The sequence below is a fragment of the Prionailurus viverrinus genome, chromosome C1 (assembly GCF_022837055.1).
Source record: "Prionailurus viverrinus isolate Anna chromosome C1, UM_Priviv_1.0, whole genome shotgun sequence".
Lineage (NCBI taxonomy): Eukaryota > Metazoa > Chordata > Mammalia > Carnivora > Felidae > Prionailurus > Prionailurus viverrinus.
In genome coordinates, this window is record NC_062568.1 from 188371142 (window position 1) to 189524574 (window position 1153433).

At 47.5% G+C, this 1153433-nt stretch overlaps 11 protein-coding genes, 3 long non-coding RNA genes and 2 pseudogenes across 38 annotated transcripts; 6 read left to right on the forward strand and 10 right to left on the reverse strand.

Moving 5' to 3' along the window:
- Positions 1-35348: 35348 nt before the first annotated feature.
- On the reverse strand, positions 35349-72840 carry CC1H1orf94 (chromosome C1 C1orf94 homolog). The gene is made up of 7 exons (XM_047873826.1): positions 71941-72840; positions 52600-53288; positions 49527-49787; positions 48293-48468; positions 43980-44057; positions 39703-39899; positions 35349-35794 (listed from the first exon to the last, which is right to left on the reverse strand). Exons 1-7 carry the CDS (start codon positions 72267-72269, stop codon positions 35719-35721), a joined length of 1806 nt encoding a protein of 601 aa, XP_047729782.1. The 5' UTR covers positions 72270-72840; the 3' UTR covers positions 35349-35718.
- Positions 72841-73044: 204 nt separating this feature from the next.
- On the forward strand, positions 73045-77124 carry LOC125174062 (uncharacterized). 2 transcript variants are annotated; one of them, XR_007155239.1, is made up of 4 exons: positions 73045-73109; positions 73736-73908; positions 76234-76368; positions 76606-77124. It is a non-coding gene; the product is annotated as an uncharacterized LOC125174062 (long non-coding RNA). The 2 variants fall into 2 exon arrangements; XR_007155238.1 differs by lacking the exon at positions 73045-73109 and adding an exon at positions 73240-73446.
- An 8578-nt stretch (positions 77125-85702) lies between these two features.
- CSMD2 (CUB and Sushi multiple domains 2) lies at positions 85703-686514 on the forward strand. The gene is made up of 71 exons (XM_047870009.1): positions 85703-85898; positions 145782-145998; positions 191087-191199; positions 284617-284811; positions 297721-297928; positions 366914-367026; positions 380776-380853; positions 385896-385983; positions 386685-386809; positions 396111-396232; positions 413402-413505; positions 416631-416743; positions 433786-433968; positions 458429-458755; positions 462866-463060; positions 472875-473013; positions 474026-474213; positions 474989-475177; positions 475385-475501; positions 481970-482185; positions 483604-483792; positions 488567-488736; positions 498922-499078; positions 500850-501041; positions 505947-506073; positions 529112-529314; positions 534576-534767; positions 540160-540298; positions 544250-544437; positions 555120-555314; positions 556214-556330; positions 559039-559152; positions 566138-566233; positions 567403-567606; positions 567955-568079; positions 569032-569128; positions 570337-570441; positions 575004-575122; positions 575641-575710; positions 577709-577825; positions 580674-580883; positions 586176-586364; positions 588607-588784; positions 590170-590315; positions 598687-598767; positions 599256-599369; positions 609209-609397; positions 612543-612689; positions 615236-615424; positions 621102-621287; positions 622383-622577; positions 624253-624426; positions 625488-625661; positions 631208-631381; positions 634326-634514; positions 648677-648850; positions 653310-653492; positions 657992-658168; positions 659389-659568; positions 660003-660176; positions 664732-664905; positions 665243-665316; positions 668881-668992; positions 669563-669742; positions 677948-678010; positions 678705-678866; positions 680355-680467; positions 681853-681940; positions 683311-683449; positions 683652-683867; positions 686388-686514. Exons 1-70 carry the CDS (start codon positions 85703-85705, stop codon positions 683809-683811), a joined length of 10830 nt encoding a protein of 3609 aa, XP_047725965.1. The 3' UTR covers positions 683812-683867; positions 686388-686514.
- Positions 348101-348842, reverse strand: HMGB4 (high mobility group box 4). Its single transcript, XM_047870019.1, has one exon. It carries the CDS (start codon positions 348703-348705, stop codon positions 348124-348126), a length of 582 nt encoding a protein of 193 aa, XP_047725975.1. The 5' UTR covers positions 348706-348842; the 3' UTR covers positions 348101-348123.
- Positions 620866-626071, reverse strand: LOC125172257 (uncharacterized). The gene is made up of 3 exons (XR_007154669.1): positions 625571-626071; positions 624999-625163; positions 620866-621015 (listed from the first exon to the last, which is right to left on the reverse strand). It is a non-coding gene; the product is annotated as an uncharacterized LOC125172257 (long non-coding RNA).
- On the reverse strand, positions 676793-677179 carry LOC125172256 (interferon-induced transmembrane protein 3-like). The gene has a single exon (XM_047870020.1). It carries the CDS (start codon positions 677177-677179, stop codon positions 676793-676795), a length of 387 nt encoding a protein of 128 aa, XP_047725976.1.
- A 16622-nt stretch (positions 686515-703136) lies between the features above and the next one.
- Positions 703137-730357, reverse strand: ZSCAN20 (zinc finger and SCAN domain containing 20). 9 transcript variants are annotated; one of them, XM_047870012.1, is made up of 8 exons: positions 730272-730357; positions 721525-722039; positions 716418-716604; positions 715890-715966; positions 715525-715609; positions 711247-711933; positions 708914-709342; positions 703137-708116 (listed from the first exon to the last, which is right to left on the reverse strand). In XM_047870012.1, exons 2-8 carry the CDS (start codon positions 721927-721929, stop codon positions 706861-706863), a joined length of 3126 nt encoding a protein of 1041 aa, XP_047725968.1. In that variant the 5' UTR covers positions 721930-722039; positions 730272-730357; the 3' UTR covers positions 703137-706860. The 9 variants fall into 9 exon arrangements, with proteins under 9 accessions (XP_047725968.1, XP_047725967.1, XP_047725970.1 ...); XM_047870011.1 differs by having other exon boundaries at positions 730268-730315; XM_047870014.1 differs by having other exon boundaries at positions 730284-730301.
- Positions 730358-760434: 30077 nt separating this feature from the next.
- On the forward strand, positions 760435-876768 carry PHC2 (polyhomeotic homolog 2). Of its 6 annotated transcripts, none has more exons than XM_047871894.1 (15): positions 760435-760520; positions 823435-823647; positions 826278-826436; positions 827466-827543; positions 827982-828146; positions 830092-830178; positions 831306-831618; positions 845419-845819; positions 846072-846237; positions 863825-864027; positions 865756-865885; positions 866683-866797; positions 870735-870876; positions 872013-872289; positions 875360-876768. In XM_047871894.1, exons 2-15 carry the CDS (start codon positions 823489-823491, stop codon positions 875512-875514), a joined length of 2550 nt encoding a protein of 849 aa, XP_047727850.1. In that variant the 5' UTR covers positions 760435-760520; positions 823435-823488; the 3' UTR covers positions 875515-876768. The 6 variants fall into 6 exon arrangements, with proteins under 6 accessions (XP_047727850.1, XP_047727848.1, XP_047727849.1 ...); XM_047871892.1 differs by lacking the exon at positions 760435-760520 and adding an exon at positions 820160-820385; XM_047871893.1 differs by lacking the exons at positions 760435-760520; positions 830092-830178 and adding an exon at positions 820168-820385.
- Positions 771289-776360, reverse strand: LOC125171772 (26S proteasome regulatory subunit 4-like; annotated as a pseudogene).
- Positions 831641-836105, reverse strand: LOC125173087 (uncharacterized). The gene is made up of 4 exons (XR_007154919.1): positions 835581-836105; positions 833283-833438; positions 832990-833181; positions 831641-832290 (listed from the first exon to the last, which is right to left on the reverse strand). It is a non-coding gene; the product is annotated as an uncharacterized LOC125173087 (long non-coding RNA).
- Positions 876769-879649: 2881 nt separating the features above from the next.
- A3GALT2 (alpha 1,3-galactosyltransferase 2) lies at positions 879650-898475 on the forward strand. The gene is made up of 5 exons (XM_047868893.1): positions 879650-879672; positions 895664-895747; positions 895927-896016; positions 896298-896435; positions 897243-898475. The coding sequence occupies exons 1-5, from the start codon at positions 879650-879652 to the stop codon at positions 897928-897930; spliced, it is 1023 nt and encodes a 340-aa protein (XP_047724849.1). The 3' UTR covers positions 897931-898475.
- A 3423-nt stretch (positions 898476-901898) lies between these two features.
- ZNF362 (zinc finger protein 362) lies at positions 901899-942155 on the reverse strand. 3 transcript variants are annotated; one of them, XM_047871898.1, is made up of 9 exons: positions 941924-942155; positions 927918-928043; positions 922509-922572; positions 922074-922320; positions 917592-917913; positions 916601-916825; positions 907620-907698; positions 907350-907508; positions 901899-903709 (listed from the first exon to the last, which is right to left on the reverse strand). In XM_047871898.1, the coding sequence occupies exons 2-9, from the start codon at positions 927953-927955 to the stop codon at positions 903593-903595; spliced, it is 1251 nt and encodes a 416-aa protein (XP_047727854.1). In that variant the 5' UTR covers positions 927956-928043; positions 941924-942155; the 3' UTR covers positions 901899-903592. The 3 variants fall into 3 exon arrangements, with proteins under 3 accessions (XP_047727854.1, XP_047727856.1, XP_047727855.1); XM_047871900.1 differs by lacking the exon at positions 941924-942155 and adding an exon at positions 926998-927070 and having other exon boundaries at positions 927918-927964; XM_047871899.1 differs by lacking the exon at positions 927918-928043 and having other exon boundaries at positions 941924-942153.
- Positions 908302-908448, reverse strand: LOC125174098 (uncharacterized; annotated as a pseudogene).
- A 64584-nt stretch (positions 942156-1006739) lies between the features above and the next one.
- Positions 1006740-1040145, forward strand: TRIM62 (tripartite motif containing 62). Of its 3 annotated transcripts, none has more exons than XM_047872379.1 (6): positions 1006740-1006812; positions 1007342-1007775; positions 1019530-1019625; positions 1024493-1024749; positions 1025575-1025690; positions 1035482-1040145. In XM_047872379.1, the coding sequence occupies exons 2-6, from the start codon at positions 1007368-1007370 to the stop codon at positions 1036030-1036032; spliced, it is 1428 nt and encodes a 475-aa protein (XP_047728335.1). In that variant the 5' UTR covers positions 1006740-1006812; positions 1007342-1007367; the 3' UTR covers positions 1036033-1040145. The 3 variants fall into 3 exon arrangements, with proteins under 3 accessions (XP_047728335.1, XP_047728334.1, XP_047728336.1); XM_047872378.1 differs by having other exon boundaries at positions 1006769-1006812; positions 1007326-1007775; XM_047872380.1 differs by having other exon boundaries at positions 1006771-1006812; positions 1007364-1007775.
- Positions 1040146-1055937: 15792 nt separating this feature from the next.
- AZIN2 (antizyme inhibitor 2) lies at positions 1055938-1088126 on the reverse strand. Of its 4 annotated transcripts, XM_047872172.1 has the most exons (11): positions 1088000-1088120; positions 1087533-1087574; positions 1087165-1087337; positions 1085487-1085660; positions 1077816-1077988; positions 1076680-1076808; positions 1075696-1075861; positions 1073986-1074148; positions 1072671-1072783; positions 1058929-1059143; positions 1055938-1056298 (listed from the first exon to the last, which is right to left on the reverse strand). In XM_047872172.1, the coding sequence occupies exons 3-11, from the start codon at positions 1087267-1087269 to the stop codon at positions 1056160-1056162; spliced, it is 1377 nt and encodes a 458-aa protein (XP_047728128.1). In that variant the 5' UTR covers positions 1087270-1087337; positions 1087533-1087574; positions 1088000-1088120; the 3' UTR covers positions 1055938-1056159. The 4 variants fall into 4 exon arrangements, with proteins under 4 accessions (XP_047728128.1, XP_047728127.1, XP_047728129.1 ...); XM_047872171.1 differs by lacking the exon at positions 1087533-1087574 and having other exon boundaries at positions 1088000-1088126; XM_047872173.1 differs by lacking the exons at positions 1087533-1087574; positions 1088000-1088120 and adding an exon at positions 1087406-1087502.
- A 31548-nt stretch (positions 1088127-1119674) lies between these two features.
- AK2 (adenylate kinase 2) lies at positions 1119675-1140312 on the forward strand. Of its 4 annotated transcripts, none has more exons than XM_047872163.1 (7): positions 1119677-1119843; positions 1128165-1128290; positions 1130502-1130612; positions 1130743-1130837; positions 1135959-1136031; positions 1137191-1137386; positions 1138139-1139398. In XM_047872163.1, the coding sequence occupies exons 1-7, from the start codon at positions 1119745-1119747 to the stop codon at positions 1138207-1138209; spliced, it is 771 nt and encodes a 256-aa protein (XP_047728119.1). In that variant the 5' UTR covers positions 1119677-1119744; the 3' UTR covers positions 1138210-1139398. The 4 variants fall into 4 exon arrangements, with proteins under 4 accessions (XP_047728118.1, XP_047728119.1, XP_047728116.1 ...); XM_047872161.1 differs by lacking the exon at positions 1138139-1139398 and adding an exon at positions 1139408-1140312 and having other exon boundaries at positions 1119680-1119843; XM_047872160.1 differs by lacking the exon at positions 1138139-1139398 and having other exon boundaries at positions 1119678-1119843; positions 1137191-1137563.
- Positions 1140313-1153433: the final 13121 nt, after the last annotated feature.

A 1153433-nucleotide genomic window follows, 5' to 3' on the forward strand; every position in this document is an offset into this window, starting at 1 on the left:
TGTATCAATACGTGTAAGAATAGTTTTTATTCAACCACATCAACCTCCCTCCCATAACCCAACAACATAAAGGAGCACCAAGAGATATCTATCCCTTGTCTCAAATTATTCCACAGGGGAAAAAGAAAGTGAGCCTGCCTGTGGATTCTGGCACAGTTCTGTCCACCTGTGGACCTCAACACCAGGTCTGCACTCCCTCCACCACCATGGGTTCTGCCACCTGGCCTACAGAGTCTCTGGCTAGGCTAACTGGTGAAGCCCTCCCTGCTGAAGCCATTCTGTAGAAACTGGAAAAGGCAACTACTTCTTCAAATGCTCAGACACCAACAGAACACTATAAGAATCATAAAGATTAGAGAAACATAACACCACCAAAGGGTCAAAATAAAGCCTCAATAACTTACCCTAAAGAAATGGTGATCTAGTAACTAACTAACAAGGAATTCAAAATATTTATGAACTACAAGAGAACGCAGACAACTAAATGAAACCAGGAAAACAATACATGAGCAAAATGAGAAGTTCAATAAATATATAGAAAACATTAAAAAGAGTCAAAAGAAACTTTGGAGTGGCAGAATACTGTGACTGAACTTTTAAAAATTTAATAGACAGCTTCAACAACAGACTCATCAAGCCAAAAAAAGAATCAGAAAATTCAAAGACAAATGATTTGAAACCATCCAGTCAAAGGAACAAAAAGAAAAAATAACAAAAAAGAGTGAAGAAAGCCTATGGGACTTATAGTACACCATCAAAAAAAATACAAAAACAAAAACCCCAATATGTGCATTATGGGAGTCCCAGAAGGAGAAGAGAAAGAGAAAGAAGCAGAAAGCTTATTTAAAGAAATAATGGCTGAAAACTTCCCAAATCTGGGGATGGACATAGATATCAGGCTCATGAAGCCCAAAAGACTCTAAATAGATGGAACATAAAGAAATCTACACCAAGGTACACTATAATTGAATTGTCAATAAAGATAGAATTTTGAATGCAGCAAGACAAAAGCAACTTATCACATACAAAGAATCCTTAAAAGACAATTAGAATATTTCTTAGCAGAAACCTTGAAGCAAGCAAAGAAGTGGAATAATATATTCAAAGTGCTAAAAGAAAAAACTGCAAACCAAAAATCTTACACCCAGCAAAACTATCCTTCAAAAATGTAGGAAAGACAAAGACTTTCCAAACAAACAAAAACTGAGGGAATCTGTCACCAGTACCCCTGTCTTACAAGTGCTAAAGGGAATTTTTCAAGTTGAAATGAAATAAAGCTAAACAAAACACAAAAGTATAAATCCCACTAGTAAAGGTAAATGTAAAGACAATATAGAATAATATAATACTATGATGTTCGTGTATATATCACTTTAGACACAGGTACAAAAGTTAAAAGACAAAAGTGTAAGAATAACTATAGCCACAAAAATTTGTTAATGGATACACAATGTGAAAATAATATAGAGTTTTTGTGTGTGATTGTTACCAGCTTAAAATAGGTTGTTATAACTATAATAAGTTTTATGCAAGCCCCATGGTAATCACAAAGAGAAAACCTATATTAAATTAATAGGTGCAAAAAAAAAAGACAAAGAACCCAAGTATATCACTACAAAAAAAATCAAATCACAAAGAAGACAACAAAAGAGAAACAAAGGAACTACAAAACAGAAAGCAATGAACAAAATGGCAATGGTAAGTCCTTATCTATCGATAATGAACTTAAATGTAAATGAATTAAGTTCACAAATCAAGAGATATAAAGTGACTGAATGGATAAGAAAGTCCACTTATATGCTGTCTGTAAGAGACTCATTTTAGATTTAAAGACACATATAACTGAAAGTGAAGGAATGAAAAGATATTATATACAAAAGAAAGCAGGGGTGGCTATACTTATATCAGATAAAATAGCATACAATATGGTATACTTATATACTTAGACAAAATAGGCTTTATGTCAAAAACTGTCACAAAAGACAAAGAAGGTCAACTGAATAAAAGACTCAATTGAACAGGAAAATAAAATGATTACAAATATTTATGCATCCCACAGCAGAGGGTCTAAATATATAAAGTAAACATTGACAGATCTGAAGGGAGAAATAGACAGAAATACAACAGTAGTAGGAGACTTTGATACCCCACTTTCAATAAAGGATAGATCACCCAAACAGAAAATCAATAAGAGCAGATATGAACAACACTATAGACCAAATGGACCTAACAGACATAAACAGAACATTCAACCCAACAGCAGTAGAATAAACATTTTTCTCAAGTGCTCACAAAAAATTCTCCAGGATAGATCACATGCTAAGTCAAAAAAAAAAATGTCTTGACAAATTTATGAAGATTGAAAGCAATTTCAAGTATCTTTCCCAATCACTATGGAATAACAAAAGGAAAATGGGAAAACTCATAAATGCATGGAAATTAAACAACACATAATAACAGAGTTTCAAAATACATGAAACAAAAATGACAGAACAGAAAGGAGAAATGGACAAATCCACATAGTTGGATATTTCAACAGTTTTGTTTCAGTAATGGGTAAAACAAAGGGACAGAATAGCAAGTATAGAATACTTGAATAATGCTATCAAAAAACTGAAAATAAGTGGTATTTATAGAACAATCTTTGCAATACCTCAGACCACACATTCTTTTTTTACATTCAATATTCACCAAGATAAACCATAAATAACAAATTTAAAACAAATTTAATAACAAATTTAAGAGTATTGAAATCATATAGAGTATATTCTCTGAATAGAAGGAAGTTAAATGAGAAACTACTAACAAATATATGTAGAAAATCCATGGACATTGGGGGGGAGGGGAGGAGCCAAGATGGCAGAACAGAATGGAAGGTTTTTTTTGGTGTCTCATATCTCTGAAATACAGCCAGATCAACACTAAACCATCCTGCACACCTAGAAAACTGATTTGATGATTGACACAACAATCTGCATAACCTGAACCACAGAACTCAGTAGGTATGTGGCACAGAGAGGTGAATATGGGGAGAGAGAAGCCATGGAGGGCAAGGAGCTGTTTCTGCATGCAGAGAGAGGACTGAGACAGGGAAGAATACAGGCAAAGCACCCCTCCCTCCAAAAGCAGCTGGAGAGAAAGTGGAAAAGTTGAAACAGCGCAGGGACTGAACTAAAAAGGGATAAAGGAGAAAGGAGAGGATTTAAATTCCATTAAGACTATAAACAGAGGGAGTCCAGAGTCTGAAACTCTGCAGCTCCATACCTGGCAGTTCTCTGGTGAGAAGGGCAAATTCCCAGGAGCAGAGTGGGGTCCGGGAGTCTTCGGGCCACACAGAGAGTGGCGATTCCCCTGCTGGGACGACATCTGGTAGAGGTGGTGTTGACCCCCTAACAGGCAAAAGGCCCCAGTGGACCCAGGAGAACAACCACATTCGTGGGTGCTGGAACAAGGTCGCTGGGGTGAAGCCTGGTGCCAGCTGTGTGTTGTGATTTGCCATAATCCCTGAGACGCTGCTGCTACAAAATCGGGTGAACTTTCTCTGGGGCAGGCTGGCCCCCAGCCGCAGTCTCTGGGCACCAGCAGCACCACGTCCCGTGAACGTTCCTGGGTGTGGTGGGCACCTAGGCAGTGCTCGGTGAGACCATCTACAGAGGGGTGGAGCGGGTCAAAGCCACAGTCCCTCGGATGTAAGGGGCCCGGAAACACAGCCGCAACTAAGATAAAAACTCAAGAGGGAGGTCCTGCCTGGGGCTTGGTCACGGACAGTGTAAAAGTAGGGAGCATACAGAAGCCGAAGACAAAGGGCAGGTGTGCCATTGCTGATCCTGGAGAACAGAGTTCTGATCCTAGAGACTGGGTACCTGGGTGACGCCCTTTTCACCGCTCCCGCGCATGCGCATGCGCACCTACAAGCGCCACAGCAATCCACCCCAGTAAGCTCAGCAGTGCCATCTAGTGGAGAACGGAGCCATTACACTAAGCCCCGCCCAACTGGGCCAACCTCACTCTTCAGGAACACAAATCTCTCCGCCTGCTTAGTTTACAGACTATAAAGTGCTTCATAGTTTGACTTATAGGGGAAAATGAAGTCATTTCAATCGTATTTCAGTGTGTTTGCTGGTCCATCCATTCAATTTCCTTTCTTTTTTTTTCTCTTTCTCTTTTCTTTTTCTTGAATACATAAAGAGAAAAAATTTATTTTTATTTTCAATTTTTATTAAAAATATTTTTCTTTAATTTTTTTCTACTATATTTTTTATTTTTGTGTAATTTTTTTCAAATTCTATTTTACTTCCATTATTTTATTTTATTCTATTAAATTGTATTTGTTTTTTCAAATTGTCAAACAATTTTTCCTTTTTTTTCTTTCCCCTTTTTTCTTTAATATATCAACACCCGGACCAAAACACACCTATGACCTACCATCATTCATTTGATTGTGTGTGTGTGTGTTGTTTTTAATTTTTTAATTTTAATTTTTAGAAAAAATTTTTACTGCATTAATTCCTTTTTTACCTTCAAAATGATGAAAGGAAGGAATTCTCTCCAAAACAAAGAGCAGGAAGAGATGATAGCCAGGGACTTAGCCAACACAGATACAAGCAAGATGTCTGAACCAGAATTTAGAATAATGATAATAAGAATACTAGCTGGAGTTGAAAACAAACTAGAATCCCTTTCTGAAGAGATAAAAGAAGTAAAATGATGAAATAAATGATGAAATAAAAAATGTTGCAACTGAGCTGTAGTGTCAAATAGATGCCATGGTGGCAAGGATGAATGAGGCAGAACAGAGAATCAGTAATATAGAGGACAAACTTATGGAGAAAAATGAAGCAGAAAAAAAAGAGGGAGACTAAGACAAAAGAGCAAAATTTAAGAATTAGAGAAATCAGTGACTCATTAAAAAGGAGCAACATCAGAATCATAGGGGTCCCACAGATGAAGAGAGAGAAAAAGGGGGAGAGGGTTATATGAGCAAATCATAGCTGAAAACTTTCCTAACCTGGGGAAAGACACAGACATCAAAATTCAGGAAGCATAGAGGACTCCCATTAGATTCAACAAAACCAACCATCAACAAGGCATATCATAGTCAAATTCACAAAATACTCAGGCAAGGAAAGAATCATGAAAGCCGCAAGGAGAAAAAAGTCCTTAACCTACAAAGGAAGACAGATCAGGTTTGCAGCAGACGTATCCACAGAAACTTGGCAGGCCAGAAAAGAGTGGCAGGATATATTCAATGTGCTGAATCAGAAAAATTTGCAGCCAAGAAATCTTTATCCAGCAAGTCTGTCATTCAAAATAGAGGGAGAGATTAAAACTTTCCCAAACAAAACTTAAAGGAGCTCATGACAACTAAACCAGTCCTGCAAGAAATTTTAAGGGGGACTCTCTGAGGGGAGAAAAGACTAAATAAATAAATAAATAAATAAATAAATAAATATCAAAAGCAACAAAGACTAGAAAGGACCAGAGAACACCACCAGAAACTTCAACTCTACAAGCAACACAATGGCAATAAATTCATATCTTTCAGTACTCACTCTAAATGTCAATGGACTAAACACTCCAATCAAAAGGCATAGAGTGACAGAATGGATAAGAAAACAAGATCCATCAATATGGTATTTACAAGAAACCCACTTTAGACCTAAAGACACTTTCAGATGGATGAACCATCTTTCAGATTCTTCCCTTCAGATGAACTCCACTTTCAGATGGAGAACCATCTATCATGCTAATGGTCACCAAAATAAAGTTGGAGTAGCCATATTATATCACACAATCTAGACTTTAAAATAAAGACTGTAACAAGAGATGAAGAAGGGCGTTGTATCATAATTAAGGGGTCTATCCACTAAGAAGATCTAACGATTGTAAACATTTATGCTCCAATGTGAGAGCACCCAAATATATACATCAATTAATCACAAACATAAAGAAACTCATTGATAATAATACCAAAATAGTAGGGGTCTTCAACATCCCACTTAAAGCAATGAACAGATCATCTAATCAGAAAATCAACAAGGAAACAATGGCTTTGAATGACACACTGGACCATATGGACTTAATAGATATGTTCAGAACATTTCATCCTAAAGCAACAGAATATACATTCTTCTCCAGTGTACATGCAATGTTTTCCAGAATAGACCACATACTGGGACACAAATTAGCCCTCAACAAGTACAAAAAGATTGAGACCATACGGTGCATATTTTCAGACCACAATGCTATGAAATTCAAAATCAACCACAAGAAAAAATTCGGAAAGGTAACAAATACTTGGAGACTGAAGAACATCCTACTAAAGAATGAATGGGCTAAGCAGAAGTTAAAGAGGAAATTAAAAAGTACATGGAAGCCAATGAAAATGATAACACCACAGCCCAAAACCTCTGGGATGCAGCAAAGGCAGTCATAAGAGGAAAGTACATAGCAATCCAAGCCTTCCTAAAGAAGGAAGAAAGGTCTCAGATACACAACCTAACCTTATAACTTAAAGAGCTGGAAAAAGAACAGCAAATAAAACCCAAAACTAGCAGAAGAAATGAAATAATAAAGATTAGAGCAGAAATTAATGCTATCAAAACAAAACAAAACAAAACAAAAAACCAGTAGAAAGGATCAATGAAACCAGAAATTGGTTCTTTGAAAGAATTAACAAAATTGATAAACCACAAGCCAGTTTGAAAAAAAGAAAAACGAAAGGACCCAAATAAAACCAAGAATGAAAGAGGAGAGATCACAACCAACACAGCAGAAATAAAAACAATAATAAGAAAATATTATGAGCAATTATATGCAAAAAAATGGGCAATCTGGAAGAAATGGACAAATTCCTAGAAACATATACACTACCAAAACTGAAACAGGAAGAAAGAGAAAATTTGAACAGACTCATAACCAGTAAAGAAATCAAATGTAATCAAAAATCCCCAACAAACAAAAGTCCAGGCCTAGATGGCTTTCCAGGAGAATTTTACCAAACATTTAAGGAAGAGTTAACACCTATTCTCTTGAAGCTGTTCCAAAAAATAGAAACGGAAGGAAAACTTCCAAACTCTTTCTATGAAGCCAGCATTACCTTGATTCCAAAACCAGACAAAGACCCCCACTAAAAAGGAGAACTATAGACCAATTTCCCTGATGAACATGGATGCAAAAATCCTCAACAAGATATTAACCAACTGGATCCAACAATACATTAAAAAAATTATTCACCACACCCAAGCGGGATTTATACCTGGGATGAAGGACTGGTTCAATATCTGCAAAACAATTAACATGATTCATCACATCAGTAAAAGAAAGGACAAGAACCATATGATCCTCTCAATAGATGCAGAGAAAACATTTGACAAAATATAGCATCCTTTCTTGATAAAAACCCCCAAGAAAGTAGGGATAGAAGGAGCATACCTCAAGATCATAAAAGCCATATATAAAAGACCCAATGCTAATATTATCCTTAATGGGGAGAAACTGAGAGCTTTCCCCCTAAGGTCAGGAACAAGACAGGGATGTCCATTCTCACCACTGTATAGCATTGGAAGTCTTAGCCTCAGCAATCAGACAACACAAAGAAATAAAAGGCATCCAGATTGGCCAGGAGGAGGTCAAACTTTCACTCTTCGCAGATGACATGATACTCTATATGGAAAACCCAAAAGATTCCACCAAAAAACTACTAGAATAGATTCATGAATTTAGCAAAGTTGCAGAATATAAAATCAATGCACAGAAATCGGTTGTGTTCCTATACACCAACAATGAAGCAACAGAAAGAGAAATCAAGGAATCAATCCCATTTACAGTTGCACCAAAACCCATAAAATACCTAGGAATAAATCTAAACGAAGAGGTGCAAATCTATACACTGAAAACTATAGAAAGCTTGTGAAAGAAATTGAAGAAGACACAAAAAATGGAAAAAAGATTCCATGCTCCTGGATAGGAAGAACAAATATTGTTAAAATGTCAATACTACCCAAGACAATCTACATATTTAATGCAATCCCTATGAAAATAACACCAGCATTCTTCACAGAGCTAGAGGAAACAATCCTAAAATTTGTGGAACCAGAAAAGACCCCGAATAGCCAAAGCAATCTTGAAGAAAAAAACCAAAACAGGAGGCATCACAATCCCTGACTTCAAGCTGTATTACAGAGCTGTAATCATCAAGACAGTATGGTACTGGCACAAAAACAGACACTCAGATCAAAGGAACAGAATACAGAACCCAGAAATGGACCCACAAACTTATGGCCAACTAATCTTTGACAAAGCAGGAAAGAATATCCAATGGAATAAAGACAGTCTCTTCAGCAAGTGGTGCTGGGAAAACTGGATAGCGACATGCAGAAAAATGAACCTGGACCACTTTCTTACATCATACACAAAAATAAACTCAAAATGGATGAAAGCCCTAAATGTAAGACAGGAAGCCATCAAAATCCTTGAGGAGAAAGCACAAATCTCTTTGATCTTGGCCACAGCAACTTCTTATGCAACACGTCTCCAGAGGCAAGGGAAACAAGAGCAAAAATGAACTATTGGGACCTCATCAAAATAAAAAGCTTCCAGGGGCGCCTGGGTGGCGCAGTCGGTTAAGCGTCCGACTTCAGCCAGGTCACGATCTCACGGTCCGTGAGTTCGAGCCCCGCGTCGGGCTCTGGGCTGATGGCTCAGAGCCTGGAGTCTGTTTCCGATTCTGTGTCTCCCTCTCTCTCTGCCCCTCCCCCGTTCATGCTCTGTCTCTCTCTGTCCCAAAAATAAATAAACGTTGAAAAAAAAAATTTTAAAAAAAAAAAATAAAAAAAAATAAAAAGCTTCTGCACAGCAAAAGAAACAATCACCAAAACTAAAAGGCAACCAACAGAATGGGAGAAGATATTTGCAAACAGCATATCAGATAAAGGGTTGGTATCCAAAATCTATAAGGAACTCATCAAACTCAACACCCAAAAAACAAATAATCCAGTGAAGAAATGGGCAAAAGACATGAATAGACACTTCTCCAAAGAAGACATCCAGATGGCCAACCGACACATGAAAAAATGCTCAACATCACTCATCATCAGGGAAATACAAATCAAAACCACAATGAGATACCACCTCACACCTGTAAGAATAGCTAACATTAGGAACTCAGGCAACAACAGATGTTGGCAAGGATGCAGAGAAAGAGGATCTCTTTTGCACTCCTGGTGGGAATGCAAACTGGTGCAGGCACTCTGGAAAACAGTATGGAGGTTCCTCAAAAAATTAAAAATAGAACTACCCTACAACCCAGCAATTGCACTACTAGGTATTTATCCAAGAGGTACAGGTATGCTGTTTTGAAGGGGTACATGCAACCCAATGTTTATAGCAGCACTATTGACAATAGCTAAAGTATGGAAAGAGCCCAAATGTCCATCAATGGATGAATGGATAAAGAAGATGTGGTATACACACACACATACACACACACACACAATGGAGTATTACTCAGCAATCAAAAAGAATTAAACTTCCATTTGCAACCACATGGAACTAGAGGGTATTATGCTAAGCGAAATTGGTCTGTCAGAGAAAGACAAATATCATATGACTTCACTCATATGAGGACTTTAAGACACAAAACAGATGAACACAATGGAAGGGAAGCAAAAATAATATAAAAATGGAAGAGGACAAAACATAAGAGACTCTTAAATATGGAGAACAAACAGAGGGTTACTAGAGGGGTTGTGGGGGGGATGGGCTAAATGGGTAAGGGGCATTAAGGAATCTACTCTTGAAATCGCTGTTGCACTATATACTAACTTGGATGTAAAATAAATAAATAAATACATAAATTTAAAAATTTTTAAAAAGAAAATCCATGGATATTTGGAAATTGAAGCAAACTTTCTAAATAATCCATATCAAAGAGGAAAATCGCAAGATAAATTGGAGAATATTTTGAATGGAATAAAAACCAAAACAAAACATATCAAAATTTGTGAGATGCAGCCAAAAGAGCACTTCAAGAAAAATATATAGCTTATATGCTTGTATTAGAAAAAAGAAAGGTCTAAAATCAGTTTCCTAAGCCTCCATTAAAGAAAATATAAAAGGAAGAACATATTAAGACCAAAGTAAGTAAAAGGAAAGAAATAATAAAGAGCAGAAATTAATGAAATAGCCCAAATGTCCATCAACTTATAAATGGATAAAGAAGATGTGGTATATATATATATATATATATATACACACAATATAATACAAATATATATTGCAATGATGTGGATGAAGCTAGAATGTACTATGTTAAGCAAAATAAGTCAATCAGAGAACGACAAATACCATATTATTTCATTTATATGTGGCATTTAAGAAACAAAACAGATGAACACAGGGGAAGAGAAGAGAAGGAAACAAACCACAAGAGACTCTTAATGATAAAGAACAAACTGAAGGTTGATGGGGGGAAATGGGTGGGGAATGGGCTAAATGGGTGATGGGTATTAAGGAGGACCCTTGTTATGATGAGCACTGGGTATTGTATGTAAGTGATCAACCACTGAATTCTACTCCTGAAGCCAATATTGCACTGTATGTTAGCTAACTAAAATTTAAATTAAAAAAAGAAATTAGTGAAGTAGAAAATAGTCTAAAATTTGAAAAAATGAATAGAATCAAAATATGGTTTTTGAAGAAAATTAATACAGTTGTTGATAAAACTATAGTGAGCTTGGTTGATAAAGAGAGAAGACATAAATTACCACTATCAGGAATAAAGAGGGACTCCCTACGTATCCTGTAGGAAATACTATTAACTTTATGCTAACAAAGTCAACACTTGAGATGAAACAGGCAAATTCCTTGAAAGACAAAATATATTAAACTCACTTAAAAAGAAGCAAGAATCTGAATAGTCTTACATCTATTAGTGAAATTGATTTCTTAACTTAAAGCCTTCCTACAAAGAAAACATACGGTTCAGATGGTTTTGCTGGTGAATTCTATAAAATATTTAAGGGGAAAAATAATACTAGCTTTATACAAGATCTTTCAGAAAATGAAATAAGAAGAAACACTTCCCAAATAATTTATGAGTCCAGAATTACCATGAACCAAACTAGACAAAGATATTACAAGAAAAACAAACTATAGGCTAATCTCATTTGTGGGCATAGACACAAAATCCTTTACAAAATACTAGCAAATTCAATTCAGCAATATACAATAAGATAATACATCTTGACTAATTTGGATTTATTCCAAAAGGCAATATTGGTTAGCATTAAAAAATCAATGTAATTCAGCATATTAGCAAAATAAAAGAGAAAAACCCTATTATCACCTCAACAGATAGAGAAAAATACATTTGAAAACTTCAAGACCTAATCATGACACAATCTCTCAGCAAACAAGGAATAAAAAGGAACTTTCTCAACCTGATAAACGATATCTACAAAAAACTCTCCAGCTAGCATCATACCAAGTAGCAAAAGACTAAATGCATTACCTCCTAAACTGGGAACAAGGCAAAGATGTCTTCTCTCCCTACTTCTATCCAATTTTGTACTGTTGGTCCTAAGCAGTATAAAACATCTGAAAAAGGATAATAAAAGTTCTAAGTAGAAAATCCTCAGCAATGCATAAAAATAATCCAACCAATACTAATAAGTGAGTCTAGCAAGATCAAGATACAAAATAGACTGTACTTATATAAACTGCCAATATTCAATTGAAAATTGGAATAGAAAAACAATGCCATTTATAGTAACATCACAAAACATGAAATTCTGAAGTATAAATGTAATGAAATATGTTCAGACCTATACACTAAAAAGTACAAAATAAAAACAGAAAGTGAAGAAGACTAAATAATGGAGAGATATATCGTATTGATGGATCAGGAGTCAATATTGTTAGGATGTTTGTCGATTTTCCCCAAACTGATCTATAGATTCAATGCAATCCCAATAAAAATCCTAGGAGGATTTTATACAAACTTTGAAAAGATGATCTTAAAATTTATATGGACTTGGAAACAACTAGAATAACAAAGACTATTTTTTAAAAGAAGAACAATAGAGGATTAATATTATCTATTTTTAAGGTTTACTATAAAGCTAAATATAAAGATATAGTAAGCAAGGAAATATGGCATTGCGTAAGGGGATAAGGGTAGACATATAGATCAATAGAACAGTATGGAAATAGATCCACACATATATGATCAATTAATGGTGTCATATTAGTTTTCCATTGAAGTTATAACAAATTACCACCAATTTTGTGGCTTAAAACAACACAAATTTATTTTATAGATCTGTGAATTAGAAATCCAACACAGAGCTCATAGAGTTGAAGTCAAGATGTCAGCAGGGCTATGAGGTTCTAGGAAAGAATCTGTTTCCTTGCCTTGAGGATGCCCTCAATCCTTGGCTTATGGCCCCTTCTCCCACCTTCAAATTCAGCAATGCTGGGTTAAATACTTTTCACATTACATCGCTCTAACTTCTATTCTGTTTCTTTTTTTTCCATTGTTAAGGATCTTTCTGATTACATTGAAAAACCCAGACAATCAGGAAGAGTCTTCTCCCTATTTTAAGGTCACTCTATTAGCAAAATTAATTCCACCTATAATCTTAATTACCCTTTGTCATGTTACCTAATAATTACATGTTGGGTTAGAACATGGATATCTTTGGGGGGGGCATTATTCTGCCTACCACATACAGATGCCAAGGTAATTCTATGGGGAGAGAGTAACTTTTTCAACATCTGTCATTGGTACAACCAGATATTGATGTGGAAAAAAATGAATCTGATCATTACCTTACCCCACCCACAAAATTACCTTGAAAAAGATCATACAGCTAACATCAAAATGAAAACTATAAAGCTTCCATAAGAAAATCTTTATGAGCTAAAGGAGGGCAAAGATTTCTTAGGACACAAAGGACACAAGCTAAAGAAAATCAGCCAATTATTTTTGCATCAATGTTAAAAATTTTTTATCTTTAAAAGATGATATTAAAAAGTCAAAAGAAGCCTCAGAGTAGGAGAAAATATTCACGTGTGTATCTGACAAAGAATTTGTATAAGGAGTATATAAAGAATTCTTACAACTCAACAGAAAGACAAAAAAAATACAATTTAAAACACGGACAAAGGTTGGAACAGACATGTCTCCAAAGATATATAATAGAAAATAAGTACATGAGAAGACGATGGACATCATTAACATCCAGGAAAATTAAAATGAAATCACAGTGAGATGGATGCTTCTAGACATCCATTAGAAAAGCTAAAACTAGTAAGAGTGATAATGCTAAGTGTTGACAAGAATATGGTGTAATCGGAATCCTCAGATTCCAAGGTGGAGGTTTCTTATGTTAAATGTACACTTAACATACAATGCAGCAATTCCACTTCTAGATATTTATCTAAGAGACATGAATACATATGTCCATACAAAGATTTGTACTTCAATGTTCATAGCTTTATTTAAAACATCCATTAATTAGAAACAATCCAAAGATCCATCTTCAGGAAAATTATAGTGTATTCATACAATGGGATATAATACAGCAGTGAAAATGAGTTGATAACTATTAAACACAATGCTGATTGAAAAAAAGACCAGGGGTTCCTGGGTGGGTCAGTCAGTTAAGCATCCAACTTTGGCTCAGGTCATGATCTCATGGTTCATGAGTTCAAGCCCCGCATTGGGCTCTGTGCTGACAGCTCAGAGCCTGGAGCCTGCTTCGGATTCTGTGTCTCCCTCTCTCTCTCTGCCCCTCCCCTTATCACGCTTTGTCTCTGTCTCAAAAATAAATAAACGTTAAAAAAAAATTTTTTAGGGGCGCCTGGGTGGCGCAGTCGGTTAAGCGTCCGACTTCAGCCAGGTCACGATCTCGCGGTCCGTGAGTTCGAGCCCCGCGTCAGGCTCTGGGCTGATGGCTCAGAGACTGGAGCCTGTTTCCGATTCTGTATCTCCCTCTCTCTCTGCCCCTCCCCCGTTCATGCTCTGTCTCTCTCTGTCCCAAAAATAAATAAACGTTGAAAAAAAAAATTAAAAAAAAAAAATTTTTTAAGAAAAAAGACCAAGTCACAGAAGGATATATACAGAATGGTGTCCATATATAAGATGCATAAACATATAAATCATTTCTTTTAGAAGAATTATTCTAAAATCCAGGGAAAAATAAACATAAAATGCAACATGGTGTTTACCCCTGGAAGGATTAGGAAGGAGTATGGGTTTGCAGTGAAGCATGAAGAAAAAGTCAAAAGTCTTGGCAGTGTTCTATCTCTTATGCTGAATGATAGTAATACAGATTTTTATTCTTCCTTATAAGCATACATTATAATTATTCTTTTTGTATAAATATAACACTTATGTTTAAATTTTTAAGGGGCACCTGGATGGCTCAGTTGGTTTAGCATCCAACTTTGGCTCAGGTCATGATCCTGTGGTTCATGAGTTCAAGCCCCGCATTGGGGTCTCTGCTGTCAGCACAGAGCCCACTTTGGATCCTCTGACCAGCCCCTCTCTACCCCTCCTCCACTTGCTCTCTCTCTCTCTCTCTCTCTCAAAAATAAATTAAAAAAAAGAAAAATTTAAAATCACACCACATTTCATTTTTATTATTATTTAAATTCAAGTTAACATACAGTGTAGCTTTGGTTTCAGGAGTAGAACCCAGTGATTCATCTCTTACATATGACACCCAGTGCTTATCCCAAAAAGTGCTCTCCTTAATGTCCATCAACTATTTAACGCATCTCCCAATCCACCTCCCTCCAGCAACCCTCGGTTTGTTCTCTGTATTTAAGAGTCTCTTATGGTATGCCTCCCTGTGTTTTTATCCTATTTTTCACACAGCGTTTCAATGACAGAACTGGGACTTCACTGCAAGCCTCTTGACCCCCAATATCACGGAGTCTATGGGCCCTGGGCAAGTGGGAGAGAAGCAGATCTTGTCTTTCTGCTTCTAGGTTGAATTTGCATTTTGGGGGGAGGTAGGTAGTAAAGCAACTGGCTGGGAAGACAGCTTTTGCCCTGCTCTCTCCATCACCTGTGGATATGATTGACATCATCTGCCTCTTCTCTCCATCAGGTATCTCCTCTAGGTACTAAGACATTGGACAGCAAATTAGATTCTACACAGGTTAGATCCCCACCACAAAGGAGATGTTCTCCTTCCTACTGAAAAGTGATAGACAATGAAGGTGCTGGCTACCAGCAAATGTTTATTGTATCCTGAGTCAGTTGGGATCTCGGGACCAAGCTCTCCATGAGATGAACAGTCCACTGGGCTACCTTCCCTGACCACAGGCAGAAAGAAAACCACCTCTGATATGAAGGAAGGGCTCATGAGGCTCTCTGGAAAAGATTGTATCCATGTGCCCCCCACCCTCCTGGTTTGCATGAGGGGCCATTCATTTGTTGCTCCCCTAGGACTATATTAAAATGCACATTCTTTACCTAGGGCAACCTGTTGGCCCTCTCCCATTAGCACATCTACACTGAGGGGATCAAATCTCTTTAGAGGCTGCTCCTTCATCCATTCATTAGTCTAACATTTTTTAAGCTCCTACCAATTGCAAGAGCTGCCTTAGTGGATGGGGCACAAAGATGATAAAGCAGACAAGGTATCTTTGCATAAGGAGCTTATAAAAGGAGAGAAAATGTATCAACCTATAATTACGATGCATTAAATTTGGTGCTAATTGAGTTTTTACAGAAGAAAGAGTAAGAAACTACTGGCCTTGTCAGAGGAGGTGACATTTGATACAGGGTTTGAAAAAGGAGTAAGAATTCACCAGAGGAAGGGGGAGGTGCAGAGACCCTCTGAGAAGGTATGAGAGGTTCTGGCATGCTCTGGAGGAACAAGAGATCCTCATGGCTGGAGCTTGGCTGTATGTAGGAAGATAATGTGCACTTTAGGAGAGCTATAGATAGGAAAGGAAGAGCTATAGGTGGGAGAGGGAGATGATGTGCCCTTTAAGAGACCTGTAGGAAAGAAGAAGTTTGGAATTTAAGTTCTAGGCCAATCATCTTCAACCTTGAAGGGCTCATCTGAGACTTTAGGGGGGTCATGAAGTTATGTGGAAGAAATCTTCAAATTCTTACATGCACTGACTTTTGACTGTTCAATGAATAAATACTGTCAATACATATGCTACTATTTTAAAATAGAAATAAATTTTACAATGATTTTAAAAATTCAGATACATTTGCAAGTCTCGGTATTTTGTGGCATTGTGCATTTTTCAAATGACAATTATGGCAAGTTCAACCGTTGTAATGGGCTGAGGTGCAAGGAGGTGTCTAGGAACAGTTCTAATGTGAAAGGTGGGGAGTGATGATCCTCCTAACTGAAGTCCAGGCATTCTCTGAGGCAATGAGGAGAAATAAGACAGTTTTAAATAGTGGAAGGACTTACCATATTTCTGTTTTGGAAAGATTGTATAGGCTCCCCCAGGGTGCAGGCTGCATTACAGAAGGTAAGCCTCCCTGGAGACAGAGCCACCAGTTTAGAGATTCTTATAGTGATGAAATGAGAGGTACAGGTGACCTGAGCCAGACAGACAGTGGTGAAGGCAGAAGACAGAGGCATTTCAAGAGGCATTAAAGAGTCAGAATTGTAGGGGAGGGATGAGTAGGCAAAGCATAGAGGATTTTTAGGACAGTGAAAATACTCTGTATGATATTATAATGATGGATGGATGTCATTATTCATTGATCCAAACCCATAGAATGTACAACACCAAAAGTGAGCCCTAATGTAAGCCATAGACTTTGGATAATTACTATGTGTCATTGCAGGTTCATCAATTAAAACAAATGTACCACTCAGGGAGAGGGGCTGTTGATAATGGGGAGGCTCCCTCTCCCTCTTGCTCGCCCTCTCGCTATACATGTTGAGAGCAGAGGGGAAATGGCAAACCTTTGTACCTTTCACTCAGTTGTGCTGTGAACCTAAAATTGCTTTTAAGAAATTAAATCTTGGGGCGCCTGGGTGGCTCAGTCAGTTGAGCGTCCAACTTTGGCTCAGGTCGTGATCTCATGGTTCGTGAGTTCGAGCCCAGTGTTGGGCTCTGTGATGACAGCTTGGAGCCTGGAGCCTGCTTTGGATTCTGTGTCTCCTTGTCTCTCTGTTCCTTTCCTGATCACGCTCTGTCTCTCTCTCTCTCTCTCTCAAGAGTAAATAAAGATTAAAAGAAAGAAATGAAATCTTTAAAAAATAATTAGAAAAAAATCAGAATTGGTGGAATATAGTGGCCAACTGGATATCGAAAGTGAAGGGGATGAAGGAGTCCAGGGTGTCTCCAGGTTTCCAGCTCCAGTAGTAACTGAGGCCATTCATCAAGGCTATCTGCACTATCTCCTGTAATCCTATGATTAATCCCATTCCTGAGATGTCCTGGGCTTTGTATTTGGAAATCACTAAACTCTGAATTAAAAAAAAAAAAAGCATGAAACCTTGACCAAGTGTTTCAGATGTAAAGAAGCAAAAGAAGCAAAGTGAGAAGATGTAGCTACTGATGGGTCCTTATAGGGGAGAAGAGAATAAATGACACAATTCACTAAATGCAGGTGAGTGGTCATTGTCTGGGTCATGGCCAAACAAACAGGAAACATTCTGAGCCTGGATGTGACCAGTCCTGTCTATTAACTGCTCCTGTTGCTCCTGGGAACGAATGCACTGTTTCAGGATGATAAGGAGGGTAGTGCTGAAGCTGGGCTGGGTCTGTGTGGGCCTCTGGATCAAGAGGACCAGCTGCGGCAGGACCGATGGCCGCAGCCTGCTCTGGACAATGGCAAGTGAAGGATTGAGAGGTTGCTTATTTCCATCCAAGCTGGAGCAAAGGTGTGGTTGGGGGGAAGGGTCAGGAGACTGACAGTGCAGAAGTATGTTGAGACTCTATGAGGACACTTCACAAGAATCAGGTTTTCTGGGTCTCATGAAATTGATTTTATTTCTATGTCTTAAGTTTATGCCAGGATATAATTTCTCAGTTGAATTCATTCAACCACTTCTATCTCCAAATTATACTCTCATCCTACTCCTGTAGCCATGCATTCATTCCCACGTGCAAACAGGGACTGCAAGCAAACAACCTTGTTTCCTGGAGGCTAATCATGTTGTCAGCCTGTTGGCCTTGACCAAGAAAAGGAGCACTTTCCTGAGTCTCATAACCTGTGTGAAGTTAGACCTTCTCCCTTAACCATCAGTCACTGGTTTTGTTTTTTTCTTTCTTTTTCAAAATTTCTATTTGCCACATCCCACTTTTTTTTTAAAACTGTAGAAATTCAGTGACTATCCAAGTTTAAAAAGTACCAGGAACACTAACCTTTACTTCCTGCCTTTGGCCTCAACTCACAGGCTCCATCCAAACTTCAGTGCCCTTGGGCAAGGCTACATCCTACTTAAGACTCTACTTGCCCTGGAGCTCTATCTGATAGAAGCAGCCTCAGGAACAAGCATAGGGGAAGGGGAGTAAGGATACATATTTACTGAACCCCAATACTGTACCCAGCAAACACTCTCTAGTTGAGTACTCACATTTACAAGACTCCATGCTAAGTACTTTACAAAAACCACAGTGGTCTTTTTTTTTTTTAATATAATTTATTGTCAAATTGGCTAACTTATAGTGTGCAAAGTACACTCTTGGTTTTTGGGGTAGATTCCTGTGGTTCATCGCTTACATACAACACCCAGTGCTCAGCCCAACGAGTGCCCTCCTCAATGCCCATTACCCATTTTCCCCTCTCCCCCATCCCCTCACCCGCCCTCAGTTTGTTCTCTGTATTTGAGTCTCTTATGGTTTGCCTCCCTCCCTCTCTGTTTGTAACTATTTTTTTCCCTCTTCTCTTCCCCCGTGATCTTCTGTTAAGTTTCTCAAGATCACAGTGGTCTTTTTAAATACAAATCTAAGCCTACCACCTTCCTTCTAAAAACCATTCAAGGATTTCCCACTGCTCTTAAGATGAAGTTCAAAGTGGAGTTCTTACCATGGTCTACAAAGGCTCTCTGTGGTCTAGTCCCTGACTATATCTGTAGCCTCACTGCATCACCCCTTCCTCCTTCAACAACTATCTAAACTCTGCTACTTAATCTTTGGATCTCAGCTCAGAAGCCATAGTATATGGAAGGAAGGGGGGTCCAGTGGTTTCAGGCATGGCCCTTGTAGCCAAATTATCCGGGTTCAAATCCCAGCTCTGGGCCTGGCTGGCCTGGTTGGATCAAGTGTTCATCAATAAGCCAAGCACTGGCCAAGGTGATGGAATACCCAGGGATACCTCTGGGGTCCAAGAGTGAAATCAATTTTGCTGTGAAGATGTGGTTTAAAATCGGGGAGAGTGATTCACCAAGGCAAATCAGGAAATATTGCCCCAATAAGAGAAAACAGATGTAGGAATAACAAATGTCCACTTTGCTGTTTTACAGACTGTGACCACTGTGCTCTCTCTGTGATTCTTGCTTTATTCGTGTATCACACACACTATTATTTAATTTTCTGCCACTCCCTTTTTGTACTTAGAGCCTTATTTTAAAATAAATGTATTTATATCAGTGCTGTACATGAAAAACAAATATTACTTGCCATAAATAGGAGATAATCTTACGTATTTTTTACAGTGAAAACAAAACAATGTTATTAAATTCTAGCTAGAGATGGTGGCCTGCTAAAAATGCTCTGGGATTGTGGCCTTGTTCTCTCTTTGTTAAAAAGAGAGATTATCAGGTGTTAGAGAGGCGTAAAGACATACTAACACCAAACTGAGCCTTTCTCCCTGATGTAATCAGAAAGCCTAAGAAAGAATTGAAAAGGAAATTACTTTCTCACTATGTGATTCAATGTGATGTGATGCCATATCCATACAGCATTGAAAAGTCATTTTCCATGCCACTTGCAATCATCTGGTATACCACCAGTGCTACCTGCTCGACACTTTAGGGAACACTGTCTTAGAGTGTTTGAACTTGGTCAAAACTGTTGAATGAATGGCCAAAAACAGTGAGCCCAGGACTAGTTGGCTATCAGAGAGGGTGGGGAAGCAAAACAGCCAGCACATTTTGACAATAGGAAATTAGTCTTTGTCTAATTGGATCTTTTTGATAAGATAGGAAAGAAATTAGTTTAAGTCCTCTTGTTTCTCTCCCTGCTTCCCACCAGCTTCCCCTCCTATAGTCACACACAGTCATTCCAAACTGGTGGCTGCATACTCGTCCTGATGAATGACCCTTCCTTCTGTCCAGCCAGAAAACTGACCTCCATTCTTGACACCCCCTATCCCTTCATCCCCCCTCACCATGACAATTTCCCCCAGCATTTTCAACCATTTCCACTGTCTATTTTCTAAAATCTGTCCACTTCTGTTCCTCTCCACTGCAACCACTGTATTCACACCACCTCTGGACTACTACCAGTGCTCCCTAAGTATCATGCTGCCTCCTCTTTGCCCCCATTCCCCAATCCACTTTCCACCTATCATCCAGAATGATCTTTTAAGAAAGTGGCTTGGAGTACTCATTGCCTTTTATTAGGAATTGAATGGTTTATTGAGGTTAGAATAAAAGCAATAGTTAAGTCTACTTGACTGTGTCCTCTGGACCTGCCTCAGTCTCACACCTCACTTCATCCCACCCACAAAGTCCATCCCTACACTGGAGCCTCGTCATTCTTCTTCCCAGGACCCTGGGTCAGGTGGCTCCCAGTCCTTGGAGCCCACACTCTGCCCTGGCTCTTCCTCTGCCTCATTCCTTCTCATCCTTCAGTAATACCTTCCCTTGCCCCCAATACAAAGTATATATGCTTATCATAGGACCCCATTCTTTACCTTTATAGCATTTTTCACTTGTTTAACCATATGTGTGTGTGTGTGTGTGTGTGTGTGTGTGTGTTTACCCAATGTCATTCTCCTCCATCTTACTAAAAGCTCCATAAGAAGAGGGAAGAAATCTGTCTTTCTTATTCATTTTTACATCCCCAACCATTGGCCCAGAACTGGCACTCATCTATGTTTGTGGAAAAGCATAAATAAATACTGCCCATAGAGTAAATAATGTCCTTACTGTCTAAAATTGGCTAAGAGGGAAATGCATTGCATCAGAAAAGGAGAACTTATAAGTTAAGCATTAAGTATATTGAATGTATTTGGTAAGAAATTTGGTAGTTGATAAGGTACAATTATGTGGCTAAATATGTTTAGAGATTATTTGTATTTTATGTTTAGCTGGTGGAAAATTTTTTAAACCTGTTAAGTTGGGGAATTCAAGAAAATATTAAGAGTTCATTAAAACATTGGACAAAATGGGCAAGACAACTCAGAGGATGCTACATGTTTACCTCCTTGAGATCACAGGCATGAAGTGAGCCATGGACATGACTGCATTCCAAATAAGTAGAAAAAAGGACCTCACAAAGACTAAACCAGTTGATTTTCCCTGTACCTTCTGCTAATCACACCAGAAATGGAAAATCCCCCTACAAATGGAGGGGTACAACATGGGGTCATGCTAGCTCCATCTCAGAGAGGAATTGGGTAGAAATAGAAAAGATTTGGGGAGACTGTGACATCATATGGGGATGACACTGAGGGGTAATTAATAAATATATATATATGTATACACACACACACACACACACACACATATATATATATAGAGAGAGAGAGAGACAGAGAGACAGAGACAGAGACAGAGACAGAGAGACTTTGTACTTGGGAACATCTTGAGAAAGTTACCTTCCTGCATGTTTCTCCTGCAAGCATGTGACAGCCAGTGTTAATAAATTAAGGATTTGTGAAGCCACATTTCCCCCCACTGTTCTCACCACTACTGCTCCTTGGGAGGGAACCCCATGGGGAGCAGAGCAAGGAAAAGTCAATAGTCTCCACCAGCTTTTAAAAGTCAAGTATCTTCCTCCCATTGTGCTGATAAGGCCAATAGTTCCAGCAGACATGAAATATAGACAGGATGGGTTCTGATGTGATCAGTACATTCACAGTTGTGTGTGTAGTCGGTGTATAATCCCCAGGACTTAGAAGTAAGATCACTCTTTGTGAGTGGATCTGTTGAAAGTGTCAATGAGAATGAGTTTAACCATTAACACAGGGCCCTAACTATGAGGCCCAAACTAGAGGTCTGTTGGAGGCAACTCTCAAACTTCAATTGTTAAATTTTCTGAAATTTTGTGAACTGGTTGTTAAACACAGACATTATTAAAAATTAAATTCTCTTAACCTACAATTAAATAAATTTTATTGTACAAAAGATAACAATTCAGAACTCATACTTCCTAATTATTTTACATTTTACTACTATCTATGCTCTTGGGGTTATTTACTTCTATTATATCTGTATAGTGGAAACACTACATAACAGTATACTTACGTTATCTTCCCCACTCAGGATTTGGTGACATCATGTTGGTGGCTTGAAATTGGCCAAAGTGGGAGTATTTTTACCATGGAAACCAGAAAATGTTAAAAATCACAACTTGATTTATTGTTTGGTTGATTGTCTAGACTTAATATGGTGATGGAGGAAATATTAATAATGCAGATTAAAACTTGAAAGCCCATTGTGTCTGCAAATGTCACATTGGGAATGGCGCAAAACTTGAGGATATATTCTTTCAGTATTTAGAAACCATTACCTGGTTCAGCAAAGCAGTCACTTACATCACTGGCAAACAAATGGAGTCCCAGCATGCTTTTCTTGTTTCACTTTCATCTTGCTTGTTAACATAAAAGAAAATATCAGCCAACATCCATGTCACCATTCACCAGTTCCTTCCTTAGGTTGGCTGTGGGTACAAGCATTCAGCAAAAATCAATGAAAGCATTCTATGAGAATCAATGGACTATATGGAATTTACAAGAAATAGTGTTACAATTACATTATTTGCAAATTGCATGCTACACATCCTTTAGGTCAGTAGAATTTTAACAAATTTATGTATATAGGTCACCATGTACATATCTTTTTGAGAGCTGGTTATTGAACACTGACCAGCACATCACTTGGTACATCCCAAACCAAAGCAGAGGAATGAGCATAAGAGGTCACTGGGTTCTAATCAATGACATTGATAGTATTGCAGAAAGAAATGCAAGTGGAAGGAAGCTGAACTTCACAAACCCCAAGAGGATCCACAAAGGGGAATTTCACTCTTTACCCACTCATGTCCAAGTGAGAGGATGTGCGGAGACTGGGAGCAATAAGCTTTAGAGAAATCTTTTCTGCTGGGAAAGCAAAGGCTTCCTCAGATTTCACCATTGTCTACACTATGCTTTCTCAAACTTGGTGCCATTTTGGACCAGCTAATTCTTAGTTGTGAAAGGCTGTTGCATGCATTGCAAGATATTTAGCAGTCTCCTCCAACTGTACCTGCTAGATGCCAGTAGCACCTCCCCAGTTGTGACAACCAAAAATGTCTGCAGACCTTGGCCCCGGTGGTAAAATTGCCCGTGGTTGAAGATCACTGTCTTTGATGAAATATACTTTAATTCCATTCAACTCAACAGTTTTTTATCACCTGCTATGTGTGACGCACTGTTCTGGGCAATTGGGATACATAAATGAACAAAACCAACAAAGGGGCATGCTCTTATAGACCTGCCAGTCTACAAGCCTTTAATGACCCACTGAGTTGATTTTCTCCATCATGCAGTGAGCTCCTTGAGAGCAGAAATTGTGTCTCCAGATCTCAGCCTGTTTCAGCACAAAACCTGGCACCCAGGTTGTTGAATTGGAATGACCCCAATACCTCGGGTGGGTGAACACACTGCCTACCTCTGCAACCCACACCTTGGTCCACCACTGAGCTCCAGCTGCTCTGAACTGCTGCAGCTTCCCAGTGTCCTCATGCCCTCTTTCTCTTAAAGATCTTTCTTAATGTGACCCCCTGGCTGTGTTAGTTTTCTGTTGGTGTGTAAAAACTTACTACAAACATAGCAACTTAAAACAACACCCACTTATTATCCCACGATTTCCGCAGGTCAGAAATCTAGGCACACCACACCTAGGTTCTCTGCTCAGATTCTCATGAATCTAAAATCAAGATGTCAGCTGACTGCATTCTCATCGGGGCCTTGGGGCTCTTCTTCCAAACTTATTCAGGATGTTAGCAGAATTCAGTCCCTTGCTGACTAACTGGGAGGATGGGGGTGTGTGCTCAGTGCCAAGAGGTCACTCTCCTGTCCTTGTCACATGGGCCACTCCATCTTCAAAGCCAGCAGTGGAGAACTTGTCACATGTCAGATCCCCCTCATGCTTCGAATCTCTCTGACTTTGATCTCTTTCTCCAGGAAGGACCTTATCCCCTAAGGGCTCCTGTGAGTAGGTCAGGCTCACTGAGGATAGTCTCCCTTCCTTTGTCATGTGTGTCTACAACATAGCCTAATTATGGGAGCAATGTCCCATGATATTCACAGGTAGAGATAGAGGGGGTTACACAGCATGGGGTCATTGGGGATTGTCTTAGACTTCTGCCTGCCACACATGGGCTCCCCTACTCTCCTCAACCCCTCTTCAACTTCGTTACTCCAGCCCTCTTGACTTTTAGGTCTCAGCTTAGGTGTCACTATTTGATGGCAATAGTTTCCTTTTAACGAGTTATTTCTAAAATCTGTGTGCCATACTTTACATACAGTATTGTATTTGCTTTTCACAATAGCCATATGAGATAGGTATTATTTTTATTCTTGGCACTTAGAATAATAATCTAATAATCTTCCAGGTAATCTTTATGTTTATTCCTTCACTCCCTTCTGGTCTCCATTCAAATATCACCTCCTCAGAGAAGCCTTCCCTGATGACCCTATCTAAAAACAGTTCATAGTAGAATACCAATTAATGAATGCGGAAGGGATGGTGGGATGAGTAAATCACCACTTGGCAGCCATCATATTAGTAATTGATACAGGCAGGAATCATCAGTGGATGCTAAAACTAGTGAGAGCTTGATGAGGAGCAGGATAATTACACAGGCTCAAAATACTTATTAATTAGAAAGGAAAAGATAGTGACTTTATGATGGAGAAAGTTGGCAAACCCTACCTTGACTAAAGGATTAGAGTTAATATCACCAGTAATGGCACAAAGTTACCTTGTATGGCTCCTAATATGATGCACTGAGGAGGACACATTACTTCTGTGGTTTTCCTATTTTACCAGATCTGTCCAAATTGAGGAATCACACTGCAAAAATAACTAGGCTTTATTCTTCAAACATGTCAAGACAAAGAAAGCCGAGCAACTATCCCTGATTAAAGAAGATTAAAGAAACATGACAAGTAAGTGGGAGACATGTGATGCTGGATTGGATCCTGGACCAGAAAAGATAAGTGTTGTTGTTTTGTTTTGTTTTGTTTTGTTTTGTTTTGTATAGGGTACATTACTGGTACAAATGTTAAAACTTTAATAAGGTCTACAGAATAGATAACCATGTTAAGTTAATTTCCTGATTTTGATAATTGTCCTGTGGCTGTGTAAAAAAAAAAATGTCCTTGCTTTTAGAAACTATACATTAAAGTATTTAGGGGGAAAAGAGCATCATATATGCAACCTACTGTTCTGAATCGTTCTGAAAATAAATTACAAAATAATGATGAAGCAAATGTTAGTAAAATGTTAACTACTAGGGGACCTGAGTGAAAGGTATATTGGTTCTCCCTATACTCTTCTTGTAACTTTTCTGTATATTTGAAATCGTTTCTAAATAAAATTTATGAAGAGAAAAGAAAATATAGTAAGAATAGCTTACTGCCCATTCTTCATACCTTACTCTGCTTTACTTTTCTGCATGGCCATTATTACCCCTGGTTAGAGCATGTACTATATATCTAACTTTGACAACATCATATGAAGTAGGCACGTTATTATTCTTTGCCTTTATAACCTCCTCTGCCTGGAATGCCCTCTTCCCCAGGTCTCTGCAGGTCACTCCCTCACCTCTTTCTGGCCTCCATTTAGATGTCACTGGTGACAGCAACGATGTTAATTTCTTCCTTCACTAGAGTACAAACCCCATGAGAGCAGGAGCTTTGTTTTGTGGTTGACCCTCATCTCCTTCCATATAGTAGTTATTCAATAAATATGTGTTCAATGGAGCACTCCATTTTAAAATAGTTTTTAATGTTTGTTTCTTTTTGAGAGAGAGAAAGAGAGAGAGAGTGCGCGTGGGAGGGGCAGAGAGTCTGAAGCAGGCTCTGTGCTGACAGCAGTGAGCCCGATGTGAGGTTAGAATCCACCATGATCTGAGCTGAAGTCAGACGCTCAACTGACTGAGCCACCCAGGTGCCCCAGAACATGTCCATTTTAAAGAAAATGAGGAAAGATTTAAGTGTTGTATCCAGGCTTTGAATTAAGACAAAATGGTTCTAGAGTTACTATTAACCACTCTGTTTTACTGTCTCCATTGTTCCAGGAAACACCTTAGCTTCTATGTACTTCTCTACTCTTGAATGTGGGCTGGACCTTGTAACTCACTTCTAATGGATAAAATATGGCTAAAGTGATGGTATAACACTTCCATGACTAGGTCCATTGCAAAAAGTCTGTGACTTCCATCTTGCTAGTACTTTTTCTTGCTTTCTTGCTTATTTGCTGCCATGTTGTCAGATGATCTATAGAAAGCCCCATGTGGCTAAGAACCAAAGAAAGGCCTCTAACCAGTAGCCAATCTTGCCAACAAATGCATAAATATTCACTTTGGAAGTGGATACTCCCCCACTTGGGCCTTCTGATGCAGCAGTAGCCCCAGCAGATGTTTGAACTGCAGCCTGTGAGAGACCCTGAAGCAGAGGACCAGCTGAGCCACACCCAAGTTCCTGACTGACAGAAGCTGTGAGCCATTAAATATTGTTTTAAGTCACTACGTTTTGTAGTAATCTGCTACACAGCAATAGAAAACTACTACTACAGCCCTCTGTATCTCCACAGCTATGTTCTACGATTGCAGAAACATTTTAAGTGATACTTATCTATATTTTCCACCCTCCCATCACCCATCCTATAAGCTCTTTGTGTGCATGGAATGGGCCTAGTTTATCATTTTATTTGTGCTTCATAGAACGTTGACTGTTTCATACTTGGAGCTCAATAAATGATTGTCATCAATTATTGACAAGTCCCTCATTAGAAATAAATTGGAGTTGGGTTTATACATCAACCTATGAGTTGGTCAGATCTAAGGACCCACATAATGCTCTTGAATTTTCAAAGCTCAGAAGCACAGCCTAAACTGTGGGCATTCACCAGTCTCCCCTTCCCCCACAAGAGGCCCCACCTATGTGGCCAGCTGGCCCCCTAGATGGTGTCTCTCTCAACTTCTTTAGCATCATAATTCTCAAAGCTGATGTTTGGAACACTAAACCACATGAGAGGACAAAGTGACCTGCCCATCCACCTATTCTGATTAATACACTTTTAAACCTCCGAAGAAAAACCATTTCTCCTCCTTCCTTTACACCAAACAAAGATTTAGCCATAAAATTCCGGCTTAGAGTAATCACATCCTGAATCAATGGCTTCTGTTCTGGGTTTAAAAAAATAAAAGAGAGAGAGCCCTCTAACATGTTCATTTTAATTTTAAAAATGCTATTTTAAATGGTAGGGAGCCTTTTAATTCTCCACTCTGGGTTATAAAAAAATAATAGATAGGCAGAAATGTGTTATTAAAGCTATTTTTCTTGGCGTTCTGGTAATTTAATAAACTGCTGAAGCTAAGCCTTGAGACTTTATGATGCAGCAAGAAGACGACTTGTCTGTTGATTAATAGTTTCTGATCATCCCCCACCCAACCCCCCTGCCTCCTGGGGTGATTCCTGAAGGACAACGGGTGATTTCTGAGGAGTGGAGATTTGGAGAAATGTTGTGCAAAAATGTCTTGTTCAAGAAAGTTAAATCTCCAGGAACATCCATACACCATTCTTTAGAACTTGGGGTGCTAGGGAGCTGGTTGAGGTAGGTCCCAGAAGGTAATGTTTAGGGTAGTTATTTCCATATATGACAACTTCGGAGCATTTCACTCATGTCAAGATCACTGGGGAATGTCTGAGTGTACTTGGGTGCCCATGACAAAATACCATAGACTGGGTGGCTTAAAGACAGATAATTATGTCTCAGTTCTGGAAGCTGGGAAGCCTAAGGTCAAGGTGCCAGCAAGGTGGGTTTCATTCTGAGGCCTCTTCTTTTGGGAGGTAGGAAGCTGCCATCTTGCTATGGGCTCACATGACCTCTTTGTGTACATGTGGAGAAAGATAGCAAGCTCTCTGGTGCCACCTCTAATATGGGCACTATTCCCATCATGAGGGCCTCACCCACATGACCTCATCTAACCCTAACTGCCTCCCAAAGGCTTCATTTCCAAATAGCATCACATTGGGATCATATGTTGAATATGAACTTGTGATGGGCACAACCATTCAGTCCATAAAAAGACTATTATTAGGTTATTATTACTAATAATTATTAATATTAATATTAACTATGTTATTAATAATAGTTATTAAATATTGTTATTAAGTCTTCATTACTTGGCTTCAAATGAACTCCCAATGATCCCAAACCTCTGCAGACCACTTTTCTGTTTTGTCTACTGTCTTTCTGTTAGGCTCTGTTGAGAAGGGATACTAAAGGGAGCCCCAAAGCTGGAGGAGATAGAAGGGGCTTGTTCGTTCTTGTTTGGCTCCTATTCTGGTCAGCATCACCTTAGCAACTTTCCAATAGCAACAGTTGTACCCAGGTTGCCATTTTCTCAGCACTTGTCCAATCAGCCTCACTGTGCCTTCTTAGAACACCAACATCAGTAGGCTGATACCTCCTCCTAAGAGGTCTTTATTCCTACCCCAAGGGCCCCTTCCTCTGAATCCAGACTCCAACACCAAACAGTCCCTGGTTCCCAGGCCCATATATCTGAGTTTCAAATCCTCAGTGCTCTTCCTCTGGGCTTCTAAGTTTTGGGGTTTTTTTGTTTTTTTAATTTGTTAAAACATTTATTCATTTTTGAGAGGCAGAGAGAGACGGAGCATGAGTGGGGGAGGAGCAGAGAAAGAGCAAGACACAAAATCTGAAGCAGGCTCCAGGCTCTGAGCTGTCAGCACAGAGCCCGACACGGGACTTGAACTCACTGACTGTGATCATGACCTGAGCTGAAGTCAGACGCTTAACCTACTGAGCCACCCAGGCAACCTTGGGCTTCTAAGTTTTAATAAATCCATCCTCTTCTCTTTGGATGGTATCTGCTCTCTGCAGTTGTTACTTCTGTGTTACCCTTGAATTCTTTTTCTTTTTTTTCTTTTTTTACTTTTTTAGTTTTCCAATTCCTTTATTATTTATTTATTTATTTGCATGTAATCCTTTAAAATGTAGATAGACTAGCATTTTCTAGGCCTGCTTCTCTCCTTGTAAAGGGAAGCAACTGGTAAATACATTTCATGTATGAGACTGACCTCACTAAGTCAAGTTTCTCCTCCTTTTGGGAACTGCTTGGTTGTATGATTGTGACGTGGAAACCTTCCTTGTTGGAAAGTTTTCTTTCTTTAGAGTCAGCTAACTCTGTGATGGCCGAGAATAGGATTGTCCAACTGTGTAACTCAGCACCTAGCCCAATGCCCAATGTACAAGGCAAGTAGTCAATAAACTCCTACTATGTGATGAATGAATAATTGGATGGATGGATGAATGGATGGAAGGATGTCTGTATATATGTACATATGAATAGATGAGTGGGCGGATGGATGGATGGATGAAAAGATGACAGTCTGATCTCAAAAACATTTAGTAGTGGGGTGAAATAATCCTTTTTGAAGAAATGGTGTTACTTCCTTTTTGAGTATGTGAATTAGGATCAAGTTTGGCTATGTGGGAAAGAAACCTATATAACCATGGCTTTTAAAAAGAGTTCACTGTCCTCTCACAGAAGCAAAGTTTGGAGATAGACACTCCAGGGCTGGCCCAGGACCTCCACTATTATTACAGACTCTCTTCTTCCATCTTCTTGCTCTACCTACCAACTTTATACTGTAGCTTTGACCTCTAGAAATCACACAAAACACTTTGCCTACATCTCATTTGGCTAGAACTAAGTCACATGTTCTGGATGGCCATGTGCCAATCTGAAAAATGAAGTTCTATTACTAAGGAAGAAGGGTGAGATGCATGGTAACTGGAAATCTTGTCGTACAGAGGAACAAATAACACAAAACTGAGGATGCCTCCCCAAAGGAGAAAGGCTTGGAGAACCTGAAGTCCTGGAGGATGAGTTTCAAGGCTGAGAGTTGATCTCCTTGCTTCAGAGAATCCCTCCCTTCTGGGGCTGCTTCTCTCCCAAGTCTGCAGTTCACACCTCCCACTTCTTATGACAATGGCTTCACACTGGAAAATGACTTAGTTGTCTGAAAACTTAATAGTCATTAACCGTATGATATAAGATCCAACAAAGGTCATTCACTCTGGGCTGTCTTAATATAAAAAGGGAAGGGAGAAGAAAGTAGGTAAGAACATTGAGTCACTTACTATGTGACCTTAAATAAGATACTTAATCACTCTGAACCTTAGTTTCTGCATATGTAAGACACATACTACAGTTATTATGAACATTACATCAGATAATAAAGGTGATGTATACAACAATGTGCCTGCTCCATTGTAAGTGCTCCATGATTAATAGCTGTTATTATTTTATTAAGTACTTCTGAAGCCCACAAAAACATGCTACTCCTCAACTTTGTTGCTTAAACCCCACACGGACTATCATTAGTTTTGAGATTTGCAAATAAATGTTCTGAGATAGGGGATTGGGGATTAGAACTTGAGAACATATCAGATGAGAATCAGATGCACGAACCAGAAATACTAAAAGAGTGATCACTAACAGAGTGATCTAACACTCTGAACTAGGGTGGGCATCCTGCTATGTGCTCTCATATATCCCCATAATAACTTCATTACTTTTTGCAGTAACTGTGATTTAATGTCTAAGCTTATAACACAGGGGGGCAGGCACTGTGTCTGTCCGGCTCACCGCACATCCCTAAGAGTCTCAGTGAGTATGTGCTAGATGAATGGGATGGAGAGCTGGTTGGAAGGGACACAGAGAAGAGCTGGGAGTTTTCAACCCTCTTCAGACCTCACTGTCCAAATCAGGGCAAGCACTCAGTCTCCCTTTCCCCCATTCCCAACCATTTCTAGAATTCCCTGAGAGGTGAGCAGAGTCAGGGAGTGCAACGCACTGGAAAGGCATTGGGCATTGGCTGCAGCCCTCCCTTAACTGTCTCCTCCTGATAAATTTCTTAGGGAAAAAATATTCCTGGGGACTTCTGGAAATCCGACTCTCAGACATCCTGGAATGAAGGCTTGGACAGCGGGTCTGTGTCAGAATGCAGCTCAATACAATTCAACAAGCATTTTTGACACCCAGCATGTGCCAGGCACTCTGTTAAATGGTGTTCTATATACAGTTTCTCTTCTTAATAAATGCTTACTTTTATGCACATAGTGTAAAAGCTAACTGGTGCTAAAAAGTCATGAACGAGGCAAGGACTCCTGTACCTCCATCCCTCCCAAACCCATTCTACTTCTCATAGGTGACTCCTTCAACTCTTTTGGCTCTTTATTTTGAGATTTACCTCCACATTTCTTGATAATTATGTGTATTCTACTCTCTGGAATCATCGATTTTAGACATTACCTACTGACTTCCTCTTATGGTAAGTGAGGATTTTCGCTTTATTCATACCTCTCTTCTCACCTCCACCCTTTCACTACAGTTATAAACAATTTTTGATGCAGTCTATATTGGAGCTTTTTATTATTATGACCACGTAAATATTGTCCACTGCCAAGTTAACAATTGTTTCATTTTCCACTTGAATTTACAGCTATGTCTTCCCACCCCCACCAACCGCTATAAAACAACTCTCAGCACAATTTTCTACACGGTCAACTCTGTCAGGATAATCTGGCATTTTCTTTTTCTCCAGCCCCTAGGGCCCACTGTAGACATACCTCCTTAGGTCTCCAGCTTCCTGCTGGACGGGTGGTAGTGGCTTCCCAGGCTCTGCCACATGGTTTTGAGCTGAGACCTTCCTCTTTTATCACCACAGATGCCTCCTTAGCCTCCCTCCTGCTCACGTTCCATTGGATACTTGCTTCCCACATTCTGTGCCTTTTTCGGCTTATCTACTTGTCTTAGTGGAGAACATCCTCCCTTAATTTATTGACAAAGGGGCAAAGAGGTAACATTTTTGAGATTTGCATGTCTGAAAACACCTCCATTCTACCTTTACAGATAAAAATTGAGTTTTAAAAATTCTAGGTCAAAGATCATTTCTGATCTAAGTAATGGCAGCTTTGTCCTGGGATCTTCTAAGTTCACCATATTACTGTTGAGAAATCTGATCCCGTTCTGATTCTTGCACATTTGTATGTGAGCGGGCTTTTCTGAAATGAGACTCCTACCTTTATCCCTGATATTCTAAAATTTTACAGTGATATGCCTGGGGGGGAGGTTAGATCTTTTTAATTCATTTTGCTGAACATTGGTTTGGGCCATTATATCCGGGAAATTTTCTTGTGCTTTTCTGCTAATACTACCTTCCCCTTTATCTTCACTATTCTGCCTAGAACTCTTGTTAGCCAGATATCTGGTGTCCTGGATTGATCCTCTCATTTTCTCATGTTTTATCTCCTATAATCCATCCCTGTGCCTTTTTTTAGTTCTCTTTTCCATGAGATCTCTCTGATGTTAGCTTCCAACTTTCTTTGCTAAAAAATATCAACTATCACTGCTTTAATTTCAAAAGCACTTTCTTGTTCTGATTTTTAAAAATAAGTATACAGCATATTGTCTTATTTTCTAAATGTACTATCTTATCTCCCCAAGAATATTATGGTCTGTCTCTTTTTTGGTTCCTTTTTACCTTTGTTTTGATCCATTTCTTTCTTATTGGGGATTGCCTATTCCTATTAAGACTCAGGTCTTTTGGAAGCCTGGGTGGCTCAGTCGGTTAAGCGTCTGACTCCTGATTTTGGCTCAGGTCATGATCTCACAGTCATGAGATCAAGCCCTGCGTCAGGCTCTGTGATGGGCACAGAGCCTGCTTAAGATTCTCTCTCTCCCCCTCTCTCTCTGTCCCTCCCCCACTTGTGCATGCTCTCTCATTAATTAAACACTCAGGTCGTTAAAAGTTGATTTGGAGCTTTTGTGATGGACATAATCATAGGATAATTTTTATTGGTGCCTTCAAGTGTTTTGGGGTCAGTTCAGCTTCTCCAGAGGATCTCCCAAACCCCTGCCTCCTGGTTAAAATCTAGGTTCTGGCATTAGGTGGGTATGTGTATTTTGGTTAAACCCCATTTTAAATCTGGACTCTCAATTCCACAATCCTTATGCATGGCGTCCAAGTTTCCCCAGAGAAAATGCCTCCTGTCTGCTATACATGCTATCCATGGCCCCTCGCTTTGTGTGGTCAGGATAGAACCTACCTTCTGCATCACATCCTGACTTTCAACCCTCTCCAGCCCACCTTTCACGGTGTCCAGTACCGGACTCCTACTGAGACCTTCAGGGCTCTGCAGAAGAAAATCGTTTGCTTCTTGTTGATCAGTGTCCTTCAGTGGGCATCTCAAGATGATCTTCCCCTGTTCCACTGAGGTATTTACTATTCCTCTATCCCATTTCTGCTTCTGTATATAGTGGATGGGATTGCTGGCTTCTCCTAGTTTTACTGAGAATGGAGTTCATATGGGTTTTCTTGTTCTTGCTATTTAGGGGGCGATTTCAAGAGAAGAGGGACAGAAACATCTTCACTCCACCATTGTAAAATCTCATGTCTGCATTAAGTAGACATAAATCTATATTAAGTCTACATTCTCTTTTAATCCCCACAACTATTCACATAGCCATTCATAGAGCTGAGGTTTAGAGAAGGTCAATGTCGGAAAGTGGCTTAGAACCCAGGTCTCGCCAAAGGCAAATCGATGCTTTTTCTCTTACTCTCTTCTATCTCCAAACACCCTGAGATCAAGAGATCAAGAGAGATCAAATGGTCCAACTTGTGGTTAATACCTGGAGATACAATGCCAAGAAGCCCTTCAGAAAAGGGGTCCTGAGTTTGTCCGAACTCCTTGGCAACTAGTGTCTTTCAGAGTCCATGGCAAATCTAGACTGTTAGCCAAAGGAAAATATATATATACTAAAAATAGTGTCCAGCCTTGGGGAAAGGGGCTAATGAACTCAGAAGGAATCCAAGACTCAGGCCACAGAAAAGGGAAAGGGCCTAAGTCCTAAGAGAACTTAGAAGATAAATTGATTTCCAGGTTCCCAACAGGAAAGGCCAGTGAGGCTAATGGTGTCACCCTGTAAGGTCAAGAGTCATGCTCTTGTAAGCACGGGGCCAAGGCTGCCCCAAGACATCGGTGACTTCCAGACCCTGACCTGTCATCGCTGTCAGGATTGGGCTCAGCCAGGGTGGGGTTGAGCTTTCAGGTAACTAATAAGATTGGTAATAGAGTAACTTATAACTGATACTGTTGGCCTGTCTCATACGTGCATAGCTCATTTTTTTTTTGACCCAAGAGTAGGTCCCTAAATTAACTCTCTTTAATGTCATCTTGTTAGAGTTTTCTAAAGGATGATCCAGGGGTTCCATTTCACAGACCATCCCTGATCAGGGATGGCCCCCTGAACCACCATGGGGAAAATGATGGTGTGGCTTTTGTCAGGTCGAGGGGAACCGCTGCTTAGCGATGCCACCTGCCATGGGTGTGGGGGAGTTTAGTATGTGTGCTATTGCCAGATGAGACCATCATCTCTTCCCAGAACTGTGTCCTCCACATGTGTGGTCAGGATGCTCTCAACACCCTTATTCAAGTCACTGATAAAAGCTGATCGAGACAGATCAAAGGGCAGTGCCATCAGGTTCAGTTTTGTCATTGGCCTGGGGCTTAGCATTGATAGACAATCTCTGGATATAGTCCGTCACATTTAGGATTATTTTTGGAATTGATTTCCAGATCAAATTTCCCCATCTTGTGTCCAAGAGAGACTTTTTCTGTAAAACAGCCACCTGAGCAGGGTGTCCTTCTTTTATGTCCACTCCTGAGATACATCAGTTGGGATGTTGAGAAGTGAGTGGGTCACCGAAGAGAAGAGTAAGCCCTTCAGTTTATGGTCCCTGGGATCCTGTATTTAGACAGCAGCACTTTGAGGACTCCGGCCTGTGGTTTCTTGTCATGTTCTGGGTAAACGCCGTGTCTCGTGCGTGGGAGAAATGAGCAGCGGAGAGAACACAGAACATCACAAAAATAAATAGGCACACTCCATTTCAAGCAGCTCTCACTTTTATCATAAAATACAAACGTTCTAAAATTAAGTGTCTTATTTCTATTTTACCAACAACAACAAAAACAAAAAATCACTCATGTCAGCTAAATACAGGTGCATAGATGGCTGAGCAGGTGAGTGTGAATATGAGGGAGGTGCATGTGTGGCGGGTGGTGTGTGTGAGGGGGGCTATGTGTGTGAGAGAGCTGGTCAACAGATGAGTCTGGTCTTGCTGTTTTCTGTCTATGACCTGGTCGGAGCCTTGGCTTCTCCAACTTCATGCCACGCTGCTATTACAGAATCCAGAATTCCAGAGCCCTTAGCCCTGATCCAAGGGCTAAGGTAGGAGGGGGGAGAAGAGAAGACCATCTAAAAATTTATGCCATTCCCACTGGAGGAAAAATAGGGGCTATTCATCAAGGGCCCACCAGCCGTCGAGCCAAACCTGGAAGAGAGAGAATACAGTGTCATGATGAAACTCCTGATGTTAGCAGAGATATTAGAAAAAGTAATACATTAATTTTGTGGCTGTCAAGGACTGGGTAGATCATGACAGGCTTGAAGGCTAAACGCGTTAGCATAAAAAAAAAAAAAGCTTTGGCTCTGGGAAAATAAAATATTAAAATGATCCAATTGGAGGGCAATAAAGAGCTTCTTCTGCCACTTCCTTAAGGCAAGGAGCCCCTGGCAGCCTGTAAGGGACTGCCTCTCTGGGGCCAGTGCTCCCCCAATCTCCAGGACCACACAGCAGGGAGCCTCTCCAGATCTGAGCACCCTACCTGTGGGCCTAAAGCCATTCTACCTGCCTTAGAGGACCCAGGTGTGTCCTTCAGGAATGCCACCACACCACGGAACTCAGGGCCATGTCCCAGTGGGAGACCCCGGAGTCTAGACCATCCCAGGGCTCCCTGACCCCTTATCAACACCAAACAAAATCAGGCTTTCCGTTTCAACACCAGTGCGAGGAATAAGCACTGAGACGTCACTGAGTGCCTGGGACTTCGCTTAGACCAGCAGGGAAGGAAAAGCCGAGAGTATTTGAGCCTCACCTTCCAAGCGCAGACCACTTTTTCTCCCCGGCACCACACTCCCGTTCATACTTCAAAAGAGAGTTCAGAAGCCATCTCCTCCGTGACCCCTTCCCTGACCTCTCCAGATGGAATCATTTACTCACACTTCTGGGATCCTACAGCAATTTTTTCACCCATCTGCTAGGATACTTGGAATGAATGGGAACGGAGATCAGTACAAATCGCAGTGGAACAAATGGCTAGATTTAGTCTAATCCAGGGATTCTCGGTCCCTTTTCAGCTGGGCAGATGCATATTACAGAAGACGTTCACGTTCACCACACCCTCCCATGAATTAATGAAAGGAGAAGAGGGAGGGGGTGGGGGAGGGAAGAAGGAATGGGAACAAGCCACCGCATTAATTTGTAATGCCTCAGCTGGTATCCAGATCTCTCGCTCACAGTGTCATGGGCAAGCAAGGCTTTGGGTTAGTTAGATTCCCCTTTCATTAAATAAATTCCAGGAGAGCAGGGACCTTATCTGGACTATTTGCCACTTTATGCCCAGGGCCCAGCCCACGACCTGGCACAAGGGAGATGCCTCATAAACAATTATGCTGGCTCTAACCCCCCCTAACCCCACCCTTTTTTCTCTCTTCCAAAAATCACATTGGAAAAGAAATGATGGAAAGTGATATTATAGGGATACACTGGATTCCACTCTGATTTACAAAAAAGACCATACATAGCCCGTACTTCAGCATTTCATAATTACTGGTAACAAATTACTCAGGACACACCTCATATCGGATTGCCATGCCCCATGAATCTAGGCCATCCAGGTTGGGAACTTTCGATGGGTTCAACTGTCAAGGGCATGGTTTGGACAGGACGTTCATTAGAGAGCCAGGAGGAGAGGTAATCCCCATGGACTAGAGTGATCCAGGAGTGACTCCTGGAGGAAGAGGAGGAGCTTGAACTGCCTTGCACATGGCCAATTGTCCTGGTTTGCCTGCAACAGTCTCTACACTGGCATTTCCAGTGTGATTATTCTTTGTGCTCCTTTTAACTCTCAAACTTATTGTTGTTTGGAAGATAAACCGTGTGGTTATCCTACCCCGATGAATGCATGCAAACTGATATGGCAAAGGGAGGGGACCGCTCGGCTCCTCCTTCCCTGACAGCCACCTGCTCCTTCCTCTCCCTCTCCATATGGTTTAGTCTCTTGGTTCGCTTCTTTGCTCCTGACCCTACTTGTCTCCCGGACTACCCGGACTACACTCTCCCCCAGGGCCCCTGCATGCTTCCTGCCCAGCGCCGCCTCTCCTAGACCTGTTCCGCCCAGATGACTGGGAACCCCAGACACCACGGCCCTGCCTGGCACCCCCTGCATCCTAGCCCACGTGCTCACATTGCTCTGTGATCCCTCCCTCTCCCCTCCAGGAAACACCTCCTCCCTGGCCTCCTATACTCCACCCTCACCTATTCCTTCACCCACCTCACTAACGCTCCCTCTTAGAGCCTCTGCTGTGTCCTCCACAACTCCCTAACCTCCCTACCTGTAGGAGGCCCAGGGCTCAGTCCTTGGGCCTCATCTCCTCTCGATGCACACATACTCCCTGGGCGATCTCATCCCACCCTGTGCCTTTAAATATCATCTATATGCTAATGACTCCCGAATTTATATTGCCAACCCCAGCCTCTCCCTTGAGCCCCAGACTCACACATCTACCTGCCTGTCAACAGCCCCACTCATATGTGTAACGGGCCTCTCAAATTTTGCATATCCCAAACCAAACTGCATCGACAGACCCATCTTTAAGAGTCATTTTGACCTTAGTATTTTGGCATTTCCACTTGTTCAAATCAAAAACTGAAGAATCATGCTTGGCTTCTCTCTTTCCCTCCTTCCACATCCTGCATCATCAAGTCCTGTCAATTCAACCAAGAAAATAAATACTCCAGATCTTTTCACTTATCTCCTTCCCACGGTCTCTGCCCTAGTCCACACCGCCAGCACCTCTTACTCCGACAGCTGTCAGGGCTCCTATCCTGCTCCCCTGCACCAGCTCTTGGCCCGTGGTCCAGGCTTCATACATTGGCCAACGTCCTCTTCTTTAGACGGAGAATTAGAATACGTCCTCCAAAGGTTAAAAGCGTTAATGGCTTCCCACTGCTCTTAAAACTCCTCACCATGCCCACCAGGCCCTATCTAGTTTGGCCCTGCATCCTCTCTGATTCCAATCCCACCCACTCCCTCTCCTAGGCGCTATGCTCCAGGAACACTTCCTACCTCAGGGCCACTGCGCTTTGTATTTCTGCCCAGAGAGCTCATCACCTATATATAATCCCTCATTTCATTTAGATCTCTGCTCAGGAGACATCCCTTCATTCTCTCTCTCCTAACCTCTGGCCCCTGACACATGAGCTGCTTGTTTATTTTGGAATTGTCTACTTCTTCTACTGGAATGAGAGAAGGAAAACCTTTGCCTTGTTCCCTCCAGGAACCACTGCCTAGGACAGTGCCAGGCACACACGAGGTCCTCAATAAACACCTTTTGAATGACCAAATCGCCCCTCTGGGGAGACCGGGGCCTGCCCCCACCTTGCCTCACTTGTCCCATCTCCCTTTCCTGAGCATGAATGTTAGTTGAAGATTTGGTGGGTGGGAAGGAGCAGCCGCGTGCTGTCCTCTTAAAACAACAAACATAACTTTATGGCTGACCAGCAGGTAAAATGTGTGTGGAATTTTCGGCTAAAATGTTGAGTTTGTGTTGGCTGCTTGCGGTTAAATCCTTCTCATCTGCCGTTTGGGGCACTTCGGAGGAGAAGCGTGAGGAGCCCTGATAAGCAATGGGAGCCCCTTCAGCGGGCCTGTTACAAAGTCAACAGGATGGTGGAGAGATTAGCCTGGGAAGGAGCTCAGGGTGCAGGAAGTGGGGGTGGGGGGAGAAAGCTGTAAGAAGATCGCCTGGCCGTGTCCTGTTGTAAACCAAGCAAACAGGTAAAGGCGGGTGTGTTATGCTCCACTACCTGCCACCTGCTATAGACAGTGCGTCGTCATTCACTACAGCTCTGCAGCTACGTTTCTGCAGCCAGACTGTGGGGCCCAGCCCCCCCGATGGGCCTACAGAAGGGGGCCGGCAGGCCCCAGACCGGCCTCACCTCCACACCGGACCGGTCCTCGACCCACACAGCCTCCTGACAGGCACAGGGCCCCTCCCTCCCCTCAACCATGGAACGAACGTACCAAGAACACACCAGCGAGGCCCAGAGCACTCACCTCCCCTCCCCGGCAGCTTTCTGGGTACCAGGTGGACTCCCAGTGCGAGTTGAGGACTCACCCGTACGCCTGGGGGACGAGGTACTGCGGCCCATCTCCTGCCATGGGGGAAGGGTCTCGGGGATTGGCGGAGAGCTTTGGAGGTGTCCTCTGAGGGTACGGATAGCTGGGCTGCACAAAGGGGATGTAGCCCAGCAGGGGGGTGTAGGAAGAGCGGAAAATCTGCTGTCCCATCTGCTGTGGATTGTACGGTGTCACCTGCAGGTCAGAGATGAGAGAGGGGCTGGGTCCCGCAGAGCCCACTGCTTCCAAACCTCACGGTTCCCAGCTCTAACCCCAGCCCTAATCCCAGGCGCCTCCCCCCAGCCCCTTGCCCCTCACTCATTGGGGGTATACAGAAGGCAATGTGTTGAAACGGCAAAAGCACAGGGCTCAGCTGCTGTGTCTAACTGGCAAGGTACTTAATTTATCTGAGCCTCAGTTTCCTCATCTGTAGAATGGGCAAACACTCCTCTCCCCCAACGGACTCCCCTGAGTCCGCTGATATAAGTGAAGAGACTGGCACGTAATAAATAGTACATAAATTTTATTCCCATTCTCTGCCCCACCTCCCTACCTGTTCCTCTGTCAATAACCATCCCCAAAGCCCTTGTCTCTTACTTTTACTGTTAAAAAAAAGCTGTTGAGATTTATATGTCCCTGGCCTCTACCTCAGGATCTCAACAGATTCCCAATGCAAGACAGCCCTGCCCCGTGGAAATGCCCGTGACAGGTGATGGAGATGTCCTGTGTCTGCACTGCCCAGTATGGTAGCCGCCGGCCCCATGTGGCTATTGACTGACTACTTGAAATGTGACTGCTGTGAATGAGGAACTGAATTTTAAACTTTACTTAATTTTAATTGGCTTAAGTTTAAATAGCCACATGTGGCTAGCAGTTACAGTATTGCACAGTGTGAGTCTGGGAGAAAGGGCACAAAAAGGCAGTGGGATTCAGCTCACACTCTGGAGAAAATTAGGAACTCAGTGGGGTTTCAGACACTACCTGGCTCCAACTCCCACCAACGGACACGCCAGGGACCCTATCTGTCTTATCTACTGATTTGTTCTCAGCCTTAAGACAATGCCTGGCACACAGAAACTGCTCAATAAACATATAGTAAATGAATGAGTGCAAGAGAGAAAGAGAGAGGAAGAGGAGGGAGGAAAAAAGAGGCCACTAAGTGTCTGCTTGAATACCTAAAGTGATGGGGATCTCATTACATGTTAAGCACTATGTTCTACTACTGACAGCTCCAAACGTCAGAAAACTCTCTTGGACAGCCATCCTCCTGTGTGCCGAAGGGAAAATTGGGGAAACTTCTGGGCTTCCTCTTTGAAAGCAAGAGTCTGGGGTCCAAGCTGCTCAGGGATTCAGCACACAGACAACCCTCTCTCCAACACTGCACATCCTTATCTCATTAAAAAAAACAAAAAACAAAAAAAACTCACAAAGGCTAGGGTTTATTGAGTGCTTAGGGCATGCCCAGTCCTTCATACAGATTCTCTCACTCAAACTCCAAACAGCCCTGGGAGGCAGGACCATTACTATTCCCACTGTAGGAATGAAGAAATGGGGTTCAGAGAAGTTAAGACCTTGCGTAGTAAAGTGCTTCAAGGTGTCAGAGTTGTAGTGGGAAGCCCCAAGGCACACCGCTGTACCGCACCTCCACGCATGCTCCCTCTGGAGGCTGGAGGTATGCTCCTCCATCCTGGCCCTCCCCATGTCTCCCCCAGAGGATACATAGGACTGGGTGATGCTGGACATGGGCACCAAAACCCCAAGATGACAAGCTGAAAGTCAGAAAGGGCCAAGGGCTCAAAGAGAGAACCCAGGAAGACACCTCCCAGGACAGACACCTGCAAGAAAATGGCAGAAAATCCCCCTGGTTTTCTTGGGGGTGGGGGTGGTGGGTGGAGTCCCGGACCTGGGAGGGAACTGACGTGAGAGAGGAGACGGGGGTCCTACAGCTGATACAAACTTTCTTTAGAAAGGTACCCTAACTACATGTAACAGCTAAACACCATACAACGGCCACGTATGCTGTTCTGGAACCATCTCCAGGATACTCTCTGCTGACGAAACTAATGTTAGAACAGTGTGCCCAGAAAGCGGCATTTGTACAAAATGTTTGTATAAATAGATACCACTGGAAAGATGCTTGAGGAACCAGCAACAGTGACTCTGACATTTTTAAAAATTTTGTACCATGTTCTTATATTACTTTTTCAGATGCACACATGCCCAGAAGGTCGCCTCAGTGCGAACTCTTTGGAGCTAGGTGGGGGCTAGGTGGTTGGTATCACTGTTTGTGGGGTGGGGGTGACTGACTGAGATTCTGTGAGCCGGACTGTCTCCTCTCTGTTCTTCTTCAGGATGCAGATTCCCTACTGCTAGAGAAACAGTTCTGGCCCAGCTAATAAAGTAGGCTCTACCTATGGGCCCTTCTCTACCCTCTGGAACATTCCAACATACTTCAGGTCAGGGGGGCAGTTTGCAGAGAAAGGGTGGGGTTCCCTGGGGGGAGAAAGGAGAGCCAAGGAGTGTAAGTCTGAGTGTGTGTGTGTCGGGGGGTGGGGGGTCTGTCCACCTGTGTGTGAGGGGCCGAGACCAGCTTGGGGATGAAGAGCAGTATTAGCTTCTCTCCTCACACCCCCGTTGCTGCCCCAAGACTCTCAGTCTCTCTGAACACACTTGTGTGTGCAGCCTGGGGGCGTGCATATGACTATATCTTCATGTGTGTCTCTGTGTGTTTGCATTTCTCTCTGCTGCTTTATTTTGATACTGTGTTTTTGTGTATCTGTGTCCAAGAGGCAGTAAACCATGGTCATTGGCAGCATGGACTCTGAAGCTGAGCTGCCCAAGGTCAAACTCCCAATTTTGCCGTCGTGTGATTTTTAAGCACATATCCGCTACCCACGGAAGCAGGGGTGCCAGATTTAGCAAACAAACAAAAAAAAAGATATCCAGTTAAATCTGAATTGCAGATGAACAGCAAATAATTTTTTAAAATCGGTGTGGCCCATGCAATATTTGGCGCTAACTTCTACTAAAAGTCTACCCACCGTCTATCTGAAATTTAAGTTTAACTGGGTGTCTCGTATTTTAACTGACAAACTGACATGGAAGGGTGTGAGTCCCCAGCCCCACTGATGCCGGGCAAACCCATGTGATTTTCCTTGGCCAGTGGAAAGCGGGTAGGCGCACATCCCACACGCTGGCTCTACGCGAGGCGCTCGGAAGCATCACGTGTTTCCGCTCACCCCTCTGGCACTCTGGTCATCCACCGTGGCAGGAGTCAAAGCTACCGTGTCTTTTTTTTTTTTTTTAATTTTTTTTTTCAACGTTTATTTATTTTTGGGACAGAGAGAGACAGAGCATGAACGGGGGAGGGGCAGAGAGAGAGGGAGACACAGAATCGGAAACAGGCTCCAGGCTCTGAGCCATCAGCCCAGAGCCTGACGCGGGGCTCGAACTCACGGACCGTGAGATCGTGACCTGGCTGAAGTCGGACGCTTAACCGACTGTGCCACCCAGGCGCCCCAACCGTGTCTTGATCCCAAAAGGAGGTCACATGAAACAGGCTTGAACCCAACCCCAGCCCAGCTCAACCAACTCAGAGGCCTATGAGTGAAAAATAAAGTATTTATTGTTGAAAGCCTCTGAGGTATTGAGGCCATCTGTTGCCACAGGAAAAGCTAACTAGTATGTTAACTTTGTGACCTTGTGCAAGTTATTTAATCTCTCTGTGCCTCAGTGTCCTCATCTTTAATCTATTTCATAGGGCGGTTGTGAAGTTCATGCAGGTAAAGCCCTTATCTTTTTCTCTCTCTCTCTTTTAAAGTTTATTTATTTTTGAGAGAGAGCTAGCATACTTGCGTGAGCCGCTGGGGGTGGGGGTAGAGAGAGAAGGGCACAGGGGATCCAAAGCGGGCTCCGTGCTGACAGTAGAGCCCAATGTGGGGCTAGAACTCATGAATTGTGAGATCATGACCTGAGCCGCAGTCGGATGCCCAACCGACTGAACCACCCAAGCGCCCTGCCCTTAGTTTATGCAGGTTAAGCCTGTAGAGAACGGCTGGCATATAGTGAGGGCTCTGCAGGTGCCAGCTCTTATCACCAAGGGACACTGGTTTGTCTCCACATGCACACTGGCCTCTGTGCCTGTACTCTGGGGCTAAGGGCGGGCCAGGAAATATATGGCCAGTGCCCAGCTGGATAAAGACGAGGCAGCAGATGTCCATCTGACTTGAAGGCCTTTGTGGAGCTGGGACAGAGGTGGGCAGGTTGTCTACTCACCTGTCGGGAATAACAGCCCAGCTGGGGGTGCAGGGCCTGCTGATAGGGCATCCTGGCTGCACGCTGTGGATACAGGCCCTGCAGAGAGAAGGGGGAGGCTCAGCAGTGTGGAGAAAAGGGCTCCCAGCCAGCCAGAGAGTGGTAGCCGCTCAGCCCAAAGACCAGCTCACGTGCCTGGATCGACAGCCTGCTCGAGTCCGTCCCACCACACTGCCGGCCAGACCCACCCGCCAGTTAGTCCTGTCCAGCCATCAGGCCAAACAAGCACAACTCACCCCACACAGGAAGCCCCTTCTTGGGCAGGATTCATAGCCCTTGGGGTGAATATTTAAGGTAAGACCTTGAGGAACCTGATTGCCTCTTGAATCCCAGATCTGCCCCTTGGTGGCTGTGTGACTTTGGAAAAATCACTTCACTTCTCTGAGCCTCTTTTCCCTTGTCTACAAAATTGTATGTGTTTGGACCTGGAAAGCCTGTGAAAGTAGCTACATTATTTTTTTTGCTATTTCACCCTTTGTCCTTTCCCCAAACCCCATTCCTGCCCCAAGACAGGAGGTATCGATGTACATCTGTGTGTATGTGTGTGTCAGTTTGCATTTGTGTTTATTTAAACACATCAACACGTGTGCTTCCCTTTGTGTCTGCAGCTGCGTGTTTCGGGTGCATTAGTTTGGGTCCCTGCTGCTGTATGTCTATGTGCCACATGTACACCTGAGTCTGTACCTTATGATGAGGATTGGCCCGAAGATCAATGAGCTAGTGCATCTAAAGGGCTTAGAACAGTGCCCAGCACATAGTGAGGATTCTGCAAATGTTAGGGATTTTTAGAATTTCTCACTGCTCCCCACCCCTTGGAGAAGCTGTCTGGCAGTTCAGCCTGATGGAAAGTGGAATCTTTATTCCGAACTCTGTCTGGGGTGGCCTCAGGCATCCATGTATATACACACACACACACACACACACACACACACAGAATGTGCTTCTGTGGGTGGTGTCAGATCATGGCCCCTCTAATCTCAGACTGCCTCTACCTGCCAATTCAGAGTCATCTCCTCAGATGCTGCTCAAAGCACCCCTCAGGCCAGTATGTCTTTCCCAAAGATTCCAAACCCTGAGATGTTGCCTTCATTCTGGGCTCAGCTTGTGGCAACTATCAAAGTGTTGGTGGCTGACACTGTACCCTTGATGACTTCCTCAGAGCCCATGAGCTCCTCATCAAAGGCTCCAGAATTCCTGACATGGGGCCTTATCTTCCAGGTCCCCAAGTTTACACATCCTCTAAGAACCTCTCCTTGGTCTCTGCTCCCAACCAATTGACACAGACCGTGGTCAGGCCCCTCCTGCCTCCACCAGCCCCTTCACCTGCATCCCAGACCCTGCGGCCAGGGCAACCCCTTCACCACCATGACCACAGCCTAGTCTCTGTGACCCCGGCCGTGGCCTGACCCTGGACAGAGAAGTCGGACAGACGGGGCTGTTCCAGCCATCAGCCAGCTCCGAGGCCATGTTCTGTGTGTCCGTCTCCCTCCCCATCAGCCTCGGCTCTGTTATACACAGCAGAATCCCCCAGGCCACCATCCCCTCCACATCGGCCTGGGCCGGGCTACCCCTCGGGCCTGTGCAAGACAAACAGCCACCTTCCTGCTCCATCCTGGATGGATTTTCAAGAGGCTGGGCCACATGCATCAGCATGAGCAACACACTATCTGACTTTAAGGATGTTGCTAGTTGTTCAACTTGCAATTCTGGAAAATCGAAAGCAAGGTAAATAAACACTCATTCTTCTTTCCTTGAGGTCATGGACTCTTTCCACTCTCCCTCCTTAACTGGGAGCAGCATTCCTTTATGCCAAGCAGCCCAGGGCACTCTGGAGTTCCTTGGTGCTGTGGACTTAGTCTTTCATGGCTCTGCATCACTCCGCATCGCTCCACAGTAGGGTTCTGAGCAAATTGGCTTTGGGACCTCATCTTTATTCCTAACGCCAAGCAGGAAAAGAGACTAGGATAGACCATTCCCTGTGTCTCCTCCAGGTCTTTGGAGTTCCCTGACCCTGTTTCCTAGGAAGACCAGGGCTGAATAATAATAAAAACCAACATCTGTATCACACTTTAGATTTTTCAAAGCTCTTTCTCACCCATGAACTCAATTAACCTTACAAGCGAGTCAAGCGTATGCTGCTGCTGTGGCTGCTGCTTATTATTATGAGCCCATTTCACAAGTGAGGAAACCAGGGCTCAGAGCGTTTAGCTAACTTTAACTTGCCCAAGGCCACACAGCTCGAAGGCAGTAGATTCCTTTAAACCCGAGTCTGCCGATTCCAAAACCTGCCTTCTTTTTATTAAATCAGGCCCCTTGACAAGCTGTCTTGAAGCTGGATGGCATTATGAAATCACGAGGAGCTGGAAGAAGGTAAACTGCACTGTTCCCCATCACTACCTGGGAGGGTGAGCGTCTCCAGCCGAGGCCAGGAAGCCGTGGAAGCAGCCCTGCCCTGCAAACACTGGCATCTCTGAAAACAAAGGGTCTCTGCTCAGGTACGTTCGAATCTCACTCCCTCCAAAAAGTCAGGTCAGAAGCAGGTGTCATAGCAAGGAGCTGCTATCTCCTCTTTATAAAGCAAGCCATCATGAATCAGCTTTATATGCCGAGCCATGAGTGCACTTAGAGTGGATTGGTTTACACTGCATAAAAGTATGCAACTGCTTCTTTCAGAGGTGGGGTGTGCACACAGGGCTGTTCTTTGATTTGTTCCTGACGTGTGCTGGACTGTGAGCTTGTCTGTCATCTTCGAATGCCCTCGCCTGGCCAATGCTTGGCCTCTAGTCAGTGTCGAGCAAAGGTTTTTGAATTACTTAAATGAATGAGTAAACACATAAATAAAAATGAACACATCGGTGAGTCGGTGAATAAATGCCTGAAGAGTAAACAAGCAAACACAAACGTGAAGGGTGAAGAGTACTGGAGAAGGGGTCGGTGAGTGGAGGAGGGCATGCGGGCACTTCTCTCAAGACTGATGTAAGGAGGATCCAGATATGGGACCCGAGTGTGAGGCTTTCTGTCCTGCAGGAGGAGAGGGCGGGCCCTTGTCCTCTTTAGCAAACAGACAAACAAAAAAGGCTTGAAAGCAAAACATCAAAGGGAAAGAAAGCTTAGCTTCTGTTTAAGATTCTGGGGCTAAGGCTGGTGCACCGGCCCAGAGAGGCTTTATATGGGGCAGAGAAGATCTGCCTTCTGCTCAGGGGACATCTAAGCCATAAGGCTTGCTGCTCTGCTATAAAAGAGGGAATGACACAGGGAGCCAAGGAGAAGTGGAAGAGGAAGGGACACAGAGAGAGGACAAGATGACTTTCAGGTGTCTTGTCTTCTCTATTTGCTCTCTCCATGCTTTGCTGGGCCAGGCTGGGGCAGCAGGTTCCCAAGGACCTGACTGTTACAAGTTGGCATGTTCCTCCAGTACACCCACGTGCCGCTCTGGAGAGGTGCTGGGGCGGGGGCCAGAAGACTAAGTAATCCTAGACACTGAGCGCCTTTCCTGGAGAAGCTGAGCACTACCTAAAGGGACTATTTAAGCTACTGAATTGAACTCAAGTTTAAACCAGAGTGGACATTGATTTGATTTTTTTCTTCCTTCTGCCCAGTGGGCAGCAACTCTTAAGGGAAATTGACTTAAATAGACAAACTAAAGAAACTACATTTTCCTGCATAAGTAAGTTCTGTGAGTAAAATTTCCAATCCTGCTACATGTGTTTCTGGTCACTAATTCCCTTTAGGCTATTAGGCTATGAACCCAAGACTGAAAATGTGTATGCCAGGCCACCTTCACTGGTACAAGCTAAGACCACTCAGATGTCGTTGAAATAAGGTGGCCATACAGTTTGGCGTCCACACCAGGGCACTTGAGAGTGAAAGGACGTGCTTTTAATAATTATGCCGGGACAAAAGTCCTAAACCCGGACTGTCCTGAGTACTCTATAGGACACATACCATCCAGGTAACAAGGAAGCACTAGCAGGTGGGTGGGAAGCTGGGACCACACCATCATCCTATGCTGGGAGTCTAAGCACTTAAACGGCCAAAACTAGCAAAGCAGATCTGGAATACACAGCATAGAGTGAACTGGAATTCAGACAATGGAAAATTTAGAAGTGTGTGTGTGTGTGTGTGTGTGTGTGTGTGTGTGTACACCACACAGTTGGTCTGATGTGGCTGCAATGAAGAGAATAACAAGTCTAAAGCCTCTTTGTGAATCAGGCTCCCCATAAGCCACAGCTTCTCCGTGGCTGGAAGCTGGACAGCCAGACCCACTCACTCACCTGATACTGTGGGAAGGTGGAGTGATTTGTCAACACGGGCGGAGGTGGATAGTTGAGGTTGAGCCACAGTGGCTGGTTCAAAGTTGCTGAGGTCCAGGCTGTGGCAAAGCGTGGGGTGAATACATTCCCTGTGTACTTGAGGTTGTTCTTGTCGGCCACCGTCACAGGTGGGTTAACTGCAAGTCACAGGAGAGGTAGAGTATTTCAGGGATTGGAGAAGAAAGAGGCCAGGACACCCTCAGCACTGTGACTACCCCAGGATTAACGCTCTCAGATGTCAGGTCTTTTAAGCTCCAAGACTCGGGTTCTTCAAAGTTTGGGTGACTTTCCAACTACAGAAAAACATCGTTAGCACACACCTGGCCAATTTGGAAGAAGTGAGAATCCCAGCATGGTCTGGCTTAGAGCTCTTTCTCCATCATTCACTAGTAAAGGAGATGGTTTAGCAAGAAAAAACAATAACCCAGGTTGCTATGGCTATATTTCACCTAGGTACAAAACCAAATTCTTTCAAGTGCTTTACAAAAATCCAGTTTTATACCAACAATTGCTATGTCGTTGGAATTCATTCTTACCAAGTTATTAAAGCAGTCCCCTGGGACATGTACTTGGCAACACCGAGAACCTTATATAGGTTATTGTACCTATATTGGAAATTTTTAAAAATTGTACCTATATTGGAGATTTTTAAAAATCTCAAACATTATTTAACTAATATGGTACAACCCCAAGTTAGTCTGAATGAATGAGATTTGGTTGAGTCGTTCTGGGATATGAATCCTAGGTTCTCTCCCTCTATAATACGTCCTGTGAGCTTATCACAGAGTCAGAGCTGGGACCTCAGTTTCCCCTTATGGGCATCTTTTTTTGGGAAAGGAGTTCTGACTGAAACAGTTGTAAGGAGAGAAAGCAGGGACACAAATAATCTCAATGTAGAAATAATAGGAAGCATGGATTTTTCTTGGGCTTGAGCAACTTGAGGGGATATGAGGCACCCTGGCTCCGAGTTGTATTCAAATTGACCACTAATGATGCCCATGGGACCCTGAAAGCCACCTGTATTTCCCTAGTAGTTGTATTCCTGATAAGGGACATAGGAGAAAGTCATTTCCCCATTTTATGAGTTTAGAAACTGACACCCAGAGAAAGACAGTGACTCAAAGGCAGCCATTTGGCGGCAGAATTTCTGGATTCCCTTCCTCTACAGATGCTCCCCTGGGCACGCTCAACTCACGTTTCAGCTCCAGCCCGTCCACCTCCATTTTGCTGCGAAGCTTCAGCTGCCCGCTGGAGTTTTTGGTGGCCCCAAGAAACTCATAGAGCAGGTTCTTCTCGGCTGGCCATACAGACTTCGTGGATGGCAGGGCCATGGACATGGAGCCCATTGGGTCACTGCAACTCTCCTCACCACCGGTGTCCTTCCGGCTCTGGGGCCACTGACTGAGAAAGAGGCTCTCTCGACCCTTGGTTGGATCCTTGGTGCTAGGGTTCCATTCTACAGCAGGAGAGAAACTGGGTCAATGGCTCTGGAAGGCCAAGTGCTGGATGCTGGGAGAACCCTCTTGTGGACAAAGTGACAGGTCCTCCCTAGCACACACCTGGGACTCAAAGCACTCTGGGGCCTCTCTGCCAGCCCAACCCAGTCCTACTCTTCTCCCTGGAGCCTTTGTGGACCATTGCCCATTCCAATCTTCCCCTCTCATGCATGCATACATGGATCCATCCACCCTCCATTTGTACCTTCCTCCCTTCCATCCATCCATTCTCCCTTTCTTCCATCCAAACTTCCTTCTTCCCAATTACCTTTCTTTTCTTCTCTTCTTTTATTTTCCTCCTTCCCCTTCCTTCCTTTTTCCCTCCTTTCATTCCTATCTTTTTTCTTTCCTCACTCCCTCTTTTTTTCCCTCTCTTCTCTCTATTCATCCACAGTGCCGACCCTGGATACAAAGCTGCCTTCAGGGGGCCCCTGGCTTAGTGAGGGAGACACACATTCCTGCAGAGCACATGGTCTGCACCGAGGTCCAGCCCCTCACCATGGACTGTGCTCCTGCTGTGCCACTCGCTCATGGGCAATGCAGCCCGCCCATCAGTGCCGGGCCCTGACCTGAGTCCTGAGGACACTGTGATGAGTCAGAGCTAGACTCAGCCCTGCAGGAGCTCACAACAAGGAGGGAGAGAGAGACAGACCCAGAAATAGCTCCAGGACAAGACAGATGGGGACCGTGAGGTGACAGAGGGACACAGTGGGAGAAGAGGGTGGCTGAGACGGCTTCTATCTGAGACGGTCAGAGGGTTTCCGGAAGGAAGCGGGCCTTCAGTGAGGCCTTGCATGCAGGAGTCTGGAAAGGTGGCACTGCGGGAGAGAGTGTCAGGGAGACACGATGAGTCCCTGCATGGGGATGGGGCCAGGCTCAGGTCTCCTGCCAAATAGACTGAGTAGACTGCCAGCATGAGGATGCTGCCTGGACCATTGTGGAACCCTCCACACCCGTATTTCCTTTTGAGCAAAAGGAACTCATTCTTCAAACAAAATTAACTATGGTTGAAATTATATACATGGGGGTTTGTTTGTTTTTAAGGCATTGTCTGGTTGGAGTAGTGCTCCCCACTCCTACCCCAACCTGGAGGTTTTGCAGGTCTCCCTGGAGCTTGGCTGGGAAACGGCCCTGGACAAACAGCAGGTGCCCTCAGATCGTTCCCATAGTGGCTGGATCAGAGGACCTGAGCCCCGTGTCACCTGTTGAGAGTGGATCTGATCCTACCAGCTCTTGCCCCCCCCACAGTCCAGTGGCCTGTGGCTGAGTGTGGACAGAACTGGGCCTGCCCTCCTAGTGCCATCCCAGCCAAGGAAAGAGTGCTATAGTCTGAGCCAATTTAGGAGAAAATGACATTTTTAGCAAAACATGTCCCTAGAGTCTCTTCCAAGAGTTTCTCTGGTTGCCAAGTTTAGCCCCCAGCCAGTGTGCTGAAATAACGGTACCCACTAATAATAGCCCTTTCCCCAGAGACCCACACACCTGCAGTCTCTCACCCACCTCCCATTGCCTTGAACACACTTGCTACTCACTCAGCTCCAAAGCTCCCTCTTCTAACATCTGTGTACACAGACAGACACACATACACACACACTCCTGCCTGTCATTCCTCCGCCTCACTCACCCGTACACAACTAAGCACACAAGACACACACATTCAGATGCACTCACACCCGCATTGTTTCTAGCAAGCATACGCACATCTGTAAAGTTCCCTTTGGCACACCTGTGCCCACACATCTATACACACAGACACACACAGGTAGTGGGCACGGTGGGTGGGAAAGGAATACCTCCAACCCAGCGGCCCCATCTGTCAGGGAGCTATCCATACATCCTTTCTGGAGAAGGAGATGGCAGGAAAGTCCCACCCTCCGGGTAGGGTTCCACCCTCACACGCACAGCCCATGGCTCCAAAGAGGCCACTGGCTCCCAGAGACTCTTCCTAGGACCCAGAGTCCAGCTTGCTGTCCCCAGCTCTGATTTCTCAGCCTTCCGATAATGCTCCAGAACACAGAACACGCACCTATTTTCTTAAGGAGAGGGAACTGAGCCTTCCCAACACAGGGATCTCAGCTATCCATCCACGCTCACAGCCCGGGGGTAATTTTTCTTTTGGTTGACAGGGGTATGGTCAACTCTCCTAGTAACTGCTGGCTGTGGGCAGATGCCACTGCCATCAGTCTGCCTTGGAACCGTCCAGTCTGAGTGGCTGGATCAGAAGGGGCACAAGATGCAGAACCTGGGAGTGGGATGGGGGGGGAACAGTCCCAGGGAACAAGTCCAGAGCCAAGAGTCTGAACTAAACGTGGAAGGTTTGCACATTCACTCCCAGGGCCCAGAGCGAGAACCAGTCCTCCTGGTCAGAACAGGTGCCTTTATCGGAAGCCAGATGACACTGTCTGCTAATCAAATTTCCCTCCTATCTGGCTTAAGGTCCCCATGCTGCAGTTACAGCTGGGGTAAACACTTCCCTCAATGTACTTTGAGTACCTGGATTCAAAAAATGAGCCCGTTACCAAATGTGCCTCTATCTCCCCTCAAAGTGCGCTGGGATCAAGGTCACCACGTTTGCTTAGACAAGCTGTGCCCCAGCAGAGGGGCCTGTGGGTGGAAAAAGCAGGCTGCACTTGGGGCCCGCACCCACCAGAGAGACCACTGCTCCCCACTCTGCACAGAGATGCCATCTGCACCTGCTGCAACCCTGATTGGCTTGCTGGTAAGTCCCTCCCTGCAGGCTCATCTACTGGCCCTGCTCCCAGGCCCACTCACCCATCAAGAGGTGCCCCTCCATAGCAGAGTCAGCCTTGGGCTTGGAGCAGATCTTCGCAAACACTGGGAGCTGCCTCTTCTGAGGAGGGAGCTCAGGGAGCTTCTCAGGGGGTGCAGACAGAGGCGGAGGCGGTAGCAGTAGGAATGGCCCCAGCCCCATGGGCTCCCTGGATCCTGGGCCACCGAACATGCTGTTCTGCAAGAAGTCCTTGATGACCCTTGTCTCCTCCAACACCATCTTGTTGTCAGGAGCCTTGGACGTTTCTGTGGACTTGAATGGGAACTGAGCCAGGAGCTTGCCGATCTCTGAGTTAGAGGCACCCAGGCTGTGGCCCCCATCTTCTGTCCCCTTGACACTCTTGACCTTAGCAGCACGCAGAATTCCCGTGACAGTAGACATGACAGAATCACAGTCCGGCCGGCTGCTGATGACAGACATGGCCACCTTCGGCTCAAGAAGCGTATCACCAGCAATGATGGAGGTCCCCGGGTACTCACTGCTGTCCGCCACCGGAGGAGGTATGAGAAGGCAGGGAGCCAGCTGTCTGGGTCCCTCAGGAGAGGTGCCAGGGGCCTCCAGCTCCTCCGAGCTCTCTGTGACCAAAATGAGGTGCTCTTTGGTCAGGCTTAAGAACTCCTGCTCCACCAACAGGGAGATCTCATCTTTACCACGGCTGAGCTCCAGAGCTCTGCAAACAGGTCAGAAAGACAGGCAGCTTTAGTGCCAGCTCACTAGGGGTGGCTCCGTGGCAGGGCCCAGGCCCCAGGGAAAGGGGAGGAAGAAAACACGTCTCCAGGCCAAAGAAACCTACTGCTTTCTCAAGACAGAAAATGGACAAACAGTGGGTTCCCAAGAGGTTTCTACACATGCCAGCACCGAGAGCACAGTTCTGGGAATCGGGACACCTCGGTCCTCTCCAGACACTATGTCTTGCTGAGTGAGCTGAGCCTTAATTTCAATCCAGCCCTTCCTGTTCGGTTGTGCCCAGGACCTGAAACAAGGAAAGACCAGCTGCACAGGGGTCAGGAGTGAGCCGACAGCTCTGAGCGTAGAGGCCAGAGTGCTGGGGCTGAGCGCCAGGAAGCCCAAGACTCACTGCCCCGTGGCAGGGGGAGGGAAGGGACTGTGGAGTGGACAGCTGGACTCACGCCCTGCCTCCCTCACTTCCCTGCTGGGACCTTGGGTAGGTTGCTTAGCATCTTGACACCCTGTCTCCTCATCTGGTTAACAGGAATATCATAGATGTACAAAGCACCGTGGACAGCGTCTGGGACAGAGTAAGGGTGACACAAGGGTGTCTACACCTGTGTCAGCTTGGTTGGGCTCTGGATCCTGGAGTCCATACCGCTTCCCCGCGGCTACCCATGTCCGGTTGGCATGGCCCTCCAATCAGACCACAGTCTCTGGGCTGAGCCCAACTTCCCGTGGGCAGCTGCAGTTGCTTGGTCCATGCACTGATTCACATGCGTCTCCCTGTACCTACACACTGGCCCCTAGCTGCACCTCACACAACAGGATGGCAATCCTGTTGGCCTGGCTTGTGGCCCAGCCTGCCGCACTAGCATCTTTGGCAAGGGGGCCTTGCCAGGGGCCAGGGTCCTCCCTGGCACTCCCAGAAGGACCATGACTACCTAGCTTAAAACCATCTGCTATCCATATTTGGTGGGCTCCCGTAAGAAGTCGATGAGGTGCTCTAGAAAGAGCATTCTGAAAACTTCTCAGTGCTCCCTCCTGGGAGAGGGCGGTGAAGACAATGAAGGGGCAATGGGGGGGTGGGAATGTAAATGCCTCATGAATGGAGCTCTGCCAATGGGGACATCTGGAGCACACCCTTACTCTCACAGTTCATCCCGAGGGCTCAGTGAGTCCCACAAACAGGGACTATGAATGTTCCCAGCAGGGATGTGGCTTCCTGGTAATGCTCTTTGTATGCGAGCACATGCACGCTCACCTGTGTGCAAGAGCAAATGCACGCACGTGTGGGTGTATTTGACGCATACACACGTGCAGGCACAAAATGTCTCGCATGTTACCACACACAGAACCAGGGGGAAAGTCACTGCATTTGACAGCCAATCAGAATGGACATAGGCTACAGTCCCAGAGGCTTCCTCTGTGCCAGGTATTACCCCCTTCGTTGCCAGGTCTTGATGAGGCCCAGGGGGGTGTAGCAAAGTCGCTGGGTGGCCAGGGTAAATGGGAAACATTGGGAAGAGCCGAAGATATGGGAGTGCCTCACTATTCTAACAACCGAGACAGCCATGCCCCCTGGTCACCAGCTGCGCACGCGGCCTCAGCAGACTTAGAAGCAGAGAGAGGTGCCAGGAAAAAGCAGACTCTGGCCAAACGGGTCTAGGTCTCAATAGGGTGCTAGTGCCTATTTCATGCCAGAGCCCAGAACCTCCAGGCCTCCCCTGTAGCACGGGCGTGACACCTGTACTGGCAGTAATGGCATAGGTCTGAGAACGTGGTGAGGTGCCCGGTGCTGGCTGCAGTGGGAGGGTCCTGGGAGCTCAGGAAGGTGGTGTGGCTGCAGGGAGGCTGGGCCATCTTCCATTCAGGTTTTCTTGATCCTTCCATGCTCTCTCCCCCCCTCCTCTCTGCCCTCTCCCATTCTCTTCCTTTCCTCCGTCCCATGTCTAGACTTTGTCTATAAATAGGCCCCACTCTCACTGCTGTGTCCCTGGGAACAATCAGAATAAAAGAGCCTACCAATCTGGGTTTTAGACCCCCTTCTTCTTCTTCATCATCATCCTCAAAGGGAACAGGTGAGTCCCGAGTCACAGACACCAGACATTTAAAGGACCACTTTTTGACTCTCCCCTCTACAAAGCAAGCTATATACCAATAGATTTTCTAGAAAGACCTACTACAATGATATCAATTTTAAAACATTGTGATAATGGTATTGTGGTTTATGCTTAAAAAAAAAAAACTGAGTCCTTATCTCTTAGAGATACATACAAAGAGTTTACAGATAAAATTATGTTTAAGATTCGCTTTAAACTTAATCCAGCAGGGTTGGAGGGGAAGATGGCAGGGTCATAGATGAAACAAGATGGCCACACATTGGCCATCACTAAAACTGCGTGACTGATAGGTACATGGGTTCATCACGTGCTATTTGCTCTACTTTTGGCTGTTTTTTTTTTTTTTTAATACAAGTGTTAGACATAGATACACATAGAAAAAAGTCTCACCACTTACTTAAGGCCAACTCTAAGGAGAAGTCGAGGCAGATTCTAAAAAACCCTCAGGACCTTGGGGTCCCTGAATCAAAACCCAGCCACAGATGGTCCTTTCTCAGCACCTGATAAGACACTCCTACCTCTCCCCAACTCAGAATACAGGCAGAAACTGAGTATGAACCCCTATCCTTACTCTGGATACATCATAGCGGTCACGGGCCTCTTAGGAAGCTGGCATCCCCAGAAGGGACGGCACAGTGCCAAGAATGGAGGACCCACTCTGCTGTGGGCCGTCCATGTACCCCTGAAAGGCTCCACTCTGGCTGTGGGCCTTCCACATACCCCTGAAAGGCTGCCCCCGGGCACCGAGGCTTCCCATGGGCCTCCACAAACCCCTATTCCCCTTGTGTCTGTCATAAATCCACTACAGAACAGACAGGAAGCCAGGCATCCACATACATGCTTGAATTTAATCCTCTCCACATTCCTGGGCAATAAACAGCATCATCCCCACTTTATGAAGGGGAAAAATTAAGCCTGAAAGAGGCCAAGGACCTTGTCAACTAGAAAGGGTGGGGATGCCAGTGGGTCTGGCTGCCTTTGCTGCCTCCTCCTACCACATCCGGCTTCCTTTCCAGGGTCAGTTATCCAGCAAGGACTCCTACTCCATGGCTGGGCTTAGTTCCCCAATCTGAGTGTGATCAGGGCCATTGCTGGTTTCATTCCATCACTCCAGCCTGTGGAGGATCATCGCGGTGAATCCTGGGTCTGTCATCCATGGCATTAGCTGTCCCTGACAGCTCCATTTCAGCTGCATGTCTGATGAGCACGTCTTTTGGGTCTTCCGCCAATTTATGGATAGAAATGTTGAAGGGAACAAGCCCAGGGCCAAGCCTTGGAGACACTGCCGGATACCCTCCCCGCAGCCTGACAGTAATCCTGGCTCAACACTTTGGGGGAATAAATCAATCCAGTCACTATCGGCCCATCTCGACTTCTCCAAGACAGCCTTTATCAAGCACCTCGCCGCAATCAAGATTCATCGCACAGTTACAAGCCCCTGATCAAGGGTCTTCCTACCTGCCCCACCCACTACCAAGAAAACAAGATTCATTTGCTCTTGTTTGTTCTAGAAAACTGCATGCCTGCAGAGTTAGGACATTCTCAGAACTCAGATCAATCCATTTCTCTGTTTATTAACCTCATGTTTAAGCCTTAATTTCAATCCATCCCTTCCTGTTCAGTTGTGCCCACTTAAGTGTTTATTTTCTTCATGGTATTAACCACTACCACACAGCATCTTTTTTTACATCTTTACTTCCCACAACAACATAACTTCCCTGAGGGCAGGAACTGTATCTTGCTCAGCACAGAGCCTCAAGGTCTAGAGCAGTGCCTGGCATACGACTCCAGTTCATCAAGAATTTGTTGAATCAATGGGTGGACTAGCTCATGAACTTATCTTGACATCTCTTGGAGCTCTTGACATCAAGAGCTCTATTGCCAAAGACTTCCCAGTTCCTTCCACTGGTTGCAAACTATCTTGCCTTGGTTCCATTTTCTAGCCGCCACGACTAGCCTGGCACCCCTCTAAGCTGGTCAGATGATACTAACCACATGCTCAGCCCCACCCTAAGAACTCCCCATCTCTGCACAGTGGTCCCACAGCAGACCCCACACAGAGCCCGCCTGATCTTCACAACCACCATGGGCTCCCAGAAAGATTTTTCATTCTCCCCACGACTTTGCTGGGTTCACTGTCAAGTCTGTTCCCCTGCATTTCCTGGAATCTATCTTTTCTTCTCTCTTCCTAAGAAGTTTTGCCGATCCTGGCACCTCTCCCATGCTATTTGCTTTCTCCTTTGAGTTGGTTAAAACCATAAAATCTGCCACAGACTGTATCACAGTGAATCACTCAGGGAGGCTAACTCAGCTCCCGGGCACTGACAAAGAAAGAAGACAGGACTGGTGCCATGGCCCCAGGGGCCACCGCCACCTTTGTGTTCCCTACCTCCAGAAGTGACAGGTGCCTGAGTTAGTGCATCACGTCTGCATTCGCAGGGTACAGAGTCATATAAAAATAAAGGCTATTGACTGGTTGGCACCCCTTCCCAGAATAATGACTAAGCAAGCACACTGTTAGCTCCCAACAGCGGTTCTGTGTACATGATAACACAGAGCAAAGATGAAAACTGCTATTCAGCTGAGCCAGACAACAGAAAAATGCAAGCGGAAAATTGTTAGTGCTACAAGAGGACACCAAAACAAATATTTTCTTCCCACCGTGGCATTTCAGAACGACGACAAACACAGTACCCAAGCCCAGCGCCCAGGCAACATGGCTGACTGTGACTGAAGCAAGTGAAGGGCTCCAGGTCTGCCACAGACCTGAGCCTGAGTGACGGTCCCTCTGCAGACCGACCTCATTGACTGTGGATGAGGTTCTGACTTCCATACCTGTCTGCATGGCTGGAGCAGCAGAGCCTAGTGGCCAAGAGCTCAGTCCCTGGAAAGAGTCAGAAATGGGACTCAAACCCTCACTGGTTAATGGGGGCCATACCTTAAGCAAGCTGGCTGACACATCTAAGCCTCAGGTTCCAGGCTCAACGAAATACTAAGAAGGCTTAGCACTTAATGGAGAACTCGCAAACCAGCCAGGCACTGTGCTAGGCATTTTCCATGCAAAAGCCTCATTTTAATCCCCAAAACAGCCCCGGTGGGGTAGGGTGGTAGACTGATTACAGTGATACCCCCATTTTATCATGCCTTCCTGTATCCAGGCCCTTTGGTAAACCCCACCCATCTGGATTCAGTAATAAGCAGAAATACCTAGGAATAAATTTCACCAAGAAGGTGAAAGACCTGTACTCTGAAAACCATAAGACACTGATGAAAGAAATAGCAGATGACACAAATAAATGGAGAGGTACACTATGCTCAGGGATTAGAAGACTTAATGTTGATAAAATGTCCATACTACCCAAAGCAATCTACAGGTTCAGTGCAATTCCTATCAAAATGCTATCACATAACTAGAACAAATAATCCTAAAATTCATATGAAGTCACAAAAGAACCCGAATGGCCAGAGCAATCTCGATAAAAAAGAACAAAGCTGGAGGTATCACGCTCCCAGATTTCAGACTATACTACAAAGCTATAGTAATCAAAAGCGTATGGTACTGGCACAAAAATAGACACAGAGAGCAGTGGAACAGAACAGACAGCCCAGAAATAAATACACGCATATATGGTCAACTAATCTATAGAAAAGAGGCAAGAGTGTACAGTGGAGAAAAGACAGTCTCTTCGATAAACGGTGCTGGGAAAGCTGGACAGCTACACTCAAGAGTGAAACCAGACCACATTGTTATACTACCTACAAAAATAAACTCAAGATGAATCAAAAACTGACATGTAAGACCTGAAACTGTAAAACTCCTAAAAGAAAACCAGCAGTAAACTCTTGGATAACAGTCTTAGCAATATTTTCTTCATTGTCTCCTCAGGCAAGAGCAACAAAAGCAAAAATAAACAATTGGGATTACATCAACCTAAAAAGCTTTTGTACAGTGAAGGAAACTAACAAAATGAAAAGGCAACCTACTGAATGGGAGAAGATATTTGCAAGTGATATACCTGATAAGGGGCTATTATCCAAAATGTACTGAAAATTCATATAGTTCAACACCCAAAAAAAAAAAAAAACACCAAATAATCTGAGTAAAAATGGGCAGAGAATGTAAATAGACATTTTTCCAAAGAAGAATACAGATGACCAACAGACACATGAAAAGATATTCAATATCACTCATCATCAGGCAAATGCAAAGCAAAACCACAATGAGAAATCACCTCACAGTTGTCAGAATGGTTAGTATAGAACAGACAAAAAATACCAAGTATTGGCGAGGATGTGGGGGAAAGGGGACCCTCATGCACTGTTGCTGGGAATGCAAATTGGTGCAGCCACTATGGACAACTATGGTTCCTCAAGAAATAAAAATAAAAATACCATCCAGTCCAGCAATTCTACTTCTGGGTACTTACCCGAAGAAAATGAAGACACTAATTTGGAATGATATATGCCCCTCTATGTTCACTGCAGCATTGTTTACAATAGCCAGATTACAGAAGCACTTTAAGTGTCCACTAACAGATAAATAAGGAAGATGTGGTATACACACACACAACGCATACACACACGAAGATTACTCAGCCATAAAAAAGAATGAAATCTTGCCATTTGTGACAGCATGGATGGACCTAAGGGTATTATGCTAAGTAAAATAAGGCAGACAGAGAACAGCAAATACCGTAGGATTTCACTTACATGTGAAATCTGAAAAACAACACAAATGAACAAACAAAACAAAATGGAAACAGACTCATAAGTAGAGAACAAACTGGTGGTTTTCAGAGGGGCTGGGGGAGGAAGGAATGGGTGAAATTTGTGAAGGGAATTGAATTAAGAGGTACAAACTTTCAGTTATAAAATACCCCCCGCAGTACAGCTTAGGGACTGGAGTCAATAATACTGTACTGTAATAATTTTGCATGGTGACAAGATTTATGGTAATCATTCCATAATGGATACAAATGTTGGATCACTATGCTATACACCTGAAACTAATATAATATCGTATGTCAACTCTAGCTCAATAGAAATAGAATAAAAATTAAAAACAAATTATATTTTATACAGAAAAGGAAAAGGAATAAGCAGAGAGTGCTTGGACATTAGGGCTTAACCTCTTGTTTGTCTCGGGACTTAGCAACTTCCATGTGAACGAGTGCAGGAGAGCCTGCTGGACAATGACACAGCCCACAGAGGGAAACCCCAAGGTCCTCCAGTCAGCCATGCCCACCTGACTGCAGATGCAGGTGAACACGAGCCACGTGCAGTCAGGCCCAGCCCCTTGCAGAAGAACCATGCGGCTGAACCCAGGCCACATTGCTGAGCCACAGAAAAGGGAGCTAAGTACAGAGTTGTGGGGTGGAGCCACTGAGCTCTGGGGTGGTTTGTTATATGTCAAAGGCTAACTGACACAGGGAGATACAATTTTCCCAGATTTTAAAATGAAGAAGCAAAGAGACAGAGAAGTTAGGTAATTTTCCCAAGGTCACAGAATTAAGAAGTAACACAGTGGATGCACTGAGGCCATCTTGCTCAGATGGCCACTCTTGTCACCACCAGGTCATACGGCTCTGAAAACCAAGAGGGGGATGCTGCGAGCGGGAATTCTAGGGGCACGTACCCAGGTTAGGGGAGTGGAAAGGGCCTTGTTGAGGAAGTGTCATTTAAGCTGGGGGAGAAAAGACACAAGTGTGTATTCAGGTAAATGACGCAAGGAAGAGCTTTCCAGATGCGGGGAACTGCACGTGCGAAGACCACGAGGTGGGAAAGGGCTTGGTGCATTGGGCAGGACTGATGCTCAAGTGCCTGAGGCTCATTAAGGGCAGGGTCCCATCAGGCAGGGTTAGAGATAAAGGCAGGAGGGGGCACCTTCCAGCCTTGGAGTGATACTAGGGGACTTGATTCTAAAGGCAAGGGAAGCCACTGGGGAGATTTCAGCAGGCAGGTGCCAGGCTGTCGTTTCCCCAGACCAGATGTATTTCTCCCAAGGATCAGCCCAGAGGAGTGACAGGAGGGGACAAGGGCCCGAGCCAGGATCTATGCTGTGTCTTCTAGGTGCCAGGTGTTATACTTGGCACTTGTCCCCACAACAGTTACAAAGGATAGCTGGCATCTTCATTCCCAATTTAGAAAGAGGAAACTGAGGCTCAGGAATCTAAAACGTAAATTCAAGTTCACCCAAGAGCATAAGTGTTGGAACAGGATGGGATCCCAAGTCCACGTGGCTCCAAGCCTCTACCCACAGTCACCACTCCACATTGCCCAGAACAGTATAAGTGGGACACAGAACAGGGGCTTTGAGTTCAAACCCCAGCTCTGTCCTTTCAGCAATTCACTTCCCTTCTCTGCAGGAGGCTAGAGGCCAGGGAGCCAGCCAGGAACTAGGAGGTGGCAGAAGGCAGAACTTGGTGGGCAGGTGAGAGGTTGCAAGTGGGGGTGGGGAGGAGACACCAAAGGTCCCCAGCAAAGAGAGGCCTTCATCGTGGAGGCAGGGGCTCCGGCATACAGCCTGGTCCCATCCCTAGTGGGCACCACCCTTGCTTGACCGAGGGTGGTAGACGTTTCTGGGTCTTCCTGTCTGCATGAGGAGCAGAGACTCATTTTCTGTTGCCTTGGCATATTCATCACAGCACCCAGGATGCCCCACCCCACATGGAGGGAAGGGACACGGCCATCTCGGTCAAAGCTGCCTGTGTCTTCATCTGTCTTCCCTCTCCAGGTGTAAGATTCACTGAACCGCCCTGGGGCTCCCTCCTCATGCACACGCCACAGCCATGCACACACATACCAATCCATGTGTACACACAGACATAGTAGTCATGTACACAAACACACTATAGCCATGTATACATACCCAGGTGCACACACCCACGCACGTACCCATGCAACGACCATACATACAAGGCATGTGCACACACACAACAACCCCACACACACATGCAAACACATGTACCACATCCATGCACATTTGTGCAAATACACCTCACCCATGTGCACTTTCCACACCCACCACAGCCATACACATATACACCCAACACACACATACACGCACACACACGCACACACACACACACACACACACACACACACACAAACACTGCCACAGCCTTGGGGAAAACTGGCAGGAAGGAAAGGCTTGAAAAGGAGGGTGGATTCCACCCATCACAACCCAGGGTCCCAGGCTCTAAAGGGTCTCAGTTTGGGGCAGAGGGTCACTTGACGGAGGCTGCAAATCTGCCATCCCAGCTCCTGTGCAGCTGGGTCCCAAAGGTCCCTGGAAAGCTGCTGAGCTCTGTCTGTCTGGGGAGCGCAGGGGGCCAGGGTGAGGACCTTCGGAAAGCTGGCCTCCACCCGCCCTTCGCTCTCGGGCTGTGGGAGGATTAAGTGAGAAGGTGAATGCGAAGCACTTGGTAAACTGTAACCAGCGCTATGCAAATGTTAGCAGCTCAGACCGACGGAGAGAGAGAGCCGGTGGTGTGGGAGAGCCAGCCAGCGGGCTACGGGCGGGAGCCCTGCTGACCCCGCGCTGCCCAGGGCCCGGGCTGGTGGGGCTGGAGAGTGGCGGAAGTCGCTGAAACCTTGTCATCGGCACCGTGCGGATGGCGATACCACCCGGCGTTAGAGGAGGCAACCCTGTGAAATCCCTCAGCTGCCCTGATGCCAAGCCTGGACTTCACGTCCCTCTCATTTCTTTGCAAGGCCTTCACGTAGACTAGAGCCCATTTTTTATGACGTCCTTGGCACACGCTTACAGCTCACTCAATAAAGCTCAGTCTCCTTCCTTCACGTGCTTCTTTGGAACACCTCCTTCTCAAAGCTATGTCCCTTTTAAATCTGAGGAGCTGTCATCTTTGACCCCCAAAGTACCTGAGAACTTTCATACATATGCACAGGAGTCTGGAAGGAAACTGTTCCAAATGCAGATCCCTGGGCACTCGTGGGGGGATGGCAGTTCAGTTGGTCCAGAGGAAGGTCTAGGCATCTGCGTTCTGAGCAGGTATCCTTCGGCTACCTTCTGTCTCCGCCCCTCTTGGTTTTGATGCAAATGAGGTGGGAATTTCCTTCAGATACCTTCCAGCTCCTCCCTGCTTGTCCCTTAGGGCAGGTGGGACAGAAAGCCAAGAAGGCAGAGCGAGACACCTCCCCCCCACTCCTCCCCACTGCCCCTGGAGGGGACAGGAGGGGACAGGAGAAGCTCAGAACCACTGGGAAGCAGGCAAGGGCGGGGGCTGGCCTGGGACTGGAAGGGTTTGGGGTGGGGGCACTCAGTGGGCTGGAGATTAAGACAGGAGATGCTGGGGAGTGACTACAGCAGTAAAGGAGCTTCGGCTACGGCTGCAGAGCTACAGAGTGATTCGTATTGTTCAAATTATCTTTAAAACTTTTCATTTGAATCTGTTTAATAAGAGAAGGCTTACCCTAAGGAAGAGGTATTTTTTTAATGTGACTTGGGAGCTGAATTGGAAAGAACGTTGCAACAAAGATATTAAAAAGGGGATTAAAACAAACCACCGGTGGCCCATCTCTACAGGCTCCCACAACCTGCGACACAGCTCCTGAAACCATAAAATTAAATTAAAAAGGGGGACACAGGACATGGGACGTTAATCGTGATTCATCTTCCCTCTGCTGCTCATGGCTCCTGGTGCTAAGCAGACACGGAAGAGCTATCCCGATGGGATCCCGGTGTCCAGGAAGGAGCTCAGGTCTCGAAGCCTCAGGGGGTTTCTAGCTCTGCTTCGCCCACTCCTAGCATAGCAGGAGGACTCTGGGCAAGTTGCCTGGACTCTGAGCCTCAGCTTCTTCATCTGTAAAATGGGAGTAATATTGACCATCTACTGGGAAGGGCTGCTAAGACAACGAGATACACAGAAAATTAAAATATAGAGCCTGGCATATATCAGATGTTCAAGAAAACATTAGTTCCTCTCTCTGCAGCTTAAGACAGAGGAGGGAAAAACCCTGCAATGTCTTGCCTTATTGGTATTCTGTCCTTGGGTCACTCAATGCTTCCTCTGATGACTGTGACCCATTGCTTGGATCCTGGCCACCTCTGGGCTTCACGCTCTCCTTGCAGTGGCATTTTTATGGTTCATCCATCATTCACTTCCTCATTCATTCATACACACCGCATAGCAGCTACCAAGTGCCAGGAACTCAGCTGGGCACTGGGAAGACAAAGATGAGTAAGACACAGTCCTTGCCCTTAAGAAGCCATGGTCAAGTGGAGGTGGAGGGCTTGTTGCCCCAAGGCAGTGTGCAATATGTGCCTGATGATCAGAAACCTCACGCCAGAACCTCACTGACAGATCCCATTGGGATGCTGTGGTATCCTCCCGTTCGGCCGATGGTCAACACAAGAGCTGAGCCCGAACCAACTTTTCCATTCCATCACCCTCATGTAAAAGCCATATGGTCCTTAGAGCTAGGGAAGCACTGGTCGTTCCTGATGGTCTCTCCTGCTTTCTCTTATTAGATGATACAAGTTATAGAAACCAACTGCTGTGTTTCCACTATTTGTTCTGGCTGCCAAGAATCCCAAAGCAAAATGCTAGCCTCAGCGAAATAATTTCCATTAGCTGAGGTTTTCTGGTCTAAGTCTCCTCTCGCCATACCATTCTTGATTACTTAACGCCTGTTATTTTATCTTTGATCAGAACAATAATGGTGATGATGATGATGGAAAATAACTTGGGAGCCCTTATCTTATGCCAGGTGCTGCGTGAGTTTTGCATGCACTCTTTCATTAACCTCCAAAAGAATCCTTTAAGGTGGTTCATCACTAAGACATTTTCCATGTTTCAGAATGAAGAAAACGGGGCACAGAAAGTGTTAGCAAGTTGGTTACAGCTAAGAAGTAGGCAGGGATTCTAATCCCGCTGTTGCCTTATTTTGTTTTCTGAGCCACCTTTAAACTCAGGAAAATGAGAAGGCATACACTTTATTTGAATTAAAAGGAAGAACATGGAAGAGGGAGGAAGAAAACAAAATGTTGAATGGGTGAGCGGTGAAAAATTCAGAAGATGACATACTTATTCTAGGTTTTTAAGGATGGGTAGGATTTCAACAGACAGAGATATGGAAGAAAGACATTCCTGGTAGTGGACTGGTCTGAGCAAGAGCAAGGAGATGTGTGGCTCATCTTGGTTTACAAAGAGTTTGGAGAACAGCAGGACATGCATCTAGACATGAAGGGAGGGCCAACACAAAGATCCTTGAGGACCAGGTCAAGGGGTTCAGAAGACCATGAGGGGAGCCATGGAAGATTCCTGAGCAACACTGTTGACATGCTTCAGGAATACGAAGCAGATGAAGGGTGAAGGACATCCAGGAAGGAAAGAAACCAGACACAGCAAGATAAGATGTTCTGTAAACGGCAGAAGAGAGACCAGCAGAGAGGCAAGGAGTCAGACACCATCATGAAGACGACTGGAAGAGGGAAGGGGTGGGGGGCCTTGAACCTCTGGTCTGCCATTTCGTGCACTAATTCACTTGACAACCAAGATGGGGGGGTTGTCCACGTGACTGGGGTCATAGCAGTGGCTGAGACCCAGCCCCAGGAATCTTAAGGGAGGGAGATTCTTAAGTGTCCAGGAGAAAAGGATTCTAACGTGGGGCCCAGGGCATCTTTGACATTTGCAAAGTATGAAAGGATATAAGGATATATTCTTTTAACATTTTTAATGTTTATTTATTTTTGAAAGAGAGAGACAGTGTGTGATCGGGAGAGGGGCAGAGAGAGAGGGAGACACAGAATCCGAAGCAGGCTCCAGGCTCTGAGCTGTCAGCACAGAGCCTGACACGCGGCTCAGACTCACAAACCACGAGATCTTGACCTGAGCCGAAGTTGGACACCTAACCAACTGAGCCACCCAGGCACCACCCCCTTTTATAAAAAATTTGTTTAGGGGCACCTGGGTGGCTCAGTCAGTTAAGCGGCCGACTTCGGCTCAGGTCATGATTTCGCGGTCCGTGAGCTCGAGCCCCGCGTCAGGCTCTGTGCTGATAGCTCAGAGCCTGGAGCCTGTTTCAGATTCTGTGTCTCCCTCTCTCTGACCCTCCCCTGTCATGCTCTGTCTCTCTCTGTCTCAAAAATAAACGTTAAAAAAAATTTTTTTTTAATTTGTTTAATGTTTATTTATGTTTGAGAGAGAGAAAGAGACAGAATATGGGGGGGGGGTGCGGAGAGAGAGAGGAAGGAGTATTCTTTTTAAATATTTAAATGGATTTCCTTTCCTTTATTAGACTTTTCTTCCTTCTTGGGTCTGGTTCAGAGTGACACCCACCAAAGCCTGACTCTACAGACCAAGTTCTGTCTGACTTGGGGACATGGAAAGTTTCCAGAGTGCTGCCTGAGGGCCTGGAAGCAGCCAGAAAAGTGAACCACATCCAGCAAGCTCTTGGCCACCTTTCTGCTCTCCTCCAACCCCACACAGGATATGCCCTCAGCAGGGAGCTTCCTATCCTTCCCAGCACCTGCAGAATGCTTTCTGTAGGCTACTCCCTCTTTCTTCTCAAGACCCAGCTCAGGAGACACCACCATGGAGATCCTTGCAGTGACAATCCTGCCATCCTCTGCCCCCAAGGGGCCGTCTCTCCATCCTTCATCACACTCACAGTGCAGGGGTCTTGACTTTCCTTCCAGCTCTCCTCCCGCAGCCTCCTCCAGGAAGTTTTCCCCCAGCCATGTGCTCCCACAGCACTGGGACTTCACCAGCACATTAACCGTAATACGTTGTGATCTGCCTTCCTCAAGACACCAAAGGTCCCTGAAATTCAGTCCCCATCTTTCCCACCATTGTATTTGTTTCCACACTTTATCAGCATGCAGTAAGTGCACAATAAACACTATTGAATGTCCTTGTTGTCAGATGTATCTGGGTCCCTCCCAGCCACCGGAGTGGGAGCTGTTTGAGAGCAGGGCTCCTGTCCTACACATCTCTGTACCCATGGGACCCAGCACCGGGCCTGGCACTGAGAAGGCGGCGGTGAGTGTTTGCTGAATGAGCCTGTAAACGAAGGAATGAACAAATGCTCCTTCTGAGTCAGGGCAATGGACTCAACAGCAAATCCAAAACTCCACTCCGAGGCTGTGAAGTTTCAGTAACGAGGGGAACGAGTGAGAAAGTAATCCTAGAATATGGGTCAGTAGTTGTTTGCCACGATTCTCTGAGCCCAAGTTTAAGTCTAATTAAAAGGTAACTGAGTAAGATTCTGCACTTTAATGAACACTAGACAGAGTTATTGATTTCTGCCCCAAAGCCCATTTCTCCTGTTTCTTCCCCACCTCAGTAAATGGCACACTGTCCAAGCAGTGGCTCAGGCCCGAGAACCTCAGGTTAGCCTGGTCATCTCCGTTTGAGTGTCCCCAAACCACCAGCAGGTCTGGTGGCTCTTCAGAACACACATTGACTCGCCTGCTTTTTCCATCTCCACTGCACTCACTCTGATCCAGCCACCACCGCCGTGGCACCTCACCTGGACTACTGTGGCATCTTTCCAAGGTCTTCCCACGTCCTCTCTCAGGCCCGCACACCCTCTCCACACAGCAGCTGGAGAGGTCTTTAAAAACAAGTGAATCTGCTCATGCTACACCCCCTTCTAAAAATCCTCCAAGTGTGCCCCATCACATGGAGAATCAAGTCCGAACTCATTACAGTGATGCCCCAAGCCGCCTACACCTTGCCAGCCTGCCTTGTCCCATGTCCCATCAAACACCTGCCCCTGTCCCTCTCCATGTTCACCCCCACATCGGGTTCTTCTTTGTAGCTGCTCTCCCATCTGCCTGGAGGCCCTTGCCTGGATTTCACCTGACTGGCTCCTTCTCTGGATCTAGGTTTTACATCCCATGACCATCTCTCCTCAGAGAACCCTTCCCCCACCGCAATCTATCCAAGGGTGTTTCCCCTTGACTTGGTTTTATTTCCATCAGAGCGCTCTTCGCTATCTGAAATTATTTTATGTGTTCATTTTTATGTGTTTGGTTTCCTCCCACTAGAACACCAGTCCTTTTCACATACTGAAACTATCATGCTCTTTTATTTACTTGTTTTGTTTCTGTCCCCTTCTTGAATGTAAGCTCCAAGGAGAGCCTTATCCAGTTCCCGACTCTATCCTGCCAGCACAGTGCCAGGCACATAGTTGATGCTTATTAAATATTTGTTGAATGAGTAATAGAATGAAGGAGTGAATGAACTTTAAATGTGTCCACACAATGAAGCTGGCTCTTAGAGAAAAGTAAATGTGGCATCAATCACCATTACCATGAATACAGAATAGAAACAGGGAAGATCCAATCCGCACTAACTGGATCATACCTGGATTACTGTACTTGATTCTGGTCACTGCACTACCATGAGGACCAGCAGTGCGGGCAGGAAACTGACCAAGTTGGCATGCGAGGGGAAACTTAGAAGACCAGAGATAATCAGTTGTAGAAATAAGAAATCCTAGGAGGAATAGTGTTGCCATCTTTCAATATCTAAAGAGCTATTGAGAGAAAGAGGGGATTGATTTAGTTTACAGCCCTAAAGGCAGAATCCAGATCTATGGGTATTAGTTTGATAGAGATAGATTCGGCATAAGAAGAAAACGGTCTTTCGACAGCCAGCATTCATAGTAAGGGAAGGGACTACCTCACGAAATGGTGAGCTTTCCATCTAAGAAAGTGTACAAGTGGATAACCAGTTGGCAAGAACCTTCAGGAAGAGATTCAAACAGCAGAAGATGGCCTCCAATATCCCTTTCAACCTTGAGTTGTCTGGAGTTTTATGATATGTAGGGATTGAGTCAAGAAAAAAGATTCTGGCTAACAAGAGTTCTAGAACTTACTTCTCTAGTCACCCTGATGGCAAAAAATATCACCAAAACCAGGTCTACAAATTAAGCTGTGGGAACACTAGCTGAGAGGTATCTCGTGGGCTTGCAGCCATCCCAGAAACATACCGTACAGCTCACTGAATTTGAAATCTGTTGTCTATGTGTGACCATTCAGAACACCTGGCTGCCAAATATTGTAATGATCCAAAAAGATGCTTCCATTTCCAGGGGAACATAGACCACACTATCTATTGCACAGTAGCTAAGAATGAACCTGGGTTTGCTTTCTGAAACTCCATCACTTCCTAACTGTAGGGCCTTGGGCAGAGAAACGAACCCCTCCAACGCGTGACCTCATCTGCAAAAAGGATTTCATTTAAAAAGCGGGGAGGGAGGAATCCAAACAAGAATGGCGCAAATGTGGTAATTAATGGGGCTCTGTGACAGACACACAGACATTCACCACACTATTCTATTTTATGCATGGGAAGCTGCATAATAAAAAGTAAAAAGAGGGGGAGTCTGAAATAGTACCAACCTCATGTAGTAATTGCAGGGCTTAAAGAAATCATCATCATCATTATTATTACAAGGAATTTTTACAAATCCTAGTTATTACCGTTATTACCGGGAATGTTTAAATATCCCATTTAATCATCCCAACAGCCCTCTGAAATGGCGGTAATCATCTCCATTTGGCAGATGAGGAAACTGAAGCTCACATAAGTTAAACAAATCCCGCAGCTGGCACAGGGCTGCAACGCGATCTGAAACCCAGTAAGTGACTCCACCATCACAGCTGCCTTGATGTCAAGAATAGCTCCTCGTGTTCTACTTGGTAGAGATCTACGCGGTTATGACATCGCTTATGCATCTAAGGCAGTGGTTTCCCAGCTCGGTTCTCAGTAGCAGAACCTTTTTTTTTTTCCTCCCCAAACGCAGCTTTTACTCAAGACTCCAGGAAGCAAAACCCCAAAAAGCCAAACAGCCCTGTCTGAAGTGGGGATGGGGGCCCAGCAACCAGGCCCCTTGATTCGAGGGTGGCCCCTGAAGCACTCTGGGGTCTGTGAGCATAGTGCGAAAAGCCCATATTTTGAAGCCAGCAACAGCAACAAAACCCCTGAACTCTGAGAATTACATTTAAGGACAGCCTTCTTTGCATAATGCAGCTTTCGGTTTCCTGTCTCTATCACGTGTGATCCTCATTATCGACTCCGTGGTGGACAAGGCAGGGCACATCACCCTTAATTTGCAGATGAAAAAATCAAGGCCAAATGGAGTTAAGCAACTGGCCAAAGGTGCACCAGTTCACTTTTTGGCCAAGAGCAGACTGGAAGTAGAGTCTGTCTCCATTAACTCAGTGTGACCTGGCACAGAGGGTGCCATCTACTGGAAATTGCCACTGACCCTTGGTCCACAAAGTGGACAATCAGCTTCTTGGCCACTGAGAGCTAAGCACAGCCCCAAGGGCCCCCTGCCAAGGCCCTGTCCCAGAGCAGATGGCCATAGGCAGGGGAGAGGGGCTCAGTGCCACTGGAGGGCTGGACAGCAGGACTTTGGCTATAGACAGGCCATTCCCATCCCAGCCATGTCGTGCTGAGCACAGGGCAGGATACTCAATAATAGCTAAAGAGCATTCCACCTTCACCTGCAGCCTGAAAGGGGACAGCAGGTAGGGCGCACCTGGGTAATGGTTATACTTCACCTTTCTTCCTAGCTCTTTCATAGAAATCCCTGAAACCAGACACATTTGATAATTGCCTAAATTATCCCCCACTCTAGGATCTCTGAGCTGAAGAGGAACATGTGTTGGAACAGGCGACACTTAATTATCACTTAGTCTTTAATTAGCACTTAATTATTAACACTTAATCCATCTGTAAAATGGGGACACTAATACCTGCCTCACAGGGACTCTGGGAGGATTAATTAATGTTTGCAGCCCACTTGGAAGATGCCAAACATTGAACAAGGGCTCAGCACTGGCATTAATGACCATGGTGGTTTACTTGCTTTTCCAATGAGCTCTCTCATCTTCCTCTCCTTGCGGATATCTGTCCCCAACAATATCTGCCCGCCTTTGCCCTGGTGGAGAAACATTTAGCTCTGTGTTTCCCAGACACAGGATTTCCCATCCAGGAAAAGGGCTATTTACAGCCATCTTCCCGCACTTTAATTTTCTATTATGTCCTCTGAATATGTCAATGCCTTCCCAGTAAATATTTTGATGTGTGCTCTTGCAGCGGCTTCTGTGGAGGCTGAATGGGACAGCTGCTCCCTGTATTAGGGAATTCCAGATGTGGTTTTAAACCACCAGACTCATCCGTGCCAATGCGTAGCCTTTGGGGGTTGAGAAAGGGAAGTATCACCCAGTTGCTTCCAGGCAAAGCCACGGGCATCTAACCTTCAGCCCTGGCCAGTGTGGGTTTCCGCCTGTGCAAAATGAAAAATGTCCCCGTAGTGGACTGATAAAGGGGCAACAGAAATCCAGCCCTGGTCTGGCCCTGCACCCAGTAAGTCCAGGACCCAGTCACCTCCCTTATAAAGACGGGACGAAGGACCACAACAGATGGAGGGAAAGTATACAGCCTTTACGGTTTAACCAGACTGAACAATGGGCCAGAACATTCCCCCAGAAGGTCCCACTTCTGCTCTTCCCTCCTCCCCTGGTGCCAGCTACATAGGGGGGACACTCACTCTTCTTGGAAGCCGAGCCCGTTGTCTCTTGGAGTCCCAGTCATGGGGGCAGACAGCTGTTCCTTTGAGGTCCTGGGCTGCAAGGCCTCGGGCAGGCCTTGAACTCTCTTCCAGATTTCGTGGCAAGTCTTGTCTAGGCTGTCTTGGGGTGTGTCCTGGTGGATCCAGATGTATCTGGGAAATGGGCCCAGGGCGGAGGGGCGCTTGGCCACCAGGGCCGAGGATGAAGGGAGCCCATTCCCACTGGCCATCCTCCTCCTCTCTTTCCGGAAGCTCCTTTGTCCACCCAGGGCTCCAAGACAGGGGGACCATCCACCACGGCCCCTCATTCACCGGAAGGGGAGAGGAGGAGGGGCAGAAGCAGGTCAGTTCTGTCTGGCTGTTCCTCCAGCAAGGCGACTATGTTCAGAGGCCTTCGATGTGTGTGTGAGTGGTGGCTGGAGGGCAAGTTTCTTCTGGGGAGGGGGAGCTTAGTTTGATTTCTTTTTATTTGCTCTCTCCTGACTTTTGCCCCCCTCCCCCTCTCCCTTAGAAGAAAATATTTGAAAGTCAACAAAAACCAGTAGCTTAGTAACCGTGGAATCCCCCTGAGCTCAGGAACCAGGCGCCTGAGCGGGCAGAATGACATCTGGGAACAGCTGGAGGGGGAGGGCGGGCTCTCCCCACAGTCCCTGGCACACCCCCGTCGTGAGGCGCCCCTGACACCTTGCGGAGCCTGTGGCTCAGCCCACTGTCGCCCGCTAAGCCGCGCGGATGGATGGGCGAGAGCCCGGCACTGGGCACCTTGCTAGGCGCCGTGGGGGCGGGGACCCGCCATCAGCTCCTCAGTGGGGCCTTCCCAGGGAACCCTGCGCACCGCCCGGGGCCAACGGCCCGCCGGCCCCACCTAGCTCGCCCCTCTGCCCGCCCGCGTCCCAGTCGCCTGCGCCGCTCCGCCGCCGCCTCGGGCAGGAAGGCCCCCGGGAGTGAGGCCGCCCGCAGCCCGCCCCGGCGCCCCCAGCAGACACCTGCCGCGCCCCCCGCGCTGGGCTGAGCTCAGCCTCGACCGGCCAGGGGCCCCGCGCCTCAACAGGGCGCTGTCTCGGCGGGCCGCGCCGGACGTGGCAGCTTGGGCCTATTTGCGTGTCGGTGGCTCCCACACCCTCCCAGTCCAGCGCCAGAATTCCTCTGTGGGTTTCAAACGCAACGGCTCCGTGCGCGGGCCGCCTCGGGTTCGGTGCCCAAGGCCCCACGGCGGGGTGGGGGTGGGGGCCCGGAGGACCCTTGCTGCTGTTGGAAGTCGAGGGCGCCGCGCCCCCGCCTGGCCCCGCCGCTCCGTATGAAACCTCCGCGCCTGCCTGGGCCCTTGGCCCTGGGTCGCCTCATTTTACCCCAAACGGCCACTATGTTGGGAGCTTACCGTGTGCCTAGCGCTGGGCTTTCTGTGTCATATGCAACCTAACAAGCTTGTGAAGTTAGCACCACTGTGCCGCGGGGCCGGAAACCCAGTCTCCGAGTCAGAAAGGGGTGTGTCCAAGGCCCTCTTTCTAGTGGATTCAAACCCAGCGCGACCCCCACCCGCCCCAGGCCTGATGCTGAGCGCTCAGCCTTTGAGATCCACCAGTCCCTCCTACGCTGGGGGTGGAGGGTGGGCAGGTAGGAGTGGGGTCAGGGGCTCAGGTGCGGGAAGAAGGGCTAAGTTAACAGTTTGCCCCCCAGTGGGCTCCCCCCCCTCACTGGATGGGCTCCGCAGAACTCGGAGCTGACACAGCACCTTCCCCAGGCTCTCTGACCCCACGAATCATTGTTCCTCCAGGGTTTCGCCCAGTAAAGGGAGAACCAGATGACTGGAAAGAAGAACGGATGGGAACAGACCAGAGCTGGGTTGAACCCGGACCCTGCCACCACCTAGCTGTGTCACGCCAGCCAATTTTTTGACGTCTCCCATGCTCCCTCCTTCATTTCCCAGTAGTGACTGAGCACCTCCTGGTGAGCGTCGGGGCAGGTGAACAAAGCATCCTGGGGTCCCTGCTCTTATGGAGCCTATATTCCAGAGCAGGGAGACAGGTCACAAACTAGCATAGCAAGTAAATAAGCACCAATTGCAGATGAAATAAGGGCCCTGATGGAAACTAACCAACAAAGGGAGGCAAGGGAGGGGGGAATGTGGCAGAATTAGATGGATATCCAGGTAGGCCTCTTCGGGAGCTAAGGTAACATTGGAGATGAGACGGAAGGAAGAGAAGGAACCGTCTTCTGTAAAATGGTGTTGATAAATTATTATGAAAACCACATTTCTGGCACATAGTAGGCACTCAATAAATATGTGCCGGATGAATTAATGGTATGCCATACGTAAAGCACCTGGTGGTACAGTAGGTGCCCAACACACATCCTTGCTGTTTGGAGAAGGCCCGAGTTCCTGGAGATGTTGACTCTCAATTTTGAAATCCGAGCTTCGTTCCCCTTTGATTTTCATTATAAAATTGAAGATGTTCTCCTTTGGGGAAAATTCTGAGGATCTAGACTGAATAAAATTATAGTTAAGAATGTAGAAAACCTTTTAAGATAGTGTATTTAAAGGAAAAGTGATCATTTCTGATGAAATATTAATAGTTCTGAAAATGTCACTCAGTGTTTGTGCTGCTTGGCATTTGGTTGGCTAACACCTATGCTTAAAGCAGTACACCAACAGCCCAGCACTGCCCAGGCCACAGGATTCTGGAAAGTTAGCCAGCTCACTCGCTCCTGCTCTTTCTCCCCTTCAGCAGGAGACTAGGCAACAGGGGCTAAATTGGAAAGGATTGCAAAAATAATAACAATAATAAAATGTAGCAGGGACAGGGAATAAAGATAGGGGCATGTTTCTTGGAGCACACAGCTAAGGTTTCTAGAAGATTCCGCAAGGGAACGCCTGGGTGGCTCCCTCAGTTAAGCATCCAACTTTGGCTCGGCATGATCTCACGGTTCATGAGTTCGAGCCCCACATCAGGCTCTGTGCTGACAGCTTAGAGCCTGGAGCCTGCTTCGGATTCTGTGTCTTCCTCTCTCCCTCTGCCCCTCCCCAGCTTGTGCTCGCTCTTTCTGTCTCTCTCAGAAATAATAAATGAATAAACCTAATAAAAAATAGAAGATTCTACAAAAAAACATAAGTGAAGTAATTAGAAATCGCATAAAACTATGTCCAATATGGTAGCCACTTGCCACATGTGGCTATTTTAATTCTATTTTAATGTAAATAAAGTTAAAAATGGTAGCTCCTTAGTTCCATCAGCCACATTTCAATATGAGTCTGGTGGCTACCATTTTGGACAGCACAGAGAACATTTTCATTGTCCTAAAACACATAGACTCTAGAACCAGACTACCTGGATTCAAATTCCGAGTTCATGTGTTCTGGCGATGTAGATTTAGGCAGGCTACTCTGTGCCTTGGTGTATTAGTTTTCTAGGGCTGCCAGAACAAAGTACCACAAAATGGGCGGCTGAAACAATAGAAATTTATCTCTTCACAGTTCTAGAGGCTAGAAGTTCAAGATCAAGGTGTCGGGAAGGTTCCTGGTGAGGCCTCTCTCATGGGCTCACAGATGGCTGTCTTCTCCCTGTGTCTTCGAATGGTCTTCCCTCTGTGCGTGTCTGTGTCGTCCCCTTATAAGGACACCAGTCATATTGGAGTAGGACCCACACTAACGATCTCATTTTACCTTTACCACTCTTTGCAGGTTCTATCTCCACTTCTAAGGTATGTGAGGTACTGAGGGTTAGGACTTGCACATATGAATTTGGAGGGACAGCACGTAGCTCACAACACTGGTCTCATCTGTAAAATGGGATGATAAGGAACACCTGCTTGGTAGAACTGTAGATATACTATTACTAATGACTATTTAACACATGGAAAGTCCCTAGAATGCCTGGCACCTAAGAGGCACATAAAAGTGCTGTATATTAGTTCCTTTACATTGATTACACTGATTCCTTTACAGTTGATTACATTAAAATGTGTGCTACTGGAGTTTCTAAATAACAGCTTTTGTGCTATGTGTAGGGAGGGAGGACTTTAGCTGTACTGGGGAAATTGCTCTGTGATGGAGGGACAGACTCCAATCATCAACTAAGCCTTTCTAGGCTTGGTTCATTTTTGAGCATCTGCCACAGACCAATAATATTGTGCGAGGCGCAGGGCTAGGAGGTAAATAAGACCTCTCTCTAGCTTAGAGACTGTTACAGGCAAGTGAAGGGAGCAAAGCATTCCATAGGTGCTTGGTACACAGCAGATTGTGGAGGAAACTGAACTTATTCCATTCTTGTTCAGTATAGGTGGCTGTGTTCCTCCAGCACGTATAGATCTGTGTGCCCAGCACACGAAATGGCATCTATCACCACTGAGCACTTCACTTCAAGCTCTGGAAAAGGGCAGGGACCAGGCCTGTCTTCAGCACCTTGAGCGGTAGGTTCAATTTGTTTGGACAAATTCTTCAATTACCTGTCACTGCCCTTATTACCCTGGGCAGGTTGTTTAACCTCTGCATACCTCAGTTTGCTCATCTGGGAAACAGGGATAATAAACCTCATAGAGTTGTTTTGTGACTGCTGAGATAATGCAGGTGCACAGCTTAGAACAGGTACCCAGTGGATATTAAGCTATCGTTATTTAGGATTCAGGGATTCTTGCTCTTCTATTTAGAAGCAGGGAATCCTCAGGAAGAAGCAAATCTCCCTCCCTAGTCTCCAGCCCAAACCTCCACTTACCCGGCTTCCATCACTGACACTAACATGGACAGGATGGAGAGCTCATCCAGGTTGGGCGTGGCCTGCACTCTGTGAAGACCTTCATAGGCGCGAAACCGGCTTCCTCCTGTAGGCCCTATCCCTCATCTAACATTTTAAACACACCCACCTCTCACCACAAATATAACTTTTTGGCTGTAAAACAATTTGAAAGGCTTTTTGCCATTTTGCTTTTGAAAATTTTTGGCCATGAGTAATTTATTTCTTTTATGGTTGGCTATGATTTCTTACCCATCTTGGTGCCTACCTGGGAAATCTTGCACAGTGAGAGAAGTCCAACCTGCAAACTGTTATCAAATGAGATGAAATTTTTATGACTACTAAATTCAACAGTTAATGAAGTTGACATAATGTTACATTTTGCATTTAATTGAATATTTACTGATTTTAATGTTGTAGTTTTCTACTTGGTATTGTGGAGCTAATAAAAACATTCTTAGGCTTCAAATTTTCTTGTAGGCTCTTTTAAAAAACCACAGAGAAACCCCTTTTCTTACCAGGCCAATGATGCCTGAATGGGTCAAGCTGCCCAGAGGGGGGCCCATGCATAGGGAGCAACCAGGTAAATTTCTTGAGCCATGTATCACAGGGACAAGCCTCCCCTGGATATTGTCCCAGCAACTGAACCTGGCCACAGAGTAGCCAGCCATTTCTAGGACTTTGAAAAGGACACCAGAATGCTCTAGAAGCAATGCTATGATGCTGTGACTTCTCTCTCCCAGCAACATCATCAGCAATCCTCACCATCGCCCAGGGAATATCAGCCCTTATTCTTGCCTCCATTCCTTGCCCACATGTGAGGAGATTGTTGAGAGCTTAGGCTGTGGTAGCCAACATACTTGAATTTGAATTCCTGCTCTGCTTCTTACTGTGGAGTGGCTTTACACATGCTTAACTTCTCTGGCATTTTATCTTTCATCTGCAAAGTGGTTAAAACAATAGACAGGTTGGGAGGGGGCGAGGTTCAAATAGGAAAACACAAAGTCTCTCAGCACAGTGCCAGGCTTATTGTGTGCCCACAGTAAAAGATACCGATTATTATTATTATTATCAGCTATTATAGTGAAAATGGTAGCTTATGGGATCTCCATTTAAAGCTAGGAACAAGGAAGGAATGGAGGAAATGGAGGAAAAGAATACGACTTGGTAGTGGTGGGAAAGTAAGGTAGCAAAAAAGTCAGAATGCATTTGGCCTTTTGCTTCCTGCTCTGGCTTTCCTGACAGACTCATCATGACAGGTACCCCAAGAATTTCTGGGGAGGCTTTATGTGAGATCCTTCTCAGCTACAAGCTTGGTGTTCTGCCCTCCCTTTCATAACTTCCGGGCCAGGATGTTGGTCACCAATATGCATTCGTTTAAGATTTGGACTAGCTGAGTGCTGAGATGATTTGAGGCAGCTTTCAGACTAAAAAGTAAAAATTACAACATTGAAGAATAAAGCAAGAACTGACTCCATCTAAAGAAACCAGAAAGAGTTGCTACTCTCAGGCACCTGAATTGGTCAGAACCACGGAGGTAATAAGGTAATAAAACTGAGTTTCCTTATTTGTCAGCTAAAGCAAAAATGGAAACACGTCGGAAGGCAGAGTTTTTATTTTCTGACAGCAGAAAATACACATCTTCATCTGTGGAGACAAAATGTTTCCTGGAAATAACCCCAAGCATGAATTTATCATGAGTCCTTGTGTAAAGGACACTGAGTGACATAGTGGGCAATATATTCAATTCTGTTTTCATAAAGACAGAAATGCCATTAAGTTGGTCAGTTTCTCACATCAGGGTTCTCTGAAGCCATAGAGCATAACATTAAATCATAACTCAGAGAAGGCATTTCTTTAAGGAACTCCAATAATGAAGACTAGGGGAGACACCTTTGGGTCCATTCCACAAACATTACTGAGCACCTAGTCAAGCATCCATCCATCCTTCCGGCCAGCCAGCCAGCCAGCAAAGCTCTACTGAATGCCCACCATGTACCAGGCACTCTAAGTGGCACTGGTGAAGATTGCTTGCAAGAGCTGACACCTGGACCGAGTTCTGAAGGACAAACAGGAGGACGCCAGCCACAGCAGGAGGAGGACAGCATTCCAGGCAGAGGGAGCAGCATGCACAAAGGTCCAAGGCGATGGGGAGAGAGAAAGCACGCTCATCTCAGGAGCACAGAGCCTCCAAATGGCTAGAGCATGAGCGGGTGGGTTGGGGGAGCAGGGAGACAGGGGCTAGAAGAGCAGGCAGTGGCAGGTAATGGAAGCCCCTATTCAGAGAATCTAGCAGAGAGCTTGGCCTTCACTCTGGAGGTCATGGGGAACCGTCTTGGGAAGGTGTGGGAGCTGTAAAATCAGGGTAGTGCTTTTGAAATCACTGGTGGCAAAGAGGAAGCTATGTTGGATGGGGTGAGAGCAGAGCTGGGGCACTTGTGATGTGGCTGTTGTAAGAAACTGGAAAGACCGGGAGGGCCCTCACTGGGACCTGGGAGATATTAAGGAGGCAGAATTTAGATGATCTGGGGGCTGCCTGGAGTAGGGACTGAGGGGGTCTGGGATGAGGCCCCAGGTTTCCAGTTCAGGAGCCTGTGGACATGGAGGCACTGAGCACAGAGGCGGGGTGTGGTGACAGGTTAGAGGCAGGGGGAGTCAAGGTGTGAGCAGGCTGGGGCACAGTGTCCTGAGGGACATCCAAGAGGAGAGGATGACAGACACTCTGCAGGTACTAGGGACTCAGACCTTCAGGAGGAGGTTTCTGCCAGAGGCAACTCCCAGTCCACCAGGGTACAGGCGGGACAGTGAGAAATCTTACAATTACAGAGCCCAGAGAGTGCAGAAGGGAGGTTCTCCGCCCTCTCCCCCCCAGCCTCCCCCCCGCCCTTCTGCCAGCATCCTGGGCCTCAGGAGTGCTGCAGAAGCCTCACTCTGTCTCCTGGACAGGGCCACCTCTCACCTGCCTTTCTCCCTAAACTAGGTCTGGAGCCCTCCTCCTTTCCATCCCATGCTATATCTCTCCCAGAGTAACTAGTCATGCTTTGTTGTTGAACTCCTTCCTCAATAAACTATCAACACCATGAGGGCAGGGCCTACTGGCCAGGCCTTATTCTTCTTCGTATTTGTTACCTCAGCACCCAGCATGGAACCTGGCATGCAGATTAATGTTTCAGACATGAACAAATGAATGAGTGAGTGAGGAGTAAGCCAATGACTACAGAAAAAAACACGAAGGGATGTGTGAGGGTACTGCTAGCTGCTGTGACATGCTCCCAATATTTCAGTGGCTTAATGCTGTTAGAGATCATTTCTCAGGGGCACCGGGGTGGCTCGATGGGTTGAGCACCCAACTTCAGCTCAGGTCATGATCTTATGGTTTGTGAGTTCAAGCCCCATGTTGGGCTCTGTGCTGATGGCTCAGAGCCTGGAGCCTGCTTCCGATTCTGTGTCTCCCTCTCTCCCTGCCCCTCCCCCACTCACACTCTGTGTCTCTCAAAAATAAAATAAACATTAAAAAATTTTTTAAAAAGATCCTTTCTCAGATAAGGGTGTGTTTCCGGTGTCCCTATTGGGTGGTAATTTTCCTCCACACGGTGATTTGGGATCCAAGATTCTTCCAGCTTGTGGCTCTGCCATCCCCAAGGGACCCACATGCTCAGCCAGCAGATGGAGGAGGAAGGATGAGAGGGTTTTATGGGGTTAGCCTTGCAGTGGCTCACACCACTTCTGCTTACATTCTTTTGGCTGGCACCTTGTTTCATGACTTCACCCAACTACAAAGGGGACTGGAAAATGTAGCCACTTCTAAGTGACACTTCAGCACTATTGACATTTTGGGCTGATTAATTTCGGGGGGTGGGGGAGATCTTCCCTGGGCATTGTAGGATGTTTTGCAGCATCCCTGACTTCTACCCCCTAGATGCCAGTAGCACTCTCCAGCTGTGACAGCCAAAGAAGGTTGCAGACATTGTCAAGTGTCCCCCCGGTGGGGGGGGGGCAATATTGCCCCTGATTGAGAACAGTGCTGTGTGCCATGGAAGGTGAAGCATGCGTTTTTGAGATCCAGCTAGCTGGCCATGCTGCAAGGGGCATCCAGCAGGGGGAGTGGGGCGCAGTTAGGAAAGGCTACCTGGGAGAGGCGACACTTGAGCTGAGTGATGGCTAGGACCATTTACTCCACACAGTGAGAAAAGAATGGTAGTGCAGTCAGAAGAAACAGCATGAGTAAAGGCACGGAGGCGTGATAGCAGAGCTGAGTAGAGCTTCAAGTAGAGACGACAGCCTAGAATAGCCCTTGTCCTGTGCATTATGGCCTCTGACAAGCTGAGAATTCTGCCCTCTTTTGCCACTGATGTGAGCGCTGTCCCTTACCTTCTATCACAAACACATTTTTCTATAAGAAATGTTAAAATTTGGCGGCCCCAGCATTTGGTGGCCCTGGAGGAAGGGCTGACCATGGGCCCTTCTCACTTTCCCCTCCTGGATTCTGTGGTCCATAGCCTCATCACGCTTTGTTCTGGGCTTTTCCTTTCTCAACCCTTGCTGTCACCTTTCCCTGGGAAGCAGATCACTGTCATCTCCACAGTGACAGCCTTGCTCTTGGGAAATACTAGCTTCTGTCTGATCATGTTCATGATTTCAAATCCCCACCCTCCACTCAGACCCCAGGCTTTTCCTTTGAGCCCCTGCCTTTGTAGCCCTTCTCTGCAGTCCTGCTCACCCCTCAACATCCATTTCTGCCCTCACTATTTACAGCATTGTATTTGCCCACCTCCCACCCCTGGGCTTCAGAAAGCTCCTTCATTTTCTTCTTGGGTCAGAATGAAAATTTCAGGGCATCAAGTCTACAGCCCCTGTTTGAATCAGGCTGAATTCTCCAGCGCATCAGGTCTTGTTTTCTTTCTAAAATGAACTCTGATCTTATCTAGATATTAAGCTTATCTTGGCGAGTCACTATACTGCATTGGGCTTTTTTTGCAACATGATATCGTGGAGACATCTTGACCCGTGGCTGCCTATTGCTCTGGGGAGAACGGAAGGGGCATGTAGGAAGCCAGCCCCCAGGAACTGGGCTGAGAGCCACACTCCCCTAGGCTACAGGGCGGAGGGTTGTTATCACCTCTTGGACTCCTGCCTCTCCCTTGTCCTGCAAATGTTCCTGAGGCTCCCATCTCTGCCTGTGCCCACATCACTTCCAGCAAAGACTACTGCGGTAACCTCCCCAATGCACTCCACTTTTCTGCCCTGTCCTTCCCAACTCTTCCCTACAGAGAAGTCAGGGCACATGCCAGGCTGTGCCCCTTGGCTTCTACTTCCTAGAAAAAGAAGTCCACCTCTCCAGTATTCAGAGCTGTCTACCTTTCCAGGGTATCTCTTGCTAAAGCAGTCATGCTACACACAGCCTTAACAAATCTCTCTTTAAATATATATTCTGACCATCATGCATTTGCTTTCTCTCCTCCCTCCACCTGAAAAGTCCTCTCCTCCTGTTATGGGCTGAATTGTGTCTCCTCCCCTAAATTCATATGTTGAAGTCCTAACCCCCAGGACCTCAGAATGAGGCTATATTTGGAGACAGGGTTTTAAAGAGGTAATCAAGTTAAAATGAGACTAGAGTGGGCCCTAAACCAATGACTGGTGTCCTTTTAAGAAGAGGCAATCTGGACACAGACACATATAGAGGGGAGACAATGTGAAGACATAGGGAGAAGGCCATCTACAAGTCAAAGAGGGAGGATTCAGAAGGAGACAACCCTGTGGACACCTTGAACTCAGACTTCTAGCCTCCAGAATTGTGAGAAAATAAATTTCTGTGATTTAAGCCACACACTGTGTGGTACTTTGTTATGGCAACCCTAGCAAACTAACAAACCTCTTATTTCTCACTGCCTAAGACTAAAATCCAAATTTCTCACCATCCCCTGTGATTCTGCATGATCTGGATCCTGTGCTCTCACCTCCTCCCTCACCTCCTGGGTGTCCCCTCTTCCTCACCTTGATGCAGGCCCACACCCCATCTCCTGTGTCCCTATCCCTTTTGGGGGGCCTTGCCCATGACCCCTGTACCAAAAATCCCTTTCCCACCTCTTGGCATGACTGTGTTGCTTAATTTAGATCCCACTTTCAAGGTCACCGCCTCGGAGAAGTCTTCCCAGACCCCCTATTTAAGTTATGTTCCCTCATAGTCTTTCTCATGGCATCATGAACTTTTCCTTCATTGCATCCTTAATTTGTGATGTTATATGTATTTATTTATCACCTATCTTCATCAAGCCAGGGACTGTTCACTTGGGTGTCTGTTCATTATCTAGTGTCCAGTGTCCATCATGTAATCATGCTCAATAAATATTTGTTGAGTAAATCTTCACCTTGCCAAAGTCTCTACCCAGGCCTCAGGGTCCAGCCAAAATCCTACTTCCCTCCTCGCATGAGCCTTTCGATTCTCCAAGTCCCAAGACAAACTTAGTCTTGATACGTCTCTGGAACATGTCCCTTGCGTCATGGTGATCACCACTGCCATGTGTGTGGGGTTCCCACCTGTGCCCCACATCCTCCCCAGCTGGACTACACACTGTCCACATCTGCATTGCCCACAGCATAGGCTGGCACAGGGCCCAGAGCCCAGGAGGCCTCAGTAAAAATGTACATGGACCCAAATAGATCAGAGAGGGACGAATAGTGGATGAAGTAACTGGGCCATTTACAGGAATGAAAAGTGCGCCCCTGCCCTCCACAGCCCCCAAAGAGAAGGATGATAAATACACCTTTTGCTAAGGAAGGTTTGGGGGCAAACCTCAGTTGTGGGCTGCAGCCAGAGAGCAAAGTTCTGGGGCCGAGAAGGCTGTAGGGAGAGTCCACTGGGCTGGAGCCCTAGAAGTATAGAGCGGCCCAGACTCTTCTGCCCAGCTGTGGGCTGCTGGGGAGGGCTGGGTATCTGCCAGCTCTTCGAACCTCGCTGGCAGAAGAGGGGGAAGGCCCCAGCTTTCGAGCCAGGAGCCCACCCCAGGGAAGGCCCCAGCCAATAGCCCCCCAAGGCCGCCACCCACTCACCGCAGAGCCAGTCCCTCTCTCCTCCCCAGGACTGGAGGGAAAGCCGAGGCCAGTCGTGGCTGGCTGAGCCCTCTCTTTCAGGGGCTGGGCTTGGACAATGGGAAGCGAAAAGCCCCCTCCCCGCCGCCCCGTGGACATAAAGCAGGCCTTTCACTGTGGAGTTCTGGCTGCTTCAGTTGGTTCTTGGCACCCAGCGAGGCAGCTTCTGGAGGGGCGAGAAAGCAAGTGTGTTGGGGGTGGGGATGGGCCGGCGATTCGGAGGAAGCTCGCCGGCCCTGGGCCACCGGGCAGGCTCCCCAGCTGTGGGATGAGCTCATGCAGGGAAACCGGAACAACTTGGGGTGGGGGAGGAGGGACATCAAGGAGGCTGGGAGATCGTGGCTTTGGGGAGCAAGTTTTTCGTGGGGAGCAAGGACAAGCATCCACTCCTCCGACCCTGCCCAGCCCATCACCCTCCCCATCTGAGATCGACAACCTGAAAGCCCTTTCCAGGCTCTTTCCCAAAAATTCCCAGGCCCTACGGACCGCAGGGCACTGCCCCCTGGGCTCGCAGACACCCGAGCTCCGGCTTGGCCAAACCCCCTAAGCCCGGAGCGCAGCCTCTCCCGGTGCCTTAGGCAAAGGGGGTGGGGTGCTCACCGACTGTAGTGCCTTTCCGCTGGGCGCGCCAGCGGGGGCTTTCCCCACCCCCAGCTTTGCCCCTCCCGGTCCCCTCCGGCCTCTCCCCCCCCCCCCGTCCCCCCCGCAGCATCTCTTCCTCCTCGCCCAGAGTTTGGCGTAGACAGCGAAGGAGCCATCGTGACTGACGGAGGAGCCTAGGGAAGGCGAGACAGAAAGGGCGACCGAGTGGGGGTGGGGGATGGGGTGGGGACCGACGCTGAGCCCTAGGGGGCAGGCGGCAGCGGCGACAGGGGAGAGGTGGGGGAGCAGCTCACGCCACTGAGAGAAACTCGCCGGGTTTGGGGCCGTGGCTGGAAGGGGTGGGGGAGAAGAAGCAGGGTCCGGCTATTTAATTTTGAGGATAAATTGTACAAGTAACTCTCGCACCGTCCTTCCACCAACCTCACCTGCCCCAGGCACCCCCCTCCACTCCCTCCCCCACCTCAGCGCACACATGCACTCTTCCCTCCATCCCGATTTTGTCTTAGGGCAGGGGTAGGACCGCACCGAGCCAAAGGGACGGGTCGCCACCTCCCTCCCCTCCAATTCTTAACCCTGGATGTGCGCACGCACACCCTGCTCCTGGGATGGGGTAGGAGGCTATTGCGAATGGGGCTCCTAAACATAGTCCTCGGCCCCAGATTGTAAGTTCAAAGCCACCACCCATGATCAGCTCGTAGGAGCCGTGACTTGGGAAACCGCATCCTTCTTTGGTTACCTTTTCCCAGACAGTATTCCAATTTCCAAACGTGGAAGAGGCTGGTGTGTGTGTGTGTGTGTATCACTGTGTGTATGTGCGCGCGCGTGTGTATGGGGGGGGGTGGTGTATTAATGGGTAATCTTATAAATGGCAACGAGAGGACTGAACTTAAAAGAAACTGGTCAATTGTAAAACAAACAGGAATAAACAACCCTTTAGATGTAATTTGTGGTTTATCTGGAGGTGGAGGTGGCGCTGAAGAGGAACCCCCACCCTCCAATATTTTTTTCCTTTGCTGCGCCTCCACCCCCAGCATTTGGAGCGGCGGAGAAGCGGCTCCGGAGTGATTAATCCGGGGATAATTCACCCCCCCCCCCCGCCCCCCGGCGCGAACCCCGCGAAGCGGGATTGGAGCGAGTCATTTCCGAGAGCGCAGCGCGCCTCTCCCCGGCCGGGCGGACACTTGGTTCATTCCAGCCGCAGAAGCTCAGGGCTCCCGCGTACCGGGATTTTTTTCCGAGCAGAAAAAAGCTCCAGAGCTCTCCTGACCTCCTTTCTCCTCGGCGGCGAGCGGAGCCTCTCCCTCGGCGCTGCCGGCCGCGCCATGCCGCGCTCGCTGGGACGGGAGCAGGGGCGCTGCGGCCGCCCCGCGGGGAGGGCTCGCGGCGGAGCCGGGATTTCGGCGCTCGTGCCGGGCGCGGGGAGCCGCTGGGGCCGCCCGCCGCCGCCGCCAACGCCGCCGCCGCCGCTGCTGCTGCTGCTGCTGGGCTGGGGGCTGCTCGGCGCCTCGGCCGCCGCGGGTAAGTCCGGCCGCGCCGGGGAGACGCGGCGGCCGCGCGCCCCACCCGAGCCCCGTGCCCACCCCTCCCCGACACGGTCCCTGTCCCTTCCCCCGCTCTCCCCCTTAACCTTCCCCACTCCCAGTCGCCCACCCTCCTGCTCAGCCTCGCTTCAGTCGGCCCCCCATCCTCCCCCCCCCCGCCTCCCCCCCCCCCCCCCCTTCAGCGGCGTCCTCACCTCCACCGTCACCCTCACTGCTACCCCCAGCCCCAGCCGCAACTTGGCCGGATCCGGCCGGCGCGGGGGCCTGGAAGACCGACATCCCCGCCAGGGGTTGAGGGGCACCCGGACCGTGGCTTCAGTTGCTCCAACCTCCCAGCCCCCCAAGGTGCCAGGCTTTTCCCCGATAAACTTTCCTGGAGCCCTCCCCCCACCGCCGCCTCCCGATTCCGGTTGGCACACTGGTCCTGGGGGCTGGAGACGAATGGCGTGCCCCCTCCGCGTTTCCGCGTTTGAGGGGTCTGCCCTTCCTGCCCCCGCCCATTTTCTGGTGAATGAAGCCCGCGCCCCAGCCGGAGCCGCCTCGAGACTGCGGCCGCCACCTCCTCCCCAAGTGTCCCCCTCCCCCGGCTCTCGGGGCTAGAAGGGGGGAATCAGGTGGGCGCGCGCCCAGGGCCGGGGTCCCGCGCACGCCTTGCGGGAGGGCTCAGGTTGGGGGCTGGAGGGTGCTGAGCCACGGGGAGGCGGGGGCGGCGGTTGTGCCCGGGGGCGGGGGAGGGAGTGTCGCCGTCAGGTTCCGCGCCGCCACATTCCCCTCGGTTCCCACTCCGCGCCAAAGTGCCCTTTCCCGCGCCCTGCTGCAGCCGAGCGCTGGGGCTGCGGCTGCGGCGGCGCGGGCGGCGGGACCTGCTCCCTGCGACCGAGTCAGGGAGGGGGGCAGACCCCGCGGGTGCGGCGAGTCCCGGAACTTCGCGGGTGTTTGGCTGCAGCTGGCGTATTGGGGAAGGCACGCGGACCTTCGGGAGAACCCAGTCTCCAGTGGGGATCACTGGCCCCGACTGGTGACCGTCCACTTTATCTCCTGCACCCCTCTGACGCTCAGCTCTAGCCACAGCCTAGAAAGTTCCGCGTGCCCGGGTGGGGACGGGTCCAACGGGCGATGCCTGGGGCCGCATTTTCATTTAGTCCAGAGGCTGACACTCACTGGGGGAGAAAACCGGTAACACCTGCTGCCTAGGCCTGGACTAGGAACACCTCCGGCCTGGATCCGTGCTGTTTTTGTTTTTGTTTGTTTTGTTTTTTGGTGTTTTTTTTTCTTTTTTCTTTTAAACCACCGATTGAACCTCTGAAGGCTTGGCCTCCGCCACTCCAGCATCCCAAGTGCTCCCTTCTTAGAAAGTGCGCCCCTTCACGAGAGAGCTTTCCGCCCCGCTCTGGGCTCCAATATCCAGTGAACACGTACCTGCAGACGGTCACCACCTCCTTAGCCGGGAATGTTCCGGTTGCTGGTCTGGGAAGGCGCCCCAAGCTAGCCTCAGCTTTCCCATCCCGACTTGACAGGACTTTCTGGGTTCTCCTAAGAGTCATAGCTGCCGACACCCAGAGAGGGGCGCCCGCGGTGCGCTCGCCTAGGAGCTCAGGCCTCGCGCACACCCACACCCACTGGGTGGCTGCGATGTTCACCGCGACACTGCTGGTCACCCAGACTTGCCACATGGGCGGTGGGGGAACCGCTGCTATGGACTGCCAGGCCTCTCCGACGTTTGTCCAGGTGGGGCCCTTGCTCTGGTTCAGCAGACTTAGACTGCTCCTGATGTGATGGAACTGTTTTTCTAGCTAGATTTGTCCCTGCCCCTTGGGCATGTCATGTCCCTGGGGAAAGAAAAGGGCCGACTCACAGGAGCTTGCACACTGCTGGGGGATGCTGCAATCTTACCTTGTAGAGATCCATTGGATTCCAGCTCTGTGGTCAGTAGATCAATGGTGGTGGTGGTGGTGAATTGCTGGGGGGAGGGGGCATTCATTCTCTGGCGGGCGCTCTGACTTACGGTGCTTCCAGTGCATTTTTTTTTTAAAACCTTTCCCGCATTTTGATGTGCTTTTTGGCCTTGCAAGCAGCAGAGATTTGGAAATGGACTTGGTGACAGATGATCGCAGAGTTTGGCACTTTAGAGAGGGAAGCACATTCATTTTGTGTTCTCTTCACTCTGTTGACTTTAAAAGATGCTCAGGACTGAGCTGTCTCCCTTCCTTGGACCAGGGAGGACTGAATAAAATGAATATAAGGATTTGAAAAGGGGGAACCTCCTCACCCACCTTTCTTTAGACCTCAACCCCTTCCATGTGGGCCCTGCCTCACACTGCGCACCGCCCCCCCCCCCCCGCCCCCACTGCAGCCTCCATAGAAACCTCTCATCAACCTCTCTTAACTGTGGGTCAGTCTGTCTACCTTCTTCTGTTTCCCCTTGAACAGCTTAATCTTTAATAGAAAACAAGCTAACCAGATTTCTCAGCCTTAGTGACCTTCTGTCTACCATCCCATCTCTTTGCCTTTATGAGTGTCTTCAAAGGGGTCTTCAACTCACTTTCTTTGCTACCTCTCACTCACTGCAGGCTGCCTTTTGTCCCTAGGATAGGAACTCTCTAGGAAAGATCACCGATGCCCATCCTAATTATCAAACCCATCCTGCTTACTCTGTGTTTATTTTCCTTTACCTCTCTGTGACTTTGAACACTTTGGGTTACTCCTTTCAAAATTTCTCTTCCTTGGGTTTCTGGGCTACGGTGCTTTGCTGATTTCTCTCCTACCTCTTGGTTGTTCCTTCCCAGTCTCTGGTGGTAGCACTTCTTCCCCTCCTGTAAGTGTTTCCTGCAGCGTTCCGTTCCTTGTGTCTTTCTTCATTTCCTTTTACCACTTTGTGGGTGAGCTCACCAGGGCCCATCCCTTCCACTACCACAGTGAAGCTTCCAGACATGTCTCCTGCCAAGACACCTCTGATATATCTATTGGCTTCCTAGTCCATCGAAACTCTGGGTCTAGACAGCCCATATATCCGACTGACTCTTGGATAACTTCACCTAGATGTTCCCCTTCCAAAGCAAGCTCATTACTTCCTTTCCTGAGCCTCCAGTATTCCACGTGTAGGCTGGTAGCACCTGCAGCCTTCCACTTACCCAGCCCAGAAACCTTAGAGTCATTTTCAATGCCTCCCCTACCAGGTGGCCATCTAGTGCCGACCCTCAATTGCTCTTAACCTAGCTACTTTTCTCTGGATTCAGAGGCTCTGAGCATTGACAAGGCTGTCGTGCCTCCCATATGCTTACTAAGTAACTCAAAATAAAAGCCATATTGAACTGGAAGTATAAGGAATTCCTACGAACTTCTGATTTTTCCCATGCTGACCTCTTCATTGCTTAAAAAAAAAAAATCAAATAACAAATTATTAAAAAAAAAATTCTCCCTGCTTTGCTTGTTCCCTAAGTGCTTGTTTCCAGAGGTTTCTTGCATACTGGGACATTGATCATACCCAGTGTTTGATTATAGTACGAATTGAATTGTATTCAAAGTATTTATTTGTTTGTCTCCTGTATTAAACTATGAGCTTCCTGAAGGCAGGAACAGTACTTTATTTCTCTTGATATCACCAGCACTCAGCTCAGGACCTAGCATAGAATTGGAGCCTGATAGATGGTTGTTAAATCAGTGGATGGTTTTTAAATATATTTTTTTTCTTGGACAGTTTTTTAAGGACTGATAAGGCTAAATCAAGAGTTTTAGAGGGCAAGACAGCCAGAGGTGACGAAGATGCCCTGGTCCCCCATTGCTCTCCCTCTAGAACAAAATATCACAGATTGGTAGATCATTCCTTAGATTTCAGAATCGATGCAACAAGCCTTTAGATATAACTGTCCCCACACCCCCAAGGAAAGGTCTTGAACCACTCAGTCACCAGAGTATGGATTTGAATTTCCATTTGCAATTGAGCAGCAAGTTTATGGTTTTGAAAAAAGAAGCTGAGCATAGCAGATGATGTTGACCGTATCTCCAGCTGGCGAGAACATGGCTTTGTTGAAGGTGAGCCTGGAATCATGTGCAAGGGGACTAGAGAACCAGATTTTCAGGCTCTTAGATTGCAGGGTTTGGGTTTGTCCAGAAGAGTCCAGCAGGTGGCTTCGGCAGCATCACCTTGACCTGCCTCTGCTTCATCATCATTTTCAGGCCAGCAGGTAATCTGATTGCCCAGCAGAGCCAGATGTTCCTTGTGGGAGAACTGGTTGATCTTCAGACCTCTCCAAGCTCACGTTCTCCACTTGGAAAAGGGGCAAGTGATTCCTGCATTGTGGAAAGGACTAGAAATCCGAAATGCACCAGATGCAGTGCATAACCTAGCTCGTCCCTCACTGTGGCCTGCACCTCCCCCCACCGCAGCTACCCCCTAGGTATCCAAGGGAGTAACACTAATAGCTGGTGGTCACTGAGTCTTCATCATGTGCTGGTACCATCTCAAGCACTTGCTTGTATTAACTCAACCATCACAGCAATGTGGTCAGGCTGGCAATATTATTATCCCCATTTTGTAGGTGGAGAAATAGGTTTAGAGAGGATATGTAACTTAACCACATAACAAGTCAATGGCCAAGCCAGGGCTTAAAGCCAGTTTGTCCAACTCTGAATATCTTACTCACAACCCCACTGTTGTTCAACTTCTAAGGGGGCCCAGCTGGCGCTATGCCCCCGGGGATCCTTCGGCCCAGGCTGCGTGCCTCTGCCCTGCTCTTCCCCCTGGGCTGCCCCCACCCCGAGTTATGCTGTGCTGCTGTTGGCACTCAAGGCCTGGACCCCAGACTTCCAGCCCCTCACCTCATGCGGCCCTGGTCCATGCATCTTCACCATAGCTCCTGTGACTGCAAAGATGTCACCTTGGTCTGCTAGTCCCAAACACCCATCTTGATTGAATTCTGCCATGAACTCTCACAATCCCCAAGCTCCCCTGTTGTAAAACTCATCAAAACATATTGGAATGTCTTGTTTAGCGAGGTGATACCTGTATGTATCCCCTGAAGGTCTGTGAACTCGGATACTCAATAAGCACCTGTTGAGAAGATCAGAGGCAGGTTCCCTGGAACCCAAGGCTTCCTGACCCTCAGACTGCCTTCTTGGACATTCCCAAGGCAAAGGATTTATGGGAGTGGGAAGGGGTGAAGACACATCCCCTAGGTGGGAGGCAGCCCCAGCCCTTCTGTGTCTTACTGATAGCAGCTGCACTTCAGTGAGTCCGGCTAATGCGTCTTAGACATTACTATTCAATTCGCATAACAATCCAGGCACTTTATCAGATTTGAAGAGACAAAGGCTCACAAATTAAGCAGTTTGGCTAAGATTCTAGAGCAGATAGGTAAAGGAGGCAGGATCAACCCTCAGGGCTACCTGACTCCAGGGGCCATTCTCCTAATTCCTGGAAAGCATTGTCACAGTGCGGGACTTGGTTAGTATTCAGTATGTGTTACTGATGCTGCCGCCACCGCCCACGGCCACGGCCACCACCACCACCACTGGGGCTGCTGCTACTACTTTGTACACCGGCCTCTTAGAATCGTGAGGGGAAGGGTTCTAACACAGCGCCCCTCTGAGGTACTGCTCTATGCATCTGCAAGAGTCTTCCCTCCCCGTTCCTCCTGCTGAAAGTACACCCGGCACTTTCAGTGGGGTGGCCCACTCACCCAACCATCACTCCTCTTCCTGGAGGGGTAACAGGGAGGATCCCGTATCTCCCCCTAGAGGTTGGTTGATGTCACTGATACTGTCCTGGGGCCTTGCTCCTTGAGACCAGTATGGCCTCCAAACCCCTACTCTCTGTCCGCGGCACGATTTTCCACAACAGGGGACCATCTGGATGAACCTGAAAATGGAGGATTATTTCAGGGTCCTCTGCCTCACAGAGACACTGTCTTAGGATTCACTGGCTTTGAACACAACTTGACTCTCCCTTGGACCCACAGAAAGAAAACAAAGGGTGACCTATGCAATGTGGGGTTTTCTCAACCTGAAAATGATGGTGTGGTTCTTAGAACTTTTTCCTGGCTCTTGTAAGGTAAGAGAGACAAGGGAGACTCATATTTATTTTCTTTCTGGACTCTTTTTTTTTTTAAGTTTATTTATTTATTTTGAGAGAGAGAGTGTGTGTGCTTGTGTGTTCATGCCTATGGGGGAGGGGGAGAGAGAGAGAGAGAGAGAGAGAGAGAGAGAGAGAGAGAATCCCAGGCAGTCTCTGCACCCAGTGTGGGGCTGGAATTCATGAACCATGAGATCATGACCTGAGCTGAAGTCAGATGCTTAACCACCTGAGCCACCCAGGTGCCCTATTTTCTTTCTGGACTCTTGAGAGTTCAGTTCCCTGGACTATCTTTCCATACCTTTCCTTTAAAGATGAGATTCTGTATCTTTTTTTCTCCTCTCCCACTCGGATACACACTCAACTGTTAGATGTTTGGGGGAGGGTGAGACCCTTTGGCTTTCTCACGTAGCTTCATGTAACACAAAGAATGGTCATGCCTCTGTATACAATCACAAACAAGAGCCTTGGCAAAGCAGTGTATGGGAGGGGAGGGAATGTAATGGAATACCACGCTTTGGGATTGGAGGAATAAAATAATTTGAGATAGACTGAGATCATATAGGAAGGAAGGAGTTGGGGTAGGATCAAGAATGCTGGGGAGGTTTTGGGAATGGGATGGGTAGGATGTATTGGGGTGGATTGGGATGGATGGTGGAATGGAAGGGAATAGGGTTGAGTGAAATACAATGGTTTGAGGTGGGTTTGAGAGGGTTAGATAGAGAGTGTTCAGGGGATTGACTGGTAGGATGGGGTGGGTGGGGTAGGAATGGGTTAGAATGAATTGGGGTGGAATGGGATAGGATGGGAGGGGTGGTATTGGGTGTGGTGGAATGGGACAATTGGGATATGGTAGAGTGGAGGTGAATGTGTCCTGGTGGGATGGGGTGGGACGGGGGTGCGTCAGGATGTATTGGGACAGCTTGAGTTAGGTGAATGGGATGGGCTACTGGGACATGTGGGGTGGGCACTATAAGGAAACGGAAATGAGCGAGGGCACCAAAAACTACCTGCTTCACATTATTGTAACATCTCCTTCTTCCTCCCCAGAGCTCCTCAGGTTTTTATTTACCTGAATTGTGAAATCCCAGCAGATAGAAAATCCCCATCAGCCCTTGCATCCAGTCTTGCATGGATTCTAAAATGCTGGAGGCGCCGATCTCCTGCTATCAGAGGTCACTCTTCGGGGAGAAATTGGGAGTCCTCTGTGGCCATCACCACGAACCCTATCAGAGAAATATGCCAGGCACATGCCAGGAGCCCCCGTGCAGCCTAGCACCAAAGAAGGCACTGTGTCCTCCCTAAAGCTAGGGAGTGGGGTGACTCTTCCCACAAAAAGCAATTTCCTCTGTGGTATAGGGGTTCACCTCAGTAGCACTCCTTTTTTGGAGCGTCTCCCCATTGGAAACTGCCTTTTACTTTCTACCTATTTGTTTCTGTACAATGTCGGAACATTTTAAATGGAATTGGTTTCTCCGAGGATGTCCATCTTATCCTTGAAAATCATCATCATAAGGAACTTTTATGATGCTAGAAATAATGTATATATGGTTACATTACTGATAGCACCAAGACGACTCTTAGAAACTTATTTGAAAATCTCCCATGTGGTCTAGAGCAGAAAACAAGGGCTCCTGTTGCGGCATAAATAGCCTTCCTCTCTGCCAATGTCCAATTTATACTCAATTAAGTGCAATTATCATCCAGAAACCTCAAAAAAAAAAAGTGATGTGGCCATCTTCTGGGTTTTCAAATCAGAGGTAGACTAAGTTCCATTATTAAGTAGTTACATCTGTGTATTGAATGGCAGTGAGCAAGTGTGATGGTGTTAAGCTTGAAGGGAGAAAGCAGAGTTTGAAATGTAGATCATTTGAGATACAAGTCTGTGTTAGAGAATGCACGGGTGGTTTGTGTGGCTTCTTCTAGGATGAGCAGGCGTGGTCGGGTTGACTCAGCCCTGGGAGGTTTGCCTGCTCGTTGCCTGACTGTCCACTCTCTGCCTGGGTCTCGCCTACCACTTACTGACCCTCACTGCTTCCTCCCTCACTGTTTCCTGAATGGGGGCTGAGTATGGAGAGAGGCGGAGAGATTGAGTGAGACTTGGTGAGGGTGTGTGGGCTTCTGGCACGTTCCTTGGCAATAAGAGGAGGTGAGAGTGTAATGATTCATTTTCAATCCACGTTAAAAAGTTCCTAGCATGAAAACAGCCACCTCCGGGATGGCATCCTCTCCTCCGAGGGACCTGTGTGGCCCTGCCCTTCTGCCCCTCTGTCCCTGGTAGGCCTGGAAGGGCTGACCCACAGCAGATCCACCGCTGGGAGGAAGATAGTCTCATGTGCTTGATATATGTCTAGAAATTTGGCTTGAGGGTCAGGAAACTAGTATTCCAGTCTCGGTCGTGCCTCTCTAACTTAATGCAACAATGATTTCATCTTTGTGGGTCTCTATTTCCTTGCCTATAAAATGGGGATAATATTACTCACTGTGTCTCTGTAATGCTAGACTTGGAAGCTCTTTAATGAACAAAACAAATAGGACCCGGAGATACTAGAATGGGCCATGAGTCTAAGCCCCATCCAGTGGGAGGTCCTGCCCAGTGGCCAGGCTGGCTTGGCTTCCCAGGGATGCAGACCTTCCGGGTACAGGGGTAGTGAGTGAGGAAGGGTGGGCTTGCTGAGCTTCCTGGCCCTGGTCCATTCTTACCCTCCGATGGACTGTGTGGCTGCTCAGGAAAACTTGGAAGGGAGGGGATAAGCAGTTACCACCCCCATCCCATCAGACATATGGTGCAGCCTTCTCTCTACCCACCCGCCAGCCCTGGGGCAGCATCGCCGTGCGTTCAGTCTGGGAGAGGTTGATAGCCCAGGCTTCTTCTTCACTAACACATCCATCCAGAGGACGTGCTCTTCATTGAGGCCTTTTAACTGTAGCAAGATGAAAGTTCCAAGATCTTATATTCCAAGACCACTGGGACTCACATCTCCTTTGACAGTTTGCTCCCAGAAACATGGAAAGAGGAAAATGTTACAGAGGTAGTTTTCCTGAGTCACATGGAAGACACAGGTGCTTTTTGTTTTGTGCCTGTTTGTTTGTTTGTTTGTTTGTTTGTTTTGAGCTCAGGTACCTGACATTGAATTAATCCCACCTTCAGACCATGACACTTTATGATCACCTGTCTATGCAAGGCTCCTCTCTTGTTTTATTTAAAATTTTTCCTTTCTTTATCCTCGATCCCAAGGCATTGCTGCCTTCTTTTATCTGTACCCACCCTGACATATTTGACAGATATCTTGAAATATGCATAGATCCTTATAATGTATGTAAGGTTGTTTAGTGTGTTATAGGTATTTTTAATTTACATAGGTGATCTTGAACTATACATTTCTTGCAGTTTCTTACTTTACTCAGCACTGTATTTTAAAGATCTAGCCCTGGGGCACCTGACTGGCTCAGTCAGTTGTGTCTGACTCTTGATATTGGTTCAGATCATGATTCCAGGGTTGTGGGATCAAGCCCCACATCGGGTTCTGCACTAAGCATGAAGCCTGATTAAGATTTTTTTTCTCTCTCCCTCTACCCCTCCCCGATTCACACACGCACTCTCTCTCAAATAAATGAATAAATAAAAGATCTAGCCCTGCTCCTGTGTTTGTCTGGTTTGTGGTTTCTAACTGCTGTGTTGCATTATGAGCTGTGTTTCCATCACATTCTGTATATCCATCCCCCCGGGAGAGACCCTGGCTTGGCTGTAACTCCTGGCCACACATGAAACTCTGAAGAACATCCTCATTCATGCTCTCTTGGGACCCTGTGTGAGACTAAGTCTGGGCTATATAAATGGACAATTGGGATCCTTAAGTTAATATGTTTATTTTCTATGCTGTGCCATAATGTTTTCCAGAAAGGCTGAGCCAGGACCCATTTTGACCCAGAGCGGACAACAGTTTCTGTCCCCCCATGTCATCACCAATACCTGCTCTTGTCCACCTTTCTAATGTGTGCCATCCTGATGAGTTTAAAATGCCATCTCATCGTTTTAATTTGCATTTCTCTCATTGCTAGTAAGTGTGAGTATCTCTTATATGCTTAGTGGTTTGAGTTTCTTTTTGCAAATTGTCTATTCATCGTCTTTACCTGTGTTTAAATTGGACTTCCTGTCTTAATTTAGAAAAATTTTTGGTTGATTTGTAGAAGTTCTTTCTATATTCCAGATATTATCCTTGGTTAGTTTCAGAGGTTACAAATCATTTCTCCCAATCTTTCATCTGTCTGTTTGGTTTAGCGTTTTTCTTTGGACAGGGATGCTTCATGTTGATGTGGCCAGACCTATCAGTGTTTTGTAAAGGGCAGAAGTTGAGACATGTGAGGACATCTGGGTCTACCCTCTTGTAGGACTGGCTCTCTGTTCAGAGGGTTTTGAGGATTTCCAGAACCTTCCTATCCATACTGGGCTCACAATTCCTGTGAAAGGTCTCTCTTCTGGCTCAAGGCCCTGTGTTTTCTGAAGATGCCAGCTAAAGGAGAAATTAGTTACCTAATGGGTGCCCCGCTTAGGGAATGGGAGGGATTACTTAGTCTTTCAGCAAGGCATTTACTGTGGGTCTGTGCTGTGCCCGACTCTCAGATGCCCTGGGGACGTAGACAAGTTTCCTAGCTGCTTTAGTCACAATTGCCCAAAGGTGGAAGCCACCCAAGTGTCCATCAGCGGATGAATGGATAAGCCAAGTGTGGTGTATACACGGGCACAGGGGAATATTACATAACCTTAAAAAGGGAGGAAATTCTGACGCATGTTACAGCATGGATGGCCCTTGAAGACATTATGCTAAGTGAAATAAGCCAGTCACAAAAGGACCAATAGCATATGATTCCACTTAGTTGAGCTATCTGGAGTAGTCAAATCCATAGAGACAGAAAAGTAGAATGGGGGTTGCTGGCTCAGGGGAGAGGGGAGGGGAGAGTTAGTGTTTAGTGGGTACAGAGTTTTAGTTTTGCAAGATGAGAAGAGTTCTGGAGTGGTGATGGTTGCACGACAGTGTGAATGTAGTTAACCAGCTGAACTGTATTCCTAAATGTGGTTGATGTGATAACTTTTACATTACATATATTTTGCTACAATTAGAAAAAAGGAGGGGTAACTGACTTTCCAGACTTTAGGGGACGAGGAAGGCTCCTAGAGCAAGCAGCGTTCTAGCAGTGGGGAGTCTGGAGGGTTCGAGCCGGGGTGTGACCCGTTTGGTTGGCTGGGTGGGCGGGCACAGGCCTCTGAAGGAAGGAGGAGTTGGGGAGAGAAGGCAGGGAGGGGGTAAAGGAATCCTCTTTTTTCTGCGTCCCCCCCCCCCCACCCCATTGCCTGCCTTCCCAGAGGGAGTAAACATGTGACAGCACTGTCAGGAGTCCAGGAACCCGGCTCCATAAATCATGGACCGTAAATCGCGGGGCTGTTAATCCTGCCACCATGAGAACATCACCAAACTTTCCGCCAGAAGGAATAAAAACAGGAAATCTCCTTACTTGGGTCTGACTCAGCAGACCGTCTGGCGGGGAGACCCTCAGAGCCCCTCCATATCCAGTCACGCGTGCCCCTCCCCACTTCCATCATTCCACCTGCTTGCCGCTCTCTTCCTCCTCGGCCCGTCTCCGTCCCCTTTCCTTTTCCCTCCCTCCTTTTCCTCAGTCCTGTGACCTCCCTGGCACTGTTGTCATCTTCTTCTCACCCCTGTCTTCACCTCCAGTTGGGCCCTCTTCCTGACCTTTGACCTTGTTGTCTCCACCTGACCCCCACCCCCACCTGACCTGGGACCCTCCCTGTCCATGGCCTTTCCTTTAGCCAGGCTCTGGCCCAGCAGCTCTGTCAACAAGGAGGATTTTTAAGGCCCTTGGCCACTGCCATCTGCTTAGGGACAGTGGGCTGCTTGCTGTGGCCCTGGGCTGGGGGTCATGCCTACAAATACCATTTCAAAGCCAGTACCTTCCTCTAAGGACAGTTATAAGCTCCCAGAGGCTCAGGGAGGTCTAAGAGAACAGAGGGGAGGAGGTGGCAGGCCGGGCCTCCCCCAGAGAGCAAGCAGACTCCCCAGGGGCGAGCTTTGGTCCCTTGGATGCTGAGGATGTGGGGTAGGAGGTGCTGGACAGGGAGTGGCTTGGACAAAGGCTGCAAACTGCAGGCAGCTTCTGGGGCGCGTGGTTTGCCTTCCCCTCCAGCCGCACCGCTGCCTCTGTCCTGGAAGCTGGAAGCTGTCCGTTAGGGAACACTCAGGCCCCTGGCTGCGAGCTGCACTTTCCTCTTCTTAAACCCAGTGCTCCCAAGAAGTCAGTCATTTTGCGGATGAGGAAATGGGAATCGAAGGAGATGAAGTTACTAGCCCCAGACCACACTGCGGGGCAGGGGAGAGGCCAGATTTAAAGCCGGTCTGATTCAGGCCCCTCAGGCACAACCATCACTGTAGCCCAGTTTCCAGTGACAAATGTAGAGTCCCAGGCCCTCCCCCTGGTCTTCTGAATCAGAGTATCTAGGAGCGGGATGTGCAGTCTGTATCCCTAACGAGTTCCTCCTACTATTACTATTATGCATCCGGGGTCTGTCTGGGAGCCTCTCAGGCAAACAGCTCCCCAGGTCCAAAGGTGGAGCTCAAAGGACACAGGCCTTCAACCACCCACTCCGGCTCACCTAGCTATGACCCTGGTCTTGACCCCAGGATCCCGCAGTGGAAGCGAGCCCCGCTCCCCTCCCCCCGGCCTCGCCCTGGCCGAGGCAGGACCTGTGTCCAGATGCTGCAGACCCCAGAGCTGACCAGATTTGCGCTGTCAGATTAGGTGGCTTCCTGAGGAGAAACCCCCAAGCTCTGCGGGCAGGCATTTACATTCCCAAACTGCTTGACCCACCCAACAAAGAGCCTGTTGGTGAGGGCTGGCCCGCCAGCTTGGAGCTCCTGAGTCCCAGAGCTCTTCCGCCAGGCCCTGATTTGCTAGGTGAGAAATCAGGGCACTCAGGGGAGTCTTATCCTCTACTTCCTCAGTGTACTAATTCCCATTATTCTAGAGTTAATACTCGTTGAAGAGCAGACACAAAGCACCGAAATGCCATTTTTCCTCGGGCCTTGTGGTGAGAGGCAGCTGGCATTTTAAGACAGAGGCGTTGCAGGCAGGCTAAGGCAGGGTCAGTCAGGCGGGGTCAGGGCGGGGTGAGGCTGGGGTCAGGGTGGGGTGAGGCTGGGGTCAGGGCTTGGTCAAGGCAGGCTTCTGGAGGAAGCTCCCAGAGTGAGGCCAAGGAATTCAGGTTCCAGCCCTCTTACCTTCCTGGCTGGAGCAGGACCGGCCCCCGGGGGAGGGGCCCTGACCTAGCAGAGAGTCTGTCTTCCCTGTGCGGAGCCAGGGACTCCACAGGGAAATCGAGGCAAAGGGCCAGTAGCGCAAATAAGGATGCTAAGGCAGGAAGTATAAAGACCCTGGGAGGCCCAGAGATGGCATTCATTTGTGGGGTTGGGGCTATTAAATGAGTGCCCTGGGAGAAAAATATTCATGTTCAGATGAGTTTGGGAAACAGTAGGCCCTTGGTGTCCAAGGTGTGGCCCAAAGCCTTGCCAGGAAACTTCTTAGAAATTCACCACCCACCTGCTGAATCAGAATCGCACTTTTACAAGACCCCAGATGATTCCTGTGCCAGAGAGTCTAAGAAGCACTAGGGGACCCACTTTCTCAGCACAAACTTTGGAGTTAAGTCCAACACAACACAGATCCTGGCCCTAGTTCATTCTGGGCCTCAGTTGTTTCAGTAGCAGGATGAGGCAAACAGCCTGACCTTGCAATTTCGCCTATACAGGTCTGTGTTTGTGAGGGGCCTGGCTCTGAGCACACAGCTCTCCTGCCCCCTTGTCCATGTAAGTCCATGCCCCACTGACGGGTTTGGGTTCTTTTGTTCACGCCAACAGTGTCCCTGGCACCTGAGACGGTGCCTGGAGCATGGTAGATGGTCAGTCTGTGTTTGTTGAGTGAATGAAAGCATATTGAATGGTCGTCAGGGAAAGCTCAACACCTGGAAGAGACACAGTGAAGTTTTCCCTTCTGTTTCCTGTTGCTGCTCCAGATTATGGTAGATTCCCCAAGGTTGCTGAGAGGCTGGGGCAAGGGGGTGGTGGAAATTTTTGATATGGAGTAATGAGATAGCTGGTGTGTGTCAGCCTGTGTTGCAGGAAGATTCTGTTGTCCGTTGTTAGAACTAAATTATTTTGAGGAGTGTTAGCCATTAACACTTTGGTAAAAAATGAGTTGATCAGTCTGGAGAGGTTAGGGTCAGGTAGGGTGGTAAAGGACCCACTGTGTATCTGACACCACTCAGCATCCTCAGGCCTCAGACAGTGAACCTAGAAGTTAGTCTGGCCTAACCTTACTCTTCTTCTTCCTCTTGATCCAACCCTTGTTGGCCTCTTCCACTCAGTGCAGTCCCTGGGGTAATCTGCCCCTGGCCTTTGTGCTCCTCTGAACCACAGGCTCTGTCTGGAGACCATTTTCATTGCTGGGGCAGTCTTGCCCCTTGGCTATCCTGAACAACCTTGTTTCTTCCATCACACAAAAATGGAAACTGCGTGAACCTCGCCGCTGAATTGGGGCTGGGAAGTGCTACCCAGGAATATGGCACAGGTGTAATTGGCATCCCTCCTCCCCACGAGCCCATAAACACACTTTGTTTTCTTCTTAAAAGCACACTGAACAATGCCCCTTCCTTGACTCTGCACCCCTTTCGGCTGTCACCCCCTCTCCCTCTGTTCCTAACCAGGCTTCCCAGGAGGGTGCCCGTCATTTCTCAGTGCCCGTCATCTGCCTTCCACCCTCCCCACTCCAGGGGGAAGTGCTGCAACCCAGGGCACCACGTGACTTCCTACTTCCCAAATCTAAGTGTCTTTCATGGCCTCTAGACCTTTCTCCATTCTGGCACAGCCTGCTCTTGACTTTCTGTCTGTCCCTTCCCCTTACCATGATCTGACACTGATCATCACTCCCTCCCCACCTAAAGTTGCGTTCATATCAGTGTCTCTAGGTTTTTGCCCTTAGCCCTCTTCTCTGTTGATTCTACATTTCCTTCCTTCCTGGGACTTAACGCGGCTGTCCAAATACTGATGATCCCTGCATCCTATGTTTAGGTCTCCAGAACTCCAGATCCAACACCACGCACATGGGCCCAGCCCACCCCCCCTCCCCCCCAGCATGCCACAAACCAAATTCACCCTTTCTTTTGTCACCCATGTGATCCCACCCCAAGCCATCTCACCATCCCGTGCTCTTTTATGTCCCGACTCCTGGAATTGCCACACTAGCCTTGAATCTTTGTAAACTGGAAATCTGGGAATCATTCTTGTGGATTCTGCCTCCCCAATAGCTCCTGAGCCTTCCCACATCTTCTCTAGTGACCTGTGTGACTGTCACAGGTCACAGTGTCATCTTCTGTGACCCGGGCCTCACCCTTTGCTCCCGGACACTTGGGACCCAGCACTCTGGCAATGGCGGTGGCAACGGTGTGGTCTACCCCATCCTTTCTCGCCTTCCTCCAATTGGTGATGTGCATTTTGGTCAGAGAGCAGCAGGGGAGGATTTACCCTCTGGGATAGAGGGGAGGGCACGGCAGAGATCAGTGGGGAGTGGCAGACACCGAAGCTGTTGGGATAAGCTCGAGCCTTGGAAGGAGTTCAGGCTGATATGTCAGTAACACCTGTCCCTAACACCCCCTCCCTTCTGGGGTTCAGATTGATGGGGTATAAGGACAGAGAATGCTAGTTGGATGGAAGGGAAAGGACTGATTCATTTATTAATAGCTGGGCAGGTGCCTGATACCTGTCAAAGCACAAGCTTTTGGGTACATCATGTTGAAGAATATGGCTCAGGGCCTGAGCCCAAGGGGTGCTTTCCACCTCCCACTCTGAGTGGAGTGTGAATCTTGGCAACCAAGCAAGCGCTCAGGAGCTTGTGCAGAGTTAGGGCTGGGACAGGGTCTAAGGACACGCTCAGCATCCCCTTTCTTAAGCATGAGAATAATGGGCTTGGTCTCCCCACTGCTTTTATGTAGGACAGAGGGCATCTGGTGAAAACACTTTGCCTTTTAGTTCAATGGTTCTGCCCATTGGTAAAACATGGCCCAGCAAGGGGTGAGGAAGGAACGGACAAGCAGCAAAACTGCCTTCGGAACCTTCCCTAGCATGGGGTAAAGGAGGCCTCCCGCTTCTGTGTGCTGAGGCTGCCACGGGGTGTGGGGGTGGGGCATGGGGGTGAAGCAAGGCTGCCAAATCTCTCTCCTTTCCTCAACACATCCCAACTTTGTTATGACTGGGGATGCTGACTTCCTCCCAAGAAACTGGGGTTTCAAGGCACTGTTTCCACCAGACAAGCATTTATTACGAGGGGATGGATTCTTTCCCCACTTTTATTCTTAAAAGACATACGTAACTGCCAGTTATTTTCTGATCTGTTGGCACTGATCAGCTCTTTCCCAAATCCCCCCACCATGTCCAAGAGCTTACAGGGAGACTCTGCTAGGGGGCTGGAAAGCTCGCCCAAGTCCCCAGCTTCCTTCAGGTCTGCCCTCAGACTGAGGAGGGCAAAGCCACATCCACGCTGGAAGCAGACATGAACCCCTTTCGACCTTCTAGCTCTCCTGTTCCAGAGCACGCCCCTCCTCCCATATGTTGTTGAGGCCATGAGGCGTTCATTTTTCTAATGGGTGGTGCTGATTTTGGCTCTGCGAAAAGGTGTCTTCTGGGAACTCCTTCTCATTCCTTCTATCTGAGGTTGAGCTTCCCCCCAATTCATCCCCCCAAAGTCACTTCATTACAGTCTCCCCTTTTGATGCAGCAGACAACCCTGCCCAGTGGCTACAGTTTCTCATGCAGTAAGCAGAGGGCCTGGGGAAGCCGACATCCCTTCATTCTCAAGCCTGTGGGGCCCTGGGAGGGCCACACCTCCGTGCCACCAATCAGAATGGACAAAGTGAGTGTGACCTCACTGGCTGGGCATAGTTCCAGCCCGAGGCAGACACTCGGCATTTATTTGGCCTGTGCGTTTTGATCGTGGACAAATGCAGTTTCTGTGAGGCTCTGTGAAATATTGAAAATAGCTCACAAACTCTCATTACTGCCTTTGAAGGCCCACAGGGATCCGGGAACCCCAGGCAGGGGCACCGGTCTTGTCCAGTTCCTGCTCTGTGCCCTCCCCACCACGCCTTTCTTCCTTCTCGAGTTTGGGGCAATCAGAGTGAAAGACGAGAGGAGTCAAATGGAGAGATCAAAATGTCAGCTTCGTTACGATGAAGCTGATTGGACAATGTGGCTTTGGCTATGGGGCCAGATTGGCTTGTTGATACATCACCCCTGAGTGGGAGAGATCTACCAAACCTTTCGCAGGCACTAGGGGACAAGCCTGCTGGGCAAGTTTAGGGAGGTGCCAGGCAGGTGGGGCTGAGCTGAGTGGGCCAGGTTCTCCCCCCCTCCCCCCCAGACTCATTATTTAGACAAGTTGCTCCCTGGAAAAATCCGTGTGCCCGCAGTACTTTGCCCTCTGGGGCACGGAGTGGGAACTCTCTCCCTTGCACAGACGGACCTGGAGTGAGCGTGTGCTGTCCTGCACGGATCCTGCTGCAGCGGACCTGAGCCCGGGCATGTCGGCATCGCCTGCGGCTGAGGGTGGCGGGGCAGGCAGGACCTGTCCCACACGCCTTGAGCGCAGCTGGAGATGCTAGCCAGCCTTGGAACTCTCTCAAAGTCCCTATCCAGACGGAGAGATGTTACTAAGACGTGGATCATCTGGGCTGCTTATCTCTGTGACATACTTAAATAAGAAAATAAATTGTTCATTTTTCTTTTCCCTTCATTGTGTCCTAGAAGAGTAAATGGAGAATGAGCTTCATGCAGGTGAATTGTTAGGCAATGGGGCTGCTGTTTAAAATGCATCCACTCCAGAGTCAGACCTGATTCTCCTTGGTTAACTCCTTGATAGAAACTGATGTCAGATTAGGGCCGGGCACCATACATTTGCTTTGCAGATGAAGGTTCAGAATTGAGTGGAGCAGGTGGGGGATGTTAGGGGAAAGCAGTAGCAGGTGCCAAGACTTTTTCCTTCTTTCCTCTGCCTCCTTCCTTCGCCCCCTTCTTTTCTTCCTTCTAGGCATTCAACCATCCATGCACCCATTCAACCAGTTGTACCGAGTTCCCACTTTGTGCTGGGCACTGTGTGCGCTTCTGAAATGTAGAGCTGATGACGTGCGTGGTATCTGTCTCCACACTTACACCCCCCAAACTTCTATTCTTTCTAATTTATCACTTAAATGCAGTGTGGGGAGTATCACCATAGAGTTTGGCCCAGAGCTGGGATGGAGGTTATGGGCACAGAGAAGAAGGGCAGGAACCAGCCGGGGAGTATCAGGGAGGACTTCTGGATATACTCTGAAGGTAGAGCCCGCAGGTCCAGTGGGAGTCAGTCTGACACAGAGAAGAACAATCCACAGCTTTGTTACCTGGTAGCTATTTATTGTTGGTAATGGCCTGGGAGGCTTTTTCCCTGGGGTGAATGTGTTACCTGGGTGGGGTGCCCGTCCTATTCTGCTTCTGACTTTGTGGAGCTGTAGCCAAGCACCGTGCCACAAGACCCCACGGAGATAAGTTGTATAGTTGCTCCCATTTTATAGAAATGGAAACTGAGGTTTGACGGAATGAAATGACTTGCCCAGGGTTCACACAGCAAGTAATAGAGCTAGGACATCGCCCGTGTGGAGTTTCTACAGCTGTTTCCACCACAGTGCACAAACAGGATCCCTAGATGAACCCAGCACTAACCCTGATCACAAGCCATTCCATTAGAATAACAATAATACCATTATCTTCATGTATGGAGTGGTGAGCCACTGTGCCAAGCATTCTATAGGTACCATCTAATCTAAGTCTTACAATAGGTTTGTAAGATACATGGCACTTTTTAAAAAAAATATCTGTTTATTTTGAGTGAGAGAGTGAGTAGGGGAGGGGCAGAAAGAGAGAGGGAGAGAGAATCCCAAGCAGGTTCTGTGCTGTGAGCACAGAGCCCGATGCAGGGCCTAATCCCATGACCATGAGATCATGACGTGAGCCAAAATCAAGAGTCAGATGCTTCACCAACTGAGCCACCCAGGCGTCCCAGATAGATGGTATTCTTATCCCCACTTTGCAGATGGGCAAACTGAGCCTCAGTGATGTTAATTAATGGCTCAAGGTCACACACAGTTGATAAATGTGAGAGCTAAATTAGAACTCACGGCTGCATGACCCCAGAGCTCATGCCGGTGCGGTGAGCGGAATGTTACTTGCTTCCTCCTCTGTAACTTCACAAGAAAACCTAGAGAAGGGGCCCTTCTCACTTTGCGTCACTCTCCGCACGTGTTCCTGTCACTTTCTGGGCCTCAGTTTTCCTTGTCTGTATAGAGGGGACAGTCGTTCCTGCCTGTCTTGACCAGGTGTGAGACGGGGACAGACTCACCAGGGCTTGAAGGGCCCGTTTCATTGGGTTTCAAAGGCAGTGGCTGCTGAGCATCAGGGCTCTTGTCTCCCGAGGGCCGGGTGTTGTTCGAAAAGGCAGAGAGGAGCCACTGTGGGGCTCGGTGCCAGGGACCGGTTGTCTGATCTGGTCGTTCAGGTCCATTGTCTCTTGGCTGTGCACCATCGGATGTGAAAAGGTAAGAGCCTCTTTGGAGGCTGAGGGGGCGGCTGGGGCGGGACAGCCCCCGCCTCTCCCCCAAAGGCCACACAGCAAAGCAAGAGGAAGGCACAGAGCGGCAGCTCAGGGACACACTGTGACTCACGCACTCAGCGAGCATTAATGGACCTGGCTCCGTGCAGCGTTGCTGAGGGGAAGAGCTCACCTTCCGGTGGGGGCGGCACACAGGGACGCACACACGGTGCCCATGGTGCCCAGGAACCTGGCCGTCCTCCTCAGCACCTCCCTTTCTCCTCTCCTCACCAGCTGTGTCAAGCCATGAGCAAACCCTGTTGCCTCCACCTTCAAAATATACCCAGGATCTGCCCCCTCCTACCACCCTCATCACGGCCCTGGAGTCGGAGCCAGCGTCTCCTTGGCCTCGACTCCTGTGGATGTTCCCCCCGCGGTTTCCTGCCTTTCAGTCTTGCCTCTTGCCTGCCCAGCAGCTGGAGAGCTGTGAACAGTGTTGGTCAGATCATTCATTCCCCTCCCTGCCCAGAATCCTCCAGCGGCACCCACTGCATTCAGAAATAAGTCAAGGGGCACCTCGGTGGCTCAGTCGGTTGAGCCTCCGACTTCGGCTCAGGTCACGATCTCACGGTCCGTGAGTTTGAGCCCCGCGTCGGGCTCTGTGCTGACAGCTCAGAGCCTGGAGCCTGTTTCAGATTCTGTGTCTCCCTCTGTCTCTGCCCCTCCCCTGTTCATGCTCTGTCTCTCTCTGTCTCAAAAATAAATAAACATTAAAAAAAAATTGAAAAAAAAAAAAAGAAAGAAGTCAAGACCTCTCCACGTCTTTGCCCCTGGTTTCCTCCTTCAAGGGGTTTCGTCTTCCCCAGACTCGCCAGCAACTGTGCTCTCAGCTAGTCTTGGACACCACGCCCCTGGGTATCCACAGGGCGCAGTCCGTTGCTTTCATCAACTAGCTCGGATGTCACCTCAGAGAGGGCCCCTGACTCCCTATCCACAGTCATACCCACCTTCACTCGCTCTGCCTTAGGTTTCTTCATAGTCCTTTTAGCTGCCTGACATATTACATATGCATTTCTTCCCCGCTTCCTGGCTATCTCCCTAAGGAAGTTCCCTGAGGTCCAGGGGAGGGGCTTGTCTGTTTTGTCCTCTGCGGTCTGTCCAACTCCAGGATGGCATCTCAGACGTCGTAGGGGCTCCGGGGCTACGTGTTGCATGTTGGATGAATGGAGATGTGGAACGCAGGGAAGCCCAGAAGATGTGGAACACACAGACAACTCCAGTGTGGGTGTGGGTGGGTGGGGTCACTGTCAGATCAGGTGGCATGGAGTGTGGGATGGAGTAGAGGGAGCAGTTTTTGGGGGAAGGCAAGAAGCGGGGCGAGCCCTGGCAGAGCCCCCAGATCCCAGAGGGCCTGCGTTGCCAGGAGCAGAGGAGAAGTTCTGCCCAGTAGGGTGTGTCTTGTGTTGTGGCCGGGGTCCCTGAAATGAGCTGGGGCACAAGGGCTGGTGCGGCCACTCCCCGAGACATGATTGTGAACTAGACTCTGGGGCCAGCAGATCCTGCCCTGCAGGGACAACCCGTAAGCCACTATCTGATGTGGCTATTTTATCATCCTTCGGATGTCAGAGAACAGTGTTGGGCATTCTCAGAAGCATGAGGCTTTAGAGAGACATAGGCTTAAATCCTGGCCCTGCTGGGTGCTAGCCTCTGCTCAAGAGACTGAATAATCTCTTTTGGTCTTCATTCCCATCTCTACAACAAGAACAAAAATCTCTAATTCACAAAATCTTTGTAATGATGTGGTTAGATGATGTGCATGAAACACTTACCTAGGCCTGGCCTGGTCCTCTGTCATGGTTGCCAAGGCAACAAGGCCAGCTGAATCCTGTGGGATCAGGGACATTGAGAGAAACTTGGTTTTTAAGCTCTTGGTGGGGCCACAGGCATTCTCCAGACATTTACTGGGCACCCACCTATGAGGGGCCACGTCTTTGCTCAGAGACTCTGCCGTCCAGCCTGCTCCTTCCTTTGGGTCCTTAGAGCGCCATGCTCCCCCCCTGCCTCTGGGCCTTTGCATGTGCTGATTCATCTGTCTGGAGTGTTCCTGCCCCCTTTCACTTCATTAACCAAGACTCATCTCTCACATCTTGGTTCAAGGTTCATGTCTTCCTCCTGGACCCCTGGTCCAGATCATTCTCATAGAATTGTGTTCCTTGTTCTTGGATAGCTTATCTCAGGTGGTAATTATCCATAGATCAGAGTCATTAATTTGTTATTATTGCTCTCCCTCATAGACGGTGAACCTCAGGAGGGCTGGGGCTGTGTGTGTCTTTGCCTGTCCTCTCTTTGGACATGGACAGTTTCTGGCAGATAGTAGGTGCTCAGTCAATATGAAGAATGACTCGGGACAGATGGAAGTTACATGCACAGCCAGAGTGACCTTGCCTTCCCCCGTTCCCTTCGCAAGTGAGGCTGGTAAGATTGAGGGAGGCCCTTCCCCGTGAACCTCACAACATTAGGAGGGATGCCAGTTCTTTTTAAATTTACAACATCAACAAAAACAATAATAAATAACACATACTCAGAGCTGCAGTTGCTCTGCTAAGTACTCTGTAGACATTACTTCATTTAATTGAAACGTCATTATTATTGAGTGAGAAAAGCAAGATGCTGAGAAGTGTGTATAATATGATCCAATTTAAAAAAGATAAACAATGTCAAGCCCCTACTATATATGTAAATGCGTATTTGGGAGTATGTAGGTTTATGTTTGTATATGGTTTTACGAGCAAGAATAAAAATATGGAAAGATGCAAATGAGATTGTTGATGTGGGTTACGTAGCGGTGTGTGTTGGCTAGTGGGTGGTGTGGGTAGGTGAGGGTGGGGAATGAGGGAGAGAAAGCCAAGTGAGAAAAGGAAAAGTAACAAGCAAAATATGCATAATAAGATCATACTTATGTATTCATGCAAGACTATATATGAATTTGTATGTGAAAAGAAATACAAACATTGTTCCATCGAAAAAGTATGTGTGCAGGCAAGGGTGCGCCATGATGAGCACTTTCACAAACTGCCTGTAGGGGTGTAAATTGTTACAAACTTACTGGAAAGCAACGTGGCAATACTTTCTCAACAGCCTTGAGAATATTCATGTATTTGGCCTCAGTATTCCACTTTGGAGAACTTACCCTGAGGAAATAACCACAGTGGCAGTAAACCATTTGTGTGCAAGACGCATAGCATTATTTATAACAGAGGGAAAATGGAAATAAATTAGCCAACAACCAGAGGTGAAACAAACTGTTACATCAAAAATAAGTTGTAGTAGTTATAGTCTTATGACAGTCCTGTAGACAGGGGCACCCTTATGGTCTCCATTTTACAGATGGAGGAGAGCAGAGGCTCAAGGAGGTGAAGCAGGTTGGCCGTAGTCACCTGGAAAGTGAGTGGTGAGTGGGATTTGAACCCCCATGGATTTGCAAAGACAGAAGAATCCCTACCTCATGGATAGGCTTGTGAACAGGGTGAACATCAGTGGCTCAGGTTGTTCTCCTGGAGGAAATGGTACAGCTCATCCTACCAACCCTTGAAGCCTTGATGCAGGGCCTGCACAATCATAGGGTGTGGAAAAGACCCTCAGAAAACTCATCAAAGTGACTTCACTTTCTTTTCTATGAAATAATATATAGGAAGCCTTTCTCCAGTCCCTGACAGAGTTGGTGCTCCCTGTGTCCTATACCTTATACTTCACATGATCATTTTCTATTAGTTACAGAAACAGGAAAATGGGTCTTTTTTGTTTTTGTTTTGCTCATCATTCTGATTTCTTCTCTCTGGGTTAGCTTGGAAATTGCTCTCTTGGTGGCAGCTCATGGGAATGAAAAGGGCCAAATCTTGGGAGTCTGATCTGGGTTTGAATTCTGATACTGCCTCTGAGCAGCTGTGTGACTTCAGACAAATTACTTTGCTTCACTGAGCCTCAGACTCTCCTCCTCCAGAGACTGCCTAACTCAGAGAATTACAGTGTAAATGAAATTAGATGTCAAATAGAAAGTGCCTAACATAGTTCCTGCCTTGTAGTTGGTGTTTATTAAATGTTCCCAATTAGAAGACACATTCTTCAGCTGAAGCCTTGCTGACTGGCACTGGATTATGAGTGGTTTTAGGCCAGGGTGGACCAGGCCAGACCAGGATGTAAACTGGGGCCAGGGGCATAAGCATCATGGCTGGGGCTTTATCCTGGGCTAGGTTCAATGTGGTAGGTGGAGTAGGAAGGAGAGGAACATGTGGTTACCTGGACCCATGATGGTGCTAGAAGTTACAGGCAAGTTTTAAGCTCTTGTTGGTACTTAGAAGCCACAGCTGATGAGAGACCAATGGGGGAGCCTGGGCATAAAAGAAAGAGGAGGGATGCAAAATTTAGATAAAGACTCATTGTTGAGAGAGCCCAGATATGTCTTGAGTGAAAAGAGCTTAGTAGGCCTTGGGAAAGTAGCAGGGTTTTTCAATCACTGTTTGTTTTTCTTGTGAAGTCATTTGATGTTGGCTACCATAGTGTCTTCACCTCCAGAGGATGACCAGGTCCAGGCTATGGGGTGAGATGAAGAGACACAGTTGATGAATGGATGTGTGGATGGTTGAATGAATGGATGAATAGGGTGGGATACATAGTAGATGATGGATGAGTGGATGAGTGGATGAGATAGTTAGACAGCCTTGTGGGATGGATGAAGAGATGGTTATGGGGGTGTGGATGAATGCATGAATGGCTAGGATGAAGGATGGGATTGATGGATAGGCTGGTAAAACAGAAGGATAGACGGGATAGATAGGATGGATGAATGGAATGGATGCATAAATGGACAGATGAATGGAGGGATGAATGGATAGATGGAAGTACTGACTTGGTAGAAGAAATGGGATGGCTGAATGAAAGGATTGAGGGAATGGATAATGAGTAGATTCATTAAGTGGGTAGATTTAAGAGTGTTTAGATAGACAAATGGATAAAAGCAAGGATCCAAGGATGCATAGGTGGAAGGATAATTGGATAATGGATGGATCAGGGTTTTCATAATTTATTGTTCAAACAAACCTATTTGGGGGCTGGCTGCTCAAAAGTGGGGATAAAAGCTGAATAGGAGAATAAAATATATCGGCTTCTTAGAGGGACTTCCTGGGGATAGGAAGCTGAACTCCTCTTCATCATTCTCTTATCAATTCCCATGATGTAAGCACCAACATAGACCATGCACATACCTCTGTGAAAATGAGCTGTGTCTTTTCTAATGCACAAACATAGTCTTCATTGACTCTGACATGCAAATATGAGATATGTCCCACACTGGCATTTACACTCATATTTAATTTTTAATGGAGACCGCCTGTTTGTACTCTCCTGGAAACCAAATGACATTCAGTGGCCAGCAGACCACACACCCCCAACTAGGTGGGATGGGCCAGCAGGAAGGAAAGTCACACACACCTCCAGTGGCTCAGGAGCCCTTGCCTTCTTTAATGGGTATGGGGTTTTATTTTTTGTTAAATGAGTATTTATTTCGAAAGCCCCCAGTTCACTGAAACTAGTTACTTGTTCATCAAAGCAACCCGAAGCTAGGGCGCAGAAAAGGCCTTCAAGGTTCTCAGTTGGGCATGAATAGTCTCCAAGATGCAGTTGCCCAGATGCTCGAAGTTCCCTCTTCCCCCAGCTGTACTTCTCTCTCTTGTTTACTCTATTTTTCTTTTAAGTTAATTGGTTATGACTACTTTTCAATTACTATAATAGTAATATATACTTAGTGCAAGAATTCAAACAATGTAGAAGGGCATATGGTGAAAATAAAACCTTCTGCCTACTGCAGATCCCCAGTCCCACTTACTAATAACTTCTTCTGAATTACTTTGGAAATCTTCAAAACACACGGACAGAAGTATGACACAAGTTCTTTATATCTCACACAAATGGGATCCTTGTAGATACAGCAAATATACTAGTCTGTAACATGATTTTTTTTTGGCATTGTCTCTTTTTTGTTTAAGAGGGAGAAGAGGGGGAGAGTGTGAGTGGGGGAGAAGGAGAGGGAGAGAGAGAGAATACCAAGCAGCCTCCGAACTGAGTGTGGGCTAGATCCCGCGACCCTGGGATCATGACCTGAGCCTAAATCAAGAGTAGGACGCTCCACCCACTGAGTGATCCAGGCGCCCAATATCTTATATGTCTTTCTGGGTGGGCACACACTAGTCCTCCTCTACCCATGGTTCTGTTTTCCAGGGTTTCAGTTACCTGCTATCAGCTGGGGTCTAGAAGCAGATTATTCGCCTTCTGACAGATGGTCAGGAGGTCAACAGTGGCCTAAAGCTACGTGAAAAATACTTCACTACCCTCCTCACTTGATCTCATCACATAGGCATTTATATCACCTCCCATCATCACAAAAAGAAGGATGAATGTGTTCAATAGGATATTTTGAGAGAGACAGTGACCACCTTCACATAACTTTTACTTTAGCATATTGTTATGATCTATTTTATTATTAGTCATTGTTCATCTCTTACTGTGTCTAATTTATAAATTAAACTTTATCATAGGTATGTATGTATAGGAGAAACCATAGTATATATGCAGGGTTTGGTATTATGTGTGGTTTCAGACATCCACTGGGGGTCTTGAAATATATCCCCTGCAGATACATAGGTGGATTACTGTACATTGTTTCACCTTATCTTATTAATGATTTCATAGTATTTCATAAGTTACCACAAATGACTCAATCAGTCCTTTATAATTTAGGGTTTTTTTTCTAGTTCCTGGCTGCCCCAGATAATACTACAGTAAAATAATTGGATGTGTGTGAGTGATCGCAACCTGAATGGACTAGTCTATAGAATGGATTTATTGCCTCAACAGGTATATGCATGTATGCTGAAGAAGGTGCCAAATGACATTAATTTAAATATTACCAATAGTATTTGAGGATTCTTGGTTTCTCTACATCTTAGGGCACATCCACATCAACCCAGATGGTTTGTCAAAGTACAGATTTCTGGGTCCAGGAAATTCTGATTCAATAGATCTGGGGTGGAATAGGTCTTGTGTAGGATTGAGAATTTGCATTTCCACCAAGTTCCTGGGTGATGCTGATGTGCTTGTACAGGAACCACTGCTCTGCACCTTTCCAACAGCTTTTTAGAAACTTGCCAATCTGATGTTTCCAGCATCTCATTATTGCATTTCTTTAATTATAAGTTCAGTTGAACATCTTTTCATATTTCCTAGTCATCTTTATCTCTTTTCTTGCAAACTGTTCATGTAAATTACTAATTTTCTATGGCATTGTTCATATTTTCTCTTATTGATTTGTGAGAACTTTCTGCATATGAGAGACGTTGGCTCTTTATCTGTGGCAGTGTGGCAAATCTTTTTCCCAGCTTGGAGCTTGTCTTTAGATTCTACGGTTCCTTCCTTCCTTCCTTGCTTGCTTCTTCCCTCCTTCCCTTCCTTCATTCCTTCCTTCCTTCTTACATATAGAGGTTCTTCATTTTTATGCAGTCAAATTTGTCAGTGTTTTGGCTTTCCTGTTTGTTTTATACTTAGAGAAAGGTCTTTCTCACTCTAAGATTGTGTAAAAGTTGACAACAAACGTGTATTAATGCTTGTTTTTTGACTTCTAATCTAAACTTAATGGAGCACCTGGGTGGCTCAATCAGTTAAGTGTTTAACTTTAGCTCAGGTCATGATCTCGTGGCTCATGGGTTTGAGCCTGTGTTGGGCTCTGTGCTGACAGCTCAGAGTCTGGACCCTGCTTCAGATTCTGTGTCTCCCTCTCTGCTCCTCCCCTGCTCACACTCTGTCTCTGTCTCTGTCTCTCTCTCAAAAATAAATAAACATTAAAAAAAATAAACTTAATGACAAAATAAAATAAAACGGGGCAGCAAATGTTACTATGGCAGTGCCATAATTACTTAATTGAAAATGAAAATGTGAAGTCTTTATATTTCTGAATTAACCTGAAGGGATCTTTTCAGCCTCTTCACCCCTTAGGCCTATAAGAGAGAAAAGAAGCGCCCCTTGATGATTTCACCCTCTTCAGGCTATTGCTGTAATGAGTTGAGACTAAAAGAAGAAAACAAAAAGGAGTTTGAAGTTTGAGGGCAAAGTGTGAAGGCTGTTTTCAGGCAAACAGATATTTCTAAAGTGAAGGAGGCCTAGAAAGAACCACGGAGGCTGCAAACATGAGGCACCACAGCAAACAAAGCTCCCCCCACTCCCCCTTCTGCCAGTCTGGCTGCCTAAGCTGCCCAGACTTTGATTTACACGTTCTCAGTCCCTGGGCACATGCTGCCTTCCACTGAGCTGCAATGCTCCAGTGCAGGGCACTGGAGAAGAAATGGCCAGGAATGGACAATCGTGAAACGTGCCCTTTTGCACTACCCAGAACAATGTATGCATCGATAAGCATGGGCTAACTGGTTAAATGGAACCCTCATGATTTTGAAAGGCATGTTTTTTCTATTACTCACACAACTTCCTGTTCAGGGTCCTGGGACAAGGTTCTAGATGCCGGGACAACATCCTTAACAAGCCACTGCACTGGCTTTGGAGGAACTAGCAGTCTAGTGGACAATTAGATAATGGTAACAGTGATGTTTTTAAAAAGAGAGAGAAAGGCAAATAGAAGGTGCTAGACTGTACCAGGGCAGGGATCATGTCTTACCCGTCATTCTGTCCTAGGACCTAGCACAGAACCTGACACTTAGGGTCTCAGCCAGTGTTTGGTGATTGAATGAATGGCTTTGGGGGCAGAAGGGAGGGAGTAAGGAGGGCTGCCTGGGGAGGTAACAGAGGAAGGCATTTATGAGTCTTAATAGGAAGAAGGGTGACAGAGAGAAGTGGGTCATAAGCAAGATGAGTGTCTGTGGGAGCCACCTGTTGCTCACCAGGGCTCAGGATGAATTCTATAGTGTCCTGTGGCAAGGGTGAAGGCGTAGGTTTTATTAGGGGAATAGAGTGTTGACAAAGTCATGGTCAGCAAGACACACAGCATGGGTTTGCCACTCTCCATTTTCTCTGTGGAAGGGCGTGCTGGGTTGACCATGGTACCATGCCTGATGTTCAGCTTGGGTCTGTGTTTCAGAGGGGGGTCACCTCATCTATGGCTCTTCCTCCTTACAGGTCAAGCATGCAAACTCTTTGAAAATCAAAAGGACATTTTATGCCTAGAATGGAATGAGCAGCTTGGTGAATAGACCCAGAGTGCCCACCTCTCCCAGCCCACAGAGAAGCTTGGGCCTGGCAGCTCTGGATGGGGGTCAGCATGAGTCTGTGTCTGCAGCCTGCACCCCACCCCCCTTTCCATGATTCCGGGCAGTGGGCAAGCCCCTCTCAAGCTGGGTGCTGGGGGTGGAGCTGAGGGACGAAGTACAGGATGCTGAGGCCAACTCTAGTCTACTCACATGCCTACAAGAGTGTCGGGTGCAGAAATCCCTGGACTGGGCCAGTCTGCATAAATAGCTTATATGAAATAGTCACCTGTTTGTTTAAAAAAATCAAGGCCATGAGCCTCCACTGCTCCACCCCCTGACTCCATTGAAGCAGGCCAGAAAACTTGGACTCTAGGTCAGATATAACTTGGTCCTCATTGGGTACTGCTACTCCTAGCTATCTGTGCCACCTGGGGGCAAGTTATTTAATCTTTCTGCACCTCAGTTTCCTCGTCTGTAACGTGGGATTATAATAGCCCCTGTCTCACAGGGTGGTTGGGAGAGAACACGTACTTGAAAACACTGAGCACACTGCAGGTGCTTGATAGTGTTTGTTAACAAAGACCAAACATCAGTTGGTGAGGTAAGAGGTGGGGGAAATTGGGGGAGGGGTGCCAAACCCTGGCCAGGAAAACACAGGTGCCATATTACAGATATACATTTATTAAGCACCTACTATGTGCTATATCTGGTGGGTAGATACATAAAGGAGAATGAGATGCCATGTCTATCCTTATGTCATAGATAAGATAGCATTGGTTTGTCCTTTAAACCAAGAGCCAAGTGCTGTGGATGTATAGAGGTGGGGGCCAGGGAGGGTCTTCTGGGGAGGTTGCCTTTGAAAAACGGGCTCAGAAGGAGTTGGGGAGTGGCCTGTATAGCCTGGAGTCATCAGAGAGGGCATCCTGGGTGAGGAGTCCAAGGATGGGTAGGAGGGTGGGAGATGGTGGGGAGGCAGGGACAGGGTTGGGGGTCATAATGATGAAGGGTGAGTCCTTAAAACCCTCTGGGTCTCTCCCCAGGGACAGTAGCTCCCTGGCTGATCTGCCTGGCTTCCCATTGTTGTCACCTCCATTCATTCTTCACACAGCAATGAGAGAGATCCTAACACACAGGGATCAGAATAGGTCACCTCTCCCCACCACATGCATACAGGTAACACCATCCAGATTGGTCGTGGCCTTGACTCCCTCCTGCCCCCCATCTGCTGTGTCTCACCATCCACCACTCCTGCTGCATGGTCTACATCCCAGGGGTGCTGGCTTTCTTGCTATTACTTTGAAACCAAGCTTGTTCATTTACACCTGCCCTTTTCTCTGCCTGGAATGTTCTCCCCCCAGATCTTCCATGGCTCACTCTTACTTCCCCTCAGATCTCTGCTCCAGAGTCACACCCTCAGCGGTGGACGACTGCAGATGAGTTCTACCACATCCCTCTGTCTGTAGCTCTGATCGTGCTTATTATATTGTCTGCCCATTGTTTACTTGCTTACCTCCGCCTCCCCCAGTAGAAAACGAGCTATGTGAAGATGAGCATAGGGCATTTGCAGTGCCTACAGCAGGCTTCACCCATAGTTAGCACTCAATAAAAACTTATCCATTGCGTGAATGAGAAACACAAGGGGGGGTGGAAGGGAGGGAATGGGTGGTGATTAATGTTTATTGAGTTTCCTGTGCCTGGCATTTCACATCCATAATCTCATTTAATCTTCCCAGTGTGCCTGTGAGGGAGCTATTACCCTTCTCTTATGCCTAAGGGAGCTGAGGCTCAGAGAGGGTAAGCAGGATGCCCAAGGTCACACAGCCAGCAAGTGGTGGAGCGGGCAGTGAATTCAGTTCTGTCTGACTCCATAGGCTGAGCTTGGTCCTCACTGCTGTGCTGTGGGGCGCTTGCTGCACGTGTACTGGGAACAGCGAGCGGGCCAGAATGGCTGATGTCCTGGCGTGTGTGTGTCTGCAGGAATGGGGTCAGTGCAGATTCAATTGTAGCTATGTATTCCAATGTTGTGTGTACACACACGTACAGGCACAGGCTTCTACTCACGTATGGGCAATTTCCCCAGGTGCGTGCACTGCCCTACCACTCACAGACACAGCACCAGGTGAAGAGACGCTCAGAGCTTTGCCCAGATCCTTCCAGAAGGCAACTGGGGTCCTAGTGGAGGGCAGGGAGCAAGCAGCAGGAGGGCCCATCAAGCCCTCCATCCGGGCTGGTGGAGCGACGGCACGGGAGAGCAGCCTGTGCACCCATGTACTGAAGAGCTGTGTGCATGTGGCACAACTGTGTGTGAGGCACATTTGTGTGGGTGTATGCATGCACATAATGAACTTGGGTGTTTGTGTCTGGAGATGCCGATGTGCATGTGCCTCTGAATTCTGTGTGCCAGGAGTTCGGTGGCCTGAGGATCTTGCTTAGCCTGGAGCCCAGCTCCCAGGCTGCAGCTCCAGGGGGTGGGGGTCAGACCTTGACCTTCAAATCCCCCTTCCCCAGTTGCTGACCTTCTGGGCTGGCAGAGTTTACCGGCCAGGCCCCTCCCAGACCACACTTGAGGGCTGGTTTTTCTCTTCTCCAGGCAGCTTTCCGATGACCCAGGATGTGAGCCTGTGCTTGGCAACCATGCCTGGCAACAGCCAGGGCCCAGTGAGGCCAGCAGCTGCACAGAACCGCGGGCTGGGTGGGTCTTTTGGGAGGCGCCGGCCTGGCACTCTGAGCTCAGCAGGATGGGGTTTATGCCTCCGCCTGACCTTCAGGCCTCCTTGAGCACCCAAGACTTCTCTTTTAGGGGAGCCTCTGCCTCTTTGAGAACCTGCTTTCTTGGAGCCAGCGCGGTCTGTGACTTCCAGTTGGAGGAGGAAGGGAGGAAACACACCCTCAGACCCAAGCAGAGCAGCCCTGCCCGTGGGCACAGTCTTCGGAGGAAATGTGATTCTTCAAAGCTTCTTTGAGCCCGAAAGGTTTTCTTGCCTCTGTCTCTTTATACTCAGTCTTTCGAGTGCTCTGAGGAGGAGCCTCAGAAGCTTCTAGAGCATCTAGGGTGGGTGAGTCAGGCTGAGGTCCGCTGCCTGGGCTTTGTTTACTGCCTCTGAGCAACTGACACTGAGTCTAGAGAAGCCCTCAAACCAGTCTAGACCAAGCTCAGAGTCCAAAGAAAATGTGAGAGAGAGGATGTGCGTGGCCCTGGGGTGGGGCAGAAGTGGGACCAAAGCGGGACCAGGCAGTGGAGGCCGACAGCTGAGGAGGAGGCTGATGCTGCTTCCCCAGATGGATGAACTGAGGATTACAGCCAAGGGCCCATTGAGGTCATGGCTGGCCACGACCCGCACAGGAGAGCCCAGGAGCCAGAAGTCACAAGAGGTGGGGAGGGTGATGGCGACACTCGGCGTGCAAGGCCTCTTTAAAAGCTGGAGGCCTTTAGCAGGCCTGAGCAGCTCTCCTCAGCCCCTGTCCTTTAGAACCAACCCTTGAACAACTGTCCCATGGGGACCTTCCACCTCTACTCCTCTGCTCCCCCTGCTGTACACACAGCAACTCTCTGCCTGCCCCTTGGGCTGTGAATCCTGCTGCCAGTGCGTTCTGAACCCAGTACAGCTTAGCTCGCTCTCCCCCACTGCCTCTCTCTCGATTACCAGGTTAGCTTCCTGCCTTAATCCTGAGAATGGCCATTCCAAGATGCAAATTCCTGGTCCATCTTAAGGTGACCTGGCCAGTACCCCACCGAGAACAAACAGACCATCAAGAGTGGACTTCTCCCATATTCTGTCCCTTTCTTACGTGCGCCTGTGGTTGCTCCCCCTCCCCCAACTCCCAGCAAGGTGGGGTCCCTGCTGCCCATCCCAGTTCCCAGACCTCTGGATCCCATCTCTTGTCTCTGGGGTTTGGCTCTTTTCTCCCTTTCACCTCTCCCATTTGATTTTTCTCCTCCACTAGTTTTGCTCTTTAAATTTAAAATATATTCATAGTAAAAAGGGGGCTGTCTTTGGGCCCTGAACTCCTCCGGCCATTGCCCTGTTCTTCTGCTGAAAGGTAAGCGGCTCCTGGTAGCCTGTGCTCAGTCTCCCTTTCTTCTCCATAGCCCCGTGTGGGGGCCTGTGTGTTAGGCGCCACCAACGGCCTTTGTCGGGGAGCTGCGGGGAGCTGGTGTTTCCTCCTGTTTCTCACACTCCCTCCATCTCTCTTGTTAGTGTTGTCTGTGTCTGCCCCGGATTTGGTCTTTTCCTTTTCTCTCTCGCCATGTCTGCCTTTGTGTCTCTTTTCTGTCTGCCTCCCGTCTGCCTGCGTTTTTCTGAGCCCTGGTTTCTTCTGTCCTGGTCTTTCTAGCTTTCTACCTTCCACTGGGGTGTCCAGCCATGGGTGGCGTGATGAAGGGGGTCCTGGTGGGTCCTGGAGATGCCCCCTCCAGAGCCTCTCCTGAGGCCTGGACCAAAGCGGCATGGATCTGGCTGTTGTGGGGCCTGATGCAGCCCCCCATGTAAGGAAATGCCCTCCAGGCAGCAGTGGGGCTGAGAGCCCATCTCTATGTGGATCCGTGGAGGTGTGCAAACGGCAGGGGCCTGGAGTGCCTCCAGTTAGTGTAATTACATTCTTCCTGCTGACAATTCCCACCATGGTCTCAATTGGATGTGACATTCTTATTAAATAACTTCACCAGTAACTAGTAATAATAACACCGTCCTTACTTCGTGACCTAAATTGCTCGATGCTATTTTGGTGAGCGGCCCCGGTGCTGCAGGGCTTCTGCAGAACGGCCTGCCGGATTGCTGCCAGCACACACACACACACACACACACACACGCACACACGCACACACACACGCGTGCACACACACACGGACACGTGTGTGTGCATGACCGGAGCTGACGGAGTGTGCCTGTGCTGTTCGTGCACAGCCTACGGGCATGTTCCCTACGAGCACATTCCAGGGCAGTACCCACTCTCCAAACTGGGATAGCCCAGAATCCCAGCCTGACTGTCACCTAGAATGGAGACTTGACTCCCAAAGGATCCCTTGACCCTGTGTCTCTTTCTTGACCCTGCCTCAGCCTCTGTGCACTTATATCTGCCTTCCCTGGAGTTTATGCCTGTTTCGGGAGTTTCTGTCCCTTTTTTCTCTACCAGGCCAAATTTTATTCATCCTTCAAGGCCCAGTGCAGATGTTGCCTCTTCCAAGAAGCCATCTCTGATTCTGCCATGGTGGAATTAGTCATGCCCTGAGTTGTTCTGCTTTATTTTGTCTGGTCTGGCACTAGGTTCTAATTTTGTTAGCTGGGTATAGGATTGTCATTTGGCTAATAGACCATAATTTCTTTAAGATCAAAGACAGGATCATAACCACTTATAATGGTGCACCCACCTAGTGCCGTTGGAAGACCCACTGTTTACTGGATGGAAGTGGATCTAGGTTTATGACGGGGGGCGGGCATTGCTAGAAGCTGAGACTGGTAGTGGTGGTTGGGGGGGGGTGTCTCTCCACAAAGATGGAGTGCTTGCAAGGCCCCTGGTCTGTCTTTGTTTTTATTTTCCTTCTTGACAAAAAATGTGAGATGTTCACTCTCGCAGAACAAATAGAACTGTGACTTCGGTTTCACAATTTATGTGGCTGATTTGGTCTGCTTTTGACAGTTCTGTCGTGTTCCTGACAGTTACAATTTGGTTTCTCTCTGGGACCTCAGGATGATAAGTTGGGATGCCAACTTTGCATTGATCCGCTGGGGGGAGCACAGAGCCCCTTTCACTTTCTTCCTGTTCTGTGCTCGTGAATCTGGGGTCTGTACAAGCCAGGGGAGGGACAGATGAGGAGATAATAAGGCCGTGAATATGTGCAGGTGCACATGTGCTGGGGGTGGGACATCATCCGCATCACCTGACCCCACTGACCACCTGAGGGCATGAACAGTACCCACGTGGAGTTCCCCAGGCCTGTTACCCACAGCTGCTTAGTCTCCCAGGGGCAAGTCTAAACTGACTCCCTGCCCTCCTGTGCCCTTTCCTTCCTCCCCAACCCACCCACCAGCCTGCAGCGTGTCTCCAAAAGCTGACATGAGCTCTTTAAGCAGAGGGGTCACAGCTGATTTCTCTCTGGATCCTTAATGCACAACACACAACCTCAGGAAGCATCAACACATGTGCACTGAGTGGATGATGAATGAACGAATGGATGAATAGATGAAGGAATTGAATGAGTCGTTCTCTATAGCCTGTAGTTTCCCTCCTTGACCTAAGCATAGAATTGAGTCTGTCTTAGATTTCATTCCTAGGTCCCCTGCTCACTAGCTGAGTAATTTTGCAAGGTTATTTTGCCTTTGAGAAGCTGATTTTCATCTATAATATCCAGAACAGAATCCAAGCCTACCTGGGTTGTTGTTGAAGTGAAAGGCATGAGGGACCATAGAGGGTGTAGTGGTTAAACCCATGGGCTCTGGACTCAAACTGCCTGGGTTCATATCCTCACTCATCTGCTTCCTAGCTGTGTGACCTTGGGAAGCCTACTTAGTCTCTGTGCCTTAGTGTACTACTCATCTGTACATGGGGATAATAGTGGTACCTATCTCCTAGGGCTTTGAGGAGGATTTCATGAGGCAAAGCATTTAAAGTAGGGCCTGGCAGATGGGAGCTACACTTGTAGTGAAAATAGCATAACCTATAAACTTGTCGAATTACTGTGTTGTATACCTGAAACTAATATTTCTGTGTCAACTATACTTCAATTCAAAGAATAAAAATTAAAAACAAGGCAGAACCCGGCATATAGCAAGTGCCCAGAACCTGGGCACTTGGATGGGCAACTTGGTGGAGTCCCAGCTAAGATTCAGACATGAAGACTCAGGAGTCAGGCTATGTCCTCTCTAGGGAGCCCTTCTGTTTCCTGGTCAGATGTCTTCTTACCTCTCATGGAAGTTTTAGGTGATTGGCCACACCCATGGAGTTTAGGAGTTTCATGAGGAAGAACTTGAATTTTGAACACAGAGGAGGTTTAGATATATGTAGACCCATGTAATGGGGGGGGGGCTCCATTAAAATTAAACTGTAGGGGCACCAGAGAGAAAATTCACCATGAATCAGTCAGTGATCAGGGTTCTGCGGCTTGAGGATCAAGAGAAGACAGGGGTTCTGGATCAAAGACAATCAAATATATCTCTAGATGTTGCCAAATGTTCCCCGTAGAGGAGAAAATCACCCCTGGTAGAGAACCGTTGTTCTGCTAGCTTGAAGGACACAACTCCCTACCCTCCAGAGAGAGAAGTCAGTGGGTGGGAAAACCAGGACAGTTCCTTCCTGCTGCCTAAGAGTGTTAACGCTCCCACACATCCCAGATCAAGGTGGCAGGTCAACACAGGGCTCTTGGCAGTAGTGGAGTTTCAGTGGCCCTGAGACTATTGAGGAAGGGCACAGTGGCTGAATGGGATGGACTGCAGGGTCCAAAATGGTGGCTCGGCCTTCATGTGAGTTAGCAGCCTTGTTCTGGAACCCCACTCTCAGATGTTCTAATATAATCAGTCTGGGGTGAGGGGCCTGGGCATGGGGCATTTACAAAGCCATCCATGTGCCACAAAGTTGGGAACCTGCCAATGTAAGCAACAACCCTTACATTCTAGAAATAAATCCCATTTGGTCATGGTGTATGATCCTTTTAATGTTCATTGAATTCAATTGGTTGGTATTTTACTGAGAATTTTTTGCATCAATATTCAGCAGCGTCCATAGTTTTCCTGCAGTATCTTTGTCTGATTTTGGCATCAGATCAAAATCATACCACTGGCCTCATAAAATGAGTTTGGAAAGGGTTCCTTTTCTTCAGTTTTTTGGAAGAGTTTGAGAAGGATTGGTGTTTTTCTTATTTAAATGTTTGGTAGAATTCTCCAGGGAAGCCACTGGATCCTTTTCTTTTTTTGGGAGGTTTTTGATTACTGATTCAATCTCCTTTTGAGTTACAGATCTGTTTAGATTTTTTATTTCTTCATGATTCAGGGTTGGTAGTTGTATGGCTCTAGAAATTTGTTAATTTCTTCTAGGTTATCCAATTTTCTTGCATATAATTGTTAATAGTAGTCTCTTAAGGATCCTTTTTATTTTTGTGGCATCAGCTGAAATGTCTCCTCATTACTTTCTGATTTTTGTTTCTTTAAGTCTGCATGCTGTTTTCCTAGCTAAGGGTTTGTCACTTTCATTGACCTTTAAAAAAAATAACCCACAACTCTTAGTTTTGTGGACTTTTTGGTATTATTTTTCTATATTCTGTTTTATGTCTGTTCTAGTCTGTATTATTTCTTTCCTTCTGCTAATTTTGGGTTGAAGGCTTTGTTTTTTTTTTGTTTTGTTTTGTTTTTTTTTCTATTTTCCTGGGATATAAAGTCAGGCTGTTGATTTGATATCTTCTTTCTTAGTGTAGGCATTTGTTGCTATAAACTTTCCTCTTGGTACTGATTTTGCTGCATCCCATAGTTTTACTATGTTGTTTTTCCTTTTCATTTGTTTCAAGATGTTTTCTAACTTCCCTTGTGATTTCTTCTTTGACCCAGTGGTGGATCAGTGGTATTTGGTTTAATTTCCACATATCTGTGAATTTCACATGTTTTCTTTCGTTATTGATTTCTGGTTTCATTCCATTGTGGCCAGAAAAGATACGTGGTATGATTTCAGTTTTCTTAAGTTTGTTAAGACTTGTTTTGTGACCTAACGTGTGATCTGTCCTGAAGAATGTTCTCTTTGTGTTTGAGAAGAATGTGCTTTTATTCTCTTGTATATGGCTTAGGTCCAGTTCATCTATAGTGATGTTCAAGTCCTTTGTGTCCTTGTTGAATGTCTGTCTGGTCTATCTATCCATTTCTCAAAGTGAAGTATTGAAACCTCCTACTATTACTGTATAATTGTCTATTTCCCATCAATTCTGTCAGTTTTTGCTTGATATATTTGTGTGCTCTGCTCTTAGGTGCATATATATTTATAATTGTTATATCTTCCTGGTGAATCAATCCTTTTATCAATATTATAATGTCCTTTTTTGTGACAATTAAAAAAAATTTTTAAGTGTTTATTTTTAAGAAAGAGACAGAGACAGAGTGTGAGCAGGGGAGGGGCAGAGAGAGAGGGGGACACAGAACTCGAAGCAGGCCCCAGGCTCCATGCTGTTAGCATAGAGCTGGACACACTGCTCAAATTCACGAACTGTGAGATCATGACCTAAGCTGAAGTTGGATGCTTAACCAACTGAACCACCCAGGTGTCCCTTTTTGTGGAGTTTATTTTGTCTGATATAAGTACAGTCACCCCTGCTTTCTTTTGATTACCATTTGCCTGGAATATCTTTTTCTGTAATTTCACCTTTAGGGTATATATGTCCTTATAGCTGAAGTGAATCTCCTCAACAGCATGCATTTGGATCCTATTGTTTTTTTCTGTTCACCCACTCCATATCTTTTGACTGGGGCATTTAATCCATTTACATTTAAAGTAGTTGCTGATAGAGAAGGACTTAACTATTACCATTTTGTTAACTGTTTTCTGTATGTCTTGTAGTTATTTTGTCCCTCTTTTCTTCTCTCATTGCCTTCCTTTATATTTCCTCCCTTGCTCTGCTTCCTTTCTCATTTCCTTTTGTAAGTTTTCTATAGATACTTACCATTGGGATTACATAAAATATCTTATAGTTAATAAGTCTATTTTAAACTGATAATGTCAACCACACACAAAAACTCAACTTCTTTACATCTCTCCACCTAACTTTGTTATCAGTGTCATGAATGACATCTATTTATGTTTTGAATCAGTAGCACAGAGTTATAGCAATTTTTGTGCATTTGTCTTTTAAATTCCATACCAGAATTAAAAGCAATTTTATACAATGACAGTATTACAAGAGTCTTTATTTTCTCTATATTTACCTTTACCAGAGAGCTTTATGTTTTCCTATGCTTCTGTGTTGCTGTGTAGTGTCCCTTCATTTCAGCCTGAAGGACTCCCTTTAACAATTCTTGTGAGGCAGGTCTAGTGGTGATGAACTCCTTCAGCATTTGTTGATCTGGGAAAGTCCTTAGTTCTCTATCCTTTCTGAAGGACAGTTCTGCTGGGTATAGTATACTTGGTTGGCAGTGTTTTCCTTTTAGCACTTTTAAATGTATCTTCCTACTTCCTTCTGGCCTTCAAGGTTTCTGCTGAGAAATCACCTGATAATCTTATGAGAGCTTCATCATATGTGGCAAGTTGCTTTTTTTCTTGTTGCTTTTAAGATTGTCTGTCTTGACTTTTGACAGTTTGATTATAATGTGTCCCAGTTTGGGCCTTTTGGGGTTCATCCTAGTTGTAGTCTCTTGAGCTTTTTGAATTTGGAGTCCATTTCCTTCCTAAGATTTGAGAAGTTTTTGGCCATTATTTCTTCAGATCAGCTCTCTACCCTCATCTCCCTTCTCTTTCTTGGACTGCTATGATGTGTATTATTGGTCCATTTGTTGATGTCCCCTAAGTCCCTTGAGCTTTCTTCACTTCCTTTATTCTTTGCTCCTTTTTTGCTCCTCTGATTCAGTGATTTCAAATGACCTATCTCTGAGTTTACTGATTCATTCTTTTGCTTGAACAAGTCCTCTATCATCGTGAATTTTTCAATTCAGTTGTTGTATTCTTTAACTACAAAATTTTTGGGTCTTTTTTTAATAATTTCTCTTTTTGCTGAAATTTTAATTTTATTCATGCATTGTTTTTCTGACTTCATTTAGTTGTCTGTGTTCTTTTGTAGTGCATTGAGCTTCTTTAAGATGATTATTTTGATTTTTTGTGAGTAATTCATGGATCTCTATTTCTTTAATTTTGGTTTCTGGAGATTTATTTTGTTCCTTTGATTGGGCTATGGTTCCCTGTTTCTTCATGTGCCTGGTTATTTTTTTGCTCTGACTTATGCATTTGGGAAAGCAACCACCTCTCTCTATTTTATGTATTGGCTGCATACACTGGAAGAACTTCCCTAGTTAGCCTGGCTATAGCTTTTAGAGGTCACTCAAAACTTTTTCCAGGGATGTGTCTTCTCTGGGCTTATGCATATAGTTTCCCAATTAGAGAGGTTTGCCATTTTCTTTCTTAGGAGTTTGCAATTTCTTGCTCCCTCTTGTGTCTGTCTGTGTCACTGCAGGTTCTCTGGTGCTACAGCAAGTGCTGGGCTGGCTCCCTTTTGTTCCCTTTGGCTCCCAGGCATCCAAAGGATGCTGGTTCCTTGTTTGCACTCCAAGTCAGATGAGTTAGAAGCTGGTCCCTTTGGCAGTTCCCTGAAAAGCGTTGGACTTATGTTCTACCCTTCTCTTTCTTTCCCAAAGGAGAAACTGCTGGTTGGGTTAGTCTTCTTAATCATGCTGAGCTGTGCTGGCTTGGAGGCTATCGTGGTTGCTGTGGAATGGCTTTTCTCACCTGTTTTACTAAGACTCTTCTTGATTTTGAGCTTGCCTGGGGTACTGTGACTTTGTAACTGGTTTCTGGAGTTCTCATAAAGACTCTTTGGATCATACATTGTTAAGTTGGTGATTTTGTGGGGGAACAAAATCTAGGGCTTCTTATTTTGCCATCTTGCTGATGTCACTCCTCAAGCCCCTTTTTAATAGCACTTCATCCAGGCACTGTCCTCTCTGTCAGCAGAGACCACTGGACTATAAGGGTTGTGAGGGTTGCCTGGGCCCTATACCTGTAAAGGCTTTGCTGGATCCTGCCCGGCAGGATGTGTGAGAGTTGAATGTAAGGTCATTATGCTTTGTCTGACAAGTGCAGCCAGCATGGTCTCCATGCTTCAGGTGAACATGTGCTCTTACCTATTTCAGGGACAGGTGTGTGTGTGTGTGTGTGTGTGTGTGTGTGTGTGTGTGTGTTTTAAGTTTATTTATTTATTTTTGAGCAAGAGAGAGAGTGTGTGTGCATGGGAGTGTGGGAGGGGCAGAGAGAGGGAGAGAGAGAATCCCGACTTGGGACTTAGACTCATGAATCGTGAGATCATGATCTGAGCCAACATAAAGAGTCAGATGCTTACCCAACTGAGTGGTCCAGATGCCCTGGGACAAATGTGTTTTGAGAGGACGTTGCACCCATGGAGTTGCCAAGAGTCAGTGGTCCTGGGTACCAGCTTCACAACCCTGGTAGATGTGACATCTCTGGTTTCTCTTTTGTCATGTATGATCAGACCCACACTTCCCTCTTGGGAGGCACAAGGAGATGGGTACCTCTAGATCCTAAGAATCCACATGGGAGTGTCACCAGGAGGGGCACCTGGGGGGGGGGGCAGGTTCCCCAGCTTATGCTAAGAGATCTGAGCTAAAAGGTGGCCCAGCCAAGGGACAGCTTAGCTGTAAGCAATGAGGATGAAACTGGTCCCCACCTCTTCCTTGATGTCCCTCTTTCTCTCCTTTCTATAAATTCCGTGCCCTTTCCTGTTATACACCTGCTTGCCAGCTGCCATTCAACTAAGAGCATTGTTGGGGAAGCTCTGAATGTCTTGTAGAAGGCCCTAGTGAATACCCATTGAATTGGCTTGAATTCTATCCTTTCTATAGCCCTGTGCTACTCCTCAAGCAAGTGTGTTTCCTGCCAGAAATCTTCAGCAACTAGATTCTAGAGCCTCTTGTTAGACTTTGCCTCTTTACAGATTATCCCATTAGAAGGCCCAGTCAGTCCTTTGTTCAGCATTTGCTTTTGATTTTTCTTTTTTTTTTTTTTAACATATTTTATTTTTTGAGAAACAGAGCATGAGTGGTGGAGGGGCAGAGAGAGGGAGACACAGAATATGAGGCAGGATCCAGGCTCTGAGCTGTCAGCACACAGCCTGATGTGGGGCTTGAACTCACAAATATGAGATCATGACCTGAGCCGAAGTCGGACACTCAACCGACTGAGCCATGCAGGCACCCCAACTTTTGATATGTCTTAAAGCCACCCAACAGATGACCCTGGGAATTCCTGCCCCAGTCTCTGGCATGATGACATCATGTTGGTGTGGCCACAAGAGAAAGAAGCTAGAATTGCAGGATTTCTGGAGGCCTTAAAGGGTCTCTGGGACTCTCATCCACAGAACTCTGCAGAGCAGCCCTCTGGTAAGCACTTGGAGTGCCTAAGTGCCTCTGGATAGGACTCTCAGCTGGAATGAGGAGGCTACTGAGACAGCAGGTGGGTGATTAGGCAGAGGCTGTAGCTGACCAGATTGGAGGATACCTAGGGTGAGTAAAGGCTACTAAGGCCTGCACTGGGCATCTGGGGAAATGGCCATGGAGATGTCTTCTAAGCAGAAGTATGAGGTCACTGGGGCAGGTTCTGAATTAGATGTTTTCACATGCCCAGCCTCATCATGTTGTTGGCTTGCATGTGTACAGGGGAGGGGCAAGAAAAGATCTGTGATGATTTCCTTTTATAGAGATTCTAAGAGGAAGTACATTTCTCCATTACTTCCTGGCACAATTTTTAGATTATCTATCCACCTACTCAGATACATTTTTCTCACAGTTCATTCAAGTTGAGAGAGAGAGAGAGAGAGAGAGAGAGAGAGAGACGGAGGGAGGAAGGGGAAAGGAATAGAGAGGAAGGTTTTCAAAGAATTAATTAAAATAAAGTCTCTTCTAGGACAAGGTGTGCCATCTTTGTGCTTCCTTTGGGGTGGGGGAGGTGGGGGAGGGGACAGAGCTATAATGGAGTCCTGTCCAGCCAAGAGAAAAAGCTTCTTAGCTCTGGTCAGCAATTTTACACATCCATGCTACATCTGGCATGTGGCCCACCCACTATCTTTCCTTCTTCTTCCCTCCCTTCCTTCCTGCCTCTATCCCTCCCTCCCTCCCTCCCTTCCTCTGTCCCTCCCTCTCTCTGTGTCTCTCTTCCTCCCTCCCTTTCATCCCAGTGCATATAGAAGTATATAGAAAATATATAGAAGTATATAGAACATATACTTTCAGGTCTTAGTCTCAGGAGTCAGACAAACCTGTGTTGAACCTCAGCTTTGCTGTCTATTATTATATGTGTGAACTTGGGCAAGTTATTTAGCCTAAAGCTTTGTTTAACAGGGTAAACAATAATGCCGACCTCTTTGGGATGTTTTGAGGTTTGAAAGAAATAATGTGAGGAGGATGCTTAGTGCTGTGTGGGGCACAAAGTCAGTGCTGGGTAAATGATGGCTGGAATTCCTTTATCCTTGTGCTTACTGACATTTGATTCCTTTGATAGCCCTGTTCTGGGCCCTTAAGGATGTGTTGGTGAAAAAGGCAGACAATGTCCTTGGCCCTAAGGAGCCCAGTCTGGTAGGGAGATGGCCATGGAAGAAGCATTCAGGACCCCCCTCCCTGGTTCTAATTCTATTGTGAGCTGAGTCTGTGGGCCCTCCCATCCCAAACTGTTTTCAGACAGAGCCACATGAACTAGGTTGGCCTTCTGGGCCTTTAGGGAATTGGGTCCCCCTGAGCTGTGTATTTGTGAATGCACTGAATTATAGTTTATTCATTCATTGAACAAATATTTACTGAGTGCCTACCATGCACCAGGTACTCTTCTAGGCACTTAAGATGGAACAATGAATAAAACAGAGACTTTGCTTTTGTGAAATGAGTGGTCTAGCAGGAGGAAACAGACAATAAACAATAAACACACACAAGTAGACTACATAGGGTGCTATAGAGTGATACATGTTATGGGAGAAAGGAAACTGAATAAGTAAGGGAGATTGGAGGTGTTGGGGATGGAGGTGGGGAGTAGTGATTTTATTAAAGGCTGTCAGGGTAGACCTCATTGAGAAGAGGACTACCTTCTGAGCAAAGACTTAAAGGAAGAGAAGGAGTTTGCCGTGTTTTGGGAGAAAGGACTTTGTGAGAAGAGGGAAAAGCAAGTGCAAAGGCCCTGAGGTGAGGGCATGGCCCCTTGTGGGAGGAATAAGCAGGAGGCAGGAATGGCTGGGAAGGGCTGAGCTCTGTGAGAGCAGAGATTATGTCTGTCTGGTGCCTGGCAGGTGGTGGAAGTACAATGAGTATTGGTTGAATGAATGGATCCTTGCTGGCATCTACGTCTGACCTGAGCTGGGCCAGGCCAGGACTGACCTCATTGCTAATTTGCTTGAACAGAGAAGGCTGATTTAAGCTTTCCTTTTTGATGGAAACAATTTTCAAATCACCAACAGAGCTCATATAAAATTCAAATGTGCAATTGGGGGCATCAAAACACAAAGCTCTTCCCTTAGCATGTAAAAAGAGCAGCAGCACATCTGCTGAAGAGTGGGAAAAACAAAATGAAATTGCAGATGACCTTTGAATGCCTAATTTAAAGAAAAGTCTGTATTGAGCCTTCCCTGCAGCTTCTGTGAATCACTGAGTGAGCCATTTGTATTTCCAGCAGATGTCCAGTCTGAAGGTGCTGGAACAATGAGGAGTCAGGCCCTCTATGGAGGAAGAAGAGGCTGCACCCAACTGCTGGTTACCATATGTCTTGTCATCCTTTTGGCCCTCAGGATGTCTGATTTTGTGTCTTACTCAGTATCTCAGGTCTCCCCACCCCTCATCTCTAGAGAGCTAGTCTCCTACCTGTCCTGTTGAGGACTCTTTGGCTGTTGAGTACTGAGTGCCAGGATCATCTCAGGGACTCACTCCTAAGGAAACACCCCCCATCCCTCACCCCAGGCCTCCTGAGGCAAACCATCTCAGTGTGGTCTCTGGTTCTGTCTGGTGTAGGGCTGGAAGACACTGTCTCAGGCACTCAAGACTCTGGAACTCCAATGCACTCTACCCTCACCTCTGCCTCATTAACCACCCCCCCCCCCCCGCCCCTTGTTCTCTTTCTCTTTTTCTCTCTCTTTCTCTTCCCCTGCTTCTTAATCTCACTAACTCCTTATTTCCTTCTCATCTGGTGCAGAAATCCTGGGAGAAATTGGACCTGTATCTCCAGTAGCCTAGGGTCAGGAGAAACAACCACCCCCAAGGACATTGGTAGTTCAGGACCATGGATAGGGCTCTGTGGCTCCAGCAGCACCAACCACCTATTTATTCACTTGGGTCAGCCTACTCTGGCATTTCTGTGAAAGTGGCCTTGAGAGGCCCATTTTAAGGTTTAGGGGCAGGGGCCTATGTGACTAAGAGACTTAACCTTGCTAGTAAGTGGCAAAACAGAGTCAAGAGCCTAGGCTCTGAATCTTTCCACTGCATCATGTTTCCCGCCCCCCCCCCATTTTTTAAAATTAATTTTCAAATATGAGTCACACAAGGGCAAAGGGCTTGAAGTTGTTTCCCTTAGGGATGAGGCCAGTTCCTCTGTGGATGTGTGTGTTATATAAATATATAAAACAGCAACCATGCGCTTTTAATGAATAGAGAAACAAATGAAAAGCAAAAATTAAAAAAAAAAAAGGCACCGATGACAACTGGATACATTAATCTACTTACTCAATAAATATTAGCTGAATGTTTATGAAATGACAAACCCCATGTTGGGTATTTAATAGTGAATCAGATGTGGTCCTTGCCACCGTGAGGTGATTAGGCATGTGGGAGAGACAAAGGCATAAACTTGGCTTCACATATTTTTGATAATTTACTGTTTCCCAGGTTACATTTTTTCTTCTTTTGGGAAGTACAGCGTGTACAGAATTCCTCATGTAGACTCCCTTCTGATGCTTCACTGTAGTAGGATCAGCCTTAAAAAGACAGGCAATGGGGCAGAAACCCAGGAGTTCCAGCTGAGGTGATGGACACTTGAGTAAAGGCCTTCCCAAGGCAATGTTCTTTGCCTTAAGCATGCTGTAGAAAGAGATGCATCTTATCACATTGGCCAAAATAAGCATCTAGCCATGCCTCTCACCCCCCAATCCATCCATCCATCCACCCATCCATCCATGGAGAAGTGGTTAAGATGGCAGAATTTGGTACCAGAATGCCTGGGGTTGAATCCTGCGTCTACCATTTATCAGCTGTCTGACTTTGGTCAGGTTACTTAACCTTCCTGGGCCTCAGTTTTATTACCTGTAAAATGGGAATCATAATAGTACCTATCCAATACAGTTGCAAGGATGGAAAGAGCTTGTTAGCTGTAAAGTGCATGAGAAAGCTCTTCATACAGGAGAAATGTTTAATAATCTGTTATTATTAGACTAAACTCCATGAGGCCAGGGATAGTGCTGGAACACAGTGGGTGCTCAATACTATTTTTTTAAATGAGTCACTGAGTGAATTGAGCATTTTCTAAGACCTGAATTTTTATGTGTCAGCCCCTGTGCTCAATCCCCTGGGTCAAAATCACAGCTCAGATGTCTTCTCAGCTGAGGAGAACTCAATGCTAGCTCCCTGTGTTTTCTATAAAGACCGGGCCAGGGGCAGGTCCAACCTGGCAGAAGGCATCTGACTCCAGATATAGCTGGTCCCTCATCTCCGTGCTGATCCAGGGATATGGTGCAACCTGATGAATGAGAAGCTCTGCCATCAGCAATGCAGAGATCCTTTTGCTGGTCCAGGATTCCCTGTCAACATAATAAACAACCCCTGGCTGGTGTTGGCTCAAAATGATGACAAATGAGCTGCCTGTGTATCGCCAGGCAGGGAAAATCATATTTGGAACACAGTGGTGGCTTCTGTGTTAAGCATGTCCAGGAGAATCAGAGAACCCGGAGGTAGAATTAAGAAGCTGAGCGGCATGGGATTACTTCCCCAGAGCAATTGGATGTGGTACAGGGACAAGCCTGCTGCCTCACCCCATCTGCTGTGCATTGTTTCATACCTTTTCTGGATGCATCCCCAGCTTGAGAGGAGGGAGACCCTGTTTTGTTTTTATGTCCCTGAGGCACAGCAACTGCACTAAGCTCTTTTCAATAAATCCTAGGCTCTGCCCCAGTGCTGGGTGCAGTGTGGAAACAGGACTATAGCTTTGGAAGTGTGTCCCCAGATGGTGTGCAGAGTCCTCGCAGCCTGGCAGAGAGAGGCACTTGAGCTTTGCTTTCGCACAGACCTGGGTTTGAATCCCAGCTCTTCCACTTCTACCTGTTTGACCTTGAGTGTGTTTAAACCTTGAGGAGCTTCAGTTTCTTCATGTGTAGAGTGGTGGGGTGGGACGTAATAGTCATTTCAAAGGGTCATTGCAAATGTTGGGGAGATAATGTTGGTGAGGCATGTGAATGAACATTGGTTTCCTTCTCAGACCTGCACAAAAGCACTAGTCTCTCTGGGTTCGTTTGTATGTGTTCTCCACTCTTCCCCTGGGATCCCATAATGAGGTGTCCCTGAACCACCTGTTCAGTGGAGAGTTAGGAAGATGGGCCAAGTGTGTCTGTCTCTGTATCCCACTGTGAACTCCTTGAGGGCATGGAGCACTTTATACAAAATCCATCCTTCCCATCCCCTCACCCCCATACACAGGTGGTCTGCAACTAAGTAACCCTCCCCAGATTTGCTGAATGAAAGATTGAATTTGCTTGGATCTCTGGGGTTCTTGATAGAATCTAGGGGCTTCCTAACTGGGATGATGAAAATTGCATCTTTATTTTCACTAATTTCCTGTTGAGCCTTGGCATTTCTACCAATGATGAATATAAGCAACAGAGCAGAGCAGTGTTAGCAGTATTTATGAATTTGTCACTGATGAAATCACAGGTATTTTCATTACCTGAAAATACAGTTGTTGCAACCATCCAGAAATAGCGTTTATGGTTTGAACTGCAGTATTTATCAGGCCCACTGCTAGATCTTATTAATATTGCATTAATAGGGGAGTACCTATATGACCAGATGACAAATTTTCAAAATAATTTGAAAACTGCATTTCAATATAATCGGTTTCCTTTGCAATTCTATATATTTTGGTTTATTTTAAACATCTATTTCATTAAAAACATTTATTTTATTTAAAAACATAATTTGTGGGGTGTCTGGGTGGCTCAGTAGGTTAAGCGTCCGACTTCAACTCAGGTCATGACCTCGAGGTTTGTGAGTTCGAGCCCCATGTCGGGCTCTGTGCTGACAGCTTGGAGTCTGGAGCCTGCTTCGGATTCTGTGTCTCCCTCTCTCTCTCTGCCCCTGCCCTGCTCATGCTCTGTCTCTCTCTTTCAAGAATAAATAAACATTAAAAAAGTTAAAAAAAAATGAAAACATCATTTGTGAAGACTTCATCAAGCTGCCAAAGAGGGTCATGCCACAACAAAGGTGAAGAGCCTCTGGTGTAGGTCTGTGAATCCTTTGAAGTGAATGAAAAAGATGGAGGGTTAGCCTTCTTTGTATATTATTCTAGAGAGTATTTCTAGCTTTCATTAGGAACTCCAAAATGGCAAAGAATGCAATCAGTGGCTCTCTACTAGGGGAGATTTTTCCCACCTATGGGACATTTGGCAATGTCTGGAGATATTTAGGGTTGTTACAACTGGGAGGTACTACTTGGCAAGGCCAAGTGGGTAAGGCCAAGGATCCTGCTAAAAATGCTAGATGCAGAGGACAGCCTCCACAACAAAGAATTATTCTGCCCCAAATGCCAGCAATGCCGGGGCTGAGAAACCCGGGACTAGACTATCACACATATCGCAGAGAAATGGACATTTCTCTGATTAAGATCTCTAGGAAGAAAAAAAAAATCAATGCACAACTTCATCAGAAACACCTGTGATAATTCCCTCGTCCAACCCTAATGCACATGTGCAATGTCTACCAGGTGTTGGTGCAATGTCTACCAGGATTACAGAGAGAGGCAGGGCCCTGGGGGGGCTCTGGGTCTGCACTTCAGTAGGATGTGTGACCTGTTAGGCTCGTGTGCAAGGTCTAGCCATTATGAACATCTCTACTGGGCACTTGGTGTCCAGGCAATGTGCTGGGTTCTGAGGATCAGTTTTAATGTGGCAGAACATGGTCTCTACCCCATGGAACCCACACTTGTCAGGGAAGACACATATGCCACGTGTGATGGTGGAGATGCAGGGTACTGTGAGGACACATGGCAGGGTGTGTGTTTGGATGTGTGTTGGAGTGCAGACAACTCACCTTAATGTAGTGGTGCATGAAGGTCTCTCGTGTAGGGTGGTAAATTTTGACCTGTGACCTAAAAGATCAATAGGAGTTGGCCAGACCAGAAGATGGGGAAAAGATGCTTTAAGGGAATGGCACGTTTGAAGACTCAAGAGTGAGCAAAGGAGCACGGAGCATTAAAGGAACAAAATGGAGGCTGGCTTAGCCTGGAGTGCTATTTAAGGGAAAGAGTTGCAAAAAGTGAAGTGTGGGAGAGGGGCGGGGTCTGGCTCATGCAGGGGAGGGGTGTCTTGTGCACCTTATGTAAGGTTAAGGGCTTTATCCAGAGGAGCCATTGAAGGAGTTTAAGCGAGAGCAGCAGACCATTTTTGTTTTGTTGAAAGACACAAACTGGGAGAGAGGAGAGAAGAGACCTGGAATTTGGCCAATGGCTGTTGCGGGGAGGGAGGGAGAGTGAGAGGGAGGCAGAGAGGGTTGGAGGGAGGGAAAAAGGGAAAGAGAAAGGAAGAGGGGAAAAGACTGATGGAAGGAGGGAGAGAGGGAGGGAGAAACCTCCCAGGAAACTAGGAAAGGCTCCTCAGAGGAGGTAGTATGTGAACTGAATTTGGAACAGTGAGTAAGTTTTGCTAGGTGTACAAGGAAGGGGAAGGGCATTCCAGGCCAAGCAACGTGAAGGCCTCAAAGGGCCTGGGGTGTTCGCAGATGATGAACTGTTTGGTGTGACCAAAGCTTGTGTGTAGAGGAGAGGGGCTAAGATGAGGCTCAATGCCAGCATCTCCACAACCATTGTCTCTACCCTGCTCCTGTAGGGTGATTGCAGAGGGCCAAAGATACTGTTTGACCCCTGCTCCTGCCATCTGTTCAGACAAGGTGCCCCTGCCAGAGGGCACATAGACAACTGGGCCAGAGTCCAACTGGAGACTTGAGGAGCACAGTTGGCTCTCTGTGTGGCAGGCGAGACAACTTCAGTGGACATAATGATTTGCCCCACATCTGCAGCTCTCCTCTGAGTTTCCTCTTAGGGCGGTTTCATTAATTACATGGCTTCGACAAATCCATATCTCAGCCCAGTGTGCACTCCCAAATTCTAGTCTACAGCCCTAATTGCCTTCTGGCCATCTCCGACTGGATGTCCCACTGGCTTCTCCAACTAAATTTGTCCAAAATTGACCTTATCAGTCAATAAATATTTGCAGAATTGAATTGAATTTTCCTGCCAAACTTCTCAAAAGAGTTATCTCCTAAAAATTATCATTATTTGTGGACAACATGATTGTGTACCTAAAACACCCAAGGGACCCAACTGGGAAATCTTTAGAATTAATAAGAGTTCAGAAACCCAGTTGGATGCAAGATGAATATATAAAAATCAATAGGTTTTCTGTATATCAGTAATAACCAGCTAGAAAAATAAAATAATGGGAAAAGATGTTATTCACTAGAGCAACAAAAAGTGCATAAAATGTCTGGGAACAACCTTAACAAGATGTGACTGGGACCTATATAAAGAAAAGTACAAATCTTTACTGAAAGATTAGCTGGTTTTTACTGATCACTTATAGTGTGTTGGGTACCGTCTGAGCATTTAGCAATTTAGCAGGTATTATCACATTAATCTATAAAACCATCCTGGAAGTGAGTGTTAATTTTAAAGATATCAAAACTAAAGCTTAAAGCGTTTACATAAAGTGTCCATCGAGTATTATGTGGCAAAAACTGAAATTTGCACCCAAGGTTTTTGCATCCAAACCCACACTTTTGACCTTTTCCTAAGCCATCTCCCCAATAAGCCATAAATAAATACACAGACAAATGAAGTTGGAAGGTGTTGTCTGCGTATTTCACAAAGATTAATTCATTTCACTCCTCCATTCATTCCCACAGTATGTACTGAGTGTCTACAATGGGCAAGTACTGAACTAAGTGGTAGACACAAAAATATGAATGAACTCTCAAGGAATCTACTGATGGCGAAGCCACATAATTACATGTCATTATGTCACCATTGGTGAAGGCAAGGATATTCATAATGAGTGACTAGCAAGTAGAGGAAAAATACATGCCATTGTCTTGCGGGTTCCAAGATGGCTTTTTGGAGGAGGGAAGGAGTCTTAGAGAACCTGTAGTCAGCTAGGTGAAGGAACTGGAGAGACAGCATCCCAAGCACAGAGAGTTGGGTGGGCAATTAATATTTATGAATTCATTCATTCAACCAACAACACTTCTATAAGCATCTGCTATGTGCCAGGTATAGGTCTGGGAGCTGGAGATAGAGCGGAGAACAAAATAGCACCTCTGCTCTCATGGAGATGGCATTCTAATGGGAAAGGGTAGGAAATAAACAGGAAACTATATGGCAGTGGGTGCTAAATGCTATGGAGAAAAACAAAGCAGGAACCTAGAGCATCTGTTTTGAAAGTAGGGAAGCCTGGATTATATGTTGGGTGGTCTCTGAGGAGGTGATATTGGACTCCAGAGCTGAAGGAAGCCAGGGAGTGGGTCACCTGGCTACTGGAGGAAGACATTTCTGGACTCAAGGGTTCCAAGGTGGGTGTGTGATGGGCTTAAGGAAAGGATAGCCTGGAGGCTGCATGGCTGATTATGGGAATGAGGCAGTGGGATGTCCATTCGGGTAGGGCTTTGAATGGCAAGGGCTATAGCTTTTATGTTGAAGGAAATGAGAAGCCAACCAGTCTTCCTAGAGAGGTCTTCCTGAGAAACATTAACAAGAAAAAGACAGGTAAATGTTGCTGCTTGCAAACTTAACATTTTAATCTACATGAAAAATCTAAACAAAACCCAAAGCACACAGCCAGGTAGAAAACAATATTTGCAACAAATAGAACAAAAGAGTAAAATCTGGATCCTCTAAAGAGTTAGTACAAATTGATAAGAAAATAGTAAGTACTTACAGAAGATCTAAGTACATAAAATTTAGAAAGCTCTGTAGGTCAAACATCCTCAAATTAAAAGGCCAAAACGGCCACAAATGTATATGTAGTATGTGTGATGTGTAGAAGATACAAATATGTAAATCAGTAAGAAAAAATAAACACCACAGTGGAAGATGAGCCAACGATTTCTCCAGATAGTTCCCAAATGGAGGATTTAGAATTATTAGGGAAAGTTGAAAAAAATGTTGAATCTGAGTTATAAAGAGATGCTAAATAAAGCAACATAGTTGTTTTCTTGGGTGTTTTTTTTTTTTTTTGCACTATCAAGTAGGGAAAAACTTTTCAATAAGATGATACATAGTGTGAGTGAAGATGGCTTGAAGTAGGCATTCGTAGGCATGGCAGTTGAGGACAGAAGTGGAATATGTTTTCTAAAAAGTACTTGGGCGATCCAGAGCCAGAGCATCACAAATGGTCATACCCTTTGACCCAGTAACCTGCACTCGTGGAAGTATGTCACAGGGAAATCATCCAAAAACAAATGCATGAAGAACAACCCAAAGTGTTTAATTCTCAGGATTTCCTTGGGGCCTGAAATGGGTCTCAGCTGTGTCTGGAAGCCACATTGACTGGAGAGAGACATGGGTGAACGAAGGCAACCCATCCTGGGTACAGAGAAAAAGATGCAAAGGGCCCTCAGGTTACAATCCGTAGCAGCATTCTCTTCTGGTCACTAGAAGTGAAGAAGAAAGAATATAAAAACACTCATTTGAAAAGATACGAGTACCCCTATGTTCATTGCAGCATTATTTATAACAACCGAGCTATGGAAGCAATCCAAGTGTCCATGGATAGGTGAATGGATAAAGAAGATGTGGTACATATAGACATGGAATATTACCCAGCCACGAGAAAGAATGGCATCTTGACATTTGCAACACATGGGTGGAGCTAGAAGTTATAATGCTAAGTGGAATAAGTCAGTCAGAGAAAGACAAATATCATATGATCTCACACATATGTGGAATTTAAGAAACAAACAAAAAAAGAGACAAAAAGTACAGATTCTTTTTTTTTTAATGTTTATTTATTTTTGAGACGGTGCGAGAGACAGAGTGCAAGAGGCGGAGGGGCAGACAGAGGGAGACACAGAATCCAAAGCAGGCTCCGGGCTCTGAGCTGTGAGCGCAGAGCCTGACGTGGGGCTCAAACTCATGACCTGTGAGATCATGACCTGAGGTGAAGTCAGACGCTTAACTGACTGAGCCACCCAGGCGCCCCAAAAAGAACAGATTCTTAAATGCAGAGAACAAACTTGACTGTTAGCAGAGGGGAGGTGGGGGATGGGTGAAATAGGTGATGGGAATCAAGGAGGGCACTTATCATGATGAGTTCTGAGTAATGTATAGAATTGTCGAATCACTATATTGTATGCCTGAATAGAACACTGTATGTTTACTATACCGGAATTAAAATAGTAATTTGTTTTTGGTGGGGGAGAGGGGAAAGTGGGTGATGGGCATTGAACAGAGCACCTGTTGGGATGAGCACTGGGTGTTGTATGGAAACCAGTTTGACAAGAAATTACATATAAAAATAAAAAATAAAAAAATAAAAATAATTCTTTTAAAAAAGGTAAAGAACAGGTAGCCCTTTTCTTGGTAAAAATTCAGCATTTTATTTTTTTTAATTTTTTAAAAATGTTTTTATTTTATTTTTGAGAGAGAGAGAGAGAGAGAGAGAGAGAGACAGAGCATGAGTGAGGGAGGGGCAGAGAGAGAGGGAGATACAGAATCCAAAGCAGGTTCCACGCTCTGAGCTGCCAGCACAGAGCCCAACGCAGGGCTCGAACCCACGAACCGTGAGATCATGACCTGAGCTGAAGTTGGACGCCCAAACAACTGAGCCACACAGGTGCCCCAGAAATTCAGCATTTTGTAGGCTTGAAAGGATGTTGGACCCTTTTGGCATGGACTCCCCACTCTATCAGCATTTCAATCCGGAGTGGCTGCTCTCTGGGTTATAGCTTTCTCAATTCACTAATGAACATCTGATTTCAGGGAGACTTCCTAATGAGTCAGGCTTCTAGCACTATCTGTCTCCGACAGTGCCTGCCACAGAGGTCAGCCAGCCTAATGTGGACAATACCACCACCCCCAACCTCAAAACCAAAGCTGGATGCGGTGACTGCATAAGTGAACATTTGTTCTGGGACTCTGGCCATGGAAAGGCATTTTCCACTGCACTGACCAGCATTCATTCTGTCATCAGACCTTACTAAGTGTCCAGGTCTTATTTATAACAGAAAAAAAAAAATCCAGAAACAATTTAAATGTCTGACACAGGGAGAATGGTTGAGTAAATTCTAGTTTAACCATAGACCGGAATGTTGTGCGTCCATTTAAAATGCTGTTTATGAACAGATTGAATATCTTGGGGGAAAAGCTCATGTTATAATGTTTACTGAATTGTTGCACAAGAAAACCAAGAAATGACCTGAATGGCCATCAAGAGGGGAGTGGTTGAATAAATTGAGGTACATCCATGCTGTGGAATATTACACCTTTATATAAAAAATAAGTTAGATATGTATCTACTGGCCTGGAAGATGTCCCTGACGTATTGTTAAGTGAGAAAGCACGTTGCAGAGAAATGAGCTAAACCAGAATCTCTTTTTAAACAAAATAATAAAAATTCTCCCGGAATGTATCCATTTGTTTGCACAAGAGTGGAGAAGGTTGGAGAGGGACATATACCTGCCTGGTCACTTTGGATTGGGTGGAAGGGAGAGAGATAGGAGATCAATTTTTCTTTATATGTCTTTGTGCTGCATATATGGGTATCTGTGTATATTACAAATGCACCTTGCCTTTTGTAATTTGAGACAAGAATAATTTACTGAAAAAAGAGCATACAAAATTATATACACAGTATTAGCTCCACAATGTGAAATATGTATGGAAAAATCTAGAAAAAAAATGAAAATATTCAACAGCGGTTGCCTCTGGGAGGAAAGTGAGGTTATAATGCTTTTCCTTTTTTATCCTTGCCTATATTTCCCAAATTTTCTTCAATGAGCAAAATGTATAAATTATTGTTTAAAATATAATGGCTTCCACCTTCTCACTAGTCCATCTTGCCTTTACTTGCTACACTCTGGCCTCGGTCCACCTTGACTCCTGCCTCCTGCCTTTGCTGAAATTTATGTATCTATTCAGCACATCCTTACTGAATTCTAGGCAGTGGGGATACGGCAGGAACTAGGACAAAGCTCCCACTCTCTGCAATCTACTTCCGGAGGGACCATTCAGATATCAAACTGAGTGACCTTGCCCAAGACCGTCATCTGAGCCTGGTCTGTGGTGCTCAACACACTGAGTTACCTTATCCTGTGTGGAACTGCCCTCTGGTTCTCTTCCTGCCATTCTTCCTGCCCCCTACTGTATCACCTTTCTTGGCCCTGTGTGTGGAAAGGGGCTCTGTTCCGAGCCCCTTCACTTCTTTTTCCATAGCAGGAATACTGTTTATACCTGGATCCTGAATCAGAAATGGTAGATCTGTGCAGGTCTGAGCCCAGGCAGCAGCCCAGGATGCTGGGGATGGTGGTAAATGTTGGTATCAGTGGTTGTCCAGGACATGGATGAGAGTGGCCTTTGAGGTGTGGTATCTGTAGGGTCTATACTCCAGATGTTCTCTGTGCAGCCCCCATGTGGGTGTATTTGCTTATGTCTGGTCTAGGATCTGGGCCCCATGGTCCATCACAGGGTCTAATCTAGAGGAACTAACAAACGAATGAATGAATGAGTGAATGACATAATGCAATGACATCACCAGGTTTTAGACACATGAGTAGATCTGGTGCCTGTACCAGTGAGGGGGAGTTCAGGGGAGTGGATTAGGGGCTCCTTTGAAGCTTTATTTCATTATTATTGTGGCTGAATATTTTTCTGGTTTCTGGGCCACTTATGTCTTATTTTGTAACCTAATTTGTTCAAGACTTGTCCAATTTTTCAATTATAATGCTTGTTGTTTTCCTATTGATTTGCAATAGTTCTTTGTATATTAAGGCTATTACTTTTGTGCCGAACATTTTTGTATTCCTTTCTCTTTTGTTTCTATTTTTTTTTTAACGTTTATTTTTGAGACAGAGAGAGACAGAGCATGAACGGGGGAGGGTCAGAGAGAGGGAGACACAGAATCTGAAACAGGCTCCAGGCTCTGAGCTGTCAGCACAGAGCCCGACGCGGGGCTCGAACTCACGGACCGCGAGATCGTGACCTGAGCCGAAGTCCGCCGCCTAACCGACTGAGCCACCCAAGCGCCCCTTTTGTTTCTATTTTTGACATATATATACGTTTTGCATAAAACTATCAAGCTGGTAGTATTTTCCACAGCTTTTCTGTTCGGAAAATCAGTGAGATAGTTATTTGCCTATGTTTTTTTTTTTTCTCTAATTATTTTTTGGCTTGATTTTGTTTTAGCTTCTCTTTTCTCCATCTGAAATTTGTTGTAGTAGATGGTGTGAGTTGAGGAGGTAGCAGTTCTTTTCCCAGTTAAGTCGGTGACCATGCAAAATGTTTTTCTTTTCTCAATGATGTTTTAATGTTGTCCTACAGGTATTTCAGTTTTTATGTATATTTCTGCTGTTTCTGCAATACTATTTCCTGTTCTGCCTCTCCCCTCTTAGACCACTGCCCCACTATTTTCAGAAGCATCATCTGGTAATTCTGGTTAGTATCTTGCCAAAGAAAACAGTGCATTCACTGCCTTTTCAAAAAATATGCACTGTCTGTGGCCATCTCTTTTTCTAGCTAAATTTAGCTATCATTTTACCAAATTTAAAACAGGTCATTGGGCTTTTGGTCAGACTTGCATTAAACTTGTAAATTAACTTTTCAATAACTTTTCAAAAGGTTAATATTCTAAATTAACCTTTCAATAGTTAGTCTTTCCGCTCAAGATGACGTTATGTCTCTTCAATTATTCAATTTTTTAAATCCCTTTCTAAAAGTTATTTTCAGACAGTGCCTGCACATTTCTTACCAAGTTTATTTCTATGTAGTATATGCATTTTGTAGTTATCATAAAGAAGAACTTTTTTCTTTATATTTTTATCTGCCACTGGCATATGGAAATGGTATTGATTTTGTAAACTTACTTTGCATTTGACTTCTTTGCTGAGTTTTTTTTATTAGTTCTAAAAGCTTTATAATTGATTTTTTTGTTTTCGAGTATACTAAAATATCATTTGCAAACCATGTTTTTTTCTTGCTCCTTGCTGTGTGTGTGTGTGTGTGTGTGTGTGTGTGTGTGTCACATGAGTTAGCTCTTTTCCAATAAGCCATGAAACCTCACAGGTGAGAGTAGCATTTCTGTCTCATTCCTGATCTTAATCAGGTGTTTCACCATAAGTTTGAATGTAGGTTACTGTTCTAAAATGGATGCTTTATCATGATAAGGAAATCTTTTTTTTCCTAGTTCCAAGTGCTTATTTTAATCAGGGTTACATGTCTGATTTTATTAAATGCCCATTTAGCATTTATTCAGAAGACTTTAGCTTTTTTTTTTCTCTCTTTTTTAATGGGATACTTTGTGTTAAGAGATTTCTCTCAATATTAAAGTCATTTCAGAGATTAACTGTCCTTTGTCAGTTAATCCCTAAAGTGGGCTTTAAAAAAATTAGCGTTGAGTCCATTTATCAGCATCACAGTTAAGGAGGTGGGTCTCAAGTGGCTGCTCCTGTGTGAATCCCATCTGTGAGTAATCATGTGGTTCGGGCTCCATTCCTTAGTATGTCTTTGCCTTAGTTTCTCATTTGTTCCCTGGAGGTAATATTAATAGTATTCACCTTATAGGGCTGTTGTGAAGCTTAAACAACTCAATATATGTAAAGTTCTTAGAAGAGTGCCTAACCAAACATTCACTAAATAGAAGCCATATATTAAATTATTGGGAATTTACCATGTGTGTGGTACTGAGCTTGGGGTATGGATTCAGAGACAGGAAAACTCACATATGGTCTGTCTTCTCATTGAGCTTACAGCCTGGCAAGAAGACAGATACTTATGAAATAATCACATGGAAGCATGGAAATTTGCTTCTATGATAAGTGCTATCAAGGAAAGGTTATGGCATCATGAGAACATGTAATAAGGGGATTGAGCTAGTCAAGGAGAGACACTGGACTGAAATTTGAAAGACAAATATGCACAGAAGGTAGGGAAGAGTATTCTAGGAAGAGAGAAGAGCATATACAAAGGTCCTGTGGCTGTGCAGGAAGATAGTATGGCTGGTACAAAGGACTGAGAGAGTGGGGTTTGACTGGACAGCTAGTGGACACTGGGTCTAAGAGGTCACTAAGAGCCAGACCATGCAGTGACCCTCCCAGGTCTACAAGTGATTTTTCCTTATTGAACAGCAACGAGGAGCCACGGAAGGTTTGGTGTAGGTCAGGGGGAAGGGGAAGTAACCAGATCAGATGTCTGTTTTGAGTAAGACGCCCCTGGCTGCGGTGTTGGCAAGGACCAGAGTAAACATGGTTGGCCAGTTAGGAGGTTATCATGCAGTCCGAGGGAGAGACTGGTATGATTTGGCAGGAGTGAAGGGGACAGGGTGGTAGATGCCTGTGGGGCTGTGATGGAGAGGAAGGGGCCAGAGGAGAGGGAGGGAGGGGGACATCACTAGTCTGAGCATCCCAAAGGAGATGCCGGGGCCGGAGCTCAGAGGGAAGTCTGGCCTGCACTGTGATGTTGTAGGTTGTTAGCAGGCAAATGGGGAGGTCCTCTAGACTAGACACAGAGGAGAGGTCCCAACACGGAGCCTGGAAAGGAGCCAGAGAAAGAGCAGGGGAAGGAAAGGAGGAGTGGGTGGTGGCATGGGAGGAAGCCTGGGACCACGCTGCTCCAAGTGTGGTCCCCAACCATCAGCGTCATTGTATCACTGGGGGTCCAGTGAGAGGAACAGCCTCTGGCCCCACCAGGATGCTGTCCATTGGAAGGGTCAGAATTCACATTTTAGCCAGGCTCCCAGGCAGTGTGCATGCACGGTGAAGTCTGAGATGCTCTGGCCCAGCAGGAGTGTTTCCAGAAGGAGGGTGTGCATGACCAACAGCCTTAGAGGCAGCAGAGAGAGAGGTCTGTTAAAGTGAAGACTGGAAAATATCCGCTGGACCCATCAGTGACCTTCGCACACCTGTTTGGGTGGATCAATAGGACCTGAAGGCAGAAGTGACAGAGATGGAGAGTGAGTGGGAAGTAAGAAAATGGAGACAGAAAGTATGGACATATTGTGTTTTCTAGAAATCTGTCAGGGAAGGGGAAGAGAGAGACAGGGCTGGAGGGTGTGTGGTGAGAATTGTTTTCTTAGTGATGGAGTCCTGCACACTTAGGATGGGAAGGCTTCATCAGAGAGGAAATGATGGAGCCTGTGTAGCATATGTAAGAGAGGAACACGAATCAGGTTCTGGAGGGTAAAATGGGGACGGGATCTGAAGGGCACAGGGGATGATCATGTTTAGATTGGAGCAGGGGTGGCTCCTCCACTGTGAGAAGGAGGACGGCGTGGGGCAGGTTGGATGGGTTTGGAATCAGGGGGACCAAGGGATTCCCCCTTGTGGCTTTGTGTTCTGTGCAGAGTGGGAGGAGAGACAGCAGCTCAGAGGAGGGGCTGGGAGAATTGGGAGTGGAAAATGGAGAAGGTTGCGAATTATCGTTCTGGCATTTGATGTTCCAGAGGAGAAGCCTGCCTTCTGCCCGGTCTGGTTGCTTTTAGTTTCAACTCTCTGAGCCTCAGTTCCTCGCCTCACAGTCATTCTGATGCTGAAGTACAATGATGTACATTTTATCACCTGCACAGTGCATGACATGTGCAAGCTCATGCTCCATCTGTCATCCATCTTCCCTCCCTCTGCGCCACGCCTGGGGTGGCCTGGGAAGCACTTGGAAAAGCGGGTTAATATTCCTCCCGTTTCTCTGGAAGCTTCTAAGAGTTCTGGCCGTACTGATCTGTGCTCTTTCTCCTTCCCAGGCCAAAACTGCACATTCCAACTGCAGGGTCCCAATGGGACAGTTGAGAGCCCAGGGTTCCCATATGGCTACCCCAATTATGCCAACTGCACGTGGACCATCACGGCGGAGGACCAGCACAGGATCCAGCTCGTGTTCCAGTCCTTCGCCCTGGAGGAGGACTTTGACGTCCTGTCGGTGTTTGATGGCCCGCCCCAGCCAGAGAACCTGCGAACCAGGTACCCCCTGAGCTCATTACCGCAGTCACCAGCTGGGCCCTGAGAGCCAAGCTCGCTTGCCAACAAAGACCTCTGTTCTTATGGGGTCTGCCCTCAACTCCTTAGGCTTTCTTTATATTTCCAAATTCCTTTCTCCAGATTGGAAGTACCCAGTAGGCAGGACTGATGGTAGTGTACTTGGGAAGATAAGACAGAAGACACAAGGATTACAGAGAAATTTGAGTCTTTCTATTGAGACTGATTTTGCATGGATTGATGTGTATGTGTGTATATCTATTGGTGTATATTCTTTGCACACATGGAAATCTATTCTCTCCCCTTGGCCCAGCAGATATGTGCTATAGGCTAATAGTGAGTATGTCTCTTACATCCTGTACTTGAAAACCATCAAGATGGATTGTTGGAATTTGCCTTATGTTTACGTGGGGCAAAGTTCCCACTCTCTCAAACCCCATCCTGGTTATTGGAAGAGAAAACTACGGAGAGTGCTTTCCTGCACCCCATCCCCCAAGCTGTCTCCCAAGGGGGAGAGTTCACATCGAGGAGGGAGACGGGAAGGGAGGCTACTGCTTGTCCAGACTTGTCTGGGATGAAGGTCAAGGCCCGAGAGTCCTAGCACTCCAGGTTTTGCTGGCCTGGTGGCCTGCCGTGCTCTGTGGCAAGCCTTGTCTGGGTTCTGCCAGTCAGGCTCTGGGCTCCTCAGGGAGCCAAAGGGTTAGTGGTTTACCAGCCAAGCCCTGGGGAGCTCAGGGTGCTAATGAATGGAACAGTAATGATTAGTTTCCTGGCAAGTGCTTTAACTCTCAAGGTTTTGTTTAAAGATGCTTCTGTGCCCTCAGCTTGCGAGCTCCCAGAGCAGGGTCACAAACAACATTTATAGGGAAGCACCAGCCCTCTTCTCTCCCACCCCCTGCACTCTTAGGGCAGCATGGAGGTGAGGCTTCCCAGCCTGCAGCAGGAGTGGGGGCAGCTGGGACCCCTCTGATTAGTAGTTCCTCCTGAACAAACCTGGGCTTATCCATCTTACCTTGACATTCAGCAGCTTCCGCACACAGTAGGTCTTCAGTGAAAATTTGGGGAAGAGACTGGAGTCCTCTTCACTTATTCATTACACAAATATTTCAAGAGCACCTCTTATGTTCCAGACACTGGCCTGGGTGCAGGGGATGTAGCAGCGAGCAAATCAAAGCCGCTGTCTTCACTGAGGCTACATGCTAATGTGGGAGACAGGTGTGGATGTGAATATGTGAGTTTAGAGTTCAAGGACTTTGGGGCTAGAGATAAAAAATTGGGAGACTTGGGGTATAACACCATGAGACTGGATGAGGTTGCAAGGGAGAGAGTCCTCACCATCAGATGCTGAGCTCAGGTGACACCATCTGGGGGCACCTGTGTCTACATTTGATGAATGTTGAATGACGTTGAAAGATAGGAAGGCTAATGGGGTACTTGGTTGGGATGTGGACAGGGGAAGGCAGCCTCCACTTCTGTTCCAGCTTTCCTTACGCTTATATCCACATGGATGTGGTCAAACCTCTGTTTTCCGATGTTGGGTTTGCTCACTCTGAGAGTGAAGTACAGAAGACCCACCCACTGGAGGTGGGGGGATTGCTCTGGCCCAGAAGGGTGGCGGGGAGTGATGTTGGTAGGGGAGGCCCTGGATGTGTTTCCGGCCCCCACACAGCCCACTCTGGCCAACAAGCCGTGTTTGAGGACGAGGCTCCCAGGGTTTGCACCCTCACTACGTTTGTACCCTCACTACCCACTACCTGCTTGGGTTCTCCCTTCCGGTCACCTTCCCGATCTGCTCATTTTAGTTCATTTCCGTAGCCAGGGGCATGCAGGCTTGGCAGAGGGGAAGGGCTGTAAAGAGTGCTGTGCCTCTTGGGGCCCCCACAGCCAGAGGAGCTCACCCCTTGGAGGACACTAAGAGGGGATGTGATCCCAGAGGGCAGTCCTAATAGCAGGAAAGAGTGGAATATGCAACTCCTGGAAAGTTTTGGAATGGATCTCCTTTAAGGGTGGGGGACGGGGACAGCAAGTGTGTGTTCGCTGGGGTCCTTGTGCAATGTTTTCATGATTTTGCATGGTTATTGGGTTTTCTTCTTATTCAGGAATCAGTTTCTATCTGTATGTTTGTCCAAGAAATCATCCATTTATGGAGATTGTCAAGGGTCTCAGCTTAGAATCAACATATGGTTTCCCTTCTCGACGGGTCTGAGAACACACCTTCTTTCTTGCATCTGCTCCTGTGTGTTTGTGTTTTCTTTCTTTTTACTCAATTAGTATTGTCAGAAGTTTGCCTATTTTATTGGTCTTTTAAACATCCCACCTGTAGGGCTATCAATTTTATTCTTTCTCTGTTCTCTGATTCATTTCTGCTTTCATCTTTATTCATTCATTTTCTTCTTCTTACTTTAGGCTAATGTTGCTGTTTTGCTGATTTCATGAATTGAATTAGTTTCATTATTTCCTGTTTGATAATAAAAACATTAAGAGACATTTTCCCCTAAGTATAACTTTAACCATATCCCATAAATTTTGATGGATAGTCGTTAATTTAGGAAGAGTCTCTAATTGTGGTTTTGTGCCTTCCTTGACTCTGGGATTTTTTTTCCCTCAGATTTCCCTCAGATTTTTTATACTTAAAATGTTATTATCTAGTTGTATTGCATTATGATCAGATGATGATTTCTACTTTGGAGAATTTGTTGGCTTTTTTCCCCACAGCACAAGATCATTTTTCTGAGTGTTCTATGAGTATTTGAAAGAACATATGTGAAAAATTTGTGTTATCAACATTATGCAGTTTTTCTAATTTCTTATTTTCTGAATGATGTTTGTCAAGGATAAGCAATACATTTTTTCCCACATTTTTGTCATTGTTCTTATCAATTTCCCCTTTTATTACTAAGTTTTTACTTTATATATTTTGGTGCTATACTCTTCAGCATGTATGTTTAAAATTAGATCTGAAGAGTAAACTTGATTTTTTTTTCAGTATAAAAGTTATCTTTATTCCCCCAACTTTTTTGTTTTAAATTCTACTTTGATGCTAATACAGTCGCCTTCATTGTTTTTTTAGGTTTGCATTTATTGGGTCCCCCTCTTTCCCAATTCCTCTGTTTTGAATATTTCTATCATTATTTTAGGTGTATTTCTTAGTACAAAATATCATTGGATTCTTATTCCAAAACCTTTACTGAGAGTCTTTATTCTTTAACAGGAAAGCTTAACCTACTCACATTTTTTTTGGTGATAACCTATATGTCTGCTCTAGTCTAATATTTCATGCTTTCTGTTTTAAAGTTTTCTTACTATTATTTCCTCTCCTCTACTTTCTTTTTTAAAACATTTTTTTAAGTTTATTTATTTATTTTGAGAGAGAGCAAGAGTACTCGAGGAAGCGGGAAAGGGGCAGAGAGAGAGGGAGAAAGAGAATCCTAAGCAGGCCCTGCACTGTCAGCACGGAGCCAGACCTGGGGCTCAATCCCATGAACCATGAAATCATAACCTGAGCTGAAACCGTGTCTGACATGTAACTGACTGAGCCACCCAGGTGCACCATCCTTTTCTCTAGTTTCAAGTGCACGTTTTCTTTGCCTTTGCCTTTTCTGTGATTTTGATTCAGCTAGTGGCTAAATTACTTCTTCAGATCACATTTTAAAGTGTATTTCTCTGTCAACATCTTGTCTGGCTAGGCTTTTTTTAAAATCAGGTCTTACTGGCACGGCAACCTGTAGAAATTCCTTAGTGTTTGTAGCATGTAGATACCTGCCTCTTTTTCATACTTTCCAGAATGGACATTTATATTGGCTCTTTTTAATATACCTTTGATTATTTCCATAAGAACTTAGGGGATCAGATTAAAGGAGAGTTTAACACATTGGCTTGGCTTGAACTGGAAATTTCCCTCTTGAACTGGAAATTTCTTTTTAGATTTGTATTCATTTGGATGCTATTGTTTTTTTAAAAGATATTTTTTAATGTTTATTTATTTTTGAGAGAGAGAGAGACCAAGTGTGAGCAGGGGAGGGGCAGAGAGAGAGAGAGAGATAGAATCCGAAGCAGGCTTCAGGCTCTGAGCTGTCAGCATATAACCCGGCACGGGGCTTGAACCCACAAACTGTAAGATCATGACCTGAGCTGAGGTCAGACGCTTAACCAACTGAGCTACCCAGGTACCCCAAATTATTTTCTATTTTATTTCCGTTTTGGATTACTCACTGCTAATATATAGAAATACAACTGGTTTTCTTATTATTGGTCTTATGTCCTGTGACCTTGCTGAACTTATTAATAGTTCTGATGCTTTTTTACATCTGTGAATAAATATTTTTGTTTTTCTTTTGCAATGTAGATGTCTTTTATTTATTTATTTTTTGCTTAATTGCACTAGATAGGATCTTACAGTATGATCATGACTAGAAGTGGTAAGACTGGACATCTTTGCCTTGCTTTTGACCTTGAAACACTCAGTATTTCACTGTTAAGTATGATGTTAGCTATAGGTGTGTGCTAGATGCCCTTCAAGGAAGGTGTTTTTGTAAAGTTTATTTGTTTATTTTGGGAGAGAGAGAGAGAGGTAGTATGCTCGAGTGGGGGGGCGCGGCAGAAGGAGGGAGAGAGAGAATCTCAAGCAGGGTCTGCGCTGTTAACACAGAGCCCAGTATGGGGCTTGGTCCCATGAACCATGAGATCATGACCTGAGCCGAAATCAAGAGTCAGACGCTTAACCGACCGAACCACCCAGGTGCTCCCAAATGAAGGTTTTAGGTGGAGGATTTTGGTACAGTCTGGCTGCAGTGGGGAAAATACACTGGATTGGGGGCCAGGCTGGTGACTGCCAGGCCAGGCAGGAGACAGCCGTAGCCTGAGCTAGATCAATGAAGAGAGAAGATGGGTGTGGCTTTGTGTGATGTTAATGAAAAGGCATTGTCCTTGTCCCCGAAGCTAAGGGCAGATTTCTAAGGACTTGTGGAGTGGAAATAAGAAGAAAGAGGTGGAGGATGACTCTGCAGTGTCTGGCTTGGAAGCAGAAAACAAGAGAGATCAGTATGCAGTGAATTCCAGTCTCCAGTAAAATGTGTTCTCACGGCATAGCCGGGTCTTTTCTGTACTGACGTTTTAATTTATTCGTCTTGTGGAACAGGAGGGCCACCTCCTCGCATGTTGTTTTTCTGTGGCAGGCCTCGATTTATACGCAGGTAGGTTCTACATTTATTAACGCTGTGATCTGTGCAAGGTTTGGCGGCTCTGAGCCTCATCTATAAAGTGGAAGTCACACAGCCCATCTTACAGCGTGGTTATAGGTCAGCCACCCTCTGCAGATCCCTTAGTGCTCCATCAGTGTTAGGAGCATCCTTCCCTGCCTGGGTCCTAGGAAGTTGGACTGCTCTAGAGGGCTTTGGTGACTGTCCATCTGTGGCCCACTTACTAACTGGACTTTTTAGATCACAGGACTGCAGGTGTGGAGCACAGACACTGAAAAAGGAGTTGGGCTCAGGGCAGTCACTCACTGTGGGTGGTATCACTGAGCGTGTGGTAGCCCAGCAGTGGGACAGGACCACCAAGAAGCCTCTAGCAGGTTTCTCTCTGCCTGCATAGTTCATGGTTTTCTGCGTTCATTGTCTAAAACTTGATGGGCTTAAGTTTTGCAGTCCTGTTGTCTATGCATCTTTGAACGCATCTCTCTTTTCTTCTCTTACTCTAACAGCGATCTTTTTTCACCCTATGCATGCATTCCAGCAAAAGGCTGAAGAGTCACCTCCCCACCCCAATCCCCAACCCCCTTTAACCTCACCTTTTCTCCAGCTGCTTGCTCATGGGTCGTGTTATGAGCAACAAGCTTCCTTCCTGGTTAGATTCTAAGCAACTTGAGGCTGGAAGTCAGGGCTTCCATCATGCTTTGCTGTGGCAGAACCATGCAGTGAAGTGCACCTCTTGCTGGTGGAGGACATGAGCTTGAGTTGTAGCTGTTCCTTAGCCGCTGGGCATCTGCCACTCACTTTGACTCTTAGCCTCAGCATCCCCATCTAGAAATGGGTGTATCAATATCTGCTTCGTAGGTTGGTTGGTGAGGATTAAAATAGATAATGTGTGTAAACCACTTTGAATTTTGATAAGAGATAAACAAAAGGAATACTTGTATATTTATAGCAGAAAATCAGGAAACATCATTAAGCAAAAAGACTCACAAAGCTCCACCCCCCCCCCCCGCCCCCCGCCCAAGTAAATGTATAAGTCATTTGGTAGAGCAGTGGTTCTCAACCCCCAGGGGACATCTGGCAATGTCTGGAGACATTTTTGGGTGTCACAACTGGACAAGGGGCTATGGCATCTGGTGGGTCAAGGCCAGGGATGCTGCTAAATATCCTGCCATGCCAGGACAAAGGCCAGGAGCGCTGAGGTTGAGAAATCCTGATGTAGGCGATGGAGGAGTTAAGGCCTTTGGCCTCAGACATACTTAGGTTCTAATCCTGTTTCAATGTCAGGGACCTTGGACAAGTGAAACAACCCATCCGAGTCGGAGCCTCAGTTTCCTCTACTGCAAAACGGGCGGCTCTCAGTGGTGCTCTGTGCCGACAGCAGCACCTGGCATCGTTAATGAAGAGGTGCCAGTAGACACACTGCGCATGGCTCGTTCTATATGCAGATGCCATTCATCTCCCAGCGACTCCCTTTCTCCACCAGGAGTTCAGAGCCATCTTCTTGAAAGCATCTCACATTTCATCTAGAGCTATTCACAAGCAGCCACATCCCAGGGTGCCAGAAGGCAGCGTCTGGCTGCTTGAAATTAAATTTACAATAGAAGCTGATCAGATTCTTCTCATAATGGATCAGGGTGGGAAGCGAGAGTAGAAGCTGGTCTTGAGAGCCAGGGAGCCTGTAGGAGTTTGGAAATGAGCAAGAAAAGAACAAAGAGCCTTCCAGATAATGCAGTGTCAGCCCTGCCTGGATGAATTATTGCAACAATCCCCACATCTCTGCTTTGGCACAATTAGATGGCCTTTCCATGCTGGCAGACATCCTTTTGCGTTGCAGTTTTAATGCGGGATGAAGTTTTCTAATGAAACGCAGGCAGACGTAATCTACGGAGACGCTGCTAATAAACAGCATCACCGTGTATTGGAGGGTTTATAGAGCGCTGGTGATGACTGCACCAGTTAAGCACAGCTAAGCATCCCTTAATTTAGACATTTGGGCTCAAGTTATGGGAAACACTACAACTCGTTCCCTCAATTACTGGCAATACGCATTCTGTCATCTGCCTAAGGTGGAAATGCAATTTAAGTCATTCGGGGCTGGTTGCAGATTTCACTCAACTGGCGTTAGACACCTGTTTGGAAGTTGTAAAAAATCCACAAATTTGCCAGATTTACTGTCTTCTTATAAATATGTATCGCAGCAGAGGCCCCTGAAGGACCTGTCTTGTTTGGATTCCTTAAAAAGTGTTCCTTGCACATCAGTAGGGGCTGTCCTTGGAGAATCTTCTCCCCGGAGTGCCTTGAGAATGTGCTCTTGTGTGTGGGAGGCGGCTGGAACGGCCCATGGGGAGGAGGGAGCATTCTTTCTGTACACGACTGAAACAGGGAGAGGATGCTGGAAAGGGGAAAGAAGAGATGGTGACGCTGAACACCTCTCATGGGCCAGCCGCCATGCAAGACACTCATTCGTTCCGTTTATTCAACCTTTATGGGATGCCTACCAGCAACACCAAGTGTTGGGGATGCAGCGGTTCGCAACACAGCTTCTGCTTCCAAGGAGCCTACAGTCTCTTTAGGGAGACACATAAATACAGAGGCAATGCTAGTTCACGATGCTACATGCTATGACCGGGGAGCTCTCTGTAGATGCTGATCTATCGGCCTGGAATGCCCTCCCTCCATCTGCCCCTTTGCTTAGTTATTGGTTACGCATTCTTCGAACCTCAACTCACTTGTCAATTCCTCACTCAGGGACTCCTCGGAGATACTCCTACTTCTCAACCTGGTCAGATCCTCCTATGATTACCCTCCTCAGATTACCATGTATCCCTCCTTCATGGTTTTACATGTGCATATGTGTGATTATTTGATTTATGCCCATACTCCTTGACTGCAGACACTGTTTCTATTTTGCTCTCCATTGTACCTCCAGGGCCTGGCTTTTAGTAGGTGCTCAACAAATATTCAAGGAATGAATGAATGAATGCTCTCTAGAGGAAGGGCATGGAGGGTGGGATGGGGACAGTGTTTTGAACCAAGAGAATAGCGTGTGTAGAGGTACAGGTAAAATCAAGAGAAGGCGAGGTGCAGGCTGAAAGCGGGTTCATCCTGGGGGAGATTGTAGTGGAGAACTACAGGTGTGGCCGGGCCAGATCATCAGGGGCTCTATGTGCTGTGCCAGGGAACTTGTCATGTATTCTAAGGGAAGTGGGGACACCCCAGAGGGTTTAAGCAGGGATTTCATGCGTTATCTAATCATTCAACAGCACCCCCATGAAATGAGCAGTGTTAATTTTCACTGCAAGAGTTAGATAAGCATCTGAGGTCTCTAAGCTACCAGGGGGTTAAAGGAGGAGTGGACCGTGGGTCTCCTAGAGCCAGAAAGAAACGAGGCATGTTTTCCCCCACACCAAAATGCTTCCTCACTACATTGGATTCGTTTCATTTCCTTTTTAAAAATTCATTCCATTTTCCTTTTAAAGCAGTTTCTTTAAAATAGTGAAAGTAATAAGCGCTCACTACTTTAGAAAAGTCGAGCATTCCGCGGTGCATAGAGTAAAACAAGGTAAGTTCCTCCCTCCCCAGGCCCCTGTCCCAGCCCTACTCCCAGGAGGTAACTGCTGTTAACAGTTTGGTGTGTGTCCAATTTCTTTTTAAATAAAGATTCATTAAACTGCCCGTGAGGCTTATTGGGACATCCATCAGCCCTTTAAAAATTGTTCTGATGAATTAAGTGTAAACTAATTAGAAACATGGATTCAATTACCCTCGAAACACACAAGGGCTTAATAATTAATAGGAAGAGGGCTTGAGGCCAAAGGCATTATGGATTTTATCAAACCCCTAACATCTGAAAAGTAAATATGTTTGATTCACCCTAAATGCTGGCAGATTTGCCATCCGGAGGCAAACCTGTTGGTAGAATCTTTGTATTTAACCAAGAAAGTTATCTGTGATTTGTAAGGAATCAGCTGAAGTGTGTGGAGGCCAAGGGCAGCTGCATATTGCTGGGGAAGGCTGCCTGGGACAGGGCAGTCTCTTTCTGGGTTATGGGAGTCAGCTTTGTTCATGATCTTTTACCAGGCAAGTTTGGGGGTCCACTGAGGTGCCTGATGACTTCGCCGACCATTTCTATGGGTCCAGGGTACCTGAGGAGCAGTACTAGGCCAAGAAACACTGCAGAAGTCATTGGGGAAGCGGGGAGGGGACATTCCATTTATCCCCTTGGGACTATGTGATGCATTAGATGGAATTGGAGGAGAGCGGCGTTGGGGGGGGGGGTCCAAGCACCTGTTGGGCCGGGTGGTTGATTTGCCCTATCTCACTTAATCTGCAACTTCCCCAGAGAGAGGAATTATTACCTCCATTTTTATTGCTAAGGAAACTGAGTCTCAAAAAGGCTACATGCCTTGGGGCGGCTGTGTTCAAACTCCTAGATCTGCTTGACAGCCGGCTTCACATAGGTCCACACAACTACACCAGGGTTGAAAGGGGTGGTGGAAGTGGAGGAAGCAGGGTCCGCCTGGCTTGAGGCTCAGGAAGCCAACTGCAGTGACCCACGGGGCAGCCATGTGCTCCATCACCTAATGCCAAAGGGTGGGTTTGGGCAGACGTGGTGGGGGGAGCGGTTGGCAGCAGTTGATATAGAAAGCCAGGTGGGCAGCAGTGTCGGGGTCCTGAGCAATCCTTCCATTCACAGTAGGACCCTGTGGTTCAAGGTCAAAGTCAGTTTTTGTGGCAAAGCTTCACCTAGGTTGTTCGCCAAGTCTGCTATTTAATAGCAGCCAAAATTTAAGGCCCCGTGGAGCACGAGTCTCATGCCAAAAGGCTACACAACTTCACCGCTCCTCAAGATTGGTTCTGCCCCCAGCGTTACCAGGTGTTGGTCAAAGATGCGACATTGCCCCAGAATGGAGTGGGCCACCCCTTGACCCTCATCTGCCCCTTTCTTGCTGGTGGTGGCTGTCAGGGGGTTGCTGAGTTAGGAAATTGCCCCCTGGCTTATCCTCAGCTCTTATTCCCTGAACATTTAGGGCGATAGAAATCACTGTGCAAGGACCCTTGTAACCCAGGATACTGTCCTCAGGGTAGAGGCAAGTTTGGACATGTAATTCTAGTCTTTACTCTGTTCATCAGTAGAAATGGTACCCTAACAAGCCACCTCCCAAGTACTGTGTTCCTTGATCCTTTGGAATTAAAATAAATATAAAAGAAAACAAATTGTCAGCTTTTAAGTGAACCAAGAGCCAAGATATTACTTCCTGGTGTGGGTCTGAGCTGCCGCAGGATGTGGTGTCCAGAGCCAGTTGTGGGACAAGGAGACCCGGGTTCCATCCAGCATGGTTCCTGGCTTGCTTGTGATCTTCACCAAGTCTGTCCCTTCTCAGCAGCATCTTCCTGACTTATCAGTTGAGGGTGTAAGTCCCTAAAAACTACAAAGCTTCTTCCTGCTCTGAAATTGTGTGATTGAGTGATGCTAGAAACGTCTGGAGAAGGATTATAAAATACTCCTGATCTTTTTGGATTATGTCTGCCCTACTCAGGTACTGCTCTGGGATCTCTCAGCACTTCCACCATTAGTCTTTGGCCTCAGGGTTTATTTTCCAACAGCTTGTTAAGCATACGGCAGAGAAGGCTTATTGTCCACCATCTCTCTTGTTCTCTTTCCACGGTACAGAGTTGTCTGTGGGAAGCAGCTGCCTAGCCAGGGACACTGTTTCTCAGCTTCTTCTGCATCCAGGTGCACCTGTGTGGCTTAGTGGTCAACAGGAAGTGGATAGAAGTAACATATATCGCTCCCACGCTTGGCCCAGGAAAGCTCCCCTGCGATCTTGTGTTCCCTCTTCTTTTCAGGAGACAGGAGATGCCCGGATGACTATATGAAGTGGGACCCACCACCAGCTACCGATTGAGAAATAAACTCGTATGCACGCTTAGATCTCTGAGATTCCAAGCTTTATTGTCACTGTAGCCAGTGTGTTCTTAGCCATTGTAAGCTCTGAGTCTAGCCATTAAGGAATTTACTTTAGAACCTAGAGGTAGGTGAGGATTCTGATAGCAGAATCTGCATGCCTTCCAGAATTGACATTCGGTCTTATTTACTTTTGGGGAGATGAAGCTCCTGGGACAATCTGGCCTTTGTGCCTAAAAATTAGGCCGTGGATGCATAGTTGAGATATTTTTTAAAGCCATTTTTTGTGCTCCTGACTTTTGCTGGATTCCTCTTGGCACTACGTAGCTCTGGTTATAGTCCTCATCCCTGTCCCATCTCCTGGGACCCCCATGTCCTTGCTCTGTCTCTTACAAGCTGTGTGACTTTGAGGAAGTCACTCCTCTCTGAGTCTCAGGGTCTCTGCCCACAAAGTTGGGATTCTAGCAGCACCTACTTTGTAGGGAAGCTGTGAATATTCAACTACCGTACAAGGTATAAAGTACGTAGAAGATGCTGGACACATGGTGAGCTCTCAGTAGATGCTGGTTGTTGTCATTATTGTCCTTTCCAAAGCTCACGTCTCCCAGCTACTTCCAGTGCCACCACCCTTGTCCACCCCCACCCCCATTACCTCTTGCCTTGGTTATCACAGCAGCCTCCTGCCAGCTCTCCTTGCTAATGCCTTTGGTGTCTTCAGTCTATCCTTAATACCAGAGCTAGAGGGATCTTTTTATTTTATTTTATTTTATTTTATTTTATTTTATTTTATTATTTTATTACTATTATTTATTTATTTTTATTTTTAAGGAATAATCTTTCAACAAAAATATATAGAAAGGAATAGTTTTAGATTTACAGAATAGTTGTGAAGATTGTACGGAATTCCTATATACGGCTCACCCAGATTCCCTTTCTTTAACATCTCTCATTTGTGTGGTACATTTGTCACAATGAATGAACCGAAACTGATTTGTTATTATTAACCTAAGCCCATATTTTATTCAGGTCTCCTTAGTTTTTACCTAATGCCCTTTTTCTGTTCCAGGATCTCACCTAAGGCACTTTAGGTCCTTAGGTCTCCTTAGGGTCCTTTGGGTTGTGACAGTTTTTCCGACTCTCCTTGTTTTTGATGATGGACAGTTTTGGGGAGTACTGGTCAGGTCTTGTGTAGAATGTCCTTCATCTGGGATTTGTCTGATACTTTTCTCATGATTAGACTGGGGTCATGTGTCTTTGAAAGGAAGACAATGTTTTCATCACATCACATCAGGGGTATACCTACAGTCAACATGACTTGCCCCTGTTCATGTTGACCTTGATCACCTGGCTGAGGTCCTGTATGGTAACTTCTCCACTCCAAAGTTACTACCTTGGGGTGCCTGGGTGGCTCAGTCAGTTGGGCGTCCGACTCTTGATTTCAGCTCAGGTCATGATCTCACAGTTGTGAGTTGGAGTGCAGAGCCTGCTTGGGATTCTCTCTCATCCTCTCTCTCTGCCCCTCCCCCCCTCTCAAAATAAATAAGTAAACTTCAAAACAAAACACAGTTACTCCCCTCTCCATACTGTTCTCTTGGAACTCACTGTGTGCATTTCACACTTGAGGAGTAGAGGGTTGTACTTCATCTTGAGGGCAGATTGTCTCCATAAACTGTTTGAAATTCTTCGGCACGAAAGATCTGTCTGTTCTCTTCCATTTACTAATGTATTTATATCCGTATGGATCCATAGATAGTGACTTTATACTTTGGATTATAATCCAATGTTGGCTTATTTTGTTGCTCACATTGTTTTAGCCTTGGCCATTGGGAGCTCCCCTAGTTTAAAGGCTCCTCCTGTCTCCTTTGACATTTCCCATCATTGTCAGTTTTTGTTACTGATATTGGTGGTGATGCTGTTTCATCAACACTCTCCAGAGAAATGTGCTCATGTCCCTTTGATTGGAAAATGGTATTAGAACCCAAGATCTGGCTCTGCGTGTGTTCGTTCATTGCTCTTGGGGCATCACTGCTTCCAGACCCTCTTCGCCTACAGAGCGAGGAACTCTCTGTGTATACACGAACCCACGTATATACACCTATCTATAAATATTTTTATGTGTATCCGTCTGTGTCTCTGTTAAGCTGAACATGAGTTCATGCTGATATCTCCAACTCTAATCCAGTACCACCTGGATCATTCTGGACACCTTTCCTTGCTTATCTGGAACCTCCTACTCCAACAGTGAGACACCTGGCTGCCACCACCTGACATGCATTTATTGAAGTGTTCAATTGTGGGATGCATGGATAGCGGTACCAGAACTAGTAACCTGTACCCCGGTGGGAAATGACTTTTTCAAACTGGAGCACAGTGATTACACTCAGTTCCTTTTTGCCTTCAGGTTCACAGATTTCACTTGTCTCAAAAGTTACTTAGGTGAGCACCATGAGGAAAATACACATCAGGGAGCACCTGGATGGCTCGGTTGGTTAATCATCAGACTCTTGATCTTGGCTCAGGTCATGATCTTGCGGTTCGTGGGTTCAGGCCCTGCTTCGGGCTCTGTGCTGACATTGCGGAGCCTGCTTGGGATTCTCTCTCTCTTTCTCTCTGTCCTTCCCCTGCTTGTTTTCTCTCTCGCTCTCAAAATAAATAAATAAATAAAGATTTAAAAAATTTTAAAGAAAATACACATCAGGGCAATAGTGTGAAGGGTAAGGGGTGAGATTTTAATAGAGTGGCCAAGGAACCCGTGTCACCAAGAAGGTGACTTGTGTAGAAACCTGGAGCAAAGTGAGTTTGGTGTCTCTGCCAATATTCAGATGGCTCTGGGCCACCTGTTTCATTGGGTTGTGTGTCTTCCGTGTGCCTCTTCCTCAGGGCCCAGCAGGTTTTTTTTTTAATTGTTTTTTTTTTTTAACGTTTTTATTTATTTTTGAGACAGAGACAGAGCATGAACGGGGGAGGGTCAGAGAGAGAGGGAGACACAGAATCGGAAGCAGGCTCCAGGCTCTGAGCCATCAGCCTAGAGCCTGACTCGGGGCTCAAACTCATGGACCGTGAGATCGTGACCTGAGCCGAAGTCGGACGCTTAACCGACTGAGCCACCCAGGCGCCCCGCCCAGCAGGTTTTATTAAGGAAATTCAAAGGAGAGGAAGCATGTTTATCAGTAACTTCAGGTGATGTGAAAGACACTCAGGCACACGGATGGCACCTGTCCTTCAAAACCTGCCGCTGACCAGGGTCTCCAGGGCACAGTGAGAAAAGCATTGAAGGCAGTCAAAAGTGGTCTGGCTGGTGAAGTCAGAGAAGTGGTTTCTGACCTCATGATGCCCCTGAGTGTCGTGGAGGCTGGCAGTGTGTGTCTCCCAACCCAGCCAAAGGAGAAAGTGTCTCCACAAGGTTTCTATCGGCGAGCTCCTCTGCACCCGGCAAGGTCTTTATCTGTACCTTCCAGGTTCCATCCTTCCCCCTCCCCTTTGCCCCTTTCAATAAGCACTGGAAGTCTCATTAGGAAGGAGGTCTACACATTTGGCTCCAGCTTCCAACTAGTGGCTTTTTGATGGCCTGGCCAATCAGGAGAGGCACATCCAACTTCTGTCTTCTCCAGCATCCTACAGCCACCTGTCCCAGACAGGGTGGGTCTTAGACATCTATACACCCTACAAAGCAAAGGAAAAAGGTGACACCTTCCAGCTGTCCTAGTCCAGCTGTGTTTCAGTCACAGCAGGAATTCATCGCTGTCCCTGGATGAACTCAGAAAGCTAGAAAGTCAGGGTCCTTGGTAAGTGGGGGAGTTGAAGACAAGAAGAGTGTCTGCACTCTTCAACGCTGGAGAGCGTTTGGTCTGCAGACCAAAGCATGTGTGGAAATATCCACCAGCTGCAAGGCCCCACCCTCTGAGCCCTCAGTGATGCTCCTCCCCTCTCTGTGAGATCACTTAAGCTCCTCAGACACATTGTGTTATTTGCTTTCCCGAGTAATCCAGTACTGGCCTCCTCTTTGGTCCTGGTTCACCGAGGAGAAAGCTGAAGTTCCAAATGTTGAATCAATGGTGAATGATAATAAGAGGTGGCCAAGTTCTCAGTGTTTTCTACCTGCTCTGACTGCCTTCCAGCCATGTAGACAGAGGGGTCCGATGAGGGACAGGAGAGGGGCAACCTGGACACAGAGCCATCAATCCTAAAGGACATGGGGGGATGAAAGGAAACCTTCCAGAGATAGGATTCCTCTTCCACAGTCGACCTCTTCCTCTGTATTGGAATTTGCCTCGACTTGGGCCAAAAGGAGAGGAGAATGGAGTAATCGCCTTCCCTCTGCTGTGCTCTTCCTTCAGCGTTGAACTAGGTGAAGACCTCGACATGGCAAAGGCTTTGTAGAACCCCAAAGGAGTGGGTTCCTTCTATTTTGGAGTACGTAGAAGAGTAAAGATTTTCTTTAATTAGATAGTGCCGGATAGATTTAATTAAAGCTTCAAACCTGCAATTTTCTTTGTTTGATTGATCAGTTGGTGCTGATTGCCTGGAGTAATTACGAAGCGGGGGGGAGGTGGCGTTTTCAAAGTCTGGTGGCGATAAAGAAGCAGACTGAGTCAGCTCCTGGGTGCCTGGCTGTCGGGGTGGATTCTGAAAAGGTTTAAATTGCACGAATGTTTGTTAGTTGTGGCCAAATAAAAAATAAGGTGTCTAAATTACACTTTTGTCTAAATCGTGCTCCTGGCTGATGTGCTTCTGTAGAAAAGTTCCCTTTTACCTCCTTTCTCCAAATGTAATCACGCCCCCGAGACCAGGCGGTATTCTGTTATTTTTGTCTTTCTTTTGTGGAATAATTGAAACACATTGTGGGGAGTGTCTCATAGATGCCTCTTTTAAATTGCTAGAGTCCATGGAGGGTCAGGCGAGAAAGACAGCCTCCCAAAAGCTCTGCATTTAGGGAGCTCAAGGAGTTTTGAAGTCAGGTAGCCCTGGGTTTGAATCCTAGCTCTGTGACCTTGAACAGGTACCTTCTCTTTTCTCCCTGCTGCAGAGAAGAGAGTTGTGGAAAGGATCCAATGAGTCCGTGTTTGTATGTCTAGTGTCTGGCCTACCATGGGCTCTCCCTGGATGTCTGTCTCTTCCCCTTCCTGCCTCACTGAGGTCCCCACCATGACAAAAGCTTGGTGAGCTCCTGAAACCAGAGCCATCTTGCTCACCATTACAAAATCACTCCTGGTGTGACAGCCACAGCTTGGTACATGGCAGTTCTCAACAACTACTTGTCCAGTGGTGAGTAAATGAATGAGTACCCTGTGCATTAAGTGCCCCTAAAAGTAGGTGGCACCAGTATAGGGTGGAAGAGGTGGCTCCATTCATGAAAGCCTGAGGGGTCTTGGACCCCACTGGACACAGCATCAACAGCATGGCAGGATCTGCCATTTGAAAGCCTTGGCGGGAGAAACTGTTCTGTTTTCTTCTGAACTAGTCAGACAATCCCAGGAGACTGAGGCTACTTCTCAGTCGTGCACTGGAGGGGGGTGTAAGGGTGACAGTCAAGACTGTGGCAGCACAGAAAAATGTTTGAGTTAAAAAAAAATACAAAGCAGGATGGGGCACCTGGGTGGCTGGGTCGGTGAAGCGTCTGACTCTTGGTTTTGGCTCAGGTCATGATCTCATGGTTTGTGAGTTCGAGCCCCATGTTGGACTCTGTGCTGACAGCATGGAGCCTGCTTGGGATTCTCTCTCTTCCTCTCTCTCTGTCCCTCCCCTGCTCTCTCTAAAAATAAATAAATAAACTTTAAAAAGCAGAATAACAACAAAAAAAGCAGGCTGTGGAATTGCCGGTGCATTCTGTATATCACTAGGTAAGAACGTATACTCTGGCAGGAAACACTGGAAGAAAATGCAGCAGCATTAAATCCTTAATACAGGTATTAAGATGGCTGGATTTTGAGTGATTTTTTAAATCCTTATTTAAAAATGTTTCTGTCACATAGTTGTGTTATTTTTACAATAAGAATGCATTTTCGGGGCACCTGGGTGGCTCAGTCAATTAAGCGTCTGACTCTTGATTTTGGCTCAGGTCATGATCTCATGTGGTGAGGTCACAGTGGTAAGCCCATGTTGGGTTCTGCACTGAGGACGGAGCCTCTTGGGATTCTCTCTCTCCTTCTCTCTGCCCCTTCCCCTCTCTTTCTCTCTCTCTCTCAAAAAAACAAAAGCATTTTCAATAAACACAAAGTTAGATGTAAAAGAAAAGCAAAAAGCTTCATTCAGTATGTTGTTCCTCACCCATATCCAGAGAAGAGACAGACAGTTCTTCCAAAGGAGAACGACCAGGATGAAGGGAGATTTAGTTTATGTTGCAAGATGGAAATTGAAGGACTTTGAGGTGTTTACTTGGAGGACAGAGACTCTTAGGAGAGATGATGGCTGTTGTCAAAGGCCCTGGGAAAGGACTCAAGAGCTGACATCAGATGGCCGTACTCAGGCCATGAAATGAAGTGTCGGGACAGCAAACTTCAAGCCATTTCCAACACTTGTATCTATCTAGAACTGGGGCTCCCTGCTTCCTGCTTCTGGAAGAATCAGTGCAAAAGTTGGGCCTTCTAGGGCTGCCCCATTCTGGGCCACAGATGCCCCACTTGAACAGTGGAGTCTGGGATTCTTAAGATCAGTGATTCTCTACCTGGGGACTTGCCTTACCCTCAACCCTGACCCCTGGAGTTGGGACATTGGCCTCACATTAAATATTCTAGACAGGAGCCAGAGGGAAGGTATATATGCAGTTGAAAAGCATCTTCAGAATAACCAATGCTTTGATTTGTTTCTGTTCAATTTATTTTAAAATTCTAAACATTAAAGAAGAAAGTGATCCTCTCGTGTGGATCACAAGGGGCCCCAGGGTTTTAAAAGATTGACAAGCAGTGGTCTTGATAGGCACTTTGCAGACTTTAACGTGCAGGCAACCAACCTGGGGTTTTTGTCGAAGTGTCGACTCAGATTCCCAAGGTCTGGGGTGGAGCCCAAGATCCTACAGTTCCCAGTGAGCTTCTAGGTGATGCCAATGCTGGCTTATGGCCTACTCAGCATGATCTCTGAAGGCCTTCCTGGCAGTTCCTGGGGTCCAGGCTCCCTGGAATGGTAGCATATCAGTTGCTTATGTATCAACGCTTGGCCGTCTTTTATAGAGTCTGTTAAACGAAGAGGAACCAAGTAAGAATGAAGACCTAGGTGTGAATGAATCCAGGCAGGACTTGAGAACTGTGTTTTAGTAGCAATAGAACTAGGCATTCATTGCTCAGATTTACATCTGCACATGTTCATATGTTCACATGCTCATGACCGTTGATCATTTGCAAATAATGCTCTGTTGTCTTAATCCTACTTTTATGGCTAATGATGTGTGTTTCATTCCGATCAAGCGGAGATTTTGAGTAAACATACACTTCTCAATATATTTCCCTCTGATCACGACCCAGGACTACGAATCATTGAAAGAAATCATGTGTGAGGGAGCAGGATGGTGTCTGGAACCCATCCCCTAACGGCTGCCTTCTCTGGCTGCTGGCTAAGGGCCTGGCAGGGGTGAGCTTGCTCATCCTTGGATGTGCCTTTCGCTGCTGGTTGAGGGAGACCGTGAGACTTTCTGCATGAATCTCCATGGGCTTGAGGGAGCTGCCAACATCACTGATCACTGGCCCCTGCAGAGCAGTCTCTCATTTCCAGGAATTTATGATGTTTCCAGTTTGATTATTCAGTATCGCTCTCCACTGTCCCCATTCCTGCTCAGCTGCAGACAGCATTGCTCCCCAGATCCCAAGGCCATCCTGCTCCAGCCTGACAGTGGAGAGGCTTCATCCTTACCAGAGGGTGGCTCAGGGCTTAGCATCCTGGGCCCGAGGATCTGAGCACCCTGGACACTCAGGTACCTGCTGTCCTGCAGCGTGCTGTCCCCCTGGCTGGTCCCTCCCCTGGGCCCCAGCTCTCTAGGCCAGGGTTTGGACTCTATTTGACTGTCTTTAGCCCACTTCTCCCAGCAGCCGGACTCTGTTCCTGACTCCTGACTACAAGTCAGACACGGTCCCCAGGGACCTGCCATTCTCCAGGCCATGAGCCTCCTGCTTCCCTGTGCGCCCTAATCCACCAGGCAGGCTGGTTGCTGAACCCCAAACTTCGATTCTTCCCCCTCCCTTCCATCCTTTGCCCCTTCCCCCTGCCAGAGCGCAGAGGGTGTTTCATGAAGCGAGCCAGCAGGGAATGCTGAGGGAGAGGCAATTCCAAGGCAGAGAGTGGGAAGCGGGAAGGAGCAAGGAGGAGGAGGGTGGGACCAATCAAAAGCTGGCTTTGGGACAGTAGTTCCTGACGATAAAAATGAACACATGCAAATATTTATATATATATATATATATATATATATATATATATATACACACACACACACATATATATATAGTTATATATGTAATTATTTCATGTCTTATTTACATACATGTGTGATTTTGTACAAAACACACACACACACACACACACACACACACACACCACACTTATCATGCACGTGTGCCTGGCATTCTTCTAAGTTTGATACGCACACGTGCCATTGCATGCTGTCAACAACCCCGTGAGGTGGGTATTATTATTATCTCCATATTATGGGTGGAAACTGAAGCGGGTAGTGAAGGGACTGGCCGAGAGCACTTGGCTAGGAAGTGGCAGAGCCTGCATTTGGACCTAGGCTGGAAGACTTCAGAGATCCAGCCCATAGTCTTAATCCCTATGTCATATTGTCCCGAGTTCCCCACTTGGGCAGAGTGGGGGTTATGGACCCCTGAACATCTGATCATAGCCATGGACTCTCCCCCGCCCCCTAAATACACACACAATCATCTAACAATGTGTGTTTAACTCTGACCGGTGGATGCATAAACCCATGAGACCTATCTTTGAGCCCTAGAGCTTTGGAGGCTGTGTGGTGGACGGCAGTAATAATAACAACAGAAATGTATACTTCGTTGAGTATTTACTGTGTTCTGGGCACAGTGCTAAAGGCTTTCTGTGCATTGCCTTGTCACTCCTCACCTCAGTCTCAGGAGGAATTCTCACCCTCATTATGCAGATAAGAAAGCTGAGGTTTAGAGAGGTCGAGTCACTGTCCAGAGCTCAAGCATCTCCCCAGCCCCACCGATGGACTTAAGCCTAGGTCTGCTGGCTCCAGAGCTGGAGCCCTGTGTGCTCTGTAGCTGCCCTGCTGAAGGCTGGGTGGTGCTCTTGTATGCGCAGGGGAGAAACGGAGATTTGGGGGGATGGTTTCTAATGGGCGCCTCTTGGAGATTTTGACCCGAACGCAGGCCTGGTGGAGTCTGCTTTGCCATAGCGGCTTCCGGGCACAGACAGAGGAGTTGCCCCATCTTTGGGAGCAGGAAGACAGCGTGAGGAAGAAAAGGAAGGGTTGGGGACACTCGGGGCAGAGCTGGGCATGGGAGAAGGAGGAAGGTTTGTTCCAGGAAATCTAGAATACGCTCCCAGAGGAAAGCACATTGTGAGGAGAGGAGGACAGAGGGAGGCTGTGGGAAAGGGGAGGGTTTCAGGGAGCATCCTCTTGCAGAATCGGGTCTGGGCATTGGTTTCTGCAGCCTGTTTAGTTGCTCTGCTTCTACAGAGACTGTCGGTTGTGCCGTCAGAGAACAGGGTCTTAAAGACTGGGCAGAAGCAAGGGTGGGGCTGGGGACCATCAAGCAGGATGGGCTACAGTGGAGCTGGGTCCAGTTGCAGAGATTAGAGGCTGCCCTTGGCTGCCCTGGCCTCTGGGATGGGCCCTCATTCTCTGTCCTCGTGCTCATGGCCCTTCCCTGCCCACCCTCCCTATCTTCTGTGTCCTTGTCTTCAGCACAGCCAGCTCAAACGTATGTCCTGAAACGTGGCCCCAGTAGGACTTCCTGGCTTGGTCATTTTGAAGCATCCACATTAAAGTGACAGTGTCAGAATATACAGGCCACTCTCTTGTTACCAGGTGTGTGTGCCATGGACACCCTTGATCGATGATGCCACTGACACATGCCACTTGGTAATAAAAATAGCTGAAGGCTTAAGGGTTTATTTTTAGGTGGTGTCCAAAAATGTTGCTGCCTCAAAATGCCATGGCAGAGTCTCAGAGGGACTGGGTGCTTGCTGGGACTTGTCCCCAGCTCCTGGGTCCCAGTGAGGTCCAAGGCCATGGTAGAAGGTGCTCTGGATTCGCCAGGGTCAGGAGCTGAGGGTGCCAAGAGCCACAGCTGTCTCACTGAAGGGGAGGCCAGTGAATTCTCCACAGTAGGGTCTTGTCTCGTCCTGGAGCCCCACTGGGAGGATCCCATACCCAGATTCCATACCAGAGTTGGAGAGGCTTAAAGCAAGTCGCCTACCCCAGCTGAGCCAACCATCCCCTCACTGGGACCACGGGGATGTTACTTTTGACTTCTTGGACTGTATGCATGAATGGCAATAATAGTGACAGCTTGTAAGGACTCAGAGAGGACTGTGGGAGCCAGAACCAGAGTGTGAGTGTCTGGTGGTGGGGATGGGTGGCTGTTATGGTGAGTTATGGTGCCCATTGATCTGTTCCACTCACCTGGGTAATATTAATGTCTGCTATGTACTGAGCGCTTACTACGTGCCAGGCACTGCCTTAAGTACTAAGCGTGTCTTAACTCTTTTCAATAGTGCTGTAAAGTAGGTGTTCCCATTTTGCAGATGAGAAAGCGGAGGCACGGGGAGATTAAGTGAGGCGTACCTGTGGTGTTGGGATTTGAATTCAGGCAGTCGGGTCTCTGAGCCCCACTCTTGATAATCAGATGTGCAGAAACATAAGTGGTAGCCTTTGGTGCCCAGGAGAAGCCATGGCTTTGTCCTCTGCTGGAAGAGAGCCTTGATGAGTGTCTGGGTCACCCGAGGACAGACAGGTCAGAGTCAGAGGCCGCCTTGCTGTCGGGTGAGAGGATGGATGCCTGTGAAGGGCCCAGCACAGAGCCTGGCACACTGCCAGGGGCTTTCTCTCCTATGGCACTGCTTTCTTCGGCCCTGGGGTTTCCTCCATATTGTAAGAGAGTTAGCAGCATCTCTGGTCTGCCAGCAGCATCCCTTTGCAGAATCAAAAAAATGCCTCAGACATTGCCAAATGTCCCTGGAAGGGCCACAGTTGCCCCTGCTGAGAACCATTGCTGTAGGGGGTAAGGAGATTCGAGCTTACATCTGCCCCCAGGTCTCCCCCCAACCTACAGGTTACCACCTCTTCTGTGATTAGCTGCCTCTAATTGCTGCAAAAAGCTGGCTTTCCTGGCCCCTAGGGAGGCAGGTGGGTGGGGCCTTTGTGCCTCTGAGCTTCATGGCAGAAATAGGGGTGGGGGCGAGGTGGGGCACGAAGGTGACGCCTGGCTGCAGTGGGGACCCGACAGCGACCAGCTTCCAAGCCTTCACGGCCTTTTTATCCTGCCCCATTAGCAAGATGCATGGCATTTCTGTTACAACGCTTCCACAAAGAATCAATTGAAAAGATAAAAAATATGGCATCTGGAGAGCTTAAAATTAAATTCTTACAAAATACAAAGTGGAAAAGAAAAGAAAAAAATAGAAACAGGGAGCCCCATGACTTGCACAAATCCTACATTTGTTGCCTGGAAGCTGAGCAGCCTGGCTTCAGATGAGAAGGAATCCCAGGCTGCCCAGGGGCACGGTCCACTGGGGAGCTGGGGAGAGGGGCCACCCTTCAGAACTCACTCCAGGCCGGCTGCCCGCCTCTCCTCCCTGACGGCCTCCCCATCCTCTGTCTCCTGGTCCTTCTTCCCTTCCTCTCCATACAGACACTTGCTTTCATTATATAAACAGATTCCTATTATAGAAAACTTGGAAAATTCAGATTATCATAAAGGAGAATTTTCAAAAATCAGCTGTATTGTTGCCACTGCAAAGAACCACTGATACACCCTGCCCCACGCACTTACACAGTAAGTTGATCAAAACCGCCAATACTGTATATCCTGTTTTTTTGTTTTTTTTTAAATTTTTTTTAATGTTTATTTATTTTTGAGACAGAGAGAGACAGAGCATGAATGGGGGAGGGGCAGAGAGAGAGGGAGACACAGAATCGGAAGCAGGCTCCAGGCTCTGAGCCATCAGCCCAGAGCCTGACTCGGGGCTCGAACTCACAAACCGTGAGATCGTGACCTGAGCTGAAGTCGGACGCTCAACCGACTGAGCCACCCAGGCGCCCCTATCCTGTTTTGTAAGTACTTTATTTTTTCCCACTTAATTTGTTCCAGACCAATGGGAGGAATCTGGCTTTTCTGTGGTCTCCCTGTCCCTCATTCTGTCAGCCGTTAGACACCTGCATGAGCCTCCAGTATTGCAGGGGCAGAGAAGGACAGGAATGCCCCAACTCCCCTTGCATGCTCACAGGCTGGAAAGGGGCACAGGACCATTGATGGCCCGAGGCTTGTCACAGGGTAGCGTCTTTATCGGTAAAGACTTCCTGGAAGGACCCAAGCTGGGCTTTTGGAAGAATCAATCAGACTATCTAGAAGGAGGGACAAGGGATGCTGTTCCTGGGAGGGGGTACAGTGGCAGCAGTGGCTGGGGGGAGGGACTGTTCCAGGCACATTTTGGGGGGATCTTGGAAGGGAGGCTCAGGACTTACATGAAACAAGCACTCAGTCCTGCTGACCACATTGAGGATGAACAGGTGGTTGGAAAGGTGGGTGTGAGGCTGCTTACAGAGGAATTGGATTTTCCTGGAGGCATCGATCTGGGCAATGAGGGTGGGCTGATCTGGGCTGGTGAGGGTGGGCTGGAGGGGAAAGGGCTTGATGCAGTTCCTGGAGAACGCCCATCTTCTGCCTCCAAGGTCCTTGGGGCTGCAGCTGTGAGTTGGGCAGCTCCGTTTCGGGGTCTCGCACTGGCCACCTTGGTCACCCCTGTGGTCTAGACCACTCTGGTTTCCTCTTTCCTGCAGCCAGGATCATGCCTTCATTGGCCTGTCCAAACCTCCTCTGGCCTCCTGACATCATCCACCCTTCGCTTCTCTGCACAGTCAGGCCCAACTTCATGAGCGGGTGAGCTGTGTGCAGTCACCCAGGGTCCTATGCTTGGAAAGGGCCCGTGTTGGTTTAATGCTCTGCTGTCATTGTCTTGAAATTCCTAATCACTTTTGAATGTGGGGCATGCATCTTCATTTCGCATGGGGCCCCACATATTATGTGACCGGCCCTACGCGAAGGGCCCTCTCATTTTAGCAAGGGCTTCTTAGAGGCCCTCCTGCCGCACAGAACTGCCAGGTTTCCGTCTGTCCCTCTTTCCCCCAGGCCACCTTCTCCCTGGCTCTCAGGTGCATTCCCACTTGGACTGTTCCCCACAGATCGTCCTCCTCTGCACCTCGCATTCAGCTTCTTTCTGCTCCTTCGCGTCAGCCTACATTGGCTGGGTTATTACCTTTCTTCGAAAGTAAAAAAAATCACTATCTTGCACCTCTACTTGCCCATCCTTCCCAATGGCCCCACCCTCTCCTCCTTCATTTCCTAATGGCTCCCTGAGAAATCTCTGCTTCTTTGTCGGTGTCTGCATCATCGCTGGGGGGTCTTGCTTCTGACCCCCCTCTTCTATCTGCAGATCCCCCAGGAGGACCCAGGGGCCTTTTCTTAGCTCACCCTCCTTGCCCTCCAAGCCATCACCTCTCTGGGGCCTTCTTGTACTGGTTCTGTACTGGTCCTCACCAGTACAGGAATGGAATGGATCCATTCCACCTATGCCCGTGGCTTCTAGAAGCCCAGATAGAAGTGGCCCTGTGGCGATGACCTGATGGTTCAGCATGGCAGGGGGAGGGAGGGTTGGGGAGATGTACGCTGGGACTAACACAGATGAGATGGGAGACCAACCAAGTGACAGTCCAAAGGGTGGTGGCTGATGGGGACTCAGACCACAAGGATCTGGGACAGGAGGATGAGGAAAGTGAGAGACCTCCCAGGACCTGGGTGTGCTTCGGTAATCACAACAGCGGCTTCTACTGCCTGCATTCATTCATTCATTCATTCATTCTCTCTCCAGTCACTGAGCACCCGTCAGAGCCAGGCACTGAGGGTGACCGTGTATAATGTGTTAATTATACCCAGCCATGAAGTCACCCTGCAGGGGTCAGCAAGGCATTGGGAAAGCAGTGGGGGGACAAAGACACCAATTCCAATTGTTCCCAGATTTAACCTCTAGTAGGAGAAATTAGTAAGTAAACAAAGAAAGTGGTTACAGCTTTTGATAAGCTTTCTGATGGAAATAAATAGGGTGCAAGAAGAGAGACTGGGAGTCTGGTGTGAGTCTTCACAGAAGGGCCCCCAGGATCTGAAGGGTAAGGTGGGTGCACTGGACAGGGGGGCTGCCAGGCAGAGACACACTTGGCAAAAGGCCCTGAGCCAGGCACTGAAGGAAGTCTCCACTTGCCCGTGCCAGTGGTCTGGGCATAGCCTTTATTGGCGGCCAGAAACACCTTGACTCCTGGTGATATTGATGTGTAGTAAAATATCATGAGCCTTCATGACTCAAGCAGTGCCCAGCCAGACACATTACTGTGGTCATTGCTCATTTTTTCTTGTCCCGCGTGACCCTCCATGCTTCTGTCCCATGCAAGAACCTCAAATATGGGGTGGGGTCGGAAGCAGGGGAGGACTGGGCTGGGTTTCGTTGCCTGGGACAGTCACTGACAAGTGCCCAAGAGGCAGAGGGTCCTAAAAGCTGGTTCAGGCTGGGGTTCCCCCAAGGTGGAAAGCAAATTGAGATCTGAGAAGAGTATAGAATCCAGCTTCCAGGCTGCAAAACCATGCAATTCGGGGCTGAAGTGTGGGGAGCAGGGTGCTGTCTTCTGGGGAAGGGGGCTGGCCAGAGCATAGTAAGGCAGAGTGAGCAGGGCTGAAGGCCAGGTATGTGTATTGGGAACCAGGGCAGGGCACCCTGCAGGCATGTGTGGACCTTCAGGGCTGACCCCCACCCTGACACCCACCAACAGGAAGACAGCAGCACCAGCGGCAGTTCTGGCTCCAGACGGGGCCTCGGCAGGTATAAGCGTCCCTCTGCTGCCGTGGGTCCTTCTCATATTTCCATTCGGATCCCACAGCCTAGCAGACTGTGGCCTGACAGCAAATTCCTTCTTTTTCTTTATAGGTCTTCTTTTTCTTCATGAATTTTGTTTGATAGCTGTAGGAATGTAGAGAATTTGTTTTTATATCATCATCATTGTCGTCGTCGTCGTCGTTGTCATCATCATATCAACCCTTTATACCAGCATCAAGAAGAAATGAGGATCAGAGAGGGGAAGGGTGCCTATGGTCACACAGGGAGTAAATGGCAGAGCGGGGGGAGGGGGCGTCCTGAGTGGGATCAGCTCCTGTGTGACACGGGACCAGTGTGGGGGCTTCCTGCTCTCCCAGCACAAAGGCAATCCTTGGTGAAGGGACAGCACCCCCTGGTACACCTGGGTCCCCTCTGCCCCTGGCAGGTGGCTGTGCTCCTCCCTGTCCACCCGCCCCCACACTGGTTCCCTCTCTGCCTTCAGGTCCCCGAAGCCAAGCCTGGCAGCCTTTCTTGAGTTAAAGGAGCGGGTAGGAAGCTGCTAAGGCCAGTGTCACCGCCAGCCTAGCTCACAGCTCACCTCCCCGCCCCAGCCGCCCCACCCCCCGCTTGCCTGCCAGCGCTCAGATGTGTGGTGCTATAAAAAGCCGAATAGTAATATGCAAATCTCCCTGATTATTTATGGCCAAGTTAGTAAATAAGCCAAAGAGACAAGGTGGGTTGTTGTTTTTACGATCTCTGCAGTCCTCGCAGGAACATCTACGGTAAGCAGAGTTCGGGTGAGCAGAGTCAGAGCCCAAGGTTTAATAAACACAGCCTAATTACCAGGCACCAGGGACAAACAAGCGAGGGGATTGTTCGAGGCAGGGCTTAGCAACGCAGCCAGAGGAGTGGGTGAGGGGTGGAGGGGCGGCCGGAGGGCAGGGGTGGGCGGCTGGGTCCTCCCTCCGCCCACTTCTCTCTGGCCCCGCCTCCAGGCGCCTTTTGGGAGGGGCCGAGCTGGCCGCAGTCCCTGAACCTGTCTCTGCGTGCTGCCCTGGGTCCTGCCAGGAGACTTCAGGCTACCCGGGCGGCAGAAGGGGTGTCAGGACGGAACTGGCTAGGGAGTCTCCGGGAGAGGGAGAAGGGGAGCTTTCTGCCAGCTATCAGCCTGGTGCTGAGGGTGGTGTGCCCCTGGCTGGTTTCCCCAATCGCTGCCGTGGTGGCCCCTGGGAAGCTAGGATCAGGATGGAGTCAGGAAGAGAGATGGGCCAGGCAGGGGTGTGGGCAGGGGCACTCCGGGGACTTGAGAGCAGAAGCCAGGCTGCCAGGGGCAGTCAGAAGTCCTGCTGGGCATCTGTCCCCCACTCCCTCCCCCAGATCGTGTGAGTATCAAATGGGAGTGGAGGAGACACTCAGTAGACCAAGTAGATGCCCTAACCGTGGGGCACTGGGTGGGGCTAGTGGCCCCAGGAGCACCACAGCCAACAATGGAAGGTGGTTTGGTGGATAAACACCCCAGCCTCCTGTCCCTTCAGTAGGACGACTGAGTTGCAATGTCCTACACCCATTCCCAGCATCCCCTGTGAGATTCAGCATCATCCTCTCCTATGGGCACCGCATGTGACTAGGACCCCTTTGTGGATTGGCTTCCCTTTCCTGTCTCACTCTGCTTCTCCCTCACCATGCTTCCAGGGGTCAGTTCACAAACCCATCCGTACCCAAATCCTTCACACAGGTCCTACTTTTGTGGAAATTGGACCCAAATGACTATAGCTACCAGGTGCTAAACACTTTGATAGAATTAATTATATTAATAGTTGAGCGCTCACCATGTGCCAAGCACCGTTCTAAACATTTTACTTAAAATAACTCATTGAATCATCCCAATGTTTTATGAGATGAATCCTCCATCTGACAGAGCAGGCACAGAGATAATAAGGAAACTGACCAAGGTCACAAGCTAGGAACTAGCAGAGCCAGGATCCAAACTCAGGCACTACTAGCTTTAGAGATTTTTTAAAAAATTTTTAAATCATCACACTAAACTTCAGGCCTTTCAAATATTCTCCCAGTACCTCTTCATTCCAGGCCTTATGCTTGGACCTTGGGATCTAGAGATGAACCAGATATGGGTCCTGACTGTGGACAGCTTTGAGGAGATGGGCAGAAATATAAAGGAAATAGACAAGGCAGTGTGGTTTGGAGAGATGTGCTCAGAGCAAGGAGAGTTTAGAGGCAGAGCACCTGGAAGAATCAGGGAAGGCACTACTGAGGAGGTGTCACTTGAACAAAGTCTTAAAGAAGGAATGAACTGGAAGATGACAGGATGGATGGGGTAGGAAGAGTCTGGGCAGAGGAACAGTGGGTGTGAAGGGGTGGAGTGTGTGCACCGTGGTGATGTTCTGGGAAGTGCCTGACATTCCGTGGCTAGAGAGTTGGGGTGAGTGGACTTTTTGCCTGTATGTTTATTGTTATTGTTGTTTGGGGTGGGGTGTGGGCTGGTGACTGATGGGCTGAGAGGCAGAGGCCAGATTGTGAAGGGTCTTGTCACCATGCCAAGGGAAGGGAGAGCTCCCTAGGGGACCTGACCATGTTTGCAATGCTTCATTTCCTTGCTGGTGTTGAATACACAGGTGTTCATTATATTTCTCTCCAGGTCTTCTTGTGTTTCTGAAAGATTCTTTGTTTTAAAAACAATTTAGGAAAATAGAAGCAGTTAGGGGTAACCGAATCCACACGGATAGACCAAAATCATCATCTCCTCCCTGTGGACACTAGTCCTGGGAAGACACCCCAAGGTCTCGTAAGCTTTCTTGGGACCAAGTTGCACAATCAGAGTCAGCCTCAAGCTCTAGGAGTGTTTGGCAACTACTTGTACAGTTTGGTTCTAGGACTCAAGGACACAACTTACTCTTCACTGCTGGTCCTCTGGATTAAGTCTGAGGGGACCTTTTGGATTTAGGTCTCGGTCACACCAGCCACAAGTTGACCATTGTGCCATCTCTGTTCCCATACAAGACATTAAAAATTATGGCGCTAAATGCAATGTGGTGTCCTGGATTGGGTCTTGGAACTGAAAAAGGACATTTGTGGGAAAACTAGTGAAATCAAAATAAAGGCTGTAGTTTAGTTAATAGTAAAATGCCAATGTTCATGTCTTTATTTTGACCAACTACCATGGTTGTGGAAGATCAGGAGAAATTGGGTGGAAGGTGTACGGTAATTCTCTGTACTATCTTTGTACCTTTTTACAAATCACAGATTATTCCAAAATAAGGAATTTATTTAAAAATTATGGTGGACAGAGGAGGACTGAGAATTGGCCTCTGTCGCAAAGCCCTGTTCCCAGGTGACATCTGCTCATGGTTGTTGAGAAAGAATCTATGATTGTGATTATGTACAGCCCACCTTTCCTCTTCTTGTGCACTTCTAAATGCCTTGTTGAAACCCAAATATTCCATACATGTCACAGTTTTCTGATTTTCCCACTTGGTAACTCCTTTCAAAAGGGAGTAAAGGTGATGGTAATACACTTTGCAAAGAGCATTTCACTTGATCAAGAGACTCATCAGAGGTTGCCTTGAAATGGCATGCTTTCTTCCTACCTTTTAAGAAGTTCATCTACTAAGGTTGTACTTTCACTTGCCTCTTTGGAAGTTTCTAGAGTAGTACAGACCTGTTTTCCCTAAGGAAGAGAGACCCGAAGAAGGCTTCAAGGGTGACAGAACCCAGCAATGACCCATATTGGACTCCCTATGTGTGCTATTAAATTTAACCTTCTTTGGAGATTTCTTGTCCCCACTTTGCTTGGAGAGACCAAGAATGGACTAATGAGGAGTCAGTCACCCATGGAAGTCACCATAGGAACACCTAGAGATAGTGAGAACCTTTCAGTCTTTCTTAGACAGTGACATGGCAAATTGTGCTCGTTCTAATTGTCCCTGCTGATAAATGAGGTCACTTATGGTATCAATTATTATCCTGCCAAGAGAATGCATATCAGACTGAAACAAATGCCCATGAACTTGCTTATTCTATTAAAAAATAAAGTAATGAGAGATGATTAACGGTATGTGCTCTGAGAGAAGCCACCGGAAGACACGGGCAGGAAAGAAAGGTAGAAATGAGCCTTTTTGACTAGGGGTCAAAAAAGGCTTTTGTTTAAAAGTAGCTTTCTATTGACCCTTTTCCTTTCAATGTCACTTCTTGGGGGAGCCGTCCAGACTCAGTCTCTACATCCTTCCTTCCTGTGAATAGCTTAACCCACTGTAACCCAGTTTCAGCCTTACCACTCCACATAGACTGCTCTGGAAAATCCCCACTATTCTACCTGCCACATCCATTGGGTCTCTGGTCCTCCCTTACTAGTCCCCTGGAAAGCGTTTGCTACCATTGACCTCATCCTTCTTGAAACCCTCTTTTTTCCCCTAACTCCTCTGACACCGCCAACTCCTCATTCATTCATTCACTCAATTTCCCACTGATTTATTGAGCACCTACCGTATGCTAGACGTTGAACATGTAAAGGTAACCAAGATGACAAAGTCCTTGTACTAAGTGGAGCTTATGTTCAAGCAGAGGAGGGTAGACAGTGACCAAATAAGTACATATAAATAAGACATTTGGTGTTAGGAGTAGGAGGAACATAAAACTGAGCAACCAATGAATGTGAAGACCCAACAGCATCAGGGGGAGTGGTCGGTGGGACTGCTCTGTGAATGTGATGCTCCATCCTTTCACATGACAGTTCCTCAAATTTTGCCGCTGTCTCCAGGCTTCTGTGTCTTTCTTTGTGTCATTTCACCCCCCTGTAGACGTGGGCTGGACCTTGGGAATCACGGGATTGTCCTGGGTCAGTCCCTGCTTTGCACCAGGGACGACTGAAGATGTCATTCGGAGGGTAAAACTCAGTTCCAAATTCAAGATGACAGTTGTCTAATTCTGAGGTTCAGGGCAAAGAGATGAAGTCCGGGGATAAGGCAACAGTCCTGAACCCAGGGTCATCAACTGTGATATGAATCACATTCCTCAGAGTTGTGCAATATGGCGGCCCTGAAAAATCCCGGAAGCCAGACTGGAGTTAGAGTTTCAGGCAGACATGGGGGAAAAGAGCCTGAGAGATTGCCTGACCCCCTGCAAGAAGTCCCAGGTGACCAGGCTGTCTCATGGCCTCTGTGGTTCTGTCCTGTCAGGTCTCCAGCTGAGGGATCTTTACTATTAACTACATCTATGTCTTGTTTGGATATGATAATTTGGGTGGACCCTCCTCTGTTTGCAACCACCTTCACTGGTGACCTGTGACTGGCCTTCACGACATGCTTCATGCTGCATAGCTGTGGCCCAGCTTGCCCTGTTTCCACAGCCTAGCCTGGCCCTGGAAGCAGAGCCCCTGGACTCTTCCTGCTCAGAAGGGAATCTCTACAGTGCCCCCGCCCCAAAGGCCCTGGTTCTGAAGGCTCCTGTTCATCTTGGTTCCCAGAGTATGGGAAAACAGTGGACATGATTCCCTGTTGTCCTGGGTCTGGCCCTGCCCTCCAACTGTGTCCAAGAGGCATTTCTGGCCAGTTATAAGGATAGAGCCCGAGCTCCTCCACTTCATGTCCAGCACCTGCCAGAAGTGGGGGTGCAGGAGTTGATAGTGATGATGGTCATCATTCGCCTGGGCACAGTGTCACACTGGTAAAGTGTTGTCTCTAATATGGAGACCCAGATGCTTCAGACCAGGCTCAGAAGAGGCCCTGATGGCCAACAGGAAGGGCATCATGGTGCAGGAGCAGGTAGGCGTGAGCCCCTCCATCCTCTCAGTACAACCCCCCCACCCTCTTGCAGATATTTTTAGCATCTTGAGCCTTCCAGAGCTCTCAGAGGCTCCACATGCTCCTTTCCCAGGTGGCCTCAGCAGCTGTCGGAGGCTAGGTGGCCACAAGTCCTCCAGGGGATGACACACTGGCTACTCACTGATATTTGGACAACTGTTGTTGTTTGTGTCTCCCTGGTGCCTGAGAAACAGAAAACGCAAAGCTCTCCCAGGCAGTGCCAATCCTAGTATGGTGCCATCTGTGGGCCTACAGAGGCCCCAGCTGCCATGGAGCCCCTTGGGATGGTTCAGACATTAGGGCCAACCTTGATGGAGTGGGAGAAATTCTCATTCTCTCATAGAGAGATGTCACTGGCTTGATTTTCAGGAGGTTGACACAGAGGTGGCAGTCTCCTGGAACACCATGGCCCCTCTTCCTCAAAGCCCCCTTCCCCATCTTCAGCCCACATCCCATCTCTCCGTGCTGGAGAGTTCTCCCTCTGTCATGGAAGGCCAAGCTTGGTCAAGGTTTTCCAGGATCCCCGTGAAAGCAGATAAAGTCTGCATCTGCTAGAAGGCTGAGCAGCCTCCAGAAAAATCCCCTCTCTTGGGGAGACTAGTAATTAAGCAGTCATGGCAAACACATGGAGGATGAACAGCTGGTTGTATCCATTTGTTCTCCTGTCATTGGTTGGAGAACAATTTCATAAATTACATGTGGAGTTGGATTTTGTCTTTCCTCTGCTCATGCCTTTCCCTTTGCTTGAAATGACCTCCCTGTTCTCCTGCTACCCTCCATGACTTTTAGATGATTGTCTAACAATTTATCCTTTTGGATCAGCTCTGGCTGATGATGTCGAATTCCCTGGGCACATCCCTGTTGCTGAACTTCCTGGCCTCAGGTGTGTTTGGCTATTTTTCTTGCTGCAGGACTTCTCAGAGCATTTAATACATTCATGCAGATTCCCAGCATTTCATAGTTCGAAGTGCCATGAAGTCCTCCAGTTATTTGTCCATGGGTAAAAGAAATACCTATCAGCTCTACTTAGTAAGTAGTTAGGTACAAATGGCTAAATAAGTACATCCTAACAATTTTATAGCTGTTTGAAAAAAAATAAATATAAATTGAAACAAAAAATCATATTTTTATTTCATCCTTAAATAACCACAATTACTTGCTAATGGAATGTGTGTACTTGTTGGGCTATATAGAGCTTCTCAAACCTTGGAATCGAATTAGACATCATCACCCTTATAGCCTGTTCCATACTGATTTTCACACAGTGCCTGCTTTGTATCACACAGCGCCTGCTTCATATCACACCAGCCACCAAACACCCAGCTTTGCAAAGATACAATGTCACCTCATGGAATGTAGCTTCATGTTGAAGCTGTGAACTGCTTCGAGCTAATACTTTGTGTGTCCAACAGATATTGAGTGTCACAGATTCCTTTGAAAACTTAAAATAGGAGTATCTGGGTGGTGTAGTCGGTTAAGGGTCCGACTCTTGATCTAGGCTCACGTCATGATCTCACAGCTTGTGAGTTCAAGCCCCACTTTGGGCTTTGCACTGATGGTGCAGAGCCTGCTTGGGATTCTGTCTCTCCTTCTCTCTGCCCCTCCCCCCGCTGGTGCTCCCCACCCCCTCTGCTCTCTCTCACAAAATAAATGAATAAACTTAAAAAATTTTTAAAATATTCCACATTACTCTTATAAATTCCCTGCAGCCTCCTAGGGTACCGTGACACACGGTTTGAGAACCATGGTGCTTCTTTGTAGGCAGCATTTCCCAAAATTATTGTTTTCTCAGGCAAATTTACTAACATAACACTGGGTAGTATTCTGTGGAACGTGTTTTGGGAACTGTTGGGATACAGCATGAAGAGAAAATATCCAAGACTCCTTCCTGCAGAATCAGAAGCTGCAGTTCTATGGGAAATACTTCTGGGTGTTGACAGAGTTGAGTGTGCTTAGCATTTGCATTCTGAGCATACAGTGCTGCTTCCTTATTTTTAGCTGTCAGCAGGTGGGCCTGCTATGACTCCAGACTTTGCTTCTAAAACCAGCATGCATCCTAGACAGTGTATATGGAGATTTGGACACCTAGCATTGCTCCCACCCAGCCATACTTCGGACAGGTTTACTGGTCTCCCCAAAATGTATGTACATGTGCAGCTGAAGGCAGTGCTTTGCAAAGCCAGTGGATGTTTTCTGATAGACTGAAACATTTTAGAGAAATCTTTTGGACTTAAGCTGGGGTTTTTCAGCAGATATCTGGCTAATGCCAGGTCATCCTAGTAATGGGGGTTTATGACAAGGACTCCCAGATCTTGGGACAGCACAAGAACCATCTCTACAGATTTTTGGCTACTGTGGGTTTTAGGGTTTCTGAGACCAGGAGTGTGAGTGGTTTCATGACCAATGTGGCAATAGCATGAGCTCTGTGACCTGCCTTCTTCTGGGCATTTCATTTCCCAGAGAGTGTTCCACAGCACCCCAGGCCATTGGTTGCTCCAAGGAAAAGAAGGATTTATGACATAGACACTCAAAAGCATGGAAAACATATTTTTTTGCAAGTTTTCCAGTTTTAGAAGCTCTTGATGCAATGCAAATGGGACTTACCAAAGAGAACATGTGTCTGTAGGGGTGTATGTGTGTGTCTGTGTATTGTGTGTGATTATGACTAATGTCCATCAATTACCTGCAAATTACTAGACAGTGCCTGTAATGATAGTTCTGTTTTTAGCTTAATGGTTTATGTATCTAACTAGTGGCTGCTGTCTGGAGTAGGGCTGCTGGCAAATCAAAACACTATTTGCCAAGCCTGTCAGTGTGACAAATGTTGCTTGCATTTACTCTTTTATTCCCAAGGTCAATTGACATGTCTTTTTTTTTTTTTATCACTGCTTGATGTGCTAAGAGCCTTAAATGAGAGCCATCCAATAAAGGCCCAATTTGCTATATTACTGCTTATTCCTGGGTAATTCTCTATTAGTTGGGCTCTTTAAGATTTCAGGGAAGAGACACGCATGGATCACCCTCAGAAATAGGGGTTTATTGCAAGGATCCCCAGATCTTGGGACGGCACAGGGCCATCACTTCAGCCTTTTTGGTCACCCTGGGTTTTAGGGCTTCTGAGACAAGGAACACCAGCAGCCTGCTGGCCATTGTAGCAACAGCATGAACTTTATGACCTGCCTTCTCTGGACATATAATTTCCCAGAGGGTGTCCCACAGAACCCCAGCCCATGTTCTGCTCTGAGAATGAAAAGGTCTCTCATCAAATGGGTTGGGAACTGTTGGCATCATCTATTCCTGCCTTGGAAGTTTGCTGTTCACTTATTCAGTTCTCCGAAGAGCACTTTATTTTTGTTTATTTTCTGAAAACTCCTCGCTTAACTCTGTTTACCCAGCATGTCCAATTCTGCTTCACTGACAAACACCCTAGAATATCCTCTGAAGAATAATCTTGTATTCGTGCTTTCCAGAAGAATCTGGTTGTGTCCATTTGTCGTCCTCTGTGCTGGGGGTCCCTGCGACCACCCTCAGCTTCCACGATTTGCTGGGAGGACTCACGGGATTCAGCCTATAGCTGCATTCATGGCTTTGATCTGGCACAGTGAAGGACACAGAGCAGAATGGCCACGGAAAACCGTGCACGGGATGAAGTCTGGGGGAAACCAGGCACAGGCTTCCAGGAGCCCTTTCCCAGTGGAGTCGCACAGAACATGCGTAATCACCCCAACAAGGGACTGTGACAACATGTGTGAAATGCTGCCACCGGGGAAGCTTAGTGGAGACTGAGTGCCCGGACTTTTTATTGGGCGCAGCTAACATGGGCATTGTCCGCCTGGCGTGAGCCAAAGTTCCACACTCTCAGGTGTTTAGTGTGAACCAGAATGTGCATACAAAAAACAGTTTAGGCCACTCTTACCAGTTCTGGGAATGGTGGGGGCCCTCCTGAAATCCACATTGAATGCCAGTCAAGGGCCAGCCTTGTAAGCTGGCCTTCAAATGACGATAGTCAGGCCTTTTCTGTCCACTCTCTGATGGCTGAATATTCATTCATTCTATATTTGCCTTCATCAGCTTGGCTGCTATAAAAAATGTTCCATAGACTGGGTGTCTTGTAAACAACAGAGATTTAATTCTCATCGTTCTGGAGACTAACAGTGCAAGATGAGGGTGCCAGCCTGGTGAGGATGTGGTCAGAGCATGCCCACAGTCCAGGCCGCAGACTTCTAACTCTCCCAGTATCCCATGCGAGAGGGCTCCACTGTCACAACCTCATTTAGTCCTAATTGCCTCCCAAAGGCCCCACCTCCTAATTATCACATACGGGGGGTGTTGAATTTCAGCATATGAATTTGGGGTGGGAGACACATTCAGTTTGCAACACTAATGCATCTAGTATGTGCTGTGTACTAGTTAGTGATACAGAGAAAAAGGTAAACCTCGTCCTTGACTTCAACAGACCTCTCATTCAGAAGGAAAGACAGATACATCCCAAGTAATTCAATAAGAAAATCAAATCATTACATATGGAGTGAATATTGTAAAGGAAAAAGTAATATGCCCTCTGAGAACATTTATCAGGGATCCCTGAGGAAGTAACCTGGGAAGCTAGTGGGAGATGGGTAGTGAGATGGTGGCAACCTGGGTGGCTAAGGGGTGGGGAGCAGTGTGTGCAGCCCTAGGGGCAGCAGATGCAAAGGCCCTGGGGTAGAAAGAAACATGGTACATTCAAGAAAAGCGTGTAGGCCAGCGTGGTTGGAGGGGAGAGAGACGTAAGCTGAGGCAGAGAGAAAAGCGGGCCAAATAATACAAGGACACAAAGCCTTGAGCCGCATCACCCAAGGGGTCAACCTGTCTGTCTCATCCCCAATTTATGCCCTGGGAGCCCACAGATCTCTGCTTTCACTTGAGGCCTGGAGCACCAGTCACAGCAGTGTTTATTCAGGGTTCTGCCCCTATCCCCAGAAGGCCGCCTGTGCCCCCCCCTTTCTCTGGGGAACCCAGAGTAAACCAACTATCTTGTCATTCGCAATTGTCTCCTGATCTTCTGGCCTCACCACATCTAAATTATAGTAAAATCTACATTTTAAAACACTGTGGCAATGAACAACCCTCAAATCTCAATGGTTTATCTCACCAAAGTTTATTTCTTGCTCATACTACATATTCACAAACAGCTTGCAGGGGCTTTCTCCTGGGTGGCATCACCCAGAGACCCTGGCCGGCAGGGACTCAGGATCCCCACAGCTGGTGGGGCAGGGGGATTGGGCAAGAGGTGCACAGGCTCCTCAGAGCTCCCTCCTGGAAAGAGCACACTTGGCTGCTACCCACATATCCTGGGCAAAGCCAGTGCCCAGCCAGGCCTGCCCTCAGCAGCAACGGGGAGATGCCATTCCACTGTGTGTCTGGGAAGACACCACACCAGGGATATGGTGACTTCCACAGGGACCCAGGAGAATGCAAATAGATTGACTGGTCTGGAGGTCAAGGACACGTCTCTCAGAAACACTTAAATGTTGAGACACATGTGCCGGAATTTGAACAAGGAGACATTTTAGATGAGTAGGTGGAAGAGATGTCAGAAAGTGCTTTAAAAAGGAAATGGCATGTGCAAAGGCCCTGAGGAGGGGTGTGTTGCTCATCGGAGGACCTGAAGCCAGGAAGAGCATCCGGGAGAAAGGCAGGGAAGAACATTTCATCACTGCCAGTGTTTGGAGTGTGGACTCATGGGGATAATGTGTCAAGTCCGTTTTATTATCAGCTTCAGATTCTCCAGGGGAACTGCATCCCTTATTGCCTGCACTCTGGGCTGACCACCGGCCCCGCCCTTGACCAAAGAAGACTGGAGGGGCGGAGCCAAGTGGGATATAGGGCAGAGCATCTGGACAGGCTTTGTGGAAGTCCTAGTCCTAATCTTAAGAACCGTGGGAAGCCATTGGTGCATTCTGCACTGGGAGAGTGAAAGATGAAAACTGTGGGGTCTTGGACATCAGTTTCTAAGACCTTGGGTCATTCTGGGCATGGAGGCAGAAGCAAAGAGAAGGCTCTTGAGGAAGTGAGGAAGACAGGGTTGACAAAGTGGAAGGTGAGCGTTAGCTTACATGGGTGGCCACACCACCTATTTGCAAAAGCTGTTCTCTGCACACTTGAGAGTCAGGGGGAGAGAGCCCAAAGCAGCAGGGGCACTTGCAATTTTTGCCTTCATTTTTTTTACCCCATTTCTCTGATAAGTCTATATTCCACTCTTTTTTTTTTAAGTTTATTTATTTTAAGAGAGAGAGAGAGAGAGAATGAGAGTAGGGAAAGGGCAGAGAGGAGAGAGACCATCCCTAGCAGGTTCCACACCATCAGCACAGAGCCTGATGCGGGGCTCAAACTCACAGACCGTGAGATCATGACCTGAGCCACAATCAAGAGTCAGACACTTCACCAACGGAGCCACCCAGGCGCGCCTGGGTTCCACTCTTGAAGGATGCCTCACGCCTTTCATTATGGTCTCTACACTCATCAGATAAAAGATGGGAATGTTTGAAGTCTTTATGTGCTTATTCCAGCATACGGCATACAGCGTGGTAACTCTCTGTGACTGTGAGGTCATCAGTTTGTCTCAAATTTATTCAACGATAAAGAGTGGATGAGGGAAGAACGGGCAGTGGGGGAAGGGAGCGATGATTCAACTATCCAGAAGGGAGATTCAGGCTTTTTCACACCCCCTCCCGCATTAGCACTTTTGAGGAATCCTTCATGTTAGAATTTATCTACCAAGGCTGGGAAAGAAATAGCAGAATGGTAAATATCTGATTAGAGAAAATGCCTTGTAAGCCGCAATTCCATATATTGCAAGCAATAAAAGTGTAATTGTTTGTTGACAGTGTATATTAGCTATGCACAGCTTGTGTCAATATAGTACCAAGACACTAGGGTCTAGGAATCTTAACTGGCAGCTCAGAAATATCATGGAATGAACTAGGGGAATAAAATCAACAAGGTCCACCCGGTGGGGTGAATGCCATTCCCAGAGATCACTTCACGGGAGAGGCCTTGGAGAGGTGTGAGAGTCCTACATGCAGCTGTCTGTTGTTGAAGGAGGAGTGTCCCTAGACTGTCTGGGAAGGGCACCCAAGGGCATAATTGTGCAGGACATGGGTGAGAGGCAGCTGCTGTGAATTGGGCCCATTTGGAGGTGGAGACACCCAGGGCTGGTTGGGATGGGGCTTGGAGATCAGACCCAGATAGAGGTCTGGCCTCACTGGGGGACAGTTTGGGATTTTAATGCCAGGGTCCACTGAAGGCAGCAATCTGTCATCAACAGACATGAATATCTGGGTGTGGGGGAAGGGTATCTGCCACGTGGGCATGTTGGAAGGAAGCCAGGAGAGGTGAATGATGGCTTTGGGGCTGTAGTATGGTTCTGGTGGTCAGTCCTTTTCCAGCAATGACCCAGCCAGTGCTGAGTGTGTGTGTGTGTAGTGGGGGAAGGGTAGGGTACAATGTAGGAGAAAGAATACACAGGAGGCAGTGGAAGAGAGGGGGTCTGGCAAAGACCAAGCAGGGGCTCAAGGCTCAGTCTAGGGGGACTGAGTTTAGGTCAGAACTCATGGAGGTCTCAGTGCTGTCCGGTAGAAATGGAGTGTGAGCCATAAATATAATTTTTAAAAGCTTTAAATTTTGAATTCATTATAGATTGACAGGAAGTTGAAAGGATAGTACAGGGGTTCCGTGTACCCTTCCCAGTTTCCCCCAATGGGCACATCTAACGTAACTACGGTAAAATATCAAAGCCCAGGAGGCTGATGTTACAGTGTCATTTTAGCACCTGTATGCATTCGTGTCACCAGCTCTGCAATCAGGGTGTAGACCTGTTCCATCGCTGCAAAGATCTCCCTCGTGCTGCTCCTTTATAGTCACCCCACCTCTCTTCCTCTCCCCATCCCTTACCCTTGGCAGCCACAAATCTGTTTGCCATCTCCTTAATGTCATTCCAAGAACCTGATGCAAATGAAATCATCTGGTATGTCATCTTCTGAGATGCACTCCTTTTTTTTTTCCACTTCTCGTGATGCCCTTGAGATCCATCCAAGTTGTTGCATGTATCAACAGTCCATTCCTTTTTCTTGCTGAGTAGTATTCCGTGGTGTGGAGGTCCTGCAGTAAAGGGACTGGTGTTGGTCATTCACCTACTGAGGGACATTTTGGTCGTTTCCAGTTTTTGATTATTACAAAAAAAGAAATGCTATGAACAAGTGTGGACAGCTTTTGGTGAGGACACCTGTTTTCACTTCTCTGGGATAAATGCCCAGGCATGTGATTGCTAAATTGTATGATTAGGGTATGTGTAGACTTTTTTTTTTTTTTTTTTAAGAAATGGCTTGTTTCCAGAGTGTCTGCCATTTTACATCCTACCAGTAAAGTCTGAGAGGTCTAGTTTCTCTGCATCATTGTCAGCATTTGGTGTTGTCGCGGTGTTTATTTTATCTGTGCTAATGGTATGTGGTTGCATTTCACCATGGTCTCACTTTGCAGTTCCCGAATGGCCAGCGATGTCAAACATTTCTCATATGCTTGTTTGCCATTATTTTTAAAATGTTTGTTTGTTTGTTCATTTATTTATTTATATGAGAGAGAGAGAACGTGAACGAGGGAAGGGCAGAGATAGAGAGGGAGACAGAGAATCCCAAGCAGGCTCTGCACTGTCAGTGCAGAGCCCCAAGCAAGGCTTGAGCATGAGCCTTGGATCGAACATGGATCGATCCTTCGAACAAGGATCGAACGTGATCACAAGATCATGACCTGAACCAAAATTAAGAGTGGGACACTTACCTGACTGAGACACCTACATGCCCCTTGCTTGTCATTCTTATATCTGCTTTAGTAAGCTGTCTCTTTGTGTCTTTTGCTGCTTTTTCAACTGGCTTGTTAGATCTTTGACTCACTGTCAGTCCTCGGGGAAAAGCATTCAGTCTTTGGCCATTAGGTGTGAGATTAGCTGTAGGATTTTTGTAGATGTTCTTTATCAAGTTCAGGAAATTTCCCTCTATCCTTAGTTTTCTGAAAGTTTGTGTTTTCCATCAGGAATGAGTGTTGAATTTTGTCAAGTGGTTTTTCTACATCAGCTTATATGGTCATGTGATTTTTTCGATTTTTGGCCTGTTAACATGGTGAATTACAATGATTGATTTTCAAATATATTTTAAATTTTTTTTAACATTTATTTGTCTTTGAGAGACAGAGGGAAACAGAGCATGAGTGGGGGAGGGCCAGAGAGAAGTGGGGCACAGAATCTGAAGCAGGCTCCAGGCTCTGAGCTGTCAGTACAGAACCCGATGCCGGGCTCAAACTCATGGACCACAAGATCATGACCTGAGCCAAAGTCAGACACCCAACTAACTGAGCCATCCAGGCACCCACAAATATATTTTTAAATGTTTATTTATTTATTTTGAGAGAGGGAGAGAGAGAAAGAGAGAAAGAGCAGGGGAAGGGCAGAGAGAGAGAGAGAGAGAGAGAGAGAGAGAGAGAGAGAGAGAAAGAATCCCAAGCAGTTTTCTTTCTGTCCGTGCACAGCCCTACACGGGGCTCGATCTCATGACCCTGGGATCATGACCTGAGCTGAAATCAAGGTTGGATGCTTAACCTACTAAGGCAGCCAGGTGGCCCTGAATTTCAAATATTAAACTAGCCTTGCATCCTTGGAATAAACTCCACTTGGTTATGGTATATAATTATTTTTATATATTGCTGAATTCTGTTTGCTAATAATTTTTAAGGATTTTTGTGATTATATTCATGTGGGATATTGGTCTTTAGTTTCTTGATTTGTACTCTCTTGGTTTTGGTATCAGGGTGATACTGATCTTATAAAATGAGTTTGGAAGTGTTCCTTCTTTTCTCTATTTTTTGGAAGAGATTGTGTAGAATTGGTGTTAATTCTTCTTTATATGCTTGGTAGAATTCTCTAGTGAAACCATCTGGGCTGGTGTGTATCTTTTTTTGGGATTTTTTAAATTACTAGTTCAATTTCCTTAATAGTGATAAGGCTTTTCAAATGATCTATTTCATACTGGGAAACTTACAGTCGTTGGTGCTTTTCAAGGAACTGGTCCATTTCATCGAATTTGTCAAATGTGTGTGTATGATTTGCAGTATTTCCTTATCATCCTTTTGATAGCCACAAGATCTGTTTTCTGTAACCTTTGCCAGTTCTGGATATTCATCAATCTGAAAGGTGAAAAATGAGTCTTGTGGATTTAGTTTCCATATTGTTTTTCATTTGTTTTGTGTGTGTGTGTGTGTGTGTGTGTGTGTGTGTGTGTGAGAGAGAGAGAGAGAGAGAGACTGAGTGGGGGAGGGGCTGAGGGAGAGGGAGAGAGAGAATTTTAAGCAGTCTCCATGCCCAGCACAGAGCCCTATGAGGGGTTCAATCTCAAAATGGTGAGATCATGACCTGAGCTGAAATCAAGAGTCGGAGGTCCAACCAACTGAGCCACCCAGGTGCCCCTGGTTTCCATATTTTTAGTATTAAGTATGTGGATCATTTTTCTGTTTTTGTTTATTTAATCCTTTGTCATTTTCCTTTATACTTGTTCATCTTTTTCAGGTTGATTTGTAAGTGTTATTTATAGATTATGAATTCTTTCCAGTTTGTATTTTTCTCTTTATTTTTTATTTTATTTTATTTATTTAGTTTATTTTGCTTTGCTACATGTTTTTAATTTTCACATAATTAAATCAACCGATATTTTTCCTTAATGCTTCTGGGGCTTCATGCTGTGTCCGTCAGCAATAGATTGCAAGAGGTAGAACCCAAATCAAACTAGCTTGAGAACAACAAAAAAAAAGGAAGGATGGATGGATGGATAGAAGGAAGGAAGCGAGCAAATAGAGGATGAATGTTGGCTCGTGTAACCAGGTACTGCAGAGGTAGATGTCTCTGCATGGCGAGATCAGGGATCTCAACAATGTACCATCAGGGTTCTGTCTCTCTTCTTTTACTTTCAGCTTTGTCTGTATCTGTGTGGGATATCATTTCGGAAAGCAGCTAGGCTCTGGGTAATGTTAAAAAGATGGCTGACAGTCCCAAGCTTGCATTCTAATGGTTTACAATCGAAAACTAAAAGACTCGGAATCTGTATATCCTACCCTACGGAAGGACTCAGAATGACCCTGCTTGGGTTTTGTTTCCTCCTTCTTCTCCATGCCTTGAACCAGTCCGTGAAGATGAGGGCTATGCCATGATTGGTCATTTGCCCGGTTCTGTGGCTAGTGAGTGCATAGGGTACCCCACGTAGTGACAGCTCCCTAGAAGAATGATGGTAGAAGGTAGGACCCAAATGAATCCTCTAAACATGTCACTCTTAGAAAGACCTTCCCCAGCATAAGATGATAAAAAAAAAATAGGTTGTTTTTTTCTAATATGTATGGTTTCACTATTTTACATATAAATTTCTTTTTTTAATGTTTATTATTCTGAAAGAGAGAGAGGGAGACAGAGAGTGAGTGGGGGAGGGGCAGGGAGAGAGAGGCAGATACAGAATTCGAAGCAGGTTCCAGGCTCCGAACTGTCAGCACAGAGCCCAATGCAGGGCTTGAACTCATGGACCACAAGATCATGACCTTAGCTAAAGTTGGATGCTGGACCGACCTGGACACCTAGGTGCCCCTACATATAAATTTCTGACCCATGTTGGAAAGTCAGGGAAATGGAGACTGAAAGTCAGGGACAGGGAGAGGAGAGAATATGGGGTAATGTAGGCATCTTTTGCTGGGAGCTCTTATACTGGAAGAGAACATGATCTTGAAACTGATTTGGTCATCATAGCTCGATCACTTTCCTTCTCTGTTCCTTGAGTTTATTTTGAATTAATAGGAATCCTTTAAGATTAGGATGGTGGGAAGGGCAAGGGCTTCATCTAGCAAAAGGCTTTTCATGGGGGGCATTAACATATACCTGATTCAACTTGTCTGAACCCAGTGCTTATGATTCTAAGGGACATGTTGGCATCCAGATATTATATGACAATGGGAGGTATAGAGTGGGATCCAGGAGCACCACAGGTATCCCAAACTATTTGAAAATCAAGGTAAAGGTAAACCTTGGATTCCTTCCCAGAGCCCTGTCAGGGGTGCAGGAAGGAAGGGTGAGCCTCAGATAGGAGATAAAGGACAGAGGCAGACAGGGGACTGGCCATCTCACTACATCCTGTGTGTGTACTCAGGTCACCTGTGGGTTCCCAGCCGTGGACACCTTCTCTCCTAAAATATGTTCCCAAGCGTTCACTGAAGGCTTCATTATTTTACTTTTTTTTTTTAACATTAGAAGAATCTTTTACAAATTATTCTTTAGTGCTGAAAACATATTATCTCAGGTTCAACAATTCCTTCCATTTCACCTCTGTTTCTTTTTCTTCACTGAACTCATGGAAAAAAAAATTTTTTTTAAGCATTTTAATTTTAAAAGCATGTATAGTACGGTCCCATTTGTATGAAATTATTTCATTGATGATGGTCCCAACTATTGATCCCTCCATCTATTTGTACATCAACTGTCAAGAATGGTTATTTCTAGATTGCATTGGGTTTTTTACTTTTTGCTTTCATCCTTTAAAAATAATAAGCACTTATTTCTATAAAAGCGGTAGACTTATTCCTTTTAAAGAATAAAGTCTGTGATGAGAAGCATCCACCTTCTGCTAATTATAGTTGAGTATATTTTCCTCAGTATGCAATAAATGTTGTCTGTTGACAATTACTAGTTGTAACTTTGTGGTGAAGTCTACCCAGAGCCAGAAAGGGAAGGGACAGGAGAAGACACCCAAAGAGAAGAAAGGAGTAAGAGACCTACCTGAGACAGGTCCTCCAGGTTGCAGGATGGCCCATGGCTTCCGGAAAGTGGCCTCCCACGTGTCTGTGTCAGGAGACTGCTGGTTGCCGTCACCTCTGCTCCATCACCTCTTTGTCTTTGGACTCCTCGCTTATGCCCAATGTTAGGCTTCTTTCATATCCCTCCCTGTGCCTAAATCAGCATTGTGCATCCAGCAAGCACTCAATAAATGCATAACGGACGCTCACTTCCCAAGGGGGTCATTCTCCCTAAATCGCGCCTCTTTGTCTTCCAGGCTCACAGGCTTTCAGCTGCCAGCCACCATCGTCAGTGTGGCCACCACCCTCTCTCTGCGCCTCATCAGTGACTACGCGGTCAGCGCTCAGGGCTTCCATGCCAGCTACGAAGGTAGGTGCCTCATGGCCCCCACCATGGGGATCTGATGCGTCAGGTCGGAATAGCCGTAGGCGGGGCCAGGCTGCTCTCAGCTGTGGGCAAGGGATGCTTCAGATTCAGAGCTCCCGCCTTCCACAAGGCTGCCTACTATCCAGTAACTCAGTTACCTAAATTGTCTGTGCCATGTTCCCAGGAAACTGAAAATTGAAATCAGAGCTCAGGTGTGGTAATTCATCTTGAGGGCCTGGTAGCATCTATTTCTCTGTCCCCTAAATGCATTTTGTTGTGTTTTTCTTTTTTTAATTCTGTTTTCTATTGGACTTAATTGTCCAAGTTGCCTCTGCTTGGTTTTAGAAGTAAGAGAGAGAGAAAACCTAAGGAAAAGAAATTAAAAAAATAAGTAGCAGGAAAAAAATTCTGCTCCATATAGGGACTGCAAAGAGTCAGTTTTATATCATTCAGAAAAGAACAATCAATTTTTCCTTAATAGCACAGATTAGGGTTTCTTGGTTTGAGTTATGCAAATAATTTCCACTTCTCTCGGCTTGTTTAAATATGGTGTTGGCATTCAAATTAACACTAATATCTTCAGATTATACACTATTATTGTTATTAACTTTATTATATTAGTTCAGAAGGTGGAACTTCTAGATCTCTGTCATTTCCCTAGGAAATTTACATCTCATTAATAGGTAATTATGCTGCTCTTGGCTAAGACCACACTGCTATTTTGTGTTGAGATCATTAATAGGCATATTTTAAGACTGCTAATGATAATTAATAGCAGTAATGACATAACACCCTAGTAAAGCATGCCAGTTATTCAAAAACTTTCTTTCCCTTACCTCCAAGAACTTAAAGAATAGGTGATGCTTTCTTGAATGAAGCTATAGCAATATGGAAATAGATATCACCTTTGTCCTGGCTAGAAATACACCATGGAAAAAGGACAAGTCCTACCTCCTTGGCAAAGCCCACCCCTGGTAGTAGGGGTGTGAGGGACAGAGTCTGATGCTTCAACCTCAGCATTTGAGGACTCCTGAGAAAGGTCTCAATTAGTCTTAACCAAAGGTTCCTGAGAGGCTCTGTAGAAAGTTCTGCATGCCTTTAACTGAGGGCTTCTGACATAATCCCAGATCACTTTAACTGAGGGCTCCTGACACAACCACAGTCTCCTTTAGCTGAGGGCTCCTGACAAAGACTTAAGTATCTCTAAAGGACTCTTGAGATAATCCAGTTTCTTTGGAAAAACAAAACAAAAACAAAAGCAAAAACAAAAAACAACGATCAGTTTCTCCCAATATCAAGCCTGTAATCTTGGTCATTCTAGCTACATCTTCACCCTGAATCTTTGTCCCTGAACCCAAAGGAATTCTCTCAAAGTCTGAGTTACAGTCTCTTCAGAAGAGGCCTCTTCAGAAACTCCTTACAGTATCTCTGGTCATGAGTTCCTTCTATGACATACTAGGCTTGGGGAGACTGGCTGTGTTTGGGGACGGTGGTGGAATGAGTCAATGACACCAGAGTTGATGCCTGCAGAAATGCTGGGAAGGACTGACCCAGGGGGACCTGGCTGGGCCCTCACGATGTCCTCACTCAGCAGTCATTGTAGATATTTAGCTGAGGCCTGGATTTTTGTAAGGCTTTAGGGAAAAAGCGTCCTATTGATTCCTAACCACATTGTCCCCTCTGCAGAACAATGCCAAGCACTTTTCCACCACATAGAGCAGAGCTGAGGTTATATTTGCTGAGGCCTTTTAAATCAGAAGTTGTATGTAGCCTGGACATGAAGGGTCTACCCTTGAAATTAGGGCCAAAATTCTGAATGTAATGGATATGTGTATTTTTTTAAGAAAAGGTCTAGGACAGAGATCAACAAACTATGGTCCCCTGGCTAAATCCAGCCCCGGCTTGTTTTCGTAAATAAAGTTTTACTGGAATGCAGCTAAGCCCATTTGTTGATGTACTACATATGACTCCTGGCAGGTACTACAACTTAAGAGTCAAGCTACTGGTGCAGAGATCATGTGGCCTACAAAATCTAAAATATTTAGTCCCTGGCCCTTTACAGAAAATGTTTGTTGACCCTCGGTCTGGGGCTGCGCTATCCAGCGTAGTAGCCATTTGCCACAGGGGAATATTTACATTTAAACTAGTCAAACTTAAATAAACTTTACAGTTCATTTTCTCACTCACACTAGCTTCATATCAAGTGTTCAATAGCCACATGGTGGCCACCACAGTGGACAACACAGGTAGAGAACACTTCTGTCATTGCCGGAAATTCTACCGGAAGGAGCTGAACTAAAGCTTCCATCACATTCACCAAGAGTCTGTGATTCAAAAGAGGCCATACAATAGTGAAAAAGAGTAGAGGCTGGTGGGTCCCTCCTTCTACCTGCCTGGCACAGAGGAGGCAGTGCAGACATGAGAATGCTGCAGGACCAGTGGGCCAGAGGAAGGGCCTGCCCTAGCTCAGCCACATAACAGTGACATTGGTGGTAAGAAGACAAAACCTTGCAGGCGAGGCCCAGGCAAACCCTGAACCAGTGCAAACAGGTGGCTGTGGCTGAGTGAGCCCCCATGCGGTCACCCATGCAGGGTTTCTGCTGACTCCAGTCTGTGTGGCTGCTGTCTTTGTGCTGCCTGGCAGAGTGGCTCATAGATGCGTGTGCTAACAAGGGAGCCACCCACAGAGAGGCCAAGGCTGGGGCTCTCACCAAACCTCACTGATCTGGCCTAGGGACTGGACCACGGGGGTGCATTTGGAAGAGTGTGAACTGCACCGACTTGTGGAACACCTAAAGTTGGGGTGGGGGGGGGCAAAAAGTGGAGAGGGTGGGAGGAGCCAGTAGGGGCAGCCTCTGCTGGGAATAAACCACGTGCTGCATGCATTCACCACGGTGGCCTGGGCCTGTCTGTCACCGGGCTTATCAACAAGATACCAGATAATCCCACATTTGGGGGTTGACTGATAAACACTAGCTTCTTAGGTCTATAACTGACTCACTGACCTTGGGCAGAATTTTTGGAACTACCCGGGCCTCACTAGAGGGGGCTCAGGAGATCCAGTAGTCAGAAAGACTGTGAAGATTTGGCTCTCTGGGAGAGACATCAGCCCCTCCCTCCATCACGGAGTCTGCCTCAGTCATTTGTGCCGGACAGTGGTAGACAGACAGGCTCCAGCAGAGGAGGCCCCCCTACCAGCCCGGACTGCCCCCAGCCAGGACGGCCCCCTTACATTCTCTAGTCAGGACAGTGCTGCATCCGTTTAAAAGAAAACATCAAACATCGGGGCCCTGCTCTCGGCAGCTCCCTTTGGCTGATGTCCCCGAAAGTCTGCTATCAAAGCGAGTTTGCCTCCTCCACCGCATCGGGAGAGTGAAACATACAGATAAGGAATCGAACCGCTGTGGGGGTCTTTGGAGAAAGGTGAAGTCAGGTGAAGAGTGTCAGCCCACAGCAGCTGCCGCTTCAAGGGAAAGATCAAAAAGGCCAATCGTCTAACCCCTGGGATGACAGGAGATGCTTGATTTGTAATCCCCGGGGACGAGAGTGTGGGCTGTGGCCACGGACCAGAGGGAAGGGGATCAACTTGTATTGAGTGCTGAGTGTATGCCAGGCACTTTACATACATTATCTCACTTAATCCTCACGGTGGCCCTGCGGACCGACATCGCTATCTCTATCTTACAGATGTATGAGCCGCGCGCGACTTGAGAGTTTTGTGTTCAGCTTAAGGCTACCTGATGGCCAGAAGTTTTTACGTGGCTTCTCTGGCACTAAAGACTATACCCTTCTGTGCCGCACTCCCTGCCAAACTCCTGGAGTAGGGCAGAGATTGGTGACTCCATTTCATGGGCAGGTAAACTGGAGCTAAGTCAGAGGCAGGGAAGGACACGGGAAGCCTGCCTCAGCTCCAGTGCGCCTCCAGGCTGGTGTCAGGGTCTTCCCCGGGGGAGGCCACAAGAGATATGTCCAGAGCCTCTAAGCTAGGGCTGCCAGATAAACTACAGGATGCCCAGTTAATTTGAATTTTAAATTATTCAGATTTAAAAACTTGAATATTTTAAAGTGTAAGTATATCCCAAATATTCCACGGGATATACTTATACTAAAAACTTACCCATTGTTCATCTGAAAGGCACATTTAACAGAGTGTCCTGTATATTCATTTGCTGGCTCTAGTAACCCTTTCTCGGCACAGAGTCCCCAGGAGTCCTCACCCCATTCACTTCCCCCTCCTCCTGCCCTCCAGATCTACCCCCACCCCATCCTGCTCTGCCCATCCGCTGCAGAGGGTCCAGCCTCACCTCTGCCATTCCAGTGAGTGTACATTTAAACAGCTCTCTGCACATGCACATGGGCACCTGCACATAAATGCAGATCCATACATATCAGGAATTATGCTATGTGCTCAGTTCTGTAATCTGGTTAACGAGGACAGAGTTTTTCTATGTTAATAAAAGTAGCCCTGCTTTGTTTGTCCTTCTTAATGAGTATCAGCGAGGGAGCCATTGTGGTTTGCATGTATCACAATTATTTAACCAGTAGCCTTCTGTGGACACTTAGGTGAAGAACATTCTTGTACATACAACTTAAACCCTCATCTAATTATATTCTTAGAATAAATTCTTGGAAGTGCAATTGCTGGGTCAAAGAGTGGGTAGATTTTACATTTTAATACATAATTTCAGTGTTCTTAGAGAGGTTATACTGATATACACCTCCACCAACAGCACACGTGGGTCTATCCCTCTGCCCCCTACGTTGCACATTGGTGAGTTTTAAGTCAGTTTCATTGGTTAAGATGGGTGAAAAATGAAATCTCATTTGTTGTTATAATTTGCATCTCTTTGATGATAGGGAAGGTTGAGCCCCTGTCATCACTTACTGGCCTTTTGTAGAGCATTTTGTAAATTGCCTGTCCCGCCTCTGCCCATTTTTCTGTTGAGGCGCTAGTATTTTTTCTTATCTTTTTTGTAAGTGGTTTTTGCATATTAAAGATATTAAAGTTATGCGTTTCCTTTTGATGTGCAGGAGCTTTAGTTTTTATGCCACCAGTTTTAAATTAAAAATTTTTTACTTTTATGATCTACCTTTGGTGTCATGCTTAGAAAGGCCTCTTCTCTGCCACAATCAGATAAATATTCATACAAATGTTCATCTTATTCTTTTAGAGTTTTATTTTTACATTGCACTCTCAAATCCCGCTGGAATTCAGTTGTGTTTGTCTTAGTTTCTGCGACGGTTTCCGTCCCTGCCCCACCGGTGCTCTGCCTGTCTGTCCTTCATTCTCCCTCTTCGAGTATGTGGAAGCCGTCACTTCTCAGTTTGCCCCCGGTGATTCTCTCCCTGATATTTCGGCCTTGTCTTCAGGTATTATTTCTCCCAGCCTAGCTGCCAGACTTCTCGCCTTCTCCACACACAACTCTCAAAGACTGTGTGGAGATGTTTCTGTCTATTCCAGACTCCTCAGCAGGTAAACAGGAGTTATTATAAGCCGATCAGAAATGTCAATTAGATGAGTCTCTGCAGGTTTTAAATGCCTGATCTTGGTTGCACCTTTGCGTTTTAGGACCATTAATCTCGAGCAGTCCGTCTGACACTTTGGTGAAGGAAAGCCCATCCCTGAGTGCTAAGTCTTAGTCGATCAGATCTATTTAATCATTGAGATCTGAAAACTGGTATTTATTTCTGCTTAGCTAAATCTGTCATCGTGGGATTTCACTATCAAAACATAGGAGGCTTCCTTAAAAATCAGGCCTCTCCACAGATTCTAGAAGGATGAAGTACCCTTATTTTTGCAAATTCCCATTAAGGGGTAACCATTAAGGGGAAAGGTGGCATAGTACAATGATTGAGACCTCAGATTCTGGATTCACCCATATCTGGAATCAAATCCCATCTCTGCCATTCACTTGCTATGAGACCTTGGCCAAGTAATTTCATTTCTCTGAGCTCTGACCTCCACATCTGTAAAATCAGGATAAGAATATGCTTCACAGAGCTGTGAAGACTAAGGAAGAGAATGCACAAGTCCCACGATGTGTTCAGGATAGGGCCTGGCAAATTATCCCTGCTTGATAAATATCAGTGGATTAACGAAGTCGCCCTCATGCTAACCTCACTTGCCTGGGACTATTTCAGGAGATGAAAGAAAAGATAATGTCATCACCAGAGGTCACAGCCCCAGCTCTGCCTCAGTCCCCTGGCTCCTGAGTTTGCCTAAAACCCTCATGCTGTGTCTAGTCTACAAACAGACCGTGGCCTCTCTGGGAAAGGGGCGGAGTTGTCCATCACCATGAGCACCAGGACTGCCTGTGAGGGCACCCACTGGACAGGGATGAGGCCTCAGGTCCTGCCACCAGGTGGACCAGAACTGTCCGAGTCAAGGCCAGGAGCTTAGCCTTTTCATGACCTCTGCTCTTTCCATCAGAGAGGGTTGGCTCTAGAACTAAATATGCTCATAACACATCCAGCAGGCTCTATACATTGGGGATTGAGGTCATGAACTTGAAAGCTGTGACTGTCTTTGCAGACACACGTGCACACACACATATACACATGCATGCTCACACATGCACATGTGTGCACACACACATGCGCACATATACACACACACACCACTTCCCTGTATTTCCTTTCATCTAATTCACATGCTCTGAAGCCCACCCACGAACCACTAGTCCACCTGAAAGAATGATCCCAGAGGGGCTGACATCACCCATAAAGTTGATGGTAGAGATTCTTTCATTCACTGAGCTAATATTTACTGAGTGCCTACTGTGTGCAGTTGCTGATTTTTCAACCGAGCCTCACCTTCACAACCACAGTTTCCCCCCTCTGCCCCCATCCACCTGTACTCCCAAAGGGCACCAGAACAGGGGAGGAGGAGGACGCACTCAATGCAGTGTCACTTCTGAAAGAACACCTTCGTGTGCTTTTGCTGCCAGTGGAAGGTCAGCAGTGTCACCCCTGGGGGTCAGATAGACACGTCTGTAGGGGACAGAAGAACAAAGATGGAGCTCCCTTGGATGCTAGACGAGGAGAGGCAGGTTTGCAGCAAACTTCGGGCCAGGGCGTGCTTTCGTGGCTTTTGGAGGTGGAGCAGGGTTGAAGGTGAACATGACACTGTGCACACAGGGAAACTGGGGTCCAGAAATGGGCCCTCCTGATTTTATTTCTTCCTATAATTAGGCCTGCTGATTCCCCATCTCCCAGTCTCTACCTCTTGGACAATTTCCTCATTCTGAAAGGGTTTCCCAATTCTGGGACATTATGCAGACATTTCAAAATTGGGCTAATGGAAGCTATTCAACTCTCTCTGTGTGTGTGTGTGTGTGTGTGTGTGTGTGTGTGTGTGTGTATATATTATATATATATATATATATATATATATATATATATATATATATGCAATTTGCACCATTCAGCCTGCTCTGGGCCAGAACAGCAGGCCTGGTGAGGCCTCCTCTAGGGTGGGAGGCAATGAATGTCCATTTCCTCTGCCCAGGAGGGATGGTGCTTCCTGAGTGAACCTGCTCCATTTCTGATGGCTCTGCCTTGGGAGTTGGAGAACATTCCTTTTAATCAGTACTGTGGAGTAGCAAATTAATACATAGAGATGTGACATTTGAGACAAATTGGGCAGCACGTCTCAATAAGTGGGGAATCAGGATGAATTTCATATCACGTCCTCAATAATTCCACAAACAGTTCATCATGCACAGTGATATTTCCCCCCTTTGGGGAAGAGCATTAACATAATTTGACGATGATATCATACCAAACTCCAGTGCCCTGACCCTCCTCACGTCAGTGTGTTAGAAGACACGGTGATGAAGGGGAAGGAGCCTTTTCAGGTGGCCAGACTACCTGCAGGTAAGGCGGACATCCACTTTAGTTCTCTGCCTTCATTCATTCATTCATTCATTCATCATGCATTCAACAAATATTTGCCACAGATGCTCTATGCCAGGTCTCAAGGTAGGCTTCGAGGAATATGCGTGCATAAGGAGCCCCCAGCTTTAAAGAGCTCTGGGACCTAAGACTCTTGGAAGGGGGAAGGGCAAAGGAACAGGGGTCAGAAAGTGGTGGGTTCAAATGCTGGTTACCTATGAGAACTTAGGCAAGTCTCCCAACCTCCCTGAGCTGATTTTTTGCCAAAGAGAATCTGTAATGCCCCCCTCAAGGGATTGTAATGAGGACTAAAAGAGTTAATGTATATAAAATGCCTGGCACAGAGTCTCTATTCAATAAATACCAACTCCTCTACTGCATGGAGAAAATTGCTCTCCTGCCTGGTAGGGTCTCTGGAGATCATTGCCTTGTCCCCACTGTGTGACTTCGGGCAAGGCACCGAACCTCTCAGCTCCCTCCTATGGAAAATGGGATAACCCACTCTTCCTTTCAAGAGGAGCGTGAGCATTAGTGAAAAGGTCTGGAAAGCACCTAGCATAACATTTGGCACACAGTTGGCACTCAGTGAAAGGAAGCTCTTATAATAGGGCCTGGTGTGTTTTGTGGGCGTGAAAAAATTATTTCCCAACAAAGCCTTTGGTCAAGCCTTGTGGGTCTTCAAGAGCAAGGAAGGCCGCCTATTTTTTGTTTCTTCTGTCACCATGATACCTGAGTCCCAGGCGTGGCACGCAACAGGGACATTGCCCTGGTAGCTAATGCTTGTCTCTGCTAATCTGGATCCCTGCTAGTCCATATAGGGCTTCTGTGCAAATTAGCACAAGTGTCCACCCTGAGGGCACACTGCCCTGTGAGCATATGGCTTAGTGGATAGAGGAGAGGCTGGATTTTGGTTCTCATCACCCCTCTGTCTGGGCACCCTTTTGCGCTGTTTTTTTTTTTTTTAAAGAGGAGAGAGAGAGAGATAGAGAGAGAGAAAGCACAAGAGGGGGAGGGGGCATAGAGAGAGAGGGAGACACAGAATCTGAATAAGTCTCCAGGCTCTGAGCTGTCAGCGCAAAACCTGACACGGGTCCTGAACCCATGAACTGTGAGATCATGACCTGAGCCGAAGTCGGACGCTTAACTGACTGAGCCACCCAAGAACCCCTGCACTCACTTTTTGTACTCAGCCTGAACGACTGCACAAGGGGGCCTTGCCCCAGAGCCTTCCTCTTAAGAGTCTGTAGTCACTCTTGGTCCAACAAAAGATTCAGAAAATCGTTAGATGCTGGGGTGCAAGGATCTCAGGGGAGCTCTCACTTAAACCTTCCGATTGCTTCCAGGATGGAGAGCAAACCCCCTCCAGTCATGAAAGCCCTGGACATCAAACTTACCTCCATCCCCTTCCTCCTCTGACCCCACTGGACTCTCTCCAGTCTCTGTCTCCCCTACATTCCTCAGACTCCTCCACCCACTTCCCCCCTGCACCACCACTTCGTTCCTTTTTTTGTTCTCCTCCCAGTCTCTGCTTAACCCAAACCCACAGGCTGCCGGTGGTGCAGACATGGCCTCTCAGCCCTGGGCCCATCTCCCCCCATCCCACGCATTGCTTGTACCTTTCCTGTTCCTCCTTCACCTTCTCCATGCCCATGCGTGCTTCCGGATGGCTGGGACACGCAGGGGAGTGATGGGGAGCACTGAGGCTGCAGGCTCAGGTCTGGGAGGGAGAATCGGCTCCTAGCCCAGCCGGCTAGTAACCTTTGTGGGGGGGGGGGGGGTGACCGCCCCTGTCATAGGAAGACACTGATAATCCCTCCTCCATGCGATTCTCACCGGGCACAAACAACGCCTGTTGGGCATTCCTAATGCACTCAGAAAGCAGACATGGGGACTGTTGTGATCACCGTTGACAGCTGTGTCTAGCCCAGGGTCCGACATGTGGTGGATGCTCAATAAACAATGATTAAATAAGATGGAGTTGACAACAGGTGCTCATCTCGCCCATGTAAAAGACCCCAACAAGGAAAGAGATTCGCTCAAGGTATCTGGGACCGTATTCCGCTGAATCTGAGATACCCTCTGTTAGAAGATATAGCTCGATTTGATGTACCACAGAGAAAGAAAAACATGTTGCCAATTGAAGTATGACATGCTATTGATTACAAAACACATCTCAATTTCAAAGATACTAAAAAATGGAAAAATGCGTGCCCTAGAACTGATGAAATATGGTAATTCCTTAATTGCTTTTGACCACGCCTCAGCCTCCTGTGCAGTGGCTCGTCCTTTTGACCTCTTCCCCGACCCAGGGCTCTCTGATGGTCCAAGCTCTTCCTTCTCAACATTCAGGTGGTGGCTCCCTCAGCCATGTGATCACCTCTTAATTTATTCTCTTGGCTCCGAGTCTCATTACTTCTCAATTTTCTGCATTGAACTCTATTTAACACCTATTAACACAGGTCTTCAGTTGATAAACGCCCTTTTCGCGGGAGGCTGCAGGATGCCCCAGCCTTGACCCTTCCTGCCATATCTGTGCCCAAGGCGGGCGAGCCCATTAAACCCAAACATGGCTCACCAGGGGCCATTGCCAGCCCGCTGCCAGCCCCTCCCATAATGGCCCCTGAGGCACTGGTGGGGACGGGAATGTGGTTTCCTCGGTTTGGATGGGAGGTGGGAGGGCCCGCCTTTAACCACTGTTCTAGCAGAGACTGTAGCTGGATGTTCACATCTGCCTCCCTCCCATGGGTCTAGGTCAGGTGAGCCCATCAGAACTTCTTCCACTGGCCCCTGCCCTGGCGTTTGAGAGGACACATGCCTTCCTACTTCCTCTTCCTTGGGGGGACCATCCCCCCCCCAGCCTCGAGGATAACACCTCCACACAGAAGTATCAGATTGAATATTCCAATCTCCTCTCTTCCCATTGTTTGATAATTTGGAGGTGAGAAGCTACTGTTCTGGATTATTCTTTCCAGCTCCTCCCTTTAATAGTGTGGATAATTGAGGGTTTGCACCCATTGATATTACATTTTAACAGCAGGAGGGAAAACACCTAGCAGGTTAGGTGGGGGAGGCTGATTTGGCCGTTTGGGGGTGGACAGATTGCATCCCTGTCCTTCCGGTCCCATTGCATGAAAGCTGTTTCACAGTCCTCTATCCTCACACGAGCCACAGGATCCGCGCACACCCAGGGCCTTTGAGATGAAGAAAACAAAGGAACCAGCATGTGTTGAGCACCTGTGACAGGCCCAGCAATGCAATGGGAGCTTTGCAGACCCCGGACATCACCACCTCAAGAGCAAGGCCTTGCTAAGATCCCCATTTCACGGATAAGGAAGTTCAGGCCCAGAGAGGTTAGTTACCTCGCCTGAGTTTATACAGCACCTAAGGGGCATGCACACCTCTCCGCTCTGTGCTGCCTCCCAAAATAACTCCCAGTTGGTCCTCCAAACCCACACATAGGAGGCGCTGTGGAGTCAGGGTGCTGGGGTGTTTCCAAGCCTGCAGTTCCTAGTCTTGACCTTGATGAGGACACTTGCTGCCAGCGACCCTGTCTCATAGGTGATGGCTTTGCTTCCCTACTTTTCAACCTGCCCTTTCCAGTTCTTCATTTCCTGCTCTTTCCTTAAGACCTTTATCCAGCTATATTTTAGGAATAATGCAGATTGGGTTTGGTAATGAATTCCATTACCGGGAGTGGTTTTGTGGAGTGGAAGAGGGCAGAGAAATGGGCAAGCCAAGCATTTCAGCCTCAGGGCCTCCATACACTCTGTTCCCTTTGTCGCTGTGCCCTGGAGGCCCCGTAGCTTTCTGCCTTGTCTTTGCTTCAGGCCTCTGCTCAGATGTCCCCTCATCAGAGAGGCCTTTTCTGACCATACTATGTAACACAGCACCCCCACCACCCCTACTCCCTGTCACCCCTTGACATATGATAACGATTATTTGTTTGCTTATTGTCTATCTCCCCTATTAGATTACGAGTTTGGGGAGGGGGCAGGGTCTTCCTCTTTGTTTTGCGTGGTTATTATTCTCTGCAGAGTCCTCAGCTCCCAGAACAGGTCCTGAGGTGTTAGGCACTCAATAAATATTTGGTGAATGAATGAATGAATGAATGAAATCAAAGGTCAGAAGAAAGAAAGTGTAGTGAGCACCTGTAAGAAATCTTGCCTGGCAGAAGTGTAGAATATGAGAAGCTGGAGTAGCAGGAACTGAGCTGGACGAGGGTTGGAGGCCAGCTCCAGCAGGGCCTGGGAGGCCACAAGAAGGAGTTTGGGCTTTATTTGCAGAGAGAGGCCATCACCAAGGGGTGCTAGGCAGGGGAGTGACCCTGTGAGATTTGTACTTCAGGGATGGTGAGAAGGACAGGGGACAGATTAGAGCCAAGGGAGCCATGGCAGATGGGGACCATTGCCCAGCACAGAATGTGCCTGGACCTTCTTTAGCACTGTAGAGGGTGCCAGGACAAGGGGACACCTAGCCCAGGGCTCATGCCACACTGCCCACGTTCCTTATGGATGGGTATCTGAGCTGCTGAAATAGAAGAAATGCCCTACACGTGGAACACCTTGTTTTTGCCAATGGCTTAAACAAAATATGTATGGTATTCCTGTCTGTAGACATTCATGATGTGATTGTAACTGATTGAAAAAGCTCACCTCAAGAGTCCTGATGAACACATGATCCAGGGACTGGGATCTCCAGTGTTAAGTGATGGAGATGAAGCCTTAGGGATGACAGCCGGAAATTTTGCAGAGGATTCTGAGCAGGGAGGAAGAGCAAATACATTGGACACTGATGATTGTAACGATGAATAACATTGCTTCATCTCCTGCCAGGTGCTAGGGACTCTTCCAAGTGGCTTACGCGTCAACATTTAAGCCTCACAGCAATCCTATGAAGTAAGTGCAACCATTATCCCCATTTTACTGAGGAAGCACAGAGAAGTTAAGTAACTTGCTTGAGGCCACACAGCTAGTAAGAGGTAGAATGTGGGTTTGAGCCCAGGCAGTTTGACGTCAGCTGGCAAAAAAGAATAAAATACTTTCATGCAGCCAGGATTGTTGGATCAAAATAAATATTTCACTATAATGGAGCACAGTGCCAAGCTTTGTACTTTAAGGATCTAGCAAAAGGAAACAATGTGCTGATCTGGCTATATTCAAATGTGAAAGTTCTACATAACAAAACCCACCTACAATGGAGAGTGTTGAATAATACTATGCCAGATAGGGTAGGAAAGGTTGATTCTTTATATTATATAACGAGCCCAGCCAGGGTGGTAAGAAAGATATCGGGAGTTCACACCAGAGGAAATAGAGTCAGCAAGTAAATAGTCAGGAGAGCTGTTCAGTCTTGCTGGTAATCAACGGAGTGTCAATTAAAACAATAAAATGACACTTTATCCCTAGTCAATTAGCTTGAAGACCCTTAGGCGGAAAGATAGTGCTGGAGCAGATACAGAGAAAAGGCACACTCACAGTTGCTGGTGGTGATGTAAATGAGTCCTTTGGGAATCCAATTTGACAACATGTATCAAGAGTCATAAAATGCTCATGTCGTTTGACCCAGTAACTCCTCTCCTGGGAATATATCCTACGGAAGTAATTCAACAGAAGAAGAAAGTTCTATGTGTGAAAGTGTTGATTTCAGCGTTATTTATAATGATGAAAAATTGGAAACTGTAAAAATGTCCAACAATGGGGGATGCCTATGAAAATTATGGTCCATCTACCTAATGGATTTATGCAGCCATTTAAAATTATAATAGCATTATTTAGTAATATAGAAAGATGTTTACGATATTATTTTCAGTGGAAAAGCAGAACGCAAAATTGTTTCCCCATATTTATTGCAACTGTGTAAAGTAGGTCTTATACGGACAGGGACTGGATGAAAATAAAAAAGGGAAGCACTTGCTGTGGGAGGGCAGTGAGATTGTGGGTGTTTTTGACCTTCCTCTTAATGGCTGCTCTAGTGTTGATTGTGTGATAAAGGGTAAATAGGAGAAAATCCAAAATCCAAAGAGTAAACTAAAATCAACAGCAATGACGTCTGGCTTATGTGAAAACTACACAAAGCTTTCATTTGTCTGTGAATAGAACATGTGCCAAACATCACATGGCTGTATTGACAGAAGTATAGACACCGATCTTAGGAGGTGGACACATTCAGAGGAAGGAAACTCACACAATAAAGCGATGATCAGTAACAAGGTGTTTTTGAGGGTCAGACTGTATCTCCAGTGTTAAGACCCAGCACAGTGTAGGTGTTTGGGAAACATGAATGAGAGAAGTAATGATCTCTAAAGAATAGTTAAAGAGAGGACTTGGAGGTGACTTGAGGATGGGTTACATGCAAAACAAATAAATGTTTATTCTGAATTGTTCCAGAGAGCAGGACAATGTCCATTGCATAGATGTTTGAGAGGTGAATTCCAGCCAAGCCACAAGAAGAAATTCTGCATAGTTTTAATTATTGAGGTAATGAGCTCCCCATCTCTGGAGGTGCTCAAGCAAGGGTTTGACCAATCAAGTTCTACCAGAGATGCCATTAGAATACTTCTCAAATTGGTATGTGTACTGGATTGCATCAATTTAACATTCCATCAATTGTAAGATGCGCCATTATTTTATGCACCACTAAGAAAGAAAGAACACTACCAATTAAACTATGACACACTCTTGATTGTAAAACTCCTTTCAATTCCTGAGCTGTTTAAATGTTAAATGTGGGGAAAAAAATCAGTGAAATACTGTATAGTCCCAGGGGGCATAAGTGGTGTATTTTGAGTGCCCAAATCTACAGGCTCAACATGCCATATCTTCCAGTTTTATCAGGGGTAGCAGTATTAAAGCTTGTACCTTATATTACTATTTATATCTCTGTATCTCTACATACACACATACATGAAAGAGAGAGAGAGGGAGAGACAGGCAGGTCCAATACAAGTAGGCATTTTTTAAAAGACAAAGCAGGACACTTCACAGACACGCCCTGCTGGTGGCCAGCCACACTAGCTTGTTCCCTAGACCCTAGGTGCAGCATTCTTTTCCTACTGAGGATTTCTTTGGTGTCAGAAGATGGGCTGAACTGGATAGGGACTTTCCCTAGATGCCTTCTATAATGAATGGAAGATCTACGAGTTGCTAATTCAATGACTCTGTGATTCTGGAACTCACTACTTTAATCAGTGATCCCCATCCATTAATTCGATTGACTTTGATCCAAAGCAATTTCTAATCCCTAGTACCGGCCCGGGCCCTGCCAATCAAGCCCCATTAACATTGAGACTGCAGGGATACAGGCACGCAGCCGGCCATCCCCATAAAAACCCTCTACCCGACCCATGTTCCAGCAGCCCCTGGAGCCGCTGCAGCCCTTTGTGACTCAGTAAGCTGTGGAAGGCCAGAGAAGGCATGTCACCTGGGACATTATCCTTCCTCAGGCACAGTACACCTAGAGCCAGTGCCCACATTGCCCCCTCATGCCTGCCACCTAGCTCGTCTTCCACCCCCTTCTAGAGGTCAGGGTAAAGCAGGAAACAGCCAGGACAGTAGAATGAGCTTGCACTTTGGAACCAAATTGTTCTTGGGTTTATCTGTCATTCACTGCATGTTATCTGGAGAACAGGCCGTGATATCTCCGAGCCTCAATTTTGTCAGCTGTAAAATGGAGTCGATGCCTGAGCTCACTGGAATAAGACCAGGCTCATCTGTAGCCATGCCCAGTGGGATTGGGTTTGCCTCCTCCTATAGATCGTTCCTTGCTCTGGGACCGTGTGAGAGTCTTGTAAAGCTTCCATGTCCATCTTGAATGGATGCTGAGGTGTGGGAAGATTCCTTCCTTTCCTGGGAAATAATGTCTGGAAGGCTGAACTTTTGGCAGCCCCACCATTCCCAAGGCAGGGAGAATGTTCTCTCGCCCGTGCCGCACCCTCAGCTGTGTTGGAGAACAGCATGGGTCCCGCTTAGAGGCAGCACATGGGCTGGCTGGCTGCTGGTGAGGCTTCTGAGGACACAGACAGAGTAGATTCCTTGGTTTCTTGCTGTTCAGTCAAGCACAAAGAGGAGAAAATGTACCAAACAGTGTAAAGGTTATGAAAACCTAGCTTTTTTGTTCATCCATCCGTCAATCCATCTATCTATCCATCCATAAACATGGCTTGAAAACATACTCTGAACAGGGCCTGGGAAAACACAGATGGGTAAGATCCAGTCCTTGATCTTGGACAACCATGAGCTAGTTGGGAGATGGATAAGAAACCCAATAGCTCTGATGCAAACTGCTTGAGAGATGAGGGTGTGGGCATGGCGGCTGCTTACTCAGGCCCAAGGAGGAGGGCTCCCTGGATGGACATCGGGGTTCCAGACCACCACGTCCTGGAGAATCCTCAGGCTCTGAGTCAGCAACATCCAGGAGCCCCTGAGGCAAGAGTTTGCCTTGTACATTTGAAGAACAGAGATGAGCCCGTGCGATCAGAGGAGACTGAGCTGGGGTAGAGAGTGGTAAGAGGTGATAAAGTCAGAGAGGGAAGAGGGGACCAGATCAGCACAGTCTTATGTTATGGGAAGGACTTGGCTTTTACTCTGAGTGCGAAGGGACCTGCCAGCAGGTCAGAGGAGGGCCTGACCCAACCTACCTTTTAGCAGCTGCTGTGTGTGTGCATATATTTGAGGAGGGCAAGGGTGGGAGCCAGGAGCCTGGGTGCAAGACCAGGGGGCTGTGACAAGGGCAGCAGCAGTGGAGGGGACGAGAAGCAGGCCTGTTCTTGATGGATTTTTCTGGTGGAGCCAACAGAAGCAGCTGACAGATTGGATGGGGTGGTTAGAGAAAAGTCACGGATGACTGCAAGGGTTTGACTGGAGCAACTATAGCACAGAGCTGCCTCTAACCTGTGGGGAGCAGGCTCGGGGGTGCGAAGACTAGAGCTGAGTTGGGTCTGTTGGCCATCGGGAGGGCCCGATGGGGAGGCAGCTGGGTGCAGATGGTCTGTCTGCAGATACATTGGAGCCTTCTCTCTCAGAATGTAGACAGTATTTGAAGCCGTGGGGTCAGATGAGATGACTTTGAGAGGGAGCAGACTTTGAAAAGAGGGCTTCTCTTTACCCCCAAAGCTGTATTTGCCTGGGGTATCGAGAGAGGGCCCGTCACCCCTTTCTGCCAGTTCTGTCTGTTTCCTGGTTCTTACAGCGGCTGTAGCATCGATTGCTTCCAGAGGTCTGGCCTGCAAGGGCAGTACTGGCCCTGGCGAAGCAGAGCCTCTCCCCGCCCCGGGGCTTCCGGCCCCCTTCCTGTCTTCTGGGAGCAGGTGCCCAGCATCCGTGGAACTCGCAAAGTGCTGCTTGAGTGGAGGGTGTCGGGAGAGTGGCAGAGCCCGTGTGTCCCGCCCTGAGGTCCAGAGAGAAACAAGAGAGGCCCCCGTTGCCAAGAAGTCAATGCTCGGAGCAGCGAGGCAGGTCGTGCGTGCGTGTGGGTGCTGGGGGCCTGAGCCCTGGTGGAGAATCGCCTGAAGCGTGGGGAGTGGAAGCTTGGCTCTGCCTGGCGGGCACCTACTGCCTGGGGAGCTATGGATTGAAAAATCCATAATGGGCATGACAGTGAGTGATAATACTTGAAAGGAAATCCGCAACGTCTGCCTTCAAAGCAGTGCTTTCTGGAATGCAGGCCCCAGCGCTGTGCTGTTCCGTAGCTGTCCTTTGGAGATGTTCCTTGGAACACTTAGCCAGCTTGCTGCTTTTAGCACCCGGAGAGCAATTAGCAAGATTGTGGCTTAGGCTTGGTGTTGGGCTCCTTTCTAAAGGCTAATCGCTGGTTCACAAAAGTGAGGTCTTGGGTGGGGCCCCGGTTCCACCAGGTGGCTGACCCTGGTTCCAGTGATGACGAGGACGACATGCAGACAAACTCAGGGAGAGGCAGGGCTATCACCTGTGTCCCCAAGCCCTGACAGCTATAAGGGAAGAGCTGTTTGGGGTTTGGCAGTAATTTCACGGCTCCGTTCATGGGACTGTGTGCTTTTGACGGAGAATCATTCATTCATTCAACGAATGTTATTGAGCACCAGGCACAAGCTGACATTCTGGACTCGCAGCAGTGAACAAAGCAAACGCCCTCACGGAGTTTGCATTCCAGTATATAGAACAGATAGTAGACAAAATAAATGAGTAAAATATACAGTATATAGATGTTGATGAGTGCAAAGCAAACTGATAAGCAGAGAAGCGGGAGAGGACAGGTCTAGGGTGGGGAGGTTACAATTCTAGATTGGGTGGTCAGGGAGGCTCCTTGAGGAGGTGCTATTTGTGTGAAGACTTAAAAGAGGTGAAGGGGTGAGCCAGGAGTATGTATGGGGGAAGAGTGCTCCAGACAACAGGGATAGCAAGTGCAAAGGCCCTGAGGTGGGCCTGACATGTTCAGGGAGCAACAAGGAGTTGGGTGGCTGGAGGGGTGCCTGGAGGTGGGATGAATAGGAGGCAGAATCAGAGGCCACGGCGCCAGGTGACCTACGTTCTGACAGAGTGTTTCCCACATAGAAGAAAACTCTGAGCCATTCTGCCTATGTTGCCAATTCATCAGATGAGGAAACTGACCCAGTCAGGCAGTGATTTGTCCATAGTCTTTCTGTCAGTAGCTGACCTTGTTCTAACACTCACGTCCCCTGACATCCAGATCATTTCTTTTCGTTCAACTTACTTAGTCATTCAGAAAATGTTTATAGACATTTCACTCACTATTGGAAATGAAAAGTAAACAAAACTGATGGAGAGGCCCAGAGAACCAGAGTGGAGAACGGATGGGCTCTCGTGAGAAGATGCTCACAGACTCTCTGTTTTGACTTTCCATCTGGAAAGGAGCATTTGAAAATACCACCCCCGGGGCCCCTTGTTGGCTGAGTCGGTTAAGCGTCCGACTCTTGATCTTAGCTCAGGTCTTCATCTCACAGTTGTGAGTTCAAGCCCCACACTGGGCTCCACACTGGGTGTGAGGCCTATTTAAAAAAAAAAAAAAAGGAAAAAGAAAGAAAAGAAAAAAAAAAGAAAGAAAACATCACCCCAGAGCCAGTGGAAGTTGGGATTTCTCTTGCCCAGTTTAACAGGCAGATTTCTGAGCTTTTGACCGTTTTGCCCTCAGTCCACCTCTAGCTACCTTTCCATCTAGAAGTTATTAGAGTTATTAGACCAGGGCTTGGCCTCCAGTGGAAAAAGAAGTGAAGCATGTAGTAATTTGAGCAGGAATTACTGGCACAGTGTAAGGCAGTGAGGCCCCACTGGTGATCTAGAAGCCTTTGCCCAGCCCTTCATGGAGCTCCGAGCCCAGCTGGGGGCCAGGCCTGCAGTCCGGCACCATGGCTTTGATGGGGTCGATGGGGCTGCGGGTGGGTAGGTGGACGGGTTAGACGAGTTCTCCTAGAGGAAGCAGAGAGGTGAAGGGTGAGAAGAGGATAGCAGGCCTTTCTGAGGCGGAGGGAGATCATAAGCAAATCATGGAGAGAGTTGGTGTGACCTTGGGGAAGTCCCTGAACCTCTCTGTCTCACTTTCCTCACGTACACATGTGAAAACGGTGGAAACTACCTTGCAGAGTTATACTGAGGATGAAAACGGAGAATGCAGGAACACCACCCAGCCCATTCTGCATACTTGCTCGATGGTCTATATCATCATGGCCGTCCAGTACGTAGAGTATAAGGGACCATAACCTCCTGTCTGGGCTCTGCTTCCTGGAGGTGGTGCCACTATGGCTGAACCTTAAGTGGTCCAGTGAGCCAAGGGAGTGAAGAAGTGGAGAGGAAGGCATTCCAGGCAGGAGGGGTGGCCTGAACCAAGACTTGGAGGCCAAGGCCAGCATGGCAAGTATGAAGAGCTCCGTGTGGGTCAGTATTCAAATTAATGAATAACAATTAGAAGGTAATGAAGGTGGTAAGGTGACACTGTAAAAACACGCGGGGTCAAGAGCCAGAGGCCTGTATGCATGTCAAGGATGTGAGTGTTGTCTGTGGTCGGCAGAAACCTGTGGAAGGGCTCTCAGAAGCAAGGCAGTGGCATCACCAGACGTTTCGAAAGGTCACTGTGGCTGCTGAGGAAAGGGTCCAAACCAGAGGGTGGGGGCCCTCCTAGGAAAACGGGTGCCAGGTGTGAGGCCTGAAGCCGAGATAATGGCAGCAGGGTTGGGGATGGAGAGGGGAGGCTGGGGTCGGATCGCACAGGGGCGAAATCAGCAGGCCTTGATATTTGATTAAATTTGGGGGATGGGGGAGGCAATGAAAGAAAAGGAATATTCAGAGTGTCTCAGGAGGTCAAGCAGTTTTAGGAAAAGACACTCCCAATGGATTTACGAGTTTATAGTGTGTGTGTGTGTGTGTGTGTGTGTGTGTGTGTGTGTGTAAAGTGGGGAATTGGCTCACGGGATTATGGAGGCCAGGGAGCCCTACGATCTGCCATCTGCAGGCTGGAGGCCCAGGAGAGCCAACGGTGTGATTCAGTGTGAGTCTGAAGGCCTGAGAACCAGAGGACCTGATGGTACACATCCCAGTCCAAGGGCAGGAGAGGACGAGAGGAGATGGCCCAGCTCAAGCAGCGAGGCCAGAAAAAAAGGTGCAGTTCCTCCATCCTCTGTCTTTTTATTCTATCAGGCCCTCAACAGCTTGGATGGTGTCCACCTGCAGTGGGAAAGGCACTCCACTTACTGAGTCCACCGATTCAAATGCTGCACCCTTCCAGAAACACCCACACAGACACACCCAGGAACAGTGTTTAGTCCGGGTGCCCTGTGGCCTGTCAGTCTGACACACGACATCAAGCATCACAGCATAGCAGTCAGCACCATGCGAGAGCAGGAGTCACCCGGGGAGAGGCCATCACCGGGATGGGTGCGGGAGGTGGGGGTCAGAGCCAAAACCCTGGGGGACACCCGGGGCAGGCAGAGGAAGTGGCTTACACAGAGGGGCCCTTGCTGGGGCTTTGGGAAGACTGGCAGTAAAGTGCACAGATGCCAAGGGGTCAGGGCCCCCACAAGAAGGGGCAACGGCAGTGGTAAATGGGGCCGAGCCTCTAGGAAGAACAAGCCTGTGCACCTGTCTACTGGGTTCTGCCCCAGGGGTGAGTGCAGTTAGCCATGGAGGTCTCCCTCACCCCCATGCAGGGGGCTGAGGCATGAATGGGAGGCAAGGAAGGAGAGCTGAGCATCCAGACACCTCTTTAGAGATGTTTGAATGATAAGGGGGGATGTGGGGCCAAGTGAGCTTCTGGGTTTCTTTGGCTCTGTTTTTACTATAAGAGAAACCAGGGTGGGTTTAAAAGCTGAGAAGGAGCTTGGGATGACAGAGTCCTGCGTGGTTGAGAAGGATTTCCAGAACCCAAACCTGGTGTTCCGCATAGTTCTCCCTGTCGGACAGGACAATGATAGAGCCCTGTGGCAGACCACTAGAGACTGCCTTCAGATGGACAGAAGCCCGCCGACTCTTTTGCCTTGTGCCCAGGCCTAGCACTGCTCCACCTTGACTCCCAGGAACTTCAGCCCATCCACATAGTGTTCCAGGGGACAAGCAGCAGCTGAAACACCATGGTAGATGGAGTCAGAAACCTGGATTAAAGTCTCAGCCTGGCTCCTCACTAGAGCGACAGGTTTGAGTGGGACCTTGAACCTTTCAGGACCTGCCCTTGCCCCCTTATCAAAATGGGGCCAGTGCTGATACCCGCCATGATTTCTTCATGCGGTACTTGGGAAGGTTGGACCGGGGGACGTGGGGGGAGGAAGATGGGTGGTCAAATGGAAAGCCTGAGCACAGCTGTGGTTTTTATTTCTCACCTGTGCCCACTTGGAGTCAGAGCCGCTGACTGATGAGTGTGGGGAACTGGCAGCACATTTCAGAATCCTGATTTGGCTGTGCGTGCTTTATAAAGCATAATCATTTGTTGGTTTAAGTGAGATCTCTAGGCTTTTTCAAAGAGTCAAACAATTTATACTCAAACTGCAGCTTGACAGCCAGATTTGGAGATGCACGTCTTTTTTTTTTTTTCTTAAGACCACATGTCTTGCTTTTATAGATTTTAAGAGTATTCCATGTTCATGGGAGAAAATGGGGGAGGTGCACAAAAGCACAAAGAAGAAAATTACAGTGAACTGTGATACGACCTTCTAGATATCACCACAGTTAATAGGTTGGTGTTTATCCCTCTGGGTATATGTTTGTAAATGTGTGCATTAAATTGAAATTTTATATATTTATATTGCTATAATTATTTAACTAAACTCCTGTGTTTAAAATTTGAATTGTTTCCACTTTTCCCCTATGATAATGTTGCAATGAAAAATCCCTATACATAAATCATTGGGTGCATCTGATTATTTCCTTAGAATAAATCCATAAGGGCATGGCCTATTTCAAAGACTTTTGGTAGGTGGTTTCAAATTGCTTTCCATAAAGATTTATCTTCTTGCCAGCAATGTACACACATTTGCTCACACCCTCTGCATCACTGAATATTAATACTTTTAAACAATGGTTCGCCAATTTGACAGGTTAAAAGAGGGGGCAGGGTGCGGTCAGAGGAGGCCAGTCCTGAGGGGCTGCCTGTATCCCAGCAGCTATAGGAATTACGGCAGAACCCGTGTTTCTCAGGAGTTTGTTGTTCTGTGGCCACTGCCCTGGCTTGCCCCTCACTTACTGAGGACCCAGTGAATGCCTCTGTGTGTTTGCCCCAGAGTGGGGCACTTCCAGGAGACTGAGGTCAGACAAAATGGGATAATGATGCTCAGGGGCATCTGAGTCCTGAAAAGAGAGGGAGGGAGGGAGGGAGGGAGAGAGAGAGAGAGAGAGAAAGAGAGAGAGAGAGAAAGGGCATTTCAGGTGGAAGCAGGCCAGTCCCCTGCATATCATCTTGTAATCCGGGCTCAGATTCTAGAGGCTTCTTTTGGGCATCGTCCACACTCTGGAATGCTCTGTTGTCCACGGGACCTGCCTCTTTCTGGACTAGATGGAGACCTTCTGGGGGCAATGAATTAGCAGAGTTTTCAGAGTGTCCATGCTTAAGGCCACTGCCCAGCTGGCTCTCTAGAGGATGCTTCCCCTCCCCACCCTCCTCTGTTCTTTCTTGCTATCTCTTGGGGGCCTCTACTCTCCCAGAGTGGGAGAGTAGGGCAGAAGGGAAGTGCCCTGCTCCACCTAGGAATGGTCATGCCTCCACCCTGGATAAGCTGGAGGCCCGTGGGAGAAGAAGAGGCAGAGAGCAGAAACTTCCTGTGTCAGTACTCAAGAACAAACTGTGCGGCACATTCATTTATTCATCCCATCTTGCATCGTGCTGATATTAGGACAAAAATGAAGATGAACAGGACCAGGTCCTTTGATGCTTTCTAGGAGCTCACAGCCAAGTAAGACAGACAAGCTCATAAACCAGCAATCACAAACACAGGGGTGAGGGATAAGCCTCAGAACAGTTTCTTCCAGACAGTCTGGAAGCCCAGGCTGCTTACTTGTCTTCATCTGTTATTTGCACTTTGGAAAAAAAACAAAAAACAAAAAACTACTCCAGAAGCAGTGTGGGATGGTGAACTGGAGTCAGGGAATGAGAACATTCCCTGGGGTATGAGCAGTTGACCGGGTATAATAAGAGCAGAGGTGAGCAGGGTCTAGAGTCCACAGAATTTTCCAGGTGCAATATGCAGGGTCCTCCCCCCCCTCCCCCGCCCCAGGAGGCAAGATACTAGCCTCTGAGTTAGGGGCCACAGGAATCAAGGGAAGCCTGGGAGGACTGCCCCAAAGGTGCCTGCTTTGGCTGGGAATCAGGATGGGCTTCGTGATGAACCAAGATAGATTAGAGCCTTAAGGACAGGGAGCCATGTGTGGACCAATAGGAGAATCTGGCAGACAGACCAAATGGCTCTCACCTTGAATGCTGGCATCAGTGAGTTGGTTGTGGCTGCCAAGGACCATGTGTTGAAGCCACAGCTAGAATCACTGAGAAGAGTGCATAGATCAGCTAGTGATATCTGTATGGGGGTAGATTAGAGAAATGTTGGCACGTATGCTATTTTTGTTGTCCATGATCCCCAGGAATCAGGGATGACAGAAAGATCTTGATGGACGATATTGCTGAATGCCAGAGAGGTCAGGGTCGTGATCATGTGCATGATTTATGCTTGTCTCTGGGAAGCGTGGGTCCCACTGGAATACAGATCTGTGGTTTCAGAGGAGCGGGAGCCATCTGTGGAAGAAAAATTGAACTCAGCGGAGCGTCAGTGTCCCAGCCTTGGTGACTGGATTCAGCCAAGGCTCCAGTCTTAGGGGAGCTGTAGCATCAGGAAGGGAAGCGAGGCAGGAACCCAGGTAATATACACCCAGCCAACCTGGCCGGTGCAAGGGAGACTCCACTTGGTGGGCTCCCCTTGGCTCATGATGTTGAGCCTGGGGCCACAGAGCTAATTTGGACGCTACCTTCCAATGGCCTCCCTGCCCTATTTAGGACCAAAGCAGGACCTGGGCAACATCATATATACAGGGACTGGATGGGTTATACCTAATCATAAACATGTCATGGATTTCCACCCTCAAAGGTGGCCCCATTAAATGCCCAAGCCAAAAATGAACCCACAACCCATCACTGTCTGAGAAGTAGGTCTCTCCCTCTCCCTCTGCCTCTTTGCCAAGGCGAAGAGAGCATCCATAGCTGAAAGTGCTTCTGTCTGGACTCATTGTCTTTCTCTGGGAAGATTTCTCCATCTCCGATCTGATTAACTTCCCATTGAGAGGTCATTTTCCCAAAACGGGGACTCAGCTCATGAGTTGTCCATGTCAGTAGGAGAGCCATTGAGGGTAAGTGGTGGGAGATTGGGCCCCTGCTGTAACCTTTGCATGTGCACTGTCTTCAGTGGTAATTGGCGAATGACCACTAACAGCAGGACCTGGGCCCAGCCCAGCAGGGATTGGGCAGAAGTATTTGCTGGTGAAGAGGGAGGGAGAAAGGAACAAGAGCCAGAGGGGAAGTCCAGAGCCAGACAGGGAACCCTCTCTCAGAACGACGTCAAGCTCCCAGGTGCAGAAGAGAGTTGGAAATAATAGAATGGAATGGAATTAAGAAGAATTTCCCCAGGCCACAGGAATATGACCCTACCTCAGACCATCCCTTCTTGAAAGGCCCTGTAGGAAGCTCCATATCTCCTTGATTCTATGATGTACACCCTGCCCTCCTATACTCTACCTTGTAGTTCAGCCCCTCTGAAATCAAGACTAATCTCAAAACAGTCAACAAATATGGATCATGCTGTATTTTTCTTTCTTCTTTTTAAAAAAAAAAAAAATCTCATATTGATGGTGCTTGTCATTACTGATGGCATGCTTCGATCAAGGAAATATGGTATATATACAAAGAATGAAGCTGGCAAATGACCCTTGATTACTAGATAAAATGGTGGCCCCAAATGCTCTTGGGAGCAATCTGGATTCCATCGAAAATGTGTTTAGCTTACTTCCATGATCCTTTTAGCAGTTCACAAGAAAAAGCCAACCTAAGGAAACTTGAACACCAAAGGAAATTTATTGGCTTGGTTTCCAGGGAAGTCCAAAGGGTGGATGGCTTCAGGAACGGCTGGTCCAGTCTTGCCAGTACTCTCTTCATCTTTCATCTCTGCTTCATCCCTTTTAGGTGGCAACAAAATGGCTTCTGGGAGCTTTGGGCTTCCATGATCCTGGGGACAGTGATCTTATTTCTTCCAACATCCATATGGAAGAACTGTTATTGACCAGGCTTGCATCATGTACCACCCCCAAGAGAAATCATATTGGGCTGCGGATGAGGTGTCATATTGATGAGCTAGAGGGTAGGCAGGGCATTGTGGTTTGATGGACAGTCGGTACAGGGCCACATGGGACATAGGCAGGGCACTTCTCTAATGGGAAGAAAGAAATGCTGGGTACATAAAAGCTACAGCTCTCCACTCTTTGATCAGGCAGAAGGGCCTAGAACCAGAATTCTTCCTCCCAGAGTTTAATCTCTGACCACTCTGACTCTGACCTCTTCTGTTCAAGGAAAGGCTAGTCTAGAATAGCCCACTGGACTGACAGAGGACAAGGAGAGGCAGGGACAGAATATGGCAGTGCTCCAGTGCCTGGCCAGTGCAGCACGTCCCTCCCAGGCGGGGGCTGCCTCTGGGCTCATTCCCCACAGAGGGGACCTGAGTGTCTACAGAGAAGGAGCAAAATGTCTAGAGAGGCTTAAGGCAGCCTAAGCTGTGCCGACAAGGAAAGAAGAAGCAGAGGAGAGACTGCATCCTCTGTGAAGATAATGCATGGGGATGCTTAGCCCAGTGCCTGGCACCCGGTGCCCAATCAATAAATGGTAGCTATTATTATTACCCATTAGGGATCATCCCTCAGCGCCTGCAGTCTGGACATGATGGATGCAGGCTGTGTTTGTGTAATGGGGATTATTTATTAGTCACCTTGTAAAAAAGCAATGACAGAAAGGCACAAAACTGTGTTACCACAGAGGGATCTTATCTCACGGAAATCAAAAGCTTCTGTTTTTCCACTAGGAAACAAGAGCTCTTGTTCTCAGAGATTAAATCCAATTCCTCTGTTAAGACCTAAAGGGGAAGGAGGAGATGTAATTCTCACCGATCTCAGCAAAGCTTTTAGGATAATTGTCCTCCAGTCCCTAAGTACCTGGGACAGGGGTATGCACATGTTGGTGTGGTGGGGGGGTGCGGGGGGCGGGGTTGGAGGGAATGGGAGCTGGTGAAAGTGGGGTGATTGGTCCCCCTGGAGCTCACTTAGGACTTGGCCCCAACTTCCCTACCCTTCCCTGGTTCAGGGCAGAGACGCAGAGGTGATGTTTATGCAAATCCCTTTCTACTGGTTGGGGGAGGCTGGACCACTCTGACCACTCTTCCTCCCCAGCCACTCCTGCCTTCAGCTGCCTCTCCTCCCTCAGTGCTGACTCAAGAACCATTTTATGAAACTGTGACCATCTAGCGGCATATACTATTTTAGAACTAATTTAAAAAAATGTTGTTTGGGGCGCCTGGGTGGCCCAGTCAGTTAAACGTCCAACTGCGGTTCAGTTTATGATCTCATGGTTCATGGGTTCAAGCCCCGCATGGGACTCTGTGCTGACAGCTCAGAGCCTGGAGCCTGCTTTGGATTCTGTGTCTCCCTCTCTCTCTCTGCCTCTCCCCTGCTCACACTCAGTCCCTCTCTTTAAAAAATAAATACAAAACATTAAAAATGTTTTGAAATAAAAAAGTGTTGTTTAATTTTATATTTTCAGTTAACAGAGGTAGCAAGAACATATTTATGGGGCAGTGCTCATGTAACAATTCTGAGCAGCTGCAAAGTCCCCAAGCATGAGATTAGGTCTTCTGCCAATTATTTGTTTAATGACGGGTATGCCTAACAACAGTTGAAGACTAAAGACAGCAATCAGCCATGTTTCGTTAAAGAACAGGGGGACATTTTAGATTTATGCAGAGAGTAGAAGGAAGTATACAGATCACTTCTTATTAGCATGCAATGAGACTTAGTGGCCACTCTGAATCTAACATTTATTAAGCACCTTATCTTAATTTAAACTCCTTCAAACTATTCTCTGACAGAAGTGCTGTCACCCCCATTTTACAGGTGAGGAAACTGAGGCACTGAGAGATTCAATAGACTGGGGAGTGTTGAACCCAGATGGTCTGACTTCAGAGCTGGTGCCTGGGTTGGTGCCACCTCATCAGGATGTAAAAAGGGATTATGGTTTTATTCTCCTTAAATGATTCACGTTCATCATAAGTTTTAAAGAGATACAGTAAAATTATAAATACAAAGTGTTTTGTAATTGCGCAGAATTCCACCAATACAAACGTCAACCGTTGGTAGCATTATGAGACCATCATTCTAGACATCTGGCTACCTAAGGAGATAGCAAGCTAATGAGGCTGCCGGACAGAACGAATTTGAGACAAAAATGGGGCTGCAGCATGCTCTCCATTTTATTTTTACTTTTTGAAAATTGTACATGAATTTAACAGATGGAAAAAAAATTAAAGAGAAATGGAAGGAATTGTGAAGCTTGAGATAAATAGACATCAGTTCCTAAAACATCTCTCGAAAGCTAAGGACAAAGATTACAGAACACATTGAGAACTTGCAGTCAAGTTTCTGCTCCTGCTTCTGCTTCTCCTCCTTCTCCTCCTATTCCTTCTCCTCCTTCCTCTCCTCCTCCTCCCTCTCCTCCTTCTCGTCCTCCTCCTCTCTCTCCTCCTCCTCCTCCTCCTCCCTATCCTCCTCCCTTTCCTACTCCTCCCTCTCCTCTTCCTTCTCCTCCTCCCTCTCCTCCTCTTCCCTCTCCTCCTCCTCCCTCTCTTCCTCCTCCTCCTCCTCCCTCTCCTCCTCCTTCTCCTCCTCCCTCTCCTCCTCCTTCTTCTCCCTCTCCTCCTCCTCCCTCTCCTCCTCCCTCTCCTCCTCCCTCTCCTCCTCCTCCCTCTCCTCCTTCTCGTCCTCCTCCTCTCTCTCCTCATCCTCCTCCTCCTCCCTATCCTCCTCCCTTTCCTACTCCTCCCTCTCCTCCTCCTCCTCCTCCCTCTCCTCCTCCCTCTCCTCCTCCTTCTCCTCCTCCCTCTCCTCCTCCTTCTCCCTCTTCTCCTCCTCCCTCTCCTCCTCTTCCCTCTCCTCCTCCTCTCTCCTCCTCCCTCTCCTCCTCCTCCCTTTTCTCTTCCTTCTCCTACTCTCTCCTCCTCCCCCTCTCCTCCTCCTCCCTCTCTTCCTCCTCCCCCTCCTCCTCCTTTCTCCTCCCCCCACTCCTCTTTCTTCTCTTTCTCCTCCTCCTCCTCCTTCTTCTTCTTTTCTTCTTCTTATTTTTGCAGTATTTATTAACCTCCCTCTTCAAAACATGGAAAAATCAGTGCATTTATATTTATTTTAATTTCTTCAGCCTCTTTTTTCTTGGTTAAAACAATTTTTCATCTTTTTGTCCGGCAAGGTCTATAACATTTATATTCTTTTTGTGCTGTCATTTTCACAACTGTGTTATCTTGGCCACATATTTATAAAAGGATTTAACACTCACCACCAATCTTTTTACCACATGTTTTATATTCCAGAGTTATGTATTTTGATTGATCACTTGGTTTGCTAAAGTTCAATCTCAAATACTTTTTGTAAGAATGGTTCATGGATGTCGTGTTCTCTGAATTCCTATGTTCTCAAGAGTATCTGCCTGTTGTCTAAATAGTTAAATGACAGCTTCACTGGCTATATAAATCTTAAGCTGTAATTCTCATCAGAGCTGGATCGGATTGATCTAAGGCTGTATAGACTTATTTTTCTGTTGTTTAGCTTGTTTTTTTTGCTTGGATGCCCATATGAATTCATCCTTTTTGCTTGAAATTTATTGAGTTTGCCAGCATGTCCTGGAGGTGATTACTGTCCGTAAAAGTTTTGGAGACATCGTGTGCCTTTTGATCTTCAGATTCAGCTTTGTTGATTTCAGGATGTTTTCATTGATTATATCTTTGCATATTTTTCTCTATGGATATATTGGATCTTTTCTGTCAATATTCCATATCTATGATCCTCTCCATAATCATGTTTCTATATTTGATCTTTTCCGTTTGTTTGTTTAATTTTCACAGTTGTGTCCACCACATTACTGATTTGGATTTTCAGACATGCCTAACTCACCCCTCCCCCACCCTCTTCTTCAGTTGCTTTAATGTGATCTTTCTGCCTTTTTCTTTCCCCTGTTCTGCCGGCCTGCCTTTCCTGTTTATCTTATAATTTCCCTTGTTTATCTTATAATTTCCCATTTAAATCCTTGAAACTCTTCTTTCAATTTCCTTCTTTCTTTTTTTAATCTGGAATTTCTTTGACACTAGAGAACTATGTTTTTCTGAACTTCTGTTGTTTCCTTTGATAGTTCTTTCTGAGATACTTGTTTTCCATAGCCTTTTACATTATTAATTTCTTCTTTTCTTCTTTTGTTTATTTTTCAAATTCAACTTGTACCTCTGGCTAGTTCCCTACTCACTATCTATTATTTTGAATTGGACCAAATATTTGCTGCAGAATAGTGTGCAGAACTCTGGGGCTTGGGAAATGAGGGATTATGAACTGAGCAATCCTGCATTGCAGGTCAGGCTTTGTAGCTCAGGTAGCCTCCCAGTAAAGCCAGTATTTCTGTTTACCCGGGGTCAAAGCTTCTCTGATGGGTGGTTTGGGAATGGATGACTCACTTGTCGGCTGCCTTACTCTGCAACCTCCTAGGACAGAGGTGGGGCCATAGCTCATTCAAGTGAACGGCAGCCTGGCCCATCCTTCAGCCCCCTCACCTCCTTTCCTGCTTCTCATGCTGATGGGGCATCTGGATTTCTCCCAGTTCTCCCATGGCTGGCCCGTATTCTGACACCTTGTCAGTTTCATCAGAGATTCATGGAAGCCTTTCGGGTGCTGAGATACTTTATTTTAGGAAGACCTGTGCTTTGCTGAGGGTCTTAGGATGACCTCAACATCCCCTCTTGTCTAGGTCCAAATTCTGCAGTATTTGGTGAATATGCTTAGTGGCTTTTGGTTGGGAGCATTTCCTATTTCACCAAGAACGCAGCTTTTACTTGTTCTTTTTGTTGCCGTCTGTGGATTTTAAGAGAAATAATAGTGTAAATTCCCTTGCTTGATATTTTTATTTAATTAAAAAAATTTTTTTGACATTTTACCAAAGAAGTCTTTTGTGGCATCATGGTTGTGTAGAACTCCACGGTACCAATTAGCAACATTTCATTTACTAAAATTCTCTGTTAAGGACATTTCTGTTTCCTTTTCTTCTTTTTGAATATAAACAATGCAGTGGTGAATATCCTTGGATATCTGTCCAGTTGCCCTCACCCACATTTTAAAGAGCTGGGGAAAGGCTCAGAGAGGGTAAGAGACTTGTCCAAGGTCAAGAATCTAGTTACTAGTAGGTGTGGGATGGGGCGGTGTTCCAAAGCTGTGTAGTCTGTTCCACAGGCCTCTGTCTCTGTTCATTCTAGCAAAGACCCTTCCCACTACCCATCCTCTCAAATTTTACTGCCTCCTCCGGCTCTACATTCTTGTAGACTTAGCCCCTGTTCTCAGAGGGATTAACTGTAGGAGGATTTCTGTGCAGCTTTTCTCCTGGATTCGCACAAAAGGACTTAGATAAGTCTTGGCTTATGGGGCCTTAATGGGCCATTAGGGGGAACTGGAGCATCTGGGGCCAGCTCCAACCAGAGGAAGGCATCCAGGAGGCTAGGACATGCCTGGGGAGGGCCTTTCAAAACCTATTCTTCAATGCCCTCTTGAACAGCACACTCTGGAAGTCTGGGCTGCTTATGTGACCCAGATATTTAGGATTTCTAAAATTGAGGATTTACCCTTTGGGGGCAGCCACATGCAAATGAAAAATGATTGAGTATCTAACATATACTCAGGGCTGGCTTCAGAGACATTGCACAGGGTGCTGTACTTGGACGGGCCCAAGCTTGGCTTCGTGCCGTGCTGTGGCCCTCCTGAAATTCTTCATTACATTTGAACCAGGGGCCCTGCATTTAAATTTTGCACTGGATGCTGATTATGTCGCTCATCCTTTGTGTGCCAGAGGTAGTACCGAACTCTTTTACCTAGGCTATCTGTGGCTGTCTTAGGGAGAAGCACAGAAGAGGGTCTGAGAGGCCCCCAGGCTGAGGGCTTTCAAATCCTGTAGGCTGCAGTCCAGGCAGCCTGGTGTGAGACCAGCAGCCGGGCAGACAGGAGTACACCTGGACAAGGTGACTGCCCTCGGAGCCCACAGCTGGTCACTCTGCAGAGGCCAGCCATGGGGTTGGGGGGGAGCGGGGGGCGGGTCTCAGGGCTGTACCTGAGATGCCCATCTTGCCTTCCTGGACTGCGGTCCGCTGATGGGGGCTTCTAGAAAAGGCTTTCACTTCCTTTCTGTCCCGTCACCAGCACCATCAGCAAAGAGAAGGAGCCCAGTTTCAAGAATTGTGCAGACAGATCTCAGCGCTCCTACTTAGCTGTGGCTGTAAGACAGCTTCCCTCTCCCTGTCCAAGTCTCTCTCTGTCTCTTTTCTGTCTTCTGTTTTATTAGCTGCACAAGAAAAGATTTTTATTACTCAAATGAGCTCTCAGCACGTCTGCTAATACACTCCTAATGGGTTTTAAGACTTAAAAGCAACAGCACGGATCACCATTTGCTTGCTCAGCAAGAATTTGCCTGGTGGGAGGGCAGGATGAGGGAAGGGAGGGAGGCAGGGAACAGGAGATACCTCTGTTGGCCAGACCCACCATGCAAATAAGCTGGGATGCGGTCCCAACGTATTAAATGGATCAGAGGAGCTTCTCGTTCACATGGGCAAATTAGATTAATCAGACCAGACGCAGAAAGAGAAGAATAATAATGCCGTTACTAAGGACACATAGGCACCCGTAGGGACACGCAGGAACTGGACTTGGACTGGAAATCATCTTTGGGCTATGGGTCATGACCTGGCTTCTCTCACCCAGCCATCTAGCCGGGTCCAAATCCATCAGATGATCCCTGTCTTGCCAGCCATCCAGGTCCTGCCTGTTGGGCCTGGCAGCTTCCAAAGGCACCGACGAGGAGGAAATCTGAATTTCTCGGGTCTCAAAGAGACGCAATATGGTCTGAGGGTTCAGAGCACTGATGACACTGACCCACTGCATGACCTTGGGAAAGTTCACACCTCGATCACTCTGAACTTCTGTCTCTGTAGGGTCGATAACTCCCGCCAGAGCTTGTTCAGTGGATTAAATGAGGTAATATTCTCACAGGAATGCCAGACGCAATAAATGTTAGCTGTGATTTCCTTCCCTCCTTTTTTCTTCTCTGATTCACAGAATCAGTTCCTGTTTTCTTGGAGTAGATTCATAAAATCCATTCCGTGATCTCTCTAATTTGATTTTCCAGGAGAGTTCAAACCCATACAAACCCATCCCACCCAGAGGGGGCGCCCTTTGAAAATTCCAGCTGTCCGCCTGGAGTAGCCCTGTGGGCAGGTGCCCCGAAACTTCCGTCCTCTCCTGTTCCTCCATCTCCCTTCTTGAGGGCCTTGGTTCAGCCCTCTTGTCTGCACAGGTCTCAGGAGCCCCAGGACAATTAGGACCACTGCCAAGACATTCTGTTTGCTCCCCGCATGCTGAGCTCTGACAGCCGATACGCACAGAACTCACACACCTGTCGCGATCTGTGGGCAAAGAGAGTTTTGTGGCAAAGTCACGAGCTAGGAGAGAGGAACTTAAAGCTCAATAGGGCATGGCTTCTCATCATCCTTGGATGCTCTCACATTCCTCTGTGCTGAGTTTTATTTCAGCAGGTGGTGAATGCCCTGTGTAGGGGCTGGAGGGAAGGGTGGCTGGCGATATAGCCAGGGAGTGTGGGCATTGCGTATTGATCTGCTTATCAGTGAGCTTGAACATCTTTCCGTGTCTATTAGCTATTTGTATTTCCTGTGTATTTTCTGGTCATATCCTTTGCCTGTTTCCTGGGGTCCTTTGAATTTCTTTTCCTTTTTCAGTAATTTGCAGGAGCTGTCAATAATATCTGGGCATTTATTCTTTGTTATGCATTTTGGGCATATTTTCTTCCAGTTGTCTGCTCACCCTTACTTTGTTGATTGCGTTTTTCACCTTGTGCATCACCCCGGCTGACCTCAGTGAGGCCTGCACCAGCGCCAGGATGGGCACCGTTACAGATGGCTAGGGCCAGTCACACCTGGGAATAAGAACTGTCGAGTGTGCATCAACATAAAAATCTCGATGGACCGCTGCTCCAGGTTACTGAATATTAGCACAACTGGACTTGGGGAGTTTTGAAGCATTGCGTTTCCTATTTGCAGTAGGTCAGTTTCTTGCAAAGAAATTGCAGTTGCTTGTGAAGAGAGAGCAGAGGCATGACGAGCTCTCATAGTCCTGCTGGAGCCGGGAACTGAGTATGAATGAAATTGGGGGAGAATACTCCAGGAGCAGGGGCTAGTGAAACAGCTGCTGTGTTTTTCTATTTCCTGAGAACTAAGGTTGACCTAAGGCTCTGGGGGATGTGAAGGATCTGCATAGGCCCAAAGTCTTGATCAGGAGGCCAAGTATTGGCGCAAAATCCCTCCACAGGAGGCCGAGCCGTGGCTTTTGGTCCTAGATTACCAGGCTGGTGAGAAGTGGTGTTCAAAGGCACTGGGGCTGATGTCAGAGCCCCACCTGAGGCAGCCACCTGGCAGCTTCTGATGGTGACCGCATCACAGTCCACCAGTTCAAATGGATGATTCCAACGTTGGCAAGGCCAAAGACCCCTCCCCCCCCCAACGTGAATGCCAGTTGGGGGCGGTCGTTCTGTGAGAAGCCAAGACAAAACAGGTAGTCCAGGTAGGACCTCGTGGGGAGTCTCCCTGGATCCGTGGTGAGAACTCACAGTCTTCGGCTGCATTTCTTCCCTTTCTCTTCCTCACCGAGAAACACATTTACCACGCGCCTCGTGTGTTTGGGACTGATGGGAGTTCATGGAAGTATTCCTCCGTTGCATAAACCAGCTGGCTTGAGGTGAAGTGAGGTGAGGTGTGTGAGAAATGGAAGTGGCTTTGGGGAAGCAGTCCCAGGGGAAAGGAAGTTTTAGCTAACAACTGGCTCTTTTTTTATGAATATTTATGTAATATCTACCATGTGTGGTGTACGGGTTGGGCTCTGGAGAACCAACGGGAAAGAAGAACAGGTGCATTCCTTCCCTTCGTGGATCTGAGGGAAGACGTTAATCCAGGAACGCAGAAACACACGGAAAGGACAACTGTGGGAAGGACCACTAACGCACAGCCCACGGTGCTGTGAGCAGGAGAGGGGGACAACTGGGCCAAGCAGGAGGCGGAGATCCCTGAGCCTGGAGCTGGAGGGAGAGGGATTCACTAGGGAGCACGGCGGGCTTTCCCAGCTCGGTAAACTGCACCCCGCCATCACCCATCCCCTCTCCTGCTCACCTCCCCCGCACCCTTAACCCAAAACACACCCTCTGTATCCAGTTGGTGACACACCCTATTTATTCGGCCTTCTAGAAATCCTGGGATTCTAACCCCAACCCCCCACTTTTTCATGGGCCCCCACCGCATCTGCCTCTCTTTTCCTCTCTCTGCCAGATTCCTCTAAGGATGCCTTCACTGGTCCCAGCAGTTCCCTCCACTAAGTCACACATCCTGGCATCAGGGGTTGCCTCCATACATTGGCAAAGACCTTCTGTACAGAACATGTTCCTTATTCAGTTAGCTGTTGGAAGGTGGTCGTAAGCTAGGCACCCGGGAGGACGGGGGACTTACCCGGGAGAAGGTTTTGGGTTTCTTGGAAGGAGCAGGCTTTGAGCTGCCACGGCAGAATGGATAGAATTAGACAGAAGGGGTGCAATTCAGTAATTGAATTACTGAAGGGGTGGGTGAGGAAGCCACAGCAGACAAGTCAAAGAGCCGTGGTAAGTGTTGGGGCCCAGGGTCATGAGGCTCCAGAGAAGGCCAACCAGGGGAACTTCCAGAGCAGTGTTTCTTTAGTTTGGCGGGAGCACAGGAGAACTAGATAGCACAGGATTGTGAGTCATGTGAGCCGCAGGCAATGGGATAAAGTCCTCTTTCAAGAGGCTGGGTCAGCCAGAGGCAGGAAGTAGCCCCCCCCACCCCCTGCCCCAGGACGCAGAAGTGGGGAAGGGGCAGGAGAGGAGAGCAGCTTACTGATAGAGAAGGGCCCCGAGGAAGCAGAACGGGCAGAGGCAGCCCAGAGGGGTCCAGGGCCCCAGCCCTGAGCCTCACCTTGGACAGGAGGAGGGAGGACCCTTGGGGAGGCGCTGTGAGAATGGGGACGAAGCAGAGGGAGGGAGGGAGCCATCTGACCCCATCCTTGTCCTGTAACCCAATTTCTAAGTGAGAAAATGCAGAAGTCTCTGAAGTGAAAACAGTGCCCGCCTTCACTCATTTGCCTCTCAGATTTTCAGGCCTCACGGTTTGCTGTGTAATTTAGATCTTTTCTGTACATTTGCACCATTGTGCATCTATCGAGATAGAGATATATACATATGCATAGACACAGGCACACACATACGCACACACACACCGATATAGTTATACTTCTTTATATAAATGTGATAATACAAAATGTACTATTCTGAAACTCCTTTTTTTTTTTTTAATGTGCCATATGTCTTAAGAGTTCTTTGTATATTTGGACTCATTCTTTCTTGTGGCTCCAAGGATGTCTGTGCCACGAGTTGGCTATTTTACTGATGGACGTTGAAACTGTTCCCCATGATCTCCGTTAAAAGCAACAGTTGGAATGAGTATCATTTTTCATGCACGTCTGTGTGTATACGTGCAGGTCTGTGTGTATACGTGCATGTCTGTGTGTATACGTGCACGTCTGTGTGTATACATGCACGTCTGTGTGTATACGTGCAGGTCTGTGTGTATACGTGCATGTCTGTGTGTATACGTGCAGGTCTGTGTGTATACGTGCATGTCTGTGTGTATACGTGCATGTCTGTGTGTATACGTGCATGTCTGTGTGTATACGTGCATGTCTGTGTGCCTACGTAAGAATGTTTATAGGATGGAGATCTAGAAGGGAGATTGCAGGGCCAGAGAGTATGCAGGTTATAATTTTTATATTGTTAATTGTTCTCCCCCAAAGCCATAGTAATTTAATTCCCACCAACAGCCTAGGTTCCCTCCCCTTTCCCAACACTAGATTTTCTCAATTTTTTATATTTCTGCCAGTTGGATTGTCAAATAATGTTATCTCATGTTTTTATTTGCATTTTCCTGATCTTTAATGAGGTACATCTTTTCATATGCTTATCCTCCATTTGTATTTTTTTTCTCCAGTGAATGACGTGTTCATATCCCCTGCCCATTTTTTTCCCCTGTTGGGTCACTTTCTTTCTCTTACTGATTTGGAGCTCTTAATATATTCTGGCCATCACTGTTTTATCCATTACACATGTTGTGACTTTTGTCCCCTACTTTCCCATAACTAGAATTTTAACCTTGTCTTGAGGCCCATTTTACAGATGAAGGAACTGGGTCAGAGAGAGATTTAAGATGACTTACCCAGAGCTATCTTCTGGCTCCCAGTACTCTCTCCACCAGACTGACTCTTCCTTTGCAGAGCAGCGAGGCTGTGTCCTCCCCTGGTTCCCAGACAGAAGGATTGGTACAATTGAAATCACCACTAGGGGTGAGCCAACGTCTTACCAAGCTGCAGAGCCTGGTGAGGAAGGGAGACTCAGCTCTCCTCCATCCCCTTCCATCTCCTTTCTGTATTCCAATGGAATAGTTTCAAAGGTTTACCAGCCCACAGCTCATGTTGGCTTACAAGCTGCTGCTATAAACAGGAGGGTTTCAAGCTGTGTTCTCTGGATCCCTAAAGGTTCTAGGATAGTGTACCCGGGCCACCTGGAATAAGGTTGCTAGATCTCACAAACAAAATTAATAGGACACCCAGTTAACTTTGAATTTCAGATAAACAACTAATACATTTTTAGTACAAGTGTACGCCTTATGTAATATTTACTGATACTAAAAAAATCATTCACTGTTGATCTGAAATCAAACTTGAGTGGGACCATTATTCTACCTGGCAACACTAACCTGAGGAGGTGGGAAAGGTCAGAGCAACTGGGTAGGCTTGGGTCCCCTTCCCCAGCCCCCAGCGTCAACCAAAAGTTGACGCTTTCAAATGTCTTAGATGTTGAGATTTAGAAATTTACGGTACAAAGAGATCAAGTGACTTGGTGGAGCTGGGATCCAGCTGTTCCCAAGAGATGAGCCCATGATTTTTCCCATGTGTCCTGAATTGGGGGAGGTCCGCTGTCCTCTTCATGCCTCTCACCGTGCTGGGCAGCAGCAGCAAAGGGGCTGAAGAAATAGACCTGTAAAGGGCCTCCCACGTGGACAAAGTATAGGGTGAGGGGAAGAGTAGGGAGAGAGAGTAATGCGTGTTTTCTGTAAGACTCTCATCACCTTAAATGGAGTGCATCCACATTAATTCAAATTAAATAACTATTTAATTGGCTCGAACTCCATTTCCAGGGGCTCACAGCCCATGTGTGCATCCTTGGGCCTCTGATCGCTACAGATCTTACATTACTACACATCCTATTACCGGTTTTTGGTACCTGTTTTGAATGTTGTTGTTGTTGTTGTTGTTGTTTTTTAATCACCTTTATTGAGGTATAATTCACACACAACAAAATGCACCAATCTTAAATGTACAGTTGGATGAGTTTTGACAAGTTTTTGTATCCGCCTAACAACATGGCAATCAAAACATAAACATGTCCACGACCCCAGAAAGTTCTTTCGTGTTCCTTCTAGGTCATTCTCCTCCCTCCCCAACCCCAGGTAACTGATCTGCTCTCTGCCATTTCAGATTAGATTTGTCTTTCTTTGAGTTTCGTATAATAGAGTCATACAGTGTAATCATACAATGTATATTCTTTTGTGCCTGACTTTTTTCACTGTCGTGATTCTGAGACTCATGCTTGTTGCTATGTGTATCAGCAGTTCGTTCATGTTTACTCCTGAATGATGCCCAGTTGTACTAATACACCATAATTAGTTTATCCATTCACCTGTTGATGGGAATTTGGTTTATTTCAATTGAAATTGCAAGTTTTGTGCCATCAAAAAGCTGCTCGGAATGAACGTTCCTATAGAAGTCTTTGTGTGGGCATATGTTTTCATTTCTCTCTGATAAACACCTAGGGATGAAATTGCTAGGCCATGTATGCAGGAAACCGTAGAAATTTGCTTGACTGTTTTCTGAAGGGGTTGTACCATTTTACATTCCCATCAGCAATGCATGATGGACATACCCTCAATGTCCTCAGTCTTTTGAATTGTGACTGTTACTAATAAGTGCTTAGTAGTATCTCATTGTGATTTTAATTTGCATTGCCCTGATGGGCAATGGTGATAAACATCTTTTCATGTGTTTATTGGCCACTTTTGTTTGCTCAAGTCTTCTGCTCATTTTTAATCGAGTTACTGAGTTTTTTGGTCTTAGAGTGAGCTACCAGATTATTATACATTAATAAATACATGTATATTTATATATACAGAGAGTCAGGTTCATTTTCTCCCCATATAAATATGCAGTTGATCCAGTACCTTTGGTTGAAAGGCCATTAGATTCTATTAAGATGGAACATGATTGATTCCTTATCAGCCCTTTGACTTCTTCACCTTTTTTCCCAATTAAGGAATATTTGCTGAGTCTCTGCTACGTGTCACACGTTGTTTTAAGTGCTGAGGACCAGCAAGTGGAACAAGTCCCTTCTCTCATGGAGGCCCTAGCCCAGCGGCAGGAGACACACAATCCACACCTTAACCGAAAGCACTAACAGCAGACCAGGTACTAGAAAGGAAAATAGGATGGGGTCAGGGGCCGGAGAATGGCAGGACATGCTGGAGCCAAGGGTGGGGGGCAGGGGACAGCGGGGCTTCTGACAAGGCAGGCTTGAGCAGACCCGAAGGGTGCAGGGGGCAGACTCAGCTGTCTGCAGATGGGCATTTTGGAAAAGCCTCATTGCAAACACCCCCCATTGCCTTCTCAGCTTCTCAGAAACCCCACTCTTGTAGCAGGTCCCTCTACAGCGGCCTGTGTCCTGTGAGCAGCGATTTCGCTGCAAGTCCCCTGGGAGTGACCTTAGTCGACTTCACTCCTGCATTCATTTCAAAGGCCACATGTTAAGCCCACTAGGTGTGTTTGACACTGTGCGTGAATCTGGGGAGAAAGAGATGAACAAATAAAGGGGGGTGGGGGTGGGGAATGGGCCTGAGTTACTGCTTCAACAGGAGCCGGTCCGAGAAGAGTCTGAAACGCGCTTGGTACAGTAGGTGTGTCCTCAGCAGGAAGAGGGGCTCCGTGGAGTGGCTGAGGCAGTGACTATTCTTGCTGTTGTTAAGCTCCTGGGTTTCACTTAGTGGAGGGAAATGGGGGACAAATAGGGCTGAGCCTAGCAGACATTGCAATCGTCAGACAGGCGTGATTTAAAGCAGTGGAGACTGAAGGGGGGAGGGGAGTGGGAGAAGGACCCTCAGGTGACTCCAGGTTTCTGAATTGAAGGAAAGGGGCTGGTGGTGCTATTGATGGCTTTTGGGGACACAGGAGGGAGAGCAGGCTTGGAATGGGTGGGTGAGGTGATGATGATCTCGTTTGGGGGCATGCTGGGAGTGAGGTGTGCCTGGTAGAAATGTCTAGGAAGCAACTGCACTTGAGGGTCTGAAGCTCATGAAAGAGGTCTGGGCTGGAGGTCAGGCCTCGGGAGTCCTCCACAGAGAGATCACTGTTGATGCCAGAGGTGGATGAGATATTCCCACGAGGTCTCTAAACAAATACTTACCTGTGTCATGCTTTGCTCCCGGCACTTTGCTAAATGTATAATATGGTACTTATGACATTAGGTTCTGATGCTCAGCTCTGTGGGTTCAAATCTCAGTGCTCCTTTTTACTAGCCACTCACTTCACCTCCCTGGGCCCCTGCTTCTTTGTCTACAAAACGGTGATGCTAATACTTTTTCTGATAATAATAAGTTTGCCTTGTGGCAGTCTGGTGGGGATTAAATTATTTAGAACCTGAATAGCACTGAAAACAGTTTATGCTTGTGGTCGGTAAATATTAGTTAATTATGATGTTCTTTAGTTCTCTCAGCACACTTATAAAATAGGGATTAGGATTACCCATTTAACAGAAAGGAGAACTGAGGGTCTCACAGGTCCCTTCCCAAGGTCCAGGAGTCATGCAGTGGAAGAACCGGGACTTCAACCCACCCAGGTGTGCGTGTCCCAGAGTCTACCCTGCAAGACTGCCTCCTGAGCATTCATTGACTTCTTGACTAACTCAGCCCCTCCAGGCAGAGGACTTCCGACACATGGCTGAACCCTTATCACCATTGTGCCATCAGCCTGCGTCAGCTTCTTCCCACCCCAGCCTGGAGCCAGAGGGCCCAGCCGATTGCCTGTGGGCCTTATGCGTGTTTGAGTAGGACCCCGCTTTTCCTAGCTCCTCCAGATACTTCAGGATCTGATCCTCGCACCTCTTCCAGGAAGCCTTCCCTGACCACCCCAGTTTCTGGAACCTTCTTCCTCCAGGCACCCCTAGCTCTGATGGCCTAGCCCACTTACTTGGGACACGCACGCACACTGCCCCGGGCAACCTTTGTCATCTCGTGGCATGATGTTCTTGTTCCGATTGTGCTATGTCTGAGTTGGGTGCTGTGTGTGTCTATGGCAGGGCAGAGGGAGAGAGGAGCCTTCGAGTCAGTGCTGACAGAAGCTGTTTACTATGCCCGGGGCCCTGGGTTACCCTCCAGGTGGCCTGTTTGGAGAAGAGGGCTAGTCGGGAGCTCTGGCTGAGAGAGCATGGTGGCCGGGGGTTGAAGCCAGGAGAGCAGACTTGGAAGGACTTGAGGATGTTAGCAAATAAAGCACAGAGAGAGGCCAGCAGCTCTGACAGGAACTGGGGTTGAGGGGCTGGCGAAGTCCCAGCGCAGCCGGGAAGCAGGAAGGCAGCCAACCCTGGGGAGAGCACCGAGAACGAGTAGTCCTGGGCTGGAAGCCTGGCTCTACTTAGTTGCACGATCACAAGATGCCCTGCCTCCCTGAGCCTCCATTTCCTTAACTGTAAAATGGGTGTGACATTGGTACATCCCTTCCAGGGTTGTGAGAACTTTGTGTGGTGCACAGAGGGGGGTTACATGTTACCTTGCCTTCCCCCGTCCCTGCCTCCCCAGGGAGGGAAAACTTCCTACAGAGGGCAAGCCTTAAGCAGCATTTGGGAGACAATGAAGGCCCTGGACTGGGAGAGCAGGGGGAAGAGGATATTGCTGCACGGGTCTGAGGCCTGCAGCCCAGGACATCAGCTGAGCCGACGGCTCTGGGTGGAGAGATTAATGGGCACACATCTATGAAGAGGGAAGAAAGTGGCTACTGTCATTCTATGAGTCCCTCATGGGGCTAAGGTGGATGTTGTGCCACATCTGTCCTCAAGGAGCTCCCAGTGGGGGGACAGTCAGACTCCTCATGGGGCATCTCCATCCGGGGAATTTGGTGATGATCAAAGCTGGCCCCGGGACACAGATCTCCGGCCAGAGGGTGATTCTTTCTGCATTGACTGAAGTGGCCTGGCAGCCTGTAAGTGAGCTGAGACCCCTGTGTTCCTTGAAGGTGGGGAATCAGAGAGGCTGCACAGGGTGCATGCTGGAAAGAGAGCACAGCTTTGTGTAAGCAGGACTGAGCTGGCAGTGCCCTGAGAACCTTGCCCTCCAGCTGGGGAAACACAGGGGTGTGAGCCGCCCTGCAGAGCTATGGCCGTCACAAATGGCATGCCACTTAATCCCCCCTGATGTCCAGAGTGTCTCTTTTTTATCCAAAGCCCAGCGAGGTCAAACAACTTACCCGGAATTGCCCAGTGAGGGAATGGCACCACCAAGGTTCCCGCTGGGGTCCTTCCGGCTCCACTAGTCTTATCTTTCCCACATGCCCCCTCCTGCCAGCCTTGTGGCTTCCCAACAGATGGGCCACTCCCATGTCTCTGCCAAGCCCCACAGACACAGCTACATCTTGCCTTCCTCCAGAGGAGCCCAGGCAGCCGCAGGGCCTGGCCCACCATGGTCCCTCCTGTCCTCCCCAGCTGCCAAGACACTAATTAGTGGGCCTGGCGTTGTGGACTCCAGCGTGCTTGAGCAATTGTTCCTCGCAGCTTCCCGCTCACCCGTGCCTCCCCTCCAAAGCCTGGCTGCCGGCTATATTTAGCTGTGGCTGCTTGGCGGGGAGGGGTGGGGTGGATGCAGAGAAGGAAGGTTAAGTCTGGAGCTTTAAGTCTGCACACTGAGTGTGTGTGTGTGGGGGGGGGGGTAGTCAGAATAGTCTCCCCTCCATCGCTGGCAGGTGCGGCCTCGACACTGTGGTGCTGAGGCTGCTGTACGTATTGGAATATGATGGATGCTGAGGTCCGTGTAAGATAGCAACAGAAATCTCGAAGTCAGACTTCATCAAAGCTGCCTTGTTTTCACTGACGGGCTTTACAATAAGCAAGCATTATACATTTGTACGCATACGATACTTTTATATAGTAATGTTATCTGTTGCATACATTGGGGTTCCGTGCAAGGTTTCTTTTGAGATGGGTTCGTTTCCTTAATGAAAAAAAAACGTTTGGAAACCGGAAGCTTCAGCCTTTAGCGTCTGGTGGCTCAGAGTGTGGTCCACGGGCCAGGAGCATGGGTACCACCTGGGAGCTTGTTAAAATGCACAATCTTGGGCCCCACCCCAAACCAAGTGAATCAGAACCTGTGCTTTATAAGATCCCCAGGTGATTCCTCTGCTGTTTGAGAAGCACTGCCTCAGTATAAGTCAGAATCTTGGCGGGGGTGGGGGGAGTGGGGACTTGTAAAACGCAGAGTCCCTGGCCTTGCTCTGTGGGATTCTGAGTCAGGTCTCCTGGAGGGCCCAGGTAATCTCCATGCCTCATAGCCCCCTGGCGATGCCGATGGCCCCTTCATCTGCTCTCGGCGATGGGAATGTCTGCACTCTGCTGGCAGTATCGTGGAGGCAGGCTGGTGAATGATGTGTGGAATCAGGTTTTCCTGGACAATCTCTTTGTCTCCTTTTCAGAGACATTCTCCCCTAAGGTCCCTGACCCCAGGGGCTGTGGGATGGGTGATGGCCTCTCTATGTTCAGTCCAGGAGGGAAACACACTTGTGACCACAGCTCCACAAGTCTTCCCTTTGGCCTTGTCCATGGACGCATCCTTCAGCTGCAAGGAGAGAAGGGCTAAGATGGCAGACACTCTGGGGACCAGAGGAGGTCCCCAAGAGGAGGCAGCCATGGTCCCAGACCAGATCTGCACGCTCTTCCAGATCACCTTCTATAGACCACTCACCAAGGACTTCATGCTATGTCTTTGCTCTCCTTTCTGCCCTGGCCAGGCTTTCCCACAGGGAAAAGGTCCCGAGGAGAGAGATGATGTCCCAAGGCAGGTGACAGGAAGAGGAGACAGGTGATCAGACCTGCTGGATTATTCACATCCCACAGGATGAGGCCCTGAATAACTTCTTGGCACCTGCTAAGTGCTCAAAGATACCTGTTGTGTATATATGTGTTTACACATACATGTCTACATATATATAGAAGACCATGCCTCACCTGGGTTGTTGCAGGAGCCTTCTAATGAGGCCCCTGCCTCCAGTCTCCCCCATTTATCTCATCCTTCTTAGGGCCTCGAGGCCCTGCCTTTCCTTGTGCTGAGTCCTGTGGCTTCTTGACAATCTCAGGATCTGGTCCACATGCCTCGCCGGATTTACAGGGTCTGGTGACCTAGGCCCTGTCGGGGCTGTCCTAGAGGACAGAACTACTGGTCACCGAGGACCCCAATCAGAAAGCTGCAGGTCATATTGGCTCTGGCCTCTGCATTGGCCAGTCCTGTCTGTCTGCCTCCTAAAGTCTCTCACATCGATCCCCGGCCACCTCCCGGCCCCAGGTCCCCTCGCCTTGCACCTGGATGACTGCAGTAGCCTCTTAATATTGCCACAGCCTCTTTCACGCTTGCCTTCCTGTGAGCCATTCTTCCCAGAAACCAACAGGTTTGTGGCCAGTCTGACCAGGTCCCCTGGCTCCTGCTGACCTCACGGGCCACCCTCACTGTCTGTGCTGCTACTGTCACCTGGCCACTGTCAGCACTGCACACGTCAGCCCATCTGCCTGGGGGCCCTTCCCAACCTTCACCCTCAGCCCCACCCAGCCAGATTGAATTGTGCCCATTCTTCAGCTCTCAGCTCAAGATTCATCACTCCGGGCGACCCCCTATAATCACCCCTCCAGTTCGCATACTTTTGCTGTCTTCATGGAGCTGTCTTGAGATGATGCACTTATCGGTGTCATTACTTTATGATCACTTGCCCCCTTTATGAGACTGAGAGCTCCAGCACAGCAGGGACATGTGTGCTGTGGTCGTCACTGTATACCCCGCACCTGGCAAAATCCGATGCAGAGTAAGTGTGCCAGAAATACCCGATGAGCAGGTGAAGGAGTGGCTATAAAATCACATGAGAGAGTGTGTGTAAAAGCCCATGGTACATCAGACAGGCACTCGATTATTGGCCAATAGTAATTGCTCTTGTTGTTAGAACTCATCTTGAGCAAGCCTTACCTGATGCCCAAAGGGGATGGAAATTGCAAATAACTGGGATGGTGGCTGCAAACAGCTGGAGAGGGATTATACAGAGCTGAGCGTGGTAAGCTGTAAACAGCTGGGAAGGTGACTGAACAGCTGGAGTCATGGTGACAGCAACTAGCTGAGGGTTTTGTCTGCCAACACTCCTGAGGACGAGGCCCGCTAATAAGTGGGTAGTGACTACACACAGCTGGAGGGTTGAGCTGCAAATGGCCAGGAGAAAGGACTGCAAACATCTGGGGAGCAGCACATGGCAGGCATGCATGCGTGTGGGAACGGCCTGCTTTTCTGCATCTGCCAGTGCAGCACCCTGGCCCCAGCACGTTGCCCTCTCTCCTAACAAAGTGTGCCAAGGACATCCCAGAGGTGCCTCTCGTGGTCCACCGTCTGTGTCGGATCACCCAGGTGACTTCTCTCCATTCTTCCTGTGCTCCAGCCACACCGCCTTTGCTCCATACCCCAAACGGGCTGTGCTTCCTCTGGCCACCTGGCTTTCGCAGGTGCCAGTCCCCTCCTCCTGGAAGTCCTCACCCCATCCTGCAGATCTGGGTTCAGTATCACTGTATCAGGAGGACTAGCTGGGATTCTCCTTCTCCATCTTCCTTCCCTTCCTCTTCCTCAGCGAGGACACCGGTCACTCTTCCTTTGTTTGCAGATACTTGTAGGGTTTTATGACTAATTCCCACCATCCCTACTAGACTATAGCTTCTAGAGAGCAGAAGCCATGACCGCACTCAGCACTGTACCCTGAGCACCTGGCCCTGAGTGCAGCACACAGTAGGTGCTCATAAATGTGAGACGGGGCAAGGATGGATGAAGGAACTGGAGCAGTGGCTGAGAGGGGGGCATAGGTCCATAGGTCACACTCAGGGGTGAAGAAAATAACTATCGTTTATTGAGTGCCTACTGTATACCTGGCCCTGGGCTAAGTGGTCCCCTGCTAGCTGGTGCTCAGGATGCACATGAGTGAACCGCTGTATGTTTTTCCAGAGTCCAAAGGCCTCTATCCCCCTGTGGCTCAGCCACTGCTTTGCTGTGGGAGCTGGCCTGTGAGAAAGTCTGTTAGGAAGGACAAAGCAGGCCTACTGGTGCACACACTGACAGCCACCCACTCCTCCAGCCTGCTTCGGACACAGCAAGGAAGAAACCAACAAGCTCCAGGCCTCAGTTTCCCCATCTTTAAGAGAGTACGCCTAGGTGATGCCTGAGGACTGGGGCAGGTGTGATAGTCTGAGTCTGTGGCTAATTTCTCAGCCTGGGACTTCTATTTTCCATCCAGAACTAGCCAGGCCCTACAAACCAAGAGTGTCAGCCCCGAGACCAGCGTCAAGGTGTCTGGCCACTGCCTTGGCCAGGAGAGGGTCCAGAGTGAAGGCTCTCCCCTGCTCCGGGTCACACGTTGTAGCCACTGAGTCGCCTACAGGAATCTCACAGATCCATAAAGCAGGCACAGACTCACAGGCACAGAGTGCCAGACTCACAGGCACAGAAAACTACAAAGAGACCCCAAATAATAATAATAGTCAACCCTTAAAGCACTGGCTAGATGTTCCCAACTGAGGTTCAGAGAGGTTAAGGAACTTGCCCAAGGTCACACAGCTAGTAGGTGACTGGCCTGGGCTTTGGGCTGAGACACTCAGACACACCCCCCACCAGACACACAGACTCCCTAAAGTACACACACATGAAACACACATGGGCTTTTTCAGAGAAGCCGACAGCGTGGCCTCTCTTCCCCTCCTCTCCTGAAGCACAATGAAGGCTCTGCCGGCTAAAAGCTCTGCACAAAGATGGAAGAGGATCTCTCGATAACAGTAACTTTCTCTCTCAGAGGTGTTCCTGGTCTCTGTGCCATCCAGGTTGGAAACGAGGCTCAGCACGCCCTGAGCCTGTGGTTCCCTTGGATACTGTACCCATGGTGGGGGGAAGGGCCGGGGCTGTTTCTCTGCGGGCCCCTGGCCTGGGTTTGACAGCTGCTTTGGACGGTAGCCGAAATGCCTCCTTTGTCATTGTCCCATTAACTCAAAGATGCCATAGGAAACCTGTTAAGAAAAAAAGCAAAATAGGCCTGCCTGCACTCTGCACCGCCAGCGGCCCTGCCTCCTCCCTTCATTCCACACAGCAAGGAAGGGATCCCAGGCAGCCATGAGGGGCTCCTGCCGGGCACAGCCACCTGGGCATCTCACCTGCAGGGGATGGGGCATGGAGTGGGCAGGGGGAACCTGAGCAGAACTGAACTAATCAGCTAAAGGGATGGGAGCATGATAGAGGGGTGCATAGCGCAAGACAAATGTGGGGACGAAGTCCAGGAGCTTCTAGAAAAAGGATGTGTACCTGTGACGCTGGTGTAAACAGTAGAATGGGAGGGGCCGTGGCTGCGCTGTGTGGCTTCGGGCCAGCTACTTGACTCTCTGTGCTTCGGCTCCGTCCTCTGTAAAAGAGAGATGGCGAGAGTACTGACCTCTTGGGCGTTGAGAAGATTCAGTGGAGATAGCTTTGTAAAGAGCTTGGTGCAGTGCCTGTGTGTCCTCAGCAGAGTGGTTGCCAGCTCTGATCACTGGAATGAGGAGGAGGAGGATGCGGTGGGGGAGGGAGAGCTAGAAGGGACTGTGCCAGGGGCCAGGGTCCTTGCCAGCCACCTGGAGTTTCTTCAGCTCCTTGGACGTGCTGCTCTGTCCTGGTCTTGCATAGGCTGTTCCCTCTACCTAGAGCCACTCTTCCCCAGTTGTCCTCCAGAGTAATTCCTGCAGTGGGTGCTAAGTAAGTATTTTGGGAATAAATGAAAGAAGTGCTCGTATGTCAGATATTAGAATCTTGTCTCGTTAAGCCCTGGCATTTCTTCAAGACCAGATTTGGCACCTGTCTCAGCATCTTGCTGGTTGCAGTCAGGAGCCCAGGTTCTGGACTCAAACTTCCTGGATTTTTTAAAAAGTTTTATTTATTTCTTTTGGGAGAGAGAGAAAAAGCATGAGCAGGGGAGGGGCAGAGAGAGAGAGAGAGAGAGAGAGAGAGAGAGAGAGGGAGAGAATCCCAAGTAGGCCCAAGCTGTCTCAGCTGTCAGCCCAGAGCCTGACTTGGGGCTCAATCTCACTAACAGTGTGATCATGACCTGAGCCAAGGGCAAAAGTTGGATGCTTAACTAACTGAGCCACCCAGGTGCCGCGGACTTCCTGGCTTTTAATCCCATCTCCTTCCTTTGTAGCTGTGTGGCACTTAACCTTCCTTTTTCTCAAGCTTCTCATCCACAAAATGGGAGTAACAACACCAAGGCCCTTGGGAGGATGAGCGGGTTCTTATACTTCAATGACTTAGGACAGGGCTGGCCCAGGGTGAGCTCTGGGTAAGCCTTGGCCATCTTGGACTTGATGTTCTGCCTGATGTCTGCCTTGCCCACACCGGCCCCTCCTCTCTTCTCTTGGCTGTTTTGGTGGGTTGTGGAAGCTTCTGTGACTTTTCCTCATTGAATGTTGGCAACGTTTATGTCCTCACCAAAAAAGCCCCACCAAATAGTATAAGGTTCAAAACAGAAATGAAAGCCATTTTGGTTAGGGCAGGGTGGGGTCTCACATTTCAGCCTTGGTCAGTGAGGCAAGGCTTGCCAGGCCCGATCTGGGTGGCTGGGCTGGCAGCTTCTTTTTTTTTTTTTTTTTTTTTTTTTTTTTATTAAAATTTTTTTTTCAACGTTTATTTATTTTTGGGACAGAGAGAGACAGAGCATGAACGGGGGAGGGGCATAGAGAGAGGGAGACACAGAATCGGAAACAGGCCCCAGGCTCTGAGCCATCAGCCCAGAGCCTGACGCGGGGCTTGAACTCACGGACCACGAGATCGTGACCTGGCTGAAGTCGGACGCTTAACCGACTGCGCCACCCAGGCGCCCCTAGGCTGGCAGCTTCTGATGCCTCCCAGCCCCCAGCCCCATCTGGGCCCAGGACAGCCCCATTCAGGGCATCCCAGGCTGGCTCCACAGGCTCACAGGCACCGGATCATGGCCTGGCCAGGTTGTTCTCAGCCAGATGCCCTGAGAACAAATGCTGATGTTTGTGAGTGTGTGTGTGTGTGTGTGTGTGTGTGTGTGTGTGTGTGTGTGGGTGTGGGTGGTGGGCAGTCAGGCCATCCCTGTCCCTGCTCATGGCCTTGCATGTGATCTCAGTCTCTGTTTCTGGACTAATTGATTTGTCTTCTGGTTTCTGGCTTGGGCTAACGGTCTCCTCCAAACTTCAGCCTGCTTGTCTGAGTCCTAACATCCTGCAGGCTCTCACCAGCCCCTTCCCTTGGGGTTGGGTCTGCTGTCCATCCCTCTAGCCGCTAGCTGGGCTTGCTTCACAGTGGCAACCTCCCTTTCCCACATCACCCAGAACTCTGATGTAAATGCCTCCCCAGGTCAGATCTGAAGGCCCGTGCCTGCTTTACTCATGCTGGACCCTGGCCAGTGCTCATTATGAACAAACTTCTCTTGAGCCCCCGCTGCACCAGGCACCGAGCTAAATGCAGCGGGCACAGTGGTGAGTGAGACACGACCAGGAAGATGGACCAGAAAATTACCTGCTTGTCATAAATGGCAGATGATCCAGCTGCTGGGGGAACACAGCAGAGGGAGGAGCCCCAAATGCCAGTCTGAGAGGAAGGTGTCTGAGTTGAGGCTTCGGTCCCACTGACCAGTGGGGTTCTTTAGCCCGAGCTCAGCTGTGTTGAAGGGTTGAGCTGGGGAAGGGCGTTTGGGGGACAAGAGACAGGGAAGAGTGTAAATGGAGCTTTGGCGGCCACTCAGTGGTCCAGGAGGCTGAGGTGCTGGGAGGGCTTGATTTGGGTGATGGTGGGTCATGGCGAGAGTTTGGAATCTAGCCTGAAGACAGCAGCAGGCCACTGAGGGCTAAGTAGGGGAAACTTCAGGGTGACATCTCGAGGGAGGCATCCATAGAGGAGAGTGTGTGGGGTGATGGATGGGGGGGTGTCTGAACACTCCTAAGCTGAATCTCCTACTTCCCCATCTCTCACTGCCTCACACTAACAGGGTCTACTTATGCATCTGCCCATTCCCCTCCCACCCCTACTACCAGGCTGGCACACCCCTGGGCAGGGTCCTTCCCGCCTGTCTCCTTCCCCCAGCACCCTGGACAGGGCCTGGCCCAGAGTACCATGTTCCCTTGGGAACAGAAGAACTGTGCCTTCTTCCTTCCTTACGTAACTCCTCTCCTCCTAACTCCTAACTCGTTTCCTCATGTTCCTCCCTCTGTCTCTCTCTCCCTGAATAATGGTCTGGGCCATGAATGGATTTCTCTCCTGTTTCCCCTGCCTGCTCACTCCCATCCCATCATCTGCCACTTCTTTGCTGGAAAAGCTCTGAACTCAGCGACATTTGAAGAAGCTAAAATGGATGGGTTAAAAGAACCAATGTCAGTCGAACCCCTTTTATATGCCAGAAACTATGCCAGGCACTTTACATGAATTACTTCATCTAATTTTGAAACTAACCCAAGGAGGTAGATATAAGCATCCCCATCTTATCAGTGAGGGTCAGAACAGTTCAAAGCTGCCCAGTGTCACATTGTGGTAGGGCTAGTCCCCTCATCAAAATAAAGGCCTATAGAGGTGGATGTCAGGCGTTACAGTAGGGCAGGGGGAGCGGGATTTAGGAGCAAGGAGTCCTTCCCACGCCACACACATCATGTCCCAGTGATGATGTCCTGTCCCTTCTGCCTTGAGTCAAGGATGCCCGATAGCCCTCCTCTGAGTCTGATTCCTTCCACTCCCCTGCACTGGACAGGGCCCTGAGCAGGCGGGATGAGCATACAGCTCAGGCATGGCTGAAAAGATGGTGTTGGAGCCGGACGAGGAAAGAATGAGGCCAGAGGCCACGTCCCCAGAGGTGTATTTGTGGGGTTAAGTCCACACCTTATGCCGGGATCCCCTGGGGGGCCTGAGACCCTTTGTCATCAGTTCCTCCATTTGGATCCATGTCACCATGCCCTCAGTCATCTCTGCCCCCTGCCCCTATGCATGTCTCCTTGCCCCTGTCACAGCCCTTGGCTGGTACAGAAAGCTTTTGTTCTGGACCTCACCGCAGCTGATGGAAGTCCTGAGCCATGCACACCCTGAGCTTCCTCCGAAATTTAAATCAGTACATTCTACTCAGGTGAGAAAGCGACCCTAGTCCCTTGGCTCAGCATCAAAGGGCCTGGAATGATCAGCAAGTTGCTTTTGAAAGAGTAGAGAAACAAAGCATGCGAGGATATAACTTTTAATTTAAAATACTGTGCCCTCTGCCTTTGGGTGTCAGGAGGGATCATGAGTGACATTTGCAGAGTTTCTGGGGTGAGCGTGTGAGGTCAAGCATGCTCATTAGCCGTGCTCAAAGGCATTGGCAGAGGGAGTGGAGAAAAAAACCGGTTCCACCAGCTGGGTTTCTCCCTGCTGGAGGGAAGCAGAGCTCAGATTCACTTTGGCATCCCCCAGACAGGGCCACAGCCACACTCACAGAGTAAGCATCCACAGGGGTCACGGTGAAGCCTCAGGAGGAAATCCAAATGGCTCCAAAATGACCTTGGCCCACTAGGGAGGGGAGACCTACAGGTGGCCCCCTTAGAGGTAGCACCATGTGGTATTGTCTCTGCTTGGAGGAAACCAGATTTGGGCTACCCGGAATTTTTATCAGGGAAGGAACCTGGATGACCAGACACTGTGTAGAATTCCCTAACTTAAGGACCTTGGATAGTTACATGGTGTGTGTGTGTGTGTGTGTGTGTGTGTGTGTGTGTGTGCTTGGAAGGATTCATAGATCTATTGAATTTCTTCAGATTCTCAAAGGGGTGTAATTTTTTTTTAATTCATTGAGCAATTACTATATACTGGCACTGTTCTAGGCACTGGGGACATAGCAGGGAACAAAAACAAAGTCTGTTTATACTGTAATACAGGAGGCAGAAAGTGACTACGTGAACAACACATCAGAACCATCCTTGGTGGTTTTGTGTGTCATGAAGAGTAAAGCTCAATAAAGAGAATAAAGATGGATGGGTAGTAGTGCTGTTGGGTGTATGACCCTGAAACCATCAAGAGCCCTCGGTATAGACAATAAGTGGATTCCAGTGCCTGGATCCATTTCACCTTCTAGAACACGTCTGGGTACAAGCCTGGGTACAGGCCCTGGGGCGACACAGTGACCCCTACTCCCCCCCTCCCCCCCCCCCCACCTCCTTGCACCCAGCCCAGTGTCAGGCTTCTGAAGGGAAGTGTAGAGCTTGTCTAGCCAGGGGCAGTCAGAGTGCAACTCTGCACGGTGGAAAGCACCTGGCTTGAGTTCCCAGAGCTGGGTACGTCCAACTGCCTCGTCCCTTGAGAGGTGAGCTGAGTAAACACATCAAGCACCTGGCTTTGTGCCTGGTTCTTGGTGGCTGCTCCCTTCACAGAGTACTCATCTCCTTGGGCTTGTTAGGGACACTCACAAATAAAAAGTGTCTAAACATCCAAGTGTGCTAGTGTGGGAGGGGCCAGGAGACTCTTGTCCTAAGAAGGTCACTCCTTGAGAAGCTCCCTCTCCTCTCTGGGACTTGGTGGCTTCACTGTGCAATATGGGGGCGGGGAGGGGGTGTTGGGTTCTGAAATTGGCCTGTGGTCCCCTTCCCACTCTTGAGTTCATGTTCAAACACTTGCCAGTATTTTCCTGAGGGCTGCTTCGTGCTGAGCCCTGTGCGGAGATGAGCAATGCTTAGCCCTGGCCTTGGGACGCTCAGTCCAGGGGAGGAAATGCACAGTCCAAGCGGCTCTGCCACTGACCAGCCCTGTGACCTGGAGCAAGTTTCTTCCGCTTCCTGGGTTTCAGTTTCCTCAGCTGTAAAATGGGGATAGCCAGAACACCGTCTGGGGGGCTTCTGCAAGGACGAAGTGAGTTACAACATACAGAGCACTCAGAACAGCACACAGTAAAAGACTCCTTGGGGACAAGCCGCCTGACTTACTCATGCCTGCGTGCCTGGTGCCTGGCCCAGTGCCGGGTCCAGAGAAGCATTTCCAGGAGAAAGGCAGAACGAGCAAAGCGGCAGGCGGTATCTCTTCTGCATGCTGGGTTATCAGTTTCTGGAGCCACGTGAGATTTGTGAGGGCCCCTGTGACCCTCAGACAGCTCTCGCAGGCTGCTGTAAAGCTATCGCCAGCACCTGGCCCTGTGAGCCTCCGCATTGTGTATTTGAGCCTTTGATATACGGCGGATGTTTGCCAAGGGAGAGAAATGTTATTGGACATTTTTTTGTGGTTGTAAAGATTACTTCTTGATGAAAACACACACAAAGAAAGACTTACAAGCCGCCCTTAAGGTAGGCAAATGAATGATGTGTGTTTACAGCATCCCAACCATTGCTCAGGGCTGTCAGATCTGTGGCTTCTCGCGGGGGCGGGGAGGGGAGGGGAGGCAGCCCAGTGGCCACGTGCACATGCGTGAACAGGGGACAGTTCTGTGCTGAAACCACAGCGGCCCATTGTTCTGAGCCATCCCTGGACTCCCCTTTCTCCTCTCAGCTTGTCTAAGTTTTTCCTGTAAAAGACTCGGCCTTTTCCTTGAGTTCTGGCCTGATCGCCACCCCCCCTCCCCAGACTGGAGGGGACCTTGTGCTGGGCACACCTGCCGGGAGCATCCGTCATCTGCCCTGGCACCCTGGGGGCTCAGAGTCTCCCCCCGTGGGAGTCCTGTCTGCTCAGATGGATCCTGAGTCCAAAAGGGCAGGTGCCCTACACTGGCGGCTCCTGGAGGCCTGAGTGCAGCCCCCTCCCTGAATTCGACAGGCAGTCCAGAAAGGGCTGTGGTCCAGCGGGAGAGGGGAACAGACTTCAGGCAGCCGTGTGGGCACTTCCTCACTGTCCTCAAACACTGTCCTCCTCAGCTGAACCTCGTCTCATTCAACCCAGGACGCCCCTCGGGGCCTGTAGAACTGGGGCAATTCATGGAGTGAATAATGAGGCACATCTTCAGCCTCCTTGCTGGCCCTCCAAGCCATTTCAGACCCCGTCTCCTTTGCCAGGAAGCCCCTTCGGCCACCCTCCCGGTGGGGAGGAATGTTCTCTCCCGGCTAGCTGTACTGTTCCCCTCTGGGTCTTCTTGCTGCCTGGCATTGAGAGTTCTTCCTGCTCCACAGGCACATCGGTGCCCTTGCTGTAAAGATGGGGGCGTGCCAAGCTGCCAGGAAATAGCCCCGGAGCATCCTTAGGTAATCAGTGTGGCCAGGGTGGATTCCTGCAGGGCTGGGCTCTGACTGGGTTGAGCCTGGCCTCTGGTTGAGGAAGGAGCCGGAGCCACGCAGGGCCTGGGTCAGCAGAGGTGGCTGGGAGCTGGGACCTGGGGTTTAGAGGCCAAGATTAACCTACAGCTGTGCAAACTTGGACGGATGGCTTACCTTCTCTGAACTCAGCTTTCTCTCGACCGTGAGGGAGAAGCCTTGAATGGAGACCTTTTAGTCTTCTAGCTGTGGGGCTCCCCCCCCGCCCGCTCCAGCGTTGTGCCGGGCCTTACAGGGACGTCAGTGGATGGTCGGCAGTCTTCTTGCAGTTCATAGTATGTGTACTGGCTTCTTATTGTCACTGTGACAAATTACTACAAATCCAGTGGCTTAAGACAACACAGATTTATCTTCATATGGCTCTGGAAGCCAGGAGTCCAAAGTCAGCCTCGCTGGGCTGGAGTCGGGCTGCTGAAAATGCTGGCTCCTTCTGGAGGCGGGAAGGGAGAGACTGTTTCCGCTTGCTTCCATGGTCACATCTCCTCCTACCGACACTGGCACCTTTCGATTTCATTGTGCCTACCCAGATGGTCAGGACAACCTCCCCGTCTCCAGACCCCAGGCTTAATCACATCTTCGAAGTCCCTTTTACCATGTAAAGTAGCACATCCACAGGTTCCAGAAATTAAGACGTGGACATCTTTTGGTGGGGGAGATGGGCATTGTTAAGCCTCCCACAGTGTGATAGGTCATAAAACCATTCATCAAATAGTCATCAAATAAATGTATTATTTTGAGCACTGTGCTGTGTGAGTTATAAGGGGGACCTGGCTTAGCCTGTGGGGACTGTGAGGTCTGGGCCACATTTCCCACCTCCCTTTTCTCAAGCCCTGTCTGCCATCCAGAAGTTCCCAGTGAGTCCCTTTCTGTAGCCACCCTCCACCCATTCCCCCTACCCCGGCCCTGGCCCTGGCCCGGGCAGCCATGGGGGTCACCAGACTGTAAGAGTGGCTGAAAGAACTTTAAAATGTTTCTAGGCAGCATGTGGTCCTAGATAGACTAGCTTCCCTAGGGAATATCAGTGACATAAATATAAATATTTGTCTCCTGAGCTGAAAGAAGTTTCAGGCTGTAATTTATTTGGTCAGTTGTGCTGGCTCTCTCTCACCCACCCACATCCTCCAGAAAAAAGCCCTTAGTATGTCTGTAAACAGTAGTCCACCTGCCTCTTTGGAAGTCCTCTGGAAACAGGTTTTACCACCAACCTGGAGGGCTCCCGGGCGGGCTATTGAGGATAGTCAGGGTTGGGCTCCCTGCCAACACTGTCTCTCATCCCTCTCCTACCTTGCTGAAGGTACTAGGACATCCCACTTGGCCTTCCCAGAGCTTCTGGAAAAGGCAAAGGAGCAGTCAGCCCCCGCACCACTGGGCCCCATGGCGAAACCACAGCCTGAGCTGCTCAGAGCTGGTGGCTCTTCTCCGGCCCGTGCACACACAGAAGGGACATCAGAACATGCCTGGCATTGCACAAAAGCTGAAGCAGTGAGGATCAGGAAAAGGGCCAAGGTGGGTGTGCTGTTGCCAGGGACCCTCCCAGAGTTGGCGGAAGATGGGTCACGAACGCCCATGTCTACGAGGCTGCCTGGCCGTCTCACCTGTGCACCCAGGGCCCTGGGGACCCCAGAAGTCATGGCTGCTGTGGCCTGGGCAGGGCATCCTTGGAGGACAGATATCGATGTTCAAACACCTATTAATCTTGGTCATTCTCTCCGGGAAGGTGTCTCTGGCCATGCCAGAAGCCTTGAAGGAGAGCCTCCTAACTGCCAGCGACTTTCAAACAGTCCCTGCGGATGCCACAAGGACCGCCAGAATGATCATGATAATGATCCTGATAATGGTAATCGCTCCCATTTCCAGAGTGTTTCTGCCACGCCAGGCACTGTGCTAAGCTCCTCACACGCAGTCTCCCAATTAATCCTCCCAGCAGCCTGATTATTACCATCCCAATTTTACTGACAAGGAAACTGAGGCTTACGGAAATAAGCAGTGAAGCAGATGGCCGGTGCAGGAGGGAGGTAGTTATGGAAAAAAGAACACCCGTTTTGGAGTTATGCAGATCTGGATTAGAATCCAGAATTTGCCACTTACCAGTTCAATGGTCTGCAAACACTTCCCTGCTCCATGTCTCAGAGGCAGGAGAGGGCGAGTGGGCACACGCAGGTCTGCCTCCTCTGGGGCCCAGTCCTGCCCCCACGTGCATTTCAGCTCAGTCCCTGCAGGCAAGGAACAGCCTCTGGGGAGGCCCCCTCCCTCCTGGGGAGGCTCAGGCTGGCAGGCAGGGCAGGGGGTGGGAGGGTGCCAGGAGATCTTCTATAGAACTGCCTGCTCCCAGGTGCTAAGCCTGAGTTCCATCCGTAGTGCCACTCAGTGTCACCTTACGATTCTACCAGGCTGGCCTCCCTTGAGGTACCAGAGACCAGGGGGGGAGATCTGAAATGGTGGTGGGATCAGTATCTGCAGAAAGAGATTCCAGAGGGAGAGTGTGTGGCAGCTTCACAGAGGAGGGGGGGGGTGCGTGGGAGGGAGGGAAGCAGGGGTGAGTTCTAGGGTTCCACAACCCAGCCCGCCCTTGCCTAGCTAGAGAGCTTGGTGGCGGGGCTTCCATCACATTGGACACATACACATTTACTCACCCGTTCATGCATCTGCAGAGCCGGCAGAGCATTGGGTACTGGTGCTGGCTGTTGAGTCCCATGGCCGTGGCTTTGCATTTCTGACTCTGTATGAATTCTTGGTGCGACCTTGGGAAGAAGATCACCTAATCGCTTAATCCCTCAGAACCTCACTTTCTGGCTTGCAAAATGGAAATAACAATATCTAACTGACAGAGTAACAATAAGGATCAGACGACATAGAGTCTGGCATCAGTAAATGCTTGCTAAGTAATTCCAAAATATCTATCTATCTATCTATCTATCTATATATCTATCACTCTGTTTAGTAGAAATATAATGTAAATCTCAAATATGAACCATGTATGCAATTTTAAATTTCTAGTAGCCACATTAAAAGAGTAAAAAGAAATATTGTTATTAAATCTGATAATATATTTTTTTAGCCTAACACATCCAAAATATTATTTTTAAAAAAATTTTTAATGCCTATTTATTTTTGAGAGAGAGAGAGAGAGTGTGAGTGGAGGAAGGGGCAGAGAGAGAGAGAGGGAAACACAGAATCTGAAGCAGATTCCAGGCTCTGAGCTGTCAGCACAGAGCCCAACACGGAGCTCGAACTCATGAGCTGCGAGATCATGATCTGAGCTGAAGTCAGATGCTTAACCAACTGAGCCACCCAGGTGCCCCCCAAAATATTATTTTTAATTTTGTGATCCTTGCAAAATATATTGAGATATTTTACATTCTGCCTTCCATGTTAAGTCTCTGAGATTGGATACATTTTTATGCTTATGGTACATCTCCGTTCAGACTAGCAACCTCTAAATGTGAGCATTCCATACGGTTCGGTTTTTGTTCTGATCTTCTCTCGACCTATTCTTTCTCCTATGATCTCACTGACTCCCACAGTTTCAATTATCACCTCTAAGTGCATGATGATGGGAGTGTCTCTTAGGGGGCCTTCTCCAGGGAACTAGGGAACAGACAGGATGTGCACAGAACGTGCCAAGAGGGGCACACAACCAAGAAAGCAGGGGTTGGGTGGGGGTGGGGTTAGCAGAGGCCTAAGAAAGTAGCCTCAGGGTGGCAAAGTCCCAGTAAAGCTGGGTGTAGTAGTTATCATCACAATGATCCATGACCACAATTATGGATTATCGTGATTATAAAATTATCACAAATTTAGAAACCTAACACAATACACGTTTATTATCCCGTGATTAATAACATTAATGCAGTTATCCTGTGGGTCAGGAGTCTGGGCACAGTCTAACTAGATCCTCTGCTCAGGATTTCGCAGGTTGCAGTCAAGTGTTGACTGGGGTGCATTCTTATCTGGAGGCTTGGCTGAGGAGGAATCCTCCTCCATGCTTGTTCTGGTGGCTGGAAGGCTTTGTTTCCTTGCAGCTGTTACTGAGGGCCCCCAGATTCCTGCTGGATGTCAGCTGGCTGCCCCCCTTAATTTCCAGAGGAAGCTCTTGTGTCCTAGAGGATACTTCCAGTTCCTTGTCACATGAGCTTCTCCAGCATGGCCACTGAGTTCATGGAGTCTGCAGAGAGAGTTTGTCTTCTCCAGCCTAAGACAGAGTCCTATATAATGTGACATCATTGTGAGGGTGACATCACCTTTGCTATATTCTGTTGGGTAAAAGCAAGTCACAGGCCCCACCCACACTTGAGGGGATAGTATTACACAGTGGTATGAACATCAGAAGGCAGGGAATTTGGTGAGGGGGTCATCTTGGGGTCCATCTGCCACCTGGGATTTGTGAAAAACTGTAAAGGTGAGTAACAAGAGTTCAGGGGACTTAAGATACTCCTCTTATTTGAGCTCTAAGTCAAAGAAAGGGGATGCAAAGATACCTCACCAAACAGGAATCAAAGAACTAGTTCTACTTATAACTGGAAAGGCTGCGCAAAGTGTAGGACTTTGGTAAGGCTAGACTGGAGAATTAGGTAGGGCTGGCCATCTTTCTTCCAAAGGGAAGACACCAAGGCTGCCATGGTTTCCCCACTTGGCCACAAATAGAAATGGTGGACCAGAAGGAGAGAATGGCGTGCTTCCCTCTAGAAGGCAGATTAAATTGGAGCAAAATGCAAGAGTCAGCCCTTTTGCTGTTTAAAATATGGCCCGGTGGATTTTAGGTTCTCAAAAATCGGTTGTGTTTCTCCTCTTTTTTTGAGGAGGAACAAATAAGAGGGCAGGAGATAAAGTCTGGAATGTCCTCTCCTCTGTAGAAGGGAGATAGAGACCTGCCTTCAACAAACATAAATGGAATTTACAATTTTGTCGAAGCGGGAGGAAATGCCAGGCCCACTGCTAGTTAATAACTTCTCACACGTGCACTGGAATTCACAGACTCCCAAACACTTTCATGTCCACTGACCCACTGCATCTTGAAAACAACAAATCAGCAGGCGTGATAGTGCCCGTTTTAGAAATGAGGAAGCTGAAGCTCTGAGTGGCGAAGTGACCTTGCTGACAAGTTGCACAGCTAGACCTTGAATCTAAGTTTTCCAGTCCTCCACCTAGCCCTCCTCCCATTCTGTGGCCATATGCTGGCCACAGAATGAAGACAGAATGAAGAGCAGCTCAACCTCTCTCTCATGTCTGCTCAGATTTTTCTGTATTAACCTAAGGGAAAATTTAGCAAGAACTGCTAACTTAATAGCTAGAGAGTATCTTGGTGCTGAACCTGCAGAAGTACATCAAGAATATGTCCCATAAGAAATTAAGAAAATAACCCCATTTACAGTTGCACCAAAAATAAAAAAAAACACCTAAGAATAAATTTAACCCAAAGAGGTGAAAGACCTGTGCTCTAAAAACTAAAAAAACTGATGAAAGAAATTGACGATGACACAAACAAATGGAAAGATATTCTATGCTCATGGATTGGAAGAACAAATATTGTTACAATGTCCATACTAACTCAAAAGCAATCTACAGATCTAATACAGTCCCTATCAGAATACCAGCAGCATTTTTCACAGAACCAGAACAAACAATCCTAAAATGTATATGGAACCACCTAAGACCTGGAATAGCCAAAACAATCTTGCAAAAGAAGAACCACACTGGAGGTACCACAATCTGAGATTTCAAAATATACTACAAAGCTGTAGAAATCAAAACAGTATGGGACTGGCACAAAAATAAACCTACAGATCAATGGAACAGAATAGAGAGGATAGAAATAAACCCATAGTTATATGGTCAATTAATCTTTAACAAAGGAGGCAAGAATTTTCAAGGGGAAAAAGACAGTCTCTTCAACAAATGGTGTTGGGAAAACTGAAGAGGTATATGCAAAAGAATGAAACTGTACTCCTATCTTACACCGTGTGCAAAAATAAACTCAAAATGGGTTAAGGACTTAAACGTGAGACTTAAAACCATAAAAACCTTAGAAGAGAGCACAGGCAGTAATTTCTGTGACATTGCCCATAGCAACATTTTTCTAGATATGCATCCTGAGGCAGGGGAAACAAAAGCAAAAATAAACTATTGGGACTACATCAAAATAAAAAGCCAGCAAAGGAAACAATCAATAAAGCTATGGACAAAACTAAAAGACAACCTACTGAATGGGAGAAGATATTTGCAAATGACACATCTGATAAAGGATTAGTATCCAAAATATATAAATAACATATTCAACTCGCTATCCCCAAAACAAATAATCCAATTAAGAAATGGGCAGAAAACATGAACAGACATTTCTCCAAAGAAAACGAACAGATGCCCAAGAGACACATGAATAGATGCTCAACATCACTCATCATCAGAGAATGCAAGTCAAAACTACAATGAGATGTCACCTCACACCTGTCATAATGGCTAAAATAAAAAACACTAGAAACAACAAGCTTTGGTGAGGTTGTGGAGAAAAAGGAGCCCTTGTATAGTGTTGGTGGGAATGCAGATTGGGGCAGCCACTGTGGAAAACAGTATCGAGGATCCTCAAGAATTTCAAAATAGAGCTTCCCATAATTACTGGATTATGATCCAGTAATTCCACTACTGGGTATTTACCCAAGGCATATGAAAACACTAATTTGAAAAGATATACGCACCCCTATGTTTATTGCAGCATTATTTACAATAGCCAAATTATGGAAGGAACCCAAGTGTTCATCCATAGATGAATGGATAAAGAAGATGTGGTGTATATATACAATGGAGCATTATTTAGTCTTAAAATGTAATCTTGTCATTTGCAACATGGATGGATCTAGAGAGTATTAAGCTAAGCAAAATTAGTCAGAGAAGGACAAATACGGAGAAAGACAAATCTGATTCCACTCACATGTGGAATTTAAGAAACAAAACAAACGAACACAGAAAAAAAGAGACAGACAAAAAACAGACTCAAACTAAACAACCTGTTGGTTACCAGAGGGGAGGTGGGCGGGGGGATGGGTAAAATAGGTGAAGGGGATCAAGAGTACACTTATCGTGATGAGCACTGAGGAATGTGTGAAATTGTTGAATCACGATATTGTACACTTGAAACCAATATAATACTGCATGTTGATTTTATTGGAGTTTAAAAAAAACTTTTAAAATTTACCTTGCTTTGGACGATTGGCCAAGCACTGAAACAATATCTGATGTGGGCAGTTCCCATGTTTTGTTATCTAAGAGTGCTTCAATTAGGGTGGTCCTTCGTCGCTCAGGGAACTGTCCAAGGAAGACTTGATGTGCTTCTGAGTTTCTGTTATCCCAGGGGATGCACCCTTCAAACTAGCCCTCTTTCCCCTGTCTCAAGGCTTACCCTGCTCCACCAAGGCCCTTCCTCACAGACCAGACTCTGAAAGTGCAGTGGGAGAGGCCCATTGCCCCAAGTGAGGCATTTCTCTCAGGTTAGTCCAAACCACTCTGCATTGAACTCATTGGGCTGGCCTGATGGGGCATTTCTCCCCAACATGGAAGCCTTGACTTCCTGCTTAGCACCTCGGGTGGGGAAGTGACCACAAATTGTGCGGGGCACCTGGGTGGCTTAGTTGGTTAAGCGTCTGACTTCGGCTCAGGTCATGATCTTGTGGTTTGTGGGTTTGAGCCCCACGTCGGGCTCTGTGTTGACAGCTCGGAGCCTGGAACCTGCTTCAGATTCTGTGTCTCCCTCTCTCTTCTGTGCCCCTCCCCCTCCTGTCTTCTCTCTCTCTCTCTTTCTCTCTCAAAAATATGTAAACATTAAAAAAGCAACTGTGCATGCATTTTCCTCTGGATACCTCTAGAAGACCCTGTTGAGTGACTTGTATGGACCTCGGCTAGGATTTGACCTGGGGAATCAGGAAAGGAGGAGGCGCGATTGCCATGTTTCGAAAGAGAAAGATGTTGGTAGAAATAGCCATGTGGTGTAGGGGAAAGGGTGCACCCTGGAGCCTGAGTGTGCCTGTGAGTGCAGGTGTGCTGGGTGATTAAGCAAGAGCATGCCTGTGTGTGTTCACACCGGGGTGAGTGTGTGTCCCTGGGGGTGCAGATCCTTGAAATCCAAGGAGGGTATATTCTGAGAACCTGACATTCTCAAATCCTCAAATATCTTCACAGAATATTTCTCTTCTTAAAAAATATCAGTAAAGTGTGCACTGAAAAAAAAGGTATTCTGGTGACCTCCTCAGACCTTTAATGATTCCATAAATATAAGACCAAAGCCGTTTATAAAATATTAAAATCAATTCTCCACTAAAATAACTCCCCTCTGCGTTGACTCACATCATTACTTGAGCAACATCCATGTGGAGTTTAAGTAAAGCTTGTAAGCCCGGATAGGATCATGATGAATAATAATGCCACGCCCCTGTTAACTTCTCCCTCAGCCAGGGAAAACACTCTGGAAAATGTTTAAACCTTCCTTTGTGCTTAAAGGTCAGTTCAGCAGCCACACAACTGCCTCCACCACCTGGCGCTTTATGGAAACATTTATGGGCTCCCAGCTGCCTTCCAAACGCATTTCCAGGGACAGCCGTGGGTTCCCCGGGCACATTCTCCCAACGTGCCCAGCCGCCTTTGTAGCCGTCGCCCAAGTATTCGTTCCCACTCAGTGAGCAATTTTTGCCCTGGCTGAAGCACTTGCTGAAATGATTTCATAAATCGTCTTTTTCTTGTTTTCAAACACTCGCAAATCAGAGCCCCCATCAGTTTCCACATCCACTCCTTAATTCACCCACAGCTTCTCTTTTCTAGCTCAAAACCATTACTTCCTTAGACTCCCTCCCTTGCTTTGCACTTCCATTACCACCCCGGGCAGTTGGCTCTATTTTGGGAGATGATTTTTCACAATAAAATAGAGATTTTCATCACTTCAGAGGAGTCAGTGCAGAAGCCCACAGAACCAGAGACGTGGAGTGGTCGGTGAGGTTTCCTCGCTAGCTGAGCGTCTCCCTGGCAAACTGGCCCCCAGCATACGCGGCCCACACCTCGGCCTCAGCCTAATTGGGAATTACGGCCTGGGGCAAAGGTTCACTCTGTGTGGACTGGGCCTGCAAGGATGTGGAGATGGGACCCAGGTTGACCTAGAATCACAGTCCTTTGCTGAAATTCCCTGCTGACAGGCTGGCTAGACCCGAGGTCAAGACCAGAAACTCCATGGGGCACCTGGGTGGCTCAGTCTGTGAAGCATGCAACTCTTGGTTTCGGCTCAGGTCACGATCTTGTGGTTTGTGGGATCGAGCCCGGCATGGGGCTCTGTGCTGGTGGCTCAGAGCCTGCTTGGGATTCTCTCTTCTTGTCTCTCTGCCCCTCCTCCACCTATTTCCCGCACCCCCCTTCTCAAAAAAAATAAATAAGCTTAAAAAAAAAAAAGACCAGAAGCTCCATTGGACCAGGGAACTCCCTGGAAATTCAAAGAGCCTTATGGGTTTCCTCTCCTATAAAATTCAGATCTTGCATCGTTTCTTTTGGAAGCTACCCCTGACCGGCCCCTTGCCTCTGCACAGCAGGATAGCTACTTCCATGAAGTTCATACCCTCCCCATCACACCTTGGCCATTGGCCCTATTGCTCTGTTCTGTATTTACCTGCTGACTTCTTTCCTCCTCTGTATCCAGTATTGGACTGTGAATTGAAAGCAAGCGCCGTCCTCCCTGTCCCCCTCGGCCCAGCCTTCATTCTGTCTCTCCTCGATTTGTGCCCTTTATGTAGCTTCTTGCACTGAGGACCAGCTTCTCAGACCTGTGGCCTCTGCAGTCACACAGGTGCCAAGGGCCCCGCGTGTGGCTTCGTGCACTGCTGCTATCTTGAAATTGTTAACCGTTTTTTTTTTTTTAATGTTTATTTTTGAGAGAGACAGAGAGAGAGAGAGAGACAGAGAGACAGAGAGCATGCGTGGGGGAGGGGCAGAGAGAGAGAATGGGAGACACAGAATGTGAAGCAGGCTCCAGGCTCTGAGCTTTCAGCACAGAGCCAGATGCGGGGCTCAAACTCATGAACCACAAGATCATGACCTGAGCTGAAGTCGGGCGCTTAACTGCCTGAGCCACCCAGGCGCCCCTCAAATTATTAATCATGTTTTTGAGCAAGGGACCATAAATTTTAAGTTTGTGCCGGGCCCTGAAATTATGTAGCTGCTCCTGCCCGTGTTTAATAAATTGGTGAACAGGAAGGCTTGATGTGCCTAGGTGTTTAATGTTGGTGTGATGTTAAATGAGACTCCCTGAAGGCACGGACCGCAGTTTTCGAGCACATTCTGATGGCACCCGAACTTGGGCAGTGGCACATCCTTTACCATTGCCCTTACCCCCTGGCCTTGGTTGGGGCAAGTTGGAAATCAGGAGGCAGTTACCTGCACCTGGGAAGGACCCTTCACCCGGAGCCTTAGACCTACACCTGAAGACTGTGTGTTTGTGGCAGTAAACTTGGGAGGCGTTTGTCTTCTGGCATGATTTCAAAGCCAGACGGCAATAAATCCAGGGATGACAGGCTCTGATGAGGCCTCACAAATCAGGTAGGACACAGCACCATAAACCAGAGCTTTCTATCAGGACTGGTCCCAAGAGGACTTCGGTGGGAAGCAGGAGGCGGGGAGTGGGGGCCCTTAGCCCCATGGTTAAGGGGACGAGGATGAGGGGTGAGCCTGAATAGAGGCCAGCTCCATCGTGGGTTGGCTTCCATTCAGGCTCCGTGAGGTACACCAAAGGTAAGCATGCTGGATAGAGGTACCTGAGCAGGGCCAGCCGTGGGGCAGGTGTGGGGGGCGGGGGGCGGCGGGGGGGGGGGGCAGGCAGCCTCTGCCTCTGTCCCTGGGAGGTAAAGAATGAGAGTGAGCTTTTCCTGAGTGTTCCCCACGTGCCACTTGTCACAGTGCTGAACGCTTTACCCACCGGTTCCCATTCAATCTTCCCCAGTCCTGTGAGGGAGGCGTTGTGATGGCCATTGTATAGCTGAGGAAGCTGATCACAGAGAAGTCCCATGTTCTGTCCATGGCCACCCAGCTAGTTAGGGACAGAACAAGGTGGAAACCCAGAGGCACCTGGCACTACTCTGGACTCCCAGTGTCGCACCTCACGCTATCCCCACCTGAGGCCAGGAAACCCCTGCACTCCCCAGGTGGCCTCTGGGGTCAGGGGCAGAGCTTTGGATGAGGGGAGGGGGTCATGCACCCATCCTTCTGGACAGGACCAGAGGAAAATGGAGGTTTGAGGTCCCTATCCTCGGGAATAAAAACAGAAAAGCAGAAGTCTTGATGGGAGGGGGAGGGGTGAGTCCCGGAATTACCTCAATGGGCATCAAGAGCCCGGAATGTGTGGACCTCGAGCATTCTAGAACCTTTGTCATTGCCCCGCTCCGGTTGCTCATTTGCCCATCCGACAGTCATTTCCAGAGGGCCCAACATGTGCTAGGCAAATTTTCTGGGCACTAGAAGTATAGAGATTAAAATATAATTGCAAATATTTACAAGGTCCTGAACATGTTCCAAGGTCTGTCTCAAGCACATTTACATGCACATTCTCACAACCCTATGAAGCAAGTTCTGTTGTTAGCATGCCCGTTGTATAAATGCGTCATAGAGAGGGTAAGTGCCACATCTGTAAGTGACAGAGCTGGGATTTGAACCCAGGCAGTCCTGCTCCAGAGCCTTCTCTCAGTCACTGTATGGCACAGCTTCAACTCAAAGATCTTTTTGATCTGTTTAGGGCAGTTGTTCCAACCCCCAAACTGCAGATTAGAACCACCCGGGAGATTCTCAAACCCTCATGCTCCCGGTGACTGCACATGCGCAATGCACAGTGGTACAACCACCATGGAAAGAAAGTTTGATGGTTTCTTAAAACGTTAAACATAGGCCTGTCTTATGCCCCAGTCATTCCACTCCCGGCTGGTACCCCAAGAGAAATAAAAGCCTGTGTCTTCACAAAGACTTGTGCCCAAATGTTTAGCACCAAAAACTGGAAAATAATACAAATTGTCCACCAACAGGTGAATGGATAAAGAAGCTTTGGTATATCCATCTCATGGACTATTACTCAGCAATAAACAATGAACTACGATGAGATATACAACAGGGATGAATCTCAAATGAATTGTCCTGGGTGAAAGAAGCCAGACAAAAGAGACCGTATACCGTATGCGTCCAATGATATAAAATTCTAGAAGCTGCAAACATGTGAAGAGTGAAAGAAGGCAGATCTGTGGCTGTCAGGGGGTGGGACGGACAGAGAGTGGGGGAGAGAGAGCAGCTACACAGGTCATCGGGAAACTCTCAAAGGTCATCAGTACCTTTGTTATCCTGATTGTGGTCATGACTTCAGGAGAGCAGGCATAGGCTAAAATTGATCCAAGTGTGCACCTCAAATATGTGTGGCTTGTGTGTCAATTATACCTCAACAAAGCTGTAAAAAAAAAAAGACAACACACACACAAAACCCATGCTCAGACCTTATCTCAGATCAAATAAATCAGTCTTTGGGAGTAGGACCAACACACTGATATTTAAAAAAAAATCTTTAAATGTTTATTTATTTTTGAGAGAGAGAGAGAGAGAGAGAGCATGAGTAGGGTAGTTCAGGGAGAGAGGGAGACACAGAATCCAAAGCAGGATCCAGGCTTCAAGCTGTCAGCACAGAGCATGATGCAGGGCTCAAACTCACGAGCCATGAGATCATGACCTGAGCGGAAGTTGGACGCTCAACTGACTGAGCCACCCAGATGCCCCCATACACTGACATTTTTAAAGCTCCCCAGGGCCTGCCAAGGTGCAGAGGCGCTCATGCATCAGAGAGACAGGTGCGCAAAGAGACGGTAGGTGTTCAGAGAGAGCAGGGCTGCCAGACCCATCCTGGGCACCGCTCAGGGAAAGCGGCTCAGACCGGTGATAGCTGAGGCATGCATGAAGTAACCGTGTTTTGAAGGCTGAACAGTTTTCCAGGTAGGGAAGGTGGAGGAGCCAAGAGAGCTTGGTCCAGCCACAGTGGGCAGCGCCAAGGTCAAAGATGCAGAGGGTGGAGGAGAGGACAGCCTCCAAGCAGGAGCATCATGTAGTCCGTTGCCTGCATCTCGGAGGTTTAAGACACACAGGAAGACACATTCTGCCTTACACATCCTGTAAGGCACAGAGCTCCTGCATGCTCCTGGAGAGAGGCCACAAGCCGGGCCAGGGAGTTTGGCCTTTATCTTCCTTTATTTTTTTTTTTAAGTTTATTTATTTATTTTGAGAGACAGAGAGAGAGAGAGAGAGAGAGAGAGAGAGAGAGAGAGAGCATGTGCATAGGCACGTAAGAGTAAGCAGGGAAGGGATAGAGAGAAAGAGAGAATCCCAAGCAGTTTCCACCCTGTCAGCACCAGTCTGACATGAGGCTCAAACTCATGAACCGCAAGATCATGACCTGGGCTGAAATCAAGGGTAGGATGCTTGACCGACCGAGCCGCCCAGGTGCCCCATATCTTCCTTTACCTTGAAGGTCCCCTTGAGCGTGAGGGAGAAGCCCATCATCAGGTGATGGCACTACTCTTCCCCCTACGTAGTTCTCCCTGCTGGGAAGGCTTAGGGGCAGCATGGGCTGTGGGAGGAGCTCAATGAGGGGCTTGAAGGAGGAGCGTGAGAAGGTCAGGGGTGTGCTTAAGAGAGCGCTCTGGGGGCTGGGTGAGGAAGGCAGAAGAGGGCAGGACCTAGGCTCTCAACTCCTTGATAGCAGAGTCCTCGCTCTTGGGTGGGTGGCTCCCTCTCTTTGTTCCTCACTTCACTTATTCATTCGGCAGATAGTTACCGAGAGCAACGAGGGCCAGGCACTGCTCTCAGCTCCAGGGATAGGAAGGAATGAAACAAAAAGAAACCCCTTTCCCCACAGAGCTTACCTTCTAGAGGACATAAACAACATAATTAGGCTAAGTATGTCAGGTGCTTCTAAATGCTGTTGAGAAAGCACGTACAGGGAATGGAGATTGGGAGTGGCGGGGCTACAGCTTGTGATATGAAACAGAATGGGCAGGAACAGTGTCACTGAGAAGCTGACATGAGAGGAAACACTGGAAGGAGGTGAGGGAGTGAACTTCGCTGATCTTCTGGAGGAAGATGGTTCCAGGCAGAGGGTGCTGCAAGTGCAAAGGCCCTGGGGCAGGAGGGGTGAGTAGAGGGAGAGCAGTAGAGAAAAGGGCAAGAAGGTATCATTTGTACGGGGCCCTGAGGGCCACTGCAAGGACTTCAGTGTTTACTCTGAGAGCAGAAGCTGTTGGAGCATTTGAACACAGAAGAGGAATAAATCTATTCCTGCAGGGCTGTTTGTAAATCAGGTGTTTGTCAAATGAATCCTGCTTAAAATCCCCTACGAGAACCCGGCTGACCTAACAGTTCTTGCTTGGAGGTGGCTGGTTCCCATGGAGCAGGTGCACTTGTGGAAACATTGCACATGCTTTCTCTGAATTAAATCTTGCCCCACCCTTTCTGGCTGAGAGAGCAAGCCCCCCAGATAGCAGCGCTGTCCACCTGCGGGGTTCCCTGTTCCTCCCTGGGGACTGTGTCCAGGCTGAGCTGTGCCCCTCTTAGAGGTGGATGAGGAGAGAAGAAAGAGCTTGTAAGGGTGATGTCAGGTGGGGGAGGAGTGAGCCACGGCCCTGCAGTCAGAACTCCAGACCCAAGGAGCCTGCACACTTGCTCTCCAGGCCAAGCCACACGAATTTGCTCGAATGCTTTCCACTGCAGCCAGCTGAACCAGCTACTGTGCCCTTCACTGAGCACTTACTATGTGCCAGGATCAGTGGTAGGTGTTTGCATGATGGCTCATTTGTCTCAACACTCCTGATTCCTCATCACTCCCATTTTGTGGATGAGCTCAGAAATGTTTTGCAAATGACGGCTTCTGTGTCCACCGGAAATGATCATGCCCCCCACCCCCCACCCCCAAGGGCTCCCACGGCACCTGGCATGGGCTTCAGCTCCAGCACCCCCTCATGTTCCTGGAATTACGTGCTCACACATTTTTCTCCCCACAAGGCTGCGAGCCTTGGTCTGAGCCAGGTCTGAGTCTGATCCATATCCCTGCTGCCGATGCCTGGCCTGGGCTGCTCCATAGAGTTATAAAATAAATTAATGAATAATTAGGAAAAGCTGGCTGCCAGAGAGCACCAAGGTTCCGAGTCAGCGGTCTGATAACGTCTGTGTGAGTGAATCCAGCTCCTGTGTGTGGATTGTGGGTGTTGAATAATTGAGTGAGGTATGCTAGAGGCAGAGCAGATGTAAGATTTCTTGAACCCGACAAACGAAAGAGAGTTTCGATGCAGAGGAGGTGGGGTCGAGACCCATCCTGGGGGTTCATCCTCTGGGGATCCCTGGTGGGGCGGTAAGGAAGAAGGGGTGGGGGAGGGGTGCAGCTTGGCATAGAGGACAGTGGGAAGGACAGCACAGCACTGGACATTCCAGGAACGACAGAAGGGGGCCAGGCAGCTCCGCTTTCTGAGACCCAGAGGGCTGCTCATGTGGTTCCTGAAAGTCGAGGTAGAAGATAAGGCTTCATTTATTCAGTTCAACATGCGTCCTTGGCATGGGGACCCAGCAGTGATCAAGACAGTCGCTACCCTTATGGAGGTGACTTCTAGCATGGAGACCGGTCAACAAGTAAATAATCTCATATCAGATTGGGGTAAGTGGCCCACAGGGACGAGAGCAGGGCCAGGGGAGGAGAGCCGTGAGCTGCATCATTTGGGACAGGGCAACATCCAGGAGGACTTCTCTGAGGAGCTGACTCTTGAGCAGACACCTGAGTGATGCAGAGGAGGTCGTGATTTGGTGGCTGGCGGCCCAGCATGAGTGAGGAGCTGTCCCAGGGCCCGTGTGGCCAGAGTCAAGGACACGGGGGGAGAGAAAGGGCAGGTGTCCCACTGTGTTGCTGTGGCCAGCCCAAAGGGCCTCCTGGGACATAGGTCTTTACGTATGAAACCTGGAAACATCCCAGGCAAACTGGGACTAAGTGGGTCATCTAGAGGCAGGGCATGAGAACAGACAGGGGGGCAGGGGCCAGAACATGCAGGGTCACCTTTGCGGCTGTGATAAGGGGCTTGGCTTTTATTCTCCATTCAGTGGGAATGGAAGAATAATGATGGCTCGTTTTTGATTTAACAAATAACTCTGAGTGCCTCCTCTGCGCATGGACTGTGCTGGCCAGTGAGCAGGGACGAGGTCCACACTCCTGCCTTCGTGGCGTTTCGGGCTTTTGTGTTCTCTCGCGTTGGCAATTAAGCCAGCGGTGGCCCACTGTCACCACATGCCTTCTCTTTTGCATTTTCTGGCCAGGCTCAGGGCAAACAAAGAAAAGCATCCATAGCAGGCCCTTTTCTTGTCCCTCCAGAGCAACAGGACCCCGTGTGCAGACGTCATCTCATTGTGAGGGAGAGGGATGTGCGTGTTATCTGATCCTGTGTTGCGGTCCAGGTCACCCTGAAAATCGAACACTGGCTCACTTTGCGCACTGGAGTGGGAAGGTCACAGGACAGCCAGGGAGGCAGAGATAAGCAGGCAGTTACACCGTAGCACAGCGAACGCCATGGTAGCTGTATGGGCGGGGCCGTGTTGCACCCGCAACAGGGGACATCGACCAGAAGCTAACCATATCAGTTTCTCAGTGCTGTGTACCAAAATGCCACCAACGTAGCAGCCTAAAACACATTTATCTCACGGTTTCCTTGGGTCAGAAGCTTTGGGCATGTCTCAGCTATGTTCTCTATTCAGGGTCACACAAACCTATCATCAAGGTGTCAGCTGAGGCAAGGGTCTTATCGGAGGCTTGCGGTCCACACCTCAGCTCATGTGACTGTTGGAAGAATTCATTTCCTTGCAGCGGCAGAACCATGGCAGCTTGCTTCTTTAAGATCTTTAAGGAAGAATGCTGCTTCAAGTCTCTGACCACCAAACCCTTGGGCTCACCTGATTTGGTCAGGCCCACCCAGGGTAATTTCCTTTTTGATGAACTCCTAGTCAATTGATTTGGGCTTTAATTACATCTGCAAAAGCTCCCTTCACCTTGGCCAAGTATCTTTATCCAATCATGGGAGTGACACCTCGTTGTATTCATGGGTTCCACCCACATTCAAGAGGAGGGGATTATGGGGGTGGGACCAGGGAGCGGGACTCCTGGGGGCCATCTTAGAGCTCTGCTTATCATACCAGCCATGTAAGGAGTGCCGTACTCACACCAACTCATTTCATTCTCAGGACAATCCCGTGAGATATATACTGTTAGTGTCCCCATTTTGTAAATGAACAAACTGAGGCAGAGAGAGGGTAAGTGACAAGCCCAAGGTCCCACAGCTAGGAGGAGCCAACGCTTTGGTAAAGCATGGCCTCTTGGAGCAAGGATCTCTGTGACAGCCAGGGAAGGAGGAGGGGGGGAGCCCCCCCAAAGTTCCCATCACTGGTTCGTAAAGTGTTGCCATGGAAACCCTGCAGGAAGCATCACTTAAAGAGCTGTTTGATTATTTTTTCAGGGTGGCATCTGCAGCCACATCACAGCACCAACACAAGCACACACCGTGGTTGAGTTAATGGGTCTGGGGGGCTGGCACATGGCAGGAGGTCCGGAAGGTCCCTGGGTACAGGCGCACACTCATTGGCAATATTGGAGTCCGGCTGCAAGGAACTCAGATCTGAGGAACATTCAAGGTCCCAGGGGTCGTGGCGCTGCCAGTCTTCACTGACCACGGGCTCAGAGGGACTGTGTCTGTCACTGGCCCTTGCCTCCCACCGACCTGCACTCCTGGCCCATCCTTGCCCTGCTCTTGGTGGGCCTTCTCACCGTGGCCCAGTCTTAGTACCTTGGCCCAACTGGGGAGAGGGCTCAGACAGTGTGCAGTTCGTGGCAGGCAAGCCTGGACAGCAGACCTAGGAAGGCCACAAACCTGCTCACTAAGCCCCTTCGATGAGTTCAAACTCCCACCATGACACAGAATGTCCTGGATGCTTAATGATCTTGTCCCACATCTTCAAGTGAGGGTCAGCCTCTCAGATCAATGAGGCAGGAGGTCCAGGGCTATAATTATGATGACAGCAGTGGCCGAAATGACTGCCACCTAGTATGACTTTTTGCCAGGCCCCCCGCGAAGGGCTTTGTGTGAATCGTGTTTAATTGCTTATCTGTCAATTCAGTCAACAAATATTTATTGAGCAGTGACTCTGTGCCAAGTTCTGGGTATCACTAGTGAAACGGTCAGATAGCATCCTGCTTATGGGAACCTCGCCTTCTAATTCGGGGAGACGGAATAAACAAAGCAGAAAAAATATCTGAGTGTGGTAAGTGCCATGCAAGGAATTAGAATAGAACAGTGTTGCAGAGAGGGCCGGGAGACTTCCTTGGTTTCTGTAGTGAGTGCAGGCCTCTCTCAGGAGGCAACGGTTAAGCAGCTAGTTCAGCAGACATCTCAATGAAAGGCTGTGCCGGGGAGAAGCGACAGCTGATGCAAAGGCCCTGAGGTAGGAACTGGCTTGGTGAGTTCCAGGAATAGAAAGAAGAGCCCTGAGGCTGGAGCATGGCAAGTAAGGAAGAGAGGATACAAGCAGAGATTGGCCAAGTAGCCTTGGTAGGTCCAGGCAACGTGTGGATTTTACATGAAGGGAGATTAGAAGCCTTTGAAGGCTGTTGAGCAGGGGAGATACATGCTCTAACTTGTGTTTCAGAAGATCACTTTGGCTGCTGTGTGAAGAGCGGCTGTGTGGGGGACGAGTGTGGAATCAGGGAGGCCAGTTAGCAGGCTTTTCGGGGACCGGATGAAGGATGCTGGTGGCTCGTGTCACAGAGATACGTGGCAGCTGGAGAGGTGTACATGGGTGGATTCAGGTGTGGTCACCTGGGCTGGCTCACAGTGTGGATGTCGGGGCAGAGGAAAGGATTCTGGATTATTTCTCGTTCTTGGTCTTGAGCAACAGGTAGATAGAGATTCCATTCCCGCAAAAACTCGAAGGTGTTTTGTGATCTGTGTTTCAGATCTTAAAAAGCAGATGCTCAAATGCCTGACGGATGCTGCAACATGGGTGAACCTTGAGGGCATTATGCTAAGTGTGAGAAGTAGTCACATTCATAGAGACCGAGAATAGAAAGGCAGTTGTCAGTGGCTGCCGGGAGGAGGGATGAGGAGTCCGTGTTTAACGGACGTGGAGTTTCAGTTTTGCAAGATGAAAAGAGTTCTGGAGGGGCGCCTGGGTGACTCAGTCGGTTAAGTGTCCAACTTCAGCTCAGGTCATGATCTCATGGTTTGTGGGTTCAAACCCCGCGGCGGGCTCTGTGCTAACAGCCCAGAGCCTGCTTTGGATTCTGTGTCTCCCTGTCTCTTTTCCTGCCCTGCTTGCGCTCTGTCTCTCTCTGTTTCTCAAAACTAAATAAACTTAAAAAAAAAAAGTTCTGGAGATGGAGGGCAGTGATGGCATCATGACAGTGTGAATGTACTTAATGCCACTGTCCTGTGCACTGACAAATGGCTAAGATGGTAATTTTTACGTTAGGTGCATTTCCCCCAATTAAAACAAGAAATACCAAACAGGCCCAGGATCACACATAGTGGCTAAGACGTCCAGCCAGGTTTTGAACTGTGCCCAGTGAACTCCAGAGCTGGTGTGTTTAACTGCCGTGTAACTTGTCCCCAGGAACACGGGGTCCAGGCCACATGGGAGCTCACCCACCACCCCAGGTGTGGCTGCTGTGGCAACTGGCTGTGGGACGTTTAAATGGAGAGGGGGCAGTAGAAAGCCGACTGAATCCCGGGACTTCGTTTTGTTTAATAATAGCATTGATACATACAAAGAAATGATGATGGTGATGATGGGGCCGATGACCACAACAATAACAACAAAATGACAAAAATGTCAGCTCCCGCACCTGGACATAGGTGTGACAAGCCCTTTGCATGGAATATTTTGGCGGTCCTCACTATAACCCTACAGTGGAGGTGCTTTATAATCCCCGTCCTACAGATGAGGAGACTGAGGCTGAATGCCATGAAGAGACTCGCCAGGGGCCATCTGCCAGTAAGTGGGAGTAAAAATTCAAAGCTTGGTCTGCCTGTCTGGAAACATCTGGTAATGGCCCAGGGTAAGCGAGAGGACTAATTACAGAGGGATAACTGTACCGCTTCTCAGTGTTCAAGTTTGGGGGGCCAACCTGAAGGGACACAGAGTAATTATTTCCTGGAATGAGCATCTTCTGCACAGGCCCCGGGATGCTCCACACTCAGCCTCCCGCATGGAAGCTGACACCGCCTTGGCTTGGTGACAAGTCACAGCAAGGCTCGGCACGCTCCCGCCCCGCCCCACTCAGGCGGCACCTCACGGGGTGGGGGCGGTGGGGGGGAGAACAAGATAAAACAAAATCCAGCTGAGCTCCTAATTCACATTCCATCTCCGGCAGCTACTCGATGATAAATAATTCTGGAATTGGAAATGAGGTGGGAGGGAGGCCGATGCAGATTTGGGCAGTGCGGCTCAGCAGACCTTTCCGCTGGGGGGGTCTTCCTCTCTGCTTCTCGGGGCAGCCAGTGGGGCAGGGCCATGGCGGGCCAGTGGGCACCTTTGCCTCCTTCTGTGTCATTCTCTCTCTCTCTCTCGGTTGCTATTTTTAATCCTGGTGAAATAGACATAACAAAGTTTACCGTCTTAAACAATTGCATGTGTATATTTCACTAGCATTGAATGTGCTCCTGATGTGCAACCATGCCCGCCATCCATCTCCAGAACTTTTTCAGGTCCCCAAGCAGAGACTGTGCTCATTAAGTCCCAGTCCCCTGCCTCCTCCCAGCTCCTGGCAGCCACCATTGTACTTCTGTCCCTAAGGATTTGACTACACTAGGTACCTCCCGTAAGTGGAATCATACAGTATTTGTCTTTTTGTGACTGGCTTATTTCACTCTGTGTTATATCCTCAAGGTTCACCCGTTGTACAGCGTGGCAGAATTTCTTTTCTCTTTAAGGCCGAATAGAATTCTATTGTATGGATATGCCAGTATTTGGTTTATCCATTTGTCCCTTGGCAGACCCTTAGGTTGTGTCCACCTTTTGGCCATTCTGAATGATCCAGCTGTGAACCTGCCCCCTTCTCCTCTACCCCAGGCGTGACCATGACTGTATGATCAGGGTATTCAGGTAGCTGGGTTAAGTCTGTGTCCCCCCCTTCCCCCCACACCTGGACCGGAGTGCCCCATATACCCCTCACCTTGCCTCACTAGACCTCATCCCAGGCCCTGTAGGTTTCCATGGCAACCCCATGTCAATCAGCTGTGAAAGGCAGTCGAGTGCAGCAGTTTGAGTCCTGGTGGTGTTGCTTACCAGGTTTGTGACCTCAGGCAAGCTATTTCGTGGCTGGGGTCTTTAGTTTTTTCACCTGTAGAACCTGAGTCATATGCACCAGGCATCATACTAGGTGCTTGGCATGGATTATTCAACGTGGCCCTCACAACTACCCTAAGGAGTAGTTATCCCCTTAGTTGGTACAGCATTATCTATAAAGTTGCCTGCTTGCTGGATGAGGAAACTGAGTCTCAGGGAGGTGAAGGTCTTTCTTGAGGTCCCTCGCCAGTAAGTGGTGAGGCTGGAGTTCTGAGTACTGGGCTTGCACTCTTGCCTGATGCTTTATTCTGCCTCCTGTGCATGGCAGGCACCTGGCACAGGATCTGGTCCACAGGAAGTGCCCAGCAAATGAGGACCAGTCTGATAAACTTTGGGATATGGCCATAGATGCCTTCTGACTTGATGACATCAATCCATCTCCCCCAGAAGCAGAGGCAGAGTTGGCTTTAACAGGCACGACCCTTGTTTGGCCTGGACATTCTGATCTTGCAGCTGGGCTGACAGATCAGATCTGCCGTGCCAGGCAAAAGCATTTGGGATTTGTGCCTGACCTCGGTGATCTGTGGTTCCTGTCTTCCTGGGAAGAGGGTCCACATGTTTTATCATTTCTCAAAAGGTCCAGGATCCCAAAATGAAGACCTTCTGGGATTCCAAGGCCCATGAATCCCAGAAAGAGCCACGGGCTCTGAGCCTTGTGAGCAGCAGAGATTGTGTTATGCCAAAGCTCAGAGAGGGGTCAGCTCCTGGGTCAGTGAGGCTGCAGTTGTTACGGAAACATGGCCGGTCAGCACAGACGTGTGCTGTGGGACAGACAGAACCAGTCAGGGCCTGGGGTCATATGAGAGAAGCTGGTCTTAGCAGCAGGGGTGATGAGGTCAGACCACCGAGAATGGCAGGCTAGGCTATGATAGTCAAAAACACCAAACTTTCCACAGCTCAGAAATTAGAAGTTTATCTCCTGTTCATGTGTCAGTCCTGGGCAGGTATTCACTTTGGTGGGGCAGCCCTCCTCCACATGGTCATTCAGGGATGAAGCCTCCTTGCATCCCAGAGACCTACCATCCCCTGGGGTCTGGCCATCCAGCCAGGGTGGAAACTGTGTGGAGGATTTTATGGGCCTTAGGTCACCTTCGCCCAATTCCATTGAAGACAGCCCAGCTGCAGGGAATCTGGGAAATGTCATCTAGCTGTGTGCCCAAAAGAAAGAATGAATTTTGGTGGACAGCTGACCTTTTTTTTTTTTTTTTTTTTTTTTTTTTCCGCATACAGCCAATTCAACACTTTCAGATGCCTACTGTCTTAGGAAATGTCTAAAGAACAGAAGTAAGTTCAGTAAAGAGGGGTTTATGATGAGTATTCAGCAGCCGATCTCACAGAAGTCTAAGTAGTACATGAAGGTTGCCATCCATCCACTCATTTATTCATTCATTTGTGCAAACCAATAGTTTTTAAGTGTGTTGGCCACTGTGTGATGTGCTGGGATACAAACGTGAAAATGTCAGACAAAGTCTCCCCATGTGGCCCACCTCATGGTGGGAAGAGGGGAATAAACAACAACAAAAACAATAAGAACGTATAAAATGATTACATGTGGTGGTTAGTACTCTGTGGGTAACATAAAAGGTGGTGAGACAGAATAATTGAGGTCGGATTAGGTGTCAAGGAGGTCTCCCAGAGGAGGTGACATTTGAGGTGACATACGGTGGATGAGCATGAATGAACCATGCAAAGCAAAGGCCAGAGAACTTGTGGGCCAGGGAAGGTTGTGCAAAGGCCCTGAGACAGAAAAGAGCTTGATGTACTTCAGAATCACCCGCCACCGCTGCTGTCATCCTTATCCACATCTCTTAACCCTTTCCTCTGTTACTTTTCCTCTGTTTAATTCTGCTGGTTCTCTAGCAGGACCCCCAAATTCAGTGGCTCTGTTTCTTCCCTTTCTGGCCTAAGCTCTTAGCAGCCCTTAACACATTGCGGATGATGTTGTCATTCTCAAGGTCCTCTGGGGCACCAGAACCCTCTTGGTCCAGCCATCCCTCTTTGTACAATCTTCCCAAGTCCCTGCTCTTGTTCTCTGTGCCTTTGCTGCAGGGGCCTCCCCACCAGCTCCTCATTCTGGGTCTTCACGGAGGTGAGTGCAAAGCACCTGGGACTATTTGACTTCCTGGAGGAGAAAGACAATGCTTCCCAGTAGTGACATTTGAGAGAAAGTGACACTCAGGCTGAGTCTTGAAAGGTTGAGTAGAATGTTTGTTGCCAGATGAGGAGGGACAGAAGACTACTTCACAGAGGGGACAGCAAATGCAGAGATCTGGGAGCATGAAGGGCCCTAATGGAGGAGTCAGGGAAGGACAGGTGACAGGGGTGTGCATGGTTGGTGTGGGGGAGAGAACACCTGGATGGATGTCTGAGTCCGGATAATAAAGGACCCTGAAGGCCTTGCTAAGTAAGAAGCTGACCATTAGCTCTGCCATTCTCAAGGAGCCACAGGAAGCTTAAGAAGGGTGACCAGATTTGTTTCATAGGCAGGAAGGTGTAGAGGCAGAGTGGAGGATTGGAGAAGGGAGAGAGGGGGGCAGGGAACCCGCAGAGGGGGCTGGGTGGGTAGGTGGGAGAAGACCTAGGAGGAGATCCGTTTTTCTCAGCAGTCAGGAATGTAAGGCGCCAGCATAATGCCTGGCACAGAGTGGGCCCGCAGGTGTCGTCACCTCACCTCCTCGTGGAGCTACAGCCTGGGGCGGGTGCTCTGTAGTTTCTGAACGAAAGGTGCATGACCTTCAGAGTGTAAGCACTAGCAGGGCAGGAAGGGTGCTCACCATTGGAGCCCCAGCACCACAAGGGTGCAGAGGCGTTGGTCGGATGAGTGAATGGGTGTGCGAGCGGCTCCTGCAAGCCAGCGTGCCTCTTGAGCAGCTGACAGTGTGGAATGACAGATTCTAGTCACTTTGCTTGAGGGTGAGCAGAGAGAACGAGGCCTGTTCTAGACCCCGTCCAGCCCTGGGGATGCCTAAGGATTTGAGGGTGTGGAGGCCAGAGACCCAACCCATGGCAGGCAGGAATCACTGTGGGTCACACTCAGAAGCAGGACAAAGGGGAAGGAGAGACTGGAGTCCCAGGATGTCTAGAAAAACTCCCGAGGTTCTGGGTGAAGCTGTGACACCAGGCTGTATGCAGTTAAGAGCTAGAATTGAGAGCTTGTCTGTCTTTGGGAAACAATCCCAGTGACAGTGATCGGGGACATCAGTTCTCTGGAGACATAGTGGGGGTCCATGTGCTCTGGGGCCTCTCACCCCCTCCTTCTCTGAGTGGGAGTGAGAGCAGTGCTCTCCTGGGAGAAGGGACCCAGCTTCTTCTCCGTGTGCAAGGCACAGGACAGCTGCAGGCCAGGTCTGGAGATGGTTGAGACTCCCTTCATTCTACTTGGGGAGGGGAGGGCTGGTAACTTCTGACCCTTGGGCCCTAGTTCCCTGGGGCTGGCAGCAGTCTGGCTTTGCTGTGAACACTGGGTCTTGCCCCGCTGTGCCAACCATGGTGTTCTCAGCTCTGTCTCCCAGCCCCCCATCCTCAGCAGGCTTTCGTATGATTCACCTGTCCCTGCACATACCCACATGTTACATACATACACAAATTTCATATCTCCAGTCTCTGGATGTATCCACATATGTAACACCAGCAAACGAGTGCACTCGCATAGACTGTGGAGAGACGGTATTCTTGTTCACACACACACACACCCTGTGGCGGAGGAAATATAAGGGGGTGAGTGTCGCTAGAACATTAGGTGTGAGAAGAGACCTTGAGTGCTAAGGTTGGAGACATGGGTGCGGCCAGCTTTTGAAGAACATCAAGTGACATTTGAGGGAGTATGAATCCCACAGGAGTGATGGGAGCCACCAAAGCGCTTTCACAGGGAAGCGACGTGACCCTATCAGCTCTCTGGAGAATGGGCTGTATTGGGGCAAGTCTAAAGACAGAACAGGGAGGAGGGGACTGTCTCTAAGTCCCTGAGAAGAAGGTGGTATGGGGGAGGTGACCCTGAGGCCTCAGCAGAGGGGTGTGGAGGAGGGACGGATAGGAGAGAGGAAAGCAAACCCCTTCCAGAGACTGACGTGGGAGGTTCTGGTGAGGGCGGCTGGACAGACCAGCCAATCCGGGGGACAGGTGGGTTTGGGGCAAGGACAGGAGTTCACTTGGTCCAGGTGCAGCTGGAGGCATCTATAAGACTTCCACGTGGAGAAGCCTGAAGGTGGTAAGACGTAGGGCCTTGAGCCTGGAGAAGATCTGGGCTGGGACTTTGCAGACAGATGAGGAGTCAGCCACGCAAGGGACAGCTTGGAAAACAGGAACGTGCTATGGGGGCTGCATGCTCCTGGCCACGTGCCAGCTCCTCTACCTGGAATATCCTGCCTTCTCTGCCAAGACCATACCTAATGCCTCTTCCAGGAAACTCCTCCGAATTATTCCTTCCCAGCATCCCTGAGGCTGTGTGCCACTGGCTGGGGCAGCAGAGTGCAGCCAAGGAGAAGGGGGGCAGGGGGCAGGGTGGGGCAGGGTCCTGGGCCAGTGTCTGTCACCTCCTGGGCCCCTGTGTTGTCTTCATTTCCCTAGTTACTTTGGAGCTGGGTAGGACCACTCAAATTCTTCTTCTGTTTCTTTTTTTAAGTAGGCTTCACATTCAGTGTGGAGCCCAATGCGGGGCTTGAACTTACAACCCTGAGATCAAGACCTGACCTGAGATGAAGAGTCAGACGCTTGACCCACTGGGCCTCCTAGGCATCCCCAGAAACTAGTCTTACTAGGATCTAGGGGAGGCCTATCAGACCGGCAGCAGACTAGAAGCAGGCAAAGCAGGCCCCTGCTCGGCTCCGTAAAAGTGGTATCGGTCCAAGTGATACCGCCTGCCTGGCAGAGCCACGTTTCTCCTCTTCCAGGTCCTGGGGCCCATCTGCTCTCTCCAGCTACTGTTCCAACTTACTCTCTTTCTTTCAGCTCTGGCCTCGCCCACACCACCCTGGCAACCTCTCCCAGGGAGCTCCTGGAACTTCTGTGTAATCACATCCCAAATTTATTGAGCATTTGCTATGTGCCAGACACTGAGATAAGTGCTCGGTCTGGATGATCTTACTTAATCCTCTTAGCAGCTCTCTGAGCTGGGCGCAGTGATTATCCCCATTTTATTGGCAAGAAAACTGAGGTGCAGGGTGGTGAAGTAACTTGCTCGGTAAATAGCAAGGTAGGGAGCCTTCTGTCTCCAGGGCCCCCTCTCCTCGCCAGTGTGCTCTGCTAACTGTTATAAATTAGCTGCCAACCTGCAGCCGGAGGGCAGGCGAATTCACAGCCAGGTCTGTGGAATGCCAGCACCATTCTCCAAGCCATGATGCTCTGTGCCTGCCTGACCCTGACAGCCTCACTGCCCACCTCGGGGCTTGTGGTCTGCACCAGCGGCCGCTCGAACCACCTCCACAGCTGAGTCTGCATCCCCGCCTCACTCCTGCTTTCCAGTCTGTGCCTGGATGACAACAACTTTAACACAGGAGCCAGGCAGGCCCTGTGAGTGGGAGGATGGTGACCCTGGCTTCCAAGAGGTGCTCTGCTTGTAGGAGACATCTGTCAGAAAGTGTTAGTCACCCGCGAAAGCTTTGCAGAAGTGGATCTTTATTTGTTATTTTTTTTAAGTTTATTAATTTTTGTGTGTGAGAGAGAGAGAGAGCGTGTGCACACGAGTAGGGGAGGGGCAGACAGAGAGGGAGACCGAGAATCCCGAGCAGGTTCCGCACTCTCAGCACAGAGCCTGATGCGTGGCTTGAACTCATGAACCGTGAGATCATGACCTGATCCGAAATCAAGAGTTGGACGTTTAACTGACTGAGCCACCCAGGTGCCCTAGATCTTTATTTTGATACATAAACATAGGTTGTTTATGTGTGGGAGGGTGTGTTGTGTCTATTATCATACATGTAAATGCAAGAGCTACGTGCAGATGTGTTCTTGGTTGGTCTGTTTTTATATATGCATGTTTGAATATGAGAGAGAGAGAGAGAGAGAGAGAGAGAGAGAGAGGACGTGTGTGTGTGTGTGTGTGTGTGTGTGTGTGTGTGTGTGTAAAGGAGAGCACTTGAATGGATTTGTGCATATTGGATGTGAAAGTTCACCCGTATGCCTGAGTTACATGTAAGAGATCGTGGGGTCCAAGTAAAGAGCTTCTCCAGGGCAGAAACAGTTCTAACTCCTGTAGGGCCTAGATGGGTGGTCTCTACCTGCACAGGGGACTCCATGAAGCCTTTGGACTTAGGGCTCCAGAGATGAACAAAATTGAACAGACAAGCAAGAGGCAAGGCCTTTCCTTTCTTACTGTGCCTGATTCTCAAGCTGCCAAATGTCCACCAGGCACCATCTTCGGCCCTGTGGGGGGCACCTGTGGGCAATGGGGCCTTCGAAGCAGACTTCTCAGCCGGCAAGATGGCCCCATGCCTCCCTGCCCTTCTCCACCGCCTCGCTGTCACACAGCAGCTGAGGACGGGGGGTGTGGAAGTCAGGTGGACTGGAAGGACGTCCCAGATTCCCCAGTTGCTAGTTGCGTGAATGTGAGCAGGTTACCCTCTGTGAGCTCAATTTCCTGACCTGTGACATGGGGATCGTGCCCATCTCACAGCGTTGTTAGAGGATTAAACGAGACGGGGTTGACTGTACAGTTAGACCACAGAAGTGGTCAGAAAGCTCTGGGCCCACTGATGGAGAGAGGAGGGCTCACAGACCCGCGTGGGGACTCAGACGCAGTGTTTTGTCAGCATCCTGGGGCCACTGTATCTGTCATCTCCTGCAGAAGGCATGGGACATAGGGCGATGACAGTGGGTAGACACCTCCCTTCTCAGTCGAATTCTTCTTAGAAAGAGGGAAACCAAGGGGTCCAGAGCCTTTCGAATATTGTGCCTTCTTCCAGTGGGATGCAAGCTAAATCATTTCTTGCCTTAAGATAAGAGAGGCTGTGGGGCGCCTGGGTGGCGCAGTCGGTTAAGCAGCCGACTTCAGCCAGGTCACGATCTCGCGGTCTGTGAGTTCGAGCCCCGCGTCGGGCTCTGGGCTGATGGCTCAGAGCCTGGAGCCTGTTTCCGATTCTGTGTCTCCCTCTCTCTCTGCCCTTCCCCCGTTCATGCTCTGTCTCTCTCTGTCCCAAAAATAAAAATAAAAACGTTGAAAAAAAGATAAGAGAGGCTGTGAGGAATGCTGGGGATTCCCAGGCCCTGGATAGGGAGCCACATGCAGGAAATGGGGGCCCTGGGCTTCCAGAAGGGTATAGGGGACTAAGGCCCAGCCCTGGGGAGGGGGCTGCAAAGGTTAGGGAAGGTTCAAAGGAAAGCTAGGCCAAGGATACAGCCTGGTGGAATAGCCCCAGCCAGGGAGGGATGATCCCCACTGTGGGCAGCCTCCCTCAGGGTTATGAGCCCCAGTCGCCCTGCCGAGCCAGCTCAGGCCTCCCTGTCTTCAAGCTCCTTTGCCAAGATAGGTTCAGGATTCATGACTTCCTCTCTACGGCTGGGCAGGGCTGAGGGCCTAGCAGGGCTAACCCTAGCCGGAAATTTCTGGAAGTCCCAGCCCACCGGACCCAGGGTCATTCTGCCCCAGCCAAACAGAAGATATATCCTGCTGTAAAAGGCATCAGATGGAAGAAAAACCCTATACTTTGCCCTTTTATAACATATGCTGCATTCAACTGGAGGTGATAAGTTTAATGCTTTGGTAAGAATTGATCCCACCCCTCGAAACTACTGACCAATAGAGCCCAGGAAACCTCAGGCCATCCCAGCTTCCAGAAGAACATAGGTTTGCCCCCCCGCCCCTTGTGCCAAAGGGGGATTATGTCTGTAAAAAAAAAAATTTCATGTTAACCCAGAAAGTTCTATGTAAATGTCAGCTATCATTGCTGTAGTCATTTTCTGATGGTGATGATTAATAACATAAATAAAACAACTCGGGTTTATCTTATCTTAGACTCTAGCAATTCCCAAAATGTGTTCCATAGACCAATTCAGAAGTGAAGTGTTTCTGAGGGAAAACAAAAAAGGGAGAGGAGAGTTTCTGAAGTTAAATTTTGGAGATTCTGTTTAAGGTTACACAGGTTTCTCTCCTGAAAAACCTCTTGGATAAATTCATGACAATTGGTTTCTTCTAGAGGAGGGCGTTTCTGTACTATTTCTGCAAAATCACTTGACCCACGGATTGCTTTTCTCATGGAATTTATTTCCCAGTGTTGTCTGGAACATACTTTGGGAAGCATTTCTCAGCTCCATTCTGTAGTTAATCATATTTAGCCCCAAATTGCATATTTAGCTATTCTAAGTGTAACACTGACCGTATTTTGCAGCATTTCCCCCACAGGGCACCACTGATTCTCCATGCGTCGCTATATCCAGACAAGTTTCAGAGTCCCTGTGCTCGGGTGTCGTGGGGTGTGGAGGGCTGGGTGGGGAGTGACGTGGCTTGGGGCCGCGGAGATCCACAGAGGCTGATCACGGAGGACCTTGTGCCAGCCTAAAGCTGCTCATCAGAGGGGCTGAGGCTTGCCACCGGCTCTAGAAGCAGAAGGACATGTTGGTGCATAGTAACACAGGCTGGAGCGTCCCTTGGGGAGTGACTGGGGGAAGAAGTGGGTAACACAGTCCACTGGTCCTCTGTAATCCTGCTGCACCTCAAAATGATGTAGGCCCCACCCTGGGGGGCTCTGAACTTCCCCATCCACAGCCTCTCTTTTTTTGTTTGGTGTTGTGTTCTCTAAAGGCAGGGCTACCTCTCTCCTTTTCGTCTTCCCCATTTTTCCAGAGAGATCCCTGGTGCCTTAAGAAGCTGAAGTCATTGATGTGGAGGCAACTTCCCCCCTCTGGGACAGGGTTGCCAAAACTGGCAAATTAAAATACAGGGTGCCCAATCAAATTTGAATCTCAACTAACAAATACTTTTTAGTATAAGTATAACCCAAATGCTGTGTGGGATATACCTATGCTAACAAAACTATTTGTTTCTCTGAAATTCAGATTTAACTGGGCATCCTTTGTTCTAACCTGCAACTCTATTCTGGGGCATAGGATGTAGCCTTTTCAGTAATGCTTCTAAAGCATGTCAGGTGAAAGTGAGGAGGCCATGGGGTCCTGTGGTTGCAAAGTGCCAAGGAGAATTCCACACTGCCAGCCCCTCTGTGGCCTCTGCTGGTGGGAGAGTGGATGCGTGGACAGCCTCAGCTCATCGGGATGGGGAGAGGGGGCCAACAAGGATTTGAGTGGGTGTGGGTCAAGCACACTGTAGGTCTGGAAGCAAGAGGAACTGTGTAGGGGCCCAGAGCACTGGCTCCATGCTGGGAAAGCAGGCTTGAAGCTGGGGAGATCAAGGTTACCACCTGATGAAGGACACAGCACTGTGGCCAAATGGTGCGAGTTTCATCCCTAGCCCTGATCCCAACCAGCAGTCTGACACTGGGTCACAATGAGCCCCGCTGTTCCTCATCCCCCAGCTCTCAAAAGGGGACAGCCATGGTTCCTCTGTCAGGGGAAGATGTAATAGAACAGCCCAGATAAAGTGCTGAGCAGAGGAGCGCCCGGCTCATATTAAACATCCAGATGGTGGCCGTAACTATCATTACAATTAGCCGTGCAACTCTTTGGCTCTCTCAGTTTAGCTCTTTTTCCTACAGTGGGGTTCATGGATGCCAACCTAAAGAGTAGCATGAAGACTGGGGCACCTGGGTGGCTCAGTCGGTTGAGTGTCTGACTTCGGCTCAGGTCATGATCTCACAGTTCATGGGTCCGAGCCCCACATGAGGTCTCAGCTGTCAGCGCAGAGCCCTCTTTGGATCCTCTGTCCAGGCCACCCCCCCCCCCGCCCCGCCCCTCTCCCACTCATTGTCTCTCTCTCTCTCAAAAATAAACATTAAAAAAAAAAAGACTAAGATAAGTCTGATTTTAATGGGAAAGAGTGGAGACTGAACATAGGCAAGCCCTTCCCTGAAGCCAGCACAGTGCCACCTGTTTCCAGGGCCAAACTGAAAGGGAAGGGAAATGTGACTTTGGTCTCAGTCCTCGGGCGCTTACTGCCTGTGTTTGCCCTGCCCACTTTCCACCAGTCACCTCTGTCCAGGGCTCTCACCTGCTTGGTTCACTCTCCTCCCTGCCCCTTCCCATCCTTGATGCCTAGTAAAAAAAAAAAAAAAAAAAAAAATCATACACCTCAGCTAAGGGCATAACTGAATATACACCAGTTCAGGACCGCCAAACTATGGGCTGGCTGCCTGTTTTTTTTTTTTTAATTTTATTTTTAATGTTTTTATTTATTTTTGAGGCAGAGAGACAGAGCTTGAGCAGGGGAGGGGCAGAGAGAGAGAGGGAGACACAGAATCCAAAGCAGGCTCCAGGCTCCGAGCTGTCAGCACAGAGCCTGATGCAGGGCTTGAACTCACGGTCTGTGAGATCATGACCCGAGCCGAAGTCGGACGCTTAACCAACTGAGCCACCCGGGTGCCCCATGGCTGCCTGTTTCCTAAGTAAAGTTTTATTGACACATGTGTTGTCTGTGGATGCTTTTGCACGACAGTGAAAGAGTTGAATCATTGAGAAAGAGACCATAAGGCAAGGCCAAAAATATTTTCTATCTGGTCCTCTACAGAAAAATAGTTTGCCAACCCTGCACTAGTTTATTGCTTTATATATATATATGCTAATATATAATGCATATTCTTATATTTATATTATATACATTATATATATGTACACATATAAAATTCATTCAACACATTCCAACAAGACACCCTCTTCCTGCCAGGCATTAAGTCGAACACTAGATAAATAAAGAAGTCATTCCTGCCCCTCGGGGGAGTCCAGAGATGAAACAGGCACCTAAACAAACAATTACAGGCAGGCTCAGCTCCTGCTTGGAAGCCAGGGTGTTGTAAATGAATGGATGAATGAGTTGCAATGTCATATGACAAGTGCAGGAATTAAAGTGCAACTAAAATTCCAACGTAATTCTGTAAGTGGGATCCAAAAATTCCCAATCATGTAAGATGTGGGACATGAGATCACAAAATGAAGAGATGACCGGGGCGGTGATAGGGGGTGGGGGGGACCCTCTGTAGTTAATGGGCCGGGAGTTCCGGGATTCTGGGAGCCAAAGGCCAATGGCATTATGCTTGGATGCTTGGATTTACATTCTATCACGATGTGTTCTCCCGGGATTTTACAGTTTCGACAAGACACGAAGGGTATCAAGGAGGGCTTCCCAGAGAAAGTGACATTTAATGTGGCTTTGAAGGATGAGTAGGAATTTTCCAGATGGGAAATTTGAGAGAAAAGCAAGATGTGCTTAGGGTGCCTGTGGTTTAGAATAGCCATAGTGGAGGGGATAAGATTGGGGGGACCAGGAGATAAAGCAGAAGCTGTTGGCAGGGGCCGCCTCACGGAAGGATGGGGCTGCATGAGCCCAAGCTTTAATTTATTCTGACAGCAATGGGAAAGCTCTCACAGTTTTCTTTTTCTTTCCTTTTATTTCTTATTATTATTAATTTTTCAAATCATTATTTATTCTTGTATTAACCAAGCAAAGACCAGAGGGCCTGCATTCGCCATTGCTTGGTGGTAGGGAAGCCTTTTTGACACATGTGTCCCTGATGGGGTGTGAACAAGGCAGGGCCGTGGTGAATTTGCCGTTCTGGAATGCTCACTCCAGCAGCGGCGAGGAGGTCAAAGAGTGGGGTGCAGAAGTCCAGGGCAGGGATGATGAGGAACGACAAAGGAGAGGGAAGGCTAGGGCAAGTCTGATTTATGGAGCACAGCAAAGTCCAGGAGCGAGGCCAGGCTTGCTGCCCCCAGAAGTCAAAGTCCAGCCATAAGAAAGGCCCTGGAGATTGAACAGTTCACAGCTCAGAGAGGTAAACCCAACAGCGTTAATGGAATAACCAACATGAATAGGTTACTGTGAGTGGTTGTCAATCTCAGTTCCACGTTGCAGTCACCTACATGAACCCAAGCTCCACCTCTGATTCAGTAGGCTGGGGGACAGGCATCAGTATCTTTATGAAACTCCCCACGTGAGCCTGATGCTGAAGGTTGCAAAAACTGCAAACAAAAGCCGAGAGAACATGCTCGCGGTGGAGGGCTTACACCCGGCACTGGTCAGGGAGGGGCCTGACGGGACAGGGCCCTGTGAACTCGTGGGCGGCACACCCCATCCGAGGCCCTGGTGTCCTTGCCTTTGTTTGATTGACAGGCAGCAGGCAATGGACAGGACCAGGCTCTGGTTGACGCCCCAAGACCTCCCCGAGGAGAACGAGTGTAAGTCCTCTATGACGACGTCTCAGGATATACCAGCCACTGTGGACTCTGTGGAGTCGTCAGTGCGAGCACTGCCTGGTGAGGATGCGAAGGGCTCAGCTGCCAGGCACTGCTGTGGAAACCCAGCCTTCCCCCGCAGCGAGCCATGTGGCCTCGAGTAAATGGCCCGGCCTCTCTGGCGATCATGCTCATCTCCACAAGGGATAATAATAGCATCTCTCTCAATGCGTTGTTGGAAGGATTAAATAAGGTCATTAAGTCATTCAATAAGCTTTTATCAAAGTATTAGTATACATGAGGTGCGGCGTTCTAGGAAGTGGAACACAGAAGTGAACAAAAGAGACTACAAACTGTCTTTGTGTAGCTTACATAGTACCAGGGTGAGACAAAGAATATTAAATGTATCAAATATGTAGTGTGTCAGATGGGAGGAGAGGAAGTAGAGACAGCGAGTGTACCCGCTTCTCTGAGCACAAAGCACATGGCACTGAGGATAGCACATAGTAAGTGTGCAATAAACTATGTTTACAAGGCCAAACAGCTAAAAGCAAGAGAGTTATAAAGAATAACTAAGATCAGGGTGCCTGGGTGGCAGAGTCAGTTAAGCGTCTGACTTCAGCTCAGGTCATGATCTCATGGGGCGTGAGCTTCAGCCCTGCGTTCAGCTCTATGCTTACAGCTCAGAGCCCAGAGTCTGCTTCAGATTCTGTGTCTCCCTCTCTCTCTGCCCCTCCCCCTCTCATGCCCTGTCTCTCTCTGTCTCTCAAAAATAAACATTAAAAAAAGGTAAAAAAAAAAAAAAAATAACTAAGATCATGTGTGATGCAGAAGTAGGTACCCAGAAATAATGGTTTTTATTCCTCCCTCCTCTGACTGCCCACTAACCCTCAGTCACATACGTGCACACGCACACACACACATGTGCGCGCGCACACACACACACACACACACACACACACACACAAAATGCCATCTCCTTTTTCCATGTTGAGAGTTGTGGGAAATGCAATCCTTCTCTCTGAATCTTTTTTTCCCAGCCATCCTGCCACTTAGTATCAACCGTATGGCCATGGAGATGAAACAAGTGACTTGATGGAAGATAAGAAATCAAAACATATGGAGGGTGCTTGTCCAGAGAGCATAAATGACTCTTCATTATAATATGGGAACTAAAGTCTCAAATTAAAAATAAAAGAAGGCACGGTGTAGCTTTTGCTGCACTCCAACCACAGAGGAGATTCATTGTCATACAATCACCGAGAATATTATATTGATTGGCAAGAGCCAGGCTTTGTAGGAGGGACAGAATTCCCCACAGCTAATCTACAGTGGAACTGTTCAATGTCAGGCACAGCTTTAATAATATTGTTCTGGACTGCATTGGATGTAAATATCCCACTCTTCATTTTGTGAGCAATCAAAGGGAAGTTTTATAGATGGGAGAGCATGAACAGCTATAATATCTGTGCCAAAAAACACACGGACAAAATCAAAAAAAATCAAAGAATGCCTCACCTAGAAAGGCTTGTTGCTTTGTAGCTTATCTCCGATCTCCTCTGTCTGTCCAGCAAGTTGCACATCAGATACATGACAAAAGCCCACACTTTAAATGTTGCCCTTGACATTATTAAAAAATACCAGGTTAGTAAATCAGACTGGAGAAAAAAAAACAGACTATTAAATCTGGACAGTCAGGTAATCACCCTTCATCTTGTCGTGGCACCTACAATGGTGGAGGGGGGAAGGGAACTCTGGTAGATTAAGCACCCACTGTATGGTGGGTGCTCTTAGTATCACAGTCCATTTAAGAGTGCTGAACAATGGAGCCAAAAAGACTGAGATTCACAGCCCAGCTCTGCCATTTTCTAGCTGTGTGGCCTGGAGGAAGTCACCTAAACTCTCTGTGCCTCAGTTATTTGCATCTATAAAATGAGGATAATAGTTATCCCACCGGAATAGTTTTGAGGACTAAGTAAAATACATTTGTAGCCCAGGGCCTGAAACATTCCAGGAACTCAATAGCAGGTGTTATAGATCTGGTTTTACTTACTGTGCACAACAGCCCTGCTCTAGGTTGAATTGTGTCCCCCAAAAGATCTATTGAAGTCCTAAAACACCTAGTAGCTGTGAATTTGACCTCATTTGGAAATAGGGTCTTTGCAGATGAGGAAGTGAAGATGAGTTCCTTAGGGTGTATCTCAATCCCGATCCAGTATATTGGTGTCCTTATAAAGAGGTGAAATTTGGACATAGAGAAACAATGCCAAGTGAAGACAGAGGATGGGAGTGAAGCATCTATAAGCCAAGGGATACCAGAGATTGCCAGAAAACCACCAGAAACTAGGGAGGCTCAAAAATTTCCCATAGACTTCTAAACCTGCATATTGTCAGACAATAAGAATCTGTCTTTTTTTTTTAAGCCACCCAGTTTGTGGTACATTGTTACAGCCCTAGGAAACTAACACAATACCCCCCATGGGAAGGAAAAGTATCCTTATTTTTAGATGAAGAATTGAAGGGCAGAGGTGACAATTACAGCTCAAGATCACTCAGCTAGAGGTGGTTCAGTTGAGAGTAGAATCCACACCTCTCTGAGCCCAACATCTGCCCTCCCGCCTGCTTCACCGTGTGGCCTCTCAGGAGCGGCACTCAAGATAAAAAAGGAGGTGGTGTTGGGAACGAGCCCCCATTCATCACACCCAAGTCCCAGTGGAGGTGCCAGGTCAGAGTGGTCTGATTACGAACAGCTCGTTAAGTAAAGAGCAGTGAGTGTTTGAGAGTGACTTTTTAGAAAGAATCGACTTTTATTTATAGTGACGTTCCAGTCATTAATTTCGAAGGAAGAAAGCCCAAAGCAGAAGCAGGTTCATTAAAAATTTGACATTAGTAATTTAATTAAATTGGGTCTTTGCGTCTCGTTGCGGAAAATGGAACGTTAGTTCTACACCAGTTCTCAGCCCATTTCCCCTGGTTGGCTCCCTCCCCTCCCCTTAGCTTGCTTTCTTCTCCAAATGTTTACCTGACCCGCCCCTCCAACCCCCTGACACTCACAAACACACACATATCACAGTCACTGCCTCCGTTGCCGCAAGCCAGTAGCACGAGCTCATGGGAAAGGCCGAGGAGGCGGGATCACGGGAACACCCGAGGAAGCCAGCAGCATGGGATCACGGGAAATGCTAAGCTGGGCTAGTGGACAGGTTGATGGAGGTAATCCTTTCATCTGGGTCATCTCACCTGGTAGAGGTGGAGAATGGACAGGAGAGCTCTTCAGTCCTTGCGATAAGTCTCTCACAAAAACATAAGCCTCTTGAGGGCAGGGACTGGCTTTGTCTAGTTCACTGCTATAGTCCCAGCACAGTAGGCCTGCAACGAGTTTTCGTTGCATGAAGGAATTATTACATGAATAACTCCTCCCCACAACCAATTAATGAAAATGTAGTCACGTCCCTACAAGTGCCGGAGTATTGCGTTAGGCTCCCAGGGTACACCCTGCCCTCATGGCCCTATGGCCTGATGGAATAATGCAGCTGCCGTTTTCTGAGCACCTACTGTGTGCCGGGCACTGTTGTCAGCCGTGCACCATCTATTATTTGTAACGCCCTCAACCACTAGATATTATTGTTCTCCTTTCGCAGTTGAGGAAACCAAGGCTTAGAGAGGTCACAAGGCCACAGAGTAAGACAGAGACAGGACCAGGCTGCAGAGCCAGATCATGGTGATTCCAAAGTCTGCCATTTCTCTCTACACTATGCTTTCTCCTCCTGGAAGGGGAGGTTAAGAAGAGAGAGGGGCAGACTTCTTTTGGAGGGTTATAACATCAATGCTGGTAGAGAGGGTCCTGGAAGACAACAACGTGGTCAGGAAGAGGGCACAGCAAGGGCCCGGGAAGCCCTCTAGAATCCAGGCTGGCCACCTGTACTTCTTCGTCTTTACTTCTCATCCTGGCTACCCCTGCCCTCTTGTTTCAGGCTGCCTGAGCTCCTAGATTATCTCTGGCCTCAGGGTATTTGCACACGTTTCCTCTTCCTGGAACACTCTTTGACCTAGCTAATTTTTACTGATCTCTCAGGATCCAGCATAGATGTCACCTCTTCCAGGAAGCCATCTCTGACTGCCCCAGACTGGGTTTGGTTTCCTGCCTGGTCCCTATCACATCATAACATTTAAGATACCTTTAATTATGCACACTTCCCATTAAGTGCGGACTGGGAGCTCACATTCACATGTGTCATTCTCACTGTGTGCCAGGGTCTGTCCTGAGCACTTCCCAAATCTTAGCTCACTTAATTCTTACAAGTACCCCGTGGGGGATGAAGGTGCCATTGTGGTCCCTGTCTTGCAAGTGAGAAGACTGAGGCACAGGGGGTTACGAGACTTGCTCGGGAGCCCGCAGGTAGCAAGCCATCAGGCCAGGATGTGAACCCAAGTTCTCGAGTCTGTACTTCCCACCACCCTGCTCCACAGCCTTTCAGTGACACCTTAGCAAATCATCGCCTGGTGATGGACACGCACTTGGATGGCCCTCTGGGTGTGGCTGTGAGCCGCTGTCCCTGACCTGTGGGGACATCCTGGATTGGTAGGAGGTATGACTTTCAGGGCACAGGCAGTTCTAACTCTGGGGAGACAGGCAGAGGACTGGGGGAGCCAGGCCAGGTTGAATAAGCGACTTGGGCAGAGGAGCCGCGCCCAGCCTCCCTCCTCAGACTGGCAGGTCGTGATGCTCTTGCACCCTCCACGGTATCCTCTGGATAATGAGGCTACACGCACCGCTGGCCGTGACTGCTTCGGCTCTGGTCGCACACGGAACATCATATTCTCCAGCTCCCCAGCTCCCCCTTTAAATGGCTCAGTTGGATCAGAGCTGGGGTTCTCACCTTCCCACTCCACTGCCTGTTCCAATGCTAACGACCCCTTCGACTCTCCCAAACCCGCTGGGCCAGAGTACCCCTCCAGCGGCCAGGGCAGACGCACATGAAAGAAAGGACACTCGGTTTAATGAGCACCTACTCCATTCCATGCTCTGCGTCCCTTCCCTGGTCGTGAGAGGGAGTGTGGACTCTGAAATCAGGGCAAGCAAACCCAAGAGATGAAAGTGATTTCCCTGAGGCATCTCGAGTGATGGGACAAACGTAATCCACAACCATGGCTGAGCTGGAGAAGAGGCAGGAAACCTGGATGGCTGGCTATACGCTGCCAGTGTGGCTCCGCCTTAATGCCTGACAACTGACAGTATGGAGGGACTAGGCAGCCTTGAGAGGGCGGGCTCGTCTGCAGGAGAAACGAGACCCGGGGGGTGACCCGCCTGGGCGGGTGCTGTGCAGAAGCAGGTGTCAGGTCTCGAGCCCAACTCACAGGCTGTGTGTCTCCCTCTCACAGTTCTCCCCAGTCACACGTGTGGGAACCCCGGGCGGCTGCCCAACGGCGTCCAGCAGGGCTCAACCTTCAACCTCGGGGACAAGGTCCGCTACAGCTGCAACCCCGGCTTCTTCCTGGAGGGCCACGCCGTGCTTACCTGTCACGCTGGCTCTGAGAACAGTGCCACGTGGGACTTCCCCCTGCCCTCCTGCAGAGGTAGGTGGCCGGGGAGGGTCTGGGTGGGGTGGGCTGTGACTGGATGGGAGGCGGGAGCTTCCAGTGGGACCTGATCTTCAGTGGGGAAACTACACCATGCACTCCAGCAAGGCCTGGGATGGGGAACACATGTCTGGGGGCCACCAAGGGTGCTCAGGGTCCCCAGCTATTCTAGAGGCTTCTCAGCCTCACTTGACCTTCTAGCCCTCAGGTGTGCACTCCCTCAATCCTCTACCCCTACATCAACAAACTTATTTTTAGCCAGTCTGGCCTTCTGTCTAGAAGAAACATCTTTTGTTTTCCATTACAGAGAGTCTGTCCTGTGCATGGCTCTCCCCAGCTGCTTTTGTTCTTACTGACCCCACCCTGGCGATTAGTCTTTTCTCTTTCCTATAAATTCAGCCTCCTCCCTGTTTAATGGGGTCTTAGCCTCCAAATATGCTCAAAACCTGTTTACCCCAACAGCCCCCTCAAAACCCACTACCTCCCTTCGGTGCTATATCAGCCTTAGCCTCCCAGCTATGATGGCTGAGCATATCCTGGTTTCCCTGGGATTTTTCCCATTTTTAGCTCTGAAAGTCCCACATCCTGGAAATGCCCTAAGTCCCAGGCAAACCGGGACAGTAAGTCACCCTCTTCCGAGCCTATTTCTTTCTTTTTTTTTTTTTTTTTTTAGCATTTATTTATTTTTGAGAGACAGAGAGAGAGTGTGAGTGGGGGAGGGGCAGAGACAGAAGGAGACACAGAATCTGAAGCAGGCTACAGGCTCTGAGCTGTCAGCACAGAGCCTGATACGAGACTCAGTACATGAACCTCGAGATCATGACCTGAGCCAAAGTCGGATGCTTAACTGATTGAGCCACCCAGGTGCCCCTTCCCAGCCTGTTTCTAAAGTAATTCCCATTCCTGTAATCTGATGATAAAAATAACATATGATCACTTTTAAATGATCTTATAAAATACGGAAGAGGGTAAAGAAGAAACAAAATTTACCCATTTTAATGATGATTTTTCAGGTATTTCCTTCTCATCTTCTAACACACACTGCAGTATGTATATATTATGAATATGTGTATAATTGAGATTATCATGCATGTAGATTTTTTAAGCCACCTTTCAATGGCTGTGACATTGCACTGTAGCATTTCCCCAGGCCACCAGGAACACCTAGCATCTCAAAAGCTCAGTCCAGCCTGGTCTCTCCCCCAACTTCCCATTTACTCCTCTGGAGACTGGCCTTTGGCCCCAATATTCTGCATCATGTTGCCAAATCAGATGGGAATTGCTTTGGCCCTGATATTTCTTGACCTCTCAACAGCCTTCTGCACTATTGACCACTCTTTTCTTCTTGAAACTCTCGTCTTTAAATTGTATGGATCCCTGAACACTCAGATATAGGTCTGGGGGGGATCGTTTCAAGGAGTCGAGAAATGATTGGAACATGTAGCTCCCTTTGGGTTCAAGCTTTGCCTTTCTCTTAGAGGCAGGTTTTCTGTAATTACTACCCAAAGACTAGCTTGAGGAGACAAGCTCCCCACTCCCGCTATAAGCGTATACCCTTTTTACTATCTACACCAGAGGTGGAAAATACTTGGCACATAGATCTCTTCCCTTGCTCCCACTGCAATGGCAGACATGATTAATTGATCCCAGCACCCTTTCTTGAGCTCACACATGGCAGTGAATTCCTTCCTATGAACAGGCAATCCACAACCAGTCAGTGTGAGTTGCCATCTGCCTCCATGTTTGTTTACTCCTCTTCAACCATGTTGGCCTGTCTTGGTGGAACCCAAGGGAACTAGAATCTCCCTTATCGCCTTCCTAAGTCTTCTCTTAGGCCCCTTTTCTAACTTAGGATGTGCTTCTCATCACATGATTGGTATCAGGAATGACCAAACCCATCGGGTGAGACCTTGGCCCCTCCACACCGGTGTGTGGCCCTGAGTGGCCAACCACGGCTAGAAGCTGCTGTCTCCACTCCTCTTGGAGCATCCCTACCCAGCCCCTTCCCAGAGGGTGCCACCGGTGAACACTCTGACCTTCCAAGGAGGGGTGTCAAGAGTTGTGACATGATAATAGAATATGAAACCTGATAGTAAATGGAATCAAGTGTTCTAGTTGTGAAACAAAACCCACAATTCTCTTTCCTCCCACAACACTATAAATACCATGCTCTTTTAATATGGAAATGAAAAAGAGAGGTAGCCCAAGAATCAGGGGCAGAAGGGCTGTCATCCATCCTGTGCAATATACTTCACGTCAATATCTACCTCAGTAAGGTGGAAATCCACAACCCCGCCCAGTGTCTTCAGGGATCTTCGTCAGCTTCAGCCCTCTCTGAACCTGGAGCTCGACCGCCATGCCTCAACTCCCTGGGTTCTGCTCTGCTAACTTAGGTCAGGAACTTGGCCTATTTTTCTTCCATTTCTTCCTGTCCTGGGGGAAAAACAAAACAAAACAAAAAGGACAACCCACTGATAAAGGTGTTTGCATGCAGCGCGGCCTTTATTGAAGGTTTGTGGCAACACAGGGAGTCTGCATCCCAGCAAAGCAAATGGCTTAAAATGAAAGTCTGAGCAATCATGAGCCTCCAAAGCTTTTGGCCCCTTCTCCCCGGAAGCTTGTCCCTGGCTTCTGTCTTAGCAGCCTTAGACTTCCCTGAGCTCAGACATTGCCCCTCTCATCTCGTTCCAGCCTCCTCCACTTGGTGCCTCTTAACTTTGGCCTCGCTGTGGGACTTGTGTCCGCTTAGGCACAAGAGTCCCATTGCCCCTTGACTTGCCCTCTCCTGATAGAAGCATCCCTTCCCAGCCAAGCTATGTAGGCATCAGGTGGTATTGTCCTGAACAAAGAGAGCTTTCACCTGGAAGAAACTTGACTGGCTGTGAAAATACTTTTTTTTATTAATCCACTAGTAAAAGATAAGTGATAAGGGTGACCTCCTGGAGGCTTCCGTTGCCGGGTCGGCTCACTGTCCCCAGTCTAATGCCTGTGTGTCAGGGTGTGGGAGGCAGAGTGGGCTGGGGTAATGCTGCCTCCCCCCAGCACTCACGTCACAGCAGTGGCTCACGGGTGTGGGGTGCCTTTGTGGGGCACGACTGCCTCCCAAGCCTCTCTTCTTCCTCTTTTGGCCTCTTAGGTGATGACCATTCTTTCCCTTAAATGCTGGAGGGCTCAGCATGGCCTCATCTCTGGGAACATCTTACATCTCTTGGAACTTCTCATCCACTACATGGCTTCTAATTGTTGCAGGGAGGTGGCTCTTCAGTCTCTGTCCCCAGCCCCACCCTCTGTCCTATGCTTCAGGTCCACATGGGTCTCAGACTCTACTCAACATTCCCCAGAGAGTGCTTCAAATGGGGCACTTCCAAAACCTAACCCTGTCTTCCCAAACCTGCTCTTTTTTCTGCCTTCCCTCGCTCGGTGAAGAGTGTCACCATCCAAGGTGCCCAAGCCAGATGCCCCCTGCACCATCAGCCATCATGCCCTGGTACATTTCCCTCTGCACCAGCCCTCCCCTCCATGCTTCTGCCAGTGATCTGGGGCTCCGTCTGGTAACATCCAGTGACGAGCCGTTTGCCTGTCCCCCGCCACACGCATCCCAGTCCATTCTTCACTGCTGGAGCAAACTTTCTAAGCCACAGATCTGACAGAATCACTTGCTGCTTAGAATGCCAGTAGTGGCTCTCCATCACTGACGGGGTCAAGTTCAGATTCCTGAACATGGACAAGGCCCATCCAGAAAGACTCCCAGGCTGATCTTTCTAAGTCCTCTCTAAGTACCTTCCAATTTAGCCACACCAGAGAATGCCCTCTTTTGGAACACACTGGGGAAGCCAGCCAAGGACGTCAAGTGTGGCTTCCAGAAGGGCTTTGGGTCCCAGAGGCTCCCTGGCATCTGAAGGAGATGAGATGTGGCTCCTACTCAAAGACTGGGGGAGCACAGGTGGCTCTCCCACTCTCCAAGCCCCCACACCTCCCCCGTTCTCTGGGCTTCAGGCCCATTTCTCGTTTCTAATTCACCATGAGCCGCAAGCATAGTCTGAGAAACATCCTCAATAACGCCAGTGATTTTTCTGAAAGTGATTTTCCAAACTGTGCTTCCTTAGGAGACCAAGTTGTATAGGAACTGAGGGTGCTCATCATGTGCCCATGCGATGCCAGGAGCCGCAGTCATGCCAGAGTTAACGGTTCATACTCTGGAAGGATTAAAGCCTTTTGGCCTTTTTTCCTCTTGTGTAGAACTCTCAAGGGATGGCATCTGTGCGTGGATAAACCTCATCCACTGGGCAGTGGTCCGTAAATATTTGCTGAATGAGCGGACGGCCGGATGGGTCCTATTCACCATCAGGATCATGTAAGGCGTACGAGCCCAAAAGGCAAATTCCTGGCCTGGGTCAGCCCACCTGCCCAGCAGCACTGAGTGACACAAACTCTGAGTCCAAGGCTTCCTGGAGCAGGTTGGAGGGCATTGTGTCTCTACGTCAAACAGGAAATGCCACACGCCTGCCCAAAAGGTAGACTCAGTCTGGGGACACGGCCCAGGCTAAGGGGGAGTAGCTGGGATCAGGGGGCAGAGCAGGTGTGAGGCTGACCTCCATCGAGGCCCATTCTAAGGCTGCTGGCACTTTGAGGCTTGGTCTAACTGGCAGAGGGAAGGAGGCAGGGCCCATGATCCCCCTTTGCTTTGTGTCATTCTGGGCACATCCACCCTAGGAGTCTCCGAGCTTTGTGGAGCCAATTTGAATCACAAGAAGGAAGACTGTGTGGGTTTCAGCAAAATGGCCCCTGACTTGTGAGGGGCATTGGCCCTGGAGCAAAGAAGGCTGCGTGGGGAAGGGGAAGGAACAGGGTTCAGATGTGCTGGGTGCTGAGCGGCAGGTGGAGAGAAAGCAGCCTGAGCGAGAAATGCTTGGCCTCAGAGGTTCAAGCCAGGCGCAGCGGGCCGTCCCCTGACAGGGAAGGGGGCACTGGTCTGCAGAAGCTCAGACTGCAAGTGTCAAACTGCGTTCCAGATATTGGAGCCCCGAGGGAGGAACCTGCAGAATGCGAGATGGAGGCAGTGTGCTGGGCATGGGGTCAGACAGGACCAAGTCAGCTCTGGCCGTCCTGTGCCAGCTCAAAGCTGCGTGTTGCTAAGTCTCCCCGAGTTTCCAAGTGGGGAACACGAGCAGCAGCCTTGAAGGTTACTCATTCACTCAGGATTCATGCTTTTCATGCACGCCTACTGTGTGCCACCGTAGCGCCGTGTGCTACTGAGTTATGAGCTCAATCCTTAGTTGCAAAGTGCCGATTGTTGGATATTTACCATTCTAGATACAGAGAATTGCAGTGACGAAAAGTCAGACCAGATCCATGATCTCGTGGGGTTTACATGTGAGCAGCTGGGAGGCAGAAAACAGATAAAAATCAAATAAACAAATTTCAGATCATGAGGGAAATGAAGCAGCTAGTGACAGGAAGGCTACTTTAGATGGAGTTGTCAGGAGGGGACTCTCTGAGGAGGTGACATCTGAACTGAGTCCTGAATGTTAAGAGGGGCTTGTTATATGAAGACCAGGGGAAGGGCATCCCCAACAAGAGGAACAGCTGGTGTGAAGGTCCTGGGGCAGGAGAGAGTTTGACGTGTTAGAGAAATAGAACACAGTCCCCTGTGGCAAAGTTGAATGGGGGAGAGGGGTTGCTATGGTGGAGCAGGACAAGAAGTTCAGGTTTGGTTCTAAGCTCAGGAGGGAGTCAGGGAAGAATTTTAAGCTCAGGCATGGTGCAGTTGAATCTACTTTTTTAAAAAGATCCTTCTGGATGCTAGGATGAGAGGGATTGTAGTGGGCAAGAGGTGCAACCAGGAGGGCCAGCTAGGAGGCAGCTGTCACAGGCAAGCAGACTGGAGATTCTGCATTTCGGTCAGGGGTGGCCATGGCAGAGATGGAGGGGAGATTGGGACCGTGGTTTGGGGGCATGGCCGATAGTCTTGCTGATGGAACAAAGGGTCAAGGTTGACTCGTAGGCTCTTTCCAGATGCTGGCAGGGTGGGGATGTCGATAACCGAGATGGGGATGACTGGGACAGGGCGTAGGGGGCATGTGCCCTCAGGGGAATCAAGAGCTCATTTTGTCCAGGTAAAGTCTGAGATGCCCATGAGACATCCAAGTGGGGGTATTAATTCTGTGGCTGGGTGGAGTTCTGAGCTGAAAAGAGGAAGGAGAGGGATACGAGATCCTAAGGTGGCGATGCAGATGGCAGAGGGGGTCTGGGAGCCGCACGCTGGGCCCCTTTGATCATATACACAACATTTAGAAAGCACCACTTGTCATCCAGGCAGTGAGGACCTTGTGGAATGCACCATGGCTCCCAGATACCGTTCCTAACTATGGGGTTCCTCTCCTACCACTGGAGTCACCAGTCCTCTAATCACCTTTGTCATCACTGTTGCTATAGCAGAACCATCCAGAATGTGCTCTGGAGTCCAATTACCTGGATTCAAATCCTGGCCTTCCCACTCATGCCCACTAGCTGAGTGACCTTGGGCTTGTTACTCAACCTCTCTGTGCCCCGTTTTTCTCACCTGTAAATAGTAAGAGTACACTACTCAACTCATAAGGTGGAAGTGAGGTTCGAGTTGATAAATGTCATGCGTGCAGCAGAAGGCCTTGCTCGTAGTAATGACTCAGGGAGCATTAGCTGTTGTGATTCTGACTGCCACGGCCACTGCCGGCTGGCATTTATCAAGCACTAACTATGTGCCAGACCCTGCCCTCTCTAATTTAATCCTCACAGGATCCTCACAGAAACCCCTGGAGGTTAAGATTTTGTTCTTCCCTATCCCACATGAGGGAACTGAGGCCTGGAGAGGCGAGGTACTTTGCCTGTGGTTGCACAGCTGGAGGGTAGTGAAGCCAGGATTCTACCCAAGCCCATGTGTCTACCAGCCACGTTCTTGACCATCATTGTCTGCGGCAGACCAGGACGATGGCCTGTGAGCCCTGACAGGAGACTCGTGATGACACCGTTACTTCCAGAGCTCCAGCTTGGTGGCCCAGGGCCTGAGAGCTTGATCCTCATAGGTGATCCTCGTAGGTGCACCCCCTGATAAGTCCACCTGGCCAGGGACTTCCTGGTCTCCCGTGGTTCCCCCTTGACCCTCCTCAGGGAAGGGGCCCGAGGTTGTTCTGCTGGGCAGATGCCGCTGCAGGTAGGGAGCCAGGGGCTGCCGGGGGCTACTTTCATTCTTTTTTCTTTTTCATTCTTTTTTAACGTTTATTTATTTTGCACAGAGCCCAGTGCAGGCTCAAACTCATGGACCACAGGATCATGACCTGAGCCCAAGTCAGACACTTAACCACCGAGCCACCCAGGCACCCCTGCGATTTCCTAATTTTAAAAACGGGTGTCCTTGATAAAGCCAAGGATAAGGGGGCAGAACCCCAAGCCCCCAGAAGAGGGCACTGATGAGACCGAGCCCCCCCTCCACGCCCCACAACACTGAGCCACAAAGCACAAGGAAAACGGGGAACATGGAGGCTTTAGGGCAGTCACACCCTGGCTCCCTTTGCCTCACACCTGAGCTGTCAGAAGTCAGCGTCCCCCCCAGGGCCTATGGGGATTTTTGTTTTCTCAGAGGCGGAGTAGCCTGGGGGCGGAACTGAGGACACGGGAGTGGAGGACCCCAAAGCTTGCAGGCCTCCAGGCTTGTGCACTGGCGCTGGCCTGAAATGCAGGCAGGGGAGGAGCAGGATGGAGGTTCCACTGTCCTTACTGAAATTTGTGGGTCACCGGAGAGTTAGCAGACATCCAAGGGGGCCGAGGGGTAGTTCTCTAAAATTATATAGTTAATTGAAGGAATTTCAGTGGAACTTAGAGTCGATCATAAATAACGTCATAAACTTGGAAGGGCGACTCTCAGCATAACACCTGCACCTTCGAACACACACGACTTAATGGCGGTGCGGAAGGCCTGTTCCCAGAGAAGGAGGAAGTGTACGTTAATATTTAGGAAGTGTACGTTAATATTTTAGGATCGTGGTATCAGCTGAGGGTTATATTTTATGGCTCTGAAGTTGTAACCGTGAAATATGGTGCCTTGTTTAAAGTATGAGAAAATCTCCAAACAACTTTTAGAGCATCTTCAATCGACACAGGATGGTTCGGGAGCAAGGGTGTTGGAGAAACCCGGGAGGCAGGCATGACAAAATGTAAAGGTGCCACCTTCCAAGGAGGGGACTGGCGGCTCCCCCCAGAGGGCCTCAAGCTCTTGAGTCCTCAGTTCCAGCATGGTCTAGAAATCATTGACTATCATGAGGAGCTTTGAAGATTTGGGGATGGCTTTACCAGACTGCTTTCAAGCAGGAACAAACGGTGTCATGAAAGAGGCCACAGTTCTCATACCTGGGAGACCCACCTGGATTCCTGATTCGCTGTGCATTGTGTGACCTTAAGGAAATTACTTAACCTCTCTGAACTTCAGTGTCCTGTTTCATTTCTTTGTTCAACAGATGTTTACTAAGTGCCTGCCACTTGAGAGGAAGATTGGTGAATGCAGGGGCCATTTTTATTTCTTTAGAGCTGAGTGGCCTCAAGGCTCCATTAAACCCTTTGCTTAATCCCAACAGTCCTTTGTACTTCCCAGCAGGAGAGTACTGCTCCTGAAGTTCTGGGTCTAGAGGCAAAGGTGTGTTGTTCTGAAAGACATTTCTTAAGGTGAAACTTACAACTCACACCTAGAGCAAACTTCCAAAAGCCTCTGACCGTGGAGGCTCCCGGACCGCAGAAGGCACTTAGAAATGGCGATGAGGGGCTGGATGCCATGGAACCTCAGTGACTGAGGAGGCCTCTGCCAGGCCTGCTGCCCACGGACATGGTCCCTGCTGTAGTGGAGTTTACAGTCTAGACATTAGATAAATGGCATAACCGACCAATTAATTTGCGGAAATAATTCGTTATGGGAAAGTATGTCATGCTTTGAAAACTTAAGATAGGGGGAAGGGGTTTCTGTATCTGGAAATATCCTTGAGGAAGTGACACTTAGACTGGGACCTAAAGGCTGAGGAGGGGCCAGCCAGGGAAGAAGGGAGGTAGGGAAGAAGATTCCAGAAAGAGAAAATGGCACTTTCCAGGTCCTGGAACAGGGAGATGCTTGATACATCAGAAGAACTGGGAGGAGGCCAGTTTGGTGGCAGGAAAGTAGGCAGGGAGAGACTGGTAGGAGGCAAAGCTCTGTAAGGTCCTTATAAGCCACAGATATTCTATTCTATCCTGAGTGACAGTAAGAGTTATTGAAGGTTCTTACGGAGAGGAGTGGCGTCCTCAGGTCTGTGTTTCCAGGATCACTCAGGCTTCTGGTGAAGAATGACAGGCTAGAGCAGGAGGGATATTTGGAGACAAGGAAAGAGGCCTCATGGCTGTGGTTGACTTGGATCATGACATGGCTTTGAGTGGAGCAGGTGCAAGGCAGATGAGAGGCCCATCAAGAACCACTTACAAGGAGGGACGGGGTTTGGTCCCTGGCTACGTGTGGCGTGTGGGAGAGGTTGCCCATGGCCCCAACCTCTGGCGTGAGACATTGGGTGGATAGCGCTGACAGTCTCCGGGAAGGAAACACCAGAAGGTCAGGTTCAGTGGGAGGAGAGCACCAGGTGGTCTTTGTTGGGCTGAGGCTGACAACAGCGTAGGATGTCTTAGAATTCCAAGAACTACGGAGAGGCTGCCGAGTCTCCCCCCATCACCTGCTCCCCTCCAACATTGCCTGCTGCTGTGCGGCCCACCAGTACCCATGGGCCCGAGCAAGTGGGACAGTGTGGACCCAGGGCTTGCCGCTCTGTCCTGCATTCCTGACACTGCTCCCTCACCCCCCACTCTGCCCCCAGGCTTCCTGACCCTGACCCTGACTGCTCTTACACAACTTCCTTTCAGGTGCATTTGCTTTTGCCTGTTGATCATTAAATGTCACTTCTTCCCGGGTCTTCTTTACTCCCCTGGAGCCAGAGTTGCTCTTCCTCCTGCTGACTTCCGGCCTCGCAGGCCCCCTGGGCATCTCTCCTGCCCTCTCTCCATGGGCATCACCACCTGTTTACAGAGTGCAGAGGGGTGGTGGAGGAGGGCCATCACCATCCCACAGAACTGCTTCTCCTCTGGGGCCCCTGTTTACCCAAATAGCATCGTAGTCCGCCCTGCTGCCCTGTTAGAGACCTCCACGTCCTCTCTCCCTCCTCCTCTCCTTTGCTGACCACTCACAGGTGGAGACTGCATCCTCTCCCTTCTCCTCATCCTGGCTCTTGAATCCTTTCTGTTCCTTCTCTTCCTCCCACTGCCGTTGCCATTCATTCAGGTTTGGAAGATTACACCAACCTCTTCACTATCCAAGTTGGCATATAGAAGTAGGCACATTCTCTTGAAATGGACCTTGACCCGGTAGAATGACATTAACGAGACTAGTTGCGGACCACTGAATAAACTCACCTTGACCTCCATCCCACGCTGCTTCTGCATACCCAGCCGTCAGCTCCATGTCTACACCAGGACATCCCACATACATACTCAGCCCTGGGATCCGAAACTGAACCCCTGCTTGCCTTCCCCACCACAAAGCAGCCCCCTCCTGGGTCCCCTGCCACAGGAGACATTTTTCAGCCTACAGATTCTCATGCCCCAAACCTGAAACTCATCCCTCACAACTGCCAAGTCCTATAGATTCTGCTTCCTAAATCTCTCTGAAATCAGTGCTCTTCCCACTGTCCCCATGGCCTCAGCTCAGAGCTCATCTGGCCTCCTCCAGACTTCGGTGACTTTGTCCTACCAAAAGCATCCTGCCCACTCCCGTGATTCAGACCTCCTCCATGCTACAGCCCCAGGGATCTTTCTAAAATGCAAATTTAATCATATCCCTTCACTGCCTTTGATTCTCAAGACGAAGGGGAAGGAAAAGGAGAACTTAGCATTTGCTGGGCATCTCCATGCGCCAGCCCCTGGCTGATGTTAGGAACCGTCACATTAATGATCCCCGTCAATTATCACAGCAAACCATTGTTCAGAGAAGCAACGTGAAGCTGCTGGAAATAAATCTCCCAAGGTCGCATGGCTGGGGAACATGGAGCCTGAATTCAAACCTAGACCTTCCTGACCCCCAAATCCATTTTATTTCCAATAGAGTCCTCTGCTTCCAAGTCTTCTTGGCCATGTTCTCTGTCAGGGGCTCCTTCTACATGTCCATTACCATCACCCATCCTTCCTCTCTCTTCGCTGTCTGATAAGCCATCTAGAGCTACTTATCTTGCACATGTCTTGTGATTTTGTGCTTCTGTGCTTATGACATCTGTGCCCCTGTTTTCTTAAATGCCATTCCCTTTCTTCTCTCCCTAGGGAACTCCTATCCATCTTCAAAATCCAGCTCTCCTGGCATCTCCTCTTAAGTTTTCCTAAATCGACTCACCCACGCAAAGTAACATCTTGCTTTATCTACGTCCTCCAAATATGAACTGCACTCCTGGGAGATAGTGTATTGGTTAAGAGTACAGGCCCTGGAATCGATCTACAGGGCTTAGAATCCCAGCTCCTTTAGTCGCTGTGAGCTGTGTCACCTTTGGCAAGTAACTGAATCTCTGTGTGCCTTGGTTTCCTTACCTGCAAAATGGGAATGATACTTCACAGGGTCACAGGAAGGATTCAATGAAATATGTAGCGTAGTTAGAATAGCACCTGGCGTAGTGTAGGCGCTCCATAAATATTAGCTTTTATTGTTCTTATTCTGCTGCTCCTGGTACACATTTGAACCCGGGTATTGCATTTTTTTCTCTCTTCATCAGTTAGTCCACACCTCTAATACAGCATATGCTAAGTGTAGTGTAATCACTTACTTGCATACAGGCTCCAGGACAACAGGCTTAAAGTCTGGATAACTTCTCACTGTGTCACCCAGCTAGTGAGCATCAGGGAAAGGATTCAAACCGAGGTCTGCAACAATTCAAAAGCCAGTGTTCTTAACTATTCTATGTCAGAGCATGTTTCCCAGATCATTTTTTCTGAATATCAAATCTCAGCTGGGATTTCGGCTGGAGCAGTGAGACTGCCAGGTTCTGGGGCAGGATGAGTAAAACATGGTCCCTGCCCTTGGGGATTCCTGGTGGAGCTCAGAACCAGAGTGGAAGACAGATGTATGAACAGATCACTCAGCACGAAGTACCGTGTCTGAAGTCGGACCGCTGCTGCGGGAGCCCAGAGGAGAGAGCGGTCACTAAACACTTGGGGGAATGAGGCTTTACCAAGAAGTGGCATCAGAGTTGGATCTCAAAGCCTGAGGAGAACTGCTCTGGACAGAGGGCATCCTTGGCAGAGGGAATGGGGTGATCAAAGACCAGGAGGCCCGACCATGCGGGGCGCGAGGACAGAGCTGGCCTGCAGACAAGGAAGGGCCAGAGGAAGGATGATGGAGGTCGGGCCTGGCAACCCTTTGAGTTTTGCCCCAGGGTGCTGGGTTGAGTTTCACCACATCGGAGTGTTACTAAGATCTGGTGGGAAGAGATGTCCTATTCACCACAGTCGTGACCGTGGAAATAAATGTGGCAGCTGGCTCATGGCAGGGCAGTATATGTGGTACTCGGAATGTCAGAGTTCAAATCCCAGCTCAGTGGTTGTGTGACCTTAGGTAGGTGACTTAACCTCCCTGGGCCTTGGTTGGCTCATCTTTCAATGAGAACAATGCTATCTGAAATCCTCAGGACAGGGCCTGGCACATGGTAAGGGCTATGGAAGTGTTTGGTACCACTATTACTAGGCCAATTCAGACTAGGATCTTGGTCCATCCTGCCTGTGCATCACATTCTGGGACCCTCTATGCCTGTCACGGGTGAAGGCCACGAGTGCCAGGACCTGGGAACCAGACCACCTCACCCGAACCTCTTCTCTTTGCACCCGCAGCGGATGATGCCTGTGGCGGGACCCTGCGCGGCCAGAGCGGCATCATCTCCAGCCCCCACTTCCCCTCGGAGTACCATAACAATGCCGACTGCACGTGGACCATCCTGGCCGAACTGGGAGACACCATCGCCCTGGTCTTTATTGACTTCCAGCTGGAGGACGGTTACGACTTTCTGGAAGTCACGGGCACCGAAGGCTCCTCCCTCTGGTAAGCACACTGTTGCGTCCCCTCCTTGGTCCCTTGGGAAACTGTGGCTCACCCACAGTCTCCTCGGCATCTGGGCCTGCAGTCTGAGGCCCCTTGGCCACATCCTGATGAGTTGATGAGTTTGGTTCTCATCATAATGAAAACTCACTGCACGTTTTTAGAACCAGGGTCCATTTTTACAGAGATTTTGATACCCAATGTGATGTGCACCCTTGCTGAAGAATTTCATGATGGGCCTTGGTGGAGTAACTTGCACTGAGACTGAAACTGTCCTGGTCTGAGGGTGTGGACAGGGTCTCCGTGCAATGATCTGAAGTACTGTTCCATCTCTGCAGGGCGTATTCAAAGCATCCAATGAAGGGAATTGAATCTTATGTGGAAATTCCCACTCCCGGGGCCCTGCGAAGGAAGGGCAGGGCATTCCGCCAAAGTTTCTGATGGGAAGGACTAACCTCCCTGTCGTTCTGGCTTTACTAAAATGCACAGGCTTTTCTGTGGTGTGCCCCACCCACCATGGAGACTCTCGATGATGATGGGTTCAGGAGTGGAGGGATGACGAGACTTATCAGCCCCAGTTGCTGGTACTGTCCGAGATTTAGATGCACAGGACATGCCCAAGCAGGGGCTGGCTTTGGGAAATGTTCAACTCTGTTTGGGTGACAAACTTTGAGTGGTGGTGTGGCACTTAGAATATCCTCTCTTATTCTCCTTGTGGCTGTGTTATCAGGCTGAAGGCACAGGGGGACCTGTGTCAGCACACCAGGTGCCCACAGAAGGATGTGTCCAGATGTGCTTCAGACAAGATATGGCATCTTGCAGACTTCCATTGCTGCACGGGGGAAGGCAGGACTCAGGGCCTGGGGATGAGGGCAAACGAGGTGTCCCTGAGGATTCTGAGGGACTCAGAAAGTGGGTAACTGCAAGAGTTGGGGTAGGATAGCTCCTGGAAGGAGACGTGGCAGTCAGTGTGAATGGGGAGGAGGGGAGGGAGAGGGAGCAGGGGCACATTTCCTGAACACCTCTTTTAGACCAGGTTTTGTGCCTTGTGATAGAAACACCAGTTGTGTAAGACATGGTCCTTTGAGGGTGAGAAAATCAGACAGACCCATGGCAGGAGCCAGTTATGACTATTTCAGAGGCAAAAATGGGAACAGATTCCTTCCAATATGGACTCAGAGGTCTGGGGACCAGTGTAGCCCGGAGAACTCAAATTTCCTGGTATGGTGGAAGGCGATCTGACCTGGGAGTCAGAAGACCTTGGTGTCGTAAGCTTGTCCAGTGAACTTGGCCAGATCATTCACTACCCTGGATGGGGGGTTGAGAGAAGCGCATGTGAGCCAAGGACAGACCGCTGTGTACAGGTGGCTATTCCATCAACTAGTCTGGGACAGTGGCTGGACATTTGGGGCTACGAGCGGGGATGAAAGCCCGGGTGACCCTCTTCTGCACTGGAATCCCAGTGACCTGGCAGCCTGGAGGCCCTCTGTCCCCCTACCCCTCTTTGTTAAATACCTATTTTTATCATTGTAAATGTAATGCATATGCTTCTTGTAGAAAACAGAGGAAATATAAAAAGGTATGGAGAAATGAATAAGAAATATTAAAACTTTGATATATTCTCCTTTGGCCTTTTTGCTTTGCTTGGAGCAAGCTAGCTGCCTATTTATATATATTTTAATATTACAAAATTCAGATCTGAAAATCTACCTGTAGTTATATATTTTTAACTTAGAATTATGTAATGAAAATTTTCCCTGTATTATGGCAGAGGCTTCCAAAACATAATAGGTGTGACAATAGCATCGTTTATTGAGCATTTATTGTCAGCATGTCCTAGTTTGGTTCTAATCTCTTACAGCAATAATTTCATCTTTCCTCATAGAAACTTCATGAAGTAGGTAGCATCATTTTCCTCCTTTTACAGATGAGAAAAGTGAGGTCCAGAGAGGTTATGTCACTTGCTTGAAGCCATACAGCTGATAAGGAGCAGAACGAGGCTTCAGCCCCAGGAGAGTTGGACTTGAAAGGCCATCTCCGTAGCCATGGCAGCATGTCACATCCTGCTCCATTTGTGAAGGGTCGCCAGGGCTGTGTGGCATGCTCTCGTAAGAAGGACACAGTGTACTCATCAGATCTCTTAGTAGGTCGTTTCCAAGGTTTCACTTGGATGAGCAGATGCCATGATGAATAGCACTGCCGGGTCTGGCTCTTCCAGCCCCAAGGCCTCTTCGACTCACTTGTTTACCCGTGGGCCAAGCAGTCTCCCACAGCCTCTGCCCCCCCAGGTGTGAATCCACACATTGTCCAAACTTCTGGAGTGAAACAAATCTTAAAGACTATTCCTTTTCCTATTAAGTCACTCAGTGGGGGAAGGAATTAAGCGGAGGAAATCGTTAGGGGAGTCATTCAGAACTCTTTGCTATAAGATTAAGTTATAATTATTTATAGGGTTGGTGTCACCATTTCCAGCCAGGATGCATTTGTTGTTCTAATTTATACTTGCATAGCAATTATGGATAAACAAACTTGGAGGCTCAAGACGTGTGTGCAAAGAACCTGCTTTCTCCCCTGCCCCTCTCCTTTATGGATCCCTGGATCCCTGTGAACTGTGAAGCTGCTGGTTTATGAGTTGCTACTTTATATCACCGTGCATTAAGATTTTAAGATGTTTTCTTGAGTTCTGTGCCAAGCCATAGAAAGACTGCAGATCCTGTTAGAAAAGATGAATGTGAACAACTGGGCATCCCTTCACCTATTGAGAAGACAGAGATACCTTCGAGAGAAAAAAATCCACTACCTCCTTTACCAGATAGCAGATTCCCACTGATTCAGGGTTGTGGGTGGGGCCTAGAATGTTCCTGACTCAGTTTCCACACTCTCCTCCCCAATGGGCCAAGAGCAGGAGACTTTTAATTGGGGGTTCCGGTTGTTTGGATTTCGTAGGCAAGTAAAATTGCCAAACAATTGAGGAAATGGAGGGTTGAGATTATATATATATATATATATATTTTTTTTTTTTTAATTTTGCCAAGTGAGGACATTAGAAAGAAACCTGCCAACTCCTCAGAACGTTATTTCACAAAACAAAGGACAATTCAAAGCCAAAAACGTAGCAGGATATAATCAGTTGGCAGCTATGCGCTGGCGCGGAGGAAGGCAGGTGGGCGGAGCGCACAGAAATAGCGGTGTGTGCCCGGAACCACAGAGCACGTGGTGTGCGTACATCAGCCAGCGCACTGCTTCTTCCTGTTTCCCGGTCCCTGAGTGGCCACAGGGAATCGGGCAGTACACGTCTTGGACAGGAAAAGGCTGTTAGGATGGTGAGCCCTGAACCCTGTAACTATGACATGTTGAGAGGTCCCCAAGTATTTTAGATGTACTCCCTCTGATGTTAATTGCTTTTTTAATTTTCGTTTTAACTTTTATTTTGTGATTGACTGTGAGCAAAAGCTGCGTTTGAACTGAAAGTTACAATCCAGATAGTGTATTTGGATTCCTCCCCAACTGCATGCGTGCGCGTGCACAAACACACACACACACACACACACACACACACACACACACACACATCACCCTTGACACATGCCCCTCCAAGTCACCACCGTATATTGCGCCACGTCAGCCGCTCTTACGCATATGCTCTTCTGTCTCTAGTTCACTGAACTCAGTTTAGGGACCAGGTACTCTCTCACTGATCCTTCTTGGTGCGGGGGATGGGGGTGGGCAGCTTTGTTCTGCTCTGACCAAGTCAGTTGGCTCTGTTCTTCATGGAGCCCCATTCCTTCTCCTCAAATGCTAGGAAAAACTCTCACCGTTGCTAAAGTTCCTCATGAGGCCCCTGGACTTTTTCAGATGGCTGGGACTGGGGTGGGTGGTGGTGCAGAACTGGGGTTTAAAAACTCAGTTTTTTATGACCCTGGGTTCTGTGTCCCTGGAGGGTAGCAGGATCATGTTATAACAAGTACAAGCGATTGCCAGCCCATTATACAGCTGGCCTCTCCATTGTGGAGAAAATCAATGAATTAAAGCCCACCGAGAAGACACAAGAGCTAGAATCTCTGCTCTCCTTCCTCTGCCTCATGCTTGTCACTCTCCATTTGAATCTCTCCAGGCTCTTCTTCTGGGGCTACAAGGAAGGAGAGAAAGCCAGATATCCCCTCCAAGAATAGGAGAGGGGGTCTGTGTATCTTGGCATCTAACTGAGGAGAGAGCAGGTCTGGGAGCCAGACAGACTTGAGCTCAAAACCCTGATCCACCTCTTAGTGGTTGTTAAAGCCTATTTACTTGCCTCTGAGTCTCAGTTTCCACATCTGAAAAATGGGGCTCATCACACCAGCCTACAAAGCATGTTGAAAGGGCTGCACACGTAAACTGCTGCCTGGCTCACAATGGAGATGATACTCCTGGGATGGTGACCAGAGTTAGGGGCTCACCCTTTGAAGGGAAGAGGATAAGTGAGGCGTCTCCAGCAGCCCAGAGCCTTGGTGGCCCCATTCTTAGTGATCCCCCTGAGGCCGTTCTTCCCAGCCTGGCAGCTCAGAGGCCTCTCACCGGGCAGGAAGGCACAGCCTGGTCACCGCAACTGATTCAGCTCCCCAGGGAATTGCCTGGAAACCCAGGTAAGGAGGACTGGGTCAGACCGGAGGATGTCCTTGCAAAGGTCAGAAGAGAGGGTGGTGATTTCGTTGAAACTGCCTTCCCAGAGCTGCAATTTTTGGGCACGTTGCAGGCAGCATCACCCCTTCTCGCCTGGACCCAGCCCCAGACTGACCAGTTAGCTGCCTCGTCCGAAGAGCGGAAGAAGAGTGGACTGCTGCAGCTACAGTGGCTGCTCGGTGCAGGCTAGGAGCAGGGGACACTTCACTGGGGTACAGGCACAGCACCTGCTCCCCGGGGCCTGCCGCGTAGGGGAGAAGGAGCAGAGAGTGTGGAGAAGACAGGGGACCACTGTACCGGACCCAGAGAGGAGGCCCATCTCTGCCCGGCATCATCTCGCTGCTGCAGAATTCAGTTGGGCCTTCGTCTCTCTTTTGCTCCTTCTCTTTCTCTGCTTCTCTCCTTTGCTAGGTGGCAGTTTCCTCCTATAGCAGGAAGGGCAGGCAGGGCCTGACCTGCACTCAGAATTGAAGCCATCTTTTCCCTGGGGGCTTCCAGAAGTGTGTTTGTGGTGGGGAGGCTGGTAGAAGGAGTCCATAGCTCCTTCCCACATGAGGGGTTTCTGTGCAGACCCTGGAGCCTCTCCACCATCTTCTTGGCTCTCCTGCTGTGGGTCAGTCTCTGCCAGTGATTCCCAGCCTCTCTTCCTTGCCCCTTTCAGTGTACTTGGACTCCCATTCTTAAATTTTTCAATATTTTACTTTAGAGAAGAGCATGCCAGCTGGGGAGAGGGGCAGAGAGAGAGAGAGAGAGAATCTTAAGCAGGCTCCATGCTCAGCATGGAGCCCAATGTGGGGCTTGATCCCATGACCCTGGGACCATGACCTGAGCTGAAATCAAGAGTCAGACGCTCAACTGATTGAGGCAGCCAGGCGCCCCTGGACTTCCATTCTTTATTTGTTTCACTCGGGTCATTTGCAATCTGCCTGTGCATTCTCTGTGTCCCCACCCCCCAAGCCAAGCCCCGTGGACCTCTATGTGATATATTTGCCTCCACCAAACCTTTAAGTAGGAAAGGAAACAAGGCATACTGCAGGAAGCTGCCCTCGGGTGGGAGGAGCAAGGCCCTATTGTGGGGGCTGCATTTGAGACAGACCTCACAGCGTGGGTGCTATCTGGATGTGGGAGGGGAGGAGGCAAGGAGAGCATCATCCCCGGGCTGTAGCCTGGCACCCCACCCCAATAGGAGCTCCCCTGATCCCTGGGATACAGGTCCAGGAAGTGGTCCCAGGATTCTCTCCACTGTGCACCCACCCACCTTGCCTCTGAGCCTACCTGGCCCCTCTGACCAGAGAACATAGAGGAAACTCTGCTGTACTGTCTGGATTTCCTGCCCCCGGGGCCACCCCATAGACCCCGGGCTGTTTCTAGAAAGAGAATTTCCCTGGAAAGCAGGTTCAGCCTACTCTCTGGATCCAGCTCTGAGATTTTTCTTTGCTTTGTTCCCCTTCATTTTTTTTTTTGCTTTTGTTTTTGTAGGTGGAGATACAAAAATTCCCGTCTACTTTACAGACATTCAGTTTGAAAATTTTGCTAGCAACATTCTTTTTCCTCTTTGAAAGACTTTGTTTTAATTATTAAGCATTTTACACATGAAATTTGAGCCAACTAGAACCATTTGATCTCAGCGACTTTTAACTAGATATTTCATTCAGGAGTCATTAGATTCAGATATAATTAGAATGAGAACAGCATGCCAATGGGGATTTGTTAATAATAACTATTCACTTATTTATTCATTCACATGTACTTTATCAAACCATTGGTTTAGATCATTTACATTCTTTGTTACTTTTCCCCTATTTATTTTCAGTAATCATTTATTGAGAGCCTTCTATGAACTAGGCTCTCCTAGGTGCTAGGGAGACAAAGACACAGTCCTATCCCCAAGGAGTTGTTTATTCCCTCCGCAAATGTTTATGTAATAGCCATGTATCATGCTGGACCCTGGAGCTCACAGTCAGGGTGAAGAAGCAGAATATAATTAAATGCTTGACAATATCATATGTTAGATGCCTTTACTAAAAGGTATAAAGAAGCTCCCATAGAGACTGAAAAGAAAAATGTAATAGTATTCTTTTGGTTCAAGAAATAGATACCCACCTCCAGCTGACTCAAGCTAAAAAGGGAATGTGTTGGCTTCTGTAACTGAAAAGTCGAGGGATTGGCTTCAGGGATTGCTGGATCAAGGTATGCAAATAATATTATCAGAATGTGTTTCTCTCCCTCCCACAGCTTTGCTCTCTTATGTGTCAGCTTTCTCAGGCATGCTTTCCCCATGAGGGAGCAAAGGCAACCACCATCAGCTCCCTCCATTCTGCTGGTTTAGCAATCCCAGCAAAAAGGAAGCTTCTCTTTCCCGATGGTTCCCACAAAAGCCCTCAGATGAACCTTAATTGGACCAGATTGAGCCATGTGCTCAGGCCTCAACACCAGTGTCCACAGAGAGTGTTCTCAATGACCAGGCCTAGGTCACATGACTATCTGTCCTGCTCAAACCCCCTGGCTGGGAGTGGGGGAGGGGTGGTTCACCAAAGGAAAATTGGGTCACTGAGAAGATAAAGTCTTCCTATCATGATGGGAGGGGCTGCTAGAAGGACTCAGATGAATGAATCCCAGAAGGGGTGACTTTTGAATTCAACGCAGGAATTAGAGTTTGCCACTGTCACAGAGCAGGAAAGGACCCTGGTGTGTTGGGGGCATTGCAAGTGGGTGCAGGGTAGGCACAGGGAGAGTGTGGGTCACTAAGAACCTTGTCCGATGTTCATAAGCTGGGAGGGGATTCCAAAGACTGTAGAAGGCAATGGAAGTGTTCTAAGCGGAGATGTAACATAGTCGCTCTGAGTTTTAATTGGGTCCAAGAAACCAGCTATAAAACTTTTTTGTGACCACTCAGCCAAGAGACGATCCAACCTTGAATTATGGCAGCTGTGAAGGGATGAAGAGGATGGGGTGGAACCAAGCCACATCTCAGATGCAGAATCAATTGCTTTGGGAGGTTCATTGGAAAGGAGGAATGGAGACAGGGGAGAGTCTGAGGTGATCCCCAAGTTCCTGCCTAATGACTGTTAGGATTCTTCACCAGCAGAGGGCTTGGTGGAGTGGGGGATGGTGATGCTCTCTGGCCTCCCCAGGGCAAAATAGGCACAGAGAAGGAAGTCAAGGCCACAGCAAGGAAGGAGATGAGCCTGGATACAGAGACACAGGTGCTCTTGGTTATTGATACACAGTTTTTGGGGGATCTGTAATGGAGATGGTCAGGGGAAATCAACAGCTGTGCCTAAAAAATGGTGTTCGGGTAAATACTGTGGCAAGGCTTTGAGAAGTTATTGTCCGGAACAGCCCGGCACCATCGTTCTCGGCAGTGTCTCCATCATTGCCGTCAGCCTTTATCACCAAACTTTCCTTCATAATGTATCCATTCAAGCAGATTACGTAGGCCCTTCTATTGCCTGGCATTGGGCTTGGCATGGAATTATAGTAGTGGAGGAGACAGATACAGACTCTGCTTTTGTGGGACTTCTGGTTTACCTGGGGAGACCTATACTAATAAAGCCACAAAACAAATAAAAAATTCACTCGTGTTGAGTGCCGTGAAGGAAATGAACAAGGTGGGGAATAGTAGCAGTGGGGCCCGATTAAGATAAATGAGCCGGGGGAGGCCTCTCTGGGGGGGTCAGATTTAAGCAGAGACCTGACTATTGAGCAAGAGCCACAGCGGGAAGAATTCAGGGACCAGCATTTCAGGGTGGAGGGAATTGCACCTGTAAAAGTCCATCATCACGATGTCCTATATGTCCTTAAACTTCATACATGGGAGTGTCATGGGCCTAATGCCTGTCTTCTGGGGTTTCAGCTTGTTTTAATGTCAAGAGCAAGGTAGGGACAAGGTCTCAAGCCGACAGAGATGCTCAGGAAGCAGCTGAGATGGAACATGACCAAGGCTGCCGAACCCAGTAGCACTTGGAACCAGTAGGGGGATGAGACACAAGCACCTGCCTTCCTGTGGGTTCTTGAGGCCCTTGCTTCCCCCTCCTTCCCTGCCACATCACAATTCTTTAAGCCACCCCAAGAAGCTGTTCTCTTCTGATGGAGCCCATGAAATTGCATCTGTTGTAGCCATCAGGAGCCAGGCCATAAATAACCAGCCCTTTAAAATCTCATCTTCCATATCTCCCAGAGTTGGAAATAGCATTCCAAGCCCCACAGCCGAACGCTAGGAAAGGATTAGTGCCCTAGCATGCTGTTGGCAGAACATGTCTGGAGAGTCAGGGCCAGGGCCCCTGCACTCTCCACAGAGTATCAGCGTGACTTCCTTGCTCCCCTGGGTGAGAACTTGTTCTCAGAAAGAGAACAAAAGCCACAGCTAGAAGGAGCAAGAAATGAGCCGGGGCTGTCCACCGTTGGCACAGCGGCTCTGCTAGGGCTTGTGATTTGGCAAAGTCCTGTGTGTGGGAAGCCAAGGTCAGGCAGCTGTCTCACCCCCCGTGGGGCCGACTGCATGCAGTAGGTTTGCACTAAGTACATCGTCTGCACTGACTGCATGCAACAAGTTTGTACTAAGTACATCGTCTGTGCGGGGGCCCGTGCCAGGACTGGGAAGGGCACCAGACAACAAGATGCTCTTTTCGACCTCTCTCTCAAGGATCTGCCAGATGCCTGATGGTGCCGCTAAGACAGATGGAAGGAGCTGTTCTGGGCCCTTCCAGAGGCCTCTCATTCTGGCAAAACCTGCCTTCCAGAATGACCTCAGTTCATTTAGAATGTTCAAGACCCCATCCCTGGTCTCTCTTTTCATGCTTGGCCATAAAACTTTGTGGGACTCCCTCTTGGCCTCTCTTACCCCATGGTTCGCCGTGATTTTACCTGTCTCTTGCTCCTACGATTTTTTTCTGGCTTCCTGAGCCTGACATAAGCCCTTAGTTCCAACCCTGAGCCTATACTTCTTTCATTCCAGCTTTTCCTCATTCAGTGGCTGGGTGGCCAGTGTGTGACCCTCCCAGACTCACCAGGGAAGCAGGATTCCCACAGAAAACCAGCCATTGACAATCTGATGAAATGACAGATGATCACTGTTGAAGTCAGCAGATCTCATCATCTGGGAAGTGAGAGGGCCAGGTTGGCTTGAAAAGTGGGAGGCTTCCTGGAGGAGTAGAACTCCATCACCTCCAGGAACTTCTCATTCGAGGTCTTGGACCAGTGGTCTTCCTTGGAGTCCTCTATCGGCATTAATTCCTCACCTGCTTCTCCATGGCTTCTATCCCCTGCCTTCCCCTGAAAACATTCACATTAAGATTATTGTCAGAGAAGCACCCCTCACCCCAAACACTAACCACTTCCAGTGCCAAATCCACAAGATAGGTTTTAGGTCTCCTCTTACTGGCACCTCCGCATTCCCTTACATCGTTGGTCATTTTCTCCTTTTAGAACTTTCTCTTCACTTTATGCTGCTCTCTCTGATGCTTCTTGGACCTCTCTGACCATTTCTTCTGTTTCCTTTGATGTCCCCAAGACTCTGCTCTTGTCTTACTGCTGTCCTCATCGCCCACACTCTCCCTGGGTACTCTTCTCTGCTCTCATGGCTTCAGGTACCACCTGTTTGTTTAGAACTCCCGAATCTGGCTTCCCAGCCTGGCCTCCTCCTGAGCAGCAAACTGTAGAGCCAACACCTGTTGGACATCTCCACCGTGACATCCACCAATATCTCCAATTCAGCATGTCCCAACTTCACTCATACTTGGCTACTAAAATGGTCAGAGTCTGTTTCCTGTCTTAGTTTATGGTACTCCACTCTACCTAGTCATCCAAGAATCTGGGAACCATCCCTGTTCTCTGAGGTCTCCCAGTGTACCTCCTGTAACATATTTTTCCATCTTTACTGTCACTCCCCCAGTTCAGCCCATCATCTTTTCTTCTTTGTGGGTTGTAATAGCCTCCTTACTGATCTCCTAGCTTCTTGGCACTCTTCAATTCAGCCTCCCCACTGTTACCAGAATGGTTTAATTAAAATGCATATCTGACATGCTAAGCCTCAGGCAGAAACTTTCAATCATTTTCCATTGTCTGTGGAATAAAATTCCAGCCATTGATAAGGCCCTTTTTGATCCAACCCTGCCTATCACCGCAGCCTCATCTCTTGCCATTTCCTTCTCTGAACTTCATTAACCCTGCAATTCAACACATGGTGTAACACCACAAAGGTTTCTTTTTCACTCATGCTACATGACTGCCATGGGTCAGTCGGGAGTGACTCTGATCCACATGGAAATGCAGGCGGGTGTCCAGTCTCAAGGAAGTTCCACCGTCTTATAGATGCACCACCCAGAGTATGTGGCCTTCCCCACTGCCATGGCAGGGAAGAAGAGTGGAGAACCTAGCATGGGCTTTTCACTGCCCCAGCCCAGAGAGAGACACATCGCCCACCTCGTATTTCATTGGCCAGAAATAACCACGTGGTCCAGCCTAGCTGTAAAGGAGCCTGGAAACATGATGCACAGATGAAATGGCTGGTGAATCAGTATCTTTCTGCCACGCCTCATATTTCAGTAGACGTGATGTCCTGGCTCCTGTAAAAAAGCCAGCCCCTCCTTTTATGTTCCAGACCTCATATTCCCCAAAGACTTCCCCTACTAAATTCATCTCCTTCTTCTCACATTCATTATTATTTTTCTTCTCCTGAGTACCGCTAGCAGCACAGAGACATGTTCTAATATCTATTGTCTAAAATAAAAAAGCCAGTGCACACCAAAACCCCGTTACTCATGCCCAATCAGCTACTGCCAGTTACTGGAAATGGACCCTTTCTCAGGGTCTGCCCCACCTGCCACTAAAAGTGACCTTGATAAGATTGCCAGTGACCTCCAGGTTGCAAAATTCGTTGTTGCTTCTCCATTGTCCCTGGACTTGGCCTCTAGGCAACACACGATATTGGTCATCTGTCCTTCTTGAACCGTTCTCTTGGCTGACATGGAATGACACAGCTAGCTACCTATGGCCACTCCTGTTCTACCTCCTTTTCTGTCTCTTCCACTGTCCAGCCTCTGTCCAGCCCTTACACGTGGACTGCCCAGGCGGTCCAGGAAACCCTCCTCTTCTCCATTTGCCCTCTTTCCCAGGTAACCTCAGCAAATCACATTTTGTCTTTCAGCATCATTTTCTTTATATGCCATTGGCACTCGATTTAAATGTCCAGGCTTGAGGAACCTCCTGGGCTCCCTATATCTTAACTGGAATCTGAAAACCTTAACAGGAATCTCAAAATGAACACTTCCAAGCAGATTTTTTATTGTGGTAAAATACACATAAAATTTACCATTGTAATCATTTCTGGATTTACAATTGAGTGGCATTAAGTACATTCACATGGTTGTACGCCCAGCACCTCCATCCATCTCTGGAACTTTCTCACCTCAAACTGAACCTCTGTCCCCATTAAATAACACCCCACCTGTTCCCATCCCCTGATAACCACTTTTCTGTCTCTATGAATTGGACTACTCTAGGTATTTCGTTTTAAGTGGAATTATACAGTATTTCTTCTTTTGTGTGGGCTTATTTCACTGATGATGATGTCAGATTTCATCCATGTTATAGCACGTGCCAGAATTCTACTCCCTTTTAAGGCTGAATAATACTCTCTGGTATATACATATCACATTTTGTTGATTTATTCTTCAGTCCACGGACATTGGTTTCTCATTCCCTCCTCACCCCTAACCTGTCCTCTGCCCAGCCTTCTCCACCTGTCTGCTCCAAAGAGGAAACTGCTTGTGCCCATTCTCTGCCCCAGCATCTCTGGCTGCTCAGTGGCCTTGTCTTCCTGCTTCTGTCCCTCCTGTAATCCATTCTCCATACGGCAACTCGGATGACTGATGTTTATATACATCACATCATGTCTCCCTTGTTTAAGGCTTGCCAACAACTTCCCATGGCACTTAGAGTAACATCCTACAAAAAGACTCTCCGTTACTGGGTCACTGCCCAACTCCTTGACTTCCCTCTATCGCTCCCACCCCGTCACTGTGCCCCAGCTGCACTCACCTTCCTCTTGTCCCTTGATGGGCTGAGCAGTCTTCCTCCTAGAGCCTCTGCACTAGCTGCTCCCAGGGCTTAAGATTCTCTTCCTTCAAAGTGAGGTTATTTTTTAAGACCCATCTTTTTTAAATGCAAAAATTCCACTTAAATCTTCTGTCCTTAGAAAGGCCTTCCCTTTGCATGAAATCTAAAGTAACCCTCACTCACTATCTCAGCATCTTATTTTATTTTAGGCATTTGTCAATACTAGATGTTTTCTTGCTTGCCTATTATGTGTGTGTTTCTTTTCTGTGCCCCTCCCCTTCCCCACCACTGCCTGCAGAACCTTGAAAGAGCCTAAACGCAGTTCTTGGCACTTAGTAGGTGTACAAGTTTGGCTTGTTTGGAGGAGAGACCTGCTTCTGTCTCACCAGTAACAATGTCCTGTGGCTAATTGCAAAGGTTAACGTGGAGCCTCTCCACCAAATATTTTAAGTGATAACCTTCCTGGGGGACATTTGCAAATTAGCCCTGACTCTTGCTGATTATTCATCCTAAACTCAGTCTGATTAATAATTAATCAGCAAACTGCTTGGCCAGAGCAGGCTGATCAGTGCTAGAAAGGATCTTAAATTATGCAAGTCACTTGGCCAGTGTTAAAAAATAAAAAGCTCAGCAGTCGACAGAACTGGAGAGGTTTGATTGCAGTGTGAGTGAGGTAAGGGTTCGCAGTTGTTTGTTTTTCCTTTTTGTCTTTCTTTTTCCCTTTTGACGAAGAAATCAATTAGGCTCAAACTTGCAACCTCAGAGAGAGACTGTGTAGCACAGAAATAGAAATGTGTTAAATATCACTTTCTTTCTTTTTTGTTCCTTCCCTTCAAAAGAGTTCTGGTCTGAGAGACAGAGGGTAAAATTAGCCAGTTTGTTAAGCAAATGGGTGTCTGGCACCTGATGTCAGTTTCTGCAGCCACATCAGTTTCAGCTACCCCTTTCACTTCCTCTGAGCGGCAGCACGCTGGGCCTGGCAATAAGGAGGTGAGGGATTTGATGGGCACTGCTCACAGCCGGCCCTGGGGTTGGGGCAGAATCAATTTACTGGCAACCTGTCCCACTAGGAGTCCTTCTAGTACTCTTTGCCTCCTGCCTACAAACCCCAGGGAAACGGGGGAAAAGGCAATCAGAGGGTGATGAACATGTTCCCCGTTCCGTTCCCCGTTGCCAGGTGAACTCGGTGACCGCTGGCGACCCTTCTCATCCTCAGTCTGTAGCCTCTGTCCTCAAAGGCAGGCTCTGCATGCGATTTCCTCTTTCTTCCAGATTCCACTTCAGGTCATCGGAGATGTGGCTGACGGGGAGAGTCAGAGACAGCCTGAGGTGTCTGTTGACATTGATCTCTGGGCCAGAGAGAGAAAAGGTGCAGGGATATAGGATTCAGTGAAGTTAGTGCAACCCCGATGCTTGTTAGAACCAGCCGGCCTGGGGTGGGACCCAGGCAGATGTAGTTTGAACGCTCCCCATGGGATCTCTGCACCAAGGTGGAAATCATGAACTGGTGAAGCATGCTAGGCTTTTAGGAAAGAGATAATGAAGGACATCCCAGAGTGAAATAAGAAATGAGCTTCTCATGACTTGATTGTCTTCCCCAGACTTGCCTGGATGGTGTTTAGAATGCAGAATCCTGGGTTCTACCCTAGGTGACTACCTCTGAAATTTCTGAGGATGGGGCCTAAATTCGGTATTCGTAACCGTTCTCCCAGGTGTTCTGAAGCAGATTAAAGTTTAAGAGCCACGCTAGACCTAAACAGAACTTTCCAGAGCAATAATATGGAGGGGGTGGATTTTTGCTCATTATGAAATGATTCATCTTTTCATGCATGGTTCCGTGTTTTAATTTCTTGGCGTGGAAATTCCTGGGTTGCATTTGGCTTATATGTTTGGTTATGGTTTACATACCAGTTTGGGCAAGCATATCTTTTACATAAAATGAGGCACATTGACTCCTCAATATTGTTTTTTATTAATTTTTATTAATTTATTTAACAAATGATTTTTGCCTGGGGGGTGCCTGGGTGGCTCAGTCGGTTGAGCATCTGACTTCAGCTCAGGTTGTGATCGCGCGGTTCGTGAGTTCGAGCCCTGCATCGGACTCTGTGCTGATAGCCCAGAGCCTGAAGCCTGCTTGGATTCTGTGTCTCCCTCTTTCTCTCTGTCCCTTTCCCACTTTCACTCTCTCTCTCTCTCAAAAATAAGTAAACATTAAAAAAAAAAGAAATGATTTTTGCCTGCCTACTCTGTGTCAAGCTCTGTGTTAAGCCCTGCAATTACAATGCTGAACTAGAAAGTCCCAACCCTCTGGCTTTGAAGTCTAGCCTCACCTCCTTGTCTACCTGATGTGAGCCTAAGCAAAGGCTGTCTCCTTTCTGAAAACTTGAGACGTGGTGGTGTCTCTGTCCCCACCCTCTGCCAGGTTCCTGCTGCGCTGGCATAAGCCACTTAGCTTCTCTGGCATCCTTCTTCCAACATAAACTCTTAAAGACCAGGAACTTACCCATCATCTCTGAATCCTCAGTGCTTAGCCAAATCTGACAATCCCTGACAATCTGTTGAATAATCAAGAAACTATTTGCCTGTTTATTTGTCTTGACATTCATCCTGTTACCAAAAGGCCCTGAGACCAGACAGGGTGAATCTAAGTGCCATATGCCTTTCTTTTTGATGGTGGTGAGATGGTGCTTCAGGGGGATGGGGGCGCTGAGGTAGGAGGGTCCCTTGATTGCCTCTATGAGCCAGCTGGTTTCTGCACTGAATGACATCACACATCTCGTCTCACTGAACCTTTACTACCATCTGCGGGTTAGGTATTTGCATACCCACTTTGCAGATGAAGAAATTGAGTCTCAGAGGCTTAGCTTTCTCTTCCCCTGTGCACTGCCCTCTCCAGCTGGGTTCTTCCCATGACGTTCCCTCTGTGGATCCTAGGCCAGCCATTCCAGGGGTCACATCTTGCTCTTTGAGCGGGCACTGGTACAGTCCATCTGGTCTCTTCCAAGTCTCATTATCTGCTTCCTTCCTGCCTTGAGGAGTGGAATAATCTTTAAGAGCCACTGTGTTTCAGGCCCTGTGCTAAGGGTGTCACATGCATTATCCCATTTAAATCCCTACAAAGCTCTTATGAAAGAATGTATCATCCTCCCTGTTTTTCGGGTAGAAAAGCTGACTCCAAGAGGTTAAGACACCTGCCAGAAGTCATACAGCTAGGAAGTGTCTGAGTCGGGATTTGGGCCCTGGCTCTCTACACCCTAAACCCTGGTCCACACCCACCCACCCACCCCTGCCTTCTGTTCCTCTGAGCTCTGATTCCTTTTCTGTTCTGACCCCATCGTTGACATGGCTTTTTGGTTTTCTCTTCTCAAGTCTCCCTGTCCTCTCTGCCCTCCCTGCATGGGCCCTGGTGAGTCAGTGTTGGGTCCTAGCCCACAGAGAACAGCCCCCGCCCACCCTGCACTGCTGATCCTCCAGGGATCTTCTCCTCATGTCCCAGGACAGTCCAACCTGCAGCCAGTCCCTGGCCCTTGAATCAAGCATTCAGTTTTGGCTAGAAGTAGACTAGTGTCTTTTGTGTTCCTAGGGCAAACCATGGAACCTTGGGGGCTGCTCCCCATGTGGGGGGTTGGGGTAATGTGGTTTCTGCACAGCACTTCTCCCATCTCCCAGGTCTTTCCTGACATTCTATGTCGCCAGCTCTAGGAAGGTGGAGGATGTCTGTGACAGGCCCATCTAGAGGATGTTTGTCGGTGGAACACATGGGCTAACTCCCAAGTTGGGTGCTGAGCACTCCCAGCCCCATGCTAGGTCTCCAGGGGGCTTGGTCCTCCTACTGAGATGCCCATATTCTTTTCCATGCTGCCATGACTCCAGGTGTCCATGGCCCAAGTGGGGAGTAGCAAGGGCTTGGCCTGCTGGACTCCCAGCTCTGCTTCCTGAGCCCAGGTCTGCAGAGAGGAATCAAGTATCAGGGTCTCCCCTCCGGCACCCTGGGAAAGATCCCCAGGACTCCCTGCTCAGCTCTGAACCTCAGGGAAAGCAGTGCAGAGTAAGGAAGAGAGCATGGCTTTAGGAGTTAGTGTTGGGTTCAAATCCTGGCTCTGCTGCCAATAATCACATGACCGCAGTTAACTTACTCTCTTGGGGCCTTGCATACAGGTACAAGAAACATTTGCCGTGAAAGACTTTGAACAGGCCCAGCTTCCCAGCGTTTAAATCCTGCTTGTGTCCTTTCTCTGACCTTGCATGGCTAAAGCACCTGGAAGGGCCTCCTCTACCCCACGTGCTGCCCCAACCTGCCCCTGTTCACCCTGCCCCCCCCACCCCCACTCCACTCCAGCAGCCTCCCAGCCTGTGCGCTGTGCAGACAGGTGACTGCACACTGCTTCCTTCAGAGGTTCCCAGGTGTTGTGGGTCTCAGCCTCTCAGCTGGTCAGTCGGGGAGGCATCTGGGGGCTGGACCCGAACGGGAGGCAAGAGATGGTCATCACGCTCTGGGCCAGGCAGCTCCGAGATCCCAGGGCCATTTGGGTGGTAGCCTGGAGGGCACAGGGAAAGACCAGGGTGGACAATATGGCTTTGACACTTTTCCCGAGCAGGGTGCTCGGTTTCTGAACATCACCCGCCCCACAGTTTTATAAGGCAAGTGGTGGGTCCTTCACACTCTCCCCTCCCCACTCAACCTGCCGGGAACATGCATCTTGGTGCACAGACTTCCTAAATTCTCATGTATAAACACAACACCGCAGATTCCCCTCCAACAGGATCCACCGCCTCCCCCAAGGTGATTTTTCTGGAACTTGGAGGGTTTTGTTGTTGTTTTCTGTATTTGATTATTCACTAATTTATTTATTTTTAATGTTTCTTTTTTATTGGAGTATAATTGACATACAATATCCTGTTTAGTTCCAGGTGTATATCATAGTGATTGGATATTTTTATGCATTATGAAATGATCCCCATGATAAGTCTAGTTACCATCTGTCACCACACAAAGTTATTACAGTATTATAGACTCTTATTCCCTAGGCTGTACATTACATTCCCATGACTTGTTTCTTTTATAACTGGAAATATTTACCTCTTAATCCCCTTCACCGATTTTGCCCATCCCTCCCCTTTCTGCCCTCTCCCCCACTTTGGTAATCAATAATTTGTTTCCTGGAGGATTTCAAGAAGAAAAGACAGGTACTCTTTACAGAGTGTCCACTCCGGGCCAGGCGTTTACATCGAATCTTTCCTTTGCATCTCTAAGTAACTGTGAGAAACTGAGGCTCCATGAGGTCACATGCCCAAGGTCACAGAGCTGGGAACTTGCAGGTTGACGCCAGGGCCCTTTGCCTTCCAGCCTCTTACCCTTTCTGCCCCTCGGGACTGAGGTAGGGATTCCAGGCTGGGAAGACTTTGGGTGTTGGGGAAGGGCGCCCCGGAGCTCAAGCCTCGCTCCTGTTTTCCCTTGTGCTGCTTTTGTCCTTTGGGCTGGGCTTGGTTGGAGCTGGGGGCCGGCTTCCCCGCAGCCAGGCTCATCGAGACCTCGTCTGCCGCTACCTAGAAGACGCCCTGCGAGCACAGGACAGACTGCCGGCGGCCTTCCCCGGTAGGAGAGCCCTGTCACTGCAGACAAATGGCCCATGTCATTCAGCCACGTCCTTCTCGTTGCTGGTCTGAGGCCTGAGTTGTCCAGATAACCCTGTTCATTTAGTGCTGTCTTTAAGGACGCCATGAAGGTCCCCGGGCAGTGACAGCCCAGCCTTTGCCCCAGCCAAGAAGAGACGCAGGCAGGCCCACTTCCTGACTTCTGTTGGCTGCCCGTTCAGCTCTTGCAATTATCAGAATCTGTCAAGCTCCATCAAGTGGCGTTTTTCACATAAAGGCAAGTGTCCCTTAGGCCTGGCTCCGAGCTGCGGATGACATCCTGGATGCTAACGTGGCTTCCATTCTTCCACTAGCAATTTCCTTCCCAGTTGTGTCTCCCAGCCCTTGCCCATCGATGCCCTCCTCGGCTCCCCTCAAAACGCCCCCAGCCCCCCAGCTGGTAATTACCCTCCCCCAGCTCCCCTCCAGCTCCCGCTGCCCTGGCAAGTAATTACCTTCCAGGGAAGTTGACAAGTCTCTGGCGACTCCTAGCCCAGCTGGAAAAGATTCATTATTCTGTATCTGGAAATAACCAGGCCCATCAGCACCGGGCTGAGATAACACCAGTGTAAAAGTTCTCTATTCAGGAGAATTAATTAGGATTCCTTATTAAAGATCCCATTAGGCAAAAGGGCATTTTTATCTATGATAGTCAGCTGCTTCTATTTTTCTAAAGCTATAACTCCAAGTTTTTTTTTTAAAAAAAAGGAGAAAACCAGGGGCTGTGTTTTCCTCTAAAACAATTCAGTGTCAGTTATGTCTTCATCAGGATGTGAAAATAGATTTTCTCATTCAATTTGCAATGCTTTATCTCTTCAGAGTCTGGTAATGACTCCACTATATCCCTTTAGCAAAAACCACAGCCCCAGATGGGTATTTGGGGAGTGGGACGTTTAGCTAGAACGACTGCAAGAGAAATTGTTTTTTTAGCAACCTGGGCTGGCAGGAAGTGCTGACTCTGCCATATATGGTCTGTGTGGCTTTGGGCAAGGTACTTAACCTCTCTGAGCCTTACTTTCTTCTTCTTTAAATCTACCTCCCACTGCAGGGGCGGCAGGGGCTCAGGAGTACAGTTGACCCTTGAACAACATGAGTTTGAACCGTGTGTCCACTTAACATAGAGTGTTTTCAATAACTACAGTGCAGTCCTGTAAATGTGTTTCTCTTCCTTATGATTTTCTTAACATTTTCTTTTCTCTAGCTTCTTTTATTTTGAGAACACAGTGTGTAATACATATAAATACAAAATATAGTTGACCCTTGAACAATGTGGGGGTTAGAGGTGCCAACCTCCTGTGCAGAAATCTGCATATAACTTTTGACTCCCCAAACACTTAAGTACAACAGCCTACCGTTGACTGGAAGTCTTACGGATAACATAAACAGTCAGTGAACACATACTTGGCATGTTACATGTTTTCTCTGCTGTATTCTTACAGTAAAGTAAGCTAGAGAAAAGAAAATGTTATTAGGGCAATCATAAGGAAGAGGAAATTCATTTACAGCCCGGTACTGTAAAATATCCACATGTAATGGACCCACATTCCAAACCTGTGTCATTCAAGGGTCAACTGTATGTGTGTCAACCTCTCCGACCAAGCCTTGGTTTCCTCCTCTGCAAAATGGGAGGAAAATCCCTCCTCCAAGGCTCTGGAAGGGTCAAAAATGAGCAAGTGAAAGTACCCCGCCTGTGGGGAGCACTCTACACGTGTATGTCAAGCCTGAATCAACCTATTTTGTCTTTCCCTCAGAGGAGCCCAGTCAGGACCCCTGGAGAGAGCTGTTCCTCTCCCCACCCTGAAAGAACGGAACTCATTTGCCCGCAGCGGGACCCGGGTATTAACTTCCTGCGTGATTCTAAAGTATAGCTGGGGCTGTGACTCCCTCTCCGCTTCATCTAGGTGAGCTCCGTTGATCGATACACTGTGTCCTCCGTGGCTCTCAAAGGAGGCAGTACAGGAGCGGGGAGGGGTCACCTCTTGACCTCAGGGGCTGTCTGCTTTGCTCTCAGCCTGGGACCCAAGGCTCAAAGTCCACCTGGCTGTGTGACGCGGACATGCTCGCTGTAACCCCACAGAGTCTTCTTTGCGTTGTTTAAGAGTAGCCGCAGCTAGTTTATCCTCGGAAAGAGAAGAATGGGAGGAATAACAGAATCTGAGGCTTCCAGAAAGTTCTGTACAAGGTACCTTGTTCTGCTGCCTCACCCCACAGATAAGGACATGCGCCCCAGCATCACTCAGCAAGTGCATGGCACAGCCGGGGAGTCCAGGCTTTCTGAGTCTGCTCCAGACCAGTTTCTACCACCTTTGATGTTATCCAGCTACCTGCCACGGCACCAGCTTTTGCCAGACTTCTCATGAGAGAGCCACAGCTTTGTCACTGTGTGTCACTGTGTGTAAGGTCTGTATCCACACAGACTCTCCTTCACACCACATTCTTCTGTCTGCCTGTCCTGACACCCTGTTGCTTGTGCCTCAGTTTCCTCAGTAGAAGAGCCTTATCTTCTGGGTCATCTTCTCACCTCTCCTTCGTATCGTTTTGACCTTGACATCCTCTGTTAAAGCCTCCGACCCCGCTTCCCCTGTTACCTCTCTGACCTCCCTACTCTCTCATCCACTTCTGTAGCCACACTGGCCTCCTTACTGTTCCTCAGACACCAGGCATGCTCTCCCCACCTCAGGGCCTTTGCACTCGCTGTCCCCTCCACTCGGAATGCTCTTCCTCCTAGTCACCCATGTAACTCACACCCTCACCTCTTGCAGGGGTCACCCCTGAGGTCAAAGCCTCAGCGAGGATTTCCCTGACCACCTATTTAAATTTACAACTGCTTCTTCCTACTCTTTAGAACGTCCATTTATATCTGTTAGTTTTTTCTCAGCTGGATCCCCACATCTCAGCATACCTAGCACACAAGGAGCCTAGAATTTGGGGGTCCCGACCCCTCCCCTTGGCTCCATCCCTGGAGGCTCTGTGCAGAGCGTAACGCCCAGCATCCTCATTCTCCAGATGAGGCAGCTGAGGCAAGGAGGTGGCATGTGGCCTCCCCAAGGTCACGCAGGCAGCTAGTGTCATAGGAATGACTGTACCAGGTAACCTGTAAAGGTCGTTGTGCGCTCGGGTTGTTTGTGTCTGTCTGCTGTCTGCATGGTTTGCCCCGGGCCTTGGGGTCTGACTTTACTAGGTGAGGCCTCCCGGGTGCAGCCGTGTTCAACACCCACGTCATGGAGACAAATTGCCCTGCTGCTCAAATGTGTTGCTGGGAGAGAACACAGTCTGGGCTGAGAACCAAGAAATCCTCTCCCCCTCGGTACTCCCCTCCTCACCCCCCACCCCCCTGCCAATTCCCCCATCAAATAATTCCTGATAATGAAGTTAGGATGATTCATTGGTTTTCTGATGAGCGTGAATTCATCATCAAAATCTACATATTTCAATCCCCTGATATGTGCTCTCAGATTCCTAACCTGATTAATATGTAAAGTGCTTTATCCTGTGACTTCACAAGAGAAAACCCAGCTTAGTTTCAGGGGCCTGCGTGGCTCCCAGCCTTGGGGGTTCCGGACGGGGTGGGAGATGCTGCTGGCTCTGTGTTTGGGATGCTAGAAGCAGCAGCAGGCACCTCGGCCGAGAGGGCATTGGCTGCACAGGGTCAGGCCCTGAGAGGCCAAGCAGTGCAGCTTCACACCCACCGTCTTATAACCCAGAAAACCCTGGATGCAAAGTTGTTCGACATTCACATCCCCACCAACTGCATGGTCCACACCACATGTCTGGGCGCCTGGAAGAGATGCAGCAGCACCCCCCTGAGCCCTTCTGGAAGGCCAGCCAGTATGGGAGCCACCTTTCTGCCAAGGCTATCTAAGCCTGATCCCGCTGCACCGTGTCCCCATGCCTCTCCGAGGGCAGGCTCCAGTTCAGCAAGCAGCCTTGAGCCCACCTTCCCCAGCCCGTGGAGCTGGCCTTGGTGCTGCTTACCTCTTGTGCTAAGATGCCTGCCTTGTTAGATCCAGTCCCCGTCATCCCCTCACCTTGCCCACCATACATCCCCACCCCTCCCCCCCCCCAGATTCTGCTGGGGCCCAGGCTGCACCAGTTCTGGCCCACGCCTCCTTGGATTCAGACTGTTGCCTCATACCCCCAGACAGGGCCACCCCTGCTTCTTTCAGCCCCCTTCTTCCCTGACCCACAAACCCAGATGCACATCCACACACACCACAGGACCTCCCACCAGGTGCTGTGGCCACAGACCCCATGTGTGGCTGTCTGGCCAGAGGGCTGTAGAGTCACATGAGTTCAAACCTCAGCTCTGGGATTTGGGCAAGGTATTTCAGCTCTCTGGGCCTCTGTTTCTTTAGCTTTAAAATAGGGCCATCAGGAATAACAATTTATCCTACATCAGGCTGTGAATTTCATCCTAGCACTAAGCAGCATGTCTAGCATGTAGGTGACACTCAGTAATGTCGCTGTTGTTGTCATTCATTGTCCTAGCCACTGGCTAAGGTGAGCAGGTGCTCCTGTTTCTCTGGTATGGAAGAGGAAGCTCAAAGATGTTGAGGTTGGGATGTAGTTAAGGGGAGCAAGGTAGCACCTCTTCTCCATAAAAGTCCCTGGAGCCTCTTGGGAGACAAGGATCTGGGACCCTGCAGAAGATGGGACCCCCCCCAGAGATGGGTCCCCATCAGTGGCCTGGACACCCCAACAAGGTGGTGGTCACAGCAGAGAAGCACTGCTTCTCAGTACATCCTGTGTCTGATGCTGGACTTCTTGCCCCTGGTACCAGGGTATTTTCCTAGTTTAGGTTTTTCCAAAAGCAGACCTGAGACAAGGATTCGAGGGCAAATAGTTATGTTTGTTTGTTTGTTTGTTTGTTTGTTTGTTTTTGAGAGAGAGAGAGAGCATGCACAAGCAAGGGAGGGACAAAGGGAGAGGGAGCGAGAGAATCTTAAGCAGGCTCTGCACCCAGCACAGAGCCCAGTGCTGGGCTCAATCTCAACGACCGTGAGATCATGACCTGAGCTGGGATCAAGAGTCAGACACTTAACCGACTAGGCCACCCAGGCACCTCTTAGGGCAAGTACTTTATCGGGAGGCACAGGTAACACCAGTAGAAAAAGGGGATGTGATACGGAGAAGGGAGACTATGTATGGTCACACCAGCCACCACAGTGGGGGACTGGGGCATAATCCCACAGGGAGACTCTGGGCAGCCCAGATCTGCAGAAGCCGGGTCTTAGAGTCATCCCACCCCAGGAACAGGGAGCTAGGGTATTTATATACCAATTTCTGGAAGTCATCAAATGAGGCTGCTCCTGGGGGATTAGTAGTACCTGGCCCTTCCAGCCTGCTATGCTTGCAGGCAGAGTTGCCTTCCTTGGGGAGAAAATGCCCTCAGGGGTACAAATGCTGTCAGCTGACAGTCAGCTGTCCCATGCTGAAAGATCCAGGATTACAGGTGGGGTACTAACCTGCTACAGATTTAAATATATAAAGACGTGGTGTGGAGATGAACTGAAAGAGTTATAACTCTTGGGGCCCAGGCAGCTTACTAGACATGATCTTGGGGAAAGAGCATCTTCCCTAAGGCCTTGAGGAGCCACTGAGACTGGCAAATCCACAGAAACCTGATGAGGGGGTGGTGGCTCTGGGAAGCAGGTGCAGAGGACAGCAGGACTCCGCTTTCCAGGTAGCCCCATATATGTGACACTAAGCCCCCTCCCCACACCACCACTGCTCTGACAACAGCCTGGAAGCCCCTCAGGACAGGGGGAAGGGTAGACCCAATGTCAAGGTTAGGTCTGGATCTCCTACCCTTCTCAGCAGGTTGTAGTCAGCAAACAAAAGGACGCTTTCAGGGACCAGCATCAACTGCCCCCCCGAGGGGCCTTGGAAAAGACTAGGCTGTCTGCTAGTTTGGCAATTAGCCATTGAGATTTGGAAGATCAGGAGACATGAAACCTATTTTGTAGTCACAGAATGGTAAGTTCTGTGGATTTAGGTCACACACACACACACACACTCTTACAAAAACCAATTATTCACTGGAAGGTAAGAGTCTGCTGTCAACATTCAAATATTTTTGGAAAGTTTCGCTTTTTTCTGGCTGTGCATGAAGTGAAGTCAGGCTCATTCCACCAGTTGCAGGCTGCAGGGTGAAGTCATCGAGAGCTCATGCATAGTTAAGCAGCAGCGCCCACTTGGGGGCTTTATTTAGACACACCCCAGTACTCACTTCATCACTTTCTGCAACCACCTTGAGGAGTTTCAGAACTCAGCCTGGGGAGAAGGGAAAAGGCTCAGAGTGGGAACAGATTCCTGACCCATTTACTCCTCCTTGTAAAGTGTGTGGGTGAAAAGCTCCTCCATGCTTCGCTCCCACACCCTTCCTCCTCTCCCACCCTCCACCGGGCAGGCCAGGAAGAAGAGCCCAGGGCCTGGAGTCACATAGATTGAGTCCCATGGGTCAGCCTTGGGCAAGTGCCTAATCTCAGTGTTCTGCTCTGCAAAGTGAGCACAACAGTGCCAACTGCGGCACTCCAGAGGCAAGTGGGATATAATAGGTACTCAATGAGTTGTACTCTTCTACCTTCCTTATAACTTTACTTCTCTGTGTGCTCTAAGTTCTCCTCTCCCTTCCTCTGCCATCCAGATTGCAGGAGGCAAAGAGAGAACCAGATGTTTCTGCTGATGTGAGGCGTGGCTGGGAGGATAGGGTGGTGATCCACTCATAACCATAATGAAGCATCATCAACTTATCACACACCTACTACTACATGACGAACCTCCCATTAATCATTTTTAAGGTGAGAACACCAGCCTCTCACCAGGCCCATCTGCTTGCTCACATCTCCATTTGGTCACTCACCTCCAGCAGAAGCCCCCTAGTCCCAGCATCCCTGGGCCCCCACCTTTTTGCTTCCGAATCATCCGACCAGCTTCAGTGGACAAGACAGAAAGCATAATCATTTTACTGATTGGCTTTCAGCAAAAAAGGAAACGATGTAAAAAGAATAGAGAGTATTTGTTTTTTATTTCCATTGTAGATTGTAACACACGTCATTAAAGAAAATTTAGAAAATAGAGAAGATCTGGATAAAGAAGCTCTTATGCGTGAACATTTGACGTATTGCCTTCCATTTTTTCTAGGCATGGCTTTGTCTTGTTCTTAATTTAAAGAGCTGTGTTCTTGCGGCGTGTGTGTGTATATATATCCTTTTCATTATTTACAAAAGCAATTCATGCTCATTGTGAAAAATTCAAAACACACCCAAGAGTACAGAATAAAATGTTAAAAGTCTTCTGTTTGTCGAGCCCCCACCCTAATTCCATCCCCCCCCAGACAAACATTAATAATGAGTTGGTATGTAGACCTGTCCCTATGCGTTTACACACACGTGCGCACTCACACACACACAGGGGTTAAATGTAAACATGTCACAGCTTGTTTTTATTCTCTTACGTGTGTATGTTAGATATTCATCTATGTTACTTCCTAGATCTGCCTCATTACTTTTTTAACAATTGCCTTCGTACTGCATTTTTCACCATCAAACAATGGTACCGTTAACACCTTCATGCGTCTATCTTCATGTATGCATTACAACATCTGTAGGACAGCTTCCTTAAAGTGCAGTTTCTGGGGCAAAGTGTATGTTTTTGGTTTTTTTGTTTTTTTTTTTAAATCAGATTCTGCCAGAATACACTCCAAAAGAGCTGTGCTAATTTAACTTTTTCATCAATCATGTATGAGGCCTACATCCTTCCCAAATTAAAATTTTGCTATTTTTATCCATCTCAATGGGTGAAAAATAACACCTCCTTCTTTTTTTTTTTTTTGATTGCCATTCCCTCAGTTATTAGCAGTTGATAATCTCTTCATGTGTTTATGATCATTTTTGTTTTATTTTTTTGAATCACTTATTTATATGCTTTACTCGTTTTTCTGTTGAGTTGTCTGTGTTTTTCCTATTGATTTTTGGGAGCTCTTGTATATTTTGAATATTAATACTATATCTGTGGCTTACTCCATTCAGCCTGTTCTAATAAAAATACCACAGACTGGGTAGCTTATAAACAACAGAAATTTACTCCTCACAGTTCTAGAGGCTGAGGGTTCCAAGGTCAAGGTGTCGGTAGACTCGGTGTCTGGTGAGGACCCGCTCCCTGGTTCGTAGTGGACAGCCCCTTGCTGGGTTCTCAGGTGGCAGAAGGGAGCTCTCTGGGGCCTCTTTTATAAGGAATCCTATCACAAGGGCTCCACCCTCATGACCTGCCTACCTCCTGAAGACCCCACCTCTGAATACCATCACACTGGGTGACAGGTTTCAACAGATGAATTTGGGTTAGGAGGACACAAACATTCAGTCTGTAGCCATCTGTCCTGTATGTTGTAAATATTTTCTATCAATCAACAACTCATCTTGTTTTCTTCTTCCTCGCAGCACACATTTTATTTTTATGTGACCAGACCAGTTGATCTTTTTCTCTGTGACTCCTGGGTCTTGCTTGTGTCTTGGCTGGGAATCTTCACATGGAGATTATAAAAATAGTCTCTTCTATTTCTTCCAGAACTCTCAGGATTTCATACGGTACAGTTAGGTCTTTAATCTGTCTGAATTATGTTGTGTGCCAGGTGTGGGATATAGCTCTAACTTTTAGTCCCACATGAATAATGAATTATCCCCAAACCTGTCCATTCTCATTTGAAATGGCCCTTTTATCATAAACTGAGTTCACAAGTATTCATTGTTCTGCGTCTGGATTTTTTTCTTGTATTTCATTTATGCATTATTCTCTTTCTATGCCAGAATCACATATTTTCAATTACCACGGTTTTTTTAAGCCCTCTCTCATTATTATTTTCAAGACATTTTATTGGCAATTCTTGCACATTCACTTTTCCAGACGAATTTTAGAATACGTTTTTCGGACTTCCTCAAGAAATTCCACTGTGATTTTGCTTAGAATCTCACTGAACTTGTAGATTAATTTGGAGAGAACTGACATTTTTACAATAGTGTATTTCCTATACAGGACCACGGTATGCCTCTCATTTTTCAGATCTTTGTTTATGTTCTTTAATAAAATTTTATGGTTTTCATCATTTAGGCCTAGTAAATTTCTTGTTAGGTTTTATCCCTAGGTAATTTTATAGTTTTTATTATTGTGAATAGCGTCATGTTGCCATTGCATTTTCTAATTGTTGATTGCTGGTGAATAAGAAGAACATTGATTTTGTACATTTCTTTCATGACCGACCATCTTCTTGAACTCTCTCTTTATTTAGATCTAGGAGTTCTAAAGTTGATTATTTTAGATTTTGTAAGTTAGACAATCATATTCGCTGCAAGTTACGTAATGTTGTTTCTTCCTTTCCAATAGGCTCACTGGTTGGGTTTTGTTTGTTTGTTTTTTGTTTGGTTGGTTTTGACCAGTGCCCATGGAATTGGAAGTCAACTAACCTCACATTAAGTTTAAACATTATTATCTGGTACTTAAATTAATTAATTAAAATTTAAAAAAAGAGAGACGAAAGTTGTGGCAGCCTCATGAGTTCTGCACAGGAGAGGCTTACAGGCAAACACAGATTTTTCTAAATACTGTATCCCAGATCAATACAAATTGCACACTTTCTAAAGAGGTTTTAATTCTCACTTTATATAAGACTGAGAAATCATGTATTGTCTCTATTAAACAATGCTACTATTTTTAAAAATCTGGAATGATTTAGAAGGGGCTGATGGATATTGGAGGGACAAGTGCCAAGAAAGGCAACCCCAAGCAGCTCCGTGGCACCATCACTAAATGATGTGACGCATAATTTCACATCCTGATTATTTCACACTTATACCATTGGCATTTCCCCTGTTGTTACAAACCCGTGGCCCCAAAATATTCCATTAGTTGGATATATCACAACCTACTTAACCATTCCTTTCTCTGTGGGCAGTTAGATCATCTCCAGTTCTTCATGTTATAAATATTGCTGTGAAGAACATTGTTGTGTGTAAAGCCCGGTTTTTTTTTCCCTCTCTCTGAATTTATGATTATTTCTTTAGGAGCGATTCCCAGAATGAATATTTTTTAAGACTCTTGATTCTTATTGCCAAATTGCTTTCTAAAAGCATTCGATCATTTTACCCTGCCACTAGCAGTATGCGAATGTCTGAAGAAATGGGACTTTCAAAATTAAAGATTATGAAATATGTTGTAGAGGAAAGAGGATGGGCTTTGGAGTCAGAGATAGTTGGGTTTGGACTCCTCCACTGACAAACTGATCAGATTTAAAAAAGAAAAAGGCTGTTGAGCCTCCATTTCCCTACCTGTAAAACGTGAGGCTAATTCTGCAGTCATACTTGAGGCTGCGTGAGGACAAATGAGATGGCCCTTGGTGCAAAGTAACCGTAAACGTCTTCCTTGTATTTGAACTATTTTCAGAGATTTTTCTTTTCTAACCAGCTGTGGAGACTTCCCCCAAAATGCTTGCTGCAATTAGGAGTGACTTCTGTCCCTTAGCTGAGGCCGGTCTGCCTTGGGGGAAGCCCTTGCCCGCTGCTGTCCACTGGCCCCGGCTGCGTGCTCCAAGACCCGTTCCGTGGAAGAATTTCCCGTGGGCTGAGTGCGGGGTCCTGCTCTGTGGTTGGGCCACTCACAAGCCCCGCAAGCATGGGGACAAGAAGGAGCGGCAAGGGCAGCCTTCCCAGTGGAAACAGCGGCCAGGGGCTTCCAGAGAGGCCCTGGCTTCTCTCCTGACTCACTAACTGATTCTCTCCTTCTCGGACAGTGCACAGAGCAGGGCAGTTATCACCTGCTCACCTTTATGGGTTGTCGGCTCCCACCAGTTCTACCTCTTTGATACCTTTCCAGTTTGTCTCTTTCCCTGCAACCTCAGGACCCCCGACGTCGTTCAGCTCTCGCGCCCAGGACACTGAAGCACCTGCTGCCCGCCTCTGGTATTTCTGTCTCCTGTCCAACCTCTATTCTGGCCCAGGGTGATCCTGCTAAAAGCCCATGTCCCACCTTGCCATTTCGCTGCTGAAAACCTTCAGTGAAGGCTGTTATCCATAGAGTATAGTTCACACTCTTGGCTTAGCATCTGGGGCCTTCCAGTTGGATATCACTCCCAAGTTGCACATTCCATGTATGCCTCTGTTTATTCAGAGCCATTAATTATCAGGGACCAGGGGGCCTGCATGGCTCGGTCAGTTAAGCGTCCAGCTCTTGATCTCGGCTCAGGTTATGATCTCATGGTTCGTGGCATCTAGCCCCACATTGGGCTCTGCACTGACAGCACGGAACCTGCTTGAGATGGTCTCTTCCCTCTCTCTCTGCCCCTCATCCACTCAGGCACATGCTTGTGTGCTCTCTGTCTCTCTCTGTCTCTCAAAATAATAAACTTAAAAAAAATAAGTATCAGAGATCAGCTAGGCATTGGAGTTATACCTGTGATTTGTTTCAAGCCAGCCAGTCCAGAATAAGAACTGTATTGGCTAATGCTTTCTGTGCTCCTTTCAGGCATTTGGTGCTTGTGTAATCTCTCCTAACCCTTTCAGGAACTCTATGAGGCAGGTATGATTTTTATTTCCCTTTTACAGAGGAGGACACCGAGGCTCAGAAAGTTAACATAAGCTGTCCAAAGTGGCTCTGCTGGGAAGTAGCAGAACCAAATCCTCTGTCGCTGGAGCCCATGCTCTCAGCCACTCATACATCCCAGTTTCTTTCATAGGTATTATACCTGAGAATTCCCATTACACTTAACTGGTGGCATCCTCTGTATATACATACCTTGTAAGAAATATGGGCAGAGACTTCACAATCCTAATTAGGAAAATTATAGAACTTGCCACTGACCGGGGGCTAGCATGAGAACTTGGCAAGTTCTCCACCGCCTAAGTGCTCCAGGGCAGCCCACGAGATTCTGGCCTTGAATTCCTGTTCCCAGCACTCCAATTACTGCTTTCTCCTAGTGCCCCATGCATAGGTGGGTTATGACTTCCCAAGAGGTGTCTCTGCCTCTCTTTCTGGACCTTCCATAACCAGCCCTCGAAGGGTGCGTAGTGGCCATTCGATAACCACACTGAATGAAATTGGATTCAATTGAACTAAATTGAATCCAGAAGCAGACATTCCCCAGCAGTGGCTAGGATTTAAGTTCATTGTTGTCCTAATCATCTTGTTGTAGATAACATTGCTTCCTCCATAAGCCAGGCTAAGCACTTAGGTGTTTGAGGGTAGTTTATCTTAAGGGGTTTCTGTTCAGACAGGGTGGCTTTTTCTGCATATACCATTGGAAATATATCTGAGTTGTGTGTGTTCTTTGATACAGTTCTCTGATATGCCTCGGAAGTGGGACAATCTGGGCTTAAGCATCATCTGTACCACTTGTACTGCGACATGACCTTGGGCAAGTTACTTAACCTCTTGGAGCCTCTGGTTCCTCATCTGCCCCTGTCCCATGAGGATATTGCAAGGATTAAAATGAAAAATTGAATATAAAGCTCTTACTATAGAGCTTTATGTGCACAGAAAGATGCACAAGTCATAGTAATAGCTCACGGATGTTGACAATAATTATAATAATTGTTCTTCTCTTCCTGTCTCTCCTGTCTGTACTGAATTGCATGGAATGGGGGCAGTGACAGTAAGAGAAGGGTAGAGGGAGGTAATCAGAAGCATGGTCTTCAGAGAGATTTCTCAGTCCTGGGGCCCTGGAAGGAGGAGTTCTCTGGTTTCCTGCCTAAAAAGTAGCTGAAGGATTTGGAAAATGGAGATGGGATGAGCCTAAAGAGGTAGATGGAGGCCAGAGTATTTGCATTTAATTTTGGGGTTAATAGGAAGCCACCAAAAGGTGTATAGCAGGGGACTGACATGATCAGCTTTGCATTTTTGAAAGAGCAGTTTGGCCGCTGCTGGAGAACAGGATGGAGGGAATGGATGCGAGCACAGACACAGACTGCTTTTTGTAGCTGTAACCCAGGTGAGAAATGATGAGGCTGAATTAACACAGATGGTAACAGTGGAGACTGAGTGGAGGGGTGGATTTAGGAGACTGGAAGAACAGAAACACAGAATCATTTGGTTAGTGATCTAGTGACCCTGAGGAACAAAGGAGGAAGAAGAGGAGGAGAGATGGCTCCCAGCTCTTGGCTTAAGTAGCTGGTGGATGGCTGGAGGTGGCCAGGGGAGTGATGGCATGTTAAGTTTCAGATGCCCATGGCATCTAAGGTAGATGGATGTAAGGATCTGGAGTTTGGGCAGGGTGTGTGTTGTATATAGACATTTGGGAGCCATCAGCAGAAAATTGGGTGCAAGGAGAGAACTTACATTGAGAGACAGCAGGGAAAGAGAGTGGTATATGAAGGAGAGAGGGTGAGAGGATGAGGTGAATACACTGGTAGGTGTGAGCACTCACTCAGGACCCCAGCTCCTCCAGAAGGTGGGTCTGGGCTTAGTCACACTGACATCGGGTGTATCAGGGCATTCTGCTGTCCACTGTGTTTCTGCTGTGGTCATGGTGGCCCTCCAGCTCCCTGCCTGGCCTGGAGTGTGCCCTAAGTGTCCACCTGCTTGGCTGGCCAATAAGCCCCTCCGCTGCCCTGCTTCTCCCCCTCCTAAAGGCTGATCCTCTCTATGAAGATTACAGAAATAGGTAAAGTCCTGATCTACCTGGCAGCACATTTCCCAGCCCCCTCCCCCTTCCACATTCCAAATCCCAGGATATGGAGGGACCTATCTCTACTGTTTCTCTCTGAGAGTGAGACATCCTGAAAATGGTGTCTTGTTCCCAGTTCAGAGGCATGTGTCCTCTGGGGTGCCCCCCCCCCCCCCGGGGATCAGATGGGCCCTTGATTGTGGACCCCTGAGAAGCTTTGGAATGTTCTCATATGTGTTAATGCCTTCCAACTTCTTGTCAGCATGGATACTGCTCTGAACTAAACAAATATAAGAGTTTCCAGATCTCACTCTCACAAGACTGCGCTTTAGTAGATTTAGCGCTATGACCTAGAAATCTACATTTCAAATACTCACCCTGGGCCATCATGATGCAACAGGTCGGAAGGCACCTTGGAGAAATAGGACTCAGAAAAAAGATAATGCGAAAGGACCCAACATCTAATCACCACCCCCCATTTTACCATACTGCCAGCATTTCATTTGGTACTCACTACTCCCCCATGAGATAAATGCATCATTATGTGTGGTCTAGAAATAATTTGAGACTCAGACATGCTTAGCAACTTGCCTGGAGCCACACAGCTTGTTACTAGCAGAGTCAGAATTGGAGCCCCAGGTCTGTCTGACTCCATTTATACTCCAGCATATCACCTACTGAGAGGAAAATGGCACCTTTCTCCAGGTAGTTAAATGTCCACATAGGAAAGAAAGTTTAGGTAATTGGCAGAAACTGAAACAATGGGTAATTGCAGGAGTCAAACCTTGACTCAGCACAAGATCTAAACAGAGGAGCTTTCTGGGGGGAGACCGCTGGAGTGTTAAGTAGGTGCTGGACAAACACTCGTTGGCAGTGTTTTGGATTTGTGGAGTAGGTTGCAATGTGACTGAATCGCTTTCAAGCTTGTGATGTCTACAATACAATGTTTTGACGAGATGACTCCCTGAGTCTGATCCTCATGTTTGCTCTAGACTTATATTATTGCATTTGCAGCCATGAAGGGAGAGAGAGAGGGAGAGGGGAAGAAGTTAGCTTATAGTTCAAGGTATGGGTATTCAGAGCTATGGACTCTGAATCCTTTATCCCTCATGGAGTCATACCTCAATGAGGAGAGAACTGAGGAGACGTGCCTCATGTTGACTTGTTCTGTAAACCCAGGGCATTCATGAGGCATCCTCCTTGAATTCAGATAACTAGACAACTTTTCATATGTGCCCTTCCTGCTAATTCCAGCCCAAAGCCTGGATCTACAAGACAGTAACAGCCAAGAGAAAAGTAGCTATGTTTCATTTCTCTACAGTCTGAACACTCTCAAGTGGGAAGTCATGACCCAGGCAGCTTGAGAGAGAGAGTATGAAATTACATGTGTTGTCTGCCAAACAGCCTGTCCTTTGAAGCTGTTTCATTAGACCATCTATCTTAACAAGAGTGTGTTTCAGTCCTCCAGACTCAGCCACCTCTGGTCATCCCATTCCCCTCTCCCCACCAAAGCTCCACCATCGCCCTGTAAACCCCAGTGCCCATGTTCAATTCTCAGCCTCCCAACTTTCAAGATGTTTAATCTCAGGCAGGTCACTGAACCTCTTTGCTGGGATTATAAATTGGCACAAGCTTTTTGGAAGGTAGTTTGACAGTAGTGATTAAAATGTAAAAGGTGCATACTACTTTTAGGAATGTATTCCAAGGAGATAAAATGACATACAAAAGGATGTTCATTGCAGTGTTATTTATTATAGTGGGGGAAGGAAACAGTGTCTCTCCAACATCAATGGTTCAATAAACTGTGGCCATTTGGCTGATAGGACATATAGCAATTAATTTCAAAGAAATTGGAAAATATTCAAAGAAACTGAAAAATGCTTAATATATTGATATTAAGTGAAACAAACCAACATGCAAAACTGAATATGAACTAATTTTTTACATGCATACATATATAATAGTCATGAAGAAGAAGACAAGAAAAAAAGAGGTGAATGGGGTGTGAATATTTTTTATGTTCTTTTATCTTTTCTAAAAGTTTTAATACAAGCCTGTATTTCTTTCTGGGTACAGAAAAATCAACACAAGTTAAAATACATTTAGCTCCCACCACCTACCAGATGAAGAACAAACTTCTTAACAGAGGATTTTCATATTGTGACCCCACCCTAATGTAGCAGCTTCATCTTCCTCCACTTCCTGTCATCATCGGCCCCCCACACCATGCCCATGTGCCTTGCTTTAGCCACTCCAAGCTACTTGCCATTCTATAAATACATCATAGCCATTCATCCTGCCATGCCTGCATCGTGCCTGCACTCTCCATCAGAATGACCTTCTCCACATCTTTCAAGAACCAACTCAAGTATCTCCGCCCCTTCCTTGACAGTGAATTATTTCTTGCTTTTTACTCCTGCAGAACTTTTTATATATATGTAATAGTTACTTATTTAGTGCCTGTCAACCCCCACTTTCCCTTTCTTCAAGATTTTATGGGAACCCCAAGGAGGAAAGACTAATAACTCTGTTTTGGAGAGTCAGGAAAATATTCACAGCGAAGAGGACATTTGACTGGGTTCTTAAAGAATGAATAGGAGTTTGTCAGGTAGACCAAAGAACAACAGACATCCCACACAGTTTTGGAACAAGCTTTCAACTGGCAAGTTCTTGTACCTATTCCTGTCATCACCTTTATCTCACTGCATAGTGTGCTGCGTGGGAGAATTGTCTATCCCCTACCAGACAATAGGTCTTCCAGGCCAGAAAATGTACCTTGCTTTCCTTGCCATGTGCAGCACAGTGCCTGACACATGCTAGGCATCATAAATCTATTTTTGTACCAGGGTATGAAGGCATGAAAGTACCAATCCAGGAATTACCTTTCTCCTTGTCTTAGTGCAAATGGGGAAAAATCATATTCTTACTGTCTCTTATCACTGGTTTCAAGGAAAGACTCAAAGATGCTGAAAACACTCTATAAATTATCTGTTGATTTGAACCAAATTGAAGAAGTTGCTCACCTGGCAGCCATTAAGAGGATCTTCTGTAACATTTGGACTTCATTTGAGTATAAAAATTCCACCAATATGAGCTTTGCTTCCCCTTTAAACAACATGCCACAGTTTCAGAATGATGCCTTGGAAATAAATCCTGTTTGAGTAATGTTTCTCTTGGACTCATAAAATCTTTATGGCAATCTTTTTTCATCTCACAGACTATGAGAAGGAAGAGAGAGCCAGAACCACTGAGCTAGAAGTGGGGAATGCAGTATTTTCTCATATGTGGGTCACACATTTAATGTAAATAGTTTTTAAATGCAAATCCAATACTGACTACACATTAGCTCAAAAATCCTAGCTCTGTCCAAAGTGCTGAATCTGTGAGTACTCTCTGATTAAAGAGTAGGTGGTATGGAAATGATCTATCCGTTCGGATGGAAGGTTTGAATTAAAACATCTAGTAATAGCCATACTAGGGATAACAACACAAATGGCAGCAGAAATGAAACGTGGATGAACAGCTTAGTGCTCCCACTGCAGCAGAGAGAGGAGAGGGCAAGGGTGAGGGAGAGGGAGCAGGAGGGAGAGAGAGAGAGAGAGAGAGAGAGAAAGGAACAGTAAGTTGATAGAACTGAGCTCTTAATGCAGTTATGCAAAGGAGCACTAAATTGGGAGCCATGCATTAATTCAACTGTACTGTACTGTACATTATACCAGGACATTAAATTAGCTAACTCATAATCTTTGGTCTCCACAAGATCAGCATTTGCTGAACTACTAACCAGCTGTTGACCTTGAGCAATTTACTTAAACCTTTCAAATCTCAGATTTCTCCTTTAAAATTTTGGGATAATAGGATCTCACAAGATTACTCTGCAAATTAACTAAGGTGATGCTTACAATGCACTTTGCACAGAATTTAACATGTTGTAAACTCTCAGTGAACATTACATGTTAGGATCATGCATGGTACATTGTGCTGAGTTCTTTATACCCATTATCTTTTATTCTATCATTTACTCCACACCAGTCACATAGGATAGGTTTTAACATCCCCTTTACATAGGTTAGGAAAGTGAGGCTCAAATGAATGGAGCTTGTTTACTTGCCCAAGTTCATACAGTTGGCCAGTCATGTGGACAGAATTCAGGGCCAGCACTTTTTACTCTAAAGCCAATGCTCATAATTATGGTGATGCTGGCTAGAGCAGGACTTGAAAACTGTCCGTTCAGAAACCAAGGAAATAAGGCCAATTCCACCCTCATCTTGGCTGGCACTTTTGGAAAGGCACATTCTCAGAGAATGGGGTGGGCACCCAACCCAGGTGCCTGGGTGAATTTTAGGTTAGGGATACTTACTGGTTGATGAAAATGAGGAGGATAAATCCCAACCTCCAGGAGACTAGAGCCAAACTCCAGCCATCCAGAAAGAGTTTAACCAGGCTCTCAGCCCACAAGGGAGCAAGAAGAGGGATCAGAGACTGGAACAGACCAGTCTGGCAGATGGGCCACACTTAGATAGGGTGGTTAACTACAAAAGCTGCAGGGGCTAAATCGCACAGGGCACCTTGGATTGGTGGGTGGGCAACAGACTATTTCCAGAATCCATTTGATAATAGAGGAAGAGGCTCATGATGAATTGCCTGCTGGAGACTCACTGGCACCTAGACAGGGAAAGTTAAACCCAAATATACGGCTAAGCTCTAGAGGCTGGGCAAAAGCTGGCATCACAGAAGTCACTGTCTCACATACTCCATTTGGAACCTCCAGCTGAGCAAAATCTATGATTGTTCTGGTCTGTGCCCTGTGGGGCAGCAGTGATGGGGCTTCTGAATTAGTGACAACACATTGCTATTTCTATGATAAGAATGTTCTTTTTCTTTTAGTCCAAGAGCTTATGATTCAGTCCTATAGACTCCACATAAATATATATTCTCTTTGCTTTCCTCCCTGTGGGAAGTATAGGGCTACAAAGCCCAACAATACTCCCTCCTCCCCCAAAGCTCTTCAATAAACAATGGGAACTTTGGGCTCCTTTGATTGTAACCAGAAAGGTCACATCTCAGTAGTGTCTTTGGGTCTTGCTTGTCCCATTTGTGACAACCCTGAGCTGTCATGGGGCCTTCTTAAGGTGCCCTTCCAGCTCTGACCTTCCATGGGTGTCTTTTATACATAGAGAGTCATCAGCCATCAGACAGGTAAACAATCAACGAGGGCTGTTCATCGAATTGTGCTCCCAAGACCTCTGTGTCTGCTGCCTTCCACCCCTGCTGCTGCTGTCAGATCAATGGGGGGACCAGATGGCTATGATGTGTCATAACTAATCCTTTTACAGGGACTTTTCTCAGTCCTTCTCCTTTAAGCTGGGAGGCCATGGGCAACCATGCCCTACACCACAGCAGCTCTGGGGAGGCCCATGTTGGCTTCTGATAAAGGTCAGCAGGGGTGTCCAGAATGGATGGCATGCTGATCTTCCATTCACCCATGGTGCCATCTGGTTTGTCCCCATTAGATGGGAAGTGTAGTTGTTCCCATCTCATGTACATGGCACTCATGGGGCCTGGACTCATGTTCCACTAAAGCTAAGGTAAGGCATGTTGTGACAGAAAGTAAAACAGGAGTTTTCAGTTTATTTCCAATGCCTCACCTTCCTGCAGTAATGGCCTCATGTGCTGGTTCCTGGCTCAGGAATTCAAAGGGTTTATTGAACAAATACAGAGGACAGAAAGTGCTGAAGAACATCTCTCTTGGGTACTGGATAGTCTATTCCCCTATCTCTTGCTTGTTAATCAGTACACATGGTCTCAAATGGTCACTCCAGACCCTGGGTCAGACTGACTTCCAGTTTCTATACCTCTTGATTCAAATTATCAAGAGAGAGAATCTGATTTGTTCAGCTGGCTAGTCAAGTATCAACTCCCATCCAATCAGCTGATACTAAGAAGGGGCACCCTCAGCTGGGACAAGCATAGCCACAGGAGCCCATCCCTCTAGCGGTGGCAACAGGAGGCAGGTGAGGAGCAGGGTAGCCCAAAGAAGAGGGCATGGGCTGGGCACAAAACCCAAGATGTAGCTTCCTCAGTGGTATAAGCTTTCCACCTGCTCTTTGGTCTCCCTCAAAAAAAGTGAAGAAAACTTACTCTTTTCATCCACCTCCTTGAACTAAACAAAATAAGACAAAGGTCCTGGCACTCCATGAAGAGAACTTGAGAGAAATTTCAGGGTGTCCTCACCACCACAGTATTGTCTGTCTGGATTTCATAGTCTGCAAAAGGAAGCTCTGTAAATACTAGGGATTGCTGTGATGATTACAAATCCTCTAAGACGCTAAATTTCCCAAGTTCTCAGAGTTGTAATGCTTAGGGATTTAGAGATGTAATTAAGAACAGATGGGCCTCAAAAAGGTTGATGACAATGATCTGGGGCTGTAGGAAACAGCAGAGAGGATATTGAAGGGAGGTCCAGGACTTTGTCTCCCCCACGTGGTGGCAGAACGCTGCCTCCGGGGAGGGGGAGGGGAGAGGTGAATGGCCTGAAGGACCTTGGTCACTAGAATTACTGGGTCCAGGAGTTCCTGCCCCCCAGTCTCCCAGAACTGTTGACAGAACCTATAAACCCACTCAACAGGTTAGAACCAGGCAGTGTGGAGTCAGCCTTGGACCATAGTGCTGTGGCAATGGTTTTCTGCTGTTCTGGGACTGAGGGAGACCAGCCGCAGCTGGTCCATTTCCTCTAGGGCAGCCATTTGCCTTCTGCCCACACATCAGTCTTGCCACAAGAGGGCTTCTGCTGCCTCATTGGGCCGTTCCCCAACACGCTTTAGTTTTTACTCATTTCCCAGTGTTTTTCTCTGATTCCAGTACTTACTAACAGGCATGGAAATACCAAAAGGCAATACTATGTTTTATTTGATCTATTGACCACGGTGGCCTGAATCTACGGTGTCTGTAATGCCAAGATTGTTTTGACCTTCTAAAAGGCAATGAATGCTCTCAGAACCACAGCCAAGCAAACAGCTTAGACCCATCCACAAGCAAGAGTCTGGGACCCTGGGAGTTCCAGGGCATTAAATTGCCATCAAAATTTGACCAGAGTCTTGAAACCCTTGCAGCTATGGAAGGGAAGGAGCAGTGACCCAACAATTTTCATGAGAGGCCATAGAATAAGGATGTTAGAGTCAGAATGCCTGAGTTCTGATACTTGATAGCTGTGTGACCTCAGATAAGTTGCTTAACCTGTCTGTATTCCATCTTCTCACCTGCAAACCAGAGATTATTATAGACTCTGCTTCATGGGGTTGCTATATTAGATGAGTCAACACATGTGAGGTACTTAAAACAGTGTCTGGCATGCAGCACATGCTCAGAGTGGTCTCTCTTGTTGTCAGGTGGTACATAGGCACTCTACCCTGTGTCTTTTACTTTTGTTCTCACAATAACCTTAGGAAACAGAGTTTTGTATTCCTATATGCAAAAGAAGAAATTGAATCTCTGATGTTCGATAAATTGCCCAGGACCACCTAGCTAGCAAATGGTAGGGATAGATTTCTAAAGTGGAGATCTCTGATTCCAAGGCCTGTGTTCTTTCTATTCTCTGCTGTGGCCAATCCCCATCATGGACCGCCTTGCTTCCCATAATCATACCCCCTCCCCTCCCGTTCCCTTTGCACCCACCCAAGTTAAGTCCAGTGACTCTGGAATCACAGCACCACTTTCGGCCCATGACAACTCTCTGAGCCTCAGTTTCCCTATTTGTGTAAATTGGCACAATCCCAGGGCCTGCTGAGAAAGAGAGCAGCAGCCCCTGAGGGCTGGAAACCGGCCTGGCAAAATCAGGCCACTGCTTCGCTGGGAGCTGGCCTGGCACCCACAGCAGACCCTGGTGTTGTCCTGTTGAACATGAACATCAGCATCACACAGGCCGTTCTATGACCATGATGGGTTAAGACAAAAACAGGACTGCTTCATAATCACATCTGAACTCGAGCACAAGCAAGAACATTACCAAGACACAAAGATGACCGACCAGTCCCCTCCCTCTGCATCTTGGCTGACATGAGTGACAGCTGCTGCTCTACCAATTACAACTTTAGTCCTGCTTCATTCTTCCTGCCTTCTAGATAAAATTTATGAACTACCCAGTTGTAAACATATGCCTACTTTGTGACAGCATCTAAACCACAGCAAAGCTCTACTTCCTTGAGCCCTCCCCAAATCACCTAACACAGGCTTGGATCCTATAGTAGGTCCTTTCCAATACCCACTTCCTGGGACCTCCACAGTTCCCAGTGGTGTGCACTCTGGCTCATTGCCACAAGCCAAAAATGCCAATTTTGTTCAACTACAGGTGGATTCCTCGTGGTCTTTGGCTGTGGTTTGGTGGGTGGGATGGGCATCCACACTGCTTCTGGAATTAAATATGGTGATGCTTGAAGAGCACTTAGAAACGGGGCCTGGTCCAGGGAAAGTGCCCAATACATGGTAGTTACTAGCACTGTATTTATTGCCAAAAATGTCCCTCTTTGGACAAAGCTGGTGCACACCTGTTAACTCTAACCAGCTTCCTTCTTTTCAGAAGTCCATGCAGACACCCTCTCAGGTTTGCCATGGGCACTGAGCATGTCCCATTTGCACTTTACAGACCCTTTCCTCCACACCGCAGAACTCAAGCCCGTAAAAACCTTTAGTACCCATGACTTTTGGGACTGCTATCTGCCCACTGGGGCTCCGCTTAGAGAACACCCCCTCAGGGTGTTTTGACAGCAAGGTGGGTAGAAGGGAGGCCAGGCTGACAGTGGAGTGATGATCAGGCTTCAGCAGTCCCCTTTCTGCTTGCTGGCAGAGTAGACACTCTACAAATGGAAGTTCCCTCACCCGCTTGCCAGAGCTGCGCAGGCCAGAGGAGTCTGGCCAGATTCTTCAACCCAAATGTACTCACAGCTGCATCCACGAGGGGCAGCCCCAGGGATGGCAGAGTTCTTCATGCCCACTGCTGCTAATTGCAGATAATGCATTAAAAATACAGAGCCACATCTGTTCATTTCAACATGAGTATCGAGGAATTTACATGGTTTATAATGACAGAGTGTGAGGGGAGGAAAATGCTCACTCTGCCTGCAGACCAGACGCACAGCTGTGAGCAGAGAGCTGGAGGTGTGGTTTCTGGTGCCCAATAAATTCTCTGGATGCCAGCCAAGCCCTTTCTTGGAGGTGCCAAGGGATAGATCCAGGTATTTCTCTGGAAATACTACATTATGTAGCCAGTCAAGCACAGAGTGTGTGTGTTGGTGCTCAAGAAGCCTTCTGGGCCAGCTCTGCTGTTTGCAGAGTTCCCATGAGGAGGGGACCGACTACTGCCAGCCACAGGACAGGAGGAGCAGTGTGCCTCTCATGATTCCAACAAGCAGGCACTGAGAAGCTGGCCTAGAGTTTCAGTTCCTTGCCTGCAAAATGGAGGTGTTTAAAGTTCTTGCCTCATTGGGTTTATTAGCAAATCAAATAATTACATCTGGTTCACCCCAAACAGTACCAGGCACAGCATAGGCATCCAATAAATGTTTACTATTATTATTTTACTGCATGTCAAGCATCGTGTAAGATTTTAAAGGGTACCAGGATGAATAAGGCAAAGCCTCTGCCCTTCTCCTCAAGTTTGGGAGACAGTTGATACAATGTGATCTGCAGTGGGATGATGATATGTTACGGGAGCACAGAGGAGGGTGGGAGAGTCAAAGAGGGCTTCCTGGAGGAAGGGCCACCTGACCTGACTCTCATCTGAAGGTAGACGTTTACCAGACCTAAAAGGTAAGGAGGATGGTCCCAGCCTGGAGTAGCATGTGCAAAACCCCTGAGGAGAGTGTCAAGGTATAACATTTCTGGGGGAAATACTACATAGCAGGGCCTTTGGGTGGATAATAATAAGCATCTATTGCTGTGTAACAAATTTCCCCAGAACATACGGCTTGAAACAACATTACCTCACATGTTCTGTGTGTTAGAAATCTGATTGTGATTTAGTTAGGTCCTCTGGCTCAGGGTTTCTCACAGGCCACAGTCAAGGTGTCTGCCAAGACTGTAAGTCATCTCAAAGCCCAACTGGGGATAAGGGTTTGCTCCAAGCTTACTCACATGATTGAAGGATTGAGTGTCTCCGTGCTGTCAGTCAGAGACTACCTCAGTGCCTTTCTGTCGGGCTTCAACATGGCTGCTTACCCCATCAGAGCGAGTCAGAGAGGGAGAGGATAAGACGGGAGTCCCAGTCCATTATAACTTCATCTCAACAGTGGCAGCTTACTATTTTTGCGGTGTTCTACTTGTTAGAAGCAATTCACTGGGTCCAGCCCACACAGAGGGGAGAGGATTGACCGAGGGCACAAATGCCAAGAGATGAAGATCATGTGGTCATTTCTGAAGCTACCTACCACAGGCTGCCCTCTGGCCCCCAATGACTTGTTCCTCTTTCACACACAAAATACAGTTACCCCGTCCTCGGGTCCCCAAAGTCTTACCCCATGATAGTATTAGCTCAGAGTATAGAATACCATCATCTAAATCCGGTTCAGGTATGGATGAGGCTTGTGGGTGTGGTTCCTTAAGGGCAGGTTCTAGAAGACGGTTACTCTGGTGCTATAGTTCTACAAAACCAGAGAGAAAAGTTCTTGGCCCCCACATACCCAACACACAATGGTGGGACAGGCATAAGGTAATGGTTACAGACATTCCTACTCAAAACAGGGGGAAATGTAAGGCATAAAGCAATCCCTGGTCCATAACAATTCTGAAATCCACCCAGGAAAATACTGGAACTTTCTTGATTACCTTCAAAATCTGGGAATAATTCTCCATGAGTGTTCGCTCCACCTTCTGAACTCTTGGTTTCTCCCTCTGAGTCATTTTTTTTCCCATGGAAGAAAGCATATATTGAGACTGGGGAGTCCAGTGACCTCTTTTTATTTTGTGCTGACTCCATCCCTCTCAGTCCTTCTTCTGATGATAGTTTTCTCCAGACCTTTGTGGGTCTTCGCTAAATCTGAGATTCACTCTTTACACAGAAGCCATGCCCACAGATTTCTTTGAACAAAACCCTTCTCTACCTTGAGTTTCTGCTAAGGTGACCAAGGAGCGATACTCTGATGCTTCCTAGAGGCCTTGCTGTTTGATCTGGAGGACCTGTGAGACCACCGTCATCTCTCTAAAGGGCCTTGTGTGACTGAATGACGCCCTGCTCTTTTGGTCTTCCTGAGGTCTCAACCAAAGGCTGCACAGCCTTACTCGCAGCTTTATCTCCAGACCACCTTTCCCTGACAGCACTGGAAAGCCATTTCTTGATTTTAGTGTCCTTTGCTGTCTTGGGAGATTGAGAGTTTTCAAAACTATCAAGTCCCAGAGTACCTGTGTGGCTCAGTCGGTTGAGCATCTGACTCTTGATTTTGGCTCAGGTCATGATCTCAGGGTTGTGAGATTGAATCCCGCATCAGGCTTGGTGTGGATCTTGCTTAAGATTCTCTCTCTCCTTCCACCCCTCTTCTCCCCACTCTTGCTCTCTCTCTCTCTCTCTCTCTAAAACAAAACAAAACAAAACAAAACCTGTCAAGTCCTGACTCCTTTTTAAACAATTTTTCCCTTGATTTATCTCTTCTCACATAAATGTCAAGAAGAAAGTGGTCAGTGCCTTTGGCACTTTGCTTGGACCTCTCCTTGGCTAGGTTACTAAGTTGAGTGGGCCATGTTGCGCTTTCACGTAACTCCAGACAATAGTGTTGCTAAGCTTTCTGCCACTACAAAACAAGGATCCCCTCCTTCCAGTTTCCATAACATGTCCTTGCTTCCTTTTGAGCCTTCACTGGCAGCATCCTCAAAGTCCAGATTTTTCTAACAAGCTTCACAGAATATTCCCCTAGACTGCCCACTGTTTCCAAAGCCATCGCACGTTTTTAGGTATTTTCCATGATACTATGCCTCTCTTGATAACTCAATCTGGATTATCACCTATTGGTTTGTAACAAATTACCCCAAACTGTGGTTGCATGAAACAACAGCATCTATTAGCTTAGTCTCTGTGAGTCAGGAATCAGAAGTGGCTTATCTGGGTCACAAGGCTGTTCAGTAAAGGTGTCCACTGGAGCTGAGGAATGATCCACCTCCAAGCTTATTCATAGTTGTTGGCAGGATTCATTCCTTGTAGGCTGTTTGAAAGGGGGCCTCAGTTCCTCACTGGGTGTTGGCCAAAGCCACCCTCAGTTCCTTTCCACATGAGCCCCTCCACAGGGCAGCTTTCAACATGTCAGTTTTCTTTGAGCAAGCAAGAGACAGAGACAGAGAGAGACCATTTTTTACACCCTAGTCACTGGTACAGAAGTGACATCTTATCACTTTTGCCCTATTCTATTCATTAGAAGTAAGTCGCTAGGTCCAGCCCACACTTAAAGGGAGGTATTACACAAGGGTGTGAATACCAGGAGGTGGGGATCACTGGGAGCTACTGCAGAAGCTGAGTGTGGGCGGCAGTGCAGAGGCAGCAGGGGCTCGTGCTGTGTCAGACTGCCATAGGCGATGGGCAACCACTGAAACACTTTCCTGTTGAGGGGGAAGAGTCTTACATCAATCAGGCATCAGAGGAAGGACTGGAAAGGGAGCAATGGGTAGTGAGAGCTATTGCATGGAAACTTACAAGGGGATGGCCACATGAGCATATTCATGGCATCCCACCAACCCAGAGGTCAAGGCCAGCCTGGAACATCACATGGCCCCCTTCAGGCCCCTGGCTAAGCTTTCTTCTGCTTCAACTGCCTTTTTCTGTGTTGTTCTTCTCTTCTTCAAACCATCCTCTAGACACCAGGGCAGGCACCCTCATTCATAGGGTCCTTCTTACACACCAGCCCTCATTTACTGTGATATCCCAGATGTTTTGTGTACTCTCCAGCACACCTAAGGGCAAGTATTATTTTGGGGAGTGTGATTAGAGGTACATGACAAGAGAGTGTCATCCCCTTGGTGACTTAACCCTAAAGACCATGCTCTGTGCATGGACCTGATCCTCAGACTTAAAGGCCCAGAAACTGGATCATTTCATCCTCAGACAGTTGGTGCTTTAGTGGCATCTAAAATAAGCTATAAGATCCCAACACAGTTATGTGTTCCAGATGCTAATCAATTGTTTTTCAACTGGGATCAACTCCTCTGTAGGGATTTGAGGTAAACCCAATACATAAATATGCTCATTCCCATCAGGTTTGAAATCCATTGGCAGGTGCAGGAGAAAAACATGAGGGTCAGCCTGTCGCCTCTATTACCAATGAAGTAATTGGAACACAGACCTGAGTGCACTCTGCAGCCAAGGAGGGGTGAGAAGAAAGAAAAGGATGGTCAGCTCCTTCTCTCAAACCCAGTAGGCAGATAAGTCTCACTCACTCTTCTAAGTGAATGGCTGGGTTGCAAGAGGGAGAAGAATTCATCTGTGAGCCCGGGACTAGCAGCATCAGTGTCATCTGGGAACTTTTGGAAATGCAAAGTTTAGGTCCAACTCCCAGAAAAATGGCATTTTGGGGGACATAGCATTCTGTGTCCAACATGCTCAGAGGTGATTCTTTTTTTTTTAATGTTTATTTTTTAGAGAGAGAGAGAGAGAGAGAAAACAAGCAGGGGAGGGGCAGAGAGAGAAGGAGACAGAATCTGAAGCAGGGTTTAGGCTCTGACCTGTCAGCACAGAGCCTGACGTGGGGCTCAAACTCACAAACCACGAGACGACCTGAGCCGAAGTTGAATGCTCAACCGACTGAGCCACCCAGGTGCTCCGGAGGTGATTCTAACATAGGCTCAAGGTTGACAACCACCACTCAAGTGAAAGCTGTTCCACATGCAAACATGAGACCTGGGAAGAAGTGTCCTTATGGAACATTCTGCCACCCATGCCTACCCTTATGAATCACAGGAGTAGAAGTTTCACACTTTTCATGTTTGATTTTTAGCTTACAGTTGCTCCCACGAGTACCAAGTAGAGGCTCCTGATTTTTTCCCCTCCAAAAAAGAGACATGTCATGGGCTTGATATTTGTTAACCTTGCCTCTAGCTCTTGCAGACCTTGGAGGGGCTAGCATCTCCTTGTTGGCACTTGGTAGTCTCTGAAGACTCTAGAATGCCCAATAACCAGAAATCAAAGTGGATGTACATGGCTCGCCCTGCAGAAAACTCTGTGGCTTCCCACTGTACTTAGATGTTAAAATAAACTCCTTTCTAAGGTCTGCCCCTCTCCAGCTGCATGGCATCCACTTGCTCACACCTTGTCATTCTGGCCTCCCTTCCCTCCCTCTAATATGCCAAGCTCACTTCTGTCTCAGGACCTTTGCACTAGCTGTCCCACTGCTTGAAGAACCCTTTCTTCAGACCTTGGCATGCCTGGTTTCTACTTGTCCTTTAAATCCAAACTCAGATGTCATCTTTGGCCACTGATTTAACGTGTCCTCAACCTCCCTTGTCACTGTTTATCTCATTACCCTTGTTTATTTTCTTTGGAGCACTTGGCACTATCAAAAAATGATCCGGTGTGTTTATTTGTTGACTTATTATCTGTCTTCCCCTCCCTGGAACGTAAGAGATCACAGACCTTGCTGTATTCCAAGCATCAGAACAGTTCCTGGTATATTGCAAGCATAAGATTTACATAAATATTTGTTGAATAAATGAATAAATGAATGAATAAATGAACATAGGAAAAGCTTTAGGAGAGAAGGATCAGAGTGCAGTGATTCAGCCATTGAGACAGCAGTGGGCCCAAAGACTCTGCCTTCCTCTTCCCAAGGGCAGGGGCACAGAGCCCACCTGAGTGGGTCTGGAGCGCTGGCTCCACACCACACTTCCTGCCTGCTTCTCCTCTAGCCCACTGACTTAGTCCAGGCTCCCACCTCTCCTCCTCCTCCCCCTCCTCCTTCTCCTCCTCTTCCTCCTCCTTCCCTCCCTCCTCTGTCATTACATTACAGTCATTAGAAGCCTACAGATTCACACCCTCCTGTCGCCTTTTTCATAAAGGAATGTTAATGGAATTTGTCTTCAGCAGGGGCGATGCAGACTGTTGTCAAAACTATGACTTGGCCACCCACATTCATGTAATTAATCACACAGGAAACCAGAAAGGGGCAGTATGAGGGCTGGGCCCGGCTGTGTGGCAGCCCACTTCCCAGAAAGGAGTGTGGTACAACACCCAACTGCTACCCATCAGGAGCCCACAGGTCAGGCTGGAAACAACTTAACTGGAACCACTACAGAGGAGTACAAGCCAGGATGGACTCTGCCCAGGGCAGGGATGGAGGTGGTCTTTTCCACCTTCAGGAAGTTACAAAGGAAAGGAAATTAAACAGTTAAAGTAGAGGCTAGAGAGAGACATAAGGCTAAAGACAGCCTCTTCTAGAATTATAAGAAATCAGGCATTTATTAAATACTGTATTGGTTATCTATTGTCATGTAACAAATCACCATACACTTACTGGCTTAAAACAATACACATTGTCTCATGGTTTCTGTGGGTCAGGAATCCAGTAACAGCTCAGCTTGGCTGTGAGACCTCACAATGCTGCAATCAAGGTGTCAGTGAGGGCTGGGTTTTCATCTGGAGGCTCAACTGGGGAGGGGCCCACTTCCCTGCTTATGTAGTTGCTGAACATTCAGTTCCTCATGGTTGTAGGACTAGGAGCTTTAGTTTTTGTTGGGCTATCAGTCTGAGACCACCCTCAGCTCCTAGAGACTTACCACCATTCTTTGCCATGTGGGTTTCCTCAGCTTGGCTGCTTCACCAAGCCAGCACAGAGAATCTCTAGAGCAAATCAAGTAGTAAGATGGAGTTTTATATATCATTACATAATCACAGAAGTCACATCTTATCTGTTTTCCTTCATTCTATTGATTAAAAGCAAGTTACATGTTCTGCCCATATTTAATCAGAAGGGATCATACATGGGTATGGATACCAGCAGGGAGAATCATGAGACAGCCACCCTAGAGGATGCCCACCACAGTACCTATTATGTGTTAATGACTGTGTCAAGTGCTCTTATATGTATTACATCATTTATTCACTAAAGCAACCTGCAAGGTGGACATCATCCCCATTGCACGGGGGAGGACTCAGAGGAAAGAGAATTTGCCCAGGGTCTTGCAGACATTAAGATCAGAACCATTTGTACCACAGCACCAAGCCAATCTGTGCAAGCTTAGAGGCTGAAGGATTTGCATCTTTGCAGTGAGGAGCAAGGGCCTGAGGGAGGCAGGGGAAGCAGGGTAGCAAGTGCGTTACAGCTTCCTGTGAGACTTCAGACCAGGAGGAAGGGATGGGTGTGGATTACATGTTGAGAAAGAAGAAAACAGAGCACTTAGGTTTGATGATCTCTGCTTTCTCAATGAAATAGAAAATGAGGACGTCTCCTGAGAGAGTGGAGGTTGGGCTGCAGGGGAAGCAGAGCCAAGTTGGAACAACAACTGTAGGAAACAGGGAATGGGAAACAGGAATCTGGCCAACACCAGTACAAGGTTGCCAAGTAGGATAAAGCTGCTTCCTCCCTGAAGACTTCAAAGGTTGCCTTGGTAGGGGGTACCTGCTTCCACCCCGGCACTTTGTACAGTCTTCACTTTAACTGTGCCTTGTAGTGCTGTCGCTTATGTCCACAACCAACTCTCTCATCAGAAGGAAAGTTCTTTCAGGGCAGGAACCTAACAGTAGTCTATGCGGGGCCTCCCGGTACCCAGCACAGGATCTGCCACATGTGAGTCTCCCACAAATAGCCTGATTCCAGACATTGAATTTTGAAATCACTCCACTCTATTACCTTCTATTCCCTAAAGGCTCACCCAGTCCTATAAGACTTTTCAAAGTAAGCCTTTTTACTTTTGTTTTGAGAGTACAAATAGCAGTACAGTATGAAGTGTAAGTGCATCATGGAATAGGAATGGAGATGGAATTAGGGAAGACTCTTGCGTGCATAACCTGGTGACAAAAAAGCATTTTTGCAATTTGGCCCAGTCTTTTTGATGTCAAGAAGCCAAGAGCCATTTCAAAATAGTTCGTATCAATCTATATTGATATGAAACGTTGCCCATAGTATATTGTTGCCTGAAAAATAGTTACAGCACAGACACAAAACAATCTGATTTGTGTCAAATTACCAGTTTTGACTTTAAGTGGCAGAAAACCTAATTCAAACTAACTTAGACAAAAAGATGGAATATGTGGGTTCATCTTCAATGAAAATCTCAAGACTATACCCTGATGCCATAAAGACTAACATTGGGGCCCAAGAATGAGGCAAATGGCTCACAACAGCCTCAGGGCTATACTATACAAGGCCATAGGATCCCTTGCAAAAGTTCTGTGGTCCACTCTGATTGGACCAGTATGGGTCACATGCCTGTAACTGAACCAATCAGTGTGACTGGAGGACTTCATCTGATCAAGCCTTGGATGGAGGCAGGTGCTGTGAACAAGAGGAGAAGGCATGGATACCAGGTAGTCAGAAAGGCAACAAATGTCCATGCCCATGTGTGTTACGCTTATAAGCATAGAAAAATGAGTGGGTGGATGCCCACCAAAATTATGACAGGGTTTTCTCCAAGTTGTAGGACTTGGGCAGAGTCAAATGTCTGTTTTTGTAAAATCAGTCCAGAGCTTCATCCCCACTAGAGTAGGGATCACCACTGGAGTCTCATCTTGGCTAATGGTATGTAAGGCTTGCTGGAGGAGCAGTTCTAGAATTACTGGAGAAACCAAACCCCCCAAGGCCCACCTAAACTCCAGTTTCTCAACCTCTGCTGGGCCTGAACTGGGAGTGCAACTTGAACTCCAGGCTTTCTGGCCCTCCTGCTGAAGAGAATGGCAGGACTGAAGGACCGGTGCTCATGCACCTGACCCGGAGGAGAGTCTTCTGCCCTAGATAACCACTTGCAACCAGGATTCCCTTACCTCCATGACTTCCACTTTGCACCTGGAGACTCCCATCCGACCTGCCCAAGCCAAGCTCTGTAGGTACTGACCTCACGGGCTGCTCTGTGGACACCTTTGCTACCTGTCTCAAAGCCAGCCCTCCCCAGGGTCAGCTTCCAAACCCCAACCTCAACTACCACCCCACTCACTTCCTCCAAGCAGCAGCAGCCACGGCCGCTGTAATGCCACACAGGAGACCAGAGACAGGCAATACAGTTGAATGACATTTTATTTCTAATTGGATCCGTCAGCCTTGTCCGACTCCATTTTCCCTCTTCGCTGGTTCTTAGCTGACCGTTGGTGGCCCTTGTTGGCCTTACGTTGTTTACGGTAGATTTCCAGGTCCTCTTGGTACTTGGCTCTCAGGAGAGCTGCTCTTTGCTCATATGGCTGCTTTTCAGCACCTGTTGTTGCTGACCACATCTTCCCTGAGGCCTTTGCCACCTGCACTACAGACCAGTTCGGATTCTCCCTCTTCAGCTGGGCATAGTGGTCTTGGCAGAAGAGCAAGAAAGACGATGGGGGCCGTCTGGGTGCGTAGGGGTCCCTCTTTCTCCTCTTCTTCTTCTTGCCACCATAATTCATCATCTCTTCCTGGTATCGGGCTTTGTCAAGCTTGGCCAGGGCTTCATATTTGGCCTTTTCATGTTTTGAGATGGATCTCCATTTTTCCGAACACTTTCTAGAGAACTCTTTAAAGCTGAGGTAGGTATTTGGCTGCTGCTCCTTGAACTTGTTCCTGTAATTCAGCAAAAAGTGGATGTAAGAAGAGACATTTGCCTTGGGCCTTAGCTCAATTTCTTTTCCCATGTTCATAAGGTCATTTTTTTTTTCTGGATTCAGTAACTTGGATAGCAGAGACTTCTGTCTCCACACTCCAGGAACAATCTAGAAGGTGCTCTGCTTGCGGTGAATTTTTCTCTCTGAAGAGCTACGGTCAGGAGTCAGCCTTTTCAGTGGTGGTGGCATTATTGAGTCAGAGGAGGGGACTGTGACATCATTCACCAGCCTGCAGCATTTGCATACAGCCACTCTTATTGGTTGGTTACTTGAGGGTCCATTTCTGCTTCTCATGAGCAATGATGGTTCATCCAGAGGAGGCTAGGGAGCAGCCCCTTCCTCTAGAATATTTCTCCTTGGCTTCCTGGAGGCCACAGGCTTTGCTCAGCAATGGGAGCTTTCAGTCCCTCAGATGTAGTAAAGAGCCATGGGGTCTGCCTTCCTTGCCCTAAGATTGTCAAGATGCTGCATGATCCCTTCCACAGTCAGGATGGAAATAACGAACACGAGGAGGTGGATGGCTCTGAGCTGTCATGATAAAATGTGAAGTCTTTCTGTTTGCCTTGAATGGTGGCAGCTCACACCATTCAAAGAGTTTAGTAGTGACTCTAAAAATAATCAGGTATGACAGCCGTGACTCGGTTCCTGTCAGGACAAAGTTGTCTAATTTAAAACCCGAGCATTTGGGCTATACATCTAAATTCTTCATCGCTCTGAAGAACTGGGGGGCGGGGTAGGTGGAGGGAGGAGAACCTTGAGGTTTTACTAATTACACTTGAGTCCATGAAAGTGGGGTCAAATCCTTGGCTTATCAGGAGGCCTCTCTGCTCTCATCTCAGGGATCCCTGTCTCTCAGGGTTAGAGAACAGAGCCCTAATGGCTACACTCAAACTATCTGGCTTCTGATTTGTTGTGAAAGCAGTTGCAAATATTCTACCCTTCTTCCAGATGAAGGAAGAAAGAAAGACAATAGAAGTGTCATCTAGTGACCTTTGGACACTTTAAGGTCCTTGCTTGGAAGGTACTGGGGTTAATACAACTCGGTGGTTGATAATAGTGCTGAATCGATAGGGCTGGAAAATGGAGCCTCATTAACACAAAAATTAGGGTAAAATAGCCACTAACAGGTGGGAGTCTGAATTTGGGCTGATTTGCATGACTCAAGCTTGTGCTTCACATGCTGCCTCCTCAGAACTGGTGCCTCCGAGGCCGATGGTTCCAGTGTACGGCCTCGGTTACTGAGCCTGATGAGAAAGCTGCCTAAGACTAGTCCGACCGCACTTACAGTCATTCCCAGGGCTCCAGGACTGACTTCAACATCCATCTTCTGTAAAAGAAATATGAAAATTGATGAGCGTCCCTAGTCCTGAATTTTATCCCCCGCTCTGCGACAAGGCGACTGGACTACTGACCAGCCCCTTCTTTCCTGTAAGCCTATGATTTCCTATCTGTAAAATGGGTGCTTTGGACTGGCCAAGAAAGACCCTCCGGGTGACATGCTTTAGTTTTATGGCTGCATTTAGGGGCCTGTAAAATATCAGATGCCAGCTGAGGCAGTCTGGGCTAGCGGTGGGGGCAGAGGGGTCTGGCCAGTGAGAACATTTCTCAGCCTAGTTAGCTTTTTGTGCTGCAGTCCTTTTTCCCAAGGGCCACCACAGGTTGGCTCACCTGTTTGTTGGATTTGAGCTGGGCTACCAAGGGGAATGGGACATAGCTCCTCTCCAAGATGGAAGGACTTGGCTAACATCTATAAATATTAATCAGACTCTGCTCAGTCTCACAAAAACCCCAGTGGCTCATCTGTGCCTCCATTCATGACCTCCTACCCTTCTCATGATGAAAAGATCCAGAAGGATTAACCCCATGATAATCATCTGGAGCCTAACAGATCTAGGAAGACAAGGTGGTGAAAGGTAAAAGCTGTGGCCACCCTTTGGTGTCTGGGCCACACTCTCAACTTGAAGAGATGAAATGGGGACATTGTCTGGAGGACTTTAAGCACGGTCAACATGCCTGGATGTCTAAATCAATGCTATGTGTGTTGATAGCTGAGACTTTCCAACCTTCTCCACCCTGCCCTTTTGCCCTGGGAAGGTGAGACCACATCAATGAGTCTCATGCCATCTGGCTTACATTTCAGTTTGGCCAATGGGGACCCCAACAGTAGATCAGGGAGAGAGGAAGGTGAAGTCAGGACACTTATTCTGGCTCCCTCTTCACAGGTTCTCCGACTGGGACTGAGGTCTTGGCTCCAACTAAGGGTCTTTTCCAAGTGACTGACTCCTTCTAGGTTCAGGAATTGCTCCCTCTGCTTGTCCTCTCTTGCCAAGGGTGGTAAGAGCTCAGCTTTTACTAGCCTCTGAGGACTCTGCTATGCCTGTGGCTTTCCTACACCTTGCCCTTCCCTTTGTAAAGAGCTTCTTTATTAAACACGCCTCAAATTCTTCTAATTTGAATGGCCATCTGTTTCCTACTGGGACCCTGACCGGTGTACCATGTTTCTGGCTTTCCACCATGAACAGCCATGGAGGTGGATAAATAAAGCAAGCGTGGGCACCAGTTCAGTGTCGAGGGTAGTGAGCTTCTCAAGGCCCAAGCACCCAGCAGTCACACAGCCCAGAATGGTCTGCAGGGGCAAACATGCCTGCCAGGGCAGTAGCAGAACAGGGCCAGATGGCCTCAATAGAGGCATCTAACAACACTTGTATTATGAGATGACCTCTAGGAAGGTTTATGGGTCTGGATAACCAGATAGTAAATATTTTCAACTTTGTGGGCCATATGGCTTCTATTGGAAGTACTCAACTCTACCATTGTAGCTCAAAAGTAGCCATAGACAATATATACACCAATGAGTGTGGTTATGCCCCTGATAAAACTTTACAAAAACAAGTAGTGGGCTGGAGGTCAGAAATCTGCTGACGCTGGTCTAGAGATATGAGTTCAGTGTTTTCTAACTTGTTAATTGCAGTTTACAATAGGAAATACATTTTACATCATGACCCATTTGTGCACATGCATAGTTCATAATATTTATATACTGCTTAATGTGTGCCAGTCTCTTTTCTAAGTGCTTTACCTACATCAGTTGATTTAATCTATAACAACCGTGTGTGTGTGTATGTGTGTGTTGGAGGAGGTGCTATTTTTATCCCCACTGTAAAGATAAGGGTCTCTAAACACAGAGTATACAGAAACAAAAGCTTTATGAAACTATACTTACTATGTGTGTGATATACTCTTTTCTATCCTGTTATAGTTCCTATTTTGTTATTTAAAGTGCAACCTGCAGACTGATCTCATGACCTACTTTGAACTGATTTGAAGAACACTATATAGGCAAGCTGAGGGGTAGCTCCTACTTTAGAGACTGTGAGATCCTCTTGACTTAGCAATGAACGATAACGAAGTGGAAAGAACATGGCCTAGAGTCAGGGAGACATGAGTTCAAATGTTAGCTTTGCCGCTTACTAGCTGGGTCTAGCTTGTTACAACCTTATCAATAAAGAGCAATGAGGTGGTAACAAAGCAGTATGGAGCAACTAACGAATGATGAGAATAACGTACCCATGCCATGTGGGCTGGACATAGGGACTCACTTCTAATGAATAGAGTGTGGAAAAGTTCAAATTGTGTCTTTCCAGTGGAGAAAACTGACAGATACCACCTTAATCAAATAACGATTATCTTTCCCCAATTCCATAACCCATGGTCTAATCATGAGAAAATGTTAGACAAGCCCAAATTAAGGGATATTCTACAAAATACTTGACCGGTACTCTTCAAACATGCCAAGGTCTTTTTTTTTTTTAATTTTTTTTTCAACATTTATTTATTTTTAAGACAGAGACAGCCTGAACGGGGGAGGGGCAGAGAGAGAGGGAGACACAGAATCGGAAGCAGGCTCCAGGCTCTGAGCCATCAGCCCAGAGCCTGACGCGGGGCTCGAACTCACGGACTGCGAGATCGTGACCTGGCTGAAGTCGGACGCTTAACCGACTGTGCCACCCAGGCGCCCCAAACATGCCAAGGTCTTCGGAAAGCAAAGAAAGCCTGAGAAACTGACACAAATTAAAGACTAAGTAGATTCAGTGTCTCAGTGCTATGGAAGATGTGGACAGGATTCTGGACCAAGAGAAAAGGCATTGGTGAAAAGACTGGAGAAATGCGAATGAAGTCTTCCATTGGGCTAACAGTACTGTACCAATGTTGATTGCTTAGTCTGGATACATGTAGCATGGTTATGTAAGATGCTAATGTTAGAGGAAGCTGGGTGATGGGTCTACAGGAAATTTCTGTACTATCTTTGCAACTCTCTTCTCACTTCAAAATAAAAAGTCTTTCGAAAATCTCCCCAGCTGACAGTAATGTGCACCCAGAGTTGAGATACCTTGACCCTTCTCTTCCAGAAATCTCAGGGCAGATTTGACCCTCAATTGTAGTGGCGTATGATCTTGGCATATCTTCTGTAACAGTGTTCCCCAAATTTGGGGGCATGCTGGAACCGTCTGAGGAGGTTTCAAAAATCCCAGTGCTCAGGCCACAAGAAGAAGAGCAAAAGTACCAGGCTTGGGCATCTAGTAAATGCTTTGATGCTTCCTTCATCCCCCTCCTGCCCCTCTTCCAGTGGGGTAGGAATCAGTGACTGCATATGCCCTCTGAGGAAGGTATTTGTGAGGAAGGTATCCTCTTGAGGAAGGATAGGTATGATAACGGCTCCACAGAGATGTCCACATCTGAAACCCAGAAGCCCATGATTGTGTTATCTACCTTCCATGGCAAAAGAAAGTTTGCAGATGTGATTATGTTAAGGATTTGAGATGGGTGGATTATCCTGGGCTACCTGGGTGGACTTTATGTAATCATATGGGTCGCTGTAAGAGGAAGGCAGGAGTGTCAAAAGTTTGAGATGGAGATGTGGTGACAGATGCAGATTATTAGATGCAGCACTGCTGGCTTTGAAGATGGAGAAAGAGACCACAAGCCAGGAAACGATGTGGCCAGAAGTTGGGGAAGACTAGCAAACAGATCCTCCCCTAGAGCTCCAGAGAGCACAGCCCTGTAGACACCTTGATCTTGGCCCATCGATACCCATTTTGGACCCCCGTCCCCCAGGATTGTAAGACAATCTGTGTTGTTTCAGGCCACTAAGTTTGTAGTAATTTGTTAAAGCAGCGAGAAGAAAGGAATGTAGTATCTTTCTCATCCAGCTGATGGTCTGTAACATTTCCTGTGCTATTCTTAACCTCTGTTTGTGTTAATAAAGATGAAAAATTTATGCCACCGCTTATTGGATTAGTTGTGGGAGCAAGGAGCATGATCTACTCAATTTTACACACTCTTCTTCACTCACTTGCTGACTCATTAAGTCACTAATTCACTCGTTTGCTTACCAATTATTTCACTCTTAGATTCTTTCAGTTCATTCACTCACTCATTCGCCACTCATGTACGTGCACACATGCGCATAGGCACACACACATCTCAATAAATAGCTGTGAGTTGCTGGAGCAGTGTGACTGATTCTCTGATGGCCACTTATAAGCAGTAATTGAAGGACGGATATTGTCTTAGGAAAGGAGATGGTGGTAGAAAGAGGTATCTGAAATTTCCTGGAAGCCAGACTGGTGGGGAAGGCAGGGTTGTCAGCAGCTAGTCCTAGGCTCTTTGGCATTCACCTCATGCCAAGAACTGTTGCTCAATTGCATGTGACCATAATATTTTAATAATAATGATGGTAATGCTTTAGGTATATCATTGCCAGAAAAGCCTAGAGAGAGAGATTAATTTTTCCAAGGCCACACAGCAATGAGTGGCAGAGCCAGGCCTCAGACTCTGGTTGGTTTGACTCTTAAGTCCATGTGTTTAGCCTCTACTGGGAGTCCCGGAACTCCTTGGCTGGGGCCAAGGAGAAGAGGAAGCCAGCAAGGAACAAGGCCAAGTATTGCAGGAGGAGGGCAGGTGGAAGGACCATAAGGAATCTAAATCTCAACACTTAAGGGATTCAAGGGAGACTTTTCTCATTTGGGTTGGAGGATCTCTCATTCCAGATGGATCTGGTCAGTTTATCCACAGTTCGTAGAATGCCCTGAGTCGAACAGGTAGACTGACTGGGGTAGCCCATAGAACCACACCAGCATGTGCAGGTAGGTCCACATGGAACGTGGGTCCACTACTGAGGACAAAGGCTGGTCAAAGCAGTGGACTAGTGAACAAGTAGACAGGAAATGGGACAGATGATCAGGCACAAGAATGGGATCAGCGTGGTGGGGGTCAGGCATACCTGCTTACCTCTGGCAGGATACAAAAAGGGAGGAGAGGATGAGATCTAGAACAAGACCAGCTTTGGGGAGATAATGCCCACAGTGAGCTGTGGATACCTCTCACAGGCCTTGACAAAGCCACTCTCTTATACCACAGAGTAGGAAGAGTGGTCACTGTTTTTTTTTTTGTTTTTTTGTTTGTTTGTTTTTGTTTGTTTTTTTTACAGAATGTGTGTGTGCAGGGGAGGAGCAGAGGGAGAGGGACAGAATCTTAAACAGGCTCCACACCCAGCCTGGAGTCCAACACAGGGCTCCATGTCACAACCATGTGATCATGACCTGAGCCGAAATCAAGAGTCAGACACTTAACCAACTGAGCCAGCAGGCACCCTGGTCCCTGATCTTTTTGTTCAGCCCCCTGCCTCTTTCAATCACAATGAACATCTTTCATTTTGTTCACCTAGCACCAATCCCTCCCTCCCTTTGAGCACATTCCTTCTTTTGGAGAACGGTCCCAAACAGGTCTAGGAGGGGTCCATTCCCTTGGCTCCAGGAGTGGGCACATATGCCAGCTGGACTAATCAGAGGCTTCCAGTGGGCTTTTTCTAATTGGAAGGGAAGGGATCTCTGTATTGTTTCTGGGGAAGTGAAGGTGTGAGGGTGAATCGGAGCTGCTAAGGGAGGCCATGGTTCCAGACTTAAGCATCCGCCATTCGCAATAGAGAGAATGAAGCTAGCAGACAGAGCATAATAGAGATAGGGCACAAAGAGTGGGGCCTTGTGGTATCTGGGTCCCTGGGTCTAGTCTAGTCATCCCTGGGGCCAGCTACAGCTTGACTACAGCAGCCAATAATTTCTTCTCTATTCCAGGCTGATTTGATCTGGATTTCTGCCATTTGAAACCAAAAGTATTACCCCAGATGTGATGGAGATGAGCTATATGGGAAGACAGGAACTCTCCTCTCCCCTGTTTGTCAATTCTGTCCTTCCTATCTCCTTCCTCTCCCCTCGACTTGCTTGTGCTCCACCGTACAAACAGCTGGACCTCTGGTTTGTTATTCAGAAAGTATACATACAACACTGGCACATTGTGGGCCCTTAATAATAATAGTGAATGCACTTTGAGCACTTGCTATGTGCCAAGCACTGTACTTAGAGCTTTTATACCTGTTATCTCTCTTAAACCTCCTATCAGCTTATGAGGTGGGTGCTATTGTTATCCTTAGCAAATAGATGGGGAAACTGAGACCCAAAGCAGGTCAATTACCTGCCCACAGTTAGACAGCTGGTAAGTTTAGATCTGAGCCCTGAACCCAGACAGGTGCTTCCTAGAGCCCATGTGCCTAATCTTACCCCAGACTGCTTTCTTTCATGGCCCTTTGCCCATCAGTCTCCCTTCCTGCATGGAGACATGCCATGATCAAGAATATGTGGCTGTTGTGTCTTGAAGCCTGAGCAGGAGTTTACGAGCATCACCACATCACCCTGAATCATCACAATGCACTGTGAGACACACACTGGTAAAGAGAGACTCATAGAGATGCAGTCTCCCAGGGTCACACAGCCAATGGGTATGAAGCCAGCATCCAAATCCAGCAGCGTCTTGACTAGGACCCCTTGTTCACCGGCCTGCACATCCCTGAAATGTTTTAGGCCATACATCCTCTAGCCGACTGGAGGCTCATACCCTCAGCCTGGGCTTCAGAGCTGCCAGGATCTCAAGCAGGGCTGGCTAGCTGCCTCCTGGAGGGGGAGGGGCACATCGATGATGCTCAGGCTCAGAATGGCAGCCGAGTGGCAGGCAGAGGCTGGCGTGGGAGGCTCCTTGGTAAGCCAACTGCAAACGTTTCCTCTGGATGAGAAGTACTATCCAGATATAATCCCCAGAGGCCTCTGCAAGGTATAGATGGCTACCCTCCCTGAGAGGGGGACAGGTCCCTTCTCTGACTCATGTCTGCCAGTGACAGGTGGAAGATGGACAAGGTTGAGAGAGCAGGAGCTGGTGGAGGTCAAGCTGGGGCTGCCCAAGGAGGAGGGAAGGTGGCTGCCACTTGGAATGGCTACCCTGGGTGCCACAGTGTGCCTTGTCCTTCCCCTTTCCCTCCCCCCCGCCCCCTTCTGCACTGTTCTATCACCAGAGTGGATGCAGGCATCCTTACTTCTCCAGGGAAACCTAGGCCAGGCTACTCTGAGGTCTGCTTAATCCCTGTGTGCTCTGGAAGGTAAGGTTCAAGGCACTGATAAGATCCCATCCCTTCTCCCTTCAAACCAAAGCATGAGAAGAAAACAGTTCACATTTGTGAGGCACTTGCTGTGTGTCAGGCACAGTCCTGGACACCTTATATATACACAAGTTCACAGGACCCCCATTGCACAGATTAGGAAACTGGGGCCCAGAGGTTTTGGCACATACCCACATTTACACAACTAGAAAACAGCGGAATCCAGACTCAAATACAGGGCTGTGCTGATTCCAGAGGCCCGACCCTTAACCTTGGACCTCCCTAAGCCCATTGCCTCTGTGTAGGGGAACAAGACAGGTGATGACCCAGACAGGTGACATCTCCACCCAGGCAGAGACCTGAGGCAGGAAGGCGAGAGGGTCCAGGTAGAGTGTGAGTGTGCCTTGGTCCCCAGCCAGGCTCCCACGGCCTGCACCCCGTTCCTGGGCCAGGCCTGAAGGGGCAGACTTTAACATCTTAGGGCATAGGACCATCAGGTCTCCAGGCCGGATCGCAGGTCTAACCTAGAGCAACAGAGGCACTGGCTGAGGGCAGGGGATGGCTGGCTAAGGCCAGCTAAGGGTTCAGCAGCAAGGCAGGGCAGAGACTGCTCTTCGATTCTGTCCCAATCAGACCGGAGCAGGACGGGGAGTAGGACAACGAATGTACAAGGCACGTCACGTGTTGTAAGAGCAATGAAGCAGGGGTGGCAGCGACCGAGGTGCAGACAACGACGCTGGGCCACTCCTTTGCCGTATCTCCTTTGCAGGGCCCCTCTTCGGCTAAGCCAGTGCACGGTCTGATCAGCCGATTGGCCCCGCTTGGGTCACATGGCCACCCTGATCCAATCAGCTGCGGCCTGGGGGTCACGTGGTTCCGGTGGGATGCCTCATCTTTAAAGGCTTGTGGCTCTGCCTAATTTAGTCGCGGAGACAGAAAATGAGGGAGGCGGGCGTCCCCTGAAAGGTAGTTGAGGGCCGGCCACCAGCCCCCTCGCCCAAAGCTTGGCCCCGGGCCGCACCTCGGTCTGCAAGACCCAGCGCCAATCTGCTCCGGGCAGCATCCTGAGCACAGCCTCTGCGCAGAGACAGGAGACGCCCCACGCCGCAGCCCTCCTGGGTCAGCCGCTGTGTCGGGAACGCAAGGAACGGACGCCCCAGGCCACTCCCAGACCTTCTCAAGGTGCCATCCCCAACACGCAAGCCCCAGGGGCGCTCACCCGCAGGTGTTGACACCCACATCCCAGGAGCCCTGCCCCTGGCACTCCCGGCCTCAGATACACGCCCTCCAGGGAGCGGTGCTTCTGGAGGAAAAGCGTTTACCTGATGTAGTTTGTGTGGGTTCCCCGGAGCTAACAATTAGCTGAGCAGGGAAGAGCCCTGATAATTTGTGGAGTTTATTGAGTTGCTTCTGGGGGAAGAAGGAACATTTGCCCACATTGATTACCAGACTTCGCTGATCCTGCCCTGGGGATATGTCAGGACGGGAAGAATCCCCCAGAAAGGTACCAGCAGCTGCCAAGTGAATGGGGAGCACAGTGAGGGCTGAGGGACCAAGGGGCTGGGGCGGCCTGGCTTCGTCTTCGTGGGAAACGGAGATGAAACCCAGCCTGGCCTCAGAGGCTCTCCCTACTGTCTCCAGGCTCACCTGCTCGCCTGCCTTTCTCCCCACATATGCCCTCTTCTTTCACCGGCAGGATCTCATTCATTCGTTCATTCATTCAGGCGTTCCTTCTTCTAGTGAGTGGTATTGACCCAGCCCTTTCCATGTATTAGCTTTCCATGCAAGGTACTGAGGAAAAAACTTAAGTAGTAAGACATGGCTCTTGTCTTCAGAGACAAGTTTGGGGGGTGAGGCAGACCCCTGGACGATGCTTGGTGAGACAAGTACCAGGGTAGAAGAAGTGCAAAGAGTCACAGATACACGGGGGCAGCCAACCAGATTCTCTGGAGCCAGCGGCTGTAAGATCCCACCTGAAGGTAAGGAAGTAGCTAGAAAAAGGATTGCGGGTGGATCAAAGGGGACAGGGAGAATTTGGCAAGGAGCTGACCCTCTGTCGAGAATGCCGTAGATGAGATCCATACATAGTGAACCTTTAGGCCTAGGAGTCCTCTGAAGTCCTCCTCAATTAGGATTTTAAGATTAGTTGATTCCCACTCTCCTGATAGCCAAGGGGATGTAATTAGAACAGATGCCCCACTATTGAAAGCAAGAGGCCATCCTTCCTTCCTTCCTTCCTTCCTTCCTTCCTTCTTTCCTTCCTTCCTTCCTTCCTTCCTTCACAAAGCACAGATAATAAAAGTGCTCAGTACTTAGCCCTCTCCACCAGAGCAGCTCCCTGGGGTGGCTGGCACTCCCACGGCCTTGCTAGATCTTCCTGACCGATGCCTTGTGGCACGTGAAGTGCCAGCTGCCTGCTGGCCGTCTCCCACCCCCACCCTCAATGCCCATGCACCTCATGCTCCCACCAGCTGAGTCTTGCACTTTCTGAGAATCAGATGGGTCTGTTGCCAACTCTCTTGGTGCCAGTCATACTTGTTATTGTAATTATGTGATTTAAATTAAACATCACATAAGCTGATGAAATATGAGTGTGAAAGGAAATAGAGTTGCATCTATGGAAACTAAATTGAATGCTTTGGAATGACTCCATGAAGGAGAATCTCTAAAAAGAATTACTCCCTCAATATTAGGTGTGAGTGACTGAGACAGTTGCACCCCACTGGGTCAGTTCCATTGGGGCAGGGACCAAGTCCATCTTGCTCACTGCGGCCTCCCCAGTGCCCCACACAGAGCCTGGCACATTGTAGGTGCTCAATAAATATGTGTTGAGTGAACGTGCCGTAGAAGAGTTAAACATGGTGAGCAATGAACTGTGGGTGTAGTTTGTATAAGGCAGACAGTGTGGAGAACAAAACCGTGGTCAAAGGAAAGACCTTGGTCCTACATTAAATGGATTGACGAGTAAATGTGCATTTAGGTATTTGCACACTATAATGAAATGCTTTAGCTGTGTGTGTGTTCTTATGCCCTCCTCACAAATTACTTTTTACCAACCAACTATGTCATCTTCAAGGCTTCAAGGTGTTAGTAAATGTTTCTGTAAAGGGTGAGATAAATAATTTGGGCGTTGCAGGTTACAGTGTCTGTCACAGCTACTCAACTCTGCCGTTGCAGCATAAAAGCAGACAAATGTAAATGAATGATCCTGGTTGTGATCCAATAAAACTTTATCTACAAAAACAGACAGCAAGCTCTAGTTTGCCAACCCCTGTTCTAAGGAATTGATTTGTTCTTTGTGCCAGGCACTGTGCTGTGTTGCTAGACATATCAAGATAAAGGAAATCCTGTCCTAGCTTTTACAGAGCCTGGCTTCTGGTTGAGAGATGGTTGTGATTTGGGGTATCGGCATGATGGTAAGGGCTTGAGCATGGTGCAAAGGGGTCACAGTGAAGGCAAATGCTTCTCCCGTGGGGGTAGGGAAAGAGAGATGTGGAAAGAATGAGACATTTGGTTAGGTGTATGTGATGGGTGATATTTCCCCAGGTAGTCAGGTGGGGTGACAGGAAAGGACACTGCAGATAGAGGGAGTAGCATATGCAAAGGCACGGAGACATGGAAGAAGCTGGAGCTCGAAGTGGGTGTCACTGGAGAGGGAAGGCATGAAAAAGTCTAGATTTTATGATATTGGAGCTGGTGGGCCTGTGCTTCTGGGTTTCCAACAAGGCAGGAACTTGGGAAGATCTCCCCACAGAGTACAGAGATGGACTGGGGACAGAGGACAGATCAGAAGGCTGACTCAGTAGTCCAGGTGAGGATGACAAAGTTGTGAGGCCCAGAAGACTTGGCCATGGAGGGCAGGAACAGGAGAAGTTAAGAATGATGCTTGGGTTGGGTGACCAGGAGGATGGTGTGGATTATGGGGAGAAAGAACACTGGGGAGCTAGACTGATTGGCAGAAGCTTGGGTTTGTTCAAACAAGCCCCCAGACATCCAGGTAGGTAGCTGGGATTTGAATCTTCATACCGTGGCTCAGCTGCTCAGAGCTGCCTGAACAAGTGAGGTGGGTAGGCACTGCTGAGAACCGGAACCTTGAGATGTCTTTCCAAAGACAAGACTAAAGATTCAGGGACTCTGGCAGTCCATATCCAAAAGGGAACTTCATTCATCCTGGGCATTTGCCCGATTCCAGGAAAGTGTATAACATCCTGGGTTTGTCTAAGGAAAAGCATTTGTTTTGACATAGCAAGAATCCTAGGTATTTGGCTAAGGAAAACTGATACTGAAATCATTTGTGATGAGAATGGGTGTGTCAGGACTGAGTCAATAAAGTCTCACTTCAGAAATGAGAGGTGGCTTGGGTGGGGGAAGTGGGAATCAGTTTCCAGCAAAGGCCTTGGTGTCCTTTGCTCACTACCATCAAGGCATCCAGAGGGTTTCCCTGGTTGCATCATGGTGCCCTCTCCATCCCCCAAAGAGGAAAGCAGATGGCAGGTGGGGAAGGAAGAGAGTTTGGGAGTGGGGATAAAGTGGCCAGCACCTCCTATATTTCACATTCTCCCCAGCCACCTTTGTGGTTGGAAGGATGGTTTTTGTTCGACCCTAGGATGCAAAGAGTCTTCAACCCTGAGTCAAATCCAGGCTGTGCACATAGCTTAGCTAAGAGATAAAGCCCATAGGAGCTGCTCTGGAACACAGAAGCCAGATGCCACTGCCTGAGGAGTGGTGGCTGGGCAGAGAAGGGGACATTACAGTGGAATCTGGTAGATTTCAGGCTTTGCAAAGACTTCCCATATCCAGGGAACAAGTGGGAGTGGCACCCACTGGCAAGCACAGTGCCTTTTATACAATGTGTGCTTGGTGAGTAAATGAATGAGTGAATGTTCTCCCGAGGATGTCAGTTTTCAGGAATACTGAAATCTAAGGCAGAATCTTCTAGTACTCCCCCTCAGATTACAGGTAGGCAGTGATTCCTTGCAGACTCACTGTTTTCATCTCTGCGCCCCAACATCCTAACTGTAGAAGAAGCTTCTTAAGAAGAAATGCTTTCCATGAAGTCTGCTCTGAGCTGTCCTATTACCAAGAGAAGAACTTAGAGCTTTCTGGAGGGGAATTCAAAGCCACTTTTCCCATAATCAACTACATGCATTAAAGGGAGCGTTTGTTTTTTTGTTCTCCCCAAGCCAGATTCCATTAATGAAGCCCCATTTAACGGAAGTCAATTTACCAAAAAGAAAAAAAAATTGAGTGTAATTGCTTAAATACATTTTATGCTGTACTGCAATAGCAATTTCCTGGGCGAACTTGGAATTCCCAAGGCCCCCCAGAGTGAAGTTAATGTGGACAGAAAGGTTTGGAGGGGAGAATCTCTCTTTGTGTTTCTCTCCTTTAATTATGATTCTAAGAGGGAGCAGAATTAAAGAGGATCCTGGGGGGAAGCGGGAGGGGAAGAAAAGAAACAGAATGGAATTCAGCCTAAACTGTTCCACCGCCTTCCTTCATGCTTGCATGTATGTGGCAGTATACAACACAGTGGCTGAGTACATAGGCTCAGAGTGGAGTGGTTTGAGTTTGACTGCCACCTCTGCCATTTCATGGCTGTGTGACCTTGAACAAGCTTCTTAACCTCTCTGTGCAGTCAGATGGTACAATGGGAAAGGGCAGACAGAGCAACAAGTACAAAGACAGAGAAGCACAAAAAAGCAATGTGTGTTCCGCTACAAGTAAGGTCTTCGTTTGATTGGAGATGGTGTGTGTGTGTGTGTGTGTGTGTGTGTGTGTGTGTGTGTTTGCACATTTACACGTGTGCTCAGGGAAGGAAGGCAGGCAGGAGTCAGACCAGGAAGACTTCACTAAGAAGGTGACATTTGATCAAAAACTTAGAGGAACTGAGGAGGTGAGCCACATGAACGTCTGGGAGAAGAGCCAGCTAGCAGGTAGGGAGAATGTCAAGTGCAAAGGCCCTGAGGCCAAAAGAGGTCTGGCCAGCTTTGAACCGCAAGGAGACCTGTGTGACTGGAGCAGAAAAAATAGAGATGAGGAGGGGGGAGGTAAGAGAGGTGAGAACACACTGGCTTTTTTAAAGCCTGAGGCCACAGTAAGGTCTTACTCTAAGGATAGAAGCCACTGGAGATTTGTTTTTAATGAACTCTGATCAGGTCTAATTTACACAAAATAAAATTACCCATTTTTTTCAATGTTTATTTACTTTTGAGAGAGAGAGAGAGAGAGAGAGAGAGAGAGCGAGCCAGAGCATGAGTTGGGGAGGGGCAGAGAGAGAGGGAGACACAGAATCTAAAGCAGGCTCCAGGCTCTGAACTGTCAGCACAGAGCCCGATGCAGGGCTCAAACTCACGAACTGCGAGATCATGACCTGAGCCTAAGTCAGACACTCAATTGACTGAGCCACCCAGGCATCCCTAAAATTACCCATTTTAAATGTTTTCAGAGCTTTGACCAACATGTACTTCCCACATAACCACCATCTCCTTCAAAATACAGAACATTCCCATGACCCCAGGAGGTTCCCCTGGGGATCCCCACCTGTACCTCTCACCCCCAGCTCTGGCATCTACTAATCTGCTTTCTCTTACTATCGATGAGTCTTTTCCAGGGTTTCATATAAATGGAACCGTACAGTATATACTTTTTAATCACCCAATATAATGCTTCTGATAGCTCCCTGTGTTGTCGTGTGTGTCAGTGATGTTGGAGAGTTTCCAGTGGGGCACGGCACCATCTCAGTGGCAGAGTCTGATGTGATGACTCCAACATGTAAGACCCCAATTATGGGATAGTTGCCAGGAAAACTCTCACATATGCGTTTACGTCCAAGGAGGCAGGAGCAGAACAGAGTAAAGATGTGTAGGCAACACAGGGCCCCAAGAGGTTAAGCCTTGGGGGTGAAGAGTTACCAGGAGTCCTCAGGGTGGGTAAAGGTGTGGGAGAGATGGACAACGGGTGTGCCTCAGAGTTTCTCCAGGCTGCACGCTTGGGGCTAAAGCAGATACTGGGACTGGAGAAGCCTCACTGGCTTCCACTTACCATAGTCGTGATCATGACTTCTCATCCTGCTCTGGGACCCCGGCACCCTCCCCAGATCCCATTTTGCAATAAACATCCTTTGGTTCTGAATTATTCAGGTAAATTCTCCCTATTTCTACTTCCCTTATGTAAATAGTCCCCAAGCTTTGTCATTGATACAGAATTGAACTTGGCCTGGGGGGGAAAAACACCCACAATACTGTTTGTGGCTCCTTAGAAAACTTCAGTGACTCAGACTGTAATAAACTATTTTGAATGGGATCTGGTGAAATACAGTAATTGGTTTCTATAATAGCTCTTACCAATGGTAATATGGGTTATATTATTAGAATTTGGTGTGTGTCAGCATTTTCATTACAGTAAAAACTCAGTTTTGCAGGGTATGAAGCTCCTTGGTTATTTCCTTTGTTCAATACACATTTATGGGGACCCACCATGCTGGATCTCTTCCATTTGCCCCCTCCAGATCCTCTCCCCAACCTTTTCCACTCTGTTCCATATCTAGGAAGACTTAGCTATAGGGCTGTATCAATATGCTCCTTTGCTTCTGGCTTCTGATTGGGATAAATCAACAGAAGCATCAGTAGGAGGTTGGAGGAGGGGAAAGAGGAGAGTGAGTTCTGGGTTTGCATTTCTTTGCCCCCTCCTAGTGGGACTTAAATGCCCAAGATCTAGGTCCTGTGTGGTGACCTTCTGCATGCAGCCTTCTTTTTCAGGGATAATCATTTCTTCTCCAGGCTCCTAAGTGGTAACAAGCAACAGCCTACTGCCCCATCCCTGGTGGTTTCCCCACTTTTTTGATAAAGAGTCCATTCGTTGAACTCCTGGAATTATTCTCCTATGACTGTGCCATCTGCTTTCTGTTGGAATCCTGATTTGCCTGCTTTGTACCAACCATGGTGCTAGATGCTTGGTACAAGGATGAAGAATAAAAATGACAAAGAATAAAATAGCAGCTGCCATTTACCAAAAGCTCTCTATTTCCCAGGGACCATGCTAAGGCCTTTTTTTGTGTGTATCATCTCATTTAATCTTTGCAACTCTTTGAGGGAATGGTTATTATTGTCCCCATCTTACAAAGTCACAGAGAGTTGAAGTAATTTTTGTAAGATAACGCAGCTCATCCCTCCAGAGCCCGGTCTTCTTCACCATCAGACTACAATGCCCTCCTTGAGGAGTTACCTTAGGGAGACACTCACCTAGATGATGAATCATAGGTGCTGTGGCATCACAGAGGAGGAAAAGGAAAATGCCGTTTCTTGAGCTAATGTGTGTCAGATACTGGGCTAGGTTCTTTGTCCATAGGTAGGTCGCACATTTATTTCCACAGACGCTTCAGGCTGGGCTTAGTATTCTCATTTTCAGAAAGGTTCAGTAACTAGTCCTAGGTCACACTGGTACTAAGTGGTAGAGCCTAGATCTGAACCCAAATCTGTGTGGCTTCCAAGCCAAGGAGAGTAGGAAAGGCTTGCCCCAGGATGTGATGTTTGAGGGCTTCCTGAAGTCCTCTCAGGCAACATGGGTGGTGCAGGAGAGAGGGCTCTGGGTGGGTGCATTCCAGGCAGAAAAGGCAAAGATGTTGTAAAGGACAAAGCATGCATGCTTAGGAGATGTCCTCAATAGGGTGTCCCCGCAGGGGTGGGAGCAGGCAGGAGGGAGGTGTGAGGCTGCCGGGGGGCGGGGGGCAGGCATCGCTATGTTTTGTACCTGATTCTTATGTGGGGAGGAAAAGAGGGAAGACACCAGTGCACAGGCCAGCTCAGAGGCTGTGGGGTAGAGGAGGGAAGACAGAGGGGATTCCTGGGGTGCAGAGAACAAGCACAAGGAGGGGGGCTTCACAGCTTAGCCTGAGTGTGGTGGAGAGGGCCAGCACTGAGCAGAGACTCATTAGGGGAAAAGGTGGAAAACTTGAAAGGCTATTCTTGTGTAGGCACTAGGGAGCTGCTGAAGGTTCCTGTGCTCCAGGAGGAAGGGTCTGGTGGACTTGGAAGTTGGCTCAAGATGGCAGTTGGTCAAGAGGCTGGGGTAGTGACCAGTGATGGCAGGAGAGATCCTGGTGCCCCACCCCCTGGGCTGGACTGGCTGGAATCCAGAAGAAGCTAATTTAAGGGAGGGGGAACAGACCTAGCACGGATGGGGAGGCGTCTTATGGACGCAACAGGAATAGGGGAGGAGCCAGAGGAGACCCGGGGCCCAGTGAGTGACCTTAGAATGGGCTCTCACAGCACTGAAGGGCCATACTGCCTGAAGTGCCTTTCTGTGGACTCCTTGGGGGGTCTGCGGGGCTCACTAGGGGTAGCTGGTCCTGTACCTGGGGGTTGTAGGCTGGACTTTTGCTGGGGGATCAGGGTCTTGGGTACAGGTGGGTATGTGGACATCTGCTGGGAAGGCTGGGCCTCTCTTCTGCCTGTGGTCTGTTGCCCAAGGGAGTGACACTTGTCAACACCCCTAGTGGGGGGAGGGGGTGGGCCTCTGCTCCTGGCCTGAAGGATCCACTGTCTGCACAGCATCTCAAGGTAACCCAGTGGTGGGAGGGGCCCCTGGGAGAGCCTGCGGAAGCCGCTCAGGCCCCAGGTTTCTGGAGGGCGGCCTGGGTGGCCCAGCCCTTTCCTCCTGCCCCAGGCCTGGGCAGAGGCCCTACCACCATGGGAAGTGGGGACAATGGATGCTGGCCCCTGCCTCACCGCTATCCCCGCCCACTTGGTGTCCCCACAGGTTCACCGGAGCCAGCCTCCCGGCCCCCGTCATCAGCAGCAAGAACTGGCTGCGGCTGCACTTCACCTCTGACGGCAACCACCGGCAGCGTGGCTTCAGCGCCCAATACCAAGGTAGGCGGGGACTGCTGAGCCTCCTCAGCGGGCCGCAGAGATGATTCCCGGGGAGCTCATCCTGTCCCCAGACTGGGTCCAGCCTGACTGCAGGGAGGACATACGTCTCTTGTCCTGTTCTCATTTGCAACCCGGGGCCTCCACATCAGCAGCTCTGCACCTGCCATGGTGGCCGGCTGCCCGAGGCAGTGATGCTGCCCCGAGCTGCCCCTCCCCAGGCCCCTCTTCGAGCCAGACTCGTCATAGTAGTTACTACCGAGTGCCTTTGAAGAGCCAGGCTATGTGCTGGGCACTTGACAAACGTCGTCTCATTTATCCCCCATCATTCCAGAGTAAATGCCATCACTGTCCCCATTTTATGGGCAGGGAAGTAGAGGCTTGGAGAAAATAAGCCAGTTTCCCAAGGCCATCTGAACTCCTGCCTTTTGACTCCAGAGCCCAAGCTCTTAACCGGGAGAGTTTAGCCTACGCTGGTGTAAAGTGGGAGAGGAGCCATATTCCAGCTCTGTTTTGTGTTAGTGTTACACATAACACGACTGTATTGGCACACCCACGGGCAGAGGGGCTGCAGGAGTGCTGGAGCTTAGGGGTTCAAATCTGCGAAGAGCTGCCTGGCAGCAAGGGATCAGACCAGGAATGGCAGGTGGAAATCGCAGGCAAGCAGATTTGTGCTCCAATCCTGAAGAATTTGCAAACCCAAGGCAGGGAGCTCTTAGGCACTGGAGGAGATCCAGAGTCCACTTGGTGTATGGGAGCAGATGAGGGCATCCCTCTCAACCTTGAGTTTACTCGAAGCACACAAAATTTATAAACACCAAGGGTGGGTGTTTATAACTTGCTCATTAAGCCCTTAACTACTACCATTTATAGGCTGATGTTGGTTCTGATTGATTCAACAGCAAACTTGTATTGCACACCTATTAAGCATAAGGCCCTGGGGAATAAAAGGAGGGGTGAGTTTGTGTCCTGAGTGAGTGAGGAGTGAGGCATATTGGTAGTGTGCACAGAATGGGACAAAGTAGGCCTGATAAAAAGCAAGAAGTGTCTTCCCACGAGGGTGTGCTGGGGTAGGAGCACCGATTCTCAGGGTGGAGCGGGGTGGCTGGCCCCCTCCAACCCCACCTCGCAGGCTGTGGTTCTGGACAGCACCAGCCCATCACTCACCTGGGTGGGGCAGGGGCAGAGTGGAGCCCCTGCCATGAGGCCAGGCTTTCAGCGGGAAACTAGGATAAAAGCACCGCTGCAACTAGAAGCATTACCTTGAGAATCTGGACCTTTCATAAACAGCCTCCTTTCCTTAGCCACCTGTGAAATGTTTACAAAATAAACGTAAAAACAGAGTGGCTGGGTGGCTCAGTGGGTAGAGCATCCGACTCTTGGTTGCAGCTCAGGTCATGATCCCGGGGTCGTGGGATTGAGCCCTGAGTCGGGCTCCATGCTGTGCAGTTTCTCACAGAGTCTCCTCTAAGTTTCTCTCTCTCTCTCTCTCTTTCTCTCTCTCTCTCTTCCTCTGCCCCATGCACATGCTCTCTCTTTCTTAAATAAACAAATAAATAAAAATGAAGTTAAAAAAAAAAAAACGAAATCAAAAACCAACCTGATCTGGCCAGCCTCACAAAGCCTCACTCTGAGAGCTTTCCTGGAGGCATTTTTCCACTGCCGATGTTGGGCTTCTGTGAGTGAAGCCCCTGCCTGGATCTTTTCATTGTATTTTCCAAAATAGAAAAGCAGAGACGAGTGTCATCAGTGCGTCTGATTAAGTAGGTGCCGGTGTTTCTACTGTTTCAGGTTCCTGAGGGCCTGTTTGTCGTGGTCATAGGCCACAGCGTAAGGCCAGGCAGTGGGCAAAGAGAACCCAGACACGGCAGCCTCTAGATCAGCAGCACGCTTGCTGTGCACCAGGCCCTGTACTGGGCACTGTGCACACTGCCCCCATGTGGGCCTCCCCACAGCACAGTGACAAATGTGTTTTTGATTCCCACGTTTCGGGACACCTGGGTGGCTCAGTCGGTTAAATGTCTGACTCTTGATTTTCAGCTCAGGTCATAAGATCATGGTTCGTGAGATCGATCCCCAAGTCAGGCTCTGTACTTGGAGTCTGCCTGGGATTCTCTCTCAGTCTCTCTCTCTCTCTCTTTCTGCCCACATGCATGTGTGTGTGCTTGTTCTCTCTCTCTCAAAATAAACATTAAAAAAATACATTTTAATTCCCACGTTTCAGCTGAAGCAGCTGAGCCTCAGAGAGGTTGTGTAACAAGCCCAACACACACAGATCACACAGGCTGTAAGTGGGGAAGCTTGAATTCATTCACAGGCTCGTGTGAGTTTTCTGCAAACCCAGAGGGCCATCTCTTAATGGTGTTTTGAGTGCCTTATCTTTCCTATTCAACTGGTGGCTTTTCAACTATGTTTTGTTAATCTCATCCCACTGTAAAGAAGTACATTTTCTATCACAACCCAGTACTCACATCTATCTATAGAACTAAAAGGAAAATGTCACCAAGTGGTATTTATCCTTACTAAGCGTGATGCACCCTGAAAACTTCCAATTTTTAATGTTAACTGCAACCTGTAAATTAATTTCACAAGGCTATAGCAGGGAAAAACCCACAATCTGAAAACCTGCTTTACTTACGAACTTCTCAAGAGGAGGCCCTATCCTGTCCTCTCTCTGTGTCCCTTAATACAGCCCCAAACGAGGTTGTACATTCATATGTGTCAGTGTTTACAGAGGGCTTTCTAGGTCTCAAGCACTTGGCGTTTATTACTTCATTTAGCGCTAACAGCAAGTGTGTGAAGGAGGAACTACCTTTGGCCCCATTTTACAGATGAAGAACCAGGGTTTCAGAGAGGACTCCTGACCGGCTCCAGATCTCATCGACATAGTGTGGGAGGCAGACTTGCACCCCGGCAGTATTTGTCTGCAGCTGGCGTGCTTATATACGGGGGCTTAGATATTGTGTTAATAAGTGATTTTACTCTGGGAACTTCTTTTTCTAGTCTTTACCATACTGAGGGCACATAGTGCAAAGCGCATACAGTAATCATTTAGTAACTCAACTGAGGACTCAAGCAGGGTTCCTTGACCTCAGCACTATTGACTTAGTGGTGTGGGTAGTTCTCTGTTGTGGGGGGTCATCCAGAGCATTTGGGGATGTTTAGCAGCATCCCTGGCCTCCATCCACGAGCTGCTAGATGCCAGTAGCATTTCCCCACAACACACGTAGTCATGATAACCAGAAAGTTTCCCCATGTTGCCAAATGATCCTTGCATACAAAACCACCCCCATTGAGAACCACTGCCCTGAAGGAAAGGAAACTTTGGAATGACTACAATAATCAAAGTTTTTCAGCTTGTAAATACAGCACAAAAACATGGCAGAGATAGCTTTTAGTCAGGGGACTAGCAGGAGATAGAAGGCATACTGCCTGGCTTTCACCGAAGAGGGTTTAGTGATGGGACCCTTTACAAAGGATAGGATGGAATTAAGGAACACGCAGGGATGATGAGGCCCTCGGGGACCACGCAGCAGGGAGGGCTTTGCCACAACTGGGAAAGGGCCAGAGGGAGTAGAAAAGGCACTACCTGGCAGAACTGAGGAGCCTGACCACTGCCAACCCACTGCAGGAAGAGGGGGCCAGGAGTCAGTAACCAGAGCAGGAAGAGGGGCCAGAATCAATAAGCAGAGCAGGAAGAGGGGCTAGAATCAGTAACCAGAGCTGGAGGAGGGGGGCAGGAGTCAGTAACCAGAGCAGGGAGAAAGGGCCAGAATCAGTAACCAGAGCAAGAAGAGGGGGCCAGGAGTCAGTAACCAGTGCAGGATGAGGCCTGGGAATCAGTAACAAGCACTGCAGCAAGGACCTGGAATCAGTAACCAGAGCAGGAAGAGGAGGCCAGAATCAGTAACCTGATCTCTCTCTTCTCCCTCTCCCTCAAGTTTGCTGTGCCTCCCATCTGCCAACCCAAAAGGAGCCAGGAATAAGGAACAGAGTCCCTGCTGTGTGGGCCTGCTGTGTGCCCTGGGAGACCATGAGCCTTCCCAGCGGGACCCCTTGCTGTAGCAGTCCACAGAGGTCAGGCTTCTGGCACAGAGCAGGCCAGAGAAGCGTGAGGACTGGACCTGGGGAAACAGCAGCACAGGGTCAGTCTTAACGGCGCTCAGCTTTATGGCATTAGAGTCTCAAGTGATTTATGGCACTTCGGAGCTAATAATTACAACCCCCGAACTGTATCGGTGGACAGTTCTTTTCTCAGAAAACAAATCATAAGTTGAACGAATAAACAAATAACCTGAAACACGGTGCATTCCATTCCTGTCTCGGTCCGGTCAGAATTTAGGGCTATTCCTGGACACACACGATCTTAACTACGACTACAGGGAACCAGGGCATCAGGGCTCTAGTGTGACTGTGCCTCAAGCCGGCTGTCAGAAAGCAGGTGAGCGTGTTGAATTTAACAAGCACTCTTGTGTGACACCAGTACCACGTGGAAGAAGAGAAAGGTGGACATGGCCAGGCCACGCTCTGCTCTCAAGGAGGACAAGTTAAAGAGAGGAACAGGCATAAATCTAGAAATTGTGGGCAGCAAGATAAGAGCTGTAATTGAGGCCCAGTGAAGGGTTCTAGGATAAGAGATAAAGGAGCAATTAGTTTTGCTGGAAGCACTTAAAGAAGTAAAAAAAAAATGTAGCAGTGACATCAGTATGGGCCTTGGAGAGATGCCACGCAGACCATGAGGAGCAGTCCAGGTAGAACAGAGGCAAGAGAATATGAAAGCGCTGAGTCTCAGGAACCCCAGACACCTGTGTGCGTCTAGAGCGGAGTTGGTCAAGTACAGCCTGCAGGCCAGATGCAGCCCTCTGTTTTTAAAGATTGAAGCAGAAAATCAGAAGAAGAATATTTCATGACACATGACAACTGTATGAAATTCAGCATCGGTAAATAAAGGTTTATGGAACACAGCCTCATTCATGTACGAATTGTCTGTAGACACAGTAGTGCTGGCAGGCCAGAGTTGGGCAGTCTGCAGCTGAGACAGATGGCCCACAGCCTAATACACCTGCTCCCAGGCCTTTCAATGAAAACATGTGCCGACTGAGCGTGAAGCCTGCTGTCCAGGACACAGGTCAGCAGTGAGGGCAGGGGGCTCTGGGGTCAGAGAGGGAGGCAGGGGTCACACTGTGAAAAGCTGCCCTGAAGACAGGGGATCAGAAGTCTTGAGCAAGAGGGAGATGTGATCACATTTTATTTTAGGAAGATCTTTCATTGCTCTTGGATGAAAATGAGAGGACAATTAAGAGCCTTTGAGAATTTGGAGACTACAAGGATCCAGGGTTTAGGCAGAGGCAGAGGGAGACCAAAAGAGGCCTTCCCATGGTCACTTTCCTGGACTCGTTAGATCCAGGAGTGACAGGGGTGGAGGAAGGAGGCAGAGGACTCAGGCCTGAACCTTTGGTTTCTAGCCTGAGTGAGCGGGTAAAAAAATGAGGCTATTAACCAAGGTGGTATAGGGCAGAGGCAGAAGAGAGTGGATTTACTTGGGACACGTTGATTCTGGGGCTGTTGGCATTTCAGGGGCGGGGTGGGGGAGCTGTCTAGTAGGAAGCTGGCTGGTCTGTCAGTCTGTAGCTCAGACAAGGGTCTGTGCTGGAGAGAGAGAAGTGAAGACTCAAGGCAGCGTGGAGTCAGAGGCCACCGATCCCCTCTCTGGGCAGGAGACCTCCTCATAACGATTGTAACTTGAGAGAGGCAAGCCCAAAAGAGTGGCTTGCAAAGTGAGTTCCTTGGAGGCCAGAGGGGTTCTCCCAGCAGCTCTTTTGATAGGGACTGTGTGGGTGGGGCCCCGGGTTCACCCCCCACACCACCAATGTTAACCAGAGCCATTGCTCTTTGATTTGTTTTGCGTAGTAAACATTTACCTAAGAGCGTAATCATAGGCTCCTGCACCAGAAGTGTTTGGCAACCACAGAAATCACAGTTGCTTCCAGTTCTGGGAGACCACTGAGGTTATGTAATCAATCCTTCTGCCTCCAGGCGAGGGCTATTTTCAGTCCTTCTCAGAGCGTTAATTGCTTTCCTGCTTTCTCTTTAAGCCTACAAGGAACGGCAGTGAGAAGAGCCTTTCTTAAATGCCCCAAGTGGTTAATGATCACAACTGGTGAGGGTCTTCCCTGGCAGAGAGGGCAGCACACTGCACTGTTGCCCTGCTGGTCTGCAGAGAGGGAATAATATTAACCCCACGGGTCTACTGGCGATTAAAAGGAGACCCTGTCACAATATCCGGCACATGGCAGGTACACAGGAAATGGAACCCTCAAACCTCAGACTCCACCGGTCACCAGTCTCCCTGTTATATGGGGAAGCCCTTGTGCAGTGAGATATTGAGCTGGCGGCTCTGGCTTCTCAGACTTGGGCTCTTTGCTGCCACTCTGAGGTGACGGTCATTGTCTACTGCCTGCGCACCCCCCCCCCCCCTTCAGCCAAATCCTAGCCCTACTCTGCTGTCCCTCCCACTGCCTATCTTGTCAAGTTAACTCTGGTAACCAGTAGTTGGGAGATATTCCACAGTAAGAGAATCGGCCCCTCTGCTTTCTAGAAGTCCAACTCTAAATCTTAATTGTCTGCAGAATAAACTTGTCCATTGGAAACCAATTTGCATTTATCGAGATGCTTTTTGTAGTAACAAACCAAAGCTTCCGTTTTCCACATGAACTTGTCTTTTTCTTGCTTGTGACTGAGTTGTAGTCTCAGACCAGAGCAGAAGTGCCTCACGCAGCCTGTGGTCCACGCTGAGACTCTTCCATCCTATTCCTGTCCACCAACTAAGCTGTTAAACCCTTGCTAGCCTCATTTTTTAGGTTCTGTGCCTCCAGGGCCTCTGAACAAATCACAGGGTTGTTGCTACCAGGCTCAGGAGCCCAGAGCTTGGGGTCTATGAAGCCAAGCTTCTAAATTCAGTCAAAATGAGCCTGAACTGAAAACATCCTGAGCATAAAATATGCCACCCCTCACCTCACCTCCTTTCAAGTGTAACTACTTCCTTTGCCAGGAAATGAATTCAAAGCACATATTCTTCTAACAGTTGGTCATTCATCCACTCAGTCATCAGACTCTTCAAGGGAACTGTCTGTGTGCTGGCCTCTGTCAGTCACAGGACATAGACATAGGAGTTTGGGGGACAAATAGCTGGGAGAACAGGACACGATGTTGCAGTGTGATACGGGTTTCAACACATGTCTGAACCAAGTCTTGTGAGGGCAGTGACTTCTCCTCAAGGTGTAGACACAACCACAGAGAGGAGATGGCTGGTTGACTCAGGCCTTTACCAATGAGAGGTAGCCACACAGAGAAGAGGGGAAAAGATGTGCCAGGTAGAGGAAACAGCATTGCCAAGGCCACTGAAACCAACAACCGATGGCCATAGGGATTCCTTTAAACATCTTTCTTCTGGTCGTTTTCTCCAGCTGGCTTCTCAGAAGTTGCTTGTGAAGACCACCCTGCAGCCCATTAACAGTGGCAAAGCACTATTCTAGAAATTAGAACATGCCCCTGCCTGCCACCTACCATGCTGGGGTCCTTTTCTTCTTCAGGAATTCTAGTGGCCATGAGTTTTGCTGTGATTAACCAAGAGGCCACACCAGCAGCAGCCAACAAAGTACTTCTTAGAACCTTTAGTTGCTTTGTACATCTTACAACCCGTGGCTGCACTGATGAAAACATTACCCAGCATAGTGCATAACCAGCTTCTGAGGAACTGTGCATAATTCTCTTAACTATCCATAATCTTTCAACACCTGCATTCTTGGCAGTGGTCACTGCTGGAATTTTGAGTGTTCTTTCATTGTTCCTGTAGCAATTTTTTGCTCTTCATTAGCGGGAGCAGTGAATTCAAGCCTAGAAGGCACCAAAGCAAAGCACCCAGGCGGTGCCTTTTTCAGCAGCAGGTCTTGTATCATCCAGTGCACCTGTGACTGTTTCTCTTCCTTCCCTTCCACGTCCCTTTTCCTGTCAGCCTTCAGCACAGCTATGCCATCTGAAGCAAAAGCCAGGTGTCCCTTGAACTTTTCTTTTCCATGGTCACCAGTAGTGATTCCTTGAACATTTCTCATTTTGAATCTTGTCACCTTTCCCTCGTAAGAATGTGGCATCATCTTCAGTTACAATAACCTCTCCAACCTTTCGTAAGTCATTGAAGCAAAATAGCTTAAAAATTCAGAGTCCGGCTCTCTTTTCCAAACACCACACCATCAATAGCAGCAGCTTTGTGGGTTCCTTCTGTGACGCTAGAACTTGGAGCTTGGGCTCCTTTAACCTGAAAGTCAGCTTTATCCTGTTCTAAAAGAGAGTACTGAGAGCATTGTCAGCAGTCATAACCAAAGACTTCCACTGGGCAGTGGAAGTTTCAAGAGTGGGTACCATGGGCCGGACGGTGGAAATCCTAAGCATCCTGGAATTTCCACTTCTGAACTTTGGATGTATTATTCAAGTAAGGAGATTATGGAATCTTAGTCGAATTCTGTGCCTCCGATTCCTGATTAATCATTCAGGGTTTTCCTGCCCTATATTGTGGGAATGCTCTTTGAACTTCCGTGATCACATTAGAAATGATGCTGCCAATTTGTCTGCCTCCATCTGCAGAAACTGTAGCAAACTGAGCAGTATCTTCAGAAATTATCACAGCTTTCGGGCTCTCCCTAAGTTCAGCCGTAATAGCATCAACATGCGACATCACACCTTTTCTGATTTCCACCGGATTAACAGCTTTGCTAATCTTCTTGAAGCCTTCCATGACCATGGAACGTGCCAGTACAGTAGCAGCAATGGTGCTCCCAAGCCTCACTCTTTGTGTGTTGGCAACATCCTGGTCAAAGCTGGCACAGTAGTTTTATATTTATCCTTCAGGTCAACTGACCTCGCAACAGACACCTCAACTTTTGTGACATCGAGGCTTCCCCAGCTCTGTTCCATATCACTGCTCTTCCCACTGTTGTTTTCCATAGTCTGTACCTTGAAGCATTATATCTTGGGCATCTGCAGCAAATCTTACATCTTTGGCATAGATCTGAGTGAGATGAGGAGCCAGTGTGCTAGATACTGACTTCATCTAGCAGAGAACTGTGAGTAATGCAAGCATTTGTGCAGGGCTGGTGGCCAAGCAGGAGGCAGGCCCTCAATGATGAGGGAGGGGCAGAGTGCAAGATGCATACCCACCAAGTTTTCTAAGGGAAAAATCAGATTCCAGTTTTGAGGAGCTCATGCCCTACAACATTTTGGGGAATGGTTTACAGAGAGTGAATAAAATCCAAGCAAAAAAGAGTGAGTTTAGAATCCTGAAAGAAAGATATACATTGCAAATTTTTTCTAAGGTTGGTTGAACTGGGTGTGGTGAAGGAACAGGTGTGGGGAGATGAAAGGATGGTCCAGCCATCAGGACAGCCAAGTGGTGGGCAAAGGGGAGTGATCGGGGTTAGTGCAGGGGCTCCCCCCTTGTGAAGGGAAGTTTGGCTTCACAGGGGCGAGAAGAAGCTGCAGGTTCCATTTGCTTCGTGATTCCCAGAGCCTTGGAGACAGGCTGAGCACCTCCCCTCCTCCACTAACAGGTCCTTGTCTCCTGCTAGCTCAGCCCAATAACTCATGCTGCAGACTAGAGAGGCATTTGTATTGCCAGATTCTTCTAGCTAAATGTGTACCATGTGTCCCGCTAACCTTTACAACAGCGGGGAAATGTCTTGTAATTAACCAGAATATAAAGGATGAATGGAGCAGCCTGGCAGTCTCCTGTAGTCATTATCATTCGGAGGAGATGAATGTACCTAGTAAGATTTCCATCAACCAGTTAAAGCCAGCACTCTTCTCTGGGAGCCCTGACTTTGTTCACATACAGTGAAAAAGCGTGTACAAGTGTGAATTCTATTTTGTATGTGTTTGTAGCTATGTGTACATGAGTACACAAATGTGTTGTTGAGGGCATGCCCTTGTAGACGCGAATGTGTACGTGTGCACGGATATATGTGCAAGCATGTGTTCATCAGGGGTATGCGTTCAAGTGTAGCCAGCCCCGGGGTTCCATTTTATCTGCAGTGCATCAACAGATGCAGAATGGTTACAGAATCCATTTTAGAGACTGGAGCTCCAGTGTAATATCATTGGCACTAGACTAGTGGGCGCTCCATGAATGAATGAATGAATGAACAAATGAATGAATGAACAAACGAACAATGTGAATGAATACATGCCAGAAATTCTGTAGGTCCTTGCTACTTTATCCTTCATTTATTATGTCTGTCAGTAGTGTACTGTGGAGATCTAGAGGGAGAACTGCCCTTGTTCTCTGATGCTTCGTACCTGGTCTACCCAGCTAGTTCTTTGTTGAGCCATTTTGTGGCTGGCTTCCCATGGTGTTCCTTTTTCCCTGATCACTCACCATCTACTTGGTCAAACTGTTTAAAAGACAAATTGGCTATGTATCATTCAGGGTGTGGCCACTTCCTTGGGTTTGCTCAAAAACTGAGACCCCAACATCCGGAGGTGATTTCTTGATGCTAACATCTCCAGTGATGTGGATCTTGCCCAGGGCTGAGCCCCAACCAAGGACACTTTCCTGACCCATTCGTCAGCTCCTAGGATGGTGTGGGCCCACTGTATGGGCTCCCCTCCCCAGAACCTGGGCCTGGGCCAGCTGGACCTGGACGTACATTTTCTAGAGACTCCATTGTTGGTGTGAGGAATCCTGTCCAGAGAGACCGGCCCCTGCCTTCCCCAGGCTTGTGTGTGGTGCACACAGACAGCATGGGCGACACAGCTTTGAGACCAGCTCAGAGGAGTAAGTGCTCACAAAGTTTATGTGTAAATTAAGAAGCTCCCTGAAGCTTTCCAGTTTCCTTTTTGTTCACTTTTTCTTGCCACTGTAACAAGTTCCATCCTGTGGTAGGTAGAAGGAAGGAAACAAGGGAGGACAGGAGCTCCTTCCTGCTTGGGAGGATGATGACATTATCCACTGCTAACTGTTGCTCCAGGCGTATAAAGCACTGACCAGTCTGGTTACCCAGCCCATCTTGGAGAGGACTAAGTAGAAAGGGTGGGCACAGAAATTGGAAGGATTCCTTCTGGAGCCTCTTCCTGAGTGCACCCATGAGAAGAGAGGAAGAAGGGCTCCCTCTTAGCCACCCCTTCATGTCCACATACACCTCATGCTCCCCCTTCAGCAGCTGCAAGGAAAACTCAAGTAGCATTTGGTGCTGGGAATGGCATTCCTGGTGCACTGGCCCCTCCTCAGCTCCCTTCCTCCAGAGAACACTAGAACGTGAAACAAGGCTATTGGAAAGACTCTCACCTCCTTGTTGGCCAGGTGCCTGGAGCCATCTGCACAGACCTCACCTTGAGTAGGAAGCACTGAGTCATGGAGGCCCCTCTCCCCACCCCAGCCCCAGTGCTGGGACATCCGGGAGAAGAGCTTGAACTATCCCTACAGTACTGGGACCAGTCCTGTTCTCTTAGGGATGACTGAATCAGAGGAATTTCCCCCCTGCTGCACTGTATTAGCTAGGCTTGAATAATGCATGTTTCCCTACTAATACCCTCTGTTTGATAATGGGTCCACGTTAGTGTTCATTGGAAATTTTCCTGCTGGATACACATGGAGAGTAATGCACATTTATAAAAAGGGTTTGAATGCACGTTGGGAAGCAGTGACTCTGTGGTGGTAACTGAATTTGATCAGGCGTTCAGCTTAGCAGCTTGCCAGGGGACAAACCCTTGGGGAACTTCGTGATGCAGGCAGAGCTGGGGGCTGTCTGGGACTGAGAGATGGGCTCCTACATGCCTGATCATTGTGGGCTTTAGTTTCAGGACTGGCATGTTACCTTGTATGCAGAGTGAGTACCTGAGTTTTCTGGGCCTGAGCTGGGGCAGGGGAGAGATTCTGGAGGCTAACGGGGCCCCTTAGGGGATTGCTCTGGGGCCAGGTCACGAGAGAAGATGCTAAGGTTCAGCCAAGAACACAGCTGCCTCCTGGCTGTGTGACCTATAGCAAATCACTTGAGCCACCCTGAGCCACAATTTTATTATCCATCAAGTAGGTATAGTAACCACGGGTCAAGGCTGTTGAACATATAAGGAGCACACAAAATGATTATCGAGGGCCCACCATGTACCAGGCTCTATTCCAGGCATTGAGGATACACCAGTGATCAAAAGACAAAAATCCTTGCCTTCATGGAACTTACACTGCAATGCGGGGTGACAAAAAATCATGAAGTAAATGAGCCAGTGTGTTAGAAAGTTAGGGAGATAAAGTAGCGGATGGTGCAGGGGAGCTGGGGTGCGATGTAATTGTGAACAGTGGTCAGAGAAGGTCTCTGAGGAACTGGTGTTTGCACAAAGACTTCCAGGAAAAAGAGGAAGAGAGTCGTGAAGATACCCTCAGAGAAGAGCATTTTAGGGAACTAGCAGGCTGAAGCAGGAACATGCCTGGCATATTTTTGGAACACCAGGGAGGCCTGTGTGGCTGGAGAAGAGTGATTGAGGTTGAAGATAAGGTCGGAGAGGTGCTGGGAGGGCAGATTGGTCTGTGAAGGCCACTCAAAAGACTCTGGCTTTTTTTATACGAGAGGCAAGTTGCAGCTGTAGAGTTTTGAGCGAGATGTAATATGGTCTGACTTATGTATTAAAAGGATCCCTCTGGCTCTTGTGTTGAGAATAGACTATGTGGGGCGGGGAAGATGGGAGGTCACGGCAACCAGGGGAGATGTACCAGAGACCTGGAGCAGGGTGGTCGATGTGGAAATTGCACTTGGGATATACTTGGAAGGGTTTGATGGATCCTGATAGATCGTGTGTGGGTGTGGGGGAAATAGACAAGTCAAGGATGCTCATACAAGTAGAGAACTTGAAAGGCATTTAGCCCAGGGTCCGACACATAGGAAGTGCCTGGTCGCAGTTGCCACTTCCATTGCTGGTACCCATCTGAGAGGGGCTGGGTCACCTGGCAGGGGCCAGCTGGGAGGTGGCATGGGGGTCTGGGGCACATGCACCAAGCAGTATATGGTGAAGATCTACATCCTGAAGATAGGATGAAGCCCTTAGAGGCCAGCAGAATGCCTTGGGGAATGGGGGCAGTCAGACACAAAGGAAGTGGATAGATTCAGAGGAATGGCCTGGGAACTGTGCACTTTGGGCTCTGGTGCTTTTTCTGTGCTATGTAGCAGACTCCTGATGAGCTGTGGACTGGACTTAGAGATGGGATCAAAATCCCATTCAGTCATGGGGCCACCACCTGGATGAGCCAGGCACCATCCCCCAGTGACCTCCAGGACTCAGCTTCCCCTGGCCACAGTAAGTCAGCTAGTATAGGCTGGGCTTGGCAAAGCTGATTGGCTCTGCTCCCCATGTTCCTCATCCTCCTGGGACCAGCCCTGTCTTCTCCCAGTGATGGCAGGGATGTGAGAGGGCAAGCCTGATCTGGCAGGCAATTTTCAAGCCTTCAGGCATGTCAGGACCTCCAGAATCCCAATGGCCAAACCCAAAGTCAACGTATGAGGAACTAGACTCCATCTTTTTAATGGAAAGAACTATAAAGTCACATTGCAAAGGGTGTGGATACAGGGAGGGTGACAATTTGGTATATCCTCACCCAGAGGCACTTCTGGCTCTGACCCGCCCAAGCCAAGAGAGAGGGGATCATTCTAGAAGGACCCCATCCCCAGTCACAGATAACAACTTAAACTGTTTTTCCTCTTACCTCCTCTCTAGTCAAGAAGCAAATTGAGTTGAAGTCTCGAGGTGTGAAGCTGATGCCCAGCAAAGATAACAGCCAGAAGACATCTGTGTGTAAGTGTCTGCCTGCCGAGCCTCTCACTTGGGGTCAGACCTGCTGGCGCTGTGACCGCGGGGAAGCCAGATGATGCTGGAATGATTTCCCTTCAATCCTGCCTCCTTCTGTCCTGGGTTCTGCACATGGATATGCTGACCTATGGGCCAGTGAGCAGCCCCAGGGTCTGTCCTTTGCCTTCTCCTCCCCCTCCCCTCCCCACTTCCCTCCTTCCTCCTCTTTCTCCCTCACTTCCCATTGTAACTGCCGTCCAGGGAGTCATTACTGCTACATTTCTCTCTTTATTTTTCCTTTTGATCACTTCCACCTGCTAAGACAGTCCTCTTTCTGTTCCTTGCCTGGGAGTCAGTCACCCCCAGCTGGGATCTTGGAGGCTGCAGGGGCCCAAGTCCAGCTCCCAGGGCAAGACCCTGCACCAGGGTCCCTGGATCTGGCAGGGCAAAGAGCCGGCTAGAGGGTAGGCTCCTGTGCTCAAGCCTGTGGGGCAGTGCTGGGGTCTCTGTGCTTGGCCATGGGAAGATTTTGTCTATGGGAACATGTTTCTGCTATTGGTGTTTGAAAGATAAAATCCCAATGGCTGGGGAATGGGCTGGAATGTCACCCTGGAAACAACGGATTAGAGCCTGTGCTAATGGGCTCTTAGACTAGAGCATAAGAAGGGGTTCAGGAAGGTTCTGGGCCACCCCAGAAGGCTGGACGTGAAAGCACTGGAGATTTTCCAAAGAATCCAGTTTTGTTCAAAGGTGAGTGTAGAGAGCTTTCCCTGGTCTGGGACCCCCCAGAAGACTGGCCTTCTTCTGCTCTACCTCCTCTGCCCTTCCTTTGCTTTTCTGTGTCTCTTTCCCTCCATTCCCCTCCCTCCTTCTTCTGCATCCTCTCTGCTGTCCGCTCCTTCTGTTTCTCCCCTTAGTCTTAACCTCCTTTCACCTCACCTCTACATGCTCCCTTGCCTTGAGGTGCTGGAAGTACTTCCTGAGAGGGATGGAGAGCAGCCGGTGGTGGCTCCAGAGCTGTATGCAGATGTGGGCAGGGGGCAGGAGGCGGGGGGCGGGGGGGGGGGGGGGAGGGGAGGGGAGAAGCCGCGACCGAACTGGGCCTGGCTGTGGCATTTTCTCTGGTCTTTCAAGTCTCCACTCTCTGTCTCTGGGGACCATCAGCTCCTAGCATTCTGGCCTTGATGGCAGAGGGCAGCCAGGAGCCCTGCTTCTGTGGTGGGCTACAGGAGCAGGGGCAGGGGTGCGGAGAGCCAAGGGTTAGGCCAGGAGTCTGCAGAGCAGGCTCCAGCCACGGCCCTGGCCCTCACAGGCTCATTGTTTCTGTAGCCACAGGAGAGCACACGAACTGAGGTCAGCATGAGTTCATTTCAGACTTTGCCCCGGAGCCAGAAGCAAACTTCAGGGAAATGGCCCAGAGTTTGGAGAGCAAGTTTTTATCCCAGTGTGTTTTCAGGTGACTGTGGTACCCCAGGCACTGGCGTCTCAGGTTCCAAATCTGTGAAATGGGATGCAAAACCTTACCCTCCCTTCTTCCCAAGGGTGCTGTCGGATCTCACATGGGCCATCTTGACCTAGGACTTAAAGAGGTCTGTGAACTAGCTAAAAACTATGTGTGATATTGTGAGTGCATTTGCGGGGGGCAGGGGGTGGGGCATGCTTTTCAGTAGCTACTCAGAGGTGCCGGAAGCTCTCTCACAAAGATGAAGAAATCTTATTCTAATGAAATAATGCAGAAACTCTGGAAAAAAAAATAACACTTCTCTCTACTACAAGACACTGGTCTCCGTTCTAAGATTTCCTCGGGAAGGGATGGGCACACAGCTCAGCTGCCAAGGAGGCACCACCAAATGTCTGCAGGTGTCCCGCCCTTTGTGTTCTGCCCACATTCCCTGTGGACAGATGTCCTGAACTTCAGGCGAAGAGTGGGCCCCACTTACCTATCCTGGACCCCACTTGCTGCCTTCATGAGGCGGTCCGTGGGCACCACCGACCCCTGGCCACAGCCATGACTGCCCATGTGTCCATGTCTCCTTCCCTTTGGGTGGGAGGCATGGCTTTTCTGAGTGTGTTGTGGGTTTGGGGGGTAAGGTCCACTTTCCCGTCTCTTCCATCCCTCTGTAGCCAACAGTGAATCAATAAGCAGCTGGTTTTGAATAGGCGGGGGAGGCTGGGATTAAGGAAAGAGAGGGGAAAGCCCTCTTGATGCCATAACTCAGACAGTAAAGTGTTCATTGAGATTTACCTTTGCCTGTTTCCTGGGGAGCCTGGAAGTTCTTGCTCTCAGTCCTCCCAGGAAGACAGGGCCTCGGGGGCGGGGGGTGTGAGCACTTATCCCTGGGCTGGTACCTTCCAGGATAGTGCCTGAGCCTTACTTCCAGGGGGCGGTTTAAGGAGCCGGGGGGGGGGGGGGCGGGGTGCAGTGTTGGCTGCGCATGTCCAGGGCTGTGGTTGGGTACGTGGGTACTGCCGTGGCCTCTTCTCTCTGGTCCAGCTGCATCCCCATCCCAAAGCCTATGCTCTGTCTGCTCCCTGGGTGGTTTGAGTACTGAGTGATAGGGCAGGAAACTGCTGTACCGTGTTAATGTGCTACCGGCTGGGCACGGTTCCCATGTGGTGGGCGCCGGGGACTTTGGGATGGGTGTGGTCCGTGGGCAGGGGTGAGTGGGCCAAGCCTGAGGAAGGCAAATGCTTAGCTGACAAGTCCTCAGTACCGGGTGGATCTCGGTGAGGCTGGCTTAGATAAAGCACACGCGCAGCTCAGGACTGACATCCTCATCTTCTTAAAACAGAGCCTTTCTGCCTCCCTGGGGATCCCAGAGGACCCGTTGTCTCCTTCCTTGCCATTGTTTGCAGAACACTGAGGCTCCGGGTAGCAGGAGCTTGCTCTGGGTTTGGAGACCGCACTTCCATCTTATTATCCCAGCCTGGAGGGTCCTGGACAGGAAAGTTTTGGAAGGAGAGGCTTAGCAAGGAAGGGGATGGTATAGGGCTAGTGCCCGCTGGGAGTGGCTGGCTTTACCCTGGCCCTATGGAATGTTGGAGAAGGGGAGGCTGCCCGAGAGGCCTTGAGCTCAATGTCACACGGCCAGGAAGACACCGGGAGTCTGGCTTGTGTACAGTCTGTCCAGATCCCCAGGTCCCCTTGGCCAGCCACACCCTGCGGTACCTAGAGGTTTGAACGGGGTCTACACCAGCCTTCTAACTGTAGAAATGAGCTCCGAACTCAGTGAGTCTAAGATGGGGCTTCACAGGTCCCCAGGTGAAGAAATCCCTTGCTCCCTCCCCCCACGAGTTAGTCTTCCATGACCCCTGGTTATTCTTTCTTCACTACTTCCACTCCCATCCCTTCACGTCAGTCCCCACCGCCAGGCACAACACTCCCCCACTTGTCCCACAGGAACCGGCATCCCCCTGAGCATCCTACTGTGCCCTTCCCCCTCAGGACTCTTCAGTGGCTCCCCATCACTTTTAGGATCAGACTCTAACCCCTGAAAAGTCTGACCTCTGAAGCGTCACCCCCCACCCTTCCACGTCACTCAATGCCCTCTCTCCTATTCTGGCCATACTGGGCAACCCTCACGTTTGTTTCCATGTCCTCGCTTCACCCATCATGCTCCTCTGTTTGTCTGAACTGCCATTCCTCTGTCACCATGTGTTCAAATCCTGCTGTCTCAGAGGATCCATGTTAAATGGCACCTCTACTAGGCAGCTTTCCATTCTTTTCAGCAACAGAAGATGGGTCTTCCCTTTCAATCTCCCTGTGGCTGCCACTTTCATCACTTCCCCATCGTGGTTCTGCAGTTTGTTTCTATTTCATGTCTTCACTTGGCTGGGAGCTCCTTGAGGACAGTGGTCATCTCTGACATCTGACCGTTGCATCTCCTGTGGTATCTAAATTAGGGTCTTGTACACACTAGGTGCTCAATTAATGCTTGCTGTGCACTCATGTGTGGGAATGAGTGAGTGGGTGAGTGGGTGAGGACTGGAGCCGTTGCTCATATTGTGGGGCATTGAGTGGGTAGGAGGCACACGAGCCAACTCAGAGAATGTCGCTGCAGACCCCCCGTCATCTCTGTCTTGAGGGTGCTGTTGGGATCATGGGATTGGTGAGGCCTTGAACGGAAGTCCTCTGGCCAAGCTGTGTGCCTGGCCCCAGCTCCTGGTCATCCCAAAAGCCAGGAATCCAGGGGTGTGAGAGAGTTCCAGCCTCATGAGTATGAGCATCTCGAGAACAGTAAGCCAGCAGGGGCTGGAGGGTTTCTACCCTGTCCACTGGAGACAGGAGAAAACTGTGTGTATCCGCCGCCCCTGACCAGGCTTCTCCTTTGGCAGAGATGACTTTGTACATGGTTGTGTAAACAGAACTCGGGTGCTGGCAAGTGTGAGAGCATCACACCATCTGCCAGAACCACCGCCGGGGCCATCTTCGCTGGTGCCCTTGGCCGGTGGCATTGGACAGGGGGTGCTCTGGTTATTGCTTACTCAGCTTGAGAAGGCATCTGATGGGAAGAGCTTTCTTGGCAGAAATATCCACTTTTGAGCTAAAGTCCCTGCTTTGAACCTCAGACTGCAGCTTTCTCGTACATTCTTTACCGTTCCTGATCACACATCCACCTTTTATTTAACTTTCTTTGAGTCATTTCTCCATTGGGGGCTGAGGTTGGGGGTGATCATCCCATCTAGAGTCACCACCCCTGGATCCGAAGCACAGGGTGAGGAGGTCACCGGGGGCTGAGGGCCATCCACCTCTGGTCACTGGGGTGGGATGAGGGAATGGGGTGGTTGCCGGTCTGGGGCGCCTGCCTCTGATCCCAAATGCTCTTGATGAATTTCACTTGGACTTGGCTCGCAAAGGAATTTGTCAAAAGCACCTCCCCACCTTACATGCTCGTAAAACCTGAGCCCAGGAGACCCCACAGCCGCACACAGCCGCACGGAGCAGGGCCTCATTCCGTCTCTGTGTCCACCCCCCACCCTGAGCCACTGCCCCAGCTATGCCTTCCTGTGATTACCCATCTCTGTTTGTGCTGTTTTTTGCCTTGTAGTAACTCAGGTTGGTGTGTCCCAAGGGCATAATATGTGTCCAGACCCTGGCATACCTGAAAGGGGCAAAAGACTAGGCTCGGATTTCAGGTAAGACCTGTTCTGGAACTTTCTGACTGCAAGAAGGGTGGGTGGCCTGGTTTGGGGGTGGGGGAGACAGGGGCTGATCTTCTTGGAGATACAAAGCAGAGGAGTGTGGATTCAGGAACAGACACTTTCTGAGGAAGAACCATGGCCTCTGGTGTTCTTTCCTGGGCCAGTCCTGGGAAGACTGCCTGTAGCCTTAAGGAGGAGGGAAGGGCCACAGCCTGCCAGTGGTAGCCAGCACACCTATCCCTGGGGTACAAGAACTGCCCTCATCAGTAATGATGTGACAGCAGGTAGCTTATGTCTCCCATAATCTGGAGATCCAGGGGCCCAAGATGGTGCATCTTGCAGAGTTTCTAATAATCAAGGCATCTTCCCATAATCCTCCATTTTCATTAACGTGTATGGGTATCATCCGCCCACTCTTAGCTGTCCTAATTGGTACTTATCTTAGAGCATGACTGTTTTGCTCAAAAGTCACCTTTTAACTCAATCCTGAAACCATTAAATGGTCCAAAAAAAAAAAGACGATAAGGAGCAGATGTTCCTTTCAATGGAGACTTTAAGTGATGAAACAGTGGAGTAGAGATTAAAGGCCAGAGGAGAAATAACGTTCGGTGTGGTACTTCTCTGTGGAAATGGGAAGCACTTGGGTGGGCCCGGCAGGCCCAGGGCTGAGCTCACAGACACGCCTTGTCTCCCAGGTTAGGATCCAGCGTCCAGTTCACCTGCAGCGAGGGCTATGACCTGCAAGGGTCCAAGCGGATCACCTGTATGAAAGTGAGCGACATGTTTGCGGCCTGGAGCGACCACAGGCCGGTCTGCCGAGGTGAGGGCACCCTGGGAAAGGGAGGCTGGCCAGGAGCTGGGCTGCGTGTGCAGGATGGAGCCCAGCTCCTGGTCCCTGAGGTCCAGGCTCTCATCCAGACGGGCCCGCCTCACACTCAGTACTCCCCAGGCCTTGGGCTCTGGGTTCATTGGCTAATTAACTTACTACATTTAGTTAGCATCTTCTCATATCACGGCCTGTACTAGGATCGGGAGATACAGAGGTGGGGACGAGAGACATGGCCCCTGCCCTGCATGGACCTTACAGTCTAATGGGGAAGACCCATTGTAGCAGGTTGCTAACTCGTTGTACAAAGACATCACAGCTATACCTAGATGGGAAGGAAGGTCACCTTGTATGATGCTACCCCGAATCTTTCCATTATAACACATACACACCCCAAACCCTCCTTCTCAACGCCTTTGTTTCTTTCTACATACTCAGCAATAAACAGACCTATCAACTCTAGAAGAATGCTCTTAGCGAGGCAGGAGCAATGTGGAGGACCATGATATCAGAACACTTCTCTGTGGGAATCTTCTAACCCCACACGTGGTCGTCTTGTTCTCAAACGCCCTGCCACCCACATCCTCAGCTATCACATGGACTGAGGCTGGCCTGGCCTAGCCCCCATCCCCCAAATCTTAAAATAGTATCCTGAACGTTTTCCTTCACTGGGACAGGACAGCAGCTGCCTGTGTGGTAGAGAAGTCCCTGGCCTCATCCCCCAGGACAACATTAGCTGGCTTTTAATTTTTACTCTCTGTGTGCATCTCTCTTCTGTTTGTACACATGACTGGAGATGGGTTCTTGGTGCAAGAGTAAGCAACCTCTCTGGAGTTTGTGAACAAAGCCAACAGCTGCTCTTTTTTTATTATTATTTATTTATTTGTTTTAAGAGAGAAAGAGAGCACAAGTGAGTGAGGGGCAGAGGAGAGAGAGAGAGGGAGACAGGGAGAGAGAACACAGGGCCCAGAATGGGGTTTGAGCTCACCCGAAGTGAGGCTTATGCTCACCTGATGTGGGGCTCAAACTCACACACGGTGAGATCATGACCTGAGCCAAAGTCATCTGCTTAACTGACTGAGCCACCCAGGTGCCCCAACAGTTGCACTTTTGAGTGCCCCTTTGGAAAAGGAGGTGCACCGCCCACCATAAAGTTATATTTTGGATCCTTCCTAGTTTGAGAAGGAGATGCTTTGCCTCTCTCCAGGCTTATACACCAGGATGAAATTTATGCACAGAAAGGGATCCAGGAGAAAGGGCTTGGGTTAGAGCTGAGACCCACTTCCTTTTTTTCACGTGTTGATGAGTAATCTTGGAAGAGGGTCATGAAAACCCCTTTGAAATAAGCCTTAAATGTATTAATTCTCACTCAAGTTTGAGGCAGCCATGAGCCACAATTAATAATGTACTTTTTGTTCCCACTGATCTTGGCTATATTATTTCAAAGATTCCACTTAGCTAAGATATTTTTAAAAGCAAACCAAAGAAGAATCGTTAGGTATAACTCTCAGCTTTGCCACCAGCTAGCCATGGGCAATTTGGCAAATCATCTATTTTCCCTGAGCTTATTTTCTTACCTGTAACTGTAGATGATGGTACCTACCCTGCCCATCTTGTGTTAATGTGGTCAGATGGAGTTGTGGATATGGAAACATCGAATGAATCGAGAAGAGCTTGACAAGGAAATGAACATCCTCACTCTGGAACACCAGCTCTATAGGGCAAGGACTTTTGTTTTGTTCACTTGCCTTGAACAGGGCTTGGCACATAGTAGGTGTTCCATAACATATGCTGAATGGATGATTGAATTAGTGAATAATCAGATAGCAAACACTCCATTTCCAGGGAGCCAAGAAACCAGCTGTATAGAGAGGCATAGAGTTATGAAGTCTGAGGACCAAGGGAACCTTGGCCAATCTGTTCTTTCAAAACTCCTTTTGAGGAGCCAGAATAACAATGCCTTTAGGCAGTAGTGGAATCTGATCTCTCCCAAGATCTTTTCATTGGTGAAAGACTATTCTCTTAGTAACAGTGGTAGTTTACATGACTTTGCCCGGGGTAGGGAAGGGCTGGTGTTTCAGAAGGAAGTTCACAGTCGAGTGGTCCACTTATCTTTTTCTCCAGACATGTTGTGTGGCCCACTCAGGTCATCTCCAGTGATTTTGACACACTGGACTCTAAATTCTCCACCACACTGTTAACTGAGCTTTACACATCCGTTCTCATTTCCTACTCTGCCCCTGGGAAGCGGAGGAAAATCATGGAAAACAAAGCCAGTCAGAACTGCATTCAAATCCAGCCATCACCACTTTTTAGCTGGGTGTCCTTGAACTAGTTTCTTCTCCTCTCTGAATCCCCCGCCACCCTGCCCCCCCCCCCACCCCGCTCTCTTTCTGCTAAAAGGCAAGGATTATAGACCATGACTCCATGGCATTACCATGAGGACTAGACGAGGTGGTGGCTTTGAAAGCACTCCCTGGGAGATGATCCTGGTGTGCCTGCGAGGCTTGTGCACACTAGTGTTTAGTTTCAGTTTAGTTTCAGCGGCTGAGTTCTGTCTGCACACAGCTTCCCCCGGCCTGGGAGCACACCCTCAGCCTCTATGGTTCACAGATTTTTAGAAGCCTCTTCCCTCACGGTCTTGGCCAATCTTCCTGCAATCACACAGCTCAGGAGGCACACAGACTTTGATGTAGATCACAACTCTGCTGCATTAGCTTGCTGGCCCTGGGCAGGTTCCTGCATCATTTTTAGCCACAGGGCCCTCACTTGTGAATTAAGAAAACAAAACCTCCTCTCCCTAGTGATGGTGAAATTTAAACAAGCCATTTTATGGAAGGTGACCAGCACCCACTGTGGTGGAGAGGGAATTCTCAGCCCAGGTTAGAATGCCGCTACCCCCTCCTGTTTTCTCTCTCCAGGGTCATTGGAAAGCAGGAAGAGATAGGCAGACCCTCCTGGGTTTGGACTTGGATGGCCTCCTCTCCGGCTTTCCTGAAGGCCAAGGGCTGAGACAGATATCAGATTCAAGGGTTCCTCTTATTTTGGCCGTTTTGAAAGTTTTTCCTTTAAAAAAATTTCTTGTTTTTAATTAGTTAGAATTACTATCATAATTGTAATATTTTGTTGAAGTTTAAGTGAACCCCACTTTAAGAATAAAAAGGGACAAAACTCTTTGAATTCCAGGATAGCTCCACTAATAAGCAGGTTATCAAAAAGATCATATTCTAAAGAGGATTCACCACTAATAACAGTGGTATTATTTTTCCTCTAATGCATTTAAAATATGATTTGATTTTAAATATTCATTTTCCACACAATTAATTCTACTAAAACATGGGGCCTGGCAAATAATAGGTTCTCAACAAATGTTGAAGGATGACCTGAATGAACCGGTGATTGAAATGAATGAGCAATATAGGACTGTGCCCTCATTTTGAAATTTGAAATTAGGTATTCACAGGTTTTTCTTTTCTTTCAGTCCCACCAAAGAAATAAGTTCCCAAAAAAAAAAAAAAAAAAAAAAAAAGAAGTTTCTAATTTGACTCCTAGACGAGTTTGATCATCCAAAGTACACTGAGGTCAACGTGAAACCTACTCATTCTCTTCAGCCCCAGATAGAGGCGGGGTCATAAAATATAGAGCTTGTAGGACTTATTTTACATACAGAGCTCAATATTTAAAAATAAGCTTTTGCAGAGGCCTAATAAATAAAACAGATACAAATGGAGCTTCTTCCATTGAAGTAGGGGAAGGGGATTTGGGGCTTCCCCTTCCCTCTGAGCAGCCTCTAGGCTACCCCAGAGGGACCCTGAGGCTCTAGGGAACACTGTTTGTAAGCCACTAATAGAGTGAAGAGGACCAAACTGACAACCAGGAAACCTGGAGGCCTGGTTTCTTGTGACCACAAATCGGTGTTGACAGAGAATAGGAACGGAGTACCAGCCCCGGATGAGACACAGTTAGTGAGCCATAGAGTAGATACTTGACAGAAAACCATACATTATTTTTTTTCGTGGAAAAATCAACTATTTGCTGTACAAATATATATGTATATACATACATATATATTTACACATACTTGTGTATCTGTTTAGAAGAAAGCCTTTTTGGTGGATAGAACACCTGACTCAAGACTCAGAGACCTAAGTACAAGTTGCAGCCTTGCTGTTAACATACCATATGGCACAGGGAAAATGACCAAAATGCTCTGAATCATCTCCCTCATTCTCAGAAGATGGGAGTGGAAGATGGGAGTGAAATGTGGGAAATATGGCACAAATTGGCGGAATTAAATGCCATGAAAATTAACAGGTGGCTGTTTTCCTTCTTGGTGGCCTTCACTGGACCAGCTTCTCAGGCCCACTCCTTAAACACTAATTTTGTTCAGAATTCTGTTTTCATCCCCTCTTCTCCTGTCCCCTCCCCTCTCTCTCCTCTACCACTCCTACCCCTACCTTCCTCTCCTCTCCTTTGTAGTTATTACCCCTAGGTGATGTACTGACTGTGCCAGAATATATATATATATATATATATATATATATATATATATATATTCTGTATATGTATGTATGTATATGTATATATGTATATATGTACATGTATATGTGTATATGTATGTATGTATATATGTATATATATGTATATATATCTATATATATGTATATATATTCATACATATGTGTGTATATATATATATTAATGATAAAGCTCCCATTTATTACACCATTTATACTTGTATAAAGCATTGCAGTATGCATTTTTCATAATTTATTTGTGAAGAAAGTGGAAATATCCATATTTTATGTTTAGCTCAAGCTTAGAATGGTCAACCTTCTTGCTCAAGGTAATAAAGCTAATGGGTTGAGCTGTGATAAATCCTGACTCCAAAGTCTCTATCCTACTTGAAAATGGCACCTGGACATCCTTTGGAGTCAGTATACTGGATGGAACCACATAGAAGAACACCCTCTTCCCCCACTTTTTAGTAACTTTTATTATGATTTAATTGTAAACTCACAGACAATTTTCAGGAAATGTGCAAATGTGCATTCTTTACCCAGATTTAGACAACTAATTTTGAGGAGTTAATGAACAAGAAGGAGGCTGAGAAGGATCAGTCAGAGAGGTAAGAGAAGAGCAAAGAGGCAACACAGAAGCCAACAAATGTGAGTTTCACAATGAGAGAAGGAGCTGTAGGGTCAGATTCTCCAGAGAGGTCAAATGTAGCAAAGACCAGAAACCAACGCATAGGGTTAAGTGGCTCAACTGAGTGGCAAATGTTTGAAGTTGCCTCCGTGAGAAATTGTCAAAGAAGAACACAGATAAGGGAGAGGGCTAACTTGCACTGAAGCTTCAATTACCATGGAAACCATGAATCTACATGGTAGAATTCATCAATGGCAGATATAAGACTATTGAGGGTGTAAGAGTATTGAGGTCTAGACTGGGTAGTGAAGGAAGGGCCAGGTAGGGATCAGTAGGCAGGGAGAAATGAGGGAGCCAGAGGGCTGGAGGGGCCTATGTTAGGACAACAGGAGCATTGAAACCTAGTAACTCTGCTGCATATAGAGGCGACAGGGGAAAGAATGGAATGATGGAGTTTAAGATCTCACAGGTGGACTCTCCTAAGTCCCAGAGCAGCAGGCCCTGGCTACGCTCATGGACATGGTTGACCTTGGGCAGGGACACCAGATCTCATGAGGAGGGGCTGGCCTCTGAAAGGCGAAGGAGCCATCTCTCTGTTGAAATCTGAAGGGAAGAAGTAGATGAGCACATAAGCAGACAGGAGTGCAGATTTGGGGGCTGAGAGAGAGGCTATGCCCACCAGATGTCCTCTGTTTCATCCACAGAGACTAAAGCAAGGTCATCAACTGATAGTGTGGGGAGGCTAGGGGAAGGGTGAGAGGTATGGGGGCATGTAGAAGGCTTAAGTCTTTGAGAAGAGTGTAGAGCTAATGGCAGAGTCACCGGGCAATATCTAGGATTTTTGGGGGTGGGTAATCATGAATTAATAGTGGTATCAATCTTCCTATTCATGTGCCTTTCCTTTAGCAAAGATCTGTTGTATGGGGACAGGGCCTGGAGAATGTAGGTTGAGGGGTTCATCCATGATTGCTGTCATCCAGGCTGATAAAAGGAAAAAGGAGCAAGAGACTTTGGTGGGTCTGTAAGAAAATGATCATAATGGTGGACTGTGGAATCAAAGTTAGATAAGGACAGAAGAGAGGATGGGGAACTTATGGCTAAAGAGAAAATGTTGGTGTCTGTGGGGTGATATCTCAGTGAAGATCAGAGGAGAGTTTCTTAGGGGGTCCAGCAAACATTTGCGAAAGGAAATACTGGGGGGTGGGAGAAAGCTCTCCACTGCAGAGGGCTGCAGGGGAAACACCAGCCTGGGGAGAAGGAGACAGGCTTCAGTCAAGGCAGGAGGTAGATGGGAGGTTTTGAATGATGTTGCAGCTACCAGTCAGGGTTTGTTTGCCTTGGAATTGGTGCTGGGAACCTGGTTTGAGAGGCCTGGGGAAAGGGCAGAAAGGAAGGTCAGTAGCAGGAGAGGTGGGGCAAGGCAGCATGGAATAGGGTGGGAATAAGATTTGGGGAGAAGACCGAAGATCAGAGGCACTAGCATCTGGAGTAGTTCCCTTTCTGGTGCCTAGTTGTTTCAGTGCCAGAATTGGCTCTGGATCCCGGTGGTATCTCCCTAAGCTCCCCTAAGCTCCCCTGGGTTGCTATCTGTATAGCTTAGGCATGAAACGTCCTGGAGAAGTCTCTCATAGAAGTTATCCAGAAGAGCATTTGATAGGAAAAGGCAGATAGAGAAACACAAACATGTGTTTATTCATTTATTCAGACCTTGTCCGAACACCTACCATTTTGCCAGCCTGTGTGGGTGGCATCGATGAGCTGTCCATCTGTCGGTGGGATCCCAGAGTCTGGCTGCTCAGGGGGATGTCTGTCTGTCCACAGACCCCCTGACCCTATCCAGACAGCAGAGGGGAAAAGTGCTCTATTCTGAACCTATCTTAAGGTGCCCCGTGTTAACTGTCTGCACATTGTAATATTTAAGCCCTTCAAGCCCCTTAAAGTGGTAAATGCCTTTTTGACCTGTTCTCTCTAATGATCTTCAGCATGTTTCAACAGAATGCAAACACATCTAATTTTCAGAAACAAGTACAGGATAAATTGAGTCTGAAGCTGAGGGCTTTTGAGGCAACAAAAACTGACTTTCCAGAAGAGGTATAAATGGTGCTTGCTAGTGGATCTGTAGGGATTTCCTGCAGGGCTGGGGTTCTAAATCCCCAAGTCCTCTTTGCAAGGGTGGGTGGGATCATGGTTTTGGTTTTGATGGTCTTCTTCTAATTTGGATAGTAATGAATCCTATGTAAAGAAACCGAGGAAAGTAGGAAAAAGATCTTTGGCCTTGAGAAAGGAATGAACATGGCATCAGGAGTCCGACAGTCCCCTTTGTTGAATATTGATGATGTCCCAGGATCTGAATGAGTCTTCACATCCAGTATCTCATCTAATTTCATCCTCACCATGCCTTGATGAGGTGGTATCACTAGCCCCATTTTACAGATGAAGTAGGATCAGAGAGGCTTTCCAACCTAACCAGGCTTAACCAACCAGCAAATGGATTTAAAATCCAGAAGGCTAAGCTGGTAAACTCCACAGCCTGTGCTCTCCTCCGCATGGTGGGCTGCCTTCAGGCTCAGTTGTGTCGAGTACAGTCTACGAATCTAAGAGTTTCCCAGCACAGAATTACAGGCACAGTCAGATGTACATGAAGGGAATGGAGTAAAGGGTTCCCCTAGGGCTTTGTTCAAACTTGACTCAACCACCATTGGAGCTCATGAGAGAGAAGATCCTTCAGGTGCAAGACCAGGGTGAGCCACCAGAAGGAACATGCTTGCTGAAGGGACTGAACTCATAGAGAAGGAGCAATTCTGAACCATGGCCACTTACAGATCACCCTCTGGCAGCATTCGCTCCACTTGATTGTAGCTGTTTTCATACCTATTTCCTCCACTTGCCAGTGGCCCTTCCGAGAGGAGGAGTTGTGTCCTAGATATTTTTCTCTCCCCACACTCTGTCTGGCCCATAATAGGCACTCAATAAATGTTGGAATGAGTGAGTGCAGGAATGAGTGCATGAAATGAGCAGATTAAATATGTCCAGGGGCTGTGGAACCGGCGTCCCAGGCCCTGGAAGGAAGGCTTTCCTGGGAAAGGTTTATCATGGCCGTTATCCACATGCGGAGAGGAGCCCTAGGATATTTTGCCCCATCAGAGGAAACCAGGTTTGACACCACTTTCATTTTATATACTTAAGCTTGTTGAATTTGCCCACTATTTCTTTACTGTTAGGCACTTTGCCTACAATTAGGATAAATTGCCATGTGGGCAGCAACAGAACAGACTCATAGAACTCTTTATTAAAATAGCTGAGCGCTAACATTGAAGAATGATGTGGCCAGAACCAAAGAACACGTTTTTAAAGGAGGCAAACACCTAGGTACAATGTAGTACCTTAACTGTTATCAATCACTACTTAATCTAATTAGTTTAGAAGCTATTTTAAAGAGCTTAATTAGATTAAGCTGTGATTGATAACACTTTATATCTACTTGAGTAGAGCACTTCTTCTAATTCACCTTGAATCTTTATGCTTCCAGTCAAAAGCCTGTTTCAGACATGTGCTGAGCGTGGGGAAGGAGTTGGGAAGTACTTGATTAGCACTGAAATCACTCTGGGTGCCCAGCGCCAGGCTGAGCTGGGGGCCTTGGCAGAGTCCTTGGGTGCAGACATTCTGAGACCTCATGGGGTGGCCTTGCAAGGGACATCTTGAGATTCTACTTCAAAGAGGCTGAGAGCAAATGGGGACACACAGACAGGTCAGCAGTGCAAGGGGTGAGCCACTTAGCAGGCCCATAGGTGCCTGGGGCCTACCTGGCTTTAAGTCAACATGGGGAGTACTAGTCCATACCCTCTTGGGGGAGCTGCGCAATCACAGTAGAGTCAGGCTAGGGAGGCTTGCCTAGCCTGACCATGGAGGCTCATCATTGTCTCCAGAGCAGCAGGTGAGGACACGTGGGGCCTGCCCCTACCCCCATGTTCCTGGAACTGTGACTTTCCTTTGAGCCTGCTGAAAACTGGGGAAGGAAATAGGAAGCAGGTTATATTTGGGGAGGGGCTGTATAGACTTCAGGCCCTTCTGGCTCCAAGTAGGAGGTGGGGACGGGAACTAGATCTAGTCTAAACTAAGATGCTTGCCTTTCATCTCCTCTCTGCAGCCCGCATGTGTGATGCCCACCTTCGAGGCCCCTCAGGCATCATCACCTCCCCCAATTTCCCTATTCAGTATGACAACAATGCACACTGTGTGTGGATCATCACAGCACTCAACCCTGCCAAGGTAAGGCTGCCGGGGGAGGATGGGAAGTGTCCCATGGGCAGGGCTGGGCTGGGAACAGTTGGTCTACAAGGGGTTTCAAGCCTAGAACTTGCTTGTGGTAGATTCTCTGCAGGCAGTTCCTAAAAACTGTTTTTCTTAAATATCAAGGAGTAAAATGCATAATTGTAAAATATGAGTAAAATATAAAGAGCATCAATACAACCAACAACTGCATAGTCATCTCCCAACTTAACAAAAACCAGAGTTACCTTAGTGATTCATGTCCCTTACCAATCTCATTCCATTCCCTATCCTTCAGGTACCTTGACTGTGTACTTGTTATTCCTCTGCTTTTCTTTATAGTTTGCATGTCAGTGTGTATCCTTAAAAAACATTATTTAGTGAGCAAGCATTTGGACTTTGTATAAACATAATCATGTTGTATGTATTCTTAATCAACTTTGCTCAAAATTGTGTCTCTAAGATTTATCTATGTTGGTGTGTGTACTTCTGAACCGCTGTATACATCTCTTCATATGTTTATTTCACATTTAGTTTTTTCCTGTGCAATGCCCTTTGTCCTCATAAATTTTACAAGTATCTGGCCAAAATCCACAAAATAACCTGTTTGAATCTTTATTTTAATTATGACAAAACTACAGATGAACTCGAGAAGAACTGATATCTTTATGATACTGAGTCTTCCAGTCCATGAGTATGGTACATCTGTTTCCGTAGGGCTTCTTTAATGGCTGTCAATAAACTTGTGTAGTTTTTTTACACAAAAAAATCTATTTAATCTGTTTACCTCTAGGTAGCTTTATTTATTGTTACTATTGTAAATCATATCTTTTAAAATTTCATTTTATCCCTAGTTGTTTCTAGTGTTTAGAAATACTATTAATTTTTATTCTTTGATTTTTTTTTTAACATAGCAACTTTTATAATAATTTATCTGTGAATTATTTGGGATATCTACAAAGGACAAAGAATGATGGTTTCATTTCTTCCTTTCTAATGTTTATACCTTCTCTTTTTCTTTTTCTTGCCCTAATGTATAATATCAATCCTGCAGTATAATATCAGTCATTGTGATTGATGGGCACACTTGTCATTGTTCGATGTTAAATAGAATGTTTTTATTTTATCATTAAGTATGATGTTTGCTGAAGTTTTTTTTAATTTTTAGTTTCTTTCTTACCCTAGCTTTCTAAGCACTTTTATTGTGAATGAGTGTAGAGTTTTATCAAGCACCTTTCTATATCTATTGATATAATCATGATTTGCTCCTTTATTTTCTTAGGGTGGTGAATGACATTGGTTGATTTGTCTAATATTAAACCAACCTTGCATTCCTGGGATAAACTCAAGTTGGTCTTTTAGTATTATTGTTATAAATGCCTGATTTGCTAATATTTTGTTTGGTAATTTGCTTCTGTTTTGTTAGTGAGATTGGCCTTTGTTTTTCATATTAACCTTGCCAGATTTTTTCATCAAGTTACTTTTAGCCTTATAAAATGATTTGGTAAGTGTATCCTCTCTTTCTGTCCTATGGAGTTATTAGCAAAGATTGGAATAACTTCTGCCCTGGAAGTTTTGTGGAGCTTTTTAGCAGAACTATCTGGGTTTGGTGTACTTTGTTGGAAGATTTCAAACTATAGATTTAATACTTTTAATGACCAAAGGACTATTAGGATTTTTTTTCTTCAGTCCCTTTTAGTAAGTTTTCAAATTTATTGGTCATAAAGTTGTGCATACTATCTCTTACTATATATATTTTATTCCCTCTTTTATTTCTAATTATGTATCTTTTTAAATAAATATTGCCAGAGGTTTCACATTTTTTATTCTTTGCAAATAACCAGTTTTGGTTCCATTAATATTTCTTTTGATATATTTATTTTTTACTTCACCAATTTCTTTCCTTCTGTTATATTTGGGTTTATTCTGTTATTCCTGTATTTAGCATGTTAATTTTGATGCTTAATTCATTATTTTTCAAACTTATCTAAGCATCTAAGACTATAAATTTCCCCCTGAGAGCTATTTTGGCTACATTCCCACAGGGTTTTATATGTTGTATTTCTATTATACTTTAATTAAGAATATTTTCCAACTCTATTATTCTTTTATCTTTTAACCATGAATTTTTTAGAAATATTTCTTAATTTTCAAGTAAAGGATTTTTCTAACTGTCCTTTTGTTAGTGATTCTAAAGCTCATGGTCAGAGAACATTGTAATTGAATCATTTGAAGTCTGTTGAGACATGCTTTTGGATCAGAAATGTCATTTTTCACATATATTCTTTGCGTGCTTAAAAAATAAACTGTATTTTGTAGTTTTTGTGTTCTAATATCTTTGTTACATAACCCTGTTAATTGTGCTTATATCTTTTATATCTTCATTGGTTTTGTCTTCTTGATCAGTCAACTGCAGAAGAAGGCATATTGAAATCTCCCACTATGATAGTAGTTTGCCTATTTTTCCTTGAAGTTCTGTCAGTTTTTGCTTTATATTTTTTGAGACTGTGTTATTGGACATGCAAGTTGAGAATTATATATCTTGCTGATGAATTGAACTCTTTCAAAAATAGTTATATAATGACTCTCTTTACCTATAGTAATGTTTTTTACTTTAAAACTTTCCCCCCACACTATCCATCAAGCTTTTTGTTGTTGTTGTTGTTGTTGTTTTTGGTTGGGGGAGTGTCGTTTAACAAATCTTTTCTGTTCTCTTGTTTTCAAATTTTACTTCCTTATGCTTTATGTGTGTCTTATGTATAGCTGGATTTTTAAAAATCCACTCTAACAATTCATCTTTCAGCTAGAAAAGTTAGACCATTTAAATTATACTGTCACTTCTATTTTTTAGAGTTACCCAAGACATATTAATTTGCACATTTAATAAAAGCTAATGTAAATAGTAATTTTATGTTCCTCTTGTAAAGTGAGAGCTCTTAGAGGATTTTAATTACTCCCTCCCAATTCATACTGTATGGTGTGTATTTTCATGTTGCCTTTCTTTTCCTCACAAGTCATGATTATTCTTGTTTAATAAAACTAATGTCCATTTAGATTTACTTGCACATTTACCACTTTGTTCACTATTCCTTCTTATGTATATAGTCCTTCTCTTTGGAATTTCTTTCTGCCCAAGTCCATGCTTTAGAATTTATTTTCCTGTTGATGACAAAATTTCATAGTTCTTGTTTGTCTTAAAATGTCTGCTCTCCCCTTGTTCTTCAAAGAACATTGGTATTCACTAAGTATTTGATTCTTGGTTGATAATCATATTCTCTCTGCACATGGAAGTATTCCAATATCTTCTAGCTCCCATTGTGGCTGTAAGCTTATTGTCATCCCTTTGTATGATATTCTTCTCACTGCTTTTATGGTCTGTTCCTTGTCTTTATTGTTCTGCAGTTTCATAATCAAGTGTCTAGTTGTGGATATCTTGGTATTTATCCTGCTTGACTTCATTAAGCTCTTGAATCTATGGATTGTTATCTTTCATTGATTTTGGAAAATTTTTAGCCATTGTCTTTTCAACTGTTTTCTCTCCTTTATGCTCTCTCTATCCTGCTCCTGAAATCTGGCAAAGCATATTAATCTTTCTCACCCCATCTTCTATGTTTTATAACTTTTACCATTTTTTAAAAATTTAAAAAAATTTTTTTTAGTATTTTTGAGTGAAAGAAGTAGACAGACAGAGTACAAGCAGGGGAGGGGCAGAGAGAGAGGAAGACACACAATATGAAGCAGGCTCCAGGCTCTGAGCTGTCAGCACAGAGCCCGACACAGGGCTTGAACTGCAAGATCATGACCTGAGGAAGTCAGATAGCTAATCAACTGAGCCACCCAGGCACCCCAACTTCTACCATTTTCTCTCATTCTTTTCACTAATTCTCTGTTAAGCTGCATCTAATCTCTGTTGAATTCATTCCCTGAAGATTTGCTTTAATTTCAAATAGCACCATTTTTATTTTATGAGGTCCTATTTGTTTTTTTAAGTGTTCTTGATCATATTTTATAGTATTTTGCCCCCTACTCATATGTTTAGACCCCTCTTTAATTCTTTAAGTATGTTACACATACTTATTTTATATTCTGTACCTGTTAATCCCAAATCTGAAATCTTTTTAAGTTTGGTTCCGTTATCTGTCGTTTCTTACTTCTTGCCCATAGAACCACGTTTCCTTATTTTTTCTGTCTATAACTCTTGACTGTGTGGTTAGAGTCATAAACCTTGTGGGACTTCTCTGAGACCTGGGGAGAAGGTGGTTTCTTCCGGAGACAGCTTACATTCACTTCTGCCCAGTGACTAGTGGCATTACCAAACCAGAAACCTTTTGATAGTAAATTCTTAGTGTGAAGGTTTCAAACCACCCAAGTAATCTGCACACCCATGTGAAGGCAGACTTACTGTGAAGGAGTCTCAAGGGAAGTTTTCTGTGTGCTGTCCACTCAGTGTCAAGATCTCAGATAAATAATCAGCCTCCAGACCAGCCCAGAGGGCAGTCATGGCAGATGAGAAGGCAGGCATGCTTGTTGCTCACTCACCCTCACACTAAGGCTGCAGCTTTATTCAGGGGTGTCACACTAGAGTCCCCACCTTGGTGGGTCCTGATCTTTGTCTCCTGTTCCCTCTTCTCCACAAGGCCCTGAAAACCAGAGCTCTACTTTACCAGTCTTTAAAAATGCACTCAAAGCCAATGCCAACTTCATGCTCTAAATCACATTTAGAGTCCCTACAATCACTGGGTTTGGACTCTGAATATTCTTACTTTATTAGTCTGCCCAGACTGCCATAACAAAATATAGCAGACTTAACAAGGAACATTTTTTTTCTCACAGTTCTGGATGCTAGAAGTTCACAATCAAGGTGCCAGCAAACTCAGTCTCTGGCAAGGCCTCTTCCTCGTTTGTAGATGGCCTCCTTCTCATATGGCCTTTCTTCTGTGTGAATCCAGAGAGAGACTTTCTGGTGTATTCTGCTCCTCTTATAAGGACACCAATCCCATTGGATTACAGTCCTACCCTTATGACCTCATTTAACCTTAATTACCCCCATAAAGGCTCCATATCCAGATTCCATCACATTGGGGGGTTAGGGTTTCAACATATGAATTTTAGGGATATATGATTCTGTTTATAGCACTTAATAATTTATAAAAAGCTTTTTTTTTTCCTTTTTAAATTTTACTCAGTATTTTTAAGTTGTTTGGTCAAGGTGCTTAGGACCACAGTGCTGGGGACAATGGAAACAGATTTCCTCTATGAGGCATTTCATAAAGAAAGAGTTTATTTCATCAAACCGTTTGATGATGAACCTAGTCAAAAGGGAAGGATGCTTCAGCCACATGGGGATGGAGGCTGGCCCAGAAGAAGGACTTACTACCACAAAGTTATTAAGTTGTTGATGAGAAGACTCTTTCTTGGGTATTGTTAAAGATACTTAGCTCAGTCTTCTTTTGCACCTGAAGATGAAGTGCAAGAGAAAGTGTAGGTAAGGCCTGAGAAGTTTATGAGAAACAATTTGATTCACCCTCCCCTCCCCTGCCCAGAAGAGCTAGTCTTGGCTGGTGTGTGAAGGTCAGTGGCCCCATATCAGTCACTCCCTCACATGTCCTGCAGGAGGAGGTCACACCAACCTGGGTTCCTGAAAACAGCCTCTCCAAAGGGTATCCCTCAGAATGAAGCTGTAAAAAAGGATGTTCCTGTCATCTCCATGGGTTCTTTATGAACTTCAGGCAGTGCTGAGAATCCCAGAAAGGCTGAAGGAAGTCCCTTACTGACACCACACTGGAAGAGAGTCAGGGAGCATTGAGGGCAGAAAGATGGGGGTATAAGTGGGGCAACTCAAAATCCAAGACTAAAGAATCAGAACTGCCTTCCTGCAAACATCAGGGGAAATGCACAGTGTGTTTCTAACTTTGTCCAGTGACCCACAGGGGAGATACAGGTGTGTCCAAGGACTGTCTGTCCAATCCCCTTTGGAGCATTTCCCACAGCAAAAAGCACAGTCTCTTCAAGTTCACAATATGTCATGAGATGAGCACTTTTTCATTCATTGACTATAGATATGATCTCTGCCTTTGAGGAACAATACATAGGAGAGAAGACAGGCCTATAAATAAAAAGCTAGAGTTTGGGTAAGTGCTGATGGAGGGGTATTCAGTTCGCTATCTTGGAAAATGTTGGAAGGAGCCACTAACTGGAAGGTCAGGAAGTTTTCACAGAGGAGGAGACATTAGAGCAGGATCTTAAAGGATGAGTTGGCTTGGAAATCATTATCTGAGAGTAGATGCAGGTGTAAAGGCACTGAGATGTAGAACACCTCTCAGAACTGAAAGTAATTCAGCGTGTCTGGATCAAGATGAGGATTGGAAGGTCATAGGATCCAGATTATGGTCAACCTAGATGCTTGGCAGAGAGGCTTGGGTTTTGTCCTGAAACAGATTTTTAAGGGTACAGGTGTTAGACCCTTGAAAATAACGGTAACAGTTTATATGCTGAGCACTGAGCTAAGCCTTCTGTATAAATGATTTTATTTCATCTTCTTCACAATTAATTAGGTTTTAAGAGACCCACTTGATGGATAAAGAGCGTGAATTGTGGATAGGTTGAAAGGGTAGGAAACTTAGCCATAGTGCATAGCCAGGGAGTGGCATCACCAGGATTGAAACCTGGTCTTTGTGACTCCACTGCCCATACATTTCAGTGGCTGGGCTATGCTGCTGGATGGAACAAGGTCCCAGAGTAAATGGGAGGGTGTAGGACTGACAGCCCTGGGATCAGCCTTGGTAAGGATGAGAGTCCTGCTTTCTTCTGAACAAAAGCAATAGCAGGAAGGTCTGAGTTTTTGAAGGATCACTCTGGCAGCAGTGGAGAGGATTCAAGAGGGATACTGGAGGGAGAGAGACCACTTAGGAGGCAGAAGCAATTACCCAAGTAAGAGAAATGGGGACACCAACCAAAGGCTTTGGAAACATGGAGAGGGAGACAGATTTAAGAGAAATGTAGGGAATGGAATGGGACTTGGTGGCTGACTGGCTGTGAGGATCAGGAGAGAAAGAGCGTCTTACTCAACAATGTATCCCAAGTGACCAGCACAGTGCCTGGAACATAATGATCACCCAGCAAACATTGACTCAATGGACAGATGAATAATGACTTGATACTTTCCGACTTGGCCCAATGGGAGTCTTTAAAAGAAAATGAAACAGGAAGAAGTGTTTTCAGTGGTCAGGATGGAAACATGGTACATTTGAAGTGCCTGTGTTTCATCCAGTGACATTTGGATACACTGGTTGGACACTGGGTCAGTCTGGGTTCAAGAGAGAGATTTGGGTGTTACTTCATCAGCACATGGGTGAGAATAGAAGCCTAAGGAATAGACAACACTTCCTGGAGAGAGTGAAGAGAATAGGAAGATTCTGAATGGATCTGGGAACACCATCCTTATAGATGAAAGAAATACAGTGCAAGACACAGGAAGAGCAGTGTAAGGTAGGAGAATCACACCACAGAGGGAGGAAGGGTTTCCAACCAGAATATGTCTGACAGTGGTGGTGATGAACAAGTCTTGTTGGGGAAAGCACTGGAAAGAGACTGTTGCCTTTGGCCTTGGAAGAGGACCTTTCAGTGAAGCTTTGGGGACGGAAACAACTGTGGGGCAGGGAGTGAATGGGTGCGAGGGGAGGCTCTAGGGACAAGGAGCCTAGATAGCTCTTTTGATAAGTTTCAAGGTGACATAAAGGAAGGAGAAAGGGCATGAGAGGGAAGGAGCATGGACAGAAAGTTTGGGGCTGCTCAGAGTGTTGGTTTGTTTAGGACGCTAGAAACTAGAGTATGTTTGTAGGCTGAGGGCGGAGCAGGCAAAGAGGAAGAAAGTGAAGATGTAGAAGTATCTGAAGTAAGTGAGAGGCACATAGGACTGAGACGACAGGGTCTCCCTTGCAAGGAGCAGGTGAAGAAGGATGGTGTTAGGAGAGGCTGAGGTTTGCCTGCAAGTGAGCAGAGCGGGACACATGTCCCTGCCTCTCCTTATGGTCATGAGATGATTATTCATCCCAGGCACCTGGGTATCTGTGGATGTGAGGACTCTTCCTGGAATTCCATTCCCCTTCTAGAACCTTTGCTGGCTGAGCTTAAGAGGGAGGAATGTTCCAGTAACTAGGACTCCCCTCCCCCCGCTGCCCTCAGGAGCCATAAAAAGGTCCAAAGAGAAATAAAATGCTCTGGTGTGGAAATTGCCAAGAACCTATGTCAAGACACCAGCATTGATGGAGCACCTATGGGCAGAGCACGAGCTCTGCACGGTGGGGACAAGAACTTACAGTCTTATTGGGGCAGTGGGTGAATGGTAGGTCTGTACTCAGTAAACTAAGAATAAAACAATTACAAATACCCAGTCCATCTTCCTGGAAGCTTAGCATATTCAAGGAGAAGAGACAAGGCTCAGAGCAAGTGATGCTGGCCTATTCCAAATGGCTCCACATTCTCCCTTTGATTGAGATATCCTTGAGAAATGTCAGCCCCACCTTGGCCATGTGGGCTATCTTGGTCCTTAGAGTCATTCTACCCACAATAATATTCCCAAACTTTGGTTAATCATCAAAAATACCCAGAGAGGTATTTTGAGGCACAAATTCCAGAGCTCTTTGAAGATATGATTCAGTGGATCTGGGATGGATGCCTGGAACCTGTACCTTTAAAGGGTGCCCCTGAGGCTCTGACCAGCCAAGCTTATGGATAAACAACAACCCCCTTGCCTTGCAGCAAAGCGCACAGGGCCCACCCGTCCCTCCGTCCCTCCACTCAGGCAACCCTGGCTTCAGCCGCACTGAACTCCTAGTTTGTAGACATACCTGGCCCTTTAAGACCTCTGTCCGGGCACATCCTATCTCAGTGTGCCTTCCTTTCCCCTCCAAATTTCTGTCCCCCTTTGAGACACAGCCCAAATACCCCTTCTTCTGAGAAGCCCTCCTAGCTCCAACCAAGTCTTTGTTCTACTTCGGTTCCTATAGCATTTTATCAGCACCTGTCGTCTGTGTGGGTTTCATGTCGTGCTATGTTTAGAATCTCCTTCTCCCATAGCCCATGAGTGCCCTGAAAGTAGGGATGGCATTTTGTTGAGTCCTTCTTCAGTCAGCGTGGGTGCTTGGCACAAAGGAGGAGCTCAGCAGATGTTTGAATGTGCAAAGAACTGATGGAGAAGACCTGTCTCTGGGTCAGGTATCTCTCAGGTACAGCCCTGCCACGTGAAGCCTGGGGGCCTCCTGTCAGGTCCTCTCAGTTGGGCCTCCCAGAAGACATACTGATGCCATTTTTGCAGTCAGAACTGAAGCCCAGACCCGCGTCGGTGCCCCCTACCTGCACACATCTACCTTTTTTCTGAAGCTCCTCGGTGTGAACTCAAGACATGATCTGATTTGCACATGAACCTCGCTGGATGTGAGCCCGAGAGTCAAGCCACGTTCGCTAGAGAGGAAGTAAAAGCAAGGCAGGGGAGACAGAGAGAGGTGGGAGGAGGAGGGCGGTGGGCCAAGGAAAGGAGAGGGAAAGGAAAGCTCCTGTTATGAACCTCAAAGCCAAAGATAACAGCCTTTTGATGATTGTTCCTTGGGGATTACCAGTATCACTCCCCCTTTGTAGACCTGCAGAACTGAGAAATCACGCCCCAGGCAAATGATCACTTGCTGGTGCAAATGTCAGGAGCACATTTGTTGGCCCATTTGTTCACTCACTTGTGAACATTCAGCAAACATGTACTCATGCCCTGTCCATGCTGGGCCCCGTGTAGAGGCTGGCTGGCTACCAGAAGGGTCTCCCCCAAGTCCCCCAAGCCCATTCCTGGAGTGGGACCCTTTAATGACTTCCTGCAAAACCTGCTAAACCTGATTCCGTGCCTCTTACCCTTGTCCTCACTGTATGTCACCTCTTGGTGTTCCTTTCTTCCTTGACCTGGCTGTGGCCTTGGTGTCCCCCCACCCCCTCCTCTGTTCTTCAAGGCAGGCCCTGCTCCTCCACTGTCCAGGACTTTCTGTGGCCCTCATATGTGCCCCATCCCCATGCGTCCACAGTGCCAGCACCCGTCACACTGCGTGGTGTTTTCCACATGCTCCCGCGTCTCCTCTTCGAGACTGAGGTCTCTCAGGACAGTGGCCACGTTTCGCTTGCCTGCAGCTGCCTCTCCAAAGCAGAGCACTTGGCAAATGCATTTTAACGGTTGAATGAATAAGTGAATAAATGAATTCATCAGTCAGTGAGTGGATGAGCCCATGAATGGATGAAAGGCTTTGCTACTCTCAGAGCCTCGAGAATTCAACCTGAGTTAGTGACCAAAGTTCCGGAACTTCTGAAAGTTCTTAGTTTCTGCCCCTGGGCTTTCTTTCCCAGCCTCCGCCAAAGCCTCAAGGGTACTGGCGGCCGCTCCCCTTCAACTCCCAGGGTTACGGTCAGCCTTCCCACTGGCCTGCCTTCCTCCCCAACCCCAAGAGCCACCTGTCCAGCCCTGATCTGGGCCCTCAGCAAGACCCGGCCAGGAATCACCATGCAGGCTGTGCCCAGGAAAAGGGATTCCCTCCCTTTCATGGAACTAGTGGTCAAACTGACAGCAGCATTAGTAAACCGAGGCGGGGGGGGGGGGGGGGCATGGTCAGCCCTCAGGGGCTCAGAGAAGTGCTCTGAGGCAGAATAGGGGAAGTAGGACTGGAGCAGACCATGGTGGAAGGGAGCTCTAATGAGCTGGGAAGGGGCAGACAATGCCATTTAAGCCTCGGATTTCCTTGCCAAGATGCTGAGCTTAATCCTGGGGATCAAGAGTTGGCACACTTTTCCATGGTGATGAAGCCTTTCTTCAGAACCTGTAGCCAGTAGGTCGTGATTGGCTCTGAACTGGAGAAAATGCCTCCACAGAAGCTTCAGCAAAACAGTTTATTCCCTCATAGACCAGAGGCCCAGAAGTGAAGAGTCCAGGGCTGGTTTCGTATTTCATTCAGGTCTCAAGCACCTTCTATTTTTCCCTCTGCCGTTCTCTGTGTGTGGGCTCTTGTCCTCATGATCACAAGAAGGCTGTTCCACCTGGGTCCTCACATCTGTATTCTGGGAAAGCAAGGAGAAAGGTGGGGAAATGCCCTGAGGGCTCTTCAGCTCATGTCTCATTGCCCAGAATCCTGTTGCTTAGCCATCCTTAGCTCTGAGGTTAGCTAGGTTCATTGCTGCACTCCACACTCAGAGTTCTGTTAGGTACGGGTAAACGGAGGGAGAGACATTGAGTAAGCCACAGTCGATGTCTATCACAGAATCCCCAAACATGAACTAGATCAAAAGGAACTGCTTTGGTTGGAGGAGGGCTCTGCCCACTGTGGCTCCCTCTCCACCTGTGTTGGTGGCCAGGGAAGTACCTTCATGGAACCCTCCGGTGCCTGGGAAGTCAACTTGAAAAACCTTGCTCTAGGCCTGGCACACTTTTTCTGTAAAGAGCCAGATGATAAATATTTTAGGCTTTGAGGACCACGTGAAGTTTCTGTTGCACATTCTTCTTTGTAATGGCTTATTTGTTTGTTAAATATTTTAAAATGTAAGAGTACTTCTTAGCTCAAGGGACCATACAAAAACAGTCCACAGGCCGATTTGGCCCAAGGACCATAGTCATCCAGCCCCTACTCTAAGGGATCCTGGGGCACAGAGCTTTGGGTACAGAGTGAAGGAAGGCAGCAGAGGCAGGGAGTCCAGCAGGGAGGCTGTTACAAAAATTCACTCCTTGGACAAAACTGTCTCAGGCTGGGTCTCTTGGATTCCAGCTTCCAAAAAAAAAAAAAAAAAATATGCCTGTGAGCTGTCAGATCCCTGCAGCCTTACTGAGGCACTGGGCACAGGCTGGCAGGCCTGGGGATCCCTGCCCTTTGGGAGGCCCTGGGCAGTGTTCAGGAAGCAAAGACTGGGGCTCCTGGGTGGCTCAGTAGGTTAAGCATCTGACTTCGGCTCAGGTCATGATTTCAGGGTTTGTGAGTTTGAGTCCCGCATCAGGTGATCAGGGTTTGTGAGTTCGAGTCCTGCACTGGGTGAGTTTGAGCCCCGCTTCAGGTAAGCTCTGCTTCGGGTAAGCCCTGCTTCTCTCTCCCTCCTTCTGTCTCTCTTGGGATTCCCAATCTCTCTCTCCCTCTCCCTCCCTCTCTCTCTCTCTCAAAAAATTAATAAATAAAATAAAAAATAAAAGTAACGTTTAAAAAAAAGGGAAGCAAGGACTATCCTCCAGAACCCAGGGTGCGCATTGCACATGGCCTTACTCCCACCCCCCACTGTTCCCCGGAAGGCAGCTGTGTGCTGAGGTGATAGTCTCCAGACTCCTCCCCCTTCCCACCACTCCAGGGCCCTGTACCAGCCTCCTGGCAGGTCTCCCTGCCTCCAGCCCTCCCTTCATGCTGAGTTACAGCTTCCCCTCATGTTCACCATCAAGTCCAGACCACCCGCTCTGGCCTGCCAGGCAAAAGCCAACTGCAGACCCCACCAGGCTGCTCTCCCCCCTCACCCCTGCCCTGCCTTGACTGCCTTCCCTGCTCTTCCTTCCTAGTTCACTATTCACAGGATCTACTGGACAGAGAGCACACCCTTCTCCATCCTGTGGGGCCCAGCACACCTCCCTCCTTGGGCAGCCCCCTGTCATTTTCCCCTTCACTGCCATCTCCAGCCATTACCATCCTCACCGTGCTCTCAGCATTGGGGTTCTGCTTCTAACCTGCCAGGCAGGCGAGGTAACACTTGGGAAGCAGCTAGCTCGGTGCTTGGCACATGGCAGGTGCTCAGTCACTCTGTGCTAGATGATGGGTTCATCTACTCATAATGGGCGCAAATTGGGTGTCTGAGCTGTATACAAATATGCCTCTTTGATCACGCCTGTTTCACGTGCTGCCACTCTCCTGTCTCGGGAAGACACTTTGCGAATGTGATTGATGTGTGTGTTAGTTAATGAGTCATTATAGGATCTCATCTTTAAACAAAGGCCAAAGAGAGGAGGGAAAAAAATGAAAGCATCAGTACGTTGTGCACTGGGGGCCTGCCCCAAAACTGCAATGTTATGTCTGTTATACGGTCTACTCGGTGTAATTATCTCCTGCGTTAGGGTCAGATGCTCTAAAATGCATTTCACATCCATGGCTGCTCTAACCAGTGATGGGAATCATTTTATGGCTCTGGGTTCTGGCCTTCCAAGCAATATTTTCCCATTATAGACATAATAATCATACCCTGCCTTTTTTGGAGCTGGCTTGGTGAGCCAGTGTCCTCTGCCCCAGGGCTGGCTGCAAGGGGGTGATGGTGGCAAGAATGTGCATCCAGGGCCATTATTCCCTGCAGAGGCCAGGCCCCTCCTCCTGCAAAAGGCACTGCCAGCCTTGGCAGGATTTTGTGTGCCCAAGCATTTGCCATGCTGCTGGGATTCAGCAAAAGAGCTTATGGAGGGTTTGAAAGGGTAAGTCATGGTCCCTACCCAGTGGACCTAAGGCCTCACTGGGGCTGCTGTGAGGCAGCAAGCGGCAAAGAGCCTGGCCTCTGGTGGCCTGGTGAGTCCCAGTTCTACCACTTGGCCGTGTGATCTTAGGCAAGTCGCCTAACATCTCTGTGCCATTTGTAAACTGGAGGTATTCATAGTAGCTACTGTTGTGAGTCAATGTGAATTGATGCATCTAAACTGCTCAGAGCAGATTGAGCATGCTGTAGGGTCAGTGCTTGTAGTGAAGAACTCTTGTTACAAAAAGATGATCAAAAACTGTGATTAGGTGTCTCAAAGAATCTCCTAGACCAGGGGTCAGCAAGCTAGCGTTGCTTTTTTTTGTAAATCAGGTTTTACTGGAGCACAGCCATACCCATTCACGTATATATTATCTATGGCTGCATTCGTGCTACAACAGCAGAGGTGGGTAGTTGCAACAGACATCATATGCTTAAATATTTACTCTCTGGCCCTTTACAGAAACAGTTTGCCAGCTTTTATTCCACATGGTAACTTGTATGGGGGACTGGGAGCCTAGCAATCTGTCCTTGCTGGAGAACTGGGAAGGGTTTGGAAAATGTTCTCTGATTTAGCACTGTCTGAGCCCCTGGCACGTGCCTGGCACATGTAGTGGAGGAGCAGGTAAACAGATCAGTGCCAGTACAGCAGGTAAGTGCTGACACAGAGGTGAGGAAGGGTATCAGAGCACTTGGAGAAGACGGGCCTCAGGGAGGAGACATTGCTAGGGGAGCCCATGGGGAAGGAGGGGTCTGTACAAACCAGAGTCGCCAATGCCCAGATCCCAGCAGATCCCCAGGTCTCCTCCATGTGTGTCTGGCTGGGAAATGGTGACATTATTCTTATAGGACAGGACCAGGGAGGGTGAGAAGGGAAGGAGTTTCCAGCCTGAGCGGATGGTCCCCCAATGATGCCATTGGCTATCAGGGAGCGTGGGGGGCGATCTTGCCTGTCAGTGGGAAAACCAGAGGGGCTAAGGCATCCCCACTCACTGTTGACAGTTACCTGCTGTCCCCTCTTTCCTAACGCACCCCAGCCGCTGCCTGCTGCAGGCACACATACCCTCCTCACACACACACTGCCACAGCTCAGGCTCTCCTGGGTTTCCCACCAGCCCTCAGTGCTGTTGCTGCTAAAACAAAAATGACACGTCATACCTTTCCTCACAAATCGTCCATCATTTCCCCTTGCCTTTAGGACAAAGCCCAAATCCTTAGCATGACAGACAGCCTTTCCTAATCTGGACCTCCCACTTCTTCCCATCGCCAGCCTTCACTTGCATCTGCATTAAGCCACTGTCAGGAGTCTCTAGACCTTTGCCCGTTCACCTGCTCCTCCCTCCGCCTGGATGGCTTCCCCTTCCTCATCCATTTAGGTAACTCGGGTTTATCTCCTGAACTCAGCCTGGGCTTCATTTCTTTTGGGAAGCCTTCCTTCCAGCCAGTGGCACTCATCTCCTCTGCCATCTTGTTCTGTGCTCGAGGGTGTACTTATAACAGAGATGCTCCCCACTGTGAACACCATGCCCCGTGCAGAGGGGCCCTCAGAAATGGTGGCCAGGCTGATGAATCAGCGCAGCAGCAGCTGGCCTCTGAGATCCCTGAAGGCACCCGGGGGGTGAGGCTGTGCAAGTCCCCTAGCAGTTTGTGGGTTTGCACAGAGGACACCTGCACAACAAGGAAAAACCATCCATGAGAATTCTCTACTCCTTGGGTCATAGAATAGAACACAAAGAACACCTCCAGCCTCCCCACTGGGAGGGGAAAGTCTTCATCAGATTGGAACCACAGATGAATGGATAAAGAAGATGTGGAGTGTACACACACACACACACACACACACACACACAATGGAATATTACTCAGCCATAAAAAAGAATGAAATCTTACCATTTTCTACAACACGGATGGGGCAAGAGAGTATAATACTAAGTGAAATAAGTCTGTCAGAGAAAGACAAATACCATATGATTTCACCCATATGTGGAATTTAAGAAACAAAACAAATGATCATAAGCAGGGAAAAAAGAGAGACAAACCAAGAAATGGACTCAAGTATAGAGAGCAAACTGATGGTTACCAGAGGGGAGGAGGAGATGGGGGAGGGTGATGGAGGTTAGGGAGCGCACTTGTAGTGATGAGCACCAGGTGTTGTGTGGAAGTGTTGAATCACTATATTGTACACCTGCAAGTAATATTACACTGTAGGCTAGCTAACTGCATTTTAAATAAAACCTTCAAAAAAACGAAACCGATAAAAAGAGGCCCAGATTAGCCATTAGGAGTGGTGCCTCTCTGTGTCCTGTCTTCATGAATGGCACCACCATCCACCTGTTCGGAGACCCACAAGTCATCCAGAATCCCGTCCCCTCCCTTGGTCCCCACACCCATCCAGTCACAAAGCCCTAAATATTGCCAGGCCCTGTCTCTCGTTTCCAGCCCCCCCACCCCCCCCCCCCCCACCTCCATCACTCACCTAGTGGAGTACAAATGCCTAGAACCATCGTCACCACTTTGGCCTCACTCCCACCACATCCATTTCCACACGAGCAGCCAGACGGATGTTTTTCTCAAACGCCCATGTGCCCCTGCCACCCACTGTTTAAAACTTTTCTACCACCTCTCCCTCAGGATAAACTCCAACTCTTTGGATCAGGGGAGATTATAAGACCCTTTGGACTTAGCTCCAGGCAAAATTCTCAAGTTCTGGACCTTCTTGAGTCACCTCCTTGCACTGAACCTCCAACCACATCGTCCCCCATAGTGAAACAGCTAGCAGGTGTGCTTAGTGTGTGGACCTTCCATCAACAGACAGTGAACACTTGTTCTAGAATGTCCCATCTCTGCCACAGCTCAGGCCCTGTGCCTCTGGCTCCTCGGAATGGTCCTTCCCTCTCCCAGCATCTTCCTGCAGCCTGACCGTCGTCTGTAGGCTTCAAAACCCTCAGCACTACCACGGACCATCTTCCCCCTACCCCCGGTGCAGGCTCTGTGAGCCACAGGCCCCTCACCGGGACACCTATCAACCAGCATGGCAATTCTCAGTGTACTTTCTGTCTCCCCTGCTCACCAAATGCAGGGACCATGCTCACTGCTGAAACCCCACCTCCTAGACCTGGCATATGCTGTGTGTTTAGTAAATATTGTCGAAGGCAGGACTGGAACAAGAGAGAACATTGTTGAAACCTCCTTCCTGGAACATTCATTTATTCAACAAATAAAGAGGGTGGAGCAAAGCAGGAAGAAGAGAGGCTAAGAGAAAGTTCTGCCCCCCAGATCCCTGGGGGCTAGATAGCTGAGATGCCACATGTGGCCTGAAAAATTGACACCAAGTCCAGGGGATTTCTGTGCATTAAAGCATGAAGAAAGAATCTAATCTTCTCACAGGCAGCCAGATGTGCCTGATGTTCCCATAACAGTCCCCAGAATTGGCCAGATGTGCTGTGAACATCTTTGGAAAACATCAGGGGACTCTAGAGACTATGGCCTGGAAAAAAACAGCTCATGCTCCAAGAGGTGGCATGGAAATGCTCAGTTTGGATCAAGGGTTATGTGGGGAGGTGTCGCAGGGACTCTGGGCATCGGGACCCAAGGAGGGAACTTCTCACTGTCCTCACAGCTGTACGCGTGTCTCTTGGCAGCCCCTACCTGCCCCCTAACCCCATGCTCCCTCCCCAGGTGATCAAGCTGGCCTTTGAGGACTTCGACTTGGAAAGGGGCTACGACACCCTGACGGTGGGGGACGGCGGGCAGGACGGGGATCAGAAAACTGTCCTCTACGTGTGAGTGAAGTGGGGCTGTGGTCAGGAGGGTGGGAGCACATGCCCCTGGCACAGGGGTGGTGGAATGATGCATCATGTCCTTTCTGGTCCCCGGGCCACACCGTGTCAAGGACAGGGGTCCTGCTGTGCTGCTGGTTTCAGCCCCTCTGTTCCAGAGCACTGGCCAAATTCTCACAGGAAGAGAGTATAGAATGAACCATTTCTCAGGGAGCAGGGAGAGTCAAGGCTTTGTGTGCATGCCTGGAGCATTCCACATGATGGTCTGCTTCTGTGTAGACCCTGCTTCTGCCATCCTCCAGCTTCTTCTCAAGGCCGTGTCCATTTATGGCAGTCTGACTTCAGACAGAGACAGGGGAAGTGTTTTGCTAACCTCCCGCATGCTAAGAACTATCTGGGAAATGGATGGTTTCAGGGATCTGGGACCACATACACATGATGGCCACATTTCCTGAGCAGCGAAACGCTAGTGTCATGTGGTCTAGTCAAGGGAGAGGGTAATATCTAGCTGTCCTGGGATTCCATTGTGTTGGGTCTTGCATCTGGTGGGGAGCATTAACTCCTCTTTTGCCCACCACCACTAACCTGACATAAACATAGGGAAACACTCCTGTTGGTGCATGTGGCCCAGCACAGACAGCCTGATCTTGCTCCTCTCCCCTGCCCAGATGGCAGGGAGAGGAGGGAGGAGGGTTTCATGTACACCAAACATCCGCCATGTGCCCAGGTACTGGGAAGGGAAACTTCACATCCGATATCTCATTTAATTTGTGTTATTATCCCCATTTAACAGGTAGGGAAACTGAGACCCAAAGGTTACAAAGCTAGTTTGGAGGCAGAACCAGCACTTGAGTTCATGCCTTTTGATTTTAGTCGAGGAGAGCATCCCATACCATACCCCTTCCTGACCAGGCTAACACCCTCTGCTTTTAATGCTGAAGGAGAAATGGCTATTCAGTAATAGCTTCCCTGTCCAGGAGCTGTTCTGTTCTGGGCCCTTCCCACACCTGCCAGAGAAGATCCTGTCAGGACAGTTAAATGACTCATGACATTACCCTTTGAATCAGGTGACATGGCTGGGACTTGGAATCTCTTAGGAGAAAGAAATGGAATGTGAGCCTGAAGGACATCCCCTCCCCCCTGCCTACTCCACTGTATTCTTCAGGGTTCTCCAGAGAAACAGAACCAATAGGATGTACACAGAGAGCAAGGGATTTATTTTAAGGAATCGGTTCACATGATAATGGAGACTGACAAGCCCCAAGATCTGCAGGGTGAGTCGGCAAGCTGGAGACCCAGGAGAGCTGTTGATGTAGTTTTAGTGCAAAGGCCAGCGGCTCTAGACCCAGGAAGAGCTAATGTTTTTATTCAGGTCCAAGGCAGGATGGATGGATGGATGGATGGATGGATGGATAGACAGACAGACAGACAGACAGATAGATAAGCAAGCAAGCAAGCATTGTCCCAGCTGGAAGTCTGGCAGGCAAAAAGAGTTCTTTTTGTTCAATGTAGGACTTCAACTGACTGGATGAGACCCACGCATACTGAGAGGGGGAATCTGCTTTATTCAGTCTACCAATTTAAATGTTAATGTCATCCAAAGGCACCTTCACAGAAACAGTCAGAACAATGTTCGGCCAGCTATCTGGGTACTCTTTGGCCCAGTAAAATTGAACCACAAAACTAGCCATCATACCCCCTTCCTTCTGTTGGTGGATCCTCATCACTCATCTGCCCTATATGTTATATCAGTTCAGTGTGCCCAGAAGGCCAGGAAACCAGTTCTGTCTCCTCCAAAGACAAAATCCCAGTGTACTTTGTCATAGAGAGAACCTTCCAAACAGCAGAGCTGAAAAGATTCTTAGGGATCATACAACCCAAACCCCTTATTTAACATGAAATAAAAAAGCCCAGAGTGGCTCAACCACTTGCCCAGGGCCCCACAGCAAATGAATGGCAGATCCAGGGTTTACATGCAGGTCTCTGGACCTATGTAGTTTGGGTGAGTTCCCAATAAGTTCTGTAACAGCCCAGGGGCTCTGCCCTCACACTCCTATCTCTTTAGGCCAATGTCAATCTCAAACCTCAGGGAAACACACAAAATGGTTGGACTCCTTTGTTGTCATATTTGGGTCAAACAGACTCTGCCACCCTAGAGTCAGGAGCCAGCCCTGGCTTGGCCTCAGTCCTTACTACAGAACGCCAGCACCCTAACCCAGTGATGTCACATGGGCCAGGCTGGTGTACCCCAGGTGTAGCTCCACCCCTATGGCACTCATGCTGCGATCATTATCCCTGCAGCCAACTCAATGGCCCTCCAAGCTTTGAGACCCCAGAATAGAGCAGAGATTAAGACCCGTTGATCCAATCACACCATCTACAACCAACTCCCAATCTGTGCTGGTGATCTGTCTGGTCTCAGCAGCAAGAGGATGGTTCCTTATGGAAACCCCAGCCTATGCACGGGACTCCGGCTCTACCGCTCTCCATCAGGCTGACCTTGGTAAAGCCACTGTCCATTCTACACCCTGGTCTCATCTGTATAATGGGGATAATGCAACCCCTCCCTCCCTGGCCTACTGGGGTCATTTAATAAGATAATAGATGGAAAATTGTCTTGTTTGGATAGGTTTTGGTAAATGTGAGTTGAATCAGAATCTTCCCCATGCTTAAACTCTGTTCTTCAGAAAGAATGTGGCCCCAGAGTGACAGTTGCACTTTAAGACTTGCTTCATATATAGAATGGAAAGAGATGCCTCATTCAAAGGAATGGCTGGATTCCGACTGCAGCAATGGGTTTCTGTCTGTGTCTTTTCTGCAGTACAGTTCACATGAGAGATCGAAGGTGGCAGGATTGTAGACACCCCTTCATTAGATCTGACTACAGCTATTCTGTCCCCTGAGAAAGCAAGGACACAGATCACCCTCCTGAGCCCAGGGGCTAAATCCAAGCCCCACCTGTGGCTGAAGGGGAGAGGTGGTGAGTCTTCCTGCCCCTGGAGCACATGCTCTGGGCTCCAGAGTCAAATAGTGTGGGGCCAGGGATTTGCCTGAGTGGCCAGGGCTTCTAGTCATTCAGTGGGGTGCCATGGTGGGGTGCATGCCTCTAAATCTCTCTCTCCTGACAGCCTGACAGGTACGTCGGTCCCAGATCTCATTGTCAGCACCAACCATCAAATGTGGCTCCTCTTCCAGACCGATGGCAGTGGCAGCTCCCTGGGATTCAAGGCTTCTTACGAAGGTAACTGCTCTTGAGGAGCCAGTACACTCACTGTAGGATCAGACTTGGGGTCTGGATGTGGAATCAGCAAGCCCTGGGTTCGCATCCTGGTTCTGCCCCGTTCTAGCTTCCTGTCTCCTTAGGCACGTTATCCGACTTCTCTGAGCCTCACCTCCTTCATGCAGTGGGTCCCTGGACTGTTTTGAGGATTATCTGGGATAAAGCACGTGAGGCACAGACCACACAGCACCAGACGCATACATTAGTTTCATCCGCAATTCATACCTGGCTTGTGTAGACCTTTAAAAGACCCCATAAATTTTTGGAGCCTTGCTTATTTTTTTATCTTTAGACTGGAAGAAGTAGCTTCCCAAGCTCCCATATATGGGTCACAGTGATGAGTAACTGCACACAGGGCTGGGGACACACACACCATTGGTGGCCTGAGGAGGGTACAAATGCAGATGACCTGAATCTACTGAGAATCAGCATTAAGGGAACAGCAAACCCTGGGCCCAGGAGAGACCACCACCATCAGCCTTATGTGCACCTCCAGACTTCCTACTGATGATGACTGCCAATGCCAGTCCCCACAGAAAGGGGAGCAGAGGCCAGCCCCCTGGACATTTGGTCACATTTCTTTGGTGGCAGAGCCTAGCCCAGCACTAGGGGATCCGATGCATCAGATCCGAGCCCCTGCAAGGAGTTCACACTCTAGTAGTGAGAGGAAAAAACACACAAGCTATCACTGAAGCAAGATACCTGTGGCAAACAGCCAGTGGGAGCACAGAGAAAGAGGCATTCATCCTTTGTGTGGCATCAGGAAAGGCTCTATCAAGAAAGTGAGCCTTGAGTCTTGAAAATGACTCGGTGGCTATCAGAGAGACAGGGCAAGGGATAAGGGAGAGAAGGTATTTACCCACCCCCATCCAGAGACCTGATCATTCTACATGAGATGAGTTGGGGGAGAAACTCCTAGAGACTCTTCTTCTGCTCAGTGTGTCCCAGGGACCAGGGACCAGGACTTCTTCCTGTACCAGGACCTGTGCTCTGTCTCCAGATTGGGTACACAGGAGGTGTGTTAGTTTCCTACAACCACTCTGGAGAAGGCCCACGAACTGGGGGGCTTAAAAGAACAGAAATGTTTTCTCTCCCTGTTCTGGAGGCCAGGACAGTGAAGGTACTGTGGTAAGAATGGGAAGCACGTGTCGAGGTGACACAGAACAGCAGACAGAGAACACCTACAGGGTGACAGGTGCTGGTGGGTCCACATCCTGTTTCTCTCACTTTCTACCTCCATGGCAGGTCAGGGAGCCTCTCTGGCACTCTGTTTCTTCACCTGTGACATGGATGTAATAATATGCCCTAGGACACAGGGCTTCTGCAAACAGTAAGTTTGATAAAGGATGTGAAAATAAGAATTGCACAACAATTATGAGTGACTAGTGAGTGAGGACACAGGTAGTTAAACCAGTGTCTCTTTGGGTACCAGAGTTATATGCAGCTCTGGGGGGCAGCGGAGGGAAGTCAGGAGACCCTAATTCAGGCCTCTCTGACACTCAACCCCTTGGAAAATGGGAATGGATTTGGACTCAGAGTTTTCCCCATTTCTGAAATTCTGTGCATGTTCAGCACTGAATGTTTCCAGAAGTGGGGAGAAGTGATCCTGTGCCACCCACGTGCCCTTAATCTGTCCATATTTTATCAATGGCATGGATAAGACATGAATAGCATGAGCTGGAAAGGGACGACAGTATAGGAATCAGCAAACAAGGTGGAGGAAGACCTCGATGGGTCGGAGCAGTTGCCCAAGTTACCAGGATCAGATGCAGTGGGAATAAATACCATGTCCTCTGTTAAGGTTCAGAAACTTAGTGCCTGGAATTTACCTCAGGGAGTTAGTTGTGCTTTATTCTGTTCTGCCCAGGCACCGAGAATTGGGCTTAATTGTGGGGACAGGTAGGGAGAGGGCTGAAGTCAAGCCCAGTGGCAAAGATTAACGGCCCCCTGAAAGTATATTTGGGGGAAGAGTGGACTCAGGAGAACTGAGAGCTGCATCTAAGTATTTGAAGGGTTGCCACGTGGGAAAGAGGAATTAGCTTTGTTTGGTGTGGTTTCACCGGAAAAGAAAGGGACAGAACATTGAATGCCCTGTTATGTGTCAGGAGGTTTGTGCTAATTTTCTCAAGGTTTTCAAGCAGTGGTGTGCAAAGACTTAGGGTACCCTCAGGGACCACCAGGGTCAGGGAGGGGGTGCCTAGCAGGGAGGGTTCTGCCGCTGCCTCCATGTCTTCTCCATCCTTCTCTTCCTTCTAAGCCATCTTTTACGAGGGGATTTGTGGCTAAACACCAGTTTGAGAAACTCTGCTTCATCTCGCTCATTGTGACAACTAGCGGACGGCTGCTCCTTTGTGCACGAGGAACCTGAAACTCAGAAGGGTGGAGTGACCTGCCCGGGGTCACACGAAGTCTGGGACCTGGAAGAGCCGAGATTTGATTCTATGTCTCTGGCTTCAAAGCCCACGATTTCCCCCTCTACCAGCGGTCTCCAAAGGGACAGAATTTCAATCCCTTATAAAATCTTTATGGAAGCCAAAGCTTTGCCCTGGTCAAATGGGCCATAGAGCATGAGCTGGGCTCCTCATTACTGATGGTCAGAGTTTTGTTTGTGAGGTCATGTGTCCTCCCGCCCAGCCTGGACTGATGATCCTGTCACGTGAGCAGCACGCAGCTGGGTGCTGAGACTGCAGCAGCAAGCCGCCTGGGCCAGAACAGAAAACCAAAGCCGTCTCAAAACTGTCCTGCCTGCTAGTCACAGACTAGGGATCAGCAGGACCTCTCCTTGACCCCTGGCAAATCAGGAAGATAGTCTGGGCGTTTATGTACATGGCCAACCCACCGGGGCCACATGGGCTCTGCTCACAGAGGCAGCCGGTTCTGTGAAGAGGGAACAGGCTCGGAAGTGGGCCAGACCTGGTGAATCCTGGCTGGTCTCCGCTGTGGGACTGCCCGAGTCATAGGATCTGTCTGAGCCTCAGTTTCGCACTCAGGAAATGGAGGTGATAATGGTGACCATAGAGCCTTGTGATGAGAGTGAAATGGGGTCACAGAGAGCTCTTTGCACAGTGCCTGGCGCAGAGAGGCGCCTTCCCCTGGGCTGCTAACATTCCCCTGCACCCATGCCTTCCATGATTACCACTGTTCCCCATTCCGGGGCATGTCCTCTTCTGCCGGGGAGCACGTGGCTCCTGGCCTGTCCTGCAGGTGGCCTGGGCTTGCGCTGCTAGGCCTGGCACCGGGTCCCCGCATCCCACCTGCACTCCGCACCTGGGACCCTCACTCCCCACACTGGCCGAGAATTGAGATGGTTCCTGTGGCCACAGTGTTGTAGGAAACAGAGGCAGAAGTGGCGGGAGGTCACTGAGAGCCTGGAGGCCTCATAAAGAGTCTGCACTTTGTCCATAAGGAAGAAGAACCCATGAATTCTTAAATGTAGGGATGGGCCAGCCTTTCCCTTCTTGTCCCTTCCAGCTTCGACCTTTTATTTGAGGGTAGGAGCCATCAGTGAAGGAGTCATCCTCTACTGTGAATAAAGCTGGGTCTGTTGCATCCCCTGGCCTCCTGATGTGACTTCCCGTCCTGGGAGCTTCTGCCGCCTGCAGCCTCCTGGGTGTCCACCATCTCTCTGGCTGGCCCCTCGCTGCCCCTGCAGAGCAGGCCCTTCTTGGGGTCTCTCCTCAGCTTTCTGTCCTCTTTCTTCTAGAACCCTCCACAGTTAATTGCATCCATTCCCGTGGCTTCCATCTCAACCTAAACACTGGTGACTTCCAAATCTGTTCCCCATTTGTAATCATCCTGTGACACAGTTGATACGCTTCTCCCTCAGACATCTCAAACCCAAGGCACGCACATTAGGCTTCTCAGGCAGATATAACAAGACACCATACACTGGGGGCTGAAACAAATTTATTTTCTCACAATTCTGAAGGCTAAAAGTCCAAGATTAAGGTTCTGGCTGATTCAGTTTCTGGTCTGGGCTGTCTTCAGACTGCAGCCTATGACTGTGTTCTCACATGGTCTTTCCTTGGAGGCGGGGGGTGGGGGACACAAGCTCTGTAGTGTCTCTTCTTATAAGGACACTGATCCTATCGGCTTTGGGCTCCACCCCTAGGGCCTCATTTAGCCTCTGTTACTTCCTTAGAGGCCCCATCTCCAAATACAGGCACATTTGAGGTTAACACTTCACCATATGAATTTGGGGAAGACACACAGGTTCAGTCCATTAACATCACCCAAACTGAGCTCACCATCTCCACCCCCATGCCACACCCCCTGCTCTAGTGTCCGCGTGTTGATGAATTGTGCCACCATCCATACCATCACTGGGCCTCACCTCCTCCTCCTTCTTCTCGCTCTCTCATCTCTGACTCAGTTCCCAGGTTGTCAGTTCTCCTGCTGCAGTGTCCCAGCCCCTCTGTCACTCCCGTGGCTGAGGCCGTCATCACCTCTCACTTGAATGATGGCCCAGTCCTTCTTCTTCGCCTCCCTGACTCTAGTCCTCCCCCACCCACCATCGGCCACACACATCTCAGCGATCTTTCCAGGATCCACATCTGGCAGAATTCTCTCCTACTTAAAAATTCCTCATGATGACTTCTCATCGCTCTTAGGGTTATCATTCACATGGTATCCAAGACTCTCCATTTATGGTAACTCCAAGCCACATTCTGGCTCCTGTGAACCCACAGAGTGCCCAGTGCCTGGCATACAGCATGCGTTCAGAAAAGCTCTCAGATTGGGGCGCCTGGGTGGCGCAGTCGGTTAAGCGTCCGACTTCAGCCAGGTCACGATCTCGCGGTCCGTGAGTTCGAGCCCCGCGTCAGGCTCTGGGCTGATGGCTCAGAGCCTGGAGCCTGTTTCCGATTCTGTGTCTCCCTCTCTCTCTGCCCCTTGCCCGTTCATGCTCTGTCTCTCTCTGTCCCAAAAATAAATAAACGTTAAAAAAAAAAAATTAAAAAAAAAGAAAAGCTCTCAGATTAAGGTTTAATGACTTTCTACACAAGCACAACCAAACACCCTTCCTCCACACCCTCTCCATCCCCTCACGGCCCATTTTATCGCCTCTCAGAGCTCAGATGCAAGAGCCAGGCATTCTCCGTTGTCCCCCTGGCTTTGGGGTCAGACAAACTCTGTTTGTAACTGAGTTCTGCCATTGATTCTGTCTGTGGTCTTAGCCAGTCCTTCCATATCTTTGATTCTGAGTTTTCTCACCTGCGAAGGTGGACTGATAAACAATGATCTCATGGGGGTTCTTCCCAGGGCTCCGTGTAGTGAGGCTCCCAACACAGGGCCAGCCTGTAAACAGTTAAAAGCCTGCCCCTCAGGGCCAGCCAGAGTAAACAGTTAAAAGCCTGCCCCCTTGCCTGCTTCCCCAGGTCCGCAGCTCCTCTCCCAACCTGCACCCTTGGCCCAGAGCTTCAGAATGACCTCCGTCCCCATCCTAGCCCTCCTTTTATCTGCTTCTGGGGAATTCCATACATGACAGGCCCCTTGGCTCGGTGATAGGAGGATGTAGATGTTCCACAAGTGGCATGAGGCATTCGTGGGCAGAGACCACCCTCCAGGCACTCCTGGCCCCATCATCATCAATATGCCCTCTGCCCCAGCTCAGGTAAAGAGAAGCTTCCTTGGGGCCGGCAGGTGGCACTGCAGTATAACCTCCCTCCCCTCATTAAAAGTGTGAGCCCTGGGTGGGAAAATTGGGGGATTTACTTTCTAGAAATTCTTCCAGTTCTGCTTGTCACAATCACAGGTCAGGGTGGGGGAGGGGACTCAGGCTCCATCAATATCTGAGTACTTGGAGCCTGGAACTCAGTCCCCCTCCATGGGGGCAGCCAGCTGTAGGAAATGCATTCAGAGTTGCAATTGCTTTGCTTCCCAGTAGAACAAGAAATATTTAAGGAACAGGCAATTAGCACTTACCAGAAACATTATAAAATTACATACAACTTGCTAACAAGTTTTAGCATCAATCTGGGAGTCTCCTTGCTTCCTGACTCAGAGCCTGGAATCTGGCAGCCTAATGCTAAATCTGGGGATTTGGCTGGCACAGGCAAGGAAGGAGCTGAGACCTTGACCCTGGAGACAATGAAGGAGCAGGGTAGTAGAGATTATACAGAAAGGATGCCCAAGAGCGGGGACCCGTGTTGGAAATGAGGTCAGCTGTGTATTCAATATTATTTAAGCTCCTATTGTGTGTTGCAGACACTATTCAGGACATTGGGGCCCTGAGGACAAGAAGAAAATCTCTGCCTTCACCTAAGTCATAGCCTATGTTCAGTAGAGTCAAGGAAGTCCGAGAAGATGAGGAAATATCAAGGAGGGGCAGATAACGTTGCTTGAGGGCATCAGGGAAGGCTCTGTGGAGGAACAGGTGTCTGGAATGGAGAGTTGTGTAAAGGATGAGAACAAGTTGGTCAGAGGTCCCTGAGAGAGAGAGAACATGAAGTCTGAGAGTGAGTAGGGAGAACACAGGCAAGACTAGCCCCCCGCACCTCCACCCCCTTCCCAAGAACTTAATGTTGCTGGGAGACATAGGTGAACTTCCTAAAAGTGACAGCCTCAGAGCTGGGCTGGAAAGAAGGCCAAGGACAACAGACCGGCATCATTGGTGCCACTCCTTTTTGGACCCTGCCTCGCTTCAAGCACAAGGCCATTTTTCGCCTCCAGTCAGCTCTATTCAGGATACCTCTGCTTTGTACGTTATCCCCATGAGCTGAGAGGCCCAAACTCCCCAACTTGCCAGGAATAACACTAAGCATGTTCCTAAGACACTCCCTGAGTTTCCATGAGACCCTTAAAGCTTTCTCAGGCACAGAGAGCTAGGGTTTAGCTAGATGCAGGCAGCAGTTTCCCGCTGTCAGGAAAGCCCAGTGGGATCCACGCTGTACCCAAGTCTGTCCTGGCCCCTGGGGGCGGGGGGTTGGCAAACAACAGAGAATGCTGCACCATTAAAATTTGGCAGGCTGCAAGCGGTCTGCAATAAACTGGCATTATGATACTGAAGAGAAAATTGGCAGGAAGTAATTTGTCCATGAGATATGCTCTCTAAATACACGGGCTTTTGCAAATAGCAAGCTCTAGCTTGGGGCTGATGCAAACAGCTTGGAGGCAACCCCAGTGCTCTGTATGTCCACATTTACCCCCTGTCCCTAACCTCCTTCAGCTGTGACATCCCCATGATAGTGTTGTGGAGGAAGGAGATGGGGAAGGAAGAACGTCACCCACTTCATCTACCCACACTTCCACCCAATTTGTGACAGCCTTTGCAAAGAGATGCATGAAAACCCAGATGCACATACAGAAGGATGCACTATGCCCCAAGCCTCCTTGTACCCTTCCCATCAGAAGCAGAGAAGTGGAGTGGGATGTGGTTCTAAGGAAATCCATGAGATCTAGGCATGCCCAGGGGTTGTCTTAAGCACCACAGTGTCTCCGTCACTCGAAAGGGGTTTGTGCTAATTGAACAATGGGTCTGGGCCACTCAGTATGTGTGAGATACTGTCCTTGGTTCTGGAGATACAGAGGGCAGAAGGGATGGGACCCCTGGCTTTGAGGAACTGATAGCCTCCAAGACAACACATAGATGACTCCTCAGTCATGGAACCAGGCTCTTCACGGTGCCCCTCAGACCCTCTCTGTGGTCTCATCTCTCTTCACTGTCCCCTCCAGCCACAGTGAATTTCTAACTATTCTCCAGATACTATACTCTCTTCCTTCATTCCTCCTTCCTGCTTCTTTCCTTCCATCCTTCTCTCTGTCCGCCACTCATCATCCTGCAAATATGTACTGAATGCTCCATCCGTGCCTCCCACTCTGCTAGAAGCTGGTAGTATAGACTTTTCAAAAACAGTCTTGGTCCTCAAGAAATTTTTCATTTAACATGCATGCCAAAAATGACAGCAATGGGGCCATGGCAGAAAACTGTCCAAAGGGCTGGGAGTGAGAGAGAAAGATCCCCTAAGTCTGCCTAGGTGATTTGAGGGAAGATCCCAGATTAAGAAGCACTTGAGCTGACGCTTAAAGGCGATTCCTCATCTGACAGAGGAGCAGGGGGTGTTCATTCAGGAAGAGAGGACACAGGTGCCATGTGAGAGCCATGTGAGAGCCGGCTGGGCTCCACCAGGCACCGGGTGATAATGAGTATGGGGAAACACCTACTGGTTACTGGTTACGTGCCATGTGCCAGGCATTTTGACAATTGTCTTCTACACATAAGTTCATTAAATCCTCAGAACAACCCTGAAAGGTGGGCGTTATTACCATTTCCATTTTACAGATGACAAAAATAGGGCTCGGGGAGAATAGGAAATGTGCAAGATCTCCTACTTATGTCAGGGCCAGGATTTAGATCTCTGCTCATCACCACTGCACTGTTTTGTCTCTCCACAGACCGCTCAGTTTGGGGATGCATAAATCTCAGGGTCGGTGATGGCCAAAGATGAGTCTGGAGTGGGAGGGGGTAGGCAAGATCCTGCCACGTCAAGCTGTTAGGGGTTTAATCTGTGGATTTTAGGCAGCCATGAAAGAATCAATGAACAGGGCATAGTAATGATGGGATTTTTCTTTCGGAGCCATCTCAGCCTGCTTTGCTGAGTACAGAATAGAGGCAAGAGGCAGGGGACCCACTCTCGCCTGATGCCACCATCCAGGTAGAGGGTAGACTAGAACAGTGAGAGAGGGGCTGGAGAGCAGAGGATGCTGGGATGTTTCGGAGGGGGGCCAGGATAAGGCAGTTAGTGAGGCTGCAGGTGGGGAGGGGAAGGCAGAATCCAGGCTGATTCCCAGGTTTCCAGCTTGGCAGCCTCAGTGAAGCCTCTTTGCCTCTCCCACTCCCTCTGAGTTTCCTCCTCTGCTCTCCCAAAGGTTGTGTGGTCAGGTGCACACCTCCTCCCTTGCCCTCATCATTTCCCTTGTACATAACTTCTGCAGCCATTTGACTGTGACTCTCTAAGGGCAGGGACCATGGGTCACGCCACTGTCTGTCTGTAGTGCTGAGCATGGCATTTGGCACAGTTTCCACGCAGCACCTGTTAGCTGGATTCGAACGTTAAACAGCGTTCTCTGTGTTCCAAGCGCTGAACTGAGTCAATAACGCATAACCAATGCCTGCCTCTGTAGGACTGACATTCCAGTGGACAGGAAACAGGGGAGCCAACCTGGCAGCCAGCGGGAGCGGGGGGGCAGAGTGGGTGAATCATTATGTCCTTCACACCCATCAGACAGTAATCATCTTGGGGGCAGAGATTCTTGTCCTTTTTTCCCCACTGCTATACCCCCAAGTGTCTAGAACAGTAACTAATCACATGAATCAAGGCAGTGTCATGAAGGAAAAGATGGGGAGCCAGGAGAGGCAAGAAAGCGGGAACCACATAAGGTGCATGGTCAGGGAAAGCATCTCTGAGGTGGCCTCTTAAGCTAATCCACAGAGTGACGAGTCGGCCACGTAAAAAGGGGAGGAGAGGAGGGGGTAGCCCAGGCTGAGGGCACAGTGACTAGATGAAGGGACAAATGAAGTACTACCCCTTTGGAAAGGCAGCAAGTCACAGCCCAAGCTTGGACCCCCCTTCCTCCTCCGAGTGGCGCTGTCCTTCTCGGAGCAATCAGATGGTGGATTTAGAGAGACATGATGCAATCGCTCCTGGACAGACGTTGTCATGAAAGAGAATTCCAATTTGGTATTAGAAATGGAAAAACCCAGAAGAAGACTGTAAGGTTGATCACAGATGATGGGGATAAAGCCGCCAAGCAAATGGAGAGCAAATACTTCGAGCGGCGAGCCCATCACAGTGGAATTCTGAAGCACTCACCTCATGTTTGCCAGCTTGCTTTTTGTAGGCAAAAGGAGAGAGGGAGGGAGGGAGAGAGAGAAAGAGAGAGAGGGAGCAAGTCTTATAAAATGGAATTATATTAACCAGATGATAGAAATTGCATGCATGATTTTCTCCAAGTCAAAATTTGGTTTATCAATTTGCTTTTCTGGGCCCTGACATCAGACTGGGTCAGACCGGGTGGGTCAAGGTCAAGTGCCTTTCAGGCAGGCAGAGGAGCACAGGGAGCCTTCTCTGAGAGGGCGAGGGGCCTGGGTCCCTGTGCCTCCAGCAGAGGTTGGCCCTGGGCTTGGAGGGAAGGCCCAGACAAAGACAAGGAGCGTCTGAGGAACACAAGCCAGCCACTAGCCCCTCTGTCAAACTCTCCAGCCACCCTGCTCTCCTCTTCTCCCCTACACCCAGTCCCGACCCTACACATATCCCTCTCTTATTCTGGACCTCTTCACCAAGTGCTCTCTTAAATCTGACTTCCCCTTGAGGGCTACCATTACCCGGTAGCCCTCTCCTGTGCCAGTCCCCACGAACTTCACGTTTGAGAGGCAGGTTTACAGTTCATCCTCCAGTGCCATTCTGGCCATGTGTCCCCCATCTCCCTGGATCTCATGCTGTCACCACATCTGGCTCTTGTCCCCTCCCATCAGTGCCACCAGCCTCTTCCTCTCTACCCCAAGTCTTGCCGTCACCTTGCCTTCCAGCCACTTGACCTTCTCACTTCATAGTGCTGCCCTCTGGCTGCAGCTGGACCTTGCTCTCCAGCACCTCTGAAATCTGAGCTGCACCCAGCCTGCGCCGGGCCCTTTGTCCCCTCAGCTCTCCCTACCCACTCTGCTCCTGATCATCATCCTCTCTTGGCCTCCCGATACCCCAGCCCCTCCTGCTTCCCCCTCCATCCCCCCACCCCCATTAGCCTGAGCCCCAAGGGTACACCTCTGCCATTCTTGTAATGGGATCCTCAGCTCCTTGCCCCAGTGGCCTTCCCTTTCTCCAAACCCCACCCCTCCATCAGTCCTGGAGCCCCCTTTCTCCACTTCTGCATGCACCAAGCTACTGAGCTGCTCGGGGGCGCCCCGTACATGCATCATCTCCACCCTCCTTAGGCGCTAGGTGGCAGTCCATCCAGCCATGATCTTATCCAGTGTGAGTGCCTCAGACATTCTCGTCAATGTTAAATCCCTTTCCCCACAAGCAGGCCCTGTCCTTCAGCAATGACCATGAACCATTCCTCCATTGGGAAGTAGAGCCTGTGCCATCGCAGGACCTCCTTCATCCTCCCACACCATACCTGAAAGCTTAGTGATCACCTCCTCCTTCCTGTCATGCAGGAAGGAGCTTCCTGTTGGCTCAGGCTATCCTGCAGTGTGCTCTGGGTCCCCTGCCCTACCTGCCCCAGAGCCTCCGGCTGTCATCCCCATCTGTCCTCCAAATCTTCAGTTAGCCATTTACTCTGTGTGTCTGTCTGTTTGCCTGTCTGTCTCCTTCCCTAGCATTTAAATGTGGTTAAATTTCTCTGATCTTAAAAATATGTTTAAGCTGCCTACTTCAAGGCCATGTTCCTCACAAGTTACCACCTAAGCTCTCTCTATTCCTTCACTTCCAAGAAATGGCTCCTTTAAAAGTCATCTGTTCCTCCTGTATCATCTTTCTCTTCTCCCATTGCATATGGCCCCATCACTGTATGCAACCACTCCTGCCAGTATCAGCAGTGACCTCCTTCTTCTAACCTGCTTGTCAGCCCCACCTAAGCTTCCCTGAACCTTCGAGGCTAGAGATCTGCTCCTCGAAAACCATTTTTCTCCAAGCCTCTGTGACCCTGCTCTGCCAGGATTTCAGTCCAGCATTCCACTGGGCCATCCAGTATTCCTAACTATTCTGTCCAGGACTGACATCTCACTCTCTGTGGGTGGTCACATCCTTCTCATGGCTTCTTTTATCATATGTGAGCTGAATCTCAAATTATGCACCCCTACACTAGACTTTTCTCCTCAACTTAAGACCCATGTAGCCACTTTCTGCTAGATGTGTCCACTTGGAGGTATCACAGGCATCCCCAAAACTCCGCATGCCTTACTGATGACCATACACACCTGCTCTTCTCCCTGCATTTTTGTCTCAGTGAGTGTGCACCCAGGTGCCCAGGCCAAACCCTCAGGCATTGTAGACCCTGGCCTCTCCTTTATCCCTGGCGTGCTCACTCTCAGGATAGCCTGTGGCTTCCTGCTGTCCCACCTCCCAAATCTGTCTACCTCTCCCCATCCGCTCTGTCTTTGCCCAGTCCAGGATGTCACCAAAACATCCCCCACCTTATTGTGAGCCTCCCACCAGAATAGAAACTTCATGGAGGCAGGGCTTGTGTCTGCCTTGTTCTCTGTTGCACCCCCAGTGCCCAGCACAGTGACTTACACTAAGTAGACATTTGTGTGTTTGCTGAATGAATGAATGATCCCCTTGCCTCCAGAATTGCTGCCCCCAGACCATTCTGCAGATAACAGTCAGGGTGATCTTTTAAAATACACGATATGAGGGGCACCTGGGTGGCTCAGTTGGCCAAGCGTCTGACTTCGGCTCAGGTCATGATCTCGCAGTCCATGAGTTCAAGCCCCACATTGGGCTCTGTGCTGTCAACTCAGAGCCTGTAGCCTGCTTCAGATTCTGTGTCTCCTTTCTCTACCCCTCCTCTCTCTCTCTCTCTCTCTCTCTCTCTCAAAATAAATAAACATTAAAATTTTTTTTAAATAAAATAAAATGCACAGTATGAAATGCTAAGTAAAATGAAACCCTTTGTTAACTCCCCACTGCCTCCTATCTGCAACCTAGTCTTGTTAGCAGATTATACAGTGTCTTTCATGGGTTGGCCCTGCACACCTTTTCCAGCCTCGTCTCCCACCAGCTTGTAGAAAATATCTACACTTGTACTTGTAGAAAGGCAATGTGGTGCAACAGTAAGAACCCTGGAACCATATGTTTGGATCTGAGATAACTCAGATGACCTTGGATAATTGCATGATCTCTCTGGGCCTCAGTTTCCTCACCTTTAAAATGAGAATAACAGTACCTAGCTCATAGGGTTACTATAAGGATGAAATATTAGAATGATCAGAGTGGCTTCCAGCACATATTCAGCACTAGAATTATCAGTCATACAACTAACTTAGTTATAATAACGATTAATGAGTTATTATCTCTGCTTTCATTGCAATCCTACAAACAGTGTCACCCCTGTGACTTTGCATGGCCTCTTCTCCATCTGAACGGCCCTTCCTCCCCCTTTCTCCCACTCATTCCTTTCTTTTTTTTCTAGCTTTATTGAGTTAATAATTGACATATAACATTGTGTAAGTTTAAGGTGTAGAGCATGATGATTTGATATGTGTATGTATGGCAAAATGATTACCATAATCAGGTTAGTTAACACATCTACCACAACACCTCACAATGTGTGTGTGTGTGTGTGTGTGTGTGTGTGTTGAGAACTTTTAGGATCTACTCTCTTAACAACTTCCAGATATCTGATACCATATTGTTGACTGTAGCCACTATGCTGTACATTACATCCCGGAACCTCTTCACCTTCTAACTGGAACTTTGTACCCTTCGACCCCCTTCATCGGTTTCCCCTCCCTACTCCACTATACCCTATCCCACTCATGGCAACCAGCAATCCACTCTCTGGTTTTATGAGTTTGGGTTTTTAGATTCCACGTATAAGTGCGATCACCCAGTATTTGTCTTTTTTCTGACTCATTTCACTTAGCATAATGCCCTCAAGTTTCATCCATGTTGTTGAAAATATCAGGATTTTCTTCTTTTTTCTTTTTTACAGCTGAATAATATTCCAGTGGTGTGTGTGTGTGTGTACATTTACTATATTTTGTTTACCCATTCATTCATGGGTAGTTAGGTGTTTCCATGTCTTGGCTAGTGTGAATAATGCTGCAATGAATCCCACCTATTCCTTTCACCTGCTGGCTCTTGCACAGCCTTCAGGCCTCATCTTAGATATCACCTTCTCCAAGAAGCCTTCCCTGATGGGACTGAGCTGAGATAAGCAGTCATCCACCTTGGGCATGAATTGAAAAGAAGCCACCAAAATACTCAGTAATTAAGTTAAATAATTTAATGCAGTATTTTTTTAAAACCAAGATTAATGCAAAATATCTATGATAAAAATGTCAACATTTTAAATAATAAGAAACTCAGATGGCCAGGACTAGGGGGAGGCCAGTGAAGCGAGTCACACAAGTGCTGGGTCAGATCTGATCTTTAAGTTCTGATTATTTTTTTTTCTTTGTGGGCTTGATTTATATGCATTAATTTTGATTTTCTAAAAATGTTAAAAAATAACATGAAGATGTTATTTATCTTGATTGCTGAGGGGTTTTTTTGTTGCCCCCTAAAATTTTGTGCTAAAGTTTAGTGTCTCACTCCCCACACTGCGTTTCCAGCCTCACCCTCTAAATTTGAGTTAAGTGCTCCTTCCGGATGCCTACACACACACACACACACACACACACACACACACACGATTCTAGCCAAAGAATGCTTTGTTCTGCCAACTCTCAGCAGAGATCTGGAAGCCCTAGTTTTCGGGGTAATATGAATGTGACAGTCAAGAGCCTGTCCATATAAGGCAGTGCATGGGGCTAGCCTGATCAGCCCACAGAAACCCACCAGTTGTGCTAAGAAAATTTTTGGAGAGTCATCCCTGATAGGGTCACGCACAGCAACTTCAGGGACTCTGGCTCCATGGCTCATAATGGTGTCTACGGCAAAGGCAGGGTTCCTTTGGCCTGATGATCCTGGGAAGGTGTCCAACAAACTTCCCTGGTTACTCCAGTGGCCTCTCTTCCAAATCACAGGCCCCTACCACCCTCACCTCGCTATCTGTCCCTTTGTCCATAACTCCCTGTCTTTCCTGCAAGATGCCTTCCTCCCTGGGAACAGCTCCTCCTCCTCTTCTCCTTCCTCCCCTCCATCCCCTTCGCCCCTCCTTTCCACTCCATCTCTCACAGCACCAAGCACAGGGTTCCGGAGGAAGCTCCAGGGACTTGGCCAGGGCATACTCCTTTCCTGAAGTCTCCAGGGTCTAACTGTCCTGTAAGGCGGCCGGCCCATCATGCCCCACCGTGCCCGCACCTCCTCCCGCCCCCCCGAGCTGTCTCAGGGAACCCACTTGGTGTGTGACTCACCACCGTGGAATCCAATGAACTTTAAAGGCATTCTTAGTCATTTGTTCCATTTTACCTACACCATCTTCAATTGAATTAAAAAAAAAAAATTCGGGAAAGTGCTTCCATGTCAGAAGGCAGCGAATATTGATTCTCACTTAATCTCTGGTTTGGGGAATGGCAGCCAGTAAAGCCTTCTCATTTCATGCTTGTCTTTGCTGCTCAGGAATGGACTGAGCTGAAGGTCTATCTAGTCATCTGAGCGCGGAGTCAAGTTCAGTAAGCTCCAGACTGAGATCTGTTAGCTCCGAGACAGGTATCTCATAAAGAATGTAGACCCACCTTCACTGAATGAAAATATCCAAGCACCTAGTGTTCTCTGTGTGGACACAGAGTCTCTGGCATTTGTCAGCTGGAAGGCACATTCATCCCAAGATGCAGTTTTATTTTATTTTATTTTTTTTAAGTTTGTTTATTTTCAGAGAGTGGGAGTTTTAGTGGGGGAGGGGTGAAGAGAGGGGGAGAGAAAGAATCCTAAGCAGGCTCCATGGTGTCAGCGTGGAGCCCAATGTGGAGCTTGAACCCACAAACTGTGAAATCAAGAGTCAGACACTTACCTGACTGAGCCCCCTGGGCGCTCCCAGGATGCAGTTTTTTTGTTGTTGTTGTTCTAAAATTTTGCTGGCATTTTATTATTTTTTTTTCAATATATGAAATTTATGGTGAAATTGGTTTCCATACAACACCCAGTGCTCATCCCAAAAGGTGCCCTCCTCAATACCCATTACCCACCCTCCCCGCCCTCCCACCCCCCCATCAACCCTCAGTTTGTTCTCAGTTTTTAAGAGTCTCTTATGTTTTGGCTCCCTCCCACTCTAACCTCTTTTTTTTTCCTTCCCCTCCCCCATGGGTTTCTGTTAAGTTTCTCAGGATCCACATAAGAGTGAAAACATATGGTATCTGTCTTTCTCTGTATGGCTTATTTCACTTAGCATAACACTCTCCAGTTCCATCCACGTTGCTACAAAGGGCCGTATTTCATTCTTTCTCATTGCCACGTAGTACTCCATTGTGTATATAAACCACAATTTCTTTATCCATTCATCAGTTGATGGACATTTAGGCTCTTTCCATAATTTGGCTATTGTTGAGAGTGCTGCTATAAACATTGGGGTACAAGTGCCCCTATGCATCAGTACTCCTGTATCCCTTGGGTAAATTCCTAACAATGCTATTGCTGGGTCATAGGGTAGGTCTATTTTTAATTTTTTGAGGAACCTCCACACTGTTTTCCAGAGTGGCTGCACCAATTTGCATTCCCACCAACAGTGCAAGAGGGTTCCCATTTCTCCACATCCTCTCCAGCATCTATAGTCTCCAGATTTGTTTATTTTGGCCACTCTGACTGGCGTGAGGTGATACCTGAGTGTGGTTTTGATTTGTATTTCCCTGATGAGGAGCGACGTTGAGACAGGAAACCATCAAAACCCTAGAGGGGAAAGCAGGAAAAGACCTCTCTGACCTCAGCCGTAGCAATTTCTTACTTGACACATCCCCAAAGGCAAGGGAATTAAAAGCCAAAATGAACTACTGGGACCTTATGAAGATAAAAAGCTTCTGCACAGCAAAGGAAACAACCAACAAAACTAAAAGGCAGCCAACAGAATGGGAAAAGATATTTGCAAATGACATATCGGACAAAGGGCTAGTATCCAAAATCTATAAAGAGCTCACCAAACTCCACACCCGAAAAACAAATAACCCAGTGAAGAAATGGGCAGAAAACATGAATAGACACTTCTCTAAAGAAGACATCTGGTTGGCCAACAGGCCCAGGATGCAGTTTTAAACAGGGCAAGGCAAGATTTCTCATGAAAGGTCCTGCCTGTGCCACTCTGAGCACTGACTCCTGGCAGAGGTACAGCAGAGCATGTAACGTGGGCCTCTGGCTCCAAGAGAGGTCGGAAGTCACCTTTCGTGTCTGTTTTCTCTTCTTCCTGTCTTTCAGAGATCGAGCAGGGCAGCTGTGGCGATCCTGGCATCCCTGCCTACGGCCGAAGGGAAGGCTCCCGGTTCCGCCACGGTGACACACTCAAGTTTGAGTGCCAGCCTGCCTTTGAGCTGGTGGGGCAGAAGGCAATCACGTGCCAAAAGAATAACCAGTGGTCGGCTAAGAAGCCAGGCTGCGTGTGTAAGTGAGCGGGGAGGAGGCCGCTTTGGGGTCTTCATCAAGAGGCAGGGGGCCCCGTTTCCCAGCTAATTCCAGGGCCCCATCCTTGGGAACCTTGCGGGTCATAACAACAGCTTCTGGTTGGTTTCTTTTCCTCCCAGCGTTGCTGGTTGGGTCCTCCTTTCTGGCAGTAACGTAGACTGTGGCACCGAGAATGATCGATCTTGACATTTGGGGGCCTTCTTCAACATCGTCTTCCCTTCCGTGGTGATCCTTGAGAGCAAGGTAGAGGCCACTGGGGCTTGACCCACCAGGCTCTGAGCCAGACATTTGCTCCTCACTCTTGTTGCCGCCAGTGACACCATACAATCAAACCAGGGTGGAAGGGACGGGCAAGTTTGTAAGACTGTCAACTCTGTACCAGCCTCTGCGTACTGTGGGAAACCACAGCCTTGCCAGGATATGAGAAGCTTTCCTCAAATTGCTTCCTCTTGGATTGGATTTAGGGAGGGATGGGTAATCAAGCTGTCTTTGGATTGTTGATCCTTTGGAGTGCCCATCCAATGGAGATAACAAGGAGGCCCTTTTTTCTTCCTCTGGGAAGGTATGACCTTACCTTCTGGCACAAATTGTACTTTAGGTCCTGGGCCTGGTGGGATTGGCAAGTGTGAGGGGATGTATACAGCAAAGAGCGGAGCCCGCTTGGTCTCTGTTGAGAAATCAAAGGCTCACTCTTCTCTGGGCTACCACGTCTTCTTCTCCCAAGCTTCGCCACCCCACCTCCTCCGTCTCTTTCCATCTGCTTCTTGCAGGGGAGGGCGGAAGCCTGACCCTCTGATCATTTCTCCCACTGCAGTGGGCTGCTCTGGGTCTCCAGGTGCTACACATACTAGACTGCACCACCCCCCACCCCGCCCGGGGCTGGGGGAGAGAATAACCTGGGGGTTATGAGGGAACGTCAGTTAGGACTGAGACTTTGGTATACGAGTCGGTGAGTTTGGGTCATACCTTTTCAAACAGAAAAATCACTTTGTTTTGACAGAGCATTTGTGATGACTTGTGAGTTTGTGTGGAAATTCTTGAAGAGATTTCAAGAACAAATTGCTCTTAGATATACATCAAATCGCCCTTGGATACACCCTTGTTGCAAAAAAATAAAATTGCATGAAATCTGCCCATCTCTGTGGCTGGATGTGGTTAGAATATAGTGCCCAACGGTGTTGGCCTCATAGCACACTGGGAACCAGAGGGACTGGGGCCAGGAGAGGCAGGGGAGCCTGGGACAGAACAGCCCAGGACCAGCGGGAATGAGGCCAGAGTGGGTGGACGGAGCAGGGCTCTACCCAGCAGGTTGGAGGCAGGCAACCTGCCTCTGGAGGCAGTCGGCAAAGGTACAGACTGTGGGAGCCCCAGGCGTTGTGGGGCTTTATCTCTGAAATCCATTAGATGAAACAAGGCAAGGACAAGTGGAAGAGGGTCAGGCCTCTGGAGCAGAGAGCCAGTAGAATGAAGTGGGTAACAGAGCCAGCTGGCGTCTTAGGACAGGATAAAATTTCCTGCCTCGCAAGCTGAGAGATGCGGGTAGCAGACCACTACCTGAAGGCTGTCACTCAAGTCCTCCAAGAATTTACTGGACTCTTTGGCCCTTAGGAGGAGCTTTAGGAAATCTTTCTAGAACCTTCAGTAAGAGCAAAGGGTCATGAAGTGCTTGTCAGCAGGCCCTTCATTTCCAGGAATGAGGCAGGCAGCCTCCAGTGAGCTGGGCATTGCTTACAAACAGCTGAGAAGGAACAAGGGCAGAGCCAACCTGGCACATGTGGAGCGGTACATTCTGTGGTTTCAAGTAAGGAAGAGGAGCCTGAGGCTTATTGATGAGAACTGTGAAGGAGACACTCTGGGGGGCAAGCACGGTATTTCTTCCTCTGGATGGTTCTGGGATGTAGGGGGTTGGCATCCCCTAGGCACTCCCATTGCTCAGGTTTTTCTGGTCATTTGGGTGTAACAGAACACAGCTTGAGTCTCAGGGATGCTGGCTTTATGAAGGAGGCTGGAGAGAGCCAGCTGGCCCCCATGCCTTTTTGCACCACACAGCAAGGTCACGTTCCTATTGCATGAAGTCAAAGGAGCGCCATCTGTCAGCTCTCCACTGAGTCCCCAGCCCCTAAACTGACACTTCCACAGGTGGCGGGCTTTGCCCTCAGGTTGCTCACAGTCTAACTGGTAGTGAGAGACGGCACTAAGAAGCCCCAGTGCACAGAGATGGCTTTGGATTCAAACTCTGGAGACTTGTTTCTCAGTCCTGGCTCAGCATCATGACTATGGCCAGGGCATCTTCTCTCTGGTTTTGGTTTACTAATCCACCCAGTGTGGTAGCACTCTGTTCTGGCTCCCCAAATTCCATACCTCTCTCTGATCGTATCTCTGGAACAAGATGACTATGGCACAAACAGTCCTCACTGCCCACAATGAGTGCTTGGAAACCACTTCCGAAAAGTGGGTCACTGACAGAGCGGGTCATGTACTTTGATTGAGGGACATGTTAAACTGGGGCTCCACTCCTGACCTTAGATCAAACGTGTCATAGTGTGTGATCTAGAAGCATCTCTAAAAATATCAAATCATACAGTCTCTGAATCGTATAATGTAGTGATGAAATGTACGTACGAAAGCACCTCTAGCAAAAGTCAGCGTAAACACCCTAAATTTCACCATGCGTTGTCACAATAAATATTAGTACAATATTTAGCAGACAAACCCTCCTTTCCTTCTTAGCATTTAGAAGGAGATTGGAGAAAGAGTTTGATGGTTCAGATTTCTGTGAACAATTGTCCAAAGAAATGCAAAGTGGGGCCTTGTTCTTCTCTTGAAACATTTTCTTCAAAACAGCTCTTTACTAGGGAATTGCCCTGCTGAGACCATACACACTCTTTCCTTCATGTTTCGAAACATTTTCTGTAGCAAGCAGAGACTTCAGAATCATTCCATTGGCGTTTGAGCTGCCCTCGCGGTAGTAGGTGCTCAGTAGATGGTCTTTTTCATCTAGGTTTTAAAGAAGATGATGTTTCTCACAATGAAAAGCATTTTGAAAGAAAAGATGGAACCAGCTTCTCTCCTGTTACTCTCTTCCTCCTTGGTTAATTCCCATCTCCAGGGATTGCCGCTCAGAATCAGTTGGAGGTAGTACCACTTTCCACCCATCTGAAAATATTTACTGAGCGCCCATCCTGTCTCAGCACCACACAGTGGATTCGGAGCTGTTCGGCCCCTGCCTAGAAAATGTGCTCAAGCTGGTGTCCTGGTGAGAACACTCTGGCCAGGCTGCACAGTGTCTTCACTCTCCCAGAGCCCTGCCCATCTCACCCCGTTCCTTGCAAAAGAATTGGGAACCTTCTCCACACAACTGCATCCGGTTATTCTTCTACCATAAGAGATACAATGGGAAGGAAGAGACAAATAACTCTGATGGTGGTGCACGATATTTGATGCTTTGTTGACAGGCTAGCAGAATGCTTCACACTTCATAAGGAAGGCAGGAAACCAATTATCAGTCCATTAGCAGCCACTTGCAGAAGAAGTTTCAAAACAGGCTTCACCAGAGATATGCCAAGACTGCACAAATGCAGGCTTTCTTACGCCATTTTGTAAACCACTCAAGGAAGGTGTGAATCCTAATTGCTCAGTTCCTAATGTATGTAGCGTATGTGTGAAATGGGAAGGCAGGGCCTACTGGGATGGATACGGTGTAAGTTGTGAATCAGCAGCCAAACCCTGAGAGACCAAGGGGAGGAGAAATGGGTCCTTGGGCACCCAAAGAAAATGTCACAGAGGAACCAGGGCTTAAGCTGGGCCTTGAAGAGTTGACAGGTAAAGGAGGGTGTTCCACACAGGTACGCTTCAGGAAATGGTCTGTTAGTACGACCCTCCTGTCCCTATTCCCCTGAGTTTGTCCCACTAAGCCCCCCACCCTCCCCCACGCTGGACACACACACATACACACACATCTGGACAAAGGAGTGGACGGGGTCATAGGGTCATCTGAATTCGCAACCTCAGCACTATTGACATTTTGGACCAGATCATTCTTTTGGCGGTGGAGGGGCAGTCTTGTGCATTGTTTTAGCAACATCCATGTCCTGTACCCACGAGAAGACAGTGGCACACACAGCCCTCCCGCTGCCAGTTGTGACAACCAAAATGTCTCCCTCTTGGACATGGCCAAATATCCCCTGAGGCAAAAACCACCCAAGATTGAGAACCCCAAGTCTAAGATACCCTGGGCTTATTGAATTCTAAATATGAGGAAATCTGTGTTTTAGCATTTTAAATGAGGCTATGATTAAAGTCTATAGGATTATCATGGTGAGAAACCTGGGGGTAAAGGAGGATGGCAGTATCAAATGTTTTATGTCATTGGGAAGATAGAAAATCTTCCCTACAGCTTTGGAATATTTACTCTCTCATTTTACCGATGAAAACAAAGTTCAAGGAGATGAGGTGACTAGCTCAGAAGTCATAGAACCACCAAGCATTGGGCTGGAATTTGAAGTGTTAATTGACAGAGCAGGGTTCCTACTCCAAACCCCATCCTCTCTCCACTGCTCTGGATTTGCAGAATCCAAGGGCTCACCTGCAGCAGGAAGGACAAAGAAGCCTTAGGACAAAAATACTAGGCCCAGAGCACACAGGCAAACTGTTGGCTGAATCCCTCCCATGCAGTTTCAGAGATTAACAAGCATTAAAAAAAAAATTCGTGAAGTCTGGACCCACGGCCCTTGTTGGAACTGTATGAATGTTGTATACCAATATGCAATATACTGGCGCCCAAGCCTTTCCCTAATCTTCACTTTTTTTTCATTCCTTCTACCCATCCATTTATCCATCCATCTTTGATATATTGAGCACCGACTGTATACAGAGTAAGCTGCATAAGAGGATATGGCTGTTCCTGGTCAAATTGGAACCTGGGGGGCCTCTGGGAATGATCTGGCTCATCTGGGGATGGGGTTGAAGGGATAATCTCTTAGTGCCGTGCCCTGTATACTGTGCCGGAACTCGTCCAGGAAGTATCTGGAGCTCAAGGATCAATACTCAGCACAGGCTCGTGGTATATTCTAGTATTAAAAAGCTTAAATAAATTTAAAGATTTAAACAAGTAAAACACTCTTAATGTTACTTCCTTAAACCAAAACTAATTTCAGACTTGGCCATTTTTGTTCTATCCTTGCTGCTGCACACACATATTTTGTGTGGTTTTCGTCGAAGTGAACATATCTCACATTCTGTGCTTTAAAGTTCACATCGTGTTGTGGGTCTTATCACGTTGCTGCGTGTCTTTCATACTTTTCGTTCTTAGAGCATCTGTGGAATATTCTGTGTAGTGGAGGGAGCCATGACTTAGTCAAACGGTTACGTTCAGTTACTTTACATAAAGCTGTGATGAACATCTTCATGCACATGGCTTTCTTCTTTTTTCTCTTGAACTGTTTCCTTAGGTTAGATTTCCAGGAGTGAGGTTATCAGGCCAGAGCATGAACACTTTTATGACTCTTGACGTACACTCTTACATTGCTCCCCCAAATTGCTGTTCCAGTTCCTAATGCCAGTAACAAAAGTTATGTGATGAAGAATAAGATTCATATAATATGCTGCCTTCCCACCCAGAAACATGACATCTCTGTCTTTCATGTTCATGTGCTTTCACTTTTCTAGATACAACAACTTGGTGGTCTTCTTCATGTAGGTCGTATGACGTATTGCTTGCAACCTTTATCTACATCACCAGACCTCAAGTTATTTGCGTGACCTTTTAAAAAATTGCTAATTTAATAAGTATAAGTTGTATATATCCCTGGTCGACTTCTCTAAAGTGCCAAATGTCATGATAAGTGCTACAAATCCAGAGATGAATCGGACACAGCTCGCTCTGATGAATCACAGAGCTTGCTCTGATGTAGAGATAGACATAATTATGTAAATTAAAGTGGGCTCTTGTGGTTCAAAATTTAGTTTTTCATTTAGAAAGCATTGGTGATACAGACGCATTTAGGATCTGCCCCACAAAGATTCATTCTTTTATTTAACACCTATTGGCTGAGTGCCTGTGATGCGGCAGATATCGTAGCGGGTGCTGAACGGGTGAGCAACAGCCCGCCTTCTCATGGAGCATAGAGAAGTCATCGCTGTTAGAACAGTGGGGCCTAAAGGATGGGAGGGCAGAGTGGTTCTCCTGTTGGAACAGGAACATCCAGGGGGGCAGCACTGGGTTCTGAGAGAAGCCATGGGGGTCGGGCCTATGCAGCAGGGGGTGTTCAATGGATTCATTGATGCACACATATGCCTACATGCATGCACCCCCCATCTGGGTCCTTGCTTTGGGTGCTTCCTAAAGGAGTTGGCCGCTGCCAAACGGATGTGAGTGGAAGAAGGAAGGTGTGGGTCCATGGGAGTAGCATCTGGAGAGAGACCGCTGGGTACCCATGGGCCAGAGGTATGTCCCTGCTGGGCCAAGGGATATGAAAGTGGCATCAGGATTTCTGTCACAGGAACCTCGACAGAGATGCCAGTCCTGGCTTCCCTCCAGCCAGCCTGGGTCCATTCCTGTCTCGAGGGGACAGGAGCGCTTGGTGTTTGTAGTCCCTGTGTAGCAACTATCTGTACTGACATGTGGCCACAACGGTGTTGTGTTGGTGTTTTCCTTCCCAATTTGAAGGTACTCTTCCTATACTGTGGGTAGAAACTCTTTGCGGTATTTGATACATGTGTTTTCCCAATCTCTTGTTTCCCCCACTCCTTTATTTTATTTCATTTCATTTTATTTTTTTTCCTATTTTGCATTGTGCATTTGTTTTATATAGACAAACCCTCAATATTTGTGATCTCTTTTCAAAGCTGACAGAGTTATCATTCTGCCACGGATCTGAGAAGCGGTCTGTCCTATTTTTGGTTATTTGTCAGTAATTTGATTTTTTTAAAAATATAATTTGTTAATCCATCTGGAGTTTATTTAGAGGAATGTATAACGTATGGTCCAAACTATTAAGCAGTTTTCCAACACGATGCATTAAGCAATTCGTTTCCCTTTTGATTTGAGGGAAATGAATTGTTTTATCGCACACTGAATCCTCACATGTAGTTAAGTCTGTTTCTTGAGACACGCTTTGTCCTGCTGCTCTATTTCTATCTCGGCCCCGGCATTGAATAATTTTAATTGTTGTTTTATAATATGTTCTAATATCTGGCAGTGCCGAAAACTCCTCCTTCCTCCCTTAATTATTTTTTCTTTCAGAAGTATTCATTGTTATTCTCATCTGTTTGTTGTTCAAGATTAATTTTAGAATCATTTTGTCAGAGTAAAAAAAAAATCCTATTGGGATTTTGTATGTGCACTCCTATTAAACCATAAATTAACTGGAGGAAAATAGACATTTTTATAATACACAGCCTCCCCATCCGGAAACCTGGCATGTCACTCTCTTTGTTCATCTACTTACATTTCTCTAAATATAACAGCTTTGTGGGTTTTCTTCATATAGGTCACATACATCACTTGCTACCTTTATTTTTAAATAGGCAGGTACTTTATTCACTCTCCTCCCACTCCGACCTCAATGCCCTGTGCACAGGTGAAGCCTGTCCCTTTTCCCCCTCCTCTCTGTGACTGAATCCTGGCTTTTCCTGTAAATATATACTCCCAGATTTTTCCAGGACAAGAACAATTTCAAATATCCTTTCCTTTGGCCCAGAAAATATGATTGCAGTAGCTAGGGTCTTCGGAAATTGCCTTTCTCAAATGTTTGGAGCCGGAATCGGGATCAGCTGAGGTTTGAAAGCATCAGCCTCCGTGCAGGGGATAATATTCCTGGGCACTGCTTGTGATCAGGGGCATGGGGCTGTAACAAGAGCTGTGTGAACATCCTCTGCTGATGTAATGTTCTGCTCAGTTCTCTAGGCTGCCTTAAAGGCCTCGATAACCCACAGGTGGCCCCAGGAGAGGAGCAGGGAACCTGGGGATTGCTTTGGTCCAAATTTGTATTTCAGGCCAATTCCTAGAAATTCAAAACCAGCATGTAAGCTTCTGGGGCCACCTTCTTCTGTTACCCAGTCCTCAAGAACCTGGACACTGAAGACTTGTGGTCTCACTGTGTTAGTGCTCTGCAGAGTTGGGGTGGGAGGTAGGGCACCTGCTCTGTAGAGGGCCTCCAGTAACCCAGAAGAGTCATTTCCTTGGACAATGTCCTGGTGGGGTGGGAGGCAGGGAGGATCTGTGTCTGCTCCTGCACTGGGGAAGGGACACTACATTCATGGCTGTGAAGCATTTCAGCACCACAGGGGCAGCATGGGGAGGGTAAGCCAGGGTGGAGGGAAGCCAGGGCTGGGAAAACTGACCCTGGATGAAGGGATGGCTCATAAAAGTGGCTGCCAGCGTTTCCTATCAGAATGTTCTAGGAAGTAAAGTCAACACTTGCCCTACAGGCCAGTGTGGGTCATACATTGCTTTTTACCTTTACTTCTAAATAGGCAGATACTAGTGGAGGAAGGCAGCTTCTAGGTTGAATCAAGTCTTCACCCAGGAGAAGAAGCTCTACCACTGCAGGGCATCCCTGCCCCAACCAGAAGCTGCAGGATTAGAAAAGGCCTGGAGAGGAAACCAAGAACCAGAGCAGAATCCCAGTCCCAAGGCTGGGGCACACATGGAGTGGATGTGACAGAGAGGAGGGTCCTCAAACCACTGGGCATATGGCTGGGTTGAATTCCTCACAGGCCCACTCAGACTTCACCCCACTGGCTTGAGGGCATAAGACTTCCCTTGACCGTGAGGCAGGTCTGGGCCTGGGCTCAGGACCTGGCTGTAAGAACTGAGCCCACGGAATGAAGGTCATCAGCAGACCTGACTGAGCAGGGTGTGATCAGGCAAAGACTGGATGAAGGGATGGCTTGCAAAGGAGCCGCCAGCATGTTCAAGGAAGTAAAGTCAACACTCCCAAACAGGCCAGTGTGGGTCACAAACATTACTTACTATCGCTTTATTTTTAAATAGGCAGATATTTTATGGGTGAAGGAGGTGTCTTTGGTGGCCCTGTGCAGTCTAAAATGGGCCCAAATGTAGCCAATCATTAGAATCACTCATAGGCTTTTTAAAATACAGAATCTTCATTCCCAGAAATTCTGATTCAGTAGGACTGGGATGGGGCCCAGGCATTGTAGTTCTAAAACCTTCCTAGGAGATCCAGCTGCTAGGTCAGATTTGTGAGCCACTAACATGGAACATGCACTGTGTGCCAGTTGTTTGCAGGGGAGTTTTGCATTCTTGCTGAGGAGTGTGGTCCCCTGTCTAGATGGCAGCCCCTTGAGGCCTGGAGCTATGATATATGTGGTCATATGTCATTGCTGTGAGTCTCACCAGGCCGAGTCTGCCATAACTCGGTCATTGTGACGGTGGTAACCTCCTGGGATCCAAGAAATGTTGACCTCCATGTTGATACCCGGTGAGGAATGGGATGCAGAGTCCAGTACTCTGACATTCCAACTTGATGCTGCCACTGCCTGCCTCTCGTTTCGTTGGAAGGCAGCAAAACGTGAATGGGCGTGCCTGCTGCACACTGGGCATTGTGCTCACACTCAGAGAGTAACAGGCATGATTCTAGCATGGCTCTTGCTCTCGAAGAGCTCACAGTCTAGCGAATGTGATAAGTACATACTTGTATTATAAAGCAGCATTTGAATCATTACAATAATAGACATGGCCACAAAGTGCCCCCAGAATGTATAGGAAGAAAAACATATCCCAATTGAAAGATTCTCAGAAGATTCCTTGGAGGATCATAGCACAGGCGACACTTCAGCCCTGTCCAACTCAAGAATCTGTCCAGAACCAGACTGCAAACACAGTTTAGTATAGGGCCCAGTCTGAGTGCTAGATTCCTACAGCTAAGAGTCCTACTCCAAGGTATCCTGGGACCATACCTCTAGCTACTTGGGTAAAACGAGGCTGGGAAAACTGATCAAGCTTTAGAGGTCTAATCCTGGACCGTGACCCCTGCTTACAGTGGAATGGGGTCTCTATGCCACCCTCACTTCAGCTTTCACCTGTGGGAGCATAGCTAACAGGTTCTTTTCTCTGTAAAATTTCCCAAGTTACGTCTATGCTAAGTGTGTTCCTGTGGCCTCGTTGCAGACCATGCCTTCTCCACTGTGCTCTCCCATGTTTGACTAAGAGAACTATGGAGGAAACACAGAGTTTCCCTGAGGAGGGGCTGTTTTCACAGATGCTGGCTCAAGAGCCAGGGCTTGAAGCTCACTCCCTCACTGAGGAGAAGAGGGACTGAGGACCAGAGAGCAAACCTTGGTCTGGAGTCTTGCTTTGTTGAGCAATGGGCTATGCAAGGGGAGGGGTGGGGAGGCATCTCTCCTGCTGCCTCAGTAGGCTGGTTGAGACTTGGAGATGTGCTGAACAGGAGCATGTGTGGAGACATACCCATCAGCAGCAGAAGTAGGAAGTGCCTCGTATTTCAAATTCAACAAAAATTGATTTTATACCTCCCACGTGCCCAGGCATGGTGCCGCACTCAGTGCCTTCAGAAGCGTAACTTCTACTTCACAACACAGGTGTGATGTAAAAGTTACTAGTCCAATTTTTATACGTGTGGAAACAATGTCAGTGAAGTACAGTAGTCCCCCAATGCCACCTCCCAAAAAAGGTATACAACTAGTAAGTGGAAAATAACAGGCAAACTGAAATTTTTCAGGATTCACATTTGTTCCAATTTGGGGGTGGTGGCTTAGCTTGGCTATGTATATTTTCTAAATAATGTATGATCTGTTTTCAAGATAAAAGCTGAGCCCCAAGAATATAGACTCAGCTTCTTCCCAGGAGTGCAGAGCAGAGATTTTCTTCATGCTTTGTTCCATAAGGTTCTAGACCTATCCTGGGAGCCTGTGACAGGAGTCCTCAGCCAGCAGCTAAGGAGTACATAGGACCCTAGTTCAGAGCTTGGCTTTTAATAGGGTCTAAAAGCTATGCTTAGCACCAGGAATGGTTTGGGTAGGCATTGTTCCTGAGGTGTGGCAAAAAGCAGTCATGGCTGCAAGGTAAAAACCCTGGCAATGGGTTATTCCAAGAGTTGAACAAGAGCGGCCAGGAGCGGCATTGTCAGTTTGTGACAAGAACCTAGCCAACCTCTAGGCAGGGTATGGGGGAGCAAGTCTAGTAAGGGGAGGCAAGAATTTAGCAGTGGTCAGAACCTCACCAGCAAGCTTCACTTTAAGACTCCAGCTCCAAGAGGGGATTGGATTGTGAATGAGGAGCTTAAGGCAAAAGCTACCCCCTCAAGATAAAGAGTACTTTTGTGGAAGGAAATAAAAGTACCATGAGTGGGGTGACCACACGTTCATATCTGCTTGGGACAATCCCAGTTTATATCTGTGTCCTAAAGTAATTATTAGTAGTACCATCTTTCATTCTCAAAAGTGGTCCAATTTGGGCAAAGTATTTGTGGCTACTCTAACCACGACCCAACAAACTTTATGCCAAGAAAAGGATTGGTTCTCAGCTGAACGTTTTGGATGCTGAGGGTGATCTCTGAGCCAAAGGTCTATGAAGCACGATATGATTGACCCCTTCTTACCTCTCCCCTCATCCCATGCCACTCACCCTCTCACTTCCTCTGCCCAGACTCATTGCCCCCCTTTCATATCCTCAGGTACCCTAAATTCCTTCTACCCCAGTGGAAGGGGTAAGCTGCAAGTGCAGCTCTCCCATATTGGAATGTTCCTCAGATGGCTGCATCATCCTTATCACCTGTTAACTGTCCCCTCCCCAGAGAAGCCCTCTCTAACCACCTTATCCAAAAGGCAGCCCTTCACTTTCTGAGTTCTTCATATCCCTTTTCATGGTGTATTAGTCAATTTTTGCTATGGTATCAACAGTCCAAAAATCTCAGTGGAACTGAAACAACTGACATTCATTTCTCATTCACGTCCCATGAGGGCTGTAGGTCAGTTATGGCTCTGTGGGGCTTGGCTGGGCTCTACAGAGCCTCTCATCCTGAGACCCAGGCTGAAGGACCAGTTTGTACAGAGGGCATCTGTTCTCATGGCAGAAGGGAGAAGCTCAAGAAGATAGGGTGAAGCCAGAGCAGGCACTGAGTGAGATGAACCTGGTGTACAGGTTCTATGTACAGAACTCTGTGTACAGTCCTGGTGTACAGGACTCTCTGACTATAGCTAGGAAGGATGGGTGAAAGGTAGGAGGGACCCACAGCACTCAATAGAAGGGATGCTTAACAGAGTCTTCCAAGTGGACAGGAGGAAAGAACATTTTAGAAAGGGAAAATAGCTGGGAAAGACATGAAGTTAGCCTTGCATACTGCAGGGCTGTGAGTAGTCTAATACGGCTGGAATGTAGGGTGCAGTGGGGGAGTGGGAGGGCCTTGGGTCTTTGGAGGTCTTTTGTTTCCTTTTGAGGAGTTTGGGTTTTATCCTCTGTGTAATAGGGAGTATTTAAAGAGGTCCAGGAAAGGATGTAACATCATGAGAATTTATGATTTATGAAATTCACTCAGGAGCCAATACAGAGGATGGACTCAAGGGGAGTGAGCTTTAAAGCTAGGAAACCAGGTAGGCCAGTGCAGCAGGAAGAGCGCCTTGACTTAATAGTGGCATGATGGGGATGTGACAAGTACAAGAGATATTGAAGAGATAGAATCAACTGAAGTTAGTTGCTGATGGAATATGGGAGTGTGGAAGAAGAAGTTGCTATATTTTGCTTAGGTAACTGGGTGTTGTCATTCATGGAGATAAGGAATGACGGAGGCTTAGGAAAACAGATAAAGAGTTCAATTTTGGATATGCATTTGAGACGCCATTGGGATCCCCAGCAGACACGTTCGTCAGACAGTTCCCTACCCAGTCTGCCACATGCAGGAGGGCCTGGGCTTCTGGAGTTTACTTGGGAGGCAATGGCATAAAGCTGAGTGGCTGGGCAATGAGAAGAGGAAAACCTATAACTGAGTGCTGGCAGGGCTGAAACATTTGCTGACACCAGCGAACATTCCAGACCCTAGAATCTAGGGGAACCAGGTTTGGGAAAAAAGGCTTTGGAGTTCAGTATTGGACGTATTTAGTTTAATCTGCTGTGACAAAAGCCAAACTCCTTCTCATGGTCTGAAAGACCTTGGCCATCCTCTTCATCTCATCTCACGTTCCTATAGCTCTGTGGTTCACTTTGCTTCTGCCACGGTGCTCCCCCCCTCCTCTCCCTCATATGTACCCCCTCCATCTGCAGTGATCTTCCCCTAGGATGGCTGTCTTCTTGTCATCAGGCCACATCTCCGAGACTGCCTCCTCAGACAGGCCGTCTCAGGCCTCCTCATTGAAAGTAGACCTACCCTCCCCCCCCCCCCCCCCCCCCCACTGCATTCACTGTTCTCCCTTCACCCGGGCTTACGTTCCATTACAATGTAGATTTCATGAACACTGCGGGCTTGCTTACCTGCCTTGTTGGTTGCCAACCCAAACCCAGAGCAATGTTTGATACACAGCAGGTGCTCCGTGGATACTCAGGCTGGGTGGAAACATTGCAAAGACCACAGGATATAGAGGTCTGGGGATCGGAAGAGTGGTCTGTCCTGGGGGCATACATCTAAGAGTCACATCTAAGAGTGTGGGCTGGGGTGCCCTAGAGAGAATGCAAGATAGGAGAAGACAACTCTGAAATCCATCCCTTCATGTTCCAAATTACGAATGTCAAGTAGAGGGGGAGAGCTTTCCAGTGTTGGCAAAGGGGTGGTCATAGCCAGAGGTGGGAAACCCAAGTGTGTGAGATAGAGGACAGAATGGACATTCTTCAGGAATTAGGGTGGGATCAGCTCTGTGGAAGGCCCTGCTCATCTAACTCAGGGCACCAGCGCCCCAATCTTGCCTGCCTGGGAGGTGGGAATTGGGCCAAAAAAAAAAAAAAAAGAAAGAAAAAAGGAACACAAAACCATGAGCACAATCCATGGCCTGTGGATTGGATTACATCCAGTATGAATTTAAGAGGGCACACTGTGTGCTCAGGAAATATGTGGCCAACATTGCCGGCTTATCTCCGTTGCTCCTTTTGGAAGGTGTGAGTTTCTATAAGGCATCCTCAGTATTGTCCGCACAGAGAACCCACACCTTAACTTAATCTTGTTTATGATAAGGGTGAGCCCTGCCTCACTCCTCCTGCACAGGAGAACTTGAGAACAAGTTCCTCAGGCCCAACAAAGTTAAATAACTCTCTACAGGCTCCAGCACCAGAGATGATGTTAGGGTAACTCCGATGAATATTAACATTATGCTGAGCTTCGGAGCAGGAGGCACAAGAAATTCAAGGGTGGTTTTGTGAAGCCTCTGCTTCCAGCTCAGCTATGGCATCAATCAGCAGAGCTGCCTCAATTTACTGGTCCAAGGACACACAGTGAAACAAGAGCAACCTGATTGGGCGTCTCCCGCTTGGGCGAGCACTGATGGAGAAAATCGCCCGACCAGGCAAACTGACGCTGCTGCGGGTTCATGGGCGCCAGTCTCAGACCTACAGCAGTGCTCAGCCAACATCCATTTGTGCTTCTCCAGTCAGCCCGAGGTTCTCTTCTCCGTGGAAGCTGTCCCAAACACTTGCCACTCCCCTCAAGCCCCTGAGCAGCCCCTGCCCTCACCTTGCCCTGGAGAATGACCTTGACACCCCCCTCATGGGCAGTCAATATTCCTCAACTTGCAAATAGCAAAGACACTGAGCCTGTAGATTATACTCCTTCTCATCCTTCTCACCCTCCCACCTTTTGTAACGGAAATGTTAGCTCCTCTCTCCCATCCAAAACCAGGCCCCCTATAGATTATACATCCCATTTAGGCTTTGAATCAGGGAACTTTGAACACCTTTGAGCTCACAGTAAGAAACGCAATTTGGTGCACACTCACACACACACTTACATATAATTGAAACAGACGATTCACCACAGTTCTTACTTTTAACATTTACAGGGCACTCAGATACTTTCCATTCTCTTCCTTTTTTTTCTTTTTTTTTTTTCTTTTTTTTTTTTCTTTTTTTTTTTTCTTTTTTTTTTTTTTCTTTTTTTTTTTGGAATCCAACTCAATATCCCTTTCACGACGACATCACTTTTACAACCAGTGCTTAATGGACTGTTCCAAAAATCTTGCTATAGAGTCTTCTTCACCTCGCACCTTCTCGGGAACCTTTGCCTTATATATAATCTGTCCCCCTTGTTCTGTCTCTCCAGCTCTCCCTGTCTGCCAAGTCCTCCCGTCACCAGTTAAACTGCCCCGTGTCTCTCTTAACTTAAAAGTAGAGATCACCTTGCTGGTTCTCTAATGCTGTCCTTTACACCCAGACTTCTCTGACAGCATGTCTTCCCTGCTGCGTCCATTCCTCACCTCCTGCTCCCTTGTCACCTGCCCATTCTGACCTCTGTGCACCCCACACCTGGGGACAGCTCTCACCAAGGTCGATGATGAGCCTTGTGTTGCTAAAACACAGGGGTCGCTTTCAGCACTCATCATACACAGATGCTCAGCTGTATTTCAGAATGGATAGCCCCTCCCTCCTTCTGGAAACCACTCTCCTGTTTTTCCTCCTACCTTGGCTGCTTGGTCTCCATCTGCCCTGCCAGCTTCTCTCCATTCTCTTGCAAAGTTCCATGCTGTCTGTCTTTCCCCTGCCAATTTGATAGCTCTGTCATTTGACGTTTCTGTTTTCTAGTCATATTGTACATTTGCAGCATCTCTGTTGACCAGCTTTATTCTTCCGTTAGTGGCCTCTTAATTTCCTTGGCCCATATTTCTATTTTGAGTGTTTATCTTTTTATTGAGTTGTAGTATTTTATATGGTAAACATAGTAAATATTTAACTGTAATAACCTCCAACTATTTCCTCTCCATTTACTCCTCAGTATTTAGCTTTGTTTATGGTGATTTTTAAAGTCCAAAAGTGTTTCATTTCTGTCATTAAAAATGTCATTTCCCTTATGATTTCTAACTTTGGTGTAATGCTAAGAAAGTCCTTCCCCACCTCTGAGATGACACAAATATTCCTTATTTTTTTTGTCTAGTACTTCTGTAGTACATAGAGCGAGGCACGAATCTAATTTTTCCACAACTGGTTAGCCATTTGTCCAAGCCTCCTTAATTGGTCAGTCCGCCTTTGTCCTCCCAGTTTGAAAAGCCCCCTTTGTCATATACTAAATTTTTAGGTGTCTGTGTCTGTTTCTGAACTTTTCTTTTCCGGCTCCATTGATCTCTCATCTGAAGCTAATACAATACAGATTTTACTATTGAAGCTTTATGTCTGAGTTGGCAAAGCCTCCTTACACTGGGAGAAAGCAGGTGTCATGGCTGAGAGCTTGGGCTCTGGAACTGGTTTGACTGGGTTCGCATCCCAGCCCATTACCCACATGCTGTGTGACCAGAACACCTGCACTCAGCTTCTACATCTGTAAAACTTGAAAGTAGTATCCACCTCAGAGGGTTGTTATGAAGGTTATGAAACGCCCAGAGTCTAAGAGACCCCCAAAAATGAACCACCAGAGTCCAGAGTCAAAGCTAAGCAGCAAGGGTCATTTATTGCAGGTTCGAACCTGGACCTCTGCGCCCCCGTTGCCGGTGACACCAAGAGGCCCTGAGAGAGGTTTTTACACCCCTTTTATAGACAGGTACAAACAAGTCATGGGGAAATCAGGAATTTTCCACAGTTACAGAGCTGCTATTGGTTGGTGTTTAAAGTTGGACACTTAACAGTATTCGATTGGTTCCTGCCTTTAGGTCAGACCACAACCGGGGGTACGGGTATCACAATGATTGATCAGGAATACACGGATGTGCCAAGCAACAATGATTGATCAGGAGTACACGGATGTGCCAAGTAACAATGGTTGATCAAGAATATACGGATGTGCCAGGCAATAATGATTGATCAGGAATACATGGGCGCGCCAAGCAATTGTACGGAAGCGGAACAAGCTGGTTAAGCTTGGTTAGGTTTCAGTTTCCCATAACTTAAGCTTTTAAGTTTCAATTTTCTCAGGCCTCTCAGTTAGTGAGTTAAGACATATGACGATTTTGGAATGCCCACTAACACCTCATACTTTAAGAGGAGGTTGGCTCTTTTCACTTGTGTATTACAATTGTTCTAAGTTCTGGAAGAAAAAAAATTGGTGTGAGTCACACCTGGAATTATGTTCAGTTTATACAATGATTTGAGGATAATTGTCATTTTAATTATATGAACTCTTCATCCAAAATAACAGGTCAATAGTTTGTCTCCCATTGTTTTTTAATGTTTTTAATGTTTGTTTATTTTTGAGGGGGAGGGAGAGAGAGAGAGAGAGAGAGAGCAAGCAGGGGAGGGGCAGAGAGCGAGGGGGACACAGAATCCGAAGCAGGCTCTAGGCTCTGAGCTGTTAGCACAGAGCCCAACATGGGGCTCGAACTCATGAACCTTGAGATCATGACCTGAGCCGAAGTCAGACACTTAACCAACTGAGCCACCCAGGCTCCCCTCCATTTTTTAATTTTCTTTTCTACCCATCAGTAAAGTTTTGTTGTTCTCATTACATAGGTTGTGTTTTTCGTTGTTTTAGGACTGAATTTAATTTGCTAGCAATTTGCATATAGGATTTCTTTTTACACAGTGTGTATGTTGGTGTTTGAGTAGGTGGGTGTGAATATGTGTATCATACAATTTTGTGGGAGTATTTGTATCAAAATTAATTTAAATAGCATAGCTATGATGGTGTGTTTAAAATTTTAAAGTTCTAGCCATGAAACCACCTACTCCTTAAGTATGTTCCAGTTTCCTCAGGTTTTTCCCTTCACACAATTTTGGTAATTCAGAATCCTAGAACCTTTTGTTTTGTCAAGAATTCAAATTTATTAGTATGTTATAATACTATTCTTTTATAATTGGCTTAGCTCCTTAATTTTACTATGCTGTCTCTATGTATACATACCCTCTCTATTTTTATTTCTTAAGTAGATCAGTGAGAAGTTTCCTGTTTATTGTTCCCTCCAGTTATTTTTTTCTGTTTTTATCTTAACTTTATTCTCCTTTCTTTGATCTTGTTCAGTTATTCTCTCTGTAGCTTTTAAGCTTACATTCATTTCACTCATTTGTCTATTATTTAATAATGAATAAGGCTATGAATTTTCTGTGAAATACAGCTTTGACCTAATATCATCATCATTAATATAACTAGTCTGTGTTGACAGAGTCTGTTCCTTTTTGAACTCAAGGTATTAAGGAGGGCCCTTATGGTGAGAACTGGGTGATGTATGTAGGTGACAAATCACTGAATTCTACATCTGAAATGAATATTGCACTTTATACGAACTAATTAAATACAAGTAAACAAACAAACTTAGTTAAGAAAGGGTTCTATGCATTCTCAAGTGATTTACAGATCTTTCTGTGTTCTTTTATTACTGATTCCTAGTTCATTTGCGCTGTGAACAGAAAATGTGGCCCCCACAGCTTTTGTTTTGTGGGGAAGTTTGTGTAGATTTCCTTGTAGCCTAAAATAAAGTCTATTTCTGTAATATTCCATGGGCGCTTATAAGGAGGGTTATGCTCCTCATTGCTACACAGTTTCATGTAGCACATATACTCTCAGAGTATTTTATAGGTCCTCTTTATCTTTATTTACTTTTGATTTCAGACAAGTATATTTTTCTCCAACTCTTGTATTTTTTAAAAATAGTTGATTTGGTCTGCGTCAGTGCTTTGGGCCATAACATATCATAACTATCATATTTTCATTTTGGGATGTGTGCACCATCCATCTTCTCAATATCATCTTTGGATTTTGTTTTACTTTGTCAGGCCCCCAGTAATTGAATTATCGTTTTGAAAGCAGTGAAGCCAGCAGTGACAACACCAAAAGACAAGATAACAAGAGGGGGTTTTTCTTTTTTAAAAAAATTTTTTTTCAATGTTTATTTATTTTTTGGGGGACAGAGAGAGACAGAGCATGAACGGGGGAGGGGCAGAGAGAGAGGGAGACACAGAATCGGAAACAGGCTCCAGGCTCCGAGCCATCAGCCCAGAGCCTGACGCGGGGCTCGAACTCATGGACCGCGAGATCGTGACCTGGCTGAAGTCGGACGCTTAACCGACTGCTCCACCCAGGCGCCCCAAGAGGGGGTTTTTCAACACGCCCCTTGCGTTTTTCACTCAAGATCCTGTCAAATAACAATCTGATATTACACACAGTAATTAGGCATGCACCCGTTAATGAGTTTGCCACCTTTATTATTTTTCATAAGTCTGAGCCAGGTAAGAGCCCTCTGACTTAAAGGTTTATCCAAGGTCAAGATCCATGAACATAACTACATCCGAATTGGGTAGGCACCTTATCTGCCTCTTTTAACCTGGACAATTGATGGTGATAAGATCCAATGACAACATTTCATGTTTTCCTCATTTTGGACACTGAGAAGCAAACTTTGTTCTCTTAATGGAAAAACTTCAATGTAACATGCAAACATAATTTTCCAGAGTGAGAGAGATTAGACCTTTCTGGAATGATACATGCTCCCTTTTCCTGTCCTGGCAACAAATCTGAGTTGTCTTTTGGGGTGTTAAGACCGAGCTTTGCAGGACCACATCCTTGTTCTATTAGTGTCTGTTTACAAGCTCATCTCCTTCCAGGTACAAGAAGAAATATGTCTTGGTAGCTGCCATAGGACTGTTGACCAGAATAAGGATCATCCACAAGTCCGGTGTGATATTATAACATCCAAGAGGTTGATCTTAATATTGAAACTCCTTATTCATGTGGTTTGCATTTGCCTCCACCAGTCCTTCCGAAAATTTGGTTGCACATATAGGGTCACCTGGGGAGCTTTTTAAACCTGTGATGCTCTGGACCCACTCCACCAAATACATAGGAATTTCTAGAGCCTCGGCATTTGTAAATTCTAATATTCTTCTAATGTGAAGTCTGAGCTGTCTTGGCCCCTTTCTTTTTAACCTCTGAGTCCCTTTGTGGAAGCTATGTATGTTATTCCAAAATGAGGATTATAATTTACTGGGATAGATTAACTTGTATACATGTACTGTCATAAATAATGTTTGTCTCTTGTCTTTTATTTTTTAGCATTTACTTTACATTTCCCCTCTTTATGCTTCCTTGTTGCTTTCCTTTGAATTCCATTTTTTGCTAAATTGACTGCTTTCCTTTTTCCCCTTTGGTAATTTTGAAGATAAGATACTTTATAGTCTATTACTAATTACTCTTAACATCTTTAAAAACATGCTCTAACCTATATTTCTCTAATTAACCACAGAAACTATATAACAGAGTTTCTTGCAAGATGAGGAAATTAACATATCTCCTTGCTCCAACTTTACGCTTTATATCAGTGTTATCTGCAGTGTTTACCCTGGGGTTTAGGCAGGAGTGATATCTTTTATCTTCTCTTCAAAGGAATATTTGTTACGCTTGCATTCTGTTTTAGAACTGTGTTTATAGAAATTATTTAGATTCTTTACTATATGTTTTATTTGCTTCTTACCAGTCTTTTTCATTTTATATTAACCATAACTTCCTCCCATTTGAGTTCTTCATTTTGATTCATCTCTCAGTTGTGTAGAAAACATCTTTGAGGGGCGCCTGGGTGGCACAGTTGGTTAAACGTCCGACTTCAGCCAGGTCACGATCTCGCGGTCCGTGAGTTCGAGCCCCGCGTCGGGCTCTGGGCTGATGGCTCGGAGCCTGGAGCCTGTTTCCGATTCTGTGTCTCCCTCTCTCTCTGCCCCTCCCCCGTTCATGCTCTGTCTCTCTCTGTCCCAAAAATAAATAAAAAACGTTGAAAAAAAAATTTAAAAAAAAAAAAAAGAAAACATCTTTGAGTGTTTTTTTTAATGAAGGTTATGTGCATAATAGATTTTTTATGGCCTTTGACATTGGGAGCAGTTTCTACTGGCTTTGCTGTTTAGCAACTTGGCTGGGTCACTCTCTTTTCTACTCTAAGTTATTTAGGAACAAATCTGTACTGTGTCTATGAGAAATGCATTAAGGGTGATGGCACAGTATTTTTTCCAGAGCTATCCACCTGTTTTTCAGACTTTGGTCAATTCTGTTGCTTTGGGGTTGGAACGCAATGAGGAAGTGAGGCACACGTATTCATGTCCCATCTTTTCAGATGGTATCAAACGTTAAATACAATGAACCCTTGAATGACATGGGGGGTAGAGGCGCCAACCTGCCCCCCAAACCCTGTACAGTCAAAAAAATCCACATATAACTTTTAACTCCTTAAAAACTGAACTACTAATAGCCAACTGCTGACCAAAAGCCTTACCGATAACATAAACAGTTGATTAACACATATTTTGTATGGTATGTGTATTATATATTGTATCCTTACAATAAAGTAAGCTAGAGAAAAGCAAATGTTATTAAGAAAGTCATAAGGAATAGAAAATACATTTACAGTACTATGCTGTATTTATCCAAAAAAAATCTTTTTTGACATGTAAGTGGATGTGTGTAGTTCAAACCTGTGCTGTTCAGGGGTCAACTATACTCATTGATTCATTCAGCAAGTATTGATTGAGCACCCACCATGAGTGCACCATGCACAGTGGGAGGCATTAGGGACCCAGAGGCATCAAACAGACAAGATTTCTACTGTCATGGAGTATATGTGCATGTGTTGGGGAGAGGGAGGGATGGACCATAAACAAACGAGTAAACAAGATAATTTTAGAGAGTGATAGGTAAAGCTACCATATATATCTGGCCAAAATGGTGCCCCTGGAGCTTTGCAAGATGGCAACCCAGAAAAAAGGGTATAAAGAAAAAAGAATAATGTGACAGAGTGATGGAGTGGGGGTGGGGGACTCAGATGATGTTCATTAAATTCTCCTGTGCAACAAACCCATTTGTGCACATGCTTCCGTGATGGTCTTCCCTCTGAAATCATAGCACTTCTCTTTGCCTCCAGTCCACTCTGGTGTGGTTCTCCTGGTAGGCAGGGCTCATGATTTTTCCCCTTGTCTTCAAGATCGTTGGCCTTGTTGGGTTAAGATTCCTCACAATTGCCATTATGCTTGCAGCTGGAGATGGCATGGGTTGGGGGGGGGGGGGGGCATCCATGGCCAGCCTAGAGGCCCCTCACTTCAATGCTAATGTAGTCATTAAGACTGATAGACTGATATTCAGCAAATTTTGAGAACACTCCCAAGGACTCCATTAGGCCCAGTGGGCAGTACTATTCTCAAACTGGAAGAAGATGTTGAGGGGTGGCTATGAGCTTGGCTCCTGGAGTCAGATGGCTTTGAACTTGATGTTTGTTACGACTTACTGGCCGAGCAACCCTGGCAAATTACTTAACGTCTATGTGCCTCAGTGTCTTCATCTTTAAAATGGGCTACCTACCAAATAGTGTTATTGTGACAGCTAAATTGAGTAATTGATGACAGTGCTCAGAATAATGCCTGCACTTAGTAACCGCCACTAATATATTATAATAATCACTGTTAATTATATATTGTGTTGCCTAAAAGCATTTTCATGTCCAGCTCTCTCCTTGGCTCAGACTCTTTCTATACCTCTAAAACACAGATATTACAAGGGTGAGACTGAATGTGTCTTAGGGACGAGGTTCACTCTGCAGAACTGGATGGAAGGGCTTTGAGTAGCAGGTTGGAAAAGAAATACCTAACATAGAAAAGGGGAAGACTGGTAGAGTCAGGGGAAGGAAGGAGAAACTCAACATAAAGAGTGACCGGTTCCTTTGTTTTGTGTGTTTGTTTTGCAAGCATGACTTCATTATTATTTTTCACCTGAGCTTCATTATAAGAAATAAGCCAAATACTAGGCTTACCGAAGTTTCTGTAGTATGAACACCAAACATCAACATAAATGTTATAAAGAGATTCAGATGTTTGTCCATATTATTTCCTACCCTCTTTATACTTTTACATTAAAAAATTTTTAGTATAAGCCTATCTCATTTTTTGCAGTCAGGAAAATTAAATATTGTTTTCATTTTGAAAAAGTATTACCCCAAAACCTATTACTCGGAAACAATTTTTATTCGGGGGCTCATGTCCAGTCTTTATCCACATGTAAATAAATATGTAATAGCTATAATCAGAAGTATACATATAATTTTATGATCTACTGTTTTACTTAAATTGATGCTTAACGTTCTTCTTTCTACAGGGTCATATTTATCACTTTAATGATTTCGCTCAAACAGCATCGCATTAAAGGCTATAATTTACCACCTATTATTAGGCTCGTATATAGGTTGCTCACATTTTTTCTCTGTAATAAAATTATGTCACTATAAACATCTTTGTCCATGTGGCTCTTTTTCTTTTAAATTAATTCCTAGAGATTACTGAGTCAGAATATTTGAATAGTTTTGTGGCTGTTGATAAGAATTCATATACTCCCTTCCGAAAGGATTATATCAACTTTACTCTGCAACTGGCAATAAATACACATGAGTTTCCACAAAGCCTTAACAATATTGGGCTGTATATTTTTTCTTTATTTTTTTACTTGTGAAATGGACTGTGTTTTCATATTAATTCTATTTTTTCTCCTATGAATCCTGTGAGCATATTCTTTGCTCATCTTTGTGATGTTCTTATACAATTACGAAGACTCGAATTTAATATTGATATTTACCCTTTGGCATATCTGTTGCAATTTTTTTCATTGTATTATTTTCCTTTTTAATTTTGGTTTAATGTTCGCTTGTTTGTTTTTCCATTTATAGCATTTCCCTTGCCTCAGCCTTGTTCCAGGGTCTGTTAGTCACTGGCATGAAAAGGGTTGAAAATAAGGATTTTCAGAAGAGTGTGTCCTTAGGGTAAAGTAGGAGAGAGGACAGGAAGAGGGCAAGGCATCCAGATGAGGCACCATGACCCCTGCCCCAGGTTTCTTCCAAAGCTCTGGTCTCTGAGAGACAATGTTTACCCAGCACCTCCTTAGCATACGTATGTAACTTCGAGGTTGCCAGAATCCCCAGGGCATACCTATTATTTTCCCACCAAAAGTGTTTAAAGAGGAGAAATGGACTTGGCATACCCAGACCCTGGTTACCAGCCAACGGATCACCACCAGCTAGGAGAAGCTGGGCTCTGTGACCCTACTTAAGCTTGAAGGATGGCTTTTCCCCGATACAAGGGACCAGGAGCTTACAGACACTTCCTGGGATGAGCACGCTGTAAGGGGGAGAGGGACCAAGAGTAGACCAACTCCACCATGTCTGTGGTTTGCCAGAGGGGCCCTTCCCAGCACCATACTGAGCATGGAGCCAACGTGTCTCCCTCCTAGAGCTCAGAGCCCAGCCAGTCTGGCCCAACCCTGTGTCATCATTTCTTTCTGCTGCTCTTTAGGCTAAAGAAATGTTCCCTGTGCCAACCCTCAGTAGCCCAGGCAGAGTGCAGGGATGCTCACTGACCTCCACCGCTCTTCTCTTACAGTTTCTTGCTTCTTCAACTTCACCAGCCCCTCTGGGGTCGTCCTGTCGCCCAACTACCCAGAGGACTACGGCAACCACCTCCACTGTGTCTGGCTCATCCTGGCCCGGCCTGAGAGCCGCATCCACCTGGCTTTCAACGACATCGATGTAGAACCTCAGTTCGACTTCCTGGTCATCAAGGATGGCGCCACGGCCGAGGCCCCAGTCCTGGGCACCTTCTCAGGAAACCAGCTCCCCTCTTCCATCACAAGCAGCGGCCACGTGGCCCGTCTCGAGTTCCAGACTGACCACTCCACAGGGAAGAGGGGTTTCAACATCACTTTCACCAGTGAGTCCCCATTCGGTCCTTCTGCACATCAGCCTCTGGGCCTGGTCCAGGGTGCCCCCACGGAGGAGCATTGACATGGGTGGGCCAGCTCCAAGGGCTTTGCAGGGCTGCAGTGCCCCGGCATGGTGTTCCGGCAAGGCCAGGAAAAAGCAGAAAGCGCAGGCTGCTGGCCAGGGTGCTCTTTCCTACCACGTGGCTCTCTTTTGAGCATCTATTTCCTATAGGCGCCATATGTAATGTATAACAAGGCTGGAACCTCATTTTTCCCTCTCCGCCTCCCCCTCCTAGAAGGCCCAATTAGAACCAGGAAGAGCCCAAGGGAGATGAAGCCTGTGTCAGCCACACATCGTTGCCCATCCCACTCCATTGTGCCCCTCCCTGTCCTTGAACACCTGCTTACTGTTGACTTCAGGGAGCCCCAGTGGGGCTCTTGCACCACACTTTGCCCAGTTCCCACCCCCATAGTCAAATCAGAAACAATGGTCCCAAGCAGTGTTTCTGCTTGGAACTGAGCTTTCTTAGCCTTGTTTTAGGGGCATTTCCTCATTGCCCCTCTCAGGCCCACAGTCCAAAAGTTATCACCTCCAGTTTTCATACTGGGCCCCTTCTCTAGAAGCAGCTTGAAGCTAAGGGATAATTCTTTCCATGACTGTGCCTCCTGGGGTGATAGGGTGGGATGGAAACAGCAAGCTGCCAGTGATAGCAACAAGTGCTTATCAGGTCATAATGAGTTTACTGTAGACCCAGTGAACTTAGCTAATGGCAAACAGTCAAGTGGGGCTGAAGCTGGGTCTGCCTGAGCAATTAACCTCTTCCAGAGGCTTCTTGTGAAATGCAAGCCCCCAATTCACACTTCACTCTATGCACACAAACATTCACATAGTCTGGTACTTTTTTTTTAAGAGAGAGTGGGGTAGGGGCAGAGGAAGAGAGAGAGAATCTTAAGCAGGCTCCATGCTCAGCTCACAACCCGATAAGGGGCTTGAGCTCATCACTGTGAGATCATGAGCTGAGCCAAAATCGAGTCAGACGCTGAACTGACTGAGCCACCCAGGCGCCCCAGTCTGGTACTTTTTGACAGAACTGATCTCCTAGCCCCCACCCCACTCCTTGGCATAGAGGTCTTGCTTCCTTGTCCCGCCTGTCCCTGGGGTCTAGTTGAGCTGAAGACAGCAGGTGCCAAATGGTGGACCATTGGGGACCTCAGATTCTAAGGAACTACCCAAGCTAAAGCCCTTTCCTGATGTTCCCTTCAGCACCTTCTTCAGGATAGTAAACTTGCTAGAAACCATCAGTCTTCTCAGGGCATGCCTCCTCCAGGGATCTGGAGATCTTCCCACCATCCACAGGCAGGAGGAAGCAGAACCCAGTCTGTCTTCCTCAGTCTTCCCAGTCTAGCGCTGCCGCTCTAGCTTCTAGCTTATCTACCCTCATCCTTGCTTTACCATGAGATAGTGAGCTCTGGAAAGGTACGGGTATGCACGCATATCTTCCTATCCTCTCTGCCCAGCACAGGGTCTGCGCCTGGTAAGGATCAGTAAATATTTACTAAATGGAGAGATCCATGAGTGAGTAATGCCCTTTTTCTCTCCCTGGTAGGAGTAGGAAGAAGGGTAAGAGGTATGCCAGGGAGCCCACTTTGCAGCATGGTGAGGGCTGGAAACTCCGCAGGTTCAGCAGGTGCAGATGTCAATGGGGAGCCTGGGACAAACTGGCTACTGAGTCTCCTAGCTAAACCTAGGAAGTGCCCTCTTTCCAGAAAGCAGCACATGCTAAGTCCCCAGGGGTGGGGGGAGAGGCAAAAGACAGCGGATCTGACCTAAGTGAGGATCGAGCTATTGCCTAGCATTCCTCTCCAAGGCTTCTCTACCACTAGAAAAATGACATGCATCTAACACATAAATACTCAACAAATGGGGCAGATCAAAGAGAAAGTACTAACTACGACCCTAAAATTCCCCCACCCAGAAATGATTCTTGCCAGTAAACATTATTGCAGACATCAGATATTTTTCTGTGCATTTATACAGATAGTTGGATGGATAAATAGAAGTAATTGTTTTAAATCCAGGCCGCATTGCTGAATCAGAATCCCTAAGGGGATGAAGCCCCATAATCTACATTTTTACAGGCTTCTGAAGTGATTCTGCTGTAGCTGGTGCAATAGTCCATGGGCAAGTGTTTGGGGACTCGGACATCAAGCTCCTCGGTCACATGCAGATGATGATCCTCTAGGCTGAGCTTTAATTTGCCCAGTGTCAGGGAGCTCATCTCCCAGGTAGCTTCCCCATAGCAAGAGAACCCTGGGAGGTTCCCCTTGTGCTGACTTGAAGCTTGATCCGGTAACAAGGATCAGTGATCCCATTTTCATCCCCAGCGCTCCTCAGAGCTAATCCTTCTGTGGGGCATTTTGAACAATGTAGATGGTAGCTGCTGTCTCCTGAGCACCTGCTGTGTAAGTGCCTCTGTGGCCATCACCACCAGCTGCTCAGCAGAAACTTCAGTAGCTAAGCTCTTTCTACCCCTTCTACATGCCAGGAAACTGAGGCTTGAAAAAGTGCACAGGTAGAACTGAGCAGTATGTAAATCCTTGATTTAGAACCTTTGTGCCCAGATGTTGGAAGTAGCTTCATATCCCTGCATGTGTGCGTCCCTGTGTGCATGCACATGTGAGTGTGCGCACGTGTGACTGATTGGGTTTTGAAGAGACATGTGTGTCCAGACTTCTGGGCCCCGAGCACCACTCTTCTTCCCACACCATCTTTCTAAATGTCAAAGCAACCTCACAGTCACCGTTGCTAATGAAGGAAGGTGGGGAGACTAAGTCTGGGCTGAGCTGGGCTTAGCAATTCAGTGGGAAGAGTGCTGGGGCATCCGTGAGGCTGCAAGGGATCATCACAGTCATCTCCACATCGCATGGTCCCGCAGCTCCCCATCAGTAGGAAGGATCCCTAGCTTTTCAGGTCTCTTGCCTCCAGCAAGATCCCGCAGCCCCCGGGCCCCTTCTGTTTCTGGTTGTGCAAATGTTTCAATCACTAGGGAATTTCAGAGGCTTGCAGATTGAGTTCTTAATTTAAGGGGGCATGTGCCTGCGCAGCCATGGAGCCTGGTCTCGCCTGGAAAGCGCCACGCTCACAACAGCAGGGATGCAGACGGGGTGTGGCTCAGAGACCTGAGTATGAGAACCACGGCACCCCTAATCAAGGCAGGCTGGGAACGAGCTCAGTGGAGACCCAGTGGGGAAGAAGGAAGGGGACTCATACTCAGGGAGTACTTACCATCTGTCAGGTGCAGTCCCGAACATTCTCCACTTTCAAATTCATACCAACTTCCCTATTACTTCTATCCCAGAATGACCCTGCCAGTGTAGTACTGTCTCCATTTTATAGGTCAGGAAATGAAGGTTCAGCTAGATTATATAAGTTGCCCAGACCCATGTAACTAACAAGAAGCAAAGCTCAATCAAACCGGCAAGTGCTCTCTTTCCTCTGCCCCATCCCCGCTGCGGTATCAGTTACCCAGACAGAGTGAGAGGCAGCCTGACAACAGACAAGGAAATGAAGGAAATGGCTTCAGACAGGGTTGAGTCCAGGGCACCTACTTTATAATGCTTACTGTCTCTTAGTGTCATAGGACTTGGAGTCCAGCTCATCTGCAACATAAATGATCTCATACTGTCTGAAGTTAGGGACGCATCGAGTGGATGTGACAGGAGGAGGCAGCCCTGCTCCTAAGCCACGTTGAACCTCAGTTTCCTCATTTGTAAACTGGGGTGATCGTGTCTACTTCCCGGAATCATATGATGTAAATGAACTACATGAGAAATACTTAGTCCACTGCCTGATCGGTATATGTTTCTTAGGACGAAATTGGATTCAGTGCTCAGGAAGGCAGGAGATCAAGTCTAACAACCACCCACTTCATGCCCAGTGTGGCTCATTGGTTCTGGGGTACCTGCCTCTAGAGCATCTGGCTCTCTCTCCAGCGTGGCAGGTTCTCGCGGAAGTGGTGGAGGTCTAGGGTTGACTATCATAATGGAGCTTGTTTTCTTTGGGGGTCCCTCTGCACACCGGCTCTACCTAATCACGTCCTTGACCCCCGTCCCCACAGCCTTCCGACACAACGAGTGCCCAGATCCTGGCGTTCCGGTAAATGGCAAACGGTTTGGTGACAGCCTCCAGCTGGGAAGCTCCATCTCCTTCCTCTGTGACGAAGGCTTCCTCGGGACTCAGGGCTCGGAGACCATCACCTGCATCCTGAAGGAGGGCAGCGTGGTCTGGAACAGCGCCGTGCTGCGATGTGAAGGTACGTGCCTGCCAGGGCTGGGGACTGTGGCTGTCAGCCAGAGAGGTTCCTTCCTCTTCTTTCAGGACCCAGGCCACCCTCTCACCCTCACACTGGGATGGCAGGGGCTTTACAGAACTACTTCATGTAGAAATTTGAATTGTAACCAGAGATTAAACTGGAGAAATTCTGGGTTCAGATGTTCAGACATCAAAAACACTTCTTCTTTCAACTGGGAGCTCTCTCAGTACCACAGCTCTTAGGAGCCCTGCTTCCAGCTCCTGCCCAGGGGAGCTCCATGAGCCCAAAGCATTGGCAATGCCATGGAACTTTGGGTCTTTCCGGCTGCTTGCCTCTCTCTCCTCCACGTGCTCATCTTCCCCGGTTCCCCGGGACATCTCTCAGCCCTGGCCTTTGTGCTCCTGTTAAATGCTGCCTTCGTAGCATTTACCCTTGGGGTAAGCCTTCAGAAGGCTACGGGCAGACCAGCCAGAAGGAACACAGCTGGAAGCAAGCACGGGGTTACTATGGCATCCCCTCGATCCTGCCTCGCCGCACAGAACAGGTTTTGACTTAGTTGCAGAGACCAGCCATCCGTTCTACCAAGCTGCAGGCATTTAAAACACAGATTAAGCTTCTCGAGGGCAGGAATCATATCAGATGTGCATACCAAGCACTGTGCCTGGCACAGAACAGGCCCCTGATAATGATGGATGAAAGGTGAGTATCCACGGGCCCCTTGGAGGCCCCCCTTGACGGGGGCCGTGGAGGTAGGGGCTGTAGTCCTCTCCTTTCGGGAGCAGAAAGCTTCTTCCTGTCATTTCACATGATGGACAGAGTTGGAGACCTAACTGACCTCTTTACGTACCCAGTCCCCAGGCCCAAATCTGAGCACCCTGGCCAGCAGGTGGGAAGAACAGGAGAACAAAAGGGGGCCTTAGAGAAAGCACTGCCCGAGAGGTGATGGGTGGGGGAGGGGAGACGACAGGAGAGACCACTGACCACTCAGTGCTTGTGGCAGAGGGTCTGGGTTTACAGTGGGCTTTCGAGTCCTTGGGGTGTAGGCTGGAATCCTGGCAAATCACCTTTTCCCTCTTAGCCTCTGCTTCTTCCAGCAAAAACAAAAGGGAGGGGATAATAATAAGATACATATATAAAGGGTAGTTCCTGGCATAAAGTAAGTACCCCAAACTGTTAGCTGTGCTGTCACTGGTTTGTAAGCTCCGTAAGATTGCCCCTTATTCTCCCTCATTCTGTCCTCTGACTTCTTTGGTTGTCCTCATCTTGGCCCATCTCATCCGAGGCATCTTCCCCGCTGCCTCTCACTCTTCCCCGCTGTCTCCCTCCCTTTTCCTATTCCTTTTGTTTGCCTTGGGCCACTGCTGGACCACTCTATTGGACACTTGGTCTCAACACCATATCATTTTTCTTTACCAGTTCCGTGGCCTTTGGTCCTGTCTCCCCACCTAGATTCTCTTCCGGGCAGAAGCCCAGTCTCCCAGGGTCCCAAAAGCCTGTGGCAACTTGGTCTCAGTGGAGCTGGCCCCCTCTGAGGAGGCAGAATCCACTTCCTTGCCCACCCTCCTGAATCGGGTGCTTCTAGACCCTAGCTCCACCAGTGCAGTGGAATACTCGAGACCACGTATGAATGCATGGGAGAATTGGACCCACGTTTCATAGGCACAGTCCTAATTTTGAAATTAAATCTCATCCATTCCCTTGGGAGGATGGGGGACCCGGGCGTTCGTGGTCAGCAAGCAGCCAGAAATAGGGGGCAGCCCGTTGGAGAGACTCTGAACTTGGCCCAGGGGAGAGCCTGCTCAGTTTCCTCAGGGTGGTGAGCATTTGCTGCCAAACTGGTTTTCGGGGACCTAGGGAGCGACATAGCAGAGGGGCACGTGAGGGACCCCAACTCAGGTGGCCAATCCCAGACTTAAACCAGTGGAGCAGATGGGGTGGAGGAGCCCCTGGGACCTGGCCTCCCCGTGGCTTCTTTCCCTCAACATCCCAGCCTCAGGAGAACCCCGCTTTGTAATCAGCATCTTTTGTCTTTTCCATTTTTTCTAGTTTTGTTTTTGATTAAGTATCCCCACCTTGTGGACAATTAAATGCAGAAGCTAATGGTCTTTTAAAAAATCTTTTAATATATGCTAAGAGCCACTTAGCTTTTGAGAGGCTATAATGGGACAAGGGAGAAAATGGCGTCTTCTCCTAAATTTAGAAAGAAGGATGATCATCTGGTTGCTCTAAAACGCAAGTCGGCAAACTTTCTTAAAGGGCCAGCGAGGAGGTATCTTTGGTTTTGTGGGCCATATGGGTCTCTACTCGACTCTGGCATCATTACACAGACACAGCCTTAGACAGTGCTTAAGTGGATGGGCCAGATTTGGCCCCCAGGCTGCAGTTTGCTGACCCCTTATCTAGAGAACTGAGGACATAGGGGATCCGTATGTTTAAAGCCAGAAATGTACTAAAAAGCCTTCCAGGCAGTAAAGGCGTCTACACAGGCTTGCCCGGTTATCTGTCCCCCACATTCACCTCTTCCTCGTCTTTTTTCCGGAAGAACCAAGTAACCATACCCCATGGGGATAAATATTTTACAGGTGTCACCTCATCTCAGCCTTGCATCAGGCAGGAAGTAGGTATAATTGTTGTCCCCACTGGGGTGCAGAGAGGTTAAGTCACTTGCCCGGGGTCCTCCCAGCTTGTAAGTAGTGGAGCCAGAGTTCAAACCCAGACTCTTGGCTCCACTGTTTCTGTATTTGTCTTGAATTATTTCACTACAGAGAATATAATTTCCACCCTGTTTATGAAAGACTTCAAAGTAGCCACAAATAGGATGAAAAGCAACTTTTCTACTCCTATCCCAGTAGAAAAATAAAACAAAAGGAAACATATTGCCTGTTGCAAAAGGCAGGACACCGCATGGAAGCATCAGAAATTGACAGCATAGGGGCGCCTGGGTGGCGCAGTCGGTTAAGCGTCCGACTTCAGCCAGGTCACGATCTCACAGTCCGTGAGTTCGAGCCCTGCGTCAGGCTCTGGGCTGATGGCTCAGAGCCTGGAGCCTGTTTCCGATTCTGTGTCTCCGTCTCTCTCTGCCCCTCCCCTGTTCATGCTCTGTCTCTCTCTGTCCCAAAAATAAATAAACGTTGAAAAAAAAAATTAAAAAAAAAAAAAAAAGAAATTGACAGCATAAAACAAAATGACAGCTGTAAGACAAACATATCAGTTATGGCAGTAAAGGTAATTAAACTCCTTATTAAAAGACAAAGAATCTCAAACTGGGCTTAAAAAAATATGCTACTTATAAGAAATACACTGGGGGAAAAAGGAGATAAATTGATTCTCATTTTTACAGTAATTCTTGGTGGTTGTAAAAAACTTAAACAATACGTGAGATAAAGTTCAAAGTGAAAATTTTCATTTCCCAGTCCCACTCCCTAGAGGAAAATGGTTTGACAGCTCGGTGTAAACACGTCCACATTGTTTTTCTCTGTATGTCTGCCAGATGTGTTACTTTTATAATCAGAAAATTAAAAAGTCCTGTAAAAAAGACAGAAGGCCAGTCCTCCCCATTCCCACAAGAGGAATCAAAGTGGTAGCTGTAGCTCATTTAGGCCTCCGAGGAAGAAGTAAGAGGAGTTATTGGGTCTCTAATGTGATCTCACTTAATCTTCTGGTCACTCTTGTGAAAAAGATGCAATCATGCTGTAAGCACGAGAAAGCTGCAAATCAGTGAGGTGAATTGACTTGCCTGAGATCCCCCTGGCCAGTAACATTTGAGCATTTACTGAGTGTTAGATACTAGGCCAAGTACTTTGCATGCATTGTCCTATCGAATCCTCATGACAATCCTAGGAAGTAAGTCCTGTTAGTGTCCTCATTTCACAGATGAGAAAAACTGAAGCACAGAGTAGCTAAGTAACTTGCTCAAGATCACACAGCTAAATGAATGGGAGAGTCAAGATTCCAACCCAAGGACTCTTGACTCCAGAACCACCACTCTTAATCACCAAATGAGGTCTGTCTGACCCCCGAGTTCATTCTCCTTTTATTCTGCCATAAAATGGTGGAGTTAGCAGACCCCAGGGCAAGGCTTACACTACTTCTTGTCATTCACGCTCAACACCTAGTCACCTAAAACCCCTCTGAGGGCAGTATGAGGGTGGGCATTCCCACGTGGTTAGCAACCACTTAAAATTTCTGGAACCAGACCACCCGGGTTTGAATCCTGTCTCTGCCACTTCCTGGCTGTGTGCTTCAGTTACCTACCCTCCCTGTAACTGTTTCCTCAACCTTGAAATGAGGCTAATACCAGTACCCTCCTTATGGGTTGCTATGAAGGTAAAACATACAGGAAAAGAAACAGCACATGTAGATCGGTGTCCAGCACCTTGTGAGGCTCCCTGAGGACTAGTTCGTCATACTCTTTTGCTCTGTCACTGTTCCCGATTGCTCCTTGCCTGGCACAGCTTTAACCTCAGAGGTCAGGAGAGGTGGGCCGTCCCTCAGTGGGGACCACCAGCCCCTCACCAGAAGCCCACTGTATTAGTCATCTCATGTCATTGTAACAAAACACCACAGCCTGGGCAGCTTAAACAACAGAAATTTGTTTTCTCTCCGTTCTGAAGCTGTAAGCCCAAGATCAAGGTGCTGGCAGGTTTAGTTCCCCCTGAAGCCTCTTCTTCCTTGGCTTGCACATGGCCACCCTCTCACTGTGTCCTCATGTGGCCTTTTCTCTGTGTGCACATCCCTGGTGTCTCTTCCTCCTCTTGTAAGGACACCAGTCCTCTCGGATCAGGGCCCCACCCTGACGATTTTATTTAGCCTGAACGACTACCTGTTTAAGGCCCCCTATTAATCAATTAATGCAATCAAACTTCCATGATTATTTAACTTTATTTTTAATTTTTTAATGTTTATTTATTTTTGAGAGAGAGAGAGACAGAGCATGAGCAGAGGAGGAGCAGAGACAGAGATGGAGACACAGAATCCAAAGCAGGCTCCAGGCTCCGAGCTGTCAGCACAGAGCCCAATGCGGGGCTCAAACCCACAAACCGTGAGATCGTGTGACCTGAGCCAAAGTTGGACGCTTAACGAACTGAGCCACCCCGGCGGCCCTCTAACACTTTATTTTTAAAATATTTTTAAAAAATCAGAATCCTCCTTAGGTTCATACATTATAGTTAGCATGTGTGTTTTACCTGTCTTAAATCTGTGGATGTCTACCCCCACCCCTTGCAATTTTTTTTGTTGAAGAAGCCAGGTCATTTATCCTGAGGTGTCTCCTGCACTCTGAATTTTGACAATTATGTCCCTGGGAGGTTCTTTAACATGGTCCTGTCTCTCTTATATTTCCTTTAGTTGGCAGTAGGACTTACAAACCTAATCAGATTTAGGTTCCATTTTTTGACTGGAATATTTTACGGGCAGGGCTCTGTGCCACCATCAGCGGCGCAAATGCCTGGTTGTCTCTCATTTGAGGATGTTAGGAGCCATCAGTGGCCCTTGCCTGGGGAGTGCAGAATGCCTACATGCTATCATTTCATCTTTTATAAGCTGGAATACTTAAAGAAAACTCACCCTCATCAACTATTTGGTTACCCTGAGGTACAGTTCATAAAGGAAAGGCAGGAGAAAAACTTAATTATTTTCCTTTTTTTAGCAGTTTTTATATCAATGAGCTGATTCCCTGACATCTTCTAAAGTTGAACATTTTTAAATATCATTACAGTCCAGTGGATTTGAACATATTTTATGCATTTAAATCCACTGCAATTATTATTCTAACCGATGCTCAAATTGTCCCATCGGCCAGTGGGAGCCTTTTGAAAGTGGCCCAACCTCATCTTGAACATTTTCTGTCCCTGACCTGGAATCAGCCATTTCTCCAAGGAGCCCTGGTCCCTTTTTTAGTGGAAAATGATACTTAAGAGTCTGGGCACCAGGCATAATTATTACTATTGAGTAGGCCCTTGTCTCTAAGGCTTTTCAATGAACAGAGCTAAAGAATCATTTTTTAAACATAAAATGCATAATGGGCTCATTTCATTTCAGATGTAAGAACACTTACTTTTTCACTTTCTTGATGTCATATCAGGACCTGCTCTCATTCCTGCTGAAAATTCCGGCTCCCTACAACACCAGCGTCATTTCTCATTCCCTAACACATACTCAAGAGTCTCAGAATTGAACTACCACCAATGGCAACAGCAATGTGATCACTGCAGATGGTTTAAGTTGCTTTACTTGCAGTTCCTCTCATTCCGGGATCCTACTAGGGATGGACAGCGCTCTAAAATCTCTTTCGCTGTTTCTCCATGCGTGATGGTGCTAGCAAGTGACCCCGTACCGTATTCATTTCGTTTACTCTGTTGTTGAGTTTTGAGAAACCACTTATCAACTTTAAGTCTTTCTTTTTAGTGGTGAAAAATCAGTTACACAGTTCCAAAGTTAAACCCCTAAAAGAAGGTAATGTTCTGAGAAAATCTAGCTTTTACCCCTTTCTTCTCTACCCCCTTTCCTCCTCCTCTCCATAGATAATCATGAGTTTTTGGCTTACTCTTTATCGATTGTTAACATGAGTGAGTGTGTGTGTGTGTGTGTGTGTGTGTGTGTGTGTGTCCCTCCCCTCTCTTAGCTAAATGGAATCATACAATTACTTTTTACCTCTTTACCTTGCTTTTTATTCACTTGCTAATATATTTTGGGGACCACTCCCTGGCATTATATAGAATATTCCTCATGCTTGCTCACAGCTGCATCGTACATCTTGTTGATACCCCAGTTCATTCAGTCTGCTCCCCGTTGCTGAACATTTGGGCCCTTTCCACTCCTTTGCTATCACAGATAGTGCTGCCTTGTATAGCCCTTGTAGGTATACACGTCATAGTTTTGCAAGTGTATCTTTGGGATAGAGTTCTAGGAGAACTGCTGGGTCAGAGAGCGAACACATAAGAGTTTTGCTAGACATTCCCAAATTTCACTTCCCAGGGGTTGGGCTATTTTGCATTTCCACCAGCAAGGTGCTAGAGTACCAGGTTTCCCTTAGCCTCACATGTCATTAAATTTGGGTTTTGCCTATCGTATGGATGAGAAGTCATTTCTCATTGTAGTTTTAGTATCTATTTTGTTAGAGTGAGACTGAGCGTCTTTTCAAATGTTAAAGACACATTGCATTCAGGAGCCCTCCCCCACCTCCTCTGTGCCTGGCACCTGTCACCCTGGCATGTGAAAATGAACCAGCGGGTGTGAAGGACTGAATGCACAGAGAGGTCATCTGAGCATCACATGGGCAGAAGAAGAGGTGAACCAGCCAAAGCACGGAAACAACACAGCGGAGAAACACAAAGTGGTGACTAGCAAAGGCAGGATCTGGGTTTCCCTGTTTCAGACAGGGTTTTGTTGAGATTTGTGCCCCGAAGTGGCTGTGTGAGCTACAGCTTTCTGGAGAGTAAGTAGTGAGGATATTGCAATCCACAACTCAAGAGGCAGGGCCCTTGCTGAATTGAAGCCAAGAGAGAGTCCCAGCTTCTGCTGAGGCTAATACCTGCATGGAGACCCCAGGGACGGAACAGTAGGCCCACTCCCCTCCACCTCCAAGGTCTCGTGTGTCCATCGGAGAAACAGGGGAACACATTCACAGGTTCAGGGAGGTGCAAGGATGGATCCGGAAAACTGGGATTACCCAAGAAGTGACAATCCTCACGTTGCACTTTACTCTCTTGATATTTGGTATAAATGCTATATTCCTACTTAAGTTTCTCCAAGCCTCAACTTAACTGAAAATGGGGTGATAATCCCCACCTATAAAATGAGGATAACAGTAGTATCTGTCTTTTAGTGTTGCAGTTGTCACAAGAATAATCCACGTTAAGCCCTGACACACAATAAACTCTCAGTCCCTGTGAGCTCATTCCTGCCACTTAACAGCTGTCTACCATTACGTGCCGCAGGGGGATTTAGAGACAGAGGTCTTGAAGTGAAATCCCAGCTCTGACTCCATTAGTTCTTGATCTCATCTTTTAGCCTGCTTAGCCTTAGTTTTCTCCTCTGTAAAATAGGCATAATAACTGTGTAAATGTCGTGTGCCTTTCAATGAGATAATACACATAAAGTAGCATCGTAAGTCATTGGCATGGGTTTCTACTTCTAGTGCGATTATTATTGTTATTATATCTCATGTTAATTAAACTTCCTAATGTAACATTCTATGAAGAGTTCTTGACAATTATTTTTAGATGTTTCCAAGAAGTTTATAGAATTGAGAGAAGAAAAGGTGTATATTTGACCATGTTTTATGAGACTGATTACCTAGAGATAAACATATACAATATTGCAGAGATACAAGTGTGGATAGCTTTTTATTTCCTTCCTGGTCCTGTTCAGGGCATTTTTGGCATCTGATAGCTTCATAGCAAGGGATTCCAAGGGAAGCAGAGGTTCTTTTAAAACTGGGAGCCTGCTTAGTTTAGGATCTCTGGATTTATGCTGTCTTCCTAGGTCTGAATCCAGGCCCTAGTACTTGCTAACACAGGGCTGGTTGCATAACATCCATAACCCTCTCTTAGCTGTAAAATGCAGAGGATAATAGCACCACCCTTACAGGGTTTGTGTTTTATGAGGAATGAACGTGACTGTCTGTGTGAGCCCGTGAGTGGCAGTGGTGGCAACAGTGGCCACAGCGTGGGTGTCAGTTGTAGTCCTGGGGAGGCATGTGTATTAGTCTGGGTGGGCTAGGTTAGACTGCACTGACATACAACCTCTAAATCTCAGTGGCTTGAAAACAGGAGTTTATATCTCACACAGACTACCTGAGCTGCATGTTTGACACTGGTCATCAGTGGCTCTACTCCTCAGAGTCACTTAAAGGCCCAGCTTGGAGGGACTTCCATCTTGACACGCTCTCACAGTCACTGAGGCAGGAAACTGCAAACCGTGCACCGGTTCCTAAAGGTTCCCCGTGGGCATGACACGTGCTGCTTCTGTCCTCACTTTATTGGGCAAAGCAGTCACGTGGCCTAGCATAGCTTGAAAAGGGGTGGGTGACGAAAGCTGACCACGTGCCTGAAGGAGGAGGACTGGAGTAGCTCTAAGGAGCACCGCAAGGACCAAGAGTCTGGAGGCAGGAGAGGCAGTGGTGAGGTGGATGGGGACGGGACGCTGAGGGATGGGCAGAGAGAGACCAAAGGACTGAGATAACAGGCGTGGCAGGATCAGAGGTGTGTCTGGACCACGCAGTGTCTTGTGGAGCCACCTGCCATGAACCTTCCATCCATTCATTTATTCATTCAAGCAGCAATCACTGATAACTGTGTGCCAAACTCTAGGCTAAATGCTGGGGATCCCAACTTGTATTAGACCATTAATAAGGTCCCTGCCCTCATGGAGCTTATAGTAGAACAGGTTGTGCTGGTGCTCCAAGCCTAGCATCGGGGTCTGCCCATTGCCCAGTGCCAGACCACGCCAGGCATGAGGAGATTGCCTGGTCTCTGCCTTTGCCACAAGCCTGCTGATTGAGCGAGGAACAAAGTGAAAAACCAGTGTGACCCAAATATCAGCTGTACTTCAGCCCCTCCAGAATGGCAGAGGACTTTGTTTAAAGGATTATTTTTATTTCTCCCCTCCGGCCTTTAATAAAAGTCCAAATGATGTAAGTGGGCCGTATCTATAAAGATCCCAATAGACAGAACTCACAGCTTATATAGTTTACGTAAGTCTCCATAAAAACAAAAACAATACTTGTTGGCAGATATGTTTTATAGAGAGAGTTTTTATCTGTTTGTTCACTTGTCCCCTCAAGAAAACTCCTTCTCTCCCTTCTGTCCCCCAGCCCCCTGCGGTGGTCATCTGACTTCACCCAGTGGTACCATCCTATCTCCAGGCTGGCCTGGCTTCTACAAGGATGCTCTGAGCTGTGCCTGGGTGATCGAAGCCCAGCCAGGCTACCCCATCAAAATCACCTTCGACAGGTACCTGCACCCACAACCTTGGAGGCAACAGCAAGGGGGTCTTCTAAGGAGTGGTGTGGGAGGGCACCTGGGGTTGAGGGACAAGGACCAGCACCGATGCTGAAATGTCAGCCAAGCCAGAGAACACTGGAGCAAATTGCCCTGGGGAGTGGGGACAGACCACACTGGCTTTGCCCTTGGCCTTGGTCCCACCTCAGTAGTGGAGTTTGTGCTGTTTATGACCAGAGGGGTGAGCAGAAGGTGGAGGTATCACTTGGGATGTCAGAGCCTCTCTGGCTTCCTTACCCCCAAGGAGGGAGAATGGGAGATAGACCCACCAGTCACTGAAGCAGTCATTGGCATCTGAAGAGCAGAGCTCTGAAATTTGCAATATGGGAGGGCAGCCTTCCTGACCTCTGACCCAAAGCCTGCTCAGATGCCCCCACTTCCCCCTCCCACCCCAGGTGCTTCCCTTGGGTAGAGAAAGTAGTCACCCAGGTTTGAAGACAAACTTCTTCTGTACAGAGCATCCCCAGCCTAGAACGGCAGTGCTCAGACTTTTCCGTGAGAGCCCGATAGTAAATATTTTAGGTTTTGTAGGCCATTTGTGGTTATCTGTTGCATATTTTTTGCTTTTTAAAAACATACCTCTATATAAATGTTAAAAACCATTCTTAGCTCTTAGGCCATCCAAAAATAGGCTAGAGAACAGATTTGGCCCTGGGCTATAGTTTACTGAATTCTGGCCTAGATCCTTCTGACCCCCATGAGTCTAGTCATTGCACCTCTAGGTCTTAAGATAAGTAGTCTTGGTCCAGGCCACAAGGAGGACTAAGAGAGCTGCCTAGCCGTGGGAGGAGGGGGAGGGGCTAAATGCAGTAGAGAATGCCCTTCTGTATCACTATTGTATTTAAATGTCCCAGCCAGCCAAAATCTGGTTGTTCTGAAGCCCTGGGTCAGGCAGGGCCTTTTGTCATTTGCAAATTAATAAACCTCGAGTTTCTCAAGAAGTCTACATTTCCATCTTTGGCAGATTTAAAACCGAGGTCAACTATGATACTCTGGAAGTTCGAGATGGACGGACATACTCAGCGCCCTTGATCGGGGTTTACCATGGGACCCAGGTTCCCCAGTTCCTCATCAGCACCAGCAACTACCTCTACCTCCTCTTCTCTACCGACAAGAGTCACTCAGACATCGGCTTCCAGCTCCGCTATGAAAGTGAGTCTTGGCAGGGAAGCCGATGACAAGGTGGGCTGCAGTGGGTGAAAGGACCCAGGACTGTTCCAGCAGCGGGCCTCCATCTTAGCCCCATCCCCATGGCTTTCTCAGTTAGGCTGTGCTCCTAGGGGAGGGGGCACTCCCTTGCTCTCAGCCTCTGTCAGAGCCCATGGGAGCTTAGAGGGGAGCCTTTGGAAACAATGAAAGCTGATGATCTACACACCACAAGGCTTCCTCTGCGAGCAGGTGGTTGGGTGCCACTGTGCCGGGCTCTCTGGGGACAGAGTGTTTGAGGATCGTGAGGTTAAAAGGTGATGGCATCTCCTGCCCACCCTCACCCTCCCTCATCACCTTCTGCATCCATCTCTGGTGCCTCAGTTGAAGAAGATGGATGTCCCTTCCATTCTTTGTAGACCAACATAGAAAGTCATGATTGAGAGCACCATGAGGAAAGCCTCATTTTCTTACTCATGTTTGTATCCCTAAGACTTAGTCTGGTGTCTAAACCATAGTGGACACTCAACTTCTGTTAATTAAATGAATGAATGAATGAATGAATGAATGAACAAATAATAGAACCAACTTGTTTTCTCTGACAGACAGGTCTTTAAATACCCTCTCAGCAGATATTGACAGCCACGCTTGATGCATGGGTAAATAGCAGCTTCAACTTTCTGTAAATCAGGGCTCTCTCCTCCTTCCCTTTGTGAGCCAGCTGGGGTCTCTCTATGGTGATGGTGAGCTGTCTGTTCCAGCTGTGGGCTCTCTTTTCCAGCTATAACACTGCAGTCAGACCATTGTCTGGATCCAGGGATCCCTGTAAATGGGCAGCGCCATGGAAATGACTTCTATGTGGGTGCTCTGGTGACCTTCAGCTGTGACTCAGGCTACACATTAAGTGATGGGGAGCCCCTGGAGTGTGAGCCTAACTTCCAGTGGAGCCGGGCCCTGCCCAGCTGTGAAGGTGAGATACACTGTATGGGGGTGCTTAGGTAGTGGATTCCTTTCCTGCCATGAAAAAAAGGAGCTGGCAGGGGCACTGACTCTCCCACTCCATCAGTGAGGGCTGGGGGTGGAGAGGAGATGGCTCCCAAGTTCCCAGGAAGATTGGTTGGGGTGGGGGAGCTCCCCAAGCCACTCCAGTCTTTGACCACCTTCTTCACTCTCGTAGCACTCTGTGGTGGCTTCATTCAAGGCTCCAGTGGGACCATCTTGTCACCAGGGTTTCCCGACTTCTACCCCAACAACTTGAACTGCACCTGGATTATCGAAACATCACATGGCAAGGGTGAGTGGTTAGGCCTATAGCAAGTATTGGGATGTGACCTGGTCAGGGCCCCATGTTCCCCAGGTCGATGTGACTTCCATGGGGATCTCCCTATGTAGTGACCACAGGGCTTAGTCTGAATTTTTCTCATCAGCAAGGAAACTCCCAGAAGCTTCATATCTCTTTGAATCAACAGAATTCATTCAATAAATATTTTTAAGAATCTGAAATCCCCATGCCAGAAGAGATCATAGAGATCACCCTACCTAATGCAGGAATCTTTTTGAGTTGCTTTCTACAAGATGGCACCACACCGTCTGCCTAAACACCCCCAGTGGTGGGAAGGTGGCCAACCCATTTAGCAGATGGGCACCTGCTGTCATTTTTTGATGGATCTGACCCCTCCTAATAGCTTTTTAGGTATTCCTGAAAATTTTTCCTTGTTCTGTGTCCTAGAGGAACATAGGATACACCTACTCCCTTTCCCCATGTCCCCCCTTCAGAAACTGGACCCAGTGATCCTTTTCTTACATAGCTCAACTCTTCCTCAGATGCCATGTTTTCATATTCCTCACCAGGCTGGAGTGTTACCTCAACTTCCCTACCATGAATGATCTTTGGAAACCCATGTTCAACTTAGGGGTTCATGTTAAAAATAAACAGTAAATAATATAGTCTTTGATTCAACAAATATTGATGGAATGCCACCCATGTTGCAGACACTGGGGCTGGGAATAAGCAGTAACCAGGCAGACATGGCTTCAACCCTCAGAGCTTATTCTGAAGTTCATCCAGAGTCATGGTTCTTAACCCCTCTGCACTTCAGCAAATATATTAATGCTTAGACTGCACCCTGGAGATTCTGATTCTCTACATTGGAGGTGGAAAATAAGCATCTTTGATTTTAGAACACTTCACTAGTAATTCTGATGCATGCTGTTGAATAAGAACCTCTGTCTGGAAGAGTTAACATGTAGAAAAGTCAAGAAAATTTTTTAAAAGAAGAGTAACTCTTCCAGATATTAAAGTGTTGTTATCGGCTAACATAATTTTAATGATGTGGTATGAGTATTGGCGTGGACACACATATCAATGGGGGAGTGTAAAGGTCCAGAAGTAGATTCCTTTGTGTATGTGTGTGAGTGTGTGCGTGAGAGAGTTTGTGCACGCACACACACGCACAGTCCTGTGTGTGTGTGTGTGAGAAAGAGACAGTTTGTAGTATATAATTAAAGTGTCATTTCCAATCCATTGAAGAGAGGATGGATTATTTAATAAATGGTTTTAAAACAGTAGGCTTAAACACTTGGGGAAAAAAAGAAAAGAAGCAAACAGACCTCATACATTTAACCACATGAATTCCAGTACTTTCTAGTCTAACCTCAGGTGGAGACGTACTATAAAGAGTAACACTGAAAGCAGAAGCCATAAGTGCAAAGACTATATAATATTTGACTAAATAAAACTTTAAATGGATTTATGTAAAAATAAGCCATAAAAAATTCAGATAGTAAGTGGACAAAATTAGTTTCAACGTGTATAATCAAATAAAGATTACCAACCTGATGCATCAAAGAGCTCCTAAAAATCTTTAAGGAGAATATACCTGGTCCCTACACCTGTAAAATAAGCAAAGCGATAAGTGCTTCATGATAGAAGAAAGACAAATGAAAAGGACATTGACCCCACTCATAATTAAAGAAAAGAAAACTGAACGAGTAATTAAACACCATGTCTTTTTTCAAGTCAGCAGAGAAAATCATAACAGTGTAGGAGACATTGTAGAGACACAACTGCTCTTCTTCAATGCTGACATTGTGTGAAATGGTTGACACTTTCTGGATAATGGTTCCGTGATGTGAATCGAAAGCCTTCAAAATATACATGCCTTTGGACCCAGCAAATTCCTCTTTTGGAATTTATATGGAAAAAAAATAAGTACAACAGTACATCAAGATTCAGCTACAAGGACACCTCCTAAAACACTTTGTTACTTGGAAGATTAGTTAGCTACTCAAATGTCCATCAATAAGGAAATGTTAAATAAACATAGGGTACCTGTGTATAATTATGCATTATATGTGCAGCCTCTAAAAGGCATAATGTGAAAGAATATTTAAAGACCCACAGAGGTAGTTGCAATATGTTGTTAAGTCGAAAGAGATGTTTCCCAAAAGAATATATTCAGTTTATAAAAAATATACAAGGATATATGCATAGAAAAGTGTCTGAAAAGATCTATCCCAAGATGTTAGTGCTATTACTCTCTTATTTTTATCTTCTCATTTTTTCTAGTTTTGAGCGATAAACATGTATTACATGTAAACTATACTATTTGTATAAAGAAAGAAAATTTGAAAGAAAAGTAAAGTTCCACCATGTGTACTTAAGTGCTTTCTTTCACTCTTGCCTTTAATAGGCCTGACCTAGCTGGGGTTAGGATGACATGGGGCTTCTTGGGAAGACAGGAACCTCCAGGCAGTCAGGGCAGTCAGAGGGCCCGTTGTCCCCTTCTCCCCACAGTATTGTTCCTGAGGAGAGGAACAGAGTCCTTGTTCATCCTGCAGAGCTGTTTCCACCAGGTCCAGGCCAGCATTGGCCACTGCAGGAGCCAGGAGCTCCTCCATGATATCAAGAGGGAAAGAAAGGCAGCCCCTCGTGATCCCTAGAGGAACAACCCCCTGTAATTTATAGGGCTGTATGTTTCCCCTTGGCTTTCTATGTGTGTCTTTGCCTAGAAGTCAGTGCAATTAAACAAATATTTAATAAATGCTTATTTTATACTTGAACTTACACTGGGTGCTAGGAAAACCCAGAAGAACAAGCCACTCTGGCTTTGCTGCCTTCATGAAGGTTATAGTCTAGTGGTAGAGACAGACAGTCTAATGTACCACGGCCAAGAGCAGATAGGGGTGGGAAACATCCAGAGGCCAGCCTAGAGCTTGGTTAGATAGGCGTCCTGGGGTTGAGACTTAGGCCAGTCTTCAAGGATGAGCAAAAATCAGCCAGGATGAAAGGCGTTCCAGGCAGAGAATCAACAAGGGGTCACTGATGTGTGGCAAGGTCACTTCTTCCTTAGAAGCATTTAAAGGCTTCACCAAACCCTTAGCATGGAGCTCTAAATTGTAAAATAGCTGGCATGATCCTATAGCCCTTGCTCACCTCTCTCAGCCTCCTTCAGAGCCCTGTAGACACTACATTCTAGCTACACTGAAACTTTCAGTTCCTGAAGCTTCCCAGGCTTTCATTGTCCTCTAGAGCTTTGTGCATTGAAATGATTTTCTTCTCTCTGGAACACTTTCTCCCCCTGCACCGTCTCCACCAACCCTCTTGTGTGGCCAGCTCTTCATCTTCTGAATTCATTTCCTTTCATGAGCGTTCCTGACCCCCTTTCTCCAACCCTGAGTGTGAGTTGGGTTCCCCTCCATGGGCTCCCACATGATGCTATACTTCCCAGCTCTCATACTTTGCCACACAGTACACAACTTGCAGCTCCATTTTCTGTCTCCCCCTGAAGACTCTCAGATCTTTGAGAGACATGTCTGCCTTCCTTGTTTCCTGCAGCTTCCCCAGGTTCTGGCTCTATGCCTGGCACATCAGGAACTCAAGAAATATTTATATGAATTGAATTAAACTGAACCAAGACCCTTCTCCAGAGGGCAGTGCCTGTAAGAGTGTCTCAGGTTAACAGATCCATTAGGTCACTGACTCTGATTGATCTTCAGCAGACAGAGGAACAGCTGGGGAAACTCTAACCTGTGCGAAATTCAGAATTATTCGATTTCCCAGCCAAACGGAACGGCCAATTCAGGAGTCCAAAGAACGTGCCCTTGCTGAGACCCTGGAACTGACATTTTTTTAACCATTAAAGCTGCCTGAGAGATGAGTTGAGCAAAGAGAGCACCTACTATGTGCCAGGCACCATGCTGTGGGCTTTGCATCTGCTAGCCCAGTCATGCCTCGCTCCGAGAATTAAATGTCATCTATGAGGAGATGCTATCACCTGCATGTTAGAGTGGAGGAGACTAGAACTCAGGACGTACTGAACAACTGGCCCAGACCCTCTAGCTGGTGGACGGGCTGTAGATCTAGGTCTGTCACCACCACCCCCCCCCCCCCAGAGCCCATGCCTTTTCCACAGCTCTGAATGTGTGCTTCGGCATGGTATCCACGTCTGTCATAGGCTCCTGCATGGTGACTCCGGTCAAGTATTGGTTTGTGTGTGCATCCATCACACCAAATCTGGATTCAAGCCCCAACATGGGGCCTCTCTGTCCCTGTGACAATGTCTTCATTTCCTCACAATGGCCAAAAGAGCCCCAAGCAATCAGCACAGCTGGAAGAGTCTCAGTTGTTTACTCATCCTTAGAATGCCAGCCAAATGTTTATTCCTATGGAGGGGCTGTGTGTGCACGCTAAAGAACAGAGTGTGGGGCTTAGGGCTTAATCAACTCTTGACTCCTTCTACTGTGTCTGACCCACTCTCCGCCCAACCCGTGCTCTAGCCCAGAGGAAAGGACATATATTCCACCAAGCCTTTTCCCAAACTCTGTAGACTGAGAATGGTTTCTCATGTGCACACATGTTAATGTATTGAGAGTATAGGATACACGTGGGCACACATACCTGTGTGTCTCCAAAACGCTCACATCCCTCATGCCAAAGAAGTCTTCCCAACCCTCCAGGAGTAATTGCCACTCTTCTTCTATGCCCCCATTCTGGACTCTCACTATTGATGTGTCTGTCTCCTCCACTAAACTGGGAGATTTTTCTCAGGGCTTAGCTCAGGCCTGGCACTTAGTATGTGCTTAGGATCTGCTTCTTTGAGGAAATAAATAGATGCATCTTAGTTGTCTGGGCACAGGGCATTACAAGCTGCATGCCTGGCTCTACCACCTCTGTGGGGCTCTGTTTCCCCTGCCCACCCACCCCCATAGAATCCCAAATACTCTGGGGTCACCAGCTCCTGTCAACAGAGAAGCAAAAATATGAAAACATCTAAACTGTTTTAGAATGAAGAGCTTGGATCCAACCATCATTTATCAAAAGCCTGTCAGTAATTATCTAGAGAAGTATTCCTCAAACTTTTATGTGCCTACAAATCTCTTGGGCATCTTGTTAGCATGCACATTCTGATTCGGAAGGTCTGTGGTAGAGACTGAGATTCTGCATTCCTAACAAGCTTTTGGGCGATGCCCATGCTACTGGTCCATGGACTTTTAATAGCAGGTGGACCCAGCCCCCCCTAGTCTACCCAAGCACCTGCCTTTAGCACATCCAAGGCATGTATTCCCATAGGCATGCTGACGTGTGGGTGGGCATGCATATACACACACGCCCACCCACACACAACTGCCATCTGGATGAGTTCAAGAGTTGCTTTGGGTGTTAAGATCCTGCCACCCCATCTTTCTCACCACCTGACCTGCCTCACCACCTGGCCACTGTTACTGCCTGCTCTCTCTCTATAGCTTGAGAAGCTAAAACCTTCTCGGTCAACCCCTACAGCCAAACTGCACTTCAGATCCCAGCTCTGCCACCTGCCAGCTGGCTGACCCTGGACAAGTGACTTTATCTCTTTGTGCTTCAGTTTCCTTGGGTGTCAAATGGAGACAAAAATAATCATACTTATGTCATTGGTGGGATTAACTGGGTTTCATATCTTCTCTTCCAATTGATAGGGACCAGCTACAGGGCAACTAAAACACACGGCTTGGTGACACACAGATACTTAGTGCTGAAACGTTAGTGAATATTATTGTTTTTCTTTAGTGCTTTCCAGTCTGCCCCTAGCACATTCTGAACTATGTTCAATATAGCATGTCACTCTGAACTGTAGCTTATTTTTTTTAATGTTTATTTATTTTTGATAGAGAGACAGAGCACAAGAAGGGGAGGGGCAGAGAGAGGGAAACACAGAATCCGAAGCAGGCTCCAGGCTCTGAGTTGTCAGCACAGATCCTGACACACAGCTCGAACTCATGAACTGTGAGATCATGACCTGAGCCAAAGTCAGACACTTAACCAACTGAGCTACTTAGTAGCTTAGTAGTTTAGAAGTAGCTACAAGTAGCTTAACCCCTAGCTACTTGTTTAATGTCTTGTATATCATATCCCCTTGCACCTACTTGACCCTGGATCCCAGCCCATAGGAAGCACCCATCAAATATACAAATACTTGTTGAAAATTAGTGAGTGAATCAGTGAATGAAAAAAGGCTATGAGGCATTCTCATGGATCTAGCCATAAGTCTCCCTTTCAAATTTGACGGCCATAAAGCAGTTGTCCTTCTCCCTGACTTATGGACAGCGGCATGTTCTGGTTCATTTGGGTGCAATCATTCCTGTTCACCCGTATGTATCGATCAGTACATGCTCGCAGTCCTACTCACTGATACAGGTTCACAAATGTTTGTGCAGATCCTGTCTTGCATCTGGGCTGCTTCAGCCATCTCACTTTGTCACCCGGACCCTTCCGGTCTCTTGGCAGGTGTGTTCTTCACATTCCACACCTTCCACCTGGAGAGTGGCCATGACTACCTCCTCATCACTGAGAATGGCAGCTTCTCCCAGCCCCTGAGGCAGCTGACCGGTTCAAGGTTGCCAGCCCCCATCAGCGCTGGACTCTATGGCAACTTCACTGCCCAGGTCCGCTTCATCTCTGATTTCTCCATGTCCTATGAAGGATTCAACATCACCTTTGCAGGTAAAGCATGTCAGGTCCCCTGGGGGAAATGATGGCAGAACATTCTGCCTCTCCCTCTGCTGCCAGCCTGTGGTCTTCCCAGCCCATGGATATCGATCCACTTTCCAATCTCTGGGAGAATGACCTCACTGCTGCAGCAAAGGATAGCTGGGTTAGACACAAGGACAGACCTCCCTGTAATGGGCTGGGAAGCGGGTTTTTAGGGGACTCTCCTTCCCTGAAGGTGTTTAAGATTCACTCTGAAAATCACCTACCCAACTGGTTGGACTAAGAGGTCCCTTCCTACCCTAGTAACTCCTGATTCTTCTCCTGATTTCACTTCCACTGTTTCACAATCCCAGCAATTAAAAAAAAAAGTAAGAAGGGGATTTGAAATTAACATATTGGAGTATTTGAGTATCGTTTGGGGACTTCTTCACCAATGCTAATTTAGTAGCAATAGATATTTATCTCTGTGTTTAGGAACCCTGAAAAGAAAGCTCTTTAATTTAGTATTCAGGGAGAAAAGAGGACCCTTCATTCTTCTTGTCCCAATTACTCCCACCACTCTTGTGCCATTGCCTCCCAGAACCCCCTTCTCATCACATGGATTTCCCCAGGACAGGAAAGAGATATATGGCCTCTAGGAACTGGGACATGGCCAGCTTAATCCCATGCTGTCCCTCCAGCAGAAGCCACCTGCCATGTGCCTGGGCCAGTCTGGCCAGTGGGACATATCCAGTCACTGTGTCTCCTCCCATATAAGAGACCCTCCTTCTCTTTACCAAATAGAGCCCCAGGGACTGTGTCCCAGAGGGAGATACCCTTGGGGGACAATTGAAATTGTCACTTCTGTGCCACCACTAGAAGTATTGTGCAGATCCCTGGCTGATAAATGCCACCCCATTATGCTTGCCATCTGCCTCAAGTGTCAGCGTTACCGACATAGCTTTGAGTGAAGCATTTGGATTCTTTCTCCGGGTGTAAGTTGCCTTCGGCTGGGTCATACATTCTGACCCCTAGGACCAAGCAGATTGAATTTATCTGGGTCAGTGCCTAGGGAGAGAGAGGCTGGAAAGTCTTCAAGCCCTGAGGCCTGGGGTTAATATGGAGATGAAGGGACAGAGGAGGGAAGGGTCAAGTCATGAGGAACCTCATAAATACTCCCAGGAAGCATGTTTCCAGAAACACTGTGTCCTCTCTCTGCTTGCAGTATAAGGCATCCCCACAGCCCAAAGCACTGTGTTCCTCACCTCACTGTATGTCTCTCTCACCCCTGTTCATCTTGGGGTCTCTCTTCTTTTCTCTTTACCTTTTGTGGGTCAGTGTGCATATATTCTGTACCTCTGTCTTTATCTCTGGCTCCTTACTCCCCAGTGTTTGTGTCTATATGTTTCCATATTCTGTGTCTGACCCCAGCTCTCCTGCTGCTTTTCCAGAATATGACTTGGAGCCCTGCGAAGAGCCTGAGGTCCCAGCCTACAGCATCCGGAAGGGCTTACAGTTTGGCGTAGGCGACACCTTGACCTTCTCCTGCTTCCCCGGGTACCGTCTGGAGGGCACAGCCCGCATCACGTGCCTGGGGGGCAGACGGCGCCTGTGGAGTTCGCCTCTGCCAAGGTGTGTTGGTAGGTGGTCACGTGCTTTCATTTTGCTTCACTAATGGGGTGGGCCAAACTTTAGTCGATTGGTATGAGGTAGCGAAACACATATGGGCCAAAAGGCCAATAGGCCTGGGTTTGAGGACTGCCTGAGCACACACTCTTGCCTGCAGTGGGGCATTGGGTGGGAGGCCTGACCTCCTTGCCAGTCTCTGGAGGCTGTTCAGAGCTCCAGGCTTCAGGGGTGGGGAGAAGTAGGGTGATAGCCCAGGGAGCAGGGACAATTGCTGGCTGGCCCTCGTTTATAAAGTTGATGGCTCTGCTTGCTCAGCACTTGCCACACAGGGCTGGATGGAACACAGGCTAGATAGTGGAGTGCTTACCATGCTAGCTGTTAGCATAGAACCCATGCGTCCCATGAAATCTCGCATGAAACCCCAATATACCCCGTAGCTGGAAGCAGCAGTGACTGACTGAAACAGGAGCCCTGAGGTCAGCCTTGCCTGAGACATACCCGTGGAGCCTGGGGCTCTGCGGAGGACAATTGTAAACAGGCTGGCAAGATGGGCCTGGCTGGGCCTGTATGGTCACACAGGTTCAAGGTCGGGTCTCTGCTCAGCCACTTCCCAGCTGTTAGATCTTAGGCAGGCCACCAAACCCCCTCGGCCTCAGCTTCCTCGTTTCTAAAACAGAGATAACAATGTTCAACTCAGAGGCTTTATTCCAGTTTAGATGACATAATTTACATAAACCCAATGGGGTGCTGTATAATTATCATCATTCTGCCAATAACCTTTTTATTGTTATCTATCAATAACCAAGAACCTCTCACAATCTCAGAGAGCAAACCTGAAGACACATGGATGCAAAATTCCATTTGGATCCATTAAATAATCCCAGAGTTTATCCTTTCTCCTGTAACTACCCCCCCCCCCCCCCCCCGCCTGACCAACAGCATCCATGCACCCTGACCCGGGCACACATTGAAGCACACACATTCAGACCTACACATTCCCCCATGTACATTCAATTTTTCTCCAGCTACCAGAAACTCATTCCTTCTCCAGGAAAACATCCTCAGCTAAGTAATTCTGGGGGAAATCTTTCTTGAATGGGATTATTCAGGACCACAGATGCACACACTCCTTAAGCTCTTGCCTCATTGATCTCATTACATAAACTCATTCTTTAACTTATTATTCCAATTACTGTTTGTTCATGACACCTCACAATATTTTCATTATTACATTTGTCTTCTGTTTCGTGTGTTATTAATAATGCACGGCAATTATAATCACCTCTAATTACCACCAGCCCTGCAACAGAGCCTCAGGCTGGAGGTATCATGGGAAAGCCCACCCTGGGGATGCTCCCAGTTGCTACATGCACTGTGGGTGTAAATTGGATAACTTAACCCACACAGTGTTACCAGGAGACATTCCCAGCTGTGAAGGAGATGAACAGCTCTGGGCTCTAATTCATGGTGTGATAGGGTGACACAGCCCCTGACCTCAGGGACCCTTGGACTTGATGTGGAAGAGACAGCCCTGACTCCAGGGGACCCAATCTGCAGCAGGAGACATGTCTCTGTCCTTGGGAGCCCTGGTGTGATGGAGAAGAGCAAACCCTCTGCCTCCAGAGCCCCAGACTGATGGATAAGACACAGCCCCTGCCCTTAATGAGACCTCTCCTGATGGGGACGACAGAAGTCACAGATGCCACAGTCAGTGGCAGGACTTTCCTGTGCATATGACTGTTTGTTTCTCCGGCACAGTTTGTTTCCATTTATACTTGTGTTTGGCTTTTCAGTGCATCTGCTCACCTCCCCTGTTACTTTGGAAATTCTCCCAGAAGCAAATGTCTTGTCCCTTTACCTTCCTGTACCCTCCCCGGTGCCCAAGACAAAAGCCCTGGCAGGGAGTCAGGCTCTGGTGGTCAGCCAAGGACTGGCCCCATCTGAAGCTACCAGCTCTGTGTCCCTCCTCATAAAGGTGTTGGGTGGTGGCAAGAGGAGAGGGGCATGCTGAGGCAGAGATGAGCACAGAGCAGTTGTGCTCGAAGCCAAGACCAAGAAAGGTGTCCCATAACATGCCAAAGCCCATGCTTAAGGGAAGCCAAATTTAGGAACTAGGCAGAGGGCAAGAGGCATCAGGAATAGCGAGGGTGCCGTGAACACTGGGCAGCTAACGCACACTTCCCAAGAAGCTTCTTGGGCTGTCTGCCAGTCCCAGAGCACAGGCAGTTAAGGCTCCAGATGGAATCAGGTAAGCCACGTAGATTCACCTGGGATGGATGGGGAAAGAGAGGAGGAATAACACTTGTTGAGGGCCTACTATATGCTGACCAATCCTCATATGGTCACTTATTTTATCATAAGATCTCATGTATTTATTCTCTATAGTCTTATACAGATGCTATTATTGCCCAGATGAAGGCAGATGAAGAGAGCGAGGTTCAGAGTGTTGATATAACTTGGCTGTTCATGCTCATCTCACTGCTCCACAGGCCTCTCCCTAGATGGAGGGGAATAATGCTTCACCCCAGAAACAATGGAGAGCTGCTTAAGAGTGCTGCCCATGTGATATGACTGAGTAATAATAACATGGCTAAAAGCCTTCAGCACCCTCTCCCCAAATCCCTGCCCTCATCCCAGGGCACCCAGAAAATGTACACGGGGTGCCTGTCCACTGCTATTGCTTTAGTTTTTTGCCCCAGCTCAGCACATTCATTGTGCATATTTGGACACTTTGCAAACAGGCTCTAAGACAAATGGTGGCTGTCTTGGTCAGTTCAGGCTGCTATAAGGAAAATGCCATGGGTGGCTTAAACACTAAATATTTATTTCTCATGGTTCTGGAGCCGAAGCCACCCAAGATGGAAGGTGCCAGGAGATTCAATGTCTAGTGAAGGTCCTCTCCTAGCTTGCGGGAGGCAACCTTTTTGCTGTATCCTTACAAGGCAGAGACAGGGCTCTGGTCAGTTCTTCAGCTTATACGGTCACTAATCCCAATCACATGCCAAGGGCCGCACCTCCAAATACCATCACATTATAGATTAAGGCTTCAACATATGGATTTGGCACAGGATCGTGAACATTTAATTCATAGTAATGGCTTATGTAAACTAGGAAACTGAAGCTGTCCTGAACTGGACAGAGCCCAGGGAGTAGCGTCCATTGAAAAACTAAAGGCCTGTTGTAGAACACAGACATGGTCTTCAAAGGTCTAAGGATCAGCCTGAGGGACACAAGAATATAAACCAAGACCACAAGAGGCTCAACTCTGTATCACAAGTTCCATCTACACTGCCTTGGCCCAGTACACTTCAGGCTTAGGACAATTAGGGTTAACTAGGTGGTGCATTGGTCGGTGGCCCATTGATTGACCTCAGAGCCCTTCCAGCAAATACTGTGCCTAGAATAGGGATACTGAGGGATAGTTTGGAGAAAGCAGACTTGCTACTGTCAACCCCAGAGATTCAAGACATGCTCCAAATTCTCCATATGTCCAGACAAATAATGTGCCTGCCATCTGGACTTGTATTTACATCCTTCTGGAACCTAATTATTTTTAGGATGGTACATCTTCTGAGGTCAGTGTCCTCCATATTCATTCATTCATTCATTTGGCAAATATTTATTTTACAGACAATCTGGGCTGAGCCTTGGAAGTTCATAGATTCATTAAGCATGACCCGAGCCCTCAAGTAACTCACAGTTTAGGTGGAAGATGCCGGCAAGTAAGAAGCAATCAGGGTGCAATATGGTAGGCACTCTGATATAGGGAAGCACAGGGAGAGGATCTATTAAACACCCGAGAGAGATAATTGCAGGGTTCTGCAGCTCTGCTCTGCCACCGAGCTACCTCCCCTTTCATCTGCTCATGCCTGCCCTACCCTGGCACTGAGTGGGTGTTGGGCATAGAGAAATGTGACCACATCCCAGAGGATCGACAGTGGAGGAGACGGAAATGTTAACAAATAGGTGAAGTAAAATGTGGTGACTGCTATAAATAAAGATATGGGAGTAATGGGGAAAGAATGACTCATTCTGGAGGAGGAGGAAAAGACTTCAAGAGGAAGGTGTGAATTCATTAGCTGTCAAATGAAACAGGGTTTCAGTGGGTCTATGCTAAAACCTTTTCCAAAGCCTCAGCGGCCTTAAATTCCAGGACCAGGAGGGTTGGGCTCTCAGCCCCCTCCTCTCGGTGAATGGAGAGAATTGATCTAAATGGTTAAGTACCAGATCCTTTATTTTTAAAACAGGGATGATAATTATGCCCACCTTATGGGGTTGGTTGTTGTGACTAATGATTGAAATAATCCTTGTAAAGTTTCAGGATGCTAGCAATACTTACTCAGTTTTCACCTCTCTGAGTTTCTATCCTGCCGTCTCTCCTCACTTTGACCACCCCCATCCTCCCTGCCATCCTCCTCAATCATTCTGCTGCTGTGATACTGTATGAACAGGTGTGGAGAAGGGCTGCCTCATGCCACTAAGAAAGTACAGGATGCCTGGTGGGGTAATCTCTATTCTTGCCGATGAGAAACAGACACACAGAATAAGACAGAGAAAGAAATTGGGCAGAATTTCTTTAAAATGCCTACAGATGGGCAGATACTTTTAAAAAAACTTTGATATGCAGTCCTATAGGCCGGCAGACAAATGGACAGAGAAACAGGCATTCGGGCAGATAGACAGGCAAACAACGTGCCATCTTTGTGAGGTTCTCCAGCGCTGTAAGTTGTTTTCCACATGTGGCTGATGGGGGTTAATCTGTGATTATTGTGATTCTCTTTCCAGCTGAGTGTGGGAATTCAGTCACGGGCACTCAGGGTACATTGCTGTCCCCCAACTTTCCTGTGAACTACAATAACAACCATGAATGCATCTACTCCATCCAGACCCAGCCGGGGAAGGGCATTCAGCTGAAAGCCAGGACATTTGAACTGTCTGAAGGAGATGTGCTCAAGGTAAAACTGATAGATTTCATAGAGGATGTGAGTTACGGTATACAAAAATGTGCTCAGCACCTACTTGTTTCTCTCTGTGTGAATGACCCAAGCTTTCTTCTTCCCTCCTGAGTTCCAGGATATTGTCCTCACTTGTCTGGGAGAAAGTGAGAACCCAAAACAGAACAGTCCGTGAAGGTCTAAGAATGTGACTTTAGAGTTTGCTTAGGACTTGACTGTTCTCAAATACATAGGTGGTGGAGTACGGGTTGACTGCATGATAAATAATAATAATAATAATAAATTCAGTTGGAGTGGCCATTGGGTCAGGTTTTTAATCGTGACTCTGACCATCATGCTGGATAGTGAAGAGCTCATAGATTGTGCATCTGTGCGTGTGTATGTGCATGTGCATTTGTGTAGATATGTGTTTGTGGATGTAGATCCTTCATAAATACATTTCCACGTGTGTATGAATCTGAGTCTATGTGTTTGCTTGGTTCAAGGGACCAGTGTTTGTGCAGACTTGTCTCAGTGTATTTTGTGCATGTGCATCTGGGTATGTCTTGAGGATATGTTTCTGTAGACTAGCAGGGCTGTTTCAGCAGCTCAGTATGCCATGGTGCTGGCCCATGTGTGGCAGCAGGGTTAAACAAAGTGGATTTAAAGAAGTGACGGTGCTTGATTATGGATTGTTATGACACTGAGCACACGTACAATTTGTATTTCTTTGTGTGTATGTGATTAATGTGTATCTCCAGTAATGTATGGTGTGTGAGTATGTGTGTAATCAAAGCATGGACTCTGGAGAATTTGTCAAAGAGATGCCTTATTAAAATGGATTATAAGGAAAACCTCACACAGAGTTGTCCATTTTCATCCAATGCCAAGAAACTTTTTTAGCTTATCCTAATACAGTTTTATTCCCCATAGGCAGAGAAGTCTTGACATTAGAAACAATCAGAGGTCACTACTCTGAAAAATCCAAAGAGCAACCATTAAGTGATCCCCATCCCTTAGGATTCTCTCTGGATATGATGAATGTACTGTGCTTTTTAAGCAGAGATGATATTCTTGACTCATTCTCTAGGGCATGTGTTTGCTGGGGTACGTGAGTGGGTGTGGGTGTGGGTGTGCACATGCATTTGGAGGGTGTTTCTCACTCTAAACTGATTATCCTTGAACCCATGAGGTGACCAGTTGGGACCGGGTATGCCTGAAATAAAATATGTGAAGCAGCCCAGGGGGATCAGGGCCCAGTCACTGGCTTCTTTTTTTTTTTTAATTTTTTTTAACATTTATTTATTTTTGAGAGACAGAGAGAGACAGCATGAGCAAGGGAGGGGCAGAGAGAGAGGGAGACACAGAATCCGAAGCAGGCTCCAGGCTCCGAGCTATCAGCACAGAGCCCAACGCAGGGCTTGAACCCACAAACTATGAGATCATGACCTGAGCTGAAGTCGGATGCTTAACTGACCAAGCCACCCAGGTGCCCCCACCCCAGTCACTGGCTTCTTAAGCTCTACTTTGCAACCTCTGAGCTCCCCAGACAGAAAAACGGTGCATCTCCTTTTAAGTGAGCAATATACAAGACTTTATAATTTCCAAGGGCCATGTCTTCAGGCATCCCCCAGACCTCACCTCTCTCCATCCATTTGTTCATCATCAACACCAGATCTTCAGAGGATATAACCGGGGTCAGCAAGGCCAAGGTGATTTCTTCTCTTCAGAGCTGCAGATGGAATTGGTGAAATGTAGAGCCCTTCTTGCATGAAGGTCATTGCCAACCCTGCAGTGAAAAGAATTCTGGAGACATAATTTTCAGGTTTTAAAGGGAATATAGCAGCAGTTCTGTGCATGTGGTCTGATAGGATCAGCAGAAGGACTCCTTGGCTGCCAGAGGTCACATGGAGTGTGGCGGCTACCTGAGCCTCTTCACCAGGGTGGTCTAAATTCAAAGAAGCACCTAAGACATGGTCAACAGGTGTGCACACCCAATTACCCTGTCCATGTGGTGTCTAGGTGAGCAGCTCAAATGAGAGAAGAGAGACTTTTTGAGGCACTCAGGGTAAGAAGGGAGAGACACAGGCCATAAAACCCAGGTCAGAGGTCAGGGAGGACTTGTATAGGATGCAGGACCCCAGGTAGTCCTGCAGGGTTGTGGAGAGAGAGGATGAATTCCTGTTTTATTGGGGGATGTTCCCAGTCTTCAGACTTTGTCTTAGAGCCATCTGCCCAGCTGGTCCTGCCACCCAGCCTTCTAATAGTGGGCTCCGCCTTCTTGCCGATGACCTTCTTCCTGCTGTGCCCAGGCCTCCTGAGTGTCCCCCTCAGAAGGCTGGGCTATGGCTCTGACATGGCACAAAGGCCACTCATGGGACCCTGTGCCCCCCATAACTCCTATAGAATGGAACCTGGGGAAGGGAGGGCAAGGCACCAAGGGAGATGGGATGGCTTCGTGTCATCCCTTCCTGCTCTAACTCTTTTCCTCAGATCCTGGTCCTCCTGAGGGAGAACCTGGGACATGAACAGGTACAAAACTGTTTCAGAACTAAAAGAAACCCACAGTTTGGTTTCCCAAATAGTCTCCAGAATGGCCGTTCACCCGTGTCAGCCGTAGCGGCACTGCTGTGCCAGCCTGTGACTCTGGTCGTCCTCGACAGGAACGTGTGCAGGAGAAGCCCAGCATACCAGTCAGCTCCAAGAACACCTTGTCCTTGCTGTGCTGGAACTCACCCATCTGCCGGAACACTGGCAAATTCCTCACCCTGAGGCCTTGCCTTTCCCTGGAAAGAAATCCCGGTGCACACCAAGGAACTCCTGACCTGTCACCTCCTCCACACCTTATATATTGCCCAAGATACAATATATCATACATCTGATCAACCTTCCAATCTTTCCATATAGTCTTGTAATCCTGACCCATGGAGTGACTCTTGACTTGCATTTGTGACCCCTGATCTGTGTCTTACCTTTAATTACCGAAAATCCCTTAAACCATGCCCCTATACATACTTCAGCTTGTCTCCCCTAATTACCCGATTCCTTTTATTTTGGCCCCCACCAGAATTTTGCTCTGACCTCAGTAAGATAGGAAGGGCCTCTAAATTGCAATGGTATGGAAAGATACCCTCCAGCTGAAGATGGCAAATGAAACACGTGTATATATGTATATGAAACCATCCTGCACAGGTCCCCACTGAAATGACTAAAAGGATACAAATGCAGGGGAAAGTGCCCTCACCCATGGAAATTAGGCAAGGGCACATTTCACATATAGCTTAAAAGAATTTTCGCCAAATGGAATATCCAAAAAAGAACCCACGTTGAGAAAGGGCCTAATCAAAGTATGATTCATGTACCTGAAGTGAATCCTGCCCATGGACTCAGTGCCAAAACCCTTAAGGAAATCACATCTAAGTCAGAGCAGCAGAGCCTAGAGCCAAGGACATGCCATGTACTGTTGGCCTGGACCAGATCTCAATACCACTAGCTCTTCCAGAAGTGTGCTAGGTGTGAGAGACCACACAGAGCCACGATTCCCTCTCAGCAGGACGCGCTGGGCCTGACTTGGCTTCTGTCAGCAAGTCAGATAAAGTAGGGCAATGCCGTGGTTGGCGCCCAACAAAAGTGGTCAGGCTCATCAGAAAAGAGGCTGCCACAATCACACATGCATACTTTAGCACCAGGAGCAGGAGAACTCCTGCTATGCCCTTTTCTCGCTAATTCCTCCGATCCCCTTTAGACACCACTGGGCATTTCCATTCTCCTATTTTATTCTCCCTCCGTGATGGTGTGCTAACAAGAAAATTAACGGGATATGTATAAATATTCCAGAGATCAGAAGAAGGGGACCGGTCTGAAGAGAGTGAGCTAATTGCCCCTCTGTAAGCAACAAAGAAGTAAAACTTTAAAAGCTCCTAATTTGTATTCTTAACAGGATTTGAGAGAATATCGTATTTATGACACAAAAATAGGCAATAATGAAAACTGAGCAATCCAAGATGAGGAAAGATTAAATTGAGATGAAAAACAGGATCACCCAATTAAAAAATGGAATGGAGGCCAGGAACAAAAATGGTAAAGCACAGAAAAATGAAATCAGTTTGTTATAAATTTAAGAATTTCTCTCAAGTCTCATAAGGAAATTTAAAAGAGGATTCTTTTATGTTAATAAAATGTACAATCAATCCACAGTAAAACTTTATGTGCCAAATAACATAGCACGAATAAATTAAATAAAAACTGCTAGAAAGGGAAAAAACAAAAATAAAGTTAAAGTCAGGGTGGAAGATTTTAATATACCTCTGTTAGTCTCTGACACATCACCTAGGTTAAAAATAGGGGCGCCTGGGTGGCGCAGTCGGTTGAGCGTCCGACTTCAGCCAGGTCACGATCTCACGGTCTGTGAGTTCGAGCCCCACGTCGGGCTCTGGGCTGATGGCTCAGAGCCTGGAGCCTGTTTCCAATTCTGTGTCTCCCTCTCTCTCTGCCCCTCCCCCGTTCATGCTCTGTCTCTCTCTGTCCCAAAAATAAATAAACGTTAAAAAAAAAAAAAAAATTAAAAAAAATAAATAAGGATCTAGGTAGCTTGGATAATATAACAATAAGTCCAAAGAAAGTAGGAGAGAGAGACTTCTTAAAGTCAAAAATGACAGAATAAATACAGCTAAAAATACAGGAGCAATTGTCAGCAAAACCAACTGGTTCCTTGAAAAATAACTAATAAGAGACACAAACCTTGCAGGACTGATCAAAGAATAAAGAAGCCACAGGTACAGAATTTTAGGAACAGAAAAAGGAACAGTCACAGATGAGGTAGAGATTATGAAACAATCAGAAAATATTTAGGAACAACCCTAAGCTAAGAAATCTGAAAGCTCAGGTAAAATGGGAAATATTGACAGATAAAAAGTACTAATATCAAGAAAAAATAAGGGTGCCTGGGTGTCTCAGCTGGTTAAGCCTCTGACTCTTGATTTTGGCTCAGGTTATGATCTCACGGTTTGTGAGTTCTTCATGAGTTCGAGCCCCACCTCAGCCTCTGCACTTGTGTGGAGGTTGCTTGGGATTCTCTCTCTCCGTCTCCCCATCTGCCCCTCCCCTGCTGCCACACTCTCAAAATAAATAAATAAACTTAAAAAAGAAAAAATAAAAACCTGAATAAACCAATAATTACTTAAAAAACTGGATCCTCAGGCACCTGGGTGGCTCAATCAGTTAAGTGTCCGACTTCAGCTAAGGTCATGATCTCACAGATCATGGGTTCGAGCCCCGCATTGGGCTCTGTGCTGACGGTTCAGAGCCTGGAGCCTGCTTCGGATTCTATCTCCATCTCTCTCTGTCCCTCCCTGCCCCCATGCACTGTCTGTCTGTCTGTCTCTCTCTCTCCCTCTCTCTCAAATATAAATAAAACATTAAAAAGAATAAAACTGGATCCTGCCCATATCCTGTCTCACAGGCCCCAGGCGTAGACTATTTTGCAGGTAAACCGACAAAAGTTCGAGGAATAACTAATCCTGCAATAATCAGACTGACTCAGAAAAGAGAAAAATTAGCATCCATATCCTAATTCATTTTATTTAAATGAGCCAAGTAGAAATATTGATAGCAAACTGAGTGAGGGCCATAGAAGAACAAACTATTGGACTAGTCACTTATCATAGATCTAAACACCCTACATACATACAATGTCATATTGAATCTAGCTGTTCTGAAAGCAAAAATGACCAAGTGGTATTGATTCCAGGAATGTGAGGATGTGTCAATATTAGAAAAGCTCATGATATTATGTACTAGACAAACCCTATGAAATTGCTGTCTTCGTAGGTCAAAACCAGTCACATATTGGCAACTTCATGTGATTCAACCTAATATCCTAAACAGATTAGAAGGCAAAAGTATGTGATCCTGCCAGTCACCTCAAAACATCACATGATGAAATTCAGTATTCATTCATGATTCTTAAAAAATACCTCAAAACTATGAAGAAAACTTTATTAATCTGATAAAAAGTTCCTACCGACACCTATGGCAAACATTTTTCTTAATGACAAAACTTCCAGTGAAGCCAGTAGCAAGACATGAGCTCTGTTATCACCACTAGTATTCAACATTTTGCTGCAGATCGAAACCACTACAATCAGATCAGAGAAAGAACAAAGAAACTATAAAAATTAGAAAAGAATATATAAAATTATCTCTCTTCTATTTAGAAAATATGAAAGACTCAATGGATAAAACATCAGAACCAATAAGACAATTGAGCAAAGTGGCTGAAAACATAAACTAAACTAAACATAAACTAAAATATAATCAGAAAAAAAAAGAGCTCATTCCTAATGGAAGCAAAAACTATAAAACACCTAGGAATAAGTCTAAAAGATGTGCATCATCTTTACTGAGAAAATTATAAAACTTTATTTGGAAGGACCTACAATTGAAATAAATGCAAGGAGGTTTCACACTCATGGATGAACAAAGGATATGGACAAGCAATTCACATAAGAGGAAAGTGGAATTATGGGTAAACACATGAAAAGATCCTCACCCTCAGGGATAATCAAAGACATACAAATTGAAATAAGATAGCGTTTCACACCCATCAAATTGGAAAAAATTAGAATGCCTGAAAATACCAAGTGTTGGCGAAGATACAAAGCAATCAAAGCTGTCATACGATGTCAGAGGGATTAAATTTGTATTACTCTTTGGAGAGCAATCTGGCAATATCTAACAAAGCTGAAAATGTGCCTTCCCAGCAACCAGCATCTCCATTCTTGGCGTATGCCCTAGAGAAACTTGAGCACGTGTGCAGGCAGACATACAGTAGTGTCCCTAGGAGTGTCCACATTGTTTGTAACTGTATGTACAAAGCTGCCCACGTAGTGTGGTTATGTTTAAGCCAGCCATCTTGCTGAGCTGTCGTATTAGATGTAATGGTATGGGTCCCTGAAAATATTAAGTGGTACATTTTAATTATCTGCAATTTTTTTTTCTTTTTTTTTTAATTTTTTTTTAACGTTTATTTATTTTTGGGGGGACAAAGAGAGACAGAGCATGAACGGGGGAGGGGCAGAGAGAGAGAGGGAGACACAGAATCGGAAACAGGCTCCAGGCTCTGAGCCATCAGCCCAGAGCCTGACGCGGGGCTCGAACTCACGGACCGCGAGGTCGTGACCTGGCTGAAGTCAGACGCTTAACCGACTGCGCCACCCAGGCGCCCCAATTATCTGCAATTTTTATTTGCCAATTATACCACAACAAAGGTGAAGAAAATAAAAACATCTACTCGAGAAAGAAAAGGGAAAGGTTAGGTATAGTGGATGTGTATGGGTTCTCTCTGATTACTCAGAGACAAATCCATCACCTGTGTATGATGATGAACTGGACCATCAAAGCATTCTTATAAACAAACAATATTCTGTTAGAGAATAAATGTATACAAAGGCCCAGATGTATCCCAATTGTAATAAAAAGTATAAAAACACCCAAAAATAAGTACAGATTTTTACTGAGAGACATACAAAACAACTTGATTAAATGAAGCCAGATGCCATGTATATGGATAGGAAGATTCAATATCATATAGATGGACTTTTTCTCTTATTAATCCATACATTTTATTTTAATCAGTCAGAATTACACACGTTGGGGAGTTTTGGAAGATGGAGCCGGAGGTCTTTTTTTTTTTTTTTTTAATTTAAGAAAGCTCATCTTGAGTTTATCGAGAAGAATAAACATGGGAGAATAATTTTTTAAGTTAAAAAAAGACAAGAGAGGACTTGCCCTACTAAATATTTGAGTATCTTATAAAACTATGGTAACTGAAACAGTATGGGTCATGAACAGGAAAAGACAAATAGGTAGCGTAGTAGAAATAGAAGAGAATAGAAAGTTGACAGACAAAGCCAAATTTATACAACAGTCTATGTGACAAAGGTATATTTAAAATTGGTGGTGGATGTAATATTTATAGTGTTGGGTTAAATGGCTTATCAACCAAGGAGAAAAAGTAGAATCTTATCCTCCTATTCCAGGTGGATTTGAGGACAAGAGTACTAGAAGAAAACATTGGTTTATTTATTTATCATACATTTATTGAATGCCTCTTCCATGCCAGGCCACACATTCCAGACAATGATGTGTGAATAAGGATAGTATGGGTTGGTTTAATTGTATGATGGAAAGTCCTACAGTTATTTAAATGCTGTTGGGGAAAAATATGTAATGATTCAAAAAATATGCACATTATATTAAGTGGAAGAGTAGGTTACCATATAGTATCTATAGTTTGATCTTGTTTTTATTGAAAATTAAGGAAATAAGTATATATAAGGAAAGGCATGCATAGAACAAAGCATAGAAAGATCATCTCCAAAATGTTGTGAGTGTTGAGAGTTATCTTCTGTGTGTTCTTCTGTTTTCTGCAATGAATATTTATCATAATGACACATTATGAACATTTTTGTCCTTAATGAGTTAGAATGAATTATGCTTAGAAATTAAGGAAATAATCCTGTTCCCATTACACTTTTATTAATTAACAACAATTTCTTAATATCATCATATATCCAGTGAATATTCAAGTTTCCAATTATCTCATAAATGTCCTAATATTTTTTCTTAATTTACAGTTTATTTGAATCAGGACCCAAATAAGGCCCAGACATTGGATTGGTTGTCTCATATGGTTTTTAATCAATGGGTTTCTGCCTCCATCTTTTTTTTTCCCTCCATCCCTTGTAATTTATTTGTTGAGGAGGTCAGGTAATTTTTCCAGTGGGACTTTTCATATTCTAGGTTTGCTGAACATATTCCTAGAGTATCATTTCATATATTCCTGCGTCCTCTGTACTTCCTATAAGTTAGAAATTGGATCCAGTGACTTGATGTGACTCAGGTTTGATTTTTTTTTTTTTTTTTTTAGCAAAATGACTCCATAAGTAAGTAGTGGTGTTCATGATATCTGCTTGTTTCTGTTACTGTGATGTTAGCAAGTATTGACGATCAATGCCTTGATCAATTAATTCCAGTATGTTTTAGTGGGTGAAAATATTTTTAACAGCTTGGGTGCTGCAGTGAGCACTGGTGAACTGGTGTCATCTCTATGTCTGTTGGAACTCCAGAATTCTCTCAATCTATCAGTGGTGCTGTACAAGGAATCTGGAAACAGACTTGAGGCTCCCAGGGGCCTAAACAAATCTCTGTAATATACTGCACTGTTCGCTTAAAGGATGGCTTCTTTTAGAAAGCTTTGCTTCATAAATAGTAGAATGGAAATATTGTTCCAATTTGCTGGCAGCTGGCACCACATCCGGTGCCAGGCGCAAATATTCATCACCCACCCATAGATCCCATCTTTGATATTTACCAAAGCACTAGGGGGGTCCTTCACTCAATCACAACTTCTGTTGTTATTTGTACAATTATCTGGAAAGGAGCAGCAACCTCAGAACCTGGGGAGCCAGTTCATTATTCTGATGACTGTTGTCTTTGCTGGTGCTCAGAAGTTCAGGGGACAGATGGGAGTGAGGGAAGCCAGATGCCTGCGCAATTCCACCCATGGCAAGCCCAGCAGGCCCTCGCTGGAGCCCTCATTTCAGGAGGGAAGGGGCAGAGGCTGAGCTTGGGGAAAGGAAAGGCACCGTGACACACTGGTCATTTTAATTCCATGCTGCTGCATCCCAGGGGCCATGTCTAGAAGAGTAGTCAAGACAGGCCACTGCCACGGTGGGGTGGGGTCAGGCGGGAGGACTGCTATCTCATCTGGAAGGACAGGATTATTCAGCAATGCAGAGACGTCCGGTGCTTCCAGTGTGCCTGTGTGCAGAAACAGATGGCTTGGGCCTTCAGGCAGCCCCCTCCTTGCCTCCCCAGGCTGCTGAAGAGTAAGCTGGTGCCATATGGGGTTTGGAGGGACAAAGCAGAGCTCCACTGGAAAGGTTAGAACAGCTACCGGTTCCTACAGACCAGATTCGCACTGAGATGGGCTGGGCACAGACCTGGCACCTAGGAGAGACAAGAGGGGCTGATCACTCACCCTGTTACTGGCTCACCGTGCCGTCTACCTTGCATCTGATGCCTCACTGCCCCTCTAACAGACATCGTTGGTGCTAAACTCTGGGGATATAGGCCGTGGGATGAGAAACTGTTGTTCAAAATAAGGCCATGCTGACATCAGGTGGGGGTCTCTCCTACATCCAGGTCTATGACGGCAACAACAAGTCCGCCCGTTTGCTGGGGGTATTCAGCCGTTCTGAGATGATGGGGGTGACTTTGAACAGCACGTCTAGTAGTCTGTGGCTTGACTTCATCACTGATGCCGAGAACACCAGCAAGGGCTTTGAGCTGCAATTCTCCAGTAAGTCTCTGTTGCATCAGAGTGGACGATGAAATCAGGCTTTCCCTAGTTCCGCAGATGGGGAGGTCTGTCTCTGGGGCATCACCATCATTTTGCAGGTTTGGTTTTCTCTGGCTCACGCTTAGCGGACTGTTTCCTCTAAGACATTGTGCCTGTGCTTTGAGTAAGCTGCCCCTTGGCATACAGCTCTAAGGTTTAACTCTGTGGTTAACTGAGGGTCACAGCATACCTGTTACTGACTAATACTTGAAAAATATGAACGCCAAGGCTTTTAACTAAAGCAACCAAACCAAGCCTTTCCTAATCGTGGCATTTATAAAATAAGGTTCAGCTGCAGCCAGATGTAAAAAGTGTGAACGTTAATGTACAATTATGTTATTTTTCACTACTCCCTGAAGAGTTGAATCTTGCTTCTTTCCCTTTTGCATGATTTTTGCTTTGTCTTTTACTCCCAGAGTGTCAAAGACAGAAAGCCCCCAGGTTTGTATGCAGGCCCGTAGTACTTGGGATTACATCCCCACACTTTGGCTTCACAGCCATCGTATTAATTTATTTGAGCTCCTGGACCTTCCCAGTAGATACAAAGAAATGTGCTTTTAGGGCTTATTTTAAAATCCAATGATTATCCATTAGCTGATAATGGATGAACACAATGTGATAGATCTGTCCATACAATGGAATGTTATTTAACTGTTACAAGGGAATAAAGCACTGGTCCATGCTACACCATGGATGAGCCTTGAAAACCAAGTGAAAGCAGCCAGTCACAGAAGGCTGCATGTTGTATGGACTGTCCAGAACAGGCAAATCCATAGAGATGGAAAGGAAATCGATGGTTGCCGAGGACTAAGAAAGTTGGGGGGCAGAAATGTGGACAGGGCTCCTCCAGAAGCGATGAAAAATCCATAAGTGGATTGTGATGAGAGTTACACAACCCTGAGAATATACTAAAAGACCGAACACTTCAGATGGGCGAATGTTCAGTATGTGAATTATATCTCAATAAAGCTGCTAGGAAAAAAAAAAAAAAACAAAACTCAGTGAGTCCACTCAAGATTCCTCTCGCCTGGCCTTTAGGCCATCTGGCATAGGGGTCTATGCCTGTTACAGCAGGCATATCAGTGGAAGAGAATTTAAAATAGAGTCACATGCGAATTCCATCTCTGTCATCTGAGAATGTGTGACTTTGGCACCACTTATTGAACCAGGTCATGTTCTCAGTTGTAAAATGCAGATACTTATACCTCCCTGTAAGACTCCTGTGGGTAACAAATGAGAGCCAGCACAAGTAAATTGCCAAATAGTAGGCGCTTTGTAGAAACGCTCTGCGTAAGCCTTCTCTAGCCTCTCTCAATAAAGCGTATTTAAGCAGGACATAATTGAACTTTGAAATATGCATTTGAAGGGAAGTTTCCATATTACACTATCCCATCAGAATGTCTCAGTGAGCAAGATGGAAAGAGCAGCCTTGCTAACAAAATGCTCTGGGGGTCATACAAAGGAAATAGGAAACCCAGACCTTATGTCTGAAAACTATTATAAAGGCTGTCCTGGGAGAAATAACTGAAACCATTCACGTGCGGGGGCAGGTGTAGCATCACCTCTGCTGAGCACAGCAGTGTGGTGGCCCCAGAGCAGTGAGACTGCCAGAGGCCAGAGGCACGTGCCTGGTGGCTTCCTTGAGGGCACAGGCTTCAAATTGAGGGAAGGAAGGGAATGTGGTTTCTGCCACGCCGGGTCTTGCTTACCCCATCTCTCCTCTCGTCGGCAGGTTTTGAACTCATCAAGTGTGAGGATCCAGGAACCCCGCAATTTGGCTACAAGGTTCATGATGGAGGCCATTTTGCAGGAAGCTCTGTGTCCTTCAGCTGTGACCCTGGATACAGCCTGCGGGGCAGTGAGGAGCTGCTGTGTCTGAGTGGGGAGCGCAGGACCTGGGACCGACCTCTCCCCACCTGTGTCGGTAGGAGGCCTCTTGCTCTTTAAGTGACTCCTCGGGTCCCCTCCCAACCCCATGCTCCCAGCTCTGGTCTCATGAAAGCTGTCCCGTTGGACCCCACACTCCAGCACTTTGGGACTGCCTAACTGGACTGAATCCTCCTGTTCACGGGAGTCCTCGCTTACCCTGCCCCCACTTCTCTGTTCCCTCACTTTCACACCTCATTACACCCATGTTGCAGCAGCTCAGTCAGGCGGGTGGCAAGCCACCATTGTGACACATTTAGCCAAGTGGGACCACAGCCAAGCCATGCCCTCAGAATTGTAATGCTGGCAACAGAGGAAAGTTGGGAGAGTCAGTTAAGAAGAGGTGGAGCTTTTGCCGGGGTTCCCAGGGTTCTTGCAACACTCAGACTCAAACGAGTCTCTGACTCACTCTGGGCCTCAGTTTCCCCATAGGCAAAATGGGGTTTATGCTCCCTTTCCTGGAGAAAGTTGGAAGAAAGAGTAAGAAAATGAGCTAGCACCTACTTCATTCTTGAGGAAGAATATAATAATGAACCAGCACTTTCTTAAGCCTCTGGTGCTTCCAGAATGTCAGCAGAGGCTCCCTCTAAGCTTTCTTCATGTGTCATAAGATGAGAGCAGTCTGGTCCAGGGCAGAAGTATGAAGTAGGCAGAACCTATCGTTCGGTCCATCTGGCCTTTTCATTTCTCACCACCTACCTCACTGCACCTGTTCTCCTCCCTGCTGAACAAGATTCCCACCCCACTGCTTTGTCCTGCTTCCCCACCCCCAAACACCAGGCCTCTCCCCCATCCCCTTCCCCTTGTGCCACAACCTCGGCATGTCTGTACAGTGCTGGTCAATCCTATAAGAACAAGACATCCACTGGGAAAACACTTAAGTCCGTACCAAGAGCCACACACCAGAATTGGTGCAGCTATATGTTTGGGTATGTGCAGAGGCAGAGAAGTAAACAAAGAAAGAATAAAGTATTTTTCCCTACCCTTGGGAATTCCATAGCCTAGCAAGGCAAATAGACACATAAACAGATAATTATAATACAAGATAAGCACTGTGCAAAGAGTTAGGGCAAAGTGTTGAGGAGATACAAGGAAGTTTTGCACAGACTCAAAAGGATGGGTAAGAATTCACCAGCAGGAGGAGGGTGGGGTGAGGGTTGGGCTTCTGGCCTAGCATGTGTGAGTGCTGAGGGTTTGAACCAGCGTGGTGGACAACGGTAATGGCCAATATTTTTCCCCTAGACAGCTTCATTTTAACAGGATTTCAGCACTGTTGTACAACAGAGGGTCTAAAAGAGAAGATGTTAAGCCTGACAGTGGACAGACCAGCATGGCGACCTCTAAATAGCCTCTCCCTTTGCCCTCTAAGGTTGACCCAGTCTGCAGTCATGCCCCATCCCTTTCTCCCTGCATCCTGTTTTTGTCCCCTTCTTTCCTTCATGTGCCAGGTCCTATGCTGGGCACTAGGAACTCTGAGGAGGGCAGATCCCCGGCCAGCGAGGGGGGGACATATGCATAAATGGATGACAGTATGATGCCACAGGCAAGCTAGAGCAGGCGAAATGCGAAAGGAGATGATTCATGTTACAAGACAGTTGCTTTGCAGAAAGGATTCACTGTAAGGTTCTTTTGAATATCAGATGTGCTGGTTGGGCTGAACTCAGTGGATCCACTCAAGCAGTGCTGGGAAGAGTACTTAAACTTTGAATCTCGGAGATTTTCCCCGTGGAGACTCCCTCAGGCCCCACACAGAGGAGTGAGGCTATGTATTTGGGGTTGTGGGTGTATATGTTTACACACGTCATGTTGTGGTGGACTTCATCACGGTCTAGCAGAAGTGACCACTGTAGTTTAAGACATCGCAGAGGCTTTCTTTGTCGATGAGTGGGTGCTACAGCCCACATGAGGCAGCCAAGGCTCTAAGGATGGGAAGAAGGGTGACAACCAGAAAGAGTAGAGTCTCATGGTCTTGTCAATGAATCTGCAGCATGCCGGCCTCTTGGCTCCTCCCAGATGTTGCGTCCGTGAGGAAGAACCCCCACTGCTGCTGCCTCCAAACACAGGAAGGGCTTCTCCATCTGGAATATGGAAGGAAGCTCTAGCCAAGGGCATGGATAAGGTCCTGCCACCTCTCCACTACCTCCCCCGTTTGTGGGGCCAGACAGTCTTCCTCCCCACACCCACTTGCCAATGGGGCCTCTTGCCCACACCCACTCCCCAATGGGTCCCATTCAGCCCTACGTCCTTCAAGCACTTCCCGTCCCAACAGCACATGGGGGGGGCGGGGGGGTACTCACAGCAAGGCACGTGCAAAGGATCCAGTCTCGTGAGCAGGCTTACTGGCAGAGCGCCTCCTCCCTGACCATGCCATAGTGGCCCCGAGTGAAGCCAAGGGGCCCATGAAATACTTAATGAAGGTGAAGGCCAGTCTTCTTTCTGCAACCTGGGTCCCATCTTCTCCTGTTTCTTCTAGGATTTTGCATAGTCACTCATTCCCTTTCCTAAAACACTCTTGCAATAATTCTCCTCTTCATTGTCACTCATGCTCCCTTGACTCCGACCCTTGTAGTAATTTTCCTGGAAAGCAGTAAGCGTCCTCATTCATTTGATCATCCATGGATCTCTCCATTCAGTAAACACTTACTAAAACATCTGTAACATGCCAGGCACTATAGCGGCACTGGATGCACAAATACAAGTAAGACAAGGTCCTTGCTGCCAAGGCATTTGGTCTTGTGAAGGAGACAGATGTGACTGTAACATGGTTGTGATTTTAAAAAATCTGCTTCTGTTAAAATGGAGACACAAAGGAGGACAGTGGCAACTGTACCTGGGAGGGGACGGGTCACAAAGGTCCCCCGAGAAAGATGTTTTCACATTGTCAGTCCACATGAAGGCATGAAGAAGCCTCATTGTCCTGGCTCCTAGTGTTCATGAGTCTTGGCTAGACCAAGGGGTGTTGGGAGGGGCCCAAGAAGCCAAAAAGAGCCCCTCTGGGGCTTGGACTTCATTCTGGGAAGGAAGGTTTGAAGCAAGCAGTGACCCAGTCAGTTTGCATTCTAGAAAGGTCCCTCAGGTGGCACTGCTGGGGGTGGGCAACTGTGCCACCCAGAAATAGCCAGAGCCTCGGCCAGGACTCTAGCAACAAGGTCGAGGGAGGTCCATGTGACAAACACCCCAGGGGTTCAGGGGCTGGGTCTCGGAGGCAGATCAGATGTGGGGAGGAAGAAGGCCAGAGGACCACCAGCTTCTGACCTGGGGACTAGGTGCTCCGACGGGGAGTGTAGACCTGATCCCCTGAGTCCAGCTCCACCCTTCATGCCCCAAAGACTGCCACCAGAGTATACTTCCTAGTGTGTAAAGTTCACTGGCGTGTAAGGTGACTGGTTCTTCCTCCGGAGAGTCCCCAGCCTCTGGCATGGCGTCCTTGGATGTCTGACGCTTGACCAGCTCTGCGGCCTTGTCTCCCCTGTTGTCCCCTGTCCCCTCAGCCTGCCACACCATGGCCCACCTCCACGACGTTTGCCCTTTCTCTTTTCCATCTGCAGCATCCTCTCCCTGATGTTCCTCCCCCGCCCACTCCACCCCTGCTCCTCCTCACAACTCCTCCTGCCCCAAGCTAGGGGAAGTAGCCCCCTCTCCTCTGAGCTGTCATCTGCCACAAATGCATCTCTGTTGGGGCACACTGTGGCTGTCTCCTCCTCTAGACCATTGGCCCTTGGGATGCTTGTTTTCCTCTGTGCTCCTGGCACCCCATGCAGCCCCATTGCTGGCAAGGCACAGGTTCAAGTGTATGCATCATCGAGGAGGCTTTAAGGAGTTTGGCCGCAGAGTAAGCTGTCAGCCCTCCACCCCAGGACCTTTTTTTAAATGGCTCTATTGAGATGTAATTCACATACCATATACTTGAAGCCCAATGCTTTTTATCTGTTCACAGGGTTCTGCACCCATCACCACCATCTGATTTTTGAACATTTTGTCCACCCAGGAAAAGCCCTGTACCCATCGGCAGTCACTGCCCCCTGCACACTCCCCCCAGGCCCAGGCAACCACCAGCATACTTTCTGTCTCTATAGATTTTTCTGTTCTAGACATTTTATATAATCAGAATCACATAACACGTGGCCTTTTGAGCCTGGCTTCTGTCACGTAGCACACTGTTTTCAAAGTCCATCCATGTTGTAGCAGGTATCGATCCTTCATTCTTTTTTTTATGATCAAATAATATTCCACCATATGGATGACACCGTATTTGTGTATCCGTCCATCAGCTGATGGACATTTGGGCTGTTTCCGTATGTTAGCTATTATGAATAATGCTGCTGTGCACATTTTTGTGTGAACGTATGTTTTCATTTCTCTTGCGTCTATGCTTGGTAGTGGGATTGCAGGGTCATATGGTGACTACGCTCAACATTTTGAGAAACTAGGAAACCGCTTCCCAAAGCAGCTGCACCATGTTGCAGCTGCACCAGCAATGCGCGAGGGTTCCAATTCCTCCACATCCTCACCGACGCTTTTTCGTGTCTGGCCTTTCGATTACAGCCATCCTTGTGGATGTGAGATGCTATAGCTCATTGTGGTTTTCATCTGCATTTCCCTGATGACTAGTGATGTTGACCATCTCTTCCTGGGCTTCCTGGCAGTGTGCACACCTTCTTCAAAGAAATGTCTGTTCAGACATTTTGCCCATTGTTTGGGCTGTTTTTCTTCTCATCGCTAAGTTGTAAGGGTTCTTTGTAGATTGTGGATATAAATCGCATCCAGGGACCTTTCTGTATGCTGTGCTCAGTCACCTGCAGGGCACAAGAGGGACTTGGGCACACTGACAAGAGGAGCCACTGAGTCACTGCTGGCAGTGCAGGCCACCCTATAAAGCTCACTTTTTTGGGATTTCTTTCAGCTGAGTGTGGAGGGACAGTGAAAGGAGAGGTGTCGGGCCAGGTGCTGTCACCCGGGTATCCGGCTCCCTACGAACACAATCTCAACTGCATCTGGACCATCGAGGCTGATGCTGGTTGCACCATCGGGTAAGTGTCTAGGCTGGTGAACTAACCCCTGCCTATGGCTCAGGACGGTCCTCACCAGCATCAGCACCAGGCCACTCAGCTGGTAGCTGGGCCTGCCCCAGAGGCCCTTGCATTCAGTAGTGGTTGCCGTGCCCCCAGGCTTAGGCTGAGGCCTATGGAAAACCTGGAAAGGCCAGTCTCAGCCTCCCAGGACTGCAGTTCAAGTTCAGACAACTCTCTGGCCTCAATGGCACAGTTCCAGCAGAGTAGCTGAGGGCAGAGCTGGAGGTCATACAAACCCCAGCGTGAATCCCAGCCCTGCCACTTGCTGTTTGCAGGACTTTGGGCACAGCCTTTATTCCCTCTGGGTCCCGCTATCTCCTGTGCTGTATCGCTTACAGTAGCAGAGCGTCAGGATAAGGCACTTAAAGGAGACAGCACATGCAGTGCACCCAGCATAGTCTTTGGAACATACTAAATATTTAATAACGCTTCTGTGGTTACTTCTCAGACAGTAGTGTCGGCACAGAGCTGTGTGATCCCAGATTGCTTGCTGTTCTCAGTCTGCGTTTCCTCATCTGTAAAATGAGGACAAAAATGCTGGTGTTTTAGGGTTGTAGAGGGAGTCATTACAAAAGCCCAGCACAGTGTCTGGTAGTTCATATGTACGCCCTCAGAATAGAACTTCCTTTCCATACAAGCATCTGACCAGCAGGAGTTACTCCTGGGAGTTCCAAAGAGTCAGAGAAGAAAGGAACGTCACCATTTACACAGCACGGGACCTGGCACGTATATTGTCTTATCAATTCTCCACAATAGCCCTGTTAGTACTGATGGTAAGTCCCAATAATGAATGGACATAGTTCTCATTCACATTTTATAAACAAGAACACTGAGATCCCAAGAGAATGCACAGTGACTCAGAAAGCTGGGATGCGAACCTGGGTTTTTCCGAATCTTTACACTATTCACACTGCTGGCCCAGCTGGGCCTTAAGCTATGGTTCAGATGAGCTGTGCGAAGAGGAGCCGGTTAGGGGTGCAGGATGAGCAGAGGTCTGGAAGGAGGACTGACAAGACAGCTGGCTGGAGAGGGGGAAGCATGTGGACAAGGAATAGAGCGTGGAGAGGGTTGGAGCATGGCCTGGTCATGGAAGATCTTAAATGCCAGTAGACAAGAGGGAGCTATGGTAGGTTCTTAAGCAGGCTTGTCCCACCGGGGCCTTTTCCAGTGGAGAGAACTCACGCAAAGAAAACCAGTCAGGAGAGGGGCACCTGGGTGGCTCACTCAGTTAAGCGTCCGACTTCAGCTCAGGCCATGATCTCATGGTTCGTGAGTTCAAGCCCGGTGTCGGGCTCTGTGCTGACAGCTCAGAGCCTGGAGCCTGCTTTGGATTCTGTGCGTGTGTGTGTGTGTGTGTCTCTCTCTCTCTGCCCCTCCCCTGCTCATGCTCTGTCTCTTCTCTCTCAAAAATAAATAAACATTAATTTTTTTTTCCTTTTTTTTTTTTTTTTAATTTTTTTTTTTCAACGTTTATTTTATTTTTGGGACAGAGAAAGACAGAGCAAGAACGGGGGAGGGGCAGAGAGAGAGGGAGACACAGAATGGGAAACAGGCTCCAGGCTCTGAGCCATCAGCCCAGAGCCTGATGCGGGGCTCGAACTCACGGACCGCAAGATCGTGACCTGGCTGAAGTCGGACGCTTAACCGACTGCGCCACCCAGGCGCCCCAACATTAATTTTTTTAAAAAAAAAAGGAAGAAGAAAGAAAAACAGGAGTCTGTTGTAGTGACCCAGGAATGAAGGGTTGAAGATGTGCAATAGTGGGGAATCAAGGCAAGGAGAAGCATAGCTAGAGACGATCCTGCCTTAGAGAGTCTTCAGTCAAGGGGAACTGGCTGAATGGATATGTTGCTGCAGGAGGTACATACAGATACTTGTGTATTTGCTGATGTACATAGGTCCTTAGACTCCATTCAATTAAAATTAAAGAAGTGCATTGTTTGCTATGTGCAAGTTTTTGAGCTAAGCCCTGTGCAAAACAAGGTCAGAAGAGCTCTTAAGGGTTTTGCACTATTAGGGGCACAAGTTAAATGTACAAATTCATCTTGCACATTTCTGCTAGAAGAAGCTTCTGGAAGCACACCTGGTCAGCTCACCTGCTAACCAGAAACCTTCCATGGCACCCACGTTCACAGAAGCTAAACATCTTATCCTGGTTTTCAAGGTCTTCATGACCTCAACCTACCTCCCCAACCTTATTTCCCTCCCTTTCCCTTCAGTGACATCCCGGCAAAGCCAAACAACTGGTGTCTCCTGTGCATATCTATGCTCATGGCCTCGCTCTGTGCATCTGTTTCCACTCTGGCCTCCCTGGAATGCCCCCCTTGCTCCAAAGGCTTATGTCTGAAATTCCCCATCCCTCAAAGTCAAGTACATGTGTCTGCTCACCCAGGAAGTCTTCCCGATCCCCTCTCTTGGACTCCTGGGAGTCATGTCTCCCTCTTTTGAACTCTCTTTGCCTGCAGCCCGCATTTTCCTTGACACTGACCACTTTGTGCTATATTTGTGCTCCTGCCTTACCTTCCCAGCCAGAGCTGTGGTCTCCACCTCATTCATTTCTACAAGTCTCCCAGTTCTCAGCACGGTGCCCCCAGCACCTGGATCCATAAGTGTCAAGTGATGAATGAGTGAATGAATGAATGAATGAATGAATGAATGAATGAATGAAGCAGGAGTCAGGCACAAAGGGACTTATATGACTAGTAGATCCACAAGAGTCCCTCAGTGAATGTTAAGTGCACAATGAGTGAATGAGGAGTGTAATGACTTTTACTTTAGTGTACATGTGTGCAAATCAGAAGGCTTTCCTACCCCGGATCATCATTCATTCATTTATTCATTTATTCATGTAACAGCTGTCTGTCTGTTTATCACATGGCATTGTCTGGGCAGGGTGCTGGCATTGCATATGTGAATGAGACCCAGACACTGTTGGCAAAGAGGAGACATGTGTATGCACAGTGAGATGGAGAGATAGGGAGGGATAGGGAGTGAAAGACAGTACAGACCAGAGATGCTATCCTGGAAAAGGTGAAAAAGCTGAAGGATGGAGAGGAAGTTGCCAGGTAGCCAGGGAGGAAAGCTGGTGGGAGGGGAAGGACCTTCTAGACAGAGGAAGTGACATGACATGGTCAGGTGCAAGGGCTGGAGCATCAGCTTCGATTTTGTGGCAGGAGGCAATGGTGGGCAATAAAGCTGGTGGAGCAGGCTGCCGCCCAAGCTTGGAGGACCTTGGAGGCCATGAGGCTGTGTTTGGACTTGTCCTGGCATCCTTATGGAGAATGGAGTGACCTGGGGCTGGGAGCCCAGTGAGGGAGCTGTCCCAGATCGTGGTCGGGATGAGAAGCCTGAACCCTGGCAGTGACAGTGGGGGTGAAGAAGAAGGGACGCATTCAGGAAACGTTGAAGTGTTCACACCAGCTGGTCTCACTCTCGTCAGGAAATATGGAAAGTGTGGTTTCTTCTGTTCCCCTGTGTTTTGTTGCATAACATACAATACGTAAAATACACAGAGAAGTGGAAAGACCAGCCCGTGAGCACCCGAATGCCTGCCACCCAGGCTCAGCCACTGTGGAGACTCTCCCATATTGGCGTTCTCTTTGTTTTTGCCTTTATCCCCGTTTTGCTGAATCACTCGAGAGTACATTGTGGACATCACGGTACTTCATTCCTAAATACTTGGGCACACATCTCCTAAAGCGGAGGCTGTGTGTCTCCATGACGCGGCGGCATTAGCAGACCCAAGACAGGCAGCGTGATCCCCAGGAAGGAAGGTTTAGAACGAGGGCCGGAGGAGAACAGAGGGCCCTAGGAGCAGCTGACAGGCGAGCACAAGAAATCAATGATGGAATTCTGGGCAAGGGTGAGGACCGTTGTCACCTACAGGAATAGTGGGCACGGGGTGGGCTGGAGGGGAGACAGGAGGACCCCTTCCTGACCCTCAGGAAGAGAAGATCAAGACAAGGACACGGAATGTCCTCTGCAGGGTGACATAGCAAGGACTATAAAGTCATAGGGATGTGCTAAATGTGTGTGTGAGGCCCCTACGATGGGGAACAGCAGGGAGAAGGTGAAGGTAGCTTTGGTCCACCCTCTAGAGAGCTTCTGGGCATCCCACAGCCTCAAGGGAGCTGATGCCCAAGGAGCAGAGGAGGGCTCCCGGCTGCACTGAGAGCAGCCAAAAGATGGAGATGAGAGACAGGACGCCTTTCCCTTTCTCGTTCAGTCCCCCCCACCCAGCTTGTCTTTTCCTGACAGTGCATGTGATGTCCACACACACATATGTGCTCGTGCCTGTTTTCTCTCCTCTTCTGTCTCCCTCCCCCTCTTCCCTCTTTCTCTCTCTTTGTCCCCCTCTCACCTCCTCTCCCTCAGTGCCCCACACAAGCCCTTCACCTGACTAACCAGCAGCAAAGTGAAGGGAATTCATGATTAGACCCTAATGAAGACAAACACAAAAAGCCCTGTTTGTGTTTGAGTCCTTATTCAGAATAAGATCTAGCTACTACTTTTATTTTTTTAATGTTTATTTGTTTTTGAGAGAGAGGCAGCATGCAAGTGGGGGAAGGGCAGAGAGAGAGGGAGACACAGAACTCGAAGCAGGCTCCAAGCTCTGAGCTGTCAGCACGGAGCCCGACACGGGGCTCAAACCCACAAACCGTGAGATCCTGATGCTTAACCAACTGAGCCACCCAGGCACCCCTAGTTGTTATTTTTAAAGTGGGAATATCTGTATAGGATTTTTCTATATAAAAAATAGACACTTGTTTTGAAAAATTCAAAATGCAGACAATAAAGAAATTTGTAGAGAGCAAAAGTCCCCTGAATCTGACTCTGTTCTCCTCCACACGGCCCACAGAAGAGAACCATTGAGATCAGTTTGTTCTGGTAATTCTTTTAGTTTGTATGCCGATAGATGCATAAGGCAAATGCAGCAAATGTGGTTTCTAAAACAAGATAATCTCCATGCATGGCTCAGTGACTCGCTTTTGATTTACTGTTTAATCCTGTATCATCATATTATTATGTCAATATATAGAGATCAGCCTCATCCCATTTGATGGCCACAGAGAATTCTGTTGGAGGCACAACTATAATTTATTTTTCTACTCCCCTATTAATAAAGTAAATATTTTCAGTTTTTCACCCCAGTGAATATCCTTACACATGAATCTTTGAACAGTTGTCCAATTATTTCCTTAGGATATATTCTTAGAGGGCAAATTTTAATACATGATCTCACATTTCCCTCTGGTCACTGTGGCAATTTACGCATCCACCAAAAGTCTGCCTCCCTGCATAGCATCACTAGCTGCTGTCAATCCTGTCTGTGTTTCTCAGTTTGACAGACAAAATGATATCTAACTGTGTTGGCTGCTTCCCGTTCTCGGTATATTTTTCCTTGGGGGAGGTTTTTTTCTTTTCCTACAGAGGACTCAACTGGGTTGATTTTTAAATAGTGTATAATTTCAGTGTAGAATTATTTTTAATCCCTATTTAAAACTTACTAAGTGGTGGGGTGCCTGGGTGGCTCAGTCGGTTAAGCGTCCGACTTGGGCTCAGGTCATGATCTCACAGTCTGTGAGTCTGTGAGTTCGAGCCCCACGTCGGGCTCTGTGCTGACAGCTCAGAGCCTGGAGCCTGCTTCGAGTTCTGTGTCTCCCTCTCCCTCTCTGCCCCTCCCCCACTCACGCTCTCTCTTTCCTTCAAAAATAAATAAACATTTTAAAAGTTTTTTTAACTTAGTGGTTATGTATTTCATGTGATTTACTTGCTATTTTTACTGCATTGCACCCTTTTTACTTTTTGAACTTTTGTGTTATTTATGTTCCATGTATACTCGAAGAAAGTGAAAAGAGCACAGGGTTTTTGTATATTTCTTTTTTTTTTAATTCATTTATTTATTTGGAGAGAGACAGAGACAGTGCGAGCAGGCAAGGGGCAGAGAGAGGGAGAGAGAATCCCAAGCAGGCTCCACACTGCCAGCACAGGGCCGGCTGTGGGGCTCGAACTCACAAACTGGGAGATCATGACCTGTGCCAAAACCAAGAGTCGTACGCTTAACCCACTGAGCCACCCAGGTGCCTATATATACATATATACGCATATATATCTCTCTTTTCCATCAAACGTACTATGCTCTTTTCAAACAAAACAGATGATGCATCCTTATTGTTTTCTTTCATTTTTAACTCTTCCTATTGTCAGCTGATTTGATTTAATTGGCTTTGTTTTTCCTCTAGTGATTTGAAAGTTCTGTATCCTATTTTTTTTTATTCTGCCAGCGATCTTGTGTTTTCATTAATTCTGTTTTCAACACTACTCATCTTGCTCTCCTTTATTTTGGGAATCTTGTTGTTTTCATTTTTATTTTAAGGAAGCTATTCTTTTTTGTTTTCACATTGCCCTTGACAGCTTACTTTTGTTATTTCTATGTATTACCATCTTGCACCTCCCTGAAAATACTGTTTATGTTCTGTTTTACAATGCCTCCTATTTTTTCCTGCATTAACTGCATCTTTCAGTTGGACCATTTAATCTGATTAATCAGCTGGATTCCTCTGAGGAGCCAATTCTCTTTACATCCCCAGGGGTTTTGTTGTTCATTCAACATCGAGTTGCAGCTCAGAGCTGGACTCTGGCACCACACTGCCCGCCACTCTGATGAGCCGTGTAGCTTGGGAAGGTCTTTAAGCAGGCACTCTGGGCCTCTGTTCTCTAAGCTGTAAAATGGTGATTTAAGACAGTACCCATCACCTAAGGTTACGATGAGGTTAAGTGAGTTAACATATCTAAGCACTTGGAACAGTGCCTGGCATGTAATTCCCAAGTGACGAGAAACCCCTCCTGGAACTGGGAAGGCGGTTCATTTTACTCAGATGGGGCCCCTCGGCAAAGCAGGTTGTAGTTCACCCCTGAGAGTCCCAGGTGGTGGGTGCCATGCTGCTGGTGGGAACAGGTGTCAGGCGGGCTTCCCCTTGGTGTCCCAGATGGGACCCGATGTGGGAAAGCCCACAGGCCAATCCAAGGGACCATCCCCCGGGGCACAGACAGCAGAAGGCCTGCAGACACCTCTCCTCAGCCTGCCCTTGGCCCCAGCCGAGCACTGGAGATGATCAGAGGGATCTGTGGTCAACCTCACCCCAGCAAGCCGGGCAAGGAAGGACAGTGGGTAGCTGCAGGGATGGCCCTCAGTCCTGGGTGGGGTCCCAGCAGGAAAATGGGCCCTTCTTGGGTGTGCAGGACAAGCATAGGCTGGCAGTCAGATTCTGCCCTGGAACCCAGGGGCGTCTCCAGCATTTGGTAGGTGTGTTTTCCCCTGAGTGCCAAGAATCGGACAGGCTGACCAGTGAACTCCATCCAGGCCTGACAACCAACAGCAGGAGAGCAGACTGTGCTGCACCCTCCATGTCACTCTTCCTCGTGTGGTCAGTATGTAGAACGTGGAATTTCATCCCCTATGGATGAGACGCCTTCTCAGTTTCCAGTGTTGGGTTAGAGTTTTCCCTGTTATAATCAGTGGACCAGCTCAGAGAAAAATTGAAGAGAGGGAAGCAAAGCCGTCTGCTCTTGGTCCTGCCCTCTACCTAACATTTATCAAACACGTACCTCGTACCACATTCTTGATCAGTTATTACTGTCCCCATTTTACAGATGAGACTGCCGAGGCCCAGAGAGGGTGAATATCTCACAATTACCCAGTGATGTGGGTTTCAGCCCCTTTCTGCCTAGCTCCAAACTCTTCTCTCCCCAGTCTGGCGTTCTGACCCTGGTTTAGTTCCACTGAACAAAACGCACATTGAACACTTTCTCTGCACCAGACACTGTGCAGTGGGAAGCACAACAATTACACTAAGGCCAGTCTTTGTCTTCCAAGGGCTCACATTCCGTGGGAGGAAATAGTCAAACGAACAGGTCCCTCCAAGACAAAGCAGAGACTGTAAGCAGGTGCAAGCCAAGTTCAGCAATGGAAAAGAGAGAGAGAGAAGGCCTGCCTGGAGGTGTAGAGGCGAGCATTCCAACTGAGGGGAAAGAGAGCGAAGGCACGAACACAGGGCAAAATGTAGCGTCTATCCACAAAAGAGTGCTCCCTTGACGTGGCTGGGGACCGCATGGGGGAGATGAGGTTGCTCGGGTAAAGAGGGCTCTCCGCAGGACCCTGCAGGCTAAGATGAGGACTCTAAATGGATTTTTCAGTATAATGAGAAGCCATTGGAATATTTTGAAGACAGTAACGACATTCAGTTCAATTAAAATACTTGGAGCATTTACTCAGTGCCAGGCGTTCTGCCAGGTACTGAGGGTATAAATATAAATAAGAAACAGTCTTTTCCCTTGAAAGTCTCAGTCGTATGGGTAGAAATTTCATCAGTTAGGAATGGAAGTAGAAAAACTGACTAAAGCTGGCTTCAACAGATGGAGGTTCACTTTTCTCTTGGAACGAGGATCTGAAGGTCCCGTCTAGACCCAGGGCGGCCGCTCAGGATGCTGTTGCCTTTCTTCTTGCTGCACTGCCCTCGGCTGTACCCTCACGCTCGCCTGGTTAGCTGCTGCGGCTCCACACCTTGTGTCTGTGTCGCAGTCTAAAAGAAGAGGGGAGAGGACAGGGCACAGATCTTTCTCCTTGGGATGGTTTGTGTATTTCTTCAGGAAGAATCACCATCCTTACAGACGTCTTCCTACACTTTATTCATCAGAACTCGCCATGGATGCCCGGCTGGGAAAGCAAGAAATCAATCTTGTTTCGCTGTTACAGTTTCACTAGTAGAGATAGACGAGTTTTTGGAAATGGAGTGCAGATAGACCGTCCTACAGGGTCTGCTACAGATTCTAATATAATGCGATAAATGCTGTAGTAGAAGTTTGTACAAAGCACAACTGAAAAGCATTTGCAAGGATAGTTCCTAATCCCAGGTAGCAGTTGGGGGCAGGGTGTTAGAAGAGGAGCTATTCTAGGTGCATTTGAAAGCATAGTAGTAGTTTGCCATGCAGGGTGGAGGTAACATGAGAGGGAGGAAGGGGTGAACGTACAGAACTGCTTCTGGAGGAACCCGTTGTCTGATGTGACATGATGGTATCTCCATTCCTAAAAGAAGGTCACTGGTGGCAATGCCAAGGAGAAATTGACTGGGAAACCAGGGAGGAGTCTAAGATAACTGTTTGAGAGGCCCTTGCTATATTCAGGAGAACTGCGCCTTGTTTCTGAGTACAAATCTGGCTAGGCTTACAAGCTATATGTGAGGGGCTACATGGAGGGGAAAGGGGGGAAGGGAGAAGAGACAGTCTTCTCCAGGTGTGCTTTCCCTAAAGAGATCTGGGGCCCATGGAGGGTGGAAATGTTGTTCTGGAAGCTTCAATTTCTGCTCTTAATGCTCATACTTGGCTAATGAGGATAGTTTGTTGATTTTTAACTGTAGGGATGCTTTTTAATGATTAATGCAAAGGGTGACCTGGAAACTCCATTCTTGGCTGTTGGTCACCAAGCAGTTGGATTACCGAGGGGTGGGAGGGAGGCACAGTTTTGATGAACTAGAACCCCTACCCAGTGGAGCTTGTCTTCCTGGGAGGAGCCTGAACTAGACAAAACATCTGGCTGCACCGGAAATCCGGACTCCCTGCCTGCGGTTGCATATCAGTCATGGGGCAGCGATCCCCCACTGCGGTCACTGTTGTTCCCCTTCAACAGCAAGTGGGCAGCTGGCCCAGAGGAGGCAGAAGGCACCAGAAGTGAAGCTTCTGTTCGTAGCTCTTGCCAGGAATCGTGGCCGCAGGTTTAGCTGCTTCCAGAAGGTTTGTTTTTGAGCCATGGCACTAGTTAAACCTTCAACAGAGAAGGTCCATGTACTTGCACTCCAAGAGCTGACCTCCTGAAGGAGCTGAACAGATAAGCACGTACCCGGCGGGGTGTTCCTTTGTCAGGCTTAAGGTTTCAACAAATCAGGAAATCGCCAAAAGGAGCTCAGAAGTTTTTTGAAGGAGAGGGTATGGATAACCCGGTAGGTGTAAATGTAGATGTAAGTGTGGCGATGCTCTCTGACAATTTAGTTTTCATGGATCACCTCTAGAAAAAAGAAACACAAATTACTTCAAATCATCCAAGAATAATAATCCAGCTGGGCTACACTGGATAGTTGAATTGGCCTGTAGACATCAAACTGACTGCCAGTTTACCATCCCAAAAAATGAATTCCAGGATTTCTTAGAGGGGGGATTCCATTCAACTGAAGAAAAGTAGACTTCGTTGGACCAGTATAGATCCCCCCCCCCCCGTCAAAAGATAAGGAAACCAGCAAAAAAATAAATAAAATGAACTTGTATGATGCCACTTAACACATACCATTCTTGAAAAAGAATCATTTCCCTAAAGAAATAGAAACATAGGTGTGCCTAGGTGGTTCAGTCGGTTAAGCCTCTGACTTTGGCTCAGGTCATGATCTCACGGTTAGTGAGTTCGAGCCCCATGTTGGGCTCTGTGCTGACAACTCAGAGCCAGGAGCCTGTTTCAGATTCTGTGTCTCCTTCTGTCTCTGCCCCTCCCATGCTCGCTCTCTCTCTCTCTCTCTCTCTCTCTCTGTCTCAAACATAAATAAACATTAAAAAAATTTTTTTTAAATGGAAACATATTTTCTGAAAAAATTTTACTCTAGTAAACGAAAGAAAACGTAAACGGATTTATGGATAATATTCTCATTGACATATGAGAAGTAGGGATGATCGGTAGCAGAAGATTGGATGATGTAGTGGGGGAGGGGAGATCCTGAGATAGAAGGACAGTGATAGAGGCAAGCAAAGAATGAAAAAGAAGCTAAATACACAGGAACCAAAATCCACAAGAGCAGCATTTGCCTTGTAAAAAATAAAAGCATTCAAGTAAGAGACAAGCTGGAGGATCTGAGATTGCAGAGAAAAACTACAAGAATGTGGAAATAAATGAAAGAGGAGTTGCCAAATGCAAAGGACAGAGTACCAACCAGGCGGCACATGTGGAGAAGAACGAGGAGCAAATGGAGAAAGGGGTAATAAAATACAAGCTGTGAGCAAAGTCCTCTGAGAAGGGGCAGACGATGGACCAGGGCTAAAGCATCCTGGTGAATTGAATGGACTCACTGAGTTCCAGGCAAAACTAATTAGATACAACTTGATGAATAAATCAAACAGTTCCAAGAATAATGAAATCCCGGAAAGCCTTTGGGAAAACACACCCACACAGGTAAGCACACCATCATTCCCCCTCAGATAAACAGTCATTTACAAAAAGCCACCACCGCAGAGAATCCAGTCCTTCTAAAATCGCTTCCCCTTAACATCAAAGGCCGAAGCCAGTGGTGTTGTGAGACCCAAGAACCATTGATCCAGCCAGGATATAATATGCACAGAAGACACAGAAAATTGACACTCAGGCTTCTTGAAAAGCTTGCAAAGACATTGCAGCAGGCTGTATGATGACCCCCAAAGATATCAGGTTTTAATGACTGGAGCCTGTAAACATTAGCTTACTTGGAAAAAGGATCTTTGCAGCTGTGATTAAATCCGGGCCCTTGAGATGAGGAGGTGAGCCTGGATTCTCTCCAGGTGGGCCCTAAATGCAATCACATGGATCTTTATAAGAGGGAAGCAGGGGGAGATTTTATACACACAGAGGAGAAGACAGACACAGAGACTGGAACGATGGAGCCCCAAGCTAAGGAATGCCAACAGCCACCAGGGACAGAGAGAATTATTTCATGGGAATAGTGTCTATGCCATAATAAGGCCAACAGTCGTGGATCTTTATGTAACCTAACAAGGAAACATAAAATGAAATCTGTCGTAAATATAAGAAATTGACAATCATAGAGGACTTTAACACATCTCTTAAGTATAAAAAAAAATGTTGTACACCTGAAACGAATATAATATTGTATATTAGTCACACTTCAATAAAAATAAAGAGAACAAAAACAGAATTTGTTTTAGATGATTTTACCACTTATTGATTTTACACTATGTATCAGGCTCAGTGCCAGGTACCTTTATATGTGATTTCATCTACAATAATTCTCCTAGCAACACTGCTGGACAGATGCCCAGTTACTGCCATTGTACAGACAAGTAAACTGAGGCTGTGCAAGTTCACCTGAGTAGCTGTCATAGAACTAGATTTGAAGCTATGTCTTTGGCTCCCTAGCCACTGTTTCTTTTCCACTGTGCTACACAGCCTCTTCAGGAAGCATGAACCTTTCATTTTATGGAAAACACTTCTTCCAAGAAGGATAAAGACACATCTGCCCCTCACAGAATCCCCTGACACCTCCAGGGCAGGTTCTGGCTAATGACAGTCACGGAGCCTTCGTTTACAAGGTGCTGATGACGAGACGGAAACCAGTGCAAGGTCAGCCAGCAAGGAAGGGTGAGACACGAGGAATAGCTCAAGTCCTGCATCTGTATGCTTGCCCCAGAATGGAAACTGTGGCCGGGTGGAAACTGTGGTTTCTTCAGTGACCAGAAGCTCAGGTTTATTCTCTTGCTTGCAGAAGTAACAAAAGAATCACTTTTCTATTGAATACCAGCTGGCCCCAGGAAAGAAGAGCCTTTCATTTCGCTCTAGACACCAATGCTTGCTTTGGGCTTTGGCCTGTCTTCTCCGCTTTTGCTCTTTGGATGGCGGGATGATTTAATTATTATTGTCTGCTATTATGATCATGGTTTAATTGTTGGTTTGCAGCTTCGTGGCTCAGAAGGGGGCATTTTATAAAACAAGTATTATTTTCTTATTGTCGTTTCCAATGTCACTGAGGATAATTTAGGTTGCCTTCTCATTTGGGGGCAGGAATGATTTCTGACCCCCTTCCCCCCCGTAGCAGCTGTTCGTTTGTGTGCTGTTTTCTCTTGTTGTAAAAAGATCCGCAGTTAGGACTCGTATCTGTGCAGCATCCATTTGTTCATGGAGTGAACAGTTGTTTGGGAGTACCCAAGGCCCTTTCACATTCGGGGGCCAGTCAGAAGGCAGGTGAAATCAACATGTCAAGATGTTTTTGCTTATCTTTCTAATGTGCAACAGATACAGATGAACCACCTGTAAGCAGCAGGGCATGCGGTATCCAAAAAAAAAAAAAAAAAAACCAATGTGTCCTCATTTCCTTGGGACTGAGAGAACTGGGGACCAAATCCCAGAAGCAGGATTTGCCTGCGAAGTACAGGCGCCTGTAGTGAAAATCGAGGTTCTCCTAGCTTTTCAGATGGAGACTCTGGTAGAAAACTTCTTCCTGTCTTTGAGGCCGAGTATCAATGAACCGTACTGCCTTACCAGCAAAGTCTGGCCGGCTCTCAGTGGCGGGCTGGTGGGAAGAGGTCAGGGAGCAAGGGCCGGGTGGAAGAGGCCCTCCCCGGGGCACCTGCTACAGGGAGACTGCGGTGGGACTCTGCAGAAACACCACAACAAAAAGGTGTATGGAGATCCTGGAACAGGGACAACCCCACAGTTGAGGGTGCCCTGTAGTTGAAGCAGGTGGCAGCCAGCTGTGCAATGAAGACCCAGCTCCAGAGAGAGCCGAGTTTCAGGGCAGCCCCCAGGGGAGTAGGAGAAAGAAGCAGACACCCAGGTTGTACCCCCGGAAAACCAGATACCAGACTTAAGACCCTGAGACCAACTCGGGCCCCTCCTTTGGTGGGAACTGGGCTCCCCGCCCCTCTCCCCAGTCCTGCCCCATCACCATGGAAACTCTGTCACTAGAATCACAGGGGCCACACCAGCCTTGTGTTCTGCACAGTTTGAACGATATTGCCATCATTGCCATTCCTCTGAGACTGTCTTCTCTCTTGACTTCTAGGGCTGCACCCGTTTCTGCTTTTCCTTCTAAGTCTTAGTCTTAGTTTCCATGGACTTCTCTTCCCCTGCTCATCCCCAAAGCCAGCGTCCTCCAGAACTCGCTTCTCTGTGCACATCTCACGCTGGGCGTTGGGCGTGCTTGTCCAGACCCGCCCACCTGCACCCCATGCTTTTGTCCTCCTGAAGAACCACTTCTTTCCTGGGGTGCCCATCTCTCTAGCCATTCATGTCCTCATGCAGGCTCTCTTCCCTCCCTGGAATTCCCTTTTCTTCTCATACTCCTCGTCCACCCCGTTCATCTGGACGCATCCTGTTCATCTGGCGAGACTCAGCTCCATTGTTCCCTTCTCCCGGGGGCCTTGCCTCACCCCGTCTGCGTGAGGTAGGGGCCTTCTCTGTATGCACCTTCACCATAATCCCCATCACACCGCATTTAGGGGTAGGGCTATGCCATATTCCCATCGGTGTCACCAGTGCCTGGTGTGACTTTCAGTGTCTGTATGGGTTCAGAGAACCCACAAGGCTGGACTTAGTGAGCGTAGACCATGGTTGCAGCCTCCCCACATCTCCTGGGTTTGGACCAGGCTGTTAGCTCTGGCCTAGAGTCTGTGCGGCTAGGTCCTATCTCTTTGGTGGTGATAGAGCACCAACCGTACAGTTGTAAGATCCAAGGAGCTGGAGGTGGGCAGTAAAGAGAGGTGTCAGAACCCCCAGCAATCTAGGGGTATCTTCCTTAGCACATAGGATTTAAATTGCCTCTTGCCACATGACAGGCACTTGACCTGGGTGAGTTTGGTTGAACCATGGGTGTTCCTGAAAGATGGCGAATGGTTCATTCATTCATCAGTTCAACCAGACCAAGAGCTTAGTTTGGGCCAGGACTTGTGCTGGGTACCAGAGATACAGAGATGAATGAGTCACAAACATAGCAGTCAAGGAGCTCGGTAAGATAGGTAAGTCAATGGATGGCTCTGATACAGCAGGAGCACATAGAGGGAGCATCTCTCCAGACTGGGGCCATGAGGGGGATATGGGGAAGCCCAGGAAAAGCCTCACTGGGTGAGGGGCACCGACTGGTACACATCAGTAAGGTGGTGTATTCGTTTATTGGGGCTGCTGTAACAAGCAGAATGGCTTAAAACAAGAACAGACATTTACTTGCTCACAGTTCTAAAGCTTAGAAGTCCAGAATCAAGGTGTCAGTGTAGCTGTGCTCCCTCTGAAGACTCCAGGGAGCAATCTGTCCTTCTTCTGGCTTCTGGTAGTTGCCAGCAACCCTTAGCATTCCTTGCCTCACAGATGTGTCACTCCAGTCTCTACTCTGTTTTCACCTGGTCTTCTCCCCGATGTCCCTTCTGTATCTCTGCATATAGTCTCCCTCTCCTTTCTCTTATGAAGACATCAGCCATTGAATTTAGGGCCCACCCTAATCCAGCATGACCTCATCTTAATTTGATTATATCTGCAACAATGCATTTATTTCCAGTTAAGGTCACATTGACAGGTAGAGGGGCTAGAACCTGAGCATATCTTTTTGGCGGAGACAACTCAACCATGGCAGGTGGTGTGAGGGTGCATGGGGGTAGGAACATTCCAGGCAGAGAAAAGTCTCTGAAGCAAGAAGATAAGAAGAAAATGGGTGAAGACTAGAGAGGCTTGGAGGATGGCAGTTGGGGCTCCCGGAAGACTTGGTGAGGGAAATCTCTGTTGCCCCAGGAGCAAGGTATCTCTAGGAAGGACTACTTTTCGCCTCTCTCCCTCCCTTCCCACCTGGGGGCACCGTGGGAACAGGGTCCTCAAATTGTTTCCAGTATTTCAAAAGCCAAAGAAGACTGATTCACCTGCACAGGAGCCGCTCAGGGAAGCCTATAGTCTGCTTTGGCCTGGAATTAGCCCTATCAATCACAACCTCTGATTAGCATTTTATAGACTTTGATTTCTATAAGATGAGAAAAAGTCTTCAGTAAGAGTCTTAATAAATGTGGTCAGTTTCGCAAAGCAAGTCTTACCTGGCTCTCATCAAGGATTTCTAATACAAGAGGTCCCCGGCCCCCTGCTACAGCCCCCAGCTACCTGCCCTGCACCTGCTCTTGCCCCTGCCACTATTCTCATCTGGGCAGCAAGAGTGACCTTAAAGTGGAAATCGGATCCTGCCAGGCCTCAGCTGAAGAATCTCTCAATGAAACCCAAACTTTTCCCAGACCCTCAGGGCCCCACCCAACCTGGCCTCTGCCTGCCTTGTCTTGGGCCAGCAACAGCTTCAGCGACCTTTCTGTTACTCGAACACTCCAGGCTGGTTGCCTTCGGGGGCCTTTGCACACGCTGCCTTTATGATAGGAAGTGTCCTCCTACCTCCTTCTCTGCCCTGCTCTTCCCAGGGCTGGCACCTATGAGCCTCTCCTCTTGATTCCACATCACCTCTCCAGCCACTCTCTTGAAAGCGGGTACTCTGTCTCAGCACGCTGCCTCCTTCACTGCCTTTGCCACAGCTGATAATCTTTTAATGGGTTTGTGTATGTGGGAGTATTGCCCATCTCCAGAAACAACTGGAAAATGACACTCTGTCTGTCATCTTCACCATTATCTCCCCGCACCCAGCGCATGGGAGGTGTTTAAATAAATGAATGCAGTAAGAGGTCTGCACCTTCAGCCTCTATCCTTTTGACTGCTGAATTGCATTGTTTCTGCAGGCAAAGGACCTCGGGCTCCCTCCTCTTGCCTCCTGCTCCCACTTCTCCAGACCTCTTCAATGCCAAGCCCTTGACTTTATCTGATGATCAGATAGGCTAAGCTGAATGCAGAGAGCTGGCCTTTGTAATTCATGGTCTCAAAGATCAGCCCTTTAGCCTTGTGTATGATTCAGCTGTAAACTATTGATTACTAATAGGGCCTCTCCAGCCCATGCCTGGCTCCCGGTCACAGCCTCTCCTTTCCGGAGGCGCGGGCAGCATTACCAGGGAGAAGAGTGGGAGCACCAAAGTTGGACCCGGACTATAATTATATAATGTAATACTGGCTCACTCTCAAACCAGCCCTTGACCTTGGGCAAGTTACTCAACCTCTCTAAACTTCTGTATTCTCATTTTTAAAGATGGGAATGAAGCCATCTTTACAAGATAAAGATGGTTGTGTGGGCTAAGCACATGCAAAAGTGCTTTGTACACGGTGGTTGTTATATGAACAACCTCGTTTTCTTTCATTTCCACCTCGTCTCCATATTCTCTCTGCTCAGCTTCCTATCAGATGGCTCCCCCTGGGATTTCATTCATTAGTTCATGGATTCATTCAGCCATTCAGTAATTCGCCCTCAGGGAGCTCAGTGGGCCTCTAACTCAAAGAGGACAAAGCACAAGTTCCTCTAGCTAATTCCGGAGCCTCATTATCTTTACTCTCTCAGCCCAGCTCTGTTTCCTGGGACATCCTGACGCCACTTGAACTCCAGTGTGGGAGTTGCCTCTCTTCCCAGCCCCTTGACCTCCCTCTGCCTTCGGGTCTTGTCTCATGCTATTAATCCAAAGAAAACACACTCCCTTTCATGCTGTACAGACTTCAAGCCTCATCAACTCCTTCCTTCCCCGACAAGTCCGGCCCAGAGCACCTCTCTTTCCCTCGAGCATGCACAGCAGCCCGCACCGCCTACCCCCTGGTCTGCTCCTGTGGTTGGGGTCAATTTCACAGTGCGTCGAGAAACGTAGAGAAAGCAGACAAGGAAGGGGGCAGTTGGCACAGCAGGGAGTACACCGGTTTGCTCCGCTTCCTGGGGAGCTCCTTCTTCCTCTTTCCAATCAAGTGCGGTGCCCCAGGCTTCCAGTCTGGTTCCTGCTGAACGCCTTGAAGGGAAGCCCATCTGTCTTTACTCTGCCAGAAACCCTCAAAGGGGTTGCCTGCCAGAGGAACTAGAACCCACACAGCTTCTGGTGTGGAGGACCTCCACCTAGATCTGTAAAAGGGTTTGCTCGGGAAATCCAGGAGATTCATTTGAATCCTGTTAGAACTAACTGATAGCTGAAAATAAGAAACACACACATCCAATAAGAAATATGTAACTAACGATTAAATCTCATTCACAATGGAGTTTTTAAAAAATAATTCAGAGGTGCCTGGGTGGCTCCATCGGTTAAACGTCCAACTCTTGATTTCAGCTCCGGTCACGATCTCACAGTTGGTGAGATCAGGCCCCGTGTTAGGCTGTATGCTGACAGCGTGGAGCCTGCTTGGGATACTCTCTCCCTCTCTCTCTCTGCCTCTCCCCCATGCTCTCTCTCTCTCAAAAACCAATATTTCAAAAAAGAATTTAATACAAAGTATACAAAAGAAAAACATGACAAAGAAGAAAACCATGAAACTTTACCAAGGTAAATGAACTAAGCCCTAAATAAGTTATCTACAGTGTTCCTGGCTGGGGAAAATAGCATAAAGATATCAGTTTGCCCAAATTAATCAACACATGTGTGCAATTCCAATCAAAGTATCAGTGGGATTTTTTTGGAACTTGGTAACTGTAAAGTTCGTGTCAAAGGATAAGTTTGCAAAAATAGCTAAGAAATTTGGGAGGGAGACTGGAATATGAAGAGGGACTTGCCCTGTAAGAATATCAAAATATGATGGGGCACTTGGGTGTCTCAGTCCGTTGAGCATCTGACTTTGGCCCAGGTCATGATCTCACAGTTGTTGAGTTTGAGCCCACATTGGTCTGTGTGCTGGCAGCTCAGATCCTGGAGCCTGCTTCGGATTCTGTGTCTCCCTCTCTCTGTGCCCGTCCCCTGCTCATGCTCTGTCTCTCTCAAAAATAAATAAACATTAAAAATAGTATTTAAAAACAACCAGAATAACTTTAAAAACATAATATCAAAATATGAAATAAGAAAACAGAAGTAAGTTGAGGAGGCATGTTCATAGTACCACAAGTAGCATCCATATAGACAAAGGAGGAAGGCCCTGGAACTAAGGAGAGCATCTAGAATCGGACTCATGACCAAACCTATAGCATTTCAAACCCATGGGGGGAGCCTGGATTATTCAGCAACAAGTGTCCTCCTTCCCCAGGTATTCATGAGCACCATCCAAAGTTGTCGGGCACATCCTAGGCACTGGGGCCTACCGTCGTGAGTAATACCTGCTCTCACACTCATGAAAACGGTCTTCTAGTTGGGGAGACAGGTAGTAAACAAATGAATAAACTAAGCATGGACTATAATAAATAGGAGGAAGTAAACAGAGCATTTTGATAGTCAAAACATGGGTGGTAGTGGGACAGTTGAGTGTCCATTTGGAAACATAATGAACCTGAAAACCTCAAAAAATAGAACTAACAAAGTCTGGGGAAACATTAAAGTTTTGCTGTCCAATCATTGTGGGAAGGAGCGGATTTGCCCAAGCATAACATGACCCCCAGTATCCTTAAAGAAAAAGATTACCACACTTGATTATATAAAATGAATAACCCCTACACCGAAATAGACACTGTGGACAAAATTTAAAGGGCAAAGAGATACCAGACGTAGGAGAAAATATTAGCAATGTATGAAAAACAAATCAAAAAGTATAAAAAAAATTATACTAGAGTTACAGTTAACTGTAAATAGAATTTTAAAAGACAAGTAACTCAATTAAGATGGGTAAAGTTTGTGAAGACATACAAATGGCCAATGAATATATGCAAAGATATGTACCCTAACTAAATTATCTAAACTTAAAACACCAGTAAGATTCCATTTTGGCTTAGCAGATGGGCAAGTTTTTAATATAGAATATATTTACAACATTGTAATATCTGATGTTGATGAGGTAAAGTTTAGAGAGAAGAGTCTTATGAATGCTGTTTAGTGGGAATATAAATCAATATGATCACTGAAGAGAATAATTTAGCAGCATTTATCAAAAATTGTTAAGTATGACCCATCTTCCCCCCAAAATTCTTGCTACAATCAACTGAAATATTAACAGAAATGTGCAAAGCTACCTGAAGATGGGAGCACTCCTTGCAGTCTTTTGTGAGATAGTAAAATATAACCATGTCCATTTTTGTAGAGAAAAAAATGAACTGTACATATTAGGTACATAAAAGAGTCTTAAGTAAAAAAAGTGACATGAAATTATGTAAAATATGGTCCTATTTGGGGGGAAAAATGCAAGTGTGCAACACTGAAAGTCTGGAAGGATATACACCGAAACTAACATCAAGTAAAAAGCTTTGGAGAACAGATTGGTTTGTGTAAGAAAGAGACTTTTTAAAAATTCAGTACATCTATATATTGTTTGTCTTTTTCTGCCTTGAGCATGTCTTATTTTTATAAGTTAAAAAGAAATTTTTTAAAGGAGATAGTGATAAATGGATTAGATCCTAGAACAGAAAAAGGACATCAGTGGAAACACTGGTGAAATCCAAATAAAGTCTGGAGCTGAGTTCGTAATAATGCACTGATTTGGTTCCCTAGTTGTGACAAATGTACCCGGGAAATGTAAGACATGAACAATGGGAGAGAGAGTGAGAGGTCTATGGGAATTCTCCATATTATCTTTGCAACTTTTCTAGAAGTCTAAAACTGTTCCAAAATAACAACTTGATAATAAAAGAGATTGAGAGAGAAGAGAGTCACCCAGACTAGTAGTCAAAGTAGCTTTGGCAACCAGAACATTTTGTCCTGGAAGAATTCAGGATTCCTACTCAGCTGCCCTGCTCTGGGAGCTCTGTCTGTGGCCTGCAGTCACCCTCCACATGGAAACCCCTGCCTGGCCTCCTTGAATCCCTAGGGATTATCTAAACCAAGCCTATGTGTAGCCAATATCCTGAGTTCTGTTCCTAGAGACCAAGAAGTAGGCTCACCCGTCTCCCCACCACAGCTCCGTCACCCCAACAACCCCTTACCTTTACCCGTGCCCACACACACACACACATACACCTCTTTTCCTAAGACTTAGTTTTGTAGAGCAGATTTAGTTTCACAGTAAAATTGAGACAAAGGTGCGGAAATTTCCCATTTGCCTCCTGCCCCCACACATGCACAACCTCCCCCACTGTCAACATCCCACACCAGAGTAGTACATTTGTCACAAATGATGAGCCTACACTGGCACATCATTATCACTCAAAGTCCGTAGTTTCCATTAGGGTTCACTCTGATGTACATTGTATAGGTTTGGACAAATGTACCATGAAATGGATCCACCAGTATAGTACCCTAAGAGTGTTTCCACCACCCTAAAAATCCTTTGTGCTCCACTCATTCATCCCTCCCAGCCATCCGGCCCCTGGCAAGCACTTATTTATTTATTTATTTATTTATTTATTTATTTATTTATTTTACCATTTCCAGTTTTGTTTTTTCCAGAATGTCAGAATGTAGGTGGAATCCTACAATGTGAAGCTTTTTCAGAATGGCTTCTTTCACTCAGTAGTATGCATTCAACTTGCCTCCATGTCTTTTCATGCCTTTTGAGCTCATATATTTTTAGCACTGAATACTGTTCCATCATCTGGATGTGCCACAGTTTATCCGTGCACCTACTGAAGGAGATCTTGGTTGCCTCCAAGTTTGGGTAGTTATGAATAAAAGTGCTCTAAACGTCTGTGTGCAGGTCCTTGGACAGACCTAAGTTTTCAACTCCTTTGGGTAAACACCAAAGGATGTTGGTGGATGGTACAGTAGGAAGAGTATGTTTACTTTTGTCAGAAATGTCCAGACCATCTTCCAAAGTGGCCATACCATTTTGCATTCCCACCAGCAATGTGTAAGGGTTCCTGTTTCCCTCCTCCTCAACACTTGGTATTGTTGGGTGTTCCGGCTTTGGGACATTCTAAGAGGTCTGCCGTGGCATCCCTTTGCTCTTTTCATTTGCATTTCCCTGGTAACATGATGTGGAGCATCTTTTCATATGCTTATTCCCCATTTTGTGTATCTTTGGTGAGGTGTCTGGTAAGGTCTTTGGCTCATTTTTAAATCAGAATTATTTGTTTTCTTATTGTTGACTTTTAAGAATTCTTTGTATGTTGGGGCATCTGAGTGGCTCAGTTGAGCATCTGACTTGGTTTCAGCTCAGGTCATGATCTCAACGATTCATGAGTTGGAGCCCCACTGTCAGTGCAGAGCCTGCTTGGGATTCTCTCTCCCTACCTCTCTCTGCCCCTCCCCTGCTCACACTGTCTCTGTCTCTCTCAAAATAAGTAAAACTTAAAAAAAAAAAAAAGAATTCCTTGTATATTTTGGATAACAGTCCTTTGTCAAATGATGTCTTTTGAAAATATTTCCTCCCAGTCTGTGGCTTGTCTGCTCATTTTCTTCATTTTCTTGACGTTGTCTTTTGCAGAAGAGTTTTTAATTTCAGGGAAGTGGAGCTGATCAGTGGTTTTTTCCACGGATCATGCCTTTGGCATGTTATTTAAAAGTCATCCCCACACCCAAGGTCATGTAGGGTTTCTCCTATGTTGTCTTATAGGAGTTTATAGTTTTATGTTTACATTTAAGTCTGTGATCCATTTTGAATTAATTTTTATGAAGGGTTTCAAGTCTAAATTCATTTTTTGCATGTGGACATCCAGTTGTTCCAACACCATTTGTTGAAAAGACTGTCTTTGCTCCTCTGTCAAAGATCAGTTGACTGTATTTACATGGGTCTATTGCTGGGCTCTCTATTCTGTTCCATTGACCCACTCATCTGTTCCTTCACCGACACCATACCACCTTGATTACTGCAGCTTTGTAGGAAGTCTTGACATCAGGTAGTGTCAGTCTCCAGTTTCATTCTTCTTCGATATTGTGTAGCTGTTCTGGGTCTTTCACCTCTCCATATAAACTTCAGGCTCAGTTTGTCGATAGCCACAAAACGACTTTTTGGGATTTTGATTGGATCTAGGCCTTCTCGGCATCCCCCTCACAGTCTGGGAAATGGATGTGGACTCAGGAGTGATGTCTGGGGACTGTTGTGTGCCGTGGAGGGACGGGTGGGGTTCGACAGTGGCAACATGAAGCTTATAATAATAAGCTGCACAAAAGCCACACCCCACCACCCTTGCCCCACTGTTAGGGACCCCCAGTGGGAGGAGCAGACTGGATGGAAGCCGTGCTGCCAGACACTGCTTTCTCTTCCTTCTTGCAAGTCTTTCTTAGGTTTACGACCTTCTCTGACCGGAAGCCCCTGGGAAGAAGGTGCTGGGCCCAGGGTGACTGCCTGCCTCTTCTCTCTGTTCAGGCTCCACTTCCTGGTGTTTGACACGGAGGAGGTCCATGACGTGCTACGCATCTGGGATGGGCCTGTGGAGAGTGGGGTTCTGCTGAAGGAGCTCAGCGGTGCAGCCCTGCCCAAGGACCTACACAGCACCTTCAACTCGGTCGTTCTGCAGTTCAGCACCGACTTCTTCACCAGCAAGCAGGGGTTTGCCATTCACTTCTCAGGTCTGTGCTCACTTTCTGCCCTTCCCTCTCCATCTGTCCTGCAGCACGACTCCAGCCTCCCCCACCAACCCCTCTCCAGTGCCTCCTTTCCTCCATCCCTCCCCCACTGTGTGGAGATATTCATTGAGCAGGTGCTATGTGCCTGGGACCCGGTTAGCACTTGTTCAGATATATGTGCTGAGCTCACTCGGCAGGCAAAGACAGGCAGGCAGCCTAAGAGACACTAACATGCAAATTTTTTAGTATCTGGAGGGTGAAATATAAACTATAATGCTCACCTTGGAACATCAAGGAAGATGTTCCGGGAAACACAGTGTCCAAGCCCAGACCCGAAGCATGAGGAAAGGCAGTGTTTCAAGGAGGGGGTAGTCGATGATCATGTGCAATTGGAGGTGCCATGGAGTAGGACCTGGGGATATCTGTGGGTCCCTGTTAGATGTAAAAGAGAGAAAAGGGCATCCTAGGTGCCAAGAGCATGTGCACAAGTAGAGAGGCAGGATAACAGCTTTCAGACATGTAGGCTGAAGCAAAGGGAGCGTGGAAGGGGGCAGGCAGGCACGAGGTGATGGCGATGTGGGGCTCGATCATGGAAGAGCCACTCTGACATGCCTCACATGCTGGTTCTTAGTCTAGTGCAAATCTCCATAAGGACTGGGAGCCAAACATGAGTGATCTAAATTCGATTAATTATGTACTATAGTAGCCAATTATGGAGGAGCATAACAAAGAGCTACCAAAGATGGGCAATGCTCAACATCCAAATCCCAGTATTAGATAATTCATGTATTGGTCCTGCCTCCCCCTGTGATGCATCGTCTCATCTCCTCTGAAGTGCCTCTTCCGTCACTCATTTCCCTGCACGAGTGACTCTGCCTCGGTTTATGCTTATGTTTATTATACAGCAGCTGTCTTCATTACCATCTCCTTACTCCACTGTGTGTGTGTGTTGGGGGGGTGGTTTCCATGGTGATTCCGGAGCAAGCCTGTGTGGCACCCCTTGCCACGGCTTTGCCTCCACAGTCTCACCTGGTTGGTATACTGACTAAAGGTGGTTAGGTGTATTTCTGGCACCAGTTAGGCTGTAATGGTGTCACAAACCCTACTTCCAGCCCTTGTGTGCATCTGTTTTCTCCATGGAGATGAGCATTCAACAGTCTGTAGGGGAGATAAGGGTCTCCAGGATTATGTTCCTTTATACTCACTAACTTGCCCGATCAACACTCATGCAAGCGTCCAGCCTAGCAAGGAATAGCTCCTTGCAGGGCTCATTGGGAGTCTTCTTACTTGAAATCCTGGCACCCATTTGTCAATACCACAGAGACTCTCTGGGGACCATGGAGTAATGCTGATCTCATCTGAGATTAGGTTCCCACCACAGGGCAGCAAGGGAATCATTTTAGGTCAGCATTTCCCAACATCTGTTCCCTGGAGTTCCATGGACTGTTAATTGATGTTGCCGGAAAAAGAACTTTGCATGATCAAGCAACGTTGAGAAGGTGCTTCGGTCAAGGCAGACCTAAAGAGGCGATCTGTGATTTGGGACCCCTGAGAACTTCTAGTATGCTAAGGCAGGTAAATTCAGAAGGTATCTATCTAGTGGGTCACAATTCCCAAACATATTTCACCATGGATGACTTTTTCCTAGACTATCTCAAGAGACTAGCATTTTACGGGACAGACTTTGGAGACTGCTGGGATATGCTATAAAGGATCCCCCAGAAGGGAGGAGAGAACATTAAAGAGACAGCTCAGTCCACTCTCCGGGGAAAGGAGGACCATGAATAATTAAACCAGACATGTATTTTTCTCTGACTGTGCCCCAGCTAATGGTTATGGCTGGAGGAAAAAGAAAAAAAAACTCCTCTTAATTGCACTGAAAATTCCCCCATAGATTTGCATGATCTGACTTCCACTGCACGTGCAGTGTGGCCACATGGGACAGAGTCCCTGGGCACTCTCGTGAGCCGTGCCTCCGCCCAGCAGCCCATTCTGCTTCCTCATGCCACTCCCAGCCCGTAGACATAAAATTCACCCTTCAAGGTTCCTGTCAGGTGCCACTTCCTCCTAATCTCTCCGTTCAGAATAAATTGCTGTGGCCTGTGGCACCCCTAGCACTTTACTTCTGCTTCTTCAGCACATTGTCAACTCCAGACACTCTGCCTTGGCTTGGAGGTGGCCACCTACTTGCCATTTCACAGGCAGCTCTTCGAGAGTCAGGGCCAGGTCCTGCCTTCAGACTCCCCCACAGCGTAGGCCAGAGGTGCTCACACACTGCTTCCTGAATTAACAGCCACGTGACCACCTGAACGCACGAATGGCTGGTTTTCTCTAATGCAAGCGTGTCTTGAGACAAGATGTCCGGAGCCTTGCGTAGGTCTGCAGAGAGGGGAGTGGGCAAAGCTATCTAGCCTGGGCTCCAGAAAGGCTGAGACCACCTGGCCCAGGGTCTGGGCGTAACTGAGGTTCAGGAAAGGTCACCTTCCCTATTGCTGCCATCAGTGAGCAAATACCAGGACTACTCTGGGGAAGGGAGAATGGCTCACCCCATGTTAACTTTATAGTGTGTGTTTGATGGGGGATTGTACAGAAATGCCAGAGACGATTAGTGCAGGCTTGGCTTTATTAAGTAAACATGACCGTGTAACATCTAACATCCTGTCTGAACCACGTGGATCCAGCATTTCCCCAGGGCTTTGCCAAGCAGCTCGAATTCAGGAGCATTCAGGAGAGAAAGTGGGAACAAAGAAGGTCAGGGAGACCCTGAAGGAGAGGGAAGCATAGTCACTGCCACCCACTGAGCCGGCTCCACGCTAAAGCGCTCTGCTAATAATTTTCACGGAAACCTTAGAATATGGTGGCCATTATTAATCCATGTTGCAGGCATGGGCTCTGGGGCCCAGAGAGGTTTCTCATACAAGGTCATCTAGTTAATAAGCAGCACAGACTGGATCAAAACCCCCGTGTCTGATTCCCAGACCTAGGCTCTTAATCATTGCACTCTGTCGCCTCCCATATAAATAATCTTTCTGAATATGGTCAGAACAGTGAGCTATTTTTCTTCCAGGGAATCATTTACATGTGTACAGCACACTGTAGAGCTAGAGATGAAAGCTAAGTCTGTTTTTAATTGGGAAGGAATAAGATTGATTCTTATTTGACTTTATAAATAAATTCAGTAAGTGTCAGATGGTGATGATTTGTTCATTTATTTATTCATTCAACAAATATTTACTGAGCATGGCTGTGTGCTGGGTAATGTTCTAGGCCCTGGGGAGACAGTTGGAAGCAAACCAGCCGAGGTTTCTGTTCCCACAGAGATGCACAAGTGATATACAATAAAGAAGCAAACAGACGAATTAGCAAGATTATTACAGATTGTGCAATGAAACAAATGAAACAGGATAATGTGACAAAGTTGGTGGAAGGGGGTCAAGATTTGAGCCCAGAAGAATGCAATCAAAGAGGCCTGTCTGAGGAGGTGATATGGGAGCTAAAAACTGAGTAACAAGATGGAGCTGGCCCAGGAAACTCTGTGGCACCTTCTTTCTAGGCAGAAGGGCCAGCAGGTGCAAAGGTCCTGGGGAGAAGTGGGGAGGGGACTGAGTTTGATGTATTGGAAAATTTTACAGATGTGGCTGGAATATAGTATAGCATATGTAAACAAATGAGCATGCCCATATTCTAATAAAACTTTATTTATAAGAACAGGCATAGAGCCAGATCTGACTGTGGGCCCTAGTTTATTGTGTATTGTTATTGGGTATAAGGTATCAGATACTCTAACTCCAGGCTCATCCACACAGTCCTAGATCTTATAATGGGTGGTATTGGTGTGTACAGCTGCCCTGGGTGAGGGCTTCTCGAGCTTTTCCATTGAAAAGAGCTGAACGGAGTGCATGTATATCCACCTGCAGATCTGGAGGCTGTTAAGAGGCTAAAATCTTTTTGAGGCTTCACGTTTTTGCTGAAGAACTAACGTGAATTCTACGTTCTAAAATTTTTTTTTCAATGTTTATTTATTTTTGGGACAGAGAGAGACAGAGCATGAACGGGGGAGGGGCAGAGAGAGAGGGAGACACAGAATCGGAAACAGGCTCCAGGCTCTGAGCCATCAGCCCAGAGCCCGACGCGGGGCTCGAACTCACGGACCGCGAGATCGTGACCTGGCTGAAGTCGGACGCTTAACCGACTGCGCCACCCAGGCGCCCCTTCGTTCTACTCCACAATAAATTCCTTTCGTTTTGTGCATGTTATTTTCCCCAAAATTTTTGGGTGGGGGGAACTGACCCTCCAAGCAAATGACCATTGTGCATCCTGTGGCCTCCAGAGCCTCCTGTCCCTGGGTCCGGCTGACCACAGTCTGAACAATGACACAGGTGGGGTCTGTGTAGGCAGCTGGAGCTTGCAGCTGTCCCCGATTCTTTCTCTGGACTTTTTCTTCCATCATGTCCTTTGGTGTGTCTTCTCATGCTGCGTCTGTTCACTCATTCATTCATTCGTTCATCCTTTTATTTATTTATTCCTTCCCTCCACCATTCATTTGACATTTGCTTTTAAAATACGTGGTCTGTTGTATGCGAAGTTAGGTTACCAGCCTGGGAACATCTCCCACATTCCCACATTTTTGAATATTTGATACCTCTCAGCTACACATATCTATTTTGAACTCTACTTTATCACTTGCTACGAACATCAGACTTCCCTTTGGTTTCAGTCTGATGGGTGGTTGGGCATTTGCCATGCAAGGGAGGACACAGCCTTCACCGGACTCCAGTTCTCCCTGCCCCTTCACACCCGCTGCTCAGTGCTCAGGCAGACCTGCTCCCAACCCGTTGGCAGACCCTTCTGATTGAATACGTGGAGTTTAGACTTAATCGCCTTGTCACTCCTGTTGGCAACATGATGTACACAAAATTCAAAGCTTATCTATGGAACAAGGCTTGTGTCATTAAATCGAATTGAACTCACTCCTACAATCGTGGCTGTGTAATCACACCTAAGTCGTGGTATCTCGTGACAGGTGAAGGTACTACTGGTAAAATAGCTGGTGGTCCCCAGTGGCGGTGGAGGCGGTGACAGGAAATGGGGTGAGAACAGAAACGGTGGCACTGTTGCTGCAGCCAGCGATGCCGGTGGGAGGTGACAGATTGTGGCAGTGGCACTGGCGGTGGGCGTGGTGATGGCAGTGAGGGTAATGAGCTGGAGCCTCATTGTCCGGCAGACATCTGGGCAACCCCACTTCTTCTGTTCCCTCATCCCAGTGTCCACAGCGACGTCCTGCAACGACCCTGGGGTCCCGCAGAATGGGAGCCGGAGCGGCGACAGTTGGGAAGCCGGAGACTCCACGGTGTTCCAGTGTGACCCTGGCTATGCGCTACAGGGGAGCGCAGAGATCAGCTGCGTGAAGATCGAGAACAGATTCTTCTGGCAGCCCAGCCCACCAACGTGCATTGGTACAAAGCAGCTGCAGAGCGAATCCTGCCCTCTGGTCCCACCGGTTGTGTGTTCCAGACCCTGTGGCATAAGTGGCAGCTGCCTCTAGAGGCTGGCTGGGAGAATTGGAGCAGCTGAAAGTTGCAGAAAGCCCACAGTTTACCCTGCTTATATGCGCACACACACTACCTCACATTCACACACTCACACTCTCTATACACGACAAATTCTTCCCTCCCCAAAACGGGCCCCCAAATTGCTAAGCCAGGCATGTCTGCCTCCTTTCTCCCCTGGCTCAGGCTATATAGGTTGGGAGGAAGGTGATGGGTGAGCTCGGGTAGGAAGGTCAGCAGGTTCCCAGATGCCCCTTCCATTACCTAAAGCACTGGAAGGGCACCCATAGGCTCAGGTATAAAGGAAAGAAGTTTGCCCTTTCTCTGCTCAAGGAAAGTATTGGTTACCTGGGTGTCAGATCTCCAGATATGTCCTTAGTCTTAAAAATCTCCCCATTTGACCCATGAAGAAATGGAAACTCTGAGACTTGCCAAGGTCAGGGAGCTTGTAAGAGTTGGGGTGTAAATAATCGTGCTCCCTGGCCACTGGAGACTGGGATGGGGAAGGAGCTTGAAAGGAGGAGAAGACTGGAAAGAGAAATAGAAGCATCCAGGTGCTTACTGCCACATGGCCCTTTTTCTCAGGCAAAGTACTGAATGCATTTATCTCCTGTGTCAACGACAGGTGTTAGAAGAGAAGCGATAGTCCCTGAGTCCCCTTGCTGTGTGCCAGCCCCATACTGGATGTTTTCGTACACAGCCTCATTTGACTTTCCCTACAGCTCTCCAGAATGAGCACCATTCCCTCATTTTACAGTTCAGGAAACTGAAACTTAGACAAATTTGGATATCTTGCCCAAATCACAGGGCTAGGGTATGGCAGAGCCAAGATTCACACCCACATCAGTCTGAATGCAAAGCGTTTCAATTTCCTACCTCCCACACTGACTACTGTGCCGGGGACAGGTCCCAGGGACTTTCTGAGACACAGCCCAGCGGCTTCCACCTGGCCAATGCCCTGCAGACACCTCTTTCCACAGAGGCTCCAGGGGAGGCTCTGTCCAGGCATCCAAGGACTGGCCTTTGCCGGCCAAGCTCTGAGGCTTGGCACTGAAGGGGACACACTGAATCCCGTCTCTCACAAGTAATTGGGAGCGACCCAGGTTACATGGTAGGAGCATGGTGAACATACAGCAGACAGGAAGTTGAGACCTGGGTTCCAGGAACAGCTCCATTCTCAGCTACATGGAGCCATGTAGGAAAGAATATGGGGTACTGAAGGAGACAGATCGGGGTTCAGATCCTGGCTATGCCATGGACTAGTTCAGTGGCCATGGGGAATCAATCCATCTCTGAGCCTCAGTTTCCTATTCTGTAAAGTGAGAGTAGATATACTTCGCTTGGCATTGTGGGGTGAGGACATAACTAACCCAAATCTCAAGAAATGCTAATTCCCTCCTTGCTTTTCTCTTTCCTTCCTTCCTAACTTCCTCCCTTCTTTCCTTTCCTCCTTTCTCTGTTTTCTTCTTTTCAGTTTTAGGACTCCCCTCCCTCCCCTGAGCCAGAATCCCATCTGGGAAGGGGAATTCTGGTGAGGCCCAGAAGGGAATCAGATGACCTCTGAGGCCCCTTCCAAATTTAGCTTTCTACAGGGCTGTGGTTCCTTAGGCTTCTCTTACAGAAAAGCAGGTCCTGAGATAAGACTGTCCCAGGTGGAGGAGGGGGGCTGCACTGTGTTAAGCTGTTGAGAGCAATAAATGTGCAGCAAGCAGGGCAAAGAGGTTAATTTAGCTTTCATTACCCATTCTTCTGTACTCAGCTTGGGGAAACGTTCCTCAGGCAACAAAATGAATGTCTTTGTCTCTTCGCTCAAACAGTCTGGAAATCCCAGTGACAAGCCCCTAATTTCCAGCTCCCTTGGCAGTCTGCCATGACCGGTCTGGCTGGCCTTGATATCCCTTCATTATAGGGAAAAAGCAAGGGGGGAAAACAAGTATTTATTGAGCGTCATCCCCATGATAGGCACCGGGCTAGACATTTTAGCTGCATTCTTGCAAATGGAATCACCAGGTGGTAAGTTTTGAGCTCAGGTTCTGGATTCCAACCACCGAGTCCGGTGGCTTCACCACAGCAAGCTGTGTGGCCTTAGACAAATTATTTAATCTCCCTGTGCCTCATTTTCCTCTCCTGTAAAATAGGGACAATGATAGCACCTACCTCATCACGTTGTTTTGAGGATTAAGCAAGGTCATACTACAAAGCACTTAGAACCACGTCTGGTTCATGGTGAACACAGTGTATGTTAGAAGCCATTCTCATCATTTTCTTTTCTTTTTTTTTTTTTCAATTTTATAAGTGGGGAAATGGAGGCCCAGAGAAGGGATAGCTTGCCCAAATTCACAGCTAGTAAGTGGGACAATCAGAATTGGAACCCAGGACTGTGTAACTGCAAGTCCGGTGGCCTTTTTCTCAACTCTCGCCCCACAGTACAGCCTGCCCACTACTTGGCCATCTGGGGTGATCAACCACGTGCTTCCACTCCCTCCTGGGCTTCCATGGTTTGTAAGCTCGAGCCTGGGTCTGCAGGCCAGAACCTGCCTTCTGCTTCTGACTCACAGTAGGGAGAGGGCAGGGCATGACCATGGGTGAGGGGCAGGCACCCTGGATTGGGAGCAAGACCCAGCTTCTAGTTCCAGCCTGCCTTCCCAACCCTGTGGGTCACCTGCTAAAAGGACCAGGCGATGCTAGGATGTTGCCAAGGCCTCATTTAGTCTGCAACAGCTCAGTTGTCCTGCTGGCTTGCCAATGGGACTGGAAAGGGAAGGCATTTCCTTCCTCGGCATACTCCTCAATCAGCTGCAAACAGGAAGCAGCTAGGAGCCTGGCCAGGCCTTTATACACAAATGGCAGAGGGCAGTGAAGCCCACATCGGGGTCCTGAGTGGGAAGCAGGTGCCTGATCATCCGATGCCAGGGAACCATCTGGAGGGCGACTGTGCCATAGCAGAGGCCTAGAACCCAGACAAACTGTGAGCACTTTGGGGGTTGGCAGAAGAACAATACGGGAAGGTTCAGAAACACCCAGACTCACCCCAACCTGTGGCTAACTTAAGGGGGAAACCCCTGTGCCACAAAAGAGTCTCATGCCTGGTGGCCCTTGCTCTAATGGAGGCATCACTCTGCCCTCTTAAAAGGTCCTCTGGGAGTTCAGACTGCCCACATGACCTGCATCAGTTTCTAGGCCATGGGTAGGGCCACTCTTAGGACCAGGCAGTGGGTCCTGCTGTGTTAAGTGCAAGATTTTATCCTGATCACACAGGCCTCCAGTGCATCTCATTCATGTAACCCTCTTCTCTAAGAGAGTGCAGGGGAGGAGTGAATGAGACACAAAGCAGACCTGATGAGAGGAACCATCCTTGTTCGTAGGCTTTCCTGTGGCTGGGGCTGCTCCCCTGCCAGCCTATAGGGAGGAGCACTCCTCTGCTCCCTGGCCAGCAATTCCCAGCAGAATAAAATGGGAAAGGGGCATCCTTTGGAGCCACACAGATGAAGGTCGAGTCTCAGAGTGACTCTGGGCAAGGTCCTTAACCCCCCTGAGTCCCAGCCTCCTCATTTCTAAACGAGGAAGAACAACCATAGCTCATGGAGCTGTTACGAGATGTAAATGAGATGATGTATGTAATATGCTATACGTCATGTCTGACATATAACAGGTGCCCACTTGAGTGTTCTTGGTATTCAAGTTGATACTTGGGATGTACTTTCCATGGGAGGGAAAAAAAACCCACTACTCTTGACCACTCAGGCTTTTATGGCCCTGAGGACTACTGTTGTTGTTGTTGTTGTTGTTGTTGTTGTTGTTTTGAAAGACCCTGTGGGCATTGATCTAGTGCTTTAAGCCTTACCCTGAGTGAAAGGTACAGCATGAGGCAATAAAACTCAGCTCTGTGACAAGCAATTGGCTGCTCTTAAGTTCAGTCTTAGATACACCCTTGGCTCCTGCCTGTGTGTCACATCTTGGATTTTCTGGCCTCTCCTTGAATGGCTTTCCAGGCTCCGGTGGGCTCACTACTGGCCTGCTGTACTTCAACCTCCAGTTGTGCACTGTGGTTTTTTTCTCAGACCAGGCCATATTTGCAGTCTCGGCCAGATTTCCTGTTAGTGACCCCGTATACTTTCCAGCCTCCCCTTTCTCACACCCTACTGCTACAGCACAGTGACCCAGCCATTCAGGGAAGAACCTGATTCAGAATCTGGGAAATGCCCCCACAGGGCTCTGGGCAAGCGACTTCTTGTATCGCCAGCCAATTTCCTGCTGCCCGCTTGCTTGAAAGGCCTGTCATCTCAAGCCAGATGGGGTGGGGACCATCATGGCCTAACGGAGCTCCGTCATATCTCCATACAACTGAGGGGCACACATTCTCTCAGACAAGGTCTTCCGGAAAATTGGAAGGTGTCTGTATCCCCAAGCAGATGCCGAAAGCACTGACAGCCAGGAGGCCAGCCACACTTGGCGGGTGAATGCGATTGTGTTTTTCGCTCCTCCTGGCAGCGAGTGACGTGGAACGTGGGATGAACACCCACAAAGCTCACCTGAAAACTGGATGTGAGGCGGTGGAAAGAGACCATGTGTTTCAAATGTCTCAGAGATGAATAAGGGCTCCAAATACTGACTGCTTACTGTATGCCAAATGCTTTAACCACCTCTCCAAAATTTTTACTACCATCCCCAAGGGAAATATAATGTCTTCCTGCAATAGAGAAAGGATGCTGAGGTCCAGAGAGGTTAGGTAAATTCCCTAAGGTCACATAGCCAGGAAGTGGCAGAGCCAGATATTTTGTCTTTGTTTTTAATAATTTCCTGAGGTGAGGGGCACCTGGGTGGCTCAGTCGATTAAGCATCCGACTTCAGCTCAGGTCATGATCTCATAGTTCGTGAGTTCAAGCCCCACATCAGGCTCTGTGCTGACAGCTCAGAGCCTGGAGCCCGCTTCAGATTCTGTGTCTCCCTCTCTCTCTGCCCCTTCTCCACTCACTCTCTGTCTCTCTCTCTATCAAAAATAAACACTAAAAACTAAATAATAATTTCCTGAGGTGAAATTCATGTAACATAAAATTTGCTATGTTAAAATAAATGATTCAGTGCCATCTGGTGCATTCGCAATGTTGTGCAACCACCACCTCTGCTAGTTCCAAAACATTTCTGTCACTTCAGGGTACAACCTTGTACCCATTCCATCCCACCCTGCCCTTGGCCCCTCAAGCCAGGTTTTAACCCCCCTGCACTGTGCCTTACCAGTGCCCAAGAAAACGTGACCCAGTGAGGGGAAAGTCTGACCCTTGTCTTCCTCTCTCCCCAGCTCCCTGCGGGGGAGACCTGTCGGGTCCATCAGGAGTCATTCTGTCACCAAATTACCCAGAACCTTACCCGCCAGGCAAAGAGTGTGACTGGAAAGTGACCGTCTCTCCGGACTACGTCATCGCCCTGGTATTTAACATGTATGTACCTTTCCCCCGGGTGGGAGATGAGGGGTTCAGAGCAACTAGGGGTTTTAGACCCCGGTGTCCAGGTGAGTACACATAGGCGTGCCAGGGGCAGAGTTCTCCATTCCGTGGAAGGTTAAGGAGTCCAAAGGAAGGAAACTAGCATTTATTGGATGTCTCCCGTGTGCCCTGAGCTGTGCTCTGTGGTTTTACACATACTATCTTATTTAATCCTTATGATAATTGATGAAGTAGCTATTATTCTATCTTTTTTTTTTTTTAACCTCCGAAGGTGTTGAGATTCAGAAAGCAGGGCCTCTCTGGATCCTTTTTCCCCTGCTCTCCTGTGTTTTCCCCTTCTGTTGCCACCTGGCCCCTTCCATCACGCTCCCTAGAGGGGAACAGGCTCAAGTTTTTCTCAGGTTTTCCCCCATCCAGCTCCTGCACGGTCTCCTTCATCCCTCTAGAGGCAAACTCTTCAAAAGAATCATCTCTGCTTGTGTCTCCGTCCTGACCTCCTCCAACCTGTTCACTCTCCAACCACTGAAATCTGGGTTCGGCCTCCACGGTCCCGCTAGCAACTCCATTGATAAAAGACACCAGCGAACTCCTGGTCGCCGCACAAAATGGAACTTTCCATGTTTTAGCCCATGGCACTTCTCGCTCGCTCCCTCCATCCTTACCCTGCTTTTTCTCCTTGGTTTCTGTGAAGTTCCTCCCTTCTGGTTCTCCAGGTTTCTGTGACTTTGTGGCTTCCTTTTCGTGGCCCCCTTCCCTGGCCAGGCTCTATCTCCAGCCTCTCCCCTCCTCATCCACACTTCCTTCCTGGACCAGCCCATCTGCTCCAATGGCTTCACCCTCCTCTTGTAACCTGGAGACTCCATGCAACCACTGCCCAGACTGTCTTCTGAGCTGCAGCCTCCCATTTCCAACTGGTGGAGGTCTGGTACCCACAGCAGCGCGTACAGAACTAAGCATATGACTTCTCCCCTCAGAAGAGCTCTCTTCTGACCCCTAGGGAGTGCCGCCATCATGCACCTGCCCTGCTCCTTCCATTAGTGAGCAAGGCTTGGAGCCTGTGCGGCTTTAATTCTCCTCACATTTTCCCCTCTTCTCCAGCCTCCCAGCTACTGCCTTGCTTGAAACCCTTATTATTTCTCAACTAAATTACTACCGTAGTCTCTCCTGACTGGTTCCTCTGCCCCCATCTTCCTCCCATGCCAACCTCTTCTCGAGCTGGCTGTCAAAGTGACCTTGTCTGGCGAAAATGCTAAAATAGCCACCTCATTTTCCATTTGAACATATGATAATGTGCTACTCAGCAGTAAAAAGGAATGAACTACTGATACAGGCAACATGGCTGAATCTCAAAAATACCATGCTGAGCAAAAGAAAACAGATACAAAAAAAGATATAATGTATGATTCCACTTACATGAAATTTTAGGATCAGCAAAATAAGTCTATGGTGATAAAATTCTGTTCGGTGGTGGCTTCTCAGGGTAGGGAGGGTTGACTGGGAAGGGGAACATTCCAGGACGCTGGAAACATCCTGGGTCTTGTCATGCATGTGTCAAAACCGATAGGGTGGTATACTTAATTGCTGATCATTTCATGGGGTGTGAGTTATACCTCGACCTGAAAACGAAGACACAAACAGATACGTCTTTTATTTTAAAATCCTATAGTGGTTATACCTCCATCCTATAAAATCAGAATGTTGAGGGACACCTGGGTGGCTCAGTCTCTTAAGCATCCAACTCTTGATTTCAGCTCAGGTCGTGATCTCATGGTTCATGAGTTTGAGCCCCACATGGGGCTCTGCGCTGGTGGTGCGGAACCTGCTTGAGATTCTCTCTGTCTCTGCCCCTCCTCAGGTCCCACTCTCTCTCTATCTCAAAATAAATCATTAAGCTGTAAAAAAAAAAAAAAAACAAACTTTGGACTTTTCAGTCCCATCTATCTGGCCTCTGCCTACCTCTCCATTCAGTAACCCCCCCAGCCCCAACCCCATTCTAACCCCTGAGCTCCAGCCAGACTGAACTACCCACAGCTTCAAGACTATTTCTTGCCCTTGTGACTTCACCCCTGCTTCTCCTTTCTTGGCGACTTCTTTTTCTCTCCTTGTCCAACTACTAAGGGTCTCTGCATCTCCCAAAACTTCCTCCAGCTTGGCCTCCACGAAAGCTTTCACTTCCTCCTCCCCAAGGAACTTTGTGTTGTGATCCCATGTGCCTGTACAGACCTCATGCTTTGCTTAGTTGTCTTCCCATCCATTGCTTCCTTTGGCCCTATCGCCATCTTGAAGGAGGGGTGTCATCTGATAGATCCCTGTGTCCCGAGCACCTTGCACAGTGGCCGGCACATTGAGAGTGCGCAGCTAAAATACAATGATGGAAGGAAGGCAGGGACAGACAGAAGGCAGTTAGGAAGTGGCAGAGAGATCATCTGTGACCAAGACTGGCTCTCTTCAAACCACTCCCCTGGTGACTTGGGAAAAAGCACATTGGCTGGAAGCTGAATTATGGGAGCAAGAAGACCATACCACCGAGAAGTGGTGGTGTGACCCTGCCGCTGACCCCAGTGCGAGGTGCCATGGAGGAAGGAGGCCAATACACATCTGGCTCCACCCCCCTGTAACTTTCGGATCCCCATCCCATCCCCCTGCCAGCCCAACCCACTTTGTCCTAGAGATGTCACGGTCCCCTCTCTCTGCCACATGTCTTAGCTAAAGAGTAGAACTGCTATTTCATTCTTAGCTGGGCCAAAAGGAATATCTGAGTATCGCAGCCCGTGGCTCAGCTCTAAACAAGTTTGCATCAGAAATCTGTTCCCAACTCACATTCTGTCATTTTCATCTTTGCACACCTGATTAGTGTCCATTGCTTTGTTGCATACGTACCTAAGACTGGACTGACTGCATCACAGGGCAGGCATATGTTCAGATCTAGTAGGTGTTGTGAAACAGTATACCCAAGCGGCTGAGCAAATTTACCTCCTGCCAGCAGGGCCCAAGAGCGCCAGTGGCTCCACGTTCTCTCCAGTCTTGGTATTTCCCATCATTTTCACTCTGGCCAATCCGGTGGGATCAATGACACTGAAGAACTCTAGTACTCAATTTGCCAAACTAAGACAGTTTTTTCAAATGGATTTTTTCCCATGCAAGAGTCAAAATAGCCAAGAAAGAGGCATGCTTGTGGGTGCCAGAGTGGGATGGTTGCGAATCCCAAGGAGAGCTGAGAACTGGCTTGGGGATAAGGGGATGAAGCCGAGCTCTTCATGAGAATGGACCCCTTCCTGCCTGAGAATGGCTCCCTGGGTGACTCTTTGCTCTTGGAAAAGGAGGTGCAGATAGCACATTACAGAGAACATCAGAGGCAAATAAGTAGACTGCTCTAGCTGACCACTCGGTATGTAGAATTGGTAACTCATTTTCCCTTGTGCGCACAGCATAGTGAATACAGACAACAATATTGTATTACAATCATCAAACTTGCTGAGAAACTAGATCTTAATTATTCCAGCCACTAGAAAGAAGTGATAACTATGTGACGTGATGAAGGGACTAATTGTCACTACTTTGGCAATCATATTACATCATATAAATGTAGCCAGTGGACATGTTACACTCCTTAAATTTACACAATATTGTATGTCAAGTGTATTCCAATTAAAAATATTTGTGCAGAAAGAGGCTGCTAGATTTTCAGCTCCTGGTTTCCAGACACCAGCTCTGGGACCTGTCTCCTCTGCCCCCACGCCTGACTTCTCCATCTCCTCGCCTGACTGGGAGGCCATCATGGGGCTTTACCATTTTCCCCCTAGCCAGGAAGTGTCAGGAATTGGGTGCCGGTGGGGTGAAGGGCTCACTGTCTGGGAGGCCCCATCCTTTGGTTGAGAGCCTAAGGCACAGTATGAGCCTTTTTTGACCTTAGTGGGGTGGGGGTGGGATGTTTTTGTTCCCCAGCTTTAACTTGGAGCCAGGCTATGACTTCCTCCATATCTACGATGGACGGGACTCCCTCAGCCCTCTCATAGGAAGCTTCTATGGCTCCCAGCTTCCAGCCCGCATTGAGAGCAGCAGCAACAGCCTCTTCCTCGCCTTCCGCAGTGACGCGTCCGTGAGCAGTGCTGGCTTCGTCATCGACTACACAGGTAGGGCCCTGGTGGCAGAGAGTAGTGAGGGCAGGGCCAGTGAGACTGGCAGAGGGGAGGGGTAGTGAGGAGGGCCCTGGGCTGGGTCACCAGCAGCCTCCGCCGACCCTGGTGCCACTGAACCTGCAGAGAGCCCCTGCCTTCCCTGCGGCCCTGCGGGTGGTTTAGCCTTTCCCACCTATGTGCCCCAGGCCTTGGAGAAAGTGGGGAGCTGGCATTCTTCTCGCACTTCATTTCTATCTCCACATCTCTGCTCTTCTTCTGTCCTTTTTCTGTGAGGGTCATTCCTTGCTCTTCTTTTATAACCTCTGTCCAGACCTAACAGCTCACAGAGGCTCTGATGTGAAGCTCAGTCTTCCTCTCTTCCTCAAAGTCTCCCACCATCCCAGGAACTTCAGTGTCCACGTGGACGGCTCATCCAGCTTCTTGGCTATACTCTGGCACCCTGTCATAGCCTGGACCCTTTCTGATACTTCCTGATTCCGACCCTCACCCCTCCAGCTGTCCCATTCTTTTGCTGCCATTGTATTTTGAATTAAGGCAAGCTGAACAGGATAGAGGTCAAAGCAGGGGTCAGCACATGTTTTCTTAAAGGACCAGATAGTCAATATTTTAGGCTTGTGAGGCATATGGTCTCTGTCACAACTACTCAGCGCTGCTGCTGGGGTAGCCTAAGACCAAACATAAAGGAACGGGCATGGCTGTGTTCCAAAAAGCATCTACTTAACAAAAAAGCAAGGGCACCTGGGTGGCTCGTCGGTTGAGTGTCAGAATTCGGCTCAGGTCACGATCTCACAGTTCATAGGTTCGAGCCCCGCATCGGGCTCTGTGCTGACAGCTCAGAGCCTGGAGCCTGCTTCGAATTCTGTGACTCCCTCTCTCTCTGCCCCTCCTCCACTCACACTCTGTCTCTCGCTCTCAAAAAATAAAACATTAAAAAAAATTAAAATTAAAAAAAAAAAAGCAGGCCTCGCTCCCTACCTGGTCAAGAGCCTAGACTGTCAGATGAACTGGGTTCTGGGCTCATGTTTGCTAGTTAGCAGTTGTGTGGCCTTGGGCGAGTTATGTAACCTCTTGAAAAACCTCCATTCCTTCATCATAAAACGAGGGTGGCCTAATCCCTGCGTCACAGAAATGCTGTGAAGATCAGTGATTCTGTGCAGCAAAGCCCCTGGCCCGGTGCCTGGCACGTCTCAGGCACCCTATAATGTCTAAGCAGCAGCCATAGTAAGAGTGGCTCCAGGCTCTGGGCCACTCCAAGTTCTTCTATCCTGTTATTGTCTTCATGACCTTTTCTTCCCTAATCGTCCCAGACGCCTTTATCCAAATCCTAGATCCACTTCTTGCTTGATTGGTGAGCTTGGCAGGCTATTATCTCTTGGAAGCCATTCCTCCATCTATAAAGTGGTGGTAATAATAATTACATTGCAGAAGGTTAAAATTAAAAGATATTTTATACATCCATATTATATGCATGAGTACAATGCCCAGTAGGTACTGAACACTCTACAGATACTCTAGAGATGATGGATTTTGTTATTGTTGCTCTCAGCCAAGTTCACCCAGGCCTCATCAGCCTGTGTGGACAAATGGGGTCATATTACCAGTTAAAATTTAAAAAGTTTCTGGCTCATGTCCCCCACTTGCATAGTGTAGGACCTCAGCAACCTTTGAAAGTGTTCCTTAATTACATATTTCTGGCAACTGCTGGGAATAGCTCACATGCGCTCACAAATAACACCAATCATAACAATAGCTAACTTAGCAACTACCAACCGCCAGTGTGGTCCTAAGTACTTCACATCCATCAACACATCAAAATCCCCAAAACTATCGCTTGTCTGCTATTTGTCAGGTACGGTTCTAGAAGATACTTCGTGCACAAAGTAGAGAATGTTTTGCTGTGGTCTTCCCTTCCCGTGGGGCTGGCCGAGATGATGGATATTTTGCTGACCTCTCTTCCTGCAGACGCCTGCCATTCAATAAACCTCCCATTCCTGAATCCTCCTACATTAGAACAAACACAGTCACATAGTGTGGAATTCTAACAGCAGCACAACTTAGACTCAGACTGGGACCTGTCACTCCGCCACCCCCGCTGCTGTATTGTCATCTTCGCTTTTCTTATTGTTCACCTCTTGCATCACACTTACAGAAAGAACAGAAGTACCCTCAAGTCCCCTGCCCCCCTGGCCCTTCTGTTGCAGCCTTGCAAAATGGCATCCTTCATCGCACCCACATGCAAGTGGCTGAACGTGACCAGAAAAAGTCACACAAATGTGGCACTTGTTGCCACCGCAAATGATGTCTTTTAACCCTAGACGAGCATTAGCAACCACCTGAGCCACCTCCAACCTGTCCTGCCTGGGGTCTTCTCCCTGGTGGAGATTCCAAAATGTCACCCCACATGTCACCCCATGATGAGATGATCATCATCTGTGGAAACAGTAAGCTACTGGGTAGAAATCACGGTCTCCTGGCTGCAGGCATCTCTCCCCCCATCCCCTCCACTGAAGCCACGGCCTAGAGCCACGCTTTCAGGGCCTCTTTCCCAATGAAGCCCCTTCCACTTTCAGCTGTTGGCCCAAGACCACATCTACAGGGGCCCCCAGCTCTGAAACACAGCCCCAAGGAATAAGGCCTTCCAGGCTGCCATCTCAGCCAGCCAAGCAGCTAAGAGGCCAATCACTGGGACGAGGGGAGAGGTGATGCCCACCCATGCACCCTCCGCCGCCTTGTTAGCATCTGTGGTTCAAACACCAAGATAAATGCGTGTGTTTGGTGCAGGAGGTACCTGGTGAGGCCTGAGGCAGCTTTCCCTCCTTCTCGGGTGGCACACTCCCTAATATTAGTCCCTTCTCTACTATGCCTCAGCCGCTGGTCAGGCATCCCATTTTGTGGGACCCTTGCCTTGCCGCATGGTCTCCTCCACATCCCAAGATCTCTGGATTCCTGGAATGGATCTACTCTGCTACCAGATCCCATGGCCTCGATGATATCCCCCCATGTTCAATATCTTTATGGGGTGGCCTCCATCACTTACTAACAGTATGGCCTTAAGCAAGTCTCTTACCTTCCCTGAGCATCCCTTCCTCACCCATCAAGGAGGGAGAGCACACTACATGGGACAGGTGGTGTGAGGGTAGTGGACAGGAACAGCACCTAGCACAGGGCCCAATGCCAGTAGGTAGTAGGCACATACTTTGATCCACCTTCTCTATCCAATTGCCTTCTTTCCTGTGTAATGGGTATTTCATTTGTTCTGCTCTTGTTTGGAAAAGAGAAGGGTTTGGAGTCTTCCTCATGGGGCTAGCCCAGTATGATGCAGTCAGTACATTTTCTTTCCTGTTTCATTTTCTTTTCAGTAGAATGCAGTCAGTACCTTTTCTGTTTACTGAAGATATAAAGTGGGAGATGGTGTTCTGCATACATATACGTATGAGCGTGAAATATTTATAACATGAATATTGGTGACGTGTATGTATGTGTATCCTATATATGTCTCCTGTCCATGGCAAAGAATTTAGACGCTGTGTTCTGCAAGTCCATAGAACACCATAGACTGAGACGTAGCCCACGAAGGACTTGCACACTGAGGCAGGTCTGAATCCTTAGGAAGAGAAGAATTGGCCTCATCCATCTATATGCCATCTTGTTTCCAGAGGCAGAATGCTGTCTTTCAGAGAGTACTGCCTACCCCTTTCCCCAGCTGAAGTGAAAGGGGCTTCATTGGGAAACCAGACCTGGAAGTATGGCTCTAGTCTGTGGCTTCAGTGGAGCAGATGGGGGAAAGGTGACCACAGCCAGGATGCCATGAATATGGGGATTTCTACCCAGTACCACACTGTACCCAGGATGATGAGATGATTTAGGGCTCCTCTAATGCTGAGTATTTGGGTCCTCCTGGGGGCTGTGGCTTCAGGGTCCTGGATTGGGAGATGAGAGGAGCCACATAGAGAGATGTTGCTGGACTTAGCTGAGCTTAGCCCAGTGGCAACCACTCTTTGAGGTCAACCCCTCCTCTGACCAGAGGCACACAGACCAGGGGCCTTGCCCCACATCCTGCCAACTTCTCAAGTGGGAAGCAGAAACAGTGTGGTCGCATCTGAGTCCGGGATCCTTGAGTTTCAAATTGAGAAACCCACTCAGACAAAATTCAGCAAAAAAAAAGGGGGGGGGGAGGGTAAAAATGCAAAGACCTAAAACTCATTCAAAACCAACTTGAGACAGAAAGGAAACTTTATTATAAGAAAAGTAATGGCCAATATAATTTAAGCCAAAAAGTGTTCTGTATTTTAACAGTACACATCACAAAAACCCCCTCTAACATAACACAAAAAGGGAATATATTTTTCATAAACTTCCAAGGGATTGAGATCAGGAAGGGAGAGTCGAAGGTTGAGATTGGCTCCTGTCTCCAGGACCACTTGGTCTCCTCCCTGCTTCATCCTCTTTTTGCAGATTAATGGTCATTGCCTCCGCTAGGGCAAGTATGTCCGCCTCACTCTTGACTCTGAATTATTTCCCAGTTTGTGTCCCAGTTCCAAATCCCAAAGGACTTGAAGACTGACCAGGCTTAAGGCAAGCATCCATTGACCAATGTCATGGAATTAGGCTTCTTCATAAGGGGCAAAGGCAGATCATGCATTTTTACTCTTCTGTTCACACAGTAGATATTTATTCAGTACCTTCTATATGCCAGACCCTGTTATAGGGGCTGAGAACAAAACAAAGTTCCTGCCTCCATGGACTTCACGTGCCAGTGACAACCAGACAGGTAGACATTTATGCTACCAATGAGATCTTGGAGACTCACCTAATTATAAGGCAGTGATGGGAGAGTTTGTAGGTGTCTCTCTTCAGTTGCTGCTGGAAGGTGGTTGTGATGTCTGTGTCATTCTAGGCAGGTCTTCTAGATGATTCTGAATGCAATCATGTCATTTGTGGATTTTTATAAGACTGCTCTGAGGTGTTCTCATCTGAATTCAGCTACCTGGGTAGCTTTACCCTTTGCTAGAAGGAAACAGGGAAAAATAAGGAGGATCTTGTTTTTTTGATACAATTACTAAAAATGAGTCCCAGAGAGACTTACTGTCTTTCCCTAAGCCAAAAACATCAGAAAATGGTGGTGGTGGGTCAGGGGGAGGGGAGGCGGGGCTTTACTCTCATTTTCCAGCAGGTGTGGTGGCTCCCTTCTGGGCAGGGACAGGCTAGCATGTTCGTGCATGAGTGTGGAAGCCATTCACTCACTCAAAAAAATGCTTACTGAGCTCTCACCTCATGCCGCACCTTGTGCTAAATATGGAGGCTATGACAGTGGGCACAGTGGTCATGGTCCCTAAGATAACATAAAGGTGAGTGAGGGAAACAGACAACAAATACATAGATCAACAAGGAGTAAGAAGCGGAAGTTAGGAAAGAGCAAGCTGCTGAGAAAGAGAAATGGGGAGTCTGCCTCAGAACGGCAGTTGGTGAAGGTGAAGGCTTTGCCCAGCAGGCATCATTTAAACAGACCTCAAGGTTGAGAAGAAGCCCACTATGCAAGAACAGGGTTGGGGGAGTGTTTCAGACAGAGGGAGTTTGAAGAAGTTCAGAAGAAGAGTTTGAAGCCTGTGTTGGAGAACCTGAAATAACTCAGGAAAGACCAAGGTCAGCTTCTACCAGAAGGTACTAAAAAGCACCTGTTTTCTCTTTTAAGCCCTTGGCTGGAACACTACAGGCCAAGGAGTTGCAACCAGGTTTCCACACTGCTCCCACTACCACCACTACCAGGAACCACCACTGCCATGGGTCTTTCTTTTTATTTATTTTATTTATTTTTTATTTAAACTCAAGTTAGTTAACATACAGTGTAGTCTTGGCTTCAGGAATAGAACTCAGTGGTTCATCAGTTATATATGACACCCAGTGCTCATCCCAAAAAGTGGATTGCCTTAATGCCCATCACCCATTTAACCCATCCCCTCACCCATCTCCCCTTTAGCAACCCTCCGTCTGTTCTCTGCATTTAGGAGTCTCTCAAGGTTTTCCTCCCTCTCTGTTTTTATCTTATTTTTCCTTCCCTTCCCCTATGTTCATCTGTTGTGTTGCTCAAATTCCACATATGAGTGAAATAATATGATATCTGTCTTTCTCTGACTTATTTCGCTTAGCATAATACCCTCCTTGTTTCCATCCATGTTGTTGCAAATGGCAAAATTTCTTTCTTTTTCATTGCCGAGTAGTATTCCACTGTATAAATAAATAACTGTATACCCACATCTTCTTTATCCACTCATCAAAGACATGAACAGACACTTTTCCAAAGAAGACATCCAGAGGCTAACAGACACATGAAAAGATGCTCAACATCACTTATCAGGGAAATACAAATCAAAGCTACAATGATCACACCTGTCAGAATGGATCTTTCTTTTTAAATTCAAAATGGAAATACCTTCATTTTTTGCCTATTTTAAAAGTAAAATGTGTTTGCTGGAAAAATGCAGACAATACAGAAGCACGTAAGATGTACTCTAAACACTTAACACCTACCGTTACTACCATCCCCTGAAGCACCATTGTTAACAGTTTGTTATCTTATTCCAGATATTTTTTATAAAAATAAAATAATGTGAATTCTATAACAAGGGTTAGAAAACTTTTTTTTCTATAAAGGACCAGACAGTAAATAGTTAGGCTGAGCAAACCACATAGTTTCTGTTACATCGGCTCAACTCTGCTGTTGTAATGCCGAAAGAGCCATAGACAGTATTGAAACAAATAGGGGAGGTTGTGTTCCAGTAAAACCTTATTAAAAACTTTATACAAAAACAAGCAGTGAGACTGTGGGCTATAGTTTGCTGATCCCTGTTCTATATGAATAGAGATCACACCATATGTACTAATCTGTCATATGGGTTTGTTTTTACTTTGTTTTTGGTTTTTGTCCAATGATAGATCCTGATCATTTTTCCATATCAGTATTCAAAGACTTTTGCAATTCTTTTTAAAGCCTGCTTGTATTTCAGTGGATGGCTGTAATCCAATCTTTTTAACCAGTTCCTTACTGGTTGCGTGTGCATATTGCTATTTTCAGTGTCTTGCTATTACAGTGTTTAGAAATGTTCCTTATCTATTAGGACAAAAAGAAGCTGGTTCTTTTGCTATTCCCATTTTGGGCTTGGTGTTTATTTATTATTATCGCAATGATATTTCAGTCATTACAGTTTTATCATTCACAGCTGAGCTCTGGTTTGGCTGACTAAAGACCTGATTTTAGTCTTAATTCCACTTCTTACCAGCTGAATGGCTTGGGAAACTCATTTAGCCTCTCTGATCACCACATTTCTCATCTGTAACCTGAACAGGAGCACACCTGGCCCTGCCTGCTGCAGAGGCTATTGTGAGGCACAAATGAGATAACAGATTGGAAAGTAAGTTGAAAATTATAACGTGATATTCCTCTGTAAGGGGCTATCATCATTATCATTACCCTTGTCATTTTCATTAATGTGATAATGCTCAGAATGATGAGCTCTTCTTGCTCTGACATGTGAGTAACTATAAAATACAGTCTGTAGTTGCGATCATTGATGTGACTGTGGATTTTCCAAGCCCTGGGGTGTTCAGCCAGTCAATTCAGCATCCATTTATTAAGCGTCCATTGTGTGCCAAACAGAACCAGCTCCAATACCAAGTTCTGTGCTAATTGCCACGGTTATGAAGAGAATAGGTAAAGGTTCCTGTCCTTTAGGAACTCAGAATCCACTGGAAGGAAATATACTTATCCAACCTACCAAGATAATGCCACACATGCTATCATTCAGGAAATAAAAACAGAATTCTGCCAGAGAGAAGGCAAAGTACAGGAAACTTGCTCAAGAGAAAGTGGCGTTGAAAAGTGTAGGAGTTTGGGGTGCCTGGGTGGCTCAGTCAGTTAAGCATCTGATCTTGATCTCACCATTTGTGAGTTTGAGCCCCACATCAGGCTCTATGCTGACAGCTCAGAACCTGGAGCCTGCTTCAGATTCTGTGTCTCCCTGGCTCTCTGCCCCTCCCCCACTTACACTCTGTCTCTCCCTCTCTCAAAAATAAATAAACATTAAAAAAAGAAAAAAGAAAAGTGTAGGAGTTTTTGCGATTATGGAGAAGGGAAGAAAGGACTCTCTGACAGTGTAAAGTTCTGGGACAGACATGCCCAGCTATTACCCAAAAGCACAGCTTCTTATGTGAGGTAGAAGTTTATTCTCCTTCCTATAAAAGAAATCTAGAGATTGTCATCCAGGGATGATGAGGTGACCCCTTCCCCAACCCTGGCTCCTCTTGCCTTTCTGCTTTACCATGCTAGGACATGGTTCTCATCCTCATGGTTATCTCAGGATCCAAGATGGAGACTGGAATTCTAGTCATCATCTCTAAGTTCAGACTATGGCGAAGAGGAAAGAAGGAAAAAAAAGAAGGACTAATGAGCATTCTTTCAGCTGAGTCACTTGCTCTTAAGCAGGCTTTCTAGAAGTCCCACATTTATCCACTCGCCAGGCACTGGACTAGAGCAGTAAATAAAACTGGATAACTTCCTCATGAACCTGCACTCTAGTTGAGAGAAATAGGAAAAAATGGATGAATATTTAGTGCATGAGATAGTATTGGTGCCAGTGCAGAGAAACAAAGCAGAGAAAGGTGACCAGGAGTGCTGGGGAGAAGAATATCAAAAATTTAAATAGCTAGTCAAGGAGATGTCTCTAAGAAGGTGACACTGTTAAATCCTGAAGGAGCTGAGAGAGAGAGCCATGCAGTTGAAGAAACATTCCGTGAACAGCAGCCAATGTGGTTGGAACAAAGTTAGCAAAGGGATGATAGGAGTTGAGATCATAGAGCGGTGGGTATTGGGGACAGAAGACCCAGGACTTTTAGACCCATAAGGATTTGGGCTTTTACTCTGAGTGAGACAGGAGACTGTCTGACTTGACTGTGTTTACATCTCTTTGGCCAGATGTAGCTGCTTGGAAAGCTAGAAGATGTAGATTTTAGCTGGTGCCTTGGTAGTCTGGATAAAATCTGGTTTCTATTATTTAAGGATGAAGGGGAGAAGTGGATACTGGGGGGCCCCAGCTAGTTCTGCCCCTTATGAGCTTCTCTGAGCTTATGAATTTCTCTGAGCTTCAAATTAGGTTTGACCGACTTTAATTTGTAAAAAGGACAGATGAAATATAAGACATGGTGACAGTTCCCTGTAACTCTGTGATTCTCAGATGGGTTACCTAATGACCAGTTCTATTCTGGCCAGAGCCAGTGAGCTTAGGGAAAGGACAGGTTTGATTGAGGGGTGAAGGTGACACGCCATAGGACCCATGAGGAAACCACTGAGGTGTCTTCTGCTAGATAAGGGACCATTTTCTGGGTCCCACTTGAGTTTAAATGTAGTAGCATATCCAGGACGGCTGCCCCCTTAGCCATAGGCAAAGACAAAGAGCAGGGCCATCATAGGGCTCAAATGCAAGAGTGGCTGGACTTGGCAGGATGTGGATGCTCAGAGCCCCATCCCATCAGTCCATGGGCTGACTGGCAGCTGAGCATCCCCTCGAGCAGTGGCTGCTTCATATTGGCAGCCTAAAAGATGCCCAGGTGACAAGGACAGCCTCAGCAAAATTCCTCAGCTATTCATCCCTGAACTCTGAGCCCTTCTGTTCTGGTTCTTTCCTCCTTAAATCTGTTATTTGAACTTCTGAATGTCTGAGTCCACCTGCGAGGGCTGTCAGCACCTTTTTGTGAGCCCCATCCCTAGACCTCCCTGTAGCATAGCCTCCAGGAGTCTCATGGAATCCTGATACTCAGTGGCATTTCCCTGACACTGCCCAGCCATGATGACAGGCCTCTTGACCACCAGTGGTCTTTGACCAAGGAGGATGAGGAAAAGCAGTGCAAGTGCAAGTGAACAGTTGGCTCCCAAGAGCTGCTCAAGATTCCCAGCTGATAGTGAGGGAGGCTGCACAGTGCTCTTTTCCAGAGATGGGGGTTCCCGAGTCATGCTCTCAATCGCTCAGGCAGCACCAAGTTCGCGCTCATAGAGGGACAGAGTAGACGCCTGTTAGGTGCATCATGGATGCCTAATTGGAGAGACATATATGCCACAAAAATCAGGTAGAAAAAAATACTACTGTTTTAATAAACTAGCAAGTACCCAATACCCCGATGCAAAACCCAGAAAACTGTTTAACCCTAGATAAGTCCGGAGGTTAAAGTAGGGTTTCCCTTATGATAAAAATTCTTTACTTGGAATTAAAATAAATAAATAAATAAATAAATAAATAAATAAAGTAGGGTTTCCTACTTCCTTCCTAAATCTAAGGACTGGTGCCCTTGCAATCAGAAGTATCTGCAAGGTATAGATATGACAGCAGTCAGCCTCCCCTGGAGAGAGTGGGTCAAGGAGTGACAGAGGGCCCCTAAGGTTTAGCTGCAACTCGCTCCTTTGTGGATCAGGGCAAGAATGTGGAGGAGGAGAGGGAAAATTTCATTCTCCAAGATGATCTCTAGCCCTAGATTTAGAGACGTTTTCAGACCTGAAGGGAAAAGAACCAGAAATCCCAAATCCCCATATGCCCTGTGGCTAATTAGAGTCAGGGTCTCCTCTTGGCTGTTGCACCATGGATTTAGGCCACTAATGAGTTTGTGTGTGTGTGTGTGTTTCTTTTTTCCAGAAAACCCACGGGAGTCGTGTTTTGACCCTGGTTCCATCAAGAACGGCACGCGAGTGGGGTCTGACCTGAAGCTGGGCTCCTCCATCACCTATTACTGCCACGGGGGCTATGAGGTTGAGGGCGCCTCTACCCTCAGCTGCGTTCTGGGGCCTGATGGGAAGCCCGCGTGGAACAACCCCCGACCAGTGTGCACAGGTGGTGGGACAGGGGCGGGAAGGAGTCAGAGGGAGTGAGGGCATGCCAGAGGCAGAAGGGGTTGTCAGCTGGGGGAAGGGAGGCATGGGACATGGTCCTAAGAGCAGGCTCTTTGAGTTCACTGTGAATGAGAGAGGCTGGTAATTCACCAGGTAGACAGTCCCTATCGACATGTCCTCTCTCAGACCACCTAGTGTGCCCACTCAGACAGAGGCCATCATCAGTGGCCCCCAGACATGCCAGCAAGTCGTATGAGGGAGATTGGAGGTTAAAGATAACCTGGGCTTAGGGAAAGTCACTGAGAGATCATATGTGTAAAACTAAGGCCAGCGGGGTGGGCTGACTCCAGCAGGTCTAGCTTAGCTCTGGGGCCCTGACAAGAGAGATGGGATGGAGTGTCAGAACTTCAAGAGCGTGGTGGCCACCCCAAGTTGGAAAGCAAGGAGGCCCCTTTGCCCAGGTGAGAGAGGCTGGCTCTCAGGGCCACCCCTCATAGAACTGGGCACCTTGGATGGGAACAGAAGGTGGCTGGGCCGCATGGGACAGCTGCTCCCAGTGGGGCTAGCCTGGGGGCACTAACTCATGTGGAGACATGCCTGGGGCAGACATCAGCCATGGGACAGAAGGTCAGTCCTAGGCCCCTGTGCCTCCAGGGACTGGTGCTAGTGTTACTAGTTAGGGAGCAGGGTCTGACATGTGCCCAGGAGGGCCCTTGACAGCATCAAGGAAGGTTTCAGGCCACATGCCAGGCCAGGGAGGTGCTCTGAACTCCCCTCCTCCACACTAGCTGCTGCACACCTCAGGGCAGCCTCACGGGACCAGTGCTCAGGCTGGGGTGAGCATGACAGCTGATGAGAGGCCTCAAGATCACCTGGCCCTCCCTCTGATTTCTCTTCCAGCCCCCTGTGGGGGACAGTATGTGGGTTCAGACGGAGTGGTCTTATCCCCCAACTACCCCCAGAACTACACCAGTGGACAGATCTGCCTCTATTTTGTCACCGTGCCCAAGGACTACGGTATGTTTATTTGTTTCCCGACTTCTTCCAGGCCCCCAGGCCCTTTCCACTCGTGCCCCCGGCTCCACTCTCAATTGTATCCACTCCCATTGTGGGAAGGGGTAGACCATCTCCAGTACAGGACTCCTGGGTGCAGATGCCATGCAGTGGAAATAAGATACACTGTCGGGTGCGCTCCTGACGTATGTGTGGGAGGAGCACTAGCAAGGCCAACAGCACAAGGGGATGCAGCTGGGGAGGAAGTAGCCAGGACGGAGGGAAGGCAGGGATGCCAGACACTAGTCAGCACAGCCCTCGTCTGACTGGAGGTGCTGCAGATCCAGGCTGACTGGGAACCCAGGGGAGGGTGACCAAAGGGCAGGAAGAAGGAAGGAGTGGGACAGAGCTGGGAACCCCAGTGTTCCACCATCCCATCCGAGACTGGGAGCCTAGCCCAGCAGCTATAGGTAGGGCAAACTAGAGAAAAGTGGGGGGCAGGCCAGTGTCCTGAGAAAGCAGAAAAACTTCCAGATTCCAAGAGACTCAGACAAAAAGAAGCCAGGCTTGTCACTGGTTGGCAGTGGGGACATTTAAGAGTCCTGCCATCCCTGAAGGATTTAGGAAGTTCTAAGGGGCAGCCAGACTGGTTGTACCTGAGCAATCAGGTGACCCACCCGGATACTTTCTCCCTGGATCTCCTCTTTGTAGGAGGAGTAACAACTATTTTTAAACAGGATTGGTGTTGGGTGGGGTAAAGGGCACTGATAAATCCTGACCATCTAGGAGAGGGATGGGGCAGCAGCTGGCTACTTATGCCCAAGATAGGGTGGAGGGAGCATAGGGCAAGGCCTGATGCCACCAAGCATTTATGAAGCATCTCTCAGGGACCACACACTCTGTTGCAGACGTGAGCGACACGTGCTCCCTGACCTCTGTGAACTCCCCATCTCACCTTAACCTACCACTCCAGCCATCACGCAGCACTCCCACCCCAGCCCCTGCACACATACATGTGTGTGTGTGTGTGTGTGTGACGCCAGCCACCCCAGCATACTTATGTGGCAGGAGCTTTGGACCTGCGGGTTCACAGTTAGAAAAGTCCTAAAACGTTGTCCAGTCCAATCTGCCACTCAGAACAGAATCCTTGATTAGTGGTGTGCAGTTTGTGCCTGGATCCTCCCATAATAAAGAGCTCGGCCTTTAAAGGAAGCAACCCCAAGGCTGGTCAGTTTCATTGGGCTGAAACAGGCACACAGAGAGCCAGTTCGAGGAAGGGCAGTGGTCTGTCCCAAGTATCTTGTCTTTGCCAAGGATGCTGAGCCCCGGAATTCGGGGCAGACTTTTGCCTCTGCAACACTGGCTCCAAGCTCAGGTCTCAGCTCTGACTTCCTCTTCTAATCTTCCTTTGATCTGCTACCTAAAGTGACCTGCCTCATTCTATCATGTTTTCCCATTACCTCTAGGACTTAATTTTAACTATATGAAATTATCTTCCCTATCTCTTTGCTTAAGTGGGCTTTTTCCCCCCTTTATTGACTGTCTCTTCCCACTAGAATACACACTCTGAAAGCAGGAATGTTGCCCATCGTGTTCACCTCTGCAGGAGGGAGGACGGAGATACCTCTGCCACCACCTCAGTACCCATTTTCAGGGTTCCACAATGTGCTCTCCCTCCTGCCTCTCCCTCCAGCCCCTCTGGCCCCTGCTCCTCTCCCTCCTACCCTGCTTCTTGCCCCCAGATATGCCTGGCAAACTGGTAAGCCAGCACAGGCAGACCACACCAAGTTCAGGCAGATAGCTGAGTTAGAGCTGTTCGCACTGTGGGATCAGTGATGCCAGCCCCTCCTGCAGTGCCTGGAAGAGAGGGGCAGCTGAAGAAATCCCGTGTGATTTGTAGCTGGTGGCATGAATAGCCATCAAATGGCAGGGCCCTTAGGCCTCATCCGAGAGGGGCTCATCAAGACCATGGACCACCAGCTTTTCAGCCCCTTCCTGGAGTGAGCTGAGTGCCCTTTGGGGAACATTCTTAACTTCTGAGCCTCAGTTTCTTTGTCTTTAAAATATGAACATCTAAAAGAGGCACAGTTGAAGATGATACATCTGGCAAACATGGTACCTGGCACACAGTAGGTGCTTTGTAAATACCATTTTGCCTCTTCCCTTGGCTTTGCCAGAGGGAAATGAGCTCAAGATGTTTGCCCATTCCTTAGACAGTCGCTCTTTCCCCAGGAGCAGCTGCTTTTCACCACCCTTATTCCTCTTAACCGTGGGGCATCGTGTATCAAAGGTTGTCCTGGTCAGCAGGATTTCTGAAGAAAAAAACAAAGGAAAATACAGGGTCCTGAGAGCACATGGAAAATGGGAGGTGTTGCCAAAAGCCCTTCCATGTCCTTAAGTAGCTGCTGCCACTGCTATCTGGGAAAGGAATGGGGTTGGCCCAGCTCCAGTTCCACCAGGCCTGACTGTTATGTTCAGTCTTCAATGTTATCTTGACCCATGAGGGAGAATGCCAGCTGGCCCTTTCCACCTCCCCACAACCCTGTGCCTGGGGTCTGGCCAGTGTGCTGATCAGCCAGTAGAAGCCTCAGCAAGCAGTCAGCCCCAGGAACCAACAACTTCCGCGGAGGCTTCCCTGCTCCTGGCCTGCAGCCCCCACACCTCCAGTCCTTGCCCCCAGCATGGCGGCCAGTCTTCCATGCTGAGGTCTCCACACCATGTCTCCTTCGCAGTGGTGTTTGGACAGTTCGCCTTCTTCCATACGGCCCTCAACGACGTGGTGGAGGTGCATGATGGCCACAGCCAGCACTCCCGGCTCCTCAGCTCCCTCTCGGGCTCCCACACAGGTACCCAGGGCTTGGCCGGCGTCGGGGATGGTGGCGGGCTGAGGGCATTTCGGGCCCGCTGAAAGGAAAGAGGTCCTGTAAGCCCAGCCACAGGTGGCACCACACAGCTTTGTGTCTGTCGTCCACTGGTGCTTTCTCTACAACACGACAGTCAGCTCCTGGTAGCCCAAATGTAGAAGGGGGCTTGGGAAACTACCCTCACCCTAAGGTGTGTCTACACTGCTGCCCCAAGTGGTGTAGTATTCCCCTGTTGGTTTATTCTTAGACCCAACATGTTTTTCTGATTATAAACATACTGCTTTTTCAATGTAGAAATCTTAGAGGCAAGACAAAATAACTGTATGGAGAATTAAAATAAAAACCACCCAGAAAGAACCACTGAAAGATGGGGTGTATTTTCCCCCAGCCTTTATATCTACTTAGACTTAATCTTTTGTATATTTTATTGAATAAAACAATGTACATATTTTTATTGAAATGTCCATTGTGAGCATTTCTGTCATTATTTCCTTCTATAATAGGATTTTTAAATGCTGCAAAACAGTCCATCATATAGTTACTTAACATTTATGTTAAAAAATTTATGCAATGAATTCCCTATTATTGAACATGGAGATTGTTTCTAATTTTTCACTCTTGTGAATAGTAACCCAGTGTATTATGCATACGTCTCTATACACATCTCTATTACCTTAGACTATCTAGAAGTAGAATTGCCAAGTTAAAGGATATGTGCGATCTTAACTTAAGGCTTTTTGTGGGAATCTAACTATATTCTTTCAAACTTAGTTAATCAGTTATTTTAACAGAATTATCAAAATCCCTGATTTTGACATATGCCAAAATGCCAAACATCCCTCTAGAAAGTCCTTGCCACTCTGTTCACCAAAAGTGAATAAGAGATCATGTTTTACTCTCACAAAAACTAGCTAATTAAGGAAACAAAAGCATCATCAGTTTGAAAAGTGAGAATTGTATCTCATTTCTTAATTTGCCTTTTTTTATTATAAGTTGGGGTAAACTTTTTATAATGTAATTATTGGCCCATGCATTTTTTATTTGTGAATTTACTTGTGAATTGCTGTTGATTTTTCTATTACCATTTATCTTCTATTGACTTAGTAGACCTCCATATTATTACAAGCTGTATGTATCATATGCCATAAAAACCTCTTGTCTATATTAAATGCTATAAAATGCTTTCCCCTACACTTTGTCATTTGCCACTTAATTTTCTTCAGGGTATATTTTAATGTCAGAACATTTAAATTTCTCCTGACATCAAATCTATCAATGCTTTCTTTTATAATTTTCCCCTTTACTTTTCTGCTGATGAAGTAAATATTCTTCTGTGTTTTCTTTTGCTTCTTTTCAGTGTGATTGTTTTGCTTTAATACCTTTGGAATTTATCTTGATTTGTTATTTGTTATAGGGAATCTAACCATATTCTTTCAAATTTAGTTAATCTGTTGTCCTAACAGAATTTTCAAAATGCCAGACTTGCATCTATTAAGTTTTTATGAAGTTAAGGATGTTTCCAGACTTTATATCCACGTCTTTAAGTGTCTGTGTATTTTTCTATCTGTATCAAAAAACTTAGTGTAAGGTTATAAAAATGTTTAATATTAGGATAATTTTAAACATATGGTAATGTGAGCCCCCAAACTTGTTCCTTTCTTTTGAATTTTTTATTGACTGCTCTTCTTTATCTTTTTTATTTTTTTTCAAGTTTATTTATTTACTTTGAGAGAGAGAGAGAGAGAGAGAGAGAAAGAGCTGGGAGGGGCAGAGAGATGGGGGGAGGGAGAGAGAGAGAGAGAGAGAGAGAGAGAGAGAGAGAATCTCAAGCACTGCCAGTGCGGAGCCCAACTTGGAGCTCAAACCCATGAACCATGAGATCATGACCTGAGCCACCCAGGCGCCCCGGACACGTAATCCACTGAGCCACCCAAGTGCCCCTGTTCTTGTTTATTTTTGCTTGGAAATAACTTCAAGAAATATTTTGTCAAGATAAAAAAATTTGCTTCAGAACTTTCATTGGACTTCCATTAAGTTATTGGTTAATTGGGGGAGAACTCACATCTTTATAACAGTAACCCTTCTTCCCATCCAGGAACATGATATGTCTCTCCATTTATGTATCTTTTGTAACCTTGGGAAAGGGGCTTTAATTTTCACTTTGGCAGTATTGATTTTTTTATTAACTTTACTCCTAGATATTGGATGGCAATTTTTGTCATTGTTTTTGTTGCTGCTGTGAACTGGTCCCCCCTCCTTCCATTGTATTTTCTAACTGGTCTTTGATAGTATATTAGATGACTGGTATTTTTGGTGTAGTCATTTTGTAAAGTCAATGAACCCTCTGTAATAATGCTAACACTGCCTACTGATCTCTCCTGGGCCCTTTAGGCAAGAAGCCATATCTTCTGCAAATAAATTTGCCTCAATACTTTATTTCTTCCTTATCAGTGTTTTTTTTTCTTTTATTTTTTTCCATGGCTATTGGTTTATTCAGGTATATGAGCCTAAGATCAATGCTGATATTTTATGTTTTAGTAAAAAACCCATTTTATAATTATTTTAAATTCAGCAACACAGGTTATATATATACTATGATGCTATATAATCTCCTGGGTGTCAGAGGTTATATCACCTGCCTTTACTGATTGAGCACTGTATTAGTGGTGACCCCTCTTTTTCCCACCTGGATGAGAGGTTTTGTGTTGTTTCATTTCGTTTTTGTTTTTGGGGGGGTTTTTTGTTTTGTTTTGTTTTGTTTTTGCTTTTACTTATCAGTTCTTCTGTGGCCTTTGTTATTTTTTAATTAATTAACTTCTGCATTTATTTCATGCCTCTCCTCCTGTTTTTCTTCAGATTACATTGTGCTTCTTATGCTAACCCCTTGAATTGAGAGCTTTCCTCTTTTCCCTGTGTAATGAAGAGCATGTTTACAGCAGCACATTCACTTCTAAGCATAGTTTTGGCTCTGTGCTGTAAGAATTGTCACATCCTATTGTCCTCCTCATTACTTTCTAAATAATCTGTCACCATGTTTTCTTCTTTCTTGCCCAAGAGTCCTTTAAGGCTGCCTCCTCTTTTCCTCCAGGAACCTGAATTTTGTTCTTGTTACATTTAAACATTTGTGTTAATTTCTAATTTTGTTACCACACCGGGAGAGAATATAGCCTGAACCACTTCCATTTCGGGGTTAAATGAGGTCCTCTTCCATAGCCAAAGATGGTTTTTTTTTTTTCATTCCTTGAGTATCTAAGAAGAGAGTGTGTCCTCTGGACAGTTGAGAGGCTGCAGAGAGACGGGCAGCTCAGGCCCAACACTCACTGCCTGCCAGCGAGGTGCCTGTAGGCCCGGTGGTGCTTGACTGCTCAGAGCTGCAGTTCCCTCGGCTGTAAAATGCAGAGAGGAAAACCTGTGCCTCCTAGAGCTATTTGTTAGAGTGAAATTAGTTTAGTAATAGCCATTAGGTCAATCTTGCTCAATTTTATTATTCACATCCATTCTATCAGTGATTCTCAATGAAATGAGTTTTGATATCAGCACCCCATGTATGCCCACTCAGCCAGGAGTGTAAGTCAGGATTCCTTGGGGTAGGATGCTTTTTCAAAGCCTCATGATTTTCAATATAGATAAATAGAGGTATAAATTTAGCTATAAATATAGAAGCATTGGTACAGGCAGAGAAAGAGAGAGAGAGAGAAAGAGAGAGAGAGAGAGAGAGAGAGAGGTATACATTTAGGACCTGTATATGTAAATGTAGATATAGATACAAGAACACATATAGATGTAAAGGACCAATGGCTAGAAAGAAGTAAGGATGGACGGATAGATGGATGCAGATATAAGACCTATAGGTGTCAATATCAATATCCTCAGATCATCTTATTCCTCATTTGGAGAAACACTGATGAGCCACTCACGCTGATGGAAGTAATGTGTCCCTGTCCTGAGGTGTGTTGAAGGGGCAAAAAGCTTGAGGACCACTACTCAGCAGTCTTCATTTTGTTTCTCTATTTGATATATCAAACATCGTGGATTTTGCTCATTTAAACATCCCACTACAACTGTGATATTTTGTTATCTTCTTGTGTTTCCAACCATTTTAGCACCTGTGTTTGCCTGCTGTATCTTTCTTCATTTCCTTGGAGAGTCTTTTTCTTAAGAGGATGTTTACTTACTTATTTTACATTTGTTCTGGTATCTGTCGTCTGGTTTTGTTCTTTGTGAGTTTGGGGGGCTTTTTTGTTTTGATTTTGCTTTCTTTTCCATTCCTGTCTGACCCCTCTCTAATTTCCAAGGCTCTTTTTTTTTTTAATTTTTTTTTAACCTTTATTTATTTTTGAGAGAGAGAGAGACAGAGCATGAATGGGGGAGGGGCAGAGAGAGAGGGAGACACAGAATCGGCCACAGAATCTGTGAATTCTGTGGTGGCCACAGAATCTGCCATCAGCCCAGAGCCCAACGCGGGGCTCGAACCCACGGACCGCGAGATCGTGACCTGAGCTGAAGTCGGACGCTTAACCGACTGAGCCACCCAGGAGCCCCAAGCCTTTTTTTATATATACATTTAGAATTTCTAATGAATGCTATCAGTAAATTATTTATAAATTATGGACTTCTTCCCCCAAGTGTCTACTTTTACATTTAATTTTGCTACCTCATTGACAATAATTATTTGGGCTTAACTATCTTTTCCTGGTTGTCTTTATCCCTGAGAGTTTTTGATTTCCCTACTTCTGTTCATTTTTTTAGTAGGCTTATCGCTGCAGTACTTTCCGCCACCTTGCCTGTATGACTGTGTCTTTCCTTTGACACATCATGTGAATGACAACTTGATTGTAAGTCAAATTACAGGTCACAAATTTCTTTCAAAACTCCTGCCACCGTCCCACTTCATTCCAACAGTTAATATTACAGACAAGTGGAGTCCAACCTGATTCTTTACCCTGATAGGTAACCCATTCTTTTCTCTCTGGATGGCATTCATATTTTTTTTTAATTTTATTTTTAAAATCTGAAAGCCCACTAGGATAGGTTGCAATGGAAATCTCTTTTCATTAATTACATCTGGCACTTTGAGAATAATTGTAGTCTGAACCTCAGATCTTTCTTAAGCTTAGGAAAGTTATCTTCTTTCTTAAACTATTTCTTCTCCTTCAGTTTCTCCTATCTTCTCTCTCTCTCTCTCTCTCTCTCTCTCTCTCTCTGTCTTGAATCCTTGATGTATGCACACTGGAGTTTCTCTGATCTATCTTCCATGTTGCTTGTGGTTTCTCTCATTATTTTCATCTCTTTATCTTTTACCTGTGGATTCTGGAAGAATTTCCCCTAACTTAATCTCTACTTCCCTGTTCAATTTCTACAGAATCCAGCTGCCACATACTGGTGCTTCTCATTTTTGAAGGCTTTATTGATCTCAGAACTTTCCTTTGGCATGGCTGCCCTCTCTGACTTCACAGATGCAATGCTAGATTTAGTCTTGTGGCAACCACAACTGAAAGTCTTCTCGAGATATTTGCCTGCTCTTTCTGATAGTTCACATTAAAATGTTTGGTTTGATTTCTGAGTGGTTTTCACCCTTAAAACTTTGAGAGCTTGTCTTTTGTCCAGGGATTTTACTATGTGCTTGTCCATGGAGAGGGATGTCTGTGTTCATCCAGGCTTGGAAGTTGAAATGGGTTTGTGAGAGATTATAGGGGTCCTAATCCACGTATCATGCCAGACAATGGGAGGATGGAAACCTAGAGTTTTGTTCTGCTCACACCTGTTAAAGAGCTCCAGACAGTGGTGATAATAAAGACAAGCTTTTTCTTCATGAGTTTCTTTTTGCTTTGGCAGCCAGAAATTATTGGGTCAATGACTCCCAGCCAGGATCAGCCATCTGGGTCATGTGTAAATAGTATGTTGTGCAAAACTCTCCACTCTCCATGGCCAGTAGTGTTACATGGGCTTTCTGTAAGCATTGGTTGCCCTCAGATGTGCCTCCCAGTGGTTCCATGGCTGGTTCCAACTCCAGCCCTCACTGCAGTGGAGACTTAGCCTGGCTGTCTGCACCCCCAGCTTCCCTTCTGATGGTGGGGTCAGCAGGCATCTCAGGGTTCCCTAAGACTGTGGAGGGGCACACTCAGCGATGCAGAGTGGCCATGCCACTACCTGCTAAGCCATAGTCCAGTCCCTCAGCTGCCTCAAGAAACTGACCACAAGCAGGACTGCACTTCACAGCTGTAGGTCCAGCTGGTGTTGTCTTCACTCTTGTCCATCTATACCACGTCAAGGAGAAGATAGAACTTTATCTTCTGATATAAAGGCGTCCTGTGCCCACGCAGGTCTTCCTTAAGCTGTGTTATCAGTTGGGTGACAATTCGTCTTGCTTTGGTTGTCCCGACGTAATTATTAATAACATGCCCGTTGACTCTCAAAAGTGTCCTAGTGTGAGCAATAAATTATACAATTGCTGTGGTTATCTGTCATTTTATAGGATCTGGGAATGGCCAGTTACTCTCAGATACTCACATCACCCTCCTTCCCAGAAGCTGATGCCATTTTTCTTTTTAATGTCAGTTTTCCAAGTAAACCACCAGTCAGTTTGGTAATGGCCATTCTCCTCATCCTTGTGGGCCAATGTATGTCTGAAAGCTTTTTCCTTTCCAGGAAGGTCATTTAATCTTTCTGATCCTCTCTTTCTTGACCTATTAAATGAGGGCACCGAACTCTTGTCATGTCAGCCTCCAAAGACCATAGGTCAAGGTAAAACCATGGATGCTAAAACCTTCTGCAAACTTTAGAGTGTAAAGTGTAGTAAAACTGTGAGGTTTTATTTCCGGGAGAGCTGGGATATGGAAGGAATTGCTGTGGGGGGTGGGGGGAGGGGTGGTATGGGCAGCCCCTCCTTCCTGGCCAGGATTTTCTCTGCTGGGCCCGCCTGCCGGACTCACTGTCTCCCTCTCCTCCTCGCCCCTTATCTTGGCAGGAGAATCGCTGCCCTTGGCCACCTCCAATCAAGTTCTCATTAAGTTCAGTGCCAAAGGCCCAGCACCAGCCAGAGGCTTCCACTTTGTCTATCAAGGTATGCAGGGTGTGGATGTGAAAGGTGTGAAGACATCTCAGTTCTCTAGTGACTCCCTGACCAAAGGAACTGGGACTTTTGACCCCTAAGTCTAGGCCTCAGTCCTAGGGTGTGTGGAGGCAGTTACTGATTTGTAGGGCAGTTCCTTGAAATTCAGTTGAATTTAGACGCTCATTTACCCAACAGACAATTCTTGGACAAAACTCCATGTCGAACAAGGGGGAAAATCAGACATGGGATGCTAACTCCTGCCCTTCTCCTCCCCCACTGCCTGGCAAGGTCCCAATGGCATTGGGATGACCAGCCCAGGCCTTGTACCTAGACTCTCTCCCATGGAGTTTGGTCTTCTCTACAAGACACAGTAAAGATGTGGGAAAAACACAGACTTGGGATTAAGATGGACATGGCTTTGAATCCCAGCTCTGCCAGTTTCTAACTGGGCACCAGCTACTCCATCCCTCAGAGCCCCAGTTTGCTCACCTCTAAAATGAGGGTGAGCATATTACCTCACTGATGGAGTTAAGAGAGTTCACAAAGTAGTTGACACCAAGCAGGTGATGGATGTCTGTCCCCTTCCTTCCTTACTGGCTTTGAAAGGCAGAGTCGTGGAGCATCCTGACTTTCACCTCTAGGCCCCTACCTCTCCTTGTCCAGAAGGAAGCCCACTTTTCAAGGGCTCATTCATTCCACTGCCCAGGAAGAGCTGTATTCCCCTGCCACAGAAGGATGGCATAAGTGGGGCCTGGGTTAAAGTGTCCTGTCCACCATGTGGGCAGAGTAAGGGGAGATTCAGATGCAGGTCATGAGAACAGAGCCCTGGGCAGAGGCCAGGGTAGGGTGAATGGAGGAATAAAGGCCATTCCTCCTGTAAGGGGATGTGGGACTTCATGGGGATGGGAGGGCACCATTGGGAAGCCACAGAACACAACTAGGCCTAAACTCTGCCATCCATGGTTTCCAGAAGCTGTGCTGCCACCTTGTGTATCCAACTATGTATTAGTAAAATCGTCCTTGTCCTGGAAAGTCCCTACCCCTGCCCTGAGAGAAAGTGCTCAGAGCCTGTCAGGGTCCCATCCAGACTGTCTCAGCTCCAGTCCCATTGTGTGTCCATCCCTGAGCCAGTTTCCAGAGGGGTGAGGCCTGCCCCTCAGTGCCCTTGTCCCCCGCAGCGGTACCCCGAACAAGCGCCACGCAGTGCAGCTCTGTGCCGGAACCCCGCTATGGCAAGAGGCTGGGCAGTGACTTCTCGGTGGGGGCCATCGTCCGCTTCGATTGCAACTCCGGCTATGCCCTGCAGGGGTCCCCAGAAATCGAGTGCCTCCCCGTTCCCGGGGCCTTGGCCCAGTGGAATGTATCAGCGCCTACCTGTGTGGGTGAGTGCCTAGACAACCAGGACTCCTGGGAGGGGGTGGCCAGTGACACCCAACAGCAGCCCCTGCCCACCAGAATAACTTAAATAGGGTGTCCCATTCAGGCCAAATCACTAGTCCCGTGGGTTGGGTGTGTAGACAGCAAGGAGGAGGAGCTGGGGTTGCTAGGGGAGGGATGCATGTGAAGGAGGGTTGTAGGGACAGGAGCCACAGAAGAAGCAGGGATGGGGGCCTGTGGGAGAAGCCAATAGCCAGCAAGGGAGGCCCTGAAGGAGTGTTTGGCGGGGCTCCCATGGGGTACCCACAAAGACAAGCAGGAGAAACCTCTGACCAGAACTGCCTCCTTCCCAGTGCCATGTGGAGGCAACCTCACAGAGCGCAGGGGCACCATCCTGTCCCCCGGTTTCCCAGAGCCCTACCTCAACAGCCTCAACTGCGTGTGGAAGATCATGGTCCCTGAAGGCGCTGGCATCCAGGTAGGGGCTAGGAGATGCCTCAGTCAGGCGGGTGGCTGGGAGGCGACATTTCAACCCCGTCCCTGCCCCTCAGGCCAGATGTGGAGGTGAGGCCCACAAGCAGAAAAACGCAACCGCTCAAGGCCCAGAAGCTTCAGGGGGTGTGAAGAGAGAGTTGGGTAATTTCAGGAAAGAGGAGTGGCACAGGCTCATGCCATCAGGGAAGCCCAGAAGAGGAAACGGGCCTGGACTGGGATATAGAGATTGGGCAAGATTCATAGATGTTTTTCAGATGGCTTGAAGTCTTCTTTTCTCAAGATTATGAGGGAGAGAAGAGGGGACATTGCAGGAAGGAGAAAGGAGCAAACAGATGAAGCATGGAGGAGCCCCAGACACACACCTAGGCATCACACCCGCAGTCTGAACTGTAGGAGCAGAATGGGGGCCACAACGGGTACCCAGTGGCGAGAGCCAAGTGAAGAAGGCCCCGGCACTGGGATGGCAGCATGGAGGAGGGTCTGGTGCCTGCAAGGGCAACAGAGAGGCAGCAGGTAGAGATTCAAGGTGGGCGGGTCTGGCCAGGAGTGGGCTACTGGCTTATGGCTGCAGGATATCTGCTGCAATCCAGACAGGAAAGTGGGAAAACCCAAGCAATGTTTCAGAGATGGGGAGGAGGCCATTCAAAGTCAAGTATTCCCACTTCCTGAAATTTCCTTTCCCTACTCTCTGCCTGACAAAGCACCCCCACTGTCTTGCAGTCCTTCATTTTACATTCTTTTCCCTGTCTGGACAATGAGGTTCCCGAAGGTAGGGACTGCATCTTACTCTTAGCGGCAAGACCTAGCACAATGTCAGGTGCAGACTGACAGTTCCAATAATGGAATTAACTACATGAATGGAGAAGAAGGGAGGCAGAGAGAGACAGACAGACATAGGCTGCCTAACCGACAATTCAATCCCTCTGCCTTCCCAGATTCAAGTCATCAGCTTTGTCACAGAGCAGAACTGGGACTCCCTGGAGGTATTTGACGGTGCAGACAACACTGTAACCATGCTGGGGAGTTTCTCAGGTGAGGTGGGACTTCCAGGGACCTCAACTCAGGGGGCGTGGTGGACTTCATCATCATCATCATCATCATCATCACCACTGAGATCTAGTTGACATGCCATAAAATTCACCATTTCAAAGTGTACAATTTACAGATGTTAACTGGATGCATTTTGGTGATTATATTACAAAATATACAAATACTGAATTATGTCACACCCCTGAAACTAATATAATGTTATGTGTCAATTATAGCTCAATAATAAAATGATAAAAGTGCCACAGTGAAAAGATAGTGTCCAATTCAGTAGTTTTTAGTATATTCACAAGATTCTAAAACTATCACTGCTATCTAATCCCAGAACATTTTCATCACCCCAGAAAGAAACCAGGTACTCATTTGCATGCACTCCCCATCGCTCCCCCTCCCCCATCCCTTGGCAACCACAACTTGGCAACCTACTTCCCATCTTTATAGATTTGCTTGTTCTGGAAATTTCATATAAATGGCATCCTACAATATGTAGCCTTCTGGGTCTAGCTTCTTTCACTCAGCATAATTTTTCAAGGCCCCCCCATGTTGTAACATGCATCAACACTTCACCATGTGGCTCGACCAGATTTCACTTATGCATCCATCAGTTGATGGACATTTGGTTGTTTCCACTTGTTGGCTAATTATGAATAATGCTGCTATAAACATTCATGTAGATATTTCTGTGGGACATGATTTCAATTCTCTCGGGTATATATACCTAATAGTGGAATTCCTGGGTCATGATAACTCTATATTTAAATTGGGGGGGGGGGGGGGACTGACAAACTGTTTTTCCAAAGTGGCTACACCATTACCAACAGTAGACTTCTCACTGAGTGTGGTGTGTGCTTTTGCCCAATGCCCAGGACAATTACCTGGGTCTTTCAGGCTTCAGAATTCCATGTTGCCAAGATAGAAAAAGGAGTCATGTGCACCGTATACACTGTCTACACTGCCTGGATTGCCTAGAGAATTCTACGTGTCAGAGTTATTTGAAGATGGCTGGAAAGGGACCAAACTCTTTGGCTGCCTGTGCAACTCCCTCTACCGTTGGCACATGGCAAGTTTGATAGTTGGGGAGATGTGAGGGTCTTGGAGCAGAGTGTCAGCAGGTAGCAAAAGCAAGAGATATGGGAAGGAGCTTGGGGGCCGGGGGTGGCTAATGGTGAATGGTCCCTGTTTCCTTGCCCTAGGAACAACCGTGCCTGCCCTTCTGAACAGCACCTCCAACCAGCTCTACCTTCATTTCTACTCAGATATCAGCGTGTCAGCAGCCGGCTTCCATTTGGAGTACAAAAGTGAGGATCCCAAGTTTCAGCTGCGTACAGGGCTTAGGGTGGGGATTGATAGGTATCAAGGACCCACAGTGAGCAGGGGTCACACTGGGGCTGTGTATTCTCCACCCCCATGTAAGCCTGACCACAGACTTAGAGGAAGGTGCTGAAGCTCAGGGAAGGTCTGAAAATCCTCAAGACTCCGCAGCCAGTAAGTGATGGAGCCAGGATTCTCACCCCAGTGTCTGCTACTCAGACACCTACTCCCTTCCCCTTTGTCCACACCAGGACTGGGAAGGGAGCACAGTCATTGGCCTCGGTGCAGTATATACTTTGGGATGTAATAAAAGAGCGGGTGCCCTCCCCTGGTCCTAAACTCTGTCCTCTCCAACCCCTGGTTCTGTGATTCAACTGCCTTTGAAGTTCCTGTCCTCATTAGAAACTTCACTCCTCTTGCACCAGATTTCTCCCCCTCAGCTCAGAACCTTACATCCTGGTTTCCAGTGTCCCGAAGTGGCCACAACGAAAAACTCATAAAAGAGAAAGGCTTGTGGATGCGCCTTTTGGGACAACAAAGACAGAGGTTGCTGGGAGACTGTTGTCATCCTGGGACAGCCTGCCGTTCCCCTTCCCCACTGGGTATAGCAGAGAATAGATAGACAAAAGTACTTGTTTTACATTCATCCAGCAAATAGTTATGGAGTGATTACAGTGTGCCAGGTGCTCTGCTGGGTTTTTCTAGGTTTGGGAAAGATCAAGATGGTTAAGTCCTCTCAGAGTCCATTGAAGAGAGGCAGACGTATGGACACAGAAGCGCATTAAAGTATTACAGGTGCTGTCCTCTATGTCCCCAAATGTCCCCAAATGGTAGATCAGTGGTTCGAAGGAGAGAACAGTCACTTCTACCTGAGACAGGTGGAGAGGTCAATGTCATAAAGAAACATTGAGTGTCTACAATGTGGCAAGCCCTGTGCTAGATGCTCACAGATAAGAGGTGAGTAAGACATGGCTTTTGCCCTCAAACACAGAGTCTAGGAGGATAGATGGACAAGGGAGCAATAATTTTAGTGCAACCTAATATGCTAAGAAAGTGCAGAAGAGGGGAGCTAAACCTGGCCAGGTGAGACCTTACAGAAGGGAATGCGTGAGTTAGGTGTGGAATGAAAAGTAAGAAATGTGGAAAGGTAGAGTTGGCTTGGCCATCTTTGACAGCATGGGCCCATGCAGATGGAAGCCTCAGCTGGTGCCAGAGGCCTGGTAGGGTCAGCACTGGAGGTTATGCAAATGTCCAGCTGATCTCCAGAATGAATGAGCTTTATCCAGATGGTTGGGAGAGGATTAGTTGGATCCCAGGATGCTCATGGGCTGAAAGAACTGAAATGTGCACCTGATAGGAAAGACCTCGGGCAGCTTGAAGCAAGGACCCTAAGGAGCAGAGGATAGGACACGGACCTCTGAGACCTTCCTCCCTGCAGACCTCAAAGGCTTACTCTCCTTGTGGACTAAAGTATTCTGAGTTTCTTAAATAGTTCACATTTTTTCTTTTATCCTTTTTTCTCTGTTCTGTCCAATTTTGTTTCTTTATTTAGTATTTTAATTTGAGTCCTTAAATGTTCCCTAAAATCTTTTCTTTTCTTTCCTCTTCCAAAGATATACTTTCTCTTGTCATTCTGCTGCCTCATTACCAGAAAAAAAAATTCACCTCTTCTCAATTTGTGGTTGTTGTTGTTGTTCAAGGGAACTGGTAGTTTTCTTAGTAGCTGATGTTTATCATGCATTGTCCTCTGATGGTGGGAAGGGCTGAGGGAAAATTGAGGTCCCCATTAGTATTTGGTGACTGGAATTCCTAGGAGCCAAAACCGTTTTTGTTTTGTTAACCTACTATTCTGTTAATTTTTGATAATCTACAAAGAGGATGCAGAAGGGAAGAATTAACTGCTATTGTGGAGGCAAATGGTTTTGAAGGGTACTGAAAAGTCATATCTACTGCTATGACTCACTTAATGTTGATTTAGTTGAAATGGAAATAGAACAATATGCTTTCCAAAGCAATAGATTGCATATGATAAAATAATTCTTCCTTTGTTGTAAGCATGGCTTAAATGAAGTCAAGCTGTGCAGTGTAAGAGAAATTAGAATGGACTTTTCTCTGTCTCCCTCTTTCTTTCTCTCTTGGATTTCACTTTTTTCTCTTACCATATTCTTTTGCTCTTGCCTCCTCTCTCTCTCTCTCTCTCTCTCTCTCTCTCTCTCTCTCTCTCTTTGCCCCTACTTCTCTACTGGTAAGTAAGTCTCATGTTACTAAGTGGTAGTCACCCCAGTAAATGCTGAGTTGCATCATACTTGAAGTTCAGGGAGGAGTGGGGAGAGAGAGACAAGATGAAGTACTTCAAATTCAGCTTAATGACTGTTTTAATACTGTCTTTGGGGTATTTATCCCAGCTGCTGAGATTTGTGGACATAGGCCCAAATAGCCTTCATTTCCAAGAATCACATTTACTTCTTAAAAGCATATGTAGGACAGGAATTGCCTCGGGAAGGCGCAAAGGAACTTTCTAGAAGAGTGAGCAGTGTTGTGTGGCTTTGATAGGGGTTTGGGTTATACAGGTGCATGCATTTGTCAAAACTCAGCAAATGTACACATAAGATCTGTACATTTTGTTATATGTAAATTTTCCTCAGAGGGAAAAAAGCATGTGTAGTTATCTCGTGCACACATCGACTCTCAGCTCTCAAAGTGGAAAGAGGATGAGGATTCATCAGCTGCCACCCAAGAAGATGAGTCTAGTGCTTGGTGGTCTAGGGAGGCCAGTCCTTCCCATTCCTTTTCCACAAGTGCATGGCTCCATGCAGGCTCTGCATACACATGGCTTCCCCATGGAGCTTGTATCTCCCAAGGGATCTGGGATCTACTAGGAGGGCTATCTATCAGAAGGTATCTAACCAGGAATCTAACAGGAGGGCTGAGGCTGCCCCCTCCCAAACTCTCTGGGCCATGCAAGTGCCTGGAATCAGACCCAACCGTGAAGTCTGTTAGCCCTCATCCCTGGAAAACCACACTGCAAGTCTCATGCAGCAATGCATGGGGATTTACGTAGTACCTCTTATTTATTTGTGTATTTATTTATTGCATCTTAAGTGCCCGCACCCGCAGGGGGGCCCCTACAGGGCACAGGAGAGGCATGAAGCCCACCAGTCAGGAGATGCTCTACTCCCATTTGCTGTGGGTTTCCACCGAGAGAGAATTCAAAGCAGGACGAGGATGCTTTCAGGAGGGGACGGGAGGGGAGCAGGGTTGGGTCTCGCATGAGCTCATGTCACCTGTGCGTTTAGCCTCCGCTTGCACAGACCTGGAGTCACACTGGTCTTGGTTTGAATCCCAGCTCTATGGCTTGCTAAGGGCACATCTCTGGGCCTCTTGGCCTGTATCCTCACCCATGAAAAGGGATGTAAAGACTCCTTCAAGGGATGAGATGATGTGTGTGACACACTGGCCCCAGTTCTGCTTGTGGGAAGTCTCAGCAAGTGCTGCCCCAGTGATGGTGGTGGGTGGGCAGCGGGGAGGAGGACCACAACGAGGAAGATTAGGATGGGTGTCCTAGCAAAGCGCTGTGTACAGTGCTGGGTATATTATCAGGACCGAATGAGTGCAGATGAAGTTGAAAACTCGAGAAAGGAGAGTGAAGGAGAGTTTGAGAGCCCTTAGAGGTGATCTTGCAAAGGGATGGAGCCAAAATCATGACAGTCCTAGAATGTCCCATGAGAGGGTGAGATTTCATATAACACTCAATGGGGACCCATTTTGAATTGCTGAATAAGGAAGTCCATGATTCAAGGAGAGAGCCTAAGAAACGCCAGTTGCCTGTGAGTGCAGGAAGGCCTAGGGCACGGAAGGAGAGGGAGGTTGTGAGGGATCTGGCAGTGAGACAGGGCCGGAGCTGACTGTGAGGGCCAAGCAGGAGGAGACCCCAGTACTCCTCCCAGAAAGGAGCTGGCCTCATCTTAAAAATACAACAGCAGAAACAAGGCAGCCGAGGGTCTCATCTGCTGGCAAACGTTTTTCCAGGAAGTCTGTCCTAGAGAGCAGGACTGTCTGAGCCCCCGGAGCGACACTGACGGATCTCTCTCTCTCCTAACTGCTCTCCTCCCTCCTTGCCTTTCTTTCCCCTCTCCCAGTTTCATAGCCCACGGGAATTGTCTTCATAGAGCAAGGAAAATGGAGGGAAGTTGGGGGTCTGAGAGAAGTGAGGGAGGAGCCTGGTGAAGAGGTGTGGGGGCTTGGAGCCAGGTGGGCATCTCCCGAGCTCTCCTGCTCCAAAGTACTTCTGCTGATCCCAGGGGGCAGCCACATGGCCCACGGGACGCCTGCCTGCCCCAAGGAGCCTCTGTCCAGCCTCTGAGCCATATAAATATTCTGACTTTCTCTGTGCGCTCTGAGGGTTAGCACTGGCCTAGAGGCTAAGAGCAGAGAAAGCACAAATTAGAGCCCTTTCTCCTCCCTGCTGCCAGCATCACCCTCTGCCTACCAGTGCACTGACCTGCTGGGCTTCTCCATTCTCCTTTCTGTTTGCCTCTGTCTCGTCTAGCTGTGGGCCTGAGCAGCTGTCCAGAACCCACTGTGCCCAGTAATGGGGTGAAGACCGGCGAGCGCTACTTGGTGAACGATGTGGTCTCTTTCCAGTGTGAGCCGGGATATGCCCTCCAGGTACCTCCCCTCAACACCCAGGTCAGGAAACAGGTATCCCCTGAGATGTGTTGGACCAGCCTCATGCCAGCCTAGCTGCAGTCACCAAAGAACAGGGGAAAGACCCTGAGGTCCCCAGGGACCATTGTCCTTTCCCGGAGCTGTTCATGCAAAAGATGAGCTTTGCTGACTTTGGCGATTTAGCACAAGCCAGCCTCAGAATGTGTTCCCGCAAAGTTTTGGTTTGATTAGACTTCAGGAAAATTTAATCTTCCTTTGAAGGCCATGAGGGAATCTAGTAATTAAAGGAGTCTCACAAGGAACCTTTAGTAATGAGAATTCTTTAGTAATGGCTGTTAATAAGCATCCTTCCCCAAAGTCTCTCACCCTCTGCCTCATCCCACCCCACAGAGGGTTTGTGTATCTTTGTGTATCTTGTTCCTCAACGCAAGGCCCCTGAACAAACCCCCTCTTCTGGGTTGTACATACAATTGTGCCCACGGGGGCAATCAGCCCATCCCTGTTCCTGATTCCTCCAGGGCCACGCCCACATCTCCTGCATGCCTGGAACCGTGCGCCGCTGGAACTACCCTCCGCCACTCTGTATTGGTAAGAGAGCCCCGACCTTTTCCGTTCATTCATACCCATTTTCTACCAGGGATTTGAGCTCAGTGACATATCGTTGGGATCAAGTTCAAATCAAAAGACAGATTGGTATTCTGAGTCTGTGCAAAGACAGTAATTTTCGACTGATGGGCAGCTCTTCAAGGGGGTCATGACTTCTGCAAACCTTCGCCCACCCAATGGAAAAATCACAGGAGACTTGCCCATTTGAAAACACGATGATGACCATTTGGATTCCAGATAATTGACCAAAGCCTGAATGGAACCCCTGGGCAATTGAGCCCTTCCCCTATGACTTTTCATGGGACAGACAGATAAAATCCACTAATAAAAAATGTGGAGGGTTACATGTGAAACAAGAACTTAGCTTGGTTGGGTTTCTTACCCTGTGCTAAGCAATGATGAAGAGATCCATGGATACAAGAAAAGACAAGGTCTCTGAAGCTTCTAGTCAGGGTGAGGGAGAGGGAACGTGACATTTATTGAGCATCTATTACATGCATGTCACTGTGCTACGAGTTTCCTCACAGCAGCTCTTCAGAGGAGGTATCATTGCCCTCATTTTGCAAATAAGAAAACCAAGAAAAAAAAGAAAGAAAACTAAGGCTTTTAGGATTAGAAAGTGACTGGCACCATTAGGAATGGAAACCTACTTTTCTCTGATGCCCAGCCAATATAAAGTGCAAATCAAGGCTGATCTTGGGATAAGAAGCAAAGTGAGTGGAGAGAGCATCATTTGGGCATAATGGCATTTCCCCTCTGTGGTATCACCAGGGTGCAGGGTTTGGTCACCTGCTCAGCAGTCAGAAATGTGACTGGCCCAGGAGAGGCACTTCTCCCCATTACATATTACAAAGTTCTTGCCAAGGAAACCACTCATGGTAACAGCAGCTACAGGCCATAGAGTAGCTGTCGCCAGTTTACTGTGTGCACCAGCCACTATTCCAAGTGACACAAAGTCCTTCCTGTTGTAACTTAATGACAATCCTGTGACATAGGTGCTGTAATTGGCTCCATTTTACAGATGAGGGAAACTGGGGTTTGAAAGGGTTTAGAACGTGCCCAGAGTCACACAGGAAGTGAAAGCATTGGGATTGTGAGCCAGGCAGTCAGTGCCAGAGCCCCCCAACTCTGAACCCGGACACTGTTGCATTCAGGCCTGTTTGTCACCCTCTCCCCAAAATGCCTTTGCTTAGACACTGCAGATCCCTCCCCTCCACCTCTTTCTCTGGCTCCCATAACAAGCTAGTCGCTTGAAGCTGCATGACTGTTTCCTGAAAGATGTGAAAGAAGAGAATGGTTGTCAACTGACCAGGCTGTATTTATGCTCCAGCCCTGCATCTGCAGGTGAAGTCGCCTTGTTTAGAGTGTCAGGTGCCCCAGCCCCTCATGATTGGTTCCCCATGGAATGCTAATCACAATCACTTCGGTTGAGGGCAGAGGGCAGAGTCTGAGGGTGGACACCTAGTAGGGCCACCCAACCCCATGGAATGTATAGTTGTAAAGAGTTTGGCATGGTGCCTGGCACAGAGTGGGGACTCAGTGCATGCTAGTCCCCTTCCTTCCTCCTTTCTCTTCAGTCTTGGGAGAGTTGATTGGACAACGATAGAGGGAGATTTGAGGTATAGTGTAAGAAATGGTCACACTGCTCTTGGAGCAGACCGCTTTTGCTGCATGACCTTACTAAGGGAACTGACCTGCGAAGGGCATGCTCAAGGTCAAAAGTCATAATTTGGGTTTGTGGACCATTGGGCAGTGCCGGGATGCTGAGCCACCCTTTCTGCACTTACACATGTTCTCAGTTTTGCCCAAGTCTGCAGCTGTGTAAAGAGATAACCTGTAGATTCCTTTGGATTCTCAAAGGCATTTATGACTTGGGAATGGTTAAAAAAGCTGCTGCTCTAAGGGAACATCCAAACACTGACATGGCCCCATATTCTCCTCCATGCTGTCCTAACCTTCTATCTGGTCTCATTGTCACAGCACAGTGTGGGGGGGCAGTGGAAGAGATGGAAGGGGTGATCCTGAGCCCCGGCTTCCCAGGCAACTACCCCAGCAACATGGACTGCTCTTGGAAAATAGCGCTGCCTGTGGGCTTTGGTAAGTCTCCATGCCCAGGCCCCAGTGCGTAAAGTAACCGTTCCCTGCAACCGTTCAGCATAACCTTGGCCAAGACAGTATAGCACTCTGCCTCTCTATTTCCTCATCTGTTTGACCTCTCGTACGATTGTGAACATCAGTTAAGAATGGTAGAAATGAACACTTTGGGCACATAAAACATAGAGAAAATAATCTTAGGGATGGCCATTATCATTATTATTTGAGTAGTAAGCTGAAATTCAGGACTGTGGAATGAGAAATTACTCAGGGATGGTTGAAAAAGAAAAAAATCTTTTACAGAGACTGGACCTCAAGTTGTGCTTTTAACTTCAATATCCCATTTCTCATCCTAATTAAATTATACAGCCAAGGTCAATATGATATAGAGTTTGCATTCTTTATACGCACATTCTGGCTGGTCTTAAAGATTGGGAGATTTTGTGTGTGTGTGGAGATGGAATATGCCAGGCACGGGGGTTGACGGGGTGTGGAGGACATCGGTCTGGGTACAAAATTTAATTGCTGATGATTCATTCCTGACTGGGAATATAATTTAACCCCAACATCTCTGTTGGAGAGGTAAATGATTTGTGTTGACGTGGAACTAATGGATCATCTTGCCTGAGTCACTGCCCTGCTCCTAGGGGACAAAATGTCCTGAGGGGATTGCTCCTGCGTCGGCCTGCGCTCTCCCACTCTGTGACCTCAGGAATCAAGGCCACCTCTTTGCGTCCTTTACTATTCAGCCTAGAGTAGGTCTTATGATGGAGAAGGGGCTTTCAGGAGAAAGGGATCCAGTTGACCTACTTCAAATCTGTTCTCAGAGGAGGAAAGAGGTTGGTGAACCTTCAGAGGATGGAGTCTTGTATTTAGAACCATCTTCTGGAGGAACCTGGGGACGGGTGATCAGGGTACAAAATGGTGAGGACTTAAGCAGCCTTGGGAAACTCCAGATTTTAGACAATGGGGGAAGAGGAGCTAGGAGACCTTATAGCTCTGCATCCAGACATGGGCCACGAGAATCTCAGATGATAGAAGGATGGAGGAAGTGCAGCATCCAAAGGAAAATGGAAGTTTAAATGAGAGGTACGTCATTGTTCTCTGTAAGTCCTGATGTTCAGCCACCAGAGCTCTCTATCTCAAAGGCCTGGGTGCTTATTCGGCCTCTGCTTATAAGCCCCCTGCAGGGTCCAATCACAGAAGACCTTGCTTTCAAGTGAAGGTTGGACTCCAGCACCCACCCTAATATGGCACCTGGTTTCATTGTGTAAAGAGCCTCTGAATTTACAAGCTTCTACCACTAGATGGCAGTGGTCATGCCCAGTTCTTTCCAAGCCCATTCAATTCAGAAATCCTGGAATCCTTGAAGAGCCCCTTCAATGGACATGCTGCCCACAGTGTTGGGATGATGGATGGGCTGCAGACGACATGTCCAGAAGTGATCATTGTCAAACTCCATATTTTGAAAACAATCTGCATGTGCATTATTAGAGCAGTGAATAATGTAGTTGGATAATTCATAAAGTGGAATTAATTAATATGTAGTTAAAACCAATGAACTTTATATATCAACAAGGATAGACCTTGAAAAACACAATATTGAGCAAAAAAAGTTTACAAAACTATATGTACAGTATAACAACACTTATGTAAATGTTCAAGACAAATAAATCAGACATATATTTAAGAATCTAAAAACATGAACTGAAAGATATCTTTCCAATTCATGAGAGTGGCCTTCTATTAAGGGAAGAAAGAGAATGGGAGAGAGCAGGAGACATGACGGGTCCTCAATGTTATAAGTCAAGTCTTTATTTAAATAATTAGACGCAAAAAAAAAATCACGTATGTGTGTCCATTCTACAAAACTTAGAAAGTACAGAAAAGAACATTTTAAGGATTAGAATCCATCTGTAACCCCACCATGCAGAGATAATCGCTGACAACTTATTCCTCGCCATTAGAATGTAACCGCTGTGAAGACAAGGGCCTGGTAGTTCTTGTTTATCCCTATGCAGTGCCTAGTGCAGCCCTGATATATGGCAGATGCTCAGTAAATATTATTAGTGAATCAGTGAACATTCTTCCAGTTTTTTAATACCAAAATTAGAATTACATAATGCATGCTACTTTGCAGTCCGATTTTCACAATTAACATAGTGGACATTTTCCTATTTGCTTAGTAAATATATGTCTTCAATATCATTTTTAATGGTAATCTAATTTTGAGAAATCTCACCAGTAAACAAATGTCAATCTTCCCACCTCCATTCTGCAGAGTATATTAATATGTAAGTCAAGCGCTTAATTAGATCCATTTAACCTGTCAAGTGGTTAGGAGATCTTGATTAATCCAGTAAGATCCCTGGGTATAAACTTCACTGATAATGTATTCTTCTAATTTCTGAATTATCCTAAGTGTTCGAGAAGATACCAGTATGATGGAGTTCATGTCTTTTGATTGGATATAGTTATTTTTAAGTGGTGGCATTTTTAAGTAAAAAGTTTATTTTAGCAAAGCTATCTTTATACTAATAGTAGGCTTATGAACCACAAGTCAAGTATTAGCCCTGAGCTTTGTTTTCAATAAAATGGACTAGGGATAGAGCTCTGGAATGACCAGTGCCCTTTATTCTGAGTGAATAATATATTTTAAAGTTGAATCCTGCCTCAAGACAAAAGACTGGAATGGACAGTAACTCCCAGAGTTGTGTTCTGGGAATCTTGGTTGGGTGCGAAGCCGGTAGTAGGGACGCATGAGGTCTGGCAGGACAAGCTTCCATGAGGCCGCATGTTTGAAGCAGGACTCTATTGCTTTGGACACTGTCTGCCTCTGTCTTGCTCCCAGGAGCTCACATCCAGTTCCTGAACTTCTCCACTGAGCCCAACCACGACTTCATAGAAATCCGGAATGGCCCCTACGAGACCAGCCGCATGATGGGCAGATTCAGTGGAAGCGAGCTTCCAGGCTCCCTGCTCTCCACGTCCCACGAGACCACTGTGTATTTCCACAGCGACCACTCCCAGAACCGGCCAGGATTCAAGCTGGAGTATCAAGGTAAAGACAGGGAGTGCCCGTTTGCTCCTGTCCAACCCCTTCTCTTACCCATAGCCACCATCTTCCCAGCCTTCCACGTAGGGGAAAAAAAGAACACAAGAAGGGCTGAGGGGTGGGGGGGCAGGCCTATCTATGAAGGCTTCCTTTTGGTGGCATGTCTCTGTGGCCCCATGAAGATATCTAATCTCCTTTGGCAAGCCTCTTCCAGGGCTACAGGCCCAATGGCCAACAGTTTTCCCTGAGCTTTCCCATCGGGCATCCCTGAGCGTCCAGCCAGCCACTTCCCCTCAGCCTTGGTAGGCTTACTTAGTCCCTCTGGGTCCTCTCCTGTGTGTCAAGCCCAATTGCCTCAGCAAAGCTCCTATCACATGACAGAGGATTCTGGTAACAACCCTGGAGCGCCCAGTGAGCCTTCACAATGAGACAAGCCCGTTGACTCCTACTGAGGGTTTCCTGACCATGCTCACTGGGGCTCTACCTTGCCGAGGTGAAATCCTGTTATAGGCCCCACCCCTCCTGGTATGCTTTTCCTGGAACAAGCCCCCTCCTCTCCAACCCAGGCTTTCCTGAGTGAGGGGGCCCTTACCTGTGGCTGTGCGGACTGCGCTCAATCTGTGTAGCTATACACAGCAGCCCTAGATGGGCCCAACTTCTCCCTCAGATGCTGCCCTAGTGCGACTGGATGAACCATTTGTTCTAACCTCTTTTTCCAGATTCTTTTGACTTTTTTTTGTAATTTTGGACTTTGTTCCAATCTTATACATGCTTATAAAAAATTAAAACATTACAGATGTTTTTGTGAGTACATCACTGAAGGACAAAATTCTCCCATAATCGCATCTCCAACCCCACCATGCAGAGATACCAACGAAAGCCCCATTTTTTTCTGTACATATATTGATGTAACTATATCATTACATTATATCCAAAATTGTATCATACTATAAGTACTGTTTTGCAATTTTCTTTTTTAAAGTTGATTTTTTAATTATATAAGCAGTTCACAAACACACTCACCTTGTTAAAAAGAAAGAGAGGGAGGGAGGAAGGATGAAAGGAAGGAAGGAAGAAATTAAAGCCTTATGGGTAAGGCCAAGCCTTCCTTGTCTACAGCCTCCAACTCCAGGCCCATTCCCCAGAAGTAATCACTGTTGTTTTAATATGATCTTTCTGGATCTTTTTCCATGTGTTGACATGGAAACATATAACACATGTTATATGTACCTGTGAAAATATGTAATTTTTCATGAGTTCTTTGGTTGTATTTCCTATATAAATATATAGAATGGTCTATATACATAACACTCTGATATTAGACTTTTTCATCCCTTGTCAGAGATGAATACTGACCATGGATTCAGGCTTGTCATTTAGGGAAAGGGGTATTCTACAAGGTGGGCACAGTTGGGCCGGTTATACAGGCACTGCCTCCTTAGAAGGAACGCCAGGGAGTGTGGCTGGGCTTGCCACCACCTGGGACACCTCGGGAGGAGGAGCTGGGCCTCTCACAGTGGCAGGGAGATGCTGTGTTTCTCACCCAGAGAGTGCTGGCCTCCTTGGTAGGAGCAAAGCTGCCCCACCCCAGGAAGCTGTGTGTGAGCTCATCACAGAGGCTGGCCCTAACCAAGAGCACATGTACCTGTCAAGGGCACACGGCTTCAGTGGGGGCGTGAGCTGTCAAATGGGTCATGACACATCAGACGGCCACATTCTGTCACATGATCAGCGCTACCCTCTGGGACACGCGCGTGCCTCTCTCAGGTTTCCCCTGTGTCTTCGTTTGCCAGGGCTGCCGTAACAAAGTACCACAGACTGGGAGGTGGGAGTGGGGGACTTCAACAACAGACATTTATTCCCTCACAGCTCTGGAGACTGACAAGTCCCGAGATCAAGGTGTCTGCAGGATTGATTCCTTCTGAGGGCTGTGAGGGCGAATCTGTTCCAGGCCTCTGTCCTCGCCTCTGGTGGTTTGCTGGCAATCTGGAATTCCTTGGCTTGTAAAAATATCACCCCCATCTCTGGCTTCACATCCCTATATGTCTCCAAATTTCCCTGTTGTATAAGGACACCAGTTATATTGGACTAGATCCCACCCTAATGACCTCATTTTAATTTGGGTAAAGATAGGCAAAGACCCTCTCTCCAAATAAGGTCGCGTTCTGAGGTATTAGAGGTTAGGACTTCAACATATGAATTTGAGCAGGGGGCACAATTCAACCCATAACACCTCTGACAGGCCCAAGTGCTCTCCCTGAGGCTTCTCCTGTTGGATAAATGCAAGCACTGATGACACTACCATTGTGACAGGGACGGCTCCCCTGGGCCTGCCACACACGTTGTGCCTTCACCCCTGTGACAGACATAGCCCTGCCCACTGGGTCCACATGATGGCACCAGACACTCACTGAGTTCCCCATGTGATAAGCCCACTTGTCCCTATAAAAGTTGTGCCCCTGAGTCCCTCAGACTTCATTGACGTCTCCCCGTAGAAGAGACCTACTACTTCCACAGAGCCCTGGTCTCAAGCTCAGTCCCTCTCACTCCCACCTGAGCTTCTGAGACACAGGCCAACACTTGGCCAGCAGCCCTCTTGTGGCGTATGCATCACTCACACTGGAGCTTCGTGTGTTCAGAAGCCCAGTCCACTGAGGATTTCCCCTTGTTGGGGGGAAGCAAGGCATAGGGCAGGGGGGTTCTAAGTATGCATTCAGAGGCCCAACACCTCCACCAGGAGTGGCTCCAACTGTGTGAGAGGCCCAAAGATGGTGGGCCTACCTCCTCCCATTTTACCTTCATGACTTGGTGGATGTTCCTCTTGAGGCTTCCCTCAGGTCACAGGCCCAGCTACTCCCTCAGTGCCTGCCTAAGCCCCACAGACCTAACGATGCCTCCTCTTATGACTAGACTTACCAAGGGCCACTGTTAGTGTCAGAGCAGCTGCTTCCCTTCAGATTTGACCTCGACTTTCATTAGGCTTCTCGTTTGTGATGGCCCCAACCACTCAGACTGGGTTGTCTCTAGTGCCAGAGACCCAGGTCCTCCCACCAAGGCCTCCTAATTTATGACAGGCCCAAATAGGGCCCACATTCTCCACCTACGCCCTCCTTAGCCCCATGGAGCTGTACCTTGTACACAGTCTCTGACCGCTCACCCCAGGTTTTTCCTTTATGAAAAGACCTGTTTCCAAAAGAGCCATCTGTCCCCACTGAGAGGCATTCTGTCAAGCAGGCCCCAGTCTTTGTGGTCCCACGACTTTCTTTGAAGAAATCCAACTCCTTACTCTTTCTCAAAATTCCTTCTGTTAGATACTCTGAACTTTCTAGGCTAGAGTTTTCCTTTCTCCTCTCAGGTAATATTCCCATAAAATTTTTACTAACAGCATAAGCCACTCTTACTGGGTCTCTCAGTGTGACAAGCTAAGCTTATTTCATTAAAACTTCTTGGGGCACCTGGGTGGCTCAGTCAGCTAAGTGTCTGACTTCGGCTCAGATCATGATCTCATGGCTCAGGAGTTCAAGCCCCTTCCTCCCCGCCCCCCTGCCCCCCCACCCCCCACCCCATGTTGGGCTCTGTGCCGAGAGCTCAGAGCCTGGAGCCTGCTTCAGATTCTGTGTCTCCCTCTTTCTCTGCCCCTCCCATGTGCGCTCCCTCCCTGTCTCTCAAAATAAATAAACTTTAAAAAGTTGTTTTAAAAACTGTATCTGTTCCCACCATAGTGTCTCCCTGTGGGGCAAACCCAGCTGCTCTCCCTGAGGAGTGCTTCTTTAGGAGAGCTAATCACTCTTTGGGTTCATTTCTGCCTATAGGCCCAACCTCTCTCTTTGAAGCTTCTTCTGCTAGAACAGGCTCTGAGATTTTTGAAAGCAGTCCAAGTACTCTCACGTAAGTGTCTGTCTTTCTGAAAAGCCCAGCTCCTTCCACGTGAGAAAGTTCCTATAAGAGACTCTCCCTCTGGCTGCTCCTAGGTTCTGATGTGAAGCCACTCTCTTCTGGCTCCTCACCATTGCTGGGTCCACAAGTTCCCACTGAGGCTTTTCTATAGAGACCCAGTCCATTCATTCAGTCACCTCACTGGGCAACAGGCTCCCTGCTTCTGCTAACCTTCATTTGCCAAATTGCCCAGTACCCCTTGCTACTGCCAGGGCCACGTGTCTTCTTTGGCTGACCAGCCACCCCCTCCCACCACAGCCGCTCCATTTTTTGACACAGGCAATTACCTCAATGATTTCCCAGTGAAACCTGCCCGGTTCCTCCCACTGAGGCCTCCCTCAGGAAGATGTTGACTGGAAATACACAACATAGTCACCATCCCAGAAGGAGGGCTCTGAAAATGTCAGCTTCGTGATCATTGTTATTTATGTTGTTATTACATGTAATGAATTCATCCATTTCCATGGAGCATTCATTTGATCTCAACTCCCACTGAGAATATCCACTGTGGAAAGCTCTGTCTACCCCACTGCCAATTTCCTGTGTAGGGCGGGCCTGATTCCGGACACAACAGCTGTTCTTTTTCCTGTGGATCCAATTAATCAGAGTCTATGCTCTGTGCACATGCTCAGTAAACCCCTCTGCAACCCCTCCCTGTTGGGACAGGCCTCCAGTACTTCCATCAAGGTACCTCCTTTTGAGTTGGACTACCTATTCTCAAGGAAGTCGCTTTCTTGCTCTTTGGAGGGACTTTTTTGTATTACAGTCACACATATTCCTTTTTATCTAACAATTCCCTCTGACAAGCTTTTCTTCTAGTCACAAGATTGACTTACTCATGCCAACTTCCCTCCATCTTGAAAGGTTCTAGTTTCTCAGAGTCAGGAAGACCCCACTCAAGTCCTCCCCTGACTGCTTCCTTTGTTTGTGATCTAGAACATGGTTGTCAGGATTAAATGAGATGATCCACATGAAAGAACCAAGGTCAATGCCTGGCCCCAAGCAGGCACTCAATAAATAAGGGTTCAACCTAGCATTGTCTTCCCTAAACCTCTTTCTCCCATGGAGGCAGTCATAACAGATAACTTTTATTTAGCTCTTACTATGTGCCATACTGTACACAGAGCTATGCATATAATATCCCACTTAATCCTCACAATAACCATTTTCTAAATAGGAAAACAGAGGCAGAGAAAAATTAAACGTCTTACCCAAAGCCAACAACTAGTAAATGACAAAGGTCCATCAGAGTCCAAGTCTTGGTGCTTCACCATTATGCTTACTTTCTGCTGCTCCTATATTCTGGTTGAGGGGAAAATGTCCAAAGAGAATAAAGTAACCTTCTCTCCTGATCTTTTCCAGCCTATGAACTTCAAGAGTGCCCAGACCCAGAGCCCTTTGCCAATGGCATTGTGAGGGGAGCTGGCTACAATGTTGGACAATCAGTGACCTTCGAGTGCCTGCCAGGATATCAACTGATGGGCCACCCCGTCCTCACATGTCAACATGGCACCAACCGGAATTGGGACCACCCCCTACCCAGGTGTGAAGGTATGTCCCTCCTCATCCCTAGTGACTCCTCCTAAGGAGACTGATCAGAGTACCCCCATGCCCCATGGAATCACCCATGCTGGGGAGTCCAGGAAAAACTTGTCCATCCTGTTTTCATATGGAAAGGACCCAGCCTGTCTGGGCAAAGAGTCCTAGGCACAGACCTCTGGGCCAACCTTGGGAGGACCTGGAGGAAATGTGGGCCACAGCCAAGGGAATACCTACTCAACCCTTGGGAAACCCAACCCATCAGAAGGGAAGACTCTGTAATCTTTATCTCTTTCCTGAGATCTACACTTGTATATCCAAAAACTTTTTAAAGAGTTTCACTTATCCAGAGGCACCTAAATCCTAATATATTAGAAATTAAAGGAATCATCTTTCTGTCATTTAATGGAAATCCATCTAGTGAAGGGCACCTTTAGTCACCTGGTTACTTGGCCCTTATTTGGGCCCCTCCCTCTCCCCCATCTGACTTATTCACCAAGTCTTGATAATTCTACATCCTGATTACCTTTCAAATGCATCCACTTCTCTCTGTCTACTGCCTCTGCCTTAATCCAGGCCACCACTTTGATGAGGCTCCTCACTGGTCTCCCAGCCTTCAGTCTTGCCCTCCTCAATCCATTTTTCTGAGTGTAGCCAGTGTGCATTTTCAAAACCATCAACATACTCCAGACACTCCCCTGCTCAGAAGCCAGCAAGGCATCCTCATCTCTCTTGGGGTAAATTCCAAACTCTTTTAGGTAGCGCACCATGTTCCTCAGGGCCTGGTCCCTGCATACCCCCCAGGATTCTCCACGCTTGCAGATTTTATGTCTGAAGCTGAAATACTTGCAGTCATCCCAGTGTGCCCTGTTCTCTTGCCTCTGGTTCTTAGTACATGCTGTCCCTCCCTCATAGAACATCACTCTCCTCTCTTGCCTTGTCTACTTAGCCTTGTCATCCCTCAGGTCTGAGTCTAAATGGAAATAATACCAAGAATCCTTGCCCACCCTCACAAGACCAGAGGAGGGGTCCTCCAGTTGTTCCCGTGGCATTCCGTGTTGACAGCGTGTTCCACCCTATGCTGTAAACACCAATCTACTTAGCTGTATCCCAGTGGGCTATGAGTGCTACAGAGCAAAACCAGGTGCCACGGTATCCTTGCTCCCCTTCATTTCCCCAAGCTGCGCCTGACACTGACACTGAGTGGATATCCAGGATGTGTAGGAAAGGGGGTGTGTCCATGCATACCCCTTTCAGGATGCATGTGCATTCACAGGAACCGTATCTTCTGCCTAGAGGCATTGGGATTCTTTCTCTTCGCTTTGGTCTGCCCCCATCCAGATGTCTGCTTGTTGCCTCATGCCAGCCACATGTACTCATTAGTCTGGACCAGGGGGTGTTTGTATGTATGTTTGGTTTTTTGCCCTTTTTTCTCCTCCATGGTGATTGAATCAGAACATTATGGAGACTTCATGGCCTCTTCATCCCCTTACCCAAAGCCTACATCGGAGTGAACCTAAAATTGGGTGTTACTTTCAAGGGACAGGAAAATAGGGATAGAAGATCATATCTATGCAGCAAATGCCTTCTCTGTGATCTGAATACCAAGCTGGATATTTTACTTGCCTCAGTTTATGGAACCACCACCACAGTCCTACATGGGGATATGCTTATTCCCATTTCACAGGTGACGAAAGAGTCTAGACTAATGTCTAGGGCCATCCAGCCAATAAATGGTTTAGCCATGATTTGAACCCAACTTTGGTCTTCACTACAAGAATCCTCATCTCTTAGGTCAAGACTAAATGTACCACTCTAAGAATCTTGAAGCAAATAAAGAGAGAGAGAGGAATACTCCCATAATTTCCTAGTTCATCCCAGCAAAAGAACTACAGCCCTGACTCTGAATTCTTTCCTCCTCTCCATTCCTAGAAAGGGAGAGGGGAGAGCTCCAGTGGGTCCTTCCTTCTGGGCTGGTCTCATCCACAAGAAGAAGAGAGAGGCCAGGGGCTGAGGCTGGCCCCCAGAGGCATGTGCTCTGAAGGTCAGGGGCCAGATGGGGAGTGGTGTGCTAGGACCAATGGGGAAAACCACACAGGGTCATCTGCAGCCCCATCACCTCTCCCCATGCCTCCTGACCTCCCTGAGCAGGATAATTTGTGCTGGGTGCCTGCACTTTGTAAGGAAGTCATCTGAATTTTCAGGGGGGGGTGATCTCCCACACTCATCTGTGTTTGTGTCCCTTCCCTGGCAGTCCCCTGTGGTGGGAACATCACCTCTTCCAATGGCACTGTGTACTCCCCGGGCTTCCCCAGTCCATACTCCAGCTCCCAGGACTGTGTCTGGCTGATCACCGTGCCCATTGGTCATGGCGTCCGCCTCAACCTCAGCCTGCTGCAGACAGAACACTCCGGAGACTTCATCACTGTCTGGTAGGGCCAGCTGCCATGTTGACAGCCAATTAGAAAGGGGTTTTAATTGGGCTCTAAACTGGGGTTACTCATTTCTTTGTTTAGAAAACCAAGAGCTGCATGGTTTTAAGTGGTCATCTACCTCCTGGCTTTCAAATAAACATAGAAAATGAGGGCTCAGCTTCAAATTACCTTTTGTGACTCCTGGAAGGGAGAGGAATGGCAGGGCAGTGATTTCCAACCTGGAGTCCCACCTCGGGGTCAGAGGACAAGTGGGTGGGTGTGTGAATAGGAATGGTCATAGCTACACAAACTTTTCTCAGTTTTTCCAGAGTCCAAACCAAAATCCTACATTTACCTAACATAAGCTACCCAGACTAGCGACAGTTTGGGGGTAGAATTCTGTGAAGTCCCACTGATCATCTCCTGCTGAGCCAGTATTGTCCAACACAACATTCAGCAGTAATGGAAACATTCTGTATCTGTGCTGTCCAGTACCATAGCCACCAGCTACAGGTAGCCATTGAGTACTTGAATGTGACTAGAGTGACTGAGGAACTGACTTTTAAACTTTATTTAATTTTAATTAAATGTAAACAGCCACATGTAGCTTACTGGTTACCAAATTGACGATTCCACACTGAGTGAGAGTTAGAATATCTTGAATGAATTTTAAAATGGGAAAATGAATTATTAATCAAGAAGTGTAGTCTCCTAGACAGTCCTTTCCAAACCACCAGATCTTTGGACATATATATAATTTAAATTTTTTTTTGTTTAGGAGTTACTGCCATTCTGGGAATCAGCAGGGGATCGTGGGATTCTCTTGCCCAAATTCCCAGGGCTGGATAACCATAATCAGACTGCCCTGGATTAATTTCCAGTTTCCTTTCCAGGCTATGGCTAAGAACAGATAGGAGGGACTAGATACGTTTCCAGGGAAGAAATCCTTTGCCTAGAAGGACAACTGGGGATATCTCTGCTTGGGGACAAGGAAGTGGGGCTGGCATGGATAGTAACATGAGCTTCCTGCAGCTCTTCCTCAGCCCCATCCTACTGCTGCTCAGACTCAGAGAACCTGTGATAAGACCTGCATCCCTGCCCAGTGGCTCCAGTGGCTTCTTGGGTGAGACTGTTGCCCCCAAGCCCATTATGGAGGCTGGGCTGGTGAAGAATCAGGTGAATGAGGAGTCAGTGTGAGCCTTGCTGGCTCTATCAGCTTTGTCAGCAGACTGAGTTGGGAGAGATTAAGGGAGGTCTACAGGACACTGGAGAAAGACAGTGTCAAGCACAAGAAGAGTCACAGCCTCCCACTCCAGGTCTCTTTGAGGGCCACTGATGCAACCGGGTGGAGCAGGCAGCCGTGGTAACTCATGACATGCCAGCACCTTCTTTCCTATGTGCAGGGATGGGCCTCAGCAGACAGCTCCACAGCTTGGAGTCTTCAGCCGAAGCTTGGCCAAGAAAACAGTGCACAGCTCATCCAACCAGGTCCTGCTCAAGTTCCACCGTGATGCGGCTATGGGTGGGATCTTCGCCATAGCCTTCTCTGGTCAGTATGAAAACCTGGTGTGAGAGAGGGGCACTACGCTCTTGATTCAGGGCTGCACTTGACCCCTGGCTCCGCTATTTGCAATTGTGTGATTCTGAATGAGTTACATAGCTTCTCAGCCTCAGTGTCCTTGGAGTTATAAGACTTCCATGTATTCACCTATGTGAAATCTCCCAGCACGGGGCTCCATACTTGTAAGTTTTCCTCCTTCACACACACTCTAGGGCAGAGAGGCACATGATGCTGACCCTTGGTGCCAAATCCAAGCTTAGAGGCAGCAGGATGAGGCTTCTCACCCAGCTGGTTCACATCCACTCACTGGCTGGGTTTTCCACTTACTTGTGCCCCAGCTTGTCCCTTGGCACCCTCTAGAGGGCTGTCCCACTCCGCTGGAATCCAGGGCTTCTGTTGACCTCACAGGAAGTGCTGTGCACAAGTGAAGTCATGGAGAATTCAAGCAGGAGGAGCATGAACAATTCAGGGTAGGTTTGTCCTTATTGGCAGCCAGTTTTCTTCTGAGAGCCCCAAGTTGCGGACCCGGATACTTCCTCATTTTTGTTATAGTGGATATAGCAGAGAAAAACTTATAGAAAGTTCTCCGTGGGCCTATGTCCATCTGTAGAATAATCTTCCATATTACAGTTTGCAGAGCATTACATATATTTGAACTGGAAATCAGGAAAGCTTGACTTTATTCCTGGCTCCATCTTGCAAACACTGGCTTTTATCAGATTTTTAAATTTTTGCCAATGTGGTGGATTCATGAAATAGCATTTCACTCTTATGTTAATGATGAGGTGAGCATCCTTTCATATCTTCATTGACTATTCATGCTTCCTGCTCTGTGAAATGCCTGCTCCCCATAGAGCTTTCTTCCTCCAAGGAGACAGAGATAACAAACCAATAAGCAGACAAATAAAATCTTTGCAATTTGTAATAAGTTGCTATGAAGGAAACAAATAAGATAGCAAATGAAAGGTGCGGAACTCTGCTTCATGTAGAATAATTGTGGAAAACCTGTTGCGAGACGATATCTGAGACAAGAACTAAAGAAAAAGAAGGAGGTAGACATGGAGATTGGGGAGCAGGACTGTTGTGGGGGAAAGAATGTCTGCCTTTCTGTAGGCAAATATTAGCTCTAAATAAATTCCTTCCCATATAAGGACTAATAAGTATAAAAGACAAGTACCTCAAAGAGACCTATGAACAAGATTCTGCAGTATTTTTTTAATGAGAAAATAGGATTTGAATTGCAGAGAAAAATGCCCTTGAAAACATATAGTTTAGGAAGTAGAAGTAAATTTTGGAAAGCATAGAAGTCTAGACAATATGGACTCCAAATAAGAGATCTCCAAATAAGAGATAAATAAAAGGGGAGCTAAATGTCTTCCCTTCCTGAACAATTCAGTCCTAAAGCTGTTAAATGGGACGAAGCAAAGTGACATCCATGCCTTCAGGGCATGAGCCAGGCTGGGGTGTCAGAGGGGAGAGGGAGTCCACGCTGCCCAGGGACAGGGCTGGCATGGGGTGTCCAGGCTCTGAGCAAATGGAAGGAACATCCATGTGGGGTAGGAGCCCCAGCAGAATGAGGAGGGTATCCACACTGAGGACCCATCAGAGTCTGGGGTGGGGGATGCAGTGAGTAGAGTATTCATATAAGGGGGCTGTGGCAGGAGAGATGGGATCTCAGTTCCCTACAGGTGACTGATCAGATAAGTGAATATATCAAGGACAACAGGTGTCTCACTGAAAGAGAAGAGGGTTAGAAATATGGAAAGAACAAAAACTAGAATATACCCAGGGAATTGGGTTGGAATTGGAGGTATCAATGTCAGCTATGGTTTTCAATATGTACATACAGATATAGAAGGAAATGAGGGTGTGAATGTGGGTGTGTACACGTACATACATCCCTTAACTCTTTCCACTAAAAGGGCTTTGAAGTAATGACTCCTCAATAGCAATGAACACATCTAGCTCCAGTTACTGGTTTCCAATACCATTTTCACTTGAATGGACCAAAACACCTTAAAGAAATGCTGACTCCAGGACTGAGGCAGAGAAAGTACAAGATGAGCCTGGAACATTTTATGGCAGAAAGCAAGGAACTACTCAAGGAATGATGCAGACGTGACAGAGGGACATAGACACGGGCTTGAAGGGGCTCCCATAATGGGGATAATTTGAGCATCCAAGGAATTAATATTGGTAACAAACTGTAGCTGATTGAATAAACCAGGACACCATGTATATCCAAACAGGTATAAGTTAGTTAAGCAGTTATTAATTAAAATATTATGAGGAACAGAGTATTTCCATAGCTTCAAACTATCTCCTCACACGATAATCACAAAGGGAAAAAAGAACAGCTTTAGAGTGGAGAAGCCTGGAGGACAGCACCTTAATTAAGTGATCCAGGTGAGCATCATGAATAACAGGACGAACTGAAATCATACCCCACCAGACTGGGTACAAAGAGAAGAACCCAGCATCCCCTCTGTGATAGTCCAATAAAGATGCACAACTTGAATCCAGCTATGAGGAATGTGTCAAACGTAAAGTGAGGGTAATGTAAAATAGTATTACAGACTAGCAATTAACTGCCATAGAATCTTCAAAAGTGTAAAAGCCATGAAGGTCAAGGAAAGACTTTGGGACTCTTCCAGACTAAAAGGACATGACAACGAAATACAGTGTATGATTCTGAACTGGATCATTTTGCTATTAAGGATTTTACTAGGACAAGTGGTAAAACACTAGTGGACATGGTGACTAGTTGGAAGTACCATATCAGAGGTAATTTCCTGCTTTTAGTGCTTGTATGTGGTTTTTCAGGGTAATGTGCTTGTTTGTTGGAAATGCACACTAAAATATTCTGTGGTTATGGAGCATAATGTCGGTCACTTTCTTCTGGTTCATGAAAAATGTTTTTTGTACGATGCTGCCAAATTTTCTTATACCTTTGTGATAGTTTCAAATTAAAATTTTTATTTACAAGGGGAGCTAGATAATAAAAAAAAAGTTTAAAAAACAAATGTAGCAGCACAATTAAATTGGCATAAGAATCAACAAAGAGCAGAATCAACAGTGCAGAAAAACAGTTCAGAGATGTGGAATAAAAGCCCAACACAAAGAAGAAAGTGAGCAAATATTTGAAAATTATAGAGGAGAGAATGGCAAATAGATCCAGTAAACAAAGAACATACTGATTAAAAAGTATCTATGACAAAAAGAGCCAGATGGAATAGAAATAATAAAATAAAACTCTTCTGAGATGAGGGAAAAACTGTGCGTATAGAACAAAAGAGCTCACTACATAGCAGGAGAAATCAAAACCAGCCTGGCAAGTTTTTCAAATCTCAAGGCTGAAGGGTAGAAGAAATCTACCAGAATCCAGGCTGAGAAAGTTAACTACAGGGAGCCAAAATCAACAATCCTGTGCCTAATTATTCTTGGCATTCAATTCCAGAAAATAAAAGAGGCATTTTTATAGATGTTTAAGGAAAAAGAAACTTGGGAACGTCACATGTGAAGGCAAGGGACAGTCATCTGCAGACATCCAAGAGCTTAAAATCATTGTCACCCACATCTCAATTTGAATTGTTCCTCAAGGATGTAGCCACCCACTGAGGAATGAACCAATAACTCAATTCAGAGAAGTTGTATGAAAGATTAAAATGGAAGCACTAACTAGCTAACCACAGATTTAAGCAATAATAATGGAAAACATAGATTCCAAACAGAATACAAATAATTCTTTAAAATTTTTAAGAAATCATTTCATATTAACAAATACCCAAGTAGTTAGAAGAGGTATAGGAGAAAGGAAATATCCTTTTCTCTCATGGGGGTAGAATCAGTAGATATTATTCAATTACTAACTTTGATAATTAGAAAAATCAGGGTTCTGAGTATATATTTTAGTCACTAAGAAGTTGAAAATAGATTATAGCACTTTTAAATCACTGAAAGAAAAAAAGTAAGCAAAACATAGCTCATATACAAAAGGTGGAAAGCAATGGAAACTATAGGAACAAAGATACAGACAGTGCAGAATAAAACAATAAAATAAAATCGTTCAGTTACTATGGCAAATACAAATTTATCAAAGCCCAATTCCCTATGAAAAATGCAAAGACTCTTAGATTAGGTTAAATAAAATTTAGCTATATTTTCCATCCGGGAACACTACTAAGGTACAGTGACAGTTTGAACATAAAAGGATGGGTAGTGATGTATTTGGCAAATACAAACAACAATAGCAATCAAAGAGTAGCCTTCAAAGCAAAAAGCGTTAAATGGAAAAAGTAGGCTCTTAACATTAGAGAATAACCTGTAATAATGTTTAAAATGATAATCCTGATGGGAAGATTGCAGGAAGATGCTCCCTTGGTGGTGGGCAGTGTGAAAATGCATATCAAAAAGCTATACACAATGTGATCAGCCACAGTCAAACATTTTTGGTTGTCTGCAGAGCTCGTAATGATCTCCTTAGCTGCCTCTCTCACATGGGCAATTGTCAACTATGTTTGTATATTCTACCCCACTCCATGTCCACCGCCAACCCCAGCCACAGTGGCTTGAACCATAGGTGGGCCCTGACCTGACTCCAGCAGAGGGAATCAGGTGTCCTCTCTCGGGAACTTGAAGTTGAACCAAAGAGATTCTAGATTCATCTGCAGAAGAGGGACGATATAAATCCAAGTGCCCTGGATTGCCTGTCTTCTCCTGTCCTTGTAGACTGAGAAATAGAAAGTTCTGATTTGTGGAAAGAAAGTGACCAAGACATGTGGGGAAGGTTTCCTGGGTTCCTGGTGGACCCCAGTTCCTTGTCCTCCACCTGTATGAAGCCTGTATACAAATCCACATTCGCATTCTCTCCTCTCTGAGAGGCTTTTTGTTTTTCACGTATTCTTACCCTGAGTTGATTTGTGTTACTTACAGCCAAGATTTCTAATTAATAATGATCTAGGACCCACCAATCCTATTTCCGGGAATTGTGTAAAGATACGTATATAAAGATATTCCTTGAACTGTGACTTAAAACTGATAAATTAGAAACAATCCAGGGCACCTGTGTGGCTTAGTTGGTTGAGCGTCGACTCTTGATTTCAGCTTAGGTCATGATCTCACAGTTCATGGGATAGAGCCCCACATCAGGCTCCATGCTCACAGCATGGCACCTGCTTGGGGTTTTCTCTCCTGCCCACATGTCTCTTCATATACTAACTTGGCTTTAAAAGCTTCATATGAAAGGCCAGCCCAGCACACCCAATAGAATGGAAAAGAGTATGTCCAGAAAGAATCCATAAGAGGGTACAACATGCAGTGACCCACAATGGCTGTTGCTGAGCTGGCTACCACTTGTCGTAAAGCAATGAGCCCTCCCCACCAGTTAACATGTTAACCTATACTGGAATCTGATTAGGCTGTATCAGGGCTTCACCCCCAAGGAGCAAGGGAAGTAAGGACAAAGTGAAACAGAGGAGTCCAAATGTCCTCCCTGCCCTTGAGTTCTTTAACAATAACATGGTAGATGTAGTGTGTGCTCTGGAAGGAGGAGGGGTTGTCTGTAAAAGACCGAAGGTCATGCACCAAAAGGCTAACGGTGGTTATGCCTGGTGGTGGTGGGACTTGGGGAATTTTCATTTTTTTGTTTTTCAGTATTCCACCAGCTTTCTGTATTGAGCAGAAATGTGTAATTCTTTTTAATGTAATGGGAAATCTACCCCAATCAAACTAGTAACCACAATATATTAAACACTCAGGCTGTGTTTAAGTGAGGATTTCTTGTTACTGATTTTTTTTCTGGAAGTTAGGCACCTACTTAGCATCTTTACATGGAATGTCTGATTTCCAAGAATAGATTATTGATGTTCAGTAGGAGATACTCATATTTTAAAAAGGTCATACGCTTTAATCATTCCTGTTTTTTTCCTTTTTCTCAAATTTTTATTTAAATTCCAATTAGTTAATATACAGTATAATATTAGTTTAAGGTGTAGAATTTAGAGATTCAACAATTCCTTACATCTCATGGTGCTCATCACGACAAGTGCCTTCCTTAATCCTCATCACCTATTTAACCCATGTCCCCCACCCCCCACCTACCTCTCTGGTGACCATGGGTTGGTTCTCTATAGCTAAGAGTCTGTTTCTTGGTTTGCCTCTCAGTTTGCTCCCTATGTTTGTCTTTTTTCTTAAATTCCACATATGAGTGAAATATGGTATTTATCTTTCTCTGACTTCTTTCGCTTAACATAATACCCTTCAGCTCCATCCACATAGTTCCAAGTGGCAAGATTCCATTCTTGTTATGGTTGGGCAATATGCCATCGTATATATACACCACATCTTCTTTATCTGTTCATCAGTCAATGGACATTGGGGCTCTTTCCATAATTCGGCTATTGTTGATAATGCTGCCATAAACATCAGGGTGCATGTATCCCTTTGAATTATTATTTTTGTATCCTTTGGGTAAATACCTAGTAGTGTAATTGTTGGATCCAAAAACGTATAAACAACTTGGAAAACTCAACACCTAAAAAATAATCCAGTTTCAAAATGGGCAGAAGACATGAACAGACATCTTTCCAAAGAAGACATACAGGTGGCCAAGAGACACATGAAAAGATCCTCAACATCACTTATCATAAGGGAAACAGAAATCAAAACTACAATGAGATATCACCTCACGCCAGTCAGAATGGCTAAAATTAACAACACAGGTGTTGTTCAACAGGTGTTGGCAAGGATGTGGAGAAAGGGGAACCCTCTTACACTGTTGGTGGGAATGCCAACTGGTGCAACCACTGTGAAAAACAGTATGAAGGTTTCTCAGAAAGTTAAAAATAGAACTACCCTATGATCCAGAAATCATTCCTAGTTAAAAAAAAAAGAAAAGAAAAAGAAAAAAACTCATAAAGGATGCATATATGGAAGGATGTTTATCACAGTTTTATTTTAAATTGCAAAACCTTGGAAACCTAAATGGTTAATAATAGAGCATCTATTAAATAAATTCTAGTCAATCATACAACTAAATCCTATGAACTCATTTCAATCATTTTTTAAGAAATTTAATTACAAGGGTGCCTGGGTAGCTCAGTCAGTTGAGCATCCAACTCTTGATTTCAGTTCAGGTCATGATCCATGGGTCATGGGATCAAGCCCCATGTCAGGCTCCTTGCTGAATGTGGAGCCTGCTAAAGATTCCGTCTCTCTCTCCCTCTGCCCCTCTCCCCTGTTTGCACTCTCTCTAGAAAAAAATTTTTTAAAGAAATTTAATTACATAGGGAAATTCTTGCAATATAAGAGTGAGTGCACAAGGATCAACTCAAAGTACACAACACGCTGCAAATGTTGTAAGAGAAAAATATATGTGCAGAAAGTATATACTATAAGAACTTACAGTAAAAGGTTAACAGTGGTTATCTGAATGACCAGTGGAGGACTTTAATTTTCTTCCTACTATTTTCATAGAAAATCTCATATTTTCTCTAGCAATCATGTATTACATTTGCAATTTTTTAAAGAGAATGTTCTTTTTTAAAAAACATAGCGGGGTTTGGGGTGACTTTGGAAGTCATCATAACAGCAGCAACACTGGCAACAGCAGCTCACACTTGCATAGCACCAAATTGTATGCCATGTAGTAAACGGAAGCCAAGTTATGAGCCCATATTGGGCTCTGCCTCAGTAACACCATGCACACACAGTCCAGTCTCTGCCCAGAGGGATGGTTTTCCATTTGGAAAGTCCACCGAAGCCAGAGATGTTTGGCCAAAGGTCAGAAGGGAAACCAGCTGGCTTTAATGGGCACTCACATGAGCCACACACAGTACTTAGATGCTGAGCAGTGGAAAGAATATGGGATTTGAGAGCAGCCAGACCTGGATTCAAGCCTCCTGTGCCACTTAGTTCCTGTATGACCATGGAGAAGTAACTGAACCTTTCTGAATCTCAGCTGCCTCATAAATAGAGTAAGAATGCCTCACAGGGGGACCAGCCATCATGAGAGTTAAAGGTGACAGTGTGTGAAGGTGCCTGACTTATAATAGGTGCTCAGGAAATGCTTCTTTCCCCTTCGTTCAGTGCTAGTGACCATCACTGACTTCTTAGATGCTCTCTCCTTTTTGTTGGTGTTACCATATGGCTCCTAGGTTTCGCATCAGAAAAAAAAAAAAAAAAAGATGACAGCAGATAAGCAAAACAGTACTTGGCTAAACTTACCCTGTGTACAGATCAATAGTCACTAGGATCTATGTGAATGAATGAGGAAGGAGAAGGTGAGGGATTGAACGAGTAAATGGCTACGTGCCCCAAGAATGGTGTTCTTACACCGGCTTGTCTGCTTCTGTCTTTTCAGCTTATCCACTCACCAAATGCCCTCCTCCCACCATCCTCCCCAACGCTGAAGTCGTCACAGAGAATGAAGAATTCAACATAGGTACCCTCTCCCAAACCAGCAAGGACTGTGCAGTTGAGGAGGGACTGGGGTGGGGTGGGGCTGGCCAGCAAGGCTCATCTGTCCCTCCAGTCCACAAGAAACAGTAGGCCCAGTGCAAGATGGGTAATGTTCTGTCAACAGAGTCTGCACCAAAAATACCAATACTTCCTTTTAGCCATAGCTAGACAGAGGAGACAGGAAGGCAGTTTTCTTCTGTGATTCAAGTCAGTATGTTTTTGAGAAATAAGTCCACACAAGACACTATAAAAAGTTCCTGGAATGTGGAAACATTCTTAGGCTTAGCAAGGCTCAGCTGTGAGAAGTAGGCAGCAGTTTTCTGGGTCATTTGAGTGGAGTTGAGTGGTTATTTAAATCTGAACATAATGGAACCCATCACTGATTGCCTTGCCTAAAAGTGGGTTGAACTACTAAGGGATGCTCTGTCCAGACTTCTCCAGGGAACCCCTATATTGGTCTCTCTTTGGCAGGTGACATCGTACGCTACAGGTGCCTCCCTGGCTTCACCTTGGTAGGGAATGAAATCCTGACCTGCAAACTTGGAACTTACCTACAGTTTGAAGGACCACCCCCAATATGTGAAGGTAATTGCACGGAGCCATGCCTTTATGGATCTGGAGTTCCTCCAAAACATAGCCTTTGTCTTACTCTTCCCTGTATTCCCAGTCCCTGCCCATAAAGTAAGAGGTCATTTGGTGAATGTCTGTTTGTTTGGATTAACGATTGCTCTAGAGAGATTCTCTGTCCTACTCTTAGGTCTGGGGCTACAAATTACCATAGTGACCACTTGATCACTTCTATTTCTGTTTTCCTTTGTTCTAACTGGTATTCTCTGGAAACGGCATACTGATCATTGGAAGGAAGAGTTCTGGGACCTTGGGAAGAGGTGGGCTTGCACACCAACCTGGCCCTACTGGAGTGCAGATATGCTCAAGGTCCTGTGTGCTGAACTAGTCTACCAAGTTGTCTTCATTCTAGTGTGATGCCTTGACAGAAGATGAATGGCTTCATCAAAATATCCCAACTAAGACCAAAAACCATACTCTCCACTCACCAGACATCTGACCTAGGACAAGATACTTAACTGTCCTGTGCCTCAATTTTCTCATCTCTAAAATAAGGATAATGATATTACTTATGCCATGGACTTATTGTGTGGAATTCAATGGGTTAATGATGTAAAGCACGTTAGAACTATGTCTGGCACATAGTAACTGCCCAATACGGGCTATTAAATTCTTACTACTGCTTCTGGTACTATTGCTACCAAATAATATTTTAGTAGTCTATGAAGAAACAGGTCGGCTTCTCCCCCACTTCTCATAAGGCAAGAGTAGAGAGTCTGCAATATAGATTGTTAGTGAGAAAGAAAGAAGCCACAGCCCTAGAACTAGGCTGCCAATACATAAAGTCATTATCTATGAGTTGAGCTGACCTACCCATGCACCAAACAACCAGTCCCCAATAAAAGTGGGCTGTTGCTTTGATCTTGCTCCAGAACCTCCCTGATTTGCTCCAGACTTAGTTTCTCATCTCTGACTCTGTTTCTGTGTCTACATGGCTCCAGCCTTCTTGGCTTTACTCCTGTTCTCAGCCTCATACTTCCGTCTAGGACTTGATGTTGTACTTGGCTTCTCAAGATGTGACCCTTCACTGGCTTTTTCTTTTTTTTAACAATAGCAGCTTTATTGGGATATAATTCATGTACCATGTAATTCATCCATTTAAAGTGTATAGTTTGATGGTTTTTAGTATATTCAGAGCTTTGTAACCATCACAGAATTTCAGAAGATTTTCATCACCTCAAAAGTAACCCTGGACCCCTCAGCAGTCAACTCCCATTTCTTTCCAGACCCTCCTTCCTGCAGTTCTAGACAACCGCCAATCTGGTTTATGTCTCTATGAAATTGACTATTTTAGATCTTTCATATAAGTACAATACTACAATAGGTAGTCTTTGTGACTGACTTCTTTTCACTCAGCACAATGTGTTCAGGGTTCATTCATGTTGTAGCATGTGTCAGTGTATGTCATTTCTCTTTATTGCCGAATGATGTTCCGTTGTGTAGGTACTACATTTTGTTTATCCATTCATCAGTTGATGGACAGTTGGGTTATTTCCACTTCTGGCAGTTATGAATAATGCTGCTGTGAACATTCATATACAAGTTTTTGTGTAAACATGGGTTGTCATTTCTCTTAGGTATATAGCTACCAGTGGAATTGCTGGGTCATATGGTGACTCTGTGTTTAACCTTTTGAGGAATGACCAGACTGTTTTCCACAGAGGCTGAATCTTTTTCCCGCCATCAGTATATAAGGTTGCCAACTATTCCACATCTTCTCTGTTATTATTATCTGTCTTTTAAATTACAGCCATCCTTGTGGTATAAAGGGTGTCTATCTCATTGTGGTTTTGATTTGTATTTTCCTGATGACCAATGATGTTGAGCATTTTTTCATATGCTTACTTTCCATTTCTATATTCTCTTTGCAAAAATGCCTATTCAGATCCTTTGCCTATTTTAATTAGGTTATTTATCTTTTCATCATTGAGTTGTAGGAATTCTTTATATATTCTAGATACAAGTGCCTTATCAGATACGTGATTTGAAAATTTTTTCCCATTCTGTTGGTGTTTTTTTCACTTTCTTTTTATTTATTCAAAAAAATGTAATGCTTATTTTTTGAGAGAGAGAGAGAGAGTGTGTGTGTGAGCAGAGGAGGGCAGAGAGAGAGGGAGACACAGAATCCAAAGAAGTCCAGGCTCTGAGCTGAGCCTGGTGTGGTGCCAAACTCACAGGACGTGAGATCATAACCTGAGCCAAAGTCAGACACTTAACCGACTGAGCCGCCCAGGCACCCCAGTTTTTTCACTTTCTTGATAATGTTCTTTCAAGTACAAAAGGATTTTTGTGGGTTTTTTATTTTAATTTTTATTTATTTTGAGAGAGACAGAGAGAGAGAAAGTGCATGGGGGGGGGGGGGGGGGGAGGGGCAGAGAGAGAGAGAAAGAGAGAGAAAATCCCAAGCAGACTCTGCACAGTGTGGAGCCCGATGCAAGGCTTGAACTCGTGAACTGTGAGATCATGACTTGAGCTGAAACTAAGTCAGACACTTAACTGACTGAGCCACGCAGGTGCCCCTCAAGTACAAAACTTTTTTAATTTTGATGATGTTCAATATATATTTTTTTTCCTTTGGCTGTTTGTGCTTTTCATGTCATATCTAAGGAAACGTTGCCTAATCCATGGAAGATTTACATCTATATTTTCTTCTAAGAGTTAATAGTTTTAGCTCTTAAATTCAGGTTTTTGATATGTTTTGAGTTAATTTTTATATATAACATGAGGTAGGGGTCCAAATTCATTCTTTTGCATATGGATATCCAGTTGCTGTGACACCATTTATTGGGAAGACTATCCTTTCCCCCATTGAATTGTCTTGGCACTCTGTTGAAAATTAGTTGACTTACATAAATTTGGGGATTTATTTCTTGATCTTCAGTTCTATTATTTTTTTTCTGTAAGTCTATTCTTTTTTTTTTAATTTAAATTCCAGTTAACATACAGTGTAATATTAATTTCAAGTATAGAATTTAATGATTGAACACTTCCATACATCACCTGGTGCTCATCACAAGTGCATTCCTTAATACCCATCGCCTACATAACCTATCCCCTCACTCACCTCCCCTCTGGCAACCATCAGTTTGTTCTCTGTAGTTAAGAGTCTGTTTCTCGGTTTGCCCTCTCTCTCTCTCTCTCTCTCTCTCTCTCTCTTTCCTTTTGCTCACTTGTTTCGTTTCTTAAAGTCCACATATGAGTGAAATCATATAGTGTTTGTTTTTCTCTAACTTACTTATTTCACTTAGCATAACACTCTCTAGCTCCGTCTATGTCATTGCAAATTGCAAGGTTTCATTCTTTTTTATGGCTGAGTATTATTCCACCATATATAGCTAGAGAGTGTTATGCTAACTGAAATAAGTCAGAGAAAGACAAACACTGTATGATTTCACTCATATGTGGAATATGAGTGTGAGATAGATAGATAGATAGATAGATGGCATCTTCCTGACTTGATCATCTTAGGCCAGCACTATACTATCCTGATTACTGTAGCTTTGTAGTCTGTTTGAAATCAGGAAGTGGGAGTCCTTCAACTGTGTTCTTCTTTTGCATATTCTAGATCTGTTGAATTTCTAAATTAATTTTAGGACCAGCTTATCAAGATCTGTAAAGAAACCAGCTGGGATTTTTGTAGAGATTTAATTGAATCCATACATCAGTCTAGGTAGTATTGCCATCTTAACAATATTAAATCTTCCAATCCATACACATAAGTTGTATTTCCATTCATAGTCCCTTCAATATATAATTTCCTTTTTTCTTTTGGCTTGTTCTACTCCTTTATACCTCAGCCATTGCCCTGTCCAATGATATCCTAGTCCCTTATGACAAGAATCAGACACTTTTCTATTATTTCCAAAGCATGCCTCTTTACCATGGCAATATAGAAAATTTGGTGAAATTCAAATCTAAAACATTACAGTGCAATTATAGAACATCAAGGAAGTTAAAGCCATCACAAAGAAAAGACACATCAGACTCAGCATTATTTGCATCACCAAAAGACAAAATGCAGCAGAAAAAAATAATTATAAACTCAAATTCCAGACCCAACCAAGTTATCATTTAAGAGTGGGAAAATATTAATGAAATCTTCAGGCAGACAAGGACTATGTAAAGTTACTGCTTACTAAAAGCATAATTATGATGGGGGGTGGGAGGGAGGAGGGGGTGGGTGATGGGTATTGAGGAGGGCACCTTTTGGGATGAGCACTGGGTGTTGTATGGAAACCAATTTGTCAATAAATTTCAGAAGAAAAAAAAAAAAAAAATAAAAAAAATAAAAAAAAAAATAAAAGCATAATTAACAGATATACTTCAGTGCATTAGTCAGGATAGGTCAGGCATATGTTACATTAACAAGCAATCCCCACATCTCAGTGGCTTAACACAACAAAAGATTATTTCTCCTTCAGGCAAAATTTGCTATAGTGCAGTGACTATAATGCTGGTGACTCAGTGATCCAGGCTTCTTGAATCTTGTGCTGCCATCTGAAAACTGGGCCTGCTCCTGGATCCTACAGTGCAACAGAGTAAGAGAGAATGAGAGTTGCTTAAGGGCTTTTCACGTCCTCAGCCCAAAGTGGCACACATTATTCTACTCACATCTCATTGACCAGAAATAAGCACATGGATGGAAAGTGAAGTTTTTTGTATGCTCAGGAAACAAAAATAAAACCTAATATTTGTAAAGACTGGAAATATCTACCATATTCATTAAGAAAAAAAATGAATACAGGGGTGCCTGGGTGGTTCAGTCGGTTAAATGTCCAACTTCAGCTCAGGTCATGACCTTGCAGTTCATGAATTCGAGCCCCGCGTCAGGCTCTGTGCTGACAGCTGAGAGCCTGGGGCCTGCTTCAGATTCTGTGTCTCCCTCTCTTTCTGCCCCTCCCCTGCTTGCACTCTGTCTCTCTCTCTTTCTCTCAAAAATAAATAAATATTTAAAAAAAGAAAAAAGTGAATACAGATAATGATTCAGATGCAAAAAGTGACAATGAGCTAAGAAATCAGTAAAATAGGGTAATAATCTAAACAATACTGACTGTAGTAAACTTAAAAATACAAACACAACTGGACAGATAAATGACATTGGAGAACCTATTTAGAAGAAAGAAAAAGTGAGTTGAGGACCCTTGCTTGTTGACGAGAAGCATAGATATTGATTAACCCTCTACATTAGTTAAAATACGTGTATTAAAAAGAAAGCTTAAATTTATAGGTCTTTTTTTTTAATTATGGATAACCATGGTATCTATAAGTTCTAAATCCATAATCAAAAATAAAGATAATAAAGATAACTCCATTAATCCAATAGAAGCATTAAAGGAGAAAAAAATTATGGTAAACAGAAAACACAAAATAAGGTAGCAAAACTAAGTGCAAATATACGTGTAACTATAGTAAATATAACTGAATAAAACTGCTAATCCAAAGAGAGAGACTTCCAGATTAAGTAAAAAACAAGTTTAACTATAGGCTTTCCATAAACTTAGACTTGAATATCTTCATCTGCCTCCCTAAAGACATAGCTAGAAAGATCTCACTCATCCCTGTTATGAAACAAAACTTTGAAAAAATAGCAAGTACTAACCTCTAAAATCTTGTGTAGTAAAGATAATATTAGACAAAATAGAATTTAAGGCAAGAAGTTTTAAAATAAATAAAGAGGAAATTTCATGCTGATAAACATAATCTATCAAACATATATAGCAGTCATAAACTTCTGTGTACCTAACAACATGATATTGAAATATATCAAGGAAAAATTGACAGAATTATGGGGGAAAAAGGACAAATTCACAATTACAGTTGTAGATTTTCACACACCTCTTTGAATGACAGACCAAAAATAAGTAGGTACATATAATATTTGAATGATATAGTTATATCAGTAAGTTTTGCTGCATAAAAACCATGCCAACATTTAGAGGTTTTAAATAATAACCACTTATTTCTTGCAAAAGATGCAGTTTAAATATAAATACCAGATAGATTGAAGAAGTAGAAATGATATACATGCAAATGTTAAACATAAGAAACATAATTTCAGATAATACTGCCAGCAAGGAGTATTACCAGAAATAGAGAAATTGTATAATGACAAAAGAGTTCATTCCATTACAAAAGATATATATGTTATATGCATATGATAAAAGAGCTTCAAAAAATATGAAGGAAAACTGACAGAACTAAATGTGAAAAGTAAAGGCAAAGTATAGAATAAAAAAAGATATTAATGATACATATATTTTTGAAAGGACTTCTGTCTAGACTATGTAAAGAACTTCAGCAACTCAATAATAAGACAATCCAATAAAAATATGGACAAGAGACTTGACTAGACACTTTACAAAATAAGATGTATGAATAGCCAATAAGTATATGAAAAGATGCTAAACATCATTAGTCATCAGGAAAATGCAAATTAAAACCCTAATGAAATATTACTGCACACCCACTAGAATAGCTAAAACTTAAGACTGAAAATACCAAGTGTTGACAAGAATGTGGAGCAAGTGGAACTTTTATACATTGCTGGTTGGGATGTAATATTATACAGTCACTTTGGAAAATGGGTAATTTCTTTCAAAGTTAAACATATACCTGCCCTATTGCCAAGCAATTATACTCCTAGTTATTTACCTAAGAGAAATGAAAACCCATATCCACAAAAAGACTTGTATATGAATTCCATAATAATCCAAAACTGGAACTAACCTAAATGTTCATTAATAATAAACTGAATGAACAAAAAAATTGTTCTGTGATTGCTACAGAGCAATAAAAATAAATGAAGTAGTAATACACAAAACATCATGGATCGAATCTTAGAAACATAATGTTTAGCAAAAGAAACCAGGCACAAAAATAACAACATGTATGATTCCAATTGCATGAAATTCTAGTATAATCAAAACTAATCTGTTGTTATAGAAATAATATCAGTGATTTCCTGGAGCATAGAGCAGGTCATACTAATTAATTGCAGAGAGGCATGAGAGCAAGTTTCTGAGTGACAGAAAAAATCTATATCCTGATTATGGGAGTGGTTACACAGGCATATACATTTGCTAAAGCTCATTAAACCATGCACCTAAGATCTGTGCATTTCATTGTACATAAATTATATTTCAAAAATTTTGAATTTTAAAAAATGAATGAGTTATAAAATGCAAAAACAGCCTTACTGATAAATAAAAAGAAGTGCCTGGAACAAAGAGCCACAAAATAGTCAAACCATTAGGTAAATTAAACAGAGAGAGAAAGGAGGAATATAGAAAAATAAGAAATGGAAAATGGACTATAACCATTGAAGCAAAAGAAAATTTTTTAATTATGATCTTGTACAAATCTTGTACAAATCTGTGCCGATAAATTAATGATATGAATGATTTTCTAGGAAGGTATAATTTGATAAAATTGACCCCAGTAGAGATATAAAGTTTATACTTTCCTAATTCTTTAAAAGAAATAGAGATCAGAGGAAACCCCATTAAAGACATCAAGACTAGATGGTTTCGTGGAAGAATACTACTAAACCTTCAAAGGCCAGACATCTTGAACATAAGGAGAAAGAAAAACTTATAAACACTAATGCCCAAATCTGATAATTGCACACAAAAAGGCAAACCTGTGGAACCAATCTCATTTGAGAGGGCGTGCCTGTTTCCCCTCAATGGAGGAGTTTCAAGTAGAAAGGTGAGAGCTTCCATTGTGTATATAAACCACAATTTCTTTATCCATTCATCAGTTGATGGACATTTAGGCTCTTTCCATAATTTGGCTATTGTTGAAAGTGCTGCTATAAACATTGGGGTACAAGTGCCCCTATGCATCCTGAGAAACTTAACAGAAGACCATGGGGGAGGGGAAGGAAAAAAAAAAAGAGAGGGAGAGAGCCAAAACATAAGAGACTCTTAAAAACTGAGAACAAGCTGAGGGTTGATGGGGGGTGGGAGGGAGGGGAGGGTGGGTGATGGGTATTGAGGAGGGCACCTGTTGGGATGAGCACTGGGTGTTGTATTGAAACCAATTTGACAATAAATTTCATATTAAAAAAAGAAAGAAAGAAGGAAAGGTGAGAGCTTCAAGAGCAGATCTGGTACCATCTGGACTGTACCACAAAGCCTAGGGGGAATTAAATATCAGCATACTTCCGTGACCTGTAGATATCAGGATAGTGAAATTGGAAGCATTTCAAAAGCAAGGCCGTTTTAGTCCAAGATGCCATTTTCTTTCCTTTCCCATTTACAAAATAAGAAGGAAGTTCTCCCAGGAGAAGCTAGTTAGTGCCTTCCAAAGCTCCCCCTTTCAGTAGCCTAGCTGGCTCAGTTGGTATAGCATGTGACGCTTGATCTGCGGGTCATGAGTTGGAGCCCCATGTTGGTTGTAGGGATTACTTAAAAAAAAAGGGGGGGGGGTGTTGCAATGCTACTCAAAGGAACCCCAGATGAGCTGTGTGAATTCTGGGCCATAGAAAGCATTTTGTTTGTTAGCCCAGACCCAGTGCTGATTAGAAAGCCTCATTTCTGTGAAGGCAGAAGGTTTGAAGGAAACAGAGGAAATGGGTGGAGAGTGAGTAGCTAAATCTCCTCCCCAGACAGCCTCATCTCAAATTGTAATCCAGGAATTAGTCCTTGGCCTTGCAGTTCCAGAAACTCTCCTTTGTCAGTGTCCTAGAATCCAGCACATTCAGGAAGCCTGTCTAACGGCACATACACAGCAAAATACCAATTTCTCTGTTTGCAGTGATTGGGATAGTGATTGGGATACTTGCAGCTACTGCCCAGGGCATGTCTCTTTCAAGGTACTGAAGAAGTTGATTCAGTCCTCAAAACTTTACTGTGGAGTCCTCAGCCCAAGCAAATAGAGGTGGATCATCCTCAAATTTATTTCAAATAGGATTTAGTGACACTTCCCTGTACCCTCAGGAGAGAGCACCTCCCTGGTTTCCAGGATGTGCAGGGCTCCTCTGAACCAGAATCTTCTCTAGCCTCCCTGGTGACAGACACAAGAAACCCAATCTAGCCCCTCCAGCAACTCCTGTTCTAAGTTCTACATTGACTGTCTTCCTTAGGGTGACATATTTGTCTTTAGATATCTTAATACTACTAATAAAGCCATAGCCAAGCTCTGCTAGTTTCTTCTGTTCCTGGTGTAATTACCATCATCATCTCTACAATTTATGAAAGAACTATGTTGCATGCTTTAAGTATGTTATTTTCTATAATATTATATATATTATGTTAACTAATGTACAATTATATAATGTTGTATAATACAATAACCCTGTAAGGCAGGTGTTATCTTTCTGCATTGGAGGTGGAGAAGCTATTGCACAGAGAGAAAATAATTTTTTCAAGACCACATAGCTAGTAAGTGACAGTATAAATCCAGGTGTGTTTGACTCAAGATTCTATGTACTTACCTCTTCCCTGTACTCTTCTTTGTACAAATCAAACCCATTTACTAGATTAACTCTTGGATTTAAGGATGCCTTACTGTTGTTTCTGTATGTATAATCCTCAGTTACTCCAAAGCCCATATCTGAGCTAGGATGTGATCCCAACAACTGGCCTCGCCTGAATCCCAGGAATATAGTACCCTTGACACAGAATCTGAGGTCCCCTCATGCCATGGTGCAGTATAATGATGGGTGTTGGGATCTTGTTTGAATGTGCTCAAATACTCTTGTTCCAGTGGTTGTCTTTTGTGACAGAGAAATGTGTTGGCCCCAGATCCATCTCCATCCCGTGTACCTGGTATTTCTCTTTCTTTCTTTCTCCAAGTGCACTGCCCAACGAATGAGCTTCTGACAGACTCCACGGGTGTGATCCTGAGTCAGAGCTACCCAGGAAGCTATCCCCAGTTCCAGACCTGCTCTTGGCTGGTGAGAGTGGAACCTGACTACAACATCTCCCTCACGGTGGAGTACTTTCTCAGTGAGAAGCAGTATGATGAATTTGAGATCTTTGATGGTAAGTCAGTCAAATGTTGAATAGTTCCCTGCTGCAGATAGCACAGACCTGCTTTAGAACCTGAGGGATCTGTGCCATTACCTCCGTATTAGAGCTTTCCAGAGGCTCCATGCAACATCTTTCTGTACCACAGAAATCCCAATACTTTGGTAGCTGCTGAATTGTATGGACATGGGGCAAAGCTGCTTGTATTGTAGGCTCATCCTGCTACAGAACCCTTTCCTACTTTAGCACCTCTTCAAAGCAAGTACCTTGAATGTCATTCAACAAATGGATCATAGCAGTATTCCCACATGAAGAATACGCTGCCTCTGAAACCCAAAGGAGGGGCCACCAAACACTGTGCTTCTTTCTTGGTAGTAGAAGGGAAAAGGTAACTTGCTCTTTAATTTGGAGAAAAAGTTTCAGCATGTCCTCAAACCACTGGGGAAATTTCACCCAACTCTTTGTAGGACTTATCTCTTACCCTCTGGAGCCATGTGTCTTACAAAAGCATCTACACTAATTGTCCCTTCTGGCTCATCAGAGGCAATTAATACAACATCATCATATAGAGAACCAATATGCTATATTCTGCAGAATGTCCAGATGGTCCACGTCTCTTCATACTATATTATGACAGTGATCAGTAGAATTAACAATGCTCTGGGGCAAGGCCATGAATGTATACTGTTGTCTATCTCATGTGAATGCAAATTGCTTATGATCCTCCTTTCTGATGGGTATGGAAAGAATGCATTGCTAGATCAATAACTTCATTTCATGCAACCAAGGCTGTGATCATCTGCTCTAATGAAGATACTACATCTGGTACGTCTACTGCAAACGAGGGCCACTACTTGGTTAAGTTGGTGCTGTGAGGTGGATCTGGGCCAGGATTTCATTTATTACCAACTCCAACCCCCAGACACCTCTACTCCAACAGAGGAGCCAGCGATAGTGCTTCGGGTCCCCTGGTATCAGCATTAATTCACGCTCTGTATCCAAAATGTTTGGAATACCTGGACATTCCCTTTTTTCCAGTATTCAGTTGCCTGAGGAAATAGCAGTAGGTCTTTAGGGGGAAGGACTGGCAGAATCACTACTATCTATAATTGATAACATTTTGTAGGGCCCTTTTTCATGGGGACCCAATCTCTCCTTCAGGCAAAGTGTTCTGGAATAAGAAATGGAACGTAGCTCAAGTCTCCAAACTGGGTGAGGGATTGCAACTTTCCATTGGGGTCAGCTTTTCTCACCTTTTTGACTATATATCCACGATCTGTTTTGTTCATCTATTCATATATTGGGAGGCTGCCTGTCTACCTTGCCCTTAAGAATATCATGTTGGGGCGCCTGGGTGGTGCGGTCGGTTAAGCGTCCGACTTCAGCCAGGTCACGATCTCGCGGTCCGTGAGTTTGAGCCCCGCGTCAGGCTCTGGGCTGATGGCTCAGAGCCTGGAGCTTGTTTCCGATTCTGTGTCTCCCTCTCTCTCTGCCCCTCCCCCGTTCATGCTCTGTCTCTCTCTGTCCCAAAAATAAATAAATGTTGAAAAAAAAATTAAAAAAAAAAAAAAGAATATCATGTTTTGGGGACACCTGGGTGGCTCAGTCAGTTGGACATCTGACTTCAGCTCAGGTCATGATCTCACTGCTCGTGAGTTTGAGCCCCACATTGGGCTCTATGCTGACAGCTTGGAGCCTGGAACCTGCTTCAGATTCTGTATCCGTCTCTCTGCCCCTCTCCTGCTCATGCTCTGTCTCTCTCTCGAATATAAAATAAAACATTAAAATTTTTTTTAAAAAAGGGGGGCCGCCTGAGTGGTGCAGTTGGTTAAGCATCCAACTCTTGATCTCAGCTCAGGTCATGATCTCACAGTTCAGGAGTTCGAGCCCTACGTCGTGCTCTGCGCTGACAGCATGGAGCCTGCTTGGGATTCCATCTTTCTCTCTCTCTCAGCCCCTCCCCTGCTCATGCTCTCTCCTGTCTCAAAATAAATAAATAAACTTAAAATTAAAAAAAAAAAAAGAATATCATGTTTTGTGAGACATCACCATAGATCATGCAGGGTCGGCCCTCCCAGCTACCATTCCAACCTTGCTGCACATTTTAGTAATTATGCAAGCCTCTGCCTGGCCCCTGTTTTCTAGAATCTTCTCATCTCCATCAACACCAGGAAGCCCTATTCTATGGCAGCATCTCCTTCCATCAGTTTAGGCCAACAGAGGGTAGATAGGTGTTACTCAGGTTGTCGATGATGCTGGTGTTCACCCCCTCACCAGTGTGTTCCTCTTTGCTCTAGGAACTGGAGTATATTCCAGGGCTTCCTGAGAGACATGGTCAGCTAGTGGGTGTTCTGGTCTGATACAATAGACCTATTCTGGCAAGCCATTTCTCTGAGCCTTTTGACCCCTTCCTTCATGGTTTGTCACAGCAGTTCTGATGGCTCTATTTTGTTTAATGTGGTCCATTGCTTTTGCCAAGCTTCCAAGAGCCATCTCAGCAGCGTATCAGAACCATCACTCAGGACTATTTCCAGGGCAATAAATCCTGTTCTGGATTATTGAGCTTTATACTCTGCCTCCCTTGAACCAACTGCCTTTAATGCACTCCCAGGCATTAAAGGTGGGGAAAAAGAAGAGGGAGGGCTTTCTGGAAGAGCCTTGGAAAGGATTATTGGGGAACAATGTTGTGTGTAACATTGAAACATGATGTTTGCATGTAGCTTTATTGCTATTTATTCATTTAGTACATACTTTTTCTATATGGCAAGCACTGAGCTATTTTTAGTATGCACATGAGAAGTAGGTGGCAAGGTGGAGATTCCCAGTTTGCAAACCAGCTCTTGCATTAACCAGCTGCTTGACCTTCGCAAGTCTCAAGATGGCAGATAGATTTCATCTCTCCTGCCAACTCCTATAAATTGGTACTGACTTCCTGGAGCACTGCTTTAGGGCTCAGGAGGAAGGAGCACCCAGCACAGTGGCTGGGGATGCAGACAGAGGAGCGGAAGTAGACCATTGCACCGGCCCTGACCATCTGAGCCTAATGTCTTCTCTTGAGGAAGGGAAATGGCAGCTGGTTACATTTCAGGTATCGAATCAAGGTACCTAATCTCTAGCACCCATGCTAGTCTGTAATTCTGTGTCCCGTACTCTCACCCAGGTCCCTCAGGACAAAGTCCTCTGCTGAAAGCCCTCAGTGGGAATTACTCGGCTCCCCTGATCGTCACTAGCTCAAGCAACACTGTGTACCTGCGCTGGTCATCTGACCACGCCTACAACCGGAAAGGCTTTAAGATTCGGTATTCAGGTGAGTAAAACATAAGGACTCAGGAGAAGGGCTACAACCCCTGAGCCCTTGAAGTTGCTCACCCAAAACAGCCAGGTAAGCCATGGGCCACATCCTGGTCAATGGCAGAGATCCTACCCGGGGACTGGCAGCCTGTCTCCTCTGAACCTCTCTCACTACAGCTGCACAAATGTCCCTGGCGGTCTCCACCTCCCCTCTTTTGCCCTTTTCCCCACTTTAAACTCTTCCCTCTCTTCTTTTTGTACTTCCAGCCTATTATGTCTTTTGGATAAGTTTATTATATATCATCGGATAATGCCTATGAGGTGATCCCATCCCTAACACTGTTGAAACATTAATAAAAGTTCCTAAAAACTGAGAAACCCTAAGATGTGGGTCTCCACGTGGGAAATGTTAGGCAGCAAAGGATGGCCTATATTTTAAGTCCAGGAGGCTTTGTTCTGCTCTGCCAGCCAGAATCATAGGCAGAGGCAGGTCAGGGGCCAAGCCAGGCAGACGGCTGACCAGGGCCGCAATCTACAATGGAGCACAGAAGTATCCCTGGAAATGTAATGAAATGGAGAAAATGGAATTTATCCGAACTCTTATCATGGGGATTACTGTCTCTGGTTGGAAAGAAAACTTGATAAGCAGCCTGATGCCCATTTCGAAGGGGAGTGGGTCCATGAACTTCTGGCTGGGCTCTGCAAGCCTGGAGGCAGAAATGAATTACTTGAGACCATGAGGAGTTCCACAGGTGTGGCTTCAGGAAAAAGCAAACCAGATGAAGCTGAGGAGAACGAAGGAGAAGGTTCTTAACTGTCTTAGGGTCCATTTTCTCTGCAGACTGAACCCTAAATTCCTTTCCAGCCACACACACATGAGGAAGGGGCGCTTCCTGACCCCCAAGGCCAGTGACCAGCTCTGTCACAAACCAGCCAAATGATTCCTAGACAAGTCACTGAACCTTTTCAGGCTTCAGTTTCCTTATGATGAAAAAGAAACCGTAAGGTCCCTGTCAGGTGAGGTTCAGGCCACTTCTTGGCAGTTCCCAGCAGCTGCTTACACAAAGGAAAATATAGCATGTAGTTAGCAATGCACTGTGATGGATGCTAACCTAGGAACTAAAAGCCATTAAGGAGTTGCCCTTTCCTTGATGTTCTTAAAGACCAATCACAAAAACAAAACAAAAGCAAAAAACAAACAAACAAACAAAAAAGAGACCAAACCAAAGAGAGCAAACCAAACAAAAACCAAACAATCACATGTTTGGTCACAACTGAGTCAGTTGTGATTAGAATACTCACTCACAGAAAATGACTTAAGTACATGGTGAAACAATTAGTACTTCATGAAAATACAGTAGGCTTGTATACTTTGTACACACATCCGACACTATGATCAAGTGTATTTTATAACTGAGATTCCTATTCTTGACTGATGTAAACACATAGGTCCGATATACGCAGGACACAGGTGGCGAAGCAGGAGCAAGGAAGCACATCTGGCCTAGAAGGGCGGTATTTAAAACACCATTTTCACCAGCAGAGGGATGTGGACCTCAAATATGAGACCAGAGGACCTCACCATGGGGTGGCTGTAGTAAGGGCCTTGGCACCTTCATCCTCCTGCGTCCCGTGCCTGCCTGGGAGACCTGGCCAGAGACTCTTAGAGCAAACAGAGGTACACGTTCCGAGTGTTCCTCTGGCCACCCTCATTCCCCGCCTCACAGAACTTCCTCTGTGGATCACTGGCAGGAGTCTTTATGGTCAGCACCCTGAGGCCAGGATTTTTGACTATTTTCTTCACAGTGGTCTTCCCTGTACTTAGAACATCACCTGGCACATAATAGGTGCTCCACGTCTGTTTGTCAAATAAGTGAATGAAATCCCAGTTGAAGCCATGAAGGGGCTTCACTAAAGGGGAAACAGGACCGTGGATTTCATGTCCTGGATTGCCACGGCTCCCTCTCCCCCAACCCCCTACAACAGGAAGGAGAAGGACCATTTATTGAGCACCAAGTCCCCTACACTGGGCTGGGGACTTTACAAACACAAACCCGTTTGAATTGTCCAAAAACCTGTGAGGCAGGCGTCTCAAATCCCAAAACATAGGTGAGGAAAGTGGAATTCAAAGAGCTTCAGTGATCTCTTTGTCTCAAGTCACAGAGCTAGAAAGGTCAGATACAGGACTCCAGAGCCCACACCCCTGCAGTCACACTCTTCTGGAACCAACCCCACTGGGGTCTATCTCCTGTGCCTCTTTGGGAGCTGACAGGATTTGAGAGCCTGAGCTCAGCTGCAAGATCAGTACTGCCTCCGGGTCACAAACGGGACCCAGGGCTTCATGGTTTTTTCTCTTCTTTTCTTTTCTTTGGCTTTACTACACTGGCCATTTCTCAATATCAACCACTCAGATCTTCCTATATAGCAGTGGGCCTGGCAGTGGCAGAGACAAGGAGATTGGTGAGGGAGAGGAAAGGGGAACAAAAGGGGCGGCACGTGCAGGAAAGAGCACATCTATCTTCTGCTTGCACGTGGTCCCCTGAGCCTCTTCTTGTTGTTCAGCTCCCTACTGCAGCCTGCCCAGGGCTCCACTCCATGGCTTCCTTCTGGGCCAGACCAGCACCCAGCCCGGAGGCTCCATCCACTTTGGCTGCAACGCCGGCTACCGCTTGGTGGGACACAGCATGGCCATTTGTACCCGGCACCCCCAGGGCTACTACCTGTGGAGTGAAGCCATTCCTCTCTGTCAAGGTGAGGAGTACCTTGGAAAGGGGGTGCCCAGTGGCTCCGATCCTTCTCACATCACTTGGGTTTGTCCCAGGACCCATCACTTCCAAATATGGGTTTCCTCATTGATAATTCATTCTTTCAGCGAACATATATTGAGGGTCCATAATATCTCGAGCCCTGGGGATATACATATGCATAAAACAGTCTCAGGGTGTTCAGAACAATAAGGGAGAAGATACGTAGCCACATAAATGCAAAATGGCAGGGGAAGGAAGTGCTGTATCAGTAGTACAAACAGCATTGTGGGAGCCCAGAGGTCAGATGGGACCTACCTCCCTCTGGACAGCTAGGGAGGACTCCGAGAAGAGAGGATGTTTGGGCTTGGGCTCCTATAGCCGGTGGGGGTTGGGGCCAGGCATTAGCAAGGAAAATATTCTAGGCAACAGCAAGAGCATTTGCAAAACCAGGAACCTGGAGAGAGATCAATCACAAGATATGCAGAGCAACTTGGGCTGCCTGAAGCAGTAGGTCGGAGGAGGTGAGGGACAGAGGGAACCAGGGTGGAACAGCGACCATCACCATGTTCATTGTCAGCAGTCAAGCCCATGATATGTATCAGGTAGTCTGGCACATATGAAAGGCCTGCATTGCCTTTCATAATTGATGGGATTTGTTTTCCCTTAAAGCAATATAATTCAGACTAGAGATCGGGGAAAAAAACTATGGATAATGCAAAGCGTTGCTGAGGGGGAGGTGGGTGGGGGGATGGGTTAAATGGGTGATGGGGATGATGGAGGGCACATGTGATGAGCACTGGGTGTTGCATGTAAGCGATGAATTACTAAATCCTACACCTGTAACTAATATTATATTACATATGTGAACCCACTGGAATTTAAATAAAAACTTGGCAGCAAAAAAAAAAAAAAAATGACCTATAATCCCATCAGCTGAGATCACTGTGTAACATTTCAGCACATTTCCTTTGATCTTTTATATGTTGTTTACAAAAATGGCATCCTCAGTGCACAAAGCTCTTGATATTTTCTTAGCATCTGTCACGTAATTAAATACAATTCCTCATCATTATTTCCCATGGTCGTGTAGCATCACGGAAAAACTGTCATTTATTAAGTATCATCCTCTTGTTGGTCATTTGAATTCCTGTATTGTTTGCTACTGTGAACAGTGCTGCTGTTAAAATCCTTAGAATCCCATCATTGTGAGCATCCATATTTATTTCTTAAAATAAATTCCCAGAAATGAGATTGTTGAACCATAACCTGTGCAGAATCTGCAGCTTTTGACATTTACTGCTCTCCAGAATGTTTGTCTTCGCTTCCACCAGCATGGGAAAGTTGTCTTTTCTGCCATAGTCTCAATATTATGTACTGCCTTTAAAAAAAAAAAAAAGAAAAGAAAAACTTTGCCCATCATACTGACAAAAACAGGAAATCACACTGATGTTTGATTTTCCCGTGCTGTGGTTCCTAGTGTGGTGGCGTACTTTTTAGGGATCTGTCATCTCTGACCCTCTTGCCTGTGCCTGAGCTTTCTCAAACAGTGTGTTCCCAGAGAATGGACTGTCCACAAATGGCAAATGTCATTTGGCTTTGGTCTCCATGTCTCCAGCCTTTCTTCTGAAGCTGCGGTTGGAACCTACCATGCCTCTCATATCTGTTTTCTTTTGCCACTTCCCCAAACTAAACCTCTCTAGGCTTCTGTGTACTCATCCCCATACTACTTTGTACCTGGCCCCATCCCCAGGCTTTCCACTGATGCCCTTCCACTCAGCCATTCCCCCTGAGCTCTCTGGAATCCTGGTTTCATGGCCAACCAGCATATACCTTTGGCCACTACCCAGAGGGCCGTCTTCGCTCTCCTCTCACAGAGACTAGCTCTCTTCTGAGAACACAGATTCTGGGGGCCTTTTAAGCACAGGGTGTTAATCCCCCATTCTCCACATAACCCAGGACCAGGAAAGGCCTGGCATTCTTCCAAACCATGACTTTCCACCAACAAATATATCTCATTAGAAATCCTGTGCCTTCTAACTAGCTTTCTCTCTCCTTCCCCAGGCCATTCTTTCCCTACGTAGTCTCTCCCTGAGAGATCGCATTCCACCACCAGCTTCCAATACTTGGCAATTCTGTCCCCACCTCTCCTACCCACAGGAAGTGTTCCTCCTACCTCAGAGTTTGTGGACCGTGTTTTGGCATGGAGATCAGGTCTCAGACTAGGAAGTTATCCTCTGTCATCTTAGTTATCCACAAGGGAAGAGCCGGACCGCAAGCCATGAGAAGCAGCCGCCATCTACCTCCTTCACCTGCTGTCTCCAGACTGCCTGACTCCTCATGCAGAATATCAGTGGGGATCCAAGTATTTCTTCACAAAAAGTTCAAGGAAGCAGAGCAGTTGATCACAATTTGACTAACCTAGTACCACCAAAGGAGTTTAAAGTCTTGCTGTTTAGGCATTAAAAGAGCATCGGGGCACCTGGGTGGCTCAGCTGGTTAAGTGTCCGACTCTTAATTTTGGCTCAGGTCATGATTTCATGGTTTGTGAGTTCGAGCCCCACGTTGGGCTCTGTGTTGACAGTGCGGGGCCTGCTCAGCATGCTCTCTCTGCCCCTCCCCCATGCGTGCACGCACGCGCACGGTCTCTCTCTCTCTCTCTCTCTCTCTCTCTCTCAAAGTAAATAAACAAAAAAAGAGCTTCATATTCAAGTGCTCCTTATTTCTTCATTCCTCATGTTCTCCTCAGTTCCTCCTAATTTACTCATTCCTTCTGTTTTCCAGTCTTTGAAGCCTTCCATCTTGATATCCCAATCCCCCTCTCTCTGGACAATCCATCCTTCCCCATATCATAGTGAAACCCTGGCCCTGTATCTCTTATTGGTTCTAGTAGCACCGAGTATCACTATTGGCCAATGTGGATGGGACCTTCCTCTACTTGACTTTTTCTGGGTCTGAATGAGGGAGGTCTGAGCTCTAGACTAGTTACAGAGGTGGGGATGGATGAGGAACAACAGTGGGTACTCTGATTAACTCCCCTCCATCTGTACTAACTCCTGAACTATCAAAGGGCAAACATAGTTTGTAAGTATTGATTTCTTTCAAAGACCACACAAGCTACTCCTACCTCAGTAATGTGTGTTCCTCCAACAAACGTAGTGTTGACCCTACTCCTTATAAAACAATGACCACAGCCATGTTGCTGCACACCTTTGTCTCCTGAGCCATCACCTTGAAATTCATTTCTTTGTCCTCTTGTGTTAGCACTATCATTTTTATATCCCATATCTTACCCCTTCTTGGTTTGCACCCTCTTTCTGATAGAGTGTAGCCTTAAGTAAATTCCTCGTAAAGGGTTCTTGAGAAGGAAATTCTCTGAGTCTTTAAATGTCTGAAAATATCTTTATTTTTGCCCTCACATATGCATGGTAGGTTGACCAGGCAAAATTCTCGCTTCCAAATCACTTCCTTCAGAAGAGCATTCCATTTGGACATACATTGCTGCTGATAGGAAGTATGATGATTCTGATTCTCATTCCTTCTCAGGGATGTCCTGTTTTTTTCTCTCTCTGGGAACTTGGAGGAACTTGTCTTTTGTCTTCTGAAATTCCATGATGATGTATCTAAGAATGGGTCTCTTTGCATCCTTTTGTCTCCCTTTCAATCTGAAGACTTGCATCTCTCCAGCTGTGGGAAATTTTCATCTGTGACAGTTCCACCCCTCTACTTTCTCTGATCTCTCTTTCTGGAATTCTGACCTGTTGGATGTTGGGCCTCCTGCACATTGACCTCCTGTGTTTTCAGTCCCCTTTTCTCATTTTCAGGTTGTCTGTTTGGTCTATATTCTGGGAAATTTCCTTTACTTTTAATCTCCAGCCTTTCTATTTAGTACTTATTTTATCATATTTTTTAATTATTTTTTATTTTTTTATTTGAGAGAGAGAGAGAAAGTGAATGGGAGAGGGGCAGAGGGAGAGAGAGAGAGAGAGAGAGAGAGAGAGAGAGAGAGAGAGAATCTCAAGCAGGCTCCACTCAGCATGGAGCCCAAAGTGGGGCCCAATCCCATGATTCTGAGATCATGACTTGAGCTGAAATCAAGAGTCAGACACTCAGCCATCTGAGCCACCGAGGCACCCCGACAATCACATTTTTAATTTAAGAGAGCTTTCCCTTGTTTTTGTTGTTGTTGTTGTTGTTGTTCCCTTTTCAAAGCACTCTGTTCTCATTATATGAATACAATATGCCACCTTGACTTCTCAAGACACTGCTAATCAAAAGTTTAAGGATTATGTATCGTCTATTTCCTGAACTGTGTCTGTTTCCTAAAGGAGAAGTCTATTTCCTTTTTTTTCTATTTTTTTAACTTGTTTTATGTTTGTTTGTTTTTTTTATTTACATCCAAATTAGTTAGCATATAGTGCAACAATGATTTCAGGAGTAGATTCCTTAGTGCCCCTTACCCATTTAGCCCATCCCCCCTCCCACAACCCCTCCAGTAACCCTCAGTTTGTTCTCCATATTTATGAGTCTCTTCTGTTTGGTCCCCCTCCCTGTTTTTATATGATTTTTGTTTCCCTTCCCTTATGTTCATCTGTTTTGTCTCTTAAAGTACTCATATGAGTGAAGTCATATGATTTTTGTCTTTCTTTGACTAATTTCACTTAGCATAATACCCTCCAGTTCTGTCCACATAGTTGCAAATGGCAAGATTTCATTCTTTTTGATTGCCGAGTAATACTCCATTGTATATAGATACCACATCTTCTTTATCCATTCATCCATCGATGGACATTTCGGTTCTTTCCATACTTTGGCTATTGTTGATAGTGCTTCTATAAACATGGGGGTGCATGTGCCCCTTCGAAACAGCACACCTGTATCCTTTGGATAAATGCCTGGTAGTGCAACTGCTAGGTTGTAGGGTAGTTCTGTTTTTAGTTTTTTGAGGAACCTCCATACTGTTTTCCAGAGTGGCTGCACCAGCTTGCATTCCCACTTTTTTTCTATTTTTAATCTTATCTTTATGTCTTTCATACTACTGGTTTTCTTCACATATATAGTGATCCTTGATTATTCATATTTTAAAGGAAAGTCTAGATTAATTTTTCCAGGTAGCAGATGTGGGCTACCTTTGTTGCGATTATATACAGATATCGTTACCCACTAGGTCTCTCACATGAATAAGAAGTTAAACTGAGTATGCAGTAGAGATGAGCAGGCAAAGGGGCAGATTTTAGGCTAAGAGCCCTTATATCCTCGAATTAAAAGAACTTTACTCTGGGATACCAACTCACACCTTAGCAGCCCTGATTCTTTCAAGGGAGTTCCTATTTTTTTCCTCTAGGAGGAAAGACAACCTTCTCTCCTTTATGTGGGGAACAGATGCCTGAATGCCTCTTCACTGGTTTTGTGGGAAAGGATGGAGGAGAACTGGTCTCACCTGCAGCTTCTCAGCTCCACTTAATTCTCAGCACACTTCTATCTACAATCCATCTTCCGAAGTTTTTTTTTAAGTCTCCTCTGCTGCTGATCCTCCCATTTTGCTTTTTGTTATAGGCTCTTCTGCTTTACCAGTCTTTACTGTAATTTTATTAGGGCCTTGGGGGAGAGGAAAGATTAAAATATGTTCTCAGAATACCATCTTGAACCAGACATGCTCATGTTATTTTTTTTCTCTTTGCTAGCTCTTTCCTGCGGGCTTCCTGAGGCCCCTAAGAATGGAATGGTGTTTGGCAAAGAGTACACAGTGGGGACCAAGGCTGTGTACAGCTGCAGCGAAGGCTACCACCTCCAGGCAGGTGCCGAGGCCACAACAGAGTGTCTGGAGACAGGCCTTTGGAGCAACCACAATGTCCCCCCACAGTGTGTCCGTGAGTCCTTGGGCAGTGGAGGTGGGCATAAGGAGGGGCTGGGTATGCAACTGAAGAGATTCCTGCAAGGAGTGAGCTAAAAACCCCATAATGAGAGGAGCGCCTGGGTGGCTCAGTCAGTTAAGCATCCAACTCTCAATTTCGGCTCAGGTCATGATCTCACAGTTCGTGAGTTCGAGCCCTGCGGTGGGATCTGCGCTGACAGTGCAGAGCCTGATTGGGATTCTCTTTCTCCGTCTCTCTCTTCCCCTCTCTTGCTCACTCTCCATTTCTCTCTCTCAAAATAAATAAATAAACATTTTAAAAAAACATAATAAAAAAAAGCAGGTACATGGAGACTGGGGATTCAGGGAGCAGAGACAGGTGGATAATGTCATCTGCCAAGTTGGGCTTCCATTTGACATTGCTCTCAAAACATTGATAGAACATTGCACCCTGAGATGGTTCCATAAACCCTCACAGAATTTAGGAGTAACTTGCTCCAGTTCCTTTTAGAAGGAAAAACTAGCAGAATAGTTGCACAAGTGTCCTTTTATCACAAAACCCTAAAATGTCAGAGGTACAGTTCAGCTTTAAGGCTGGAGTCACAAACTGGCAGCCTACTAGGTCATATCAAGTCTGAAGATACAAGCTTTTGCACTTTGGTTTGATTTTGTTTCTTTGGCCTGTGGTGTGCTTTATGGAATTTTTCATTGCTTCCCAACATTTTAAAGTTGGGAGAGTTTACATAAAAATCCATAATTCTAGCTTCTGGTGAAAAATGAAGACCTGGCCAAAGAGAACTTACAAGTTTCACATGTAACAATATGTACTGACTAACCTCCACCCACCACCAGAATTAGTTTTTGTTTTTTTCGGTGGGGGGGGGGGGGGTGGTTTGGATCTGCCCATCCCAGTTTCCTGCATTCCCCACCCAGCCCATTTCATTCATTTAACAAACCTGCCTGGCAGCTGAAAATTCTTGAATTCATCATTACTGCATTGCAGTCTCCCAGTCTCCAGTTCTGGAGTCTTGCCAGTGTCGTCCATAATTAATTAATTAGTTAGTTAATTAATTAATTAATCAGTCTTCCTCCCTGCCCCTTGTCTCCCCAGCTGTGACCTGTCCCGATGTCAGCAGCATCAGCGTGGAACATGGCCGATGGAGGCTCATCTTTGAGACACAGTACCAGTTCCAGGCCCAGCTGATGCTCATCTGTGACCCTGGCTACTACTACACTGGCCAAAGGGTCATCCGCTGTCAGGCCAATGGCAAATGGAGCCTTGGGAACTCTATGCCCACCTGCCAAAGTAAGCCCAGGATGGGATGGTGGGCAAGTTGGCCCAGTGCCTCCTACTTGAACTAGACCATACATGGGAAAGGGGAGAAAGGAGGTATCACAAGGGATTGCAGTGTACCTCTTTTTGAACTCTCATCTAGAGTGTGGAGCTGGGGAGCTGCCTACTCCTTTAAGGAAGTACTTCTCAGCATCTTATTAAAAAGCTCCCTTTGTCCAGGAGAGCATCCACTAATTCACATATTCAACATTCACGCCAGGTATTATAGAAGTATGAAGATAAAAGGTTGTGACACCTACCGAAAAGAAGCTTATGGTCTGCTGGAGTGGCAGACAAAGTAAGGAAGCAATGCTTATGGGGTGTGAAAGACCCGTAACAGGAATGTGTATAGGAGGAATGGGTATAGCACAAGGGGCAGGCACCTAAGTGTGTCTGCCTTTCCTTCTGCATTGTTAGTTGTGTTTGTTGGTTTCTTCAAGACAGTTTCCAAGGTCAGGGTCCCTGGGGAAGCAACTCTGAGACAGAGGTTTATTATGGAGTACTCTTAGGATTACTGCCATCTTGTGTAAGGGAAGGGGAGGAAGAAGCCCTGGGAAGATGGTGAAGTTGAGCTCTGATGCACTATCAGTGAAGCCCTCAGCTGACCCCACAGGGAGCTCTGAAGCTGGGATGGTCCTTCAGAACTGCCACAAGTTGGAGCAAGAGGCCTTTATGCCTACACAGTGACCAAACTTGGGGTACAGGATGGCCCAGGAAGAGGGCGTTATCTAGATGGGAGGACTCTGCAGCCAAGGCTGTCTGAAGAGGGCTAGTAGCTGAGGGTCATTTACCAGCAGCTGGGGAAAGAAGTCCTTTGGTCCTAAGCGGGGGTCTAAGTGGCCCACCACAACACCCACTACAATAGGGGTAGACTCATAATATTTACGTAATCAATACAGATGTGATAGAGGAGGTAGGTGTTTGTAACAGGGTAAAAGGAAATAGCTTGTCATTGAGCAGTAGAAAGTTTGTGATTGGGTGGGAGAAGGAGTGATATCCTCCCTACACTGATGATTCAAGTCACTGTTGTCTTTATGTATCCAAGTTTAGACCCCACCATGGACTATAACCATGTGTGTGACAGAGCAGAAGTCACAAGGGTCTTAACAGCTTTATCACCATGAAGGATTTCACATTCAGTGTAGTCTTGGCCATCGGGCCTCATCTCACATGCCAGCCAGTGGCCATCTCCGGTGCCCTATTGAGAAGGAATAGGAGGCTTCTGCTGCACTCAGCAGAAAGGACAAGGGATTGATTGGTAGTGTCTGCCCTGGACACCAAGGACACCACAGAATCTCTGCCTCTAATGTAGTGGTTCCTAACCAGGGTACATATCTGAACTGCCTGAAGAGTTTTTCTTAAAAATGCACAGGCCTGGACCTTATCTCTATAGATTGTGAGACGTAGGTCCAGAGTATAGCCTGGGCATTTTAAAATCTCCTCAGGTGTTTCTGGCCACACTTCCAGTTGAGAATCACTGCTCCAACTGTAACATCACGCAAGTCACTGCCATGTCTCACATTCGGCTCATGAGTCCCAATAAAGTTAAACAGGTCTCATCTTTGTCATTATTCCTACTACTCAGAAGCAGCCCGTGTCCCTCCCCTTCATGCTGGCTTTTCAGAGTACTTTGTGATTTCTTTTTCAGTCATCTCCTGTGGAGAGCTTCCCATCCCACCCAGTGGGCACCGCATTGGAACACTGTCTGTCTATGGGGCGACGGCCATCTTCTCCTGCAATTCTGGATACACGCTGGTGGGCTCCAGGGTGCGGGAGTGCATGGCAAATGGGCTCTGGAGTGGCTCTGAAGTTCGCTGCCTTGGTGAGTGACCTCCCCAGATCTATCCGCCTCATTTTTCTCTCCTCAAGGCAGGTTAGAGCTTTCTAAAGCTGATTGTAGTCTTTGAACAGCATCATTCTACCTATGGACTAAAATGCGTAATCCAAACACCAGCTATTGGGCATGCCCCATGACTAAAACCCTGAACTTACTTCTCTTGGGGCACCCAAAAGAATGGGAAGAATTTCAAGTCTGATAAGACAAAGTTATATAGTAAGCAAATGACAAAAGCACAAAAACAACCTGGCTTACAAAGGACAAAGTTATGGTTTCCCCCACGGCTAATGCATTCTCTACCAAACCTTAGATTCTAAGGTTTTCTCTCCTCTCAATTCTTTCTTGGAAACCTCAAGTCCAAAGGAGAGTCTCAGCTACACAGACCTGACAGCATAGATTTGAATGTCTGTTCCAGACTGAACAGTGCTGCCCTCCCACTGTCTCAGGCTTCTTGTTAGGGATACAGTCATGAGTTATTTCCATACAGATTCAAAGAATACCAGTGGAAATTCTAGGAATATACTCTACCCAAACCCCACTCAATAAAAGTAACCCACCTAGGTTAAGTTGTCTGTGTCTCTTGCCACTCAAGGAGAAGGAAAGGTGGGTTTAGCCAGATCACCTGTTTGTGCATAGTCATTTCCAACTCAACTCAGCTGGGCTTTGACTGCTTTAATGTAGACCAGGTGCCCTCCATTCAGTAGATGTTCAGTCAATGCTACCTGATGAAAAAAAGAGGGAGACGACCCCAAAGGCAGGGAACAGTGATCATTTCTAACCCACAGACAGATACAGAAACTACAGTTCAGAGATGGATGGCCTTCTGGGATTCAACCTTGGGATCTGGGGATGCCATTTCTGTCATGCTAGGATTCCTAAAGCTATTCCTGGATAGCTACTCTCAGAAGGAGGTGGAGAAAATAATGGGTGGCTGGGTCCTTAGTCCTCTTCCTCACCATCCATGTCTCCCCAACCCTGACCCAATCCCTACTCATCTTATATAAGCTCCTCTTCAATTTACACTCTTTCCTCATCTCCCACCAAAGCCGGACACTGTGGGACCCCTGAGCCCATCGTCAATGGACATATCAACGGGGAGAACTACAGCTACCGGGGCAGCGTGGTGTACCAGTGCAATGCCGGCTTCCGCCTGATCGGCATGTCGGTGCGCATCTGCCAGCAGGATCATCACTGGTCGGGCAAGACCCCTTTCTGTGTGCGTAAGTATGTTATCCACTCTCCCTAGTCACGGGCTCAGACTCAACGTGGACTTTCTCCCTTGTCCTCTTGATTAGGTTAACTGGAGGTTTTGCACACTTGGTTACTTTTTTTCAAAGACCCAATCATTACATCTCTTGTTTTCAGTTTTCTGTATCATTAATTATTGCTTTTGTCTTCACCATTACCCTCCTTGTGGTTTCCTTTGGTTAACTTGTTTGTTCATTTTCTAGCTTTTGAGTAGCAAATCCAATTCATTTATTGTCATTCTTTCCGTTTTTTACTGTTATTGATGTAAGTGCTTAAGGTTATAAAATTTCTTCCAATAACTGCTCTAATCAGATCCCATAAGTTATAATAATTAATGTTTGATTGCTGTTTAGAAATTCTATACTTTGGGTTATAAATTAATTTCTTCTTTCACTGAAAAAATTTTTAATAGTTGTTTTCTTTTAATTTCCAGGCAGAAGGGACTTTTTATTTTTATTTTGTTATTCATTTCTAATATTACTGCACTGTGTGTAATATTTCTACTTCATTGAATTTATCGATGCTCTCTTTATGGCCTAATATTTGATCAACTGTTATGAATGTTTCATGTGCATTTAAGAAGAAAGGGAATTAGGATATAAAGCTCTGTATATAGTCATAAGGTGTGCCTTGATTATGTTGTCTGTACCTTACTGACTTTTGTCCACTTGACCTGTTTTGTTCCAAGAGGTGTGTCTCAAAGTTTTCTATTTTTAGTGGTCTTCTATCTTTTCTTGCATTTCCTGTAGTTTCTGCTACATAAAGGTAGTTGCTATGTTATTTGGTACATGCTCATTCAGAACTATTATATCTATTGCAAACTTTAAAGTGATTTTAGCCTTTAAAATGTCTTCTGTCACTTTTAATAATTTGTAGTTCGACTGGCACTGGGCCTGATATAGGGCCTACAAGCCCTTCTTTCATCCTTTTTCCATTTGCCTGGTACACTTTGAGCCATCCCTGTATTTTAGCCTTTCTGAATCTTGTACACAGCAGAGAGTTGGGCCTTACCTTGTGAGCCCATTTGAAAACCATTTCCTTTAATAAGTTACTTATACTCATTCACATATATTGCTGTGACTTACATGCTTGGTCTTATATCTGTCGGGTTTTATGTAACTATTGAGGGTAAGATATACTCAGGAATTTCTTTCTCTATATGATGTTTTCCTTACTCACCACCCCCCCCCCCATTTCTTTTGGTATTTAGGGAAGTTTGTAGGCTTTTATGCCCATTTCCTGTAGTCAGTGCACTGACATACCAGGATCCTTTTTCAGTTTGTTCACATTTACAATAGACTTTCTCTAGATCAATATCAGGCCATTCCCTGCTCCTCTCTTCTCTTTTCTGAACAGTCTTGCTTTCCACAAAGGCTTGCAACAGAAGCATGAGACACATTTTGCCTGGGTGGCATGTTTGTTTTTCCACTTACACATACTTTAAAGTTTATAGCATTCTCTGTCTTTTGGTTATGCTGCAGGCCTGAGCTTTCTACAGTTTTATTCGTTCTTCTTGTTAATCTGCATTTTCCTCGTTTTTTGGATGTAGATGACCACCATTCTTCTCAGCTGCCTAGAAGTAATTTGGAAAATTCTTCACTTTTTAAAGTTCCCTGAAGTGAGCCTTTATGTAAAGTGCAGGTTGTGTTGTTTAATTTTGTAATTCTTCTTCATTTGGCTCTTCCTATATGAGATGGAGCAATACAATAATGAGACTTATTGAATGAGCAATGCATGAAAAATTAGTCCTAATAGCTGCTTAAGTATTAGGATTACACAAAGCAAGACCCATCTCTATTCAGTCACTCTTCCAGAGGGGTCTAAACTAAACATTTGGTTTCATCCAGATGCAAATTCCAGTGCCTTCAAGGAATTGGCACAGAATGTGCATGCAGAGATGTGGGTTATAAATAATAGGGAATGTTGGAGTCAGAAAATAAATGGAGAATGTCTGCCTAAAGATGTTTAATTTTAGAGCTGGTATGCACTGAAAAGCAGTGTAGTAAGGTATTTAGACACTTGGACCCAGGACCTAGATTGCCTGGATCCTACCCAGAATCCAGTACCTCTGGGACCAACCCCCATTTTATTCTGGAGTACAGAGATGTGGGGAGTACCTGGAGGAGGAAGAAAAGAGAAAAAGAACAAGCATTTATAAGTGATTACCCTGAGGTCGGCACTGTGTTAGCTGTCACCATGTGTAAATCCAAGGTTTCCATATTACTCTCCAAACCTTCTGGCAATCCCATATCTCCTCGGTTAGCTCTCTCATCCATCCCCAAACAGCTACTGCACGATTTACCTCTTCCCTGAACACCCACCCTCCACCTCCTCCACCTACATTCGCAGCAGATAGTGAAGGCAGATAATGAACCTGGCCTGAAATCAGAGGAGCTGGTTTCAGAGCTCAAAAGAGCCACCTGGAAACAGTGCCCCCAAACAAGTCTCCCGACTGCTCTGAGGATGACAATGGTGCCTACCTCACAGGGTTGTGGGGACTAAATGAAATAATGCAGATAGACCCCAATAATTATTAGCTGATTAGATAACCTCACTTTCTATTTTGCAGAGATGATAGAAGCCATCAAACAATAACTCCTTCTGCTTCCTGCTTCCCACCCACACATCTATTCTTCTCCCTTCCCTCCTACCTCTGTAGAAGAGTCTCTCTCTCCAGGCCCAAGGCTGTGCCCTCCATTGATTCTCAGATCCCCTCCCTCCTGCCTCCTTAGCGAACTTAATCTATTTTTAACTGTCTCCTGTGTACTGCTTACCTTTCCTTTCTATTAATTTCCCTCAAGCCCCAGTTAAGTGTTCAAGCTTCACAGAGACCTCTATTTTCCTTCCTAGTGGGGTGTTCTCCACCTCTTCTTTGCAGCCTGTACCAATCAGGGTCCCCAGAGAAACAGAGCTATCTGGGGTATCTGACACCTCTTGAGGCTCTCCCTATGGCTTCTGGGACACTCCCACCCCCTGCTGGGCTTTATTTTTTCTACTTTGCTGACCACCCCTCAGTTCCTTTGCAGGTGCTTTCATGACCTGTCCTTCAAGAGGTGGTACCCCCAAAGGTTTACTACTCAACACTCTTCTCTCACTTTTATGAGTGGTCCTTAGCCTTTGAGAAGGGGCCTCATGACCTTTTGTGAATCTGGAAGAGGGGTGAATCCTCTCCCAAGCACACTGCACCCACCCAATATTTTGCATATCATTTCCGTGAGTTCAAAGACCCTGTGAAGATTGTCTCCCTTCTCCTCCCACCTTGCTGTTCTGGCAGGGTCCTGTTCATCCATGAGATCCAGTGTAGATGGCATGCTGTTTCCTCTGGGAATCCTCCTTAACCCACTCTCTCCCCTGTGGAGGGTAGATGCCTCTCTTCTTTGTGGGCCTCTATCCCAGCACCAGCACACTGTGTTCTAACAGTCTGCTTCCCTGGACTGGGAAGTGGCTCCCTGAGGTTGGAGACCATATCATATTCCTCCTTGTATATCATCAGAGCAGAGCAAGGTACCTAGCACATAGAAGGAACTCAGTAATGTTGAATGAAAAGTAAATGTCTGAATCTATTTTCAAAGCAAACCTATTAATGCAATTCAAAATCCTTACTTTAGAGATACAGAAAGTGAGCTTGGAGTGAATTGTCCAAAGTAAGGAAAGGGCAGAGCTGAGTAGTAAATCCTGGTCTGCTGGTCTCCACAGCCCACCCTCATCCTAGCACACCAGGCAGTCTCAAACCCCTGCAATCCACTAACACATGTGTCCTGCTCTGCTCGGCCCTCTCTGCTAGAGTCAGGGATACTACTGTTGAGATTTACATAAGAGAACTGAACCAGAATGATGCCAGAGTTGGCCACAGCAAAAACTGGGCCCCGCCTAATGCCTGCTCTCGCTCCCCCATCTCCATTCACACCATCATGGTTTGGGGTGGGCTCTTCGTGGATCCAGTTGTTGGGGTAAGAAAACATTCCTCGTGGTTTCTCAGCCTCAAAATCCAGAACCAAGAGAAAGGGCTGGCAAAAGCATCAACTGAGACTTCAGTCTGAAGAGACTAGGTGGGGTACCAGGCAGGTGCTACAGAGAACTAAGGGCTAAGGAGCAAAGCAGAAACCCTGGTACCCATGCATCCATGTGCTCACTGGTCTTCCAGTCAGCAAGTATTTATCAAGCTCCTCCTGTATGTCAGGCACTGGTCCCGACCCCAAGGATATCGCAAGAAACAAATCAAAGAACCTGCCCCCATGGAGCTGACCTTGAGGTGGAGGGAGATAACAATGAACAAACAAAGAGCTGCATGTAGAGCATGTCCGTTACTGTGGAGAAAAGTGGAGAAGGCAAGGGGCCCGGGCAGTGCTGGGGAGGTTGTTTATTGGGTCATAAGGGATGGCCTCACTGAAACGCTGACATTTGAGGGAAGACCTGAAGATGTGAGGGCAGGAGCCATCGGATGTTCTGGCAGAGGGGAAAGCAAGTGCCAAGGCTCTGAGGCAGGCACTTATTTTCAGGAGACCTCAGAGAGACCAGTGCCACTGCATGGAGGGATCAACTCCAGCTCCAGGAGGAAGGACGAAGCTGGGACAAAGTGGTGACCCTCGCACTCTGGGGCCAGGCCTTCGAGCACTGGGTTCTCCCCCACTGCCCTGCCTATAATTGAACAAATCACAAAATAAAATGGCCTGCAAGGATTCCACAATATCACCTTTATTACTAATAAAGCCTATGTTGGAAGCCATAGTTTAAAGTAAAAGCCATATGGGGTCTGCTAAAAAAAAAAAAAAGCAAACCCAGAATGGGGTGGATTCACACCATCAGAGGCAAGGCTGCAAGGACAGCACCTCCCCCGCCCCATTGTTGGGGAGAGCCTGTCTCCAGGGGAGCAGCAGAGAGCACTGCCACTCACAGGCGCCGGGTCCCAAGAGGAAGAGGGCAGAACTGGGCCAAGCATGACTGCTCATTCTTCCCAAATTGCACAGAGAAGGACCAGAAATTACACAGATTGCACTCCCTTCATCTGGAAGGAGTAGAGGGGAAGGACTGTGCTCTCAACAACAGCTTTGGCTGAGCCACTGGTCTGGCATGGGGAGCAATCCCTCCATTCGGGTGTAGTTAGCATTGACTCTGGCTCTGTCAAGCTCAGCCAGGAAGTAGGTTGGGCCTGAATCCACTGAGGGGTAGTCATCGCATCCAGTGATGGAGAGTGGGCATGGGGTACGACAGGGATAGAGGCAGAGAAAATGAGCAGGACTGACGACCCGGACAACAGAACTACAGTCCAGGCCTAATGCCTCATGGGGAGTCACAGAGTGATTTCTCTCAAGTTGTCCAAGCTACAGATGTGCCTTCAAGGAAGAAGGTATGTCCCCATGCTGATTTCAGGAAATAAAGGTTTTATAGCTAAGAGACTATAGTTAGACTTAGGCCTGAACTTCACTCATGGGCATGAGAAACACTAGGTGAGAAAAAGGATGCACTTTAGGGGTATGGAATAATAGGAGGGCTTACCTATTTTCTGTTTTGGTTGCAGCAATTACCTGTGGACACCCAGGCAACCCAATCAACGGCCTCACTCAGGGCAACCAGTTTAACCTCAACGATGTGGTTAAGTTTGTTTGCAACCCTGGGTATATGGCTGAGGGGGCTGCTAGGTCCCAGTGCCTGGCCAGCGGGCAGTGGAGCGACACGCTGCCCACCTGCAGAAGTGAGTCACCATTCTTCTCCCACCTCACCCCCTGTACCGCTACCATCTGTGGGGGTGACCCCGCAGCACAGGCCAGTGGATTCAGTCCTGGTGTTATTTTGATTCGGATGGGGAAAACTGAGGACAAAGAAGGGTCATAAATGAGGACTTTCTCATCCCCCAGATAGAGCCATGTAAGATTTCATCATTGGTTATATAAGCAAAACAAACAAGTTGCACCTTCCAAAACAGAAATGGAAAGCAGTCTTCTTGCTTACATTTCATAGAACAAATAACTCATCCTTATCATATAAAGCCCCATTCTTGACAAAAGAAAAAATCAGAAAACTTAGAATGAAAAATAAAAAGCAAAGAGCATAGGGTTTGGAATGAAACAGGGAGGAAGAAAAGAACCCAAGAAGCAGAGACTGAGCAGAGGATGTTCTGGCCTCATCTGGGCTACTTAAGATATAGTTTCTAAAGCATTTCATGGCTGGTCACAATAGTAGGGGCAAATGGAGCTGCCTCATACCAGGAATAGCCTGGCAGACTCAGTGACATCTGAGTGGAGTGTCAAAGCAGACAGAGCGTGAACGACCCCAGCCCTGACATGGAGCTTGATCGAATTGCTATAGTCATGAGGACACAGTCTCTAGGAGGATGGCTTCTCATTGCAGTATGTGGGGGTGCACGGTGATTGGCTGTGCAGTGTGTCACAAGTCATTTGTAACTGATATTAAAGGACCAAAATTTTCAAATAAATGAAGATGCATCACAACTACCCCTAAAAATAACATCCCTCTGATAACATTTTAAGATGCCATTTTGAGTGAGAGAAAGTCTCAGAAAACACAGGGAAAACTTCCATAAGCTGGTGTTGGGCCTTCCTTCGATCATCTTTTCAGGCAGGAAAGAGTTTAGAACTTGGTTGCTTTGGGGTATTGTTACCCACATCCCCTATCAAGAGCTGTGCTCCATCTCCCCAACATGAGATACAAATTCTCCTGTAACTGCAGCTCCTGCCCCCACAGGCCCCTGCCCAGAGTAACAAACTCAGGACTGGTCTCGGAATCAGAGGGCTAAGGTAAAATCTTAGAAGTCATGGCCTCCAGTCCTGCTCCCACCAGCCCATTGTCTACCCTGACAGAGTGGCCAGTCTAAAATGCAAATCTGATCAAGCCATTCCCTGTTTGAAATGCCTTCCCAGACTTCCCAATGCCCTTACAATGGCACTGTCCTCTGCCTCAGCCTCACCTCTGCACTGGGCCCTGGCCACACTGAACTTCTTCCTTACATGTGCCCTGTGCTCACTCGTCCCCAGGGCACTCCCACACAGTCTCCTCAAATGCGTTCTTCTCCATCCCACTTTGTCTGGATGACTTTTACCCAACCATCAAGAACCAACTTAGGGGCGCCTGGGTGGTTCAGTTGGTTAAGCGTCCGACTTCAGCTCAGGTCATGATCTCACGGTACATGAGTTCAAGCCCTGCATCGGGCTCTGTGCTGTCAGTTCAGAGCCTGGAGCTTGCTTCAGATTCTGTGTCTCCCTCTGTCTATGCCCCTTTCCCACTCACACTCTCTCTATCAAAAAATGAATAAGTGTTTTTAAAAAATTTAAAAAAAAAAGAACCAGCTTAAATGTCACCTTTTCTTGGAAGTCTTTCCTGCTCCACCTCCTACACTGGGCTAGATGCACTGCTTTGTGCTTCTAGAACATTCTCTGCTACCCCTATCAGAGCACTTATCAAACAAAATAATTGCTTGTTTGTCCTTTTCTCTCTAGACCAACAGTTCCCAACTGGGGATGATTTTATCCATCCTCTGCCCCAACAGGGGACAGATATCTAGAGATATTTTTCATTGTCACACCTGGAGGGTTTCTATTGGCATCTAGTGGGTAGAGGCCAAGGATGCTATTGAACATCCTACAATACATAGTTCTGCCCCCACAACAAAGAATTAGCAGCCAAAATGTCCACAGTGCCAAGGTGGAGAAATTCTACTCTCAATTGAAAATTCTGTGGTATCTTTACTGCCCAGCACACTGCTTGGCATTCGATATATGGCAATAAATAGTGAGAATCAATGCATGTTATGCATTTATTTTGTGACGCCAGCCTCTCTGAGCCTCAGAGAAGTTCGTCAAAGGTAGAAATATCTTACATTTTAAAAATTTATCAAAGATTTTTTAAAAATACCTATCCTGGGATGCCTGGGTGGCTCAGTGGGTTAAGTGTCCAACTCTTGATTTCAGTTCAGGTCATGATCTTACAGTTCTTGAGATCAAGCCCCATGTAGGGCTCTGCACTGACAGCACAGAGCCTGTTTGGGATCCTCTCTCTCTCTCTCATTCTGTCCCTGCCCTTCCCCGGCTCCTGCGTGGTCTCTCTCTCTCTCAAAATAAATAAACTTTAAATAAATAAATAAATAATAAATAAATAAATAAATAAAAATTTAAAAAGTGGTTAAAACACTTTCCAAAAAAGACCAACCCCTGTTGCAGTCAGCTCAGCTGCATCTGTTCTACAACGATCAGCAGCCTTGCTGCACCAGGATTAGTGCACCCAGAGACAAGGGAGTCATGCCCTCAGGGGACTCATGTATTCAAACAACTCACCATCTAGGCTGATAAGGTCAGCAGTAGAGGTTCGTGCAAGGGAACACTGCCAGGGCAGAGGTTAACCAGTCTGGGAGGAGGTGGGAAGGCTTCTCCAGAGAGGTGAGTTTAGCAAGACGTGGAAGAATGAATCCCTTAACCAGGCTATCAAAGTCAGTGATCAGGAAGTACAGCAGCCTGAGGACCAGCTCACCCTCCCAGGCAGGATTGGCTTCGTGCTACCAATTTGTCTGGACATTTTGCCATACTGGGAATGCATGCCTGTTTGGACATGTGAATTCCTGTTTAGAAGCATAAGACAATCTTTGCATCCTGGTTTCTGTGTCTAATTGTCCCCTTTCATTACAGTCATCAACTGCACCGATCCTGGGCACCAAGAAAACAGCCTGCGTCAAGTCCATGCCAGCGGCCCGCACAGGTTCAGCTACGGCACCACTGTGTCTTACCAATGCAACCACGGCTTCTACCTCCTGGGCACCCCGGTGCTCAGCTGCCAGGGAGATGGCACATGGGACCGTCCCCGCCCCCAGTGTCTCTGTAAGTAGATGTCATCGACTCAAAGTGATCACCCGTGCAGACTGACGGGATGGCCCATGTCCAAGTACATGTCCTCCTCGTGCGTGTGTGTGTGTGTGTGTTACATCACAATTACAGTCACTCTGTCTGCATCTTAGGCCCTGTTGGGTTAGTTTCACACCAACTTATGCACTCTCTCTCTTCCTGGCTAGAGGACTTTCCTCTTTCTCTTTCCTCTTTGCTGCACTGCTATCCTCTTTAGCCCTCAGGGCACTCTGCCTTCACAACAGACTGCCTGGCATGACACTGTCTCAAACCTTACCCCTTCCTTGCTTTTCCAGAAAAATAACACATGAACCCCTTTCTTTTGAAGGACTGAAGCAGAAATGCCACAGACTCTGGAGGCAGATTGACTGAGATGTGAATTCTGGCTTTGCCCCTAAACAAGCTGTTTGGTTTGACAAAAGTCTATTAAGCTTTCAAGCCTCCATTTCTTCATCTATAAAAATGACCCTAATAATTATTCCATAGAGTTATTAAAGGGTTAAATTAGAAAAGCACGGGGCACCTGGGTGGCCCAGTCAGTTGAGCATCAGACTCTTGATTTCAGCCTAGATCATGATCTCATGGTTGTGGGATTGAGCTCAACATCAGGTTCCACACTGGGCATGGAGCCTACTTAGGATTCTGTCTCTCTCTCTCTCTCTCTCTCTCTCTCTCTCTTTCTCTCTCTCTCTGTCTCTGCCCCTCCCCCCGCTAATGCTTTCACTCTCTCTAAAAAAAAAGAAAAATAGAAAAGCCATAAAAAGTGCCTAGTATAGTATCTGTTACATCTCCATCAACAATGACTGCATAATTATTATTAGAAAAAAATATATGGGAACAACATGCTAAAAATGGTGGGAGAGAGAAGGGAGGTGCTCAGAACCCTGATACTCGGTTACTAACCTCACACATCCACATGAGGAAACTGTCCCTTGACCTCCTGCTCTCTCCTCTTGTTCCTGCAGGTGAATCTCCACTACCCCTATATCCCTGGGAACCATTACTCTACCTTCTATCTAAATATTTGCCTATTCCAGGCACTCCATGTAAATATACATGTGGCCTTGTGTGTGTGGCTCCTTCTGCTTACCTTAAGGTTTTCAAAGTTCATCCATATCGTAGCACATATCAGTGCTTCATTCTTTTCTATGGCCAAATACCATTCTAGTGTATGGGTATACTACAGTTATTTATCCATTCATCCGTTGATGGACATTGGAGTTCTTTCCACTTTTGAGCTATTATGAATAATATTGCTGCACACATTTATGCCTGGGTCTTTGTGTGAACATATGTTGTCAGTTCTTTGGGGCATATACCTAAGAGTGGAATTGCTGTGCCAATTATATAGTAACTCCATGTTTAACTTTTTGAGGTTAACTGTTTTCCAAAGTGACCGCACCATCTTACATCCCCACCAGCAGGGTAGGAAGGTTCCAATTTCTCTACACCCTCACCTCCACTTGTTGTGTCCATCTTTTTCATTATAGCCATGCTAGTGGGTATTAAAGTGGAATCTCATTGTGGTTTTGATTTGCATCTCACTAATGACTAATGATGTTGAGCATCTTTTTATGTGCTTCTTGGCCATTTGTATCTCTTCGTTAGAGAAACTTCTACTTAAGTTCTTTACCCACTTTTAAATCAGATTGTTTGTCTTTGTATTACTGAGTTTTAGCAGTTCTATATATATTCTGGATACTATACCCCTATCAGATGTATCATTTGCAAACTTCTCCCTTTCTGTGGATTATCTTCTTACTTCTGGATAATGTCCTCCAGTGCATGAAAATTTTTAGTTTTAATGAAATCCAACCTATGTATTTTTTTTCTCTTGTTGCTTGTGCTTTTGGTGGCATAGTTAAGAAACCATTGCTTAATCCAATGTAATATAATAGTCCAAGATCGTATCATCTGTGAATAGATATAATTTTATTTCTTCATTTCCAATCTGGATGCCTTTTATTTATTTTTCTTACTTAATTGCCCTAGCAAGAATTTCCAAGACAATGTTGAACAGAAGTAGCAAAACAGGCATCCTTCCCTTGTTCCTAGTCTTTGGAGAAAAGCTTTCAGTTTTTCACCCATTAAGTATAATGTTAGCTGTAAAGTTTATGTAAATTCCCTTTAGGGGTGAGGAATTTCCCTTCTACTCCTAGTTTATTGAAAATTTTTAGCATGAAACAGTGTTGGATTTTGCCAAATGGTTTTTCTGCATCTATTGAGATTTCCCCTCTTCGTTGTATTAATATGGTATATGACACTGATTGATTTTCAGATGTTGAACTACTCTTGTGTTCCAAAAACAAATCACACTTGGCCATAGTATAATACTTTTAATATGCTGCTGGATTTGGTTTACTAGTATTTTGTTGAGGATTTTTGCAGCTATGTTCATAAGGGATATTGGTCTATAGTTTCCTTTCTTTGTGATGTCTTTGGATCAGGGTGATGTTGGCTTCATAAAGTGAGTCAGGAAACATCCTTCTCCTTATGTTTTCAGAAATAGAAAGATTAGGGGCGCCTGGGTGGCGCAGTCGGTTAAGCGTCCAACTTCAGCCAGGTCACGATCTCGCGGTCCGGGAGTTCGAGCCCCGCGTCAGGCTCTGGGCTGATGGCTCAGAGCCTGGAGCCTGTTTCCGATTCTGTGTCTCCCTCTCTCTCTGCTCATGCTCTGTCTCGCTCTGTCCCAAAAATAAATAAAAAACGTTGAAAGAAAAAAAAAAAGAAATAGAAAGATTAGTGCTATTTCTTCTTTAAAAATTTGATATAATTTAGCAGTGAAATCATCTAGTCCTGGGCTTTTCTTTGAAAGTTTTTTGATTATTGTTTGGTTCCATTTATTTGCTATAACTCTATTCAGATATTCCATTTCTTCTTCAGTAAGTTTTGGTAGTTTGTGAACATTTAAGAATTTGTCCATTTCTGGAGCGCCTGGGTGGCTTAGTCAGTTAAACATCTGACTTTGGCTTGGGTCATGATCTCATGGTCTGTGGGTTCGAGCCCTGCGTCAGGCTCTGTGCTGACAGCTCACAGCCTGGAGCCTGCTTCGGATTCTGTGTCTCCCTCTTTCTCTCTCTGCTCTTACCCTGCTCACACTCTGTCTGTCTCTCAAAAAAATAAAATAAATTTAAAAAAAAAAGAATTTGTCCATTTCATCTGAATTATCTGATTTGTTTTCATACGATTGTTCATGTTCATAGTTTTGGGTTTTTTCCTCTATTTTCTATTTCATTTATCTCTGCTACTATCTTTATTATTTCCTTTCTTCTGTTTGCTTTTAGTTTAATTTGCTTGTCTTTTTCTACTTTATTAAGGGGAAAGGTTGGTTTGTTGGTTTGAGATCTCTTCTTTTTAATGTAGGCATTTGCAGTTATAAATTTCTCTCTGAACACTGCTATCACTACGTCTCATGAGTTTTGGTATGTTCTATTTTCATTTTTGTTCACCTCAAAGTATTTTCTAATTATTCTTCTGATTTCTTCTTTGACTTATTGGTTATTTAGGAGTGTTTTTTTAATTTCCATATGTTTGTAAATTTTTCAAATTTCCTTCCATTCTTGAGCTTTAATTTCATCACATTGTGGTTGGAGAACATACTTCGTATGATTTCAATCTTTTTAAATTTATGGAGACTTATTTTATAGCTTCACACATGGTCTAACCTAGAGAACATTTCATGTGCACTTGAAAAGAGCATTTATTCTGCTGTTACTACAGGGAGTGTTCTCTAGATGATTGTGAGGTCTAGTTGGTTTATAGTGTTGGTCACCATATTTCCTTGTAGATCTTTGTCTTGTTCTATGGGGTGGTGAAATCTCATACTATTATTGTTGACTTATCTATTTCTCCTTTCAATTCTGTTATTTTTTGTTTCATGTATTTGGGATCTCTGTTAGGTGCATATATGTTTATAATTGTTTTATCTTATTGATGGATTGATCCTTTTATCAATATAAAATTTTCTGTGTCCTTTCTGTGTTTAACGACAATTTTTGCCTCAGAATCTCTCCTGTCTGATAATATCAGATAGCTGGTCTGGATAGCCATACCAGCCTCTGTTTAGTCTCTGTATGTATAGTATATCTTTTCCCATCTTTTACTCTCAGTCCATTTGCATCTTTGAGTCTAAAGGATGTCTCTTTTAGACAGCGTGTAGTTGGATCATGTTTTTTATTCATTTGCTAATATCTGCCTTTTATGTATTTAATCAACATTTAGTGTAATTATTGATAAGGTAGGCTTTATATCACCCATTTTGCTATTTGTTTCCTATGTATCTTATGGTTTTGTGTTTTTTGGTTTTTGAGTTTGGAGAGATTTTTTGGTTCTTTGTTCTATTGCTGTTTTCTTTTGCGTTAAATAGATCTTTTCTAATTTAACATTTTAATTTCTTTGTTATTCACTGTGCGTTTCTTAAGTCATTTTCTTAGTGGTTACTCTGGAAATTACAATTAACATCTTAACTTATAACAACATAGTTTGTAATAACACTAACTTAATTTCAGTTGTATGCAGAAGATTTGCTCCTACAAAGCTCCCTTACCTCCCTCTCCTTTGTGCTGTTATTGTTATACAAATTACACCTTTAGACATCGTATGCTTATCAATACATATTTCCAATTATTGCTTCATGCCATTTCTCAGACAGAAGAAGAAAGATTACAGACAAACAAAAAAACACTTATTCTGCAGTTTATATTTACCTATGTAGTTACTTTTACCTGTTTTAGGATTTTTTAGTTCTTCATGTGACTTCAGTCCTTTCATTTGAGTCTGAAAGACTTCCTGTAGAATTTCTTTATAATTTAGAATTTCTTTCTAGGTTTGCTAGTGATGCATTCTCATACTCAATGTTTGTTCATCCAGAAATTTGTTAATTCCACTTCATGTTTGAAGGATAGTTTTGCTAGCTATAGAATTCTTGGTTGAAAGTATTTTTTTATCACTGTAAACATGTCATATTACTGATATATTTAGGCTTAAATCTACCATCTTATTTTGTGTTTTTTGTTTGTCCTACTCAGTTTCTTTTTTCTCTTTTTTTTATCGGATTAACAACTTTTATAATTCTATGTTTTCTTCTTTACTAATAAGTAAGTTATACACTCTACATTTTAATGGCTATGTTAGAAATTATAACAGGAACAACTTCACTTACCAAAGTCTAAAGTTAATATTTTTCTCTTCTTCCTATATCATACAAGAACATTAGGACTCTTTAACTCCATATGTTTTTCTGGCTTTTACATTATTGTTTTCTTATATCTTAATTGTGCCTTGTTTTTTATTTATTTATTTTTTATTTTTTGTGCCTTGTTTTTTAAAACCCACAATGTATTATTGTTGTTGTCCTGTGCAGTTATTGTTTACTCAGATTTAGCCACATATTTGCCACTTTCTTTGCTTTTCATTTCTTCTTATACCTTGTCCTTCCTCATGGGATCATTTTCCTGCTATGTGAAGAACATTCATTAGAATCTTACGTAATGAAGATATGCTGGTGGCAAACACTGTCCGTTTTTGTTTGTCTATAATACATTTATTTGTCCCTCATTTTTGAAAGATATTTCCGGTAGTTTTAGAAATCCAAGCTGTAGCTATTTTCTTTCAGCCCATTAAAGAAATTTCTCTAATACCTTCTGACCTCTTTTATTGCTACAGAGAAGTCAGCTATCAGTCTTTCACTCCTTTGAAAAGTCTGTCTCTGTCTTTGGTGTCCTGCATTTTCCCTAGTTATTAAATGATAATTTAGCTGGATCAAAGTACACATTGACACATTTCCCTTGGTGCACTCTGCTGGCATTTATTATTAATGAGAAGTCTGCTTTCAATCTAATCATTGTACTTTTTAGGTAGCCTTATTATTTTTTTACCTAACTGACTTTAAGATCCTTTCTTTCTTGTTGGCATTCTGAATTTTTTTACACTGTGTTTAGATATTTTATTTATCCTTCTTAGGATTCATTAGGCTTCCTAGATATTTTTTGACATCTGGGGAATTCTCAGCTATCAGTTCTATATTGTCACCCCTCATTCTCTTCTTTCACTACTTCTGGGTCTCCAAATTAGACCTTCTTGTGTGATTCTCTGTGTCTGAAATTCTCATTCATATTGTTGATCTCTGATAGATTTCCCCAGGTCTCTCCACGTTAGTAATTTACACTAATATTATCGTTTTTTTAGGTTGAACTAATTTAAAGTTGAGCTAAAATTCTGTTCGGGATAATCAACTATCACTGGGCTTGGTGGGCTTTCCCCGTCTACCTATAAATCTAAGGAAACTTCACTACCTATAAGATCCCAAGTGACTTTAAGTGAAACCATTTTCACTGATATTGTATGATTATCATGACATTATATTAGTGGGCTAACTAAATTTTTACTTCTGGAAGACCAAGTTACCTGTGAATAGGCTTGTGGAAAATTATAGAGTACCTTATATATCCCCTAATCAACCCAGTCAATGAAAATCAACGGTTCCTTCCAGGTTAAGGCAAACTGTTTTAATCGGCATGGATGTGCAGGGACCAAGGAAAATGTGTGACCCAGGTCTATAGCATATGCTACTTCCCTGATAAAGTGCTTTAGAAAACAGTGGGAGTGCCAGGGGCTGGCCAGCCATTACTACAACTTTCATACAACTTTCAACCCACATGGTGTCCTTCTGCTGTAGGACCTAGCGTAGTCTATTAATTGCTGATTTGTATTATTGTCTTTGCTGAATTACAATTTATGCTTTTTTCTCAATCCCCTGTTATATATGTATTCTGTGTAATGTAAGAAAATTTGCTACTATTAGCAGTGCTAAATATCTGTCTTACCAATTTTTATGTACACATTTAAACTTACTTGCAGCTAGGGAAAAAAAATAAAAATAAACTTATTTGCAGTTAGAAACTAAACAGCCACTGCAGTGTATCCCATTTGGACACAGGCATGAACATTGAAAACATTTTTAAATGCTTTTATATTTGACAAACTGAGAAATACAACAGCTGTTATTCACCTTCTCTTTTGTTCTTCACCTCCCCGATTTGAATGCAAATATACAGTGAATATAAGTTGTTCCTCTTTATTATCTTACATCCTTTCTTGATTTTCCTTACCCACAGCAGCTGAATGGTATTGACAGTGCTTTATTTTTTGTCACATTTTTATGGTTGACTTTTTCCTCCTTTAAAAGAATAAACCACAGGAAAGGAATAAAACAATAGAGTATATTCTGGTTACTAATTTTACAGATACCCAAGTAGCCTAGATCAAGCCAGTGACAAAAAAAATAATATCAGGCATTGCATATACTGTTTCAGAGATTATATTAGATATTACCATAATTTAACACTGTCCTCAAATTAGCCAAAGAAATATTTTTTTTTTAATTTTTTTTTTTAACGTTTATTTATTTTTGGGACAGAGAGAGACAGAGCATGAACGAGGGAGGGGCAGAGAGAGAGGGAGACACAGAATCGGAAACAGGCTCCAGGCTCCGAGCCATCAGCCCAGAGCCCGACGCGGGGCTCAAACTCACAGACCGCGAGATCGTGACCTGGCCGAAGTCGGACGCTTAACCGACTGCGCCACCCAGGCGCCCCAGCCAAAGAAATATTTTAAAGGCAAATAAGAACATCAGAAAAACAGCCAGCCAACTGCAATCACAGAAATCATTAGGAATAGCCAACGTATATGTGTTCATCAATAAACATGAGCAAAAATGTTCTTATCAGTGTTATTCATAAAAGCCCCAAATGGGAAACAACCCAAATGTCTATCAACAAGAAATGGATGAAAAAATGCAGTATATTCACGCAGTGATAGAGCAGTCAACCTTGAAGATGGTCCCAATGACCCCCACCTGCTGGTGTTCTTGCCTTTACATAATATCTTCCTACACTGTACCAGGGTTAGTCTGTGTCAACTGGTGGTGTGTGACTCACAAAGATATATCATAAAAGACATTTCTATCTCCAACTTGCTCTCTTGGATCAGTCACTCTCAGGGGAAGCCAGTCAAGCCTTCAGATGACTGCAGCCACAGCCAACATCTTATCTACAAACTCATGGAGAATCTTGAGCCAGAACCATCCAGCTAAGCCACTCCTAAATTTCTGACCCACAGAAACCATGAGCGATAGTAAATGTTTATTGGAGCAATTTATTACACAGCAAATAATACAAATGGTATATAGCAGGGATTAGCAAACTTGGCTCATGAACCAAATCCAACCTGTGGCTAAGACATAAGAATTTTTTTTTTTTTTAGAGCAATGTGGAAAAAAACAAGAAACAAAGAAGAGTATGCAACAGAGACTATGTGTAGTCCTCAAAGCCTAAGATATTTACTCTCCGGCCTCTTACAGAAAAAGTTTGCTAACTCCTGGTATATTGCAGTGATAATGAAAGACGTACTGCTAAACATAGCATCGATGAATATCATAGACATAATGTTTAGTAAAAGAAGCCAAATACAAAAGAATATATACCATATGATTCCACTTATAAATTCCACTTATAAATTCAAAAATAGGCAAGCTAAATAATGGTGTATGAAGTCAAGATGGTGGCTTACTTTGGGGAGGAGGAGGTAGATAGAAGGCATGAAGGAGCTTCTGAGGTGCTGGTGATATTCCATTTCCTGATATGAATGGTGGTTACCTGGGTGTATTTGCTTTGTGACAATTCACTAACCTATATGCTTATGCTTACTGTGTTTTTCTTTTATGTATGTATGTTTTATTTCCATTTAAAATGGGGTTATTTGAAAAATCATTAGAGAGCTTAAATTGGACAATTTCTAGAAATCCAGAAATTTCTAATAAACTGTCATAAAATCATTTAAATTATAACTAGAGACTCCATTCCTTGCAGAAGGGCAGAATGCATTCATTGTATTAAAATAGTATTGCAGGGGTGCCTGGGTGGCGCAGTCGGTTAAGCGTCCAACTTCAGCCAGGTCACGATCTCGCGGTCCGGGAGTTCGAGCCCCGCGTCAGGCTCTGGGCTGATGGCTCGGAGCCTGGAGCCTGTTTCCGATTCTGTGTCTCCCTCTCTCTCTGCCCCTCCCCCGTTCATGCTCTGTCTCTCTCTGTACCAAAAATAAATAAAAACGTTGGGGAAAAAAATTTAAAATAGTATTGCAGAAATATGGCCTTTTGTAGCAACAAGGATGGAACTACAGAGTGTTATGCTAAGTGAAATAAGTCATGCAAAGAAAGACAGATACCATATGTTTTCACTCTTATGTGGATCCTGAGAAACTTAACAGAAACCCATGGGGGAGGGGAAGGAAAAAAAAAGAGGTTAGAGTGGGAGGGAGCCAAAACATAAGAGAATCTTAAAAACTGAGAACAAACTGAGGGTTGATGGGGGGTGGGAGGGCGGGGAGGGTGGGTAATGGGTATTGAGGAGGGCACCTGTTGGAATGAGCACTGGGTGTTGTATGGAAACCAATTTGACAATAAACTTCATATTTAAAAGATAAAAAATAAAACAAAATAGAATAAAGTAAAAATAGTATTGCAGAAGAGAGTTAATTATGATACTTAAGAATGTGACCTCTGGAGTCAATTTGCCTGGTTTTAAGAACTAATTCTACCATTGAATAGGTCTGTGACTTTGGGTAAGTTATTTTGCTTCCCCATGCCTCATTTTCCTCATCAGTGAGATTGAGATTAAAATAGTGCCTACCTTATAGGGCTATCTTAAGGATAAATAGATATATCAGTTATGTATTGCTGTGTAACAAACATCTCAAAACTTAGTGCCTTCAAATACCAAATGTTTATATTTTCTTACAGTGATATAAGTCTAGAATTCAAGGCTTAGCAGGTGGATTAGTCAGAGTTCTCCAGAGAAATAGAACCAGTAAGCAATGGGAGATTATACAGATACAGATACAGATTTAAGGGGGTGTAGATAGATCTATGTTTTTATCTATTGTTTCACACAGTTATGGAGGCTAAGAAGTCTCAAGATCTGCATTTGGCAAACTAGAGACCCAGGAGAGCAGACAGTAGTCAGAGTTTGAAAGCTCAAGAAGCAGGAGAGCCAATAGTATAAATTTTAGTCCAAGTCTGAGTCCAAAGATAGGCAAAGACTGATGTCCCAGCTCAAAGACAGACAGAAAAAGAGAATTCTCTCTTACTCTGCCTTTTTGTTCTATTCAGGCCTTCAAGAGCTTGGTATCAAAGAGGGCACTTGTGATAAGCACTGGGTGTTATATGTAAGTGATGAACCACTAAATTCTACCTCCTGAAACTAATATTACACTGTATGTTAACTAACTAGAATTTAAATAAAAACTTGAAACATAAAAAAAGAGATAGATTGGATGAGGCCCACTCACAAATGGGGAGGGCTCTCTGCTTTACTCAGTGTGCCTATTCAAATGTTAATCTCATTCAAACCCCCTCTCAGAATAATGTTTGGCAAAATATCTGAGCATCATGTGGCCCAGTCAATTTCACACAATGACATAAAATGAACCATCACAGCAGGGTTGGCTCATCTGTACCCCACTGGCTCAATTAGGACTAGAGAGTCCAAGATGGCCTCTCCTACATCTTTGGGGCTTTGTGCCGACTCTTCTCCCTGTGGCCTCTGTCCATGTGGCTACTCTCTCTAGCAGGATGGTTTAGTCTTCTTTGCTTGGAGGCTGAGTTTTTAGAGCAAAAGAGGAAGCTATAAGATTTTGATTCAAGGGCAGAGGAAATAATAGGTATAAGTGGGAGGAGTAGGATGCATGCACACGGAAGGAAAAAAATTGTTGGTGGCCATCTTTGCAGACAGTGTGCCACAGCCAGCCTTTGGCCACCACGATTCGTATTCTTCCCACATGCAATATACAGCCCCTACCCTCAAGACTTCCAAAGTCATATCCATTTAATTATAATTTAATATATAATCCACAATTATATATTGTGTAACAAATCACCCCAAAGTGTAGCAGCTTAACGCAACAACCATTGTATCACTTCTGGTTGGCAATTCAAGCAGAGTTTACTGGAGACAGCACATCTAGCTACTGAGGCTCAACTAGACCTAAAGATCCAAGATGGAAACTTGTCAGGAAACATGGTCCCAGCTGTCACCTGGGGCATTGTGGTTGTTCTCCACATGGCCCCTGTCTCCATGTAATTTTTTATCATTCAGTAGTGTAAGCCAGACTTCCTTACATCATGGCAGCTGTATTCCAAGAAAATGAAGGCAGAAGCTGCCAGTCCTCCTAATCCACAATATCATTTCTACCACATTCCAGTGGCCAAAGCAAGTCACAGGCCAGCCCAGATTCAAGGGGAGGGGAAATGGACTCCATGCCTGATGGAAGGAATTTTAAGCAGTAGTCTTGGCAGATAATCTATAGACTGGGGCACCTGGGTGACTCAGTCAGTTAAGCATCCAACCTCAGCTCAGGTCATGATCCCACAGTTTTTGGGTTCAAACCCCCTGTTGGGCTCTATGCTGACAGCTCAGAGCCTGGAGCCTGCTTTGGATTCTGTTTCTCCCTCTCTCTTTGCCCATCCCCTGCTCATTCTCTCTCTCTCTCTCTCTCTCTCTCTCTCTCTCTCTCTCTCTCTTTCTCTCTCTCTCTCAAAAGTAAACACTAGATAGATAGATTGATAGATATATATGTAGATAAATAGATCCTAGGCACTTAGAATAGGACTTGAAACACACCAAGACCACAGCGAGAAATAAAGATACCCATGACCTATTCATGCCATCCCTGTGTATGGCCAAAATTCCATCATCAGGGACATCACTGGCCCAACTCACATTTTATCCCTTTGGTCACCTGTCTGGTTCATCATATATGCTGTGACCTATGCCCTTTTTGGGTGCAAGCAATGACTACAAGGATCTCCTACCCTACCACAAAGTTTAGTCCATCCGATTCATTGTCATCTCTTCTTGAACTACTGCAGCAGCTCCCTCTTTCTTGCCACACACTGTGCCAAACACAGAATGTTTCCTACATTATAGCCGGAATGATCTTGTTAAAGTATAAGTCAAATCACATCACTCCAGTGGTGTCCCATCATGCTTATAATAAAATCTGAATTCTATGCGATGATCTGGTTCCTAGCAACCTCTCCAAACATGTCCTCCATTCTTTCTTTGCTCAGTTCATTCTGCATCTCTGGCTTTCTTGCTGTTCCTCAAAAACACGAAGCTCATTGTGCCGCTGGGCCTTTACCCCTGATGTCCCTTCCCTCAGAATACTCTTCCCACATATCTTGCATGACAGACCTCTTTAGATCATTCAAATCACTGTTCAAATGACACTTCCTCAGAGAGATCTTCCTTGATCACCTTACTCAAAAATAGCACTCAGTCTACCCCTGAATATCTTTTTCCTGATGGAGCTTTGTTTCTCTTCATAACACCCCTAGAATTGCATATTTAATTATTTGTAGTCTCTTTTTTCCACTAGAATATAATTTCCATGAGAGCACAGAAATTCTTCTCCCAAACACATAAAATAGAGCCTAACGCATAATAGGCACTCAATAAATATGTGTTGAGTAAATGAAAGAACCTGGTATCAACTTATGGCAAGAACAATGGGAAGCAAACCCAGTGACATTGACAGCATTGCCCTGCCCTGTCCTGTACATCTCAATTCTGGTATTCTAATCTTTCTTTTTTAATTGAGGTATAATTGGGGCGCCTGGGTGGCGCAGTCGGTTAAGCGTCCGACTTCAGCCAGGTCATGATCTCGCGGTCAGTGAGTTCGAGCCCCGCATCAGGCTCTGGGCTGATGGCTCAGAGCCTGGAGCCTGCTTCCGATTCTGTGTCTCCCTCTCTCTCTGCCCCTCCCCCGTTCATGCTCTGTCTCTCTCTGTCCCAAAAATAAATAAACGTTGAAAAAAAAAATTTTTTTTTAAAAATTGAGGTATAATTGACATACAACATAATATTAGTTTTGGGTATACAACATAATGATTTGATACTTGTATACATTTGTGAAGTGATCACCACAGTAGGTCTAATAAACATCCCTCACCATACATAGCTATAGAATTTTGTTTCTTGTGAGAACTTTTAAGGTCTAGTTCCTTAGCAACTTTCAAATATGCAATACAGTATTATTAACCATAGTCACTATGCTGGACATTACATCCCATGACTTATTTATGTTATAACTGGAAGTTTGTACCTTTTGACCTCCTTCACCCATTTGGCCTGCCTCCTACCCGCTGCCTCTGGCAACCACCAGTCTATCCTCTGTATCTAAAAGCTCCATTGTTTGGGTTTTTTTTTAGATTCCACATATAAGTGAGATCATATGGTAATTGTCTTTCCCTGGCTGACTTATTTCACTTAGTATAATGCCCTTGCAGTCCATTAATGTTGCCACAAATGACAAGTTTCATTCTTTTTATGGCTATATAATATTCTGTTGTATCTATACACGACATCTTTATCCACTCATTTGTCAGTAGACAGGTTGCTTCCATATTTTGGCTATTGTAAATAATGTGGCAGTGAACATGGGGTGCATGTATCTTTTCAGGCTAGTGTTTTCATTTTCTTCAGATAATCTGGTATTCTAATCTTATCACTGGTGTTCAGTTACAATTTGGTGTCTCAGGAGAGGGAGCTTGCAGACCGAAGGGGGCAAATTGGAGACAATTGATGTGGGCATCTGTACGATGCAGTTGGAAAAGGACTAGAACTGGCCCTTATTCTGGAAACTGTAGCCAATGCAGACAGTCGTAGGGTGACAGATCATCTGTTCTGTCTTATGTTTACTATGTGTGCCACCCTGCTGCCAGAGACACCTTGGGTATGTCCTACGGCAGTGAGGAAATAGAGAGCGGTGAGCACAAGAGGCAAAGAAGAAAGGAAATATATTATTGCATACCTGCTACATGCTGAGCAGTCTCCCACCTATTATCTTATTCAATTCATAAAAAAACAGTATTACTCTTCACTTCACAGATATGCAAAATGTATGGCAAATTGAGTAGGCATTGTCTGCTGATGCCAGGTAGGTGTGCCAGCAGGAAGCAAACTTCAACAGATACCCAAGGTTTCTCTTCTTCTCTGCCTGTCGCTACAGAAAGCCTAACATGTTTCCTATGATGATGATCCATCCCTATGCAGAGTTGCTGACATATTCGCTTTTCCCCACAGTGGTGTCCTGCGGCCATCCGGGCTCCCCACCCCATGCCCAGATGTCCGGGGACAGCTATACTGTCGGAGCAGTCGTGCGTTACAGTTGCACCGGCAAGAGGACTCTGCTCGGAAATGCCACCCGTATGTGTGGGCTGGATGGACACTGGACTGGCTCCCTCCCCCACTGCTCAGGTAAGGAGCCTGGCATGATGGAGGAGGCTCCCATGGAACACTTGGCTGGTGGGAGATGGATGAGTTCCCAAGGTGTGAGTGTGACAGATGGACAGGAGGGAAGCCAACCTTTTGGACCCCCATCTTAACCTTCATAGGCAGAGAGCACAGCTATGAGAGGTCCCAACCAGACTTCAGCTTTTGGTGGTCTGAGCCCAGCTTCATCCCCTTCATCTACTCTGGCCAAACCCGTACAGCCAAGAGATTACAAAACTAGGGAGGATGCAAGCTTGTGAGGTCCCCCTGTGACCAGAGTCCTATCCAGACATTTGTTTCCATAGGTTTCTGGGAAGACTTCAAGCCTCCCTGTTGCTGGGCCCAGGTCCAAACCCACTCCTGTGTTCTTTCTTTCCCTGTTTGGGACTCCAAAGCCCCAGCCTGCTTCCCTTACTTTCTTACCACTGCCTCTCCAACAGGTCTTATGTCAAGGCTGCCTAGTGGGATACAGGTCTCCACTACTGCCCTCACACACCAATCTCAGACTTTCTCTATTAATAAATTTGTTTTACTGTTAATCTCTACGGGGACACTGACATGTTTTCCGAAGAGCAAATGTAAGAAACTGCCATAGCTCTTATGTCCATATTATCCAAACCAGAAGTTTATCTGTAATGTGTTACCAGAACAAAATATTTGAAATTGAATTGTCTCACCAATGACAGAAATTACCAAGCAAAAAAATAGCACCCCTGATCTTGGTCTCCTTTCAGATGAGCCTTCCTGGCCCTCAAAGGGATCTCATAAAGAATGTCACTCCCGAGAAGGTAGTTCCTCATATAGCTTTTTGTTCCCCTAGGAAGCCCCCCTTGAAGCCCCTATCCCTTCCCATGCCAGACCCCCTCTAGTGGTAAGAATCCCAACCTTCTGTTGTTGACGCCTTCTCCTTGATTTGGGACCTCATCCACAAGACATGTAGCTATTCTTGCATTTTGAGCTCCTAGATGATCCTGTCTCCCAGAATTTAGGGTACTGCCAGAATATTGAACCAGATATTGGTTAGGTCTTCCCAGAAAGAAGAACTTCCTGAATACTGACCACTATTTCAAAGGGGTGCTGGCTGCCCAGGACAATCTCAGACCTATCACTTATATTACCATCCAGGACTTTGGCCCCTCACTTTTATTAATCTCATTAATCATCCACTTCATGAACTGGGCAGGACTATGTATCAGCCACAGAGACTCCTTTAGCCCAGACTAGTGGAAAGTCTGTTAACCCATTCTGTTTGTACTTCTGGTGGAAGTGACTTGGGGAAGATAGCATGGAAAAGACAGAGTCATGTAAATTGAATCCTCCTGAGTTATCCATAGAGCAATTTCCAGGAGGAAAAGGAATTCCAAAGAGGAAAGACAGGCATTTCCCATCCATATGCCTGCCCAAGCATGCATTTGCACCAGTCCCTTCTATGAATCGTCCCTTTGCATAAAGTTCCTCCCTCTAGACGCTTCTCTAGGATATTGGGCCAATGGTGTTCTTAAAGCCAATTTTATCTATCTTGGGGATATTTTTTCTCCATGGGAAAAGGAAGTACAGAGTACAGGAGAAAGAAAGCCTTGAGCCTCTACTGTCTGTTAGCAGGGGTAACCCAAACATACAGCCATTCTCCTGGCCCAAGGCATGGAATCCAGAATCTTTTCTCCTCAATGTAATTTCCCTTCTCTGGAGTTGTGTTAGCAGATGCTGGAAAATGACCTACTTGAAACAGTAGTGAAACAGTTCTTGTCTAGAAAACCTCCAAACCATTTCAACCCCAATTTCAAAATTTTGTGACTTCCTAAGCATTAGTCTTACATATGAAAGAAAGGGCTCTTCCTTGGCCACATCAAAGGTCAAGGGAGACTAGAAACAAGCTGACTCCCTGGGAACATGAAAAAGTAAGAAGCAAGAAAGGAACCATTAGAGGACATGGACCCCCCCCCCTCTTTAGGGGATGTGTTGCATTCAGTTGTTGATCCCTGACCTGAATATTCTGAAGAATAGTTCTCATGTATATCCAACACTTCTCCTGTGTATCCATCAAGGATGACAAACACTTTGGAGATGAGAATCATGGGCAGAGTTTTGCTGGAGATCTCTGAGGACAGGATTAGAAGGGATTATAGTAGTGCTAAAGCTGAGGAATTAATAAATCTTAAATGCTTTAGATAAGAAAATGAGAGATGAGAAGAATAAGTAATTAGGAAGCAATGTTAGATATACATTGGTGAGTATAATATAATTCCTCCCTTCCTGAAATTTATAGATATCATCTTTAGCAATAGCATCTCCTGCCAGTCCTAAGAAATATGCATTCAGAAGTTCAGGGTCAAACTTCTGAGCCTCATTCTGTATGACCATACACCCAGGTGATGCATAACAGGTTATAAGTCCCTGGGCCATCAGGACATGCAGAGATTTCTAGCATTTGAGAAATACATCAGGTTGTTCATTGCCCACCTCTGCAATGTCATCATCTTCCTGATATACCTCGTAGAGGGCCAACAGTTACCATCTGCCCTCATGGTACAATATTCTATCCTAGATTCCTATCACTGAAACAGATTCCTAAACACCACAGTGAGGACCATTCTGTCAGAATAGGCTCCTGGGGGGCACCTGGGTGGCTCAGTTGGTTAAGCATCCAATTCTTGATCTCAGATCAGGTCTTGATCTCAGAGTCGTAAGTTCAAGATCCATTTTGGGCTCCAAACTGGGTGTGGGGCCTACATTAAAAAAAAAAAAAAAAAAAGAGTGAATGCTTTTGGGATGCCTGGGTGCCTCAGTTGGTTAAGTGCCCAACTCTTGATTTTGCCTCGGGTTATGATCTCATGGTCATTAGATCAAGCCCCACATTGGGTTCCATGCCGGGCATGGAGTCTGCTTAAGATAGATTCTCTCTCCCTCTCCCTCTGGCCCTCTCCCATTCACGTGCATGTGCGCTCTCTCCAAAAAAAAAAAAAAAAAAAAAAAGGAAAAGAATCAGCTCCTAGGACTGGAGAGTTCCATTCTCAGGCCTATTGTTCAGCAGGGCAGCTCCAGCTGAGGTCAGCTGGCCGGTGTGAGAATTAGTGTACTCACCATCAGAACTGCTTTCAATAGGGCCCAGTACTGCCTGTTGCATGAGCTACACCCTGGAAAAATTCAAAAAAGAAGAAAATCTAGCCAAATGTGGTGGGCCTTCTTTTTCCAAATGTTTGAGTTGAAGGTTGAATGAATCTCCCTTTTTTGGTAGAGAGCAACATGGGATTGTGTAGTATTCTCACAGACTGAAACTAAACTAGAAAAGGAAATAATTCCAAGATTGAGAAAAGACATAAATAGTAAATAGTGGGGTATACATGACTTAAATATTTATTTACTTCAAGAAACTAAATGCTCATTTAGACATTACCATTTGATGCCCACACATGTGGGTTCATGAGGAGATACATTCCACATCATCTTCTCATAAAGTTACCATTTATTCCTTAATTTTCCTCTTCCTTCCTCACACTTAGCATGGCCTAGTCTGAGCTAATGATGTCTCCTATACATCTTCATATTATGAGGGGTCCTGGCTCCCACAAGCCTAGATCTTGTGGCTTTGTCTCTTGTTCTGTACCATCCTCCACCTCTTGGATCCTTAGAACTTTCTCGGGTGGATCTGTACAATATCAGGACCCAGATAAATGCAGAAATGTAGCAGGAGGCAAGGAGCAAAGAAAGAATGGAATGAGATGGTCTAAAACATTTCAACTAGAATTCACCAGTGTTGCATAATTTGTGAATAGGGAATCCTCCCAGGATCCAGATTCAAGCCAGGCTGTTGAGAAGACAAACCTACACTAAGGAGTTTAGACTTTAACCTGAGGGCAACAGGAAGCCAGTGGAGATATTTCAGCAGGAAAAAAAAAAAAAAAGATCAGTGTTTGGTGGTTGTTCATTGTCTTGGTTTGAGGATAAAGTGGAAGGTGGGTTACAGGGAGAGTTTAGGAGATAAGGACATTAGTTGGGAGGCTCTCACAGTAGTTTGGGCAAAAGGACACTGGGCATCTGAGCTAAGATGCTGGAACTGGAAACAGAGAGGGCACAGAATCTGCAGATATTACAGAAAAGAGGTAAAAGGAAGAAGGAGATGCGGCCAGCTTGGACCACTGACATTCCACACGGGCATGGGCCAGAGGTCAAAGACCTGACCTCCACCACAGAGCCTTCCATCTACTTTCTTCCCTTGCTGCGTGGTCCCCAGGGATTCACCCATGACCTCAGACCTTTGTAGTGTCTGACTTCCGCATAGTAAGATAGGTAGTAAGGTAGTAAGTAAGGTTCAAGTAACTGGGGCAAGGCACACAGTCCATCTTCACCCTCCTTATTCCTGGGGTCCAATATCTTTCTCTCCCGGTTCCCCACTGCCACCTCTTCAATGCTGAAACAATGGGCTTTGTTTGCTTCTGGTCCACAGGAACCAGCATGGGAATCTGTGGTGACCCAGGGATCCCAGCACACGGCATCCGTTTGGGGGATAGCTTTGCCCCAGGCAGTCTGATGCGCTTCAGCTGTGAAGCTGGCCATGCCCTCCGGGGGTCATCTGAGCGGACCTGTCAAGCCAACGGCTCATGGAGCGGCACACAGCCTGAGTGTGGAGGTAATGTATGTGACCATTCTGCTTTTCCCCTTTGCCCAACCCCGGCTGCTCCTCCCCCGTCTTCCTATTCCCAAGCACCTGCCCTCACACTCGCAGACAAAATACATGGCCCCATTTGAACCCTTGGCCTGGAGGATAATGGTCATCAATAGGTAGTTCTCAGTCCTGCCCATTAGTGATCCAAAGATGAAAAGATTCCCTGAGCTCACCTAAGGAGGGAAGAAACCAGAAGGAACTAAGTTTAGCCTGTTTATTCATTTATTTCCCATTTACCTTCAACAATCACGTGCCAAATACTGTAGTAGGTGCTTGGGACACGACAGTGCCAAGACAGACACACCTCACCGTCTTGGAGTTTAGTTTAAGGGAAGGGATTGTTTAACGAGCACCCAAAGTGCCAAAAGAAATACAAATCTAATTTTTGAAAGACCCTTTAAAGGTAATAGAAACCCCTCCTGATGTTCCCTGGGGTGGGTCCAGTGGGGAAAATATATTTCTCCACACACTCCTAAATTTCTGAAAATAGCTTTATTTTAAAACCTCTCTCCCCAGAGTCTGACTTTTTGTAGCTGCTCCCTGGATCTCTCTCTGTCTCTCTTTAAAATACAGCCTGCATAGCACTCTCCTAGTTGGGAAGCTGAGTGTAAGGGTATATGACAAAGTGTGGAAGAGGAAGGAGACCATATGAAATAGTCACCTAGCAAGGGGGGCGGGCAGGGAATAGAATAGGGATGTAGATCATTGCCAGGCAGCACCAAGGGCTCACTTAAGGAAAGAGGCCATTGATTTATTTTTTTTTTACATTTTTATATGAAATTTATTGTCAAGTTGGTTTCTATACAACACCCAGTGCTCATCCTCAACAGGTGCCCACCTCAATACCTATCACCCACTTTCCCCTCCCTCCCGTCCCCCATCAACCCTCAGTTTATACTCAGTTTTCAAGAGTCTCCTATGGTTTGCCTCCTTCCACCTCTGTAACTTTTATTCCCCTTACCCTCCCCCATGGTCTTCTGTTAAGTTTCTCAGGATCCACATAAGAGTGAAAACATATGGTATCTGTCTTTCTCTGTATGACTTATTTCACTTAGCATAACACTCTCCAGTTCCATCCATGTTGCTACAAAAGGCCATATTTCATTCTTTCTCATTGCCAAGTAGTATTCCATTATACATATAAACCACATCTTCTTTATCTATTCATCACTTCTTTATTTTTTTTCAATATATGAAATTTATTGTCAAATTGGTTTCCATACAACACCCAGTGTTCATCCCAAAAGGTGCCCTCCTCAATACCCATCACCCACCCTCCCCTCCCTCCCCCCCCCCCATCAACCCTCAGTTTGTTCTCAGTTTTTAAGAGTCTCTTATGCTTTGGCTGTCTCCCACTCTAACCTCTTTTTTTTTTTTCTTTCCCCTCCTCCATGGGTTTCTGTTAAGTTTCTCAGGATCCACATAAGAGTGAAAACATATGGTATCTGTCTTTCTCTGTATGAGGCCATTGATTTAAAGTGAGAGTAGTCGGCATTGGCCTGTGTTTTTGTTCAGCCACATTTTGCTCCATAGGTGCAGGCACAGGGTAGGTGAAGTGTTAGGTATACAGTCGGGGTTTTATCAGGCAGCTAAGACGCTGGCAGCAAGTGGCCAGAGAGGTGCGGGTATATGCAAGGTGGGGATTATGATGGATCTTGGCTCCTGTGCTGGATAAGAAGGGAGCAGGATTATGAGTGGAAGAAGGGGCAGTGAAAAAGTGGTAGGATCAGTAGATGATAGGTCCCATTAGAACCAAAATATCTCCAGAGAATGAATCCCAGAAGGCTTGAGCTGGTCAGAGAATGGCTCTTGACATTGAGGTTGTGGAGTAGTTTTATAGAGCCAGGGAAGACATTCTGGCCCCTGATCAGGGGACCCCTTCCCACCAAAGGATACAGATGGAGCTAATGCCCTCTCCCACTTGTCTGCCTGAAGTCCTTTTTTTATAGTTTTTTTAAAATTTATTTATTTATTTTGAGAGAGAGAGAGAGAGAAAGAGAGAACACAGGAGGAGCAGAGAGAGAGAGAGGGACAAAGACAGAATCTCAAGCAGGCTCCACACTGTCAGCACAGAGCCCAATGTGGGGCTCAAACTCACAAACCATGAGATCAGGACCTGAGCCACAACCAAGAGTCAGACGCTTAACCAGCTGAGCCACCCAGGCATCCCTGGAAATCCTGCCTTTGAGGGTGCTTTTGCAAAGTTAGTTTCCATAGGAGTTTGCAGGCATAGTAAGAGGTTTGTAAAGTGTATCAACAGGGGGAGAATTTTGTGCATTGTTAAATATCCACTGTGACCCCGGTCTCCTTTCATGCCACTCAGATCCCAGCATGGACTCACGCACCATGTCAGGAGTGTTCAGGGAACAGAAAGTGGGTGGCTGAGAGTCTGGACCTGGAAGTGAATGCTTTTGGAATAAGTGTGTGTGTGTATGATATGTATATGATTCTTCATGACTTTCCTTAACAAGCTCCCACTTACCTTTCAAGGTACTACTCAGATTCCTATCTCCAGCCCCAATTATCTCCTCCCTTCTTAGTGTGTTTTTTTTCCTTCAAATATAACACTTATTACATCATATTTTAATTCAACTGTCTGTAGGTAGGTTCTTAAGATGGACTGAGCTCCTCAAGGGCAGGGGATATGATTACTACTGTGTTCCCAGCACCTAGGAAGCACAAATACTTGGTGAACCCATGGGTGTTAAGGCCTATCTGTTGTGCTCGTTAAAAAGGAATCATCTGTAGATTTGACTTTCAGACCACATGAATGTTGTATGTACTTAGTAAAGTAAAATTAAAGCAAAACCTAGAAAACAGCAATCTCTAAATATCAAAATCAAGATGAAAACAAATTAACCTAACTACATATTAAGTTGGTGATGTAATAACCCAGAGAATCATTTTAACTGACTGGAAAAATTGGCATTTGACTATGGCATATATATCCTAAGGATGGAGAATGGCAATGAAATCTTAAATTGTTTCTAGCAATCAGATCGTTAGTAATAATATTGATATTAATATTCTGAAACTACTTGAAAACAAAATTTGCCAAGATTTTCAGCATTAAAGAGATCTAATATAAAAATAAAGAAGTTGGGGAAAAACTCTTAATCCTAAATTTGGATTAATAATATCAGCATAAACTCATAATGAATTTTCAATTTACAAGTGTATTGTCCCAGCTCTACCCATTCTAAAAGTCTAGTATCAACAATGATCTCATAGCAATGAGTACCCTTAACTTTCAGATTATGGTTTTTGAATCCATTCTCTGTTAAGAGGAACCAGAGCTCTCTAGACAAATGGCTGATTCTAGGACTAGGGCAGAATATATAACATGAACATGACACGTCTTGTCACTCCAGGGAGGAATCTACCACAGACAAGTGAGATCATGTCAAAGGAATGTAGGAGCCAACTTGGAGAGGCTCCCCTAGTCAAAGATGGGATAACTTAAGCATCAATAATAATAGTGGCAATGGGAGGCAACATATAAGTTTTAAATCCATACAGCCAAATGACTATTGGTCACCACTGGATCTTGCTAGGAAACCAAATCATTATCTGACATCTGATTTAAAAAAAAAATCAAGCATTATCCAGCCTTCCTTTATGAATTATATCTTAGGGTAAGCAAATATTTGATGATGGGCAAGTTCTTGATTAAAGAACTCTAGCTAATGCAGAAAGAGTGATAGAGCTAGTATCACCATTTTCTGTCCCCTAATGAAATAATAAATCAACAGTCAGCAATTGCTGCTTAAATCAGTAAGTGAAACCCAATGGCAACTTTGTAATGCCAGACTGGGTGGACAAGCCTGAACCCAATGATCAGCCTTGCCATCCTGAACCAGGAAACAACCAAACATGCTGTGCCCCTTGGTGCAATACAGTAGGAAAGACAGAACCACCTATGAAGTACCCTTGCCAGGAAGCAGAACTTGACTACAGGAACTGCAGGGGACAGAGCAATAAGTCAAACGATACCTCACTGGTAGAGTTAGCAACATCTGGAAAGTAGGAAACTCCACTGGAGAAATGCCCTGGTTTCTGTACAGATAAATTATAGGAGAGGGAACAGGATTCTCTGAATTCAAAGAGTCTTAGAGACATGCCCATCAGATGTCATATTTGAATCATGATTCAAAGAAATCAACTGTAAAAAAAAGAGGGGGGGGTCGACAATTGAAGAAATTAAGGAAACTAAGCTCTGATTGGATATTTGGTAATATTAAGGAATTATTTAAAATTTTAGGTGGGATGATAAAATAGATATAGTCTTTACTTTTTAGAAATTAAAAAAAAATTCATTCAGATCTCATCTTGAAAGCAGCATGAGAGACATTTCAATCACAGGGTTCTTATAGGGCACGTGATTTGCACTCTGGGCCGTTCTCAGTCCCCCGGGTGACACCTGTCCTTGTTCTGGTGAATAATGTGCTCCTCTGGCTTCCTAGTGATCTCTTGTGGGAACCCTGGTACTCCAAGCAATGCCAGAGTCATGTTCAGTGATGGCCTGGGCTTCTCCAGCTCCATCGTCTATGAATGCCGGGAAGGCTACTACGCCACGGGCCTGCTCAGCCGACACTGCTCGGTCAATGGCACCTGGACAGGCAGTGACCCAGAGTGCATAGGTAAGATCCCAGGCCCTCTGGTCTCCATGGCAAGTGGTAGCCAAGGCAACTGGTCTCCTCCATGCCAAAGAAGGCTGTGTGTGGGAGATTGGGAGGCTGGCTACATTGGGGAACCCATCTCTGAATGATGGTGTCTAATTATTCAGCACAGACTGTGTGACCACCACTGAGCTGAGGGTCTTGTTTTATATACATTGTGCCATTTGACCAGTAGCTACTGTGAGCCCCACTTACATATGACGTGACCAAGGCTCGGGGAGGTTAAGAATATATACGTTTGCTATTTCTCAGGCTCTAGCCTGTTCCTTGGCCATTCTTGTTCTCTTTTAAAACAAACTCCCCAGGCTCAGCCTGATTCTCTTCCCACTTTAAAGCTGCCACCGTCTGCCATCTTTGTGGGTTCCTCTCAGCCTTGGACCCATTCCCCACCCACCCCGAGCCTGGCTCCCAAGCCTGGGATAGCTCCACTGCTCCCCTTTCCTGCTCCCCTTTCCTGCTCCCCTCAGGGGCAGGCCCAGACCTTTCTCCTCGGGAAGGATGTCACTGTCACTGTGGGACCCAGATGGAGGGAAGGGATGAGATAAAGGAATCTGAAAACACGGCCCCTTTCCAAGCCCTGGCTTATAACTTCAAGCTCTGACTAAATCCCCATGTCAAGTTCACTTCTGTTGGGAGGCCAGAGCTCACCAAACCCCACCCTCACTTGATACTGTAACAAAGATACAGCCATTGCAAGGTCACAAGGCCCTGCTTCTAAGCCGCTGGCCCTACAGGGGCCTCCTAAGCAGAACAACAAGTAGTGACATGCGCCCCTCAGCAGACAAATTGTCCTGTGAGGCCCAATAACACAGTTAGGCTTATCAACCTGAAAACTTCCCTCTCTGGGCGCCAGCCTCATTTAGGAGCTAAGGCCTCTGGGTACTTCCTCTTAGAAGGGGTGGGCTTTAAATAAGGATGGTCTTCATAGCCCAGGTTGCTGGGATGCATAAGAATGGTGTGGGTGAAGACAGTGGGGATGCAGGAAGGCCTTTGCAGACTTGATCAAAGTGACTTTAGAACAGGCAATACTGAACCAGGAGTCTGTGAGAAGACAGGGCATCCCTGATCTGACCCTCTTCCCTCCTGGACATGTGCAGGGAACACCAGGGATGGTACTGGAATGCTGGGGAGAAACAGGGTCTGTACTGAAAGCGAACAATGCTTTATTTCCCTTATCCCAGTCATAAACTGTGGTGACCCTGGGATTCCAGCCAATGGCCTCCGGCTGGGCAATGACTTCAGGTACAACAAAACTGTGACATATCAGTGCGTCCCTGGCTACATGATGGAGTCACATAGGGTGTCTGTGCTGAGCTGCACCAAGGACCGGACATGGAATGGTACCAAGCCAGTCTGCAAAGGTGTGTCTGAGGGCTGCACATGTGGACAGAGGGCCAAAGAAGATACAAAAGTGAGACATGGGCCTTGAACATGTAGAAGGGAGGGAGGTGACAAGTCAGAGCCCTAATAACATCCTATCATGGGGGGTGTGAGGTGAGGACTGGTCCCTGAACATCTGCAAGGAGAGAGTCAGAGGTACCAAGGTAAGGCCTGGGCTTTGAACATCAAAGGGAGGGCCATGCAAAGAGAGGAGTGGGTCGTCACACTTGAGGGCATTGTAAAATGCAAAAGGACCCTGGCTCCCAAAGTAAGAGGGGGCATTCCTGATTCTCCCTGCTTAACCCAGAGTCCCAGAGGGTTCAGGGTAGCTGGTGACATCGGAGCTGGGTGAGTGGGGCCTGGTTTCCTAGGATGGCACCAGAACTCAGCATGCTTTGGTCTTCCCCTCCCCCAGCTATCATATGCAAACCGCCTCAGCTCATCCCCAATGGGAAAGTGGTGGGGTCTGACTTCATGTGGGGCTCAAGCGTGACGTATGCCTGCCTGGAGGGGTACCAGCTGTCCCTGCCTGCGGTGCTCACCTGTGAAGGGAATGGATCCTGGACTGGAGAGTTGCCTCAGTGTTTCCGTAAGTTGCTCACCAGGGCCTTTGTGCATCTTATCTGCTGGCTCCTGCCCGTTCCCACCTCAGAGCTTTGCTACTGGAAGGCCTAGAATAGGTAGTGCCCTCCCCAAAATCAGGGGCGAGCTTTGTCAGAGATGCTATTAGAGGGGATTTAAAGGAAAATAAGGAGAATATCCTAACTGAGCTCTGGCTGTGGACACTGTGGAGTGACATTGGAAGGAAATGAAGCTGGAGATAAGGGAAGTGTTTCTTAACATGAAAGGTTGTTCGCTGGATAGGATAGTTCCCAAAGATCTGGAAGGGACCCATGCTGGAAATGTATGTGTCTTTATGGAAAATAGCCTGTGCAGAAAAGATTCCTGGAGCATTCATGACTTTTTGGTGAAAGAGTTTATTTCTTATCCACCTGGCCTAATTTTGTCCCCAGGAGCCCGATTCCATCCCATTTTATTTTTATTTTTATCCATTATATATATTCATTATATATAATGAATAAATATATATCCATTATATTTATCCCATTTATTTTTATTCCCTTATTCTTGTCATAGCACATAATTGGGCCCTAGAAGGTTTTGTTGGTGCCCATGCTTTAGACAAACACTAGGACCTATTTTTTTCTACTTGGCATTTATCTAATTCTGTAGAAAACTACCAACATACCCATGACATTGTTTGGGTGCCTCTGAAAATTCACTTCCATTTGGGAAATTTCAGCAGGAACTAGAACCAGCAGCTCAAAAAGTGGATGCAAGAAAGGCAGCATTTAATGCACGGTTAACCCCTCAGGCCTTTGCACACCTTCAGAAAAACATTAGGAAGGTAACAAGTTCAGGGTTGCATGTAGACTCAGAAACCTTGCTTTTCTTCCTAAGAAATAGCCAAATTGCTTTTGAACAATGAATTATGGTCATCATAAAAAAAAAAAAGTACCGTATCTGAAAATACAAAGAAGAATGTAATTGTCATCTGAACTCTCACTTCCCAAAGATAACCCAGGTTAAGTTCTTGGCTGTGCTTCCACACTGACCGCAACGCTTTCTTACATAGATAGCAGGAGGTGTGCAGTTTTCCGTAAACGGTTTGGAATCATGCTGTGCTTACTAGTTCATGACTTGTCTTCCCTGATGGGCCGTCACCACCTTTCTCCATCACTCGATACGGATCTACACATCATCATGTGTAATAGCATAAAGCATTTCTTTGTTGTAGATACCACAACTGGTTTAATCTTCTCCTACTGGTGATGAATTTAGGTTTCTCCAGTTTTAATCTTGTTAGAAGCAGTCCTGCAATAAATGTTCTTGAGGATAGCATCTCCTCACTCTTGTGATGAAGTCCTAAGAGAGAGAAAATGCTGAACCAACAGGCGTGCACTCTCTACATCCTGACACCTGTTGCCAAACTGTCTTCTAGAAAGCACACTCACACTCCCGCCAGCAGTTTATGAGAATATGTCTTGACTCACATCCTCATTAACAATGGATTTTGCCAATATGTTTTAATATTTACTAGCCCAAGAAGTTTTAAAAGGTATCTCATTGTTTTCTTTGGCCTCACCTTCCTTATCAGCAAGATGGAGCCGTTCTTTCTTTGTCATCCATTTGTACTTGCTCATTGAGCTGCCTCTTCTGGATTTGGCGACATCTGGTCAACTCGGCCTGTAACTGACTTCTGATTGGTTAGGCTAGACTCACCAGCTTCCATAGAGGATTCTGCCAGCATAGCCTGCTGGTCCTGCTTCCATTTTATTTTGGTTATGTTTATGAACCTCTTGACTCCGTGCACATACTCACGTTCATATCATAGCATCAAGGGTGTTCTTCATGCTTGAAGTGGTATCTTTGGGAGCTTTGCCTTTGGTAGCCCATTTTCTTGTAGATTGCTGGTAAGAAGTCAGATATCTTTATTTCTCACCCACTGTGCTCCACAACATATTTACCATGGCCAAGTGGCTGACCACTGAGGTGTGCAGTAAACCGTGGAATTCTTATCACTGGTTCATACTTTGCATCTGGGCCTCCCACAGTTCTTGGTGCTTCCTCTTCCCTCCTCCAGATTGCATCTCTTCCTCTGTAGACCTGCTTCTCAAACCTGGTCATTCTCTTGCTGTATTATTGCAAATGTATCCTCGTAACACCATTCTTCCTCATAGAACTCCCTAAACATGGTCAAGGATTTTGTCCCCATACTGTAGCAGATCAGGATCAACTCATTTTCAGCCTCACCCACTTTCTACATGTTCCCCAGATCCACTCAGCTCTTTCCATGCTACCTCCTCATTTGGCTGGGCCGCACCCCTGTTTTTAAGAAAGAGCTTCTCAACTTGACTTCTCCCTGCCGCCCTGCCACCCCCGATTGCACCATTTCCAAATGTGCAACTTCCATTTCTTCTCCTGAGTATCTAATGCACTTGTGTACTTTCAGTCAATTTTGTTGATGCTCAAGCCATGTTACTGAAAATTGGTACCTTTCATCTTTTACACCCTCCTGTGTTATCTGACTTAGATTCCAAGATCTCAGAAGGCAGGGCTCATGCCTGCAGACTTATTTGCCTCCAGAAACAGCAGAAAATCAGGAGCTGAAAGGTGTTTAATAAATGGTCTTTGAAAGTTAATAGAGAAGGAAGTGAATCTAATTCAAAGCAAAATACGAATGAGGAAGAAGAGTCACCCTGGGCCTTTAGCTCTGCTCTGATTACCCACATGTGAACTCATCCACTGAGAGGTCACAGCACATCAGTACATCCATACAGACAACATTTTACATTTCGCAGTGCTTTGTGTTGCCTCCTCAAGGGACGTTTGCACACATGGTCACATCTGATGCTCACAACGACATATCCTGGGAGGTGGGCAGGAGAAGTCCCTTCTCCGGTGGCTGGTGGGGAAGATGAGGCTCAGAAAAAGGACCTGACATAGCGAGTGAGTGACAGAGTCTAGTCTGAAAACAATCATCGATCCAATTTTCTCTGAAACTCTCACTCAAATTTATAGCTCATGCTATCACCACTAGCACTTTGAAGACAGGAGAAAAGAATAGACATAAAATTTAATTTTTCATTTTATACTGCTTCAATAAATGGAACTTCAGAGCCACATATGATCGACATGAGGCCCTTTCTTTTAAGCGGAGCACATTAACAGTGTGAAGACCCATCCGGCTGCTCCCCACGGCAGCTGGTTTGTTCGGGGCTTGGCGATTCGTAGAACTGCCACAGCAAGTGTTTACAGAAAAGAAGTGCAAGTTGAGCGTGCTTTCCGACCAACACGACACAAGAGTGCTGGCGGTCCCCTGGGCCTACTCACACCACACCACACACCACTGGTTGTTTATTATCTTTGGGCTTGATAGCTGTTTCAAAGTATATTGATTCAGGGTGCCTGGGTGGCTCCGCTGGCTAAGCCTCCGACTTCGGCTCAGGTCACGATCTCCCAGTTTGTGGGTTCAAGCCCCGCATCAGCCTCTGTGTTTACAAGCTTGGAGCCTGGATTACAAGCTTTGGATTCTGTGTCTCCCTCTCTCTCCGCCTCTCCCCTGCTCAAGAGCTCTCTCCCTCAAAAAAAACCAAACATTTAAAAAAAATTTTTAATAAATAAAAGTATATTGGTTCTAAGAACAAAACTACAGGTAGAATCCCTTTGTGCTTATTTTAAAAGGCATCAAAATCACTCTTGCAGGCAACCCCCTTTAAAACACAGGTCTGTTTCTGCAACGTCCTAAGGAAATAAGAATTTTTAGTAAACTATGTATGCAAACGCTTAAGACAGTGAGCTGAAGGGACGGAAGAGGGGCCTGCCTTTATTCTATTTGCTGTCACACAATTTGAATTTGGTAATCATTCTTTAGTGAATCTCCCTGATGACCTCAATGAAATGGGCACATTCATACACTACTCACTGCAGCTTAAATGCACTCTTTGGAAAGCCATTTCCAGTCCACGTCAAGACCTGTAAACACGTTGAAACCTTTAAACATACGAAGTCCTAGAGAATCCCCCTAAGAAAACACTACCAGGGAAAGAATAGCCCTATAACATCTAAGGTTATAATAATAGAAAATAGCTAATACAAATGATTAGCTATGATAAACTACAGTTACGGCACAACCTTTCATTGCATACGTGGCCAGTTGTGATAACGGTGTCATTAACATGGAGAGTGTTTACATGCTAATAAGCAAACAAAGCAGGGTTTACAACACTTGGACATCGGGTTCACAGCCACGCCCAAGGTTACATACAGCCGAGCGTAGGCTAGAAGAGAATGAGCATCAAAGTGGAAAAAAAGTTTCGGTAGTGAGTTTTAGCTTATTTTTTCTCAACGTTCTACACTTCCTAGAACATTACTTCATTACTTGGGGGATTATTAACAAGCAGTTTGAATATGGAAAGGAGAGGAAGCACACGGCAGCAGGTGTGAGAGGCAAGTGTGATCTTTTCCCCGGGGCTGCCCCCGTGTGCAGAGTTCAAGTAGAACCAGGAGGAGAGCCAGCCTGGGGTGGCAGACTGGGTTCTAGAAAGCAACTTAGACCTGCCTTTCTCCCTTCGTCTTTCCAGCCGTGTTCTGCGGAGATCCTGGCGTCCCAGCCCGTGGGAGGAGAGAGGACCGAGGCTTCTCCTACAGGTCATCTGTCTCCTTCTCCTGCCAGCCCCCTCTGGTGCTGGTGGGCTCACCACGGAGGTTTTGCCAGTCAGACGGGACGTGGAGTGGCACCCAGCCCAGCTGCATAGGTAAGAGGTGGTCTGGGGCAGAGTGTCCCAGCTGGTGGGCATCCTTCTCTCAGGCCCAAGATGATGCCTTTCCTTCCCTGTCTTCAGTGCTCTCATTTGCAAAAGGGAACAAGTCCTCCTCTGAGCTTCTTAAAGCAGGGTGTGATATTGAAATAGCCAGAGTGAACTTGCTGCCGGGGATCACATAGCCCGGGGGTATGACTCGGGTGGAGATACCAACAGGTGGGGGAGGCAGGATCTGGCTCCATTTTCCCCTCCTACCCCTATTTCTCAGAGTGAGCGGAGGCGATGAAAGCTTCAGTGCCCGTGTGGTCTGTTTCTCTGTTTTGCAATCCAGACCCAACGCTGACCATGTGCGCAGACCCCGGTGTGCCGCAGTTTGGGATACAGAACAATTCCCAGGGATACCAGGTAATGAGGTCAGCCAAGATCGGGCCTTCCTGCCTCCTGTCCCTTCACATCGCTGTCAGCCTCGAAAGACTCAGGGATCTTCCCTGGGGCAGCACCAGTGGGACACAAAACCTTGGAAGCTGGAGACAGGAAGCGCTCTGCCTCTTTGAACCGTGCCACACAGGAGCCCATTCAGAAACAGAAGGCACTTACACCAATCCAAAAACCTGATGTGGGAGAGCAGATTCTCACATACTGACAGCACCACTTCCCAGCAGGCCCATGTAGTTGGGGCGGGTGGTTATGGAAAGACAGAGATGAGTGAGACAGATAACCTTCTGTCCTCATGGCACATATCCCCTACTCACAGACACAGGGCTTAGACAGAGTGGCAGGAGCGAGCAGATGCCACACGGGAGGCAGGCTCCATGGACACCTTCCAGGAGGATACAGGCTTCATGGACACATCTCAGAATGAGCTTCAAGGAGAAGGAAGGGATTTGGACAGCCATGGATGGGATGCACAGAATAGAGAACAGGAAGCAGGAAAGTACGGTTGTGTTCAAGGTGGGACGATTAACTGGAGCCCAAGATGTGCCCAGAAGAAATGGCACATTGGGATCCAGCCAAGGAATGTGACTCATTCACTCAATCTGCATTCATTTAACAAATATTTAGCGGCATAACCTCTCCAGGTGCTAGGAATACAGTGGGAACAAGACAGGCCAGGTGCCCGCTCTAGGAAGCTCTCCATTTGGTGACAATAAACAGGATAATTTCTGACAACAATAAGCACTACGTACCATATAATATAAAGGGGCGTGATGGGGTGGGTTGCTATTTTAGGAAGCGGGGTGAGGCAAGAGGCCTCCTGAACTTGAACTGTGGCCTCTGTGATGAGAAGGGCCAGCCCTGGGCAGAGCTGGGTGGGTATTTCTGGCAGAGGGAGCAGCCAGTGCAGAGGGGTGTCAAGGCAGGGGAGTGCTTAGCAGGTTGGAGGACTGGTAGGTGGGCGAGCCAGCAAGTCCAGAGCATTGTGAACAGAGGAGAAGAGGCCAGAGAGCTGGGTGAGGTTTGGAAACGGGGCACTGTCTTATAAAGTTAAATATTCACACATGCTGTGACCCAAGAGCTCCATTCCTGGAAACTAACCCCAAAGACACTCTTGCACATGTTACCAAAACATGAGAAAAATTGTGGTAAAGTCACACAATGGTGTATTAGCAGGGCAGATGAATGCACTACAGCTCTACACAATGCAGTCAGGGGGGAGCCCTGGTGGCTCAGTCAGTTAAGCACCCGACTCTGAATATCAGCCCATAATATCAGCCCAAGTCACGATCTCACTGTTCATGAGTTCAAGCCCTGTGTCAGGCTCTGCACTGACAGTGTGGAGCCTGCTCAGGATTCTCTCTCCCTCTCTTCCTGCCCCTCCCCACTCTCCTTCTCTCTCTCTCTCTCTCTCTCTCTCTCTCTCTGTCCATGTCTCAAAATAAATTTAGAAAACTTTTTTTAAAAAAGAAGCATAGTATGGGGCGCCTGGGTGGCTCAGTCGGTTAAGCGTCCAACTTCCACTCGGGTCATGATCTCGCGGTTCATGAGTTTGAATCCTGCGTCGGGCTCTGTGCTGACAGCTTGGAGCCTGGAGCCTGCTTTGGATTCTGTGTCTCCCTCTCTCTCTGCCCCTCCCCTGCTCATGCTCTGTCTCTCTCTGTCTCAAAAATAGATTAAAAACATTAAAAAAAAAAAACTTAAAAAAAAAAGAAAAGAAACATAGTATGGAATGACAAAGGTGGTATGATGCTATTTCAAAAAGATTAAAACTAGGAACAACATCGTTGAGAGAGATATGTGCCTGTGTGTGATAGAATTCTTTTTTAACAAAGCAAGGAAATTAAAAACAAAATTCAAGGTAGTAGTTACCACTGAGGGGGAGCAGAGGAACAGGGCAGGGAAGGAGCACGCAGATAGTGAAACTGTGTCACTAGCCTTCTAGCCCTTACGTGGAGGGGTGCACTCCACTTAAGATGTACAGTTCCTTATGACAGGTCATTTCTGTATATGTTCCACATAGACTTTTGCATGCATCAAATATCACATGATAATTTTTGTAATGTTTATTTATTTTTGAGAGTGAGACAGAGAGCAAGCAGGGGAGGGGCAGGGAGAGAGAGGGAGACACAATCCAAAGCAGGCTCCAGGCTCTGAGCTGTCAGCACAGAGCCTGACGTGGGGCTCAAACCCACAAACTGTGAGATCATGACTTGAGCTGAAGTCGGACGCTTAACCGACTGAGCCCCTCACGTGATAATTTTTGAGAAGAGAAAGCCATGGGCCAGGTCACCTAGGGCCCTCAAGGCCACAGTGAGCATTTTTGGTTTTATTCTAAATGTCACAGGAAACCATTTGAAGGTGATTCTGATCCAGCATTTGCACGCTGTGGAGAGAGTGAATGATGGGGGTTAAGGAGGGAGGCACCAGACAAGTAGGATGCTGTTGCAGTGGCTCAGGAGGAAGGAGGTAGTGACAGTGACACGGGGAGAAGTGAAGGGGTCGGGGTGGGCTTTGTAGACAGAACCAGAGGACTTGTTGGATTGGAGGGAGAGGCTGAAGCAAAGGGAGGAATCAAGGCTGTCTTGAGGGTTTTGATTTGCACAACTGGATGGACAGAGGTGCCGTTGCCGAATGAGATGATGAAATTCAAGACACAGCAGTGAGGCCTGGAGGAAGGGAGTGCGAGTCAAGAGTTTCACTTTGCGATTGAATTTGCTCCTGTACGTAATAGGGACACGTGAGTGTTCTTAGCTAGGAAATAGGGAAATCCGAGTTGCAACTTAGGAAGCTGATCTGACCCCGCCATGCCACGCAGAGGGCGGAGGGAGAGACGGAGTCGATGGCTGCAGGGGTGTAGAGTTGGACAGTGAGGGCTGGTGGAGGGTGAGGATGGGGAAAACAACTGAGCAGAGACTTAGATGGCAGGAAGGTGGCAATTCCGTCTGACAGATACTTACAAAGCAAGTGCCAGATGCAGCTATCTGGAGAGAAGACAAGTCTCCCTTCCTTACGGAATGTATCGACTCGTAGAAGAAAGAGACACGCACAAGCAGTGATTCTGTTTCGTGCGGTGTATAAAAAGCTTTCAAATCCACCACTGCATTTGAGTGTCACGACAGTGTGCTGTAGGCGTGGCAGGGCTGGTCACCCCACACTCTCCACCAGAAGACTAAGGCATAGAGTCCCCTACAGCCTGTCACTCAGTGAGTAGACGTGGAAGCCGCAACTCTGATCACGATCTTCTGATTCTGAGTCAGGCACTCTGTCCGCCACAGCGGAGAGTGATGCTTCCAGTAACAGCATTGATCTGGCTCCGGGGCCTGGGTGAGGGCTTGCGGAGAAGGCGGAGTGGAAGCTGCCTCAAAGGGGGTAAATAATATTTAACCGGGCAGAGAAGTGGAAGTAGGATGTTGCAGGTGGAGACAGGGGTGTGGGTAGGAGCTCGGTCACGCGAAAGTAAGTAGTCAAGCGACAGGGTGTGAAGCATCGCTGGGCAGAAAGTGATCAAGGAACCTTCCCTCCTCCCCACAGGTCGGAAGCACAGTGCTCTTCCGCTGTCAAAAAGGTTACCTGCTTCAGGGCTCCACCACCAGGACCTGCCTTCCCAACCTGACCTGGAGCGGAACCCCGCCCGACTGTGTCCGTGAGTGCAGACTTCACCTGCATCCCACGATGGTGCCTCTTGGCAATGCGTTATCTCCCCCAGCTGGGCACCCGGGCCGTGCTCAGACGTTCTGGATGACGGGGAGCTCATGACTTCTCATTGGGACCAATACTGCACTCTTTGTAGTCCTTATCCCTTGGGGCCTCACGGAAGACACTGCCACACAAAAGCCTTTCTGATACTGGAAGGCAATTCCTATGCCTTAGCCAAAAAGAAAGAACTTTCCAGTGGCAGCAAAAACGAACTGCTACAAGGTCAGCCCTCAGGATGAAAGATTGCAGGCTTTTGACCATAATTATTCCTCTTCCCTCAGGAAGAGTGCTGCAGTCCCTCCAGACTGACTAAGCCAGTATCTACATCACCTTCATCATAGCCATCTGTATAGACATCAAGGCTGGGATGGAGGGGAGATTTGGGGAGGGCATGCTGGACATGAAAGGGGCCTAGAAAGCAAAGGAAGGGGATGTTCCATCTAGGAACAGGAATGGGCAGAAGGCCTTCTGAGGACCCTAATCCCCCAGGCCCAACACCATCTTTCCTCTCGTCCAGCCCACCACTGCAAGCAGCCAGAGACGCCAACCCATGCCAACGTTGGGGCCCTGGACTTGCCCTCCATGGGCTACACCCTCATCTATTCCTGCCAGGAGGGCTTCTCCCTCAAGGGTGGCTCCGAGCACCGCACCTGCAAAGCAGATGGCAGCTGGACAGGCAAACCACCCATCTGCCTGGGTGAGTGTGCCTGCTCGGTGAACTTCTCCAGCAGGGGAGGCCAAAGGTGACAGCTGAGCTTGGGGGGAAGACGGCAACAGAGAAGGAAGAGGGGCACCTGGGTGGCTCGGTTGGTTAAGCCTCCACCTCTCGATTTCAGCTCAGGTCATGATCTCACGGTCTGTGGGTTCAAGCCCCACGTCAGGCTCTCTGCTGACAGCGCAGAGCCTGCTTGGGATTCTCTCCCTTTCTCTCTCTCTGCCCCTCCCCCCGCTCTCATTTTTTCTCTCTCTGCCTCTCAAAATAAATAAATATTTCTTAAAAAGGAAGGAAGAGATGTGATTTCCAGGAGCTGGATCCTGCTTCTGATTTTCTGAGGCATTGAGCCTCTAGGAGATGTCAGTCTAGAGAGGCACAGGGTAAAGCCATCCCAAATTTTATTTTGCTACCTTCTCCCAGGATTATGTGTAATCATTTCCACCAAACCAGAATAACTCGTTACACATAGTGTAACCTTGATAAAACAGCACCCACCCACAGATCCCTCGGCATTACCAAAATGCCCCAGACCTCCCTTCCCCTCGTCTTCATTCATTCATTCTGTTTATTGAGCATTATCACCACACATGCCTGTGCTAGGGATAGGGAATTGGAAGGTGAAAGACACAGACCCTGCCCTAAAATAGCTCACGTTCAGCTGCAGAAGACACATTATCAAATGTAACCGAACCTTCAGGAACATGGCAATGCACTGAATGCCGTGGGGATGAGGAGGAAGAGGACCAAGTCAGCCTAAGTAGGGGAGGAGAGAAACCAGGGAAGGCTTCCTGGAGAAGGTGATCTGAGTCCAGGCTTAACAGAAGGGTCAAGCAAGGATAAAGGATCAGTTTGGTGCTGGAACGGCATTAAACTCTCTTACAGATTCTGATCTCACCATATTTCAGGTATTAAGTAAAGTCTAAGCACTTTGTGTGCGCTAACTCATTTAATCCTTAACAATCATCCTAAGAGGCAGGGGCTATTCAGATTTAACATATGAGGAAACTGAGACACAGAGAAGTTAAGCAACATGCCCAGGGTCACCAGCTGGTAAAGGAAAAGTCCTGAGATTCAGATCCTGAAGCTCTAACTTCAGAATCCCTGTTCCTAAGTACTTTGCAGTTCTGCCTCTCAGGGAGAGAAAATGTCAGAGTCAGAGCCTTTATCAGGGCCAGAATGTAATAGTATTCTTGTATTTTCACTGCATGAAGTGTTGTACGTTTATTTTACTTATGAAAAGTAGTATTTGTTCTCCATATGTGGTAGTGAACTCTTCTAGAGTACATTTAAGTTCTTATTGTGATAATACAGTCATAATATAAAATTTACCAGATGAACCATTTTTAAGTGCACAGCTCAGTGGCATTAAGTGCATTTACCATACTGTGCGCAACCATCACCACCTTCTCCAGGACACTTTCATCTTCCCCAACAGAAATTCTGTCCCCATTATCATTTGTCTCAAGATAGTTTTTGATTTCCCTTTTGATTTCTTCTTCAGTCCATTGGTTGCTCAGGAACATGGTATATAATCTCCACATATTTGTGAATTTTCCACTTTTTTTCTTATAATTGATTTCTAGTTTTATATCATTGTGGCCAGAAGAGATGCTTGATATGATCTCTATCTTCTTAGATTTATTAAGAATTGTTTTGTAGGCCAACATATGCTCTGTCCTGGAGAATGTTCCCTGTGCACTTGAGGAGAATGTATATTCGGCTGCCGTTGGGTGGAATGTTCTGTAAATGTCCGTTAAGTCCGTCTGATCTCATGTTTAGTTTAGGTCCAGTGTTTTCTTACTGATTTACTGTCTGGATGATCTATCTGTTGTCGAAAGTGAGGTATTGAACTCCTCTACTGTTATTGTATTGCTGTCTGCTTCTCCCCACAGATTTGTTAATATTTGCTTTATATATTTAGGTGTCTTGATGTTGGGTGCATAAATATTTATAACTGTTATATCCTCGTGATGAATTAACCCTTTATCATTATCTAATGAACTTCTTTCTCTCTTGTTACGGTTTTTGGCTTGAAGTCTATTCTGTCTATATAAATATAGCTTGCTCCGCTGTTGGTTTCCATTTGCATGGAACATCTTTTTCCTTCACTTCATTTTCATCTACATGTCCTTAAAAGTCAGTCTCTTGTAGGCAGCATATAGTTGGGTCTGGAGTTTTTGTTTGGTTTTTGTTTTGTTTTGTTTTGTCCGTTCAACCGCTCTCTGTGTTTGGATTGGAGAATTTAATCCATTTACATTTAAAGTAATTTTTGAGGGACCCCTGGGTGTCTCAGTTGGTTAAGGGTTCAACTTTGGCTCGGGTCATGATCTCACGGTTCATGAGTTCGAGCCCCACATGGGACTCTGTGCTGATAGCTCAGAGCCTGCTTCTGATTCTGTCTCCCTTTCTTTTTACCCCTCCCCTGCTCACACACTCTCTGTCTCTCTCAAAAATAAATACACATTTAAAAAAATTACAGGGGCGCCTGGGTGACTTAGTTGGTTAAGCATCCAACTTCAGCTCAGGTCATGATCTCGTAGTTCATGAGTTCAAGCGCCACATCCAGCTCTGTGCTGACAGCTCAGAGTCTGGAGCCTGCTTCTGATTCTGTGTCTCCCTCTCTCTCTGCCCCTACCCCCACTCACACTCTGTCTCTCTCTCTCAAAAATAAATAATAGGGGCGCCTGGGTGGCACAGTCGGTTAAGCGTCCAACTTCAGCCAGGTCACGATCTCGCGATCCGTGAGTTTGAGCCCCGCATCAGGCTCTGGGCTGATGGCTCAGAGCCTGGAGCCTGTTTCCGATTCTGTGTCTCCCTCTCTCTCTGCCCCTCCCCCGTTCATGCTCTGTCTCTCTCTGTCCCCAAAATAAATAAACGTTGAAAAAAAAATTTTTTTTAATAAATAAATAAATAAATAAATAAATAATAAAAAAATTTTAATTATAAAAAAATAAGTAATTTTTTATAAGTATGAACTTCCTGTTGCCATTTTCTTAATTTTTTTCTGGCTGCTTTGTAGTTGCTTTCTTCTTTTCTCACTCTCTTCCTTTGGAATTTGATGAGTTTCTGTAGTGGTAGGTTTTGATTCCTTCCTCTTTTTGTGTATCAACTATAGGTTTTTGTTTTGTGTTTACTGTGAGGCTTACATAAAACATCTTATAATTATAGCAGTCTTTTAGAGCAAATAACAACTTAACTTTGAGTGCATACAAAAGCTCTACGTTTTTACACTCCCTTCCTACATTTTATGTTTTTGAGATCACAATTGACATCTTTTTATATTGTGTATTCATTAACAAATTATTATAGTTATAGTAACTTTTAACACTTTTGTCTTTTAACCTTTACACTAGCGTTATGACTGATTTACCCACCACAATTACAGTATTAGAGTATTCTGAATGTAACCATCTATCTTTATCAGTGAGATTTATACATTTATATGCTTTTTTGTTTAGATCTCTTCTTTTACTTGAACTCTTACTGTTGAACCTTGTGTAGCTGTACATTCAGTGTGTCCATGGTGTGGGGGGTGGGGGGAGGGAATTCAGGAGCCTTCTATGTCACCATCTTGCTCTGTAGTCTCTTCAAGAGTTCTTTATATATCTAGAATATAAGACCCTTATCAGATACAAGATTTGCACATATTTTCTCCAATTTTACGGGTGGTCTTTCACTTTCTTTATTTTTTGTTAAGTTTATAGTACTTTATCCTTTATTTCATTCCTCACCTAAAATGAAATTAGACTGTCAATTTTAAACTCCGCTTTGGTCCTCTGTTACATTGTTTTTTCAAATGTGGGAGGTATTTTTTACAGCCTTATTGAGATATAATTTGTACATTAAACTGCACATATGTAATGAATACAATGCAATAAGTTTGGACTTTTTTTACCTTCTTTTGATGTCCTTTTGAACACAAAAGTTTTTAATTTTAGTGAACTCCAATTTATCTATATTTTCTTTGCTTGTTTGTGCTTTCCTATCATATCTAAGAAACCACTGCCAAATCCAAGGTCATGAAAACTTATGCCTGTGTTTTCTTCTAAGAGCTTTATAGTTTAGCTCTTACATTTAGGTTTATTTTGTGGGGGTTTTTTTGGTGCGGGTGGTTGTTTGGGGTCCAAATTCATTCTTTTGCATGTGGCTATCCAGTTATCCCAGCACCATTTATTGGAAAAACTATTCTTCACTATTCTTTTTTTTTTTTCAACGTTTATTTTTGGGACAGAGAGAGACAGAGCATGAACGGGGGAGGGGCAGAGAGAGAGGGAGACACAGAATCGGAAACAGGCTCCAGGCTCTGAGCCATCAGCCCAGAGCCTGACGCGGGGCTCGAACTCACGGACTGTGAGATCGTGACCTGGCTGAAGTCGGACGCTTACCCGACTGCGCCACCCAGGCGCCCCTATGCTGTCAATTTCTGATGCTTCCATGTGGTGTCCTGCCTTTTGCAACAGGCAATATGTTTCCTTTTGTTTTATTTTTCTACTGGGATAGGAGTAGAAAAGTTGCTTTTCATCCTATTTGTGGCTACTTTGAAGTCTTTCATAAACAGGGTGGAAATTATATTCTCTGTAGTGAAATAATTCAAGACAAATACAGAAACAGTGGAGCCAAGAGTCTGGGTTTGAACTCTGGCTCCACTACTTACAAGCTGGGAGGACCCCGGGCAAGTGACTTAACCTCTCTGCACCCCAGTGGGGACAATTATACCTACTTCCTGCCTGATGCAAGGCTGAGATGAGGTGACACCTGTAAAATACTTATCCCCATGGGGTATGGTTACTTGGTTCTTCCAGAAAAAAAGACGAGGAAGAGGTGAATGTGGGGGACAGATAACCGGGCAAGCCTGTGTAGACGCCTTTACTGCCTGGAAGGCTTTTTTAGTACATTTCTGGCTTTAAACATACGGATCCCCTATGTCCTCAGTTCTCTAGATAAGGGGTCAGCAAACTGCAGCCTGGGGGCCAAATCTGGCCCATCCACTTAAGCACTGTCTAAGGCTGTGTCTGTGTAATGATGCCAGAGTCGAGTAGAGACCCATATGGCCCACAAAACCAAAGATACCTCCTCGCTGGCCCTTTAAGAAAGTTTGCCGACTTGCGTTTTAGAGCAACCAGATGATCATCCTTCTTTCTAAATTTAGGAGAAGACGCCATTTTCTCCCTTGTCCCATTATAGCCTCTCAAAAGCTAAGTGGCTCTTAGCATATATTAAAAGATTTTTTAAAAGACCATTAGCTTCTGCATTTAATTGTCCACAAGGTGGGGATACTTAATCAAAAACAAAACTAGACAAAAGATGCTGATTACAAAGCGGGGTTCTCCTGAGGCTGGGATGTTGAGGGAAAGGAGCCACGGGGAGGCCAGGTCCCAGGGGCTCCTCCACCCCATCTGCTCCACTGGTTTAAGTCTGGGATTGGCCACCTGAGTTGGGGCCACCCAGGCGCCCCTATTCTTCACTATTCTTCATTGAACTGTCTTGGTACCCTTATCAAAGATCACTTGACCATAAATATGTGAGCTTATATCTGGATCCTCCATTTTATCCATTGAGCCATGTAACTGCCTCTATGACATCACCACAGGTCTGATTACAATAGCTTTGTAATAAATTTTGAAGTTGGGAAGTGTACATCTTCCTTTTTGTGCTTCTTTTTCAGGATTGTTTTGGCTCTTCTGGGCCCCTTTTATTTCTAGATGAATTTTAGGATTGGATTTTGAAGTTCTGCAAAGCAGACAGCTGGGATTTTGGCAGGGATTGTGGTAAATCTGTAGGTCAGTTGGGGGAGTGTTGCCGTCTGAGCTATATTAAGTCTTCCAGTCCATGAACATGGAATGTCTTCCCATTCATTTAAATCTTTAATTCTTTGTAATGATGGTTTGTCATTTTCAGCATATAAGTCTTGCACTTCCTTGGTTACATTTATTCTTAAGTACTTCATTGTTTTTGATGTTACTGTGTACTTATATATAAAAACACAAAATGCTTTAGATGCAGTTGTATTTTACCTGTCCCTTCCTGTGTGACCTTGGGCAAGCCTCTTCACCTCTCTGCCCCTTAGTGGGTTTCTCTTCTATAAAATGGAGACAATAATCTCTACCTCACAGGTTTTTTTCATTAAAATGTTTCATGTTATATACTTATTTTGAGAGAAAGCATGAGCAGGGGAGGGGCAGATAGAGAGGAAGAGAGAGAATCCCAAGCAGGTTCTGCACTGTCAGCGCAGAGCCTGACATAGAGCTCGATCTCACAAACTGTGAGATCATGATCTGAACCAAAATCAAGAGTTGGACACTTACCCAACTGAGCCACGCAGGTACCCCTCTACCTCACAGTTTTGAGAGCAGGGGTAAGTGAAATAACATGAAATACGTGGCATGGCATAGATCCTGGCCCATAAAATGCTTTCTCCCTCTCACTCCCTCATCTTATAAAACCTAAGACAATTAAAGGCATTTTGTTCATAAATTTGCTTTTACTGAGTCATTGTGGAAAGTTTGTCCACAGCCTTTTGCAAATGCAAACATAAGCTAACCTCCAGAGTCAGAAGGATTATGCTAAAACCCTGGCCTCCTAAAAGAGACAGTAGGGAGAGTCAGCCCTTCCTTGGTGACAAGACAGATATTTCTGTTGTTTCTGTGTCAAATAAGGAAAGACATTAACATTGGCTGACTGTCACCTCATTTATTTATCACAGACCTATAAGGTATGTTTCAGTATTTGCCCATGTTTCCAATGAGGAGACAGAGACTCTGAGTGGTAAAGTAACTAGTCAAGGTCACACAGCATTAAGTAGCACTACTGGGACCTGAACCTAGACTGTATGGCTCAGGCCCAAAACTTGTGCTTTTGCACGTGCTTTTGCCTGTGAGGGCTTCTCAGTCTTTTATTTCCCACACACATAAGTGCTTCATTGGATTCAGTTGTAGACTGATGGGTATATAAACTGCTGTGAAAGGGGTGACAGCCTCAGGCCATGGGCAGCTACTAGGAAGCTCCATAACCTTTTATGATCTCTGAAATTGCTTAGAGAATCATCAGTGAGCCAGTGACAAAAATAATGGTGAATATAACAATCAGAAGGAGACCCAAGACCAGGTGCTGGATGTGCAGGCACTCGGTGGCAGAGTCATAGGCCTGGGCCTCTGTCACATCACCCACCCTCTTCCAGTCCCTGGGCTTCACAGAGTAGCCCAGGCAGCACAAGTTCACAAAGACTATGTTGAACAGGGACCAGATGATGTGATCACGCACAGAGGTTTTGCTGTGAATGCCAATCGTGGTGGTTGCCATGGGATCCAAGCCTTGGGTCACCCCAAGTACAGCCACCTCGTGCTTCTCCTTGAGCATCTCATAGGTTGGGGGGGATGTGGTGTGGATGCCGGGAAAGTAGGGCTGAGAATTGCAGTTCATAGTGCCAGACGGAGCAGCTGTTGGGGGCTTCTTAGTCTTCATATCCTCACTCCAAAGGAGGGAAGCACTCCACTGAAACCCCCACCAATGCTCAAGGAGTTTGCTTTTGATTGGTGGAAGGTCCTCCTTGGTGCCAGGCATCTGGGAGGAAAGTAGAAACAGTCCGGGACAGGGCTGTTCAAACTAGGGTCATCCGTAAGGATGTTCGGCAGGTCTCTGTACCAGGGTGGGAAAATAACTTTATTTTCCTTTACCCTTTACTGAAATTTAGCATTTCCTTTCATTTGGAGTGTAGACAAAAACCCAAAACAGTGTTTACAACACCTATAATTTTGTAACCAGTAAAAATTGCAGAAATTTTCATATTATATTATCATTCTCGCTGATATCGTGAAATATTGCGTATGTTCCTGACTGATGTTCCTAATGAAACATTAGGGTAGTGACTGGACCTGCTGCCAGATCCTGTTACTTAATGCAGTAGTAAAGAATCACATATCTCCCTGCATCCTAGTTCTTTGTTTAGTATTTCAATGACTATAATCGATGGAATGGATTTCCCTTTAGCTCTTTACGTTTGATTATTCTGAGAGGGGCCCATAGCATCACCAGACCATCAAAGTATCCACTCCCAGTCTAAAGAGGACAAGTCCAAAACAAGATCTCAAAGAAACCATTGACCTAATGTCAGAGAGGTGGCCATTATTTCTCCAGTAGAGTGTAGACCAGAGGCTGAACCTATTTCCCTCCTTTCTCTTTCCCCAGCAGAGGTGCGGCCTAGTGGGAGACCCATCAACACTGCCCGGGAACCACCACTCACCCAGGCCTCCGGTAGGTATGGTTCAGATCTCTGGCTCAAGAAACTGGTGTTGCTTCCTTCACCTAGTTACACATGACTTTCTAAGTACTCAGTGAAAGGATGTGAAAACTGTCTACAGAGCCAAACGGGTCTCCCCACCCCAAGCAGACTTCAGGAGGAAGTGAAGGAAGGAAAGGAAACAAAAACCTCATCCAGAAGAGAGAGCCCAAGCTTCCCAGAAACACATCCAGAGCTTCGAGCTCTGGAGCCATTGATTACCACAAGCCCAGCCCCCACCCCCCAACCCAGTATGTGGTCATACAGACACAAAGACCCAAGTCCTGCCTAGGGAGCTTCCTGGAAATGGTTACATTTTTAATACAGGTATTGTATCTTTCAAAGTGTGATGTCCATAACTGGGCACATAACTACAGGTGTGGCCTGACCAGTGCAAGACTATTATAGACGATCATATCCTTTTTCAAACTTTATTCTTTTATGTACCACATTAGTGTGTTATACAAGAAGGAAACTAGATTTGGCATCATATTCAGCTCTAATTCCATTCTGGATCACAAGAGGACTCGAGCACTCCACCATCCTCCCCTGTGTTAGGTGTTGGGGGAAAACAATCTCAGTGAGTGAACTGGGATCAACCATCAGGTGGCCGCAATCCTATCAACACATATGTAAGTCCCTCTCATATCTGCTCCCCAATTCCTCTAGTTCCTGGTGATGTTTTTGCCAAGAATTCCCTATGGAAAGGGGCCTATGAGTACCAGGGGAAGAAGCAGCCAGCCATGCTCAGAGTGACTGGCTTCCAGGTTGTCAACAGCAAGGTCAACGCCACCATGATCGACCACAGTGGAGTGGAAGTGCACTTGGCTGGTAAGGAGCAGGCCACCCCCTTGAAAGCCTGGGTGTGGCAGGGGTGGGTGGGCCCACGCCCTCTGCAAGAATGTGTCTACTCTCATTGCGTCCTCCTGTCCTTGTCTGGTGGGGAGCGGGCAAATAATGTGTCTATTCATTTTTGCTTGCATGATAAAACCACTGGGACTAAAATGAAGTGGTTAGATAACAAACAATAACTTGAACATAAAAGCACTCCTAACTAAAGAGGAAAGAGACCAATATCTCTAAAACTGAACCAAAAATAGGGACAGAGAACTCCCAGAAGCCAAAATACAGACAGACAATAAACAAAAGAAAGTACACGTTTCAGCAGTAATCAAAAAACTGAAAGTAAACACAAAATGCCATTTTCTACTTATCCCCCTAAGATTTTTTTTTTAAGTGATAAACTTTAGTGCTGGTCAAGGTCAAGTGAAGACACTGATGCGGTGAGGGCCAAAGTATGAAACAGTGCAATTCTAGAAAACAGTTTGGAAACTTGTGTCAAGATCTTTGAAAATGAGTGAACCCATTAATTATATTTCTAGGAATTTTTTTCATAAAAAAGCTATGGAGGGAGTCAAACATTTATGAATAAAGGATGTTCACATAACAGGGCCATTTGTATCATATCAAAACTGGAAGGAGAAAATTGTCCAAAATTAATGAAATGGATGTATTAATTATAAGAGATCTGATAGATAAAATAGCTTGCCAGTTTGGTGGAAAATGGACCTATTGTAGTGCACGTTAAATGTGACTCCAGTTTTTAAAGGAAAAATTATATTCATAAGAAAGAAAGCTGGAAGTAATTATACCAAAACGTGAACAGGGGCAATTTCTTAGTGATATCAGGAATGATTGTGATTTTCTTCCTGCATCTCTGCATTTTCCAAAATTTCCCCAATTTTCAATCTTCCTATAATCAGAAAACTAAATCTCTCAGAAAACAAATGCAAAGATAAAGGCATGCATGAGCAAATGAAGGCACATGTTAATACACAACCCACGTGCACTCATATCCGCCCATTCATGCGTGTACACACCAGCACAGCTGAGCAGTCAGTTTCATGCATCTGCTATAAGACATAGTCATAAAGATGTGCACATAACCCCGTGTACGTGCCTCCTGCATTCCCACACCCACCAAATTGTAAAACATACTCGTGTGTTAACTGACACATTAACGTATCCAAAGTCCTATTCACTTTATTCCGCCATGTGCATGTTTTAAAAGGGTCACAATCACGGGCCAGTGATTTAGTGGTCAGTAACACACATTTGCACATTTGTGCACATCCTCTCATTCAGCCCACACAAACTCATGGGCAACACTATACTTACCGACTTATGGTTATGTATGGAATGTTTATATCAACATCTACATGTGAAATTTCACCAGGACTGTCACACCCACATCCCCACAAATATGGGTTTGGCGATTTTCCAGATCTTTAGTCTACTCTCTGAACTTTCTTTTCCCAGGAATTTACAAGAAAGAAGATTTCCATCTCCTGCTCCAGGTTTACCAGATCACAGGACCTGCGGAGATCTTTGTGAATAAGTTCAAAGATGACCACTGGGCTTTAGATGGGCATGTAAGTTCAGCAAAATCTGCCCTTGACCTCCCTGTGCCCTATCCCCACCACTGATTCCCAGATCACTGGCAGGGAATGGGGGAGAAGAGAGTGGAAACTCGTAGGATCAACATGGAAACTTGGGGTGTGGGTTCTTTGGGACGAGGACAGGGAGCAAGGGAGCCCTCACCTGCTCGTGAAGTGGGTAAAGGAAAAGATAAAGGGACCAGGAGGCTGAGTGTCCAGAGGGCCAGCACATCTGAGTGATAGGGAGTAGGTTCTGACGTTAGAGCAGAAAGCAAGGAACTAGAGGTCAGCGGTGTAAGAGTAAATTCAAGCAAGCTGGAGGTAATGACATGGTGCTGGGACATGGGAAAAGGTGGTGGGTCCCGGGTGACTACCTCAAATATCCACTCACATTTGAGGATGCGGATTACAGATGATTTAGCACAGCTAGAAGACCAAGACATAGGGGAGGAGACACAGCTTCCTTGCCTTCTCTTGTGGGGGAAGACTTAGCGCATTCTAGGGCATTCTGAAGGCAGAAGGCAGGTCCACAGTGATGCTCCTCTTCCAATTTCACAGGAGGGGAGTTGAGCATCATGTCACGTATCACACCCTTGGCTTCCCTATCTTGGATCTTTGATGCTAGAAATGGAAGGCTGGGAAGGAGAGAGAGTCACAGAGGCCAGAGTAGCAGAGAGCTGAGGAGTCAGGGTGCATCCTCAGGGACAAGACAGCAGATGGACAACTGTGGATTTGTGGCTTTGCTTTTCAAATACATAAGGAGAGGGGCACCTGGCTGGCTCAGTCAGTACAGCATGAGACTCTTGATCTCAGGGTCATGAGTTCAAGCCCCACGCTGGGCATAGAGCTTACTTAAACATGTAAGGAGAAGCAAGTGGCTTCCCCCAAGGGCTGGCACATCCGGTTAGTTCCTTGGTATTTTTGAGAGTATCCTGTGGACCCCCCTTGGATACCCCATTGGGTAGCGAAGACCCGGCTGCTTCAATAGCAGTAGTCCAAAAGCCGTGCAAGAACAACAGACCCTACCATGCTGGGAGGGTCGCCATAGAGAACAAGGGTCAAAGTTAGGAGATGGATGGGGCTAGGAGTACAGGCCATGGGCTAGAAGCGAATGGAGCTCTGGAGGGCCAAGCCGCTGGAGCAGCTTAGGACAAGAGCCAACCATCAGGCCTACTTCTGTGGCCACCCGTGCGTGGTTTGGGGCACAGATGGCGCAGTCCGCCTAGAGCACAGTGGACGGAGGACCCCACCTTGGGGATGGAGCAGGACCTGGGAGGTGTGCAGTAGCCAAACATCCTCAAAGCATGCCCTCAGCTGAGCAGCACACGGGCTTTGTGTCCAATGACCCCATCTCACTGCCTCTGCCCTCACCCTCACAGGTCTCCTCAGAGTCCCCCGGAGGTACCTTCATCTACCAAGGCTCCGTCAAGGGCCAAGGCTTTGGACAGTTCGGCTTTCAAAGACTTGGTAATTAGCATTGGTCCCCTGGAAGGGTGTGCTCGTGGGGCGGGGGAGACACTTGAGTGCTGGGGCAAGGGATTGACGTTCAACAGCCAGATCCAGGGGTCCTTAACCATTTGGGGGCCATGGCCACCTTTGAGATTCTGATAAAGGCTATGGAATATGTTCCCAGAAACAAGCACATAGACATAATACGCTCAATCTTTGCCAAACAGTGTCAAGGCCCAGCCTCAAGTTGAGACCCCCAGCTTAAGGGACGTTGGGTCTCAGAGACAGCTGCCAGCAACACCACCCAGCCAGCCCTCAGGCATCACACAGACACCCCGAACAAGCAGACGTGGGGTTATCAGGAGTGCCTTTACTCACAGTGCCCTTTCCAACCCCGAGCAGTCCCAGAAGATGGTTCTCCCCTAGCATCTTTACCCTGACTGCTACACATCATTGGCATCCAGTGTCCTCACTTCCTCGCTGGCCTTGACCCAGAGCCTCCCGGTCAGAGCCTCAGACTCTAGTCGGAGGAGGGCACCTGGCTTCTCAGAAGTGGTGGAAGGGGAGGCAGGAGGCAGTCATGGGTGCTCAAGGGTCAGCTCCACACATCTGGGTACTGACACCCACCATTCCCAGGGGCTCTGCCTGCCTTTCTCGCTGCTCTGACCTTCAGGAAGCTTCTCCTTGTCTTAAGCAGAAATCTGTTTCCCTGGTTCCCACTCCACACTGTTCCTGCCCCAGAGGTATTCTTAGCTCCCCCTTGTGAGCAGCGTGGAGTAAGACCTCTGTCTCCTCCCGACGCACGCAGTCCCTCGGTCCCCTGGCCCCTCAGCGCCACACACCAGAGTTGGCCTTCACCGCTGACTCCCTGTCTCCCGAGGCAGACCTGTGCCCTCTTGGAGCCACTAAGCAGGCAGTGTTGCCTCCCCATGGTCTCCAGAGCAGAGCACAAGGCTGGGAGGGCCAGAGCAGAGGAGGGGAGACGGTCCCCAGGCTGCTCAGCATCTCCTGTCCCCCTCCCCCACCCCCACCAGAGCAGCTCGCCCTCACCTGTTTTCTGTTGTGGCTTCCTTGTAAGCTTCTATCCGATAAAAGGCTCTGGTAGACAAAAGAAGTTTCGAAACTTCTGAAGGGCAACACCCTGTAAGGTTTTATCCTGCCACACGGCTTTAGGTTCTCTGGCAGATGGGCTCCCCCAGGACTGATGGCTGTCCTTTGCATATGACCTGACGGACTGGTGTGGGGAGTCTTCTCCCCGGGGAATGTCTGAGTGTGGGGGGAGGCAGCTGCAGAAGGTGACATCCCTAGCCACGGCCACACCTCCCACTGGGGCCGTCCCCTCAGATCGTGTGTCTGTGAGCTGAGGTTTATGCTCTGGGACTTTGCAGACCTCAGGCTGCTGGAGTCCGACCCCGAGTCCATCGGCCGCCACTTTGCTTCCAACAGCAGCTCCGTGGCAGCCGCAATCCTGGTGCCTTTCGTCGCCCTCATCATTGCAGGCTTCGTGCTGTATCTCTACAAGCACAGGTACAGGGGAAGAAGGCGGCATGGGGGGAGGGGGGCACGCAGGCCCATCACCCACCCCAGCCCGCCCACAGCCTCCCCGGCCCAGGAGAGCTGTCATCTTGGGAAAGGAAGACAGAACTTCCTACTCCCTCCTCTCCCCGTTCACACCCCTGAGCCTCTCCCTCTTTTTACGTTTTGGTCACTCTCTCTCTCTCATTCCCAGGAGAAGACCCAAAGTTCCATTCAATGGCTACGCCGGCCACGAGAACACAAACGTTCGGGCCACATTTGAGAACCCAATGTACGACCGCAACATCCAGCCCACAGACATCATGGCCACCGAGGCGGAGTTCACAGTCAGTACAGTGTGCACAGCCGTATAGCCACCAGGCCTGGCTGCCACCGCCGCCGCCACCGAGAGCCCCGCCTCCGGCAGCCGGTGAGAGGGGGCATGGGAGGCAGTCGCGTAGCGGGCTTGCGCCGAGACACGCTCTCCCACAGCCGCATCCAGTGGGAGGAACCTATGCCCTGAGTGCCGTGGGGCACCAGACCCTGAGCGGGGCGCTTCCCTGTGCCCTGTCATTGTCCCCATTAGATGGGAAAACGAGGTAGAGAAAGGAATTCATTTGGCCAAGATCACACGCCTAATAAGTAGCAGGGTCACAATCCAATCCATCCAACCCCAGGCAGGCGGACTCCAGAGACTGTGCTCTTAGCCCTTTGGGCTTGGCAAAATATCTAAGCGGACTGTATTAGTGAGGAGTCTCCAGAGAGAGAGAGAGAGATGCATACACACATAACACATACCTAAGATATACATACCTATCTATGTGTGTATATGTATATACACATATATGCTTATCTCCATATAAACATCTAAATATCTATATCCACATAGAAAGATGTATGTATATGTATATCTAGATATATAGAGATATCCATATAGAGACGCATGTATATTGTATATATACAGAGAGAGAGAGAGAGAGAGAGAGATTTAGTTTAAGGAATTGGTTCACATGATTGTGGACCTGGCAAGTCTGAAATCCACAGGGCAGGCCTGCAGGCTGGAAATTCCATCAGGAGTTGATTTAATCTTGATCCAATGGCTATACGGAGACAGAATTCCTTTCTCTTCAGGGACTTCAGTCTTTTCTTCTCGGGCATTCAACTGATTGGATGAGGCCCACCTCCATGGGGTGGGTAATCTGCTTTACTCAGTCTACTGATTTAAATGTTAACATACCCAAAAAATTCCTTCACAGCAACATTTAGACTGGTGTTTGACCAAACAACTAGTGTTTGACCAGAGCCTTGGCAGGTTGACATATCAAATTAACCATCACCTAGAGCATGATAGATGGGCTGACACGATCCCTGCCCTCCTCCAATTCTCCCCTTCCTTCTTTGAGTCCACTTTCTCCTCTAGAGTATTTCTCTTGCTTAAGTCTAAGCTTAAAATTGTAGGTATTGAGATAATTTATACATGAGATGAAAATTATTTTCAGAATACATAAAGGCAACTATTGAGTGCAAATAATTAAATTATTGAGCTTTTCTGCATCCTTTTACATCCATCTGAAACAAACATTTAAAGGAAGAGAAATTATTCCAGAATTCCAGAATTAGTTCTGAGGTTTCATGTCTATGATCCCTGTGTACTTTTTCCTACTCAGAACTCATACAAATAGAAGCAAAAAAGAAAAGGTAAAATCCCTTCCGATGACATAAATCAGGCCTCACCAGTGATCAGTAATGACTCTGAATTTCGAGTTGCTGAATTACTGAACAATATAAGGAAGAAACCAGAATGCCCTCTGACCTGCATATTCCCCCCCCCCACCCCAACCCCTGCTCCCTACCTCAGGCTCCACTGCGTCCCCATGCCTGTGTGCACAGTGTGTCACCTCTGGGTCATGTGCAGTTCAGCAGCGCTCAGCATCACTCATCATGAGCATTCAGGGCCTCTGAATATTCCGCCCAGCCCACAGCTCTCCACAGCAGGCTCTTCTGGCAAGGGGCCCACCTTGTCCTGCCCAGAGCAGGAGCACAGCGAAAACACAGAGAAAGCTGCTCTTGGTTCATGGAGGCGATGTGTGAAAAACCATGTGAACACACACACCCGTCTTTAGAACGAGTAATTAGGTGATAAATTCAAATAATGCCTAAAAGAACAGCTGAAATTAAAATAAGAACCCAAGGGGCGCCTGGGTGGCACAGTCGGTTGAGCGTCCGACTTCAGCCAGGTCACGATCTCGCGGTCCGGGAGTTCGAGCCCCGCATCAGGCTCTGGGCTGATGGCTCAGAGCCTGGAGCCTGTTTCCGATTCTGTGTCTCCCTCTCTCTCTGCCCCTCCCCCGTTCATGCTCTGTCTCTCTCTGTCCCAAAAATAAATAAACGTTGGAAAAAAAAATTTTTTTTTAAATAAGAACCCAAATAGGCCATTCATGGAGGCCTGTGGGGTCAGTGAGTGAGGGGGCAGGGTGCAGGGCTGTGCTATGGGCTTTCATGGGCCCTTTTCTTCCATTAAAAAATGTATATTAAACATGGTACCTTACAACAGTGTTGTTACAAAGCTGAATAGAACTCAGTCCGGACTGATTATTACAGGTCCATTATTATTCCAATTTTGAAAGAATTGGATCTTGAAAAACATTTTCCTGGGCCCCTAAGTGAGCCCACTGTGGTGGCCCCTAGGCATTGGGTCTCCTGTGCCTAATGGGTAAGTCGAACCACCAGGGGAAGAAGACAGTATTGGGAAAATGTATGTCCTGTTGTGGGTGTTCCCCACCTATACCCACTCTCGGGTTCGGGAAGATCAAAGGTCAAGGTAACTAATTTCCTTCTTTCCCCTTTATTCCTCTTTGCTTTGCCTCTTTTCTCTCGCCTGCTTCCGCTCCCCACCTCACCCTGCCCACCCCTCTCATTTACAATCCCCGCGCGATCCGTTTGTCCCCAGTTGTCCAGGGGACAGGCCGTCAGCCCCCTGAGCACAGTGCCCGGTGCCCATCTTCGTCTGTCTCTCTGCCCGTGTCTGCTACTGCTGGGACTTGGGTCCTCACCCCGCCACCACCTGCACCCGCCACCCCAGAGAAGACTCCTGCTGGGCCCCGACTTCGGGGCAGTACAGGAAGAGGGGCTGCAGACGGACACAGGAAGCTTATGGATTTAAAACAGCAAAGCATCTTGTGGCTGTGGAGGGGCGGGGGGGGTGCCGAGCACACACAGACACACATGCCTCTCCTTCATTTGAGTCCTGCGAAGAGGCCGCGGAAGTTTAAAAAAGAGAAATGTGTGTGAAAGATGCCCCCCCGCCCTGCTCCCCACAAACACAGAGAAGAGGTGAAGAGGAGGCTGCACGCCCCGCCGGCCCTGTGTGAGGAGGCGGCGAGTGTGTTAGGTGGTCAGTGTGTAGAAACCAGCCGTCCGCAACTGGCTGTTCTCCTGCAAAAGTGACAGCAAGGATTACCCCAAGGGCAGGAAAACATCTTAAGAAGTACTTTGGAAATCAGTTTATTTTTTCCAACAGAATTTTATTGAGTTCTAAACCCAGTGAGTTAAAAAGTCATTCTGGGTCCTGGGCAGCACTGGGGAAGGAAGGGTGGGTTGGGGGAGGTAGAGCAGGAATCTGGCCTCGAGTCTAAGGTCAGGTCTGGCTGTCAAGTGACAAAGAGAAGAGAAGCGAGGCTGTAGCCCAGACGGAGATGCCGAGTCGGCAGCATTGGGAAGGTGCTGATACAGCAGAGCAGGCCTATCCCAGTGTCCAAAAACTCATGGCTGCCTTGTGTTGAGTTTCTTCTCTGTGCCTGACACTTTAGGTGTATCATTTCTAGACCTTACAACAACCCAAAATGTAGGAATCGTTATTCCTGTTTTATAAATGAGAAAACAGAAGTCCAGAAAGGTTGAAGAGACATAAGCCACACCGTAAGTGTGGAGTCAGGATGCTAACCCAGGTGGGTCTGACCCCAAAGTCCACTACACCAGCTGCCAGAAACCCAGGTCCAAAAGGGGCACCAAATACAGGGAGGAGCAGGTGAATCTGTATAGTAGGACTGTGGCGGGGCTGGTGGGCCAGGCAGAGGACCTGTGTGTCCTGTCTGGGCTCTTCTCCCTCCGTCTGGGCAGCCTCAGGGAAAGGGACCTCCTAGAGCTGGTGCTGCCCCCTTGGCCCCCAGCAGCCCCTGGCTACAGCAGACACAAGACCTGGGAGCTCCTGAACGGAAAGAACGGAGTGAATGAAAGTCACCTCTCCAGCTCCTTGCGAGAAGATTTGATTCATTCTGAGTTCCACTGTGCTTGGGTCCTTATTGAACTCCATACAAGTATTGTTGGGACACTAGCAAGTTTAGGAATCAAACTGTGGCATTTAGAGCCATTTTCTCTGTCCTCGGGAAGGTCCCTATGGGCTTAAGCACCTGTGCACGTGTGACATGCTGGCCTGAGATGTTCATATCACATATACTGAAATAAATCGAAATGGAAGGGAGCGGAGTGGCAGGGACACCTATTCTTCAACAGATGAGACGATCTGCCTCACAGTAAGAGGGGCCGAGTACAGCGAGAGGCGTCAGTTCCCAGCAGATGGGACTGAGGCTGGCAATGGCGGGAGCCCCGTGCCACCCACACCCGCTCTGGGTCACAGCGTCCCTGGGCTTGGCGGGAGAGGGCCAACTCAGCCACACACACGCACTCATATCTCTCTTTCCCGGAAACAAATGCAGGAAGTTCTTTGGCTGCTCCCTTCCTCCCTTCTTTCACTCCTCCCAGACCAACCAGTGGACTCCTCCACCAGCCCTGCCTCCGCCCCCTCCCCTGTGTCCCCGCAGATGCCCAAGGAGCACATGCCAGGGGGGGCACCCAGCACTCTGCTGTGCATTACCGTTTCCCACCTCCGGCATTCCTGCACCACCTCCAGAGGGTCGGAAGGAACCGGGGCAGTCTAGGCCTTCACTCGCCATCCACACCATACACCCACCACCATCCCATGAGGAGGAAAAAAAAAAAAAAAAAGTAAAACAAAAACAAACAAAAAAATCTTTTGTACAGAGATATATTTTTATTATACAAAGTTTGTACAGTACCAAAAAAAGAAAAAAAGGTGTACATTTTTTTTTCATTATTGTAGGTAAACGGTAGTGGAAGCCTTTTTTGTAAATGTAATAAAATGTATAAATATGGTTTTCAGAAAACATCAAGGACTGTAAATATGTAATCTACACACCTTCTTGGCTTGTCTGCAGTATATACATTTAATTTATCTGTCTCTGTATATGAGGCTTCCCCTGGGGTCCTGCATTATGGTACTTTCCTGAATTTGAAGGCAATTTTAAATTTTTTGAATTCAAATAAAATATAAATTTTTGCATTGGTTTCTTACATCCTAATGGCCTTTTTCATGGCTAGGGGGCAAATGTTTCTTGGGGAAGGGAAGGAAAGACACATTTGGGGCCAGAAGCCAAGAGTGGAAATGTGGAAACCTACCATATACAAAAATTAACACAAAATGGATCACATACCTAAATATAAGACCTAAAATATAAAAGCCCTATAAGAAAGCATGGGGGAATGCTTCATGACATCCAATTTGGCAATGCTTTCTTGGATATGACACCAAAAGCACAGGCAACAAGAGAAAAAATAGATAATTGGACTTCATCAAATCTAAAAACTGCTTCAAAGCACGCAATCAACAGAGTGAAAAGGTAACCTACAGAAGAAATATTTGCAACTCATCTGATAAGGGATTGATATCGCCCAAAATGTAAAGAATTCCCACAATTCAACAAAAACAGACCTGATGTTAAAATGGGCAAAGGGCTTGAACAGACATTTTTCCAAAGAATATATACAAATAGCCAACAAGCACATGAATAGTTGCAAAACATCGCTCATCATTAGGGAAATGCAGTCAAAACCACAGTGAGATGCCACCTCACATCCATTAGGACTGTGAGAAACACAGAAAAAGGGGACCTTGGTAGCTCAATAGGTTAAGCATCTGACTTCAGCTCAGGTCATGATCTCACAGTTTGTGGGTTCGTGCCCCGCATCGGGCTCTGTGCTGACAGTTCAGAGCCTAGAGCCTGCTTCGGATTCTGTGTCTCCCTCTCTCTCTCTCTCTCTCTCTGCCCCTCCCCCACTTGTGTCCTCTCTCCCTCTCTCTCCCTCTCTGTCTCTCTCTCAAAAATATATAAACATTAAAAAAAAAAAAAAAGCCAGAATATACCAAGCATTGGTGAAGATGTGGAGAAAGTGGAGCCACAGTGGAGTGTTGGGGGGAACGTAAGGTAGTACAGCCGCTGTGGAAAACAGTATGGAGGTTCCTCGAGAAATGGACCACTACGTGATCCAGCACTTCCTCTTCTGAGCATGTATCCGAAAGAACTAAAAGCAGGGTCACAAACAGATGTACATACACCCAGGCTCATAGCATTATCTGCCGCAGCTTAGGGGTGGTAGCAGCCCAAATGTCGACTGACAGATGAATGGAGACACAAGATGTGGTGTATACACAGTGTAGTAGCCTGAAAAAGGAAGGAGATTGTGACACATGCTACAACATAGATGAACCTTGAGAACGCTGCGCTGAGTGAAATGAAGCAGTGAAATGAACAAGACAAATCCTGCATGAGTCCATAGAAACAGAAAGTAGAATGGTGGCTGCCACGGTGTAGAGATGACATAAATAAAAAACTTTTTTAAAAAAGCATTCCAACACTAGCTGAATACAATTAAACAAGCAATTGCAAATATTAAGTACAACACACATCAGGGGAATGCAAACAGGCATACAAGAGGAAGATACGAAATAAAGAGTTTTCACCAAAAAAAAAAGGACAAACACATCTTAGAAATTAAGACCAAACTGCAAAGTATCCACGGGACAACAGATTTAGGAAAAAAAGTATAATCAAGGGCATATGGGAAGAAAATTAAAATGTGTAAGAAAACAAAAATCAAAGGAGTAAAAGGTAAGAGAGATACAGAAGACAAAGATAAACTGATTTACGTGCAGTAGAAATCCCTGAAGAAGGAAACATAAATAAATAGACCAGAATTAATATTTAAAATTATGCTCTCAGGGTCACGTGCTTCAGCTCTGATCTCGCGGTTCGTGAGTTCAAGCCCCGAGTCAGGCTCTGTGCTGACAGCTCAGAGCCTGAAGCCTGCTTCGGATTCTGTGTCTCCTCGCTCTCTGCCCCTCCCCCCCCCCCAAAATAAATAAACGTTAAAAAAAAATTAATTATGCTCTCAGAAAACTTTCTAGAATTAAAAGAAATTACCGTAGGGGCGCCTGGGTGGTTCAGTTGGTTGAGCGGCCGACTTCAGCCAGGTCACGATCTCGCGGTCCGTGAGTTCGAGCCCCGCGTCAGGCTCTGTGCTGACAGCTTGGAGCCTGGAGCCTGTTTCAGATTCTGTGTCTCCCTCTCTCTGACCCTCCCCTGTTCATGCTGTCTCAAAAATAAATAAACGTTAAAAAAAAATTTTTTTTAAAAGAAATTACTGTATACATATAATTAACTTATATGTTGAAAGGCCCACCATGCTCCTGGGAAAATTATCCTGGAATGGCCAGATCTGGGACATACCCCAGTAAGACCATATTTTAAAAGGGGGAAAAAACATTCTCTGGGCCTCCAGGTTAAAAAATAAGTCTGTGGCAAGAAAAGAAAATCAGGTCGTCATCAGACTTCCTAATAGCAGCACACAGTAAGAAAACAAGAGAGGAGCAGTGTTTTCAACCAGCTGAAGGGAAAATGTGAGCCAAGTATTATCCAGGCAGTAACTGTTAAGACTATGAAACAGTATTAAATATTCCAGAACTCAGGAATATTTTACTCAGGAGCCCTTCCTGAAAAGTCTCCTAATGAGAGGACAGGCTTCATCCAACCAAGTGCCAACTAGGAACTTTAGCAAAAAGGCTGGTTTTGAGAAGTGATTATATTGAAATCTAAAATGAAGATGGCGACAGAGACAGAAGAACAGTATGTAAATGCCATGTGTCTGTCAAAGTGGAAATCGTTTTTTAATGGGAAGGGAAGGGGGAGGAAAGGGGGGAAGTAAAATGAACCCACTGATGGCCACAGAGAGAAGAGGTTGGAGTCAAAAGATCACGTAAAGAACGGTTTCTCAAACTTGGCACCATTGACGTTTGGGGTGGATACTTTTCTCTGTAGTGCTTGGCTGTGCTGTGAATTATAGAACGTTTAGAAGCATCCCTGGCTTCTACCCACTAGATGCCAGTAGCACCCTCCTCCAGCAGTGACAACCAAAAAATGTTTTCGGATATTGCCAGATGTCTTCTGGGAAACAAAACTGATACACACACACACACACACACACACACACACACACCTTCCCTCCCCTGCATTGAGAACCACTATTATAAAGCTTAAAAAATAATAAGAACCTAAGTAGTGAAAAGGAGGATGAAGGGCAGTACATAGGTGTATTAGTATAAAGGAAATCATTAGAATAAAAATATAAATTTTACTAAATATTAATGCACATTTTAAAAGGACCCAAAATATCACATTCTGAAAGAACCAGTAAGCAGGACAAATACACAAAGCAAATACAACATAAAATATGACAGATCTGAAAATAAACACAGCCATTGTATCACAGCATGTAATTAGGTTTAATTCACTTGTTAAAAGGTTTCAGATGTATTCACAAAGTAAAACTCAACTCTGTGCTATAATAAGAGGCGTACCTAAAATAAAGTAAATCAAAACAGCTAAAACCAAAGGAATAGGCATATCCTAATGGTGAAGGCTCGGATTAAGGCATAGAATTCAGCCCGTTGTGCTGACCATCCCACAGGTAGGGCATTGGCCTCTAGGACTTCATCTGTGGTTGTCATTGTGTACCCTGCCTTTCAAATGCCCTCTGTGATGAAACTGCTACCATCACTGAACAAGGTGAGGCCTGGGTTCTGTAGGGCCTGGTCACGCAGATGTGGGTGGCTTGCGAATACTTCATCGGTCATCTCAGAACAGTCATGATCTGGTGTCCCTTCCTCAGAAGGTAGGAAAGTTTTAGGGTTCAGCATCCACACTGTTTCAAGAGTGACCCATGGATTCTCGCAGAGGAGGCCCTGGTATTATGTTAGCCAAGAGTTGGGAAGGAAGAGGTGTCTGTGAGTGTTCATGAGAGACACAATAGCATGAGGGACCTTGACGTCTAGTTGTTCCAGGGTGAGTTTATCTGCCTCCTTAATGAGCAGAACTGTAGCCGATGGTGCCTTAAGGCACGGTGGCCATCCTGCCACCACTGGGTCCAGCCTCTTCAACAGGTATGCTATTGGTCGTTGCCAAGGGCCAATGGTGTGTGAGAACCCCAAGGGAGACCTTTTCCACCTCATGCACAAAGAGATTAGAAGGCTTTTCTATGTCTGGCAGGCCAAGGGCTGGTGCCTACCTCAAGGCGGCCTTTGTCTCTAGGAAGGTGGCTTAGGCCTCCTCTGTCCAGACAGGGGCTCTCGATCCGGCCCTACCAAGAGATTATAAGAGGGGTCTTGTTATTGCCGAGAACCCAGAAATCCAGATCTGGCAGAATGCTGCAGCCCCCAGGAATTCTTGTAACCCCCTCTTAGTTTGGGGCTGGGGTAGGGAGGTAATGATCTTTTTCTCTCCGGCCCTAGAGCTCTTTGTCCATGGGTGAGGAGCAAGCCTAAGTATTGGACTTGCTGTTGGCAGATCTGTGCCTTTTTTCATGACACCCGATACCCTGAGTCCAACAGGAGTTGGAGGAGGGCCCTTATGCCCTCTGTACATTTCTCTCGGGTATTGCTGGCAAGGAGGAGGTCATCCACATACTGGAGAAGGGTGCAACGTGTGTCCTCCCTTGGAAAGCTGGCGAGGTCTCCGGTCAGTGCCTCCCCAAAGAAGGCGGGCAAGTTTTTAAACCCCTGTGGGAGGCGCGTCCAAATCAGTTGCATCTGACGCCCTGTGTCTGGTTCGGTCCATTCGAAGGCAAACAAGGGTTGGCTCTGGGGGCCAAGTGGAGGCAGAAGAAGGCATCCTTTAAGTCTAGGCAAGTAAATCATCTGATAGAGCCTGGGATCTGGCTGAGGAGGGTGTACAGGTTCAGGAACACCAAGTGCAAGGAGACAGTCACTTTGTTGATAACTCATAGGTCTTGGATTGGTCAGTACACTCCTCCCGGCTTCTTGACTGGCAAGAGTGGGGTGTTCCCGGTGATTGGCATTCAACCAGCATGGCTGCTTCTTTGAGTCTGGTCAGGTGTTCTTGGATGCCCGCCCTTGTCTCTTGTGGCGGGGGTATTGCCACTGTCTCTGCGGTTGAGCCCCTGGGATTAACTCTACAATGACGAGGGCCTGGTTGTGGGCAAGTCTGGGGGGACTGTCCTCGGCCCATACAGTGGGGAAGGCAGTCCTGAATTTGGACAGGCCACTTGGTTGGGCCTAGGCGCAGAATAGCCTTCATTTGGATCCAGTCGGAGGCTGGTGCGTCCCATTGGCTCAAAGGTTATTTGGGCCCCCAGCTTTGAGAATACATCCCAGCCGAGGAGAGGGATAGGGCACTCAGGTAGATAGAAGAATTCATACTGTACCATGTGGCCCCCGAATTCACATAAAAGTCATAGTTTGGCCCCCTACTTTCATTTTGACCATGGGCCCATGGGGGCCAAGAAGTGAGCCCAGTCCCCCTCAATCTGAATCTACTCCTATTAGGCCTATGAGGTCTTTCCTGCAGCGTTCTTCTGCATATCAGCTGGGTTTCTGGGACTTTCCCCAGTTGGGATATTTATTCTTTCAACATCCTTTCTCCTTGCAGTAAGGCGCACTGATCCCTTGCTAAGGAGGTTCTGGGCCTCCCCCCTTTTGGCAGCTCTCCTGTGCCTCAGGATCAAATGGGGTGTAAACGTCATAAGCCTTGAGAGCCTCCCATAATAATCCCCAGGGGATTCCCCTAGCTTCTGGGCATACTCATGGGCTTCTTACCCCCTGCTCAGATCCCCCAGAGGAGAGCCTCTTGGTACTGGCAGATGTGGACCGGCGTCTGGAGAGTTACTGCACCTGGCCAAGGGCGCACTCTGGCAGCTGGTCCGGGGGAGAGAGGACCTGCTGAGTCCAGAGTGGTGGGGAGACTGAAGGTGGCGGAGTATTGGGAACCAGGGGGTTTGGGGGCAAGATTGGTTCTTCCTGTAGATCACTGGCAAGAATTTGTGGAGGTCGGGACTTCTGTTGACCTTCCTTGGGCTGCTTTGTCGAGGCATCTAAGACCCTAGCCTGTCCCTGTTTGTTGCAGGTAAATCTTACCCAAGGGGGAAGGGTTTGGGCAATCCCTAACCAGGAGTCAATATATGAGAACTGATCAGGGTGACCCGGGTCCCAGATGAAAACACGCCAGACACAGCGAACCGTTAGGACATCTAAGGTTCCCTCCGAGGGCCATCCTACACCAAAAGTGGGCCATTCCAAGTTACATAGGGTCCTTAACTTGCTGGGAGTCGTCTTAATTCCGTAGTCTCCCGAAAACCCCTTTTTTGCTCTGTCACACCCCATAGTGTTCCCGTGAGAAGGAATCGCAAAGACAGAGGAGTAGGGGTGCCCCCTTTAATGAGGAGGCCAGTCAGATGCCTATCTGACCGTATCCCAAAGGAACTTAGGTGACACTTAGCCATAGCGGTCTCAGCTTTATGACACGACTAGAAACTATTCCGATGCCGCCATGGGCTGCGTGCCATTCACCACGGAATCGCAGATGGGCCCACTCAGACTCCATGGACTTTTGGGGACCATAAGGGTGCCCACCCATGGAGCCACAGAACTGAACTCGGCAGGCAAGCCAGACAGAGTCGCACACTCAGGCTCACATACACACCAGAGGTTAGGACATTCCCTCCCACAGAATTCCGATGGGTGAGACCACTTCAGGTCTCCGGGGAGTGATCAGGTCCCGCTTCCACCCCTGTGGGTGGGCTGGACAGGACAGAATTGGGTCCCAGGCCTTACCGGTATCTGACGTCGGGTCCAGGTCGTCACCTGCCAAGTCTCCTCCAGTCCAGCAGGAACAGCGGAGCAGGGCCAGCCTGAAGCCACCGAGCAGGAGACTGCCGAAAATCAGGCAGGGGGCGCCTTCTCCATTGCAATTCCTCACTCCATTTTCCCAAACCGATGGCAACAACAGGCCACCACGGTTGGGTTTCCCGGTCAGAGAACCAAATGTTACAGAACCTGGTCTGATCACCCAGTGGAAGAACCGAGCAGCACCCAGAGATGTTGAAAGGCAGGAGGTTGATTTCATACCAGCGGGCTCAGGGGAGATCACTCTCCAGAGGTCTTAACCCCCAGCGTAAGCAGAGGGAACAATTTACAGTCTGTTACTTCCGCATTCCGCGTTAGGAGTAATTTGGCATTTGGGCAAGCGGGGCGGGAAGAAGAACCCGGAAGGGGGTTCTTAGGTGGGGAACTGGAATTTCCCTATCAGTCCTGTCGGCCATCTTTTAACAGATTTTTCCCTATCAGGAAGGGATATGAAGACAGGAAGGAGGTGATAATAGAGGAGACGGGGTAAGGGGGTGGGGAGTGGTTAGGGACCGAAGGTCCTTAGGTGTATTTCCTCTCCACTGCAGAAAGAAGAAACCCAACTCCAACTAACTTCACAACAAAATGCGTTGGCTCACATGACAAAGTCCAGTAACTGAGTGGGCTGTGACTTAGCCAGTATCTCCAGCTCCATTTCTCTGGGGTTCCCTCGGCTGTGTGGCCGTGGCTCCAGGCAGGCTTTCTCAAGGCAGTAATGTTCAGAAACTCATCTTCTATTCCCACCCCCCCCACCACCAGTTATTTCATTGATGCAAATCGGGTCACCCACTCCTGATCATCCAATCCCTGTCATCATGAGAATGTCATCATTGCATAGCTACTTGTGTTCCTAGTTGGAAAACAGGCCAAGTAGATGGGATTATCCCCAGACAAAGCAGGCCCTGTCTGGAACCCAAGGAGGGGAAGCCCTGAGACACATGGGCTTCCTGGAAGGAAAAGTTACCTAAACAAAAACTACAGTACTCTTAAGAAGGGGGGAAGTGGGGTGCCTGGGTGGCTCAGTCGGTTAAGCGTCCAACTTCGGTTCAGGTCATGATCTCACAGCTGGTGGGTTCGAGCCCTGCACTGGGCTCTGTACTGACAGCTCAGAGCCTGGAGCCTGCTTCGGATTCTATGTCTCCCTCTCTCTCTCTGCCCCTTCCCTACTCACACTCTGTCTCTCCATCTCTTAAAAATAAATAAACATTAAAAAAAAAAAGAGAAGGGGGGAAGCGCCCAGCAGTGTCCACCACAGACACTAAGAAATAAACATGTAAAAAGACTGGGTTAATGCAAAGAGAGTCGGGTAGGAGTCCATGGCTTTCAAATTGAGTCCTGAGAGAGGGCTTCCAGGGAAGGTGGCTGAGTAGGAGGATCCTGGGCTCACCTCATCCCATGGATACAACTAGAAAACACATCAGTGTAAGTAACCCAGAAAATGACCCAGAGTCTGGCAGAACAGACTCTCCACAAGTCAAGGCAGAGAAGAGGCCTCATCGAAGAGGGTAGGAAGGATGGAGATGCAGTCAGGAGCTAAATGGACCCCGGAGACTGTCCAGGGGAGGGAGGGACCTGTGAGCATGGAGGGGAGAGGACCCTGGAGAGACCACACAAGGAAGACGAATCCCCCTAACATTTGGCTTTGAAAACCAGGGGGGCCAAACTTCACGAGTTCTTATCATCAGCGGGACTCAACACCTGGAACTTTAAAAGTCAGTGAGTGGGCTTGGCTCTGGGAAACTGAGTCCCTTCCCTTAAAGAGATAGTACAACAAACAGCCCACAGACATACAGCATAGAAGCAGCAGTTGGAAACACTCCTGAGACCTACAAGAGGGAGATTTGTTTACTCATCTCAGAGCGTGTCACAGAGGGACAGTGATCACGGGGAGACTCCTCCAGGAACAAAGGAGCTGGTGGGCATCTGGCACCTCAACATACACCACAGCCACCTGTGGGAACCGGCAGGTCACCAGACTCCCTGCCTATCTTGCTAACAGCACACCCTGCCCTCCACATTTCCCTGCAGGCCTGCCCCCTCCAGCCGGGCCTCCGCTCCAGGTCCCCTCACGCAACAGACAAGTACAAACCTTGCTAACCCCACGTGTCCCACCCCAGTGTGCTTCTGCAGATCCCCCTCGCCCCCCACAACCCAGCCTGCCTCGGTCTAAGTGGTTGCAGGTACCCTCCTGCAGGAAAGACCCTAAGTGGGAGTAAGAAAAGTAGGAAGCACAAAAGCAGTAAAATTGAGTATGTCTATAAAAATCAGTCAAGGGGGATGCACAAAATAAAAGGATGTAAAGCATGACACCACATACCTAAACAGGGGGGAGAGGAGTAAAGAATGGGCTCAAACTGAAGCAACCATCAATATACTGTAGACTACCGTATGCATAAGGTGTTATATACAAACCTAATGGTGGCCACAAATCAAAAACCAGTAATAGATATGCAAAAAAATAAAGAGAAAGAAATCCAACGATATCACTAAAGAAAGCCAGCAAACCGTGAGAGAAGAGAGCAAGAGAAGAAACAGAAAAGAACTATAAAAACAACCAGAAAACAAGAAACAAAATGGCGATAAGCGCATACCCATAAATAATTACTTGGAATGTAAATGAACTAAACAGTCCAATTAAAAGACATAGGGTGACAGATTGGATAAAAAGCAAGACCCATCGATATGCTGCCTACAAGAGACTCATTACAGACCTAAAGACACATGCATATGGAAAGTGAAGGGATGGAAAACTATTTATCACACAAATGGAAGTGAAAAGACAGCCAGGATAGCAATACTTATATCTGACAAAATACACTTTAAAACAAAAACTGTAACAAGAGACAAAGAAGGAGGCAATCCAACAAGAAGATATAACAATTCTAAATATGTACGCACCCAATATGCAAGCACCCGCATATATAAAGCAATTAATAACAAACATAAAGACAATAGTCAAGAGTAATATAATAATAGTAGGGGACTTGTTAATACCTCAGTTACATCAATGGATAGATCATGCAAACAGAAAATCAACAAGGAAACAGTGGCTTTGAATGATACATTGGGCCAGGTGGATCTAACAGATATAATCAGAACATTCCATCCTAAAACAGCAGAATAAACATTCTTTTCAAGTGTACATGGAACATTCTCCAGAATAGATCACATACAAGTCTCAACAAATTCAAAAAGATTGAAGTCATACCATGCATATTTTCCAAAGACAATGTTATGAAACTAGAAATCGACCACAAGGAAACATCTGGAAAGAACACAAATGCATGGAGGTTAAATAACATGCAAATAGATCACATATTAGGTCACAAAACAAGTCTCAACAAATTTAAAGTAATTGAAGTCATACCATGCATTGTTTCCAACCACAATGCTATGAAACTAGAAATTGACCACAAGGAAACATCTGGAAAGAACACAAAAACATGGAGACTATCTAACATGCTACAAAATAATGAATGGGTCAACCAAGAACTCAAAGAAGAAATAAAAAATTACATGGAGAGGGCTTTTGGGTGGCTCAGTCAGTTAAGGACCCAACTTCGGCTCAGGTCATGATCTCATGGTTCATGGGTCCGAGCCCTGCACTGGGCTCTGTGCTGACAGCTCAGAGCCTGGAGCCTGCTTCAGATTCTGTGTCTCCCTCTCTGCCCCTGTTCCTTCACTCTCTCTCTCTCTCTCTCTCTCTCTCTTTGTATCTCTCAAAAATAAATAAAAATTTTAAAAATACATAGAGAAAAATGAAAATACAACAGTCCAAAATCTTTGGGATACAAAAAAAAGCAGTCCTAAGGTTTATAGCAATGCAGGGCCACCTCAAGAAGCAAGAAAAATCTCAAATAAATTGAGACCTGAAAGATGAGTGGGCACTAGCCAGGTGATGAATGCAGGGAAGAGGAATCCATGAAGTGGGAACTGCATGTGCGAACATTGGGAAGAGCTCACCTGTTGGAGGAACAGAAGGGAGGCCACTGTGGCTAAAGTGTATTAAAGGAGGGGAACAGTGTGTGACAGAGAGCAAGTGCAAAATCATGCACCCTGGGGTGGAAAGCCCAGTGACCTGACCTGATTTATGTTGTAAGAAAATAACATGCAACTTTTGGAGCTTGGGTTGAAGAAGACCAAAAAGCAGAAGTAGGAATGCGAGTTAGGAGGCGGCTGCAGCTGACCAGGTGGGTGATGGTAGCCAGGACGAAGGCAGTAGCCATGGGAATGGAGAGCAAGGGGTAGAGTCAAGATGTCTTTTGGAGATTTAGTCCCCATGATTCGGTGATTGGATATAGAGGCAAGGGAGGAAGAAGAGTCAGAGGTGACTCTTGAGCAACTGGATGGATGATGCTACTCTTTACTGGGATGAAAGAGAAAGAGGTTGGAGGGCTAGGAGCAAGCTTGGGGGAAAGCGGTGTGGACCTGCTGAGTCACAGAGGAGACGCCACGAACTAGTTATGCGAATCTGAGCTCAGGAGAGAGATTAGTGGCCGAACTAGTTGCATTAATGATACCACAGATGGTGGGTTCCAGGACAAAGGTGGCTGAGCTGCTAAGCTGGAGTGGTCAAAGCCTGCGTGGCCCTCCTGTGGTTGTCTGAGCCCCCCAAGGGGATGACAAGGAAGACTGCCAGCCAGGGGAGGAGGTCTTCGGTGCTTGCAGGGGCACATCCAGGGGGTGGGGGGCTGACACAGGCAGGGAGGGCTACGGGACAATACAGGTGAACTGCAGGGGCACCACAGGAGCAGACTTTCAAAAGACCCAATGGTGGCACGTGGCCAAGAGTGCAGGCCCTGGAGCCAAACTACGGGACTGGAATCCGGGCTTTCCCATGGAACTAGCTGTGTGGCCTGAGGCGAGTGATGAACCTGAGCCTCTGTGGCCCCCAAACGGGGATAATAATGACACCACTTTACGGAGGTAGTGGTGAGGCGGAAATGCTGTTATCGCTGGCCCTTGGCAGAGTGCCTGGTCCTCAGGTACCTAATACATGTGAGCCTTTACAGCTATTAGCTCTCAGCTGTCAGTCACGTAAATAAGGGAGGAAAAGAAGGACCGATCTGGAAGCAGCAGCCAGGCGCGAGGAAGACAGCAACCCCGCCTCCCCACCAGGAGGAGGGTTCCCTGCTTCTTCCGGCCGGGGGGGGGGGGGGGGGGGGGGTGCGCAGGGGCATCCAGAGAAAGGCAGGACCCGGTGGTGCCACACAGGTTAGGTGAAGAGAGGGGGGTGTTAGGGGCTGATGAGTGTGGAGTAGGACTTCTCAAGGGGGATGCACAGGCCTAGAGAAGAAGGCAAGGGTCTGAAGAGGCGGGCTCAAGGAGACGGCGGCCCAGGGCACCGAGGGATGGTCAGTAACTTCGGCATGTGAGGTTGTGCTGACATGTCAGCCTCAGAGAGAGAGTTCAGCTGAGCACATTGCTTTTGGACGGCAAGAGAAGGCCCAGAGAGGGCGTAGAGCAGTAGTCCCCTGCAGAAGCACACACAGCAATGTGCAAGGGGTAAGAGAACCGAATCGGGCCACCCAGCGCTCTGGGATGGGCAGTGTTGGGTGGACTTTAGCCCTGACTTGGCATACAGATCAGACAAGACGAAGTTACTGCCTGTGTGTCCAGGGCAGGCCATGAGATCCACCTTCAACGCCCTAGAGTCCCACAGAGACCAACAGTAAATCAACCTTGGAAAGTCCTGACCAGAAGTACCTAACGTTCTTGCTTTTCCTTTGCCAGGAGAGTGGGAAAGATGCCCAATTGTGGTCAGTGGTCTTCCTTTTAATCCTCCTTAGCCATAAAACTCCTAGAAGAAAACACAGGCAGTAAGCTCTTGGACATCAGTCTTGATCTTGGACATCAGTCTTGATCTTTGTTGTGACAGGAGTCTGGGTCACAGGAGAGTGGAACAGGGGAAGGATATAGACTGGTGACCCAAACAGTCCAGCCCTCTGTTTCTAATTCGGGAACTGTGAAGAAGCTGCCTCCTGTCTCCCTGCTTTACTTCCCCCTCCACGTGCTCCAGTTCTTGCTCTCCCCGATTCAGCTCTGCCTGCCCCACCCCCCACCTCTCCTGGCTGTCTGTCTACCTCACTCGCTGGACACCCAGAACAGCTGACACCTGTTTCTACCTGTTACCCTTCCTATCTCCCAAAGTCGACTGCCTTCTCCCCTGACTGTCCCTTTGTTCTTTCTCTTCCCTTGTCTGTTTCTTGCTCTCCCCATTCACACACCACCATCTTTTCTGACTTGTCCCCCCTCTTCTCTCAATCCTTCCTTTGTCCCTGACCCACCTCCTTCTACAAGCTGCCTAAGCCCTGTAACTATGGAGTCCCTCACACCTTCTCTTCAGACCTCAAGCCCAGGGATGCCCCAATCTCACCTGGTGATTCCCACTGCCAATCTGGGAATTAGGTGCCTAGTCAGGTTCCTGGCGCAGCCCAGAACTTGTGACAACACAGGCACCCAGCAGCCTATTGACACGAAAGCCAACAGAAAGCCAGCCCCGGCCCAGGAGCATCTCTCTGGGTTTTTTCCTAGTATTGCTTTCTCGGTCGTATTAGTCATAGCCAGCTCTAGCTATCTAGATTGATAAAAGTTCTTGTTCCTGCCTGGGTTGGCTGGTCAACTTTCACGGCCCCTGACATTTGTAACTGACCTCTGGGCCCTCCCTGCTAATGGCAAGAACATGGCAATGAGTTGCCTGTGCCCTCTGTCCTGTCTTCCAGGAAGGCAAACCCTGTGGATCTGGTCACTCTCAGAGTAACTGCTAGAAAGAGGTTACATGAAAACATGTCAACACAACCTGGAACTTCTCTTCCAGGGTGACAATGACTAATTTTCTCCCAGATCTCATCTTTGTCCCCAGATGTGCAGACCATTAGCCCATCCCAACCACTACTATAATCTACATTGGAGATTCTGACTCCTACAGGAAGAAACAATTTCCAGTGGATTCCGATCAAGGCCAAGTCCAAATCTGAAATATCACCCTCTCTCTCCCCACCCTCTACCAGTTCACAACCAGAATTCAAGGACAGCAGAATTTAAAAGGCAAAGAGTTGCCTATAACCCACTTCACAAAAATACAGACTGAAATTTGATTAGGAAACTTAAGTGTCTTCAGCCACAATGTCTTCTGGACATTACCAGAAGGGGTAGGTGAAGAAAGGAGGGGAAAGAACCCCCATAGAGACCCTCCACCTGGGCCCTCCTCAAGTACAAAGTGTGTCAGCTCTGTTCCTGAACTGGGGGGGGGGGGTGGCAAATCAGAAGAGTCAGGTAAAATTCGGCCCCTTTGGCAAGCCTTTCTTTCTTTTCATCCATAATCTTTGCATCATTTGGGTCCCAGATACCTCAGATTTCCTAGCACAGAGACCCCAGGGGAAATATCAAAGCAGACATGTGGAGATGGCCAGCAGACCGAGGAGCCACCTGTTATGGACAAAAGGCAACGCCTCATGAGCTCGTACATCCACTCATGTATGAAGAACCACGGAGAACAGTGAAAGGAAGATACCAGTCCAGCATAAAGGGTATGAGATCATGTGCCCCAATCCTCCCCCACAGCCTCAATGTGTACCCCTGATTTACACCCCCTTTCCTCCATGCTTTGAGTTCAACAAGGAAAATGCCAGAAGAATCCAAAAGTTTTATTTTTTCTTTGTTTAATCAGAATAATTTATTAATTCATCAGGCCACTGCATCCCAAAATAGGATTTGACCAGCTTTAAAAGATGTACATAACACCACCAAAAAAAACCAGAAGATAGTAAAAGATAAGGAAGTGAAAACAAAGCCAGACAAAATGAAGTCAGGGATCGATGCACAAATTGCTAACCAAAAGGGCCTGCTCAGTTTTTGGAACTGGATCTTGAACCTCTGAGCCTCCTGGTGGCCAAAATTTATCGCATTTTCATTTCACAGTCACTAAGATCAATCACCAATGTCTAGTTTTCATAAGAAATTAGTTGCTCAAGGGAAGTCCCTGGAGAAAATGCCCAGGATGTGCCGGAAGGGCTTAGCGTGACCTCCAGCCCGGCTTGCCTCACCTCCTCTGTTTCTGGGAAACTTCAGGACTGGGGTTGGGTCAGGGGCTGCATATATGATCGTGAACAAGCTTTTCCTTGTCGGCTGCTGTCTATAGGGGTATTCTCCTGCCCTGCCCACCCCCCTACCCGGTGAAGTTGGAGTGAGGGTCTCAAAGCAGCTCCTCACCATCACCAGGACATGCCCTTGACCCTCATACTCATCTCCATTGCCTCTAACTTTGCAGAAGCTTCTCCGTGGTCTGTGGACGCCCCAAAGAACTGAGGCCAGGCCATGTTCTACACTGAAGAAAGAAGGGGAGTCCTTTCCCCCAGGTGTTATATTTGTCACTTGGCACCACAGTAGGGCTCCCTGAGCCCCGGTGACTCCCAAGAGATTCCAGTGCCAGTGGCTCGGTCACTGCTGCCCGAGGCTCCTCTCCTGCTTGGGCTCACATGAATCTGTAAGGCTGATCCAGAACCAGCCTTAGAGGCACATTGTGTTTCCTTTTTCTCCCTTCCTCACCCTCTAGGCGCCACAGTTATGGAGTCTTTTCCAACAATGAAAATGTGAAAAATAAATGTGACTTCAGAAAGTACTACGTAATAGCAGACAGGATCAGAATGGTTCCCATATCAAGGGAATCCCTCACCGCACCCTCATTAGAAACGTGATGTCTGTGTGGACCCTTATTCTACCTGTTCACTGTGTGTAGGTAAAATTGTTCAACTGGATCCTGCCTTGCCCGTTCTGACGCTCTTGACTCAGCTAAGTGGCTCTTAGAACAAAGCGGCTCTCAGCCTTGAGAAGCGGGGAGCCTGAGCCACACTGAGAAGAGGGGCCTCTTCCTCCGGGCAGCACAGGGCAGGGTCACCGGGCGCAGACTCCTCCCAGGGTTCTGACAGGGACCGGGTGGGAAGTGCACCAGAGGGCAGTGAGGTCCCCAGCGTGGGGCGGGGAAGTAGAGGGAGGTGGAGATAGTTCCAGATTTGCCTCTAGTCAGAGTGACGGAAAAGATGGCGCTAAAGACATGGTAGTGGTAATGGTGGTGTCGGGAGAGACAGCAGCAGGAGCCGTGGGAAGCAGCGGCTGCCCCCCTGGACTCCGGCACAACTTGAACCCCTCTCCTGCCAGGCCTTCCCTGACCTCGCGCTACATGTAGCAAGAGCCTCCAGTCGCAGCCTGGGCAGGGGCTCAACACTGGTGTCTGCTGCTCAGAGAGGACACTAAGGAGCATCGGAAGGAGAGGTGGCATCAAGACTGAGAGAAGGGGATGCTTCACCACATTCATTCTGACCGTAGGCTCCCCTGGGAAGACTGCCCGCGGTGCTGGGGAACCACGGCCCACTGGAAAATGCCCTTAGGAGGGAGAGCGTGTCTGGGGCCCTGAGTCTGTAGGAGTCTGACTGTGTGTGCCTCACCGGCGTTGTGTGAAGGAGGCTGCTTTGTGGGCCAGTGTGTACGTAATGTGCATGCCGAATGGATGGGCCCAGGCTGAAGATGGCTGCAGGGGTCACAGTGCGTGGGGGGGGGGGGGGGAGGGAGGGGCACGGGTGGCTGGAGAGGCCCCGGAGTCACTCAGGTAGGACTGGCAGGGAGGAGACCGGGCTCCTAAGAGGAGAGCCCAGGGCAGAAGACAGATCTGGAAGTCCCGGGCACGTACACACTGGGAAGCCAATGCCATCCGCAGCAGCCCCAGGACGGAAGTTCAGACAGCAGCCTGTGGCTTCGCACCACACCCGCACCCACTCAGTACTTCAAAGCTCTGCACCCCCGTCCCCAAAGGGGGTTACCCTTCTCCACAAAGTGACTAAACACAAACTTCTTTTTGCAGCCTGGAGGCAGGGAGCTATCCCCGACCAGGGGTGCAGGAATGGGATAAAGCAGGGAGAACCCAGGGCACCCATAGGTCCTGACCGCTGCATTCTTCAGCATGTGAGGACCCGACTGCCTCACGCTCCTTCTCGCAGGATGAAATTGTGCCACGCAGCTGGGCTGCAGGACAGCATTCAGTGCCCTCTCAGTGGGAGCACACCACCTCCTCCCACCTCCCCCCTGATCAGCCATGGCATGGCCATCAGAAACACGCTTCCGCCAACAGGGAAAGGCCCAGGGAGGCAAAACTAGAGGCCCAAGTTCCTGTAAGGCTTAACGTTCAGTTCAGCCAAGTCTAACTTGAGCAGGACTGACTCCCTGAGGAAAGGGAAATTCTTAAACCCCATTTCCTTCCCCAAAGCAGTATCTCATGGGGAGAAACATCACTGTGGTTACAGGTCTTCCCTGTCTCAACCCCCTGTATCTCTCACCCATATTGTTGCAAAGATAGAAATCCACAGCAAGTGCTTTAATAATAGCTCAGCCTTGCTCAAAGCATTGCCGGTTCAGACCATCCCAGGCCCTCTGCTCTTTAGGGATTCTCGGTTTCCCTATTTGCTAAAAGGAGAATTCATAAAGGAATTTTAGTAGGAAATGTGGTCCACAAAGTGCTTTGGGATCCTCACACCTGAGTTACCTGCCCTAATGCAGAAGGGGATTCAGGAGAATGGTCAGGAACACCTTAGGCTCCAGAGACAGATCTGGTTAAAGCCTGCCTCTGCCATTTTCAGATGCGCCACCAGGCAAGTTACTTGGCTTTCCCAAGCCTCGGCTCTCTCCTCTGGGAAATGGGGACACTATTAGTACCTATCTCCCGGCACCGCTGTGAGGAGGAGATGAGATGATGTGCACAAAGTGCTTAGCACGGAGCCTGCCAGAGTAAATGCTCGATAAATACCAGCTACTTTTGCTATTGTTAATAATTTATCAAGGACATCATTGAGGTTCCTCCTCTCTGCTGAGGTCATGGCGGTCTGCTTTAAGCCACTGATTCCCAATTATGCCCTCTCTCGCCAGTCTTAAAGCTCTCCTGTACGGATACACCCCAACCGAAATCCGCCACGTGAGAATTTGCTGATGTGTGCCAACAGAACATCTGTACCTGTGGACAGTGTGAAGGCACAGCGAGGTTTGGACTCACTGCTCAGGACCCCTGATGTACCTCTAAACTCCTACATGACCAGTTTGGCTCAAACACTGATCAAGTCCTCACGTGACAGCAAATATAAGGAGGGCCTGAGGGTTGCACAGGGTTTTTTTACAGGAGAAAAACAAATTACACTTAAGAAAAGTGCCTTCAAATCCAGACCCTTAGCATCTGTAATTCACTTCCAAATAACCTGGATTAGGCCAAGATAACTTGCCTGGGTATACACCAAGCTTAAGAATTCGGAAAGCTCCTAGCACACATCTTACGCTCTGGGGAGATTTCAATATGCGTTTATCTCTTTGCCGTGACGGGGGGCGGGGGGGCCTCCTACGATGCTTTTCCTCCTGCGTGGGTTCTCCGGTGGGCGCTGAAGTGGGAGCTATTGTTGAAGTCTTTGCCACACTCTGTGCACTTGTAGGGCTTCTCCCCAGTGTGGATTCTCTGGTGAATAATGAGACTGGAGCTCTGGTTAAAACATTTCCCACACTCTCTGCACTTGTAAGGCTTCTCTCCCGTGTGAATCCGCTGGTGAGTAATGAGGTTGGAACGGTCACGAAAGAACTTGCCACACTCCAGGCATTTGTAGGGTTTCTCTCCCGTGTGCACTCTCTGGTGCGTGATGAGCTTGGAGCGCTCACTGAAGCCCTTCCCACAGTCCACACACGTGTATGGCTTCTCCCCCGTGTGGGTTCGCTGGTGGTTAGCCAGCGTGGAGCTCTTACTGAAGTTCTTCCCACATTCAGCACATTCATACGGCTTCTCTCCCGTATGGATCCTTTGGTGACTAATGAGGGCAGAGCTCTTAGAGAAGGTTCTTCCACATTCAGGACACGGATACAGCTTTTCCCCTGAGCTGCTGCCGTGCAGGCCAGAATTCAAGTTCTTGCTGGCACTCTGAGGTTGTTCAAGAGATGTCTCTTCCGTAGAGTTCCTCCAGGGAGCACTGAAGGATGGGCTTTGGCCAAAGGTTTCCCCTGCCTCGCAGCAATGATCAGGATTGCCTCCCACGTGGATTCTCTGATGTTTCAGGAGGTTGGAGCTCTGGTTGAAGCTTTTCCAACATTGCCCACATTTATAGGGCTTTTCCCCTGTGTGGATTCTCTGGTGGGTGACAAGATTGGAGTGATCGCTAAAGCTTTTCCCACACTCAAGGCACCTGTAGGGCTTCTCTCCTGTGTGGATTCTCTGATGGGTATTGAGGTTGGAGCGATCGCTAAAGCCTTTCCCACATTCAGGGCATTTGTAAGGCTTCTCGCCTGTGTGGATCCGCTGGTGGGCAATGAAGTGCGAGCTCCGACTGAAGCTTTTCACACACGTGTCACACTTGTAGGGCTTCTCTTCCAGGTACAGGCCTTGATGGTCGATGAGTTTTTCTAAGTCCTCTTCAGAAGAACATTCTTCCCACTGCTCCTGGGGGGGATTTCCCCACTGCCCTTCACCTCCACCTTCATTTTCACTGTCTTGCCCCCAGTCATGAGGGTGGCAAACATCCTTTCCAGTACATTTTGATAAGGCTCCAGGCAAATCCTCAAAAATATCTTGCTCTGAAATCTGGTCTTCGTCCTTATGCCTCATCTCAAAACCTGAAAACACACAGAAATGCAGTTTTCTTCGTTCATTAGTTAATATCTACTTATATATCTTATCTTGTGTCTTACAAATTTAGCTACGATGATATCTTATATTTTCTTTTTTTTTTTTTTTTTATGTTTATTTTTGAGAGAAAGAGACTGTGTGAGCAGGGAGAGGGGCAGAGAGAGAGAGAGAGAGAGAGAGACACAGAATCTGAAGCAGGCTCCAGGCTCTGAGCTGTCAGCACAGAGCCCGATGTGGGGCTCGAACTCACAGACTATGAGATCATGACCTGAGCTGAAGTCGGATGCTTAACCGACAGAGCCCCCAGGCACCCCATGTATCTTATATTTTCTATCTCACATCTTATGATGTGACTAACGTGAAACTGCTCAAGTTCTGGTGCATATATAAATGTGTGACCTGCAAAGCAGAGAACAGAGCCTGGAACATGGTGACCCTGCCAAGGGAGCCATGAGGCCCAGGCCACACACACAATCAGCTAGTCAGTCTCTCTGGCCAACTTCCCCATCCCTCTACTCAATAAGGAACACCTCCCTCTCCTAGTACATTCCATATAGCCTCTTATCTTGTGAAACTGAATAAACTCTATAATTTACCAAAAAATCCCAGTAAAATCAAGACCTGACTACTTCTCTCATTTGGGCAATTACACTAAGCAAATCACAAATGCTTTTCCTGGTCAATTCCACCCACTCTTGTAGTTCAGAGGCAAATGATAATGATCCGGCCCCCTTAATCTCTCATGCCTGTGGATTTGGTGGACATCAAATTACTCCAGGCTTACCAGTGTCTGGGGTGTCTGGACACAGGGTGGGAGATTTGAGGCCAACTTCATCTGCCATCTCATCCCAGGCCTCCTGGTCGTCAGCCTCAGTACTGCTCTGCCCAGACCTAGAGAGACTCGCTGCCTCCCTGAGGGTTCCCATGGCTCTGACCGCAGTCCGTGCCCTCATCAGTGAGTCCAGCTCCTCATAGAAGGGGCAGGTCCCTGGTGGGTGGCTGCTCTTGGCTTTCCGGTAGCTTCGAAGGAGGTTTTTGAATCTGTACCGACATTGCTCCAGTGTCCGCAGGAAGCCCTGTGCACACAGCCGCTCTGCAATGGCCCGGTAAACCTGGCTGTTCTGGTGGCACGTGCGAAGCTTTTCAGAGAATGGGGACTCACTGAGAATGGTCAGGAAGGCCTTGGTCTCCTCGTAGCCCCAGTGCACACCTGCTGTCGGGAGTGAAGAGTTCAGAACTGTGAGGCATAATGAGACTAGCCCAGGTCATCAGGGATCAGGGGCCCCCGTTCCAATACATGCCTAGAACACAGGCAACGGAGAAATTTCCCAGGCACCTGGGGCACCAGCAAAGAATATTCCCTTGCTTCTGAGGGGTGCGCCAGAGCCTCCCACCCCCACCCAATTCTAAGACTTTCCATTAACTCTTGAGCCTTAGTTGAAAAAGATATAGGTGGCCATATTATACCAGGTGACCCCACTTCTGGCTTCAGTTGACTGGTGTGGGGAAAGGCCTGTAATTGGGATCTAAGAGACTTTCTCTATATCCATTCGATACATATCCTCTAGTTTTATTTTATGAACTTTCTTCTGAACAAACAAGGGAACTGAGAGTCCCTAGACAGAAACGTAACTCAAATAATGTTACAAGAGCATCCAACTAAGGATGCCCTTTCCTCTTTTTGGAGGAATGAACAGGAAGTGTTCTGTTCTCAGTCCCTTGGCAGGTAAATGATGCAGCCTGGGGAGGCAGCATCGTGGAGAGGAAAACTACATAAAGATGGAGGCAGGGGGGCGCCTGGGTGGCGCAGTCGGTTGAGCGTCCGACTTCAGCCAGGTCACGATCTCGCGGTCCGTGAGTTCGAGCCCCGCGTCGGGCTCTGGGCTGATGGTTCGGAGCCTGGAGCCTGTTTCCGATTCTGTGTCTCCCTCTCTCTCTGCCCCTCCCCCGTTCATGCTCTGTCTCTCTCTGTCCCAAAAATAAATAAACGTTAAAAAAAAAAAAAAAAAAAAAAATTAAAAAAAAAAGATGGAGGCAGGAACTCTGGGCTCTGATCCTGACTCTGCCCCTACCTCACTGTGTAACTTTACATAAGACATTCCATCTCTTGGGCTTCAGTGTTTTTCCACTTTTACAATGACTGGGTGTTTCTCAAACATCACTTGTTCAACTATATACTGTTGTGATTTCTGTTATATATTAAAAACTTCACTCAGTATCTTTCCTTACCTAAATTTACCGTAAAATCACAAGTTGATGTTCTCATGCACATTAAACTTAAAAGTACACTCGTGTGGAGCACCTGGGTGGCTCGGTCGGTTAGGCGTCCGACACTTGGTTTTGGCTCAGGTCATAATCTCATGGTTTCGTGGGTTTGAGCCCCACATCAGGCTCTGTGCTGGTGGCGTGGAGCCTGCTTGGGATTCTCTCTCTCTCACTCTCTCTGCCCCTACCCCAGTCACACTGTCTCTGTCCCTCTCAAAAAAATAAACATTAAAAACTTAAAAAAAAAAAGGAACACTTGTGTAACACTATGACCATCCATACTCCTAGTGACACACTTTGGCAAATATAGTTGATGGGTTTGAACTGCACAGATTCATTTATACAACAGATTTTTTTATATATATAATACAGTAGTGTAAATGTATTTTCTTATGATTTTAACAACACCTTTTCTCTAGCTTGCTTTACTGTAAGAATATACATATAATACATATAATATATAAATACGTGTTATTTATACTATCGGTAAGGCTTCTGGTCCATAGTATGCTACCAATGGTCAAGTTTGTCAGGAGTCAAAAGTTGAATGTGCATCGATCAAACGAGCAGAGATCAGTACTCTAGCCCTGCATTGTTCAAGGGTCAACTAATACTGAATTAGCTCTTTAAGGTCCCTTAAGTTTTTAAAAGTTTGCTTCTATAACTAAGAAAACTCATTCTAGGAAATTGATCATAGAAGGAAAGAGTAGGAGTTTGAGGACAATCTAAGGAACTTAACACCAGTGGCATCAATCTGGACTTGCGATCCGGTCTGTGCCCTGAACTCAGGGAGCAGAGGTTTGGCTGGTAGGAGAGTTGGAGTCAGGATCCACTAAACCCCCTTGTTCTTACCAATACGACTCTGGAACAGAGCTGGGCCCCCTGGAATCCTGGGCTCCTGGACAGACTCATCAGTGGCCAGGTCATCACCATTACAATCTTCTGCTGTCTCTTCAGGCTCCCAGCCCCCTTCCTCCTGTTCATCCATCTCTGCATCACTGTCCCCCAGCCTGGGGAGCACCACAGCCTCTCCTGGGCCATCGGTGGCTCTGATGGCCGTCCGCGCCCTCACCAGGGCCTCCAGCTCCTCATAGAAGGGGCAGGTCCCTGGTGGGTGGCTGCTCTTGGCTTTCCGGTAGTTCCGCAGGAGGTTTTTGACTCTGTAGCGACACTGCTCCAGTGTCCGCAGGAAGCCCCTTGCCCTCAGCCGCTCTGCAATGGCCCGGTAAACCTGGCGGTTCTGGTGACAAGTCCGGAGCTTTTCAGAGAAAGGAGACTCACTCAAAATTGCCAGAAAAGTCTTGGTCTCCTCATAGCCCCAGTGCACACCTGACACCTTCATGTCCTCCGTGTCCCATTGGTGTTGTTCCTCCCAGGCCCTGGAATCTCTCCAGGCCGATGCCTGGGCTGGTTTTGTTTGCTCATTATCCAAGGTGTAATCTGCAGTGTTCCTCTTTCCAGAATTGATAAAGCTCGGACGCCAAAATCCTGGTCCTTGCTCTCGCTGGCAGTTGATACCTGGTTTGGAAACTGGAGCCCCTAATAGAAAGAAAGAAAAGAAAAGATTAAGTACAAATGACACATTGAGCAGAGTGCTCGTCCAAACTGCCCCTGGAATGGAGCACTGCCCTGCACGCAGCTATTCAGACATTCCCATGCCAATTCCCAACATTAATTGACCAGTTTGCTCTGTTCATTTGCTTTCTTTGTCGTTGCTACGAAACATATCACACAAAGAGTGAGTGTTACTGGTCCACAGATGGGCACGTAGCCTAAACTAGCCCAAGCAGAATGAATTTAATGGCTGGAGGAAAGGTTTCCCTCTCTCTCACTCATTCAGTGTGTGTGTGTGTGTGTGTGTGTGTGTGTGTGTGTGTGTGTAAGAGACAGGGACAGAGACAGAGAGAGTCTCTCTCACTAGGAAACTTGTGAGCCCAACTGCCATTGGCATGTATCTTTTGATTATGACACATGATAACTTTAGTGCAAAGCTGACACTGAGGACGGCAGAGGAGAGAAAAAGAACCTAGGGTCTGCCGTGACACTGCGGAACCACTTTGTACTGTGATTGGAGCATGTCCTCCTTCAACGTCCAAAAACATGAGAAAATATATTTTCTTATTTTTTAAAACACTTTGCAATGTCTAAAGAAAGGACTGCTGTCCCAACAGCTCCCAGCCCTAACAAAACAGCCTTATCACAATCCCAGACTTTAGCCTCTACTACAAAGCTAAAATCATCAAGACAGCATGGTATTAGCATAAAAACAGACACATAGACCAATGGAATAGAATAAGAGACTCCAGAACTGGACCCACAAAAGTATGGCCAACTAATCTTTGACAAAGCAGGAAAGAATATCCAATGGAAAAAAGTCTCTTTAACAAATGGTGTCAGGAGAACTGGACAGCAACATGCAGAAGAATGAAACTAGACCACTTTCTTACACCATTCACAAAAATGAAGGACCTGAATGTGAGACAAGAAAGCATCAAAACCCTAGAGGAGAAAGCAGGGAAAAACCTCTCTGACCTCAGCCACAGCAATTTCTTACTTGACACATCTCCAAAGGCAAGGGAATTAAAAGCAAAAATGAACTATTGGGACCTCATGAAGATAAAAAGCTTCTGCACTGCAAAGGAAACAATCAACAAAACTAAAAGGCAACCGACAGAATGGGAAAAGATATTTGCAAATGATGTATCAGACAAAGGGCTAGTATCCAAAATCTATAAAGAACTCACCAAACTCCAAACCCGAAAAACAAATAACCCAGTGAAGAAATGGGCAGAAAACATGAATAGACACTTCTCTAAAGAAGACATCCAGATGGCCAACAGGCACATGAAAAGATGCTCAACATCACTCCTCATCAGGGAAATACAAATCAAAACCCACTGAGATATCACCTCACGCCAGTCAGAGTGGCTAAAATAAATGAACCAGGATACTATAGATGCTGGAGAGGATGTGGAGAAACGGGAAACCTCTTACACTGTTGGTGGGAATGCAAACTGATGCAGCCGCTCTGGAAAACAGTGTAGAGGTTCCTCAAAAAATTAAAAATAGATCTACCCTATGACCCAGCAATAGCACTACTAGGAATTTACCCAAGGGATATAGGAGTGCTGATGCTTAGGGGCACTTATACCCCAATGTTTACAGCAGCACTTTCAGCAATGGCTAAACTATGGAAAGAGCCTAAATGTCCATCAACTGATGAATGGATAAAGAAAATGTGGTTTATATACACAATGGAATACTACTTGGCAATGAGAAAGAATGAAATTTGGCCATTTGTAGCAACATGGATGGAACTGGAGGGTGTTATGCTAAATGAAATAAGGCATATAGAGAAAGACAGATACCGTATGTTTTCACTCTTATGTGGATCCTGAGAAACTTAACAGAAGACTATGGGGGAGGGGAAAGAAAAAATAAAAGAGAGGGAGGGAGCCAAACCATAAGAGACTCTTAAAAACTGAAAATAAACTGGGGCACCTGGGTGGCTCAGTCAGTTCGGCGTCTGACTTTGGCTCAGGTCATGATCTCACGGTCCATGGGTTTGAGCCCCGTGACGGGCTCTGTGCTGACAGCTCAGAGCCTGGAGCCTGCTTCAGATTCTGTGTCTCCCTCTCTCTCTGCCCCTCCCCCGCTCCAGCTCTGTCTCTCAAAAATAAACAAACATTAAAAAAATTTTTTTTTTAAAAACTGAAAATAAACTGAAGGTTGATGGGGGGCGGGAGGGAGGAGAAAGTGGGTGATGGGTATTGAGGAGGACACCTGTTGGGATGGGCACTGGGTGTTGTATGGAAACCAATTTGACAATAAATTTCATATTTAAAAAAAAAACAGGAAGCCTTTCATTAAAATAAATATTCCAGGTCAGGTGCCTGGGTGGCTCAGTCAGTTAAGCATCTGACTTCGGCTCAGGTCATGACCTCACGGTTTGTGAGTTCGAGCCCCACATCAGGCTCCATGCTGACAGCTCACAGCCCAGAGCCTGCTTCAGATTCTGTGTCTCCCTCTCTCTCTGTCCCTCCCCTGCTTGTTCGTTCTCTCTCTCTCTCTCTCTCTCTCTCTCTCTCTCTTTCAAAAATAAATAAACATTTAAAAAATTTGTAATAAATAAATATTCGAGGAAAACTAGATGAAAAAGAGTTGAGAGCTAAAAGAAACTTAAGGATTACCCAGTTCAACACTTCCCAAAGTTTGTTCTGCTGAACACTATCTTCCCAAGATATCATGGTTTATGTAAAAAAGGAGTTATGCTGTCAGGCAAGGCGCCCACAAGCTTCCCATGTCTCCCCTCACCGACAGGAGGCGGGCCTATCACTGTCTCTTCCACTTTATCCCTCTCTCACGTCTAACCCATCATTCTGACCCAAGCTCCGCAGGGAAACGGTTCGTGTTTGTTTGGCTCCCGTGGAGATGCACTTACGAAAACAGGAGTCGGTGCTGGCCGTGTGGGTTTTTTTATTTTATTTTTTTTTTTAATTTTTTTTTTCAATGTTTATTTATTTTTGGGACAGAGAGAGACAGAGCATGAACGGGGGAGGGGCAGAGAGAGAGGGAGACACAGAATCGGAAACAGGCTCCAGGCTCTGAGCCATCAGCCCAGAGCCTGACGCGGGGCTCGAACTCCCGGACCGCGAGATCGTGACCTGGCTGAAGTCGGACGCTTAACCGACTGCGCCACCCAGGCGCCCCATGGCCGTGTGGGTTTTTGAGCCCCGTGACGTTTACTTCTCACTGTGGTTTAGTACATCAGTCTCATGGGCTCAGCTCACTGGGGACTGCCCCTGAGAGATGGACCCTGTTTGATGCTGCCAAGACTGGATTTCTGAGACAGCCCCAGGAGCATGCTGAGTGTACTGAGGAAATGAGGAAACGACCCCCAGAGGGCAGGCCCTCGGAAGCCAGCCGCCAGCCTCTATCCGGGCAGACCCCACGCCCCATGCTCCACCCCTGCCACCAGTGCTGTGGCCACAGAGCGCATGTGTTCTTCCTGTGTCTGAAGCTCCAGACTTCGCAGAGCCCCAAGTCTTAAGGGAGTGATGAAACAGCCTCTGGGAACTGAGTGTACCAGAAACCCGACAACATCTTCTTGAGAGGGCACGGTTTCCTTACCCAGGGACACGCCATTCCCACAGCTGTCTCCTGGGGGGTCCTCGCAGAACTCCTTCTCAGCGTGTTTGCTGGGGCCCAGGGCTTCCTGTGAGATGTACAAGACAAGGACCTCAGTTGGAAATGGCCTGGCAACGCGACCAGGCCCCGGGAAAGATAACGGATGCAGGGATACCATGTGTGAGGCCAGTGTCACAAGGAGCAGCATGACCGTGGAGAGGCCAGCAGACTGGGGGCCAAGGGCAGAGGCTAATACCCCAGGACATATGTCCTTCTGCTGAGGGCAGGCCACAGAGTGAGGAGAGGGGCACAGGCGCAAGGGCACAGGAGGAGTAAGGACAGGAAGGAAGGGACAAACAGCAGCTTACCTGGGACTCAGCAGTCACCTCCCAATCTCCAACACTCCCCGTCTTTGGGAGAGTAGGGACTCGGGGAGTGAGGACAGCTGAGGAGAAGAAGAAGTCTCCTAAACCCAAGCTCTGGTTCCCAAGAAACCACCCCTCCCGGCTCCAGCTTTCCAGATGCCATGCTTGCATCAAGCTGGGACTGTCCTGGTATCCCGGGCAGATGTCCCCTTTTACTTCCATCCTAGAGCGTCTGGCTCCTAAGCTGCCTCGAGAGATGGGCCGTGTGTAAGATGCCACCTCACACTCCTATGATCACCACGTGACCCCGGCCCTGGCCTGAACTGGCTGCATGACTCAGTGGGGCGCCAACAGCGCTGGGCGCTTCCTCTCCTTGCACAGCGCTTACCTGCCTTACTTCCCAGTGTGTCCACCAGACACCAATCCACCCCCTGTCTTGAATTCTGCACATCCCTACTCCCTGTGCACCCTTCCTTACCCCCTCTACCCCTCACGTCTCCTCCCGGACATTCCCTGATTCTTGGTACTCACCACTTTCTTTCAAGGGGTGTGGCACTATCTTGGTGTCTAGATGCTCGGGAAGGTCAGGGCATGAGTTCTTCACCCACTGCTTCTGGGACTGTCCCTCAGGCCAGTGATTCACTGGCTGCAGTGGACAGTGCTGAGATTCCTGCATTGCCTTTAAGGACCCAGTCTCTTCTGCACACAAGGCCAATTCCTACACAGACAGTCAAAATTCCCAATGGTCAGTTCAGTAAGACCAATTATGGTAGGGCAGGGAATGTTCTGTGGAGTACAGCTGTGGTCCAGAGGTTAACAGACTCTTTTTAAGATCCAAAGATGACTCAAAGTATGACAGCAAAGCCATGAGACTGACATTAGTCAACAGACCAGCGCTTATACCACCAAATGAGTAATGTTTTGTTCAACACAGGGAAGCTATACAAGCATCTCAATGAGGCTGCTACTGTTCCAAACATTTTTGAATCATAAAGAGATGAGTCATGTAAAGTTTTCATGACATTAAAAACTAATCTCTAAACATCAGAAGTCGATTAATTTTTAAGTTATCAAAAAAAGATAAAAAGTTAACCAGGTATACATTAAACGACAAAAGGAAACATAAAAACAGATACACCAGTAACTGAATATAATTGCTCTAAATATTCCTGCTGAAAGGCAAGGAAAATTCAAAAAGAAAAAGGAGAGACAAACAACTACAAATGGAATTTTAAAATGCAATAAAAGTATGTGCTGCTTTAGAAAGTCTTATCTACTCTTCAAACAGAAGGAGAAGCAAAGAGAAGGCACTATAACTCGAAAGGAAAGTAGAAGTGGCTACTTAAATTCAAGGTAGAAGTTCAGGCGAACGAGTACTCAGAGATACAGGGCATGTATATAATAAAAGGGAATAACCAATTAAGAGAGGACAATACCCACTCAGCATTACCAATCATAAAGCTCATTTCTTATCTGTCATTTGGTTCCAAATTGAGAGATGGAAGAGATGTTATTTCCTGGCCCTAAAACCCCAACAATGTAACAACCTCACTGCATTATAGAAACTTAAAAAAACGTGTTTCAATTTTTTCAAAAGGTAATTTTCAATGCTCACATGGTTCAAAAACAGAAAATATGAAGGTACATTTAGTGAAAATACCCCATCCCTACCCTGTCCCTGTCCCATCTGCCCAGGGTCTTCCTTCTCCCTACCCTTCCCCACAGGTGACTACTGTTCCACATCCTTTCGGTTCTTTCTACACAAGCATCTATGAATATAGACTCTTACTTCTTCCCTATTTTACAAAAGGTAGCAATTATATACATTGCTCTGAGTCTTATTTTTGGACTCAAAATATTAACATCCACCTTCAGCAACTTAATGAGTTTGCCAAACTTCCAGAACTACAAAAAACCTTTGGCTGGTGGGAAAACTCCAATCCTCACTCAAAGAGAGGGATGTTTATCTTTAAGATATAAAGGTATGGGCCCAGAGCATAAAAATCCATTCCAAGTGAGGCCATCCACCAATGTCTTGTGTGGCTCATAGGGAGCAAACCTGTGCTTATCCGCATTCTACTGTGGTTATTTAAGGAAAAAAACAAATAAATCTCTTTGTTATAGTTACAATCTTACAATCTACAGAGCAACTGCAGGACTAGACTCCACAACAATCCTCACTCCTGGCTCTAGCTCCTCTAACTACTGCCACGCCTATGCAAAGGTTTTGATCCCGTAGATGGCAACTGTAGACAGAAAGAAGGAGATTCAAGTGACAAGGAGAAGGAAAAAACTGGTAGAATATTGGCTGGAGTCAGGATGAGTAAAGAATTCATCAAAAATGCCTGTGCACCACACAAAGCCTGCACATGGATGTTTATAGCAGTTCTACCCATAATTGCCAAAACTTGGAAGCATCCAAGATATCCTTCAGTAGGTAATAAACTGCAGTACATCTAGACAATGGAATGTTACTCAACACTGAAAAGAAATGTGCTATCAAATCATGCAGACATATGGAGGGACTTTAAATGCATACTCCTAAGTGAAAGAAGTCATTCTGAAAAGGCTACATACATACTGTATGATTTCCGACTATATGACACTTTGGAAAAGGTGAAAGTATGAAGACAGCAAAAAGATCAATGGTTGCTAGGGGTTGGGGGAAGGGAAGGATAAATATGCGGAGCACAAAGGATTTTAGGGCAGTGAAACTATCTTGTATGAACTATAATGGTGAATACATGTTGTTATACATTTGTCAAAATCCACAGCACGTACAACACCAAGAGTGACACCTAATGTAAACTATGGGCTTTGGGTGATAAGGACGTGTCGAGGTAAGTTCATCGATCATGATCAACGTGCCACTCTGGTGGGGAATGATGTGCGTGCATGGGGACTGGAGGTACAGGAGCAACCTCTGCACTTTCTACTCAGTTTTGCTGTTAACCTAAAACTGCTCTAAAAAATAAAGTCTGTTTTTTTATTTATTTATTTATTTATTTAAAAAAATTTTTTTTTCAACGTTTATTTATTTTTGGGACAGAGAGAGACAGAGCATGAACGGGGGAGGGGCAGAGAGAGAGGGAGACACAGAATCAGAAACAGGCTCCAGGCTCCGAGCCATCAGCCCAGAGCCTGACGCGGGGCTCGAACTCACGGACCGCAAGATCGTGACCTGGCTGAAGTCGGACGCTTAACCGACTGCGCCACCCAGGCGCCCCAAGTCTGTTTTTTTAAAAAGTGCCTCTGCAGGGGCACCTGGGTGGCTCAGCTGGTTAAGCATCCAACTGTGGCTCAGGTCATGATCTCACAGTTCATAGGTTCGAGCCCTGCGTCAGGTTCTGCACCGACAGTGTGGAGCCTGCTCAAGATTTTCTCTCTGCCCCTCCCCAACTCATGCTTTCTCTCTCTCTCAAAATAAACAAATAAACTTAAAAAATATATTTTAAAAAAATGCCTATGCACCTAATGGGGAGAGGGTTGCTGCAACAGGGTGACGACAGAGTCAGCAAGCCAAAACCCACCCAAGAGCACAGCTGAGAGGTCTCTTTAAGGAAAATATCTTGGAGGTCATTTAGCCCAGCAGCACTGCCTTTTCCAGGCGGTTCTCTCTGAGGAACGGAGTTAGCATACTTCATTCCATTAGTAAGACTTGGAAAAGTCTTCCTTGCAAAAAATGTAACTGAGTCAGGTACCTTGCAATGTAAGATCACAAGCATATATGTGGGGGCAGGGGAACTCCTTTGCTACTTATCCATTTGTTTTGACATCTGTGAGCACTCAGGAGCAGGCAGAAAGTTAAAAAATAAAAATAAAAGTCACAGGAAAATAATACATAATGGAGCACATTCCATTACCTTATTATTTTTTTTTTTTTCAATTTTAGAAGCAATTCAACCTCTGCTCAGCTCACAAGGGTATAGTTTGAGAACTTCTGGTCTAGCCCAACCCTCTCATTTTACAGATAAAGAGTCATTAAGACCTTGATTTAAATCAATTCTCAATTAACTCAATTCTGGGTCTCAAGTTCATTTGTTTTTTCACTGCCACTTAAGACAGATGGTTTCTTTAAAAGAAATAATATGGGAGGGTGGGGTGGTATATTAGAATAAGGCACACTCTCTCATACTTAGTTCTATAACTTTAAATCATATGTTTTCTGTGTCTTCAATCAGTGTGTAAAAGAATCCAAAAAGCAGGGGCACGTGTGTGGCTCAGTCGATTAAGCATCCGACTTTAGATCAGGTCATGATCTCACGGTTCGTGAGTTCAAGGCCCACGTCCGGCTCTGTGCTGATGACAGTTTAGAGCTGGAGCCTGCTTCCGATTCTGGGTCTCCCTCTCTTTCTGCCCCTCCCCCATCCATTCTCTCTCTCTCTCTCTCAAAAATAAATAAGCATTAAAAAATTAAAAAGAATCCAAAAAGCAAACCCACGGACGATAAACCTTTCTTCCCCCAATCTCACATCTGTACAGAGCTTCACCTTTTATGATGTACAGAAAACCCCTGCCATTTGCAAGGGATCTTCTCAATCTATAATTTCCCCCAACAATACATCATTAAATATTACATCACAAAAATTACTGACCGTGTAACAAGGGGAAGGAACAGGGGTATGTTGAGATGGAGGTTCTGGGTGGCTGGCTCAGCCCGCAGCCAGTTCAAGTACTTGCTCTACATATGCCAGCTCCAAAAGCAGGATTCAAAAGTCGTGCCCTAGAAAAACTATAAATGATATCATGGGCCTTCAGTCTCTTGCAAATTGTTGAAACTATGAGTGTTAAATCCACGATGCTTTCACTTCCCTTATCTTGGCTCTACCACTTAAGTTATATAAATCTACACGTCACTTACCTCTGAGTCTCTGTTTACCCACTTGAAAACCAGTGACATAACAGTACCTACCTCATCGGGCAGCTGTGCTGATTAGATGAGCAATACATACAGAAAGGTTAGAACGGTGTCTGACACACAGTGAGTGCTCAAGAAATGTCAGTTACTATCTCATTTGAGCCTCATGCCTCAGAGGTATTTTAATTCCCATGGCTTGCACATGAGGCATCTGTCGTGTACAGAAAGAACAATGAATTTGGAACCTCAGGATCTGGATTTAGGCTCTGGTTCGGAGTGACTGCGCTTTGTGAGCCACCTGACTTTTTGGGCCTTAGTTTAGTGTATACAATGAGGAGGATAATGCTACTTCTGTCTACCTACCTACCTTACTGCCTTAAGCACCCAAAGAGATCACGTATGTAAAAAGGCTTTGTCACGTGTGAAACACAATACAAATCAACTGCACCGTGAATATGGTCCTGAAAGGCAGTTTAGGCAGTGGTTCTGAATGTGTCAGCCTTCAGTGTCAGCCTGCCTGAATTCACGTCCTGGCTCTACCGTCTAATGCCGTGTGACCTTGAGCCAACTACCTGTTTTTCTCTGCCTCAGTTTCCTCATTGGTAAAATCAGGATAACGGTATCCATCTCATTAAACAGGATTAGGTGGAAAGCACAGAAGACAGTGTCTGTTACACAGCAGTGCTCAATAAATATGTCAGTTGGTCGATGATAACAACAATTATTACTATTACTGTGGTTTTGGCAATGATTAATCTAGTCATAGCCCCGCCGCCTCACCCTCTGTCCCGCAGCCTGGACCTCTCGGTGCCAGTCCTCCACCAGGGCCACCGCCTCCTCACCACTCTCAGGGTGGCGCGCCTGCACCCAAGCCTGGACCTCCCTGGGTAGGATAGTCAGGAACTGCTCCAGCACCAGCAGCTCCAGGATCTGCTCTTTGAGGCGGATCTCTGGCCGCAGCCAGTGACAGCAGAGCGCCCAGAGCTGGCTGAAGGCCTCGTGGGGTCCGGCTGCATCCCTGTACCGGAACTGCCTGAAGCGCCGGCGGGAAGCCTCAGGGCCAGGGTCGAAGACCTCCTCCCCAGGTTTGCTCTCTGGTCTCCATGAGTCCCCTTCCAGCTTTACAATAAGGAGTTCTTCAGGTTCCGGTCGGGGAGAGGCCTGGGCCCGGGCTTCCAGGGCCATGGCCTGTTCCGGACACCTTGCTTCAGCTGGGCCGTCCTCGTTCAATGTCTTCCTGCATTTAAGGTGTGTACTTCCAGGGATTCCTGGGAGAGGTGATGCTCCCCAAGGCTCTGAAGGCAGAGGGACAAGGGACAACAGACAATGTGAGTAAGAGGACCCCGAACCTTCCACTGCTTTTGCACGGAGCAGGGCTGCTCAGACAGGAATAGGCACAAGCAGGAAGACAGACCACAACCTGGCCCCCAACCTGGCAGCCAGCACACGCTGGAGGAGGACAGTACAGCACGAAATCCTCTGTGATGTGCTGAACGCCATGTTCTGGCATCGAGGCCTTCACAATCTGGCCCCAGCATGCCTTCCTTCCTCTACACATGCCCAGTCTAACCCTTCCTCAAGTTGGGTTCCAAATGCCACCCCCCTCCACAGGGCCTTTCTCTCCGGACCTTCAGCTTTCCTTTAAGGGTGCTCCCCTTGCAAAACCCCTCTCACTCTACATTCCCTCTTGGCCAACCCATCCATTTGGCATTTTTCACCATCTTGAAACTGATGACTCCCAAAGCTCCAGCCAGGACCTGCCTCCAGACCCCAAATCCAATCATCTACAGGACATTTCCCACTTGACTGTCTATTAGGCACCTCAAACTCAGTGGGCCCCAAATTGAATTCATCATTTTCTCCTACAGACCCGTCCCTCTTCTGGAGCTCTCCATCCAGCCAAGGCACCACCTTCTATCAAGTTACCCATGCCAGGGGCACCTGGGTGGCTCAGTCGGTTAAGCATCCGGCTTTGGCTCAGGTCATGATTTCATGGTCTGTGAGTTCAAGCCCCATGTCGGGCTCTGTGCAGACAGCTCAGAGCCTGGAGCCTGCTTCGGATTCTGTGTGTGTGTGTGTCTCTCTCTGCCCTTCCCCTGCTCATACTCTGTCTCTGTCTCTGTCTCTCTGTCTGTCTCTCTGTCTCAAAAATAAATAAACATTTAAAAATATTAAAAAAAAAAAATTTACCCATGCCAGAAACCCAGGGATCACCTTCCTTCAACATCCCCCACATCCAATTCATCACCAAGCTGTGCCTCCTGGCCTCCTAAGCATCTAGACCCCCAATGCTGCCACCTCAGGCCAGAGAGTCGCCATGCTTTTCATTGGATCAGCCTCCTAAATCATGTCCCTGCCTTCTCTCCTCTCACCCCAACCCAGAGTTCTTCACACAACAACCAGACTAGCTCAAAATCTGACCAGGTCACTTCCTGCTGAACACCCTTGGATGACCTCCCACATCCTTCACAATCAAGTGTGAACCTTGCCCAAGTCTATACCTCATCTCTTTACCATATTCCACTGGTCAGGGCACTCCAGCCACACAGCTTGCTGCCCTTGGAACCCTCCCACATGCTGTGGACCATCTCCTTTAGGAAGTGTCCTCCCTTTCTTCACCTAGCTAGGTCTCAACTTCAATTGTACTCTTTCCAAGAAGCCCTCCCTGTGCCCTGAAACAAGATTCAATCCTTCCTATGCCACAAGCTTCCATGCCACCTACGTTTCTCTACCACAAACCTGATCATGCTCGATTATAATTATCTTACCCACTAGATCCTAAGCTGACCAGTACAGTGCTCAGCACACAGAGGCAGCGCTCGGTAAACAATCAGCTCAGTCAGACAACAGTCAGCTCATGATGGTGATGTGTCATGAAGCAAGGGTTATAACTAATCCCCTTCTGCACACACTAGATTTTTAAATGACCTTCTGGATCATGTCAGAAGGAATTCTTTCCTCCTTTCTATTTCTATCTCTGTCACACTTGCCACTTTCTATGTTGTATTAGAGGGGAGTGTATGTGTGTGGCCCCAGAGAGATTACGGCCTCACTGAGGATGAGGAACATAGTTTACCCCTTCCCTCCTCCACCCCCACAACAAGCATGATGCTACACACAGAAGGCTCTCCGAAAACACTTATTGAGTGGACAACGGGGATTGCTTCTTTGACACAAGGAAGACTCTGACAACACTTGTGCTGGGTGATCTGGAAAAATGAGCTCTTTGTGTCATTCCCAACAAATCTAGATGACATAAAAGCACCCACTCAAAGGAAACTATCAGCTCCTTCCAAATGGGAATGACACAGCCAAATTGAGAGTGGAGAGGGGCTGGTATTTAGATTTTAGGCCATCTGACTGGACTCTCCAGGAACAAGGCAAGGGTGATGAAAAATAAAGACTTGTCCTAAAGACCTCTACATACTCAGGGAGGAACTACGAACACAACTCATGACCATCTAACATCTTCCTGCTTGTCCCTCAACTACCAGGTCAATGTCACCTCATCTGTTAAGAATTCCTTAACATGCCTTTGTCATGCCCTGACCCATCCCTGCTTTCCCAGAATCGCTTCTCCAGTCCTGTATTCCCAAAGCAATTGGCACATGCCTTTACTATAAAGTGGTATCCTACACTGTTGTAGTTACCTGTCCTTACCTCTGACCATTAAATTGTATTATTAGGGCCAGGACTCTATCTTACTCATTTCTGTATCCATAATGCCTGATAAACAGCAGGGCCATTGGAAGTGTTGTTGCCTTTAATTAAAATGGTAAATCCAGGGGCGCCTGGGTGGCGCAGTCGGTTAAGCGTCCGACTTCAGCCAGGTCACGATCTCGCGGTTCGTGAGTTCGAGCCCCGCGTCGGGCTCTGGGCTGATGGCTCAGAGCCTGGAGCCTGTTTCCGATTCTGTGTCTCCCTCTCTCTCTGCCCCTCCCCCGTTCATGCTCTGTCTCTCTCTGTCCCAAAAATAAATAAACGTTGAAAAAAAAAATTTAAAAAAAAAAAAATGGTAAATCCAGTATCTCGAAAGCCTATTGGACTATGGAAAGTCCATCATTTATATTAAGCTAAAGAATTAACTTTTCATGAAATTTCTTTTTTAGTCACAGCCTTAATCACGCACTAGTCCAAAAGCATTTGTGTCACTCTCTCACACAAGGACTAATTCACCAGTCATTTACAGAGTCCCACTATGTACCTGCACTGTACTGGTATCTACACAGCCAACAGTAACTAGGAAAGACGGTTTGTACCTTCATGAAAGTTACTTTCTAATGAGCGAGACCATCAATGAGCAAGCAAAGAAGTCTGTGCTCCTGCACAGAGAGACTAACACTACAACAAAATAGGCAATTAGTAGTCCCACCAGTCCCAAAGCCAAGAGCCACAGATAATAGGTATTTTCTTCTAGGAAGACTTGAAAGTTCAAGAGTTAGTTTCAAATACAAATCTGACATTTGCAAATGACATATCAGATAAAGGGCTAGTATCCAAAATCTATTAAGAACTTATCAAACTCAATACCCAAAAAACAAATAATCCAGTGAAGAAATGGGCAAAAGACATGAACAGACACTTTTCCAAAGAAGACATCCAGATGGCTAAAGAACACATGAAAAGATGCTCAGCATCAATCATCATCAGGGAAATACAAATCAAAACCACAAGGAGATACCACCTCACACCTGTCAGAATGGCTAACATTAACAACTCAGGCAACAACAGATGTTGGCAAGGATGCGAAGAAAGAGGAACTCTTTTGTATTGCCGGTGGGAATGTAAACTGGTGCAGCCACTCTAGAAAACAGTATGGAAGTTCCTAAAAAATTAAACACAGAACTACCCTATGATCCAACAATTGCAATACTAGGTATTTATCCAAAGGATACAAAAATGCTGATTCAAAGGGGCACATGCACCCCAATGTTTATAGCAGGACTATCAACAATAGCCAAAGTGCCCAAATGTCCATCGACTGATGAATGGATAAAGAAGATGTAGTATACATATACAAAGGAATATTACTCCATGATCAAAAAGAATGAAATCTTACCATTTGCAACAACATGGATAGAACTAGAGTGGATTATGCTAAGTGAAATAAGTCAGTCAGAGAAAGACAAATATCATGATTTCACTCATATGTGGAATTCAGAAACAAAACAGATGAACATAGGGGAAGGGAAGCAAAAATAAGATAAAAACAGAGAGGTAGACAAACCATAAGAGACTCTTAAATACAGAGAACAAACTGAGGGTTGCTGGTGGGGTGTTGGATGGGGAGTATGGGCTAAATGGGTGATGGGCATTAAGGTGGGCACTTATTGAGATGAGCACTGAGTGTTATATGTAAGTAATAAATCACTGAATTCTATCTCTGAAATCATTACTACGCTATATGTTAACTTGGACATACATATATATATATATATACATATATGAAACAAATACAAATCTGAAAGCTTTTCCTGCTACTCTCTTAGATAGGAATTGCAGCCTATCCACAGAGGGAGATCAATACAGTCAGCAAATGGCAGGGTGACTTTACACAGAGCTGGGAGAAAGAAAGGACAAGGGCATCCCTCAGTCCTAAGATGACCAAGAATGTCAGGGCCACACTAGGATCAACAATCTCAAAGAGTACCCATCTCCTGAGTGCCCATGAGGTGCCAGGTCTGGTGCTATGTGCTCTACATTCACAATCTCACTGAATCCTCCTGGCAAGCAAGTCAAGCGTCATTAGTGTGGAGTTGCACTACACTGATCTCTAACTTACGTGTATTAAACTGCATGCAAACACCAGAAAGAGAAAAAAAAAAAAGCACATAATTTAAATGGTGCAGCCAGTTCTGTTCGCTATGTGTCTATTCCAGAATAAGCAGGATTTTCTTGGTCCCCAGGTTGGTCTGAATTCCCTCAAGCCTCTCTCTCCAGAGTATGAACAGAGAATGCTTCATACAGCAGCGTCCCTAAACACAAGCCAACTCTTTCATCTGACATTCAAACAAGAAAACCCAGCTGCGCTGGTTAGCTTATTGAAAGACAGCATGTTGGTTTCTAAATGGCTCCTTGCCAAAGGATTTTCAAGCTGACTGTGATTTTGGGCTAAATGAGATTTCCCAAAGTCAGAGTGCTAACTTTAGAATAGAATTCTCCTATAAAGTTGAGTCCATTATATCCTCAATTTACATATAGGGAATTGAGCTTCTGTGAAGGGACTCACTTAAGGTCACACAACTAGGAAGCAGCAGAGTTGGGACTAAGCCAAGATACGTTCTTTCCAGTCATTTTTCTTAACTGCACCACATAGATTCCTCTAGGTCTGCCAATCACCCAAACCCCTGTGAAGATGGGAGGAGAGTGGAAAGAACATTAAGGCAGGAGGGAGCTAATCAGGGTTCCAGTTCCACTCCTGCCATTATTAGCTGTGTGACCCTGGACAGGTCATGTGGACTCTGCAGCTGCCAATCAAGACTGAAGCTTACAGGAGCACCTGTGATGGCTCAGTTGGTTGAGCGTCTGACTTCAGCTCAGGTCATGATTCCACGGTTCGTGGGTTCAAGCCCCACTTCAGGCTCTGTGCTGACAAACTCAGAGCCTGGAGCTTTGGATTCTGTGTCTCCTCTCTCTGGCCCTTCCTCACTCGTGCTCTGGCTCTCTCTGTCTCTCAAAAATAAATAAATGTTAAAAAAAAAAATGTCAATAAAATAAATAAATAAAAGGCTGCAGCTTACAGCTTGACCGTACTCAGCATTTGCCCCAGATTCCCCAATTAGTATGATGAGAATAGAGCAAAGGGGCAGGAAGACTCAAGTCAGTGGCTACAAATTTAAATGGCTACAGGGGCCAGGCAATGTAAATCGGTAAATGAGTGGAGTAGGGGCTGTGACGAACTACATAGCACCAGAGAGAACACTGGCCAAGTTCCCAGGCCACCTACTTTTTTCCAAGAGAAGCTAGAACTCTGGCTTTTTAAATATTGGCAACCAACTCAAAAATCGTTTCAAATACCAGGACTAAATAGTGGATGATGATAGGCTTCTGTCATCATGGGCTGTCGTCACTTTACCACCTTTCAAGCTAAATACTCTGAAAGAGCTCTTCCACCATCTAGGACGACCTAGAAAGCGTACTGATTCCCCTAAGCAATGAGGGATAGGTATTGACTGGGTCAAGATCCCTTTACAAATACAGGGAAAAAGCTAAGGGGCCTCCTGGCTCCTGAGGTATTGAGTATGGATGTGGACTTAAAAGCCCACCCACTGAACAGTGGGATGGTAAGAGAGCTGCCCCAGTCCCATGGGAAAGGCCAAGACTGGTCTGTGACTTCCGAAGAAGAAACTAGGAGCCCCCAAACGCTAGCCAGTGTATTTGGCTGATGGTCCAGGCTACTGCTTAAACATTTAAGGGTTTAAACCAGGGAGAGCAAACAGGCTTCATGTAAAGCACCAACTTCAGTCACTGTGCTAAGGACAGAGTCGTTAGCATTGTCCATGTCAATATCTGAATCCCATGTCAACATGTGTTGCCACCAATTAGCTATGACCACCAGACACAGGAAGAAAAAGTGGTACCACACATTCTATGTATTTGCCATCCCCGGCTTAAACTCCCATTGGTATTGAATCAGCATCCAGCAAAGACAGCCCTGACAGGCACGAAAAGACTAAAGCCTCATGTCCTTGGAAATCCACTGGAAGAAGCAGTCTTTAAGACTGGCATAAAAGGGGCGCCTGGGTGGCTCAGCCGGTTGAGCCTCCAACTTCGGCTCAGGTCATCATCTCACAGCCTGTCAGTTTGAGCCCCACATCAGGCTCTGTGCCAACAGCTCAGAGCCTGGAGCCTGCTTCAGTTTCTATGTCTCCTTCTCTCTCTGCCCCTCCCCTGCTCACGCTCTGGCTCGCTCGCTCTCTCTCTCTCTTAAAATAAACAAACATAAGGGGCGCCTGGGTGGCTCAGTCGGTTAAGCGTCCGACTTCAGCTCAGGTCACGATCTCGCGGTCCATGAGTTCGAGCCCCGCGTCGGGCTCTCGGCTGATGGCTCAGAGCCTGGAGCCTGCTTCCAATTCTGTGTCTCCCTCTCTCTCTGTCCCTCCCCCCGTTCATGCTCTGTCTCTCTCTGTCTCAAAAATAAATAAACGTTAAAAAAAAATTTTTTTCAAAATAAACAAACATTAAAAAATTAAAAAAAAAAAACTGGTACAGCAAAGCTCACCCTGGATGGTCACTGTTCACACATTCATTAAGTATTTACCGATTTACATGATTTACATCAAGTATTCACTATCCTGGGCTGGGCAATGAAGAAATGGCGGTGACTCAGAAACTGTTCCTGTCCTGGATAAGCTTACAGTCTAGTGGAAGAGACCAAAAAAAAAAAAAAAAAAAGTCACGGATAATTATGATCAAAAGTGGTAAAAGAGGCCTGTGAGAACTGGGGTTGGGGGGGTGACTTAATCAGCTTAAGGTAAACTGAACAAAGTAACACTCAAGTTGGTTAGCTGGTTCTCCAAAGAATAGTTCTCTTGGCAAAGAACGGTCGGAAAAAGTGTACTCTAAGCAGAGAGAAGGGCATACATAACGGTGGAAAACCAAACAGCCTCCCCAAGAAACCAAAAAAAAAAAAAAAAAAAAACAAATAGCATGGGGTGCACAAGATTCGGCTGCAGAGGGAGTTTATGAAAAGTCTGGACTATCCGGCTAAGGTGTTTGGACTTAATTCTACAGGTGATGAGAAAGAAGGTTTTTAAGCAGAAGGCACAATCAGATTTGTGGGTTAAATAGGTGACGCTGACTACAATGTGTTTTTCCAGGCTGGGGAGGTGAAAAGATGAAAGCCTTGTGCAAAAACCCTGACCAGAAAAGGGGCAGATTCAGGCCACATAACAGAAACTGAAAGGTCTGAAGATCCCTGGACGTGGAAGAATCCAAGAGGAACCAGAGCGCTAAAGTGGACGAAGGTGCCATTCACTTCCATCGGGCAGAAGGGAAGCGGGTGCGGATTTGGGGCAGAACACGATAGCCAGTCCCACCTACTGGGTTCCAGAGGTCACAACCATTAGAGGAAGTGTAAGGGGATATCAGATTTGCTACGTCTGTCGAGGCGGGCGAGTAGAGGCTGGAACACCATTTTTAAGGTCGGGCTTCAAGCTCCGGCCTTTTTCTCTTCATCTTGCCAGGGCCCAAGAACCCTCTATCCTTCCCTCTGTGGTTTCCAGACCCTTCTAGGACTCTGCTACCTCCAGAACCTCTCTCTGTCTCCTCACCTACATACCTTTCTAGAACCGTCTTCGCTCCCAGGGCCTTCTATCTCCCTCCTCATCCCCGACCCCTCTATGACCCTTCCCATCTCCGGACGCTCCATCCTCTGGCCGCCCCTCACCCTCACCCCCCGCCCGCCAAGAAAAGCTGCTTTCTCCCCTCTCACCTTCCCTGGCCCTCTAGGACACCACCACCTCCTAAGCTTCCAGCCCAGAGCCTGAGTCTCAGCTGCCCCCGCCCCACCACCCGGACTCACCCACCGAGACACCCACTTCACAACAGGGCGGAAGTGCTCCGGGGTTCGCGCAGGGAATGCTGGGACGCGGAGTCCGATCGGTGCCACCCGGGAAGGGAGCGTCTAAGACTGCAACTCCCAGAAGGCACCGCGCGAGCGCGAGCCTCCGTTGGCTGCCTTCCCGATATCCTCAGCCAATAAATGTGTCATCTGCTCCCGGTCTCGGGCACCGGAACAAATCGGAACAGGGTCTATTCGTGGGGGCGGAGCCTGTCGCAACCCTGGTCCTTTCCGCAGGTTCCGAGATCATGGCACCGCCCAGTGGGCGGGCCCTCAAGCTGAAAGCGAAGGGGTCTGCTGCCGGAAAGAGGCCAGAGCCTGTGGGCATCGGAGAGGTGAGAGCAGGATTAGAGACTAAGAGGGTCAACGGAGGTGACCAGACTGGTAGGCAGGAGAGAGTTGGACAATTGTAGGTTCCATCTCCAGCTCACAGTAAAACTTAGATGACGGGGGGGGGGGGGGGGGGGGGGCGCCTGGGTGACTCAGTAGGTTAAGCCACCCACTCTTGGTTTTGGCTCAGGTCATGATCTCACCGATTGGTGAGTTCTAGCCGGCATCTGGGCTCTGCGCAGAGAGTGCAGAGTCTGCTTGGGATTCTCTCTCCCCCCTCTCTCTCTGCCCCTACTCTGTTCGTGCTCTCTCTCTCTCTTAAAATAAAAAAAAAAATTTTAATTAAAAAAAGTTAAAAAAAAAAAAAAAGAGCTACATAACTTGGGATGGATGGTGAACCTCTGGTTCTTCTCCTGTAAAGTGAGGATAATAATAGCACTCGTTGGCTGGGTTTTTGTGAGGCTTCAATGAGATAATACACCTAAGACGATTAAATCAGGGCCTGGGTCCTAATAATACACAGTGAAATGTTAGCCATTATTATGTAAATCAGTTAGTACAGAGCTTGGCACTTCTGGGTGTTGGAAAAATGTTAATCATTATTTGAATAATAATAATCAGAATAATTTCAATATAAATGCAGTCGCTTTTTACCATTATGAATAGGTCGGGATATGAGCAGTCTAATAGGGGGGTTGAACATGTAGGGTTTTGTAGTCAGGCATGGATCCAAATCCCTACTTCCTAGCTGTGTGGCCTTGAATGAATTACTGCATCGCTTTATCACTTTTGTGTTTGGTTTTTGCATCTGTAAAATGTGAGTGATATAACAGAATCTACATTGTAGAGTGTTGTATAGATTAAACAAGATAATGCAGGTAAAGCATGGTCTCTGGAATCACACTACTTGTGTCTGAAACTTCTTTCAAATGCAGGATGTTGGCTTTGCCCCTCACTAGTTGTAAAACCTTGGGCAAATTACTTAACCTCTTTGTACCTCCGTTTCCTAATCTGTAAAGTGGGAATTATCATAATGGCATCTACTTAATAGGGTTTGTGAGAGGAATAAATGTAGAAAAGTTTATAAAGGACTTGGCACATTTCTGGCAGGAGGAGTTTAATCATTATTCTTATTTTTTACTAATGGGTATGAGACTTTAGGGAAAGTGACAGGACGTGGAATTTGGCACGTGGTCAGTACATGCTGGCTTCTGCTAAAATTAGGGGAACTCTAGATTTTAGTTTTAAAGGCGTAGTTTCTCACGTTCATGAAACATGTTCCAACTTATTCATAGTTAATAACTCATATGATTGTGCTCAGTGAACATAACAGTGACCCATGCACCACTCCTTGCTATTGAAGTCTTACAACAGCCCCATGAGGCTGGTAGTATTACTTTCAATTTACAAGGAGGAAATGGTGGCTCACCCAGATGAAGTGACCTGCTCAAGATCACATAGTAAGTGTCAGGCCAGAATTTGAATCACTGGGCTGACCCCAGAGGTCTCTTCTGGGTCCCACGCTGCATAGGGAAAAGATCACAGGTGGAGTAGGGTGGAGGTTGAGTGGGGAGACAGTGTGTCAGACATTTGAGAGAGTGTCCGGATCTGAACTGGGAAAGTCAGATTTGCGGGGTGAAGGATGGCTGCTTCAGGATCATCTGTCTGGGAGAAGCCTGTGGTGAGGATGTAGAGAAAGAGAAAAACACCGTTCGGACACAAGAGGGCGCCCCTCACCCTAAATCCAGCCTGGAATTCTTTGATAGTTTCCCTTAGCTTTTTTTTTTTTTTTTTTTTTTTTTAATTAAAGCCTGGGATTTTACAGAAGAGGAAAACTAAGACCCTAAGAGGCCAAGTGCCCTGCATAGTGTCATATAGAAATAGTCCACAGAGACTGAGCCAGACCCCAGTTTTCTGCTTCCCCATCCACCAAGATTTTTTTCGGTCCACAGTTGTCTACAAGACCCCCTCTGGGCCAGCCCAGCCCTAGGCTCTAAAGATGCAGAGATAAATCAAACTGGTCCGTCTCCAGGGCCTGATCTCCAAACCTTCCAGATCCAGTTTCCTATTAGTAAATTGGTAATGCTTCCTATTAGTAAGATATTTTTGAATACACACTCTCAACGTGTTATTTACGTATAAGGATATGAATGTAGTACATATATAATTGCACAAAAAGCTAACTTTTATTGAACGTTTATAATGCATTACTAGGTCCTGCTCTCAGTGCTTTATACATATTCACTTAACAGTCACAAAATCTTCTGAGCAAGAGTCTAATACTATCCCATATTACAAAAGAGGAAACTGAGGTACAGAGGTTAAGTAACATAAAGCCATATAAAGCAGGCAGTCAAGCTTCAGAATAAAATGAGATCAAAGAATAGAAATATGTATGAGTTTTAACGTTTTGTTCTAAACCTCCATGAATCATCTCGGGCACCCCTCTTTGGAGACCAATGCTCGAGGGGCCCCCAGGCCTGTGTGGGCCAGTACAGTGTAACCAGTACTTTTGGAAAAAGGGAAGTGCAGGGGCTGATGGGAACCCACAGGCAGCAGCTTACCTAGGCTGGGAGGTCAGGAAAGGCTTCTGGAGAAAGTTGGTGGCTAAGCTGGATCTTAAAAGATCTGTAGTAGCTCCCCAGAGGAGAGAAATTGGGGGAAAGTGTGTTTCTGGGTGAAGGAGCAGTGCATGCAAAGGCCCAGAGGCAAGAGCACGTGGTGTTCCAGGAGCTCCAAATTGGAGCAAAAGCTCCAAATAGTTTGGCATGGCTAGACATGGAGTGCCAAGGGGGTGGGTTCTTCCTCCCAGTGTTGTTATGAGGCTCAAATAAGACCATAGGTATGACCACGCCTTCATGTTTTTACTGAGGGAACAGGCGATCAGTCTGCTGCCTCCTGGGCAGCATCCCAGCTTTTCGGTCCTCAGCTGCCAATTCCTCTATAACCCAGATGGCAAGAGGGGCCCCTCTGCCCCTTGAAGATCTGATTGAACTTGGCACAAACCCCCATTTCACAGTTGAGGACTGCTCCCGGCACTGCCTCCTCTCCCGCACCCTCCATGAATTTCCAACTTCACTTCCTCTGGGCTACAGTTTCCGTGACCCCAGCCCCTTCGCCTTCTGCCTCATGTGGGTTTCCATCGAAAACAGAAAGTCCAATTAAGCCAAGCATTTCACGGATTTAGTAAATTTACTCAGGATTTGGAGATCTTGAGATCACATCACATACCGCACGGCCACCTGCCATCTCCCAAATTTTCTCATTCAGCTTCCAGAGACTTCCCAAAGCCTGTGTTCCCCAAATCACCAGCTGATCCTCCCTACACGTGCAGCACCCCCACCTCCCACCAGAAGCTGTGTTCAGTCCCATGCACCCACACATACCCACTCTCTCCCTGTCAGGCTGGCTTGCTTGTCTTATCCCTACCTCCAACATGCACACACCCACTCTAGCCCAACCCAGGCTGCCCTAGCCTGCTCCCCAGCCACGCCCAGAAGCCGTCCTCTCTTTCGTCTTCTTTGGGCCACACATGAAAGTCCTCTCAGCGGAGCAGCCAAGCCAGTCCATGGTAGCCAAGGGAGGTGGTGGTGGGAGACAGGCTTCAGGAAGACCAGCAGCAGCACCGGAGGATGGGGGAGCAGCAGGCAGGAAAGTGGCCAGGTGACGCTCCAAGCAACTGTGTGAGGTGTGCAGGACCTGGTGACACAGCACACAGTGTGAGCCGGCTGCTTGCCGTGCCGTCTGCCACATTGTCAGCCACATTGTCAGCCACATCCTTGCCTGCCTCGGGATCGCGCTTGGGGAGGCAGAGGCACAGCTCCTAGCCGGTAGGAAGGCTGCTCTCCAGAGTAGACAGTGGCCCCCGCACCACCCAACTCTGGTCTTGCCCGCAGTGGGACACAAACACATCATAGAGGAACCTCTTACTCTCCCCCTTCCAACCCCTGAGATCCTGAAGACCAGCCCTGAACAAGGCTAGAGATAGAAGATCCAGGAGTTTCTGGCTTCATGTAGGAGGAGCTAGGATATCAGCAGAAGCAGCAGGCAGAGTGGCCCCAAGAGAGTTCCGGCTCCCAAAGTTTTGAGGCAGTGGCTCCAGAGAAAAGAGAAAAGGGGATTCTTGGGGGTGGCCCCCAGCTTTTGGCCAGCACGGCTAGTGTGATACCTTGTTCGTGTATGTACTGGGGGAACCACTCAAGCCAGGGCTCCACCCAGGCACTGGCACACTGGCAGGCTAAGGAAGCACCCAGAATATACAGATACTGGGGTATCTGGGGACTGTGCTCCTGGGGCCTGCCATCCAGAACAAAGCCTGTCTTCCAGTCTAGCACTACAACCCGGAGACCTCCAGGGCTCCGGAAAGCAGCAGCAGACTGTATCTCCAAACCCGCTTTGGCCAGCTCCTCAAGCCACCCTGGGCAGGGTCAGGCTGGGGACCACAGTGCTTGCAGCTTTAGCTCCCATAGGCTGGGCAGCCCCATGATGCATCAGGCCCAGGGCTATGCCCATCCACCCATACCCGCAGATACTGGAGTCTGGCAAGCTGCCAAAAGAAGAAGCTAGAGGCACCCGGGAGCACAGGGCCTCCAAGCTATTGCCAAGCAGGAGGAGTTGGCAAAAGGCAGGGAAGATCTTGGCGACATTCCGGGTCCCCAGCTGCAGTGCCTAGCCTTTCAGAGTCAGGGTTTGCAAGACTGGAAAAACATGCGGAGCCAGCTTCCAAAACTTCCTCTCTAAGGCTGCACAAAGCTCTAAGCTGGCCAGCCTCTTGGGCAGGGACAACTCTACCCCAGAAAGGCCAGAGGGGAACTACAGGCTCAAGCTGTGTGGACTCTCTGGGCCCTGGAAGTCCAAGGCCAGGCTCAGCACCATGTGGGTATCCAGCAGGTTTAGGCTGATCTAGTGCGAGCAGAGGGGCTACCAGTGGATTCCTGCCAAGCCCACCATCTCCAGCCTCAGGCCCTGGAATACTTGGCCCTCCAGATGAGTCACGTGGTTTCCCTGATGTGGCAGCTCCCCAGGAGGAAGTGGCTAGGGACAGGGTATGCACCCCATTGTTGGACAGACCCAGGGCCCCTGTTTCATATGTGCACAGTGTGGCGCTCCGCAGCCGATTGCTGTTCAGCTTCAGTCCCTGAAGCCTGGGCACGGCAGCCAGGAAGCCTGGTTACATCCTGTTAAACCTGGTCAAACCGCTGTTAAGACCCAAGATCTACAGGCTGTGGCAGGAAGCCAGAGCCTCCAGAGCTACGTGCCCCATTAGAGTAGTTCCCAAGTTCAGCTCGTGCAGCTCAAAAGGGGCAGCTGCCCCGGCAGGCAGCTCAAGTCCAGTCTCTGCAGCCCCAGTCCTACCACTGCAGTTGCCTCCATCTTGGTGTGGCCCAGACACAGAGCCTCCAGCCCGAGGCCCTGGAGGGCCCAAAGACTGGCCATTTTCAGCTAGGTGGTGAATGGCAGGTCCAACGTGTCTAGGCGTCACCAGAGGAGGGGCCAAGCACCAGGTCTGAGAAGATGCCGGCCAGCTCCCTCACATTCTGATACCAACTATACTTGACAGCTAGCTGTGTAGACCGGAAGGCAACTGAATACCCAAGTTCCCATCTAGGCAGGGCCCCAAGAAAGCAAGGTACTAGAGGAAGCTCAGGTTGCCCGAGATGTCAGGGGCAGAAAGAAGTAATCAGTTCAGGGTCCAATGAAAAAGCTGCTATAGCTGCCCCAAGCCCCCGGGACTTCCTGGCAGGAGCTGGGGAGATGCAAATCAGCCCCAGGACCTGAGCTCAGGAAAGTGGAAGAGGGCATCCGGGGGCAAGACAGAAGTGGAACCAGTGAAACAGACTTCCTCCACGCTCTATGGCACAGCTGCCAAGGCCTGTGTCAGGTTGGTCACCGAGAAGACTGCTGCAAGGAAGGGTGGACTGGAGTCCAGGGGGCAAATCAGGAAGAAGTGGGAGCTCAGAGGTGGCCAGGAGCTTTCCATCACCGGGCAGCTGGAAGCAGTCCAGCCTGCAGTCAGAGGAAGGGATAAGAGTGCTCGCCCATCTTGGCACCAAGCCTGGTCTGCAGAGAAGCAGAATCAGAACCCCACTCTCTCCTCCCTTCCCTTTTCCAGAGGGGAGCCCAGACCCTATCCTCCACTTACACACACACACTCACACACACACACACACACACACACACACACAGTCACAGCCCTGACAGGTATACAGCCCCCAGGGTACCCGGGAGGCTCTGGAAGCAGGGGCAGAAGGCCACAATGCTTCCAAACCGCACAGCTTCTGGAGGGTGATACCAGCCTGAAGATGCTTGGAGCCCAGGGTCCAAGGGCCAGAGAAAGGCAGAAGTACACTAGTGGGAGGAGAGACCCATCTCACTTTTCTGCTGTGAATGAGCACGCAGTCAGTGTTTCTGAGCACAGGATCTGGGCCTAGAGGTCCAGGATCCCACTCGGCCATCGTCCTCCACTGCAGTACGTTTCACCTCTCTGAGCCTCAGTTTCCTCCTCTGTGCGTCAAGTGTACTAATACTGGCTTGATAAGATTGCTACAAATGACATATGGTGGCAGTATGGCAACACCCCCTTATAGTACTTGCTTTCCTCCCCCTAGTAGAAAGGAAATCTTGAGTCAATCAGGATTTTTTAAAATGCAGCTGTTTTATTAAGCAAAATAATACATCAAAATGATGCCTTTTTAAACATCTTGTAATGCTCCATGTGGAAGAGTCCAAAAAGCCCAAGAGTTTTCCAAGAAGACCATAGGGGTCCATTCCTGTCCTTCCTGGCCGGGGCTAGGAAGAATGGTCTTCGGGGCCTTGACCTTGTGCACCACCAGGATGGAGTCAGGACTCCAGGGGAGAGCAGAAAGAGGAAATAGAACTTTATGATTATCTCAAAGAGTGCAGTAAACGATTCAATAGTATTCAATCTGATCATTATTTTAAAAATAATAATAATAAACTCAGAGAGAAGAAAAATGCCTTGAACTTATAAAAGAGTATTTACCCGGATCTGCAATGCATTTAATTCTTGATGATAAACAGCCTGTTGCATTCAATTTGAAGCCAGGAACGAGGCAACTACAATTACATCCAACATTATAATGGAGGCCTTAGCCAGGAGAATAAGAAAGAAAAAGAACAAAAATTAAAATTATAAAATTGTAAGTGTTTGAAGAAACAAGAGGGTCGCCATTTATAAGATGCTGTGATGGCCCACACAGGAATTCCAAGAATTTCTAGACACAGACTATTAAAACTAATGTTGAGCAAGGATGCTGGATTCTAGATATATTAAAAAAAAAAAAAAACAATAAACAAACTTGCTAATACACCAGTGCATTACTGAGAGCCCCAACAGGAAACAGCACATTCAAATTACAAGTTGTCAAAGAGGTTTGTGGGTAAAGAGACTAATCACAAACCTGTTAGCAGGGCTTCATGGTACCACCAGGGGTAGTGCAGGAACTGGGTCTGCAGCTATCTGTCTCCACTCCTCAAATTATAAGGAACTGTACTTCATCAGTTTGAAGATGTTCATTTTTTCACATTTTTAACACCTTTGAACAATTGTAGGGCTGTGTCCTACGATTAATAACACCTGGCTATTGCTGGTAACCAGGCAACATTCAGGATGCGGTGACTGTTGCCCATGCATATGCATAGTTGGGTCGTAGCTGTTCACATTATCAGCACATCAACTGAGATACAGATATTCTTGATCCCACCTATTTTAGTTTGGTCCTCCTTTACAACATCTTCTGAAATATGACACTATAATTCCACATTGAAGTAAAAAGTTATCGTACGTTCAAGAAGAGCATGGAAAGAAAGCAGCGGGGGTGCATATTCTGTGTTGGGGAAATAACGTGGGAAGAGCTCAGAGGAGCACTATGAATATGAAGGAATTTGAGGAATGCCACAATCAATCAATTTTTCTTACATTTTAATTTTTTGTGTGTACAAAGTTATATAAGATAAAAATCTGTCTAAATATGTATAAAATCGCTCCAAGTTATAAGTGGTGAGAAAGCATTATGTTGTCATTCAACTGGATCATTTTCCTACATAATATAATGGTTTGTCTTGCAACTGTTCTTTTTTTTAATTTTTTTTTTGGCATTTATTCATTTCTGAGGGTGAGGGAGGCAGAGTGTGAGTGGGGGAGGGGAGAGAGAGTGGGAGACACAGAATCTGAGGCAGGCTCCAGGCTCTGAGCTGTCAGCACAGAGCCCAACGGAGCTGGAACTCATGGACTGTGAGATCGTGACCGGAGCTGAAGTTGGACATTTAACCAACTGAGCCACCCAGGCGCCCTGTCTTGCAACTGATTCTTAGACTCAATCAAATGCAGCAATTTAACTATCTTAAACTCATTTTTCTCTTCTTTCCTTTCCCTCATTATTATTAGTGTGTTGGTGGTGGTTAATTTTACAATTTATTGCTCAGATTATAGAATTTCGAGACAAGATAGTAGTCATCACAGGAGGTACCATATCCCACAGATCATGGATTGGCAGCTGGATATAATTATTCATGAGATTTAGGTTGACTCCTTTGGGGAGGAGTGAATATATTAGCGGTTGTATTATACTTGATGGAAGCTTTACTTTGAAGCATAAGTACTGGGAAAAGGGGTTATGTCAATAGACAAGCCAAGGAGTAGATGGTAGTAGGCATTTGTCATTCATTTAGCATCTGAAGCCCCCTTCTATGCCTATAAGTAACCATGCCCACCTTGCCTGTAGTAGTTAAGTGCTACTGCTTGGGATCTGCTGCTCTAGGGTCCTGGGAGCACTACTGAAATTAGGGAGCCCATATCAACTGCAGCTTCCTATGACTATCCCCAGTCTCACAGAGAACAGTCATAATAGAGTTTTCCAAAGATGACAGTGTTCCCCTCACTAACGCATTTCTCAATGCTTTCAGAAAGAGATTGTCTTCTGGGCCTATTCTAGGAATACAGTGAGAAACACAGCGCATATGGAAATGTACTCTCAACCTCCCCCCTTCTATCTTATACCAAGGAATTTATGGCATCTTAGCTTTGTTTAGTAGACCACTGGTTAGTCCAAGATCTAATCAACCAACAAAGCAAACAAATTAGAACATTCCTGGCCACTCAAACTAGTCTAATGCAATAAAAATCTCTGGTCAATGCATCCATATCGATACGTTCAGTACAATCTAAAATTATGTTGCTTCCTCCTTGGTCCCACACCCTCAGGGCCTGCTTCCACATGTATTCTTTAGATTTGGACAATATAAATGAGCAGAACATCTTTATTTGCCTCTTCCCTTGGATTTACTTTGTTAATTGCCTTCTACTGGAATCTGATGCTAGTTATACATCTCTAAACTGTGAAGAGGATGGTTTTCCATCTGTACCAGTTCTGGGCCTGCTTCTTGAATCCACACCTCTGCTCCACATCACTGGCAAGCCAATACCTGCAAGTTATATTCTCTGACTTTCCCGTGAGTGAGAAGAGGTGGGAGGGCAAGAGAGAGTGCCGGGATGTTTCCCCCTCCTTCTCTGTTGGTGGCATCTTCAACACCAGCTGCAATTCTCCCATGGTGCCAACTCCTGCAAGGCAGGCCTGCCACAGTTCCCGCTTCCTCTGGTTGACTCTGGGCCCTGGTTCCAGTAATTACTACCTCTTCCCCTTGTTCCTGCCTCTGCAAGAAATTTGAGATTCTTCAATCACAGTCATAAAACATCCTTAGCTTTTGGGTGGACAATCAAGCTGAGTAGTTAGGATATGAGCTTGAAGTCTCCGTGCCCCTCATGCTGCTCCATCGCACGGCCACTCAGCCTCTAGAGCCTTGCTTTCGATGAGCACATCATTCCAGGTGACTGGGATTTTCATAAATTGACTCCTTCACCATTGTACGTCTGATCTGTCAGAGTGCTCTGACTTAAAGCTGGGTTTTCACTGCCCTTGGTCCCAGTTCTGCTGCTGCTGGCCTTAGCTTGCACTGCCGATCCCCCAGAAATTAGATGCTGGAGGTGCTGCTCCTTCTACCCTATTACCAAAAAGGGATTCTGCCTTAAGTTTCCCTTTCTTATGGTAACCAGGAGTCTGATTTGCTTTATCCCAATTCCTCACGTAGGAGTTGAGAAGGCCAACATTGATGGGAAACTCTGGGATCCTTTCCTGCCTCATTTGGTCAGGAATCTGAGATTTAAGACTGCCTGAGCTGGAAAGGTCCTCTGAGTTCATCTAGGCCAACACCTTCCTTTTCAGATGGGGAAACTGAGACGCAAAGTGGGGAAAGGGATTTTCCAGGGCCGAGCAGAGGGCAGGTGGCAGAGCTGGGATTAGAACCCAGAGGCGTGGGCAGGCCAGGGGAGGGTGATGGGATGGATGGAGTGTTGGTGGCAACAAGCAGCCTCCACTCCTGACCATTGGGAAGTAAGTGAAGCTCTTAGAGCCCAAAAGACCCCTCCCACTATCCCCTTGGCCCACTGCACCCCACACACATTCAGAAGGCTGGGGTCTCACCATCACTTCCTTGGGATGTGATGTGAGGAGTTTATGGAAGGAAGCTGAGGTCAGACTGATTCTCATGTGGTAGCTCTGGGAAGAAGGAGAATGGAGAAAACAGCTTTGCAAAGAAGTGAAGTGAGGTGAAGTGAGGTGAGGTGAGGTGGGGTGAAGTGAAATAATAAAATAAAATATAGGGGCGCCTGGGTGGCTCAGTCAGTTAAGCGTCCGACTTCGGCTCAGGTCATGATCTCGCAGTCCGTGGGTTCGAGCCCCGCGTCGGGCTCTGTGCTGACAGCTCAGAGCCTGGACCCTGTTTCAGATTCTATGTCTCCCTCTTTCTCTGACCCTCCCCTGTTCATGCTCTCTCTCTCTCTGTCTCAAAAATAAATAAATGTTGGGGCGCCTGGGTGGCTCAGTCGGTTAAGCGTCCGACTTCAGCTCGGGTCACGATCTTGCAGTCCGTGAGTTCGAGCCCTGCGTTGGGCTCTGGGCTGATGGCTCAGAGCCTGGAGCCTGCTTCTGATTCTGTGTCTCCCTCTCCCTCTGCCCCTCCCCCATTCATGCTCTGTCTCTCTCTGTCTCAAAAATAAATAAAATGCTAAAAAAAAAATTAAATAAATAAATAAATGTTAAAATATATATATATATATAAATAAAATATAATATAATATAAAATAAAATGAAATAGATGCCTTTGCTTTGGTCAGGGGCCACTTTCTGGGGGTGCCTTCTTTCTCTCTCCATTCACCCATCTTTCTTGCCTCCACGTTCTGCACATCCTTTCTCCCCTACTTTCTCTCCATCCCCTATCTCCTACTTCCTCTTTCTCCCCCCACCCCCCAACACTGCCTAGGCACTCCTGTCCTCCTGGAGGATGAAAGGGCGGGCCTACGCTGGCCGACTCCATCTTGTTCTGTGTCCTTCACCTTGACCACACCTCCTCCCCTTGAGTAAACCCCCCCTCACCTGCCTAACAGGACTCGGACCCTTCCCCAGGACCCTTCCCCAGCCAATCGGCTGAGGCCATAGCCATTACCTCACCAACTGCCCCCAGGCCCCAATAAAACCTTTGTCCTTTTGAAACTCGCTCTCTTTCCCTGGTATCTCACCGCTGCTGCATCGGTGCAGGTAGGGGATTGAGCTCGAGCTAGCTCGAATAAAGGCTCTTTGCTTTTGCATCGGACTCGGCTCCCTAGTGGTCTTTGGGGATCACGAATTCTGGGCATAACAGAGGACAGACTTCTGATGAACCCAAGTGACCACCTTCTCTATGAGGTGTTAACTGGTCAGCAAATATAATTTCTACTCATAACCAGTTCTTAGTGATTTCACCGCATAAGCAATTCAAGTAACGTCACTGGAATTCTAAATAAAATGAAGAGATGTTCGCTAGACAGCTCCACCACCACCAAATCAAATGGCTTTTGCTTGCCTGAGTTCACTTCAATTCTTGTCCCAACTTTAAATACTTTCCTCGGAACCACCATTTCTCATACCTTCCTATAGGCCAGGCATCCTGAGAAGCACATTAAACAATATCAGCCCAGAAATGTTTTACGTCCCAGAATCCCCCTTTTGGGGGCTACCTAAAATCCTTTTTAATAATAAAAAATAACTAACATTTGTTGAGAACATACTGTGCCAGACACTATGCTCTCTTTCCATCCTCATGACCCAGTTTCTGTACACTTTTCCCTCACGTTCTTCAGATGCAAAAATGTGGCCCAAGGAACTTCAAATGGCCTATGCGAGGGCGTCCCTGAGGCAGTTAGTTTCTTCCTCTGTAAAAGGTGAGACTGTCCTAGTTACCACTCCCCATTCGGGTTTTCAGGGACCATTGGGGTTTGACTGTGAGTTCCTTTGTTGTTATGGCCTTTGTGGCTTTGCTGTTTTCAAGTGTAATTCCCAGCAGCCCTGGGTAAGGATGCCCTGTTTCCTGTTATTTCAGACATCACAAGGGCAGAGGAGTCCAAACAAGGGCTATAGAATGAGGATGGAGATACTGATACACAGAACAAATGGGAACCCAGCCGAGGCAGCTGGGCTACTCCATTGTCTTAGCTGAGGTCCTTTTGTGTTCAGGAACAGAAATCAACACAGACTACCCCGGGCATATTTTGTTGGGAAGATGCAGGGGTATCTCATGGAATCCTGAATCAGCCAGGCCTGGGGGAGGACTGAAGCCGGGGGGTGGGGCAGTCAGAGACCTTCTAGTAGTTTCTCTTTCTCTGTCATCTCTGCTTCAACTTTCGGTTCTCTCCTGAACAGCCATCTTTGCTTCCACATTTTCATGGCTGACAATGGTCACTCCATCCAATGGGAATACCAGGCTGAGCTAAACCAAAGTCCATTTTGGAGGGTGCAGAAGCCCCACCCCCTCCTTGCCCTAGTCATGTTTCCCCCTCCCATCCATTCCCACCACCCACCACATCTGCTCCATGTTTCCCCCCCACCTCACCCACCCCACTCCACATCCAAGATCTACTGTGGGAGCCCTGAGGGAAGAGAACCCAGCATCTTCCTTCCTCAGGGACTACTGAGAAATCCCTTTCCATATGGTTCCCTGTCTGTGGTGTGACCTTGCCAGGATGCTCTGCTTGGGGATGAATGGCCTTCGCTACAGTTCTGGGGAAAGAGGCGAATAACAGGGTGTTATAAGAGTTGTAGGAGACGAGGCCAGGAAGGTCATTGAAAGAATTTTGGCAACTCTGAGTGAGACAGGGGGTCATCACAGGGCTTTCAGAAGAGGTGTGACACAATCTGATTTCTACTGTAAAAGAATCATTCAGGCTGCTATGATGAGAGCAGAATGGGTGAGGGTAGCAGTGGGAAAGTGAGAACAGAAGTATAGGGACAAGCAAGGAGCTATTGCAAAAATGCAGGTATGAGATGATGTCAGCTTGTACCATGATGGCCAACCAGAGAGGAAGGAAAACGTGGTTAGATTTTGGCTGCATTTTGAAGGCAGAACTTGCAGCCTTGACTGATGGGTTTGAGGGGGGATATGAGAGAAAAAGAAGTCAAGGATGGCACCAAGACCATGGAAGAACAGGTTTAGGGAAAATAAGAGTTCGACTTTTGAAACATTGAGTTTAAAATGATTATTCTCTTGGGGCTCCCGGGTGGCTCCGTTGGTTAAGCATCCGACTTCAGCTCAGGTCATGATCTCACAGTTTGTGGGTTCAGGCCCGCGTCAGTCTCTGTGCTGACAGCTCGGAGCCTGGAGCCTGCTTTGGATTGTGTGTGTCTCTCTCTCTGCCCTCTCTCTCAAAAATAAATAAACATTAAAAAAATTTTTTTAATAAATAAAACGAGTATTCTAGGGGCACCTGGGTGGTTCAGGCAGTTAAGCATCCAACTCTTGATTTCAGCTCAGGTCATGATCCTAGAGTCATGGAATTGAGCCCTGCCTGGGATTCTCTCTCTCTCTCTCTCTCTCTCTCTCTCTCTCTCTCTCTCTCTCTCCCTCCCTCTGCAAACTCTCTCTCTCTCTCTCTCAAAATAAATAAATAAACTTTAAAAATAAAATGACTATTAGATAGCTTAGTAGTGATGGCAAATTATGTGAAGTACTAGCTAGGTTAGGGGTGTGTGTGTGTGTGTGTGTGTGTGTGTGTGTGAGTGCACACGCGCGCACACACGCGCAGGTATATCATACTTAGACCTAGTTCTGTCTTTTGGTGGCTGTGTGATCTTGGCAAATCACCCAGATTTTCTGGAACGTAGACCCCATCAGGCCAACTTCTCAGGGCGTGGTGTTTTTAAAACATGTCTATAATTTTTTGACACTATTCCTAACCACAGGCGAAGTGTAATTCCTCTCCCTTTGCATATGGGAAGACCTTAGTGACCAACTACTAACAAGCCAAATGCACAAGTGATGTAACGTGACTTCCAAGCCTAAGTTAGAAAAGCTTCCACCTCGATCTCAGTCTGGCGACACTCACCCTTGGAACTGAGCCACTCTGTTGTGAGAAAGCCCAGGCCTCACGTAGAGGCCACATAGGTGTTCCAAATCACAGCCTCAGCTCATGCCCCAGCATCCAGTGCCAGAAGTGTGAGTGACAGGGCTTCCTGATGGTTCCAACTGTCCTTGCTGATGCCAAGTGGAACAGAGACGAGTTGTTCCTGCCAAGCCCTGCCCAAATTGCGGGTCTGTGAGCAAAATGAATGTGGTTGTTTTGGGTTGCAGTGTTCCACAGTGATAGACGGCTAAACCAGTGAGAGTTGTGAAAGCATTTTGTACACCAGAAAGCCGTCTACAGAAATGGATCATTAGTCAGTAGACATCCTGAGCTCCTCATCTCATGACCTCAGCTACAAGTCCTTCTGAGCTGGGTGTCATCTCGGGCCAGGCTCTGATTCCTTCCTGCAGCGGGTAGCATTACACGTGACATCTCAGCCATAATCTGGCCCCAGGCCTCCTCTCAAGTTCCCCCTAACATCAGCTGCCCCCTTTGCTACCACCCCCATAGAACCCCCTCAACACACTATATCCAGCTATGTCTCCATGCTTTTTCTCATTCTTTTCTTCTTTTTTTTAAGTTTATTTATTTATTTTGAGAGAGAGAGAGGAGCAGGGAAGGTGGAGAGAGAGAGAGAGAGAGAGAGAGAGAGAGAGAGAGAGCGAATCCCAAGCAGGCCCCACAATGTCAGCACGGAGCCCGAAGTGGGGCTCGATCTCATGAACCGCAAGGTCAAGAGTTGGACACTTAACTGACTGAGCCACCCAGGTGCCCCATCTCATACCTTTCTTCTGACTAAGTAACATCTTCCTCCTTAGGCTCCAAGGACTTACTTCACCAATCTTATCCAAGGGAGGACCCAAAACCTTCCTGTGGGAAAGAGCCTCTTCTCACATCTCTATTGAGATCTGAGGGCCACTTGCTAAAATATGCAGGACCCGGTGCCTCTCAGCAATACAGTCCCAGTGGATGGGGGAGCAAGGTGGAAGGGAGCCACCATCACCTGCCAACGGAAAGGGAAGAGAGGGGAGGAGCTGGAACAATCTGCGTGGGTTTGGGACAGTGATTTTTGAGTGATCAGATGGTCTCCAGCTCCCTGTTAAGTGTCTGCACCAACTTGTATTGATTCCCAAACATACCTCACTTCCGTTCAAGGAGAAGTCCTTTCCCACCACAGCCAGGCTGTTCTGCTGACCCTCAACCCTCTCCATACTCCTGCTGAGCTGACTCATCCTTCAGGGCCTGATTGCCACCGCCGCTCCCGCCAGGCACAGCTGTTGTTGGCCACACCTGCAGCCATGCCTCCGGGGTCCTGGGCAATGCCACTGCCCCTGCTTGATTGCAGGCCACAGCATGCACAGGAGGCTATCGCTTCTTGGGGGAATACCTGAACACCGCAAGCATGCTTTGTCAACGTCTTCCCCTATTTTGATCTGGTGCCTGGACCTTCCTTCCATGCCTCCCCCTCCCACACCCAGGCCCGGCAGCACTCTGATCCAGGAGCCTCCCTCTGTGTGACAGGGATAACCTGGATGCTCACAGACCTCATCAGCCTGCGGGAACGAAAGAGACCACGATATCATTTGGACACACATGTTCCTAATTCAATACTGCGTCATCCTAACCGAGGTAAACTGCAAGGCTCAGAATCGTCACAAGCTCGCTGTGCCCTTGGCATCTGGGGGAGTCCCAGCGTTGCCCCATGCATGCTTCTGCAGCGGTCAGATCTGTTGCTTTTGCTGCCTCCTCCGCTCTGCCCTGGACATCAGTGGGGCAGATGTTCCCGTGGCAGGGCTTGCCCCTGAACGTCTCTCAATAGTCTGTCGGACTGCTGGTCAGTGCATGTGCCCTGCACACTACCTCTCACCTCCATGGGTTCCTTTCCCTCTTTCTTCTCCCCCAACCCCGAGTTGTAACAGAGAACACACAGCTGCCCTGCCGGATTCTACATCCCCCAGACTTCCCACAGATAAGTATGGCTATGTAGCTGTGGTTTGTTGTCAATAGGAGGTGAGCAGAAGCAATGTGGCAGCTTCCTTGGCTTACCCCTGGGGCTGTGGACTCAGAAATGGGAGCCTCATTTTGAGAATAGTAGCATCAAGCCACCAACCTGGGTCCCAGATGACTCTTTGGGACAGAGCTGGCCCTGCCAGCTGTGAACTACTCATATCTAGACTTTTCATGTGAGAAAAATAAACTTGCATCCCATTTAAGTTAGCCTGTATCCTAAGTAATAGAGTATTGACTCAAGAACAGTCAATCTGTAGGCGTCCAATCTAATTTAGATCCTCTTACACCCCTTTATGGCACCCTGTACTTCTCCTTCAAAGCACGTATCACAACTTGCAATTAAATAATTATTTGGGTAATGTAGTGTTCGCTATCGATTGCCTTCCCAACAGCTATCTCCCCTCCCTCCTTTTTATCTCATGAAATCCCAATGTCATTCAGGTATTCATGGCTTCCTCCTTCAGACTCATGCTGCATGAAAAGATGAGAGTAAGCCCATCAGATTGTCTCTCTGAGATTTTGAAGTAAGAAACAAATAATAATAATGAGAGGGAGCGGCAGGGAGTAACGAAGCAGGCAGATTGTGCCCTTGATGACCTGTGCATCGTGTCTGCTGAGGATCTGCAGCCACCTGGATCCAGGATCATGTCCCCATTCTAGTCTCTGTTCTTGATCTTCCCTAGACAGCCTCTAAAATGATCCCTAAAATACACCATCTTTCCCTGGGCTAACAAGAGTGCTCACTTGTTTCTCATAACTGAGCAGGCCTGGATAAAGCGGTAACTTTGGGCAAATTTATTTAACAAAGGTCTTTGAACACCCACCATGTCCTAGGCACTGCTGTACTCACTAGGGGTACTAGGGAGAACAGATGGATCACCTAGAGCATCTCTCTGAGAAGCAAAGTCAACTACACTCCTCTACCTGCTTAGAATTCTTCAATGGCTTCTAGTTGACCTCACAACAAAGCCCTAAATCCTTACGGTTTACAGCCAACCTTGCGTGATACAGCCTCTGTCTGTCGTTTGAACCTCTATCCTGTTACTTTACCCCTCTTTCTACTTACACCAGATCAGATCACTTTCAGGCCCCCCGGTGTGCAAGCTTCTCTCATGCTTGAAGCTGTTGTACTTACTCTTCCATTTACTCGAGTATGGTAAGCAAAGGTACGAGGCAAGGATCAGGATGGTGATGAGGATAACAATAATACTACCACCTGAGCACTTACTTGTACTTTGCATGTATTCTTCTTAGTCTGCATAACAATGTCACAAGGTAGGTTCTGTGTTCCCCGTCTTACAGACGAGGAAGCTGAGGCTTCGGGAGTTCAGTAACCAGCTTCAGACCACACGCTTAAGTGGTGGCAAAGCCAACGTTGGAAGCCAAGCCTATTTGACTCCAAAGGACAGGCTGTCTGGGCCAGCTGTCATCTCTCTACCACTCTTTCGAGTTGAGCTGCTGGAGGTGGACAGGCTTGGGTTGGAATTCAGGACTCTACCACTTTCTGAGTGGGTAGCCTTGAGCAAGTTACCCAATCTCCCTGAGCCTCAGTTTCCTCATTTTACAAATGAGGCCAGCAAGAGAACCTACCTGAGAAGGTCACAGTGGCATTAAAATGAAAGCATGCACGTTAAGGCATGCCCTAGACCAGTGCACTTGGTAGATACCATTTCCTTATCACCGTTATTACCTTCTCCACTTAGGCGAGTAGCTCTTTCTTTCTCCCTGTCCAGGTTAGAGCCCTGCATCTTGTCACAGACACGGCCTAAGAGCTGCTTCTCTGCCAGGCCTCCTGGGGCCAGGCCTGCACAACTCTGTGGAAGAAAGCTTGGGCCCGCACAGGAATGGCCTGTAATTGATCCCAGTTAGAGGTGGACAGGCCCTGTCCTCCTCGGCTGGGGCCTCAGGAAGCAGGGCGCTGCCTGATTTATGTCCCTGCTGCACCGAGGATGACCTGGTGACCTCTCTACGTGTCCTAGCATCAGACAAGGCCATAAAACAGAATTGGTGTTGCACATTTGTTCCTATCAGGGCCGACTTGTACACTGGTGCACCCAGCTTAGGTCAGTCCCCTGCAGGGCCCTCCCCAGGAAAGGCTGGTGTGTGTGGCCGCTCTGTGCGGCCGGGCCACCGGAAGTTCAGGGACGGTGTACAGAAGGGAAATCACAATCTCGTATGTTTTCATGGCTTCCGTGACCATCCTCAGTGAAAGACACCCAATCCACATCCTGAACCTCCAGCTCCCCCACACCCACCCCGGCCTCAGACCCAGTCTCAGTGACCTGCTGGACACCTCCTCCTGCACATACCAAAGGCCTCGTCTGAACTCATGGTGTTCGCCTCTCTGCTGGTTCTTCCTCCCTCTCTGTCGGCCCCAGGAGCCGACACCTGGGCCAAAGAAGTCGCTTCCTCCCTGGCCTGGTGCAGCTTCTTTGCACAGACTCCTTGATAGCTCTGACCACACCATTTTGTGGTTAGAACAACTTATTGCAGCTTTCGCCATTATCTGTATCTCTGTCTCCTCCAATAGACTGTAAAGTCCTACAGGCAAGAGACCACATTTGATTCATCTCTGCACCCCCAGGGCCTAGTGTAGAGCCTGGCACAGAGGACCTGCCATGAACCTTTGATGAATGAATGAGTGAATGGATGGATAAATAGATGGATGGATGGCTGAATAATGAGCATAGATGTGTATCTTTCGAGGTAGTTTTCAAATAAAGAACAGGGCTTCTGAGGAGGGACTCCCAAGTTCCCCTGGGAATAGTGTGATTAGATATCAGCATCCTACAGCCAGATTAACCTTAAAATTGCATACTCTGAGCTATACTAGGACCTCTTCCATATTCAGATGACAGAGACCCAGAGAGGTTAAATAACTTCCTAAAGGTGAACAGTGATTTAGTGGCAGAGCCCCCGGATGAGCCCCCAAACTTCCTGTCTCCACTGTCTGCGGCCTCTTCCTCTCTTTCTACGTGCTGACCTTTAGTGAGCTCTTCATGAACTCCAGAACTTGGCTTCCAGAAATAGAAAGCAGTGGGTCTTCTGGACTATCTACAGGGTTTTATTACCAACAAGGTGATCCATGGCAGAGAAATTGAGATGAGCTTCTCAGAATTTGCAGTTCTAAGAGTAGCATAGGACTATATGACTACATGGCCCTTATCTTCTCTGAGCCTCAGTTTCCTCGCCTGCAAAATGGGAATAAGAATAGGATCTGTCCCAGCATAATGCATGTTTTTCACTTTAGGCTCTTGTGATAGGTTGTATTATTATTCCCAACTATTTGTTGAACTCTCAGTAAAAGGGTTATCCATCTCTGACCATAGCAATGAGACTCACAGTGCTTCTCTGTGGGGAGGGCTATACCTCACTGCACCCTTGGTGTCTGCCTAGGCCATTCGCTTCCTTTGGCCAATGGAACATGAATAGAAGCTACATGTGCCACATCCCAGCAGATGCTTTAAGAGTCATTGTAAGACTCAGCCACGGCATTTTCGCTTCTGTCTCTGGAATGATATAGCGGCCACTCCTTCAGTCTGAGACCCAGAATGTGAACACATATAGAACAGGACCTCAAATGACCTGCTGTCATGTGGCGTAAATAAGAAATAAACCTTGTTGTTGTCAGCTGTTGAGACTGTGGGGTGGTTTCTGCTGCATAGCCTAGCAAATGCTGACTAGTAATCTTTTGCTTATAATCTAGACAGACTCGTTTGGGACATCTTAAAACAGAGGTTAGAGTTTGTCGCAATGATATCCATAAAAATGCATCAAATCCTTGGGGGTCCTAGAGCTAAGTATTAGGCAGTAGTCGGAGAAGCTGCCATAATAAGAGGCTTCAAAATAAAAGTCTTAAACAAGGTACACATTGACTTCTTTCCTAAAACAGAAGACGTAAGTGACTGGTCCAGGGTGGTTAGGAAGCTCTGCTGGGTGAGGTCACCCAAACATCCAGTTTCTCTGCAACCTGCATCCCCCGCTACCGTCCAAGATGTTCTCCTCATCTCTACCATGTCCACATTCCAGCCTGCAGGAAGGAGGACAGAGAGAGCCGGAATGACCAGTGCTCCTGGTCATAAGGAGGTACAGAGAATCTGCCCACATCGCTTCTGTTCATAGGCCCCTGACCAGATCTTTATGTGGCCATAGGTCTCATGTGATACAGGGCACAGGTGTATATCACAGCCAGTTTCCAGCCAAGTGACCATGAGCCCTGATGAAACGCAAAGGGGACTTTTTGTTTGTAGAAGAAAGAAGGGGACAATTCGGTGGTGTTTGGAGCGGGCTTATGTAGGCTCATGAGAGCCAATCACATGCATTGCCCCCCTTCCAATTCCTTATTCATTGATATGACTTCTTGAAATCAGCCTTGGTGGGAGTATTTACACCAAAGAAATTGGCAAATACTACCAATGTGGACTTCCCTCCAGCACTCCCAACCGGCCAGAGAACCTGTTATTAGACATTTTGCCAGCATGGAGGGTAACAGATACTGGCAGGCAATTACACTCTCTTGCTAGAGTTGGGTCACTTTTTCTTTTTCTTTCTTTCTTTCTTTCTTTCTTTCTTTCTTTCTTTCTTTCTTAATGTTTTATTTATTTTTGAGAGAGAGAGAGAGCAGGGGAGGAGCAGAGAGAGAGAGAGGGAAACAGAGTATCTGAAGCAGGCTCTGTGCTGACAGCAGAGAACCTGATGCAGGGCTCAAACTCACAAACTGTGAGATCATGAGCTGAGCCCAAGTCGGATGCTCAACCGACTGAGCCACCCAGGTGCCCCTGGGCCACTTTTTCTTGGTGTCTCTGCTGGCTTCTCCCACTCCCAAGCAGCTTCCTCACCTTCTGCTCTATAAGAAGTCCTCCTTGGTTCAAATTTGGGAGTACAGCTCATCTTTCTTGCCTCTTCCTAGCTCTAGATTGCCTGTCCTGGGCCAGATGCCTATGCCTGGGCTCCTCAGCTATGTCCATGGGTGGAGGGGCTGGATGGGGATCATACCCAAAGCTGCCTTCAGAGGGGCTGTGGGTAGAAATGACCCCAGAGGCAGACACTGTGCGTGGCTGAGGAGCGAAAGTTCTTTCTCTGACCCTACCACAGAGTTTAGGTTGTAGGAGACCATCCTTATCCAGTTTGTCGAATATTCCTCTTTATTGTGGTAAAATACGCTTAACATAAAATTTACTATCTTAGCCATTTTTAATTGTACCATGCAGTTACATCAAATACATTTGTAGTGTTGGGCAGCATTACCACCATCCATCTCCGTATCTCTGATATTCCTTTTTGTACCTCTTGTGACTAGATGGCCCAGTTTGGTGAAAGATGTACTTGCTGAGGTAGCAGAGGGCCTCTGGCTGAGGGACAGCTGTGCCCTATATCACAAGGTCAGTAATTTGTGGTATAGACAGGACGGCTCATGCCCTCTCTCGAAAATAAGTAAATAAACTTTAAAAATATAATGAATGAATGAATGAGTAAACAAATTAAATTAGTTAACTTCTTTAAACTTCACCTGTAAACAGGAAGGTATTTAAAATATCTAACTAGTAAAATAAAATAAAATAAAATAAAATAAAATAAGATAAAATAAAGTAAAATAAATAAAGTAAAATGATATAAAATAAAACAAAGTAAAATAAAATAAAATAAAATAAAATAAAATAAAATAAAAGTCTAACTAGTGAGGCAGAGGCAGGAACACATCAGAAAACATGCCCAAGTGTTTAAGCCAAAGTTCTAGAGTGGTGAGTATGCTGGAAGTTCCTGATGTGCTTGGTATTAACCTTTTAGTTTCTGGATGGTATAGAGGTCTAGGGGATCCCAGGGAAGAAACCAGGGTGAAAAGCAACTGGAGTGGCACTTAGGAGAACTGGAGCGACAATCAATAAAAAAAAAATTTTTTTTTTACTAAGTTAACAAGCATTTGAGGCTGTACTGGTGTAAACCAGCTAAATGTCATCCCTGTCTATAAAATGGAGGAATTGATACCTAGTTGATCAAAAGGGGTGCTGGGGAAAGGAACATCAATCATCCCTGTGACATGCTAGGAGAGGCAGGCCTGAGGTAAAAAAAAAAAAAAAAAAAAAACAAACACCAGAAGTTCAGAACATACTAGAACAGGAATGGCTGTACTCCACCTTCCTGTTCCCATCCCAACCCCTATCCCCAAGACACAGAGACATATCCTAATAACCAGCTCCAAGTGTGTGGCAGAAATGCAGCTCAATTTGGAAAGGGGTGTCCATGTCTGAGGAATTGTGAATATAAAAGAACAGAGCAGGACCACATGGCAGAAGAGACTGTGGCTGTCTGGAAGATTCTTCCTTAATTAAGGAGAGTTAGAAATAGGGGTCCCTCCCATGAAAGGCCTGGCCAGGTCCCCTCTAGTGTTCAAGACCCTGACCTCTGTGCTCCTCAAGTTCTTTGACCCAAAAGCTCAAAGTAGGAACAGAAGCAATTTGGCCCCAAGACTCCAGACCTGAATTTGCTTCTCCCTTGAGCTGCCCTTGGAAAACTGATCTCTTGAACATGGAAGACACGTTGCTGGAGGTACAGCCTGTCTTCCAGGCAGCGGGGAAAACAAGAGATGCCTTACATCTGACTTCAACACAAAGAGAAATTTATTATCAGAATAGAAGATGTGTCACAGAATCTAAGGTTAGGGACAGCATAAGGAGGCAATTAGGACCCTCAGCATCCTGAAAAATTCAACCATGGGCTTTGCTTTTCTTTCTTGCTGCAGACTGATTTGCTCTTTTTCCTAATACGTATGATAGAAGATGTCCATTGCCAACAGCTCCTAACATCACCTCTATTCAAGAAAGCAGCCAGAGGCAGGCAGCAAGGCTTTAGCTCCACTCCAGGGTCTTGAAGGTGGGATGTGATTGGCTCAGTTTGGGTCAGTTGCCTGCCCGACCAATAATCTGTGGCCTGGAGCGAGGGCAGAATCACAGGTGTGTTTAGCTGTTCTTTTCCTGGCTCTGTGGTTAGGGGAGAGGCAGAGCCATTCCTAGAACATGGATACACAGGAAGCAGTAGACAAAGGTACCTTCTACATGTGATTTGTCTGATGTCACTTAACTAGAAAATGGTGAACGAAATCCAAATGATTCCTTTGTTCTTTCCATTATGTTCCATTTCAAGGAGCAAATGAAGGTAATTAGGCTGGAGGGACACCAGACGGGAAGCCCAGAGCTTCAGACTCCAATGAGAGTTTGGAAGGCAGTGAGTAGAGCAGTGTTTCCCAATCCTGGCTTCCCTGTTAGACTGTAAACTGGGGAGGACTGTGGATGTCTAGCATGGGTCCTGGCAGGTAGGCGCACTCAGTAATTAATGAAGGAAGGAAGGGAGGAAGGAAGGGAGGAAGGAAGGGAGGAAGGAAGGAAGGAAGGAAGAAAGAAAGGAAGGAAGGAAAGAAGGGAGGAAAGGAGTGAGGAAGAAAGGAAGGGAGAGGAAGGGAGGGAGGGAGGAAGGACTGTGTTTCTAAATCACTTGTACTTGGGTAAAAATAAAGATTACAATAGTAAATAACATTTATTGTATTTTGAGATTTGGCATATATTAAATAATCTGCCATCAAATCAATAAGCTGAATATTATTATTACCTTTTATAGATAAGCTACTGAGGCACAGAAAGATGAAGAAGTACCAACAGGGTCACCGGTTAGTGGCAGAACCATTGCAGATCTAAGCAGCCTGGCTCCGGAGCCTCCGAGTGCAACCTCTGCATCATACAGCCTCTCAAGATGTCAGCAGCCCACCCCAGACCTAAAGAATCAGATCCTCTGAGGGAGGGACATGGGAATCTGCATTTCAACAAGTTTCAAATAGGTGGTTCTGATGCACAGCCAGAGTCAGACTGCGGATCTAAAAAGTAGCAGCAAGCCTGGGGCTGCGTGACTAGAACAAATAAGTCTGCTTCCGGGATTTTCAAGTTTGTCTGATCATGTGAACATGAGGCCTGCTGAATAATGTTGATGAATTGTGTCCTCTTTGTGAAGGGGGAACCCAAACCCAGGTCAATCACAAAGAACCTGTGAGCAGAAGGCCAACTCAGGAGACCTGCCCATGAGACATTTTCTGAAGGGGCTCCAGCCACTGGCCACCATCCTTGGAACTCTGTGTACCTGCCTAGTTCCTGGACTTTGATCTCCCATCTGACCTCCTTCTCACCCCTGCTCTGATCTGACAACTCCTGCTGGGTTGACCCCATCTCTGACCCCAGCCCGCCTAGGTTTTCAGTCTCACTGCTCCAGGCTGAAGTCTCACAGGATGACAGCCTGAGGCAAGACAGTATTTGCATCGGCCACCAATAATGGGAGCAGGATGCCACCTCTTCTAATGATGTAATGACAAGTGGAATATTCATGTTAAAAGAACTGTGACTTTCAGGGTGGAATTCGGGTAATCTCAAACCAACTCTGTGACCATCACTGAACGTGGAAAGTTGAAATAGAAATAAACAGGCCTTCATCCCAACTGAAACAATGTTCTTTCACTCATTGAGTAAATGGCTACTGAGAGCCAATTCCATGACAGTTTCCCTGTCAGCACTGGGGACAAAAAAGGTGGAGTTTCTGTATGCCTGATTCTGCTGTGGCATCCAGAGAAGGTGATGCGTCAGAGATTAACCAACAATTGGTCCAAAAGAAAAAAAGGCTGCAAGATTGCACTTTCAGATAAGGGATGGCTCTAGCTTTGTCCAAGGTTCCGAAGTCTCTCAATGACAGGATCTGCCTATGGAAGTTTAGGGAAGCCAGTAATGAGCCTCAGACACAAACACCTTTTAAAAACCTAGATCTGTCTGTGCACCAGACGTTTAGACCCAGGGGGTGGGTAGGCATCAGAGAGGCTCAGGATTGGGGCTTGGGCTACCCCATTCTGTTCTTGGCTGTCCTCTAGTTTGATGTGGAATCCTCGACAACTCATCTTCCCTCTCTGCACCTCAGTTCCCTCTGACCATTTCTGTCCTCTGAATGCCCAGCTGCCCAAAGAGTATTTGATAAATGTCTGTTGAATGAATGAATGAATCTCTAAAGTCTCTTCTAGGTCTGGTATGGTGAGTCTATGAGCTGGAGACATCTTTGGGAAAGAACGAGATTGGCCAAAAAGAAAAACTTTAGTCTCATTCCTATGGGACCCATGGTCACCCTCTATTATTCAAATATGATCTGCCCCTTATGGACAACCTCCCCTTTCTCTTCATCCCCTTCCTTCATTTTTCATCTCCTCTGCACATATTCTTGTGGGTTGAATTGTGTCCCTCAGAAAAGATATGTTCAAGTCCTAACCCCCTCATACTGGTGAATGTGACCTTATTTGCAACTGGGGTCTGTAGAGGTAATCAAAGTGAGATGAGGTTATACTGAATGAGGGTCGGCCCTTCTCCGAGAGAACTGGTGTCCTTACAAGAAGAGGGAAACTGGGACATAGACACACAGGGAGAGTGTCATGTGAGGGTGGAGGCAGAGATTGGAGTAATGCATTACAAGCTAAGGCGTGCCAAGGATTGCCAGCAGCCACCAGAAGCCAGGAGAAAGGCATTGAATAGATTCTCCCTTCGAGCCCCCAGAAAGAAACTGACCCCGCTGAGACCTTGATTTTGGACTTCTGGCTCCTGAGTTGTGAGAGAATCCATCTGTGTTGTCTTAAGCCACCTAGTTTGTGGTTTATAGCAGCCCTAGGAAACTAATATAGGTCTCCAAGGCCGTTATTTGGAAATCACGCCACTGATGCATGTTAACAGAGCCCTAAAAAGCACCAGCGGCCCTGACAGCTCTCCAAATGTTCACTGCAGATGAGTCATCGTTGTGCCTATTGTGGATCTCTGAAACCAAGAAGCCTGACACCCCCGTGGGGGAAGGAAGAAGGCCTTCCATACTGTTAGTTAGCAGGAAGAGGATGCTGGGGGTGGAGAGGAGGGTTCCCAGCTGCTTTCCTTCCCCACTGGGGACAACCCCAAAAAGGAGACTATCATCCCTATTAAATGTCACCGCCATTCACTTTCAGTCCTTCAGTAAGAGTGTGTGGAACACTTATGGTGCTGGGTGTTGCTGGGCACTGGGGGAGAGCATGTGCCTGTGGATGGGGGAGGAATCCTAAAGAAATAGAACACACATGCCGTGAATTGTATGAGCCATGCTAGAACAGGGGTGGGCTTGCGGTATGGTGGGTGACTGGCATGGACTCGAAGATCGGTCCAGCTTGAATCCTGGTCCCGCCACCACCTTCCACTGTGACCTTGGACAAGTTACTTCATCCCTCTGGGCCTTCGTCTTATTTTAAGTATTAAATAAGATGATGTATATAACACAAGGCCAGATTAAGTGCTCAATAAATGTTATTTTCATTGTAGGAGAGCAAAGATATTCACCAGAAACAGCTCAGTAAACGAGCAAGGTGATTATGATCAAGCAGGACCCCATCACTTCTTGCCAGGCACTATCTGATCAAACGCTCAGAGCAACTCTGGGAGGAAGTTAGTCTCAGTTTACAAATAACATAACTGTGGCTTAGGAATGTAAAAACTTGGCCAAGCTCACAGAACGAGGACAAGTGGCAGAGTCAAGGCTCAAACTAGAGTCATTAAGCACACATTCTTTTTCCTGGGCAATCTTTATTTACAAGTCAGAATGGGGAGGGCAGCCTACAGCATATAGTTGAGGGACAGAGAGAGGGCCTAGGGCACTTTGCTTAAGGCTGTGGTTGCCTCGAAAGTACATTGTTTGTACTGGACTTACATGTTTATTTTGTTTCATTAGCAAATACATTAGCAATACATTTCATTAGCAAATATAGGGCATTCCAAGCACTTTATGTCAGTAACTCATTTATCCTCACAGGAGACTCAAAGGTGGGTACTGTATTATTCCCATATTACAGATGTGGAAATTGAGACACAAAGAGGTTAAGCAACTTTTCCAAGGTAGGGGAGGCAGGACTCACACTTGCTTCTTTAGCTCCAAGGGACTATGCTCTTAACCATTGTTCTATACAGCATTATCTTTTGGGGTGGTGGTGGGTCGGCTGCCCAAGTGTATATGCCGGGGGAAGAGGGGCGAGAGAATTAACACCCCCCACACAAGCCACCCTTTGGTGCTATTGCTGCAATAAGACCATGAGTAATTTGACCCTATAAGGTGAATGGCAGGATGGGGGCTGTTTAGCCCTGGGATTCTCTGAGTCAACAGCTTTTCATCCCTGCCCCACTTCCTGAAAACTCTTTGCTCCTCAGCTTTGGAAATCCTTTGAGCACAAAGAGCTCATTTCCTGTGGCCAGGAAGGACGGACGAGTGCCTGATGACAGCTCATCTCCCTCATTAAGGCGCTCATAAAAGTGTTTCAAGGAGCCTGACTTATGGCTCCGCTGTTTGTCAAGATCCCCTTCTGCAAGGAGCCACTCTGGTAATTTGGTGCTAGGAGATGTGCAGGAGAAACCAGCTCCTTTGAGTCCAGGAATTATTTATGATCCTAAGAAGAGGGAATGTCATTGGAGAGATAACAAGCCTTCACCAGCACAACAGACTGTTTAATATGCTACGAGGGATGGGGGGGGGGGGCAGCTTCAACATTTCAAAGCTAGCCAGGAAACCTGGAGAGATTCTGTACATGGGGGTTGTCAGTTCCTATGAAAGCTCCCGGGGCAATAACAGCTAACAATTATGGAAGTTTTACTGTGAGCCATTTACTTGTGCTAAATGCTTTTTATATGTTAACCCATTTAATTCTCACGCCATTCCTGTCCTATTTTACAAGTGAGGAAATTGAGGCACAGAGGGGTTAAGTAACTTAGCCAAGGTCACACATTAGTGAGTAGCCAAGTCAGGATTTTATTCCACATAAGTCTGCCTCCATGGTTGTGCTTTTGAACACCAAACAGTCACAGCTTAGGAGGAAATTAGGTTTTAAATCAGCCCAATAAGATGAAATGTACATATATTCGAAGTTACCTTTAATAATCCCTTAAAATGCCTATAAAGTTTAGCATATTTGATTTGAGGAAAATGGCCTTGTCCAGTAATCAGAAAGCCACTGAGCTAACCTAAAGGGAGGAGCAGAAGGAAAGTCCAAATGCAGATGCTAATATTTTTAAACTACTCTGCCTTTAAAAGGCAAACTATCAAATCCCTAGGGGTAAAAATCAAGAGGCAGGGAATTATACAGTGTACTTCCTACCTTGCAGGGGTGACTCTGTTCTCTTTTAATATTTAGCCTGTGACCTTAACGCATATCATTTGTCACTTGATATTTTGCTGGCGCAAGAGAGAACGTAGTCACATTTTAAGAGGAGAGGTGGGAAAGTTCTGTTCTGCAAGTCCAAGTCCAAGCCTAAATGAAATAAACCTGGTGCAACAAGATTTCATGAGACTAGTTTGGAGCCAGATAAACCTAGCTTTGAACCTAAATCTGCTATTAACTAGCTGTGTAGCCTTGGGTAATTTGCTTAGCTTCCTAAAGCCTCAGTTTCTTAATCTGTAAAATGGTCATAGCAACACCACTGCATTGAGAAGATTGAATTTAAAAGTTTATAAAGTAGTGAGTTTGAGTATAAATCATAGAAATTAAGTACTAGCCCTTAATAGCTATTTGACCTGAGGCAGGTCATGTTACCTTTCTAAGCCTCATTTCTCCTCATCTGCAATAGGGACATAACTGCTCTGCCTACTAACCTCAAAGGTCTTTGTAAAGAAACACTAAAGCACTGTACAAGGGTTGTATGAGTATCTTCCGGACGCTTAGTATACCTGGAATTGTGAGGAGGTGCTGGGAGACCCCTGCTGGAGAAAACAACTCAAGAGAGTCCTGGCCTGAAGTCAGAAATGGGCTCAGACCTCCACTTTTACCATTTGGTGTGGCTGTGTGACTTTGGGTGAGTGACCTAGCCTCTCTGAGCCTCCACTTTCCCTTCTATCAAGTGGGGTTAACCGTACTGACATCTCAAGGTTACCCCGAGAATCATGTCCAGCAGAAAAGTGTTAGGCACGTGGTAAGCGCTCGGTAACTATTTGCTGAGTCTGAATCCTTCTGAGAGGAGCCAAATTCAACCCCTCTCCCTCCGCAGGGTGTGAAAAGTGCACGGTGTCTCCACACAGAATTCAGGTAGTGGAGATGCTCCCGCGGGGCCACTGGGCTCCGGTGCCTCCCCACTCCCCCGCCCTCCCAGCCGTTGCCATGACCACCGGTTCAGGCCCGGAGCAGCACCTAGGCGTGTTCGCCCCAATCCCCGCCTTCCAGAGTGACCATTGGCTGGAACGGGCACGTGACGTGCGCTGGTATGCTAATATATGGTAATCGCCCCCACGCCCCTCCTCCCCGGGCTGTGTCCGAGTAGCCAGCAGGGTGCGCGGCGCCGAGCCGAGGGGGCGGGCTGAGGGGCGGCCCCCGGGAGAGAGCGGCCAGGTGGAGGAGGAGCGCGAACGCGACCGCAGGTAACGGGCGGGCGCGTGCGCGCTGGGGCCAGCTCGCGGCGGACGGGCAGCGCGCGGGGCACTCGGGCCGCCGCGCTGCCGGCTTAACCCTTTGGGCACCCAGCTGTCACGGCCGGGCCGGAGCGCGGCGGCCGGGTCGGGCCGCGCGGGGCGGGGCACTGCCGTGGGCACCGCAGGCAGGCGGCGGGCGGGCGGGCGGCCTGACCCGGGATCCGCGGCGCGGGGCCCGCGTGGGCACCCAGCAGTCCGGCCGGCGGAGCGACCGGCCGCGGCGCGCGGGGTGCGGGGACCCAGCGGCGACCAGGGCTGCGGAGCAGCTGCGGGGCCGGCACTTGCGGCAGGCTGCGGGGGGACCGGCTGGAGCACCGGCGCGCGCGCGCGCGGCTTCTCCGGGGCTGAGCCCCTTCCGCGCAGAGGCCCGCGCAGAGGCAGCCCGTGGCCTGGCGCGGCCTGCGTCCCCTGAGCTCGTCCCACAGAGTGTGAGGAGACCCTGGGGTCCGGCCTGACCTCGGCGTCCCCCACACAGCCGGGCCTGACAGCCCAGCCGCCGGCACTTTTGACCCGGAGTCACGCTGGGGCCCCTTGTGGGACGAAGGCGAGATTGGTGCTTAGGGGGCACCGGCGGAGGGAACTGGGGACTGTCGGTGCTGGGAGGAGAGGACAATCCCCTAAAGAAAAAGCAGGCCCCAAGATTTGCCAGGTTTGAGAAGGAGGGATGCCCAGGAAAGGCACTGGCCCCTTGTTTTCTGTGCTGGGTGATGACCTGACACTCATGGGCAAAGGTCACTGCCGGACACCTGGATCGGGTCTGTCATGTCCAGAGGAAGCGGCTGTTTTGCGTGAGTTTCTAACAAATTTCTTATAAGGCAAGGTTTAAATTCATCTTTCTTCCTCACCCTTCTAGGTCTGCTACAGAAGTGTGTTCTTTTAATTATCCCCCCCCCCCCCAACCACCACCAGTTCGCTAAGATCTGTGGCAGCTTTAGGCTCACGGTGTCATTTAGCTTGCACTACAACAGAAATGGTAGGATGGACCATGTGCCACTAATGTTAAGCTTGCCCTGGGAGCTTCATGGAAGTGTGTGGGTGTGGGTGTATGTGGTGTGGTGGTGGGGGGGGGGGGGGGGGGGAGGGAATGCTGCTATCATCAATGGGGATGAAAAACTGGCTAATGTGCCAGATATATCAATAGAATTTCCTTTATGAGTCTAAAGTCGTTTCTTCCAAATCAGGGGAAAAAACGGGGCTACACATGAAAAGTACTAGGAACCAATTTGATTTTTGCAAGGGAAGTGCAAATTGTACTTTCATGTTGTTCTTGATGTCTTTCATCACAGAACAACAAACACTTGCTATATGCCAGGCACTCTGCTGTGCCTTGTGCTATGTCTTGGGGATGCAGAGATGAATAAGATAATTAGTCCTTGTCCTCAAAGAAGTAGTGGGAGAGACAAATAAAATTGCCAGTAAAAGTGATCGCATAATAGATGTGTATATAAAGAGCTGTGGAAACACAAAGGAGAAAACAATTAGCTGTCTGAGAGGGTCAGAGAAGGCTTTCCAGAAAAGAACATGTTTAAGCAAGATCTTGAAGGATGAATAGGAGTTTGCCTTGCAGAGAAGATTGAGAAGGACAGGAAGGGCAGCCAAAAAAGAGGAAACAGTAAATACAGACAGCTGAAGAGTGTGGTATCTCTAGGTAATTGCTTTATATTGCAGCCATGGTCTTTTCCCTTTCTCAATGAAGTAACTTCCCAAAAGTAATCTAGAATTTCTAATTGCCACTATAATTTTCCTTCTTATTGTTCTTCCTCTTATTTTCCTTCGTATTGTTCTTCCTCCCCACTTTTCCCCCTCATCAGTTTTTCTGAGCCTCATTCCATGCAGCAAGAGGAAAATACAGGTCATAACCAGGGAAGCAATGCTGAATGTCAAATCTGTGAGGTCAGATTTCTGAGACCTGAGGAAGTGAATAATAAGGTCACAAGCTGGGAGGATCTGGAGCAAGAGAGGATCTGGCCTGTGATATGGGTCAGGACAGGCAGTTCAGGACTGAGACCATGAATCATGCAGGAGTGACAGAGTCCTCTGTTACACGGTGCCAGCTGCAGAGGACAGGGTTAGATCTGACAGCTTCAAGCAACTATTCAGAAAAGGACCTCAATAGAATATTTCCTCCGTCTCCTCAATAGAATATTTCCAGCATTTCCTTCTTTCTGTTCTCTCTCCCTCACTATTACCCTCTTTTGATCCCATTTTCCATCCATGATGCACTTTTATTGGGCCTCTTTTACTGAGGGCTTAGCTACCAAAGCAGAGAAATCCTGTTCTGCTGCCTTAGCATCCACCTCCAGAACTATAAATAGTCCAATTTACCTCATAAGCCATCAACTAGCCAGCCTATTTTTACTTCCTAATCATTTGGAAATAGCAACGATGGGCCTAGCGGTGGTACAGTGGGCATCCCCAAAGCTCACCTAATGTTCGAATCAGATAAAGGCCTTTTAGCTTTGTTTAAACCAACATTTATTCTTAGAATGGATAGTGGTGAATTTTTGGCAAATCCCTGGTCTTGAACTATATTACAGAGGAAGCGATGTAAAGAGGTGATGTGCTTAATGTGGACTGCTAAGATGGACAATTCTGTAAGTACTAGAGAGTCACGGGTGCTATTTAAGCAGTTTTCTCGATCACCATGTTTACTGAGCACCTGCTTGTGTGCAAATTCTGTGCTGTATTTGTGGTTTGGAAAACACAGGAAAATGAGAGAGGTGGTGTCGTCTGGGAATTATTCTCTGCTAAACAAGGATTTGGATCCCAGTTCCAGCAGTTACTTGCTATGTGACTTGGACAAGTTAGTTGACTTTGTTTCTTCATCTGTAATAATGCCACCCACCTCATGGAGTTGTGAGGATTAAATGTCAAGCAGCCATTCAGTAAGTTTTCAAAGTGATAAACATGCGGTATTATAGAAGTTGAAGAAAGAGAAAGATCATTATGGACTATGATTCCCAAGGAAGGCGTTTTTCAGAGGCATCGTGAATTTTGTTCTATAGAGAGAAGGAGGGTGGAAGGAATTTCCAGATGGGAGAAATCATGTTTATAAAACACAGGACTGGAGTATGGAAGAAAGTTTTCAGGGACCAATCTGGCAGGATCAAAAGGTTTAAGTAGAGAAGTTCTAAGACTAGAAGTGTTGGCTGCAGCCAGATTTTAACAGGCATTGAATACTGAACTAAGGAGTTAGAACTTTATCCTGTATGATGGAAAGTCTGAAGATGTTTGGTTAGGGAAATGTGGGGTCATGAGAGTCTCAACAACAGTGTGGAGAATAAACTTTAGTAGGGATGGGGTGCCTGGGTGGCTCAATCGGTTAAGCGTCCGACTTCGACTCAGTTGGTGATCTCATGGTTCGTGAGTTCAAGCCCCGCATTGGGCTCCATGCTGACAGCTCAGAGCCTGGAGCCTGCTTTGGATTCTCTGTCTTCTCTCTCTGCCCCTGTCCCGCTCATGCTCTGTCTCTCAATAAATAAACGCTAAAAAAAAGTGTTTTTTTAACTTTAGTAGGGATAGAAAGAGAACTGCACAACCAGCTAGTACATTATTTAAGTAGTCTAGGTGTGAGGGGGTAAAAAATTGAATTAGGGTGATGGAGTGAAAATAAAAAGATGGGTTCAATAAGTATCATAAAGGAAACATGAACAGGACTTTATGACTGACTGGATACAGAGGTCAAGAAACAAGGAAAAATCAGATCTAGCCTTGAAGATGGTTGACAAGATTAACAGAGATAAGACAAAAAGGAAAACCAGTTTGGGGAGAAGAGGAAATGCTAGGTGCTAGATACCTTTTTTTAAAATGTTTATTTATTTATTTTGAGAGAGAGAGAGCAGGGAGGGGTAGAGTGGGGAGGAGCAGAGAGAGAGAGAGGGAGAGAGAGAATCCCAAGCAGGCTCCACGCTGTCAGTGCAGAGCCAACTTGGGGCTTGATCTCACAAACCATGAGATCATGACCTGAGCCCAAATCAAGAGTCAGACGCTTAACTGACTAAGCCACCAAGGGAGTCCACTAGGTGCAAAATATCTTGAGGTGATACTGGAACTTACAAGTGGACATGTCCCATAAGTATTTGGAAGTGAGAGACTTATGCTCAAAACAGAGAAGCCAAGGAGTATTGTGTATAGAAGATGATAACTGAAGCCATGTGATTAGCTTGGCCCACCAGTGGTAGCAGCATAGAAACAGAAGTATGGAGGACCAAGGGCTAAAGCTTGAAGATTGCCCACATTTAGGGAGGTAGGAAGAAGAAATGTAGTCAGTATGGTAGGAAAAAAAGGAACATCAGAGAAGCCAAGGAACCATCTTATTTATTCATCCAACAAATGCGTTCCCTTTGTGTACCTGAGAGATGCGAGACTGAGTAGACATTCTGTTGGCCATGAGGGCGCATATCACCAAAGTCAGAAGAGAGGGTTTCAAGCTGGAGGAATTGGTCACCAGTATGAAATTGTACAGAGAAAGTGGGAAATGCCCATTTCATTTAGTAAACATGGGGTCATTAGTAACTTTTTGAGAACAATAGCTTTAGTTCTTGCCCATGGCAGGTGTTCACCCATGGGGGTGGCCACGGGGATATTAAACACCAGAGTGAAAAAGATGTGCCATGAGATGTGGTTAGGAAATGAGGATCGCGTGCGGATCACCCTTTGTATGCTTTGTAAAAAATGGGAAAAGAGAAGTAGGAAAGTGGTTAGAGAAGGCAGAAGAGCCAAGCAAAAGATTTGATCTTCCTTGTCTGCTTCATTATTTTAGTTTTCTTAAAACCTCAGTCTCATGCTTTCATGTCCTTTATAGCAGTTCAGTAATTCATTTCCCAAACTTACTGCTCTGACAGTTACCTGCATATTTCATTGAACAATAATAGATCAGCTACCACTTATTGAGTGCTTACTATGTGCTAAACACTTTGTATTCGTTCTATTCATTATCCCACTTAATCTTCACAATACTGGATTATCTCTCGGAAGCATGGAGAGGCTAAATAAATTGCCTAAGATCACATAGGGGATCTGGGATTTGGACCCAACTCAGACTCTAAAGCTCTTCTAAAGGACCATGCTGTAATAGTCCCTGAAGGCAGGGCCAGCTTCATGAGTGTGCAGCCTATGCAACCTCTCGGGGCCCTGCATTTAGAAGGGCATTCTTCTCCCTGCATCTCCTCATTTGGTTTAATGCTCTGTTGTTGTTACCTTGAAATTCTTAATATTTTTTTTAAGTTTATTTATTTATATTTGAGAGAGAGAGGAAGAGGGAGGGACAGAGAGAGAGGAAGAGAGAGGATCCCAAGCAGGCTCTGCCCTGTCAGCACAGAGCTCAATATGGGGCTCAAACTCGTGAACCATGAGATCATGACCTGAGCCAAAATCAAGAGTTGGACACTTAATCAACTGAGCTACCCAGGTGCCCCTTAATGATTTTTAATGAAGGCCCTGCTTTTTCATTTTGCACTGGGCCCCACAAATCAGGCAGCGAGTTCTGCCTGCAGGTATTGACACTTTGCCTAAAGCAGGAAAAGCATGTTGTGCTGGATCCCTTGTTTTGCTTGTGTAGTGTATCTAAGTCCTTGTTGTGTCATGGTGCACGGTCACATTTTCCTGTGGGCTTCTCACTTTGGACTCCTGATGGAAAAGGCAAAGGGGGGATATTTTGAAGCTCAAGTAGATAGCCAGTAGGAAAATAGAGAATAAAGAGGCAAGGAACTCTTTACCCGGAATGGCTCCTGGAAACTCATCCATCGAGTCTTGAGAGTATTATTAGGTAGAGTTATAGTCCTGCTGCTTGCTGTCTTTACTCCCAATTTAAATAAGAAATGAGTTCATTTCTATTCCTTTTGTAGTCAAATAGTCCCAGTTGCTTGTAGGAAGCTATGGCGACCTTTTTAAACCTACTGAAACAGAAATTGGGGTTGAACAGGTATAATACAACTTGTCTGCCCTGATCTGATGTCTTTTTAGCCAGGCTGATGCCTCCCCTGCACCCCCATACCGGGGACCACCCAGAAGCTGTGAACCATGCAGCCCCATTTACCTCATGTGTCTTGAATGTCCATGTTCCACCCTAATCTTCGTTGCCTGCTCTATTCCTTTATCTACCCACATGAATCATGGAAGCCAGGAAAACTTAATCTTGGATATTATCTCTTATTTTTGGCTTTACAGTCATTACTTGGCACTGACACCAAATGAAGTTTTTCTGGTCCTCACGATTATTGCTCTCTCAAAAAACAACTTTTCCTTACCCTCTTGCTCCTCCCACTCCCGGTCCCTCTGTGTAATCATTCGACCAGTACTGACCAAGTGCTTATAGCACTTGATGCTAGCTGACCACCTGACCAGGTCCCAGCACCAGCCAGCTTAGATCCTTCTGTGGAGGATATCAGACAAGACTGTGATTGTGTTGCTTCCTCCCATTATCTGTGTCATTCCCGTTCAGAGTGCCTGTTCTCACTTTCTTTTTTGTTTTTTAATTTTATTTTTTATTTTTTAAATTTTACATCCAAATCAGTTAGCATATAGTGCAACAATGATTTCAGGAGTAGATTCCTTAGTGCCCCTTACCCATTTAGCCCATCCCCCCTCCCACAACCCCTCAGCAACCCTCAGTTTGTTCTCTGTATTTGTGAGTCTCTTCTGTTTTGTCCCCCTCCCTGTTTTTAGATTATTTTTGTTTCCCTTCCCTTATGTTCATCTGTTTTGTCTCTTAAAGTCCTCATATGAGTGAAGTCATATGATTTTTGTCTTTCTCTGACTAATTTCACTTAACATAATACCCTCCAGTTCCATGCACATAGTTGAAAATGGCAAGATTTCATTCTTTTTGATTGCCAAGTAATACTCCGTTGTATATGTACACCACATCTTCTTTATCCATTCATCCATCGATGGACATTTGGGCTCTTTCCATACTTTGGCTATTGTTGATAGTGCTACTATAAACATGGGGGTGCATGTGTCCCTTCGAAACAGCACACCTTTATCCCTTGGATAAATGCCTAGTAGTGCAATTGCTGGGTTGTAGGATAGTTCTATTTTTAATTTTTTTTTTTTAATTTTTTTTTTTAATGTTTATTTTATTTTTGAGACAGAGACAGAGCATGAACGGGGAGGGTCAGAGAGAGAGGGAGACACAGAATCAGAAACAGGCTCCAGGCTCTGAGCCGTCAGCCCAGAGCCCGACGCGGGGCTCGAACTCACGGACCGCGAGATCGTGACCTGGCTGATGTCGGACGCTTAACCGACTGCGCCACCCAGGCGCCCCTATTTTTAATTTTTTGAGGAATCTCCATACTGTTTCCCAGAGTGGCTGTACTCCTGTTCTCACTTTCTACTCCCAACATGGACCAGGTGAGCCTAAGAAAAACTCTTTATAGTTTTAAAGAGATTTAGAGTATAACCCTATGGCATATGTCACAAAACAAAGTTTCAATGGCCAGGTGTTCTCCATGGTCTCCTACTTGTGCTGGTGGTATAGTCTCCATAAGGTCCTGTAGTAGTCATCTGCTGCTATGTAACAAATTACCACCAAATTTATCAGCTGAAAGCAACCAACATCTCTGTCTTTTAAGAGTCAGTTCAAGCATTGTATCTCAGAAGCATTTCCCAACTTGCTTTTAACGAATTAGTATCCTTACTCTCTGGTCTTCCTTTGTACTTTAACATGTCCTTATAGCACTTACCACAGTGTTGTAATTGCTAGGCACCAGGTCTTTTTCATATCCGTAGCTGCAATTCCTCAAACCATTCCTTGAACATAGCTGATGCTCAATAAATAGTTGTTGAATATGCTTAAAAATAGCTTATACCTTTATATACTTTCTACTCTAGAAAACTTATATATACTACAAAGTATTTAGCCTTATGCCCTATGATAAATATACCCTTCTTCATCTCCCTGTCTAAAGGCTCAAGTGTCAATGTTGTTGAAGATGTAAAGAAACCATTGTATATGTCAAAGACTTGTTGACACAGCAACTCACCTATTCCAGGGAGGACTTGTTGAACTTGTCTGGGTTAAGTCCCTGTTCCATCCATACTCTGAAACCAGTTCTGACCTTTGTAGGAAATTGTATAACAAGCCCCTAGCCCAAAGATACTTGGCTCAATAACAAAGCCAGCATTGGTTCACTATTTAAATATTTGACTATAAACTTTATGAAGGCAGGACCTGGGTCTGGCTTATTCACTGCTGTATTCCCAGCACCAAGTACTATTTGATGCTTAATAAATACATGGGTGATGAATTAGTGACACTCCATTCTTGAGTTGCATGTTCCATTCCTGTTATCCAGGTCCCGAACTCTGATCACCCAGAATCTTAGGCCTGAGTTCTTCATTTCATATGGCCCATTTTGTCTTGCTCCTTGACTCCTCTTTTCCAGCTCCTCATCATAGCTGATCTTTGTGAATTTGACCCCTTGCTTATTCTGAATTAAGGTTCCTCTTCCTGTCTTGATCTTTCTAATAATATTGGCCAGATGCCCTTAGGAGACTATTCTTTTCGCTACCTATAACCAGAAACTGTATGTGTTGAAAAGTATTGAACTGAAGAGAATTCCATTCAGATTTCAAAAGAGAGGAGACAGGCCCCTTAAGAAGTGAATTTTGGCCAGAAACCAAATTGTAAAATTTTGTGAGTCTGTTAAACTGATTAACTTGTAAACTTAAGCAGTTCAATGCAAATTAATTTTTATACCAACCAGCAAATCCAAGGAGGGGAGGGAATTAAGTGAGTGTGTAAATATGGTTGCCAGGGAGACTTTTCCTGACAGAAGAGAGAACCTCACAGGAATGTATACAGGCCCAAGAAAGCAATGTAACCTGATCTTTCTCTGTTCTCTTTTTGATGGGGGAAGAAAACAATGTGGAAACCATGGGTACAGATAAGGGTGGCTTTAGGCTCTTCTAGAGACTGGAGGAGTAAGTTCTCCTTCTTGAAACAGGGCTGAGTAGTAGAGTTTTCCAGAGCAAAATGACTATTACAAGGCACCTATTCCTTCCGAGGAAACTTCTGGAAATGTAGAGCACTGAACCCATCTCTGAAATAGCATTCATTCATTCAACACATGTTTATTAAGTACTTTCTAAATGGCCCATTGCCCAGATAGGAATATGGTTATAAGGATTGATAATAGTTTGAAGGTACTGTATCATATCTAGTGGATGGTCTTAAATTTTTGTCTAAATAAATTTTTTGAAATAGAAGGTAATATATGGACCTAAATATTTAATGTTTTTTAAATTTTTAAAATGTTTATTCATTTTTTGAGAGAGAGAGACAGAGCGTGAGTTGAGGAGGTGGAGAGAGAGAGGGAGACACAGAATCTGAAGCAGGCTCCAGGCTCTGAGCTGTCAGCACAGAGCCCATCGTGGGGCTCGAACTCATGAACGTGAGATCATGACCTGAGCCAAAGTCAGACACTTGACTGACTGGGCCACCCAAGTGCCCCAATGCTTTTTTTTTTTTTTTTTTTTTAAATAACATTCTTTTATGTTATGTCATGTTAGTCGGTTGAGTGTCCGACTCTTGATTTCTACTCAGGTGATGATCTCATGGTTCGTGAGATCGAGCTCCTCATAGGGTTCTGTGCTGACAGTGTGGAGCCTGCTTGGGATTCTCTTTCTCCCTCTCTCTGTCTGCCCCCCCCCCCCATCTCTCTGTCTCTCTCAAAATAAATAAATAAACTTAGAAAAAATAAAATTCTATTTGTAGTAAAAGCATGAGCACAAGTGTATTTTCTGCTATTTTTGTATTCTCAGGTCATTGCTCTTGAGAAAAACCTAACGTGAAAATTGATCCATAAAGCCACACCTCAAGGTGGATATTCATCTAGTGACAGTGTCATCTGAATTGTAGGTGTAGTACCAGTTAAGGACAAATCCATCTCCTAGAGAGCTACAATCCAAAGAGACCCTAATATTTTAGCTACAAATGATGGGTGATTTGAGGTCTAAAATCTTGGCTGTAAAATGCATTTGGGTTGAAATGTGTAACACTGTCACATATCTGAGGCCTACCCTTCAGCGTCTCCCCATGTACTTTAATATGCTGGAGTTTTGTACTGTGTATGGTGCCTTTCAGTGGCCTGCAGAGAGAGAAGTAGAGGGTAATGGTTAACAGCATGGACATGAGAGCCAGACTGCTTGGGTCCCAGCTCTGCCTCTACCACTCGTTCACTGGAGCTTCACAGCTTTCTTCAAGTCCTTCCCCCCTCTGCTCCAGTCTCTGTGCACAGTGAGGATAATGATAGTACCTAGCTGGAAGAAGTATAGAATCAAACAGGTTAATACGTGTGAGGTGCATAATAAGTACCATGTAAGTTGTACCTCTTATTACTTCCTGTGTCCTAGACAGTAGGGTTGATTCCATTTGAAGGAAGAGCCAGTTGAGATGTATAGAGGTAAAATTTCCCTAAAGTTGCACAGTAAGTTTGGGCTCAAATTATTCTCTTTCTTTCTTTCTTCCTTTTTTTTTTTTTTTTTTTTTTTTTTTTGAGAAGGAGTTTGCTTTACTGGGGGGAGAGCACTGTACATAATCAACAGATGAAGGCAGCCCAGTGGGCATCCTGCACATCACACTCAAAAAGGTACACAGGAGGTTTTGCTAAGAAAGATCAACTGGAACGTGGGTTCCTCTGGGTAACTTCCCCAAACTCATCCCCCCTAGGAGCTGGGACACTCCTGACCATTTCCTTGAAGGCAAATGTGGTCATTACAGATAGAGCCCCTCAGGGGTGCATTCTTGTTTTTTATAAAGAACATTTTCTTTAGATTTTTTTTTATGAAGAACATTTTCTTTAGATTTTTTGAAATCTTCATTTGTTGCTTTCATTCTACATTCTCTCAAGGCCATCAGACCAGCTTCTGTACAGATTGCCTCGATGTTGGTCCCAGAAAAGCCATCTTTAGCCATGATGAAGTCATCCAGGGCCGCATCATTGGCCAGCATCATCCTGCTTGTGTGGGTCTGAAAGATGTACTTCTTAGTCTTTTCATCAGGCAGGGGGAACTCAATTTTCCTGTCTATGTGGCCTGGTCTGACAAGTGCTGGATCCAAAGTTTCTATTCAGTTTGTGGCCATGACTTTCACAAGTGAAATCCATCCAACTGGTTCAACAGTTCCAACATTGTTCATTGAATTTCTCTCTCACCGCCACAATTTGAGGCATATCTTTTTGTTCCAGTGGCTTCAATTTCATCAATAAACATGATGGATGGTGCATGTTCTTCCACAGCTCGAAACAATTCCCGAATGAGTTTGGGCTTCTCACCTAGGTACTTCTGAATCAGTTCAGAGCCAACCACTCTTAAGGAAGTGTCTGAGGCTTAGTTTGCTACTGCTTTGGCTAATAAGGTTTTACCTGTGCCAGGTGGACCATAGAGAATGACCCCCTTTGGGGGCTTTATACCCATCTCTTCATAATATTCAGGATGAGTAAGAGGAAGCTCCACAGGTTCCTTAATTTCCTGGATTTGGTTGTCCAACCCCCCAATATCAGCATAGGTTTCCTTGGGGTCCTTTTCTACCTTCATCACTGTGACCAAGGGATCCGTGTCATCCATGAGCATGCCTATGATGGCATGCACCTTGTGGTTGAGCAGGACTGAGCAGCCTGGCTCCAGCAGATCCTTGTCTACAAAGGAAAGAATGCTGACATTGTGTACTGTGGGCTCAGATTATTTTCATTCTTAATTTAGCCCTGAAGCTTTCCATTCTACTTAGTAAGAGAGACAGAAAATGAGAATTGGAGTAGGAGAGACGAACTTGGCTTTGGGAGCATTTTGAAATAGGGATTATTTCACAAAAGATGCTGGCACTACAGCATACGAAAATGAAGTTGTCTTCTCAAAGGCAAAAGAGTGTAAGAAATGGTTGGGAGTCATATAAGACAGGGGATGTCATACAGGGGCAGGCCTGTCGTATGTTGAGCCCCAAATTCTGTCTCTGATCATGATAACAAGGGACAGTTGGAGGGGGTACCGTAGCTGCCATCCATGATGGGATCTTCTGGTTATAGGGATGGACCCACCCATCCCTAACTGTCTTAGGGTCCTCTCTAAGGACACTAAGGCTAGTTCACTCAAGGATTTAAGCTCTATTTCTATTTTGGGTCTTTAAAATCTGTTCATTTATTCAACATTTTTAAAACTCTGTACCCCCATGCTAGTAGCTAGGGATGCAAAAATGACTAGAACCCAATCCTGGCACCCCAGAGGTTTATAAAGGAAGACAGATGTGGAAATGTTGATTATGGTATTGTACTTGGTGCCATTAATAGGAGTATGGGCAAGGTGTTTTGAGAGCTTAGAGGAGGGATCACTTAATTCTGCTTAGAAATGTCACCTTCTAGAGAAAGTGACATTTTAAATGACGACAGGAGCATAAGGAGTCCTCAGGTGGACAGTGTGGCTCAGACAGGAACACTATGTACCAAGGTGGGGTGTTTGTGTATGGGAGAGCAAGTATACTTGGAGAGTTCCAAACATTCTGACATGTTCAGAACAAAGCGTACAAGTAGGGTAGTGGCAGAAACAAGGCTGAAAAGTAGGTCAGCAGCAAATACAAAGGCTTGGCTGGCCAAGCTAAGGAATTTGGACTTACTGTGCAAGGCCCTGAAGAGCTATTGGAGCACAGGAGCAGTGATGGGGTCGGGCCTGCCTTTTGGGAAGATCAGAGCGGCAGTGTGGAGGGTGGTTTGGACTGAAGTGAGACCAGAGACAGAATCACAGGGTTAGAAGAGTGTCTCTAATTCCACTTCTCATCTCCTGCCAGTATTTTTACTGTCGAATATATGTACTTGTTCCTTCAGCCCAGATTTATCAATGGCATGCCAGGTACAGGGCTAACTGCTGGAAATTCTAGAAGAAACCACACACAACCCTGCCTTGGAGTTACTTACAGGGTCTTGTCCTAAACAAAAGCTTGCTTGTGTTTTTAGTCCTCCTTGTCTACCTTATGCCTCACCTTGGTCCCAGGGCTGGAGTTCTGTATATGAAGATGAGCTGTATTGTGCTGGCCTTGTCTATGCTCATCATGATGTCCCTGTCCCCATTATAACTCCTCTCAACCTTCATCTCTCCTAAGCACAAAGCTCTCATCACTTAATGAATTCCTATGGAGAATGAATCGATTACATCCCCTTTTTAGACTTCTGCTATTTAAATTCTTAATTTACTCTCATTTCCCCAAACGTCAGGCACTCTACATTAGTTCTCTTAGTCACATATTAAACATTTCAGGCCCTACTTCCTATCCTTTACTAGCTTACAAAGTCCTTACTCTCTTCATTCTTTTTTTCTTACCCCAAGGACACAGATACCAGAATTGCAGACTGCGTTATTTTCCATGTTTTTTCTTTTTTTCTTTTTCTTCTTATTTTATTTGAGAGGCAGGGTGTGTGTGTGACCAGGGAAGGGGCAGAGGGAGAAAGATTCTCTCTCTTTGAAAGAATCTTTTTTTTAAATTTTTTTTCAATGTTTACTTATTTTTGAGACAGAGACAGAGTGTGAGCAGGGGAGGGGCAGAAAGAGAAGGAGACACAGAATCTGAAGCAGGCTCCAGGCTCTGAGCTGTCAGCACAGAGCCCTATGTAGGACCCGAACTCATGAACCATGAGATCATGACTTGAGCTGAGGTCGGACACCCAACCGACTGAACCACCCAGGCGCCCCCTCTTTGAAACAATCTTAAGCAGGCTTCACACTCAGCACAGAGCCCAACGCGGGGCTCAATCCCATGACCCTGGGATCATGACCTGGGCGAAAGCAAGAGTTGGACACTCAACTGACTGAGCCACCCAGATGTCCACCCCCCACCCCTCACTACCCCATGCTTTTTCTATGTGGCGTTAATGCCTTTCACCCATGAGATCACAGTCCCCAAAGGAAAAACTCCTCCCACTCTGAAAATCAGGAAATTGAAGATGAGAGGATATTTCCACTGCAATAGAATAACAGAATTTTGTTAGAAATAGTAGTATTTAGTCCATAATAATACATTGTGATTATGGTTTATTGAGCACTTATTACATATGCTAATTGCCATGCTAGAACTTTAAATGAATTCTTATTTAAACCTCAAAGCAACTCTGCAGGGTAAGAACTCTTATGACGCCTATTTTACAGATGAAGAAACAGGCTCAAAGAGGTGCAATGATTTGTCCAAGGTCACATCGTTAACACATAATAGCATCAGATCCCGAACTTAGGCCTGATTCTAGAAGTGCATTTCTTCACTACTGTGGAGCACAGAGTAAAGGTGCAGGGTCTGAGTGGAGGTACCTGTGGCCATCAAGAGTGAGCCAGTTGTCTTCAATGTTTAGCCATAACTGCAATCATCAAATCTAGTTCTTGGTTCTTTTTTTCTTTTGTAATTTTATTTTATTTTGGAGAGAGAGAGCATGCTCAATCAGCAGGAGAGGGGCTGAGGGTGGGAGAGAGAGAGAGAGAAAGGGGGAGAGAGAGAATCTTAAGCAGTCTCCACAATCAACATGGAGCCTGACATGGGGCTCGATCCCACAACCCTGGGATCATGACCTGAGCCAAAAATCAAGAGTTGGTCACAGAAGACTGAGCCCCCCAGGCGCCCCTCTTGGTTCTTACTAATCATTTTAATAAGCTATTTTATTTGGATCATAATGGCACAGTAATTTTCTAGTAGCAGCCCCTCCCTCCAAAGTTGTGATGTTTGTCATAATTTTATAGATTTGACTTTGTATGTTGGCCCTACAGAGATGTTATAGTTCATGACAGATGCTATGCTCATAGTTCTGGGACCTACTTCAGGTGAACAGACTGTGCCTTGGCATATGGCTGCATATTCTAACAGGTTTGTTGTAGAGACACCTAAATGTCCTTTTAAAAATGTTATATATGGGGGCACCTGGGTGGCTCAGTCAGTTAAGCATCTGACTCTTGGTTTCGGCTCAGGTCATGATCTCACGGTCATGAGACTGAGCCCCAAGTCAGGCTCTGAGCTGAGTGTGGAGCTTGCTTGGGATTCTCTCTCTCCCCCTCTTCTCCTCCCCCACTCGCATTCTGTCTCTCTCTGTCTCTCTCTCTCTCAAAATAAATAAACATTTTTTTTCAATGTTATATATGTTGTAGTTTCCACACAACCTCAGTCTACCCCCAGGGATGGGTGTAGTAGGCTGAATAATAGCTATCCAAAGATAATTAGGTCCTAACCCCTGGAACCTATAAATGTTACCTTATAAGGAAAAGGGGTCTTTGCAGACATGATTATGTTAAGAATCTTGATATGGGGAGATTATCCTGGGAATCTGGGCAGACCCTACCTCCAGCCATAAATGTCATCCTAAGGGAGAGGCAGAGGGAGATTTGACAACAGAGATGAGGAGGCAATGTAAACACAGAGGGAGAGATTACAGGGGTGCAGCCACAAGCCAAGGAATGTGGACAGCTGCCAGAACTCAGAAGAGTCCAGGAGTGGATTCTCCATGAGAATCTCTAGGGGGAGTGCAGCCTTGTCAACCCCTTGGTCTCAGCCCAGTGAGACTGATACTGAAATTCTGGCCGCCAGGACTGGGAGAGAATAAACTTCTGTTGTTTTAAGTCAGGGATTTTGTGGTAATTTGTTATGCTAGCCACAGGGAACTAGTGCAATGAAAATGGTCACTTTTTGTACTGCTTAGTTCATTTAGAGGGCATATACCATGTCTTAGTAAAGGTAACAACCAACTACTATAACATGAATAATAATAGCAATAGTTTCAGCAGACAATTGTGTAATGCTCACTATGTGCCAGGTACTATTATACACATTTGAGATGTATTTACTCATTCAATTTCCTTTCTTTTTTTAATTTTCTTTAATGTTTATTCATTTTTGAGAGAGAGAGAGAGAGAGAGAGAAAGAGAGAGAGAGAGAGACACGGAGTGCGAGCAGGGGCGGGGCAGAGAGGGAGAGAAACACAGAATCTGAAGCAGGCTCCAGTCTTCAAGCTGTCGGGACAGAGCCCGAGACAGGACTCAATCTCATGAACTGTGAGATCGCAACATGAGCCAAAGTTGGACACTTAACCAACTGAACCACCCAGGTGCCCCTACTCATTCAGTTTTCATAACAGCCCTATGAGGGGAGTTCTATTACTGTCTCCACTGTAAGTGGGAACATTGAAGTACAGAGAAGTTGGGTAACTTGGCCAAACTTAGGTAACTAGTAAGTAGTAGGGCTAGGACCTGAACCCAGGCAGTCTGGCTCCAAAAGTTCATGCTGTGAAACATCACCGCACCACACAGGAGTTTGCACGTGGGAGGCGTTCAACAAAGGACACTGTGACACTGTCAGTGTCAGTCCTCTGGCCACTTCCTCTCTCCACGTTTTCTGCCATGTTCGCTGCATTTGTCTTCCTCCATTTGTTCTTCTTATCTTTAATGTCTTGTCTCTGTTTTTTTTTTTTTCTTTTTATAATAGCCTTGTGTGGTTTTGGTATCAGAGTAATCCTGGCCTCATAAAATGGATAAGAATTTCCCTTTTCTGTTTTCTGGAAGAGTTTATATAGCATTGGTTTTATTTCTTTTTTGAAATTTGAATTCACCAGTAAAATCATCTGGGACTGGCATTTTCTCTATGGAAAGCTTTTAAACCAAGAATCTGTGTTAATAGATAAAGAGCTATTCAAGTTATTTCTTCTTGAGTGAGCTCTAATAGCTTGTATCTTTCTAGGAATTTGTCTGTTTCATCTAAGTTGATTACTATATTGGCTATAGGATCCTTTTAATGTCTGTGGGATCTTTCGTTCTTATTATATATGGCAATTTGTGTTTTTAATCTCTTTTTTCCCCTAGTCAGTCTGATTAGATATTTATCAAGGTTATTGAATTTTTTCAAAGAACCAGCTTTTCATTTCATTGATTTTTCTCTATACTTTTTCTGCATTCTATTTCATTGATTTCCATTCTTATCTTTATTATTTCCTTCCTTATGTTACATTTCATTTGCTCTTCTGTTTCTAGCTTCTTAAAGTGGAAGCAAAGATGAATGATTTGAGATCTTTCTTGTTTTCTAATATAGGTGGTTTAATTCTATAAATCTTCCTCTAAGTATGGCTTTAGCTATATCCCATAGATTTTGGCATGTAACATTTTTGTTTTCATTTAGTTCAGAATATCTTCTAATTTCCCGTGTGATTTCTTCTTTGACCCAGGAACTATTTTGAAGTATGTTGTTTTGTTTCCACATATGTAGGATTTTCCCAATAGCTTTCTGTTACAGATTCAAGTATAATTTTGTTATGTTCAGAAAATATAGTTTGTATGATTTTAATTCTTTTAAGTTATTAAGATTTATTTTATGATCCAGAACATGTATTCTGTTGTTATTGATATATATATTATTTGGTCCTCTGTAATGTGTCTTTTTTTTCCCCTCTGGCTACTTTTATTTATTTATTTTAATGTTTGTTTATTTTGAGAGAGAGAGAGAGAGACAAAGCATGAGAAGAGGGAGGGCAGAGAGAAAGGGAGATATAGAATCTGAAGCAGGCTCTAGGCTCTGAGCTGTCAGCACAGAGCCTGGTGCGGGGCCTGAACTCATGAATCCGCTAGATCATGACCTGAGCTGAAGTTGGATGCTTAACCAACTGAGCCACCAGGCGCCCCCTGTCTGGCTACTGTTAAGATTCTCTTTTTGTCACTTCAGCAACTTGATTATATTTCTTGGAATCATTTTCTTTCTATTAATTCTGTGTGGATTTGTGCTCCTTAGATCTGTGGATTTATAGTTTTCATCAAATTTGGAAAATTTTTAGCCCTCATTTCTTCATTTTTTCCCATCCCCTTCCTCCCCAGATCTCTTTTCCTTCTAGAACTCCATATTCATGAATGTTAAATTGCTTGCTATTGTTCCACCATTCATTGATGCTCTGTTCATTTTATTCTGTCTTCTTTCTCTCTGTGCTTCATGTTGGATAGTTTCTAAGGCAGTGTCTTCAAGTTCACTGATCTTTTCTTCTGAAGTTCCCAATCTATTGTTAATCTAATTCAGCATATTTTTACTTTCGGGTGTTATGTTTTAGGCTCTAGATGTTTAAGGTCTTTTTAAAAAATCTTCTTTCTCTTGTCCTCATTTTCCTCTACTTCTTAAAGATGTGGAATGTATTTGTTAAAGGTATTTTAATATCCTTTTCTGCAGGCTCTTTTGTCTCTGTTATTTCTGGGTATGTTTTTATTTAAGTGTTTTCTCCTGGTTAACAAGTTTCTTTACATGCCTGGAGATTTTTTTTATTGCATACTGGACATTGTTAATTTTATATTCTTAGCTGCTATATTTTGCTGTGAAATGTACTTAAATTACCTGGAATCATTTTGATCCTCTTAGGGACTGCTTTTATGCCTTGTTATGAGGGTCTAGAGCAGCCTTTATTCTAGGACAAATTTAGCTCCCACTACTATGGCAATACCCTTTGAGGATCTAATTCCTTATGTATTACAATGGCTTTCTACTCTGACTGATGTGAACACAAATTATTTCCAGTCCTGTGTGAACTCTGGGAATTATTCTGCTTACTCTTTTACAGTAGTCCTGAATAGTTTCCTCTCACGCATGTACAAATCTCTGCTCAGCCAAAGACTCCAGGGAGGCCTGTCTATAGATAGATCTGTGGAGTATGTCCTGTCCCTCCTCTTCTCTCTCTCTGTACAGCACCATTCTCCCTGGCGCTCTATGCCACAAGTTCTACCCACTTGGCCCCCTGGATCTCTGATCTCAGTCTCCTCAACTCAGTGAGCTCTGTTTGGGCTCCCCATCTTTATACTACTTCCTGGAAACCACCTTCAGGCAGTAAGCTGGTACAATCAAAGGGCTCACTTTGTTTCTCTTTTTTCAGAGAGCATAGGCCTGCATTGTTTATCAATCAGTGTCTGAAAAACATTGCTTTATGTATTTTGCCCAGTTGTTTAGTTGTTTAAGGCAGGAAGGTAAATCTGATCCCTGTTTTTTCCAATTTTTAGTGAAGGTCTCTAACATCTTTTCTAGGGACCTTACATGTTGATAGTAGGTTTTTTGTTTGTTTTTTTTTTTAAGGAAACTTGGGTCACTTCAGACATGGCTTTTGAATAGTTGAAAAGTAGATCTATATTTAAAGTAATAGTCAGGGCGCCTGGGTGGCTCAGTCAGTTGGGCAGCCAACTACAGCTCAGGTCATGATCTCGCAGTCTGTGAGTTTGAGCCCCACATCGGGCTCTGTGCTGACAGCTCAGAGCCTGGAGCCTGCTTCCGATTCTGTGTCTCCCTCTCTCTGCCCTTTCCCTGCTTGCTCTCTGTCTCTCTCTCTCTCTCAAAAATAATAAAACACTAAAATAAATAAATAAATAAATAAACAAATAAATAAATAGTCATACATCTAGATAAATCAAAAATAGGGTTTAGGAGATCTAAAGACTGATTCATTGTTATTAGGATGGCAGGAGATCAAAAAGGAATTTCAAAATAGGGCTAACTCTACCCAGATGGTGATTTACTGAGGTGCCATGGTTGTTCAGGGCTGTATCCAGTTACTGAGTCTTGGCTTACAAGGGTTTTAACTACCCTACCACCTATTTAAATTCTTTCTTTGCTAATGTTTAGTTTATGCCTCACCCCAATATTCAAACAAGAAAGAAACACTCAGAACCACTGAGATAAAGATCAAAACCATAGTGAGACAATTGAAGCAAATTCTAAGTGTTTGAAGTGTGGAATCTCCACCCACTACTGACTGTCTGACCTCAGAATTGATATTTCTGTCCATCCTTGCGGGCCACATTAAAGTGAGGCCAATGACAACAGTATATCCTTAGGCTAAGGGCAATAAATCAACCTCAACTGTTAACTGTGTGAGAGAGACAGAGAGAGAGAATATGTACAAATATGCATGTGCACATATTTAGCATTTGATTTGCGCCAGGCAGCTCATTTAATCTTCATAATAACCCTATGGATTTGGCTTTTAGGTATTACATATTAGGTATTCAGTGAAAAGGCTGAGATTCAGAGATACCAAATGACTTGTGCAAGTTCACGATGCCATACTGCATTACCCTCAGTGGCACCATAATTCTGTTGTCAGTAGACCATAAACACAACCTGGAACCATTCATCTTGCAAGTCTGTACTCTGGGCCACAAGAGGTATTATAAGACAGAATTGGATAATCACAGTGACTTTCATTAGAAAAACAATTCAAAGTTCATAATTTAAACACAGTGGATCAAAACAATAAGGCAGTGAGGGCAGTACATGATTTTTTTTTAAGATTTATTTATTTTGAGGGAGAGAGAGAGAGAGAGAGAGAGAGAGCGCGAGCACAAAGCAGGGGAGGGGCAGAGAGAGAGGGAGAGAAAGAATCCTAAGCAGGCTCCTGCGCTATCAGCCGAATCCAACAGCAGGGCTTGATCTCATGAGATCATGACCTGAGCCAAAATCAAGAGCCAGACACTTAAGCAACTGAACCACCCAGGCGCCCCCAAGGACAGTACATTATTATCTATATAGGCCAATTTAACTGAAAAAGACTGGTATACTTCCAATACCTCAAAGACCAATATTTTAGTTTGAGGTTGTAGTTACTAGCAAAGCCCAACAGTGTTTGCAATTTTGTCTTTTAAACTTATGATCATCATAAAGAACCTTCACATTTGAGATTGCTACCATGGAATGTTTTTTCTGTGGTTGCTTTCCCACTGTGCCATGTTGTATAAAACTCTACATCGAAGTCATAATTTTATCTACTTTGCTAGCAATTTCCTTGACATAGTTCATCACGATGAAGCTACCTCAAGTTCCTGCTCTAATTGTTTTTTCTACCTATGCCCTGTCTAGTGTTGGTAGACTGGCTATATTTCAAGACTTTGCTATTCAATAGTAGGCTCAATAAATACTTGTTAATTTAGCAATGCTAGTTAATCTATTATTCATTCTATTTCTGGTAAAACCTTGATTATAACTACTTAAAAATCCATATGTAAAGTCCCTGATGATAACCCCAAGTTTCTTCCATAAAGACATAAAAGCCTATACTTTGGCTTGTGGTTAATTGGATATTAGTGCCTTACTTTCGAAGTCTACAGCAGTTTTTAAAATTCTGTTTTTGAATTTGTCAATGAACATGCTATCCTTCGTATACAAGATTCTGGTGCATCATGAGTACTCTTTTGCTTTTTTTTTTTTTTTTTAGTTTATTCATTTTGAGAGAGGGGTGGGGGCAGAGAGAGAGAGAGAGGGAGAGAGAGAGAGAGAGAGATTACCCTAAGCAGGCTCTGCACTGTCAGCATAGAGCCTGATGCAGGGCTCAAACTCACAAACCACAAGACCATGACCTGAGCCAAAACCAAGAGTTGGATGCTTAACCAACTAAGCTGCCCAAATGCCCCTCAAGTTTTGGCTTCTACTATTAGAGATAAGTTGTACTGAACCAGAGCATTTGCCATTTATCTAGGTAGGGTCTAGGCAGGGTACCTATATCTGAGTAGTATTAGTGAGGTTTTATCCAGTGTGAAATGTGCTTACCTCTTAAAAGATTAAAGGTATAACTCTATCAGGCAATCAACCATTGTGCTTTTTATATACAAAATGAAGAGTCAGGATTCACATCTTGTTTTTTTCTTTCTCTTCACCAAAATTTAAGGTGAAGCTAGCAGTCATTCAATAGAATAGAGATGATGTTAGTGTTTGTGTGTATGTATATAGTAACACCTTGACTATTAAGTGGCCATATAAGTAATAGTTATGAGGAGGACCCTTTCTGGTATTGTATCTTCTGACTGTAATAAATGCACGTTAGTTCTAATAGGTTTTTGATATATTCCTTAGGATTTTCTACAAACACAATTATGTCATCTGCAAATAAAGACAGTTTTACTTCTTCCTTTCCAAGCCTTATGCCAGTTTTGCCCTGCCTTATCTAGAACCCCCAGAATAATATTGAATTGTCATTCCCAATTTTAGAGAGGAAGCATTTGGTCTTTCACTAAATACACATGTTGTTCGCTATAGGTTTTTGTTACATGTCCTTTGACACATTGAGGAAGTTTTTCTATTCCTAGTTTGCTGAGAGCCTCTAAGATTGGGTATTGAATTTTGTCAAGCGTTTTTTACTTCATCTATAGCGAAGATCAAGTGACTATTTCTTTATTCTGTTAATACAGTGATTTGCATTGACTGATTTTCAAATGTTAAATGTTTTCATAATATAACAAAGAAGTGGAGATAGTCTACTACATATTCTGTGCATTTGTTGGATTTCTGGCAAATTGTAAGGTAGTTTAAAATCTCTGGGCTTATTCCCTAGTCGTCCCTCAATTACAAAGCTATGTGTTAAAGACATAATAATCAACAATAATACACCTTTTTGGGGAGAACAGTGATTATTTGAAGTCTTCCCAATTTGTGATTTAAATATATTTTAGTGAAATCTGAACTAGTGCAAGGAGAATATAGTATTTACACTGGCTTTCTGACCATTTACTTCTCCCTTAGTTCACAGAAAAATAATCTTGATTCTTTTGAGATCTTCTTTTTTAAATAAATGAATATACTAGGTAATGAAACTAACAGGTAATACATAATTGTTGAGAATTAATTCGCTGTATATTTAGAAGTTATTTTGGAGTGAAAATCGTAATAAGCAGAGTTTCCAGGTGAAGAAAAGCTTGGTTGTTCATCTAGTGATAAAGAAAAGGAAGACCCCCCAGACTTGGTGCCTTGATTTATCATGCTTGCTGTTCAACTATGACCATAATATAATGTTCATTCTCTTTACAGGAAGGCATTTTTATTGTTTGTTACTAGGTATTACTGGGCCTGTTTTGTTATAGCGACTGCTATTTTGGTAAAGAAGGCATTTAAATATAGTAAGAGTGATTCATCCCCCCCCCTCCCCCCCCACTGCCACTTCAGTTCTACAAATGGAAACAGCACTGAAGGGGACATCAGCTGATTTAGTCTTCCATTGAGGTTCTATTTGCAGAGCCCACAATTGCTAAAGGCTCAGTCTGCCCGCTACCTCAACAGACCTTTTATACAAATGAAATTGAATCGAGCAGACAAGTGAATCGGTGTGTCTGGAACATGGGCCTGCAATCTCATTGCCCTTCTCATGTGCATAGCTGCATTTCCCAGGCCTCTCTGCACACACACCGTGCGTGGGGTCAAACCCAATCAGGTGCTCTCATCATCTCTTTTACAGGATGGGCCTCTTCAGCTTCGAGAAGCAGCATGACCTGTTCCATTCAGCTGCTCTCAAGCCCATTCTTTAGCTTCTTCTCTTATGTTCCTGTGGAGCGAGGCTCTGGGCTTGTCCCGCACATGCTCCCTAAGAGAGTCATTCACAGAGCCAGTCTGCTCTCTAAGGGGAAGCAGTGAGCCAGTGAGGAAAGAGATGACGGGTTGCACCAACCAGAGGGGATGAGTGAGGCATATTAAGAATTATATCAGTGCAGTAATCTCACAGGGTCTTGACTTGAGCTGGTATGTTTTTCCTGGAAATTCCAGTTGATTCCTGGCATTCATTTTTTCTATTTAAAGGACTGGGACAGGTTTGATTCTCTCCAAACCACAGAAACAATTAAACAGCAGAGGCAATTAAGAGCCTTATTGACCGGCACCATACAGAGCTACTAAATATGCAACAGACAGACCTTCCAGGGGAAATACATGAGGCTGTTATACTAATGACTTTCCCTTTGGGTATTCTCTCAAAATATTTTTATTTAGTTTGCATGTGAGAGATAATATAAAGTCATAAGGATAGTTTACTATGGAGATTATGTGGTAGAAACCAATCGTATTGTAAGTATATGACATTCTGTTAACAGAATTCTGTTACTCATTTATGTGGGTAAACTTCTGACTATTAGTGATCAGTTCCGTTCAAGAAATGCATATTATGAGTCATCTACCCACTGGTGATGGATGAATGTTACTCCATTCTGGGTGGCCAAAAAGCTGAGAAAAGCTGTATATGAACCAAGCATGGAGAGAGGATAGAATTAGGAGAGTACAGACTTCTGTGCTAATCAGTGATAGATGGGTTGGATCTAGAAATGACTGGTCTGAGGTGGCCAATTACATTTATCTATAGGGAAAGGAACTCTAGTTTATTTCATAATAATCAAGTTTTTCTTACTATAAAAGTAATATGAAAAAAGTAATATGTTTTCATTATAGAATACTCAGCAGGAAAAAAGTGCACAAAGACAAGAAAAAACCATTGCTATCCTACCACCCCAAAGTAATGCTGTTAACATTTTGTTTTAGATCCTTCTACTTTTTATGAATACACATATATTTTTTTACCAAAAAATATCTTACCATATATGTTCTTTCATAAATTACTTTTACCATCTTATTGTGAACATTTTTGTTTCATTGGAGTATTCTATTATATAAAGGTACAGTTACTAATCCCCTTCTGATGAGATTTTAAGTGTTTTATCTTTCCTCTCATGATGATCATCCAGGTAGCTAAATCTTTGTGAACACCCATGAATATGTTTTTTATGTTTATTTATTTATTTTGAGAGAGCACAAGCAGGAGAGGGGCAGAGAGAGAGGGAGAAGGAGAATCCCAAGCAGGCTCCATGCTGTCAGCATAGAGCCCAACATGGGGCTCAACCCCACAAACCGTGAGATCATGACCTGAGCCAAAACCAAGAGTCAGATGCTTAACCAACTGAGCCACCCAAGTGCCCCAACATCCATGAATATTTTCAAGAGAAATTCATAAACATCTAATTAATGGGTCAAAAGTTGTATAAAATACAATGGTTCTTGATGCATATTTTAAAAATTTCCCCCAATTTATGCATCTGTCAACAGTGAGTGTGTGAAAAAAGTCTGACCTTTAAGTTGCACATAATTGAACAGTATCAAACTATTTGTATTTACCTACTTGTATATACTTGCACTCTGAAGAAGTCATCAAAGTTGATATAGTTTTCATTAAAAAAAATTAAGTAGTTTTCATTGCTTTAAGTATTCAGCTAATGTCCTACCACAGTAGGTGGGAGACAAGGAAAGAGATGAATTCCTGAAAATCTAGTTGTTCTCAGGTGCCTTTAAGCCCGAGGATGGTAATAAAGAAGACTGGAATTTTATCTTTTTTGTCCTAGGTCCTCGATAAAAGGGGGTACTCCTTAAAAACAAGAAGGATCTCTAATCTTAAGGGTGCCTTGCTGGCTCAATTGGTAGTGAATGTGACTCTTGATCTTGGGGTTGTAAATTGGAGCCCCATGTTGGGTGTAGAGATTACTTAAAAATAAAAATCTTTAAAAAGAGAGAAGGTAAAAAAAAAAGAGAGAGAGAAGGATCTCTAATCTCAAGAGCTTACTATCTTGTTAGGAGAGAGGACCTATGTGTACAAACATCATGCAAATAACAAATTCACATAATTCAAATGGTTATTTTCTTTTTGGTTAACATTTTAAATATGTTATCCCTTTTGCTTACAAACAGAATCTGACAGAATGTGACCAACTTGATTCCCTCCCTCCCCTCTTTAAAAGTCATCTGTTGTTGGGGCACCTGGGTGGCACAGTTAGTTAAGCATCCAGCTTCAGCTCAGGTCATGATCTCAGGTTTGTGAGTTCGAGCTCCACCTCAGGCTCTGTGCTGACAGCTCAGAGCCTGGAGCCTGCTTTGGATTCTGTGTCTCCTTCTCTCTCTGCCCCTCCCATCTCTCTCTTTTTCTCTCAAAAATAAACATTTTAAAAATTTGATAAATAAAAATAAAAGTCATATGTTGGCTTCCCATCATGCTTAATCTAGGAACTTTCATTGCTGGTAGTGGTAGCCTAGATAATTAGGACCAATGAGGAGAATTAGAAAAGTTGAGAGAAATATTCTTGTTATTTTTTCTTAAATGTATCAAAGAGCTAACAAAATAGTAAGATAGTACTGCACTGTAATCTAAGGTAAAGCAAGAACCTAGAAGGCAAGGTCACCACTCGAAGCCCCTTTTTCTCTGAAGGCATTTGCTAGTCTGGAAGAAATACTTGTGAAATAAAACTGAGTTTTTGGTAGCCTTATAGAGCAAGGGAAGCAGGAATCAAAACCTAACATTTAACCTAGGTAAGAAATCTAATAAACCCTCCCCTTCTCTTAAGCTGGGAATGTAAAGAGTTACACCTTCAGAATGACAGTAACCTGGAAGTAAACCATCCCTGGAGAAGTTCAAATTTGTGTCACTTAGGTGGTCCATGGAACTGCAGACTTTTAACTTAGCCCAGAATGGTTCCATACTAGTAGTGTCTTGGGGTGCCTGACAGAAACAAAGGAAAATCCTTTCTAAAGGATGGTGCCATTATCCTAGGACTCAAGTTAATTTTAAAATAATTTTTTCAAGTATAATAACCAGCAATCAAAGATAATAAAAAATAACAAGATACCCTGAGTAATAGCCAACAGAAATAACAGACAACACAAGATCCCACAAAACTTCAGATATTGCAATTATGAGACCAACTATAAAACAGTTTTGCTGACTATACTTAAAGACATTGTTAATTTTTTTAGTATTTATTTTGTGTGTGAGGAGGGGAGGGGCAGAGAGAAGGAGAGAGAGAATCCCAAGCAGGCTCCATGCTGTCAGCATAGAGCCCAACATGGGGCTCGACCCCACAAACCATGAGATCATGACCTGAGCCAGAATCAAGAGTCAGATGTTTACCCAACTGAGCCACCCAGGCGCCACTAAAGAGATTTTTTTAATAAGCTTGAAAATATCTGCAGGAACAGAAATCTATAAAAAGCATTTTAACAGATTTGAAAAAGAACTAAATAGAGCTTCTAAAACTGAAAACTACAATAGCCCAAATTAAGAACTCAGTGAACATATTTATTAGCAGATTATACACAGCTGAGGAGAGAACTGAATGATCTGAGGAAATTATCCAGAATGCAGCAGAGAAGATAAAATGATAGAACATATACAAGATAGGATATTTGAAGAGGTAATGGCTGAGAGTGCCAAACTGCTGAGTTCTAAATTGCTTCTTCACACTTTCTGAGGCTCTCATTAAAAGCATGTTAGGTCTTCTTATTCTATCCTTCATGTCTCTTATCCTATCTTGAGATAGGATTTCTAGAGATAAAAGGTGTTACTTCAAAAGAATAAACATTTTCATTTATCAGAAAGATATAAGAATTTTAAAATTATATGCACCCAATAAAATGGTCTCAAAATGCATAAAGCAAAAAATTTGCAGAACTCTGAGGACAAAGATAATTTTATAGTCAAGATATCTTGTTTACTTTCTCTTGTATATGCTATAACAAGCAGGAAAAAAATAATACATAAGATTTGAATAACAACAAATTTCACTGGTGGACATAATATAGAACACTAAACCTAACAACAGCAGAATACATAATCTTTTCAAACACACATGGAAAATTTATAAAAATTGACCTTGTACCAGACCATAGAGCTAGTCTCAACAAATTCTACAGGATTAAAATCACACATAATTATGCTCTCTGACGACAGTATAATTATACTAATAAGATAAAAGTGACTGGAAACATACACTGTGCCATAAACATTTAGAAATCAAGCAGTATACTTCTATGTAAATCATGGGTCAAAGAACAAATCATAGTAGACATCAGAAAATGTTAACTGAATAATGAAAAATATTATACATAAGAACTCCTGGGGTATAACTAAAGCTGAATTAGAATTTTATAGCTTTAAACTCATCCATCTCAAGAGGTTAGAGGAAAAACAACAAACTAAACCTGAAGAAAATAGAAGGAAGGAAATCAGAAAGACAAGAATAGAAATGAATGAAATAGAAGATATTCACAGAGAATTGGCAAAGCCAAAGTTGACTCTTTATGAAGACTAGTAAGATTATAAATCCTTATAAAGACTGATCAAGAAAAAAATACACGAATAACCAAAACCAAGAATGAAACAGAAGACACTTCTGTAGATCCTACAGATATTAAAAAGCATACATTTAGGGGCCCCTGGATAGCTCAGTCAATTAAGCGTCTGACTCTTCATTTCGGCTCAGGTCATGACCTCATGGTTCATGGGTTCGAGCCCCGAATTGGACTCTGCACAGATAGCATGGAGCCTGCTTGGGATTCTCTCCCTCTCTGCTCCTCCCTTGCTCACATGTGCTTTCTCTCTCCTCTCTTTCTCGAAATAAGCATTTAAAAAATACATTTATAAAAGAATGAACTCCAATTTCTTATTTTGTGTGTGTACAGTCCTATGTTATCTAATCCCTGCATTCCTCTCATTTTATGCCAATTGCTCTCTTGTCTACTATGCAGTTGTCAAACACGGCCAAGTTTGTTTCTATCTTAGAGACTTAACCAGTCACTTTTTCTAGGATCCAATGACTGTCTTCTTGTAATTTGAGCTCAATTTTAATTATAACATCCTCAGAAAGACCTTTCCTTATCATCAGTCTAAAGTAACCACCAGTCATTCTCTGTCACATTTCCCAATTTTAATTCCCTAAACAGCACATAACACTACCTGATCTTTTAATTGTTTGCTTTTTGCCCAAATATAAAACACATGAAAGTAGGAATTTATCTTGCTCACCACTCTGTCCCAGAGTGCACACAGTAGGTGCTCAGTAAATATTTGTTGATTGAAATACCATCTCCTGATTCAGTTATGGAAAGGGAGACTGGAGAAATAAGGTAAAAAATAGAAACAAAATGAAGAAAAACTCAAACTAAAAACCTATTGCATGCAAAAATATAGCATAAAAAAGGAAAGAAGAGACAAAAATGTGCACAATGGATTGAAAGAGAAGAAAATATATAGTACTGTTGTGTTTCAAAAAATTCTTAATTGGAGAAAGGAACTAACTTTATTGAGCTCCTTCTTTGGAGGAGGCCTAATTTCCAGATGATGTTGTTTCTTGAAAGGTTTCAGTCCTACTTAGAGCTACGACCAAAGTAATTTTCCTTGTTTTCAACCACTTTCTAGGAAGAAAAGGGAGCAAGTTTTTGTTTTTGTGGAATAATACTTGCCCAGGACTCCTGGTACTGCCGTTCAGTGAGACAGATTACTAGAAAAACTCATTCTGGAGGGAAATCATGAGTTTCAGGGTTTTTTTTTTTTAAGTTTATTTATTTATTTTGAGAGAGAGACAGTGCAAGTGAGGGAGGGGCAGAGAGGGAGGGAGGGGGAGTGAGAGGAAGAGAGAGAGAGAGAGAATTCCCAAGCAGGCTCTGCACTGCCAGCACAGAGCCTGACGCAAGCCTCGAACTCATGAATTATGAGATCATGACCTGAGCCGAAACCAAGAATCAGACATTTTAATGAACTGAGCCACCCAGGCACTCCAGAGTTTTGTTTCTAACAGGTTAAGAGTTAGAGGCTTTTAAACATCAAGAAGAGATGTTGACTAGACAATGGGATACATCAACCTAGAACTCAGAGGAGAGGTCTGAGCTGGAGGTCTAAATCTTTGATATACAGGTGGTAATTGAAGCCATGGGCGTGGATGTGCACGTCTAGAGAGAGAGAATAGAGTATGAAAAAATGAAGTTCTAGGGATGAACCTTGAGAAGCTCCAACATTAAATGGTCAGGTGTTGGGAGACAAACCATTGAAAGAGATTGAGAAGGAATGGCCAGGAGACCATAGTTTCATGAAAGCCAACATGGGACACCTTATCAAAGAAAGAGGATAGTCCACAGTGTTGAATGCTGCTGAGGTGTCAAGGAAAATAAGGAATGAAGTTGGTTTTTTGATTCGTGACAGTAAAGCCTTTGACCTCAGTGGAAGTAATGTCAGCAGAGTGGTAGTAGAATCTGAATCAGTCTTAGTTATGCAATTACAGTGCCCTTGCATACAGTAGACACTTGATACATTTTTTAATTTGTTTTAGTGTGAAGTGTTTAGTTGTACAAAACAATGCATAATATATATGTGTAGAATTTAAAGACTATAGCGTGAACAACATTTACTGATTGTCCAATAGAGCTTTAGAAGACCCTTCTCTGGTTGCATCTACCTTCTTCCTCCATCCAGAAGTATCATTCGACCAACCATTGTAATAAGTATCCCATGCTTTTCTCTAATGGCTTTACCACGGATGAATGATTTCCTAAACAATATACTGTTATTTTTACAATGTCATTTTAGTTTTGACGGCTTTTGAATTCTGTGTAAATGGAATCCTACTGTATCCATTCTTCTGGGTCTCACTTCTGTTGTTCAACATTATGCTTTACAGATTTGTCTGTAGTGATGCATGAGACTGTACATCATTCATTTTTACAGATGTATACTATTCTATTGACTACACCACAATTTATTTTTACATGCTGCTTTTGATGGAAATTTCCAGTTTTTTTGCAATACCAAGCAAATACGGCCATGAACATCATAATCCATGCCACCTTATGAACTTATATGTAAGAGCTTTTCTTGGATGGGTGTATACATACAAATAGAATTTCTGGGGCATGGGTGATAGGTCTGCTCAACTTTGTTGTGAAGTACAAACTGTTCTCTGAAGTGGTTGTATGAAGTTACACTCCTGCCCTCTCTTGGGAGAGTTACCATTGCTCCAGATCCTTCCTAGTGTTTGATATTGGCAAACTCTAAGATCACTCAGTATTATGGGTATGAAACTTTATCTTATGATGGTTCTAATCTGCATTTTTCCTGACCATTAATAAGGTGGGAAAATTTGGATGGTTCTGGGCCATGAACTATTTCACAAAAGAGGAAATCCAATTCAAGACTGTTCATTTTTCGCTGTTGTATCTTTTTCTTATTAATTCATAGATAATTTTTAATACTTTGGATACAAATTCTTTTTTGGTTATGTCTGTTGAAAATATTATCTTCAGTAGAAGGCTTGAATTTCACTTTCTTTATGATTTCCTTAATTAATAGAAGTATTTAATTTTAACATAGTCAAATTTATCAGTCTTGTTTAAAAATCGTTTCCTACTCTGAAGTCATTATGGTTTTCTCCCACATTTTCTTCTACAAGTCTTATATTTTTGCCTTTTCCACTTAAATATTTAATTAACTAAAATTAATCTCAGGGGTTGGTATGAGGTGGGGAATCAGTTTGGGGTGTTTTTTTTTTTTTTCATATAGACACCAGCACTATTTAATGACCTGTCCACCCCTTCTGTATTGACTTGATATACTCATCTGTCATATAATAAGTGTTCACAAATGTATGGATTTGTTTGGGGGATCTCTATTTGGTTTCATTCAGTGGTATGCTGGTAAATGTTTCACAACCAGCTCTGCTCTCTCCTCCCCGATACATACAAAAAGCCCTGATTTGTAGCATTTCTTGATTTTTGTGGTCTAAATACTCCCACTGGTCATAGTGGGAGAACCCACATAATGTCACAGAATGCAAAAGTTGGGAAGAGATGCTAGCAATTGGTTCCCAAGAACAATTTATCCCAGGGCTAATATACTTTTTAAAGAAATTTTTAAATGTTTATTTTTGAGAGAGAGAGAGAGAGAGAGAGAGAGAGCAGAGGAGGGGCAGAGAGAGAGAGAGGGAGAGAGAATCCCAAGCAAGCTCTGTGCTGTGAGCGCAGAGCCCGATGTGGGGCTTGTCTCACAAATGGCAAGATCGTGACCTGAGCTAAAACCAAGAGTTGGATGCTTAACTGACTGAGCCAACCAGACGCCCCTCATACTTTTTACATTACTGTACCTTGATAGCTGGTGAGGCAGTTCTCCCCAGATTGTCCTTCCCTTCAAGCGTGATGTGCCTATTCTTGGTCTTTTGCACTTTTCATGGAAATTCTGAAATCAGCTTGTCAAGTTTATTTTTTTTTAACTTACTAGGATGTATATTGGAATTACACTTAATCTATGGGCTGATTTGGGAATAAATGAAATTCACATAATACAGAGATTTCCAAGTCATGAACATAGTATACGTCTCCATTTGTTTCGGTCTTTTTAAGTGTCTTTCAGTGAATTTTTATAATTTTCTCCCGTAAGTGTCTTGTATACCTTTTGTTAGGTCTATTCCTGAGTGCTTTATATTTTTTGGTGCTGATATAAACTGTTTATCTTTTCAAATTTCATTTATAACTCTTTGTTGCTAGGATATAGAAATGTAATTTATTTTTATATATTAACTTTACAGTCCAAAAATTTTTGCAAACTCTTATTCATTCTATTTAACTGTAGATTCGGTTGGATTTTCCATATACACAATCATGCAATCTATAAATGATGGAAGTTTTGTTTCTTCTTCGTATGAGTATTTTTACTCATACATTTGAATTCTTTTTCTGCCAGAACAGGGTGGCTGGGACAGCCAGTACAACATTAATAAAGTGATAGCAGGCATCCAGTCAGCTTTCACCATAAAGCATGGTATCTCAGTGCATACCTGTGCAGTTAAAAGCATATTGAGGATTAAACTGAGAGGTGTGGATTAGAAAAGCTATAGCTGCTTTGAAGAAGCAAGGGCTTTGTTGTTTCAGGAAGGTTCTTGATGGACATCCTGATATCCGGACTGAAAAGACTTTGCCCAAATAAGAAAGGCATGCCAGGACAAGAGGAGGAGAAGAGCAAGAACAAAGGTAGAAATGAGCTTGGAGTACAGGTGGCAGAATAGGAGGCTAAGTGATTATAGTTCCTTTTGATGAAATCAGCAAATCCTCTCGGCTTACCCTTTACGATATATTCAGAATCAGACCCCTTCTTACTACTTGTATCGAGACAGCCTATTGCCAAGTACCGTTATCTCCTGCCAGATCTCTGCAAAAGCCTCCTGGCAGCTCTCCGCTTCAGCCCTTGCCCCTCTACCGTCTGTTCTCCATGCAGCAACCAGAGCGATACTTGGAAAATGTAGCTTAGACCATGTCACTCCTTTACTGCCAGCCGCTAATTGCTTCCCAGTTTTTTTGGAGTAAAATCCAAAGTCCCTGCAATGGCCTACAGGGCCATAGATCAGTGCTCTTCAACCTTGACACTACCGCCATTTGGGCCAGATAATTCTTTATGTAGGGGCAGTCCTGTGCATGATAGATGTTCAGCAGCATCCCAGGCCTCTATCCACTGGATACCAGTAGTATCCCAGCCCATGGTTGTGACAACCAAGATATCTCCAGACATTGCCCAATGTCCCTTGGGGGGTAATATTGCCCTCGGTTGAGAACCACTGGCCCGCATGGTTCAGTGTACTCCACTCAGCTTCTTTGATCCTACCTTGGCCACACTGGGGCTTCCCTCTTTTTTTTTTTTAACTTGACTCTTCCTCAAACCTACATGAAGCATGACCTGACCTTAGGGCCTTTGTGGCAATTCTTCTCTTTGCCTGGGACACTCTTCCTCCAGATAACTACATGGCTCACTTCCTCCCTCATTTGTATAGGGTTTCTGCTCAAATGTCCCTAAAAAGGAGGGTCCTTCTGTGACTACCCTGTATAATAACAACATTCCCTCCCACCCCAGGACCCCTGTCCCCTGGATCCCACTTCACGTTTCTCTAAAGCATTTAACACTGCCAGACATTTGTTTTCTGTCTCCCCCAGCTGCAATATACACTCCACAAGGAAAGGGCTGTGTTTTGTTCACTGCTGTATCCCCAGTGCTGAGAATAATCCCAGGTGCATGGTTGATGTTCAGTACTCTGTTGAATGAATGAACGGCGATATCGGGGTAGGCGGGGCCAACGCCCACTGGAGGACACAACTCTCACATTAAACTGCACGAATTCTTTCCTGAAGTTTAACTATTAAGGGACTGAAGGAAAAGTCAGTGGAAGTTATAGATGTAAACAGCATCCTAAACCAGTGGGGCTGGGCACGGTGAATTAGAGAAGTGACATTAGCTTCTAGAGGGAAAACCTGTGAGAACAGAACAGCAGTTCAGCCACATTATGATGAGGGAGCAATCAGAACACAAAAGAACAGAGAGAGGAGAGACCCAACAGGTAGCTGCCAGGCGCAAAGCGCCCTGCCGTAACTTAGGTTTCACTGGGACACGTGCCAGCTGTGCCGCATTTCCTAAAGAAACCCACACCCCGCACGCTGGTCCAGCCTTTCCGAGCCTCCCATTCACGTTGCTATTATAACACCCGCACATGTTGTTCCTCCGTGCGAACAGTCTCCCTCGAAAAACTTGAATCATAGCGATCACTTCTCTTTATGAACAAATCTGCAAAGGCTCTGTGCCTCACTTGAAGGCCAGATGTTAGTTTGGCCTTCAAGTTTCTCTTACTACCCTTCCCACCTTCTTTCCCCTCCTATCCTGAGGAAATGGGTTAGTGTAGGAACACCTGCTATTGACATTTAATTTACATTGACCAGCCCTCTTCCCAAACACTAGGGTGGTCTTTTTCACGTTAGGGAAGAATTTATATATGGACTGGAGGCCTTTCATTTCCAGACAATTTCCCCAGTGCTGTCATTATTTTTTAAAATATAAAGAAAAATAACGTAATGATCCACTGCTGAATCTTTTTTATTCACACAAAGCAGGGGCAGCATCTGACGTTACTCTAGCCTGGATCTTTTCGGTTGGTAATTTGTCTTCTCGATCTTTCCATATCAACGTGTACAATTCTGATGAACTCCTAACTGGTACAGAGTGTTCTGGCGTGTGTGTGTGTGTGTGTGTGTGTGTGTGTGTGTGTGTGTGTGAGAGAGAGAGAGAGAGAGAGAGAGAGAGAGAGAAAGCATGCTAGTGAGAGAGCCTGCATGTTCATGCGCGAGTGAGCACACGAACTCTGGAACCAGACTGTCTGCTCTGCCACCTACTGTGAGACTTTAGACAAGCCTCTTAACCTCTGTGAGCCTCCTCTTCCTCATTTATAAAATGGGTAAGTAGCAATACCTATCTCAGAGCTGTCCCGAAGATTAAATGAGATCGTGCGTGTAAAGCATGAGAAACTGCCCACCACATAGTAAGTGCTCAATAAATATTAGCGGTTACTATTTTCACTGTTATTATTTCTGGTGTTTTTACCATTTCTACTGCAGCACTGCTGATGAATACTTGATTTGTTTCCAGGTTTTGGCTGTGACCAACAGTGCTGTAGTGAACATTCTAGCATATATATCTTAAAATACCTTGGGAATGTATATCCGAGGGTAAATTCCTATAAGCAGAATTGTTGGGTCAAATGGCATGTGCTTTAAAATGTTGATATCTCTTGCCAGATTGCCCTCCAAAAAGGATATTCCAAATATCATTCCCACCAGCAGTATAAGAAATGTATTTACTCACGTTATGTCAGCCTGGGGATTATCAAATTTCTGAATGTTTGCCAGTCTTATAGGTGTTAAATAAAGAGCTATAAATCAATATTTTTGCAGCTCTTTAAATATTAGTCAGGTTAAACATCCTATTAGAGGTTTCTCTCATAATTTTTTTGCAAGTGATGGTGAACTGTTTATTCATATCCTTAGTAGGAAAATAAACAAAGTTAATTTTGTTTTTCTTACTGATTTCTATGAGCCCCCAAGTCTTTATAAATAAAAATGTTGGCAATCAATTTTCAGAAACATAGTTACTGGGGAAAATCAGGTATTACTGAGTTAGTTACATTCATTTACTATTACAAATATTTTAAAGCTTCCTCTTCCACATCACTGCCCCACATATATCCTGAACATTCCCACCTAAAATTTCTTGGGGTCAGTGCTGTGACTTCTCTTCCTGTGTTCTCTCATCTCCCCTAGTCCCCAGCAGCATCTGCTTATTTGCCAAACTCAATGACTGGTAGAGGGGTCTTGCTATAGAAATTTCAAACGAGTGGACTGAGTCACAATCCTAAGACATAAGCCACCCATTGGGCCTTGTAAGCCTTAGAAAACAAGAAAAGGGATCCAGAGGCTAAGCAGGCTCCCTACATATCTCCAAAGGCAGCCATGTTTAAGTCCATTATAGCAAATGGAAAGATTGGCCTGTTTGTGAGGCATTGGCCAGGAAAACTTGGAACCAGTAACTGTAATTGTAGGGCTCTGTGGAACTTTTCTAAATGGGGAGAGTGATGATGATAATGTGACTACAGTGTAGCCCCTCATGGCCCTTGTCAGCTCAGGGTCCAAAATAGGAATGATTGCAGTACCTTTTGTGAGTGCACCTCCTGGTGCCTGTTCCTCACAGCATCCCTTCAAGGGTTGCTGTCTCCATTTTAGAAATGTGGAAACAGTGACTCACTGAGGTACGGCACCTTGTCCTAGGTCACACTGGAAGTGGATGGCTGAGGTGGGTCCATCCCAGGCCTGGGTAGCCCCAAAGCCACTGCACCACACTGCTTTGCTCCCCTGTTCACTTTGTACATATCTGGCAGAATTTTTCATATTTGGCTTTGTGTTATAGCTCCTTAAATCTATGTCTGTCATCCTTACAATACCGTCAAAGCCTTCGAAGGCAGAAACGGTCTTTCTCGCCTCCCTTCAAGCAGCACTAGGGGAGGTGAACTAGACGGGGCAACTTGCCCCAAGAACACCTCGTGGTCAGTATCTGAGTCAGGAGTCGCGGGCTCTGCGGGAACTGACCCAGGCATCTGGTGTCTCCCATCTTGGTGTGCTTTCTAGCTCTGCAAAATACCAAATAGTTCCCAGAACCATTGGAACAGGTATTTAGGAAACAAGGAATGCCTCCAGCCCTGGGTCAGCAGGTGTCTGGATGCTGTGGGCCAATGTGGACAAACCTGCACCACCAGCTTCTGAATGACCAGGACTTGTTCAGATGGAGAAGGAGCACCCTTTCCCTGAGGTTTTCGTTTTCCACCTCTGTTTTATGCTAAGAATATTGTGATGTTTCAGCCCCGATACTTTAAAAAAATACAGACGATTTGGAAAATAAAGAAAAGCAGAAACAAAAAAATAAAAATCAGCTGTGACCATACCACCGTAGGCAACCATTATTAACATTTGGTATGTTTCTTCCCATCTAGCTCTCCATCCAGTAACATGTAATTCACAAAAATGGGATTATATCATGCATGTTACATTCGTAACATGCTTAGCCCCCTTCATTTTGACTGGTTAACAGGAATCTGGTGAAAGCTTTGTTAGAAGAAAGTCCTCATCTTCCTCTTGCCAAGACTTAGCAGGATGGAGGTGGGGTTAAAGCATAATTACACTTACTTAATACCATTTAACAGTCTGTAAAGTACTTCACATCCTAATGAGCAAAAAAACGTAGTCTTGCTCATAGCGCCGAGGCGAGATCAGAGTCTATGTCTGCACGCCAGCCTCAGAATCTTTCCACCGCTGTGTGTTCCAGCTGTCCACCATGCTGCAAACTTTCAGATTTCAGGAGGAGAGAGAGAGAGAAAGCAGGACTATTATAAGTAGAGCTAGATGATGTAATGGCAGGGCCAGATGGGGTATTGTTTTTAATTGCTTTTCTATCTGAGGCATTCTTTTCAAAAATTATTAACTAACTTCTGAATATGTTTTACATGCATAGGGAACAAAACTGTAAAGAAACAAAAGGGTATACAGTGAAAAACAGCCCCCTCCCGCCCTGTCTCCCAGCTGCCAAGGCCCTCGACCACCTAGTTGCCCACTGTGGGGCATCACCGTTAGCAGTTCTTGTGTGTCCTTATCTAAAGCACTCGGAGTTCAAAGGACAGGAGTTCACAGAGGTTATCAAGGGTGAGAAGAATGCTCTTCAGTATTTTCCTTCATCACATCAATATCCTCCGCTGAGGTCATCTGAGTAACCAGGACTCAAAACCTCCAACACAGTCCAAATGGAACCAAAGTTCCTCCTTCCAAAGGCCACTATGGATAATGTCAAGTCAGGGTGAAACCACCACCATGGAAGCCACTGCAAGGGAAGGGAGCAGAACCCCTTCTGCCACTGGAGTAACAGCCTCGGGAAGGCCCAGCCGAACCTGGACTAGTCTCAGCATCTGGGGACCAAAAGGCTCATCTGGGCTCTCCCGTGGGCCTTAGCTTTACCTTAGCTTTCTGGGCTGCAGTGTTTGACCAGGTAATCCCCGAGGCCCTTCCTTCTCTGACCATGCAAGATTTTTTTTTTTAAGTTTATTTATTTTGAGAGAGAAAAAAAGCGTGAGTGGGGGAGGGGCAGAGAGCAAGGGGGGAAAAAGAATCTCCAGCAGGCTCTGCACTGCACCGTCAGCGTGGAGCCCGATGCAGGGCTCGAACCCACGAACCTGGGGATGCCTTAGCCTGGATTGCTATAACATAATACCATAAACTGGTGGCTCAGAAAGAACCAAAATTCATTTCTTACAGTTTTAGAGGCTGGAAATCTGACATCAGGGTGCCAAGGTCATCAAGTTCTGCTGAGAGCTCACTCTGAGTTGCAGAGGCCAGCTGCTTCTTGTATCTTCACAGGGCAGAGAGCCAAGCAGAGGAAGAAAGTGCTTGCCAGCTCTTATAAGGGCACTCTGCCCCCTTAGGAGGGCTGCCCCCTCATGACCTCATCAAATCCTAATCACATTCTACAGGCCCCACCTCCTCAGTCAGCCCATAACTGGGGATAACTTGAAACAGTGCTTTTCAAGTTTTCATATGCCTATGAATCAGCCGGGAATCTTGTTACAGTGCAGATTCTGATTCAGCAGGTCTGGGGTAGGGGCCAGGATTCTTCATTTTCAACCTGCTCCCAGGTGATGTGATCCTGGGGCGATCCTGAGGACTTTGACTTGACTTGCATAGCAAGGACCGAGCTGGCCTAATGGCCTGTGACTGAGGGACTAGAGATTGTTCTAGGGACCAAGCACCTGGGAGTTTGGAGTAAGGATTACTCTGAAGCTGAGCAGCTCCTGGAGAACCGTGGCATCCAGTTTCCTAAGATTCTTCTCTGCTGGAGAAGGCTGACATCCTGAGAGCTCTACAGTGTGCCAGGCACCAAGCTAAGCCTCTGTCTCACTCCTCACAGCTACCCAGTGAAGTCAGCACTGTGATCATCCCCATTTCACAGATGAGGGCATGAAGCCTTAGGTTAAGGTGCTCAAGGTTGCACAGCTGGTAAGAGGCAGAGCAGGCATTCCCAGCCAGACCCGGGGCATCTGGCTCCAGCCCCCTCATCTTGCCTCTTGAAAGGAAAGAGCAGAAGGGTGCTCTCGGTTCCAGCCTTAGAGGAGAACACCGTAGGATTGCTGCGGCGTGGTGCCTCCTCTTGTGTGTCTGTGGGAGGCAGACGCTGCTGGCTGTCAGCTCAGAGCGTCTCCCCCAAGGAAACACGTCTCCACTCGCAGACCTATCCTCAGCATCGGATTTTCTTGATAACTCTTAAGCGGTTCTGACTGCAGTAATAGCAGTCATGGGGTAGGAAGGCTTCTTCCACAAGACTTCTCTGTCCCTCAACAAGAGAGTTCCTTGGCTGGGAAAACACTCAGATTGTGTTATAGGAAGGCCATGGGCCTTAACAGGCCACATCCATTTTCATTTACCTTCTGAAAGAAGATTAAGGAGAAAATTCAATTTTGCCTAATGCCTCCCCCAAATGGCTAATTTATATGCTAATTAGCAAGATAAGAATCGATGAAACTGGTAATCAATATGATATCCAAGGCACCCGTAATGAAATTCATTTTGAGATACACTGCCAGTGGAAATGAAGCAATTACGCAGAATAAATGGGGCAGCTCAGGGAATAGGGGCTCCATATTGCACTTGACCGCATTATTTCCCTTCCGCCCCTCCCCTCACTCTTTCCCCACCCCACTGGAATCAACTGTCCACTCAGATCCTCTGGGGTTACACACACCAGCTTCTTCCTCCCCGAATACCTGACCCCACGTTATCTCTGTGGATTTGTGGTCCACCAGGGGAAGTGGAGCTGGGGAAATTGCAGTCTGAAAAGGCTAGAGGTATAAGCCCTGGAGGAAAATCAGATGCTAAAAAGGAGTTTTTAAGCCACGTAGAGAGTCATGAATAGCACTTTACTCCTATACTGGCTGGGGTGGGTTTACAGCTTTTTAGTTCTAGAGCATAAATATTTAATATGGCCCAGATTTTCCAGAACTGTCCTGATTTCAAGTATTTTGTCCCATCAGACCATATATCTAGTGATGGATCCAGTGCAAAGTGGACCATGGTGTCTCTACAAGATTTAGCCTGACCCTAGGAAGTCTTGCCTCAACCTGGACATTTATTCCAGGGTTTCTGATTGTTTTTCTTTTCTTTCGTGTCTGTGTTGGGGGTGAAGGGGGTATGATTACAATCATCTCTGGAGATGAGAAGCACAGCATTACTCATTTCATACTTTTCAACCAAGATAATTAAAATTTGTCTTTTATCCCAATGTCTGCCCATTAGAATCACCTGGGGAGCTTCCCCCCAAATTTTATTATGAAAAATTTTAAATATAACAAAAAGTTAAAAAAATTATACAGTGAATATAGTACATGTATTTAGGTTGTGCAATTAACATTTTTCCAGATTTGCCTTATCACATATCTGTCCCAATTATCCATTCATCAGCCCATCTTATTTCTTTGTTCCACATTTCACAGTAAGTTGCAAGCATCAGTATACTTCACCCCTAAACACTTCTGGCAGGCACGTCATTAACTAGAGTTCAATATCGGTTTCTTTCTTCCAAGGTGAAATATACATACAGTGAAAAACACAAAGCTCAAGTACACATTCTATAAGGTTTGACAGACAAGCACACCAATGTAAAACGACCCCCTCTCAACATTTAGAACATTGCTGTCACCCCATGTGTTCTCTCATGCTGCCTCTGCACTAGCTCCCTACCCCTCCTCCCACCCCCCACTTACAGAAGCAACATCCCTCTGATTTTTTCCACTATAGATTAACTTTTCCTAGGGCACCTGCGTGGCTCAGTTGGTTAAGCATCCAACTCTTGGTTTCAGCTCAGGTCATGACCTCACGGTTCATGGGTTCGAACCCCATGTCAGGCTCTGCACTGACAGTGAGGAGCCTGCTTGAGATTCTCTCTCCTTCTCTCTCTGCCCTTTTCACATGTGCAGGTGCATGCTCTCTCTCTCTGTCTCTCAAAATAAATAAATAAACATTAAAAAATAGATTAATTTTTCCTGTTCCTAGAACTTCATATAAATGGAACCACTCAGACCATACTCTTGTGTAAGGGTTTTTTTTTGTCATCTAGCATAGCATTTTTGAGATTCATCCATTTTGTTGCCAATATCAATTGTTTGTTCCATTTTATTGCTGAGTAGTATTCCACAGTATGGATATACCACAATTTTTTAGCTAGTATCAAGCTGCTAGCAACATGTTTGTGCAAGTCTTTTCAGACTTTTTTTTTTTTTTTTGAGAAAGAGAGAGAGAGAGTACACACACATGGTCAAGTGAGGGAGCTTCAGAGGGAGAGAGAGAGAGAGAGAGAGAGAGAGAGAGAGAGAGAATTTTAAGCAGGCTCCATGCCCAGTTTGGAGCTGGATATGGGGTTCAGTCTCACAACTGGGAGGTCATGACAGGAGCCGTAATCAAGAGTCCGACACTCAACCAACTGAGCCAGCCAGGCACTCCGTGTACATATGTTTTTTTTGCTTGAACAAATTCCTACCAATGGAGGTAGATGTATGTTTAGTTATAAGAAACTCCCAGACCATTTTCCAAAGTGCTGTGCTATTCCTGGGAAACTCTTTAAAAACACTGCCTCCACCCTAACCCCCCGAAATTCTTAATTAATTCATTGGTCTGGAATGGGACGCAGGCATGTGTATCTCTGACATGCTTCTCTGGTGGTTCAAATGTACAGCACAAGGTACAAGCCACTGAAGGTTTAGCAGTTAATGCCAGATGATAGGTACCTTTGGGTACCTATAATAAATGCAAAAAAAATTAATTTCTTATTTTTATTTTGAAAGGTGGCTTCCTGTTGCTGACCTCTTTTTTTCCTTTATTTAAAAAAATTTTTTTTAAATTTTTTTAACGTTTATTTTTGAAACAGAAAGAGACAGAGCATGAACGGTGGAGGGTCAGAGAGAGAGGGAGACACAGAATCTGAAACAGGCTCTAGACTCTGAGCAGTCAGCACAGAGCCCGACGCGGGGCTCGAACTCACAGGCTGTGAGATCGTGACCTGAGCTGAAGTCGGCCGCTTAACCGACTGAGCCACCCAGGCGCCCCTAAAAAAAATATTTTAATGTTTATTTATTTTTGACAGAGAGTGAGACAGAGCGTGAGCAGGGGAGGGCCAGAGAGAGGGAGACACAGAATCAGAAGCAGGCTACAGGCTCCGAGCCATCAGCACAGAGCCCGATACGGGGCTCGAACCACGAACCATGAACCATGAGATCATGACCTGAACCGAAGTCAGACACCCAACTGACTGAGCCCCCCAGGCACCCCTCCCTTTATTTTTATCGCTATAAAGACGTGGGCATGATATAGGATGATCTGGACATTGCAGTGCAGACTTCAGAGTAAAAATATCTGCTTTTTAACCCTAGCTTTGCCACTTTGTAACTGTAGAGCTTGAGCAAGTCAGTCATCAGTTTCCTCTTCTGCAAGATGGGGTTTATCGTATGTATTCCAAGGTAATCATAAAGGTGTCAGACTCAAAGAATTTTCTGAAATTCACTATAGACCAGAGTGGGAAGAGCGTTTTCCAACCCTCCAGATGAGTTAAGATTCCTTAACTCTGCCTTTCAGAACAAAGGCAGGTTTGACAATTTTGTGGTTTTGTTTTTGTTTCGTTTTGGGGTTTGTTTGGTTTTGGTTTTGGTTTTTTGGGTTTTTATTTTTTGTTTTTTTGTTTTTTTTTTTTGTTGTTGTTGTTGTTGTTTGGTTCTATAATAAATATGGCTCTGGATGGTAAGGCTGTGAATGTCAGACGTTGGAGAGCTGTCACTACTTTCCTGTAATGATCGGAATATAATCACCTCTGTCTTACAAACATGTAAAAGCCACAAGTCAATGAAATAGGGGTTTTGAACTGGTTTTCTATCCTGATGGTAACTTAGGCTGATCCTTCTATGCACTGTCCCTGTGTAGCCAACAACACCTTCCCAAGACTGTTGGCTAGAGTTCGTATTCAGAGAACAGTGAGGAGCTATCCAGCAGCTGAGGTCACAGTCTTTTCTTGCCTTCATGCTGGATTACTGAGCATTGGAGTCAACAACAACAAAACAAACGACTGAAATCTGATTCCTACCGTCTAAAGCCTGGGCCATTCTCTCAGAGGAGACAGGCCTGGACACTGCATCTTCTGAATCCACTTTTCATTGTTCCAATCCAGATCTGAGTGAGCTAGCACCTGGCCCTTACAGAAAGTCGGTATGCGTGGCTCCAGGCAGTGTTTTATATCAAATGCTCAGTGCTTGCTGGGAAAACAAGAATGACAGAAATATCTCTTTAAGGGGTCTTATGAGTGGTGTGGCTTCTCTCATTGTTCAACCATTTGAATGAGGATTTGCTGGTTGGCATCAGGAAGAATGCAGTGGTAAACAATGGATTTTCTCATATAAGATAGGCCAGCATGGGCATAGATAAGACTCTTAAATCAGGCTAGAAGTGCCACATTTTAGCTCCTTTTTGAACAAGAAGGCTGTGGAGGATTCTCCTTCATGTCCTCCCCGGACAACTACTAAGAATGCGGTGTTCCTTGCCTTCCCAGGAAGGTAGGGTTTGCAGAGGTTGCTCTGGGCTGCACTTATCAGTACAGAAATCCAGGGTGAAGGATGGTGGCTAATGAGCCTCTTTTCAACTTTTCGGCCTCCCTGTGTGTCTATCTATGGAACCTGCATGCTTTTGTTAGGGGGTACAAGGCAGAGGCAACGAGGGAAAAAGATCAGATGGCCTGCTATCCGAGGCATGTGTCTGTCTTCAATAGTCCCCTTTTGGGTTGGTTTTATTCTGTAATGCGTCCCCTGAGAAGACAGACTAAGCAGCCTGGGTTACCCTGCAATTTCTCCAAACTATTTGCATGAAATACTGCAGGCAAAAAGCCCAGCCCCTGATTGGCTGTTGCTAGGTAACAACATAATCATCAGGAAATTAGGCTGTCCTTTTTTTTTTCCCCCAACCCAGAGTATGTGTGTGATTGCAGCGTTGTGCAGGAAGAGAGAGGGAGTGAAACAAAGAGAGATAAATGGGATGGTCTTGAAGGCGGGGACACCACAGCCACAAACCTGCATCCCACGGTAGGACAATCTGCTTTGGGTTGGGCTCTTTACTCAGTCAAGCCAATATTGGTACCTTTTCTTTTTTTATAAGAATGACAAAGGTAGCAGGTTCTGCAGACAGCAGGAACAGAAGCTATGGAAGCAACTTTGACATTTGAACTGATTTTTAGAAGCAGGATGTAGTGCTTAATATATGAGAAGGACTCCAAGTGAGGATGAATAAATGAATGTGTCTACAGAACGTGTGTAGGCAGATAAGAATCCATTAGCATGGCTATAGAGTGCCTGCGAGGAACAGAGCGTGAGAATGCGCATGTGAATGAGGCGTGTGACAGAAAAAAAAGCATGCTTTACAATGTGGAAGGAAGGCCCCTAAACTGAAGTTCAAAATTGTGTCGCTAAAACTCTACCAGTGTTTACGCATGTGGTCCTTCTGTTATTCAGCCAGGCAGTCCTCAGCCTACCTTTCTGCCTGGTTAAACTTGGCAAGTGGATGAAGAGTAATATAAGGAGAGCAAATGTGTGTGTGTGTGTGCGCGCACGTGTGTACACGCAGGTGTGTGTGTGTGTACATTTGTGTGTGTGCACGTGCACTGAAGCACCTAGTTCATTTTCAAGGTTGTATCCTAGCATAACAGCATGTGGCCCCCTGACAAGTATACGGCTACACCTGGACACTTCCCCTGGGTAATAAATATATGTGGAGACCATGAGGGCTTTCCTTTCCCTCCCTGCTAACCCCAGATGGCTTTCCCACCCCTAACCTCCCTTATCTTGTCCTCCTTTTGAGTTCCCTAGCAATGACCCTGCCCTTACACTAGACCCCCAGTTGCCATAATGCATACTTCGTTGGCTTGCTACAACCCGGGCAAACTAATTGCCTTTTGCCATTCATTGTCTCCCAGATTAATGAGTCCTCCTGTGACTGGTTGCCCATAGCCTCCTCTGAGATTCCTCTGCATACTCTCTGACCTGTCTTTCCTTTCTATCCCCTCCTAGCCCAGCCTCTCTGGGCTCCACATCTGACTTTTTAGAAGTCATTGAATCTAAATGCTAAAACAGAAGCACTGTCTTTTTTTTTTTTTTTTTTTGACCTGATCAAAGGAGGTAGTCCCCGGAATAATGCAGACAGGACCATTTTGTAGCAGTGGTAAAAATACACAAAGTTATCAGGAGCAAGACAGAATGTATGCCGATAACTAAGATTCACAAGGGAATATACTCCCAACCACACGGGCCCCACAATGACTTGCTGCCTCCAGTGGGCGAGCCTAATGAGACTCCAGGCTCCTGCTCTGGCAGAAAAAAGCTCTTAACCCAATTTACAGCGGCTTGAAGCTCCTCTCTGAGTACATGCACTAGATGGAATGAGGCCGGTGCTCTGCAGAGCAGCCACGCCCCGTATGCAGATATAACAGATATTCTTCAAGACGGTTGTTTTCAGAGTGTGGTCCCTGGACCAGCAGCCCCCGAAACCTTGGGTGGGGCCCAGCAATCTGTTTTCCAAACCCTCCAGGTGATTCTCACATATGCCAAAGTTTGAGAATCACTATGGACCTGAAAACTTGCACTTTTCATAAGTTCCCAGGTGATACTGACCATTCTTTGAAAACCTCTGCTATAAAAATAGAAACCGGGGTAATGTATAATTGTCCTTCCTTCCACCTCACTAGTCCCCTCCCTATTGTCACAGTCTCAATCAAACCCATCCTTAAAACTTATCCCAAATGAAACTTCTAACTGATTCCACCAAAGGTGATCACCTCACACCTTATTACATGTTTTGGGATTGGCAAACTAGGGCCCACAGGCTAAATCCAACCCACAACCTGTTTATGTAAGGTCCCAGAGATAAGAATGGCTTTTACATTTTTAAATGGTGGGGAGTGGGGGTGGGTAGGGTGATGGTTGAGGATCAAATAAGAATATGCAACAGAGCCTATATGTGATCTGCAAAGCCTGAACTATTTACTATCCGGCCTTGTACAGAAAAAGTTTGCCTACTCCAGTTATATTATTTATTTATGTGATTTTCTTATTTCTCCTCTGAAACTGTTAACTCTTTAAGAAGAGTCAATATCTGAATCCTCTCTGTATTCCATTCAGTACCAAGCACATAATGGTTGTTCATAAAACATGGGAAGAACGGATAGATGGACTGTGGTTGGGTGAGCTATTTGGGTGGTTAATTAGCGCTCTGGAAATCCAAAAGAGATCAACTTTCCTGCTTAGCCACTCTGTGGCTTCCCCATCCATGAAGTAAGAACAATGGTTTCCACCATCTTGAGTAGATGAGGAGAATCCAGAAGTTCATACTAATGCAATTTATTCCTTTCATTAGTAACCAGAATGATGAAAACCATTTAGAAGCCGTCCTGCAGCTTGACAAACAAGGTTCACATTTAGAACATTAATAAATAACATTCGTAAATGGAAGAGTTTAAAAATAAGTAAAAAGCTTAAAATTTCTGTTGTATTTCTGGCATCCAGTAAAAGATTTTCATGGAATCATGTGCCCGCAGTGTTAAAAGAGATCCTGGAGGCAAGGCTTCTCGCATCACACCTGCCGTGTGTTTGCTCCGCCTCTGCCTGCGCGGCTCCACCCACTGGAAACTCGCTTCACAAAGCCGCCCACACGGTGCCTTCTCACAACTCCGGTTGTTAGCATGTACTTTTCTCTGTTGAGTTGAAATCTCCCTCCTGACAATGTCCCCTCTGTAGTCCTACTTCTGCCTGTTCTAGCTATCAGAATTAGCTACCTACATTTCATAAATCTGCGAAGCGAAGTAGTGTAAAGTTATATTTGGCTGGAAAGAGTGGAAGATCAAGGGGGATCTACCACATTTAGATCATTTTCCCCTACAAACAGGAACAAAACAGGTTGGAAATAGAAGAAGCTGAAAGCCAACAGGTATGCTAAGGGAGGAAAAGCAAATGTATGGGTAGAAAATGGAAGCGAGCATAACATTCCAAATACAATAGGAAGCAAAAGGCTGGTGGTCACAGGAGATCATAGTCTGACCACAGACGTGCAGTATGTTTCTGCTGGAGAGGAATGTTAATAGCAATTAGAGGCCATTATTTGGGACAAATGAGGGAAAGAAGGCCCCAGAGCTGGGCCCTGGGGACTCCGGGATTGCTTTGTGATTCCAAAGCTCTGAAACAGCTGCCAGGACAAGTTGCTAGGGCAGAAGCAGAGCAAGAGAAAGCCTCTTAGGAATGGCTGAGGCTTCTAAATGGTGGGCTGGGCCACAGTAGTGAGGGCCCAGGGAGGGGACTGTCCCAGGGAGGACGAGGACAGGAGGAGGAGCAGAGAAAGGAAGCTTAAATCTCCAATTGTATGCCTGTGGACAATATAATGTAGTCAATATTAACCCCAACACCTTACGAACTGATAAATCAATCATTGCATGAAACATAGCTCTAAGAAGAATGTTTATTGATCACTTACTTTCTGGATTTCTAAAGCACTTTTACTGCACAGAACTTGGTGTCTTGTGGGGAACTTACTAATCTGGCGGTAACAGTCACTAACTAGCTTCCAGTCTCTTCCTTCCCCCTCCCTTCCCAGCCCACATCTGTACATGAGCACACATGCATGAATGCCCGTCTCCCACATGCACGTACACACTGTGGTTAAGTCTACCCTGCTTATCACTTACTTCCCCTGTAGGTGGGCTGTTTTTCTTGTTTTTCTTTTCTTAAGAATAAAATTCCTAAGATTTGAAAACAGGGCTTTACGGACCCTGGTGAAAAGCTGATGATCAAGCCTGGACTAAAAGTATGTGCAGTAATTGCAAAGGATTAAAAATCCCAAATTTTTAGTCTTCCTGCTCCACTTTTTCATGGCATTCACCTTTTACTGGGACCCACTTAATAGCTTTATGGTCTCAGGTGTGTTATCGCTCAGAGCCTGCTTCCTCATCGGGACCCACCACTCTAAAACGAGGTGCAAGGGCCAGGCAAAGACAGGCTGATAATTATTAAATGCCTATTCCATGCTGCACACTGTGCTGGCTGCTTAGCTTGCAATTTCTTATTTACTTTCCCCACTACTTGCAGATGAGGAAACGGAGGCCCAGGGAGGCGAAGTAACCTAAGAATTCCCAACAAGGGCAGAGTCAGGAATCAGAACAGTGTTCTCTGAATACAAAGCTCCTCCTCTTTCTTCTGAATCTTGCTGCCTCCCTGGCACCCCTCCTGGCTCCTGGTGGGCAATCAGGAAAGGGAGGTGTCCTTTGTCCCTTCTCTCCAAAGGACCTTGGGGCGGTTATTTTTGTTTGGTCTCACTTTTCAATTAAATAGTTAAAGACGATTTTGTAAACACTGCTAACAGGACCAGCTGTACATGAAGGTAGGATAACCCGAGAATACTTCTGAATGGGAAAGGCCTACAAATATTAGACACGCCCCAGTGACTACTCCACACGCGATTTCCGGGCTACAAGGCAGACTCCTGGAGAGTCAGAGTTGACAGGTTTGCCATGGAGTGACCTCCCAGCTTGCGATGGTGCTTGCAAGATGGTCTGTCAGACAGAAGGAAATAGGAGCCAAGGCACTTCATAAGAACCCACTGGCCCAGACTGGCCTAGACTGGAGTCAACACAAGTAATTCTGCCTCTTGGGCAGGGACTTGCAGCCCTGGCTTCAGATCCTACACCTGCCATTTGCCAATGCCGCGGCCTCAGATAAGCTGCTGGACCTCTCTGAACCTCGATTTTCTTGTGGGAAAAATGAGGAAATAATCCCTATGTTATAGGGTCGCTGTGAGGAATACATGAGACAAAGCCCTGTCCCTGAGCAATAAATGGCAAGAATTCTCATTTCCCAGGACCAGTCCTAAGACCACTGGCCTCCTAATGGGTAAAAGATCATTTACGTATAGAACAAAAGCCTTCGTAACAGACTAACAGGCAGTCTATCTCTTCATAATCTATCAAAGTCCATAAAGCCCCATTCCCGAAACCCCTCCAGGGTTATATAGAGTTTCTATAAAGAGAAACTCTAAGGAGGGAGGCTACACTCTTGGAATACATTCTGGGGGGAACATGCCCAGGTGAGAGCAGGAAACCAGGACACCCAGTATAGTCTCCACTTTTCCAAGGCACTCTCAACTAGTGTTCCTAGAAGTAAGCAAACCCCTACCCCCAAATGCCACACAACACTGGGTTAAGTGATACCAACCTGGCCCCAATAGATCTGAGCCATGTCCCAGTTTGGAGGAGCAGAAAAAGAACAAAAAGAGGAAAGAAGGCTAGTGAGGGACTTACAAACAAATCTCTATGACCTTGAACAATTATTTTGAAAGCCTGGCCATTGTCCATGATCCTGTGCTGACTTAGTTATGCTTGTTAGGAAGCAGCAGAGGCACAAAGACCAGCCTACGTGCCTAACTAAAGACTGGCCTAACATCAGACCAGTTCAAGGCTGAGGTGGAACCTAGAAAATGGCAAGTTCTGGAAAGTAAAGGAGTGTGTGTGTGTGTGTGTGTGTGTGTGTGTGTGTGTGTGTGTATGCGGGCCTGCTTTGTAGAGAGACTTAGTATGGACATATTTTGTTTTCACTGAGGTATAATTAAGACAGAACATTGGGGGTGCCTGGGTGGCTCAGTCGGTTAAGCATGCGACTTTGGCTCAGGTCATGATCTCGCAGTTCGTGGGTTCGAGCCCACATTAGGCTCTGTGCTGGTGGCTTGGAGCTTGGAGCCTGCTTCGGATTCTGTGTCTCCCGCTCTCTCTGTCCCTCCCCTGCTCACACTGTCTCTCTCTCTCTCTCTCTCTCTTTCTCACTCTCTCTCAAAAATAAAGAATAAAAACAATTTTTTTAAAGATAGAACATTGTATTAGTTTCAGGTATATAACATAGTGATGTGATATTTGTATATATTGCGAGATGATCACCATAAGTCTCCTTAACATCCATCAGCATACATAATTACAGAATTTTTTCTCCTGTCATGAGGAATTTTAAGATCTATTCTCTTAGCAACTTTCAAGTATACAGCATAGTATTTGTAAACTACAGTCACTGTGCTGTACAGAGCCTCCCCTGGACTTCTTCATTTTGTAACTGGAAGTTTATAACTTTGGAGGGATTTTTACAGAGGTCTTTTTTATGGCCTTGGCTTCTGAGATTTCTATGTACAAATCCCAGGAATGCATAGCTTTACTAAGGAAAAACAGGAAGAATTGCCTGAAGGAAGAATTTACTATGTCACCAGATACCAAAAAAATAAAAAAATATTTTTCAAACTGTGAGATTACTGATGGAAATAAAAGTATCTTTCCTCTGGAAATAGTCTTCTTCAATTCTACCCCAACTTATGCTCTTTCCAGCCTGTGCCACAAACCACGTGGCTTAAAATAATAGAAATGTATTGAGATTGTTCTGGTATCAGAGGGTCTGCAGGACCATGCTCCCTCCAAAAGCCTTCCTTGCCCCTGCCTAGCTTCTAGTGGCCCCATGGGTTCCTTGGCTTGGGAAAGCCTAACTCCAATCTCTGCCCCCACCTTCACATGGCTGTTTTCTCCTGCATATGTCTGTCTCTTCATATGACATTCTTTTCTAAGGACACCAGTCATATCAGATTAGGGGCCCACCCTATTCCTATATGACCTCATCATAACCACTTACATCTGCAATGACCCCATTTGCAAATGAGCTCACATTCTGACATACTGGAGGCTGGAACCCTCACTAAGCTTTTTGAGGAGGCACAGTTTAGCCAGTAACAGGCAGCATTTGAGGTGGAGGGAAGGGACGTGGACATCATGTGTGATGGCTAGCTAGGAAGTTAAAGCAATGGAGGCCTTAAGGCTAGTCACCACCTGAACAGAATCATTGGATCCAACTTTGTGTATGTATTTGTCTTTTGAGCAACCAGTAGAATAGCATTTCTATTTAAGCCCTGGAATCAAAGTTCTTACTGAAGAACCCTTAACAGTGTCGATAATAATGAAAATGTCGATGGTGATGATGATGATGGCAGCTACCATTTATTGTTTGTTAAGTACAAGGCATGGCTCCAACTGTTTACATGGATTAACTCATCCAATACAGCAACCTGCAAGATGGCATTATTGTTCCAGTTTATAATTGAGCCTGAAGCCTGAGGTCCTGTAATTTGCTCAATCACACAACTAGGAAGCTGAAGTTCTTGGGCGTCACAGTATAGAGGCTGACTTTCTTTACATCTTATGTTCATAAGGAGCCTTCTAGAAAAGCTACCCTTAAAAAAAAAGAGAGACATGGGGCGCCTGGGTGGCTCATGGTTGGTTCATGGTTGGTAAGGTGACCGACTTCAGCTCAGGTCATGATCTCACTGTCCGTGAGTTCGAGCCCAGGCTGGAAAGAGCCTGCTTTGGGCTCTGTGCTGACAGCTTGGAGCCTGGAGCCTGCTTCAGATTCTGTGTCTCCCTCACTCTCCGTCCCCCCACGCCCCACTCATGCTTGCTCTCTCTCTCTCTCTCTCTCTCTCTCTCTCAAAAATGAATAAACATTAGAAACCATTTTTTCTAAAAAGAGACAAAAATTTAGACAGGTAAAATGGACCATGGTTCTTTTAAAGAGGAATTTTTAAGTGTAACTATGATCTGTGACCAATCATGAGAAATAACTTATGGGATCCTCACAATTTGAGGTGAAAGGAATTGTTCTCCAAATCCCAAATTGGCTTGGCAACCTTGCCGGTTATCACATGCTTACTGTTTGCTAAATATTGCCCTCAGTGCTGTATGGACACTCGATTGAATCCATATAACCGCCCTGTAGGGATATATGATCTCATTTTACTGGTAAGGAAATTCAGGCCCAAAAGATGACACAATTTGCCCCAGAATACACAGCTAGTGTGTGGCCTGGTTGGAACTCGAACCCACGTCTTCCTAACAAAAAAAGGTCCTATGCTGTTAACCAATATGCTATAGGTACCTTGTCAGCCATGTGGCTGATGTGTAAAAATGACCTTGCCACCGAACAGGCATCCTGTAAACTACAGCCTGTGGACTAAACCCAGCCCACCACCGTGTTTGGTAACTAGTGTTTTATTGGCACACAGCCACACACCACTTACGACTTGTCTGTGGCTGCTTTTGCGGGAGCAGAACTGAGTAGTCGTGGCAGAGACCGTATGCCTGCAAAGCCTAAAATACTTGCTATCTGGTCCTTTTCAGAAAGGACCAATCCCTGCCATAGGAGATGCAGGCATGAAGATGCCCCGTCTTAGAACAATGGGACTAAAGCTGCCTGGGTCTAGACACACTCATGCTTGTGCCTCAGTCCCATCTGCACCTGCATAACATGGCTTACCCATACGTTCCTTCCAAGAGAAATCAAATCCTTCTTTTTCCTCTTCACATGCTTCAACCAAGGAGCATCAGCTTGTTACAGAAACTCTTTTTTTTTTTTAATTTTTTTTTCAACGTTTTTATTTATTTTTGGGACAGAGAGAGACAGAGCATGAACGGGGGAGGGGCAGAGAGAGAGGGAGACACAGAATCGGAAACAGGCTCCAGGCTCTGAGCCATCAGCCCAGAGCCTGACGCGGGGCTCGAACTCACGGACCGTGAGATCGTGACCTGGCTGAAGTCGGACGCTTAACCGACTGTGCCACCCAGGCGCCCCTCTTTTTTTTTTTAATGTTTATTTATTTCAAGAGAGAGAGCGCGCGCGCACATGCGTGGGGTAGGGGGAGAGAGGTGGGGGACAGAGGATCTGAAGCAGGCTCTGCGCTGACAGCAGAGAGCCTGATGGAGGGCTCGAACTCACACGAGATCCTGACGCGAGCCGAAGTCAGAAGCTTAACCAACTAAACCACCCAGGCACCCCCCGAAACTCCTGATACAGTCTGCTTTCTATAAGTTATGCAGAAAACAATGAGGTTTCAAAAAAAGTCTATTTAAATTTATGTGGCTCTGTTTCACAATGAAATCATTCTATTTTGATTGCTTGGGCTATGTGATCCATTTTAATTTCTCATCCTTCATTTCTGTCTTTGTTAGCAGCCATTTATTTACTTTGGTTTCTAGAGACACTGAAGGAGGCCACATGCAGAGGATTGGGGAGAGAGAGGGAACTTTTTGAGGAGATTTGAGCTGAATCCATTTGGACTGCTTCCAATGTATCAGTAGCCTCCGACAGCTGCCAGAGGCATAATGAGACTGGTGTAAATCAGGATACTTACGTTAATGCAGCAGCTCAGAGGTATAAGGCGGTCTCCCCCAGGTCCCCTAAGTCTAGAGAGCCTGAACACTTTGCTATTATTGACTTAGACCTCGGTCAGAGAAGCAACTGTAGAGAGGCAGAGCCAGAGCAAAGGAACACCACCCCCTCAGCCGGCCTTTCAGACTCTCTGTACACAAGCCACTATAGGAATAATAATACCAGCAGCCTTTGTGGGGCAGACTAGACCTCTCATTTCCTGTCAGTCTCCGATTCCATTAGGAAAAGCTCCCACCCCACTTTACCCCAAGGGCTTTAGGGTCAGGATTTGGAGAGCTCTGTTTTTAGTATCTTTCTCCTCCACTTCCCTCGAAACTCTGCCACAGCTGTAATCCGCAGCAAATGGATTTCCCTGACCCTGGGGACAAAGGCCTAGTGTTCCCTAGACTTGGTGGCTCCTGGCAGGGCAGAACCATCAGTATTTCTCCAGCTGCTGGTCTCAGGCCCTGTGGGCGGCAGAGACCTGTAATAAGATCACTATCCAAGCCTAGTCCGTTTGGCATGTCATTCAAAGCGGCCCCTTGCGGTCGGGAGAGGAGAACTGACTAAAGTAGGAATCACAGCCTTCAGAGCTTGGGCTCACCTAAAACCACACAGTGAGCTGGAACCCAAAGCAAAACAGACTTCCGGTTCTGGATATTGGTCATCAATCAGACTTGGCTGTGGTTCACAGTGGGTGTCCATAAGGATGGTGGCCTTGGGGAAGAAATAAGGAACTAGTTAGAAGGAGGAGAAGGGAGGAAATCAGAGTAGGAATTAAAAGGAAATTGAATAGGGGTGTAGAAGGTGCTGAAAGCTTAGATGCTATGAAAGTTTAAAGGTTCAGATTTTCTAATATGAGGCCTCAGGGTTGGGGGCATATAATGAGAGTCCACAGATCCCATATTGCGGCTCCGGATGCCTCGTTTGCATCCCACAGACCAGAGCTTTGAGGCAGAGAGAAGTCAGGAGTAGGTAAACACTGAAAGCTTGGGTTCAAAAAGAGGAACTCTATTAGAAAAAGTGGGAATGCTAACATATCGGTCCACGCTTTCTAACTCCACTGTTTCTCTCCGACACGAGTTGCCTTCTACCAGGAGACCATTGAGAAAGTGACATACGGCAAGACCCTAGCTTCTGATTTCTCCTCAGGGTCAAACTCCAACCCTCTGATTGAGTAAATCCCCACCACCACGAGTCTAGTAGGTTTCTGGGGGGTTCCTTCCTTGTCCATGCTACTGGAGGAGAGTCAAAGGAGCCATAACTCCTTGAGTGAGCCACTTCCCTGAAAACTGGGCTTCAGTTTTTACATAGCAAAAACAAGGGAGATTATGGTCGTGTCTGATTTCTTAAACTGGTTGGTGGGTACATGTGCATATTATCTTTTATGTATGTATTAGAGAGGGACGGATTATTTTGTAAATATAAAACATTTAATAGACATAAATAATTAAGAGTTTAAATTCAGTGATCTCAGTTCCTTTCTACTTCTGAAAGTCTAGTATGCTTTGAGAGGGGCTTTGCCCAATGCCACTGAATAATGGCCCAAGGTGAGACTATAGGCAGAGTCTCAGAGGTGTAATGGGAAGAGCTCAGGCCCAGTTTTGAATCCTAGTTCAGTGATGACCTTAGATAAGTTACTTAGGTATGTTCCTCACTGACAAAATTGGGAGAATAAAACCTACACCATAAGGGAGGTCATGAGTATATGTAAAGCATCGCTTGGGGCGCCTGGGTAGCTCAGTCAGTTAAGCATCCGATTCTTGATCTCGGCTCAGGTCATGATGTCACAGTTCATGAGATCGAGCCCAATATTGGGCTCCACGCTGTCAGTGCAAAGCCTGCTTGGGATTCTCTCTCCCTCTCTCTCTGTCCCTCCCCCTCTCATGCCCATGTTCTCTCTCTGTCTCTCTGTCTCTCTGTCTGTCTCTCTCTCTCTCTCAGAAAATAAAAAATAAACTTAAAAGATATAAAGCATTTCTTATATTGCTGACATGTAGTAGGTGCTCAATAAATAACCGTAGTAGTATGGACACTCTTGGTGGCAGGTGCAGATATTAAATCACCAGTGATGTATGTTTTAAACTAGTTTTGGAGAATTCAGTAGAATTCAGTAGAAATTAAGCTGAGCTTTCAAATGAGAAGTAGGACCAAGTGTGGTGCCTTTCAAAGAGTTCTATTTAACAAACATTTATTGAATGAAACACCAGGTCTATATGGGAAAATATGATATGACCCCTGTTCTCCAGGAGTTCAGAGTGCAGTGGGGAAGACAGACACAAAAGCAAATCACTTTCTTGCAATACTACGTTATGAGTGCTAGGAAAGAGTTAAGCACACAAAGAGTTGTGGGGAAGCCATCCAACTGGATGGCTTAATGGAAGATGTCAGGACCTAGATCGAAGGAAGCAAGAGAAGTGTTGCTTTGAGGTTGCATTGAGTGAGCGTTTCACAGGGGAGACTCAAGTTGTTTTGAAGATTAAGTTGGTTAATTGCAAAATGGAAGAGAGGCATTTCGGGGGAAGGGGATAGCATGAGTAAAACTACATTAGTAAACAGGGAACAAGGCATCCAAACCTCCAAGTTGTTTGGCATATCCTGGGTGAGAGTGTAGTGTGGAAAAAGGGTGGGAAATGAGGCCAGGGAGGCAGGCAGGGTCAATTCGTGGAGGGTTGATCTGCCATACTCAGAAGCTTGCTGGGGAAGTCGTGTGGGCCCAAGAACAGAAGTAATTCAACAAATGGTGCAGGGACAACAGGAATGTCCACATGCAAAAGAATGAGGTTGGGAAAACCAGTTTGGTGGTTCCTCAAAAAGCTACACATAGAATTGCCATATGGTCCAGCAATTCCATTCCTACATAATTCCCAAAAGCGTTGAAAGCAGGGATTCAAACATCAATGTTCATAGCAGTGTTATTCACAGTAGCCAAAATGTGGAAACCACCCAAGTGTCCATGAACAGATGAATGGATAAAATGTGTATACATATAACGGAATTCAGCCAGAAAAGGACGCACACTACAACAGGGATGAAGCTTGAAAACATTGTGCTACATGAAATAACCCAGACACAAAAGGACAAACGTTGTAGGATTCCACTTACATGAGATATCTAGACTAGACCCATTCATAGACACAGAAAGTAGATTAGAGGTTACTGGGAGCTGGGCAGGGGGAAGAGGAGAATGAGGAGTTCCTGCTAAAATACTGACAGAGTTTCTGTTTGGGGTGGTAAGAAGTTCTGGTGGTAGATGGTGCCAATGGCTTCACAACATGGTGAATGGCAAATTTGATGTTATGTGTTTTTTACCACGGCTTAAAAAATGAAAACGAAATAATGTTGTGCCCTTACCTCATGCTATATACAAAAGTCAACTCAAAATGGATCGAAGGCCTACATTAAGAACTACAACTATAAAACCCTTTGAAGAAAATTTAGGCGTAAATCTCCATAACTTTGGATTAGGCCGTGGTTTCTTAGATATGGCAGCCACCAAGAAATAAATAAATAAATAAATAAATAAATAAATAAATAAATAAATAAATGGGACTTCATCAAAATTAAAGAACAGAAGAAATCCTGAGCACGTTGTATTTGGTGAAAGAGAGCAGAGCCCCCAGACAAGAGCAGTAGACTCGCATCATGGAATACAGGCATAGTTCTTTTCTTCTTCACAGGTACCGTGTTTTTTTTTTTTTTACAAATCAAAGGTTTGTGGAAACCCTGTGTCAAGGAGGTGTATTGGCGCCATTTTTCCAACAGCATTTGCTCACCTTGTGTCTCTCTGTCACATTTCAATAATTCTTGCGGTATTCCAAACGTTTTCATTATTATATTTGAACAACTGCAATCTCACGATAAAACTTTAACAGATGAAGAATTGATTCTTGTGGATGAGCAAAGAACGCGGTTTCTTGAAATGGAATCTCCCCCTGGTAAAGATGCCGTGAAGATTGTTGAAATGACAACAAAGGCTTTAGAATAGTACATAAACGGAGTTGATAAAGCAGCAGCAGGGTTTAAGAGTCCTGAACTCCAATTTTGAAAGCAGTTCTACTGTGGGTAAAATACCATCAAACAGCATCACATGCTACAGAGAAATGGCTTGTGAAAGGAAGAGCCAATCGATGCAGCAAATTTCTTCGTAGTCTTATCTTAAGAAATTGTCCCAGCCACTCCAGCCTTCAGCAACCACCATCCTGACCAGGCAGCAGCCATCGACATCGAGGCGGGACCTGCCATCAGCAAAAAAGATTACAGCTCATTGAAAGCTCAGATGATGATTAGCATTTTTTAGCAATAAAGTATTGAAAACTAAAAAGGGTTTTTTTTTTAAGTTTTATTTTTTTATTAAAAAAAAATTTTTTAATGTTTATGTTGAGAGAGAGAGAGAGACAGTGTGAGCGGGGAGGGGCAGAGAGAGAAGAAGACAGAATCTGAAGCAGGCTCCAGGCTCTGAGCTGTCAACGCAGAGCCTGACTCAGGGTCGAACTCATGAACCATGAGATCATGACCTGAGCCGAAGTCGGATGCTTAACCGACTGAGCCACCCAGGCACCCCACATTTAAAAAAAATTTTTTTTATGTTTATTTTTGAGAGCGAGAGCAAGCCAGGAAGGGGCAGAGGGAGAAGGAGACAGAGGATCCGAAGCAGGCTCAGCATTGACAGCAGAGAGCCCGATGCAGGGCCTGAATCCACAAACTGTGAGATCATGACTCGAGCTGAAGATGGACGCTTCACTGACTAAGCCACCCAGACACCCCTCAGTTTTTTTTAAGTTTATTTATTTATTTTGAGACACAGAAAGAGCACACATGAGCGAGTGTGAGCAGGGGAGGGACAGAGAGAGAGGGAGAAAGAGATCCCAAGCAGGCTCCATGCTGACATAAACCATGAGATCATGACCTGAGCCGAAATCAAAAGTCAGACTTTTAACTGACTGAGCCACCCAGGCGCTCAGCAATAAAGTATTTTTTAAGTAAGGTATATACATTATGTTTTTAGACGTACTGCTATTGCATACTTAATAGACACCTGTAGGGCATAAATATAACTTTTATGTGCACTGGGAAAACAAAAAAGTTCATCCCACTCCCTTTATTGTGCTATTCTTTGCATTGTGGTAGCCTGGAACCAAACCCACCATGTCTCTGAGGCATGCCTGTATAAGGTTAGAAAGTGAAATGGGGCCGAGAGATTAACTCACACACATATACCACCACCACCCCACCAGGGTGCCCAATTTTGCAGGTTAGGAAACTAAGAGAGAAAGACTGCCTTGCCCAACACCATACAGTGGCAACAGTGGGCAGGTTCCCAAAGCTGGCAGTAACCAACTTCTAATTCCATGCTCTGTCTCCTTTAGTACATTGCCTCTCCTAGGAAAACCGAGCCACTGGAGAAAGTCCAGAGGGATGGGCTGGGCACTGTCCATCTCACAGTCATGACTGTTTATCCAGCAGCAGCATAGGTCTGGGCTTCATAAAGCCTGAAGTAAACCCTCCTCCGCTGTCCACTATCCCACTGCACACATACCTTGCGCCTCACTCTTCTGAACACTAGCAAATGTTGTCCCCATCACTCATTTGGAACTCGGCATACGGTAGCTAATAATATTTTTATCTTTGAATATGTATCTCCTGCCATAGCTCTACCTAGCAGAGCTGCCTACTCCAGAGTTAGTGGACAGGCTTCAAAAGATTCGTTAACCTCTGCAATTGTAAGCACATTTTTGTGTTTGTGCATTTTTTTGTTTCTGGGGCAAAAGGCCTTAGGGTTCACCATTTCTGATATGCCTACAAAAGTGAAAACATTAAAGTGAGGATCCACATCTTCTACCTCTTTGCTATCCCCAGTCCTTAGCAAGAGCACCCTGAATGTGGTAGATATTCAGTAAATGTTCAGATTTGGGGGGAATTAGGAATTTGTTGATCGCAGAAGGTTCTAGAAGTGACTGAGTAGAAGGGGGGATAGGGCAGCTTTATGCTGTGAAAGCGAGAAAGTGTGGGTTCTGGCAGCTCAACTGTCACCTCTCCTTTTAAGTGTTCCCTCATCTCCTAGGCAGTCTGTCCTTCCCTCCTCTGCTTTGCGTGAGTGAGTGAGAGAGAGCCAAAGAGGGAGCATACACTTGAGAGATAGCAGTAGTTATCAAAAGCCTGAGCTAGAACAGGGAGTGCCAGCCAGAGAGATGGAGGGAGAGGGCGGGTACACGCACTATCTAGAGCACGCCTTGAATGAAGGCAAGAGAATTTGCTGGATCAGGACGGGGTGGGGTGGGGGAGGGGAGGCTGTAGATCCTCAGACAGGAAGACCATGAGAAAGAAGAGAGAGAACTAGAGCACTGGAGGCAAGACAGGCAGCGGCAGAGTGAGGGCAGTCATGGGCAGGACAGGTGAGTGGGGTCAGGACACTGTTGGGAGAGAGCAGAGGTCAGGAACAGGGAGAGAGAGCTCATTACAGTAAAGCAGAGCAACCACTCAGGATCCATGGGACCTGGGTAAGTGAGAGAGGAGGGGGAGGGGGAGATGCATGCACACGTTCCAGACTTTCAGAGAGAAAGAGTCAAGAGCCAAAGCACAATCCAGGTGAGTGTGATCCTCCCCAGGGAGGAGGATGGGGCCAGCACCAGGAAGCACAAATATGACAGAGGATAGGGATAGGGGAGCAGGAACAAGAATGGGAAAACCAAAAAGCCAGGGGTTGGGGACAAAAATTAATGAGACAGAAAAGGCCAGGTGGAGGCGATGGGGGCAGAAGCCAAGAATCCAAGAATGAAGAGAGAAGGGAAAGGCTTGTTTAGCAGCAGAAGGAAGGAGACAGGCAAACAAGAGAGTTCAGGAAGCGCGTTGTGTCTGTGTCCCCATGTTGCTAAGTCTCCCTCCCCAGCATGGGGAGCAGTTGCTGTCCTCGCCTGTGCAGTGTTTCCATACAGGAGGGTCTTTAGAATTTTGTCCTGTTTTATTTCTCAACAAGGATCAAGTACACTCTGTGCACGAGATCTGCCCTAGCTGCTGCAAAAGGAAGACAAAATAGAGCTGAGGCTTGATCATTTGGGATGTGTAGATTACCCTATCCTTAATTTGCTGTGGCTGCTGCCATCTTCTCAGTTTATGTTTTATGGTTATGAGTACTTCCACTGAGACCTCCTAGAGCGGAATGAAAGTAGGAACTGAAACCCAATTCTGGTCAACGCTTTGGGAAAGGGAGGTGAGGCATCTAACTAAAAGAAGACTTCGGGATTCTATGGGATCTTCCATGTTTGAACAGAACTCTGATTTGTGGGTGGTGATCCTTGAAATTTCAAGTGAGCCTCATCTCTACAACTAGTTTGTCAGTTTCTGCAAGATCAGAATTATGCCTTCTACTCCTTTCTATGCAGCCTACCTGTCCCTCCTTAGAACATAAGATATGGGGGGCGGGGGGGGGGGTAGCTGAGCAGAGCACCGGAAATACTTGTTGACTCTGCGGTGTCAGTGATTCCCACATTGTTGTTTTCATTACAAGAATCCTTGGGGCGCCTGGGTGGCGCAGTCGGTTAAGCGTCCGACTTCAGCCAGGTCACGATCTCGCGGTCTGTGAGTTCGAGCCCCGCGTCAGGCTCTGGGCTGATGGCTCAGAGCCTGGAGCCTGTTTCTGATTCTGTGTCTCCCTCTCTCTCTGCCCCTCCCCCGTTCATGCTCTGTCTCTCTCTGTCCCAAAAATAAATAAACGTTGAAAAAAAAATTAAAAAAAAAAAAAAAAAAGAATCCTTGACAAGTGATGGCCATAATGAGGCCCAGAACTGAGTGTAGCTCTGGACAAAGGGAACTCATGGACAAGGGCCCTGCCCTGTAGCACTAAATACAGACATGCAGGGGCACCGGGGTGGCTTAGTCAGTTAAGCATCCAACTCTTGGTTTCGGCTCAGGTCATGATCTCACAGTTTTGTGAGTTTGAGCCCCATGTCGGGCTCTGTACTGACAATGTGGAGCCTGCTTGGGATTATCTTTCTCCCTCTCTCTCTGCTCCTACCCCGTTCATGCTGTCTCTGTTTCTCTAATAAATAAATAAACTTAAAAAAAGAAAATAAAAGAAAAAAAAAGACATGCAAACATTAGGGAAAATCACTGCTCAAGGACCCAGGTCCTGAGTGCTGTTTGCAGGTTGCTGTCCTGCCTTGGAAGCCACAGGCCTCCGAACTTCAACTTGCTGACTGCCAACTGGGAGTGGCCTGGATTTCCTTACCCCCACATCCCTGCCTTTTAGCCTTCACCCCCACTTTGTTCAGCTCACTGTGAAACCCACCCAGTCAGAAGTTGACAGCCTCCAAACTGAGCGGCCGTGGGAAGAAGACAACAGGACAGTAATGACAATTTTAGTTTTTTGTACTAATCAATGCTCTTGTTAGTGTGAAAAATCATATTATTTCTTCCATTTATGAAACTGGCATACTCTGCAAGCAGAGAATTCAGTGTTTGTGACGGGATGATGAGTGTTGTTTTTAGATACAGGAAAGAATAGGCAGAAGGAAAAGTTCATATATAGAAATGAGAATTTTAGGAATAGCATGAAAGAAGAAAGAGGGGAACTCGACCGCAGATCTGGGTCTGCCTTCCCCACCACCCCTCCTTCCCTCCGAGCCCCCCATCCCCCAACACATGCTTCAAGGGGATGTGTAGATTTCCCGTTCTGAATCCAGATCACAGGGTGGTCCCTGAGGGAATTTCTGGCACTCTTTAGTGACTGGGATAGAAGGTTCCAGGAGGCTGTGCCAGTTCCACCTTGGAAGGGGATTGCTCTGTTGGAACCGGACTGGGGACAGTTTTAATAACCACAACAACAGCCAATGTTGTGGAGCATGGAGTATTTGCCTGACACTCTACTAAGCACTTTGTGTCATTATTTTACTTTGTCCTCCTAACCAATTCGTGTATTCTTACATCTGACAGATTGAGACAGAAGGTTGGAGAACTGTGATTTGCCAGCGTTTCCCTTCGAGTAAGCAGCAGAGCCAGGACTCAAACCCAAGTCTTTCCGGTCCCAAGGCCTGCAGTTTTAATCACACTGCCTAATGTAGTGCCATGCTCAGCGTTAGATCAGAGAGCACTCACTAAATACTTCATCAAGAAAACAGAGACTCCAAACACACTGGCAGCTCTTCTGGCCTTGAAAGACAAAACCAGATAAACACTTCAGCTTATTTTATTGCCTCCTGATCTGTCTCTTTCTCCCTCTGTTCTCTCCAGACCTTTAATCCCATTTCTTCCACTGATCGGCTATACACATACAGACAAATAATAAGTACTGTGCTGCTCAGTTTCTCCATCCCAAAGGTGAAGAGGTAGATGGGGCGGGGGGGGGGGTATGGGGTGAGAGATGACCCCTAAGATGACCGCCAGGAAGGCCATTGTAGGAAATCTACCTCTGTGCAGATTTCAGCCCCTCCAGCAGAAGGAGGGAGTGCCAGGTCATACACTTCAGAATCAGGCAGATCCGATTTCAAAACTCACCTGGCGAACCACACCTGGCCGTGTCCTTCCGCGGGCAGGCGTGTCTCAGGCCTCATCACCCTGGGCTGATGGAAAGCCGATGAGTATGTGTGTGACCTATAGGAAGCATCTGGTTGACATTTCACTTCTGCCTCTTTGCTCCCAGCATCCGCCTGCTCTTCTGCCCTCGGAGCTCGCTGACCGTGCCAGCCCGCAGGCCATGGAGAATGAGCTGCCAGTCCCCCATACGTCCAGCAGTGCCAGTGTCGCCAGCAGTGCCAGCAGCGGCTGCAGCAGTGGCAGCAGTGGCGGGAGTGGCCGCCCTGCCGGGCCCCAGATTTCTGTGTACAGCGGCATTCCTGACCGGCAGACCGTGCAGGTAAGATTCCGGCTGATCTAGAGATTGTATTCCTCGATCATGTTGGGGTTAGCTGGGAGGACATGTTGGCATGGTCTGGGGAATAAATGGGCATGAGAGGTAGAGTGGGCATCGGGGAGGGTGTTCAGGGATATATGTTGAGGCACAGTTAGAGGAGATGTGACGTGAGATGGGTCCGATCAAGGAGCTTTGGGGAGAGTGGGAGAATTTTGCAGACCTGGAAAATCCCTGTCTCACCTGGTGATTCAGATCCCAGAGTGCTATTTGGGATGATAGGCAGGTGAAAGTGTAAAAGGGGTGTGGGGGTGGGGACAAGTAAAAATAACAAGCAGGAGAAACGATTGGGAGCTGCTCAGCCAGAACCTCGACCCACTATCTGAAGGACCATTGCCCCGTAACAAAACTTAAGTGTCTGCGAAGACAAAAAGGAACCCCAAGGCAATCTCCCTAAAGCAGCGGTTTGCAAAGTGTCTCCCGGGTGATGTGTGCCACAAGGCCTCCCGGGTGATGACACATGGCTCCAAACGCAGTCGTGCCCACGCATCGCCATCTGCTTTGGTACCTGCGCTGCGAGGATCACGGCAGGCCTATCTTCTCCTCCAGCTGAAAATGGTTATCAAGCGCACTTCCATGGTTGAGAAGACTAAGGCTCAGAGAAGGCAGTAACTCGTCCGGGTCAAGACGAAAAACAGCACAGTGTTTGAGGTTCCCAGATAAGACAGACGGAAAAGAGCGTGTGCCGCTGAGAAGTGTTTACTCCAAGTAACTTTGCTCATCCAGCATGGATGTACCAGACCAGTGACCTCATCCTGCCTTGGCCCTGGGCGCAGATTAGAGAGTGGAGGAGGGGCCGCAGCAGACTGTGAGAGCATCTGAAGACACCATCAGAGACTCTGGAATCTTTCCTCTCCCAGTTACCTCTGCCTCCCGTGGAATAAAAGCACGTTTCCCGCACCCATCCTTGCCGCCCCCCACACTAGCCTCCTCCCGGCCCCTCCGATCACCAGTGTTTGAGAACAGTTCCCAGCATCCCACGTTGGGACGTGCCATCCTCCCAGCCCTCATCCCATCCCCGGGATGGGTACAAGGAATATGGGGTTTCTGCTCCGGCAGATGGAATCACCCGCCGTCGTGTTGCGTACCCAAGCCGAACCGTTCAGGGTCCCTGCCGTTTCCACTCCCTGACACCAACCCTCTGGTGAGGAAGAGCCACAGTATCTCTCCGCTGCTGCTGCTGCCTGGACTGTGGGGGGTCCAGGAGATCAGGAGTCCAAGGAAAATAGAGAGGCATAGGTGAAAGGGAGAAGAGGAAGGAATTCTGGGAGAGGACAAGGAAAAACAGAACTGAGGGGAGGGAATGCTGAAGGGGAGTGGGACCTGAAGAGTTGAGATGGGGTGGGGGAAATCAGGAGACCCCAGAGCCCATGAAGAATCTGCGATTATCAGCCTGGTTTTACAGTACCCCAAATCTGAGCCCACGAATGGCTTTGTCCTAGAGCCACCGACCCTAAAATCCACGCTGAGCCAGAAAGAGCCAGACTGGATGCTTGCCAGTTGGGGGCAGGAGCCAGGGTTGGGGGAAGCCCCATGGCCAGGGAGTTAGCAGAGTTAAGGGTAGCAAGAGGGCCGAAGCCTGGCCAGGACCCTCATGGAGCATCAGGCAGCAAGAGATGGCAGGAGGGTGACCAGGTAAGGAGGAAGGAGGAGAAATGTCCCTGGGGCTTAGGAGAAGAAGACAGAAGATCTCAGGGCTGGAGGAAAGGCATTCCCTTTTCTCTGTTCCTGGGGGCGAGGGGATGCTTTGGGGGGCTGGGAGTGAAGAGCAGGGAACGGGATCAAAGGCAGCCTTTGTCATTTCCTAGAGACGGTGGCAGGAAAGAGGAGCAGCAGTAAAGCCAGGTGATGGTGACGGTGGTCAGAAAGAGGGACCGACGGGGAGGGGGAAAGAATACAAGAGAAATGCGTCATCCCTGTGGCTCTGGTCTGCTCTCCAAGACCAAGGGGACCTTCTGAGGGACGGATAGGACTTTCCAGGCAGCTAGGGGCAGACCCTGGGAGGCAGCCCCGGCCGGGAGGCTGTTGCCCTTGTTTTCATTTGGCTAGCCGTGTTGCTAATGCTGGAATAGGCCCCCCTTCGGACCTGCCTCTCTCTCCCCTACCCGCTTCCCTTCTCTCTGCTTTATTGAGCTTCGGTTCCCCTGCTGTCACCATCCAGTGTCCCAGTCACCCAGATCTGAGGGTGGGGAATGACTGGAAGGGGGGCTGCCGAACAAGCCGGGCACGGGACACAGTGTCACCGGAGGCTTACAGGACCCGCTATCTCCCTGTGCCGCACTCCCCCCCACCCCGCCCCCACTGCCCAGAGCTGGTCAGAGCATCACTGTGCTGCTCTGACTTTCCCCAAGGGGGCTGACGCAGGAGCAGGTGGATTGGAGAGGAGCACAGGAGCCCAAGATGTGCAGGACAGACAGACGAGGCAGAGGAGTGTAAAGTCCAAAAGGCAGTTGCCTTCCCACCTCCCTAGGGCGAGGAGCTAGGCCCCAGGGTTGTCCTCTGACAAGGCCTCGTCATGGAAGGGGTGGGTTCGCAGCGAGCAGGTTGACGGCGTCCCCACGGCTCTCCCCTCCCAGGTGATCCAGCAGGCGCTGCACAGGCAGCCCAGCACGGCGGCTCAGTACCTGCAGCAGATGTACGCGGCCCAGCAGCAGCACCTCATGCTGCAGACGGCAGCGCTCCAGCAGCAGCACCTCAGCAGCGCCCAGCTCCAGAGCCTGGCGGCCGTGCAGCAGGTGAGAGCGGGCCTGGCGGGTGGCAGAAGCGAGAGGGAGGGGGAGCAGGTGCCGCGCGCACTTCCCCGGGCCTTCTCTTCCCCTGGCGTGTGGGCAGGACGGTCATGGTCCTTTACCCAAGAGAGGGTCCGGCATCTTCCCCAAGTTCACTCAGGCCCGTGAGTGCAGGGGTAGAACTCTCTGGCCGCAGGAAGAAGGGCTGGGGGGACCCCTCCTCCCCACACCACCACACCACCGGGAGGGGCGAGGGTCCACGGGGGTGTCCACAAGAGAAGGCCGTGGCCCACCCAGCTTCCTGTCTGTCCTTGGTGGCTGAGAGGAACTCATTCATTCATTCCTTCATTCATTCAACAAAAGTTTTATGCACCTACCACAGACCATGTCAGACACTGAATACTGTGCACCCCATCTTCTCAGAGCTTAAAGCAGGGTGACAGCAAGTAAACAGAACCCCAGAGAGACCAGGAAACAGAATACCTAAGTCTCTGAGTTGTGATAAGCACTCCAAAAGAGGAGCAGCTCGCTCTGACTGAAGAACAAGGAAGTGCCCTGGATTGGGTGGCCAGGGAAGGCCCGTCTGCTGGGTGATGGGAAGCTGACCCTGGAAGAGTGAGAAGCCAGCCACAGGGAGGGGGGCAGGTTGGATGTGCCAGACAGCACGTGCACGACTCTCTGGCAGAGTCCGGGAGCCCGATCTGATAGAGCCGGGTGGAGCAGAAGGCTTCAGAGACCTAGGAAGATGGGTAACAGTGATAGCTAACGATTTGAGTGCTTATGTTAAATGCTTTGCCTCGTTTAATCCTTTCCGCAATGCCACAAGGTAGATTCTGTTATTATCCCCACTTTATAAAGAGGAAACTGAGGCCCGTGCTTAAGGTCACACACAGATGAGGTAGAATGGGGGTTTGACCCTAGGCGTTTGACAACTGACCGCTGTCCTATAGTACTTCCTAAAGTCCTTCCTTTGAGAGCTCGGGGACTGATTGGGGGAGATCTGGGACTCTAGCGATACAAACTGTTCTTTTCTAGGCAAGCCTGGTGGCCAACAGACAAGGGAGCACTTCAAGCAGCAATGTGTCTGCACAGGCCCCAGCCCAGTCATCCTCGGTGAGTAGGTTGGGGAGCCGCAGGTAGAGCCCATAGCTCTGGGACCAGCTCCTTCCTCCTTGCCCCAGATGCTTGCAGTCTCCCAGCCCCAGGTGGTGAATCCCTAGCCGTGTGCAGTCATGGCTGGAACCTATTACTCTTGCCAGAAAAAGAAGCATTTGCCTCTTTCTAACCCTTCAGTAAGTCTCTGTCGTCTTTCATGCCGGTGTCCAGGCTCTGTCTGTGTTTACAGTTCAGTCTCTCCCCCGTTGGACCCTCCCTGCAGCTCCACATGTAAGCCAGAGATGGGGCAGTGCTGAGGGGCCCAGGGACCAGAGATGGTCCTAGAGAAGGCCGAATCCACCAAGGAACAGAAGAGGGGGAAAGAAATGGATGAGGGAGGCACAGAGGTTACTAACAGAACTTCCTGTTTCCCACTGTGTGTGTCTCTCCCATCAGATCAATCTAGCAGCCTCCCCAGCAGCAGCCCAGCTCATCAACCGGGCACAGAGTGTCAACTCAGCGACAGCCTCAGGCATCGCCCAGCAGGCCGTGCTCTTGGGTAACACGTCTTCTCCGGCCCTGACTGCAAGCCAAGCGCAGATGTATCTAAGGGCACAGATGGTGAGTACCCAGCCTGGGCCACGGCTCAGGTGGGCTGGAAGGACAAAGGCAGACAAGTTGGGAACTAGGAGGCTAGAGAGGTGGGTGGGAAGGAGCACCAAGGGACAGGCAGCAAGAGGTAAGGGGTGGAATAAATAAGAGGGCGCCTGGAAGGCTGAGTGGGAGCTTTGGTACAGGCTCAGTATCCCAAGGACAGGTGGGGTTCCCGGCTGAAATAGAGAAGGTTGCCCATGGTGCCTCCTTTCCTTCCCTAATTGTCTTCTTCTTCTCAGAAACTGCTCCCCCAAATTAATTAGGGTAGAAAATGCAGGGGCTCATGCCCAGATGGCCAGTACACTTGGTCACTTAAGATAAGCAAACGCACAGACATCCAGGTACTGTACAGAAATGGGGTCTTGGCCCCTGTGGCCATCCTTGTAGGGACTGGCCACCGCTAGCTCAAGAGCCAAAGGTGTATTCCAGCCCAAGTCATGAAAGTGGCATTCAGCTCCAGGACATGCTGCTGCCTCCACTGCTCTCCCACCTGGGACCCCATGCCCATCAGGTCACTCTATCACTCATTAATTCAGCTTGTTTGAATGTGTAGAATGTGCTCAGGACGGTATCAGCCCTGGACGTGCATACCTAGAATCTGTCCTTTATACCTGTCCCTAAGGGATGCAAAGGTCCTTAGGAACCTTATGGGTTCCTAACATTTAGAAGAATTTCCAGGGAAAACAGCAGCATGCTCCCCAGGAGGCGATAACTTCCAGCTCTGTGTTGGGCTCAGATCACAGACTCTGATCTCGTGTCTCCCATCCTGAAGATTTCTCCCTTCAGCTCCTTGACATGCCCTCCTGAAGACAATACAGTCCTACCTGCGCGCCCCTCCCCCCACCTCCACCACCGCTACCACTTTGATTCTGTGACCAGAACTTGACGCTTGGAGCTTTTCGGGTCCTGACCCAGCACTTCCTTTCTTGACTCTGAGTTCATTGTTTGTGGACGTTCCATTCCCAGGGAATAGCTTCATAGACACACAGTACACGGAACAACCTTCTACTTCCTAGGGAACGGGACGGCTGCAGTGTGACACTGCCCAAACCTGCCCTTGTCTTCAGTTTACTCATTCCCTTGTCCTCCTCACCTGCCCCAGCTAGAGTCCTGAAGCCCGTCTGCCTCCGTCCCCAAAGCAGGGCACGCAGGCACAGAGGAGTAGACATTGACATGCCTCTCGGAGGTCTGGGGAAAGCAGCCTGTGGGACACCAGCACGTCCACATGGGCACCAAGCTAGGCTCATGGGGTGGAAGTGTCATGCAGAGAGCACCACGTAGCCTGTACCCCACGGAAGGAGGGGCAGACATGAGTATGGCTCTGGGCGCCCTGGTTCCTCTACCACTGTTATCCCTGCACACCCCCTACCAGAATCTAAATTTGGCTACAGACTGAGAAAAGAACACATCTAATTTGATCCCTCATGCAGGGGAGTCCTGTTCTGGCCCAGACATGGAGTCAGGAGTGGGTTAGACCTGGAAAGAGGTCCTAGGGCATCTGTGTGCGCCCTAGGTCCCTGCTCCCCAGGATGCTGTGGAGAGAATGACTTCAGGATGTCCCGGGAATGTCGGCCCCTCTAGGATGAGCTCCTCATGAGCCACTCCAGAGGCTTCTGGAGTAAACCCGACCTGCATCCCCAGACTGGCTCTCCTCCACCCTCCCCTTCACTGCCCAGCCTGGATCAGGACTCTACAAGCCTCTTGAGACTTTCAGGTGGCCCCCTTTGGACTCTTTCCCTCTCCTGCCTCCCTGTTTCCCCATATCTGCTCCCTGGCTGAACCGTCCTGTCCTGTGGCTGAGCCCACATTGGGCAGGTAAAAGGCGCCTCGTTTCCTGTGATTCCAGGCCCAGCCAGGTAACCTGGTGCAGGTAGCTAGGAGCCTAGGCGGCACTGTTCCTTTGTCCCCTCAGCTCATCTTCACGCCCACGGCCACCGTCGCTACTGTGCAGCCTGAGCTCGGCACTGGCTCCCCCGCCCGGCCCCCCACCCCCGCCCAGGTGAGGATTCCATGCTGGTGGGAGGGCAGGGGGGTGGGCACCTCCGTAGAGGGGTACTGAGACTGGGTATGGGCACAAGGCCTGGAGGAGCTTGGACTCTGGAAAGGTTGGGATCTTCTAGGAAAGCCGGGGGGAGACAGGACATCCCGATGCTCCCAGACGTACTCTACTCCTTAATGAATTCCCTATTGAGAAGGCCTCAGCCACCCTTAGCTCTGTTCTATTCCCTCACAAACATAGATCAGGAGTCAGAGCACAGCATACTGAGGCAAACATGGCTGCCAGTAATGGGTGGTCATTGCTAGCTTTTTACCTGACACCCTCCCCAGTATATCTTCTGCGTTGCTTTTCAAGTGGAAAATCCCACTCTGGTTATACACGTTAGCACCTCTAGTTTGGGGGAAGATGGCATGGAAGAGGGAGCAAAGATAAGTCCTGGGTCCCCACCTTCTGCTGGGAGCACACAGATACTGCTGTGGCTGTAAAGATTCTATGGGCAGTGGGGCAGAACCCCCCCACCCCCACCCCAGCTACAGAATTGGAGAGCGCTTGGTAGCCAAGATCATCAGATTTGTCAGAGCAGGTCTGGCACAGCCTCCGTGCGTCCAGCAGAGGGCACCAGGGGCCAGGTTGAGTAAGCACACGAATCCTGGCCTAAACCTTATTTATTCTGAGGACAAGATAAATCTTTGCCTGGTGGCTGTGCTGGTCAATTAACTTTCACTTCTGCCCTGGCCTTTTTGAGTATGGGAAGCCCCATGCCCCGCTGTAGCTGGGAATTCTTTCTAAATGCAATGCATCCCATCCTGATAGTTTGGGGGAGGAGAGGAGGTAACAAGGGAGAGAGAGCCCGCCCCAGCCTAGACAGTCATCCCTTCTCAGAATTCAATTTCTTCTGCCGGTGGATGCAATCACTAGCACTCTTTCTTGTCCCCTTTAGAAACTCTACCTGCTCCTGGTTCCTTTTTCAGCCCCTAACTCATTTTCTCTCTTTCTCTCCGATTTTACAACCCACTATCCTGTATAGCCATTCCTAGGTCCATCCCTAACTCCTTCCCTATCTTAACTGTGTATTGCCGTTGCTCCTACCCACCTTCTCTGGACTCCTATAGACCCCTCTTTTCCAGGTACAGAACTTGACCCTCCGAACACAGCAGACACCAGCTGCAGCAGCCTCGGGCCCTACCCCCACTCAGCCTGTCCTGCCCAGCTTGGCCCTGAAACCCACGCCAGGGGGTAGCCAGCCTCTGCCTACCCCGTCACAAGGCAGAAACACCGCTCAGGGTTCCCCCGCAGGTGCCAAGCCTGGCATAAGTGACAGTGTGATGGAGCCACTCAAGAAAGGAGATGGTAACAACGGTGTGCCAGGGAGCATGGAGGGCCGGGCTGGGCTCAGTCGGATGGTGCCCGCTGTGGCTACCCACCCCCTCGTCGCACCAGGTAAGGGCTCCAGGAACAAGGATCCTATCCCTGAAAACTCAGGAGCACTACGGGGTAGGGGAAAACTTCCAAACGTTCCTTTTTCCCATGGACGTGCTAAGATACCAGCCCCATGTCTCTCTGGCCGCTTCCAATCTTGAGAAGTTCACCGGTTCCTGGTTCCGTACCAGGCCTCCTTCTAGCTTGAGAGAAGGAAGCCACATCGTTTGGAATAAATGAGTCCTTCGCGATGGGCTTGAAGGTGGTGAATCTCGGAGCACACAATCATAGCTCTCAGCCGTGAGAGAGCGGAGGTTGGCAGCCGGACTATTTTGAAATTCTCTAAGTGTCAGCAAAAAGGACAGGGGCCAGCCAGATGCACGTAAGAACCACTCAGGGAAATGAGGAAGTGTGGGAAGTTGATTTTCTCATCATTCAACAGACATTTGTTGACTAATCTCTGCCAGTTACGTTGCCAGTTCTGGACGTGCAGAGATAAATGAGACTCAGGCCCTGCCGTCCAGGGAGGGCCCTGTCTGGGTGGTAGACGAGTGCCGTGAAGTACAGTGTGGTAAGCGCCGTCATATCCGTGAGCTCTGGATACGCGGGAGCACAGGGGAGCTATCTAGCTCTGGGGAGGGAATCCCAAAAGGCTTGCCAATGAGGGCGACACTTGAGAAAAAAAAAAAAAATCTAGAAGATTAAAAAAAAACAACAACAACAAAAACCAGATTACTTGTGAGGCAGAATCCATGGGGGGTTGGGGGATGACTCAGCATTCCCTGAGGCTAGACCTCTCTCCCTGCCTGCTAACATTCTCCCAGCCTTGCCTACCGTAGGCAGTCTTTCTTTAGAAAAGCTGCAGAGAGGGGCACCTGGGGGGCTCAGTCGGTTGAGTGTTAGACTTCGGCTCAGAACATGATCTTGTGGTTTGTGGTTTCGAGCCCCATGTCGGGTTCTGTGCTGACGGCTCAGAGCCTGGAGCCTCCTTCGGATTCTGTGTCTCCCTCTCTCTCTGCCCCTCCCCTGCTTGCACTCTGTCTCTTTCTCTCTCAAAAATAAAGATTTATTTAAAAATTTAATAAATAAATAAACATGAAAAAAAATTTTTTTAATTTAAAAAAAAAGAAAAGAAAAGCTGCAGAGAGCCTAGACTTACCAGTCTAGGGAATCAGACCAAGCTGTTAGACCATGGAAATACATATGGTGAGAGACCACGTGGCTTTGCATTAAAAAGAGAATCACCGTGGTCACACCTCTGAGGTAACCAGTGACCCTTTGTCCTCATCCAGACCACTTTACCGTCCAATCTCACCTGCATTTTTTCTTTCTTGAGAACCTATGTATGCTGGTTACTGGATTAACCAAGATGGTCAAAATACACATCCTTACCTAAGCGAGTGTGCAGTCAAAAGGAGGGAGCCAGATATATAAGCAAATCCGTTCAATTTCATAAATTCTATTATAGAGTAAGTCCAAGGTAGGTATGGGCACACATGGCCAGCTCACTGCCGGGAGCATGGGCCAGAGATCCTGTCCCTCGGAGAAAATGGCACATGAGTCTTGAAGCATGAGTAGTTCACCCTACAGACAAAGTTGGGGGAGGTATTTAAGACAGAGGAAAGCACAAGTCCAATGTCATGATAGTGAGCAAGGCAGAATCTGAGCTAAAGTCCTTTATTTACCTTTTTGAGGTTTCAAGGACAAATGGTTGGTTTATCTCTGCCTTCTGACAGTCACTGCTAAGCTGAGGAAGGCAGCCCCCTACCGAGGCCTCACTGCCCTGTGATTCCAGATGTTTCTCACCGGCTGGCATTGCTTTCTTCAGAGGTTAGTCCAGCCTGTTCTTACAGAGAAACAAACTAGGCTCAAAGGGTAAAGGCTGGAGATCTTATAATGAGTTGACAGCAGCTTGGACTAGGGCAAGGACCCCAAATCACCACTTCACCCTTCCCATTCAAACTACAAACTCTACTTCCTGAGAACCCCATTCCCACCCAAGCCAAAATGTAGCCTCTCCCCAGATCTAAGCCAGCCCCCTAGATTCTAAGGACCCTTCAAAAGAAAGGCCAGTTCTTGAGTTCTTCCTAAAGGTGCTAGGCAACCCTGGAATCTCAAGAAAACCGGGAAGAAAGGGGACCAGCACTGATAAAACATCTACTGTATACTAGATTATACACTAAGCATTTTTTTAAGTTCATTTATTTATTTTGAGAGAGAGGAAGACAGCGTGAGTGGGGGAGGGGCAGAGAGTGGGAGAGAGAGGATCCCAAGCAGGCTGTTCGATCTCATGAACCATGAGATCGTGATGTGAGCCAAAACCAAGAGTCAGATGCTTAATCAACTGAGCCATCCAGACACCCCCATACCCTAGGCATTTTTATGCACACCACCCCTTTTAACCTTCGAAAGAACCCAGTAAGGTAGCCATGTTTATCCATTTCAGATAAGAAGACTAACCCAGAGAAGTTGCCCAAGAACTCACTACATAAGCCACTCAAGGTCACATAAGTAGTAAGTGGCAGAACCAGGAACCAATTCTGTGGCTGGCTTAGCCAGATTCTGCATTTTTTTAAAAATGTTTATCTTTGAGAGAGACAGAAAATGAGCAAAGGAGGGGCAGAGAGAGAGAGGGAGACACAGAATCCGAAGGCTCCAGACTCCGAGCTGTCAGCACAGAACCCGTGGGGCTCGACCCCACAAACCGTGAGATCATGACCTGAGCCAAAGTTGGCCACCTAACCACTGAGCCACGTGGGCACCCCCAGATTCTGTATTCTTAATCATTAAGCCATATTTGCCTCTTTCATTTCTTATAGTAATTTGGGCCTTTCCTAGGCCTTTCCTGTACCTGATCCCAAGCTCAAAGAGTCTGATGGTTCTAAATTCTGCAATTTACAGAGTCTAGTGGGAGGCTTTCTTCTCTTGAACCTTGTAAAGGTGAACACCAGTGAATTACAGGCTGAGGTCCAGGGCCTCAGGCATGGCCTGGGATTAGGGTTATGTGTGTATACGCAATACAGAGAGCAGTGGTTCCACAGAACTTTCCTATGGAGCAGCTGGGAGCCGTATCTAGACCACACAAATCGGTGGGCTTTGCATGGTTCCTGCCTCCTACCGGCCCCTCCCATTCTTTCTTTCTCCTTCTACCCCTTCCTCTCTGTAAGCCCTTGGATCCACTGCCCCACCCCCACCTCCTAAATGGAAGGCAGTGGGGAGGGTTAGGATGCCCTGGATCCTCTCAGGGCCTCTGGAACAAAAAACAAGATGGAAATAATCCCTATGACCTGGTGGGGGCAGCCTGAAGCAGCACCTGCCCTGGGTCCTGGGTCCCCAGGCAGAGGTAACTTCTGGCCTCCTGCCCAGCCAACCCACTGCAAAGGAACGGAGGAATCAGAGCATGTGCGCATGCGTGTGTGTGTGTGTGTGTGTGTGTGTGTGTGTGTGTGTGTGTATGAGAGAAAGAGAGAGAGAGAGAGAGAGAGAAAAGGGGGGTGGTAGGTTTTGTTGGTTATTGGAGCATTTTCGAGCTGGCTGGCTGGTTGCCCCCAGGGAGAATAACCAGTGGAGACCTATGGTGAGGGGCAGTGGGGGATCATAGCGGAGAGGAATGTGTCCCCCTGGGGGCCATGTCCTCCCAGAACAGGCAAATGCTGTAGTCCCAGCTGGGACTGCTCCCACTGACAGCTGTTTGGGGGCAGAGCCCCTCCCCCATGGCTCCCTGCTGTTCCTGCTCCTGTCACCTTGGCAACCAGCTTCTTTAGGATCTGCAAATAGAAAAGGTCCCTTATGCCCTGAAAAGGGGTGGGTTGGTAGGTGGGGGGAGGGGAGTAAGGGGTGGAGAGCAGAGCCTAAGAGGTTGGGCTTTCTCGGAAATTCAAGGATGGAACCAGGGAGGGCAGAAGTAGGGCAGGCGGCAAGGTCCAGTAGGCCTGGCCTCCAGGGAAACCGAGTCCTGAGGGAGCTGGGCCACAGCAACTCACAGTAGGCTTGGTTCTTGGAGTCCTCATTCTAGGGGATAAACCCAGGACCTTGGGTGCACACTCAGGCCCAAAGGTGAGGAGAAAGTTGCTGACCAGGAGATAGATGCTGTGAAAAAAAGAGAACTGACAGATCATGGAAAATTCTAGACCCTTTTCCCACAATTGTGCTCCAGATGCCAGGTCTTTGTTCTGTCTCCTCATCTCTCCTCAGGTCTCATCAGAGGAGAGAAAATTCTCTGCTGGGAAGGCCTGCCACATAGCGGCTTTGTTTCATCACAGAGAGGGGTTTGTGTCAGGGAATAGTGATTTCTGTCTGCGATAGGCCTGACAATGTGATGCTTGCTGATTCTAGGACTCTTGGGGACCCCATTTCTCTCCCACAGCAGCTGCCAAACTGTGAGGTAGACACTTTTACTTAGAGAATCCAATAAAAAACAAAATATACAAGTGGGCTCATTATCTAGCTGGAGTCAAAATTTGCAACAATTTGATGTTAAATACCGTGCTATCAGCCATGAAGGTCATTTCTACTATCCACTGTAGGACCAAATTTAGATTACCAAGAAGTTCCTCTTATGTCAGGAGAAAAAATCTAGAGGGTATCAGTGGAGGAGTTTTATAGTTTGCTTAACATACCTCATCGTGGGTGTGCACGCTCACGTGTGTGTGTGGTAAGAGACAGAGACAGAGAGACAGAGACAGAGGAAGAGAGTACCAGCTGTGATACACAAAGGGCCTTGGAACTGTTGAGCCTTCCTTCTTTCCTGAAATCCTTCACCCCTAGGCTCCCGTTTGATTACTTCCATGGATGGATTGTTGCCAGCAAATAGTAATACTTACCAGCTAATGAACAACGGTGTCCCAGGCACTGTACGAAATACCTCACCTACATACCTCATTTAATCCTAACGGTGATTATTCCATTCCCCAGATGAAGAAGATATGGCTCAGAAAGACTAATTAACTGTCGTCCCCAAATAGTTTCTCTCTGTCTCTTTAATTGTTGAGTTCAGCTCAATAAATACTCATTTAGCACCTATTATGTGCCAAACATAATGCTAACCATATGGGAGTTGCAGAGATGAACAAGAGTTTAAATTCTAATTGGGGTTGTGGAAATCTGAGTTGTGCCTGAAAAATGGGTAAGTTTCAAGAACGGAACAGAAGGAGGATGATCTCAGCTGGCACTGGCAGGCACCTAAGCCCAGAATGGCCGCGTGTGCTTGTGACCATCTGTGCGTGTAGGTGGGGCCTGCCCCTCCCTCCTTTTCCCTTGCCCCACTGCCATTAGCTGTGGGACTCCCAAAAGACTCAGCCCTGTCCTCCTGGTGTTTTACTCCAACACTTACCCCCTCAAGGAGCTTGTCTGTTCTTACATTTCAGACACCTACCACCTGTCTGCAGGTGACGTCTCAGTACGGTCCATCCCTGTCTTTCTTCCCCCTCCCTGTAGAGTTCCTGTCTACAGGATATTCCCCCTTGGATATCACCCCACCTGCATACACAGCTTTAAAATTGACAGAATTCGTAAACAAAACAACAGCAAAAACCTGGATGTCTTCCTCTTCAGGAGGATCCCCTTTCCCAGTTTCCCGGCCACCACCCATAGCCGTGAGCTACTCTTATACCCCAGGCTCACGGTCTCAGGGTTATATTGACTTCATTTTCTTCTGCCGCAGAGGCAGAGTGTTATAATGGGAAAAGCATGGGCTTCAGAGTTAGATCTGGTTTCAGACCCCAGCTTCCCCACTTGCTAGTTTTATGACCATCATCAAGTTACTTAATCTCTGTAAACCTCAATTTCCTCACCTATAAAACAAAGATGACTGCACTTCCCACAGGCTGTAAAGATGAGTGCAGTGGGCTGCAGAGGTGACCAGCACAGAGTAGGCTCGCGACAGGTAGGAGCTCCCTTTCCCCCTCGGTCCCACCTTCCATCACCACCCAGCTCACCACCAGGCGTTGATGATCCTTCCTGTGTATTGGCTCCCTGCTTCACTCCAGGCCTGCCGCCTGTAAAAGGCTTAACTGATGGTCAGGAATCCCTACCCACAGCTGCTAGAATCGTCTTCCTCAGAGACCGTTATTTCTTTCTTGTTCAGAAACCTTCACTGTGTCTTTGTTTCCTACTTTATCCATTGCAATGCCTAGCCTGTAGGAGGGACTCGATAAATAGCATGTTAATGACTTCTGATAAGACTGACTCTGACTCCATGGGGGCCGGCAAGACCCTCCCCACATTGCCTGATGAACCACTCTAATCCCTCATGGCTTCCCTACACAGATCTCCTGCCTCCTCGCCCCCACTCCTACCCTTTTGTGACTCACTTGACCTGTCACGTACCTTTTACCTCCCTGCCTTCTGGTATAACACTCCCTCGTCATTGGCCTTCCCTCCAAGATTACCTCCAAAGGTCTGAGCAGCCTCCAACCACTATTCCAAGGCCAAGGCTTGCCATTTTCCTTGGTGCCTACTGACTTGAATTATTCACTTGCCCATCAGCATTTTTGAGTGTTTGTTGTGTGTAAGGCGCCGTGCCTCATTTGTCAAGTAAAGTCAGTTTTCCCTTAACGCACTGCATTGCAGAAGCCAAGTGGAAACCAGTCTCAGTTCTTGCTTGTAAAATGGGAACACTGCCCGTTTGCTTCATAGCCTCATTGTTATGAAGACATGAGATTCAGATTACAAAAATGCCTGGAGAGGTTCAAAGCGACATGCAAATAGCAGATCGTATTTGAAGAATAGCTTCCATCTGATAAGCATCTACTAGGTCTGAGCAAAAGCAGTAGACCTTTTTGTAACTCAAACATAATATTCCAGGGCACATGGGTGACTTAGTCGGTTGAGCGTCCTGCTCTTGGTTTAGGCTCAGGTCATGATTTCACGGTGCGTGAGTTCGGGCACCATATTGGGTGCCTTCATTGACAGTGCAGAGCCGGCTTGGGATTCTCTCTCTGTATCTCTCTCTCTCTGCCCCTTCCCTGCTCACTCATTCTCTCCCTCTCTCTCTGCCTCTCCCTTGCTTGTGCTCCCTCTCACTCTCTCAAAATAAATAAACTTTAAAAAGAAACTTAAGATTCCATGTGATGCTAACATCTACTCTATGTGGTATATATTACCACTTACAGAACAGGAAATCAAGATGCAGGGAGGTTAAGCAATCTGTCTAAGGTTGCATGGTCTCCAGGTGGCAGAACCAAGATGCAAACCCAGATCTGACTCTAAAATCCACGCTGTTAGCCACGTACCCTGTACTGCCATCCCTCTGCCAAGGGTCGGGTTGGGGCAGAGATGCAGCAACCAGTTTCTTTATTAATGTTCCAAGCGGCCTTATTAGGAATTCTGCTCACAGAGGATATTTGGTAGTTTTTCCAGACGCTGCAGAGCGGGCCGAAAGACATCAAGGCACAGGCAGGCCACCAGAGAGTGCCCCAGCAGTTGGCAGTCCTGTTTTTATAACCTAGTTTCTTCTTACAGGGAAACTTCCCTTAGTCTCCACTTTCCCCCTCAGACTCGTGGTCCTCAGCACCAAGGAACCACATCAGAGAAACTTCGTGTGGCTGCTGCTTTAGGTTTCTCCAAAAGGAGCCTCCGTGTCTATCTGTGTGTGCGTGGAGCTCTGACTCTAACGTCAGCCTCAATCTCAGTTACCCTCGAGGCCTGATCCCATGAGATCTCTTCAGAGAGGAGCAGCCTCTGGCGGGTGCTAGCATAATCTAGAAGCATCCTAAAACTGCCTCCTCTTCTGGCCCCTCTTCTGTAGAGGCCCTGAGTTCAGCTGTACGGGATGCCCTACAGGTGCCTGAATACACCAGGGTATCTTAAGGCCCCGGGTCCCCCACATGCTATTCCTTTTGTCATCTTCTTAACTCTGAGTCATCTTTGTTTTTTAATTTGTTTTGAAGTTTATTTATTTATTTTGAGAGAGAGCATGCGCACCAGTTGGGTTAGGGGCAGGGAGAGAGAGGGAGTGAATCCCAGGCAGGCTCCTTACTGTCAGTGCAGAGCCTGACACGGGGCTCGAACCCACGAGCCGCGAGATCCGCGAGATCACGATCTGAGCCGAAACCAAGAGTCAGACACGTAACCGACTGAGCCACCCAGGCAGCCCTTAACTCTGAGTCATCTTAAACGTTGCTTCTGGGAAGCCTTCTCTGCCCTCCTCAAGCTGAATCCCCATTTCTGTGTTCTTGATATTCCGTGCTTCTCTCCTATCGTCACATTTACCAAGATACGCCGAGTAAATATCTCTTTTACTAGACTATAATGTATCCTAGGGACCATGTTTCAGCCAGCACCAAACATAGTACTTGCTTTGTAGAAGGTGCTTGCTAATGTTTGCCGAGTCAATGAATGGTTAAAAGCATCTCTTCATTTTCTAAACCGTGAAGAGTAGTGGGCAGCAAAGAATTATGTCATCCTCTCTCACAGGCATCCCTCCCTCACCCAGAGACCAGGTAACTCCAGTAACTTTAGTCCATTATAGCAGAGTCCTAGAAAAATAAGTATACAAGAAAGCCTGCAACCCACGAGGAGATGTTCAATATATTTTGGGACAAGCTTCCATATATTTTGGGACAAGAGTCTCAGCATTTCTGGGGCAGTGAGCTGTTTCTTGCATACTTGAGGCCTTGAGATCAATAGAGATTAATTATTGATGAATTCTGACAGTGGATGCAATGAAGGGGGCCTGCCAGTAATCCCTCCTGCCTGGGGGACCTTAATCCTCTTGTTGCTAACAACCAACTGGTTTGGGAGCAGTGAATTGGCCTCTTGAGATTCTAAGCAGTGTTCAAGGTTGGAGCACCAGACGGGAAGATGAGCACGGCCTAGAGTCTCTCCTTCTAGCTTACATTTGACCGCAGGACACGGCAGCGCAAAGCAGAGAGACCTTGGTGTAGCTCAGAGAAAGGGAAGAGTCCCCCTGGCTGTAAGTCCTCTCTCTTTCTGGGCTCTAATTTGTGGAGGCCCTGGGCCTGCCTCTCCCATGCTCCATAACAGAAAGGGCTGATGGGGCCTTCCAAACTGATGGGGCCTTCCAAAGTGGTGGTTGAGGTCCCTTGGAAGCAACCCTTTGTTCCTTAGGAGCAGTGGACTTCACAGCAGGAGGGGATGGGGGAGCCACAATGGGTGCAAGGGAGAAATGAAGCTACTGGGCATTAGGAAAAATTAAGAAAAGAAAAAAGAGACTTCTGTACATTAACATTTCATAAACTAATATGCCCCATCCTAGCTGTAGGGAAGAGGGGCATGGCCTGCTCCAGTATCATGGCTGCAATCAGATATTACCCTCGCCACCCCACACTGAGTGGGAGGGCATGGCAGAGGGAGAAGCATTCATTGATCTTACCATGCCAGCAGACATTCGCTAAGCATCTCCAAACATCTGGAGTATCATGTCAGACAATGTGGAAGGTGAAAGACACATAAAAATCATCCAGCTAAATTAAAGCACATATCTTTAAAAAAAAAAAAAACATTTATCTATTTTTGAGAGACAGAGCATGAGTGGGGAAAGGGCAGAGAGAGAGAGAGAGAGAGAGAGAGAGAGAGAGACATAGAATCCGAAGCAGGATCCAGGCTCTGAGCTGTCAACACAGAGCCCGACGCGGGGCTCAAACACGCGGACTGTGCAATCATGGCCTGAGCTGAAGTCAGATGCTTAACCGACTGAGCCACCCAGGACTGTCAGCTGAGCCACCCAGCACATCTCTTAAATTAAAAAAAAAAAAGAAAAGAAAAAGAAACAGAGAACATGCCTTTGACTGAAAAGGATAGTTGGATAGACAGGAAGTACACACACAAAAGAGTAAAAGTATGGCCGTTTCATTTAACCTAGGACACCACTGATTGTGAGGTGTGGCATTATTTTACTAAACTCTAAGGAGGAAAAGCACTGCCATTGAACCAACAGCAACCGCGATACGCATGCCAATTTAAGGGATGTTATGTTAAAATGAGAAGGGGAATAAGAATCAATTTTTAAGAATCAAGGAAATATGTATACAAGATAGTACATGTTAAATCACAAACGAATCCAAACAAACAATAAAAACTTTCAGGAATTCTGAGGGAAAACCCATAATTGAGGGTTAAGGCAAAGAGGGAGACAACAGGAGCTGAGCCTGAGCCAAAGAAGCTTAAGCCTTGGATCACTGAAGCAGAAGGAGGGCATTCCAGAAAATGGAAGCACTGAAATCAAAGCCAAGCAGGCACGCTAGGATATGACGTTTTATGGACAGCAAGTAGAGCAGTTGGGGTGGGTTGTGAGTCAGTGCAGGAAGGTAGCGAGCGGGGGTTGGACAGGAAGAGGGTCTTCAATAAACCAGGGTGCTGCTTAAACTAAAATGATCTGTGGGTTTGTATCTCTCTCATCCATGCTCTGGTTCTGAAGAGGAAAAGTTCTGTGGAACAAACAGAGTCCCACCATGTTGTCATTCATTCATTCATTCATTCATTCATTCCCCAATACTGATTGAGCATCCACTAAATCCAAGGTTCTTTGGATGAAACAAATGAATCCCATAAATTCTGCCTCTGAAAGGAGATAAGTCATTTACTGAAATAACTATGAAATAGGTATCATCATTACCCCTTTTAAAGATGGTGACACAGAGGTTCAGAGAGGTCAAGTAACTTGCCCAGCAGTGTACTGCTGGTAAGTGGCAGAGCTAAGATTCAAATCCGAGCACTTTGACTCTAGAGCTTATCCTTGACCGCTGGACACGCTGCATCTCTGAGGGCCGTGCAAAGCAGAGGGATCTTGGTGTAGCTCAGAGAAAGGGAAGAGTCCCTTGGCTGTAACGGCAGGGAAAGGATGACGAGGGTTTGATTTGTGTGACACTCTAAGCGGGATGAGACAAAGCACAAGTTCCGTACAGGGGACAGTGAGTAGTAGATTGCTCTGATCAAAGAAATAATAAAAATTCAAAGGTTGTAATGAGATCTTGAATGCCAAGGGCTTTAGACAACAGACAAAGGAGGATCCCCGATGGCTTTTAATCGGGGGTCAGATCTGTGCACTAGGAAGATTAACTTGCAAAAGAAAGATTACTTGGCAATCCATAAGATGGATTATAGAGAGAAGAAACAGGAATCAGAAAGACCAATTAGGAAGTCATTGCAATACTTTACATAAAAGGACTTTTGACCCAGGATAATGCCAGAGCTAAATCATGGTCTTTGCTTTTTATTAACCTCAAAAGGTTACGGGTGTACACTCCCCCAAAATACCTTCGGTCTTTGATCTGTGAACTCATCTACGCCTTCATGAGCCTTGTTTCCATCCCTAGCATACGCTAGCATCATCTGTTCTAAAACAATGCATCCAGTTTTCCAGGAGCAGCGTAGAGGGGAGAGAGTGGGCCGGATGGGGAGGCCCTGGGATAGAGGGCCGCAGGCCGGCGGTCTCTTTTCCAGTCTTGTCAAGCAAACGCGTATTTTCCCTAACTGTACTCTGTGCGCTAGAGATCTAGAACCCTTTTCCTCTCGAATCTTCTCGCCACCTTATAAATCCCCAATTTTCAACTACTTTCCTACGAGAGCCACCCTCATCAGATTAGAGCTGGGAGAGACTCATGCGCTCACCTTGCCCAAACCTCCTGTTTCAGATAAAACTCTGAGTCCCTGAGAAGGAGCAGGACGCGCCGTGGGCCACACAGCCAGGGAGTAGCGGGACACGCTACTGATGCTCGGCTCCCTGCCCTGCACCTGCGCCAGCTCTCACCTCACAGGGGCAACCCGTGGAGCGGCCGTTCCCAGGGCAGGAATTTGTGACTTTGTACTGAGAGACAGAGAGGTTTGCTTGCTTTTTCAGTGATAATGCCCATGCTTCTACAGGTCTTTTTGGCCCCTCGAGCCTAACAGGGCACCACGTGGCCTCTTTGGTACCTCTCCAGTATCTTGTTGACAGTCATCTTAAAAAGTCCTGATTGTTTAGTTTGCCTGATTAACAATTCTGATTGTTAAGTTTTGTGCCATTCAATGTGGAATTGGGAGACAAGGCTAAAGTTGGAGGCGGGGCAATTTATAATCACCAAATAAATGCCTACTGGCAATTTCCATCTGGATGTTCCACCACCACCCAAACCCAGGAAGTTTCTCTAAAAGCCACATTGCCTTCCAGAGTTTCCCTCTTCTGTATTCACTGTCATCCAGACTACAGCCTGTGGGCTGTCCCTTTTCCGTCTCTCGGCCTACAGCAGTCAGCCACCATGGGCCGCCTTGTTTTCCTTTAACACCTCTTGTTTCCCTCCCTTCCCTTCCCTTCCCTTTCCTTTCTTTCCCTTCCCTTCCCTCCCCTTCCGTTCTGTTCCATTTCCTTCCATTCTGAATGGCATTCTCCTTGGAACTCTGTGTTGGGCTATGATGAGATAGTGTGTGTAAATCGACCATCTTTAAGAAAGAAGCACCCCCCCCCCCCCACACACACACACGCTCTGAAATCTGTTTGCTTTGCACCTGTAAGGATCATAGGATCCTTTTAAAATGTTAGCTTAGGATCCCAAGTTTGCCTTTATCCTTGTTGCCTTTATCCTTTGGTTGTAAAAATGCATTTGTGAGCTTCCAGCTGTGACCCTGTGTATTTGTAAGACACAGCCCCTCTCTGGTGGCTCCCCTCCAGCTGCAGAGCCTTTGTGGAGGGCCACCGTGAGGCAAGACACATTGAGCTGAGCTAGCTGCCCTCATGCTAGGCTCGCCTGGATGCTGCTAGACAGAGTGAGGAGGAAGGACAATCAATCTCCGAGCTGAATTTCTGAATCCTTAGTGTATACAAGGCATGAGCTAGACGCTGAACAGATTACTAAAAAAGTATAAGAATCCTCACCTCCAAGAGAGGGCCTGGTTAAAATGGGAGAAGAAAATGCTAGTAGCACATGACAACAAATGAATTCCAGTTCAGGACAAGAAGTTTATTTCCTTAGCACCCATCTGATGTCAGGCATTATTCCAGGCTCTGGCTAAAGAGATACAGAATAGTTTCTGACCACAAGGAGTTCAAGATCTCGAAGGGAAGAGAGCTAAGAAGAACTCACAATGCACTGTGATACACGTTCTTATGATAGATGTATAAGTCCAGGATGCTTTGAGAACCGAGACCAAGATTGAAATCATCATTTTAATTATAGCTAGAAATGATTGAGCACGACCGTATGCCAGGCACTGTGCTATGAACAGTATGTCACTTGTTTTTCTCATTATATTCACACAGTTTTTTTCTCATTTCATCCTTACAACAACTTTCTGGGCAGGAACTATTTTTATTTCTGACCTATAGAGAAGGAAGCCGAGGCCTAGAGAGGTTAAGCAGCTAGCCCGAGGTCCCTCTGTATATAACAGAAGGAACCAGAAGTCCAGCCCCCATCTATGTGAATTGGCTCTTCCTGGAGGAGGCCCAGCCTGAGCAGAGCCAGAGGGTGTGAATGAACAGACAGAGCTGGGCTGGGCGATGGGGGGGCCACACAGACCGTAGGCTGGGAGGAAAGTGAGCCAAGGGCACAGAGGAGAGAGAGCACACAGCACCCTGTAGAATCCAGTGTTCCTCTGACCAGCAGGCATGGTCCAAGAAGGCTTCACAGAGGAGGTGAGCTTTGCTTTGGGCTTTGAGGGGCAGCCAGAGGGAACAATGTTGCAGCACAGGAAGAAGGCGAGGAAACAGAGACAGCTGCGCTGTACCAGTGGCCAGGCAAGGCTCTAGGTGAAAGCTGAAAGAGATCAAAGCAGGAGACCTTGAGTTTGGGAAACCATTGTGATATGGAGGTGGGAGGGGCACAGTTGGGGACACAGCAGAAGATGAGGTCAAGCCGTGCCCCCTGACCTGCTCTTTCCCCCCTTCAGCCTATGCTCAGCTGCAGCCCCACCAGCTTCTCTCGCAGCCGTCCTCCAAGCACCTGCAGCCCCAGTTTGTGCTCCAGCAGCAGCCACAGCAACCAGCGCCACAGCAGCAGCAGTCACGGCTCCAAGCCCAGCCCCAGCCCCAGCTCGCCTCGGTCCCCCCCAGCCTGGCCCCGCAGTCCAGCCCTGAAGCCCATGCCATGCCACTAGGCCCAGTCACACCCGCCCTGCCGCTGCAGTGCCCCACGGCCAATCTGCACAAGCCTGGCAGCGCTCAGCAGTGTCACCCTCCCACGCCAGAAGCTGGGCCTCACAATGGATACCCTGAAGGCCTGGCCCACACCCCTCGCAGGCTCCAGCATGCTTCGGCTGTCATCTTACAACTGCAGCCCGCTTCACCAGTGGTGAGTAAGCCAACGCCAGGGTCCGAGGAGCAAACGGGGAGGACAGCTCGGGCAATCCCAACAGCCCCCTTTCGGATGTGTTTTTGTCAAAGTCCTCTCTGGGTGTTCCAAGAAAGTAAAGGGGCCCCTCCCTAATTTGGGGCTGGCTGAATCTTAAAGTCCTCACCTGCTACCCCAAATCCTCAGAAGACGGGGCGTATCCAACGATGTATAGGCAATTTATGGGATGATCTCTGTCTTGTCCCTTAACAGCCCCAGCAGTGCACCATGGATGACTGGAAAGAGGCGGTACCTGGGGAGAAGAGTGTGCCTGAGACTCGCGCTGGCCCATCACCACATCCCCAGGCGATCATCACGGCCATGCCTGCAGGCCTGCCTGCCCCCAAGAGCCCTAGTGTCCAGCAGTCCCCAGCTCACGGTATGAAGTGGGGCGGGGCCCTCGAGGGAGGGGAGAGAGTTGGCTTTCCTTGCCACTCCCTGGCACATTTCAGTTGGGCGTCTGGCATGGGCAGGTAAACCGTTGCAAGGCCACGAGGCAACAAGGGAGCTGGGTAGGTGAAAACAGAGAGGGGGAAATGGGAAGATGAACCAAAGCTAAAGAAAGGGGACACAGAAGATATAAAAGGATAGAGAAAGGAAAGTTGAAAGTTCTAGACCGAGACTCTGAGACCTACATGTCACTGCTGTCAGATATGTTTGCATATCCATATGCCAAGCTGAGGGTTCAGGCAGGTCTCCAGTTGTCTCAGTTCTCTGCTTCATTTGGTAGGAGAGGGAGTTCTTGAAATTGGAAATATGACAAATGGCTACCGTAGATCAAAGATACGACAAATGCCTAGGGGGAGCTAGAAGGGGATTCAGAATGAGTTCAGCTCGTGGAAAGCATCTTTGAAAGAACTGCCCAGCTCTGGGATCCCCAAGAGTCTGTGAGTGCCCAGTGACAAGTGGCCCTTCTCCACGACTGGGTTTCAGTCGGAGGATCCCTCTACCCTGATGGGAAAGTCACAGCATGATCTCTGCCTTCACAGCAGTCCCTTTGCCTTCCTTCCCCTCCCTGCTGGTGTGCACAGCAGTCTTGGCCCGGATCTGTGACATTCTGAGCAAGTCAAGGAGGCAGTTCCAGTCATCAGACTAGGTGTGCGCTGGGAGCCGGGGTGGGGAGAGCCAAGAGACAAAGAGCATGGGAAGTCAGGAGGGAGAAATGAGAAGAAAAGCACTTGGGGACAGAGTAGGGGAAAGGGCTATGAATGTCCTAGAAGGAATAGAGGATGGGATCAAGGAAAGGAAAAGCGAAAAGAATGTGGAGAAAGAACATCGGGAAAATTAAAAGACAGGAAGGAAGTTATCCGTTCTCTTGGCACACTTGCAAGAGTAAGGGGTTCACCAATTTGAAAAGCAGCCCATTTCACTGTGGAATCGCTCTAATGATCAAAAAGTTGCTCTTCAAATTGAGCCCGAACCAGTTCTCCTGGAACTTCCACTACTGGCTGTGAATTGTAACCGAGTCCCTCTCTGGCAGTGTCTGGAGACAGTTACCATGTCTCTTTCCCCTCCCTCCCATTGAAAAAAGGAAAATCTCCAGGCTTACATAGCTGAGATCTTCTGCTTTTTTTGTTTGTTTGTTTGTTTGTTTGTTTTTTGTTACCCATCCGGTGTCAAGACCTCCCATTCCCACCATCTGGTCATTCTTGTTTAGCCACATTCTACCTTTTCATTAATTCTCCCAAAGTGTGAGCCCCAAAATTAAGCACAGTAATTCCAAACATAAAAAGCCACCAGCCACCATAAGCTGGCACCTGGACCTAGCTTTATAAGCCTTTCAAGGGGCAGGACTGTTTCCTGTATCTGCATGGTATGGTAGGGGGGAACTGACATTTGTTTGAACACCTATTGTGTGCCAAGGACTGTTCCAAGATTTTCCTGAACTCAACTCATGATACTCCTGGGAGGTCAATATTATTGTTCCCATAATTCAGAGGAGGGAGTAAAAGCCTGCAGAGGGTCAAGGCCCCACTGCTATTAAACTGCAGTGCCCTGACTCTGGCTCCAAGTATAACTCCCTCACCTTCCTTCATTAGCATGATACACCCAGAGCCCCACATTAGCTCCTCGGATGCAGGGGAATGGCACCCTTGGTTCACCGAGCACTGAATCACCTGAATTCCAGAGGGTTGGGTTTGGGGGTTATTTTTTAGTTTGTTTTTGAGGTTTCTTTTTACATGGGCTGCTATCATTCCAGGTCTCCTCACTCTCAAACTTGTACAATTTATATTTTGAGCCAAAATATAGTTAATTATATCTGTTAAATGTTATTTTGTGAACTCAGCCCATAGTTCCTGCCTAGCCAGAAAATAGTAATAGTTAATAGCTAATATTTACTGAGCCTTCTCTGCTGGACTTGTTGTGTATTTCCTCATTTAATCCTGACAGTAACCCTCTGAGACAGGAACTTTTATCATCTCCATTTTAAAGATAAGAAAACAGAGGCACAGAGAGGATAAGGGAAGGGGCAGGAATGTTTTATATCTGAATTTTGTTATTCATTATATAGCATGTAAATTATATAGCATGTTCTCTTTGTCTTTAACCAATTTGCTGATAGAAATATTGACTAAGACCCGACTGAGGACACATGCTCTGTCTGCAGGTTGGTGATAACATACATTCTTTGTTCAAGTACATCTTATCCCACAACTCCTAAATGAACTGACATTTGCCTAGCTTTCTCTATCTTCTCTATAAAGCTCTCAAAAATCTCTTTCTGAAATCTATACATATAACAAGCATCCTGTTCCTGAGGTACTGTCTCTTGAGAGAAGTAAGCTTTGCACAGTGGAAACTATTGTCAACCACCCAAGTCTTAAATGTTTATCAATTCTGTATATGTTTGCATGCCTGCTCCATGCAAAGCACCGTGGGATGGGAAGTAATATATAGAGAAATAAGGTCTGTACCCTACGTTCAAAGAGCTTAAGTTCTGTTGGGAAAGATGAGAAATGCACAGGAAGGAAACATACAATAAAAACCAAAATGTGATAAATGCCATAGAAGGATTATATGTAAGTGCTTTAAAAGTTAAGAGGGAAAAGTTACCACCACGTAGAGATTATCAAGGTAGATCACTGGGAGGAAGTGGCGTTGTTCTAGAGCAAGGGTTGGCAAACTACATCCCAAGGGCCAAATCCATCACAACACAAGTTTTTGTAAACCATTGAACAATGGTTTTTACGTTTAAAAAGTTTTTTTTTAAGAATCAAAAGAATACTTCATGATATGTGAAAATTATATGAAATCTAAATTTCAGTGTCCATAAAGTTTTATTGGAACACAGCCACACTTATTCATGTGTGTCATGTGTCTATGGCTATGTCCTGCTACAACAGCAGAGCTGAAGAGTTGCAACAGAAAAAGTATATCCTGCAAAATCTAAAATATTTGCCATCTGGTTCCTTACAGAAAAAGTTTGCTGACCATTTGTTCTTGAATCCAGAGTTTGAAGGATAAGTGAGACCTAGACATGCAGAGTTGAGGAAAGGGCAATCTAGGAGGGACTAGAGCAAGTAAAGTCAGGGAGGCAGGAAAGTAGAAGTCGAGTATTCTATCCTATGTTACCTTTGTTTATAAGTGTAATAAAGGAGGTTCGAAAATTCAAAGAAAAAAAAAGGAATAAGGAAAAGAGGGAGTGAAGTAAACAGAGCATATAAAATAAATGTAAGACGCAGGAACAAAGAAAGAGGGATGAGGCCTGAAGGAAAAAGGCAGTGGGAGGGGAGAATACGAATGCCAAGAAAGGCAAGAAAATGGGAAAATGTTGGGAATAGAAAGAAGTCAAGCATGGAGAAAGAAGTTCGTGTCATCTATTCCTGATAAAGCTGGGGGGCGGGGTGGTGAGAAGTGTTGAGTCACCCTTGTACATCTTTGGTATCCCCTGCAGCTCCTAGAGTTATCTACTGACTAGGAATGTGCTTGCCACGACAATTCAGTTTAACTCAGTGTAGTTTAGGAAGAGAAGTAACATTTATTGGGCTCCAACTGTGTGCCAAGCACTGCAGGCAATTTGAGTAAATGTCCTCACTTAACCTTCACAGTAAGCCTAAAGAGTAAGCATTATCCCCGTTTATGGAGGTGTAACTGGGTCACTTTGGTCATTACTTAACATCTGTGATCCTCAGTTCCCAGTGGGGAGAATAATGACTACTTGTAGGGTTATTGTGAACCCTAAGTGGGAATGCGTGCGCGTAGGGCTTGACACACTACTGCTAGTCGTTATTATTATTGCTCCGAATTGGCGGGGCGGGACTCCACAGTCCACCACCGCACTGGGGACTTCCGACGGGCCGCGCGGCGCTCGCCTCCCTAAATCGAAAGCCCAAGTCCCTAACCCGCCGCCGGGCTCGAGGCGCCTTCCGGAGGGCGCGGGGCGGGGCCGGCGCGGCTGCACAAAGGAAACGCGCGGCCCGGCTTCCGCGCCGGCGCCCCGCCTCCCGGAGGCCCCGCCCCGCATGACCCAGGCCCCGCCCCGCGCCGCGCCCCGCCCCCGGCGGAGGCGGCCGCGGGAGCCCTGCCGGGACGCGCCGCATTGTCTCCGCGGCGGCTGCAGCCCTCGAGCGCCCGCCGCGCGCGCGCAATCCGGCAGCCGCCCGCGCCCCCGCCCCGGCCTCGCGCCCCCGCCGCCCTTTGTTGACGCCGGCCGGGCCGGTGCGGTCGGATGCGCCGCGGCAGCCCCGGGCCCCGGCTCGGAGGCTCCCGGCGGAGAGGAGGCGGCCCGCCCGGGCCCGGGACCCCGTGCGAGGCGGCGCCCGGCCGAGGGGCTGCGTAGGCCCCGCCCGGCCAGGCCCAGCCGGGCCCTGGACAGGTCAGTGTCCGTGGCGGGGGAGGGGTTCACGCCAGGAGGGGGCCCGCGGCCCGCGCTCGTCGCACTGGAAGCCGGGCACCGCCCTCCGGTGCCACTCCCGGCCCGGGCCTGCTCGGCTGCCAGGCCGTGCCAGCCCGCGACTCTCGCCCTCTCGGCGCCTGGGAGGTGCCCTCTGCCTCCCCCGTCGCCGGGGACCCTGCCTGCCCCGCACTCCCCCGGAAGCCGCTGTGTCAACCTGGGCGTGCCGAACGCTTCCGTGTGTCCGCGCCCCTGCCCCCGGTCCCCGCGCACCCCACCCCCACCCCCGTCCTCCGGGGACGGCCATCCACCGGGGGATGGACCGGCCGTTTAGGGCCAAGGCTGCTGCCGTCCGCCGCGCTCTGTTGGTAGGGGACTGCTTCGCTTGGAGGGCCTGCCGCTTCGCTGGAGAGTTTTGTTTTTAATCTAGTTCAGTCTCACGAGGTTTTTAATTGGATGGAAAGGGACAAGCTGTTCTGTGTCTGTCCTGTCTTCCATTTTTAGAAGAGCGTTTTCTCCCTTTCTGTGCCAAATGAAGGTATACTGAATTGTGGATTCTTTACATAAAAATCGGGATTTGCGAGATTCTGTTTAAATTGAAGTCCGCAGAGGGGAATAATTTGCCCAAGGCTAGGTTGCCATTAGTTTAATGATGAAACTACCATCTGAACTCCTGGCCCCTGACTTCTATATCGTTGGATACCACCAGTCAGTGCCAGTGATCCCACCTCTTCGTCCCTTCCCCACTCCTGCCTTCCATACCTAAACAGATTTCACTGACATACTTTCAGTTCTGATCAACTTTCCTTTCCTGCCTACTCCATAGCCAGAATGTTCCCCTTCTTCCAGTGCGGTCTACAGACACACTCTTTTATTCTTTTTCCTGCTTTACAAATCAGTGACAGCTTTCCCCTTAGATGTCTCCCAACCTAGGGCTCTAATCCCCTCCATTAGCATATTGGGCCCAGAGGATCCCTTGTTGTGAAATAAGCAACCGACCTAAATCCACCATATGTCCCCGATTTTTCTAGGACAGCCCCAATTTAGAATCTTCCATTCCATTGTCTATCAGCCCAAGTGTCTTGATTTTTGGTTTAGAAAATAATGTCACTTTAACTGTATCAGACCCTGCTGTCCTGGCCTTTTCCAGCCATTTGGCTCTGGGGCATAACTGGGTAATCCAATTATCATTCACCTGGGATTTTTCTTCTCCTTCTGAGTCAACCCAAATGTTGGAACTGCCAGGATTCCTAGGTGAGTCTGAAAATGACAGGCTAATGAAGGAAAGAAATTCCTTGTTGCACCTATATTTCTGCCTCCCTGCCCTCCCCATCTTTTATTCCAGTACAGGGCAGCAGACCTGTGGCAGTGTCTGTGGATTAGGGCTTAGGTTTAGGTCACAGGGATGTCGGGTTTCATATCATTCCACTGTAAAATAGGAAGAAAGTAACTAAGTGTGTTGATTATAGGGCAGAAGGTTCTGTCGGGAATCTTAAGATGCCTGCACAGCTAAGTAGTTTTGGTTTCACCCAGATTAACACACTTTTATTAGGCTCCTGCTTCATGTAAAGCCTTGCCCTAGGCACTGTGGAGAATATAAAAGTGATTTTCCCACGTAGCCCCCAACATCTGGATCTGTATTTGGAAATATCCACCCTTTTTGAATCAGCTGATAAACTGTTTCTCACTGTTTCTGTCCCTAAATTCCAGTCCCTGCAAGGCAGGAACCAAAGTTTCTGGTTTGGCTCATTCCCAGGGGCTGGCTTGTTTCACAGAGGGTCCAGCAGATGGGTAATGGTGCTCTTTTGGCACCTGCCCTTTCCAGGCACTCTTCATCATGGGAGCCCTGCCCACCCAAGATCTGTTTCTAGGCTTGTCTACACACACTGGGAAGGATAGATGCCTTTTCTCCTCCAACCTTAATCTTGAGAAAGTAGGTGGTTTCTTGGTCTGTATTTCTGTTGTTCTTGAGTTGGTTTCTCAGTTACCCAACTGTGTTTTGCTTGAGCAGTCTCTCCTGTTGTCACTCCTTTTTTTTTTTTTCTTTCCTTTTTTAAAGCTGTTGTTTTACTGAGATGTGGCACATAGATGCTTCAGGAACATTGGTATTTCATCATGTACTCACTGCCCAGCTTTTTCCAGTTCTCTTCCAGGTCCTGACATAATTTCTAATTTACCTTTGTCAAGCACACTCAACGTCTATTATTTCCACTTCCCTCAAAGAAAGGAGGAAACTCCAGCTCTTCTTCCTCCTGTCCCTGTAATGATTCTCCTGGATGTAGGCCTCGTCAGCTATTGCTTCTCTGCCTTTCAGTAGAGGATAACCTTTTAGGAAGCTGTTGTTCTGCTTCTCTGGACATAAGTCCTGTGTCACTGACTTTCTAGTCTAAGCTGATTGAACCTGAGACTTCTGTTCCTGCCACCAAGACCCCCTCCCCCATCTATGACCCTGTGCCTGTTACTCACTCTGGCTCAGCCCCAGAATCCACTCTTTTTCAGACCACATCCTTCTTCCTGCCTTACTCATTTCCTGTCTCAGATACTTGGGATCCTTTAGTTCTGATCTTTCCAAGGGAAAGAGAATAAACTAAGAGAAGAGGAATACATGGATAGATGGTCTTATAAACTTGAGCTGTTCTTTCTCTGGTCTCTCACACTCTCACATAGGCTGTCCCCTCCCTAGGTTTTCTTGCTTAAGAAAAAAAGAAATGATGACTGTCTCAGAATTAAGAATCAACACGTGTGAGTTCATGTCTTTTTGTCTTTTTTTTTTTTTTTTCCTACTGTTGTGAATGTGGAAAGACAACTTATCCTCAGACTCATCCTCTAAGTTTCTGCCCTCCTTTGGGCTGTGGGCCTCAGGCTAGCCATTTGGTAACCATTTGCCAAATAAAGTTCACCCACATCCTATCAGAGTCCCTTGCTGGATCAGTAAACCAAAATAAAATTTAAATTTACAAAACTAGGGAGTGCAATGGTGGTTCGAGTTCTGATAGTGCTGCCCCACGCTAGTAGGCTTTTTACCAAGGGTTTTATTTCACCCCCTCTTCTTTGAGTCATTCCAAGTTTATATTAAAGTTTCTCCCAGCTATTCAATGTCATTTGATCTCCAGACAGACTTGGTCCCGCCCTCAAAAAGATTCTCTTCTGAAAAGATATATCTACTAGAGAGGAGAGTCGGGAAATGAAAATAAGGAGTCTCCATGAATGATATTTTCTCTTTTATTCCCTTTTTTTTGAGCCATTTGGCAACTGGAAGATGAAGATGATGACTTTCTGTGGTCAGGAGGAATGTCACCAAAGTGGCTGGAGAGAGGATGCTATTGTGTTTTCCACCCCCGTGGAAAAGCAGGCTGGGGACTGCTGCCTTATGCAATCTGCCCTCCTGAGGCCTTTGTGCCAGTAACAGAAATGACTCTCTCTGCAGTGACTTGGCACCTTGTTTGTTGGAAAACATGGCTGGACTACCCCTCAAAGTGGATGTATGAACGTGTGTAGCTTTAGGTTTTAAGAGCTTCTATGGCATGGTTCAGACTATAATGTGAGTCACCATTTAAAGATTCTGCTGTGTTTTATGTTAAAAAACTAAGAAGTGTGCCTATTTAAGATTACTTATTCATCTCTCGAATAGATGCAGGTTTCATTTTGAGCACTTCTTTCAGAATTTCACTTGGAATTACTAGCTACATCAGACCACTGATTTGAGAAACTCAGAGGCAGACCACCTTGAATTCAATTTCATGACACTTGAGGAGTGGTTAGGAAACTAATCAACCATTTGTTTATCCAAGACAAAAACCTTAAAGATTCTGGATTTGTCCCATCAGTAACAAAAGTAGAGAATGATGGACGCAGCCAAGCAATGGGCTGTTTTATAGTTAAGCAGGAGTTATACAGTTACAAATGTTAGGGGTTTTTTAAAAATTTTTTTAATGTTTATTCATATTTGAGAGAGAGAGAGTGTGAGCAGGAGAGGGGCAGAGAGAGAGAGTGAGAGGAAGATGGATGATCTGAGGTGGAAGCAGACTCTGTGCAGACAGCACAGAGCCCGACGCAAGGCTTGAACTCACGGACTGTGAGATCATGACCTGAACCAAAGTCGGGTGCTTAACTGACTGAACCCCCCGGGCGCCCACCAATGTTAGTTTTTGAAGATAGAAGGTGTAGTAAGAACCATAACGCATAATTTAATACATTGTTGTGTGATTCATCCTAAGATCATCTCAGCCAGCATGGTAAACTTAACAGGTTTTTTTTTTCCTTCCCCTTCCAAATTATTTATAGTTTGTGAAAAAGGATGTGCTTTTCTTTCAATTTCCAGGTATTTTTTTTTTAGTTTAGATAAGTCTAGAAGAAGAGCACATTCTTTCTGCATTGCCAGAGAAAGGATTGTTATTAAACAGGGATTGCCAGTTCTGACATAAGTTCAGATGTTGAAGAGTATTGCCATTTACTATTAGGACAGCCTTTAAAGCAAATATCTGTTTTCTGGATGATTTTCTCCTCAGCAGAGAAATTTATTATAGCTTCTCTTAAAAAGAGATGACTGTCAGATGGAGTGTCCTAACCAACTCTTCCCCAGTAGATTAGGAGGACCGGGCTTGACACTGAAGATCGAGACTATTGGCAAGAAAATGAGAGCTCATGACCACTGGGGGTTATTGTTAAGGCCCTAGCTGCATGGCTGTTATGTCTCAAATACTATATAATTATCCCGTTACTGATATCTTGAGCGTATTTGAAACCATCCGTATGTGACCTAAATCCATACAATCCAAATCTATATTAATCCAGTCTATACTAAAACATGTTTAAAACAGTCAAAGCAAATGACACTTCAGATGGAAACAAAATTAATACCAGTCAAATACTGTTTTTTTTAAAAAATCGATTAAGTCTATATTTTCAGGTATCCAGTGGTCAGTATTAATCTATTCTGTCAGCTGATTGGTAGGATAGGAAGGTGATTGCAGACTTGGACAATGGTTTTAGGAACGGAGTGATGTTTTCCAAGAGCAGAAATGATCGGGAGGATTGGTTTGCAAGTTAATATCATCATCCCATTATATAGATAAGACAGCTGAGGCTTAGCTTTTTCCCCCTCTCTCTGTCTCCCTCCTCCTCCTCTTCCTCCTCCTCTTCCTCTTCCTCCTCCTCTTCCTCCTCCTCCTCTTCCTCTTCCTCTTCCTCTTCCTCTTCCCTCTCCCATTTATCTAAGAATATTAGTGCTCCTGCACTTGGTAAATAAATAAGCATATCAGGCAACATAATGGCCTTTACTTTTATCAACCTGAAAATAATTAGAGAATTCACTAAATATCTCTAGTCGTTTGTGTGTCTTTTTTTAACAACTGGATTTAACAAGAAATCCATCTTCCATAATTTTACCTTCAGCCTTTAACTTCTTTCCACAGGCTAAACTGCCTTTGTAGTTTAGTTGCTCCAAAGTTATCTTTTCTGGTTTCTGGGGTTCTGCACTTCTCTGTGATACCCTGGGACTCCTTACGAAAGAACTGTGTACAAAGGGAATGTAGTGAAAGAACTGTGTACAAAGGGAACATAGTGGTTGTCTCGTCCTTTGGATTAATCACTGTTGAAGGTGAATTGAGACCTTTGGTTTGCCCCGAAGGCAAGTGCATTTCTGTTATGTTGTAGTCATTGTCAAAGTGGAAGTAACTTTTTTCCCTGAAGCCTGACCTCAAAAGGACAAGGACTTGACACCCTGAGTAGCCCAGGGTGTCTGAGGAACATGAAAGGTACCTGAGTTTGGGCCAGTGGGAGAATAACTCTGCCCCGAGGCTACACGAAGCCAGGCTCTATGAGAGCGAGATTAAGAGATTAAGGCGGGTTTCCTAATCTCTCAGGTTTCAGTGATGTTAGCCCTCCTATGGCCAAGTCCTGCCTGATCCTGCCTGTGTTGTCCCTGCATTATCTTATTGAATCTTTACTGCAGCCATGTGAGACAGGTCTAAGTACCCATTTTACGGATAAGGAAACTAAGGCCTAGAGTAATTTGTCCAGGATTACAAACTAGGATTTAAGCCTAAGGGCTTTCTGATCCTAAAGACTTAGCTGCCTTGTAGCACAGCTTCTAAATGTGATCAGCGCCACATATCTTACATACAAAAATTCTATTCACTGTAACCTTGTAAGATAGGCAGTGTGATCCTCTTTTTTATAGACGGAGAGACTGAGGCTCAGAGCAGGTACCAAGTGCTCGCAGCTCGTGGGTAGTCAAAGGTGGAGCCAGAGGATGAACCCAGAGCCAGAGTCTTCCTCTGCCATGCTGACGTCCACCTCCTGTGATCTTGAGGTCTCGCGTGCACAGCCTCTCCCACTGGTTCCAGACATTTGGTCTTTTGAAGTCCTAGCATCCGCCAGGGAGCCGTGATGGGAGAGTATCTGGGAGCCCTCGGCCTCCGCCTTGGATCCCGCGAGAGGTAGCTGTGATTCCCAGGTGCGCCGACCTGTCCTGTGGGAAGTCACCCCGTGGCCCTGCAGGTGCTGCTGCCGAGTCTGCTGGGTCCGTGGGCCGGGAAGCCGGCCCTGCAGCTGTTCGGAAACCCCCGTTGCTCCCGCTGTCCTGACCTGTATGGGGGAGGGTGGCTGTCCGCTCCATTGATTCCTGCCTTCATCGCCGGGGGTGGCAGCTTGGAAAACATTCAGCTGTTTACAATTCAGCTTATGTACACTGTGGCTGGGGATTGTGGGTGAGTCAGAAGGGCCGCTCTCTCGGCCTGTGTCCTGAGAGACAGCGTGAAAGTCAGCTGTATGGTAATGGCTGCCAGGGAGGAGGAGGAGGAGGAGGAGCCCTCCCTAGCAGATGCCTGGGCCGGAGCCGCTCAGCCCCGATGCTTCAGGTCTGAGGAGCACGTCTGCCCTCCGGTCCTCTTAACCCGGACTCAGCAAGGTCGTTCGGCCGTGTCACTGAGAGCGGGTGTGGGGCTACCCGGCTCAGCCTCCCCTTGCGTTCCGCCGGCCGGCTCCCCCGCAGGAGTCCAGGCATGGACCCAGAGCCTCGCCCTCCTGCGACTGCTCGGCCAGGGGCCCTGGAGCCCCCTGTGATAGGAGCCCCCTGTGACTCTTCCCCTGAAAAAGTTACGAACATTGGGCATTGGTGCCTCCTGCCTTGTGATACTCAGAAGACCACTGGGGTAGGAAGGGGCCTGCGGTTTCCCCGTGACTAAGAGCTCCTTTTGTGCATGTTTTAGAAGCTACTGTCTTCCACATACAAGGCAGCCACCCTTGCCTTAGTTCTGAAATGCACACTTTTCCCCTTCTGGAAAATTCAGATGCTAGACTCCAGTCCTGTGTGATCTAGTGCCCATGATCCAGAAGGATCACTGTCCACTCCCACCCTTCCCACCAAGCCTGCTGTCCCGAAATGGGGAGGAAAGCTGTCTGCTTATCTGAGTGGCTCACAGCAAGGTGTGAATGACCACAGGTGTCTATTTACATTTTAAAAGTTGTTAACCAAATGATTCTCTTTAATTGATGGACTCGTGAGGTCCCAGGATGGAGCCATAGTCCTCCTTCTCTTGCCCCCTTGCCCTTTGTCCCCCCATCTACCTGTGTCTGCCCACCCCTTTCTCCCTCGTCACCACCCCCCTCCCCGCCACTTCAGTTTCCTACTCCGTGGGGCGGTGGTGGGGATGCCAAAAAACGTGTTTATGAAATATCTGACCTTCCTCACTTTCAGAATGGCACCAATTTCTTTACTTATTTCTTTCTGAATAACTAAAGAGACTGTAAGAGTGGCTGGTGGGGTTTTCTGCTGCCCTCAGCTTACTGTGCTTTGTTACTACCCACCAGATCAGCTGCTCTCTGCCTCCTGGATATGGTTTCCCTGGGCATTCACTTCACAGGCGCTCCACTCGGGCTCTCTCTAGAGCAAGCGGTTCTTCAGGAATCCTGCTGTCCCCCATCCTGGCCGCATGATTGGGCCTGCTAAGCTGAGGCACAGTGAGCATGATTTCAGAGCCAGGGGCATGGAGAGAATGCTCTCTGTTGTATAAGCAACCTTGTTTTGCCATTTGTCGAGCAGAATTTGCTGCAGGCAAATGACCCATGTTATCACCTACTTTGCTTCCTTAAATTCTTTATTAACTTCATTAGCTCTGTCTTACTCCTGCTGCAATCAAGCAAGGGTAGTTAGAAGTCTTGTAAATTAAAATACTCCTCCTGTCTGGAGAAGATAGAAATGAAAGCCACGGACCACGCTGAGGGGGCAGGAGACGCTCCGCTTGCCTTCCATGTCCTCTGAAGCAGGTCTTCAAGGACTTGCTTTAGGGGCACACAGAATGAATAGCCAGACCACCTGATATGCCCATAATAACTGTTAGTACTAAGCCATGTTCCAGCATAACTGATTTTTGTTTTATCTGCACACGTGAAGAACATCAGACTTAGTTCTAAAATGACCCAGATTTCGCATAGCTGTGGCCATCCAGACCTCTGTCTTCAGTGGGCAGGAGAGCTCAGCCTCTCTAGACACCTAGTGACTGGCCCTGAGGCTGGGGCCATTTTTATAGGAGCCTCCCAGGCTCTGCCTCTAGAGGTCATCATGCTTCCAGATGCCTAGAGCCCACACCCATGTTTCGAAGGGGCCAAGGAATCCAGCACTCCAGCCTTCAGGGCAACTTAATGCCCCTTCTTGCTGAAGAAATCCCCACCCTAACGGGATGAAATGGGCTAAGGAATAACTCTTGTTCTTCGTGACCAGGTACCCAGAAATGCCGCTCCTGTAGGAGGCACTGGCCTAGCTACTCTCAAATCATTATAGCCTCGGAAAGTAATTTACAGATCTCAGATGGTGTCAAGTTCCCTGTCTGAGACTGAGGAGACTGGCGAAGACTGAGACCATGGGTTCCAGATGATCCAGTTTAACAGACATTAAGTAGCTGTCCTATAGCGGGCATGGGGTTAGTTCCTGAAGATACAGAGGTAACAAGACATAGCCCCTGCCTAAAGAAACTTGCTCTGCCTAGCACAAAGGATGAACCCCAGTGCAGATAATCTCACAAACAGGCTGCTGGGTGGTCCACATTTCTGCCAGAACCTATGAATGAGACCAGAATTGAGAGGCAACCTAGAGGTTGAGACCTACATAATGTTAACAACTGCCCCAGAACATATGTCCTGTTCATTCCTATCTGCATACTTGGCCCTTTGTGGGCAGCTTCATTAAAAGACTAGATTCTCCCTCCCTGGCCTGCCTCCCGCCCCCACCCCCACCCCCACCCCCACCCCCACCACCCGCAGTCTGTCGTGCTCACGGCATCCTGGCCTCCACCTTTCAGATTTGGGTGCCTATTTGTGTATAATGGCTTTTGAGACCTGTGGAAATCTTCAGCAGCACCACCAGCCTCAGGACTGGTCAAGAGAATTGAGAAAGCAAGAATTCCTGAAATAGAGTCTTTCTTTCTATCTTTTATCTGGCCGCAGGGCCGGCAGGACAGGTTTCTGCAAGTTTCACTATTAAGCTGCTTTCCCTCCAGCAGGCTGCAGAGCAGTCTGGGAGAGCGGGAAGCAGATTAAATTAATCTCAGAGTGCTGAGCTTGGCAGGGGGTGAGATTGTGTTTGGTCATTCCAGAAATAGCCCAGACTCCTTTGTTCCTAAAGCAGATGAGGAGGCCTTGGCCCACAAGAGGACTGCCAAGCAAATAGTCGCAAACCTTTGTATATTTGTAAATCGCCCTCCCTCTGTCCCTTGGTTTCTGTCTCTTCTGCAACCTGCCCGTTATAATGGGCAGTGATAGCTTCTAACGTTAGGGTGAAAGGGTTTATTTGTTTATTCTCCTGCTTAATAAGATCCTTCTTTTAAAACTGAGATTCCAAGAAGTCTTTGCTTCCCAGAGTTAAGCATCGGCTCTGTAGACTCGGAGCTACTGAGACGTATCTGTTCACTACTGTATTTGGCGTGAGGGAAGAATCTGACCTCAGGAGTTCTGCCTGCACCGCCCTGTCTTGCAGTGCTCCAGTGCACATTAATAGACACTGCTCTGAGACACAAGAGGGGAGGGAGTAGTGGTGGGGGAGGGAGAAGAATCAGGCAAGGATGGAGAGATCCCATAAAAGGAGACAAGGTATCAGAAGCAGTTTGGTGATGAATATCTAAAGAGCCAGAGGTGGGAGTGACCCCAGAATTCAAGGAGAAAAGAGTACTTGCACAGAGGAATTATAAACCAAAACAAGGGAGTCCTGTGTCTCGCTCCTCCTGTGCTCTCAGTCAGGAATGTGACCATGTTTCAAAGAAACAAAACAAAAATCTTAACCAACCCCATCTCCTAGATCAGTGCGCTTGAGTTTTCTGTTGGTGTTGACTGGGTCCCTGACTTTAAAGGATGTAAACAGAGAACACCTAGGATGATGATGAACTTGCAGCCTTTCGTGGAAGGAATAGAAGCAGGAGAGGGCGTTTGGCCTGAAGGAGAGAAGATAGAGTGTGGTCGTGGGTGATACGCTTTCTGACACCAAGAGCATTTCGTGAGCACTTACAGTGTGCTGCTCTGTCGGGGGATTATCTCCTGCGGTCCTCATAGCCACCCGACACTGTAGGGTAGGTGGTGTTACTGTCCTTAGTTTACAGCTAGTGAGAGAGCTAGTCTCAGAGAGACCACGACTTGTGCCTAATTCGTTTGAGTGATAAAGACCAGTCTCTAAGCCAGGTCGAAGCCTGTGTTTTTGCCCATTATACAAATGCAATTGGCCTTCTTCTGTATGGTCTTAAGGAGCAGAAAGGTGGGCAGAAATTAACAGGAGATAGAGTTTTGGCTCACAGGAAGGAAGAACTTTTTAACCAAACTGCCCACACTGGGAACAAACCACTCCAGAGGTAGTCCGTTCCTTTGCCATCAGAGCTGTTCAGACAGATGCCCCAAAACCACTGGGTGGTGGGAGTATTACAGAGAAGGTTCAAGCATTGGTAAGGGAATGAACCAGACTTTCTAATCTTGTGATTCTGTAATCTGTAGTTCATTAGAGAAGTCAGGAAATATTTTTTTTTAATTTTTTTTAACGCTTATTTATTTTTGAGACAGAGAGAGACAGAGCATGAGCAGGGGAGGGGCAGAGAGAGAGGGAGACGCAGAATCTGAAACAGGCTCCAGGCTCTGAGCTGTCAGCACAGAGCCCGATGCGGGGCTCGAACTCACAGACCGCGAGATCATGACCTGAGCCGAAGTCGGACGCTTAACCGACTGAGCCACCCAGGCGCCCCAGGAAATATTTTACTAGGCTCTAATTAGATGTAAATTGCCACCATCTAAAAATAAAATGTTAACTTCTATAGTCAGCTGTATATTTTAACAGCATTTATTCATCAGTTTAAGTGAAATACATGTTTTCTTGCCTATTTAAAATATTAAAGAGAAAATGTAATTCTGTAAATGCAGGCTTAAATATTTAACATTTAAAAGCAGAGAAATTTAATTTGATTGATTTGATTTGATTGACCTGGTCCTCCTAGTTATTCATGGACAGTTAAGAAAAGATTTTTTGATGTAGTTCCCAAACACCTTCATAGTTTAGAGAGGCGAATTCTAAAGGGGAAAATTTTCATCTCTACAGTAAAGTCAAAGCTGTCAAAAACTTTTTTTTCAAACGACTATAAACACTTAAAGGAATTTTTCCAACTTGCTGGTGTGAATGTGTCTCAAACAAAAATTAATTTTAAAAAATCTCATCATTCATATCTCTTAGATGGCTCGTGCTCAGCTCTGAAATTTATTATAGTTGAATTACTGAGGTCTGATTAGTGAAGGCATGTGTCATAGTCGATTCCTTTCTATCAACAAAGATTTATCCTGGTTTATTGAGCATTAGGACTGCTAGTAATAAAATGAACCAGCTATAAACCTTTTCTAAAATGTGTTTATTTTTATTTCTTATGCTACATATCAGACTCTGAATTCCTGTTCCATGGTGAGATTTTCAGTGTTTAACATGAAATAAGAGCATCGACATACAAAGTTTTATGCAAAAATTACTAAACTAATGTACTGAAATCGTTTTTCAAGAATGTAACACACACAGGCAGGGTTACGCTTAATATCAATAGGCTTGTTGTAATAAAGAAATGGCTTTTTCTTTCTCTTTTTTTCTTTTTTAGGAAGTTCCAGGTTACAGGCAACTTCAGCTCACACAGTTGGTGTGGAATGGGCCTGGGAAGGGGGCGGGGAGGGAGCTGCAAAAGTGAGGTAATGAGGGTCTGTACCTCTAAATCATGGAGCAGCTCAGGAGAGGGGCCGACAAAGTGGAGAAGAGGAGGGTCCCCTGTGGTGTGTTCTGTGTAGGCACCTTGACACGCTTTTTACAGCACTCTGTCAGGTCCTTCAGAGGAAGGCCAGCAGGCCCGCAGGGGAAGAGACCTCAGGAGGGGAGGACTCTGGTTGGCTAAGGACTGGACTGGATGTGGAGCTGAGAACAGGGCAAGGGGCTTGATCAAGAGCACAGGGCCAACAGAAGCAGTATAGAGCCCCCCACCTTGGGGGAGAAATTGAATGCAGGTGTATCTTAATGCGTGACCCCCAATAACCAGCCTCCTATGGATAGCACCGTGTTCACTTGGGGCTCAACCCTCGTGTTCCCTTTGTGTTCATCTCTGGGGTTTGTACTTTGACCTTTCACAGGCTGCTTAAAATCTAATCCTTTTCCATGGAAAACTTTATAGAAGGTTTAACCTCTCTCCCCCAGACCCCATCACACCCCAAGCCCTGTACCTAGTGCAGCTTTTCATCCTGGTTGTAGTTATCACCTTAAATACATTCTCTCCCTTGAACTGAAGATTGCCTTGTTTGTCCAGATCAATATTGACCGAGGTCTTAACTCCCAAAAGAGAATTATTATCTGTTTGACTTGGTTAACTATTCTTAGCACAGTTGGGAAATTAAAAAATACTGCTAGCTGATTAGCTGCCTGGTTGCAGGACCGATTATAGTCCCACTTGGTGGTGTGTCCATCAAACCTGCCACTTTTAAGTGGGTCATTGACAGAGGGGACTGCTTGCTTTGCATTGTCGTTTGGCTCCATGGAAAAAGCCAGGCACATGCTGAGTCCCTGCCCTTCCTTCTGCTGGTCTGGACCCAGTTCTGACCTCCCCTGCTTGTGTTTTCCTACTCTCCCCTTGTACAGAGACAGGGCAGGGCATTGTTCATGCACTGACCGACCTCAGCAGCCCCGGCATGACCTCAGGGAACGGAAATTCTGCCTCCAGCATCACCGGCACTGCCCCCCAGAATGGTGAGAATAAACCACCACAGGCCATTGTGAAACCCCAAATCCTGACGCATGTTATCGAAGGGTTTGTGATCCAGGAGGGGGCGGAGCCTTTCCCGGTACGGACTACTTCTTTTCCCCTCTTTTTTTTTTTGTTTTTGTTTTTTTTTTTTTTTGAAGTATATTTTGGATGTGTATTAGAATATTTTTACATTTCCATGTAAAATGTCCAAAAATGTAAACAGTTTGCTCTTTCCTTGCTAATTTCCCCCCCGCAAAAGAATGTCAGAGCCATTTTCTTTCTAGGATTGAGTGTCTTCCTAAGGTCCAGAAGGGATCCGTGATTAGGAATAATTGGCAAGGTCCCTTGGTTAGAAGTTATCCACACACAGACTCAGCCATGTTCCTGCCTGGTGATGTGTGACCCCCTTAGTTAGAAGGGAATTCACATTGAGGTGTTGGGGGAAAGATGATGGGTTTGGGGAAATGAGACCTCGTTCAGTTTTGAATGCCAGAACCTCTGAATGGCAAAACTTTAGCCAATTAGAGAACAAAAGGAAACCGTAGAGCAAAATTTTCAGGATGTGTCTGAGATGAAGAGAAGAGAACAGGGTTGTAGCCTGAAGCTTCTTTTCTGGTGACAGAGCCTTGAAAAGAGAATGAATGAGAGTGAGGGGTACTTTAGAAAGGCCACAATCAGATGTGTCCAATGAGAGCATAAGACCAAAGGGAAATATAAAAGAATCAAGAAAATGGCTTGTTAGAACAAAACACCCACAGCTGATTCTGTGCGGTGTGAATTGGTGAAGACAGGTGATGCTCTTATACAGGTGGGAGGAGCCCAGAGCCAGGTGCACACCGGCCTCTCCTGTGATGAGATTATCTGGCTGTTAGAGAATACCATCTTCATGGGATGCCATCTGCCTTCTGCTCATTCTTCGGGTCCCTGAGTGGTTGGAACAGTCAGCAGCAGACTCTAAGCTTGATTGACTGAGCTGGCTGAACTGCCCTTCTAAAATGCCAGAAGACAAATAGCTTCTTGTCCTCTTTCCCTCTGAAGGTTGTTCAAGGCCTGTGGCAAAGAAATCTACCTGGAGCACCTTAGCTATAAGTAGCTCCAGCCCTGTCACGTCCGCTCCCTCATTAGACTAGGTCTTGGCCTTGGTCTCCTAGAGAAACACCAGAAACCAACCGATCTGACAGGGTGGATGCAGATTGAATGGCTCCCCCACGGCATCGCCCCAGAGATCTAGCCACCAGGTTGCCTGCACAGAGGCAACGAAGGAAGGACCAAGAGTGAATAAGCCCGTCTAGATCCTGGCAGCCACACAGGGCATTTGCTCTGTGGCCCAGAGTCCATTTCCTCCTGCTCTCCTCCATGGCTGCCTGTGTCTCTGGCTTGGGTAGAGCAGCCGTAAGGTGGGGAAAAGTAGGAAACGAAAAAATGGTTGCCGAGTCCCTCTAGTGTCATACATATACTCACACACACGGCCTCGGCTGTATTCCTGCCCGGTGACATGTGAACCCTGGGTCCTGGCAGCTTCGCTGGTGGTGATTTCTGTCTCCATCTCTGCCCCTCACTCACTTGGAAGAGTAGGTATTTTCCTAACCTCCTAAGCCGTCCTTTGGTCCTGGATTGAAGCCATCCCTGTACTTGGGGGACAGTTGGCATCTTGCCTCCTGAGCTGCTCAGCAGAATAGGGCCTTGAGCAAGGCACACTTGGATGATGATGTGGAGGCTGGCATCTGCACCTAGATGCTTTATATTTGTAATTTTGATGAGGCTGGATAACAAGGCAGTGTCTCCCACCTAACCCTCATGGCCTCCATGTCACCTTGTCCTCTAGGTGGGACGCTCGTCCCTGCTGGTGGGGAATCTCAAGAAGAAGTATGCACAGGGGTTCTTGCCTGAGAAACTTCCACAGCAGGATCACACCACCACCACTGACTCTGAGATGGAGGAGCCCTATCTGCAAGGTAGGCCTCTCACACCCCAAATGCCTTCCGATTTGGCTGAGCTGACCGGGAAGTAGACAGGGCCACAAAGGCAGGCCTCACACACTTCCTCTAGCCGTATCCGTGGAGGAACCCTGGCCAGAGAGTGGGTTAACATATCGGTCTACCAACCATTTCCCCCGGGCCCTGCCCCCTAGAAAACAGAAGAGGGAAAGTCCCTGCCCTCGGGGAACTGTTTGTCCCCCGCCCCTCCCCCAGCCCCACTCCGGCCACGCACGGGATTCCAAGAGTTGCTTTTCCTGTGGGAGTCGCTGGCAGGAGGTGGGAGTGGGCAGGCAGGAGTGCCCCTCCTTCGCTGCCTCGGGAGCCGGCCCTCTGGCGCCACAGTGGCCAGGCGACGACTGCACTTGCAGCAGGAGCCACTGACTGAGCGGGGGCTACGTAGGATACAGAACTCCTGGGTTCTGTGATCCAAGGCAGCAGCTGACCAGACGGGTCACGGTAGGGTAGGGTAATTCCAGATCAGTTGTGACAGCATCCAGAGTATTCCCCATGAGCCTCCTCTCTTCCAGAGGGGTGTTGATTCTTCACCACCTGTGTTTGCCTCAGGCTCGTAGCACTCGGACAGAAAACCTGTTAGGTGTCCGGGGGTCCATCACCAAACACCACTGCTACTGGCCAGGGTGGAAGAAACGTCTCTTCCCAAACCAGCAGCGAAAGCAGATGGGCATTTTCCAAGCCAGACCAGAAGGGAGGCCTCGTGGGGTCCTGTGGGGGTTGCTCGTCTTTACACTTACTCTAGTTTCCATACTTTCCAGAATCCAAAGAGGAGGGTACTCCCCTCAAACTCAAGTGTGAACTCTGTGGCCGGGTGGACTTTGCCTACAAGTTCAAGCGTTCCAAGCGCTTCTGTTCCATGGCGTGTGCAAAGAGGTGAGTGGCCTCAGCCCTGTCGCTGTGCCAGCCCTTCCGCCTCCTCAGGATCGCACCTCGTGTCATGTCCTACCTCCCTTCAGCAATCGATCGTCCATCCTGGGAGACCCTAGGTGTAGCTTATCTGCGTTCCATCTTCCTCCACCTGCCTGGAAGTGGCACTGTGTCGCTAATCCGCCAGGTCCTGGAACCCAGAGCTCGAGTGAGCAGCCCCAAGTCTGAGGAGAGGAGGCAGTGCTTCAGCTTGGCTGTCCCTCCTGGGCCCCGTTGAACCCGTCCTCTTTCCCTGCCCTTGGCAGCTACTGTCCCCATTGGGCAAGCCCTCCACCAGAGGCTTCGCGCCGAGCCGCTGTGCTCATTGTAGATGTTCTCTTCGTGCGCTTCACCCAGCGTAGACCGATGATCCTAGTCAGACACAGCATCGTTTGCTGCGTGCCTGCCACGTGGTAGGCGCTGCTCTAGGCAGTTGATACGCCCTGGGTCATCTGGTCTTCAAAATAACTGTGAGGCAGGCGTAACTGCTGTGCCCTTCACACGCGCTAGGAAACTGAGGCATAGAGGATAAGTAGTTGTGCCGAGCGGCATAGTTGGGGAGTTAGACCCATCTGACTCCAGAGCCCTATGTGGTCTTCGTACCAAGGCAGAAGAGGCACCGATCCCAGAGCCCTGGACCCTCAAAGGAATAGAATTCTCTCAATCCCTAGGCAGAGAGGGGCTCCGCATGCTGGCTGGAATAAGGCTGTCCTCAGCCCTGTGCTGGAGGTAATCAGGGTACCTCTGTGAAGCTCTGCCAAGCTACAGGCATATCTCATTTTATCATGCTTCCCAGATACTGCGCTTTTTACACATTGAGGGTGTGCGGCAACTCTGTGTCAGGGAAGTCCATCGGCCCCGTTTTTCCAACAGCATTCGCTCACTTCTTGTCTCTGTGTCACATTTTGGTAATTCTTGCAATATTTCCCTTTTCGTTATTATCACATCACAGCGATCAGTGATCTTTGATGTTACATGATTGTTCTGGGTTCTGTGAACTACTGCCACATAAGATGGTGAACTTAGTAAACGTCATGTGTGTTCTGAGTGCTCCACCAACCGACCGTTCCCCTGTCTCTCCCTCTCCTCAGGCCTCCCTATTCCTTGAGACACAACAATGTTGAGATTAGGCCCATTAATAACCCTACTGTGGCCTCTAAGTGATCAAGTGAAAGGAAGAGGCACAGGTCTCTCACTTCAAATCAAAAGCTAGAAATGATTAAGCTTAGTGAGGAAGGCATGTGGAAAGCCAAGATGGCCAGAAGATAGGCCTCTGGTTCCAAACAGTTAGCCAAGTTGTGAATGCAAAGGAAAAGTTCTTGAAGGAAATTAAAAGTGCTACTCCAGTGAACATGCAAATGATAAGAAAGCAAAACAGCCTTATTGCGGATATGGACAAACTTTGACTGGTCTACATAGAAGATCAAACCAGCCCCAACATTCCCTTAAGCCACAGTCTAATCCAGAGCAAGGCCCTGACTCTCTCCAATTCTGTGAAGCTGAGAGAGGAGAGGAAGCTGCAGAAGAAAAATCTGAAGCTGGCTGAGGTTGGTTCATGAGATTTAAGGGAAGAAGCCATCTCATTTCATAAAAATGCATAGTGAGGCAGCAGGTGCTGATGTAGAAGCTGCAGCCAGTTACCCAGAAGATCCAGCTACAGTAACTCAGGAAGGTGGCCGTGCTAAACAACAGATTTTCAATGCAGACAAAACAGCCTGTTATTGGAAGAAGACACCGTCCAGGACTTGCGTAGCTAGAGAGAAGTCTGTGCTTGGCGTCATAGCTTCAGAGGACAGGCTGACTGTCGTGTTAGGGGCTAATGCAGCTCTGGTGAGTTGTTGGAAATTGAAGTCTATGCCCATGGACCATTCTGAACATCCCTTAAGAATTATGCTACATCTACTCTGCCTGTGCTCTGTCAGTGGAACAACAAAGCCTGGATGACAGCACATCTGTTTATGGCATGGTTTAGTAAATATTTTAAGTCCACTGTTGAGACTTACTGCTCAGGAACAAAGATTTTTTTCAGAATATCACTGCTCAAGGAGCCTGGGTGGCTCAGTCGGTTAAGTGCCTGACTTCAGCTCAAGTCATGATCTCATAGTCTGAGTTCAAGCCCCACGTCAGGCTCTGTGCCGACAGCTCAGAGCCTGGAGCCTGCTTTGGATTCTGTGTCTCCCTCTCTCTCGCCCCTCCCCCCCCAAAATAAACATTAAAAAAAAAAATACAGAATGTCACCACTCACTGAGAGTGTACCTGGTCACCCACAAGCTCTGATGGAGATGGCAATGAGATTTCATGTTGTTTCCATGCCTGTTAACAAATATATCATCCATTCTGTAGCCCATGGATCAAGGGGTCATTTTGACTTTCAGGTCTTTTTTAAAAGTGCATTTTGTAAGACTCTAGCTGCCATAGATCGGGATGGTGGATCTGGGAAGAGTCCATTAAAAACTTTCTGGAAAGGATTTGTCATTCTAGATGCCTTTAAGAATATTCAGGATGCATGGGACGTGCTCAAAATAGCAACATTAATGGAGTTTGGAAGAAGTTGATTCCCACCCTCATGGATGACCGTGAGGGGTTCAAGACTTCAGTGGAGGAAGTCCTTGCAGATGTGGTAGAAATAGCAAGAGAACCTGAATGAGGAGTGGAGCCTGAAGACGGGGCAGGGTTGCTACCATCTCGTGATGCAACTTGAGTGGATGAGGAGTGGCTTCTTATAGAGGAGCAAAGAAAGTAAAAACGCGGTGGGTGGAATCTCCTGGTAAAGATGCTTGTGAAGATTGTTGAAATGACAACAAAGGATTACATAAACTGAGTTGATAAAGCAGTGGCAGAGTTTGAGAGGAGTCCCAATTTTGAAAGCAGTTCTGTGGGGAAAATGCTATCAAACAGCATTGCACGTGACAAAGAAATCGTCCATGAAAGGGAGAGTCCATCACCATGGCAGACTTCATCGTTGTCTTATTTTAGGAACTTGCCCCAGCCTTCAGCACCCACCACCTTGATCAGTGAGCAGCTGTTGGCATCGAGGCGAAACCCTCCATCAGCAAAAAGGTTATTTATGACTCACTGAAAGCTCAGATGATGGTTAGCGATTTTTAGCAATAAGGTATTTTTTTGTTTTATAAAATTGTTTTAATGTTTATTTTTGAGAGAGACAGAGACAGAGCACAAGCAGGGAAGGGGCAGAGAGAGAGGGAGACACAGAATCCAAAGCAGGCTCCGGGCTCTGAGCTGTCAGCACAGAGCCTGATGCGGGGCTTGAACTCACAAACTGTGAGGTCATGACCTGAACCAAAGTCGGACGCTTAACCAACTGAGCCACCCAGGCGCCCCAGCAATAAGGTGTTTTTAAATTAAGGCATGTACATTGGTTTTTTTAGGCATAATGCTATTGCATGCTTAATAAACTCCAGTGTAACGTAAACCTTACTTTTATATGCATCAGGGAACAAACAGAAGTCATCTGACTCTCTTTATTGCGAGTCCTCTCTGGAACCGACCCCGCAGTGTCTGTGAGGTGCGCCTGTACCTCCCAGCAGGACTGCAGGCAGCTGTCTTCTGGCACCAGTGACGTTCAGTGTAGACCATGTCGGCCACGAGTTCTTCGCATGACCTGAGTTGTCATGTTGAGCACTTGCCACATGTTAGCTCATGTCACTGTTGGACCGAGTTCGGGAAGTGAGCCGTCTCATCCCCAGCTCCAGATGAGGAAACTGAGGCTCAGAGATCCAGTGGCTTACCCAGAGTCACACAGCTAGCAGTCAGTGGTAGACCCAGGATCGGCGCAAATAGACAGACTCAGATGTTGCTGGAGGGCCCGGCTGCTGTCATGCTGCCCGAGGCCCGTACTCCCCATGACTGTGCTCTGACTTCCGTCCTTCCCCGACTCCGGCAGGTACAACGTGGGGTGCACCAAACGAGTGGGGCTTTTCCACTCGGACCGGAGCAAGCTTCAGAAGGCAGGAGCCACGACCCACAACCGCCGCCGGGCCAGCAAAGCCAGTCTGCCACCACTTACCAAGGATACCAAGAAGCAGGTGAGATGCCGGCTTGACACAAGTCCCCGCCAACTTCCCTTCTTAACAGGCCCGGGACACCCGCTTGCCTTTCCCACTGCTGACTAAGTATACTCTGTTATGTCCTCATTTCTCACAACCTTCTCAGGTCCCTTAAGGGGCCCTTGCATTTGGACCCATGGATGCTTAGGGGTGGTTTCCCTTGCCCCTTCCTCACCTCTCCCCTTCCAGTTTGCTTCCATCCTTCTGGGAGCATGGAAGTGGGGTCTCCTCTGCCTGGCCCTGTGAAGAGACAAACCGTCCCGGTTATCTCATGTCTTACGTGGAGGGCGGGGTGGGGAGGCAGCCTATACCCTTTCCCCCACATCTCATTGGCTCTTTTTGTTTTTTTTCTTAATGTTTATTTTTGAGTAAGAGAGAAAGAGCATGAGCGGGGGAGGGACAGAGAGAGAGGGAGACACAGAATCCGAAGCAGGCTCCAGGCTCTGAGCTGTCAGCACAGAGCCCGACACGGGGCTCGAACTCACGAACCGTGAGACCATGACCTGAGCCAAAGATGGCCGTTTAACCAACCAAGCCACCCAGGCGCCCCGTCATTGCCTCCTCAAACACAGAGCACTGAGTTCTTGAAGCCTCTACCAGGACCATGGGTATTCACTCGTTAACTATTTTGTAGCCCCAGGCGTATGCTGAGAGGCGCTGTAGCGCTGTGAGGCGCTAAGGCTCTAAGTCACCCTGCGGGAGCCCACGGCCTAGTGGGACATTTCAGAACCTGATGTATTTTTGCTGCTTGTTGTCACTTGGGTCATAAACCTCTTTAAGACTCTGAGGAAAGCTGCCATCCAACATGCACATGCCCAGGAAATTCTCCATGCTGTTTCGTAGACCACCCCTGAAACCCATAGAGCCCTGGTTTAAAACCCCACATCTAGAAGAAACAACAGACATAGAGTCAGGTCATTGCCGTGCAGTGCGGTGCACGTGCCAGTACTGGGAGGACCAGAGAGGGGACAGCCCGGAAGATGCTTTGATCTAGGAATTCAAAGGTATGTAGTCATGGACCAAGTAGAAGGAGGACACCACTTGCTTTGCCCGTCACTCTGCTAGACGTGGGTGGTTCTCCCATCAGGAAGCCAACCATTCTCTCTGCCCCCCAGCCAACAGGCACCGTGCCCCTCTCGGTCACAGCCGCGTTGCAGCTGACACACAGCCAGGAAGACTCCAGCCGTTGCTCGGATAACTCAAGCTATGAGGAGCCCCTGTCACCCATCTCAGCCAGTTCGTCCACCTCCCGCCGGCGACAAGGCCAGCGGGACCTGGAGCTCCCTGACATGCACATGCGGGACCTGGTGGGCATGGGGCACCACTTCCTACCAAGCGAGCCCACCAAATGGAATGTAGAAGATGTCTACGAGTTCATCCGCTCCCTGCCAGGTAAGACCCCTGACAGTCCCACACCTGCCCGGGATAGCATCGCACAGGAGAGAGGGAGAGACCTCCCCTCCCCCGACCAGGAAATGACTCAGTTGATGACTCAGGCTCACGAACGGGAGTGCAGAGATGAGTCAGTGAGGTTCCCGCCTGGAAGAGTGTACTTTCTAGTTCAGAACACAACTGTAAGTTAAATCCTGTGCCTGTAATGAGGTGTATTTGCTGCCATGGTGAGCCGGCTGTGTGAAATGCAGAGGGGACGGTGAGTCGACCCTGTGTCTCTCCTGGGACAGAGTGTGAGAGGAGCCAAGTGGAATGTAGGCAACCTGTCAAGGAGAAAGCCAGCAGAGGACAGTGGGAGCTGGAAACCGCGGGCGGGCAGGCCTCGGCCAGCTGGAGTGATGGCACCAGGGGGGGCGTGTGAGCAGAGGCACACAGACGTGCAAGTCTGCCGCATACCCAGGACTGCACACAACCCTGGCGGGGAGTGCACGTGGTTTTGAGGGCTACAGTTTAGAAATGAACCCTGGAAGGCAAACCTCACGTTATTCACAGATGCTCTCCGTGGGATCACACAACCTCTCTACTGTTGTTTCTGCCCAGTCTCACCCGGCCGCTGGCCACACCAGGTACAGAGGGGCCGCCACAGGCCTGGGACTCCAAGCCTGGAGTGGAAATAGTGGTTGAGAGCACAGCCTTGTGTGTCAGGACTGGGCTCGCATCCCGGCTCTGCCCCTTAGCTCAGTGTGTTAGTCATCTGTTGCTGCGCCCCCAGAATATATCCCCACACGGTCACTGTCGGGAAGGAATCTGGGAGTGGCTCGGCTGTGCAGTTCTGCCCCAGGGCCTCTCACAAGGTTGCGATGAAGATGTGGCTTCCCTGGGGCTGCGGAATCCTGTTGTGAGGTGCCGCACTGCCCTGATTCTCGAGGAGGGTATGGCTGCCCACAGCGGGTGTCAGTTCCTCTCAGTATGGGCCACTCACGCTTGGGTGTTCCCAGGACGTGGCAAGCACTTGCCCTACAGCTGGTGGTCCGGGACATCAGGTGGAAGCCACTGTGCCCCTTTTGATCTAGATTCCGAAACCACGTGGTGTCACTTTCACACTGTCACACAGGTCGTAAAACCACGTGGTGTCACTTTCACACTGTCACACAGGTCGTGCCTGCGGGGGCATAAAAGGGAAGCCAGGTTGATTTGGAGCTGTCTGAGGGCCGGTTACCATAGTTCCCCAGTCACTGGCCCCAGTGATTCATGTCCCTCCCTCAAGTAGACCACCCCCACCCCCACCCTGACCCCATAGGCCTCATTCCATGACAGCAGGGGCTCGAAGCCCAGGATCTCAACCAGCGAACTCAGGTCCAGGCGTGGAGGAGCTCCTGCGGCCAGTTCCTCTCGATCTGAACACCTGAGAGCTAGAGACATGTGACCCATCTCCTTCCACAAACCCCAGATCTGGCGGGACAGGCACAGGGTCACCGCAGTGGGCATGCTTGTTCAACAAGGGGAAAACGGGGGATACAGGAGCCATGGCACTAGTTCCGAAACCTAGCACAGACACATGTTGGCATTTCCCGAATTAGGACTCAGAGCCTAGGAGTGACTTTCTTTCCCTTTCTTGGTTCCACCCTCTGAGTCATCCTTTCTTTCCCATGAAAGGCAGCCTGGGCTTTCAGCAGGGGCGTTTTCTCAGCCTGTTTGTACTGCTCCTCATTTTCTGACTTCTGACCCTTTCGGTTGGAGCAGTGTCTGTGCGAGTACGATTCTCTTAAAATCTTTGTGGGCTTCCTATGCGAGTTGTTGGGGTTCACTCCATTAGACAAAACCCATACCCAAAAATGCTCCAAGGTAAGCCTTCCTCTCTGTCGGCTTCTTCTGAAGCTGGGGGACCGTGCCCCTAACCTCTCAGAAGTTCCACTGTTGAATGGCGAGGATCCGTGAGGCACGCCCATGACATCCTTAGAGAGCCCTCTGAGGCAGCACCTTCATGCTTCCAAGGTCTTAGCGAAAGATTGATCACACCCTCAGTTCCGTCTCTAGCCCGTGTCCCACGTCCTGGCTTTGACCTCTGCCTAGAGACTACTTCGTAGTTTCAGCCTCATTTGCTGTCAGAGAGGCTAGCGATTTTCAAACCAGCCAGTCCTAGCTCCTTGATGTGGAACAGTTCTGCCTTTTCCTTGCCTCTCCTCAGTTTCCTGTGAGCAGCATCAGACGCCAGGCGAAGCCTCTGGCATTCTGCTGGAAACGTCCTCAGATTGCTCAGTTGGTGAGGCACGTTAAACTCACCGCGTGACCCCCGCGGCAGGGCGGCCACATTTGCTCCGTTTTTTCCGATTTCCAGGAACAGTTTCCTCACTTTCCTCGAAGCCTCACCCAGTTTCCTCACAGGCCGTCAGACTCCCGCCGAGCCTCAAGCCTCTCTGAGTGTCTGAGACGCCTCACTGACTCACGGTCCTTCCAGCTGCCGCCTCCTGGCCATGGAAGCACCCCTTTTCCGGGAACCAAACTTCATTCGTTACCCCAGAGCATAGTGGCTGCTACCCCGGGTTCTGTGGGTCGGGGATGCGGCTTAGCTGCGCAGCACTGGCCTGGGCTCTTACAAGGCCTCCATCGGGATGGCAGCCAGAGTGCAGTTGTCTGGTCTGGAGCCGAAGGACCGGTTCCAAGGTGCCCCACCCAGGCGGCCTCAGTTCCTGTCCACCTGGGCCTCTTCGGAGTGCTGCTTCAGGGTCCTCACGATACGGTCGCCAGCTTCCTCCAAAATAAAGCAAGGTGGCAGCTGCTGTACCCTTGGTGACCTAGGCCTGGAAATCACACGCGGTCACTCCTGCAGCACCGTGTTGCTCTGCTGGGTCCGCCCAGTCCATTGAGGGGAGGGTCCAGTGAGGACACACGTGTGAATGAGGAGGTGGGACCACTGGGGGAGTCGCTTGGCCTCTGACGGCAGGATGGCCTTCCTCGAGGTGCGGGGCGGCCGGGAGGGTTAGACGAGATCGCACGTCTCCTGCGCAGTGACCGCCGAGCGCGAACGCGGGAGCTCAGGGTGACGCGGTCCTTGGTGGTGTCCCCTCAGGCTGCCAGGAGATCGCAGAGGAGTTCCGCGCCCAGGAGATCGATGGGCAAGCCCTGCTGCTGCTCAAGGAGGACCATCTGATGAGCGCCATGAACATCAAGCTGGGGCCGGCCCTGAAGATCTACGCACGCATCAGCATGCTCAAGGACTCGTAGGGCCGGCCGGAGAGCCAGGGGTCTGGCCCGGGCTCCTCCTCCCGACTGAGCAGAGCCAGGCGGACGTTCCTGAGGGGCCCAGAAACGGGGCCAGTCGGAGGGAAGGGCTCTCCCCGTGGGGCGTGGCTGGTGAGGAGGGCTTGGCACCCCCTCAGTGGCTCTCAGGGGCCTTTCTTTCTGTGGGAGGGGCAGAGAGGTAGGTGGCGCAGAAGATGGGGCTTTATGCTTGTAAATATTGATAGCACTGGCTTCCTCCAAAGTCCCAATACTCTAGCCCCGCTCTCTTCCTCTCTTTCTGTCCCCCATTTTCCAGGGGGCATATGGTCAGGGCTCCCCAACCTGAGTTGGGTTACTTCCAAGGGCAGCCGTCAGGCCTGGATAGAGGCCTCGCGAGCCCTTGCCTGCCTTCCTCCCGCTTCTTTCTCCGGGCCTGGCTAACTCTTCCGTTGCCAGCTTCTCCCCCTTCAGCCCGTTTCTGAAGCAGCCAGGGGCTCTCCCCCTTCACCCTCTGCAGGTGGAGCGAGAGAAGCTGGGCCCGGTTCGGCCACGCCCACTGGCACAGACGCCTTAACGCTGTGTGTGTGACTGGATGACTGTGTAGGAGCCTGGACTGACAGATGGGCCCAGAGCCACCCTCTGGCACCTCCAGGTGTTCTGTAGCAAACAGCCACTTAGTGCTTTGTCCTGGACTCCACTCAGCCTCAGGATGGGGAATAGAAAAGGAGGGCAGCCTCTGTGCAGAGAGGCGAGATCAGGCGGTTTTCCTTTCCAGAGTGGGCACGCTGTCTCCGAAGCCCTTCCCACACTGTGAAGTCCCCCCGACTGCCCTGCTGTGCCACGAACAGCATTAAGGGAGCTGCTGTAGGCCGGGCGGGGCCTCCTGGCCTGCCCGCCCGCCCGCCCCAGGAGCCCCTGAGTGGGGGCCCAGAGAACGCCTGAGGGCAGAGAGGAGCCAGGGTGGCGTTGCCGCGAAGAAGGCAGCCTTGGGCCTCCAGCTCCCACACTTGTTTGCCTCTGGAACTTGCTAGCAATTTGAGCTACCTGCGGAGGAGGCGGGGCAGGAAGGGCGAGGGCCTGCCTCTGACTTGCCCTGTCCTCGAGGCTCTGGGGGAGGAGCAGGGCTCTCCCTGGGAACAGGGTGGGCACCTTTCTCAGCTTGTTCTATTCCCCACACACACCCCCAGGCAGGGTTGGAAATGAAGGACTTTTTTAACCTTTTGTTTTTGTTTTTTAAAAATAAATCTGTAAAATCTGTTTCTTCTGTGCCTTTCTCCACTGGCTCCTTTTCGTCCACAAGGAGAGGGGTGGTTTCCTGGGTTGGGGGAGGGACGGCCTTAACTGGACAGCACGCCCTCCGCGCTTTGCTGGGGCCCGGTCCGTGGTCTGAGGGCGCCCTTCGCCCCATTTCACAGGAGGAAGCTGACACGGCCTCTCTTTCACTCGTGTCCCTTGGAGTGGGAGGGTCCAGAGCCCCTTAGCTCTGAGTCCCCCTCTCACTTCCCGCAGGGGAGACGCAGTGCTCTTGGGCCAGGAATAACCTGGAACACCTGGGGCAGAGCCCAGACTCTTCCATCCCCAGGCACACACCCTCGGTTGTTGCTGCGCAGTGGCTCCGTGTCCGAGAGCCCTTGGGATGGCTTTGGTTCACTCGGCAGTTTCTGAGCAGTTGTGGGATGTTGGAATAGCTAATTATTAGAGGCTTTGTCCTCGCGCAAGTGACACCTAAGTCTTGAATGAAGAAGAAAGGGCATTCTGGACGCAGGTGGCTCTGCAAAGGCATGGGGGTGGGGTGTGGATGGTGAGACTCGAGCTGAGCTGGCCGGAGTAGCCCCGGTTGTGTGCAGCCAACAGCGGCTTGTGTGGCCCTGTGCCTCCCTGAACCAGGCCTCCTGGAGCGCAAAGCAGCCCCTGCCCTGCCCAAATGGAGCTGAAACTCCCTTATGAAACTCCTGCGCCTGACCTCCTGCTCCTTCTGGCCTCTGGGTTTTTCCTTAAGGCAGTGTTTCTGCTTGTTTAAAATGTGGGTTTGAGGCCTGGGCCCCAGCACACTGAATCAGTCTCCAAGGGTGGAGCCTGGGAAGATATGGCATAATAACTTCTAGGAGTTTGATACCGCCTCTTTGGAAAGCCAGTTAAATTGTAACTACTACCTGGAGGAGGAGAAGGAGAAGCCGACTTATGAGTTTGAGGCCGGAGCCCGGACTGGAGGGGCGGCTCTGCCAGGGCCAGGCGGGGTGGAACCCAGGGGAAAGCGGGAAGGCGCGGGGAACCACCCGGTGGAGGAATGCAGGCCCAGCGGGCAGGTGCACTAGGGCCCCGTGCGGATCCAGACAAGCCCCTTCACCCCAGACCCCCATTTTCCCTTCTGGGGAAAGTGAAAGCCAGGCCTCTCCTGAATTTGTTCTTCATGTGTGGTGAAGGAGGAAGACACCGAAACTCCTAAAAGGGGCCACGGTGAATTCGAGGGCACTGACACAAGCAAGTACTGGTGGTTTTGTTTGGGTGACAGGCCCCACCTGTTGTAAGTGGAAGGGTGCTTCTTTAAATTTTTTTTAAACATGTATTCATTTTTGGGAGACAGAGAGAGACAGAGCCCAAGCCGGGGAGGGTGAGAGAGAGGGAGACAGAATCGGAAGCAGGCTCCAGGCTCCGAGATGTCATGTCAGCACAGAGCCTGACGCGGGGCTCGAACCCACAAACAGTGCGAGTGTGACCTGACCCGAGTTGAAGTAGGAAGCTTAACCGAACCACCCAGGCAACCCGAAGCTTGCTTCTTTAAATCCATAGGGAGAGCCCCTGCTTGCGAAAGCTCACGGTAGGCCACTTTTACCAAAACCCTACAGCAGTACCTGTTTCCACTAAGGAAAACAAATGCCAAGAGGGTTTTTGTTTTATGAAAAAAGGCAAAAAGTGAAAATAGCCTTTGCTTTGCAGCAAGCTGCCATAGAAGCTCATGCAGTGCTAGGCCCTTCTGGGGACCGGGGACCCAGGGACCGAGCTCCTTCCGGAGACCGTGCTCCTCCCGGGGACCTGGGACGTGTGGCATCTCCGTCCCCACAGCTCTGGGAGCATCTGTGCTTTGTCTCCATTTATTTTGTGTATCCGTTAGCAAGGCGACAGTGTCCTAAGGGAGCAGAAAAGCCCACCATGGGTTACCCTTTGGATCCGGGAACGCTGAAAAAAACTTTCCATATAAAGTAACGATTCGATTAAAACTTCGCTTTTATGCCTTTTCTACTGAGGGCAGTTTTCATAAAGAACTCTCTTCTTTCAGATAGCAGGAAAGCCTGTATTCGTTCCTGTTTACGCTTTACTCAGAATTTTGAAGACTTTTTTGATCATGAGCCACGGTTTAAAAAAAAAAAAGGTCTCCCGCTCTCATATACATACCTAAATATAGATCTCTGAAACAAAAATTTCATAAAACAATACCTACCTTTATGTGCAATACATTCTAATATTTTCTTTTCAATTCTCTTCCTGTTCATACGTTTAAATCTTGGTCTTGATCCCTGAGCCACAAAACTGATTTCTGAGAACTTGCAAACTGCACTTTTAGAAAACCCTGCCCAGTGTAAACTTTCCAAAACCCTTCCCTATCCCTATCTTGTGTGGCTCTTACACTGTGCTGGGTGACCGGTGTACGTACCCCATTTTATTGTGAGTTGTCCAAGGTCACAACCAGGTGACCAGTGCCCTTGAGATCTGGCAGAACAGGATTTTTCCCTGGGCAGCAAACACCTTAGTGGGACTCACAGACCATAGTCCTCTCCCAGGGCTCCAAGATGCTGAAGAGAGGCGCAGGGACCCCCAAGGCAGGTAAGAGAAGTCAGTACAAAATAGCTCAGAGCCTCTGGCCAACCAGAGCTGGCTCGCCTCGGATTCACCTTCTCCCAGGTGATTGGCCCCAAGGGGGTTCCCAGCCCCCACCCCATCCTGGGGCCGGTTTCCTCCAGCAGGCACCGCCCCCAAGGGAGTCCCCCTCAGGGCAGTTCATCCCTGCTGGCTTCTGTGGGTGTGGTTTCTGACAGATGGCCTGCAGCTGCTTTGTCCCAGTCACCAGGAACTGGTTATTTCTCCCCTGGCTCCAAGCTAGAGGGTTCTTCCTGGCAGGCTGTCCCCACAGCTTCTCGACATGGCTCTCAAGGAGAGACTCAGGTGAGTTGGGGACACTGCCAGCATGTGGGGGAAGATGGGGCAGGACAGCTGAACCGGCAGAAATCCAGCCTGGTGGCCAGAACAAGGCAAGGAGGAGGCACAAAGGCTGAGCCATGGAGATCCTGGGCAAAGGAGACTCTGACAGGGGACATCACTCAAGGGGTAGAGATGGTCCATGGGGCAGAGCTGGGTGGGGGCAGACTGCGTCCTGGGAGACTTTGTGGCTCCTGGGGGAGAGTGGGGTTACTCCCCTGGCTTCCCTGAACTCTGAGCCCCCTTGGTGAGCGAGAGAAAGGCCTAGTGCTGCGTCCCCTGCCATAGCCAAGACCTCTCTCTAGTCCCACTGGGACTGACCGTCCGGAGTTGAAATTTGTTCCCACTTCAGAACTAATGCTTGTTCTTTAACCCCTTATTGAAAGCGAGGAGGTCGGAGAGGTTAGAGCTTGGGGTGGGCTTGAGGGACCACTTTCTGCAGGTGGAGGTGGGGCGGAAGGGGTGCCTTTGAAAATATCTGAGCAAGCCATGTGGAAGAATGGGTCAGGCAGGGGCCCCTGTGGACTAGGGTTCCCAGCTGGGGCATGGGAGGGGGCGGCAGGAGCTGGCAGGTGCCCACCCGGCCCTCACCCGGGGCCACTTGAGGCCCGCTCTGCCTGGCTGCCTTGGCTGAGGTCCAGTGCCCAAGATATGCATCAGCTTGCCCTACCGAGGTTGGGGGTTGGGGTGGGTGCCGGCTAAATGAGTCAATGTGGTGAAGGCTGAGAGCGGTCCACTCTAGCCTTTTCTCGCCCCTGCAGCGCGGACAGGTGGTGTTTCCCAGAGTGTACCTCTGGGGTAGCATTGCTTCCGGGAGCCAGCTGCAGCCCGCCCTCCCGGAGCTTGGTGGGGCTGGTGTGTGCAAGGGGAGAGAAAGCTTCCTGCAGGAGAGACACTGACTGGGGGAGGGGAGGCAGGGGGGATGTGAGGTGCCTTGGGGGAATATTAACCCAGCCAGAGACCGTTGGGAGAGGAGCATTAAGGTTGAGCTGGGGCCAGGTCAAAAGGTGCCCCAAATGCCACGTTCTGGCTTGGGAATCAGACCTAAGTTCAAACTCAGCTCCACCGCTTAACCAGCCGTGTGACCTTGAGCAAGTGATTTAATGTTTCTGAGCCTCAGTTTCTTCATTTATAAGGTGGAGATAATCATGGCATCTCCTTCAAGGGACCGTGGTCAGACCTCAATGCAATACGGACATAAAACACCCAGCAGGCAGAGTGCCTCAGTAAATGTCTGAAGATATTTGTAGAGTGCAGACTTAACGCTGAAGCAAACAGAGTCTTGAGAAAGGAGTCACAGTTTGGGAAAGAATGAAGACAAGGAACCTATTCATTGCTTCATTTAGTTTACTGAACAAATATTAATAGCACCAACCATGAGGCAGGCTCTCAAGTTTGGCCCCAAGAAAACAAAGGGTAATAAAACGGCCCTGCCGCCTGGCGGGGCAGAAGTACAGAGTTTGGCAAGTGCTTGAGTAGAGGTTTGCACAGGTGTGGAAGAGCATATGGCAGCAGGTGTTGGAGGGGGAGGTCGAGGAAGGCATCACGAGGAGGCTGGGTGTAGAAGAATTTTCTGGAGCTTGGTGATGGTTAATAGCAAAACAGCAATGTGGGCAAAGATACAGAGGTGGGGAAGACACTAAGTCATGGCAAGTTTAAGGAACTTCACGGAAAGAGACGGGGCAAGTTAGGAGACAGTTACAGGAATCCAGATGAGAAGCAGGGGTGGGGAAGAAGGAGCCTGGGGCTCTGGTGGGGAGGCGGAAGCAAGAGAATTTGGTGATGAAGGGCTCCAAGGAGCGAGGAAGTGGTCCCACTTGGGTAACTTGGGACCCATCAGAGAGAACACGTGGACATTATGATTGCATTTACCAGGATGGAGGAGACCTGAGTGGGGAGCAGGTTTCTGAGGAAAATCCAGAGTTCCTTTTTGACTTAAGTTTGAGGCGCTTAGGAGACATCCAAGTAGAGAGCCCAGGTGGCACCAGTGCCCCCGGGGGTCCTCTGTCACTGTACCCATGATGCCCAGAACAGTCCCACCAGAGAATCCGGGCAGTGGTTCGGCCCCACCCCAGTTCCAGGATGGAACTTGACGAACTACACCACACATTATAATAAGACTTTTGGTCTTTTTCCTGTGCTCCAGGCATAGAACTCCTAAAAACCTTGCAATTTCCTGAGTGATAGGACTATCTGTTGTTATTCACAATGAGTCACCTGGTGACTTAGGGTAGGCCCATCAATTGTCTCAGGATGGGACTAACCACCTGAATGGCCAAATTGACTATAGACTTGGAACTTTTAGCCCCACCCCCGACCTCCAGGGAGGGAAGGCAGAGCTGGAGACTGGCTATAAAAACTCCTGAACAGCAACGTTTAGAAACTTCCCGGGTTGGTGAATGCATTCATATGCTGGGAGGGTGGCCCATTCCAACCCCACGGGGCCAGAAGCTCCTGACCTCACTCTATGTAGCACTTCCTCTGGGTGTTCATGCATACCCTTTATAAATAAACCAGTAAAGATAAGTAAAGTGCCTCCCTGAGTTATGTGAGCGGTTCTGTGAGCAACTTATGGAACACGAGGAGGGGCTTGTGGGAACCCCTGAGTTATGGTCAATCAGCCAGAAGTAGGGGTGGCCCAGGATTTGCAACTGGCTTCTGAAGAGTGGGCCGTCTCACGGGACTGCGCCCTTGACCTGTGGGATCTGGCACTAACTTCAGGTAAATAGTATAGAAATGAATCGAACTGTTGGACACTCACTTGAGGCTGGAGAAATGACGTGGTTGTTGGTGTTGGAAAACACCCCAGAGGGTGACTAGAACGTAAGGGGAAGCTGGACAAGAGAGGAGTATAAAGAAAGACATTTTCCTCCCTTAGATAACATTAAAAAACAAAATTCATCTGAGTAAATCTGAAGATCTAATTGGGTTTATTTACTGATTCATGAACCAGGCATCATCTCAGCAGATAGAAAGGAGCTCCGAGGGGCCGTACAAAATGGAAGGCTTTTGTACGCAGAAGGGGATGGAGGAAAGGAAGCTTCTAGCTAAAAGTGGACCATTTCAGGGTACCTGGATGGCTCAGTCAGTTGAACATCCAACTCTTGATTTCGGCTCAGGTCATGGTCTCATGGTTTGTGAGTTTGAGCCCCACGTGGGGCTCTGTGCTGACAGCGGGGAGCCTGCTTGGGATCCGCTCTCTGCCCCTCTCTTGCTTGTGCGCACTCATTCTCTCTCTCTCTCTCTCTCTCTCTCTGTGTCTCTCAAAATAAGTTTTAAAAAAAGTGGGCTGTTTCAGGTAAGGTCACTTTTCTTTGGGGTAGCGTGGGGGGTCTATCAGGCAGATAATCTCACTAGTGCTTACCAGGTAATTCTAGACGGACTGGTTAAAAGTTACATTCCTGGGAGAAGGTGAAGACCGAAATCCCCTTTGGTGCCAAGTCTTGGCTTGCTGACAGGAGGCTTCGTGTGAGTGCCTCCATTGGGGCCCTGTTGTTTCTTTTTTAACACTTCCACCCCCTTTTGATCAGACTCTCAGTTGAGTTGAGAGACATGTCCAAAGTGCAAAGTGCCTCTCACCCAGCTGTCACTCCAAGTTCTCCCAGTTTTCGCTGCTCCTGTGTGATATTCACAGGTCATGACCTCAGGATTACATTTGAAGTTGATCATTCTCTTCATTCCCCTTTTTGATGTTCCAGTCTCAGGAGATCATTTGCTTGGTGGTTAGGGGCTTTGAACGTGCATTTAAAGTTTTTGAGAAAGTACAGTGCCCCAGGGTTACTCCTATGATTATCATAAGCAGGATACCTCTCCATAGCTAGAGTGCACCAAAGAGCCATGGTCCCCAAGACCCAAATCAATCAAAATCAAATAAGACAAACAAAGACCCCATTGAAGGAGTCCTCTTTTTAAGCCAAGTGGCCTGCTCAGAAATCTTATGTAACCTTGTTTCAACTTCCCAGAAGTGTTAATCCAGGTGCGGGAGGCGGTGTTGACCGCAGCACAGATACCTCCTTGCTCAGCCCAAAGTTAATCAAGGGCTGTCCTATTGTCAAAAACCACCTTGGCCAGAGAGTCTAAGGACTTTCATTGGGCCGCCATTGCTCTAGCACAAAGCCATACTTTGAAAGTTAAGAAGAGTGTGCTGATCACAGCCTCATTTGTATTCACTCCCAGCCAGGGAGGTAGACACCTAAGGAAGCAAATCCTGAATCACAAAAGCCTCCTGGTAGGTCCTTTCTAACCTGATGGTGTAAATTTAGGGGAGTTGACCCACAGGGTGCCTTAGTTTGTTGGTGAACGGTTAGGGGCACAGCTAACCCGTTAGGTAAGAGTCATCGCCTGGTTATGCACCATGTAGGCATTCATAGGCCCAAAGGAAGATGGAAACCGCCCCAGACATAGACCCTGTGGGAGTACTGCTCCCGCTAGGGTGGCTCTGTGAATGGAGTCCACCACCATGGACAGAGCAGAGTTTTTGAAAGCTAGCAGTCTGAAAGGTTACCTCCCTTTAGCAATGGCCTGGAGATACAGGTGCTGGTGCTCTCTTTCCAGGCCAATGCCAGCATAAAGGAAAGAAAAGAACAAAGGGTTTTACGTTAAAGTAGGGGGTCTCCATCTGGCACCTTGGGTGGACGCGGTCTACCTGGCTGTCAGCCAGCTACTTCTCTTCCTCGTCAATTTGATCTGGAAGTCTCCAGCCTCTGCACAGGACCAGATGTCAGGTGGAGCCTTCTTTAGCTGTGCAACGTGTACCCAAGGTCAAGTCCCTAAAGGTGGCTGCCATCTGGGTAGCGAGGTGGACCTGGTATAGTCCCTTCCAAGGAGATTCAGGGCATTCTCTGTCCTTGTGACTCCCCATCAGAAGGGTGGGAGAAACTTGGAAGCATCTGTTTGGAGAGTCAGAGCCAGATATTTCAGGAAACTAGAAGAATTCCAGGTCTAGTCCAGTTTACAGGCACTTAACAAAACCTCAAAGACAATACACAGGATTAGAATCTAGTATCTACAAAGGGACAAACATAATTTTTCTCTCTACAATTACCTCCACTTCCCAAATATAATCACAGTAAAACTAATTTGTTTGCATTAAACCGACTTGATTATATAAGTGCGTTAAGAACAGTGGTTGACCATACAAGTCCTTAAGACTGCTTTGTTGGAACTTTTCATAAGGAATTTCAGACTGAACTTTTAAGTCTTTGAGATAGGGAGCCAAGCCAAGGGCTCCACAGTAGATTTGACCTAAAATACCTGCAGTTTGGGTGAATTCGTATCCATCAAAACCTCGGTAATATAACCAATGCTTCCCAAGGTGTCTTATTACAAGGAGAACCAGATTCACAGAGAACGTATGCAAATAACTAACTATATTGCCATGAAAAAAAAATAGTTTCTAAATTCTGGAGGGATCAGGTCGGAGAAAAAGTAAATATTTCATCTTTGTTTACAAAGGTACACACTTTACTGAATTGCTGTAAGTCATGTAGCCTTGTAAGATAAAAGGTTTCCTTAAATACAGAAAAACAGAACATTAAGGAACCAGAAACACTTCAGACAAAAAGTCAGAATAAGTTACAAGCATCCTTCCTGCTCGTTCTGTCCCGTGGAATCAATACTTGTTCTGCTTGAATCAGTTTTCCTATTAGTTCTGGAGATTTTTACCCATTTCAGTTTTATGGTCTTAAAGTTATAAGAAACCTGTACTGAATCTCCTTAAAGCCGAAGCACTTTTGCAAAAGCATCAGAGTGAAACATACCATCTGGGAATGACAAAAGGCTCAAAAATGGCCATTGCTAAATAGCATTGAGAAGGGAATTTGATTATTTCTGTAACATACATTTTAAGACAATAGCCAGGATTGTGGCTGATAGCATGACACCAGGACATATCAGATTTCCAGGAGTTTCACATAATTTCTGGAACACTTGCATACCTGCGCAAATACAACATAAGGAAGGCTTCATATTACTTATTTGCCAATGCTCCCCATGTAATTTAACATGTCAAATAAGCTACATCAGTTTGGCCTCTCTCTTTTTATAAGGAGAGAGAACAATTCTTTTATAGTTTTCCACAGATCCTGTGGAAAATCTCAAAGTTACTTCCAGGTCAAAAAGACTTCCTTCAGCATTATATTGTAGGGGGAGGAGGAAAAAGTTGGCAAAAGGTCTTAAAAATACTCGAGCAAATAAGATCACAGGTTATTGGGGAGCATTAACTTGGTTATCTATTTAACCATGACAATCAGAGACTCTGTAAACAAATACAGAGAGTTAAGTTGTAAAACAAAAGAGCTCTTTGCCCTTCTAATAGGGAAGGCTTGGTTCTCTTAAGCAAAGATCTGATAGGAAACACAAGAAATTATTTTGACAGGCCACAAAAATCTTTGTTTTCTAGGCAGATTACTTAAAGGTAAAGGGAAAGCTCTGCAACCTCTTAGCAATATCTTATCTTTCTTTTTTTTAAAATATCTTTTAACAGAGAGGAAACCAATTTTAATTTTCTCTCCATTTTTTTTTTTTTTTTTTTTAAGAGAGAGAGCATGAGCAGGGGAGGGGCAGAGAGAGAAGGAGAGAAAGAATCCCAAGCAGGCTCTGCGATGACAGCACGGAGCCCATCGCAGGGCTTGAACCCAGAGATCATGACCTGAGCCAAAATCGAGAGTCAGACACTTAAGCGACTGAGCCACCCAGGCGCCCCCGATTTTTTAAACTTCTGTCCACTCCAATCTTAGCCATCTTGACCACACATAAAATCCTTTTCCCAAGATTCCTTTTCAACAGACCATCTGCAACCTTCTTTTTTACCAGATTTTGTCCTGTTTTTCCTCTTTCCCGTTCTGAATAACCAGCCTTACTTTTAGGACAAAATAACTTTCTTTTCCCTCAACAAAAATGCAGTTCCATTCCTCGTATCTTCTCTTACCGAAAATGTGCATCCTACTTTCCTTTCATACAGAGAACTTTCTTTATTAATTTCTAGTAGTTTTATTTTCCTTCTGTTAAGAATTAGAGTTGACCACGGGTGCCTGGGTGGCCTAGTCAGTTAAGTGTCCGACTCTTTTTTTTTTTTAAGTTTTTTATTTATTTTGAGAGAGAGAGAGCGAGAGAGCAGGGGATGGACAGAGAGAATCCCAAGCAGACTTCAAGCTGTCTACACGGAGCCCAATGCAGGGCTTTAAACTCACAAATGAGGAGATCATGACCTGAGCTGAAATCAAGAGTCAGGTGCTTAACCAACTGAGCCACCCCGGAGCCCCAAATTTCTGATTCTTGATGTTGGCTCAGGTCATGATCTCACAGTTTGAGTTCGAGCCCCGCGTTGGGCTCTGCGCTAAGTGTGGACTCTGCTTAGGATTCTCTCTCTCCCTCTCTCACTGCCCCTCCCTCACTCCTTTGCTCTCTCTCTCTGTCTCTCTCTCTCAAAAATAAACATTAAAAAAATTACAATTGACCCTCAAACAACATGGCTTTGAACTACATGGTTCCATTTATAATGGATTTTTTCTCAATACAGTACAGTATTGTAAATATTTTCTCATCCTTATGATTTTTTAAATAACAATTTTTTCCTCTAGCTTCCTTTAAGAACATAATATATGATACATATAACCTACAAAATATGTGTTAACCTCAGTAAGGCTTCCTGTCAACAGTAGGCTATTAGTAGTTAAGTTTGAGGGGGTGTCAAAAATTATATGCAGATTGTTTTTTAACATTTATTCCTTTTTTGAGAGACAGTGTGAGCAGGGGAAGGACAGAGAGGGAGACACAGAATCTGAAGCAGGCTCCAGGCTCTGAGCTGTCAGCACACAGCCCAACCTGGGGCTTGAACTCACAAACTGAGATCATGACCTGAGCGGAAGTCGGAGGCTTAACCCACTGAGCCACCCAGGCAACCCAATGATATCCAGATTTTTACTGCAAGCGAGGGTCAGCGCCCCTAATCCCCACATTGTTCGGGAGTCCATTGTATGTACTTTGCTGGAGTTTACATTTCAAGGAGATAGCCCACACCGGAAGAGGAGAGTCCCTAGAGAAGACCAGATAGAACATTTACACCTCAAAGGCACAGGGAAAGAATGCAAAACCCTCCAGGGATGCTTGTTCCCCAAGGTCAGAATTTTTACAGTACCTACACGCCTTTTACAATGAATAAGGGTCAGGTTAATTGTTACAAAGAATGAGTGGACTTTGAATGGTATTTCTGGTCTTGCAAAGATTTGTGGGATAAGGACAGTTGCCTCTAACTCCTCTGAGAATTGTGTTGCATCCTGGAGGACTTCCAGGGGCTGACACACCCATGCACCTACGTTGGAACGTTTTTCTTTCCCTCTGAGTACATTCAGCTTAAAGGAGAAGGTCTAAAAGAATTCCTATCTGGCTTCAAATAGCTCCCAGTTTGGCCAAGTTTATGACCAGAGTGTTATTAACTCCTCTCAAATATCTTGTCAGGTTTCAGTCGGAACAAACAGTAAATATTTCTGGCAGTAGAAAACGATCCTGCAAACCCAAGAGGCACCCTCAAAGAAGGTGCAAAAGATATTATCTTCACAAGATCTAGAGCCCTTCCCAAAGATCAAGAACAATGGCCTAGATTTGGAAAGGGAGGGACAATGTGCAAACTTACTTTTTTTTTTCTTTCTACCGAATACTAAAGAGATCCAGGAGAGCTGACTCTGGTAAGAATATTCTCAGCTTCAGGTGGCTTCTTCCAGTCTTTCCCAGGATCCCACTTGCAAGCCCCGAGCGAGGTTTAGAGATTGTAGGGGCACCTGGGTGGCTCAGTAGGTTAAGCATCCAACTTTGGCTCAGGTCGTGATCTCCCAGTTCAAGCCCCACATCAGGCTCCTTGCTGACAGTGTGGAGCCTCCTTGGGATTCTCTCTCTCTCTCTCTCTCTCTCTCTCAAAAGAAATAAACTTTAAAAAGATAGCGATTGTAGCTCCAGTATCTACCAAAATATCTACCAATATCTACCAAAATTAGTTTTAATTTTATTTTTTAATATTTTTCATGTTTGTTTACTTTTGAGAAAGCAAGAGAGAGAACATGAGTAGGGAAGGGGCAGAGAAAGAGGAACACAGAATCTGAAGCAGGCTTCAGCCTCTGAGCTGTCAACACAGAGCCTGACACGGGGTTCAAACCCATGGACTGGGAGATCAGGACCTGAGCTGAAGTCTTAAATAAGTGATCTCCTCTAAATGGAATGTTCTCTGGGGCACCTGGGTGGCTCGGTTGAGTGTCCCAACTTTTGATTTTAGCTCAGATCATGATCCATCCCAGGGTCGTGGGATCAAGCCCTGTGCTTGAGGTTCTCTCTCTCCCTCTGCCCCTCTCCCCGCCCCCCCCGCTCACATGTGCCCTTTCTAAAAATAAAGAAAATTTTAAAAATAAACAAATAAATAAGTGGAATGTTCTCCATAATGGCAGTTGTAGTTCTAGGTTGCTTGAGTAAGATTTTTGCCATTTTGTAGGTATCTGTAGCTTTCGGCACTGCAGTTCTTAGACACAGAATAAGTCAGCAGACTGGAAGATGGTGTGCTCAACTCTTGTAATTTAAAAAAAAAAAATTTCGTGAACATTTATTTATTTATTTTTGAGAGAGAGCAAGAGAGCACGAACGTTGTGGGGGAGGGGCAGAGAAAGAGGGAGATACAGAATCCGAAGCAGGCTCCAGGCTTCCGAGCTGTCGCTGTCGGCACAGAGGGGCTTGAACTCAACAAACCGCGAGATCGGGACCTGAGTTGAAGTCGGACGCTTAACTGACTGAGCCACCCAGGCGCCCCTCAACTCTTGTAATTTAAGAATCCCATTAGTAGTAGTAGTTATTCTTTTTGAGCCAAGCCTTTGGGTGTCTCAGAACCAAACTAATACTTAAAAGAGATGTGCTGCTGGATTGGGAATTGTGTGACGCTTTACGGTGTACCTCGTTGCATGGAGGTTTTCTTGAGGTTGGCAGGTGACCTACTGCGACTCTTTGCCTAACCTAACAGGAAATTTTGGGTTAAGTGGCAAGTGTTCTAACAGTTTTTAAATGTTTGACCCACGCCCACCAATTTGGGCAGCTTTTGAGATTCCCATTAGCAATAGCCTTTACCTGAGGGACATAACAGAGACCGACAGTGACCAAAGAAACGGGACTGTGGACACCAGCAGTAACCGGTGGACTGGCCAACAAAGGGCCTGTGTGCTCCCCCCAGCAACTCCCAGTGTGGAAGTGGGGCCTGGGGGGAGGGCTGAATCACAGACCCCAGAGAACTGAGTCCAAACAAATGGGGACTGGAGCTGCCACCGGCAGTTCCCAACGTGGAATCTGGGGACAGAACGAAAGGTCTGGAGTTTCCAAGAAAATGGGGGCAATTCACACTAAACCAAGGACTAGGGGCTTGGGTTCTGGGTGGAACTGTTAGCTCAAGCTGACCAGCCCCAGACTGGAAAGCCAATTGGATCAGGAGGCTGATGCAAAGTATGTGAGCTCAGAACCAAGAGGACCATAACCCTCAGAAACAGCGAGAAAGAGAATACAAAGGGTTCGAGGTACCACGCCTGTGTTCCTCACTGTCCCCAGAGCCTCCAGAAGTCTCCTTTGTTCCCGTCACCGCCAGCAAATCTGTTAAACAAAATTCAGTGGAGTAAATGTGAAGGTCTTAATCGGCTTTATGAAACAATTCATGAATCGGGCGGCATCTCATCTCGGCAGATACAAAGGAGCTCTGAGGGGGCTGTAGAAATGCTTTTCTAGGCAGAAGAGGTGGGAGGAAAAGGCAGTTTCTAACAAAGACTGGACTGCTTCGAGCAAGGTCACTTTCTTTTAGGGGAAAGTGGGGGTCCATCAGGCAAGTATTCTCACTAGTGCTGACCGGGCAATTCCAGACTGACTGGTTAAAGGTACATTTCTGGGAGAAGGTGAAACTGCATTTAGCGACTCCATTTGGGGCCTATTGTTTCTTTAACAAAGACAAAAGTAACACCTGCTCATTGTACAGCGGAACGTGAGAGAAGTGTATCCAGCAGAAATCCCCTCTTCCCTCTAATTTCAGCCCCCCAGTAACTGGTGCATCTCCTTCAGAATCCGTGCGTCTAGTAGCCACCAGCCCTATGTAGCTACCAAGCACTTGAAATGTGGCTCATTCGAATTGAAATGTGCTATAAATCTAAAATATATACTGGACTGAGTACTTAGACTTAGTATGAGACAAGAATATAAAGTATCTCCACCATTTTCATATTGATTATATGTCAAAAGGATATTTTGGACACAGTGGGTTAAATTAAAATGTTATTAAAATTAATTTCAGCCCTTTTCACAGTTTTTTATGTGGCTACTAGAAAATTTTAATTTACATATCTGGCTCATATTGTACTTCTTTGGTTTCTTTCCTTTTTTTTTACTTTTTTAAATGTTTATATTTATTTTGAGAGAGAAAGAGAGAGCATGTACGAGCAAAGGCGGGGCAGGGAGACAGGGAAAGAGAGAGAGAATCCCAAGCAGGCTCTGTGAATGCTAGCACAGCCGGATGCGGGGCTCAGACTCACCAACCATGAGATCATGACCTGAGCCGAAATCAAGAGTCGAACCCAGGCACCCTTCATATTGTACTTCTATTGGATAATGCTTTTCTAGATCTTTCCCGACACGTTTATGAAAGACCATAGGTATGCATGTCTGTAAATGGGGGCTTTCCCCTCATAGAAGTGAGATCAGCCTCTATACACAGTCCTGTTATTTCCTTTTCCACTTCACACATCGGGACCTCTTTTCCAGAATGTACATAGAAATCCACCTCATCCTTTTCACGGGTCCTGTTGCTTTCCGCGGTATAGGTGTGCATAATTCACGAATCCAACTCCCCACTGATCAACACTGGGGTTTCTGAGACGTCCATTCACTCTTTCAAACAAAGCTATGAGAGCATCCTTGGTCTACCCACCATGAGTCTCCATTTCTAGAGGTGGGAAAGCCAGGTCAGGCGAGAGCACTTCGAATGTGACCGCCAAGGAGTCAGATTCTGAAGGCTTCTTGGACAGGGCTTCGAGGTTTAGACTTTATCTTGCAGGCAGTAGGAAGGCTTAAAACTTGTTTGGTTTGATTTTGTTTTTCTAAATTGCTAACTGTGTATCTTTCCTGCATTAAAAAGCCAATATAAGCACATTTTAAAAACTTGAAAAAATACCGACTTCAGCCAGGTCACGATCTCGCGGTCCGTGAGTTCGAGCCCCGCGTCGGGCTCTGGGCTGATGGCTCAGAGCCTGGAGCCTGTTTCCGATTCTGTGTCTCCCTCTCTCTCTGACCCTCCCCCGTTCATGCTCTGTCTCTCTCTGTCCCAAAAATAAATAAACGTTGAAAAAAAAAACTTGAAAAAATAAAGGGAAAAAAAAGCCCTACTCTAACTTATTGCATAGATACTGAAGTTTTCCTTTTTAGTCTTATTTTCTGGTGCATGTTTTAATTCCTGCTAAATTATCATCATACTGCCCAGGGGTACCTGGGTGGCTCAGTCGGTTAAGCGTCCAAATTTGGCTCAGGTCACGATCTCATGGCCCGTGAGTTCAAACCCCTCATCGGCTTCTGTGCTGACAGCTCGGAGCCTGGAGCCTGCTTCGGATTCTATGTCTCCCTCTCCCTGCCCCTCCCCTGCTCACACTCTGTCTCTCTCTCTCTCTCAAAAATAAACATTTTTAAAAATTTAAAAATAAATAACAATAATCATACTGCCCATTGATTTTAGAACCTGCTTTTTTCATTTATGGTTTCTGCATAAGCATCTTTCCACGTGACCACAGAGTCGTCAGAAAAAGGTTATTTAGTCGGTGGGCTGGCTGTTAGGGCCTTTTCAGCAGCCCGCGGAATGCCTTCTCCCTGGTGCTTCCAGTCAGGATCCAACCAAGCCCAAGTGCCCCTCATATAAAGGAAACACACACTCCTCCACCAATCCCAGCCTCTCAGCCCCATCCGGTTGCCCCCATCCGCCTCCTTTCAGCCACACTTCTGGAGAGTCAACCCACGCCCCTGCCTCCACCACTGCACCTCCACTTACTCCTCCACCCACCCCACCAGTCGGGCACTGTCTCCTTTCCCAGCTCCCCTGGCCGGGTCCCTTTAACCTTGACCAAGTCCTGCCTGCCCCCTTGACAGCCCTCCACCACCCGCCCACCAACGCCCTGGTTCACGAGGGCTAGCAGTAGCCCAGAACTGCCTTCCTGCCTCCAGCCACGCTCCCTCACCCCTCAGGGTCCAGGCTCAACTGTTTAGCTGCAGTATTTTTTTTTTCAAATAAAAATCTGCATCAGTCCCTGGAGGAAGTATCTTTCAGGGCTCCCTATGGTCCTCCAGATGAAGCCCAACCCCTTAGCCTGGAATGCAGGGTGATCTGGCCCTGGCTTACCTTCGGCCTCACCTGTCCCCGCTCCCCACCTGCACTCCACCCTGCAGAGTGACCCTTAGTGCCATGTGCACCCCACATTTTCTCTCCCCTCTCACTTCTGTACATTGTTGTTTTCTTCTCATAGACCTCCCTTCCCTGCTGCTGCCTTCTTTGCCCGGATAACTTCTAATCATTAGAAGCCACCTCCTCCAGGAAGCCTCCCCAACTTCCTCCCCATCTGTCAAGGTTCAGTTGCCACCCTCCAATTTGCCCTCATAGCATCTCGTATTTATACTGATGACAGCCTTTACTGTGCTGTGTTCCATTCATCTGTTTGAGGTCTGTCATCTGACCCATTTCCTCTCTTCCTGGCCATCCACATCTTCCTGATTCCATTCCCTGAAGATAAGGTCTGTGCCTCGCTCACCTCTGAATCCTTGACCTAGCAAGTGCATGATTCTGAGCTTGTGCCCAATAAATATAGGGTGAAGGCATGCATAAGCAGAAACTAGTGAACATCTTGATGGATAAGCTTTTTGCATCCTGAAGATGATCTCTGAGCAGACTCTCAGAAGTTGGGGTGATTGGATTAAAGGGTAGGAACAGTGAAAGCTTCAATCCCCATAGCTAAGTAGCTTTCCAAAAAGATCTAGCAATCTTCACTCCCACCAGCAACTGTAAGAGTGCCTGTCTCACTGTATACTTGAAGCGTGGCTAGTTTTTGTTGTTTTGTGTTTTTTTTTTAAAGCTCATTTTATAGGTAAAACATGCCACCCTGTTCTAATTTGTATGTCTTTGGTTACTAGTGAGGATGAACATTTCCCCATAGATTTGCCTTCTAAATGTATTTCTTCTTGGATGTTTGGTCACGTGATGTGGACACTGTGAAAGCAGGTGGGCATTTTATAGGATGACTTTGGGGGTTGTGTAGGAAGGGGCTGGAAGTTGATGCTTCAATGGTCCTGGTGGGGGATGTGCAGGCAGGATCACTGTGGGGCCAGGAGTACCACAGGGGCCCGGGGCGGGGGTTGGGGAGGACATCCAGGAGGCAAAGTCAACCCACCCTGCAGACTGACAGCAGATGACGGGGGCGGGGGTGAGACAGAGGAAGGGGTTGGGGTGCAGTCAGGTTTCTGGCTTGGCCAACTGAACAGAAGGAGGTACCATGTGCTGAGAAGGCGCACATGTGGACACAGGCACACAGACACCACAAGACCCCTCTCCTATCTACTAGCTACGTCTGATGAGGAACAGCCAAGTCGGGTAGCTGAGAAGGCAGGGAGGCAGGAGCGTCTGATCCGGCAGGCTTGAGAGAGACCAGGGGAGCCAGACTTTGGAAGGATTTGTAGGGCAGAGAGTGGAGTTGGGAGGTTGTCCGGGGATCATGAGGGTCTGTTCAGGAATAATGACAATTGCAACTGAGCTAGAACTGTGTGCAAGGCCTTGCCCTAACTGCTTAGCGTGTATCAACTCACTAGCCACCTCAGCCCTCCGAGGGAAGCATTCTTATCATCCATATTTTATAGATGAGGAGACTGTGTAGTGCAGAAGTCCAGAACCTTGCCCAAGGCCAGACAACTTACAAATGGTGGGCTGGGATTGGAACCTGGGGGTCTGGCCCCAGTGTCCGTGCTCCTCACCAGGCGGTTCCAGCCTTTCAGGAGACATGGGCACACAGGAGGGGTGGGGGATACTGGATGAGATCCCCCAGAGGATCTCGACTTTGGGGGCCCTTCCTGGATGACCCCCAACCGTGGCCACACGCCAAAGCCGACCTCCTCCGAGCAGGAATGGGGCTTCTGAGCTCTGCTGGACGTACCCAGCCCAGTGGCTGAAGCCACTGTAGACGCGTGGCCCCTGACCACAGCCCACCCCCAACGCAGCCCCTCAACTCATCAGTGTCAGACAGGTCTCAACTCCCAGTCACCAAGCCACAAACTTCCTTGCGTCCCCTCCCAGTCTCTTCTCCTGTCCAAGGCCAGTCCTGCCCCCTACCCAGGCTAAGCACCCCAACCTCTAATATTATTGTCCCCCAAACCTGCCCAAGGTCATGTCCTGTTGCACTGCTGGGAAAAGCAAAGGATTATGTATCCAAATATTCATCAAAAGGGGCCTGGTCAGGTAAACGATGCTCTATCCAATAAATGGTATATTGGGCAGCTGGGGAAAAGGGGGGCAAGCACTTCAAGTATTCAGAGGGGATAACCGCAAAGATAATGGTCAGTGGAGGCAGTGGAAAATGCAAGATGCAGAGCGGCATATCTACTGTGCTACCACCAATCGGGGGAGGGGAGGAGGGAGGATTTGCCACCATATTTATATTTGCCTGCATACGCGCAGATCACCTCTGGAAGGAGGCACAAGAAAAGAGTAGCACTGGCTCCCCTCCATGCAGAGCAACTGGCTGGATGGGACCAGGAAAGACTTTGCACTATATATATTCTTTTGTACCTCTGAATACCTGTACCATGTGAAAAGAATATATTTGTATCCGAAAATAAATAACCTGCAACATTAAAATTACATAAGCAATTTCTCATGTGTATGTGTATGTATAAATGAGTTGCTAATGCCCTCCCCACCACCCAGGACCTGGAAGAGACTCTTCTGGTTGCTGATCCTATTTGCACTTGGCCTCTTAGGGCTGTACCTGTATGGGCTCCCTGTAATCAGGTACAACTCCCTTCCCCCAGCCCTCAACGTGGTAACCAGCAGGGTCGGGGCCTCTTCTAAGTGCCTCCTTGAGGGATGGTGGGTGATGGCTATCTTGGCCGCACACTTGTCCTTGTGGGCTCCCCCTCCTTGTAAAGTGCAAAGAGAGAGGGCCCCTCACTGCTGCCCCCACCCCGCAGGCATCTGGAAGTCCTCATCCCCATGGGTGTCTGCCCTTCTGCCAGAATGGCCCTGCTGAGAGACAACTTCACGGGTCTCTTGCATCCCTGGTAAGGAGCTAACACCCACATGCCCTAGAGAGCTCTGCCTTCCGTGTCCCTGCCCTCCACACATCCCTCACCCTGGCAGGGTCAGGTACTCCTCCCAGGGGCCCCATCAGGTCACACATCTCCCAATCCTCTGTGTTGGATCTAGGCTAGGGACTTCTAGGGGCGGGGGCTGGGTGGGACCCATTTGTGGGGCCCTAGGGTACGGCACTGGGGAGGTGGCGGTGACAATGCACCAGACCAGTGGATGAATGGACCTATCTCTCCGTCCCTGTCCCGGCCAGGGCCCGGCCTGAAGTCCTGACCTGTACCTCCTGGGGGGCCCCCATTATTTGGGATGGCACCTTCGACCCAGCTGTGGCCCAGCGGGAGGCTCTGCAGCAGAACCTCACCATTGGTCTGACTGTCTTTGCTGTAGGCAGGTAAGGCCTGGGGAGGGGAGCGGTGCTGTCCAGGCAGGGAGTGGAAGGGGTGTGCATGGGACGCAGGGATGGGGCACAGGGTTCTCCCCGGCCGCAGGATCCCAAAGCGAAGAGGGAAGCAAAGACAGCACCTCTTGTCCCAGCCTCCCGGGGAGCAGGCAGGACCACCCTTTCCCTTTCCCTCCTCCCTAGACACCGGCACCATGGAGCCCACCCAGCACAGGCCCCTACCCAGGGACCCTCCTGACCATCTGCGTGAGGAACTGTCACAACCTCAGTGATGACAACAACGGCTGTTATTACAGCTTAAGATTCTGTGGGCAGGAACTCCCGAAGGGCTCCCCGCTGCTCCCCCATGTCTGGGCCTCCCCTGGGATGGCCGACTGCTGAACACCGGTGCGGCACCTGTCTTCACAATGCCTTCCGCGCGGCTGGCTGGGCTTCCTCACGTCGCCGCGGCATCACGGGTCCAGGCCTTCGTAAGCTTTAAGCTTCGAAGGCTCAGAGCCCTAACGAGGCAAAGGCTAACGCTGCCGGCCGTCCCAGGGCCAGCACGGCCCCTCTGCCGCGGGACCCTGTTGATCCAGGCGGGCAGTGGGAGCCCACGGTCAAGGCAGGGAACCCAGGGCTGCGAAGGCGAGCGATCTGCAAGCCTCTGCGCCCGCCTTGAAAGCTGCTGCGGCTGGAGGGTTGCGGAGCCCCGGAGCCCGTGGCTGCAGGGAGCCGGGAGCCCGAGCCCGAGCGCGGCCGGGGCCGAGGAAGGCGCCGCGCTCGGGCTGACCCGCCCCGCCCCACCCCGCCCGGCAGGTACCTGGAGAAGTACCTGGCGCGCTTCCTGGAGACGGCCGAGCAGCACTTCATGGTGGGCCAGCGCGTGGTGTACTACGTGTTCACCGAGCGCCCGGACGCCGTGCCCCGCGTGGCGCTGGCCCCGGGCCGCCTCCTGCGCGTGGAGCGCGTGGCCCGCGAGCGGCGCTGGCAGGACGTGTCCATGCAGCGCATGCACACGCTGCACGAGGCGCTGGGCGGGCGGCTGGGCCGCGAGGCGCGCTTCGTGTTCTGCATGGACGTGGACCAGTACTTCCACGGCGCCTTCGGGCCCGAGGCGCTGGCCGAGTCGGTGGCGCAGCTGCACTCCTGGCACTACCGCTGGCCGCGGTGGCTGTTGCCCTACGAGCGCGACGCGCGCTCGGCCGCCGCTCTGGCGCAGGGCGAGGGCGACTTCTACTACCACGCGGCCGTGTTCGGGGGCAGCGTGGCGGCGCTGCGCGGGCTGACGGCGCACTGCGCGCGGGGCCAGCGGCGGGACCGCGAGCTCGGCCTGGAGGCGCGCTGGCACGACGAGAGCCACCTCAACAAGTTCTTCTGGCTGCACAAGCCCGCCAAGGTGCTGTCGCCCGAGTTCTGCTGGAGCCCAGACATCGGCTCGAGGGCGGAGATCCGGCGGCCGCGCCTGCTCTGGGCGCCCAAGGAGTACGCCCTGCTGCGCGACTAGTCCCCGAACCCCCGCCGGCCCGGGAAGGGGGCCCCTGAAGCCGTCGGGGCGCCCCGGAGGGCAGCGAGAGCTTGGATCGAAACAGCCCTGCCCGCCTGGCCGTGGGATCGTAGCGGTGGGAGGAGGAGGCCCTGGCCTTTGGGGAGCTAGCTGTTCTACAGGAGGGAAAGGTCCCTTTCCTCCACTTTCAACAGCCACCGACAAAGCACCGCGACAGTAGCGCCTCGCAAGCTGCCCTTCACCTCTGACCTTACTGGATTCGGCTGATGCCTCCTGCAGAGCTGTTTTAGCCCTTCCCGCCCCGCCCCCCCCCCCCAACGCCAGCCCCCAACCCCCTTTTTGATAAGGAGACTGAAGCACAAAAAGGGAACGTAAGTGCCTAAGGCACAGAGAAGCTGTGAGTCTGTCTGGGCGGCAGCTGGAGAGCCAGGACTGGCTCTCACTCCAAAGAGAGTAGCTTCTGGGTGAACTGGAGAAAGCTGCTGCCACAGAAGAAACATCTGAGTCCTTGGCTTTGCTCCCCCCACCCTCAAGCAACTTTGTACGTATTTAAGTAATATTATAATAAAATTATTCCAAAGGTATCCTTATGGCCCTCTCTCCTGGACAGTGTCCACAAAAAGGACATTTCCTTGATGCGGGGCCCACAGTCTGGGCCTGGTAAGTTTCCTTACTCGTGGCTGCTATCTAGACTTTTCATCCCCGGGTGGGGGGCTGCGGGGGGAGTGGGAAACACAGGCTCTGAACAGCAGGTGAAATCATCAGGCCCTGCAGGAAAGGTTGTTACGGGGCCAAGGAGACAGGGAAGGTAGCAGCTTGGAAGCCCCTGCGCTGTCCTCTGACACTTGGGGAAACTGAGGCCCTGGGAGGGTGGGATTTCACTCCAGGTCTCCCGAATCCAGTATGCAGTGTTCTCACAGACCTTGCGTTTTTATGAGCCTCCACTGTTCCCAGGAAGGACAGCAGTTCCAGTGTAAATCCATCCTGATGGTTTTCACAATCTGATCATTTTTACAAGCGGGTTCCACTTATTGATGATGTGACATAAGAGATCTCGCCCCTCTCAAACGCAGTTCAAAGCTCCCCACTGCCTCCCACCCAAACTGGATTAGCAAAACCCAGAAGGCCTTTTGGACTCTGGTTTAGATAAGCACAGGCCAGCTGTACCTTAGAACAGGTTATTGCTTGATGGCTCTGAGCTGGCACATTCCTTCCTCTCCCTCACCCTGCAGCATTCCCCGAGGGCCACCCACACCCACCTTCACACACACCCCGTGGCCATGAGAGGCCTGAGCACCAGCCAGTAAGATCTGCTTCTCTTCTAACTCTGCGCGTGACTGTGGACAAGTTCCTCACCTTGCTGAGCCTCGGTTTCCTCAGATTTGTAAAGCGGGGGTGCCCATCACCCTCCCTGCGGAGGTGGTCGTGATGCTACAGAAAATGTAACTTGCCTTCTCCCCGTCCTTGCCTGTCCCTTCTCCACCAAGTTCGTGGAGTCAAAGGCTTTGCCAAAAGAACAGCCATTTCCTGTTTTAAATGATGGCTGGGTCAGGGGTTTCCAGGTGCTGGACTGGGACAGCTTTCACACTGTGGGTAGAGACCTTCCTGAGGACAGGGAAGAGTCAAGGAAGATGCAGTGTGGAACAGACAACCTCTTGGGAGTGTCTCCCTCCTTTGTCTCACCCAGAGGCCCATGGAGGGACATTAGAGGGACTTGGGGCAGAAGCAGGAATAACAAGGACGGATAAGCTTCTTCTGCAGCCACTTCCGTCGGTGTCACTGTCAGTCAGCACTGTCCTCAGCACCCAGGCCGGGGCCCTCAGAGACAGCGGAAGCTCCTGAGAGCTTCCAGGTGAGCAGGTGAAAAGCTGCCAGTCCTCCCAGTCCTCGGAGTGTCGCTTCTACATGCAAAATCTTCACCTGCCCCTGCTGCCCCACCCTGCCAGGCCAGCTCAGATGTCATCCCCAAACACCAGCAGCTGTCTAGCCAGGGTTCACCGGTCATAAGGGATTTAGATCCACCGGGGCCATGTCAAATAATAACAGTTACACTTACTGGTACTTAGTCTGCACTGGGCAAAGTTTGAAGCATTGGCCATATATCGATTCATTTAATCCCCACATCCACCCTATACGTTGGTTGCTGTCATTTCCCTCATTTTACGTATGAGAAAATCAGGCACAGAGAGGTTAAGTGACTTGCCTGAGGTCGTGCCACCAGCAACTTAAATTCACTGATGTGAGAACAAGCAGGAAATCAAACCTGCCCGGAAGATGGAGATCCAAAGTCAGGAACCGAGTCTGACGCAGGCTCTATCCAGGTCTTCTCTGTCCGCCTCTGCTTCTGTCTGCCTCTGTCCTGCTTGTGTGTGGCCCAACACACGTCCCTACCCCTGGGCCACGGGCTCTTCCAGGCTCCTGAACTGGACCTCTTCCTAATTCACGGACCGGAAAATCTGATTGGAGAGTCAGCCAGTGGTGTGCTGGCAAATGTTTAGCAACTGGCTCCTCCAGGAAAAAGAAAGCCCAGATTTGTAGCCTTCGCCAGTTTCTGTTGTAGAAACCCCACCACGGCCGATTCAACACCACCACATCCACCAAATGTGGAGTCGGCCACATGCGTGTGGTGTGCACAACCCACTCATGAACCAGGACAGCCAACGCATCCCACTGGCACCATCGCTACCATCGGTCTAAGACTTCAACGGCTCAGTCAAATGTCCACTGCTGGCCACTCGGTTGTGGCTGGGATCGGGTCAAGTGATGCAAACATGGCCGCCAGAGCTCACCCCTTAGCACAGCAGGCTGTGGGAGGTCAATTTCCGAGAACGCCTTGAGGCCCGTGAGGTTACCGAAGACAGGTTCCTGGCTACTCCATATCCATTTACCCCTCATGTCAACACATCTGGTTTCCTTTTGGGGAGATGTACTACAGATTGGGGTTTCACCTGATGCTCCAGGCCTAGAGCATGGGCTGTAGGTCTAAGCCAATCAAGTATAGACATTCTGGTCATGGTGATTGGTTCAGGGATGGGACCTACCCCAGTCCCAACCAGCAAGACCCAGATATTTGCTGGGGCTTCTAGAAGAGAGAGAGGCTTGACTGCAGGAAACCCTGCGGGGAGCCTGTGAGGCTGGAGCTGCTGACCCCCCAGGAGCCTGAGGGTGAAACCAGCTCTTAGAACAAAGCAAAGTGGAGAGCTGGAGACACAACAGTGAGCCCTGAGGCTGGCCTGACTCCCGCACTGTCCTGTTATGAAAGCCAATAAATCCTTGTTTGGGTTGGACTTTCTACACTTGCAGCCACGTCTTGACTCACAAGGCCTGTGAGGGCTCAGAGTGAACTCCTGAAGGCGAGCTCCATGGTGACTCTTGGTAGAGTCACTTCTGTCTCACTCAGAATGCCCCACAGAGGACCAGCCTTGATAAAGTCTGGGGTCATTAATTCCTGCATCTCTCTCCTCCACAATCAAAACATTGACCCATGTGGGAAAAGTGGATTGAAAGGGACTTCTTGGTTCCCTCAATCATGGGAATCGTGTCCCAGTCAGGGCACTTGCGGTGCACCCCTGAAGATAGGGTACTGGGATGTGGCCGCCCCCCCACCTGGGAGCGGGGGCTGTGAACCCCACTGGACCCCATACATCCAAAAAGGCTTCATTCAGAATGAGACAAACCTGGGTGAGACGTGTGTTCCTGCCACTTAATTACAGCATGATCCTCGGCAAAAACAACAACGAAACAGAAACAAAAAAAAAAAACCCCTCTTGGTTTTCTGCCTCCTTCATAGGGGGCCATAGGGTGCCAGGCACCAAGCACTTGGCTCAGCAGCTGGGGTGAGGCCAGCCCACGGGAAGGGGCCATTTCCCTCCTTCCCCAAGTCTGGGGGGCGGGGGAGGGGAGAGGAGCAATGGAAAAGTGCCCCCCAGCCCCGCCCTCGCACGGAGCACGCGAGACACCACCGCCACCCAGGTGCAGGTACAGTTTATTCTTCACAACAGAGAAATACAAAGAGCAGAGGGTTTGGGATTCTTGGTCTCTCGCCCCATGTAGTGTCTTCCCCCACACTGGATTTTTATTTTGCTCCCCACCCCTTCTCTTAAATAGAATGCAAACCTGTTTCCTGAAGCATTGAGGGGCACCTGCCCTCACCTCCCTGCCACCAAGATGCAGACTGAGAAGCCGACAGACTGTTTTCTCTTTTTTAATAAGGTAACTAGTTCTAGATATGGTGGCCTGGAGGTCCCATAGAAAAAAGCAAATGGGGTGTTAACAGTATGTATAACAGCGTATTTACAGGGTAGTAACATGCGGACAAAAAGCTACAATACTGAGTATCCGACGACGCAAGTCAAACAAAGGGGTGGGGGCTGGGGCAGAGAACCCCATGGGAAAAAAAACCCCAGGAAACGTTAAACTGGTAAATCAATGGCGAGTTAAGGCTTAAAAAGTGTATAAAAATAACACAGTTAATATTCAAAACGGAACTCCAGATACAGAATATATAGATGAGTTTCTGTCTAGTTTTTTTTTTTTTTTTTTCCCCGGGGGATGAAGGGGGGCTTCTCCGGGCTCTGTACATAGTTCCTATATACATGGACACGCATGGCTTTCAGATCGGGGTGTGTCTGTGGGGGCTGAGGGCAGGGTCTGCTCCTGGGACCCTCCTCCCCGAGGATCCCTTCCCTGCCGAGGGGCCTAGGGCCTGGACTGGGGATTCCCCCCTTCATGACAGGGAAGACACATAACCCCTCCCTGGGCACTGCCCCATCTGGAGGAAATTCTGGAGGGGGGGTCCTAAGCCTAGGCCCACTCCCTCCCCACCCCCCTGCCCACAGTCTGGGATGGTGGGAGAGGTAGCCAATAGGTTTCCTGGCCAGCACCGAGGTAGACTGGGGTGGTCTTCAGGGCAGTGGAGGGCCAGGTCTTACCCAGCCCACCCTCACCCCATTTCCCTGGGCCTGTGCCCAGCCCAGCCCAACGCTGCACCCTTTGGTCCTGCGGATCTCCCAGCCCCTCTCTTGTTTTGCCTCCTGAAGCCCGGGCAGCCCCAGGAGCTGCCTCATCCCTCTGCTCAGTAATGCCCAGGGTGTAGCCCGAGAGGTTGGAGCTGGGCACCTAGGGGTGAGTGGCTCACTCCAGATGCTTCCTGTCCCCTCCCACCTGGGGGGGGGGGGTCCCCTTTGCAGTCCAGAAACCCAGGCCTGAGCCTTCCCTCAAGACCTGAGGCTGTGGCAAGAGAAGGTCCCACGCTGCCCTCTGGTTCTCTGTGTCCATCTGTCCGATTCTTTTCATTTCTCGGTCTTAGCAGCACCAACTTCTTGGCCAATAAATATCTTTTTTGTTATTTCCAAAACAAACTTAAAAACAAAAACAGTGAAGCAAGTGGAGGGTGGGGAACAAAAAGAAACCCAACAGAGAGGTTCAAAGTGCTCTGAGATCGTCTTTGGATGCCACCAAAACAGTCCAGAATCTTGCAGTTGGCCTGGCCGCCCCCGGAGCTGGACCGGGCAGGGCTTCTGCAGCCCAGGCTTTCTGGAAGGTCAGGAAGGTCATGAGAGAGCTCGGCTGTTCCTGGAGGGCCCCTGGAGGAAGCTGGGGCCTGGTGCTGCCTGGGTCTGTGTCTGCCAGTGGGCAGGGTGGGGCGGCGCCTTGGGTCGGCTCAGATGAGGGAAATTCGCACCGGGATGCCGGGGGACTCCGTCCTCTGGGGCGAGTGATGGCTCACCAGGTGCTCCACCACCGTGTGTTTGGACATGTGCTTCATCAGGTAGGTCTCCTGTGGGCAGGGGTGAGATTCAGAACATGCAACCCTTGGCAAGACACGCAGGGGAGGCTGCAGTTCCCACAAGTGGCCACGGGAGGGCTCCGTGGTAGGTGGGCCAGCTGGTGGCGAGCAGCCCGGCTCTAGGCCATCAGGTGGGCCGTGAGCATCGGTTCTAGCCATGATGCTGCATTGCCGCCACGCGTGGGTGCTGGCCCGTTTACCAGACTGTGAGCCCACAGCATGCCAGCTGGAGAGCTGGCACGCACTAGGCTCGTCCCTCAGAAGTGCCCACCTGAACTTCCTGAGGGCCAGGCCAACTGGCTGCACCTCAGCCCGCCTGGGGGGATCAAGCACAGCCGCCCCCATCTGGCCGGTGCTCCAGCGAGGGAGAAGCAGGAGGCCTTGGTCTGAGCTGGGTCCTGCCACCTCGTAGCAGTGGAACCTCAGATACGTCATCTCGTATGTCCAAGCCTCCTCTTGAAGGAACCACCTCCAAGGGTCGCTATGGCAGACAGAGCTCCCAGCACGCGATAAGGGTCAAGGGGACTGTTCCTCCCCCAGTCTCTACTCTGGATTCCAGGCGGTGGTGGGAGCCCCAGCCTCTGCCACCCCACCCCCCCACGCAATCCTCCCTTGGGAAGAAGCCGGACCTGATAGGACGGGTGACTTGGGGAAGCACAAACTGGGCATGCTCGGTTCGTCCCCTGACTGTCCCCACGGCTCTGCTGAGTCTGACCTGAGGCACCCACAACTGGGCGCATGAGGGGACCCGCAGGCTCACCTGCAGGCCCGGAGGCCCTCACACTCAGGTGGAAGGAAGTGGGAATACCTGGTGAGCCACCACTCGCCCCACAGGACAGAGTCCCCCGGTCTCAAACATCACCTTGCTCAGAATCAGTCATGTAGAGGAAGCCCTCAAATGCGGTGGCAACAGGCTATCAACACCACCAGAGGGAAAGCCTCAGCAGCACGCAAACTAGGAAACTACTCTTCAGTGAATATACTGCAAAGAAAAAAACGACCCGGGTGGGGGCAGGGGCACAGGGTGGGGATCAACAGACTAAAAGATATATTGACAGGGTACAATGTAGGGATCTTCCTTGGATCTTGATTACAAAATCAAATTGCAAGTAAACAAAATGCTGGCCTAATTCAGGAGACAGAAAATGTGAACGCTGACCAGGTAGCTGATGGTACCAAGGATTTAAGGGAATTGTAAAGATACCGTGGACATGTTAAAAAAGAGGAGTCCTGATGTTTAGAGACAGAGTGAAAAATTTCAGATGAAACAACATAATGTCTACAGAGACATTATAGGGACAGAAAATAGGGATATGGATGAGCCAAGATTGGTTGATGGTTCTGGGGGCTAATGGGAACGTGGGGGTTCACTCTTCTAAGATGTTTCTTTTATGTATCAAAGTAGTTTAAAATTCAATCCATTAAAATGTTTGTTTTTTTTTCTTTTAAAGGTTTGTCACTGGGGCACCTGGGTGGCTCAGTCGGTTAAGCATCCAATTCTTGATCTCGGCTCAGGTCATGATCTCACGCTTCATGAATTTGAGCCCCGAGTCAGGCTCTGTGCTGACAGCACGGAGCCTGCTAAGGATTCTCTCTCTCTCTCCCTCTCTCTCTCCCTCTCTCTGTCTCTGCCCCTCCCCTGCTCGCTTGCATGTGCGCTCTCACACGCACTCTCTCTCTCGCTCTCAAAAAAATAAAATAAAATAAACATTAAAAAAAAAAAAAAAGATATCAGGGTACCTGACTAGCCCAGTCAGTAAAGCATGTGACTCTTGATCTCAGGGTCCCGAGTTCAAGCCCCACATTGGGCATGGAGCCTACTTAAAAAAATATCATGCCAACTATACTTTACTTAAAAATAAATTTAAAATAAAGGTAATTATTCTTGTTCTAGAGAGTCCAGTCACCGCAAGACAGGTGAGCTGGGACACCCCCACTGCCCCCAGAATTCAGACAGACTCCATCTAGAATCTCAGTCATGGACGCCTGTGGTCCCTCCCCTGGGAGCAGATGTGAGGAGGTGGGTGTCCAGAACTTGAGGCCGACACCAGCTGACGGTCAGCCGGCTGAGTGGGGCTCCTAGGTCTCTGGGGTGCCCTGCCTCTCCCCTTGGGGCCCTTTCCCTGCAGGTTCTGCCCTCTTTCAACTCTCCTCTGCCCTTTGAACTCCAGGGAGGGAGCAGTGTCATGAACCCAGTGCTCAGCAACCACAGGCCTGGCTGGCACCTGCCATACTCCTCACCACCCGCCGTGTGCCCCCCTCCAGTCAGTGACCTCTCAAAAATATCCTCCCGGACAGTCCCCTCCCCCCAGTGGCTTCCCATTCTACCTGGCAAATATCCAAACTCCCTAACAAGGCCCCACAGCCCCGTGTGACCTAATCCGCTTTCAGTTCCTGGAACCTGCCACGTTTGTTCCACCTCAGGGTGTGCTCCTGCTTCGAAGTTTCTCACCCTCCTTACCCTTCAAGGCTTCGTTGAAATGTTACCCCCTCCCCTGACCTACCCAGACCTACCCAGACCTACGTCCCTTTCCCAATTCCGTTCTAGCCTCCCTGCTGCTTTATCAACCTATGTTTCCTTCAGACCAGTGGTTCTCAGGCGGAGGCGACTTCACCGCCTGCCCCAGGACATTTGGCAACATCTGGCATTTGGGGTTGTCACAGCCTGGGGAGGGACAGCTAGTGCACAGAGGCCAAGGATGTATCTAACATCCTACAATGCACGAAACAGTCCCCGAGCACAAAGGTACCCTGCCCAAATGTTAACATGCACCGAGGACGAGAAACCCTGCTTACGGCAATTACCATAATTTGTCATTCCATATTTATTTGTTGGTTACTTGTTTAATATCTGTCTCCGGCAGTAGAGTCCAATCTCCCTGGGGGCAGAGAATATGTCTGTTTGATTCATCCTGACTCCCAATAGCCTGGCACAAGTGTTCAGTAAACACTGAGAGAATAAATCATTGTATTAGCGGATGTTTATTAGGCACTGGCTCTGCTGGCCAACAGCCCTGTGAGTTGAGAACTGTTACTTCGTCATTTTACAGATGAGGAAATTGAGGCTCAGTGATCTCTGTCTGGATTTGCATGGGGGTCTATTTGCAGAATATCTGATTAGCTGGAGATGCACACACACTCAGGTGATTTGCCCAGCCTCCCTCTTCTTGCTGAAAGGCCCTTGCTTAGGGAAATTCCCACCCAGGGACAGAGGGTTGGATGAGATGACCTTTCTGGTACTGCTCAGGCCTTTCCTGAGATGAGGAAGCTCTGGGCCGAGCCACTGCGCCCTCTCGTGGCCACGATGGGGGTTGTAGCTTGCCCAGCGGGGAAGGTCCTTCCCCGGCTCTGGCTCTGGAGAGCAGGGTGCCTGGCCCCCCACCACTGCCTTCAGTGTTCCGGGGCCTGGAGGAAACCAGGAGGCTACAGGCCGCCAAGAGGCCGGAGGCTCGGCCCAGGGCAGCCAGAAACAGAACTGGGGAGCCGAAACCCTGGCTCTGCCACTCATCGTGATCTCGGGGAGTCGCTTCCCCTCTCTGGGCCTCGGTTTCCTTGTCTGCAAAGTGGGGAGAATCAAGATGGCTGAGGCCACGGGAGAGGAAGAGGTCCCCCGAGGACCCCAGGCACTCACCGAGGTGTAGGCCCGCCCGCACATGCTGCAGCAGTAGGCCTTGGCGTGCTTGATGGCGTGGGCGGAGAGGTGGATCTGCAGGGACGCGGAGTCCGAGTAGGCCCGGTAGCAGTTGGGACACTTGTAGGGCTTGTCCTTGTTGTGCTGGCGCTGGTGAGACTGTGGGGAGCACAGAGGGGTCAGGGGCCAGCCGGGGCTCCCCCCAGCCCCACCCCGGCTTGGGCTCCCTTTGCAGGGGGCCAGGCAGGCAAGGGGCAGGCGGGCACTCACCTGGAGGTTGGAGAGCTGAGTGAAAGCCTTTTCGCAGCCAGGATGTGGGCACTTGTAGGGTCTGTCGCCTGTGTGGATTCTGCAATGGGCAGTGAGGTGGAGTCCCTGACAGATACCGTGGGCCGGCTCCGGCCCCCCAGGCCCTTGGATGGCCTGCACCATATATCTGACTCCCAAGCCGCCCTGTCTCCACTCCATACACTCCCCAGAGAGCCCCAGGCAAGGGCCGGGGACTTCACAGGTACCCCCTTCTCCTTCCTTCTCTGGCCTCCCATTGCCCGTCTGTAACCAGAGCCCTCCTGCTCCCCACAGCTCCCTGCTGAACCCCGCCCACCGCCAGCGCCCATTCAGAGACCCGGCCCAGCCCCCCAGCCTCAAGGGCCCGCGTTGACTGCTTTCTGCCCCTCTCTTCTTAAAAACCCACCTACAGACCACCACTGAAAGAACACAGATCCACAGCTTTGCCAGGAACGTGCCTGTCCACTCTGCCTCTTGCCTTCAGAAGGAAATGTCTCTGACTGGCTCCCAACTTCTGTCCCCTGCCCTGTCCCCACATCAGATTCATGTCTGGGATGGCTACCTGGTCACCCCAGCTACTGAGAGAATGCAAGACGGGGAGGCCCGGCAGTTCAGCCCTCTCTGTCCTTCCTGTGAGCCCTCTGTCCCCTCCCACTCCTGGGTTCTCATCCTGGCTGCACCAGCTACTAGCTGGGTGACCCTGGGAAAAATCACTGAGCCTCGGTTTCCTCATCTGCAAAATGAGCATAAAAATATGACCTCACGTCACTTTGTACTACACTTGATCTTAGCCAAAAGGCCGAGAAGCGATGACCTCACGTCACTTTGTGAAGATTACGTTAGATAATACGTGTTAAGAGGTCTGGCCAAGTGTTGGCACAAAGTCCGCACTCAGTCAACACTTGCCAGTATTACCATCATTCATTCATTCATTCATTAACTCAACATTCATTACGCTGGGTAGCCCTGTGCCAGGCACCATGCTTGGTACTTAGAATGAACAAAACAGACAAAAAACCACTGCCTCATGGAAACAAACAACAAACGTGAAATAAGTAAGTAAATCCCACATAGAAGGTAATAAGTGCTGTGAGAAGACAGAGAATAAGGTGGGGCGGGGGGGGGGGGGAGCACGGATGCCGGGGGGTGCGGATTCAGTTTTAAACACGAGGTCAGGGTGGGCCTCACTGAGCAGGTGACTCCAGAGTGATGACTCAAAGGTGGACGGCTGGATTTTCTGTTCAGGTCAGTGGTGCTGCTCGTGCCTGCCTGACAGTCCAGGGGGCCCAGGTGAGGACGGAGGTGGGCCCGGACAGGTGCGCAGACGCCCCAGAGCCCCATCTTCCGTGCAAGCCCTCCGCGATCAGCCTGAGCTTGTCTTCAGTCACCTGTTCTGGCAAATCCTCTCCGCCAAGTAGGTGGGCCGTGAAATGCTGGCCGTCCTGAACGCTGTTTGCCTAATTTGCCACCAAGCATCAAGGGAAGGGAGAACCCAGCCCTGGCCACACGGTGTCCCTAATGCCCCAGGCCACCTCACCGAGGCGGCTTGCTCTGCCCATCAACAAACTCATCAAACTAAGGTCCCTGTCCCAGCAGGCCCCATGCTGGATAGGCTTGAATAAACAACATTCCCCGCCATCAGGAAGACATTGGCTGCCCACCATGAACACGGTAAGAGTCCAGATTCCTTAGTGTGTCATTCAAGGCCCTTCATCGTGTGCTCTGGCCTCACCTCCCTGCTCCTATGCACCCTACATCCTGGTCCAAGATCCATTTCTCACCCGGCAACCTTGTCTGACTAATGATTCTGCCCACCAAACCTGTGATCCGGATGCATCCTCAGTACAGGGGCCACTCCCCCCCCCCCCACCATCTCCTCTATGCAACAGGGAGGAGGGCAAGCACAGGGCCCAGGCTCAGATACCAAGGCCAGAGCCAGTTCACAGGCTGCACAGAAACCTGCCAAGTGGAGCTGGTTGGCCCGATTTTGAGAACCCCATTCTACCTGCACATTTCTGGATGTCATGTATCTGGAGACATCATTCCAACCATGGCACCCTGTCCCTACAATGGAAGGACCTTAATGGCCATCTGGACTGACACAACCCCTCCGTTCCATTCTCCCCTCACCCTCTCCAGGGCTGGGGAATTCATTCAGTTGGGGTCAGGTGGCAGAGGGGACTAAGGGACCCCAGGGCATGTGCTGATTTTGTCTTAACCCCTCCAGGGCTCACCCCAGAGTCCTTGCCTCCCACCGCTCCTCTCCCCTGCCCCCAGCCTCTGGCCCCACCAGCCTCCCCGACTCCACTAGACTCCAAGCTCCTCCCTTTATCCAGGCTGCCCCCTCTTCCGGGCACACTCTTCCCCAGCTAATACCCGGTGAAAACCCACACTCCTGTTCTCAGCGTAAAAGCCCCCGATTGGGCGGTCTTCCCTAAGCCCCCACACCAGGCCTGGGCCCTGCAGCCCACCCCCAAGCAATGTGTATTTTGTCACTGCCTAGTCACTGTTTCCTGGGCTGCCTCCTGAGGGCAAGGGCTCCCCTGGTCTTGTTCACCAGCATCACCCCAGGGCCCAGCCAAGAGGACCCTGTACATAGGCAGGGACTGAATCAAAGAGGGTTTTCTCTCTGATGTCGGTCACTGGCAACAGTAATATGCTCAACATAGCCAATGACGTCCATCCTCAGATATAGGATGCAAGTATTTGTTGACTGACTGCACCCTCCAAAGGTCCTTCCTCAGGGCCCCAGCCAAGCCCTCTGGAGACGGAAAGCCCCCTGTGGCCTCCCAGTCCCAGTACCACAGCTGCCTGGCCTCCTCCCTGGACTCCCAGCAGCAGCCTCTCCCCTCCTGGCCTCCGCCACAGCAGCAGCGCAGGGATCTGACCTCGTCATGGCCCTGCCTGGCGACCTCCACTGTCTCCCCCTTTTCCAGGACAGAGTCCAAACCCTGTGACCCAGCATTCAAGGCCTTGGTTTCTAAAGCCTCCCCCTCCACCACTGCTCTCCCCGGAAGGGAGTCTTTCCAACTTTCCAGTGAGCAACGCACATGAAGACACTGCCCACCCCCCCGCCCCCCCAGCAAGCCTCTGAGCCTGTGCTCATGCTGCCGCCCCTGCCGGGAACACCTCCCCCGACTCCACCCCTGCTCAGTTCCAACATCAGACTCCTGTCTCCGCAGGGCATCTTCTCTGTAGGGGAGCACCCAGCCCGCTCTCCACATGCGCTCACATGTGCGGACCACAGGCAGCGCAGGGGGGCCGAGCTGAAATCAGTGCCCCTGGACCGCCGCAGCCCCCCACCCTGGGGCCCCGAAGACTCGCCCTGCGGTAGCTGGCACCTCCACCCATAGGAGCTTCTTCCGCAGCCCCTTCCTCCCTGTGACGCACGGGCTCCTGGGGGATCTGGGCTCAAATCTCACTTCTGCCTCCTCGTAGCACAGTGACCTTGGGCAAGTGACTTTGCCTCCCTCAACCCAGTTTCCTCAGTCCGAAAATGGCGATAATAATACGGATTGTAATGACCATAAGGATTCAGTGACTTCTTCGAAGGGTGTTCATGAGATACTTTCTATTTAAGATAAACAGGTTATACAAACCAAGAAGGAGAATTTATTCAATGTTTAAATAAAATTATGGACAATTCATCAGTTCTCATTTTTTCTTTTATTTCCCAGGTAATAAATTACACTGAACGACTTCAGCCGGGTGAATGCTTTGGAACTAACACCACGGTAGGGTCAGCACAAGTTAACCTTCCTTGAGATGACTCACTCTCCGTGCCACTTTTCAGATTCGCTACCTCTTCTTTAGAAACACAGCTTCACACTACAGGAGGACTTCGTATGGAAACACCCGCCTCGGGGCCAGGCACACGGGCGTCCTGGACACAGGCTAGTTGTGGGTAGAATTTGACTACCGTTACGATCATCAGACTCGAGAAAAACGGAATGACGCCTACCCCTGCCACCAGTACGCCTACCCCGGCACACGCACACAAACGTCACATAGCTGAGAAAACAAATGCAAACCGGTCTGCAGCCTGAATAGACAAACACATCTGGTCACTCGAGCCTCTTCCTAGACCTCACCTACCCACTCACAAAACAGGTGCGATCCCCGACTTTTGCCTTGTAAGGCTGCAGGTACATGACCTCGCCCTCGTGCTAACTGCTGTCGCAGGTGTGACAGATGCCATTTTTCTACGCTGACCAGACTCTCTGCAAAGTTCTGCTGACTTTCTTTTGAAATACATGTGGTTGTTATTATTTATGGGGCCACCCCTGAACTCTGGACTTCTGGAACACTCTGCCAGCTACCTGCGTTTCCTTACTTGTTTTGTCTTCCTTTCACGGAGGAGAGCCCCACCAAAGTGCTTCAGCACATCGAAACCACGTTGCCCCCCAGAATGCTTCCAGGCACATCTTTCTCCATAACCAGAGTCATCTTGCTCAACCTGTTTCTAACTCTATTTCTATTACGTAACCAGGGCTGGTTCAGCCTTGGACGTGACCTTCTTTTATTCCCCTCATTACTGGCATCACCCTTGGAAGATGGATTTGATTATGTGCCTTGACTGTCTGGTTTTCTACGGAGGGGCAAAAAGCAGGAAAGAGTCTCTGTGGAACGGCAGGAAACAAGGAACCTGGAATCTGGCTGCTTCTTTGTGTTTAGCTCTTTGTTTGTTTGTTTGTTTGTCTAACGGATTCTGGAACTTGTATTCGGGACACCCACCTCTTTGTCACTGGGTGAGGACACATCGGTTTAATTATATGTGTCACTGTCTAATGACTAACAATTTGTCTCTAATGTTAATAGGACCCTCTTCTATTGCTTGTTTGGTTTCCCACCATTATGCACTCAAATCACTCGAGGAAAAAAAAAATGTGTGTCCTTGGGAATGGAGAGCAATCCCTGGATAAGGACCATCAGCAAAGTCCCCTCCTTCAAAGGCCTGTGAAATTTTTGTTGTTTTTTTGGTCACGGTCTTGACAAGTATTTTAAAACAAAGGTTTACTTCTGAAAAAACTAGGATTCCTCCTAATTATCACTACTTGCTACTGTGTTTCTTTCTTTTTTTTTTTTTAAGTTTATTTTTGAGAAAGAGAGAGACAGACAAAGCATGAGTGGGGGAGGGGCAGAGAGAGAGGGAGACACAGAATCTGAAGCAGGCTCCAGGCTCTGAGCTGTCAGCACAGAGCCTGATGCGGGGCTCCAACTCACAAACCGTGAGATCATGACCTGAGCCGAAGTCAGACGCCCAACTACTGAGCCATTCAGGCGCCCCATTTAAAGAAAATTGTTTTTTGAATGTTTATTTATTTTTGAGAGGGAGAGACAGAGCGTGAGCAGGGGAGGAGCAGAGAGAGAGGGAGACAGAATCCGAAGCAGGCTCCAGGCTCTGAGCTATCAGCACAGAGCCCGAACCGGGGCTCGAACTCACAGACCGCGAGATCATGACCTGAGCTGAAGTCAGACGCTCAACTGACTGAGCCACCCAGGTGCCCCATTACTACCAAACCAATGCTCATACCTTACCTGGGCTGCCCACCTTGTGCCCTAGCCTTCTCGAATCCAGGCCCCCAATCAGAATAATGTTATCAAAGTATCTTTTACACCCAAACGCTCTTGGACTTTCCAGATGGCCACCAGGCAACACCAAAGAGTCCCTTCTTTGCTTTACTAAAAGAGGGGATGCTCCAAATGATTGAGCGTTTTGTATTTTCTGTATTTTTAATTAGCCAAACACTAGAGCGAGGGCTGTCCTATGAAGATACTAGTGTAAGGCAGCTGGCAAATCAAAAGAAGAGATGGCCAATCTCCCTGCATTAATTTTATATTTTATGTGTGTATATACATACAGAAAATGTATTATACACTTATATTCATTTTATATGTATGATAATATGTAACTTATACGATTATATAGTATATCATACAGAATTATATATGCTATGTAATATAAATATATACATTTGGGCACTTTTTAAAATGGAGACCAAAAAACAGTAACTTATTTTCACGTACAATAAAAATCAAAAAGACATGTCCTTATGAGCACTAGGTGTTATATGTAAGTGACGAATCACTAGGTTCTAATCCTGAAAACAATACTCCACTGTATGTTAACAACTTGAATTAAAAAAAAAAAAAGATTTTGTTCTACATTTAACTAACTACACTTACCAATTAGTGACAGTTACAACACGTCTTATGAGATAAATTAAAAGTGTCTGAAGATGGGTCAATGCCCTTGCTGCCTAAAATCTGTTCTTAATCTTAAATATTGATCATGCAATATATCGTAATAAAAGACTACACTCTCCTCCACTCTGACATTGTTGACTGTTACAATAAATGGACCAGAGTCATTTGGTCTCAGCAACAGATCTGAGGTCCCCCTCACACCTGTCAAAAGACCTCTGCTTCAGGTCTGAAGTTGAGTCTTCTGAAGAAGACATCAAGAGATTATGGGCTCAGTAGAGGACTACAGCACACGCACTCAGTTCTTTATGCTCCAGAGAACAGATGAATGGGCACAGCTTCCAAATGGACACCATCACCTCGAGCAGACACCATGTGAGGCCAAGCCAGGGTCCCAGAGTCTTCACTCCAGAAGCAGGCAAGTTGGCAAAGCAGACTAACCACCCGAGATCAGCAGAACAGGAATTATGACTTTGGACGGAATGAAAGTGATTTAGTTGGGGTTAATTTCTATTTCCTAAAGGGCATATGAGAAAACCCATTTCTTCTTTGATCTACCTCTAATCCTCAATTTAAGCTATCTTTGAACAAGGAATAAAATACTCAGACCGGGGTGTCTGGGTGGCTCAGTCAGTTAAACGACCGACTTCAGCTCGGGTCACGATCTCACGGTTTTTGAGTTTGAGCCCCACGTTGGGCTCTGTGCAGATAGCTCAGAACCTGGAGCCTGCTTTGGATTCTGTGTCTCCCTCTCTCTCTGCTCTTCCCCCACTCACACTCTGTCTCCTTCTCTCTCTCAAAAATAAATAAACATTAAAAAAAAAAAAAAACCTGCTCCGACCAACTGCCAACAATTTGAGACCATTTGCTCTTCGTGACCATTAGTTTGGTAAATAGGGCCAGTAAGAATCTGTCCTCCTTCCCAACAGGATATAATTGGGTAAATCAAATTTGTAACCACCACCATGCCAGAAATGTCACATCTGAAGACAAATTTCATTTCATTATAGTATTAGATTACTATAAGCCTGATAGTAAAACACAAGGACTGTCCTTCACATGTGGGAATGTGGGCTCCCTAAGGCTCCAGGAAACTGGACCAGATCTGCTCCCTGGCTTATGGAACCCCAGCCTTCAAGGTTACACATGAAGTTACTCCTGCCAGCCCAAAACGCCAACGCACTGGGTTGGGGGGGGGTGTCTCCAAAAACAAGGTACCCTTTCCATCACAGGCTGTACAGGCACAACCCAACAGGTGAACTGGATCCTTCTAGGTTACTGATCTTAAATAATATCATGAGGAATTTTTTCACACACACAGATTAAAAGGAGGACCCAGGGGTTTTGTGAAAGCTGACGGAAGTTAGCTCTCAAACCTTAGTATCGTATGCTCTAACCAGCAGGACTTTCTTTCTTCATCAATACCTCGTTACACATGCCTGTGTCCAGAAAACTGGCCAAACTTTAAAAAATAATCAAAGTAATGACAAAAAATCAGAAACCTGCGGAGAGAAAGTTCTGTGGTCAGATCCTTATGCCTCAGGAGGCGCAGGACCGGGAGAAACCACGGATGCCTTGTCCTACTGGCACTCTGCCATTTGTTTCTTACCATCAAACCTACACATTATGCCTCTGAGTCCAAGGAACAGACAAAGCACTCTGTGCCCCGCGATAAAGCACACAAAGGCAATGGATGTGTATGAATAAATCACAAAAAGAACAACAATTTTTAAGAACCTAAAAATAAAAACTAGGGTCTCTCTGTCTAGCATCAGTCCTCAAAAGAGACAACATTTGAGCACTTCCTGCAAGTTACAAGCTCCACACAAAAACATTACCTCTGACTTTTACAAAGCAGATAGCGGCCAACCCATAGCAATGCTCACAGATGCTATCACCAGGGGAGAGAAAACCTCTGTGTTTCTTCCCCTCTGAAGAGATGAACTGCAATCTTGGTAACCTTTGGTTTGTTTCTCTAAACACCTATGGTGTTTTTATTTGGCGGGTGGATAGTCAGTCTTTCTGATGTCTGTACTCCCCTGCAAAAACTTGTCTTTCCTGAAAGCATTTGTATTTCTGAATCTCTCTCTGACATGCTCGACTAGACTGTACGCCTATAAGGACAGGGAGTTTTGTCTGTTTTGTTCATTGCTGCGCTCCCAGAACCTAGAATCATGTCTGTCTTATGGTAGAGGCTCTGCAAATACTTGTCAAATGGATGAATCACATGACCTATAAAAGATAGTTCTATTTATTCCACAAATATTAAACAAATGCCCAGATGCTTATTACGTGCCACACACTGGGGATATGGGGATGGACGGGACCAAGCCCTTGCCTTCAAGAGCCATCAATATATTTGGAAGTTGGGAAAAGAAGCCGGCAAGGACGAGACAGCCTATCGCTACCGTGATGGGGATGCGTAGGGCCTGTCGGGGCGTGGGGAGGCTGGACTGAGAGATGGCTAGGAGAGGCCAGAGAAAAAGGATAAAGATGGGGGAGCGTGTTTCAGGCAAAGGACACAGCAGATGAGACACGGTGGGAAGGGTGGCATAGTAGTGACAGCAGAAGCCAGTGAGGTCCACAGAGGTCATATCACCAAAGGCTTCAAATGCCAAGTAAAGGAGTTTGGTCTTGACCCTCGGGGCAGTGGGCACCTAGAGAAGGTCCTTGCCCCTCCTGCACCAGGTCCACGCACCCGGCGCAGGTGCTGAGCTGAAATCGGCTGCAGGGGGTGCAGCACCAGGCGGGCCACTCACCTGGTGTGCTGCTGGAGGTGGGAGAGCTGTCGGAAGGACTTATCACAGTAGGAGCAGTGGTAGGGCTTGACGCCCAGGTGGATGCGCAGGTGCTGGGCCAGGTAGGAGGCGTTGGCAAAGGACTTGGAGCAGTGCGGGCACTTGTGGGGCTTGGCCTCGGTGTGTGACTTGGAGTGAATTTGCATCTCAGACTTGGTGAAAAAGGTCAGCGGGCACACCTTACACCTGTGGGGTAAGAGGCACGTTCACACCTGGGAAGACGGCCACCGCCACCACCCCCACCCCGCCCCTGCCCTCTGCCAGTATACTGCTCAGGGCACCTTCCACAGCACCCAGACCTTGCACCTGGGCACAGAGCTTCCTTGTGAGGAGCCCAGGGGTACAGACAGGCTCCCAGCCTGGACACCCTCCAATCTGGAGGCAAAGGCTCTTCCCCCAGGGGCCCAATCCCGGCAGTGGGGGAAACGGTTTCCATTTCCCAGGGAAGACAGGCCTGGCAATCCTGGGAAGGTGTGCCCGGGGCCACATGCCCTAACTTTGGGAGTAAGAAGTCCTCCTCCCAGCTGCACATCAGAATCATCTGGGGAGCTTTCAAGAGGGGCTCACTGGCCCTCTGCATGTCCGCCCTCTAACCAATTATATCAAAATTTCTGGAGGTGCTGCCCTGGGATTGGCATTTTCTGAGTGCTCCCCAGATGATTCCAACTTGAGGGTCGAGAGCTTGAAGGGAGGAAGAACAGGACTCCCACGACACCAGGTTGTGGTGAGGCTGGCCTCTGGCAACCCCGCATATGCATGGGGGGATAGCCCCAGCTTGCCTGTGAATGGGCTGCGGGTGGGGCTCACCAGGAGACCCCGCTCCTCTGGACCTGGCCCCTACCCTCAGCCTCTGCAGTCCCTTTGCAGCCCCAGCTGCTGGGCTCCTAGGGCAGCCCTTGGTGTGAGCCTCCACCCCACGCCCACGTGGACCCCCTCCCACCAAGACCCCCACCTGTATGTCTTGCCCTCCTTGGCAGTCTCGCCCGAGGCCAGGATGGGGTAGGGGACTACGAGGACGGGCGGCCCCCCTGGGTTCTCCGCCTTGATCTTTTTGCGGCCGCGCTCGGACTTGGGGGGGCCAAGCAGGCCATGGCCCTGGATTGTCTTGATGGAGTCCAGGAGGGGGGGGCTGGTGATCCCTGAGATGAGGGTGGGGGACGAGGCGATGAGGCGGCTCTGGCTGGTGGTGGTGGGCGTGGACGGGGTGCTGGTCCCCGTGCCTGCACTCGACTCGGACGTGCTCACAGCCGGGGTCCGGGAGGAGAGCCCCAGACCTGTGGAAGACATGGGGTGGGGGCAGCTGCAGAGGCCTTTCTAAGCACCCCCCCACTTCCCTTTGTAAATCACCCCAGGGGGAACTAAATGAGAGGCTGTGTGTGTGTGTGTGTAGGATGCCTTAGATACCTAAGGACTAAACTGGGTTGGTAACAGAGGCACTTTGGAAATACTTCAAACTGTAGAAAAAAAACAAGCACACAGATGTTCACTACTGTGTTATGTGCAATAGCAAAAAGCTAGAGGAACTGAAATGTGTAACATTAGGGAAGGGGTCAATAAATTGTGATCAGTTTTCTCTACTGAACATTAAGTGTCCATTAAAAAGGAGGTTATTATGGGGCGCCTGGGTGGCTCAGTCAGTTGAGCATCTGACTTTGGCTCAGGTCATGATCTCGTGGTCTATGAGTTCAAGCCCTGTGTCGGGCTCTGTGCTGACAGCTCGGAGCCTAGAGCCTGCTTCGGATTCTGTGCCTCCCTCTCTCTCTGCCCCTCCCCCACTCAAGCTCTGTCTCTCTCAAAAATAAATAAACATTAAAAATAAATAAATAAGTAAAAATAAAAAGAGGTTATGTTTGTAAAACAAAATATACACACAAAACAAACAACAAAATGGCCTACGTATGCACAGAAAAAGTAAGTAGGAGAAGATGTACCAAAAGTGATGTGGATAATGCAATTAGGAGTAATTTTTTTTTAAATGTGTTTTGTTTTGTTTTGTTTACTTAGCTATACTTTGATTCTTTGACAATGAACTTTTAAAGAAACTTCTGTGATATATATATAGGAGCGCCTGGCTGGCTTAGTTGGAGGAGTGTGCAACTCTTGATCTGGGGGTTGTGGGTTTGAGCCCCACACTGGGTGTAGAGATTACTTAAAAAAAAAAAAAACTTTAAAAAAGGGAAAAGGAAAAAAATAAAATAAACTTTGTTAATAAAAGTTATTCTTTTAAAAAGGAGGGGACTACAGGGGCACCTGGGTGGCTCGGTCGGTTGAGCACCCGACTTCAGCTCAGGTCATGATCTCAAGGTTTGTGAGTTCGAGCCCCAGCATCGGGCTCTGTGCTGGCTGCTCAGAGCCTGGAGCCTGCTTGGGATGTTGTGTCTCCCTCTCTCTCTGCCCCTCTCCCGCTTGCACTTTGTCACTCTGTGTCTCTCTCTCAAAAATAAATAAACACTGAAAAAAAGGGGAGGGGGGACTAGAAACATTACAATATCAGGTTAAACAGACAAAAGATGAAAATAGTATCTATTGCATGACTAAAACATTGCTTCTTTTAAAAAGAAACCAGGAGCACCTGGGTGGCTCAGTCAGTTAAGTGTCTGACTTTGGCTCCAGTTATGATCTCACGGTTTGTGAGTTCAAGCCCTAAGTCAGGCTCTGCGCTGATAGCTCAGAGACTAGAGCCTGCTTCGGATTCTGTCTCTCCCTCTCTTTCTGCCCCTCCCCTGCTTGTGTGCATGCTCTCTTTCTCTCTCTCAAAAATAAAGACTTTTAAAAAATAAAAAATTTAAGAAATAAAAAAGAAACCAAAAATCTACTCATTGAAAAAGGTAAGCTCCAGAGACGGACACATGTTTGTGTCACCCACTGGCAGTGGAAGGATACATCTATCACCCTCAGTGGAGGGCTGTTTGGCACGAGCCATTGATGTGTCAATGTACCCAACTTTTAAAAAAAATGTTTAACATTTATTCATTTTTGAGAGACAGACAGAGACACAGCTTGCGTGGGGGAGGGGCAGAGAGAGAGGGAGACACAGAATCTGAAGCAGGCTCCAGGCTCTGAGCGGTCAGCACAGAGCCCGACGCGGGGCTTGAACTCACAAACCGTGAGATCATGACCTGAGCCAAAGTCAGACGCTTAACTGACTGAGCCACCAAGGCGCCCCTAATGTGCACAACTTCTAGAAATTGCCCGCAAGGAAATATTTGCCCATGAGCACAAACATCTGTGTACAGGGCCCTTCCATATAAAATTCTGCTCAGACAAAACTGGACACAACCTGTTTGTCCTCAGCAGGGGCTGTGTAAAGAGATGTGGTCCATCCTCACTGTGAAGGACTGGGCAGCCACAAAAACAAGAAAGACTCTGTGCAGTGACGCAGAGAGAATGCCCGAATGTGCCGTTGTCAGGTGAGAAAGCAAATCATAGACAGTATGAACCCATCTGTTTAAAAGCACACACACCTAAACCTCATATGTATGTAATAGACAATACATATGTGTGTGTAAATGTACAGGAAGAGATCTGAGAAGACACATCCAACTCAATTTGTGTATAAAAGATGGCTCACTCTAGGGAGGAAGAATACTTTTCTGGCCAAAGGACATTTCCATACTTTATCTAGCTGCTTCTATATTATTTGATTTTTTTACTTGGTGAATTCATCCATTTTTTACATCTGTGATTAAAGGATAAAACAAAATAAATTATAGAGAAAACATATGAAAATGCTAACAGTGGTAGGACTAGGACGAATTTTTTCTCCTTTCAGGTTGTCTGCGAGTTCTCAATTTTCTGTAAGGACTATGCATTACCTTTCTAATTAAAAAAAAGCATTAAATATGCTTATGATAGAATGCTTATGACAGCAAGTTAAAGTCATGGGTACAGCCCTACTACAAGCTCAGCAAAATACGCACACATATTAAAAAATAAACAAAAAAGATGGAAAAGGAAGGAAATGAACCAAAGGGCTCTCTAAGCGGCTGGGTTAGGAGCTGGGATTATGAGTGGGTTTTTTCCCTTAGTTTTTCTTTTTTCCAAATTTCTTTTAATATGCTTATATTACTTTTTTAATATTACTTTTATAATGAGAAAAATAAATTTAATAAAGTCATAATAAGGGGGGAATGCGCAGAGTGTCACTGGGGCCTCAGGGAGGCTCACTGGGCCCCATAATTCCTGGGCGTCTGAGAGGAGGGGGGAATGAGGAGAGAGGCACCCGGCCGTTGGTAGGGGTGAGCCAGGGGAGGAACAAAGGCCTGGCTGCTGTGGCCTCCGGAGAAAGCCTGTCCACCAGGCTCTGAGGTAGGCATCAGGCAGACCCAGCCCGGTGACAATGCCTCAGGATGCCCCCAGCACCCCAGTCCCAACCTACTCGACACTGAGCTCACCTCTTTCCCCCACCCCCTCCTGTGATCCCACTTCCCTGGCGGTGCCTGGGATGCCCCCTCACTTCTTCCTGCTCCTCACCCCTATGTCCAGTCTAGCATCGAGTCCTGTCCATTTCCCTCGACGTGTCTCAGATCTGTCCCCTTCTCTCCATCCCCACTGTCACTGCCTGGTCCAGGCCACCACCCTCTCCTATAGATCTCCCTGCCTCCTGCCCTCTCACCAAGCCAGTCCCCACCTCGCAGCCAGACTCAGCTTTCCAACCCAACTCTGAGCATCTCCCTCCCCTACTTACAAATCTTTCATGGCTCCCCACTGACGGAGGGTAAAGTCCAAACTGCAGGGGTGGCCCACAAGGCCCTTCACATCCGGTCGGCTTCCTCTCTAGTGTCAGCAGGACCAGCTAGAGCCAATGGACTCTAGAACCCACATGGGCTCTGGACCCACACCGCCTGTGTCTGCCTCCTACCGACTGTGCAACTCTGGCTCACCTTCCTCATCCGTTAAATGGAGAGGTTAGGGTGCACACGAAAGTGCTGTCTTAGAAGTCAAAAATGGTCGACTGTTCAACCTAGTACTAGCACTACCCACCTCACAGGACTGCTGGGAGTAATAAAGGCACACTGCTGGCTACACGCTGGTGCTCAACTGGAGTCAGCTGCCATATTGTGAGTGTAGTCACCATCATCATCACCTGGCCCTTCCACCCATCCTACGCTTGCTTTCTACACACATACCCGCGTAGCACGTGCTGTTCCCTCTTCCTGCTTCGCTTCCCTCATCACCAGCCAACCTTTCCCTGCACATAAACCCTTCCTCCTCACCCACAGCGGGTCTGGTCAAGGTTCTTCTCTGGATTCCCTAAGTTATCTGGCACTGACCCGCCCCCGTCCTGTCAATGTCACGCGTGGGGTGGGATGGGGGAAGGCTGGGGCGGGGAGGGGAGGGTTGTCCTCCCAGACTGGCCGGGGCCTGGGGAAGGCGGGCTCCCTCCGCCCCAACCCCGTCCTCGCCGGCCCCGCCCACTCCCGGCCCGCCGTACCTGTGACGGTGCTGGTGGCCGGCCGCGCGTGCAGCGCCACGTCGGGCTGCGGCACGGCCTGCGGGTGCAGCCCCGGCACCTGCTGCAGCTTGGGCAGCGACATGACGGCTTGGCTGCTCTCGGCCGGCGCCGGCGGCACCAGCAGCGGCTGCTGCGACGAAGCCGACGTGGGCGGCAGGTGAGGCGGCCGGATCTTCTCCGCCATCAGCTGCTCCTTGATCTTGTTAATCAGGACCAGGTTGTCCAGCTGCGGGCGGGAGAGGAGAGGCACTGAGGGGGTTGGGGCCGCGCCGGGCCCCTTCCCCGGGCCGCCGGTCCCCCGCGAGCCGCGAGCCCTGAGCCCTGAGCCCCGTGGGCCGGGCCGAAGCCCGGGGCAAAGCAGAGCAGCTCCAAGAGGGGGAGGGCGGCCGGAGGGCGACGCTCGCTCAGTCTTACCTGGCTGGGCATGGTGGGAGGAGGGGGCCAGAAGTAGGGGTTGTTAAATCGAGGCTCGGCCATCCTGCGGGGAGAGAGCGACTGTCACAGGGACCCTCCCCAGCTGCCTGGGGCGAGCTCCCATCAGCTATACCCACTCAAGTCTGGCCCCACGTCTGGGACCCCCACCTCTGCAGGGCCCTCACCCTGCAGCAGGGCAGGCCCCTTACCAGGCCCGGGCAACCACGTCTCCAGGCTGAGAAGTCAGGAATTCAGTGTCTCCCTCCGTGGGCCCCAGAGGGCAAAAGTCAGAGACAGGCCAGCTATGCTCCCAGGTCCCCCATCACCCCGATGCCCACAAACCGATCCCCATTCCCCAGAAGGGCCTGAAGCTGCAGAGCCCCCCGTGAACCCATGGATTGATTCCCACCCCACCAGACAGAGACACACTGGGGAGTCTTGGGGCAACTTCGTAAATGGCCACAGAACGGAGGCAACCGCCCAACCCTGATCCCTGCCCTTCTGACCCCTGCCCCTTTGAGTGCAGACAGCCTCATCGGAACATGCGGGGCATCCTGGGTCATCAGATACAGCCTTTCTGAAGGGCAATTTGGCAAGATGGTTTACAGAGACCCACAGGATTACTGCCCTTTGACCCAGGAAATTGTACCTCTGGAAAGTTATCTTCAAGAAGCAAGCACGGGCACGTGCAACACTTTACCTACAAGGACGTGTCCGCACGCTGTGCTTAAGGAGGGGCTTGAGGAGGCTGGTGGCTAGGGCAGTTGGGGGCTCTTCAGTAGAAGTATGTGACAGCCTATCTGGTGGCCCTCACTTCTGGCAATTTCCTTGGCAGGCTGTGCAATTAGGCCTTTCACCCAGAGCAGTGTGAAGGATGGGCCTTCAGAGCTATCTTACTCTTCCAGAGGGTTCAAGTCTTCCTGCAACCCTAGAGTAAGTCAAGAAGTGACTTACAGGGACCGTGCTGAACGGAGTTTTCCATTAGGCCTTACTCCCTATCAAAATTCTCTTATTTATCTTGCTCCTACAGTAATTACTAACTAAATACCTACTGGTATTGCTGTTTAAATGACTGTTTGACCGTCAAGGCCAAAACGAAATGCCTTCCACCTCATCTCCTGGTCTTAGAAGCCTGAGGAGCCCCTACTAGAATGGCAGGCAGAGGGGTTTAGGAGAAAATTCTCAACACAATCTAATCTCAACACTTTAAGAAAGATCTTTTACATAAATTATCCTTGTAATCTTTACTTGAGAAATAGGCACAGGAGGTATTATTACCCCATTTTATAGGTGAAGAAACTGAGGCTTGGAGAGAGGAGAAGGGACCTGTCCAAGACCACAGGCTAGGGTACCAGAGTCAAACTAGAAAGTGGATTTGCTCAAGCCCTTTCCTCTGGGGAGTTCGCTTTGCAACCCCCCAGTCCTTGGTTGAGCAAATACTCATATGCAAGTGGCCTACAGAGAACAACCTTTGCCCTTTCACTCCCAGCCTGGGGGCTGGGTAGGGTCTGAGCCTGGCCAGGCTGAAGGTCATAGTACCCTCCTCTGGGGTGGCTGGGTCGGCCCCTGCCCTCTAAGGGCCCTCCTGCTCCCTCTATCCGCAGACACCAAGCTGCCCTTTCCCTCACAGCCCAGAACAAGACGCACTTCCTGCCTGGAGTTCTCCCTGACTGTTCCAGATCCCTTTCTCAGAAAGACCTCAACACAATAACAGTGAGGAGGCTGCCATTTACCAAGTGTCTATCCTGTGCCAGGCCCACTGACACGGAAAGGCAGGTACTCTCATCATCCCCATCTTACAACTGAAACAAAGTTCAGAGAGGTGGAGTGACTTAGTCAAGGTCACACAGCAAGTAAGTAGAGCTGAGATTCCCCCTCTAATCTGCCTGACTCCAAAGTCCAGCTGATTAGTCCCTTAGCTGTTCAAGGGAAAGACAAGGCATCCTGACTGCAGGCTTGTGAATATGCCCTGTCTTACGATACAAAGGGCACAGCCCGGGGGCAGGCACCCACACATCCAGAAGCTGTCCCTCCCAGCTGTTGTCCACCAGGGAAAACGTGAAGGGAACTGAGCTGAAGAGCCTGGGAGAGGAGGCTCCAGGCTGGGGCGGGGGAAGGGGAGCCGAGAACTGGATACACCTGTCTCACTCATCTCAGCATCCCCAGCAGCCAGGCCTAGAGGTGACCAACAACAGTTGTATGACGGAATGAATACATGAAGGGATAATAATCAGAACTCAAGACAGCCACATACAGTTTGACGGTTGACAAAGCTCTCCTGTACCCACAGACCTTCTCCTCAGAGCCCAAGGAAGCAGGGAATAGTCTCATCCCCATTTCACAGAGGGAAGCACTTTGCTCCAGGCCACAAGGACGGAGGCAGCACTGCACCGCCAGGTTGGGCACTGGCTCTCAGAGCCTCAGTCCTCCTCATCTGTGAAATGGGGTGAAGCAGGCTGCTCTGCCTCATTCCTGCCCTGCCCCACCCCAGCCCAGGGCTCTGCCTACCGCACCAGCTGTTCCTTGGCATTTCCTCCTTCTCTTCAGCTCAATGCCAAGTTCAGGCTTCCCAAAGCCCCTCCCTGGCTAGGGAGGTATGGGGAAGAAGGTGGCTGGCCTAGGATCCCATGGCTGGAATAGAGCATCCTCTCTGCTACTTGTCTGGCTCCTGGCCAGGCAGGGATGGCCCCTCACCCTGGCTTGGCACAGGCCCACAGAAGGGAGGGGTCTGACCTGGGCCACTTAATCTGATCCCCGCAGTCTCTTCCTAATTTCTCCTCATCCTCCTCTGGCTGGTCTTAAGTAATTTAGTGATTCAGTCTGTGACCCTTGCCCTGGTGTATACCTACTGTGTGTCAGATGCAGGGAAGGCAGGCGGGGGGAGGCATTTGCTGAGCTCCTACTGAGTGTCAGGAACACTGCTAGGAGCACTTCAGGAGTATCTCGTGTGAGCCTCCCAGAAAGCCTGTGAGGTGGGTATCCACCTCTGCAACCCTGGGACCTACGTGACCTGGCAAGCCGTCGCAAGAGGCAAGTGGGGAGGGTGGCTAGGGCCGGGCTAAGGCGCTCAGACCTTGTCTTAAGGGAGGGGTTTTAAGCAGGAGAAAGACTGGTCAGGTGTGTGTTTACAATAGGTGGACAGCAGAAAGGCATTCCCAGCAGGGGCCACAGCTTGAGCAGAGGCATGGAGGTCTGAAAGTTCAAGGCAGGTTCGGGTCCATGAGCAGCCACCTTCAGGCACCAAAAAGAGAGCTGGAGAGGGGAGGTAGTGGGGGTACGGAATGTCCACTGAGGGGCTGGGCTGGGATGCTGGTGGGGAGAAGGCATCAAGGGAGTGTGCTGGGCTGGGGAAGCAACAGAGCTAAGGGGCCTGAGGTCAGAGGGCGCAGCCTGAGGTCAGAGGGCGCAGCCTGAGGGCAGGGGCAGGGGAGAGGAGATGGGGGCAGGGGCAGAGGGGCCAGGTGGGCTGCGGCTGAGCATTCCCGTGGGGACAGGCAGAAGAGACACTGCTGGTGGTCGGACAGGACGTGCACACTGGGCTTCAAGCCCCAGAGAGAAGCCCAGACTGTGCTGTGAGCCGTGAAACACCGAGCCCTGACCCTTACAGCGGGCCAAGCACACTGTCATTTCATTTTTCTGGCTCTAAAAGGTGAAGAAAGTTGGATGGGTGGGTGAATGAAACACCTAGAGCTGCTTCTATAAACAGCATCCTGATGGCAGCCGGCCCATCTATCCATCCATCTGTCCATCCATTTGTTCTCGATACATTCTCTGGGCCACACCGGGACCAGAGCTGGGGATCCTGAGGCAAACGGGAGAGTCCTGCCATCCGGGAGCCCCAAGCTAAGTGGAGGAAGCAGACATGTGACCCCTCAAGCGTCTACCAAAGAGAACTCTCACCTGAGACCAGCTACATGCCACCGAGGACCTTCACGTGGTCCAGGCTGACCTTTCACGGCCTCACGCTGCCTCAGCCCTCTGTGAAGCTCTGTGTGCTGTGACCCTGGGCTCCTCATCTCAGCGTCTCTCACAGTTCCCACCCACAGGCCAGGCTTTTCTCTCCCGCCCACCTCGTCCCTGGGTGGCCCATCCACTCTAGGATTTGAAAACCCAGCCAAGCCCCAAGTCTGCACCCCCAGACCAAGCCTGCCTCTGGAGCTCCGGGCCCACCTTCCAACTACCTCCCTTTTGCTGTCTCATGGGCTGATAGACTTGGTCTTCCCCTAGGACATGTACCCCCTGTAGCCATCCCCGACCGCCCAGATGCTCCTGCCACAGACACACACGGGTCCCCAACACGTCCCTGCCCTCCCCTCCCAGCTCAGATCCACCACAAGCCGCATCCACGGGACTGCATTTCCAAATTCTCCCTCAAATCCACCCACTCCTCTCCCCGAGTCCTAGCTATGATCACCTCACCTGGACCATGGAACTGCCTGCTTTGTTTAGAGCCCAATGTACCTGGATTCAAATCTCGGCTCCAACTCACCGGCTGTGTGATCTTGGGCAAAGCACTTGCTCCTGCCCCTCAAGTAAGGGATGAGCAGCCCAGAGCCAGGGACCTGACCCAGGATGGAAAAAAGGATCAGGGAGGACTTCCCAGTGGAGGTGATGCCTGCTTTGGGTCTTAAAGGATAAGTGGGAGTTAGCCAGGCAACAAAGGAGTGGGGAGCATTCCTGGCAGAAGCAGCAGCCTGAGCACACCCCCAGAGGTGAGAAGCAAGAGCGGTGTGTGAGGAGAGCTGAGGGTTCCAGCGAGGACTGGGAGAGGGGGGAGGAGGCTGGAGCAGCAGCCAGGACCTGACCTAGAAGGTTGATTCCTGAATCCTAGGTCTGGAGTCTGGACTCGAAGCAGTGGGTGATGGGGCAGAATCTGTGGTCTAGAGAGACCCCTCTGACTGCTGCGTGCGGAAGGGACTGGAGAGGCCAGGAGAGGGGCAGCAGGAGGACACCCGTCGGGAGGCCCCTGGAGAATGGAATGGAAGTGAGAGGCATGGGCCGAGCCGGGCCAGGGAGGAGAGTGACCGAGGAGGCCTGGCTATTTGGTTGGAGCGGGAGGCCAAGGAAGCATGCAGGTTGCCCCCCACCACGTGGCCCAGGAGGCCCTCCGGACACCCACGCAGACAAACATGGTCACAGGAACATGCAGACAGCACCAAACTCGGACACACATGACAGACACAGACCTGTGGTCCCACACATGGACAGATGGGGACACAGAGCAGGAACCCACAGCTGCCAAGACAGGTGGGTGCTGTTACAGGAAGGGGAGTGCACACGGCCCCCAGGGGAGATCCAGGGGGAGGCAGTGAGGGCACTTGAAGTTAGGATGAACACAATTCCTTAATCCCCCCGCAAAGAACAAACCCCTCATTGACAGATTGCAACCTGGAGTCACAGGTTCCTTACCTAGAGTGTCCTTTCCCACTTGGTGAACTTCTACTCATCCTTCAAGACCCAGCTCAAGTGTTCCCTCTTCTACGGAGCTTTCCCTGAACCCCCAGTCAGTCACTTCCTCTGTGTTCCCAACAGCACCTTGTATATGGGAATAACAATAACAATAACAATAATAATAAAATGGCAGCTACTATTGATTTCAACACCTACTACGTGCCAGGCACTGTGCTGAGTGTGTCATATGCATCATGGCACTGAATCTTCCCAATGATCCTGTGAGATGTGCATTTAACAGAAGAGGAAACTGCAGCTCAGAGAGGTTGACCAACCTCCCCAAAGTCACACAGCTAGCAAGTAATGGAGTTAGGACACCACCCAGGTCTGGTCCAGCACTCCAGAGCCAATTGGTATGCTTATCTGTTTCCCTGGGTGACTTCCCTGCCAGACCACAAGCTCTTCACAGGTATAACTAGTGCTCATTCATCTTTGCCATTCCAGCACCTAGCCCAGAGTGGTCTCAGAAACTCTTTGTAGAATGAAAAAACACAATAATATTGACTACCTTTTCTTGAGCACTTACAGTGGGCCAGGAACTGTGTCAGGGCATTTTTACAGCCATTATTTTACTGGGGCAATAGACCCATGATACAGATGAGGAAACTGAAGTCCAGAGAGGTTAAGTAACTTGCCTGAGGTCACAGAGCCAAGTCTAGATTTAAAACCAGATCTGTCCATGACCGTTTCCCAGGAAGGTGGCCCCTGAGGCCAGCCTTGTAAGCTCCATAAAGGGGCACTGAAGAAGGGGTACACCAGGTGGCTGGGGTGGTCCAGGTACAGACAAACAGACACAATGCAGACAGGCAGCCCAGGGTGGCATGTGACTAGCCTTGCCCGCTGCAGGACAGCAGGGTGCGGTTAAACAACCCTGTCCCACCCCCATCCCCAAACCATCCCACAGGCATCAAAAACTGCGATCTGCCCAGACCCCATGGCCACAGAGGAACGAGCTCCCAACAAAGCAAATGGGAGAGAGCAGGACCCAAAATGGTCCGGACACTATGATTACAAGGAGGCAAAAATAAAAACCTGCGTCAGAAAAAGCAAGCTGCAGGGAACCACACCCAGAGGGAGGGCTGGGAGAGGTGGCTGGAGCTGATCTGGTTTTTGTCTTTGTTTCTCTGATTTCCAGATTCTCCGTAATGCCGTTCAGTTGCTTTTATAATGAAAACAATAAATTTATTCTCAACGAAAAGACAGAAAACTGTTGGCAGCTCAAGGCAGAGGGGGGAAGAGATAGAGAGTCTGGAGGCACGGAGGGGCAGGGGTGGGATCGGGGTCAGCTGGTGGTAGGCACTCAACTGACCACTGAATGCCAGGCCCTGCACCGCCCCGTCCTCCAGGAAGGCATGACCTGATTGGCAGCGGTGGATGTCAGCAAGGGCTGCCCAGCAGAGGTAACATTCGCTGTGCACTGTGAGGCTGCTTTTAGGATTCTGCAGGGTAGGGAAAGAAGGTCTCCAGCACCTTCTCTGCCCGGGTCCAGGCTCTTCGGCTATTGCAAGAATCCCTTCACTGGTTTCCCCACCTCTACCCACACCCCCCATTCCACTCTCCTTCTGCAGTCGCTGTGAGATTTCTAAAAGACAAAAGCAAATCACAATATTCACCTCCTTAGAACCTTCCATAGCTCCCTACTTCCCTCCAGACAAGGTCTGGATTCCTGGGGCCTTGTACGTCTGGTCCCTGCTGACTCTGTGGCCTCGATGGCCACCTTATACTCTGCCCAGCCAGCCAGAGATCCCCTAGTGCTCCACTTCCCTTCTTACTTCCTCACCATCAGTCAGGCTGCCCCCTCTCCCTGGAACCGTCTGACCTCCCCACTTCACTAGCTAACTCCAGATTATCCTCAAGCTCCAGCTTATGGACCACTTCCTCCTGAAAGCCTTCCAAAACTGCTCTACCTCTATCACCTCCTGGGCTGCGTTGGAGCCTCTCCTCTGTTCCCTTTGTGCCCTACACATCTATCATCAGAGCACACATCCCTGTATTTTCTGTCTGTGCTCTTGTCCATCTCTGCTGTTGGACATGCTCTCTGTCAGGGCAGAATCATGGCTGGGTAATTTACCTTTTAAGCCCTAAGAGTACCTGATAAGTGTTTGAATGAATGAATGAATGAATGAATGGATGCTCAAGGTGGAGGCAACTGAGTGTTATGGCCTAGATAGAGGGAAGTCCCCTCCCCTACCCTGGCACTAAATCATCCCCATTGTTACTCTGTTCCCTATTTCCTATATCTAAGCCCTATCTTCCTAATTGGTCTGAGAAGGGGCTATGTGTGCTCTGTAAAGGCTAGCAGACCAAAAAGGATGTTAACAGCTAATAAACAGAGAATAGTTCTGCTTCCCTGGCAGTGAAAATGAAATGAGGTTCACCTCTTAAAATAGCAAAGAGAAATAAGAAAATGATAATACGCTATGCTGGTGAGGGTATGATGAAATTGGCACTTCTATGCATTATTGGTGGGAGTGCAAATCGGAACATTTCTAAAAACAGTCTGGCAATAACGTGACAAGAGCTCAAAAAAATGTTCAGACTTCCTGGCCTAGTGATCCCATTCTTGGTCATCTGTCCCTAGAAAATAACCCAAATATAGACAAAGGTTTATGTACAAAGCTGTTTGCTTCAGTGGGTTGTTTTTTTTTGTTTTTTTTTTTTTTTACCATATCGAAAAACTGAAAACGGCCAAAATTTTAAACAATGGGAGGATGGCTCTGTAAATCATGTTACACAGTGACATAGTCTACAACCATTAATAACGGCCAGTGTTTACCGGCATTGTAATGACTCATTTAACTCTCATATCAACCTTACAAGGAACTGAGGCACCGAGAGATTAGGTAACTTGCCCAAAGTCAAGCGTGTATGGTTTGAACCCAGAAAGTCAGGCTCCAAAGCCCACGCTTTCCACCCTAACACTGGATCTGTTAGAAAGGACTGGAACCCCGCTGCACTCATGCAGCACTCGTGATACATTTGTCAGGGGGATGGGGTAGGGGAGCAGATTTTCTAAATTGTACGGACGGACGGAGCAATGATATCCATATAAAAACCAGGTACTGAGAGGAGGGAAGGAAAAGCCAGAATGCTAACAGTGACGGTGCTTCCGGCTTGGGGTGAGAGCAGAAATGGCAGGTTTGGACTTACCTCATTTCCCTATTCTGACTTTTCTGCAGGGTAGTTACGTGACTTTTTTAAAGGAATATTAATGAAACTATAGGTTCAGCAAGCTTAGGCTAAGCAACACAGCCCAACCCCTGCCCACAGCTCCATTAGGATTCTGGCCTCAGGCCCTGCGGGTTTACCCAGGAGGAGAGAAGGGCTAGGAGAGGGCCAGGGGCTTGCTCAAGGTCCCACAGTGAGCCTCCAGCCACACCCCAGACCCCAGTCAGGAACACAGAGTCAGGAAGGGGCTCCCCGTCCTGGGTGGAGGCTTCGGAGGGGAGGCCCAGGCCAAAGCCTGCCCAGGTCACTCACTCCTGCTTGAAATCTCTCTCGGGTTCCCATCACTTCTGAGGTATGGTTCAAAATCCCCAGCACAGAGGCCTTTGCCAGTGAGGCTCTGCAGGCCATATGCATCCCAACAGGTACATCCCCATGGCCTCCTTCCTTCCAGCCCCACAACACCACCTGCAGTTCCCCCAAAACAAGTTGTTCTTTCATGCCACCGTGCCTTTGCACAGCCTGTGTCCTTCCATCATCCAGCGAAAGCCCTGCCAGGTGCCCAGCAACCACCAGTCAGCTCAGGCGTCACAGCCCTAGGGAAGCCTTCCTGCTCACCAGCCCCCCCCCGCCAAGCTCTATTTGCAGCCTCTCCCCTGAGCTCCCACAGCCTCCTGGGCCTCCTCCACCACAGCACTGATCCCACTAAGCTAGAATTGCCTGGTTCCTTGTCCACCCAGCCCCCGGCGTAGCTGTGAGCTCCCTGAGATCAGAGCTTGGGTCTGGTTCTTAGTTACAACCCCACACCCCAACTTGGCCCCACAGCTCACCTGGCTCTTCTTTCAGGTCTCAGCTAAAGGTCACTTTCAAACTCTCCCTAGCAGAAAGTAGATTACCCTGTTATCCATACCCATAGCCCCCCTGCATTCTCTGCCATCTCTCTGTCAAGCCTCTGGAAACTCCCTCCAGTCGTGACTCGAAAGGACAGGGCCACCAATGCAGCCCCAGAGCCAAGTGCTGGCCACACAGTAAGTGCTCAGGTGCCTAGTTCATGCTAGGTGCTCAATAAACGTTCACTAAGAGAGAAGGGCTGTGCCTGAGAGAGGAGGGGTCTGTCCACGTGGGCTTTGAAGACTGAGGGCTTTGCCAAGAGAGCCAGAGGGTAGAGGAAGAGCATTCCAAGCAGAGGGGCGGTGTGTGCAAAGACATGGAAAACTGGCTAGCTTCCCAGGGTAGCTAAGCGTTCTGAAACCTGCTCCCTGCCCCAGAGTGGCAATAAGCTGATGCTGGGGCTCAGGTGAGCTATGGGGTGGGGGCGCTCCTGGAAAGATGCGTTCATCCCATTGAGGGATGCACGAAGATCTCATGAAGGTGGGACTTACTAAAGGAGGAAAGCAGAGAGGTCAAGAGAAGCCAGGGAAGGGCAGGCCAAGGAGTAAGAAGTACACATGCAAAGGCCCAGAGGCAGGAATGCACAAAGCATCACGTTTGGTCTGGCGTGGGTATGGTGCAGGAATTTGCAGAGGAAGAAGGGAAAGGTGTCTGGGGCTGTTCATAAAGGGCTACAGTTCCAGGCTGAAGTGCTTGGATAAAAGGCCATGGGGAGCCATGGAACGTCTCTGAGCAGGGGAAGGCCACGGTCGGGGTTTTCAGTGGACAGGTTATTATGGGGCCAGAAGGATGGCCTGGGAGGGACAAGCAGGAGATGGTCGAGGAGAGAGAAGCTGAAGTTTGCCATCTTCCCAGCTTGAGACCCCCATGCGCTCCAAGTTGGCCTCTCATGACCCCTCTGCCCTCCATGTGTCCCCACTCCATGCAGCCCAGAGTGCTGAGCCCCAGCTGCTGGGCCCCACCCTGCCTCCAAGAGCCAGGCCAGCCTAGGGAGCTCGTGCCTGGGAACTTCCTGTGGGGACCGAGGCTCCCGAGGGTCCCGGATCCAATTAGGCTGGGTTTCCGCAGCCCCGCAGGGCTGGAAGGGCAGTTTTCACTGAGGGAGGGACCGATCCGCAGAGAGAGGGGCTGCTATCTGTGCCCTGGTCAGTGGTAGCTGGGACGCTGCCCTTCCCCTCGCAGTCCCTCCCACTCCCTGCCCCACCCGCTCTCCAGTACCAGCCACCCAGAGATACCCAGGGCAGTTACGCTGTCTGGGAGCCTCGGTGCCCTCATTTACAGAATGGGCCAGGTTCCCCTTCTCAGGCAAGAGAACCTGAGGTTCTCTTTCATGCCACCGTGCCTTTGCACAGCCTGTGTCCTTCCATCTGGGGCCATCACCCAGCTGGAGCCCTGCCAGGTTCCCATCAACCACCAGTCAGCTCAAGTGTCATGGCCCTGGGGAAGCCTTCCTGCTCACCGCCCGGCTGTATTTGCAGCTTCTCCCCTGAGCTCCCACAGCCTCCTGGGCCTCCTCCACCACAGCACTGATCCCACTAAGCTAGAATTGCCTGGTTCCTTGTCCACCCAGTCCCTGGCATAGCTGTGAGCTCCTGAGGTTAGTTACCCTTCTGCTGGCTTAGAATACATGCCCTTCTCTGTTTCCATCTCCCCTGGGGACTCCCAGCTCCCATCCCCACACGGAACTCCTTCTGCCGGCGTGAAATGACAAGAAGAAGAAGTAACTGAGCCCGTGTTCCATGCCAGGCACTGTCAGACAGTTGACAAGCATTTCTCTCAGGCTCCGAACGACCCTGTGAAGTAGATGCTGTGAGCATTTCGAAACACGACACACATTCAGAAAGATGCTAAGAACATAGACGAACAACTAAATGACTTCTTAGAAAACACACACCCCGGGCACCCAACAGGCCCCGACCTCGTGTCCCTTATCCCATCCCTTGAGGGCCCCGCCCTCCTGGCTCCTACCCCAATCTCTTCCTTGTTTGGAGTCAAGAATGGGGCACCGGCCCAGTCACACAGCTGATGAGGGCAGAGGGAGCTTGAACCCACTGCCGCCAGCTTGCTGTGTGACCTTTATAAAACAGAGTTTCAACGAAATCACAGCCTGGGTTCCTGGATCCTCTGAGGGACAAATGGCAACTCAGGGGCTAAAAGCAGTTTCTGTACAAAACAGCCCGGGTCAAAACCCCAGCTCGGGCCCTTGAGATTGTTACCAAACTAAGGATGACAATGGTATGTCCACAGGGCTGTCGCTGTCATTTGGAGTTCGTAGGTACCCAGTCTTGAGAATGGTGCCTGGTGCAGTAAGGGCTCTGTAAGCCTTAGCTATTGTTGTTCTGTTAGGTTCTCTAAAGCGTAAGGGAGCCCTTCCCAACATTCCAAAGACCCACATGGAAATCTGACCAACCAAGGAGGTGAACTGGGCTGGGGTGGGGGGAGTACAGCAGCTCAGGCAGGCTTTCAGGACCCCCAGGGGCTGCTCCACCGACTGCTGGAGAGCCAAGTCTGGGATTAACTCCAAACGGGAGAGCCGAATGCTGAACCCCCCGGGCTCTGGCCTGGTCCCCAGGAGCTTTCTAGACGGTTCCTAGAGGTCCCAGGCTGGGAAGCCCTGGCAGGTGGTCACAGCCTGTTCTCATGCTATGCCTCAGGATCCGCGGGGGGGGAAGGGGGGGCAGGCAGCCTGTGGGGCAGGTCAGACAAAGCACAGGCCTGGGGTAGACGCCGGCAAAGAGAGTGGGCCCTAAGCAGGGCAAGTCAGCAGAGTGTTGGCTGGTCAGAGAAGGATGGGAAGGGCCCAGGCTAGACGCCTGGAGAGGGGCAAACAGGCCGGGGAAGACCTACTACAGGCCCTGCCACACCAGGCCCACCTTGCCCTTGCCCTTTACACCCTCCCTTTACGTCACCCCCAAGGTGATGGTCTTGGGGCCATCACCTTCTCCATGTTCCTTGATTTCCTACTTCATGGTCTTTGCCCAGGCCATTCTCTGGCCAGAATGCCCTTTACCTGGAACACTTCAGCACTCCCTCCCAGAAGCACCTCTGCCCTACATACACCACAGTAAACCTAAAACCAAGAAGTTATAGGGAAGCGTAGCTTCCCAGAGAAGTATTTCCTTCCTAGCATTTGCCAAAATCTGTAATCAATCACCATCCGTGTGCTCTTTGGTGTAATGTGGGTCTCCCCCGCGAGGGCAGGGACCACATCGACGCTCCTCACCTCTACCTGCAGCAGCATCTAGCACACGGCCTGGGATATAGTAAATGCTCAAGAAACACCACTGAACGAAGGGGAGAAGCTGAGCTGCCGGCTCCACCGCCGCAAGCAGATCCAGGCAGGGCATGGGTCCACACGCCAGTGCGAGGGTACACCTGAGGGCTCATGCGCAAGGCCCAGGATGTGAGGCTACGCCTTCGTGGGTGGAAACGAGTGTGTGCCTGCAAGATGCACCTACGTGTAAGACACACGCGTGCCCAAGTATGCCCGTGTGCAGATGATGAAGCTGGTGTGGGAACGCACATGAGGGACAGGCTTGCAGGGACGCATCGTTTCCTGGGAGGGTATAGGCGGGGGTGGTAACCCTGTGAGTGGCGGGAGTGCATGTGTGTGTGTGATGTGTGTGTACCGTGTATGTGGATGTGCACTCCAGCAGACGTGCCTCCTGAACTGCTGGCTCCTGCAGGCCCGGTTCGGGGTATGTCTGGTGGTGTTTCTGAAATAGCAGGGGAGCAGCCCAAGTTGGCAAAACCGGGCAGGCGGAACACGTCAAAGACCGTAGCGAGGGGCGCCTGGGTGGCTCAGTCGGTTCAGCGTCTGACTCTTGATTTCAGCTCAGGTCGTGACCTCACGGTTGGGAGATCGAACCCCGCATCGGGCTCCACACTAAGCATGGGGCCAGCTTGGGTTGGGATTCTCTCTCTCCCCGTCTCTCTGCCCCTCCCTCTCCCTCTCTCCAAATAAATAAATAAACTTAAAAAAAAGGGACGGTAGTGAAATGGTTGATAGTGTGATTATGTATGAATGTGCATGTTTAAGTGTATCTGGGGGTGTGCCCACCCCAGCCAGGTACTCTCCCCCTCATCAAAGAACCTGAAATGGCTAGTCTGTCCCCTCAAGGAGCATGAAACCTTTGCCCAAAGCTCAGAGAAGGACCCAGATGGTGGGGGCCCATCTCCCCCAGCTGTATCCTATACCTATATGGATGAAGCAGGGACAAGGCAGGACACTTTGGGCCCCAGAAGCAAATCCCTTGGCGTTCCCTACACACCTTATCCACTGAAGACACCACTTGGTCCCCTCCCCAAATCCTACCCAGTGTCCAAAGCCCGGCCCCAGCCGCAGGTTCCAGGAAGCCATGCCCACCTCTTCAATCCCACCCAAGTGCCAGGCGAGGCACCGGGCCCCTTATGGGGCCTGTACATCCAGGAATGTGACCCCTTTATGGATGTAAGGAGACGGGTACTAAAGAGGGAGCAGCTTCCCCAACAAGCACTGTTCCTGCCCTTAAACCCCAAGCCACATACTGTGGCAGCCTGTTGGCACCTGGGGAGCAGAAAGCGTGCCACGCAAAGCATTGTAAGGTGTGTGTGGCCTTGGACAAGCCCTACCTACTCCTCTCCCTTCCTGCTTTATTCCCCCAGTGGACAGGGTGAGGTTTGCCTGGGTAATCTGTGAGGCCTACCTCTCTCCAATTAGTGCATGACCTTAAATCTCAAATGATTCTCAAGGAATTGGGTACATAGACATCATCAGAGGTAGACTTTCTTGGGGCTACGTGGAGAGAGAACTGTCCTCTTTCCCCGAGTACACCAGGCCTGTCCGATACCCTGGGCAGGTGCCTAGCACAGTGCTCCAGGCACAGGAGGAGCTCGGGACCCATGCTTTGTACACACTCATTCTTTCACTCGCCCGTACATTCAGCACTGTGCCCCAAAGCTGTCTGCCCTTCAAGGAGCTCACAACTCAGTGGGGAGAAAAAGGCTGCCAAAGTCATGAAATCACAAGGTCAAAAGCACTGGGACTCCATAATGCTAACATCACCACCCAGTTGTTATTCACAGGGGAAGCACAGCACTTTACACTTTGTAGAGAAAATCTTTCTGGCAAGGACAATTTGTCTGACAAGAAGAGGCTGGGGGCGCCCCACCACTCCAGCTGAGATCAGAGGCCCTTTTGTCAAGGATGTGGGAGGGGGATTATTGCTCTGTGCAGGGGCGGGGAGTGTCGGGCGAGGCTGGGCTTCCCCTCAATAGCTGTGGGATTCTAAGGAGTCCCAGAGTACTGGGTTCAAATCCTGAAATGCCCCCACCAAGGTCTGTGGACTCGGGCAAGTTACCTAGTCTCTCTGTGCCTCGATTTCCTCATCTGCAAAATGGGGGTGACGACAATGAGAATTTAATACGTTAACACTTATAAACTCTCTTGGAACGTGGCCTGATCCAAAGGAAGTACTCTGCACTGCTAAATAAGTAAGGCAGAGAAAGTCCTTTTTCTAAGATTCTAAATCCCAGATCAGAGCACACGAAGACTCCAAGTGTCAAAGGTTCTGAGACTGGAAGAGACGGAGATTCTCAGATCCCATGATTTAATCACCTCGTTATTTCCTAACAACAGCCCGGAGCCTCCCGGGGGAGAAGAGGACAGAGCTCAGTGTCACTTCATCTCCCAGGCGCTGCTCTACACGCAGGGCCACTGCCACACCTGGGCTCCTGGCATTTCTTCACCTCCACTAAAGCCCCAGCCACACCGTGCTGGCAACACCTGCCGACTCGCCTGCGAGGGGCTGAAGCATGTTCAGCAGTGTAGACAGGCAAGAAGTGCAAATAAAGAATAAATGAGAAAGCTTCAGATACTGATAAGGGCCACAAGAGAAAGTGGAAAGGTGCTGACGTGACAGAGTGGGAAGCTATTCCAGAGCAAGTGGTCAGGGAAGCCCCTCGGAGGAGGTGACATCTGAGCGGAAACCTGTGAGACAAGAAGGTGCTGGCCGTGCAAACATTTGGGAGGGTTCTAGGTGGGGGATATGCAAAGGCCCTGCCAACAACCTGTAAATTCAAGGTGCAGAAAGAAGCTGGTGTGGCGGAGGTGGTGGGCCTGGGGAGGGGGTGTGCAGGGGGGCCAAGGGGCTCCAGGCAGGCCCAGACCACGAAGGGCCTTGTAGGCTCACAAAGAACTTTGGATTTTTTGTTCTTTGAAATGCCCTGGAAACACTGGAAGAATTTCAGCAGGGGCACAACAAGCCAGGGCAGGGTGTTCAGGGTCCCCATATCATTTTGCTCATTTTGACGACATCATGATGGGTTTCAAAATCAAGGCGGGGCTGAGGTTGGTGATCAGCAATCCTTACCATCCAGGTCGCATACACTGAGCTCCTACAACATAGCCTGGCCAGGGCTTGGAGACAGCCCAGACACTCTTGTTATCACTCCCCCAAACCCACAAGAGATTCACAGTGTACCTTATTTTAAAGATGAAGAAACTGAGATTGAAAAAGGGGAAGAATGTGCCCAAAGTGACACAAGCCATGTACCACCCTGTGCAAACTGTAAAGTCTGATTCACAAATGGGACTTGGTCCCAGGACCTGGATCCACCATCATGATGGTCTGTGGAACTAAAACCATTGATATTTTTAAGCCTCCTCTTCACCAAAAGACTTTCCCTGTGACACATGTAGGCACCCACGAATACTGCCCTGTGTTCCACGTACCTGAAGTCTCATACCTCTTCCCCATTGGCTTCAGAGCCCGGGAAGACTGTACTTGTACCTCACGTGGCCATCCAACCTGTGCTGGTAAGCTGGGGACTGGATGGATGGAAGGATGGAGGGATGGACTACCGAAATGGCCAACCACTAAACTCACAAATGGATAATGAAAAGAATAAAGGGATGATCTAGAAAGCCAATGAACAAATAAACACTGACAGTAGTGGAAGGAAGGAAGGAAGGAAGGAAGGAAGGAAGGAAGGAAGGAAGGAAGGGCTGGCTTTGCTTTACAGAAAGGCAGGGCAAGGAAGTATCTGCCCAGGAAAGGACAGGCCACGCTAGCTTCAGACCCAGTCCACACCTCACCCACACACAGCTTCCTTTCCATCTGGGGCCATCTTGCCTCCATTCCCCAAGCCTGAAAATAGCCTATTTCTCAGCCCCTGGACAAACCCACGTCTCTGGTGAGGTGTTGGCCATTATAGTACCCGCTACCCCATCAGCAATCACCACCAGCAGCAATCACTGCTTCCCAGGGCCCAGTGGAGCCTAGCAGAGGGTAGAGTGGTTCACTCTCCCTCTGTGTGTCTCATGGAGGAAGGAAGACAGGAGATCAGGGCTCCGGTCCTAGCTGGGACCCAAACTGCTGGGTGACTTCAAGCCACTGGCTTCCCCTCTGAGCCCAGGTGACCTCTCGGGGCCTTTTCAGCTCTGACATTCTATAGGGTTGGGGCCTCTAGATTTTTACACAGTCGCTGGGTCAGCAGAAGAATTTGAGAGACCAAACACTAGAAGGTAGGGGAAAGTCCTATCTACAAGCACCAAAGTCCACCTAGAGGCCTGGACAAGGAGTCTGGAGGCTTGTTTAAGCCCTCATCTGCCACTGCTTAACATCTCCAAGCCTCAGTTTCCTACATTTTGAAATGGGGTTAAATATCCCCACCTCGACAATTTCAACCCAGGTGAGTTTCGGGGAGAGCCTGATGTGGTAACAACCATGTACCACACTATGCAAACTGTAAAGTTCCATTCATACACCAGGGTTACCATGGTCGGTTAGCGGGCAGTGAAGGGTGATGCGCTGTCCTACTCCAGTTCAGTTCTGTCCAAAATGATTCTTCACCAGCAGTCAGGGCCTCCACAGAGAACAGTGGAGAGGGCCCAGAAGTGGGAGCCTAGACATCTGGGCCCTATCTCAGCTCTCCTAACTGGCAGTGTGACTTTGAGCAAGTCACTGCCCCACTCTGAACCTCAGTTTCTTCATCTGAAAAACACCTAGCTTGGGACCCTCTGGCCCAGGCATGCCAAGTTCTGCAGCCCTGAACCCCTAACCACCCGCCCCCCCCCATCCCACCCCGCCTTCAATCCCTGACTCTGCCCTCAGGGAGCTCACATTGTTGTGTGGAGACAGGATACAAACCAGGAGTTGAGAACTAGAGGGGTCTCCCCTCCTGGAGATGCTGGGACAGGGGCTAGAAAAAGGCTCAAGGTCTTTCCTGAACAAACTTTCCCAAAGAGGGAAAGACCAGGCCCAACCTGCCCCGGAGCCTTGGACAGCGCCTGGGCCTGGCCTTCAGACCCTCCTGTAGCCTTCAAAGCCAGCAGGCTCTGACCTGTCCAGCAAGATACTTCAATAACTTTGCCCAAGTCCAAACTACCTCCCAGAGAGGTGCCTTCAGAGTGTGGACAGAAGTAGCAATAAAGGGTAGGAGGACCACCAGGGAGAGGCTCAGACTAGCAAACGAGTGCCCCCCACACACACACACCGACCAGCCCTCTCCTGCCCCTCCCCTCAGACAAAACCCACTGGGGCCCCCCCTAGCCTGAACCCTGACAAAAGCCCACCACCCCGGGGGGTATGTGTCACCAGATGCCACCTCCAGAGGCCAGGAGGCCCACGAGATCAAAGAAGGGGCTCTCTAACTGCCAACCACCAAACACCAAACACACTGCCGGAGGCTCCAGAAGCCACCCCAGCGCCCGGGGCATGATTCCTGCCTACAAGGGGGCCCCCTGGCCACCCATGAAGGAGACACCCCCACATCCCCACACACACTGCTCCAAGGCAGGACAGGGGAGAGCAGGATTATTTCCTCATGCCAGGGGTCTGAGTTGGAAACCGCGGGCCCATTCAGAGCCCCTATTGCCATATTTGCCAAATCTGTGGATATAGTTCCTTACAATGCCATTTTTATAGAGCCTCTTCCAAAAAGACATTTCCTGGTCCCCCCAAGTCCCCATCACCAACCCTCCACGTGCCCCCCGCAGCTCTGAGGAAACCGGCAGTTAACTTTTTCCCAAAAATCCTGCAAAGGCGGCTGCCTGGGAGGGGGGGAGGGGGGAGAAATGGGCCGCGAGATCCTTTCGCGGCATTTCACCGCCTTCCGAAAAAAAAAAAAAAAAAAAAAAAAAAGCTAAAAAAAAAAAAGAAGAAAACTTTCGGAGTTAACTTTAAATTCCCAGCCCTCCCCCCCAAATCGCCCAGCGGCTTCCTTTTTTTTTTTTTCCTTTAAAGTGCAATTGCATTGTGTCTCACCTCCCCGAAAGGCTCGCGGCTCTCGCCAAAGAAAAGGAAAAAAAGCCAACCCTTCGGGTGCCCCCTCTGCTTCCAGCCGCCTCTCCCACATTCTCAGACAGTTTTATTAAAATTTTCAGACAAAAGAAAAACAAAAATGGCAGCCTGGCTTATTTTTAAAACAGGACAGGGACGCCATATTCTGCAGATCTGCAAAAAAGGGGAGAAATCCGGCACTGGCCGCTCCACCGGGCCGGCTGCAAAGTGCGCGAACCGCGCCGTTTGCAATCCGTTTATTTGCATTAAGCCCCATGAATCATTGTTTACCGGAGAATTGCAGCAGGTTTGAATAGCCCGGCTTAAGAAAACACACACACACACACACACACACACGCACACATACACACACACACACACACACGCACACGCACACACTCGGAGAGCAGACCCAGACACGCCGCCGGAGACACTTCCTACCCGCGCGCCGCCGCCGCCGCCGCTCCGGGCCGGGCCCGAGGCGCAGGCGGCCCCGGGCCCTCGGAGCGCCCCGGCCCGCGCTGACAGCGCCCGCGCCCGGCCCGCGCCCCAGCCCGCAACTCGGCGCAACTTTCCCGCGGGCGGGCGCTCGGGCGGGCGCCCGCCGCCGCCGGGCCCGCTCCCCGCGCGCCCCGGGCCCGCACGGACCTGGCTGTGCTGGCGGCGGCTCCGGGACGCGGCCGCAGCCCCGCGCCCGGCGGCCCTCGCAGGGCCGGGCTGGGGCTCCGGCTCCGGGCTCCGGCTCGGGCTCCGGCTCGGTGCGGAGCCGCGCGCAAACCTTCCGGGTCGCCTGCTGTTCACTTCTGGGTTCTGCAAGCGCCGAGGCGGCGGCGGCGGCGGCGGCGGGAGGCTGGGTCTGCAGCGCCGCGCGGCCCCCCGTGCGCTCGGCGAGCCCCCGCGCCAGGCGCCCGGCTCCGGGGGGGCCGCGTCGGGCCCCCGCCTCTCCGGCTGCGCAGCCCGTCCGGCCCCGGGGGCTCCCGCGAGTGGGCAGCGCCGGGCGCGGGCGACGGCGCGCGAGGGGAGGGGGCCGGGCGGGGGGCGGGGGCGGGCCGCACGCTGGGGGCCCCGCTCGGGCCCCGGGGCCTCGTCTCGCGCTCGCCGCCGCTGCCGCCGCCGCCGCCTGGCAAAGTTGCGCCGCGCCCCCCGCCCGCGCCGCGCCCGAGGCAGAGCCACAAAGGAACTCCTCGCCCCCCTCCGCCCGCCCGAGCCGAGCGGGGAGGGCACCGGCGCCGGGCCCTAGGCCAGCCCCTTCCCCAGCGCGGGGGCTCCCGGGGCCCCGGCGGCCGCGGCCATTGTCCCGCCCAGGCCGGGCCGCCGCCTCGCCGCCCCCTCCCGGGTGATGGCGGGCTGGGGACCCGGGCCCGGCGGGGCCAGGCTGCCCCTGGGGGTCTCCTGCGCGGACGGCAGGCCGGAGGGGACCCCCGGAATGGGTCCCCACGGCTGGTAACCAACGACGGTGCTCAAAATCCAGGCTAAGATTTTTTTTTTTTTTTAAGAGGCGGACATGGGGATGGGGGCAGAAGTTTGTACTGGCCGGGCCACCCCTCCTTCTTTAGGTTCCGGCCCTCCCTGGCCCTAGGCCCGAGCCCCCAAGGGGTGGGGCCGCCTGAGGCTGTCAGCGGCTCTTCTCGCAGAGTCTGTCAGAGGTGGCACCGGCTGTCCCCCAGCTCCAGACCTTCGAGCCATCTGTGTGTGACTCCTCCTCCCGCCTCACCCTCCCCAGCCAATCAGTCACCAAGTCCTTCGGATTCGGCCTCCCGGGCTGTGTCAGCTTCCAAACTTCACTTCTACCTGAGGAGGCGGCCAGTCCTTGGGTCCTTTCACCGACTCAGACTTCTGTGACACTCAAAGCCACCCAGCCTCTAGGCCAAGAAGAATCAAGGCTGGCCCTGTCCTCAGGGAGCTCCCAGTCCCCAGGGAAGGACACACACACACACACACACACACACACACACAATCACCTGCCAGTTGTTTGCTGGTCCTCCTGGAAGCATTCCCAGTTGGGTGAATAGTGACTGAGGATCTACCATTCCACGCTTTGCTGGTTGGCTGGAAACACAGCCATGAACAAGTTGGACAAAGTTCCTGTCCCCATGGGGAGTTCAGTCTTGTACAGGGTGTCAAGGCTGTGAGCAACTGGAGGACCGGGCCTATGTAGGCCATTTGTTTCCAAGCCCCAAGCCCCAAGCACAGTGCCGCACAGAGGAGGGCACTAAACAATGTGGCAGGAATTAGTTGGAATTATAAAGCCCAAGGAGGGGGCAGGGAGGGGAGGAGTGGAGATGACACAGAGGAGGCCACTCTTCCTCAGCAAGGTGGAGGTCTTCTGAAATTAGATACAGGGTGAACCAGGTGAGGAAGAAGGAAGGACCTTCCAGTGTCCAGGAAAATGGGGGCGATAAAAGTATCAACTCATTGCTGAGAAGTTCAGTGCGATAATAATTAATACATGGAAAAGGATCTCTCATGCAGAAGAATTCAAAATAATTTATGGAGATATTCAAGGAGGGGGAGCAAACCCTAGGCTCCTAAGGTGTAGGCTGCAAATCGTGACTCCCTTCCAAAGTGCACAGTATGGAAAGGGAGGTGAAAGGAGTAACTTCACATTGGGGAAACCTGACAGCTACTACCATAGCCAGGTGATCAAGGCCAACACCAACAGCCACAAACCATGTTTTCAGTAAGTCACTTGATATGACATGATAAAAGTGACACTTTATGTCTATGGTCTTCCAATAACCTATATAACGCCAGTCTTGTCATGACAAAAAACATGAGACCAACTCAAGTAGTAGAACATCCTAAAAAATGCCTGACAGGGGCGCCTGGGTGGCTCAGTCGGTTAAGCGTCCCACTTCGGCTCAGGTCATGATCTCATGGTTTGTGAGTTCGAGCCCCACATGGGGCTCTGCGCTGACAGCTCAGAGCCTGGAGCCTGCTTTGGATTCTGTGTTTCCCTCTCTCTCTGCCCCTCCCCCGCTCATACTCTGTCTCTCTCTCTCCCTGAAAATAAATAAACATTAAAAAATAAAAAATAATTAATTAAAAATATTAAAAAATAAAATTAAAAAATGCCTAACTGATAGTCCTCAAAACTGTCAAGGTCATCAAAAACAAAGTGAGTCTGAGAACCTGTTACAGCCCAGAGGAACCTAGAGACATACAGTTAAATACCCTGTGGTCTTGGAACAGAAAAAAAGACATTAGGTAAAAACTGAGGAAATCTTAATAAACTATGGATTTTAGTTAATAATAATGTATCAGTAAAAGCATTCATCAGTATTTGTAACAAGATATAATAAACACAGTAACATAAGATGTTAAAAATAGGGAAAACTGGGTGGGGGATATATGGGAACTCTATAGTACTTTCTCAATTTTTCTATAAATCTAAAACTGTTCCAATAAAGTATAGTGCTAATAAGAAAAAGAAATTCCTAAAAAAGTGTACTAACCCACATTGTTGTTGACGTCGTTGTTCACTGAAATGATGGTTGGTGAAGCACCTAACACATTCTAAGGGCCCAACAAATGTTATTATGTTGCTATTATCACCATCATTGTCATTCTAGGCACCTGGAATAGCACGTGCAAAGGCACTGGAGTTTAGGGTGGAGAGAGAGATGGGGGACAGAATCCTGAAGGCTTTGATTGCTGAGTTTTGGTCTTTATAAGGGATTTGTGTCCAGAGAGTACCATAATCTGGTCCATCTCTGCCTCACCAGCCTCCTGTCTAACTATCTGGAAAGCTATGCTCCAGCCAGCCAAAGGGGGCTGCCATCTTGGTCCTGGTCATCTCCCTTCCGAGGCCTTTGCACATGCTGTTCCCTCTGCCTAGGACCTTTAGTCCTTTTTTCCCCATGTCTTAAGTCTCTGGCAAACACCCACTTGTCAAAGCTCAGCTCAAACATCACTTCCTCTCTGAAGTTTTCTATTTGAGAGAGAGAAAGAGGGCAAGAGAGTGGGGCAGAGAGAGAATCCTGAGCAGGCTCTGCCACTGAGCAGGGCTCGAACCCATGAACCGGTGAGCTCGTGACCTGAGCCGAAATCAAGAGTCAGACACTCAACCCACTGAGCCACCGGGCGCCCCTCTGTGAAGCTGTTCTAGATCGTCTGCACATGGAAAGAGGCACTTTCCACTGGTTCCCAAGAGCACCATGGTTGTCTGGCCACACTGCTGGCAAAGCACTTATCATGATGCGTTAGAATAAATGTTTGCTGAATGGATGGACAAATGATGGGGTGGACTGCAAGCCCACTCTCATCCTCTCCAATTCTTCAAGCCCTCCTCATTCTCTTCCAGGAAGCCCTCCACCGTGGCCCTCTTCTTTAACTTTTACAGTTTAGCCCCTGATTATATTCTAACTACTGTACGCATAAGTAGCTGTCCCTGGCATGAGAATAAATTCTTTGAGGAGGAAACCATGTCTTCCATGTTCTGTTTTTTCACTCATTCACGCATTCAACAAGTATTTACAAAGCACCTCTTCTATGTCACAGTTAGGGTCCCAGGCACTGGAGAGGCAGTGCATAAGGTCCAGGCCCGGCTCTGATAGAGCATCAGTTAGGATTATTAATTAGCCAAGATAAACCAGATTACACTGCATTGCCAAAGACCCCTGGAACCTTAGTGACATAAGAGTGGTTTCTTTCTCTCTTGTGCCACATGCCTATCCTGGATCCTCCGCTCTAGCGCTTTGGAGACCTAGGCGGACGAGTCCCCGCCATCTTGAAGCTGCACCCACGGAAAGAAACATACGACCGATTTAGTTACCATGGCAGGAGACTACAGACTGGGGAATCGTGCGCCATATTCCTCCGCTTCAGCCCGGAAGGGACACACACACACACACACACACACACACACACACCCCACCACCACCACCACCTCTCCTCACGCCCCATTGGCCAAGACTCGTCACGTGGTCCAGCCCAAGTGCAAGGGAGGCTGGGAAGTGCGTTCCTCTGGAAGGAGAAGAGGAGCGGACTTTAATTTAGGGAGACAGACTGTAACAGGTAGTTACGCAGATAATTATTTGTCTCATAAGGGCTGCAAAAGAGAGATTTGGGGTGTCTGGGGAGTGGATTAGAGATCAGGGAGAGCTTCTCAGAGGAAGGGACGTTTAAGTCGAGACCAGGGAAGAGATGGGAGAAGAGCGTTTCTGATGAAGAGAAGAACTCTGTGTGGAGGTTCTGGGGCCCGGAGGAGCTGGCCCTGCTGAAGGGCCACAAAGGACAACGGAGCCGCAGTGACTGAGGGGGACTGCAAAATGACCCTGGGGTTCCCTGGCAGGGATTTAGCTTGAGAACAATAGGAAATCGTGAGGAGGCAGGCGTTAGGCAGAGAAGTGATGTGATCGCATTTCGTTGTAAAAGGTCCATGTGCCTGCTGGGGAAAGAATGGACTGGAATGGGCAAGGCAGAAAACCAGGGAGACTTTCAGAGTCTCCCAGATGAACAGTGGTGGTGGCTTTAGCAGAGATGGAAAGAAGTGGACAATATGTGGGACGTATTAAGGACTTGGTGACGGATGTGGGGAGTTGCAAAGCAGCAGGTATCCAGGCAACCCTCAGGCCCTGCGACTCCTGTCATGCTGAGCACAAGGCTGGCTTCCCAACATTACATCCCCAGCTTGCTCACAGTGAGACCTCAATACTATGAGATTTCCATCTTCCTGTCCTTACCCTCCACGCTAGCCAGCAGCCCCCTCCTCCTTCAAACGGGCTGTACCTCCCATCAGAACTAAACCAATCTTGGGGCACCCGGGCGGCTCAGTCGGTTAAGTGCCTGACTTGGGCTCAGGTCATGATCTCCCGGCTTGTGAGTTTGAGCCCCCCGTCAGGCTCTGTGCTGACAGCCCAGAGCCAGCTTCAGATTCTGTGTCTCCCTCTCTCCCTGGCCCTCGCCCACTCACATTCTGTCTCGCTCTGAAAAATAAATAAACATTAAAAAAGAAGGAGAAGAACTAAACCAATCTCAAGCGTCAACACAAGCACTTACTAATCGGACGCCACAGGAGCCCCTGGGAGGGAGGCTGGCAGGGATGTTATCTCCCATTTCACGGGAGGGGAAACTGAAGCCCAAAGAAGGAAAATGGTTGGCTAAGTTTCGGGGTCAGGCCTGCAGCTGAGGCCCTCCAACCCCCGGTCCAGAGCACCTGGTTCACAGTGGGCGCTATGTGGTGTTAGCTGAGAGACTGAGAGTAGGCATGCGAGCTCTCTGCCCATTCACCCTCTTCACCTTTGTTCGTTTTGCTCCCTTCGAGGGGGCTGTGGAGTTTAAGATGATAGATTAGGTTTAAGAGTCCAGTAAGAGCTGGGTTGAACCCTGGCTTGTCACTTATCAGCTGTTAATTGCAGGCAAGTTTCTTCCTCTCTCTGAGCCTCAGTGTTGTCCTGTGCAAACTGAGAGTGCTGACGCCTACTTCACAGGGCAAGTACCCATGAGATCATGGGTGAAGCCGTGGCAATGCAGCTACCTGAACTTCAGGGACCCACCCCCCTCCACCCCTCCCCGGGGAAAAATCTTCCCTGAGAACACCAGCCCACACTCCCCCACACTTCCCCACCCCCAACAGGAACTTCTCAAGCCCTTCAGTTTGTACCATCCAAGTTATAACCCGGAGAAGGGTCATTTAAATCCCAAGCTGGCCACTCTGCCTTCTTAAAGTGGTGGCACAACTCATACTGGGGTGAAGCCACATCTCTCTGTACTCTCCTTTCCGTTTTCTGCTTGTTTGTTTTGCTTTTTGGGTTTTGGGGTTTTTTTGCTTTTTTGGCGGGGGAGAAGGGGAGGAAAAACTTCTTCCTCTGGAAAGACTCTGAGTATTTGGCCTCTGTTAGCAGAGATATTAATGGAGGTTAGGCTACACCAAGGCTGTCTGGGAGCTGAGCAGGAGATGGAGACCTAATTGCTCTACATGATGAAATGACAGGGATTATGGCCCCCAAATGTCACATGGTCTGGCCCCTCAAAAAGCCTCCATCCTTAACCAGGACTACTTTTCCCCTCGGCCACTGTGCTCCAGCCATGCAGGCCTCCTGTGGGCTCATGGAAGGCATGGTGATTCCTATGGTCACACAGCCTTTGCAGTACCCTCCTCTTGGCATGTGCTCCCTGCCTGACCATACCCACCATGTCCCCAATCACCTGGTGAACACCTACTCACCTAACACACCATGGCTCATAGCCACATGCTGAGGGGAGCCTTCCGTTATTTTCAGGATGCCCTCATAGCTCCACGGACTCAGCGGTTTTTGTACACTTGCCCCAGCTGTGATTCTGCATTCAGATTTCTAATCCCATGATTTGACATCACACGATGAACTGGGTACTCAATACATATTTGTTGATTCATTCATCCAATAAAAAATAAACGAGGGGGGTTGAATTTTTGAAGGTGAGGAGGCTCTGAAAATGAACAAGCTGAAATAGGTGAGCATTGTCCTGAGATGTGGGGATGATTGGTGAAATGGGTGAGCCAGAGGAGAGGGGTGCCAGTGAACAGGCGACTGCAGAACTTGTCAAAACAGAAATATTATTACTCAGTTTTCTGCCCTTTGCGTTGCCATGACACCCCCCCCCCCCCACGGTTTCCTCCAACCTTCAAGAAAATGAGCCGCATGCTGGATGTTTGGTTGGCACTGGGGTGCCCAGATTGTCCCCGAGCTGAGAGGAAAAACAAGCAGAGGAGAGAATGCAAGGGCACTGGGAGTAGAAAGCAGGAGCTGTAAGTGATCAGGACTTCATAAGTCACTGGAACTTGAAGGAATCTTGGGGACATCATTGGGTTTCCACAAGATGGGAGGGAGGAAATTCTAGCAAATTTTTGTTTAAATCTCAAAGGACTCAAAATCTGGGCTTTAAACACAGAAAATGTTGTGACTGATTAGCAATGTCCATCATGAGCAGTGACAGCTAAGTACATAGACCAGCCTCATGCTGGGGCCCCCAGGTCTACCATTTAGCTTAGTGTTTGCTCAGCCAGAGCGCCAAGACTATGTCTTACTCATCTGTTGTGTCTCTACCATTAGTAGTGAAATGGGGCTTGTAGGATGGGGGGAGATGATGGGGGAGGAGAGGGGTACAGCAGAGCCAGAAGCAAGTCTGAGCCCCAACCAGACAGGGCAAGACACGTGGATCCAGGTCATGACTCTGGTAAATCCCTCGATGAACTGGGGCAAGCCACCTTGCAATGCTGGGCCTCAATTTCTTCCATTGCAAAGTAGGTCAGTGGAACTTGTGGCAAGTTGTAGGTGAAAGTCATGACTGCTTTCAGATCAGGCACACGGGGTTCAAATACTCCCACTGGCTGTAGGACCTAAAGGCATCTCGGTCTTCTCATTTATAAAAGGAGGGTGAGAATCCTTAATGCACAGGACACTGTGTCAGGCTTAGAAATTGTATACGTTACCATTTACCAAACATTTATTATAAGTGAGGCATCTTGCTGGGCTTTTTATGGGCATGATCTCACTTGGGGAAGGCACAGTGCCCAGGACCTGGCCAGTTCTCAGGGAGTGTTAATTCCCCATTTCCTATAGGATCTAAGGAGTTTGTGGTTATGGAAGGGCTGTATTATCCACAAATCACCTTCAGAAGGTGATGGCAGTAACTACTTACAGCCCTTCCCCCCAAATGCTCCAATCCTCCAGTGATGGGCTGTCACAGAAGATCTGGACCCAGTTGTCTTTTATGACTGGCCCGAGGGCTGCCAGAAGAAAAGGGCAAAAGTGCCATAATGAAAGGGCAGACAATTACCTTCCCTTATAATTACCATTTGCAGTAATTAAATAATAATAGCCTTTTGTAGGCCCTGAGAACTCAAAGCAGCCCACATGGATAACATCTGGTTCTCTTCTCTTCTGCCAGGAATTGTGTGCCCACAGGGACAGGATGGGGAAATTGAGGCAAAGAAAGAAAGAAACCGAGCCATCATCCTATGCCATACACCAATCAGGATGTCGGAGTCATGAAAAGATCTTTAAAGAAGTGACTCAGACTGGCAGACAGCTGGGGGCCTGTGTTTGGGGTCCCGGCTCCGATGCTCACAAGCTGTGTGGCTGTGACTGGTTCGCTTACCCTCTCTGGGCTTCGTTTTTCCCATATGTAAAATGAGATGGAACCAACACTTGACCAATAAGTCTGTTGTTCTAGGCTTTATTCCATTCATGTATAATACTAAGGAATTCTTTTGCCACTGGGTTGCAAGAGCTAGAAATCCATCCCAGGGTAGCACATAAGCAGAAAAAGGTTACTGGCTCACAGAATCCAAGCCATGCAAGAAGCAGAGGTCTTGGGAACAAGTGAACCAGGGTCAAGGACACTTCAGGCCTCCTTCCTCTCTGCCTCCCTCATATACCAACTTTATTCTTTCTCCACTTGTCTGCCGAGCGCACCAACAGCTATGCTAACCTGAGGTTTAGAGCTTCAGCCGCCTAATGGACTCTGCTCTCATTGGCCCTGCTTGAGTCAGGTGACCACCCTGGGGCCAATCAGCTGCAGCTAGTAGGGCAGCGTCTATAACACCCCTGGCGACTGATAGGGATGGAGTGAGGGAAGGGCGCCCTCAAGAGGTAGGGGGCACTGGGCAGGCGAAATAATAGTTATTCACTAAAGCGAAATTCTTGCCCAGGGCCTGTAGAAAAGCGAAAGAGAAGTGTCATAAAACCAGAGCAATGGTATAAATCACCAGGAATACAGAAATACTGAGAGGCTTGCCTGGGAGGGGGCGGGGGAAAGCTGTAGAGGCTTCAGACAAGAGCTCGCTGATCTGTATACCCAGTCCTATTTGGGCACCGTTCAGTATGCTTCAGCAACCAGGGGAGACGCGGTCTCCAGGCTTCTCAATGGCCTGGGGGAAATACTCCATGAGTGCCCCCCGTCGGTGGCACTCGGTGCCCCGTCCTTCGTAGGGGGAATGCTGCAACTCTTATTCTAACCAGGTGGTTCCAGTGAGGACTGGAAGGTCAACGTGGGTCAACGTGACCCAAGCCAGGCCAACCAGAATTCTTCTTCCCGCCTTGGGCGCCTAAGGCAATGGCCTCAGAAGAAACCGACCAAGAGAATAGAAATCCCCTGCTGAGAGGGGCAGAGTCCGGGGAAGAAGGCCCTAGGCAGCATCCCCATGCCTCCACCCAGCACCCCCCCCCCCCCCCCCACAGAGTGCAGCCTAACTCCAAGTCCCCCTACCTTGGCTTGGCTGTGATGAGCCAGTCGAATTCCCCTTGGGCAGGTGTGCTGGTTTTCTAGGGCTGCTGTTAACAAGGTAACACAAGCACAGGAACTTAGAACAGCAGGAGTTTATTCTCTCACAGGTCTGGAGGCCAGAAGTCTCAAATCAAGATCCACACTGCCTCCTCAGGTTCTACAGAGAAATCCCTACAGAGAAATCACAGGGGCTACCATTTAACCCTCTATGGCGTGCTCTGCCTTGTGTCCTTGTAACCCACAGAACCCTCACTCATATGTGCCTTGGCATTAGGCATGGATTGATACCCCGCCCCTTCCTCCCCCCACCCCGTTTTTCCGGTTCTGGACTCAGAACATTTGAAAAACTAATTCTACCTCCTTTAGGGGAATGTGATCCTTTTCTGACCCTCAGGGTTTGTTTCTTACCTATAAACATGGGGCTAATACCATATATCCACAGAGTCGTTGAGTTGATTAAATGAAATGGCCCACGGAAGACCCAGTCTCACCATTTATACTCTCCATCCAGCTGGTCTCCTGAGCCCTGATGGCGGACAGAGAACCCAGGTCCTTACAGAGGAGTAACCACATGACGCCTCGTTCATTCATCAGGTTCCCTAGACCCGACAAAAGCAAACATCTGCAGAGCTGAGGGCTAGTGCCTCCTTCCAAGTCTGTTGGCCCCAGAGAAGGACAGGAATCCGAAGGCTGACAAAATGAGGTTCGCAGTCACATAGGAAAATCCCAGAGATCAAGAAAACACAATGTTGGTAGCTGCTCCCCACCCAGTCCTCCTCCACCCTGAGTGCCAGGCCCCACACTCAGTTGCCCTTGACCTCACTTCAATCCTCAGTACAACCTGTGTGGCAGCTCTCGGGATCCCCAGTTTACAAACCAAGTTGCTGAGGCTCAGGGAGATGTGGCAGTCTCAGGCGAGCAAGTGAACGGTGGGGCCCGGTGGGACCCCACATGCTGCACCTGTGTTCACCACGTTGCCTCAGCAAAGCTCTCCCCCTGAGTGTCTCCTCCCCACGAGCAGTAACATCGAGGCCCTTAGAAGCCCAGCGAGACGACCTTCTGAACGTCCCTCCTCCTTCAGACTTTGTCTCATTCACAGTTGTACGCTAAGTGGCTACAATAGTGCCTGGCACAGAGCTGGCAGTCCATAAATATTTGTTGAAGAAAATAATGTGGGTAGAGAGGGCATTCCTGCGGTTAGTGCCTCAGGGAAGGGATAACAGGACAACACAGGTAACAAAGGGCTCACGGTCTGAACGTTTTCCTGTCAAAACCCTAGGCCCTGACATTAGACCTATGACCTAAGAGAACATTTGATAATCCCTGAGAGGGCAAAAGACACCCCTTCCCGCCCACCCTTTCCTACCCTGGAGATAGGAAAGGAGGAAGGAGAATCAGAGGGGAGGCAGAAACAAAGCTTAGAACGTTCAAGAGCCCCAGAGAAGGGAGCCCCAGATGGATCTGGAAACGGAGGCCCATGGGCACCCCATATACCTGGTGCTCTGCACACACAGACGAGGAGGAAATGCCTGCAGCTTTGTCCAGGCAGGGAGTGGAACAGGCTGGGAGGGGCTGAGGCGACGGGGGGGGGGACCTGGGGCAGGGCGGGGTGGGGTGCTGGGAGGCCGGCCTTCCTGAGGCTGGGAGCTTACAGGAGCACAGAGGTCTCCCATGTGCTACCCCAGCTGGAGTTCATGACCCCGGGGTCCCATCCGGCTGGCAAAGTCTGCAAAATGAGATGTTTGTAAAAGCGCTTTGCAAATCAGGTATCGCAGGTCGTTTACCAGCTCCACTTCTCAATCCATCTCCACCACCTTCTAATCAGTGGGAAGCCTTGATTCTGACCATGGATTGATTTTCAACCCTGCTTTTCAATGTCTTAATGAATTTTTGTCTTTTTCTGAGTCTTCATAGGTACGATCGTGGGTGTGCCTCTAGCTACTTGCTGGAATCCGATTTTAAAAGTTTGTCCTCATCCTATTTAACTTTTCAGAGCATATGTTGCCACTGACCACTTCCTCCTGGGGAAATTCTTACCTCCCAGGACTTCTGTGACACCACTGTCACTTAACACTCCCTCTGCCTCTCTGATTACTCCCGTTTGTTTTGCTGACTTCTCTTCCTCAGCTAGGTTTTTTTTTTAAGATTTTATTTTTAAGTCATCTCTACGCTCAACATGGGGCTCAAACTCACAACGCCAAGATCGGGAGTCACATGCTCCACTGACTGAGCCAGCCAGTGGAGCTCTTAAATCTTGGTCTCAGCTAGCTCTTAAGTCTTGGTCCCCCAGGGTGCCCGGGTAGCTCAGTCAGTTAAACACCAGACTTCGGCTCAGATCAAGATCTCGTGGTTCGTGGGTTCAAGCCCCACGTCAGGCTTTGTGCTGACAGCTCAGAGCCTGGAGCCTGCTTTGGTTTCTGTGTCTCCCTCTTTCTCTGCCCTTCCCCTGCTCGCACACGTGCTCTCTCAAAAATAAATAAACATTTAAAAAGAAATTTTAAAAAAATCTTAGTCTCCCTAGGATTCATCCTTGGTTCTCTCTTCTCTGTGTAATTTCTTCCACAATCAGTAGCTAATGCTACTCAGGTCTTTTCTTGCCTTTACCCCATATACCACTGGGTCCAGCTGGGTGCAGCTGGGTCCAGCCTCACCTGTCTGTTTGTCAGTTGGTAAACATCCATTTTGAAATAATTTCAAATTTATAGAAAAGTTCCAGTAACGGCACAAGAAACTCCCAGATATCCTTTACCCAGGTTCACCATTTGTACACATTTTGCCTCGTTCACTGTTATTTTATCTCTATCTAAACATGTATCTTCACATACACACAATACACACCCATATGGAGATATCCTGCCCCTTTCCACTAAATATTTCAGGGTATATTTCCTAAGAACAAAAGTAGTGTCTTAAAGAACATAGGGGCGTCTGGGTGGCTCAGTCAGTTAAGCATCTGACTTTGGCTCAGGTCATGATCTCACGGTCCGTGAGTTCTAGCCCCACGTCGGGCTCTGTGCTGACAGCTCAGAGCCTGGAGCCTGCTTCACATTCTGTGTCTCTCTCTCTCTCTGCCCTTCCCTCCCCACCTCATGCTCTGTCTCTGCTCTGTCTCTCTCTCAAAAATGAATAAACATTAAAAAAAAAATTTTTTTTTAATAAAGAACAATAATACAATCATCAAGCACAGGAAATTTAGCATTAATATGACTTTCTTGTCTAATCCACTGTCCATGTTCAAATTTTGTCAATTGTTCAAATAATATTCTTTATAATTATTTTTTCCCAGTCCAGGATCCAATCCAAGATGATGCAACGATTTTATTTTACTTATTTTTTTATTATTTATTCTTGAGAGACAGAGAGAGACAGAGCATGAGCAGGGGAGGGGCAGCAAGAGGGAGACACAGAATCCGAAGCAGGCTTGAGGCTCTGAGCTGTCAGCACAGAGCCCGACGTGGGGCTTGTACTCACAAGCTATGAGACCAAGTGCTGAGCTGAAATCGGACGCTAAACCAAGTGAGCCACCCAGGCGCCCCAACGCAATGATTTTAATTGTCATATCTTTTTAGTCTCCTTTAATCTGAAATAATTCCTGAGACTTTCTTTGTCTTTTTTGACCTTGAGATTTTTGAAGATTCCATGGACAAGTTATTTTGTAAAATGTCTTCCAGGTTTGGTCTGTCTGATGCTTCCTCATGACCAGAATCAGATGACACATTTTTGGTGGGAATACCATTGAATGTCTGTGTCTGACCTAGGGCATTTGACCCCCCAGAACAAATCTGTTTTAAATTAATACTCCCCTCTTCTTTTTTTTTTTTTAATTTCTTTAACGTTTTATTTATTTTTTGAGACAGGGAGAGACAGCATGAACGGGGAAGGGTCAGAGAGAGAGGGAGACACAGAATCTGAAACAAGCTCCAGGCTCTGAGCTGTCAGCACAGAGCCCGACGCGAGGCTCGAACTCATGGACTGCGAGATCATGACCTGAGCCGAAGTCGGCCGCTTAACCGACTGAGCCACCCAGGCGCCCCTATACTCTCCTCTTCTATATGATACAATCATTTTCAGAAGTAATCATGAAATGATACGAGTGATAATAATGGCCTAGAAAAGAAACACAGAAATACCACTAAACTAAAAATATGAGAACATATTTCTTAAAATTATAGTACACAAAAGGAAAACACAATCGTTAATAGTGTTTAATTACGTAAGAATAGGGAAGAAAAACATATCTGTCACAGAAATGCATAACAACCGTACAGTTCCTGTTTTTGTGCCTTAACTGATGTAAATTTCTCAGGACTTCATCAGATTCCACCTTATTCATATGTTCACGTTCAACAGAAAATGTAGCCAGGTTTGTAAATCTGTCTATTCACAACTGATCAAAGAATACTTTTTATTAATGTTAACTATCTAGAAAAGTTTCTTTCGTATGAATCATCAGATATACAATAGTTAGAAAAAGTATTCAACACAGGGGCAAGTTTGGAAGAGACTCATAAAAATCCCTTTCACAATAAATCCAAGAAATTGCAGTGCAGCTCCTGGCTTTGTTTCTTTGGGATTGATACTGATTCAAACATCTCTACTGTCAAAAAATTTTCCACTAAAACCCATTCACCAGAAAATTCATTCGTCAAATATTTCTATTATACTTGGTTAAAAACAACAACAACAACAACAACTTCCAAAGTTTTTCTTCTTTTGCAAAAACAGACAAAATGGCTGAAAACTAACATTGTTTGATCCATTGTCTTTCAAGTGTATCCAATTTTTGCTGAAAACGGTTGCAAGCATCCAAGCATTTCCCTTTTATTTCTCCTGGCAGAGTAAGACCGGCATCTTCTGTTGCTCCTCCCCGCTCCCTTCTTGGAAATCTGATTATTTTTTTTTTTCTCTGTAAATGTCCACTTCCCTACATGTGTTGCTGCATAGTTAATGGACTTCCCCACAGTTTCTGTCCGCCCAGCCTTCAAGAAACAATGTTAAAGCTGGATATTATACCGTCCAGTGATCAAGGTCGATCCTGGCTGATTCAAATATTTTTGTGTCTGATTGACCTCACCTAAAACTTCACACTTGATAGAAGATAAACTCAGGAGAAAATAGTCATGTTCGGCAGAGAGCACAATCGGAACGGATCCTTCTTTGGATCACACGGTTCTTCAAAGGCTGAGGTTAACTTTTCAAACATCGTCTCCAGCACATGCACAGCTTCGTGTGAGCAATCATTTTGTCTGGGAAAGCCTTCTCACTGTTCCTCATTCTGCAGTATTTCCCATCAATGAAGCGAGGCTGAAAAGAATGACTTCATTTTTTTCTTTTTTTTTTTTTAATTTTTTTTTCAACGTTTATTTATTTTTGGGACAGAGAGAGACAGAGCATGAATGGGGGAGGGGCAGAGAGAGAGGGAGACACAGAATCGGAAACAGGCTCCAGGCTCCGAGCCATCAGCCCAGAGCGCGACGCGGGGCTCGAACTCACGGACCGCGAGATCGTGACCTGGCTGAAGTCGGACGCTTAACCGACTGCGCCACCCAGGCGCCCCTGACTTCATTTTTTTCTAAAGTTCCAAAAAATGTCACGCATGGGAAAAAGACCCCAGCTAGTCACACAGGATGTCAGAATTAAACTGACTGGGGCTTAGTTTCTTTGCCATCGCTCTGCTCCCATTGCTTATATTGAGTGCACTATTTGAACACGGGATATGCAGTTGCTGGGGGCGCGGGGGTGGGGGGTGGGGGGGCTGAAGGCAAAAACTGCACCAGTTAGCTTGAATGGATGAGAACTGAAATTAACTTACTCTGAAAAAAGAAACACATTCTGCAGAATCCACATACACCGGGGCCAGCTGTGTAACTGGGAATTTGCCAAATAAACTCCACGTCGATCCCAACGTTTATTAGAACATAAGTGATTAAAATATGCTAATTTGAAATACGTACCCGGGTATTTGTGTATATATGTATACATATACACATAATTAAATATATACCAAATATATACTTAAATATATAGTTAAAACTCAAAATAACGGCAGCAGTGGCTTAGATGATTTCAGAGAGGGCTGCTTCATCACCAAATCGCTAGTACATGGTGATAATAAAAAAGAAATCAATGTTATCCAGTTTCACTATTTTAAAATTTTAGAACGCAATTTATTCCTTACTGCCTGCATGCAGGGCGGTGAGTCCCTGCCCCACAGCCACACCCTTGATATGCCACTGATCCTGGGCATAATATCAGGAAGCACACATGTCAACTCTTCCTGATACTGGCCATGTTAGCTTTGATCTCTTGGTGAAAGTAGAAACCTTTGTGAAGTTTCCATGTTTCCCTTTTTAAGTAGCATGGGAGAGATACTCTGAGACCACATTAATATCCTCTTGCTTGTGAGCGTTTACCCACTAGTTCTACCATTCTTTGGTGATTTTCTAATTCTTATTCCTTCTATATTTAGTAGATGTCATGTTATCTTTCTTTCTTTCTTTCTTTCTTTCTTCTTTCTCTGTCTCTCCTTCCTTCCTTCCTTCCTTCCTTCCTTCCTTTCCTTCTGTATGGACTCATAAATTATTTCATTCAACAGGTTATAATCCATTATTATCATTTATTATTTTGACTTTCAGATTGTTCCTGATTTGGCCAGTGGGAGCCTCTTCAAATTAGCTCCTGTATCCTCTTGATACGTCCCATCGTTCTTTTGAGCACTTCCTTACCTTCTGCTGTGTACCAATATGTATAATGCATAGCAGTATGTGTCTATGTGCCAATATGTATGTCAGTACCAGGAAAATGACCCAGGGTCCCCCAAATGGAATGTTGGGGACCCCATTGGGGCCCAGTGTGCAGGGTGGTGCCAAGAATATTGGTGCAGGGCTGAGGCGCCTGGGTGGCTCGCTCACTTGGGCATCCGACTTCAGCTCCCTGAAGATGAGGTCACGACCTCACAGTTTGCGGGTTTGAGCCCTGCATCGGGCTCACTGCTGTCAGAGCCTGTTCGCTGCTCTCAGTGCAGAGGCCACTTCAGATCCTCTGTCCTCCCCTCTCTCTTCCCCTCCCCTGCTCACTCTCTCTCTCTCTCAAAAATAAACATTAAAGAATATTGGAGCAGGAGAGAGCAAATCTGAGATCTCCTTTGGATTTGGGCTGCAACACCAGATACTATGTTAGTGGTACTTGATCATGGTGCTGCAGTACGGATTGGGGGATGTGGGTGTTACCTGGCTCACGGTGATTCTCCCAGTACTAATTCATCATGTCTGTGTTTCCCATGCCCTCAACCAACAAACGCCATTCGGAAAACCACTCCTCCTGTACTCAGCTACTCGGACCGCCATGACAAAATACCATAACCTGGGTAGCTTAAACAGCAGAAATTTATTTTCTCACGTTCTGTTGGCTAGATATCCAAAATCAAAGTGCCAAGAAGCGTTGGTTCCTGGTGAGGACTTTCTCCTCAGCTTGCAGGGAGCCACCTTCTCCTCATTCTCACGTGGCTTTTTCTCTGTGCGCACATGAACAGAGAGCAAATTCTGATGTGTCTTCCTCTTTTTTTTTTAATTTTTTCAACGTTTATTCATTTTTGAGAGAGAGAGAGAGAGAGAGAGCATGAGTGTGAGAGGGGCAGAGAGAGAGAAGGAGACACAGAATCCGAAGCAGGCTCCAGGCTCCAGGATCTGAGCTGGCTGACAGAAAGGCCTGATACGGGGCTCAAACTCACTGACCAAAAGATCATGACCTGAGCCAAAGTCAGACGCTCAACGGACTGAGCCTCCCAGGTGCCCCTCTTCTTCTTCTTACAAGGACACCAGTGACCTTATTTAACCTATGACCTTATTTAACCTTATTTAACCTCCTTAGAAGCCCTATTTCCAAGTGTAATCATTGGGAGTTAGAGTTTCAACATGAGAATTTTAGGGGGACACAATTCAGTCCCTAATATTCTCCTTTAGTTCTGGCTCTATATTTTTATACAACCCTGCCTTCCTGGCTGCACTGATTGGCCGAGGGGCAAGCACCTGACCTAAACTTGACCAATCACAGCACCTCACTCTCCTCCCCTATGTGGAATAGTCCACCCAAAACACATGACTCAGACTGACTTTGGAAGAGAAGTTATCTTTCAATTTAGAGCAGAGGTTCTAAGCTTTTTTTTTAAAAAGTTATTTATTTATTTTGAGGGAGAAAAAGAATGCATGCACATGTGAGCAGGGCAGGGGCAGAGAGAAAGACAGAGAGAGAGAGAGAGAGTGAGAGAATCCCAAGCAGGCTCTGCACTGTCAGCACAGAGCCCATCTTGGGGCTCCAACTCACCAACCCTGAGATCATGACCTGAGCTGCAATCAAGAGTCAGCGGCTTAACTGACCGAGCCACCCAGGTGCCCCTTGCCAAGATTTTTTTTTATATATAAAAAGCTAAATAGTAAATATTTTCAGCTTTGCTGGGCAAGGGGGTTATGGTCTCTTTCACAATGATCAATTCTGTGCTAAATTCTGCCCCTGCAGGTGAAAGCAGCCAAAGGTGATAGATAAATGAATAGTACTGGTAGCATTTGGTCTGTGGCAGGTGAAGTTTGCTGAACTTGATCTACAGCACAGAAAAATGAATATGTGTTCATAATGCAGCTTCCTATTCAAATCCTGGCTTCATCACCTGCTAACTTTGCAACAAAATGTATATTATTTAACATCTCGATGCCTCAACTTCCTTATTTATAAAATATGGACAAATAAGTATTTTGTTTGAATCAGGCCGGGTGATGCTAGCTGCTGTAATAAACAGCCCCAATATCTCATTGACTTGGTACAACAAAATTCTTCTGTTTGTCATACTCCACTGCTGACGGTCAGAGGCCAGTGGTGCGTTACCAGTTCTGCTCTGTGAGGTCATCCCAAGACCGACGCTCATGCGGTTCCATCATCCTTAACACATGGCTTCAAGGTTGCCCTGTCCCCAGCCCACTGGCAGGTTAAAGAAAGACAGCACAAAGAAGGCTGTACTGCCTTGAACCAGAGATCATTTCTACTCATTCCATTGGCAAGCGTTAGTCCAATGGCCCCAGCCAGGTGCATGGGGACTGGGAAATGCAGTTCATCTGTGGGTCCGGGAAGAGGAAACGAATTCGATGAGCATCCAGCCAATCTCGCCAGGGACTCCAGGTTATCATGAGGATTGAGTCAGAGAATTCTGTAAAGAGAACAGTGGCCCTCCTTAGCACTCAAAAAAGGTTAGTTTTGATTATCACTGAAGCTAGATGGGGGAAGAGGAAGGCACTATTTTCCTTTTTGGTAGTAGAGCCATATCAATGTCATCTGAGAGCCACCTGCAGTTATGGCTCATATGAGTGGGGAAGGCCAAACACGAGGAAGAGATGCTGACACAGAAGGAGAAGCCAAGGTGAGAGTCCTTCCTGTTTGCACTAAAGCACCTGCTGTAATCAAACCTGTCCTTCTCTAGTCTTGGTGGGTCTGCAATTAATAACAACAATAAGGGGAGCCTGGATGGCTCAGTGCATTAAGAGTCCAACCCTTGATTTTGGCTCAGGTCGTGATCTCATGGTTCCTGAGTTCAAGCCCTGCGTCAGACTCTGCACTGAGAGTATGGAGACTGCTTGGGATTCTCTCTTTCTCTCTCTCTCTCTCTCTCTCTCTCTCTCTCTGCCTCTCAGCAAGAGCTCTCTCTTGCTCTCTCTCAAAATAAAGAAATAAACTTAAAAAAAAAAACGTTAAGAGTAGCAAACGGGGGTGCCTGTGTGGGTCAGTCGGTTGGGCATCCGACTTCGGCTCAGGTCATGATCTCACAGTTCATGAGTTCAAGCCCCGCATCGGGCTCTGTACTAACATCTCAGAGCTTGGAGCTTGCTTCTGATTCTGTGTCTCCCTCTCTCCCTGCTCCTCCCCCACTCATGCTCTGTCTCTGTCTCTGTCTCTGTCTCTCCTTCAAAAATAAATAAAAATATTTAAAAATTAAAAAAAAAAGAGTAGCAAATGTTATATGCCAGAAAAGTTCTTAGACACCAACAATTTTCAAACATCAGCCACAACCCATGTAGGGAGAGGGGCCATGAAGGGATTAATACCAATATTTTAAAAAAATTTTTACATTTATTTATTTTTGAGAGAGAGAGAGAGAGCACGTGCGCGCATGCAGTGGGGGAGGGGCAGAGAGAGAGGGAGACACAGAATGTGAAGCAGGCTCCAGGCTCTGAGCTGTCAGCACAGAGCCCGACGTGGGGCTCAAACCCACAAACCATGTGATCATGACCTGAGCCGAAGTCGGACGCTCAACCGACTGAGCCACCCAGACGCCCAGATACCAGTATTTTTTAATAAACAAAATAGATTAGACTAAACTACAACAGAAATTATCAGAGTACATCACACACAGTAAGGGTAGATATTGTTTTATGACTTCTGTTTTATATTATGTGTGTACCGGGCTCTGATATAAAAAAGCTTTCTGATTGTGGGTTACAGTCACTGCCCTAATTCACTGACCCTTCCCAACAACGCAGGGAAGGAGGTGTCATTATAACTCTGTCTGTCGTGTAGATGGGAAGACTGAAGCACTAAGAGGTGCCCTCACTTGCCGGAGGCTGCATGGTAGAAAATAGCATAATTAGTGTTTGCTGCCCACAGTTTGGCTCCTGAGTCCCACTCTAAAATCTACTCTGTATCTTTCTAAGAAATCAGTACCTTTCCTTTGGGCTTAAGCTTCTTCAAATTGGGTTTCTGTGCTGTGCAAACCCAAGAGTCCTAGCCAATGGAAGCTGGGAGGGGAGGGTGTGGGACGGGCCCAGGAGGTGGAGAGAGGAGGCCGGCTTCTAGACTGGGCTCAGCCCAGAGACCTTCAGCGGGGCACCTCACCTTTCCCAGTCTCTGTTTCCCCCTCCTGGGAAATGCAGACAGCAACAATATCTCCCTCAGAGGCTTTTGCCAGGAAGAAGCGAGATGACCTAGAAAAGCACCTGTCCTCTGTCAGGCTGGGCGTATGGGCGCAGGAAGCAGGTGTGCAGGGCAGGGACAGCACCTATAAAGATGTAGGGGTGGCATTGAGCACAGTAAGGAGAGATCAACCAGCCACAACTGGAGGATGGGAGGCCAGGCAAAGCATCATGAGTGTCAAAGGCCAGGTGAGGAGCATGGATAGGATCCACTAACCCTGCACAGTCCTGGGAGGTTCCGGAAGGGTGAAGAGGGAAGTTCCCCAGGGTCCTAAGGCACAGACAGGCATTTCCGGTGAATTAAACTTGAAGAATACACAGCATGGTACCTCCATCCCAGGTGGCTAACAGAGGAAAATGGAGTCAAGTATCTCAAACTTATGACTCAGGACGGGTTGGGAGCACGAGGGGGTTGAGGAAACCCAATGTCCGACCTTGGCTGAGGCCTCCGCAGTTCCCAGGGTTGCACAGCAGGCTCCGTGTGGAGCAGGAAGCCAGGAGCTGCTCCAGAGGGCAGGCAGCTGTGAGGCCTCCTCTGGGAAGTCACCCTTTGATCTCCCTAGCAGCCGAGGGGTCCCACTTCCTGCATCCCAGAATGCCTGGTCCAGAAGGGACCTCAGAGGTCATGGAACCCAACCTCATTGGACAGATGGGTCCAACGGAGCCTCGAGGGGAGCAGGCCCCCGCCAAGGTTGCACAGGTAGCCAGTGGGTGACTGGGGAACCTGCGTGGGGGCCACTGTGCTCACCCAGCGCTGCCTCCACTCCTCAGTGTTCCTTCTGCTTCCTCCAGCTCTGCGGGAAGCAGGCAGGGAGGGTCTGCTCCTTCCGATCCCTCTGCTGTGGGGGGTCCATTTCCTGTCAGAGCTGAGTAAGTTCAAAGGCCCCTGGAACGGTGGGGGAGGGGCCTGGACAGCACAGGGCAGGGAATGGGTCTTCAGATCACAAAGACCACTTTATCTGTTGAGATTTTAAGTGGACAGATGCCAATTTCCTAACATCCTTTCTTCTGACGTGGCCCCGGGCAAAAATTCTCACACGGGGTGGCGGCAAGGAAGCTGAAGGTATTTGAGCCCTACTACATGCCGGGCTCTGTGCCAGGTGCATCTTTCATAGACATAACAAGCCTCCGCGGTAGAGACCGGTTTCCTCATTTTACAGATGAGGAAATGGAGCACAGTGAGGTGAAGTAACTTGCTCAAGGTCACACAGCTAGCGTCTGAACCCAGGTGTCTCTGATGCAGGAGCCTCAACAGCATTTCGCTTCAGGCCACATCAGTGCCCAAGGGGTTGCGTTCTGGATAAGCTGAGTTCCACCTCTGTACTAGGGTTCTCCAGAAGAACAGAAGCAATGATAGATGGGTAGATAGATAGATAGATAGATAGATAATGGGTAGGCAATGTATTGTAAGGAATTGGCTCACTATGAAATTACGGAGACTGAGAAGTCCCATGATTAGCTGGACGTAAGCTGACGGTGTAGTTAAAGTCTAAGCCCAAAGGCCCAAGATCCAGGAGAACTGATGGTGTCAGTCCCAGGCTGAGTGCAAGAGACCAAATTTCCAGTTCAAGCATTCAGGCAGACTGTTAATTTTCCCTTCCTCCACCTTCTTGTTCTATTCAGATCCTCCACAGATTCCACCCACACTGGGGAGGGCAAGACACTTTCCTCAGTCTACCAATTCACATGCTAATCTCTTCCAGAAACACCCTCACAGACACCCAGGAATAACGTCGAACTAGATGTCTGGGCGTCCTGGGGCTCAGTCACATTAATGCAAAATTAACCACCACAACCGTTCCATCCATTTGTTCTACCACCACTGGCTAACCGTCTGGTAGGCGCTGGGTGCTTTGGGTACAGAGATAATGAAACGAGACAGGATCTCTTCACCCTCGCCGTGTGCCAGGCAGCGTTCTACGTATTTTACACGAAAGACCTCATCGAATCCTCGCAACAATCATGCGAACTAGAGCCTAGCGAATATCCCTGTCTTACGGGGAGACACATTGAGACACAGAGACCTGAAACCATGCACTGTGGACCCACAGCTAGGAAGTCATGGAGCTGGCAGTCAAGCCCCCGGAGTCCATGCTGCTGACCATTGTACCACACTGCCGTGTTGCACCTCCTGAAACTCAGTCCCCTGGGAAGACAGACGTGACTCCAGGCAATTATAATAAAGTGTGAGAGGGGCTGGGTGAGGGAAGTTCGGGGCATTGAGGGCGTGCAGAGGAAGGGCACACACCAAAGCCAGCTTCGGTGATCAAGAAAGCCTTCTGAGAGAATGTGACAGTGAACCCAAGGCTTAAAGAGTAACTCAGGGGCGGGGCGCCTGGGTGGCTCAGTCGGTTAAGCGGCCGACTTCAGCTCAGGTCATGATCTCACAGTTTGTGGGTTTGAGCCCCACATCAGGCTCTGTGCTGAGAGCTCAGAGCCTGGAGCCTGCTTCAGATTCTGTGTCTCCCTCTCTCTCTCTGCCCCTCCCACACTCGTGTTCTCTCTCTCTCTCTCTCTCTCAAAATTATATAAACATTAAAAAAAAAAAAAGACTAAGTCAGGGGTGCCTGAGTGGCTCAGTCAGTTGAGCATCCAACTGAATGTTGGCTCAGGTCATGATCTCATGGTTCGTGAGTTTGAGCCCCGCATCAGACTCTGCTGTCAGGACAGAGCCCGCTTCAGATCCTCTGTCTCCCTCTCTCTCTGCCCCTCCCTTGTTCTCTCTCTCCCTCTCCCCCTCTCAAAATAAATAAATAAACATTAAAACAATTTGTTTTTTTAAGAGTGAAAAGTTAGGCCGAAAGGAAATGGGTCCCAGGCAGAGGGAGAAACATGGTGAAGGGCACAGTATGAAAATTGAAGGAAGGGCAATCTGACTAGAGCTTGGAGCCTGGAGGGGAATGTGGAATGGTGAGGTTTGACGCTGAAAAGGGTAGGAGGGACCAAGCATCCTGAAGGGCACTGAGTGCCGTAGTAAGAAGTTTGGGTTTATCCAATAAGCAATGGGGAGCTGAACTGTATGGCCCTGGACAAGTCACTTTACCTGACCGCACTTCCGTTTCCTTATCCATAAATTGGGAGTAAAAAGACTGTACTTTATATGCCCATTGAGTGGAAGAGATGAGACAATGCATTTGTAGTAGGAACCTCCCAAAAGTTAGTTTCCAGCCTCCACCACCCCACAAATTAGGAAACAAAATGTGCAGATACAGCTGAACAAGTAAAATGCCGCAGGAGCCAGGGGCTCCCTGTGTGCCAATAAGGAAACTTTGAGCAGCAAGGAACAGAAACTCCAACTAGATACGACTTAATCCATAAGAAGTTCATTTTCTTACATAACAAAGGAGAGAAGTTCTAGAGTTTGGAAATCCAGTGGCTCAATGATGTCTTCAAAGAGGTGTCAGCCTCCTTCCCATGTTGGCAATGTCTTGCCTCATCATCACAAGATGGCTGCAGCAGTGCCTGCCATCATACATAGACATGACAATGTTTAGTGAAGAAGGCATTTCTTCCTATCATCTTTAAAGGTAGAAAACTTTTATTGAAAACTTCCCTATCAGACTTCCCCTCAGGTCCCACTGGCCAGGATTGGATAGCATACTTTTCACTAAGCCAATACTGCCAAAGGGAATGTAATCATCATGATTGGCCTAAGCCAGGGCTGAGAAGGGGCTTGTTTCCTGAGTGCTTGTCCTCAATGTGGCAGGACCCAAATAAAACGAGCCTTTCCAGCAAGGAAGAAGGAGGACTTGATTTGGCCAGACGATTAGCATTATTTGGGTCCAAGCTCTGGATGATAAGATTAACTCCATTTCCCTACCTGCTTAGATTCAGGTGCCAAGATCAATCTATGACCCCTGAGATCAGGATAGACAGAGCCCAACGCCCTGAGCCTTAGAAACTGCCTCAGTAGGGCTGGGGGAACTGAGCTATGCACCCTGCGTCTCTTGGGTCCAGCTCAGTGCCTCTGGCAGAAGCACTTAACAATCCACAAATATTCATTGAGCACCTGTTTTGTAATGGGGACAAACAATGAGCAAAACTCACTGAGGGACCCTGTGAGGGCAAGCTCTTTGAGGGCGCGGTCCCTTACAGAGCTTGTCCCCTAGCTGAGGAGACCATGAAATAACCACACAGGTGTGTGTGAAGTGATGGCCAGAATCGGTCATGGACTGACAGTCACTGATGCTGTAAGAGGAAACAGCAGGGAGGCTTGACCCAGGCAAAGTGGGTTGAGGACTTTGGATTTGGTAAGTGTCATTTTGGACCCAGGCTGGGCCACTTACTGGCTGTATGACTCTTCAAAGGCAGTTTGCTTGACATCTCTGTGCCTTACTCTCATTGGGAAACAGCAAAAATCATGGTAACCGCCCCCGGGGATTGGTAGGATAACAAAATGAAACAACGTGGCCTCTCGGACCATCCATCATACAGTAACTAAGAAACCTTATGCCATCAACAATCCAGTACAGCGGAGGGGCCGAAATTTCTGGCTCAAGCCAGAGTGCCTGTGTTGGGAGCCTGGCTCTGCCCTCTTCTAGCTTCGTGACCTTGAACAATCGCATCATCTCTTTGTGTCTTGGTTTCCCCATCTACAAAATGGAGCCAGCAACAAACAGAGGTGTTGTAAAAATTACACAGACGACATATAAAGAGCTCTCAGCACAGGCCTGACGTAGGGTAAGCTCGAGAAATGTAAGCGAGGGCTATTATTATTGTTGTGTTGTTGTTTTGAACTTCATCACGAAAGCACATGTGAAAACGTGGTCGGGTTAGCGATCTTCAGTCTAGCAACGGCAAAGTCATTTTTCTTGCTGATATTTTAATAACAAATAACGGCGCTACCCGCACAGCTACGAATGTTAAGCATCCCTGGGCTTGATTACATCTAGATTTTCCTCCGGAGTACCGGCCGTTCCATTTCTAGCAGCAACACACCTTGAGCAGCAACCATTGTTAGGATAAACAAAGCAAGAGCCAGCCAGCTGCCGCAGGCTTCCAGACTGCTTCCAGCTTGCAGTTTGTGTCTAACCAATCGCGAGCTGCCGGATGCAAATTGTGTTTCCTAATTGATCCATCAAGCTCTGCGCAGTTCTGGTTATGAAAACTGGGCGCTGTGGGAGAAATGCCTGCGCGTGCAAACACTTAGCACCGGGCCCAGTGGACGGTGAGTGCTTGGGGAACACCAGCTATTGTTTTTAATATTACGTATCCCCGAGATGGTGGGAGCCTTGGACTCCCGTAAGCTGGAGGGAGCCTTCGCCAGCTCTGCTTTCCCTTCCCTTTGTAAGACCACTGAAGCTTCTGTAGCTTACCGCGGTAAACTATAACCACACCTACCTCAGGGGGAGGCGGTGAGGACTACAGGAGTTAGCGCAGCCTGTAATGTGTCTTGTCTTCTTCGGAACGGCGCCCGGTACAGCGTGAGCACTCAGCACCAGATAGAGGAATAGCCAACACTTGCCGAGCACTTCGCAGGTTCACTTCCCAGATTTAATCCTCACAACCTACCAGTGAGGCAGGTAGGCATTAATATCGTTCCCATTTTACAGGTGAGGAAACTGAGGCACAGGAAGGTTAAACGGCCTGATGTATGTTACACAGTAAATTGGCACATCAGCTGCTATGCTTGTAGGATTTTTTCAAAGTAGAGCGCTAATCTGGAGAGTCAGTAGAAGCACAGCTATACGTAAGAAAACCTAATAGCTTGTGCACAGGAGAAAAGGCCAGCAGGAAAACACTTCAAAGCGTAAATCGTGTTTGTCCCTAAATGGTAGGAATATGAGAGGGGGGCGAGAAGGCGAGGTGTGAACCAGGGCATCGACTTGGGGTGGGGGGGCAGTTGGTGAAGGAGGCAGGAGGTACAGACAAGCGTAGAAATGACTTTGTGAGGGGTGCCTGGGTGGCTCAGATGGTTAAGCATCCTACTCTTGATTTCAGTTCAGGTCACGATCTCACAGTTTGTGAGTTCGAACGCCGTGTCAGTCTCTGCGCTGACAGTGTGGAGCCTGCTTGGGATTCTCTCTCTCCCTCTATCCGCCCCTCCCCACCAGCTCTCCCTCTTTCTCTCCCTCTCCCTAAGTAAATAAATAAACTTAAAAAAAAAAAAAAAAAGAGCGATGACTTTGTGACTAACTGAACACGTGTGCAGGATCCATTCCTTCATTCCACAGATGGCGGGTCCCCGGAGCTGTTCTAAGAACCAGGATAGCACAGGGCAAGTAAATCCCTAAGCTCATAGAGCTTCCTTTCGACTGGAAAGAGACAGATAATAAACAAGTTCGCACATGAGGAGTCAGATGTTAAGCGTCTTGAGCAAAACCATTTGTGTATCTTGATCAAAACCATTCCTTGCGCAAAGAATAGCCATCCCAAAGGCTTTGTGACAAGAGCATCTCGGGTGTCGTGGTGGCTGGAGAGGGGGAGGGAGGGAAACAGCAGTGGAGGGGATCAGGGAAGCAGGGAGGCAGGGAGGCCAAACGAAGTTGGCCATTGTCAGGACTTGGACTGTTACTCTGAGTGAGACAGGAACCCGGGGGAGGTTTCAAGCAAGTGGCCGGCTTGACGTCCATTTTAAAAGGATCACGGAGGCTGCTGTGTGGGAAATAGACAGGGGCAAAGTTGAAAGCGGGGTACCGGTTGGGAGGCCTTTGCAATAACCCAGGGGATGGATAACAGTGGTTTCGGAGAGGCGGGGTCACACTGAGCACATTCAGTGTTGGGTTCCGAATGCGCTTTGAAGGGAGGCGTCAGCAAGGGAACAGCAAGAGAGGTCGCGAGTGGGTCCAAAATCTGTGGCCTGTGCCGGTAGGAGAAAAGAGTCGACCTTTTCTGAGAAGGGGAAGGCCGCCCGAGAGCCAGACGTGTGGAAGGCAACCAGGAGTCCAAGCTGGCTGTGTTAGGTTCGAGATACCTTTCGGATGCCCATGTGGATGTCAAGTAGACAGGTGGGCGTGCCAGAACGACGTTCAGAGAAGAGGTCCGGGCTGAAGACAAAACGTCGGGAGTCATCAGTGGACAGGTGGTATTTGAAGCCCAAGAACTGAATGAGAAGGCCCAGGAGTGAGTATCACAGAGGGGGACATGGTTTGGAAGGGAAGGTAAAGGGTTCACTTGTGGACACAAGAGTTTGAGGTGCTGTTGGACGTCACAGAGTGGCAGGGAGTGGCTTGGGAGGCAGTCGGGTCTAGAGACCGAGAGCCCAGAGAGAGGTGTGGGCAAGGGAGAGGCAGAGGTAACTGAGGTCCCAGCAAATTTATGTAAATGAAAAGCAAATCTCTACACACCTAAGCCCTTCTCCCAACTCCCAGAGTCAGGGCAAACAGGTGTCAATGCAGGTGTTCCACGGATTAAAACAGGAATTTGAACCTGCAGGTGAAATCTTCAACCCTGTGTAATGTGAGGGAAACACCCTCAGGGGTGAGGGGAGAAAAGAAAGACTCTGCCCTTCTCGGTTCTAAGGACCATCTGTCTCTCCAGGGCACCTGGATAAAGGACTCCTACGAGACCTGGAGGAACAGACGGAACAGAGATAAGGGTTGTACAGCTGGGAGTAGGAAGGTGGCTCTGATCATCTATTGCTGCATAACAAGTCACTCCAAACTGGTAGCATGAAACAACATTTTTTTATTATGCAAATGCATTCTGGGGGTCAGGAATTCGGACAGGGCACAATGGAAATGGTTCGTTTCTGCTCTATGATGTCTGAGGCCTCAAGCGGGAGACTATGATGGCTAGAGACTGGAATCATCTGGAGGCTCCTTCACTCACATGTCTGGCTCCTGGTCTTGAATGGCTGAAGGCTCGGCTTACCTGGGAATGCCACCCAGAGTGCTTAGACGTGGTCTTTCAGTGTGACTTGGGCTTCTTAACAGCATTGAGCTCTGAGCGAGAAGGTCCCAAGAACCAGTGTCTAGAGAGAGCCAGGCAGAAGCTGCTAAAAAGCCCAGGCTCAGAAGTCACATATTGTCACTTCCATCATATTCCATTGGTCAAAGCAGCCTCAAGCCCATTCAGATTCAAGGGGAGGGGACATAGACCCAGCTTTCCATTAGCAGCACTTTTTATGCCATTTACAGCCATTTTTTTTGGTAAGTTTTATGGAGATATAATTTATGTAGCATATGATAACACTCATTTTAAGTATATGATTCAATGGTTTTTAGTATTTTCACCAAGTTGTGCAATCTGTCACCGTAATCAATTTTAGAACATTTTCATTGTCCCCAAAAGAAGCCCTTTAGTGATCACTGTCCCCAGCCCTCTGTCCAGTCTGAAAAAAACTCTAATCTACTTTCTGTCTCCATAGATTTGCTTTTTCTGCATGCTTCATATAAATGCAATCATGTATGTAGTCTTTTGTGACTAGTTTCTTTTATTTAGCATAATGTTTTCCAGGTTCATCCATGTTGAAGCACGTATCAGAACTTCACTCCTTGTAAAGACCAAATACTATGTCATTGTATGGATGTGGCACATTTTGTTTATTCATTCACCAGTTGGTGGACATTTAGGTTGTTTCTACCTTTTGACTCTTTGTATACTGCTACTGTGAACATTCAGGTACAAGTTTTGCAGCCAGGGTTTTTTTTTTCAAGTTATTTATTTATTTTGAGAGAGAGTGCACACGTGCCGGGGGGGGGGGGGGAGGGACAGAGAGAGAGGGGGAGAGAGAATCCCAAGCAGGCTCCACGCTGTCAGCGCAGAGCCTGACATGGGGGTTGAACTCATGAACCACAAGATCATGACTGGAGAGTGGGCGGCAAGATGGCGGCTTAGGAGGACGCTGGGCTCACCGCACGTCCTGCTGATCACTTAGATTCCATCTACATCTGCCTAAATAACCCAGAAAACCGCCAGAGGATTAGCAGAACGGAGTCGCCGGAGCCAAACGCAGACGAGAGGCCCACGGAAGAGGGTAGGAAGGGCGGCGAGGCGGTGCGCGCTCCACGGACTGGCGGGAGGGAGCCGGGGCGGAGGGGCGGCTCGCCGGCCAAGCACAGCCACCGAGTCTGGCTTGCAAAAGCGGAGGGGCCTGACGGACTGTGTTCCCACAACAAGCGCGACTTAGCGTCTGGGAGGTCATAAGTTAACAGCTCAGCTCGGAAAGCGGGAAGGCTGGAGGACAAAGGGAGGGAGAGCTGCTGAGCCCACTGACAACAGAGCTCAGTTTGGTGGGGAACAAAGGCGCTCGCCAGCGCCATCTCCCCCGCCCATCCCCCAGCCGAAATCCCAAAGAGAACCTGTTCCTGCTGGGGAACTTGCTCGCTCCGCGCAAACACCCAACTCTGCGCTTCGGCGGAGCCAAACCTCCGGCAGCGGATCTGACTCCCTCCCGCTGCCACAGGGCCCCTCCTGAAGTGGATCACCTAAGGAGAAGCGATCTAAGCCTGCCCCTCCTGCCCCCGAGCACCTTGCCTACCCACCCCAGCTAATACGCCAGATCCCCAGCATCACAAGCCTGGCACGGTGCAAGTAGCCCAGACGAGCCACACCACCCCACAGTGAATCCCGCCCCTAGGAGAGGGGAAGAGAAGGCACACACCAGTCTGACCGTGGCCCCAGCGGTGGGCTGGGGACAGACATCAGGTCTGACTGCGGCCCCGCCCACCAACTCCAGTTATACACTACAGCACAGGGGAAGTGCCCTGCAGGTCCGCACCACTCCAGGGACTATCCAAAATGACCAAGCGGAAGAACTCCCCTCAGAAGAATCTCCAGGAAATAACAACAGCTAATGAGCTGATCAAAAAGGATTTAAATAATATAACAGAAAGTGAATTTAGAATAATAGTCATAAAATTAATCGCTGGGCTTGAAAACAGTATACAGGACAGCAGAGAATCTCTTGCTACAGAGATCAAGGGACTAAGGAACAGTCACGAGGAGCTGAAAAACGCTTTAAACGAAATGCATAACAAAATGGAAACCACCACAGCTCGGCTTGAAGAGGCAGAGGAGAGAATAGGTGAACTAGAAGATAAAGTTATGGAAAAAGAGGAAGCTGAGAAAAAGAGAGATAAAAAAATCCAGGAGTATGAGGGGAAAATTAGAGAATTAAGTGATACACTAAAAAGAAATAATATACGCATAATTGGTATCCCAGAGGAGGAAGAGAGAGGGAAAGGTGCTGAAGGGGTACTTGAAGAAATAATAGCTGAGAACTTCCCTGAACTGGGGAAGGAAAAAGGCATTGAAATCCAAGAGGCACAGAGAACTCCCTTCAGACGTAACTTGAATCGATCTTCTGCACGACATATCATAGTGAAACTGGCAAAATACAAGGATAAAGAGAAAATTCTGAAAGCAGCAAGGGGTAAACGTGCCCTCACATATAAAGGGAGACCTATAAGACTCGTGACTGATCTCTCTTTTGAAACTTGGCAGGCCAGAAAGAATTGGCACGAGATTTTCAGGGTGCTAGACAGAAAAAATATGCAGCCGAGAATCCTTTATCCAGCAAGTCTGTCATTTAGAATAGAAGGAGAGATAAAGGTCTTCCCAAATAAACAAAAACTGAAGGAATTTGTCACCACTAAACCAGCCCTACAAGAGATCCTAAGGGGGACCCTGTGAGACAAAGTCCCAGAGACATCACTACAAGCATAAAACATACAGACATCACAATGACTCTAAACCCGTATCTTTCTATAATAACACTGAATGTAAATGGATTAAATGCGCCAACCAAAAGACATAGGGTATCAGAATGGATAAAAAAACAAGACCCATCTATTTGCTGTCTACAAGAGACTCATTTTAGACCTGAGGACACCTTTAGATTGAGAGTGAGGGGATGGAGAACTATTTATCATGCGACTGGAAGCCAAAAGAAAGCTGGAGTAGCCATACTTATATCAGACAAACTAGACTTTAAATTAAAGGCTGTAACAAGAGATGAAGAAGGACATTATATAATAGTTACAGGGTCTATCCATCAGGAAGAGCTAACAATTATAAATGTCTATGCACCGAATACCGGAGCCCCCAAATATATAAAACAATTACTCATAAACATAAGCAACCTTATTGATAAGAATGTGGTAATTGCAGGGGACTTTAATACACCACTTACAGAAATGGATAGATCATCTAGACACACGGTCAATAAAGAAACAAGGGCCCTGAATGAGACATTGGATCAGATGGACTTGACAGATATATTTAGAACTCTGCATCCCAAAGCGACAGAATATACTTTCTTCTCAAGTGCACATGGAACATTCTCCAAGATAGATCATATACTGGGTCACAAAACAGCCCTTCATAAGTTTACAAGAATTGAAATTATACCATGCTTACTTTCTGACCACAATGCTATGAAGCTTGAAATCAACCACAGAAAAAAGTCTGGAAAACCTCCAAAAGCATGGAGGTTAAAGAACACCCTACTAACGAATGAGTGGGTCAACCAGGCAATTAGAGAAGAAATTAAAAAATATATGGAAACAAATGAAAATGAAAATACAACAATCCAAACGCTTTGGGACGCAGCAAAGGCAGTCCTGAGAGGAAAATACATTGCAATCCAGGCCTATCTCAAGAAACAAGAAAAATCCCAAATACAAAATCTAACAGCACACCTAAAGGAACTAGAAGCAGAACAGCAAAGGCAGCCTAAGCCCAGCAGAAGAAGAGAAATAATAAAGATCAGGGCAGAAATAAACAATATAGAAACTAAAAAAACTGTAGAGCAGATCAACGAAACCAAGAGTTGGTTTTTTGAAAAAATAAACAAAATTGACAAACCTCTAGCCAGGCTTCTCAAAAAGAAAAGGGAGATGACCCAAATACATAAAATCATGAATGAAAATGGAATTATTACAACCAATCCCTCAGAGATACAAACAATTATCAGGGAATACTATGAAAAATTATATGCCAACAAACTGGACAACCTGGAAGAAATGGACAAATTCCTGAACAACCACACTCTTCCAAAACTCAATCAGGAGGAAATAGAAAGCTTGAACAGACCCATAACCAGCGAAGAAATTGAATCGGTTATCAAAAATCTCCCAACAAATAAGAGTCCAGGACCAGATGGCTTCCCAGGGGAGTTCTACCAGACGTTTAAAGCAGAGATAATACCTATCCTTCTCAAGCTATTCCAAGAAATAGAAAGGGAAGGAAAACTTCCAGACTCATTCTATGAAGCCAGTATTACTTTGATTCCTAAACCAGACAGAGACCCAGTAAAAAAAGAGAACTACAGGCCAATATCCCTGATGAATATGGATGCAAAAATTCTCAATAAGGTACTAGCAAATCGAATTCAACGGCATATAAAAAGAATTATTCACCATGATCAAGTGGGATTCATTCCTGGGATGCAGGGCTGGTTCAACATTCGCAAATCAATCAACGTGATACATCACATTAACAAAAAAAAAGAGAAGAACCATATGATCCTGTCAATCGATGCAGAAAAGGCCTTCGACAAAATCCAGCACCCTTTCTTAATAAAAACCCTTGAGAAAGTTGGGATAGAAGGAACATACTTAAAGATCATAAAAGCCATTTATGAAAAGCCCACAGCTAACATCATCCTCAACGGGGAAAAACTGAGAGCTTTTTCCCTGAGATCAGGAACACGACAAGGATGCCCACTCTCACCGCTGCTGTTTAACATAGTGCTGGAAGTTCTAGCATCAGCAATCAGACAACAAAAGGAAATCAAAGGCATCAAAATTGGCAAAGATGAAGTCAAGCTTTCGCTTTTTGCAGATGACATGATATTATACATGGAAAATCCGATAGACTCCACCAAAAGTCTGCTAGAACTGATACAGGAATTCAGCAAAGTTGCAGGATACAAAATCAATGTACAGAAATCAGTTGCATTCTTATACACTAACAATGAAGCAACAGAAAGACAAATAAAGAAACTGATCCCATTCACAATTGCACCAAGAAGCATAAAATACCTAGGAATAAATCTAACCAAAGATGTAAAGGATCTGTATGCTGAAAATTATAGAAAGCTTATGAAGGAAATTGAAGAAGATTTAAAGAAATGGAAAGACATTCCCTGCTCATGGATTGGAAAAATAAATATTGTCAAAATGTCAATACTACCCAAAGCCATCTACACATTCAATGCAATCCCAATCAAAATTGCACCAGCATTCTTCTTGAAACTAGAACAAGCAATCCTAAAATTCATATGGAACCACAAAAGGCCCCGAATAGCCAAAGGAATTTTGAAGAAGAAGACCAAAGCAGGAGGCATCACAATCCCAGACTTTAGCCTCTACTACAAAGCTGTCATCATCAAGACAGCATGGTATTGGCACCAAAACAGACACATAGACCAATGGAATAGAATAGAAACCCCAGAACTAGACCCACAAACGTATGGCCAACTCATCTTTGACAAAGCAGGAAAGAACATCCAATGGAAAAAAGACAGCCTCTTTAACAAATGGTGCTGGGAGAACTGGACAGCAACATGCAGAAGGTTGAAACTAGACCACTTTCTCACACCATTCACAAAAATAAACTCAAAATGGATAAAGGACCTAAATGTGAGACAGGAAACCATCAAAACCTTAGAGGAGAAAGCAGGAAAAGACCTCTCTGACCTCAGCCGTAGCAATCTCTTACTGGACACATCCCCAAAGGCAAGGGAATTAAAAGCAAAAGTGAATTACTGGGACCTTATGAAGATAAAAAGCTTCTGCACAGCCAAGGAAACAACCAACAAAACTAAAAGGCAACCAACGGAATGGGAAAAGATATTCGCAAATGACATATCGGACAAAGGGCTAGTATCCAAAATCTATAAAGAGCTCACCAAACTCCACACCCGAAAAACAAATAACCCAGTGAAGAAATGGGCAGAAAACATGAATAGACACTTCTCTAAAGAAGACATCCGGATGGCCAACAGGCACATGAAAAGATGTTCAGCGTCGCTCCTTATCAGGGAAATACAAATCAAAACCACACTCAGGTATCACCTCACGCCAGTCAGAGTGGCCAAAATGAACAAATCCGGAGACTATAGATGCTGGAGAGGATGTGGAGAAACGGGAACCCTCTTGCACTGTTGGTGGGAATGCAAATTGGTGCAGCCGCTCTGGAAAGCAGTGTGGAGGTTCCTCAGAAAATTAAAAATAGACCTACCCTATGACCCAGCAATAGCACTGCTAGGAATTTATCCAAGGGATACAGGAGCGCTGATGCATAGGGCCACGTGTACCCCAATGTTCATAGCAGCACTCTCAACAATAGCCAAATTATGGAAAGAGCCTAAATGTCCATCAACTGATGAATGGATAAAGAAATTGTGGTTTATATACACAATGGAATATTACGTGGCAATGAGAAAAAATGAAATATGGCCTTTCGTAGCAACGTGGATGGAACTGGAGAGTGTGATGCTAAGTGAAATAAGCCATACAGAGAAAGACAGATACCATATGGTTTCACTCTTATGTGGATCCTGAGAAACTTCACAGGAACCCATGGGGGAGGGGAAGGAAAAAAAAAAAAAAGAGGTTAGAATGGGAGAGAGCCAAAGCATAAGAGACTTAAAAACTGAGAACAAACTGAGGGTTGATGGGGGGTGGGAGGGAGGAGAGGGTGGGTGATGGGTATTGAGGAGGGCACCTTTTGGGATGAGCACTGGGTGTTGTATGGAAACCAATTTGTCAATAAATTTCATAAAAAAAAAAAAAAAAAAAAAAAGATCATGACTGGAACTGAAATCAAGAGTCAGACACTTAACTGCCTGAGCCACCCAGGTGCCCCGGCAGCCAGTTTTTTGTTTTTTTGTTTTTGTTTTTTTTTTAAAACCACCACGGATCCATAAGCAGGACATCCGGGGATGGTGGGTCCCAAACAGGATCTAACATGTCTTAGCTCTATGACCTTCAGCAAGTTATCCAACATCGCTGAGTTTCATCTGCAAAATAGGATGATTAAACGCCCCTGGATGGGTAAGGATTAGTGAGCTCAAGGGTGTGAAGTGACTTTCAGAATGATAACCCAAGAGATGCCGTGTAAAAGAGCCTAAAAGAGCCCACTCAACAGCACTCATTTTCCTAGCAACAGAACCTTGATTTTGGTCAAGCATTAAGAAGCCATCTGCCTCCTAGATCTGGACCCTTCCACTGCCACAGACAAATCATGATCAGTCTAAGCCAATCACAATCATCCATTGTCCTCTCCTATAAGTGGTTTTGGAATGGCCCAGTGATGCAGTCCTGGTGAATGAGACAAGAAGAGGTCTACTTGGAGTACTGCAAAAAGTGAGTTTCTTAGCCCTTAAACAAGAGGTGCAAAAAAGAAGCTATCCGCCTTTAGTTAGATAGTATCATCATGTCTTCTTATGAAACCACACAGCAATCGGCCTGCGAGTGTGATAAAATGTGAAAATTGAAAGCAAATTGATGTCAGCATTGAGCTATCACTGGAGATGCCCTCCCTCTGGATGACTTCTTATGTGAGACAATAAATATTCCTCAGGCCACTCGTGGTTGGGTTTCCTATAACTTGCAACTGAAAATATTCATCCTCAAATATGTATCAGATTCTATCTATCTATCTATCTATCTCCCATCTACTTTCAGAGAGGATTAGACTTATTTTACAATAAAAGGAGGGGGAAATCAAAATAAGGGTAAACAAGGGAATTGATGAACCAAGGGGGACTGCTGTCTCTGACATCATGGCATATTAAATACCCTTAATAACTGTCCTGATAAAGACAGCCAGAGTTATTTTAAATATGTATTTTCAATTTTTTTTTCAACGTTTATTTATTTTTGGGACAGAGAGAGACAGAGCATGAACGGGGGAGGGGCAGAGAGAGAGGGAGACACAGAATCCGAAGCAGGCTCCAGGCTCTGAGCCATCAGCCCAGAGCCCGACGCGGGGCTCGAACTCACGGACCGCGAGATCGTGACCTGGCTGAAGTCGGACGCTTAACCGACTGCGCCACCCAGGCGCCCCTTAAATATGTATTTTTAATTGAATCAGTCTCTTAAATTCATTGAAGTCAAGGAAGACCAAAAATTTTATAAAGCCCAGTCATAAATAAATAAAGCATATGATATGTCAGAAGGTAGTAACGTCTGGTGAAAAAGAACTCAGGGAAGGGAGATCAGAAGTGGATACAATTATACATAGGACCTCAGTGAAAGGGTGACATTTGAGAAGATACTTGAAAGTGATGAAGGAAATAGCTATGTGAATATCTAAGAGAAAAATGAATCAAGTAGAGGAAACAGCCAGTGCAAAGAGCCAGTGGCGTGCCTACGTCTGGAATGTACAAGGAATGACAGAGAAGCCAGTACGGCTGGAACTAAAGAAGTGAAAGAAAGAGAAGATGAATTAAAGGACATACTGATGAATACAAAATTCTGGGATTTGAGATTATCATTCATTCCATCGTCTGCCGGCTTCTATTACTTCTATGGCTTTTTCGGTGCTCCTATCACTGCTTCTGTGTAGAAGTTGCTGTCAGCCTTATTGTATATTCTGTGAAGATAATTTATCTTTTTTTTTTCTCCCTCTGGCTTCTTTTAAAATTTTCTCTTTGTCTTTGGTTTTCAGAAGTTTTGCTGTTATGTGTCTGAATTTGGTGTTCTTTGTATTAATTCTGCCTAGGGCTCATAGTGCTTCACGCATCCTGTGACTTGATGTCTTTCTTTGGTTTGGGAAATTCTCAAATATCATCTCTTTGAATACTGTGTCTGCTCTATTTTCTCTCTCTTTCCCTCTGAGATTCCGATTACACATTATTTGAACGTCTTCACTGTGTTTCATTTGTCTCTTGTATTCTTTTCTGATTTTTTCATCTTTTAATCTCTCCTTACATTGGTATGGATGGTTTTCTTTTGGATTATTTCCAACCCACCAATTGTCTCCTGCGTTGCATCCAATCTGCTATCAAACCCATCTATTGGGTTCTTAATTTCAATTTTCATATTTTTAAGTTATAGAGTTTCCTTTAAATAATTTTCATAGTTTCTAGTTCTCTGCCAAAATGCTGCATCTTTTTGTTTAATTTATTGATCGTATTAATCACTTATTGAGAAATCTGCTAATGCCAATTAGCAGGGTCTACTGTGGATCTCTTTCTGTCATATATTTGTATACGTTTTCTCTTGACTTTTTTTTTTTTTTTTTTTTTTTTTTTTTGGTCAATGCTTGTCTCCGTGAATATTTGGTAATTTTTGATTAAATTTTGACATTGTGGATGAGAAATGTAGAGAAAATTCGAGGCTCTGGCTCATGTTCCCTTCCTCAAGAAAAGATATACCTTTACTTGTGTGTGTGTGTGTGTGTGTGTGTGTGTGTGTAAGAGAGAGCAAGCAGGGGAGGGGAGAGAGAGCAGGGGGGACAGAGGATCCAAAGCAGTCTCCTCGCTGACAGCAGCAAGCCTGATGTGGGCCTCGAACTCATGAACCTCAAGATCATGACCTGAGCCAAAGCTGGACACTCAACCAACTAAGCCACCCAGGTGCCCCTATACTTTTAGTTTGATGGGGAGTAGAGGCAGATCACTTTAATGCAATCAGAGATTGAGCTGGTTTCCAGTATTTAAGATGGCTGGTCTATTTCTGATTGGCTCAAAATTACAAACTGTGAAAAGTGCTGTGAAGGAGGTAACTAGAATGACAGAACAGAGAGTAATTTGGGTTGGGAGTGAGAGATGGATGCGGCTTAGCCTAGAGCGTTCAAGGAAGACCTCTGTGAGAGATAACACTTGAGGCCTGATGTGAATGACGAGAAGCAGACAGCCACGGGAAGATATGGATTCTTCCAGACAGAGTAAGCAGCAAACACAAGTGCCCTAAAGGGGAAGTGAGCTTGGCAGCTTTGTGGAATGGAGAGAAGACAGAATGACATTACAAGGTAGATAAGGGTCAGGTATTAGAAGCCCTGGCAAAGAGTGTAAATTTCATTCCAAGTGCAGCAGGACATTATTGAAGAATTTTATGCAAGAGTGACATGGTCTGGTTCACATTTTTGAAAGATTATTTGGCTGCTATGTGGAGAAATATTTAAGGTGGGGGGGGGGCAAGAATTGAAGCAGAGAGACCATTGATAAGACTATATGCAGAAACCCTGGTGAGAGGTGATGATGGCCTGGACTAAGGTGGCAGTGCAAAGGGAGAGAAATCGATAGTTTGAGATATATTTGGGAGGTAGGATTGATTGGGCTTTTGCTGGGTTAGACATGGGGTGAGGAGGGCTTGGACAATCGGGTGGATGGTGGACCCATATAGCAAGATGGAGAAGCATGGAAAGGCATAAGTTTGGGAGATAAAAGTTGAGTTCATTTTGAAGCCTTTTACATGCCACACAAGTGGCGTTGACTCGATGTCTTTTGGTTGCAAGTGTCTAACTGGCTCAAGCTAAAAAGGGAGATTGTTGGTGGACTCTTTGGGGAAATACAGGCTCATGGACGGCTGGGTCCAGGTCCTCTGCCATCAAAACACACACACATGTTTCGATCTCTCTTTCCCTCCTCTTCTGCCTCCCCCTCGCCCCCTCCTCCCCTGCCTCTTCTCCTCCTCCTTTGCTGGGGTGATTTGACCTGGTGTGATTGCATCACCAGAGAAAGTGTCTACAGCAGGAGAAAAGACAGCCATCCTACAGCCAGTGCTCCTGTCACTGCTGTCTCCTGCTTCGTCTCTCATGCTGTGTGAGATTATCTACCTATCTTTCTATCCCCCTGGGAACAGCCTGGACACCCCTTACGGGTCGGATCAGACCTTCTTCCCTCCGAACCCCTAGCTTAGTGAAATGAAAAATGAATTGACTTTGGAGTCAGATACCTGCATCTTGCCAGGCTCCGACATTTAGTAGCTGTGTGGCCTTGGACAAATCACTTCACTTTTCCTCATCTATAAACCAGTGATTAGAAATGTATAACTGGGTAGTGTATGAGGATTAAATAGGATCTTGAAGAGAAATGCCTGGTGCAGCTCTGATTCTCTACATGTTCATAAATGAGGATATTACAAAGGTTGTTGCACCTTCCTGGGTTAGATCTTGAAGAAACGGGTGGGGAGGTGTGAAGCTGGAGAGCAGCCTGGCAGCAGGGGAGAAGCCAGCATGGGGCAGGGGGCAGGAATGCCTGACACTTGCGTGGTTTCCTCGGCCAGCCCCACCCCAAACCTGGCCTCGGCCCAAGCCTGCCTGGGGAGGACCGTCCCCAGGTTCCCCACCCACAGTCAGGAAGGACGGGCCCTGGCCTGTACCCCACTCCTCTGCCTGCGGCTGGGGTTTACCAAAGCCACACACATTCCTGAGGGATTGATAAGATTCTGGAAGCCATGCCCACCACCCACTGCCTACCTCGGGCTGGATAGGAGGGGAGCACCAGGCCCCCTGCCCTGCACACAGTAGGGGCTGACTGCCAGCAGACCCATCCCCCCCGAATATGCGCGCCCCTGTCCCTTTTGCACAGAACCACATAACAGCACAGCTTTAAGGAACCCCAAAGAGCCCCCAGCACCCTCCTTCAGCTGACCCTGGCTCTGCCAAACTGGTGGGGCCCCCACCACATTCCCCACCAAACATCATCAGGTAGCTTCATTCCTTTCCTCCCCACAAAACTCACAGATTTTACAAACATGCTCAGGGGTGCCTGAGTGGCTCGGTCAGTTAAGTGTCTGACTCTTGGTTTCGGCTCAGGTCGTGATCTCATGGTTTTGTGAGTTCGAGACCCACGTGAGGCTCCTGGTTTTGTGAGTTCAAGACCCACGTGAGGCTCCGGTAGCCCTGGGCCTGCTTGAGATTCTGCCTCTCCTCTCTCTCTCTCTCTGCCCCTCCCCCACTCACACAGTCTCTGTCTCTTTCCAAATAAATAAATAAACTTAAAAAAAATTTTTTTTAAACATGCTCAGAATCCTTTGGCGTTAGGGAGACTGTGCCTATAGTGACCCATCGGTGGATGAATGTACCTGTCACCCACTGGACATCTTCACCTTGATTATGGCTCCGAGGATTCTAGGTATGTCTGGGATGCCCGGAAGGAAACCAAGGGTCTTTCTGGGTGCAGGACCTGGTCCAACCACAACTGGGGGGTGAGAGAGAACAGGGCGGGGAGCTCTTCGCCTCTGGGGGCTCTGCCCTGACTCCCTGACTCCTCAGTGTGACCTGGAGCAAGTGGTTTAACTTCTTTGAGCTTCTATGACCTCATCTGTAAAATGGAGATTGACAATAAGGTAAGTGAGGATTAAATAGAGTAATGCTTGTAAAGAGTTTAACGGGAGGCTGGTGGTAGAGTAAGCAGTCTATAAAGGAAGCTGTTATTGCCATTGTCAGTAATAGACAAAGGAATAAAAGTCTGTAATCCTGTCTTAGCTGTGGGGCCAGGTTGGTTACGGAAGGAAATTCAGACACCCTTCCTCCCCCTGACTCTCTTCCCCCAGGGGAGACCCGGGACCTCACTCCCTCTTAACCTGCCCACCGCACCTCCCCACTAAGCTTACAACCTGGGGGCCTGGGCCCAGCCCTCACCTTCTGCTCAATGCCCAGTCTGCCTGCTGACTTGGATGATTCATCCTGCCTCCAGGCCATAGTCATGCCCATCAGAAACCCATTTTTCTGGTTTCCCCTCCTGAGCCAGGGGCCTCTTAGGCGGCGCCTTGCTCCTAGCTTAAGGGAGGGGTAGGAGCCCTGAGTGGAAAATCAATCTTCCCCTTTCCCCCTCTCCAGATCCGGAACTAGGGGGAACTGAGTGGCAAGAGGGGAGATCAGAGAGGAAACAAGGAAGAAGACAATCTCCTTTCTTTGCCTGATTTAGGTCTAGAGCAGCTCTGGACCCAGGTTGTGCTGAGTGGGGGTGAGGGGGGCAGGGAGGAGGGGAGAGGTCAGCCTACAGCCGTGATTTCCCACTGCTGGGAGGGTCCTGGAAGTCCCCCTAGCACCTCAAACTGAGCCCAGTGTTAGCAGAACTTTCCTCCTGTCCCTGCCCTGGCCGTCCACGAAGTCCCTCAGGTAGAAAACTCAGCCAATGCTTCTCATCCTTCGCCAGGTGCTGGCCCTTTCAGAATGTTTCTCGCTGGTCGCCCCTGCATACAGGTCCTTCCTTACGCCCTGGTGTGTGTCCTCATCAGCAACCTCCCCAAAATGGATCTCCTCTCCTGCAGTCTACCTCGACATAGCCAGCCCAAAGGGGATCTTCCTTAGACACTGAAGGGGTCAAGCATGGGGACAAGCCTGGGAAGGAGCAAACTTGAAGGTAACAACTTCCCTCTGGAAGGGAAGCCTCTGGGAAGCCAGCACTTCCCTCTGGTCAGCCAATGAGCGAATGGAGGTAGGAGTTAGGGACACCTCCCTATGCCAGGCTACATAATTCTTCTGTTCGCTTTTCCTTCACCATGTCTTGTGATGGTGGGTATTGGTGGGTCCATTTTACAGATGAGGAAGCTGAGGAAACTGAGAAGGGCCGAACCCAACCTACAGCCAGGAGGTGACAGAGTTGGATATTAAACTCCACTCGGACTTCAGAGCCTGATTCTCTTCACTGTTCAACTGTCTCTAGAGACCAGGGGGGAAATCATTCTGTGTTGGGGAGCCCTTAGAGTCAGTGAACCAAACGGTTTCCCGAGAAACTGTCTTGAAGGGTCTTTGCAGGATGTGTGCGAATATTAGTCCAGCTCCTGACAGGCCTGTGTCCTGCCATAAAGTGAATCTTGCCCACTGCTGCCCTCCACTGACCAGAGGCAGAACTGCTCCAGTCTCTTGGGAATCTGATTTCACAGGGGACTACATTGCCCAATACCCCAGACCCTGAGAAACCAGGTGGTCTGAGGTTAAATCCCTAATATACAAAGAGCTCTTAAAAACCAATAAGAAGGGGCGCCTGGGTGGCTCAATCGGTTAAGCATCCAACTCTTGGTTTTGGCTCAGGTCATGATCTCACAATTCATGAGTTCAAGGCCCCCATTGGGATCTGTGTTGACAATGCAGAGCCTGCTTGGGATTTTCTCTCTCTCCCTGTCTCTCTCTCTCTGCCCCTCCCCTGCTTGCTCTCTCTGTCTCTTTCTCAAAAATAAAACACAATTAAATAAATAAATAAATAAATGAATGCAGTAAGAAACAAACGTACCCAAAAGATAAGTAGACATAGGATGCAAACAGGCCATTTCACAAAAGAAAGCATTCAAATAGCCAATAATCAGATGGTTAACCTCATTAAAAACCAAAGAAATGGAAATGAGAACGAATGAGGTGACATGTCCCTCTTTTAGGTTAGAAATTGTGAATGACCTCTGTTAGCAAGAGTTCGGAGACATGGGCACTCATATCTGGTAGAAGTGAGAAGTGGTATAAACTTTTTGGAGGATAGTTGGACTGTGTATAAAAAACATTTTTGGGGCAGCTGGGTGGCTCAGTCGGTTAAGTGTCCGCCGTCAGCTCAGGTCATGATCTCGCAGTTCGTGAGTTCGAGCCCCATGTCGGCTCCTTAGGATTCTGTGTCTCCCTCTCTCTCTGCCCCTCCCCTACTCATGCTCTTTCTCTCTCTCAAAAATAAATAAACATTAAAAAAATTATTAAAAAAAAATTTTCCTGTTCACATTTTTGACCCAACAATTTCACACCTGGAAATTTATCCTAAAAATGCAAAAGGATCTAGGTTTAAAGATGCTCGTTTCAGCAGTGTTTATGGTTCATTCTCTTATAGAGGAAAACAGGAAGCCACTAAAAATAAAGAGGTAGGTTTGGTCATGTGCATGCTGACCACATTCACACACTTTTGTAAACGGCATATTTGCATGTGAGTATGTAATTAATATCGAGATTCTATTTAAAAGGTTTATTTATTTATTTATTTTGAGAGAGAAAGAGAGGGGGAGAGAGAGGAAGAGAGGGAGGATGCCAACTTGGGGACGGAACTCACGAACCGTGAGATCATGACCTGAACCAAAATCAAGAGTTGGGCACTTGACCGACTGAGCCACCCAGGTGCCTCCCCAAATCAAGATTTTTTAAATAACAAAGTAAATATTTTTTACATAGATATTCATGACATATCACTGAGTGAAAAACAGATTGCAGCACAGTTAAAATACTATGATCCCACCTACACAAAGTGTGAGGGTGTCTGAAGTGTGTGTGTGTGTGTGTGTGTGTGTGTGTGTGTGCACGTGCGTGAGAACATAGGGATTTATCTTGAAGACTACTGCTAAAATCTTAATGGTAGCTACTTTTGCATAATAGCATTAAACTGGAATTTTGCTTTCTCCTAACTTACTGTTACAGTTTAAATGTTAACAATAAGCCCATGTTATTTCTATAACAAGATCAATAAAGCTGTTTTTATTTTTTTTTTTTAATTTTTTTTTAACGTTTATTTATTTTTGAGACAGAGAGAGACAGAGCATGAATGGGGGAGGGGCAGAGAGAGAGGGAGACACAGAATCGGAAGCAGGCTCCAGGCTCTGAGCCATCAGCACAGAGCCCGATGCGGGGCTTGAACTCACGGACCGCGAGATCGTGACCTGAGCTGAAGTCGGACGCTTAACCGACTGAGCCACCCAGGCGCCCCTATTTATTTTTAAAAAATGTTTAATTTGTGTTTATTTATTTTTGAGAGAGAGACAGAGTGCGAGTGGGGGAGGGGCAGAGGGAGAGGGAGACACAGACTCTGAAGCAGTCTCCAGGTTCTCAGCTGTCAGCCCAGAGCCCGATGCGGGGCTGGAACCGTGAGATCATGACCTGGGCCAAAGTCGGATGCCCAACCGACTGAGCCACGCAGGCGCCCCTGTTTTTATTTTTTTTAATGTTTATTTATTTTTGAGAGACAGAGAGAGACAGAGAGACAGAGAGACAAGCAGGGGAGGGGCAGAGGGAGGGAGACAGAATCTGAAGCAGGCCCCAGGCTCTGAACTGTCAGCACAGAACCCAACACGGGGCTCAAACACATGAACCATGAGATCATGATCTGAGCCACCCAGGCGCCCCTAAAGCGGTTTTCATTTTGAGGGAAGGAAGCAATCAGAGGGTCTTGCTTCCCCAGGTGGTGGAGCCCAGTGCTGGGGAGGCAGGGATGACACCACTAGGAGGGCATGCTAGGGGGCTGGGACGTTGAGGGGGACACAAGAGCTCGGCCGGATCTGCTGACCCACGGTGCAGTTGTCTGGAGCTAGTCCTGGCCCGTCAGAGGTGGAAGGACCTGATCCCCTAACACTCTCACTTTGTGGCAGGAGGTAGGGAGTAGTAGATGGTAGCTCAGAGAGGGCTAGGGACTTGGCCAAGGTTACACAGCAAGCCAATGCTGCATCAGGCACCAGAACCCAGGCCTTCAGACCTGAGGCCAGGGCTCGTTCCTTGCTGCTTTCGCTTCATAAGGTGGATCCGAAGGTCAGAAGTGAGGTCACTTTTAAACAGCATGTTTCCACAGACGCGGTGCCGCCACCGATTTGCTGTGACAACAGTTCTCTCTGACTCAGTTTCCTCATCGCTGAGCCAAGAAGTCGCAGCTTTGTCACAGGGCCTTCACCGATGCTGACCAGGAAGCTGAGTTGCAGGGGAATGGGGAGAGGCCTCTTCTCTGGGGCCCCATGGCCTCCCCTCAACCCTCCCCATGGGTCTCCCTGTCTCCAGTAGTGATTCAGTGACCCATTCTCTACACGGCCCTCAAGGGATGCTTCCAAAACACCACTCCCCGTCCGTCCCTCTGGTTGGAAAAGCTTTCTGCGGGTCTCCACTGCTCTCATTCAAGGCCCTCAGTGATGTGGTTCCAACTTCCATCGGCAGCCTCCCATCCCTCCCCTCCAGCCCTCCACTAGGGTCACATCCCATGTGCTGACTTAACATGTCTTTGTGTCTCCCTGTACATTTGTTTATGCAACCCCCTTTATTTAAAAAAAATTTTTTTGAAGGTTTATTTATTTTTAAGAGAGAGAGAGAGAGAGACAGAGTGTGAACAGGCGAGGGTCAGAGAGAGAAGGAGACACAGAATCCGAAGCAGGCTCCGGGCTCCAAGCTGTCAGCGCAGAGCCCGACGTGGGGCTTGAACTCACAGACCTCGAGATCATGACCCAAGCCAAAGTCGGAAGCTTAACTGACTGAGCCACCCAGGCACCCCAACAACCCCCTGTATTTATTATCATATCCCTGCCTTCTCCAGGTGGGTACCTTCTGCTCATTCTCTAAAACCATCTTAAATAAGTGTCCCCTCCTCCAGGAAGCCTTCTTTGATTCCCATAAACATTTTTATTTTTTAATTGTTTTAAGTTTATTTATTTATTTTCGAGAGAGACAGAGACGGTGTGAGCAGGGGAGGGGCAGAGACAGAGGGAGAGAGAGAGGATCCCAAGCAGGGCCCGCATTGTCAGCGCAGAGCCTGATGCAGGGCTCGAACCCAGGAAACTGTGAGATCATGACCTGGGCTGAAATCAAGAGCCTGACACTTAACCGACTGAGCCGACACCCACCCCCCACAGGCATTTTTAAGAAGCTGCATTAAGCTACTCTTGCCTGCTTTCCCATCACTTTCATTACCACACGTTTTTCCTTTGCCTCACTTTTCTTATTTCACATCTTTGAGTTGATTTTTTTAAATCCCTTTTCTTTGTTCCCTCAGCTAGTGTGGAAGTTAACTGCACAGCACACACTTGAAATCAAGAGTTGAATAAAATGCCTCACCTTCTTTCTTCCAACCAATACAAAATCCAACGTTTTCAACCTATCTTATAATTTTTATCTTTTTTAATGCTTATTAAGTAATCACTACTTATTTAGACTCACACACACATTTGCCAATTTCTTTGTTCACTATCACCTCTTCCTTCCCACACTTTCCATCTGGGATTTTTTCCCTAAAGTCTCTATTGAGGTGTAATTGGCAGATAATAAACTGCACGCATTTAACGTGAGCAGCTTTGATAAGTTTTGGCATATGTACACACCCATGAAATCATCACCACTATCAAGATAATGAGCATCACCCTCAAAAGTTTCCTGGTGACTCATAATTTCTCCTTCCCTCGGCTCCCTGCCCCACCCTGTGCCGAAGCAACCTCTGATCTGCTCTCTGTCACTCTAGATTGGTTTCATTTTCTAGAGTCTTATATGAATAGACTCACACAGTATGTACTATTTTTTGTCTGTCTTCTTTCGCTCAGCATAATTATTTTGAGATTCAACCATGTGGTTGCATATCTAGTTTATTCGTTTTATTGCTGAGGATATATATCCATTTCGTTGTAGGGATACATTTACCTGTCGATTTGGGGCATTTTATTTATCCATTTACCTGTCGATTCGGGACATTTGAGTTATGTCCACCTTGGGCGATTATAAATAAAGCAGGAATGAACATTTGTGTGCAAATTTGTATACAACAAATGCTTTCGTTTCTCTTAAGCATCTGGGAGTGGAAGGAGTGGGTTTAACTTTAGGTTTAACTTTATGAGAAACTGCTAAACTGTTTTTCCAAAATGGTTGTGCACTTGCCATTTGCACCAGCAACGTAAGAAAGGTCTTTGGTGGCTTCATGTCTTCACCAACACTTGGCAAGATCTTAGCCATAACCATACGTGCGTAGCAGTATCTTCTTGTGGTTTTCCTTTGTGTTTTAATAAGGACTAATGATGTTGAACATCTTTTTATTTTTTTAATGTGTATTTATTGAGTGAGTGAGTAAGAGAGAAAGTACAAGCAGGAGATGGGCAGAGAGAGAGGGAGACACAATCTGAAGCAGGCCCCAGGCTCCTATGGGGGCTCGAACTCACGGACCACAAGATCACGACCTGAGCCAAAGTCAGTCTTAATCAGTCGCTTAACTGACTGAGACATCCAGGCACCCCAGTCGGACATCTTTTTTTTTTTTTTTAATTTTTTTTAATGTTTTTTATTTATTTTTGAGACAGAGAGAGACAGAGCATGAACGGGGGAGGGGCAGAGAGAGAGGGAGACACAGAATCGGAAGCAGGCTCCAGGCTCTGAGCCATCAGCCCAGAGCCCGACGCGGGGCTCGAACTCATGGACCACGAGATCGTGACCTGGCCGAAGGACGCTTAACCGACTGCGCCACCCAGGCGCCCGCCCCCGGACATCTTTTTATATGCTTATTTGCTAGCCACATATATTCTTTGGTGAAGTGCCTTTGCCCATTTTGGTGGGGAGCTCTGTGTTTTCTTAGTGCTGAGCTTTCAGAGTTCTTCATATTCTGGATATATGTGATTTGCAAATATTTTTTCCCGGTCTGTGGCTTGTCTTTCCATTTTTGTAACCGTGTCTTTCAAAGAATAGGTTTTTCTCAAATTTGATGAAATCCAATTTATCCCTTTTCTCTTGTGTGTTGTATCCAATTTTTATTTTTTCCTGTGTGGTATCCAAGAAATCTTTGCCTAGCACAAAGCCCTCAAAGAATTTCTTCTCTGTTTTCTGCTAAGCGTTTTGTTTTTAATGTTTTTATTTTTGAGAGATGGAGCACGAGCGGGGGAGGGGCAGAAAGCGAGGGAGACACAGAATCTGAAACAGGCTCCAGGCTCTGAGCTGTCAGCACAGAGCCCCCGCGCATGGCTCGAGCTCACGAACCATGAGATCATGACCTGAGCCAAAGTCAGATGCTTACCCAACTGAGCCCCCCAGGCGCCCTTCTGCTAAACGTTTTATAGTTTTATGTAGTACGTTGAAGTCTATGATCCATTCCACGTCTTGTTTTTGGTTTTATGTTTTGCCTGTGGATATCTAATTGCTTCAGTGTTATCCCTTGAACAGATCATCCTTTCTCAACTGAATTGCCTTCACATCTTTTCAAAAATCAATCAGCTAAGTGTGGATCTATTTCTGGAATCTCTATTCTGTCCCATTGATCGGTCTCTCTTGCAACCAATGCCATACTGTCCTGCTTACTGGACTTTTATCATAAGTCTTGAAGCCAAGTAGGAGAAGTCCTTCAAATTTTGTCCTTTTCTTTTCTCAAAGCTGTTTTTCCCATTTTAGGGCCTCTGTATTTTTACATACATTTTAGAATTAGCTTGTCAGCTTCTACACATCCACACCCACGCCTGCTGGGGGTTTCATCAGGATTCTGTTGCGTCTATGGATGAATTTTGGGAGAACTGACATTGTAACGATATGGAACCTCTAATCTAAGAACATGGTATATCTGCCCATTTATTTGGTATACCTTCTTTAACTCCTCTTAGCAAGGCTTTGTAGTGTTCAGGGCACAGGTCTTGCACATCTTCCCTCTGATTTATCACTACGTATTTCACATACTTTATGCTATTGTCAATGATGTTTTTAGTTTCTGCTGAGATGTTGTCAGTATATAGAAATATTCTGTTCGGTGCCCCAAGAATTATATTTTCCACGCTAGCTGGTGGGAATGGCATTATTCCTGGGCTACGTGCGAACTCTGAGAATAGTTCCCTCTAATCCTTCTGGGAGGTTCTTTCCCCAGCCCTGGATCATATCCTCACGTGCAGATTTGATCAGTATTCAGTACCGTGAGGCTCTCTCCTCTGGTATTCTGTCCTGCAAACTTCTGCTTCTTTGGCCGGCTTGAGCTCCCAGCTCCGTCTAGGGACCCAGGGTGTGCCTCAGTCCTGCCTCCTTGCACTGTGGCCTGGAAACTTCGTCTAGGTGGTGAGCTGGGAAAACCGTAGGGCTCCCCTTGTTTGTTGCCCATCTGGAGAGATCCCTGCCCTTTGTCCCTGACCGTCTGATGCCTGGGGAACCACTGTTTCAAATGTTTTGTTCCGCATTTGGATTGTTCCAGGTAGGAGAGTAAATCTGGCTCTTGTTACTACAGCTTGGCTGGGAGAGAAGGCTTTCTCCTTCAGAGTATGATTTTCTTCCTGCTAAAGTTCATCCTTTATAAATTCTTTGAACAAAAGTCTGAGACCAGATTGCCTTTTCTCTCATTCTGTGGGTATGGGGAACTTTCTTTCACATTCACCCTTCAATGCGGGTTAGCTAATGTAGGATTCTAATTGTTTTTCCGATCACTCTGGAGCTATCATTCGACTGGCGTCTATTGCGGCTGATGAGAAATTGGCTTCAGGCAGAATGTCATTCATTTGCAGATAATCTGTTTCCTCTCTGGTAGCTTTTCAGATTTTTTTCTTTATTGTGTTTTAATTTCTCTGCAACATGTCTAGGAATGAAAATTTTAAATCCTTTTCAGAATTCAGTCTTTTTCGGTTTAGGGGCTAATTTTTCTCCATGTATAGAAAATTTTTCACCATTATTTCTTCAAATGCTGTTTGCTTCTTTCCTATTTTCTCCCTCTGGAACCACTAGTGGATAAATGTTGGAGCCTCTCATTTTCTCCACCATGACTTTAAATTTATCTCTCCAATTTTTCATTCCCCTATAATATTAGCTGATTTGGGGGCACCTGGGTGGCTCACTCGGTTAAGCGTCTTCAGCTCAGGTCATGATCTCACGGCTTGGGAGTTGGGAGCCCCGCATGGGTCTCTGTGCTGACAGATCAGAGCCCGGAGCCTGCTTTGGATTTTTGAGTCTCCTTCTCTCTCTGCCCCTCCCCTGCTTACTCTCTCTCTCTCTCTCTCTTTCAAAAATAAACGTTAAACATTTTTTAAAAAATTAGCTGATATTTACTGAGCACTTACTGTGCGCTCCAAGTACTATAACTCATTGAGGGGTGCCTGGGTGGCTCAGTCAGTTAAGCATCGGGTTCTTGATTTTAGCTCAGGTCATGACCCCAGGATCGTGGGATCGAGCCCTGCATTGGGCTCTGAACTGAGTGTGGAGCCTGCTTAAGATCCTCTCTCTCCCTCTGCCTTTACCCCACACATGTGCACACTTCCTCTCTCAAGAAAAACCCAGAGAGGGGTGCCTGGGTGGCTCAGTTGGTTGAGCATCCGACTTTGGCTCAGGTCATGATCTCACAGTCTGTGGGTTCGAGCCCCGCGTTCAGCTCTGTGCTGACCGCTCAGAGCCTGGAGCCTGCTTCCGATTCTGTGTCTCCCTCTCTCTCTGCCCCTCCCCCACTCTCACTTTGTCTCACTCTGTCTCTCAAAAATAAATAAGTATTTAAAAAAATAAAATAAAACAAAGAAATACCCAGAAAACCAAAACTGAAACAAAACCATAACTCATTGATAAGAATTGTACTAATTTAATCCTAATAGGAACAGCATAAGGTAGGGACTAGAACGCCTCCATTTTATAGATGGGAAAACTGAAACAAAAAGAGCTTTAAAAACATGACTGAGACCTTACAACTAGTAAGTGGCAGAGCTAAAGTTTAATCCCAGGCAGGTGACCTCAGAGCCTGTGCTCTCCACGCATGTTCTCTATGATCCATCATCATTTAATTTCATCCTTTGGTGTCACTTCCGTGCTGCATTCTGGGCCGTTCCTTCAGATCAATTTGAGTTTGCTGATTCCCTCTCCAGACTGTGTCTAGTCTGCTTTTCAAAACTTAGGTTAGGGGCGCCTGGGTGGCGCAGTCGGTTAAGCGTCCGACTTCAGCCAGGTCACGATCTCGCGGTCCCGGAGTTTGAGCCCCGCGTCGGGCTCTGGGCTGATGGCTCAGAGCCTGGAGCCTGTTTCCGATTCTGTGTCTCCCTCTCTCTCTGCCCCTCCCCCGTTCATGCTCTGTCTCTCTCTGTCCCAAAAAAATAAAAATAAACGTTGAAAAAAAAAGAAAAAAAAAAAACTTAGGTTGGGAGGGACACCTGTGTGGCTCGGTCAGTTGAGCTTCTGACTTCGGCTAGAGTCATGGTCTCAGACTCTAGCCGGGATGTGGGGTTCAAGCCCCACATCCGGCTCTGTCTTGATAGCTCAGACAGAGGCTGGAGACTGCTTCAGATTCTGTGTCTCTCTCTCTCTGTCCCCTCCCCCCGCTCACACTCTGTTCCCCTCTCTCAAGAATAAGTAAACATTCAAAAAAAAATAGGTTGCATTTTTAAATTTTTTTTTAATGTTTATTTATTTTTGAGAGAGAGAGAGAGCATGAGCAGGGGACGGCAGAGAGAGAGGGAGACACAGAATACAAAATAGTCTCCAGGCTCTGAGCTGTCAGCACAGAGACCAATGTGGGGCTTAAACTCATGGACCCCGAGATCATGACCTGTGCAGAAGTTGGACACTCAACCGACTGAGCCACCCAGGAGCCCCCATACGTTGGGTTTTTGATAGTTCATGTCTACCCTTTTCTGTTTGGTTCTTTTGTCACAAGCTCTCTTCTTACCCGATACCTTCTAGCCTTCATTGTATCTTTTTGAAACATCCTTCCCAATTGTTCTATGGCCAGAATTTTTGGCACGTGCACCACTACAACGTCTCCCTTCACTACAGACTTGTCCTCAGCGACCAGGAGTGCAGTTAGCTGACAACCTCGGGCTTTGTGCCTCCAGGGTCTGCCTCAGCTTTTGAGCTGAGGCCACGCTCTTCCTTAGGCAGTCCCCAAGCAATGATGGATTATGAACAGGATGCTAGAGTCATGCCATTTTTACTCACCCTGGGACTCCGCTAAGGGGCACATTTTACTCTGTAATTGGCCCTCGGGTCAGCCAAGACTTTGCCAGATCTGCCTCTCAGCCGAGGATCTCTCTGCCCACCCCCTTTGTCCTTGGGAGGCATCATCCCTCAACACTCCCAGCTCCATCCCCGCTCGGACATCCCTGGATCGCTAACACTGCATGCGATTTACCCGAGTTGTTTCATCTGCTGGCTTTGTCTCCCGGAAGTCTCTCTCCTCTCATACTTTGTAACGTTTTGCTCGTGGGAGGTGTTTTCTATGGAAGTCCCCTGTGCCCCAGATTGCAGAGAAGTGCCATGGGTAGCTTCACAAGAAGCTCCATTTAGTTTAAGGAGTTCCACAACAAATGTTATTTCCATTTCTTGGCAAGGTTTCCCCCAGCCACCGCCACCACCACTGTATCTTTAATGCAAACTTCGTCCTCACACCCACACTAGGGCGGGCTGATTGCAGGTACCCCCGCTCCATCCTTGCCACCTACAGATCTTGCGCACAGGTAGATATTTAAGTGTATACTTCTTACAGTTTATCCACCATTTCCATTTAGAGTAGGAGGTGAAAGGGGCTGTGTCCTCACTGTAGTAGGCTGTGCTTACGGAAAGAGGCCCAAGAATCCACACTAAGTACGTATATTCTGTTAGCTGCGTTTCCATATGATTGGTTTTCTTGGTCATCCTATTTTTTACTTATTTATTTTAATGTTTATTTTTGAAAAAGAGAGAGACAGACAGAGAGGCAGAGCATGAGAGGGGGAGGGGCAGAGAGAGAGGGAGACACAGAATCTGAAACAGGCTCCAGGCTCTGAGGCTTCAGCACAGAGCCCAATGCGGGGCTCAAACCCACAAACCATGAGATCATGACCTGAGCCGAAGTCAGACGCTTCACCGGCTGAGCCACCGAGGCGCCCATCCTATCTATTTTTTAAACTTTTTATTTTGAAATAATTATAGGTCCTTGGGAAGCTGCAGAAAAGCCGCCCGTACCCTTCCCACTTTCCCCCAACCAGGAGCCTGTGTTTTCAGCAAGTAGTCAGAAATGGATGCAGGCTGTTGCAGGTGCTGTCGGCTCCCCACCCTATCCCCACGCCTCTCCTGCCAACAGCCAACTGCTGGCATCTGCCCCTAAGCAGTGACTCGCACCCCAGCTCCCTACCCCTCACATGGGTGATTTCTGAGGCCTGTGTGTTGTACCACTGCCTAGAATTCCCCTGCTGGCATAAGCAAACTTTGAGAACCAGCTGTGATAGCTGGCTTAATAGCGTGTTCTTCTTGGATGCTTTCCTTTCTCTCTCCACTTCCTACTTCTCTCCCAGGGTGGTGGATGCTTCCCCAAATAAGCTAATTCAACCCGAGTCCTTGTCACAAGGTCTCCTGAGCTAGGACAGCTTGTGCCAGCAATGGTGCTCGGAAGCAGGTCCTTAGGACAGGATTCTAAAACTGGTTCACTGGCCGGTCGGTGGGAACAACACCCCATTGTTGGTAGACCTTGACATGTAGAGAAGCCCCATTATAAGAACTCTCAAGGTGCCTGGGTGGCTCAGTCAGTCGAGTGTCTGACTCTTGATTTCAGCTCAGGTCATGATCTCTCAGTTTGTGGGACTGAGCCCCACAATGGGTTCTATGCTGACAGAGAGGAACCCGCTTGGGATTGTCTCTCTCCCCCTCTCCCTCTGCCTCTCCCCTGCTCACGCTCTTCGTCCCTCTCTCTAAATAAATAAATAAATAAATAAATAAATAAACATTTAAAAAAAAACCTTATAAAATAAGAACTCTCGCTTGTGGTAAACTTGAGCTAGGCTACACATGTCAGGAGATAAAATGGTTTATACATTCTCTGCAGCATTTGAGAGGTGTGGGGCAATGGGAATTAAGAGAACTGGTGGCGTTTGTTGGTTGAGAAGTCCCATTGACCAGAGGAAAGAAGAAAATGATGAGCTCTGACTAGCCAGCTACCAGTCTAGGGTATGGCATGAAAGCCAGAAAACCTCTATGACAGAGCATCGCCTAAGGCAGACACCTTGCCTATTCCCATGTTCTCTTGTGACTTCTAGGCCAATCAATACCAGGACCAGGTCTCAGCATGGCACCACTGAGAAAGTACTAGCTCTTCCCAGAGAAATGGGATTTTTACAGAAAGAACCACAGGATCTGGCTAACAGGTGCCAAGAGAAATCTGGAGAACAGGCCTGGGAATGGATATGGACGGTGTTAATTTGGGAGGAGAGGACTGGATTGGGGAAGGGTTTGTTAACATGAAGTCACTCTCCTGACTTCTGGGTCTATCATCCTGGCAGGGGCACCTGGCGCTGGGACAGCTCCCTGGAACTTGAGGGGGGATAAAAAAAAAAACAGGATCCAGGGTCCAATCAGGAGACAGAAACCACAGCACTAATTTAAACAGAGCGAATTGAACGGATAGTATTGTTAAGTAGGTATGATGCTATTAACTAGGTTAGTGAAAAGGTAAGAAGAGAGAACAAGAACTAAGTTATCACAAAAGTACCAATTACAGGAGAAGATGCCCTGCCCAAGGCTGGTGAAATAAGGTAAGAGGGTGAAGTTACCAAAATTGAAAAGTTTCAAGGAGAGATTCCAAGAAACTGAAACTCAGGCTTCTGGGGAGGGGCACTGAAGTGTGGGAACCCGCAGGCTGCCTTGAGCTGCTGCTCAGGGAAGGGACTGCTGACACAGGGCAAGAACCTTTGCTGGGGGGATGCTCGTAGAAACAGGAAGCCAGGGGTCCCCGGGTGGCTCAGTCAGTTAAGTGTTCGACTTCGGCTCAGGTCATGATCTCACAGCTCATGAGTTCAAGCCCCATGTTGGGCTCTGTGCTGACAGCTCAGAGACTGAAGCCCACTTCAGATTCTGTGTCTCCCTCTCTCGCTGCCCCTCCCCTGCTCATACTCTGTCTCTGTCTCTCAAAAATAAACATTTTAAAAAATTTTTTAAAAAGAAAAAAGAAACAGGAAGCCAATAGGAAGAGCAAATCCCTCCTCCCTGCTTCAGCCCGGTCACCTCCGTCTTGCACTCCTAGGGGCAGGGCACAGCAGGGAGCAACAGGTGAATGCTGAATGCGATTTTCAATTTCGGAGTCTGCTCCAACACTACACAACACATCATACAAGGGTGGGTTTGGTGCTAAGAGGCTACAGCTTAACAAGTGACGGAGAGAACAGCTACAACACAGGATGTAGAAATCCATGAACTGCTACAACTTGGAAAGGTTCCAAGAGGTGGGGCCCGCTAGAAGAAACATATTATTGAAAACCAGAGGACCCTCCAGCTGAGTACGTTCCCAGTATGCCCCTTTCACTGGAGTGGTAAGAAATGAGCTAGGATGTGAAGGGGGTGTTGGCATCATGGAGCAGCTCAGTGGTGGTTGTTCTTTCTAAGCTAAGTGAACAGTTGGGGAAGCTGCTATGGGACGGGTCTCCTTAGTATGTGTTCATGGTGACAATGGGATTCCAGAACAGCAGAGGCCAGGTGGCAGCACTCGACCATCAGAGGCAAGGTGGATGGAAAGTCTACCAAGGGGCCCTTACCCACAGGGATCTGAGGGATAGCTAATAGACCCTAGAGTTCCAAAGGGTGAGATCAATGGGCAACCAACAATGGTATTATTGACCCATATAATTAAAACCTATTAAGAGCATGTGCTTTGAAGGCTGATGTGAGCCATCGTAGTGGAAAATTGCTCTCTCACCCATTTTCCATGCTTCAGTTAGTCCTTAGACCAAGGGCCTATTGTTTGAGGGAAAGACTGGGTTCCTTTGGGAAAGGACCATGCAATGCCAAGTAAGTATATGCAGAACTGATTTCTCCACTCTTTCCCCAAAAGGACCTATGGCCATTTATCCACACTAACTGTACACTGGGGAGTGAAGAATACCCAGATGTTTCTATGGTTTTTGGTAGTATATATGCTTCTAGGAATTTGTCCATTTCTTCCAGATTGCCCATTTTATTGGTGTATAGTTGCTCGTAATATTCTCTTATTATTGTTTTTATTTCTGCTCTGTTGGTTGTGATCTCTCCTCTTTTATTCCTGATTTTATTTATTTGGGTGTTTTCCTTTTTTTTTTTTGATCTAACTGGCTAGTGGTTTATCAATTTTGTTAATTCTTTCAAAGAACCAGCTTCTGGTTTCATTCATCTGTTCTGTTTTTTGGGTTTCGATAGCATTAATTTCTGCTCTAATCTTTATTATTTCCTGTCTTCTGCTGGTCTGGGGTTTTATTTGCTGTTCTTTTTCCAGATCTTTAACTTTAAGGTGTAAGGTTAGGTTGTGTATCTGTGACCTTTCTTCCTTCTTTAGGAAGGCCTGGATTGCTATATACTTTCCTCTTACGACCGCCTTTGCTGCGTCCCAGAGTCTATGGTTTTTGAATACAGGATCTGGGCTGACACTAATGCCAGGGTATCCAGGACATGGCTGTCCTGTTAAAATGGGGACATTTGGAAGCAAGATGACAAATGGAGTCTTGGCCAAAGCCCACCCCACAGTGGGTCGTCGGTCTGCAGACTCTCCTGTGATCGTTTGCCCATCCCCCCAAACTGGGATGAATAAACTTAGCTGAAAGAAACCTCACATTGGCTTCTTGATCTGTACAGAAAGATCCATAATAGTAGGAAGGTGGAGTGGAAGCATCTGAAATTGCACCCATACCCCCAGACAAGATGGTTAATGAGAAATAATTCTGCGCTCTGTGGTGAATGGCAGAGATTAGCGCTTCCCTCAAAGATTTGAATACTGTAGAAGCAGTAGTCCCCTTGGTATTCCTGTTTAATTCAGATGGGCCACTGCAAAAATAAAAATGAAAACCACACAAACAGATTATGGTGGGTGATGGTGCACTGCATAGACTTAACTGAACAGTAGCCTCAATTGCCATTTTTGTGCGAGATGTGCTCTCTTAAGCAAAACAGACCAAGATAACCTCTGGCCCTTGGTTTGTAGCAACTGTCCTGGCAAAGGCATTTGCCTCCCTCCCCCTCCCCCCCCCCTCATTTTCAGGAAGGAAGATCAGAAATAATTAGCACTCACTTGGGATGACAGCAGTATACATTCATGCTTCTGCCTCAGGGCGATGCTAACTTTCCCAGTCTGTCACAGTATGGTACCTCCCGTTCCTCTGAACCTCATACTGCTTCTGAGAAATACTATGTCGGTGAGATCATATGAATCAGACTTGGGGAAGAGGAAGTAGCAAGTCCTCTGGATGCCCTCTAAGACATATGCGCAAGTGGGTAGGAGACAAAAAGATTCAGGGATCTGAGACAACAGTAAACGTTCTAGGGGTTCAGTGATCTAGGACATGCAGAGACATCCCCTTCAAAGTAATAGACAAGTAATTGTACTTTGCGTCTCTTATCACCAAGGCAGAGGCACTCAGTGGACCTCTGGATTTTGGAGACAACATATATCTCATGTGGGAATGCTACTCCGAACCATTTATCAGATGCCATGGGGATAGAAGTAGGTAAAGACACATATGGAGGCTTTGACCAGCCCAGTGGGAGGCTTCAGTGCAGACCCCTAGGTATCTGAAGCAAGAATATGCTTTCTGGAGCAGGAAACCATTCAGTATTTGAAAACCAACTCCTGGTGTGCTGAGAGATTCTGATAGAGACCGAGCAATTGACCATGGGAGACCAACTGACCATGTAGCCAGAGTTTCCCAGGGTAAGTTAAGTACTGTCAGATTCACCAAGTCATAAAGGCGGACAGTTGCAACAGCAAGGCATCATGGGATGGAAATGAGACGTTCAAGACCAGGCCTGAGCAGGCCCAGAGGTCACAGAGGAATTACACGAGCAGGCCAGACCCCACGTGGTGACCCTATTTTCACTGAAGCCTCTCCCTCAGCTCACAGCTGTAACTCATGGGGGATTCCTCATGACCAGCTGCAGAGGAGGAGAACGCTTGGGCCCGGTTTATGGACAGGTTAGCCCCATAGGCTAGTAAGAACAAAACACAACTTTTGCTGATCTGCAGCCCCACTCAGGGGTGTCCTGCAGGAGAGTGGAAAGGGGACATTCTCCTAGGAGGCAGAACTTCAAAGAGTGTCTCAACTTGATGGAAGCCATATGTGGCCCAACAGCACGGGCTCCCTCTCACCAAAAGCGATCTAGGTGTTACTGCTACTAAATGTCCAGCCTGTTAGAGCAAAGATTGACACCATGCTCTTGATATGCTATCACCCCTTGAGGAGAGCACCCAGCCACGTGGTGTCAGGTGAATTACAATGAGCCCAACTGTCACGGAGGGGCCATGATTCTTCCATGACTTCATGAGATTTGTACAGGTTTGTCTTCTCAGTCCACAGCGTCTTGGCTAGCATTACTCTCTGAGGCTCCCAGAGTATCTAATTTATCATCACGACATTCCCCCGCCCCCACCCGTGACCATGGAGGACGTGGTCACATGACCATATTATCCACTGGTCCTGCTATACACCATATCAACCAGAGCCAACCATATTAAGAAGATGTTGGAATAATCACTTGAAGGTATAACCAAGGCATCAACTTACAGACAGGGTTGACGTGTTGCCTGAAGACATATTTCTATACTTTGAGCCAATAGCCATTATATAAATGCCATTTCCCTGATCAGTAGAATATACAGGTCTGGAAACAAAGGAAGTTGCCTCTTTCACCTTTGTTCTCACTGTCCTGCTTGATAAATTTGTGCTTTCTACCCCAAACCCTTAAGCCTAGAGATCTTAGTTCTCAAAGGCCAGGGGGAGAATGCTTCTACCAGAGGATACAATAATGGTTTTTCTAAAACTAAAATCTGCAGTTACCCGCTGTGCTAGCTGACTTAACAGTGCTGCATTACAGCGCGCCCTCCCCTTCCCTGGATCACTTTCTCAGTGTTGCTTACACTTCCCAAATAAACTATTTTCACTCCACTCCTTATCTCAAGGTCAGCTCTTGGAATAACCAATGCTAAGATGCATTTGGTTCAAGGACCAGGCTTTGAAAAGCAATGATTTAGAGAGTGAACTCATTTGAATTTTTTAAAAAAAATCTCTCTCCCTTTCCCTCTCTCTCTCTCTCTCTCTCTCCTGCCACCTCCTCCTCCCTTGTGTGTACGCACACACACACGTAAAACAGGTGAAAAGGTCTATAAGGATATAAACAAGTATTGATAATAGCTCTTTCTAGGTGGTGTAATCATGAATATTTCAACTTTCCTTTTAATTTTTCTCTGTGTTTTGTTCTTCTGCAGTAGCAACTGTGTATTAGCAGCTCTCTTTAATTGGCAATTAGGAGATTATTACCGACCTCAGTGAGTGGAAGGGAGCAGAGCCAAGCTGTCATGGCTGATGAACGGCAGGGGAGGGTGTGGGGGGCAGGGGATGGGCACCTGGGTGGCTCAGCTGGTTAAGCGGACTTGGGCTCAGGTCATGATCTTGAGGTTCTTGGGTCCGAGCCCTGCGCTGGGCTCCGTGCTGACAGCTTGGAGCCTGGAGCCTGCTTCGGATTCTGTGTCTCCCTCTCTCTCTGCCCCTCCCCCACTTGCTGTCTCTCTCTCTCTCTCTCTCTCTCTCTCTCTCTCTCTCAAAAATAAATAAACATTTAAAAATGTTTAAAAAAATTTTTTAAGGCTGGGAAATGAGGTGGGAGCTATATAGGTGTGGGGACCGTGGACGGTGCTGTTTGAAGAGTAACCTGAGTGTGCTCACTGGCTGAGGGAAAGAGGCCAATGCTGACAGCGGAGACACAAAGACAGTGGAGAGGGGGATAATTGAAGGAGTTGGGTCCCAGAGGAGGTCTGAGGGGATTGGACCTGGACCCAGGTGGAGGAATTCATTTTGAACAGAAGGCACACTTCACCCTCAGGCGAGGGGGAAGGAAGTGAGGACGAATAAAGTTATAAATGCATTGACTTCATCCATTTGTTTATATTACACTCTGCCTCATTTCACAGAGGACTTGAGGTATTTCTATAGCTGAGTTGACAGGCTGAAGGAGACTGGAAGTTGAGAAGTCCCCAGAGAGGGGCTCTATTTTCTTCTTGGAGTGGAAGGCAAGGTCCCCCACAGAGAAGGTAGCAGGGGCGAATCTGCAGGGCTTGAGGAGACAGGCAAGGGTTTGGAATGGGGAGGGGCTCCACTGGATGGAGCTGAGGGCCCAGATCTGGCCCAGTTCCAGGCTGCACACCATGAAATCTTCTCCAGCGGCTCTGGGTGGAGAAGCCTGTGCCTCCTCCTTGGCCTGGCTCTGGGCGAGTAACTCACCCCTCTGAGCCACAGTGTCCTTATCTGCAAAGGGGGAGAAAAACAGCCAGTCTAGATGGCAGTGGTGAGGATTAAATGAAACCACGCCATGAAACACCAGGCACAGCGCCTGGCACACAGGAGAGGCTCAGTTAATGCTCATTATCTTGCCCCTCCTGCTCTGAGTAAACCTGAACCCGAGGTAGGTATCTGCATAGAAAGGGACATGGCTGTTGGTCCTTGTCCTGGTGGATGCCGTTAAACACAACAATTAAAAAAATGTTTTTTAGGGGCGCCTGGGTGGCGCAGTCGGTTGAGCATCCGACTTCAGCCAGGTCACAATCTCGCGGTCCGTGAGTTCGAGCCCCGCGTCAGGCTCTGGGCTGATGGCTCGGAGCCTGGAGCCTGTTTCCGATTCTGTGTCTCCCTCTCTCTCTGCCCCTTCCCCGTTCATGCTCTGTCTCTCTCTGTCCCAAAAATAAATAAAAACGTTGAAAAAAAAATTTTTTTTTAATGTTTTTTAATGTTTATTTATTTTTGAGAGAGACAGAGTACAAGTGGAGGAGGGGCAGAGAGAGAGAGAGAGGGAGACATAGAATCTGAAGCAGGCTCCAGGCTCTGAGCTGTCAGCACAGAGCCCGACGCAGGGCTCGAACTCACGAACCGTAAGATCATGACCTGAGCGGAAGTCAGACGCTTAACCGGCTGAGCCACCCAGGCGCCCCTAAACACAACAATTTTAAATACAGTCCACTCGTTATTCATGGTAGCTGGGTTCTCTAAAGTTGCCATAAAGATTGAAATAGGGAATACTGACTGAATCATTGCCCCTTGAGGAAATACAGTGTTAGGTTCCTGCGAGCCTCCGGCCACATTTTCATCAGCCGATCAATGCATAACCTTGTTTTATGTATGTTTCTGTTTAAAGACACCATATCTAATATGCACTGTTGATTCATTAATATTGAACTCGTGGCCAACAGCACCGTAACTGAGGCCGGAAGGAAGCTCATCTACCACATGCACGTGTTTTCTCCCTAAAGCTCAACACGGCTCTCCTGGGTTTAGGAACCGGCCAGCATTTCAGTGCGACCCTCAGGGGCCAGTTTAAACAGCAACATCACCAACAAAGCGCACAGAAATGATGAAAACATGGCACTGAATACACCATGACAAAGACACTTGTTTACGGTAGGAAGGCTGCAACAAGAAGGCAGAATATCCCCTGGTCACCTTGTTGGACCTCAGCTGAGAACACGAGTGTCAGACAAGTCGAAAGGGTCAGTACTCTGCGCGTGCGTAGATCCTTAAATGACTGCAGAAGTTCCTCAAGTATTGATTTGGGGTTACAGATCAATTTACAAGCAGGTACCTTTGCAAATAAGGAAATCATGAATAATGACACTGACATCTGACTGTGTACTTATTTTTTCTGATCACAAAATTAAATAGTAAATAGAGCTACGCATACTATGTAAAGGTTCAAGTCCCCTCCATTATCCTGGCCCATAGATAAACACTGCTGGAACTCCTGCAGAGTTTTACAGACTTCTCCTAGGCAGATAATGCCTGTGTGCATGCGTGTGACTGTGTGTCTGTGTCTGAGTGTGTGTGTGTGTGTGTGTGTGTGTGTGTGTGTGTGTGTGTTTTCCACTCAACAAGATCTCTTGGATAGTTTTCAAAACAACTTTTTTTCCTGAAATTATTTTTTTTTTATTTTTTTAACGTTTATTTATTTTTGAGACAGAGAGAGGCAGAGCATGAACGGGGGAGGGTCAGAAAGAGAGGGAGACACAGAATCGGAAGCAGGCTCCGGGCTCTGAGCCATCAGCCCAGAGCCGGACACGGGGCTCGAATTCACGGACTGCGAGATCGTGACCTGAGCCGAAGTCGGACGCCTAACCGACTGTGCCACCCAGGCGCCCCTTTCCTGAAATTATTTTTCAGAGTATGGATGGAAACAGTCGGCATATGCCCTGCGGTCAGGACTTCCTAGTCTTAGTTCAGACCCCTCGACCGCATCAACTTGGGGAAACAACTGTCCAGAAAGAGCAATGGCTTGCCAAACTTAACCATAACCGGCAGTCTGAGTGAGTGTGGTGTTCTGCATCTTAGCGGAGATGGTGTAAGGTCAGCAGAAGAACCACTGGAAGGGTAAAAAGACGAAGCAGGAAAGCACTGGGAAAGGCCAAGAAACTGACTTATAGCCAGAGAAGACCATATTCCCCACACTTGGGAAGGGGTTGCAGCTACAGAGCAAGAGGAACTTAGCTACTTGAAAAGATTCAGGCAGTGGCTAACATAGTATCAGAGCTTCTGAAAACAGCTACGGGATAGCATGGGCTAGGCCAAGCTGCTGCAAGAAATAGACCCGAAATACAATGGCTTATCCAAAGTGGACGTTTATTTGTCTTTCTCTAGTCCACGTTGGTGAGTGGTTCCACTCCGTGTCGTCATTCAGAACCCAGCCTCCTTCCTTATTTTTGCTTTGTCAACCCCTTTGAAGCATTATGGAAGCTGGGTCCCTGGCCCATCTGTGTTCCACCTCGAGGGAAGAGGAAATGGAGCATGGCAGAGCAAAAGCCCCAGTGCCTTAAGCACTGTTTCTATTTACGTTCTATTAGAAAGGACTTAGTCACAAAGCCACGCTCGGCAGCGATAGCAACTAGGAAGTGCGGTCTCCAGCAGACCAGCTATGTGGCCAGCTACTATATTGCTATAGAAGAGGGGGATAGATTACATGTGGGATAACTGAAGCCCATCCACCTGTCATCAAGGCTTTTTTTCATTTTGCTTCAAATGCTTCAATAATCTATACCCTGCCCTCCTTACAAAAAAATATTGGGGGTGCATATCAGTATATTATTTGGGATTCTTTTGTTTGCCAAGTGACAGCACACAATTATTAAACTTGCTTAAGCAATAAGGTGGGCCACCTCATATATCCAAAGGTCTAGGCTCTACTTCAGAGCACCAGCCCTTCTTCCCTTGGACTCCCCCCACCTTAGTCATGCGTTGGCTGCATCCTCAGAGTGGGAGCAAGTAAACTGTGGCAACTCCGAGCATCACCACCAAACACATCCACAATCAGCAAAGGGGGCAGAGTGCTTTTGAAAGGGAAGAGACCCTCAGCAGAAGTCACCTCCCCACCATAGGCTTGCCCTCTGGTTTTTCAGGCCAGATCTACATGTCCGAGCCCAAAGTATCACTGGCAAGAGGAATGCAACCACCACAATGGAGTTGGACCAAAAGGGACTTAACTGCCAGACTGGGCTGGGGTCATCCTTCCCTTGGACACTTGGGGAAGAGACCCACCTGAGCAAAATCAGACTCCGACTGCAAGAAAAAGTCTTCGCATTAAGGTACCAACTTGTTTCTGGCAATGATGGAGACACCGGACCGGGTAGGTGGTCGTGTGAGGGAGGGAACGTAATGTAAACAGCAGAGAAGTAAATTCAAACTATTTCTTAAATTGTACCTCAACGAAGTTTAACTCCAGTGAAGACTTTTCTGGAGAAGGCAGAAAGTGGGGAGCCATGCTCCATTACTAAATTCCATAGTGTCTATACTCTCAATACCCTATAGTCTTCTCTCCTTCCCCAATGTCATGGCCCCAGTTCAGGTCTCCTGCAGGCACTATGACAACAGTGACCTAACTGGGGCCAGTCTCTCTTCCTGCAGTCGACAATCTTACTGCTGTCATTCAGCTACACACCTTTACGTGTACCAAGCACTGCGCATGTGCAGACAGATCAGAAAGAGTCCCTGCCTTCTTCACCTTGCTGCGGGCATCTCCTTGACTCCTTGACACCTACATCAGACCAAGTCATGCCCCTACTTGAAAGCTCAATGCCTTCAGGAAGCCCTTTACCATGACCCTCAACACCCTCCCCAACCCCAACACTGCAGAACTACTTGCACTTGCCTCAAAGTGCCTCTCTTTTCACGCCTCTGTGCTTTTGCATAGGCTGTCTCCTCTGTCTAGAAATCCCTTATCCCCTCTCCATCTGGCATACAAGATAAGGTCTCCTATTACTCTCTCCTTCTCTCCAGCTCCACCCTCTCCCCCACCCGCGGCGCGCGCGCGCGCGCGCGCGCGCACACACACACACACACACACACACACAAATATAGCACTCCGGAATGTTTGCTGAATGGAGGCAACTCATTGGGTCAGACAGTAGCCAGCTCCTCCAAGCACTCCTTAAGAAAGTGAAGAGAAAATGTTGAACTTGCTTTAAGCAAGCAGGGCATTTCTCTCGAGTGTATCTTTACGTTTTATGCAAAAGTTGTGTTCTATAGAGATTACACGACATATCCTTGTTTGTTTTAATAAAACATATTATTTTTCCCAAATCTTCAAGTCGATGAACCAGAAAGATGCTCCTTGTTTACTCGTTATCCTCTTAAATTAGCTGTCCTTACCCGCCGCAGGGACCCTAAGCGAGACGTGCCTCTTGTTCCGTGAGCGGATCCTGAAGGAACAGCTGGGTTTCGGTCCCCGGGGGAGTAGGGGAACAGTGGGGGCGGGGAGGGGGTCCGCAGGCTGGAGGCCTGGCCCCGCCTCTCCTCTCCCCCGCCCGCCGCAGGGGCGGAGTCGCCCGGGCCCGGCCCGCGGGGGCGGGGAGGGAGTCACTGCCGCCGGCAGCTCGCGCACGGCTGGTTCCGGGTTGAGAGGCTGCGCTCGGACCGGAGCAGTGGCCGCTGAGCCGGCAGGGTAAGGGGCAACGCCGGGCAGGGTCTTGGGGCCGGGATCGGGCAGCTGAGCGTGCTCGCACCCCTCCTCTCCTCTGCCACGCACAGCCGCGGCGCAGCTGGCTTCCCCCTTCCCCAGAATTCCCCATCCCAGCTTCTCCCCCTCCCCCCACTGCACCCATCCCGGGATTTCAGCCCCCTAAGGCCTCCGCCCCCTCCTGGATCCTCTTCTCCCAGCGCTCACCCCTTCAGACTGTCCTTTCCTCTAGAACCTCCTTGCCAGAGCCCCTTCCCTCATACACCTACGACCCCCACCCTCCAGCACCCATCGCTCCGAGTCACCCACTACCTCGAGACCACCTTTCTGGACTCGCACGCCGGCTAGTGTCTACCCTGCACCTCTTCTTCGCGTGCCCCCCTCCCTCCCGGACAGGCCCCCTTCCTTCTCTTGTGGCTGTTACTCCTGCCTTTCGCCACCTGCTCCCCGCACCCATCTCTCGGTGCTGCCCCCGACAGCGCCGCGCTCTCTCAGCAGCCCCCCTGCATCTCAGGGCCCCTCTCCGCCGCCCCCAGCGCCATGGCGTGCAGCCTCAAGGACGAGCTGCTCTGCTCCATCTGTCTGAGCATCTACCAGGACCCGGTGAGCCTGGGCTGCGAGCACTACTTCTGCCGCCGCTGCATCACCGAGCACTGGGTGAGGCAGGAGGCGCAGGGCGCCCGCGACTGCCCCGAGTGCCGGCGCACGTTCGCCGAGCCCGCGCTCGCGCCCAGCCTCAAGCTGGCCAACATCGTGGAGCGCTACAGCGCCTTCCCGCTGGACGCCATCCTCAACGCGCGCCGCGCCGCGCGACCCTGCCAGGCGCACGACAAGGTCAAGCTCTTCTGCCTCACGGACCGCGCGCTGCTCTGCTTCTTCTGCGACGAGCCCGCGCTGCACGAGCAGCACCAGGTCACCGGCATCGATGATGCCTTCGAGGAGTTGCAGGTGAGCAGCCCGGCCGGCCGGGGGCGGGGGCGAGGGCGGGGCGAGGGCCGGGCCGGGGGCGGGGTTAGGGCTGGGCCAAGTCGGAATTGTCATGGGGCGGGGCCGCCGGCAGGGTCAGGGCCCTATCAGAATTAGGACGGGACGGGAACGGGGCGGGGCCGCGGCGAGAGGGCGGACTGTTGGAGGCGGGGCCTAGGGCCCTCTGCACCCAGAGGGGTCTGAGACAGACTCTAAGTGGGGGTGGGTCCGTGGTTGGGGAGAGGTCACCCACAGGGTGTTACGGCTGGGACAAATGAGATCAGAGCTGGCCCAGGTACGGGCTCAGGGCAAGGTTGGGGACGGGGAAGGATCAGAGCTGGCAAGAGCAGGGCCACTGTCAGGGCCCATGCGGCCTGGACCTGGAAGCAGGGACCACAAATGAATGCTTCGGGACAAACAGATGGGAATGGGCTAGACAGGGGGCGGGACTGCCATCCGGAAATGGGTCAGGACTATTTGGAGTAGCTGAGGGACCGACTTGGGGCACAATGGGGCAAGACTCAATCAGGTGTGCACCAAGACCTTAGGGGACAGTACCAGGACTAAATTGTGCTGGGCAAGTCAGAGTTAAATCTGAGAGAGAGCCTAAGTTATGGTCATCCCCAAACTTCTGAGAGGATGAGTTTGGGTACCAAGAGGATGAATTTGGCTAGGCCAAGGTGTCTGAGGGGTTAAAGATGGGATCAAGTCCAGATACTGTAAGAACTATTTTGGGTTTAAACCAGGGGCCAGGTTGACAGTGGGAACAGGACTTAAGATTCAAGATTTGGAAAATAAGACCCTAAGGTGAGGTGATTCAAGAAAAGGGAGGGGGATGGACCTCTAGGAGTCTCCAAGAGCTTTTGATGACCTCCTTGGCCTCATCAAGACCTTTGAAGACTAAATGAAACAGTATATGCAGGGGTAACCTGAGTTCAGTCAGCCTAAGACTATAACTGATCTCCCTCAAACCTTCCCATCGAAACAGACCAACTCCTATTCAACTCTCAAAGCCCTGCTCAAATGTCCTTTCTGTGTAAGCCTTCCCAAGCTCCCCCAGCCAAAAGAGGGAAAAACAATTGCATTAGAGCCACATTTCTGTAAATATCTTCTGTTAATAAGTATGATGTTTTAAAAAGTAGTGTTCCAAGATCAGGTATATTGGGAAAATATAGTATATTATCTCTACCTCCCTTGGAGGATTCTTCATGTACATTTTGCATATTAAAGGTTTTGGAGAAATCTTGTAGCAAACATACCCATTTTACTGTGTTTAATAAAATGGCACCCAAGCTTATTTCAGCCTGGAAGCCTAGAATCTTCTCAACCTAAACTGTTTCAATCCTGCAGTCCCGTTTCTTTGGCCTTGACCAGTCTAGCACACAGTTCCCAAAGAGCAGGGGAAGTCTCTTATTCATCATATCTATGGCCCCAAAGCCTGGCACATCAGTACATATCAGTAAAGTTTGAATAATAAATGACTAATTCTGGCCTGAGCTGGCCCAGACTGTGGAGCCTTTAGAAGCAGAAGATTTTTCACTCAAACATTTTTTGAATATGCAGTAGGCTAACTTGGCGGAGACTGAGCTCCCTGACCCTTGAGATGCTTAAGCAGGAATTAAATAACTACTTTCCCCTATGTTGTAGGAAGCCCCCTCCCCCTATGCTTGTACATAAGTCTCTGTAAGTCAACCTGCACTTAGTAGATACCCATGGATGACCCTTGGCCTAGGAGAAATGGTCCCATGTTTACCACCCTCCCCGCCCTGTTCCTTTCATCCCCAAACCATTACTGACTCCCTCCCAGTCTGGCTCTGTGAGGATGGAGAGCAAGAGTTGGGGGCTCTGGGAGCTTGCACAGGCTGGCATGGGCCCTCCACCTCCAGAGTCTTTTGTGCCAGGCCCTTGTAGCCCCACTTCTCCATCTGCGAGGTCCCATAAACGGAGGAGAGAACCTTTGACATAGCTTGGTACAGGTTGTGGGGTTTGAAGGGAGTCTGTTTGAAACTATCTGTCCAACCTCATCCTTATAATAGATATGGAGACTGAGGTCCAGAGAGGTTAATGTAACTTCCCCAAAGCCACACTATCAGACAATGAGAGCCAGACTAGAAAGCTCAGCCTGCCCCAGGCCAGATTCCTCCTCCGTCACTCAGCCTCTCCTCTCTCTGTCTGACTTTCTCACTGGAGAGCCCTCTGCCTTCTGAGCCTGGGTTCCTCTGTTTGCAAACCAAGAAGTCAGAACTATTGTGTTTTGGTTTTTTGCAGTCCATTCCATGTCCTGGGGAATGCAGGAGAAATTAAATATATCTTTTCTCCAAATGTTAGTGAAACACTTTTACTCCTGGGTGAAAAGAACAGGAGGGCCACTCACCTACCTTCTAGTATGTACTGTCCTGCGGTCAGATAGTCTTGGGTTCCAAACCTTCCTTCAGCACTGCCAGTGTGTGACTCGACAAGTCCCTTCATGTAAGCCTTGATGCTCTGGCCGGTACAATGGGGTCACGGCGATTCTTTCCTCCCAGGATTTTAGGAGGCTGACCTGAGGTGGGCCTGCTGTTTGCAATGCTTGGCACAGGGCAGGGGCTGGGTCAGCATGCATTCCCATCCCTTCTCCTTCTACCTGAGAGAACTCATGTACCCAGCTGGGCAAATGTCCAGACCTGCCTTCCTTGCGAGAGAAGGAGGCCTTGCTTCGGTGCCTCCTTCGGGCTTGGCAAGAAGGTGGCAGAGAAACATCCCTGCCCACTGGAGAGGTAAGCTCCTGGGGGAGGTTTGGGCCACTCCCCACCCCACCTGCCTCTCTCTCCTTGTGGGGAAGTGGGGCTCATTCGTTATTTGTCTGCTGGGAATGAAGCTGAGCCTACCCAGCACACCCTCTCCTCTCCCAGCTGCTGGTGGTTCTGTCCCACGGTTCCTAGAACCAGGGCTTGGGCCCCTCTCCTGGAAACTAACTGACTCAGAGCTGCCAGGGCCTTGGAGATCTTTTAGTGCAGCCCTCACTTGACAGATGGAGAAACGGCTGGCCAGGAGGAGGGAGGGGACTTTGCCCAAGGCCAGAGGCCAGAGGAGGCTGTGCCTGGGCTCAGCTGGAGTCTCCTCACATCCCACCTAGCGGTTGGCCTGGAGCTTTTACATTTATTATAAATCCTGGAGGTAGCAGAGCAGAAAGGTTAAGAACTCTGGCTTTGTACTTGGGCAGCTTCAATCCTGGTGCTACCATTTTCTGGCAGTGGAAACTCAGAAAAGTTATTTACCATCCCTCATTGACAGCAGTGGGGATGGATTAAATAAGATGGCATTTGCAAGAACTTAGTACTGCATTCAGCACATAGTAAGCACTCAATAAATGACAGCTCTAGCATGTTAGGTCATACTCTGCACTATTGACATTTGGGGCCAGATAAGTCTTTGTGTGCAAGGCAATCTTGTGCACTGCGGGATGTGTAGGAGTATCCCTGGCCTCTAACCACTGGATGCCAGTAGCATTCCCCCCCCCTCCCCATCCTCCCACCCCCTACCATGCTGTGACAACCAAAAATGTCTCCAGACTTTATCAAATGTCCCCTGGGGTCAAAATCATCCCTGGTTGAGAACCCTGACCTAGAGAAGCCCTAATCGGCTTTCGAGGCTCAGCTCAGAGATCACGTCCTCTGTGAAACTTTCCCTGACCTGCCAAGCAGAATTGCTTTGAACTTGATTCCAATACTGGGGTCAGATCCTGGCATCATCGTTGATGAGCTCTGTGTCCTTGGTCAGGTCACTTCACTTCTCTAAGCCTCCACCTGCTCATCTATAACATGGGGATAATATGGCCTTCCTGGGAAGGGTGTTCTAAGGGTGAGGGATCAAAAGTGCCTGATACTGTGCCTGGCACAGAGTAGTACACAACCATTTTTAGATATCTTTATTGTATCTGACTGTAAAATTAACACAATAAACAGAGTTATATAATGTAAAAGTTAAAGTCCCCCCATAGTCTCACCCTATGGAAAAGCATGATTAGGACTGCTTTGTAATTCTTCAGAATTTTTATTGTGTGAATAGCATGTGAGTGTGTGTATACATGTGTACATGCGTTCCCCCCTTTTTTTCTTTTCACTGCTAAGCACTGGACCGCAGAGCAAAAGGGAGGGAGGGATCCCCATCTCAGAAGGGTCTGGGGCTTCTCAGCCAATACTCATTGGGCCCTAGCCCACTGCCTGGGACTATACTAAGCGCTTTTGTTATATTACCTCATTTAATCTTCAAAACACCCCATCAAGTGGGCGCTGTAATTTGCTGCTTTTACAGATAAAGAAACAGGTTCAGAGGAATTCAGGGCCTCGTTCAGTCACCCAGCTGGGAAATGGCAGAGGCAAGATTAGAAGCCAGTCTGACTGGGCCACTCATGGCCTCCAAGCTGCCTCTGAGGGCCAGGTAGTTGTCCCCCACCCCCCGCCCCCCCTCCCCCACCGACACTGCCTGTCTTTGTATTTCAAGTAGTCAACACAGGGTCAGGCTAAGGACACTGTGCCAGCTGATGCACCGAGGGCAGGTGGCTGGATGTCATCTTGGTCAGACGTGCATCCGGCTCTCTGGCCTGAGACCTCAGCTCCCATGCCTCCAGAGAAGGGATCGCATTCAGTCCCAGCCACCCCCTCCCGGCCTCATGTGACCACTGGAGCCTTTCCCAAGGCCTCTGTCATGCCAAAGGAGACGGTGCTGGATCAACCTTGGATGGGAGCCCTGATAAGCTGGGCGTGGTGACCCAGAGATGCAGCCACAGGGGGACAAAGAGCAGGGTCAGGGGACTGGGTTCAAATCCTGGCTCCAGCTTCTTCCAGCTGAACGGAAGGTACTGCCTTCTCTCATCCTTTCCCAATGTGGGAGAGTAAGACCCAGACCGTCCACTTGACGGGCAAAGAGGGAGAGAGAGTTGCTGTCTACCCAAGCAGGTAACAGATGCGAAGTCACTTTATTTTGTGCCGCGGACAGGGTGTTTGTGTCCTGGGGAAGCAGCCTCTGCCATTACTTTTCCCAGGAGAGGACAGGATTTATGTACAGACAGCAGCCTCCACGGGGGCGAGGCTGGCAGCGAGTCAAACCCAAGGCTTGCTGTTGGCATCTCTGCTTCCCTCCTCACAGGAGGGAATGCCGTGTTCATCCAGGACACCTTGGCTAGGCACAGGCCACAGTGTAGAAACTTGAATTGGTGGCGGGGGTGGGGGAGGGCAGGACATTTATTTTACAGAAAGCAAAGGATCTGGTAGGGAGTGACAACAATGGAAATAAGAACAACTCTAAAAAACCACTTGCCAAAGTTCGTCAGGCACTTGTTGTGTGCCAGGTGCTATTATGGACAGCAACTCCTTTTTCCTTTCCCTACTCCTTGTGTGGGACTGGGGCCAAGCACCGTTTCACAGATGAAGACATGGAAGCTGAGAGGGGCAGTGACTTGCCCAAGATGGAGTGGGTGTGGGAGGACGCGAGACGGACGCAAGTGGGAGCCACGAGCCGGGACTCAGGCTCCGGTCTGTCTGGCTCAGAGCTCACCCTCCTCACCAACATCCTAACTGCCTCAGGGAGCACCCGAGTGGGGAAGGGCGTCAGAAACCACTCAGCTCCATCCTCTCCCTGCCTTACAGAAGGGGACGCTGACTGCTCCCCAGACTCAGTCCAGTATTTACACGGCATCATTTACCCTCTGGACTTTGAGCTCCACTTGGACGCTTGGGATGGGTGTGGAGGGTTTGGAGAGGGGTTCCATCTTGAATTCAGGGATGCATTCAATAATTCCTCCCGTCATCCCTCCTGCTGGGGGCAACTGAGGGCCAGGCCCCATGCCGGGCCCAGGAGAGAGCTGTCCCCTCTGTGGTTCTGGGAGACAGGCCTATAAGCTTCGAGGTCATGTCCCAGGCTCCTCTGGCTGTCACGGAGAGTTGTCCAGGCCTCTGTGAAGCTGACAGTTGAGCGGAGTCCTGAGATCAGAGAAGACATTACAGACAGAAGGAATAAACACACCCACGGCCACCATCGCCTGGGTGCAGAGTGCCAGGGGCAGGTTCAATGCTTTGGCTGGCACGGTCACTTAATCAGAGCAACCCTGTGAGGTGGGTCTTAGTGCCCTGTTAACAAGTGAGGAAACCAAGGCTCAGAAACTGGGTCTACTGCCACATAACCAATAAGTGTGGCTGCAACTGGAACTCGGACTCAGGGTCTCAGACCAGGGACAGGCACGGAGGCGAGCAGGTGGTTAGCTGTGGTTGGAGGGAAGGGTGTATGCGGCGAGGCCAGAATGGGAAAGTGAGGTTTGCCCGGCTCAGAAAGGAGCAGGCCACCATCCCCCACTCCAAGGAGCTTGGATTTGTTCTCGAGATGCTAGGGAGCCAGGAACAGGTTTGAGCTGGCCGCTGGGGCCTGGTCAGGTCTGCATTATGGGCAGTGTGCAGTTGGAGGACTAGGAGAGCCTGGGGGCAGGAGGAGCAGGCCAGAAGGCCTTGAGAGAGACTGCAGTCGGTTGGGTTGGTTGGTTGGACCGGGAGGGCCGGGGCTCAAAGAGAGAGGACATACAAGAGTTCAGAGCTGTCAGGAGAACAAGAGCATCAGGAGTTCTAGGCATAGGGGAGGGATGGGGGAGAGGAAGAAGGAGAGGCAAGTTCAGTTCGCCATGTTAAGATTTCTGGCGTCCTTGGGTCACGGCAGGAGAGGCAGCAATACCGGAGCTCAGAGGAGGGGAGGGGCCTGGGCACCTGCTTGTGCTGACCCCACCCTGGCCCGGTGGCTCTGATCCCCATTTTACTTATTAGGCTCTGAGAAGTGGGCCCTGAGAGCGGAAGAGGTGATCTGCCTAAGGTCACACAGCCGGGATTCAAACTTCAGGTTTTTCTGATGCCAGAGCTCATGCTGTCTCCCCTGGGCCGCTCGGCTGGGTGACAGGGGTGAGAAAGGTCCCTGAAGCCGACGGGAGACGGCTTCCGGCAGCAGCTTTGTTTTCTAGGCTGGGGTGACCCCACGGGAGGGGAGGTCTGGCCTTGGGAGCATATGAGCCCTGGCTCTCTGTCCTCCCCACAGTTGCTGCCCCAGTCCTGGCCTCTCCAAACCTATGGGAGCCCAGAGCCTCTCAGCTGACATTTGCATAATTGTCCACCAGCCCTGACTCTGCTCCCTGTTCAGTGGAAGGGGTACAGAGATGTGGCTCTGCCCTCTGACGTTTGTCCCTCCTGACTCCCCACTGCTCTGATGGGGCCTTCAGAGTCCACCCCCGCCAAGCTGACCCTCAAGGGCTCCTTCACCTCCTACTCGGGCCCCAGCGAGCCCCGCTGGCCTTTCCAGCTCGTGACTCCACCCACCTGTCCATACCTAGCTCCCATCATCCCCAACTGCCCCCCCCCCCGATTTCCTGCACACCACCAGGGGTGCCCCTACCCGACTAGTCTCTCCACCTGGGATGCTCAGGCCCCACCCAAGAGATCTGAAGGAACCCTGCCCATCCGTCCATCTTCCCTGGGCTTTCCATCAGAAATAAACCCTCTCCTGGCTGCTCTGCCAGTTCTGACTCCCTATTTCACATGTAATTGGGATGATTATGATGAGAGTGACAACAATGAAGAGTGACTGAGTACATCCTGTGCGTCCTGTCAGGTTATGAATTAAGTGACCTAATCCTCCCGACCACGGAGCCGGCACTGGTATGAAGTTGCACTTTACAGATTTGGAAATTGGGCCATGTGACCTTAGGCAGGCTGTCTGACCTCTGTGCGCCTCTATTTCCCCCTCCGTGAGACAGAAATGATAAAGGCACGAACCTCATGAGGTTGTTGTGAGAATTAAGTGACCTGTGCCCCGTGAGCCCAAACCTCGCCTCTGCCCTTCTCCAGAGCTAATAGTCCTACCACTCAAGAGTTTATCAACAGCTTCCTGTTTTCTGTCTCACTTCTGCTGGCAGTCAATTTTCTGGTTGGTTCTCCTCTGTCAAGCTGTGTGGCCGTGGGTCAATCAGTCCTTTTCCTCGGACCTCAGTTTCCTGTTAAAGAAATCCGGAGGGTTTGGCCAGATGGTTCCTGGTGCTCCGCATCTGTGCTGAGACAGTAGCCACTGGTGACATGTGGCTATTGAGCACTTGAAAATGGGCAACCCAATACCTCCGTGCAACTGGGGAACTGAGTTTCAGGTTTATGTAATTTCAAATCATTTTCATTTTAATAGCTACACGTGGCAAGTGACTGATGTATTGGACAGTGCAGGACAAGACTGAGAGATAAGGCTGGAGAAGCAGTTGGAGCCAGTGGTGAAGGCCTTGAGTGCCATGCTCGGGCTTTGTGCCCGTCTTCCCAGACAACATGGAAATTCTGCAGTGGGGTATGGGGGAGAAGCATGGACAGATCTGTCCCGTATAGCAGTCACTCCAGGGGCACTTGGAGAATGCAGGGGCAGAGAAGAGCCTAGGGTCACAGTCCAGAAAAGCAGGGATGAAAACCAAACCAGACGCAGTGGGTGTAGAGAGGAGAGAACAGATTGCAAGCCAAACCTGATGACTGATCGCATCGGTTGGTGGACAGTGGCAAGGATGACACCTTCATTTCTCGCTTGGATGGCAGTGGGGGTGGGGGCGGCCTTCACTGAGATGGGCCCATGGGAAGAGCAGCAAGTTTGGTCTCTCCTAACCCTAGTCCAGCATTCTCTGCCATGGTAACGTGTGTGTCCCTGTCTTCCCCCAACTCATGTGCACCCTCCTGAGGCATCATGGGTTGGGACTTGTCCCTCATCCCTCTGCCTGTTGCTGCCACAGCACCATGTGGGCCCAAGGAGGCCTCCGCACGGGTTTGGAATGGGCAAAGGAGCATTCCATTGTCCTGGGGTCCAGGAGGAAGGGGCAGGCCTGTTCCCCTTGTTCCTCAGCCCTGGAAGCAGGGAGTGATTTGTCCAAGTTCCTGGGGTGCTCTCCGCAATGTGAGCAACTCTGCCTCCAGAGCAGTTTTCTGAGACTCTGAGAAGCCGCTTGGGGAGCTGAGTCTCATGTGGACCCGAGTGGTAAGTGAACCCATGAGGACACCAAGGCCGGGGATCGGCGTACCCGGCTCATCCCTCCGATTATCTGCGTGTTAACCACATCCCAAGCCGGCCAGACCCAGGGCTGTCAGGAAGGGCCCAAGGAGCGATCATTCTTCGCACTTAGGTGAATGAGATTTGTCTGCTCCAATGACTCAGATACACATGGACCTGTTAGGAATGACTCTTGGCCATTCGTAACAGACACCTGACTAAGCAGCTGCAATTAGATGGTACGCTGCCTCTCTCTTGTGCTTCTCTCTCCCATAAAATGTGCCTAGAGGAAAGGCCCCCGGGGCAGCAGTGTGCTGGAGCCAGCTTGCTCTAGTGCCTGTGAGCTGACTATGCCTGGTGACCTCACATTGATCCCTTGAAATTGGCTTTGGTGGGAGTATTTACACCACAGAAATTGGCCAACGCTGTAAATCAGGGCTTTTTGGGGGGGGGGGCAGCTTCCTAGCTCATCCCTGAGCAGTGCACCCCACAGTCATCAGGGACACAGGCTCTTTCCTCCTCCTACCCCTCTGGTTTCAGCTTGCGACTTCCGTCTTTACCCGAGTGCCAGCCATTATGTTCTGTGTGAGCTTTCTGCCATCACAGCCCAGGCCGCTCCTGGCTTCCTGTCCAACTCCTGTTTCCGAGGCTGGCTCTTCCCCACCCTGTGGCTGTGTGTCATCTCAGGTGGCAGCTCAGAGGAGAAAAGCCTTCCCTGACCACCCTACCCCAACTCCCCCCTGCCCCCCACCGCCCCGCCGTCCCACACTGCTTTATTTTCTCTAGAGCACAGACCATAATCCTTAATTACCTGGTTGTTTTGTTATTTCCCTTGCTAATTATCTCTCTCCCCCGCTACACTGGAGGAGCCCTGTGGGCATGGACTGTCTGTCTTGTTCTCTGCTGTATCCCCCGTGCCTCAACAGTGCCTGGATATAGTAGTTGCTCAAATATTTGTCACGTGAATAAGGGATAGGAAGCAAAGGTAATTTTGTTTTCTGCTTTCTTCCTTTAGAGAGGCATCATGATCATCTTCCCATGTTGCTACCTAGTCTGTAAAATTAGTCAGACTAGATGTTTTCTGAGGGCAATGAGCTGAGTGAGTGGGAGGGAGGTGAGGGTGAACAGGTAAGTCAGCTCCCTGGCATCGCTCGCAGTGCAAGGTGACTGGGAAAACTGGGCCCTGCTCAGAGGCTTTCATCCACAAAGCAAACTTCCTTGAGCCCCGTCTTAGTGTCGGGCTGTTGATGCACGCAGGGGGCAATAGAGCGGGGAATGGTAAGGGCCCCCCCCCCCGTTGGACTTGGGCTAATATGGGGATGCACTAGGGACAGACAGGAGGATTAGTTACGATACAATGGGCTAAATGCCCAATAAATGCAGACAGCTGGACCTGTACTGGGGATGCGCACCTCAAACCACATTCATTCATTTGACAAATATGTATTGAGCCCCTACTGTGTGCTGAAAACTCTTCCAAACACCGGGGATACAACAAGCTGGACAAGACTCCTGCCCTCATGATAGTCACATTCTGTGGAGGAGACGAACAGTAACACACTGTCAAATAAGTGAGCAAAAGCATCTTGGGCAGCAGAAAGTGCTAGGAAGACCACATAACAGGATGTGGGTGTAGGGGATGATGCTGTACATGGGGTGGCCAGGCAAGACCTCTCTGAGGAGGTGGCCTCTGAGCTGTTATGTTAATGACACAAAGGGACGGGCACCAGAAAATCTGAGTAGAGTGCACTGGCCAGAGGAGGTAGCAAGGGCAGAGTCAGGAGGCTGAGACCAGCCTACCATGGAGCAGCAGGAAGAAGGCCGCTTTGGCCTGATGGGAGTAAGGGGAGAAGGGCGGTGGAGACAGCCGTGGGACTAGCGTGAGGCGCGACATTGAAGCAGTCACCCCCAAACTCAGTGATCGAGATGGAGAAGACTTAATGCAATTTTTAAAAAAATCAACATGAAAGCAAAAAGCCCCATGATGAACAAAATATCAACATTTTAAACAAAAAACCAGATCACTAGCAGTGTCGTGCTGAGCTATCCTGGAACCTGAGGCAAAGGAAAAGTCAGTACTGCTGATCCTGTCCTTATCTGAAGTTTCGAGATGTTGTGTTTTATGGCTTTTTTGTCGCTGTTTGTCACGGGCGTCATCACTATGGAAGACGTGTCACCTCATCTCGAGATGATGGTCTCCAGAACCAGACTGCTTGAGTTCCAATTATGGCTTTACCCTTACCTGCTTAGCTGCATGCTTTCAGGCCAGTTTCTTGACCTCTCTGTACCAATTTTAACGTCAAAAAATGGGGCTAATAGTGCCTACCTCTGTGTCATTCCGAGGATTAAATGACCCAATGCAAGCAAAGGACTGAGGACAGCGCCTAGCCCACACTGGACGCGTTAGCCTTAACAACGGGCCTTGGTACCCACGGAAGGATTCTAAGCGGGGAGTGTCTGCCGGCAAATCAGGCTGGGGCAGAATGTATGTGGAGGCGGGTTGGAGACAGGAAGACCACAAGCTCCTAGGATGCCAAGGGAGGCGGCTATTGCAAAACTCCAGATGAGAGATGGGAAGATGAAAGCAGCCTGGATATTGGGAGACTTGGGGGTTACTGAGCTGTGCGGGGAGGAGGATGTTGGGCCAGGTCTGGGGAGCGCGACGGCGGTCGGCCCCGGCTCTGGGTCACCCATCCCTGCCTCTTGTTCCAGAGGGAGCTGAAGGAGCAGCTTCAGGCCCTTCAGGACAGCGAGCGGGAGCACACGGAGGCGCTGCAGCTGCTCAAGCGACAGTTGGCAGAAACCAAGGTGAGCCAGGCCTGGGCGCAGGGGCGGGTCCTGCGGGGTGGGCGGGGCGTGGGGCGGGGCCGTCTAGGAAGAGGGGGCGGGGCGTAAAGGTGCCAAACGTATACTGAGAGGGGCTGGGGTGGCGGGTGTGGAACGGAGGCTGGGGCGCACCTGAATGTAAACGGGACAGGACCCATTCCCAGGACTGAGGGCAATGATTTGGGCTGGTGCCTGGCTTTAAGGGTGGGGCTCTTTCTCCCTTCCTGCCCTGGGTGGAAGGTGAGGTGGGACCAGGGACCCTCAGGAGAACTCCCAGTCCTGCAGGGCTGGGAGAATGTACCTGGTCTCTTTTTCCTCTCGCCTTATTAAACACGCCCACCCAGGGGCACCTGGGTGGCTCAGTTGGTTAAGCCTCCCACTTGGGTTGAGGTCGTGATCTCATGGTGAGTGGGCTTGAGCCCCAAATGGGGCTTTGGATTCTGTGTCTCCGTCTCTCTCTACCCCTCCCGCGCTTGTGATCAGTCTCTGTCTCTCTCTCTCTCAAGTAAATAAATATTAAAAAAACAAAACCACGCTGGCGCATTGCCAGAGGAGCCAACCCTGAGTATGTGCCCTCGAAGCCCTCCTGATGATTTGTGACCCAGCCTTTGTATCATCCCCCCTCTTAAACTCGGACACTGGGCCAAACCCTCTAGTCTCTGGCTGCGGTGGTTTGAAAAGAAAGGCTTCTTCTTGACCTGAGAAGGAGGCCCTGGATTCTGATCCAGCCACTAACTCACTGTGTGACTTTGGCTAAACTGCATACTCTTATGGGCCCCCAGTCTTCCCATCTGTACAATGGAGACTCTGCCAAGGTCTTCGCAGCCCTGAAGTTCTAGATCCCGTGGGCTCCCTCTGAGTTCCCCCCACAGATGTCTCACCAACGGGACAAGGCTTGCTTTGATTTCTGCCCTTTCTGGGACCAAAAACTGAGGGCCCAGGCCCAGCTGCTAACCTCTACAGTGATTTCAGCCTGGCCCCACTCACTAGCAGGGGTGCAGCTGCCGGCAGCAGCTGGAGCAGAGCCTTAGGAATTTTCTGGGCCGCTGAGGGGTCAGCCTGGGGCCCGGAGAGGCCATTGGAGATCCAGATCTGTGCCTCAGCTTGGCCACCAACCCGTGTGGGGTCTTGGGAAGGTCATGACAAACATTTCTTCAGAGAACATTCTGGACTGCCTGCAGGCAGGACCCTCAGCAGGCAACAGATGAGAACAGTTAGAGGACTCTAGCCTATTTGCCTCCCACAGCCTCAGTTTCCCCATCTGTCCGGTGGTTCAGCACCTCTCAGGTGAAGAGAAGCTAATGGAAGCCTCTGTGTGAATGAGAGCGGAATATTATGGTCTGTTTTTCCCCCCAGCAATCTCTTCTCTCCACTCCCCATTGTTTTTCTCCACTGACCTTTTCCTCCCCTGCTTTCCTGTCCATCTGTCTACCTCTGGGGGGTCCTGTGGGGCCAGCTCCCCCTCCAGTTCCCCCAGCCCTGCTTCCTGTCTGGACTGGGGTGTTTATACAAGAAATGCCTATGGATGCTTTGGAGGTCATATTTCACCTGGTGCCTGACTCGGCTTTCCTGCAGAGCTTGCCCCTCCAGTGGCCCAGCCTGAGGGCCTGTCTGATCTCCCTCCCCAGGCCCAGTGTTTTCTTTGGTCGGTCCTGACCAAGTGACGCATTCTTGGCAGGGTATTTTTCTGAAGCAGCCCCAATTCCTCCAAGCCCCAGTGGATTCCCAGGGATGTGGTGGGCTGGGGTAGGGGCTACTTTCCCAGCCACAGCACCAGAGGGACTGGGGGTGGGGTGGGGGTGGCTCTGCCCTAGAAAGAAACTAGAATAAATGGGGCACACCAGTTGAGTGGAACCTTTCTCTGTGCGGGTAATTGTGTTTCCCATTCATTGTTTCACTGAACCCCACGGAATGTCATCTCTATGACAGCGGGACTCCCCAGAACCTAGCACAGTGTCTCCCACACACAATAAGTAGTTGTAGAACAAGTGAGTGTGTGGGGGGGGTTGGGAGGGAGGCAACTTTTGATGGAGGAATGTTATCTCCATTTTATTGGCAAGGAAACTGAGGCACAGAGAGGTTGAGGAACAAGCCTAAGGCATCACAGCTAGTAAGTGGCTAGTTGGCAGCTTACGGTCCAGTTTTGTCAGAACCTAGTTCTGGCATATTCCAGGCATGTGCTGGGGTGTCCTCAGCAAGACCTATGGCTTTGTGGTCAATAGGACAGGTAGGCTGGGAGGGGGGAGGACCTTTCAGGGACAGCCTTGAATCATGTGTGGTGGCTGACTGTCACTCCGATGTTGTTCTTTTGAGCTGACCTCTCCCTGCCTGTCTCCCTTTTCCTACCCATCTTCTTTCGTCCTGGAGACACTAGCCCGTACCCTAAAAAGAAGACAGAGTCTGCACTCACCTCTGCAGAGCAACTTTTGGCAAGACTCTTCCCCCTTCACCTCTCAAGCAGGTTCTGACTGCCAGCCTGTGCCAGGCCCTGGGATGGGCACAGGAAGCACAAGGCTGAAAAAGACGTCATTCCTACCCCCGGGGGGTTCATCCACTAGCTGGAGCCACGTAAAATGTGAGACTGTGTATTAGGAATATTTACAAAATGCTCTGGAGACATTTAACTATTTAACTGCCTGATAAAGTTAGGGAGGATGTCACCGAGGAGGTAGCTTTCAAGCTGGGTCTTGCAGGATGAGTAGGAGTTTGCCTGTTGAATAAAGAGTTTGTTGGGGGTGGGGCCCATTCTAGGCAGGTGTAATTACAATGCAATGGCACTAGAGAGGTGAGCTGGGGTCAGATTGAGGACTCTGAATGCCAGGCTAAGGAATCGAGTGTTTTACTAGTTATCAAGGAGCCAAGAAATGTTCCTAAACACAACATTGGCTTTGACCCACTTTGCACATCAGAAGGATCACTCTGGCAGTGAATTTGTTGCCAAAGACCCAGAGTTGACTTGCGGACCGAGAGAGTTGGATGGGCTGTGGGATCCCAGGAGTATGTGTAGTTGAGGCAGGTGGAAGGATGAATGTGGTGCTCAGGAGACACTCAAGACCATGGCTAAGGACACGGGAGCCATCCTCAAAGCCATGGGGTCAAACAGGAAGGAGGCCATGTAGGTGAGAATGGAAGGAGCTGGCCCAGAGAGAGCAGCCATAGAGGTGGGAGGCAAACCAGAACCTGCCGCCGGTAGAGGGGGGCCAGTGCACCAAACACTGTCATAGAGGGGTTGAGAAGGAGCCGGAAGGGGTGGCTGTGGGATTTGGGGGTCCTTGGAGGGCAGCAGCAGATGACGCAGGAAGGGCAGGCCCCGTCACCCCCGCCGTGACCCGCACAGAAGCCTCAGGGTGCAGGAAGGGGCTCAGGGAGGCCACAAGCAGCCTGGCTGTTCATCCCCAGCTTCTCCCCCGCCCCCTTTGTCTGCCTGGCGCTCTGGGTGGGCATGCGCGGGGAGGCTGGCCCACTGCCAGCACTTCTTCCTGCTGCCGCGACAGGAGGGAACTGGCCCTAATTGAGCCTTTGTTGAACCTCCCACAGAGCCCTGGGCACTGAACACAGCGGGGTCTCTGACTCTGTGAACTCCCAGCCAGAATCCCACAAAGTAAAATTGCAGAGGCAGGTCCCACACACTGCTGCTGCCCGGCCACACTTCTGTACCCCGCGTTGTCCTGACTCCGGCTGCTCCCCGCACCCCCGGTTGACATCCTGCCCCTCCTTCGGGCCCCAGCTCAGAAGCCATCTCTCAGTGAAGACTTTTAGGGTGTGCCTGTTAGAATGGATCCCCTTTAATAGCCAGGCTCTTCTTCTGCACTTCAGACAATGGCGTGCATTTTGTGAACGTGCCCTCGCTTAGTCTTCACCAGAACCCTGCGACGTGGTTGCGTTACCCCTTTCACAGAGAAGAAAACAGGCTCAGAGACATTAGGCAACCGAGGTTTCCACAGCTAGAGACCCAGAGCTGGGATTCTCACCCAGGCTGGCGGCTACCAAAGCCCGCGCCCTGCACCGCTCAGGCCCCTCCTGGGCCTGCCAATGCCCGCGGGAACAGAGAAATGTGCAAGTCCAGTCTTGCCTCCTGTGATCATGGCTTTCGCCTCCAGCTCTTGTTTTTCAGCCAAGGGGTCTCAAGGATGAGCGACCGCCAAGGTTTGCCCGGCACATTGCCGTTTATAAAGCTCTCTGCCCTCCGTGATCTCCTTGTTGTCTTTGCTTGAACCCCATGCGTGATTTTTAAATTTTTAATTTTATTGTTTGTTTGTTTGTTTGTTTGTTTGTTTGTTTGTTTTTAAGACTCCATGCCCAACATGGGGCTTGAACTCACGACCCTGAGATCAAGAGTCTTATGCTGTACTGACTAAGCCAACCAGGCACCCCTGAGTGATTTTTTTTTTTTGAAAGAAAGACCTCACTGTATCCTGGACTGAACTCAGCGTCTTTTCCTGCCCCCCTGTTCTCCCCCAGCTTCTCTGTCCCTCCCACCCCCAAGCCAGAAATCTGGGCATCATCCTCACACCTTTCTTTCCTGTACCCCTACAGCCAGCCTGTCAGTCACCAGGGCTAAAGAGACTGCCCCCAAATGTCTTTCAAGCCCGCAGCCCCTCGAGTGCAAGCCTCAGTGTCTCACCCAGAGCACTTCATGAGTGTCCTGATAGGCACGTGGAAGTGTGTGCCATCCCCGGCCATGCCAGCCTGACATGCCATTGCACTTTAACAGGTGCCGTTCCCACCACGGAGTGTGCCCTTCCCCGCCCTTTCCTCTCGCCGCGCCAAGGCTCTCGGTTTCCTCCTCTCTCCCAGGGGTCACCCCATCTGCTCCCCCTGGCATAATCCCTGATGACTGTCCCCACAGTCTTCCACCAAAAGCTTGCGGACCACCATCGGTGAGGCTTTCGAGCGGCTGCACCGGCTACTGCGCGAGCGGCAGAAGGCCATGCTGGAGGAGCTGGAGGCCGACACGGCCCGGACGCTAACCGACATTGAGCAGAAAGTCCAGCGTTACAGCCAGCAGCTGCGCAAGGTGCAGGAGGGGGCCCAGATCCTGCAGGAGCGGCTGGCCGAAACCGACCGACACACCTTCCTGGCTGGGGTGGCCTCCCTGTCCGAGCGGTACGTGCCCGCCACGGGCTGCCTTCCCCAGACGGGCATCCCGTCCCCAGCCTGTGTGGGGAGATGGCCCTGGAGGCAGATGGGGTGGTTAGCAGAGAATTCATTCACTCACATCTTCATCAGACAGTTACGGGGCATTGGCTATGTGCCAGAGCCTGGTCTAAGGCTTTATGTGTTTCTATCGTTCTATATGTAATAAGTAGAATCATAGAATATTACTTACAGTACAATGTTATTTATGTTATAGTACAAGTATATATTATAGTCTTTATAATAACATTGATATTATTGATAATAAATAATATTTATATTATTATAATCCTATTAGCTCCCTTGCTGTCATCTCCATTTCACACATGTAGAAACAGGCACAGAGAAGCTATGTCAATTGGCCGAGGCCCCTCATCTAGTATATGACAGAGCCAGGATTCAACTCCAGGTCTCTCTTGTCCCATCGCCACCGTTAGAAATAATAACACTTAATTATCGGTCTGTTGATGATCAATACTGACAGCTAACATCACGTATTTGGTGTTGACCGTGAGCCAAGCACGGTGATAAGCATTGTACATACATGACGCCATGTAATCCTCACCACTAGCCTAGGAGGCAGGTGCTATCATAGCACCCATTTTAAAGATAAGGAAACTGAGGCTAGGAGAGGTAGGAAGTGGCACAAGCAGGCACTTGAACCTAGGGCTGGCAGACTTTAAATACACGGCCTTGCTCCCTGTCAGCTGCCCTGAAGGTGGCTGTGGGGCCCCCCGTGTGTTGGGACAGAAATCCGGCCCCCCAATGCAGCCTGCTCTCCTGCTTTCCTTCCAGGCTTAAAGGGAAAATCCATGAGACCAATCTGACTTATGAAGACTTCCCGACCTCCAAGTACACAGGCCCCCTGCAGTACACCATCTGGAAGTCCCTGTTCCAGGACATCCACCCAGGTAAGGCCCTTCCTGCCAGTTACCAACAGGGCCAACAAAGAGGCAAGGGTTATCCTGGGCAGGAGCTAAGGGGGGGTTACATCCCAGCCCAGCTGCCTGCTCTAATCACAGCCTGGGGGCAGGGCAGAGGGATGAGAAGAGTTTCGTGCTGAGCACCTACTGTGTTCCAGGGCTCGTGCTGGGCACCTGCGTAATCACTCAGCTCAGTGAGTCCTCCTACAACCATGAGGTCAGTTCCCTTAGTGTATCCATTCTCCAGATGAAGAGACTGAGGCGTTGGACAGTTCATTCATCCATCCTATACATGCAGCACATATCAAACCCCCTACTTCACACCAGGTGCTAGTCTAAGTGTTGGAGATGTAGCCGTGAGCAACACAGGCAAAAGGTCCCTGCCTTTGTGGATCTTACATCATAAGGAGAGAGAAAATAAAAGTAAATAAGTAAAATCCATAGTTCATTAGATAAGGATAAAAGATAAGGAAGGGAGCGAGGGGATGTTGAGGTAGGATAGAGATTTTAGGTGGAGGACCCAGTTAGAAGACCTCACCGAGAAGGAAGCATAGAAGTAAAGGCCTGGGGGCAGCTGGGAGGCTCACTCAGTTGGGCGTCTGACTCTTGATTTCAACTCAGGTCGTGACCTCACAGTTTGTGGAGTTGAGTCCCACATTGAGCTCTGCACTGACAGTGCGGAGCCTGCTTGGGATTCTCTCTCTCTCCCTCTCTCTCTCTGCCCATTCTTTCTCTCTCTTACTTCCCCGACTTTCTCTCAAAAATAAATAAATACTGAAAAAAAAAAAAAAAGAAGTAAAGGCCTGAAGGAAGAAGGAGAGTGATCCATGCAGGTTTCTGAGGGAAGAGTGTTCCTGGCGGTGGGGATAGCAAGTACAAAGGCCCTGAGGCAGAGCAAGCCTGACATGTACAAGGAACAGTGAGGAGACTCAGGTGGCTAGAGTAGAAGAGAGTAGAAGTGAGGAGGTCAGGGAGGCAGCAGTGGCCAGCCCGTGAGGGCCTACAGGCCAGCATGAGAACTTCAGATTTCACGCTGAGTGAGATGGGAGCCGTTGGAGGGTTTGGGGACAGGCAGTGACGTGAGCTTAACTTCCTAGCGGCTCCCTCTTGCTGCTGGGTTGAGACCAGACTGAAGGGGATGGAGGGTGGAGGCTGGGACACTGGGTAGGAGGCTACCACAATACTGCGAGGTGATGGTGGCTTGGAGCAGGGTGATGGCAGTGGAGGTAGAAAGGAGTGATCAGATTTAAGATATATTCTGAAGGGAGAGCCAACAGGATTTGCTAATGAATGGGGGAGAACTGGGGTGGGAGAGAAAGAAGACAAGGAAACTACAGCGATTTGGGCTGAGGTGCCTGGAAGGACAGAGCTGTAAGCGTGTGAGGTCTGCAGTACCGATGAGATGTCCAAGTGCAGGTGTAGAGAAGGCAGTTGGGATGACATGTGCAGTACAGGACAAGGGTCAGGGCAGTGTCGGCATCGCGTGGACAGCATTTGATGAGCCTAGGTGAGATCACCTAGAAAGTGAGAGTGGAGAGAAGAGAGATGAAGTCACTCTAAACTTTGGAGCCCTGGGGCACTCCTAGAGGTTAGGGACAGGAGGGAGACCCAGCCAAGAGGATCAGGAAGGAGCAGCCAGAGAAGCGGGAGGGGAACCTGGGTGAGTCCTGGAAGCCAAGTAGAGAGTGGCTAATGGCAACAAAGGCCGCTAAGCCAAGTGAGAGAACCCAGAACTGACTGTTCTCTGGCAACATGGAGGTCTTCAGTGACAAGAGCTTTGGTGGAGCCACAGGGGCATAAGCTGGATAGGAAGCTGTCCGAGAGAGAGAAAGGGACATGAGGCATCTGGGTGGCTCAGTCAGTTGATTTGATTTGGCTGAGCATCCAACTTGATTTCAGCTCAGGTCATGATCCCAGGGTCGTGGGATCAAGCCCTGCATTGGGCTCCAGGCTGAGCGTGGAGCCTGCTTGGAACTCCCCCCCCCTCTCCACACCCCACCCCGCCTTCGCTCATGCTTGCTTGCACACGCACTCCTCTCTAAAAATTAAAAAAAGAGAGAATGGGAGGGGAGCGAGTGGAGACAGTGCTTTCAAGGAGTTTTATTTAAGGGAAGGAGCGAGAAGGCGGCAGAGGCTGTTGAAGGTGGGAGAAGTAACAGCCTATCTGTGGGTGATGAGAAAGACCCAGTGGCAAAACCGAGGATGCAGGGCAGAGAAAGGTGCTACAGGGACAGCCAGGAGTGGGGTCTGCTGCTGCCTCTTCTGACAGCTCATCTTCAGGAGCCCAGAGGAGAGAGAATAAATGGGCAGCGGTGGGAGCTTGAGGAAACGCTCTGCCCATAGCCTCCCCTTTCCCCGCGAGGTAGGAAGCAAGGTCATCCGCCAAGATGATGATGGGCGAGAGGAGGTAATGGGAGGTTTGCTGGGAGAGAAGGTCTGAACAGGTTTCTAGTAGAGTGAGTAGACCCTGGGACCCGAAATCATACAACCTACAAAGGCACCACGTCCTTTAGAGGTAAGACAAGGATATAAAGGGGAATCCTCCCTCAGAGGTCGGCACTATTATTATCCTCATTTTTTCAGATGGGAAAGCAGGCACAGAGCTGTTAGGAACAGACGTCTGAACCGGGCGCTGAAGGCTGATGGCTTTGCCACTCGGGGAAGGCTGGGGCCTGGTGGTGCCTCCAGACCGTCCCCAGTGTGGGGAGCTGCATGGGCAAAGGCAGTGGGGGAGGAGCATGAATGAACCCAGGATGCTCATGATCGGGCCTTCCAGGTAGGGATGGAGAGAGGCTGAAGGCACCACTGAGCCTGTGAATGCTGGACAGAGATGGGGGTCCCCTGTAGGTGGCTGAGGACCACACTTGATGTATCAATACTGATTTCCCAGGAGTGAAGGGACAGCTCCTGGTACTTTTTTTTTTATTAATTTTTTAAAAAAATATTTATTTTTAAAAAATTTTTTTAATGTTTATTTGTTTTTTGAGAGAGAGAGGGGCAGACTGCAAGCAGGGGAGGTGCAAAGAGAGAGACAGAGAGACAGAGACAGAATCAGAAGCAGGCGCCAGGCTCTGAGTTGTCAGCACAGAGCCCAACGTGGGGCTCAAACTCACAAACCGTGAAATCATGACCTGAGTCAAAGTTGGATGCTTAACTGACTGAGCCACCCAGGCGCACCCCCCCACACACAAAAAAAATTATTTATTTTTGAGAGAGAGAGTGTGTGAGGAGGGGAGGGGCAGAGAGAAAGGGAGACACAGAATCTGAAGCAGGCTCCAGGCCCCAAGCTGTCAGCACACAGCCCGACGTGGGGCTCAAACTCACAAACTGTGAGATCATGACCTGAGCCGAAGTCAGACACTTAACCAACTGAGCCACCCAGGCACCCCATTCCTGGTACTCTTAAATCTGGATCTGTGCCTAGTCTGGGGAAGGGTGCATTTTCCAGCAGACTGGGGGGACTCTGGGTTATCCTCTTGGGGTCCTTCTGGCCTCTATGTGCTCCTAGACGTGGAGGGACCTCCACACTGAGACCCAGCAGGATGAGGGCCACACATGGGTGAAACAGCATAACTCAAGGAGGCAAGAAGTGCGTCCCCCACCATTGACCCAGGGCAGCCCCTCGGGTGGCTGGTCTCAGGAGCTCTATTTGTCTCAGCTGCCACCTGATGCATCCTTGTGACAGCTTAGAGAGGCAATCCAGGGACCTCAGCCCGACAATCCAGGCCCTATAAGACCTGGGCCCTGCCATTCTCTCATTCTCCCCTCCACATCATACTCAGCCACACCGAACCATCTTCAGGTCTTAAATGAGCCCTATTCTCCCTCCTCCACTTTCACACATGCTGCTCCCTTGTGCCCTCTATACAAACCTCAGGCTTTGATGACTAACTCCTACTCCCCTTCATGTCTTAGTTTATAAACACCTCCTCTGGGAAGCCTTCCTGGATTTCTTCAGGTAGCCCGGCACTTTTCTGATCTCACTCTTTTGTCAATGTGTGTGTAGCTGTCTGTGTCGCTAGACTTTTAGCTCAGGGTCAGGCCTGGGTCTAATTCATCACTGTAGATCCCTAGAGCAGCCAGCACGGTAAATGTGTGTGGAAAAGTAAATAAAGAAATGAATGAATCCGAGTCTCAGTTCTGCTACTAGAATAAAGTAGGTACTCAGTAAGTATTTTTGAATGGAACTTGCCACACATCCTGAACAAGTCACTTCTCCTCTGAGCCTCAGTTTCCTCCTCTGTAAAATAGGGATGTTAGCCCTTTCCCAACTCCCTCACAAGTGAGTAAATGGATGTGGGAACTTGCTGGTTGCCCCAGAGCAGGGTTTCTCAACATCAGCACTATTGACATTTGGAGCTGGATAATTCCTTATTTAGGGGGCTGTCCTGTGCATGATAGGATGTTCAGCAGCATTCCTGGTATCTACCCAACTAGACGCTCCCCTCCCCAGTTTTGACAACCAAAAATGTCTCCACACATTGTCCAATGACCCCTGCGAGGCAAATCGCCCCAGTTGAGAACCACTGACCCAGAGAAAACTGCGTGGAAGAGGGGCTGAAGGAGCAGTAGCCTGTGCCCTGAACATCCTGCCAAGGATAGCGGTCCCTGGGGAGTCCAGAGACCAGTGACCTGGTTAGCCAGGCCCCTTCCTTTGTCTGTAGGGCCTGTGAAGTCACTATGGCTCCTCTGCCAGCACCAAGGCCCTTTATGTCCAGATGGGAGGGGCAGGCGCCCCCAGGGAACTAGCCCATGGATTCTAGCAGCTTCCTGCCTGCCCTGCTTCCAGTTTGGGCTTCCTATTGGGTCATCTGAGAACTCCATTTAGCACCTGTCACTCCCCTTGCTTTGGAACCTCCACTCTCTACCCACCCCCCACCCCCTGTCCCACCCTTCAGCCGACATTGGACACCCTCCTCCAACTGCCTGGCCTGATTGTTGCTGCCCCCAAGCACAAACTTTCTCCCCAGCCAGACCAGGTGGCCTCTGCTCCCAGGACACCAGACACTGCCCGCCTTCTTTGCTTTTACCATCTGCCTCTTCTGGGCGGCTCGCCCCTCCCCCTGCTCACCTGAATCCAGTCATTTGTGGGTTCCAGCGTGCTCACCACCTAGCTGTGTAGCCCAGGGCAAATCACTGCCCTCTCTGGGCCAGTTTTCTCCTCTGTAAAACAGGGATGGAGAAGATGTGATTTATCTCCCAGCCTAGGGATAAGAATTAAATAAAATTATCTATTTGTGATAATAATCCTGGAACTTAGTAAGAACTTGATACTTGTTTATCATTGTTATAATGACAAATCAGTTGGTTCCTCAGTCTTGCTGAGCAGGCTTTCTGGAGCCACACAGAGGAAAGAACACGGTGTGACAAGGCTTTAACTCAAGTTCCAACTCTACTTCCACCCCAAGTGGCAACCTGAGCAGGCCACTTAACTCAGAGAAGTCTCCTTGGAGCCTCAGTTTCCTCTTCGGGAAAATGGGATGGTAATTTGCACTCCTGGGGCTGCTGTGGTATTCCCATGAACCAGTGGGTGTGAACGTGTTTCTCGAATGCCAGTATGGCGCAGAGGGGGCCGAAGAGGTGGGAGAAGTGGGGCAGCAGATTATGTAAGGGCCTGGCCAGAGGAAAGAGCTGGCAGCGTCTCCTGTCCTATCAGGCTTCTGAAGGGTCAAGCCACTGTCCTTGAGAACAAAGAGGAACCAGCCATCTGCTGCCAAGTGATAGTACTTGACTAGGGGGTTTCTCTGCTGCTTGGGCCTGTGATGTGTGGTTGAAGATGGCCAGAAGACATTTTCCTGGCGCCTCCACAGTCCATGCCCGCCCTAAATGCCTTTGACCTCGAGGTCTCAGGCTTAAATGGGCTGCTTCAATACCTGCTTTTTGTTTTTATAAAACAGTGGGTCAGGACCTAGAAAAGAGCTCTGATCTGTACTATAGTGAACCCCAGGGGACTGGTTTGTTTTGCTGAGGTCTGGCACTTCTCCCAAGGATAAAGGATGGGTGGAGGGATTGCCAGTCTCCACCCTGGACTGACGTCTCAGAGAGGGGAAAGGGTGTTGCTAGGCCCCCTTCTAGGTCTGTCTGTGGTCTGAAGGCTGTTACTCCTGCCAGCCGTCGCCTCAGGGAGGGTGGGAAGGAGGCTTGGAAGACAGAACCTCTGTTTATGAGGAGATGGGAGACCCTGGAGGTGGACCCCAGCCTGTCCTTTGGAGTGTAAAAAGCTTCTGAGAATCAGGCCACGCCCTATGCCAATAAGAATACCAGGCCCCGCCCCTAGCCCTGCCCCTGCGATGTGGGACCCAGCACCCAGTTATCAGGCCCCACCCCCACCTAGTCCCGCCTCCACTGCCAGCACTGCCCAATGAACAGCAGGCCCCGCCCCTAGGCCCACCCAATGAGTGGCGGGCCTTGCCCTCACCCAGTCCCCTGGGCTTCCAAGCTGAGGCTCCACGCCCAAGGAGCTGGCACTCTACGCAGTCAGGATTTCCTCTGCGCTGCAGGCTCATCTTTGTGGGCCCAATCTCAGAACCACTGAGAGCCCACTTGGCTGCCTCCTGGAGCGCCCTCCCCACTCATCGGTGGCACTAGAAGTGGCCCACGTTGCCCCACATTAGGCTTTAGAGTCTGGGGCTGAGCCCTCCATCTGGTGTGCTAGTGTCTCCGCCCCTCCCCCCGCCAGGTCGCACGGTCCTTCTGCCCTGAGCTGCAGTTCCTGCCTGTTGCTGACCTCCTAGATCATCCTGAGCACCACAGGCTCCCGCGTGGCACTCAGAACTGCCGCTGCCCACACCTTGTCTTTGTGCGTGCTCTAACCCTTCCTCTCTACACGCCTGAGTGTGACCCGCATTCCACAGCCGGGAGGAGTGGCCCATCTGTGTCTAATTAGATTTTTCTTTCCCTTGCCTCCCTTCACACATAACTTCCTACACCTCCCTCCACCTCTCACCTCCTGACCCCACTGTGGGAATTCCTACATTCCATGTGGCAGGAGCCTCTGGTTCTGACAGGCTGCCCTGTGACCGCTCAGACCACAGGGTAAAACATATGTCCACTGATCCAGTGTCTTCCTTCCCCTGACTCCCCCTCTTCCATGTCCCTGGATAGAGAATTGTGATTCCATTGACTGACCCCTCTATTCGCAGGGCTAATTGTTTCCATGCATCCCTCTGAGTTCAAAGAACAGGAAAGGAGAATGTAAAATGCAAAACTAAATTTACTCCTAACAGAGCTCGTGGAAAGAGCTTGATGTAAGTCAACGGTCAGCTTTGTTAGTGGCCTTGTGAACGGGAGCACCAGTTCAGAAACTGGCTGTTGCTCCCTGTTGGTGACAGTTGCCACCACTGAGGCGTTTTATTTCTGTGCATGCGTGCAGCCAACAGCGGTGATAGAAGGAGGGGGTAAGGCTCCAGCCAAGTGTAGTCATGCTCCTGCTTCACCAGATAACGAAACCGCCAGAGAGCAGGATGAAGAAATTGTTCGCTCCTGGGTACTGGCGGCAGGATTCCTTTTCCTCACCCTTCCTCGCCTCTGTCTTGCTCTGGCCTGGAAATGGTCATTCAGGCTCAGGAAGGCTACTTCCAGGTTCTCCATCTTCTGGTTGGGCATCAGCTCCGTCACGGAGGAGAGAGTAAATAGAACCCTTGACATGAGAGTTCATGAGACTCTGAGAGCCAGACCTGCTAAGCCAGTGTGGCCAGCCCAGAACAGGATGACCCAGCCTGTGCCACCTGTCCAAGAGAACACAAGCAAGGGCCAGTTTAATTTGGTGAGCCTTTCTGGAAACGCTCACCATGCCTGTCTCTGTGCTGGGCACCGGGCGCACAAGGGACAGCCTATCTGCGTGGTACACAGCCCCTACCCTCCTGGTGCAAATGGTGCAAAAAGATGTGGGCACAGAAGACAATACCCCTTATATAACCGGAACACAAAATTAAGGAATTTCAGAAGAAAGAGCAACCAGGGAGCAACCACCTTCCTGTGGGCAACCAGGAAGGCTTCTCACAAGATGGGCCCTGGAGTTGAGCCTCATGCAGAGGTGATTACAACAAGCAGGGAGGAGGCAGTGGAGGGGCAGTCCGGGTGAAGGTGTTGGGGCTGCGTGTGGTGGAAGTGACGTGTGACAGGTAGAGCTGGGGCTGGATTGCACATGACCTTGCTTAGTCCTCGCCCTGCCTTTGAGTGCTGGGTGACCTGAGATTAGTCACCTTTCCTCCCTGGGTCTCATTTTCTCCATCTGTCAAGTGGAAGAGTCAGCCTAGAATCCATGGTTTTCCGCTTTTTCAGACCTGTCACCTACATTTCATAACACATAGTTTGCAATGTCTCAAAGGTAATAATAACCTTTCCACAACTGCACTATGTATATAAACTTGAAAAACTGTATATATACAGGTATGTATATACATACTGTGATGACAATGTAAAGGAAAAATAGAAGGAAATGATTTATAATAAAATATTGTGTATGCCAATCTGTACATGCTCACTCACAGCCACAGTGGAAAACATAATGAAGCAGTCAGGTGCTCACACCGTAGATGAAACACGACTGTGCCTCACATATGGTCCACAACAGGTAGGTTATATGAGTCAGTGGCATTTTTCTCAGACATATACTTTCCCGAAAAGTGAACAATTCTCAGCAAAGTTCCAAACAAACCAAGTTCAGTCTCCCCTCAGTTTACATGGTAGTAATACTCAGTCTGTTAAAACTGTACAAAATGATTTCCTTCCCGGGGCACTTGGGTGGCTCAGTCGGTTAAGCATCCAACTTCAGTTCGGGTCATGATCTCCTGGCTTGTGGGTTCAAGTCCCCCGGTAGGGCTCTGTGCTGACAGCTCAGAACCTGTAGCCTGCTTCGGATTCTGGGTCTCTGTCTCTCTCTGCCCCTCCCCTGCTCACGTTCTCTCTCTCTCTTTCCCTCTCTCTTTCTCTATCAAAAATAAACATAAAAACTTTAAAAAAAGATTTCCTGTTTATACGTAAAAGGGAGTTAAGTTGTAATTTTAGGTCATTATAAAAATGATTTTTCATCCACATGATTGCTTGAGCATTTGAAAATTTATGGGTGGCAAAGGGGTCGTGGGACTTCCCTGTGCATTTCATTCAGGGCATTTAAAAAAAATTTTTTTAATTTTTTTAATGTTTATTTTTGAGAGAGAGACAGAATGCAAGCTGGAGAGGGGCAGAGAGAGAGGGAGACAGAATCCAAAGCAGGCTCCAGGCTCTATGCTGTCAGCACAGAGCCCGACCCGGGGCTCAAACTCACAGAGTTGTGAGATCCTGACCTGAGCTGGAGTCGGATGCTTAACAGGCGCCCCTCATTCAGGGCATTTAGATGCATAGATCCCACCTACTGAGAAAACCCACACCCCACCCCACAGATTTCCTTATCCCCCAGTCCCAGGGTGATTACCAGCACCTGGGATAATCTTTAAGCTCTCTCAGTTCTGAAGTTCCCTAATTCTGGATTTCATTATGGTTTACTCAACAAACTTTTGTGGGGTGCCCACTATGTCCTTGCCCCAGGCATTGGCAATGAACAAGCAGCCACAGCTTCTGCTCCCCTGCAGCCAGGCTTAAATCTGGAAGGACTTCAGCTATCGCCCTTCCATTTTACAGAGGAGGAAGCTGAGGACCAGAGGGGGCAGGCATCACATGTGTTCAGCATCACACAGCCTCCTGGGCACCGACCAGAACCTGGCCCTCGGGGAGACACCACAGAGTGGATCCCCAACCTTCTCTCCACTTATCTTTCCTCCCTCCTCCGCCCCCTGCAGTGCCCGCCGCCCTGACCCTGGACCCGGGCACTGCCCACCAGCGCCTGATCCTGTCCGACGACTGCACCATCGTGGCCTATGGCAACCTGCACCCACAGCCGCTGCAGGACTCGCCAAAGCGCTTCGACGTGGAGGTGTCGGTGCTGGGCTCCGAGGCCTTCAGCAGCGGCGTCCACTACTGGGAGGTGGTGGTGGCGGAGAAGACCCAGTGGGTGATCGGGCTGGCCCACGAGGCGGCCAGCCGCAAGGGCAGCATCCAGATCCAGCCTAGCCGCGGCTTCTACTGCATCGTCATGCACGATGGCAACCAGTACAGCGCCTGCACCGAGCCCTGGACGCGGCTCAACGTCCGCGACAAGCTCGACAAGGTGGGCGTGTTCCTGGACTACGACCAAGGCCTGCTCATCTTCTACAACGCCGACGACATGTCCTGGCTCTACACGTTCCGCGAGAAGTTCCCAGGCAAGCTCTGCTCCTACTTCAGCCCGGGGCAGAGCCACGCCAACGGCAAGAACGTGCAGCCGTTGAGGATCAACACAGTCCGCATCTAGGACGGCGCAGGGAGCCCACAGGGGCCACCTGGGCCACGGCCACCAGCAAGAGCTCTGCCCAGGGGACAGAGGCCAGGACTCCGGTCCAGTGTAGCCCCCACACCCCGTGAGGCCTCGGGCTGGGTGTTTACCCTTCAGCCTCCATTTCTCTTCTATATTGGTGGTCATGCTCCATGATTCTTAAACACCATCAGCATTGATGTCCTGTAGTTCTGACCTTGATGGGGAGGCAGCTTTGGTCCCAGGATGTGACATGGCTTCTCCTCAGGGCGGCCCCTGCCCAGCCCTCATCCCCATCCTCTGGGCGGCGGGGATGGGGAGCTTCTCCCTGTCTCCCTCCTGCCCACATGCCCTGACCTCAGGATGTGTCAAGAGTGTTGCCGGCAGTTGGCAGCCTGAAAGATACATGAAACCCACTTATGCTTCCAGGTCGAAGACTTGCCCGGCACCCCACCGTGGGCCATTTGACCCTTGACTCCGGCCCACGGTGGACACAGGCTGTAGCTGGTCCTAGGGTTCCCGAGAACCACCTCTCCTTCTACCTCTGGACCAAGAGCTTTATGGTTCCTGTTTCTCCCACTGACCTGCAGGTAGAGATGATGCTGTGGCCTGTGGGAGGCACCCGGTCACTGAACCCACGTGTTACGGTCACTGTGCCACCAACTTCCAGCCCGCGGGTCTAAAATCAGGATGATGGCACGCGAGGCTGATGCAGAGCCCGGTAGCCTAAAAGCAGCTGCAGGACACGCATCACTGGGTGACGGAGGTCCCCAGAGGCTTAAATAAGGGTCCAAACCGGCCTCTGTGACCAGGCTTAGGGTGCGGGGAGGCTGAGGGGAACAGTTGTCTCAGGCGAGCACTGGGACAGGCTGTTGGCTGGGACTTCCCATCAGGCTTGGCGTCTGTCTCAGTTAGGATCCTGTTGCAGAAAACAAGAGCTGCTTTAGCTAGTTTAATTTGACAGCATTTATTATCACATCCCTGATTTGCAAAATCATTGGAAGGGCTGGAGGAGCAGACTCCTTGCTGAATTTCCAGGAACAACTTGCGGCTCCCACCTGCAGGAAGCCACTGCATCAGGAAGCTGCTGACCGCAGAACTGTGTTCCCTCCACTACTGGCCGGGCCGGCAAATAGGTGTCCTGAGGCCTGCCTCTGTCCCACTCAGTTTAGTTCTCAAATCCAAATCTCTGTGAGGGATACTGTTGGGGAAACATAAATCAGATCCAGAACGTTGGCGGCAAGGGTGCCTGGGAAACGTAGTTTTCTTTCTTCTCACTGCAGCCATGCAAAAAGGCCTGGAAGGATGTTTAGGTGTTGAACAAGCCCATCCACAGTTTTTGTCACTGGAGTTCACCTCCGGGCCTTGGCTTTGAAGCAGCAGAGCCTCCACGTGCCCTGCTCCGTGGCCCTGTCCCTGCCCGAGGGCAAGAGCCCAAGAGGTGGATCTATCCGCAGCATTGGCCGAATGTCTCAAGCCTTCACTTCGCTCTCTAGTCCTGGAGCCTAGATTCTGAGCTTGTGGGGTCCCTGACCACCCTCATCCCAAAGGAGCCAGACTAGCTGAACTTGGGGGGCTCCCACCTCACAACTGCTGCCCATTGGGGTCCCCCATGGGCAGGAGGAATCCTCATTCTCACCTCACCCCTTCATCTACCAGAAGCTGGGCCACCCCCCAGCAGTATTTTTATTTTAAATGTTTCCCATTTTGTGAGTTATGATGAATTTGTATTAAATTAAAGTTACAGAATGTCAGTGGTCAGTTCTATTCATGTTGACAAAGGCCTGCCTTTTCTGTCCCAGGTGGTATTCATGTATTAACATGGCTAATCCACAAAGCAAACCTACTGGGTGTGTAATATTATGCCCACTTTACAGAGGTGGAAAATGAGGTTCAGAGAGAAGACATGACTTGCCCACAGTCCCAAGTCCGTGCTGGGAAGCAGTGGAACTTGGATTAGAACGGAGTTCTAAAGCCAGCATTCACATCACAACTTACTTGTCAGGGAAGACTGGCAGTCTGCCTGGAGGAGGGGGTCATGGCAGCCTTGAGAACAGAGGGGAGCTCATGAGACAGTGCCATGGTCTCTTGAATTCTATAAGAGTGCCTGGCCTTGAATCCGAGCTCCATTGCTGTGTGACTTTAGAGAAATGGCTTAGCCTCTCTAGGCCTCAGTTTTTCCACAGAGAAAATGAGGGTAATAACACCCATCTCATATGATTTATTGATAAGCTGCTAAATGCAGTGCACTTAGGGAGGTCCTGCCTCCCACTCTACCTGTCTCCAGGAGTCAGTGCCCTAAGACACCTGACCTTAAGGAGTCTATCTTCCTCCTTATGCCTTGTGTGGAGTGTGGGACTACCTAAGCCAGAAATGTCCCCAGGTCTGCTGTGTACAGGGAGGTCCATCCTACCTCTGACTCATGGGGAAGGAGTCTGACCAGGAGTCAGGCAGGGCCCTGCATATGGACAGATGAGCTGTGCACACTCTAAGTGGCAAAGCCCTGGGCCCCCCACAGCTGAGAAACAGGAGTCCTGAGCCTAGTCTTAGTTCTGTGCTGACTCATTTTGTACCCTGAAGGCCCTTTCCTCAGTCTCCTCCCCTGCAGATGAAGGGGGTTACACTGGATGCTCCCTGAGGCTCCAGATGGATCTTCGCCTATACCTGGAGCTGGAGAGAGAGAAGGAACCACCCCAGTTGTTGAATTGCTTGGAGTTCTAGAAAAAGGGGCATGAACAAGGATTGGGGGGATTGGCAGGAGCAGAAGGAAAGGTCTCTGATCGGCTGATGGAGAGCACCCAGTTTGGGGGGAGGTGATTTTGAGACTAAAGTATCCCCAACCCGCCTGCCCCACTGGATGCCCCAAAGCCATGTCCCTCCATCTTTGCTCAGTGCATCTGTCTTCTGGGGAGACAGTACCCCCTCCACAGTCCTTCTTACCCTTCCCCTACTCAGCCTTGGCACAAGGTCCAAGAAGTGGTGGCCACTTCCCGGTATTTACTCTCCATTTCCTAGTGTCTGGGAGTAACTGTAGGGAGCTAATTTGCACACCTAACTTGGGACTCTGGGAAATCAGTGCATCTCCCTGGCTCCATACCATTGTGCATTTGTGCAATTGTGAGTCGAGCCTCAACTGCAAGACAAGGCTCATGTGTCTCTCAGGGTCCAAAGAATTCATGAATGAAGGAATCTGGAGTTGTCAGGCTAAATGATACCAGGAACCCCCCATTTAACACAGGCAAGCAAAGAGGGGAGGCTAAGGCATCTCAGCATTGGGGGGGAAGGAGGGATCAACAAAGGTCTTACCCAGAGCAGGAGAGAACTGATAGGAGGACAGTATCCCTATCTGGATCCCAGGCAAAGTGCTGGTACTTATCTAATATCAAGACAAGCCCATGAGGTTGGTATCATTATCTGAGTGTTTGGTGGAGAAACATTACCTCCCAGGGGATCCACAGCCAGTACTCAACAGAGCTGGAAACAGACCCAGGCCCATCCAAAGCTAAAGCCAAACTCTTCTCTGGACCTCCTGGGAAATGCTTCTCAACTTTGAGGACCACTTCAGTGACAGGCAGGGGACACCAAAACTGTGATCTCCCTTGGGGTTCAAAGCAGGACTTTAACCCTGGCTCCATTCCATTGTGCATTTGTGCAATTGTGAGTCAAGCCTCAACTTCAAACCAAGCCTCATGTGTCTCTCAGGGTCAGGGGTAGACTCAAGAAGGCACTATGTGACCCTAAGCAGGTCCTTCTCTCTCTCCTTGGGCGTCAGGTTCCCCATCTCTATTGGGGAGGGACTAGGAATCTAGTTAATTGATTGCCAAGGTTCTGGCTCTGATTGGACAGGGTTCTGTAAGCCTAATGCAGGGTTTGTCCTAGTCAGAACCTAACAAGGCCATTTGCTCTGGGTCTTTCTCTCTGGGGTGGCAGCAGGAACAGAAAACAACAGAGATGACGTCTCTTGGCAGCACAGAGCTCAGCCAGAAAGGTCGTCCCCGGAGGCTGACAGCTCACACCTGGGCAGCATTCCCAGCTTCCTCTCATCCTGCCTGGGTCCTGACTCTGTTCACCATCCCCAAACACTTCACCAGGAGGTCAGCCGCAAAGGGCCATGTCACAGGCTTAAATGAAGGGGGCTTGGAGAGGAGTGGGGTTGGTTGGGGGGTGGGAGGGAGGGGGGGGGGGAGTAGTGGGTGCTGGCCAAGGTGCTGAATCATCATTATTGCCCACCCGGGAGGTGGTTATTTCTCCTTCCTCTGGGACACCCACGATTCTACTCTGTCTCCCTGGGAATCCTGACCCACCCTTGAAGAAAGGGTGATGGGAAACAGAGTAGAAACAGAGATATAAAGAAAGAGAGATGCAGTAAGGAGGCATAGCCTCCAAAAAAAAAAAAAATAGCAGGAAAGGATACTTTTATTTTGAAATGTGTTCATTTCCTTTGTTTTTCCTTTTATCTGGATGAAATGACAGCATGTTTGTTTTTGTTTTACACTGGGTACAGAATAAAAGTCTTTTATCTTCTTTCACAAATTTGACAGTTCTATTATATTTCTGACTATTTCAGAATGCCCCCCACTCACCCCTGGAATTAGATGAAGTATGGGAAGGATTGCCACTTTGGACCAGAGGCCTAGGGGCTTCCTACTTTGATGTCATGACAAGGGGGACCTTTCAAGAGGCTGGATCCAGGGGCACAAAGCCCAATTCCTGTTGAGTTCCCCAAAACTGTGGTCCTGAGTGTGATCAAGCCTGAATGCCAATGGGGCCTGGGGGATCCTGAGGCCCAGAGAGGGTTGATTCCTAGCTCAAAGGCATATAGCACATGGCAGAGCCAAGACCTGATGTCCTGGTTCCCAATCAGTACACAGGAGAGGAAGAGCAGCCAGCTGAGAAGGCCCCGCCTAGGCAAGGAGAAGGAGCACAGAGGACCAGCTGGAAGGGGGCTGGAGCAGGGCTGAAGAGGGAGGCGCTCAGAGAAGGATCTCATGTCTAAGGTCAGCAGGGGTGGAGGGGTACCCTCAGTCAGCACCTGCACCCCTCAGAGAGGAGGAGAGAACAAAGGGGTCACAGGGTTGGGAAGTCCTCTCTGCGATGGAGACAACCCAACTGAACATGTCGGTAAGCATCACAGGATGGCTGCTGAGAGACCACTGACATCAACTTTACAGAGAAGAAAACTATGACCCAAATGAGAAGACACCAGCCTGTGGGCCATAGCCAGGCCTGGCCCAGGCCTCCTGCCTCCCCGCCATGTGCTCTTTCCACACAACCTTCAATCTCCCCTCAGTGGATTCTGGTGCCTCCTCCCACCCCTGGGGAACCCGGAGCCTGAGCAGAAGGAAAAAGGGAGTGGCCATGGCCCCCACAGCCCTGGGCACCAGAAGCGGAGTGCCTTTCTCTGTCCTTTTCCCCAAGAAAAAGGGACAGTTAGCCTGGACCCTAATCCCCTTCTCCAGGGCAAAGCCAGTTGGTGCCTGCCTACACCTGGGACCTCCTTTGCTGGCAACACAGTCTGGAGCCAGAATCAGCCACAGTAGGAACAAAGTCACCTGGGTAGCTGCTGGACCCACAGGGAGTTCCAAGTAAGTGAGGACATCAGGGGCGATAGCCCAAGGGGGTCCCCTGATTCCATGGCACGAGAGTTAGCCCTGGGACTTCGGTGATTTAGAGGTTTTGGAATTTTTTGCCTAGGGAAGGGACTTTTGCCCCCTCACACCCTGTAGGCTGAGCCGCTGGGCCTGCTTCCTCTGTCTACCACAAAACCCAGGCAGAAGCCCCTCCCTCACCAAACTGCCAGATCTACAAACCAGGAATGAGGTCCTGGGGCCCAGCAGCAATGTTCTTGCCACTAGGAGAAGGGAGATGCAGATAAGGGCTCCAGGAGGTCCCAGAAAAAGCAGAACTGGCTGGACATGTGTGCATCTCACAGGTGTGGAATGCAGGGTCGAGACCTGGGAGAGCCTTGCTAAACCAGGAGTGGACTCTGGCTCCATCCCTGACTCTCCAGTGACCCTGGACAGTCCCCTTCATCTCCACCTTAAGAGCGTTCATTCTTCATTGGTTCCACAAAAGGGATGGGTAGCCCTGGGTGATGGGGCAAACTCGAGTTCTAAGGTTCCAGCTTGAGGCTGTCTCGGGGAAATTGCCCCACATTGCCCACCCCTTCACCCTCCCTCTTCCTCTGTCACACTCCTTCCTCCATCAAAACACACCCTCCTGTGCTCCTCAGGATAACTGGCTTATGGTTCGAGATGCTGCCCCCTTCCCATCCTCTGTGCATTCATAATAGAGCCACTCCTGAAAGAGTAGCCAGAGGTGGGATTTCAGGGACCACACCAAGCAGGTAGGCAAAAGTTTATAGGGACGGTAGAAAGAAAGAGGGGGCTTTTTGAAAATGACTCTATTCGGGCAGCACGAGAGCAGCTGTTACTGGATGGGCACAGAGCTGGCTAGCAGTGGCAGTGGCCCCCGTGTACCTGGCCAATGCAAGCGCTGCTTTTGGCCCAGCCTTCAGGCATCACTCCCTGTCCCCAACACCCCTACACAGGGTGCTGGCCATGACATGGCTTTTCCATTTCCAGGGGCTGCCTGTGGAAGAGAGAAAGACTGCATATAATGGTGGAAGGCGAGCACTCAGAATATTAGGATCCCAAATGGAGCATGTTAGGCATGCTTTGGTCCTTAATACCTCTGCTTCTGTCATACTCATCCCCCTGCCTGGAATGCCCTTTTCCCTCCTTTTTTCCTCCTGTGGAAATCATATTCGTCCTTCATCCACCCAAGGTGCAGCTCTCCCAGGCTTTCAGACCTAGAAGAACTCAATCTCCCACCATCACGAACATCTTGAGGCAGGGATCACATACCCCAGCTCTGCCCACTGGGTGCAGAGACGGGCTCAAGAAATGCTTGCTGGCTGGAACTGGCTAGTGCCAAAGCTGGATCTTGAAGCCACCCCAGCTCCAAGTTGGGGGGCAATCTTAGAGACCAGAGAAATCTCCTCCCTAAAGATGCTCGGATGGAAACTGAGCCCACAGGGTGAGCCCACTGTCCTGCCCCCCATCCCAGCCAGATTCCACACTGGGAGAACCAGAGAGAGCCAGCAAAGACCAGGAATGTTGTTTGATTGTTTGCCTTTTTAAAAAATTACAAAATAACTTACCCTCATTGTTTAACAATTCAAATAAATGAAAGACTATAAAGCAGAAAACTCCCTCATCTGGCTCCCAGAAATCAACAGCTGTTAACAGTTTGATTCAGGTCCTTCCAGGCATTTTTGCCTATGCATAAACAAAACTAGAGCTTTCTTTTACGAAAATATGATCATTCTTCATGTTTCCGTGTGTTCTGTGGAGTAAATTCCTACAAATGGAATTGTTGGTCAAAGGCTTGCCCATTTAAAGTGTGTCGCTTTCCTGAGTAAATTGTTTATTTTATTTTTATTTTTTTTAATGTTTATTTATTTTTTGAGGGGGGAGGGGCAGAATGAGAGGGAGACAGAGAATTCGAAGCAGGCTCCAGGCTCCGGGCTGTCAGCACAGAGCCCAATGCAGGCCTCGAACCCACAAACCACGAGATCATGATCTGAACCGAAGTCAGACGCTCAACCAACTGAGCCACCCAGGCACCCTGAGTAAATCTTTTTCTTATTACGTGCTCATTATAGAAAATTTAGAAAATACAGTCAAGACACAAAAAGGAAAAATCATCCATCAGCCACTGTTCAGAGATAACCACTGATGGTGCTTGGGTGATAACATTTGCAGTCTTTTTTCCCATGTGAGTATGTTTATATACAAGAATCAGAACACGCTTTCTTATTGCTCCATAGCCTGTTTTCCCCACGTCATAATAGATTGTATTCATTTTTCCAGGTTGTCAGAAGTCTTCTACGCATCAGTTTAACACCAAGAGGGATGTCTGATCTCAGAGCCCCTGGAGGCCTGCTTTTCCCGCCCTCCTTTCTGAGTAGGGAGCCTGTTGCCACAGCGGCTCCAGGATCTAACCTTGGTCTGCCCCTCCTTTTTAGAAAGGGGAATGCGCTGAGCCCCTTCCTACCTCCACCCCTCCTGAGCTGAGGCCCCAACACCCCACTGATGGGCACAGAGCCCCCCTGCAACTGCTCCACGGATACCCTCCTGTGCAGAACCCCGCTCCTTTCCTCTACCACTTTCTTGAACATTGGGCTCCTCCCATCATGGGGTGGGGAGGGCTCGGGTGGACTTTGAGGCAGAGGAAGGCCTCTAGACTCAAGTGGTGGCATGTGGGATTCAAGAAAAATGTTACTTACCCTTGTACTTCAGCCAGCTCGTTAGCCAGCTTTCCCCCATACTCAAGGGACAGGGCAAGGAACAGGGTCAAGCCCATGCTAGGGGTGGTGGGGAGGGAGCTCAGCCACTTGAACATTTTCTGGTTCCTAAAGCAAATACCTAGCTTCCCAGCCCAGGCTCACCCTCTGCCCCAGGAATTTTCCAGCCAAATACTGTGGACTTGAGCGTGATCTTGGGCAAGACCCTTCTCTGCTCCAGGCGGGGGGAGGGTGGTGAGGGTGGGGGTGGATCTCAGTGACCTCACCAACATACCATGTGGTTCCTAAGGCATTTTCCCATCTCTGGAATTCTATAACCCAGTTCGAAGCCATGTTTCCAAATGCTCTCTTTTCTCTCCAAGTCCCTGCACACCTTATGATTTATTGAATCTAATTGTGCACCAAGCCTTGTTTGAAGCATTATTAGTATAGTAATTATTATTAGCTGTCATCTCAGTTAATCCTTAGGACAAGCCTGAGAGGAGGTACTACTTTTATCCCCATTTTACAGATAAGAACACTAAGTCCAGAGAGTTAAGATGATTTTCCAATTAAGCAGTAGAGTTCAGATTTGAACCCAGGGCTGGGTGACTCCCAAACCCATGCTCCTTGTCAGCTTCCCATCCCCATACCATCCTGCGATATGTGTAGGGATCTGTTTCCTTGCTACAGTTGGGGAAACTGAGGTCAGAGAAGGAAGGTGAATTCCTCAAGGTGACACAGCAAGTTCATGGCAGAGCTTGGTAAGTCCAGCTTACCCCCACCTACTGCCCAGCACTGGCTAATTTCCAAGAAGGGAAGTTGATGAATCAGAAAAAGCCCTTGAGCTGGAGTCAAAATGCCCAGAACTGAATGGGGGTGGAGTGGCCAGGTGAGGAAGGGCATATTTGGTCAGGCCACACTGGGTCCACCCTCCCTGAGTTCAGTCCAAAGAAGTATTGCTTTGGGCAAGTTCTGAAGAAAGAAAAGGTGGCATTACGTGTGGGGTGGGGATGGTCCGGCCAGAGGACTCCCCTCCTTCTCTACTGTCTTCCCAAACAGCCCCACTGTGCTCCCCACTCTCTCCCTCTCTCTTTCAGTCATTCACCCAGCAAACCCCTAGAGGGTGCCTACTAGGTGCTGTCACTGAGATAAGCAATGACAGGTGCATCCCAAGTCTCTATCAAAGAGTCACAGCACATGGGCAGAGGCAAGGCTAGAGCCGGAAATGAGGCTATGTAGCTGAGGGTTGAATGTGACGCAGGGAGGCAGAGCGATGCCGCTGGAAAGGAAAGCAGGGCTGGGCCATGCCACTCTGTGAGACATCTGAGGACACTGTGGAGCCAGGACAAGGTTTTGCTTTTTTTTTTTAATGTTTATTTATTTTTGAGAGAGAGAGCGAGAGAGAGAGAGAGAGAGCGCGCGCAAGCATGAGTGGGGGAGGAGCAGAGAGAGGGGGAGACACAGAATCCAAAGCAGGATCCAGGCTCTCGAGCTGTCAGCACAGATCCTGATGGGGTTCGAACCCACGAACCGTGAGATCATGACCTGAGCCGAAGTCACGCTTAACTGACTGAGCCACCCAGGAGCCCCAGCAAGGTTTGAAGCAGGGGAGAAGTGAGGTCATATTTGCATGTGGTAGGGCAAAGCTGGAGGCAGGGAGTCCAAAAAAAAGGCTGAAAAGCTGGTAAGGCTGAAGCACAGGATAGAGAGAAAGACAGGAGTGAGAATTCTCCTGGGAGCACTGGGGGCTGTTTCAGAGCTGTTATTGCTCAGCCCCACTCCTTTACTACAAGAGCCCCAGTGAGGACAGGTACAGCAAGCTGGCAGTTCCACGGAACAGGACCCAGAGCCCCCATGCTGTTCCTGGCACCGGCAGAACCCTTAGAGTGTGATTCTTGCAATCTCGCAAACCGTGGCATCCCTGGGTATGTTTGTTGGCAGGGAGCTCATTAGTTCTGCCACAGCCCATCCCACTCCTGGACAACAATAATCAGGAGGACTTTCCTTATGTGGGTCCTCTTGTGTCCCCACTGGTCCTAGCTCCGTCTTCTGTGTCCCCCAGACAAGAATGGCCTCCTTTTCATAGGATGGCCTTTCAAAGATCCAAGGACACCTTCCCATTCTTCAGCTGAATAAACTAAGGCAGTAGTACTGGATTCCTCTGCTGCCTAAGCACCTTAGCGGATGCGAGAAAAGAGGAGTCAGCCCGGGTTTGAATCCTGGCCTTGCCACTTTCCAGCTGGGTGATCGGAGGCAAGACATTTCACCTCCCTAGCCTCAGTTTTCCTGTCTGAGAAATGGGAATGATACTATCTATCCTTACTCTGAGGGCCAAATGGGTCAATCTAATATTAATACATAGTGAGAGCTAGAATTTTTTTTTCTTTTTTTTTTTTAATTTTTTTTTCAACGTTTATTTATTTTGGGGACAGAGAGAGACACAGCATGAATGGGGGAGGGGCAGAGAGAGAGGGAGACACAGAATCGGAAACAGGCTCCAGGCTCTGAGCCATCAGCCCAGAGCCTGACGCGGGGCTCGAACTCGCAGACCGCGAGATCGTGACCTGGCTGAAGTCGGCCGCTTAACCGACTGCGCCACCCAGGCGCCCCGAGAGAGCTAGAATTTGTTGAGGGACTGTCGCGCGCCAGGTGTTGTCTTACTGGGCTGGCCCATTCTTGTTGGGAAACACGTCAACAGCGTGAAGACCTGGCAGCATGCAGACCTGGGTTCAAATCCTGCCTCTGCCCCTTACTAACTCAGACAAGCCAACCTCTGCACCTCAGCTTCTCCACCTGGTGGGGGGGGGGGGGCGGAATATCACGGGCAGCTTGTCAGGTTGGATAAAACAAGGCATATAAAGCACGTGGTGTTACTAACATCGCTTCTCTCCCCTAATAGTCCACAACCGTGTACCAAGTATCATGTCCTTCTAAGTGTAAACCTCTGGGGGAAAGGAACTATTGGCTCCTTGCCCAAGGCCACTCAGTCTTTGCCTCCAAGTCTGTTCTTGCCTCCTCCAGACCTGGGACCCCAATATTCTGTGGGCACAGCTACCGAGGGCAGGGGCACTGCCTCCCCTGGGAGCAGTCTGCTACCCCTGCCCTGACTTCTCATTCCCTTTGGCCACACGTGGGTGGCTTGCAGCCTGCAGTGATCATTGTCCCAGCCCTGTTCTCCTCATCCACTCTGCTGATCTTCAGCTGCAGGTTATGGAAGACATGCTTCCAGTGGTCTTGGGTCGCCCACCCCAGCCCACCGTCCCCGTCAGGGGCCCAGGTAAGCCACTGAAGGGCCAAAAGACTGAGGAGTTTCCATTTCTGTTTTATTCTCAGTCTCCTTGTGCATACCACTCGGGAAAAGCCCTATCAAATCTGCATTGCCCAAAGGTGTGATATATGTGACCCTTAAGTCAAGAGAAGAAATCCTCTCATGAGAAGAAACCATGTTGTATGGCCTCATAGTCTCCTGTGCCCTTGTCCAGGTTCTGTTGGACATTACTCACAAACCCTCAGGTCAGGAAGCCCATTCTGCAGCCCCTGTAACTGTGGCTCTGGGTGACTATGAGACCAAGGCTGCCCTTGGCCACATGCTGCCCACTATCTCTCTGGGAACCCCCCTTCCCTGGCCTGGTGGGGTCTCCACAGGGAACCTCACCAAGGGCAGGAAGTCCTTCTCCAGGGACTGGATGAGAGCATACCTGGTTTCATCCCAACTGGGCACTGGCTTATCAGATTATCCAAGGCTTAGTGTACTTGGAATTTTCCACTTGTCATATCTTAAAACACCCACATCATCTTTGCTTTCCTGAGGTCATGGAGTTTCTGCTTATTACATGGTTCTTCTGGGGAACATGGCCTAAGCCCCTGACAGACAAAGCCTGGATGGCATGGAAATTGCCAGGGCCCTGAACCCCTGTCCAACCTGGAGCCTCTCCTCTATCTTACCCACTGCCTGAGCTCTGGGATTCAGAGGAGCAACAAAAAGAGGGAGTGGGTCTCACACACCTAATACAAAAGCCCAGAATTCTCACCACTGCCCTAAGATCTCAAACATTTGCTCTGACTGTCCGCCAGCCACAGATTCACGGCTCCTTCCACCCATCCAATGATACCCAGGTGTGCTGGGTGCTGGGTTCTTAATGATAAATGAGATCCAGACTAGTAATCTAGTGCTTGGAACAGAACGACAATGAGAAGGCTTGGGTGGGGTACAGGAGTTTGTGGAAGCATAGGGAAGAGACCATTAACCAGACAGGGAAGGAGAGTTAAGGAAATTTCCAAGAAGTGGCATCTGAACCAAGAACTGAAGAATGACTAGCAGCTTGCTGGAAGAAAGGTGGAAGAGGATAGTATAGGAGGCAAAAACGGAAAGTACAGTGTAGGAATTGGCAAAATATGACCCACTACCTGGTTTTACAAATAAAGTTTTATTGAAACATAGTCATATATCCGTTTACTTATGTATTGTCTCTGATTGCTTTTGCTGTACACAGCAGAGTGGAACAGTTGCAACAGAGATAGTATGGCTTGTAACGCATAAGATACTTACTATCTGGCCCTTAACAGAAAAAGTTTGCTGACTCCTAGAGGTTACAGAACTCAGACTGCCCTTTAGGAATATAAAGGCTGGAGGGTAGAGGGAGGAAATGTACAGCAAGCAGCTCACAAAGAGTCCTTAATGGATTGACCCAGGAATAGACATACCTGATTTAAACTATCTATTCAGATTCTCTCTTCCTAGGAATTTGAACTGTGGCATATAAGACCCAGAAATAGAGCTGAGTCACAATAACGTCTGTGAACCTCTGCTGCTGAGGCCCCAACCTGACTTCACTAGTTACTATCTGGGCTAGCCAAGCTACTTCCTATCTAAGCCTTGGTCTCCTAGCTTGTAAATGGAAATAACTTAAATGGTTGCTATGGTTAGCAAGTCAGGTGCCGTTCTAAGCGCTTTAAATGCTCATTAATTTAATCCTTAGAACAACGGTATAAGGTAAGGACAATTATGCCATTTCACAGACGCAGAAACTGTGGCACAAAATGTGAACCTGCCCCAGGAAACAGGCAATAACAGACAGAACCAGGATTACAACACAGGCAGCGAGGGGTCGGAACCTGTCAAAGTAACTTCACAGGCTTGCGCGGATGAAATGAAATAAAGCGAGCGAGGGGCGAGGGCGGGGCATGGCACACAGTAAGCACTCTATTCTTTCAAAATGTAAAATCACTTTGGCCTCCAGCTCAAGATTTCGTTCAAAGCCCCTGTTTTTCTGCGTGAACTCATCACGTGTCTCTCTCGGGTACGAAACGGACAGGCATAGAGGAAATTTGAAGACAAGCCTCCCGGCACCCTACAGATCCCGGGTCCTTTTACTCGAGGACCCTCCCACTTTGTAAAGCGAGGCGGAAGTAGCTGGTGGGTAACATGCCCACTTCCGGTGTTACTTTGAGCCTTTCTAGCCCGGCCGAGACCAGGTCGCCGCCTTCCCACGCCGCTTTCGTCCCGGCCTGACCCCTTTCCTGTGGGAGCCCCGCCCACGGCAAAGGTTTGGTGTTTCATTGGTGGAGGCTGGTAGCAGCGTCCGTCTTTCAACCAATGGACTCCGCTCTCTCTTCCCTTTGGTGAAGTCGGCTTCTCCTCCGGGCCGGCAGAGGGCGCGATAGCACGGGGCTCGAAGCCTAGGAGGCTCTCTGGCACGGAAGTGACATCACGCCACCGGAAATCCGCGGCCGCCGCGGTTGGGAGCCGTGCATTCGGTGTTCCGTGAAGCCTTGGCGGAATCGTTTCCGCCCTCGACTGGTGCTAAGTGAGAAAACCGAGCTCCTGCAGGCAGGGCCTTTGCACGTATTCACTCAGCGAGAAACTCTCCTGAGACCAGCGCGCTCCCACACGGCTCAGCGGAGGGACAGCCCCTATGGGAGCATTCCTCCGCCTGGGGGGCCGCCCGAGGCTGCTCTCCCAGAAATACCCCCTTTCACAGATGGGGGAAAACGAAACCCAGAGAGAGACAGGGTAAGGTTACCAGTTTTAGCAAATACAATGCAAGACGCCCAGTTAGAGCTGAATTTCAGATAAACAAGTGACGTTTTTCTGTAAGAGTATCCCAAATACTGCACGGGATAATCGTTTACTAAAAAAGCGTCCGTCGTTTGTCTGAATTCAGATTTATCTGGCAGTCCTAGGCCAAGGCCACCGAACTAAGTGGAGGAGCAGAAAGAGCTCTTGTGGCACCGTGTGTGCCTTCCTTCCCAAGGACCCTCCCTCTGCAGGGTCCTGGCTGCTCTTCTGGAGCTGAGCCGAAGGGGCCAGATGCCCACCCGTCCCGCCCTCCATGACTAGTTTATTCAAAAGACACTAAACACCTAGCCTACAGGCACAAATCCAGGCTCCAAGTGACGCTGGCAATTAGGAGAAACTCCTTATCTTTGTGGGATTAACAGATTGGCAAGAAGAAAACGTAGACAAAAATTATGTGATCAACCGCTCTTTAGTATGATTAGATAGAGGATACTATGAATGCTTACAAAGCAATACGTAACCAAGGCACAGAGGAGGAGAAAAGGGAGAGGTGCCTACGCTGAGATCTGAAAGATTCCTTCTTTCAGCAGTTATTTATGGAACAGCTATGTATAGGGCACAGTTCTAGGCACTGGGGACAGGGCAGTGAACAAAATAAATCTGTGCCTTTAAGAGCCTAATTCCAAATAGACGGTATAGTATGTCAGAAGGTGAGCTATGGGGCGGGGTGGGGGAAGGGGAAGGGTACCAAGAGATAACAAAATGCTGGGGTGGGAATGTTAGTTTTTAAAGAGTGGTGGTGAGCAAGGCTTCACTGAGAAGGTAACATTTGAGCGAAGACCTGAAGGAGGGGGAGAAAGATCATGGAGCTATTTGGGGCTGTAAAGAAATGGTGCCTGGCATGTCAGAGGAACAGAAATAAAGGAAATGGTGTATTATCTCCAAGAGGATAGCTTCCTAAGGATATTCGGGGACAATCCTGAGGTGGTGGTGTTTTGTTTTTTGTTTTGGTTTTGTTTTGTTTACCTAAAATAATGCCTTTAGGATCTAATTCTTATAAAATGTGACCTCACCTAACATGGACAGGGGGCCATTTTGTAGAGGGTATTCGGAAAGGCCTTTCCAAGGTGGTGACATTTAAGGTGACCCTTTAAAATGAGAATGAGTCAGCCCAGGAGAAGCAGAAGGAACAGCAAGGGCAAAGGCCTGGAGGCAGGAAAGAACCCTGTAATTGTGAGGAACTAAAAAGAGGCCAGTAGGCCGGAGCATGGTGAAAGCAGACTGGCAGATGAGATTGGTGAGGTAGGCAGAGATCTCAGCCAATTTTGCTTTTATTGGCATCACAGTGGGGATTGACTGAGGGATTTCAACAGAGGACTGACAAGATCAGGTTCAGATTTCAGAAAGATACCTCTGACTGCTAGGAAGCTGCATCGAATCATTTTGCTGGTTGAATTTACACAGGTTTAGCTCCTCGTTCCAGAGGTGCCAGGAAGAGAATTTAAAATGGAGCAGAGTATTGAGTGGGAACTCCCATCCTGTTGCCTTCCCTGTGGTCCCTTTATAGCTGGAATGAGCTGGCCTGGGCAGGTCTGTTTCCAAGGGGAGGGATGACACCCAGAGAGCCACAGTTTCCCTCTAGGACAAGGGTAGACAGAGGTGACAACTGTGTCCCTTGGACCTCTGTGAGGCTCCCTGGCTGGGCCCTTAACCAGGCTGTCGGGGGAAGGAAGTGCATGCTACCACCAGCCCACCAGGTCTCTTTCCTCTGATCTTTTTGAGTATACTTTCAATTATCTTTTCCGAGGTCCTGTCATGCTTCTGTTCCAGAATCATGTGGGGCTCCCTACGGCCTACAGAATTAAGATCAGACTCCTTACTCTCATTCAGGCTTCTCTATGACCACACTGCCCTGTGAGTTCCGTGAGGACTCCTCTGCATCCCCAGCGTCTACTGCAGGGCATGGCCACAGTAAATACTCAAGGAATTTCCTTTCAGCATCATTTACTGAACACCTAATGATGTGCCAGGCCCTGAGCTGAGTGCTTTATACCATTTTCTTAATCCTTGAGGGCAGTAACCCTTTGAGGGCAATTTGGCAGCCGCATTTTACAAATGAGGAAACATATTGAGACAGGTCAAGTTGCTATGTTTATTCACTTGTCCATTTGACATACACTTTTTGAGCACCTAGTTTGTTCTAAGTAATGAAGACCTAGCAGTGAAAAAAACAAAAGTTCTTGCCAAGCTCACATTCTGGAGGAGCTGACAGATGACGCACAGACCAACATGTAAGGGAGTGTGTCGAGTGCTGATAGGTACTGTGAAGAATAAAACCAGTGAAGGGAGAAGAGAGAGCCTGGAAAGTGCCTTTTCTAAAGAGTCATCAGAGAAGCCCTTGCCTGGGGAAAACATTTGAGTAGAACCTGAATGGAGTGAGCCCCACAGATAACCCGGAAAGGTCATTTCAGAGAGAGGGGGCAGTAAATGCAGGCCCAGCATGGGTGCCGTGCGTGGAGTGTTTGAGGAATAGAGGGGCCAGTATGTCTGGGGAGTAGTGAATAAGGGAGGAAAGGGAGCCAGAGAAGAAGTTGGACAAGGACTTTAAATGTTATTCTTGATGAAATGGGAACCAGGGGTGACTGGATCCAGTGCTGAGTAGAGTGGACAGTGGAGGGGAAGGAGGGGGCCAGTCCCTGGGTGAGAGGTGACAGCTTGTTCCAGGAGTGGCAGTAGCAGATCTGTTAACCTCCCAGAGTAAGTAAGTGAGCTAGTAAGCCCACGGGAGGAGGCACAGATGGATTATGGGGAGGTGTTGAGAGGAGGGTGTCCCTTAGGTGAGGTCCCAGGGCAGGATGGGGTTGGGAGAGGCCACCAGGAAAGTGACCTCTGGGGCAGCCAGCATGGCACGCAGTTTCACTGCCAGTGGCTTGCTTAGGGAGGCACTCAAAGGAGGCAAATGCCTGTGCAGCCCAGGCTCCAGGAGACCCCGGTCAAATTCCCCTGTACAGGCCTGAAAGGCCCTCAACATTCTCCACGTGTTTAATACTTTTCACACACAAAAAAAGATGGAAGTGACAAAAACAACTGAAAAGAAATGACTGTTTATTACCAAGTAAGTCACATCAACTTCTCTGTATAGCTTTCTCAGAAAAGTAAGTTTCACACATTTCTTGCAGCAAATGGAACATGAAACCTTTTGAAAGGCTCCAGTGAGAAATCTGTTCAAACTCCCTGCCAGCTGCTGTCACTTTAAAAGCCACAGACGCATCTCCCCAGTGAACCTGCCTCAGACAAGGTAATGAGTTAGGCCTAGATCTCACTGCAGCCAGCGGTCTTAGCAGGGCATCTGCTGCCTTTGGAAGCAGACACCCGCTTCCAGCAGAAGAACCTATGTTTGCCCTCTCCTTCCCTTTCCTCCAAAAAAGCAGGAGTGGGTCCAGGTCTGCTTGGGCATCAAAACAGAAGTCTCAGAAATGGCCTCATAGACGAAGGCTGAGCCCAGCACGGTAATATGTAAAACCTGGTCGTGGGTGAATAACTAAGGGGCAGTAGAGTGACCCTTTCTGATTGGTCTCTGAATCTCTTGGTGTCCTGTCAGCCTATTTAGTGTCAAAGTATCAAAAAGTAGGCCAAGCCTGGAAAAGATATCTCTGCTTTTGACAAGCACCCAGTTCACTCAGAACACACTGCCTCATTAGATGACCTCAGAGCCACACGCAGGACCCAGGACTGGCTGAGATGCTGAGACAGGATGACGAGATATGATATTATGACTTACAATAATAAATGTATATTTTGTTTTCACCCCCATTCCTGGCACAGAGATCCTAAAAATCTTTGGAATTTCCTAAGCGATGAGAGTGACAAAGGTGTCTTTTGTTATACCCTACCCTCAAACTCTGGGGAGGGGAGGAGGCTGGAGATTGAGTTCAATCACCGGTGGCCAATGATTTCATCAGTCCCATGTAGGTAATGAAGCCTCCATAAAAACCCAAAGGACAGGGTTTGGAGAGCCTCCAGGCTGGTGCGACATGGAGGTGCTGGGAGGGAGGTGCACGCTTTCTCCACACCTTGCCCTGTGCAGCTCTTCCTCTGGCCATTCCTGAGTTACGTCCTTTCACAATAAACCAGGAATATAGGAAGTGTTTCCCTGAGTTCTGTGACCCATCCTAGAAAATTAATTGAACCCAAGGAAGAGAGTCATTGGGACCTCCAATCTACAGCCTGTTGGTCCAAACACAAGGCACAGCCTGGACTTGGTGATTGGTATCTGAAGTGGGGGTGGGGGGGGCAGTGAGGAAGTCTTCTAGGACTGAGCCCTTAACCTATGGGATCTGAAGTGATCTCTAAGCAGATAGTGTCAGAATTGAATTGAACTGTGGGATACCCAGCTGGTGTCAGAGAATTGCTTGGCGGTGTGGGGGAGGAAAAAAACAACAACAACCCACATACCAGGCTTACCCAGAGAGAAGCTCAAGTGAAGGTATAAAAACATTATTAATATGTCTGGAACAGACAAATCCATGGGGATGGAAAGTAGATGAGTGACTGCCAGGGGCTGGGGAAGGGGAAAAAGAGGAGTGAATGCTGATGAGCACAGGGTTCCTTTTTGAGGTAATATACATGTTCTGGGATCGGACAGTAGTGATGGTTGTACAAACTCCGTGAATTATACTAAAAAACATTGAATTCCGTGCTTTGAAAGGGTGGATTTTAAGGCACGTGAATTACATTTTAATGGTTTTTAATTGCAGAAGAAAAATCTTTTGAATCCCCTGTAGCAGCGAGGGGAACTCTAAATCTGAACTCCTTTGCTAAGCAACTCACATACCCCAGGTGCATAGCCTGGGACCCTAGCAGTGTGAAGGAGGCTTTATCCTGATGATAGACTTCCAGTCGAGAAGACATCACTCTCAGGGCCCCTGGCACTGGATGTGGCAGTGCCCCGGGGCCACCCTGTTATGGCAGTTACTGCCTGAGTATGTGACCCCAACCTCCATGTATTTGTATTACTCCTACTGCCTTGCAGACCTGCAAGGAGAGTAAGGGTGCAGGTCTCCTCAAGACCTCTCAGACACCCATCTCTTTGCTCTTTATCTTTGGTATGTATTTCCAGAGCCGTGTCAGATATTCAGTTGCCCTGTGTTGGGCCAGGCCTTAGGTTGGGTATTGGGTTCACATCGAGGCCCCTCACCAGTCAGGAGATGCAGCTCTAGGGCTGAAGGGTGGCAGGCAGCTCTGACCCCTACCTCAACCCTAACAGCTCACTCTTCCTCATGACACCAGGCATCGCGGCCTATGCAGAGGAAGGAGATGAGTCAGAGAAGCTGGGTGCCAGTGGGAGAGACTGCAGCCAGGTCAGGACTGAAGCAGAGGGCATGGGTCATCAGTGTAGGGTGGGCTAGGCCCTGGCCTAGCCCAGGCTGCTTTGTGAATTGAACTGCTAGATTCCACTGAGGTATTAAAAGAAAAAAACCTAAATATTTATTTGCTTCATATTTACAAAGTAGGAAGGAGACCAAGGGAGACCCCCAAGAACACCCCCACACCTGGCTGACCAGGCCCCTTGCGCTGCAGAGGAGTCAGACACAACTGGAAGGGACAGGATTTATGTTGCATACTTGAACTACAGTGAGTGTAAGACTGGTCCTATTTACAGGGCAGAAACACTACAGGTGGGGCATGGGAGGCAGCAGAGTGAGCACCAGAGTCCTGGCCAAAGGGTGCCCCTGCTCGCTGCCTTCCCCAAGTCTCCCAGAGGCATCTCTGCGGCCCCGCTAGAGTTCTCCAGGGGTGGGGGGGGAACGGGGTCCGCTCACATGATGCTCGCCGGCGTGAAGACAGGGCCCACGCACAAGGTGTCTGTGATCTCCCAGCCACAGGACAGAGGCTTGCACATGCCCTCGGTGTCCTCGTCCTGTTCTGCAGGCAGCAGCTGCCCTCGAAGGGCTTCCCTGCAGGCAAGAGAGGGGCACTGGAGGCAGCCAGCATGGGGCCCACAGGCCAGGGGCTCCTGAAGGCCCCTGCACCAGAAGACCCAGCCCCCTCGGTATAGGGTTCCCACATGGGCCCCGGAGCCCAGCCTAGGGCAGGAGTGGGGCAGGTCTGCTGAACTGTCCCCGCACCGCTCTATTCTCCCCTATGGTCCACCTCCACAGTAAGGGGAGAGGAACCCACATTTATTGAGCACTCACACTATATGCCAGACGTTGTGCCAGGCACTTTACTTACAGTGTCTAATTGTATCCTCCTCCAAATCATATAAGTGCAGCATTATTATCCCCATTTTACCGGTAAGGAAGTTGAGACCCAGAGAGAAGTGACCTGCACAAGGTCACATCCTTAGAAGGTGGTAAAACTAGGATTCAACCCAACTCTTTCCATCTAAATCCCACAATCTTTATAGCCCAGGCTTAGGACTTTAAAAAATAAAATCATCTCCTGCCCCCTCTCAAAATCCCTACGAACCTACCTACCCAGGTTGATAAATGGCTCTACCATCTGACCAGCTGCTCAGCCACAAGTTGGGAATCTTGTTCTCACACCCAGTCCATCCCTGCCAAACCCAGCTCCAGAATTCCCTCACAGGCACCCATCTCTCTCCATTCCCAGTGCTGCCACCATCTCTAGCCGGGGCTACACGGCCTCCCTGCTCTGCTCCTGCCACCACACGATTCAGGCCCAGGTTCGTCTTTCCAGGAGGCAAATTCCTGTCCTTGAGTCACCAGCAGCTTCTGTTTGCTCTCAGACGCTGCTCAGCCCAGTCTCCCACCTGCAGGAGGGCCTCCCTCTTTGCTGACGTGTGCAGTTGGTGATCAGGCTGTTCCCTTCTGGCGGAAGGCTCCCCAGGCCAAGCACCCTCTGTCTCCTCATCGCTCGAAACGGATTGGCCCAGTTTCTTAAAAAGTATCAGTGGCTCTCTACTGCCTTCAAGATCAAGTCCAACCTGGACCTGCAAGGCCCTCCTCCATCTAGTCTTCCACACAGGCCACTCCAGTCAGGCACAACTACTTGCAGCTCTGTGAATGGACTGGACTCAAGCCCCCACATCTCTCGGCCCAGACTGCTCCCTTTCAGCTTTCCTGCGCCTGGCTGCCTCCTCCGTACCCATCAGCCCTGACCACCCCTCCCCAGTCTGCCGTCTCTCACTCCCCAGTACCTTTCTGCCCTCTGCGCCAGTGTCCACGTGTGCAGGTCACCATGCTGTCTAAGGTGCTCTTTTCCCCCCAGGGCCCAGCACAGAGCCAGGCTTGAAAGCAGGATGTTTTGCCGGGATTTCTTTGATATGGGTAATTTTTCGGCATGGTCATTTTAATACATCAAAATTTTTTGTTTCTAGTAATGAAGAAACTGACTCCCCACAACCTCCTCTGTTTGCTTAAGGTGGGGCTGGGATGGGATAAGGAGGCCTGTGTGGTAGATTTTTTAAGTTTGTTTCAGGCCTTGTCACAATATCCCTGAGGTCACAATGGCTGCATCATTCCATCCTGTGCCCTTGCGGGGAGGAGGTACAACCAAGGACTGTTGACTGGATGAATGAAATGTGACTTTGATGCTGCGCCCCATCAAGCGGGGGTTGCTACATTGTTGGGGGGAGGGGGTCCCTCAAGCATCTAGTGTGTCCCCCAGGACACAGGCAGCACTCACTCCTGAGGCCCAACATGGAAGTCCCCCCAACGGCTCCTGCCTCCCCAGGCATCTCCCAGCCCTGAAAGGGGGCTCTTCACCACTGACCAAAACTCTCTGTGATAGCACGGATCCCGCAGAGTTGTGTGCAGGTGAGAGGAAATAATCATATGATTCCTGACCTAAGGCCTGACAGGCTCAACAAACGTGACTTCTGTCTGCCTTGTGCCCCCCCTTGCCACCCTGAATCCCAGCACTGGCCCGGTGAGGCAAGCAGGGCTAGTGTGTGCATTTCCTGTGAGGCTCGGCCAGCAGGCAAGTCTTTCCGGGGCCACAGAGCAGCCACCCAACTGGTCTGCTCAGTCCACATCTGCCCTTGTCCTCCCTTATTCCCCCCCGAGTAGCCACCGTGGTCTTTCTAAAATCCAAACCTGACCACGTCACTCCCCTGCTTCAAATCAGTCCATGCTTTGCACCGCTCAAAGCCCTTCACTCGGCTTTCAAGGCCCTTCCCAGATCCAGCCCTGCTCCCTCTCCAGCCACAGCCAGCCTCAGTTTCTGGAAGGCAGCATGCTCACTCCCTGTTCCTTCTGCCTAGAGCCCCCTACTGCCTCCTGCTGGCTAACTCCCATTCATCTACCATCTTCTTTCCTTTGGGGAAGTCGGTCTGGGCATCAGGGAGGGTTCTCAGGTTCCACAGCCCAGCCTCGCCCCCCGGTATTATGAGGAGTGCCTGTCTACCTGTCTGTGTCTCTCACAGGGTGCTGAGCTCCTCAGGGGAGGCTCCATCTCATTCATGGCCATGGCAAGGTGCCAAGTGCAGGCCTCACTTGGAATCAGCAGCCAAGAGCTACTTGTCAAGCTGGATTACATGCAAGCCAGTCTCAATTCTCAGATTTACCCCCTTTCCCTACCTGTTCCCTTCTCCTCCCCGACCCCCTTCTCAGGGCCCCCTTACCAGGCCACCCGGGACATGGCATACGTGACTCGGCATGTCTGGGCCCCCTCAAGGAGGGAACCCATGCCCACAGTGTAGGCGCCCATGTTCTCAAAGACCAGCCAGTCCCCTACGTGTAGTTGCGGCAGCCACAGGCCCTCAGCTATGCAGTCACAGCCATCGACCACAGGGCCCCACAGGCTGCTGCTGTACAGGGGCTGCTCCATGGATGATTTCTGCAGGAGACAGGGATAGTCACATTGAGCGCAGCCTTAGCATTCCTCCCTCAAAAGCTTTCCATGGCTCCCATAACCAGTTCAGTAAAGACTGGATGGGCACGTAAGGCCCTCCAGCTTCTCTGCGCTCATTGCCTTATACATTCTGAAGCCACAATGCCTGGTCTTAAAGCCAGCCTCCAAGACTTACTAGCTGTGTGACCTTGGGCAAGGTACTTAATCCCTCTGTGCCTCAGTTTGCTCATTTGTAAAATGGGAATCATTGGAGTACCTATCTCCTAGGGTTACTGAAAGGGTAAGTGAGCATATGTCAAGCATTCATAACAGTATCTGGCACATGACAAGGGCCCAGTAAGGTAGCGCTATCATTACTGTTATTGTTACCACCTCCTCGCTTTAGTCTTCACTGGCATATCTGCCGCTTTCCGAACCTCTGTAGCTCTTCCCCCTTCCTCAAATCCACCTTGACCTCTGGGCCCAGCCCTGGGGCTCCCTCTTCTATGAAGGCCTCCCAGTTGCTCTCATTTCCATGCCAGGCCCCATCGGAGAAGCCAGAAGTACACAGGTGAGTAGAACCCACCCTCCCTTGGGCTCTCAGACAGGGGAGGAAGATGGGCCTCCAACAGATAATCACAGGGTGGCCTGGCAGAGGTCACAGAGGACCCCATGGGGTAGACAGAAATTCCTCCCATTCAGGAAAACTGAGGCTCTGAGAGATTGAGTGGCTTGCCCAAAGACACAACCACCAATTACATAAAATGTTTTTTCTTAAATGACTGAAAAATCCAGGAAAGAACTCTGTAACACGGACCATTTGCTGACAACCAGTGCAATTTGTCACAGTGTGGGATCCTGCCAGGCAGGTCCTAGGAGGAGAAGTCATGACCGAAAGATGGATGTGAGCAAACCCTGACTGCCTTTTAGTCCCCTTGTCCATCCCTGCTGTGTCATGTTCCAGTCACTCCAGTTGCCCTGGGCTCCCAGGGAAACCCTGTTTCCCTTCCCCTAGCCCCAGCACACCCCATGATGTTCCCTGAGGAACGCCACCAACTCCTAATTTTCCTTCAGATCTCAGCTACAATGGCTTCGTGAAAGTCTTTGCTAAAGCTCCATGCTCCACCCACAAACTTTGCCTTCATGGCCTTTGTCAAAATTTATAATTAGGTATTTGTGAAATGTATCTGCTCAGGCCTGTCTTCCCTGTCAGACTATAAGTTCCATGACTCCAGAGATCATGAATGACCTCCTTGTTCACCGCACCATCTCCTCCATGCCTAGCAATCTGGCATATAGTAGGTGCTTTTATGAATAATATCTTTTAAATGAATGAATGAAGGGGTGCCTCGGTGGCTCAGTTGGTTGGGCGTCCGACTTCAGCTCAGGTCATGATCTCGCGGTCCATGAGTTCGAGCCCCATGTCGGGCTCTGTGCTGACAGCTCAGAGCCTGGTGCCTGTTTTAGATTCTGTGTCTCCCTCTCTCTGACCCTCCCCATTCATGCTCTGTCTCTCTCTGTCTCAAAAATAAATAAACATTAAGAAAGAAAAAAATTAAATAAAATGAATGAATGAATGAATAGCAAATATGAGTGGTGAGAAAGGGAAGGAAGGAAGGAGAGAGAAAGGGAGAGAAAGAAAGGAAGGAAGGGAGGAATAGAAGCCATCCAGAGTCTAGAAGGAGGTAGTAGAGGAGACCAATGAGGAAAAAGAAAAGGTGCTTCAATTCCTTAGCCAGGAGCAGGAATGCATAAAATTGAGAAAGAAAAGCCATAGATTCCATAGGCAGAAAAAATATTCATGTATATGAGAAGTTAGTAAGCCATTAGTCTCATTAATAAAGAAAAACATGCACATATTAAAAGTCAGAAATTCAAACTATCCTATATTCATTAATTGATCCATTCAACAAATACTTATTGAGCACCTACTATGTGCCAGGCTCTGATCTAGGGGCTGGGAAGTTCATATTCTAAAAAAGGGAGACAAATATATCCTTGTTCATATAACTTAATGTTCTTGTTTATGAGCTTTTTGTTAATAAGTAAAATTGATCTCAATTGCTCTGAAGTATTTCCCTTAGCTCCACTTCTTAAAAAACATTAAGCTAATTTCTAAAGCTTTTGGGGGGAAATTCTATATATGAATCTATGAGGATCCTGAGAAAAGAGGTTCCAAAGGTTCTTTCACAATAAAGTAAAAAGAAAAGACACACTTGCATTATAATGAGTTCTCTTCTTATTAGTGGCATAAATAAAAAATCAGTGGGAAAAAAAATTAACTTCACAGGGAATAATGCAAAGCTATCCTTTTGCCATTTAAAGCCATTTTTTAGGGGCACCTGGGTGGCTCAGTCAGGTGAGCGTCCAACTCTTGGCTTCAGCCCAGGTCATGATCTCATGGTTTGTGAGTTCAAGCTCCACGTCAGGCTCTGCACTATCAGTGTCGTCCAAGAGCCTGTTTGGAATTCTCTCTCCCTCTCTGACCCCACCCGACTTGTGCTCTCTCTCTCTCTCTCTCTCTCTCTCTTGCTCTCAAAATAACTTAAAAAAATTTTTAAGCCATTAAAAAAAAAAAAAGAAACAAAAAAATGTGCAAAATAAATATTCCAAAAGCATGTGGCAACACACTTGTTAAGTCCTCTCTCTTTTTATGAGTCTGGAAACTGAGTGGAAATGGACAAGCACCTGTAAAAATATCAGCTGCCCAATATGCTACGAGGCCCCCCTCTGTGAGAGGGCAGAGCATGCCCACCACTACTTGACAGCTCATCTGAGAGGCAGCTGCAATTCCCATTTTACAGATAGGAAAAGTCAGAGAGTGGAAGTGACCTGCTGCAGATTCTGGAGGATGTTAGTAGCAGAACTCCGAGCAGTCCTGGACAAGGGGCCTCCTAGCTGCACCAATGGGCTGCCTTCCTCAAAGAGGCCCAATAAGTAAGTGGATCCACAGAAGAAATAAGATCAAACACTTAAAATGTTTAGTGGCCCTGATGGAGTCCTCACATAATTCCCCAACTTTTAAAGAATGAATCAATAATCCCTATTCTACATAAAGTACACAAAAATATTTTAAAAGGAAAAAAATGGAATGAACAAGAGCAGCACACAAAAAGGGGAAAAAGCAGAACAAAAACATATGGTCACAATTTAACTTATGAACATACAGGAAAATCTGAAATGAAACTGTAACTAACCAAATCTGCCCTCCTAGTCAAAGAATCACCTTCAGTGATTTCCTTCAATATGGAACAATATAGACAGTTTGCCTCTGTATGAAAGGCAGGGACAATATGAGCAAGGCGAACACTGACTTCATCATAATATGGAAAATATAGATCTACAATTGAAATCTAATTTTCCTAGTACATGTCAGTATGGCATTCAATAGCCTATACCGTCTATTCTTGATTAAAACTACAGACAAAACAGGGGCGCCTGGGTGGCGCAGTCGGTTAAGCGTCCGACTTCAGCCAGGTCACGATCTCGCGGTCCGTGAGTTCGAGCCCCGCGTCGGGCTCAGGGCTGATGGCTCAGAGCCTGGAGCCTGTTTCTGATTCTGTGTCTCCCTCTCTCTCTGCCCCTCCCCCGTTCATGCTCTGTCTCTCTCTGTCCCAAAAAAATAAATAAACGTTGAAAAAAAAATTTAAAAAAAAACAAAAACAAACTACAGACAAAACAAAATCAAACCCCACAATGCAGAGAAACTATTTAAAATAAAGAGGCAACTCTAACTTAATGGAAATACATTAGATGGCCTCATTTCAGAACCAGAAGCAACCTTAGTAATTAAGTTCAGCCCTTCATTTTACAGATGAAGAAACCAGAGAAACAGGCTGAGATTAAGGTCAGTTACTTAGCCAGTATATGGTAAAGTCAGGACCCATGTCTTCTGACTCCAAGTCTGAAGCTTTCTGTCACCATTCCTATCTTATAAATCATCTAATAACCATTAGGAAAAAAATATTTTAAAAGGTATAGTATATAGAAAATGAAAAAAAATATCACATTGCAGATACCATGTTTGCTTACCTGGAAGATCCAAAGGGAAGGAGGTAATTTATTAGAGGAAATGAAGGAGTCTCGACATGCAAGCCATTATCTCAGCTCAAAAACACAGGGAAATGTTTCCATTCACAATAGTAATGAAAGCATTACGTTATTAAATTCTTGGATGTACTTGGGCCACAATAACTTATTCAAAGAAAATAATAAAACCTTAATGAGAGAAATAAAATACAAGAGCTCTACACTCTCTTAACTGGAAAAACTTAGTAAAGCAAAAAAGAGAATTCTTCCCAATTTAATAGATTAAGTAGACTACTACTAATTAAAACCCCCAAGATATTTTTCTGAATGTTAGACAATGGCATGATAAAAGAATAAATGTGAGCCTATCAAAGAATACTAATAAGCAATAATGATAGACTCAATTTTGTTAAATATTTAATTCCTACAAAATAATATTTATACCATGTGTAAGATGTAAAGAAAAATAAAATGAGTATCTGTGTATCCACCACCAGCTAAAGAAATATAAAATTTATAATATCTTTGAAACTCCCGCGTGGCCCACCCAGTGACATGCCACTTCCCTAACCCCTCCAGAAGTAACCATTATCCTGAATTTTGTTTTCATTATTCTCTTGATTTGTTTTCCACAAGCATAGTATTTAGTTTTGTACACTTCTGAAATTTATGTAAATGAAATTATAGAGTATATAATCTCTGCAACTTGCTTTTTTTGTTGTTGAAACTTACACTCCCAAGATTCATCCAACTAATTATATATATATGTATATATATATATATATATATATAGCCATAATTCACAATATGCTGCATAGAATCCATTATATGGAATACACGGTAATTTGTTTATCTATTACCCTGCCAACAAACATTAATGTTGTTTCCAATGTTTTATATTATAAAAATTGCTCCTGTGAACATTCTTGTATTTTTCCCCAAATACATATGGGAACTTGCTGGAAGATACGTTATACACACGTCTAACTTTACCTGAGTAATGCCAACTTGTTTCCCAAAGTAGAAATACCAACTCCTACCTGTCAGTGTCTAAGAGATCCAACTACTCTATACCCTCACCAACTTTTGATATTGTCATGCTTTGTTTTTTTCTAATCTAGTCAGTAGAAAATGGTGTCTCCTCATTTGTATTTCCTTGATTACCAAGGAGGTAGAGCACTTTTTCATTTTCTATTTGGATTTCCTCTTCTGGGAAATGCCTGTTAAAGTCTTTTTGCCTTATTTCTGTTGCTTTCTATTTTGTATTGCTTTTCTTATTTTCTTAAGATTCTTACATAAGAATCCTCCAAATATTCTGTCTACTAATCCCTTATCAGTTTATATATGTGTTTCCATATTTTCTTACAGAGTGTGATTGCCTCTTTCCTTTTGCTAACAGATGAACAGAAGCTCTTCATTTTAGTGTAGACAAACATCAGTTTCTTCCTTTTTGGTTTTTAAGAGATTTTTCACTGTTCTTCCTTGTTTCAAGGTCAGACAGATATTCTCCTATATTGATATCTGGGATTTATATTCACATGTGCTGTGAGATAGGGATTCAATTTCATTTTTTGCATGTGGACAATCAGGTGTCCCAGCATCATATATTAAACAATCCCCAGTGATCTTCTTTGCAAGCCCTATCAAAAATCAAGTTTCTAGATATATATGGGTCTTTCCTGTGCTCTCAACTGTGGTTTTTTGCCTAATTTTTTTATGCTGGTGTCCAAACTAAATCATTTTAATTATCATCAGTGTTGGTAATTACATTATATAGTTATCTAGATATTATATATTTCTATTATATACATTATCCATTATATTACCTATTTTTATTATTTTATGGTTACTCTAAACATTTACTTTTTAACAGGCATGCCTAGCTTAAAGTCTAAAGTCTAAAATTAATCAATATCTTCCTCTCAGTTAAAAAGCCTAGAACACCAACTTGGTCACTTTACCTCCCTACTTACATTCTCATGTTGTCCAGTGTTCTATTTGATCTTATTTGTGGCAGAGACTGCTAATTGCCTACCCCAGCAATTCAACCCTCAGTTTTTGCTAGGAACATGACCACCTAGAATAAAGACCATATTTGCTAACTTTCCTTGCAGGTAGTTAGGGCCATGGGACTAACATCTTAGCCCCATAGCTATGGGATAAAAACACAAGTGTTATGTGGCTACTTTTAGGAAGTTTCTTTAAAAGACAACTGGCACATGGGCTTTACTTCTTCTTCTTTCCTGTAAGGGCTGGCACTTCATTTTGTATCTACCAAGATGAAGACAACACCTAGAAATAGGTACAAGTAGAAGCAATATGGTTCCATATGACTCTAAAACCACTATACCAGTTCAGGATTGCCTGCGTCTAGACATCTACATGAGCAAAATAAGCCTCAGTATTTCATTCAAGTCATGTAAGTTGGGATCTACTCACAGCTGAACCTAATCACACCTGAAACCTATTTTTAACCCCACAAATTAACTGTTATTGTTGGGGTGGTGGTGACAGTCAATGATCATTTGGATATACCCAAATATTTAGCTATCTTTGGTCACCATTCCTTCTTGCAACTCAGACCATCCATCTGGAATCATTTTCCTTATGCCTGAAGTATATCCTTTAGAACTTCGGTTCGTGAAGGTATGTCTCTCAGTATTTGCTTTGTCTGAAAATGCCTACATTCCATACTCATTCTTGAAAAGCAATTTTGCTGGATACAAAATTCTAGGTTGATACGTTAAGGCTGCTACTCCAGGATCTCCTCCTTCCATTGTTATGGGAGAAAAATAAGCTGTAAGTCTGTCATTATTCTACAGGTAGTCTTCTATCTGTCTCAATTCTCTCACTAGTTTTAAGATCTTCTCTTTGTCCATAGTATTCAGTTTCACTAATGTTTGGGATTTGTTTGATTTCCTAAATCTGAAGATAGGTCTTACTCTCTCCCAGTCTATTGACTCTCTGCCAGTTATTAACTTTTTATCTCTCAGCCCCCAATCCACCCTTCTTTGCCTTGCTTTGTGGTACTGGAGCTGAATGCTATAGACTTTCCTTATTTGCCAGGTAGCTCTAAGTTAGGCTTTGTCAACAGAGGTTGCTGGCAAGATCGGGAAGAAAAGACTTTTCCTCTTTTAGTATGCTGTTTTTCTTTGTGGCCCCCTATGGCTCAGCATATGAGGGTCTGGTAGTTCTTACCTCAGTGGCCTTCACAGTTCAACCTTGGCCCACACCCTCCAGCAAGTTTCCTCTCCACTCAGCAGCAGGCTGCCCCTATGAGTCAGTTGTGGTGGGCACCCTCTGACAAGTTTCTTTGTCACTGGCAGGCTGCATGTCTCTGTGACAGTCACAGCCTTTCTTCAAAGGTTTCAACCTCAGCCTTGGAAGGGGGAGCACTCCTCTGAGTTGCTTCCTTCTTCACTCTCTCTTACCAGTGGTAGTAACTGCTTTTGACCCTTTTAGTAATTAACCATATTTAAAGGTGACAATTCTTTATATTAAAATTTCCCTGTTCAAATTACTGGTGTGGTTTCTGTGTCCTCATGCAATCTCTTCCTGAAACTATGATTATAGTTCAGACATTATGCCTTCTCACTCTATCTGCCACTTCCTGTGCCTTTCTTATTTTCTGTCTCCATGTCTTTGTGCTACATTGGCATAATTTCTTTAGCTCTGTCTTCCCATTCTCTAATCCTCTCTTCAACTGTCTCTAATAGCTTTGCTTACTCTGTGCACTATTGCAATTATCATACTTTTCATTTTTAGAAGTTCTATTTAATCCTTTTAAAATCTGTTAGATAATATTTTTATATTTGCTTATTTGGTGTAATTTTCAGTTTCTTATTTCTTTAAACATTGTAAATATTTTGTTTTATCTTTAACATATGATGATTCTAATACATGAAATAATTGCAGGACTGATTCTGCTGTCTGTGACTTCTGCTGGCTTTCCTTCAGGGTGACCTATTTCTTTGTGTTTTGTGATTTTTTAATGTGAGCTCATGTACCTTGGCACTTGTGAGAATTCTTAGAAGCCTAGGCTGAATATTTCTACTGCAGAGAGAAGTTGTGTTTGCTTCTGCAAGATAAAATAAATTCTAGCCTTGAGGTTTATCAGACAACACATCAGACAATATGAATTTGGGCAACAAAGCCAGGAAAAGGCTGGCTTATGGCTGTAAATTCTTAATTTTGTGCCCTCTTCCAACCACTACCAAGGTCAAAAAGACATGTTTTGTTGTTGTTGTTGTTGTTGTTGTTGTTGTTGTTTTTGCTGGCCTCCTCTGTGGGACACGTGTTTTCTGGTTTACCCTTACACTGATGATGATGTACTTTTGGGGGGTCCACAGCTTTATGTGAGGGATCCTATCAGATTCCCCATCCTGACTGAGTCCCTAGGAACCCATGCAGCTATCAAAACTGAAGATCAATGCTACAAGGATTCAGCATACACTCCCAGAGAGAAACCAGTTTCAGAGTTAGGTTTTCTCTCTAGGTTAATTAATTCATTTGACTCATATTTGAATAGTCACTATTTTATGTGCTTGGGAGACACTGGCAAACAAAATAGACAAAGTCCTTGTCCTATGGGGTTTACAGTCTAGCAGGAGGGAGGCAAACAAAATAAAGAAGTAAATTATATAGTATATTGGGAGATAATAAATGATATGAAATAAAAGAAAGAACAGAGTGGGGGGGGCAGGTTGCAGTTTTATATAAAGCGTAAGGTCTCACTGAGAAGATGACCTTTGGGCAAAGATGGAAAGGAGGTAAAAGAGTGAGCCCATGTGGTACTTAGAAGAAAGGCGATCTGGGCAGAAGAGCAGGTGCAAAGGTGCTAAGGCAGGAATGTGCCTGGGGGAGTTTGAGGAACTGCAAGGAGGCTGCGGTCACTGCAATGGGATGAGCAAAACCAGAGAGTGGTGAGGGAGGGGATCAGAGAAGAGACAGGGCAGGTCACAGAGGGCCTTAGAAGCCCCTGGAGGACTTTGGCTTTAATCTGAAGCGGGATGGGAACCAGAGTAGGGTTTTAGGCAGTTTTAATAAAACTAGACATGATTTGACTTACATTTTTAAAGGATCTCTCTGGTTAGTGGGTGGAAACTAGACTGGCTTTCACTCTAAGTGGAGATGCCTGCTTTCATTTAATTTTGACCTCTGAAGGATCCCCTGCTTTCTTGTAAGTCAGGATACCGTTTTCTTTGTTGTCAGTGGGGCGGCTGTTGAGAGTATCTAGACTACCACGTTGCTGGAAATAGAAGGCACCCTACTGGTTTTCTAAACACAGTACAAAGCTATTGTCAAAACACTACGGAATAGGCTGAACAAGGAAAAAAATTATCAAAAGGTCAGGATAAAGACAAGACATAGTCGAAAAAAAAAAAATAAAACTAGTGTATAGTATGGCAAAGAGTAATTTAAAAAAAGCATTAGGAATCATTACTTAAGGATTTTTAAGATAAAAACTAACCAGATCCACACTTGACAAATGCTATTGCAATACACTCAAGACAGAGTCCTGCTTTTTTAACCATAAAACACTAGAATAAAATACAATGGCAAGTAAGAAAGCCCAATCTTGTCAACAGAGAGAGGGTCTTCAGGTAGAGTGGAGTGACTGAAGCTTGTACCCTGAATTTTGGTTCCCAAGATTCTTATAAAACTTCTGTGGTACTTACCTCATCTGGGCCCCTCTCTACACCCAACTATAGCTTGCATTTATAAAGTGCCAATTCACATTTATTAAGTCGTATCTTTAACCCTAAATATATGTCATTTTAGACCACTCAATGAATGCTTAAAATGTTTATACATTAGAAGTCCACCTGGGGCACCTGGGTGGCTCAATAATTTAAGGTCCGACCCTTGATTTTGGCTCAGGTCATGATTGCACAGTTTGTGAGACCCAGCCCCAAACTGGGCTCTGTGCTGACAGCTGGAGCCTGCCTGGGATTCTCTCTCTCCCTCTCTCTCTACCCCTACCCCGTTCTCTCTCTCTCTCTCTCTCCCTCTCTCAAAATAAATAAATTAAAAAAAAAATAAAAATAGAACTATGGTGAGATCCAGCAATCCTACTTCTGGGTATTTATCCAAAAGAATTTAAATCAGGGTCTTTAAGAGGTATTAGCTCTCATGTTTACTGCAGCAGTATTAACAACTGCCAAGACCTAAATGTCCGCTGACAGACGAATAAATTAAAAAATGCTGTATATACATATATCCAATGGAATATTATCGGCCTCATAAAAGAAGGAAATCCTGCAATATACAACAACGTGAATGAACGTTAAGGATGTTATGTCAACTGAAATAGTCACAGAAGTTCAGATACTGCACGACTGCATTTATATGAGGTATCTAATAGTCAAACTCATGGAAACAAAGAATAGAAACATGGTTGCCAGGGGTGATGGGAGGGGAAATGGGAAGTTGGTAGTCAATGGACATAAAATTTCAGCTCTGTAAAATGGACAAATTCTAGAGACCTGCTGTGCCTATAGATAATAGGACTGTATTATACACTTAAACGTCTGTTACAAGATGTTTATGTTAAGTGTTCTTACTACAATAGAAAAAAAAACTATATTAAAAAAAGAAAAACCTATATGAAAAAATGGTAACACATGAGTCAACACATGGGTACTTTGCATGAGAAGAGACAAAGGAATGAGGTGGCAAAATGGTAAGAATGCTTATTACACTAAAAAGAAAGTAATACACTTTGTATTATACTACAGAGACAAGTTCTCCCATGAAACATTTTTACCCCAAAACTGATTGGGAATCTAATGAAACCATTCAATCTAACGACCTAGTATCAAAGAAACACAAGGCACGGTATAACGTATTCAATAGCAGTGAAGGGATCCAGAGAATTCACCAATCAGGAAAATCCAGAATGCAGGAAATTTTAGGACCAGTTTTAGTCAGTTTCATCAACAAATAAAGAATTAAAAAAAAATGTTGGCGAGACTAATAGGATAGTAGAGAGACAATTCAACCAAATATAGTATGTGAACCTTTTTTGGCTGCTGATTTCAGCAAATCAACTAGAAAACCCATCTATGAGGCAAGATGATAGGGGATACTATGGAATTGTTCATTTCTAATTTGATAATGACATTATGATTTTTCTAAAGTCTTTTCCTTTAAAAATTAAAAAAAATTTTTAATGTTTATTTATTTTTGAAAGGAAGAGACAGAGACAGAGTGCAAGCAGGAGAGGGGCAGAGAGAGAGGGAGGCACAGAATCCGAAGCAGGCTCCAGGCTCCCAGCTACCAGCACAGAGCCCGACACAGGGCTTGAACCCACAAATTGCGAGATAATGACCTGAGCCGAAGTTGGACACTTCACTGACGAGCCACCCAGGGTGCCCCAAAAGTCTTTTCCTTTTAAAGATATATACTAAAATATTTTTTAAAAAATTCCAATAATACTTGTTCTGTAGTTTTCTGTACTTTTCTCATGACACTGTTGTAGCCTAGGTACTAATCACACATACACACCCCTACCCAGCAGAATTGTATTTCCGAAGCATAGACCTTTTTTTCTCACCTACTATTCTGTGCAGGCCTCAGCATAGTGCTTTGCATACTGAGAGTACTCAAATATTTATTAAATTCTTAATTTTTTTCATGTCTTTTATTTTGAGAGAAAGAGAAAGTGTGTGTGTGTGTGTGTGTGTGCGCGCGCGCGCGCGCGCGCGCGCGCCTGCAAGTTGGGGAGGAGCAGAGGGGGCGGGGAGGAGAGAGAATCCCAAGCAGGCTCCACACCATCAGCACAGAATCTGTTGTGGGGTTCGAACCTACGAACCATGACCTAATGCTGATCATGACCATGATCATGACCTGAGCTGAAATCAAGAGTAAGATGCTTAACAGACTAAGCCACCCAGGCACCCCTTATTTAATTTTTAAAAACAAAGAAAGCAACCAAACAAAAAAGGGCCAAGTAGGCTCCAGTGATGAGAAGTATACTTTGAACCAAGATTTATGTTTAATATAACTTTCTGTACATGAGGTCCAAACACAAAGTCCTGGGGAACAAAGAGCAGGGATGCAAAGCTGCCATCCTGACTAGTGAAGGGGATCTTCCTTGGGGAAGAAGGTACAGAAACCCCCAGCCAGCCTGGGTCCCTCTGACACACTCCAACACAATTGTAGCTAACTTATTATGTGTGCTGTCATCTGTCTCCACCACCAGACTGGGGCCCGACCCCGCATCTGGTCACATGGCTGGACCTGGTAAGTGGTTGACAGCCCAAAGGAAGAAACTTCAACATCATCCAGAGGAGAAACAGGACAGACCACAAAGAGGGTCAGTAACATCGTGGGGCCTGAGACAGCAACACCAACTGGAGATTAATCAAAACAGAGACTCTGGATGGGGGGTGTGGTAGTGGGCTGGGCCCACTCGTTCATCTGAGGAGCTGAAGGGAATGGGGAGTGGATCAGGGACTGCATGGACCAGAAAGAGGTGCACTGGAAGGCGGAGGGGATCTAAGGGAGACAGGAACTGAGAAGCAGCTGCCACCCTCCTGTATGACGCGGGGCATGGCTGCCCGAGGCCAGCCTGGTTCTTTCTCAGTGCAGAAGGATGTGGGAAACCACAAGAATGCAGGCAGGGCTAGTGCATCACAGTGGAAAAGTGAATTCCTAAGCACATCAGGGAGGCTTACTCAGACTAGCCAGAGGAAACCACATTTAACAACCCAGCTACAGAATGAGGATGCAATCAAGTTGTGGCCTGGGCACCTGGAGGTAGGAGGGCTCCTTCTGCCTGTGATAGACGAGGGGCAGGAAGAGCTACAAAGAGGAGCTGACATCTGAGTGGGTCTTGAAAAACTAGGCAGGATGGAAAGAGAGAGCAAAACAAAAACACACTGAGCACTCATGATGGTCTAGGTGCTGGTTAGGCACTTGAGTTCCCTTCCAGGAAAGGGGCTACATAGACAAAAATACAACGGTGTGCCTGATTGTCTTCCCCCTCTTTGTCCATTCCTATTCCCTTGTTAACCTAGAAAAACCCATTAAAGACGAACTGTTTCTTTTTACTTCTAGAAATTCACTCCAGGGCTTGATCAGAGATGGATGTCAAGATATACTTGCAGTGCTCAAAAACAGGAAACCAAACCACTAGGGTTAGATTAGTTAAAATAATACGTAGTCTTCAAAAAGCATGTTGTCAATGATTAGCTAATGGTATGGAAAGAGCTATACCCCATATTGAGTGGGAAAAAAAGCAGTTACAAAACAATACAATCCAACTTTATTTTTTTAAATATAATACATTTTTTAAAGACTGAAAAATCTAATGTTCAAAGCGTCTATCTCTACATGGTAGGATTATGGATGATAATCTTCTTCATCCCACTATCTTCTATAATGAATGTTTTACTTTTTAAAAATTAAATAAAAACACCCCCAAAATGTTATTTAAACACACACACACACACACACACACACACACACAACTGAAAACAGGCCCACGTGGGGTAGGCTCACCTTCTGTAGGATGGGGGTAGGGCAGGTGTTGTCAAACAAGACTGAGTTGAAGATTCCATACACGCCCTCACCGAGGTGGTACACGATGGTCTTGGGGGTGGAACCGCTTTCCTCTGTGGGGAGGGGAGGGGTCAGGGGAAGTACAAGCAGCAGTGTGAGGGGGGCTGGGGCTGAGGAACTGGCACAATGGTAGGCTCAGCAATGATGATAGGTAACTGAAGCAAAAAGGTTGCCCCTTCCTCAACTATGGGGTGGGTCCTGCCTCCTCCTATGACATGAGGTTCATGTTGTGCACACTCACCCTTGCAGCTGAGCAACCCTGCCCAGGACATACTTCCTAACTGCATCTGAGCCCCTGGATGCCCAGCAAAAGCAAAAGAGCAGCCCAGCCAAACTCAATACCCCAAGATGTTAAGCCACTTGCTCAGAGACACATGATGGGGCAAGTGCATGAGCTGAAATGAGAAACCAGGTCTCCTGGCTGGATTAGATACGGCAATCACCCAGATTTATAAAGGAAGCCAGAAGAATGTCGTCTCTACACACATACACACACAGGTACACGCACACACAGAAGACCTTCTACCTGGAGCCCACCACCCTGCCAAATGGTTTCTCAAGGGAAGACACACAGACCTCAGCTCTCTTGCCTGGGGTCCTAGAGCAGAAGACAAAGCCCCAAGATCAGAGTCCCTGACCCCACTCAGTCAAGAGGCTGATGGGAGAATTGATCTATCTGAAAAGGCAAAGATGAGTGCTGATGTTGCAGTGTGGGCAGAGAACCATGAGTCAGTCCAGCCTGCACTTGAATCCAGGCACTGCCCCTTACCAGCTGTGTGACTTTGGGCTAGTGACTCAACCTCTCTATGCCTATGTTCTGTCATCTATAACTAGACTTAGAAAAATATAAGTTGTTATTAATTATTTTCATTATGTTATGAGAATCAGTAGGATGAGTAAGAGTCTGTACTTTGGAGAGGAGACAGACATGAGGTCAAATGCAGGCTTTACTTTTTCCTATTAAGCAATTCACTTGTATTCTCTTTGGCTCTCAATTTTCTCATCTGTACAATGGGTTAGTAAAGTATCTATTCTCCCTGAGGTTGTTTTGATTTCAATCTTCACAAGATATAAACATGCATAGGAAGAAAAAATAATAAGTATCTTGGAGGTAAGAAAGGACTTGGTTGTAAGTTTCCCTAAAGCAAGGATCCATCCTTCAAATTCCCCATTCCCTAAAACCAGACCTTGCTCGGCCAGCCACTGTCCCTAGCTTGAGGAAAAAATGGGGCTGTGCCGCCCACCTGGCACCTACCCTCCCTGCCAGGCTGGTCCAAAAGAACCTCCTTCTTGGCGATGATGCTGACTGCCAAGGTGAAGGCCGAAGTCACATAGTAGCGCCCCAGCTCCGCAAGGATGTCCACACCACATCCCTCTGGGAAGTACAGGTCCAAGGCTGAGTTGATCACAGAACAAATCTGGTGGTAGGGGGATGGGAGACAATTACATATTTGAAATGTGGGGTTTACATACTAAGGACTTGCTATAGCTCCAAGTGTATTTCTTTTTTTTTTTTTAACAACTTTTTCTCTTTTTTTAAAGTTTATTTATTTTGAGAGATAGAGAACCAGCAGAGGAGGGGCAGAGAGAGACAGAGTGAAAATCCCAAGCAGGCTCCATGCTGTCAGTGCAGAGACCAACACAGGGCTCAATCCCACAAACCGTAAGATCATGACCTGAGACAAAATCAAGAGTCAGACACTTAACTGACTGAACCATCCAGGCACCCTTCCAAGTCTATTTCTTGAAAGCTTCTTTGATTTCAGAAAGAAGGACTTGGCAGCTGCTAAGTTCCCAGCTGGGGACTGCAGACAATTGGCCAAGAAGGTAGGAGGCAAAGAGAGCTGGGTCAAGACTCTTATACTCATGTAAGTCAACTTCCTCAACGCCTACATTATGGGAGGAGGTATTCTCAGATTCCAGAAGCCCTGATATGGAACTTTCTTTTATAAATGACCAATCTGTTAAAAGACACGTTTTTTTTTTTTTTTCCCACAGAAAATAAAGAGAAGAAAAAAGATCAAAACCACCCTTAATTCTATCACGCAGATTGTTAATCATTGTTAACTTTTTGGAGTAGTCCCTTTCTTTTTTTTCTCTTTCATACAAATGCCATTTTTATTATAAACATAATAGGGATATATATATTTCATAACCTTTTACTCAACAGATTCTGTGAATGACCTCAGTGGGTAAGTCATACAAATGTTTCATAATTTAACCAATTCCCCAGTGTTAGATGGACCAGGAAAGTCCACTGGACTTTTGTAATGAACACCGCAACAATGCTCATCTTTGAAGCTCTTTGTGTCCATCAGGGGTTATTTTCTTAGGGTAAGTCCCTGGATGTGGATATTCCAGGACCAGGCTCTTACTACGGAGAACGACCCCTAGTGGTTAGAGTGGGGATTGCGGTGACACATTTTTCTTGATTTCATCTTGAGAGGAGTACACAGAAGGTGGGCTTTTCCTTTTCCCGCCCTCCCCTTTGATTTCTCATCAGCTCACCCAAGGGAGAACAGAGCGTACCAGGCCCTCAAAGAGTTTTAGGACTTAGCAAATAACACTGGTTAAGCTTCAAATTTGTGCATGGGCTAGAGACAGGCAGAGCTGGGACTCAGAAAGTGACATAACCTCCAAGAACCTCAGTTTGCTCAGCTGTAACACAGGGCTAATAATAAGATAGTTCAGGGGCTCCTAGGTGGCTCAGTAGGTTAAGCATCAGACTTTGCACTGACAGCGAAGAACCTGCTTAGGATTCTCTGTCTCCCTCTCTCTCTGACCCTTCCCCACTCACGTGCTTGCTCTTTCTCTCTCTCTCTCTCAATAAATAAACATTTAAAAAAAGATAATCCAGGTAAAGCACCAAGCACAGTATGCAGCACATAGGACCCACTCACAGTGCCCAGTACACACCCCCCACCCCCCACAGAGCCCAGTACCACACTTCTGACCCCAGGATTACCTCTTCGAATCTCACTTTGGCCCCCTCCAATCCAGGGAAGCCACCACCAAGGTCCAGGATGTGCATCCTGTGGCCCAGCTCAGTGCCCATTTCAAACACAAGCCGGGCGTCTGCGATGGACTGAGTGTAGGCCTGAAGGTCAGGACAGCCAGTGCCAACGTGAAAACTGAGGAGGGAGGAAGAGACTTGGCTTACGTGCAGGGCCCCAGGTGCCACCAGCTCAGCCCCAGCCAGGAGCAACCTTGGACAGGCACATTGGACACTGTGCCCATTCTACAGATGTAGTGACTGAGGGTCTCAAAGGTTAAATGCATTGCCAAGGGTCTTGTGGCAAGTAAGGAGTGGACAAGAGACCAGATCTAAGGTCCGCTGGTATTTGGTGTCCCTCCCATCCCTTTGTGCTGCCACTGGGGCTGAGCCTTCTGGGATGAGGACCAGGGCCTTACCGTCAGCCAGGTCTGTATGTACCTGTCAGTGGTGTAGCCTGCCTGTGCTTTAGTTTCCCCATCTATAAAGTGGGGATAAGATCCCACAGGGCTGTGGGATAATGTACCTGAAGCATTTAGCACAGTGCCTGGCATATCCTAAGCACAGGATCAATGAAAACTATACTGTTAGGCCTTTATTATGACTTCTTCCATATCCCTGCAAGAAAAGAGGCACAGCAAAGATGTGGCTGCATAACCTTTGGCCTACAGGCTGGTCTAACTCCTGCAAAGACAGGTCTCTCCGGGAACCTCCAAGGACAAGACCTTGTGGGGACCATGGGGTTGAGTCAGCGGGACACTCCAAACCTTCTTTCCAAAGAGAGGAAAGTCTCCGATGGCAGGACTCTAGGCCTGTGGCCTGAGGACTCTGTGCCTCTGATGGCAGGACTCGATGGCCTCCTTTGGAGGCCCTGAGGGGGCTCTTGTACAGAGTTGATTAATTCCTGGGAAAGGGGCAGCGGGCCCGGAAGGGGAGGTGGGGCCTCCAGATACTCACCTCACACCCACCACCTCCATGTGGCTCCTCTTGGCATTTTCAAGCAGGTGTCTGCAGGATTTCAGCGACGCCCCAAACTTGAAGCTCAGGCGGCTCGGGGAGTCCTCAGCAGCGATGTGCAGAACCATCCTGAGGAGACAGGCACCTCTGCCGGGTGGACCCCATCTCCCGCTACCCCAGCCACGTCCTCTCCAAGAAAAGGGGTGTAAACTCAGAGCTGCCCGCCCCGCAGGTCCCTGACCCCTTCATGTCCCTGCAATGCCGGTCAGCCTCCAGGGCCTGTCAAGTCCATTCTCTGAACGTCCCTTGGCCCATCCCTAGGCCCCTGCCCTGGTCCCGACCTCCTCAGTCCTCTCCAGAAGCTCCACCTCTTCAACCAGCCTCCACACCAGCTGGACTTTTCCAACTTTTCTTGCATGAGAGGCACCACTTTTTAAACACAGTCTTATTGAGAACCCCAATATCATGTAAAACAGACAAAATGAAAGCTGCTTTGGGTGAACCAGAGTGGTCCAGCCACCTGGCCTCCCCATCATCCCAAGGAGGCCCTCCCTGGAATCCCCAGGGTGTCAAGTGACCACGTGCAAGCCACAGCCCGAGCAGAATGTCCAGCCCTGACCCCTGCCAGAGCCCGTTTGCACCAGGCCCCTGCCCTGTGACCGTGTTGACCAACATTCCCTGTTGCCCTCGCCCCGCACACGTGGTATGTTCCAGCCACACCAAATTCCTGCTCATGTCTCAAACGCCCCCTGCTGTTTCCGACCTCCATGCATTCTTTGCTTCGGCAGTTCACTCTGATGCACTGTCTGTGCGCCCTCCTAGTTCTTTTCACCCCTTGGGCGCACCTCAAATGCCACCTCCTTGGCGCAGCTTTCCTGACCACCCCCTGTTGCTCTCGGCCCGCGACTTTGACCTCCATAATACCGTGGGCTTTGCTCTGCTCGGGCTGTAATGGTTATTCTTGCCTTTGTCCTCGTCAGGCCCTGGCATGCTGGGTCCAGTCCAGGAGTGCCCGCCCCAGCCTCCCGTGAGTGTGGCCGGGTCCAGGGCAGGGTCCTCTGCTCCACCTCTACCCCGCCCATGCCCACTGTCCTCACACTCGGCCCAGCCCCCCACGTGAGCGGTCCTCAGCTTACTTGGCACTGGGGTGGCTCTTTACCACCTTTGCCAGCTCCAGCTCGTTGTCAAAGCTCAGCAGCCGGACCCCATGCTTGGCAGCATACTTGATCTGTGCAATTTGCTTACAGGGGTTGGCGTAGATGATCTTACCGGCGGGGATGCCAATACGCTGGACCAACTCCATCTCTGCCTGTGGGGTCCCAAAGGTGAAGGTGAGGAGGCTCAGGGCCCATCGGGCCCACAGAAGCCGAGAAGCACAAACGAGGGGCAAAGTCATAGCTACGCATGGGGACGTCCATAAGAAGGGGGCCTCATTTTCACACAACAGAGACATGAAAATCGGGACTCACGCTGGTTCACCATTCTCGGACAGGCAAGGCTGCCACAGCCAGCTATGCAGGTAGCACACTGTGCAGTTGGGGGGGGGGGGGAGGTCCCATCCGCAGAGGATACATGGTAGATTTATATATTTGTTACAACTTCCCGGCAGTAAAGCCTCTCATCCTGACAAAATCAGTATATTCATCACAACAACTGTCTTAAGGGATATATTTTCTAATTCACACAAAGACATGACATGGAGTCATAACGGCCCTGACAGTAGGCATGTGACACATTTTCCTGACAGATTTCACATTTAAAGAATATCCCTTGATGTGGTGGAAAGTTCACCGAACCAAGTCATCCCACATCCAAAGTCCTGCTGTGCGCGTACCACTGTGCCGGGGGACCCTGGCAAGCCCCTGTCCCCGAGGGGCCTCGTCTTCCTCACCTTTACGGAACACCGTTCCACGAGATTGCTGCATTCATGGTACAGACAGCGATGACGATGAGAGCAGCCATCGTCACTGAGCACCCACCACAAGCAGGCACCGAATGCGATGTTAGTAAACCTTTTCTGTAAAGGACCAGTGAGCAAATGGTTTAGGCCGCGTGGGCCATGTAGGTTGTGTGACAACTCCTCAACAGCAAAGCCGCCAGAGAGAGTGCATAAGTGAACGAGCGTGGATGTGACCCAGTCAAGCATCACAAGATCAGGCAAGTGGCCTGGATGTGGTAACCATCCATGGTTTGCCAACCCTTGCTTTGGATTAACTATCTTATTTACCCCTTAGAATAACCCCATCAGAGGGGCACTGGATCCACTCTATAGAGAAAGAAACTAGTACTCAGAGAGGCTATGCAGCAACAAGGAGGCAGGGCCAGCTTTCAAACTCAAGTCTGACTCTCCATGATTAAGGGAAGGAAGTCAAGAGGAAGCCAGTTCTGAAATGCTATAGCAGGCACAGGGCCATTTTTAGCCACTCTTGAGTTTTTGATAAGACTCAAAGGGCACCTGGGTGGCTCAGTCAGCTAAGCGTCTGACTTCAGCTCAGGTCATGATCTCACAGTTCATGGGTTCAAGCCCCGCACTGGGCTCCGTGCTGGCAGCTCAGAGCCTGGAGCCTGCTACAGATTCTGTGTCTCCCTCTCTCTCTCTGCCCCTCCCCTGCTCATTCTCTGTCTCTCTCTGTCCCTCAAACATAAAAGTTAAAAAAAATTTATAATAAGACTCTAATGTCAATTTAGCAACTTTTCAGCACGAGGTACTACTGTGACTTATCCCATGTGATGCCAGTAACTGTCCTATGAAGTATTTATTGGCCACATTTTACAGAGGACAAAATCGAGTTCAGAGGACTCCACCTGCCTACAGAAACACAGGTAGTAAGGAGCAAAGTGGGACAGGGCTGGCGTTGCAGCCGTCACAGCTTGCTTTCAAAGACCCTGAGTCTGAGTGGACATGAATATGTGTTTTTGCTCCCAGCTTCACCACATGAGGTAAGAGAAGAAGCAATGGTAGCAATTTGGGACTTGTGATTTAGCTTCGATTATACTTAAACAGTATATACTTAGATATATACATATTTATACTTAAACAGTAACTACTGTTACTCATTGAAGGATTACCATATGCCAGTCATTGCATTAAATATTTTATATACATGGGGCATCTGGGTGGCTCAATCGATTGAGCATCTGACTTCGGCTCAGGTCATGATCTTGTGGTTCACGAGTTCTAGCCCCACATTGGGCTCTATGCTGACAACTCAGACACTGGAGGCTGCTTTCGGATTCATTGTCTCCCTCTCTCTCTGTCCCTCCCCTCCTCATGTCCTGTCTCTCTCTCTCTCTCTCTCTCTCTCTCTCTCTCAAAAATAAATAAAAACATTAAAAAATACATTTTATATACATTTTCATTTAATCCTCATAGTAACCTTATGAGACAGGAAACAGAGGACAGAGGCTCAGAGAGGTTAAGTGACTTGTCCAAAGTCTCACAGCTTTCGAGTGGCAAAGCTGACAGGACTGCCAGACTTTAGCCTACACCAGCTCCTAGCCACAGTGCTGTAATGGGAAATTCAACCTCAATACTGAGTTGACAAGTGTTTACTGACTATCTATTAACATGCCAGCCTCTGTGACTGGTGCTAAAGAAAACAAGTGGTGAGTAAAATAAAGTCTCTGACCCTGTGAAGCTTTCGGGTTGGGGAAAGTGGCATGGTGAGACCCAGGTGTGAGGAGTGAAGGACAGCTTTTCTGAGGGTCAGAAAATTAAGCTGAGCTCCACAGGAGGTCATATCCAGAGGGAAAAGGAAGGAAAGAATGTTTCTGGTGCAGATGTCCTGAGGCAGAATGTGCTCGGCCTAGTCAAGGAAGAGAGAGCGCTGGGGGGGCCTGGGCAGGGGGAGCGCAGTGGGGGAAGATAAGGCTGCAGGGGGGTGGGCTGATGTGGATTTATATTTTACCCTGCGAGTCACGGGAATCCGTCTGAAGGGTTTCATGAGGGGAAACGCCACGGTCAGATTTGCATTTTAAATGCAAGGTTTAAATGCATATCACTCAGGCTACCATGTGAACTCAGGGCTCAGGAAGGGCCGAGAGGATTCTGGAGGGACCAGTCACCATTGCCCTGGGTGAAGTAACAGATGGGGGAGTTGTGCTCTGGAGGCAGGGCTGGCAAGCGTGGTGGTGGATTGCAATGTGGGCATGTCTGACTCCACGCCCTGCAGGCCGAGGGGCCCTTCTCGAAGGGGGAGATCATGAGCGCATTTGAACACCCGGGTTCCGGGCACCCTGGGGTATCAAGTCAGCTGCTGGATAGAAGGTCTGGGCTGGAGATCAAAATGCGGGAGGTGGTGGTACATTGATGGTATTTAGGGCCGTGGAAGGAGATGAAATTCCATAAGAGGAAGGAGAGTTTACAAGAGAAAGGGAGCCTGAGACAGAATCCAGAGGAATCTCCCATTTTGAGAGCAGGAAGTCGGCACCTGGGACCTATGGAGAGGGAAGGAGAAAGAATGCGTCCAGAAGAGGGGGAACGATACACAGATTATAACATCACTCCCATCACAGCAAACCTTGCCTCGCAATTCATGTCTATACAGGAGAAGGGTGTCGGGTGTCAGAGGGCCCCCGTGCGAGGTGGGGCAGGTACGGAGCTGTGTCCCCCATCAATTGATTTGCTGCTGAAGGCTTTACAACTGGGAGCATAGGTGACTGTTGAGTGTTTTTAAAAAGAATATGTCACAAATGAGGAATTGCTATTTAGTGGGCATAAAGTTCCAGTCCTGCAAGATGAATTAAGTCCTAGAGATCTGTAGAACCCTGCCTATAGTTAAGAATACTGTATTGTACCCTTGAAGATTTGTTAAGAGGGTAGATCTCACATTAAGTGTTATTATCACAAAAACAGTCACTGTGCTGAATGCTGTTGAGAATCAGGATAATAAGAGGACCTGTGTCCCCGACAAGGTCTAAATGCATCAACATGGACAGATTTCCAACACCTGCTGAGTTTAAAGCTATTGAGACACAGTACCCACCACATAAATATATTTTATATTTTGTATATTTTCTATGGATCATATTTGTAAGTATTTTTTAAGTACCACATACCCACCAAACTCAAACTCATAATGGTGATTATCTCTGGAGACATAAAGCCGATGGCCTACGTGTGTGTGTAAGTGAATCAACGGGTTATTTGAATAATTCAAAGTGAATGTTGAAAATAAAGTGCTTACTGGATCCTGGAGATCTCTGGGGACGTTGGTAAGAGGAGATTCCTCAGAGTAGTGACAGTGGCAGTGGGGAAGCAGTGGCTCAGATGCAGGTGCTGAAGCAAAGAGCCAGGTGCACGCAGACAGGCGAGTGTAGACAACTCTGTTTGGCCGTCAAGTGGGAGCATGGGACCGGGCAGGGGGGTGGTATGGAGTCCCGGGAAGGCTTTTTAAGATGGGAGGATGCTGATAGAGACTGCAAGAGAAGGCAGGATGGGGGCAGGGGAAGTGACAGAAGGTCCTTGAGAAGGTGGGTGGGTGGACCGTAGCCCCATGCGAGGCGTGGCCTGTGCCCTTGACCTGTCTGTTGCATAACTGTACACCCGGCCCTCGCTCACACCCGGCCCTCCGTCAACCCTCCGCCAACGTTGGCCAAGGCGTGGAGCTGTCAGGCGTAGCCACTAGTGATGTCCCACCAGAAGAGGGCAGCCTTGGCCTTTCAAGAAAAGCTGTGCATCCCAGAGCCACCTCTCAGTCAATGTACCCAAAGGCTAGTGATCTTCCCGCCTGCGGGGACGGGCCTTGGCCTCTCCCAGCCCACGAGTTAGCTAAAGCAATGGTCACCAGCTGGGGCCCAGCTCTGCCATCCTCTCCCCAAGGACAATGGAAAGATGCAGTGAGAGAGCCGGAGACCACCCCCCTGCCACTGGCCCTACTCAAGCGGCCAGTTGCCAGTGAGTCCCTCACCCTCTGTGCCTCCTTTCCCATACGTGAAATGCTTCCTCACAGGGCTGTTGTCAGAATCAGGGTAATAATAATTACCTCACAGGGTTGTTGCGATAATAAAATGAGATCACCTACAGAAAACGCTCAGCAAAGTGCCTGGCCCGACAGAAGCACTCAGCAACGGTACATGCTTTTAATAATGTCCCTGTGGACTTCAGGATCCTTCTGAGCCCTAACACCCCACAACCCTGCTCTTTGTGGAGGCCGGCCCTGAGCCAGAGGGCCAAGCACAGTGTACCACCTCTGGGTTTCCAGATGCACAGGAGGTCCTTGACCCTAGACTGAGAAGGCTGGAAAAGGATCCCCTTCCTCCTCTCTGGGAGCAGAGCCCCCAGCGTGCTGCAGGGGGAGGTCCTGGTCCTGCTACCGGCAAGCTGTGCGTGGCTGGCCGATGGTTTCCTCAACTGTAAAATGGCTATCTCTCTCCCCATGCACCTCCCTTCATGTGACACACGCACGAAACTAGGTGTGCAAAGCAAGTGCTAACGCAAAGGGGCTTTGCAGTGACAATAGGGGTGGACTCAGCTATCACTCACTAAGAGCATGAACATTCGTCTTTGATAAAGGTTAACCTTCTCATTCTCACTGTTCCACCATGGTGCACACCTCTTTCCCACCCAGAATCTTCCTACCCCTGTCATCCTGCCCAGGCTAGCTCTCCTTCTTTCTCCTCCAGGGTCCCCTTCTAGAATCCTCCTCACTAACCAAGAGGTTAAAGAGGAAAATGAAAAGCACATGGAAGCCAATGAAAATGATAACACCACAGCCCAAAACCTCTGGGACGCAGCAAAGGTGGTCATAAGAGGGAAGTATATAGCAATCCAGGCCTTCCTAAAGAAGGAAGAAAGGTCTCAGATACACAACCTAACCTTACACCTTAAACAGCTGGAAAAAGAACAGCAAATAAAACCCCAAACCAGCAGAAGACAGGAATTAATAAAGATTAGAGCAGAAATCAATGCTATAGAAATCAAAAACATGGTAGAACGGATCAATGAAACCAGGAGCTGGTTCTTTGAAAGAATTAACAAAATTGATAAACCACTAGCTAGTTTGATCACAATTAACAAGGAAAGGACCCAAATAAATAAAATCAAGAATGAAAGAGGAGAGATCACAACCAATACTGCAGAAATAACAAACAATAATAAGAGAATATTATGAGCAATTATATGCCAATAGATTGGGCAATCTGGAAGAAATGGACAAATTTCTAGAAACATATAAACTACCCAAACTGAAACAGGAAGAAATAGAAAATTTGAACAGACACATAACCAGTAAAGAAATAGAATTAGTAATCAAAAATCTCCCAGGGGCGCCTGGGTGGCTCAGTCAGTTGAGCACCCGACTTCGGCTCAGGTCATGGGGAGGAGGTCAAACTTTCACTCTTCTCAGATGACATAACACTCTATATGGAAAACCCAAAAGATTCCACCAAAAAACTGCTAGAACTGATCCATGAATTCGCAGCCATATTGCTGACAAGGGTTTAAAAGGAGTTCCCCTAAAAATAATCATTACTAACCATTAAAAAAATAGCAGTAATAGGGCACCTGGGTGGCTCAGTTGGTTAAGCGTCTCTTGATTTCAGCTCAGGTCATGATCTTGCAGTTCATGAGTTCGAGCCCTGCCTCAGGCTCCATGCAGAGCCTGCTTGGGATTCTCCACCCCCCCTTCTGTCCTTCTCCCCCTCCCTCAAAATAAATGAACATTTAAAATTTTTTTTAAAATAACAGTAATGACAACATCACAAAGCAACAACGTACCGGGTTTGCTCTCACCTCAGGGCCTTTGCACTTGCTGTCCCCTCTGCCTGGAATGTTCTTCCCCTAGTTCTCCACCTGGCTTGACCCTTTGCTTCCCTCAGGTCTGTATTCAAATGTCAGTGAAGCCTTCCCTGACCAAACTATATAAAAGTATAATCCTCCCTCCCAACATTTCCTACTTCCCTTCCCCACCTCAATTTTCCCCGTAGCATCGACCATCTTATAAAATAATATAGATTTTCATTGTTGAACTTGTTTTTTAGAAAGCAAGTTCCATAAAAGAGGGGCCTTTTTTGTTTTGTTTGTTTCATTCACTCTCTAAATCCCCACCTGAAATAGGACTTGGCCCCATGAGAGTTGCTCAAAAAAGGTTTGCTGAATGAATAAATATATCCATAGCTATGCTCTGAAGAAAATTTTATAGCTTAAAGGCTTTTATCAACTAAGAACAGGATGAAAATGATAAGCTAAGCGTCCTCAACTCTGGGACAAGGGAGCCTGGCTTGCTCAACACTGTGTTGCCATCCCTACTTACACATTGACCAGCACATCGTAGTTCAACGACTAGAGAATGATAGTAAATAAGCAAAATAAATCTAGAGACAGCGAGAGGCGATTAAGACAACAGCATTAATCGAATTAGAAGGGCAGCAAAATGGGCAACACAACAGAATTCTCAAAGGATTAGTTGAGAAAATGTACTGTCACACATTAATAAGACTATAAAACAAACAAACAAACAAACAAACAAATAATGATAAAAGGTGTTTTCGTTTTGTTTCATTTTAATCGAACATTTTATACCATGTATCGCTCTAGGCCAAGAAGCTTGAAAATCTCCATTGAAAAGGTGACCCACCTACCCAGAGACACACAAGGCTCCAATTTAGAACTTCCATGCCTGTTTTGCCCTCCCTCATCCCTTAACCACCTCCCAAGTGGGTGGCCCTTCCCAGAGGGCAGGGGCCAACTGCAGGCCACCCCTGCTTCCCCGGCGGGGGGGTGAGGGGGGGCCACCCGCAGCAGCCCAGCCATGTGGGTGTTGAGTAGGCAGCGAGGGGCAGTGCGCCAGTGGGGGGCACGGGCTCACCTTGTTGGCACAGCTGAAGCCCAGCCCCAGCTCGGCCAGGACCTTCAGCACACCTGGGCTGCTGTTGCACTTGACAGTGTAAAAGGGCCGGACCCGCGGCAGGCACTTCAGAAAGCAGAAGTGCCTCCTCACGACGGCACCCAGGTCGGCCACGAAGAAGGCAGCAACATCACCCTGCACGAGAAGGGTAAATGTGAGGCCCCGCTCAGCCCCCTCCTGCTGCGGGCCATCTATGGTCCTCCCAGGTACCTGTCCCGAGCCTGAGCCCGGCTCCGCCACAGCCACACTGTTCTAAAAGTCTCTGCACAGAAGGCAGACTCCTCAGCCTGCGTTCAGGGGTTCTGTGATCTGGCTCCAGCCCCTCCCCTCGCTACAGCTCAAGCTCCAGCTGCACGCTGGAGTGTTTTCCCACCTCCAAGCTCTGGTTCTCACCGTGCCCTTCACGCAGAAGACCCTTTCTCCGAAAAGGCAATCCACCTTCAAGTTTCAGCTCAAATGCCACCTCCCCCAAACCAATAAAGCAATTCTGCCTTTAATGCTCTCACTGCATTTTGCACACGCTTCCAAAGTATCGGAACCGTGTACACATTCATCTGATAAATCCCTGCGGGCCAAAGCTATGGCCTGCAGCCCACTGTCTTCCACATATAGGTGGTCGCTGAAGCCTTGAGCTAATTCCACGGCACTGCAACCCGTGCCTGTGAGCTGGGCAGCAGATTTGCTGAGGGCTGAACATGAATGAGACTGTGGGTGAGACAGCATCACTTAAACCCTCATTGGGACTCAGTTTCCTGTTTATGCGAGACTTTTTTACTGAAGCCCATTTGGTGTCTGACATTATGCTAAGGGACAGAGATGACCAGACAGGGCTTGGGTCTTGAAGAGAACAAAAAACCCTTTAAGAAATTACAAGCCCGTTCAATAAACTCGACTGGAGTTCCTACAGAAGGCAGTGGAAGCCACGGAGAAAGGGACATAAAAAATCCGCCTGGGAGAGTAGGAAAAAGTAACACTGATGAGTAATGAGGAAGGACAGAAACAGAGCGAGAGAGGCCGGCAGAAGGGCATTCCAGGCAGAGGGAAGAGCCCAGGAAAATGGGGTGATAACAGAGCACATGGCATTGCTGGGGAAAATACCAGCAGTGGTTGGGCTCTGATGGAGCACGATAGATGGTGGGGAAAGCTGGGAGAGGGACTGTGAAGACAGAGAGTTCTGGCTTGGCCCTGCTGGTCGCGGGGAACCGCCAAACAGTTCTGAGTTTGAGCGTGGCCGTGATAAAGTGGGAGCAGGCAGGATGAGGCAGGGAGGAGGTTAGAGGGCCTCTAGAGAGATGAGGCCTGATCTACAAAGCCAGGGTGTTGGAAGACCACAGGTGGTGGTCAGAGCTTGGTGATGCGCCAATGAGAGGGGTGTGGGTGGGGGAAGCAGGAGTCCCAGGTTTCTGACCCAGAAGGCTGGGTAGGTGGTGGTGGTGGTTCATCAGGGCAGGGCAGGCAGGAAGGGCAAAGTTTGGGGACAAGGACAAGGAAATGGGGATACAATGAGCCCGTCTCCGCCAACAGCAAGGACTGAACACCAAATAAGTGAGGGAAGATGAAGGCCTGAGAAGTCCTTTCGGAGAAGGCAGCTGGGCCTGCACAGGGAACAGGGGACCCACCCCCGCTCCCAGCGGCTCACCGTGGTGGCCTGTGAGGCCCCCAGAGTGAGCTCCTCCAACAGGTCTCGGGTGCTGAAGCCCTCCTCCACCATCACAAAGTCCGTTTCGCTCACGTAGCCAGCCATGCCGAGAAGGAGGAGCCGATGGGCTGGATGGAGCCGCCGCCCCGCCGCCTCAGAAAGTATGCAACACACTGCAGGGAGGGGAGGCGTAGAGTGAGGGAGCTGCTGGAGGGGGTTGCCCTCCGCTGCCCTCTCTGACCTCCCCCAAGCCAGGGCTCTCAGTCCTGTCACACCCCGCCGCCGCCAGCACAAGCCTGGGGAGCTTGAGTTCACTGGGAAGTGTGGGGACGATCAGGAACCCTGTACTGCGACAAGGCATTACATGCCTAGATGTCATTCACTGCCTCTCCGAGCCTCAGTTTCCCAATCTGTAAAATGAATGTATTATTTTGGAGGTCCTTTCCAGTTATGAAACTCGGGTTTTAGCAAAAAGGAAAAGAACGAGAGGGTACAGGAAAGCCAAGAAGCTCCAGTGGGGAAGTTTTCAGGGGACCCTCAGTCTTGACCACGCCCAACTAAGAGAGTGGCCCCACCAAAGAGTCTCAGCCCGAGAGCAAGAGCTTAGGTTCGAGTCTGCCCTCTGCTGCGTGACATTGGGTACTCCCTAGCCTCAGTTTCACCGTTTGTAAATGGAGGGCCAGGCTGGTCCTGACGTGCTAGGGTTCTAAGGGTGCATGGGGCCACATGGTGGGTGGGGGTCGCAGGCTCCCGGGAGGGAGCCGAAAGCTGAGGTTCTGTCCTGGTGAGCCCTCCCGAGTGCAGGGCCGAGGACCCGCCCCCCACACCGCCTTACCAAGCCCGGTCCTCCTTCGCGGGGGCCAGAGCCAGGCGCGCTGCTAGGGGGGGTCGCCGGTGACCTCGAAACTTGTGCAACACCCCGAGGAGGAGTGGCAGTTGCGGAGCCGAGGCCCCTGCTGAAAGGAGGCAAGGAGGCCGGGGACAGGTCAGCACTGGAGCCGAGGGCGCCCGCTCCCGGAGGCTCCCCGAGCCACTCCCCGCACTCGCCTTAAAACGCATTTACACGGCTTCGGCCCATAGGTCTCCCCAGCGAGTGAATCTGTTCCTCGGCGCCTCCGCTCGCCCTCTCCCCCCCCCCAGCTCGGGCCGCTCGGCCTGCGCCCCGCCCGCCCAGCAGCCACCGACCCCACGCCCCTCCTTCAGCCTGCCGTCCGCTTATATAAGCCCCGTCCGGGCCCCGCCCCTGGGCCCAGGCCCCGCCCCTCCGGCCCCCTCTGTAGCCCTGGCAACCGGGTGCCGCCATCCCATTGGTCGATTCCGACAAAAAGCATTGAGCTCTGCCACGCTGCGCAAACCTGTGTAAGCTTCAGCCCTCCCAGCGGACTGGCTTCGCGGCTCCCCACACTGGGAAATGGGAACTGCAGGGCCGCCGCCTCAGAATCCCCAGCCCCTACGCGGTGGGACGCTTAGATCCTGGATCTTGGATGTTAGCGAGGGGCAGGAAGCCAGGAGGTTTCCTATTTGCTCCGGGAAATCTTTTCTGTGACGACCTCCACTCTCCTCTCCTCTGGTGATCTGCTCACTCAACCCTCAACGCCCAGGTCAAATGTCATCTCCTTGTCATCTCCTTTTCTAATAAAATCCTTTTTATTTAATTAACCTCTTCCAGCATCTTCTCTGATTCCTCCAACTCAAAACCCAGCTAACATGTCTTCAGAGAGCCTCCTTGTGACCTTCCCAGCTCAGGGCAATCCCTCCCTTCATCCCACCCTCTGAATGGGGCAAATGCCTGCTCACCTCTCAAATGAAATGTCTCCTCCAGGAAGCATTCTCTGAATTCCCCAACTCAAAACATTTCTTCTCTTCTATACCTGACAAACTCCTGTTCACCTATCAAAGTACACTCACTATAATGTCACCTTCCCTGTTGAGCCTCCCATGACCTTCCTAGCCTGCAGGGACAATGGAACTCACAGCAGTTATATCTGTGTGTCCCCCTCACTCATTTGGCTCTTGTTACCCAGAGCATGGGATTTCTGTTGTTTTACACTTCCTGTTTGGTTACACTTCTCAGCTGTTTTGTGAGCTCCCAAGGGCAGGAATTGAGTGCCTGACTTCTCAGAGTGCCCAGTGACCGGTATAAACAAGGGTGCTGACGAAGATTCAGGATCAGTGTTACTCAAAAGCGAATTCAAAAGTTCATATGAGGAGCACCTGGCTGGCTCAGTCGGTAGAGCACGTGACTCTTAATCTCCGGGTCATGAGTTCAAGCCCTATGTTGGGCATGGAGCCTACTTAAAAAAAAAAAAAAAAAAAAAAGGAGAAGAAGAAGTTAAAAGTTTATCTGAAGCAGTGATTGTATAAGAACAGCCAAGACATTCTTGGAGGAAAAAAAAAAAAAAAAAAAAGAGGACTTCCTCTACCAGGTATCAAAATACGTTATAAAGCTGTGGACTTTAAAACATCATGGTGCTCTGCAGGAAGAGACAGCTGTAGAACAGTCTTCTGCGTATTGGATGATTTGATACATAATGAGGGCAGCATTTCAAATCAGTGCAGCCAAAGGGCTTTTGTTCTAATGTATGTGTTTGTCCTGCCTCGGTATCTCCCTAGGGCATTCTGCACAACCTAATCAGAAAGTGCTTAGCGCACATATGGTGTAGACCATGGAGTATGGAAAAGCCATGTTCTGCTCCCTGCTCAGCCTGGCTGCATGACTCCTTGGTTGGGTCATCCTGCTTAGACCAAGTTACTTGTGCCTAGTTTGATTACCCCACTGTGAACTGAGAGGGTTCAGACTGAATGAATTCTCTAGGTCCTTCTGCCTGGAACCTCCTTGCTTTCTATACATAGGAACAGTCTTTCAGGGGCAGCCAGCTTTACAGGATGGGTCATTTGCAGGTCCATGCTTTGAGAGATTTGTAGTCATTTGCACCATAGTATGAATTAGTGACATCTATTTTGAATTGAACATCTACCAACGGGGAGGGGGTAGACCAGCATAGCCATGGCAGAAACCTCGAAGGGAGACCTCAAGAAAAGATGACAGTAAGAGAAGAGGAGGGGCACTCAAACAACTTTTTTTTTTTTAGTTGTTCTTTGAGAACAGCTGGCTGTACCTGGATACTATGGTCTAAGTCCACCTCGCTACCTCTTTTCATCACCTGGTACATAGTAAGCACATAATGAGCACATTCAATATTCTTGCTGAATGAATCAATAAAGGTAAGAAGAAACACGCTAGAATCCACTCTGTTCATTTGTAATCTGTCAAGGGTTAGTAGTCACAGCAGAAAAATCTATAACCTGGACAGGATACCGACACACTGTGGATTTATCTTTTTCCCTACTGGATATGGGATGTCACTGAATCTCCCTGACAACCTTACGTCATAGGGGCTATAATTGTTCCCGTTTGACAGATGAGGAATCTGAAACTCAGAGAAATTCGGTAACCTGCCCAGGGTTACAGAGCAAGTGAAGGTGGAGCCTGTATTAAACCTATCCGTCCTGATTCAACCTTTATGCTTACCTGCCAACCAGTGCCTGAGCATTTTGGCCCCAGCTCAACAAAAGTCACCCAGTCATCCTGCTGGCATCCAACCCAAAGGCTGGTGGCTCCTCTCCTGCCAGGCTCTCCTACCACTCTTATCTGCGCACAGCCCTCAAAGACGTGTCGTTGAAGCAGAGCAAAGAGCCTCTGGTCTCTGGCCAGGATCATGTCAGTCTGTTTCAATCCATTCTTCCTAAACCAATCATAATTCTAGTCACAAACACCACAATAATAAAAATGCCTTAACGTGTGCATAGAACTGGAGAGTTTACAAAACACTTTCTGGTTCATCATTTCATTCTGGCTTCCCAGTCCTTCGTGGGATTGGACATCAGGTAAATTTAGGTTTGGCTGAAGAAAATAAAACGCCACAACCCACAAAGCCGTAAACAAACACAGGTTTATTCTACCATGTCCACAATATAACACTGGAGGTGGGCAGCCCAAGTCTGGTGTGGCATCCCCACAAAGTCATCAAGAACCAAGGCTCCTCCCCTCTTTCAACTCTGACATCCTCAGCTCCTTCCTGCCTTCTAGCCTCATGGCCCAAAATGGCTGCTAGAGCATTCCCAGGACTAACATTTAACCAATATGACCAGACAAGTTGTTCATGCCCGGTGTCCTCTCTGATTAGTGACCATCTCCATACTGATTGTTAACTACGTTAAACACCAGCGCTGTATATCGTAGGCATCAGGAAGGCTCACTTCAGGCAGCCGTCACCAAATCGCACGTTTGTTAATTTCCTAGGGCTCCTGTACCAAAGTACCAAAACCTAGGTGGCTTCAAACAACAGATATATATTGTCTCACAGGTCTGGAGGTAACGAGCCCCACATCAAGGTGTGAGCTGTGCCATGCTCCTCTGATGGCTCTAGGGGAAAGTCTTCTCCTGCTCACAAGGCTGTCTTCTCACTGTGTGCCTTCACACCATCTCCCCTGTGTATGTGTCTGATTCTGTGTCCAAACTTCCCCTTTGAGTAAGGACTCCGGTCGTATTGGGCCCGCCCAAATGACCTTTCAACCTGATGAACTATGTAAAGACTCTATTTTCAAATAAGATCACATTCTGTGGTGCTGGGGCTTAGAACTTTAACACAATTGGGGGGGGAGGTAAGGGTGGAGACACAATCTGACCCATCCCACCACCCCAACACTTCCTTTCACATCATTGGCTAAAACATAGATACTCAGGGCCACGTAGCTGCAAGGGATGGGGGAGGCGTAGTTGTTAGCTGGGACACATTGTTGCTTCTTCCCACCCCAATAAAGTCAAAATATGGTAAAACTTTGGATTGCGAGTAACTTGTTCTACAAGTTCCTCAAGACGAGCAAACATTTCTAATAAACTTTAACTTGATAAACAAGCGATGTCTTGCAATATGAGTTGTACGTGATGCCGAAAGTCCCATGATCACAACTGAGCCAATGATTCTTCCCTCTCTCTGTCTCTCTCTCTCTCTCTCAGGGGTTGTGGGTTATTGTCTCCCATGTTTGGATGTTCGGTCTCAGGCCATGATGTTTGGCAGAAATCAGTGACTTTTCAGAACATTGGAAGGTGCCCGCGACTGGCACTAATGTATTTTTTGTCACTTCAAAGCACCGATGGACAGTCCGTTGCTTTTCCATACAAGAGTAAGCTTAGGAATACTTTGTTTCATTCTAGGTCAGACTGCCTGCTGATGTAGACCCTCTCCTCTGCTGCCTTATTGTCAGTTACATTAAATACAGTCGATGACAAGAGTTTATTAATACCGTACTGTAGTCAGCATCCATGTGAGCGTGTACAATGGCCCCCATGCAGAAGAAGGGTGAAAAGAAAGGCAGTGATGGGGCGCCTGGGTGGCTCAGTCGGTTAAGCGTCCGACTTCGGCTCAGGTCATGATCTCTCAGTCTGTGAGTTCGAGCCCCGCGTTGGGCTCTGTGCTGACCGCTCAGAGCCTGGAGCCTGTTTCAGATTCTGTGTCTCCCTCTCTCTGACCCTCCCCCGTTCATGCTCTGTCTCTCTCTGTCTCAAAAATAAATAAAGGTTAAAAAAAATTTTTTTTTAAAAAGAAAAGAAAGGCGGTGAGAAGAAGATGATTACGGTGGAAGTGAAGAGGGAAATCACCGAGAAGTAGGAGTGAGGTATGCGAGGGGCTGAAATTGCAAGATTTCATTAGACGGCTACGTTGGCCATCGGCACAATATTAAAGAAGAAAGAAGAAATGAGGGGGCTGGACGCAGCAAAAGAAGTCACGAGAACATCAAAGCAACGACCACATGTTCTGGTTTGAATACACAAGGAGCAACTAGCAGGCGATAGTGTGACTAAGAACTTTATCTGCGAGAAGGCAAAAGCCTCGTACGTCGACTTTGTAAGCAAACCACCACGTACTACGTCAACAGAAAAGGAAGAAGCCTTCAAGGCAAGCAGGGGGTGATCTGGTAACTTTAAGAGGAAAAGTGGCATCCACAGTGTCGTGAGGCCGGGAGAGGCTACGAGTTCTGACGCTGAGGCAGCTGAGGTGCTCGCTACGGAATTCCAGAAGCTCACGGTTTCCAAGTGTTACCTGCCAGAGCAAGTCTTTAACTGTAATGAGACGGGACTTTTTTGGAAAAAGATGCCAGAGAGGACCTACATTACAGAAGAAGAGAATGCAATGCCTGGCCACAAGCCCATGAAAGACCATCTCACCCTCTTGTTTTGTGCTAATGCAAGCAGGGATTTCAAAGTCAAGTCATCCTGAGAATCCATGTATCATCCTGAGAATCCACGAGCCTTCAAGAAACGCAAGGTGCAGAAGGGCCAGTTAAACGTTATGTAGAAGTCCAACAGCAAGGCTTGGGCCACTCATATCTTGTTCATTGAGAGGACCAACGAGGTCTTTGGTCCTAAAAGAATCTGCCATGGGGGCACCTGGGTGGCTCAGTCGGTTAAGCGTCCAACTTCAGCTCAGGTCATGATCTCACGGCTTGTGAGTTCAAGCCCTGTGTTGGGCTCTGTGCTGACAGCTCGGAGCCTGGAGCCTGCTTCCGATTCTGTGTCTCCCTCTCTCTCTGGCCCTCTCCAGCTTGCGCTCTGTCTCTCTCTCTGTGTCTCTCAAAAATAAATAAGTGTAAAAAAATTTTTTTTCCTAAAATAATCTGCCACTCAAAGCCTTGCTGGTTATGGATAACGCTCCTGCTCATCCTCCAGGCTTTGAGGACAACTTACTGGAGGAATTAGAGTTCGTTAAGGTCACGTTCCTTCCTCCCAAGGCCACTCCAATCCTCTAGCCCTTGGATCAGCAGGTCATTTCGAACTTTAGAAAGCCTCACACCAAAGCACTATTTCAGCGATGCTTCGAGGTGACCGAAGGAACAAAACTTACCTTCTGAGAGTTTTGGAAAAATCATTTCCACATTGTGAACTGCCTGAAGATCATCGATAAAGCCTGGGATGGGGCCAGCAAGAGAACCCTCAATTCTGCTTGGAGGAAACTGTGGCCTCGTTGACTCGGAGGGGCTTGCTCATGAACAGGAGCTGCCAGCCGTCGAAGAAATTGCGTCCTTGGGGAGGACCATGGGACTGGAGGTGAATGAGGACGACATTCAAGCGCTGGTGGAGGAACATGGCCAGGAGACGAGCACCCACGAACTGATGGATCTGCATCACCGGCAACAGCAAGAGGTTATGGGGGACATCTCCTCTGCAGAGGAGGAGGGGGGGAAGGTGGAGGAATCCCTCACTTCAAATGAGATTAGGGAGACGTGTGAAACGTGGGAAACTGCAAAATTTTGTAGAAAACACCACCCAAATAAGGCTGTCACAGTGCGAGGGAGGAATCTGTTTAACAACAAAGCAACATCGCATTTCTGTGAAATCCTCAAAAGGAGGCAAAAGCAAGTGTCACTGGATAGGTTCCTTGTTAAAGGTGCGTGAAAAGAAAAAGATTCCACTGAGCCAACAGATAGCAGTGATTCCGTCAGTGATAGTGAAAGTCGTCCTCCACCACAACCCTCCTCTCTCTTTTCTCCCTCATCCCAGTCACAAAGGTTTTCAGAGGCAAGTGCAGGTGAATTTAGTTTTCTTTATATTTTGTATTTTCTTTATTATTTTGTATTTATATTACAGTATCGTAATCACTTTTGTATGAATATTTTTGGGTTGTGGAATGAATTGTCTGCGTTTCCGTTATTCCTTATGGGGAAATTCACTTTGAGGTACAAGTGCTTTGGATTACAAGCATGTTTCTGGAACGAATGTTGCTCTCAAATCAAGGTTTTACTGTACTAAAGAAGAGGGCACCTGGGTGGCTCAGTCGGTTAAGCATCTGACTCTTGACTTTGGCTCAGGTCATGGTCTCACAGTTCATGAGCTCTGCACTGACAGCCTGGAGTCTGCTTGGGATTCTCTCTCCCTCTCTTTCTGCCCCTTCCATTCACTTGCTCTCTCTCGCTCTCTCTCTCTTTCTCTCTCCCCCTCAAAATAAATAAATAAACTTAAAAAAAAATACTAAAGGGGCACCTGGGTGGCTCAGTCAGTTGAGCGGTCAACTTCAGCTCAAGTCACGATCTCACAGTTCATGAGTTCAAGTCCCGCATCAGGCTCTCTGCTATCAACGCAAAGCCCACTTCGGATCCTCTGTCCTCCTGTGTCTGCCCTCCCCCCACTCATTCTCTCTCTCTCTCTCTCTCAAAAATAAATAAACATTAAAAATTTTTTCAAAAATTTTAAAAATATTTTTAAAGTTTATTTATTTTTAAGAGACAGAGAGAACAGAGGAGGGGCAGAGGGAGAAGAGAGAGAATGTCGTGCTGCCAGTGCAGAGCCCGGTGCGGGGCTCAAACTCATGAACTGTGAGATCACAACCTGAGCCAAAACCAAGAGTCGGACGCTTCACCGACTGAGCCACCCAGGCACCCCTAAATTTTTTTTTAAAAAAAGAAGAAAGAAAAACTAGGTATCACATGGAGGCTGGAAACATTACTTCCCCCTTTTACAGACCGGTATACCCGTTCAGAGCGGTTCCAGGATTTGAACCACAGGGAGAAGCAGACAGAGAAGTAAATAAACATTGTGGAGCACCTGTTGAGTGACAGGCACCAACCATGCTGAGTATTTACAATGATTGCATTTAATCCTTGGACAGCCCTGCAAGATACACAGTAGTAGTCCCATTTTACAGATGAGAAAATTGAGGCTAAAGCGTTTGTCTGAGGTTACATGGCTAGTGAGTAACAGAGCTGCGACTTAACTCTGGTCTGGCAAATTTTAGGCCTATGACTGGGGTCCTGGGAATGAGGCGTGAAGCCAGAACAAAGAATTCTAAGACCAGGCCAAGAACAAATGACAGGAGACCCCGAGAGAGGCTGAAACGCAGAGTCAGACGCAAGATGAACTGGCAGAAATTGCAAACTCCAGGAAGGCATCAGTGAGATGGAGACCCCGAAGCCACCAGAAGCCAGAAGGGGAAGCAGCCTCAGGCATCGTAAGGTCAGCGCTGTCTGCAGGTTAAGGATGGAAACTAGGGGCGCCTGGGTGGCTCAGTAGGTGGAGTGTCCAACTTCGGCTCAGGTCACGATCTCATGGTTTGTGGGTTTGAGCCCCGTATCTGGCTCTGCACTGACAGCTGAAAGCCTGGAGCCTGCTTTGGATTCTGTGTCTCCCTCTCTCTCTGCCCCTCCTCCACTCACGCTCTGTCTCACTGTCTCTCAAAAATAAATAAATGTAAAACAAAAAAAAATTTTTTTTTTTAAAAATGGAAACTGACAATAACACTAGCCACCATTTACTGAGCATCTTCTAGATTCCAGGCACTGTATTATGTGCTTAACAATAATGATAGCTGGGGTGCCTGGGTGGCTCAGTCGGTTGAGCATCCCACTTCAGCTCAGGTCACGATCTCACGGTTCACGAGTTCGAGCTCCGTGTCAGGCTCTGTGCTGACAGTCGGAGCCTGGAGCCTGCTTCGGATTCTGTGTCTCCCTCTCTCTCTGCCCCTCCCCTGCTTGTGCTCTGTGTCTCTCTTTCTCTCTCAAAAATAAATAAACATCAAAAAATTGTTTTAATAATAATAATGGCTAACATTGCAGAATACACGACCTTGTAAGATGGATATAACCTTTGACCTCACGGCCTATGAGGTATGTGCTGTGGGGATTACAGGGGCAAAAACAAGCAGAAGAGGTTAACCTGCTCAAGGTCACCCGGCAAATGTGTGGCACCACTATGCTACCTACATTTCCTCCGTCCTCGCAACAAGCCTGCGAGGTGAGAATTACTACTCTCATTTCACGATGGAGGAACCTGAGGCCCAGAGAGGCCAAGTGATTTTCCCAAGAGGACACAGCTGGCACATGGCAGAGCCTGGACTCACCCTCAAGGCTGTACATGGTCAGGAACTTGAAATGGTGGAGCAGACTGTGGACCCAAACCCTGGAACCCGGAATTCTAGGTATTAGTGAGGTGTCTGTGTCCCCTGACACAGAGGCAGGCAGGACAGAGGTCCAGGATGAGGCACTGAGGAGGCAAAATTCAAGTGCGTTGACTGCGCATGGGATTATAGTCACACCCCTTCCCTAGACAGACAAAGATGCTAAGATGCTGAATTTCGCAGTTTGGATATCTTTATTTTCACTCTCTTCTAGGCTGAACACAAATGTGCAAAAAATCGTAATAGCGGCGACAATTAAGGAATTCACACACTCTCTCGCGCCAGACCTGAGTTGTTTCTGACAAAACGTGACAAGCAAACAATGACAACCAAATAAAAAATGCGCAGCCGAAAATTCTCCCTTTCTCCAGCTGCCAGCCCCAGGCAGCGGAACGGAAAAGGCTGTCGTCTCTCCCGAATTCTCCAGTGGTTCTCAGACGGGCATGCATTAAAATCACCTGGAGGCCTTGTTAACACTGACTTCCTTCTAGGCCTCACCCCAGACGTTGGGATCCCATAAGTCTGGGGCGGGCTCCAGAATATGCCTTTCTGACAAGTTCCCAGGTGACGCTGAGGCTGCTGGCCCAGGAATCACACTTGGAGAACCCTTGCCTAAATGAACTTGAAACACCGCAGGCCAAGAGGTCAAAGCTGTATACTCTTGAGAGAGTCCCCAAGAGGCAGGATGGGACAAAAACCAACCTGAGCTGAATGGCTGTACTGTCTCCAGGTAGCAAGAGAACACATTTCAGGGGTACGTAAGCCTCAGCCCATCTCCTGGCTGTGTGACCTCGGCAAACTTACTTATCCTGTGTGAACCCCGCTTTATTCATCTGTCAAATGGGCATGAGAATGCCTACTTCCTAGAATTGGGGTCAGGAATTCACGAGTATATATATAAGCTTGGCCAAGTGCCCGGCACATACATTAACAAATGCATTCTAAGTAGTAGTCATTAGTGTGGTTACCCTGAGCTAAGGATGCAGGAGACCAGAGGAGAAAATCCAAAAACGTGTCCGAAGGATATTGCTGGGGCGGGGTGGGAGAAGCAGCACCCCCCCCCCCAGGGTGGTTTGTTTGGGGACCCGAGCTGAGGAACACCCAGCAGGGGGGCAGGGGCTCAGGGAGAGACAGCCCAGAGTAAGGGGGTGGGTGGCAGAATTCTGTCCCATTCCATTCCATTCCCAGAGAAACTGGGACTGAGGCCCGAGTGCTGAGCACTGAGTCATGCAAGCCTCACCCAAGCTTAAATTCTAAGTCACTGTAGTAGTCGTGTTCTCGTCTGGAAAACTGCTCACTCACCCCCAGGAAGAGCGGAGCCAGGCAGCCCTGTCTGTACCCCCGGGGGCTCTCTGCTCCCCTCCCCCACTGCTGACTAAACAGCCCCGAATCCTTAGGCCTCCAGTTAAACGCACAAATCAGAGACACAGAGACTGCGCCCAGGTGATAGGTCAGAGGCAGGGTCAGTGGAACCCACTCCAGAGGGAGCCAAAGAGTGCTTTCTTCTTTGAGGCTTCCGGCCACACCTAGCGTCCAGGGAGAGAGTCTGGGTCCTTTGGGAAGGCCCCTTCACAGAGGCCACATGGCAGAGTCCTCAATAACATGGACGCCAGACCTCCTGCCCTTGAAAGGCACAGTGTCATTTCCTCTACATTCCACTGGTTAAAGTGGGTTATGGAGCTGTCCCAGATGCGGTTGGCTCATTGGAGGCCATCTTGGGAGACTGGCTGCCACAAAAGCCATCCAGTCTCTGTGGTTGCCACTGCCCCAACTCTGTCTGAGTCGTCCTCGTCATCTCTAGCCTGGAGGTCTGCATTACTCTTACCTCCAGTGAATCTAGTCCCCACACAGCCCCCAGAGTGTTATTAGAATGCAAATAATGTCAAAATGCAAATTAAGTCAATCCCTCTTTCAAAGGCTGCAAGACTTTCTTTTGCTCTTGGGATAATGTCCCAGATCCTGCCTGTGAGGCCCTCCGTCAGGGACCCAGCTCCAGCCTCCTCTCTGCCCAGCTCCTCACCCTCCCTTCCACTACCAGGCCCCCATCCTCTAGCTCCTCCAACCCTCCACGGCCTTTCCTTCCCTGGAGCCCTTTGCCTGCAGCATTTTCCCCACCTCCTCACCTGTCCCACTGCGCATCTTCCAGGTCTCTGCTTAAGCATCCTTTCCTCAGAGATGCTGTTCCAGACGTTTTGGATCAGTCAACACATTTTTTTTTGTTGTGAGTAAGAAACTCCCAACACTCACACTGGCTCAAGCAAAAAGAGAATTTATTTTTGCCACATGTAACGAAGCCACTGAAGGGTTCAAGTTGAGACACAGACTTTGCTTCGGGTCTGAGCTCTGCCTTCCTCTGGATCGGTTTCCTCCTCAGGCAGGCTCTCACCCCACTAAAGCTCTGGACCCCGGGACTGTCCTGCTGGCCCTGTTCTTTGAGGTGCACATCTTTGATTGGCCAAGGCTGGGTCAAGAGCTACCCGCTCCCCCAGATGAGAGATGGGATCAATATGGAAGGAGAGTGGGGAAGGGGTGGTTCCCCAAAGGAAAAATAGGCTGTTGTTTCCTAAAACACCAGTATATTCCCTTTCTCTCTTTGCTAGCACCGAGTATTCCCTTCGCACACTCTGGCTCTCTCTCACTCTCTCTCTTTATTTTGAAGATTTTATTTTTAAGTAATCTCTATACCCAACATGGGACTAGAACCTACAACCCTGAGATCAAGAGCACGCTCTACTGACTGAGCCAGCCAGGTGCCCCTCAGGCACTCTTTTGAATTACAGTTCGCACAGGCTGTTCCTTCTGCTACAGTGCCTTTCCTCTTCTATTTTTAATAACATAAATTCTTTTGGGGCACCCCGGGGGCTCAGTTGGTTGAGCATCCAACTCTTGATTTCAGCTCAGGTCATGATCTCACGGTTCATGAGTTCAAGCCGTGTATCGGGCTCTGTGCTGACAGCGTGGAGCCTGCCTGGGATTCTCTCTTCCTCTCTCCCTGCCCATCCTCCACTCGCGGGCGTTCTCTCTCTCTCTCTCTCTCTCTCTCAAAATAAAGAAACTTAAATAATATAAATTCTTTTTAAAATATTTTTATTTTGAAAATTCATACAGAAAATTTCTATAATTAACATTTTTTATCGTTTATTTATTTTGAGAGAGAGAGAGACAGCGTGAATGGGAGGGGGCAGAGAGAGGGAGAGAGAGAATCCCAAGCAGGCTTCACGCTGCCGGTGCAGAGTCCAACTCGGGGCTTGAACCCATGAAACCGTGAGATCATGACCTGAGCCGAAACCAAGAGTCGGACTCTTAACAGACTGAGCCACCCAGGGGTCCCTACAGAAAATTTCTAAAAATAGTACATACCCTTCACCCAAGTTCCCCAAATATTAACACTTTAACACTATTTGTATCATTCTTTTTCTCTGTGTACGTGTATATTTATATACGTGTGTATACACATACATGTTGTCTGTCCATCTGTATCTCTGTGCCCATATAATTTTTTTTCTGAACTGTTTGAGAGTAAGTTGCAGACATAATTTCCCTTTACCCTTAATATATCAGTGTGTATTTTGCCGGGTACGTATTTCCTCCGGATGTCCACGTGGCTCACTTGGATATGGCATACTTTATTTACCTCCTTCAAGTCTTTGATCAAAAGAAATCTTCTCAAGGAGGCTGACCCAGTCACCCTAGTAAAGATGTCAATCCACCCCCTCCGTATGCACTGTCTTCACTCTTGGGTCTTACCCCCCTCCCCCCGCCTTTACTTTTTCTTCTCTTTTTTTTTTTTAAGTTGATTTATTTACTTTGAGAAAGAGACAGAGATCGAGCAGGGGAGGGGCAGAGAGAAAGGGAGAGAGAGAATCCCAAGCAGGCTCTGCACTGTTAGCTCAAAGCCTGAGGTGGGGCTTGAACTCACCAACCTGTGAGATCATGACCTGAGCTGAAACCAAGAGTCAGACGCTTAACCAACTGAGCCACCCAGGTGCCCCTGCTTTTTCTTCTTTTACTCCTTTCACTTTCTAGGATACTTTGGAATTTATATATTACATTTAAGCTTATATATTACATTTAAGCTTCATAAGGGCAAGGATTTTGTGTTCACTGAAATATCCCATGCTCCTAAAACAGTGCTTAGCAGATAGCAGATGGTCAATAAATACTTATTGAATGAATGAATGAATGAATGAATGAGTGAGTGAATAGGGCAACCCAAGGTGACAGCAAATGAGTAACGCAGTGCTTGTTAGCAGATCCTGCCGCAAGCCAGGCACCGTTCTGGAGCTGTTCTGTGATGTCCTCTGGGGCTGCCTAGGCTCTTGATGGGACCATCTGTGATGCTGGTTTATATAGCCCCTAGCCATTGTGGGGTTGACCCAAGACAAAATTATGAGATCTCAATTTCACCATTGTTACCTGTGAATTCCCTCTCTCTCATTCCCCTACCCCAAAGCCATCCTTTACCCTATTATGCTTCTCCCACTTGGCAATCATTCCCCTCTTATGTGACAGAGACAGGGCAGTATGGTCCAAAGATCCCTGGGCAGGAGTCCTTGGAAAAGTCACTTCCCTCTCTGATCTCAGTTCCTGCCTCTGTGACTCTGTGACTCCCATGGTCTCTGAGACTTTTGGTGCTGAGGTATCATTGGCCAGTGTCTTTATACCATCGCTCTGTGGAATCTGGGTTGAGAGTGCGGCCTTGTCTCTGATGGAAGAATGCGTGGGTTTTTTTCTCACAGGGAATAGATAAGAAAAGTATTTTCAGGTCTGGGGTTGCTGCTTCCTTGCCTCTCAGTTTGGGAACTAGACAAATTTGGATTTAAGTCTAAAGCAGGGGTGCCTGGGTGCCTCAGTCGGTTAAGCATCCGACTTTGGCTCAGGTCGTGATCTCACGGTTCGTGGGTTTGAGCCCTGCGTCAGGCTCTGTGCTGACAGTGCGGAACCTGGAGCCTGCTTCAGATTCTGTGTCTCCCTCTCTCTCTGCCCCTCCCCCACTCTCTCTCACTCTCTCTCTCAAAAATAAATAAACATTAAAAATAAATAAATAAATAAATAAATAAATAAATAAATAAATAAATAAAGTTGCCACACCCTAATAGCTCTGTGACCTTGGCAGTTGGCTTCAATGTGGCTTCAATGTGCCGAGTCTCTGTTTTCTCCACTGTAAAATAGGGTTCGTAATTTCCAGGAGTATTGGGAAGAGTAAATTAAAAGACTTTGCAAATCACCTGACACGTAGAAAGTGTTCCAAAAATAGTAGCTGTTATTAGCTCCGGAGTCCTGCATGGATTCCTGCAGGTTCGCATGGGCATGAGGCAGAGAGGAAGGAGGAGCATTTCTAGAGTCCTCTCTCCACAGCAGGTGTGGGCTGGCCACTGTGTGCAGCTGTTTCTGGGCTGGTGCCGTGGGTAGGAGCCGCGGCCACGTTGGAGACACCAGTTCCCAATGTCTAGACAGAGCTCCAGGACCCTCACCTCTGGGTTCCAGAGACTGAGCCCAGAAGTCTGAGTCACAGAAAGCACTTGAAAGTCCCTGGAAAAGCCAGCTGGGCCAAGAGCACTTAGAAGTTCTTTTCCCCCACACGTTTAGTTTGTTGAAATATTGTATTCATCATTTATAGTGACTCCCCAAACTTAATGGCTTAAAGCAATAAACATTTATTAACCCACACAACTTCTGAGAGTCAAAAATCAGGAGGCAACTTAGCTGGGTGGTCTGGTTCAGGGCCTCTTGTGAGTTTGTGGTCAAGCAGTGAGCCAAGGAGGCTGATACCTGAAAGCTTTAACGGGGACTGAAGAATCCACTTACTGTCAGCTCACTCACCCAGCTGTTGGCAGGAGGCTTCAGATCTTGGCCACAGGCACTTCTCCACGGGGATGCTCGACACATGGTCTCTTCCAGAACAAGCCATGAAAGAGGGAGGACTAAGATGAACAGCAGCGTCTTTTATAACCGAGTCTCAGCACTGACTCACCATCATTTCTGCCATATTCTATGGGCCACAGAGACCGACCTGATACAAGTCAGGGGGCAAGGTTTGCACAAGGGCGTGCACACCAGGAGCCGGGGGAGGGGGGTCACCGGGGGCTATTTTGAGTACTGCCCATCACAGGTGTAATTTACATGAAATTCACAGAGCTTATGTGTACAGATGAGCTTTAACAAGTAACTATTTCCAAGTGACCCACACTCCTATCAAGGTTTAGAACATTTTCACCGCCTAGAATATTCCTCCTCCTCAGCACACTCCGCAGAACATCCATCACCTCCTGCCTCTTCCCAGCCAACCCCGCTCATCCCAGGAAGCTACTGATCTTATTTCTATCTGTGTATCATCCATAGTTTCACCTGGCCTGGAACTTCATGAAAATGGAATCATACAGTCTGTACTCTTGTTCTGCATGATGATTCTAAGATTCATCCATGTTGTCGCATATTCCAATGGCTCATTCCTTTTTAGTGCTGAGTTAGCCACTCTCTCCTTTGTGTGATTCTTACCCTATTCAACATGCCCTTAACTTGACATCGGGCAGATAATGCCTTATGTTTCTCCTCCCACTAGATTGTGACCAGTGTCTCACTTATTTCTGGGTCCCTAACATGAGCTCTGTGCCTGGCAGGCCATAGGTGCTGGGAATTGTCCCTTCCTGGGATCTAGGGGTGTGGCATGATGGGAAGTAGGGGTTGCAGGGAGAGGAGGGGCGGGGCAGGGCAGGATGGACACTGGACAGAGACCTGTTCGCTTGGTCAAGAAATCACCCCAAGACCCAGCATCCACAGGTCCCAGGAGCTCAGAGGGCTGTCCAAGCAGAGGTTCCAGGACAGAGAGGGGGTTTCAGTCCAACAAGTGAAGAGGGGCAGTGAGTCCAGGCTTGTCATTCTGGAGGTCACCCTTTGGCCACTGAAAAACTCACTGACCGGGGAGAGGCCTGAAAAGAAAAGTTGAAATGGATTCTTCCTTTCTCGTTTCTCCTGCCCTTTCACCCAAACAGCACGCCTGACAATTAGCCCCCACCATCAGGCAGAGAGCCCCTCCTTCCCACACTGCTCACACTGGCCTCACTTACAGCAGGGCCCTGATGAGACCAGGGCTAAGGCTCCAACACCCAGTAGGCTTTCTGGAATCCCAGGACCCTAGAGCATGGACTTAGAGGTCATGGTGCTGAGTCCCTGCATACCGCTTCCGCCTAGGTGACCTTGGTCAGATTACTTCCTGCTCTGCAAAATGGGGTCATAATTCCTAGCTAGTTGGTGAGCACAGGATTGACTGAGGTAAAGTCGTAAGCACTGTGACTGGGAGGGAAAAGGAAGTGGGCCTCTGTGGGACAAGGTGCCGGGGGGACCTACCTTGTTTATCCAGAAATGAGCACCAGAATCCAGAGCTGAGAAGAAAACACAGGAAGTACTCTACCTTCCAAGCTCAGAGGATGGCTGGCTCCTCTCAGGGTTTGATAGGAATTGCCATTTCAGCAGAATCAACACTAACCCCAGGGCTGGAGGTGTGTTGCCGGTAAAAAGCCATGTATCCCTTTCTTCTTGAGGGCCAGACCAATGGATTGGTTTCTCCCCCTGAAGCAGGGCTCCAACTGTATTTTGCAAAGATGGCCACTCCACCTCCCATCCCACTTGCTCTTCTGCAATGTGACCTTATCATTCCTCCATCAAGAGAACCAGTCAAATCTCTTCCCCTGGAATCTGGACTAGCTGCGGTGACTCACTTGTAACAACAGAATGCGGTGGAAATTACCCTGCTTGACTTCTGAGGCAAGGCCAAAAGTTCTCTTGGAAAGCTTACTCTACAGATGCTCCTCAGGGCCCAGCTACTATGCTGTGAGAAGCCAAGCCACGTGGACAGGCCACATGAAGGCTTTCCAGGTGACAAGGCCAACAGAGCCTTCAAGTCATCCCAGCTTCAAGCAACAAACAGGTATCAGCTGACAGTTTCTGACAGTCGGGAATCCGAGAGCAGCATATCTGGGTGGCTCTGCCTCAGTATCTCACAAAGTTACCGTCTAGCTGTCGGCCAAGGGTTACAGTCATCTTAGACTTTCTCTGGGGCCAGAGGATCCACTTCCAAGCTCACTCACGTGGCCGTTGGCAGGAGGCCTCAGTTCCTCTCCAGATGGGCCTCTCCATGTGTGAGTGCCTAACAACATGGCCGCTGGCTTCCTCCAGAGTGATCCAAAAGACAGAGGCAGAAACCACGATATCTTTAATAACCTAAACTCAAAAGTGACATACTACCACTTCTGCCATATTCTATTGGCCCCCCAGACCCACCTTGATACAAAGTGGGAGTAGACTGACACACAAGGGCACAAATACCGGGAGGCAGGGGTCATTGGGAAGCATCTTGGAGGCTGCCTACCACAACTGGAGTCCAACCATCCCCCCGTGCCCTGTCAAATTCCTGACCCACAGAATCCACGAGGATGATAAAATGATGGTTGTTTATGCCATGAAATTTGGGGTGGTCTATTACACAGCACTAGATAACTGGAGCAGAGCCAAGAGAATTATTCGTTGGGTTTGGGGTGCCACCAAAGGGACTGACTTCTCATTCCCATGGATGTCAGCCAAGCCATGGTACTTCTGACCTGCTCTGGTGCTAACTGAAATAGGGAAAAGGGCGCTGGAGAGAGAAGGCCAAGGGTGTGACTGAGTGGCCAGTGGGCGAGAAGAAGAAAGACAGATTCTGCCCATGTCTATAGGTCCCGGGGTTGGGCCTGCAAAAGGTAGATGTGATGGGGGCAGCAGTCTTGCTGGAGGCAAAGAGGTGAGCCTGAGGCCACCAGCAGAGGAGAGCTCTTTAGCATGGAGTCCTTCTACAGGATGGTCTGTGTGGTCCCCAGCTCCATGCTAGGGGACTATAGACAATGAGCTGAGCAGCTATGATGACTGGAACTCAGCCACCTTATAAGCAGTGAAGAAGAGACCAGCCAAGGGCCAGTAGGGGACACCTAAGGAAGCAGGTCCTGTTTTCCTTTTGGTCCCTTCCCTCCAGAGGGCAGGGAGGAGAGGGCAGACCATGTCCACCTCCTTTCCCACCACAAGCCCTGCCTGCTGGGCTTTGGAGTCCAATACAAGATTATCATTCAAAAATAGAAAGACAGGGGCGCCTGGGTGGCTCAGTTGATTAAGTGTCTGACTCTTGGTTTTGGCTCAGGTCACAATCTCACGGTTCATGAGATCAAGCCCTGCATTGGGCTCTGTGCTGGCAGTGCAGAGCCTGGAGCCTGCTTCAGATTCTGTGTCCCCCTCTATCTCCGCCCCACCCCTGCTTGTGCTCTCTCTCTGTCTTCCAAAAATGAATAAACATTAAAAAAAAAAAAAAAGAAGAAGAAGAAGAAGTCTGGTCATTTGGTCACCATGTCCTGGTCTGTTCAACTTCCAACTCTCTCTAAGCCTCTGTCCACTTCCTCCACCCCAGATGTCTCTGCCTGGGTTCAGGCCTCAATAACCCTCATTTAGATTATTTCCTTGTCTCTGATCTCTTACCATCCAGTCCTTCCTCCACCCATTCTAAGAGAGATCTTTCCAAAAGGCAAATAGGATTGTCACTCCCTGTTGGAGACGGATCGTCGTTTCCCAGCGTCCATCCTTCGGTAATAATAGAGCTTCCTTCTGCCTTTTAGCTAAGCACATGTCTGCCCAGAAGAGAAACTACATTTCCCAGCACCCTGGCTCCCAGCAGTGGCCATACGACTGGATTCTGTGGGGTGTAATATAAATGAAAGTGACATGTGCAAGTTCTGGGTTATGCCTGTAAAGGGAAGGAGTATATATTCCCCCATCCCTTTTAGTTCTCCCTGCTGGCTGAAATGCAGAAGTGAGGGTAGGAGCCAGAGCTGGCTTCTTGGACCACGAGACGGAAGCCTTATGTTGAATATGTCAAAGGAACAAGCCAGAAGGAACCACGGTCCCTCATCATTGTGGAATGAACCAGAAGTTTCAGTGGGAAATGATGATGCAAAACAGAGGGCACTGGGTTAGAAGTGCTCCTAGAACAACATTTACTAAGCACCCATTATGCCCGGGAGTCAGAACTCTGTGGCCCCTCGGTCACACCCACTCTGGCTTGCCTATCTGGGTTTCCACATAAGCAGGAAGTAAACTTCTATCTTGTTTAAGCCATTGTTAGTTTAGCGTCTTTGTTATAGCAGCTGAGTCTATTTCCTAACTAATACAATAAATACTCCAGCTCAAACTCTTCCATCGGCTCCCACCGTCTTCAGGTTAAGCTCAAGCACCTAGACCCAGCAGCCAGATGTGGCCCCCATCAGCCTAGTCGCTCACTGGATCTGTTGTTCCTTTTTAGTCTAAACTCTGGGCTTTAGTCATACCCAGCTGCTTGCACTTAGGAGATGTGCGGAGCTGATTCATGCTTCTAGGCCTTTGCTTCAACTGTTCCCTCTGCCTGGAATGCCCTTCCCCCTTCTTTGCTGCCTCCTTCCTGCTCATCCTTCAGGAATCTCTTCTGGAGTCACGTCCTTCAGAAAGTTATCCTAGAACCACGCCCGCACCCCAGATTAGGCGATTTGCCTCTGCTAAAGAGGCCGATTAGGTTAATAGCACTCTGTGTCTATTTCTCTCAGGGCTGTTAGACTACAAACGTCAGGAGGGCAAAGACAGTCCCTGTCTCGTTTACACTTAATACCCAGTTCCCTAGCATATCAGGAGAGTTCAATATATATGCATTCGATGAATAAATGACTAAATTAGGCAGCCAGCCTCACTTATCACGCTGTATCGTCACCCTCTGCCCACACTTGTCTGTTTCATTTGAATCCCTGACACAGGGACCACAGAGTCCTGACTGTCAGGCAGAGTAAGTGCGTACGCAATACATGTTGTTCTAGGAGCGCTTCCAACCCGGTGCCCTCTGTTTTGCACCATCATTTTCCAATGAAACTTCTGGTTCATTCCACAAGGGTTTCCTCACGGGGAGTGTCCAGGGTGCAGCATCTCCCAACAACGTGTGCAGTTGTCACGGTTAACATCTTCTTGGAATACTGGTAGCTTTCATGGAAATCAGCGTTTGGCCACAGTGACCTCAAAACAGTAGCTGAAAGGCTCTTCTCATTCAGGTGGCTTGGACTTTGCCAGTTCTTTAGAAAACCACATCTCGGTGTTGTGGTTTGACTGGCAAAAGAGCAGGAAGCGTGTTACGAACATCGGGAAGTGGGTACCAGTTCCGGTGGGATAGTGAAGCCTGATAAGGGCACAGAGGAAGGGGTGCACTCTGGCAGGTGGGAAGGGATTGGTCTGTGTAGGTGACTGGAACTCCAAGCTTATAGTAAGTGGGTCTTGGCCCATAGAGCAAGAGTCTCCTGTCCCGCCTCTTTATTCTGACCCCAAATAAGGGTGAGATTGGTTAAGATGGGCTGGGTTTTGGGGTGCCTGGGTGGCTCAGTCGGATAAACGTCTGACTTCAGCTCAGGTCATGATCTCACAGTTTGTGGGTTCGAGCCCCACATCAGGCTCTGTGCTGCCAACTCAGAGCCTGGAGCCTGCTTCGGATTCTACGTGCTCCTCTCTCTCTCTGCTCCTACCCCACTCATGCTCTCTCTCTCTCAAAATAAATAAATAAACATTGAAAATAATTAAAAAATATATATTAGCTAGGTTTTGATACAGGAAGAAACAACCAGGAACATCTCAGTAGCTTAAAACAACAAAGTAAGTCCCTTGCCTATAACATAGGCTCATTTGAATCAACTAAGGGTCTCTGCTCAAGGCAGGTGGTCAGAGACCTAGGAAAATGGAGGCTCCCTCTCAACACAGGCTTCCATAACTGCCGAGGCAGGGAAAGAGAGTGTATGAAGCCCACACTGGTTCTCAAAAGCTTCCACTCTGACATGGCACACATGTTACTTCTGCTCATATCTCGTTGGCCAAAGCGAGTCGTATGGTCTGGCCTAAGGACGAGACAGCAAGGATATCAATAGGGAGGGACATCAGATATCTGTGGAAAACAGTAAAAATCCCTCACAAAAGAAAACGCTAGGTGGTAGGAGCTCTCACTAACTGGATGATTTCAAGCAAAAGCCGACTAACCAGGTTGGGACTCAGTTTTCCCAACCACGAAACAGAGATAGTAATAGTTCTCATGTCGCAAGAGCATCGTAATGACCCAGTGAGAGTGCATACAGAGACCTGAACATAGGGCCTGGTATAAATGCTCGCTCGATAAAATTAAATTATGGAGAATCTTGATCACCACAGGCAAGAGTAAAATTAAAGCCTTATGGCAGCTAGAACAATAAAAAGCCTGGAGTTGCCATTTCTCTGTTTTTTCTCTTGTACATAAGACCGCTGGGATCAGGAGCTGCTTCTCAGGCCAGGGACCCTGTTTGGTTTTTGTGGGCACAAAGAGAGCTGGCTTCTTGGCCTGCTTTGGTTCTTTTTATTTTTATTTTTTCATGTTTTATTTATTTTGGAGGAGAGACAGAGGTACGAATGGGCATAGACAGAGGGAGACACTAAATCTGAAGCAGGCTTGAGGCTCTGAGCTGTCAGCACAGAGCCCAACGTGGGGCTTGAACCCATGAACCGTAAGATCATGGCCTGAGCCAAAGTCGGATGCTTAACTGACTGAGCCACCCAGGCGCCCCAGCCTGCTTTGATTCTTGACAGCCAGGGCCAATGTAGCCCATGACACAGGGCCATGAATGTGAGCAATCACACTCTCTGGGGGTCAGCATTGGATTTGGGAGTTGCAGGGAGAACCCTCAGGCAAACTGAAGCCCCAACTGACTCTGGGATATGTGTTTTACACAAATCACTTGTATCTGGTAAGCAGGCAGGCACATACTCGGCTCCTGCCTGAGCAGTCAGGAGGGGCCAGGATGGAACCAGACTCCTGAGAGTCGGGGGTGGGGGGCTGGGAGCTTCTTGTACCCAGCAGAACCCTCCCCCTGCAGAAAAGCAGCAGCAGCTTACATCTCAGTGTGGAACTTTGCAAGCCACCTGTACCTCCGTCTGGGAGCGTGCAATTGTTTCTTGCTTAATGGACTCCAAAAGAGAAGTTTCCACACCCAGGGCCATTAAAGAACGTTGACATTCTTCAGATCTGCTGCTATTTCTCAGTTAATCACATCCCTACCCTGACGGGACACCCCGGCCAGGCCAAGTTTGCATTCCAGAGCAACTCCTCTGTGGGCAGTATGGAGCAGAACTGGAGGCTGCAGGCGGCCAGCCAGGAGGTGGCTGCAATAACCCTGGTGAGAGGGGAAGGTGACCTGCGCCAGGATGCAGGAGCAGAGATGGAAGGAAGGAGACGGACGTGAGAGGTGTTAAGGAGAAAGGATGGGGGGTATTTGCTGACCCCTTGGATCTGGAGGAGCGCAAGGAGGAAAAGGAAGGAGTCAGGCTGACTCCCAGGACGGAACCAGGAAAGATTTTTTAAATTTGGCATCAAAAGTAACTTGACAGCAGAATTCGACCTGAAACACATTCTGATTTAAACAATAGGAGATTCTGGAATCTTTATGTACCCCATACATTTTGCTGCAGAAATACTCTGGTATTTCATCACATGGGGCTGCCTGCGGACCACACTAAACAGTGTTACAGAGCGCGCTGCGTGCGCCCGAGTCACCTTTGTCTAACGTCCACAAGGATTCCAAATTCTGAATCAGCTCTGGTTTTAGTTAGGGGACTATGGGCTCGTTTTAGTAGTAGCAGCAGGGGCAGCAGCTAACCACCGCACCAGGCTCCTCCCAAGGGGGCACACAGCGCGTTCTTGTTCCAGTTTGTTTTCCAGTCATCGTTCCGCTGAGGTCCCCGCTGCAAGCTCCCTATACCCCCATCAAGGCCTCTTCTAGTCCACCTGTCACCAGTGCCCACCACCCGCCAACCCACAATGGGCAGCAACACATTCTGCTGCCCCTGCAGCACACGGGATCATGTGGGAACCCTCACGGGGTGTCTCAAGTCCTTGGCCTTGCCCTGCATGGTGGGGTGGGGGTGGGGCTCTGAGGTCCTGTGCTTTCTTTCTTGGGCCCTTCCTAGCACCAGAAAAGTGACAGATGCTCTTTTGCTCCAGGATTTGCCCACTCCTGTCTGGGAATCCTATCATTGCCAGTCCGCAAGCCACTCAGGACAAGGAGGGGCAAGCCACAGTGACCCTCTTCTCAGTGACCCATGATAGTTCAACAAATACCTTTTCTTCCTAGAGAGACTGTTGTTAAGCACTTATCAGCATAGCATTGGAAAAGAACAAGCATGGTGGTTAGCCCTTAAAGCTTCTGCCCAGCAATGGCACAGTTCAGCTGGCTTTCTCTCGAACTCTCTTCTCCCCTCCGGGCAGAGATGTCTAGTTTTCAGCAGTGTGGCACAGACTCTGTTTCTTTTATATATATGTATGTGTGTGTGTATATATATATATATATATATATGTGTGTGTGTGTGTATATATGTGTGTGTGTGTGTGTATATATATATATGTATGTATATATATGTATATGTATATGTATATATTTCCTCCCATTTAGGCCAGGACCTCAGCTTTTTAGAACCCTCAGAATGAGACTCTTTCTCTTTCCTCCTTTGCCTCCCCTAGTGTCATCCGTAGCATGAAGGTGGAAGAAACATAGTTGCAGAAAGAGATCGGGTAATTCTAAAAATGACTGTCAGGCCCACGGATAAATAGGCTGCCTGTTTCTGGAAGGCACCGTGCCTTCCAAATGGCCACTCCCTCTGGTTACCAACTCACCTGTCCCTCCTTTTCCCCTGGACAGCCTCACGAATGAGGGATCTCACCCCCTCCATCCAACCCCCGCCCCGGCCTCCAACTGAACCCACTCCCTTGTTAAAGGTCACGGACAAACTCCTCAAGGCCAATTCCAAGAGGCTTTTTTTCAGTCTTCATCTTGGACTCCTTCAGAGAGGCAGACTACATGATTCATTGCTCACAAATAATTCACTGCCCCTCCTCCTAGGCCGGTCCCGGTGGGAAAAGTATATTCCTGGTTCCATCGATGGCAGCTTGGCCACGAGACTCGCTTTGGCAAGGAAATTGGGAGTATGTGTGACCTGTGGTGCTTCCATGACCTGTGTCATTTCTGGGCAGAAGCTTTAAGGACGACCATCATTGTTCTTTTCTAGTGCTGGGCTGGTAAATATTTAACAACAGGCCCTCTAGGGGGCAAAAAAGAATTTGCTGCTTTCCACAGTATAAATACTCCCACCATGACTGATTTCAACCTGCCAGTGTGATATCACTGAGCATGGAGTCAGAAAGAGATGCGTATTGGGGCGCCTGGGTGGCGCAGTCGGTTAAGCATCCGACTTCAGCCAGGTCACGATCTCACGGTCCCTGAGTTCGAGCCCTGCGTCGGGCTCTGGGCTGATGGCTCAGAGCCTGGAGCCTGTTTCCGATTCTGTGTCTCCCTCTCTCTCTGCCCCACCCCCGTTCATGCTCTGTCTCTCTCTGTCCCAAAAATAAATAAACGTTGAAAAAAAAAAAAAGAAAGAAAGAGATGCGTATTATCAGCCTTCCTTAGTACGAGCCCACTCCAGCATACCTTTTATCTTTTCTCTTTCCCCTCAGAGCAGCAATGTTCTAGATCGGGCCTTTTCCTGATCAGCCAGTATCCCTGATATATGGCAGAACCATAGCTGACCTGCAGCTGACCTGGGACTTGTTCTGTAAGCTGAGATTTTGGGTGCTATTTGTCAGTGCAGCAACACTTACCTAAAGCTGACTAATGCGTTCCTGAAACTCTTTCCTTGGTTTTGGTAACACTCCTTCCATCATTTCAATCAACAAACACTTATTTTTCAATGTTCACTAGAGATGGGACGACTTGTCGTAGCAGGTAATAATGCAGGCCACAGAGACAGACCACTTGAGTTTAAATAACTTCTCACTTCTTACAGTTCTTCAACCTTATAAAGTTGGCATGAGATTTAAATGATTTGCTGGGGTGCCTGGGTGGCGCAGTCGGTTAAGCGTCCGACTTCACCCAGGTCGCGATCTCGCGGTCCGTGAGTTCGAGCCCCGCGTCGGGCTCTGGGCTGATGGCTCGGAGCCTGGAGCCTGTTTCTGATTCTGTGTCTCCCTCTCTCTCTGCCCCTCCCCCGTTCATGCTCTGTCTCTCTCTGTCCCAAAAATAAATAAACGTTGAAAAAAAAATTAAAAATAAATAAATAAATAAATGATTTGCCATATGTAAAGCACTTAGCACAGCGCCTGGTACGGGATAACCCATCACCAAACGTTAGCTTTTATTATTACCACCAGCTGTCAGACCCCATGCTAGGTTGGGCTGGAAGACGCAGTCAGGGCACCTCTGCTCTTAGGGAAATTCATTGACGGTCTGGGGCAGGAGACAGATATAAAAGCAGAAAACCACCACAAATCATGGCAAGTGCAAGAAAAGAAGGGTATGCCGTGGGAGCCAGAGCATCAGGACAACTAACTCAGAGTGTGAGACTGCGGGTTGAGTGCACAGGAAGGTTTCATAGAAACGGGGATATTTAAACTGGACTTTGAGGGATGAGTAGGAGTCTTCCAGATGAAAAAGAGTGTGATGTGTAGAATGAAACTTCAGGTTTTCTTCTTAGCTCTTTAATCATTCTCTGACTCCCTTGCAGGCCACCTCTTTCCCCTCAGATGTTCGCTCCCCAGATTGAGTCCTTATTTTATTTCTCTACCCTCTTCTGGGACAAACCCATCTGTCCCATGGTTTTGACAGCAGGCGGTCATAGTGAACATTTACTGAGAGCTTACTATAAGCAAGGGACTATGCTAAATACTTTACAATCATTATCTAATTCGATATTCGCTCTGATCCTGAGGTAGGTATCATCCTCCACACTTTACAAAGAGAAACTGGGGACGATTTAGATGATTTGTAGTGCACATGAGGTCCTTGCAGCAGCAGGAACCAGAACACCCAAATAAACGTGGCCCCCACCACAAAAAGTCCAGAGGAGGTGATATCAGGTTGTTTCCTTTAGCGGCACAGTGAGGTTCGACTCTGGGCCTTCCCTCTGAGCCTCTCAGCTCGGCCCTCACAACCCCAGGATGGCTGTTAGATTAGGCATTGTGTCCTCCTTCAGCATCCAAAGGCGGGCAGGAAAGGAGCTTTTCCTCTGGGCCATCTCTCTTTTCACCAGAAGGGAAAGCCCTGCCTCCCACCCTCTTGTTTCTTCCCCTGCCCTCTCGAGTTGTAACTCCAGCAGGCTGACCCCCCTCTCAGCTCTCTCCCATCTCTTTGGTGGCTAACCTAACGAGTGAACGGCCGTGTTGAATAACGTGTGGTGCTCATGAGTCCCAGACATGGATGGGAACCCAAAGCATTTGGGCTAAGAACACGGACAAAGACACGGTACAGGTAAAGCTTGGTTGCACAGACACTACTGGCCATCGGCCCCCACTGCTGCAAGACTCCCAGGTCTTCTCCAAGAACAGTCCTGCCCTGCCGGTTGCCTCTCTCCCTCAAAGGTCAAAGTCCTGGGCAGGGACATCCCACTGGGCAGGCCCAGTCATGTGCTCACTCCCCTGTTGCCAGAAGGGCAGGTAACATTCTGCCCTTTCAGCTTCTGTTGGAGGAGACGTGGCTGTTCCCCCCAACCCCCACCCCAAGCCCTTTGCAATATAAGATTTCAATCATGAGAGGCGTTCCTCCACTGAGGACCACGGTTCTCCTCAACTTGCCACGGTCTCCTTTGCCTCCAGACCTTGGCACACACTTTGTCCCCTCCCTCTTCTCCAGTCAAACTCTCCTCATCCTGGGGGTTTCACGTCTCTTAGATGTCACTTCCCCGCAAATCTGAGCTAGGTGCCCCTCCATTGTGTTCCCACTGTAGACTGTACCTTCCCCAGCACAGGCCCCATCCCTGTACTGAAATTGCTACCTTCCTTGTCTTTCGTCCTCCCCTTGGCTGCAAGTTTTATGACAGGGGATACCCTGCCCTCCTTGCTTAACACCAGATCCCTAGCACCAAGCACAGTGCTGGGCACATAATATACGCTCACTAAATATATGTCAGATGAATCAATTAAAGAATTAATGAGATGAGTATTAATGGCATCACCCTCCTCCCAGTCACCTGGCCCCAAGGCTCGGACATTTTTATCCCCATCTGGTCTGGTGTCAGTTCCCATTAATTCTACCTCCGTAGGCCAGTCCCTCATTACCTTTCCCCTGGACCTTTGCAATACTCCCTACTGGGGACATCTGTCATTTCTGCACGCCCTCTGGCTCTTCCCTCTTATTTCAGAAACTGTCATCATGTGGGGGAACTACTTCTCCCATCCCTGCAGTCCCGTGGGAACTATTAATCAAGGTACTCTCCACCTTTGCCAAGGGATGAACGTTGAGATCCAAGCCAAGTCAGGATTTTGAATCTGAAGCAGAAGGACACTCATATAGAAAACAGTCAAGGTTAGTCATCCTCATCACAGCATCATGAGAAACCATTTGTTGGGTTCGGGGGTAGCCTCGCCCAAGTTGGGAACACATGATAGGTAGCTACAGAAGTAGAAGAGAGGGAGGTCAAAATATTACCTTTATTACTGACAAAGCTGTTGGGGATGCACCTTTAGGTCTGACAAACAAGTGAAATGACTAATACTGAATTCCAAAGACAGACAACAACAACAACAACAACAACACCAATCTTCTCCACCCACTGTCAGGCAGTACTGAAAATCACAATCTTCCCTGTACGGGTCAGACCCTGGGAAATTTAGAGCATGGAGGAAGAGGAAAAAAAACAAAAACAAAAACAAAAAACATGGTTCTTGTGGGCAGGCAGATCTACAAGAGAAAGAGGGGGGAGAGCTGAACTGAGCTTCATTCATTCTCCCTAAACTCAGCAATCAGGAAAGTCACTCCTCCTTCTCCCCCCAGGGAGGCAAGAAGCAAGAGCGTTACCCTAAAAGGGGTCCCTCCACATGGGAAAAGCCAGGGGAGGGAATACATATCCCCCTCAGCATTGTCCATTAATTCCTGATACCTAGATTACCCAAAGCCCTCTGGCTCTTGTCGTTCCTGAGGCTGCCTGTCCTACAACTGTATCTTGCCATTGGATTCCTTCCTTCCTTAATGCAGCCAGAGTCCGTTTCTGTTGCTTGCATCCGAAGAACATGCATTTATTTCTTATTGCTGCTGTAATAAATTACTGTGGGGGCACCTGGGTGGCTCAGTCGGTTAAGCGTCCAACTTCGGCTCGGGTCATGATCTCGCAGTTCTTGAGTTCGAGCCCCGCGTCGGTCTCTGTGCTGACAGCTCAGAGCCTGGAGCCTGCTTCGGATTCTGCGTCTCCTTCTCTCTCTGCCCCTCCCCCACTTGCGCTCTGTCTCTCTCTGTCTCTCAAAAATAAACATTAAAATTTTAAATAAATAAATAAGTAAATTACTACAAATTTGGTGGCTTAGAAAAACACAGATTTATTATCTTACAGTTCAGGAGGTCAGAAGTCCAAAATGGGTCTTATGGGGCTAAAATGAAGGTGTCAGCGGAAGGTGTGTGCCCTCTGGAGGTTTAGGGGAGAATCTGTTTCCTTGCCTTTCCAGCTTCAGAGGCTGGCATCGTTCCTTGACTTGTGGTCCCTGGTCAGCAGTCACACCACTGTGACCTCTGCTTGTGTCTCCTTCTCCAGCTTTCCTGCCTCCCTCTTATCCTTATGGGGACCTTTGTGATTATATTGGTTTCATCCAGATCATCCAGGATAATCTCTCTCCATCTCAAAATCCTTGACTTAATCACATCTGCAAAGTCCCTTTTGCCGCGTAAGGTAACAGGGTCACAAGTTTTAGGGATTAGGACGTGAACATCTTGGGGGCAGGGGGGTTGCTCTGCCTACCACAAAACACGAACAGAAATATTTCTCAGCTTGTCTTACGTTCGTTTCTTTCCCTACTCTCCAGTCTGTCCTGCAAGTGATCTTTATAAAATGTGACTCTGATCATGATTTTCTGCCTAAGAAATTTCCCAATTCCCCAAAGCCCACTGGAGAAAATCTGCAGCATACCTCATTCCCTCTCACCTCTGATGGTTTGCTCTGAATGTTTTCTCGGCCTGAAACGTCCTCCACCCCGAAGGCAAATCGTCTGTATCTTTCAAGCTCTGTCTCTTTCACCTCTAGCTGGAGAAACCTCCAGGATCCCTCTAGCTGGAACCCAGCTGCACTGTGAGTCTACAGAAACTGCCCGTCTTGTTATGGCACTGCTGAACAGCAGCCAGTCAGACAGGCCTGGGCTCAGATCTGCGCAGCCACAGGCTCACCTCTCTGTTGCCTTAAGTTCCTCTATTAAAAAAAAAATGCAGATAATAAAGTAAATACATATATACTTTGTTGTATGAATTAAATGAGGTAATGCATGTAAAGTGTTTAGTACAGGGCTGTTATGCAGTACCCAATAATGGGTAGATGGTAGCAATTACTATTTAAAATTAAACCGAGTGAATAAATGAATGAGGTATTCCTTCCTTCCCTTGGGATGTCAATATCCCCCTTATGATCTTCAGTATGCCTCCAAAGACTAGGACATTATTAAAAACTGAGTGAATAAACCTTACACTTTGTGTATTTATGTGTAGTCTTAATTGCCTTTCCTCCTGAGGGATCCATGCCTGGTAGAAATCACCGTAAGGATTGGTGGTAGGGAAGACTCCTCCTATGACCTTTGCCCAGTGCCCTGGGCCCAGCAAATCACGATGAACTCTGGCTTTCTTGGAGTGAAGTGAATTTTCGCTACATAGAGAGAAGTCTCTCCCTCCCTCTCTCTGGTAGAGACTTCCACCAGAAAAAAAAAAAAATGTGCTTATTCCCCACCCTCACCCCCATCCCCACAAATCCTGTGCTCTCTGGAGTACCAGCTCATCAGCTCATCTTTTTTCTTTTTCTTTTTTTTAACTTTTAAAATGTTTATTTATTTTGAGAGAGAGAAAGAGCATGAGCAGGGAGGGGCAGGCAGAGAGGGAGACACAGAATCTGAAGCAGGCTCCAGGCTCTGAACTGTCAGCACAGAGCCGGTCATGGGGTTTGAACCCATGAACCACGAGATCGTGACTTGAGTCGAAGTTGGACACTTGACTGACTGAGCCACCCAGGCGCCTTAAATCAGCCTCACTCTTAATTGTGACTCTGCCACTGTGTGGCTTTGGGTTAACCACTGTAACCATATTTTCCTGAAAAATGGGTTTAAGAAGCTCTGCCTCCTTCAAGGTCAAGCACCTTGTAGAAGGCCAGTGTGCAGATGTGGAATGAATGTTAATCTGTTTTGTGATGCGAAAGAGAAGAAAGAGACCATGCTGAAGGGAGAGCAGAATCACTACCAGGGTACAGAAAATGAGTTGCTAGGGTCCTGTGTCAAGAGTGTTTCATAATCAACACGCTTGACGAAAGGTCCAAAGGGGCCCTTGGAGGCTGTTCTTGCCAGGGTGTCAGGGATTGCTTCATAGGGGGTGTGGATGAAACTTTCACACACCAAAAAGCTGTAGAAATTCTTTTCCTCTCCAAGAGAAGGTCGTTTCTTTTGAGAAAAAGTACCTTTTCCTGACTTAAAAAGGTTATTTTCTTACTATAAAAGTAGTATCTGTTTGTTATAGAATTAATTACAGAGCTTTTTGAAAATGTAAAAATGCACAAAGGGGTGCCTGGGTGGCTCAGAAGGTTAAGCGTCTGACTTCTGCTCGGGTCTCACGGCTCTTGAGTTTGAGCTCTTGAGTTTGAGCCCCGCGTCGTGCTCTGTGCTGACAGCTCAGAGCCTGCAGCCTGCTTCGGATTCTGTGTCTCCCTCTCTCTCTGCCCCTGCCCAGCTTATACTCTGTCTCTCTATCAAAAATAAACATGAAAAAAAAATTTTTTTTAACGCTCCTGTAATCACAGTGTACAGAGATCCTCACTTGTAACTCAAAATTGGGATTTTGTTGTAACTGCAATTTTGTATCCTGTTTGGTGAACGTTTTCCCACGTGATTAAATATTTTATACAATGGGGGGATTCAGTATACAAATTTGTTGCAATTTATTTAACCTATCTCTCACTGAGCATTTGGGATATTGCCTTTGTTTTTGTTTTATTTTGTTCTTTGGTTTGCTTATTTGGGCCTTTTTGGCTGTTACAAGTGCTACAATTAATATCTTTGTTACACAAATCTTGACGCATATCTTTATGTCTTTTGAATTCCTGGAAGTGTAGTTGCTGGGCCAAAGGATATTGGATACATATTATCAACTTGTCTTGTAAGATTGATTTCGCCCATTTGCACTCTTACAGGCAATTTCATAGGACTTCACCGGGGTTGCCGGTGTCATTAACTGTCAAAGCCAACCTGGAACTTCCAGCCTGGCCTCTGGTCTTGTTTCACTTTTTCCCGCCCACTCCGCACACCCGCTGTGCGCCCCAACCCCCCTCGGTGCAAGATGGACCGCCCCTTCCTTACTCTCACTGATTTTGCCCAATCAAAAGCAGCCTTCCCCAGTATCGCCACGCGGTTGGTGAGTTGAAGTGTCCGTCGCGCTCCGGGGCGGGCGGAACGACTTGACGGACGTGGAGACGGACCAGTGTTAGCGCGAGCGGACCGTGCGTGGCGTGCGCGGCGCGCTAGGCTGGAAGCGCTGGACCTGCGAGGTGTGTGCTGGCGGGTTGAACGGTGAGAGGCTCGGCGGCCATGGCTCCCAACGTTCCCGCGGCCGAACCGGCCCCAGAGTGCCCTAAAGGCATACGGGCCGTGCTGCTGGGACCGCCCGGAGCCGGCAAGGGTACCCAGGTGAGCTGCAGGGCCGGGCTTGGCAATGGAGCCGGTGGAACTCCAAGGTCAGGACGGCCGAGGTCCGGATCGCCCTGGAGCGGGACCGTGGCTTTAGGCCTGGGGAGGGGGTGGGGGTGCTGGTAAGGCGTTTGGGAGAGGGTGCAATTGGAGGTTGGGGAAGTCTGAGTTAGAATTAGAGTTCTGGAGGCACCTAGGCTTGAGGTGTCATGTTGGGGGATCAAAGGACTGATTTAGATCCTTTATAGGGTTAGAAGCTGAGAGGCTTTGAGCGGTAGGGTGAGCCTTGAGTTGAGGCATCTTGATTACATCTGAGCAGAGTCAGGGACCCCAGATTCCCTGCGATGTGGGGAGTGGATTGACCAGGGTTATGTTCCAGGCACCCCGTGTAGGGGAACCTTGCTTGTAATGATTAATGACTAGGCGGAGGAGCATCTCCAGCACGTGGGGCAGAGTGGGAGCTGGCCTGTGCTGATTAGGAGCACTGAGAGAAGTGAGGTATGACCTGCCTGAGCCAGTTAAGTTGGGGGAATGGGAGAAGGTACTTCAATGTACAGGTAAGAAAACAAGCCCAGAGAGGTCAGGTCACTTTCTGAAAATAGCAAAATTGACTTCCTGCAGTCTGGAACCTCAGGCACCATGGGGCTCTAGGATAGATTGGAGTCTAAAGTTACCTGCTGCCTTAGCAGAGTGTGGGTCCTCACTTGGTATTTGGGCTCTAATGGATCCATAGATCAGGGTTGGGATTTATGATCTCGTTCAAGAAGCCCATAGGTTGGATTACCAATGTCCCCTTCCTGCCCAAGGTCCCTGGCATTGCCCCCCAGGCCACAAGTTCTTGCTTGTTCTTAGATTCTAAAGAGGGAATTCCTGAAAGTCTGAGCGCCTGAGTGAATGGTGTTCTGGGGACAGCTCTGTGCCCACTTTTCCTTGCACTTGAAAAGATCTTGTTTTACTCATTCTTGGGACCCCTCTGGCACCCAGAACATGATTTGGCACTTGATGGTGTCGGAAATGGATGAAGGACACAGAATAATGTGGGTGATGAGAAAGGAAGTCTGGAAGATTCAGCTCATTCCTGATAAATGCTTTTTGACTCTGGGCACTAGGTCAAGAACGACCACTTTTCCTTTTCTCTCTATAGCTGGGGCTGATTGATCCTTGGAACCTACTGTTCCCTAATCCTCTTGTCCTCGGTAACTTTGGAGTCTCCTCTTTCCTGTTGCCACCACCATTCATTATTAGGGAAACTGCTGCCTAGACTCTGAGTCTGCAAGTCCAGACTCTGCAGACTTTTGCTGTGAGTGACTGAGTATAAACAGGGTAGCTCAAATCACCAATTCTTTTTTCTTAGTTCATATGGAAGTTAATAATTTCAGTAGTTGCGTAATGAACAACCCATCCCAGTGCTGAGACGAGGGTTTTATAGTCTAGCAAGCTTTGTAACTTGTGAGCCTAAATGTTCTCACCTGAAAAATGGCGATATCTATCTTACTTAAACATTTTGTGAACACCAAACATTGAAGGTGGAGCAGTGAACAAGACTGATAGGGTCCTTACTCACGTAGACCAAAAAGTTGACAAGGATATTGGAAGATCATATTGTTAATATACATGTGTAAAGCACCCCCAGGTGCCTAGATGATGACCTGGTACATCGTAGGTGTTCAATAATTATTGACTCCCTCATCTTTTTTTTTTTTTAATGTTTATTTTTGAGAGAGAGAGAGAGAGAGCAAGGGAGACAGAATCTGAAGCAGGCTCCAGGCTCTGAGCTGTCAGCACAGAGCCCGACACGGGCTCGAACTGACAAACTGTGACATCGTGACCTAAGCTGAAGTCAGACGCTTAACCGACTCAGCCACCCAGGTGCCCCTCCTTCGTCTTAATGCCACGTTTCCCTTCCCCCCAACTCGGATGTATTTCAGTGTAAAGGGTAACGTATTCAGGAAGTTTTGAAGAATTTTATACTTATGAGCTGATTTATAAGGGTGTGCGTATGTTGGGGCGTTGGTCAGAGAAGGCTTTGTGGAAGTAGAGGAGAGGTATTTGGGACTTGAGGAAACACAAGTTCTTTAACGTCTGTACACCTTTCTTTTCATAGGTGGAAATATAGGAATACTGGTGGTGGTAGCTTTTGGAGTTGAAAAAAACAACAGTGTTCATAAATCAGAGGTTGTGCAAAGTGGCAGCAGCATTTAGCCTACAGATACATCCTAACTTTTTTTAATGAAGAGTTTGAATACCCAAAAGAAGACTGGGTGGCATAGTGGGTCCCCATGTATCCATTATCCAGCCCCAGCAACCATCAGCTGGTGGCCATTCCTTCTCCATCCACTTCTCTGCACAAAGTATTTTATTATTAAAAAAAAATGTTTTTTTAATGTTTATTTATTTTTGAGAGAGAGAGAGACAAAGAGCACAAGAGGGGTAGAGGCAGAGAGAGAGGGAGACGCAGAATCCGAAGCAGGCTCCAGGCTCTGAGCTGCCAGCACAGGGCTGCTTGAACCCGCGAACGGTGAGATCATGACCTGAGCCGAAGTCGGACGCTTAACTGACTGAGCCACCCAGGCGCCCCGTCTTCACAAAGTATTTTAAAGCAGCTCCCAGATCTCATAACCGGGGTGTGTTTCCTGTTTTCTCTGCCTGCCCCTGTGCACAGTTTTTTTCCATGTGTCCAACTTATACCAGTTCTTCATGGCCAGGCATGTGCAAGCAGTCAGCTGCCATTGTGCAGGTCAGGCTCCGTCAGCTGTGTCCGTGCAGTGACACAACACCTAAGACCCACACTCTTGTTCCCTTTTTACAGTTAGAGAACCTGAAGTTCCAAGAGACAGTTCTTTAGTTTACCTAGGAAGTAATTGGCAGGTCCTGCGTCCAAATGGCTCCAAAGCTCCTGCTCTTTCTGTTGCTGTCTCCTGCCCTGGGTTCGATTTTTCTCCTACCCTGTACATGTGGTGTTTGATGGTTTTGGTGCTGGAGATGCAGAGAGCAGCCCTTGCCCCAAGAGGATACAATATACTAAAATAGTCCCCCTTTGCCTAGTTCTCTGACAGGCCCCGAGTCAAAGAAGTTACGTGTGTTATCTGATTTAATCCTACAACCCTAGGAGGTAGGTCCTGTTGTTATCCATGCCTTTTACTGATAAACTGAGGCCCATAAGCTGTATCTTACTCCCAGGTAGTAGCAAAGGCAGCATTTGAACTCATGACGGATTCTTGAGCAGAGTCACCATCTTTCACTGTTGCTGTGAATCTAGGTGTTGAGGCAGAGATAAACACGCATGCAAACAATGCGTACTGGTACAAAGTACCACGTGGGAAGTATCGGGTGAGTGACCCTGACAAACGCTAGGGTAGTTCAGGGTCACAAACGCTAGGGTAGTTCAAGAACCATAATTTGTTGAGAATATTCCTTTCTTCCTCTTACCCACTTAGTGACGTTGGTAATACTATCCCCAGTTTATAGATGAGAAAATAGTCTCAGAGAATCACCGGCCTGAGGTTACATGATAAGTTAAGAGGCAGAGCTGAGATTCAAACACAGGTGTCTGTGCTCTTCAGAAAACTTTTTATTGAAGTATAATATACATGGAGAAAGGTACAAATACTATAAGTGAGCAGCTTGCTGAATTTTCAGTGTGAATTTTCACAATTACATTTGTGTAGCCTACATCCATATCAGGAAACATAATGGTGAAGTCCTTGTGCTCCCTTCCAGACACACACACACACACACATTTTCCCCCCAGGACAGCCACTAAGGCTCTGGGTTGTTACTGTTATTTTCTAATAAGGCCACATAGTGTCATGGGTAAGAGCTGGGGCTTGCCCGCTCTGCTGTTACTAGCTCTGTGATGGTGGGCACTTTATATATGAATTTCATTTATAAAATGCAGATAAAAATAGTTTCTTCCTCATGGGCTTGTTGTGTATTACACATACTAAATACAGTAGAACAACGCATGGAAAAATCGCTTGGCATGTTGCAAACACTCAGAGTTAGCTAATGTTGATACGAGTCCTCATCAGAGGAAGAAGGGATAGTTGGGAGTACTTTTGGTGGCAGAAATATGCTCAGAATTTGCCTGCAGGGAAGGGTAGAGCTTAGACCACTGGAGGAAAGAGAGAGGGCGTTCCTGCACAGAGAAGAGCCAAGGTCCTCAGAGATGCTTGTGTTATGTATTCGGGTGTCATACATAGAGCCGCTGTTTACAGTGGTGCTGGACATACAGACAGGGGACTGTAGAGGTAAATTTGAAGAGCTTGGGAGGATTAGGACGTTTATTGTGGAGGACACTGAGTGCTAGGCTAAAATGTTTGTAGTTTTTCCGCTGTGGCACTGAGGAGACATGGAAGGCATCTGAATGTGTGTGTGTTGGGGGGCTGGGGGCCATGCCCAGTAGTATTTTAGGAGATGATTACAACTGCTTATTCAGGAGCACTAGACCTGGGAGTGGGAAAGACTGCAGGCAGAAAGATAATTTCAAGGTGAGAAAACATGTGGGTTTGAGATTAAGTCAGATCTCAGCAACTGATAATTTCCCCTTTATTTCACTAAGTATCAAGCACTATGCTGAATACTTTTGTATACATCATTTTTATTAAATCCCCATAACAGCTCTGAAAGTAGATACTATTTGCACTCTAGTGATGAAGAAACTGAGGCCTTAAGAAGGCTGCATAACTTGTTCAAGGGGATACAATGAGGAGATTGTAGATCCTAGTTTCCAGCCCAGATCTGTACCACCAAAAACCCCATCTTGTGCCACTGCCCCAGGGCTTCTCAAAGGGTGCATGGGAGTCCCAGGGTGGTGCCTGAGAACCAGTCAGCCGTTAACTTTAAGGGTGGGCCTGCCTTGGTAATTTTAGCGTGTGCCCCAGATGACTGTGATAATACACTGGAAACAGAGAACATTAAACCGCCATGCTGTCTCCCTAGTGGTTTTAGCCCTTCTTATCCATGCACCCTGGAAGCCTACCCCCTCCCCAGCAGGGTTCTCGCAGAGGTGATGAGTCTATTTCTTGGTCCATGGCCAGTGAGACACAAGTGTCTCAGGGCTTCAGCAGCAAATGTGGTCCAGGGGCCAACAGCACAGCCAGGCCTGCAAGCTTCTTAAAAATGCAGATGCGGGGCGCCTGGGTGGCTCAGTCGGTTAAGCGTCCGACTTCAGCTCAGGTCATGATCTCGCGGTCCGTGAGTTTGAGCCCCGCGTCGGGCTCTGTGCTGACCGCTCAGAGCCTGGAGCCTGCTTCCGATTCTGTGTCTCCCTCTCTCTCTCCCCCGTTCATGCTCTGTCTCTCTCTGTCTCAAAAATAAATAAACGTTAAAAAAATTTTTTTTAAAAAATGCAGATGCTCACGGGGCACCTGGGTGTCTCAGTCAGTTAAGCCTCCAACTTTGGCTCAGGTCATGATCTCGCAGTTTGTGAGTTCAAGCCCTGCGTCGGACTATGTGCTGAGAGCCGAGAGCCTCGAACCTGCTTTGGATTCTGTGTCTCCCTCTCTCTCTCTGCCCCTCTCCCGCTCGTGCTCTGTCTCTCTCTCTCTCTCAAAAAATAAACATTTAGAAAAATGCAGATGCTCAGGTCCTACCCTATATAATCAGAATCTGCCTTTTAGCAGCACCCCCAGGTGATTCGGAGTGGAAGCAGTACTCTAAAGCATAAGCTTGAAGTTGAGGGGCATACAATTCAGTTACTTCATCAGGCTGCTTCTGTCACTCGCAAGTAAAGAGTAATGCCAAAGAGAACGACTATGGAGAGAGGTCCTTTATTTATTGAATGCCTACTGTGTGTCTGATGTTTTCGGTGCTGCTTTCATTTTATCCTCACAACTGCCCAATGCAGCAGACATCCCCGTTTGGTGAGGAAACCGATGCTGAGAAGTTAAGTAACTGGCCCGAGGTCACACAGCCGTTGAGTGCCTTAGCCAGGATCCCTTTGTAAATCCGACTGATTCCACAGTCCATGCTCTTTGCCACCACACTGACTCCCGTGCAGCCAGCAGAGAATGAAGGAGTTATTCTTCTGCCTCACTTGTGTCTTCCCTCGTGGAGTGTTCTCCCACACAGCCACAGCTGTAGGATCCAGTCCTCTGGAACAGCACATAAAGAATCCCGCAGTCTGGGGTGGGGTGGGGTGGGGGATAAAAATAGAACAGGTTCTGTGGTTACAGCTCTTCTCTGGTGTTTTCATCAGCCTTTCGCCTTGAACAAGCCCGATCTCCAAAATGTTCCCCCAAGTTAATTTCAACAACCACGGAAAAGATTGGCAGAAAAGCTCAGTTCTCTGGGTCTGCGGCCACCACGCCAGCCTGGAGGACCAGGTTTTCCACTGCCAGAGGGTCCTGACCCTCACTGGTTTTCTGAAGGGTAGTTTTTAATGCCTTCTTCAGCTGGACTCCGTTTTGCTATGAAGTTGTTTCTTTGCTTGAACTGAATCAGCCCATGAATCACAAGAAAACTCCCAGTGAACTGGTTTGGATAAGAATCCAGCCATACTTATTTTATAAAAGAGTTGAACCAAAAAGCTAAGTGTCAAGCTTCTTGAACTGATTCCATTCCTTGTAAGTTCTGCAGGGGTGGGGGGTGCCACTACAACCAACATTGGACTGTCCAGAGTGGCTTCCGGTTCTCGTCTTTATTCTGACGTATTGTCCACCCAGCCAGGAGCTCACAGAAGACAGGGTCCGTATCTCTTGTTTTCCTGGCTGCCAGCAGGGTTCTTGGAAGAGGCATCAGTGTTTTCTTTTTGTATGAACGAACATGGAATCTGGGCAGGGGTTACAGTACCAGCTAGTTGCGTACTTACTATGTGCATGTGCCATTTGATCCCATCAACCCAGTGATGGAGGTACAACTACTGTTTCCATTTAACTTAGAGGAAATTTGAAACTTAGCAAGGTAATACCATTTTTCTCGAGTTACATGCCATTGGTGCCTGAAACCCAGGTATGTTGACTCTGAATCCCAAGCCTTTTTGTTTTTAACGTTTATTCGTTTTTGAGAGACAGAGACCGTGTGAGCGGGGGAGGGGCAGAGGGAGCGTGAGACACAGAATCTGAAGCAGGCTCCAGGCTCTGAGCTGTCAGCAGAGAGCTAATGCAGGGCTTGAACCCGCGAACCGCAAGATCATGACCTGAGCCAAAGCTGGACGCTTGACTGACTGAGCCACCCAGGCGCCCCTGAATCCCAAGCTCTTAACCAAAAGGCTATACTGTCTCCTAAAACTACTATGCAAGTGTGTACTGTTTGCCAAATGTTCTTCTTATGCATCCTGTCTGATCCTCAGAGCTACTTTCTGAAATGGGGCCTTTTTGCCTTCATTTTAAACAGATGAGGAAACTGAGCCCCTGGGAGGTTAGTAACAGGAAAGGAGAAAAGCCAGATCTGCCTGGGGGAGACCTGCATTCCACCCTGCCCCAGCTGCCTCCCAGGCCCGTGGCCACAGTACTTGACACGCACACATTCATTCCTTCGGCAAATGCTCATTCAACACATTATATGCCAGGCATTGTGCTGAGTGCTTTACATACAAGAACTCCTTTAAACTTCACAGCAGCCGGGGTGCCTGGCTGGCTCAATTGGTAGAGCGTGCAATTCTCGATCTCACGTTTGTAGGTTCAAGCCCACCTTGGATGTAGAGATTACTTAAAAATAAAATCCTTGAAAAATAAAATAAAAATTGGGGCACCTGGGTAGCTCACTCAGTTAAGCATCTGACTTCAGCTGAGGTCATGATCTCATGGTTCATGGGTTTGAGCCCCGCGTCAGGCCCTGTGCTGATCGCTCAGAGCCTGGAGCCCGCTTCACATTCTGGGTCTCCCTCTCCCTCTGCCCCTCTCCCACTTACACTCTGTGTGTCTCTCTCTGTCTCTCTCAAAAATGAAACATTAAAAAAATTTTTTTGTTTAATAAATAAACATTAAAGGAAATTTAAAAAATAAGTAAAAATAAACTTCGCATGTCCTGAAGGACTGGTACTGCTGTTTTTATTCTTCCCATTTATGAACTGAGGCCTTTGTGTCAGTAGTGTGTGTCTAGTGGAATTAGTGGTAGTAGCTAATATTTATGACCCGCTTCTTGTGTGCTAGTTGCAGTTCTAAGTGCTTTACATGCCTTACGTCATACAATTCTTATAACCCTATAATCGTATGTTACGTATACTATAAGGTGCTCTTATCTCCATTGTAGGTAAGGAAGTCAGCGTTTGCCGGGGTTCACACACCCAATGAGTGACAGGGCCAGGTTCACACCCAGGCAGTCTGATGCCACGGCCTGCCGTGTTAACCCTGTCTTGGTCTTTGTCTTCCCCTCCACAGGCACCCAAATTGGCTGAAAACTTCTGTGTCTGCCATTTGGCTACTGGGGACATGCTGAGGGCCATGGTGGCTTCTGGCTCAGAACTGGGAAAAAAGCTGAAGGCAACTATGGATGCCGGGAAACTGGTAGGTTTGGTGGTACCAGTGAAGGTTGATCTTCCTGCGTCAAGATCTGCGCTGCCTGATTTGGTGGCCCCCGGCCACATGTGACCGTGGAGATTAATTTAGACTTAATTTACCTGAAAATTCAGTTTCTCGGTCTCACTCTCCACACTTCAGACGTTTGTTAGCCAGCACAGGTGTTTCCATCACTGTAGAATGTTCTGTCGGATAGCCCTGTGCTGTGGGGTGTTTTAACAAACCAGCACACTTTATGAATGTTTAGAGGAGCGAGTTTCTTGGTTCATTCTGAATTTGTGGCATGCATTTTATTCACCATATTTTTGAGGTTCCTTTGTGCTGATGCATTTTATAATACCCCCAAGTTTTAGAGCCAGAAATTAAACTGCCATCCTTAGGCCAGAGCTCAAGCATGTATCCAAGAGAGGACATGGGAAACCACAGAGTGTTTTAACTCTATTTTTGCGGCTCTGTGTTCCTGTGTCTCTAACAGAGGAGTTGCTTGGCGATTAACAAGTAATTTTTCCTACTTGGAGGATATAATAGCATTTTCTTAGGGCTTTAGTCCAGTTGATCTAATTGGACAATTACAATCTATTATCTACTAAATCTTCTTTGATTAGTGCCATAGATTAGTTGGAACTGAGTTATTCTGGGACCTGGCCTCCGGGAGTCACCTTCAGAAGTCATTTTGTGGAGCACCTGGGTGACGTTGGTTAAGCGTCTGACTCGATTTTGGCTCAGGTCACGATCTCACAGTTTGTGAGATCGAGCCCCCACGTCCGGCTCTTCGCTGACAGCGTGGAGCCTGCTTGAGGTATACCACCCCGCCACCCCTGCACATGTGCTCTCTCTCTCCCTCTATCAAAACAAATAAATAAATAGACATTTTTTTTTTTAAAGTCATTTCGTACTTGGCCCTCTGGTCTTTTCATATCTTAGAATGTTCGTTAAGGAAGGTGCTGGGTTTTGCCTTTATCCCTGAGATACCTCCTGGTAGGCTTTGAGATTCGGTAGCCATATCCGGTGGTGCCCTGCCTGCCCACCTGCCCCTTTACTTCTAGCTCTTTCCCTTCATGTTTGTGAAACCTTGAGTTAAGCTAGAAAGCCGAATATTTTGGACTTTGGGTCTTGGCAGAAGATCTTGTACTGAGAAAAAATTGGGATATCGCCATGAGATTGCTTATCTCCAGCCTTTACTTAGTCACACAGCTTGTACTTTGTCCCCAAGTTCACAGCTGGTCCCGGGAGATAAGAGCATTAGCTACCAAGATGGGCAGCCTTCACTGTCATACTGGTAGAGAACTTCTCTTTCTATGAAAGCTCAGAAGGAAAACCAGTTTTCAAAAGCTGGGAGGGGTCCTCATTGGGGCTTTTAGAGAGGCTTACAAGTCTGTTGGGCTGGAGCCTCACTTCCTTGGTTCTGACCCAGTCTTGCCAGTTCAGTGGCCTTCTTTGTTACCTCATGTCCAGGATGGCCTGGCCCACTTAACTGTTAGCCTAATGAGAACCGTGAAATGGAAGGTTGGTCCCTTTCTGCATTTTGGTCAACACCCTCCTCAGGTGAGCACTCAGCCATAAGCCCTCACCTTTTTTGTGCTTTGAGGACAACTGCTTGCTGATGAGCTGTTATCTGATGGAAAAGGATTCTTTTTCTTCTTTTTTTTTTAAGTTTATTTATTTTGAGAGAGAGAGAGAGAGAGAGAGAGAGAGAGAGAATATGTGAGTGGGGGAGGGGCAGAGAGAGAACCCCAAGCAGGCTCTGTGCTGTCAGCTCAGAGCCCGCAGCAGGGCTTGAACTCATGAACTGTGAGCTCATGGCCTGAGCCGAAGGCAAGAGTTAGACGTTTATCCAACTTAGCCACCCGGGCGCCCCAGATGGAAAGGATTCTGATTAGTGTCTGGAGAGGGCCTCAGGACCTAACACATGGAGTGCTTCTGTTCAGATGACAGCGAGTGGGATCCTCTTCTTCACCCAGATTATACAGGAAAATCTCAAGAGAAGAGAATGTGTGTATGGCAGCCACAAAAATCACGAAACTGAATTTTCCAAATGGAGCCATTCCACATTTGCTCAGATTTTTGCTTCTCTGGGGCCACAAGAATATGCTGTTTAGTAGTCAGGTTGTATAGACACAAACTAGTGGCCCTGGAGATGGGCTCATGTCATGTAATTAACAGATTTCAACCCATGGCTGTCTTGTTCTTGACTTCCAGGTGAGCGACGAAATGGTAGTGGAGCTCATTGAGAAGAATTTGGAGACCCCTCAGTGCAAAAATGGTTTTCTTCTAGATGGCTTCCCTCGGACTGTGAGGCAGGCAGAAATGGTGGGTGCCTTGCATTTTGTGTCACCGTTGCATGAAGATGAAGGCTTGGCCCTTTATCTGTTAATTCCTTTGAGGGAAATGGCTCCAATCAAGCTCTGGTAGCTTAGGTGGGCCACATACTCTCTTACAGCTTGACAGCCTCATGGAGAAGAGGAAAGAGAAGCTTGACTCGGTGGTTGAATTCAGCATCCCAGACTCTCTGCTCATCCGAAGAATCACAGGAAGGTATTTGTCCTCTGAAGGTCCCTTCTGGTCCTGCCTCCTCAGAGCTTCGTCAGACCACCAGAGCCGCTCTTACCGGACCCAGCCATGCAGCTTAATGCCATTTTAACATGCATTGGTCTCGTTTGGTGACATCCACTGATGTGGTGGCGTGGGATGGGGATATGTGGAAAGAAGAACAAGGTATTTGAAATCAGACAGTGTCTCAGTCCTGTCACCTTTTCACTCCGGCCCTAGGCAAGTTTCCTAGCCTCTCCACGGCTGGTTCTCCTACATAGAGTGGGGTTAATACCACCGGCTGCAAGGAACCGTGGTGCATTTTGGATACCACGAGGTGCACAGTTCAGAGCCTTGCTTACAGTAGGTGCTTCCAAAATACTACACTCCTTACATGGTTACCTCCATTTCAGGGCTCTTTGAAATCTGCTTTCCATTGGAAATTGCCGTACCTGGCTGTAGGCTTTGTATTAATTGTGAAAATAATATGACCACCTACGCAAAGTTTAGGAAATGGAGGAACATTTTGCTCCTGGTACAGCCGTCTCAGCCAAAGGCACTATTTCTTTGTTACATGTTTTGTTTCAAAGTACTTGTTTCTTGGGGCACCTGGCTGGCTCAGTCGGGAGAGCATGCAGTTCTCGGTTCGAGCCCCACATTGGGTGCAGAGTTTACTTAAAAAGAAAAAAAAAAAAGAATAAATAAAATCTTTAAAGTACTCGTTCTCAATATTGAACAGAGAAATATTTCTGTTTTTGTTTCTGAACACATTTGCTCTGAAAGGTCGCCACTGCTTTAGGCTACAGTTTCCTCTACCCTATTTCACTGTCCACTCTGCCATCTGCTTCTCACCTTCCAGAAATATGTGGGAAGCTCTCAGCCACTAATAGACCTCCCATTCTCATCTTTATTGTGGGCTATGGCTTTTATATCCCTTGTCATTTTATCGGAGTCTCAGGAAGATGGTCAGCCTACCAACTTGAACCAGACATCCGTAACCATTATTTTTAATTGCTGCACAGTATTTCACAGTAGATGAGCCATCATTTACTTAATTGTCTCCTTATTGTTGTACAGTTGTGGTTTTTCTAGATGTCTACTACTAAATTGATGCTGTGACCATCATAGTACATGTAAATGTTGGGGTTTAATTCGAGGGAAAATGCTTTCTTGTAAATTTTATGGCTTTGATTTCCTAATGAGGTTGGACATGTTTTCCATGCGTCTGCAGTCTGTATCTTCATGGAGAGAGGCAGACATGTAAACAGACAGCAGAGTGAGTGTTACAGGTGTTTTCCTGAGAGGCTTTATTAGATATGGTGGGATCCACCTTGTATTAATTTTCTATCCAAATGTCCAGGTTTCACGTTTCTAGCTATTCCATAGGTGCCTTCAGTGCAGGAACTTTTGGGTTTTTGCATCCCCACTGGCACAGAGTAGACAAAGTTGATGCAGGCCTACAAGTGGTAAGGTTGATAGGAAGACACATTACCAGGGCTGGGAGCCCTAATGTACAAAGCAGATGTTAATTGACCCTGGGGTCCTTTGCTTCAATCGGCCCAGCTTCCTGAGTGCCTGCTCTGTGTGCGGCACAGTACTAGACTCAGGGGCAGGGGACCAGGCAAGGGTACAGAAGAACAATATGCCCATCTCTGACCTCAGAGAGTCTATAAGCCATACATGGAACCCGAGCTGTTTAGCACAGTGGGTAGTCCTAAGGAGCGAGCCTGGGAGCAGGAAGGAAGGGCTTCATAGTGTCAACTTGAGCTTCCTGGGTAGAGAAGATTTCAGTGGGGCTTTCTGGGAAGGGAGTAGAGGCAGGAATGAGTATAGGTTGCGGGAGAATGGGGCTAGTGGCAGAATGTCTGTCCAGAGTTGGAGGAATGATCTGGCAGGCTGAGTCGTAGAGTGAGCGCTATTAGAAAGGCAGGATAGGGGCGCCTGGGTGGCTCAGTCGGTTAAGCGGCCGACTTCGGCTCAGGTCATGATCTCGCGGTCAGTGAGTTCAAGCCCCGCATCGGACTCTGTGCTGACAGCTCAGAGCCTGGAACCTGCTTCAGATTCTGTGTCTCCCTCTCTCTCTGGCCCTCCCCCCGTTCATGCTCTGTCTCTCTCTGTCTCAAAAATAAATAAATGTTAAAAAAAAAAAAAAAAAATTTAAAAAAAAAAAAAAAAGGCAGGATAGGGCTTGACTGGGGAAGGTTTGCCAAAGTGAAGAAGAGGTAGATGCATCAGGAGTCTTGGGATGTTGGTTGGGTTTTTTTGTTGTTGTGTTTGTTTTTGTTTGTTTGAGAGAGAGCGAGTGCAAGTGGAAGAGAGGCAGAGAGGGAGACAGGATCTGAAGCAGGCTCTGTGCTGACAGCAATGAGCCCAGTGTAGGGCTCGAACTCTCAAACCACGAGATCATGACCTGAGCCAAATTCAGATGCTCAACCGACTGAGCAACCCAGACGCCCCCGTGAGTTGTTCTTAAGCTGTGAGGTGTGGCAGAAACAGCATTGTAAGAACATTAGTTTGGCCCTCGCATACAGGCTAAATTGGGGGAAAGGAGAAATGGACAAGACCCACTTAGGAGCCTGATTCTGATCCACACGTGAAGTTACAGAAACTTTCAACTGGGGTTGGCTGGTGGGGAACAGAGATTCTGAACAAACTACAGGATTGTTGTAGAGGATGAAGAAGACTCAGTCTCTCAGTTTGGGGGTGAATGTTGTCATGTGACCCACTCCCTCACAGAGGAGGGGACAGGCCAGGCCAGAATGTAAAGGCGTTTTCTTTAAGTTCACTCTGGATCAGTGGCAGAACTAGCACTAAAAGCCTGCTTTCTGCCTCCTAGTCTGCTGCACTGATGGTTGGAAGAAAAAAAAGTCAGGATCTAGTCTGTTAAATACAGCTCTTATTTAAATGTGACATAAGGACCCCACTGTAAATATCTTTTTGATTAGCTCTGACCTCACTTCTGACAATTTTATGAATCATTATTTTATTTCTTGAATATGTATGGTTGGTGGATTTTGGTTTTAACTTATTCAATGTTGGCTCTCTAGTATCCTGATTATTCTACCAGTTGGCTCTCCTGATGTCTCAAGCCATCCCCATTTTGTGGATGAGAAAACAGGCATCTGAAGTGTCACACTCAAGGCAGCAGTGGCTCTAGAATCCCAGCCTTGATCCCCTCCACAGTGCCACCCCCACCTCTAGGTCAGGCTCAGTGGCTCTTAGAGCTGTTTTGGTTGGTCCTGAGACCAACCCCACTTTGAGAACTTGGACTTTCTTTTTTTTTTTTTTTTTTTTTTTTTTTAATGTTTATTTTTGAGACAGAGACAGAGCATGAACGGGGGAGGGTCAGAGAGAGAGGGAGACACAGAATCCGAAGCAGGCTCCAGGCTCCGAGCTGTCAGCACAGAGCCCAACGCGGGGCTCGAACTCACGGACCGTGAGATCATGACCTGAGCCAAAGTCGGATGCTCAATCGACTGAGCCACCCAGGCTCCTCCAGAACTTGGACTTTCTTTCATTTCCCCTCTGGGGAATAAGCCATGCGTTCCCCTTAAAGTGAAGTCCATGTGTAGGGAAGTAGCAGAGTGTTGTGTGTAACTGGAGGGCTGGGGGAGTCCAAGTAAGCATAGTGATGTAGGTACTTGGGGAGGAAAAGAGTCGTGTGTGCTGCAGCCTGGCTGCTGTGTGCCTTGTGCTTTCCAGAAGGTGAAGAATCACGGTCCACGTCTCATGCCCGCAGCCCTTCCCGCAAGGAAAGCTGTAGCTGATATCAGTGGCCTCTCCCTGGGTCTCCCAATGGATGCCATTCCCCAGTGGAGGCACGCAGGGAACCTCTCCAGCGACTCCAGTGAAAGAGGGCCAGACCTCCTGTCACATGATAGCACGTCCAGGCCACTCAGTAGAGCTTCTTCACTCAGCCTCACCTTGCCCCCACCAATGTTGTAAATGGACCACTTGGCCCTTCAAAAGTGTGCTGTCATTAAAATTCACTATTACGCTTTACAAAGGTGTCTGCCCAGGCTTTGATAGTCTGACTCAGACTTACCTTCCCAACTCAGCTGATGTGGTGAGATATCAATCCCCTCAGCCATCAGAGTGGCTGGGCAGGCCTGGATTCTTCCAGAGGGGCAGGCACCCAAGTACTGTATATTTTGTTCTGCACTTGCCAAGAGGTGAAAACGTTGGGAAGTTCTGGTTTAGCAGACCTTCACAAGGAGAGCAGCCATCAGTTAAATAAGGAAGTCTTGGTTGGCACAAAATTGGGGAACCAGATAGGTGCTGGCTGCCAAGCAGTGTTTGGCCTGCCTTCTTCCCTTCTGAGGTTGTTGGGCTCCTGTGGCGTAGCAACTCCTGGTCAGGAACATGGTACAGATGGAGTGACCAGCTTGATTTTCAGTGCCAAATAAATGCTTATTCTTGGGCACCCCGTGACTGGTCGCGTCAGTGTGTCTCCTGGTGCCAGTATTCATACTGCGCTCTGATGCTTGGGTTGTCTTTTATCTACACGATGCTGGAGGTGTGCTGCACCGACTAGTGGTGTTTGCACCTACAGGACACGTTGTTCCTGTTGCACCTTCCTGCTTTTTATAACCAACTACGATAGAAAATACGGTTAGGTTCTCTGTCCTCTGTCCTCCCATAGCACTTTGCACAAATCTCGATTAAAGGATTATCGTATGTACTTTAGTTTTTTTCCCCATTGTCTCTCCCACTAAAGTAAGCACTGCTTGTGGTCAGGGATCTTGACTCGCTGCTCTGTAGCCCTGGATTCAGTGTAAGGCCTAAACCAGACTAAGCACTTAGTAAATAAATGTTTGTTGGGTGAATAGAATGAATGGCTGTGTGAGACCAGCACCGAGTTCCTGATGAGTTAGGCACATAGGCCATCCTCGGCAGCCAGACACTCAGTGACCATGTTAGGTCAGAGTAGAAAACGTAACTCCTTACGGTGTAAGCTCTCCTGGAAGCCCCGTTACCTTCCCAAGCAAGCGATGCCTACAGCTGGGTTCTGTGCTGGGCACAAGTCCTCACATCTGGCTTCTCTGTCACTGCTTGTCAACTTGGAGACCTCTGGGGTGCGGGGATACTTTCAGGCAACCTGACTCATGTTCATCTGCTGTCTTTCAGGCTGATTCACCCCCTGAGTGGCCGTTCCTACCACGAGGAATTCAACCCCCCAAAGGAACCCATGAAAGATGATGTATGTAAACTCAGGGCAGGAAATTGCCTTTTCTTTCCTTCCCCTCTCTTCCTTTCTTTCTGTTGTTCTTTGTTCTTTCCATCTTCCCTTTACTCCTACCAATATTAATAACTTAACCATGCAAAGTATCACTACTACGTAAATCACATGGGCTGTGGCTCATCTATCTAGACAGCGCCTCTCCAGGTGGTTTATTGTTTGAGGTAGATACCAGCACCAGCTACTTCACAGTGCCCAGTTTATACCTGTCTTTTGTCCAGAGCAGCCCCTCTCTGGCATCTTGGTGGCCTAAATGGTCGACTAATCTCAGGAGAAGGCTGCTTGGAAGCCTAGAAGTAGAGCCAAGCTGGGAGAACAGTACTGAAGAGAAATGTGTTGACTGGTCCTACTTCAGAAGAATGTCTTCTTCTGGTGACTCTGCTGTATCCTACAGAATCAGACTATTTGGGCTGGATTAACGTTGCTGAGTTCTTAGGACAGTCTTTAGTTGCTTAAAGATGTAAAAGGGAGGGTCTCGTACATGTTCACAGTAACATTTGCCATAGATAGTCCATTTTGTCTGTTTTAGAACATGCAGTAGGAAGAATTTTCTGGGTTTGCCTTTGTCACTTGAGACAAGTTTGTCAGGTCATACAGGTTTCAAAGCCATAACGTCAGCTTAGTCACATTTCACAGGGTTGGGAATTCTGCCATTCAGAGCTCTTTCTCGCTTCACCTGCCACTCTCAGAATGGTGATGGCCGACACCCTAGTAAAAACACCAACCACTTTGGTGACTGAAGTTACAATTGCGTATTCTCCTGGTCCCAGGGGCCTCTGACTTTCCACTTCTGATCCTGGAAGCATTTTTCTTGAGGGTGAACAGCCTAAGCAGAAGCTGTGAGAGATAGGCCTTGCCCGTCTTGCTCCCTCAAACCCCTTTCCTCATGCTTGCTGTCTCAGGCTCCCCAACTTCTCTGGACGGGTTGGTCTGTTCCTGGGACCGGCTTGCCAGGAGTAGCAAAGTTCTTTATAGTTCTCTAGTGGGGGGGAATCTACATTGTCTGTCTTTCTCTCTGATGGACTTGGAGATCAGACAGCATCGCAAATCGGCATCCGGCATTAGAGAAGGAAACCTTGCTAACAGTCCCAGACTTTCATTGCCCTCTTCCTGTTCTCAGATCACTGGGGAACCCTTGGTCCGCCGATCAGATGATAATGAGAAGGCCTTGAAAATTCGCCTGGAGGCCTACCACACTCAGACCACCCCACTGGTGGAGTATTACAGTAAACGAGGGATCCACTCTACCATCGACGCCACCCAGACCCCCGATGTCGTGTTCGCCAGCATCCTAGCGGCCTTCTCCAAAGCCACATGTAAAGACTTGGTTATGTTTATCTAACGTTGGGTCCAAAAAAGGAGTTTCTGTCTTCTTCCTATCCCTGTTGAGGGTGTGGTGGGGGTTGCAGAGCAGGCAGAGGGAAGCTTCCTCAGGCCAGAAAGAATACCATCTGATGTATTGATTAAAAAAGCACTTGCCTGATGTATCTTTAGTGTGTGTGCAACTCTCATCTCATCTGTCGTGTGTGTGTGTGTTGGTTTTAAGTACGTGGACACTCTTCTTTCTTTCTAAGATACAGACAAAGTTGCTTAATCAGCTGTTTGCTTCTTTAGCCATACTCTTGATTTTTTTTTTTTTTAACCAAAGTAACTTAAGTCGGGTCTCTACCAGGCACCCCAGTTCTAAAACCTCATGGTATTTATTCCATCTCCAGTGACTGAGTGGAAGTCTGGGATCACGTAAAGTACTGCAGGGCCAAAGTTCCTGATGGCAGATTGTTGGCGGAGAGTTCCGCTTGCTTTCTAGCCCCACAGTGGAAAGCCACCTGAGTCAGTGTGTGGCTGTGGATCATTAATTTTGTCCCTAAATGGGAGGCAAAAGGCATTTACGTTACAGATTCCAGAAATTACTGGGAAAGGATATCACCATAGAAAGGTCCAAGCCAAGTCGGAATATTTTTGTGATCTGCATCACAGTGCTGTAAAGTAGGGATCATTTGGGACCTGTGTTTGAAAAGTGAATTGTTGCCAAAGAATGAAACCAAGCAGATGGTCCTTTTGAATTCAGACTGTCTTCTGAACATTCAGGCTGGGCATCTGAGAACAGCCAGTTCACTTCCCAAAGAGAGACCAGGGTAGGTTTGTTTGTTTTCATTTTTAATGTTCGCCTCAGTTTCCAAGTATGAACAAAACAGTAATTTGGAGGTGATCTATTCTTGGCCTCGTTTTTATTAGAATTTACTCAAACCTAGTCTCTCCAGGATATGAAACCCAAATCAGATGTGTCCCTTTTAAACTCAAACTCTCTCCCCTCCAGATCTAATCCTTCACCCCTGACTTCATGATGGTGGTAGCCACAAACTCCCCAAGAAAAGATCACCCAAAAATAAGACCACCTATGACAGTAACCAACTTGTATTCCTAACTTCAGCTTCTCATCTATCAAGCATTTCCTGAGGTCCATGCTGTGCCTCTTGAGCTCTGGTTTGATTTGTGCAGACAGATGAATTCATAGACTGTTAGGGGCCACAAAACAGTGGCCTCTGGAAAAGCCATTGGAAAACCAGGGGCAGGTCCAGTATATAATGCCACCTGCCCCCGCATAATCTGCCGACTTGGTGCGTTGGGCTCTAGAGTCCCCGTCCCCATCTGACCTGAGTCTCCTGCTGTCTGTGGAACTGTCAGAGGGCTTGTCCCCTGTCCATCTGGAAGCTGGGCATGGGTATGTGGCCATCTTGCTTCCCTTTTGTCTGGTTCAAGTGAGTGCCTGCTAGCTGTGCTCTGCCTTGTTTCCCTGGCTGTCACCTAACCCCACCCATTCAGAACAGAAACCTAGTCTGTCACGGGGCATTTCTGGGAAGCATATGACTTCAAGGAAGAGGAGTGAAACCAAAACTATGAGCTGTGTCTGCAGGGGCCTGGAGTCCTCTGGGTGAGGGTGGCCTCATAGGCCTTGGAGTTGATTCCCCTTTCACTGGGGACAGTTGCAGGCACTCGGCCTCAAAGTTGAGGTCTTTGAATGTTTGCTAATTGGATGTGCATGATCCTTGCTCAAATATTTGTCACCCATCCGTATACATTCACATGTGCATATTTGGGCTGCTGATGAAACTAGATCCTGTGGGACACATATGCCCTCTTGGGGGTGGTTAGGATTTAGAGTTTTGCTTCCTTTAATTACAGAGCCTTAACCTCGGCAGGCATGAGAGCTTTCTCCTGACAGAAATGTCCAGTGTTTGATGCATTTGGTTGCTGGGGCATGCATGCCAGCCTTCCCTGATATTTACTTGGTTTTTAAAAACCCATTTTGTTCTCTCTTGTTTCCTCTCTGTTTCAGCCTAGTAACAGAAGGCCAGGCGAGACTGCACCACTGCTCATCACTCCGCGGCGTGATCCCTGCTCTTAGGTGCTGGGCGGAGGGGAGGGGTGGTCAGGGTGAGGATGGAGAGGGAAGAGTGGTGAGGGCCCAAAAGGAGTAACAAAGAGCAGCAATGTGGTAGTGAGGCCGTCTCCTTGACACATAATAGAGGAGTCTGGAAGAGTACAGAGGAAGGGGGAAATTAAACTGATTAGAGTGTGTAAGTAGAAATAGGGAAGTGCAGTATTGTTTCTAAGAAATTGAAGTTTGATTTACTGTGGATTCGTGACAATATTTTTTAAAGCCAATGCCCTAAGACCTCAACTTTTATCTCAGAACCTCATGGGCTGCCAGCCTAAGAGTGCAGGAAATCAAACTGTTCTGTCTCTCCTAAAGCTTGGAACAGACAGGGTTTGACTAATGTCCCTGACCCTGGTTCCCCGCACCATGAGATCAAAAGATCATCTCCACATGGGAAAGAGATGGGGGGGGGGGGGGGTTGGCAGGTATGGGGTTCATGGGGGCGGTGTGCTCAGCCAATCAAGTTTACTGCAGTTGTGGGGAAGGCAGGGCTGGTCTCCCTCCTTAAGAGTGCACCACTGTTTACCAGGCCACCCGTTCTCACGGGTCAGCTCTCAGCAGCCACCCAGCATCCCTACACTCTTGCCATCTTCCATCCACAACGTGTGAAGGGACTCTTGTTAATAAATGAACAAGTGTCCTAAGCAACATCATCCAAAGACTGTCCTTACCATCCTCAAATCCTGTGACTGGGATCACTCGTCAGCACTGTGATGTATTATTTTCAATGAGGTGCCTTTCTTAACTGACCAAATGCTGCCTTGTTTGGCCACTAAGTCAATAAAGTATGTTAAAAATTTGTATCCCATGTTGTGGCATTTTTTGAGAGGATCTGGGCTAGAAAGATGGCATTGAATTCTGAATCTGGCTTGGAAGCGCCTTCTTGTCACTAGAAGTCACGAAACAGGGAGGTCCAAGTGTGTGCTCTTAGGATGAGCCGCACCCTCTTGAGCCTCAGTTCAGATGCAGGCTTTTCTTGCACCGGAGGACAAGGCAGCTTGGCTTAGTGGGGACGGCGCTGTGCCTGGAGCTCAGAGGATGTGCGGTGAATCCCGGCCAATCATTTACTCTGCTCCTGTTTCCTTGTCTGAAAAAAGAGAGGCGTGATGCCACCTTCTCAGACTTGTTGGCATTAAATGAAGTTTATAAAAAGAAGCTTTGTGCTTGGTGGCTGGCACACAGCACACTCTTGATAAATGTTAGTTGGATCCGAATAGATACAAAAATATCTGCTTCATGCCGGGCTAGATAATTGTTGAGTGGACAGTTGTCCACAGCCTAGAAAGCCAGTGCTTCTCATTCCTAGCCAGATTTTTGGCTGCCTCTTCAACACTCCTGGTTGCTTCTTTGTAAATCCATTTCTTCCTCAGCAAAAGTGCCAAAATGAAGCTTTCATGCTCTTTGGAAGGGCTGCCTTTGCCAGTGAGGTTTCTTTCTTTTCTTCTTTCTTTTTCTTTCTTCTTTCTTTCTTTCTTTTTTTCTTTCTTTCTTTCTCTTTTCTTTTTCTCCCTTTCTTCCTTTCTTTCTTTCTTTCTTCCTTTCTTTCTTTCTCCCTTTCTTTCTTTCTTTCTTTCTTTCTTTCTTTCTTTCTTTCTTTCGAAGTTTATTTGTTTTTGAGAAAGAGAGAGCATGAGTTGGGAGGGGCAGAGAGAAAGGATCCCAAGCAGGCTGCACTGTGGTGTCAGCACAGAGTCCAACACAGGGCTCGAACTCACGAACTACAAGATTGTGACCTGAGCCAAAATCAAGAGTCGGAAGCTTAACCAGCCCACACATCCTTGCTAGTGAGGTTTCTGAGAAGTGACTGCTGTTCCCCAAATCAGAGGAAGCTGTGCTGGAAACACCGCCATTCTTCAGGCTTTCTTGTTCCGGAGAGATCCAGAGTGGTCACAGGCATACTAAATCCTGCTTCCTGAGCCAGCTCCTCCCTCCACTTCACCACATCCCCACCTGTACAGTCATTTCAGGTGCCAACACGACTCATTTGCTCTGATCTTTTCGTTCCCTGAGCTGTTTAAATGTCCTGTGAAAGTATTCTTCCTTTCTTTGATCATCATCTAACAAACTGGGGGAAATATTTGTGAAACAGCCAGGAGACCACGTGGTATGGTTGAGAAGAATGGCCTGAGAGAAGACCACATCTTTAGGCTTGGTTTCCTCCTCCGGAAACCGATTGGACAAGGGAACCACTCCCCTGCCTGGAGCACCGGTGTCAGGCCAGGTACTGTGCACAGGCTGCAATAGCCCTGACCTCGCTCAGTCCTCCCAGAGCATCTGGGGCAGTCGGAACTATTGTCCTCCTATTTTAAGGTAAGGAAACCAAGACTCGGAGCAGCGAGGTCACACGGAAGAGGCCAAGTCGGCACTCGAAAAGCAGTCTCTGACGCCGCCGTCTGTCCCCTTGACCTTGTTGCTGAAGCGATTTAGTGACCTGTGCAGCGCTCTGCAACAAGACGGGCCCCTCCAGGTGGGTTCTTGTTCACGGATGCTCACTGCCAGTCGGAGGACCCAGGGAATGTGTCTTGGGCCCTCTCGTGGGCACGGAGCATTGCAGACAGAACAGAACGGAATGAAGGGCAACCTTGGCCCTCAGGAAGCCTCACCAGTCTTTCTTAGACCGCTAAATGAAGACAGATTCTGGCCGCACCTCCTCTGCCACGAGGCCTCGGGTGAGTTATCTCCTCATCAGTAGAACAGAAATGACCCTTGCCCCTCAGGTGTGCTGGCAACACTGGTGACCCGGATTCCCTGTACACAGCACATGCCCAGGACATGATGATGGAGTTCAGAGAGAAAATGCAAGCATTGGCGACAGCTGTCATCTTCCTGACTTTCAGGAACCAGGCCAAGGACTCTTAAGCTAGGATCCACTAGAAGTCCATGAACCTGTAAAACTGCCTGCAGAATTCTGTATTTTCGTATTCTCATGATTTCTCACGGGTTAACGTCTACTTAATGCTTACTGTATGATAGGTTCTGCATACACTATCTCACTCAGTAACCCTGTGGGAGTGAGTGCTGCTGTTACTTCTACGTGATGTCTGTGCATTTTGAGGTCCGCACATCTAGGAGTGACAAAAGCCGAGAGGGAGCCCATCGGCGGCTCCACAGCCTGGCATCTTACCACGGCACTGTTGCTTTGACACGTTGCTGGGAGCAGGGAAAGACTCTCCAGGCACTCACGATGCAGAGGAGTCCACGAGCCATACATCTGAATGAAAGGAGAAGAAAGTCGAGGCCGTTTGCCAGTGTTGCCTCAGGTAAGACAGTTTTCTATTTCGTCCTTCCCTCGCTTCCCTGCTGTGGGTGCTGAAGCCCCAGTGCACTGGATTTGCAGAACTCTAGGAGCCACTCCTGTTCCAGAAGGCCAGAGGAGCAAGTTCCTGGGGGGAGAGAGGAACCCGTTTTCCCGGCCAATACCTTCTGGAAAGGGCTGCAGCAGGAGGGTGTCTGTACTGGTTCCACTTCACGGTCACTCCTTTCAGACCGCGGGTCCACACAGCTAGTGGCGTGGCATGATCGTAACCCCGAGGGACCACTGCCCTACTGGCATCTCAGGCACATGGCAGTTCTGTGCTTAGAGTCACGTGAGGCAATGGGACGATAAGGGCAAGACCAGATCCTCTGCAGGTAACCCTCAGACTGAATAGATCTGCACTTTGGGGGTAAAATCACTAGGGGGCAAATCATCACATTGGATGGGGTCCCTTACAGAAAGGCTTTGGGGACGGATTCCTCTGAGCTTAGAGCTAGGAGATCACTTACCTTCCTGTTCAGTTGGTGTGCATTCTTCTACTGGTAAGAAATGCTCCATTTTCTGCTGTTTTTCTCTTTGCCCTGGCTGTGAGGAAACCCCTTGTGTTTGATACTGTGCTTTTCCTCCGTCAGGGTTTCGTAATAAAATTCTTACCCGCCTCACCCATGTCAGTCATTTTGTTTGGTGTTAATGTGCTTGGACATGTCTTGAGTCTTTCCAAACTGCCTCGAGTCTATTTTGGAGAAGCGGAGAGTGAAGAAAGGGCTCCTTATGTGGTACAGGAGGTGAGGCTGCAGAGAAGAGGGTCGTGTAGTTTCCAGGAGGAGGTGGGACTGGGGCAGCTCCGCATAGAGGGTGGGGCATTCCAGGTGGAGGCCGTTGGCACTAAGGGCTGCTCTTATGTAGTGAACCCCTAGGGTACTTGAGAAATCTGCTTTCGGTTGGAAACCATGTTTTTCAAACAGCATAGGGACATCAGAAGGGAAGTTTTTCTGCTCAAGAACCCGGAAGAGCCAGAGGCAAGGTTATGTGGACAGAGTTGATGGCCACTTTCAGCTTGGCCCACGTGCCATCCTTCCCACCTCTCCCAAACACATAGCATCAGTGCTTTGTGAGTTGGGGTGGCCCTTTGCTGTGGGACTGAAAAGAAGGGAGTCTCTCGGTTTTAATGTCCGCTCTATGTTCAGTCATTTGCCTAGTGATGTGGGCACGGGTTCTATGGTGACAGAGGTGACCTATGGTTAGATCTTGGCACTGACGTAGCCTTGGGGAGCTGCTTAACCTCCAAGCCTGAATGAACTCCTCTGTAAAAGGATGACCATAGCTCCCATCTATGGGTGGTACAGTCCATACAAATTGAAAAATAGCACCCCAATAAGTAGTCCTTTTTTTAATCTTTTTTTCCTATGGTTCCTTGCCAAGGAAAAGACCCTGCCATGGCTACCAGGTGTTTCAGACTGGGTATCTTTGTCCCTGTTCCCCAGCGCCATATCCATCTCTCCTTTGGACTGCTGGACCAACCCAGAACAGTTTGCTTTTCACTGGGGTGTTTCCTGAGCTGCTAGATGTGCCCCCGGTGGGGTGGGAATCCGAGTCTCTTCCCCAGAGGTGCGGACAGGAAGCAGTCTGTCCTAACATGGCGGCCTGCCGGGTATTGACGACCACAATACCCAAAAGTCACTGCGAGGAGGACCTTCTGTTATTGAAGATGGAAACAGGAGCTGTTGAAATCACACCTTGGGCCAGCGGGACCTGCTCTTACTCCATAGACCACTGCAGTGGCTGCCTGCAGGGAGCTGCCCTCCTTGAGGCCAGGATGGGAGGGAGCACGGAAGGGCACCGTTGGGACAGGGTAGATCCATGTGTGCTTGAGCTGGGTGTGACACCAGCGAGGGGCTGCGGTGGGCTGAGAGAATCTTTGGTGAGAATTTGTTGGCTCATCCTTTGAAACCCTCTGACAGTTGTCCTATAATAAAGGAATGAGAGCAGTACTTGTTTCTTGGTGTGCCTGGCAGGACTTAAGTTCACATATATCCAGGGCTGGAGGACATTGACGGCTTGTGGTGCTCAGTATGTTGTTTCCTAGCTGGCAGTTCTGGCTCAGCACTTCCACTTTGTTAATGTACCCTAAGGAAATGACTAAGGATGTGCAGCCTTTTTTTATAACACTGAGAATTGGAAACAACCTAAATTTCCAACAATAGGGGAGATAGGCTGTGATGATTCATTCAAGGAATAGTATGTGATCATGAAATAGATTCTTTTAAGACAAGAATTTCAAGATAAACTATTGAGTGAGTAAACATAGATTACAGAACAATAGAGAATGAGGTCATTTTGTAAAGTAAACTTTTTATTTTGGAATAATTTTAGGTTTACAGGAAGTTCCAGAGATAGTACAGAGAGTTTCTATATGCACGTCACCCAGCTTCCCTACTATTAGCATAATCATGGTATTTACCAAAACTGAGAGATGAACGTTGGGACGTTACTAGACTCTGACTTTATTTGGTTTTTACCATTTCTTCCACTAGTGCCCTTCTGTTCCAGAATCCAACTCAATATACCACACTGCATTTAGTTGGGTTTTTTTTTTAAGTATAGTACACAGAAAAGCATCTGGAAGATTATAGACAAAAAATATTAAGCATGATCATAGCTGAGTCATGGAACTAAGGGAGATTTTTATTTTTTTAAAGTTTATTTATTTAGGCAATCTCTGCACACAGTGTGGGGCTCAAAGTCATGACCCCGAGATCAAGAGCCACACACTCCACCAACCGAGCCAGCCAGGTGCCCCAGGAAATTTTTATTTTTAAGTTTTGCTTGGGTCTTCTAATATGTTATACTCTGTATAACATATCACGTAATTAACAGCAACAACAACCAAAATGAATGCCTTCAGGCTAAGCTGATTACTCCTAGTATGGCTACTGTGGATTACTTACTCATTTGTCCTCTTTAGACTGAGCTCGGAAGAGGGGCCATGTCTGCTTCACCCCTCCTTCCCCAGCTTACAGCACAGGGTCAGGTGTGGGAGGAGGCACTGACATCTGGTTGAATGAAGGAGTGAAGTCAGAGAAGTTTACTGCTACCAACTCTCAGAGACTAACTAGTCTTGCACTCTTTCAGCTCGAGGAAACCCCAGTCTTATGTTTTCCCAGATTAGTCACCCTCAGCAGAAGTACAGGACCTGTTTGTAAAGCTTGCAGGCTCAGGGCTGACTCTCATGCCCGTCACTGAATGAGTTGCTGTGGTCAGTTGGCCAAGCCTTTAGATGACATCCAAAGAAAAGTCAGGGTTCTGCTATTTAAATGAGGGAGGATAAATGCTAAGCAGGTTACCTATATCAGAGCCAGCCCTCCAAACAGGCATTTTAATCCCTGATGCTTTCCATCAGACTGTAAGCTCTTTGAGGAGGGTAGGACCACATCAGTACATTGTGCTTGGTGTGGAGCAGAGGCCTAGTCGGTATATAAGTGAATAAACATATTTGTTGGTAAACACAATTGTTTACTGGATAGTGTTTGAATCAGGATGATTTTAGTTGCAAATAATAGAAGATCGACTTAACAGTAAAGGAAGTTTGTTGGTTCGTGCAACCGAAAAGTCTAGTGGAGCCTGGCAGTCGGGCATGGTTTGATCAGAACTCCATTTCTCTGCTGCTGTCCTACCTCTGGACCCTCAGTATCATCCTCAGGCTGCCTTCTCTCAGTTCCTGGCTGCAGCAGTTCCAGACCTCACATTTGCACTGCACACCATGTGGAGCCGCAGAGAATATAGAATCTGTATCCCAACATTCCCAGCAAGTCCTAAGATTCACTGTGGACTACATGAGTTCACCTGCCCACCTGTAGATTAACCCCTAGGGGCAGAGGTTGTTTAGTGGCTTAGCTCAGAGCATGTGTCTCACCCTTAGAATAGAGAGTAGGTGGGAGTAGAATCAGCTTCCCTGAAACTGTAAATTCCCAATGGGAATTGAGACTGGAGAAGGAAGAGCAGTCTAGATCGTGGGGAGACGACCTGGAGAGGTGACCAACAGGAATCCAACTCAACCGAATATGCTGACTTATGCAGCACAGACGAGGGCCCCAGGAGGAGGAGGACGCAGTGAGTGAGGGGTGCGGCAGTCAGAAGGGCGGCTTCACGGAGGAGAAAGGGGTATGTGGAGAGGAGGGAAGGGCACCCACAACAATATGTTGAGCATTTCCCACGTGCCAGATGTCACGCTAAACTCTGTATGCATCATCTCGATGAATCCTCACAGTGACCTGCAAGGTCACTATCCTCATCGCATCCATTTCACAGACAGGAAACAAACATGGATCTCATGGTAAATGTCGAAAGTGGGACTTCGACCCAGCTTGTCTGGCTCAGGAGCCACAATGCTAGTGAGTAAAGGGGGCCACTGTTGCCCAGAAGGTCTGTGCACCAGTGGAGTGGCCTAAGGTAGTGAAAAGTGGAAGCCGGCTTCCAGAGTCTCCTCTCCCAGCCTGTGTCCTCTGTCTGCTGTTGTGAGAAATTAAATGAGTCCGGATAGAGCTCTCAGCACCGAACCTGGCACGTGGTGGCCCTGCAGGAATTGAGGGGGTTTGTTATCAGAGTTGCAGCCTGTGAGACATGGGAATGCCAACCCCACCCAGTGGGGCCTTTGGGGTCCTGTCCTCTTCTACACCCTAATCTACACACCTTCTCCTCAGAGCAGCCAAGAGACAAAAAGGAAGTCATGTGACCTTGCGGTGGGAGTGGGCCAGAGTCCCCCTCCCTTGGGGTGCTGGCTAGGGCTGATATGACCCCCTTGTAGGTCCCAGCCACCACTACCCCCTGCTGCTCCTCTGGTCTGAAGCCAATAAGGCTGGGCCCGGAGCCTCCCCTGCTTCTGCCTCAGGCTGGGGCAGGTGTGGGGAAAGCTGCAGAGCTACACGGACTCAGGCTGGAGCTGGGCCAGAGCCGCAGGCCGCAGTGGCAACTGTGCAGTCCCTCACGTGCTCCAGGGAGACCAGCATAGCAGCACGAGTAACAGCACTGGGCAGATGCCCAGATTGCAGGGTCCTTGGTCTAGGGCCAAAGGACATAATCCCAGGAGTAGGCCCCAGTCCCCCACAGAACTACACAGCCTTCCCCTTTGAGAGTCCCCACCTGGCCCTTACTCCTGTTCATGTGAGCCCCTGAGCCCCAGGCAAGGAGGCACTGAGCCAAGAGTTCAGATCCTGGCTCTGCTTCTCCCTGACTGGGAGATGGTGGACAAGTCACTTCCCCCTGGTGAGCCTCAGCTTCCTCCCTGTACATTGAGGATCACAATACCTTTTTCAGAATTAAATAGAATTCTCTATATGAGAATGTCCACGCTAGGTCTTCACACAGTAGGTGCCCAATATATCTCTTCCCTTCTCCCTCAAGCATGCCATCGGCAAGGCAACAGGGATCAGAACTAAGGCATGATTCCTTTGAAAGTGTGCCAAGCTCTGACCTTAGCCATCTGAAGCCATGCATTCTTTCCCCACCAGATGGACTCCCCAAACCTGGGCTCAGTCCTGGTTCATCAAACCATCATGCTGTGCACCTTAAACTTGCAAAAAATTTCCTTTTGTCTGTGCTGGGCCCTTGGACCCAGAAACAAAGATGAATGAGACAGTGCCTGCCATCCAGGAGCTCCCAGTCTAGTAGAGGAGACACATGTAAAATCAGAGACACAGAGTGGGAAGAACAGAGCAGGGAGTGAGGAACCTAGCTCAGGTGGGCTGGGGATGGCCTCAGAGAAGGGTTCACTTCTGAGCCACAGCTTGAAGGATGATTAGGAGTTTACCAGGCAGCCACTAGGGAGAGAGTTTTTGTGTCACATAAACATGTTTTATAAACTGGGCTGCCTTTTCCTGCTAGGCTCCTACCTGAGCACCCATTGCTCCTGTGGGAAACAAATGCCCTAGAAACCCCTCCCCAGGTCAAAAGTGCTGAGAATAGTGGGCAGGGGAGGGATATCATCTGCCGGGCAAAGTCTGAACTCACTAGCCGGCCACACAGAGGCCTGGCGAGCTTCATCTCCCCTTTATATTGTATGCTCTGGCAAAATGGAACCACTTGGCAGTCCATGAAGTCAACTCCACCATTTCTCCTCCCTGGGTCTCCCCACACTACCTGGCAACCTCCAGTTTATCTCCTGGAATTGTGATTAGGCCCACACCCAACTCAAGCCACCTGGCACTTTTCTATTCGTAAATACACGGACTTGTAAATACACAGACTTGTCCTAGCTCCCCAGGTGACTGGCGCTCCTTCCAGGACAGCCTCTGCCTGCCTCCCCCGCCCACCCCTCCAGTGCCCAGCACAGGGCCTGACCCAGAGCTGCATCTGGATGGATGCTTGGAAGTCCTCCTCTTCCACAAACATCGAGCTGCTCTGGCCTGCTGTGCTGAGCCAGGCACAAAGACAAGGGCAGGGCACAGTCCAGGGAGAAACACATTCACAGGTAATTGCAGTGTTGGGTGATACGCTGGGAACAAGACAGAGCAACTACTTCAGCTGGGCGCAGCAGGGAAGGCTTTCAGGGTCACCATCCCATCTGGGCCTGGAGAGTCAAGCAGGGGCTTCCTGGGTGGTGAAAGAAGGAAAGACTGTAGCTCGTACAAGGCACGGAGACATGGAAAAGCGCAGCAGCCTCTGGAGACAGCAAGTGTTTGCTATAGCTGGAGCATGGGAGGAAGGGAATGGGGCTGGGAGATGAGACCAGGGAAGCAGCCGGGGGCAAAGGAGGAGCAAACTGCACCCTCCTGCCAAGGCGTCTGTGGACACCTGGTCTTGAGCCCATTTATTGGAACTTTTCAAACAGGGAAGGGCTGATGTGGTCAGTTTGTGTTTTAATGTTGAGGACAGAGGGGTTAGAGAGGACAATGAGGAAGTCGCTCTATCCGTCCAGGGATTTGGGCCACTTAACAAGTTAACACTTACTCAGTGATCACTCTGTTACAGGCCCTGTTCTAATTACCTTTTACATATTAACTGATTTAATTCTCCCACAGTCCTATTTGCAAGATTGAAAAAATGAGGGGGCACCTGGCTGGCTTAGTCAGTAGAGCATCTATCTGACTCTTGACCTCAGGGTCGTGAGTTCAAGCCCCACGTTGGGCATGGAGCCTACTTTAAAAATAATAAAATAAAAGCAAAGATTTTAAAAATGAGGCATAAGGCAGCTAAGTACCTTGCTTAACTTTGTAGGTAGGGGAGCCTGGATACGCCCCCTGGCTGGCACACTTTCAGGGCCTGTGCCTTTAGTCACTGTGCCACATGGGTTCTTGTTATCACAGTAATAATAATGATGCCATGCTAATGAATGTTGAGTGCATATGACATGCTGGGCTCTGCTCTGTGTACTTCAGACTGTTAACTCAGTTTTAATCGGGTTGGCAAGGAGGACACAGTGCAGCTGAAAGGCCAGGCCCAGAGCCCACAGTCCGGTGGAGACGCTGTTCTAGGCCTCGCTGTGTCTGAACCACCCAGTGGGAAGTGGCCTAGTCACCTCCCCAAATTGCTGACAGCGACCTTTTGGCAGGGGCAGCCAGACAGAGCCTCGTGCTGCAGTTGGCTGAGAGCCCGGCCAGAAGGGCTGAGCCAGTGTGGAATGAGCAGCTGCAGGGCCTGGGCCCCTGGGGCCTCCGGGCACCCTGGCTTGACGCCCGAACACTGTACGAGGCTGCTACAGCCCAGAGCTGGGGACCGAGTGGCAAGACCCCTGGGTTTGGAGCCGAGCTTGGTCACTGATGTGCTGTGGGATGTTGGGCAAATCCCTACCCCTTCATGAACCTCAGTTTCCTAGCGGGTGAACGAATAAGGTTGCCCTTGTCCTTGGTCCTTGATCTTCTTCCCACATAATGCCTGATGGTGAGGTACTGTAGATACCACGAAGTAGTCTGTCCTGCCAAGAAACCCAGGCCCTGGTTACTCAGGACCTTCCTTGGTGTCAGACCCTGTGCTGCTATGCACTGGGGCTGCAGTGAGGAGCTGAGCTGATCCCTGCCTTCAAGCATTTCCCAGTCAGTTGTGAGGTTGGGGACAGACAGGAAGCCAATCCCAGCCCAGTGTGGTGGGTGCTGTACTGCATAGAGAGAAAAATACCCAAGCGGCTCTGGGGCCCAAGGCAGGAGCAGCGAACTCCTCATGTGGTGGCCTGCAAGGCTTCCCAACAGGAAGAGCACGGAGTCGAACGTGTCTTGCACCTTCCAGGCAGAGAAGGGGTATGCACTGCCATTGAGGGGACAATGTATGCAAAGCCCTGGTGGGGGAACAGACCAGGTCTGTTGAGGAATTCGTGTGCTCCCCGTGGCAGATGCTGGTGGGGGGAGTGGGTGTCGGCGCAAGGAGACGAGCGGAAGGGGCAGGCGAGAGGCAGCAAGGGGCTGAGTGGAGCACCAGGCGCCAAGCCACATCTGAAGGTTCTTAGGCTAGAAAGAGCAGAGCCCCCCCACGGGCCTCACAGGCATCTGGGGACAGCAGGGTGCCAAGCCTCTGGAACCTCAGCTTGCCCACACCACCCCCTCCCTTCCCCCAATGCCAAAGCCATCCTGCCTCCTGGTGAGGGCACTCCCTCCCTCTAGTCTCAGAGAAAGACCTTCACAGGGCAGCCCAGACACTTCACGCTTGGGGCCTCATCCTTGACCTTCTGGGTTTCTCCAGCAGCCCAGTGAGGCAGCTAAGACTCAAAGAACCTGCCAGGTGATACAGAAATAGTTATTGAACACCTATGGGTCAGACCCCGTGTCGACCTCTGGAGGACAGGTCAGACAGGATTCCTGCAAGGAGCCCACGGGCTGGCTGGGAGGAAAGACACTAAACATGTCAGCATGCCAGTAATGAGCTATTTGTGATTATTTGGGTTGTTTAGAAAAATATAGGTAGCTGGAGAGCTTTATAACAGGAAGCTCACCTCTCTGGGCAGGTGGGAGAGGCATTATTCCTAAGGAAGTGATGTTGCAGTTCAACCCTGACATGTGGAGGAGCGACTTCCTCAGTGGAGCAGTGGAGGGGAAGAGTGTTCCCAAGCCCAGGATGATTTGTCCGAGGTCATCTGGCTGTAGGGGGATCTGACTCCCGGCCCACCACCTCACAGCCCCTTCCCGTCAATAATTTTCTCCCATCCTTCAAATGTCAACAGCAAAGAATGTCCATATCTTTGATCTTACTGGATCCTCTGTGAGGTGGGGCCCACAGTCCCCACTCAAAGGCAAACTGAGACCTTAGGCAGTCCAAATTACTCGCCCATGTCCACACAGCAAGTCAGAACCAGCGTCAGAACCCACATTTCTGGACTCTGAGCTACATGGTAAAATCGCCACTGTCTTTCTCGGCTTTGCCTTGGGCCAGGCTAGCCCTGGGATGACAGACACCCAAGGGACTTTCCTGGAAAAGGACTTCTTGGAGGGACAGAAGAATGGCTCAAGAGAGATTTTTGACTTGGGGACGGCCCTGTGCGGAGCCTGAGGGTGCCTAGGAACCCAAGCAGATTTCCCAGCCTTGCTGGCAGCCCAGAACTCAGAGCAGATTCCTGGACTGTAGTTCTTTTTGGCCTTGAGGGTGCAAAAGCAGGACTGTTATTGAATGAAATGGAGCACGAGCCCCACACAAAGTTAATACAGTCCTCTCCAGGGGATGTGGGCACCACCATTAAAAGGCCTATATACTGTAGGAAGCTCTAAGCCCTTGAACACTGGGCCCTCAAGCCCTGAACTGGGATGGGTCTCTCTGGGTCCTTATGGAGAGGATTTTTGGGTTCTGATGAGCAGGTCTTTGGATACTCTGGCCCCAGGGGAGGGTTTGTCACAATAACAGATGAGTTATGAGAAAGACAGGAAGAGCTAGAGTGTCTGAGTCAATCTGAGTGCACATATTTCCTGTGTCTGTCAAGTTCCTCGGTGCCACTCCTTCCCCAGAGCACTCACCCCCATGACTATCTTGTGCCCTCCACATTGGCCTTCCAAGCATCACTTTGTGGAGCTAAAGATTAAAGCTGGAGAAGTGAGGAGAGCTGCCCAGGACTGCACAGAGAGGGACACATCTGGAATCAGATCTGACCCTCTCCTCTGGTCTCTATCTGCCCTTGTACCCTCTGCTAGCCCACCCTCCCCAATCCAACCCAGCCTTGCCTTGCTAGCCTGTGCTGAGCTGCAAGCCTGAGAAGCCAGAGAACCAACCCCTGCTCTCCCCCGCCACCCGCCCCCATCCAAGTTTTCCTTTCTGAAAAAGCCCTGTCTGGGAATGAACTGGGGGCTCTTATCTGGCTCTGCCTCCTTCCCCATGTTGCTGTGAGTTTAAGTGAAATCGTGCATCTATAAAAGTACTTCATAAACTGAAAAACACTGCAGCGACTCAAAGGGAAGCCACCCATTCATTCACGGAGACAAGAAGCTCACAGTCTGGGGAGACAGACACACAGACCCACAACCCCAACATGGCACGAATAATGCGACAGCCCAGAGGTGTGCCAGGCACCGCGAGACAACTCCTAAGGGAGTCAGGGAAGGCCCTGAGAGGACGCCTCAGAGATGGCCCCTGAGGGATGTGTGAGAGTTTACCAGGTAGATAAAAGATGAGACAAGGCATGTGTTCCACAAGAGGGAGCAGCAGCTGGTGCAAAGACGGGGTGGAAAGGGAACGGTGTCCGGCTAGCGCTTCCAGTCG

Excerpts from the sequence above, each read along its gene's own strand:
- CSMD2 (XM_047870009.1), top strand. The coding sequence starts at position 85,703 with ATGCCGCGCTCGCTGGGACGGGAGCAGGGGCGCTGCGGCCGCCCCGCG. Across the intron at positions 624,427-625,487 it reads CTCTGAAGTTCGCTGCCTTG|CCGGACACTGTGGGACCCCT; the intron begins GTGAGTGACCTC and ends CTCCCACCAAAG. Across the intron at positions 658,169-659,388 it reads CAGTGACCCAGAGTGCATAG|TCATAAACTGTGGTGACCCT; the intron begins GTAAGATCCCAG and ends CCCTTATCCCAG.
- ZSCAN20 (XM_047870012.1), bottom strand. The coding sequence starts at position 721,929 with ATGGCCCTGGAAGCCCGGGCCCAGGCCTCTCCCCGACCGGAACCTGAA. Across the intron at positions 715,967-716,417 it reads ACACCCCTTGAAAGAAAGTG|CTGTCCTCACTCCCCGAGTC; the intron begins GTGAGTACCAAG and ends TCTTCTCCTCAG. Across the intron at positions 708,117-708,913 it reads TCCAGACACCCCAGACACTG|GTTTTGAGATGAGGCATAAG; the intron begins GTAAGCCTGGAG and ends GTGTGTTTTCAG.
- A3GALT2 (XM_047868893.1), top strand. The coding sequence starts at position 879,650 with ATGGCTCTCAAGGAGAGACTCAG. Across the intron at positions 895,748-895,926 it reads TATGGGCTCCCTGTAATCAG|GCATCTGGAAGTCCTCATCC; the intron begins GTACAACTCCCT and ends CCCACCCCGCAG. Across the intron at positions 896,436-897,242 it reads ACTGTCTTTGCTGTAGGCAG|GTACCTGGAGAAGTACCTGG; the intron begins GTAAGGCCTGGG and ends CCCGCCCGGCAG.
- TRIM62 (XM_047872379.1), top strand. The coding sequence starts at position 1,007,368 with ATGGCGTGCAGCCTCAAGGACGAGCTGCTCTGCTCCATCTGTCTGAGC. Across the intron at positions 1,007,776-1,019,529 it reads ATGCCTTCGAGGAGTTGCAG|AGGGAGCTGAAGGAGCAGCT; the intron begins GTGAGCAGCCCG and ends CTCTTGTTCCAG. Across the intron at positions 1,019,626-1,024,492 it reads GACAGTTGGCAGAAACCAAG|TCTTCCACCAAAAGCTTGCG; the intron begins GTGAGCCAGGCC and ends CTGTCCCCACAG.
- AK2 (XM_047872163.1), top strand. The coding sequence starts at position 1,119,745 with ATGGCTCCCAACGTTCCCGCGGCCGAACCGGCCCCAGAGTGCCCTAAA. Across the intron at positions 1,130,613-1,130,742 it reads CTGTGAGGCAGGCAGAAATG|CTTGACAGCCTCATGGAGAA; the intron begins GTGGGTGCCTTG and ends ACTCTCTTACAG. Across the intron at positions 1,130,838-1,135,958 it reads ATCCGAAGAATCACAGGAAG|GCTGATTCACCCCCTGAGTG; the intron begins GTATTTGTCCTC and ends GCTGTCTTTCAG.
- ZNF362 (XM_047871898.1), bottom strand. The coding sequence starts at position 927,955 with ATGAGTAGAAGTTCACCAAGTGGGAAAGGACACTCTAG. Across the intron at positions 922,573-927,917 it reads AGTGGGAAAGGACACTCTAG|GATGGCCGAGCCTCGATTTA; the intron begins GTAAGGAACCTG and ends CTCTCCCCGCAG. Across the intron at positions 916,826-917,591 it reads AAGGAGGGCAAGACATACAG|GTGTAAGGTGTGCCCGCTGA; the intron begins GTGGGGGTCTTG and ends CTTACCCCACAG.
- AZIN2 (XM_047872171.1), bottom strand. The coding sequence starts at position 1,087,269 with ATGGCTGGCTACGTGAGCGAAACGGACTTTGTGATGGTGGAGGAGGGC. Across the intron at positions 1,076,809-1,077,815 it reads AAGAGCCACCCCAGTGCCAA|GATGGTTCTGCACATCGCTG; the intron begins GTAAGCTGAGGA and ends CTGTCTCCTCAG. Across the intron at positions 1,075,862-1,076,679 it reads ATGGAGGTGGTGGGTGTGAG|TTTTCACGTTGGCACTGGCT; the intron begins GTGAGTATCTGG and ends CTCCCTCCTCAG.
- CC1H1orf94 (XM_047873826.1), bottom strand. The coding sequence starts at position 72,269 with ATGAGGGGCCGTGGTGGATGGTCCCCCTGTCTTGGAGCCCTGGGTGGA. Across the intron at positions 53,289-71,940 it reads GGGCTCGGCTTCCAAGAAGA|AGCTCTGGAGCTCAGCCGTG; the intron begins GTGAGTGTCCCC and ends ACCTGTTTGCAG. Across the intron at positions 35,795-39,702 it reads CTCGTCCCCCAGGCGTACGG|GTTTGGCTCGACGGCTGGTG; the intron begins GTGAGTCCTCAA and ends TCTCTCTTCCAG.
- PHC2 (XM_047871892.1), top strand. The coding sequence starts at position 820,326 with ATGCATGCACACGTTCCAGACTTTCAGAGAGAAAGAGTCAAGAGCCAA. Across the intron at positions 864,028-865,755 it reads AGGGGGCGGAGCCTTTCCCG|GTGGGACGCTCGTCCCTGCT; the intron begins GTACGGACTACT and ends CTTGTCCTCTAG. Across the intron at positions 866,798-870,734 it reads TCCATGGCGTGTGCAAAGAG|GTACAACGTGGGGTGCACCA; the intron begins GTGAGTGGCCTC and ends CGACTCCGGCAG.
- HMGB4 (XM_047870019.1), bottom strand. The coding sequence starts at position 348,705 with ATGAACATGGGAAAAGAAATTGAGCTAAGGCCCAAGGCAAATGTCTCT.
- LOC125172256 (XM_047870020.1), bottom strand. The coding sequence starts at position 677,179 with ATGAACTGCAATTCTCAGCCCTACTTTCCCGGCATCCACACCACATCC.